Here is a 1,153,433-nt window from a genome sequence, read left to right on the forward strand (position 1 = left end):
CCTGTGCCTGTTGCCCTGCTTGGCACACAGAAGATACAGGAGAAAGGGTAGCTGAAATGAAAAATTGGTGTAATCATCTGGTTTCTCCACTGATTCATCATAAAGGCGTCCAGGCTAGTGTTACAAACTGAGAGTTGTAATGATCCGCGTAACAGCAAGAGCAATTAGGCTGTGCTAAAAATCCTAATATTCTATAACTTATTGTGATTATTCAATTCATATCAAATATAGGTAATAAAATATGGGAAGGATATATCTAGTTCTGGGCAAATCTGGATGAGAAGGTTACTCACAAACTGTCAACTTTGAACATAGTTAAGCTGCTTCTTAAGGAGTCCATTCTTTTTCCCCATTAGACAAAGCAGATCCCAGGATTCACTGGACAAGTAAATGGCTTAGGCACTAGCTGGTATCTGGGCACCACACCAGGTCCCTGGGAAGATGCCTGTTGTCAGACTATACCTTGCCCCTCACTTGTCTGTAGCACTGGATGCTTCTCACCAGACTCCTTCCAACATTTTTTATGAAGTGCCAGATAGTAGATATTTTAAGCCATAATGGCCTGTTACAAGTACTCATCTCTGCCTTTGTAGGAGAAAAGGAGCCATAGACAATAATAAACAAATGGCATGTTTGTGTTCCAATAAAACTTGATTTATAGAAACAGCAGGCACAGACAGGATTTGGCTCCTATGCATGGCTTCCCAATGCCTGGTAGTGACACATGAGAAAAACACTTATCCATAAACTTCTGCAAAAATTAAGCTAAATGTTGCCCATGCTTTGATTTGATTGGCATGAGGAATATTTTCTTCTTGCATTGCCAAGTGCCAAGTATATGTGAGTCTCGAAGATGGCTCTTTGTGGTGGCTCAGTTGGTTAAGCGTCCAGTTCTTGACCTCAGCTCAGGACTTGATCTCAGGGTTGTGAATTCAAGCCCCACACTGGGTTCTACACTGGGCTTGCAGCCTACTTAAAAAAAAAAAAAAAAAAAAGTGGCTCTGAAGGCATACCTACCATCCCATAAGATCAATTTCTTCAATTTAAATGACTCAAATCTGTATTGTGGGGAAAAAATACATAGTGCCTTTGCTTTACTAACAGATGAAAGCTTCTGTGCCATTTGGCTAGTCAATTCATCTTATAAAATATTATCATATAACGTTTTCTTTGAGTCAGATATATATTACACTTTATCTCAATATATTGTATAGAGCTAAGTAGAAGTCATTGTGTGGAGAATGCTTTCTCCCACACAAAAGATATAATATTGAGCACTCATTTTCCGTTTATTAAAAATATATCCACTTGTGTCTGGACTTGTGTTTCCATTTGCTTTTAGGGACTTGAATATTAATAATTGGTAAGACCCCATTATAATTCACAGAGCATTTTGATTGTATCTTCCTGCAGTGAAATTGTGTTATATAAGGATTAGGGCTCTGAAATCTCTAATAGCAAGTATTGCTTTAATTATTGTTGTTGCTATTATAGCTAGATTTAATTTATTTTTAGTTGGGAGTTTAACCTAACTAAATCTGGAACAATTGATTGTTTTTTAGTACAACTTTGCAAAGAACTTCCTTCATCTCACAAGTGGTTTTGTTTGATTAAAGTCTACATTAATAAAAATAGCTGAACTTGTTCAACTTTTTAGGCCCATTTAACCAGTACAGGGAAGTCATCCACCTATTGTTCAATAAAACCCGGGAAACTACACCCTCTTACCATCTGTAGCTACAAGGCTAGCTCTTTAGCTGCTTAAGATTAGAATCTCATCATCTTTCATCTGGATGTCTGCCAACCCTCTCAAATGATGAAGAAAATGCTCTGCAAATTAAAAGGCAAAACTATTAAAACATTTTATATAGATCAGGTAGGGGTAGATGGAGGTGAGGGTCCATACAATCTCATTCATCTCAATATTATGTATCGTGAGGCTTCTAGGTGGCTCAGTCAGTTAAGTGTCCAGACTCTTGATTTTGGCTCAAGTTATGATCTCAGGGTCGTGAGATGGAGCCCCACGGAGCCTGCTAGAGATTCTCTCTCTCCTTCTCCCCCAGCTCTCTCTCTCTGTCTTGCTTGCTCATTCTCATAAATAAATAAATATTAAAAAAATAAAGTGGGTCATGTCATTTGCAGACCAGGAATCTGAGATTCAGAGTCAGTCCACCAAGTTCACAGAGATAAGTGAGGACTTCTGGTTTATAGGACCCTGGTCCATCTGATCTGTTGTGCCCAAGATTGCGAATCTGAGAAACCACCAAGGAGCCGACACCGATGCAAGCGCACGAGGGTTTATTAGCAAGCTCGAGCTTGGGTCCAAGTATACCCGACACAGCGGAGCAGGGACTTGGACCCCGAAGTGGGTTACAGCTCGGTTTTTTATAGGCTGGTCTAGGGGATTTTCAGAAGGGGTGGAGGAATTTCTCAAGTTCTGTTTATATTCTGATATGGGGCTTTCAAGGGCATTGAGCTCTGTTCTATATGGGACTTTCTACCACGGGTGTGGGCTCTGTTGTCTTTCTGATACGGAATTCATTCTGCAGTTTTTTCTATAAAGTTCAGCTCTTAATCACAGGGGCCTAAGATGGCTGTACTTGTGCTAATGCTAAACTTGAGGTGGAATGGCCTTGATTTTTCTCAGCCTCCACAGATCCAGAATGTTTCACTTGAGATGCTTTATCTCTTGCCCCCAAAATACATTCTTTTTAAATTCTTAAGTTCTTCTCTTGTGCCACACCTTCCCTTCACCCCTTGTAACCTCTGGCAAGCTGGCCTCTCCCTAGGCTCACAGGTAGTAACATTGTTCTGTCCTCCCTATCCCCACAAGCCAGTCTCAGTGCTAAGGTGGGCCCTTCCATGCTCATCTACTCTCACCACAGATGCCCAAACCTCTCATCTTATTTTTTTAAATACTGAAAGGAACTATGATGATTACATTTAAATCCTGCACTCCCGCTCCCAACCTTTTTTTTTTTTAAGATGTTATTTATTTATTCATGAGAAACACACACAGAGGCAGAGACATAGGCAGAGTGAGAAGTAGGCTCCCTGCAGTGAGCCCGATGTGGGACTTGATCCCAGGACCCCGAGATCATGCCCTGAGCTGAAGGCAAATGCTCAACCACTGAGCCACCCAGGTGTCCCCTACTCCCACCCTTCTCATCGCTAAATCTGCCCATCTCCCATCTCCCCTCATTCATCAACTCCATCCTGCACTACATGTTCCATGATTGTCACTACTTTCATCCTTTTCACTTCAGGCCTTTGTTACTATTTTGTCTTCTGGGACATTCTTCCCTCAAATAGCTTCTCTCTTAGTCACGACTTCTATCTCAGTCACTGCCAGATTTGCTCCTGAACAATGTCAACCCTCTTCCCCCTTTTCTCCCTTCCCCTTGCTAAAAACCTTCCACTCTTTTCCTTTCCAAAGCTTATTACCAAGGGCTAAATTCCTTAGCCTGAAGTTCAAAGCTAAGAAAGTCTTCCCCCACCCTCCTAGCCACCTACACTTCTTGTCATATTGTCACAACCTACCCATCTAGCCAAATGTTCCACTGTTCTACTTTGGTTGCCTTATGCATCCAAACTTAACTAGGGTCATTTTATCTCAATAAGCAATGTTCTCCTCCATTGGAATGCTGATTCTCCCAATCCAAAAAAATAGGTAAATTCTATGGACTCTTTAAGGGATGGCTCAAATTCCACCTTCCTTAGGAGGCTTTCCCTCATTCCTCTTGCTGGAATAGTTTCTTCTCTGAGCCTCCATAGCCCTTGGTTGATTATTTTATGGCAATTATTGGTATTTAGTTCATAATACACTTATGCACATATTAAACAGTATCAGATATGGTCGGTATCTAATAAATGTTGAATTAATTTTTAAAAATCAAGAGTGCTTGTGAAAAGGCAACTAAAAAGACACTGATACAATTTCTCTACAGATTTAGATTTTTAGTAAAGTATCATATTCTGCAATGTTATTATAATCCAGTTCATTCATTATGCAAAGTGATACAAGTTATTGCTCCATGAATTAAAGCTGGACAGAAATTGTTTCTCTCTTCTACTCCTTTGTTATTAAGCATCCATTTCCACACTGTTCTTATAAAGATCTTAAAATATTTTTCCAACTTTCAAGTTTTAAATTTTAGTTTTCCATTCTTTGTTTCTTGTTCTGTAAGAGTTTGGGACACTTTCAGTAGTAATAACTGGTCAGGAAATTCAAAATAGACTATGTATTTTTATTTGTTGATACTGTTAAAAAAACTCCTGGCTGGCTCAGTCAGTTAAGTGTCTGCCTTCAGTTCAGGTCATGATGCCAGGGTCCTGGGACTGAGCACCACATCAAGTCTCCCTGCCCAGTGGGGAGTCTGCTTGAGATCTCTGCCCCTCAGCCTGTCCCCGCACTTGTCCCTCTCCCTGCTCATGCTCACTTGCTCTCTCTCTCAAATTAAGTGAATAAAGTGTCAAAAAAAAAAAAAAAAAAAAAGACATACTCTAAAATGGAGACATTTGTACTAAGTCCAAATTACTAAACCAAAACTTAATACCAAAGTTAACTACAGTTTCAAAACTCTCCCAGATGTGGAATCTAAAACCAGTCAATCTGGAATTGAGGTTACCTGCTCAAGTCCCCTAAAGGAAGGTGACCTTGCCACAGCTAATCCACTCTGCTTGTAACTACCTTGTCGCACACCCTTCTGCCTACAGGTCATTTCATATGGATCTTCAGAGCACTTTTCTGTTAGACGGGATGCTGCCTGATTCATAAATCGTCAAATAAAGCCACTAAAGTCTTTAACATTTACTCAGTTGAATTTTGTTTAACATTTTCTATTTACTCTTGTTTATGACTTAAATACATGCCATATTTTTATTTGCCCAAGTTTAAAAAATACTATTTTTTTCTAGAGTATGTCTTTAGGCTTTCTAGAGTATGTTTTTATGCTTTCTACTAAGAAAATGCTCTCAAATAAGTGAATAGTTGTATCAACAAAGGACCTGTTTAAGTTCTCTAAGATTGAAGGTGGATTGATTTAAAGCTCTACTTCATGATGTTTTTAACAGTGAATGTGCTACTCGTAAGTGCTTCCTAAATAGATGGTGTAAAAACTGAAGTTTCCTAAGATCTGTGGTTGTGTTCCTCAAGGTGCCTTTTCAATCTCAAACTCAACTTCCTTCTAAATATTTAACTAGCAAAAATCATACTAAAGTTACTGAGGTCAAGAAAATTGTTCTAAAAAAAAAAAAAAGAAAATTGTTCTAAATTGTAGGATAATATACAGCAAAGGACATGAGAAAGAGTATTATACATTAACGTATGATATATTCATGTAACAGAATGTTGATTGGGATATCTTCTGTTGCCCCAAGGACCAAGTACCCCACTTTCTAAAGAAAACCATAAACAATTTGGGTATAAATACCCCCCTTGATGTTTATGAAGATAATGGTGCTACCCTGAAATCATTACCCCAGTCCTCTCCCTTTTACCCTACCACACAAGTTCCTATCAAGTGTATATGGATAGATTGGGGTTGGGGAGGAATGGGAGAGAGAGAATGAAGTGTCCAAATTGTGAGACAGAATGAATTTGTCCAAGTTTTGTGTTCTATCATCTGACTATCCCCCAAGGCAAGTACAGAGGATTTTAAAGAGAATCACTTGCAAAAACTGAAGATGCTTGCCAAGAAGGAAATAGCTATTTGAGCAGGGAGAAGGAGTTGGACAAAGATATTAAGGGAGACAGCAGGATAATGGTGAAGCACCCATTTTCTCATGATTTCTTAGGGCAAGGATATATGAATTTCCCATGGTCAAGTAGGCATCATTGAAAGTAGTGGGCCTTGAGCCTCTTGCTGGTGTCTTACTGAGATAAAACATCTGAAACAAGACTGTCCCACTGGGATGGGAACAGAGGGGAGTTGGAAAGAGATGGAGTTGGAGTGGACTTTCCATTTGGGATAATCTGTACAATGGGAAGACCTCTTAGCCCACTGATTGCCCCCAAGAACTTACACATGCAGCACCTAACCAGAGAGCCTAGCATTTACAGGACTGCTACAGCAAGGGCAGCCAAGAACTAGTAATAGCCAAAACCAAAAAATCCTACACTAAATGGATTTAAATAAATAAAAATTGCCTGAAACAGAAGCCCTCTTCGGTTATTATTATTATTATTATTAAAGGTAACACTAGATAAGTAACAGACATTATGTCTCTTTCCAGTTCTCTGTACCCTTCTTCAACTCATTTCCTCTTCTTATAAGGATGCTCGTCAGATTGGATTCAGGCCCACCCTAAAGGCCTAATTTTAACTTAATCCTCTTTAAAAGTCCTATCTGAAGGGGACAAAAATCAGAGAGGAAGACAAACCATGAGAGACTCTTAACTCTGGGAAACAAACTGAGGGTTGCTGGTGGTGGAATAGGGTAGGGGGGAAGGGGTAACTGGGTGTGATGTGATGAGCACTGCGTGTTATACCCAACTGATGAATTATTGAACACTACACCTGAAACGAATGCTGTACTCTATGTTGGCAAATTGAATTAAAAAAAAAAAAAAAGAAAAAGAAAAAATGTCCTATCTCCAAATACAAGATTGTAAGGTTCTGGGGGTTAGGATTTCAACAAGTGAATTTTAAGCGGAACAGAATTCAACCGGTAACACCAGGCATGGGAGAAAAAAGCTATTTTTAACACTAAAACCTAGAAGGTTGAGGTCATTTCCAAGGATAAGGAGTGCACTGGCCGACTGATAGTGGCAGGTAAAGGCCAGGGTTGTAGTCGGGGCAGCCTCACCAGGAAGAAGGGGCTCTGAGAAAGATGAGGACCTTAACATCCATGACTCAAGGCACCACCGTAGATGTCAGCTAGAGAAGACAGTCAAAAGTGAGCAATATATGGCCTAGAATGTAGGGCATGGGAGTAGAGTGCTTAATGCAGTATTCTTACAGTCACAAATAGAATCCTTACGTTTATGTAATGAATGACTAGATTGGGAAGTTCTAGCAAACTCCAAAGAGTTGCAAGACAGATTTTAAACAAGTGTATGAGAAAGTCGGTGTGAAATTATAAAAGGTAAAATTCAACTAAACCAAGTGGGGGAAGTGAGGGAACAAGAAGGGAGGTGAAGCGTGTACGGAAAAGGGTCAGGACCTTCTCTAGACTGGGAGTTGCAAGCTAAACCAGGTAGCTCACCTGCCACAGGTGGGTGTTGTTTCAGGGGAGGATAGAGATAGGATCTGAGCAACCAGACTTCCTCAATTACCTTTAAATAATGCCATAATCAAACATCAAATTGTTTCAATGTCTACAGTTATTTAAATAAAAGTAGTTCAAATGAATATCATTGCTTAGCATCATTGGAAGAAACAGGACTTACTACTCCTTTACCCTCTCCAATTCCAATTCTGCACACCTTACTAGTTTAGTCACACCTGTATTATTAGGAAGTGTTTACAGGTCTTTTGGAAAAGGTATTCCTTTATAACTTTTTAAAAATTTTATTTACTTATTTGAGAGCGAGCAAGCGAGAGAGGGAATGAGCAGGGGAGAGGGAGAAGCAGACTCCCACTGAGCAGGGAGCCCAGTGTTGGACTTGATTCCAGGACTCGATCATGACCTGAGCCGAAGGCTGATGCTTAACCCACTGAGTCAACCAGGTGCCCCGGGAAAGGTATTCCCAAGCAGGTTTGGCTTTGGTTAGAATTGCACACCACAGTAACAATCTATTTCTCTTTTGAAGTGAGCTAAACTCATAAAGAAGGTTGTTAAAGGACTTCATTAAAAAAAAAAAAAAAGAAAACCTTTAAGAGTTTAAGATCCAATATTTATTGACACAAATCAGAGATTATCAGACATGAAAAGGCACAGCTAGTTTCCTTCTTAAAAATAATTTCCTTAAGAGCCATCTACTGGAACTGAAATTTTGACGTGTCTATTATGCCACCTATCTGTTCCGTGTTTGTTGTTGGATCTTCCATCACTGAGGCAAAACACCACTATACAGCTTATTCTTTCAAAGGAGATTCCTTTGTAGAACCCCCATTTGCTCTCAGCTTTCCTTTCTCTACCTGGGGAGCACAGTAATAGACTGATCAGAAACTGCTAGGGAAGAGAGGGGACCTGGGCTCTTAGGGTGTAAGCAGCTAACATTTGAGGAGATGACAGTTGAGATACAATGGATGTTCCTGTGTAGGTTTAAACCTAACTTGAGTTTCCTGGAAAAGCCATGATAAAATATTTATAAGTTATTTCTTCATATTTTGGGAGCAGATATAACACCCCTCTGCAGCAAGCATTCCTTAGGTCAGGGTGGCTCCGCTCAGGCAGTAAGTCTCCTCTAAAGGGTAGTCCTGCACACTGAGAACAGTCTGGTGGGTTATGGGCAAGTTGTAGCCAATTTATGCAAGGTCTCCACCTGATTCATTATAACCAAATGGGAGGATTTAAAATTGGTGCTGAGACACAGAATTCAATACACTCAACTGTACACCCAATATCACCAAATAATTTATTTGGAACCAGAATTAAAAGAACATTTGACAGTTCTCTGGACATTTGACAGTTGTGAAACATGTTTATTCTGATCCAGTTGTACAACTAATCTAGGACAAATTGCCAAATAAATTTTACATTATTTCTTCAGGACTGGGGTTTGTCCAAGACTTCAAATTTGGGATCTAAGAAAAGGAAGAAAAAAGGTTCAAGCTTAGTCATAGTGAAATAAAATGCATTATCTAGAAGGCTTCAATATTTAACTCATCTAGTAATTTTTTTTCTTTAGTGAATATCTACTGTTTTTCAACACCTACATGGGAATATAACAATTGCTAAAGATTTATTCAGCACTCACTATAAACCAGGCTCTTTATTAACTGATTTCACATATGTCATTTAATTACAATAACCATTAAGAAGATATAACTCTCTCCAATGTCAGATGAAAAACAGTCACCATTACCTATTCCAAGATCACATACCTCATAGGTGATCTTGTCAAGATCCAAGATCAGAGAGTTTGATTTCAGATCCCCACCATTTAACCTCTTATGTGATCTCCCATGCCAACGGCAATCATTTATTTATATCAGAGCCTCACACGCAAACATCATTGCCCTAATAAATTTACATGTGATTGTCATTTAATCCTCTGAAGAATTCAATTGTAAAGTATAAATATGCTCAACTTAATCTCCTACAAGAATGAATCCATGATTAGACACTTACCTTCAAATTTGAAGTCAGGGAACGTATTCATGTCTGCTTTACCATACATTTGCTTAAGCTTAAAAAGCTCCTTCTCCAGGTCTTGCTGGTACTCTGGGCCAGTATCAACAGGTCCTCCAGATGTCCTGTTGTATAAATAAGCCAGGTAAAAACTCACGCACCAATTTATAAAACCAAAATTACTTTTCAGCATCAAGTTTCAATAGATCTTTCAAAAGTATTCACATGGGAAAAATATTCTTTATGAAAAAAGTATTTGAATTTCAATTCAAACTTTTATTATGATGAGGTTCCACATAAAAGGGGCAACTTCAAATGAACTTCTAACTTTCAAGATTTGTAGTATCAAGGATGTTTATTAAGTCAGAATCTCTTGAGGTCTAAGTTGCGGTAAGATAAAATGGCTAAGTCCACGGCTCTTGGAGTCAATCACTGCTTCTGTTTGAATGTGTGCTCTACAATTTATTAAAACTGCTAAACCACAGCAAGGCATGAAGCACTCTAAACTTTAGTTTTCACATCTAAAACTGAAGGTCCTACCTAACGATGGCATTATAAGAATTACAGAGAAAATGCACATGTACCACTAAACATAGTGACTGGCACATAGTGAAGTGACACAGTGATGTGTTACTTATTTCTATTACCGAATTTAAATCAGCCACCACTAAATGGCTTCTAAAAGGTCTTTTAGTAACTTTAAGTCTCTTATAATACAGGTCTACCAAAGAAGCAAATATTTCCTATCCTCAGAAATTTGCTATTTAGAAAAAAAAATGTCTAGAAACATTTATGCTATAAGTTATTGATAAGCTTGAAAGACATGGTTCACCAAACAGCTACTCAAGCTGAGGAGAGCGCACTTTTGCTGAGTTAACTGGGAAAAATTTCATTTTAAAAAGGTGGCATTTGAGACACATCATGCATTTGGGTCAGATTTTAATTTCCTACATTCTAAGACTGAGAAAGCAAAGATATGGAGGGAGGTAATAAAGAACTGGCTTATGTGGAGAAGAACAAGACATCTATCTAGATGGAAAAGCCAGCAGGACCCAGGTCATGGGAGACCTAGAGTGTTAAGTCTGGGAGTTTGTATTGTATTTGCTAAGCAATAAAGTGACAAAACTAGAATTTGGGAAGATAAATATAGCATTATGGACCAGCAGTGGGGCCAATTAGATGTAATTAATTCTTTGCATAAATTCTGTGTTTGTCATGTCACTGTCCACCTACCAATGAGCAATAAACAAACTTTATAAGTGAGAATTCCATTAAATGGGTAATAATATTTTCACATATGCCTATTAAAAGCATAGGGCTTTATATATGTTACAGAATTTCCACAAAAAAAAGAGACAGCTCTACTTTAAGAACTTATTAATGATGTTGATTGTCATGGACCCAATTTTCTTCTAGATCAGCACATGGAATAGAACCTTCTGTAATGACAGACATGCTCTACATCTATGCTGTCTCATTAGGTAGCTACTAGCAAAATCTGGCTAGTGAGCCCCAGAAATGTGACTAAGGGACTGAGGAATTGAATTTTTATTTATACTTAGCTATAATTAATTAATTTCAATAGTCACATGTGGATAATGGCCAATGAAATAAGACAGTACAGGCCAAGATAGAACCTTCCACCAGATACCTTAATGATGGTCTTCCAGCTCTGGGAGCCACAGGTCTCAGGAACTGCTTTGAGAGGATCTAGCCAGTCTCACTACTATACTGGTTACTGATAGATGATGGCTGTTATAACTGTAATGTGTACTCTTATTAAAAAGAGGCCAGGTATTACCTATAACCTCAGGTATAGGATATACCTGACTATGTCTCCCAGCCCATCCTATTACATCCCCAGGATCTAGCATGGTGACCAGGACAAAGTAGACACTCAAAGGATACTTGTTTATTGCACTTAAAAAATACTATGCATGCTAATTTATTGAATCACTTAATTTTTACAACATCTTTTGAAATACTGCTATTATCATACCCATTTTACATATGAATAAGGTACAGAGGTTAAATAACCTGCCCAAGGTCATAGTGCTGGCGTCAAAGCAGCACTCCAGGCTAGAATTCATGTGCAGAACATTTTTCCACACAGTTTGCACAAATAAATGAACTCTTTAGACTAAGAGTTTAATCTTAAAGCTTTAGATTAAACCAGCCAGGGATCACCTCAGGGGCGCCTGGCTGGCTCAGTGGGTAGAGCGTGCAATTCTGAGTTCGAGCCCCACATTGGGCATAAAGCTTACTTTGAAAAAAAAAAAAAAAAATAGAGTACACCTCTGGATTAATTTATTGGATAAAGTACGAACAGCATCAACACTAAGATACTACAAAACCTCTGGACAGGAAACACTCAAATCCCCCAACCAGTGCTGCACATGTCACTAAACTGTATGATTTTAGACAAACTGTAAACTTTTAGCCTTGCTTTTCTCATATAAAAAATGGAGATAAGATCTGTAAGATTGTTGGCAGAATTTTATAACAATGTCTTCATTTTAATCCCTTTGTTCTCTTCCTCCTTAGTTCTGACAAGGACAAAAACTTTTGTCAGTTGCTCAGACTCAAAGTCTCAGAGTTCTTTAATTGTTCCCTCTCCTCTGCCTCTCCATCAGATAACCAAGATCAGTTCTCAGTCTCTCAATGCCTTGACTATCACTTATATATTCCCACTGCTATAAAGCCAAGATCCTTATCAACCAGTGCTTGGATTATTACATTTTCCATCATGTCTGTCTTCCTTTTCTGCACATTCCAATTTTTCTAATACTCTGTGATTAAAATTATCATCCTAATAGAGTAATATTAATCTTGTTCCGCTCCACCATACTGCTTAAAAACCTTTAATTCATTATAAATGCCTATCGTATAATCAAAGCCTCATAATCCCCTCATTTCAACCCCATTCCTATTGCTACTGCTCCTTACACTCCTCGTATATATCCAACTTCCTGGGAAACGGCATTACACAATTTCCCAAAGATACTTTGTGGTTTCTAGTTTTCATGCCTTAGCTCACTTCATTCTTTCTTCCTAAAAGATATCGTCCTCCCACTCCCATTTATCTGTCCAACCTTCACACCGGTTGTTCATAACCTGGGGGAGACCCCTAGATGTAGATATCTACCAATGGCTTTCCATGGGTTTGAGGAACCTTTCAAGCTATAAGCTTGAAAATCATGTGAGTAAATTATTCACCTTTTTTAAACTGAGGATGATCCAGAGCTATCCATATTCTCAAAATGGATAAAGGACTAAACAGTGCCTTCAAAGCCACGACAAAACAATCACTCTTACAAGCTGCCTTTGCCTCTTCCAAAATGCCTCCAGCTAGAAACGAGCATTCTTTCCTGTGAACTCCCCAACATTAACTATGTCACTACCTTAGCATCTAACCCGTTTTACCTTATATACTACTTTATACGTGCCTACATGCTTTCTACCCTTATCAGATTTCAAGATTATGGAAATGCAATATGGCTTCTTTCTGTGGCCCAACACGGTTTAATAGCCCAGTGCTTTGAACATGCTAGACAGCTAAATAAAACAGAACACTGAACTGACGTATGTCACTTTTCCTAAAATTTGGGGGTTGAATTTGATGGCTAAGGTCATCACTCATCTCCAAAACGGTGTGGTTCTATAATCATCCTGGATTTGCTTTATGCCATTTCAGAGTCTTTTGTCTTCTGATATTCCTAGAAATATATAACTATGGAAATAGCAGTAAAGAAAAAAATGCTGTGTTCATACATTACTCCCAAATCATGATGTAATAGAAAGGTCACTAAATTGAGAATTAGAATATTTTGATAATATATTTTTCCTCCAATTAGTTTTATGACCTGAGGCTAATTAATGTCTAAGGGACTTAGTTTTCTCAAATATAGTTGCTAAATGATTTCAAGATCCCATGTACTTCTAAGAATTGACTCTAGTTTATAATAAATGACATTATAATAATGATATATCTAAAATGACAATAGATTTAACAGAATTCTCCCTTGGAACCCATAAAAGGAAAAAAAAAATGGAACTTAAAAGAAGAATCAAGATCTTTACATTCTTTTAGAGCATCTAATGAACCTGTATGTCAGGGATCACCTCAGTGAAGATCTTAGACACTCTCAAACACCAATTTTTTCCCCCAATCTCAAAATTTAATACTTTGGATATTTATATTTACACCATGATTGATTATCTACCACTTACTGGCGTTTAGTTCTATATTCTCTAATCTTGTCCACGAAGAGTTTCTGTACAGGATCAAGTTCCTTGTTAAATGCCACTGCTGTAACACCAATGTTTCTCCTCAAATGGACTGAGACTGCAGATCGAATGAGAGAGGAGAACCTGAAGAGCCTCTGAAGAATCATGGTGATTCTGTTACCGAAAACAAGCACCAGCATGTTAATATACTTTAAAACATATAACTGCCAAATATCTCTAAATATTTCATATAGTGGGGCTTTAACTCCACTAATTGCTACAAAACTCAACCATAAAAGAACCAGCCCAACAGAGCCCACCAACGAAAGAGAAAAATCAAGCAGTACAACCTAATCAATAAAAGAGTGGAAAAAAAAAAAAAAAAAAGGACTTAAAGACTTCCAAGTCCTTACTTTCAGAAACTAAAGTACAGTGATCTTCTAACTAACACATTTCAGTGGATAAAACAGGTGATTTCAGCTATCAGATGCAAAAAAAAAAAAAAGAAAAAATTACAAAAATACATGGAAACAAGAATTCCCAAAAGAAGTAATAGACAAGGAAGCCGGGATCCCTGGGTGGCGCAGCGGTTTGGCGCCTGCCTTTGGCCCAGGTCGCGATCCTGGAGACCCGGGATCGAATCCCACATCGGGCTCCCGGTGCATGGAGCCTGCTTCTCCCTCTGCCTGTGTCTCTGCCTCTCTCTCTCTCTCTCTCTCTGTGACTATCATAAATAAATAAAAATAAAAAAAAAAATTTAGACAAGGAAGCCATAAATAATTAGAAGAAATTTCCCTCAGATTAAGAAAGGTGGCCTCTGTCAAACAGGGTTTATTCAACCCTATGTTGGAATGGAGATAAAAGATTCACACCTCAGTATAGCTTGGTAAAATTTCTGAACATTAAAGTGAAAACCTGGCACGCTAACATGACTCCCACAGTGTCCCAAAACTACCTATTAATAACAATAACCATTGTCATCCTAACACTGGACTGCTATTAAGTGCTCAAAGTGTGGTCTGTGGACCAACAGTAGTATACAAATTCTTACTGGTCTATAGTAATACAATTGAAATAAGGACTTAGAAACTTTTATAGCAATTTGACAGAGTAATATATATTTCTTGAATAATAAGTCAGTCTGTATTTTGTGTGTCTTCCCTGTACCATCTTTCACCTAATTTTTCCAGTACCTCATTTTCATTGTATTCTTCCAAAGTCGCTGCAAAGGTTGGGGGGTAAAAATGGTCCTCTACCACTAAGAGTTTAAGAAGCACTAAGTTAGAAGACTGTAGGGTAGTAACGCAGTGGTTCCTGAGTAGGGGTGACAGTACCCCCCAAGAGATAGCTGACATTTTTGGTTGTTGTGGCTTGGGTGTGACTGGCCAGGGATGTTGCTAAACAACCCTTAACAATCACAAACAGCCTCCCCATGAAAAAGAATTCTCTGGTCCAAAACGTCAATAGTGCTAAGGTTGAGAAGCCCTGGAATGGCACATGAAGATCACCAAAAGAAGAGAACAAACCAAGGGCTGATGGAGGGAGGTGGGGCATGGGCTAGATGGGTGATGGGGATTAAGGAGGGCACTTGTTAATGATGAACATGGTGTTATATGTAAATGATGAATCGCTGAATTCTATTCCTGAAACCGGTATTGCACTATATGTTCGCTAACTAGGACTTAAATAAAAATTTGGGGGAAAAAAAGGAAACCTACCAAAAGAACTCCCATAATAAACAAAATACTCTTCACCTGCCAGGATGAAAGCACACTCTGAAAAAAATTAAAGAATTCACCGTATGTCACTTTTACACTCTATCAGAGAAAAAGACTCGAGAAGACTCGAAGCAAACAACAAATAATCTACTTATTATGATTCCCATTTTACATACACAGAAAATAAGGCTTAGAAATGAAGTATGTGGCCGAAGGGTGCACTGTAGAATCTGACCAGACACGCAGACCCATTTTAAAAATAGTGCAACTCAAGGTGTATCTTCCCTTCTGGCAACTTAAGGACGTGCTGAACACTCAGCAAGAAGGCCACCAAACATTTGTTCAGCCCGGAATACTCTGCAAAGTACTTCCATACATGTTCTCTCCGTGTACCGCTAGGGTAATACTGTTAAGAATTAGAGGACAGTGTTCGTATCCCTCCTTTATAGATAATAAAACTAAGTCTAAAGAAAGCTATTTACACTGCCTATATATTCCCAGTTAATTTGCGCCGACTGTGGCAAAAATTGTGTTGTTTCTACTACGTAAAACCCATTTTCATTTTCTATCATCTAAGTTTTTTTTTTTTTTTTTTTTAAGGATTTTTATTTATTTGTTCATGAGAGACATAGAGAGAGAGAGAGGCAGAGACACAGGCAGAGGGAGAAGCAGGCTCCATGCAGGGAGCCCGATGCGGGACTCGATCCTGGACTTCCAGGATCCCGCCCTGGGCTGAAGGCAGGCACTAAACCGCTGAGCCACCAGGGCTGCCCTGTTTTTTGTTTTTAAAGTAAGCTCTACACCCAACACGGGGGCTTGATCACCACCGGGAATAAAGAGTTGCGGGCTCCACGGACGGAGCCGCCCAGCGCCCCTCTATCACCCTCTTTTAAGTATTCAAGATTCCCAAATCACAACTCTAACTTTCATCTTCTTCCTGAACCCCAAGCCCACACATTCCACAGGCCTCTTCCCTTCAGAGGTCCTATGGGGCCCTCAAGCTCAACCTGTCTAGAAAAATAATGAGCGCGCGATCTCACTATTTTTACTGGGCGTGAAATACCGGGTCCGATAGATTCTCTATTCGGGCGCTATGGGGTGCCGCGGGAACCGGTGACAGGTGACAGGATGGGACACAGGCTGGGGGAGGCAGCGGCAGGAAGGCGGAGACGCACACAGGGAAGAGGGGCTGGGCTGGCCACGGGTTAGTCCCTCCCCCGCCTCTTCCGCGCACACCCCTAAGGTCCACCCACAACCCGCCTAACCGACCCGCTCTCTTTCTCCCTCCTGGCAACCTTGTTTGGTCCCGCCTGCGACCTCTGGCCTCACCCCTACTCAAGCACCCCCTTCGCCCCCAGTCGGCATCTCGTTTCTTGGGGTTGAGACGGACGACCGTGCTGGACAGGGGGCGTGCAAAGCAAAGCCGCCTGACCACGTTTTAGCACTATCCGTATTTTTTTTTTTAAAGATTGTATTTATTTATTCATGAGAGACACGCAGAGAGAGAGAGAGAGAGGCAGAGACACAGGCCGAGGGAGGAGCAGGCTCCCTGCAGGATCACGCCCCGGGGCAAAGGCAGGCGCTGAGCCGCCGAGCCGCCCGGGGATCCCCACTATCAGTCTTTGCAGGCGGGGTGCAAACTGTTAAAGATCACCATCACCATCAGCCGCCTCCCTCTTACGGGGCACGTTCTGCTTTCAACAGTGGGGCAGACGGTCCCGCGCGCCCCAAGGCAGGCCCGGGCTGCAGACCTGCCCTGAGGGAATGACCTTGGGCGGCCGCAGCGGGGCCGCGGGCCCAGGCCCCCCTCCCTCCCTCCCTCCCTCCCTCCCTCCCTGCCCCCCGGGCCGCCCCGCTTCGCCCTCAGAGCAGGGAACCCCGGGCCTGAACACGGAGTCAGCCGCACACTTCACGGCCCAAACGCGGCGAGGTCAACAGCGACCCCGGGCCGGGCGGTGAAGGTGCCCGGGGCACAGGGCTGCTCCCGTCTCCGGACGGACGGCGGCACCGGACAGCCCAGGCCGCGGCAAGAAACCCAGAATCCGAGTCCCGAGAGGCCAAGCCGGTCGAGCCACCCCCCCCCCCCCCCAGTCACCTTGCACTCCGCGCCGAGCCGCCGGAGTCTCCACGGCCGCCACCGTTCTACTTCCGGCCCTGGCTCCGCCCCCACCCGCCTACCCGCCATCGCTATGCATTATGGGCCGCCGTTTCAGTCGGTCGACACTCACCGGACAGGAAACGTCTCGGAGGCGGTCTGCGACCGGACGGCTCTAGGTGAGACAGAAGCCAAACAGGAGGAGGAAGTGGAGGGTAAGTGCTTCCGGGTCCCTCGGCGAAGCCTCCGCCATCTTTCCTTCGCCTAATTTGACCTGCTGTCTTTTACCTCCTGGAAGCCTTCTTTTGCACGCATGCGCACTTTGATCGGCCTGTTCCCTAGTTAAAAATCCTCCCAGACCCAACTCAGCATCCTGTTCTTTGGGGTTGTTGAGGCTTTAGGAATTAGTATGCCCCGAAAGTGAGAGTGTAAAACAAAGCGGAGTGGGGGCGTTGGGCTCTCTTGTGCCTCGCGAGCCTCCGTTGCCTCAGGCGTTCGCTTCGCGCAACCTGCTGGGAGTTGTAGTCCCGGACCCGGGGGTGCCTGGGAGGCGGGAGGGGGGTTGGAGTTTCTCAGCGCCGATTCCGCGGGAAGGGCCCAGGGGCCTCACACTTCGGGTCGCGGGAGCCGCGGGTCTCACTCAGGGAGACGCTGCGCGTGGAGCCCGCGCCCCTGCTGTTCTCAGCCGGCTCTGGAGCGCGGGTGGGGGCGACGGGGCGGATTCCGGAGCGGGTGAGTGCGGCCGCGGGGGTGGAAGGGAGCGCGGGCCCGCGCGGGCCGGCCTCGTTCCGGGGCCTCCTCACCCGCAGCGGCCCCCCCGCGGCCGCCTCTGTGTTTTGTTTCCGCTGGTCCCCGGCGCTGTGACTCCCATTTCCGTTCGTGGAGACTTGAGGGAGCCGGGTGGGGAGGGGCGGGGGAGGCCGTGCGGGGAGCGGAGGGGAGGGGCGCGCGGCGCGGGCCCCTGGGAAGCCGCGCGCCCCCGGGCCGGGCCGCCCGAGGCGCTCTCGGCTGCCGCCCGGCCTGCCCCGGCCGTCGCCGCGGTGGGGCCGGAGCCTGGCGCCGCCGGGGTGTCCGAGGGAGGTGCCGAGCCGGTGTCCTCGCCAGCTCAGCTCAGCGCTGCGCCCTCCCCTCCCCTCCCCTCCCCTCCTCCCCTCCCCGCCGGCGGCCTTTCTAGAACTGCCCCACAGTTGCACCGAGGCCGCTGGCGGACGCACAGGGTGCGGGTGCGGAGCTCCCTTAGGCACGTCTAAGAAGGGGAGGGAGGACGACGGGTTGGCGCAGCTCGCCAGCGTCTTTGGCACTCTGCGTCCTGGAAGAGAAGCCGTTTGTGCGTGTTGGCAGTGCGCTTGGGGACCCTGGTTTGTGTGGGTTCCCAGCCGGGAGAACGGTGCCTGGCACTGCCTCGCGAGGTGATGAGTAGCGATTCGGGAGGAGTGTCCGCTTCCTAAAGAGTTTCCACTGGCAAATTCCACCGGCAGCGAAGCCGGGTCTGACGCGTGGGAGGAGCTGAGCTTTAGAAAGGTCCCCCGGGAGCCGAGGGAGCCGAGGGCCGGGCAGCGATGACAGTCCTGGGAGCTGTGTTGTCTCGAGCCTAAGAAGAAATGAGGCGACTCTCCAGGAGCCACTTTAGGGAAATGACCTGGCCCTCTTGGGGTCTTGATCTGGGTTTTCCGAGCTTTATTTATTTATTTATTTATTTTCTTTTTAAAGACATACTCTGACACTAGGTGGGCTTAAGGCAGTTTCACCTGGACTGCCGATGTACGTGCCATAAAGGATAGAGGCGTGGAGTAGCAAGATAAGGAGTTAGATGTTTAATTGAGGTGAGTTATGGCACCATGGGGAGGCTGAATACTAAATTAAAGCTGTCGAGTCTAGTCTCTCTCCAACTTCCAAGTCTACTAGATTCCTGGAAAACAAATCACACAGTAAAAACCCTCCAACAGTCGGCGGTGAGGGAGGTGGTCGCCAAGTGTTTTACCCTTTCTCACCCTGGCTTTACCTGTTGGCTTTATTTAAAAAAAAATCAAAAACGCTTTTTCATTTCTTCCAGTATTTAAAAGTATTTGTTAGCTTGGGGAAAATGCGTCGTCGGTCCTCCGGGTACTCCTGTACTATGCTACTTACATTTATGTATTCTTTATTTTCCTTCAGTGGGCAAAATGGCCCTAACATCTGTAAACTAATAATGCACCGCAATGAAGAAATGCAGTCCTCACATTTATCTGTGGCTCCAAAAGAGAATGTTATCAACATAACTCTTTTAAAGAAAACTAGCCTTTCTAGGAATTTTTAGTTAATTTGTATCTATTTTGAGAAGTGTTCTGAACCCCAGGCTAGATCTCATCTAGGAGAAACCAGGGCATCCGGTGGCAGTCCTTAGGTGAAGAGGCTCCAAGTAATGTTCTCTTCTCCATTTTCTTAGGAATTGACATAGAATTCTGGAGAATTGGTTCCAGAAAAAGAGCTAAGACTCGTTCAAGCGCTGGTATCAAAGATTTGAATAATTTCCCAAACCTCTCCACTGCTTCTCTAGATTTAGAGGAAGAGAAAAGGAGATCAATGAGTAACGTGATTCCCCCCCACCCCCCAAGTATGTAAGGCTCATTTTTTTTTTTACTTTATTTGGTACTTTGTGGGCAACTAATCTGTAACTTTTTCGTAAGATCACAGGATATCTTTTCAACAACTCCCTGTTTTAATGCTTGTGTTTAAGTCGATCTACCATTATCCCTGCTAAGAAGCCTTTAGGGCTGTTTCTCAGCTTCTGGTTACTTTTTCATTTCTATTTTTCCATAATTCCCAGAAATTGCACTTGCTTTCTGTTTTTCTTTTTCTTTTCTTTTTTTTTTTTAAATTGACTATGAGGGGGCACATGGCTGGCTTAGTAGAGCATGCAACTCTTGATCTGAGGGTCATGAGTTCAAGCCCCAGGTTGAGTGTGGAGCTTATTTAATTAAAAAAATAATTAAGATAAAAGTAGATAATAATTTTAAAAAATAATAAGTAATGAAGATAAGAGTAGATGATGAGTGTAAGCCCTAAAAATAAAACTGAAGTGATTTTTTTTAAAGATTTATTAATTTACTTTAGAGAGAGACAGTGAGGATTGGGGAGGAACAGAGGGAGGAGAGAGAATCCACAGGCTGACACCCCTCTCAGCTAGATCCCGCTGTGGGACTTGATCCCAGGACCCTGAGATCATGACCTGATCCGAAACCAAGAGCCAGCTACCCAACCAATTGAGCCATCCCAGTGCCCCATAAGTGATCTTTTTAAGTGTTCTGCTATAAACCTTACTCTGTTTCTCACTTTTTCTAATACAGATCGGTTTTTATGATTGTGTGTGTATACATTATTTTATTTCTACCTTCTAATAAAGTTTTCTAGCATGTGGTGCTTTCTTAACCATGGATACCCTTATTGGCTTCAACTTCCACCTATCACCAACAAAACTGTCCTGAACATCCTATTATCAGTGTGAGAATGCCTAATGCTTATCTAAGGAGAGTATTGCTGGGTCATAAATACAAGCATACTTGAACAAATGCTGCTAGATTATTCTCCAAAATAGCTACACCTGTCCATACCTCATCACTAGCAGCAGAGGATTTTTACATTCTCACATCCCTACTAACATTCTGGTAGTCAGATTTCTAATTTTTGCCTTGTACACACCAACACACACGGTGTACAGAGTTCTTTGTTTTAAATTGCATTTTGGGGGATGATGTGAATTTGAGCATTTCTTCGTATCCTTAGCTGTTTTGCTTTGCTTTCATGTGAATTTCCTTTTCCTATGCTTTATTTTTCTAATTTGTCCTTTTTTTGAGGTTATCAACTTATAGTAGGAACTCTTTGTCTACATTCCAATTATTAGTCCCTGTTATTTTTGAATATTGGAAATATATTTTCCCCACTCTGTAGCCTGTCTATTGAACAGAAATCTTAATTTTTATGTAATGAAACCCATCAGTATTTGTCCTTATGGTTTATATGTTTGGAATTTTAAGAAATCTTTTTCTGTCCTTAGACTGCAAAAAAATCTCCACCATTTTCTTTTATTAGCTTTATAGTTTTACTTTATGTTTAAGCCTTGAAGGCATCTGGAGCCAATTTTATCTGATGTATAATAGTCCTTACAGCTTTTATCTTTTCAACACATATTAATGGAATGGCTATTAAGGATGAGGCACCATTCCAAGTACTTTGTATACATCTATAAACAAATATCCTTGCTCTTGTGGAGCTTAAGTTGTCCTGTAAGTAGGTCCCTACTGGGTCATTACTTGTTTTGCTATAGTGCTCGGAATGAAATCCACCATTTTATGTATAGCATCAATTAAAGGATAGGTTTTACTGGGGAAAGGGAAGACTTAATTAGTCCACAGTCAACAAGAAAAGTCCTTAATCCTTTCATCATCCTGAACAAAAGTCGGCTGGGGCCTAGGCAGTCTGCTGGATGTGCATGTTGTGTATCAACTCACATGGAGAACCCCATCCCCCTATTGTTCTTCCTTTTTATAGGGCAGGTGTGAGAGCAATGTTGATAAGGGGCGGGGGGGGGGGGATCAGACTAGCCTAGATTTTATTAGCCTAGATTTCAGTGCCAGATATTTAGAGACTAAATTGTCAGAAAACCCGCTTCTCAACTGCTGGAGATGGTGGGACCTAAGGAGAGTTATAGCCCTTCTAAAGTGGGAAAGAAGATAGTTTTCTAGTACTACTGTGTGACAAATTACATTTAGTGGCTTAAATAAACTATCAATTAATTATATATAGTTCTGGAAATCAAGTCTGAAATGGATCTTTCTGGGATGAAATCAGATGTTAACAGAACTGTGGTTCTTCTAAAGGTTCTAGGGGAGAATTTGTTTCATTTTTCAGCTTTTAGAGGCTTTTTGTGTTTTTGGCTTGTGACTCCTTCCCTCTGTCTTCCAAACCAGTCACAGCAGACCAGTTGTGTTTTTCTTGCTTTGAATCACTTTGGATCTCCACAGATTCCCTCTTTCATTTTTAAGGACTCTTGTGATTTTGTTAGATCCAATTAGGTAATCCTGGATAATCTGTATTTTAAGATGAACTGGTAATCCTAACTCCCCTTTGCCACGTAACTTCGCATATTCACAGGCTTTGGGTTCTTGTGTCTTCCAGAGACTTTGGTTCTTGAGAAATTGAGACCCGGCAGAGCTCCTCCTATTTTGGGAAGCTGGCAAAGTCCCTAATCTAGACTAATTTAAGTTCCTGAAGTCACTCTTGAGCAATTTTGGTCTTTGTGCTTTGATGATAATAAAATGGAGAAAGAGAATACAGAAATTATTGATAAAGTATGTTAAATGGACAGGTGCTGTGGACAAGAAGATAGAATAAAAGGGTAAAGAGGAGGCTAGTTACAGAATTAAATGGGGTGGTAAGGGTATACCTCATTGGGGAAAGGAGATTTGAGCAGACATCAAAGAGGTGAGGTATGTAGCCAGGAGGACAGCTGGCGGGAAGTAGATGCCAGGCAGACCCGCTAGGAAGAGCAAAGAAAGGCTGGGGGGCAGGAACATACAAGGACAAACAAGGACACTAGTGTAGGAGCCAGAGGCAGTAGTTAGAGGGGTGGGGATGGAGGTAGACCTTGTAGAGCCTTGCTGGCCACCACAAAGTCTTTAGGTTTTACGGTAACTGATCTTAGTCAAAGGAGCGCTATGCTGTGACTTCAGTTTTCAAAAGGATTGCGCTGGCTGTTGTATTGACTGGGAATGGACCCTAGTGGGGACAACGGCACAGCAACAGGGAAACCTGTTAGCTGGGACTGTGGCAGCATCCCAGGTTAGAGACTGTGGCGGTTCTTGCACTCGTGTTGTGTTTGCGATATAGAGCCCATCTTTGAATAAACTGTGGTTCAGCCTCACCTAGAATGTGTACTTAGGTTGTTGCACCTAAAGTGTAACACGGAGCCATGTGCAGCCAAGCCTCACTTAGCCTCTGGATAGTTTTCATATGAGAGTGGACTCAAAATAAGATAGTTCTGTTGTAAAGATTATAAAGCATTTTAATGCTTGTGCTAGGTGCTCAGTAAATATTATTATTATTATTATTAATTATTAGAATGGATATCTGAAGTCTTCATTTCATCAAATCTTGTAAGTGGGAGACTCCTTTGATTATAATAGAATACAATACCAGATTTATTTAGAGGATAATGTCCTTATAAGTCAAAGAGTCAGAAGCACGTAAAAGTGCCTTCTTAGATGTAATAGTAAACTTAGAAAATTCTGCTCTGGACTGAGACTGTACATATGGAGTCCAAAGACAATTTCATTGGCGACAGTGAGAAATAACAACCTGGAACTTAAAAGCATGAAGACCTCAGAAATGGCCACAAAGAAATGCAAATATACACAGCTATTTTTTGCATTACTTAGCACTTTAAAAATTACAATGATTTTGTATTAATGGTAGTTTAAAGCAGCAGGTAATTTTACATAGGAGAATCAAAAATCAGTGGTTTAAAATACATAAAACCACATCCAAAAAATAAAAAAATTCTAATATATAATTGGCAATATTGTGCATATCTGTAATGATTCGTTACTTTATTTTGCTGTTTTAGAATATTGTACTGGCCTTTATAAGATGTCATTTATAACACAAATACTGGCTATGATTAATTTCTGTCACTATCATTACAATGCTTAGTATATTTTGCTACTAAAGTACAGCTTTTAGCTGAACAACTATAATTTGTCTCCATGTTAATTTTTAAGGTGCAGGTTTGAATCCATTATTAAGACCGGGATGCTGTATAATAGTGACATACCTTTCACTTAATTTTGAAGTAACTTGAAATAGCATATAGACTAAGTTTGGGCCAAGAAACATCCCAGTAAATAACCGTGGAACGATGAAGTCATGTCAGGTTCATATAAATCTCATTTGTGGATTTTCTTTTATATGTGAAGATCACTTCCTCTTCTGCTTTTATTTAAATTGGATTTCTGCTTTTTATATAGCATTTCTTTTATGGAGATCATTTCAAAATGTCAAGTTTTAACTCTTTGCAGGACTGAGCTTTTGAAATACTCCAACCATGACTAAAAGAGAAGCAGAGGAGCTGATAGAAATTGAGATTGATGGGACAGAGAAACCAGAGTGCACAGAAGAAAGGTTGGTTTTTTTCTGAATTTACTACTTTTTATAATTATCAGTGTATCTACTTAAAACTAAGAATCAGGCCATAGTTTTCAGGAGACACTCCCCCCCCCCTTTTTTTTTGTAACTCACCTCAGCATTTTGGGGGATAATGTATTGCTTTTTTACCTTTGACTTAATTGCTTTGTAGCTGGGAGGGAAAGACAGTTTTAAACTAATGGTAGTAATAGTGATGAAACAAGTGATTGTACTAGTTTCTTTCCCCTAGGGCACTCTTTGATTCTTTGTTCTTTCCTCAATGTTGGTTATTTTTATTCCAGAAAGAGTTTAATTCATAACCTGAAATAATGTAATAGACATCTATAAGTTAACTGCTATAAACTAGGAACTGTCGGGAGTATATGAATGAGTACCACAGTGAGACAAATACAATGTGGCCTGCTATTGTAGAGGCCATGTTGAATTTGAGGAGACATACAGGTATATGGATCGTTATGTGCACGGTACTAAGTATATACTGCAGTGAAAGGTGTTAGTTTTTGGAATAGTAATGGAATATTACTCCATTAAGGAGGTAGAACAGGGGTAATGAGTTCAGAATCCAGGGACACAGTCTGGGTCAAAATAGAGATTTGAGAGTCAAGAAGAGTTTGAGGAAGATGATGGCTAAGGGTCCCTACATTTCTCTATAAGTCAGGAGATGAGATAATATGTTGAAAGTAAAAGGAACTAAAGAGTAGTTAGAGGACTTCTATGGAATGGTGAAGGTCTAGAACTTCTCTGTGTTGAATAGACAAAATTACTAAGATTGACAGGACTGCTAAGTGTTGAGTGGAGCTGAGATTTAAAACCTTAAATTTTTAATAGAGCTTTTCAACATATTTGAGTATGCTATTTTCTCCTCCCAACTATTGGATACATACATGTATGTGTGGATATGTGTTTATACATACATATGTGCATATATTTATTTTTATGTATACACACACAAATGGCCCACATAACCTAAGGTGTTTGCTCTTTGGCCCTCTACAAAAAAATCTTTGCAGATGTCTCATAAAAGAAATTGATAGTTACTATGTTGACCTTGGGAATAGCTGTAAAGAAGCTATGAAAAGAAGTTGTCGTTATGAAGCTGTACTACATAGATGGTCAGGAATTTAGGGCCAGTGATAGGAGATCATCTGCTTTTTCATGAGAAATTCAGATTTTTGCATGAAGTTGCCCAAGGTTTAAATAGTGGCAACAAAATAAAAGTTTTTTAACTGTTGAGCTCACATAAAGTAAGTTTTTACAGATCTATCTTCAAAAGACATTTCTTTTAAAGAATGATTGTTACAGGGGCAGCCCATGGCTCAGCGGTTTAGCACCGCCTTCAGCCCAGGGCGTGATCCTGGAGACCTGGGATCGAGTCCCGTGTCAGGCTCCCTGCATGGAGCCTGCTTCTCCCTCTGCCTCTGTCCCTCTCTCTCTCTCTCTCTCTCTCTCTTTCATGAACCAATAAATAAAATCTTTACGAAAAAAAAAATGATTGTTACAGAAAAAAAACAAATTATAACCTACTGGGCTATAGCTAAAGAATTTGGTAGAAATGCTTAACTGAAATACCCAATTATTTTACCGTAACAAAAATAATAGTAACAATTTACTATTATTTAAAAATCTTTGTTTTTATTTTATTTTTTTTAAGATTTTATTTATTTATTCATCAGAGAGAGAGAGGCAGGCAAAGACACAGGCAGAGGGAGAAGCAGGCTCCATGCAGGGAGTGTGAAGTGGGACTCAATCCCAGGTCTCCAGGATCACGCCCCGGGCCAAAGGCGGCGCTAAACCCACTGAACCACTTGGGCTGCCCTAATCTTTGTTTTTAATCATGAATGGTCTATTATAAACTTTTAAAGTATTAGAAAAAGTTTAGGCTATATACATTTATTGAATTTCACATATATCGCATTATATTTGGAATTTATGTGAAAACGGAACTTGACAAATTTTTAAAGACACAATGCTGTTTTTTGACTACAAATGAGCTTTAAATCATATTAAAAGTAAACGTGCTGTGAATCTTAATTGAATTCCAGATTCACCAATTTAGCAGATACTATTTGGTGTCTGTCTTCTCTTTGACTCCGTATAAGGATTTGAAAAAAATATGTAAAATTATTTGCCAAAGATTTTACGCTTAAGGAATTTATGATTTCATAGAATTCAAAGTATGAAATAACAATACAAAAGAGTCTCTGAGAGTTTCAAAGCAGGAATATGATTTTTTTTAATGTTGAACTGTATTGATTATAACCAGTAGTTCTCAGATTATATTAAATTGTAAGTATTTTATATAACTTACTTTCATACCTCATTATTTGTGTCGGGAAAGGAAATTGATTAGTAGAGATGGTATACAAATTTTGAGGAGATTTGTATATTCCATTCTGGGCCTAAAATTTTTAAAAATAACTTGAAAATGTATCATTTACATTTCCCTTTAAATATTGTATATGCATTATTGATAGGCATATATAAATGTGTGTGTATGTATGTATACATATTGATAGGCATATATAAACGTGTGTATGTTTATGTATGTATATATATGTGTGTGTGTGTATATATATATATATATATATATATATATATAGATCTATTTGTAAGGGTGCTTTAAATTTCAAGCTTGCATTTCTCTGCAATGTAGTGTTCGGTTTGGCAATACCAGTTGGTGTTAGGCCTACCACTATGAATGGTGTCTATGCAGAAATGAGTTTCAAAGACCAGAAATGTGTATTGAATTTTGGTTTCAGCATATTGTTACTTTAATGCCCAAGGTACAAATAATTAACTATTATGTCCTTTAACATTTAGTATTGTTGAACAAACCTACACCCCAGCTGAATGTGTAAGCCAGGCTATAGACATCAATGAGCCAATAGGCAATTTAAAGAAACTGCTAGAACCAAGACTACAGTGTTCTTTGGATGCTCATGAAATTTGCCTGCAAGATATCCAGGTAATATTTTTTTCTTTGGAGATTTATATTTCAGCATTTAAGTCTGCCTTAGAAATTTTTTTTTTTTAAGATTTTATTTTTTAGGTAATCTCTATACCCAATGTAAGGCTCAAACTTACAACCCCCGGGCAAGAGTCACATGCTCTACCAACGGAGCCAGCCAGGCACCCTGAAATATTTTTTGTTAGCCTTTTACCTTTATAGCTGTAGTCTTTATAACTAAATTAGACCTGTATTACAATATTTAAGCATTTAAAAATAAAAGTTCTTGCAGTAAAATTTCCTCTATTTAAAATTGTATTTAAAAGATTGAGTATTACCGGCACCTGGGTGACTCAGTGAGCTAAGCATCTGAATCTTGAGCTTAGCATCACAAGTTCAAGCCCCACATCCAGCTCCATATTGGGTGTGTAGCCTGCTTTAAGAAAAAAAAATCTTGAGTACTAAATCAAACATTTGCTTTCTACTTTAACAAATATGAAATAAGTTTAAATAAGTGTGAATCAGTGCCTAAACATAAAGTAATGAGAAACATACTGACCTTGGAACCTGGATGAAGTGTGTCCTCCTCATACTCTGTTTCTAACTAGGTTTTAGCTTCTTGTGTATTAATTTCCTCATCTTTAAAAGGAGAAAAGTTGACTAAATGATTTTTACATTCCCTTCCATTTTTATTTGCTCTAGTAATGAATTTTGGATAAGAAATTAAACACCAGCGTTTATATTCCTTGGGAGTTTATTGCCGTAGGATTTTACCTGTGGTAGTATTTTAATAATATATGATGTTTACAGCATATTCATAGTCCTGTTTTATTTTTGGTATTCTCTGAAGAAAAGTAATGTTTTCATGTATAAAGGGTTGTAACTTAGGATTACTCAGATAGTTTCTCTAGACCTTCCTTGAACGTATAAGTGTTAGAGTTTTATACTGTTTTATGCTAATTTATACAAATACATAGTGTATCCTCTTTTGAATTGTTTGGTTTATCTTACTCTTTACTTCTCCCTTTGCCTGTCTTGTCATATGGCTATTCCATATGTTGTAGGACTTTTTGCCTTTTTTTAAAAAAAATTCAAATCATCATATATCTATTATTTTCAAATAGGATTTTGATGTAGAATAAATTGAAATGTTTTAATGAAATTTGTGTGTTTCAGTTGCCACTCAACCATGCATTTATCTTTTCAGTAAGTCTAGTAATGTTGGGTGTGGTGCAGGCGAGGATGTTCTAGAATTAGAGAATGTATGTGGGTCTAATATTATAATTTTAGGATTTAAAGCTTTTCTCTCAGGGAGAGAATAAATTAATCTTTTTTGGAAGGTATTTAGTGTATTAATATTAAATGTGAAATACCTAGAAGTTCACCTCAATAAATTATTCTTACAGAAATCGTCACCTCGGTAAGCAAAGTTGTACATCTGAGCTGTTAATTGTATGGTTGTGCTGAAACTGAAAATAACTCAAATGTTCCAAAACCAGGGAATTAGAGAAATAACTTCTGTAGATTGGTATCTAAGGCAGCCATGACAAATTGGTTAACTGGAGCTGCCTGAGCAGTTTATCCTGAATGAATAAATAATTGCAGAACATTTTTACATTTATTTCATTTCATATTCACATTAGTCTTTGAAATCAGCATATTCTTAATTACTTTCTGCAGATGTAGAAACAGATTTAAAGGAGTTAAATAATTTGCCCAATGCATAGCTATAAAGAGGTACTTGGGAATTTGAACCTAGGCCTGTGTGACTTCAAAGTTTCACTCGTTTGAGGCAAACTTTTAAGAAACTTAACTCAGAATCCCTGGGCTTCACCTGATAGTCTCATATGTAAAGAAGGGAAATTTGGACTTGATCTCTTCTTTTTGCCTTTCAGCTCTAACTTCTGTTGCCTTTCTTAGCATACTTGCTCTACCCAAAATGAAAGTATTACTTGCAAAGTACCCAACACATCATAAGTTCTCCATAAACATTTAGTTACATAAATGGAAATTCACATAATTCATTGTATCATGGAATTCCAAGCTAGCCTAGGACCTAAGGCATTTTGCATTCCTTCCTGTCTCCCTTCCTCTCCTCATAAAGAATGTGAGATTAGCAGTTTCTCTTCTTCATGTCAACTAACCACATGCACCTGGAGTCAGAATGCTTGCTGCTTGTGGTGAAGCTTCTGTATTTTCAGATTAATGCTGACTGGAAAGCCAATGGAAAGTAGCAGGGTTGTGCTAATTTGAGGAGTATGTGCACTAGCTGGTATATTCATTACTACCTGAGAGTTCATGTTCAGAGTTCCACATGCTGTAGCTTCTAGTAGATCATACCAGTGTGTACTGTGGAGAGGAGAAACCAGGTTTGTTTTTTTTTTTAATTTATTTATTTATTTGAAAGAGAGATTGTTCGTGAGAGAGAGCACAAGCACAAGTACGAGTGGGGACAGGGACAGAGGGATAAGCAGGCGCCCCACTGAGCAGAGAGCCCAACATGGGGCTTTATCCCAGGACCCTGGGATCATTACCTGAGCCGAAGGCAGATACCCAATGATTGAGCCATCCAGACACCCCAATAAATCTTGATATTAGGAGAGTTCTTAACCAAGCATTAGGCAGAGACTTCTTTTAAGGATTAAAACTGCCATGTCTTTCTGCAGGATTACACAGTTTGTCTTATCCCTGTTTGTGTTAGACTTAAAATCATTTAGGATTTTAGGTTGTTTATGGCTTTTTTGATACTAGAAAACATATTTGTACCATGACTACAGTATTGACTGAATTCTTGGGAATGGGAGTGGGAAGAGCTTTGTACCTCCAGCTGCATGGAATGCAGACACACAGATATATACATTATTCAAGATAATTGCAGTACAGGTCTACTTTTAAAATGATGACAGTGTCTGGAAGTCTGAGTTACTTTTTATCATCGGGTTGCCATTGTGTGAAGTGCATTCACTGTAAGGAGGTAAGATGGATAAAAGCACTAATACTGAAAGGGTATAGAATTATGATTGAAGATATTAAAGCTAGATCAGATAGTAAGGTCATAAATCCTTTAACTTTATTAACTTCATTACAAGAAGTTTAGAGTTAACCTGGATCTTAAATGTGTGGCATTGGTTATAATGGGGACATGGCAAAAATTATGTTAATAGATTCATATAAATCTCCCTGTTAATTAAACATCCTTGCTTATTCATGACAGATAAATTAAATTATCTTCTGCTTAAAATATACTTACAGGATAATCAGTTGCCTTTTGGCATTACTTAAAATCCTAAACTAGACTCCAGAGCTGGAGAAGACCACCACCTCAAATTTGGTTAATTTATGTTGTCCTTAATTACTACCATAACGGTTAAAATATGTTTAATTTTGGCAAAGAATTACATGATATGGCAACTTGGATAATTAGATGTGTTCTTATAATTTTGTTAGTATGCCTCAGTAATTAAAGTCCTGTTTGGTACATCCGTTTATATTAAACCTGATGACTGAACCAAAGTAATCTTAATTATTTTCTCATGTTTAGCTGGATCCAGAACGAAGTTTATTTGACCAAGGAGTAAAGACAGATGGAACTGTACAACTTAGTGTACAGGTAATTTCTTACCAAGGTAAGCTACTTTTATAACTACTTAAAAGTCTTAAGTCACATTTTTTTTAAATATGGGAGAACTCAGTTTTACAAGTTTTGGGTATTTTGGATGGTTGTCCAAATTACTTAATGTGATTTTGTAGCCAAATATTCATGCTTTTGGTTTAATTATATCTGTCAGGGTGAAGCAGAGATAGTATAACATATTCTTTTTTTTTTTTTTTTTTTTTTGTATGACATATTCTACCTATTTTTCTCAGGGAAGGATATATTGTAAGGTAAAGAGAACTGGAAGAATGGGTTCTGGTTGACTTTCTCAGAACACCTTAGCAACACTGCAGAACTGGATTGCCAAAGAAGCTGCTGCCCTTCCATGATCTGGAAGATACCAGATCTGAAAGCCATCACTATAGCTGTGAGCTTAGAACCATGCTGCCTTCACAGTCATCCACACTAGCCAAAACATGGGTGTGAGGTGCCTGCTTGTCCCTTAACTCCTTACCAGATAGAAGGCTTATGCCAGTGATTCTAGAGCCAGAATCACGACTGGAACCCTCGCCACAAGGAAATGTAGTCCCTACAGTTTAGCACAGGAGAGTGGAATTTGCAAAAAATATTGAGTGACTCAGTCAGCCAGCCCTGTCCATCACAGTATTTTACTAATCTTGTGTAAGTACAAAAGTTAGAAAATTAAGAAACTATTTTTCATAGGCTAAATTTTAGTCTTTAAAAATGTACCTGGTTAGGAATTCTGACCAGAGTTTTAGACCAATTTTAATGTTTGGACATATCATATTGCTTATAATGGGATTTCACAAATTATATCTTAGAAAAAAGAATGGTAGTTATCCCCTCCTGATCTACAGTTTCCCCAATACTGACTATCATTGGCAATAAGAAAGAAATTCTTTGTTTTATCTTTAAAAGCCTAGTGACCTCTTAGTGCAGGTGTATTTAGGAAGAGCTGACTTGATGAAATTTGAGTGGGGAGTCAGAATAAAACTTAGAAAAAAATTTTTTCAAACGTTATAGGTGTATTTGAAAAAAGTGATTTATCTTTATACCATGTAATAAATGATAGCAATACATTTTATTATGGAGTTGGCTTTCAGAGAGGAAGTTTTATTTTTTTCTTTCAAATACACTTTGATTAAATTTGATACAGATTATATAACAGAATCAGTGACCAAACAATAGCTATTAGCTAATATGCTAGTTTCTTAGAGCTGTCATTTTAGTGGAAGTATCGAGATGATTATATACAGGGCTAGTTATTCTGTTGTGACCGTCTTAAGAATTTGGGGTTGTTGATTCATTCAATTGAAAAGGGAAATCAGAAGTTAGTAATGTGAATTTAATCTAACAAACTTAGTGCCTATTCATTTTTAAAACATGTACTTTGACCTTTGAAAAGAAAAACAGCCAGTAAATTATTTTAATTTGCTTAGAAGGACTTTTTAAAAATTCTACAGGTGGGTAACCACTCATTTATATTCTCGCTGGTCTGGCTTTTATATTCTAATCCATACTGGTACTTTTTTTCTAATAAATGTTTATATGTAATTGGGTATGGTGGTGGTGTCTTCTATATTATTTCAGATGTACAGAAAAGTTGCAAGAGTAGTAAAAAAATTCCTGAATGTCCTTTACCTAGATTCTCCAAATGTTAACTTTTATTACATTTGCTTTATTTCCATCCACCAATCCCCGCATTATTTTTAAGAATAAGTTGCAGACATGATTTCCTTCTGTCCCTAAATGCATCAGTGTATGTGTCTTCTAAAAACAAGTAATTCTTTTTTTATGACTACATTACAATTATCAAAATCAGGAAATTAATATTAACACATACTGTCATCTACTGAAATTCTAGTGAATAATTGTATTTATGTCTAAAAGAGAACATTTGCTCTACCTTTTGAGAACATATAAACTAAGCTAAATTTTATTTTTTAGTGGCTTTTTTGTTTTCATGTATATTTACTTTTTTTTATCCCACTCTTAAGGAATTGAGCCTAAGCTAAACATCCTTGAAATTGTAAAACCTGCGGAAACAGTTGAAGTTGTCATCGATCCGGATGCCCACCATGCTGAAGCTGAAGCACATCTTGTTGAGGAAGCTCAAGTAATAACTCTCGATGGCACAAAACACATTACAACTATTTCAGATGAAACCTCAGAACAAGTGACAAGATGGGCTGCCGCTCTGGAAGGTTATAGGAAAGAGCAGGAACGTCTTGGGATACCTTATGGTAATAAAATACTTAATTACATGTTAAGTAGAACAATAAGAATTAAGCTTGACATAGAAGACACTAGAGTCATTAAGTTATAATCTCTTTTCAATGTAGATTTTTTTTTTTAGAAAGAATATTGATTTTCTGTATCTCTCCTTTTATCCCCTTTGAACAAATACTATCTCAGGTGCTAAGAAGACAAATTAAAAAAAAAATACTGTCTTTAGAGTGTTCAGTGTAATTGAAGAGAGAGAAAATAAATAAAAAGAAATATTTACCATAAAAAGTAGCATGGTTTTAAGCTGTCAGTAACTTATATAAAGAGAATGTGCTATTAGGATCTCAGACGGATCAGGGGCACCTGGGTAGCTCAGTTAGTTGAGCATATGACTTTTGACTGGCTCAGGTCAATGTCTCAGGGTTCTGGGATCAAGCCCCAAGTCAGTCTGCCTGCCTCAGCACAGAGTTTGCTTCTCTCCCTCTCCCTCTGCCCCTCCTCCCTAAAATAAATAAATAAATCTTAAAAAGAAAAGAATTTTTTTAAAGATTTTTTTTTATTCATTTACTCATAAGAGACAGAGAGAGAGAGAGAGGCAGAGACACAGGCCAAGGGAGAAGTAGGCTCTCTGCAAGTAGTCCGATGTGGGACTCAATCCCAGGATCATACCCTGGGCCAATGGCAGACCCTCAACCGCTGAGCCACCCAGGCATCCCGAGAAAAGAATAATCTTAAAGGGATTGCAGTGGCCTGGTGAACACTGGGGAAAGGTTTATTATAGATAAACAGTTGAGCAGATGAGGACAGTCCAGATAGCAAATGTGCATGCAAAAGTTAGACGTAGGAGTGAGTATACAGGAGTAAGCGAGAAGATTTGGTGGAGTTACTCTCTAGCATTATAGAACTGCCTTTGATAGATGGACGTGACCATGGGAGATGATGTAGCAGTAGTACGTGACATATGTTGGAACAGATAGAAACTGAATGAAGGGAAAATAGGAGCATGTTATAGATGAGATGTGTCTAGGTGGTAAAGGTCTAGGTTCGCCTAGAGTCAATAATTTATGTGCGAAGAGATGAATGAAACCAGTGATAGGTTGCGTGAGGGTAGAGAGGAGAGATTCAAGGACTGATGGAACTTCTCAAGTTTGGGTGACTAGGGGAATGATCATATTGACGAGAATTAGTTATATCTTCATTACATATTTAGTGACCCACATACACCAAGCATCAGATTAAATGCTGGGGTTTCAGTAGTACATAAGAAAGCTAGGCTGTGCCCTCCAGCACTTAAGTGGGGAAGGTGGGGAAGTCTGATATTGGAAAGATTTTTTTCAAGGATTAAGTGTTGGTAGTACTTCCTTTAGAAGTAATAGTACATATTTTAACTGAAAGTAGCCAGAAAGTATTTTCAGGTACACAAGATGTGGAACGAGATAAAGATATTTTCTGGGACTTTGCTGTGTTGAGTTTGTTTTGAAGCTAGAAAAGCATATACAGTCTCTGATGGAGAGAGATTAAATGGAATGGAACTCTTTAAAGCCTGGATCTTGTCAGCATTTCAGGTTGAGGAAAAGGAATGGAAACATGGAATAGCTGAAAAGATAGAAGGAAGATAAGAATTTATATCATGTCTCTGAAACTGAAAAAGTTTTAGATGGTCAAGAGTGGCCATATTGCTGATAAAGAGAAGAATGTCAATTGAGTGGTATCTGTTAAATTTGGGTATCAGAGGTTCATTGGTAGATTTCCAAAAAGTAACTAGAGTTAAGAGACACCGAATTATAGGAAATAGATATTATTGAAGTGGAAAAAACTGAATATTAACCTTTGAGGGGGGGCAAATGGGAAGAGTGTTGGGGGAATAAATAATTATTGAAGGTTCATGAGTTGTTGGTAACCTGAGTATTTGTAGATAAAATGGTTTGGCACTAGCAGGAGAAAGATAGATGAAGGAAGCCAGGAGGTTTTAATTGGAGCATAGGAAGGTAAGCTCAGTTCAAAGCATCAGGTAGCGTCATTCCTCAAATATGTGGTTGACAATATTGTTCTTTATTTGTGACTTGTAGAAGCTAGCATGGATGTGCTTGACATTATTGTTAGTGAGTTTGGAGTCACCTCAGAGAGGGGAAATGCAGTGAGAAGGAAAGAAGGAAGCATACAAACATTTGAAATACTATTTTATAGTTGTACTACTTTCAACAAGAACCCTTTAGTAGCAGAATCTTTTATGGAGAGTAGTATATAAAAATGAATTATAGAGAGTAAGATTATAAATTCTGACTCATAGTTCCTACCAGGGGTATCATTTACTTAGAATAAAGCTCTTTTAAAGCATGTGAGGTTTATTTAGGTATAGGAAGACTTTTTTAAAATCACTGGTTTTTGTTTTGTTGTTGTCATGAAATTGTTAGCAACTGGAAAGTTTTAGAAATTTGATTGCTGTTTTCTTAGGAACCTGTTGTTTCTCATTTCTGTGTCTGCACCTAAGGGTAGTCATTTTGAAATTGCTTAATTCTCTGCAAAATTGAAATAGACCTAACTGATCATAGCTACTTTAAATCTCCTTGAAATATTGATTCATAATTCCCTGAATTCATTTTACACATATCAACTTACTATCTTGACAGGAGCCTAAAGTCACCCCTTCATATATGTACAGTCCTGTCACTGAGATTTTTCCTGATATTTTTTATGTGTTGTTGTTGCTTTTTTTTTTTTTTTTTTTTTTTTAACTATTTCACATTTAAAAACTGTAGGTGAAACTCAAATTAATGAATTTGTAGTAGGTAGAAGTCTGGTCAAGTGGGAATATGTTAAACTGACTTAGGTAAGATTAAAGTCATTCTTGTCCATTATTAAACAGAAATATTGAAAAGATGACTGTGCTTATTTATTTTTATTTTTACTTCTAGTTTGAATAATTAAAAATAAAGATATATACTTATGATTCTGGCTTCCAGAATTGTTAAGTATTAACATTTTAAGATATTATGTATTGACATAAAAATTAAGTATTACAGGTAGAGTTGATTTGTATCTGACTAGCTCTCCCCCAGTCCGTGGGTATGTTCTCACTAAGTATCTGTCAAATCTGGTTTAAAGAAAGAAAGTCTTATGAAAAGTTTTCCTTTCTTCAGTCCTGCTCCTCAGTTGCAACTACTTTCTACTTTACTGCTTTTTTAAATCATTATTAACTTCTTAATAGGAAGTTACTTCTTTAATCGTTGCAGTAGATGTTCTCTTACATTGCGTTGCAGTAGATTAGTTCTCTTACATGGCTTTCTCCTGCAAGCAAATTAAACTTAACCTTATCTTTCCCCATTTTGTGAATATTCTTAGGTAACTTTTATTTAAGTCATTAGTTATTTTTCTGTACTGTGAGAATTTCTCATATAACCGTGACTGCATTTTGACAACTTTTAATTTTCCTGAAGTTAACAGTTGGCTTAGTTTTTCAATTGTGTAGATTTCTACACATACCAAGATTGTCTCCCATTTCCATCAGTCTGTTTTGTGCCTATGAGTAGTTTTTCCCAGATTCTCAAGTATGTCTGGATTCAGTGTACTTACCACAGAGCTGTCATCCTAGGACATCCTTGACTTTCCTGCAATGCTGGATCTATCTTCCAGATCTTACATTTCCCTTTTTCTTGGTTCTGTTTTCCCAATTTACTCATTATTCTCTCTTTACTTCTTACAGTTTTCCTTAGAAAGGGTACCTAGAAAATAAAAGTAGTTTTTTGTTTTGGGGGTGTTTTGTTTTTTGGGATTTTTTTTTTTTTTTTTTGGTAGGGGAGACTGCATACCTGAAAATGTCTTTATTCTCTTCTCTCTGATTGATAGCTTGGGTATAGAATATTAAATTGAAATATTATTTTTCCTCAATATTTATATGGCCTTGTTCTGTTTTATTATAGTGTGAGATGTCCAGGGAGCATTCTGATTCTAGTTCCTTTTTATATCCTTTTTTTTCTTTCTGGAAGATGTTTGGATTTCCTTTTTATCTTTGGTCTTTATCTTGGTTTAGTGGCATTGTGCAACTTTTTCGTATGCTGTAGATTTATGGGTTATGGTGTAGCATTTCATAGCCCTGCGCTGCCCAGTGCAGTAGCTACTAGTCCCCATGTGAGCACTTAAAACCTGCCTGATCTGAACTGAGATGTGCTGTAAGTGTAAAATACCTGGTACAAAGAGAAAAGAATGTAAAATCTTTTAAGTTTTTTATGTTGAACATGTTGAAATAACATTTGGATACATTAAATGAAATTACATTATTATTTAAATAAACTTTACCTATTTCAGTGTAACTGTGAGAAAATTTTTAAAATTACCACATTGTATTTCTGTTGGACAGCTGCTGATCTTTAGAATTTTATCAGGCGGCCTGGGTTGGGTGGCTCAGCGGTTTAGCGCTCCCTTCAGCGCAGGTCATGATCCTGGAGTCCCAGGATCGAGTCCTACATCGGGTTCCCGGCATGGAGCCTGCTTCTCCCTCTGCCTGTGTCTCTGCCTCTGTCTCTCATGAATAAATAAATAAAATCTTAAAAAAAAAATTCTGTTTTGTTATTGCATTGTTTCTGCTTCTGGGTTCTATTTTTCTTTGTTTAATGGTTTGTTTTTAGTCTCTCAAATATCTGACTATCCCTGTTCATCTTTTCATATTTAAGAGTGAATAACTTGAAAGCTAACTAGTTTGAAGCTCTGAAAGGGGTTTTCTTGACTGGACACTGTTAAAATGGGGTAATAGTCATTTCATTAAAAGATTTTTCAAGTGTCAGTATGTATAGATCTTTTTCCTGAGTATCTAACTTTCTGAAGAATTGGCCAAACATCTGACAGGAGTAGAAGGTTGGGGTAAGGATTTAGGGTTGACATGTATGTGAATGCTGCATTCTGCAAGTGGAAAGGGAAGTACAGAGTCTCAGTCTTCAGTTTGTAGACTTTTGTTACTGGGATCTATTCTCCCAAAACTCTCTCATCTGTTATTTTCAAGTAGTATTAAAAAATAGAGCCAGTAGAGGTGCCTGGCTGGCTCAGTCAGAAGAGCACTTGACCCTTGACCCTCGGGGTCATGAGATCAAGCCCCACATTGGGTATAGAGATTACTTAAATAAACAAAACTTAAGAAAAAAAAATAGCACCACTTGCTTTCTCGGTTCCTGTCTGTTCCCTTACCCCACTTTTATCTGGACCTTCTCTGTCTTTTTACTTGGTGTTCCCGTGCTACTCAATTTAGATTCTATTCCCTCCAGTTTCTCCTCTCTGTGGTCCCCTCTCCTGGATGTGATCTGTGACTCCGTTTGAAAAACCCAGAGGTGCTGCACTGCTCCAACCCCTTTTAAGCCTTACTATGACCTTTGTACTCAGCTGTTGTTAGATTGGGGAAAACTATTTGAGCTCCTCCTATTAGCTTGGCTTATTCTGCTTTCAATGAAAACTTCTTGGCTGTGTTTGGGTTCTCCTGTGCTCAGAATGAAGAATGGTCAGATGGCTCTTGCTTCATTCGCCCTTTGCCTTCTTCTGAATAGATACTGCTGCCCTGAAAGTCTGTAACTGTTACTGCTTTGTCTTTACCTGGATGTATTTTGGCTTCCATGGGGATATCTTGTCACCTGATTTTATTGTAAATGTACATGAATTTTTGGTTTTGCTCTCTTGCTTGTAGTGGGTTTTTTTAATGTGTGCATTCAGAGGCATTAAAAAACTTTGCTGCCATCTTCTCAGAATCTTCCCTTTCACATTTTTGTGAAAAGATCAAATTAAAAATCAGTTATGTGGCTATCAATCCTATTTTATGTTTGATTCCTTTTTTATTATCGATTGGTTCTTGATAAGTACCTAAATGTTTTTTTTTCTCCCCACTTATTCCAATTAAATAGCATGCATCTTAGGGGTGTGTAACCAATATTCTTTGGATAGATCATCTTTTTCATGCAGAAATACCTATACCAAAATTAAGTCAGCCAGTATTTATTAAATTTATTTGGATAGAATAATCTATTAGGTCCCAGGGATACAATGAAATATGTATACATGTTGGCCATCTTTTTTATTTGTGAATTCAATTAGATAGTAAAAAATGATGAAGAAAATGACTTTTTGGATTTACTTTTCATAGATTTAACAAATTATGCTATGCATGAGGCATTGTTGTAAATTCTAAAGATACAGTGGTTTATAAGATACAGTCCTTGTATTTAAGACCTTAATGTGTTGCAGGGAAAGACAGCTGAGTAAACATGCAATTTGCATGTTGTATTATAAGTGCTGCTAAAGGGTAAATACAGGAGCACCAGCTTTTTACTAGAAGCAAAAGGAAAGGATTATGTTGTGCACATTTTGAGAAATAAGTTTAGCTCCTCAGAAACCCCTTACAGTTTATTTTTTTCAGTGCACCAAATTATACACTGCTAAAAAGTAATGTTTCAAACTTAGATAACATACTCCAGAATAATCACAGAGAATAATAATCACAGAGAATAACATTCTCCAGAATAATCACATATTTTATTCTTAGAGTTGACCCTTGGAGAGTAATTTTACATTGTTTTTCTTGATAAAAATCCAGACTAACGGCTGTAAAACCAGGTGAATTCATTAAAAATTTAGATTGAAAAATTGAAAAGGAGCTGAAGAGAAAATAGAGTATTAAAAATCTTTTTATTTCATTTGAGTTTATTTCACTTGGGAAAAAAACCTGTCTGGATTTTTGTCCATATATGTGTGTATGTATATTGACAAATTAACTGTGAATTTATATAATATCTAAGATAGGACTAGGCTAATGGTACTGTTTTTCTCTCTAGATCCTATACAGTGGTCTACGGACCAAGTCCTGCATTGGGTGGTTTGGGTAATGAAGGAATTCAGCATGACTGATATAGACTTGACCACGCTCAACATTTCCGGAAGAGAATTATGCAGTCTCAACCAAGAAGACTTTTTTCAGCGAGTCCCTCGGGGAGAAATTCTGTGGAGTCATCTGGAACTTCTCCGAAAATGTATAAAATTTGAATTATTATCTATTTGGCACTCTAGCTTGAATTTAACTTTATTTCTTATAACATTGTCTTCATTGTTCATTGTGATCAATGATAATAGCAATAATAGCACCTATTAATTGTTAAAGGCTGTGTGGGAGCTTTATATATATTATCTCACTTAATCTCTCTGCTAATGCCCCAAATCATTACTTTCCTTACTTTTTTAGATAGGATAATGAGGCTTAGAGAGCCAGCCCCAGAAAGGTACACAGCTAGGGAGTGGCAGTCAGGATTCAAAACCAGACTGACAAACATGAGAATCCAAATTCTTAAGATTCTGTGTCCACACTTAGCTCTCTTTGTAAATTCCAGTTTATTGACTTCTGTTTCATCAGTCAGTTCTTTAATTTACTCTTCATCTTCTGGAAATTTAAAGTTGTTCACTGATTTCTTCCCTCAATGAAATCTTCTAAAATTCCTTTTAATTGAATGGGATCTTAAGGGAGAAAGTAGTATGCAGTCCTCTGTCTTGAATTGAAGTCTGCTGGTTATAAGTGTTTCCATGTTGGCTCCACAGACATTATTATTATGATTAAGTGACTATATAAAGAAATTAGAAACTTCTTGGCTGACCAACAACAACAAAAAAGCTCAAATAAATGTAAATTATTTTGTGTGAATTTTAATCTGTCTTGTATTTCAGTGACTGTCTGTTAAAATAGCGCAGCAATATCCTGTTCCCTAACACCATTCTGCGGGCCAGAAATGCTAGCCAGACCCACATACTTTTCAGAATGTGTGAACAGGACAGACGCTGACTTTGTTTTTGTAATGGTTATGGGTAAAAAAGTAACTGGTAGGGTTTTTTCTCTTATGCGCCCAGTAAAGGAGCAGCTCTGGTTGGAGGGATTTTCCACAGGTATTTGAAGGCTTAGGGTTTTCATCTGAGGTGCATTCTCTGCTGCCGAATAAGAAATGAGCTCGAGGGAGAAGCTTTCCTTCATTGATTATATTTATAGTTTCTTTCATGGAATCTCTTAAATATTAGAGGTGAAAAGTGTCTGTTGACACTGAAAGTCTTACTGCATTCATTACATTTACAAGAATTATTTCCAGTTGTTCTTATTAGGTAAATAAATGTTCTAGTTGAAGTTTTGTCCTTTGATTTCACAGGTTTTTATTTTCTACAGAGCTTTTCCAATAAATAAGGCAAACTCTTGCATTTTTTTCAGGTTTTTAACATGTGAGTCACTTTTGCTGAAGTGTTTTCCTTGTAGGGACTTGTCAGGATTAGGACAAAGATAGTTTGCTTAGGTTCCAGTATAATTTTTCTTAAATTGGGGTGTTCTGCGCTCTCCTCCAGGGCAGTACTTTATTGTTCTTGTCTCTTTCTGGTTCTCCTAGTACTTATCAATCTTTAAAGCTCATCGAGAACCTTTTCCTAGTATAGGGAGTGAAGGAATCTTGTGTATCTGTTCATTTTCTTGAAGTGGAGAGAATGCTCAGAATGAGGAATCTGGGTGAAACAGTAGAATCTTCAGCTTACTGATAGGTTTCAGGTGTTGGGCTTTTTGAAAACATTTTCCTTGAATCCTTATAACAGCTAATTTAGGTGGTAGATGGGGATAATTCATTTAAACTTGAGGAAATTAAGTTTATTGAATAATTTACCAAAGTCCCAGAGCCAGGAATGAGTGCTAAGATCAGAACCAGCATCTGTCCCATATAATTATATAAACCCCTAAGGAAAGCCCCCATCTGACAGGGTTTAGACCTCTTCTCAGTTTCTCAGCCCTTTCCAGCTCTGTGTGCTGGAACTGGTTCCTGGCATGGCACCTTAAGTAGAACTGTGTTCAGGACCAGGCACTAGGACTCAAACTACACAGGTGGTTGCTGGTGGGTACAGCTTCAAGAGAAAAGCATCCAATCTATGATGGGCCCTAAATAAATAGACTGAAGTATTAGAGACTGGGAAATAGGAACTCTCGTTTAAGAAATAAAGAATAGCATTTGAGTAGGGAATAGTAACAGATGAGGAAGGCATGGAATGAATATAACCTCTAAAGGGTTATATTAATTAGGACCTTTTACAGTGTAACTCTGATGTTGAGAGCTAGATTGGTAGCCATTGTTAAATTATTTTGTTCCCTTGTGACATTTAGGACCATTACAATTTTATTGAAAATTTAGCTATCTTTAAGGAGCATTATAAAGTTAAAGCAGTTTGCAGGTGCCTCCATGGTTCAGTCGGTTAAGCATCAGACTCTAATTTCGTCTCAGGTCATGATCCTCAGGGATGTGAGATCGTGAGGCTTCCTGCTCAGCACGGAGTCTACTTGAAATTTTCTCTCTCCCTCTCCCTTTCTCTCTCTCTCTCTCTCAAATAAAATCTTTTTTAAAAAAAGTTAAAGTGAGGGCAGCCCAGATGGCTCAGTGGTTTAGCGCCGCCTTCAGCCCAGGGCGTGAACCTGGAGACCCGGGATCGAGTCCCACCTCAGGCTTCCTGCATGGAGCCTGCTTCTCCCTCTGCCTGTGTCTCTCTCTGCCCTCTCGCTCTCTCATGAATAATTAATTAATTAATTTTAAAAAGTTTAAGTGAATTTATTCAAAACTTTTCAGTTTGTTAGAATAGTACATTCTGAAGATCTCTCAGTCATCTTGACTGAGAATGTATATCTTTGAATGTATAAGTAATTTCAGTGTGATGTATATTCTCAACTTTGTTGATCTTGAAGATTTCCATGTTTTTAAATGGTTTCACACAGATAAATAGATAGAGATATTTATGTTTAGAAGACCATGATTCTCTGAATAACTTTTCTTAACATTAAAAGAATTGGACCTCTCCATTGGCTACTTCTCTTAAAGTATCTTTTTCCTTGCAAAGTGACTATCAAGTATTTTTGAAATTATCGTGCCAGTAAGTTTTCTTCAATGTTTTGCTTTTTTGTTTATTTGGTTGATTACTTAGATTGAGTTTTACTAACTTAAGTTTGCATTTCTGGGTTTAAGTGTAAACAAAAATTTTTGTGTGTGTTCTTCAGATGTGTTGGCAAGCCAAGAACAACAGATGAATGAGATAGTTACAATTGATCAACGTGAGTACTCATGCCCATTATGTATGCCCATTTGTCAGTAAGAGATTTTGTTTTAATTCAGCACTGCAAGGTAATAAAAAGGAAATTTAATTTTTAAACTTTTTATGAAATATTTTAAATATAACAAGAATTAAAGTATAACATCTGCGTACACCATAAGAATTAAAACTATCAAGTTTACCTGTTGTAGATCGCATTTGAAATGATTATTCTGAATTTGATGTTTATTATTCTATGTATATTTTATATTTTTACCACCTAGGCAACCACAATTTATGCATTATTTTACCCATGTTTAAACTTTTTGGGTAAAATGATTAAATAAACTACACATATTTTTATAACTTGCTTTTTTTGTGGAACAGAGACTTGTGTTGGTACTTGCAGTCTGATTTCACTCATTTTCACTGCTATTATTTTTCAAACTCTGAATATCATGGAATGAGTATTTGTAAGAACGTGAGGTCCTCTGGTTTATCGCAGGGGTTCCACCCTTGCAACCTGACTGGGGACCACCAGCACAGCTTTCCATAAAGTGGGGGGAGGCTCTGGTACTCTCACCAGTACTGCATGTGAGTTCTTATGTGTCCACATTTTCTCCCAGCATTTGATAAACTACTTTTAATAAAGAATTACTCTTAAAGCAAATGTTTTTACCATTCTTTGTCTAACGTATATACACCACTAAGTTCATCCAAAATAAGACCAACTCTTATTCCTGCAGTTCAGATTCACAACCCATGATGAAAACATCGTACCTTATCCTCAGAACTTCTTTGGTAATTTTGTTCAAAACTGCTGTGGAGTAAGGTTTTTTTGAAAGGCCTTTTGTTGAGCTAATTGGAGGGGCATTAATGAAACTAACAGCATTTTCTGTCAGTAATGTTTCTCGTGGCTTGTATTAGAAAAGAAAAAATGTTTCCCTTGTTTTTCTGTGCAGCTGTGCAGATTATCCCAGCATCAGTGCAGTCTGCTACCCCAACCACCATTAAAGTCATAAACAGCAGTGCAAAGGCAGCGAAAGTACAAAGAGCTCCAAGGATTTCAGGAGAAGATAGAAGTTCACCTGGGAACAGAACGGGTATTTTTGCATTATCTTACGGTATTTATAAAATTTGTCAAATCATGTGTATTTTGTCCTGTTTCACTGTATGAAAGTATGAATGTGGATTATTTCTCTGGCAGTATGTAAATAGCATTTATAAGAATTTTTGTTTGTAGCATGGTTGAGGGATGAACCAGAGAACCTGTTTATTGCCTTTTGCCTGCTATTAACCCATAACACTGTGGTAAACACTTGTCCTTTCTGTCAATTTAGGAAACAATGGCCAAATCCAACTGTGGCAGTTTTTGCTAGAACTTCTTACTGACAAGGATGCTCGAGACTGCATTTCTTGGGTTGGTGATGAAGGCGAGTTTAAGCTAAATCAGCCTGAACTAGTTGCGCAAAAATGGGGACAACGTAAAAATAAGCCTACAATGAACTATGAGAAACTCAGTCGTGCTTTAAGGTAAGCATTTATCATTATTATGATTATTACTTTTTATTATCAAGCCTTTCTAAAAAATGACTTTTTATAGGTTTAATATTGTTATATAACATTAAAAGATTTGTTTATGTTTATTTAATTTTTTAAAAAGCTAAAAATTTCACACTTGTGTTAAAAGTGACTTTTTTAAGATTTATTTTATTCATTTTAGAGAGCTTGTGCACGCTTGAGCATACGGGTAGGGGGAAGGGCTGAGGGAGAGAAAGAGTGAAACTTTAGCGACTCTGCACTCAGCACAGAGCTCAGGGTGGGACTCCATCCCCGGATCCTGAGATCACAACCTGAGCTGAAACCAAGAGTCAGACACTTAACTGACTGAGCCACCCAGGCGCCCCCAAAATGACTTTTACAAAGATCTTTAGTATTAACTTTGAGGCACATTGTTTTGTTTTCTTTTTAGGATGATTCCAAGATTATTTGTTTTTATCTCATTCAAAAGCATATATTATTCTGTTAAAAAGTCTTATGTTTAGGGACTCCTGGATAGCTCAGTCAGTTAAGCATCTTCTTACAGTTCAGGTCATGATCCTAGGGTCCTAGGATCATGCCCCACATTGGGCTCCCTGCTCAGTGACGAGTCTGCCTCTCCCTCTCCCTCTCTCTCTCTCTCTCAAATAAATAAAATCTTAAAAAACTTAAGTGTTTAATCTCCGAATTTTCTGTTATTTGCATAACAGATAAAGATGCTATCATTTATTTGTATAGGTGAATTGAGTGTAAATTTTAGCAAAGATGCATATATTTTGTTTTTTATAACTAGGTGCAAAATGTCAACCCATTTCTCTGTTCTTTCTCCCCTTTCAGCCTGCCTAAATCTGAATATCCAACCTTTACACAGTTTGAATTGGAATAGAATAAAATTATTTGTAACATCTCATAAGTAGTATGAATTTTTTTTGACATAAGTACTCAAATTATTCTTACTATGGAGATGGAAATTCAGTATGTGCATTTAAGTTAAAAAGCAAGATATATGGAAATATCACAGAGCTAATGTCCTTTCTTGGAAGATTGAACATAGTGTAAAATAGCTCTGTAATTTATCTCTGTTTCTAAGTAATATGCTTTTACTGCTGCTTGGGCATTGTGAATTTCACACTATGAGATTGTGATCTACCTCTCATCCCTACACACATTCTCTTTGTCCCTTCATAATGTAATTACATAATTATATGGAAATTGTGGTAATATCAGTTTTCATTGTTAGGATCATTATCATGTAAGTATTGTTACATATTTTAGCATGATTATTTTTTCCAAAATAACTGGTTTCCTTAGCATTCATAAGTAACTAAAATGCTTGCTTTTCTTTTTTTCTTTTTTTTTTTTAATGTTATTTATTTGAGAGAGCACGACTTAGGATGGGGGTGGTGGGCAAAGGGAAAGGGAGAAGCAGGCTCCCTGCTGAGTAGAAAGCCCGATGCGGGACTCAATACCAGGACTCTGATATTATAACTTGAGTTGAAGGGAGATGTTTAACCAACTGAGCTTCCAGGTGCCCCTAAAATGCTTTATTTTCAATGTATTTATCATTTATTTAGTCTCACACACTTTGCCAACTATTTTAAGATCCTTTCCGTATAATGAGAATTAAAACTGTCATTTTTGGCAGTTGATATGATTAGATATACACAAGTCCCTTCAAAATTACAGATAAATTATTAGAGTTAATCATTAAGATGCCTGTTCTCCCCAGATTGATACAAGTTTCAATGCAGAAAGGTTTTTTTTTTTTTTTTTTTTTTTTTTTTTAGAACTTAACATGTGGATTGTGAAATTTATAAATGTGGGAATGTAAAGTGCCATAGTAACAGGGATACCAGAAGAAGATGAACAGAGCAGAAAGACTTGCTCTCCAGGACATTGAAACTTTCTGTAAACCTACAACAATAGCATGTGTGTTGTTTGCTTAGAACAAATAGATCACAGATTACAATAAAGAGCCCAAGTAGAACCAAGAATATAAGAGTATTTGACTTAAAGATGGCATGGGGAAAAGACATGAGGAAAGACCCGTTTTTCAAATCAGCAGAGCTGAGACATTGACTATCCATAGGAAATAAAGTTAAATTCCACCTCTTCCTCATACTATACTAGAAATTGGTTCCATGTAGCTTATAGCTATAAATGTGGAAAGTAAAATAGGAAAGCATCCAGGAATATCTCCATGATGTCAGTAGGTGAGGAAAGACATCAAACAATCTACAGCACTAAACCTGATGGAGAAGATCAAGAAATTGGACTACATTTAAATTAGAACTTTTGGTCAATGGAAGCCATCATTAGGAGAGTGAAAGGCAAGCCACAGACCTTACACAAAAGTCAGGTTTGAAGTACAAATCAATAGGAGAAATAGAAAAAAATAGGCAAGAGACTTGAATAGGCAGTACCAGCTGGAGATTATGTGCATGGCCAGTGACTGCCACTGTGCACAGCCTCTTTTGTAATCCGGGAAACACATTTGGAAACCATGATAAAATGACACAACACAGTTCTCAGGGTGGCTAAAATTTAAATGATTCCCAGTACCAAGTGTTGATGAGGATGTGGAGGAGCGGGAATGCCTCTACACTTTGGGGTAGGGATATAACCTCTTAACTCAGGAGTTTCTCTCCTAAATATTTACCAGACAGAAGCACATGCTTATGTCCACATATGTGCTCATAGCATTATTTATAATATCCAAAGACCAGAAACCAAATACCTATGAACAAGAGAGTGACTAAATGAATGGTGGTAAACAAAAGTAGACTGTATCCATGGAAATGAACTGCCTACAGGCACTGATATAGATGAATCTCACAAACGTAATGTTCGGTGAAGGAATCAGACCCACCCAAAAGAGTATATATTTTATGAATGCATTTAATAGTGTAAAGTTCAAGAACAGAAAAAGTAAATTACAGCATTTAAGGATACATATTTGGGTGACAAGCAATGAACCACCATCATGGAACAGGATTGTGTTTACCTTTTAGAGTGAGGCGGGGTAGTGATTGGGAAGGGCCTTTGAGGGATTCTGGGGAAATCTATTTCACAATTTAAAAGGCTTAAAAATATACAAGCTTCGAAAAAGCAGGGAGAGGGGATCATGTGCATGAAAGTACAGATACTGTGTACTACCTTACTACTTTCTTCATTTTAGAGAGGGTACAAATATGAATGTTCTTATATGTGGTTGTATGATGCATCTACTAGATTGAAGGACATACTAAGTAAATTTAAAAATTAATGTTTGTATTCTTTATCATCTCTTACTAAGAGACAGAAGATTATACCAACTCCATTTTCCTCCTTGAAATATAAAACCACTTTCTTCATTTTACTTTTTTCTCAAGGGTCTGTTATAACCTTACATACTATGTAAAAATTTTCTAAGAAATTGAAATACTAATCTCATTTTTTTTTTATTATACTAATCTCATTTTAAACTGGATGACAGGAAATTGGTGGTTTGTGGGTAAGATCTAAATTCTATATAAATGTAATTGGCACAAAAGAAAACACAAGAACTCTGCCCAGTGTTTTGTATCTCTCACTGAGAAAGTGAACATAACTGACTGTTAGACTTTTGCTATTCTGAAATTTAGGAAAAGTGACTTAATATCCTGCATATGGATCAGCCTTTTTATTAATGGACTCTTGATTAAGTTGAATGAATTTTATAATAAAATCTTGCTAAATGTGGTAGTTGTTTATACCACTTTGGTACTTTGGCAAATGGTCATTCCTTTCATAACTGCTCATTGTCAAATTGGTACTGACAGGCAGTGCAGTTTTAAAATGAAGGCTTCACAGGATAGGGAAAAAATAATAAAAGGCTTAATCCTCCTATCTATAAAAGTCTCGACTCACCTTTTTTCCTTTTGTTGGACTTGGCAGCACATAACAGTAAATAAAGTCTGTTTTCCAAAGTAAATACAAATCCAGCTCTATTTCCACTCCATACATAGCAACAGTAAACTAGACTTCTAGATTTGTCTGTGTAGGTATAGAAACCTTGTTTCTTTATGATGTCCTCTTTCCTGGTGTTCTGTATTCTGTCCTTCTTCTAGCCCTTTACTTACACTTTTGAGGCTCCCTTTTGTATTTGAATTTGGATTTGAATTTCACTGAAAGGAGAGCCTTTACACATTAAAACGGTGACGGTGAAGGCGTGGCTACAACATATAGCAGATTCCCACAGTCTGTAGAATATGTGTATTAAAAATTGTCTCCTTTTATATGGGTTCTTAATTATTAACATAGCTTATATTTTATAGAGGGCTATGTGCCAGTCATTGTGTGCTTAAGTGAGCACTTTGCAAAGATAACCCTTTTAATTCCCAACAATTCTCTGAAGGTAAGTACTGTTTTTAACCTCATTGTATAGATGACGAATAAAAGCTTAGAGAAAATGTGACTTCCCTGTGGTGACAAAATCACAAAGTCGAGACACTGGATTTTGAATCTTGACATTCTGATTCCAAGCCCTTGCTTTCAAGTTCTTTGTTTTGTTTTAATAATGTTCATTTTAAATTAGTATTTTATCATAGTTGTTGAAATACATTTTGAAAATTTAATATATAGAGTTTTAGAATACTGAATCTTGAAATTTTAGTGAGTAATGTTTTGAAGTTTCCTTGGATGGTACCATTAAATATTTCTATATAACTTCAGTGTTAACTGATGTTGGTATAGATACAATACTAGGCTTCTGCCTATGCAAGAATCTGTTAAATATTTTAAGAAGTCCAAATTCTGTATTTTTTCTATGGTCCTAATGTGTTTTTCTTTTTAAAGGTATTATTATGACGGGGACATGATTTGTAAAGTTCAAGGCAAGAGATTTGTGTACAAGTTTGTCTGTGACTTGAAGACTCTTATTGGATACAGTGCAGCAGAGTTGAACCGTTTGGTCACAGAATGTGAACAGAAGAAACTTGCAAAGATGCAGCTTCATGGGATTGCCCAGCCAGTCACAGCAGTAGCCCTGGCTACTGCTTCTCTGCAGACGGAAAAGGATAATTGAGCCCAGGACCTTCTGGGAGTCCGAGGTCTTTCTTAAATAATTAGAGCAAATATTGCTCTTACCTTTATTACTGAATTTGAATCTTATTTCTAGACTGTACAATCTGATGCATGATTTTTTTATAAATATTTCATACTCTTGTGAATTTGGATCTTTTTACTTTGAGCATATATTTTAGAATATGTGTATGTTAAGGATCACCACAATGTCTTCAGCACGAAGTCAGGTTCATTGTGGGATAGTTTGTTAACAGTCAGGAAAGCTAAACTGGTCAGTATTAATGTCTAGCCCTACCAAAAATAGCCAGTAGCATCTGAGGATGAAAAATAAATGAAGTATCTCCAGGAAACAGTCTGGCATAACTATTTTTGAAAATATAACTGTTTCCCCCTCTCTGCTGCTTTAGATGTTGCTTTACATAGAACCAGAAAATGGAATTTTTCACAGCTAAAGCATGTGTGCCTGTTTCATCTAATCAAGCAGAGCTAAAATATTCATATCAAATAAAATTATAATATTAATTACTAAACTGAGAGTATCAGGTTATTAAAATAATTTATATATTTGCAAGCAGAGGACAATAAGAAGTCAACTGGCAAAAGAGCATTGCTGCAGAAGGAGATCCAGGTTGAAATTTGGCTTACCTCAAGCTAATTTTAAGGATTTTCTGTATAGATTATTCATAATGTCAGGCCAAGAATTTAAATTATTTTAAGAGAGGCATTTAATTCTAATAAACCAACTATTAGAAAAATTCTGAAATGATCTCTGTTTTTCCTGTCAGAGATTTAAAAAACTGAAAAGGTATACCTCAGCCAGAAAATAAAAGTTTGGTTTAGTTTGGTTTGGTATGGCTTGCTTTCTTTTTTTAAAATTGCCCTATACTGCTAGTGTATTATACAAAAGCAGCTTATATAGTCATTGTGTTTCTGATGAAATGAAGACTTTAAATCAGTCAGCAGTACTTTACCTTTCAGGACAAGAGCAAATTACTTGCCAATAGTTTTAAAAGGAAATTCTGACCTCCAGTATAGGCAGTCTGCTCTCAAAACAAAATTTCCCATTTCCTTAATTTCTTCCTTTTGAATATTATATATGTGTGAGCATAAATATCTATATATATGTCCAATTGACTGTTTTATTATATATACCTATACACATACATATGAAGATATAATGGTATTCAAAAGGAAAGATATTTTAAAACATAACTCATTTAAAAAATGTTTTAATTATGATTTTCATATATATGAAACTTATCACAAGCTAACACTAAACAGAAATGGCTAGAAAAGTCTTTTTTGCTTGCTTTCTTTATTTCTTTTTGCTTTTTGTTTTAAGGTATTATATGCGAATCATGAGATACTGGCAAAAAGCTTTTAATCCTCTTACAGCAGAAGATTGATTCTTAAATGTTACTTTATGCACCTTCTCCTTCATCATTTTCTTTAAACCCACCCCCCTAGGCAGCTTTCTAAGATCTCAGTTGATGCTTCTGACTAACCAGGAGGAAAGGGGTATAAGTTGAGGAGGCATCACTAGCAGTCGCTATACTGGTACCAGACGGTAGTCTGGAATGAGCCAGAAGGCAGGGATCTTAGGAACCAGCAGGAGAGGAAGGATCTCTGATCTTCTTTGGTAACCTCAAACCGTAGCTTGAAGTGCTGTGTGCTGTAGGACTATGATGTGTAGGGTCAGTTCTCATCTATATGATTAAGTCGTTGAGACTGTGGTAGCTGCCTAAAAAGAGTAAAACTTGTAACTTCTATTTTTACCTTTTTATAAACATACAGCATAGACTGACAAACTATCAGTTACTTTGGGCACTGACTACAAGAATATCTGAGTAGAATAACCATATGAAATAATATATAGAAGCTTTAGGTTCAGATAACAAATAAATGGCTGAAAAGAAGGTTTTGCACCATATTACAATCTGGGGAGTTGACAAGTCGCTTATGGTTTTAAAACATACAAGGAAGTAAATTCTTCTGGTATGTTATCAAGAGCTCAAAATTTTTGATTTTAGTATTAAAATGCTTTTGGGGAGACGTTACTTTAAAGTTTTAGCAAAGATGACAGACTTCTTTATGTTGCAATTATATATATTTGTATATATTTCAAGGCAAGGAACCCACGTTTCTTTTGGATCTCCAAACTATGCTGCCTCTCCTTTAAGCATTCCTCAGATTCCTTCTTTCAAAGACACATTCTATCCATTTTTCTTCCTTTGGCAGTTTTATTCCCCATTACAACTTGAACAAAGATCATTCTCATACAGGTGCTATTTCTTTTTTTCTTTTTCATCTCCATCTTTCACCATCATTTTATGCACCAGAACGTAGGTGAAGTCATGAGACTGATTCTCCCACATGATTGAAGAAACTTGAGTTACGTTTTCTCAACCTAAATATTAAACTGTCTCCATTGTTCTTATTAAGGTTACATTATCAGAAAGCCAGGCAGTCTTTTCTTTTATTGAAAGAGAACTTGTGTTGTAAAAGAAGATACAATTCATGCTATTCATTCTTTGCTGTTTTTATGAATAAATTTTCCATAGAGGAATTTACAGTGTATTTAAAGGAAGAAAGATAAAATGGTTGGTCATCTTTTGTACCCTCTAAGTACAAAGTAAGGAAATGTCCATTTTTGCTTTAAAACTTGTTTTCCATGTGTGGTTCTTACTGAGCCAACTTTGATGTGTATCTAGCCTGAAGTTGGAAATTTGTGTTGATACCAGAAAATCAGACACATTAAAGAATTGCTATGTGTTGTTGATCTTCACATGTATCAACTCATCACATTCATTTTTGTATCAATCCATGTCAGATAATTAGAGAAATGGTTTAGTTGTTTTCCTTTTCCCATTAATGACGAAACTCAAGTGTGACATTTTTTTAAAAGGTTGTGCCTCCAAACATTTTTGGTGAGGTCACCTGTTTTCCATGTCCATCATTTTATGCTACTGCCTTTTAAAAAGAACTAGTGTATCTTTGAAATAGCACAAAAATGTTTTAAAATTCATAATTACAAAACAACCTGTGACTAACTTAATGTCTTCACATCTAGAAGGTGTAAAAATATTGATATTTCAGTGATATTTCACTTGCTGCCAGAAAAAAATATTCTCAGTCTTTTGTAAAAGGAAGGAGGATTTTTGCATACATTTTTACTCTTTAAATAAAGACACTTATACGGTCATAATAACAATTATGTATTTCTTTGTGGTTTTTATTTTTTTTGTAATTTTACATGAAACAGTTATTTTCTATTTTTACTCAGATAAAAAATATTTGTGCATAAAATGTAAAAATAGTAAAATGAGAAAAATAAAACTATTATACAGTATATTTCTGTGTTCTTGGAAGTTTTTTTCCTACATAAAAAAGTCTGAAATTCCTGGAATTAGGTTGGATGAGAAAATATGACAGTCTACATCTGTTGTATTGTACATGAGTACCATATACTTTATTTAAAAACTATCAATTTGGGAAGAACAGATTCCACTGAACTAAAATTAGATGTTAGAGTTACTGTTTTTAAGAAAATGAGGAGTCCCTGGGTGGCTCAGTCAGTTGAGTGTCCAACTCTTGATTTCATCTTAGGTCATGATCTCAAGGTTGTGGAATCAAGCCTTGTGACAGGCTCTGTGCTCAGCAAGGAGTCTGCTTGAGATTCTCTCTCCCCTGCCCCTGCTCACACTTTCTCAAAATAAATAAATCTTAAAAAAAAGAAAAAAGAGGGGCACCTGGGTGGCTCAGTCAGTGAAGCTTCTGCCTTGGGCTCAGGTCATGATCCTTTGTTCCTGGGATCGAGCCCCGAGTCCTGCTCCCTGCTCAGTGGGTAGCCTGCTGCTTCCTCTCCCTCTACCTGCTGCTCACCCTGCATGTGCTCTGTCAAATAAGAATCTTAAAAGAAATGAAATACCATCCACAGAGCCAAACTTTTAGAATAGCAACAGAAGGAATGGTAGTAACACTGAGTACTTGTGAAAAGGCAAGTCTTTTTCAACTAAAGAAAAAAAATCACCTGTTTATGTTGCCTCAGCCAGGACCAGTCTTTTTTTTTTTTTGAAAGTGGCCTGGTCAGCAAACGAGTTGGTAAAAGCTTTTATTTTCTCCTTAAACTTTTGTTTTAATGGGTCTCAAAATTCTGTGACAGATTTTTCGTCAAGTCGTTTCCATTAAAAAGTACTGATTTTAAAAACTAACTTAAAACTGCCATACATGCACACTCACACAAAAAAAGGTCCGCAAAATATTCTTTCCTTCTGAAGGTTTTATGATGCATTGTTATCAATAACCAGTCTTTTACTATTAAACGTAAATGGCCAATTGACACAGAGACTTCTGAGACCCTTCCTCCACCACTGATTAAGACTGGGGTGGCAGGTGTTGGGGATAATATTCATTTAGCCTTCTGAGCCGCCTTCTGGATGGACTTGGAGACGTGGCCAGCTCCAGCTGCCTTCTTGTCCACTGCTTGGATGACACCCACAGCAACCGTCTGTCTCATGTCACAAACAGCAAAACGACCCAGAAGAGGACAGAGAAGCTCTCAACACACATAGGTTTGCCAGGAACCATATCAACAAAGGCAGCATCCCCAGATTTCAAGAACTTGGGACCATCTTCCAGCTTTTTTCCGGAATGATCTCTCTTCTTCAGCTCAGCAAACTTGCGAGCAATGTGAGCTGTGTGATGATCCAGCACAGGTGCACGTCCAGCACTGATTTGTCCTGGATGGTTCAGGATAATCACCTGGGCCATGAAGCCAGCTGCTTCCATTGGTGGGTCATTTTTGCTGTCACCAGCCACGTTGCCACGACGAACATCTTTGACAGATACGTTCTTGACATTGAAGCCCACATTGTCCCCAGGAAGAGCCTCACTTGAAGCTTCGTGGTGCATTTCAACAGACTTTACTTCAGTTGTAACATTGACCAGAGCAAGGTGACCACCATGCCAGGCTTAACAACACCAGTCTCCACTCGGCCCACAGGGACAGTACCAATACCACCAATTTTGTAGACGTCATCTCTTCCAGCTGTAGGGTGGCTCAGTGGAATCTATTTTGTTAACACCAACAACTAGTTGTTTGACACCCAGTGTTTTAAGCCAGAAGGGCATGCTCCCGGGTCTGCCCCATCTTGGAGATACCTGCTTCAAATTCACCAACACCAGCAGCAACAATCAGGACAGCACAGTCAGCCTGAGGTGTGCCTGTAATCATGTTTTTGATAGTGTTTGTGTCCTGTGGCATCAGTGATGGTCACATAATACTTGCTGGTCTCAAATTTCCACAGGGAGATATCAACGGTGATACCATGTTCATGTTCAGCTTTCAGTTTATCCAGGACCCAGGCGTACCTGAAGGAGCCTTTTCCCATCTCAGCAGCCTCCTCAAATTTTTCGATAGTTCTTTTGTCAATCCCACCACATTTGTAGATCAGATGACCAGTAGTGGTAGACTTGCCCGATCTATGCATCCAATGACTATGATGTTTATTTTATTTTATTTTATTTTATTTATTTTATTTTATTTTATTTATTATTTTATTTTATTTTATTTATTTTATTTTATTTTATTTTATTTTTTTATTTTATTTTATTTTATTTTTTTATTTCATGACACAGAGAAAGAGAGACACAGGCAGAGGGAGAAGCAGGCTCCGTGCAGAGATCCCAACTTGGGACTCGATCCTGGGTCTCCAGGATCACACCCCCGGCTGAAGGCGGCGCTAAATTGCTGAGCCACCTGGGGCTGCCCCAATGACTATGATGTTGATGTGAGTCATTTCCTTTCCCATTTTGGTTTAGGTTTAGTGGTGGTTTTCACGACCCCTGTGTTCTGGCAGCAAACCCGTTGCAAAAAAGAAAAGCTTTTTTTTTAAGATTGTATTTATTTATTCATGAGAGACACACAGAGAGAGAGAGACAAAGGCAGAGGGAGAAGCAGGCTCCATGCAGAGAGCCCAATGTGGGACTCCATCCCCCATCTCCAAGATTACGCTCTGAGCTGAAGGCAGACACTCAACCACTGAGCCACACAGGTGCCAAGGACCAAAGTCTCTGGAATCAAATGGGTCAGAAAAGGTGTTGTGTGTTATGTATGGTCAAGCAATGATCAAACTATGACATGCTTACAAGATTATGGTTTGAGTGAAATAAATTGCTCTAAAACCAAAACCTAATTTTATCCCATTTGAAGTGATGAAAATAATCAGAAAATCAGGTATAATTTGTAATCCCAAACTGATTTGTGTGCGTGTATGACTTTAATTTGCAAGCTAAGCACATGTTTAAAAGGCATTTTACTACTATTAAACTGATTTAAAATACTAACTTAGAATGATTTTAAAACCTGTGGTGAAGGGCCACTTTCTTATTTCCAATATGTCACAGACTGAAAGTCTTATAAAATGAATGAAGGGCAGCGGGGGAAATGAAGAGTTGCTTAATGGGTATAGAGTTCAGTTTTGCAAGATGAAAAATCTCCATATGTTGGTTACACAATAATGTGAATATCCTTAACATTACTGAACTGTACACACTTAAGAGTAAAACAGCAAATCTTATTTATATCTTAACCACAACTTAAATATTTTTAAAAATGAATCACTAGGAGAATTTAATAATGTAGTTCAAATTACATGATACGGGCAGACAAACCTGGTCATCTCAGTAGAGGAAGGAAAAAAATATAGTGAAATTTAACACCCATTCATGATAAAAAACTGCAAGCTAGAATTAAAGGGAACTTCTTTAACCTGACAGAGCATTGAAAAAACCTTCAGCTAACACCATATATAATAATTTGTCTTCCTTCTAAGATTTGGAGGAAGACAAAGAACTATCTGCTGTCACCATTTCTATTCAACACTATACTGAAGATCCTAGCCTGTGAAATAACATTAGCATACATATTGTGAGAAATAAAACTGCAGAAGACATAAAACATTGAAAATCTTAATATATTCTTTTTAAAAACTAGAATTGATGAGTTTACTAAGGTAAGGTACAAGGTCAATACACAAAACTATTCTACATGCTACCAACAAATAATTGGAAAATGAAATTTAGAAGCTACCATTTACAATAGTATTAAAAAACATGAAATAATTAGGGACAAATAACAACAAAATTTGTATGGACAATTGCTAAGAAATGAATGAAAATCTGAATGAAGAGGTATGCCATAATTGTGAATTGAAAGACTTAATTTTGTAAATGTTAAGTGTCCTTAAATTGATCTATAAATAGTGCAATTCAACTCAAAATTCTGGGAGTCTTTTTTGTAAACAAACTAATTATAAAATTTATTTGTAAATGCAAATGACCCAGAATAGCCAAAACAATTTCAAGGAAAAATTAGAGAATTTGCACTATGTAAAGATTTGCTATTTAAAGCTACAGAAATTAAGATGTGATATTAAGATGAGGATAGACATGGACCAATGAACAGAATAGAAGCCAGAAACAGACTCAAACATAGATGGCTAATTGATTTTTGACAAAGCTGCCAAAATAATTCAATAGGGAATGACTGATCTTTTCAACAAATTTTAGAACAACTGGATATATTTATGGGGAAAAATGAACCTCAATCTTTACCTTGTATCATACATAAAACTGTGATGGATAAAAAAAAACAGATCGTCAGGGCACCTGGATAGTTCAGTCAGTTAAACATCCAACTCTTGATTTTAGATCAGGTCATGACCTCAGGGTCATGGGATCAAGCCCTGTGTTGGGCTTTGCACTCAGCAAGGAGTCTGCTTGAAATTCTCTCCCTCTCACACTACCCCCTCCCCATGCTCGCTCTCTCTCTCTCTCTCTCTCAGATAAATAATCTTTAAAAAACAATAGGTTGTCAATCTAAGCATAAAAGCCAAAACTCTAAAACTTACAGATACAAAACAAAATTTTCATCATCTTTGAGTAAAGTTTTAGACAAAAAAAAACAAAAGCATTAAAAATTCTGTAAAGTCACCTTCATCAACATTTATTAAAACCTCAGTTATTTGAAAGATAATATTAAAAAATATAAGGCACAGCACAGATTGGGAAAAATAACTGCAAAACATAATCTTACAAATTTCTTATTTCAAAAAACTATATAGAACTCTTAATAAGATAATTCAAAAATATATAGCCAAAGGATGTAAACAGACACTTCACAGAAAAGGATGTACAAATATCCAACAAAGCATATGAAAAGGTCTTCAGCCTCACTAGTCATCATGAACACAAAATCACAGTTCAGTACCATTAAATACCCATTATAACTGCTTAAAGTTAAAAGAAAGTCTCACAACACCAAGTGTTAGTGGTGACATGGACCAAATGGAAATTATGCACACTGCTAGTGAAAATGTAAAAAGCACACTACTCTGGAAAAGTTAGACACATTTTTCTCACAATCCAACAATTCCAATCCTAGGTATTTACCTAACAGAAATAGAACATACCCAGGGAGCCAGGGTGACTCAGTCGGCAGGCAGCTCTTGATTTAAGCTCAGGACATGATCTCAGGGTCCTGGGATCCAGCCCCAGGTGGGGTTCAGAGCTCTGTGGAGAGTCTGCTTTAGATTCTCTTCCTCTCCCTTTGCTCCCCATCTCACCCCCTCTCATGGATAGATAAATTAAAAAAAAAAAAAAGACATAGAACATACCCACTAAAGGATTCACACAGCTTTATTCAAATGGCTCCAAACTGAAGAATCCAAATGTCTGTCAACTTGTGACTGAATAAATAAATTGTTGAATACCCATACAATGGAAATACTACTCTGCAATAAAAAAGTGAGCAACTGGTTCATCAATAACTCTAGAAAAGGTGTATCTAAGCTGTAAGGACAGAAGGCAGATCAGTGGCCACCTGGGGTTAGAGATGGGAGTAATTTTCTGTATTGGAAACAATGAAATTTTGAGGGGTGTGAGTACATCCTACATTATGCGTTGTAGACAAATTTGCCAAAACTCATTTAAATGTCCATTTAAAATGGGGCAGGGGAGGGCATGAGAACATGTAAATTACACCTCAACAAAAAACCTGAATTACTAGAAAAATAAAATGAAAAAGATTAAAGTACATATCCACTCTTTAAAAGTTATTAGGTTTCACAGACATGAGATTACTCTGCCAAATTGCTAGAATTGTCTCAGTGTCTGTCCTTATCTGCTTGTGGACAGATAACAAAGAGTTCACGTGCTGACAGCCATTGGCAGACCACATTGATTTTGAGTGTGTTGTCATTAAATGATGAGCATCAGTTTTAGCTTAATGATTATGGCAATGTCAATGGTATATGAAAAATTCTCTGCAACCTGAGAAAAGCTCTTTCTCCTATCTGCTAACAAGGTCATTGATTTTGGGGTCTTCATGACACACATTAACACCCAATTAACACATACTATTTTTATAGGTGATGTGACAGTAACTAAATGGGAATGTAATGGAACAACACTTAAAGATAATTATTGATCACATCTACAAACAACTCTTTATTTCACTTGCTTAGGAATCTATTTATGCAAAAGATTTGTTCTAATATTCCCCATTCTAAAAGGAAAAATGAAGTTTCTTATCTCTAACATTGGTGTTACTCTATAGATGTAAGGGTATGATACATATTTCATTAGCACAGTGATCAACTAAACATCATTGTGAAAATGAACTAGAAAATTCACTTGAGTTTAAGGAAAAATCTATGCATTAAGAACCCCATAGTAGGATTCTTGTCTTCAGGTCTCAGATTACAAAATGAAGAATACTCCTAACTCTGGGAAACGAACTAGGGGTGATGGAAGGGGAGGACAGCGGGGGGTGGGGGTGAATGGGTGACGGGCACTGAGGGGGGCACTTGACGGGATGAGCACTGGGTGTTATTCTGTATGTTGGTAAATTGAACACCAATAAAAAATAAATTTATTATTTAAAAAAAAACAAAATGAAGAATATACTTAATTTTAAAGAAAAGTCTTCAAGTACAAAAAGCTACCCTATTCCTGTTGGCCTGAAACATATTGATTGATTAAACAAATAGGACGTACCTAACACTGGAGGATACGGAAGATGGTGTGTCAAGGAAAGAGCAAGAGAACTATGTCACAGTCCCAGCTCTACCAGTAACTACCTACGAAGTTTAGGACAAGCTGATCTCCTCCATGGCCTCCTTTCTAGGCTAGGATAGTTGATACATTTGCCTGTAGTGCACATCAATTGAGATGATTAAATGAAATCATGTATGTGAAAATATCTTACAATTATGTAACATAAAATAAGTGAAAGGGTCTGAACAAGAAAAACTACCCTCTACAGAATCCAGTTTTCTATTGTGGAAATTGGCACTCACCTCACTGAATGATAAAATGATAAAATATTGTAAAATGATCAATTATTGTAAAGATGATAAAATATCATTGAATGGCTGAATGAGTGACTAACGAAATAATGGCTAATTCTGACCACTTACCCCATGTCAAGCCCTTTATTAGCACTTTCACTTATTTCTCTCAACTCTTTGAATTAGAGATGAATACTACCCTTTACAGATGAAGGAACTTAAGCACAGAGTAGTCAGAGAGGTTGATCAAGGTCATTTGTATAAAGCCAAGCTAGACTTGAAGTCAGTGCTGGTGCTTTTCACTGAGTAGTGTGTCTCAACGGAAGTTTGCTATCACATATGTGATAGGAGAGATGTGTTTAATACTTCTAACAAAGAATTGCAAACATTGAGTGCCTTTCTCATTCCTCATGGCTTTTAGTTGTCTTATCCAAAGTGAGAGACTTACACTAATTTTTTTAAAGGTCCATGCATCTCTAAGTTCATATAAGTCAATGAGGTTTTAGGGGCACCAGGGTGGATCAGTTGGCTAAGTGTCCAACTCTTGATTTCAGCTCAGGTCATGATCTCAGGGTTATAATATTGAGCCCTGTGTAGGTCTCTGTGCTGGGTGTGTAGTCTGCTTAAGATTCTCTCTCTAGCTCTCCCTCTGCCCCTCCCTGCTCCCACCAAAAGTCAATGATGTTTTATAAAATATGTTTATGCAGGCCCTAATAAGACAATGGATCTAGGCAATCATCATCAACAGATGTTTAAAACATTAGGTGAAAAGTTGGTGAGGCATTTGATAAAGGACAATACCTGAATGTGCCAATCAATCTTAATATCACACAAAAAGAGACAACCAGACATGTGCCTCCTGATAGGACTGTTCTTGACAAAAATTAATTTGAACCTGAATCTGAGAAATCCCCCAGAAATAAGTCCCAGTTTATAGGAAACATATGAAACAGAGAAATTGTCATTGCATGGATACAATTAGCAAAATACAAACGAAGACAACACATACAAGAAAAGAAGAAATCAATTATAAGAAAGAAAAGAGGAAGGAGAATGCATAGATTAAAGAGATTTAAGAGTTTTTAAATGGAGGTATAATTGACCTACATTAAGAGTCTTTTTTAATCAATGAAATGAAATGTGTGGTTGTGTTTGGATCCTAATTTCAACAAATAAACTAAAAGAAATTGAGGCAATCAGGGAAATTTGAACACTGGGTATTTATAAACACTATGGAATTGCTGTTAATTGTTTAAGGTGTGATAATTGGTTTGTGGTTATAGGGAGGGAAGGAAGGAAGGAAGGAAGGAAGGAAGGAAGGAAGGAAGGAAGGAAGGAAGGAAAGAAAGGAGAGAGGGAGGAAAGGAGAATGGATGGGAGGAGCGAGAGAAGAGCAAGGGATGAATGGATGTTTATCTTTTAAAAATGCATACTGAAGTAGTTAGAGATGAAATAATACATTATCCAGTATTTGCTTAAAAATATTTAAGTGGGTGAGGCCCTGGGTATCTCAGTTGGTTGGGTGACTAATGCTTAATTTTGGCTCAGGTCCTGGTCTTGGGGTCATGGGATGGAGCCTGCTTGGGATTTTCTTTCTCTCCACTCAACTTTCACATGTGTGCATGCATTCTCTCCCTCTCTCAATAAAATGTTTAAAATTAAAAAAATATATATTTCAGTGGGTGAACTGTAGATGAAAAATAAAGAAAGATCCATGTGTAGAAACAGTTGAAGCTGAATGATGGACACATGGAGTTTTATTATATACACTATTGTCTCTATTGTGTATATATGAAATTTTCCATAATATAAAGACCTTGAAAAAACACTATCACAGAGAGGCTTTCTTAAAACAAATATCTCATATGTAGTTAATATCATCTACAAAATCACATGACTTTTTAAAGAGTATGTCATTAGGTGAAGAATACTAATTTCTCTTCACCAAATGGAAAACACTTTCTTTATGTAACACATGGGTTCCTGAAAAGGATGCATAAATCAAAATGTGATAAATGTAATTATTTGCAGTACTTTATACACTGTTTGCTCAGAAAAGTTGCATGTGGTGTGTTATATAGTTTGCTCAATAATAAATAAATAATGAAAAAGGGATGCATTCCTAATTCTTAAGTCGCAGAGAAGAACAGAGGCTATTCTTAAACTCCAAATTATAGAAGAGTGGTGGTCCTGAAAAGTATTTCATAAGTGGAAACAGCAACTCCATGAAATGTATATACTAGCTGGCCACTATTTCAGAAGAAACAATAGAAATAGCAAGTTAACATATTTTTTAAAAGATTGTATTCACTTATGTGAGAAAGAGAATGCACACAAGAGCAGAGTGGAAGGGCAGAGGGAGATGCAGACTCCCCCACTGAGGGGTAAGGCCAACTTAGGGCTCAATTCCAGGACTCCAGGATCATGACTTGAGTGGAAGGCAGATGCTTAACCGACTGAGCCCCACAAGGTAACCCATTATACCAACGTGGAAATGGGATCCCATCACACCAATTTCTAAAACCTTTTCATGGCTTCCTGATGCCCTCCAAAAAGGGCATTAGGAAGAAAAAGCAGTCAAATCTCCTTCACGTGGTGGACAAGGACCTCCTGGTAGAGTTAGCTTCTATATTTACTCAGGCTTCAGTGTCTATGCTGCTTCCTCCAGGGAGCATGCTTATCAAACGTAAGCCCAGGGTTTAGGTTTGTGCGTTACAAGAATAAGTCACTTTGTTCTCCCCTCCATTGGATTGGAAGCCATGAATTTGGGACTTGACTCTCTCTCTCTCTCATTCTCTCTCTTTTTTTTTTTTTAACCACTGCTTTCTGAAACCTTATCTCTGAAGATGATTAGCAAACAGAGCAAGAGCAAAAGAGCAAGAGAAATCTACTGATTTCTGGCTGAGGAGTACCTTAGAAAACATGGCAGACTGGCAGTGGTTATTTCTTTGAATATTCTCTTGTATTTACTTGTGATATCACATCCCATGGCAATTTGTGTTAAAAAGGAGCTTTTATCTGTGATTGTAATTCCTTATGATTTGTTATGAATGGTATTGTGTTAAACCTATTGTATCAGGAACATCTAAAGCGTAAATGTGACATAAAAGATGTCAAGTTCTACAAAATCTGGCACTCTTTCACAAAGATTTTGAAATAAATTAGGCTGTATTTTATATTATTATACTTTATTAATTATGGCTGTGTTTTTTAGCAGTTTCTAAATTTGTATCAACTTTTTTCCCTAAGTACTGAGTAAGATCTGTTCAATTTTGGACAATACTGTGCTTTATCAGATATCTACGCAAGACATTTCTCTCTCTCCTCTCTGATTCCCAGGATAGCTGGATATTAGGGAAGAGATTGCCAGGTAGTTCTCAGCTCCTGGTGGTGGCTCTGATGTCCTGGACTGGGGGGAGTTGGGGTTCTGCAGATGACCACACAGGGAAGCAGTCAATAATAGATTTAATATTTTCTTGATCAATATCAAAACATATTTTGATTGTTAACCCAACTGGCAGAGGCAGATAACTGAGTGGAGTAGACACTCTGTGGTAAAGAGACTAGGGTTATTTGGGTGGGGCAAGAGTTCTGATGATATTTTATTGGGGAAGGGAGAAAAAGAGAGTGGAGGTGGTGAGAAGTATCTGTGAGGAAAGACTCACTGGTACCATTATCCTTGGCAAAGTACTTCTCCAAACTGACTGACATTTCCAGATCCACCCCCTCTTCTGTCAACCTCACATACTCATCTTCTTGCCTCCCTGTGGTTGGCCGAATTCTAACCTGACCCCAAGAGTACCCCCATGAAATCTCCCTCTGCTGGTTGGCCAAACCCGTGAATATGATGGGATGATTCCCCTTGCATGAACCTCTCACTCCTGCCTCCTTCCTCCCTCCCTGATCTCGTACTGCAAAATTGCCCACCTGATGCTTGAATTAATTTATGCTCCCATGAACAAAGGATGACAATGTTTGTACACATGTTGTCCAACACTACAAATAATCACACATTTGAATCTTTACAATGTAAAGATCACAAATTATATTTCATTATTTTGATTGCCATTTCTTTCGAATGGAGAAATAAATGGCAGAAGAGGTTGAGTGATTTGATGAAGGCTACACTGAACACAAGGGGCAGAGCGAGGGTGAGAACCCGGTCTCATGGCTCCTAATCTAGGACCATTTCATTTGATATAAAAAGTTCTGGTTTCTTTCCTTCCAGTGTTTGCATATTGGGGAAGTGGGATGGTACTGGTGGAAAGCAGGGGGACTGAAAGTCACAGGCAATAATATGTGGAAGGATATCTTTCAATGAATGGAAAATTGGGACGGGGGGCAGGCATAAAAGAACACTGTGAAAAAGACTTCAGTGTATAAGAAATGCTTTGTTTGTGGCCCTGGTCCTCAAAATACATGGTGAGTGGCATTTTATATCACTTATTTTATTTATAGATCAAGAAAAATTATCATATTAGGAAATTGCTTTTTTTCCTATGGTTATTTAAGAGATGTTCCATTGAAAGTTGGATCTGCTGAAAAAAGAAAATCAAAAGTGGTGGCATCATAATTCCAGATTTCAAGCTCTATTACAAAGCTGTAACCATCAAGATCATATAGTACTGGCACAGAAACAAACACACAGATCAATGGAACAGAATAGAGAATCCAGAAATGACCCTCAACTCTATGATCAACTAATTTTCAACAAAGCAAGAAAGAATATCCAATGGAAAAAAGACAGTCTCTTCAACAAATGGTGTTTGGAAAACTGAACAGCCACAGGCAGAATGACACTGGACCATTTCCTCACACCATACACAAAAATAGACTTAAAATGGATGAAAGACCTAAATGTGAGACAGGAAGCCATCAAAATTCTAGAGAACACAGGGAGCAACCTCTATGACCTCAGCCGCTGCAACTTTTTGCTAGACACATTCCAAAGGCAAGGGAAACAAAGGCAAAAATGAACTATTGGGACTTCATTAAGATAAAAAGCTTTTGCACAGCAAAGGAAACAGTGGACAAAATCAAAAGACAACCGACAGAATGGGAGAAAATATTTGCAAATGACACATCAGATAAAGAGCTAGTATCCAAGATCTATAAAGAATTTATCAAACTCAACACCCAAAGAACAAAATAATCCAATCAAGAAATGGGCAGAAGACATGAACAGTTGTTTCTCCAAAGAGGACATACAAATGGCCAACAGACACGTGAAAAAATATTCCACATCACTTGGCATCAGGGAAATACAAATTAAAACCACAATAAGATATCACCTCACACCCGTCAGAATGGCTAAAATTAACAAGTCAGGAAATGACAGATGTTGGCAAGAATGCAGAGAAAGGGGAACCCTCTTGCACTGTTGGTGGAAATGCAAGCTGGTACAGCCACTCTGGAAAACAGTATGGAGGGTCTTCAAAAAGTTGAAAATAGAGCTACCCTATGACCCAGCAATTGCACTACTAGGTATTTACCCAAAAGATAGAAATGTAGAGATCTAAAGGGGCACCTTCATCCCAATGTTTATAGCAGCAATGTCTACGATAGTCAAACTACAGAGTCTAGATGTCTGTCAACAGATGAATGGATAAAGATATATATATATATATATATATATATATATATATATATATATATATAATGGAATACTACTCAGCCATCAAAAATGAAATCTTGTCATTTGCAATGACATGGATAGAGCTAGAGGGTATTATGCTAAGCGAAATAAGTCAATCAGAGAAAGAAAATTATCATATCTGACTCATATGTGGAATTTAAGAAACAAAACAGAAGATCATAGAGGAAAAGAGGAAAAAAATAAGACAAAATCAGAGAGGGAGACAAATTGTATTAATCATAGGAAACAAACTGAGGATTGCTGGAGGGGAGAGGGTGGGAGATGGGGTAACTTGGTGATGGGCATTAAGGAGGGCATGTGATGTAATGATTATATAAGACTGATGAATCACTGAACTCTACCTCTGAAACCAATAAGACACTATATATTTATTAATTGAATTTATTTTTTTTTTTTAAAAAAGGGATGCCTGGGTGGCTCAGTGGTTGAGCATCTGCCTTTGGCTCAGGGTGATCCTGGAGTCCCGGGATCAAGTCCCATATCAGGGTCCCTGCATGGAGCCTGCTTCTCCCTCTGCCTATGTCTGTCTCTGTCTCTCTCTCATCTCTTGTGAATAAATAAATTTAAAAAATATTTTTTAAAAATCTGCTGAAACCCAGTATTGGCAGCATCAATATAGCATCAGGAGAGAGATAAAAAAAAATAAGGAATTGAAAATATCAGAAATAATCTTACTGATTACATGTTTACCTATTTGATGGGGGAAGTTATGTCTACTTGTTGAGTTAAGAAATCCATGTAAGGTGGGACACCTGGATGACTCAGTTCTGGCTCAGGTCTACCTTTGACCTCTATGACACCATTCTGGCTCAGGTCATGATCTAGCCTCATATCGGGCTCTGTGCTCAGTGGGGAGTCTGCTTGTTCCTTTGCTCCTCCCCCTGCCCCCACCCAAAATAAATAAAATCTTAGGGGAAAAAATCCATTTAAGGTTATCTTACCTTTCTGACATAAGATGCAAAATTTGAGGGACATTTTTTTCTTTCCTTTTTTTTTTCTTCTCTTTCTTTCTTTCTTTCTTTCTTTCTTTCTTTCTTTCTTCTCTCTCTCTCTCTCTCTCTCTCTTTCTTTCTTTCTTTCTTTCTTTCTTTCTTTCTTTCTTTCTTTCTTTCTTTCTTTCTTTTAGAAGCCTGTTGAGGTGTGGCCCATGCTCAGTGAAGTGATTCATATTTGGATGACAGCAATCACAGGAAAACAGCACTTCACACGTTGGTGCTTAGTTCTTTTTTCTTTAATACATTTATTTGACTTTTATATGTCTTTTACAATCAACCTTAGAGGTAACTTTGTAGAAACTATTCTGCATTCAAATATTTTCTCTTAAAAAGAAAGTTTAGGTTGTAGGTTGGATTCGTTGATCCCAAATCTCGTTATGAAAACATTTTGACTGATATTACCAGTTTAGGTTTGAAGGGGATTAGACAATCTGTGATATTGTATTTTTTAAGTCAAGATTTTTGGTGCAGGGGTCCGGAAATGGCAGGATTCCCCTCCTGCTAAGATATTATTTGGAGACTCAAAATTCATCCTAACCTTTCTTGTTCCACAAGCTGAAAAAAAGATGCTGTCAAACAGAATTCTAATGATAAGTTCTTGTCAAATTCTCAGTATTAAAGCAAAGCAATGCTCTGAGAGTCATAAGCTTTAGAAGAATTTAGCCAACAGGAAGTCAGAAAGCGTTCAGAGGTGAAATCTTTCAGCTGGGTGGATTTAGGGCTGAAATATTCCATGATACGTATTTGATAAACTCATACTGCTGGGGAAAATTTTTTCTCCTGTATATTTCTTGGGTAAAAATTAACTCATCTCAACCCTGGTGAGAAGTAAGTAATGCCACATATCTTTGCAAAGATAAATCAATGTAAGATCTCTACATTTTCACTTTGTGAAGATATCAGAATGTCCTTTGGCTATTTGGTTTTCAAGTCATTGGCAATGTCTTTGAAACAGAATGATTCTGAGTGTTCTCTCTCAGATGAGAAATAGTTGAACTTGTATCATCCTGTGGGACCTGTTCAGAGTAGGGTAGATACACCGAGGAGGCTCCGTGTACTCCTTCTGAAAGTCTGTGATTATCTCAGCTTATTAAATGGCATCCTAGAAATGTGAAGTAGTTAATGTTGTGCTTTGGATGGAAAATCTTTACTTCAGACATAGGATCCTGGCTTCCTGAAGTAAATCTTCCTATATTTCCATTCCCCAAAAGCTGATAACTAGATTATTTAAGGGTCTCTTTTGGGGTCCAGTATGGAGAGGGACTATACTTCTTCCTTCTTTTCCCTCTAATTAACATGCTTTTTCTTTTTATCCTTCCTTTTCTTTCTACTTCTCTGCCTATCAAAATCTTATTATTCTTCATTATCCCGAATTGACCATTCTCTCCTTTGGAACATACTTTCATGGGAATTACACCCACCTGATCTTCCCACCTGACCACTGCTTATTTTCTGGGCTCAGCTGTAAAGCCTCTTCCTTCTTCCAACTTCCCATTAGGTGACTAAACCTTGACAAGCCATCTATGTGATAGCGGATCTTAGTATCTACCCTTGACCTCTCCCAGAATCCAAGAATAATATCTTCAACTGCTTACAAGAATGTAATGTAATGTCCTTAATAGGACATTTCAATCTAAATATGTAAAAAAAAAAAAAGTTTTAATTTTCCAACTCACTTCTGCTCTCATCAGTTTTCCCTTCTCAGTACATAGCACCCCCATTGACCCAATTGCTCAAAAGAAAGGACTTAAAATTTTCCACTCAATGTGGATTTCTGGAAGAGCCTCTCCTAATACTGAGTAATTTTTGAATGTTAAACCAACCTGGCTTTCCTGGAATTAATCCCACTTGGTCCTGACATATCATCATTTTGATACATTGCTATATTAAATTTACTAGTATGAGGATTTTTTTTTTGGCCTATAATTACAAAGATATTCACCTGTAGTATTCTTTTCTTGTCAGATTTTAGTATCAGTTTTATTCTGATCCCATAAAATAAAGTGTTTTCTTCTTCCTTATATTAGGGATAATATGGGTATTATTCCTTCCTTAAATATTTGATAGAATTTACCAGTGAAATCATCTAGCCCTGGAGTGTTCTTTGTGAAAAGACACTTAAAATTTTTTTATTATGTTTTTTATTTTAATTCCAGTACAGTTAACATACAGTGTTATATTAGTTTTAGGCATATGATATAGTGATTCAACATTATGCATTACTCATTGTTCATTATAAGTGTACTCTTTGATCCCCATCACCTATTTCACCCACTCTCCTCCCCTCAGATAACCCATCACTTTGTTCTTTACAGTTAAGAGTTGGTTTCTTGGATTATCTCTCTCTCTCTCTTTTCTCTTGTTTTGTTTCTTAAATTTCATGTATAAATGAAATCATATGGTATTTGTCTTTCTCTGACTTAATTTCATTTAACATAATACTATCTAGTTCCATCTATGTCATTGCAAATGGCAAGATGGAACTTATTCTTTTTTTACGGTTGAAGCAAAGACTTTTTTTAAAATGTTATTTGCTTATTTGACAGAGGGAGAGAGAACATGCAGGGGGCGGTGGCAGAGGGAGAGACAGAAGCAGACATCCTGCTAAGCAGGAAGCCCAATTCAGGGCTGGATTCTGGGACCCCAAGATCATGACCTGAGTGGAAGGCAGATGCTCAACTGACTGAGCCACCCAGGTGCCCCCAAAAGACATTTTTGATAGCAAATTCAATTTTCTTAAATATTCACAGGAAAATTAAGATTTTTTTTTATTTCATCTTGAGTCAGGATAAGCTGTTTTTTCTTCAAGAAATTTGTCCATTTCATCTAAGTTGTCAAATTTGTTGGCATAAAGTTGCTATTTTTCTTTGAACATGTATAGAATCTATAATGACACCTTGCTTGCATTCTTGATATTGATAATCTGAGTTTGTCTCTTTTTTTCTTGATTGGTCTTGTTAGAGATTTGTAGTTTTATTAATCTTATCAAAGAATCAATTTTTGCCTTGATTAATTTTCTCTACTATTTATTTTCTACCTTATTGATATATGCTTTTTACTGCTTCCCTTCTTGTCTGGGTTTGATATGATCAAACTTTTTTGGCTTCTTCAAGTGGAACTTACACCTATTGATTTTACACACTAATTATTTTTTACCATAATGCTTAAAGCTATACATTTCTCCTAAGCATAGTTTTATCATCATCACACACATTTTAGAATGTTATATTTTCATTGTAATTCAGCTCAAATATATTCTAAGTTTTCTAATGATTTCCTCTTTGCGCCCTCAGTAGTTTTAAACTATGTAGTTTAATTTCAAATATTTATTATGGTGCTTTTTATAATTGTAAGAGTTATAAATAACCCACATTTCTCAGAAATGTATTGTTTACATTTATTGTGGAAACCCATAAAACTTCAGCGTACTAAAAATGATGAAGACAAATACCTATGATCTCACTTTTATGTGGAATCTGAAAAAAAATCAAAAACTAAAATAAAACATAACAAAAGCAAAGAAGCTAAAAATCTAAACTCCTAGATACAGATTGGTGGTTGCCAGAGGCAGAGGGTGAGGGGTAGCCAAACTGGGGAAGAGGGGTCAAAAGATTCAAATTTCCAGTTATAAAGCAAGTAAGTCATAGGAATATAATATACAGCATGGCAACTATAATTAATACTGTGTTGCATACCTGAAAGTTGTTAACAAAGTGGATCTTAAAAGTTCTTATCACAAGAAAGAAAAAAATTTGTAAGTGTGGTGGTGACAGATGCTAACTAGACTTACTGTGGTGATCATTTTGCAATATATACAAATATTGAATCATGTTGTACACCTGAAAATAACATAATGTTATATATCATTAAAACCTTTTTTAAAAAGATTTACTTATTTGATGGAGGAGGGGCAGAAAGAGAAATCTCAAGTAGACTCCCTGCTGAGCATGGAGCCTGATGAAGGGCTCAATCCCACAACCCTGAGATCGTGACCTGAGTTGAAACCAAATGTTGGACACTTACCTGACTGAGTCACCCAGGTTCCCCTAAAAAAATTTTTAAATGATGCTACATATTTAATGATAGCGCATATAAAGAACCTTTTATTAAGGGGGAAGAAACAGGTTATGATCTACCTCAAATATTTCTCTTTCAGGTATTATGTACATCTGTATCTATACAGTTGACCCCTGAAAAATGCAGGACTTAAGACTGCCAACCCCCTGCACATTTGAAAATCCCTGATCTCATGTATGTGAGACTCCCCACTGCTAACGACTGAGCCACCAGACAGGAACTCAGAGAACAATCTTCAGAGCTCACCAAAGGCCAGTAAGAATTGTGCTTCCACCAGTCATAGAGGTGGAATAACCCATGAGGCATGGAGTAGAGCTCTCAGAACACTGGCGGCTCAAGGCTGCCTTGGCCCCAGATAACAAAACTTCAAAAGCAAGCCTCATTCCAGAATGAAGTTTAAGATTACCTACAAGAATTAAACATAGTTGAGCACTGCTTAGTTGCATTATTTTAAAAAATCAGTCTTCAAATTCCAACTAAAATGATTGTCTTCTTTTAAAATCTTTTAGCATTCTCTTAGGGTACTTAACACATCCTATATTTTATGGGCTTTCTCTAGTTGTGCTGTAAATTCCCAGAAGACAGAGAATACCCACAATTCAAGCATATTTGTGGCTCTCTTGCATTATTAATACCTTATATGTAAAACGATATCAAAATATATATTTGGGGCAGCCCAGGTGGCTCAGCGGTTTAGTGCCGCTTTCAGCACAGGGCCTGATCCTGGAGACCCAGTATCGAGTCCCACGTCGGGCTCCCTGCATGGAGCCTGCTTCTCCCTCTGCCTGTGTCTCTGCCTCTCTCTCTCTCTCTCTCTGTCTACCATGAATAAATAAATAAATAAAATCTTAAAAAAAAACAAAAAACAAAATATATATTTGCCGAATAAATGACTATTTCAATAAAGTTACCCCAAAGTATTAATTGCCTGCTAATTTATGGGATTCGTTTATTTAGAATTCTACTTTTTAAAAATGTGAGGATCATTTTGAGAATCTCTCATCTCATTGTTGCTAGTATGTTTTTCAAAGTATGAACCCCCCCCCCCCCAAAAAAAAAAGAACTAGATAGTTCTCATGGTCATTTTTTTTTCATGGTCATTTTTATAATAATAAAAATATTTTTATTATTTGTTTTAGAAATTGAAAGGTCCTTTTTACAAATCCAGCTGGGATTATTTTTTGTGGTACTTACATGGGGATTATTTGAGTAGTAGCTCTAAGTAATTGGAAAAACATGAATTTGGGGGTTTCTGCGAGTTTCCAGTTCCAACTCTTTCCAGTTGATGTCACTGTGGCAAAGGTATCGCAAACATCTGGCATAAAAGCAGTAGAAAGGGGAGAAAACAAATCTAATAATGCAGCTGAATCAAGAGGAAGCATCTATTTTGGGGGGTGTTGCTAAAATGAGGATGGGGAACCGGGCCAAACATCAGAATTCAGTTCTTGGAATCAGAGCGGCTGAGTGAACGCATTTGATCTCATCGGAGTCAGCAAGCAAAAAACAAATCTGTAATGAGTCTGGAAACTGCTGAAACTGCTTCTCTTTGCGATGACATAGCAGGTAAATCTTCCCCGGCTTGGAACCACTGTGAGGCCTGGTGGCAGCAGATTACAGCCTTTACTGCTGCTTCTATGCTCTTTAGAAAGAAGGAAATGGACCCCTTAAGGCTACATTTCTGGCAAGAGGCTGGTGTAGTGTCTCCCTCCCCTGTAGGAAGTCAAGATAGATAACCCTGGAAGCCCAAAGCGAGGACAGCCTTGTTTATCAAAAGGAGAGGTAATGGATAAAAATGTCTGCCTGGGCACTTTATGGCTTCAAAGTGAATAATATGCCCCTGCGTTCCAGCAGGTGTTCAGTGACTCCTGCATCTTTTAGTGTTAGTTTAAGAGGCAAGTAAGGGAACTTACGTAACTCCACACTGTTCATCAGCGAGCATTCCCTGGGCCTTTTCCTGAAATGTGAAAAACAGATCTGTTTTCAGATATTATTCAGCTGTGCAGGGAGGCCAACAGATGTATTCATTAACACCCCCACAGAGCATATTGTGATAGTCACAAGTGGAAAGTGCTCGAGCTGAGGTTACACAAATGTTTTCTGTTACGAAGCCTGCCTTGACAAGACCATGATTTTCAAGGAGATTCTCATTTTAGACCATTTCCTGTTGTCACACTGAATGTGCAAGGTGATTTTCCCAATTAAGACGAGAATAAGTTGTATTTTACCTTGTTTTAAAGAATAGCTGTTCTTGTGTGTGGTGCTTTTTCAATTTTTTTTGGTTGTTGTTTGGTTTTCTTTCCACCTGAAGTGGGAAACCTAATCTGTTTAAGATTCAGTTTTCCAGGGATGCCTGGGTGGCTCACTGGTTAAGCATCTGCCTTCAGTTCAGGTCCTGATCCCAGAGTCCTGGGATCAAGTCCTACATCAGGTCGCTTGTGTTTCTGCCTTTCTGTATCTCTCATGAATAAATAAATAAAATCTTTTAAAAGAAAGATTCAATTTTCCATATCAAGATACTGGTTGCACTCCAGTGAGGACAAAGACTTTTGCACAGTTGAAGGAAATTCATAAGAGATTCGTTGAGATTCATTGGTGCTAAAGCCAGAACTAAACACATCAAGTAAGAATTGCTTTTCCTGTTTTAAATCTATGAATCAGGGCAGCCCCGGTGGCTCAGTGGTTTAGCATTGCCTTCAGTCCAGGGCGGGATCCTGGAGACCCAGGATTGAGTCCCACCTCGGGCTCCCTGCATGGAGCCTGCTTCTCCCTCTGCCTGTGTCTCTGCCTCTCTCTCTCTCCTCTCTGTGTATTCTCATGAATAAATAAAATCTTTAAAAAAATCTATGAATCATTAATAATGATGAGCATGGACAATAACATGTATTTGGAACTCTGCTAGAGAAAATAAGGATTGTGTGGCCTTTCTTTGTCATCATCATTGGGACTTGATTGAAGTGTTTTTCCAGGTGAACTGAGGAGATCCCAGCCCTTGACTCAACTCTTTCCAAAGATGTCGCCGAAGGTTCTTGGTCTTGTCATAAGAATTCAAGGACTGACAGAGCACAGTAAACAAGTGACACAGTGGGAAAGTTTAATAAAGTGAAAGTACCCTCTTTAGATGTGAAAGTGGGCAAGCTTGAGAGATCAAGCGAGCTATATGCCCTGGGGTTTGGGTTTCTGTCTTCTATTAACAGTTGTTAACTGGGAGGTGAAAGAAATATTCATTACTTGGGGTGGGGATTTCTTGTAAGCAGAGTTTCCTGCCTTTTCTTCCTTATTTGGCAAGGGGTTTCCTGTCATGGCATCTGCCATCTTGGCCTCATCTGGTTTGATCGGCTCCTTGGGGAGTGCTGCCAGGACAGGCCTGTGACTTCCCCTTTGCTGGCCTCTGGGTAACCTGTTAGAACCTAACTAACTGCCTCTAACAAGTGGACCTCGAATGGGATTCTTAGGAAAGCATAATTGGTTCTTAGAGTGTATTTCTGAAGTAATTTCACTGTAATGAGGAGGTGGAGAGAAAAGTCCCCTAATGAGGATCAATAATAAATCACAAGGGCGAAATGGAGAATGGGAAAAAGACAAAGAGGAAATGATGATTTCTGTTCATAGAATAAAATCTATAAAGAAAAATGGTCCTTGTAAAGCAAATCCTGTCAAAATGAATCTTGTTTTTCAAGTTTGGGTTTAGTATTAACAGTCAGACAGTTGCCACTTTGTCTGTTGGGACTGTATTGAAGCATTTTCTTAATCTAGAATTTCCCAGTGATCTTTCTGGGAATTTCTTCCATATCTCTAGATTTCAACAAATACCGATTAAATGTCTATGTTGTGCTAGGAGGTATAAAAGAAGCATTTGTGATCTTCTTGCAAGACAAACTGCACCATAATCAATTAAAACAAGATTCTTAAGATTTTGAGATTTCAAGGAAGGGTAAAATTACAAACACAATACCAACAATAATATCTTATTTTGCTGGAACTGCCTTAATAAAGTACCATAGATTGGGCAATGTAAACAGAAATTTATTTTCTTATAGTTTTGGTGGCTAGAAGTCCAAGATCAGGGTATCACTAGGGTTGGTTTCTTCTAAGGACTCTCTCTCCCTTATAGAAAATTAAAAAAAAAAAAAAGCAGACTCTCTCTCCTCGGCTTACAAATGGCTGTCTTATCTGTGTCTTCACATGATGTTTCTTTTATGTGTATGTATGTCTGCCCTAATCTTCTCTTCAAAAGGACACCAGTCATATTTGAGTTAGGGTTCACGTTAATGACCTCACTTGAACTTAATTGCCTACTTAAAGGCCTCATTTCCAAATATGGTTATTTTGAGGTACTAGGGGCTAGGACTTCAACATATGAATTTGAAGAGGAGGGCACAATTCAGCCCACAGAAAACAATGAAAGCAATCCCACAAACCAATAATCCTATGTGGATGACACATGGTTTCAGACTTTTTATTTTGCCAAATCAGGAGTTCAAAACACCAACATATGATATTGTAGGGAAGGAAACATTTCCCTCTTCATTTCTAGGTTTTTGAATGACATAATCATTAAATTGACATAAGATAGCTTAACAGGGGAAAAAAAGTAATTTTCATACATGTGAGAGCCCCATAAAAATGTGAGTCTAAAGAAGTGATCAAAGCAGGAAGCTGATGTTCTTGTAGACAAAACAAAACAAAACAAAAAACAATAACAACAAAAAACAAACCCACAATAAATTTATGGAAAATTGTCAGCACAAAGGGGTTTGGGTTTGGAGTAGTAAATTAGTGAAAAAATAACAAAATTTGCTTACACAGACTTCTTGGTCATAAAGATAAGGCTTTCTACCCTTCTAGTACAGGGACTGTACCTTTCACATGGGAAATTTATTTGTTGCTCTCAGGGGGACAAAGGAGGGTCAGAGTGTCCTTCCTAAACTGGCTATTTCTCAAGTAGCTTTAATTTGAAATAATCAATATGCCAAAGTGACATCTCTTGGGGTGGCATATTCTGCTCCCCTTCACTATTATCATAATTTATTAACAGTAAAATAGAATAAAGAATAAATCAAGGTGCCTGGATGGCTCAGTCAATTAAGCATCTGACTCTTGATTTCAGCTCAGGTTATGATCTCAAAATCATGAGATTGAGCCCCAAGTCAGGCTCCATGCTCAGTGGGGAGTCCGGTTCTCTCCTCCTCTCTCTGCTCCTCCTCACCACTCCCTCTCTAAAAAAAAATTTTTTTTTTAAAAGTCAAGAAAAATAATTGTTAAATAAGTTCCTAATTAATGAAACAATAATTATTAAATAATAATCAAGGAATAAAGAAGTATCGTTTAAGTACATTCAACTTTATAAACATCTTATAAATTTTTCCTTACTTTTAGGACCAGTGAAATTTTGACATCTTTTTTAGTGACTGGTGCTGATATACCAAAAGAAAGAACAAAGTGATTGTAACATGGTGCTCTCGCTAAAATTTGGTATTTTCAAAACCTTAATCACATTGGTGGAAACTTTGCAGGAAGTGAAAATCTGAATATATCCTGAGGCCTCTATTTTGGGGGAAATCATCAGAAGGGATTATTATTTTATAATAATATATATTATTAAAATATATATATTTTAAGATTTTTAAAATTTTATTTATTTATTCATGAGAAACAGAGAGAGAGAGAGAGGTAGAGACACAGGCAGAGGGAGAAGCAGGCTCCATGTAGGGAGCCTGATGTGGGACTCAATCCCAGGACCCCAGGATCAGGCCCTGGGCTGAAGGCAGCACTAAACCGCTGAGCCACCTGGGCTGCCCTGGCTATGTGTATATTAAGCAGATATTTTAAACTGGAAAGGAATACCTAAAGATGTAGAAAGATCTGTGTAATATAATCAAAAGAGAGAGAGGGAGAGAATTAAGGCAGGGTGGCATCTGTAGACAGTGTATCCTATTTGTCTGTTTGAATTTAGTTACACATGCCTATGATTTGCTACTCAGTTTTGTGGACATGTATGTGTCTTATTGCTTCTATCATTTGAGAAATTGTTCACAAGTGATCAGGAGCTGAGATCTGATGTTGGTGGAAACCCTGGGAAGCCCCATCTTCATCTCACACAAAGAGGGAAGTAGATACCCCAGATGGAATCCAGCCCAGACGATGCTGTTGAACCACTGCTTGTGGAGCTGTTAAAACAGAATCATCATATCTGGAGAAATGTTCTGATGTTGTACTCATGTGTTCTGATGTAATTCCCTACAGAGGCCGTATGACAAATCTAACGCCCTGTATGCAAGGAATATTCTCAACATTAATTACCCAGGAAGAAGTGCATTCTAGAGGAAGAAATTAAAACTGATCATTCAGTGTCTGATTGACTTGAAATCTGAACTAATCTAGAGGAAGACTTAGGGAAGAAGTGGATGGAGTCTGGTTCTGTCATGTGGGTCTTCTGCTGGTAAGATGGGACACTAATGTCAGGAGACAAGCTCTAGGGTGCTCTAGTGGAGGGTAAGATACTCTATCTTCATACACGTTGGGCCAACACCTAATAAGGGTGACTTTCCTTTGATAGCTAAAATAAAATTGCTTCTCTATTGCATTGAAAATGACTTTCTGTAACCTCTGAACCTTGAATAAAGTCTTATTAAAGACTATAACTTGTCTCAATTGTGTTATGAGCAAACAACGAGTTGGTTCTAGGCTTGCCCTACATGTGAAGGATTTGCAATCTTTAGACAAGACAATATACTGATCCTGATGTTATTTAAAGCTTTTTAGATTTTGTTCATCGTGGATTTTTTTTGCATCTATTAAAAAATATTGCATCAAAATGTTGTTTACTTCAATTACTGGGTGCTTTTGGTGCTTCTGTAAAATTTGTATCATAGTATCAGCTCAGATTCTTTCAAGTCTTGAAATTCCAAGGTCTGTTTTACAATGAGACAGAGAGTTTTAAGTTTCCGAGTTCACAGAAAATGAAACAAGAGATGTAATAATAAAGTTTTACATCAGGGTAGGAGAAAGTTTAACAAAACATGTAAAAGTATTTCATGACTCCAAGAGCTGTCAGCATATACATCAAAACTTCCTCAGTAAAGGATACTCAACACTGGACATAGCAGAAAGAAGAGAGAGGAAAGAAAAAAACTATAGCCTTTCGGGTGGTGATAGCAGTCTAAATGGGAAAGTCACATTAACAAATCACTAGCAGCATGAAATCCTTGGCCTAAAATCATGCATTCTGATATGATGTGTTTATGCTTATTTTTGGATACGGTACTAGAGCAAATTGAAATTTTAACCTACACTTGGGAATAAATCATTACTATGGGAATATTATGTATGTCACATTCACAGCATCTTCTTCTTGGGTTTAGCATATAAAAATTAAAATTAAACATCCAAAGACCTTCTGGCTTCAGTTCCAACATGTAAAGAGTGTGCAATAAGAAGCAGCTGAACAAACTAAAAATCTATGACTTTTTTTGGAGCCATCAGAGAGTTGAAGTCACAGGGCAAACCTGCCACACTAAATGTGGAGACAAGTGAGTTCAGAGTCACAGCCAATACCTGCTCGAGTCTAACAGCACTTGGTGGAGCTGTATACCCCGGCAGGAAGACTTAACCAACAATTTTGATAAACTTCTGGAGGCTACATGTGAACTAGCTTGATTGTTAAAAACTCCTGGGACCCAGTCTAAAGGGGACTCCCACATTTTCCTATGTTTTTACCTCCAGAGTCCCATCAGGTTCTCAAGATGAAGAGCCAGGAAAGATCCCCTCTGACTCTGGTGGAGAGAAATAATAGTCCTTGTAAAACAAGCTCAGAGCATCCTTAACAAAGGAGAACTCCCCAATGGAATAGACTTTCCCAGAATATTTTCTCAACTGGGGAAGGGCATCTCTGGTGCTCTGACCACCTCCAGACTTCTCATTTAGGGATGGCAAGATAACAAATGTTTGTGAAGGTCAAAGCCCAGAGATCTACAGAAATGCTGGGATTTAATCAAAGGGTTAAAGAATGCTTCTCCTGCCCCACACCTTATCACCACACTGACAGTGCTTCCGTATCATCAGAGTGGACAGTTGTCACAATGTCTTTGATTCCTAGCATTTCCTTTTGATTCCTTTCTTAGAAAATAAAAAACTGCAGATGCAGACTATGGAGTAGTTCTTAAGGAGTCCCAGAATCATCAGGGAAGAGAAAAACAAGTACACAAGTGGTACCTGGGTAGATTAGTCAGATAAGCTTCAACTCCTGATTCTGGCTCAGGTCATGACTTCAGAGACCTGAGAGCCAGACCCATTCCTGAGCAGTCTGCTTGAGATTCTTTCCCTCTCCCTCTGCTACCCACCCCTCCCCACTCACTCACACACTCTCTCTCAAATAAATAAAAAAATCATTAGAACAAAAACAAAAATAAGGACACTAGAGGATTCTTAAGGCATTGGCACCCATGGTTACAGTAAACTTTAAACACAGCCCAACTTCTAATCAAAATAACATAGAAACACACTGTAAAGCCTTAAAACTTAGGTCTTATTACCTGACCCATCATGTCTGGCCTTCAACAGAAAAAATTCCAGACATGCTGAAAGGCAAAAGAAAAAAGAAAGAAAGAAAGAAAGAAAGAAAGAAAGAAAGAAAGAAAGATGAAGAAGCAAAGCCCCAAAGTCCCAAAAGATACCAAAAGACAACACAAGCATCAGAACAAGACTCAGATGAGGCACAAGGTTTGGAACCATCAGACACAGGATCATTCTAAGATTGCTATGGCAAGAGCTATAATGGGAAAGATAGACAACATGCAACAGCAGATCGGAAATGTAAGCAGAAAGATGGGAACCTGATGAAAGAATTAAAATTAGTTGCTAGAATTTAAAGCCCTATAACAGAAATGTGGAATGCTTTGGGTGAGTTTATTAGCAGACTGGATTTAACACAGAAAAGAATCAGTGAGTTTGATTTGTCAATAGAAACTTTCCAAACTAAAATATAAAAAGAAGAAAGAATGAATAAAATGGAACAGAACATCCAACTTGTGTGGAATAATTTCAAAAAGCATAACTTGCACGTAACTAGAATACCAGAAAGAGATAAAGAGAATGAAGGAGGAAAAATATTTGAAGTAATTATAGGTGGGGATTTTCCAAAATTAATGAGACATAAAACCACAGATCTAGGAAGGTCAGAGAACACCAACTAGATAACAACCAAAAAGTCTATACAGGGCAGCCCAGGTGGCTCAGCGGTTTGGCGCTGCCTTCGGCCTGGGGCCTGATCCTGGAGACTCGGGATCAAGTCCCACATCAGGCTCCCTGCATGGAGCCTGCTTCTCCCTCTGCCTGTGTCTCTGCCTCCTCTCTCTCTCTCTCTCTCTCTCTCTCTCTCTCTCTCTCTGTGTAACTATCATAAATAAATAAAAAAAATTTAAAAAAAGAAGAAAACAACAATATAGACATATAGAAGATCAAGGATAAGAATTACAGTAGATATCTCATCAGAAAACATGAAGCAAGAAAAGAATAAAGTGAAATATTTAAAGCATAGAGAGGAAGGGCACTTGGGTGGCTCAGTCGGTTAAGTATCTGCCTTCGGCTCAGGACATGATCCCAGGATCCTGGCTCCTTGCTCAGTGGTGAGTTTGCTTTTCCCTCACCCTCTGCCTCTCCACCTTGGCTTGTGCTCTCTCTCTCTCTCTCTCTTTCTCTCTAATAAATAAGTAAAATATTTTAAAAAAAACATGGAGAGAAAAATACCCACCAATCTAGAATTCTAAATTCCATAAAAGTATTCTTTAAAAATGAAAGAGAAACAGACAGACAAAAAGTGGGAGACTCCATTGTCAGCAGACACGTCCTATAAGAAATTTTCAAGAAGTTCTTCAAAGAGAAGGAAGCTGATATAGATGTAGAAACTTAGATCTACATGAAAGAAAGGAAGACTGTTGGAGAAGAAATAAGTGAAAATTGAATATAATCTTTTATAAAAAGGAGGAATTGGGATACTCTGTTATAAAGTATCTGCACTATATGTGGTATAAGGCTATCTGAAGGTTGACTTTGATGAGTTAAAATATATATATTACAAACTCTAGAGGAACTAAAAATTAGAAGAATAGCTGATGTGCTAAGAGGGGATCCCTGAGTGGCTCAGCGGTTTAGCGCCTGCCTTTGGACCAGGGTGTGATCCTGGAGTCCCGTGTCCGGTTCCCTGCATGGAGCCTGCTTCTCCCTCTGCCTGTGTCTCTGCCTCTCTCTCCCTCTCTCTCTTTCTCTCTATCATGAATAAATAAATAAAATCTAAAAAAAAAAAAAAAAAGAAAGGAGCTAAAACAGAATCATATGAAATACCCAATTAAGGCAAAGGAGTCAGAAAAAGGGAGGGAGAAAGAATAAAGGCAAGGAATAGAAAATAGGTTAAAAACATAGTAAACATTTATCCAAATTTATCAATAGTTACTTTAAATGAGAATGGTCTAAATATATGAATTAAAAGACAAAGATTGTCAAAATGGATTAAAAATCAAAAGTCAATTATAAGAAACCTACTTTAAATATAAAGCCTCAGTTCAAAAGCAAAAGGATAGAGAAAGGCATATCATGCTACCATTAATGTTTATTTTTTAATTTTATTTTTTTAAGATTTTATTTACTTATTCATGAGAGATACACAGAGAGAAGCAGAGACATAGGCAGAGGGAGAAGTGGGCTCCCCACAGGGAGTCTGATGCAGAACTTGACCTAAGGACCCCAGGACCACGCCCTGAGCCAAAGGCAGACACTCAACCACTGAGCCACCCAGGCGTCCCGGTACCATTAATTTTTAAAAAGATGGAAAAACTATATAAAATTCCAGACAAAATAGATACTGCAGGGTAAGGAAAAATTTCAGGGATAAAGAAGGGCACTGCATAAAAATAATGGTCCTCTTCAAGAAGACAAAATAATCTTTAACATGTATGCACCACGCCACAGTGTCAAAATACAAAAATGAATAGAACTTTAAGGAGAAATAGATAAATCCACTATTGTAGTGGAGACTTCAACACTCCTCTCTTTGAGTAATTGATAGTTCAAGCAGGCAGAAAATCAGTAAGGATGGAGTTTATTTGAACAGCATCATCAATCAACCGGATCTAATTGACAGCTACAGAATTCTTCATCCAAAACAGCAAAATACACATTCTTCTCAGGCTACCGTGAAGCATATACCAATACAGACCATGGAACAAACCTGAATAAATTAAAAAAAAATAGAAATCAGGGGCCCCTGAATGATTCAGTTGGTTAAGCATCCAACTCTTGATTTCAGCTCAGGTTGTAATCTCAGGGTCCTGGGGTCAAGCCCTGTGTAGGGCTCCATCCTCAGTGGAGGATTCTCTCTCTCCCTCTTCCTCTCTCTCTCTTTTTCTCTTTCCAAAATAAATAAATAAATCTTTTAAAAAAAACACACACCCAGAAATCAGGCAAAGAATGTTCTCAGATCATAACGGAGTTAACCTAGAACCAGACAACAGAAAGACATATAGAAAATCCCTAGGGTTTAGGAATCAAACTGGCGCTCCTGGGCAACTCAGTCAGTTGAGCATCTGCCTTTGGCTCAGGTCATGATCCTGGGGTCCTGGGATCAAGTCCCACTGGCTCCCTTGCTCAGCGGGAAGTCTCCTTCTGCCACTCCCCCTGTTTGTGTTCTCTCTGTCTCTGTCAAATAAATAAATAAAATCTTAAAAATTATTTAAAAACACATTCCCAAATAACTCATGGATTAAAGAATTCTCAAGAGGTAGCAAAAATGTTTTGCACTAAATGAAAAAGGTAATACAACTTAGCCAAGTTCTTGGGATGTAGTGAAAAGCAGAGTTTCAAGGAAAATTTATAGCATTAAGTGTATATGTCAATGCGCTTAATGTCAATAATCTAAGCTCCCACTTTAGGAAACTAGAGAAAGAAGGGCAATTTAAGATGAAACCAAGCAGGAAAAAATAAAATAAAAATTTAGAGCAGTAATCGTTGAAATTGAATACAGGAAATCAATAGGGAAAATGGATGAAGCCATTTGAATGAAATGAATGACAAGCTGGGCTTTAGTAAGTAATACTGTATCACTTCGGTTCAAAAGCTGTGAAAAATTATACCACACTAATGTAAGATGCTAATAAGGAAAAATTCAGTATAGAGTATGTATACTTCTCTGAATTCTCTATATTGTTTTTTCAGTTTTTCTATAAATCCAAAATGATTATAAAAATAAAATGTATTTTTAAAAAATTACCTGGTTTGAGAAGGTGATCACATTACTAAGCAAGTCATAGAGCCTGCCTTAAAAAAAAAAAACAAAACTGTGAGAATAACACTAAAACCTGTATATTTGGGATAGCTCAGGTCAGACTTCGCCAGGGCTCAGGCAAGGCATATTTTGGGTTCCTTGATTATGAAATTATTTAAGATCTCTAAGCAGTAACATGCCATCTATTTCCTAATGGGGCAGGATATAAATAAACTTATAGCTTTTAAAAGATCATGTGTAAAAAGGGATACAAAAGCAAGGACAAAGAGGAAAGACAGAAAGGTTATCTCTGGAAATAGCATTTAAAAAGTGAAAGTTCAGCATGACCGGAGACTTGCAAAAACTGCTTAGGTTAACAAGAGCTGGCTTTTTTTTTTTTTTTTAAGTAGTTTTGAAAGAAAGGGAAAAAGGATCATGAATCACATAAAATCAGCTTTAGAAAAGATGAGGTATTATATTGTTGTATCTCCTCGTTTCGGCTTCTAGGAACAGGAACATCCCAATTAACAGAGTTTTTTACAAGCTAAAAAGGGCATTTTATTTTGATATCTAATTTGGAGGCAGATGGCGAGGGCTTGGTTCTCATCTATAACATTGATACCAACAGTATCTGATTCATGATGGGCTATTGTGGTGATTTTGAGTGAGGAATGTGTTGGGCATAAATGTGAGGGACAAATGCAAGTCTCATTGTGGGGGACTGTGTTAATACCTCTATATTTTGTCTTGGGACACTGGTAAGGGTTGAGAGCAAAATAGTTTGGCAGGTAATCTGGAAGGCACCACAAGTGTCCCCTGGGTTAGGGCAGAGGGCAGACCATGACTAATTCTTCCTATTTCATCTTCATCTTTGACTTACAATTTGGGGTGTATCTTTGAAATCCAGGGAGCTGGGTGTATGTCAATCCTGGTTGCAGTGTGCTATGAGTTTTTTATCATTGTCAGTGTTTGCACAGATGTTCCACACAGTTTAGCAGGGATTGCAGTAGGAGTTCCTCTCCAGGTGCCACTTTCAGTGTGAAGTTCATTTTTAAAGCTTCTCACAAGGACACCTTGCTGTAGTTACAAAAGAGCTCCTAACACCCTAAAGTTTGTTAACCTGCTATGTTTCTTAATCTGCTAACAAATGTTGATAATGATGATAAGTGTCCCACTCGTGATGCCAAGTCAGAAAACATTTGAACAGAGAACTAATAACCTATAGGAGTTCCAGTAGGTTACAGCTAGGGGGGCTTGAGAAGTGAGAAACCATTAAAGAGTTCAGGACACATAATTTCATGACCAGTATCCACCATCTAAAGCTAAGTTCCCTCAGATAGGACTTCTTTTCTGAGACAGGACCTAACAACCCATGTAATCTTTAGATCGTTTACTCTGCATGCCACTTGCTTTGAAACATATTTTCACAGTCATAATCCTCATATTTTCTTATTCTAATAGCTTCCCTGTCCTAGTTTCTGGATACATCACTAGTCAAAGAGCATTGACATCATGCAAGTGTTCAGGCCAGAGATCATCTTCTCTTTATAGGTAGGGAGATGGGCGGAAAACTCACAAGTCCCCAAGGTTACACAATGAATCAGTGGCCAAGGAGAGTCCAGTCCAGATCCACCTGGCTCCATAGTCAGTGCTTACTTTCCAACATACTTCCCAAAGCGCTGCTTTAGTTTGGCTTTCAGTACGAGAGGCTTATGAGTTTCACCATTTCTCTTAATGGTGAGCAACTTTATAGCATTCTTTGCACAATTAGCAATTCTCGAACTAAAAACAGAGATGTTAAAAGAAATCTATAAAGGCTGCCCTAAGAATGGAGTTTAGGATGTTCCTTTACCGAGCTCTCTTGGCCAGTATATGTGTTGTGTATGTAAATGTTTATGTGTATATTCAAACTCACATGCATGCACACAACATCCACAAAACTCCCTTTGAAAAAAGCACCAAAAAAAAAGAAAAGAAAAGAAAAGAAAAAAGCACCAATATTTCTTCCTAATAGGCAACACATAGAAACATAGAGTTTATTCCTTAGAAAAGAAAAAAACAAAATAAAGGAAAAAGAAAAAAACCTCTTAAACTCATTATGGGAAATTAAAAGAGAAAATACCTTTTGATAATTGGGATCAATAGCCATGCAGTATTCTCCACTTCACATCTCTTGTTATTTGTATAGTAACTTGTTCAATAGAGTTACACACCATCACCATCTCTGATATGCTAATAAGCTAGCACTCAATATGATGAACTCCGCCTAAAAATTCCTCAAATATAAGGCTTTGAGGATGCACAAGTCATTTCTATTGTATTCATGCTTTAAAATTTAGACTCTTAACATTCCATTAAATTTACGGTAAGAAATGCATACTTCAAGAGGAGCTTCCATTCTGGCATGAGTTTTGTTGAAGAAAATGTCAGGGGCATCATACCCAGAGAGAATTAAAAACAGCATGAAACTAAAACTAAAAATATATTTTTGGAAAAAAATTATTCCCTGTGGCATAGATTTTTTTTCCTCCCCATAACCAACTGCTATTTGGAAATTAGCTTCTCTTCCACTCTCTTAGCAACCCCAGAGGAATAAGATCATCTTTCCATCAAGGAACAGAACCAGGAAGGTAAAGTCACTCTTTGCATTCTGATATTCTATTTTTCTTCTGTTTTCTGTGCCTGCCATTACTAGTTTGGCAGTATTTTTTGCCCTTCGAGGTTTTAATTTTCCTCATTAATTGTTGCAATTTTCAAGAAAGAGAAAGGACTATGAGTCTGAACATAAATTTGGGAAAAGTCCCAGTTTTCAAAAAGAAAAGAAATCACAAGACACAACAAATGCTTAGTGGGCTGTTGCTTTATAGTCTTTAAAAATGCTACCTATTAGCCACTGAAGACAGGGCTGTTACAAGCTCTTATCGGTGCACATAGTTACTATGCCTTGCAACATTTTTGAGAAGCCACAGTAAAATATTCTAAGCCTTAAAATCATATTTTTCTTTTTAAACCCTTTGAGCTGGAATTAATACAGAATCTCCATTCTAATGGGACATTCCTGCTGTTCCGAGCACAACAGCGGTGGGCAAAGTATAATACGGAAAAATAAAAGCACCTAGTTATATTCAAAAACAAAAAAAAGATCAATATAGACTAGGAACCAACGAGAAGTGAGTGAGCAAGTCGAAGACCAGAACCAAGCTTCTGGAACGGGGCAGAGAGAACTGGGAGGTTGGCCCTGGAGGGTAAATTACTCCAGCAAAGACTGAGCCAGAGTTAGCTGGCTGTGAAAGCAAAGACAGGTGTGGATCTTCTGCCTCTGAAACAAAATTCGGAATTTCTGCTGTGCTCATTGCTTGCCAGGGGGGTTTCTGTGACTCTGCCGCCCTCAAGAGGAAGGGCATGAACTCGCAAGAGCTGCGCGAAGCAGGCCGCCTAGCGGCTCAGTGACTGAACTGCAGCACCTCCCGTGGTACCTCCCTGCAAGGGATGGATGGCTCTGCACCGGGTCCCAGGGAGTGGGTGTCAGCAACCGCCCAACCGGGGAGATTGAAAACAAAAACAGAAACAACCCCTAAAGAGACTACAAATCAAATACTCATAATGCATATAGAATTATAATGCCGAGAAAGACAACTGGCAAAATCACGAAGTAAACACAATTCAAAAGAATTAAAAATAATGGGAATATCTGAAAAGACTTTAAAACAAATATTTTAAGTTACTTAAAGAGAATATAAAAGGAAATATCTTCCTCAAAAAAAAGTAAATGGGAGAGAAAGTATTCTGAAACAAAATAGGCATAGATGAACCAAGAATGGATGGACATGAAATATAATGAACTATAAATATTAGAAATGAAAATTATTCTTAAGAGAAATGGAATAAACTATTGCACCTAATGGAAGGGAAAAGTTAGTTAATGGAAATATTCACCCGGAAATAGTGATTACATTGAAAAGCCTCCCTGTATTCCTGTTGGAAGGCACAGAGAAAGAAAATGAGGGGATAGTGGACAAATTATTCTTAAAGAGATTAGTAAAGGCTTTTCCATAATTGAATCCAAACATAAGTCTTTAAGTGAAAAGGGTAGTTAGTCAAAGCGCTAAGGAAGAAAATAAAAATAAATACAAACAAGATGTATTACCGCAAAACTCCCTGGGAAAATTTAAAAGTTATCAGGCAGAAAGATTTCCACATGAATGATGACTATGGAAGTATCATCAGCAAAGATAGATGCATAGAGATGTATCTCAAATGTCCTAAAGGCAAACAATTATCCACCTAGACTTTTAAACTCAGAGAATGATGGATATACTAAGACCAGAATTTACCACACACATTTTCTCAATTAAAAAAATAATAAAAATTATTAAAGAATGCATATCAGCAAGGAGAAAGCTGAACTCAGAGAAAAGGAACTGGGATACAAGAAATAACTGAAATATGGAAATAGATATAATATTCTAGTGAGAGTAGTACTGACTAAAAAATAAACTTACACCTTTAAACAACAAGAAAATCAAAGATCAGAAAAAAAAGAAATCAGAAAACCAATAACAAGGAGGATGAGCAGAAAATGAAAAAGCAAAGAAAGAAAATAAGAAAGTAGAAACAATTCCAGCTGTATCAGTAACAGCTCTCAAGGTAAACAGATTAAACGCACCTTTTAAAATGATTAAAATTATCATTGCACCAGAAATAATAAAATGCCTAGGAATAAACTTAACCAAGGAGGTGAAAGATCTGTACTCTGAAAACTATAAAACACTGGTGAAAGAAATTAAAGATAACACGAACAAATAGAAGAGAACAAATATTGTTAAAATATTCATACCACCCAAAACAATCTGCAGATTTAATGTAATCCTTATCAAAACATCAACAGCATTTTTCACAGAACTAGAATAAACAGTCCTAAAATTTATTTGAAACCACAAAGACCCCACACAGCCAAAGAAATCTTGAAAAAGGAAAAAAAAACTGGAGGCAACATACTTCCAGATTTCAGAATATGCTATAAAGCTAGTACGTATGGTACGTATGGTAATGGCACAAAGATAGACACCTTGATCAATGGAACAGAATAGAAAGCCCCAAAATGGACCTACAATTATATGGTCAATTCATCTTAGACATAGGAGGCATGAATATCCAATGGGAAAAAGTTTCTTCAACAGATCATGTTGGGAAAACTGGACAGGTATATGCAAAAAAATAAAACTAGACCACTTTCTTATACCAAACACAAAAATAAACTCAAAATGGATTAAGGACCTAAATGTGAGACCTGAAATGATAAAATTCCTAGAAGACAGCACAGGCAGTAACCCCTTTGACATCAGCTGCAACTACTTCTTGCTAGATATGTCTCCTGAGGCAAGGGAAACAAAAGCAAAAATAAACTATTGAGATTACATGAAGATAAAAAGCTTCTGCACAGTGAAGGAAACAATCAACAAAACTAAAAGACAACCTGTAGAATGGCATAATATATTTGCAAATGACATATCCAATAAAAAGTTAGTATCCAAAATACATAAAGAACAGATACAAGTCAATACCAACACCTTCGCCAAATAATCCAATTAAGAATGGCAGAAAGACATTTCTCTAAAGAAGACATACAGATGGCTACAGACTCATGAAAAGATGCTCAACATCAGTAATCATTAGGAAAATGCAAATCAAAACCACAATGAGATATCACCATATACCTGTCGGAATGGATAAAGTTAAAAAACCAGGAAATATGTTGGTGAGGATGTGGAGGAAAAGGAACCCTTGTGCACTGTCGGTGGGAATGCAAATTGGTGCAGCCACTTGGAAAATAATATGGAGGTTCCTCAAAAGATTAAAAATAGAATTACCATATGATCCAGTAATTGTCCTCCTGAGTATTTACCCAAAGAATATGAAAACCTTGCGACACCTTGGTGGCTCAGTGGTTATGCACCTGCTTCAGCTCAGGGCATGATCCTGGAGTCCCAGGATCAAGTCCCACATCAGGCTTCCTGCATGGAGCCTGCTTCTGCCTCTGCCTGTGTCTCTGCCTCTCTCTCTCTCTCTCTTTGTGTCCTCATGAATAAATAAATAAAATCTTTAAAAAATAATATGAAAACCTTAATTCAAAAGGATACATGGACCCCTACGTTTATTGCAGTATTTGCAAGAGCCAAATTATGGAATCAGCCCGTGTCCATCAATAGATGAATGGAAAAAGAAGATATGATATGTATATCAGTATATACATATATATGGGAATATTATTCAAGCATAAAAAGAATAAAATCTTGCCATTTGCAATGACATGGATGGAACTAGAGAGTATAATGCTAAGCAAAAGAAGTCAGAGAAAGACAAATACCATACGATTTCACTCATGTTGAGTTTAAGAAACAAAAAAAAACAAATAACATAAAGAAAAATGAGATAAAGAAAAAACAGACTCTTAACCATAGAGAACAAACTGATGATTATCAGGGGGGGAGATGGGTAGGGGGACGGGTGAAATAGACAAAGAGGATTCAGAGTACAATTATCATGATGGGAACTGAGTAATATATAGAAGTCTTGAATCACTATATTGTACACCTGAATTTAATTTAACATGGTATATTAATGATACTGGAATTAAAATTTTAAAAAGTAAAATGACTGAAAGTATCAAATTGGACGAAGAAACAAAATCTAGTTGTTCTTCCTTGCAAGAAGCATACTTTAGACATTTAAAATAAAGGGATGCATAGTTCTTCAAGATGTGAACATTGAAGGGAGCTGAAGTGTGCACAAAACTCCTTGTGCATTTTTTTGTGTTTTTGCAAATTTCTTGAGTATGTCATTATTACAAAATAAAGAAGTGTATTTAAAAAGAGGGCTCGGGAAAAGATATACCATTCAAGGAACCAAAAGAAAGGAGTGAAGAGTGCCTGGCTGGTTCAGTCAGTAGAGCACATGATTCTCAATCTCAGGGTTATGAGTTTGAGCCCCATGTTGGGCATAGAGATTACAGGAAAAGAAGAAGAAGAAGAAGAAGAAGAAGAAGAAGAAGAAGAAGAAGAAGAAGAAGAAGAAGAAGAAGAAGGAGAAGAAGAAAGGAGAAGAAGAGGAGGAGGAGGAGGAGGAAGAAGAGGAAGAAGAGGAGGAGGAGGAGGAAAAGAGATGGACAAAACCACAACCATAGTAGTAGACTTTAATATATCTCAATCAGAATCCAATGAATTAGAGCAAAAATTAGTAAAGGATCAGAAGATTTACAAAACAGGGCACTTGGGTGGCTCAGTTGGTTAAGCATCTGCCTTTGGCTCAGGTCAAGATCCTGGGGTCGTGAGATGGAGCCCCTGCATCAGGCTCCCTGCTCAGTGGGGAGCCTGCTTCTCCCTCTCCCTCTGCCACTCCCTCTGCTTATATGCTCATTCTGTCATAAAAATAAATAAAATCTTAAAAAATTATTTACAAAATAATCTAGCTTTATCTAATAGATATTTAGAACTCTGCCTCCAACAAATAGATATTATATGGTGTTAAAGTACATTCACAAAAAAGTATATAGGACATTCAAAAATTAACCACACTCTAGATTACTAAGAAATTTCAGCAATTGTCAAAGATTCAATATTATACAGACCATGTGCTTTCACCATAATCCAATTAAATGGGAAGTCAGGAATAAAATCACTTTTGAAAATACCATATGGCTTCAGTCCTGAAAACTTACTCTAAAAGAATTCATGGAAGAGGATTATAAAATTGACTTAAAACTCAATACTAAAGTATGGTGTATCAAAACTTGTGGAATCCAAATATCCATATTTAGAAGTAAATTTATAACCTTATATGCCTTCTTTTTTCTTTTAAAAGCAAGAAGTATTAAAAAGAAATGAATTAAGAAGTTATCTCAAGAGCTAGATAAACAAATAAGGTAAGTATAAGGACAGAAACAAAGGTAGGAATAGAAATGAATGAGATATAAAACAAGAAATAATGAAGTCAAAAAACTAGATCTGGATTAAATTACAAATAAAAATATTACAGATAAAAATTTTTATTTTTATTTTATTACAAATAAAAATATAAGGAATTCAGAAATCATAAGTGGGCATTCTGAGCAATTTTATATCATTAACTCTTGGAAAACTGCAACATTTATAATTATCTAGAAAATACGCATTAAAGTAACTCAAAAAATAGAAAAATTCAACAATTAATATGCATTTTAAATTCACTGATATTATCAAAACTTCACAAATATATATTTAAATGGTATCAAATATGAGTCTCGAAATCAAAGGTCACAATGGCAGATGCTGTGGTTGAAGGTAGTTATTTGAGACTCAGACATGTCATGCCTGGATACTTCTGTGTAGCTTGCTCCCCGGGAGAGAGGTAGAGCTAGTTCATTCAAAGATGGTTAATTATTTTCTAATTTATCTTAGGGAATCCAGCTTGTTATGAGTAATACTGAAACAGCTTTTTTTCCCCTAAATAATCTTTGCAGTATTGATTACCTTCCTTGCGAGAGACACTATGCTGCAGAATTTCTGGGTTAAAAGTCTAAAATTCTTCACCTCCAGTGGACTTACTGATGGAGAAAAGACCATCCTAGACACTGGCTGCCCACATGCAGTGGGGTAGTCACTCCAAAGTTACATGGAACCAGAACAGGTTGGCTCTCAGGACCGATCCCACCATGCTGCACCTCCTTATTCACTAAGCCACTGCCTGGAGAACAAACTTTTTCAATCAAGCTTTATGTCTAGGGAGACCACATAATTTATTGTCTGAACCTGGGCATATACTAAATTGCATGTCAGGATGACAGATAAAAACTAGGACCATCTTGGGAAAACTGGGGATGTATTGTCACCTAATCATGACCCACACTGTCCAGAACATCTCCCTCATAAATCTAACTTGATTCTCTACCCCCTCCTCATCCTCACCCATATCCATATTTTTCACTGTGCCTCCCAGGTCTGCGATCAGATGACCCTCATACATTTATTCTCTTTGATGAATGTTTCTTACACCTCCCGAATTCACCTGAAACCTGGTTCTCCCCGTGACTACTCTTCTTACTTCAAATTGCTCAAGTAGTGGCTATTTTTGCTTTTATACACCTTGTACCTGACTCAAAGTTTTCCTCTTTGCTTCCCATTGTCATTTCCAAAACATATCTCTGCCTTTCTTGGAGGTGGGGGTGAGGGGTGTTGGGATTCCTTTGAGGAATGAGACTGCCTGACTTGAAAACTTCCTCCCTCTTTATCATCTTGTGACATCTGTCACTCCCCCTCGTGCCTTGGGCATCATCTCCTGGCTGTCCACCTTTGTATTTGCATCAATTCCTGTCACAATAACTGGCAACTTCAACCATCAGCATGACTGTTATATATTTCATAATATTATGCAGTTATTGTCGATAAAAATAGTGTGAATAAAATAGTAGTGAATATTTTTTTTAAGAATCCTTGTCTTTTACAGAGGCATTCTAATACATTCACAAATATAAAGATGGGGTGTATGGATTTTCTTGCAATGATAAAAGAAGAATGATCACGAGTCCCAATCAATGGAGAAACAAGATCCAGGCTAGCACTTCTCAAAGTGAAATTTATGTGTAAATCATTGGGAGGTCTCATTAAAATGAGTGGCAAAGCAACCTCCAGGTTGGAAGAAAATATCTGCAAATCATATATCTGATAAGAAGTTAATATCCAGAATATATAAAGAACTCCTTCGACCTAGCAACAACAAAGATAGCCTAATTTAAAAATAGGCCAAGGACTTGAATAGACATTGGCCCCAAGAAGATACACAAATGGCCAAAAAAGCACATACAAAGAGGCTCAACATCACTAATCATTAGGAAAAGTGCACATCAAACTACAATCAAGTCTTTACCCAGTAGGAAAATCATTAAAAAAACAAAACAAAACAAAACAAAAAACAGAAAATGGGATGCCTGGGTGGCTCAGTGGTTGAGCATCTATCTGCCTTTGGCTCCAGTCATGATCCCAGGGTCCTGGGATCAAGTCCCACATTGGGCTCCCTGAAGGGAGCCTGCTTCTCCCACCGCCTATGTCTCTGCTTTTCTTTGTCTGTCTCTCACGAATAAATCAATAAAATCTTAAAAAAAAACACAGAAAATAACAAGTATTGATGAAGATATGGAGAAATTGAAACTTTTGTGCACTCCTGGTGGGATTGTAAAATGGTGCAGCCACTGTGGAAAACACTATGGAGCTTCCTCAAAAAAATAAAAAATATTTTTACCATATGATCAGGCAATTCCATTTCTGAATACATTGCCAAAAGAACTCAAATAAAGATCTTAAAGAGATATTCGTATATTCATGTTCTTAGCAGTAATATTTATAATAGCCAAAAAATTAGAAGCAACCCAAGTGTTCATCAACAGATGAATAGATAAAAACAAAATGTGGCATATGCATACAACAGAATATGATTCAGCCTTGAAAATGAAGAGCACATGGATGAAGCTAAGTGAAATAAGTCAGTCACAAAAAAACAAATACTGCATGATTCAATTTATATGAGTACCCAGAGTAGTCAAATTCAGAGACAGAGAGTAAAATGACTTGCCAGGGACTTGTGGAAGGGGAGAGAGGCATGGGGAGTTGTTTAATGGATAAAAAGTTTCAGTTTTGCACAGTGAAAAGAGTTCCGGAGATTAGTTGCACAACAATATGAATGTACTAACATTACTGAGCTGTATTTTGCCACAATTAAAAGTAAAGAAAAAAATGGAAAAATGGTATAACCACTTTAGAAAACAATTTGACACTTTCCTATAAAGTAAAACACATGCTTTGCATAAGACCCCAATTCCACTGCTACAGTTTTGCCCAAGAGAAATGAAAACATATCCTCAAAATGACTTGTACATGAATGTTCACAGCTGCTTTTAATTAAGCCCCAAACTGGAAAAGGTCCAGGTCATCCATCAAGGAAATGGATCGACAAATTGAGATAGTCACCCAATGGAATACTTTTTAGCAATATAAAGGAGCAAACTATTGATGCACAACAAAGGATGACTTTTTAAAACATTACATTGAGTAAAAGAAGCCAGAACAAAAGAGTACTTACTATATTCCATTTACATGAATTTCTAGACCAGGCAAAACTACTCTAATGGTGGAAGCAGATTTGGTCAGGAGAGGGGGCACAGGAAATTGTCTGCAGAAGAACACAAGGAAACTATGTAGGGTGATGGCCATATTCTGTATCTTCATTGTGTCAGTGGCCATATCCACAGCTAGTACGGAAGGAAGCAAGTGATAGTCTTTATCAAGTAAGTGAAAGCCAGTTTTCCCAGATTCTGATAAAGGAAGGCCATGAGAGACAGAAATTTTCTTCCATTTTCTTCTTCTAAATGCTTGGTTTTCTGGAAGACTATCGATTTGTTCCCTGACATTTTCAGTTGGATGATTTGAAGAACTCCCACTGACTCGATTCACAAATGCAAGAACTGCAGGGTCTGTGCGTGGTATTCCTGGGTACTGTTTCCTGACATTTACCTTGCATCACGTAATGGTCCAACATGATCCTTGTATCTTTTTTTTTTCTTCTTCTTTGCTTTTTTTTTCTTGACATTCCATCAGCGCCGATCCTTGGATCCCTGACTCTGTCTTAATTCTTTTTTTTTTTTTTAAGAATCCTTTAGACTCCTTCTGAGTCTAGACTAACATGGCTCACCACCAAGTCCCAATCTGTTGAAAATCCCCATTGCCTGGTGTAAAGGCCATCTTTCTGCATCTCAGAAAACATTTTAATTTATCCCTTCTGATTCCTCACCATGATCCATAGGGTGATTATGCCTGGTATTGTCTCTCTCCTCCTTCCTATGACTCCTCTTTCTGCCAGTGACTTTGTTAGAAAGATGAGGCACCAAATGTGACCTCCACAGTCACACGTGTTTAACCCTTTACTTCTTTGTATTTTTGTGGTTGCAGCTTTGCCAGCAACTTAGCCCTGAGGAGAGACCCCTTTTTCAGTGTTCATTCCTGGTGCCATAGTTGTCAGTGGGGGCCATTCCACATATAGACTATTCATTGTCATCAAGGTTTTCATCCCTTTTAAAAAATGTATCTTATTCCATACAGATATTTCAGAACTTTTACACAAGTTACTCTTCCACTTACCATTTATACTCATTATAACAACTGTACCAATTTGCCTGTCCCTTCAACAATATGTGAAAGGGAGTTTCACTGCACCCAACACTACTGTATATTTTTTCAGGCTACTATCATAAAATACCGTAGACATGGTGGTTTATAAACAACAGAAATTTATTTCTCCACTTCTAGAGGCTGGAAGTTCAAGATCAGAAATTAATGTCTTACAGTTCTAGAGGCAGGAAGTTCAAAAGCAGCGTAGCCCGGCTATGGTGAGAGCCCTCTCCTGGGTTTCAGACTGCTGACTTCTCATCTAATGAGAGCTTTCTCTCTGGGTCCCTTTTATATGGGTACTAATCCTCTTTGTGAGAACTCCACCGTCAGGGTCTATTTATCTCTCAAAAATCTCATTTCTAATACCATCATATTGGGGGCAAAGATTTCGACATATGAATTTTGGGTGGACACAAACATTCAGTCCGTTGCAAGCACTCAGAGAGGAAGTCACACACAGCAGTTAAAAGCCTGGGGGTGGGGCACCTGGGTGGCTCAGTCAGTTAGGAGGCCAACTCTTGATTTTGGCTCAGGTCATAATCTCAGGGTCCTGGGATTGAACCCCACCTCTAGCCCCATGATGGGCTCTGCACTCAGCGGGGAGTTTGCTTGAGGATTCTCTCTCTCCCTCTGTTCCCCCTACTCCTGTGCACAAACACGATCTATCTAAAATAAAGAAGTAAATCTTTTTTAATTTTTTTTAAAGAGCACGAGTAGGGAGCCAGACTATTGAGTTTAAAGTCACATGGACTCGGTTAAATTACTTACATTTCTGTGTTCAATCTCCTTGTCTATAAAATGGGAGTAATAATAGTCCCTACTAATGTTGAGTTCTTGCAAGAATTAAGTGACTGGCAGCTGTAAAACACACAGAATAGTGCTATATAATAGTGCTCAGCAAGTTCTACATACACATTAAATCTGAGCCAGTCAATAGGTGAAAATGGCTTCTGTTGTGAATGTCTTTGTTGATTAATAATGTTGAATATTCAGGTTTGGAGTCATTTTTTTCTTTTGTAAAGTGCTTGTTCAAGTCCCTTGCTGCATTGAAATGGTCCATTAATATTTTCTCATTGATATTAGAGCTCTTTATGAACAAAGCCTATTAAATGTTTCCATTATACTTTATTTTATTATTTGAAAACATCTTCTTAGCCTATTATTTGTCTTTAATTTATTTCTAGCATCTTATATGTTTTTTCTTTTACACCTAGAAAATTCTTTCCCATTATTATATCAGTTAATGTTTCTATTTTCTGTATTTTTTCTCCCCATCACCCCCAATCTGAAATATTTTGACAACTAATATAAAGTGTTTTGAGTTCTTTGGGGGAGAGTACCTGTCTCAAGAGTGTTCCTTATTCAGCTTGGGGGCTGTTGAATAAGTAACAATAATGTTTCTTAAAGGATAAGTTGAACTATACTTGTAAATCAAAGGATTTGACATCCAATCTCCTTAAAGAGAGGGGATACTACTCAAGAAATATCACGACTGTTTGAAAAGGAGGTACATTTGTAAAGCCACATATAGTGAATGTTAAAAGAGGCCTATTTCTTACAGCTGAATAGAGTTTTATGTAGGCTTCTTTCAGGAAATCAACCTCCAGGAATCATTGCTCTTGGTACCTTTGCTTCGCTTGCTGTTTGTACAGCTAGGTTAAGTGGAGAGCATCTTGAGAAGCCTCTAATCTCTCTTTCAAATAGAAGCTTCCTTATTATTTATCATTCCTTGTTGCAGGCCAGAGCCTGGAGACGACCATGTGGTGCACCATTTCCTCTAGGATCTTGCCATGGGTTGTCTCTAGGATGTAATGAAGATCCAGAATGTTCTCGTGGGCAGGACTCAGACCTGCAGCGCCCTGACTTGAGCCCCCAGCAGCTGTCAGTGTAGTAAAAGCCATCATCTAAGAAGTCTGGAATGAGTTCATCTCTACTCAGGATCATTTGACTTCGGGAAAATAGACTGGAGCTAACCAAGATGGTTTTATATAAAAAATCACTTCTGTCCTAGAATTCTGCTTTCTGAAAGCTCTAAAAATAGCAAAAGCTAACGAATTATGTTTTTGTTGTGCTCTACTTTCCTTTAATTGGCTAAAAGATATTTTTGGCTTGACATGAGACTAGATCTTTGCAGCTGTATTCTTTAGTGCTGCTTCTTCTTGGTGTTTTCACTGTTCTTTGGGCCTTTGATAGGGAATTTTATTCTTTAAAGGTTTTTTTTTTTTTTTTTTTTAATTTGCAAAAGAGAGCACAGGGGTTGGAACACAGAGGGAGAAGCAGATTCCCAGCTGAGTGTGAAGCTGGACACGGGGCTGGATCCCAGGACCCTGGATCATGATCTGAGCCTGAGGAAAATGCTTAACTGACTGAGCCACCCAGGTACCCTAAGGGATCCTATTCTTAAGCTACAGCTACCTGTCCTGACAGGTGTTCATTATGCCCAAGACTTCTTAGTTTAGGTGAATCTCAGGCAGAAACTCTGGCCTCTTCAAAGACAAAAGTAGAGTAAGAATAAGAAAAGCTATCTTGCCAGAGCCTTTTTGTCATAAAAGAATTTTCTGTTTTAATATGCATTGTTTGGTGACCTTGAAAGTAATTGAGTACAGAATTAGATTACTCAGAGGTTACCTTGGTTGCCAAATTAATGATCAGTTTGTTAAAGAAACACTTCCAAAGGCCTTGGTCTCAGTAATCTTAAAATTAAAAATATTTTTCTACTTATGAGTCTAGCAAATTATGATGATCACTCCTAAGTGGGTAGCACAGTGTTCTCACATTCACGTCCACCCAGAACCTCAGAATGTGACCTAACTTGGAAATAGGATCTTTGCAGATGAGATTTAGGTAAGGATAAAGATGACATTGCACTGTATTAAGTGACAGTGTCTATATAGAGACCAAAAAGAAGCAGAGAAGAAGGCCAGGTGAAGGTGGAGGTGAAGATTACACATATGCTGACACAAGTCAAGAAGAACCAAGAGCCAGAGAGGAGCCACACAAGGAAGGATTCTGTCCTAGAAACTTCAGAGGGAACGTGGCCCTGCTGACACCTTTATTTCAGGCTCTTAGCCTCCAGAACTGGGAGAAAATATATTTCAGTTGTTTTAAGCCACCTAGTTTGTGGTGATTTGTTACAGCAGCTTAGACACTTAGTATGGAGAGGTTTGATCCTTAGTTTCATTTTTACACATAAACTCCCTTAAGCAATTTAAACTGCAGTTTAAATGATTAATTACCTTTCTAAAACTTCAATGATCTGACAAATAATCTTTCCAAGGAACCTAAATCCTTTTATCTCTGATAAGTAAAATGTTTTAATGTAGTATGTCCTAAATCCTCTTAAAACTTCAATGTCATAAACTCAGTAAGAATTTTTCTCATTCCTTTCCACTAAAACAATGAGTTCAGATCAATTAAGATGTACATGTTTTAAGTTGGAATCACAAGACTGAACTGTTTCTGCAATAGACCCCATTCTTTTAAGTGTGCCAAGTTTGTAAGTACCATACACGATAGGTATTATTCTTCAGCACAGTACCAAGAAAATATTTAAACTGTGAGACTGATTCTCTTAAACATTTCTGGACTTAATTCTAAAATTTTCAAGAAAACAACTGGTTGGGGTGGCCTAACAAACAGAAATATTGGCTAGGATGCTGACTACATTGGGTTTTTTTTCAATCCCAATTACTAAGCCAAGATTTTCAGTTACTGTATCATGGTTTCCATATTTAGAGAAGGTGGTTGTCATTTTCCTTGTGTATTAGTCACAGTTCTCTCTCTCTCTCTAAATATATATTTATATATATATATATCAATCACATGATTATGGAGGCTGAGAAGTCTCCCCAATCTGCCACCTGCAAGCTGGATATCCAGGAAATTCAGTGCTATAGTTAAGTTCAAGTCTGAAGGCCTAGATACTAGGGGAACTGATGGCGTAAGTCCCAGCCCAAGGGTGGAGAAGATCCATGTCTCAGTTCAAACAGTAAGACAGAAAAAGGTGAATTCTCCTTCCTCTGCATTTTGTCCTTTCAGGTCCTCGATGGATTAGATGATGCCCACCCACACTGGGGAGTGCCATCTGCTTCACTGAGTCCACAGATTCAAACGCTAATCTCATCTGGAAAAACCTCACAGTTAACACCCAGAAATCATGTTTAACCAAATATCTGGCCACCCCTGCTTCAGTCAAGTTGACACATAACGTTAACCATCAAATCTGAGTTTGCCTGATAGCATGACCTCTTTCTTTCATCTAATAAAAAATTGCAACCTAATACCCAGGATGCTACTTCACTTGATTAGATTTTACTGTGTGTGTGTGTGTGTGTGTGTGTGTTTAATATATTCAAATATTTTCACAGATAGGCCTAAACATTTTGAATTTGAGAGCATTCTGCATCCTCTGCATTATTTCCTTATCTTGTAAGTTCACAACTCTTAGTAGATACTAAAATGACACCTAAAAAAAAAAAATTAAAAAAATTTAAAAAAAAATAAATAAATAAAATGACACCTAATTGGATGACTGATATTCCCTCATGGCCTTGTGGGCACATGCAGTCTCAACACCTAAGAATATTCTAGTGTATTTGCAATGACTGGCATTAAAAAATATTCAGAAGCAACAAACTTTAGAGGATGGTGCTACAGAACTGGTCTAAGGTGAAGAACTAGACAGTGGGTATCAGCATAATGGTGGCCTATGATAAGAAGGGATAAAAATCAAGAAAATCCAGTTTGAGAATTCCACTGTGCTGTGATGGGGATGGGCATAGAACTCAGGCTACATCTGAAGGCCAGTGATCAGATGGAATTCACACAAACCTGCATATTAGGTTTTAGGAATCTGCTGTAGCTGAGATGACAAGCCAGACCCATGATAAAATAACCAGCTTTTTCAAAATAGAGTCTCTTGGGTCATGTGATGAATTGATGACTTGAATGTATGATTGCATTGTCATATGCCCAGATACTTCCTCTCTGCCTTCACCATCATCTTTGGGTACCAAGAGAGTGACATTATATCATCACCCCCGTTTTCTGGCTTATTCATTCACCTGGCAACTCACCGCCTCACACTCCTGCCTCCACCCTTCTCACTCCTGCTCACACAATTACCCCCCACTTGGAAACAGGGCCACTCTTTTTTCAGCTCTGACATCCTCACTGAAGGTGGATGCCCAGTCCCCAGATAGCATTTACCTCACTCATGCCCTGACAAAGACATGCTTTCTTCCTAGAAATTTCCTTGTGTTTGCTTTTCAGTTACCACTCTTTCTCTGTGTCCATGCAGAAAAGAATATGCCTCTCCGCCCAGTTCAGGGCTCCATTTTATCATCTGAACTCCATTGCAGAATGGCTTACAGCACACACCTCTTAAAATCTCTGTGGGAAATCATTCCCCTTAGGAGCATTCTACAGGGGATCCAGTGTATTCCTGGAACTGGCACTAAGAACCATGATTCTGTTCTCCTGTCTCCTTTGGTCTTCTTCTTATCTAAGCAACTCTGCCCCAAATGTCATTGTCACACTGTCACAGACGAGGCCTGTGCATACCATTCAGCCTGTCACAGCCAGAACCACCTAGACTCTGGTGATGTGGATTTAGGGAAGTATTTTTAAAATATGTGATTTTCCGGGATTCCCGGGTGGCTCAGCGGTTTAGCGCCTGCCTTTGGCCCAGGATGTGATCCTGGATTCCTGGGATCGAGTCCCACATCGGGCTCCCTGCATGGAGCCTGCTTCTCCCTCTGCCTCTCTCTCTCTCTCATGAGTGAATAAATAAAATCTTTTTAAAAAAATATGTGATTTTCCAACGAATCCTAAAGTTAGTGGATGAAAGTTTCAAGAGAAACTGGATATGTGCATAGTCCTAAAGTGTCTTCCTCCAAGTATTCATTAATTATAATGAGAAAAATAGTAACTTTATAGTAGAGACACCTGGCAAATACCATCGTAACTAAGTGCTCAAGGTAACATCACCAGCAATAACATATATGGATTGCTATACCATCTAATGCGATGCAATGAGGATGGTGTGTCACCAACTGTGGTACTTCTCCAAAATGCATGACCTCAATCTCATCGTGAGAAAATATCAGACCAACTCAAATGGAGGGAGAGTCTACAGGTAACTGACTAGTACTCTTCAAAAATGTCAAGGTCATGAAAGCAAGGGAGGACCACGGAATTGTCACAGTTTGAAGGACACCATGGAGACATGGCGATTAAGTGCAAAGCAGAACCCTGAAATGGATCCCAGATCGGTAAAGGAACATTGGTGGGAAAACTGATGAGATCCAAAAGGGACCGGTAGTTTAACTAACAGTCTTGGGCCAAAGTTAATTTCCTGGTGTTGATTCATGTCCCACCGCTACTGATGGGAGAGCACATTGTGTGAATGGAGGTCTGGGTCCTTGGATTCCCCAGGAAAAGATTTAGGTGAGGATCCCTGCTCAAATAAGGACAGCCTGAAGGAAGGTAGCGAGCACCAAGTGGTTCATTAAAGTCAAAGTACACTCTCAAGATGGGACACCGGGCAGATTCCTTGAAGTGGAGCTTTGTTGCATCTTTGCAAAGTTTACAGCTTTGTTTTGGGATTGGATATTTGTTGCATCCCTCTGGGCTGAGAGGACCTGTGACTTACGACTTACATGGGGTGGTCTCTAATGGAGGCTCCTTCCAGTGTTTTGGGAAACTCCTCTCACAGGCTGAGAGCAAGAGTTTTTGACCGTATGAAGTCTGAACAGGAAAACCTCAAGGCAGCCTTTCTCCACGGTGGTGGAGAAGCTATAAGCATAATGCAAATGCATTTAGTGAGTCTAGAGGTTACCCTGGGGCAGAGATGGAATAGGAGAGCACCTGCTCTGCACCTGGGGCTCTTGATCTGTTAGGCCTAAGGTCTTGGAAAGCACAAGGTCAGAATGTTGTGCCTCCAGGCTTCTAATGTGTAACCTATTTATCATCATCCTTGCCTCCAGCTCTGGCCTCTATCATTCCCCTTCAAGGACTTGGGACTCTGCCTCAGGGCATTTCTTCCACGGCTCCAGTCTAGTTTCTACCTTACATCATCATTATGTGAGCTGTTAGCAATAGAAGAAGAAAGGTGGAGGACATATAGAAAGTCTCTACCATTTTTTTTTTTTTTTTGCAATTCTACAATGCTATAATTATTTCAAAAAAATGTTAGGAAAGTCTGTGATTATAATGGCAAATTAGAAATTAAAATGATGCATTTTTGCTGTTGTGTTTGAATCTAAGTAGAAATGTATCATGATTCATTTTATAGAACAGCACAGTGGTTCTCAATAGTGTGCCTCAGAACCACCCAGAGGTCTTGTTTAAACACAGACAACGGGGGCTTCACCCAGAGGTTCTGATTCAGTAGATCTGGGGCAGGATCTGATAAAGGTGCATTTCTAAGGAGATTCCAGGTGCTGCTGCTGCTCAGAGGACCACAATTTGGGAATCACTGGAATAGCATTATCTATCTGTATCAAGTGAATAAATATGGGTGTGACAAAGTCTCAAAATTGTCAATTACTTCAGACCCTTCTGAGGCAGATGAGATATTCACTGGATGAACAAGTGGAGTAGCAGATAACCCTCTACTACAGGGCTTGACCAGTGGAAGCTGCCTGGGAGAACAGAGACACCCCAACAAAGTCTTAATTTCTTTAAAAAGAGAGCATCACGTGAATTTAAGATCTGGAGACAAATATGCAGTATTCTAGAACCTGCTTAAAAAATGGCCATGTTTGGGCAGCCCTGGTGGCTCAGTGGTTTAGCACCACCTTCAGTCCAGGGCATGATCCCAGAGACCCAGGATTGAGTCCCGTGTCAGGCTCCCTGCATGGAGCCTGCTTCTTCCTCTGCCTGTCTGCCTCCTCTCTTTCTCTCTCTGTGTGTGTGTCTCTATGAATAAATAAATTAAAAAAATCTTTTTAAAAAATGGCCATCTTTGTCTTATTAGGCAAAATTACCATGTGATTTTCTGTGCTCTGAAGCTGTGCAGATGATTCTTTTTTTTTTTTTTTTTTTTTTTTGAGGATTTCTATTTTGGTGATGGAGAACATGCTGAGGATTTATACCTCTAGTGGAGATATGGCTTGCATTTCTGAACTTTGACAAGAACAGTTAGCAGTAAACCAAGGCCTTTGACTATTTATTTATTTATTTATTTATTTATTTATTTATTTATTTAGACTTTATTTATTTGAGAGAGAATGAGCACAAGTAGGGGCCAGAGAAAGAGGGTGAAACAGACTTCCTGCCGAGCAGGGAATCTGACCCAGGCTTGATTCCAGGACCCTGAGATCATGACCTGAGCTGAAGGCAGATGCTTTAAGTGACGGAGCCACTCAGATACTTCGGGCTTTGATATTTTAAAATATCAAATAAATATTACATTTTTCCTTTCAATTTAAAAAGACAAAACCCATTACAGAAAACTACAAAGATACAGGAAGTGTTATAATTTCTTCGCTCTGATGCAATCTTGACTTCTTTTTATTTTTTGTGACTTTCTAGTGTTTGGTACTCCCATACATCATTTAGCTATAAATATAGGCTTATGCAGTTTTGTTCCATTTTTTAAAAGATTTTATTTATTTATTCATGAAAGACACAGAGAGAGAGAGAGAGAAAGAGGCAGAGACACAGGAAGAGGGAGAAGCAGGCTCCCCTCAGGGAGCCCAATGCGAGATGGGACTCAATCCCATGACCCAGGGATCACGACCTGAACCAAAGGTAGATGCTCAATCACTAAGGCATCCCATAGTTCACACAGTTTTAAATTCTATTTTTCCTAATTAATTCAAATCACAAATTATGTTTCTATGTAGTCCTTATATTATCATTTTCACGTTAATGTTTCTATGTAGTCTCCTAGTATCCTTTTTAATGGATGCATAAATTTCTAATGATTGTGCCCTAATCAGCCATTTCCCTACTTTGAACACTTCCCTTGCTTCCATTCTTTGAAAGCACAAAAACCCAGCAAAGTGATGTTAATTGTAATCTAACACTGCACATTTCCTTGGAGAGGTAGACTCTGCCATTATGACTGACAGCACTTGAGTAGAACCAGTAAGCCTGGGTGGTGAGCACACAGAGCTGAAGATACAAAGGTGCCAGCTCTAAGAAGGAGAAAACTGTCTCCCCCGTGGCAAGATTAGAACTCATGATTCACTTCACATAGTACCAATGGATGTCATTTGGTCACCAGGTGGAGGTGTACCCATCCTTGCTATAGCAGAAAACTCAAATGTGTTGGTTGGCCTCTCTGCCAATATGAAATTCATTATCCTACAGAGAACGTTTTTTACAGTCATATCTGAAAATGGCTCAAACTTGATTCAGACATCAATCTTGTAAGAGATGTTTTCCCCCAAAACAGAAAGACCAAGACTTAAGGCATTTTATTACAGGGTGATATAGAAAGAGATACAGAGGGGCACCTGGGTGGCTCAGTCCATTGGGCATCTGCCTTTGGCTGTGGTCGTGATCCCAGGGTCCTGGGATCAGTCCCAAGTCAGGCTTTCTTCTCAATGGAGAGCTTCTTCTCCCTCTCCCTCTGCCTTCCACTCTGCCTACTTGTGCTCTCTCTCTGTGTTAAATAAGTAAATAAAACCTTTAAAAAAGAGAAAGAGAAAGAGATACAGAATGGAGTTTTGACATTCTAAGTCTGGGAGACAATTCCCCTATTGCTAAAGGACTTCTTTTTCAAGGACTAAAGCCACACGCATAATAACACATCTTTTGGATCTGTCCTTCACCGCAGAGCTATTCAGAGAATCATCCACGATCCCAGAGTTCACGGCTTGAAGTGAATCACTGGTATCACTCTCCTTCAGAGACCTTAGATTGGTTTGAAATTACATATTCACTAGTGAGATTATGTGATTGCCATTTTAAACTCGCTCTGTTTCATTTTTATTATCTTTAAAATGGAGATAATAGTACTTACTCGATAGAATTAATTGAATTAGTGAATATAAGAAAATGCTTAGAACAAGTCTGACACTGGCAAACACTATATAAATGCTAGCTATGCCTTCTTCTTTAGGGCTTTTAGCAGGGAACCTATACTTTTTTTTGTGTACCAGTATATCTCCAGTGCCAAATTACAGTGCCTGGCAAATAGTGGTGCTCAATAAATGTTTGAGAGTGACTTAATAGCAATTGAATAAATACATGGAGTGACTGACAAGGCTCTCATCTTGCCTTCTTGCCTTGCTTATTTCTTGTTTTCCCTAGACTCTGTAATTTAGGAATTAGGAGCAGCTGGCTGCTTGTGTTCATAACCCAAACACAAAAAGAGCTCAGCACGTCCTAGAGGAAGACAGCAAAGTCTTGTAACAACCAAAGCTTAGACGATGGAAGCGTATTTCCACATTAGCTGTTTTCATCTATGAAAAGTGCTTAGAACATTATTTTTGGAGTGTTAGACATTGAAAAGATTGACTGTGAATCCATAATTTTCCCAGTCATGCTCTTCAACATTTCTTTTACTCTTGCAACCAAAGAATAAAAATAAAACCAGAAATATATCTATATGTGTATAGGAAGCTCTCTCCATTTGGGAAGTCTCCAGTCAAGAATTCAATTAATTCGCAAAAATAACTTATGATTCCATTCCCAGTGTTCCCTTTCTGGTTCTCCTGAATTCCAAGCATACTTGAAAGGTAAGGGATGAGAGGCTGGTAGAGTTGAGCTTATGCCCTGATCAAGCCCAGCACATGTGATCTGGTGGTGTAACTTGAAGTGTATTTTTCCAGAGTAGGGAGATTAGGCATTAGGTTCTACAACTAGCCTCAGGAATCCTATTAATCTCATTATCGATGAAAGATAATGCAATTTGAGTAGTACTTGATAATCCAGCCACCATGTGTAATGATCTTTATATCGGATATTTTTATGCTCTCCACTTAGGGAGCCAGAAATGCATCTTTCTTAAAAGTGAAATTAGGGACCACACTTCTCTCCACCCTCCCCTTGCTGTCTTTGAAAATAATGATGCTTCCAGCCTCCATCTTAGCAGGAAGTGGCCCCTCTTGAGAATGAGGAGGCAAGGGGGAAACAAGAGCCTTGAAGGCAAAAACTATCTGCAGGGTAACCTCTGAACTTAATTGGATTTTTTTTTAAAGATTTTATTTATTTACTAATGAGAGGCACACACAGAGAGAGAGAGAGAGAGAGAGAGAGACAGACAGACAGACAGGCAGAGACACAGGCAGAGGGAGAAGCAGGCTCCATGTAGGGAGCCCCCTCATGGGACTCGATCTTGGGTTTCTGGAACCTTGCCTTGGGCTGAAGGCGTCCCTAAACCGCTGAGCCACCCAGGCTGCCCTTACCTGGCTTTTTTGGTGCTTCCAGGGCTAATCTGTGGCATGCCACAAACTCTATTGTTATTTTCCTTATTTCCAGTTAGATCATGAGCTTCTTATTATGCAATGAGTTCCTAGAAGATTGACCCTTGCTAAGGCCTTTATCATGACAGTCTAACTGAAAACAAAGGCAGAGGAAAAATTAGTATTAAATTCTCTTACTACCTACAGCCCACTGACAAATCCTTGAAACAGACAGAGTGACCTTCCTTTAGCGACTCAAGCTGCCTCCATGTTAAGACTTTGCTAAGGGCAAAAGGCAATATTAGCCCAACATCAGGATCCTGTAAGTCTATTTTAACATAGAAAAATTCCTTTGGAAGCTTCCTTTATCTCTACCCCCTAAGATGCATGTTGGCAATCATCCTCCAAGCATAGGACCCACTGACTTCATCTGAAGGGTCTCATGACTGAGGGTTTACTAAACAATAATAAATGATCTTTCCCAACAATAGCTAGCCCCCTCAGGATCCTGGAAACCTTGTTTCCAGAATACTTGGGAGGCTTATGCTATCTTTAACCCCCTCCCAACTTGAAAGTATATAATGGGCCACTCCTCATGACCCCAGTGCAGTTCTTCCTGCCCACAAGTCCTGTCCCCTTGCTTTAATAAAACCTCTTTTTTGCACCAAAGACATCTCAGGAATTCTTTCTTGGCTGTTGGCTTTGAACCCTAACGTCATTCCGTTACAACCACATTGTCTCATTCTAGGGGCTATATAACTGTTGAAATGAAATCCCTCCAATTTCTAACCATTCTTCGTCTGTTTCAAGGAGAATTGTACATAGTTTGACAGTTTCTCCCCTACCTCTCCTGTCACTCAGGTAAGAACTCCAATTTTTTTGACGCATGTTGTGGATTTCATTGCAAACAGTTAAATAAAAATAGGGCATCTATTTCAATCCAGGTCTTATAAGGAAAGACAACAAGCAATAAATCTTATAGGAAGATACACTGGCCATGTTTCACTGCGTTATCCTGTGTGAACCTTGGTGCCACATGGGGAGGCTCAGCCAAACCAATCAAGAGATTCTCCAGCCCGTCATTGATTGTACCATATAGACAGCCAGTCAGGTGATTCCTACTGGTGGAAATTTGTTGGGTTTCCAGTGTCTTAACATGAGACTGTGCACTTTCTGCCTTGTTTATCTGACATTCTTTTGTGTCTTTTCAGTTCCTATCCCAACTCTTTTCTTTCTTTCTTTCTTTCTTTCTTTCTTTCTTTCTTTCTTTCTTTCTTTCTTTCTTTCTTTTTCTTTCTTTCTTCCTTCCTTCCTTCCTTCCTTCCTTCCTTCCTTCCTTCCTTCCTTCCTTCCTTTCTTTTTTTTCTTTTTTTAGCTATCATAATGAGAACTCAGTTTCTTGAGAATAAAACACTCTGACCAAGACAATGGAGCTAGGTCTTTGAGGACCAGAAAAATCTATCTTCTGCTTTTCAAAGGAAAACTCCACAAGCCTTTACAGGAACTGAGGAGGATTGCAGGGCTCTGAGGTCTGTAGCTACATTTATGAAATTAGATGTAGTGGAGACTGCTAGGGAAAAGAAGTCCCAATTGGTATTAATACTTCAACTGTGATGACTTAAAACTACTAATAGTTTAACAACCAATTTATAAAATTCCTGTAAATTTAACAACAGTTTCTTGTAAGCAAGTCACTAAACAGCTTGCCCTAGTGAACCACAGATGGAGCAGGGAGAAACAGAACTTCAAGGATTTGTTTCCTGTTACTCTCTTCTCATTTTGATCTGAATGGTGAGTGGATCTTGGTTGGAGGAGACTGAGTTATCTAAAAAGCTGTGAGAAGGAAAGAGAACAGCAAGTAGCTACTGATGGAAAGGAGCATCATCCTGTCAGTTGAAAACATAAGTAGAGCATTCATAAGTAAAGATTAGTGGTGTAGGAGCAGATACAGAGATGGCTTTTATTTTATTCTTGGTAGAGTCACTTGAGAAATAAATATGGTACACCAGTGGCCCTCTCCTTAAATGTATCTATCCTCCTTCCCCCCCTACATTTTACCATCTAGAAGCTTCATCAGGATTGATAATTTCTGCTTGAAGTGTGTAAGGAACTAGCAGTTAGAATAATTCTAGAGATACATTGTGTTCTGAAGTACAGGACATGCCACCTCAAAATATGCCACTTTGGTATAACTGATTACTTTGAGCTGAAAGCATTTGAAAAACAGCAAATGCAAGGAGAGGCTTTCTCCGGAACACCCTTTATCTCCTTAACTGACAGGTCTTCCAAAAGGAACTCAATTGTCATGAATTGTCTTTCTGGGAGTTTCATTAACCAGGGAAGATTGGCTTTTATCACAGGAAATTAATAGAAGTTAGGCACCACCTCCCAGGTAAACTTTGTCACAAACTATCCTATCTCCCTCCCATCTAGTCTTCTAAAAGCCATTTCATCTTTCCTAAAAATCATTTTCTCTCCTTTATGTGGCCTATCCTCCTCCCAGTAAGGCACTATACATATAAGTTCTCAAATATCACTTTTCTTTGGAATAGTCACCCCCCGTAATGCCTTCATACACATAATACTGACAGTTAATAAATTTGTAAAACTGATCTCCTGTTAACCTATTTTCAGTTAATTTCATAGACCCAACTATTGGATCTAGGAGTGTAGAGGGAAAGCCTTTCCTTTCTACCAATCTATAGCAATGATTTTCCCTCACTCATACTTAGTGGGAATAAAATTCCCTGGAAGTGTATAACACGGGACCCCTGTGGGCAAACAATGTAGAAGAATTAAACCTATTCATTATATACACCTTAATGTCATTCATTTGATCAATTTTCTCATCTTGATGATATTAATATGTATAGGATGAAGGTTTTTGTTTTTTGAAAAGATTTTATTTATTTATTTATTTATTTATTTATTTATTTGAGAGAGACACACAGAGGGGAGTGGTAAAGGGAGAGAGGGAATCTCAAGCAGACTCCCTGCTGAGTGTGGAGCCTGATTGTGGCACTCCATCTCATGACCCTGAGATCATGGTCTGAACCAAAATCAAGAGTCAAATGCTCTGCTGACTGAGCCACCCAGGTGTCCCTGGAGTGAAGTTTTGATCAATGGATAGGTAGTTGGTTTTTAGAGGGAATGTGAAGAACACCAGCATACCTCAATTTTCTTTGTCTTGACTCCCATTAAAAAAATATTTTAAATGAATTTTTAATTTTAGAGCAGGTTTAGATTTATAAAGAAGTTGTGAAGGTAGTACAGAGAGTTTCCATATATCTTATACCTACCTTCTACTGTTCACTGTCACAATTGGTGAACCAATATTAATATATTGTTATTAACTAAAGTCCATATTTTCTTTAGATTTCTTTAGTTTTTCCCTAGTCTTTTCTGTTCCAAGATCCCATCCAAGAAATCACATTTAGTCATCATGCTTCCCAAAATTTCTCTTCTCAAATTTTCCTGACTTTTGATGACCTTGACGGTTTTGAGAAGTAATCAGGATTTTGTAGAATGTTCCTCAATTGAGATTTGTCTGCTGTTTTTGTCATGATTAGACAAAACATGGTAAAAACCACAGAAGTTTAAAAAAAAAAAAAAAAAGAAGGACCACAGAAGTAAAGTGCCATTTCACATCATATCCAGGTTCATATTATCAACACAATTTGTCACTGTTGATGTCAACCTTGATCACCTGATTGAGGAAGTATTTGTCGGGTTTCTCTACTGTAAAGTTATGCTTTATTTTGACCTGCCTTTTTTATTCTGGGGAGCTATGAATGCAAGGGATACCATATGTTTACTGGAATGCTCAATGGTTTAGCCTATGTATTGAAGCTATTTCACTCTAGATATGGTTTGTAAGCCTGGCCAACCATAAAAGTCACACTGTAGTTTTAAAAATGTAGTTTCCTGGGTGCCAACCCTTGTAGACTCTGATTCATTTGCATAGGGAGATCCTGGAAGGAATCCATACTTTTAACAGGTTATTCTAATCCAGTGGTCTCGACTATATACATGTTGAGAAAACAGACCTAAACTATAAAGGGGAATTAGGAGAAATTCTGGATACACCCAGAAATTGTCATTTCCATTTAAATGATGCTAGAGTGAGGGAAAATTTCTTTCTGAGTTGTCCTTTTTGGCATTATTTTGGGGCATAATATGCAATTAGTATCTAACCCAATGCTTTTCCCCTTTTCAAAGCACTTTCATACCTCTCACTGGAGAGGCAGGGCCACTTTCCAATGTGCTGTGATAGCATTTTGTTAAAACCAACATTGCATGTTAATGCAACTCTTTGTGGGCTTACATGACAAAATCAGATGAAGAAATATATCCTATATTGCAGTGGGAAGGAAAATATTATTATTTTAAAAACCCTCAATTGACTAGCCACATTTTTATTCTGTAGGGATAGCAGAATTCATGGAAAATATTATGCTTTTGTTTAGAAAAACTATTTAGTGAGCCCTTTGGTCATAAAACCAGTCTGGATTAGAAAGGAAATATCAAAGGACACTCAACTGCTCTTCATGGCCCACAAAAATGGCCATCTTCCCTGGAGATGGAAAGAATGACCTAACATGGCAACTGCTATGTGGGTTCCCTTTGACCAGGCTCCAGAAAGAGTTGATTTCAGATCCCTAGAACTTGGAGAAGACAGAGGGAAATGGGCTGAAGTAACATCATGGAGATGGTTAGAGGAGAGAGTGAGCAAGAGACTCCCTGGGGCACGGAATGGTGGATCAACTTTAAAAGCAGTGCTGTTTGATTCTGCCTGTTGCAAATTACTCTCTTTTGAACTGATAAAAAAAATACTCTGAAGCATATTAAAAATTTTAAGAGGTTTGGTTTTTTTTTTTTTTTGAGCAAAAATCGATTCAAATGGGGTAACATCCAATCTAGCAGATAGAAAAGAGCTCCAAGGAGCTGTACAAAATTCACAGTAAAATAACTTCTCATAAACTGGTTATTCTAGTACTTCTTTCTTCTGATAGCTGGCATGGAGGCTGGTGAGAATTTTACAAGGGTAAAAAGTTTTCTGGATAGCAGTATTTTAAAAAATCAATATTCTCATTTTTGTTTATGATTATTTTTCTGGATTGCCCACTAGTTTCTTATTGCTGCCAGAACAAATTACTAAGATAAATAGTGTCTTAAAATGACACAGATTTATTATTCTACAGTTCTGAAGGTTAGAAGTGTGACATGGGTCACATTGGGCTAAAATCAAGGTGCAAGCCTCCATTCTGGAGGCTCTCAGGGAGAATCTCTTCCCTTGCATTTTTCCAAATTAAAGATTTCACATACACATTTTGTCTCAATCCTTCTTCCCCCATCTCCACAGCTGTCAATATTGCATCATTTGGTCCCTTTCTCTGTAGTTACAACTCCCTCTGATTCCAGTGGGGAAAGATGTCAATTTCATGAACATCTTCGGGGGACATTATTCTGTTTACTGCAGGTTGGCTATAGATTTCATGTTCCAACTCATCCATTTTTCACCAGAGTGACTGAAGACATTTCTTAATGGGAAGTAGTGGAGAAGCTTGTAGCAAATTAGAATTTTATGATTCCTTGCATTTAATGAAAAAAAAAAGTTAAGGATTAAGTAAATGACTAAATTAAATTGCAATCCTGCTCCCAGTGGTTATTCAAATCAGCTCATTTGATAGCCTCAGGGTGTTACTGATGTTGAATTATTTGATTCTTCCCTTGAATTAATCATTTTTATAATGTATCTTATCTACTTCAGGTTGAAATATATACAATGGTCACTGTTTGTTTCTTTTTTTTTTTTTTTTTTTTCCACTGTTTGTTTCTTACGAAAAAGATTTGTTGTTGGTGGTTGTTAAGCCATCACTAGAAAATACCTTTTTGAACTATCAGACCAACAAAGACCATGGAAGATGCACTTCTGCTCACATCTTCCCAAATTTGACAACTGGCAGCCTCAGGAGAGGGAAATGTTTACCTTAGAGACTGGAAATTAGAGACTTGCCCTAGAGGAGGAAAGGGTCATTCAATAACCTAGCTATTTTGATAGCAATGCTATCAAATAGAAATATAATACAAACACATATGTAATTAAAAATGACCTGACCGCCACATTAAGCAAAGTAAAAAGAAGCACGGAAAATCAATTTTTAGAATATATCTCAAATATCACTGCAATATGTAATCAACATAACATATCACTGATGGGGTATTTTATTTATTTTATTGTAAAGATTTTATTTATTTATTTGAGAGAGAGAGAGAGAGAGCACGAGGGGAGGGAGGAGCTTGGGGAGAAGGAAAAGCAGACTCTCCGCTGAGCAGGGAGCCTGATGCGAGGTTCGATTCCAGGACCCCAGGATCATGACCTGAGCCGAAGGCAGATGCTTGACCGACTGAGCCACCCAGGTGCTCCTGATGAGATATTTTAAATACTTTTTTTTTTTTTGGTACAAATTTGGGATCTGGCATGGACTTCACACTCACAGCATACCTGAATTCACACATTTCAGTTACTCACAGCTGTGTGTGGCTGTTAAGAGTCTACTGCTTCGACAGAGCTAGATAAAAGCTTCTTTTACTTCCGGAGCATCTTTTAATAACCCTGTCCATTGAGTCATTCATAGCATTCTCTACTCTTGCTCAAATAGATTCAAAAGCTAGACCCCTTGGATCATATGGTGGTCACTACTGTCCATATCAACATGGGAGCCCATGCCCTTCTCCCTTGCACATGTCCCCTAGAGAAGTGAGAAAATGAGCATTCACTTCAAGTCTTCTTTGCAGCTAGGGATGGTCATGTGACACTGTTCTGGTCAACGAAAGATGGGAAGAATTATGATCAAGGGTCTCTGGGAGCTGATGCCACGCTTCTTCATTCTAGATGCTCTGAATGTGATACCAGAGAATTTCCAAGAGGAGTGCTCTGACACCTTAAATAGCTGAAACTGTACTCACCCCCACGTATGCTCACATTTCTTTCTATTGAAAAATATCCTTATTTATTTGAGCCACTGTCGGTGAATTTCTATTTGATTTGCATTTTCTTTCATCCCTAGTGATATAAACTGCTTTTTGGATTCTGCTTTGCTTCTCCTTTGCCTTCTGGCTTCCTGCTGGTCCTCACAATGGGGTTGGGGGGCAGTAGAGAGATAATGGAAAGTAAGAGAAAGCAGAAAAGACTCCCTTTTTCCTTTTTGGCTCCAACCAGGATCATCCTGAAATACCCAGGGTAATTTCTGTCTCCTGACTGGATCTTAATGTATAACCTTCCTGCTGTCTCTTCTCCACTGTGGCAGGCAAAATAATAGTTTTTAAAATATGTCAGGTCGTATCTACAGTGGCTTCTGGTGTCAATAAAAATACAATCCAAGTTCCTGCTCTAGCCCACAAGGTCCTGCATCATATGCTCTGTGCTACTCTCTGGCCTTTCCAGCTACCTCCTCTGGTTCACTCTGTCCCAGCCACCCACAACTCCTTAGTTCTTAGTGGAAAGAACTTCTTGGTCAACCTGATGTGCTCTGTCCTCAGGAACCCCGCGCTGGCTTCTTTCTCCATCTGGAATTGCCTTCTCCTAAGTAGTCCCCTGGTTCTATCCCTCACTTGCTTCAGCTCTCTGCTCAGACATCATCTCATCACTGAGGACTTCCCTCAGCACCCACGTGAAGCACACCTCTCTATTTGCTTGCCCTGCTCCAGTATTTTCTCCCCTGATGTTTTATATGTTCAGTAGTTTATTATTCATCTCTTCCAACTAGAATAAAACTTTACAAGAGTAGACGCCTTGGCTCCTCCATTCATTGTCTTATCCCCATTACCTGGAACAGCTCCTAAGGTTGGAATCATAGGAAGAGGCTCAGGTGGGAAGTAGAGGGAGATGATACCAGTTTTGAGTATGATGATTTCTGAGTTGCCTGTTGGATATTCCTGTGGGCATAGCCAGTGACAGCTGGGCACATGTGAGTCTGGAACTAAAGGGAGAGGTGTTGTTTGTTGAATTAGACTTGATTAAAGCCACGGGTTTAGATAAGAACATCCAGGAAGACTTGACAGGAGAAGAAAGTCAGGATGAAATTGTATCAGACACAAATATCAAAGAGAGATATAAGACAGGCTTTGCAAGAAAATTGCAAGTAACCATCAGAACAGAGGGCACTGGTTCCTCAGAAGCCAAAGGAGGACATATTGTCCCGGAAAAGCATTTAATCTTCAGTGAGGTCAGAAGAGATCCCAAAACCAAAAGAGTTTTCGTCAATGCTGGTGAGGTTCTTTTGTGAAATGATTGGATATGAGTTTTTGGAAAGCCAGCTTGCCATGGGTTGAGGAGTAGACAAGAAATGGGGAAGTATAGGTTTCTCTTTTAAGAATTTTTTGAAAGAAGGAGTGAGATTTCCTAAGTAAAAAAAAAGAGATTGAGCCTTTTTTTTTTTTTTAAGATGAGAAATATTTGGACATGCCACACAGCGCTGGAAATGAACAACTGTCTCTGAGGGTAGAGGTCAGGGTCTATTCGAGAAGACTCTGCTCTCTACACTGGGACAATTTCCAGGATCATTTATTGAAGAAATTGGGGTCCAACTGAGGTGTCTTTGCTGAGTCTTTGGCACCAGTGATAATAGGAAAGTCTTTTGAGGAAGTGTTTTTTTGAGACATTTGTTCGAAGAGCCTTCAGCCCCTCCTGCTGTTCTCCTAGGTGGAGGACCCCTGTTGCTGAGTGGAGCTCATCCCCGTCTCCAGTGTTGCAGGTCTGGTATCTAAAGAACTTGCAAAGACTCATAGATATCTCTTTTTATGTCTTTCCTACAAGCTTCAGGCCACATATTCACAGATTCTGGCATAGATAGATTGCTATAAGACCTAGGGTCCCCCAAAATAAATATGCAAACTGAGTTTGAACAATTAATAGAGTGGAGATTAATAAATTTAAAGGAGTGGACTTTGGTTGGTTTTTGTTTGTTGTTGTTATTGTTTTAAAGTTTTAATTTATTCATAAGAAAGAGACAGAGAGAAAGAGAGAGAGGGAGGCAGGCTCCCTGAAGCATAGGGAGCCTGATGTGGGACTAGAACCCAGGACCCTGGGATCATGACCTGAGCCGAAGGCAGATGCTCATCCACTGAGCCACCCAGGTGCCCTGGTTTGTTTTTGAATGCTGAATACTCTTACCCAATTTGAGCCTTGGTAACCATCTTAATCATTTTTTGTGAATATCAATGATATGCATGATACATAGTATACCATTGAGAGTATAATAATTTCACAAATCTGTGGTGGTGAGAAATGTTTCTGTAGTATATATTGTGCACTGGTGATTTTAGGCAGGAGGGCTTGTAAATGTGGTGAAAATCAGCTGGAGTGGTCGGCCCCCACTTTTTCCTTTGGGTTCTAGCAACCAACCTTACCCTGTGTGTGTTGGCAGGAGAACAGAGAGTATGATCCACGATCTTACTCGTTTGTCAGAAATTACATAAGAGGGCTCGACTTTTCCTGAAACTAATAACAATAATAATTCCTCCTGAGGACCTTGGTGGGAGTGAAAACCAAGTTGAAGCCAAAAACACACCTAAGTTTGAAATGATCCCTAGTAGACATATTTGTTTCCTAGGGCTGCTTTAACACTATGACAAACTGGGTGGCTTAAAACAACAGAAATGTATTCTCTACAGTAGTGAAGGCCACAAGTTCAAAATCAAGGTGTCAACAGGTTGGCTCCTCAGGAGGCTCGGAGGGAGAATCCACTGTGGCTTCCAGTGGTTGTCAGTGATCCTTGTGACTCTTTGGCTTGCAACTGGATCCTTCCTCTGTCTGCCTCCATCACCTCAGGCTGTTCTCTCTGTGGATCTCTGTGTCCCTCTGTCCTCACATGGGCTTCTTATAAGTCACCGGAAGTCTTATAAGTCACCCGAAATCCAGTATGCCCTCATCTTAACTTGATCACATCTGCAAAACCCCATTTTCCAAATAGATTTTCATCCACTTGTACCAAAGGTTAGGACTTCAACATATCTTTTTATTATTTTTTTAAGAACTTCAACATATCTTTTCAGGGGGGTCAATTCAACAATAGAAGGCTATTGGGAAATAGGTATTTAGATAAGCCTTAACAGAAGAGTCAATACTTAGCATGCAAGGAATGAACTTGCTCTGTTGAGGAACAAGTTACGACTTTTGTGTACTCAAGCTTTGATCACAGCTGGAATCTCTCTGGGAAAATTAAAAATTCCACAGATTTGTTTATACCATGAAACTTTGGGTAGTAGAAAACAGATTAACCACCACCCCCTGCTCCCTGGTCTAGCATCAAGGCCTCTTTTCAAAGTGGGCAAGTGTGACACAAACTGGAAAGCTCAGTGGAAACCACTCTTAGAATGCCACAAACCACTTAAAATTAGTCAAAATTGTAGTCATTTTCAATACACTATACCTTGGGAGAGTAGCATCTCCTTAATCAGAATATTCAACTCTCAGAGTGCCCTTTGATGTGGCTTGAGGCTAGAAAGGCATTCTCCTGATGATCTCCCAGAGTTCCTAGAACTTATCAAAATTTGTATAGGTTCTTTTAGGGAATTTGGCAGACCTTGGCCTTTTGTATTTGAGTGACTTACATGATGAATAGTACTCTGAGTATTAAGGTCTTTCAAAATAAATCAAATATTTCTCACCTTACAATTAGAATGATTTTTCTCTGAGTTAGGCATTACATCCAGTTTCCTTTGGCTTCATTTTGTTTTAGAATTTTTAAAGTTCTTGTGTTATTGTGCATCTGTGCTATTATTTTCCTTGGGCTCAAGGATGTCATAACAGATAGAGCTCTTTCCTGCACTGACTTTCTGTCACTGGGGACCTGCATGTTTTGGAGCTGGCTAGGCCTAATAATTTTCATTGTACCAGCTGTCACAAATAATTCAGTCTGCTAAATTCGAATACATTAGCAGAATGGGTAAGCAGTCCCTTGAAAGGAGAATTTTCAACATCAATCTTTCCCCCCTTATATCAGTGGTTAGAAATTCCAATTAAAATGTTTTGAGAAGCAGATAAAACTGGTAAGTAACAGAATTAGATAGTGCTTTCTTGTTTCATGTGGATCTGCATTTAAATAGAAGTTAGGACCCAGTCCCTATATCTTATCTTAAAGACTTGGTGTATGCAGGGCAATACATTGGAAACTGTGGACCTGATAGAGAGTCTAGGCTCAAAGCATCCCTGACCTCAATTCCCAAGAATAAACCAATTGCAGGAACAGCAGAATGTTGAGTGTGTTAGTTTCTTTTACCGCAAATTTAGTGAATGAAAATAACACAAATAACACAAATGTATCATGTTGCAATTCTGGAGGTGAGAAGTCTGAGGTGGGTCTCACCAGGTTTACACCAGGGTTGGCGAGGATGATTCTTTCCGGAGGTTCTAGAGGAGAATCTGCTTTCTTGCCTTTTCCAGCTTCTGCCTGCATTCCTGCTCATGTCCCCTTCCATCTGCAAAGCCTGCAATGGCAGGTCACGTCTCTCATGTCTCATTCTTCTGACACTGACTTCTGCCTCTTTCTTCTAATGATTCTTGTGATTACATTGGGCCCACCCAGGAAATCCAGGATAATTTTATTTTAATCCAACTGACTGGCAATTTAATTCCCCTTGCCATTTACTTGACATATCCATGGGGCCTGGGGATTAAGACAAGGATATTGTTGTCTAGGTCCTGGGGGAACCATTCTTCAGTTTACCACAGGGGGGCAAATAGATGTCAAAGGTCAGTTACATGTCCTCTTCTGCTCAAAAAGGTAGAAGGCTTTGTCTGAAACTGTTCTGCCTGGTAAATACACTTTACTGAGACATTCTGGCACTGGGTGGAGTGAGAGACAGTTCAAGTCTCAAATCTCAAACCTTCAAACTATGCCCAGATTTTGCTTTATTATCTCCACTATCCCACCACCCAAACTGGAGCATGGAGTTGTAGTATTGTTTACCTTTAGCTGGCCAATATTTTATTTGAAATAGTAAACCTCAAGATTTTTAAGAAGGGCATCAAGCAGAAATCTGATTAAGTCTTAGAAATAGTTTTGACCCATTCAGACAGAAATGGATAATGGAAGAAGAGTGCACTGAAGGAGTAACACCTTTTATTTATGTAATGTTTTTTTATATATGTAATACTTCTTTTCCTCTGTAGAAATGCCTGCCCAGCACACACCCTGCTTATCCCTGACACAGCCATGGCCACACTCGCACCTCATAGCAGACCCTGCTGTCTCACCCCCTTGGCTGTGGTAAACACCTATTCAACGAAACCCATTAGACTTTCTCATCTAGGAACTTGGATTTGAGACTCAAAAGCTCTGTCTATCCAACACAGAGTGAGCCTTCATGTAAACTTGAACTTGAGTTAATAAGAACATACTAATACTGGTTCATCAGTTGTAATAAATGCACCACAGCAATGCAAGGTGTCAATAAGACGAGAAACCGGGTGTGGCAGGAAAAGGGGTATATGGGAACTCTCTGTACTTACCATTCAATATCTCTGTAAATCTAAATCTGCTCTAAAAATATAAAATCCATTCATTAAAAAAAAAAAAACCCACTAGCCAACTTCTTCAAGACTCCAGGTATGGAGGCCATTTAAATTTGGGACTATTTGGCATAAACGATAGGTATGTGAGCATGAAATGTGTAAGCTAGGGTAGCACATGCTTCATGGGCAGGAGCAGATTCACATTTTGGAGGCATACACAACATAGCAGTCCTCTTGAGGAACACACACACATACACACACATGCATGCACACATGTACACAGACACACACACGTGCACACAGCAAAATAGAGTATGAAATAGAATATGTATTTGCAAGAGGCTCTGCAAGTGAGAGATCCTGAAGCTTAAGCTTCATTAACTTGACGATACGTCTACCTTGGCTTGTGCGTGCTGAGGCAAAGAAAGCAGGTCTTCAGTGGGAGCACCGAATAGCGTAAACACAGAGGCAGAGGTAAGCAACACCTAGACATGGAGAAAAGCCATGAGCTCCTCTCTTTCCAGTTCTGTTTTATTCTTCTGTGAAGCCCACCTTTGATATGTGTGAATGTTACCAACAACTTGCCTGTGTTAGTTCAAGTTAGTTTGCTGGAACCAAGCAGCCAGCAGACACCATATCCCCTTGTGAGGAGGAGAGAGGGCAGTGGGAGGGGAGCACATCTAAGGCAGAAAGCACAGTGGGGACTTGCTCAAGGCACTCAGCAGAGCGTGGTGACCTCAGACAGAGCCTGTTGCTCTGACTCAGGCCAGGGGTTTCTTCACCCTCTCCTGAGAAGGTTTGGCGCCTCCTGAGAGAGCCAGTGCCTTGGGATCTCATTACTAATTCCCTACCCATATTACTCATTCAGAAATCCCTTGAAATTCAAATCTGTCACCCTTGGAGACTGAGAAATAATGAACTGAGAGTGAGCAAGGGAAGATGTCATCAGAAGATGACATTTTTGACAGTATGTCCAGAGGCCGCTGTTCATTACAGTTGTTTATTGAGACCCTCTCTTGCCTTCCACTGGAGTGATTTGCAATGAGGGTATTTTTGAAACTTTCCCTCTGGGAAGTTTCCTTCACACTTTGATGTGGCAAAGGAAGTGAACAGCATTAATTTGAGCAGTGTTCAGCTGGAGGTTCTGTAAGCCCCAGAGTGAGGGTACAATTGGGCAATGTGGTAAAAGACACGTTAACATAGGTCAGAAACTTGTTAGAAAGGATGCACACGGTGAGGGTTGGCCAATTATTCTGGCGCTACCCTGGGTGGTGTGTTGTTTTCTGCCGTGAGGCTATCTCTAGTGATGGCCACTGTGTATTTGCCGGTCCAATCCATGAAGGTAATTTCATCCCTTTTCAGTATGTGTATTGTGGCAGTTGCTAACTATAGATTAAGAACAGAATCTCTAAGGGGAGAGAGAGAGAATGAAGTTATATGACCATTTTCTGTGTTCTCAATGTGCTGTACATGATAGTAAATAGTAAGGAAGAAAATACTCTCCCTCTCCCCTTTGTTAAGCAATGATAATGCTTTCAGGTCAGTGCTAAGAACCTTCCATACACTGGCACAAAAGTCCTGAAAACATGGGGCACCTGGGTGGCTCAGTCAGTTAAGCCTCTGCCTCTGGCTCAGGTCATGATCTCAGAGTCCTGGGATCCAGCTCCACATCAGGCACCCTGCTTGGCATGGAGTCTGCTTCTCCTTTCTTCTGATTCCCCCCCGCCCTGCTCATGTTCTTTTTGTCTCTTTCTCAAATAAATAAATAAAATCTTAAAAAAAAAAGAAAGTTCTGAAAACAGCCCTGCAAAGGAGATGAATGATTGCTTTCCACAAGGAGGCAAGGGAGATTAAAGCACTGTGTGTACACCTGGGAGGTTGCTAACCTAGAACTCGAACCCAGGTCTTTCTGACTACAGGGACGCAGTGACTGTACTTTGCTCAACTGTCCACCAAGATATGAACCAAATGCCTTCCCTTAGGGTCCTTGAGCACCTAGGCCATGTTAATTCATCTTTGTGTCTGTAATATCTATCTCAGTGCCTAACTGCTCAATAAATGCTTCTTAAGGGGCCCTGGGTGGCTCAGTTGGTTAAGCGGCTGACTCTTGGTTTTGGCTCAGGTCATGATCTCAGGGATGTGAGATCAAGCCCTGAGTCAGGCTCTGCGTTCAGTGGGAAGTCTGCTTGAGATTTTCTTCTTTCTCTCCCTCTGCCCCTCCCCTTCCCCCTCAAATAAACAAATCTTTAAAAAAAATAATAACTGCTTCTTAAATGAATTGAATGAGTGAATTTCAACCCCAGCTTTGACTGAGTTGCTCAGAGTGGCATAAAAAGTTAGCCATCTGGGCATTGCCGTGTCCCTTCACGTGCTGGAGGTGCTTCTGGAAGGTGAATGTGTCTTAGCCCAGTGCTGTAAGTAGCTCTGTGAGTTGGATCCTCTGGGGCAAGGGACCGTCTGTAGAGTCAGCGTTTGGCCTATCCAGGGGACAGGCTCATCTGACATCACTGCCTCTTTTTGAGGGACAGGCATTGCCTCCTTGTCCAGAGTGAGTAGCTTGCTTTTCAGCTTCCCTGCTTCGGTACAGAGAGATTAGGGTTTGTGGGTGAGTGATTCAGCGCTTGGCTAATCAACCATTCTACGTGGCATCAATGTTTTTGAATTTTTGAAATAATTTTTGTGGATTCCACTCTGCTTCTCCCCCATTTAGCACCTCCTACACCTTGGTAACTCCGTCTCCTGGCACTCATTCTTCTTCAGTTTCTCCTCCACATTCCCCTTCTGCCACCTGATAAATCTCTGGGGGAAATCTGACTCTCAAGATTTCTCTGTCAAATGTTCTCTGGTAACAAGGGTGGCGCTGCATTTCCAGGTCGTTGCTATGGAGAAAGTGTGTCTTCTCCTTGCTCTATTCTATTTGGGCATGTTCCTAGGCTCAACTCTGGGGGTGACACTAAATTTATACCCCCTCTCAGATCTGTTGTGTCTCAGTTATATAAGCAAGCTTTAGTTATGCTTTTTTTTCTTTTGGTCTTCTTTTTTTCTTCTACTCAGTTTTCATGTTCCCTTGTTGTTGTCCAGTGTAACAGGTGGCTTCATACCATAAGCAGTTGAGGTAGAAAACCGGATTTCTCTCCTGCGGCCATATTACATAGATTCTGCTGCTTCTTACGTGGGAAGATAGCACTCAAATTTTAGATTTATTCATGTAAGTAACTCAGAAATGACTAATATGGGAAGATACTAGTTCCTCCCATACTCCTAGAGGTTGTCCTCTGCTTCTAACTAGGCTTTATTTAGCAGCATTAACTGCTTGGGCATTGATGGATTGTAGAGCTTGGCTTCCCCTTCACTCCCCACTCGGAGTCCTCTCTTCAATGGAGATGGTAAAACTATTCGGGAAAGCAGATAATTGAGGTGGGGAAAAAAGGCTCAGAGCAGGGGTACCTGGATGGCTCAGTTGGTTAAAAGTCTGCCTTTGACTCAGTTCATGATCCTAGGGTCCTGGGATTGAGCCCTGCATTGGGATTCCTGCTCAGTGGGGAGCATGCTTTTCCCTCTGCCTCTCCCCCACCCCCAGCTCATGCGCTCATGCTCTCTCTATATATCTCAAATAAATAAATAAAATCTTAAAAAAAAAAAAAGGTCAGAGTATTCCATGTCTCTCAGGGATATCTAGATAGCCTCTTGGGCTTGCAGGATTTAGTTGGAAACCCACACTGCAAGTCACTACAAAGATGTACAGATGCAGCCCCTTCTGTTTGGGAACTCACAATTGAGTAGGGAACTTGTTATGTGCTTAACACACAACCAACTATCACATAACATAACAGTTGCTTTAATAGTAGTAAAAGTAGAGAGTGGGGGAGCAGCACAATATGGCGAGTGAGACAGTGGGCACTGGAGATAAGGTCACAATCCTGGTTCTTCAATTCTCTCTGTGACCTTGGGCAAATGAATGAATCTCTCTAAATCTCAATTTCTTCTTCTTCTTTTTTTTTTTTAGATTTTATTTATTTATTCATGAGACACACACACACACACACACAGAGGCAGACACACAGGCAGAGGGAGAAGCAGGTTTCGTGCAGGAAGCCCGATGTGGGACTTGATCCTGGGTCTCCAGGATCATGCCCTGGGCTGAAGGTGGCACTAAACTGCTGAGCCACTGGGGCTGCCCTAAATTTCAATTTCTGATCTGCAAAATGAAAAGAATATTACCTACTTATTTTTTCTAGGGTTGTTGAAAGGATTTGGGATAGAATAAGGTATAATGTCTATAAAGCATCTAACTTAGTCACTGCCTTGTTGGAAATGAAAGTATTGATGAGGATAGTCCCCAGGAAAATGACAACTAATGTTGAGTGATTTCTAGGTAGTAGTCACAGTGCTAGCTAGACAGAACTGGTTTTATGTGAGTCCCCTCAGTGTCTTCATTAAACTTGTTTGTGAGATATCTTACAGATAGAGACTCAAAAATTCACTTAATGTTGTATCCATTTGTATGTATACTCTGTCAACAAGTATTTATTGAGTTCCTCTTAAATGCCAGGCGCTGGTTTAATTTTGGAGGACACCACAATGGTCTCTGCCCTCATAGAACCTGCATTCTGACAGAGGAAATGGACCATAAGTAGATGTATTCATTGGCTGGTGGGCCAAACAGAAGCAAATCTCTGAGCTGATGATCAGGTTTTAATCTTGATGGCTTTACCTGATCTCAAGGTCTGGTTTGGCTCAAGGAAACACTCCTTCTCTATCGTCTGAGTGCCCGGATGACTATTTTTTTCTGAAATCTATATGCCTATGGCACATTTATCAAGAATTGTAATTTGAGGTACCCACTTCATGTCTTCACAGAAGACTTGCTTGGAGGTTTCCCAGGTTCAGTCCATTGATGTAAGCCATCATCGAGTGTTTTCTTCTCTGGGAAACTGCCCTACTTCCTTCAGGTCTTGCCTGGACCTAGTACCTCTATCATAGCAATTAACCTTTGATACTGCAATGATTTTTTATATAACTCTCTCCTTCATTGTTCTCTGTCTTCCTTGGGTGAGGTCATCTTTTATTTTTTTCATTTTATTCATCCCCAGAATCTAGTGCACATAGCACTGAGTGACAAAATCACCAATAGAAGATTTATAGATCAGGGATCCCTGGGTGGCGCAGCGGTTTAGCGCCTGCCTTTGGCCCAGGGCGCGATCCTGGAGACCCGGGATCGAGTCCCACGTCGGGCTCCCGGTGCATGGGGCCTGCTTCTCCCTCTGCCTGTGTCTCTGCCTCTCTCTCTCTCTGTGACTATCATAAATAAATAAATAAAAAAGAAGATTTATAGATCTATGTGTATATACACAAATGCCCCTCCTAGGGGAAAAATTATAACTGAATCTTCCCATGTGTTTTATTTCTCAACATTTGCTTTGGTGTATAGATGCTGTAGGTGGGCAGCTGAAACTCCTAGCTTCCTGTGGCTGGGGCTGGTGGTGGTCAAATCTGTATTATTTAATGGGCTTTTGTTTGCACTTATCTATTTATATAACCTCATCATCATATACTATTAAGAAATATGCTCCTAATATTATCATCTCAAAATTCTTGTTCTGGAATGTAAGCATCTTTATTTCAATATAGAGGATGACAGGCAATGAGACCTGCTTTAAACTAATTGGTTAACCACTCTCAGTTCTTCAAGAGAATTTTTCAGTGCTGCACCTGTTTTTTAATTTTTTTTTTAGAGAGGAAGAGAGAGAGGGGGCAGTGAAGCACAGAAAGGGAGAGAGAATCTCAAGCAGACTTCTGCTAAGCTCGGAGCCCAACATGAGGCTCCATCTCACAATCCTGAGATCATGACCTGAGCTGAAATCAAGAGTTGGACACAACCAACTGAGCCACCCAGGCACCCCTCAGCACTGTGCTTGTATCTCCTTTCTGTATCCTCAGGTTAGCTGAGGATCCCTCTGATGAGATTAGTCATGACAATACTGATTTAGATCCACCAGCTAATCTATTTAAGTAGATCAGGGATTATTTCCTTGCTCTTCAGCTTGGGGGAACACTGTCAGAATCTGTTCTTGGGCGAGATAGACATAATGTAAAAAGTTATCTGTGGCCTATGCCTCTGTGATGTTATACATGTTTCCTCCTAGAGTCATTTTACATTTTCTAAATGCAGTGCATACATGATCTCTGTTTCAGACCATAAAGGGCCTAGAAAGAGATAAACTCTAGAGAGTTTGGAGCTCAGCATTTGAAGTAGCCCTTAATGGACTTAAACATGCCATTTGGCTAAGAAAACAAGCTATTACAAGCCAGAGCCAGATGGAAATGTGGGTACTAAGGCAGAATAATAAATCTGGCACCTTTTCAAGCAAAAATTCTTTCAAAATCCTCCAATATTGGTAAAGAGAAGAGGCCAAGTGCTGTGCTGGAGAAAGAAAAGGAAAAGGGACATGGGGACCTCTGCTCTGTTTCTTTGCTAGTGGTTCAGACTTGTGAAACCCACATTGCTAAGCACAGTCAGGTTAACACTCCCCCAACCCTTGGGAGGCAGTGTCTGGACCTTGTTTTATCCCTCAGCACATCAACAGCATCTCCTCAAAGGGTTCTTTGCCATCACATGGAGCATCCTCTAAGATGTGAACTAATAACTCCTTTAAACTCAGTTCATGTCTGGTAGGGTGTCCAGTTCCCCAGGTATGTGTTAGTGTCTCTTGTAGATTGAGATCCTGGGGAGAGGTTTCATGGTTCACTCCTCAATCTTTCTCTGGATAAGAATCTCTTCCCACCTCCATCTTCTTTCCCTTCTTATCTCCTTCATTCTGATCTACCTCATACTCTTCATTTCCTCTCCCCAACGTAGACTTTGCTTCTGAAGATATTACTTTATCTGTACCCCTCCCAAGTACAAGATATTTAATTATTCCCACCCCATGCCTCCAGCTAAGTGCCAAGTCAGCATCCTCTTGCTTTCCAGTGCCCATCTCAGACTGTTACTCCTTTGCCTATTTATAAAACACCAGCCCCTATACAGCTGTGGCATCTGGCTTTCTCATCACCTAACCTCCCTTTGCTCTCACTTTGGTTGTTCATTATTTTTTGCACTTGACACCATCACTTCTTTTCTAATCCTACTCCTGTTATCATCCTTGGTAAGGTGGTCAACATGCCATCAATTACTCTTACTTCTAAGTTTCTTTACCCTCTCTCTTCCAAATAAGTTTTCATCTTTGTCTTCAAAAGAAATATTCCTGTGAACACTACAAGTTTGAGCATCTTATTCTCCAATGACAATACCTTATCTTTATAGTTTACTTGCTTAAAATACCCCATAAAGACAATTCTTTTCTCTCATCAGGATGTAAAAGTTAGCTTTTGCTACATAACCAACTATCCCAAAACTTCATAGATTAAAACAAGAACCCATTAGTTCAGCTCAAGAGTCTCTATATTGACAACTTGGGCTGCACTCAGCTGAGAACTTCTTCAATTTTTGGCCAGCCTCAGCGAATCTCTTGGCCATTCTTTCTCATGCATCTGTGGTCAGCAGTTAGAGTGGCTAGACCTGCCTGGTTGATGATGGTCTCAACTGGGATGGCTGGGACTAGTGGGATGATTAAAGTCTCTCTATATGTTCTTTCCTCCAGAAACAGGCCAGAGCGGGCTTCTTCATGTGCAATTTGAAGAATTCCAAAAGCAGCAAAAGCAGAAACATTTAAGGCTCTTGAGGTCTAGACTTGGGACTCATTTGCACATCACTTCCGCTGTACTCTATAGATCAAAGCAAGTCATAACACTAGCTCAGATCTAAGGAGTGAGAAAATAAATTCCACCTCTTTTAGAAGGAGATGCAAAGTATTGAGACCAATTTTGCTATATACTAGAAGGAGCTTCAATTCACTGCCTCTTTTCTCTCTCTTTAATACTTTCTGGTTTCACTTTCCTCCTTACCCAATTTAGATGTTTGAATTCATTATTATAACCCTTCTTTTGAATCTACACCCAAATGACTTATCCCTCTCTCTATCCAGTACAGCTAATTTAGTAAATCAACACTCCTAGAAAACTATCCCCTTTTTCCTTGACCGTATATATGTTGGTGAATATTACTGGAAAAAAATCATGTAGCTGGGCTAATTTGTGGATGGAGTTTTGAGTTGTTTTAATATTCACTCTTCTTATTTTCTTAAATAATGCATAGAGAGACTTGACCTTTTGTTTTTTCTCTCTCCCGTTCTTCTCTCTGGTAATAAAAAAAAAAAAAAAAAAAACTTAGGCAGCATAAAAGGGAGCTGAACTCTTTTGTCTTATACTACTTTGACACTGCCACACGAGTTTCTCCAGAGGCTGTGTGTAATTATATTTGACTGGTTGATAATTTCTGAAAGGCAAAATAAATTTTACAGCTGTCTAGATAAGCTTTAAGAAAAATCTCCAAAATTTGATTTGTGTGAGGCCTGCCTTGGATCCATGACTTTCCTTGGAGTTAACCCAATGATCAATGACCCTCATGGTATAGGCAAGTTCACCACGACCAACAAGTAAATCATTCTTCTATGTCCTGTGCCTTCAATCTGATATTTTTTTCTACTAGAGAGCAAGAACATCTAGTCCCAAAGCCTATAGAATTTGAGGTTGCCTAGCAACGTCATTCCCAGTACAAGTTTGCAGCTCTCTAAGCAGGGTGGGGGAGGGACTTCTTTTCACTCTCAGCTTCCTGTAAGCCTCTTGTATTCTCTTATTATGTCAATCTCTGGCTGATTGAAAGCATATAAAATGACATCCGTAAAAACTCTTTCAGACAGTCAAGTATGAACACAAGATGAGATTATTACCTCTCATTAAAACCCATTCTAATCCCTGACTCTTTACTGTAGTAAAGCCAGGAGATGAATCATTGGTCTCCAATTTCTGGTATATTCTTCTGCTGCAGACAGAACTGCAAATGTCAGCCCCAGCAAGCAAGTGAACCGAACTACCCCCCAAATTCTTTTGTTCTTTCTTCTAGAGATGAGTGGCATCTGTTTTGTAGCCTGTTCTTGGCTCCCTGTGCCTCACTTCCCAAAGCACTACAAAGCTGATTTACTGGAATCTGTATTTGTGGCTGCCCCTCCATTTCCCAGTAAGTTTTATCTAGCTAGCTAGTTTATGTTAGCTATTACTACACATTCTACTTGTTGAGGCACCTTAACCTTTTCTCTTTATGTTTTATGCTTTTGAAATTTTTGTGGCATACACTTGCCAAGCCAATGTCAAGAGTTCTATATAGTTACCTGAAAACTGTATAAACATTTAACTGTTGAAAGATTAATCTTCATAGATCTCACATTTATACATGTCTTATGATCAGAGCCACCTTTTCTCCAGGCTATCTTTTTAAGAATATTTATCTTGGAAGCTAGAGATAGTGTCTCCCTCCAGAACAAAGGGAATGTCTGCTTAGCCTGGGAAGATAAAACTAATATCTCCCTCTGGAGCAAAGGAGTAAGGTTGTTTAATGCTCATTGCAAAGTATAAGGGTTTTTTTGTTTGTTTGTTTGTTTGGGGTTCTCCTTTAACACATTCCATTGCTTAAGTAGGCATTTTCTGTCTCTCTTCACCTTGTCCTATAGGAATTTGGGCTCAGGAAACTGTATGAATGTTGACTTTCTGGCTATTGCTGTTGCTATAAGTAATAGAATACTTAGTCTCTGACTCGGAGTCTCGTGGCTTCTGCCTGCATTTATGAATTTGTGGTAGGATAATGTGTTGGCTGGAAAGTCAGGTAAAATATCAGATATTTTACAGTACTAATCAGATTCTTAGTAGCTTGATACTCACTAGCTCAGTATATATGTGTTGAAACACATTTGGAAATGGATATATTTCTTTTAAGGGAAGTGTTTTAGAGACCGGAGTTAACCACATGAGCTTCTACCAAGGGAGGAGCAAATCTGGAGTTCCTTCAGTGCAGTTATGTTTATAGCATTTTATTAAGAAAAAAAAAATTGAACTCTTCATTTCCAATAAAATTGAGTTAAAATTCCTTAGTTGGCATTTAGTAGCCAAGAAAATATGGACTTGGCTTACCTTCTACTTTAACATAGGCTCAAAGCTCCAGAAAACTCAAATGTTGAAAGTAACTAATCTACTCCACTAGACGGTCCTTTTTTAGTATTTCTATCAGTGGATGGCATGCTCATGTATTGGGCATCCAAAGAAAAGCCTCCTAATTCATTATTTTCCCCTGTTCTTCATCATTCATACTGAATCATTAATGTCATAAATATCTGCAGCCTCTTACCTATGTTCCCTATTCTCAACTTTTACAATCAAAACTCTGAGTTGCTCAAAGAATCATTGCAATAGCTTCCTAATTGGTTTATCCAATTTCTGTGTCTGTATTTTAAATGCATCCTCCAAACTGGGCTCAGACCAGTGTGATCCATCCCAAATATAAAACTGATGCTATTTGGGGTGCCTGGGTGGCTCAGTCACTTGAGTGTCTGACTCTTTAAGATCTCTTCCAGCTGAAATTGCTCAAGTCTTGATCTTGGGATCATGAGTTCAAGTCCTGCATTAGGCTCCACACTGGGTGTGAAGCCTACTGAAACAAACAAAAAACCCCACATATACTGATGCTATTTAAAATCTTTTAGCAATCTCTCTTCCTTCAGAGAATAAACTCCATGAATCTTAGGATGGCTTCCATGAGCTGGCTCTTACATATCTCTGGACTCATGTTTATGTTCTGTTCTGTGAGAGGCAGTATGGCTAGTGACTAGAGCAAGGGCTCTGGAATCTTAGTGTCTGTATTTGTATTCTGTTTGTTTCATCTATGAGCTAAATAATCCTGGCACATTTAATTAATAGCCTATAACTTTCCCCATCTCTAAAGTGGAAATTTAAAAAAGCACCTAAAATAAAAAATAAAACAATAGTTATAAAACACTTAGTAAAGTGTTTAGCACATAATAGATACTCTATAACATTAGTTATAGTGACATCAGACTACTTGTTTCCATCATATGCCATGTCAGTTTTCAACTCTTTGTCTTGCTCTATTCTGTTTTCCTTTGCCTGGAATGTCTTTTCCTTCTTCAGTTATGGCATAGTAGTTGAGAGCATGGGCTTTGCGGTGAGACTGAACTGGGTTTGGATTCAGGACATCTATTGACTGTATAGCATTGTAAAGAGCTTAGTGCGGTGTTTGAAAAATGATTATCTCATGTATCCTTCAATATCTAACTCAGGAGGAATCACCTATTTGCCAGTTATTAATCTATTACCTTTTAGCTCCAAACTTATTCCTCTTTTTTTAAAATAAGATTTTATTTGTTTATTATTTTAGAGGGAGAGGGAAGGTCAGAGGGAGAGGGAGAGATTCTCCAGTGGACTTCCCACTAAGCGTGGAGTCTGATGCAGGGCTCAATCCCATGACCCTAAAATCATGATCTGAGTCAAAATGAAGAGTCAGACACTTAATTGACTGAGCCACCCAAGTGCCCCCCAAACTTACCCTTGAATAGTTGGCTTTGTGATGCTGGGGGTCAAGATTCAACAACCTGTATTTTACTTTGATGCCAGGCTCCTTGTTAGACTTTACCTATAGGGGGTGATAGAGATTGCAGTGCTAGAGAAAGAAAGAAGGGACTGCTCCTTCTATGTTTTCTAGGTGCTTCCCTCTGGCTGTCTGCTCCAGTAAGCCAGCAACACTCTTTACTTTGGCTGTGTTTTCTTAGGATTCTTATTGTACCTTTTCACAGGACAGGGACTAAGGTGAGGTCAATGAGGCATTTGCCTTAGGTACAAAATTCAAGGGATCACCAAAATACGCAGGGATCCAGATAAATTAGACCTCAATGCAATGTTTTGGAAAATAAAAATTAAATACAAAAAAACATGATGAAGAAAATTCAAAATTCTATAGACCAGTGCTATGATGAGGTACATTATACCCCGAGGCAAAAAGAAAAATGTGCTCCACTGGCTTCAATAGAGATGAACTCTTCAATAGTGTTTTCAAAGATTACTTCTTTGCTTATTTCATTTTCAGTTGTAATAATTACCATATTTGGCCATTTCTCTTGTCCAAGGGATGATCTTTTTTTTTTAAGATTTATTTATTTATTTATTCATGAGAGACACAGAGCGAGAGAGAGTCAGAGACACAGGCAAAGGGGAAGCAGGATCCCCACAGAGAGCCTGATGTAGGACTCGATTCTGGGATCTGGGATCATGCCCTGAGCCAAAGGCAGACACTGAACAACTGAGTCGCCCAGACGTCCCTCCAAGGGATGATCTTGAATAATTTTGAATTAGCCGAAGCTAATGTAAAATTATAGAAATTACCTTTTGGTATAATTAAATATTTAAATTAAAATTCACATTATGAATTTTAATACATCTAACTTTTGAGTTTTCAATAGATTTTCAACTACTTTAATGTTCTGGAAGAATTTGGTATTTAAAGAATACATAATATAAAATAAGAGGTGTACAGTTTTTCCTTTTGCCAGAGGTGTCAGTCTGGCTCAGCACAGCACAGCCTTTCCACTTACATAATCCAGAGTTTTGGGGCACTATGCATAGAGACAATTGGACACATAGCAGGTCATAAAGCCCTGGGCTTTCTGCACAGAGGTGATAGGCACCACTGTTAGATGTTTAAGAACACCTGGGTGGCTCAGTGGTTGAATGTCTGCCTTCAGCCCAGGGCCTGATCTTGGAGTCCTGGGATTGAGTCCCACGTCAGGCTCCCTGCGTGGAGCCTGCTTCTCCCTCTGCCTGTGTCTCTGCCTCTCTCTCTCTCTCTCTCTCTCTCTCATGAATAAATAAAATCTTTAAAAAACAAAAAATAATTAAAAAGTTAACAAAACACTACTAGATGTTCAAATTCTTTTTCTTTACATTCTCATTGCTTTCTTCTTCTTCTTCTTCTTTTTTTTTTTTAACATCTCCGTCTTAGTGCTCAATTTTGATCCTTAAAAGGGGTGATTAACTCCTGGTTTGGCCTGCTGAGCACAGGGTGCCATTTAAAACAGTCAAGAGCAATCTCTGTCCTGAGTTAGAAAGAGTGATTTCCAAGAAGCAGAAGATCCCTGTGGTACATCTATCCATGGGAGCCAAATAGTCTTGCTGTGAATGTCTTTGTGAACAAGTCATTTTCTCCACTAAAGAGACGGGATACTGGCAGGATCCATTAATGAAGGGGCCATGGTAATTGGGACCAGCGGGGATATTCTGCTTCCTTCTGTAGCAGTAAAAACTCCTTCCACAAAATTGAAACATTCGGTACTGTCCACCTCCAGCCTCCCACAGGCCCCAACTTTGTTCTTTTAGAAAAGTCAGAGCCCACTGAGACTGGGGTTATTTTGTTAAAAGTTTGTATATTTATATAATACAAAGGCAGTATCTTCAAGCTGGAAACCAACTGATTTTAGACTACAAAAAGAATTTTCCAAAAACAAATGTACAAGGTCAAGTTTCAGCATCACAGAAGGGATAATTTAGGCAAACTTGGCCAGCCACAACAAAGAATGGCATATTGAATTACTGCTGTGGAAAAGGAATTTGCATTCATAGACCTCAGGCAGCCCTGGAACCTCAAGAGTAGCTTGAACTGAGAGCTCTCCCTGAGAAGCTTGCGTCTTTATTCGACCAACTGCTGACCCACTTTACGCTCTTTGTCCCCAAAAGGGTAGAAGGAAGGAACAGAGTAACGCAGGTCATGGAGGAGGGTTTCGGGCATTGGTGTATTTACGTGCCTACTGGTGTGCCTTGCTTCCCCAGGTCAGGGCCATGACTCATTTAATTCTCAACCTACCAGCATTATTTATTGCAGAATGGATAAGAGACCCAAAGTGTTACAGTGGGTCTCTGGTCCTTTCCTTTGAAAGCTCAGTGGGATTTCTTTGAGAATCAGACACATTTACTGTCTACTCTTCATGACTAAGCTGTTCTTTGCAGTACCCTAGTGTAGTTTAAGGAGATCTGATATACACCCAGAGACAACCAAAGAAAATAAATCCTTGTCTCCCTAGCTCAATTTCTTTCTTATTTTACTTTTCCATCCATCCATCCATCCATCCATCCATCCATCCATCCTGTATCCTCTTTGTATACTGAGTGCATACAAAGGGCTAGCACTAAACCAGAAGCTGGTATGTAGCATAAGTAGGAAATATATACTCTCTGCCCCCAAGGAACAGCCTTGCTTCAGCAAACATTCCAGCCTCAGGTCATTACCACACTCTCAGATGTTTGGAAGGCTCTCTTAAAGTGATAGCTCCCAAATGAGAAGCTTTAGATACCCTTCATGAACTCACCCCAAGTTTCAAAAATTTGGACCAGAGAGTTTCACACAAAAACTAAAGGTGCTTTTAAAATATCATACACCTTATCTTCATCTGGGCAGCCCGGGGGGCTCAGCAGTTTAGCGCCACCTTTGGCCCAGGGCATGATCCTGGAGAACTGGAATCGAGTCCCACGTTGGGCTCCCTGAGTGGAGCCTGCTTCTCCCTCTGCCTGTGTCTCTGCCTGTGTGTGTGCGTGTGTGTGTGCGTGTGTGTGTGTGTGTGTGTCATGAATAAATAAATAAAATCTTTAAACAACAACAAAACCCTAATCTTCATCTTTAAGTCAAAATCAAAATCAGTGGTTTCAACCAGGAGACATATTCCAAGGTATGGAGACATTTTTTTATTGTTATGACTGGGGAGGAGGTGTTATTAGCACCTGGTGGGTAGAGACCAAGGATGCTGCTAAACATGCTACACAGAACAGTGCCTCCAACAAAGACTTATCTGGCCCCAAATATCAGTAGTGCTGTTTGAGAAATTCTGTTTTTAGTTTTTCCTAAAGGTTTATTTATTTATTTGAGAGAGAGAGAGAGAAAGAGAGAGAGAGAGAATGAACATGAGTTGGGGGAGGAGCAGAGGAAGAAAGATTTCCAAGCAGACCCCAGGCTGAGTGCAGAACCCAACACTGGGCTCAGTCTCATGAGATCATGACCTGAGTCCAAACCAAGAATGGATACTTGACCGACTATGCCACCCAGACACCCGAAACCCTGTTTTTAACCAATGCAGCCATAACAGCTCTTTTTTTTTCCTATTTTAAATCAAGATGGATAACTCTGTTTTGAAAAACAATACTATACTCACTGAGTTCATAATTTACATTTCCCATGAACAATAAGTCATCATTAGAATTTACATTTACCTTGACTATAGAACTTTATTTTCTTGACAGCCTTTCACTTATCATGTCTGATGCTGGAAAAAAAAAAGTGTTCTGGAGTCTAAGCATTGGGCCTGACTCTAGCTTGGGAGCAGGCCACCCCTTTTGATCTAAATGGCCTCAGAGGACATTCTGTGCATTCACCTCTCTGCCTCTTTCTCTGGAAAGTTCTGGGAGTTTACTTTCCCTACTTCAGAGGCTTTGGCTTAATCGAGGTCACTCAGAAGGGCTTGTGCGTGGGCTTTCGGCCCCTCCTGAACTGGCTCATCATTCACTAGCCAATATGTACAATATAAATCAGAAAAGCCCATCACCTAGAGTCCACCTAAGTGTGTGAAGGTTAAATTCAGCCAAGTGGGTGATTTATACTTGCGTATCCCTTTTAAAATCGTTGTGAAGGATTAAGAGAGCTAGGACAACGAGGAAGGAAAATGAATGTTTTAAAAACATGTATTTTTCTCCAAGTATGCAAATATTATTCATTTAAAAAGTCTGTGTGCTCCGGGAAGCTTGGGTCAAGAATAGATTTTAGTGAAGTCATTAACTCCTCACAGTTTGATCAAACAAAAGAGTTTGGCATTGCATTTGTGAGGAATCTCCTCCAAGTCGAATGATCGATCCAAGTCAAAAAAACTGGGTTACCAAAACGCCAAGATGAGGAATGTAATAGAGCAACTGTCGGGAAGGTTCTAAAAGAGGATATGAAAGGACTTGGTTTTGGGGCACTTGGGTGGCTCAGTGGTTGAGCATCTGCCTTTGGCTGAGGGCGTGATCCTGGGGTCCTGGGATTGAGTCCCACACTGGGTTTGCTACGGGGAGCCTCCTTCTCCCTCTGCCTATGTCTCTGCCTTTCTGTGTCTCTCATGAATAAATAAATAAAATCTGAAAAAGAAAGAAGAAAGAAAGAAGAAAGAAAAAAAAGAAAGAAAGAAAGAAAGAAAGAAAGAAAGAAGAAAGGAAGGAAGGAAGGAAGGAAGGAACGAACGAACGAACGAACGAACTTCGTTTGGGTTATAGGGATCATAAAGTGACAATTTTCATAAAAGTAATGGAATTCCCAACTTAGTTGGGCCAGTCACTTGCTTTCCTTATTCAGGAGGGAATGAGTTATAATCTACAGTATATACAGATCAGGAAGCCTTCTATAGCCTTCCTTTCCTCCTTCTTTCCTTCCTTTCTTCTGAGTTTTCTTCTTTACATTCTTTTCGTGACACCACAGTTCAGACAGTCCGTGGTGTCAGAGACGTACCAAGAGGAGTCAACATTGCCTGATCTACCCTGTTCAAAACCTGATCCACGTAACAGGAGCTTGTCTGTTTGTGATCCCACAGAGAAATGGAGGCTGAGGTGGTTAACTATTTTGCAGCACCATTTTGTGTTGAGCACAACAAAATACTTGCTTGCAATTGCTGAGGTAAGAGGTGATTTGGAGATTAGTTTAAAATTCCTTAAGTTAGATCTTTTACCCCCTCCATTCCTCTCGCCACCTTCCCTTGGCCTCTAGGACTGACTTATATTCTTGTCAGGGTGGAGCCTGGTTGAGGATTAAGTTACATAGTCTATGGAAAAATCACCAGGTTTTATTTTTTATTTTTTTGTTTTTATATCACTTTAAAATGCAAATAAATTTTAGTAGTGAATAAATTTGATTTAGTGGTAAATAAATTTCTCTTTCCTGGGTTATGATAATCTGAATGACTAATTTCATGACAAAACAACTCAGCAACCAAGGGTGTTTCTTAATTATCCTTTCATCTGAATGTTGCCTATCCTAATTTTTTATGCAAAAAAAGGATATATTTAGTAACCTAAAGATATGCCTTCTAACCATGGCTCCTCTAAAACTAAATAACTTAAAGATGCATTTTATTCTTTTGGCAGAAGCCAGTATTCTCTTGGTGCAATTCATAATCTCTTTTTGTTTAAAAGTATGACTTTGTCTATCAGAATTGAATTTAACCTAATTTAATAATCTAACAATTTAACCCAAGGCATGAACAGTAACAGGATATACCCAATGTTCCAACTCTACAACTCAAAGGGAAAAAGGCCAGGGTATTTCTGTCATACGTCATATATAAATATTATCATTCCAGAAGGCAGCTTAGTGGTTCTTTAAAATAATATGGAATTATGGGGCACCTGAGTGGCTCAGTTGGTAAGGCATCCAACTCTTGGTTTCAGCTCAGGTCATGATCTCAGGGTCCTGGAATTGAGCCTGCCATCAGGTTCTGCACTCAGCTGGGCATCTGCTTAAGATTCTCTCTCTGCCCCTGCCCCTTTGGCATACTTTCGTGTGCGTGCATGTGTGTGTGTATGTGCACACACACTGTCTCTCTAAAATAAGTAGATAAATCTTTAAAACATTTTTAAAATAAAATAATCTGTAATTAGCTAATATAGACCAAGTTTTATCTGTTTTTTGTTCAAATAGATCTATGAATTATAGTTTCAGGGCTCAAAAGCTAGAGCAGAAACTCTGAAGTCATGTGGCAACAATTGTCACAGTTGATATTGAGTTATACCAAGTTATATATATATTCATAAATTTTTCTACTAGTTAATGAATTACAGGGAGAAGACCCACAGTTCCAACACATTCTCAGTGGTCCATGAACTAAAAGAAATTAAGAGCCACCTCTCTGACATTTGCCGTACTGACACTGAATGTAAAGTCCACGAGGGCAGGAGTTTTGTCCATTTTGTTGACTTCTCTCTTCCCAGTACGTGGAACTTTTTAAGTACTCAATAAATACTTGTTACATGAAGAAATGAGTCATAAAAAAGCATTGCAAGATCTCAGTGTTTTATTAATTAGCTAAACAAAGATCAAATATTACTCATTAAATGTTGATTTTTTTAAACTAGTAACTCAAATCTGATTCAGGTTAATTAAGCAGAGTATTCATGAGGCAGAAAATGCTAATTTTGCAAACATTTGGCTGACAGGTGGTTTCTCCACTTTTAATTTCGTCCATTGGCTCATGTTGTCCCAGAAGATCTGTGGTTTTTGCTTTATCTATCTAGTAATTACATGCTTATTTGTCAATTGTTTGCAAGTCTGGACAACACCAAGTGGTTTAGTGAGCCCATCCTCTTCCCATTGCCTTCTGAGTGCCTCCTGGTGGCAAACCTTTTGAAATTTCATTCATTTATCCACTTAACTTGTTAATTGCCTACATATATTTCAACAGGCATGTAATGATCCCTTTGCTGTTCAAGGGTTTAAGCACAGTTTTGTTTTTCCTTTAACTTCACTCACCTCTTTTCCTATTTGGTGCCACAATTTCAGGCAACAGAACATGTACTGGTTTTTTTTTTTTTTTTAAGATTTATTTATTTGTTTTAGAGAGAGAGAGAGCACAAGCAAGAGCGGGAGTAGGGATAGAAGGAAAGGGAGAAAGGGAGAGTTTTAAGTAGACTCTGTGCTCAGTGTGGAGCCCAACGTGGGGCTTGACCTTATGACCCTGAGATCATGACCTGAGCCAAAACCAAGAGTCAGATGCTTAACTGACTACCCCACCCAGATGCCCCAATATATGCTTTTAATAATTAGAAGATTGAGACTGCCAAGGAACATGATATGTCTGTATAAGAATATTTTAAAATAAAATGTATTCATTTTATTAACAAATACAATTCTTGATTTTTTTATTTTAAAAATCTAATTATAGGGGAGCCTGGGTGGCTCAGTCAGTTAAGTGTCTGCTTTCGGTTAAGGTCATGATCCCCGGGTCCTGGGATCAAGCCCCATGTTGGGCTCCCTGCTCAATTGGAGAGCCTGCTTCTCCCTCTACCCCTCCCCACTGCTTGTGCTGTCTCTCTCATGTGTTATCTCTCACATATAAATAAAATCTTAAAAATAACTCCAAAAATAAAAATCAAATGGTAAAGGATATAATAGTATAGATGATAAAAGAGTAATAGTATAGAAAATTTAAAAGTAAACGTTAAAGTACTCCATGCAAATTGTTTGCCGTTATTGCCATTCCATAGAGATGGTGAACACTAATGAAAGTCCAAAATCAGTGTATTGAGGAAACAGAGGGTGGTTAGAAGTAAGCAAACTGGTCAGAAGCAAATTACAAAGACGATGTGAAAAGTTCAGGGACCCAAACGTATCCATTGCTTCCATCTGGGGCCAAATTTATTTCCCCTTATAAGACTGCTAATAAAATATTTGTCTTTCACAGCCTCTGGGTTATCTGGTGAATTTCCTGGTTCTTGATGAACTAGTTCTACCTTGGTTTATGTTTTGTGTCATTTCAATCTAAATTGATCCGAATTGGTGCATATTGTCAAGAGCTATTGTGTCCCCATGAAAGTATTTAACTTCTTTTTTTTTTTTTTTAAATTTTTATTTATTTATGATAGTCACAGAGAGAGAGAGAGAGAGAGAGAGGCGGAGACACAGGCAGAGGGAGAAGCAGGCTCCACGCACCGGGAGCCCGACGTGGGATTTGATCCCGGGTCTCCAGGATCATGCCCTGGGCCAAAGGCAGGCGCTAAACCGCTGCGCCACCCAGGGATCCCGAAAGTATTTAACTTCTTATAAATAATGGCAGTGCTCACAAGAATTGACTTGATAATGATCCAAAAAAGAGACAAAGTCACATAGACTCTGGACTTTTATACATCTCTGCTAACTTGTTTTAATAACCTTGTACCATATAGTACTGTCTTAATCTTTTGCTTTGAAATAATTTTAGTCTTACAAAAAAGTCTCAAAAATGGTACAGAGCACTCCATATACCCTTCACCCAGCCTCCCCTAATGTTAACATCTTACATATAATCATTGCAGCATTATCAAAATCATGAATACTGTGTTGTTGCAAATTTAAAATAATATGTCCTAGCTGATGCTGCCATTGCTATACTTTTCTTTCTCATCTCATTAGATCTCTACTTCTCCACTCCAGAAAAGATAAAACTAAATTCCGGAAAGGGATCCACTCATAACAGGTAGCCCTAAGGAATAGATTCATTCCCCAGTCCTGTGCTTTTTTTTTTTTTTTTTAGCTGGATTCTTCTTTCTTAATAGTACTGGGCTCTGCAATGCCAAATGTCAATATTTGAAGCTCAGGCTTCAAAATAGTGACTTGCTGCTTCTGTATTAAGAACTCTCAGAATATTCTTATCAGGCGCTTGTGTTAGTAACCCAAATCTCCACCTCATACGCATGCATACTATCTAGTTAATAAGAGGTTCATCTCCTTTTCAGTGAATACCATTTCTTTGTAACAATAAACTAAATATATATCTTGGAGATAATATGCTCAGCCTAGTCATTTGTTTCAAGGTGATTCCAAATTCTAGCCTCTGGATTTAGTGATTTTCATAATGCTTCAATATGGTGACTATTTCAAACTGAAGGCCCAGAGGAAATGCAAATATTTCTTTTTTAAAAAGATTTTTATTTATTCATTTATTCATGAGGGACAGAGAGAGAGAGAGAAAGAGAGAAAGGCAGAGACACAGGCAGAGGGAGAAGCAGGCTCCATGCAGGGAGCCCGATGCAGGACTCCATCCCGGGACTCCAGGATCACGCCCTGGGCCAAAGGCAGACGCTAAACTGCTGAGCCACCCAGGGATCCCCAAATATTTCTTTATAACAATTATTAAAGCCAAAAAGGTTTATTTGTAGGGTCACATTTCTAGCTCATGGATTTGTGGTGTGCTTCTCTGGCCTAGTTTTGTTGTGTGTGTGTGCACATGTGCATCCTGGGAATGTGAGGAACATGGGGAGCTGTGGGTTTGGGGTCAGTGTCATCCATCCCTGCTGTCTCCCAAATCAATGGCAAACCCAATAGTGGCTTTGTGGTCTCCACAACAATAGACAAACCCCTCCTGGGATATTCTTCATTGGAAAGTTCAAGAAAAATCCATTAAAAGTTTCACATTGACCTGTTTTGCTTATAGAAGTTTGTTGGCAGGAAGTAAGTGCCTTGGTTTCCTTTTCCTTTCTTTTTTTCTTTTGAAATATACTTGACACATGTTATATCCTTTTCAGATGATTCATTACAACACAGTGATCCAACGATTTTTTTATGTGCTTGATTGATGAGATGAAGGAAAAGGCCAAACGTGAAAAGTTCAAGGATCAATTTGCTATTCAGATTCGAAAAGATTTAGTTGCAAGAGTCATTTGTGACATCTCTAAGAGCTCTCTACTTACCTTACTGTACTTCTCACTCCTCACTCCAGAAAAGAAGGGAAAGAAACCCTTTGCGGTCTGTTGTCTGGGTTCTTTAAATACCCATTGGAGCCTCACTGCCAATGAAATGATTAGAAATCACTGGGTTGTGTCTGGAAGGGGCACCATGTGCCTCTGGCCCATCTGAATTTAATCTAAAAGGGCTCCACACTGGTAGTTGAGAAGAGATAATTACTGCATTAAGTTTTGGAATGTTCACAGCACTTGTGTTGCTTTCTGAAAGAAAATGAGGCCATTTGTGCCTGCCAAGCTTCAAAACAGGAAACATTATACTGGTTGTGGGTAAGATCCAGTATTTTATCATGCTAAGATAGGGAGACTCACCCGCTGGGCAGCCAGAATAAATATTCTCCAAGCCTTGGCTGGTCTACAAGCCCAGAACCTTTGCTCCATCCCCCTCAAAACTTTGCCACTTTTAACCAACAGTTTTTTTTTTTTTTTAATTAGAGTCATGTTATTTTCTTTCCCTTAGGTTGCTCCACTTTTACATATGAAAATTAAATAGATCTGTGTGTAGTGAGCCATATACACTTGCCAGACTTACCTATAATTTTAGGAAATTTTATTTATTTTTATTTTTTTAAAGATTTTGTTTATTTATTCATGAGAGACAGAGAGAGAGAGAGAGGCAGAGAGAGAAGCAGACTCCATGCAGGGAGCCTGACGTGGGACTCGATCCCGGGTCTCCAGGATCATGCCCTGGGCTGAAGGTGGCACTAAACTGCTGAGCCACCTGGGCTGCCCCAATTTTAGGAAATTTTAAGGAATGATTTAGAGCATGGTAGAGAGAAAAATAATATGCAGGAAACATTGGATTGTTTGGGACATGCCTCTGTGGATGTTGTCAAAAGGGTTGAATCAGCACAAGCAACATACATTAAAATAAAAACTCACGTAGTTCTGGGTCTGGAACTGCAAGCAGCAGGGTGCTTTTCCAGCCATTACTATCATCAGAATATTTTCATCTTTTTGCCTCGGGGCATGAAAATGAAACTAATCCACTCTCCACAAAACCCATTAGCAGAAACAATGAAAAACGAGTGGTCAGACGACACAGGGCTGGCTTTGCAATCAGTTTAGTAGAGTGTAGATACAATGAGAATGTCGTTTGTCAAAGCAGTTCACATCATAACAAGCTAAACCATCTTTGGACATTCATTCTAGGTTCCTTTCTAGCTGGCTAGTGCGCTTTTCCTTTTTTAAAATAAAACATCTGTGTTCTATTACTTTTTTGTCTTTGTTTGTTTTTCCTTTTTCTCTTTTCCTCAAAGTTTTCTGATGTTAGGATCCTGCCTACTGTCTGGGACAGGAAAAAGAAAAAATTCCCTCCAGCTGTCCTTTGAGTGAGAAGGTTCTGATTGTTTCTCCTCTACAGAAGCACCTGCTGCCGTGAAAATGACCAGCCCGCCGAGGTGATGGGCAGCCTGGCGCTGGGTGCTCCTGCATCCGTCTAGGTAGCTGCTGAGAAGCTTTCTCTGCCCGTCTTGCCTTCCAAAAGGCAAAACCCAGACTGTCCTCACCTCTCAGCAGGGGGAGGACAGCCTCCGGGTCCTGCCCACAGCCCTGCAGGGGCACCTGCAGATTTATTTTAACCAAGACATCCGAATTCTTCCTTTAACCCTCTTCTGGAAAGAAGAGAAGGAGAACACCACCACGATACGTATTTTCCTTCTCATCTATTTGCTCCTGAGATTTTGTCTGCTGGAGATAAAATCATTAGAAGCAGAGGACTTTTGACATTTTTTCCTGGTGAATTTTCTGTCCTCCCCTGGCCTCCTTGGCTCCTTCACCAATCTCGTGCCCTACTCTTCACCATAGTGACAACTGGAGACGTAACTCATCCTCTTGACCCAACAAAATCATAGTCACACAGTCAATGCTGTTGGTGATGGGGTGGGGAGCCTTTCAGAGCATGAAGATATTGTAGGAAAATCCTCAACTCTACCCACAGAGATACAGATCCCTGTGGTCTCCTAGAGCTGTGACTTTCTCCTTTACCATATTAGCACCTTAAAGTTACTCTTTTTTTCTGACATAATTTGAAGACAATACACAATGTGTTTATACAACTTGGCTGTGGTATTTAAGATGAATTTGATTTTGGCAGTCCAACATTTACCATTGTGAAAAGTGGCACATTCCTTATCTGCTATGAAATACCTGGGAGAAAGACCAAATGATACTATTTGTCACCCTCTCCCACATGGGTCATCTCCTCTGGTGAGATTAACTTAAATGAGGTTGGGAAAAATCCCTGAATTCACTGGGGGGGGCTCTCTTCACCCTATCACTGAGTGGGGGTGGGGAAGCAGCTGCTGGAGAGGATGTTGGGGAGACAAGGGAGAGATTTGGGGGAGCCAAGACTTTGTTTTACAAAGGGCATTACAAGCTCTGATATGGAGTGTTAAGGAAAACAAACAAAACAAAACAAAAGGTCTCAGTGAGAGCTGGAGGTAAGAGGAATAGACCAGAGTCCTGGTTATATCCACCAGAGCTGTGGGTGAGTCCTTTCACAACACTGGGCTTAGTTTCCTCCTCAATAAAATAAGGGACCTATCTGAGTAATCTTTAGCGTCCCTTCACCTTTAATATTTCTTTGATCTTAAACATTTTGGGCAAAATTTTGGTAACTAGAATGAGAGGTAGCTTAGAGACCTGAGGACTATTTCATTTATTTTTTTTAAAGTCATAAAATCAAGTATAATATGCTTTTATTCTCTTGGAGATAAAGATACAAGGTCTTGGGACACCTGGATGGCTCAGTTGGTTAAGTGTCTGCCTTTGGCTGAGGTCATGATCTCAGGGGAGTCTGCTTTTCCCTCTCCCTCTGCCCTTCCACTCACTTGTGCTTTCTCTCTCTCAAAATCTTAAAAAAGAAAAAAAAAAAAAAAGATACACAATCTTTAGCCAGAAACATCTTTAGAGTCTCAGGAGATTCTGTGGGCCAGGCCCTGCATACCCATGGGTCTCAGTCAGGGAACGCTCAGAGAGGACAAAGCTGAGGTGTGTGCTGGGAGTCCAGTGCTTAGGGGATCATCTTTTGGTTTGAAGACGAATCTTCTTCCAAATATGCAGAGCTTTTATGAGTAGCCAAAGTTTAAAATGAGCCAGGAGAGACTAGACATGGGATTATAAATATACACTGAAATTGGCAAGGTGTAGCTTCCAGAAACTCATCTCTCTTAGACCTATTTCCTAGCAGACAACTTTGCTTCCTCAATTCCTGAAGCTTATTGGAGATTCTATTCTGTACATGCCTTTGGTTGAGTGCCCCTGAAGTGTTTATTTCTCTGAGTTTGTCATTTTTCTCTGCCCTATTAAGTATCTGTATTTCATGGTGCAATTCGCCAAAGCTTTTATCATAATTTCTAAGCTGAAGTACAATTCTTCAGTAATAGGTGTAATTTTCATTAAATGATCGTTTTCCTTTTCTTATTGTTAGAGCTCTGTCCCTTGATGTGAAAGGGTTGCTGGCCGTAGATAAACCCCTCTGGTTTGGAAGGATGAATAAAAATGATGCAGGCTATTTAGATTTTTTTTTTTTTTTTTTTTTTTTGCCACGGAAGCTTATCAGAAGCCTACTACCTCTGCTGGGCCATTCGTCCACACCCACGTGGAGGAAACTACAATAGGAAACTGACATAAGCAAAGACATTTTATTCAGGCCCAAACTACGTATGATGAAGAACGTTTAAGACTTTTTAGGCTGTGACTGGATCTTGAGAAAGCAAAAGAAGATATTCAGCTCTTTTGGTTCGCTCCAGTTTTTATATTTGGGTAAATCAGTCCCCTTCCTCCCATTTTGCCTCTCCTCATCCTTTTCCTGTGCTAATTATCAAAGTGTGACAACCCAAATGTATGCACTTATTCGAACAAATGCTCACTGAGCACTCATCATGTGTGAGGCACTGCTCTAGGCACTAAGGATTCATTAGTGAACAAGATAGAAACAAAGACTTGCCTTTATGGAGTTTATATATTGTCACGAAAGGAGGGTAGTAGGAAATAAAAGTAAGATGGTGGAAAGGAGAAAATGATGGGGGGCAGGGGTGTAGAAGGCTGGGGGAGGAAGAGAATTTAGTTTAAACCAGAATGGTCAGAAACAACATCATCAAAATGATGACATTTGATCAAAGACCTAATGGAGATAAGGAAATAAGGTGAATGGACAACCAGTGGGTTGTGATTTTTGGACTAAGAGTGGAGTTGTCATTTCATGAGACTGGAAGGACAACAAGAGGAGCAAGACATCTGGAGTTTGATGTTGAACATGTTAAGTATGAGATGTCTGTTAAACATTCAAATGGGCAAATCAGCAGGCGAAGGGAATCTGAAGTTCAGGGGACAGGTCCAGAATGGAAAACAAAAAAGAAATTGTCCTACCCAAGGGAACTGAGCTACGTCCTTCTGTGCCCCAAACAGTCTTTCATTACCAGTTAATTATGCTAGGCCAATCAAGAAAGAGGACTGGCTGTCACCTCTACTTATTCTAATGGAATATATATATATATTTTTTTTCCTTAATGTGGTTTTAAAACATGTTCACAATTTTCTGATATGGTTTCATCAAGAGATAAAGTCTATGTGCCCTTTCCTTGATCTGAGGCAGGTCCTTGTGACTCCCTGCATGAACTGGGTATGACAGAGGTGATGTCATGGAAATTCTGAGACTGAGGGCAGAAAAGGCAATACAGTTTTTGCCTTCCTTTCTGGGACATTCACCCTTGGAACTCTGCCACTGTGCTATCAGAAGGGCCAAGCACACGTGGAAAGGAACTGAGGCTTGTGGCCAAACTCCCAAGCTGACAGCCCGCATCAACTTGCCAGCCCTGTGAGTGCGCCATCTTGGAAACAGATCCTGCAGCCTTTAGATGAGCTGCCCCCATTGATACTATGTGGACACATGCCTTCTCCATTGAGCCCTGTTCAAATTGCTGACTTGTGGCAAAATAAAAATTGTTAGTGTAAAGTCACTGTGTGCATAGTTGTGGTAACTTGGAGACTTGTAAGGTCTTGCGAGTGGAACCACATGTTTGTTTTTTAGCCACTGTATCCCCCATCCCTGGCACTGTCTGCGTGTATACAGTAGGCATTCAGTAACAGTGTGATGTGAATGAATGAGCCAAGGTGAAGCAACTGTGGCCACCTCACAAACTGAAGGAGGAAAGTTTGAGGTTCTTAAGAAAGATTCCTAGTTTGGAGAAACAGTTCAGCTTGAGAAAAACTAAATTTAGAGCAGTTAAAAATTGCAGTATGCTCTGAGGTGTGTCAAACAGGTTTTCCAAGAACACTTAGTTATCCAAGACGACTTAATGACAATTAAAATGATTTACGCTGGAAATTACTCTAAAATCTTTTCAAACAGAGCAACGTTAGAAATGAGACATTGCCTGCTGGTTGGCCTCAGGGCCTCTAAGTTGCCAGAAGAGGTGGTGCTTTAATAACCATAATGGATCTTCATATTCTGATTTGATCTGCAAGTGTATTCCACAAGTAAATATATATAGTCAGGGGTGCCCGGTGGCTAAGTTGGTTAAGCATCTGCCTTTGGCTCAGGTCGTGATCTCAGGGTCCTGGGATAAAGCCCCAAGTCGAGTCAGACTCCGCTCAGTGGGGAGTCTGCTTCTCCAACTCTCCCTCTGCCATTCCCCCTGCTTGTGCGCGTGCTTTCTCTCTGTCAAATAAATGAATAAGATAGTTAAAAATATCTATAAAATCAAAGCAAGGGAATTACATAGTGGTTTGTGCTCTGGTTTTTCCTATGCACACAAAATCACACCACTGCAGTGTCCTTATATCTATACATAGGGAAGAAGAAAGAGAAGAAGATGGCTGCAGGGACCTTTCAAGAATCTTCTACAAGAGAATTATCCCTGAATAACCAGCCTAATAGGAAAATGCTATGTACAATGAAGGCAAAATTAGCCTCTTTTCATTTCAACTTGGCAATATGTGACATTACCTAAGTCCTCCTCAGTCCTGTTGGTGCTTTGAGAGGACACTCACATATACTACTGATGAGGGTAGAACTTCCTTTTTTGAACATCAGTTAGGTATTACGAATAAAGAGATAAGAATTAAAAATACCCTTCTAGTTCTCGGACACGCTCCCGAGTAGCTAACACTTACATACCACTTACTCCATGTCAGAAAATGTTCTGAACACTTCATATATATTAACAGATTTAACCCTCATGACCACTGTATGAAGAACTATTATTATCTTATTTTACAAATCAGGAGACCGAGGCCGAGCCTGACTCATGTGCATTCTTGCAGCAGATGTTAAACTATCTTTTATTAAAAAGCAAAAACTAAAGAACACGTTGGTTTGTGGTCAAAGATATTGGCTTAAACAGAGTAATAGCAAAAAAATTTCCCAAGAGGGTAGATTGAATATCTTTATGTGGTCTTTAAAAATAGTTGAGAAATTTTTCGGTGACACAAGAATATGCACATATTAAAGTGAGTGGAAAAGCAGGAAATAGGTTACTAGATATGAAAAAAAAGCAAGCGAGGTAAATCCACGTGACTTAAAACTACTGAAAGTATATATGCAAAAGTATTGGCAATACTTCTGTCAGGATGGGGGTGGATTATGGGTGAATCCTTTTTCTTCCTACATTCTGGATTATCTACAATAGCATTTATAATCACCATGTATATTATTAAAACAAAAATAAGAATCTGGGCTTGAAACTCAGGGAGAAGATCTAGGTTTAAGCTTTGCACATGAGTTATTATGAATATTTCCCATGTGGCTGAGGTTACTTAGAACAGTGTATAGTAGAGAAACCCTGAGGGCAGAGCCTTGAGGCCACTAGCATCTGAAGCTGCAATTCTTATGACCTCTCATGGTTTATATAATTACAGGAGGACGTACTGATTCAAAATGAAGAGTTGTGGGTCTCCAGGGATTATCTAAGTAGATCCAAGATGGGATCCAGGAAATTGCATTTTTTTTGGGCCAGGCTTCCAGGTAATTCTGGTACAGGAGAATGAGAGAGGCATTGAGGAACACGGATCTGAAGACCAGAACTCCATGGAGGACTCAGGTAGAAAGACGATTAGACAGTCATGGCCAGGAAGCCAAAGGATTTTTGAGGCGATATCTGTGAAACAAGTTGAAAGCACATAGTGATACAACAAGAGGCTCTCCACGGGGTTGCATATAGGAATCACCTGGGGGAGCTTTGAAAACATACTAGCGTAGGGATTTCCCCATAATGGTGGTTAAATCTCCCTCTTCAGCATTACTAAGAAGAAAAGGAACTGCAACTTTCAAATTATCTGTAGGTAGAGGAAAAAAAAAAAAAAAGAAAGCAAGTTCCAACAGCATGGCCATAGCTGGCCTGTGGCAGCCAGGACACACCAATGGGTGGGTGCAGAAATGAGGGGGAAGGAGGTCTACAAAGCCTGAGGGGAGCCAGGGACTTTGAGGGAGAAAAAAGATAAAATCACCCTCAAAAGAGAAAAATGAAATAATATATACAAAAATAATGAAGGCAGAGGGGGAGTTGGTAGTGGAGATCCCTGGTTGCAAAGGGGGGGGGGGCTCTGCGAGTGGGTGGGACCAGAGAGGGGGACTTGGAGAAGCCCACGGTTCTGTGGGAGGAGAGGGGGTGTTCTTGGGAGGCCGGCGGGGAAGGGAAAGAAGAAAGTGAGCAGCATGAAGAATCCTACAGAGAACAGGAGCAAGGCACACCTGGTGCTGCCTCCCAACGCTGCCCACGGGGAAACTGTGCAGAACAGAGCAGAACCCACGGAAGAACGTGCTCTTACCTAGGCACCTGCCCACCCCGTTACTGTAAATGGAAAAGCGCAGATGTTTCTAGAGAGAACGACTGTGAAACATCCGAAGTTAGGAAGAAAAGCTCCTCGGCTGGGCAAGACTCCCCCTCAAAAGCACCATAAAGTTGACAACGACTGCAACCAACACTGGATTGAACAGCCTCCAACGTGCATCTGGAAAATACCCAGAATCAGAAATAACAAAAGCTAAGGAGAGAAATCAAGACAAAAATCAGGAAGAAAGGCAACGAGAGCTGATTGAATTTAGGGAAGGATGGAGGAGAAAATCACAGGACTGCATCTGTAATAAAGAGCAGGCTGTGAGGGGCCCACAGGAGAATGGGTTCACCTAAAAACTTAATAAAGGGAACTGAGTAGAAGAAGGAAAACCAAGAGAATGAAAATGAGAAAATAAGTTTTATTTTTAAAGATTTTTAAAATTTATTCTTGAGAAACAGAAAGAGAGAGAGAGAGAGAGAGAGAGAGAAGCAGGCTCCATGCAGGGAGCCCAACGTGGGACTCGATCCGGGGTCTCCAGGATCACGCCCTGGGCTGAAGGTGGCGCTAAACTACTGGGCCACCAGGGCTGCCCAAGAAAATAAGGTTTGTTTTTTTTAAAGATTTTATTTATTTATTCATGAAAGATACACACACACACACACACAGAGGCAGAGGGAAGCAGGCTCCATGCAGAGAGCCTGACGTGGGACTCGATACCAGGTCTCCAGGATCACGCCCTGGGCTGAAGGTGGCGCTAAACCGCTGAGCCACCAGGGCTGCCCAAGAAAATACGTTTTAAAAAGGATCAGAATGGGGCACTTGGGTGGCTCAGTGGTTGAGCCTCTCTGCCTTTGGCTCAGGTGGTCATCCTGGGGTCCTGGGCATCAGGCTCCCCACAGGGAGCCTGCTTCTCCTCCTGCCTATGTCTCTGCTTCTCTCTGTGTCTTTCATGAATAAATAAATAAAATATTAAAAGAAAAGAAAATGAGAAAATAATTTTACAAAAAGGATCAGAATGAGGTGGAAATGGAAATGAGCAAAAAGAGGCCGAATGTGTGTACTCCTGGGTGTCGCTGACAAAGAAAATAATGGAACAGAGTACTTAAGACTGCAATCCAAGAAAAAGTTCCAGAAATAAAGAACTGAATCGACACACTGAAAGGGCCCCCAGGGGTTACCTAGGAAAACTGCATGAATAATCAACTCAGAAATATTCGACTTTAAAGATAAAGAAAAAAAATTCTCAGAGCCTCTAGGTAAAAAATGAAAACACTTAACAAAAGCAAAGAGAAGTAGATTGGCTTCAGATTTCTCAACAATAATATATGAAGCAAGGCAATAGTGGAGCAGCATTTTCTAGACACTTAAGGAAAGAGAAGCTGCCCTTCAAGTTTCAAGGTCATAGAAAAATCAGTTTTGAATGTGTCAGAAACTTTTAGATACTATCCACATATTCTCTTTCTTCTTCTTTTTTTTGAAATTTATTATTTTTTAGTAATCTCTATACCCAACATGGGGCTGGAACTCACAACCCTGAGATTAAGAGTCTCATGCTCCTCTGACCCTAACAGGCGCCACACATGCTCTTGCTGAGGAATTCTAGTTTCTAACTGGAGGGTGGGCTTCATCCACCAAAAGATGTCTAGGGACAAAAAACCGATTGAGCATTTCACATATTCCACTATAGAGCTGAAACTAAAATAGGGTGGGGTCGGGGGTTGAAGAAAAATATATAAACACTTAGGTCTGAATAAATAGAACAAATGGGAGAAGGCAGAGAAAAGGGGGAAAGCAGGGAGAGACCATTCACTATTGTGTAGGTGGTAGGAAGGGGTCAAAGAATACCATTTGGAAAAGACAAACGATATGCTTGTAAAAGTTAAGGAAAAAAGGAGAACACTATGAAAATCATTAGTAAAAAAGTAACCACTAGAATGAAAATACAAAGCTTCCTATAAACTGCGAACACGCATGCACATATGTATGCATGCACACATGCACGTATGCGTTCGCCAAGAGCCCTCCTTCCCGGAGACACAGGACATATAATACACTCAGTAATTACAGCAGACGATAGAACTGAGAGCAAACAGAGCAGTCATATCATAAAACTAAATGGGCTTAACTTGCCTATTAAGCCAAAAAGACTTCCAAATTGGCTCCTCTAGCAAAAACCAACTCTGCGCTGTGTACAAGTCATGCACTTTAAAACGCAGCAGCTGAAAAAGCTAAAAATAAAGGGGATGAACAAAGATTTATCAGGCAAATGGACACAGTAAGACAGCAGGGTTTGCAATCCCGAGGGCAAAATAGATTTCAAGCCCAAAACAAAAGACAGGAACAGAAAATTCGGAAGCACAAAATAGCCCTTGGGAAGATCAAAGAATATTGAACTTTCTTCATAGGAAGATAAATGCAAATGAAAACTATGTTGAGGTGCCATTTGTCACCTATCAGGTTGGCCATGCCGAACTCCTCTCAAATCTCACTGATTTCTGGGCTGGACAAATTGCCTATCGATTAATCCCAATTAATCTCCAAACTATCTGGAGAATTATTTCCAACTTGAAAACCAAGATTAGAAAGCATGATCATTTCTTTTCATAAATTCTATCTACAGATCTATAAAATCTATTATATGCTTTAAAAATGTCCTCATTAGCTCTGAAATGATCACAGTTAAAATTTGCTGTTACTGGGGTTGAAGCTAGTCTGGGAGGAACATCCTAAACCTTTGAGCAAGTTCAGTCTCAATTTACCAGCGTCATGAGACAATGTACTGTCCTACTAGGACTAACTATCCCCCACTGGCTGCCTTCTATCCCAGCAAAAAGGAACTCAGCTTATACCCAAACTGTCACACCTAACGCACCTTCCCACAGCTGTCAGGTCTAAGCACCCTTAACAGAAGGAAGGAGAGAGCGATTTTGTTCTCATGAGAACAGGACACACAGACGAGTTTAATGCAGTCTGTTCATCGAGCATAGTGCATGATGAAACAACTGATTTTCTGTGTTTTAGGTTAAGAGGTCGAATCTAAAGCTGAAACGAGAAGGCTGGTGCGCATGTTCACGGATCTCAAGCATAATACAGCAGAGACACCAGGTCAATGTGTTCTTAGAACTCTGAGGTAGCAACTGGATAGACTGCTCTGATTGAAAATCATACACATAGGACACTGTGTTAAAATAGCTACAGGAGTCCCTAAGTGGGGGCAATTCAGCCCCCCAGAAACGTCTGGAGACATTTTTGATGGTCACAACTGGGGAGTGCTCCCGGCATCTCACGAGTAGAGACCAGAAATGCTGCTAAACATCCTTCACTGCTCAGGACAGCGCCCCAGAACCAGGAAGGAATCCCTACAAAATGCCAGTTGTGCCACAGTTCAGGAAACCTGCTCTAGAGATAGCCATGAGCTCGTCTTGGTTTTTTAGCTTCCCCAGAAGTTGTCTCTTCATCTCTTATTTGAGATGGTGATGGTCTGCCTGGATGTCTGTGCCTCCTCACAATTCTTGTGTTGAAAGTGTAATGCCCAACGTGATGGTCATGAGGAGGCGGGGCCTTTAGGAGGTGACTAAGGTCAGGAGGAGCCTTAAAACGGGATTAGTGCCCTTGTACAATGTGAAAGCTGCGACCTGGAAGGTCCTCGAGAGACCATGCTGGCACCTTGACCGTGGACTTCCAATCTCCAGGACCATGAAAAGTAAATTTCTGTTATTTCCTGGCTTATCGGGTCTGTGTATCTTGATACAGCAGTCTGAACAGGTTAGGACAGGGGCAAGCTTGAGGACCAGGATGTGGTGGCAAAATACTTTGGACCAAGTTTAAAGCTGAATTAGGTCAACGAAGTACTTTACTAGCACTGGAAGATGCACGTTGGCCCCAATTTCCTACCCGGCCTTGCAGTTAAGATACAAAGGTGTGGATGTCCAGTGTTCGATTATGTTAGAAGACCTCTCACCAGCCTTTAGAAGACTACATGCTCAGCAGGTAGTTACCATGGAATCATTCACACCAGCACAACGGCGCTCCTCCAAGAATGTATTTATTTACATGAAAACACCGTTTTATACAAATTGAAGAAAATCTTAAAGGGTTTGCCTAGATAGGCTTTCCCCATTCCCTGATTTTGCCCCTTTTACTTTCTTTCGCTGTCATAAATAAAACGTTTTAGGCTGGTTAAAAGAAGCTGAATCTGCCTCTTTTCTCCCCACTCCCAGATTACTTTGAATATTTAACGTTCCTACTTATCCCTTAAAGAAAACTCTTGCCCAGGGTGATTTTATTTAATTTATTTATGTAATACAGTGTAGAAAGCTATCATGGTCATAAGCAATGATTCTGTACAATCATCCTGCGGAAAATTTCTTGGGCGAATTCTTGGTAATTTGAGACCAGCAGAGCACTCCCTCCCCCCCCACCCCTACCCCACCCGTAAAAGTGCTTACAATGAACAGGGATTCTTTATCAAAGATCCAAAGATACATGGACAAAAAAGTTTCAATTCTCAATGCCTAATGTGTGCACATAAAACAGGCACAAAGAAATAAATGTGTATCCTCGTAATTCCTCTATCACAAATATAGCAGAAGCAGCATTCTGTACAGTAAAATGCAATCATGGAAAAAAATTCTCTAGATCATTTGGAATACTTAAAAATGCTCTTTAACTTTAAAATGCATAGTGATCAGGAAAAGAATACTTAGGCAAGAGAAGCAGCTACACTCCCATGTTCACACGAAGCATCCCCCATCGATTCTTAAAGCATATTTCAAGTAGGAGTTTAATTGGGTCACAAGCCACAAGAATAATATACAACTGGCTAGGGGCTACGTGATAAATAATCAGGAGAGAATCTATTCATGCACTAGTTTGATACAGCTAAATTCTTTACAGTACACAAAACCCATTAATAATGTAGAGACCAAAATGTAAAGAGAGAGAATACATTACTGATTTGTATATTAATTCAAGTTCAGGCATCTACTTGTGTTACAGCACAGCTGTCGAAAGGCGATAATGAGTAAATAATAAAACAGAAGGGTTTGTTTCTTTCCACATTATTCTATAAATGAACACCGATGGGTAGTGAAGCAATGGTTTTGCTGTCCAACTCCGGAGGCTGCTGTGGCGGTGGTCTAGTTCTGCATCTGCTCGAAGAACTTGTAAGTTGGGTTTTCATAGCCATTCTGCTGCATCTTGGAGAGGTGGCGCTCCTCTGGGGTCACAGCAGCGTCAACCTGAGATGCAAGGGCGAGGACAAGTGAGTAAAAAAAAAATATCCATCTTTTAAAAGTGCAAACATTGAACAGGTAAGGGATAAGGAGCGCAGGACTCTTCTTTCCCTCCCACTGCGCCGCCTCCCAGCAGGACGCCTGTGACCCTCCAGTTACAGGGATGCTCCATCTGGCCACCAGGGGGAGCCTGAAACCTTGTCGAGCTGGCTCTGCCTGCAAAGTGCTCGCTGGTCGCTTCCCTAAGCCTTAACAGCAACTGGATACTTGCAGAGCAATATGGTTTTTTTTTTTTTTTTTCCTCCCTCTTGGCTCAAGAAATGACAAAAAGGCCACAATGGAAAACTGTTTTACTTGAAAGGGTGGTGGTGAGCTGGAAAAAAAAAATCCAAGAGCATCATGGAGAGACAGTCAGCAAAGTATACAGGCAAATAAATCTCGACAGCTGATCATCTTTTCCACACTCATTTTAATTTTCTCCCTGCTTTCACTAAACTTAATATGAGTCTTTTAACGTAAATGATAATCTACATATATCAAAGAGGCCATGTGGCAAGGAAAAAAAGGAAATATATTCAAATATACTGTTCTAGATTATGTGTGTATATATATACACACACGTATTTTTAAGAAATATTTTATTTATTTATTCATGAGAGACACAGAGGCAGAGAGAAGCAGAGACACAGGCAGAGAGAAAGCAGGCTCCATGCAGGGAGCTCAACGCAGGACTCGATCCCAGGTCTCTAGGATCATGCCCTGAGCCGAAGGCAGGCACTCAACCGCTGAGCCACCCAGGCGTCCCATGTATTTTTTTTTTTTTTAACTGGTACTAAGACTGTAGAGTGTATGTCCAGCTGAAGATTTAAAAACAGATCCTCTGTGCTGATGTGTTCTATCTCTAGGATCAGGCTGACGGCTGTAAACGTGCCAGGTGCCTAGACAGGCCCTGTGATGTGGGGAGTGTCACATCTAGTATCTAGGGTATTTACTGTACCACTCACACTGCACAGAAGAAACTACTGACCTCTATGCTGAATGAATGAAAGCTGAGCTTTGTTATTTTTAACATAAGGCATTGGAAGATGAAGAGAATCGACACAAATGTCATCAGAATGAAGCCTGTTTTCCACAGAGAAGTTAGGACGTACGGTACAGAGGATGGTTTTTCCCTCTCAAGGATACTGTATGTCTATGCTGCACATAATGAAACCGGGGTCCTCCCACCATTTCCAGAACACTGCTGGGTCATTCCCCCCGGATGAGTGCTGCAAGGTCACATTCAGCTCTTCATACAGCTTTCCCCTGAGAGCCAGCCTGGCATGGTTCTGGACCCACACAGCTGTCTCTTTGATGCATCACCCCTGAACCCCATGAAGTAAAAACACCAGAGAACAGGTGTGTTGGAGCTAAGACACCAGGTCTGGGGATGGAGCCCGACAGGACTAGACCCCAGCTGGCTAATGAATAATTCAGACTGAAAGATTGGTACAATCACTGTGGAAAACAGTGTGGCGGTTCCTGAATAAACGACACCTAAAACTACCAGAGCATCCAGCAATTCCACTGCTGGGTATTTATCGGAAGGAAATGAAATCACGATCTCGAAAGGCTACCTGCAACCTCATGTTCACTGCAGCAGTATTTCCAACAGCCGCAGCACGGAAACCACCTACGCGTCCACCCACAGGTGAGCAGAGTATCATTCACTGGGATATTATTCAGCCATGAAAAAAAGTTAATTTCTGCCATTTGTGAATGGATGGGCCTGAGGGCATAATGCTCATTATGCTAAATGAAACAGGCCGGACAGAGAAAGACAAGTATTATATGGTCTCACTTATATGTGGAATCTGAAAAAAATCAAACTCTGATAGAGAACAGACTGGTGGTTGCCAGAGGAGGCAGGGGGCAGTGGTGGAGCGGTGGGGTGGGAGGGGGGCAGAAAGGGTGAAGGTGGTCAGAAGACACAAACTTCCAATTATAAGGTAAATAAGTTCTGGGGGTGTATGGACGGCATGGCGACTATAAGTTAACGGTAATACTGTACTGCGTATTTGAAAGTTACTAAAAGAGTAGATCTTGGGGCGCCTGGTTGGCTCAGTCAGTGGAACATGTGACTCTTGATTCCCGGGTGGTGAGTTCAAGCCCCATGTTGGGTGGGTGCCTACTTAAAAAAAAAAAAAAAGAGTATATCTTAGAAGTTCTCATCACAAGGAAAATAGCTCTATGCGAGGTGGAAGGTGTCAACTACACTTACTGCGGTGATCGTTTCACAATACATACAGGTATCAAATCACCAGGTTGTGTACCTAAAATTACCGCAGTGCTCCATGTCAGCTGCATTTCAGTAAAACTGGAATGATCTGGCTCCCCCGTGGTCACTCCGCCTCATGCGCAGGAGCTGGAATCACCACTTTCCAAAGCTAAGCCCAGGCCAGCCAGGAGAGGAGGATGTACAGCCCCCCACTAAGTGCAGGATTCTTAGGTTCCCATCCCCAGACCGATCCCACTCCGCGGCCTTGCCCAAGCCGCCTGCACCAAGCTGCTCCCAGTACCAGGCAGGGGCACTTCCCCTTACATTCTTTTTTTTTTTTTTTTTTAAGATTTTTATTTATTCATGAAAGACAGAGAGAGAGAGAGAGAGAGAGAGAGAGAGAGAGGCAAAGACACAGGCAGAGGGAGAAGCAGGCTCCATGCAGGGAGCCTGACGTGGGACTTGATCCCAGGACCCCAGGATCACTCCCTGGACCAAAGGCAGGTGCTAAACCGCTGAGCCACCCAGGGATCCCCCTGGCACTTCCCCTTAGAACAAAGCCACCGACGAGCTGCTGCCAAGCGGTCCCCAGAGGACACTGCGCCAGCGGACACTTGGCACCATCGTCCTTATGGGGCTAATCACAGATGTTTTCCTATCCCCGCTCTTCCTCTGACCCACTGTGTTGTCAACAAATGAGGTCACCGTCCTTTAATTGGCAGTTGTGTCATTAGCCACGGACCTGTAAGTTCAAACGCCATCACTAAAGATCAGCACCAATAATGCAAGATTTCATTCAACTCTCCCAAGCTGCTCGCCAGGAAGCGGCCCGTCTGGGGCACGACGCCACGCCACCCTGGGCATCTTTTTGTTTCTGTGCCACCTTTTAACTGATATTTCAAATAGTGTCAAGATGGGGAGAAAAAAAAAAAAAAAAGTCTTGCTGAGGAGATCCAGCGCAAAGCTGCTCCGTTTGTGAGCACAAAGTGCTGCGTGACCGTCAGGGCGTTGTGCCTGCATGTCCCCCTGGAACCCCATCAACCCTCGCACTGGCTGTCAACTGTCATCTGCGTTCATCAAGGTCAGGGGAACACCCGGCAACTTAATGGTTTATCTCCTCTTCAAAGGCCAAAGCCAAATGCTTCACACAACCCTGCAGAAATGTGAGGCAGAGGCGGAAACCAGGCATCTAACTTTTCCTGTCTTCCTGGCCCTTTTCCACCTGCTAATCCTCATTATCTTTTGCTGCTGGGAGGGCAGCTCAAGCCTCACCGTTCCTGCAGTGGGGAGGCTTAGCCCTCAGACCGGAGGGCTCAGGAGCTGCAGGAGGAGGGATTATTTTTACAAAATGGTGCCCAAGGAGCTTGGGTTGTATCCCTTTATCCTGAGCCCCTTGAAAGCTCAAGGTGAAGCACTGAGTATTCACAACCATGGATAAACCTACCACTAAACAAGAGCATCAGGTAAGAGGGAGGCTTCCTCCCCAGTGGGGCGCAGGGATAGGTCCTTCTTGGATAAGCTACTGCACTGGTGTGGGCCACCGTGCGAGGGCCGGGCCACTATGGTGCATGCAGGGCTCTGGCATGAACACCTCAATATCATTTCCTTTCGAGCAGAGCCAGGAGAAGTTGGAGCCAGTGATGCCTGTTCTGGAAGGAATGAGGGAAGAATGAATCCTCATCTGCCCACAGGAACAGTTCCAGGCAGGAACACCGATCACTGGCTGAGGTGAAAACACACATGCACACACGCCCTCTGCACACACCCTGTGTCCCGAATTTCTGGATGAGATCTCATCCATAAGTGGTCCTGAGTCTTCATCAGGCTCTAGGTACTGTGCGCTGTGTCTTCACAGGAGACCCCAGGGCCCTCCGCACGGCACTCCGGCTTGGCTGCAGCCTTTGTTCCCCTCACTATATCCAGAGGAATTTACAGCTTAACTGTCAAGACTGCAGAGATGAAATTGTGAGTCTCCTTAGTTTCTAGTTCCTCTGAATCACATCGTCTCCTGGTGTGGGGGCGGAAGCCCACGTTTTAATATTCTTATGTAGAATAACTGGCAGGATGTGTGCTACTGGGTGTCTCTTTAGTGCACGACGCTGAGATAGGCTGAACCATAGAGTCCTGGCCCCTAAAATATTCCACTTCAGGGCATCTAGGTGGTCAGGGAAAGGAGAAGAAGATAAACCACACTGACTTAATACGTGCTCACAAATGGATGATAGTACGACCAACAAGGGAGCTCGTACAACGGGAAGGAAAACAAAGCGAACACTAACCAGGTGTTTGGGCTAGTTATTCACCCCACCTCTAACCCCCCAGGGTTGGGTTTTGTGTTCAGTCCTGTATATATTCATTTTGTTTTTTTTTTTTTTAGATTTTACTTACTTATTCATGAGACACAGAGAGAGCGAGAGGCAGAGACACAGGCAGAGGGAGAAGCAGGCTCCCTGTGGGAAGCCCGATGCGGGACTCGATCCCAGGACTCCAGGATCACGCCCTGAGCCGAAGTCAGACGCTCAACCACTGCGACACCCAGGTACTCCTACATTCCTTTTTTTAAACTGTGATTCCCCCTCCTTATAAGTGGTTCACTTGTGTTTGCTGCCCACGGTCAGTGACCTTTCAGGCAGCCAATGGACTCCTCTGCTGTGCCTTCATCATCAGCGATCCCTGACACTGGCCTCTGACCTTGCAACATTTGCTGTTTGCTTCCAGCCACGAGAGATTCCAGGTCCAGCCACACTCTTCTGTACCCCCTGCTTCCCATTTAACCTGACCCTCCTGTCCGACTGTCCCACAACACCTGTTAGTGGTTGCTAGGTGCCTCCATCCCTGCGGGTCAACTTCCCAGCAGGAAGAAAGGACCCCTAAGGACGCATTTGTATAATGCTACCAGTATGACGGCCCATTCATCAGGGAAAGTCACATGCTACAACGCGCGCGTGAAAAGCTAACTAGCAAGTCTCTTCTCATTTAGATCATTAACCTGATGGATGGGGAGTGAAGGATGGAAGATTCCTGATGTTCCAGTTATCAGACCTGTGAATGGAAACGTTTTTTATACTCTATAGTAAAGAGAATTTGTGCCACCCCCCCCAATTTTTTATTACTGAGATATATTTGACATATAACAATATGTAAATTAGGGTGTACAACACGTTAACTTGATACATTTATACTTTGTAATACGCTCGTCAGGGTAGTGATAATTAGTACCTCTATCAGGTCAGAGAATTATCCGTTCTTAGTCTTTCTTTCTTTCTTTCTTTCTTTCTTTCTTTCTTTCTTTCTTTCTTTCTTCTTTCTTTCTTTTTCTTTCTTTCCTTTTCTTTTTTTAAAGATTTTATTTATTCATGAGAGACACACAGAGAGAGGCAGAGACATAGACAGAGGGAAAAGCTCCCCTGTGGGGAGCCTGAGGCGGGACTCGTTCCCAGGACCCCTGGATTACGCTGAGCCAAAGGCAGATGCTCAACCACTGAGACCCACAGGTGCCCCTGTTCTTAGGCTTTCTTATTAGTATTTGGAATAATAAAGTTCTAGCCTCTTGGCAAGGTGATGATTATAATACAGTATTGGGGTCTATCTTTTGTGCACTAGCTCTCTGGGCCTCACTGACTGCTTGTTGCCAGCTTGTACCCTTAAACATCTGTCCTGTCCCCTCTTGGCCCCTTTTCAAAGGTGAGGTCTCCATTTAGGAGAAGTGGTGGAAAGAGCTATAGCACGTGTTGTTGAATATTCAGTGTCAATTGACATCAGTGTAGAAGAGTCCCATCTGCTACATAACAGAATCTGCTAGACTGCAGCCTTCCCAAGGGCAGGGACGGTGAACAGCACCTTGGAGGAAGTTCTGGTCCTGTGCCACCCTATGTGCTCAACACACAACTGCACAAAGCGATGCTTCCAGAAAGGAGAGAAAGGAAGGCCTGGAGAGGGAGAAGGGGGTGGTTTCCAGGCTCCCAACAACATCTGCACTTTCAAGAAGGAGGTGATATTTCCCACACATTTCTTTCCCCTTCCCTTATGTGTGGGAAATATCAGAAAGGGAGACAGAACGTAAAGACTGCTAACTCTGGGAAACGAACTAGGGGTGGTAGAAGGGGAGGAGGGCGGGGGGTGGGAGTGAATGGGTGACGGGCACTGGGTGTTATTCTGTATGTTAGTAAATTGAACACCAATAAAAAAAATAAATAAATAAATAAATAAAAAAAAAAAGAAGGAGGTGAGAAGAAATGAGGAAAAGAAACATAATACAAGGAGGGCATTCACTCTGGAGAAGTTTCTAGATGTTCTCAAATAGTGAGTGGAGTGAGTATCAAGAGAAGAGCTGATAACCGTCCTCCCAACAATTCTGCTCCTTTCAGGATGCCTTCTGGCTTCAAAATGAAATTTTTTCTTTCTTTCTTTCTTTTTTTTTTTTTCTAGGAGCTGCATTAAAGTGTCAACTTATTCTCTGACAAGGCTTTAAAAGGTAACTAGTTCTCTTGCAGACAAGGGGTACCATTTTCTACACTTTACAGCTGGCTCAGACCGGTGACTGAGAAGAAGGAGAGTGATCTGTGACTCTCAAAAGTGACTGTATGCCGGATTCAGTTGGGAACGTTTTCAACACTCAGGTTCTAAGCCTATTTGGGAACTGTCTCCTTAGGTCTGAGGTGGGACGTGGGGATGTGTCCTTTTAAATAAGTAGCTGGTAAGTCTCACGCACAACCATGGCAGCGAGTCTACTAGAGAAACCTTGCTTTTCTGCCCAGCATCTCTGAGCTCTGTTACAGGCTCAAGTGTGTCCTCCCCAAATTCATGGTGAAGTCCTAACCCCCCTGTGCCTCACAACAGGACTGTATTTGAAGACAGGGTCTTTAAAGTAGTAATTAAGGTTAAATGAGATCATTAATTACAGTAATTAAGGTTAAATCCAATAACACTGGTGTCTCTACAGGAAGAGATCAGGACACAGACATGCACAGAGAAAGGACGACGTGAAGGCCCAAGTAGGCCACCTACAAGCCAAGGAAGGAGGCCTCAGAAGAAAAATCAAACCTACAGACTAATCAATCGCAGACCTGTAGCTTCTAGAATTGTAAGGAAATAAATTTCTGTTGTTTCAGCCACCCCATTTGTGACGTTGCTGTGGCAGCTCTAGCAAACCAATATAGGCTCTTTGGACTTTGGCATCCCAAACAGGCACTTGAATTGATAAAAAGGAAGATGCCTCTTGGGAGGATTTGCCAGTCCAAGGCCATTAAAACCTACAATTACTGGTGACAGATGGTGACTACACTCATTGTGCTGAGTGCCGTGGAATGTACAGAACTGTCAAATCACTTGGTTGCACACCTGAAACTAACGAACATTGTAGGTCAACTAAGCTTCAACTAAAAACAAACAACTCCCATAAAATATATTAAAGAAATGAAAGGGGCTTTTTAACTATTCAAGTATGAAAACATTTTTTTTTTTTTGCCCAAATATGCAATGGGAAAAAAATGTTTTGAGTGATTGAGAAGTAAACTGATGCTAACAATGATACATCTTTTTTAAAGGACACGAGCTCAGAAATAACGATTATAAGAGCAACACCCCAGAGTCGGTGATGCTGTCATTGCCTACTTGATGTGCTGACAGTCAAGGCTGTCAATCGTTCTGTTCTTTTACATCTTGCTGCCCCCAGCACGTCCACACCAGTACGGACAGGGAAAAGAAGACTCAAAACCAATTCCATCAGCAGATCCCATCAACAAGCAGCCTGGAGAATGTTAAGAGCTGAACGCAATGAGGTTTCTGGCTTTGCCATACATTTATTTAAACGTTTCCTGCCTTTCTCTGATCGAGAATGGTTTGGAGGACATTTCTTCCAGGGGACGGCGGGTAGTGAGAAGTTTGACTCGCTGGAAATATCTGGACTTTTCTCTGGCGGAAGACACATGGTTAGATATGGGACAATCTGTATTTGGACCTTGGCCCTACCTAGTTCAACAACAGGTGAGCAGCTGCCAGCTATTTTCTCATCTACCAAATGAAAAGATCAATTTGACTGATCACAGAGATCTCTTTCGGTTCTAGAAAATTCTAATACTTCTTAAGACATATTAACTCACTTTCTCTAAGAGTTTCCTAAAAAATCATAGGGGCGCCTGCTTCTCCCTTTGTTGTCCCCACCCCCAACGCCGCCCCACTGGTACTCTCTCAAATAAATCAGTAAGATCTTAAAAAAAAAATTACACATACTATGAGGATTACCCACCCACTCCCCAACACCAGAACTGCATTTTAAAATACATGAGGGGCGCCTGGCTGGCTCAGTCGGTGGGACATGCAACCCTTGATCACGGGATTGTGAGTTCAAGCCCCATGCTGGGTGGTGTTGCGATTACTTAAAAATAAAATCTTAAAAAACATAAATGCCTAAGAAGAACTTATTTGTAAATTTTATATTTCAATATTTTGTGTCATGGGTTTAAGAAGTCACATTTGAACCTTGTAGCTATTCTATTTTGTTGGTGTAACTCATGACTTCCATGCTGTACACACTCATTAGTCATATGCTGGCCTGTGTGGACAAAGTCTTGAACGTAATCATGTGGTAATGGTGACTGTCACTTGGTGAATCTTCTCTCCAGCTCCAGGGCAACTATACTAACCCCTGGAAACGAAGATATTTCAGGCAGAAATGCAGGTAACAGGCTGAACAGCTTGAACAACCCTGCAGGTTCTGCTCAACTACTATCATGTGATTTTCCAAGAAACTTTAAAAGGTAAGACTCTTCACTGAAAATGAGTATTAATTACTACTCCCTGGTTTTACTAAGAAGTCAGAAGTCAGACTCTTTAAGACAAAAAAAAAATTAGGGAATGAATGCGCTTATGGTTTTTTTCTTTCTTTCTTTTTTTTTTTTTTGAAGCAGACTTCCAGCTTCTATTGTTGTTTTTTCCTTTTCTTTTAAATGGTTGAGGGTAATCACAACATCTTTAAGCCAGGCATCTTCATTAGTTATTATTTTGACATTTTGATACAATTTCTAAGATAAGCTGAGGGAGCAGCACACAATCCAATGCCTTGATTATAGCATTTTTAAGTCAGGATGAATGAAGACCAACACAAGAAAACAGCTGCCAAACTTGAGCACCATGCAGGAATCTTGATTTTTTTTTTCAAAGAATAGCTACTTAGGGATGATTCTTAGTTTAATGCCAAGCAAAATCTCTCATGTAGTCTTTCTTGCCCTCTCGCTTGCAAACACACAGCCATAGTCACTTACCTCCACCACACCGTGATGAATGGACGTGTACTGCTTCTTCTTCAGCATCACCAAGGTGATGACAATCACTGTTGCTATGACAACACCGCCCACCATGAGTCCAATGATGGCACCTTTGTTTGAGCCCACATCTTCTGCAAAGAACACCTTGAAAACAAAACAACAAAACAAAACAAAACAAAACAAAAAAAAAAGGTTTGCAATTGCACGAGAACAACTGGATGAGGAATGTGAAAAGTTTCAGTGTGGATCTTATGCAGTAAGTTTCAGCTGGTGGTCACTCCATTCTTCGGTGCATTACTTGGGGAAAAAAAAAAACCCACACATTCCACCTACTAACAATGACACCTGCAGTCTACAGAATGCTTCCCCAGTTCTGGGAAGTCTGCTTTCCACCCCACTCCCTCATGTTCCTAGAAAGGCTAAACAGTAGCCAAGAGGAACCTGAAACCCTCTGACAGGTGGAACATTTGGTGAGAGGTGGAGTGGGGATCTACCAAAGGCTGTAAAGGCACGGACTGTGCTTTTGAAAAGAGGCCCACTGAGGTACCTGATGCATGACCACTCCACCTTAGGTGCAAACCCAGAGATGTCCTAATTTCCTGAGATGGACATTAATACATAGAATAAAGCATCTGAGACAAAGGAGTTCATCTGAAGAATACAGACATCTTGTTACCTACTTTTAGCCACGATCCTTCAAGAGGACAGTACTGAATGAGCCTCCAGAAGTGTAATGCTTAAAAAAGAGTTTTTTCAAAGGGAAGAAGTAGTAGGCGACAAGATAAGAATTTTAATAGCCATACAGAACTCCGGCTTGCTTACACCTTTCTCCAGAAACCCAACTAAACCTTTTGTTTTACTCTTGCTCTTTGTTTGAATTGCACATAAACAATTTTGGAAACAATGTCAGAGATATTTGTTCAATCTGATAACTTGGCTGCGCAGCATTCCTTCATGTTGTTTATAAAAGCAAGTCACTATTTTTCAACTTTACATACCTAACTGGAATTATAAAAGCATGCTGTACTTTTTATAATCCTGTTATCTAAGGAGATGATCTTATGCCAGACCACCTGGCTTAACTACTACTAAACATATACCACATTTATTGTATAAATTAATAAAAACAGCTCCCTAAAGAAATTCTTTCGGTCTAATCTCAACACAGTAAAATGACTGGATTTTCCACAGTGACAAAGAACATCCTAGTGATCTGAAAAGGCAATATAAAATACAGCAAATAGGGCCAATTTCTAAGAGTCTTACTCAGGGTGTATCTGCAGCAAAACGAGAAACTTTTCATAATTATTCCCCTTTCTCAACAAATATGCTAGCTCAACATATTTATAAAAAGCAAATCATTAATTAGCTAATGATAAAAATGTGAGGTAATCAGGAATAAATGCAAGTCTGGACATCTTCCTGTGTCTTTAAGAAAATACTGTAATTTTGTAATATTCATTGCACTAATTATAGTACATTATCTTATCAACTAGCTCAGTAGAGGGAGCTGATTCTCCTAATTGCTGCCCTGCCATTAGTCACTGTCGCATTATAGGAGTTAGCATAATTGTGGAGATGAGCTTTTATGACACAGGCTCCAGAAAACGCAAATCCGCATGTTAATCTTCAGCTCCGTGCCCCACCAGCCCCTAACTCTGGAACAGCTACCCCAGAGTTTTTTTTTAACCTCTTCAGCATCGGTCAGATCAAGGGTGCCCCTGATTTTATATTAACTGAGACCGGATTAACCTGCCAGTGAAAATCATGCTTCAAAAACCCGAAATGTTCTTGTACAAAAAAGATTATGGGAGTTGAAATGCAAATCTGAATCACAGGCCAGTTTTGGATTTGCTCCAATTATTGAGAGTGAAAAGACACATGCACAATTGCACAATATTTCACAGACATTTCTTCTGTAATTTGCTACTTGGATTTAGAAATTATATTTATGAATATTGGAAAGATATTCTCTCCCTTGAAAAAGAGCATGAATGTTCCCCTCACCCCACCCCCAGTGCATGATAAACATCTGACAGCAGGTACTTCTCAAATATTATTATTGCTAAGAGAATTTATTACCATTTTTTGGTTGACTACTGAATATGCAGTAAAATTGTCTTCTTTATTAATTTAACCCACTTATTATGCTTACTGATAAGACGAAAGAAACCCTAGCATGATGCAGGATTTGATTTATCTGAAGCATCTGGTAAAAGATTTCATAGAACTACCGGAGCTGCCTGCAAAGGGGATGGGTGCTCTTTGATTTGTTCTGATTCTAACATTTGGGGGAACACACAGGGGGCAGGAGGAGATTCTGTCCAATAAGGAGGCTGCTGTCTTCCTTGCCCAAATCTTTCAAAGAGCAACCCTGCTCGGAACATGGAGTCCTGTGCACCTCCTGCCTCCACCTACCTTGGTAGAAACCCAGAGATCCTACCCTCACGGGAGAAACTTAAAACATGGGTGCTGGGGAAAGAACTCAGGAAGGAAGGGAAGAGGGAGAGATGAAGGGGCACAGAGAGACAGTTATAAATGCCAACTCCAAATCCACCTCTTAGAAGCCTGACTTCCTAGAAAATAGCGTGGAAGTTAATTAGAGCGGATATTATAATATAAATTAATTCCACTCTGAGCCCTGGGTGGGCTTTGCTGCCTTCCAGACATAAAGAACTATTCTATAAGGACCCCCCTTTTTCTTTTCTGTGTTTCCATGATGAACCCTATAATAGGCAAAAGTGTTTTATTCTTGTTTTTATCTTTTCCTTCACTGGATTTCTGGCACAGCGTGAACAAGCGTTAACAGGTCATCTGGCAAGGCAAGCAGAGTGGCAGGAAGAGGTGAACTACTTTACATACCAATTTTTGATGATGAACTTCATATCCTGAGTCATGTCGGAACTCGGCATCCATCTTCACCTCGGAGATCTCTTCCGTCTTGATATTTGTCAAGCCTGAACCTGCATTAATCCATAAGCATCACACCATGAGTAAATGATGCAGGACAGTCAATTCATTTTATCTGTAAACACTAACGCTGTAACACAAACGCTACCAAAACTTACTTTCTAAGTCTGGAGTGAGAGGAAACAGATTAGTGACTTTCTTTGAGAAAACTGACACCAGGGACACCTGGGTGGCTCAGCGGTTGAGCTTCTGCCTTTGGCCCAGAGCGTGATCCCAGAATCCAGGGATCGAGTCCCATGTCAGGCTCCCTGCATGGAGCCTGCTTCTCCCTCTGCCTGTGTCTCTGCTTTGCTCTCTGTGTCTCTCATGATTAAATAAATAAAATCTTTAAAAAAAAAGAAAACTGACACCCTGTATTTAAACCCTTAACCACTATCTATTTTAAAGAAAAAGAAATTAAAGATTAAAGAAATCCGAAGTTAAAGCTTCTACTGCCTTTAGACACATGTTGTAATTTTTTTTTTTTTTTTTTTTTTTTTAATGGGGAGAACCAGAAGTTAAATGCTAGTTGGGAAGTTGGCAAGGATGTGTTCCCAGAGTATACTGGCTTGTTTTAGGGGCTTATTGTCTAGCCTATTCTAGGTCTTTTCCCATATGTTCTCATTCTTTCAGAAAAAAATAAATAAAAAAAAAGTCTTTAAAAAAGAGCATTAATTACCTGGTAGAATCAAACTGCTACTTTAGGGCTTTGTTCCAATTACAAATAAATTATGTTTGTGTATCTATGCAGTGAAGCATTATAAAAATCATATTTATTTAGTTAAGTGATTTAGTTAGAGATACAGAATTAATTGGTTCATCCACTGAATAAAGACTTGCAGTCCATAATTCTAGAAAATGTTTCTGTGGGACTAAGAGAACTTATAATTTACTAACTCTTCCTTCTCTATAAATTGCTACAGGAGTCTTACACTAATTGTTACAATAAATTTCATTTTTCAAATAACAATTGGAAGCTGAAACACAAAGCGGCAAGGCCATTTTTGAAACAAAACCTGAAAGCACAATATATAAATTATCAGGTTCCACGTGTTGGAGCATTTATATATCAAAAGTCGTTGTTTTAGGATGAGAAAGGCTAAGATCCCATCTCTATGGTATTCCCACCCAGGGCCAGACCCTCACTCAGCTCCTAACTGGAGAAGAATCTCTCCGCTTGCCTCTGTTTTGGACAGCTCTGCCTCTGCCTACAAGAATGATGGTCTTCCTGCAAGCCCACCTGAGACCCCCTACAGCATCCGCTCTTTGAGCCTGTTCCACGCAGGGCGAGCCAACACCTCCCTTCTGCATGATAGCCTTGAGCAGACCAGACAGTCAAGGAGAGGCATTGTGTTCCTGATGGTTCTTGCTCAGGCTACATGTAACACCAGGTCCTTAGCTCCCATTGGACCTAATTTCTTGCATCTTGTCTAGTCACTCTTACAGCCTGGTCCACAAGGTGCTGTGAAACTGGTCACACATCTGGCTGAAACTGAAAAGCACAATGTCCACAGCGTAACCATGTGCCAGTCTAACAGCACAGCTCACACAAAAAGAAAAGGAGAAGTTGACAAGACCGCGGGCGCCTGTGCTGGTTTTGACACATCCCTGATTCCTTGTCCAATTGTTCACAAAGCTTCCATTTGATAACTCATCCGAAAACAGAGCCGAGACCAATGTCAATCCACACCTAGTCTGTGGACTGTCACCCTGTCTTCTCTCCTGTCCATCTGGCAGAATGAGTTTCTTCTCCCTATCTTCCCAGCTCTCCCGCTCTCCAAGGTCCACAAAGATCACGGAGGGCAGTTCAACAATTTCACCCTCAAGTTCTCCTAGCCTCCAATTTGCCTGGGTCACAAGGACTTGGATGTGGTAGAGAAGGGTTGTAGATTTAAAATATATCCACAAATTTATTAATGCTCCTCCTTTCCAGAGGTGGGACTGAATTCCTTTCCCTCGAGTGTGGACTGGATGGAGTGTCTTGCTTCTAATGAACAGACAACAGAGAAAGTGATCCTGGGGGACTTCTGAGTCTAGATCAAAAAAGGCACTGCAGCTTCCTTCTTGTTCTCTCTCTCGGGTCACTTGCCCTGGGAAAGCCAGCTGCCTTACCATGAGGACACTCAAGCAGCCCTACAAAAAGGTTCCCACGATGAGGTGTGGTGTCCTGCCTACAGCCATGTCAGTGAGCCAGCTTGGAAATGGACCCACCACAGTCAAGCTTCAAGTCTTCAGATGGTTGCAGCTCTAGAGGGTGTCTTGACTGCAACCTCCTGAGGGACCTGGGGCCAGAAGCACCCAGATAATCCATGCCTGAAATACTGATCGTTCCAGTAGTTATAAGCAACTAAATGCTTGTTGTTTTAAGTCACTTAGTTACGGAATTATTTGTTGCATTAGCAGTAGAAAACCAGTACAAGGAGCTAGCTAGTGCTTTCTTTTTTCATCTTGATCTACTTTGGGCTTTCATTTTTTCTTTCAAAAGATCACTCTCTTTAATATATAGACACAAAGGCAGAAGCACAAATGGGACAGTCTCCCCTTGTCTCTCATCTTTTGCTGGGTCCTCTCACTGGCTGTCCCTCACCCCCTGACCCTGTCCCAAGAGCTCTTCTTTTTTATGTTCTTGCTTTGAAATTATTTGCATTTTCTCATCATTTTCAACTCACTCTGACCTCTAATTTCCTAACACTATGTCACTGTGTTTATTGAGCTGTGATACTAATGCTATTTGTCATTGGTTTTATTTATACATATAAATAATATTTATTTATAAAAATATAGTTTATTTATTTAATATGTATATATTAATCTTTCTATAGGCCCTTTTCAATCTGAGAAGGGGTTGTATAACCACAGTAATTTCTTTATAGCTCACCCTTTTGCTGTCATCAGGATCTAGCAATGCAACAGTTAAAATTATATTTCGAGATTTTAATCAAAGTCTCTTTGAATAGTCTTTTCTTTTAGATTTGTGGGACCAATGATTACTTCAAAAAATAGGAGCTCTCCATTCAAAATTATAAAAGCCCATAATTTCAGAAAGGAGAGTGAAATACTTTTGGTACTCAAAATTCAAATTCAAAAAAACAAAACAAAACAAAAACCATATTCAAATTCATGTAACAATCAGAACAACAGATGATTAATCATAGTGCAATAGTTTGCAAGACTTTCAGAAGAAAGATCTTCCTAGTTCATTTGTGTGTAGCATGTATAAGCACTTAGTGAAAGGACTTTCTATACATGAAGCAAATCTCACTAAAAGGGAAGAAAAATAAGCTTGCACATAGCAAAACATCATCAGTAATAGGCTCATATTGCATGTGATGAAATGTGACATGTAGATTGAAATATATCGCAGGGACCTTTGCGTACAGGCTCGTCAGACATGTTTTCTCAATTGTACTGATTCCATTCCAAGCCCTGGTGTAACTCTAGTTCTCTATGTCATGGTAAGCGAGCAGAATCTGCTTTCTTTTGAGGGGGGAGGGAGGTGTGTCCCTCATGAAACCTTTTACATGGCTTGGAGTCAAGGATTTGGTCTCCTTTATGAGGACTGCAGAAGGGTGATAATAACTTAGAGTGGGAAGGGTAGCTTTCCTCCCCCTGTGAAGAGCTTGCTAATGTATTTTTCTTCTTTATTCTGGTCAAATGTGTAACTTGACCTCCAGAACCCCTTCTTCCCTGGAAGCAAGCAGGGGGAGTAGCTGTAATGACCGCCATGCCCAGAAATCCCCACTGCTACCACTGTTTTTCCTACTTGACATTACATTCTAAGTTACAGTGCCCTGGTTTTTCAGAAGTCTAAAGATATAGTTTGGCACACTGAACTCAAGCGTGCAGTCTCCTAAAGAGTGATGTTGGAAGAACCACAACTAGTTCTATGAACGTAGCAGGGAATTGGTCCAAATGCTTGGGATACGGCTGGTAAGCACAGAAAAAGAGCACATGTCCTACTACTATATATCTGGCAAGTAAGAGCTATTCGTAAAGTAGAGTCTTCCTCACTTTGGATCTGATCATTCTTGCTTACGTATGGCCTTCTTTTATTGGAGAAAAAGTACAAGAAAGCAAGCTAAGCCCAGGCCACGCTCCCGTCTTTGAATCCTTCCCCTCTTCTTTGCCAATGGATGAGTCTCAAAATTTTTGAAATGCTTCCCTGAAGTTCACCTCCTATATGTGCCTGGATTAGCACACCCTCAGTGAGTGGCCCATCTGCTTACCTCACAGACACCCTGGTTTGTACTTTACGTTGGTTTGTATTCCCCTGCCTTTCTAATTCCATCTCCTCTTAAATATGCTAAGTGTGTTCCTTCTATTATATATACTTCAAGCTCCTGAGAATGGGGAACTTATCATTTTATTTCTTTCCACCCACCACAGCATTTAATGCATTGTTCTCTGTGAAATACCAAAATGAAATATTGCTGTTATAGAAACATTATTATTGTTATAATAAAGACCTTGGATGGCTTCTTCCCCCCACATAACAACTCTAACTACTTTCTAGCTCTTCTCTTAAAATAGATTGTTTTGGGGGGAAATGAACGGAAAAGTTATTTTCATGTTAGAGTTTTTTAAAAAAAGGGGAAAAAAATCAACTTTGGTGGTTGTCAAACCCTCCCCCCCTCATATTCCAAATAGAACATATTAGCCTAGAGGGCCCAAAGAAGGGACTTTATAAAATTGGTTGTAAGAGTGCTAAGAGTGCTTCTAATTCACTTTTTATTCTTGTAGGTGAAGAGCATCTCTTCCTTAAAAGTAAAATAGAAAGTGGCATAAAAAAAGGCCCAAGGCAAATGATCATCCTGAGCTGGTCTCAGTAACTGTTAGAACAGAACTGACCCCTTAGCCTTGAGCTCCACCATGGGCTGAGCAGGATGGGGATGTCATTTGCTGGTTCCTTAAAATTCACTTGCATGACAATGGCAATAAGGAAGACATTAGGAGAGCCCACACTGTGTCTGACTTACTATAATTCAAGTTCCTCTGAAAAGCCCTAAAGGCAGAACCAACCAGAGCAGCTGTCAAGATGTGTCACACAGAGTCATGAAGATGCCATAGGGCAGATTCAGAGTTCTCATCAATGACTGTGGTTGGAGATAGAAGGGGTCTGAGCCAACACTGGCAGTGTGAGGCGCAGGGTCTGTTCTTGGCAGGCTACCAACTGTTACCTGAGCCAGGGACCTACCTCCATGTGTTAATATCTTCAAACATGGTGAAGTCCCTATCCCTTGATTATTGCACAAGGCCATTATGAGGATAAGGAAGGAAATAAATTCCGGAAGGTTTACTTGTTTGTGGAGCTAAGTTTCTCTAGAATACACAGCTGGGTCAACTCTGTAACTGCTGTCTTTGTTTCATGGAAACCAATGGCTACCATTAGTTGGTCAAAATTGTGCATAAAGTCAAAACCAGGTTCATGTGTGCTTCTGTTGTGGTGTGACATTATTTTAAAAACAGTTTGAGATATAGACTAGATACAGAAAAAAGGATCAAAGTGTACTTCTTAATGCTGGGGAAACTGTAAAAAAAAAAAAGAAGTGTCTATTATAGTGTTAATGAGAATTTTAGGTGATTACAAAAAATAGAAGACTGGTATACAAAACTATGCACATATATCCTTTCTGTCACTGTAGTCACTCATGGAGAATACGTCCATACAACCCATGAAAGAGAAAATGCAAATATTTCTGGGTTCTAGAGGTAGGCCCATTCTGATATTTTTAGGAATTCACATCTATGTGAGGAACTGATTGAAGTTTGAGCCCAATTCAGTCAGAAGAGGACCCGTCTGCATACCAAACAAGAAAGGAAGGAAGAGGTATTCAAAGCAGAGACCAAGTTGTCACCGGATAGAATCTGCATCTGTGTGGCTTTCCATTTTTGAGGACACAGAGGTCTAAATACTCTTCTCCACTTAAAAAAGGAAAAAAAAAAAAAAAAAAAAAAAAAAAAAAAAAAAAAAAAACCACCCCATAAGCTGGAAGGGCTCTCTTATTATTTGAAAAGGAAAGCTCAGAAAGAAAATAGATAACCTAAATAGGAACTTGGAAAATCAAGTGTAAGGAAAAAGCAAGGGGAATCTTTGAGAAGTCTGGTTTCCAGGTCCTTTCAAATCCTCTCTCCCTAACTGCAGTGTAGACAGGCTAATCACGAAGAGCAGGGGGGTGGCGTTGGCTCAGGCTCAAGCGCAAGATGCTGAGAGGTAGAAAGTAACCGGGTTATTATACCTGGTCGGGTGGTGAGTCCTCGGTCGGCGGCAGGGCGGGCATCAACAGGCTCAACTGGGCACAGGGAAAGCAAACAAGACAAATCAAGATGGTGAGTTGTGGCTCCTGAACACAGAGCAGGGAAAAGCATGTGAAATACATAGGTTATTGGAAAAAAAAAAAAAAAAGGCAGCTGGAAGAGAACCACCAGTGAGTTAATCCTGAGTATCAAGGAATAGGAGCGGTACCACTTCAAAAGGCTTACCACTATTGATGGGCCAACCTTACTAATAAAAGTTTTCTAATAAAAGCACTCACCAGGACATGCAGCAACATCAAAGATGGGAGAGGGGAGTGTGGATTTGCTGCTCCTTGAGTTTAGAGATGGTTTCTTGGCTTTGATTAGAAATAAAATACATTATACCCAGCCTGGTGGAAAGTCTTGACGATACCTCCCTTTACAACTGTCCAATCTTATCTTATTTTACAGTTAATTAACTACAAAAGGACTCCATTAAATCCCCTGGGAGAATGTAAACATGAGTTCATTGGGAGAGAAAAGTTTCACCACACAATCTGCCATTTAGTGCATAAAATTTTGCTCCCATTTTGAGGGTGAAAGAAGTCAGCTAGAAAGTCAGTCTTTCTCTCTCTAGTTTTAAAGGCTGGTAGTTACTATTTTAGTAGATGACTTAGAGTTGAAAACATGTGAAATGTGAGTATTTCTTTTCATATGTCTCACCTTCCACAATTTTTCCTTTGTGAATATTCTGGGCTAGACCCAAAGGAACCCGTGCAGGTGGCATAGGGTGCCCGCCTTTGCTTATCATTAGCTGGTATTTCCAAAGTGCTTCTGAGTCTCAGAAACTAGAACTTGAACTTAGACTGGTATTTGAAGAAACAGGCAAGGGAGAGAACCAAAGCTTTCAGGATTAAAAAATGGGCAAGAGGCAAATGAAGCCGAGGAAGGGGAGAAGCCCCTTGCGTAAGGCCTGGGAAATAAAAGATAAGAAGGTAAGCAAAGGTGAGCAAAGATGTTGGTGGGAAGAAAGGTGTGCTCGATGGGATGGTTTCTGGAACACCAGTTTCAATAAAACCAGACAGCTTACTGATGTACACAGCTCAGGCACTGCAAGGTGGGATTACAAACCCACGTCGATCCTGAATGTCACACGTTGGCAGAAAAGTGGAGAAGAGAGTGGCAGGAAGTCAAGCCTTCAAAGTATGGAAAAATCAGGCTTCTGAGAATACTAAGACATTTGGATGCATCGAAAGAGCAAGGTTTAGTCCTTTACCATGCAGACTGGCAGCATGGCGGAGAGAAGAGGGTGGAGGCCTCTGTACCCAACATTGGCAATGTAAGCAACCTTGGCTGAATGACCACTTCTGAGGCTGTTTCTGCATATGTAAAATAGTATCTCCTAATTGCAGTGAGAAACAAAAAAAAAAAAATTAAGAACTGTTTTGGAAATGCTCAAATACTATGAAACTGCACTTACTAAGTATTCCCTAACTATCGCTGAGAAGAGGACTGATTGCTAGTACTTTACTGGCATGACAGATTAAGACATACTTCCTTCTGTAACTCATGAATACATTTGAATGATATAGTTTCTCTGTGTTCTACCTTTCTTCCCACCTGCAACAGTACTTAGTGAGAGACCTTCCTTATTCCATGTAAAATAGAGTTAACAGAGGGATTATTTTATTTTTCAAGAATTTCTTCACCAGAGCTCCAATGGTGCTTCCGCTGAAGATGAGCATGGAGAAGCACTCTCATGGAGCAAAAAAGTAACTCTAAGTGGGGATCCTATCTATCAATGGCTAACCTATCAGAAACCAAATTTGACTCATGAAGGAATCAGTAGGTAATCTGTGGTTTAAATGCAGGCTGAAGAGCTGGCCGTTGGTCCCAGGGTCCACTTTAATGCCATTACTGATTTACTCTGTGATCTTGGGCAAGCCATCACATTCTTTCCAATCCTCAACTTTGTCATAAGTAAACAGGGTTTTTCCAGGGCTCAAACGTGCACACATATGCACAAGAACCTTACAAATGATAAAGTACTATTCCACAGTTACTTAAAATACAGAAAAAGCATCAAATGTACAGACAAAAAAAAAGTCCGAAAGATATTACCACAAAAAGCTATCAGTAGTTATCTCTAGGTGAGGAGATCGTTTCTAGAAGCTTCTCTGCCTTTTCTTCCCAGTGTGCATGTTCATTTGAAATTCGAAAATAGTAATAACAGCTTTTCCTTTTAGGAAGATGAAACAATTAATAGTTTTATTGACTTAAACCCTAGCCTGCTTTAACAGTTGGAGGCTGATTCAGTATGAATTAATATTCAAAATATAAGTAAGTCTTGTGTTCAGTGAGGAGACACCAATCAATTTTTTTAAAAAAAATTATGACATCATTGCCAAAAATGAATATACATTGACAAGACAGAGAGGTGCATTATTTCCCAGTCCAACACAAATACTTCCCAATTTTCCAAATGAACTATTACTCGTTGAACCAGAAAGTAACTTAAGTATAGTGTTCGAAACATTTTACTCTAGCTGTTTAGCAAATTAAAAATAGGAGGTCATCTTAAAGAGTTAAAACTTAAGTAGAAATGTGTTATTCCCATGCCTTCAATAGCTTTGACTCAAATGTCTCCTTAGGAGAGGAGACAAACTGATCCAAATTCTGGGGCTTCTGAGTTTGTTCTGTTGTTCCTTATAACACACCAATTCTAAGCTAAATGCTGCTTAGCACAGCCTGCTACCAGGCTCAAGGCAATGGAGGAATCAGCAGGAAAACAGTTTTACACATGCAGAAAACAGGCCTGAAGAGGACATTATTTAATTTCAATTTCAGCATTTATTTCAGCATTCATTTATTTTTAAAAAGGCCTTAAAAATTTATTTATTTTTTTAAAGGATTTTATTTATTTATTCATGAGACACAGAGAGGCAGAGACACAGACAGAGGGAGAAGCAGACTCCCTGTGGGGAGCCCGATGTGGGACTAGATCCCAGGACCCCAGGATCCCAGGATCAAGACCTGAGTTGAAGGCAGACGTTCAAGCACTGAGCCACCTAGGAGTCCCAAATTCATTTGTTTTAGAGAGAGATAGAGAGAGCATGCAAGCGGGGGGAGGGGCAGAGGGAGAGGAAGAGAGAATCTCAAGCAGCCTCCCCACTGAGCATGGAGCCTGACATGGGGCTCGATCTCATGACCTTGAGATCATTACCTGAGCGAAAACCAAGAGTTGGATGCTTAGCCAACTCTGCCACCCAAGCATCCTTCATTTTCAGCATTTAAAGTGATTTGGTCATTGCTTCTTTAGTAGGCTAATTAGAAATATACCAGAGGACATCTTCCCCTCACAATTATATACATATTATAAGACCTGTTATGCCTCTTTGAGAATATTATAGTATTTCCATGCATGTATTCTATACAAAGAAGCTGACTGTTGGCCACCTTTTGGCTGGCCTGCTTAGCAATCATGACAAAGCAGAACAAACACAAATGCCTTTAGCAAGATGACTTCACAATCCAAGAGAACAGCAGTTTGATAAATAACAGCTTCACTTCAGTTTAGCCAGTTAAGCTTTGTGGATCTGAAAAAAACCACAGAAAATCCCCCAAGGCAAACTGTAGCTGGCCAAATAGCCTAAAATATGGGAAAACTGCGATACGCTTAGTTTTTCAATAAAAATTAAAAGAATCCTTGGTATCTGACTCTCTCTCTGGACTCGGTGGGCTCTTCTTAAGAAAAACCAATAAATTGTTGGTGAGTGTGTTTGAAGCTATGATGATGAGGATTGCATGAAATGAAAGGGAATCCTTTCAGAATTTTAGGTATTTTCAATATTCTGTGTGTGAGATATTCACAGGTGGTAAGGTCCCGGGGAGAGGGAACAAGGGGAGGAGATGGGGAGGGCAGACAGGAGACACAGTTACACACAGTTTTAAGACTGTGTCATTATATGGTTTATTATAGTAATTAATTTTTTAAAAGATCTTATTTACTTATTAATGAGAGATAGAGAGAGAAAGAGAGAGAGAGTGTGGCAGAGACACAGGTAGAGGGAGAAGCAGGCTCCATCCAGGGAGCCTGACATGGGACTTGATCCCAGGTCTCCAGGATCAGGCCCTGGGCTGAAGGCGGCAGTAAACTGCTGAGCCACCTGGGCTGCCCTCGTAATTAATTTTTAAGGATACACTGTTTGGGTCATAGGGTGATTCTCCCTGGGATCAGCTGGTAAAACCTCTCTAATAAGATCTTGGTCCTATAGAAAGAATGAACAAATGAACAAACAGACAAAAGAAAGAAAAGAAAGACAGAAAAGACAGGAGGGAAGGAAGATAGGAAGGAAGATAAAGGAAAGGAATGAAAGAAGGAAGGAAGGAAGGAAGGAAGGAAGGAAGGAAGGAAGGAAGGAAGGAGAAAGAGTGAGCTACGCTAAACATTTACTGTGTTGTAGATACTTTAAGACCTTTTCCTGCCATCTCCATCAATGCTCATAGCTTATCTCTGAATTAGGAATTATTATCACCTTTGTTTTGTAGACCAGGAAAGAGCCACAGAGGCTCTCTCACTTGCCCACAACACACAGCACTGCTGGAATTTAAACTCTGATGACCCACACCATTCAGGAACGTGAGGCAGCTACCATTCTGTGGGATGGTGGGAATGTGGAGGTGTTTTTGGTTGTCACCACGACTACTGGGGAAAGGACACTACTGGCTTCTAGAGGATGGGGTCCAAAGATGCTAGATGCTAGGCACAGGGCAATCCCATGCAAATAAAACTAGCTCTGCATTTCTATGATTTCCTAAATTCCATCTGGACGTTCATTTATCTATGATCATGTGGGACTAGAATGTAACTTGGTTGGATATATAAGCACAAAGTGGTTTTTTGCATAGTTCTTACTGTAACCTGGACTGCTAAGAGCTCACCACCGGGTAAAATGAGGGAAGGTTGTTTTATTTAGAGCCTTCCCAGGAGTTCTTCACTATTTTAGGGAATCATCCACCGTTGCTCACAGAACATGAATCATGGAATCAGCCCTCGTATCCATCTGCATCTGTATCTGTCACATCCATACAGGACAAACACCTGATTATGCGCCACTGTTTCCGCTAGTAGGCTAGCCTGCATACTTATGTGTTCATTGAGTTTTCCCCGTGAAACACTGTCAGTCCGTTTTATTTCAAGATTCACCGTTAAGGAGGCTTTTCAAAATGTTGTAAAAAGAGTGTTGGGTCTGATAATAGCAAGAACCAGAACTCAAGCTCTGAGATCCTCAATATTATTGCTTTGTAATACTTTTATTTAAGATTTTTCTATTTATCATCGACAGATCTTTATATAACAAGAGTATCAGCTCTTTCGATGAGGCCTGGGCAATGTTAACAGCTGTGTCCTGGTCAAAGACCTAGAGGGACTCAATCAAGGACTTCGCCCAAGTGGGCATCTTGGCAACACCCAAGAGTGTGTCTATGTGCAGGAGTGTAGACTGTCTCCCTGGACCAATGGCCATAGGCCACTCTCAGAGCCCACTTTTCTCAGTGGAGGTATTGCTACCAGAGTAGTCCATTGGTAGTCCATTGCTACTCTGGGGTATCTCCAAAATCTATTGTTCTTAGCCTTCCAAAAACTGATCACTTTGGAGAAACCCAGTGGTTAGCCCAATCTTCTTTCTTTGGGTTACCTGGCAGTGTATCACTGGCAGTGAGGATCACTGCTTACCTCCTAACCTGGACATAGACTTCTTTCTTATTTGATTTGGGAGGATTGTCAAGGGGCAGAAGACCAGGAAAATAATGGATATGTTGGCAGGGGCACCACGGTTTGGAATTTAGGAAGCTGCTTTAAGTAAAATAGTTCCTTCCTCTATTTCTACTTAAAAAGAACAACCGATATCCTTGCATTTATTTTCCCTGAACAGAGTGGGTCAGTTTGGCTACTATTTAAGAATTTTAATATAAACAGAATGCTTACTAGAATGCATACAATTTTTAATGGAGATCACATATGCATGAATATATACAAAATCAAGATGAAATACTTGTTAGGACATAAAGAAAGATTTATTTAACTGCTGAAATTATTTATACTCCTAATATGATAATCGCAAAGTTAAATTTACCTCATTAAAGTTACCAAGGAAATGCGGTATGCATACTAGGCAGTTAAGCTCTCAATATCTAATAGAGTGAGAAAGTAAAGAGAAAAGCTGAAATTCAGGAAATGCAACACTTTCTAGAATAGTTCTATGTGGCACCAAGATCACTGCATTTCGCTATATTCATTAACTTTGAAGAGCGAACATAAATAGGGCTCGAGTGTCTTTGCTGTTGTTCTTAAAAAACTGTATATTCTACATTTGTAAAGGATTTACCACATTTAAGAGAAATACCAAGTATTACATCAAACATACACAGTAATTTCTGTAAATTAATTTTTACCCTGCTAATGCAGCTTGCTTTGGCCTTCTGAAACTTTCCATAAACTTTACCATAAGTAAGTTATAATTTCTAGTTTCTATTATTTTTGTGTGTGTGTGATCATAACAAGTCGGGTAGGCTCTGAAATAAGTTGTATCTTATTTTTCCAAAATCAACAAGTAATGGAAAACATTAAATGGGAACATTTTATTTCTAGAAACTACGTATTTGAAAGATGTGAAAAGATCACAGGAAAAGGACAGGAAGCTCTTTGTAAATTATAGTTTTAGAATCATTGCAGTTGAATAAATTTTCAAAGGCAAGGGTAATTTTTAACAAAGAACACAGTCTAATCTATGTAATTTAAATTTTTTTTTCATAAAAAGTTAAGAGTTGGAATCAAGGGCATTAAGGGTATTAATTTTCTATCAAAGGAAGTTTGTCAGACTTCAGATGTCGGACCTGTTTCTCCCTGAATTAAACAGCTTAATGTGTGAAAGGAAAAGAGTGTGCATTCAATTTACAAATGAGACTGGACATTTTCCACAAAGAATTCTCATTAGTGACTGAATGATGAGGATTTTAAAAGACCAAAATGTATCCGCTTATTAAAAAAAATGATATAGTCAGCACTCTTATAATTTAATAAGGAAGTTACCCTTGTAACTGAAGTTTTTAAAGTTTTACAAGTCTTTACATTTTTTTCCTCTATGTCAGAATTATTTTTACAAATGGTAAAGTCTTAATTACTTTTACGTTATAAATGACACTGCTGTTTGTAGCTGGTATTACTACTATACGGTGCCCCTTTTCAAATTAATGAAACATATCTGGGGTGATTATTCACCTGCAAACTGTCTATAGAAAGATTTTCTGTAATGGTTCTTTAAAAAAAAAAAAAAAAAGCTTCTATAATACACTTAAGGTCTGATACCAAGTTTAAATTTAGTTCGAGGGCAGCCCCGGTGGCGCAGCGGTTTAGGGCCGCCTGCAGCCCAGGGCGTGATCCTGGAGACCCTGGATCGAGTCCCACGTCAGGCTCTCTGCATGGAGCCTGCTTCTACCTCTGCTTGTGTCTCTCATTCTCTCTCTGTGTCTCTATGAATAAATAAATAAAAAATCTTTAAAAAAAAATTTAGTCCGAGGTGTATACTGACTGCACTTCGAGGAATCCATACTATAAAATAATCATGTTAAAATTATTACCACTATCCAAACTTGCCACCTTCACAAAGAAACTCTTCTAAAATTTTGTGTTCTTAAAAAAAATGCTATTAGAATTCAGAAATCAAGGTGTTCCTGTGTTTGAAATTTTATACCTCTGAACATGTAAAAATGTTTATGGGTTAAAAGGAATTAAAAGATGTTCTCTCATTGAGAGATATCATTTGGAACTTTCTGCTAAGAAATCCCTGTGAAAGAAAGTACATCATCCAATGTGCAAATCTATGATAACTCAGAATTTTCTCTGAGTTATCATAGGAAAAAAATATGTTGACTGATACACTTAATTTTGAAAGTTGCCTTAAATTTAACTTTCTAAACACAAAGTTGTTTAAATATTTAGCAAAATTACAATTTATTTGTAGCTGGTTCTTTATCTTTCTTTTTTTTTTTAAACATTCAATGCAGTCTGAAATTTAATGCACTGGAATAAATAACCAGGAGAGATTATTTTGATGCTTTTCAAATCTCCATTTCTGTAGGCCCCATGAAAACTTCTCCCCACGAGGGGGAGAAAAATTTATATAATTTCATCCTCTGTTTGCTTTGAAGGTGAGCCTAGAATGGCCACCGCTACCTAAACATACATTGAATATTGTTCTTTTTTTTCCAGAAGCAACAAAATACCTCTAGGTAAGAAAGTATTTTTTCAAATGTGTAGAAAGTCACCACTCAAGAATATCTGAAAGATGTATATATACATATATATACTGGAATATTCTTGCTCTCTCTGGGGCCTCTTACCTTCATTTTCTGTGTTGGCCGGCACTGAGTCGACCCCAAAAGGATGCCAGGGCTGGAGATCATCCAGGCTGAACTCTCCATTCACGGGAAGAAGCTCCACGGTGGTTTTCGTTTCTGTCAAAGATGGCATGAGGGCATCGTTTCCATAACTGATTCTTGGTTCACTGATCATGTTGGCCAAGACGTCATCCGAGTAGTTTTGCTCTTTCTGAAGCAGCTCATCTAAACAAAACAAAGCCATGTGTTTGGTGAGTCACAGCAACAAGTGGAACTGCAGCAGTGGCTACCATCTGCTGCCTGCCAGACATGATTTGAAAAGCTCTACAAGCAGGATCTTATGTCTCCATCTGACAGATGTGACAACTGAGGCCCATGGCAGTTGAGCCACTTATGAAAAATTATAGCCAAGTGCCCAGGGCTGAATGGCTATAACCCTCCTTTTGATGATGAAAGATCTCGAGAGCTAAATCTCCATTCCCTCCTCTGACACAGATTCTGGTATCCTGTGATCACAGAGCAGTCAACAGTGTGCTCCGCTGAGGTGTTTGCCGGGACATGTGGCAGCACGTGAGGTACAATTACTTTCAAACTGAAGGATATAATCCAGCGAATCCCTAGTCTTTCCTTGAAAATGTGTTAGGACAAAAGAAGTAAAACTGGTGGTGGTCTGCTCCATTCTTTTTTAAAAAAATTAATTTATATTCAATTAATTAACATATAGTCAATTATTATTTTCAGAGGCAGAGGGCAAGGATTCAGTCTTATGGAACACCCAATGTTCATTACATTGTGTGCCCTCCTTAATGCCCACCACCTAGTTAACCCGTCCCTCCCTCCCTCTCCCCTCCAGCAACCCTCAGTTTGGTTCCTATTTCATTCTTAGACATTTTTTATTTTTTTATTTTTATTTTTTAAAGATTTTATTTACTTATTCATAGAGACACACAGAGAGAAAGAGAGGCAGAGACACAGGCAGAGGGAGAAGCAGGCTCCATGCAGAGCCTGACGTGGGACTCGATCCAGGGTCTCCAGGATCACGCCCTGGACTGCAGGCGGCGCTAAACCTCTGCGCCACCGGGGCTGCCTTCCTGTTTCATTCTTGAACAGTTCTCATTGTTTGTCCTTGAACAAATCTGTCTTCCCCAATGGCCCCCTAGGTGCTGCATGATTTATGTTCTGAGGCAACAGAGAAGCAGTCCCCTTGCCTTCCCAGTCGTGGCCTTGCAGACATGAAGCTCTGCTCCAGGCTGTTGCTCTGCTGTGGGCGAAACCTCCCTGCCTCCCAGCAGGTGCTATGCCATCTCAAACCAAATTTCCTGCCTCTTCCCGCTGCTGCTTCTCTTTTCAAAAAATGCTATCAATTATTCCCCTCTTACAAAGAATGGACTAAACAAAATCAACTTTATGGAACAGAACAGACTTACCTGAAGTTCTTATAGACTAGTGAAAATCCCTAAGTTCTACATTCCATTATTGCAATGCATTTTTACTGGAAAAGAGAGTTGGGAATATAACCCTGTGCTGATTGCAATCATTGCTTTAAATACAGGGTTATCACAAGATTTGTGAATCTCCTATCATGCTGCCACAGTTCACCAGGTTTTACCATGTGATCTAGTTTTTAAAATTAGACACTCATGAATAGCATGTGTTATTACAAATGGCTATGAACCAGGATATCTCATCCTCCAATCACACCTCCATCGAGAGTTTATTGTATTACATATCTCAAACAAATTACTGGTTAGTATTGTTGCTGCAGAAAGTGGAAGAAAATAAAATCGGGATTTAAATTTGATTTGTAACATTTTACTATCATCCTTCACATTCTCTCTTTCTCTCTTTTTTTTGATTTCATTTATTTATTCATGATAAACAGAGAGAGAGAGAGTGAGAGAGAGAGAGAGGCAGAAGCAGGCTCCTTGCAGGGAGCCCAATGTGGACCTCGATCCTGGGACTCCAGGATCATGCCCTGGGCCGAAGGCAGGTGCTGAACCACTGAGCCACCCAGGGATCCCTCTCTCTCTCTTTTAAAAAGATTTTATTTATGACAGACACAGAGAAAAAGGCAGAGACACAGGCAGAGGGAGAAGCAGGCTCCCTGTGGGAATCCTGATGCAGGACTCGATCCCAGGACTCCAGGATCATACCCTGAGCCAAAGGTAGATGCTCAACCACTGAGCCACCCAGGTGTCCCCCACACGTTCTCTTTTAAATTGAAAACACATTTTACCTGAAAAAATTCTGCTCAAGTATTATTGTCAATTAAAACAATTTGGTAGAATAGCATTAAAGTATGAGATTAATATCCTTCTTTGGAGTCAGTTTTGTTGCGAGATATCATTTTAAATGATGAAATCCCAAGACAATCGGTCCTTCTGAAGTCTAATTTGACTTATAATATATGGCTATTTGCTACAGCGCCATTCTAAAATTCAGTATTTGATGCTTGTGATGACCTTTTCCATGTAGATGAAAGGGCCCCATTAGATCTACTCTAACTTTTTCATGTCTTACAGAGTCATGGGTAACGGCTAATAACTTAGCCAATGTCTGCTTTAATAAATTAAACGGGCATTTCTTTTATATAAATCTTACGCTTCTGACTGTTGAGCACTTATGATACTAAAGAGATGATCTTCTAGAATAATTATTGGTGTTCACACATTCATTTGGAGAGGGAATAACCTTCGCCAGCATGATCCACTCTTGGCCCCATCTGACGCCATATTTGTACCTTTGTGGCATTTACTGTCACATAACCTCTCCATCTGGAAACTGTTTCTCTTTGTCTTGCATACTCAGTATCAAGCTGGTTTCCTCTGAGTTCTCTGTGTAACTCCTCTTGTTCTTTTTTTCTGATCTCTTCATCCCTCCATTTTCCTTTTGTATCTCCATCCATCTCTTTCCGCAATTTTTCATCTGGAAATCCCATCCACTCTTGAAACCCAAAGGATGCATCAGAAATATATTTCCTCAGCTTTCACCTATCCCTTCCACTCCTCCCACTCTAGTTATATACATATATATACAGTTTGCTGGGTCTATTAGTTTACATTAGCTTAATATATACAACACTGAGCTCAAGGCCTTTTGCTTTCCCTCTTGTAATCATGGCAGAGCTATGATCCCAGCCACAGGTCTGAAACCTTCATAACCATCTGTGGCTCTCTGCATTTGTGCTGCCTATTTATATTACTGACAACTCCTTTTAAAATTCAATTTCTGCATTCTCTTATTCATTTGTCACTCCTCCTTTCTATTGTCCTCCTCTCTCCCTTGAGCCATCATTACTTTCTGCCTTGATAACTGTGAAGTCTCCTATTGTTGTCCCTGCCCTACCTTTTTATCCCTCTGTTCCCCGTATCTTTTCATGATACCGAGGAATGGCTCTGCCTCATTTCAGTAACTCCTCATTCCTTACTCAATGAATCCCAAACACTGCTTTTCGCAGATGGTAAAGGTCCTCTGTGATCTGGGCCCACAACTCATCGTTCTAGCTATGAGGCTCAAGCTTTTTGCTGTGTGTGTATAACAGGTGTTATACAGTGATTTTTAATAAGAAATATATATTTGGTCTTCATAGGCACAGGGTTCCTAAAACCCTTGGAATATTTTGTAGGAGATGAGAGGAATAAGGTATCTTTCGTTATGTTATGAAGTGACTTTTGAAAAGCCTGTAGATCACTTAAGGATGGGAGCTGGTCACCAGAGGAACTAACCATGTAATCAGAGGTTAGAACTTTCAGTTGAATAATGAATTGAGCTCAATTGCCAATGGCCATTGATTTCATCAATGAAGTCCATGTAATGAAGCCTCCATAAAAACCTAAAAGGACAGGGTACTGGGAGCTTTGAGGTAGGTGAATATGTGGAGATGTGGGGAAAGGAACATGCTGGAAGTTCTGAGTCCTTTCCCACATACTTTGTGCTATGTGTCTCTAACCCTGGGTTATTGCTGGGTTATATCTGTTTATAATAAACCAGTAATCTAGTAAGTAAAATGTTTCCCTCTGTTCTAGCAAGTTAACAGAGTCTGTGGCAGAGGTGGTTGGAAATTCTGATGTATAGTTGGTCATCAGAAGCACAGGTGATAACCTGGACTTTCAATAGGCTGGTGGGAGCCAGGGAGAGGAGTCTTGTAGGACCAACCTGTAACTCTTGTGGGACCTGCACTATCTCTAGGTGGATAGCATTGGATTGGGTTGAAGTGACTGAATCTTCAAGTGATGCTGGGGAATTGCATGGTTGTAAGGGGAGAACCCACATATTGGAATTGGGCCCACAGCTCTGTCAGGCTGAGTGGCTTGGATTATCCCCAGATGGGACCAGGCATTCCCATCAGGACACCTTTGCTCTCTGTTCCTGCTACACAGGAAGACCACCTCTGCTTATCTAAATTATATGAACTTTCGAAAACCCAGCTCAAATGCCCTCTCCTCTATAAGTCTCCTCTTAACAACTTTATGAGGGGTATGGGCATTAGTATTTTTCTGGGACAGGAAACTGAGGCTGGGAGGGATGACCAAATCCTTTTAAGATCCCATGGCCAGTAAGCATCAGTGCTGAAGTGCCAGTTCTGGGCTGCAGAACACCTACCTCCCTGCCTGTAACCCCCAACTACCCAGCCTCCACGGTACCAAAGGAAGGCTCATTTATGGTCTCAGTACTGCATTGCTCGTTTGCAGAGTGATTGTAAGTTTAACTGTTCCAGAAGATTTTCCACACTTAAAGGGCTGCCTGCAGACTCAAACACTACCAGCCCTATGCAATGGTTATTGCTTTTGTGCCTTTGAATAGGCATTTCCCAGGCACAGGCTGAAGGGAATCTTGTACCCATCTCAGCACATGGCAGTAAAAAGGGTACAGCAGGAAACAGTCACAGTGGAAAATCTTACATCTATACTTCATAAAATATCCAGGACATTTTGAGTTGCAGCAAATCATGCTGCCTCCTCCTTTTCTCTTTTATCTCTTACACTGCTGGCAGAAAACGTCCTCCAAATGGCCACTAAAATGTTGGGCCCCATGGTAGTTAATTTTCCTGGTTTATTATACTCATGTTCAGAAAACGAGAGAATGAAACATTCAAGAAATGTTACATTTTTGGCAGAGTGAAAAGCACTTAGGCTTTTTTTGGCGGCGGGGGACGGGGGGACAAAATAGCAGAAACCCAAGTTTTTACTTCAGTTTAAAGCAGGAGATTTAGAAACAACCACCTCTGGGTGTCTCATTTGGAACAAAGAAGTCTGTGTGGTTTTTAAGGGATAAAAAGAAGGTGGAAATGACATTATCATTCGTGGGGGTAGCTAGCATTCTATTTTGTGATCATAAAATGTTGAAGGCAGCTAGCTACTTCTTGGCATTATTAAGGGTTCAGAATTTTACCAAGGGCTAACACAACTGGCACCGAGCAATTCTGTCTGTGATTAAAAAAAAAAAAAAAATAAAGCAACAACGAGCCACATATAATTATTTCAGTGCTCATTCTGAGTGGGGCTTTATCTTTGAATTCTGTGGTTAAGACTCAACACACAGAAACCACACGTCTAGTATGGTGGTGGCCCTGATGGATTACCTGTTTATCTAAATTAATTTAATATTTTATTGTAATGCTTTGATGACATATATTGGTGATTTCCAAAGCTTTTAAGCATCTAAGTTGGCCAGCTGCTGTATTAAAACCAAGACACAGGGTTTATTTCTCCCCTAAGACTCTCCTTTTTTTCCTCTCTAAAAGCTACTTATTGCTCATAATTATAGCAGCTATCTCTGGAGTTAAATTTATTTTTTTTCCTGTAACACCCAGCATACATGGGCTTTGTAGTCAGAAGTGGAAATATGTGGGTGCTTGGGTGGCTCAGTCGGTTAAGCCAAAGTGCCTTTGGCTCTGGTGGTGATCTTGGGGCCCCAAGTCGGGGTCCCTGCTTAGCAAGGAGTCTGCTTCTCTTCTCCCTCTCCCTCTGTACCTTCTCCTGTTTGTGCTCTCCCTCGGTCTCTCAAATAAATAAAATCTCAAAAAAAAAAAAAAAAGGGGAACTATTTAACTGAGTTCATTGATGGTAATGCTTAACCTACAGCTTAAACAAAACAGATATTCAATTCCAAATATGAAATGTACAGCAAACCTTGTCACCTTGCCCTTTTAAAGTGTGTTGAGGATCTGTACTTAGGATACTCACTAATTAAGAGAAAAACCAAACCAAACTAAACACTTCACCATTTAGTTATCACAGAAAATACATAAAATTTTTTGAGGTGCTGGGGATGAAGGAGGGCACTTGTGATGAGCACTGGGTGCTGTATGCAAGTGTGGAATCACTGTATCATATACCTGAAGCTAATATAAAGCCATGTGCTAACTAACCGGAATTTAAATAAAAACTCAAAAAATATTTTGAAGAAAGAAAGCAGCATCAAGAGTCCTCCAATAGTAATATCGTCCTCAAATGACCAAAAATTATATATATATTTTTGTGGAAGCAACAGACTTCTATGATAGTTTGAGAGAAGTGGCCCCATGAAAGGACTGTTGAACGGGGAACAGATGAATTCTAGATAAATCTAACGTGCTTCTTTAAATTATTTACCCATTAGCCAGACTCCTTCTGAAGTTTTAACTCCTGTGTTTTAGGTTTCGAGAAGATATGGTTTGTAAACGTTAAACCAGTTCTGTTTTACAAGCTTTCGTTGCAATCACTGAGCTCTCTCTTCCACCTTTCAAATATTTGGGGTGGGGAGTTAAATCTTCATGGTCAGTCTCTTCCCCTGTAACAAACAGCTAATAAAGGTCTGATGTGGAGAATGGCATAAACTGAGGTGTCCTAGGCTGGCTGCATGTTCTCTTTATAGGATTGAAACTGCACTGCTTTAATGATTTTTTCCCCTATTTTCTGATTCTTCTGCTTCCTGCTAGAAGAATATGTATTTATCTGTAGCCTCTCCCCAAAATGGAAATTTCCTTTCAACTCTAACAGGAGATTCTCATATGACCCATCCTGCCCTCTTTTTTTAAATAATGAAAGGAAATAATAATTTATATGTTTTTCTATGGTGATCTGTCCATTTCTGTTGCCATACCGTTCTTATCTTTAATAAATATTTGCTTCTGATTCTGAAAGGACTCAGTGTTACACCTCTGGGCAATGCAACCCTCCCTGTTCCCTGCAACCACCACAGCTGCATTGGGAGTATCTATAAAAGGGATGTAATTTCCCCCTCTCCAGAAGCTATACTATGAATCCGCTGTCATCCATTCTAGGCATTTTGCCCACACCAGGCCTATGAGATCAGATTTAATTTTCCAATCACAGCTCTGTGCATGTCTGATTCATGGCTCAGCATATAACTGCCATGCTTGTTCATTATACTGAATGCTGCCATGGCCTCTGCAACTCCCTAAGGCTTGCATTCCTCATCCATAAAATTAGAGGAGGCTGGATGGATGGTCTTAACAGTGCCTCCACGATGAATCCTGTTATCTGTACTCTTGTATGGAGATGTCCCATCCAGAGCTAGGGAATCAGGATCTGCTTGCTATTGTGGTCCCCAGGTGATTCTTAAGCACATTACAGATGAGCCACTGCCACAGCTGGACCCAGGTATCACTACACAGGCATCGCGGTTATCACCTTCGTAACAGACAAAACAAGCCTCAAAACAAGGTATCTGGAAAGGTGAGCACGGCCAACATATAGCACTGCCAGAAGGAACCTGACTCAAAAACACCTTTAAGTCACATTCTCAGAACCCAACTCTCTCTGCGGCCTTGAAGCTAGCATGCACAGCAACGCTTTTGCATCAGAAAGCCACAGGAAAGAAAAGACTAGTTATGAATTTCCTTTTTTTGCCAGAACATTTGTCAGGCAGGAAATTACACAGGAGCCAGAGCAGGGAAGTGTTCAGGAAACAGGTCAGTGTTGTTTAGACTCTGGGAAAAAGACTAAGCACTTAAAAGTGTAGAGGGCACTAGAACATTTCATTGCTGTGTTCCCCACTCCTAAAGATCAGCCCTAGCTGGAGACTGTTTAACTTCTAAGCATGGACTTAACTATAGTTCAATTGAGTAGAAGCTGTTTATTTTTGGGGGGAGGGGGTAGAGAAAGGAAAAGGAGGGAGGGGCAGAGAGAAAACATTTTTTAAGACTTATTTATTCTAGAGGGAGAGAGAGAGAAATAGCACAAGCGGGGGGGGGGGGGGTTTAGGGGGCAGAGGGAGAGAGAATCCTCAAGTATGAGGATTGAAGTGTGAATCCTGACCTAATGTGGGGCTCCATCCCAGGACCCTGAGATTATGACCTGAGCTGAAATCAAAAGTCGGATCCTCAAGCTAGATTACAAAGCTGTAATCGTCAAGACAGCATGGTACGGGCACAGAAACAAACACACACATCAGTGGAACAGAATACAGAACCCAGAAACGGACCTTCAACTTTATGGTCAACTAGTCTTCAACAAAGCAGAAAAGAATATCCAATGGAAAAAAGCCAATCTCTTTAACAAATGGTGTTGAGAAAACTGGACAGCCACATGTAGAAGAATGAAACTGGACCATTTCTTCACACAATGCACAAAAATAGACTCAAAATGGATGAAAAACTTAAGTGTGAGACAGGAGCCATCATAATCCTAGAGGAGAACATAGGCAGCAACCTTTACGACCTCAGCCGCAGCAACTTCTTGCTAGACATGTTTCCAAAGGCAAAGGAAATAAAGGCAAAAATGAACCACTGGGACTTCATCAGGATAAAAACTTTTGCACAGCAAAGGAAACTGTTGACAAAACTGAAAGACAACCGACAGAGAGGGAGAAGATATTTGCAAATGACACACCGGACAAGGAGCTAGTATCCAAGATCTATAAAGAACTTACCAAACTCAACACCCAAAACCCAAAAAGTACAGTTAAGAAATGGGCAGAAGACATGCATGAACAGACATTTCTCCAAAGAAGACATATCAATGGCCAAGAGACACATGAAAAAACACTCCGTATCTTTCAGCATCAGGGAAATACAAATCAAAGCCATGATGAGATCCCACCTCACACTGATCAGAATGGCTAAAATGAGTAACTCGGCAAACAACACGTGTTGGTGAGGATTTAAAAAAAAGGGGAACTCTTGTAAACTGTTGGTGGGAATACAAACTGGTTCAGTCACTCTGGAAAACAGTATGGAGGTTCCTCAAAAAGTTAAAATTAGTGCTACCCTCCAACCCAGCAACTGCACTACTAGGTATTTATCCAAGGATACAAACATAGTGATTAAAGGGGCACACGCACCCCAATGTTTATAGCAGCAATGTCCACAACAGCCAAAAAATGAAAAAAGCCCAGATGTCCACTGACTAATGGATAAAGATGTGCGCGTGCAACACACACACACACACACACACACACTCACAGACACACAGGAACATTACTCAACCATCAAAAAGAATGCAATCATGCCATCTGCAATGATATGGATGGGAATAGAGGGTATTATGCTAAGTGAAATAAGTCAGTTAAAGAAAGACAAATACCATATGACCTCAGTCATGTGGAATTTAAGAAATAAAACAGATGAACATGGGGGAGGGAAGGAAAAGTAAAAGAAGATGAAAATACAGAGGCAGGCAAACCATAAGAGATGCTGAACTCTGGAAACAAACACGGTTGGTGGAGGGAAGTGGGATGGGGTAACTGGGCAATGAGCATTGAGGAGGGCACTTGATGTGATGAGCACTGGGTACTATATGCAAGTGATGAATCACTAAATTCTATCTCTGGAACTAATAATATACTACATGTTAACTAAATTGATTTTAAATACAGAATTGAAAAAAAAAAAGAGAGAGAAGGGTGGGATGCTTAACCGACTGAGCCACCCAGGTGCCCCTCTATCAATGGAGCAGAAGCTGTTTAAAATGCTGACTGGGGGAGAACCTATGCGGTCCTCAAGTGATTACTTGCACATGGCTGGGATGTCTTGATTACTGCACATGGCTGGGATGTCTAGATCTGTGTGCGACTCATCGGACAGCCATCGTGTGGCAGACCCGTGTCACGCTATGACATCTTGAGAGCATGAGACCAACTGTACAAAGACACCTTCCACTTCTATGGCCTTTCAGATCCATTAGCTCATTAGATACCCACAACCATCTTTATCGTGGGATTACTACTCCACTGACAGTTGAGCGGACTGTGTGACATCCCTTTTGAGAATTATAGTTATCAAGTGGCAGAACTGGGAGGTGAACCCAACTATGTGGATTCTGAGTCCAAAAGTTTCTAGTATTCCATGAAAAATTCTATTTTGTGTCTGACATGGCTATTTGATTGGCGACTAATATTATAAAAATATATACACATCGATCATCACAAGCATCATGTTTCTCATAATTTTTGACAGATGTGAAGTGATGAACTCAGTGGTTCTCTTTTAAAATTCTTTTTTCCATATGAAGGAACCAAGGTAAGAGACTTTCACCATGGGCCAAGGTCACAGAGCTTTTTGATAGCAGAGAAGCAGGCCTGAAAAGCCAGGTGGTTCCCAGCTGCACAACCATGCACTGCTCCATACTCTAAGGGGGGCCTTAGGTGTCACTTCCATTTTGACAGCCCATCCTCAAAGCAGTTTATCCTCTGAACACTCATTTCCCACTTCTTTAGGTTTTCAGTTCTCCAGAATACTGGCATAAATATGATAGCTATGTGAACTGTCATTCGGTTTCACCAATTGAGTCAAACTGACTCAGCCTTTGGGTTCTGAGCTACGTAAATGGTTGAACAGCAGACTGACTGCGTACTCCGTCATCCCAAATACTCCTTTCTCATCAACGGTGTGGGGCCTAAAATACTTCAGGGGTCAAGAGAGAAAAAGCCGTGGACACAATGCTGCCATGTTTCCAACTTGGAAAAGAAGTTACAGACATTATTGCAAAGAAATGCTGTCCCACAAATCTAATTTTTATTTTGGATTCCAGAAAACTGGGTCAGTCTCCTCATTTCTAGCCACACTATCAATCTTGAGACTCTCTCACAGTCTCTAAATTCAGACTTCACCTCTGAATCTGGTTTCTTGGGTAGTTTCTTGGACACAGGTTTTAAATGAAGCACACTGTCCATTCATGGCAGCAAACAGTCCCTGGAGGGGACGCAAACACGGCTACACATCACTTGTGAGAACGTTCCCTATCACAAGTGACATATCCTGGAGTATCACTTGTCCAGCTGAAGACTGAAAGAATGATGGAAGTCCCTTTTCATTGAAGACAAATTTCCTTTCGACTTTCAAACAACAGAGATCAAACAGCTTAGATCTACCAATGGCATCAGTTAGAAATTGGGGAATCCAGTCAGTCTGTCTCCCTGGCATCTAAAAACAGATTAAATACATTTAAAAAAAAAGATTTTAGATATTTATTCATGGGCGGGAGGCAGGCTCCCTGCAGAGCAGGAGCTCGAGGTGGGACTTGATCCCATGACCCTGGGATCATGACTTAAGCTGAAAGCAGACACTTCGCTGCTTAGCCACCCAGGCACCCCAAATTAAAGAATTTCTACTTCATGCTCACGTGGAGATCTGTGTCAGTGTTGTGATCCTATTTCCAACGACCTTAGGAATTTTGGCCCAGGCCGGGTGGTTGACAGTCTAAGCAATTTTGAGGGGAAAAAAAATCTTCTACTAGAGTTTAGGTCACAAACCAAGTTTACATATTACAGAGAGAAGCTCTGTAAGTATGCTGTGCTGAGGTTATAATCTCTACCTGCAAGTGAGTGTCTTTAAGGAAACAGTGAAGAATTTAGGTGTAAAGGGCCAATATGTCTGCAAGTTGCTCTAAAAAAAAAAAAGCAGTTTTATGTAATATTTTCAAAGCTTTCCTTTAAGTCTGGAATTATATTAAGATTAAAAGTTCAGCCCTATGGCACTAACACTGTAATGCCAGCTTTAACCTGTATCTGTCTGTCTGGAAGTATTCTTCTGGTTGATATAATACAGGGAAAATGCACACCTGACCATTAACGTAAGCACACTTAGGTTACATAGATACGACTACACATCCTCCGCAAAGTAAAATAGAAATGAATAAAAATTTTGACCACTCCTCTCCCTTAAACATAAGTCAATTATCGCGTGTGATTTTCAAGGCAGGAAACACTTGCCTCTTCACACACTAGAGGAAGCACTGGCTGTCCCGGCTAGTTGAGAGATGGGTACTTTTACCATTAAGGAGTTTCAAAGTAATTATGATTATGAGGAATGTTCTCTTCAAACTTGTCTTAAAAAAACAAACAAACAAAAACTTGTCTTTAAAAAGAGCCTAACCCCTGCAGCATAAGTGAGGACTTCACTGTGTTCCCTCTTTTATATAAAAATGTGACATTCGGTAGTAATTAGAATAACAAATTCGGTGCAAAAAACACCACAGAAAACAAAAGTAACAATGATAACCTCACTTGCAATCCCACCACCGAGATAGCCAAGAGTAATGTTTTCTTTTTTCTTTTCTTTTTATTTTTTTTAAAGATTTTATTTATTCATGAGAGACACACACACACACACAGAGAGAGAGAGAGAGAGAGAGAGAGAGAGAGAGGCAAAGAGGCAGAGGGAGAAGCAGGCTCCATGCAGGGAGCCCAATATGGGACTCGATCCCTGGACTCCAGGATCAGGCCCTGGGCTGAACGCGGCGCTAAACTGCTGAGCCACCCAGGTTGCCCAGTTTTCTTTTTTTAAACAGCATTGTTTTTACAGTATTATTTCAAATCTTTAACCATCACTCTATTATCTAAATTCTATGACTGGGGTCAATGAGAATGCATTTTGTGAGGGTAAAGTGGGCTGGGAGGCCCTTGCAATCGAATCATCAGGTCTGAGGACACAGACATGGAGTCATGGGGATGGATTTCCCTCCACTTTCATTCTCCAGTATGTAGTTAATTTTTCTGGTACACTCTTCTGCATATTGGGGCAGGCTTTTGTTTTCGCTTCTAAGTTCTTAGATGTAGAGCAAATTGGAAAAATGAAATGAAACCTGAGGCTCACTCTATCGGGGTTAGTATCACATTTCATTTTTTAAAAACTGCTAATGCTTACGGTGAGTACAAGTAAGTAAACTGAGAAAGGTTATTATTATTATTTTTTATAATACTGAAATAGCAGTTTTACTGCTCTTGAATTTTTATAAAGGCCAAGTCATCCTGGCAACTGCATACAATTCTGAGCTCACTCCTGCCTGGAGTCTTCACTGCTAGTGTTGGGGTGTTCTGGGTATCCACCCATAACAACTCCCTTCTTTCCACCTGAGCTTGGAACCAATTAAGAGAGAACAAGTAGAGAGGAAAACATCACCTTTACTTCCAATAAAAGCCAGGCCCTTATTAACCTACATGGTGCTTTCTTTGGGGAGTGAGCACACACAGGGCACACGGCTTGTCGACCTGTACCCTCAGCCGCATACGACAAGAGGGAGACTCAGTGTTGCCCCTACACCGTGTCCTGTCTAGCCTGTATGGTCTAAGTGGTGATCCTGTCTGATAGCACCCTTTCTCAGACTTGGGAGAGAAGCCTTTCTTACCTGGGTGATAGATATCCTGGGGGCAGACCAAGGGAATGGGACACAGTGCCCCTCTGAAGAGCTATTGATTCCTCTGCTACACACTGAAGAAAGTGCATTCTAATGGACCATACCTGATAAATGCTTCATTGATGGAATTCTGTATTTACAGGATGTAAAGGTACTGGTTAGCAAAGCAGGTTAGCTCATGGTAGGAAGTAAGGTTTTCAACATTTATAAATAGTTAATTTCACTCAAAGAGCTTAAAGATTTATGTTGACAATTTTAAGGGTAACAGGCAAGAGTGGATAAGATCAGTGCAAATATATATATATTCATCTCATCACAAGGGAGGTAGAGATCCTGTTCCTGCAGACAGCACACCATGTCTGTATGCACGACAGCTCATGTGAAATGTATGTTTTTGCAGATCAAAAAAAGCCCACAACACTCCTATATGTTCTTCGGCACACTGACCTATTTTCCTTAACACAAAACGCTTTCTGTACTAAACATTTCTAGAACGGCAGTGGTCCTTCCTCCTCTGATTACCTGACTCCTATATGATCCCTCAACAGTGTAAGGGGAAACCAAGCCTAGAGATGGAAAATGCTTGACATGTGGGACTTGGAGACAGATGGAAAGTAAGTGTCTTAGGGAAGCATGAACAGTGCAGAGGAGTGGAGAAGCTGAGAGAATTCACTTTAAGGAAAATAATCTGAAGTCAAAGAAAAATAAAAAATTTTATCATTAATACGTGAGCTCCTTCATTTATCTATCTGTTTAGCAATCCTATCATCTTCTAGGCCAGTGTAGGAAATAACTAAGGCAATTTCTTTTTACTCAGAGCTCATGATTCGAGGAAAGATGGGCACAAGGGTAATTCACTACAAATGATATGGGAAGGGGTTCGGATTGAGCGAGAAAGAAACAAGCGTGGAGTTTCTGGCTGGATACAGTGAGTGATGGTGCTCTGGAAGAGAGACTGTTATCCTGGGAGATACAAGTGCACACACCAAGATATAGAGAATGGGGTACCCAAAGGCTGGGGCTTTTCTGGCACAAGGGAGGTATAAAGGAAGCAGCTTAGATAGAAGCCAGAAGCTTTGGTTTGTGGAATGAAAAGGGGAAAGGAACACGCTGACTAGGTGTTTACAATTTATAAAATCCAGAATATAGCTCTGCTGATACCTGCAGTTCCATTACAGGTAAACTGTAAAGAAAAGAAAGGCATGGAAGGGACACCTGGGGGTTATAAGATATTTGAGATAGAACATTAGAATGATAAAACCAGAAAGACATTTAAGGAAGCGACAGGGGGAAGACTGGCGCTATGCTGATGGTGGTGCAGATGGGGGAGGTTGTGGCTGGGACAGGGCAGAGGAGTTAGTGGGGAGATAATACTTTTGTTCTTGACTGGAGTTGTGTCTACCAGAAGAGCAATTATGGGCACGAAAGACACGTTGTCCTCAGACATGTTGCGATATTCCAACATATCATGGTGGAGATGTCCCGTAGCCACTGGAAATACAGGCCTCAAGAGCTCATGTGAAACAGTCCAAGGGGAAGCACTGATGAAAATGAGAGTTTTCCAGATTCTAGCAGAATTTTTGCAGGTGTTCTGGGGAAAAGTTGATACTAGATTCCCCAGAAGGGATTTATCATATGCTGAATTCTGTTGGATAATAAACAGTGCCACCTACAATGAAGTGCCACGTCCCAGCTAAACATTCTTTACAGTGTCTAAACATGGTGCTTGACAATAACTTATTGTTAAGAACTGCAAGGAGCAAGCTATTTCTTATCCAAATAAAGGGTTATGGATCTTTTTCCCCCCTTATGTCACTTCAATATCAATATCCATGAGATGTTTAAAAAAAAAAAATCAACCTTATTTTTTTTTACTCTGCAAAGAACAAGGAGAAAATGGTGTAGAAGATGAAAAATAAAGTAGGCCCAACCAATTAATCTTTGGATAAGCTCTCCTTTTAGACAATGAAGTGAAATGGAAGTGGTATCACTGAGGCCAGCTCTGCTTTCAAGTTACCTAGTGAACCATGAATCCTGGTGCCAGAAGGTGTGCTCTATTGAGCATGTTACAAAATTACCCCAGATGGCCGCTTTCTCACCAAGAATGGATAACCTTTTTCACTACCTGAGACAACCGCCTTCCATGACGTATAGCTTGCAGCCTCACATGGGAAACCTTGCCCGCTATTTCCTTCTGCAACAATTTCTCATCTCCACACTTCCTAGCCTCAGCACTAGACTGCAGGCAAGTCCCTGATGCGTTTCCTGTTGAAAATTTACATGGAATTCTTAATTTCCTTTCTTCAAAAAATTGCTTAAAAATGTTATTTTCAGGGGACGCCTGGGTGGCTCAGCGGTTAAGCAACTGCCTTTGGCTCAGGGTGTGATCCTGGAATCCTGGGATCGAGTCCTGCATTGGGCTCCCTGCATGGGGCCTGCTTCTCCCTCCACCTATGTTTCTGCCTCTCTCTCTCGCTGTGTCTCTCATGAATAAATAAATAAAATCTTTAAAAAGATGTTACTTTCAGGGCACTGGGGTGGCTCAGTTGGGTAAACGTCCAACTCTTGATTTTGGCTCAGGTCATGATCTCAGGGTTGTGAGACTAAGCCCCACACTGGGCTTCGCACTGGGTTGGGAGCCTGCTTAAGATTCTCTCTCTCCCTTTCCCTCTGCTCCTCTCTTCCCTAACTTCTCCCTCTCTTAAAAAAAAAATTATTTTCATCTGAGCATAGTTAAAACTTTCCTGTCCTCCACTGTGCTCTGGAAGTCTCAACTCAGAAGCAAAACAAAAACAAAAACAAAAAACTGGACTTCACCTCAAATTATGACACATTTTATGAAGTTATCAGCTTGGTGTGAGATCGCTACTCTTTTTATGTAATCACATTTAAAAATGTAACCACTTTTCTCTGAATATGTAATATTATACATGGACATCTTCAATAATATGTATGTAATTCATTCACTTTTAAAATTTAGGACTCTCTAGATTAACTCCCACAGTGCTCCAAGAGCTTTTTCTTTTTTTTCAGTGTGATATAAGCAATCTTTATTTGAATATATTTTAAGCTTCAACAACAAATTAAAAAATGATTCACATTATGGTGAATTTATACATGTCTTTTCATCTTCCAAGTAGAGTAAACATTAATTAACCCTGGCTAATTAAAACAACCATGGTTTACAAATTTATCCATTAATCAGCCTCAAGCAAATGCAAAGCATTTTCATAATTTGAACCAATTATAAATGGAAATTATCTTTTTAATGAAGAGGTCATAGAATTCAAGACACGTGGCCCTTTGACTTAAATTTGATAGTGTTTTAGAAAGAAATTTTCTTTGGATTCATAATATTTAAGGAAAGAAAAAATAAAATTGCTTGGTATGGGTTGAAATATGTTCCCCTAAAAGTCAGATTGACGTCCTCATCCTCAGTACCTATGAAAATGACCTGATGTGGATAGAGGGTCTTTGCAGGTACATTCAGATAAAGAGGAGATCGTACTGGAATAAGACAGGCCCTTAATCCAATATGGAATTCAGGTGACTCTTGATCGTTTCGAAGACACACCAAGACAGAGACAAAGGGGAGAATACTAGGTGAAGGCAGAAGCAGACACGGGAGTATCCGTGAGCCAAAGAATGTCCAGGATTGTCAGCAGCACCAGAAGCAAGCTAAAGGAATGGAAGAGGTTCTACCCTAGAGCCTTCAGAGGGAGCATGACCTTGTAGACAGTTTGATTTTGGATTTCTGGCCTCTAGAATCACGAGAGAGTAAGTTTCTGTTGTTTTAGGCCACCCAGTTGTAGTAGTTACTCATGGCAACCCTAGGAGACACAAACACCACCCACATACGTGAGTATTAACCGTCTGTAAATAAGATAAGCATTTCTGGCTGTAGTAATCACATTGGACTAGAATGTGGTTTCTTCCTGAGCCCTTGACTCCAGGCAGGGATGGGTAGACCGAGGAGAAGAATCAGGAGCTCTATCATCTACTATTCTAAACTCATTAGTGCAGAGATGTTTCCCCCTGAATACCATAAGTGTTTCAGGGGAGACTAGATGCCTCCCTCATTTCAGCGACTCTTCCCAACTACAGAGCGTATCACCCACATCCCTTTCTTGGCCATCGATGGCTGCATGCCTGACCCAGATAAGGCCAAAGGAACTTTGGACACTGGTGTCAACTCTTAAGCTCAACAAGGAAGTAGAAGGGCTTCAGTTTCAAATACTTTATAAACACAAAGGTCATGCCACATCCTCTCTAAGCAGCCAGAAGCTGAGCTGTCCCTGGCCACATAATGTGTGGCAAATGCCTGGCAGGTTTCAGGTTTTACTAAGTCCAGGGTGATGAAAACACCACCATCTCAAACGCCACAACAGAATCTGTCACCATACCTCCATTCGGCAACTGAACTGAAAGGAGTTGGGGCAGGTGGAGTCCATCTACAGCACTGAGCTGATCAGTTTGCATTTAAAATTCACATTTGAGGGGCAGCCTGGTGGCTCAGCGGTTTAGCACGGCCTTCAGCCCAGGGCATGATCCTGGAGACCCGGGATCAAGTCCCACATCGGGCTTCCTGCTTGGAGCCTGCTTCTCCCTCTGCCCCTGTCTCTGCCTCTCTCTCTCTCTGTCTCTCATGAATAAATAAAAATCTTTAAGAAAATAAAAATAAAATTCACATTCGACCAGCTGGATCTTGGGAAAAAAAAAGGTTCTGTAGCCTAAAAGTTTTTCTTCATTCTTGTATGACATATAGATGATTAGAATAGAATATTTTATAAAGTAGCGTGTTTAACAGCAACTTCTAGGTTATCTGTGACTCTTTGGCCCAAGAGAGCACTAGACTACAGGCCAGTCCCCAGTGCCTTTCCTGTTGAAAAAGATAGGAGGAAAATAGGGCTTCCAATACCCAGGTATGGACTATATCATGCTACATACTTACATTACCTGGCCTGTCCTTTCTTTTGCTTTCACACTGGCAATGCTTGGCTTTAGGTCACTCAGAGACCAACTTAAGAGTATGTAGATAAATTAGTGAAAAACAAATGTTAAAAACTCACTGAATCTTTCCATGTCAAGTGTTTGCTTCTTACACATCAAAAAGATCTTATATTTGAAGTTCATAACGGCAGCCTGTAGGCTGTCAAAGGGAACCTAGTTCCAATGATTTAAGGTACAGAAGCAGGAAAAATACCTTGCATGATCTCCCCTGACTTTCTTAAGATAAAGAACCCATGTGAACTAAGATGATGATGGTTGAGGAATGCTGAAGAGGCAAGGGTACACTGGATATATCCAAAAGTACAATTTAGTCAAGTGTACAGGACGGACCATGTTTTCCCCCAAATCCTATGTTGAAGCCATAACCTCTAATGTGACTATATTTGGAGACAGGGCCATTGAGAAAGTAATTAAAGTTAAAAGAGGTCCTGAGGGTGGGGCCCTGCTCTAATAGGATTGGTGAACTTTGTAAGAGGAAGAGACATGAAAGCTCTCTCCTGCTCTGTGGGTGAAAAGGCCACGTGGGGACACAGCAAAAAAACAGTTATCCACAAGCCAAGGAGAGAGATTTCAGGAGACACTAAACTAGTTAAGACCTGATCTTGGATTGCCAGTTTCCAGAACTATGAAAAAAAAAAAATCCAAACCCATTTCTGCTTTAAGCTACCTGGTCTGTGGAGTTTTGTTACGGCATCCTGAACTCACTAAGACACTCATCTCATCATAGCCAGATAAGCGAAAAAGCAAAGGTCAAAACAACTTTCTCTAAGGCATTTTTGCTTCTTTCTTTTTCTTTTTTGTGGTTTTTAAGAAAGAAAGCTAAAGATGAGAGCAGGAAGTATAAATTATCAAGGGCTCACCAGGTGAATTTCTTGCACTACACACCTTTCACAGAGATGACATGGAAGTGATTTATTTCAGATATGACTCAGTTCAGGGTTTGAAAGTACATTTGACCTTTGGGGCTTTTCAATTTTAAAAAAATTTTTACGGCCATTTTGCCAAGAAAGTTCTCAAATGCTCCCCCTCTGTTACCTTTCTTCACTGCAGGTGGGGGAAAAAGGCCAAATGACAAATGACAATTTCCCTATGTGTCTGGGACATTTGTAGTCATGTGATCCCTTCGCTTTGGGGGAAATGAGGAGATGCTTTGTGATTTCTAGGCCAAGGCACCACACAAGATACTTTAAGAAACAAAGGAATACAGGGGCACCTGGGGAGCTCAGTGGTTGAGTGTTTGCCTTTGGCTCAGGGCGTGATCTCAGGGTCCTGGGATCGAGTCCTGCATCAGGCTCCCCAAGGAGCATGCTTCTCCCCCTGCCTATGTTTCTGCCTCTCTGTCTCTGATGAATAAATAAATAAAATCTCAAACAAACAAAAAAAAGAAACAAAGGAATACAATTTGCTTTCCTGTGTAACCTGCAGAATATGTATACCACTGCTTAACAGAGTGAGTCACCTCTCAGGTTTGGCACCTGGAGGTGGTTCTCAGCACGCCTTTTCTTGCTGATTTTTTTGTCAATTCCCAGAGAGAGACACATTAAGCTCTCTGACAATCTGAGCTAACATTAAGCTCTCTGATGATCCTTCACGATTAAGCTTTTACCATTTGTCATTTCCAATGCTGACAACTCCGAGCGTATTTTGTCAATTTTCCCTTTCACTCCTTATTAAAAAAATATCACTTTGAATTTGAAGGGAGCCTAAACGGATAATTTCTTTAAGTAGAATGTCAGTATCAGTGATAGCAAATGAAGAATCTACAGTGGGAAGGAAAGGTTTTGGTAGAGCAGCGGATTCACAATTTCTGAAGGAGCACAAAAAGAAGTAAGTGGTGGAACATGTTATAAAAGATGACATTTTCTCACCGAAGCCTGCTCTATTGCTTTTATTATTTACTCCTTTTAGATATGGTTAATCAACATTAATAAGCAGTTTATGCCGGTCCTTTTTCATAGCTAATAAGAAGTCTTGGATAAATAAGACCATCAGCCCTGTCACACCTAAACAAATCCTCAGTGAATCCGAACTTCAAGGTTACTAATGCTTCACGTTCACATTTTATAGAGTCACAGCATTAGAAATCCACATGGCCTATTTACTGGGATATATTCATTTTCAATGACAACAATGGCAATTCCTCCATGTTCAAGACTAATATAAATTGTAATCCGAGGCTGTAAGAATCCTTAGATTTCTGCTATTTCATATAAGCAAGACTTCTGAATATTTAAGAATCCCCTGGGGAGGGCAGCCCGGGTGGCTCAGTGGTCTAGCGCCGCCTTCAGCCCAGGGTGTGATCCTGGAGACCTGGGATCGAGTCCCATGTCAGGCTCCCTGCATGGAGCCTGCTTCTCCCTCTGCCTGTGTCTCTGCCTCTCTCTCTCTATCTCTCTGTCTCTCATGAATAAATAAATAAAATCTTAAAAAAAAAAAAAAAAGAATCCTCTGGGGAGGTAAGGAAAATGCAGCTTTCTATAGGTCAGAGGTAGGGGCCCAGGAATGTGAATTTTTAACAAGACTTCCTCCATATAATTGAGCTTTGATTGGCCCCAGGAACACATTAAAAACCTATAATTTTCAGAGTAACAGCTTCCATGGGGAGTGTGTATGCCCTTTAGAGGCTTACAGCAACCGGACTGAGGACATCAGCAAATGCCAGATACTCTTTTCTGTTTACTAGCTGATGGCACAAAGCTGCAGCAATCATGCAAAACAATGAGGAAAGGCTCAAGTTATGAGCCATGGGTCATTCAGCTCATCACGTTAGCCTGCTCTATTAGTGGGTCATTCCAAGGACGTAAAGCCCAGATGATCAAGGCCTTATATAAAACCAGAACACTCAGACCCAATCTCCCAGAGGGCTCCCAATTCTGTTCTAATGTGCCTATTTATTTTTTTTTAAAGCATCATATTTGTTTACACCCAAGTATGTGAAGACATTCTTTGATTTCCGAAGGGATCTGGCCAGACATACTGAACCTCCTGGGCCTTGGCTGTTTTTACAGCACATTCACAGACTCTAATTTTGATCAAGCCACTAAATCACCCAGAATCCGTAGTCTGAAAATGGAAAGATTTGGCTCCACTTTTCTGTTCCTTTGAAGAGGTCTAGACAGCAGGGTGGATGCAGGTCCATACCATCAAAGAGATCTAGAAAGCAAAGTCTCTCTTACATTGTCATAGAACATCTGACTTACACACAGACTCCATGATAATCAACAGAGAGGCTGGTTAGGAAACCCTCCCCTTTTTTGATAACTGTGTTTTAGTAAATTCACAGTCTTGCCTTAATTTCTCTCATATCTAAACAAAATTTAGATATTTCTTGAAACAGCTTTTTTTTCTCTTTCCCTCATGGTAACTGGCATTGCCAAAAAGAGTTTGGAAACTGTTCAGTTTGATTCTTAGAAAATTGAGGGGCTGTTCCTTTCATTGTTATATCTTCAAAACATTCAAATTTGGTTGGTTTGTTCCAAGTGTCTGTTCCCAGTATTTATTTATTTTTTTTTTAAGATTTTATTTATCCATGAGAGACAGAGAGAGAGAGAGAGAGAGAGGCAGAGACACAGGCAGAGGGAGAAGCAGGCTACACAAGCAGGGAGCCCGATGCAGGACTCAATCTCAGGTCTCCAGGATCACGCCCTGGGCTAAAGGGGGTGCTAAACCACTGAGCCACCCAGGGTTCCCCATGTTCCCAGTATTAAAAAAAAATTGCTAAGTACTTCTAGAATTCATTTTGACTGACATCAATTACCTCAATAAATTGAAAGAGAGGAAAGCAAAACTGTATTAGAAGTATTTCCTTTCTTTTACTTGAATTACAGGGAAACTAAGAGCTCTATAGTGATCACTGATTTTATATAAAATCCAGAAGAAAACAGAGATGACCTAACAGCACAGTCACTAATTATTTAGATTGGTGGCTTAGACCCTTTCCTCCTAAGTTTCTTGGAATGTTTGCACTTCCCGCCAACATCACATATTGCAATCTCCTCGTAACTTTAGGGGCATTGAACTCCCAAAAGAGAAAAGTATAAATTAGAGGTGTCCGACAAGGCGAAATTGAGTCGTCTATCATTGCTCCTTTCTATATAGTTATTTTAAAGGTAGTAACACTTAGCAAAAAAATATAAACAGGGGCGCTTGGGTGGCTCAGTTTGGTTGGGTGTCTGACTCTTGGTTTCGGCTCAAGTCATGATCCCCGAGTTGTGAGACAAAGCGCATGCCAGGCTCTGTACTCAGTGTGGAGTCTGCTTGAGATTCTCTCTCTCCCTCTCCCTCTCTCCACCATTCACACTCACTCTCTAAATAAATAAATAAAATCCATTTTTAAAAAATGTATAAACAGCTGTAAGGGGTGTCAAAGTTTTAAGCAGTGATACCTCTCTCCACCAGGGTGCCAGTCGGTATATCTGCAGGGATATATATATCATGTGACTGCTTAGCAATTATGTTTCTGTTCCTGTGAATTGGAGCTGTTGTATTCCACGAATTAATCAAATAGAATAATTCATTTATGTTTTCATCTTAAATATTTTTTTGTGGCACCTAGTTTTTATCATGTGGATTTAGGATGTAACTATATAGGTAATATGACTGGCTCAGTGGGGTGCGAGAATAGATCCTTACTGTTTATTCACTGCTCGTTAAGTTAAAGATACTCTAAACCAGTAGTTCTCAAATTTAGTGTGTGTCAGAGTCACTTGGATAGCTTGCTAAAAAAGAGATCACTGATCCCCATCCTGGTGTTGCTGGTTCAAAAGATCAGGGGTGGGACCAGAAAATGTGCATTTCTACCAAGACTGCGGGGATGCAGATACTGCTGGTCCAAGGACTGCTTTTAATCAAACAATTCCTTGAAGACAGGCATTTGTAATTACTTATACTTAAAAATCTCCTTGAGGAGACACAGATGCATAAAATTTGATTCATACCTTCAAAAAGCTTATACTCAGGATGTGGCTGTTAGTTGATATGTACACATCAAAGCAATAATAGACACATGTAATATGTAAAATAGATGACCAGAGGGTGGATGCTTTGTGATTTCAAAGGGAGATGACATGAGAGTTGGGGTTTTGAAAGCGCAATAGGATCTCAATAGGCCATGATTGGGTGTGGGTGCTGCAGACAGATGGAACAGGATAAATAAATGTGTCTAGGACTGTAGGCATAATATCAGCTTTACTGGAAAGTCAGGCTCATGCAGAACAGGAGTTAGTATCCGCTTTGGCTGTCCATGGTTATTTTGAGGACCAAGTGAGTCTTAAGAAAAGAAAGCAAAAAGTAAATCAGTCATCAAAAAGAAGACAACCAAGTACAGAAGATAAACGTACAAAAATACCCATAAAATCTTTTTCTTTCCTCTTCTATTCCTTTTTCTAAAGACATCTGAGTGGCAACCAATGAACTGTGCTCACAATGTCGTGAGAATGATCCATGCCCTGGTTTAGGAGACAGCCTAATGATGTGTATGATTTGAAGGGCTTTAGCAGCTAACACTCACAGAGCTAAAACCTTTATGTCGGATCCCTCACAAACGATTAGGCTCTGGCTAAGGATTATTACCTTATGCTTTCAGAGAAATCTGTGCTTGTCCTGCACAGAAAACAATCTAATGGCAATCATATACGAGAAGGCATGGCAGTTGCCATTTTTCATGTGTTGGTGTATGATTTCTAAGCAAATAGAGAATACAAATGTGATAAAAAATCCTGCAAAATGAACAACGCAGCTGTTTATGTCTTTTATAAACACCTCAATATTGACTCAGGTCTTCAACGGTGTTGAGTCTTTGAGCTTCGGAAGCACATCTACTGAGTTGTATCTGCTAAAGGGGGTACATTTTCAAAGAAAAGTTGTGGAAGGGGTGCTTGGGTGTGGCTCAGTCAGTTATGCATTTGCCTTCAGCTCAGGTTATGATCCCAGGGTCCTGGGATCGAGCCCTGAGGTAGGCTCCCTGCTCAGGGGTTAGGGGGGGCTGCTTTTCCCTCTTCCTCTGCCCGCTGTTCCCCCCAGCTTGTGCTCTCTCTCTCTCTGTCAAATAAGTAAATAAAATCATTAAAAACACAGTTGTGGAACCTGAATAAATAGCTCCCTGAGCCCAGTTTCATTTAGCTTGGCATCAGCAGGGACACAGAACAAATACCAGTGGATATGGGACATTAGAGTGGAGCCAGTCTTCAGTTTTACTGACAAGACATGTGATGAGGCATATCCCAGTTGTTCTGAGCCTAGGAAATGATGTAGCTGAGCCAGCTGAAAACGCCAAGCTCCCTTCTCGATAATCTTCAGTGAGTGATGGTGCAAGAAAAGGAATGGCTGTCAGATGTCACTACCTAATACCAAGAGACATGGCAATCAACATCCCTCAGCTTAATGAGGGCAGCCTCCTTCCCAACTCGATTTACTTAAAGTCTCCCCAGGCAGATTCTAAGTAGGAAAGATTGTGCCCCACACCTTCAATACATCTAAGAACAGAATCTGGAATATGGTAGGTGTTTAATAAATACTCATTAAGTTCCAACATCCCTGGTTAATTCTTAGATCCCCTTGCTATTCACGATAGCAAATGATGTGCATATGGACCTATCTTCTATCGTGATAAAGTATACATAAACATAAAGCTTACTATTTTAACCATTTTTAAGTGTATGGCTCATTGACATTAAATGAATTCACAGTGTTGTGAAATCATCACTACTGTCTTTTTCCAGAGCTTTTTTTTATCTTCCTGAACTGAAACTCTGCACCATTAAACCCGAACTCCTCATTCCTTCCTTCCCCCAGGACCTGACAATTACTATTCTACTTTCAGTCTCTGTGAATTTATTACTCTAGATGCCTCTAAGTCATCCTCTAGATATAAGTGAAATAAGGAAAAATAGGGGATGCTTCATAAATTTGCATCTCATACTTGAGTAGGAACCATGTTAATCTTTTCTGTATTGTTTCAATTTAAGGAGATGTGCTGAAGTGAGCACCATAGATATACCTCTGAAACCTTCTAAGACCACTTTGTGAGGTCACTGAGAATGAAGATGTTTATTAGTGAGCTCTCAGTGGCAATGATAATGTTAGCTTCCCTTTGACATGATAAAATCTGTTTATAAAATCTGTTTGATAATAGAAAACAGTAACAATTTAAAAATTGTAACTATTAACTAGAATAACAAAGTTTCATATATGAAAAGTTTAGAAAACTGCTTTCTGGTATCATTGGAAACATAAACAGAGAGAAACAGAAGCATATGTTACTTGGTCACAGTCCTTCCTTAGGTAAAGAAAACAGTTTTAATATAATACAGGAAGGTCACATTATGAATGATCAATGCTTTCACATCCAGTTACATACACAATACTTTTTTTATGCTGTATGTTATATCAAAAAGAGGATGTCTGGAACTTTCCCTTCTACCACATATGTTGACTATCATTTGAGAGTAAATCCATTTTAATTCCTCCAAGTCTTAATAATCAATAAAGTGAAGGTAGGGTTTTGGTAGAAGAGTGACTAATTTAGAATTTTGAACAGTAATCTTTCGACCAACCCCTACCCCAAACCCAGAACGTGAAATCTGGTTGCTTCTAGAGCTTACTAAATAAAAACAGTATGAAATGCTAATAAGTGTAATCATATTAATAGGATATGTTCCCTCTTGTGTTTCCAGCCCTCCACTGCTCACATCCCAGGAAGTTCCTTCATAACTTGGCAAAGCTTCAGAACAAATCTCTATAGCCTCAGAGCTACCACTTCACTGTTACAGCCTCTGAAAAAGAAGATGAATAGTTTGCCAAGGCCAAGCTGGCTCGGGCTATTGCTTCTCCAAGGCATGAGACTTGCAACTGCCCCTCTTCCTTCTCTAAGACGACAGTATCTATGGTCTCTATGGCCTTAGGACCAGGTTTACCAAGTTCAGTGTTAAAGAGGAAGCCAAACATCTGCTCTCAAGAGATGGGAGGCTCCCCTTAGTGCCACCAAAACCAAAAGCAAAGACAGAGCAATGCACAGGTCAATACAAGGAGTCATCATTTACTTTTTCAAAGAAATAGTCAGCTTTAACTCATGTTTTAATAAGTGAACAATATTTATAAAAAACCCAACACATTAAATAGGCTACTTTAAACCCACTATCTTAGGTTAATAAATCTGTCAACACTAGTTGAAATTAAGTAACAGCCTGGCCTTGGCCCTTTGACCATGTGTTTCTGACTTGAAGGCCAAAGAGTTTTTTCTGAACAGTGTTTTAATTCATACCCAGTCAACATTCCTCTGTACAACTGCCTCATAATCTGAAATAAGTTAATGGATTGATCTCTTGTTATTTATCAGGTACGCTACCCTACTGTCTACGACCTACTTTCTCAAGCAGCCCATATTATATATGACAGGAGAACAGTTAACAAAAAGTAATGGGGCTTACTCGGGGAATACATTGCAAAATTTGTTTCTGAGTTAAACAGCAAGAGGCAAATTAACATTCCTTCCATACTCTATCGCACATGCAAACACATTCATCTCATTCCCAGTTAGTCTTTGTGGAAATATATTTCAAAATTAATCTCAATTTCAATGCATCTCTATATTTAGAGTGGCAGGTATACTGCAATTTTTTCCCTCCTTTTAAAATATGAACCTTGGAGGCAGCTGCTTGTGAAAAACAAAATAACCAGCTCCTCTTCCAGTCTAAAATCACTAGTTTTTCCCAAGATTCTACAAAAAAAAAAAAAAAAAAAAAAAATCAGGACACATCTGCTGTAGGATTCTATGCCAAGAAGTAGTCTAGCAGCCACCACTGTGGTCAGACTTCACTCCTCAATCGTTCTGAGTTACTAAAGATTTAGCTACTAAAGATTTCCTTTTGGGTTTTAATTCAAATTACAGGGCCAAACATAAAGAGCTGGTGAGTTAAGAAAAAACTTGAGACCTGTACTGGATCATCACAGGAATCAGCAGAACTTGGTGTGGGAGGCACTGCTTTAAGCTTCACCCTCGACCAAGTGGGTGGCAAAAGAGAAATGGCATGAGAACAGACAAAAACCACAGATGTGTCACAGTCATCATGATTTAAGGAAAAGCAACATTTGGAGTAAAAGGTGCCAGTTTGCTAAATTAATTTTCCTTCTACTTCTAAACAGTAACCCTCCCAAACGGGGTCAGAGTGGAATCATTTCATAGTGGATATCTTTTCAAGTAGCTACAGTGTTTTTTAAACTTCATTAAAGAATTACAATAGCAATACTACTCACATTGATCTACAGATCTAATGCAATCCCTTTTGAAGCCACCCAGGTACGTGTTACATGTCAACTTCTAAAAGGACTTTAGCAAAGATGTCCACAGATCATCTGGATGATACATACATTGTAATTTTAGATTCAATAACTAAACTTCTAAGGAAGAAAAAGACAGCTTACATATCTCATCCAAAAAAAAGTATAGAGAGCTAAATACAAAGCACGAAACTAGCCACTATGGACAAGTTAAATAAACACTTAAGGGTTGTAACCTCCTAAGACTGTTTACAGACCATTTGAGTGGGGGCTATGACTTCACTGGTGTGGCAGGGCTCTATTTTGCTGGCTAGAGATACATCAACACGGCAAAGCATCAAGAAACTGGGGTGCTACTGTCATATACTTTCCCATTTTGGAGATTAAAATGTTTGTTTGTATGCAAGTTCACTTGACAATGTATTATCATTTTCTCATTTAAAAAATAAGTGGTTCTATGCAAAAAACTCTAAATAGCCAAAGCCATCTTGAGAAAGAAGAACAAGTGGGAGGCATCATGCTCCCTGATTTCAAACTAGATTATAAAGCTATAGTAATCAAAAGAGCATGGTACTGGCATACAAATAGACATATAGATCAATGGAGCAGAACAGAGCCCAGAAAAAAAACCCCACATACATATGGTCGATTAATTTCTAACCAAAGAATCAAAAATATACAAGTGGGAAAGTATGCAACAAATGGTGCTGGGAAAACTGAACAGCTACATGCGAAGGAATGAAACTAGACCCCTATCTTATACCACATATGAAAATGAATTAAAAAATGGATTAAAGACCTGAATGTAAGATCTGAAACCATAAAACCCCTGGAAGAAAACACAGGTAGTAGGCTCCTTGACATCAGTGTTGGTCTGATTCTAAAAGCAAAAGTAACAAAAGCAAAGATAAGAAACTAAAAAGCTTCTACACAACAAAGTAAATCATCAACAAAATAAGGCAACCTACTGAGAGAAGAATATTTGCAAATCATATATCTAATAAGAGGTTAATAACCAGAGCATCTGGATGGCTCAGTGGTTGAGCATCTGCCTTTGGCTCAGGTCGTGATCTCAGGGTCCGGGATCAAGTTCCACAACAGGCTCTCCGCAGGGAACCTGCTTCTCCCTCTGCCTATGTCTCTTCCTCTCTCTCTGTCTCTCATGAATAAATAAAATCTTAAAAAAAGAGGTTAATATGCAAAAGATATAAAGAATTCATACAACTCAAAAGCAAAAACAAAAAAAAAAATACAAAAACAATCTAATTTAAAAATGGGCAGAGGATTTGAACAGATAACTCTTCCAATGAAGACATACAAATGGCCAAAAGACAAATGAAAAGATGCTCAACATCACTATCAGGGAAATGTACATCAAAAAACCACACCACAGTGTTTCGAACCACAACTCTTCGAAGCTATTATCAAAAAGACAAGAAATAACAAGTGTTGGTGAAGATGTGGAGAAAAGGGAACCTGTGTGCACTGTTGGCAGAAATGTTAACTGGTGCAACTTCCATGTTAAACAATATGGAGGTTCCTCAAAGATTAAAAATGAAATACCATATAATCCAACAATTTCCCTTCTGGGTATGTATCCAAGGAAAATGGGAACACAAATTTGAAAAGATGTATGCACCCCGTGTTCATTGCAGCACTACTTATAATGACCAAAACATGTAAATAACCTAATGTCCACCAATGGGTGAATGGATATAGAAGATGCAATGTACATACATGCGCACACACACATATTCATATACATACAATGGCATATTATTTAGCCATAAAAAAGAAAGGATTCTTGCCATTTGTGATAACATGGATGGGCCATGAGGGCATTACGCTAAGTGAAGTAAGTCAATCAGAGAAGGACAAATATAAGTGTAGAATCTAAAAAAACCCATACTCATAGATATGGAGAACAAATTGGTGGTTGCCAGGAGCAAGGGCTGGGAGGTGGGCAAAATGGATAATGGGGGGGCAAAAGGTACACACTTTCAGCTGGAAAATAAGTCATGGTGATGTAATGTACAGCATGCTGCTGTAATTAATGTGACTCTACCGCATATTTAAAAGCTGCTAAGTGAGCAGATCTTAAAAGTTCTCATGACAAGAAAAAAATTTAACTCTGTATGGGGACAGTTGTTAAGTAGACTTATTATGGCGATCATTTTGCAACGTATTCAGATACTGTATATGAAATCATATACAGTACACCTGAAACCATAAACTATAATGTTTTATGTCAGTTATACTTCAATTTAAAAATAAATAAATCAATGAAATAAGTGGGTCTATTCTGGAAAAGGAACTGTCTTGTCAAGAAGGGGATGAAGAGGGACACCTGGGTGGCTCAGTGGTTGAGCATCTGCCTTTGGCACAGGGGGTGATCCTGGAGTCCCGGGATTGAATCCCACATCCGAGCTTCCTGCAAGGAGCCTGCTTCTCCCTCTGCCTGTGTCTCTCATGAATAAATAAATAAAATCTTAAAAAAAAAAAGAGGGGGACAAAGATAATACCTTGAGAAGTAGGCAAACAAATGTTGGCCGTACCTGTAATTCAGGTGCCTATGCTGGGGAAAATGTGAAAAGGAGCTCGGAGACTGTTGGTAAAACTAAAGAAGGAGTATATCTTTGGTAACTTATGAACCAAATGTTCTCATTTCCAAATACCTGAATCATCTATAAAATAATAAATGTATATACATTTAAAAGGCATTCCTTATGAAAAACGAAGAGCATGAGTCCAATTAGTTGATAGCTGTCTCACCTCCTCTTATAATTTATTTTCTCCTTGCTGCTCTTCCTTGACTAACAATTACATACAAGGATACTTAAAATTCTCGGTAGAAATCAATGTTCCATTTTGTTGGTTTGGCAACTGCTATAAATATTCTATTTTCAACTTAAAGTACTTTGGATCCATCAAATCCCCAAATCAGTAGGTTTGTGAGGGGCAGAGAATGGAAACACTGTCTTTGAAATAAGCATGCTGAATTTTTCCCAAAGAGTTCTATCAAGAGGCCATAGTAAAATTGTAATAATAAATTATAAGCATTCTGTCATGAGCACGAGTTCCTTGATCTCCTGCCACATTTTTCACTCCTACCCCATTCATTGTGGATTTATTCAGCCAGAGATCCCTCCAACATCTGGTTTATAATAATGCGTGTTTTTATTAATTTTGAATACTAAAAGAAAAAAAGCCCAGGGTACGAAACAATGATTCCTTCCTTCCCCTTTCCTTCCTACTGCTTTTCTCATAAATTGGTCATTATAGCCTTCTGTGAGACAGCCATCTCCGAATTGGGAGCGCCAATATTTTTAGCCTTGAGGTAGCTGCAAAATGAAGCACTTTGATAAATAACTCAGTGCTGATAGAAAGGATAGAAAAGAATCCTTTTAGCAAAGATGTAAGAAAGATTACAAAGGACATAAAACCCTAATCATTTTGAAATAGCAATCTCACAAAGGAAAGGCTGAGCTGAAGAGCAGAGACGAAGGAATACTGCCTTTTGCAAGGGTTAAAAGACAATTAAAACAGCATATGGACATTGAAGATGTATATTTTCATGAATATATTGATTCTATCATTTGCTGAATAAAAAGCAAAGTCCTAAACAGCTATTTTAAATGAATAAGGGAACTTTTTCCCCCTCTACAAACAATGCCTTAAGCCTTTTCTTGCAAGGAAACTTCATAATTTGCATGCAAATTACTCTTTTTCTTAAACGGAAAACATGAAGTAATATATGGGCTGTGCCTGGGAACTTGCACATAATAATTCAAACCAAACTAAAAAATTATTATAAAATAATAAAAAACACAAGCTTTCACAAAACTAATAGAGCAGTTTTGGTTATTCACACTTACTGGTGAAGCAAATCAAATAAATAGTCTCAGACTCTGATAGGAAAGAAAGTGAAAGTAGGCAACATTATTTAATAAAATGAGTGTCAAAGTATGTGAATTGGACAGATAACCAAATAGCAGAGGGTCATGGAAATTATATAGGACAATACTGTAAAATGTTATTAGGTATAGTACTTGGGAGCTCGAATGGTAGGTAAATAGGTCTACTTAATGGAAGTTCATTAAGGCAAACTTCTCTTTCTACAGGAAATGGCCATTTAAAAATGGAGGCAAGAAAGATTTTTCAAAAGATTGATTATCTTTCAGGATTTTGTATCAGTACATTTAGAATGACAAAAATTAAAAAAAAAAAAGTACCATGTTCTCAATTCAACTTCATAGTTGAGGTTTTCTTTTTTTTGTAAGAAAAAATTTCCATGACTCTAATTTATCTGAATATCCTCCCTGTCACTGAGATCTGAAGTTCATTGTATTGTCCTATTCTTGGGCATTTTGCAACACACAAGATATCTGATTCACCATCTGTTCTGTGGAAGTGTGACTCATTGGTGGCCACTGTTTTCAGTAGTATTTTGCTGAATAAAAAGCTCTGATAATTTAGTGATAAAGAGCCAACCATAATTACTGGGTGAGAGTGGTATATTGGTCATTAACTTTCTAGTCCTTCACAATGGCTTATTTCTCTATAGTTCGGTATTACTAACAGTATCTCAATTGAAGACATACGTGAAAATAAGCTTGTTAAGACAGGTATCAGGCAAAAATACATTCATGTAGGAGACTTGTGCTCCAGTTCATTAAGAGTGATGATTTCTTTGATTTTTGTCCTTTCTATACCTGAATGGGGAATTTTCTTATACTTACTTGAGATAGTGTTTTAAAAGTTCTTTGCAAATTTCTGCCCCCAAATATATGTAACAAGAATATTCATTTCTTACAGAAATGTAATAGAGTGGAAGATTAACAGGAAAGCTTCTCTTTAATCCATGGTATAGACTAAAAACTCTCCTGACTATCCTCTTAAGATATTGCTCAAGGGGGATGCCTGGGTAGCTCAGCAGTTGAGAGCATCTGCCTTTGGCTCAGGTCGTGATCCCATGGTCCTGGGATCGAGTCCCACATCAGGCTCCCCACAGGGAGTCTGCTTCTCCCTCTGCCTGTGTCTCTTTCTCTCCCTGTGTCTCTCATGAATAAATAAATAAAATCTTAAAAAAAAAAAAAGAGAGATCTCATTCAACACTGAATTCCTTCTGAACAGAAGTTTAGATAGCATTATTATGAAGTTTTTTTTTCAAGCATGTGGCTTGAAGTGTACTTGATTCCGTGTGTTAATACACATCATGAGCAGATCCTCATTGTCTGATGCATGCCAAATATTTGATAGCAATACAAGCAACATTTATAGAGCAGTGCTGGGTTAGAAAAGAGCGAGTACAATAGCACTGGCATGAAACGTAAAAAGCAAGCCAAGGAGTGTTTCAGGCACTTCAAAGGAGGAATTCCTGTGAAGGGTGTACCCATCTACAACATCCTGGGTGTTCTCAATTCAGATAACATGCACCCATTTCCAACTCAATTAACAAAGGGCAAGCCTGCTTACGGAGAAAGACAGGTTGTTTATTTCTTGACAGCTTCTGTACCAAATCTCGAGGATACATTCAGTTCTTTTATGTTGAAAGATTCACTAGCATAACTGCCACCCATGTACTTTTAAGAGGTCAAATTAAACAAATATGGGCATTGGAGGGTGGGGTTTGTAGAGACTTATTTTATGCGATACTCTACTCCCTTTCCAAGAAAAACAAAAATGAGAGAACTTACTCATCTGAACTATTAAACATGGCATTAGGAAATGTCGGGACATAAAAGAGTGGGTACACAATGTCCATTTCCTGGTTTTGAGAACTATCATAGTTATGGAAGATGTTACTCTTGAGGAAGGGGGGTGATGTGCATACTGGACCTCTCTGTACTATTTTTCCATGAATCTATGATTATTTCAAAATAGAAGCTTAATGAAAGATGGGGGGCAAATATATCATGACTTTAAACAACCACATGGCTCAGAGAACACTCATGGCTATTAGGGGAGGGGCACCAGAGAAAGATGCATTACTGAATACAACAATAACTTCGAAGTTGGAACACAGATGGTTTTGAGCTTTTGCTCTGCTCCTTAGGATATGTGTGCCACAGGCAAGTGCATTTCTTAAATTCTAAGCCTGAGCTCCTTCACCTATGAAATGAGGATACCATGCCACTCATGAGGTGATGATGATTTCCACACCACCCCCCCGCCCAAGAAGGAAATCTGTTTCTCCTCCCACAGATCAGAAAACTGGTGGTTCTTGCTGCAGACACACTTAGGTGGCTGATTTTTCTCTCCGACAGGAGAAGAATACATTTAAATGCTTGGCGTCAAGAGAAGACCTTACTTACCGACTTCATCCTGAATCTCCTCAGCCACTGCCGGCACATTGTAGAGCAGAGAGAGGGACTGGTTCATGCGCTCGTAAATCACACGGAGATGTGTCATAACCTGCAATAAAGGGCAACAGCTCCAGGTGAGGCATCTTTGGAGCAGGGAGAAGTTGTTTTCCTTACCAAGCACCACAGACAGATACAAACTTCCAAAATAAAACTGACAATACGCTGCTGGAACTTGTGACCTGAAAGGTCATCATGATTTTTTTTGTTCTTCCATCCTTTATTCTGTAACGTTAGAGCTACTTTAAACTTCCCACTGTATCACATGCTTGTAGCCATAATTACAAAGCCAAGTGAAAAGAGCATTTCTGTCCAACTCTGATTCCTAATATTTAGGGTCCCTAAATAACCCCTAATGCCCTAAATCTATTTCTGTGCAAATTTTTCAAAAGATAGGAACATATTTCAATTTGACCGGTTATTTCTTTCATTCTATTCATCCATCCATCTAGTTATTTAAAATTCTTCTATTTACAGAAATGTAAAATTTCAGATGGCCAGGGGTAGATCTCATTTGTCAACCTTTGGGAATGGAAATAAAACATATTATTACAGGGCTTCATTTAGGCTCACATTATATCCTAGCACTGTGGTAGCAGTGGAGTTTATGATTGCCTGTCACAAGTTAATAGAACCAATTTTAGAGGTTTTGGCTAATATAACTTCTGTTGTCTTCATTTTAGTCATTAGTTTGAAATGGTTCCTTAAGAACTGGCAGTCAACACTTGAGATTTTTATATTTCTTGTTATTTTCATAGATCAGAAAATGTCAAGCCACAGAAAATGTCAAGTCACATGATGGTCTAAGAAGAGCCTTTAGAATTTACCAGATATTAAACAACTCTTGCTATAAAGGTAAAGTACCCACAGGTACTCTGGAAATACCTAAAGATCTAACTCAAAGAGCAAGCCTATTGGATTGTCAAGGCTGCATACGAAGACCACATTCTGTGTTTACCTGGGACCGGATCTGAGCAGCTTTCTTTGGATCCACCATGCGTACATGTTCAAAATGTTTTAGGGTGTGCTGCCTGTCTTTCTGTTCAGCACGGACATACTTCTTTAGCATGTTGAACACATGACGAGGCTGTTATGGAAAAAAATGAAAAACAAAAAAAGAAAAACAACAACTTTCAGGTTTGTGCAAAATATTGCTTATTCCCGGGGCGGTGGGTCAGAGGTCCCCCTAACTCATTCTCTAATGTGAAAGGACTGTGAGTCATCTTTTTGCAATTTTCTCACCTCTGTCTTAATGGGTAATTACTTAGTTGATTGGCCACTCTTCATTTCAACAAGAGCATTTAGCATTTGACATATATGATGACCGTCCTTAATCAACATTTTCTTTTTAAATGGCGGTATTCTGTTACAGAGAGATGGTTTTGGGATGTCATATTTAAGTTAGATCCTTCCTCTTTTCCCACCAAAATATATAGGGGCTTATACAAGACTACATTTCTATATGCACAATCTTAATGGTTATATCAATGGTGATACTGTATAAATAATCCCATCGTCAGTAAGCATATAAAATATAATAATCAAAATGAGAAAAATAATAGATAACCACTAATGATTTGTAGGCCAAGGAATAACTGATAAGCTTTAAGACACAGTATACTTTCCCAGGAGTAAGGCCAATGTGGAACTGTAGTTATTTTACTTTGAAATTTAATTAAATTCTTTCTACGCCATCAGATTCTAATTCTTTCACCAACAATTAAGTTTAAGTGCTTCTACTTTTTTCTAATTGGTTCTACTTCATTTTTATTCCAGTCTTACTTGAAAACATTCATCCCAATAAGAAAGAACAAAAGCTCCTCTGTCTTAAATGATTCTATTGCTATATGTATCCTACTATGTGATTTTATAAAATGATTTCCAAAGATATATATTTCTTGGTTATTAAAACAGACAAACAAACAAACAAACAAACAAACAAACAAAATCCTATGAAAGTTCATGTCAGGAAAAGAATTTTGGTCATTTGGGCAAACCCGATTATCATCAACTAGGTCATGGACACCGTGAAAGCCAGCTGGAAGTTATGGAATTTATTTCTAGAGGTGGTATGTTGGAGGTATAGGATCAAAGTTGTAATATTTTGTGGGATGTCCCTCCCTTTTTCTTTTGGTTAACTTAGAGGTCACCTCCCTGACATCCCAGGTACAAGTGGTATCCTTTCTTTGTGCTCCCATGAAATACTACGTACATCCCCACTATTGCACTTCACACAATCTATTGAATTATTTGTTTTTGTTGCTTTGTTCAACTGTGAGACCCTTTAGGGCCAGATCTGGTCTTTCTTTATCAGGAATCACAGTACCCAGTGCCTGACTCAGAGAGGGTGACTTGCTTGCTTTATGCTTTCCACAGGTCACATTCCTATACTTAAGAAAGGAAATAAACACAATAAAGAGAAAATAAACCTGTGCTCATCTGCCCTATTTCTTTCACCCTACAAGAAATGTGCTTCCCCATAACTCCAAAAAAGGTATACATCACAGCTGGAACACAGCTTTTGGTAGCACATCATTATACTTCTCATTTGTACTCTGAAATCTAGTTGAATCTACAAATCAGAGAATGAGCTTTTAAATCCTAAGAGAAGAAAAGTAGTAAAAGAGAACAATTGATGAGCTACATTGATTATAACTGGATGACTGGTTTAAAGGCACAGGCTATTATTGAACGGGACAGATATTTTGTATGTAGGATTATGCAGTCAGAAAATCACATACCCTTGATCCTTGGCTTATTATTCGACATGGAGCCCTACAGGATTCTCCCTCTAGTTTACTATTACAATGATGCCTCCAAGACTGGAGACAGAAAAGGGTGACCATTAATTGTATCTATTCATGATGTCCCTGCCTTTGTTTTTTTTTTTTTAATTTTTATTTATTTATGATAGTCACAGAGAGAGAGAGAGAGAGAGAGAGAGGCAGAGACACAGGCAGAGGGAGAAACAGGCTCCATGCACCGGGAGCCCGACGTGGGACTCGATCCCGGGTCTCCAGGATCGCGCCCTGGGCCAAAGGCAGGCGCCAAACCGCTGCGCCACCCAGGGATCCCCCTGTCCCTGCCTTTGATTGGCTTCATATACTTTCTTAGTTGCTCTATTTCATTTTTTCCCTTGAAAAGGCTTCATTGTTTTGAGGAAAATTGAATTTTTTTCTTTAAAGAGCTCAAGTAAGCAAAAATACTTCAATTAAACATAAGGATTGCTTTCATCATATCTACTAATCGATCAATCTATCTACCTATTTATCTGCAGCCCAGACACCTAGGAATGTTCCTCGAAGGCATTCTGTCCCAAAATGATGGTCAGGGATGAATGTGTACACTGGAATGTAAAGGCTCCCAGTGGTCTTGGCATTCCTGCATTAAATCTCAATCTCGAACTAGAGAATGGGGAAGTAACTTCTGATAACTAACATCTGGGTCTCCCCTTTTTTCTTCTACTATCACCAAAAACAGCATTCCCACTTGCCAATTATTACTGTTAACATCAATTTTAAAACAAATAGGAGAGTCCCCAAATTATCTAGGCTCCAATTTTCTCTTCTGTGCCATTTAGAGAATGTATTTTTCATATTGAGCATAGTGAGTATTAAAAATATTCCGTGTTGGGGTGTCTGGGTGGCTCAATAGGTTGAAGTGTCCAGACTTCAGCTCAGGTCATGATCTCGAGGTCCTGGGATGGAGCCCTGTGTGGGAGTCAGCGCTCAGTGGGGAGTCTGCTTCTTTGTTTCCCTCCCATCCCCCCCACCATGCTCAAGTGTGCACTCACACACACTCTCTCTCATAAATGAATAAAATTAAAAAGAAAAAAAGTTCTGTGTTAGCTACCCAGGGTCATGCTTATTAGTTCACAGCAGGAACATGATACACATTTCTCCCACGCAGACCTCGCCTCCAACGCCTACCCGTCTTCTTTCCTCTAAGCAATAGCAGTCCCACACTTAGTCCTTATAGAATGAGAGAGACCATGTGCTTTATGCATAGTAACTCACCAAATCTTCCCATCAATCCTACAACTGGGGTTTTATCTTAGATAAAACAAAGCACAAAGCTTGAGGACTATGTGGCTAGTTACACAGCTAGTTAAGAAAGCTAGTCCCTGGGTACACTGAGAACAGCTAATCTAACCCTGGCTCCCAAACCCGTTGTTTCCATTGCTATGTGATCCTGCATTTCAGAGAGACTCTAACATGGATCAACTGAAGACAACTCCAAAAAGTAACTTACACAGTTGAAAACAGAAAGAAATAACTGAGTGGCTAGAAACGGGTCTGTTCTAGGAGTCCTTGCCTGAGTATCTAGTGCTTATAAGTTCAGATAATATTCTTCAGGGACATGATAATATCCGCTCTTTTCATTATGTAGAAGACCATCCAGATTTAGCTTATTCAATCTCTCAGCTGCCGTCCCTGGTTTTTGGCACTCCACTTTGCTTTAGCTACTGTGTCAGAAGTGGGAGGTGAAAGAGCAAGACAGGGGGACTGTCTTTGTCAATCTGTTGAGGATTACTAGAAAATAATTAAAGGTATTATAGTTAAAAGTTAGGCTTTTGTGACACGCATGGATTTTAGTTCTAAATCCTTCTCATGTGCTAAGATGAATAATTAAATGGTGAATGTGTTCGCGTGTTTAAATTTGCTTATCTTATTTAATACCAGTATTTCTTCATTTCAGAAATATCTTCCTAACTTCCCGCACCAAATCCCTAGAGCTTGACAATGAAACGATAACACACCAGGATCTCATGACTCCCTAGGCTTCCACATCTCTCTACCAGGGAACAAAGCTCCTGCAAGGATAATGAGCCCTAAGAGCCCATTGTAAGCTATGACCTCATCATTGTTTATATGAGCTCAAATACACACTGTGTGTGTGTCTAATACAAACATAAGCTTTTTTCTTCCTAATGCCTATGCCTCAGGGCATGAGATAATTCAGGAACACATTACCATGCCTCTCAATAAATGAATTACATGGTTCTGCTTGGTTGATTTATTCATGCAAACACATTTCTAAGAATCATGCTTAGAAATGGAAAAAAAAAATCAGATTAGCTCTTATGCTGAAGTAGGTAGATAAATCATACCAAATAAAATAGCAGTTATGTCTACACCTCAGAAACAAATACTACTTTTAGGTAACAAAGAAAAACAGATAACATCTCCCTATACTTTTATATTTTTCATTTGCTTTATGTTAAAAAGAAAAAAAAAACAGGAAAAAGGGTCCTGCCTTTGGTATATGATACATGCATATTTCAATCAAATAAAGAAGTAATTGCTTTTACTACTTTTAGTCAGGATACAGAATTACCAAGGCTTAAAACTAGTTATTTCTAGATGTATATCATATTTACCATATTGTAGAATAACAGGGAATCTCTTAGGGTGTTTTATTTCATTATGCTAGGATAAAGATAAGTTTCTTAAAATTTAAATTAAAAACAGTAATATTCACACAAGAATAAGAGAAAAATTAGGAATGTATTCTCTTAAAGTAAATGGTGTTACTATTGTCACAACAGTTACAGTTAAGACTGTTCATGTGATTAGAAAAATGAGCATAAAAATTTGGTAGCTCAGGCATATTGGTAGTAAGCAGAGTTTAAGAAACATGTTTCAATCTCTATGCATATGCTTTCAATCATTCTTAAGTCTTTAAATCTTCTGTAACTAGTAACATTTTTTTTTTTTTTTGACCAGGCAAATTTCCCCTACTTCATAATTTAGATAGCATATGTATTTATACTACAATCTGATTATACTACTGGCATTGGATGGCTAATCTTATTATTAAAATTTATAGCAAAGAACAGAGAAAATAAAAGGAAAAACCCTGCCCCAGAGGGACTAATTACATCCAATCCTTTTTTATTGTCACTATTGTTTCTAATAACAAAGTATCTATTTGCATCTGATCTGACACTTTTCATTTGGCACTAAAATCGATTCACTATCCGATTCACTATCCATACGGCAGTTTAAAAAATCATTTCAAAAGGAATTTTTCAAAGGATTAAGACTGGGCATTACTAAAATGATTAGACTTCTTACTAAAATGGATTAGACTTAACCTAAAATAGAAGATTTACCTTGTGGAACATTAACCATTTTCCTTTCTTGGAAGGAAAGTGTTAAGATATCTCTAGCTGCTGGCACAGTTCCTGGCACAATTTGCTTGCTAAAAATGTTTGTTAATTAAATTAATGAATAATCTAGAGCCGAATGTGATTTCACAAGTAGCTGCAGTAGCAAAATCTATCCTTTGTGGTATCTGAGTTGAAAATAAGCATCTCTCCGCTAAGATTCAATCCCAATTTTCATGAAACATTGATTTTACAGCCCCACTTGATCTATCCATCCAGAGTGCTGGATTCCTCTAGGAAGCATATTCAAACTATTATCAACAAGAATTCATTTCATTAATTTCAAAAGAGGACATCGCTTGTTTTCTTATGGCTTGGGTTTTGATGTCATGTTGATGTGAATTTTGAAGGACATTTCATGGCCTTTCCCTAAAAAAGATGATATTTTTTTTTTTTTAATTTTTATTTATGATAGTCACAGAGAGAGAGAGAGAGAGAGGCAGAGACACAGGCAGAGGGAGAAGCAGGCTCCATGCACAGGGAGCCCGACGTGGGACTTGATCCCGGGTCTCCAGGATCGCGCCCTGGGCCAAAGGCAGGCGCCAAACCGCTACGCCACTCAGGGATCCCTAAAAGATGATATTTAAAAAAATTAATTTACCCTGTTCTCAAATGTATTGCTTTTCACTTTTTTTTTTTTTTAAGATTTTTGGTTGACAGAAAGTGAGCACAAGCAGGGGAGTGACAGGCAGAGAGAGAGGGAGAAGCAGATTCCCTGTTGAGCAGGGAGCCCAATGTGGGCTTCGATCCCAGGACTCTGGGACCCTGGGATCATAACCTGAGCAGAAAGCACACGTGTAAATGCTTAACCAACTGAGCCACCCAGGTACCCTGTTTGTTTGTTTTTTAAATACAATTTCACATTTTGTGTTCCTGGACTTGGGGTCAATCACATACTTTTAACAGATATCAATGCCATTCATGTCTGAATGTGTAGCTTTTTATTCCACAGTGGAAGGTATATAAAAACAACTAATTGGCCCTACTGTTCCATTCTGTGGCTTTATGCTTGATTTGGAAATCCTGCATCTTATCATAATAGACACTTGGGTCTTAAACCATTTCCTGATGAGAGGGAATGATATGTCATGAGCCCTTAACAGCCCTGAGTGTACTCCCACCAAAGAGGAGGAAATAAATGAGTGACTTTATGAGGAGCGCCCTAACCTTTCCAAGTCACTAGGGACTTATTCAAAAAGCCTTCTTTTGGAGCATTAAATTGTATCCCAGTGGTTTCCAATCCTATAACCAGGAAAGTTAATCATCTATCAAGAAAATACAAATATCTCCTGTATTCACAAACAAACCATTATTTTTACAGTTCTACATCTTGGATTTCAAGAGATCTTGTTGTTATTTTCTTAAGCTTTAATTTATTTGAGAGACAGAGAGCATGAGAAAGAGCATGAGTGGGGGATGGGGGGCAGAGGGAAAGGGAGAAGCAGACTCCCCACTGAAAAGGGAGCTCCATGCAGGGGCTGGATGCCAGGACCCTGGGATCATGACCTGAGCCAAAAGCAACCACTTAACAGACTGAGCCACACAGGTGCCCCAGATTTCAAGAAATCTTAAGCATGTAAATGTAAAATGTATACAGTTTCCATGCAGGTTTTAAGGAAACACTCTTAAGAGTTAAACCTTTTTCTGCTTGAGATGGTGTCAGGTTTATTTTGCCACTTGGGCCCTCAGAATTTCAGCATTTCACATGTACCCCCAGTTTTAAGAAGAATCTAGAGGGGAAAAAAGACATTCACCTAAGTGTCTAAAGGAATCTTTGGATCATAGCAGTGTTTGTCTTTAAAGCTGGTAGTTGAACTAAATTTTTAAAGTTCACTGCAAAATTCATCGACATTTCTTTCTTCAGAAGAGCACATACATGGTTTCTGTAGCTTAAAGAGAGTATAAGAAGGCAAATGACAATTCTATGCCAAGTAGAACAGTAGAGTCTTGACGAAGTGACTGAGGAAAGAGCATTTATTCTTGTGTCTGCCCGCATTCAGGGTCTCTCAAGGTCTGATAACAAAGAGCCGTTAGATGACACCCCTTCTCAACCAACCAGGTAATGGCTTTGGCTCTGGCCTTGTGCTGTAATAGAACATGATGGCTCCCAGGAAAACAGAAATCATCATCCCATTCCTTCCCTCCTCCATAGGGAAACAGACAACTTCCTAATATGGACTTGGCAACAGAACCTCCATTGAATTCCATCCTAAGGGCATCTTCTAGACTGTCTTTTCTTAGGGAGGAAGGTATGTTACTACTTCACAATCTCATTTCAACCTTTGCTTAATCCTTTTTTTCTAATGTGGCTAACAAAAGCTAGAACAATCCTAATTGTGAAAGAGTCGAATAAGTAACCCCAATTTGCAAATGAAGGAGGAAGAAATCCTTTTTAATTAAGTCGCTTATTCCGTGTGTTAGGTTATGTAGATGACAAACCTGGGAATTAAAGACAGGTGCTGAAATCTACTATAAAATATAGGAACTAAGGGTGCTTTTTATTGTCACTCACAGTTTAGTGACCTGCTGTCAAATCTGGTGGGCTTCGTATAGTTTTTTTTTTTTTTTCCAGGATATTTTGTTAGCTCTCAGAAAGAACTGATTTGGGGTACCGTGACCTCATAAGGAATATATACTTGGTCTCTTTTTCCCAATCCTTTGACACAGAGCTCCTAAAACTCTTGTCATTTCCTGAGTGACACGGGTGACAGGAGCATCTTTTGTCAGAATATTCAGTCTTCATCCTTTCACCCCTGGTTCCTGTCACAAGAGCCTTTGGACACTTGAAGTGATAAAGAGTTGTCTCTGGTAGGCTAGCCCAGTGACTCTGAGAGGGTGGTGGCTGGAACTTTCAGCCTCATCCTCTGTCCTCCAGGGAGGGGAGAGGGACTAGAGATTGAATTCAGTCACTAGTGACCAGGGATTTAATCAGTCATGCCTACCTAATGAAACTCCCATAAAAAAACCCCTTACCATGGGGTTCAGGACAGCTTCCCAGCTGGTGAACACAACGAGGTCACAAAGAGGGCCGGCAAGCTCCACACCCCTTCCCTCATACCTGGCCCCATGTATTGCTCCCATCTGGCTATTCCTGGTTGTGTCCCTTACAGTAAGTTGCTAATGATAAATAAAGCACTAACCTGAGTTCTGTGAGTTGTACTAGTAAATTATCAAACCCAAGGAGAGGGTCGTGGGAACCTCTGATTCATGGCTGGTTGGTCAGAAGGAAAAATGTGAGTGAAAATATCTGACACGTGGGATTGGAGTCTGAAATAGGACACCCAAGCCCTTTACCAGTAGGGCCTATTACAACGATGGTTGTTAGTGTCAGAAGCAGTCAAAGTTTGGGAAAAGCCTCACCCCTTTGGTGTCAGAATACCGAGAGCAGAGTCACACAGACAACAGCTGAAAATCAGTGGAGAGCGCATACAGAACTGAAGTTCAGGACCTGACCCAAACCCCAGGATCAACACTTCTGGACCAACTACAGCATGCACTGGATACAGAACTTAGATCAACCAAACTGAGGGCAAAGGGCCAGAAATTCTCTGGACTTGCATGGCAGGTCTTCAACTCTTGCTCAGTCAAGCAGTGAATCACATCGAAGCTCTTAATGATGAACAGATTAAGAAAACCCAGAAGGCAAACCCCACAGAAGTACAGAAGAAACCATAAACAAGGGATGCTTAGAAGTATACCACAGACCTTTGCAAAGATTTGTCAAATGGTCTCATCACCTGACAAATGCCAACTGTGATACAGTCTTGACTTTTTAGAAGAGAGTTACAATATGTTCTAATTTTGCATATTCATACTTGCATTTTGGCATTTTTACTTCCCACATCCTCTAACTGGTTACACCATGCTCAAACATATGTATATTTATATTTAAATTTCATCCTTTCCTCATACTCTCGCCAACCACAGCACCTTGACCTAGGGGAAACATTAATGTGAAGAAACTGGAGACAAAGCTTATATAAATAATGCAACTTAGGATCTTTGAACTAATCAGTGGATGAGCTTCACAAAATGAGTGAACTCTCTGAAAACCATGTGTAATTCTGTGTGTGTGCATACGTGTTTCTAGAAGAAGATCCCTCGTTGCTATCTGTTCTACATATAATGCCTAAAATGCCCAGCAGGTTAAGGGCAGGTACAGGTAATGACCTCTGGATCCTTAAATAATGTGCTTTTATGCATTTGTCTAAAAAATAAAATATTTATGTTTTCATAGTGGGTTTTGATTTTGAAGGATAAAATGAAAACAGATATCCACATATAAATCTGTAAATGCAACCTATGTTGGAATGAGAAAGGACATCCCAGTGCTGTATGTTTTGACTATGAGTCTGATGAGGAGCTGTTCTGACTTCAAAGGCTGTGATGAAGCAGGGCTCTGCTGTGGAGGGAATCTGGTGATGAATGTGGACTCAGAGGCTCAGGACAGCTTTCAAGATAATGCCTTTCCTACATATTTCATAATTTTCTTCCTTTTATAAAAAAAGATTTTTGTTAAGAAGACTTTATTTATTCATGAGAGACATACACAAGAGAGAGGCAGAGACATAGCAGGGGGAGAAGCAGGCTCTTTGCGAGGAGCCTGATGCAGGACTTGATCCCAGCATCCTGGGATCACGACCTGAGCCAAAGGCAGGCACTCAACCACTGAGCCACCCAGGTACCCTATTTTTTATTTTTAGAGAGAGAAAGAGCATGCAAGAGAGCATGGGATGGGAGAGGCAGAGGGAAAGAGAGAATCTCAAGCAGACTCTCCACTGAGTGCAAAGCCTGATGCAGGGCTTGACTTCATGACCTGAGCCAAAATCAAGAGTTGGATGCTTAACTGACTGAGCCACCCAGGCACCCCCATACTTCATAATTTTCTATTTACTTTAATTCAATTAAAAATGAGAAGTGCTAGTATCTCTAGTTATATACTTCCCATTGGGTCTTTAGAAGATCTGTCTATTGAGCCTGGTAAAGAGTCAAAGCAAGGTAAGGAGGTCATATTGAGAGGCTTTACTGAAACAGCATACAAACCACTCAGCATAGTCTATAGAATTTTGTTCACTGAATGCTAATTCTCCTGTTTTCCTTTCCACCCATTTGTTACTGGGTCTGTCCTTAAAAGCTCTCAAGTCAATGTCTTTTTTCACTCACCAATTTTTATAGATCTCATCTAAAAATAAATAAATGAATGATGAATGCATGAGTAGTAAATATATAAGGTATAAGATGACTATTTACATTTCTTCAAGGTGATTTTCAACCTTGCAGTCTTTTAGCATTTAAGTACACTCGGGTCAGGTCTACAAAATTTTTGTTATATTAAAAGTTTGAGGGAAGAATGTATTAAACATCCTGGGACTCATCTGTCTCAGTGCTTTCAATATTAAAAACTAGGTAAGTACTTTTTAACTTATTTACCATCCACTATATTGAGGTACAGATGTACCGTATTTACCTTGGCATGTAGATACATGCTCTCTACATATGTTCTCTAAATGTTCACAATTCTTTGTTGGCCCGAAGTCATCAGTAGAAAATGAAGACTTGAAGGAGATGGGCAGTTTTCAATATCACATGAAAACTTATACAATGGCCAAGTTAACCACCTCAATTCTGCACCCATTAGTTTTTTTTTTTTTTTTTTAATTTTTTTTTTTAATTTTATTTATTTATGATAGTCACAGAGAGAGAGAGAGGCAGAGACACAGGCAGAGGGAGAAGCAGGCTCCATGCACCGGGAGCCTGACGTGGGACTCGATCCCGGGTCTCCAGGATCGCGCCCTGGGCCAAAGGCAGGCGCCAAACCGCTGCGCCACCCAGGGATCCCACCCATTAGTTTTTTTAAAAGATTTTTATTTTTTTATTTTTGTGTGAAAGAGACAAGCAGAAGGTGGGGGAGGGGCAGAGGGAGAAGCCTCTGTGTAGAGCAGGGAGCCTTTTGCAGAACTTGATCCCAGGACTCTGGGATCATGGCCTGAGCTGAAGGCAGACGCTTAACTCACTGAGCCACCCAGGTGCCCACATCCATTAATTTCCGTCCTTTATTTCTCCAATGATTTTGCTGCTGCTTATTGAACATTTCTTGCCTTGCCATTAGAATGTATGCACCAAATCTCCACCTAGGGACAAAATCATGTTCTGAGCTCTAAGAAAGTAAGAAGTCATGTGTGATAAGAAATCTCACAAATCATTACTTTAATGTTCTACCAAAGAAAGCTATGTGGCAATTTTCCAGAATCTCAGAAAAAACTTAACATTTGGCCAAACTAATCAGAAATGAGAAAGGAAAGAGTGCTGGTGTTAAAGAAAGTGCCCATTTTTTTCTTCCTCCTCAACTGAATGTTGAGAATCTGAATGTGAGGCATCAGATATTAAGCATGAAAACTAATTTCAGTGTGGAAAAGATGGCTGCAATCACGAGACGCTGGTGAAAAAAACAACACAATACCACTGGCATATGAACAAGACAGACAGACTTGAAAACATTTCCTAATTCTCATTACCACATAGAAAATGCTGGAGTTATTATGGTTGGGGGCACCCGGGTGGCTCAGTCAGTTAACCAGCCTGCTTGAGTCTCTCTCTCTCTCTCTCTCTCTCAAAAATAAATATATATATAAAAAAAAAGTCGCAGTCAGGATAATAAAGATGTTGTCTAATGGGAGATTTAGAATAAGTATCTGTTGGGGTGGCCCGGGTGGCTCAGTGGTTTAGCGCCGCCTTCAGCCAAGGGCCTGATCCTGGAGACCCGGGATCGAGTCCCACGTCAGGCTCCCTGCATGGAGCCTGCTTCTCCCTCTGCCTGTGTCTCTGCCCCTCTCTCTCTCTCTGTGTGTGTGTGTGTCTGTGTCTGTCATGAATAAATAAATAAAATCTTAAAAAGAAATAGAATAAGTATCTGTAAAGACACCAAAAATCTCAGAATTACAAAGAAAGCTTTTGTTACTCATCTCTCATCTTTTAACACATTTCAGTTCTAATTAGGAGCTCCTGAGTTTTTTCAGACCTACGCCTACCATGGGAAGCTTTATTTTAAACAGAAATTCCTATCTAGCCTTTAGTTCAACTGTACAAGAGCTTGCTTAAGGCTAACTGCTCTTCAGATTGCAGATAATTTTGCAGAGTCAGGCAATATCATTGTCTTCTCTCCATCTAAGAAGTAGAATCCTGACAGTTACAAAAAGGAAGGCTCAGATCAGATTTACCTCATCTTTCATGAGGCCACAAGTTACCTGATAGGAGCTCCGAGAAAGTAAGAAGTCAAAAGCATAGGTAGATGCCTGATTGTTAAATAATGACAATTTTGTTTTAGGTTGTACTTGGTTTGGTAGTGAGCCAAGTGTGATGGAAGAGTAATCATGTGTGATGCAACTCTGGAGAGGAATTTCACATTTCTGGGTGGGGGAAGGATAACTTTCCTTAAAGGAAACTTTAAGGAAAGTGAAAAAGTTAAAAGGGCTGGTCCTTAGAAGAGTCATTAGCCCTCCACAGATTAAGAGTTTATCCTGAGTGCAAAGACCAAACTATTCCTGAGGAAGAAACAACTGTTTTATTTGTCATAATACTGGAAGTTTTTGGATATTGTAAAATTCTAAGTATAATTCAAACAATGCATTTTAGATAGGCTATTTACTGGATCAGCCAGCCAGCAGGCACATAATTCTTGAAAGAGGAATTTTAGAACATAAAGGACAGACACAGGGACTCACAAATGAAATTCATAGTACAGCAAAGAATTCTAGCTGCACAAAAACACCATCACATAATACATCCATGCTCAGGTTGAAAAATGCAGATAAAATTATGGATTAAATCTGAGCCCAGAAAGACTGGAAATAATCCATGTTGTTTCAGACTCCTATGTGGCAAAGGCTGGGGTTAGTAGAATATGGTCAGGGTTAATGGGATAGCTATTTTAAAGGTGCTATCAGCTGTAGAAACCACAGGAAAAAACTTGACTACATCATTTCCTCATATTTGACTAACATTTACTGAATATTTCACATTTTACACGCGCTGTGTTAAGTATGATGGAGATCTCCGAAAAATTTGTTTGTGGCTCCAATATTCCTCAGACAGTAACTGGCACAAATGATTTTTGTTTTTGATTTTTCAGCAATACAGAAAAGTTCTTAAAAAGGGACTTAGAATTTTCTTGTGTTTTTCCAAAGTTCAGAGCTAAGGCCATGTCAAGCTATGCGTTAAAATAAACACTCAAAATAAAATTTAAATAAAACACTTATTATTAACTTCACAAAAATGGCAGGTAATGCCAGGAGTGTAGGCTCATGATTATCCAGCCCCAGTTTTTATTACATGGGAGAGGTTTATGCATTTCTAGGTAAAAATGTGATAGACTTCTTGGATCAATCAACAACAATCTGACTTTTTTTAAGATTTTATTTTTTTATTTGAGAGAGACAGAGAGAGAGAGACAGAGAACAAGTGGGGAGAGAGGCAGAGAGAGAAGCAGACTCCCTGCTGAGCAGGGAGCCCAATGTGGGGCTTGCTTGCTTGCTTGATCCCAGGACCCTGGGATCATGACCTGAGCTGAAGGCAGACACTTAACTTACCAAGCTACCCTGATGTCCCTGATTTTTTTTTTTTAAGATTTTATTTATTTATTCATGAGAGACACACGCACAGAGGCAGAGACACAGGCAGAGGGAGAAGCTGCAGGGAGCCTGATGTGGGACTCGATCAGAATCACGACCTGAGCCAAAGGCAGACGCTCAACCTCTAAGCCACCCAGGTGCCCTGATTTTCTTTTTTATGGCAAAATAGTTCTCCCTAATCCAGTCTTTAATTTTTATTTCAAATAGGCATGATGTTTAATTCTACATGAAGACACTGACAGGCCCAGAACAAGCACAATTATGACCAGTCTGAATCGATCTCCTTTGGGAACACAGGAAGCTCTGGGAAACATTCTTTTCATCACTCTTTCCTATGACGGCAGATGGGGTGGAATTGAAGGTTCTGAATGTGTATTTGTTTGTGAAGGAATTCTTTCAGTTCTCATCTTCTATTTAGCTCTATCGATGTCCACATAGCAAAGACCCTACTTTGGAGATTGAACTTTCACATGTGATAATCCACTAAATGTCACCAATTAAGATTCTGGGCTCAACACCTACACCCCTCTGCCCTGCCCTGGCAAACGATCCCAATGGTCCTGACCCCAAAATCGAGTCCTCTAGAAAAAGAGAGTAACCAAGGAACTTTTTCTCCAAATGCATGTAAACAGAATTTTTACTGTGCAGTGCTAAAACAGAGATTTTTTTTTTTCTGAATAGAAAATGAAAATGTTAATGTGATATTCTTTTTCAAAAGCTTTTTGTTCAGAGAGGAAGCGTGGTCTAGTAAGAGGGCACTGTGGTGGTCAACTGTGATTCGCAGCTCCACTGTGTCCATTAACCAGCATAGCAGTGTCACCCTGGACCAGACACTCGATCTCAGTGATGTCATTGGTGGAACAGGGTCAATCCTGTTTCACCATCTATGAGAGTACCGGAAGCTCTTAGGGTTCCTCGGAGCTTCCTGTGCTGTAATGTCAGCATAAAAAGAAAAATCAAAATGTGAGGAATCAATGTAATTGGGTGGCTTTTTGGTTTAGTTACGTAATATATGCAAACTGCTCCTTTTTAGCAAGATGGGAGTAATGAGAATCAGATTTACTCGACTGCTTGTCATAACCTGTCTGTAAGAACTATGTTTTGGATGATGGGTGGTGAACACTGTGAAAGAGGAAACGAATGAGACGAACCCTACAACTCTTCAAGCTTGTCATTTTGAGTTTCTAGGCTGTTGCTCCAGGTGCAGGAGCCCAGCTGGAGCCTGGTGGACTGTCACAGTTAAGACGGTCAAGTCAGAATCTAGGGGGATGAGAGCTGCCAGCAGTCACAGGAGAGTGTTGGGAAGGACAGAGTTGCCCAGATTTGCATGTAATGCCCCTGTTGAGATAGTAGCTGAGTAATTATCAGGGTATGCAAGTAAAATAATCCAAATGAGGCCATGGGGAGAAAAAATACATTCAAAAGGATTAGAGGCAACCGTGCCTGGTATTTATACAGGTCAGAAAGAGGACTTGTTTCCACTATCCAGATGGGAAAACAGTATTCTGGATTATTCAAGAGGATCCTAACCTCCTACTGGAGAACCAGGAGCCATCAACTGATAACTGCTCTGATCCCACCTAACAAGTCTTTTTTTTTTTTTTTTTTTTTTTCCCACCTAACAAGTCTTAAAAGCAAAACCCAAAAAGGATCAAACTATTTCTGAGTAATTCAAAAACACTGCAGAACAAAGGTAAGAACAGAGGTATACAAAAGTATCTAGCACTCAACAAGGTAAAGTTCATGATGTCTGACAGCCAATAAAAAAGTACTAGGTATGAAATGATGAAGGAGCATATATAATGAAAAAAAATCAAAATTGATCCAAAGCTGATGCAGATCTTAGAGGTGGCAACCCAAGATAGTAAAAGTTACTATACATAATGCATTCCATAGGTTCAAAAACTTAAGAAACAGAGTAAATGAAAACAACAAACAAAAACCAGACTAAACTTCTAGATATGAAATGTATGAGATGAAAAATAAGCATGATGTGATTAATGGCTGATTGATATACATCATAATCAAATTACTTGAAACTGGTGATAAAGAGAAAATCTTCAGAGCAGTTAGATTAAACAAAAAAGGGGAGGGCTGCCTGGGTGGTTCAGCTGGTTAAGCAACTGACTCTTGATTTCTACTCAGGTCATGATCTCAGGGTCATGAGATCAAGCCCTGTATTGGGCTCTGTGCTGGGTGTGGAGGTTGCTTAAGATTCTCTCTCTCCCTCTGTTCACTCGCCCCTGTCAATAATAATAATAATAATAATAACAATAATAATAATAATAGGATATATTATTTACAGAGATAAAGGATATAAGCATTCATGTGGGAAACAACAAAAATAAGGCAATGGAACATCATTAAAGTAGCTGAAGAAGAAAATTTCATCTGAAAATTCTATACCCAGCAAAAATGTCTTTCAAAAACAAAGGTGAAATAAAGATCTTTTCAGGTAACACCACCCAAGCAAAAGAATTCTTCACCAATCTACATGCATTAAAAAAAAAACTTTTTAAAGAAGTCCTCTGGGTAGAAGGAAAAGGATTCCATATGGATCTACACGAAGAATAAAGAACACCAGGGGAAATGGTAAATATTTTTCTTACTATGTAAAACTCTGTAAAAAACTATTTAAAAGAAAATTAACAATATTGTAGAATGCAAAAAGTATGACAACAACAGCCCAGACTGGGAAAGAAGAAATGGAAGAGTTTGAGTATGAGGTTCTTGTAATATATGTGAAGTGGCATAGTATCACTTGTACTGGTATAATATTGTGAAGTGTTAGAAAAATTTTCTAAAATCCTAAGGAAAACACTAAAATAGCAAAAAAAGAGTTAACACTAAAAACCTTACAAAGGGCACAGAAGAAAATCCTAAAAAACATTCTGTTGGTGCAAAAGTTGTAAAAAAAAAAAAAAAAAAAAAAAGCAGCAGCAAAAGGGGACAAAGAACAGATGGAACAAATAGGAAACACAGCCAGATGACAGACTTAGGTATAACTATATCAATAACTTCATGCAATGGTCTTCTCGATTAAAAGGCAAGATTCAACCATATGACGCCTATAAGAAATGCACCTCAAATATAAAGACAGATAGGTTAAGCATAAGTATAAGGATGAAAAATGATATGCTATGGTAATATTAATCAAAACAAAGCTGAAATAGCTTTAATATTAGACACAGTAACTTCAGAGCAAAAAATATTACCAGGAAGAAGGAGGCATTTCATAATGATATGAGGAGGTATGAGGGTAAAGGAGGACACAACCGCTCCCAATGTTTGTGTGCTTAAAAACAAAGCCTCAAAATACAAAAAGCAAAACCTGATAGCACCACATTAGAAAATGTCAGAGATTTTAATATCTTTTGCTCAATAACGGATAGAACGAATGGACGTAACACACACACACACTCGTGCTCAGCAGGTTTCTTATGTCCAAAGTAAAATCTCCCATGAAACCTCATTGAGGAGATCTGCTTGCATTGCTTGGTAAGCCTTTCTGGGCATTCACTGCTGAAAGTCTCAAATAAAGCCTCTTGATCCCTCCTGACATAAGCTGACACCATGACTGACGAGGGCTTCCCTCCAGAGGATATGGCTGCTGCTCTGAGCAGGAAACTTGAGTTCTAGTTCCTATTATTACATTAAAAATCCTTAGAACTTGGTCACATCTCAACTTTTCATGACTCTCAGTTATAGTTCATTAGATAGGGAAATGGGGCTTTGGTTCTAAGTGAGTCCTGCCAGCTTTCATAGTTTCCTGACTTCAGCTGTCCCATGAAATGTCACCATCCCAGGTGTGTCAACTTGGGTCAGGTCTCGCATTCTGAGTCACTGGGGAGCCTGTCTGACTGCTCTGTGGAAGGGTGTGAGTGTCATTGATGCTCAGATGACCTCATGCAGGCAGCCACCCCATGACCCCCTAACCTTCAAGACAAGATGAGCTGAGGGGCTCATAATACTTAGATTTCTTTCTCATGGCCTCCTGTCTGTGCTGTGTCTAAAAGGGAGTTGTGGAAGGAAGCCTGGGGGTGACCTACCCGGGGTGGGACCGCTTGCAGAGCAGTGATGTAATTCTCCAGAGCCAGGCGGCGGCGGTCATTGAGCATGGCTTCCACTCGGGCCATGTGCGTCTCCACCAGCTGCTGCCTCTCATTGGCTGCTTCTTGTTCCAGAGACTCCACCTTCTCCTGGAAATGCTGCCATGGCAAATACAAACACGTGTCAATCGGGAGCCCAACGAATAGGATGGGCTAATTCAAGGATTTCCAAAGGGCATCATATTTCATTTTACTAAAAGATTTATAGTCTTTCCAACATTTTGAGTAATTCAGCATGTTTTATGGGTTTCCTCCCTTTCTTGTACTCCATCCTAAACCTGATTGCTCACTGTAAATCATGATTTTATATGGCCCCCGAAGACCGATTTGACTAGCCATAACATAGGATAAATTTCTGTGCTCTTAAAACTCTAAATTCCATTACAAATTGAAAAAAAAAATTCTCTTTTACTCAAAGTCCTTGAATTTCAGAAAATGACCATGAGAATCTCACTGTTTACTTTTAGGTAGTTTTGAGAAAAGAGTTCCCAGCACAAATTCTAATCATGATGTAATTTTTGCCTGGGGAAGAAGTAGCAGCAGATTTTGACAACCAAAAAGACATATTTTTGATAAAGAACAGAGTGCATGGAACAATGTACGTTTTATGGAAATGAATTATAACTTGAGCTAATTAAAAGCAAATACAAGGAAAGGTTTAAGAAATGGAATTACTGGACAATGATAAGCCATAGTCCAGATTGACTGGAATATGAACAATCACCCAGAAGGTTCCAGAGATGCTGGAAAATTTGTAGGCCTATGCTGCCTGGCAGAGAACCGGCCTGGGTTTTACCTGAATAACTGCTTTCTTGTCGGCCTTAGGCAAGTTCTTGGCTTGTCGTTCTGCCTCTTCCCATTCTCGCATGACCTATAAAATGAGAAAACACTGGAATTTAATACAGTCAGTTCTTTTTTTCCAATTTATATTTAATGAGAGATTATTTTCTTTCTGTATTTGACATTTTAAACATTTCAAAAGCTGATCACATTCCAGTCCTATCTCCAAACTATTTTTATTTGACCTCCCTTAGATGGAAATCATCTATCATAACAGCATATTAAACATAAATGCTCACACTTATTGGAAGAATGTGGCGCTTTGAAACAAAGTTGGTCCTTTTTTCTATTCCTCAGAAATGGCTGAAAGCCATTTTGTTTGATGTGCACAAATGTCAACGATTCAGAGCCACACACACACGTATATGTACATATATATATATAGAACAAGGATTTCCACCATTAAATTGAACACATTAGTTTTAATCTTTTGTGAAAGTAAGTTATAAAATTTCAAACTGTGTATTTTTTTTTTTAAGATTTTATTTATTCATGAGAAACAGAGAGTGGCAGAAACACAAGCAGAGGGGGAAGCAGGCTCCTCATAGGGAGCCTGATATGGGACTCAATCCCAGGACCTTGGGATCACAACCTGAGCCAAAGGCAGATGCTCAACCACTAAGCCAACCAGGTGCCCCTCAAACTGCGTATTTTTCAAACAGTAAAGCGAGGGAAGGCAAGAACATTTTATACATGTGTACACATGCCATGAACATACTATCAAAAAAGTAGTATATAATGGAGGAAGGAAAAAAGATTTCCTTCGTCAGAAATCCTCAGATCCACCCCACTGATGGGTAATGAGGGACTTTTGCTCACCAGTCCCCATCATGAACAGCAAAGAATACCCTAAGTACCTCTAGAAATTCCAAGACAATACACATGATAATGTTCTGAGTGTAGCAAAACATATTTTTGGCAAGTTATGCTAATTTAGTAACCAGGCTAATCTGTGTGGTAGGAGAAGAAAGTTTCCTCTTCTCATCCTTGCAGTTTACCCAGGATTACCCTGAGACAGGTTCATTCACTGACCTGAATGCAAAGTCTGCAGCTGTGCATGTTGTTGAAATGAAATGATACTAGATTCTTAACCACCTATGGCTGCTTTCCCTTTCCTGTGTACTCCTTGCTATCAAGCTGAGCTTTTTAAGTGCAACTCATAACTGAGCCAGATAAAATAAAGAAATGACAGATGAAGTGAGCAGTGTAATGGTCTACTGGCAGATGTGTACTTGCACACTTTGAGACATCCAAGGCATAAGAGAACCTGATTTCTGTACTACAAGAGTATATTATTTATAGATATTTATTTGTAAGGAATCGATTTTTCTGACATTCTTCAAAATAAAAAAAAAAGAGACTTGGAATAAAAAACTATTGATAGATAATTTCAATGGGATAATAATCACAGAAAATCACCATGTGGGTTTTTATTTAGGTATTTTATTATCTACTAGCATTAATTTGCTGTACAGGATACATAGAATACAAGACTAGCTTCCTCGTGCTGGTTTTTTTTTTTTTTTTTTTTTTTTTAATTATGGAGAGTAAAGAATGGAGTGTATTTTCTACCATACTTGAAGAGCACATAAAAACCAAAAAAGGTCACAACAAAATTGTAACAAAGCCCCACTGCTGTGAATAAGAACAGAATACAAAAGAAACGAAACATAGTATCCTGGACGCTTTAGTGTCTGCAGGAGTTCATGAAGGGCACCTGTATGGAGGGGGTCACTGAAGACTACCGCTGCCTTATGGATGAGATAAGGCTTGCAATAAAAATATTTCAATTTCCTGCTCTGAGAATGTTCACAGTGGCAGTACTTTACCATGAACTCTTCAGGCAAGGAATCTCAAAATTAGTTTGAGAAAGAAGCCAAATGTCTTACTGGAATGTGAAAACTGATTTCCTTATTATCTTTGCATTTTACCATCCCACCTTGCACATTCAGAACCTGGCCTATAAACTTTGAGCTGGGGAGACACATGGAACACTTAGAGAGATTTTTTTGTCTAATGACTTGAAAATAAACATGATTATAATAGGAAATCAAATGTGATTTTCAGAGCAATTCAACAATATCCTCTAGCCTCACAAATAAAACAATTCACTGATACCATCACACTAGGCCTATTTAATGCAAGATAAACACATACCACACTATAGGCTCAACATCTCTCTGAACAATGGCTACCAATTAGCCACAATGGCCCCATAATAGATAACATTACAGCAGATCTCCTAGGTAGCAGACCCTGTATTAAGTGCTTTACAAAATCTGTGAGATTAGTCATAGGGATCTTCATTTTATGGACCAGGTTAAGTTATCTGCTCAAGGTCATGGAGGAAAAAAAAAATGGAGAAGGAAGGATATAAACCAAGATCTTTGTGGCTTTAAAGACCATGCTTTTATGTCCTATGGCCCAATTTGCTATTATAAAATATAAAAATCACATATACATTATATATAATTTATATGCTTATATATCCATGTAAATAATTATATGAATATGTACTCATATTTATCTATAAATATATAATTCTGTATATAATTTTATATAAGCCATATATAATCATATACAATTATTCAATGGAAAATCAATAGGTGAGCTAAGTTTCTTTATATTTGGTAACAGGATAAGGACAGTTCCTAAGATGTTGATGCTTATCTTGAAAATAACAAATTTAATAATTTTTTTTCATTTGACTTTTCAACTGTAAAATGAAAATTATGGATATATTACAACTGTTAAATTCATAACTAATATATATATAATTATTATAGGACATAGAAATATATTATTAAAGACTATTCAGAATTGTATATTTGCTAGACACTATTCAAAACATGGCAACAGAAATCTACAAGATTAGTTATCATGACACCCAACAACCAAATACCAAAACCCCCAAATGCCAGAACTAACAAACCCCAAAACCCAAATCTCTGCATTTATAAGAAAACAAATAGTAACAAAAATTACAATAAAAGTCAATTAAAATGCTCAGGTTGCTCCAGATATTCTTGTAAAGCAATCTCCTATTGCATGAACAAAACTATCAGTATCATTGAATTTATAGATCTTCAAAGACTTGGCTATTTCATGTAGAGAAAATGACAACTAATACATAGAGATTTAAGAGGCAGGCAGGCAAGTTCAAAGGCAAATAGTCTTCAGAATCCAGTACCACAGATTATGAAGATAAATGTTAATCTCAGGCATCTCTTTCCTGTGACCACTAGAATTAGCAGACCACATTCTCTGCTCTAGGATAACATCTCTTAAGTTATCTCAGATACAGTGAATAAAAAGATGAAGAAACCTCGTAAAGATATGTATGAACTAAGTCATGGGTTAAGTAGATGTGCTAAACTAACACTAAATTGCTATTCTGGAGAGATCTAGACTATCTGAAACTGACACGTATATCAAAAAAATCACTAATAAGTCACTTGGCACTGGAGATGCCAGGTGGACCTTTCAGTGTTTTTTTATTATTATTATTATTATTATTATTATTATTATTATTATTTTAATGGACTTAATTGCCTCTGAAATGGAATTTGCAGCCAGTGAGAAGGCTCAAAAAGCTTCAGAAGCAAACAGTGAGATAGGATTTAAGTTTAAAAGATGCTGTTTCAGTGGCAATAAATATGACTCAAAGTCATCCTATGCTTCCCTAACAGTGATTATATACAGCATGTGTTTTTCCTAATGAAAGATCCTGTTTTTCAGAAGAATTGCCTTCAGGTGAAACCTCACTATTCCACTTTCCCAAGCTTTCTAGTTCAACTTGCTTTTTTAGGTTTTCCTCATGGCCAACAACTATAACTGCACATTTTATTCCAGAGCCAAAGTATTTTAACTTCTCTGTACCCCCACTTGTTATTACTCCAAAATAGATTCAAGCATTATGGTCACTCATCTTAAAAAATAAAAAGTAATTGTGTTGTATCTTTCTAGATACATTAGCAGTTCTGAGTTCTGTTTTAAAATACAGGTTTTATTAAAAAATAAAAAAATAAAAATAAATAAACCGGTTTTAGTATATTTAGCTATGGGGAGGTCAATAGGATATAGACGTATCAATAGGAGATAGATGGCATTGAAAAGATTATTATTCACACATAGTTCTCAAGAAGAGAGACAGCTAAATTTGGCTAGTTTGAACAATTCTGGTAGGCTCTGGGGTATAGGGGCTGTCCCTAGATATCTGGTACCTAGCCCTGAAGTGAGCAGAGCAGGTGGATAGTGGGTCAGAGTGTAAGAGACAGATAAAGACCATATTTGGGGGTTTGGGGCTTTGGAGAGGTTGGTTTGACTATGAAAGGTGTGCCTGAAGGCCAGTCATTTGAAACCTCTAGGAACTGGCTAATTTTGGGAGGGGCTGTCTTTCTAGAGTTGGTTAAGGCCTCAGTTGTCAAAACAACAGAAAATATAAAAAATTAAAACCCATAATTAATGTGATCTTTTAAAGACTTTCTGTGAGCTTAGAGAATATATGGCAGACTAATCCATGAATCCTATTTAAGGTCTATTACAAAAACTTGCATTTGTGCTAAAAATTACGAAATCAGCAATGCTTTGATATTTACCACAGAATATTAACACTAAAAAAAGGAATGGTTGACTTTGACCCGAGAGTTTTCCTCATTCACTCATTTATGTTTCCTTAAACTTTTCCTTTTGTTTTTTTCACTCTGAATTGTAGTCTACAAGTTAGGCAGTGACTGGTAAGAAGTGTTGATATATATTTGTGGAAGGAAGGAAGGAAGGAAGGATCTGAAAAAAGGGCTAAAATCAGTATTATTTATTTTTAATAAATATGATACCCAGCACCTGGTATAGACATATCAGAAATTGTAGTTGATATTATTAGATATAAATTAGCCAGGTTTTGAACAAATTTTTCAAATTGTTTCATAAAGAAATCTGCTAAAAAAGAAAACAACCCCAAAAACAAAACAAAACAACCCGAACCCAAAACAAAAGCCAGGGTTTTTTCATGCATTGTACCAAGAGCGAGAAAGCTTCTAGTTACAAATGCCATCTTTTGCGTTTCTTATATTGCTTTGTTCTAGAGTGGGAAGCCACAGTCTCGAACCACTGTTGTATTATTGATCGTTTATGAAAAAGATAATGTGATCATTATGATTCAATACTGCTTTTAAGTTCCTATGGCCCCATGAATTAGCTTTGGAAGAAATGTGAGGTTCAAAGTCATAATACTTTGGCACCTAATAAAAAATATTCATCTTTACTGCAGATCATTTTATGGAATTTTAATTTACAACATCATGGTTACAGGGCTACCTGTAATAAAAATATTATACACAGAATAATAAAACCAGAGAGAATGTTGCAGATATAATTTGTGCTTATAAAATCCTGCTATACTTAGTGTAATTGCATCTCTCCTAGGTGGTATGCTCAAGGATTCTAAAAACCCCAAGCTGATAAACATGGAGCAAATGTTTTAAACTAAGACCTTACGTCTTTAAGGATCTGGATAAAATTAAAGAGCCCTCCCATCCCTAGGCATTCATCAATCATAGGGCCCCTAGGCAGACTCAGAGGCAGAGGCCAAGTTCAGATTTCCCCTTTATTGTTAATAATCTAAGGGATGAAGAAGTCCCATTACCTGGGACATTCGCTCGCGGTGCTTGGCTTCCAGCCTCTCTTTGGCTTTCTGGAAATGGGCATGTTCATTCTCATCTCCAGGTGTCTCAAGATACTTGTCAACGGCATCGGGGGTGCTGGCTGCTGTTGTAGGAACTATAAAGTAAAAAGAAGGAGGTTTGAGAAGAGAAACAACATCTAATCATTTCAAAGAAAGCCATATTTTCCATTTACTACAGAACAAAGAATTTAGTAGAGCAGCACATACAGGTTAATGCTGTTTAAGAGAACACCATGAGACATTTCACAGCACGGTACAAATGTTTCACCCCTTCCAAGTTGAGGATGAAAGAAAATCTATAGAACAGTCCATTTTGTGATTATATTTAAAATTCTTTACAAAACAAGCATGCACAGAGCAGTGCTTAATAGAGACATTTTATCCCAAATCCCTATGCCTTGCTAAACTAACTTTTATAATCTTGAAAGTAAGATATGTTATCAATATCGCATCCTGTGATTCTTAAACCAAAGAAATCTCAAAATCAGTATACTGCTGAATAACCACACAACAAAGTAAAGGTAAATTCTACGCTATGTATTTCTGATAGCTTGATTTCAGAGCCACCTTTTGTGAGAAAGTGTTTGAAATACTACCCAAAACCGTGTAAATATCAATAAATACATTTCTGAAATCACACCTTTCTGCCATCACAAAATTTGACAATAGTCGGCCCATTTCATTACACTAGTTGTCAAAAAGAAAGTGATTTCTATTTTGAATTCAACTAAAACTGCTAAGCAATATGACTGAGTTGCAACATATACTGCTAAATTATGTGGAAACATAAATATCCATAAAATTGAAGTGTACTATAAAACAAAAATATTTTTACTCCTGAGCCAAGTGAATTGTAATGGCCTATATAAGCAGTTTTCCAAAAGATTAATAATGATTAGTGAGAATTCAGAGCATTTCTGAGCTTACAAGAAAAAAAGAAAGACAGGAAAAGAAAAAAGATTTTGATGTAGAGTAGATTACATTCAGCCCAAACTGTGAAATTAGGTGTTTTCACTATGTTTTCAGGGCAAATCAAATTAAGCGTTTTACTCAAAAGCTTATTCAAATATCACCAACGTTCTAAGTATTTTTCCTACTGATTTTATCTAACTATGGACTACTATATTTATCTAATTATGGACTACTATATTTGAGATAGAATATCCCAAAGAGGACTTAAATGAGACGTATTTATGGATAAATCATTTTGAAATTAAATTCTAAGATGTCTTTTGTACATGCTTTGAGGAAAAAAATCGCCTGGAATCTTCACACTCCAAAGGCTTCAAGATCAGAACCAAAGCCAGAGCCTTTTGTGTTATGTAATTAAATAATATCTTTAATTTTATCTTTAATTTTAAAGAGAAATATTTGTTCAGATTTCTTCCCTTCTTTAATCTGTTTAATGGTTATTTAAAAAATATATGAGCAGTTTAGGTATCTACACAGATGTTGCTTCAAGTGGAAGGAAGGAGGTAGAGCATATTCCTGGGATTATTTTTCAGAATACTTGTGTGTTCACCCCTCTGCCTCCACCAAGTCAACAGGTCTGGGACTGGCACAGGGCAGACATTAAAAAGCATCTGCCCCCATCTTCTGTGTGGCAGATGAGTGACAATGTATTTGAGCAGCAAAAAGGTTGGAAAAGTGGCATAACATGAGCCATCTGTGTCCCTGTTTCTTTATGTATCAGGCCAGCATACCAGGCACCCTGGGAAAAAGAGAGGCTACTCCATGCGTTAGGGTGGTACACATGGTCCTCCACGTTACTGCTCTTCTCTTTTCCTTTGCTTGTCACATGTCATTCCAATCTTGGAGCTTATGCAGCCACTGAAAAAATTAGCTACTTTTATTTAGAACTGGACTATGAAATACCACCTACAGGAGAAGTAATAGATGTTTTTCTATAAGATCTTCGGTATATAACACACATAAAGGCCCACAAATGATTGGAAATGAGTCCTTAATTTTTAAGACCAGGAAATAATTTTCAATTTAAAATCCTTTTTTGTAAAAAAAAGGGAATCAAAGCCTAGTATTTTTCTGCATAAATTCAAGCAAATCAATATGCAAGTATATTTAACTTCATCAATGTTCCCCACTTGAAATGGAAGTGATGTTTAGCATTTTAAATTTGTTTCCTGTGGTTTTCATCATTTTTTCATCTTTGCTGGTACAGCTTAAAGGAGAACAAGTTAAAAGTTCTCTTGGTTAAAAGTTCTTTTGGTGTAGTGAAATCTGGTAGGATGACAAAATTAGGCAGACCATATTTTATATTTTGAACAAATGAAAATGTAGAGATGTTTGGGGTTCTTTTCATTGATGGAGATGGCCATCCAGCTGTTAAGTGTCATAGCCATGACACAGCATCCTCTTTGAAAACTGGAATTACAAAAGCTACCAAATAAGTAGGAAAGTTCTCCACCCAACTTTTATGGTTGGCAAATTGTATGGTTTTCTCCAACTCTTATGATATGCAGACACTGCGTACTGTTTTATGGAAAGGAGATAAACACTGAAATCTGAGTCATAAAATCTCATTAGTCTTTGTTAAAATGTAGCTTTGTAATATTAAGAATAAAAGAATATCAGAGAAATGAGCATGCAAGGTATATTTAATAGGATTAAGAATATTCCAAGTATTAAAACTTTTTAGGTACGTGGAAATAAATACAAATACTGTATTACTGATTTATTCCATTTAATCCAATATTTCTCTTCGAGTAAATCCTTGTAAGCGGCCTTGTTATTGCCTTTCGTCGAAGACTTTAAAGGAAGCCGTCTCTCTTTTAATCTTTAATTCAAGCATTTTAGCTGTTCATACTAACGCTCCATCTCAATTAGCATGAAATTTTCCTGCATTCGTACCGACCAAGCAAATCAGATCACTGTCCAGTCAAAGATAGAAGAATGATGGTACATCTTGATATCTGAAAAGGAATTTAATATTTCATTATCACTCCCCTGCAGCTGGTAGGGAGGAAGGGAAGAACCTTTTAAGGAGGAATTATGTACAGAAAGCTCGGCTTCTGTTTCTCTAATATTTCTGCCTCTTAAAGATATGACCACACCAGGAACAGCTGCTATGCTGTGATGAAGTCCATGGTCGGCAGGACGCATGATAACGAGGATAGTGGCAGTGGTAGGACACCTGTGGCCCTCTGTCTGTACCCTTTCAAGGTGCTTCCTGTGGGAAGGGAGTGGGTATGTTCCAGAGCACAAGGGAATGGGAAGCTGTTTATCGTGGGTCATTTAAAACACAGGTCATTTTAACAACAAAGTCTAGAAACAAGCTGGCCTCAGGAGGGTTTACTTTGTTGTGCTTTTTTTAAGCTAGCATATGACAGTTCATCCTGTCCAGAGACGTCTGAGGCTCCTTAGAAGCTGTGATCTCGGCTCACATTTCTAAGTTGGCCAAATTTATCAGCCTCCACTGTACTAGGTGCTTCCCTTGCATCCTCGTGTAAGATGAAGGGAGAGGGAAAAATTGCCCCATTACATTTATTGTGCATTTGACATAATTCCTCATATCCCTAACCCACAAACAAATCTGAATTTGGGATTAGGTAAACCATGAAAAGGCTTATGAAGTTTAATATTTAGAGCAGAAAAGGGCTAATCCCTCGCAAAGTATTTGCTTTTGTTAATGAACAACATGAACTGGCAAAAAAACATGCTTTGCTATGATACCTGTCAACCTATTTTCTATCAAACAGCTAGCTGTCCCTGCCCTGAATGCTATCTGGCAAGTGACCTCTACCCAGTGTTCAGAAGGAGGAGGGTTATGAGACAGGGGTCAGGCAAAAGATCGCACGGAGCATGGACCTAGATGATCGTTTGGCCTTTGGCCCCCGCTCAGATGCCCTCATTTACGCCTTCTGCAAGGAAGCTTACCGGATACATGCCCCTTTCAGAAAACCAGACTCAAAATTCAAGATTAAACACCTCTAGCTCTGGGTTTTAACCTCTCGTCATTAGCAGCACGGCAGCATCACATGCGTGGGCTTTTAACTTTCCAAATGACCTTCATATTGGTTGTCTTTGTTTAGTTAACATAACAGCTGTAAAATATGGTAGGACATACCTTTCAATACTGAGAATGGGTATCAAAGTGTAATACCGAACAAAAACAAATGCTACAGAAGAGCAGCTCCAACTCCTAGCACATTACTGCCTCAAGGTGAACATTCCAGTTCCAAAAATTCAGTGCTATTCTGGACAACTAATATTTTTCACAGAAGCTTCATCCTTGCTTTTCTGCAACCCAGGGAGGTCAGAGGTATCTGAAAAGCTGAGATGGCTTCTTGGATGTACCATGTGCCCGTATATTCCTTTATTCCTCTGTTTAACAGGTATTACAACCCATACCAAAAGTAAGACACATGGGAGAAACCAATGAGTAGAACAAAGACCCCTGTGGCATTATATTCTAGTGAGAGAAGCAATCACCTCAAAAAAAAAAAAAAAAAGTCACATTGTTAGAATGTGATCTGTATTATGGAGAAAAAGAAAACTAGAGCAGGGCTGGGAAGAGTTAGGAGCGCGGGCGAGAGGCCAGGCTGGTCTAACTGAGAAGGTGTGTAACACAAAGAGATGAAGCCCCACTTCCCTGTCACCTGCTGGAGGAATGTAGCAGGTAGCCTCAGAAACAAGCACAAAGGCACTGAGAGGGGAGTGTGCGTGGAAAATTCTAGGACAAGCAAGGTCAGGGTGGCCAGAGCCGAAGGAGCAAGGGAGAGAGGAAGGAAATAAAGGACAGATCAGGTAAAGGCTGTAAGAAGCAATGCAAGTTGTTTTGAGGAAAGGAAAGATCTGATAGGATGCTTTAAAAGGGTCACTGTCGGGCAGCCTGGGTGGCTCAGTGGTTTAGTGCCGCCTTCAGGCCAGGGCCTGATCCTGGAGACCCGGGATTGAGTCCCACATTGGGCTCCCTGCATGGGGCCTGCTTCTCCCTCTGCCTGTGTCTCTGTCTCTCTCTCTCTCTCATGAATAAATAAAATCTTAAAAAAAAAAATCTTAAAGTCCGTTTTTTTTTTTTTTTTTAAATGGGATGCCTGGGTGGCTTAGCAGTTGAGCGTCTGCCTTCAACTCGGGGCTTGATCCCAGAGTACAGAGATCAGGGATTGAGTCCCACATCGGGCGCCCTGCAGGGAGCCTGCTTCTCCTTCTGCCTATGTCTCTGCCTCTCTCTGTGTGTGTCTCTCATAGATAAATAAATAAAATATTAAAAAAAATAAATAAAATAAAAGGGTCACTGTCTGCTAAGGGACAATGGGGAAGAAGAGGGTGAGGGGTGATGGTGGAAGGCTCCCTTCCCTTCTCCCCAGACTTCAGACAAATCACAGATTCGCTTCTCTCTCATCCACAAAATGCTTATTACCTAAACCAGATACCAAGGGAGAAATTCTTTTCAAGTGTGTGAGGGCCCATTTCAGTTTTAACAATTTGGCACTAATGTATGTTGCAACATTTCCACCTCATGTTGCAATCTTAGTACCTGTCATAGCCTGCCCCCTGCCCCTTTTTTTGGTGGGTGGATGGGGCACACATCTTTGTTTCGGTGTATTTTAATTTTTATTTATTTTATTTTGGGGGGTAGACAGATGGCACTGTGGGGGGGGGGTGGTGAGGGGGAGAGAGGGAGAATCCCAAGCAGGCTCCACACCCAGCTCGGAGCCCCATGTGGGGGCTTGATCTCATAACCCTGAGATCTCGACCCGAGCCAAAAATCAAGAGTCAGACACACAACGGACTGAGCCACCCAGGCACCCCACTGCTTTCAGTTTATTAATGACCCCTGGTGCTGCACCCAATGTTCCTGTACACAAAGTACACCACCATTACTGGGGACATGATGCCAACACAACATTTCCATTCAGCATTTCCCTGAGAAAACTTTCTAAATTTTAGGAAAAGTTACTTCAAAACAAGGTGAGAACTGGTATCATCAGAATGCAGTAGAAACTGCTCCCCTTGCCCTTTTGGAGGACCTCTCTATCTGAGACATGATCAAATTCAGCTAATAAATCAAAGCTTATGCCACATTTTTAGACCATTTCAGTTCTGACTGTAGAATCACTACAGAGTGATACTTTCATACCAGATGCAATAATGTGGAGTCGAAACACTACAGACATCATGAAAAACTGCCCCTGTCATCCTGATATTGGCTTATTTCCTTAATTTCTAGGAGACACATAATTTTATAGACAAGAAGGGCTCAGGATACAAAAGGAGCAAGAACCCCACCTTCAAACAGTAACAACCCCGACTATCTACATCAGACCACAAGGCTGAATGTTTCCCCAAACAGAAGCCCATGAATGGCATTTAGTCCATATACTAATGCTAACAAGAAAATCTGCTTAGTCTCCTTTCATCCGGAGTCAGGCAATTTATCAATGAAGATGAAAGTAAATTAAGACCTATACCAGTAATTGCTTTATCATTGAAAATGCTATTTTATACACAGCTGGCAACAGTGTGACTTCAAATGGTTATGATTTATATGAGAGGTGGTAATGAGGATAAGTCACAAACAGGTAAAATATAAACCTATAAAGAAGGATTTTAAGTGCAAATTTAATTTCAAAACAAGGCAGAGCTTGCAGACGGAGATCCTGATTTTAATGAAAAGGTAAAAAAAAAAAAGTCTTTTCATTTCTCTAATTCCAAAATTACTAAAATCCCTAACACGTTCTAAACTCATATATTAAAAAAATAAATAAATAAACTCAAATATTCATCACACCCAAGTCCAAGTTAGAGGAGCCACCTGTAATGTGAAAATAGCATGTGACCCTTAAATATTGTTCCAGACTCTCTAAAAACAGAAAAGAAAAAAGAACAAAGGCCCTTTCCATTCCAACCATGCCCTTGCTTCACGCTTGTTTTACAGTTGGTGCGATCATAGTTGGCAGACTATCAAATGCGCCGTACAGACATAAGGTAATAAAAATGTAATCTATGCTGTGTTTACTCTTCTCAAGCTGCATTTCTTTTTTATGTCTTATGGACACGAACTGGATGTGGGAATTTTGTCAAATATGTGAAAGGAGTGTGAAAGAATGAGTGCTGGCGTTATTTTTATTTATATCTATATCCGATTCAGCACAATGCACCAAAATTTAAGAGCAACCTCAAGTCTGAATCTAAAAACCACATGTGAAGCAACAGCAATAATATTTGGCATCCAGAATGTCTTACCCTTGTTACTGTTTCCTGTCCATGTGTCAAGAGCTATTCTCAACTTCATTAATGGTGGCTCAGAAACAGATGATCTGTCAGAGTTGTTCAAAAAGTCAAAATCTGCAATATTATCTACTTTCAAAGAAATTGTAACAGGAAAAGCCAGATAGAGCTGTTAACCTCTATGGAGGTCTTAAGGATAAAACCAATTTCATTAAACACACACACACACACACACACAATTTCATTTTCCTCTGGCCTTCCATACCAGTCTTTCCCTACACTTGTATATTTTACTTTATATTGTTACTTAATCCTATCCCATGCCTGGGTCTCATCTCATCAATAGAACTGTCAAGTTATTGGAAGCAGGGAACTTGGTTTACTTGGCTGGTGTCCCTCAAAATACACAGCTTAGCACCAGCATATCTTGAGCTCAGAAGTTACAGCTTTATTAAATCAGAGGTTGACGTGCCAGTCTCTTCTTGTACATAGTAGTTTTTTGTTGTTGTTGTTGTTTCTTTTTTTTTTTTTTTTAAAGATTTTATTTATTTATTCATGAGAGACACACAGAGAGAGGCAGAGACACAGGCAGAGGGAGAAGCAGGTTCCCTGTGGGGATCCTGATGCAGTACTTGATCCCGGGACTCAGGGATCACGACCTGAGCTGAAGGCAGATGCTCAACCACTGAGCCACCCAGCTGCCCATAAATAGTGTCTTTTTTATGGAGCACAGCTGTATGTTTGTTGATCTATTGTCTGTGGCTGCCTTCATGCTATGATTGCCAAGTTGAGTATGCATAACAGAGACCATATGGCCCGCAAAACCTAAAATATTGACCCTCTCATCTCTTATGGAATCACTTCATCCTCCTAGAATAGAAAGGTGTCATGATCCCAAATACACTACAAGTAGTTGGAGGATATTACTGGGAAAGAGAAAATTAGGAGAGATTTTCAAGGTCTGTTTGGAAAAGTGAGGACACAAGAACTTCATGAATATGAAAAAAAATTATCTATTTCTTGAAGATTTTATTTACTTATTTATCTGAGAGAGAAAGGGCACACGTAGGGGCAGGGGCAAGGGCAGGGGTAGAGGCAGAGGCAGAGGCAGAGGCAGAGGGAGAGGCAGAGGGGGCACAAAGCCTGATGTGGGGCTCGATCTCACAACACTGAAATCACAACCTGAGTGGAAATCAAGAGTAGGACACTTAACTGACTGAGCAACCCAGGCAACCCTCATGAAAATAAACTGATCAAATAATGTTCATAATTAATAAAAATATAATGAGTTTTTTTATTATTCTGAGTAAATGAGTATTTATTTATTTATTTAAATGTTGGTTTCCTGAGTGAATCAATTCCTGTCCATCTTAGGATTTGTCCCTATGAGAGCTTCAAGGAAAAAGCCATTTTTCATTCTGATCATTTCTCAATAACGGAGATGTGGCTTCTCATACATGTCAATCTAATAGATTTTACTGTCACTGATGTGACATGTAATTTAATGCACTCCCACATCTTTTTAATGATTTTAATTACTATTAATAATACTTGGCAGTTTTATAAAAATATCATAGTTCCGTTAGTATTCGAGAATGTGCTAATGGGAACTAATATTTGCTACTTTGTAATCAAAAAGAAGAAGTACGGTGTGATTGAGAACAATGGGTCAAGTCTGGCCAAAGACTGCCTCGGACCAGATAAGACAACTCTGGGGTGAAGGTGGCACATTCCATTCAAAGGCTGCACAGTGAGTTTGCAAATTGTGAGCCTCTCAGGTAGCAGCCTCAGGACTTGGGGATGGTGATTTGGCCTGATTTGATATGTCCTCATTATTTTTAGATTCTCTGGAAGTGTATTAGTCTATTCTCCTGGTATTTCGACCACTTTGATGTGAGTAGAAGTCTTTTCCCCTTCTGGATCCTGCATGAGGCCAGATCTAGCCTTTGCAGAAACCCTAAGGCCATAAACACGATTCCAAGGTACAGCTTAGATGCCAAGCGATCTGTGTGGCAAGGCCAGGTGGCATCACTACAGATGGCTGTTCTCTAGCATATGCTGGGATTCCGTGAAACTAAGAGGAAACAGAGAAGGAGGTGGTAGTACACGGGGGAACATGCAACTTCCAACCCGGGGGTTTGCTGGTTTAGTCTGTGTGCCCAGTAGCACTCACATTAGAGTAGAACAGCTAGGCGACCTCTAACTACCGTACAGTTGGCCCAGCAGTTTCTACCCTATCTTGTACACATTGAGAACTAGGAGGGTAGCCTAACAAATTCAATTTCATTAACATCTGTCAAGAACTGGAGGCTTCTGAACTTCAACATGTCGACAGGCCCTCAAGTTCCTGGAAAGTGTGCCTGTTTATACCAGTCCGGTTCTATCTTTGAATCCGATGTGGGCTTACCAGAAGTCTAGATCAGAGGCTCTCAACGGGGGGTGATTTTGCCCTTCCTTGCCTCAGGACACAATTTGGCAAAGTCTGGAGACAGCTGAAGTTAGCACAGTTGAGGTGGTATCACTGGCATCTAGTGGGTAGAGGCTAAACACGCTGCTGAACATCCTCCATATACAGGACAGCATCCCAAGAACGAATTACCTAGTCCCAAGCATCAATAGTGTCAAGGTTGAGCGACCTGGGTTTTAATACTGTCTGTGCCACTGCAAGAAGAGAGCCAAAGAGGGGTCATTTGTCGTTCCCTAGGGCCACATCTTTGGTACAGTCAGCTGACTAACTCCTGGCACGATGGCTCTTTGTGACATTAAATGCCATGAAGACTCAGTCTGTTTGCCTTTTGAGATGCAATCTGACAGGAAGACGCTAGATAAAAACACAGTCATTCTCTCATATTTGAAATATAAACTAAGCAATAAATATTTATGTACTAATCTTACTATTCACAAATCCAAATGGACAATACAAAATTAATGTCAGAAACAATTCGGGTCCCATCAGATACTTTATCTCAAACAGCAAAGAGATTTTATAAAGGATTCAAATCCACAAGTTTATGAGTAAAATGAAAGCTCTAGAGCCTCTTATCTCTATCCTCTTTATCCACGGTTTAGATGCTTATCTACAACTAAATATAAACAAAAAATCAGTGTTCCTTAACACTGCAATACTCAAAATTGGTTTTTATGACAAAGATTTAAAATCTAGAAATACATGATTATAATACATTTTGATGGGAAAATTACTGTATTTATAATGTAGACCATCAGAGATTTTCTCCACATGTGCAATGTTACATAGTTTAACTGAGGAGCCTTTTCATTTCATATTTATTATTTGACTAGATGTAACTCAAACTGAGAAACCCATAAAACCGATCACTCTGGTGAAGAGGGACCCTCCAATGAAGCCCTAGGTTGGTGAAGGAGCCAAGTGCAAGCCCAGCTTACCAAATCATATGGTCTTGTTCACCTTCTCCTTGGGTTCATTTCTGACTACATCCTGCTATCTGCATTTGACCTCCAGATGACCGTGACTTCTTTTAATTCATATGTGTTACTCTGCTATAAATAAGAGAGCATCACTGCACAGGCTATAAATAACTAGAAATTATATGCTTTCTCTAGTCTGTTTGTACCAGTACTGCAGAACCCTACACTTGCTGTGATGAATAGTCTCTGTAGGTAGACAAGAAAATAGAGCTGCCAAAATCATTTCACCCTCTTAGAATGGAAAGGTGTCATGATCCCAAATACACTACAAGTAGTTGGATGATATTACTGGGAAAGAGAAAATTATGAGAGGTTTTCAAGGTCTGTTTGAAAAAGCTGAGGACTTAAGAACTTCATGAAAATAAAAACAGCTTTAAAAAATATATTTCTTAAAGATTTTATTTATTTGAGAGAGAGAGCCCACGTAGGAGTGGGGGCAAGCACAGAGGGAGAGGGAGCACAGAACCCGATGTGGGGCTCGATCTCACAACACTGAGATCATCACCTGAGTCGAAATTGAGTCGGACACTTAACCAACTGAGCCACCCAGGCACCCCACATGAAAATAAGTTCATCAAATAACATTCATTTCTGCTAATTAATAAAATGAATTTTTTTACAAATAGGGGAAAGATATTTCATTTATTGAGGCATTTAGAAAAAAGTTTTTCATATTCTTCCTCTGTTATTTTCTGTATTCCTAAAACGTGCTGTGAACCCTCTGTTATTTTCTGTATTCCTAAAACGTGCTGTGAACTTCAAATGTAATTTTTTTTTGAAATGTAATTTTTCTAACCTAAGAAACAGAACCAAATCCTTGGCCATATGGAGTACAGTGTAAAGCCACAAGATTTTTTATGTTTTAAAGCTGGTCCTGCCACGTTTGATGGCTCTCATGGCCTCATTTTATCCTATGTATAAAGGACATGAAGAAAATGCCCACAAAGTGCTTCTGAGAAAAATAAGTGATCCGAGAAAATGCCTGGTAAATTGCAACCTGCCACAAAGATCAATATATTATTAATCCTACAGTGTAATACCCAGTTTTCTCTAATCCTCTGTGTCTACTCACTTGTCATGCTTTCGATGTTGGAAAAAAAATGCTGTCACAATCAGAGAAAATATGTTGACTGTAGTAGTGAAACCCCCACATCCTTCAAAAGTTGGATATAAAGTGAATGAATTAGAATCTTATGGTGACTATAAAAAAGAAAAAACTTTATGGTTGATGGAGAAATTGTTTGTAAATTACATAATTCTCTATTACTTATCCTATTTATTTTTTTAAGATTTATTTATTTTAGAGAGAGAATGGATGCACGTAGACGGGCAGAGATAGAGGGAGAAGGAGAGAAGCAGACTCTTTGCTGAGCGTGGAGCCCCACGAGAGGCTTGATCCCATGACCCATGAGATAGATCATGACCTGAGCCAAAATCTAGAATCAAATGCTTAACTGACTAAGCCACCCAGGTGCCACATATTTCTTATTTTTATTTTTTAAAGAAACCAATTTGGAGACCAGGTTTTTTTCAGGATAATGTACATATATGCTAATTTCATTATAACTGAGCTACAACTGAAATTGTTATCTCTTTTTCCAACAACCATCAGCCTCAATAGTGTGTGTATATCATCCCTAACTTAACGATGCAGAAATCTATTTTTGGATATAATCCGCATTTTAAAATAGTACTGTGTGTTTAACATTACATCTGAAAACCAAGCGAGACTGATATGCCAAGTGGAATCATCTCAAAACCCAGACACTCTAAGATTGGTTGATGCAAGATTTCTTTAGATGAATCTTTTTTCTACAACCTTATGATAAAGCCTGAAGTCAGACATTTCTGTCCCAGCAGAACATTCAGGGAGAGGAAGAAGAGGTGGTTAGGAAATCTAGAGGTGGTCTTTCACTTCCTAAGGCTTAACATGTGCCTTACAACACATAGCTGAAGCCTGTGCAAACACATTAATCCATGGAGTTAGTACAATGCATGCATATTATCTATTTTTCTGGGACACGAGTCATTTTTATGTATGTGGCTTCTTGTTAAACTGTTAAATCTTGACAGCTTTAGGAAATAAAACGGTGATGCCAAATAAAACACAATCATATATACTATACATAATAGAACCATACTGAATTTCAGGAAAAAACTGATCAGAAACAGAAGTTGAGTCAATGCTCTTTGCCTAGTGTCTGAAGTTGTGTGGCAGGATTGGACATAATTACAAAGCAAAGCAACAGAAATAAACATTTTATGGAAAGACAGGTGTTCGAGAAACACAAAACCATGCAAAGATGATGCTGGAGTTATAATCCAGCCATGCACTGGACTACTTCCTCCACCCCCCAACCCCCTCCCGTGAATGACAACATACGTTTGACAGCATCTTGGGGAAGAGGTTCCTGGGTTGTCTTGAGTAAACTTTGGGACACTATGGAGAAAATAAGAGAACATAACTAAAAATAAAAATAGAAACATGGGAATGATGGTTGCAACTTACATGATTCCATTGACCAAAGGGAAAAACAAAAACAAAAACAGAAACATTGGATTAAAAACATAACTAAACAAATACAGTGAGGCTGGGCCCTAGCAGGGGACCAAAGTAAACATCAACACAGGAGATCTATTTCTGCAGGGATACCTTAGCGTGTTGGGTGTATTTTGTTTCCAATAGCACTTCCAAGTAACCTGTTGAGCATTTCCAGCTGCCATTCTCTCTCCTTAGCGCCAAGCATCACCAACTCCCAGGGATCCACTCCATTCACCCATTCACAGGGCACCTCCAGCTTGCAGCTCCGGCCATTTGTTGCTTTACTGTCCACCCTCCTGACCGACATTTAGCTTGTCATGTTTGCTTTCTTGGTAATTATCCTATAACCTGCCTCCCCTGAAACGAATATGGACTGCCTGGCTGACCCATGACACCTTTGTTGGGAGTCTCTACCTTTTGCAAAGCTCTTGGCAAAAGGTGTGCCGTCCAGGGCACCTCCAGAGGCTCCGACTCACCTGTGGTGGTGGTGCCCACAGCTCACTCCCAGTCTGAGTCAAATCAGACTGATGAAATGGAGAGGGTGTGCGTATGGGCTGTGGTAGTGTTTTGGGGGGCGGGGGGGGGGATAATTTCTAACTCAAGGCAAATTCCTCAGTGCTGGTAATTAAAAAAAAAAAAAAAACCCTCTCTCTTATTACATGTGCATGCATACACACACACCATTTATATTCCAAAGAGTAAATCCACCTTAGGGAAATGGAGAAAAAAGTTGGAAATCTGCCAAGAAACCTCCTCAGCAGCTAAGCCAGTTAGAATCTCGGTAACAAAAGTCCTTTGTTCAAGAGGCTCCAGGCAACAGAATCCCCTATTGTGTTCCACATTACCTGACCTAATTAACTTCTTTGTTTGAAACCGAAGAAAGGAGTCTTTTGAGCTAGAAGCTACAATCTTCCAATGGCAGCCAGAGAAGAAGCCCTTGGGGTTACCAGTTCCTACACCTGTTCTCACACATGATAGAAATGGAGTCATCCCTTACACAGGAGACCAATAGGAACTGTTCCATTTGATTCCACTTAGATACTGGCCTTCACAATAGAAGGTCTTCATGGGGCAGGTCCTTTTGTTGTTTAGCGTAAGCCTATGATCACAGCGGAAAATTTTATATAATCCCTAGGAATCCCAGGCAGGAAATGGTAGTTGTCACCCTCATGAAAACAAGGGAGAAAAGGCAGGAGTCTCTCAAAGAAGAAATGCACAGCTCCTGAGCTTAATCTTTAATTTCTCGAGCTGAGTCATTAATTTCTTCAGTAGGTTCAAATCTCCTACTGATGAACAAGAGTCAATAAATAAAATTGGGACTTCCAGGAACATGGAAGGCTGCTAAGAAGAACAGAAAGAAGTCCCATATGTCCGGTCCGTTACCTCCTAAGTACTACCTCTGTGGGAAGAAGTTTCATCTCACATTTAAGTCACTGTCACTTCATGCATTTATGCCCCGGACTTAGGAAAAGCTGAAAGTTTGGGGAGAGAAGGCTTTGAAAAATTCCAGTCCCCGGGTCTCTGGCCATTCAAGGTTTCTAGTGCTAAGTGAAGAGTTTTCTTCGGTTTCCAAGGGAAGACACTGACAAATGGATACTGCAAGTGGGGGGCCCTGGGGCCTTTCTGTCCTCAGGCATCTGAAGGGCACACGCTCAATTCAATCCCATTCTCTGCTGCCACCATAAAAGTCGCGTGTCACAAAAATCACTCAAAGACCCCCACGATGACAAAGCGAGGCGGCACCAGGCAGGCTTCCAGCGGGGGGTAAGCCTCGCTTGCACACGCACCGCTCATGCACAGACCCGGACACACAGGTGCACGGACACACACGGAGGTACACATGTGCAGAAACACGTGAGAAGGACAAGACGGTGACTCCAGCCTGGATGACAGGGAGGCACTCGGAAGAAGTCCCTCCGGGACAGCGAGGGAAAGGACACATCCAGGGCCATGCTCTAGTGGAGGGAGACGGAGACGGGCGCTCGGGGGCCGAACAGACGGGAGGAGACGCCGGGCAGTTAGAGGAGCGCACAGAGACGCGGTTAGTGTAGCAACAGACCCGTTCCCGGGGACCGGGGAGGCCAGTCTGCGACAGAGGGCAGATCAGTGGCGAGAGATGAAAGGCGGCCAGGCCCGAGGAAGGTCCACTTACTGACGCTGCCACACACGGCCATGCAGTACTCCTCTGTGTCAAAGTTGTTTCGGTTGCCGCCACATCCGCCGTAAAAGAACGGGGCGCACTTGCCTTCGGTCACATCAAAGTACCAGCGGGAGATCATTGCTCGGCATGGCCCCGTCTCGGCTTGTTCAGAGCACACCTCTAATCAGAGGAGACGTGGGGAACCACATTTAGCATGAAAAGGTCACCGGCTCGCTGTTCACGCACGCACCTGTCTGTCTTAGGCGCTAGGCCTCCCCGGGGTGGGGACCTGGGCTGGGCCCCCCCCGCCCCTCCGGAGGCAGAGTCGGCCAAACATTTTAATCGCCTCCCAGGACTCTGGAGTTCCCTCTGAAACAGAGCAGTGCATTCTCGTCTGGTTCAAGGAGCGTAGCTCCGTAGTTGGAAGGGGACTCGGGCTCGAGGGGAACAGATCTCTTAGCTGCTTTTAGGTGAATCCTAAGTGCCCCGAAGTGTCTGCACACCGAAACACTCCTTCGCTACGAGGAATAAACTTCTCTTCTAGGAGAGGCTCAGGTGGGCTTGCAGAGGTAAAAGGGTTATGCCTGCTTATGGTGCAAAAATCGTCTCCTCTCACAAACATCTGATTGTTGTCCTTCACGAAGGACAGCCTTGCCTCGGAGTGTAAAATAATTACACCTATTTTGAAGGGGATCTGGTTTTCAGAGGGCCAGCCTGTCCACTGACCCTATTCGAAAAGCATATGGAACACCTGCAAATGGGACTTACAGCAGATTATGTTAACTCTGGTTAAATACGATTTTTGATTTTTCATTAATCTGTCCTGCGGGGAATAAGGCACAAACAATAAAACAGAGTCAACCAAACTCGAATTTGTTCATATCATGTACCTACCATTTTACAGCAAAGCACATCTTACCTGTCAACATGCTTTGTCACCCTCCCCAAGATCAGTGCCATAATCCCTGATTGATCCAAGTGTAATGACCAAACTGTTTCCATTTGTAAAGTCACGGTGATTAGAACAGGAACTCTTCCTCCCATGTATATTCCCTTTTTGTTATATGTAAGACAATTCTCCCTCTGAGTTTGTGTCTTGCCCTAGCTAGGCTTAGAAAGAGCTCGCTGATGCCTTAGCACACACAGATAGACGTCTTGCTTATTATTATTAGTTTTACTATCACACCAAGGGAAAGCATCCTTCTAAAAGAGAAATGTCACGCAAAACTCAGAGTTTCCAAATTAGGAATATTCAACAATATTCCTCTATTCAGTCCTTTAGTCATTCACTCAAAGACAAAGATCCACACACTGTCTACGTAAATGAGAACTGCTGCTTAACTTCCCCAAACACACCACTTATTGCCCTTTCCAACTGAGACAAAGAGGTGGTGGCAAAACCAGAAGCAACCACCATCATGCTGATGTCAACAGAATAGGGAAGGACAGTCAGCAAGGAGCTCAAAAGGTAGATGTCAAATACTGTGCAGGAGAAAAGCCTGTGTAATGGATATCCAAGGTGATTCTGGCTCTTTAGATGGTTTTCAGATGAAAATACCTGGCGCCAGGAGCATCAGGCTCAATGTCACCCATCTCTCAAGTCTTCTCCTTTGGTACTGCTGCTTTCAAAGTCCATCCTTGCCAAGCCATGACGTGTTTTTAGTTTGCCTTCTGCATAGAGCTCTCCTATACGATGAGAATCTGCCAACCCGGTCACGCAGGCTTCCCATCCACTTGACGGTTTGATTTATCCCCGCAAACTAAAGGACCGGTATTTATACTTATAAAGGGTCAAACAGTTTTGGGAGTGGGGGAGAGTCTGATCACCTCTGAGTTACTGACAACGCAGCTCGTGGGCTCTCGAGCTAAAAGTCACATGCTCCAGATGTGGGCTCCCTGCAAACCACAGCCATCAGCTGTCTCCACTCCGGGACCTTAATTAGTCTCTCTTTCTGTTGTAAGAAACACCTACAGGTTCTCTCCTTTGTACTTCTCTCACCAATCTGTACATGTTTATGTGACATGCTCTTTCTTGTTTCTGAGATGTGAGAATATCCATCAATAATTCCTTCCTCAGGCTGCACTAATTCCAACAAGACTGCCAAGCAACGGTGTCTTCTGTACCTACACTGTGGTTGAAGCTGGCCCTGGGGTTGAAAGAAAGGCACAGGATGCCTTCACCCCATGGCATGACCCGAAGTCACGGGACCATAGGCAACAAAACCCATTGTGCCTCAATAACTCACAACAATCCTCACATTTTGTACCTTGTAGAGTAACAAATACATGTCTTCTTGTACTTGTCTGCCGCAGACCGAACGGTATACAACACAGCTGTGCAGGGGAAGGAAACTTGTCTTTATATCTCCTGTGCACTAAATAAAAGTGCTAGAATTCTGGGTGGGTGAAAGTGCAGTAATGGGAGAAAAGAATGATGATCAAAGGACATGATCCATGAAAGACATCTGCCTTTGTGTGTCACCTAGTCATTTCTTCTGATAAAGGCAAAACCTCCCAGTCTAGAACTCATATGGCATTTTAATATATTATTGTTTTTCTATACCATAAGTGAAACATTTTTTATTTTATAGCATTCATTTAATTTTTCTTCTGGCCTCGTTCAAAATGGCTATGAAACCCCTTTGTTACACCTGATTTGTAGAGTCCCAATCAACTAAAAAAAGCATTCAGGACTAAAAATCCATTTATATGTCAACTAAATGAATGGAATGAACTACCCGATGGGCTCACAATCCTTGCTAGGGTCTCTAGTTTTAAGAGTCTTTCAGATTGACCCATGAATCTGAAAAAAAAAGGCAAAGAAGAGAGTGACACAACCTTTGGGGAGTGTTTTGGTGGCTCTCCTGACATCATCAGGGCTGCTGCATTCCTGACGTCCATTAAATGGCCCCAAATAGTTGCATGACATTGGCGTACATGGACATGGTGAGGCGTAGCCACCATCAATCCCACAGTACTCACATATAACATGTGATAATGTGGTCAGAGTTGGTATAAGAGTGTGTGATAATCTAATGTCCAGTAAATTATGTATGGGGGGGTACCCATACGTGAGCCTAGAAGAATAGGGGTATGAATGGGTCTCTGTCACTTTGAGACCTCTCAAAGACAAGCTTTGTCTGGCTGGTTCTGATCTGCTGACATGGAGAATTCATTCCAGCTCCCTGAACCAGAACAAGCATGGCAGGAGAGAGAAGGTAGCTCGTTAATCCCTCCAATTTTCAGCACCACCATTCTACCATCGAGGTACCATTTCCCATCACTTGCCTGCTGGCTAGGACTAGATCATTAACTTCCTAGAGTAGTAAAGCTCATTTCAGAGGGGACACAGTGGAAAATTATTTACAGTATCATTTACCATATGCAGAGCATTTAGGCCTTCTAGGACTGTGACCTCTAGAACAGAATTCACCAGAAAATTAGAAGTGCAGTTTTCGTTTCTGCACCTTCATTTTCTTCTCAACATGTAAAATGCTAAGTAAAAAGACTCACATTCTAAAGTCATTCAAATTCCAATCCACCTTGGTTTCTATTCAGGCTTACATATCATAATGAAGGAAAGTTGCCCAGAATAAATAGAAACAGGGATCTGAGGATGTTTAAAGTCAGACAGAAATACTGGCACAGATTTGCATGGGCATCTAAAGGAATGGTGATCTTTGTTTATTCCTATTTAATTCTTAAACTTTGAAGATCACAAATAGGTATTTTACTATACATCCAGCTGAATTCTGCGGGCAGGGAAGGCTTACTCTCTTCTTTTACAAGAACTTTATCCACCCTTCAAGCCGAGAGACCACTCAAACCAAAATGCTAGTGTACACAAAGCATATGAGTTTATGTGCTTTAAGCATCTCTATGCGTTTTAGATCTTTGTAAGGTAGGCCTTGCCAAGATCTGAGTTGGTTTCAGCACTAAATTCCATTTTCTAAAAATCAATATTATATAAATACACTCTATAGGAGCAAAGCTGGAGCTCCCTACAATGTATGAAATGATTAGGCAGTTCACTGTCCAAAAAACACAACGCTTAACCACAAAACATTAATTCTAAAAATAGATGTCAAATTAAAGTAAACTTTATTGTGGACAACCAAAATTAGAAAATTTTATACTTTAAAAAATTATCAGCATGAAGAAGAGTTGTTACGTGACAGCTAGGATGAGGGGGAAATCACCATTTTCAAATGTACAGTAATTATAATGCCTTCTTAAAAAGTAAGATTAATAGGGTGCCTGGCTAGCTCGGTTGGTAGAGCATGCAACTCTTGATCTCGGAGTTGGGGGTTTGAGTGCCACATTGGGCATGGAGTCTATTTTAAAAAAATTAATAAATAATGTAAAAAGTTTAAAAAAAATACAAAGCAAAATTAATAGATAACAAATAATAAGTTTTAAATAAAGCACTAACTAAAGAATAATTTTAGAATAATGTAAAGCCAATTTTCATTATTTATTTTTAATAACTAAATTTCAATTATTCTGACTACAAGAATATGTGTAAAATAAAACCAGCATTTTATGGAATGTATAAGGTTTAAATTTATAAATTTTGAGAAAGCAATCACTTGAATAATCCTAGAAGGGTTTTTTTAATAGAAAGCTAGGAATTTTTTTATAGAAAGCTGTATCAATATTCTGATATTGCAAAAGAAATAAAAAATATGGAGAATTTCTCCATATGCTATAAGAATATATGCAGAATTAAAGTTCATACGTAGTACAAATATATCTATTTTCTTTGAGTTAAAAATTACATATCTTGAAATTTTTTTTTAAGTAGTCTCTACACCCAGCACAGAGCCCAACACAGGGCTTCAACTCACAACCCTGATATCAAGACCTGAGCCGAGATCAAGAGCTGGGCACTTAAGCAACTGAACTACTTACTCAGCCTCCTCCATATCTTGAAATTTCAAAGTAGGGTACAAAGGGCAAATATAAGAAGATAAATAGTCTGTGTAATAAATCACTTAACATTAACAGTAAAATAAAAACAATGACAGAAATATTAAAAGCTACTAAATATGCTTATCTTTAAATATTTCCAATAGGAGTTGACTGATTTGCCTAATCAATCTGTTAATAATGAATATGGCCAGCTTCAATACAGTTTATAATAACTTCTTTCACTCTAATTATTTCTGCAATTCTAAATACTACTATAGGGTAAACTTTCTCAGCCTAAGTTATTAGAACACATCTCATATTCTGTTGAAGAATAAAGTAGACTTTGTGTTTAATTCAGAAGAAAAATTTTTTAAAGGCAACATACTAGAAAAACGATTTTTTAAGAGTGTATTTTTTGCAACAATAGATATGTACTTTTAATTAAAAGGTTTGTATAATATGCTTGCAAATATTAGTAAGTAGTCATCAGAAAAACTGTGCAACAGAAAAATAATTCTGATCAGGGCAATAAATGACTACATATTACCTAGCATTTATATTTTATTAAATAAAGGCATGTAAAAACTGGATAACAAATCTCACTTAAGCCCTAAATGTGGGTTGGACTGTATAAACAAGTTATGGGAACAGCTGTGTGTAGTCATGAAATCACTGACGCAGCAAGAAAAGAAGGGTGTTGCGGAAGTCTCTACAAGATATCTGTAGCTGGTGAACCTGTTACTGAATTGTGTTGATTCTCTGAGGCTATCCGATACATCTGTCACTCCAATTATACCTGACCCAATTCTCACATCTCCCCATGATGAAAGAGTATTTATAAAATGCCACCTGAAGGAGATTCACTTGTAAGTATTTAGACACATCGGTCCTTTCTAGGTGGCGGTGCTGGCCAGCATTCACTTTAAAAGGGCACTACTACGCCTTTTCCTTTGTTTCCTGTTATGGGAATAAACTTGTTTTTCACGAAGCTGTGTGGTTAGTCTGAAGAGCAGCACCGGATCATAAGAAGCTCCAAACTGAATAAGATAAGAGGTCAAGTCCTCTGCTGGAAATAATGTGAAGTGATTTTTCTTAGTGACTGAGAGGCAGGGTATGCTGGGAAATGGATTATCTCCAGGGGGGGAAAAAGTGTGATTTATTATGTTCAGTGACTTCCATGGTGTAAATACTCCCACCATTGGTATGTCAAGCTATCAGTGGTTGTGGCTCACAAAATTCCTGTGTACTTTAATAATCTTTACAGGCTAGCTGGACTTGTCTACACTGCACCAATGAGAGGAATTTCAAGGGCACAAATGAAGCTAGTAATACTTATATATGTAGGAAGATTAGTAAGTTTTCTAATTTGCTTGGTATTGAGAGCTGGATTTTTACAAAATTGCTCAGTGGGAAGACAGGGTTCTTTCACATTTGGTGACATTTGATAATATATTAGGAATACCACCACCATAGGTAAGGATGGTTTTCCCTGTCAGTTTCTTACTCCCTATCTTAATCTCCTACATCTGTAAGATATGAGGGGTATGCTGGGCAGCCCGGGTGGCTCAGTGGTTTAGCGCTGCCTTCAGCCCAGGGCCTGATCCTGGAGACCTGGGATCGAATCCCATGTTGGGCTCCCTGCATGGAGCCTGCTTCTCCCTCTGCCTGTGTCTCTGCCTCTCTCTCTCTCTGTGTCTCTCATGAATAAATAAATAAAATCTTAAAAAAAAAAAGATATGAGGAGTATGCAATGCTACCAGAAACTACTCCCAAAGTAGAGTCCATGAATTAGCAGAGCCAGCATACCTGGGACTCAAGACCCACTCCAGATCTCTACCTCTGAATCTATGCTTAGCAAGTGCTCCAGTGGCTTAAATGGACATTAGTGTTTGAGAAAGCAGTGTGATCAACCCTATCTTTTATGTGCAGTTGAAATGTCAAAACCAGATATGTAAGATCCAATCACTTTCCAAAATGACTAGAGGGGATTAGTAAAAAGAAGCATAGATTTTTGGCTTATAAAAAGAAGCCCACATATATTTAGGAAAAGAGGAATACAACATATTTTAGTAGAGCTGTTAAGACTCAAATATGCTGTATCTCAAAAACTTAAGTTAGCTATACACATTTCTTTGACAGTGTTTCAATGCTGGTGCCTTAAATCCAATAACAAGATAATAATTTTTTTACTTACATATATGTCTAGGAAAACTCAGATTTCTCAGAAATCTGAATTCAAGTGATAATGTTCTTATAATATGCCAGAATACCAGAAATCAAGTTATTTTTACTTAGAAAAACAAAGAAACAATGAAGGAGGCTTGAAATTTAGTTTCTTTGTATCATCTCTCCACAAAGAAAAGAATTACATGGAGTTCCTTTTCTTGCATCAAAAGGATGCTTCCTGGATGGGAATCCAGGTGGGAGGGCAGTACTGCTGTTTCATGATTTTTTTTCTGGGGGAGACTGAGCATGTTCACCTTGCCATTTTAGCTGGTCTCTTGTCACAGTACCCAGCAGGAAAGGATGGGCAGCCTCCAGCTGAGAACATGTGTCCTTGATTGCTATATGGACGCTAACCACCATTTGCTATTTTAAAACAGTGTACCAGGAGAGAGTGAATTGCTTTTGGAATACAAAACAAAGCTAGGAAGGCAGTTTTTCTCCATCTCTATCTATATGGCAAATATGCATTTGCAATATTTAAAAAAAAAATTGTGCTGATTGCTTCTAAGGTACTACATTTCATACCTTACCAGATACCTGTTTTCACCTGATAAATGAGTACTTATTATCTTTGTTTTAGCATATGTTTTGTTTATTTATCTCAGGCAAAAAAGAAAAAAAAAAAGTTCACTGGCTACCTACATTGTACAAAGTGCTGGATAAAGTGTTACAGCTGACATTATGATAAGGCACAGTCTTGCAGGGGTGTTTCCCTGTTCACATATTTAAAACTGGACATCACTGGAGATCCCAGTATCACAGTCCAGTAGTTAGCAACCAGAGAGGTGTTGCTGCCCCCATTCCCACCCAGGAGACATCCAGCAATGAGAAGAGACACTTTTTTGTTATCATAACTGGGGGGTGTTCCTGGGACCTGGTGGGAGGGATGGTACTACTAAATATTCTGAAAGGAATGGAAGAGTTCCAACAAAGAACCGTCCAGTCCAAAATACCGTTCATGGCGGGACTGAGAAACCCTGCCGTCGTCCAAGGAAACACCAGAAGGATTCATGCTGCATTTTAGTGGTTTTGCCCAATCCTGAGACTGGGGACTAATAAGCAACAGTTGCTGACATCTCAGAAATCTTGAGTAACCACCATTATTAAATTCTAGAACAGATTTAGTGATGAGATTGTCTAAGGAGGGCTTTCTATTTTTCTATCATGAAACATTAGGAATTCAGACAGACATGCAGGGAACACAAAATTTCTGTCCATATTCTGTGATACGTTCATATTCTGTCTCAGAAATTATATCCAAGAAGAATATAGGTAAATTTAAGAAAAAAGAGAGACAACCCTATTCTCAGTTAAATACTCAAACCATCTTACCATTATAAACTAAACACAGTGCACCTTTAACAAATCTTTGGTTCTAAACCCCTTTAACCATCTCCAGGGTCTCTTAAATTTTATTTACTTATTTATTTTTAAAAGTTTACTTTATATTACTTATATTTTCTTTTTTAATAATCTCTACACCCAACACGAGGCTCAAAATCATGACCCTGAGATCAAGAGTCACATGTTCTTCTGATTGAGCCAGTAGGTGCCCTCAGAGTCTCTTAATTTCTAAAGTTTGGGCTTTTGCTGTCTCAAAGACTGAAGGGTTTTATTAAGCATCTCTTTGATGTGAGATTCAGTCAGCCTCACCTCACCTGGATCTCTTGCACTTCTAACAAAACCCTAACAGGTCAGACATTGAAGTGGCTGGAAACCGGTGATGACTTTTGAGAAGGGCAAAGTGGTTGACAGCCAAGTGAAAAGAGGTGTTTAAGGCTGTATTTCACCCTGCTTAAAATCTCCAGAAAGCATTTTTTTCTAAAAGGGAACTACAGATTTCCATTAAAACCCATGAATCTATAACCTGCTTGTGGAAATCTGAGCCTCTACTCAGTGAAGCATATAGATTGGCTAAAAAGCCATGTTTCTGAAAATGACATGATGTTTAAATGAATTGTTCTCTCACTTGTGGGATTCTTTTATTAGGTTTGATTTTTTTATTGCAAACTCCATGTTGTGTAGATACATGCAATTGTTGTGTCTGGGGCATTTGTATAGTTTTTGAACAGCAACTGATTCGGGGAAAAACATGAGAAAGACTAGCATTTTTTTTTTTTAATCTGGTTTCTGGACTTGAATTGGAATGAAATTCTTTTTATTTTTAATAGATTGCATTAAAACACCTTTGGCTGATTAGGTCCATTCTAACATTGAGCCTTGATATAAACAGTGTAGGAATGGAACATGAAAAGTACAAGCCATGAGCATGACTAGTCACGTAAAATATCAAACAAAATGAGGATCAAAAGCATAATTTCCTATCTGGGTACAAAGATCTTTAGGAATATCCTAAACCATATTTTATGGTATGCAAATTATATCTCAATAAATTTGTTACTGAAAAAATAGGAAATTATATATGTATACACACACAGTTTTTTATATGGCTCTCTTCCTCATTCTGACATGCTAAGCAAACTACCTGACAAGGAGTTTGGTAAGCAAACTTTCTGAACTGGGACCATCCAGCTATACAAAAAGAAGCTGTCAGTGTCCCGCTAGGTCTCTATCAAAGTGTATACCAAACACCTCAAAATTAATGGCTGTCATGCCAGGGACACAAAGTAACAGGCTACCACCTGTCACATCTATGCCCAGTGCCAAGATGAGTTTGCTCAACATCATTAGGAAGGATGCTACATTCTGATCCTGAACAGGGGTGTATCTTACTTGGCCTTAGTCATAACACTGAGGTAAAGGCTTCTTCTTCTTCCCTTTGCCTTGTTCCCAAATACAAACAGATTTATTTTCATTTTTGGACAGCATGCTGCTCTGAGGCCTCCAACAAAGAGTTTGTGAGCACATTTTCACATTCCTAAGTCAAGCTCAGTTTTCCCCCAAACTTTGTAAAAAGTTAAAGATGAATGAAAAGCAAGACTCCTATTTGTAAATTACGGGACAGCTTGTTTAAGTGTCACATCCAGTACAGGCAGGTAACAATGGAGTTAGGAGCATCAGGCGAAGGTCTGGATCCTCTACCTTGGAGATCAGTGCAAGCCACTCTGATTTACTGATGACAGTTCTTGAGTTCTTTCTGTTTGGTATTCCACACACTGGCAAATCTCAGTGCTTCTTGTAAAATCAATCCCATGTCAACTTCTCATCAAGGTCTTTGTTAAAACTTCTGTCTCCAGGCTGAGCGGTCTCCTTCCTCTGTGGGGCCAGAAGTTCCTTACCAGCCAGGTCCAAGAGACTTGTGTCTCTCCCCAGCAGGGAGTGTGCAGGAATGGCCAGAAGCAACATGAGTGGGCTACCGTATTCCTACTCCTGTGTCCCCACTCACCGGGACAGTGCCCAGCATCTCAGAGTGTCTGGTTGATGCTGGTGGATCATACAGCGGTAAATCACGTGGTGCTTGTTCCCAGATTAATGACTCCCAGAGGGAGAAGAGAAATAATTTAATTCTGCAGAGTTCAGTTATCTAGCTCAAGGCAAGCAACATTAGACCAAACTTTTTAACTTCATCATCATATGCGATGCTTAAAGAGCTACCTGCATCACGGTGTCTCTGTCCATTTAATAGATGAACTTCCAGCAGGTTCAAAATACCCGCAAGAAATGAAACACTATCTTGAAATGCAGTAGCATTTAACCGTATCTGGGTTTAATTTTCAGCTAGACATAAAATTTAACTGTAGGCATTTTATTTTTTATTTTTTTTAACTGTAGGCATTTTAATATACAATATATATTCATAAAAAATATTTTAACCAAGAAACCGAGTTTAAGTTGTTATTCTTAATATACGTCTATAAATATCCCCTCTTTTATACCAACATAGATGGATACATATTTATGCTTTTTATAGTTACAAAACCCCAATCTATTGGATTACCTTTGGCATTTCTAATTAGTAATAAATGTTAGTTCTCTGAAAAATCAGAATTATGCTTATAATTGTGAAAACTATAGAAGTTTAGGTTAATTGAACACTTACGGTCTACCAGGAAATGTGTTACCTGTTTCTCACAGATTACACTTCATGAATCTTTACAAAATGATTAAAATAAGGTAGGTATTGTTAAACCCCACTTTACAGAGGGAAAGCAGTGGGACTTGAAGGTTATTTGACTGATACAAATTTAGATGGTTAGGTGACAAGAGCTGGGATTTGATTCTGGGCAACCTGTGCTTTTAAAACAAACCAAACACAATGTGCCAGGCATTATTGTAAATGCTTAACAAGGATCAGATAACATAATTTGTTCAACAAACATGAATCATTCTATCAGCATCTATATTGTACACATGAAATAAGACTTACCATGGTTACTTAACTAGCACAAGGCCATAAAATCACTAAAAATTCTCCCTTGAACCCTATATTAGTCTGCCTCTTAACCAAAATAAAACTACCTTAATGAAATTACCTTGGTATGGTAGTATCTGAAACATAAAAACTTTCTAATATATTTTTTAAAAGATTATTTGAGAGAGAGAGAGAGAGAGAGAACAAACGTGGGCAGGGGGAGAGGGAGAGAGAGAGAATCTCAAACAGGCTCCCTGCTGAGTGTGTGGAGCCCAACACCGGGCTCGATCTCGTGACCCTGAGATCATGATCTAAACCACAACCACGAGTTGGATGCTTAACTGAGACACTCAGGTGCCCCTTCTAATAGTTCTCGCATGACCCATATATCAGGGGTTTTGTATAAGGATCAAGTTAGTAAATACTTCCAGCTTTGCAGGCCATATAGTATCTCTTACAACTATTCCACTCTGCCTCTGTAGCATGAGAGCAGCTACAGATGGTATGTAAACAAATGGGATTGGCTGTGTCCTAATAAAACTTTTATATTAGAAAACAGGCGATTGGCCATATACAGCCCATGATCATAGTTTGCTGACCCCTGATCATCATCATTATTATTTAAATAACAATTCTGAAATTTAGGAAATGCTCAGTGTGAAATAATATAATGAATATATGACTATAGCAAAGGGATACACATCTAACAGGGGGCACAAGTTAACTGAGCTAGTAGGTATTATAAATAAAAGGAAAAGGAAAAAAAATTGACATTAATGAAGTAGAAATACACTGGCCCATGTGGATCTAAATGCTAGCTTTACCACCTCCCACCTTCGTGACCATGGATAATTAAAAAAAAAAAAAAATCTCTAGGCCTTAGCTGTAAATGGAGAAATAAAATTTCTCTCACATGGCACAATTACAAGGATTAAAAGATAGAAGTGACTGCTCTAGAGTGGTTAGCAACTCCATCTTACAACATAACCAACTCCCCACTACACCTTCCAGGGTAGCAGGGTGCCTGGCGACCAGAATGAGGACAAAGAATATTTGCTGAATAAATGTGCACATGCAAAAAAACAAATTAATTCTAGATGGACAAAACAGGCTAGAATAAATCAAAGATTGTCACTTATTATAATACCAATGTTTAATCAGAGTTTAGAATCCATGATTGAATCAGAAATTGCCCTGACATCTTGGATTATGAAGTGTTACCCCTTTTTGAATCACAGAGAATTAGGAGCAAGAATCTAATATACTGTTGTTTTACTCAAATTGGTATTGGCTTATTCCACTGGATCAATATCCAAGTTTTTCTGAAGTACCAAAACCAATAAATCCTAAAGCCAGATGGATATAGCACTGTGTTGTTCACTTTTTCCTCTGGAATTGATAACAAAGTTAGAACTGACATCTTCTACTTCAGCATCATTGATTCTAATATAATACAGCTGAAAATTTTATGACCACGCCAAAATGACCTATACTTTCCTTCTCTCCACCTATTTCTTTCAAATTTAAACAGGTTATAGAATGATCGAGCTTTTGTTATGAAGCACATTAGGAATTGTATTAGTAGCAATATGTTGGTAATGAAGAAACAATTTTCTTATTAAGTATGGTTGTAAATCACATTTTCTCTCAGATACTGAAACATTAACATTGAAAACTAGATTGTAAGCCTCTTTTCAGTATCTCATCTTTGCAAGTCGCTTCTGATTATTATTTGCAGCACGAGAGCAGGCTACTTATAAGTAGAGTTTTATGAAGTCAGCAATTGGGTATGGCACTGCTGTTGTCTTCATCAGGGAAGAGTTAGCTGGGAATAGAGAAAACTCTCTGACATGGAACCGATATACTGTAACATGTTGCTTTCCCAGAAAGACTTGCCTCAATTATACTTCTGTCCATTCAGGAGTCTTACATGGGACGAATGGATTCCTATGGATTCCTATTAAATCCTCTTCTCTTTCTAGCCTTAACAGCTGTTACTGAAAATGACCACATTGTGTGTTTTAGAAGGTCACTGTTACTGCTCTTTTTGCCATAAACATTATTAAAACTTGTTATCTTTTAGGGCTAGCTTCTTAAAAAAAAAAAAAAAAAAGCAAACAAACTCCCTAGCTTAGAGATCTTTATAAAAAATTATCTTTTAAATGCCTTCATCTTCCTATAGAAAATACTGTAACCTGTGCCCCTCTGTGTCTTATCTTAGCTAATAACGCCACAAGCCAAAGAACTGGACTTATTTAGAACATAACAAGACCATATTATCTCAAGAGAACTGTGTCTGGGTTTGGAATATTGGCATAAGTTTATGTGGCATTTTCTCATTATACTGCATAAATTATGTTATTCCCTGTTCACCTATGCCCTCACAGCAGTAACATCATAACAAAATCTCTTCATTGTTTCTCCCAAAAATCCTCAGCACATGGCAGGTCCTAAAGTGATCATCACCCTCAGCTGATGCTCATACTTGCCAGCCTGGCATTAAAAGCCTCCACATTTTAGCCCCAACCTGATTTTCCTGTAACTCTCTTATGTAAGACATCTGCTTTTATTTAAATTGGACTGACCTTGTCTCCCAAATATGCCATGTACCTTCCCATGGCAAACCTGTCTTGCTGTCTTGACTGACTCTAAGGTACACTAGAATAAAATCCATCGGTAGGCCTGCTACAAGCCCTTCTACTTCTGGTTCAAATGCCACCTCCTCTATAGACCCTTCTCTGATCAATCTCTTACTCTTTGAAGTAGGCTCTGGGCACGTACTTTTAAACACAGACTGTGTTTTTTAAACATGACTGTGTGTTTCTTTGATTTAAATTTCCTACCAGACTTTAACAACCATGAGGGTCGGCTGTGTTCTCATCAGAGGATCCACCAAGCCCATCAAAATGGCTTATACCCAAAAAGTGATCTGAAAACTAATGCTGAGTAAGTGGGCATTTATTATGTAAACAGCTCTCCTGATGGAGATCACAAGAACTTCAGAGCCACTACAGAACACTAGCTGCTGTAATTCGTAGTCACACATCATTTAGGTTTCAAGAAGAGAGGTTCTGAAAAATCTGTCCTTTCCCTCCTAGGAAAATAGAAGCTAACAAGTTCATTTTAGCCAGCTCTGCCACAGATGGTCCTAAGAGTCACATGAAACTCACTTTGGGAAGGGATGCTTCAGGGATTGAAAAAAACCATGGCTCAAACAAAAGGGGCATGTACTTAAACGTATACCTGCTTATACGAGCCCTTGTGTGCTAAATGCAAGAAGTGATCATTAAGTAGGGAATGATAAAATTAAACTATCTTTTACTATATTCTTTTAAGAATATGCGACTCTTTCAATGAGTTTTAAGTTAACTCTGAGTGTTCAACTCAGAATGATCTCTGTTTTAAAAACTATGGGTTAAAGAAACACAGAACCTCAAAAACATTATTTTAAGTGAAAGAAGCCAGACATGTAAGACCATGTACGACCACGCTTATATTAAATGTCTAGAAATGGCAAATCGGTAGAGACATAAAATTGATTGATTGTTGCTTAGGGCTGGCAGTGAGAACAAGAATTAACTGAATGGTTGTGAGGAATCTTATCAGGATGATGAGAATGTTCTAAGACTGGATTATGATGATGGTTGCATAATTTGGTAAATTTATTAAAGCCTCTGATTTATACACTTATATGCTGAAAATGAGTGAATTTTATATGCAAATTATACCTGAATGAAGGTATAAAGAATGCAGTGAATGGAAGAAGATATTACAGTGATCATTAGATATCTACTTAAGGCAGAGAGAAAGTAACCCATTTTAAGCTCCAATTTAACAACAGAGCTGAACTCATTTTAACCTTAATAAAAAGTGAGGAAGACTTACGAGTTCTAACATTTGTGGACAGGCTTTGAAAGTACTTAAACACATTAAAACTCCATCCATCTGTGTTCACCCAGCCTTACTCTATGATCAACTTTCATCTTTTGCAAAACAAATGCATAAATCGTTAAGAAATGTAACCCGCCAACTCATTAGTTGCTATAATAACATTTGGTTGTTTGATGTAAACTCAATGCTCGCTTTTGTTTCATGGAGACAAAAAAGGGAAGTCTGTTAGTTCATTCATGCCACAACATTCTTAATAGGAGTATTAATTAAACAGAAGAGAAAAAGTGCTAAGATGTTAACACTGTACCTACCTTTCAAAGAAAGCACTGTCACTACCCCCGCAATAGAACAGTGTAAAGACAATACAAAAATCATCCAAGGTAAATTTCACAGCAAAAAAATAATGTGATAATTTACCAAATGTTCTTCTTCTTTAATGAACTTTAATTCCAACTACTCACTCCACTAAAATTTAGGGATGCTTCTGCATGATACTACATAAAAGCTAGTCCTTGCCCTGGAGGAGCTCAGAGGCCAGGTGGTGAAAGAGGGAACAGGTAGTAAGAGTGGAATGAATACCCACTGCCAGGGGAATACCCAGGAGGTCACCTAACTCAGCCTCTTCCAGAAGAGATGGCACCTGGTTAGGGGTAGTTTTGCAGAACAGACTGGGGGGTGCCAAGCAGCATATACAAGGCATGGAACAGGCTGCCAATCAGGATTTCACATTATTGGAAATGAACTGTTGGACTGCTTGTTAGGCTGAAGAGAGTCTAACAAGCATACGGCTTGTTACTTTGACTCTTACTTCTGGTTGGGGAAGCCTGTGGTGGTGGGCTGGATGGAGATTTCAAACCACGTCCCCAACAGAGGAGATCCAAGCACACAGCGAATTACCTCGGACCACCTCTTCCACTGACTCAGTGGTGGTGGTGGTAGTCGTGGCGATGCTGGTGGTTCTCTCCGTGGCCTCTTCGTAGGGTTCTTCTGCCTCTTCCTCTACCTCATCGCCATCTTCGTCATCCTCATCATCCTCGGCTTCCTCTTCCTCAACATCAGCTACTTCTTCTTCCTCCGCTACTTCCACTACTTTGTCTTCACTGGAGCAGGAAATAAAAATAACAGGAACAGTCAATCAAACAAATTTCCGAAAGGGGGAGGAAATCAACATTAGAGGATTTTGGTAATTTGAGAGGAAATGTGGTATCGAAGAAACACACAAGGCCTGAAGCCAGCAGATCCAAGTACGAATCCCAGGCTCAGAAGATTACGGGCTCTGTCTTTGTTTCTGTTTGTTTGTTTGTTTGTTTGGTTAAAGATTTTATTCCTTGGGGCACCTGGGTGGGTCAGTGGTTGAGCCTTTGCCTTTGGCTCAGGATGTGATCCCGGGGTTCCAGGATCAAGTCCCGCACTGGGTTCCCTGCAAGGAGCCTGCTTCTCCCTCTGCCTCTCTCTGTGTCTCTCATGAATAAATACATAAAAATCTTAAAAAAATATTTTATTCCTCTATTGCAGAGAGAAAGAGAGAATTAGAGCACGAGCGAGGGGGAGGAGAGAGGGAGAGGGCGAAGCAGAATCCCCAGTGAGCAAGGAGCCCAACATGGGGCTTGATCCCAGGACCCTGGGGTCATGACCTGAGTCGAAGTCAGACACTTGACCCTCTGAGCCCAGGTGCCCCAAGTCTACAATGTTTTACCCCTGGGCACAGCTCTTCTTAGTTTATATAGTTGCAAATTGGAATACCATGATTCCAATTATATGATATTCTGGAAGAGGCAAAAATTATGGAGACTGTAAAAGGATCTCAGTGGTTCTTGGGGGAGGTGGGGTCAGGGTGAAAAAGGGAAGGAAGAACAGTGGATTTGTAGAGCAGTGAAATTACTCTGTATGATACTATAACAGTGAACACAGGACACATACATTGGTCGAAACCAACAGGACTGTACAACACAAAAAGTGAACTCTAATAATTTATGTATCAATATTGGGTCAGATGTACCACACTCACGAAAATGTTCACAACAGGGGAAATGTGGGGGTGGGCAGAGATGGGGGAGAAGGGAATTCTCTGTACTTCCTGCTCAGATTTTCTGTAAACCTAAAACTGCTCTAAAACAAAATAAGAAAGCCTATCAAATAGGATCGAGGAAGGAGGATACCCAAACTGAATTTGCTGTATGGGGATGACTTCTCATAATGTAATATGAAAATACCACATAGCATCTGCATGGTAGATACTCAATTACTTAAGTAAGTAAATACTTAAGGTGGAAACAGGTTCAAATATTGCTGCTCAAGAGTTTTAGCTGGATATGGACGAGGAAGAAGAAACTGGTGTAGATGAATCTGTAATGTCCAGTGGTCAGAGACACCTACTGAAACTATACAGTAGTGCTTCCTACCTTTGCTTATTATGTAAATGCTGTAGGATATCAAGTATTTCAGTGGTTCTCAAATGTCAGCGATGACCAGGATCACTTGGAAGGCTTACTGAAACACAGAGCATCAATCCCCAGGGTTTCTCAATCAGTGGGTCTAAGATGAGGCCTGAGAATATGCATTTCTAACAACTCCCTGGGTGACACTGATGCTCAAAGTCAGAGGATGATATTCTGAGAACCAATGGAATATGCAATCCTGCGAAGAATGGTAGGGAAGGGGATCAGCAATAATATGTAGGACATTAAATATGTATATACTGATGCACAGTGGTGAGTAATAAATCAGCACACTTTGATGGAAGGAAGAAAGAAGGGTATGTCTGGAACAAATCAGAAAGCCCTAGTAAGATATCCTTGTGGAGATTGTGTACCTGCAGTGCAGACATGGTGGAGAGCATTTGAAAGATGATAAATGAAGACAGGAACTAAGTGTTCAACAGTAAAAGTATGTATCATATGCCATCTGGCCCGATAGAAGAAATACAGGTTTCATCCTTGCTCAGATCACAGAAACAAGAGAGACAAAAGATCGAGATGTGGTGGAAGGCTTCAACCTACCAGAGCATCTGCCATAGGTCTCATTAGACAAGAAGCACCACAGGAACAGCACTGAGGGCTGCCATGCTGACAAGTTTTCCCAGAAAAAAAGAAGTGGAGGAGGTGCTGATTATTACCCCACGGCTGACTCTCGCCCAGAAGCTCGAGAACCTGGAGAGTTTGTGTGAGTCCCACTTGGAGCCTTGGTACGCTCCAAGCGAGCTGGGCAGTGGACAGGAAGTCAAATTTCAAACATGTTAAGGATCAAGAACAGTAGGATTCCATGGTGTGGGAAGACAGAAAGGAAGATGGCAAAAGGCTTCCATAAATTGAACCAGAAGGACAGCCACAAGTAATTGTGCTGAGGATAAAAAAAGAAAAAGATAGGTAAGGAGATGAATATAGCACTAGAAGGAATTCCTTTAATCAACTGACCCATAATTTAAGGAACTTTTATAGACATTCTATAAAAATGTATCCAGTGTGCCAAGGGGAACACCTTTCTAATTTTGATTAAATATGATGCAGGGATAATAAATCAACACATCCAACGTTGATGCATGTGGCTAGAGAAAAAAGAGAAACTTACTAAGCAGAATAAATAATTTATTAGTGTGTTAATAAATGAAGTGTAATACAGAGAAGACCCTAACCAGTTATTTTAACATTTAAGACCAAGAAGAAAAAGGTAAAAAAGGGAAAATGTTGGCACTGATAATCAGATAGGTAGGTATAGGCCTTCATCTGCTTAAAGACAAATGGGGTACAATCTAATTTCCTGATTGCCTGGATTCCTGCATAAAAGTCTAATCGAGGCAACATTTCCAAAGAATTCTGAACTTAACTGTTGCTCACATGCTCCAAATTTTACCCAACATACTGCCTCCTCATTTTTCTACAGAATCTCAATGTTTTACTACTGTGCACAGAATAATGATCTGCTGTGTGCCACCAGCCTGCTTCTTCTCTTCCATATTCAATCAAATTACAGGCCCCAATATTATTACTTAGTTCTCTAAATTAAGTAGAAAATTGAGGTAAAGCCAGGCAGAAAAACCGAACCAAACCAGTATTCTCCTTAAACCATGAAGTGTGCATGCTGTCTTGCAGCACGACTGGAATGACAGGGCCCCAGTATGTGATCTGGGGAGTAGACAGCAGTGTGCTTCCAGGTGGGCCAGTACAATTAGGACTGTGGGTACCCCTGGGAACCTCCCTCAACCTCCCCTGTTATGACCCAAGGCTCCAGACAGAAAACGTGCTTATGCAGAGAGCTAGGTTTCAAGTGATCTGCGTTCTAGCAGGTGTCTAGCCACACACACACACACACACACACACACACAAGGTGAAATACACACCCATCATCCATCACTGCATCTGCCTGAGCAATTTAGTGGCATAGTAACAAGGAACAGAGATACATAATAGTTCAACTGGCTGAGGAATTAAATTACTCGGCCTAAGAGAACTCAGGTCCAGTTCTTATTACCATGGCTTTGATTTCTGGAATTAAATTTAGATGTCCATGAATTCAATTATCTATTTGGACGCTATTAAAACAGCAGCATGCAGTTATGTTGGAACGATGCTGGATCTTCCCAAAGAATGTCAAATGCACCAGCATGACGCTGCCAACCCCAGATTCCACAGATAGCAGGGAACACAGAAAGGGGAGAAAGATTTACTTTTCCACCAACCCTGCGACCACCCGACGGCTTTGTTCTGTGGTGTGATTGAGGCGAGCTGGTTTTGGGAAAGCTGCTCGCAGTGCAAGGAAACGCCAAGGAGGGACCAGTGGATGGAAGTGTGAGGCTGGGCGTTGTAATTTCCTTGTAAATAAATCAAAGAACTCACAAGAAAATAATTCATTGGTAACGCAGTGGAATATTCATATCACATTCACACATCTTAGCGTCTGTCAATTTACAGTAGACAGCTTTTAAGGCTTTTAAAGTCCAATCATGAGAAACACTTCTAAAGAATGAGGGAGAAATGCTGATCATCTCAGGAGCATCTGACTTTAATAAGAAGGTTAAAGGATCGGAGGGACAGGTCTATGAGGAAATAAATCTCTGATAATGAAATTTTATGTGTCCGCATGCAAGAGTTTACCCTGATGAAGGATATGCTCCATCACAAAGGTGACTCTCCTTATTCTTCTAAATAAAAGCTGACCTTGACAGATTCTACTTTAAAGTGGTCGCCTCCCGAAGTTCCCTTCAGATAGGGAAAAGATTTCAATTTGCATACCAGTTTTAATTCCTTTTGAATCATGCAAAACAATTCACTATCTGCCTTCTCTAAAAGAGCTATACTTACTCTTCCATAACGTCTACTAAGACTGACTTTCTGCTGCCATTTCTAGGGCAAAGGAGAGGAAGCAACACGAAGAAAGTGGTGATTGCTGGGGGTTATGTGACTTGGAGGAACCTGGGACTTGAACCCCAAGGTGGGGAGGGGGATTTGAATTCAATTCCAATTCCCAAAATGGAGCACCAAACCAGGACCACAGGGCCTGGCCTCCCCAGGAAGATGCTCACATACAGGCATCTTTATTGAACTAGAAAGGGGAAGAAAGCATCTATCTCCCAGAGTCAGGAATAGAGACAGAAGACAAAGTGAATTTTTCAAAAGGTGAACAAGCTGTTTTCTTCTCTCTGTTCCAGTCCTTGGTCCTCCCAGAATTTACCCTGGAGGGTTCCATGGCCAGAAGAGTCAACGTGTTCCAGGAGAATGCACTCTCTGAAACACTGCTTTGAAAGTCAGGAAAATTACGGGTCACCTGGGTGGCTCCATGGTTGAACATCTGTCTGCCTTTGGCTCATGGGGTCGTGATCCCAGGGCCCTAGGATCGAGTCCCACGTCAGGCTCCCCCCAGGCAGCCTGCTTCTCCTCTCTGCTGCCTATGTCTCTGCCTCTCTGTGTGTCTTTCATGAATAAATAAAATCTTATAAAAAAAGAAAATTAGGAAAATTAGAAGTTGCCAAGAAAACATGAGAAAAGATGAAAGAATGGAAGCTTATTCTTCATGGTTCTGAGTAAATGATTCAAGAGGGGCAGCTCTGGGTAAGAAAAAGCCAGTATCTCTCCCATCTAAAGGCGCTGTTAGAAGGCAAACCCAACTGGACACCCAGCCTGATTACATCCATGTAAACTGTGAAAACAGGCACCCCTCCATGCTGCTGCCAGGGTTCAGAGGACGTGCTGCATTTTGGCAGGAATGGGACAGAAGGGGGTGATCGGCCAGGCTGTGCAGGGACCTGAGGGTCAGGTCTCCGATGCGTGTTCAGTTTTGAAAAGCCATGGAGCTGGGTACCTGTGTTATGTGCACTTCTCTTTCTGTAAGTTATAGCTCAGCAAAAAGGGGTACAAGGGAAAGGATACTTCTACTGTATTGCCCCACTCTTCTTGAATATTCTCATGAATGAGCTAGAATAAAAGCTCTGTAAGTTGATAAAATTGTATTTTCAGGGCCTGCAAATCTGAAAAAAATACACTCCACTACAAACCCTTAATCCCCTTAGGGCACAAATTATGAAGGTAGGAGGCAAATCATAATAGTAAGTATGACGATGATGGTGATAATGTTAATGGTATGTGGATATAAAGTATATACTTAAGAATTACATTTAATAACACATATATCAATCGTATCACTACTGAAAATCTTTCACTATATGAAGGGAATATAAATAATTATGTATATATACATATAGATGTACATATGCATAAATATATACCTATACATGTATATACTTATGTATGCTACTTCAACCACGGCCTCCCTAAATAGGTTGAATTGGTTAAGTAATTAATTCTACAAATTAATTAATTCATTGATACAGATATTTTGTAAATGAATTTGAGGCTCACATAGGATTCAATCCACCATATGTTGATGATTACCAACTTTAATGTACTACTCAAATCTTTCCTGCCTATAGGTGATATCATGTAAAAATATCCCCTACAGATTTCTCTTTAGTAGTCCACTGAGTTTCAGTATAGTTGTTTTGATGACATTCCTCAGTATGTATTGTTAATTTTCCATTTAAAAGATCTGAGAATTTGATTAGCCTTTTCTCCTGAAGAAATGCATTGTGGCAGAAATTGCTGGTCAGCTACCCTGAAGCCATATCTAACTCCTCTCTCCCATCCTTTCTTCGACCAGAGGAAATAAGAAAGTGAACATTCCATGCCCTATCCTCCTTGCAGATAGCGAAGGCCATGTGACTGCCATGTCTCTGGATAATCAGATGCCAGAGGACATCTGCTTGGGCCTCTAGTTGGGGTTTCTATGAAGGTTTCACTTTCCAGATGAGAAAGCTCAGCATACTGAGTAGTCGGGGTGCTTTTGTTCCTTTGACCTCCTTTCTACTTTCACCCTGGAAGAGCAACAGCCGTCCATCAACGGTTAGTTGATAAGCATTCAGATGGAGAAGCTGATAAGGACAGTGGCCTGGAGAGATACAAAAAGGTCACATCTGGGCATCCCTGCACCGGCCCATGGTTCCCTACCACTAATGACTGGGTTTTCAGTTATTTGCAGTTAAAAGCATTCCTTGCAGATGGTTCAAATGCTTCCCCCAGACTCCAGGTTATAGACTGTTGTTTAAGGGAGAGAAGGACAAAACTGAGACACCAAAGGTTCATGACTCAGGTATTAAGGGTGAGATACAGACAACCTTACTCTGAAATGAGAATGTGTTATTATTTTACACATTTAACCGCAATGTCTCTTCTGGGCAAGAGAATCTACACTTAGTACTATATGAGTAAGACATACTGCCTACTAAATCCTTTAGAAATTCAAAGGGGAAAGTGACTCTGGTGAGCTAGAATCGTGTGAGCTGGTAGGATGTGAAGAGTGGGTGTGAGGATGTGGGAAGGATATCCATATAATGCACAATCAGAAATAATGAACACGTAAGCTTCACTGTAACAGAATACAACGTGGTACTGAATCTTAATAGTGAGGTATACTAAATTGCAGAAATCAAGCATTCAGGTACTTGTTCTTTAGTCAATGGAGAGTTAAGTATTTGAGTTGAAACAAATGCGCACCCATTGTTAACGAGCAAAAAAAGGGTCATGCATTAATTCATCCATCACTGAGCCAATCTATTAGATGCTTCTCTATGCCACATACTAGCCATTCAATTAACAATGTTTATGGGGCTTTTGCCAAGTGCCAAATGCTATTCCAGACACTGATGGTGGACTTGTGAGCAGGACAAAGACTCTACTTTCCTGGAATACATTTTAGTGGGTGAGGCACATCCACAATAAATAGGAAAAAAAAATAGAAGTATACAGGGAAAGTTAAGGGAGCTATAACCAGGGACTATAGTACATGTGTGGGGCAGGGAATGGGGGCAGCATTTCAGATAGGATGGTCAGGGGAAGGCCATCAAGACACAGAAGGCCATCAAGACACAGACACAGTCTTACTCATATAGCCACAGAAGGCTGAAAGGGTCAGGATGGGACAGGAGAAAGAGCAAGTGCCAAAGGCCCTGGCATGTGGGCAGGCTTAGTATTATGTAGAGAAAGCTGGTGAGCTTAGGGGGCAGTGGATGAGGGGGGAAGTGTGAGTTAAGGTGATGGAGACAGACAGGAAGGGTGTGACACAGTAAGGACATGCTGGTTATGTTAAGAAACAGCAAGTTTATTCATGTGCAACAGAAATGACTCAATCAAATTTAAGTTTTAAAGATGGCTCTGGTTGCTGAGTGGACAGGAGACTCTAAGGAGACAAGAGGAGAAGCGGGGACATTGCTTTGGGAGAAACGCTGGGGAGCAAGGGTTACTCATGGGGCTAACAGCCAAAAGCACAGACAATGACATCATCATTCATATAAATGTGACATAACTATGGTGATAACAATTATGAATAGCTAGGAGACCCAAAAGAGTTAGGATCTGATCAGACCTGGGGTGTACAGCAAGGTACCATGAGGAAGAGATGACTGAAGTGTGATCTATAGGAGGCCAAGGTTAATGAGGTCTGGGGGGTAAAGACCACTCTCCACAAGACAGGGTAGGCAAAACATATGCAAAGACACCATGGTAGGAGGGAGGAAAACCTGATTCTGAAAGAGTCGGCTTACAAGAGCAATGAGAAACCAAAGAAGGACAAATGGTCAATGGCATGGAGAATATGGCTCATGCCTTCTTTTTACACATTACCTGGCCCTTTTCAGAAAGTGTGCTGACCCCTTGCATAGGAGGTGGTCTATGGGGTGAGGTGGGTATGGAAAGAATGTACAACTATGTTTTGTCCTGATTTGAAATGAGATAGAATAAAACCAAGTGAACAGCATCTAGGATGTCCTCAGTTCTAAAATTCTGGAGCAGAAACAACAGTGGTCCCGGCTTCTTGCCATCTTAGGAGCCAACAGAACACAGCATCCGAGGAGACAGGAAACCTTGCAGCACTTATGAACTCTGGGGCCAGCCTGCCTGGACTGGAATCCTGGCTTTGTGACCTTGAGCAAGTTAACCTTCCTGTGCCTTCTGGTCTTCAGCTATGAAATGGCAAACTTTATAGGAGCTACTTCCACTCACAGGGGTATGCTGAGAAATTAACTGGGTTAGTATTTGAAATGCACTAAGAATAGCACCTGACCCAGCATGAGTAGCAGGTAATATATAACAAAGCAAAGGTCACACACAGTAACACACACAGTATGTGACACACAGAATATCTCACATTACAGCAACTGAAAAATAGTCCAAAATAATACGTGTTAGGGATGCCTGGGTGGCTCAGTGGTTGAGTGCCTGCTTTAGGCTCAGGGAGTGATCCTGGAGTCCCAGGATCAAGTCCCACATTGGGTTCCCTACATATAGCCTGCTTCTCCCTCGACCTGTGTTTCTACCTCTCTCTGTGTGTCTCTCATAAACAAACAAACAAACGAACAAATAAATAAATAAATAAATAAATAAATAAATTTTAAAATAACAACAACAAAACAAAATAATACGTGTTAAATGAATGAATGATAGGACTAAATACCACTGAGACAGTCTTCCAGAACCCTCTGAGTTGGTGTATTCTATGACAGTTGCATAGTTTGATTTCTTCTTTATTAGAAAGCATAAAAGGGGGCAGCCCGGTGGCTCAGCAGTTTAGCGCTGCCTTCAGCCCAGGGCCTGATCCTGGAGACCCAGGATCAAGTCTCAGGCTCTCTGTATGGAGCCTGCTTCTCCCTCTGCCTGTGTCTCTGTCTCTTTCTCTCTGTGTCTCTCATGAATAAATAAATAAAATCTTAAAAAAAAAAAAACATAAAAAGGTCAGATGTTAGGTAATCCTAGAAAAGATTTTAAGAGAATACTTGATCTTTAACGTAAAAAAAAAATCCTGTTATAGACTGTATTTTTGGAATTCTAGTACCACCTGGCACAATGATATTAATAGAATACCACTACTGAAATCCAGTATTAAATTCACGTATATATTGGCTCCTAAGGTCTTTGCCAATACTAAGAATAAAACCAACCGCATTCACTAAAAGGTGCCAGGCAGGAAAGAAAATTGAAGCAAGATTACAAAAAGGGTGGTTTAGTGTAAAATCAACTTCTCTTCAGCCTAGCCTGATTTAGTGAACTTTTAAAGTATGAGGCTGAAATCAGCAGAGATAAGAGACGCAATCCAAGCACTGGTGTAAACTAGTAGCACCTGGGTAGAATGTGTGACAAACAATTTGTCTTTTCTCCGCTATCCTACTACATACTCCTAAGAATATTCCAGCAACAGAGCAAAGCAATCTAAGTAATACCCCTAAGTCATGAGGCAAATCAAAGGCTGGAGAAGAGCTCATAGAAAATTGCCATAGCTTCTTCGGCATGCTGGTGTCAGGATATAAAAAAGGCTGTTCCAAATCCTAAGTGTTAAGGATGTAAGATGCTGGGGCTGGTACTGAATAGAATCTGGTAGAAAAATGAGGCATGCAGGCCATTTCTGGGGCTCAGGGAAAATCTGATGATGGACTCAATATCTGATAACATTAAAAAATCATTGCTAATTTTGTGGGTGAGATGGTATCACTTGAGCTCTGCAGAAAAATGTTCTTAGATTTGAGAGATGTAGAAGTAGTATATTTGCTGCTCGAACTTTAAGTCATAAAAAAGTCTGCTGAAAGGGGAAAAATGATATTCTGGCAAGACTTAAGAAATATTAAGTTTAGCATATAATTATACTAAAAAGCTAAATTGCTTTTTTAAAGACTATCTTGGAGGCATGAAAAGCCATATATAATCAAAAGCACACTTTTTTCCTGACAGCTTTATGAACCAACGAGGATGAGGGAGAAGCACCTCAGGTGATAAAAAGTTTCAGGGTCATTTAAAACTCTTGATAGTGAAACCTAGCCTTGGTTAATCAGACGCTATGCCAGTAAACTTGAAGCACACTCCTCATACCTAAAGACTTGACTGTTGCTAAGTACGGTTGATCTGCATACGTTTGGGGTGAAGAGCTGGAGTTATATGCTCTTTAGCCATTTTAACATATTTGAGTGTGAACCAGGTTCCAAAAGGGTCTGTTCCACACTTGGAGATTATCTCTGGTAATGAAACAGACACAATTTCCTGCCTTCTTGGCACTTTTAGTCTGTTAGGGGAGAGAGGTGACAATGTAAGGACCACGGCAGAGATGTTATAGCATGTCACAGGTGACAAGTACTATGGGGAAATATGAAAGCAGGAAGGCTGGATAAGGTATGTGGAACTGATATTTAGGAGGCCTGATATATTATTTTTTTTTTAAGTATTTGTAGTTGCTATCTTGAAATCTGTAGAGTCAAAATAACAAATGCTAACACTGTGTGCCCAATGTAACAAATGGAGAAGGTACAGGGCAGTAAAAGGAATGTGGAAGCATTACTTTTTAGGTTAAGTCACTGATAACAGCTGTTTTGAAAATGCCCTTTTTCCTAAGGAAAAAATACCCTGCAGTACACTGCAGTTCACTCCTCGTTCTGGTTCTCTGGGACTGACAGAGGAGGGGAACAGTGAGAATTAAAGGCATGTTTTTGGAAGCCACCTACCAGCTATGGTGTGACCATGACCAGTGACTTATCCTGCTGTGACTTAAGCTTCTGTATCTTTATTTATTTATTTAAAAAGTATTTTATTTATTTATTCATGAGACAGACACAGAGAGAGGCAGAGACATAGGTAGAGGGAGAAGCAGGTTCCCTGCAGGGAGCCTGATTCAGAACTCGATCCCAGGACCCCGGGATCACGACCTGAGCCAAAAGCAGATGCTCCACCACTGAGCCACCCAGGTGCTCCAGTTTCTGTATCTTTAAAATGGGATGATAACATTACCGACCCCAGGAGATGCCATGAGCAGTTAATGTATGCCAAGCACTGAGAAGCACATTACAAATGCTAAAGGTCATACCTAACTGCTGTGATTAGACTATGGCTTAAATTTATGCATGACAAATATAGGTTTTTTTTTTCCCCCTTTTAATATTATAAAGTTTTGAAAATGGTGTAAATAAAAGTTATCATTTGTTCTTCTTATGTAGTATTTTCCTTGGGGTTTATTGTTTCAGGGGGGAAAAAAACCTACAGGGAGTGTCTGCAGGAAGCACAAGCAGCTCAGTGTGGTCAGGGGAAAGGAGCGGGTGGTGGGAAGGGAGGAGAATGCAGACCCACTACAAAGGACCACATCTGAAAAGGCTACGGAGCTTGGCCTCATTCTACTAGTGATGCAGAGCCTGGCAGAGGAACTCGAATAAAGGAGCTGCAAAATGAGTTGTATTTCAGTAAGCAGGAGCTGGCGGGCAGAGAGGTGGGGGGAGTCCCAGGCGGGTGTGGGGGAAGGCTTTCCAGAAGCCTGACCAAGGAGGACGAGGGGGGTTGACAGCTTACTGAGGGTGATGGGGGATACGGGAGAAAGAACGGGACAGCGCAGAAAGGAGATGCACAGGGCCAGCCTGGACCATGATGCAAGATGGTGTTGTAGAGGCCTTCAGCCTCCAGCTAGAAATAAATGACTAGAAATTTGGGCCAAAAATATATAGACCTGGTAGGCGTGGTTTTTCTATCTCCATTAGGTAAACAGCAATGCCCACTTTTGTTGTTGTTTCCTTAACACTCAAGAGCTATCGTTTCTCTTCGACGTGGATGGAACTGGAGGGTATTATGCTGAGTGAAATAAGTCAATAAGAGAAGGACAAACATTATATGGTCTCATTCATTTGGGGAATATAAAAAATAGTGAAAGGGAATAAAGGGGAAAGGAGAAAAAATGAGTGGGAAATATCAGAAAGGGAGACAGAACATGAGAAACTCCTAACTCTGGGAAACGAACTAGGGGTGGTGGAAGGGGAGGTGGGCGGGGGGTGGGAGTGACTGGGTGATGGGCACTGAGGGGGGCACTTGATGGGATGAGCACTGGGTGTTATTCTATATGTTGGCAAATTGAACACAAATAAAAAATAAATTTATATTAAAAAAAAAAGAGCTATCGTTTCTGAGACCACAGGTAATGCACCAGAACAGCCACTCATTTTCTGTGCTGCTCACATGTCCTGCTCTGATATCCTACGTAACTAGAAACAGCAGCTCGCCTTCTGAGGTCTAATTACGCTGTTCTTTCCTGCTTCTCCTCTTTCCCCACAAGGATAACTCAAGCTGCTTTCCAATTCAGTGATCTACGTGAAACGTTCCCCAAGGAGATGTTTTCTGTATCGTTTAAAGAGCCTAATCGGGAACAGCCTACTACATTGAAAACAAGAGCATACGAAGAGTCATTCATTCATTCAACAAATGCTAGTGGATATCAACTATGCACCAGGCATTCTATCAGAGCTGAGGCTCTAGAAGAGAAAAGGATATGATCTCTGCCTTCAGGGAGCCTACATTCTATTAGGGGAGAGAAAGACAGTCAACAGATACAATACTAACAGGTATAGTTCACGTCAGGATGAAGTACACAGGCTGCCAAGATCGGGAGGAGGGTGTTTGCAAAGCGGTTAGGGGAATTCATCTTGAGAACATGATGAAGATGAGGCTATAAAGATTTAAAAAGACACCCAGAAAACTGGGGAAACCACTGTGGGGAGATTCATTGATTGTCGGGTGGGGCAAGCCTGCCATGTTTTGGATGATACAGGGCAGTGGGAAAAGAAAGAGGTACAAAGTGACCTTGGAGAGATGCAGAGAAGCTGGGTCAGATACATATATATATGGTGGAAAGACAATGGGAGCAGAAATCAGCGGAATACTGCAGTAACTGCAGCAAGAAATAACGGTACTAGGATTATACTAGAAAAAACGGAGACAAGTGCATGAATCCAGAATGGGCAGGATTTGTGGCAAAGGTGACACGAGTCCAGGTTCTTTAGCTGTAATTTCTAAGAGAGTGCATATTGAGAGAACCAAGGTGGAGATGGGGGTGGAAATTAAGAACTCTCTCTTGGACACAGTAGGAGATTAATGCATCTATCTAGCCTTAGTTCTTTAATCTTGCCATATAGATCCTTAGCTTCCCACCTGCAGGACTAAGCCTAGCTAGCCAGGGCTAACTAAATATAACTAGTATTATAAAGTCAAGGGTATAGATTACAGCAACCAAGAAAGGGCCAGTAAAGGAAATACTATAATAATCCAAGAGAGAGAAGCAGAGTTGGGAATTTAAAAGCAAAGCAAAACAAAACAACAGTGATGTCAGGATAGCTACAATGAAGCAAACAAACAAACAAAAAATCTAAAGCCTGGTGCAAAGAATATATAGGAAAGACAGACTGGAAACGAAGACAAACCAGTTATAAAAGAAAAAGGGCTTCTGAGAAAAAGTGAAGATAATTGGTTCTAAGGGCTTATTAACATTAAGGTGCTTTATATAGAAATTTCTATCCTATGGCTATTTAGGTTCCTGAGCCCAGAAGCATCTGGGTCTGCCTGCACTGATACTTTGATTAGGCAGATAAAGAGGTTTTGAGGAAACAAACTATGTTATTCGTCTGTCAACTAATACCAATGACAGAGCAAGAGCATATTCAGCCCTACTAACAGGTCACAGCCAAAGGCTACGGATGTACTAAATACCATTCCAAACAAAGATGCGACATATAGAGTCAATTTACCAGTGTGCATGCTGCGAAAGAACATTCTCCAAATGGGAAGAGATGAGAAAGGCCACCTCGTTATGAAAGGTCTGTGCATGTAAGTGCTGCTGTGCTAATAGTGAGTTGGACATGATGCTAGACAACACAGAGACATGCAATGAAGTGTGGTCTCAGCATCCTGCTCTCTGTGACTGGTGCTATCATCAAATCACTTTTTTAAAAAAAAGATTTTATTTACTCATTTATTTGACAGAGAGAGCACAAACAGAGGGAATAGCAGGGAGAGGGAGGGAGAGAAGCAGGTTCCCTCCAAGCAGGGAGGGATCATGACCTGAGCTGAAGGCAGATGCTTAACTAGCAACCCAGGCACCCCTCATTAAATTACTTTAAATGCAATGTTGCCGTTCTGTGACTTCCTTGTAAACATTTGTATAAAACCTAAGTGCTTCATTACCATGTCGACATGTGTAGGACTTTTCGGCTCCAATTTTCCAATATCAGACACTATAAAATTCTCTCCTGAGAACCACTTGAGGCTAACCTATTACTACTCAAGGGATGTATAAACATTAAAGGGGAACAACAAATGAATGGCATGTTCCAAGAGGTAAAAGATTAAAACGCTGATATAGCTTCCCTTCCTTATTTGTAAAGTTTAAGATGTCATCATTCTTTTAGAACTACTTCTGAATACAATTTACGTATAACATTAAAGGTCTTCAGATACACAGAAGTTGAGAATAGAATGACTTTACTGCTATTTGAGTGCTTACTGAATTTCTATTTAAAATGTCCAAAAGAACCTAAACCAATTCCACATGATTTTTTTTTTGAATAGTTTACTTATTTATTCATGAGAGGCATAAGAGAGAGAGGCAGAGAGACAGGCAGAGGGAGAAGCAGGGTCCCTCAGGGAGTCCAATGCAGGACTCAATGATCCCAGGACTTCGGGATCATGACCTGCGCCGAAGGCAGATGCTCAACCACTGAGCCACCCAGGTGCCCCTCCACATGAAGTTCTACAGCCATTTTCTAATCGTAGGGGAAAAAAATATCACATTTCCTAAAGTTTTGCTTCCCTAAAATAAAAAGGACTCCTACATATGTATTTAATTTAATAAAATCGTAATATGATTGTTTGCTACCAAAACCTATTTTAATAATTTTCAACTCCATCAAGTATGGAAAGTGCTGAAGTCATTATCTATTAGTATTGGTTATAATTATTACAAGACCCACAATACTTTTTAAAGACCCAATTAAGAAGGAACATGTTACAACAGCCATGATTACCAAAACCAGAGGTGGGAGATGAGTCATTATACCCTAAGGAGAGCTTTTCTAGTTGACTATGGCAGAGTAGGCTGACTTAGGAACCAGCAGCCCCACCCTGGCCTGCCCTCCCTCCCTATGACTCCACTCAATGCACCACAAACAAGCCCACTGAACATTTTAGTTTTTAACACACTTCCGTATCTAAGCTTTAACTCTGTTCTAAAAGCAAGTACCAGGATAACAGGTGATAGCAATTTCCCCCATGTTAGATGTAAAGAAACCAGCTCAAGAAAATTTTACTAGGTTCAAAGCATACTTTAAAACCTTTGAAGACACTTCTGAAGCAAAAATCATCTTAAGGAGCAAGTCTGTTCTTTCCCAGAACTCTTTGGGTGTGTCTATTACACTGGAGTTCTGTTTCCTCACTATGTCTTTTTATGCAGATTAGCCCTACCATCATTTAATGACTATAAATGTAATAGCGTCCTCTCCATCATGACGCCAATCTCTTTTCCAGTCTGATAGCTAGCATTATGTTAACATTTTTAGTACCCAACAACATTAAGCTCCTAACTCCTGGTATTGGAGCAGCTGACGAAAGAGGTAGCAAATTACTGCATGTTTCAATGACACAGCTATGGCTTTCCATACCAGGCTGGCAAAAGGTTGCTGAGCAGAAAACTTAGGAAGACCAAGTTTAAACAACAGTACAATGGTTTCATATGAAAAGTAAAATTTCAATTATAGGACAAAAGGACAATAGAAGAGCAAATCATTTATATAGTCTAACTACCATTGTTCTCAATAAGATGTTCTCCTATAACTATATTTTCAAGTAACTTCAAACACTATACTGTACTTTTTAAATATCTTTGGACAGATTTTCCAAGAATTAGACATTATACCTTACTAAAATAATTTAGTCAATACACAAGCACTGTAGCCTATTATATGCTCAATATTCAGTTCTCTTTGGAGTGATTCATAGGACAAAATGTGTTTAGAAGACAGGACATAAATTATAACAATGAACATCCATCTGCTGTGTCTTCAAATGTGTAAAGATAACATGATCAGATAGACGGTCTGAGTGTCCTTTACTTTTTTTATGAAATTGATGATAAATGAATAGAGATGAATAAAACAGAGCTGAAAGAACCACTATTTCTAGGATTATTTAAAAACATAGAAATATCCATAGTTTGTATTTCAGATATCTTCAAAAAGTTTACGAAGATGCATGCTTTTAAACAAATACTGGTTTACATATGCAATTAAGAATTTAGGTAAGATGTCAGGGTCAATAAAATATTACATATGTTATGATAGGAAATAAATTTCCTACAGGAATCTTATTAAAGATAAGCATAACATCTGATGCAAGTAAAATCATACCCATTTAAAGCTGCTTATATATGATCAGTGACACAGTTTTACAAAAGGCAAAAATATGCTTATATTTACATATGGGTGGGGGACAGGTAGAGGGGGTTAAGTAAATAATGTCATCAACACCAAAGGTCTGTTTGATGTGCTCATACTGTTTTGCTCAATAGCAAATAAATAACAATTTATTCATATAAATAAATGTGCATATAAAATCTATATATGCAAAATAATATACAAATGGTAGATAAAATATTACCAATAACTTGAATACAAAATCCTTAGTTTGAGCTACTGTATTTATCTGATAGTGATAAACCAGTTTCTTTAAAAATGTTGTACATTCTAGAATTTTAACTAATTAATAAGATTACTGTTCTCATGTCTCACTCCTTACAGGAAAATTTGCTACAGATTAAGTGAGGAAACAATTTCGTTGGAAACGATATTATTCCTTTAGGACTATTTAAAAGCAAATGAAGCATCAATAGATCATGTAGACAGGAGGGAGACAGACAGACACACACTTCAGGTGACCACCAGCTTCAGCCAAGTGGAATAATCCACCCCCCAACTTTACATGTAAGCACAGAAAGTGCTACTTCCTAAATATGGAGGGTGAATAAGGAAGCTATAGTTCTTTCTTCCTTGGGAAAGATTTTGTTTACTCTTTACTCTTGATCTCTCCTGAAAGGAAACAGTTTTGAGTAACTCAATTATTTTCTGTAAGAATGGCTTCCTTCTAAAACAAATTAAAAAAAAAATAAAATAAAATAAAAAATAAAACAAATCCAGGCTTCTTAAAATTTTGCTGAGTCTTTTTGTGGTTAAGTTCTTGGTACCAATTTAGATTTAGATGGAGAGACAATGACATCATATATTACAGCTTGATTTCCCATTTTAGGGCTCTTGGAGGCCAATTTATTATTACTAACTTCCAAATAATGTTCCGGTATGCAAGAGGATTTAATGAAAAGAAACCTCTTTGGGCATAATATGCTAATGTAGATCCTCAGGCCACGGAAAAACAACAACAAAAGTGAGTACCATACATTTAAGGGCCACCTTTACATGGAAAAATAGTGAATCCCACCTAAACTTGGGGTTTTACAATGAGAATAACAATATCCAGAAGAAATCTTGGGGATACCACTGCCGGAAACCTGTTAACATCATGAGGCTCTCTACTTTCTTCCTCTTTCGCTATTTTGTAATTCAGGAAATTTTTGAACAGTTCAATGAAAAGACATTAGGAGGATTAAAAAATATCTGCCCTTCCTCAATGGTGTAAAATCCTTGGCAGTGAAAATTCCAACCCTCTAAGTAACTACTACAAAATAAATGGTTCCCTGGTACTTTTCGCTCAGCCATATCCAGTTACTGGGGCAGCTTTGCACCATTAGGTCCCAGCGAGCACAGTGATCACTGCCAGATGTGACTCTGATGGCAGCAACCCAACACTTACTTCAAAGGAATCTCACATCTCCTTTTCCAGCCATCACCTGTTTGGAAATCAGAACAAACCCCACTGGTTTGGCCACACAACTGAACTCTGGTTAAAACTATTAAAGTGTTTTTGTTTTTCTTCTTGATATACATGAGATCCAAGCTTATTAAGTACAGAAATACAGCATTTTTAATAAGACCTCCAAGCAGGTGGCCAGTTGCCTCAAGAGAAAATGCAAGCTCCTGCCACTCTCCTATTCATCATTTTCAAATTAGTTCCCTTATTTTAGTGCAAGACACAGTGATACAGTTAGAGCCTCAAACAGCACTGGAAGCTGCCAACCAGCACGGTGACAGTTATGTCTTAAAGCCACAAACTGTTTCATCAAATCCATTCTCCTTGACTCAACCACTGGCAACGATTTAAGGCTGTAATTTATCATTTCTATGATTCACTTTGTGACTCTCCTCCAAAGTTTCCCCTCTTTGAGCATTTAATACCACTTTCTCAAAATGCAAAGCAGAAAAGCAGCTGAAAGATTACATATTCAAAGACTTTTAACTCCAAAGATCCAAGTAAGATTTAGTCAAATAAAGCCTCTCTCATTCTTTCTCAAAACCAACCTTAAAGATAGAGAAAAGTACTGACCTGCTAATAGATGTGCATTTTCAGGTGGCGTCACTAAAGCTTCCACATCCCAAGCTAACAATGTGTGCATAACATACTACAAGATTCAATGAGAAGTTCTTATAAGTCACCAATAATCTATGGGTGACGGGAACTCCCTCCATACTACCATCTGCTGATTATTTTCTGAGAAAAGTTCTTGGAGCACAGAGACCAGCTAAATTAGCCTTCAACTATACCTAGTACTGTGCCACCACAAATAAAGTCTGAACAGATGCTTTTTTATGCATTTATGCAATAATGACCAAGATCAAGATTTCCCTCCTTATGTTGGGTATCTGCTGCCATCTTTGTTCAAGTTTCTGGGAAATGACCAGAAATGGGCAGCACCCAGCATTATTAGCATCTTCCATCTTTCTGGAAGAGGAAAGTCATAAATCCATTACGGATTTAAAATATATAACTGTGCTCATGTTAGGGTATAAAAAAATGCTCTCAACAGTGTGGGATATATTGGTACATTTTATTGTGCCATGAGTTCTTAAAGGGAAGACAGATGAAGACACAGTACAATCATATTCCTTGGCTTTATGCTGGAGCTCCATCAACAGTTTCAAATGAAGCCATGGACATGGCTATCCTCAAATTAGAGTAAGCTTAGCATTCCCATCTTTTATATTTTGACATGTTACCTTGGGTTGGAGTTTACTGGATTATCATTTCCCCTCCATGAATAGTGTTACCATGATGGACTTACTGCAATATTAGCTCCATCTCTAGCCTACTTGATTCTAATGACAACCAACTCACCTAAAAATAACAGTCACATGAAGATGGCTTAGCTATTGATCAAGTGGAGATATAATTTTTATGTATATTTGTCTACATTCATGAACCCATTCTCTACAAAAAAGATGTTATCTTTGTGAAACATTCTACATAGAATATTGAGTAAGAGGTCTTTCTTTCCTTTTTTTTTTTTTTTTTTAAGATTTTTAAAATTTATTCATGAGAGAAAGAGAGAGAGAGAGAGAGAGAGAGAGAGCCAGAGACATAGGCAGAGGGAGAAGCAGGCTCCATGCAGGGAGCCTGATGTGGGACTCGATCCCGGGACTCCAGAATCATGCCCTGGGCCAAAGGCAGGCGCTAAACTGCTGAGCCACCCAGGGATCTCCCTCTTTCTTTCCTTTTTAAGAGGATTAAATTGATCAGACCTCTACTAATGCAGAAGTAGGATCTATATATAATTCCTCAGTCCCTCTATTAAAGGCAAGAACTTGAAATAGCTCACTCAGTTTCGGTCAAAGTGATGTTTTTAAGTGGAAAAAGTGAGACTTCTGCAGTTTCTGGTCTTTTTCTAGGCATGTGTCACAAATACATTTTCCTTCCTACTTCCCATCTGCATTAAACTAATCTAAAGCTTTAGATTCTAACTAAGGCTTCTAACTAGGCCAGATTAAGCTGTTGTTTATGGAATCAACATATATGATATTATCAGTCAAAATCAAGGATTTTTTTACTTCCCTCAAATATATATGAATTGTTCTGTCAAAATTATTTATTGGTTTGAAACTTTTTATGATCTGAAACATGATTGAAGCTGGATGAATTAATCACTTTCTAAATTAGGATTTAAATGTGCTCCTTAGGTGGAATGGAAGAAATGTAGCTGAATGAGAAACATACAGATTATTAATTTTATTTCATTAATGTAGAATTAATGGAGTAAGAATCTGCTACAGGGTTCTGGTGAAGTTTATATTTGAAATACCTATATTATTTGCCTGGCATAGACAAAAAATATCAAAATCTCCAACTATAGATAAATCAGCACATATCTATTCTGAACTTTGGAAAAGCCCTACTCTCTAACTCATTAAATCATTCAACAAATAACTATAGACACTAAAGGGCTGTGAACATTAAAAGGGTGAACATTTGCAAGGTATTCAGAATGATGGTTTGCACATAGCAAGACTACATAACATCTACTATGGTTATTTCTCATCATACACAGATGAAGGTATAAGAAGTCACTAAAACCTAGTCCATACCCTCATGAACTCAGTTTAGAAGACCCTGAAAGCCTGCCAGTATGAGGCAGGGGCCATGTTATTAATAACAACAATAAAAATCCAGTGCTGGGGAATATGCAACGATAAAATAAATTCATTCGCTGTTGATACCTTACTGTAAATAGTATTAAACGTTATTGAGATACCTTTTAAGTACTGTCAAAACATTCTTATCTTTTAATCCAATAATCCAAATTTTGGAAATACACCTTCAAGCCATTATTATATAATATGGGAAGAAATCTAGGCCTTCTAGGAAAGTGTGGCCTTTGTAACATAAAAAAAAAAAAAAGAAATGTCTGATCGGGCGTCTGAGTGGCTCAGTCAGTTAAGTGTCTGACTCTTGATTTCAGTTCAGGTCATGATCTCAGGGTCGTGAGACTGAGTCCTAAGGACAGCTCCACGCTCAGTGGGGGAGTCTGCTTAGAATTCTCTCTCTTCCTCTCCCTTTGCTCTGCCTCACTCATGTTCTTTCCTTCAAATAAAAAAAAAAAAAAGTCTGACAATGGTCACATGGATGCACAAACTCTGAAGGAATAGATATAAAGATTATAAATATTTTCTGAATATTAAAATATTTACAAATAAAAATTTGGTATTTTAGCCACAACTAAATAAAAACATATCCATATGAACAAAACCAAACAGGAACACAAAATTTACAATGAGGGCAAATTACAGGCGATTTTCCATAACTCAAAACCTTTAGAAAAAGTATGATACATGTAATGGAAAAATATTTTCAGTGAAGATAGTCTCCCATGCCTCTAAATATATTGAAAATTTCCAAACATGATCATTTTGCCCTAGAAAATATGCTGATTATTTATTGTAGTCAAAATGGAAAGTATTAATCCTAAGAAAGGGAAAAATATTTGACATAGTGATTAGAATTAAGGAAGTAACTGGGTACAAATAAGAAGCCTCAATCATCTATCATATTTGAGTGCATTTTGATGATGGTCTTTTAAGCTATGGATGCAGACGTTTGGAAGGTTTGTTTTCATCTCAAACATTTCCATCTGTACAAAAGCTGCACTCGAGGCATTCTCCTGGGGTGTTTGCTTTTCTGTCCACAAGAGATCAGGGGTTTTAAAGTATGATTTTCCAAGCTTTCCAGTACTGAAGAAACCTCTAAACCAGTTACTCAACCTTGTTGTCTATTGACATTTCTCTGAGGTGGGGCTGTGTGTTGTGGGAGGCTTGCAGTATCCCTAATCACCAAATGCCAGGGGCACCTCACCCCACCCCCAGTTGTAGCAACTAAAAATGTCTGTGGATAATTCCAAACGTCCCTTGGGCAGCAAAATCACCCCCAGTTGAGAACCACTGTTCTAAAATGATGTTTATTCATTTTTAAAATCACACAATGCTTGCCAACAGCTAATGGACTGAGCAGATCTCACGACTATAACTTGTACTTCCCGAAATTTTTGCCTACTGTTCTTTCTTTTTTTTTTTTAGTAACAAGCTCCAATTTGACATCAAAGAACAAAAAAATGCTTGCTTGGTTCAAATAGGAAAGCTAGTCTAAGAATGGACTTTTATTCAAAAGCTCAAGTAGAGATGGATCTTAACTTCATTTAGAATCCCAATTTCATTTCATTTTATTCTATTTTATTTCATTTTTTTGAAGCAATGAGAAGATAGTCAAGAAGTAACTACACTAATGGTGCTAAGCAGTTGTTGCAAATATTGAGGTCCCAGCACTTTTTTTCCTCAGTATTTCAAGCTTAAAAATATTTAGAGACTTCTGATGCAATTTCAGTTAATTATTGCATGTCTGGAATGTTATTTCTTCTTAAGTTTTTGCTTTAAAGCCCCATTAGTTTAACCCTGAGTTTAGCAACTATTTCTGGATATGTATTTTGACATGAATGCCGATTCAATTTACTCAAATACTTGGTGAGCCCCTAGTTTGCAAAAACTAGGCCAAATGTTTAATGTGTAAAGTCACACAGGTCTCCTAACAAATGTAAACCCCTGGTTAAGTACAATAGGCTATTAACACTCAGGTTGCCAGCAGGGTCCACTAGACATAATCTTACCTTCTGAATTTCATTTTGAGCAATGGTTGCTTGTAAGGGTCAATATTTCTGACTTTTTTTTTCCTTTTTTAGAGAGATTTTATTTTTAAAAATAAATGAAAAATTTAATAATTTTCTTATTAATTTACTTATTCATTCGAATAAATCACTCTTTATCTTGTAATTATATTTATCAGTCCACTGCAACCTTTCATACACCTAAAATTTTTTGCAGCATTTTCCTATTTTTAATATACCAACAATTATTTCACCACTATGCATGAACTATTTCCAACCATGCTGAATCAGACCAAATAATACGAAAATGAAAGGATGAGGGACTGCTCACAAGAATGAGGCGACAGAGAAATCACAAGTTTATTCCTGTGTTACCCAAATATTACATCACCTTTCCAGAAGGTATAAAGAAGTCAGGAGACTTCCATCAAACACAACCAAAATTCACAAATGTTCATTTTCCACATAAGCAAATCGGACGAAAGTGACAGGAGGTACTTCACAAATATTAAATATATCAGACTATGAGTGACATTGATCACAGAAGCAAGATCTCAGACCATGAGTCTTCAGATGACAATATCCAAGATGGATTTTCTCAGGCTCAACAACTGAAAGCGAGCACTGTCAGAGTTCTAAGAACAAAAAGGAAAGCGTTCTCATCTATGTAGTCATTAACAGAAAGATGGCACCATTCACTGTATTTGCTAAGGAGATGTGTGACAGTATTTTCTCCTCTTTTGTATGCTTGCACAGAAGATTCTATCATGTTTAGGCCAAAAAAACTTTTGGGTACAGTTTGGAAGTAGACAAATATCAAAGATGGGAGTGCCAACAAAGGTGATCAGAAGTAAAGAACTAATGTAGAAATGAAAAGGAAATAAAAAGGATTAATGATTCTAATAGGTGTTCATAAATCCAAACTTAGAAATATTTTGTAATTATGTATAGAAAGTAGCTGTTCACTCTTCAACAAAATTATGAATTCTCCAAATCTTAAAAGTATTGATTTTTTTACAGTTATCAAGTGAAAATGCAAGAAAAAACCCAAGAAGTACAATAGGCTGTAACCTAATAGAGATGTTATTTCAAATCTGCAGTCAGTATTTATAAGATGAATATATTTCAAGTTAATACACAGCAGGTGATGGATTAGCAGCTAGTTGCATTCAAAGAATACTGCCCACTTCAGAAATCTCTACCTTCAAAATCAGGAAAATATGGAATAAAAATCTGGGTTTATTATATTTAAATTTTAATTCAAATTAAGATTTACTATATTAACTCTTATTAAAATTTCTAAATGAAGTTATTTTTCACTCTCCCTTTTGTCTTACTTTTGTAAAATAATTTAAAATATAGGAAATTATACTAATATAAAGGGTTCTCAGTACCCAGATAAGTCAGTGCTGCTGGGCTGGCTGTTTGCATTTTTTTGAGAGAGAGGAGAGGGATGGCAGAGGGAGAGAGAATCTTAAGCAGGCTCCATGCTCAGCAGGACAGAGCCTGATAGGAGGCTCGATTTCATGACCCTAAGATCATGACCTGAGCCAAAAACAAGAGTTAGATGCGTAACCAACTGTGACACTCAGGATCCCCTGGGCTGGTTTTTAAAATGGATTTTATTTTTAAGGAATCTCTACACCCAGCATGGGGCTTGAACCCAGAACCCTGAGATCAAGAGTTGCCTGGGCTGGCTCTTATGATAAAGTGCAGGGCAAGGCAGTCAGAAGCAATTCAGCTGACTGGGCTCACTGGGCATCATAAGGTATGGTGTTCCCAGGTGTGCACATGTGCACACACACATACACACACACACAGCTGTGCCAAAGAAAACTCTCCTGAGCTACAAAATACAGCTCAAAGATGGGCATGGTGAGACGCAGTCAAAAGTAGTCAGTCAACCAGATGTGTTTTAAGTGGCTTTTTTTCCTAATTAAAAAAAAAAAACATATATATATATATATATATATATATATATATATCATCTCATTATCTAAGAAGATATATTACATTACCTCTCATTACAGTCTCACCAATTTTGCAACCCTGAAAGCAAGAAACTATGTCATTTGAGATTCTTTTTTGGGGGGTAAGAATGTAAGAGCTTACTTCCGAGAGGAAATGTGCTATTATAAAAGAAAGAGAGGGTCTTCCCTTATGTTACTTGCTGTACAAATTAAACAAGCCCTGTGGATGATATGGTTTTTCGGTCAGATTCTACAGTTCCAGATGGGAGCAAACTGGCTCTCCAGATCTGCACTGCCAAGGCCAGCCTGCGTGCATACATTAGTCTCCTAATGAATTTTCCCATAGAAAAATCCTTACCCATGATGCTGGAACAGGTGCACTATTACCATAAACAAGTTACATTACTGAACCCTTAAATAGGTATTTTGAGGTGGTCTGAGAACTTAATCACTGTAACCCTGGAGAAATAAATACTGAGCTAATATTTACAAAAGACTCTGGGAACAATAACGGACTTGTCTGCATTCAATCATTTGAAACACTTACTTCTTTTCCAATACAGTCACAAAACAGCTCATCCCACAAAGAATGCTTTCCTAAACGCTGCATCACCAATTGGAACACACTCGCCTTCTACCAAAACAAATCTCATTAACTACCAACAAACAGAGTATATTAAACTGTGGATCAAATTTTGTTTCTGGGGAAGATGATAGTGATACTTCATTTTTTCCTCTTCAAGAACTGTCATAGAGTGTCCCCCAAGGATGTTTTAAGTAAGATGTGTTAAATTTCTGTTCTGATTCTGCATTTCCAGTGTCATAGGAGGCCTACCTCCTGGAACTAGGAAGTGCCAGCTGGCAGGAGCCCAGTATGTATGCAGGTCAGTGATATAACACCTCTTACTTGGCCTACTTGCTTTGCCAGATGAGAGGGTATCTCCATACCTGGAGAGTAACCAAAAAACAGACTGAAAAATAAAGTGATATAAGGGATTTGATATCTTAATTATATTAAGCTCAAAACAATTCTTTTAAATTTTAAAAACATGGGACAGTTAAAAAGTAATAAAAAATTAAGAATTCAACCTTAAAATACATCACTAGTTTATCTATATAAACCACTGTCTTAATGGAAAACAAAGAGTGATTAGAAATTTGAAGTATCTGGAGCTGCAATGTCCTGTTCAGTAACCACTAACCAGGTGTAAGCACCTGGAATGCAGCAAATCAGAATGAGACGGAGTGTAAGCATAAAATACATGCTAGATTAAAGACTCTGTGTGAAAGAAACAAAAAATATAACCTCATTAGTAACCTTTTCATTCTGTTTATGTGTTGAAGTGATAGTATTTTGAATACACTGGATTAAAGAAAATGTTATTAAAATTGATTCCCCAGCTTCTGCTTGCTATTTTAAAAATAACTCTCAGGAAGTATAAACCGGGGTATCTGGCTGGCTCAGTCAGTGGAGCATGTGACTCTTGATCTCAGGGTTGTGAGTTCGAAGGCCCACAATGAGTCACAGAGATTATAAATAAATAAACTTAAAAAAAAAAAAAAGACAGTATAAACGTGCACTATGTAGCACACGTTATATTTCTACAGGACACATCTGCACTAAAACACAAGGCAATTCTATAACATCTATTCTTGGACTATGAAGTCCTTTCCAAAAGCTATGAAATTTTTTTTAAATAAATAATTGAATTTGGCTGATATTTCTTGAAGACTAGTGTGCCAGATATTTTTGGTGTCTAAATTATAGTTTAGACTCTGTCAGATAAAAAAGAGAAATGGCTATAATTAATTAGGAGAAAAGCCAGTATCAGTAAAATAATACAAAGCAAGAATGGGAGAATGAAGCAGAGTATTTGAAGGGATAATCAGAGAAGACTTGTAAAGGAGGTGTCTTTTTAAGTGAATGTTAAAAAATATATAGGATTTTGGGCACCTGGGTGGCTCAATGGTGGAGTGTCTGCCTTTGACTCAGGTTGTGATCCCAGGGTTCTGGGATTGAGTCCTGTATCAGGATCCCTGCAGGGAGCCTGCTTCTCCCTCTGCCTGTCTCTCTCTCTGTGCCTCCCATGAATAAATAAATAAATACACACACACACACACACACACACACACGATCTTACAGGTCATGCTAAGAGGTAGCACTTCAGAATTGACAAATATTTTTATGGCATATTAACACTATCTGATGAAAAAGGAAATGCTTTTTCAGTAGGGCAGAAAGGTGGGAACAACAGCCCAAAGAAAAGGCCATGTGTTTGGGGGTGTCTGTAGATAAGGTGAGGCCCATGCATAATGCTGAAATGCAGGCTGGGGCCAAGTAATGAGTTCTGGATGACCTGTAAGGGAATTTGAACTGGGCTGTAGGCTATAGGAACCATCAAATATTTCCTATCAAGTATCAACAGGATCAGAAATGCAAAATAGGAATGTTACCAAGGTGTGGAGAATTATCTGGGAAGAGAATAAAGAGATTCATGGGTCAGGTAGTATGAACACCAAGTAATGAGAAGTCAAGGTATGATGAGCCCTGTAAGAAAGAAAGTACAAGGGTAACAGGTGCCAGAGAGACACTGATGTGGTAAGGAGTAATCAGAGGAGTTAGTTCAGCAGCAGGTAAAGGATCATCCAAACTCAGGCAGTGGCCAGCCATTCAGGAAAGATCTGTAGGTAGAGGTGAAGGAGCCAATGTCCGGCAGCCGAGCATTAACAGAATGGATCTGTGAATAGTGTATAAGCATTGGAAGAGATGCTCCACATCACATCATCAGGGAAATGCAAATTAAAACAATGAGATACCACTACGCACCTACTAGAATGGCCCAAATCCAGAACACTGATGACTCCAAATGCTGCTGAGAAAGTGGAGCAACAGCAAGTGCCACTCATTGCTGGTGGGCATGCAAAATAGGACGACTGTGGAAGAGAGTGTGCCAGTTTGCCCATAAAACTAAACATACTCTGGGGCACCTGGATGGCTCAGTCAATTGAGCATCTGACTCTTGACTTTGGCTCAGGTCGTGATCTCCGGGTCCTGAGATTGAGCCACGCATCAGACTCTGCGCTGGGCATGGAGACTGCTTAAGATGCTCTAAATCCTTAAAAACAACAACCACAACATAACAAAACAAACAAAAAAACCCCCAATATACTCTTACCATACGATCCAGCAACTGGGCTCCTTGGTATTTAACCAAAGGAGCAAAAAAATTAGATTCACTCAAAAGCCTGCACATGGATGTCTATGGCAGCTTTATTCAGTGCCCAAACTTGGAAGCAATCAAGCTGTCCTTCAGTAGGTGAGCTGATAAACAAACTGTATACATCCAGACAAGGGAATGTTATTGAGCGCTAAACAGAAACAAGCTATAAAGCCATGAAAAGACATGAAAGAACCTTAAATGCACGTTACTAAGTGAAAGAACCGCATCTGAAAAAGCCTACATACTGTCTGATTCCAACTACGTGACATTCTGGAAAAGGTAAAACTACGAAGACAATAAAAAGATCAGTGGTTGCCAGAGTTGAGAGGCTGAGAGGGATGTGGGGGTGGAGTACAAAGGATTTTTAGTGAAAATACTCTGTATGGTACCATAATGATAGCTACATGTCATTACACATTTGTCCTAACCCACAGAATCAACACACCAAGAGCGAGCCGAGCCCTATGTGTAAAGTAGGGATTTGGGATGTACCACTCTGGTGGGAGCTGTGGATGTTGGGAGAGGGTACGGATGGATGAGAGGGGAAGGGCAATGGGAGCTCTCTGTGCCTCCTGCTCAGTTTCATTGTAAACCTAAGAATACTTTAAAAAAAAAAAAATCTTGATTAAATTTTAAAAATCCAAGAAAGGGAGTAGAGGTAATCAAGTAGTATTCAGATAGAACATAATTATAAGAGGGAAAATGAAAAACAAAGAAATGGAAGAAGGTACAGAGAGATGTTGAGAGAGAGAAAATTTATTAGTTCACTTGATTAAGATGTAGGAGAGCCCACCAACTCCCAGGTACCATGATGTAGGAATTCACGATAAAGGGCTGTGAAGGGGTCCTCTGTGGAGCATGGAGAGTGATGCTGTGAACCAACAGGAATGAAGGTAGCTTGGATCAGCAGCTATGTGGAAGGTGATAAGTCATCAAATAGTGATAATTAGGCACATCTTCTAACACTAAGATCCGAGCTGATATTACAGCATGAATGAAAAATGGGATTAACTAGTAATTAATTACAAGACATGGTATATCAACCTTACAAAACTGAGAAGCAGTTAAAGGGAGAAATTTCTTTTTTCCGCAATATGAAAGACTGCCAAAAATATGGTGAGAAAATGTGAAGGGTTATCAACAAGTCTAGGATATTCAAATGAATATGTAAAAGTGATTATCCACTGGATCCATCCAAGTTATAAAGGACCTTTCCTCCCAATCAAAAAAGAAAAGGAATAAGAAGAGAAGAAATGAAAAGAAAAAAGAAAAAGAGGACAGTCGGGGCGCCTGGGGGGCTCAGTGAGTTGAGTGTCTGACTATTGGTTTCAGCTCAGGTCATGACCTCAGGGTCCAGGGATCCAGCCCCATACTGGGCTCCACACTGAGAGGGGAGTCTGCTTGAGGATTCTCTCCGTCCCCTTCTGCCCCTCCTGCCACTTGTGTGCATGACTGTGCATGTGCATGCTCTCTCAAATAAAGAAATAAATCTTTTTTTAAAAAAGTAGGTTTTATAAGACATTAAGAAATGTATTAGCTGAGAAAGAAAAGGGGGCCTGGCAAAAGCCTGTCACTCTCAGGATACAACAAAAATATATATTCTTAATTATAAAAGTTCCTTCTACACAAATGGTCACAAATGGTGGATTACCAACCTTGATACAGGGTTATAGGTGCACAGCTAATTCTAATTTTAACAGCGGTCATGGAACTCTCTTGGTTTACTCGCCATTATTTGGGTTGTTTCTTAAACACAGAGTCAATTCAGTGACGGGAAATGAGCAAGCATCAGACTATGACAAAAGAAAAACTTCAAATTCCCTTTCTAATACTGGGTGCACTGGCATAAGGTATTAAGAACCCTGATGACAAGAATTTTTCAAGGATTCATTCTGAAGCTTTCAAATCTAGAAATAACTAAGGAAAAGATATGCAAAAACTATCATAAAAGCAGTAAGAACTAGGCAATTCCAACTTTTAGGCAAAGCGGCAATTAAACCAATGGACACTTCTACACCTGCCTCATGGAACAGGTAGGGGACCAGCCATAGCCCAGAACTCAATCAAACAATCCCAGGGAAAAAAAGCTCAGATGCTTTCCCAGTTGCAAAACCTGTTCTCCCTGATGTTTCCTGACCTCGGAGAAGTTTATTCACTGAACTATCAACTTGTATGGAGAGAAATATTGTGAAGCATACAGCTGACTGTCCCCTTATTTCTTTCTCTTCTTCTATTTTTTTTTAAAGATTTTATTTATTTATTCATGAGAGACACAGAGAGAGAGGCAGAGACATAGAGAGAATAGCAGGCTCCCTGTGGGGAGCCTGATATGCGACTCAACCCCAGGACCCCGGGATGATGACCTGAGCCAAAGGCAGATACTCAACCACTGAGCCACCCAGGCCATCCTTTTTTCTCTTGTTCTTTGTAATTTACTTGTTTGTTTAGCTTTATGTCCCGCTACCCTGAACACAATTTTTCTAAATCTAGCAAAAAACAAAGGAGCTTAACTCACAAAAAAAGTTATGGTAAAATTGGATAACAGCCACCAAAAAGAAGCCTGAGTGGCTTAGTCAGTCAAACATTTGACTCTTGGTTTGGGCTCAGGTCATGATCTCAGGGTTGTGAGGTTGAGGCCTGAGGTGGTTTCCGCACTCAGTGAGGAATCTGCTGGAGATTCCCTCTCCCTCTCTGACCTTCCCCCTCATCTCTCTTTCTCTGAAATAAATCTTAAAAAAAAAAAAAAATGAGTTCCTCAGTGTATAGACACATATATTTGTAAAATGCAGTTGTATCTGTAAAATTTTTTTTAAAAATTCTACATAATACATTATAAAAATATTCCTACCTGATTCTGTAAGTCAGAAAACTTGATATTAATAACCATTAGTCTTAATTCATACTTAATGTTCTTTTGGAACATCTGTGACACCAGGGAATATCTGAGGGAATCCTGAAGGAAAGTGGGATCATTGCCACTGGGGAACAACAGAACATGAAACTGAAGATGGAACCAGATGGTCTTTCTAATCCCCAAATTCTAGTTTTATAATTTTATGAACTGAATAAGATGTTTGCTTTTAATAAAAAATAAGAATCCAGAAGTTATGGGATTAAGATCCCAAAGAAAAAGAGATGAAAATATAATTCTTAACCATCGTGAAACCAGGGACAGTGAAAGAATTTTAAGCAAACACTTCTGAATGCCTCTGACTTCATTCACTAAGGAAGAGATGATTAAAGACCAAAAAACCCACAAAGACAAACAAAAAAAGCCCAAAGCAACCCTTCTTAACAAAAATTCAGATTTCGCTAATGACTGATGAGATAATCCTAAAATCTTGTCTAAAAAACATTTCTAAGGTGTAGACCAAAAGAGAAGGCCAGTCAACTCACTTAGATTTCAATTCTCCATAGAAATACATCTTATACAATCAGTGGAATTTTGATGCCAACTTTGGAGATACAAATAAAATAGTTAAAATTAACTCAGTGATGGCTATTTAATTAGATTAAAAATTAAACCGTTGGCCATAACCATAACAGGAGTTCATGTTAGGATTTTTTTTTTCTCATAACAGCAAACATTAACAAGGGTGGGCAGATATGCCTTGAAATGAGAAATGCAAAGATACGTGTATAGAAGAAACAAAAGTGTGTGCTAGATGTTCTAGTGACTACGAGAGAACAAAGGCCACCTTACCTCCCATCTGCATAGTCTGTATCTGCTCCACCCCACCAGACATCTGAGTCATCCTCCTCTGCGTCTGCTGAGTCAATATTGTCACTTTCTTCGGCCAGCGGGCAACATACAAATTCCACCCCTCGGAACTTGTCAATTCCACAGGGCAGCAACATGCCATAGTCGTGCAAGTTGGTACTCTTCTCACTACAGGTCTACAGAAGGGAAGGAGAAAAAAAAATAGTGAGGGAGGCAGAGTAGATTTGCTTCATTGTAAGAAAATCCCAAATATAATATTCAACACAGAGACTCAGTATATCAAGAACCAGTCTAACAATGGAAAGGGCCATTTGCTGTTTTGAGTGGGTTTACAAATTTCTTTAGCACAGACTACTTCAGTATTCTTATTTTGTAACTTATTTAATAAGGATATGTTGTTATACTATAGAAATTAATAAAAACAACTGGAATGGAAACTTTGGGAAATAAGATATAGAATGCATTGTGCATGGAGAGAACCAATGCTCTGTGGTGTCATTGGTCTATCAGGAAGACATATAGCTCCATGAACATCCCCAGCATACTTCCACGTCCACTTGAGATGGAGGTTTGTCTCACACGGACATATCTTATTCTAGACATTCAAACTCTCTTGGCTCACTTCCAGGATGACAAAGAAGAAAAGAAATTATCCTCTGCCATGGATCAAAACTTATAGTCTAAGTTAGAGATTTCTCCTTCAACACTCTTGCTTTCCTGGGATTTTTGCTACATTTGTGCAAATAAAAATTAGCATAAAGCTTTGAAAGTGTTCACTGGTGACAGGGGAAAGATTAATAATTCAACACATACAGATAAACAATGAAAATATTACAGTGTATATTTTGACTTCAAAGAATTAAAGTCATTTTTGTTTCTTAGTAACAAAATATGTTTTGTTTTCTAACTCAAGAACAAATGAAAATGAAGTTATCAGATGGGTAACTGAGCTTCAAATTGTCTGGTCTGTTTTCTTAAGATCTAGAAAGCTCTTAAACCTCCAAAACATATTTTTCTATAAAAAATTTTTTGTTTTGCAGTAAATCGGAGCATATTATTTTATAAAAGGCAAAATTAATGCTAATTCTTAAGGGGTGTTTCCTGCCTAACAACTTCAAAGCTATCTGAGCTAGATCAGGATTTCTAACCATCAGTACTATTGATATTTTGGATCAGATAATGGAGGAGATGGAAGAGAGGCCATCTGTTCAGTGAAGAATGGTTAGTAGAATCTCTGCCTTCTAGCCCCCGAATGCTAGAAGCACCACCCCTGTCAATTAGGACAACCAAAATTGTCTCCAGACATTGCCACATGTATCTGGGGAAGGGTGAGGGAACAAAACTGACCTCACTTGAGAACCTCCTGACAGAGGAGCCTAATTCTAGGAGACTGATCTTCCACAAAATCTACATGTATTTATTAGAAAAATTTCATAATATATGAAAGGGACAAAGCAGTTTTGAAGATGATAATAAAATGTAACCGCTTATGCTGTTTCACGTTATTAATCCACTTTGCCAAAAGCAAGGAGTTAACAAAAGTTAGGAATGGTTCAACCACCATGGAAAAGTGGAAGTGGCAGTGTGGCATGGTCAACGAGAAATTGGATGGCATAACTTAGAAACTGGTGGCATTGGACAAGTTACTTCCTGTTCTCGCACTACATTCCCCAATAGATGACAGGAGAAAAGGTCATGTTAGAAAAACTCTGTATATGACAAAAGAAAACAAGAGGCAAATGAAAAATAATTTGGGAAAAAAGGTACCTTGTAAGGTTTATGGAAGTGTAAAGATTATAGTTTCCAATTTATAAAACACAGCATAGACACATAATAAATCTAACTAAGCCAACCTGGTTTTGACTCCTGAAAATTGCTCATGGATAGTTTTTTCTTTTCTAAATAATAAATATAACTTCTTTATCAATGTGGCTACTACTTGAAAATCTCTTCTAAAATGTCATTACATATGCTCCTAGGGAATCTTCCCCTTAGGAGAAGAAAGATTGTCTAGGTCGGTACCTCTTTGGCGACGGTGTGCCAGTGAAGGTGGGTTTCACAAACATCCATCCTCTCCTGGTGTAAGAATTTGCACTTGTCAGGAACAAGGAGGGCATCACTGACAAACTCACCAACTGCAAGAAAGGGAAAGCGCTTCATGTCATTCCGTCCACATCATGGGGGGCTTGTTACTGGGTTGGTATCAAGGAAAGATGGGCTAAAGTACTTCAGAAGTTATACAGCTTTTTCAATGACGAAGCAAACAATACAAGAAAGACTGGTGCCATTAGAATGTTCAATCCTGTGTCCTAAGCCCAGTTCCTTGCCACATTCAACCTTGATGGTTAAAGTACTTCCCACATGTTTTAAGTGAAATTTTTATTTAATTAACGTGAGGCTCTGACTGCAAAGTTAATTATGTAAAAAGCTGCCATTCAATTACAACATGGGGGGAAATACAGATTGACACTGCCTAGGCAATCATTTGAGTGCAATCAACATGTATAATTGTCCACCCCTACTTCTTGGACATTTCCTCCATCTGGAAGCTAGTAGAAAATTTAGTATTTTTCTACTCCCTAAAAAAACAAAATCTATATATGTATATGTTTAAAGGTCTCACACACACGGCTTAATTCAATTAAAATGTAAACACTGTTCCTTAGATTTTTGCTGTATTTTTAAAGAAAATGTATAACCTGCAAATTATTTCTAGCATAATCGGTACTGCAGATACAAAGATATTACATAAAGTCCTGCAAGAACGCTTACATTGTTATGAGTATAATAATTGGATAATTATAGAATGTAAGCTATGAACTTAATTTTCATTTGTTTTGTTCCTAGAGTAATCCCAGCTTGCACACAGCAGGCAACAGATATCCTGATGAATGAAGATGTTAAATGTAATGGAGATGAAGAAGGTGCTGGGCCTACAGAGTGAACACATCTGCTTGGATGCACTGGGAAAGAACTCAAAGTGGAAGTTACATCACAAATGAGTCCACATGGATGAGTAAGAGGATGCCGCGCAGAAAATGAATGAAGTCCTGAGATGTAAGTAGAGTGTCTATCTTGTTTATTAGCCTTGCACTCCTGATCCCTGCCCAGTTGTGGCAGATATGACCATCCTGGATAGATGGATGGATGGCAAAAGGCACCTGTGCCAAAGAGAGAGAAAAGAAAGGGCGAGGCATATGTGTAGAGGAGACAAAAATCCAACATGGCTGGAACATGAGGTAAGTGTATAAAAGGGGGCAGAAATAAATGAGACTGGAGGAAGATGCTAGACTCCTGATTGCAGAATCTAAAGTTCTGGATACCATTTTGGAGGCAACCTAGGCCAAAAGATACTTTAAACAGGAATGACAGGCTCAGGTGTGTTTTTCTGATAGACTCTTTAATCAAGTGATGGTAGGGTGACCACAAGAGCAGGGAGACAAGGGCACTGCCATCCTTCAGGCATGACAGGTAAGAACAGATTTAAGCCAAAGACAAGTAAGCGGGAATACCAGTTGTCCATACTCCAACGAAGAAAATGAACTGTTTCCTTACACAGTATGTTAACACAAATTTTTCTGAAATGGACCATAAAGAGTGATGAAGCCTCTGAGAGGGAAAAGAGAAAAAACTTTTTTATTCTTGTTACAGAAAAGTGTTCTTTAAAACTTTCTATCTGTAAGGTTTTTTTTCTTTTTTTTTTTTTTTTGAAGATTGTTTTTATTTATTCATGAGAGAGAGGCAGAGACATAGGCAGAGGGTGAGGCAGGCTCCCTCCGGGGATCACGACCTGAGCCAAAGGCAGACGCTCAACTACTGAGCCACCCAAGTGCCCCCGTAAAAGTGTTTAAATTTGGTCTGTTTCTAGCTCAAACAGGCAAGATGTTTCATGGTATTTAAGTACTCATTTTAAGGAACAGTATTTAGATAAAAAACCTAAGCAAATCATAGGGGATGAAGGACCTTTCATCTTGTCCTTTCTTAAATCTTTAAGACAACCTTTGATGCCTACAGTATTGTATTGTGAGTTAAGAGAATGCACAAATGAGACATGGTGCTCCCAAAGGATGTGGGTGGTACTTGTGGCCAAGGAACCCACAAGTCCTGGGACCTTTTGCCATAGCAGTGGCTGGGGCTTCATGGGAAACACTGGGCCTCAGCTCTGCAACAGCTGTGTGACACATCTCTAATAATATCAACCTCACTTCCCAGGGGAGAAATGCCTGCCAAGAAACGTGTCTAAGGCCACCCGCCCTTAGGAGATTATAACCTCGCCTCAGAGATGAACATTAAGATATATACACAGTATAGGGAAAGAAATAATAATAATGCAAGTGACACATTTTCCCCCCTTTACTCTTACACAGAATACTAAAAAACAAACCAAAACAACCAACAACCAAACTAAATCCTGGATGAGTTGGAGGATTGAAAATAAAAGTAATCTCATCCAAAGTCAATACAAGGGGATCCCTGGGTGGCGCAGCGGTTTGGCGCCTGCCTTTGGCCCAGGGCGCGATCCTGGAGACCCGGGATCAAATCCCACGTCGGGCTCCCGGCGCATGGAGCCTGCTTCTCCCTCTGCCTATGTCTCTGCCTCTTTCTCTCACTGTGTGCCTATCACAAATAAAAAAGGAAAAAAAAAAAAACAAAGTCAATACAGGAGGATTCTTCATGGTTTCTCAGGATTAGGCAATCAAGTGTAGCTGTCAGTAAGAATCCTTGACACCTCAGCATTCCGATTTTCAAGGCCACAGAGGGAGCAAGAAGTGATCGAAGGCTTGAAGATGCTGCTTCATTTACTGTTTGGTGAGTCAAACCATATCTACAAATGTCCAACACACTAAGTGACTTTAAAAGAATTTTTTTTGCAATTATTGGAAAGATTAAATGCCTGGCCCAAGGCTATTAAGTCAGATAATGAGACAATCAGGGACAGGTGTCAGATACTTTCAACCTTGAACTGAAAGAGTTTTTGCAGCATAAACTGGCTAATAGTGTGTCTGGTTTTACTTTGCTGGAGGCCAGTCTGCTGAGGACACAATTTTACTGCAAAGCCAAAGTCACTGAAAGGTATTTGCCTTGGTGAAACCTCATGTTCATCAAAAGAACATGTATTGCATTCATTTGTAAAAAGATATTAGAATTCTTTTTTAATTTGCAAAAGGACATTTCATTTAGCATTGTAAAGATGCTCTTAGGTTTCTAATAATGTATACAGCCAAGAAATATATGCCTCCCGAATGAGACTTTTTTTTTTTTTAAGGATAAATACTGGTTATTTAATAAGCCCTCAGGACTAATGGCAAAATAGGAAACTCATTATACTCTAACATTAGAATAAAATTTGGCAATGACTTTGTGGTTTTACAGCCCTGCTTAAATTACTTTCAAAATTGATGAAACAAACCAGAATGTTACACATCAGAAATTTTAAGCAATTAAATCACAAAAATCTGTTAAAAATTTTTAATAAAGAATTAAAGAGGAGTGGTAAGAATATCCTTTCTCACAATCTAGTTTAGTTTAACATGGTTTATAGTCTCTCCCCTTTTTAATTCTAAAAGAATTATTCTTAAAAATCTATGATACAAGAGGAGACATATGGCAACTCTCTGTACTATTCACTCAATGTTGCTGTGAATCTAAAACTGCTCTAAAAAAACAGTTTTTTAATTAAAAAAAACAAAAAACAAAAAACAAAAACCCTGATAGTACATACCTGGAGGTTCCATCTAAAAGTATGTATGCTTTTATTTTTAAAATAAACCTTCTGGTTTCCTTGGTCTGATCCTTCACATAAAACACACACACAAACACACACACACACAATTTTTAACATAATTCAAGTGAAAGAGATCAAAATGAATTAAGTGCCATAATGAAAAACCATGTTCCTATTTATGCTGACCTCTGGGACATCTGGCACCATTTGATCTTAGTGGATAAATTCATCAGTATATACTGTGCAAATTTATCGATAAGCATACAATCTGGTCTCTTATTTAAAAAAAATTACAATTTATGTCACGCACTCACGCACATACACACACTCCAGCTGAAAGGGGATTTTCAAAGCTAATGAACAAGATGTGTTGGCCAAAAAGTCTTGGCAAGATGAACAATAATGCCCAGTTCAACTGGGACTCTGCAGGCCTTAATCTACTGGCTCTTTTGGTGGTCTTTGAGAGGATCATCTAAGCTCAAATTACCTCATTTTGCAGATGGGAGGCAAAGAGCCCAGGTCAAGTGGCTTGCTCACAGAGCCAAATGGCGGTGGACATGGTCTAAAAATCTGTGCCTCTGCGCTCTCCAACCAAGAATGGTAACTCAACTTTTATCGTCATTTAAACTCTGGTCGAAATAAGTTACTTGCTAAATTCTGACTTTCATAAAAGTAGATTCATTTTTAGTAAAATGCTTCAATGTAATAATGTACAATGCAGTCTATTTGACAACAAAACTAGATTTAAAACACCTAGCAAACAAACCATATGAAACAGCAGGGAATGCGTTGCACAGCACAGAACAGGATGTGTAAAAAGCCATGGCTTTAAGACATGATGGGGTGCTTTTTTCTCACATGTCAAGTCTAGTGCTGAGGCTGGGGCTGGTGCAGGTTTTCAATGTCACCCTCATGGTCCATGCTATCCCCTCTTTCTGTACTGCCATCCTTAGCATGGTGGCTTTTGTCTTCATGTTCTATGGTCAAAAATGGCTACAGTTGGGGTGCCTGGGTAGCTCAGGTGGTTAAGCATCTGCCTTTGGCTCAGGTCATGATCCTGGGGTCCTGGCATGAAGCCCCACATCGGGTTCCCTGCTCAGTGGGGAGCCTGCTTGTCCCTTTCCCTCTGCCCCCACCCCACTCTCATGCTCTGTCTCTCAAATAAATAAGTAAATAAAATCTTTTCAAAAAGGGTCACAATTGCATACAGGAAGCAGGCCAAGGGATGATGGTTTTCTGTTTTGTTTTGTTTTGTTTTTTTTTGCCCTCACACAGCTTTGCCATTTCCCATGGGATGGATACCCTCCCTGTTTTCTACATCCTCAGATTACTGTTATCTGGCTGCACTCAGCTGCAAGGGAATCTGTGAGAGTATTTTCAGCAGAGCACACTGTCACCATGAATGAAAAAATGTGGGATTTTTTTTAAAAAGGAAGAGTCACAAATAAATATTAAATTGGCAAGTGGAGGATCTCTTGTGTCATGGAATTCAAATATAGGAATATATTTTTTAATTTCTTTACGCTGCCTTTTCAAAAGGCAGATAATTCCCAGAAGAAGACAGAACTGAGTATGAAGTGTTACAACTAAAACCACCAGGACTCTGAATTCACAGCACAGGGAGAAATGGGGAGAGGGGACAAATGGATGGTCAGAGGAAAGAGCAAATTTGTGCACAGCTAAATTGTTCAGAGTGGGAGTGCATAGATCGATTAAAAGATTCCAGAACCACACATAAGAACCTCAAGGTACAGAGATCTCAGATTTAAAAAACAGTGTGTTCTGTGAACTTCCAAAGACAAGATTCTGGTGTTGGCCAGAATCACAGAAATGGAAATGGTGGGAATGTCTGAGGTCTAGGGATTTCTTTCTGCCCAAGGGCTGTCCTTCCTTCCTGGTCTCTCAAGAGAGAAAGACGATTCAGGAAAGGGGGATGGGGAAGAGGGTCACAATGAACACTGGTTAGCAATTTTGCAGCTCTCCAAAAGCCTCACATAGGAATGAACTAGCAAGTTCGAAATGGCTATGCAAGTGTGCTGAAACTGAATAATTAAGTAAATGGAGGGTGAGTGGCAGCAGGCTTTCCATGGTTGGGAATTTACAGATTAGCAAGGGGAAGAGGTGGAAAGATCCATGTGGCAATAATAGGGGAGAGCTGGAGATGTTAAGATGAACTCATATTTGGCTTAATATAGACACAGATGCTTGGCTTTAAGAGTATTTACAGATATGTATTAATATAAGGATGAATGTACTCCAGCCTACTGCTCCCTCTGTCAGCTGAGGGGACCCAAGGGTGAAGGCAGTCTGGTAGAAATAAGTATACTTCGCATCAGAGATCAGATGGGATCAGGTGTGTTGGGGGGGTGGGGGTGGGGGTGGGTATGGCCGTAGACTCACATCTTGGTTTCTAATGCCATTCTCCAATAAAGGAACCAGGGCTCCTTGTGGAAATGGCTGATTCTAGGACTGGAGCAGGAAATATACACAAGATGAGTCTGGAGCATCTTGTTTAGGGGAAAAAAAAAAGTATGTGAAAGAAGCACAAGAGCCAACTAAAAAAAGCTCCCACTGGCTAGCGTGGAAATGATATGAGCCATAAAATCTATAAAGTAGCATTAGATTGTAGTTCAATGTATTTGTAAGTCCAAATAACTGAATAAACAAATAAATAGGTGGAATGAGACAAATGTGTGGCGAAGAACTGCAGATAATCCACATAGATACTCTGCCCTAAAGAGGTGAAGCATAAATCTCCACTCCTTGATTGTTGGCTATGTGAGGGGACTTCCTCCCTGAGTCCAGCACCTGGTGGGGCAACAGGCAGTAACTTCACATTGTTGGAGAAACCTGACAAACACTCCCCCAGCCATCACGGTCAATATCAACAGTGGCATATCGAGTTGATGCGAGATGTACTTAATGGATGATGAAAAGGGCACTTTACTTCTATGGTCTTCTTTCCAAAAACCCATAATACCAGTCTAACCAGGAGAAAATCTCAACAGGAGCATCCAACAAAATACCTAACTGGTGCTCCTGAAAACTGCCAAGGTCATTAAAAACAGGGAAAGTATGAGAAGCAGTCACAGCCAGAAGGAGGCTAACTCCTCATATCTGACAACTAAATACAATGGTTTTCCTGAACAGGATCTTGAAAACTAAGAAAATCTGAGCAAAGTATGGACTTTATTATTAATAATGTCTCACGACTGGTTCATTCATTCCAACAAATGAACCATATTAATGGAAGATGTTGATAATAAGGGAAGTCAGTTGAGGGGGCATATGGGGACTCTCTGGGCTATCCTCTCAATTTTTCTGTAAGTCTAAAGCTTAAGATTTATTTAAGAATTTTTTTTTGGAAGTCTTCATATAAGATTTCATACCTATTCACCTCTGCATCAACACTGCCCTTCAAAAGCGTGTCTGTGAGATTACTATGGCTGAAAAGAAACTAGGGAAATATCTCCCCGAATCATTTGTGTGATGTGCAGTACTTAAATTCTATTTCAGGAGCACCTGGGTGGCTCAGTTGCTTAAGTGTCTGCCTTTGGCTCAGGTCATCATCTCATGGTCCTAGGATCGAGCCCTGCATCTGGCTTCTTGCTCTGCAGGGAGTTTGCTTCTCCCTCTGCCCCCCACCTTCGTTCTCTCTCTTTCTCTCTCTCCCTCTCTTGCTCTGTTAAATAAATAAAATCCTTAAAAATAAATTCTATTTCAGAATAATTACACAGATCAATAAGAAAGGAGATGCTTTGCTTTCCAAATTGGTTAATCTTGTCTTAGAAATGTAAACATAATATAATAGAATTCAATTACCCTTTATAGATGAAGAATCTCAGGCTTGGAGACTAATTTCTGTGCAGCTCATAACAGAACCAAGCTGGACTCCAGGTCTAGCTCAACTGTAATGCTCACTACACCCCAGGAATATGTCATAACATTCCACAAAATGTGCATCACGGCTTCCTCATCAACCGACCCTAGAGTAGTTAAGCTACGTGTGCTTTCCTGTTGCCTCTCTTTTATTGTATTACTAATATTCTTGGTTTTATCAATCATGGGCCTTCGTTACTTACATTTATAGTAATTCCAACATCAGTTAAAAGATGGAATTATGAAAATGATGGTTGTTAAATCTTTCCAGATCAGGGGTGTGCAAACTCTAAAAAGCTTCAGAAGCACCTGGTGTGCTGGGTCAGCATAGAGACTCATCTTTCTTCCCTCTCATCCCAGCACTAGGATCCCAGCACCTGACCTAGGCGTGGGGGATGTACCCGAAAAACAGACCTCCCCAGTGACAGATTCTGAGTCAGGTAGTTCATGAACCACACTGAAAAATGGTGCATACAGCTGGGCTTCTTAAGCTTCAACACAGACACAAATCATCTGGGGATCTTATTAAAATGAAATTTCTGATTGGACGAGCCCAAGGTAGGACCTAATCTGCTTGTGTAACAAGCTCCCAAGTGAGTCAACTCAGCTGTTCCTTCAGGTAGCAAGGGTCTACTTAAGGTAATCCATTATAACTAATCTTATTAAGGTTTTTTTGTTCTGTTGTTTTTAAAGTTACAGGTTATTATGAAATACTTGTTAGGATGGCTTGTCTTTTATTTTTTTATTTTTTTATTTTTTTTGAGGGAGGGGATGCCTGGGTGGCTCAATGGTTGAGCATCTGCCTTCATTCAGTTCAGGGCGTGATCCCGGTCCGGGTATCAAGTCCTGCTTCAGGCTCCCTGCGAGAAACCTGCTTCTTCCTCTATGTCTCTACCCCTCTCTCTGTGTCTCTCACAAATAAATAAATAAAATATAAAAAAAAAAAATTTAAGTACGCTCTATGCCTAATGTGGGGCTCGAACTCACAACCTCAAGACTGAGTCGCACGTTCCACCAACTGAGTTGGCCAGGCACCCCTGGCTTGTCTTTTCCTTTTTCTTTTAATCATCTTAGAATATACATGAAGTAAAATTTACCACTTTTGCCATTCTTAAGTGTACAGTTTGAGAGTGTTAAATATATTCACATTATTGTGCAACCCATCTCTTTTCATCTTGCAGAACTGAAACTATATGAATTACACAATTCCTCTTTTCCTCTTCCCCCAACCCCCTGGTAACTAGCACTGACTGTACTGTCTTTATGAACTGAAGAATCTAGGTACTTCATGTGACTGGAATTGTTCAGTACTGGTCTTTTTTGTGACTGGCTTGATTGGTCTTTTTTTTTTTTTTTTTTTTAAGATTTTTTTCATTCATGAGAGACACAGAGAGAGAGAGAGAGACGCAGGGGGGTGGGCAGAGAGAGAAGCAGGCTCCCCATGGGAGCCTAATGCGGGACTCGATCCCAGGACCCCAGGATCATGACCTGAGCCCAAAAAGGCAGACGCTCAACCACTGAGCCACCCAGGCGTCCTTGGTTTGTCCTTTTAAAAAAATACACTCCAATTGTTCATGCCTTCTTTCCATAAGCCTGGGTCTCATCTCACAGATTTCTCATTCCGGCACACTTTTAAGAATGGGATGCCTTTTCACCAGCTCTGAGAGTCAAGTCACTCCTGTTTTGTCCTTTGTTTCTTTAATCACAGAAGATACAGATGAGGGTAGAAAGAATTCTGTATTTGAAAGTAGAAGGGGCAGAAAATGACACGGTGACTCAGGAGGATTTAGTGATTTCCATGTACGAAAAGGTGAGGCTAAGCATACCTCTTGGCCACAGAAGATCAAATAGGATGCAGGACAAGGATAGGCACTAGCGCCTAAAATGCTTTGGTTTAATTTTAAGAGATCGTCTCTGTTACCACTCAGTACTGCTGGATACCACTGTGTACCCAGTTCCATGAAGGATACAAAAGAACGGAGAGACAGTCCTACACAAAAGAGTACGGAGCAGCACTGTCCGAATGTGACACAAGCCATGTGGACAGTTTTAAATTTTTAGTAGCCATATTAGGAAGGTTTAATTTATTTTTATTTATTTTATATTTTATTTAAATTTAGTTTACCAACATAGAGTGTAATACCCACTGCTCATTTTATCACGTGTCCTTCTTAGTGCCCATCACCCGCTTACCCATCCCCCCACCCACCTCCCCTTCCTCAACCCTTTGTTTCCTAGTTAGGAGTCTCTCATGGTCTGTCTTTCTCTTTAATTTTTCCTCACTCAGTTTCCTCTCCTTCCATTATGGTCCCTTTCACTATTTCTTATATTCCATAAGTGAGTGAAATCATATGATAATTGTCTTTTTTCCAAAGAGAAAGACACTAAAAAGACTGTATTCACAGTTCCATTTGCTATCAGAATACCATACAGTCAGCATAATACCCTCCCGTTCCATCCATGTTGATGTAAATGGTAGCTATTCATCCTTTCTGATGGCTGTGTAATATTCCATTGTATATATATACCACCTCTTCTTTATCCATTCATCTGTCAAAGGGCATCTTGGCTCCTTCCATAGTTTGGCTATCACGGACATTGCTGCTATGAACATTGGAACGCAGGTGTCCCATCATTTCACTACATCTGCATATTTGGGGTAAATACCCAGTAGTGCAATTGCTGGGTCCTAGGGTAGATCCATTTTTAACTTCTTGAGGAACCTCCACGCTGTTTTCCAGAGTGGTTGTACCAGTTCACATTCCCACCAACAGTGCAAGAGGGTTCCCCTTTCTCCACATCCTCGCTAAAGGAATTATAGTTAACAGACTTTATTTAACCCAGCATCTCCTAAACTTTTTCATTTTAACATGCAATCAATGTAAAGAATTATTACTAAGGCAGTCTACATTTTCCTTGCCACTCCCCAGACCAACTCTTCAATATCTGGTGTCTGTTTTACACTTACCAGCACGCATTAGTCGGGACTAGCCACATGCCAAATACTCAACAGCCACCACTGAGCAGTACTTGCTTAGGGTCAAATCTTAGAGAGATCAGGAGTATCTTTCAAGGAGTGATGAGTTGAATGTGGACAGGTTGAGGTTATGGGTTAAAATCTGAATCCAAAGATACAGGCCTCAACAGAGAAATGAATCATATGTTTCAAAACACTAAAAAGACTGTATTCACCATTCCATATGCTATCAGAATACCATACATTTTAATCACTGAGAGGAATATCACTAGAATTCAATTTGTTACCACCATTAATGGTATTTACCAGCAAACAGCCTTTCCCCTCATGTATCTTTTTGCAGTTCTCATACATTTAGTTTTTATCTATAGAGTGTGAATTTAGAGGTGGAAATTTAAGGCAGATTTCCTGTACTCCAAAACCTACTCCTCTTTAGCCTAGCTCTCAGTGCTGGATATTGAGAAGTGAACTAAAAAGCAGGTAGTGTGGGGCACCTGGGTGGCTCAGTAAGTGTCTGCCTTCAGCTTAGGTCGCAATCCTGGCATCCTGGGCTCAAGTTCCACATCTGGCTGCCTCTTCATCACAGTCTGCTTCTCCCTCTCCCTCCACCCCACCCCCAGCTCACATGCACACTCTTTCAAGTGAATAGATAAAATCTTAAAAAAACAAAAACAAAAACAGATAGTGTATGGATAGCCTCCTATATTCTTTATTTTGTCTCTTGAAAATACAAGTATCCTCACTGGCTGCTTTCTCCTAATACTTTCTTTCTACCTTATTAAAATATTCATAGCCCGATAGATTTTAAAGATGCAATTAATTAGGGTTATATATGAGGCTTTTAAAAAGCCACATAATTGCTAACAAAATACCAATCAGGCTGATGTGTCGTGAGGCCAGAGAACCACCAGTTATTACCCAAACCTTAAATTATACAGAGAGGTAAAAATACACGTCCTGTTTTTTTCTACATACCATACTCAGAGGCCATCATGTGAGGTAGGCCATCATCAAGACAGGAAGAGGGATTTTCACAGATAAACTTCTCTGTGGAGCCAGGGACTGTCCCTTCCAAGCCCCTGACTACGCTTCTTTCCAACCCATTACCACCTGGCCTTGCTCAAACAATCTTCCTCAAGTCTTCTCTCAAGGTTTATGGCAGCAAGCACATTAGTCTGCTTTCAAGTCTGAGGTCCATTTTCTTTACCACAGCATTTTGCTCCCTAAACACAGTCTTCTCTAGCTTTCCAACTATGGAGACAACATTTGTTCATCCAAGCTCTATCTTAAGCTACTTGTTCTTTCCCTTTCCCTGATTCACCTTTTAATAACTCTGCTTTTTAAAGTTAAGACACTGCCCTCTACCCTCTACTCTACTCCTACTCTCTCACTCACATACAGTCAGCCTTTGAGCAACACGGGTTTGAAGTGAGCAGGTCCCCTTGTTCGCAGAGTTTTTCCAACAAATACAGTACAGTACTGTAAATGTCTTTTGTCTTCCTTATGATTTTAATAACATTTTCTTCTCTCTAGCTTACTTTATGGTAGGAATACAGTATGAATAATACATATCACACACGAAGGATGAAGGATGTGTTAACTGACTGTTTATGTTATCAGTAAAACTTCCTATCAAGTGTAGCCGACTAACAGTTATGTTTTTTTGGGGGGGGGTCAGAAGTTATTTGTGAATTTCTGACTACGTAGGGGCTTAACACCCTTTACCCCCGTGTCGTTCAAGAATGAACTAACTGTACGTCACACACGTCTAGGAATTCAACAATTTTCTCTACTCTTTCAATGCTGACCTTTCAGTTGACATTTCCAGTCCCTAGCTGGACATCTATTTAAGAAGGTATTGCTTTTAGCAAATGTACACTTGAGCATCAAAGTTTAGGACTGTACCCAAAGAACAATAAGCAATTCCTCATTGGGTCAAACATCTATCTTATGTGAAAGCGAGAGAAGGGAATAAAACAACAGTTAACATTCTGGGGAAGCCAAACATGGTGGGGATGCTAAACAAATTCTACTTGGTTATAAAACCCAGATCGCCTTTCTCACTTAACTGTGCTTCTGCTTTCTCAATGAATATTTGCTTGCCACTAACTCATGTCCCAATCGCTATGGGTTGTACCTCTACTCCACTCAAACTGTCCATATTCCTGAAGCTGGATCTCAGATCATGTCACACGTAGAAATGTTCTGAAATTCTCAACTCCAGTAAACCACTTTCTAGCTCTCCCCACTCCTTTTCACATGCTACAACTACTTATCATGGTTCTGCATCCCTGGACTCTTTATCATTCACTAAGGTCAGCAGAGGAGGTTCCACTGCCTTCTTTCCATTTCCCTGCCAGTTTGGCCTGGACACGTGGCATATAAATTTATCACGAGCTCTTATAACAGGCTGGCTCCCTCCCCATGTGCTCATTATGTCCAAACTAGATAGTTTCCAAACTAATTATTCTAGGTTTTCTCTCTCTCTTGTAAGCGTGAGATCCCTAAATACCCAACTGCCATATTGTGCTCCTGGAGTGTTTATTAAGTGTCCCTTCTGGATTCTCTTGTAACAGCCTAGACTTGAAATGTCTAGCTTTAGGAGACAATGGAATTGTATCTTGAAGATTGGAGGAATAAATATTGCTTTATATTTCAGGGGTTTTCCAATTTAAAACTTCTCAGAAAAAAGAAAAAATATATATCTTAAAAGCTGCAAAGCTATTTAGGGCAAAAGGAACTAGAAAAAGAGAAAATTAGAGAGAGACCGAGAGAGACAGAGAGAGACAGAGGGAGAAAGAAGACATTACAGCAGTTAACAAAAGAGCTAGTTAGGATATGGTATTTGGAATTAGCACAACCCTCTACTGGTATCAGCATATTGCTAAGTCCTCAAAGCTTTGTTAAAACATAGAAGAAAGGATTAGAGTTCTGTTGCTGTACCTGCAACACTATGTTGGAAAGAGGACACAATATCCACTAGAATAAATATAATAAGGATAATACATGATCCATCAAGGTCTTCAATAAAAATATGTTTTAGAGATTTACCCAGCTCCAAGGAGATGTGTGTCAAAATCATGATTTTTTTTTTCAATGAGGGTGGAGCCTCGCTAAATGATAGCCTCCTCGCCTGCCTGTCTTATTACTCCTCTGTGGACTTAGAAATTGCAACTCAGATTTGTAAACAAGGCTTAGTTTCATTATTGTAAATCAATCTGCCAGGGTTTACCACTCCTGAGAGAACTGAAATAATTGAATTCCTGAACTTCTAAGGAAGAGGGTTTGGGACAGGAAATTATCACAATAAGGCTTCTAAGAGGTCTATCGTACACTATTTAGCAGAAAACTCTCCCTGGAAAATTCAGATCCCACGTCTCTAATCCAGTATCTTATGGCTTCTTGGGCTGGCCCAACCAAGTTATCTGTCTTCACCCACTAATACTGACAAATAAAAGCTAAGAAATTACCATGAAGCTCTGTGATAATGAAACATAAAGCCTACCTTACAACAAATCATGGACCTGACTTAAAAGAAAAAAAAAAAGGCCATATCGTAATCTGTTTAAAGATAATTCAAAAAACCTTAAAGAAATCTAAGGTCAGTTAAAGGATATGCAAAATTTGAGACTACTGATCAGAGCCTTCCTCAATAACGTATTATTTCTGTATTGACAAAATTCCTCATGTCGTGTGAGAGAATGAGAACAAGGCTATTCTTAAACCTAGTAATTTTCTTTTATCACCACAACTTCAATCATGGATGTAAATTAAAATTTCTGCTCACTTTGCTACTTTTCTGCTTGAATGACTTTTATAATGAAAACGTCTGTTCTTTTCCAACAGAGCACGAGTGTCATTCAAATTTTACACACCAGGCAAAGAGTGAATGCATTTTTTTAGATGCAAAATCATTTAACTGTGCGTCACTACAAGCTGCAGTACCCATTGATAGATGCTGCAGTTTAACATTCTCTCAAGCAAAGCAAAAAGCATCAGAGGTAGGTGCAGTCAGGCTTCAAACATTCTCAGACTAGTTCTTCCCATCTCAACACAGCCGGCCCCGCCCTCCTTTCCTGGCCCCTGTCAACCAGAAAGCAGTGGAACTGTGCCAAAGCCCACTCCATGACCCAAATGGTCTTCCAGGTCAACAATCCAAAGTCACATGAAAACTCCGTCTTCAGTTGACCTCTCCAGGGAGCAAATATTTTGAAGAGCAAGCATTCCAGGCATGCAGAAGCTCAGCCTTTAAATCAAACTAAATCTTAACTAGTTTTTCAAAGGAAGGCCCTGTTGCACATAGAAGGCACATAAAAGTGTTTGAGGTAGGCAAATCTTGCATTTAGCTTTCACATTTTTAAATGAGGAAATCTGTGTATGATTAAGGCTTAGAGTTACAGAGGGGTAATTCTAGGGTATTTCTCATTCCGAAAGACAGTTTCTGTCTTTTGCTGAAAATTATAAAGATGACTAAAAAGTAGATTAGAGGAAAATTATACTTGGGGTCTCAGTTGTTTTAACCCGGAAACACTGTGGTTTTAGAAAAAAGCTGAGGGCAGACTTTTGATTTTTGGTAAGAATACTATTATCAGAATCTTCTAAGATTTGCCATTTTCTTCTGGGCAAACGTAGACTTTCTAGTAATGCACAAGGCTAACAGGACACAGAATCTCCATTATCTATGTTTAAAGTGACCCATTTCATGGTTTAATGCACTGTTTATTCAAGGTCACACCACAAGGAAGGCATGTCTGCCTTTCTCCCAGTCAAAAGAAACAAAAGGGCAATTCCCTCTCTTGGCCTGACACCCCTCCCACTCATGCCATTCATTATATGGTAATTCCAGATGTTTCATTTTCGGTTGATGTTCAAACTGTCCGTAAAGCTAGCTATTTACACAAATCCTTAAATATCTGTGCTTTTATGACTATATATCAGAGGCCACCTTTTTGAAAAAAACAGGGCTAATGGCATGAAAAGCTAACTATCTCACAACCAAGTAAGTATAAAAGACATCTCTGATAATAGTTCTCATGTACAAATGAACATGCATTCACTCCCAACAAAAAACAACAGGGAACTTTATGCATTAGGCAGCTGTTTAATTGACATTTCTACATTTGGACAGTTTTCCATGTTTTACTTTCAGAACAGCTAATTCTCTTTCTAGTAATAACACAAATTTAAGATACCCTCACAATGGAGGACGTTAATTCCAACACTGAGGTCACATCTATATATATAAAGCAAGAAATCCTATCTAAAATATAATTAAGGCAGGATTTTGCTTACATGTCTATCCTCATTTTTTTGAGATTTAGTCTGTCATCCATTTATTTCTATAATTACAGCCTCATTTCTTAAAAAAAAAAAAAAAAAAAAGGTGAAAAGTGAATACATAAATAGTCCCTAGAGATTTAAGCTTGATTCATTTTATTCTTGCTACTAGTTGTCGCTGACTGGCAGAAAAAGCAAAACAACCAAACAACCCAACAACCCTTGATTCTGGTGTATTGAGAATTACCGCCAAGTATGGGGTGTATTTCTGCATCAATGTTAGAGTTTCCATTTTAAGCTCATTCAAATCCAATTAATTCTTCTGCATGAAATCCAGGGTCCAGAGAACTTTTAATAGAAGCTGAAAACAATCCAATCCTTCGCCTAAAACAGATTTGTATCCCAAATGGGACAATAAACCAACAGAGAAAAATGGAATAGGCACAGACCATGCTCATATATTATTCTTCATTTAATCTGAAAATCAGCCCATATTTATCATTTATTGATTACTGACAAGGAAGCTCACATACATCGTAGATGAAATGCCCATGTCAGCTAAGAACCAATAAAAGGGACAAGGATTATCAATACTCTGGGAGTCACACTGAGTCTGATGACAAGTGAATACTTAGAGGTCTGGCCTAGATTAATCGCTCAAGAATCCTCAAGCCAGCCCTTTGGAAGCCACTGTATTGATGAGCTTCCCGAGTAAGTTATATGTATTTTAAGAGAATGAACCACCCAAGAGGACTCCTATAAAACGCCAGATGGAAGATTTTTTGAGTGGGCTACATAAAAATGAGTCAGAGAAGGAGAATGAATCAGCAGATAGAAAACCAGAAGCAGCAGCATAATAATGGTGTGGGGGGAAGGCAATGACCCACAGGGTTAGATACCACCGAGAGGCTAAACAGGACAGAGAAGTGTCTGATGGATTTGATGAGAAAGGCAGCACAGAGCTCATTCCACGGAATTGAAGGGAGGGATGCCTGATTAACAGCTGGCTGTGGAGGGAGAGGGGGGTTAGGAAGACAAAACAGGAATGGTGGACTACCATGTCAAATGAAGAAGCACAGCTGTGAGTGGGGAGAGCAACAGTGGAAGTTAAAGATGTCGGGTCAAGGGGCACCTGGCTCGCTCAGACAGTTAAGTGTCTGACCCATAGTTTTGGCTCAGGTCATGATCGCAAGGTCCTGGGATCGAGCCCCATATCTGGCTCCATGCTTAGCAGGGAATCTGCTTGAGATTCTCCTCTATTCTCTCTCTCTCTCTCTCTCCCTCTCTCACTCTCTGCCTCTGTTCCTCCCCTCCCCCACCCCCTCAAAAAAATAAATAAAATCTTAAAAAGAAAAAAGATGTGAGGTCAAGTAACTAATATGAGGGCCCAGGAGACTCCAATGAACACGAAAATACAAGGAGTCTAAAAGTCACTAATGTATGAAGTGAAATGAAGGATCTATTGACCAAAGGTACTTACAAGGTCAAAAACTGTAGACAACACAGTAAAAAAAAAAAAAAAAAATTCTTCTAAAGAACATATCTGCACTGGTTCCTATAGCTTTAGACTCAGTTGAGAATTCTAAGAACTTAAAATGAGATAAAAGGTGGAAAAAGAGAAATAAGCTCAAATTATTTAAATGGCACAACCTCTTCGCACACTCAACACAAAACCCTCGTGTATTAAATACACTCCAAGAATACAGAATATCATAGCTCCTGAATGACAATTCTAAGTTCTCAGTAAAATAAAAAGATGGAGCTACATGACCCACTCACAGGAATCTAGCAACTCTTGAGTTGATAAAGACACCACACAAGAAAGGGATCTTCAGTGACAGCCAAACCTTTAGGATATAAACACACCCAAAGCTGTACACCATATTCTTAGCTAACTAGTTAATACTGAAGGGTGTGGTTTAGGGGAATCTGAGCTAGGAGACACATTCTTGAAAATGTATGTACTAATCACTAAGCCAATAGGATGACCCCGAATTTTAATGTCATATAAAGATTTAAATCTCTCGAGGAGGGGGTGCTTACATCTACACATCGAGAGCCTACTAAGCATCAAATACATCTCATTGTTTGAAGGCATTTAAATATGATAGTATTAATGATTAGTATTCGACAATATTACCCTAACTCTTAAGGTACCACTTGAGAATCTGAAAGAAGTTTCTAAACTCCCTCACCATTATACATGATATTTAGAAGGGGGTTTCTGCTAAAACATTCCTTTATCATTAGCATTAAAAGCTAAGGATAATAGAACTATCATGAACTAACCTAAATGGTACGTTTGCTCTCTGAATGCAGATGCCTCTGGCATGCGATGGCTTTAAACTAGACATGTATAGAACATGTTAGACTCTATCTCCTAGAAATAGGCATTTTATGTTTGTTTGTTTTTTTTAAATCTGGATCCAAAAAACTTGGTTTCTTCCTAATCAGAGATTCCTATGTTTACTTTTTAATGTACTTTTTACTTTTACTAAACATGCCTTTCCCCTGTTGAGCAATACTGGGTAAAGTAACTGGCATTTACTGTAACCTCAGAGATTCTTCTAGGCAGGTGCTTTATGCCCTTTGCTCGCCTAGTGTTTGGGTTACTTCTTCTTTTACTTTTCTTTCCTTTTCTCAATATTCACACTAAATCTTCAGTTCATTCTGTATGCACCTACCAAGTACCTACTATGTGCCTTGACAACCTCAAAGCCTTGGGGATATTTCAGTGAATGAAGCAAAAGTCCCAACTGCTGTGAAGTTCACATTTCAGGCAAAAGAACAATTTTTTTCCAAATTTATAAGCACTAAGGGAAAACATTCCTAGTCTTCAGCTCCACATACTGTTTACAGTTAACCTCTACAGTTATTCTGGGCTCTTCAATTATTCTTTGCCCCATCAGGCCGTCAATTCCACTGGTTGCAATACTTTCTCCCAACCTATTACCCACCTGTGGGTTTGCCAGTAAAATCTGAAAGATAATGAGGAGCTATATTGCCAGGTTACTACAGTTTATGGAAATATTACCCCAGGGTAGCAGCAGGTTTTTTTTTTCTACACCTACTGAATCGTCTTTGAAAAGAACTGATGTAATAAAAGGATTTATCTTGATGCACGAATGTATACTGTACAAGCTAAGAGAGTGAGTATAGCGCATGGATGATTTTAGCACAATAATGACATGTGCAAGATAAATATAACCACACTGAATGATAGGTTTCTGGACACCACATAAAATAATCAAATAGATTCCATGTCCTCCCAGATAAAAAAGGTGATTTCTGTACTATTTAACATTTAAATAGTCAACATTCTTAGTTGTGTTCTAATTTTCCAACATTACACAACAACACTACCAACGTAACTACTGTTCTTGGGACACTCCCATACATCTTTTCTTATCTTTTCTTTTCTTTTCTTTTTTCTTCTCTTTTTTTCTTTTTTTTTCTTTTCTTTTTTTCTTTTCTTTCTTTTCTTTTCTTTCTGTTTTAGATTTACTTATTTATTTTGGAGAAAGAGAGAGTGCGAGCACGTGCGTGAGAGCAGAGAAGGGCAGGAGAGGGAGAGGCAGGATTTGAAGAGGACTCCGGCTGTGCACAGAGTCTGTCTTGGGGCTGGATCTCATGACCCTGAGATCATGATCTGAGCCGAAAACCAGAGACAGATGCTTAACTGACTGAGCCACCCAGAGGCCTCATCCCATACATGTTTTCTCACTCATGTCTCCTCATTTTCTCTACATATGCCTCAGGATGCATATCATGCCTCCCTCTAGAGAAGCTTCTATCATATGCTCCAGCTCACACTACCACCATCTCCCTAACACCTGCTTTTACACCAACCCTTCATCCTACTTAGGTAGAGTGTTCATACTATCTGGTCATAAAGTGGCTGGTTAATTAGGACTGGAAATTTAAACACGTTTGTGATTAGGGGGCGAACTTCCAGGGAAGAGGAGGCTAGTTTTGATCATGCAGAGTTTGGTTCCCTCAACATGATCAAAATCTGTCACTGAAGGTTCTGTGTTTGGCGTGTCTCCAGAGCAAAACTGATCACAAATACAAACCTGTACAATTTCTCATGACCCAACGTTCTGCCCAACATTCTGCCAAACAGGTGTAAAGGTAATTGTACATAGTCACGAATCATACCCAAGGAAAAGCAAACTTGTGACATGAAGTTGATCTATACCACACAACAAGCTCAGCGAAAAAATCAGAGTTCAGTTTTATCATCCACCTCAAAGTTTACAGAGCTAATAAGGACATGCCTCTAACAGTAACTTGACTTGCAACTTCTAATTTTAAAAGAAATTGTCTAGATTAGAAAAAACTGCCTGGAAGTCTTTAAACTCACTTTTTTCCTGCCATAGACCTACTTAATAAATTTCTCTGTAGCAGGAAGAAGTAATAAAAATCACTGACTGATATCTCATTGAGGGGTCACTTCTGCTACATACACTTCCCGTCTCCTTTTTAAAAAAATTTTCATTTATTTATTCATGAGAGACCCCAAGAGAGAGGCAGAGACATAGGCAGAAGGAGAAACAGGCTCCCTGTGAGGAGCCTGATGTGGGACTCAATCCCAGGACCCTGGGATCACGACCTGAGCCGAAGTCAGATGCTCAACTGCTGAGCCACCCAGCTGCACCCTCCCTTCCCGCCACTCATTTCTGAATTGTTCTAAAATAGCTGTTTTTCTTGATTTTTCCACTGTAGGTCTTCTCACGTGTCAGTGAGATTTCACACCTGAGCCCACCTCCTTCCCTGACCCCCAACTGCCTGATACAGTTTTATCCTGCAGAAGGAATCTGCATTATCACTGTGCCAACACTGTTCAGACCTGGGCAATGATGTATTCTTTCTTCTTATGTTACCAACTTTGTAACTTTTACTCTTTTCAGTTTTCTTTTTCTGAAGTTAATACCTGCCCCATTTTAAAATTTGCTTGATTTTCTGTGCATCCTTCAGGCTTACACCTCATCCAAATTCTCCAGCAGTACTCTAAGCACAGGCCAAGCCCATCAAGTGGAGACCTTCCCAGGGACCCTCCCTCCTCCTCCAGTCTGGACTGGCTGCTCTCCCACTGCCACACAGATGTTGCATGGGACTTGCCTTCACCATCAGGTTTCAAAGCGAAAGCCTGAGACTCACAGACAGGAAAGATGGGGGTAGGGATGGAGAGGAAGGAACAGAGGCAAAAAAGACTCCTGGGACATTATCACCAGTATGAACTAACATTTACCAAGGGATGTGGAAAAGAGGGAACGTTTAATGAAGCCACTAAGATTAAGAGAATTTATCCTTAGACTCTAGAGTAAAACAAATACTGCAAGCTTTCTGGGTCAAGTACTAACATTTAAATATTTCATTAGATCCTTTGTTTTTCTTTTTTAAGATTTTATTTATTTACTCATGAAAGACACACAGAGAGATCCAGAGACATAGGCAGAGGGAGAAGCAGGCTCCACAGGGAGCTCGATGTGGGACTCAATCCCAGGACCCCGGGATCATGTCCTGAGCTGAAGGCAGATGCTCAACCACTGAGCCACCCAGGCGTCCCTCATAAGATCCTTTGATACTGAAACTGAATTACTTCTTAAGTCAGGCTTTAGATGTACTGCACTGTCATCTTTATGTCACGTCTTACATTCATGATGCTTGTTTTGTGTAACAGAGTATACTTTTTCCCTCAATGCTTTTTAGTCAATCCTTTCATTGAGTACAAACATGAAATTACCTTTTAAAAAATGTTTTGAAATACTCGAGAGGAATCATTTTCCTTTATTTTATTTCAGTATTCTTGACAGAACTAACTCTTTCCCTCACAGTAACTAGTTATACTTTAGTGGAAACTATTTAGAGGTATTGCAAAAATAAGCTGTACCTTATTACACACAGTAATACACACAGTATTAAAATTAAAAAACCTTAAGTCCACAGAAAAGCAGTTTTTAGTTCTTTTCCTGGGGAAGAAATAAGTAAAAAATTTCCTATCATTGGGGCACCTGGGTGGCTCAGTCATTTAAGCAACCAAGTCTTGATTTCTGCTCAGGTCATGATCTCAAAGGTCCTGAGATCAAGCCCTGCTCTGTGCTCAGTGGGGAGTCGGCTTGCGGATTGGCTCTCTTCCTCTCCACCTACCCCACCTCTCTCTCTTGAGCACACACTCTCTCTCTAAAATAAGTAAACAAATCTTTTTTTTTTTTTAAAAAAGCATTTCCTATTTGTGATGGTATTAGGTCCATGTCTAATATGGTTTACATATTATTTATATCATTTTTTAATTGCAGTTCACTAATTAAAACATAACGGAAACTAGGGTTTCATGGTGAGGGCCTAAGTTAATTCAGTGAATTCCATTTTTTATGTTGGGTTTAAGCCACTCTCCTGCCCCAAAAACCATAATCACAGTTGTCTGTCACTCTAAACTTTTCCCTTAGGTTTTATATTTGCTTTGTTTTACAATTATTTGCACAGCATAGAACACGGAGCCGTAAGTCCCCCAAAATCTTGCACAAGTTTTGTTGTATACAAATTGTATTTTTCTACTGTAGCATTTTGGAAAGAACAGTAAACAAAATCAAGACAGGACGATCTCAAGCATGGTATCTCTCTTGGAAACTACAATGATGAAAAAAGAGTTGTAAAGGCAAAAGGGAAAGTCAGTTTCCTTTCTCTGCAGAGAGTGACCCAAGCCACACCACCTGAGAAAGGTCAATAGAGAGCTGTTAGATGAAAGTCCATTTCTTTCTCCATTCCCCACCATAATCCCTGGTAACTATTTACATCAGGAAGAGAGCAAATTCCATGACAAAAGGCACGGCTTGAGGTTAGCTAGAAACATTATGGTTCTTCATATTAAATTTATGTTAAAACAATCAGCTGATGATTTCCAAGACTGAATTGTGCAGACATAACTAGGAAGCAGCTGTTTTCTGGTTGGCACAGGAAAGTAAATGTTCAGACTGTCACATCTGGTGGGACAGTAGCAATTCCAAATATTCAGAGAGAGAAACTGAGAAACTTTAAATAACACATCCGTTGTATTCAGCTGATGTATTATTAAATCTAACAGCATTTTTGTCTTTTTTTTTTTTTTTTAAAGTAGGCGATAATAAGAGTATGTGAAATTTAAGTTACATGTAACTTTTTTACTTTTTGGATGCCAGTGTCTGTCTCCATATAGGAAAAACAATGAACAGGCAATATCTAACAGAAATCAAACACAGAATACGCTTTTCACAAAGTTAGCTGTTCATTATAAAAGGTGACAAGAGATATAGGGGCATACCTCATGTGTATGGATAAACCATAGTAATCTCAATTTTTTGATTTTCACATTCCACTACCTCTTGGAGAAAGCTACAATGTACATATTACAGCTAATAGTCCAACTCAAACAGTGCTGGTATTTCATACAAAAAATGGCAAAACAGGAATAACCAGAGGAGCAGGATATGCCTGAGGAACTATTCACCTCTTCTCGATTGACTTATTTTAGCTTTAAAAAAAAAAAAAAAAAAAGACCTATTCTCAAAAACTCCAACCTTAGTTGCCAAAAAGCAGAAATATCAGGGGTATATAAAACAGGTAGATATTCAATACCAACCTGAAAATAACTCTTTAGATATAAATTTAAATTAAAAATATCATGATAGTATCTATTTAAAAGTGAATAAAAATAGCAATGCGTTTTAAAAACCACTACCTTTAATTATGATCAATTACCATTCTTCCTGAAGAGTGAACCATCCTCTATACACCCTATACAGTCCTACCTTCAGGACTTTTACTCCCCCCTTTGTCTAAATACCTAAAATTAAGATATCCTTCATTCTTGTTCCAGTCCTTGAAATTTTGGCTCAAATGCTACTTCCTGCTAAGTCTTCCTTAAATTCCTCAGCTGGAATTCCCCATATTCACTCCTAAACTATAGCCTGTGAGAGTGGAGGGACCACATTTTAACTATCTTCTTGGCCACACACACGTGCAAAGTCGATTCTCACACAATGAATATACAAAGTATACCTTTTATTAGTCATGTTTGTAGGATTTATGTCTCTGTGAATAATCCATTGACTATTTCCCAAGGTGGAATTTAGAGAAAACATGATTTTAAATACTCCCTTTATTAATGACAAATAACAGAAATTTAGATTTTTTAACTATCAATAAAAAATTGCTTAATGTAGGAGTATCTTTAAATTCAGAATCATATTTTAGTCTTAAATTTTTCCTTCATATTTTCATGTATAATTAAATAGAAATATATTTTACTAAAGCAACTACAAAATTTGCAAGACATTCAGCCAATATAACTGATTACTAAAAGAAAACAAATGATCAGCAAAGTATTTACTATCATGTTTATCACAGCACCATTTATAACCACCACTACCACAAAATAAAGGAAACAACTAAATCACCAAAAGTAAGGAATAAACACACTACAGGGTCTGGTGTAAGGTTAGCTTAAAAGCTGTGCTTCCCAAGATTATTTAATTTAATGAATAAAGTAATATAAAAATGCTAGGTGAAAAAAAGTTCACAAAACAAAAACAAGAATTCTATAACTGTGAAAAATACTAAAAGCAAACTATACAAAAACCAGATTGAAAGCAAGCTGTTATTTCTTGTTAGCGGTTGCATTTTCTAAACTTGGTACAGTGAACATGCATTAGTTTTGTCATCAGAGAAATTTAAGTACACATGGTAGTTTTAAAACTAAATTTTAGTTGTAATTCTTAGCATGTTCTACAAAGGACAACACCCATTAACCCCATACTATTCACTTTTCAGTGTATTACTGAGAAGCCCTGGAACAGTACCATCTCAAATTGAGATTTCTCTTCTATGCCTATCACCTGGGACCTGCTTCAATGAATTTTGCATTTTAATAAAGCACTGACAGCAGAGCACACCTCGAGGGCATAGCAGGAGATTTTCAAAAATCAGTTGTTTTTTTTTAAAGATTTTATTTATTTATTCATGAGAGACACAGAGAGAGAGGCAGAGACACAGGCAGGGGGAGAAGCAGGCTCCATGCAGGGAACCTGATGCAGGACTCGATTCTGGGACTCCAGGATCACGCCCTGGGCCGAAGGCAGGCGCTCAACTGCTGAGCCATCCAGGCGTCCTGTGTTTTTCTTTATAATAACTAATGTTACTTAATGACTCTTGAATATTATCTTCAATTAAAAAAATAAATATATAAGTAAATCATTCATGCTATCCTAGTTCTCACCCTAGACAAAACACAAGTTGTTAAAAGTTCCAGAAAGGAGACAGAACAGCAGGTACGATAATTAAAACAAAAAAAGATGAAACTAAATTGGAGCTGGAGCCAACAAAGACCACTAAATTTTTCTTTTCAAAATTTGATATGTTAAAAAATAATCAATGTTTTCAGTTTTAGAGAGCAAAAATCAATCTGGAGCCAATATAATTAGGGCCAGTGGGGGCTGGCAGACTGGGGAGGGAGGTTTAATCATTGGTTTTGGTGGATAACCTACCCAGGAGGAGGTCATTTCTATGGCTTCTCCCACTTACCCAAAAGTCCTTCCCCAACCAGAAGCAATCTACAGGGAAAATGTAATTCTTCCCATTCAACAATCTGCCGTGAAAGAAATATAGCTGCCATATGAGGGGAAACAAGCAAAAAAAAAAAAAAAAAAAAAATCAAGGACCCATCTGGAGAATTAGTAATGTGTGCTTAAGCAGTAATGAATGTTGCTTATGTGTGGTTGAGGATAAGAATGGCGATGTTTTCTTTTAATTTGGCAGCATGGTAGTTTTAAAACTAAAATATATTTTCCCAAAAGAAATTACTACTACTGTATAAGGCTTATAAGGCACAACAACCAGGAGACATAACGACAATTCTGTGTGGTATTTCAAGCCTTTGACTTCTTTTTCAGTTATCACTACGGTTGGTGGATACATTTTATGTACTGATTCCACTGTCTAACTTTTTCTGATAAAAGTTACTTGTTTATTATAGAAATTAACAAACAAATAATATCAAAATTGCCTGTAATCCCACTATTTGTAGATAAACACTGGTAAGATTTCTTTTCCACGCATATTTTCCTTTGTATTTTTGAGACTCAAACCCTATACACTGGTTCTGAAGTATGACTAACTTGGAACATGCATTGGTCCCATATGGAGGGCACATAAAAAGGAGTCTGCTATCTCTCCAGGAACAGTGATTAGCCTTCCCTGATCTTCATCAGAGATTCTGTCCAGGGATTCTGGAATTCCTATGATAACGTGATAAAGACAATCCTTAAAGATACAGGACATTTAAGAATTTGCATTCCTCTGATGTGCAAAAGCTGGGCTCATCAAGCATCATTCCCATAGTACATATGTATAACCCAGCACGCAATCTCCCAGGACTTCACAAACTGTTTTATTGATAGCATAGAAAGCTCAATGAACATGGGAAGAGCCACAGGTACTGAGCAGCATCATACTGGATTACTGTGCTGGGACATCTGGGCATTTACAAGATCCTAGAATCTATAATAAAAATGTTCTCCCAAGCCCAGCCTCATTCTTAAAATTAGGTGAAGTCTCATGTAACATTCTTGGATATGGTTCTGCTGTACGATTTGTCTCGAGGGAACTGCTGTTCACCATAAATCCAAAAAACTACTCTGGTATATTATCTGCCAAGGAAATCCAAATACAAGCTTTTCACACTAAAGAAGAGTAATACGGTTGTAGATAATTCACACAACGATAGCCACCAAAAGACAAGGTACGACTGTCTTAAAACTTCACTAAAGCAATAAAATTCAAAATCAAGATGCATCAAATACCTTCAATTTTTCATCTGACCATGTCTGAATAGTTTCTTGGCCATTACTACTTATGTGTTTGGAAACTCTTGAATACGAAATTAAATAGAATGACATGTAAGGTAGCAATTCTTTAATTTCTAATTCTTTTGGATTAAGCTATTAGCCCAGTCTTGCCTATACCGGACAGAGCCACGTGCAGACCAGTGTTAGTTTCCGTGGTGGATCTATTACACCATGAAGGGTAGTCGTTCAAGTGGAAAGGGGCTGAAGGCTTTACAAAGAAAATATTCTCCTTGAGTAATGATAACAGTGTACTTATTAATTCCACGTGAGATAATTAATGAAATGTTCAGATGATTAAGAGCCATCTTACATTCTGGCTCTAGAAGCATGATCAAATGCAAAGGGCAAAAAGAGAAAGCCAGTTCACTCTCAAGGGAAATCACATACTCTGTAGAAGGAAAAGCGTCAACAGCAACCTCATATACTTTCTCCATCTAGACAAGGGATGCAAGATAGTGCCGAGCAAGTATGCCTAAGACAAATACACGATCTGAAGAAAAATAACGCAGTACAACACCTTTCTATCTGATAGAAAGGTCAGGGAGGGTGCATGCTAGGCATAACAGGCATCTTTCTCTCCTCAAGCTCTGTTTTGGGTTTTAAGATGTTTAATGTTTAAGACAATTGTACTCTGATTTCTTGGTAGTGCCTTTTTGAGAACTAGGTTCAATAAAATCATTTCTTTTGTCTAAGGCTACGTTAAGATATAGCCACAGAGTTCGGAAAGAACTTACACTAATGTTAAATATTAATGCTTTATTTAAGCAGCAAGTAATATATAAGAGTGTTGCTTATTACTGCCATAAAGTGGAAGATCATCATGTAGAGATGGATCCTGTGCGAGAGTCACAACCGCCTCCTTTATGAACATAACACGTGTTATGACTTTTATAAAAAAACTGTTATTTATTGCCTCCACTTCATAGCCTTTCCTCTGTGATCTGATTTTGTAAATCAGGTGGTTATAAGCTCCAGCACAACTTTTGTTAATACTGTAAGGAACACTGGATTATGAACTGAAAGGTCGTGGGCTTTGGTCCTCATTCTGCCACAAATACCCGTGCTGGATACAGCAAGACATTCTCCCTCACAGACTCTCAATATATGTGCCTGTGAAGTGAGGCCATGTAGAATGAACCTTCCTCCATAGTATATAAGACGCTTTATCACAATAAAAACATTGACAGTTCATCATCTCAGCATTATCATGAAACCTTTTGACCTTATATTTAGATCTGAAGACATTTCATACATCTTTTCTTCCTTTTCATGGTATTTTTTCCCTTGGAGTTTCAAATCACTTTTGTTATGGGGACAGGCATGGAGTAGGGGCAAGGGGAGTGGTGAGACAATTTAGGGTCACAGGAAATTTGGGGTCAAAGGGAATATGCCACAATGAAGGGGCATGATCGTGGTGAACCATATTCTATAAACTTACTGTGGATTCCACTGTTTAGTCAATCCACTGTTTAGTCAATCACTTTAGTCAATCACTTTTAGTCAAAGTCAATCACTGAGTAGTTAGGAATTGGAAAGATCTTAAGCAAAGTGATATGCGTTCAGTTTTGAAACAGGTACAGTTGGGAGTGACCCATCGAGTGTCAATAGTGAACAAGCTCATCCAAAGATCTACTACCTGGTGAGCTTACATCCTAAACAAAATGTATCTCAAACATTTCACAGAATGGGCAACACCCAAAAGAAACAGATCATTAACAAGACCTGGCCCACCTAATTAACTAGTTCATGATCTACTTCCTAACTTACACTGAATTAAATGGTATCTTGGCATAATAACTAAATTAGTTTGAAATACACTGTTTCTGGAGACAGCTGACTTCTACATTTAATCATTACTTATGGGGATCACTGGGTGGCTCAGCAGTTTAGCGCCTGACTTTGGTCCCGGGCGTGATCCTGGAGTCCTGGGATTGAGTCCCACGTCAGGCTCCCAGCATGGAGCCTGCTTCTCCCTCTGCCCCTACCTCTCTCTCTTTCTATGTCTATCATGAATAAATAAATGAAATCTTTAAAAAAAATAAACATTACTTATTTTCATCTGATTAAATCTTTAGTTCTCAACCAGTCAGACAGAAAAGGGTTAGAGGCTTCACAAAGTATTTAAGAATAATGAAGAAGGAGGAACAAGGGAACTCTTAAATTATCAAATGTTTAAGAATCTGGTTTTTCACCCTCTTCATAAAATTCCATTGTGAGTAGTAAATCCTTCAGAAGAAAACTTCATTCTAATGGCCAATGTTTTCCATTAATGCCTCAAATTATGCACATGCACGTAAAGTAATCAGCACATATGCTCTTATAACATTCACGTTTGAGCAAATATTATACCCGGCTCCAGAATCTTCAACAGTTTTCCTAAGTTTGCTATTGGGACTTTTTACAAGAAGTCACTGGAATGCATTGTCAACATTTGCCTACAGCTCCCCAAGATCGATCTCTATCTCCTTATTTACAACCATGCAAGCTATCACACCAAATGTTGATTTCATATTGCCTGGTTATATAAAATATCAACTAGAAAGGGACTGATGATCAAATCAGATTAAATATGGAGTAAGACAGTGTTTCCAGAGGAAAAAAGGATGACATCACATTAAACAGCTCAGTTTTTCAAATAAACAGTAGAAGTAAAATTTGAGGTTGGTGAGAGAAACACACATTTAAACCTTGGGGATCTAACTGGTTCCCTTGGTTTGATATAAGCAGAAAAAAAAAAAATTCCCCAACCCTAGTGTCCCAACTATTGCCAGGATGATGAATCGGTTGTTTCAGGCAAGAGATTTTTAAGAAATTAGCAGAATGGAGGAGCTTCACATTAGGTTCTCTCTTGTATGAAGTCTACCTGAGAAAATACACAAAGCTCTAATGCTCCAAGTCTGGACAATTAGTGTGCATGAGAATCACCTATGGGATTCAGTAAAATGAGGATTCCTGGACCCCACCACCAGGCCTTTTCATTCAGCAGTTAGAGAATCGATCTAAGAATTTCAAGTTTTAATAAACATTTTAGGTAAATTCATTCATTCATATCCCGATCTAATTAGAGCATCCTTCTTTTCCATCCCCAAAGAGCAGAGCAATTTGTGTCAGTTACGTGGCTGGCCAGCTCACCTAAGCAGCGGTAGGGAATCACAATGTGGGCGTGGGTCTTGCACTGCTTGCGGCCCTTCTTGCACCAGTTCTGGATGGTCACTGGTTGGTTGGCTTCCACCACATTGGTGATCTGCAGTTCGGGGTAGACCTGGGAAAGCACACAAAAAGGAAAATTGTTATTAGTGACAGAGGCTGTCACACACACGCAGCTGATCAACCACTGCTCTTATTCTAAGGCACTGCTATCATCCAGCACCCATGCTACTCTAATTCGGATCCAGCTTAGAAATCAGGGTAAAGAAAAGATGCAGGTGACAAAAATCTAATCACTCCATTCAAAATACTAAGTGGTGTGACTTTTATTTTATTGCACCCACTCAGGCTTAAAATATTATTCTTTCTCCAGGGGAGATAAAACAGAAATGAGAGGGGACCCTCTTATAGGTACAGGATCATTTCGCTGCAAAATAAACTGGTGTGGAGATGATATTCTTTGATGTCCTAAATACATGTTATAGTAGACACCCCTGGGAACATTATCATTACTTAAACTTAAACCACCCCTATTTTACTAATTAAGCAAACATTTTACATATAGGATATGACACATAGCTTTCTTTTTTTTAAAAAAATTTCTTTTTTTTTTTTTTTTAGATTGTATTTGTTTATTCTTAGAGACAGAGAGAGAGGCAGAGACACAGGCAGAGGGAGAAGCAGGCATCATACAGAGAGTCTGATATGGGACTAGATCCAGGATCTCCAGGATCACACCCTGGGCTGCAGGCGGTGCTAAACTGCTGTGCCACGGGGGCTGCCCCAACATATAGCTTTCTATATAAAAATCTTCTCTGTATTCAAAGTAATTTATATAAGAATATATAAGAATAACTTCACAGTTATCATGAGTGTCATTTAGATACAGAACAGCATTCATGCATCTCTTCCCTTGATAACTAACTACAGCCCTTTGCTTTGATTACTGATCTCAGTAAATCACAGTGCTTATTTGGAATAAAATGTGAAACTTGATCAACTAAAATATATTTGTCAAATACCAAATTACATCTTTTGATAATAATGAGTAGGGATTTGAAAGAAAAAAATAAACATAAAAATGTTATTTCTAAACCAGGCTTTCCTTTGCATAAATCTTGCATTTCACTAGAGTTTCTATTGCACCAGATAAAGACAATAAAGAGAGACAAGCCTAAGAGAACAGAAGCTGTAAGCGAGAGAATGGTTATGGTGAGGGACCATAAAACCTAAGGTGGGACTATGAAGATGGGCTACATGGTTATGAGGTCATAGTATCAATGAGACTTGCTGAGGGCTAGAGAATTTTGGCACAGAGGCACTGAAGACCAAGAGGGGGTAACAAGTGGTACTCGGAGCATCAGAGAGTGGAAATAAAGATTTTGGAGGAGTCACATCATTGGTAACTGCACAGAGTAGAATGCATTGCACCATGCAAGGGAATGGCTGATGAAGAATGATGATCACAGCAAGATCACTGGTGGAATGGGAAATTGGATTCTTGGAAGGATCTTCGAGGTTGACATTGTTTGGGTGACAGAAAGCCAAGAACAAGACACTTCAAAGGCTAAGGCGCAATGCTACTGAGGTGGAAAGAGGTATCTGGATTCCAGTAGCCAGAAAAGAAAGGTGCCCTAGTTCGTGAGCCTATAAGCTCACAGCTGGGGCAAGGAACATTTTAGGGAGGAGATGGGAAGAATGGCTGGGAAGTGAGAATGAGAAGGAAGGAGGCCACCCCCATCTCCTGGCACAATGCTAGCAGGACTGTGATGCTCGCAGGACTGTGAAGAAAGAACTCCCTGCGGAGGCTCCAGGGGAAGCAGTGCTGTGTGTGTGTGTGTGGGGGGGGGGGGGGGGGACCGGTTCCTGAGCAAGGAAACAGCATCCGCAGTGTAGGCTGTGGAGGGGGAATTTCACTTAGGGTTGTCAATGACAGAGAGGGCTTGCCACCATCCTGTCCTTGTTTAAACTGTCAATGTTTTATTCATTGTGGGCTTGGAGGGGCATTAATTTTGTTTTTTTAAATACTGCATTAAAATATTATTTGATTCCTGAGTGCCTCATGCACCTCACCCTAGTCCCAGCCCTGAGATAAATCAGTTAAAAAAAAAAAATAAAGCACCAAGAATAGATATAAACTGCAGTACAACCACGCAGTGGCTGATAGAGTGTCAGAAAGAAATGAACCACCAAGCCATGAAGAGACAGGGCAGGCCTGTAAATGCACTTTACTAAGCGAAAGGGGCCAAACTGAAAAGGCTCCATACTCTACAATTCCAACTACATGACATTCTAGAAAAGGCAAAACTATGGAGACAGTAAAATGATTAGTGGTTAGCAGGAGTAGGTGGGAGGGAGGGATGAACAGGAGGAGCACAGAGGATTTTTAATGCTATGAAATCATTCTATATGATATTATAATACTGTGTCACTATACATTTGTCCAAGCCTATAGCATATACAACAATAAGAGCTAACTCTGATGTAAACTACAGACTGAGTAATTATGTGTAAATCCATCAAGTAGAACAAAGGTACTGTTGTGGTGGGGGGTACTGACGATGAAGGAGGCTCGGTGAGGGGTGGAGTGATATGTAAGAAATCCCTGTGCCATTTCCTTAGTTTTGCTGTGAACTTAAAATTGCTCTAAAAAATAGTCCATTTTTTTATTTAAATATTTTTATTTATTTATTTGAGAAAGAGCACACAAGTGGGGGTATTGGGGGGAGAAGAGGGAGAAGCAGCTCCCCACTGAGCAGGGAGCCTGATGCAGGACCTGATCCCAGGACCTGGAGAGCATGACCTGAACGAAGGCAAATGCTTTAACTAAGCCACCTAGGAGCCCCATAAAGTCTGTTTTTTAAAAATTAAAAAAAAAACAAACAAACAGTAAGGCACTGATCAGTGTACTGTGGGATAAAACCAGTGGTGGAGGCATATGCTATAAGATAAGAATATACAAAAAAGAATATTTAAATCAGAATCCTAGGGTGGGTACTGAGAAAGTTACTCTTCAAAACCATGGCCAGTTACCTTAGCTCCAAATGGAAAGAGCTACCTTCCCGTTATTTTATTTTGTTCTTAAGTATCTTAACACCTTGCAACGCATGCATTTCAGTCACGGATGATGCTCAACTTGAAAATGCCACTAAAAATTTAATATCCCCATGGCTTTCTTCCATATAATGAAAGGTGAAGTGGCTCTTTGTACAGAAATACAATTCTCCCGCCACCTTTCCTTGTTTATTAGATCACAAAAGTACCACGCTCATGAGTCATAAACTTCATGACACTGGAGAGTTTGTCCTGAGGGACACGACTTTATGTACTTTAAAGTGTGAGTTACTGCATTTTTCTTAAGGGGTTCTAGCTGCCTCTTCACGGAAATACTACCCAGCTGAGAATGTTCTCAGAGGAGCTTTCAGTTTTCTAAAAGCCCTGTGGCAGGCACAGACAAGTCACATTTTTTTCTTTCTAGTTCCAAACGAAACCAAACAAAACACATCATTTGCAGGGTGCAAACTGATGAGCAGGAAAGGAAGACTCTCTTATTAGTGTTGTGTACCACCTTCGGTTTCCGATAGTAATATTTGGGCAACAGAGCAATAACTCACTCCATTGGGACTTTTTTATTAGACAGAATTGCATACTGACAAATTAAAATCAGTGAAAGCAAGGCTTCTCCCCAAGATCACCAGAGCTTCAGAGAGACATTGGCCAAGCACAGAATTTACTTCCAGTTCCAGGCATGAAATTTAGAGCATCTGTGTTCTTCCCAGCACCTCAAGTTTCTCTCTCCAGAATGCTGACAATGACAGCTGTTAGCACGCAGGTGGATGAGGAGATTATAAAATGCGAACTGCAGATATCCCACACACAGTTTGTGGCAGTAACTTGAACCTGATTCACCTATTTTTCAGAGACAAGGAGTTATGGATTTGGATCGGCCAAAGATCGTACAATTTTGCTGTCCTAAAATCAGGTTTATTTTAGTAGAGGGAGGAACATCAACAAGACAGGTAACAAAATTTCTTTGCAAGCACACAGGAAGTCCCAGGGAGTCCAAGTGACTACCTCATGTGCATGCAAGCCCCAACTCGAAAAAAAAAAAAAAAAAAGACACAATGAAAAAAACACAAGTTTCTGACTAAAAAGTCAAATGCCATACACCTAGTTCTTTATAAAGCAGTTCCAGTAGGTGACAAGAGATCACCATTTTTATGTTATGAGACAAGCACTGTATGTTGAAAAACTAGCCTACCTCATAGGTTTAGGCACGAATGAAAATTAAGATAATTAGACATGCAAAGATGTTCATGGCCACTTAAGCCCCTGACTTCTCACCATCATTGAATTATAAGCATCGGTCCGATATTTTACATTTTCTTTGTGGCATCTCAACATCAACAAATAAAGATTTCTGAGTTCCTTTGGCAACGTGCAACTTGCCAACACATGCAACACATTGTACTGCTAACGCAACAAAAGCTTTACTAATAATCTGCTAGTGGAGAATTAGCAAATGAACTTTCCCCTGGCCTCCTTTTCTAAAATGTTTCCTCTGTGAACCCCAAACATGAGCAACTATTTTCCAGATCAACAAAAAAATGTAGGGAACTATAGCTATCTTAATAAATCCTTAAAACAGAAGCAAATCTAGGTCTGCATCGGTTCCCTGAACCCTACACCCTGCCAACAACTCCTCCTGAATTACAGCCATGCAGAGCACCTGGGGTGCTCCACACACACTCCTACTTAAGACCCTTCCAGCACATTGCAGATGCCCAAGCCTATTAGGGTCCCCCTGCGGGGTCGCAGACCTCCCGACTCACTGTGTAATGCAGTGCTAATCCCGCTCTCCCACTGTGGGAATGCTTTATGGTATTTATTACAGTGTACCTCTCATTCGCATTAAGGACACATATATCCAGCCTTCCCAAGGAAAATGCACTTTCTCGAAAGGCAGGAAACACAGTTTGGCACCCAGGAGCCTCCCTATGGTTCTCCACCTTCATTACCTCTGGTTTAAGGCTATCTGCAGGCTGCCAGCACCCTTCCCCTCTCTGTGGCGCTCCAGCCCCTGGCCTTCTGAAGGAGCATTCATCAGAGGCCGCAGTTTTAATTCTGCAGCTCGGTCCCTGTGGCTAAGTAGAGTCCTAGGGAAGCAAACTGTAAATCGCATTCTCTTCCTCAAGACACAGGCTCTAGCTAGGTAGACAGCACCAGGCTGGTAGGCAGAAGTCATCATTGGAGGCAGTGCCTCTCTCAAAAACCTGTGGGTGAAGGGGAACAAATGTTGGTTCATGAACACCCCCTCTTTGAGCCCCTCAAACTCCGAATCCGAGGCATTTTATCCAATCACTTTTATCTGATCACCTACCACTTTTGGTCTTGCCATTACAGCCACGTGCCTTTCTGCCATATTAGAATACACACTTCTTGAAGGCAGGGACAAATGGATTCATTTTTGTGTTCCCTTAACCATGGCCCACACTGGGACAGCACATTTGAGTGCCTCATAAATAATTCATGGACATTTCTGTTTAAGTTCAGCATCCATGAATTGTAGGGAAACTCAGGATACATTAATCTTCCACCAGAGATTATCAATGTACCTCTTAAACAAAATAATCTAAGTAGGATAATACTATTCTTGGACTATGAGCATTTGAGAAAAATAAGCATTTCAATGCCTTCCAATATTGTTCTTCCAAGTATGATATGGCAACTTAAAGCAATTAAAGCAATAATAGCCTCATACAAGAGACAGTAGATTAATGTTAATAAGAAGATGCTCAGGAATAATGAAAAGTCAGGCTCTTAAAAAAAAAAAAAAAAAAAAGAAAAGTCAGGCTCTTGCTTAGAGTAAGGAGGCCCAACTAGTGTGGTCCAGGAACCTGAAAGGCTGTCTACTCTCCTGGCCATAGAAATATGTTTTATCTTTGAAAATAAATGTATCAGTTCATAAATTAAACTTTAAAGAAAAGACAGAGTTGAAGCAATTAAAAATATTGACAGCTAGGAGAGAAGAGTAAAACCAATCTAGAATCCACATTAGAATGTTATAGTTGGTAACCTAAGTGGTTTTCCCTCACTACAAAAAAGTACCTTAAAACCTGATCACCATCGGCAGATTTTTATTAAAAATTTCAACAGTCTAAAATCTCTCTATCCAAACTGGAAATATATTAATCTCAGACAAGGTAACTTTTAATTTGTTAAATATACAAAGCAAGAAAAGACACTGATGATATTTAAGAAAACCAAGAGCATGCAGCTGATGATATTTAAGAAAACCAAGAGCATGCAGCTTAAATATATAAAAATATTTGTTAGAGCCCTACAGAACTTTCCCCTATTCCCAATAATTAAAGCAAATAGGGGAATCTTCCATGTCTCTTTTTTGCAAACAGGCCACCTGGGACAAGTGATTAATGCCAAAAGTCCTATTTATATATAACTAAATTCCACATAACCATGGATATTTAAGACCACATAATCAAATGCAGTTAGGAAAAGGCTGAAAACAGAGTTAATGTCATGGTAAAAAGAATTGCTACAAATTCTGAAAATAAATTGCTTACTGTTCTTTCTAGTCTGTTAACTTTTGAAATAAATTTTTAACCAAATCTCAAGGATACTTCTTTTTGGGAAAAAAAAATGCTAGCAATTATGTAATGGTAATAAAATTATGTCTTAAACAAGTAAGTATGAAAATAAATAACGTGTTGCTTTGGTTTGTCTTAAATCAATTTATAGCTCTGGAAAGGAGACAAGCAACACATCTGCATAAGGTGCTTGCCAAAAATCATGCAGACCGTGAAGGAGGCAAGATAGAGCACATACATTCCAGACCCATCCAGGAACAAGAGTGACTACGTTTTATAACTACTGAAGCTGAGTGAGAGGTACCTGGGGCATTCATTATGTTATTCTTTCTACTTTTATGTGTGCTTGAAATTTTGAATTAGAAAAAATTAAAAGTAACAACAAAAGACTAGTCCAGTGGACTAGAGATTTACCCCAAAGTTAAAATGTAGTGATCTGAAAAGGTACCTGTACCCCACTGTTATAGCAGTAATGTCCACAATGACAAAACCCTGGGAAGAGCCCAGATGGCCATTGACAGATGAATGGATAAACAAGAGGTGATATATATAATAGAATACTACTTAGCCATCAAAAAAACCCCAGAAATGTTGCCATTTGCAACAATATGGGTGGAACCAGCAGGTATTATGCTAAATGAAACAAGTCAATCAGAGAAAGATAATTATCATATAATCTCACTCACATGTGGAATTTAAGAAACAAAACAGAGGATCATAGGGGAAGAGAGGAAAAAATAAAACAAGATGAAATCAGAGGAGGAGACAAACCATAAGACACTCTTAATCATAGGAAACAAACTGAGGGTTGCTGGAAGGGGGTGGATGGGATAACTGGGTGATGGGCATTAAGGAGAGCACGTGATGTAATGAGTGCTGGGTGTTATATTAAGACTGATGAGTCACTGAGCTCTACATCTGAAACTAATAATACGTTATATGTTAACTGAACTTAAATAAAAAGTAAAAAAACAAAAAAAATTGTCCAGTAGAAAAAGAGTCAAATTTCTATATTTACAAGTGAAAAGGCAAATATAAAAAACAAAGATCCAAACTGCAATGCTTGATTGCAGTTAGCACATATATAGATGAAACACAGAATCAGAAACTCTGTAGCAAAGAGGTACAGAAGTAATCATGAGATATTTTCATCTGAAACCCCAACGTACCAATTTCCTTTTCAAAGGACACATCCAAGAAGAGAATAAGGAAAATAAAATAATGAGGATTTCCTACGTGCCAGAATCACTGCAAATGTTTTATGTGTAGCACGGCACACAATCCTCAGTTAGCAATCGCTCCATTTCAAAGAAGATCAAACTGATGCAGCCAGAACATACCAGGGCCATTCCTGAGCACTCACTCAGAGGGCATGGATTTCAAGTTTTAAATAAGTTTTAGACTTCAGTGTATAAACAAAAACAAAATATGCCCCAGACAATACAATTTCTGTTTCTGGATTAAAATGCCTTACTTTCTTCTTCAAAATTCCCTATAATACAAAGAAAAATCATATCAAACTGCTTTCAGCAAAAATTCTTTTAGTAGTATTAGGGATATAGGGAACAGAATAACGAATTTCATTGTGAAAGAGCATGGCAAACCAAAAACAACGGTCTCTGCTTACGATGTCATGGGGTGCTGAGGGGCAACGCGCAGCTGATGAAACATTACTGCAATGTGGGACGTGTGAGGAGTTCTAGGTTTTCACAATGATGCCCTTATGCCAAAGCAAGGACGTGAAATGCTAGAGGGCAACAGTCTATTTCCCAATAATTTGGCCCAGATCTGTTTCCAACACTGTATATGCATAAATTGCTACATATGTGCACTCATGTTCAGATTCGGACAATATTGTCTGAGAACCCTGTTCAATGCATAAGGCACTCTTACTCCAGAAGTGCTGAATGTAGAAACAAATGGGAAGGTGGTGTGCAGGGTGGGTGTGAGATGGGGAGAATCACTAAAATAAACAGGACAGGGTATGAATGTGAAAACATAATCAGATGTGTACATGTATGATCTAAATTCTCATTCTCGGTCAGTTCACGGCTATATTTAAAAATATACAAACTGTACAGTTTTACTAGTCAGCTCTACTTCAAAAAAGAAGAGAGAAAAAATATATTAAAGGAAAAAACTGACAGTAAATTAATCAAATGAGAAATATAAAAGTCCATGGTATAACTATGTACCTAAAAGTACACAGTATTCTAATATTATACTACGTGTCATTATAGTACAAAAGTACCTAGTGTTAAAAAAAAAAAACTACCTAGTGTTCCTGTAAATATGTAATAATTGAGTATCCATTTAAGACAGTGTTAGATGAGGGGCACTTGGGTGGCTCAGTGGTTGAGCATCTGCCTTTGGTTCAGGTCATGATACCTGGGTACTGGGATTGAGTCCTGCATCAGGCTCCCCACAAGGAGCCTGCTTCTCCCTCTGCCTATGTCTCTGCCTCTCTCTCTGTGTCTCTCATGAATAAATAAATACAAATTTTTTAAAAAGACAATGCTAGATGGTAAGGACAAATGTTAAATCAAATATTAACTTGATTAAATGATAAATGTGTAAAAAAAAAAATCCAAACTTAGTTGCATCTCTTATTTAGCTCTAAATCCTATAGTTTGTGCAAGCAATCCTTTTAAGTATACAGATCATTAATACATAAAATATATCTGTTGTCATTCACAGGCATCCAGACACCTTTATTTAGCAAATTATTTCACCCAACATGAATTTTTGGATCTTTCAAATCCTGAAATCACACGCATATGTGCCTGTAATTTTTGGGTCAATTTTAAGTATACAAAAAGGTGGTCGGAACACACAGCAAAATAATAATAATGGCCAAAAATGCACCACGGCTTCTCCTGTTTTCATTGTATACAGAATGCCCTCAAAATCGGTTAAATGAATCACATGTGATGTTTGTTTTAACTTAGTTTTAATTCCACATTATTGCAGAATCAAGGTTGAGAAATATTTCTTGTTTGGAAATCCCATGTTTGGTGATATATTTTACAGTAGGAAGTTGGGCAAAGGAAATGGTTTTGTTCAACTTATCAAACAGGCAGATTTTGTTTTGTTCAGGCATTGGTATGTTTTGTTTGGTGATTCTGTTAATTTGTAGATGAAACAACTGTTCATTTAGAGAAAGAAAATTTAAAAAGCAGGGAACACATATTGTTAGCTGCTGTAAAAACTTCAGAAAAAGAGAATATGCCCATAATCTAACTGAAGATTACAAGCAAAGCCACATTCACCTGTCTGACTTTCCCAGCTGGGAATCTGTCAGTGCTGTGACTTAACCTGTTTCAAATTCCCTCCAGAGACCTGCTCCCCAGGTGAGTCAACACCTGTGCCAGGCCCTAACCTACAAAAGGTGCTCTGAATGGTAAGAATCCAGAGGGAGTTTTCATTTCTCTCCTTAAAAGAGGAAGAATAGTGTTGGGACTTTACAATTGCTTGTTTACAACTGACAGTATTTAACTTCAGCACACCTGTGTATTCCTATCATACAGAGAGGAAACAGTCTAAGACTGGTGAGGCAGCTTTCATGGGATTGCTCAGGTGTCAAGATAGCAAAGGCTGGATTTGAAAGGTCTGTCCAGTGAAGCCCCTGTTCTCCTTTATGGCACCTGACCCCAAGGGCTCCTCCTTATCATATCATCTTATATACAACAAGGCAGATGAGCAAAATGATCCTTTGCATTCCCTCTCAGGCTGACATCTGGAGATCTGAATCTCCTTCTTTTCCTGATCTAACTTCCTGTTGGATACAGGCTAATTTTTCCAAAAGTGTCTTGACCACAAAACACTCATGCTAAAAAAAAAAAAAAAAAAAAAAAAAAAAAAAAAAAAAATCCCACAGCTCTTATTTCCAGAATTAAACCTGAAATCCCCAGATTTATAATCAAAACCTTCGACTTTCCAATTCTCTGAATTCTCAATTTATCCAATTGTATATTTATAAGCTACTTATGAGCCAAGAATGATGTCTCGCCACTCAGAAACACATGACACAAATCCTACTCTGAACAGCATTCAATAAGTACTTGCTAAATTTGCCTGAATTAAATCTGGGAAAGAATAAGATTCTTTATTACACTTCCAATTTTTTATTCTCCCATCCCGAAGCCTTTGGTTTAAATAAAACAATGTTGTTATTGTTTTAAAAATCTCATTTCATTCAAAAAAAAGAGGGACCAAAAAACCCTACAAAATGTAACTTTTGATATAAGCTTCACTATATGTTTCAGGGCGAGTATTATTCTATTTCTGTTCTATCCTAGTTCTTTAGAAAAATATAACAGTTTGGGTAATGTAACAGTTCATTAAGGTAAGTGGCCACTTTAGGCTGTTAACTGATGAATAATTCAAACAGTTATTTTCAAGTTGCTTCCGTGACAGCAGCACTTTCTGAGTCTAGTGTCTAACAGAGGAAAGGAACTGTTTTCTACCACAGGGCCACAGAGGAAAATAGTAATTGAGTGAGTAGTTGTTGTGGTCATCGATTATAGCATACAACCTATCCCAAAACTTAGTAGCTTCATTCAAATAATAAGCAATAAATTGTGTTCTCTCAGTTTCTGTGGGTCTGGTATGTGGGAGTGACGCTTAACTCTTACAAGGGCCCTGTCAAGATGTTGGCTATGGTTACATGAAGGCTTCCCCTAGTTATAAGATGCACTTCTAAGCAGTTCATTCTCATGCCTGACAAGCTAGTGCTGCTGGAGGGGGTGCCGGGAAGATGATGGAGTGGAGGACCCTAAGCTCACCCCATCCCACGTATACCACAAGACAGCCCTCACATCCAAGTCACAGTGCCGTTTAAGTGTCCTTACAACATGACAGGTGGCTTTGCTATAGCCAATATATGTAAAGTTGAAGCCACATGTCTTGATGACCCAGCTTCGCACCATCATTTCTGTAATAGCCTATGGGTTACAGAGGCCAGTCATGCACAGTGTGGGAGGCTCCTCGCAGGTGTGAATGCAAGAGGAAGGCAAGTTCCACTAGAAGCCATCCTGGAGCCTAGTTAGCTACCACATAATAATTTAGAATTTCCCACTATTCTGTGGTTTGGGCAATTCTCCACATGGTGTTGCCAGCTGTGTACTGCAAGGAAGGTTGCAAGCTCCAACTGGGCATTATGCACATGGCTGTAGCTGGTACCGCTCTCTAGTGTCTCTTCTTATATGGGGCACTGGTGCCATCATGGGGCACCACTCTCATGACTTCATCTCACCCTAATTACCTCCCAAAGTCTCCACTCCAAAAACCACCATCTTGGACATGGGGCTTCAACATATGAAGTTGGGGGGAGACACAAATATTCAGCCCACAGCAGTCCTCAATACATATATGATGAAAAAATGAAAGAAAATCCTCAAATAGGACTGACTATGCTAATAAAAAACAACAGCAACAAAAAAGTAAGGAAATGCAAGTATTTGAATGATGGCTGGGCAGAAGCATAACTATTATGATTAGGGAAAACAGGGTATTTCTGGGTTCTAAGAATGGGTGCTCTGAATAAAATGCAGATTAAACAAATATTCTATTTAAACCCTAAGTCTCAAACGATCTTCCCAATCAAATCAGGAGGCAAAAATGACAATATTAGTAACAAAACAACCAAGAACAGGAACACAAATTGAGAGGAACGAGAGACTATGAAGGACATGGGCTAGATAATTTATCATCACAATAATAATATTTGATACATCATATTAAGCTAAGCATTCATAGATACAATGTGCAGCTATACGGGCACTCTTTTGGAAAAAATAAATTTAACAAGTGAGTTAAATTGGTTAGCAAAAGGTCGAAATGAGGTCACGGTCATGAGTTCAGTCAGTTTCGTTTTGTCCTAGGAGCACAGACTGCTAACAGCTGCCTCTCTGACTCAGCCAGCTGTCTCTAAAACATCTGTGTTTGGTCACAAGAGGGACTGAGAACATAAAGAAAAAAATTATCCATCACTATTGGGAGAAAAATAATCAGTAAATGAGTAGCACTGTAAATGGGAACTAACAGAACTGGTGTCTTCGTTTTTTGTTTTTTGTTGTGTTTTTTTTTTTTTTTTTTTTTTTAATTTTTGCACAATGACAGACACCAAAATACAATGGGTAAATATTTTCAAGGTGCTGAACAAAAATGCCCATCAACCTGGAACTCTCTACTTCATTAAAACATCGTTCAGGGCAGCCTGGGTGGCTCAGAGGTTTAGCGCTGCCTTTGGCCCAGGGTGTGATCCTGGAGACCTGGGATTGAGTCCTGTGTCGGGCTCCCTGCATGGAGCCTGCTTCTCTCCCTTTCCCTCTGCCTGTGTCTCTGCCTCTCTCTGTGTCTCTCATGAAAAAATTATAAATAAAATCTTTTAAAAAAGACATTGTTCAATAAGAATTGAGAAAGAAAAAAAAAAAAAGAATTGAGAAAGAAGTAAGATGAGAGCCAACCAAGCAAAAGAATCAAAATAAATAATATAGGAATAGAGATGCTTTGGTGGAAGGATTTGTTGTAAACAATGAACTCAGTTAAAGACAGAACCTGCCACTATGATTATTACGGCAATTATAATGGAACAGATTGTAATATTACCATTTTGAAAATATAAAATTACTATAACTTGCAAAACCTGTGAAAAGAGGAGATAGAAAAACTGTGAATATTATTTTCCTTGGCTTTCTTAGCAGAAAAATCATTCAATTCTGTCTAAAATGAGATCATGGAGTCAAAAAAGGAATAAAGGCAAAGAAACATTCTTCAACAACACGCAAAAAAATTCAATCCTACAAAAGAAAAACTATCTCTAATTATAAAAGATAAATATAAAAATACTTACAAAGTGGAAGTGGCAGGAGGACCTTAAAATATCAATAAGGAATATTCCAGATAGTTCAGGATTCAACAGAAAATGCCAAACACTGTTTAAAAGTTCTAAGTGACCATCGCTCCACCTTACCAGTGTCTCAAAAGCTGGTTAGTTATGACACACTATGAATTCCTTCAGCTACCCTCTCTCCAACCTATGACTTTTCTTTTTTTTTCTGTTTTTTTTATTTTTAAAAATTTTTTATTGGAGCTCAATATGCCAACATATAGCATAACACTCAGTGTTCATCCCACCAAGTGCCCCCTTCAGTGCCTATCACCCAGTCACCCCAACCCCCCGCCCACCTCCTTCCACTACCCCTTGTTCATTTCCCAGAGTTAGGTGTCTCTCATGTTTTGTCACCCTCACTGATATTTTCACTCATTTTCTCTACTTTCCCTTTATTCTCTTTCACTAGTTTTTATATTCCCCAAATGAATGAGGCCATATAATGTTTGTCCTTTTCCGATTGACTTATTTCACTCAGCATAACACCTTCCAGGTCCCTCCATGTCAAAGCAAATGGTGGGTATTTGTCATTTCTAATGGCTGAGTTTTCTAATGCCTTGTGTGCTTCTAAGCCCACTGTGTCAGGCTATGGTCATTACTCTATTTCAGCCCCATGCCACTCAGTCTTCGTCTCTTTTCTGGCAAAAGCCCCTCTCCCCATACAATGTGGCTCTGGTTGGGCTGTCCAACAGACCACACAACTTCAAGGCCAAGGTAGACCAGTCCCAGTACAGAGTCCTTATGGGTATGGTAACTGAGCCAAAGGCAGGTGTGTGACCAAAAAAGCAGGGCCAAGCAGAATCCCCACCCCCGCCCCCCTCCCTGGAATGATAATGCACAATGGCAGAACCAAGTTGGAATACCAAGCTTAGACATACACTCTCAGAGCTACTGCTGCCATCTTCTCTGGCCTCCTGGAGGAAGCCCATCTTAGCAGGAAAAAATGAGGTAAATACATAGGAGAAAGGGTAAAAGCAGGGAACAGTAGAGGCCCCAGGAGAGAAATCCCAGGCAGTCCTGAGTCTCAGGGCCAGTATCTAACGACCCAGTTTTTCAGGCCTTTTTAAAAAATTCTGTGAGCTCACCACATCCCAAGATCCTTCCCATCTGTGGCAGAAAATATTCTCCATGTGTAAAGGGTTTAGTGAGTTTGTCACCTAGCAACAGAAACTGCCTAATCAACCCACCCTTATAATTTTCCCCTCTTTTCTTCTTTCCAAGACTCAGCTTTATCCCCTGGATCTCATTCCAACTCAGCTCTCACAGATACCTAAGCCTGGTTTTCTCATGATGGACACCTACCTTCCCCACAGTTTAGCGTAAGCTTCCTTTAGCTTAAATTCATCCCCCTGAAAACACATACAACGTAACACACACAACAAAAGACAAAGCCTTTCCCTTTTCCTTGAATTGTCCTCAAGCTCTCTGCCCCTAGATCTTTCCCCAAAGAGTTCATAGATGTCTTCACCATCCATTCATGTTATTATTCCTAAAACCTACTGCAAATTGACTTGTCCCATGCTCTTCCACTGAAATTGCTATCCTAAAGAACGACAATGCCCTTTTATATGCCAAATTAGAAGAATGTTTTGTTACAAAACAATATCCATGACTGAGAAATGGGGATTACTGGTGTCCTCAGTAGGGACATGCAGGTGTTGTTTTCCAGGGCCCGGGGGGGCAACAGGAGGGAAAAGATGACCTGATTCTATAGAGTGTATTCTTCTGACTGACTTGCTACAGCCTGAGCTACTTTACACCCCTGTAAGTGTAGATAATGTAGAAATCTGATAGCAGTGCAAGTATTTCCAGTCCCACACAATGCAGATGAGAGGGATTGCATTTCTTAGTCCTGTATATAAAATTTGTTGGGAAAGGTATTTAAATCTCTTCTAGTCAATCTGAACCAGCTTTCACATCTTCTAGGTCACCTCATTCATTAATGAACTGACGAAAATCTTTGATGTGTGTTCATTTTGCAAGAGTCAAGTTTTTGCATTGTTAACAATTATACTTTCACCTTTCAGTCTACGTCACACTTAAACTCATCACTTCTTTCACTTAGAAATTAATCCGGCTTGACTTTCAGCACCTGATGCCTCCTAGCTCTGGTCCTACTCCTCCTCCACTAATAGCATTATTTCACTCGTTCCCCTTCAACGTTGCAATTTATCAAGATTCTTTCCCAGAAGCATCACGAAGGTAAAATGAAAGTAAGCACTTAGCAAGGTAGCGTAGGACTCTGTTCACGTTCAATAAAGTTAGCTCGTATTAGCATCATCAAACTGGTCAGTTTTTATACTGCTAAAAGTATTCTACAGCCTTTCTCTCTTCCTAGATTCCCCTTTAGGAACAGGTTCTGTGTTACAATCATCACTGCCTCTTTAGCACCCAGGGATATACGTTTGAAGGAGGGAGAGAACCCCTGGGCTCTTGAAAAGTATTCATGTAATACCCTTATACTAAAATTTTTTTAATGAAAGATATATTCAAAAGGACCCAAACAAGCCTTCCACCCTGATTCCCAATCACCAGTAAAGTTCTGGTTGAAGGTCTGGGGGGATTCCTTATATCTGCTTCCTTCTCTCACTTGCCAGGTAATGGGATCTGAGACCCTTATAGCCCAGAGTCACTAGTGGTATGGGACAGAGGGCAAAAGCAACACAGTCCAACAGAAATACAATGGAGATATATCACCTATGTCATTGTAAAGATAAAATTCATACTAATAACATAGTATTTACAATTTAATAACATATATAAGTTTAAATCACCATATACAAAATATTTCAATATGAAGTATGAAATTACTAATGTGATATTTTATATTCTTTTTTCATATAAATCTTTACAATATAGTATTTATCTACAGTTCCAGCACACATTCATTTGGACTAGCTGCACTACAAATGCTCAACAGCCACATGTACCTAGTGTCTTCCTCACCAAATGGCATGGAGGCTCCTACAGAGAACCCAGAAGCTAGATTTGGAGTCAGAATGACAAAGCAAAAGGATGACTTTTTGAAATGCAAAGCTAAATTTCTTCCCCTTCTTAAAATAAAATAATAAAAATAAAATAAAATAAAATAAAATAAAATAAAATAAAATAACACTTCCATGACTTCCTGCTGTTATGGAAAAAACAAACTCATGAAAAGGGCTCACAAGTCTGACGTCCTGGCCCTTTTCTACCTCTGTTGTATAATGTTTGTCTAAACCATCTCAAGACTCAAGACTCAAGACTCTTGCCTGTGCACATCATCCTAGTGGGTAGTGGGCTGCAAGAGGCATGAAATACCAGAATTGCAAGACAAAAGAAAAACAAGAAGCTTACTCTCCTGTCCCATGGCCACTGACAATCTGGGAAAGTCTGGGACTCAGAAGAACCACCCTGTGGCTTAGCCCTGGAACAAACAACAGACAAAGCCAGGAAGTGAAGCTACCCAGACATTAGTGGGATCTCTAAGTGGTGTGGGAATAAGGGTTGTTCTCAGGATCCTGAAAAGTAATTTTTATATAGTTGTCATACAAATGTAAAAGCATCTGATTATTCATAAGCAGCACTACAGGAAGAAAAATTTAGATGCAAACTAAGATACATGCATCAGATTAGCCATTCAAACAGAAAACGATGATGTGGTCAACATCATAAACTGAACTTAGTTCTAGCCTTTAAAAAAAAAATAATATTCAGAATGCATAATCTGTATGTATATTCAGAAAAGTGAAATGGTATAAAAAACCCTAAGAGCATGCATGCAGAGTTCCAATTTATCAAACTTACAACTCATTACAAAACTGTACCAAAGGAACTCTTGCACAGAATGTATTATTTCCAAAATACATATTTTAGAAATGTTGCATCTGGACAAAAGGTAATTTCTTATCAATCTCTATATTTTTTTTAAAGATTTATTTATTTTAGGGGGCAAGGGGCAGAGGGAGAGAGAGAATCCTCAAGCAGAATCCCTCCACTCTCAGGATCCCAGGACCCTGAGATCATGACCCGAGCTAAAATCAAGGGTCATATACTTGGTCATATACTTAACTGACTGAGCCACTCAGGAGCCCCACTTTCAATCCCTATTTAATAAATGCTTTTAATAAGAAATAATAATAGACTTAAATATTAGTGATTTTTACTTAAATATGAAGAATTATCTTCTTACATCATGGTTCATGATCCTTCAAGATAAAAATTACTTGATATGTAATATATTGTGATAATGGATGCTTCTTTGCTTCTCGAAACACAAGAGTTAATATGTAGAGACTGTCCTTCCTTAGAGTGTCACCAAAAATATTCTGTGTATATATGCAAAAAAAAAGAAAACATTTTAAAAAGGAAATTTTCTAGTACATTAAAGACTACAACAAAGAAAATGTTGCCAGGTTGTTTGCTGTTTATATGAAGGATAAGGAAGTTATGCCAAGACGCCTAAGATTAATTTATTTAAATGTTCTTAAAACACAAACAGTCACATATCCTAGACTGGTAATTGTCTGAAAGTGTAGCTTAAGATGTCTTGAACTCCAGTTATTTCAAACTGAAGTAATAAGGAAAGAATACCTATACAATATAGCATGGAAACCAGAAAAATTACAAAAGGATGAAGATCTTTATGAATGGTGAGGGCCATAATTTTCAGGATATAAAAGTTAAAAAAGAAAAAAGCAAAGTACAGAAAGGTGCCTCCTGTGAGCACCTTTTTTTATAAGAAAAAGAAGGAAAACCATTTATTTTCTTTTATTAGGAGGATAAATCAGAACAATGAAAATGTTGATCAATAGAAGATGGGTGCCAAGTGAGATTTCTGAGTGCAACTTTTTATAGAGTTCATAAGTTTTAACAATGTAAATGTCTTACATTTTCAAAAAAAAAAATTTAATAAGGAATGAAAGACTAAAATTGGGGCAGCCCGGGTGGCTCAGCGGTTTAGTGCCTGCCTTTGGCCCCAGGGCGTGATCCTAGAGTTCCAGGATCAAATCCCACATCAGGCTGGCTCCCTGCGTGGAGCCTGCTTCTCCCTCTGCCTGTGTCTCTGTCTCTGTCTCTCTGTCTCTCATGAATGAAATAAACTCTTAAAAAAAAAAGAGAGACTAAAATTGAACATAAACAAGGAAAATCTATCAAATTGGTAACATAAATAGGGAAAATTAATTCTAAGAAATTTTAAATACAGTATCTTGACTGTGAAACCACGTGGGATATATTCTAAAGGTAAATGATGTGCCAAGAGATCTTAAACTTTACTCAGTTGGTTTACTGATGATTCCAACATGACATCATAATTTTTTAAAAAATATATGTATATTATATATGGTGAAGCAAGTAAATATATTAATAATATAGTGAATTATTTGGAACCAAGATTCTTCTTCCTTCTCCTATGATCCTCTGTTTTGCTTCTTAAATTCCACATATGAGTGAGATGAAATCAGAGAGGGAGACAAACCATGAGAGACTCTTAACCATAGGAAACAAACTGAGGGTTTCTGGAGGGGAGGGGAGTGGGAGGATGGGGTGACTCGACGATGGGCATTAAGGAGGGCACATGATGTGATGAGCACTGGGTGTTATATGCAACTGATGGATTGCTGAACTCTCCCTCTGAAACTACTAATATACTATATGCTCATTAATTGAATTTAAATTTAAAAGTTCATAAAAACATTTTTTTAAATCTTAAAAAAAAAAAAAAAGTGAGCATGAGAGTTCCGAGGATGGATCATAGCACACTGTAGATGTATTTGCTATCACTGAACTGTACAATGGTAATGATGATCAATTTTGTCTTTGTGTATTTGTACCACAATAAGAAAATTGGGATGAAAAACAAAACAAAACAAAAGGAGCCAAGATTTTCACAGCCAGAGATAAAAGATAAATACTTCAGAAGTGAAGTTTTCAAAAAATGACAGGCACATGCTTTACGGGCATGTGTCCACACGCGAGTCCTGGCTGCTGGAAGGGACTTACTTCTTGGCAGTACTGCAGGATGTCCTCCTTGGAGCCGATGCAGGTTTTCGTCCCCAGAGGGTCTGACTCCCATTTTCCATTCTGCACGTTCATGTGCATCCGTAGTTTGCCACACAACATGGCCACCTGAGGTTCTGCAAGCAGGCCAGCATTGCCGTCAGTGGGCACCTAAGAAAATAAGCTGGGGTTAGTTATACAAATCCACGGCTCTGGGGAAGAGAGTGGGAAAGGGCTGTAAAGAGGAACTTGACAATGGAACAATACCAGAAAGAGTTCATTCTCACTTCCAGAAATTCTTACAGGTAGGAATTAGCCCTGCCTTCAACGTTCCTTGAGTGGAGCATTCCGTCTGCTATATACATCTCCAACCACCTATAATACAGTGCCTTTTTTTTTTTTATGTTGAAATACAGGCATTAACAATATTGAGAAGAATTTATTCATTGAAAAGTTTATACAATTCCCCATAGCAGATTTTGCGGTGCCTACTGAAAGGTTCTGAAAATAAAATAAGGTGTTTTTCTGAAATAAATATAATCATTCTGGAGGAAACCATATTCTCATAATAATCTCCAACTGATTCACACAAAGAACAATGCCAACCCCCTGCCTGATGACCAGGTCCAAGAGTAAGGTGAGCTCCCTGAGCTGGAGGCGTGGCGGTAGTGTGCTCTCTTAGGGAGCAAGTGACATTAGGTTTTGCTGAACATAAAATTACTGTAGAATTTACCATGCACAAATGTGACAAGTATGTTGGCCATTCCACTGGTTTTCCCTCAGAATATTCTCTGGTTATCACTCTCTCAGCTCTCTCTCTCTCTTTTTTTTTTTTAATTTTACTTATTTGAGAGAGAGGATGCAAAAGAGCATGAGGTGGGGTTGGGGGTGCTTAGGGGCACAGGAGAAGGACAGAGGGAGAGGGAGAAAGCAGAACCCTACTGAGCAAGGAGAGCAGGAGCCAGCCTCGGGACCCCAGAATCATGGGATCATGACCTGAGCCAAAGGCAGACACTTCACTGACTGAGCCTCCCAGGTACCTCATTACTCTCTCAGCTCTTAAGAATAGGTTAAGGGTGCTGAAGTCACCTCCCTGAGCACACGAAGCACGCTGCAGAGATTCAGCAAGGTCTCCTTCTCAAGAGTCCAGCAGAGCACCTGCTGTGTAAGTTAAGAGGTCTTAACTGTGATCATTGCAAGCAGTACACCATTTCACCAAAATAACTGAAAAGGTTGCCCTTCTGTACTTCCAACCCTTCTGTGAATAGATACTACCTTTCTAGAAGTATTTTTTTAAAATTTATTTTTCATATAGTTTTAAAAGAGAAAATGGAAATTCTGAAGAATCTGTACTACCTTACTTAATGGGTTCTGATGTCAAAAGAAAAAAAAAATCAGCAAGAAATAAAAAACAAATCCATGAGAGTAAAAGCGTTATTTGAAACCAGGGAATCAAAAGACATTAAGCACAGTAATTCCTCCATTGTTAAAGCCAGCTGCTGAGGAAATGTGTGATGTCCATGTCAAAAAGAGTAAACTTCCACCAGAGGCCATTCATATAGTCGAGAACTGGATGATTCTATAATAAAGTATATCGTTTCTAAAAATTGTTCACAGGAGGGAATAAAAAACAAAACACTAAAATTGCACTGAGAGATTTCAGTTAAGAAATAGCTTCTTGACATTTCTTCCCACAGAAATGTAAAAATAGATCAAACATCTGTCCATTCTAGTCATCTTCGTATATATTTTGTCCAACCACAAGCAGATTTATGTCATTTAGAAAAAAAATATCTTGCACCGAACCCAGCTGAGACCCATCACAGACACGAGTGCAAAAACTCCTGGCAAGATCTCCTAAATCATATTTCAGGTTAACATCTTCTCCCTAATTCTACTTTGTTAAGGTATACTGAACAAAATTCTGCCCCTACATAACCAAATGTAACAAAGAGCAGCTTGAGGCCAGCGTATCGGGCTGTCAGCAAGAATCAACAAGAATAGCTGGGACCCCTCGACTCCCCAGTCTGGGCCCCTTGCCACCTCCTACAATTTCCAAGCCAGAACCTGGCATCTCATTTTCCAACAGATGCGAAAAGCAGCCTAAGCAGAATGTTCCACAAACTTAAGGTTCACAGCTTTCCTGAGGGAAGAGGAGGAAATTCAATGCCTTGATCCTAAAAATCAGAATACAAATTTTATCAATTTTATTACTGAAATAAGTAGTAAGATAATGACACTGCAAGAAAGGCAAATGATAATCAGATGCCTGTAGACAAGGCTCTGTATGAGCTGCTATGGAGGATATAAAAGTATTTTTAATATACAACATTTATTTATTTATATGTAAAAATTTGAGCCTTGCCTTCAAGGAATTTACAATTTAGTCAAGAAATCACTACTGGATTCTCCAGGATGCTTCATTCTGCTCAAACGCATCCCTTGCCCCAAAGATGTCTAGTCTTAACAGGATCTTGGTAACTTATTTCTAAGTGAGCAGAGACTGATGGTCCCCTACCATAGTTGGTAATTATTTTATGGAATGAATTCCCTCCTTGGTAGCTCAAAATTTCTCTATACCTCAGATACTCCCTAATCTGTTCACTACAGTTTCTACCCCCTTGTCGGTCAAAAGACCTTTTATCCCATACCTTTCCCTCAAAGAACGGGTAGGTGCCAATCTCTCTCTCTGTGGCAGCCAGCCTCCATGAAGGCCCCCAAGGATCCCTGCCTCCTTTATTTCAGTTCTTGTCAGTGCTATCCTGTAATACATAAAGGTCTGTCTGTGCAACAAATAAAATAGGGCAAAATGATATGGGACTTCCTAGGAAAGGCCATAAAAGGCACCACAGCTTCTTCCTTGCTCTCTGGGATCCCTCGTGCTGGGGGAGGTCAGCCAACATGTTGTGCAGACATTTGGGTAGCTCTACGGGGGAGGGCCACATAATGAGATGAGGGACCAAGGCTTCCTGTCGACAGATGTGTGAGTGTGGAAATACCCTACTGCTGCCCCAGGCCTTCAGGACTGCAGCCATGGCCTGCAGGAGAGAACCACCCAGAAAGATATTCCCAAATTCCTGACCCACAGAAACTGAGACACTAAATGTTTATTGTTTCAAATCATTATGTTTGGGGTAACCTGCTACATAGCAACAGATACCAAATCCGTTCTTCCTTCTCCAGCTCCCTAAGACATCCACAAATAGCCTTTGATCACCTCTACTGAAAGCAAGCAATATTAGAAAAAAAAAAACAAAAAAACAAAAAACAAAACAAAAAACCTTCCTCCTTTCTCTTCTCTGCCAGCACAGGGGGGTCAGGAAATTTCTCCTGTAAAGGGCTAGACAGTGAATATTTTACGTTTTGTAAGTGAATAGTCTCTGCTGGGACTATTCAACTCTGCTGCTAGAGTAAAAAAGCAGCTTGAGACAGCATGCACGATGGGTGTGGCTGTTTTAGAAGAAAATTGTACTGACAAAGCAGGTGGTGGGCCACATCTGGCCAATGGGCCGTTGTCTGCCTATCCCATTTCTTTCTTTAGTTTTTTTTTTTTTTTTGTAAGATTTTATTTATTTATTTGAGAGAGAAAGAGAGAGAGAGAGAGAGAGCCCAAGTAGGGGGAGTGGCAGGCAGAGGGAGAGGGAGAAGCAGGCTCAGAGAGCCTGACGTGGGGCTGGATCCCAGGGTCCTGGGATCATGACCTGAGCTGAAGGCAGACACTTCACCGCTTAACCACCACCCAGGTGCCCCTGCCTATCCCATTTCTTACAACAAATTACATTAGCTGGGGATTTCAACACTCACAGATACTACCTTCTCATCTGCCTCTGAAGCCCCCTGCCATCTGGTTTACATTCCACCCATCAACTTGGCTCACTTCCTCAAAGGTCACATAATGGCCTCTGGAGAAGCCAAACAGGCTTTTTCTTCAGGATCTGTTGCTTTTCATATTCTCGGCCATACATGAATACTTCCTTGGGAGTCTCTGCCCTTGGACTCTGTTGCAATGAACTACCTGAAGTCTTTACTCCTTTATCCCATTCGTAACTCCCAATCCTTCAATTTCACAGCATAAGACATTCCTAAAGATTGGGGGCAAGGGGTTGCTTCCCTTTTACTTTTTTTAAAACATTTTATTGATTTACTGGATGGAGAGCAAGCACAGAGGGAGAGGGAGAAGCGACTCCCCGCTGAGCGAAAGCCTCAGCTTGTGAGGCTCCATACCAGGGCCCCAGGGTCATGACCTGTGCCAAAGGCAGCCACTTAACCCATTGAGCCACCCAGACCCTTCTCTTTTACTTTCTTTAAAGAGTGTTCCTTCGTGATCTCACTCTTTCAACTTCTAGCTGCAGACAGGCAATTCCAAATGAAATGATAATAATAAGATGGCAGCAAATCAACATTTCTTTAATCAGTAAAAACTTACTGATACAACACGTGCTAAGCACCAAACTAGTTTTGGGGACAAAGCAGTGAATCAAGCCTTGTCCTTGCCTTGACCACCGGATGACCAACCATCCCAGATTGCCTGGGCCTGAGGGGTTTCCAGGATGTGAGACTTTGAGCACTGCAAGTGGGGAAAGTCCCTGGCGACCTGAGACAACCAGCTGACAAACACAGCAAGTAAATGTTTTTCTTTTGTTCCTACCTCGACTTCTTTTTATTTCTTCCATTCTGCATTCTGTTATCCTTCCTTTTCCCTGACTTAATGGTCCTTTTGAGGTCACCTGCGTGTATGTTTGTAAAGCCCACTACCCAAATCTTGGCAATCTTTCTCACATCTCGAATGAATGGATTTTGGTCCTATTATATTACTAGAAATTTTTTTTTTTTTTAGGTAAGCTCCACATCCAGCATGGAAGCCCCAGCTTGGGGCTTGAACTATGACCCTGCGATGGAGACCTGAGACACTTAACCGACTGAGCTCCCCTGCCTGCACCCCTGGGTGCCCTTACTGGAAAAGATTTTTGCCTTGTGATCTCTTCCTTTTAACAACGGTAGTTACGACCAGAAAATACATACTTTAGTTCCTTTTGGACTTTTCACCAGACGAGATCTAATATTAACTTATTTAAAAAATAACTATAAAGAATCATGATCATTTACATGCTCCATTTTCTGACAGTGGAGATTGTTTTAACAGTTCAAACTCTGATTCCTCAATAATTAGGGCCAATTATTACACTAGAAATTATAAAAGTGTATGTATGTATACATCTATTACATTTGACATTACAAGAGCCCCTTTATAAATTAATACTTAATTCACAGAAACCTGTTTCTCGGGCAAAAATTCTTTCCCAAACCAACACCAGCTGTGAACAAGATCACAGCAATTAGCTGAGAGATGCAAAGTGAACAAGAAGCTTTTCTCTTCTTTTTTCTCCCACTTGTAAAGAATTCCATGTTTAAGTACCATATTCCCGGCCCAGTGAACTAAAAAAAAAAAAGAAAAGAAAAAAAAAGACAAGCAACCCACAAGGATCCACTCCCCACCTGCATCAAATAACTGGTTTAAGAAAAGCCTGGTTGCTTCAAGCAGCCTGCTCTTGAGGCACAGAGCCAGAAGGAAGATATCCCAGCCAAGGTGGTCACTGGGGAGAGAATTCGGAGCCATCCTTCAAGGGCCTGACAAATTTTACTCAAATTCCTTTTTCTGACTGAAGCCTTAAAAAAATGGCTTAATAAATCATACACAGGGTCTGATTCAAGATCTATTAATGAAACTGAAATCTTTGGGTCCCAGAGTAAGTTATTTGCTGCCAGTGAAAATGCATGTACTCAGTAAAGCATTCCTAAAGATAATTATTCCTAACTTTTTAAAGGACTTCTCCTTTTAACAGAAATGAAATGCAAAACTCTACTAGATGGGAAACAGAGCCACTTAAGTAACGATTATATTTTAATTTTGTTTTCATCCTAACACTATCTAAGGTGACATAAGGTTACCCTGCAGGAATGCAAGACAACACCTAAAAGATTGGAAGCCTGGCATAACTGGCCATTCATGGTGCGTGCATTTCTGAAAGACTGAAAATGAAGATAATTCTTGTAAATGGAATGACTTTCCACTGACATCATAAGACCAGAGATGCTTTCCCATGGGAAAACAGTGTTCAGTGACAATGAACAAAATAACTGCCTAAAACAATGGAGCGTCCACACATTGCCTCAAAAGCAACAGTCAATTTTTTACTGAATGCTAAAAATCCCAAGCTACAGAGACCTAAATATTACACCTACAAATGCTCTAAATCTTTTAGAAACAATCCTCTGCTGCCAGAAAAATATTTTAAGGCCAGCATATACAGAGTCCCGAAATGAAAAGTCTTTCCAAAGCAAGTGAGCTGGAAAACAGCCTTAAAAGGGCTTAAGGGGAAATTAAAATCAACAAAAATAAACATATATACCTAAATTCAGACCCATCCATGGAGCTGAACCTGGAAACCTATCCCGAGAAAGGATACACTTTACAAGGGCAAAACCAGCTTCTCCAGCAAGCTCCCCTGCGGTCTTTCACACTGGGTGTTCCCTTTCCCAAAAAAGTTTCTCTCTTTATTATCATCAAGGAGATCAAAATTCCTTATAGAGCAGGCTTGGCAGCATTCCTCCCACACGGTCCCGACTAAAAGGGAAAAGGAACAAGGAACGCTCTGTTTCCCTGGCTGAAAAGTCTTGGTTGGCAAGGAGAGAGCAGGGATCTATAGCTTAGCTGCATCTGTGAATTTATGTAATTTTAAGGTTTGTGGCTAATGAAAACCATCTGGCTTCTGCTGTAAATGGGCTTCTCACTGGTCTCAACGGCTGGCCTCTTACAGTGGAGTATTTGGTGCTACTTCATCAGTTCACAATTTCCCGAGGGCAGGGCCGGATTTCTATCTAGCATCTTCCTAAGAGCGCACAGTGATACTATTTCTATCACACCCAAGATTTTCTCACCTAAATACAGTTTTCCCTTCACCTGAGCATAACTTGATTATACCCCGAAAATGCTTTTACGTTTATTTTCAAAACATTCCGATTTTCCATTTTCGATGTAATTAGCTGTTCGCTAGAATCACTACCTAGAAGATCTGAGGGTGAACCCCTTTTGAGGGGGAAATGCAGTACATTAATGCTTAACACAAACACATTTTCTTCCTCCAAAGGAAAAGACTGCCTCGAAGGTTTCCTTTGACACGTCTATCCCCCCAAATCATAAGCAGAACCGAAACATCTGCTATTGCCCATTTTGTGTCTAAAAGAGGGCAATACATTAAAATTAGAATCCCAGAACTGAAAGAATCTGGAAAATCATCCATTCTAAGGAGAAGGCAAAGGCTCTGGTAAGGATTCGTCCAAGGCCACAGTGGTAAGAGGCAGAGGTGGGAGGCAGACCTACTACATATATCAAGGGTTTTGTTTATGTGACTAGGAAGACGATCAAATTAAAACAGAAAATTGCAATTTTCCTAGGTTTTGCTCCCTGTGTGTTGGTGCATGCATTTGTGGAGGGAAAGAATGGAGAGGCTTAGTTAAAGCACACAGAAAACGAAATGTGATTATAGAAACTGCACACAGTTTCAACTTACCTGCCTGGAGAGTTGGCCTCATTCGTTACAGCCACTGTTTGGGGCACAGTTATTTCAGATCTCGAGTTTCAGGCTAAACTATCACAAGATTTGCCACAAGAGTGAGTAAAGAGAAAAGATTCCTTTTTGAGAACTAATCCATATATTTCACTCCTTGAAATCGGACATTCTTTTTGTTGGAGCACTGTTGACCTGGCTTCAAATGACAGGTTAGGTCTCCCTGAATACATGGTCTCTGTTGATATTGATAAAGTGAACTCTTATATTGGGACCCAGAAAATGGGGGACCACCCCAGTGGCCAGGGCCCACAGCACAAATCTTAAACCTAAATCAGCCTTCACTTAAGGGAAACACCTGTCAAAAAATTTTAACATATACCATTCACAAGGTGCCAACTGAGCTTCAGCTAGTTTACCTGACCCTAGAAAATAGGACCTGCTGGCTTTAAAAGGAAAGGTCCCACTTCTTAGCCAATTATGCCCAGTTTCTGGATTGCTTCTTTTAAAGCTCTTTAAAATTCTTTCTTGCCCCAACTCCCTGGGGAACACTATACCACTGCTTATGGGGCAGGCACTGTGCTCCCCCTAATTCATGGGCTATTTTCTCTTGAGTTGAGAACATCAAATTCATAGGTTTAGTTTCATAATTTGACAATACCAACCTCTCTTCCCACTCAAAAGACAGATATTCTAAAGCAGACCCCAAGCTCCTTCCATTTCATAACAAGTCCAGTAAATATAACTCTTGCTGCCGGTGGCCAATAGGATATCAAGAGCTCTCTCAATAGAAAATTTTGTTATTCAACACTCGCAAAATTAAATTAACAACGTTTACAGCATGAATTTTAGGCAGGCCTAAGAAGGAGTGATGTCTACTGCCTAAAACAGATATAAAATATAAAACTGGAACTTAAAAAATAGAGCCTCATAGAAGGTAACCAAATTATATGTCTAAAAAAAAGACCTATCCAGAGCCACTTGGGTGGCTCAGCCAGAGAGATCCTCTCTCTTGGTGTGTCTCTCATGAATAAACAGATAAAATCTTAAAAAAAAAATCTATCCAATTAGTGCCCACTTAGTACGAGTCAATGTTTTATATTTTATATGTAGTATGTTTAAACTGCATGCATATATATACCATTTATATCATATATATTATACCATGTATAATTTTGTCTAGCGTGCTTACACTGGTAATAGTCAACAAATTCTTTTCAAGGTCATTTTGACATAGAAATAGCTTAACCCTTTTTTTTTTTTTAAAGATTTTATTTATTTATTCATTAGAATACACAGAGAGGAGAGAGAGAGAGAGGCAGAGACACAGGCAGAGGGAGAAGCAGGCTCTATGCAGGGAACTCGACGTGGGACTCGATCCGGGGTCTCCAGGATCAGGCCCTGGGCTGAAGGTGACACTAAACCGCTAAGCCACCCAGGCTGCCCCTAGCTTAACCCTTTAATTCGATCTTTAATTTTAAGTTTTATTGGTATGTTTCATATGGTTGTCCAATAAAACTTACAGGTATCATGTCTTTATACTATTTTGAGAGCCTCAGCACTGCTAGCTCACCAGCCTTGACTTTGTGGAGAGGGAGATAGGAAAAGAGGTAAGGGGCAAAAACCAAAGCATCAAGTTACTTAGGCCTTTCCTTCCATGATCTCATTTGACTCTGAGAAAAACCAAGGTAAGTCACTTCCACATCTACTTCAATAATCAGAAAGGCTCAAAACCTGCCTAGGAGTCTAATCAAGGCTGTTACTCTAAAACCTATACTTGCTTTTTTCTTACTAAGCCAGCTGGTATTCCTCCTACTAGTTCTTAAGCTTTTTTATTTTTCAATCTTGAGTATTGTTTTCAAATAAATTTTTCCTACTACCGTAGTAATATTTTGCAGTTCTTTGTTCCTAGCTTTTAAAAATATTTTTAGAGAAGTAAAAGGGGAAGCAAATCCACAGTTTAAATCTTAAATCTGCATTTCTTAAATTTAAATCACTAGGTGTGAACACCTAGTAACATGTGGTGACTTCCTCTTTAAGAAATCTCCCCTGAAATGCAAATGAAACTTTCTTCTAAATTTGTTCTTTCCTTACATCAGAAGGAGCAAGTTGAATCTGTGAAGCAGGGATCCAGAATTCCCAACATTCCAACTGCTAACGCATGTCCTTACCTCATCTATGTGCACAGCCCTGTAATATATACACACTATGCAGCTAGTTAATAATGGTCATAAACACGCATGCACACACATGTACTTTACTCGTAGAGATCAAGTAAAGGAAATTTCAAGTGACAGAGTTTTCTTAAAATCTCATTCTAGCAGATCAGAATGAATGGGTGGCTCAGTGGTTTAGCGCCTGCCTTTGGCCTAGGGCGTGATCTTGGAGTCCTGGGATCGAGTTCTACATCGGGCTCCCTGCATGGAGCCTACCTCTCCCTCTGCTTATGTCTCTGCCTCTCTCTCTCTCTCTCTCTCTGTGTGTCTCTCATGAATAAATAAATAAAATCTTAAAAAAAAAAAAAAAACTCATTCTAGAGTTAATGCATTTAAGTCATGTGCTAACAATAACAAGCTGGAGGATCCAGAAATTGGGCTTCTCAGACATGCTGGTTTGAATGCATTGTGAAGAAATTTGATGATAACAAATGAACAATTTTCCAGTATAATTTCTGCTAGTTCTGACAGCTAGGGCAGATTAGCATTCAGTACATAATGCAACACAGAAAAATTCAAATTCTATCACTCCTCTCCATTTTAGACACAAGAACAATTCGATACATGTTCAGTGTTTGAAGTTTTACAATTTTTTATCAAATTCGGCCAACTTCAGCCAAGATCAGTGAACCCATGGGCCTGGGAGCTACAGTAAATGGTTACTAGTTTAAGCCACTGAATTTTGGGGTGGGTTGTGGCTTTGCACATTACTGTAGCAAGAGAACTAATACAGGCCATGTATTTGATAGGAATACTAAAATAGTAACAGAATCAGGGCTCAAAGTTATTTCAGAAGGTGGAAACTTTTTCAAATTGACTTTGTAAAAGTATATACAATATCCTATATTTTGCTTGAAATAATTCTTTGAAGCAGTACAGGACAGGAAAGGCACAGCTGGGTAGCAGTTCTGTAAGAAAAACTTCCAAAGGTTTTAAGAGATGAAAATGAAAGGGGGGAAAAAAAACAACAAAACTAACTACTAACTAATGTACTCTTATGTTTCATGAACACAGGGCCCCAGATGAGCATAGGAAATCTTGCTGTGACAAATCACATCCACAAAACAAGGATGTATTCATATCTTTATACTTTTAAAAGAGTTTTTCATTTTCTTTTTTAAAGATTTTATTTATTTATTCATGAGAGACACACAGAGAGAGGCAGAAACGTAGGCAGAGGGAAAGGCAGGTGTCCTGGAGGGAGCCTGATGCTGGACTCGAATCACGCCCTGAGCCAAAGGCAAATGCTCAACAACTGAGACACCCAGGCACCCCAAGTTTTTCATTTTTAAGTAATCTCTATATCCAATATGAGGCTCCAACTTACAACCCAGACATTAAGAGCTACATGCTCTACTGACTAAGCCAGGCAGGAGGCCCTGTTTTTCATAGATTTAGATAAACACTTAAAAAATTTAAAGAAAAGGTCACCTTGGAGTGTGTGAAACTCAATAAATGAAAACAGAATCGTAAGGCTATAAGGGGGAGCCCTAATATCCTACCACTACTCTTCAATTGCATTCCCAACACGAAGAAGCCTTCTTTGCTACTCCAGGAGGAGGGAGTAGTTATTTCTCTTAGCCCAGCAACAAGCTCAGCCAATAGGAAAATTCTACAACGCAGCCAATGAGAAACTTCACCACTCTGAACTCTTGCTTTCCTTCAACGGACTTGTATTCAAAGAAGTCCCTCCCGACTTCTTCCTTTTCTCTATTGAGTAACATTCCAGTCCTTTGATCTCCTTTGGTTTGCCAAAGCTTGTGTGTCCCAAGTTGCAATTCCTCTCTTCCCCCAAAAACCCAGGTATTGGTAAAATAACTGGCTCTTTTACTTCTTAAGAATCAACAAAGGGAACAAAATTTTATCAGGTAACTTTAATGGAAATAAGAAAAAATAAAGGTAGAAGATGACATCTGAAGGAAAATCACACGTAAGTCTCTAAATGTGAAAATAGTGATGGAGTGGCTGAGAAGGCATATCATGGAGATAGTGAGCACCTCACCAAGGAGCAACTTACGTGGATGGATGATCATCTCTCAGTTTCAGAGGAGGCTGCTCAATTGGATGGGAAGTTGGAAGCGATGAAAAGTTTTTGAAAGTTTAGGATCTTCTGCTCTAATAAAATTTTGTGTGAACCCCTCACAGCTTGGCACTTCATCCTTGAAGCCTAGATTTCAGCCCCACAAAGCTTGTGAAGGAAACACTGGTCTCTCCCAAAATTTGCTCTTCTATTATTATTGGCCTGTGGGCTACTACTTTATACCCTCAAATACCTTTGTTCCCTTCTGTTACTGCATTCTTAATATAGTTCTCAAGAAAACGACTATGCTGATGAGTGTCCTAAACCTGTGCTGTCTATTAAGGGTGAATATTAGCTGCTTGAACTGAGGAACTGAATTTTTCATTTGATTTTACTGTAATTAACATAAATTTAAATTTTAAAAAATTAGTCCTATATTGAAAAAACATTTAAGCAAGTTTATAACACTTGAATAAGCAAATCCACTTTTGACTAAATTTTATAGACTCTTATCAAAATTTTCTGATGAAAATTTAGTGTCCCAGTTGAGATCCTGATGACAGTATGCAAAATGATAGTGTAAAACACTTCAATAATTTTTACACGCCAAATAAATAAGTTAAATTTAAAATACGTTAGTAAAATTAATTCCAATTGTTTCTTTACTTTTTAAAAATGTGGCTCCTAGAAAATTTTTAATTATATAGGTGACCTACATTATATTTCTAATTGACAGTGCTACCTTAAACACATCAGACACAAGCCAATTTAAAACACAGTAATAAATGCCCATGTCAACATATTACTCATTTGTTTCTCATCAATCTTATTGTACTCACATCACTTCCTCTCAGTCTTTTTTATGATCTCTTGGAAGTGAGGACTTCAATTAGTTCAGCTGGCACAGACCAGCACATTTGTATCCAGAAACCTGATAAATATTAGATATGAAGCAGGGATCAGAGAAAACAATGGCATAGCTGGGGCATATGAGCCATATTCTATTGGTTTTATATCCTGAACTAAAAACAAATATCTGAGTTAGAGGTAAATAACATGATGCTCTAAACACATGCCCTGAAGCTTTTAGGAAAATGGCAATCAGTTGCTGCTATCTTTAAATATGACTGATTTTGTGGGCTTCTAAATTTTTCTTTCTTTTTCTTTAGGTCTCTGTAAATGACAATTTGTGGTCAGGTTTTTTAAAAATTAAATCAAACGTATTTTGTTTTCACTCAGTAGGTTTTTAAAAGGAAATATTTTAATGAAAACAGTCTAATGCTATTAAATAGACAATGTTCCTGGCTCACATTTTACATGTGGCTGTGCAAATGCAAAATCTTATTCTAATTACATTCCTCCCATTTCACCACTAAATACTCATGCTAAGATCATATCCCACCAGGCAGCATGTCTTTGTTGAACATAAGCAGTGAGCATACTGGCCACACATAGCCTGGTTCAGCCCTCTGTAGGAGGTAGAGATATGTGCAGAAGAGGGTGGGGTGAGAAAAGGGGATGCACGGAGTTCTGGAATGTTGGGACAAGTACACCTGTCATTTGATACCTCACGTTAAGATCATGCCCTCTCCCACAAGGCACCAAACAAGTCCTGAAGTTAAAGCCTCCTATCACCTGGGTTTAGTGGGCAGACATAGACAAGTAAGTAGAATGCTTATGAGCCATAGATAACATTCATCTTATTGCTTTGGAATATACTATCCCCTCATAATTTGCAAGCTACATTGTCAGGATTGTTCCTAGGGTCATTTCTCTTTTTAATATGAGACTCTGATGTTGACATGGTATTTGAGATATCTCATTCATCACCTGGCAAATGCACTTATGTTTAACTTTTATTCAGTATCATATTCATCATGAGGTGCCTGGGTGGCTCATTTGGTTGGGTGTCTGACTCTTGATTTTGGCTCAGGGTTGTGGGATGGAGTTCCATATCGGGCTCTGAGCTCAACACGGAGTCTACTCAAGATTCTCTCTCCCTCTGTTCTTCCTTCCCCTTGTGTGCTCTATTCTCACTCTCAATCTTTAAACAAAATCTTCAAAAAATATTATCAAGACACAGCTCTAAAATGGGCTTTACCATTAGAACTTTATCTGTAGCACTGCAACAGATATTCTAGAACTTAAGGCTAATATGCTTAAGATACAAGTAAGTGCATATTTAAAAGTTTAGTTCCTCCTTTTCTCTTTATTTGTTTTTCTTTTTACCACTGTAATATTGACCCATTCATGTCAGGAATAGGAGAAACAGTCCCAAGGGATCATTAGATGGGGAGAAGACAACAAGAAGTTTTTGAACAAACTGTAGCTGGGGTGATAAAATGGAATACAAGCTTCCAGAAGAGATAGTGGGTTTATAAATGGAGCCAGTTTATCATTTAATTAGAAGATATGTACAGGAGGGCCATACCCACACATCGGCACCCTAGATTTACCCATATGACTTGGACTAGGGGGAAAAATGGGCATATTCCTCTATCCTTTGTCATCCCAGAAATTCATCCCTACTTTCTTTGACAGCCTCTACCAGGGCACTATGAACTCAACACAGGCGGACAGACAAGTAGAGCTAAAATGGGGAGAGATGGGTAATGGGATTCCCTAGTCTTAGACTGTCCGCAGTGAAGGTGCCAGTATACATATTTGGCCCTGGTATCTTATGGACTATCCACATCCTTTAATTTAATAGCTTTCAATTTCTAGTACTAAAATGGTACAAAATGCTTCCAAGGTTAGACACCCTTAGAAAAATATGCATTTTGGGGCCTAGTACCTTACAGACTATCCATATCCTTTAATAGCTTTATAATTTCTAGTACTAAAATGGCATGAAAATGCTTCCAAGATTAGACACCTTTACAAAAATACACATTTTGCTGTTAGGATATAATACTGTCCCTTCAATGTACCTTAAGATCTCAGAGCAGCTCTGAGGGGGGCAGGGATGTACACATCAACTTCAGAGCCCTGTTAACCTCTCTAGGAAGTCATTTCCATTTGATTTCCTACTAGCTTGAGGTGGAGCAGTTTAAGCTAGTAGCCAGATTTAAGGGACTTGTATGTTTTAGCATGGGTCCATGAGTTTGTGTCTTATAAAATGGTACCAACTGACCCTTGCCATTAATAGATTGTTTCCAATGAACAAGGAAGATCATAACTAGAAGAATGATAATTAACAAATTTTATGAAAAAGTTTTTGAACAAATTTTAAAGCAAGTCACGTTCAGAGGACACTAGGCAAGCAGGAAGGGAAAGAAGAGGGAATAGAAGAATTCACGAAAGTTAATCGAGACAAAGGAATTCAGATATTTACTATTTACTACCGTTTATGTCTCTTCATATATACACACATATGCATACACTTTCTATTTACCCATAGGTAAGAAACCACCTATAGTCTGTTGGACCAAAAAATACTATAAATGAGCATGTTATATGGGGTTCAAGTATCTATACGTCAAGTGGCATCAAAGAATTCACGATCTTAAAACTTTACTTTCTATTTTTAGAATAACTGTAGAACTATTTCAGAAGGGAACATGAAGTGCATTATTTTTATTTTTTTTTATTTTTATTTTTTTGAAGTGCATTATTTTTAATATGCAGACAGGATATTTACATTGTGTTCTTTGGTTTATTTCCTTTCAAAGTCACATAATATTTACCTGTCATCTACTTTTCTTGTCTGCTTGAAACTCTCATGCTATTTTGTTTTTAGTACTAGGACTTTTGGTATAGGAGAAAACTGCTTTGCAAATGTAGTAGAAATTCAGAGTGAGTATTATGTTGATGTGAAGAATCTATGATAACATTCAAACAGCATTCCTGCTCATTGTTCAAATTGTATTCTGTTAACTTATCACTTTTAGTGTAAGCCAAGATTGTTTCTTTTCCTTCAGGGTTACAACACTGAAGAGTACTCAAGGTTTAAGTTTCAGGCTATAGGCTTGATAAGCAGAAGCAGATTATCCTTCTTCAATAAGGCACCAAGCCATTTCTCAAAGAAGCTTTCCCTTTCTGAAGCTATAGACTCACAATAAGAATAGTTCAAATTGCCTTTCCTATGAGAATAAAGACTATTACAGACTATAATACTAGAAGAAAAAAAATTCTGAAGGGAGGTAGCAGTGAAGAAGCTATTTCCTTTTTCTTGGCTACATTAAAAAAAAAAAAAAAAAAAAAAAGTTCCAGAAACAATAGAAGACCAAGAATAAAAGAATATTTATATTTGTGGGTCTTACATTTTCACTTTTTTAAAAAAATATTTTATTTATTGATGAGAGACACAGAGAGAGGCAGAGACATAGGCAGAGGGAGGAGAAGCAGGTGCCAGGTGGGACTCGATCCTGGGACTCTGGGATCATGCCCTGGGCTGAAGGCAGACGCTCAACCATTGGAGCCACCCAGGTGTCCCTCATTTTCACTTAGTTCTAATGTCAATTTCAGTGACATAAAAGCTGAATCTTAGCTTCTTTATCTTTAAGTAAGAAGAGAACCAACTGGTCATTAAGGGGCACAGATATGATCTAAATGAAGGCAATCTGAAAAGTGACAACGGTAAAAGTATGTGGGGTGCTATTACTATGAGGATGCAGTTGATGGTACCACCTGTAGGTATTCATCTAAGTTTTATCTTGTTAGGCTAGAAGAAAACATAATGTCTACACACTTCAAGAGTATGAACAAGGATTCCCAGTCTTTGCAAACAAGATGAGTTAAAGATCTTCTCAGACTTACAATGGGGTTACATCCTGTTCAATCCATAATTAACTGGAAATATCTTAAGTCAGAAATGCATTCAATATACCTAACCTACTGAACATCATAGCTTAGCCTAGCCTACCTTGAATGTGCTAACACAGTAGCCCACAGTTGGGCAAAATCATCTAACAGAAGGCCAACTTTATAAAAAAAAGTGTTGAATACCTCATGTAATTGCTTAAACATGGTACTAAAAGCAAAAAAAACAGAATGGTTGTCAGGATATTGGTTGTTTACGCTGGTGATCGCATTGTTTACTCCGGGAGCTGTGGCTGGCTACAGCCACCCAGCACCATAAGACAAGACTGTACCACAGATTGCTAGCCTAGGAAAAGATCCAAATTCAAAAGTACTGTTTTTTCATTTCTTTCAATCCTGAAGTTTCAAAGACATAAGCTGAACCATCAGTACTTCACTGTCTACTTGAGACCTTGCATGGTCATTTGTACTTGCCTCTCTTTCTTCCACTGCAAGCAGTCAACAAACATTTATAGAAAGCATTAGGGAATGCCTGGCATGAGAAACAGTAACGATAATAACCAACACATACAAAATATAATCATTGACAAAGGCATGGAACAATACAAAATAAATTCCAACTTACATACCTGTGGGACTTTCTTTTACTGTGGCACCAAGAGAGTTATTTCCTAATGCAGAGAAAAGAAAATACAGCACCCACAACCCTGTCTATACCAACTTCCAAATACCAGCTATAGCCTGACTTGTTTGAAGGCCTCAGGCTCTTCTGAGGAAACAAAAACAAAAACAAAAACAAAAAAAAACAACATGGTGCAAAAAGCAAGGTGGCTTGTGATCTACATGACTGAATAACCTTCACTATTAATTTCCTGACTTTTGGTAATACATTCCTGAGAGGACCATTATTTTGCAATTCAGGCAGTGTTTAAAAAAAATCGGATTGTCTTACCAGACTCCAAGATTTGCAGAAGCAGTGTGGGCGGCCAGACTCCTTTAATAAAACATTCAACCAACTATTTAAAACATTCCTGCAGCTGAGAGCCCTCAGCAGTAAGAAACTGATTCTCAGAGATTTCAGGGTAACCAGACACCTAAAGTGAAGGCTAGTGTAAAAAAATACACCTGAAAATATTACAAGGAAGAGACAGAAACTATTTTGTTGAACAGCTAAGCTAAACAGCACATGCTGATAGCTATCAAACACTTGTCCTTCTCACGTCTAACAGAGAAGATTTCAGAGTTTGATTCCTGGGTTAAGTTTCAGCAAAGTTCTGGCTTGATCCCTTATATGAAGATAAACATTTCCCAGGTATAGAACACATTCAAGCCTGGGGGCACAGGGGTGACCCAAACATCACTCACTTCATGGACACAGAATGATGGAGACAAAAACTCAGGAGGCCCCACTAAAGTGACAAAGCAGTGACTGGTTTGATTTGGAGGAGGAAGAGATGGATGAAAGTTGGCAGGGAAGAGGCAGACCAAAGACCAGAATAGAAAATGTACATGGCATGAGTGTGGGGAGAGTACATGTGAAAGGAAGAAGACAGGGTTAAGTATAAATGACCTTGAGTTTGTAAAAATGTTCAAAGCCAAGGGGAGCTATGGCCATATTTCACAGAGAGCAATATCCCATCTGTGTATGAAGGGATCGCATGGGCACTTGACCTTCTTTTGTGGATCCTTTGCTCTCTAAAAAAATTAGAATTAATATGTTAAAGTTGTGGTGGTATAAAGGGGACTGTAATTCAGGCTAGATTCATTAGCATATATTCATTATTATAGTCTTTTTCTTCTGATTTTAAAAGAAATTAAAATGGAAACATTTTCATGGGCCCCTAAAAGCATCATAGGCCCAAAGCACTGTGCCTACCATGCATAATGGAGAAACCGAACCTGGGGTGCAGGAAAAGGGGAGAAATGGATGGCCAAGAACACAGCATGAGCTTAAGCACCAGCAGAAAAATGAGCAGCGAAGGGAGAAAATAAAAATAGAAGCGGAGAGCCCTGAGGCCTGTGAATTTTAATGATGGGACCACGTAGGGTGCTGGTGGCAGGGGAAGGAATCTGCAGGACCTGGCCAGCTGACAGCAACAAGTCTCAGAATGCATCCTGCTAGAGATTTTGAGTTCATTACAATGGAATGGAAAGAAAAGAGTCACTCTAGTCACCACTTCCCTGATTTATCAGCACACATCCCAGTCTGCCATCATCTCCAGGGGCCCCACATCATACCAGGAGTTGTTGTAACCATATAGTTGATCAATCTATCTGCATTTCATTACTTTGAGTGATGGGGAATTCTTTTCATTTTCAAAACTAGCAGATGTTTAATAGATCTGTACAGGACTGCTGTTATGTCATGGCATATTGTGTCTATGTAACCTGGGTAAAGAATGATCTAGAATCTTGCATCACTAACCCATTCCTGAGCCACAGGGAAATCTTTCTGACATTGTATAGAGGGATAAGCCCTAAAATAGAGGGAAAATGTGCAATACAGACCATACCCTGCCCTTGCGGAAGAGAAGTGTTATACTGTGTGGCAAAGATTTAAGTTCTACCAAGAAATCTAACCATGAGCTGTTTACATAGGCTGAGCTTTAAAAACAAATTTGTTCAAATAAACCAAGAGAAGTACACAGCTGTGATCACACACACACATACATGATAGCATGTAGACTCAGGCTTCCTACATTACTGCAGTTGTTCATGGTATATAACTCTAAATAATAAGAATTTTAAGTAATTAGAATGGAGGTACCTTTTCAGATTTGCTAGAACGTGTTCTTTAGGCGTGGCTTTTTTCTAAAGAGGGAATGACATGAGGAACACCTAACATGAGACTACTCTGGCCTAATAAAGGTAAACTCTCAAATATCCACATGCAGTCTCTTTCTTTTATAAGCACAGCCAATCTTTAGTAAAAAGCTGCTTTAACTTGGCACTAGTCTTGCCAGTGCTGTTCAGTTATGCAGTGATCTCCACCAGGTAAAGCTTTTTTAACCCACATGGATCATGAGTCACCTTGCATTTTGAGCTCCATGAAGTATTTCTAGGTAGAGGTTTATGGGTCTCGGGAAAGCCAACTGTCACAATTTTGGTGTTGCTTCTGTTACTAATACTAAACACACCACCATGCACCTGGTAGCCTCTCCCAGCCTCCCACAGCTGAGAATTACCTGGCTCAAAATGTCAATAGTGCACCTAGATTGAAAACACTTAACCTAGCCTCTTCCTCAGGGTGAAAGAGTCATGCCTTCCTCATCTCTACATTTCTGGGATAAAAGGTAAAATAATACTGGTGCTCAACTATTGGTTGAACCAAATAGGTTATCTCCCAGAACACTGAAATAACTAATTCAACTGAAAATGTAAAAAAGCACAACTATGTTAAGTTCTACAAAATACACCTGCCTTCCACAAATACAAAAAGAGATCTCTGTAATTTCTAAAAGATACTTAGAATACCAAAAGTTATTAACATAATGCATGATAAAACATACCACTCAAGATGGGCCCAGTATTGTTTTATTTACAATAATTTAAAAATAATGTATTAACTCCCCATGGGTCAATCTATAACAGTAACCTAACAATTAAGAGTCTTGAAAGTTTTATCCAACCTACAAACAAACACAAAAGAGGTGGTAAGTCAAACTAACAAGGCTGCAGGATCATGCACTCATTACAAGGGTTCCAAGACCAAGAAATCCAACTAGATCATCTGTTCCTGAGATGCTAGCAGTTTACATAAATCAAAAGTCCTAAGAAAATACATGACTAAAAAAAAAGTTTCCAGAAACTTCTTCATGTACTGTATCTGTACCCATAAATCTCCATCTCTATCTCTAAAGACTTCAAGGAGCTCACAGATGGTTCAGATGAGGGAGCCCACACCTGAAGGTACCAATATGAACCTTGAAATCAAAAGGGAGAGGTCAAATTCTTTTTTATTTATTTATTTATTTATTTATTTATTTATTTATTCATTCATTCATTCATTCATTCATTCAGAGAGACACACACAGAGAGAGAGGGGCAGAGACACAGGCAGAGGGAGAAGCAGGCTCCATGCAGGGAGCCCGACGTGGGACTCGATCCTGGGTCCCCAGGATCACACCCTGGGCCGAAGGTGGCGCTAAACCGCTGAGCCACCAGGGCTGCCCGAGAGGTCAAATTCTTTTATTATTAACCAGCTGCTTGGAGGGAAACTCTTTAACTCTTGATTTCCTTCATCTCTAAAATAGATATAATAACACCTCCTCACATAGGTTTATTATGAGATTAAAATTCAACAATATACATAAAATGGATAGCAGGTCATTTGTTGTAAAAAAAAAAAAAAAGAGCTAATCAAATTGACTCTGCTTGGATTTAGCAGGAAGAAAGAAGGAATTCCGGTGTGGGAGCTTCCAGAGACATCCTGAGAAACTGAACTCATGAAAATACAGCACTTGATATCCCCTGAGAGCTAACCCCACAAAGACGTCTGCTCCTTATTCAGGAATCCTCAGAGAGGATTTTCTGCTCTAAAGAAAACACTGACTGTATAACCAGATTATGACATACTTGGTTTAAAGACTGTCTTATGCCACTTGAAATAGACCATCTTTCCTCATTTATCTGCAAGATATCTGCCTGCCAAGTTGTTTCTAAGAGAGATACACTAGTAAGGACACAGTGCCATCATTCCCAGTCACAACCTGCAAGCTCAGTGAGGCAGATCTGACTCACCAAGTTGACACAGTATTTTTGAGCCATCTAAGATATTTTAAATAATGCAGGTTTAAAGTGTGTATTGTAAGGTTCATGAAGTCCACTCTGATAGTTTACCATTAGTGATTGACAAGGATTCTAAACTGAGTGAAGGAGCTAGAGCGCATTGCAAGATGTCAATAATTTTTGATTTGCTTAGTCACAATGTATTCAATACATTTCTTTAAGGAGAACTTCTCTTACATGAGACATTTTTTTTGTTGCAAGCTCATACCAGTGTTATTAATCACTAAGTAATATAGACTCCAAAGGGCTTGGTGGAGTTTAAGACATGTTTAAAACATGCCTCATTTAATTCCTAAATCAGTGTTCTCAAAACCAGTTTCCAAGAGATGTTAACAGTTATTCCCTGCGGCAAAGGGGAAGGGGTGATTCTTTTGTCAAACACATGTGGGAAATGGACCCTTTGAGATGTATCTGAAAGGCTTTGTGAAAATCCTATAATAACGAAGCCAGTTTAAATTTTTTTTCTATCAAGTTTCCCAAATGCATTTGGCCATGGAAGTCTTCTAATGTAGCACATTTAACATTTTTGGAACGGAATTTGAAAAACAGGCTAAGATATTTGAAATGAATGGCCAAGCAAAATGTAACCAGGTCATTTTGAGTAAATCAAAATAAATAAAACCAAAAAGAAGTCTCACAGGGAACAACAGTGGGGTGCCCGAGGCAGGGGGTGGTCCATTGGTTAAGGGTCCTATTCTTGATTTTCAGCTTAGGTCATGATCTCAGGGTCAGGGGATTGAGCCCCTCACTGGGCTCCATGCTCAGTGTGGAGTCAGCTTGAGATTCTTGCTCTCCCTCTGCCCTACGCCCACTCATGCTTTCTCTCCCTCTCCAAATAATAAAATCATTTATAAAAAAGGGGAGGGGAGGAATCAGGGCAGGGAGTGTCACCAAGTGCCCACAGAACTTAGGATAATAAAAGCATCAGTTCTGGCTCTAGGCACAATAATTACATGACATGCAGCATGCAGAGCAAGAAAACAGATGATAAGAATAACTGTGCCCCCCACCAGAATATTTCAAAAGCAAATCACGGGCATTTAGAAATGCACAAAAAAATAAAAATCAAGAAGTTCATAAGGTTCCAATATAGTGTGAAATTCTAGGACTTTAGTCTTTTAAACTATACAGGTAAACTTAATCAATGTGGCTTATTACAAGTAAAATTGGATTTTCATTTAATGAAATGAATGTGAGATGGCTGATGACGACTGCAAACCCTGAAATCACATCCCTGGATTCCAATATCACATTTGTAAAATTCAACAATGTGATACTAAGTAAAAATAATGAGGGGTAAAAATCTCGAAAAGGCAGAAGTTCTCCATGCCCTAACTTAAACTAAAAGCACATAACCAAGAGTTGAAAAAATTAATGCTTTTGTTTCCACAACACGGAGCATGAACTACTGACATCACAATAGAGAATACAAATAACCCTTGATTTTCTTATTTTCACACAAGTGAAAGAGAACTCAGCCTGATTCCTGAATTAGATTTTCTTTTCCATAAAGGAAAGGTCTTTAGAAGACCGTTAGAGATCTTTATACATTGTCTTATGATATTGGGGAGTTCAACTATGGTGATGAATACAAAAAGCACCAGTAAGTAAAAAATTAATTAACATAATACCCAGAACTTAACTGTTTCTTAAATACTGTTTTCCTTAATTAAATATCACATTGAATGGTTGTACTCATTTTCACTATAAAGAAGTAATAATTTAAAAAGGGAGGGTGGGGCTGCCTGGGTGGCTCAGTCTGTCTTCAGCTTGGGTCATGATCCCAGAGTCCTGGGATTGAGCCCCTCATTGGGCTCCCTGCTCATCGGGGACTCTTGTCCCTGTTTTCATGCTCTCTCTCTCAATCAAACAAATAAAAATCTTAAAAAACAAAAAATAAAATTAAAGAGGCAATAAAGTGTTCGATGTCACATGAAAGCCAGACTGATGATACTTCCCATTAGAAATGAACAGAGACTGTAATTCCTATGAAGGTTACATTCAGAAGCAAAACCAGACATTATAATAACAAATAACTAGCCTTATCTGTTATGTTTAAAACACAGAAGAATTTTTTTAATAAAATGCTCTAATTAGGTCCTCTGGTTATTCACAAATTTGATTTAAAGCTTAAAACATCTATGAAAGAAGACCTTCTCGTTTTGAGTTTCTGTTTGAAGACTGGCAGTGTTGTTTCTCTGGAGGTGGCACTGCATTGATGTTTCAAGGAATGACAAAACTTCTGCAGGAAAGAACAAAGACTCTCTTCACAAGGAGACAGGCTTGCCCATGACAATAGTGAAGCTGAAACAGACCAACTAACAATTCTCATTGAATTTTAGGTACAGGCTCTGCAAATCCTACATCTCTCCATGTTTTACAATACCCAAAATCCTCAGAAAAAAGCTGCTTCGGGTATTCAGAATATTCTACAGGGCATTCTGTAACATTAAAATATTGAGGAATGACTAAACTGTTTGGCTAAGATTATGCTACAGGCAAATTCCTGTTTCTAAATGTGTCAGGTCTGGACAGCACAAATATGTGTGCTTTAACACCCAAACAAAAAGACTTTACTTCTACTTAGCAATTCATATTTTTAGTAGTAAGTGTTCCCTTCCTTCCTCCCTCGCCACCACAGAAAAGCAGGGAAAAACAAAATCTACTTAAAACAGCCCAAACCATCTTTGAGATGCGAGTTCCCTACTAAGATAAATTCTATTCTTTTCCTTTGAGCACACCTATTCCTGGGTAATATAAATTTATGTTATCAATAAAGTAGTGAAAAGGCCCATAAAGTAAAACACTTCATTATTTACTCAAGGAACACCAAGGTTTTCTAGCAAAATGTAAACCATTTTATAGTTCACTGTGATTCTTTTTTTTTTTCTTTAAAGATTTTATTTATTTATCCATGAAAGACATACAGAGAGAGAGAGAGAGAGAGAGAGAGAAGCAGAGACACAGGCAGAGGGAGAAGCAGGCTCCACGCAGGGAGCCCAACTTGGGACTCGATCCCGGGTCTCCAGGATCACACCCTGGGCTGAAGGCAGCGCTAAACTGCTGAGCCACCAGGGCTTCCCCCACTGTGATTCTATAAACTTTTTTTTCCTCTTAAAGACAATTGGGTCTAGAACCACAGATTCAACCAGTCACTCAAAATATTTGTTGGCTCCTTTTACGAAGCCAAAACAAATTATTAAACTTTTGCAGAGACATCAATTGTGCAATGGAGGCATGCTTAAATCGTAAAGGAAAAAAGAAAATGTTTACTGTGCTATGTAAAATTCAAGCATTGAGGGATAATATTTTATAGCCAAAACAGGCTACTCAGTAATAACAGAAAAACACCCAATTATAACAAGCTGCTCTAAATTACAAAGCCTAATTTATTGACAACTGATTTGAATATCTAATTCAAACTATCTAAGAGATCCACCTAACTGATCTCATCAGTGAGATTATATAACAGTTATATATAACATGATATGGTTGAAAGCATAGTTTGGCATCTCAAATCTTCAGAATCATGAATCACAAAACTCAAATTTGACACTCAATTTATTACAGATGAGGCTCTACATTACACAGTTAGTGTGAATTAATAAGGGTTTTTTTTTTTCACCCAGATGTCGTTTTCTAAAACAAGGAAAATTACTAAAACAAACCCCTCAATATATTATACAGCTACCAATAAACAAAATATCCATCTAGTCTTTTGATGACAACTGATCAGTCAAGCTCTGCCACTAGATAAAGAATTAATCTTGTAAATAGGGACAGTTAAAACAAACTCAAGAAAAAAACTGCCTTGTCATGGTAAGAAGTCCCTGCTTCATATATGGCATTTGAGGCTCACCAGAAAGGACTCCATGTAATGGGAAAAAAATGTTTAAGTAATATTATATATGCCATATGCCTTAATTCTGATTTTAGCTCAGCCTCATAATGAAACCTGCACCTTGCACCCATTACATAATTCAGCAAACTAAAACTCATTAAACTAAAATCTACAAGGCCCCAGTGCACTGGATTAAGACTTTAAAAGTCCAAAATATAAAAGTCATCCCTCTTTAAGTAATTAATTTTAGTCTGCCCCCACATTAAAATAAAAATCTCTCTTACTCCTTATCTAACGGCAGAACTTTATATATTTTCTATTATGCAGTATAAGATACCTGCCTTATTACCTGGATATTGGTTTAGCATCCACAGCAAATATTTATCTCCGTAAGTCCTTAAATTCACTGGTATAGTGCTTGCCCAAAGAACACACAAATATTTGGTTACTTCAACTGAGTTTTAAAAAACCCAAGAAATTGTGTTACCAAATACGGTATTTTTAGTTTTAAAGTAATTTTTAAAAGTGTATTTATTTTCAAGTAATATCCACACTCAATATGGGGCTGGAACTTAAGACACCAAGATCAAAAGTCTCATGCTCTTCCGATTGAGCCAGCCAGTTGCCCATTAAAGTGATTTCTAAGGAAAATCATTTGTGTTCACTCTCAAAAGAACCCCTTGAGTGCCTATATTAAAATCTAAGTGCAAAGACCCCCAAAAGCAAAAATGCATTAAAAACTGGATTTATTTGATACAAGATAGTAAAGAAATGCGTGATTTCTGAGTTCATGTATTCTACATTAGAAGTTCACTATATACATACACTTCACTGGTAAAGCTCGACATCAAAAAGATAAATCTGACAGCTCCTGAGTAATCAGAAGGAAACTATTAATATTGCATATGCAATTTTTATTAACACACTTGTCATGACATTTTGATTTTAGGACTCACCTAATGTTTGTGTGATGCTAGATGAAGTCTGAGTGTCTTAATTATTCATTACAATTACTGGGGAAATTAATCATTAAATCATGGATTAGATGTACAATCTTGTTCCACAGCTTTTTGGCCATTAGAGCTGATTAACAATTAGAATAAAGGAAAATGCTCCCTTTTCAGTATCAAACCAATCAGAACTAATACAAGAAGATTTTCCTGCATCAAGATAGAGATGTTTTGGCTGCCTAGATAATAAATAAATCTCTCTGCCTGGCTTTGATCTGGAACTTAACTTGGTTAATGACTGATTTCAAACATCTGCAAAATGACATTCAAGCTTCCATACTAACTTCTCTGATGCTGGAATTTCTTTGCAGGAATTTCCAAGGTGTTGAAGAATATTATTTAAAGGAAAAGTGATGTTTTCCCGTCTATGATTATTTACATATATCTGTTTCAAATTCTCACCCATTATTTTACATACTCTAAGCAACATCCTAAACATAAAAAAGTACTGAGAATATAAAATCATTAGTATTATTAATATCTGCAAATACGACAGCCTTAGATGCTTTAATCATTTAAAAGTCAGCTTAACAAAGCAGAGAATTAACTCAAACAGGTAATCAAGTGACATGGGGGAGGAACAGGATGGAGGCTATTTTCTGAAGCAAAATTAAAAAAGAAAAAATCCACTCTTGAAATTGTTCCAATGGGAATTTTCAGCTCTTGTTAGTTAACACAACGTGTGAACACTTTTCTTTTAAAAACAATTTGCTTTTCACAGCAATTTTCTAAGTGTGATTCCAGGAGACAGTGCAGAGCCACCCATTTGTTGGCTTCAGTTTCCACCCCTTTGTCTCAGAATGGTAATAATAATAATTTCCCATGATTACACTGTAGAATTTACTGTGAATAAGTCAAAATTCAGAATAAGGTCTGCCTTTGGCTCAGGTTGTGATCCCAGGATCCTGGGATCGAGTCTGCATCGGCCCCCATAGAGACCTGCTTCTCCCTCTGCCTATGTCTCTGCGTCTCTCTCTCATGAATATATAAATAAAAATCTTGTAAGATTCAGAATGAGGCTATGTCTTTAACACACGATTTAGAATGATTCCCCAAAAAAGCATAACTGATTATTTTCTTGAAGTAAAGCTATCTGGTATTTCTTAGAACCTAAGCGTTGCCAAATATCTAAAGTAAGACTAATAAATTTCACCACTCCACTCTCAATAGGATTCTCAGTCAAAATCATCCCCCATCTTGACATTTTCTCAGGTCTCTCTGAATGTATGACAGTGCCCATTCTCCAGTATTTTTAAAAATATTTTTATTTATTTCTTTACAAGAGAGGGAGGGAGAGGGAGAGAGAGAGAGAATCTCGAGCAGACTCCACATTCAGCGTGGAATCAGATGCTCATAACCCTGTGATCATGACCTGAGCCGAAAGGATGCTTAAATGACTGTGCCACCCAGGCACCTCTCCCCCAGTATTTTTAAAGAACTCACACAATTGCTACTGAATAGGTGGCGAGGGATACCATCCCTTATAATTATGCTTTGTGCATAATCAGATAGCAAGCCAAAGATAAAACCAGGATTAGAATTACCTTCTTAAATTCTTAGCTCATCAAGAAGGTAAAACTCATGAATATTACTACTATCTCTGCAGGAGCAGCACCAGACTTTCTTAGCCAGGATTCAAGACTTCTCCAATCTATCAGAAAACTTACAGGGGCTGAAAGCAGTCTCCTGGGATGCAAGACTTCCTGTTAACTCAAGGACATTCAAGTACGTATCAGTGGAAATCATTTAATTTTCTACCGCTTCCTAACTAGTAACCATGGAACCATGAAAAAAATATTCAAAACCAGAAGAGTTTTCTCCTGAATTCAATGCAAATTCAATCCAACCACTCCAAACTCCAACCACCCCCTTGTTTTAAACCACCCAAAATTTTCATTTTCAATTTCCACACTAATACATGAAGAAAAATACAAACTACTTGGAGAAGCCAACATACCCGCTATCGTCTCAAATTCATTCTGAAGTATCTTCATTTGCCAAATGGAGAGTCTTCCATCAGATTTTAAGTGCAAGCCTTCCCTGGAAGACACTGGAGGTCTAAGAGCCTTTGCCTGCCTTTACCTCCTTATCCTAGGCTTCTATCTTCCCAATTTCACAAAACCAAGAGTGTTTTGTATACATACTAGGAAGAAGCAATAGAGGAAACAAGAGGTAGGAATTTCTGGAATTGTTCTGGAATTGTCTTTTAAAAGTTTCGTTGGGGTGCCTGGGTGCTGCATGAGGTTGAGCATCCAACTCTTGATTTCAGCTCAGGTCATGATCTCAGGGTTATGAGATTGAGCCCTGTCAGGCTTGACGCTCAGTATGGAGTCGGTTAGAGATTCTCTTTCCCTCCCACTTGTGCTGTCTCTCATTCTCAAAAAAAAAAAAAATAATAATAAATTAAAAATAAATAAATCTTAAAAAAAAAAACCTTTTGTCATATGCATGTCTGTGCTCCTCTCATCCTGCACTCCCCCACTATGTCTGAATGAGAAACACACATGTACACACATGCCTCCACATACCTAATGCACTTCCACGCACCAAACTCACCCACCCCACACATGCACACGTCCCATATACTACCCCCCATACCCCCCACACAACCCCCTCACCACACACACACACACGACACACACGATACGCAATCACCAATCACAATCGATCTTTAACAAATATATACTCTAATGATTCTACTCTATCCTGATGCCATCAGGCTCTAAGGAATGCTATTTTTTAATGTGTACAAAATTATTTAGGTTCTAAGTTAGGGTTTTGCAATGTCTGGCCCCCTAAGAAAAACTGACATTTGAATAAGGCAAAAGTCTGAACTCCATGATTTCTCTTCAACATCTACAACAATCTGATTCATAAATAATTTCAAAATGTGTATTTTTAATGAGCAGTGAGTTTACCTCAGTCCACCTAATCTATTTTCAGAAATGCTGTTGGAAGGCGTCTGGGTGGCTCAGTCAGTTAAGCATTTGCCTTTGTCTCAGGTCATGATCCCAGGGTCCTGGAACTGAGCCCTGCAGTGGGCTCCCTGCTCAGCGGGGAGTCTGCTTCTCCCTCTGCCCCCTCTACTAGTGCGTGCTCTCTCTCTCTTTCACTTGCTCTTTCTCTGAAGTAAATAAAATCTTTTTTTTTTTTTAAAGAAATGCTGTTGCAATAATTTGTGCTGATTACTTCCTTTTATCTAAACCTTGAACAACCTAAAGATAGATAATGAACTAGAACACAGACTGGTTAGCTTATTTCTAACCTAGAAGTTAAGTGTTGGTCCTGACTTCAAGGCACTGTCTTTCACTGTTAGATCTATGAAGAGATTACAATGATCTTCGCCCAATTAACCACAAACTGGCCCCCTTAGACAACTGGTTTTCAAACTGTCCCCTATGGAACCCTGGGGTTCCATAGAGGTGCTTTAGTATTTGAAAGGAAGCTAAAACAAAGGCACTGGTTTTTAAAGTTTCAATGAAAACAAACAAGCTTTTTAAAACCAATTTTATAGCCTAAGGTCCCACTTAATCTATATTTTTGTTTGAAAAAAATTGGTTGTTACTTTATTTTTTATTGCAAGTGAAAACCCATGCCCTGTATTATAATTGGACTAATGTTATAATTAGAAGAAGAAATTTGCAACTATGTATGGTGATAGGTGTTAACCAGACTTAGTGTGGTGATCGTTTGCAATATATAAAATATGGAATTGTTATGTTGTACACCTGAAATTTATGTTATATATCAATCATACTACCTAAAATTTTTAGTAGAGATCACACTCGAAGCAGTTTCAAGTTGCTATAAGATAATTTTCACTATCACAAAACAAGTAGGTGAGACGTGGCCTGGGGAGAGGCAGCTTGTCATCATAACAAGAAAACACTCCCAGCAGGACCCTTTCCCTGCCAGGAATCACAGAATTGCAGAGGGTGAAAAAGGAAAACAAGAGAGCAAAACCAGATAAATTTTAGGAGCTATAACCTCTTACTTAGAAGCAATAGATAGAATTACAAAAGGAAAAAAAAAGAATATAATCCTAAACTCTAAATAAGTCATAGTTCTTAAAACATTACTTAGCAGTAATATAAAAATATTCTGGTCACCCACCCCAGGGATAAATAAAAAGACAGGAGAGATCCTATTTCTGGTCTTTCATTTAGTGGATATGAGTCATGGCCTTCCCTAGGATTTTATTGATGAAACAAAATACACATTTGTTCTGTAAACAAAGGGCTTACTAGGGAACTTATTTTCCTCTTTAATGAGAGTTGGCCAAGTATTTCTTGTGGCTCTAGTGAATATTTTGGAAATTTATAAGAACTATAATATATTTTGTAAAACTTCTAATACCTAGTGGTCTTTTTCTTAGTCTACATTGCTCTAATTATAAAATCTTGCATCAAATCCATTTAGAAACCTATGGCCAGAAGTATATACAGGTAAAATGATATGATGCTTGAAATTCACGACAGAAAAAAAAAATGTTTATGTGTGTGTGCTGAAACAAGAACAAAATGTGATCAATTGTTGAATCTGGATGACACATTTCTTTGAAATTTAAAAAAAAAAAATTTAAATCCCTTTGAAAGGTTGTCAGATTATGTAAACTACCACAAATACTATTATGCTTGCTATAAGGATCAAAATATAGGATTAAACCAAAGGATTAAAAGAGTATAAAACGTTCTCCCCCCCCAAAAAAAATTCTCCCAATTTCATAAATAATTTGTCAGTAGACAGTTTCCAATGGATACATTACAGTATCTCTTGCTCAATATTTACCAACTACAAATACAAAATGGAAGACTAAATGACTCAGAAAGCAAACTGAGGTTTGGTTGCTTACTATTTGATCCAAGGAAAGGGAAAAGGAAGACTTTCTTCAACTATATCGTTTACCTTCTTGGCAAGCAATGAGTGTTTGCAACTTTATGCAGACTGTGGGGAAATATTAGGACATTCTTATACAGTTGACCACTGGACACAAGTCTGAATTTCATGGGTCCACTTATACAAAAATTCTGTTTCAATTAACACAGTACAGTACTGTAAATGTATTTTTCTTATAGTTTTCTTAATAACATTTTCTCTAGCTTACCTTATTAAAATACAGTATATATTAGAGCATACCAACTATGTGTTGGCTTTTTACGTTATTGACAAGGCTTCCAGTCAACAATAGACTATTGGTAGTTTAGTTTTTGGGGACTCAAACATTATATATAGATTTTCAACTACATGGTGGTTAGGAGGGTGGTCAGTGACCATAACCCCTTTGTTCAAAAGTCAACTGTATTTTTAGGGGCACCTGTATTTTCAGTTGGTTGAGCATTTGACTCTTGATATTGGCTTAGGCCATGATCTCAGGTCCCGGGATCAAGTTCCACACAGGCCAGCTTGGAACCTCCTTGAGATTCACTCCCTCTCCCTTTACCTCTGCCCGTCCATGCTCTCTCTCTCTCAAAAAACGAAAAAGTCAATTGTACTTCTGTAGATGTCATATTACTTTGAACCATGATTTTAGATTGAGTCTGTACATTTTAGTATGGTAGGAAAGGCTGATCAATATCCTGAACTACAAAAAAACACCATAATGCAATGTACATAAAAGATCGGAAATAAGTAGGGAAGAAGGTATGTTAATGCACAAAATCAAGTAACTGGAAAGGACAGAAGAACTAATGGTGCTACCCTCTTGCCCTGAGAAGAATGCATTTTATCATGCAGACACACCTTAAATTCAAAGGTAACTCATTATCAAATAATTGTGCATAAAACCATCCTTTACCTTATGAAGGATGCAAAAGGCTGCTTGATCTAAAAGCTCAGAATCTGGTCAACATTTTGTAAAAGAAATTTACATTAGTGGCTTTCAGATTTAGCTTCCATCAGAATCCACTGAAGTGATTATTAAGTCACTGGCCCACCCCCAGACCACACTTTTAAGAACTATGGGCTTATTCCATAATTCATTCCTGCAAAGTACCAGATTTTTTAAAAGGAGCTACAATTCTTAAAAATCCAATACACAGTCTAAGAGAAGCATCTCACTGAACAGAATTTTCAGGCAGAGCAAGAGAGTTTTACAAAGAGTTATCACAAAGAGAATTGCATTTCAAGGGCTAACAAATTAAATTGGTACTGAAAAATTTATAAATTTCATCCCTACATCGTAGTTAAAATTTTTCTAATGTTGCAACTTACAAAAAGGTACTAATGTCTGAGAACAGATCTTTACCTTACCCAAATGCAGACTTAAAACAATGCTTCCTTCAGAGAGCTCACACAGCTAAGAGGACCTGGCATCAGAGGACCAGTTTGAAGCGGGGGTGGGGGGGAGAGCTCTTGCTCCAATCATCTTCAATTACATCAGCAACTATGGAATGCTCCCTAAGATCAACAAACTGTTGCTGCAGTGACCACAACTGACCCAGTACGCATCAGAGCTTTCCATCCTTGGCAGTGTGAATCATCAGGGCATCAGAACTAACCCAATTCCCACTGGACGGAAGAAGGCCATGCTCTTCAGGCGTGGATCACAGACACTGGGACGAAGTGGAGAGGCGATGTAGAGCCAACAAGGGACAACCACAGCCTGGATAAAGTAAATCAATTTCCTTTTGTAAATTTCTTAAATGAAAGTGTCAGCATGGGGCAGGAAGAACAAAATGGAAAACGGCTGCTGGCTGAAATTCCATCTGAGGTTTACCAGTGAGTTAATTCTCACTAACTGCTTCTTCCAAATCAGACCTCTAAAAACCAGCTGCAGTCAAAATGACAGTTTGGATTTCAACAAATGCAAAGTCTTATCTGTGCCATCTGGACCAGAATGAGAATAATTTAAGTTAATCGAGATAGGAAACCTCACTGGCATTAACACCTTTAAAAAATCTGGTTTATATATATAAAAAAAAAATAGTAATCTCGTAGTGGGGGGCTGTTTGGTGCTGGTATCAATTCATACTTTTAACTCAATTCAAACAAATTATCTATTGAAAGGATGGCAACAAACATCATGGTGTGTGGTTGGGTTTAAAGTAAGGTTAAGCTCCTTTCTAGCTTTAACACCAAAAGAAAATTCATTTATGTAGACATTCTAGAGTAGAAAAGAGAACAAATTTGGAATCAGACCGCATATGCTTAAATTCTAACCCCAAACTGTGATCAGGAACAAAAGGACCATGATTTGGGCTCCTCATCTGTAAATTAGGGAATAAAATTGTACCTACCTCATAGAACGCTGTGGGAATTAAAAGAGCATGAAAATTGCTTAACAAGCAAAAATAGGAATGCTCATGATGACATGTAAATCTGAAGTTGCAAATACCAACACCAAGAGTCTAATTACAACTTTTAGAAAATTACATGTCATTTGTCCACTGTATGAGCCTCAGAAGTTTGCAAAAACCACAAATCAACTTGAATGTTACTTAATGCTTTATGAATAGGCTGACAGTGTATTTTACAATTTCCTGATTTTGCCTACATTTTAGGCATGGCCACATTAGAAGAGGAAAACAAGCAACAAAACCAAAGGAAAAATATTAGGCTGCTTTTAATTTTCTAATGAGAATCTTTATCCGCGAGGTACCTGGGTGGTTCAGTGGTTGGGCATCTGCCTTTGGCTCAGGTTGTGATCCCGGGGTTCTGGGATCAAGTCCCACATAGGGCTCCCTGCAGGGAGCCTGCTTCTCCCTCTGCCGGTGTTGCGTCTCTGCCTATCTCTGTGTCTCTCTCATGAATTAAAAAAAAAAGAAAGAAAGAAAATCTGTATCTACAGGGCAGGGTTGTGGATGACTAAGTTCTTTTACTTTTGGGGACATAGCAGGGGACTAAGGTTACGTGTTGTCACTTATAAACATGGGTGTGTACGTGAGCAGAGCCATTAAAAATGTCTTGCAAATGTTATGAGCCAATCATCAATGTTGGCTCACGGCAGCGGTGGTAATAATAAATATTTACTGTGTGTACACTATGTCCTCTGGGCTGTGTTATTTCTTTTAATCCTAACACCCCTAGAAGTTAAGGTACTTTTCTAATTAGTCCCATTTTACAGGTCAAGAAACTGAAGATTAAGGGGAGTTTTAAAAAATAAACAATATAAAGTTATTCCATGAAGAGTTTCACAAATAAAGCTTTCAAGAACTCAGAAAGGCAGGGTGCCTGAGTGGCTCAGCTGGTTAAGCATGTGCCATTCCACTCAGGTCATGATCTCTGGGTCCTGGGATCGAGCACCTGACCAGCTGGCTTCCAGCTCTGCAGGGAGTCTGCTTCTCTCTCTCCCTCTCCCTCTCTGCCTGTCCCCACCATTCTCTCAAATAAATAAAATATTTTTTAAAAATATTTCATTTATTTATTCATGAGAGACACAGAGAGAGAGAGAGAGAAGCAGAGACACAGGCAGGAGAAGCAGGCTCCCTGCTGCGAGCCTGATGTGGGACTTGATCCCAGGACCCTGGGATCAAGACATGAGCCAAAGGCAGATGCTCAAGCAGTGAGCCACCCAGGTGCCCCTAAATAAATAAAATCTTAAGGAAAATAAAAAAGAATTCGGGAAAGCAATGAACTATTGTGCCAGATCAGGGATGGTCTCTGACCTGCACGGAAGGCCACTCCCTCAAAGATAAGCAACCGTCAAGGGGCACATGTGTGATACCAGGTCACACTATGTAACCTATGGAAAACACTGCATGGGGACGGGTAAGAATAGCATACACATGTCAGGTCCGGATGACAGGGTACACAAAAGGAATTTTTGCAACCATTAAGGTGATTATGCTGGCATTTCAGTGGAACATGCTTGGTGGTTTAAGTGGCTTGATAAGTAGCAACAGGGGCTTCTTTAAAGCTAGCAGGATCCATTCTGAACAGGTGAACTTTTTTTTTTTGGCTGCCAAGTGGGGCATGTTGGATAATTTAAGAAAGCTGCACCACCAGACTTTTCCCTAGCCTGATGCTTCTTCACATGGGCTTTACTAATAAAGTTGTGGCTGGTTTGCTGCAGCAACACGTCTCTAAATGGATATATCACGTGTTCATTTTCACCAAGATTCACACCTTTCTGTAGAACCAGTTCAATCCTGTTAGATGGTCCCCTACTCAAAATTAAGACACTGGGGCACCTAGGTGGCTCAGTTGGTTGAGCATCTATCTGCCTTCGGCTCAGATCAGGATCTTGGAATCCTGGGATTGAGCCCTGCATCAGGTTCCCTGCTTGGTGGGGAGTCTGCTTCTCCTTTCTCTCTCTCCCTCTGCACCCCTCCCCACCCTGCTCATGTGTTCAAATGAATGAATGAATGAATGAATAAACAAATAAAATCTTTAAAAAATTAAGAGACCATCCCTCAGTATTACTTAAGAAAATAAATAGAAATATATCTTGCCTGTATTTCAATAATCAGCAAACCTATGGGGAAACAGTCAATACTGTATGTATATAAAAAGAAGCCACTTAAACACTTAAGTTACTCAGAAATTTAAAATCTTTATTCAAGGTCAAAGACAGCTTTAGAAAAATTCAGTATTACTTTACTGGCCACAACCTCCAACTTTTATAACCAATGTGGAATGGGAATAGATTTTGATAAGGTTTTCATCCATAAAGAAATCTTTAATGGGGGATCCCTGGGTGGCTCAGCGGTTTGGTGCCTGTCTTTGGCCCAGGGCGTGATCCTGGAGTCCCAGGACTGAGTCCCGCATCGGGCTCCCTGCATGGAACCTGCTTCTCCCTCTGTCTGTATCCCTGCCTCTCCTCTCTCTGTGTCTCTCATGAATAAATAAAATCTTAGAAAAGAAAAGGAAAGGAAAGGAAAGGAAAGGAAAGGAAAGGAAAGGAAAGGAAAGGAAAGGAAAGGAAAGGAAAGGAAAGGAAAGAAAAAAGAAAAGAAAATCTTTAATGTTTAAATCTTTCACATTTAAGCCAAAAAAACTTTAAAAGGTAAGTACAAAGATGTCTTCAAAAATAATGAAGTTTTCAAAATCAAAAGTTTTTGGGTTACTGTCCCACAGGAGTTAAAGAGGCACCATAGGTCAAGTCACTTCCACATTAAGTGCCAGGAGCCTGAGACCCAACCTCAGCTGTGCTGTTTACTATGATTTGGGAGCAGATTACCGCAGCCTCACCAAATCTAACTTTGTTCCTATTTTGAGATAGTATTTGCCCTGCCTCTGTCACCAAGGAAAGAATGTTCTCCATATTTCATATTTAGTTTACATTATACCCCGATACAATCTCAATTTACTGCTTTAATTTAGCACACTGTGCAAATATTTTGCATCTTAGGCAATGTATGTTTTATTATAATTTCCCACACCCAAATAGTTATTAAAAACAATTTGCTACTAATTTAGTAGGGTCTACCTTCAACATTTAATTAATAAAGTCAGTTATAGTTTCCATTTGTTAAGAAAATCTAAAATAAGTTTAAAAACAAGTATTTTATTGCAGTGCTTGGGTGGTTCATTGAGTTAAGTGTCCAACTCTTGGTTTCAGCTCAGATCATGATCTCAGGGTTGTGAGACTGAGCCCTGCATTGGCCTCCATGCTGAGTATGGAGAGTCTCCTTGTCCCCCTTGTCCCCCTTTCTCCCACCCTCCCCCCCCTTCCCACCCCCCTCCTTGCATGTGCTCTCTTTCTCCAAAATAAATAAATCTTAAAAATAATAATAAAACAAGTATTTTATCATGGTCCATTCTTTTCACTTTCTGTGTTAAAATGCCCAGTGTAAATTCAGTAAGAGACAGAACATTTCCATTCAATTGATGAGAACTCCATAGCTTGCATCAGTATCAACTTCCGAAATGATATTACAAGTGCCAACAATAGAAATTTTGAGTTGAAGGAGTTGCTTTGTGATGTTCAATATAGAGCAAATGAGAATGAAATATTTACTTTCAACAGCAAGTTTTGATGTAGCAGTTACCCATGAAACAGATGAAATTCACTGAAATGAGCTAGTTTTATGATACAATTAAATTTGCTATTCTCAACTTTATAAAAGTAACGTTCCTTAGTCAACTGGGAAGATAATAGATATTGTATCAAAATACATGTCTTCCTAAAATTAGACATGTTTTAAATAATGAACAGGATGGCTTGTTGTGGAAAGAAGTTCCTGAGGTCAACTGTTCCAAGCTGGCTGACTACCACCTACCAGGAATCGAAGAACAAGGGAATTACACAGCCAAGATGAGGTGGCACATCGTAGTAGGGCACCTTTCTAAAGTGTCTGCATTGTGACAAAGAATAAAAAATATAGAAGGTGATAATGTAAAAAGTAAGTATGTACTACCTTCTTCTCCATTCCACTGTCTCGTTATCAAGAGGCATTTTGTTAGATACACTTGATCTTTCAGAGATGGTCTATGCAGCCACCATCCTTATTAGTATAGATGTGAATATCCCCAACTATCAAGATATGTTCTATGCACATAAATTTTGTTCTATATATAAGATGCTCCTCAATGTAACTTACTATGCTTGCTTTCTGCAAATTCCTTTTTTCACTTAACACTATTTTAAATGTATGGTGGAATTCTATTCCAGTTTGGTACAATAGTAAAAAATACATTTGTTTAAAGGATACAATTAATGCTCTAATAGTGTCCTCTTCTTTTTAAGATTTTATTTATTTTTGAGAGAGAGAGAGAGAGAGAGAGAGCAGGAGCAGAGGAGAGGAAGGGCAGAGGGGGAGAGGAAGAAACTGAGCAGGGATCGGGACATGGGGCTTGATCCCATGACCCTGGGATCATGACCTGTGCTGAAGGCATATGCTCAACTGGCTGAGCCACCCAGGTGCCCCTAATAATGTCCTCTTTTGTGGACAGTCATACAATACATTATGCTACTAATTCCTAGAACTGCTAAATTGAGGGGTATGCTCATAAAGTTCTGAACAATTGTTCTTGACTGTACCGGGATGCCTGAATGGCTCAGTGGTTGAGCATCTGGCCTTTGTCTCAGGTCATGAACCTAGGATCAAGTCCTGTATCAGGCTCCTCGGAGCCTTTTCTCCCTCTGCCTATGTCTCTCATGAATAAATAAAATCTTTAAAAAAAAAAAAAAAGAAGAAAAAGAAAACTTCTGTACCATTGACAGTAGAAAAAAATGTGTTTCTTCACATTCTTGCCAGCTCTGGCAAGACTCCTCAGTCTCTGCCAACTCGATGGTTAAAAAATGTGTTGTTTTAATTTGAATTTCCCAGATTACTAATGAAATTGAACACAACTGCATAGGTTTAGTGGCTATGTATATTTTTTCCTGAGTACTGTCTATTAAATATATTTCCTTTGTTTATTTCAATTCTCTCAGAGGCTCATAATGAAATATGTATGGCTAAAATTATCTCACTGAATTTATTTCAAAAGAGCCCAGTGAGGAAAAGGAGTTTGGGAGTTGTTTACCTAAAATAATGATAGATAATAAGGTTACTAATAAGTTTATGATTTCTGAGGCTGGGTGACAGGCACCAAAGGATTCTCTTCTCTTTTGTATGCTTTAATTTTTTTCATAATAAAAGTTTTTAAAGTGTTTTGCTCATTTTACTCTTAAGATGTTCATATTTAGTATTTCTAATTGATTTGTAAGAGCCCTTTGTGGATTAAAGAAATTTGCCCTTTGTTATAGACTCTCTAAATATTATAATCAGCCAGCTTCTTTCTGCGGACAGATATCCCAATACCACTTAATGAATAATCTTTTCTCCTCCTGATGTGAAAAACCACCTTTATCCTGCATTAATTGCATATCCTGCATTAATTACATAGGAATGTAATATTCATACAAGTTTATTTCTACACTTCCATTTTGTCCTATGGATTTGTCTTTACATGTGCTATGCAGTTTCAATTTCTGTACTTTTTACATTTTTCTTTAGATTTTTCTGGCTCTTCTCACCCAATGATTTTCCCATATGACTTTTTAAATAATTGTGTTGATTTTCCTAAGTGTCTGTTATAAACTTCCCTCCCTATACAGATGCCTCTTTAACCCAGTATAGTTTGGTCTTTCCTTTTACATCAGTATATTTTCATAGTTCCACCCAAAGTCTCATCGGTTGCATTCAGGCTCTGAATTCACTTGACATACTGCTAGCACACAAATGTTAAATAATTCTCTTCTCAGGGTAAAAAAATATATATATATTTATTTGGCTATTGTGAAAGGTCAAACTGCCAAAACAGACTGGTATAACATTTGAACACAACCACTTATATAAGCCTTATTTTTATGAATAAGCACCTGACTAGAAATGTAATAAAGGAGCATGTCATAACCAGTCTCAGGCGAAGGGTTTTAAATATAATACACTAATTTTAGTCAGAAGCATTTTAGTTTTACTTTTTCGGTCTACAGTTTCAAGGAAGATGTGGCTTCTTAAAGGGAAAAACACCATTTATATAGCTTGATTAATTTATTAGAAATAAGCAGCCGAGAGCATCTGTTTTCACAGAGCAACTGTTAAATTAATCCATATTAAGTCAGCCTCAAAGCACTTGGATGCTGCCACAGGATGTGGGTGTAACAGGATCGCAAAGACTAACATCTGATGGGGCCTTACATATGCCGGGTCAGAAGGAAGATTGGGGGCTGGGTAGGGGGGTACAGGGAGAGAGTACATCCTTCTAGAATTAAAACATCAAAACCCCCAGCAGTCTCATGGGTTTGTGTTGAAAAAAAAAAAAAAATCCCTCCCCCATCCAAAATAAGACCGTGCCCTAAAATAAAACCGCCCCAAACTAAAAAGCATACCACTACATTCAACTCACATTTTGTGGATTAATGAAATTTACGAGTCACCTGAAACCACTAAAGGCACATGGTGATTTTTCTCCTGAATCTAATGTCCGACTGACACAAGTAGAGAAATACACAGATAAGATGTGAATAGAAATGCACATCTCTAATACAGAGTCAATGCACAAACAAGCAGGTCCAGGAGCTAAAGTCCTGCTACTACCATTTCAGGAATCTTCTGCAGGTGCTAGAAGCCAACAGATCCCCTCAGCAAGAGCTCTCAATTACCTCCTTTCCAGTCCCCTGTGACATGTGGTAAACAATCCCTTTGTTTTCAAAGGAGTTAGCAGAGATCTTTGAGAGACAGCCATCAGGAATTCTGGAGCTGTCTCCAGCTGGTCTAAGCAGCCAGGGCTATCACTTGTGCAGGGTCACTGCTGAAAATGCCAAGGAGGGGCACAAGGAGGAGTGGCAGGAAAGGGGCCAGGCAGGAGGGCCGCATCCTGGACAAGCATTCTTTACGTTCCTTTCCAAGTGGCTTTTCTTCTGGGTTCACAGACATTTCAGTCTCTAGCAATTTGACCACAAAGTCTTTGCAGAATTTTAAAGTCATTGGTGTTTTCAGACGTTAAGAATGTTGTCAATGAAATGTGGAGATGCTCCAGCCTTCCAGCTATTTGATAGCCCTGAAACGTGAAGCAAGGCGGTGCAGTGCCACCGTAACTGGACCTCTGTCCCAGCCTCTGCATTCACAGGAGTAAAGCATTGCCAACTGGAACAGGGACAGCCCCAAAGGGTCAAGGAAGAGATGTTACAAAGAGGCTTGCAGTAAAAATCTGAGCCATTATTCAGAGCCTGCTACTGGCCAGGCTCTGGACTGCCTACCTTCTTCTTCTTAATTCAGTTTTTCTCCCAACCAACCTATTTACAGATACTTTGTAGATGTGGAAATTTAGGTTTAGGTAAGTTAAGTCATTGTCCTGTGGTCGTGGTGCTCATTAATAACTGAAGGAGTTTATGGACTCCAGTGCAAGGTCTAAATGCCTCCAACAGCTATAGTCTGGATTATTCTATTTGGGGTGAGAGAAAGGGAAGGAGTAAGATTGGGACAGAAGGAGTGGTTGCAGAGGAGGGGGAAGACGCCATGTGAAGACATCAGGGCTCAGAAGTTCATATAGGTGAGGCTGGAGGGAGGGGAGCACAGACCTGAAGGCATATTTCTTATGCCTTATCAAGCGGTGGCTGTAACAGCTTGCTTCCTCAAGGAACTAATTGCCTTGTCCAAGAAGGACTGGCTGAACTCCACCCATCATTCCATTCTGCTAGAGGAAGGAGATGTGAGTGGTTAGGAGGACAGACAGTAAAGACAAAGTTCTAACCTGGTTTGTGAACTCCCTCCCAGCTGAGGATACTTGACCAGCTTGATATACAAAATGGTGATGGAAGTAGCTACTTCCAGGATGCTGTTGAGGATACACGAAAAGTACTTCTGACAGTGCTCAGTCATAGAGAGAGCTATATAAGTTTCTTCTTCATCTTCTAGCAAAAGCCAAGGAAGCATCTATTTTTACATATGCTAAAAATAAAGGTGTTTATCTCAGAACTTATGAATCCCAACAATATGACATGATTGACTGCCAAGTTTCTAATGGAAGTTCTTTTAGTTGGAACAAAGAAAAAAAAAAGCCACACAACAAACCTAAAATAACTGTAAGAGAGTATCTTTAAATACAGAGGCAAAGGTGAATTATTATATCCTGGGAGAGCTGTTTTAAATGTTTAGAATACAAAATGTCTTCCATAAATTCCTTTTTATTGAAAAAATATTCTTCCCCGAGACTGAGTAAATTCAATATGGAAGGCAATATTAGTTTTTACAAGTGATTCATCAATGCGAACTGCTACTGATAAATTATGTATACATAATTGGTGGGACATTAGTGACAGTTCACATACTTCTTCAGACAGCATGCCCCAGCACCGTCCCACCTCGCAGCTTTTGCATTAATTGTTCCTTCCAGCTTGAATACTTAAAGGAGAGGAGAAAGTTTTTCCTCTAGCCTCATCAGTTCAGTAACTGGAGCCATGCAAATTAAACTGACAAGACAGATCAACAGGAGAAAAGCCATATAAATTTTATTTGATATATATATATATATATATATATATATATTTTATGTGGGATGGGGAGGTAGTGGAAAGGGAAGGGAAGCTTTATTATTGAAAAAAAAAATGAAAGCCCAAAAGAAGCAGGTAGTTCTGAGAGGTTATATTCCATTTTAACAAAGAGCAGTAGATTGTGGAGGCATGACAAGACTAAGAAAAAGGTTTAGGCTTCTGAGGGTAGCATGTATTCACTAGATCTTACAGTATTATATTTATTCGCAGTAAGTAAAGAATAAATAAACAACATAGTCCCTGCTCCAAAAATCTAGAATAGGAAATAGAAGACTGGTCTATTGACCATGTCCATAACCTCAGAAAAGGGTCTGTGGAGGAGGCATCTCATCACACATAGTTAAAGTTCTTTCTTTGTGGCTAAATATTCTTAACCTTTGGGAACTTTTTTTTTTTTTAATTTATTTATGATAGTCACAGCAAGAGAGAAAGAGAGAGAGGGGGGCAGAGACACAGGCAGAGGGAGAAGCAGGCTCCATGCACTGGGAGCCCGATGTGGGATTCGATCCCGGGTCTCCAGGATCGCGCCCTGGGCCAAAGGCAGGCGCCAAACCGCTGCACCGCCCAGGGATCCCCCTTTGGGAACTTTATAGAGTAAATGTTTCTGATACTTTTTAGCCACATGAAGTCAGGAGAGACTTTAAAAGCAGGGAAATGGGAAAGAGGATGCTTTATTTACATCTATGTAATCCCATAACAAAATTAATGCTCTCATTGGATGGCTCCAGTAAACTGAAATCACAATTTCAGTGATGTCTACGTTGAAGCCTGGCTATGTCTGCCTGTCAAATCTCACAACTTCTTACTATCAAAACTTCTTCCTACAGAAGTGATCGTGGAATTATTAAATAAGATGATTGCTTGATGGAATCACTAGGTCAGGTTTTCCTTATTTCTCTGTTAACCTCTAATGGTTTCTGTTCATCTCACTTTAAGTACTACTTTATAGTTGAAGGATCATCACACTGAACAGTCCTTGAGGGCAGTGATTTTGATCATTCAACAACAACTTAAAATATTGGGACACCTGCATGGCTCAGTCAGTTGGGCATCTGCCTTCAGCTCAGGTTGTGATCCCAAGGTCCTGAGATCAAGCCCCGTGTTGGGCTCCCTGCTCAGTGGGGAGTCTGTTTCTCGCTCTTCCTCTCCCTTTGCCCCTCTCTCCCCACCCATGTTCTCTCTCTCTGTCTCAAATAAATTGAAAAAAAAAAACTTAAAATATTAACAGGTATTTGGTGCATAATTCTTCCCTACATCACTACTTCCAACCTAAGTTTGTGTTGGAAATGCCAAATTAAAAAGCACATGCCCCAAAACTATACAGTTCCTTTTGCCATAAACAGACTCATAGATCCACTGGATAATATATTTACAAAGAGTTTTTAATAGCCTAAGATTTAATGTTAAGAAGTAAAATGCAGGATATAAGATGGAACTTAACAGCATGATCTCAAAAATGCTTAAAAAAATTACATAAAACAGGTATTTGGGGGTGGTAGGCTTATGCATGCTTCTATACTTTCTCCAAGTTACCTACAGTGTGCCTGCAATACTCTTCTATTTAAAAAACTCTAACTTAAACTTCATAATGATAATATTTTTTTTAAAAAGACCCCCCTCCAAACATCAACAAGCTCTAAACTTCTGTTCCTCTTGGTTATATTTACTATGCAAATGTATGAAAAATTGCTAAAAAGTATCATGAATATTTTAAGTTTAAAGACAATTTTTTATTTATTTTTTTAAGGATTTTATTTATTTATTCATGAGAGACACAGAGAGAGAGAGAGAGAGGCAGAGACATAGGCAGAGGGAGAGGCAGGCTCCATGCAGGAAGCCTCATGTGGGACTCAATCCCGGGGTCTCCAGGATCATGCCCTGGGCTGAAGGTGGCGCTAAACCGCTGAGCCACCCAGGCTGCCCTAAAGACCATTTTTTAAAGCTCAATAGACAATTGCCACAGGAAACACAGTTATCTCTGTACTTTTAGGTCATTCCTACAAGACCTGAATCTTTTCTGTATTGTCCCATACATCAGCATTCGTGAAATTCAATTATTTTCTTCATAGAATGTGACAAAAATACAGTGCCTACTTAACTTAAAGATCAATAATGCCTTTGTGGGTAAAGGTTAGCCACAGATGAGAAGTCCTAAGGTTCAAATAGAAAAATGGTTAACTCTTCACCTAAAATCCCTAAACCTAAACACATAATAAACTTAACTGTTTCCAAAGCACTCTTACACAGTCTGTAAAATCCAGGCTGTACATATTTTAGAAAAATAACCTCTTAACTCTAAAAGGTTACCCATCATGCATTTTCATATTGTAAAACAAATACTTTACAGCATTTGTAAACGATCCCAGGAGCACACTGATCTCCTGCCTTCGCCAACCCATCCTGCCATGCAGAAAGCTTTCCACATTTGCTTACATTCTGAAAATAACACGTCAGGAGTGCACCGGGCTTAAGTTGTCAAAAAATATACTTTATAAATGGGTAAGAACTGTGGGCACACATATGGGTGGCCTTCCAAAAAATAAAAGAAGAAAAGAAAAAGGAAGGCTTAACCCTGTTGTTTCCAGGAATAGATCTCATCTACACAATAGAACATTTATAACAATGCCTTGTCGACCTTTCCCTTCAGTGGGCAGCTGAGAGTTCAGTGTTCAGAATCACATACCCTGCCCTGGATCCCAAAGGATCCCCCCCTCAAGTTCCTACTCCAACAGTGCACATATCAAAAAAGGTTCTAGATATACCTCGTAATTTTATTTACCCTGCCCAAAAAACCACAGTTTTGTCCAGATCAGAGCATATCTTCTTGAGTGGGCAAGATTTTAAGTGTCCTGGCTCAGTACTGAACTGATACCAACCACCTAACATTTGGGAGACATAGTAAAGTAGTCACAGCAACAGGCAACAGAGAAAGGGAGAATGAGGGTGATGAAGAAAGAGACCAGAAGTCAGAAGACAGGGACTGGGCTTTGATGCTGGGTAACCTAAGGTTTCTAGATTCCAGTTTCTTCATTTGTAGAGTGAGGGAACTTAGAAACAGCTTGTAGATACTACTTGCCCCCAAACCTGATTTTTTTTCTGAATAGCAGTAGGTTGAACTGGCCCTTCTACATATTGACTATTCAATATGGTGGGCACTAGCCATGTGTAGCTATTGTGGACTTCAAATGTGGCTAATCCAAGTTGAAATATGCTCTATGGATAAAACTCGGAAGACATATAGTGAAGAAAAGAACGTAATATATTTCATTAATAATTTTTAAACTGACCATATGTTGAAATAATATTTTGGACTTACCATGTTCAGTACAACACATTAACATTAGTATCCCATTTCTTTTAACTCTCTTACATGGCTACTAGAAAATTCTGAATTACATCTGTGATCCCATTATACTTTTATTAGACAGCTCTTCTTGAGGGTCAGCTCTGAGCATTACATGGAGGCTAGGGGAATTGTGAGATGCAATGACACCAGGAGAGCATCGGAACAGAACACTGCCATTCCGTGCTTCTTCATCATTAGGACTTGGAGCTTACTGTCTCCACTGGAACTTAGAGCCTGTCTTTGCAGTTTCCTTTGAATTAAATATATAAAATGATGATTATTCTACTTCATAAAGATGATTATGATCTTTTTTTAAAACTTTCACTTGAATTTATAGGCACTAAAATGAACATGTACATTTTATTGGTACCTAGCTAGAAACTCTTCCACCAATTTTTGTGATCATATCAATTTGTTTAATGTATTTTAAATGATCAGAAAAGTAGAGTTATTTCCAGAGAGCTAGTTTACTTAGAGATACAACAGGCTGTGAACAAACCTAATAAAATATTTATGATTCAGGTAAACTAAGAACCTCAATCAAGAAAACTCAAGTATTCTTCTCAGAACATATGCCTGAACCGTACGCTTCTTCAATGAGGTGATCTTAAAGATATACATCTAATTGCCTGAAAAATAAACTACCAACTATTTAAAGTCAATAAAACCAGCAATAGTCCCTAACTGTGCAATCCAGAGCCAACTAAATGCAAACCCATTTCAGACTGGGCTTAAATACAGAATTCAGCATAAAATGCACGGCCTTTGGTGAAATTAGTTTTTCAAATTCTACAAACTATATATGACCGTTATAATTATGCTGCAATTAAAGAACATGATTTTCTTTTATTTTCAATTTCTATCTACCATAATTTTGAAACAGTTTCAAATGTATACAATTACCACCTACCCTTTTTAGGGGGAAAGAAAAAGTATTAATTTCAAAATATGGTCAAGTTAACATGAGAGAAATATACATTCAAACACACAATGGCTACTCTTTCTGATTCTCATTATCATCAACAGCTATTCCAGACACATACAAATTATCATGTTTTTCTGAATACATTCTCTATAACTGACAAGATAGAATATTTCCTTGACAGATACTTCAAAATAAAAACAAAACAAAAATCAATGCCCAGATTTTAAATGATCAAACTTGAACTATGCTTTTGAATTCTCTTAAAGAGAACCAAGGGTTCAAAAAGTAATAATCAGAAAATAAAACCAAGACTAGTTGTAGAGGAACCTTGATATTTAGACATTTCCTTAAGATGGAACCATGTACAATACATCAAATTCTTAGAACATATATTAAATATATCTTTAGGTGCTGTTAAATATGTACTATGAAACTTCAAACACTCCCTAATGTGAATGATTATATCTAGCCTGCCCAAGATTCTAGGGTTTCTCCACATCTTTATTTCATCACACACTTTCTGGTAAGTTTCTTCATTTGACCACTTTTAGATTAATTGAATTAAAAAAAAAAAAAAAGAGGTGAGGACAGCCCCAGTGGCCCAGCGGTTTTAGCGCTGCCTTCGGCCCAGGGTGTGATCCTGGAGTCCCGGGACTGAGTCCCACGTCGGCTTCCTGCACGGAGCCTGCTTCTCCCTCTGCCTCTCTCTCTCTCTCTGTCATGAATAAATAAATAAAATCTTAAAAAAAAAAGAGGTGAGTAATTAAGATGAATATTAAAATGGCAGTCCCATTTTTACTCGACTATATTAAGGTTAATTTTTCTCTTTTCCACAGATTGTTCCATTCTGTTTGAATAACACAGGTGCACCTTAACAAATTTGAAAGGCTGTAGAGCAGGATTCCCCAGTTCCCCAGGTGGCTCAGCGGTTTAGCGCCTGCCTTCGGCCCAGGGCCTGGTCCTGGAGTCCCAGGATCAAGTCCCACATCGGGCTCCTTGCATGGAGCCTCCTTCTCCCTCTGCCTCTCTCTCTCTCTCTGTCTCTCATGAATAAATAAAATCTTGAAAAAAAAAAAAGAGAAAAAGAAAAGAAAGGCTGTAGACCAATGAAAAGAAGTTGAACATGGTAGACAAAACTAGCTCAAAAGGTTCTGAGCATCATGCTTTTCTAAAAACCTCAAAGCTTATTTTATGTGCTCTTCCTTTTAAAGAACAAGCACAAGGTTGCTTTAGGGAAGTCTCTAAACCAATGAAAGATAGTTTACCGACAGGGAGAGTAAACTGACCCTGCCAAGACTGTCTACAGAGCCACAAGAATTAGGTGTTTTTCCATCACCGTTTGGAAGGGTTTCCCAGGAACACAAGTGTAACCATCTTGGGTACCAATGGCCAGAGTGAAGGCTCAGCTCTTGGGTATTCCTGCCATAAAAATAAAAAAGCATTCCTCATCTCCTCTATTCTTAGAGATGTGCTTCCTGTGATAAATGGTCAAATTCCAAAAACCTACCCTTACAGAGAATCTACCCTTTGGTTCCATATGGATGTTTATGAATGTTTATGAATCTACCCATTTTCCTCTACCTCTTTGAACTGTATTCCCTGCAAATTCCAGAATGCCAGGTGTTTGTCACCCAATATCCTACTCTCTCCTTATTCCCTAAGAAAAGAATCTAGAATTCATTTCTGGTGACAATACTCCAGTTAATGCACTACATCTACCAGCCTCCCTTGCAGTTAGGTGCTACCATCTGGCTAATGGGATTAAGCAGACATTGACAAGAACTTCAGCAAAGGCTCCTAAATGTACCTGAACTGTAGTCATTAATGTCTATTCCCATTTTAGGAACATCTAAAAATACCCCCATTTGCTAAGAAAATGGAGTTCAAACTCATCAAAGCATCCAAAGCTGTTAATCTCTTCCCATCCCCACACCATCTCTCCCACCCACATTCCTAAGGCTTCCTCTTTTGAACCTCTACACCTTCACTATTCCTTCTGTCTGGAAATCTCTACTATGCCCCAGAGTTAACCCCTACTCATCCTTAAAACCCAGTTTAAATTCTGCCTGCCTCTACTCTGAAGACTTTTTGTACATTCCTCCCTTGGAGCCTTGGGCATACTGGGCATACTGGGTTTCTTACCCTATCAGGCTGCAAAATCCTTCAAGGTACAAAGTGAGTTATTTCTTTGTTTACTCATAACCCCACAAAGATTCTAGTGCTCATGTGACCACTGAAACACAGAAGGCATCCAGTACATGTCCATAAAATGAATGATGCTTTCAAATTTTCAAGAAAAAGGGGAGAAAAATGCAGTAAGGCAATAAATTAATAAGGATAAAAATACAAACAAACAGAACTCCAAATCAGTGTCAATATCACAGAAGTCAATCACAAACGCCTGGAGAAAATCTGGAATAGAGACAAAACACATGAACACATAATTCAAATACCCAATTAAATATCCTGCCTTAAACCTTCCCCTCATCTGCTAGAAGAATCGATCAATAGGCTTGGGTTTGTGTTCAGTGTTCCCCTTCTGAGATGAATGAGCAAGCAAGCAATGAGTTCATGTGTCAGAATTTTTAAGAAGCATAAATAATTTAACAATGGTAAGAAGCCTGCAGAATAATATTTTAACCAATTTTTTTTTCCTCCTGGGGGGAAATTATGTGAAAATTTCTTTCAAATCTCCTCATTGGCTGTGCATGAAATCAACAAATACAACTAAAAACACATACATGTAAGAAAGAAGTCCCCCAAAACTGAATACTCCCACCAGTGCCCTTACAACATGATAAAAATTTCCCATAACAAAATTCACAATGATAACAATTTAATCTTTGAGTCCAGCCCACAAAATGAGGTGAAGTATTCAAATTGTAAATACACACAAGGGGAAGGAACTGCCTGGAAACAGAGTGCTTCCTAGCTTGCTCACTGAGGTTTGACCTCCCTGCCCCTCGATCTTCATTATCTTTGTATCAGCTATCTTGAATGGCCATGCTGACAAATTACTCAGTCCCTACTTCCCAGGACTTGCACGGTCTTAAGGACATCTCTATCCAGCCACCAGTAGCCTAGCTCCTACTATTTTGGCCTTCCAGTCACATGGCTACCCTCAGAGGACTCCCTCCCTCTCATACTTCACTGAACAAGTATGCAGTAAGTTCAAAACTGCAATTTTGTCACAAATGTACTCTTGCCAAGTGGAGCCCTTCACATTCCTCAAACCAGCAGCAATATGTAAGCTGCCTTCACCTTCAAACGGCCCATCAGTTAGCTGGGAATGTTACCCCCACACAAAACAATTGTAAGATTTCAAAATTTAGTTTACTTTCATTGGATTTAAATTTTCTGGACTCCGGGGGTGTAAGAGGATTTAACACTTGACATATAACATTAAAAATAAGCCTGAGAAAAAACACTAGCAAGACACAAAGCTAATCATAATGACCTCGATTAGATTTTCAATGCCTGTCAAGTGAATAGCATATAGTGGCACTGACTTAAAGCCTGTGAACTTGAATAGTACAATTCTTTTGGAGAAATAACAGAACTCAAGTTTTTTATCTTAAAGGACCAATTCTGATCCTGGCTCACGAGTAAGAAGTAAATACTAGCTGTAAAAAAAGCAAAAAAGCAGCAAACTGAAAAAGGACAACGATAATGAAATTTTCATTTTGATGTCTACTCAATTTAGTCCCAATACACAAATCTTATTCAAACAAAATCATTTCTTGGCACCCTCAATTGAAACTGTCCCAAACAATCTGAGGATTGATGAAACCTTTCAAGAATGAGACAACTTTTGCTAAGTCAACTGAATTTCTGAAATAAAAAGTTGCAAATGACTGAACATTAAGTTATTGACAGCCATTTATGGAACCTTTCCACAATAAAATGTTACAGAAAAGGCTGAAAAAATAAATCTTATTTAAAGTTTTAATTTTTTTTAAAGACTTTATTTTTTATATATTAGAGAGAGAGAGAAGAGAGCACAAGCAAGAAACGGGGGGAGGCGGGGAGGCTGAGTGGGAGGGAGAAGCAGACGCCCCACCAAGCAGGGAGCCCGAGGATGATGTGGGGCTCCATCCCAGGACCCCGAGATCATGACCTGAGCTGAAGGCAGACGCTTAACTGACTGAGCCACCCAGGCGCCCCTAGAAGGCTTTAATTTTCTCTCTACACTTGTAGGTAAGGGTCATTCACAACTTTTTAAACACAAGTTAATTCAAGAATCAATCACATAATTCTTTACTTATCACAATATAAAATTGCTAGCTCACAGAAGATATTTATCAAGTATTTAGTAAACACGAAATGCAGTGATAGTGATGAAACGGGTACAGGAAACTGCGATTTTTCTACCCAACCATTATTGTTTTTCATTATTTAACCGCTCTCAAGTAGATCCCCTGTCCCTATTTTTTTTTACATCATGCAGAATATACAGTTCTCTCCTCCATATCCGAGTTTATATTTGCATAGTGAAGAGATCAGAGACCTTTCCTGATAATATCACATAAAAGATTACACCCACAACAGACTTCCACATAGCATTCCCCTAAGCCCCTACCCTAACTAAATTTTTTCCTAGTTCCCTACTGTGTCCTTTTTATCCTGTCAACTTCTTGCTATTCTTCAAGCTTCCTTAAGGGCAGGAGATTCAGAAATATTTGTTAAATGAAAAACTGCATTTCCCTTTGCTGGCTGTGCCCTTAAAAATCTGTTTCTCTGTGTATCTGAAAAAAAATTATTGGCTTTTCTATAAAAATTTTCTCTTAATTTGAAATTACTAATTAATCTAATATGTAAGTATCTGTGAATACTATTCTTAGAATGATCAGTCTGCATATTTTCAAGTTTCTATGGGAATCTCTGAAGAACTCATCACTTGCATTTTCAAATCAATATGCTGCGCTGACAAAACTGTATTTGTTTAAACAAACCATAATAAGCAATTAAGAGCATCAGTATGGGAAAGATTTGCTCTCAGATATCAATTTTCATGATACATTTTAATGTTAGTGTTGGGAAGAGTTTGCTAAGATTTCAAAAAATGTGCATCAGTTTTAAAGGTTCAGACATCAGGGCTCCCAGGTGGCTCAGTGGGTTGAGTGTCTGACTCTGGTCATGATTTGATTTCTGCTCAAGTCATGATCTCAACGTCATGAGATCAAGCCGTGTTGCGCTCTGTGTTGGGTGTGGAGCCTGCTTAAGATCTGTCTTCCGTTGTCTCTCCCTGCTTGTGTACTCTGTCTCTCAAAAAGTAAATATAAAAAAATAATAATAATAAAGGTTCAACCTTCAAAGTAAATGAGGATACTCCTTTTTTGAAAGACTTAAAAAAATCAATAAATAGGGGGATCCCTGGGTGGCGCAGCGGTTTGGCGCCTGCCTTTGGCCCAGGGCGCGATCCTGGAGACCCAGGATCGAATCCCACGTCGGGCTCCCGGTGCATGGAGCCTGCTTCTCCCTCTGCCTGTGTCTCTGCCTCTCTCTCTGTGTGCCTATCATAAATAAATAAAAATTTAAAAAAAATCAATAAATATAGTTAACTAGCACATTATCTACCTTTATCACATGTGCCTATAAATTCCATTTTAAAATAATTGAGTGTTATTTATAAAAACAGTAATTATGCTTATGAAAATTCATCCAATAGTAAAGGCGGATATAAAAAGTTTCTTTTTGGACTCATCAAGCCATAATAGATAATAACTATTTTATTTTTTATTAAAGCTAAAAATTATGTTGCCTCATTAATTATATAGTAATTAAGCACATGCAGACATGGAAACATTGAACAAATGAGTTTTTGGTAACTGGGGGTGAGGGGTCAGATCTAAGGTGCACAAATATACCCCAAGGGTAAGATTAAATCTCTTGTGTTCCTTCCTGCAAAATTTGTTCACATGGTCAAAATATATTACAGTCACTAAAGGTTTGAAAATTTAACAAAGACTAAGAGTTAATATACCGTATCTCTTACTCTCATTAAGTAGTTTTAATTTAAGGCTGAAAAGTAATGTATCACAGTCTCCATCATCTAGGATGACTTCTTAACATTCTTCAATGAAGACACAATGTGGCTTTTTATGGAAGCAATCTGAGAGCACCAGACAAGTTGCTAGATTTTCTAAGAAAAATATTAGGCCAAAAACAATTTATCAATAGAATAAATATCCCCCCCACCCCAGCCAAAAAAGGAACTTCCCTTGTTCAATCAAACTTCTCAGCTAAGAATCATCTGAACCCAAAAAGAAAAAAAAAGAGAAAGACCATCTGGAAATTCAAAGATATGAACACTGCTTGGGGTCCATCACTACTAAGACCTTAAGAATTCTAGAATTTGTTCATCTACAAAACATGATTATTGTTCTTTTCCCTTTTCTGAGACGTTTATCTTGCTCACTCCTTGTCCTTGCTCATCGACCCTATACATAGGGTTGTGGTGCCATCTCATTCATCCTCACTAGATCTACTCTGAGCAAGATGTTTATTCCAAACATGGCTACATAACAACATTCTCCTACTTTACCTCATTTTTTGATTGAGTAGGACAAAGGTAAATACAAAATTAGTGTTAACAAAAACCCACACAGATTCCTTCAGACTTTGCTTATGGATTCTTCATGTGTTAATCATTCCTCTGAGAATTCCTGGGTGACTCAGTGGTTTAGTGCCTGCCTTTGGCCCAGGGCATGATCCTGGAGTCCCGGGATCGAGTCCCGCATCGGGCTCCCTGCATGAAGCCTCCTTCTCCCTCTGCCTGTGTCTCTGCCTCTCTCTCTCTCTGTGTCTCATGAATAAATAAATAAAAATCTTTAAAAAAAAAATCATTCCTCAATCTCAGGAACACCAATTTTGTCTACTCTCAAATACCTTAGCCTAATTTTGAAATTGAGACTGAAAACCTCTTACTCTATAACAAACAAAATATGCTGTTTAAGAGTATGCTTTTAATTAGGCAGATTACTATAAAGTTTTGAAGATTTGATAGCCATCATCTGATACTGTAATTCATTTTATTTTAAAAACTGCTTCGTATAGAAATGCTGCGTTCTCAAGCAGTCTGCTTTTTGGTTTCCTTGTATTCTGGTGAAGATCATTTCACACTTCCATTTTAAAACCAAAAATCTTTTGCTGGCATTTGAAATCTTCCATTTTGGCTTTGATGGACAAACTGGTTTATTCATTTTTTTAAAAAAGGAGATTTTGCTAAGAACTAAAACAAGCTTGTTCAAAGGTGCTTGTGCATAGCTGATAGTCAATTAATAGCACAGTTAATAATCGAGCCGGTATACAAACCTGCTCAATTATCAGATAAATGTGGCAAGCTGCCCATATGCATATATTCAAAATAGGTCTTTCCATTGGTGAAAAAACGGTTTATACTTTTTACACATTTCTGTACTGTTTAAAATTTTCAGTAAACCAAAAAAAAAAAAAAAATTTTCAGTAAACCCAAATTATCTTAATGTTTTTTTTAAGTGACACATATTAGAATATGAGAGTTTTTTTTTAAGATTTTATTTATTTATTCATAACAGACACACAGAAAGAGACAGAGACACAAGCAGGCTCCATGCAGGGAGCCCAATGTGGGACTCGATCCCAGGTATCCAGGATCACACCCTGGGCCAAAGGTGGCACTAAACCGCTGGGCCACCGGGGCTGCCCAAATTATCTTAATGCTTTAAAAAAAAAAAGCCAATTGAAACATAAAATAGATATATTTAGTATTTCAAATATAATATTTTAAATATTTTAGTGAAATTTTAAAACATGGATGAAATTTTATCTGTAATATGTCATTTTAAAATTTAAATCAAATTCATTTTTTTTAGAGAACTGCCAATTTCCTGCAATAATCTTAGCTGCTCAGTTAAGTGCAGTAGTCAATAAGTAAAACATTATAGAGGTATTTTTTTCTTGTTTTTTTTAACCTTTCAACCATGTGTGACTTAAATATATTCATTTTACATCGTCATCATCACATACAGTAGTATCTAACACACAGTGCCTACAAGGAGTCATCATATTATATATCATATTATATATATTATATATTAATTCATACTGTTCCAAGCATTTTACATATATATGTTTATAGACGTGTGTATATCACCATTTTATGAAGGAGAAAACAGGTACAGAGCCAATCCAGTCAATAGCTCAAAAGGGACAGAGCCATAGTTTAAGCCCAGGCAATCCTGCCCTCATCCAGGATCTTAATCAGGGAGATGTGACCTTCCCTGACCTTATGAGAATCTCAAGGATCGCGTGTTGCCTGCCTACCATCACACTGGTATGGAAATTAAGATTATAAATGCGAGTACAATTCCACTACTTTCCACAGAGCAGGGCTGTTAAAAAATCTCTCTTCTTCCACATTTCAAGCACTACCTTCTTTCATAAAGTATTATAATCCTAGCAAAGTTCAAGCTAAATCTGTACTGGTTTCTTCAAAAATGTAGCCGAACTAAATCTAAGCTCCTTACTGCAGCTAAAATTTCATGCATGTGAACCTGAGTCCTCTGTCTCCACCCTACTTTCAACAGTCAGCTAACTAATCTATCAAGCATCACATTTTCATAGAAGTATATTAATTGACGAATATGTCCAAGCCTTTTTTTTTTTTTAAATGAATTACAGTTGACCTTTGAACGAGGGTTTGAACTGTGTGGGTCCACTTATATGCAGACGTTTTCCTGTTACATATAGCAAAGTACTGTAAATGTGCTTTCTCTTCCTTATGATTTGCCTAATAACACCTTCTTTTCTCTGGCTTCCTTTATTTAAGAATACAGTACATAATGTGTGTAAGTACCAACTACGCGTTGACCAACTATACTATAGGTAGGGCTTCCATGGTAGGCTATTAGTACTCTACCTTATTTCTAGAGCAGTCATTCTAACCCAATTTTTGGGGGACTTCTTCTAAAAAAAGAAGTATCAGCCATGCCTATCCATTAATCAGGATTACTCTGAAGAAGAAAATTCACAGATTTTTTTTTTTCAAAGACAAATACTAGTGCCCTCATGGAAATGGTTATTTCTTAGGTGATCCACATTATACCGAAGAATTAGTTACATAACGTGTTCCCCTTCACTATGATTTTCATTTGCAAATTCAGTTTGAGGATTTAGGTATTGTTGGCTCTGTTTTTTTTTTTTTTTTAATAACAACAAATTGAGAAATAGACATTTTGATTAAACTTGCTACTCAGTCAGAGGGCACACTGCCTCCTTCATGTTAACTTCCTCTGTCTGCCACCCCTCCAGCTCCCTCCAGCCCCTCCTAAGAGTGTCTCTATACTGGCTCTGAGACACAGGGTGACAGCATTTCCAAAGATTTGCAGGAGGTGGTATTTTGCGTCAATCCCCACTCTGTACGTATGGGAACCCACTATGAGAAGGAAACCATTTCACAATAATGTGGAACACAGAGAAGTGGAAACTACCAGCAAATACCAAAACACAAACATAACTTTTTATTCTATTCCCCCGTCCGTGGCCCAGTGAATCACTTTTTTTTTGTCATGTACTCACTCCCTTGGTCAAGCGCTTACTGAAGATGTGGTAAGAGAGCTGTGAGATCTTGCTTTCAGCCCCTTCCCCCCTTGACCCCTTACTTCGAGGTTCCCCACCCCCCCTCCTCTCTAGAGTGTACCCTGCCCCTTCCTTTGACTTGGCTTCTGTGACAGTTCATGAACATACACTGATAATGATTTGTTTATCGTCTATCTTCTCCACTAGACTGGAAGCTTTGAGAAGGAAAACATTGTGTTTTGTGATTTTTTGTGACAACACAATCTCTTCAGAGCTGTGGCCAGGGTTTGGCCCACAAGGAGAATCAACAGAACTGTCCCAAATGAATAGATGGAGGGTTTCAGGGAATCAAGCCCTGCCTTTGCTCCACCCTGCCTCCAGGCATGTGTGTATGTTGTGTGTGTGTGTGGTGTGTGTGTGCACACCCATGTGTCTGTGTCTAGGAGGGGAAAGGCTGGTGAGGTATGTAAATATTATAAATGCAAAGGTTTACACTCCCTTCTCCGAGACTTGGGGTACAACCCTGGCTGGCAATGAACTACCAGGAAATTCTCTAGGATTATCTCATCTCATTGTTCCTTTATTCCTTAAATATAGATGTTTACACTGTAAGGCTTTTGCTCAGTAAACCACTTAATCTGTACTTTCCTCTTGGTATTTAACACTTTCTATTTCCTAGTCTGCGAACTTCCTGTAAGCAGGGGAACGCAGTCAAATTAAACCTTCCGACCTGGAGCTTTACATTTAAAGTACATTCATTAAGGTTTATTTTTGCATTTGTAATTGATATAATGAAGCAGAGATTAAAGAAGGAAAACATTAAAGATAATTTGTAAGCCTCTTAAGGCATTATGTGTCCCCACCCAGATCGTTTGCAGAAACAGAATGTACGTTTCTACTGAATTTTATTGCACTTCTTCAGTGACAATTTAGTCCACGTGAAGGGCATCTAATAGCTATGCATATTTCTGGAATGATTGACAACTGTCAGCTTCATATAAACATCTGTAGAGAAGTCTCCAGTATGCCATCAACAGTAACATAAAAATAAGGAGCCTCTAGTAACAAGGAGAAAGCCTCAACCACAAGGAAACCTCTCTGTTTTCCTTCTTTTGTATTGCTTTCAATCAGTCATTCCTAACTTAACCTTGTCATCTATTCAGCTGCACGTTCCTTTTGCCTTCCCCAATCGGAACCAGGCGTCATTATTCTATCTGGAATACTTCTCTGCAGTACTAAGAGCCTCCCAAGTGCCATCAGGCGCCTCTGCTGGTTAGGGTGACAAAAGAGGAGAAGCTTCTGTGCCCTGCCGGTTATCACCCGTCTAACCCGTCGATTAGCAAGAACCAGTGACTGCCTATAGATCAGGATCGAATCTGAGCTTCACGATTCTGGGTACAGATGTCTTTTAGGGCAGTACTGGTCAGGAAGAGTCGGAATCTATCATCTGTGAATTAGCATCATCGTCAAAGTAAATCACTGTTTTCAGGTTAAACCCCTCAATACAGTAAACTAAAAATTAAAGAAGCAAGTTTAAACAAATAAATGTTAGAACCTTTAAATTTCATATTCTTATCAATATACCAGGCAAATTCATCAACTCAGAATAACCCCAGAAGTGGAGGCCCCATTATCACTGCCCTTATTCATTTCTTTTTTTAGAGCCACCTGCAGTAGACCTATTTTCTAAGCCCTACAAAAGACACTCAACTCATAATTACATCTTTCAGTGGACACAGATATAGTTGAATTAATCCCCCTCAAACCTCATTAGAGTGAATTGCCTACCCTTTCGCCAATGCTTTGCAAAATGGATTAATGTGCATTTCACCTCCACTCTTTGAAGGAAGTGTAACAAGTAAAAATGTCCAAAAGAATGGCAGAAAGAGCCAAGAGATGCACACTGGCCAAAAAAATAAATCTGAATCATATTTGCCTGCATGTTACCTGTTTATACAGAAAAAAAAAATAGCGCTCAAATAAATTAAATATTTACATTTTGGCAAAAACTTCAAATATAAAGGTTATGATATGCTCCTTCCTTACTTAATTTGTGTGTGTGTGCGTGTGTGTGAGTGTGTGTATGTTTTTGGTGTGTCGGAAGACAACCAGGAAAATAACAGAAAAACTTGTAGGAATAAATAAATTGGAGGAAAGAAAGGGATCCCCTTAATTAAATGCATCTTTTAAAAACACGGAAAACCAAATGCTTCTCCTCTTGAATCATTCTAGCCCTATGGTCGTTTCTGAGCCACTTACAGGTAAAAAGAAGGGAGAAAAAGTTCAATGACCTTGTCAATCAGGGACTCCAAAACTGTCCTGGTGTGATAATTCGCAGAGCCTCAGTGTAACGACAGAAGAACACTGATCTGGGAATTGCCTTTTTGGAAAAGGAGGGGGAAAAAAAAAAAAAAAAAAAACTGGAAAAATTGGGAGAGACTGCAAATGGTTAAGATACCTATATACGGGACCCCGAACGATGCGGGATACAAATACAAGCTCTTCTGCCCCGACTGTCACCCAAACAACTTCTTTGCATCTCTGGGTAGAAAAGAAAAATAGTCGTTTTGCACAGGCGTTAGCTGAATGTTCGAGAGTTGGATGAATGGGGAAGACTCGCTCTACACCTAGCGGTGGGTGGATTTCACCAGGCTGCAGCCTCCACACCGCTTTTCTTTGCTGCACTGCAGAGGCGCCATCTTCTCCGTCTTAATCTTCACTCAATTCAATCCTTTTACCTGCACCCTAAAAAAAGAGACCCCGAGGACCCTCCCCGGCAGCTCGCGGCCGCAGGGGGCTCCTCCAGCCGGCCCCGCGTCGCCAGCGGGGAGGCCGCGCCTTAAGCGGACAAACGCCTCCTTTGATGCCCAGGAAGGCGGATCGTGCCTCCCGGGCCCCGCTGCCCCGGCCAGACGACCCCCCGCGGTCCGCAGGGCTCCCCAAGGGCTCCGAGCCCCGCCCCGAATCAGCCAGCCTGGGGGGGGGGGCGCGGCGGGAGCGGGTCCCGGCAGAGCCCCAGCCCCCTCCGGGACAGACGCGCGGCGCGGGCAAGGGAGGCGGCGGCGGCGGCGGCGCACAGACCCCGGGCCGGGGAGGGCGCGGTGGCGCCGCTTTTGTTCCCGGGAACCTTCTCCGTCTCCCCACGCAGCTCCAGGGCCGAGCGGACGCCGGGGCCGTCCAGGCTCGCGGAGGGTGCGAGGGGGCCGCGGTCTCCCATCACCCCCCCCCCCCCCGGCTCTCGCAACTTGCACAAAAGGGAAGGCGCAAACCGTACAAAGTTTGCCCGCGGAAGGCGGTGCGCGAGCCCGCCGGGGTCGCACGGAGCCGCCGCCACCGGGAAGGAGCGGGAGGTCGGGCCGCGAAGGGGCGCGGGGATGCGCGGGGGAGGTGGGACGCGGCGGGCGGAAAGGGGGTGCCTCTCGAGCCGTCCCGACTCCTCCTCCGCGGGGCCCCAGGGAGGGAAGCGCAGCGACCGCGCGCGGAGGACAGGATCCAGGGGCGCTGCGTCTTCGGTCCCCCCCGCCCCCGCCCCCGCCCCCGCACGTGCTCTGCCCCGCCAGGCAGGGACCGAGTCCGGGTCCCAGCTCAGGATCGCCTCCAGCTCGCCGTCCGCCCGCCCGAGCGCGTCCCCGGGGCAGGGCAGGGCAGGGCAGGGCAGGGCCGGGCCGGAGGCGCGGAGGCGCAGATGCGCAGGGCGCCTGCAAAGCGGGGGCGTGGGACGTGGAGGAGAGCGGGGTCCCCGGGACTGCCCCCGCCCCGGCTTCCTCCAGATTCAAGGCTCGGAGGGGGGGAATCGGGTTCCCACCGTACCCCCCGCCCTCCCCGCCCCCAACTCCGAGGCGCGGCACCCACCTCCAACGCCCGAGCCGTCCAGGAGGCCAGCAGGACCAGCGCCAAAGCGGGCAGCATCGCGACCCTGCGCGGGGCACCGAGCGCGCTGCTGTGCGAGTGGGGTCCGCCGCGCCCTGGCTCTGCCGGTGCCGCCGCCGCCGCCGCCGCCGCCGCCGTCTCGGGGGCCCCGCGCTCGCGCCGCTCCGGCTGCTGCTCTCTCCTGCCGCTGCCGAGGAAACTGACGGCGCTGGAGCGCGGCGGCTGGGCTCGGAGCCCGGGGAGTCAGCTGATCCAGCCCACCCCGCTCGGCACCCGAGAGAGACCCCTAGCGGAGCCGCCGCGGAGCTGCGCGCGCTCGGCCGGGAGGGGCGGGAGCGGCCGGGAGGGGCCCGCGCCCCCCGCGCGCACAGGTGCGGCGTCCGCGGCTGCTCCGCGGCTGCTCCGCGCCCCGCGCGCCCCCGCCCCGGGGCTCCGCGGGCCTGCGGGAGAGGCTGGGGCGGCGCGAGGGACCGAGCGGGATCAGGGCAAGGTGAGTCGTAGGACGCCGTCTCCGCTCGTCCTCGTCCCCGTGAGCTTGACTCATCCGACCCCGCGGGCCTCTCGGGGATGCCGGATAAAGGGCTGCTGCCGCCCGGGTGCGTTGAAGCCGCATTTGGTGGTGTGTGGGTCGGGGCGCGGGGAGCGTTTCTGGAAGAGAATAGGAACAGGACAAGCTTAAAGGAAATTAGAATTTCTTTGCTTGTTGAGAGAGGGGAAAAAAAAAGGGGAAAAAAAAAACTCATCCCCACCCCCCCACCCCCCCCCTGTCAAAAGCAGCCAGGAACAACCTGGAAGGAATATCTATCTTTAGAACGAACCGAAAGAGGAAAGGCACCGGACCTGGAGAACAAGGGGGCGACCTATTTACTTCTCCTTGAAGGAAGGATTTTGTTAAAAAAAAAAAAAAAAAAAAAAAGTTTTGCTTATTTGTTGGGTGTTTTTGGTTTTGGGAAGGAGATGGTCAGGGATTTTCTTTTTCTTTTTCTTCTTTTTTTTTTTTTAATCAAGCTGGGATGTAACATCCATGTGAGAGGGAGGGTGAAATGAAAGTTTAGAGGGAAGGGATTTGGAAGGAAGATTCCTGTTCCACCCTCGTAACTAAGAACTCTTGACCTCAAACTCTGTCCTTGTACTTCTTTGTGGCTGTCCTAAATTACAGAAATGAACCTGCTGGGAAGCCTCTTTCTCCTAGATTAAACACAAACCATCCGATGTCCGGTTAGTGTTTAGCCAGGCTAGAATGCTCTAGAACTGCTCAGCTGTATCTCCTGCTCATGACCAGAAGGAACAGAAGTCACTAAGGGACGGTCCACTGTGGTGCTAGTGGGAGGGGATGAAACCACAGACTCGCGATTGGGATCAGGGCTCAGCCAGGAGGATGCCAACTTCCCTCCTGAGAACTCACCATGTATCTGCCCCTCCCCTAAATCTTGTCTTCCATCATTCTCCCCTTAAGGCATCCAATCCTGACCCCTGGATTACTTTTTTCCCCATTCTTTGAATGTCCTCAACAAATAACAACAAATATATGTTATAGTGCAATATTTGTGCACAAGCTTTGTGTCCTATACTTACAATTACAAAAGTCATTGAGGCCTTTACTATCATTCCCAAGCATAAGATGGGAAGCTGAAGCTTAGCAAATCCCAACAGCAAATAACACACATTTACCCACCTTGCCAATTGCCTGCCTGTCCTAGGCTTGTATGGACAGTGGAAAGCATCTGAATGCAAAAAGGAGTGTAACTCCAAGATGGGGAGGGAGCAAGGCCAGCTACAAGTTGTGCAGGATCCACTGCAAAATGAAAAGGTGGGACCCTTTGTTCCAAAATTAAGTATTTTAAGGTGGTGACAGCAGAGGGTCAAACCAATCACAGGGCCCCTTTTGAGCGCAGGGCCCTGTGTCATGCTGATTGCATGCCCTGGAAGCCAGTCCTGGGGCTGGGGTGGCTTAATAAGAGACCTTTATTAAGCACAAATTCAAAAATACGGTGAAGTTATAATCTCTAAAAATGAAAGTTCTTAGGTTTAGCATTTTCTCTTTCCACTGTTGAAATTTACCACATTCAACACATCCCTGGGACAAGATGTTCCCCCGGGAAAGATGATTAGCTCCTGACTCTGTCAGGATGATGGACATCCTTTACGTTTTCTCCCGTTCTGTCACCACTCCGAGATCCTGATGGCTTTTACTTTTCAACCAGTATCTCTGTTCTACATTTAATGCCATGTCCTGCCCTGAGGTGTCTTCTGGATCCCCTGGGCAGGAAGTGCAAGAACATCACCAGCCAGAACACTGGAGAACTCTGGAGGGGACTGACCACCCACTGGCAGGCAAGTCCACACCAGCATTCCAAGCATAGGCTTCAGTATGTCAGTTGTGAGGGGTTCGCTAGCTCATCAGACAATGCATTCTGTCTTTGGGCTGTAGGGTTACTAGGAAGTTCTTGCCTCATTGAAAGCCCACATTCCTTTTCCCTAACCTCCCACTTAGATGCCCTTTTGTACCCCTGTGCCCAAGCAAAAGTAGCCTTTTCCACACCACAGAGCTTCAAGTATTTGCCAGCAATTTTAGTGCTGCTTCTGCCTCCAGCGTGCTCCCCTCACAAAGTAACCGAAGCACTTCCTTTAACAGTTGTGCAAATTGCTTGGTTTCTGGACCCTTCCCTACTCTGACCATTCTCCTCAAACGTGTTCTGGTTTGTCAGTGTCTTTCCCTACTGCTCCAGGGGCGTGGTGAGCACTGCAGAGTGGGCCAGTCCATTGCTACCTCAGGCTGCAGGCTAATGTCGCATTTGATTTTATGGACTCACAGTGGTCACGTTCACTACCAAAGCTCCCAAATATATTCTATGAGGAGTGCTGCTGAGCCACAGCTCTGTCGTCTTGTGCTGAGGGTGTTATCTGTGCCCTGCAAATATCATCAAAAGCAATCTTAGTAGAAGCCAGAAGATGGTCTCTCTATGGTTCGCTAGGGCTGCCATAATAAAGTAGCACAGCCAGGGTGGCTTAAACAACAGAAATTTATTTTTTCACAGTTCTGGGGTCTAAAAGGCCATGATCAAGCTGTCGGTAGGGTTGGTTTCCTCTGTGATGGCACTGTAACATATTTGAGAATTCCACACGCCTCCTAACCTATCTTCCCTTCTAGAGCTTCATGCTGATTCCTCTTTGTAGAGCAAGAATAGATCTTGCATTGTTTCACTCTCATCTCTCTCTACCTTCTCAAAGACAAAAGGGCATTATTACTTCCTTGTCTTGACTCTAGCCTTCAATATCTATAGAACTCTAAACTGTAAATAGCATTTCAGCTTTTCATCATAAAATATTTTCTCCCAATGACGAGTGCAGGTTTTCACATGGTAAGATTTTCTTTTCTTTCTAACAAATGGGCGTAAAGAAAATTTTAAGTGAATAATTAAGGCTGAACATATGTACATTTGACTAAGCCTGTGTAACAGACCTGGATGTTGACAGAGGATGAGACTTTTCACCTGCCCTTTTTCCTCGGTTAACTGCTTCATTCACGGGTCCTTACTTCACTATGGCACCCATGAAGTGTTCATGTATCTTCAAGCAATACAGTACTTTTAAAAATTAGCTCTCCTCTGCAATCAGTTACACAAAACTACTTCAGAGACGGGCATTGGATTCAGGTAAGTAATGCTTTACAAATGGTCTTAGCGTAATTCAGTAGTAACTCTATGGAACAACAAAATCAAGTGTTTAACCAGGCACTGTTATTGGCAGCTGACTTACACAACTGGTTTGAAGAATGGTGGTAATTCCAACGTGCCCACAAGGACTAATTTAACAGAATATTCCCTTATCTTATTGAATAAAAAGGAAAAAAAAAAAAAAAACAAGAAAGAAGAAAATGGGCCATACATGCCAGCCCAAGAGGTAGGAATTGTAAAAATCAATCCAGCAGCAGGAAGACTTTAATGGAGACTGTAAGAAAATTACACCGATTTGTTTCTTCAGAGAATTTTAATAGGGCAGCTCTATGCGATGGTGGAAAAAGACTCGGGCTATGAGAAATCTTGACGACTACACATCAGTTTTGGAAATAGTTATGGAAGCCACCAGAGCTTCCTTTACTGACAATCCCACCCCCTCATCAGGTGGTGTGGTGCCAAACTCAGAAGGTGCCTAACACAGTGCCTGACTGACAAATAGAAATCAGTTCTCTTTTCTTGAGAGAACAGGAATTCACATTAGCTGTCACTCAGTGGCCAGGATAGTCCTACTTTGACCTTGCATCGACCTTGCCAGTGGCTGTCAGCACAGTAGCTGCCGACCCAGTGTTACTTAGGTGGGTCCCTAAGTAATACATTACCAGTAAAAGTCCCAAATTCGTGAGTGATTTACTTTTACAAAAACATACATGAGAGCAGATTCAAGGTGACAATTTTTTATCAGTCTACTCATTTGTATTCCAATATGCTTTCTTGAGTGGGAGAGAAATGGATGGAGCTGTAGAATTAAGTGATAGGCTAAGAATTAGGCAAAAACTTGACCACTCCCAAGGACAGGTGGCAGATATGTGAAAGATATGCATCCCATTTGCAGATGGAAAGAACTGGAAAAGATGCTTGCCAGAGGTGCTGAGAGGGTTTCACAGGGCTGGCCCCTCCTGCAGGATGGAGGACTACATCATGTGGAGAAGAGGAGTCATTCCCCAGAGCAGCTGCCAGAAGCCACAGCTTGCCATGGCTTGGGGCCACTGCCAGCATTCCACAAGGTGACAGACTTTGAGGCTGAGGGATGTTCTGCTGCAAGATATTGAAGACTTTGTCTACACACATATCATACTTAGGATTGTCCTTTCAGTTCACCTCTTTAAAGAGAGAGAAGTCTTACTCTTTGGTAAGTAGCTCAACTTTCAAAATCCTAGCAAAGACTATAGCCAGAAATGTGTGTTACCTAACCCTAAAATGATAGAGAAGATTCCAGGCAGATCTGCTTTAAGTATTCATGAACACCTTCTGTAAGTAAACAGCATCCTGAATGACAAAGCACACAAACCAACTAACAAATAAAAGCTTCATAGGCATTCAATATATAACTTTTGTCCATAAGCAAACACCTGACTTTGCTGTATCCCCCAAATGTCCCATGTGATATTTATTCCCATTAAAGTAAACATAAGTCCTGGGAATGCAAGTGTTTAGCATTGGTGGATCAATCAAATATTTGTACACCTCCACTGTGGGAAGGATAAAAACCTGATACGTTCACTCCCCTTAAAGAGCATATGCTTATGTGAGAAAAATATCTGGGGAGAAAAAAAGCATAGTGAATGGTGACTGTAGCTAACAATACCGTATTGTATACTTGAAAGTTGCTGAGAGTAGATCTTAAAAGTTCTCATCACAAAGGGGAGCCTGGGTGGTTCAGTTGGTTAAGCTTCTGACTCTTGATATCGGCTCAGGTCTTGATCTCTGGGTCATAAACTCACACTGGGCATGGAGCCTACATAAAAAAAATGTCATTATGGTGATGACAGATGTTAGCCAAACTTACTGTGGTAATGTTTCACTATATATATTTCACTATATATATATATATATACACACACACACACACACATACACACACCTATATGTATATATGCATAGTAAATATGAATATGTGAATATATATGTGCATATATGTACATATACATAGTGAAACTTATATATATATTTATAAATAAATGGTCATCTCCTACAACTAATATTGTTACATGTTAATTACTTCTCAACTTAAAATTTTTTTAAAAGATTTTATTTATATATTCATAAAAGATACAGAGAGAGAAGTAGAGACATAGGCAGAGGGAGAAGCAGGCTCCATGCAGGGAGCCCGATACGGGACTCGATCCTGGCACTCTAGGATCGTGCCCTGGGCTGAAGGTGACGCTAAACTGCTGAGCCACCCAGGCTGCCCTAAATTGTTGTTTTTTTTTTTTTTAAATACAGACATGGTGGAAAACTTACATCAGTAAGTACAACTTGATATAAAGTATTTGTGTGTATGTATATGAATGCATCAGAAAAAAATTAGAATCATAATCCTATAGCACTAAATAGGGTTAGTCAGGAACATCAGGAAGAAGGGTTTTGTTTTTTGTTTTTGTTTTTGTTTTTGTTTTTTTTTGCAGTGGATTTGATAGTAACAATAAAAGGAAAAGAATAGGGAGCAAGAAGGAGGATATTCTAAGGAAGGACCATGTAAATACATCCAGAGTGTTCATGATGGAGCTGGTAATTGGGAGTTAGCTGTGGGGGGCACAGTTAGTGTTTGAGGAGATGAGGAATTTAGGTCAGATAGAATGGGGGGCAGTGGGCTAATACTGCTCACTACAGGTTCCTAATCAGTCTGACATACTGTGACATTTCTAGAAAAAGGTCTGTCAGTGGGGAAAGTGGGGCAACTTGGAGGGTGAAAAAGTTGAATTCGATTGGGAAAAATAGGGAGAATTGCCAGAAGTTTCAGATATGACCATGGATGGGATTTGTAAAAAGTGTGAAAAGTCATGGTAGGACACTTCATTACTAATGAGACCCAAAGGACTACTGTGTGCCAGGCTGAGGAACTTACACGCAGCATCTCACTGGATGCTCGTGAGTTGTGTTGGGTTAACCTCCCATGTCACAAATGAGGAGGTGACCAAGGGTAACGAAACCAGGAAGGGGTGGAGGAGGAAGGATTTGTACCCTGTTCTGTCTCACCCGGACACCATTAATCACATTTTATTTTATTTTTTTTTTAGTGAGGGAAATGATAAATTTGATTTTTTAGTTTGTTTGGATGTAGGGATCAGAAATACAACAGGAAGGAACTTGCATATCGTATGCAAAGACCTAAGGGTCATGAATGAGAGATAAACGCCAGCCATGGAATGTGGCAGTCATCTCTGATGATTGGCAGCCTGTCCCCAGCACACGAGCCCAGAACTATTCAGATGAAGTTACCATGATATCACAAAAAAGCAGAGATGTTTCTTGTTTACTTGTAACAACCGACTCGTCATTTAGAGACGTGGTACCTGGGAGAGGAACCATAAGTACTCCTGTAAATAGTGTGAAGTACTCCTGTAAATAGTGTGACAAGGACGTGGTTATATTTCTATCCTAAGGTTATTTTCCAACACATTGATGAGCTAGAATAATGATTCTTGAAAAATGGAAAAAAGAACATCATTTAGCACAATTTCCAAACTGTGTACAGGGGAACTCTCGAACAGCAGTATGTTACTAAGTGTTAAATACGTACACAAAAATAGTTCTCTAATCAAATAAGGTTGAGAAATACATCGTTAAATAAAATTAAATATGTATCTTTATTTTAGAATGCCTACCACCCTTTAAAATGCTGTCGTGTGCTTTGAATTGTAGAACTCTTTGCATCTTGTAGCTCTTGACATAGCATCCCTCACTATCACATGTTTTTGTTTTTGTTTATGGCAGCAACTCCTAGGACTAGTGTCTCCCCAAGCAAGCTTTAGGGAACTCTGCTTTGAAGGCATCTTAATGGACTCTTGGACTTTTTTTTTTTTTAAGACCCTTGCAATAATGAAGGTTCATAGCATACGTTTTTGTCAAAGCAGATGGGTTCTTTCCACTGAAAGGTGTTTCCACACATGACCTTGAAGACAGATTAATAAAGGAAGAAAGTAGGAATATTAGGCTGACAGACATTTTAAAGTAGAGCATAACAGATGACATAAAGAGCATCCTGAAAGTTTAAATAGGAGTTATAATGTGCATTATATGGAAGAGACTGGATTAGAGTCGTTGAATATTTATAATACACATATGTGAGTATATGACCAGTGCCCTCCCAGTTTGAGGGAGAAATGGACAGAATCCAATTCACATTTGAGCCTGCTTCTCCTTAAATTTCCTCATGTAAAAAGGAAGAAGTATTGCTAAATTTACAAAGATACACCTCAGGATAAAGCTTGAGTTCACTGCACTGCCTTTCATCTTCCCGGATAGGGGCCCTTAAGAAGTGGCCAAGACCTTTCCATCAATGAGCAAAGACTTCCAGGAAAAAGAATTGAAGGAGACAGGTATTGGATTAATTTTAAGAAGCTTTTGCTGAAATTTCTCATAAAGAATACATGGAAAGGAAAGACATAAGGAGATATAGCTCTCTGGGTCAAAAAAAAAAAATCACCTCTAAATTCCTATGGTTTTTCTCTGTTAGTCTTTATTGAAAAATTCATTTACTGCTAATGGTGTCAAGGGGTCCTGTCAGCCCTTGTTATTATACCAAAAAGTAAAATAAAGAAAAGGTTTAGGGAGCCTTGTCTGAAAAGGAATGTTGCCATTTCTGTTTTCCAACTATCTAGTGAAAACAGATTCTGTTATCTAAACTTCACAGAGCTAAGAGTCCAGTAACCACCTTGTTATGGTGAGTTTGTGAAGCCTGATAAGAGATTTATACTAAATAAGAAGGGGAATCAGGCAGGCAATTGCCTTTTGGAGAGGAAGAATAAAATAAGATGGAAATCGACAGGGAAAATGGTGAAAACACAAGTCTTGGTTTTCAGATGATTCTAGAGCTCTAACTTCAACTGTGGCTTAAATCTTAGAAAATATTAAATTCAGTACTAATTTTGGCCTACATAAGAAAACAAGTCACAGACTTGCTGAAACTTCATTGTCGCATTTTAGCCTCAATTATTTGGGAGCTACTGGGAAATGTTATTTTTTTTTTACTCAGATTATATCAACATTGTTTGGTGCTTTTCCACCAAAATCTCTAGATAACCCCAACAGCCATGTGCAGGTGATACCTAGAAGCTAGCTCAAGATACTAGAAACAGTTGGAGTAACTCAAGTCTTTAATGCTGTTGCATTAGTCTCAATAATTCAACTCCTAGACAACCTACATGAGAGACGTCTTTTCAGCCAAGATGAAGGAGCTCCAGCATACACAGTGATGTGCATTCCCTCATAGGCTCACTCCTTTTTGGGATTTGTCTTCAGCGATGATCATTCAGTGTAAGCTTTAGTCTCCATGAACCAAAGCTCAGCACAACCTCAGGCTTTATCTGTCCCTTGGGATTGAGAACCAGTTCTGTGTGTAAGTAGCAATTTCATCCTGATTTTTCAAGCTTGGAGCTCTCTCACCTTCCACACACTTGAAGAGAGATGTTAGATGCCTGGCCCTGAGGAACCTTATCTTTCATTGCTTTGGTAAGGAAGAATCTGATTTAACATGGTTTTCCTTTACTCTAAACATGCTAGGCGCCCCTCCCCCACCTGGTAATATCCTGTGATTGCCTCCACCCATTCATCTCCAACTCCTTTCCAGTTCCTATGAGTTGAAAACACAGAATTATAGTGTTTAGAACTGAAGCAGATGCAATGTGCGTCTAGGCCAAGCCTTTCTGTGATGAGGACTCATTGACAACTCAAAGAAGTGGGGTGATTTGCATCCACACCTCTGACTCTTTATGGGCAAAATTTGGCCCTAGACACCCTGACTTCTCATGCTCATTTCATCATATCTGGACATCTCACCAGACTTGAGTCATGAAAACAGGCACAGAGGCCAGCCATGCTTTATGCAGTGGTGGTATTTTTCATCTAAACTTGGCTTATCTTTCTAAAAACTTGGGGTTAGGAACCCAACTTGGAAATCACCAGTTTGATCCTCCCACGAACACACGTTTCTCCCCTGCAATATTCTTGAGACAATTATTTGGTTCCTGCTTTCTTATTTTTGTTATCAGGAGCTATCTTGTGGAAACATAAAAATTTCACTAGAATGCTTTTGTTGTTATAGCAAGCTAAAAGTTACCTTTTCTGTGACAAAGAAGGCAAGAATCTACAATGGGAAAAAGACAGTCTTTAACAAATGGTGCTGGGAAAACTGGACAGCTACATACAGAAGAATGAAACTGGACCACTTTCTTACATTATACACAAAAATAAACTGAGAATGAATTAAAGACCTAAATGTGAGACTTGAAACCATATACATTCTAGAAGAGAACTTAGGCAATATTTTTTTTTGACGTTGGCAGTAGAAACATTCTAGATCTGTCTCCTCAGGCAAGAGAAACAAAAGCAAAAATAAACAATTGGGATTACACCAAAATAAAAAGATTTTGCACAGTGAAGGAAACCATCCACAAAATGTCAAGGCAACCTACAGAATGAGAGAAGATACTGCAAGTGATATATCCAATAAAGGATATATATCCCAAATATATAAAGATCTTATATAGCTCAACACCAAAAAGCACAAGTAATCCAATTAAAAATGGGAAGAGGACCCAAATAGATACTTTTTCAAAGAAGACATACAGATGGCCAATAGACACATGAAAAGATGCTCAACATCACTCATCATCCGGGAAATGCAGCTCAAAACCACAATGAGATACCACCTTACACCTTTCAGAATAGCCAAAATAAAGACAAATAAGTGTTGGCAAGGATGTAGAGAAGAAGGAACCCTTGTGTACTTTTGTGGGACTATAAATTGGTACAGCCATGTGGACAACAGTATTAGAGGTTCCTTAAAAACTTAAAAACAGAATACCATATGATCCAGTGATTCTACTACTGGGTATTTACCCAAAGGAAATGAAAACACTTAACTCAAAAAGATGTGTGCACTCTTATGTTTATGCAGCATTATTTACAATAGCCAAGATATGAAAACAACCCAAGTGTCCATCCATAGATGAATGGATAAAGAAGTAGAGAAGACTCTTAAATACAGAGAACAAACTGATGATTGCCAGAGGGGAAGTGGGTGGGGGGATGGGTAAAAAAGATAAAGGGGATTCAGAGTACCTTTATTGTGATGAGCACTGAGAAATGTATAGGAATGTTGAATGTTGAATCATTATGTTGTACCTGAAACTAATAGAATGCTGCATTTTAGTTTTACATCAATCAATCAATCAATCAATCAATCAATAAAACTTACCTTCTCTTTACCTCTAGTGTTTAGTCCCAATTCTGCCCTGTGGAGTAAAGCTAAACACCAAGAGTGACTCCACTTTCATCTCCAAGACACCCCTTCAGAAGCTTTAAAACACTTATCCAATGTTCCCCTATGCCTCTCTTTTCTCTTCAAACCTAACATCTGATATTCTGAACTGTGGCCTATGGTTATAGTTGCCAGATCCCCTTGGGTAACTAGTGATTACATTACAGGACAGTAATGGGTAGATTCCTGGACATCTCCTGGGTAGATGCAGTGGAGAGCATTTATGGAAGGCTGATACTAATTTATACTATGTTTTTGCTTAACTAGGCAGCGATGTCATGGGCTGAGAGTAAGGATGGAGGGGAAGAGTATGTCTCTAAGGAAATAAAGATAGTGCATGGACACAGGAAAGATGGTAGGATTGCTGGACAGCTTTATTATTTTTCTTAAGATTTTATTTATTCATGAGAGACACAGAGAGAAAGCCAGAGGCATAGGCAGAAGGAGAAGCAGGCTCCCTGTGGGGAAGCTAATGTGGGACTCCATCCTAGGACCCTGGGATCATGACCTAAGCCGAAGGCAGATGCCCAACCACTGGGCCGCTCAGGCATCCCTGGACAGCTTTAAATTCACTTTAGGTTAGTTTTCACGGGGACCAAGTCATCACACTCTGTGTTTTTCTCCACCCATTTTCTCTAGCATGGATGCAGGGCTGTAGTAGGTGGAAAGTTGACATTGGCTTAATGGGTGGTTCTTAATCCCAGCTGCACATTTGAATCATTTGGATGAGCTATTAAAACATTCAGAAACTTTATCCCTACAGCAGAGGTTCTGATTGAACATTCTGAAAAAGAGGCCTGGGTATTTATTTATTTAAAATTCTCAACATGATTCCAAAGCACAGACATGTTTTAGAATCACTGAATTAGAGCAAGAAGGGGAAGGAAATGAGAAGAGGTGAGGGAGAAAGGAAACTTGGCTAAAGGTAGATGGGCCATGGGTTCCATGAGGTGCAATGAAAGAGATTCAGGACTTGTGGAGGGTGTTCAAGGCTGATGGATGCTGAGGGCTGAGCTAGGAATCTAGGGCTTTTGGGGTGACTGATAAAACCAGGAAAAGGGCACAATGAAATTTGCTGTGCTGGTCTAAATTGGTGCAGTCAGCAGAAATATAATGCAAACTACATAGATAATTGTAAACTTTTGTATAGCCATATTGAAGTAAAGGAAAAAAATACAAGTGAACTTAATTTTAATAATATATTTTCTGTTAATATATGCAAAATATTATCATTTCAATATGCAATCAGTATAAAAATTATTAACGAGATATTTGACATCCTTTTTCATGCTTTGTCTTCGAAGTTTGCTGTGGATATTACACTTACAGCACATCTCAACTCAGAGCACATATTTCAAGTGCTCAGTAGCCACAGGTAGCTGGTGGGTACCATCGTGGACAGGATGGTCTAGGTCATGGGGATGAGAATGGGAATGTTGCATGATTGCTTTTTTTTTCTTTCTCCTTTTTTTAAAAAAAAATTATTTATTTTTAAATTTAATTTAATTTTATTTTATTATTTTTTAATTCATTTTTTATTGGTGTTCAATTTACTAACATACAGAATAACCCCCAGTGCCCGTCACCCATTCACTCCCACCCCCCGCCCTCCTCCCCTTCTACCACCCCTAGTTCATTTCCCAGAGTTAGCAGTCTTTACGTTCTGTCTCCCTTTCTGATATTTCCCACACATTTCTTCTCCCTTCCCTTATATTCCCTTTCACTATTATTTCTATTCCCCAAATGAATGAGAACATATAATGTTTGTCCTTCTCCGACTGACTTACTTCACTCAGCATAATGCCCTCCAGTTCCATCCACGTTGAAGCAAATGGTGGGTATTTGTCATTTCTAATGGCTGAGTAATATTCCATTGTATACATAAACCACATCTTCTTTATCCATTCATCTTTCGTTGGACACCGAGGCTCCTTCCACAGTTTGGCTATCGTGGCCATTGCTGCTATAAACATCGGGGTGCAGGTGTCCCGGCGTTTCATTGCATTTGTATCTTTGGGGTAAATCCCCAACAGTGCAATTGCTGGGTCGTAGGGCAGGTCTATTTTTAACTCTTTGAGGAACCTCCACACAGTTTTCCAGAGTGGCTGCACCAGTTCACATTCCCACCAACAGTGTAAGAGGGTTCCCTTTTCTCCGCATCCTCTCCAACATTTGTTGTTTCCTGCCTTGTTAATTTTCCCCATTCTCACTGGTGTGAGGTGGTATCTCATTGTGGTTTTGATTTGTATTTCCCTGATGGCAAGTGATGCAGAGCATTTTCTCATATGCATGTTGGCCATGTCTATGTCTTCCTCTGTGAGATTTATCTTAATGTCTTTTGCCCATTTCATGATTGGATTGTTTGTTTCTTTTGTGTTGAGTTTAATAAGGAACAAGACAGGGATGTCCACTCTCACCACTGCTATTCAACATAGTACTGGAAGTCCTAGCCTGAGCAATCAGACAACAAAAAGACATTAAAGGCATTCAAATTGGCAAAGAAGAAGTCAAACTCTCCCTCTTCGCCGATGACATGATACTCTACATAGAAAACCCAAAAGTCTCCACCCCAAGATTGCTAGAACTCATACAGCAATTCGGTAGCGTGGCAGGATACAAAATCAATGCCCAGAAATCAGTGGCATTTCTATACACTAACAATGAGACTGAAGAAAGAGAAATTAAGGAGTCAATCCCATTTACAATTGCACCCAAAAGCATAAGATACCTAGGAATAAACCTAACGAAAGAGGTAAAGGATCTATACCCTAAAAACTACAGAACACTTCTGAAAGAAATTGAGGAAGACACAAAGAGATGGAAAAATATTCCATGCTCATGGATTGGCAGAATTAATATTGTGAAAATGTCAATGTTACCCAGGGCAATATATACATGTTTAATGCAATCCCTATCAAAATACCATGGACTTTCTTCAGAGAGTTAGAACAAATGATTTTAAGATTTGTGTGGAATCAGAAAAGACCCCGAATAGCCAGGGGAATTTTAAAAAAGAAAACCATATCTGGGGGCATCACAATGCCAGATTTCAGGTTGTACTACAAAGCTGTGGTCATCAAGACAGTGTGGTACTGGCACAAAAACAGACACATAGATCAGTGGAACAGAATAGAGAACCCAGAAGTGGACCCTGAACCTTATGGTCAACTAATATTCGATAAAGGAGGAAAGACTATCCATTGGAAGAAAGACAGTCTCTTCAATAAATGGTGCTGGGAAAATTGGACATCTACATGCAGAAGAATGAAACTAGACCACTCTCTTGCACCAGACACAAAGATAAACTCAAAATGGATGAAAGATCTAAATGTGAGACGAGATTCCATCAAAATCCTAGAGAACACAGGCAAACCCGTTTTGAACTCAGCCACAGTAACTTCTTGCAAGATACATCCACGAAGGCAAAAGAAACAAAAGCAAAAATGAACTATTGGGACTTCATCAAGATAAGAAGCTTTTGCACAGCAAAGGATACAGTCAACAAAACTCAAAGACAACCTACAGAATGGGAGAAGATATTTGCAAATGACATATCAGATAAAGGGCTAGTTTCCAAGATCTATAAAAAAAATTTAGATTCAATTACCAACATATAGTACATCATTAGTTTCAGATGTAGTGTTCAGTAATTCATCATTGCGTGTGACACCCAGTACTCATCACATCACATGTGCTCCTTAATGCCCATCACCCACTTCTATGGGATATTTTTTCAGAGTAAGAACATACTGAAATATATTAAATCATATATATATTTATAACCCTTTTTTTAAAGACTTTTTTTTGAGAGAGAACACAAGCAAGAGAGGCAGAGGGAAAGGGAATCCCAAGCAGACTCCACACTAAGCATGGAGCCCAATGTGGGGCTCAATCTCATGACCCTGGGATTATGACCTATAGTGGGTTGAAATTTGACTTCTGCAAACCCATTTATACATGGGGGATGACCTATCACTCCAGTAAGAGTCACTCTTAGAGCTGAAACCAAGCATCAGATACTTAACTGACCGTACCACCCAGGAGCCTCTATTTGTAACCCTTTGTTAACTTGGCATATGGAGTATACACAATTTAAAAGTTATTTTGATGACATTGTGAGATTATCCACTCTACTGAGATTATTTTTAAGTCATACTTCATGTCCAATATTCTTTGCAGTCACTCCCAAATTTGATATGCTTGCCTTGGGCATCTTTATGTAAGTTTGTAAAGTCAAAGCTACAAAGTACCTGTCAGTTATGTTTTTATATGATCGTCCAGCCAGGTATGACTATATCTCATTAGGTTCTTATCTAACCCAATATAGCTTGTCCATAAAAGTGTCACGAGAGTCCTACATACACTCTGTTCAAGTCCAAAAGTGCCATGCCAACCAGTTATCTAATAGAGGTTAGTCTAGCATACATTTCCTGGTGAATCTGTGCCAACTTAAGCTTCTAGAGATCCCTTCTTCCTTTCCTTGTGTCCTTATGCTATTCTTTTAATATTCTAATCTACATGCTTACTCTGATTTATGTGGAGGGAATGTTATCATATTTTCTGCTAGTTGAAGTTACTGACTTTGGAGGAGGAAGAGCGAACATTCACTTGCCGTATAGGTGGTAGCAAAGCTGGATTTGATTTATTAGACCGGAACTTATTATTTTGGAGTATTACAAGCAAGAAGGAACTTGCATTTCATGAAGAATCACATGACAAGAAATTGGCCAGTGTACTTTCAAAATTGCCAAAGAGAACGGGATGGGGGACAACGTCTAGATAAAAGTGCAGCAAGAAAGACAAGAAAGGAATATGACAAAGAATCAGGGAAAAAGAGCATCCTCAGACATCCTCACATGAAAGTAGCAGGATATAGATTAAGGAATAAAACTTAAGTGGTGCCTCGGATGTCTGCATACTAGTGTTCATAGCGTAAGGTGTAAGCAATCTGATTTATTTATTTTCCATGAATAATATTTTTATTACATTGTAAACTGAATCAAATACATTGATACATTGTCAGCCAGGTTTTCACTGGGAAATCAGCTTCTTGGATATTCCAATACTGCTTTAACACCCTCTTGGTGTCTCACCTTAGAACGCCTGTCTAAGTTCAGCCTGGAAATTCACCATAGGTATTTGCTGTTGTTGAGATCACCATGGATACAGATGACACTCTTGGTGGCTCAGTAAGGCTGGCCTTCTGTGTTTGACTTGGACTTCCACCTCTGCTACGTGCTGTTCTGTAGCCCGTCCCAGCTGTGAGTGGTCACTGGCCTATTCCACAGCGCTGCTGGCCACTCCTCAGAACAGACCATCAGACATCTTCAGTGACCACTCCACTCTCACAATCTGATATTTTAATATGAAGTTAATATGGCCTTAGAGATGCACCAAGTCTTTCTGGAGTAGAACTGTCATCTAGAATTTGGAACAAGAATGTAGGTATTCTACAAAAGAAACTGCCTTGAGAGTATGCTATTGCTTGCTCAGCTAGAACAAGATGTAAAATCTCCCTCTTCAAGCAGACAGCTTGAATAGTCCCAGACCCAGGAGAACCCTTTGCCATTGTCTGGGCCATTAAGGCAGGATTTTAAAACAGAATCCTCACATCACTGTTTCACTCTGAAACAGTGACCAGGTTGTTTGTCTTTATTAGACATTCCATACTCACTCGTACTGGTTTTATTTGTGTACTGTGGTAGACTTTGAGGACACAAATTGTGAATGGAGCACAGATATTGTGAATCACACACATATCTTAACCTCAATCTATCATTTCCCACATAGTGATACCATGTAATTGGCTGCATTTGGTCTTAGGTCTTCCTCTGTGAAATGAAGTAATGCAGCCTACTTCCTGGGGTTATAGAGAGGCTTAAAAATAACATATGCTGAGTGCTTGGCACATAATGGGCATTCAATAAATGCTAGTTTGGTTGTGAAACTATGGATGTGGCTTGAACAAGGACTTTATATCTGGTTCAACTGGTTATTATACACACACACACACACACACGAAGGAAAAATTCACAATGTGGTAGTTGGCTGAGACAGACTGAGTGTTAGTGAGCTGTGGTTGGAGCCTTGGAAATGGACAAGGTAGAAATAAGGGCACACACTGGGCCGTCTTCAGCCAATACCGGGAATGAATCTTGTGAACACACTGGGAAGATTCTGATGGGGAGCCTTCAGTCTGAGATGTTTTCAATTTTTTTTTTTCTCTCTCTCTCTCCCTCTTGTCATTTTTTAACAGCTTTATTGAGGTATAATTCACACATGATACAATTCACCAGTTAAAGTGTACACTTCAGTGGTTATTAGTATAATCACAGATATGCAACCACTACCACAATCTTATACATTTTCATCACCTCTAAAAGAAAACCTCATGTCCTTTAGCTGTCACGCTCAAACCCCACCAGCCATAAGCAGATCCTAATCTACTTTCTTTCTTTATAGATTTCCCTTTTCTGGATATTTCATATGAATTAAATCATATAATGCATAGTCTTTTGTAATTGGCTTCTTTCACTTCACATAATGTTTTCAAGGTTCAACCATGTGGTAGCATGTATTAGTACTCTATTCCTTTTTATGACCAAATAATTTCATTGTATAGATGTACTATATTTTGTTTATCCATTTGTCAGTTGGTAGACATTTGGGTTGTCTTCTCCCTTTTTGTCTTTATGAATAATGATCTTTTGTGTGGACATATGTTTTTCTTTCTGTTGGGTATATACCTAGGGACAGAATTGCTGGATTGAAGCCTTCTTTTGTGCTCCTATCTTTGGGATGGTAAATAGTTGGTGATTCTAATCTTATCTCCTTAAAATACTTGATGTGATAATCATAAAATTTCTGGATATCTGTTTATCCAGTTAATGATCAATGAGCAATTACTGCATATCAAATACTATTACAGATTCTGGGCAGCTTTGGAGGGCACTTGAGGTTCTGGACTCTTAAGGATCTAGACAGAACCTGACAGTAGGGTAACTAGTTTTTTCTGCAGCAGAAATAATTGTAGACTACATTATACAGGAAAGCAAAAATAGCACTTAACCTGCATCTTTCTTGGTTATCTAAATAAGCTATCATCATTTCTTAGCTTCTCTATAAACACTGTCTATAACCTCTCATAGAAGATACTTCTGTTCACCGCTTATTTATGTGCTCATATTTATATTCATTAAAGTGCTCATCCATTTATTCAATACAAATTTATTAAACACCTACACTCTGTCAATCACTGTACTAGACTTGATGGATATAAAGATATTTAAGACATGTACTTCTTGTTGGAGAGAAATATCCATAAATAGGTTGTTATAATACAATATAGTATTGATGAGATTCGTAATCCATCTTGGGGTTACAGCAAAAGGCTTACTGAAAGGTAGGGATGTAGAACATGGGTATAAAAATAGGTTGGGTAACTTTCCAGGAAGAGAGAATGGTATAAACAGACATAGAAGAAAGAAATACTGTGGTACGAATAGTTTAGTATTTCTGGCTTATATAGTGCTTCTCACATAAAGAGTCTTCAGAGAGAAAATATAATTGCTTAATATGTAGCTTACCAGTTGGAATTAATCATTAAGAGAAGAAAGATTGTGCAGTGATTTACACCTGCCCACTAGATTGCTGTGTGACATCAGATAACTCATTAACTTCTCTGCGTCTCATTTGTTATCAAATGTTGAGTGGGAAATAGACTTCATCGATATCTCCTTTCTAAAGTGACACATAAATTGCTAAAAAAAAAAAAATTAAGATCCTGAAGGACTTTCTAATATTGTCCCAAGTATAGCCAAGTCTTGGCCAGATAAAGCTATATAAAATGGAGGAGATATGTCATAGATTCAATTCCAAATTAAACAGGTTGAAGTAAAGGACTCAGAAATAAGGAAGCAGATGAATTTCAATCCTGGCTTGTTGCCCTGGTGATGCTGACAGCCTAGAGAAGAAAATTCTCAAACCCCAGTTTCCAGTCTGCACTTTCCCTTCCTCAGCTCCACCTTTTATCATATAGGAAGAGGGCACACCTTTTATCTGACCTCAAATCCTCCCCTAGTATTTGTTTTTGGTACACTCGATTCATCTCTGTGGATTGTGGTTTGTGAGCCTATGTAGCTATCCCATAGAACTCAGCACTCATTTCTTCATAAAGTGATGGCTATGTTCTCCTGTAAAATTTTGGTATTTCCACATCTTTAAGATCATATAAGAGGTTCTGTAGGGGCTGCATCACATTTTATCCTTAGATGTATGCTAGCAGTGCTCAGTGGTTCCTCTCTCCCCTTTTGAAAGCTATACAGCTTCATTTTTAATCTTCATTTACTGCCCCTAGCTCAGAGCAGCTGTATAAGCAAAGAGACTAAGAAGATCCATAGCAGCCCTTTAAGTTGGCATGTGCCTCCTTCCAGAGCCTTTTGCTCTCATCCATCACCCCATATGGACAAAGCTATAAGGAAGACCAGGAGGTGGTCTTGATGCCCAAAGCTAACTGTCCCCAAATGAGGGGCTCAGTCATAAATGTATCCATCAAGCACAAGAGGGAAAAATTTCTGATTCTTTCGATCCACCTGAAAGGATGGATATTTAGTAGTTAACCCCTTGAAAGAGGAACAAGCAATCTATGACATTGAACTTGAACAGGGAAGAATTCATGACGGAACTTGTAAGACACTAAATATAAAGGGCACAGAAAGAACAAATGAAGGCTAACATTAGAGAACAGGTTTAAATGAAGTAATGAAGGACTGTGTTCTCCAGCTGCTGTAGGATCATTTAATAGTATACGACCAATACTGTGCTGCTTTGGAAGAGCCACTGCTGCACTGGGTCCATTGCCATTACTGAAGGGAAACCCTACCCTGGTGAAAGCAAAACTGCCGTCAGTGCTGGTGAGCTGCTGTTCACTTATGAGTCATAGAAATTTCCTGAATTAATCCCATTTGTGACCTCAAAATTTGGAAGTTGAATAACATCCTGGAATTTGCATAGTGGTAGTCATTCATGGAATGCAATTTCCAGAATTGAATTCCCAGGATAAGGCTGTATTTAGAATTTAAGGTTTTCTTACAGGCACCACTTAAGCATTTTATTTTCATCTGCTTCATAACTCTTTAGTTGTCCAATGGTGGGTTACCAAATTGCTGCAGTTTTATTGTTTCACATAAAATGTTTACATATGGAAAACATGATTCATAGGTATATTACTAAGACAATAAAACTAGACCATCAAGCTATAGGAAGTTCAATTTTTCTTTTGTAAAATTACATATCAGAAGAGAAACCCTCTGGGAGGCCTATGTGCTCTCCTCCCTGCTGCTGTGTTAGCTGCTGATGGCTACAGCTTCCCAACTAGCCCCTTCATCTCAAGGTGGGTTAATTTTTGTGCTGTTACTCTTGGAAGACTCCCTGTGGGACCAGAATGTGCCTAGATTTCAGCTGTAACCACATCCTTGCTTTGCTTCATCCCCACCGTATTCCTTCACATCTGTACATGTTTCTTCTGAAACACTCTCAGTAAATCACTTGCCTAAGGATCTTTATCTCAAGCTCACCTCAAGAAACCCTATTTGAGACCATACATGGAAACACTCATTAGTACCAACCAAGGATAAATATCAAAAAATATAAAAATAAAACAATATCTTAGAAAAATGACTTTTACAAAGTAACAAAAGAAATCCATTTACAGTCCACAATAGCCAAACGGTGGAAGGAGCCTTGGTGTCCATCAAAAGATGGATGGATAAAGAAGATGTGGTCTATATATACAATCGAATATTCCTCAGCCATTAGAAATGACAAACACCCACCATTTGCTTCAACGTGGATAGACCTAGAGGGTATTACCCCTCCCCTAAACTGGGTGACTGGGTGAGGGGCACTGAGGGGGCACTTGATGGGATGAGCACTGGGTGTTATACTATATGTTGGCAAATCAAACTCCAATAAAAAATATACAAAAAAAAAAGTCAGAGAAAGACAAATACCATACGATTTCACTCATGTGGAATTTAAGAAACAAAACAGATGAACATAGAGGGAGGGGAGAAAAAGAGGGAAGCAAATGTTAAGAGATTTTTAACTATAGAGAACAAATTGAGAGTTGAGAAGGGTGAGTGAGGGGTGGGCTAAATGGGTGACGGGTATTAAGGAGGGTACTTGTGATGAGCACTGGGTGTTATATTTAAGTGATGAATCACTAAATTCTACACCTGAAACCAATTTTACCATACCTAATAACTAGAATTTAAGTAAAAACTTGAAATTTAAAAAAAATGATCAAAATTATTTGAGAAAATACAGCCAATGATATGCTAATTTCCCCCAAAAACAAAGTTTAAATTGACATTTATGTTGTTTCTAATTTGTTTTTTGTTTTTGAAGAAATAAAAAGTCTTTATTTACAGAAAAAAAAGAAATCCATTTACATATATAAAAATATGCATAGATATTTGGAAATTTTGGCATGTAGTGACTGGGTAATATGAATATTGTATACAATTATTGACATTGAAGTAATAGAAGCACAGAAAGTCAAAAGTTGGCCATAGATGACTCCCATCAAGAACAAATGTGTACATCCATGAACTTACATTTAATGATCATGACCTTGTCAGCTACATCCTGTTTGACATTTACAGAAAGATAGGTGATAATGGATTGATGAATTCATTAACATTATGAATCATGTGAAAACAGAATCTTTAATACATTTTATTAAGTGTTGACTAAAAACTGTCGGTTTGGAGAGGACAAAGATTACAAATGTTTTAAATTGGGCTCTCAAAGGACAATGAAATTGAAAGAATCATCTTTTTCTCTAAATGATCAAGGGATGGAATGCAGATCTGTCTGTCATATTGTCATCTCTCTGGACTCCATCTGCCCAGAAGAGTTTATGTAAGTCCAGAAAAGCACAAAACTCAGGAATGAGCAGAAGGGGAAATGCCAAATGCTGAGTCAGACACTGGATGAGAAGTCCTGTTCTGATTTTTCAAAAGAAAAAGACAACAGATTTGAAATTCAGGCTCATTCATTTATTGATTCAGCTCATATTTAAAGAGCACCTCTTCTGTTCTGGGGTCCCCTGCTTGTTGCTATGGTTACAGACATGAGAAGGCAGAAATGAGCTCCCAAGCCAAATTTGCTGTTGTAATCATTCCTTGTCTGACTTTCCTGCTTTTTTTTGCAAATGATTTCTGGAGTTTATAAGCTCTGTCTACATTTGTGTGGTTTCCTAGGGCTTTGAAATATTTAACACTGTCTAAACTTTTCCCGATTGCCATAATCTCTTCAGTTAATTCATATTCCAGAATTGTCACAGGGAAAAAAATTGGATTTATTTTCTTTTTTTTAATAAATTGATTTTTTATTGGTGCTCAATTTACCAACATACAGAATAACACCCAGTGCTCATCCCGTCAAGTGCCTCCCTCAGTGCCCGTCACCCATTCACCCCCAACCCCCGCCCTCCTCCCCTTCCACCACCCCCAGTTCGTTTCCCAGAGTTAGGAGTCTTTATGTTCTGTCTCCCTTTCTGATATTTCCCACACATTTCTTCTCCCTTCCTTTATATTCCCTTTCACTATTATTTATATTCCCCACATGAATGAGAACATATAATGTTTGTCCTTCTCCGATTGACTTACTTCACTCAGCATAATACCCTCCAGTTCCATCCACGTTGAAGCAAATGGTGGGTATTTGTCGTTTCTAATAGCTGAGGAATATTCCATTGTATACATAAACCACATCTTCTTTATCCATTCATCTTTCGATGGACACTGAGGCTCCTTCCACAGTTTGGCTATTGTGGACATTGCTACTATAAACATTGGGGTGCAGGTGTCCTGGCGTTTCATTGCATCTGAATCTTTGGGGTAAATCCCCAACAGTGCAATTGCTGGGTCATAGGGTATTTTCTTTACCCCTCCCCTAAACAATCCTACAGTAATGATAACTTAATGTATGAATATTTGTCATTAAATATTCTGTATCTTATAGTTTTTCCTTGAAAAATGAAAGTGCTGGGCAGCCCTGGTGGCCCAGCGGTTTGGCACTGCCTTCAGCTCCGGGGTGTGATCCTGGAGACCCGGGATCGAGTCCCACATCGGGCTCTCTTCACAGAGCCTGCTTCTCCCTCTTCCTGTCTCTCTCTCTCTCTGCCTGTCATGAATAAATAAATAAAATCTTAAAAAAAAAAAAAAGAAAAATGAAAGTGCTTCTGTAATCTCTGGGAGTCTGATGCTAAATGTTAACATCCAAGTTGCAAAGTTCTTCAAGATTTTTTGATATAAGAAGTCCCATGTTTGAGAGATTAGTCCATCTTGGGCCATGCATTAGAGTTTAGTGTCTTGATTTATTTATTCTGTCCAGTCCCTAACCCATCTGTATTTAAGTAATTGTAGTGACTAATATTTGTGAATATCCTTCATGATAACTGATTTGTCACAACTTTGAGAATTTTATCCTAGTAAATCCAATGTATTAATAGTGTGTGTAGTTTTGCTGAGTACGGCAATTCAGATTCAGAATAAGTAGCTAGAAGTTAACCTTCTAGAGAACAGGAGTTTGTTCTAGTGTACTAATACAACTCATTACATTTTGATGAATATTTTGACTAAATTTTGCGATAAATTGATAGGAATAAATTTCTCAAGTGTTTATTTTTGTTGGTTTTTTTTTGTTTGTTTTTTAAAAAATATTTTTTAAATTTATTTGTGAGAGATAGACAGAGACATAGGCGAGGGAGAAGCAGGCTCTCTGCAGGGAGCCTGATGCAGGACTCGATCCCAGGACCCTGGGATCATGATCTGAGCCAAAGGCAGACACTCAACCACCACCCAGGTGCCCCTGAGCCACCAGGTGCTCCTCAAGAATTTTAAAGAAAATTATTTATGATGGTTCTTTCATCTGTCAGTGGAAGAGTGTTATTTTTCTCTTAATGATGTGAGGATTTTGTATCTTAATTTTTAAATAGAAGTATGTAAATGAAATTTGGACTTAGGGAACCACTTTGCATTTCTATAAGTGTCTCCCTTTTTATAAAACCACACTGTCTGAGAAGAAGTCTCACACTGTTGTGACTTAATTTAGTGTGTAAACAAATTCTTTATATAAATTATCTTCATCACTAGACTCTTAGCAGAGTGTTTGTGCCTGTGTCAGCTTAATGCTCAGAGACACTCTTGGGATTTATGGGTTGTTGGATTTTTAAAAATCTGTTTGGATCAAGTAGATACCTAATTGAAAAGAAAGGAGATATTTTATCTGAAGTTACCAAGGACTCTTCATTTGCAACATTCAATCTCTGAGAAGGTTAAATGAGGAATAAATTATATTACTTAGCAACTTCTATTCATTTTTACCACAGTGTTAAAAGCTTATATTCTGCAAATAATTCACATAATGAAACAATGGAAATAAATTGTATACCTTAAGAAACATTAAGAATTCAAATAGTTATAACCTGATTTGTTATAACTTCTAAGAAAATTATTTTGAAATAAATTACTAATTTTTAAGAAAAGCCTTAGTAAAATAATTTAGGAGTATCTTAAAGTAGCAAAAATATGTTACATTTTATGGATTACATTCACTGTTTCTGCAGTACATAATTTTTACTGTATTTACTGATTCACTGGTAGCCTCTAAATAGCTTGAACTTTTAATAGGATTAATATTACTAGGGTTGGTCCTCAGGTGTGCATATCAGAAGACAAACACAGAAATGGCTGAAAATTAGCAGGCTTTTATCACTCTGAAAAAAGAATACATTTTCTTAGCAGGAGCAAAACTGGAACTATAAATTGAAACAACAGTAAAATAAGACATTTGCTTAGTGGATAATTTCCACACTATTATTTTTTTAAGAGAGAATGAGCACACAAGCAGGCAGGGAAGGGACAGAAGAAGAGGAAGAGAGAGACTCTTAAGCAGACTTTGTGCTGAGTTGCAGAGCCTGACTCAGGGCTCAATCTCACAACCCTGAGATTGTGACCCAAGCCAAAACTAGAAGTCAGATGCTTGATCAACTGAGCCACTCAGGAACCCCAATTTCTGCACTACTTGTAAAACATTTCTGTATGTTTAAGACAAGATACTGATAATTTTATTAATTATCAGAATTTGATAGTCTGAGGCCCTATGATAAGCCAAAAAAAAAAAAAACCCAACACTGACAACAAAAAACTATATGAGGTACTATGAGAAAATGAGACAGAAATTAAAGTTGGTCATTTGCCATTTAATTAAGAAAATATCTTGAATGCAAATGAAGACAAAAGACAAATTCAGAGGAACATTAGAAATTGTCTTTCATGGTCCTTTAATTTTATAGAAATGGAAACTGAAACATACTGAGGTTAGTGATTTGCCCAAGGTTAAATTGTAGCAAAGCCCACTCCAGACTAATCCAGTCCCCTTTTCATTTCATGGCACTGCCTCCTGTGATAGAAAGACAGACGTGGACACATGCCAGTTAATTGTAATTGCTTAAGAAAAACCGATTGAAAAAATGGTGAACTGTAATCACATATGGGCTGAAATAACATTAGTGTATTCAAGACTATTGGGGAGAGGAAACACCATTCTGGAACATCCATCTTGGACTTGGCAAGCTGGCATCACAATCTGCAACTTTATTTTTAACAGTTATCAATCACTAGTTTAATAAGGCAAATGCTACCAGTGAAATTTAATTATTGAATCAAATTTTTAAAAATTATAGACATGTTTAAATCTTGTACAAAGAAGGAAAGGAGTTGTATTTTTTCAGCCACAAAATTCTCTCCTTCTTCCTTTTGATGTTGAGACTAGCTTGTTTCATAGTCAAATCTGTATGAAAATAACCCAGAGAGGGAAAAACAAGGACTAACAGATCTCATTTGGCAATAGTATGAAGCTAAATAGCACCCTGTCTTATTGAATGATTTTCTCAACTTCTCTTTAGATGTGGGTGAGGGATGGGTAATAGCTGAGTAAAATTTAATTGGTTTAATTCCTCCCCAGTCTCTTTACTATTTATATCATACAGTAAATGAATCTATTCTTAATTTGTTTTAACCAGTTTATTTTAATCTAAACTTAGGATAGGATTTAGAATAAGAACATCATTTAAGGTGTGGGGGTCTCTTGCAGGTTATACATGTTTGTTTTGTTTTGTGGGAAATAAGTTATTTTATTTTATGTATTTTATGCCCTCATTAATATATACCAGGTATTTGTAACAACTCATTAGGCTTTAAAAATTTTTTTAGAAACAATAATGACATTACAAGAAGTTGGAATAATTTGTAAGGAATTTGGAGCCCTGAATCCATTTGGAAACAAGTTGCCAACATCATGATACTCCAGGACCCCAGGAGGCCCCAAAAGACAACAAACCAAGATGCTCTACCACAGAAACATCAAAATCAGGAAACTAACACTGATACATTACTATCATCCATTCTTCCATCCTGATTCAAACTTTCCCAGTTGTTCCAGCAATGTCCTTCACAGTAGAAAGATCCAGCTTAGAATAATGCACTGCATTTAACTGGCCTGTCTCTTTAGCCCCTGTAGGTTTAGGAAAGTCTTCAGTCTTTTTCCTTGAATCTCATCAACTGGACACTATTACAGCTTATGGACCAATTATTTTGTGGATTGTCCTTCAATTTGGATATGTCTTATTTTACCTTGTGATAAAATTAATGCATCTTGGGCAGGAACATCACAAAAGAGATGCTGCTTTCTCCTCATTGCACCATGTCTCGGGTGCAGGATTTTGACCTGTCCAGCTACTGTTAATGTGCGCCTTGATACCCAGGTTAAAGTGGTGTCTGGATACCCAGGTTAATGTGCACCTTGATACCCAGGTTTCTTCACATTGCAGTTACCCTTTCTTCCTTTGTAAATGAGAAGTATTTCATGGTGAGGTACTTTATTTTTTCAATTTATGTATTTATTTTACAAAAATAGAGAGTGTGCATTCATGAGTGGGGGAGGGGAAGGAGCAGACAGAGAGGAAGAGAAAAGCAGACTCCCTGCTGAGTGTGGATTCCAACACGGGGCTTAATCTCATGACCCTGAGATCATGACCTGAGCTGAAACCAGGAGTTGGATGCTTAACAGACTGAGACCCCCAGGAACCCTTCATGGTGCTTTATGACAATGCAAACACCTCATTCCTCTTCAAATTTCAAGTTATTCACTTACCTTTTGATGTCTTTATTGTCTCATGGTCTACTATTTTATTTAATGGACTAAAATCTACCAGTGGATTTAGTTTGATGCTAAAATTGTTGTGGGAGCCACTTTGATTGTTTCTATATTCTTTTGATGTAGCTTCATTATTCTTTGAGCATTTCTCTACTTTCCAGCGAAAAATAACATTCTCATCTCATACTTTCCCTGCCCCATCTTCGTATTGGTCATTATTCTAAGGAATCTTATTCCTTAGAGAAGAGTATGTAGAAGCCAAGATTTGGTTTCTAAAGGTGCTCATTGTTGTTGGAATGTCACTGCTTCCAGACTCTCAGAGGGCAAAACTAAGGAATATATAAATAATAAATACACATGCACATATATATTTATTTCTTACTTGATCTAGACAGTTTGAAATCTATACATTCATACCAATACTGTCAATTTCATTTTTTAAAAATTTTTATTTATTTATGATAGTCACACAGAGAGAGAGAGAGAGAGAGGCAGAGACATAGGCAGAGGGAGAAGCAGGCTCCATGCACCAGGAGCCTGACGTGGGATTCGATCCCGGGTCTCCAGGATCGCAGCCTGGGCCAAAGGCAGGCGCCAAACTACTGCGCCACCCAGGGATCCCCAATACCGTCAATTTCAATCCACCACCATGGAATTCTTTCTTTTTTTTCCATTTCAATATTTATATCTTTCTTCTCTGACAGTGAGGAACCCAGCTCCAATTATACGGAATATGTTTTCTTATTTGATCACATGCCTGTATGTAACCAAGTCGCCATCACCCATGCTACTCTCTGCCCTACAGCAGGCTCTCCTCACTCTACAAGGCTGTGACACACCACCCTGGATAGCCTTCCTATACAGATGTCCTCACTTCCTTCAGTTCCTGGTAGCCAGAGCTGGGCCATTCGGCTCCCCACACCCACACCTCTGCTGGCCTGTTTACCTACTTTGCTGTGCCCTACTTAATGGGTTCATGGTTAAATTATTCAGGAAGGGAAAGGGAACCACCACTTGTTAGGTTTAAAATTAACACCAAATTTCTAAAATATTTAAATAATTTAATGTATTATTATTTTAATTTAGTGTGCTGTTACTAAACAGTATGCTCTGATCACTCATCAGAGAGTGATGGGGTGCATTTCTGGAAAGGTGAAGGGTTTTTTTGGTTTGTTTTGAAGTTTTTGTTTTTGTTTTTGATTTGTTTTTTTGCTATTAGTTTATAAAAACAATGCTGGATAAAGGATAACTTTGCTTGCAGGTTGCTTGCAACACCATGGAAGAGAAAGCCTTGATCAATGGCTTAAAGGTGGTGGAGGTGAGAAACCAACATGATTTCAAGAAGGTTTTCAGGCCAATTTTTCCTCCTTCAGTCTTTTTTTGTTATAGTCCCTTTTTCATTATTTTGGTACCAAGAACTGATCCTAGATTTTGTGACTGCAAGGGACTTACCTTTCTATAGTGTCAATATTAATGCTCTTAATATTTTTCTGGGGGCATTAAGTCATTTTAAGTCCTTTGTTACTTTACTAGGTTACAGAGTACCAAACACATTTTGTATGAGAGATAGGAATTTGCTTCCTCAAAATATAATTGCTAGCAAGTAAACAGGAGCATAGTGAAGTTATCACCACACAGAAGCCGGTCATGGTGGAACTCTGTGGAATTACAGAGGGCATTTGGCTAGGACTCTAGCATTCACACACTACCAGGTCATCTTATTGATCAATGGTCACTTCTTTTCAGAGCTTTAGCATGCCTCTAAGATTTGCTCTAACCTATTGGCTAAATGCAGAATACCGTTAATGTAATAAACCTGAACAGGTCCCACGCAATTGTTACAGTCTATCATGTCAAATTCTACCTTAGAGAGATTTTTGACTTGATGGATCATTGATTTGATATATCAAAATGAGTCCCTCAAAGCGCTTGTGTTTTAGCAGCTTGCTGCAATTGCCTTGCATGCTCAATGAAGCCATCTTTCCTGAAGTCCAGACACCTGAGAGGTGATCAATGTTTCTTCTTGATGAACTGGTATGGCTACTTGTTTCTGATGTTTGTTCCATGAAGGAGAGACCATTTTTTGACTTTTTATTGAATACTCCTGCGAAAAACTGCTTCTGTCTCACTCTGTGGAAAGCTTGTGGTGATTTTTAAGGCATTCTCCAAGGAAATGTTAATACTTAAAGGATGAATGGCTTATTACTGTGATTGGAACTGGGAAACATAGATTTGTTTTTGTCTTGTTTTGCTTAGTTTTTGTTTTTAGTTTCAGGCATAGGACTTAGTGATTCATCACTTGCATATAACACCCAGTACTCATCACAACAGGTGCCCTTCTTAATGCCCATCACTCGTTTACCGCCCCCCCCACACCCACTAACCTCCCTTCCAGCAACCCTCAATGTGTTATTTATAGTTAAGAGTCTGTTTTAGGGTTTGCTCCTTTCTTCCCCCCTCCATGTTCATTTCTTTATTTTTTAAAAATATTTATTTATCTGTGAGAGATTGCATGCAAGCAGAGGGAAGGGCAGAAGGAGAGGGAGAGAGAGAATCTTCAAGCAGACTCCACAATCTCCAACATGGGGCTTGATCCCAGGACCTTGAGATCAAGATCTGAGCCAAAATCAAGAGTTAGCTCAACCAACTGAGCCACCCAGGAACCCCTCATCTATTATGTTTCTTAAATTCCACACATGAGTGAAATCATATGGTATTTGGCTTTTTCTGACTGACTTATTCTGCTTAGCATAATACTCTCTCACTCCATCCATGTTGTTGCAAATGGCAAGATTCTTTTTGATGACTGAATAATATTCCATTACACACATATGTGTATATGTGTACATATATTCTATTATACACACATATACACACACATGTACACACTACAACTTCTTTATCCAGTCATCAGTTGATGGACATCTGGGCTCTTTCCATAATTTGGCTATTGTTGATAGTGCTGCTATAAACATTGGGTGTATATGTCCCTTAGAATCAGTATTTTTGTATCCTTTGGGTAAATCCCTAGTAGAGCAACTGCTGGGTCATAGGGGAGTTCTATTTTTAACTTTTTAACTTTTTGAGGAACCTCCATACTGTTTTCCAGAGTGGCTGCACCAGTTTGCATTCCCACTATCATGACCTGAGCCAAAATCAAGAGTTGGCTGTTTAATTTAAATGTATAAGAGGGCTCCCCTTTCTCCACATCCTCACTGAAACCTGTTGCAAACCGCTGTGCCACCCAGGGATCCCTCATTGTACTTCTGTACTTTGTATTTCCCTCATGATGAGTGATGTTGAGCATCTTTTCATGTGTCTATTGGCCATCTGTCCATCTTCTTTGGAATAATGGGGAGACTTAGATTTGAATATGGACACATTTACTTACTAACAGTGTGACTGCAGTTTGTAAAATGGGGCATTATCATTATCTCATAATGTTTTCTTCTGAGACTCAGTTAAAAAGAATAAAGTCAAAGTTATTTCAATACTTGAAGGTGCTGTGCAAAATGTAGGGCTCTATTAGTATTTTGTAAAAAAAAGTCATTTATTTAAAGGTAAAACTTCATTAAGAAAAAATCAAATGAAAGTGAAGTAATAACATAAAATTATTTTAAGAACTGTTGACAGAATTTTGGTTTCACAAATGTAAATTTGTGTTTGGATTTAATGAATGCAAATATATTTATTCCTTTCATGTTTAGGTAGTTATTGTAAATTCCAAAAAGTTTCAAAAGTATTAATTCAAAAAGTCTTTGCCTTGTTTTAAAAGGTTTAACTTCAAGAACAATATGCCTGTTCAATCCCCAAATCATCCTAAGCAATAAATCTTAACAGTTTATTAATGTAGGGCACCTGGATGGCTCAGTCCATTAAGTGTTTAACTCTTGATTTCAACTCAGATCATAATCTCAGGGTGGTGAGATTGAGCCCCACATGTGACTGCTCTGAAAGTGAAGCCTGCTTGGGATTCTCTCTCTCTGCCCCTCTCCCAGCCCTCTGCCCTCTCTAAAAAGAAAGAGTATTAATGTAAGGAGAGATGTTAAGACTTATTCAAAATGAATTGAACAGCTGATTCCAAGTCAGTTATGGGATATTACTCAACAAACATAATAAACAAGAGCTAAGGTTGTTATGCAGATTTCACTTCTATGCCTTCTTTGTTAATAACAGTTTCTAGAGATTTAGAGTCATCCTCCTTTCACGGTACAATGAAGGAGATATCCCTCCAAGTAAGATCTCCCTTATAAATATAAATGTCTCTAACAAAAGGATCACTTCTTTTCAGTTTCCAGAAATTCTCTTCAGTTTCTCAAAAATAACCGGCCTAAAATAACCCTTATGCGAAAGAGACATATTTTGGGTGGTAAATTCTGCTCCCCTACACTGGCCACTTGCATGGAATTGTCCTTCATAGGTGTGTTAAAATCCTGGGGGCCAAGGGATGTGGCTGAGGGCACTATGAGTGCCTGCTTGAAGGAAGAGAAAACAAATACTGTAACAAAAAATCATTATCTAATTATTTATAATAGAGGTGAGGTAATGTCGTAGTTGTAGGGTCACGAGGCTACATGGAGTGGAAAATGAGCATTAAAGGTATTTCTCTAGGATTCATCAGAAGAGAGAATACTGTGATTCTCATGATTGATGTTGAGTATCTAAATTGATATATTTCTGTAATGGCTGAAGTCTAACAAGCTATTTTAGTTTGAAGGAAGCAGGTTTTCAAAAACACAATATCATATGTTCTGATCCTAAATTCATTAAGTCATGTCTGATCTGTAATTTGGTGTTCCAGATGGACCTACCCTCAGAAGAGAGTGTGCAAATGGCCAGTTTTCAGATAAAGCTCCCAATATGTGATACAGCATATCAGAGCTGTGATTTGAGGCAATCTCTTAGAGGCTTATTATCATGTTTCAGATTCTTACCATCCCAAAGAAAACCAAATAGTTGTAAATTGAAGGGTCACTAGAGTAATAAATATTTCACTGAATCTGAGATTTTGAATGACCATCAACATTCATCAAATCTGTCTCTTATGTAATAGAGGCTCATGAGACTGTGATAATTTACTTAATATCAAATAGTTTCTGAGTGGACAGGCTAGGACTAGAGCCTGCCCCTCCTGGAATTCAGTTCAATATTTTGCAATAGCATAGTGGATAACATGTACTTGTCAATTTGCATAATCAATATTTCACTTTTGTATTATTGCAGGGTCATTGTTTAAGTACGCAGTGATACACTTCCTGACCTTTAGAATTTTAAATCGCTGGGCTTAGTGAAATTCCCCAGACACCTTTAAAAACTTGTGAAAGGCATGTGAAGGCAGGCATTTAGAATATTTTGAATACCAGAAGCCAAAACTGCACAAGTAAATGACAAGAGTTTTAAAAGAATGCCTTAACAATTGGCTGAGTAAATCAACTAAAGTCGAAATGTTCATTTTACTTGTCTGTAGAATTTTCTTCATCCAAATAAGGGTCTCTTTAGGGGAAAGAAGGTAACAGGTAAGGGCATTTACCTCTTGCCACCTCTGAAGACAGAATGTTCTGCATATTCATTTATTTTTAAAAAATATTTTTATATTTATTTGAGAGAGATAGAGAGAGACAGCGCAAGCATGTGTGTGAGTGGAGAGAGGGGCAGAAGAGAGAAGCCCAACGAGGCTCCCCACTGAGCACAGAGCCCTACGTGGGGCTCAATTCCAAGACCCTGAGATCATGACCAGATCTGAAACTAAGAGTCATATGCCCTACGTGGGGCTCAATTCCAAGACCCTGAGATCATGACCGGATCTGAAACTAAGAGTCATATGCTCAACTGACTGAGCCACCTAGGTGCCTGCTATGTGTTTATTAATATGCATTACATATAACACAAAACCAAATTTTTTAATCCAAGAAGGCCTGTGGTATGGAGTCCACAGTGCTATGGTCATCTTGTCTGGGCAAACCTAGGGCATTATTGTCAGAGAAATTTCTGCAACAAAATAATGTACCAGCTTCTGAAGTGGAATTCTGTGAAGGTGTTTCATGACTTTGGCTTATATTTTTGTTGCTGGGGAAATGGAATTGTCAGTGTTTGGCACCAGCCCCGACATCCCCTAACATCTTCCTGTGGCTAGTCAAGGGCTTTTCCTGCTTCATTTGGGAAGGAGATAGAACCTGATTTTTCTTTATACATCTTAGGTATAAAGAACTCTCACTCAGAGTTCTCAGATTAATCCTTGTTGGGTATGGCAAGTGAAGAACCTAAACTCAGGTGGCTGATACAGGCTCTTTTTAGATGCTCTGGATCCCCGAGGTCCAAGGATGGGTATCTGTGGCAGTGGGCCATGCCCAGGGGTGAAGGAGACCTGCTATCGTATTCAGTGCAGCCGCACGCAGCTCTGACTTCATTCTGGCCTTTACTCGAGGGAAAACATCAACAGGTAACAGCACCCCTTGGATTCTTTCCCTCTACTATGGATGCCCTTTTCTGGCCATAAGTGCTTGAAGGAAATGAGTAATAAGAGGACAGAGGGACAACAGACGCGGTGAAGATTGATGTGGGCTGTTTCTTAGAAAGGTTAACGGTTACTAGAACAATCAGAGTGAAAATGCTTGAGTAGGGTACTCTTATGTTTTAATTTCAATTATCATTTTTTAAAACGTAATACTCATATCTATATTTATTGCACAAAAACAATGCACACAGTTAGATAAGTATGAGAACTAATGGTGAGTAAGAAACTTAAAAAACCCCTCTCATAATGGAAAATTTCAGATGTATTCAAAGGGAGAGAGAATAGTGTAATGAATCCCATGTTCCCATCATTCTGCTCCAACAATTATACAATTATCAGTTCACAGCCAATTTTATTTGACCTATACCCATGCTCCATTCCTCTTCAAATTGTTTTGAAGCAAAGTCCAGACATAATGTTATTTGACCTGTACCCACTCTCATTCATCCTCAAATGGTTTTGAAGCAAATCTCTATTGGGTTTATCTTTTAATAGTTTTGATCTTTAAAAAAAGAACCCCTAATTTTAATAAAATTGCTACATCTCAAACTTAACTCCTTAGCATTATATAATGTTCAATCTGTTCAAAGTTTATTAATTTCCACAGTCAGTGTGCTTGAATGGAGATCCATATGAGACTCACCCATTGCATTAGGATAATATGGCCTGTAAAGTCTCTTTTAGTTGTGGTGGTTCTCAAACTCTCTTTTTTCTGGACTTTCTGTCATTGTTTTTATTAAAAAATAGTTCAGGTGAACCTGCGTGGCTCAGTTGGTTGAACATCGACTCTTGATTTTGGCTCAGGTCATGATCTCATGGCCATAGGATCAAGCCCTGCATCAGGCTTAGCATGGAGCCTTCTTGGGATTATCTCCTTCCCTCTGCTCCTCCCCCACCCCATGTTCTTTCTCTCTTTATAAAATAATCTTTTTAAAAAACAGTTTCGTTTTAAAGCAAAATATTGACATTTAAGTTCATACATCAATGTCCTATGATTGGTTTATTTGACACATGATTTTGTGCTGAAGCCATCCTGTGCCTTTCCACCATCCCATGCTCCTGGAAGGCAGTGTTTGCTTTACTTCATGGGTATCCCTGGCTTATCAGTAGGCGTGGCTTGATTGTGAAAATCTTTTCATCTGACTCTGCATTATACTATTCTAATTATTTTGGCTTATAGTTATTGATTAAATTTTGTAGTAACCCTCTCATTTTGTATATGGGAAAAAGCAATAAATCAAAGAGGATTGCCACAGTGGTATACATGCAGGCTTTGTGCAAGGCTGGGACCTGAGTTGGGAACCTGGGAACACTGGCTGGCTGTGTCTCTTTAGGCAAGGCCTTCACTGCACTTAGCTTTAATTTCCTTCATTCCTTCTGTGCATATGACAGTATTGATATCAGCTATCTTCGAGCAGTGTGGTCAGATTAAATGAGGTGTTTGAAAATTCTTTGCTTTCTGCTCCCCACACAGTGAACATCAGTAAATGTGAAGGTAATGTGTGCTCCATTCCCAGTTACTTTTTGTCTTTTTTTTAAGTCTATATATCTATCTATATAGATGTATATATATATTATATTTGATATATATATAGGGATATATTTTGATATTTTAGGTTTTTAAAATTTAAAAATTTTAAATTGGAAAAGTTTTAGATTTACAGAATAATTGAGCAGATAGTACATATAGTTCCCTATACCTGCTCCATGCCCACTCTCCCATTTCCTTTATTATTTCCTATGTTAACATCTTGCATTAGTGTGGTTCCTTTGTTACAATTAATGAACCAATACTGATACATTATTATTAACAGTACTCCCTAGTTTCCATTAGGGCTCGTTCTTTGTTTTGTATAGTTCTCTGGGTTTTGATAAATGCATGGTGTCATCTATCCATTGTTATGGTTTCAAACAGAACGATTTCACCACCTTAAAAATCCCCTATGCTCCATCCATTCATCCCTACCACTCCCCCTACCCCCCACTCCTGGCAGCCAAAAGTCATTTTTCTATCTCCATAGTTTTGCCTTTTACAAAATGTCATATACTTGGAATCATATAATACGTAGCATTTTCAGACTGACTTCTTCCATTGAGCAATATGCTTTAAAGTTCCATTTTTTAAAAAAAATGTATAGATAATGCAAAGCATTACACAGTGCCTGTTCTATATGAAGTCATGGGAACTGCTTTGGATTCTCAACCACTTCAAGGACAATTCATCCCTTCCTTGGAGGGATTTTCCTCTCAGCAGACAGTAGGAAGTGAAAATAACAGGCTTCTGGATGCAATCTTTATAAGCACATTGGGGTTATAGCTGATGCATATGTATGTGTAGTACAGTGGTTCATACAGCTGGTCCACAAATGGGCAGTGCTTTGAAAATACAGATTCTTTTAGCCCTGGGAGTTTCTAATTCTACAGGGTCAGTACGAGACCTGGAAATCTGTATTTCCTGGGCTCCCTAGGTAATATTTTTGTAGAGCCATTTCTTTTGTAGTAAAATGAATCCTGGCTTTGGTGTCAGAGGATTCGGTTTCAAGCTTTTACTATTCATTAAAGCACTAGATATTTATTTGGGTCCTTCTATGTGCCAGACCCTAGGCTAGGCTCTGGGTTGATATAATGGTGAGTTCAACAGTCACACTTTCAACCCTAATGAGCTTATACTCGAGAGGAGGCAGACATTAATCAAAGAATCACAGAAATCAATGTTACTATCCATCAATTATGCTACGTGTTAAGAAGAAAATAGAAAATGTTATGAGAGAGTGTAGCAGAAGGGTTTGACTTAATCTGGAATAGGGTCAGTGGTTTGCTTTTCTCTGAGTAAAAGACCTTGAACTGTGAAGTGAGGCCAGAACATCTGCCACCAGTGCACACAGGGTTCATATAATTTAGAACACTGGGAATGATTGGGGAATTCATCCCCTAGTATCTGTCCTGCTGCAGATGAACAGCTGGGGCACTGGCTCTCCAGCCATCCTTCTATTCAATTGCAGTAACATTTCTTACAAGTCTCTAAAACTTGTTTAATAATTCTGCCGATTATATATATCAGAAGCTCAATCAGGTTGTAAACAGGCCTCCCTTGAAAAGCGTTAGAATTTTAGTTGTTTGTGATTCTAAAGTCTTCTCTATATTTGGGTAGGGCCAGTTGATGTACTGAAAGAGACACGTAGAAGAAAAAAAATATCTGACTTCGGATCACAGCTACTTAAGAATGGTTGGTACTTGTGCATTGGTCACACGTTCCTACTGGCATTCTCATTTCAACTTCACCATGGCCTTATAGATTATGTATTATTATGGCTGTTGCACAGGTGTGAAAACAATGGCAGAGAAGTGCGGAGCTACACCACATGACACGGTGCAGAACCAAGTGCAGTGGTTTGCTATAAAGAAATGGTCACTGTCAGCTAGGACCATTATTACATATTGGTGTGTCTATTTTGAGCACCCAGTATGTGCTCATCCATAGAAGATATATGATCCTAACATACCAACTTCCCAGGAGCTTACTTCCGAAAGTGAGGTCCTGCAGAGGACTCCCTGTGTTTCTTTTCCCTCTCTCCAAAGCCAACTAAGGTCTCTTCAGAAATCTACAGCTCAGCCCAAAGGAGAGATTTCTGAGGCAAAGCAAAATGAATTGTCCTAAAGATATTTCTGATACTAAGAATTCTTCCCATTTGAGTTGAAATTATGTTTTATCTCCTGATGGATATCTTTTTCAATATGAACCATATTTGTGCTCTCCACCTTATTTTATGTTCTCCAGCTGAAATTGTGCCATTTGGTAGGCCCTGTAATAAAGCAAGGTTTTTGTGGGTTTTTTTCCCTATATATTGAAGGCAATAGGTGAAAATGTAGAATTATTTCAGAGGTTACAAGACCTCTTACTCCCCTCCCTGAAATCTTTCCTCCTCTTTTATTATAGTGCCTGAAGCCTCTATCTCTAAGAGTCATTCCTTGGAACTTATAAGGCCTTGTATATAAAAAGCCCCTGTTAAAATAACATGGTACTTAAAAAAAGCAACTCATTAGCTGCCACATGATGCATTGGGATGAGAGACTAAATGATTACTGAGATTATCTTGGAATAAAGAGAGGCCCAAAGGGGCCCCAGTGTCAGGCATTGTGGAGAAGTGCAGGTGCCAAGGTGAAGCCGACTCAGGGTTGGCTCTAGGTTTTATTATGTACAGTATGTGGAAACAAGGAAGAAAGAACAACTCAAGAAACCAATCGTGTGAACTGTGTCCATGACTATCTGCACAGATCTTGGAGGAGTGTTAAGTAGGAAGCTCCAGGAGATGGGATAACTGACCTCAGCAGGCCTTTTCTCTGAGTAAAATAAGAACCTTCTCTGTACCTTACAGAAAAGAACCTTACAGTACCATCACTGCTGTTTTCCGTAGGGACCAATGGCAGGAATAATTAGCTTTTGCCACACACATAAAGCTGTTGCCATTTATGTGTGTCCCTGTTTGTTTGTTTTAAGATTTTTATTTATTTATTCATGAGAGACACAGAGAGAGAAGCCGAGACCGAAGCAGGCTCCATGCAGGGAGCCTGACGTGAGACTCGATCCCAGGTCTCCAGGATCACGCCCTAGGCTGAAGGCAGATGCTTAACCACTGAGCCACCCAGGCATCCCAGGTGTCCCTGTTCTTATTGTTTCTTTTACTGACTGAGATCTTGCTCTCCCACAATTAGAATCTATTAAGGCTTAAGTGTTCATTTTAATCATGAAGTTTGAAAGTTATGGCTAAATGATTTATTACTAAGAAGCCAAAAGCTTCTAGATGTGTCTGGGTCCAAGGACAAAGCCAAAGTTTGAAGGATTCTAATGATGCAAAAAAAAAAAAAAAAAAAAGGAAAAAAAGGAAAAAGAAAAAGCAACGAGTTACAAGATCTTTTCTGCCTACCCTTTATTTCTTCCCAAACTGCTATTATTTTGTGATATATTAGCATTAATCATGCTAGATACTGTGAGGTCATCGAAGATTGTCTAAAATACAGTAAATGTGCTTCTTTTCTTTTCTTTTTTCTTTTCTTTTCTTTTCTTTTCTTTTCTTTTCTTTTCTTTTCTTTTCTTTTCTTTTCTTTTCTTTTCTCTTTCTTCTTTTTCTTCATGATAGACACAGAGAGAGTGAGAGGCAGAGACACAGGCAGGGGGAGAAGCAGGCTCCATGCAGGGAGCCTGACATGGGACTCTATCCTGGGTCTCCATGATCACACCCTGGGCCGAAGGCAGGTGCTAAACAACTGAGCCACCCAAGGATCCCCATGTGCTTCCTTTTTAGAGCTTTATGGGAGAATTGGTTTTCTTCTTTGTTCTTTCTTGAGAATTTTGCTTGGCTGTTGTGTCTGTCCTAATGCTACAGTAGGTGGTCTCAGCTTGGAACTGTGATTTTGCATGTTGCCATGGAACCTCATTTTTAACAAAGTAGTTTTTTGTTTATATTTTGTATTCTAATAAATTATTCTGAATTTCCCTTTAAGAAATTAAAGTATATTTAAAGTCTGTGTTTTGTCACATTGAATTCCAAGTCCTGCTAGCTGGCTAAGTCTTTCCATGACCTTGTTGAATTGCCAACAAAGACAGTGAATTGCTGATGAATTAAGTAGGTATTTATTGTTTCCAGCAAGAAAGTGGAGGAAGGAATATCTTTGCATTTCCACATCACCTGATGCCATCATTCAAACTTTTTTATGAACTTTATTTTGCAATGTGTTAGACCCATGATGAAATCTGCCTCTCTTCACTCTTGTTTGGCTCACAAATAAAATATTAGTCTGTTAGTTTATTTTAATGTATCGTATGAAAGTCTTGTCATTATTCTGATGCTAAGATCCTGACCAGTTGGGAAATGGGTGAAATACGTGTTAGTGGAGGAAATAGAAATCCAGGGCATGATACAGAAGACCAGACTGCTTTAGTTGGATGCCTCAGCTGATGATCCTGAGTAGCTAAGAAGCTTTAGTTTCCAGCGTGTGGTTTGGATATTGAACTTAGAAGTGGTAAAGACATAGGAAGTAAGATATAAAGACCAAATTCTTCTAGTTCACAGCTTTATTTTTAGGACAGCCTAGAGTAGGAAGGAAAGCAAGTAAGAGGAAACAACTTCCTATCTGAACAGAACTTCAACAGTCCTGCTTGTAAAGGCCAATCTCCTGCCAGCTATGTCCTTGGGATTTATCACGTATAGGCTTGATTCAGTTTAAGCAATACTCCAGCAGTTTGAGAAGCTGGGAAAACGTCAGTTGGAAAGCCTTGTGGCAGCCCTTCCTTAAGTATAAGCAAGAATTTGAGGAATTCATTCCAAACTAGAGGGAAGGATCCTCTAGTCTAGCAATCCTCAGTCAATAGGCATTAGACCACCTGGTGTCAGAAACTGATGTATGTTGAAAAGCAGATCCATGGGGCTTACCTGAGGCCTATTGGAGCAAAAGCTCTATGGGGTAAGGTCTAAGAATCTACATATTCACAAACATAGGTTCTGAGAAGGTTCTTATTTACAGCTAAGACAGATGCCTATGCCTGGAGACATGTCAAACCCATCACTTGGGAATGAAGGTAGAACTTTGAACTTGCAGCTCAGATGGCCTGGGTTATTTTCAGTAGAGCTTCCTATTATAGATAAAATAACAATCACATCAGTAGCAACAGGCTTCATAAAATATTCCAATCTACACGGGTAGCATAATTTCCTATTGTTCTTAAATCCTGATATGTTCTAGAGAAGTTGCATTTTTTTTCCATCAAGTTCTCTCAGATAAATAAACATATTGAAGTTCTGAGTGTACTTACAATACTTACATTGGAATGTAATCTAATAGAATAAAATGTCATGCAGCTCTTTAGAGAACATCTGTTTGGATAATATAGAAGGATAAATGGATTTGTGTCTGTATTTATATACCATATATTTAAGTTTCATATATTATTTCTGTGCTGTATGATTTAACAAACACAGGCTATGCACTGTCCTAGTGCTTTTATTATAATCTCATGTAATATTAATTCATACTTATTTAATTTTGATAGCAAAGTAGAACTGAAGTAGCAGTGATGTATATAGTGATCTGATATCAAAGCTCCTTTGCCTTAAAAAATGTCTCACAAAAGTTCTCTGGCAGGCGTGAGCATTATCCGTAGTCCTTCCACTGCTTTGCAGGGGTAATTGGTACACAAAGAATAAGCTTTGGATTCAGACAGACATTAGTCCCAGCTTTTCTCATTGCTGATTGTATGGCTTTAAACATTATTTAATTTCTCTGAATCTCTGCTTTCTGAACTACAAAAAGAGGACAATCGTATATTGCTTTTATAATATAGAAAATCACCTTAATCCAATGTCTAGAACATATCAAATGCTCAAGAAATATGATACCCTTTATTACGCTAGAGGAAAGAGGTGGCATTTTGTAGCTTCTGTATGCTCAGCTATAGTCTGCTATTGAGCTGGGAATATTTCATATTTCATCTCTTCTTTCTTATCCTTATAATTGTCCTTTATTCATAACGCCGCCATCTCCTTCCATGAGAACAATGAAGCATAGTACCAACCACACTCTGTTATTAATTTTGCATAAAGCCTGCTGACAGTGACCCTTCCAAGAAGTAGCATTCACTCCTTTGACTTAAAAAATGTCTCACAAAGGTTCTCCAGCAGGCATGAGCATTATTCTTAGTCCTTCCACTGCTTCAGTGTGGCATCGTCATCAGTAATATGTACATTTGCAGTTTGGCTCAGGTCTGTTTCTCTACTTTGCTCAGAAGGTACCACTGACCTTTCTAATTAGCTGGGTTGCAGATGACTGAGCTTGCACATATGAGGGCTAGTCAGAAAATAAATCTTCCCTATTTCTGTCCAGACAGTCACGAGGAGTCAGGAAAAATGCCACTGAAAGTCCATAAATCTTCTTTCTTCCCTCCTAAAGGGATGTGAGAGAACAGCTCTCCTGTCTTTATATATGACAGCATTCTTGAACGTGTGGCTTTTGATGTCAAATTTTTGTGCCAAGATCGCAGGTGGCAAGAGTTAGCATCCTGCAGTTAGGAGCGAAATTGGATTTGGACTGGTAAAGGAAGTATTGATATGTCTGGCGTATGGAAATCACCTAAGCTCTTTAAATGAGCTGTGTATAGGTTGCATTTCTCAGACTGAGCACCTACAATGAGCAGGAGGATCAAAGTGGGCCAGGGAACAGGCTCTGGAATACATCTGAGCCATAAGAGGAGAGAGAGAAATTAAGATCATGGAGCCTATCATCTTACTCTACCTAAAATGGCCATCTCATCATTTCCAAAAGCGTAGAGAAAGCAGTTGAGCTTCTCCAAGCAGTGAAACGAGCTATTAACAGAGAAAAGCAAATGTTTCGGGAAGCTGCATTAGCTGGGAGGTGAGAGCACAACCCCAGTCCTCAGGACCAGAGAAATCTCTAGATGAGTGAGACAGAGGTTGGCAGAGATTGGGAGAGGCTGTTCTCTTCTGGGAATCAGCATTCCAGGCTCCCCTGGAAGGCTGAAGCACAGTGACCTAGAGCCAAGAAATCACACTCTGGGGGCCACCTCCTGGGAAAAGACTGGCAACTTGGATCCTAAGACTCGGCCAGGTCTCACACACCAGCAGGCCCATGAGAAACGGCTGCTGGTTTCACTGGTGAGGTGAGGCAGTCACCTGGGAATTGCTTCTCAGGTCCTGGGAGAGTGATTGAGAGTGAACATCAAGAGAACTTGATAGCAAGTTGACACTGCATGACATCCAAGTGTGGACTCAGTGGACTTATATTATGTGTATCTTGGACTTCGAAGATGTTCTTTTGTTTTTATTTTTAAATACTAATTGAAGATTAGCCCTTCATCACAGATTGTTTCTATGCCCACTGATGTTTTCTTTTTTCCCCTTATATCCATCCTCACTATTCATATCACAGAAAAGCTCACAACTTTTAGGGCTCAGATTCTTATCCCCTTAAAGGCACATATGCAACTCTGTATCCAAGTCCAAGGTGTATGTATATGTGTTTTTCCAAACCACCAAACAAATCTCCCGGGTGTCCTATAGTTCAAGTTAACTCTGACACTATCTACCAGGAGATTGTGTCAGATTCCACAGGTTGGGGGCTCAATTCTACAAGACCCCCTCCTCCTTCCCCACCACAGACACCAATTGAGAGTCCAGTTGTGGTTCTGACTGAATAGCTACGGGTTGGAAGTTCCAATGACTCCCACCTTGGGTTTGATTTTGCTGCAGCAGCTCACAGAACTCAGAGAAACATTGTTTTATGGATGCTCATTACATAGGCATGATTGGTTAAATCATTGACCATTGGCAGTAAGTCAATCTTCAGCCTCCTCCCCTCCTCTGAGATCAGAGGGGTGGGATTGAAAGTTCCAATAGTATAATCATCACTGGATTGGTTCCCAGTTGACATCCAGCCCTCTTCATTAGGTGCTTTACAAAAGTCTCCTCATCAACATAACCAGAGCCATCTTTTTTGGAGCACCTGGATGACTCAGTCAGTAGAACTTGCAACTCTTGATTTTTAGGTTGTAAGTTTGAGCCACATGTTGAGTATAGAGATTACTTGACAAAAATCTTCAGGATCCTTGGGTGGCTCAGCGGTTTAGCGCCTGCCTTTCTGCCCAGGGCGTGATCCTGGAGTCCCAGGATCAAGTCTCGCTTCGGGCTCCCTGCATGGAGCCTGCTTCTCCCTCTGTCTCTGCCTCTCTCCCTCTCTCTCTGTGTGTCTCTCTCATGAATAAATAAATAAAATCTTTTTTAAAAATCTTAAAAATATAAACCTTTAGGAAATTCTGAAAGTTTTAGGAGACTGTCCCAGAAATGAGACAGTCTAAATATATATATTTCTTCCTGTAAATCACAGTATCACCTGTATGAATGCTGAGTGATGACTTGACAGCATAAAATTTCTTTTGAAATTTTTGAGAACATGACTCTTAATGAAGCAACAACTAAAAAAATTTTTTTTAAAGTTCATATGACTGAAAAAAGTGACAGAAGTAGTAGCAGTCCTGGATGAAAAACTTGGGGAGGCACTGGTTCTCCTGAGGAGGTTAGTGAGATCATCTCTGATGGAGAAAATGATTTTACAAACAGTTCTTTGATGGCTATTTAGTCATTCAGATGGCTGTTGAGTTACTTCAAGATCTGTGAGGTCAGTGAAGGCTGTAACTTCAATAGCTTATCATCGTAAGCTGTATGGTTTAAAAACAACAAAAAGAAAAGATTAGACTAATTGCCATTGCTATGTAACATTTTAGTCACTTTCTGGAAAATGACCCAAGTGTACATTTTTCAGTCAGAATTGTAAGCTGTGTGGCACCACTATAGCTATATGAAGGTGACCAGTTTTTGTACAATGACTAATTTCTTTTTTGCCATTTAACCTGACCAGCCTGAGGTTACATAGCCCTCATTGACCAAGTACCCACCCTTTTCTTGAGTCTTTAAATGTCTCAGAAAGTGCAGAAAGTACTGTTGAGAGGAATTAGGAGTTTGAGGAATGAAGAGTTTGATCCCCTTGGATATGGGGTGCCATGTTTACTGAGTTAATAACGTATTGACACATCCAAGGAAACTTTTCTCCTTACAAGAATGATTTCCCATTGCACCTCAAACTTTTCTCTATCCCACTAGTGAAGATGAATGCTACTCTCCTCTGAGGTAGTAGAGGACAGTTATGTCACTAGCAAAAGACAGCTTTTCACACTCGTGCCTTCCTCAAGAGAATGTAAAACTAATTGGTGTGCGGCAGGAGAGCATGACGTTTGGCAGGATTGGCAGGTGTGAACATACTTTCTTCACACCTCACCATCATCTAGGGGAAAGCGACAGAGATGTCCTGATCTGAGCTGTCTCCTTTTGCATGATGTTGGGTGCTGCAGAGCACTCTGTACCAACAGAGATGTGTGCTCCTGTGGAAAGAACTGATGTGTGATTTGGTTCTGGCCACTAATCCTCATGACACAATACTGGAAAGTAACTCATTACCTGGGATCTTGTAAAAATTCAGGCATTCTGAGATAAAGTGGTTTGGTCGCTATTATGTCACATGAAGAGGGACTTTGGAGTAGCTTTAAAAGAACCTGTAGATCAATATGAAAATGAAATGTTTCAGTTTATTTTTAATTTTTTAAAAAGATTTTATTCATTTAAGAGAGAGGGAGAGAGAGAGAGAAAATGAGTGGTGGGGAGGGATAGAGGGAGAGAGAGAGAGAGAGAGAGGGAGAGAGAAAAGCAGACTCCTTGCTGAACAGGAAGCCTAATGCAGGACTCAATCCCAGGACCCAGAGATCATGACCTGAGCTGAAGGCAGACACTTAACAAGCTGAGCCAAGCAGGTGTCCCAAAATGTTTCAGTTTAATGAAAAATTTCCACTCGGAGGAGAATATATTCAACTATCTAAAGCGTATGTGTGTGCATGCATGTGTGTTGTAGGAAAAGGGAAAATACACTTAGGAGAAAATGTATAGAATCTACTAAAATCTGTATAGCTGAGGCATAGCTCTTAATTTTATAAATGTAAAAAAAAAATCAAAGTAAGTGAGCATCAGTATGAGTGAGAAATGAGAGCCAGAAAATATCAATGTGAGTTATGGCATCAGTAGACCAATGAATTGTCAATGACATAGAGGTGCTTTATGAGCCTTGGCAGGCAATTAGGTAAAAGTTTCTCCTGGCATAGCAATTTCAAGTGGTTATTAACCATGTATACTGAAATTTGATGGGCTACAAAAAAAAAAGTTCTTAAAAAATAACTTTTGCATCTAATTGTTCTCTCCACTATGCTTTAAGAACAAAGACAAAAACAAAACAAATCCCTAGAAAATAAACTCACAATGAGCTGAAGTAAGAGATTTTTATACCAAAGGTGACTAAACTGCAAGTATGAAAACTTTTATTTTTAGTGAATCCTGACATTTTTTTACTGCTGGCATTCCCAGTTTCCAGTTAATACGTTCTTCAGTTGGCTGGTTATGGTGCCGTAAATCACATTTCACTAATGTCAGCAAACAATGGCATCAACTTAAAAGAGGAAAATAAAATCAACCTGGGGAAAAAAATCAACATAAAAACACTGAAGTCCAGAAGGAGTCTAATCCCTTAGAAAATGAGGGGCAATAAAAGAGGAGTTAAAATTAAAAGATGATACTGCAGGTTATTTCTTGCCCATCTAAGTGCAGAATCTTGTTTGTATTTGTATCTACGTGATTGTGGAAACAAATGACCAATTAATGAATTAATTGGAAAAAGAGAAGGTGTCAGCTTTTTTTGCTTAATGTCAGTATACGTGAATTTTATTTTGATATATATTTGTATACAAAATATATATTTAATTTAGGATATATATGTCTATCTGTATATATGCAGAAGTATATTTGGAATTTTCCAATGGTTTCCAATTGCATTACATACTCACTTATTTAATAATCATTAAATGTAAATATATATTACTTAATAATAATATAACAAATACATATTATATGCAAAATATAAATATGTTACATATTATATATTAAGTATTTTTAAGTCTGACCATTACTTTCATTAATCAAAGAGTGGAGCAAAATTCTGTATTGCTATGTGAATATGCCACACACTTCGGCATTTTGAGTACCCTCCTGATTTTTTAAGTATACTTGTCTTAAATTGTCTGCTACTGGGGCACTGGATTGGCTGATATAAAAATGCATGAGGTATTATTTTTTAAGTTAAATGAACACTTTCTTCTTTTAGAGCAATCCATTCTATTGTCCTAGAATGTATATAAGGATCAAAAAACACATTAATAGTTTTTGAACTAGGTTTTATCCTTTGTAATATCTTCTCTACTTGAAACAATTCATATACATTTTCTAAGCAGTCTCAATCATAGAAGTATTTTTTTAATTAAATTGTGTTAAAACGATTAAATTCCAAGTGAAAAATTTCCATTTATGCTTATAAATGGAAAACGATTGGGAAAAAAAAGTATGTGTTTCCTTCCCATTTTGTGGTTCTTTTTACTCTTCCTTGCTGAATCACACTTAACAATACCATTTTGTTTATGATTAATTTAAAAATAAAATTAAATGTCTGATTTTGGAATATTAGAGACCGGAGGCCAGAGGGAAGCATTGTCCTCTCAATCAATAGGAAAGGTGGAACCTTCGTCAATGTGATGTGGTAACATTTATGTCTCATCACTGGCAATTTCTCACTGTCATCATAAGATTTTGCCAATGGATATAAATCTGCTCCCTTGCTTTCGTTGTCAATCAAAAATAGCATCCTGGCATTTCATTTCATGTTTCACAGACTAGAAATTTTTAGCAACCTGGGGACATGTGACTTGAAAACATGAGCAGTGCTGAGAATTATATTCTTTCCCAGCCTTCATGGCTAAAGGGAGTTAGAGTTGAACAATTCCCAGTACAGCGTAGACAGCCGAAAAATATTAAATTCAGAGACTGAGGTTTTGCCATTGAAAACTGACTTTGGAGGTTTTTCAGAGTGAGGAGGAAGGGCAACAAATCTAGCAGGAGTTTGGAGTCAGCAGAAATTGTTCTATCTTCCCCTCACTGAGATTTTTCTAAGTACAGTAGTTAATTAAAATCTTAGGATCTCAGCTGCTGCATCTCTAAAGCGAAAGGTTTGACTAGATAAACTCTGAGGTCTTTTGAAAATTTGATCCTTGCATGACACTATCCATCATGACACAGGTGTGTAATATAAGCCTCTGGAATCTTCAAATTTGCCAAAGATGATATTCGTGAGCTCTTTCGATGGCTGTGTCATTTTTTTTTTTTTTTTTTTGTAACTTCGTCATTTACAGGTTTCTGTGACATCTGACCTTTTACTGCTGCCTTCTGAATCAGGACTTTGGCTGAGCAGAGATGTCCAAGTGCAATTCTTATGACCCAAGGAGATGCATCATTCCTCACAGGGACATTTGAGGGACCTTGAAGAATTTATGCTTCTGTTGATAAATCTCTCCGCATGGCCTCCCAGGGAGCAATGAACAAAATGTATATTCAGACAGCTCCAACTTCATAATGCCAGTGGCTGCTCAGCATTATTCCAGTCCCAGGTGTCTGGAGCTCAGAAAATACAAAGGGCATTGTCATAGCTTCCTATTATTGGTCATGTGTATGCGATCAATACTCTTCAGGGGGCACTTAAGACGGAGTAGCACTTTGTAGGCAGAGAGAACTCTGTTCAAATTCTAGTTGCAACAGCTGGCTGTGTAACCCTGAGCAAGTTGATCCCCTTTCTTTGTAAATGGGTGTGATGGATTATATGAGATAATATTTGTAAAGCACCAGTTACAGCACTGAAAAATCAAGGAGTCTTCTCTTTGTGTTACTCTTCCATGTTGTGTTTACTCTGTTACAAATGAAATTAATTCAACCTGTTAGGCTGTCAGCACCTTCAGAACTGACCGGCCTTCTCTTTTGGCTTGAGGCATGCCATCCGCAGTATTTTGCACCAACTTCAAAAACATAATGTACTTACAAAAAATACTTGTCAATGTGGACTACAACTGAATCTTTACGTTACTAAAAACAAAAACAAAACAGAGCAAAGAAGACGAGCAAGTCATTTACAACAGAATAAACACAAATGTCCAATAAATATGAAAAAAATGTCCAACTCATCATCAGAAAAATACACAAAAAATAATTTTCTTGGTTTCTAGAGGTATAATCCACATACCATACAATTTACCTATTAATAGTACACATTTTGATGTTTTTTTAACATAGTCACAGAGTTGTACAACCATTACCATGATTAATTTTAGAACATTTTCACCCCCTCATAAAAAACTCCATATCCTGTGGTAGTTACTCCTCTCTTCACCCCTTCTTACCACCACCCCTGGCCTCTAGCTCTAGGCAACTACTAATCTACTTCCTGTCTCTATAAATTTACCAGTTCTGGACATTTTACATAGAATCATACAATATATTGTCTTTTGTGACTGGCCTGTTTTATTTAGTGAAAAGTTTTCAAGGTTTACCCATATTGTAGCATGTATCCATACTGCATTCCTTTTTTTTTTTTTTAACTCAAGAACTTTTTTTTCACCTTTTTTTATTGTGGTAAAATATATATCATGATGTAAAATTTGCCATTGTGGCCATTTTTTAAGAATTTTCTTTATTTATTCATGAGAGACAGAGAGACAGAGACACAGGCAGAGGAAGAAGCAGGCTCCCTGCAGGGAGCCTAATGCAGGACTTGATCCCTGGACCCCAGGATCACGACCTGAGCCAAAGGCAGATGCTCAACTACTGAGCCACCCAGGTGTCCCCATATTGGCCATTCGTAAATGCACAATTTGGTGGCATTAATTACATTTACAGTGTTTGCAACTATCCCCACTATTTATAATGTTTTCATCACCCCAAACAGAAATTGTAATCATTGAGCGGAAAGTCCCCATTCCCCCTCTCCTGAGCCTCTCTACTTTCCTTCCTGTCTCTATGAATTTGCCCATTAGATATTTCATGTAAATGCAATCCTACAATACTTGCCCTTTTGTGTTTGGCTTATTCTTATAATGTTTTCAAGGGTCATCTGTGTTTCACCATATATCAGAACTTTGTTCCTTTTTATGAATGAAGAACATTCCATTGAGTGGATAGACCACATTTTGTTTATCCATTCACCTGTGGATGGATATGTGGGTTGTTTCTACTTTAGGACTCTTGCAAATAATGCTGCAATGAACATTAGCATGCAAGTATTTGTTTTGAGTCCTTGATTTCAGTTCTGTGGGTACATACCTAGGGATGAAATTGCTGGGTTCTATGATGACTCTGTTTGAGGAACTGCCGGATTGCTTTCCAAAGTGGCTGCACCAATTTACATTCCCACCAGTAATGTATGAGGGCGCCAAATTCTTCATGGTCTCAGCAACAATTATTATTGTCTGTTGCTTTGATTATAGCCATACTAGTGAGTGTGAGGTGATACCTCATTGTGATTTTGATTTGCATTTCCCTGATGGCTAATGATGTTGAGCATCTTTTCATGTGCTTCTTGGTCATTTGTATATTCTTTTTTTTTTTTTTTGTCAGCGATTTCTTTTTTTTTTTTTTTATTGGTGTTCAATTTACTAACATACAGAATAACACCCAGTGCCCGTCACCCATTCACTCCCACCCCCCGCCCTCCTCCCCTTCTACCACCCCTAGTTCGTTTCCCAGAGTTAGCAGTCTTTACGTTCTGTCTCCCTTTCTGATATTTCCCACACATTTCTTCTCCCTTCCCTTATTTTCCCTTTCACTATTATTTATATTCCCCAAATGAATGAGAACATATAATGTTTGTCCTTCTCCGACTGACTTACTTCACTCAGCATAATACCCTCCAGTTCCATCCACATTGAAGCAAATGGTGGGTATTTGTCATTTCTAATAGCTGAGTAATATTCCATTGTATACATAAACCACATCTTCTTTATCCATTCATCTTTCGTTGGACACCGAGGCTCCTTCCACAGTTTGGCTATAGTGGCCATTGCTGCTAGAAACATCGGGGTGCAGGTGTCCCGGCGTTTCATTGCATTTGTATCTTTGGGGTAAATCCCCAACAGTGCAATTGCTGGGTCGTAGGGCAGGTATATTTTTAACTGTTTGAGGAACCTCCACACAGTTTTCCAGAGTGGCTGCACCAGTTCACATTCCCACCAACAGTGTAGGAGGGTTCCCTTTTCTCCGCATCCTCTCCAACATTTGTTGTTTCCTGCCTTGTTAATTTTCCCTATTCTCACTGGTGTGAGGTGGTATCTCATTGTAGTTTTGATTTGTATTTCTCATTTGTATATTCTTAGGCTGTTAGTGGAAGTGTAAATTGAATTAAAAAATTCTCTGGAGAATAGTTTGGCGAGTTGTTCTTTTTGAGCCAACAAACTCACTCGTAGGCATTTATCTTAAGGAGATAATTAGAGAAGTATGAGATGATATGTGCTCAAGTGACTGCAGCTTTTTCTTATAGTAAAGCAAAATTGGAAATACACTCAGCAATCACCCCGGTGCCCCTCAGTTTTTAAAATTAATTATTGTATACATAAGATGGTATACTATATAGCTATTAAAAATGATAATATGGAAATAAATATTTTGATATGTAAAGTACCCATGATATGCAGTAGTCCCCTTTTATCCACAGGTATATCCAAGACCCCCAGCGGGTGCCCAAAACCACAGATGGTACTGAACCCTATATACTATGTTTTCCCCATACATTCATGCCTGTAAAGTTTGATTTGTAAATTAGGCACAGTAAGAAATTAACAGCAATAACTAATAATAGAACAATTAGAACAATACAATAAAAGTTATGTGAATGAGGTCTCAAAATATCTTATTGTACTGTACCCACCCTTCTTCTGCTTGTGTTGATGTGAAATGATAAAATGCCTACGTGCTGAGATGAAGTGAGGTGAATGACATAGGCATTGTGACATGATGTTAGTTTACTGTTAACCTTCTGATGATAAGTCAGGAGGATCATCTGCTTCCTGATCTTGGTTGACCATAGGTTACTGAAACCTTGAAAAGCAAAACCGTACATAATGGAGGGACTACTGTATCACTGGGTGAACAAAGCAGATCAAAGAGTAAAATGCCATTTTACCATGCGTGTGAAAATGTTCACCTTCTCTTCGTATTCATATACGTAGGGAGATGTCCAGCAGGATGACTGGTAAAAGTGACCAGTGCTTACCTCTAAGTGGTGGGATTTGGGATCATTTTTTGTTTCTCCCTTGAGATTTTCTTTACTGTTAGAACTTTCAGAAAATCAGCATGTAGTATAAGAACAGTAATCAAGCTAATTTCAAAGGAAAAATAATTGCTCGTAACTGTGCCTGCATGCCACTTTGACCCTGAATTCCTAACATCAAGCTACAGGAGATTGCCAATACACCAGAGCAACATGGAGCACTGGCATAAAATATCTGAGCTCATTTTCATTAAAGTTTCTTGCAATAATTACACAAGTTTAATTACAGCAAATAAATTAAAATCAATGCCCTGGAATCAATATATACAAAGCAAAATGTGCTTGTTTTACAGGTCCTAGTAGGATCCCCAAGAGAAACTGTTTACTAGCATATATTTCTAGCACATCTGTGTTGAATGGCAATTTATGGGGGACAATGAGAGAGAAATCTGGCACTCATCATTGGCCAAGAGGGTTCAGTTTGTCCAAGCTTAGGCTAATTCAGAATTGTTTGTACTCTGTAATGCCTTTGTCCTTATTCCGTTTTTGGCCAGAAGGTCACTCTCCATCTTGAATTCCTAGACAAGTCCTACTGTAGTACCAAGGCTGGCTTCGATTCATGATTGTATATCCCAAAGCTTATGTAACTGCTTGGAGTTCAGTTTCTTGTTTGTCTGTCTTCGTAATTTCTAGAGCACAGTGCTTTTGCTCTTGTAGCAAGCTTGTCATAAAATATTGACACTGACCAGTAACTGATTTGTCTGGAACATTGCTTTAAATGTACCCATCACTAATTCTTTTACATACTGTCCCCCCGAAGTGCAAATGTCCCCTCAGTCCATTAAAATGCATTGGGTAATCTCTATATTTCATTCTTTTCCTTGAAGATATCAAGCACACTCCACTTTCTGGCTCCAGTGTGGACTGGTGATTGTCTGGACTTGTATGGCCACTGTCCTAGGGTCTCTCTTCACCATCGTCTTGGGAATTCTCTTTCCCTCTTCTGGATTGGATCCAAGGCCAGTTTTATAAGGTCTGTGTCCTGTGCAATCACACTTAGAAAGGCTCTGCAGTTTGGTTTAGTGCTCTGCTGTCACCATCTTGAAATTCTTATTAATTTTTGAACAGGGGGCCCTGTGTTTTCACTTTGCACTGCACCCTGCAAATGATGTAGCTGATCCTAAACAGATCCCAAGGTTTCCAGCTTTTGGTATCTTGGTAAATTCTCTTGGTTTTGGGGAGCACCTACTCTGACTTCCTGAGTAAAGCTCTAATGGGAATAAACATTCTTTAGAATTTTGCCTTTCTGGAAAAATCTTCATTTTACTTTCATATTCTAGTAAGAGTGTAGCTTAATATAGAGTTTCCAGTTGGGAGTCATTTTTTCCTCAGGGTTTGGGAGGCATTACTTTATTGTCTTCTGGTGTCCGATGCTTCTGTTAAGAAGGCAGATGTCCTTCTGATTCCTGACCTGTGGTTACAACCTATTTTTCTCTCCGTTACAGCTGTGGCGTCTGCTTTTTGGCATCTGAGCTCAATTGCTGTCGTTTCCTTTCCTCCTCTTATTTTTGCAGGTGAATTTTGTTTTAATCATCATTTTAGCCATATTTTGAGAGAGAACAGAAAATGTAAACACATGTTTTCAATCTGAGTCACTTTTAAAGGGCTGTGTCACTTTTCAAGTCTGCCCTTTCTCTTTGTATGCAGGATTAGATGGTAGTGGTGGAGGAGAATTTGCATAAAAAGTCCAGTGCCTTCTGGAAGAGACACCAATTTTTTCTTTTCAAAATTCCATGTTCGGAAACCTTGGCCATGATCAAGGGCTGCCGATGGGAAAGAACACAAAAAAAACCCAGAAAGACGTTCACCTTGAGAAGAGAGTAGACTGTACCACTGACCCAGGGTTTTACTTATGCTGCTGAAATCAGGATTGGCTGCATGAGGCTGAACAAAAGAACTATCCCGTCAGCGCCCGAGGAGATGCACCGAATCAGTTCTCTATTGCTGCATATCACTGCATGTGGTTTTTAGCCTTTATGAGTAATGTCATCAATATCCTCGTACATACATTTTTGCCTATATTATTCATTTTTTCTCCATGCACATTTTACATGGCTCATTGTGCCGGAGTACTTCCAGAAAAGTTGCTGCTGCCTTGAACTTAGCATGATTTTATTTGAAGAAAAGGATTTGCTTATAAAGACCCTTTAACAAATGTTTCCAATTTTGTACATGAAAGAAATATTAAGGTCATTTGAACCTCTGTTTTTATTTAAGTATGAATGTTTGTTAAGGTTCAGTTTCTATCTTTGAGAAAATTAGAATGCATTTACAGTATGGTTATAGTATCTGATTATTAATATTCTGGGAAGAATAATGTATTTTTTAATGACCTCTGAGATTTCATCCTTGCCCAGGTCTATACTGATTTATAGGTATATGTTTTACAAGCATTTTCCTAGGAAATTCGACCATATGGAAGTAGTCTGATGATAAATTTAAAAAAGCCTTTGTTTTCACTTTGTGCTTTTAAAATTAATGGAAATTTGAAGTGTGAGTAGGCTGCTGCTGGTTTGCACCCTTGGCAGTTTCCCATGTGAAGCTGAAACTGGCCCCCATATACCCTAGAGGGTGAAGGAGAAAGAAGAGAAAGAGGCCGGCCACTCCAGGTTAGTGGGTAGCAGGTTAATATGCAAGGGAACTTACTTGTTCAGGGCATCTGCAAGATAAGTAAATCTCTGCACCTGCCTGCCAAAATCTTAAAAAGTTTATATGGAGGTCTTAACGAGGTTTATTCACCTATTCCATCCAGATGGTCTCAATAACACATTACTCTCTCAAGGCCATGTCCTTGAAATGGTCCCCACTGTGGGAACAATGTGCAGAATGAACATTCCAAGGACAGGGAAGGGGACAAGGAGCCACTGATGCCTGGGTCCAGCTGATGGGTCAACCAGTAGTCATATCCTCTTGATGACCTCCCCTAACAGCAGCATAGCCCTAGAAAAAAAGCAACAATAAACATGAGTTTTTTTTTTTCCCCCTGGTTTTATTGAGATATAATTGACATATAACTTCATACAAGTTTAAGTTGTACAACCTAAGGATTTGATGTATATGTATATTGTGAAATGATCATCACAGTAACTTTAGCCAATGTCCACCACCACACAGAGTTAAAAATTTTTTTCCTTGTCATGAGAGGGATCCTTTTAGGATCTATTATCTTAGTAACTTTCAAATATGCAATATAGTATTATTCATTATAGTCATCATGTTGGTCCCCAGACCTTATTTATGTTATAACTGGAAATTTGTACCTTTTGATCCCCTTTGTTCAATACCCACCCCCCTGCCTGCAAATCTAATCTGTTCCTATTTTTTTTTATTTTTAATTTTTTTTTAAAGATTGTATTTATTTATTTGAGAGAGAGAGAGCAGGAGTCAGAGGGAGGGTCCGAGAGAGAGGAAGAAGCCTCAGCTGGGACTTGATCCCAGGACCCTGAGATCATGACCTGAGCTGAAATCAGATGCTTAACCCACTTAGCCACCCAGTGCCCTAATAATTTTTTTTTCAAATTCCACATATGAGATCGTGTGATATTTATCTTTTTCAGTCTGACTTACTTCCCTGAAATATTATAACACTGGATTTATCACCATTCAGATGAATGCTAGACTGTGGTATGCTTTTGTCCACATTCCAGTATATTTAGACTGAGGGATAATTTCAGTATCCAGCCTGTCAAAAGATATTGACTTCACTGTACATGAAAAGAGTGGGCTCTAGAGGTATGTGATCTTCTCTGCTCTCCGACGTGGCTTTGCATGGCTCCACATCCTCCCTGAGAGGCCCCAGTGCTAGCATGCATGTGCAGTAGTGGGACGAGTGCGCCTGAGATCGACCTGTGTGCTCAGGTTGCAGTCTGCTGGGCAGGCCCTCCTGAAGGTGACTATCAGTTTCATGCCAGATGCCAGGACTGGACACAATAAACAACAGTGTTTTTGCCAAATTATCTTTAAAAATATATCACAAATTACACCACATAGTCTTAAAGATTTTTTTAAGGAACGTAAATTTTTCTGCAAGTCTGAAAGTTATCTTCACCTTGACTCCTCCCCACTTTCCCCACTGCTCAGTTAGTAGCCTGGCCTAGCCATTCGGCCTTCATAATTATCTTGCAAGTCAGTTATCTCCTCTCCACCCTGAGCTACCATCGTCTTCATGCATGTTCTAGCATGAATTCAAGATCCCAGCAGCTTTCTAATTAGGACCCCTGCTTCTAGGGTGTTCCTAAATAACTCCTCATTCTAAACTCATGTGGTCACTCACCTGCTGAAAAGACCTAATGGAGAAATTATTTACAAAAGGTGATGATAAAACAAAGCTGGTGAAGCTCTCTGGGTCCAGAATGGCAGCATACCACCCCCAGGCTTGAGGAAGCAAGTAAGGAACAGTGACTTAGGATCAGACTGCTGCCTTTGATAGAAGAATATAGTGATTGCCAAACTGTAACTGGGCAGGGGAGGATCTGGGAAAGTAAGTACTCCAGGCTGTCTCTGCATACCCTCTGCTCTCCTGCTGGGAATGTCCGCTGCCAAACCCTACCAACAACCTAGAAGGCAAGCAAGGGAGCTTGGTGGTGCGCTCCACAGCAGGTAGCTCCCTGGAGTACAGAGTAGGTGGAGAGAGGTTATGGGGTGGGGTGGGGAGGGGAATTAAGATAATTCAGGCCAGTAGCTTCTTCTGATTCCTCCAAGCAGAACTCATTTCTTTCTCATTGATGCACCATAAACATTTTATTCATAACCTCGACGGAGACACCTGCCATATTATATTTGTGAATCATTTCCACATTTAGACCATAAGCTCCTTCATGTAAGGACGACCTTAATTATCTTCATATCCTTTGCACTTCGGATTGCCATACACAGATTGGTGCCCAATGAATGTTTGCTGAATAAAACGACAAAAGATGGCAGGGGCATCTTGAGTATCTTCAGTAGAAACAGTGGCTAAAAGGAAATTTCACTCTTTTTGCAGCATTTCATGTATGGTATCTTGACAACTTCAAGTCAGCTTGATTTGAGGATGGAAGGAATGCAGATAGCAGAGACGGGCTTGCTTAACTAGAGGAGATTGTGAATGTAGAAGCTTTCTGTCAGATATGACTCTATTCAAATATTACAAGCATCACTTCCATTATTGTGGAGTACAAATAAGGAGGAACAAGAGAACCAAGACAGCAGTCAATAGGGAGACGAATAAATCTCTTAACGTGACAATGTTAAAACCCACAAACAAAGGTGCTTTATTCAGCCAGGAATGTTGACTGGATCAGTGTCATTGAGAACTATTATCTGTTCTAATTGTGACTCATTCTGGAATATTTGGTAAATCACTTAACTTTTCTGAGGTATAGTTTTTCCACTCCATTACGTGACTATTACAGGACCTTCTGCCTGCTGATGTGCAAGAATCTTTGGGTGATTCATTTGATAATTTCTGTGAAGAGCTTTCAGCTTCCAGACCAGAAACACAAAAGTTTAAGTGGTACAATTCGTTAGAAAGTCTTACTGCATTCCTTGAGTCTCTGATTCCCCCTTTACTTACTTATTTATTTATTAAATTGTTTTAGTTCAACTTTTTTGTGGCTTTCCCAATTCTACCCTAGTTCTCTTTTTTTTTAATTTTTTTATTTATTTATGATAGTCACACACACAGAGAGAGAGAGAGAGAGAGAGAGAGAGAGAGAGGCAGAGACACAGGCAGAGGGAGAAACAGCTCCATGCACCGGGAGCCTGATGTGGGATTCGATACTGGGTCTCCAGGATCGCGCCCCAGGCCAAAGGCAGATGCCAAACCGCTGCGCCACCCAGGGATCCCTACCCTAGTTCTCTTTACACAACTGCAGGTGCAATATCATGTATCCCCAATGACAGAGCTGTAATCAAATTAACTCCTTGGATGAATATTAAAAAAGAAAAAAAAAAAAGGAAAGTTAGAGGATTTTAAGCCTGTCTTAAGGCAACTAAAGAAAACACATAAAGTGGCTTGAGTAGAGAAGGATAGTGAGTGAGTGACCAAAATCAGACAGGAACCTACCAAAATGTTATGTCCCATGACCCTTGATCTATGACCTGTAAGACATGATGTTCTTAGCCTGCCAAGGAGAAAGAAAGGACAGCTGGCTCCAGGATGAAAGAAACCTCTTAGTTCATATTGTTTAATACATAACATTTGGTGTCTGTTTTGATGTCAATGATCCACATTTACAGAATTTTCCACCAAAGGATACAAAGTTTATGGAGACTGTCAGCGCCTCTTTATGGAGTAACCAAGAGATTGCAGTTAGGGCCTCTCATATGACTTTGGGGCAATGAGAAAATGTGTGATTCATTGGCATTCTAAGTCTTATTTTATTCTTTCAGGTTGAGAAATAATGTGGGATATTTGCTCCCTATGGCTTTTCAGATTTTTTAAAATCCAGAACATATAAATATTTATGTCATGGCTTAAGCTTTCATGACTCTAAAGAGAAGTTCAAGATTGGATTGTACCTCTAGCCCTGCTCTCTCTCCCCTGGGAGCAAGTAGGTTTGCATATTGAAATGCCAGCTTGACCTAGCTGCCTGCAAGTCTTGAATGTCAGGCCCACAACAGAATTAATTAATTTCTCTTACAAGTTGGTAATTTCCTGTTACTCTCCTAAGTAAAGCTAATTTCAGCTACACCCTTGCCATGAGAGGATTTTAGGTCCTCTGTTTTTTTTTTTTTTTTTTTTTTTTTGCATATCCTGGCATATGTATTGTCATCATATACTGGCCTCATATACTGTCATTGTTGTGCCATTTCCAGTATTCATAGAAATGGTGGCCACAGAAAGTAGGCCAGGGTCATACCAACTCAGTTCATGGTTGCTGAAGCAGCTTTTAAGTCAACAGAGAAATTGCAGATAACTTGATACAAACATTTGTAATTTCAATCATATAATGATGGCAAATTTTCTTCAAGACATTGGAGAGTAAATTAAAATGAGGGCAAAGGACAGGGCATGACAGCAGTACAGGCCTGTTTCAGTATTTGTAGTATATACCTTATTTGATTCCTATCTTATTTTTAAAGTTTTTCCGTGAGGCATTGTTTTATTACTTTCAGTTATCCACAGTGATTAAAACCATGGCCAAAAATCCTGTTCCCCAATAGAGGCCCTAGAAACCACCTATAATGGATAGATAAAAATTAATACCAAGGCATTAGAGGTGTTAAGTTATTGCTCTTGCATTGACTTTTTAAAACTGGGTTTTAAATAAATTAAAGAGGGGATATGTGCTTATTATAAAATAATTCAAATGGGAAAATTTTAAAATTAATGTCTTTCAATCTCATACATGTTTTCCCCCTAGCCAGGCAGTATCATTGTCTGTGAGGCTCCCTTTCCCTAGGTTAAGTCTATAAGAGGCTTTTCAGAAACCTTGCTTACACATACACACACACACATGCACACACACAAACACACACTCGTGCATATACTGTGCATACATATCAAATATATCTTCTTCATATGGGTCACATTACTCATACCGTTTGTCATATCTTATATATGATATATCTTTTTAACTTTGACAAAAAATGGATCACACTCCATGTACTATTTTGCTATTTTTGCACTTAATTATACACTATATTAGGCATATTTCCATCTCAGTATGATGAGTCTACCACATTCATCCCAATGGCTGCAAAGCATTCCCTTGAGGTGTATCCTCATTTATTTCAACAATTCCCAACTGACTGACATTTGTTTCAGCTATTATCAATATACTACAATAAACATCTTTCCTTGTATGTGTATAATCTGTGTGCATTTTGAGGAGAGCATATATGCAGGATAAATACCTAGAAATGGGATTCCTGGGCCAAAAATCTATGCATGTGAATTTTGAGAAATATTGCCAAGTGGAGAAGGGTTGCATATGTTTATTCTCTCACTGGCACTGTTGGAAAGGATTTTATTATCCATGTCTTTACCAATAGGTAAGCTAAGCCAAACCACAGAAGGCTGGTCTGGCTTTGAAGATTGGCAATAGGACTCTAATCGATTTTGCTTTTATTTCAGTTAGCTGCTGAAACAGCAAACAAGGCAAGAAGTAGGCAGAGCCTAGACCACAGGTTCCAAAGTGTGGTCCCTGGCCCAGAAGCAGCATTGCTACCTAGGAACTTGTAACAAATGCAAGGTTTTGGGTCTCACCCTAGACTTACTGAATCATGAATTCTCATGGCAGTGTCCAGCACTCTTCTGTGTTTAAACAGGCCCTCCAAGTGATTCTGATAATCACCAAAGTTTGAGGATGACCACAGCAGAGCTTGATTAAAGTGAGGATCAAAAATAAAAAAAGGGGGGGGGAGGATTGAGTTTCCCAGTGCCTCTTTTATGCCTCTTGGAGTTGAACCTGGAGTTCTCTGGTTGAAAGTGCCCAGGGCTACATACTCTCTGTATCTCATACCATTTGGGTGGGACAGGAGCCAAACTGGCACTCAGTGACTAATCATTCTCATAAAAGGCAACCTCTGCTGCCCTATAGTTATAAAGCTCTATGTCCCAGTTCTCACCACATTAGGAAGCTACAGTGGACATGGCGAATAGTAACACAATTTTGACTTTTTGTCTACCTGAAAAATAGCACCTCATTCCTATTTAATACTAATTTCTTTAATTATAAGTGAAGTTGAGCATCTTTTCACTTTATAGGCCATTAGCACTTCTTTTTACCTTTATTCTCTGTGTTCTTTGCCATATTTTATATTGGTTGGCTATCTATTTATTAATTTATAAGAGCAATTTTAATTTTAAGGAAAGCAGCCCTTTGTCATTTGTGTTGCCCATTTGTTTTTATCCAGTTTGTAATTTATCATTTGAATTTAGTTACAGTAAATTTTTGCATTGAAGATAGTTAAAAGTTTTATGTAGTCAGATTTATTAGTTTTTATCTTCCTGAATTTTGAATTTTATGTAATCTTAAGTAGATCTTCCCAACTGTAGGATAATAATAAAAAAAAACCCTCATATTTTTTTCTAGACTTTATGGTTTTATTTTTAGCATATAAATCTTTGATGTAAATAGAATTTATTGTACTTAGGGAGTAAAGTCTGCATGTAAACATATTTTCCAAAAGCTTAAAAGTTATCCCAATATCATTTATTAAATACTTTGTCTTTTCTCCAGTGATTTTAAAGTAACTTATTGATCATATTCAAAGTGAGAATGCCTATTTGGTACTATTTCTAGAGTATATTCTATTGATTGAAACTGTAATTAACTTATAGTTCAATTTAGGAGGAAAAAAAGACTTTCAGTTCAAAATTTTCCTAACGAAGAACAGAATATACCTTTATAGTTACCCATTTTCTTTTTCTTTCTTTTCCCCCTTTTTTCCTTAGGAGTGACTTGAACTTTCTCCAAAGGTGTTGCATATGTGTTTTATAAATTTGTGAATTAAAAGTAATTTTTATTGAAGATAGTTGACACACAATGTTACACTAGTTTCAGGTGAATCACATAGTGATTCAACTTCCTTATGTTGTTATACTATACTCACCACAAACATAACTACCATCTGTCAGCATACAATGTTATTGCAATATCATTGACTATATTCCCTGTGCTGTACCTTTTATCCTTGTAGCTTACTCATTCCATCACTGGAAGCCTGCATCTCCTATTCCTGTTCCCACATTATGCCCACCCTCTGATCCGCCTCCCCTCTGGCAACCATCAATTTGTATATTTCTGAATTTTTAAAGGTCAAGTTTTCCTCTGTTATGAGTTTTCTACACTATTTACGTATATAGTAAAGCTCCATATCCTTATGTATTACTTTCATAATCTGTCACCTACTGAAGTCTCATATTATTTCTGCTAGTTTTTGGATGATTCCTATGGGTTTCTCAAGTTTATAGTAATCACCTATGAAGAATAAAAAGCATCCTACCTATGAGATTAGACTTTTATTATGGAATTTTTGCTCTAGGATATATGACCTTCTTTCTAGTTTCCTGCTTTAAAAAATATCACTTTTAATGAAGTAAATGTATATACAACAGATTTGACAATTTTAAGTTGGCAATTCTGAGTTTCGACAAATGTATACAGTTATATTTTGTGTAGTTACATAAAAATGCAGTTTTGTAAGTTGTATTTTTGTATAATGACACAAAAACTTAGTTTATATTAGTATTGGGTAATTAGCCGTACAATCATGACATAGAACTTATCACTCCAGAAAGTTCCCTTCTGCCTCCTTTCTTGCTTCTTCCTATGTCTAGCCCCTGTCAACCACTAAATGGCTTTTCTGTCATTGTGGTTTTGCCCTTTCTAGAATTCTGTATAAATAGAGCCATATAATATGCAGTCTTTTTGTGTTTGAACTTTTCCATTTGGTATTCTATTATATGGAAATACAACAAATTTGTTGATATTCACCATTTGATGGACATTTAGGTTGTTTGCAAATTTTTGGTTGTTAATGAGAAAAATTAGTTGTGAACTTTCAAACGCATATCTTTGGGCATATGTTACCATTTCTCTTGGGTAAATTAGGAGTGAGATTGCTGAGTTCTATGGTAAGAATATATTTCACTTAATAAGAAACTGCTAAACTGTTTCTCATGTGGTTGTACCACTTTATATTTCTACCCACAGCATATAAGTGAAACACTTGCTCCACATTCTCACCAGGATTTGGTATTGTAAATTAGTTGTTTTTTTTTTTTATTCTTAGGCACGTTTGTGGTTTGTGGTTTTAATATGCATTTCCCTAGTGACTGATGATATTGAGCATCTTTGTATATGCTCACTTACATTTATCTATTTTATTTGATGGAGTGTCTTTTCAAAAAAATTTCCTAATTTTTTAATTGGATTGTTTGTCTTACTGAGTCATAAGAGTCCTTTATATGTTCTCCAAACACTTTATCAGCTATATGTTTTGCAAATATTTTATCCCAGTCTATGACTTGCCTTTTTATCTTTTTAACAGTATATTTTGAAGAATAAGCTTTTTAATTTTTGAAGTCCAATTTATCACTTTTTTTGTTTTAATGGCTTATGTTTTTCTAGAAATTTAGTGTAACTAGAGGTAAAATTTTTTTCTCCCATGTTTCTTCTCCAAGTTAAAAAAAAATTAACTCTTACATTTAGGTCTTTTTGAGATACATTTTGGATATGGTGTAAAGAGGAAGTTGACATTCCCTCCTTTGTTTTTGTATGTGAATATCCAAATTTCTGGCACAATTTTTCAAAAAGAATATCCGTTCCAGCCTGAAACATGTTGGTACCTTTTTTGGTAAGTAGCTACATATGTGTAGGTCCATTTCTGGACTCACTACTTTGTTCCATAGATTTGTATGTCAATACCAGACTCACTGGATTACTATAGATTTATACTGAGTCTAAGTGTATACGCCGTACTAATCAGGAGTTGAGACTTCCAATTTTAGGGTACCTGGTTGGTTAAGCATCTGACTCATGGTTTTGGATTGGATGGTGAGATTGAGCCTAATACCAGGCTCTGCCCAGCACAGAGTCTACTTGAGATTCTCTCTCCTCTCCCTCTGCCCCTTACACTTGCATTCTTTCTCTCTCTCTAAAATAAAGAAAGTTAAATCTTTAAAAACAAAGACTTCTAATTTTGTTTTTCTTTTTTGAAAGACTTCCAACCTTTTATTTTCTTTGGCTTTTTAGGTGTTTTGCATTTCTATATGAATTTTAGAATCTGCTTATAGTTTCTACAAAAAAACCCCACATTTTGGAATTATGTCAAATGTATAGATCAATTTGAGGAGAATTGGTATCTTATTTTAACAGTGTTGCATTTTGATTAACACAGCATATTTCTCTATTTCTATAGTCTTTTAAAATTCCTACTTAGTAGTTTTCTGTCTCCAGGGTTTATATAGATAGACTTTTATCAGATTGAAGAGGTTCCATCTTATTTCTTTTTTTTTTTAAAGATTTTATTTATTTATTCATGAGAGACACACACAGAGAAAGAGAGAGAGGCAGAGATACAGGCAGAGGGAGAAGCAGGTTTCATGCAGGGAGCCCGATGTGGGACTCGATCCCGGGACTCCAGGATCACACCCTGGGCCGAAGGCAGGCACTAAACCGCTGAGCCACCCAGGGATACCTCCATTTTATTTCTAGTTTGTCATATTTACATCACAATTGGATGTCAAAGTTTGTAAAATACTTTTTCCCTGCATCTGTTGAAATGATCATGTCATTCATTTTTGACTTGATCTATTTTTGGTCTTTTAATATATGATGGCTCATATATTTTTTTTCCTATTATTAAACCAACCTTACATTACTGCTAAAGAATTGCTAAAGGAATCTCTTCAGACAGAAGGGAAATATCAGAAGGAAACTTGGAATATCAGGAATAAATAATACCTTTTAACTCCTGATGTGAAAGATTAGGAAGTCAGCATATTTCTCTGGATCCCCTTTCCTCGCCCTAGCCCATTTTTTCTAGGCTATATGCTTACTTATATGTTTCAATGTTTATGCATTAGCATAATTTTCAGCCTTCTATATTTTAATCAGTTCAGTGCAAATTACAAATACTTTTATGCCATTAATTCTTTCTTTCTCAATTCTTTTGATTACAGTACTTGTTTGATGAGAATTTATCATCAAGTAGTTTTCTTCAAGAAGGGCTATTTATAAACTTCTTGCCTCAAAATTTTTTTGGTACTAAGTGTGGCTGTGAAGAAATCTGAGGCCATTGTGATTTTTCTCCTTGGTAGGTGAATTGCTTTTTCTGACTGAATGCTCATATAATTCTATTTTTATTCTTAAAGGTAAGCAGCCTCACAATGATGTGTCATGTTGATGACTGCGGTGAATTATTTTTCCCTGGAAAATGGTATGCCCCTTTGAGCCCCAGATTCCAATCTCCCTTTATTTCAGAAATGTGTTCTATTTAATATTTGAACATTATCTTTGGATCCATTTATTTGACTTCCTTCATTGGTCAAGCTTGCATTTATGTGATCTCTCTTCCATATCTGTCTTTCTAATTACCTTTATTTCTTTGTCCTTTACCATTGAAGTTTCTGGATTTTTATAAGGCTTTCTTTCATGTTCCCAATACTTTTCAAAAATTGGTTATTATATTTTATGTTTCTATATCTTTTTTATCTCTTTGATGTTTATTTTGTTAATTTTGATTTCTTTTGTGAACTCTAGCAGTTTATGTTCACCACCTTTCTTTTTTTTCTTTTTTTTCCACCACCTTTCTTATTTCCTCTTTAATTTCATATCCCTTCTCATAAAAATCTTTGCATGTAGTTTCTATCTACCTCTTTAATTTCTTTGAGAGTGTAGAGAACTTTTTGTCTAATTTTTTTTTCTGTTTCTTGTGGTAATCCTTCTGATGTATATTCTGATTGTATATATGTTTAAATGTTTCCCCCCTTTGTTCAAAAGAATTACACAAGCAATAAACTCATTCGTTTATTTATTTATTTAAGATTTTATTCATTTATTCATGACACAGAGAGAGACACAGAGAGAGGGAGGCAGAGACACAGGCAGAGGGAGAAGCGGGCTCCGTGCAGGGAGCCTGACACGGGACTTGATCCCCAGTCTCCAGGATCAGGTCCTGAGCCTAAGGCAGGTGCTAAACCCCTGAGCCACCTGGGCTGCTCTATTTATTTATTTATTGAGAGAGCAAGCACAAGCAGGGAGGGGCAGAGGGAGAGGGAGAATCTTAAGCAGGCTCCGTGACCGGCATTGAGCAAGTTGTGGGGGTTGATCTCAGGACTCTGAGATTATGAGCTCAACAGAAATCGAGTCAGATACTTAACTGAGTGAGCCACCCAGGCGCCCCCAAACGGTCAGCTTTACATGCTGCTGTTTACCATTGCCAGTTCTGTTGCATGGAAAGTCTTTATGTGATACTGAGAGTAATCCCTAGATGGGAGAACTAGAAATCTGACATGGATAAGAGGAAGATTGGATTTAGGTGGTAGGGGAGACACAGGACTGTGCACTGTTCTAGAAGGCAGGGAATGGTGCTAGCATATGACTCCCCAGAATGGCAGGAGAAAGCACCTGAGTGTGAAGAGAGGGGCAGGGCTGGTCTAAGTAGCAAGACCCCTGGTAGCTTACTTGAATGAGGTCCACCCATGCAAGTGGAACTCTAGGGAGCCATGTTCACAGAACCGTCAAGTATACTTTTGCTTTAGGTGGCCAAAGTATTTTACCTTAGTTAAGTAAACCCTTGTCACCACAGTAAAAACTTTTCTGAATGTATCATTTCCACTGTTCTCTATATATGCTCATTTAAAAAAATCAAACAATAAAAATATAAATAGTAAAAATGAAAGCTCCTTTTTACTTTCTGCCGTTTCACCCCCTTCCTGACTAAGAAGTAATTACTGTTTATTTAATGCATTGAAATATTCACTTGACCTTTTCCTGTGTATACTTACACTGAAGAATTTTCTTTTTTTACTAATGTACCTTGGTAATCTTTTTATGCCAGTACCCATTTTCTACTACAAAAATGACTTTCATGGCATAGTACACTATGGCTGTATTATTACTTATTTAACCATTTACTATTATTGTCCATATATATACCCTAAAATGCTACAATAAACAGTCTTTTATGTGGATACTGAGTGTATCTATTGCCTGCAATCCTAGTTGTGGATTTTGTAGGTATAAGAAAATGCACAAGTAGAATTTTGATAAGTACTGAAAAATTATACTTCAACAAGTCTGTTCCAGTTTTTCTCACTAATGAGAGTCTATTTCCTTACACACACACTTGTCAGAATACAATATTATCCTGCTTTTTCATTTTTGCCCATTAGATAAGTTTTTTAACTCATTATTTTAAAATTTTGCACATTCCAAATTATAGCAGAAGTTTGGCATATTTAAAAAATACTCATTAGATACATATTTCTCCTTTGAATTTATTTGTCTGTTTTTGTTAGGCTTTTTTTTCAGTCTTTATTGATTTCTAGGGGCATTTTTTTCTTTTCTTCTTTTTTTTTTTTTTTTTTTTTTTTTAGTAACAGTGAATGTGCTTGAGGTGAGGGGTGAGGGAGGGGGGAGGAGAAGGGAGGAGGGGAGAGGGTACAGGAGCAGAGGGAGAGAGAGAATCATAAATGGGCTCCATGCTCAGTGTGGAGCCCCCCTCAAGGACTTAATCTCACAACCCTGAAATCATGAGTGGAGCTGAAATCAAGAACCAGATGCTTAACCAACTGAACAACCCAGGTGCCCCTTCTAGGGGCACTTTATATTGGTTATTAATATCTATCTGTCATAGATGTCAGAAATATTTTCTCTTGATTAGTATTTCATCTTTGAATTTTATTTATAATCTTTACATTATTTAAAATATTTGGGTTTTAAAAATCTTTTTATTTTATGGCTTTCATGTCTTTGCTTATGAAAGTATTCCCTATTTTAAGATTAAGAAATAAAGTTCTGTTTTTTTTTCTAATATTTATGATTTTTAATACCTTTAATGCTTCATTGAGCTTAATTTTTATTTTATTTATTTTTTTAAGATTTCATTTACTTATTCATGACAGACACATAAAAAGAGGCAGAGACACAGGCAGAGGGGGAAGCAGGCTTCATTCAGGGAGCCCAATGTGGGACTCGATCCCTGGTCTCCAGGATCAAAGGCAGATGCACAACCGCTGAGCCACCCAGGCGTCCCAAGCCTAATTTTTAGTCTGTCTGTAAACATCTAGCTTGTTATTCCAACATCATTTATTGAATTGTTGGTCTTTTCTTTCCTGATTTGAAATATCACATGCTTTATCTTCTCATATTGGTCTATTTATCGATTCTTGGAACAATGCCACACTATTTTTCAAATTTAGATTGGTCCAGAAAGTCCCTCCTCCTTATTCCTTTTAAAATTGTACTATTTATCGCATTTCATTTTGTTGTAATTTATTTCATTTCATTTAAAACATCATCTTATAATTTCATTTTATTTTTTTTTTATTTTTAAAGATTTCATTTATTCATGAGAGACAGAGAGAGAGAGAGAGAGAGAAAGAGAGAGAGAGAGGCAGAGACCAGGCAGAGGGACAAGCAGGCTCCATACAGGGAGCCCGATACAGGACTCGATCCCGAGACCCCAGGATCATGCCCTGGGACAAAAGCAGGAACTAAACTGCTGAGCTACCAGGGATCCCTCCTCTTATGATTTTAATTGAGAATTGATTAAAATTTATATATAAATTTAGAGAGCTCTGATATCTTTCAATATTGGAATTTTTTCCATCTAGAAACAGTTTGTCCTGTTACTATGGAGCTTCTTTTACTTTCTTCAATACAATTTTACAGCATTCTTCATAAATGTGCATGTTTTGTTAAACTTAATTATGAATATATTGTTTGCTATTATGGGATATTTATATACATGCTATTTAGTTATTTCAGGTCTAGAAAAACTATTAATTCTATATGTTGATCTTGTATCCATCTAACTAAATTCTCTGTTTGTTCTAAAAGTTTATTAGTAGACTGTCTTGTGTGTCCTAGGTGGACATTCACATTGTTAGATAATACTAGTGTTGTCTTTTTCTTTCCGACATATATCCCTATTTTTTCTTCTAATATTTAAAAATCTTTTCAGTTAAAAATTTTTCCCTCTGTACTAAGTTCAGAGTGTCTCTTTTATAGTGTTAGATTCCTTAATTACTCAGTGTTTCTTATATGCTCTTACTTGTGGTTGAGATTCTAGATTGAACAGTTCCTTGCTGTTAGAATGTATTTTCTCAAGCTAAATGAGGATCCTTGTTTGTCTGGCAGTTGATGCAAGCTAATGACCTTTGGTGAGTCTACAGGAGAAGAGGACAAACGCGTGGCTAGGAAGGTATAAAGGAGGCTTGATGTTTGGGAATGAGGCTCCCAGTATCTCTTGGCAGACAGAAACTCTTTCTTTCTTTTGCGCAGTAGCCCCTCTGGTAGTCTCCTATGCCAGAGTCATTAGAAGGGGGTACTCATAACTCATCTGGGGACAAATGCAGTAGGCAGAGAAATGGGGGAGGGGAGTAGCTGTTGGATCTGTGCCACTCTTCAGTTAATTACCTAAAACACTGTCATGTGCTTCTTCCTGCCTCCACTGCCTCTGACTGTGGTATTATTCTGTAGTTCCTCTGGGAAAAACCACCTTTTGTAATGTTTTATTTGTCTACTAAGAGGGGTTCCTCAGCTCTTTTGGTATATGTTGCCCATCTGTTTGCTATTGCTCTATCACTTCTAGAAGCCCTACACTTTTCTCGTCAGCTAGCAAACCCTGTTTCCAATGTTATTATGAATTTGCTAACTTATTTCCTTTTTGAAGGGGATGTTGCACTGTATTTATGCACAGACTTCATGTTGGATCCTTTTTGATTAATTCTTATTCCTGATTAGGTAGTGTCATCCAGGCCTGCTAATTTGCTCTAGAACCAAGTGGAGAGGGGGTGGGGAGTGATTGCTAGCAGCACTTTACTATTTTTTTTTTTTAGATTGGTTTTTTCTTGCTTTAATTAGGCTTATTATATAACACATTGAAAAGACAGAAAAATAGAAGGAAGAAAAGAATCACTCATAATTCTATTATAATTACTGTTAATATTTAGATACATTAACTTTTAGTCTTATACATATTTTACCATTCTTGTGATTACATTTTCTATAGTATTTTGTATTTATTTTCAATTAACATCTTACTACAAATTTCTTATACTAATAGAAACAATCATGATTAAATTCATACTTTAATAATGTCATAAAATATGATCAAGGGATGCCTGAGTAGCTTAGTGATTGAGCATCTGCCTTTGGCTCAGGGCGAAGGTTCCGGGATGGAGTCTGAATCCTGCATCGGGCTCCCTGCAGGAAGTCTGCTTCTCCCTCTGCCTATGTCTCTGCCTCTTTCACTGTGTCTCTCATGAATAAATAAATAAAATCTTAAAAAAAAAAAGATATGATCAAATGGATCATCCAAGGGTAGTATTTTCCTGTGTAGGGCCTTTTGGGTCCATTGGTATTTTGCTATTTTATTCTTAAAAAGGAAAGAAAGGAGATTTTATTTATATACATTTATTATTTATTTTTTTGACATAAAAGTTACAGTGAAATGTACATATCCTAAGTGAATAATTTAATGAGTTTAGATAAATGCTTACATCCAAGTAACTGTGATCCCAACCAGATATAGAATACTTACTTGACTCATTTTAATAACGGAATGATAAACACCTATAAGAAGCTTCCCCATATTTGGATTATTTACTTAGGCTATGTTCCTAGAAGAGAAATAATGTTATCTCATTTTATGAAATTTTAGCAGGCTTTTTACCAAAATGTGTTTCAAGTAGTTGGACCAAGTGTCTGTTCCCATCAGGCAGTGGAAAGTGGCACAATTATTCAACTGCTTGTCTGTGATCCCCTTGCCACTCTGATCAACCCCACCAAAGGAAAGCTAACTATTTCTTCCTGAAAGCAAATTGTGACTTTGTCATGTCAATACCTACCTCCACCCTACCATGGTTCTGTGTTTAAGTGTGTCTATTTATGTGTAAGAAATTGCCATTTATGCTTTGAGTTACTCCAACTATTTTTAATTTCTTGAGGAACCTCTATGCTGTTTTCCAGGGTAGCTGTACCAATTTACATTTCCAGTAACAGTGCAAGAGGCTTTACTTTGCTCCACATCTTCACCAACACTTGTTTACTCTTGTCTTTTTGATAATAGAAATGCTGTAGGTGTGAGGTGATATTTTATTGTGGTTTTGATTTGCCTTTCCCTGATGATGCAGGCTGATTAGAAGAAGCTGGACCCTCAGGCAGCAGCTGGAACAGTATGCAGTCAATCTTCTTCCTGGGAGAAACTGAGAGTTAGGCATTTGCCTGCTTGGGCCAGGCATTATGGCTGCAGGGGATGGATAGGCTCCTACATGGTTTAAAAACTGCTTATTTGCTTGCTGTAGTCCTGTGAGATTCCATGCAAGTCAAGTTGGCTCTCCAAGCCAGGTCAGGTGGCTGCTGTAAAAGTCGGAGCCCTAGATATGTGGACAAGCTCCTTCCAGGGAAAAACTGGAGACTTAGTTTTATTGTCGGAGTGCACCAGAGTGGGGAGGAGTACAAGTGCTCCCAAGCTGACTCAGGCTCTGGGGATGATCCAATCATCACCTTGGTGCACGCTGGTTAGAAGCTGGATTCTTCCACAGCAGCTTGTGAAGTATGCAGTCAAACCCTCAAAAGGAAAGTGGGAGAGACTGGGAAATGAGCATTTTTGTCTGCTCTCTGTTGAGCCTACAGCAAGTAACCATGCTGCTTTGTTGGCCAAAGTCCCTTGGAACCCCTTATTGAAAGCCCTACTGACTCCCAGAGCCAAGTGATTTGGGGCCTTCTGTTGGGTGAAAGTCTTCAAAGTTGGGAAGTAGATATAGTAGGGTCCATCCAAACCCCTTTCTCCTCAGGGAGAAGCTGGGAGTTGGGAGTTCCTTCCCATTGTATGTCATTGTGCTGGGCTTGGGATTTAATGGCAAGGTTTCTTAGCCTTTCCCACCTATTTTGATGCGGGAATTTTTTCATTAGTCTCATATGTGGGAGTCACTCAGTTTCTGAATTTCTCTGAGGGAATTGTTTCATGGATAGTTATACATTTGGTACGTATGTAGGAGGAGGGAAATTCAGGAGGCTCCTATGTCACCATTTGTTCTGGAATAGTAAATAAATGTTTTTTGATGAAGTGAGCTATACTGGGGACAAGAATTGAGCTCTGGACTGGAAGATATAACTTCCTTCAATTTATTGGGAAGACATATCAATCTAGCATTTGTCCTTTTAGGACAAGAGTTACCATTTGAGACAAATAGCGAGATGCTGAAGAGGTGAAAAAACTGATACATTTCTGTGGGATATTCTTGTTCAACTTCCAAATCACCTGAGTCAGGACAGTACAGATGGTGTAAAGCTTCAAGTAGAAACACATAGATCAGTGGAGAGGTCTACCTTCTATTACTGCTGCAAATGTAGCATCTGCCTGTAGTTTGCCTAAGGCAAACTTCCTGTTGCTTTAACCTCTTGATTTCAGATAGCCATATTAAGTTAATATTTATTAAAATATCTCAGAGCTGTATCTCTTCATCTGCTAAAATGGTAGATTTTTTTTTAAAGATTTCATTTATTTATTCATGAAAGACACACAGAGAGAGGCAGAGACACAGGCAGAGAGAAAAGCAGACTCCATGCAGGGAGCCTGATGTGGGACTCGATCCTGGGACTCCAGGATCACGCCCTGGGCTGAAGGCAGTCACTCAACCACTGAGCCACCCAGGCGTCCCTAGATTTTTTTTTTTAAGATTTTATTTATTCATGAGAGACCCAGAGAGAGAGAGAGGCAGAGCCAGAGGGAGCCCGATGTGGGACTGAACCCGGGACTCCAGGATCACACCCTGAGTCAAAGGCAGATGCTCAACCACTGAGCCACCCAAGTGTCCCTAATATGGTAGATTTTGAAGACAGTGTTCATCACCTCCTGCCCCCACCTCGATTTTTAAAACTTTTTAGGGAGAGAGAGAGTGTGTATGTGTGCAGATGTGGGGGGAGGGGCAGAGGGAGAGAGACTAGCAGGCTCCACGCTGGGGAGGCTCCAGGCTCAATCTCAGGACCCAAAGATCATAACCCTGAGCCGAAATCAAGAGTCATCACTCAACAGACTGAGCCTCCCAGGTGCCCACAGGATCCCCCCCTTTTTATGGCAGTCTAATATTTGCTAAACTTAGTTTTGTGTGTGTGTGTGTGTGTGTGTATGTGTGCTTCACACCTTACACAATCATCTTGGCAACACATGTAGTTTTTGTTTATTTTCAAGCTTCCTTTTTATTCCCTTCCACTATCACAACTTCTATATACAAAACTCTCACTGCGTGAGATTTGGTCATTTTATGTTGCTAGCTCTTCTATGATGTTTATAAAATATGTCAACACCCTATAGTGAATTGGCATTGTTTTGCTATCCAACTTGCTATCAAAGAAATAAAACAAACGCCCCCAAGCAAATAATCTAACTCATTACCCTTCAGTAGCGTTTTGGAGATGGAAAATTTATGAATTATAAGAGCTGAGCATAAGAGGAAGATGTGCTATCTTACCAGGGACTTACCCTTGGGGGACGGTGGAGGTAGGCACTGACTCCCATCTTCTGCACACCCTTTCACCCTCCACCTGCACCGTTCACCTGAATACATTAGTCTCACGAAGAGGGAGATGAAAGCAGAGCGTGCACCTGCAATGTAGTGTGACTGCTGCAGCATGGTGAGAGGTTGCCAGGGAAGCAATTTAAAAAAAAAACAGGGGAGGAGGATTGTCAAGGTTTGGCTCCTTGTGAAATTTGCCTGTCAGAACAGATGATGCATTTGAGCATAACACTCTCCCAGTTTCTTCTTCTGGCAGTTTTCTCCCTCATTTTCAAGGCTTTCAGAATTTTGCTGCAACTTATCCTTTTAAGGGGCTTTCCCCGTCACATAGTTCTCTGTTGAATGTTAGTCCTGAGAGATGAGAGATGATGTTTAAAAATCCACTCAGGACTGATTTGCTTAGAATCAGGCTAGCCAGACAGCAAACCCCTCCAGCATCTGCCCTGGCTCCCGTCTCTTGATTTCAGGGCAGTTTGTCTATGATTGGAAGAGGGTTTGATATTATTCAACATACTTGGGTCTGACTAGCTCAGAGGACAGTTGGCTTTTTTTTTTTTTTCTGGGAATGGCCTGTGGAATGATGTGAATTTTGAGGGTACAGAGAGGGCAGGAAAATGTAATATGGAAATAATTATGACACTGTCCATAGAAATGCCTGGCCTTCTAGAATCTTGGGAACTTTTCTGTTTGGAATCGGGGGTGAGTATTTAAGACTAGCAAATGAAATATTCACCCAAGAGAGTCCATTTGCAAAGGTCAAAATACTGACTTACATTATATAGTTCTTCTGCCATTTGATCCTTACCACATTTTTGAGGAAGTAAATACTATTTCCTTATTCTATAGATGATGCCACTGAAGCTCAGAAAAGTCACACATGGGATAAGTGATGGCATCTGGATGAAATCTGAAGCTCTCACTATGTTCTATAGATTTTTCTAGTATCTAATCTCCCAGGCAGGAGAAAAAATTTCCATCTCTAAAGTACATGGCCTTGCTTTCTCTGAAATAGTGGATAGCAAGGCGGCAGGGTTGGGGTGAGCGGCAGCATTATTTATATACACAGAGGGAGAGAGTGCCTCTTTAGATTTGGAGCCTCTGGTGTAAATAGCCGCTTCTTTGATTTTACTTCATAGTTAAATGCTACTAGTGAGTGAAATAAAGGACTCATTCCAAGATCTCATCTCTAATTCCCTGCCATGTGCTCTAAAACAAAGGGGACTTATCATTTGCCTTAATAGACTGTGCTATGTATGTACCCAGAGACAGCAAAATTCCAATTAAAAGAGTATTGATTGGTCATAAATTAATGCCAACGTCTCCAAATCAATAGTCACTGAACTTCTTTCAATGATTTTTATTCTGAGTCCTCTCGGCCCTAGTATTTTGCTTATTAAATGTTTCACTGTAATCGTATGCCCAATTAACATGGATGATTCTTTCGCCATTAACATACAGTTTTCGATTTTAGTCTAGTTAGCACAACTAATCATTGCAAATGAAAGTCAGTGGAATCTTACAAACTCCAATGCCTTCCCTCACCTGCTCCCAGAGATAATTTATATGCCTTCATTCCTCTGAGCCCAAAGCAGGTAAACATCTTCAGTTAAGCTGAACAGAAAAATAGAAATTCTGTGGAATAGAAACAACAACAACAAAAACCCAGAAAAATAAAGCAGAGAACATGAGCTATGTCATAGGGAAGTTATGACTGTCAACAAGGGATATAATTTCACTACCTGTGAGGCAAAATTGTGATCAAAGTGTCCTTGGGACACAGGCCACTGTACCTCTGTGAAGGGCTCCCCTAGAGCACCATGCTAATTAAATCTGAAAGGGAGACATACCGGGAAACTACCAGGGGTCAGGCTGGAGTCTGGCGGTAGAGTGAGAGGAGTTGGGTATGTTCAAGGAACACATTTCAGAAGACAGATGTGATCAGTGTGAGGCTGAGGTGAAATTGATCTTCCAGTTCAATGGCTGACCTGGGACTGGGAAGTAACCTGTGGCCAATCAAGATATTTTTGTGACTCATGTTAACTCTTCTGACTCCAAGGATTTTACCTCATTTAGTCCAATTGGTGTCATAGCCAGGGTCCATTAAAGATAAGCAGCTGTGTAGGTTTTGCCTTCTTTGGCACTTCTGTTCTGAAGAGAATTGCTCATTTATTTAACTAATGTCTGCTTTCTGCATTAAGGGCTCTTTGATGGCCTGGCGGTGTGGGATAGAGGGGAACATTCTAGGTGTGAAGTATATCAAATGGAAATGTGCCTTAGGGGCCATGATGATCAGGTTCTAATCCTGGCTCTGTCACAAATCGGTTGCAGGTCCTTTAATTTCTTGGTGTTTGTTTGTTTCTCTATAAAAAAAAGTTGTACCAAGTAACCGTATCCCTTCCAGATCTAAAATGTGTTCTACTACAGGATCTAGAATAGTATCCTCCCAACTGTTTTGTTCATGCACTCTCAAAAAGAATTTTAAAAAGGTATGTGCCCCCACATTTTTAAGTCCACATGTCATAAGTTTAATTAGTTACAAAGGATGTAATTTTCACCATATTGTATATTGCATAAGAGTTTTTAATATATTTTTATCAAAACTGAAGCTGTGGATTTAGCTCATTCAGCGTATGGTACATGCTACAATAGCATCTCATTAACAAAGCCAGTTCTAATTGTCAAGTCATTCAGTCAGATCACTTGTTTTCCATCAGAAGAGAATCTGACTTAATTTTTTCATTCATATAAACTTGTCATCATGCATCCTAGTGACAACCTCATTTTGGAATACTGATTCTAGGATAATTAACTAACTAGATACTCGGAAAATGAGTTAGCTAGGTAGCTTCAATAGGGAGCCTTGCCATGAGTGTTTCCTAATTTGTACTTAAAGGACTGGCCCTCTAGAATAATGTGTTCTCCAGTGTGTTCTTTAGTTTGGTGCCACAGAGGCCAGAAAACTAGGGGGCAAGGTACCACAGTAGGTCTCAGCGTGAGTGAGAGGAATGCTTTTCCTTTGTAAAGGGGGAGAACAGTGATTATGAGCTGAGTGGTGATAAAGAATGAGAGGCCCACAGGCATGTCATCAGGCAAATTTATTTCCAAAAGGATACATTTTGGAAACTGAGGGTTCTGGGAATGGATTCACTGAAAACCACCATGTTGCGTATCTGCTGGAAAGTCTTCATGTGCCCCTACTAAGGAATATACAATGCAGGTGCACAGAGGAGGGGCAGGCATATGACACTTGCCATTGTTACTTTATCCTATCAATAGGTCCAGTACCACAAGGACTGTCTTTTGTAAAGGTCTGCAACCCCCAAATGTGGTGCATACTTCTCTTTTGAAGTGAATTGCCCATTACATGACTTTTATGATCAAATTCACAGGCTCTCTCATTAGGATATTGTTACCTTATCAGCTACCATTTCTGAGACTAATCTATAGGTGCTTCTCAGAATAGAAAATATAATTTATGCAATCTCTGCACATTCAACTTTTCCAGAAATCAGAATGCCTAGAGGCAGAATAAAGTGTTGATTAAAAGGAATAATTTTGGGGAATCCCTGGGTGGCTCAGTGGTTTAGTGCCTGCCTTTGGCCCAGGGCGTGATCCTGGAGTCCTGGGATCGAGTCCCACATCAGGCTCCCTGTATGGAGCCTGCTTCTCCCACTGCCTGTGTCTCTGCCTCTCTCTCCTCCGTGTCTTTCATGAATAAATAAATAAAATCTTAAAAAAATAAAAGGAATGATTTTGGAATTATTTGCCCTAGATTTGAATTCTGTTCCTGCAATTTTACTTGTGTAAGCAAGCTCAGCTTCAGTTTTCTCATCTGTTAAGTTGGGAAAAGCTACTTCTCTCTAAGTATTTATTCTGTATTCTCCATTCATCCTTTTGTCCCACTCCCATATCCATTGATTCATCTCTGCTCTGATTCATTCTCTGGTGGCAGATCCTACAGTTTACATCACCAGGGCTTCCTTCTCAGTTAGTCAGCTTCCAGGTGTTGCCAAAGAGAGACCCTGCTAGAGATTGGAGGGGTGGGGGAAGAGAGAGTTCAGGTATTTCTTCTAGACTCTCTACTCTGGGCCATATTTCATGAAATAGTTGGGTCCCTCAACTATAGCTTCTGTTAATGGTCCTGGCTTAATATTTCCAAATCTAATTCTGTGTTCTCCTCTAGGATTTTGATGGATTCTTGTCTCACATTTAGATCTTTCAACCATTTTGAGTTTATCTTTGTGTATGGTGTAAGAAAATGGTCCAGTTTCATACTTCTACATGTGACTGTCCAATTTTCCCAACACCATTTATTGAAGAGGCTGTCTTTTTTCCAGTGGATAGTCTTTCCTGCTCTGTAGAATATTAGTTGATCATAGAGTTGAGGATCCATTTCTGGGTTCTCTATTCTGTTTCATTGATCTATGCGTCTGTTTTTTTGCCAGTACCACACTGTCTTCATTATCACAGCTTTGTAATACAGCTTGAAATCCGGCATTGTGATGCCCCCAGCTCTGGTTTTCTTTGTCAATATTCCTCTGGCTATTCAGGGTCTTTCTGATTCCACACAAATCTTAAAATTATTTGTTCCAACTCTGTAAAGAAAGTCCATGGTATTTTGATAGGGATTGCATTGAACATGTAAATTGTCCTGGGTAGCATAGACATTTTCACAGTATTTATTTTTCCAATCCATGAACATGGAATATTTTTCCATCTTGTTACATCTTCCTCAATTTCTTTCAGAAGTGTTCTGTAGTTTTTAGGGTATAGATCCTTTACCTCTTTCGTTAGGTTTATTCCTAGATATCTTATGCTTTTGGGTGCAATTGTAAATGTAATGTAAACTCCTCAATTTCTCTTTCTTCAGTCTCATTGTTAGTGTATAGAAATGCCACTGGCTTCTGGGCATTGATTTTATATCCTGCCACATTGCTTGAACTGCTGTATGAGTTTTAGCAATCTTGGAGTGAAGTCTTTTGGGTTTTCTATATACAGTATCATGTCCTCTGCGAAGAGAGAAACTTTGACTTCTTCTTTGCCAATTTGAATGCCTTTTATTTCTTTTTGTTGCCTGATTGCTGAGGCTAGGACTTCTAGTACTATGTTGAATAGCAGTGGTGAGAGTGGACATCCTGTCACGTTTCTGATCTTAGGGGAAAGGGCCTCAGTTTTTCCCCATTGAGAATAATATTTGCTGTGGGCTTTTCATAAATGGCTTTTAGGATATTGAGGAATGTTCCTTCTATCCCTACACTCTGAAGAGTTTTAATCAGGAATGGATGCTGTATTTTGTCAAATGCTTTCTTTGCATCTATTGAGAGGATCATATGGTTCTTGGTTTTTCTCTTATTGATGTGATCTATCATGTTCATTGTTTTACGAGGGTTGAATCATCCTTGTATCCCAGGGATAAATCCCATTTGGTCATAGTGAATAATCTTCTTACTGTACTGTTGGATCCTATTGGCTAGTATTCTTGGTGAGAATTTTTGCATCCATGTTCATCAGGGATATTGGTCTATAATTCTCCTTCTTGGTAGGGTCTTTGACTGGTTTTAGGACCAAGGTAATGCTGGCCTGATAAAACGAGTTTGGAATATTCCCTCCTTCTCTATCCTTCAAAACTGCTTTAGTAGAATAGGTATTATTTCTTCTTTAAAAATTTGATAGAATTCCCCTGGGAAGCCATCTGACCCTGGACTTTTGTGTTTTGGGAGGTTTTTGATGACTTCTTCGATTTCCTCGCTGGTTATTGGCTTGTTCAGTTTTTCTATTTTGGAAGCTGCATTTTGAATGGTATATAGTTGTTTACTATAGACCACATGGACTTGCTTAGATTGTGATGGGGGTCTACATCGTGATTCTTCTGTTGGGACTTGCTATGAACTCCACATGGTATCTTTTCCTCCCACATATACCACTAGGACCATATGGCCTGCGAAGTATGGCCTAAGAGATAGGGCTGTGTGAACTACAGACTGGACCTGTTCCTGGCTTCTCTCAGAGCTACCAGCCTACCTTGTCATTTGCCAAGTGGGTCAAAGAAGTATTTTCAAGGGGAGAAATGTATTGCTCCTAGAACCCAAAAAGGCTTGTGAAAGCAACATAATTTTGTCTGAGGAGGTTCACTATGCATAATTTGCCCTTAATTTTCGAGATGTTCTGACAAACCTCAGGCAACTGGACTACTAGACTTCAAATATCACTGATATGGTGGCTTTCTGAAACTCCATAGCATTTATGACACATGTTCTGGTACACACATGTCTTACTAAGGGCTCAATTGTATGTACCCTTTCTGTTTGTCTGGTTTGATTAATATGTCATTAATATGGTGGGCCAATGTGATAATCTGTAAAAAGATGGTTTAGGTCCCTTCAGACCATATTATGACAAGAGTGAGAGAGTTATGCATAGCCCTGGGGTAAAAGCATAGATGTATACTATTTTCTGTTCTGTGTAAATGGAAAATGCTTCTGATTCTCTTTATGATAGGGATAGAAAACAATGCAGAATTTCCAGACTAATGTTATCATACCTTATGCTAGAAGCTGTGTAAACCTGTTCTAGCAAAGCTATCATATCTAACACAGCAACTCTAATTGGGCTAATGATTCATTAACTTGATGGCAGTTCATTGTCCTCTACCATGATCCGTTTGGCTTTTGAAGGACCTGACTGGTGATTAAATGGGGAAATCATGGAGACCACTATCTTTCCTTTCCTTTGTGAAGGTGGCACTATTTTCCACTCCCTCCAAGCATGTATATTTATTTTGGTTTACTATTTTGGTCAAGGAGGGACTTGGATTTCTTCATTATATAGGTCTTGTACTACCAAATTAAGGAACCAATATTAAGGATATTAACATTTTTTAATTTAATGTTTGTTTGTTTATTTATTTATTTATTTATTTATTTATTTATTTAATGTTTACAATGTTAACATTTTCTTTTCCGCAATTACCAGGTATGTCTAATTCAATGATGTATTTGGAGTCTGGAAGAAATGACCACTGAGTAGGTTCATGAGTCCAATGAATGGACTGTGACAAGGACCTAAACTAGGACTCCATTTATTACTGGTTTCTGTGTGACCCAACATGGGGGACCATGGTGAGGCTTTGGGTGCTGAGGTATCAGTGCCAATTTAGATTCTTTCAATTCTTGAAAGGTCTGAGCATTCCCTTGTTCTTAGTACGTGGTTACTTAAGTAAATGGCCTTTGGCCCCTTTTAGGAAAGGACTTGGGAACTTGCTACTGAATATATCCACTGTGGCATTTCAGAATCTTTCTTCAAAGGATCTGATCTCCCCTTTAGTTAGTGGTTCTGGGTCTGAAAAAAGGCTTATGTGGAAATTGGACAAAGGATACTCAATTTTTATTGAGGTGGCTGCTGTCAGCTTCTGGATCATCTTGATTATTTAAGTTAAGGACTACTCTCACTTACTACCCATCTATTTTGCCTCTAGACACACTGTCTTCTATTGACTTCTATTGATCTCTCCAAAGCTCTGTGAAAGTCAGGCCTCCCTGGCTACTATTCCAAACTTGCTTCTTATTGTAATACATGTGCTCATTTGTTTCTGGGGGCAAGTGCTGCCTCTTAGTCTACTTTTTCAGGATCCCCTCATCTCTATTTTCATGAGGGAGCTCAGTTCTGTAACAAGTTTTACCATTATCCCTACTCATGACTGGCTTCATGGACATGTGTCCTGTGCATTTGCACAGAGCCCTACACGTAGAAGGCCCCATACTTTGTTTAGTGCCCTGCTGTTACAGTCCTGAAATTCTTTTTCACAAGGGACTCCGCATTTTCATTTTGCACTAGGCCTTGAAAACTATGCTGCCAATCCTGGTCCTGCTCTTCAGAGGACAGCCACTGCTGAGCTTCTCGGTGGGGCTGGTGCTTTTCAGGGCATTCTTACTGCATCAGCAAAGGGAGTGTTCTGTGTCCCTTTTTCCAGAAAACAGTAGACTTTATGAAGATTATCCACTTAACCATGCCTACCTTTCTAAGACTTTTGATTCCTCTCTTATCCTCTATAATATTGATTTTGGCATTTCTCTTTTACTTGGTTTGGGCTACTGTTTTGTATAAGCTTCCAAAAACCATCCTAGCAGTGTATAAGCATCATTTTCCAAGGTCCTTGCCGGAGTGTTATACCTGCATTCTGAGAGTGTGCCCATGTAAATAAACTCTCCCTATTCCAACATCACATTCTTTTCTTTTCCCCCTGGATCTCACATTCTTTTAAAATCTATACTCACATGCATCCATTCCAAATTCCCAGTAGTGTATGTCAGCCAGACCCTGCAGCGCCATAGGTTCTTTTGCCTAAAAATGCCTAGTCAGTCTTTTTTTCCTGAATCAATGACCCTTAGCAGCCAATAAATTCCATTCTTATGCTTGTCTTTTTCCTCATATTTCTTATTTATTTGAGAGAGAGAGAGAGAGAGAGAGTACAGGAGCAGGGGCAGAGGGAGAAGGAGAAGCAGACTGCCCTGGTCCCTGGGATCATGACCTGAGATGAAGGCAGACATTTAATCAACTGAGCCACTCAGGTGTGCCCCCTCCTCATATTTTTTGAACTACAAGGTATATTGCATTAGCTAGTGTCCCCTTCACTGGTATCACATTCACTGTACCACTAGTGAAAGTTTGAGCAGGTGTACTGCCCTAGCATGCCAGATACTCTCCACACCCCACCTTCCATTAGTAGTGGATTTCTCACTGCCAGCCAACTGGCAGGTGATCTAGTTCCCAAATTCCAATTTAGTATCTTCTTCCTGGTACCACTCCTAACATCAACTCACTTAGATTAGGTTCCTTGGGAACAGATTCTGAGATAAGGAGTTGCAAGCAGAAAAAGAAGGTTTTGGGAGAGACGTTTTGGGAGAGAGGTTTTGGTTCAGAAGTGAATCTGGTTCGGACCAAGAAGCTGATCTCCAATACAGTTATAAGTGAGCCTTCAACTAATCCCGAGGGAGGTTCTAGAGCTGGGATGATCATCCACGATCTCCCAAATTGAGGCAAGGGGGTTGGCCTTTATATCTCTATAGCAGCTGGTTGTGGGACCACCTTCCCCAGAAGAGTAACCTGGGGCACAGTTCTCTGCAGTTCTCTGCATGGTTCTCTGTGGCAGAGGCAATTCCCATGTGAGATGCTGCTGTGAGCCCTCAGCAAATGGAAGATGGGCACATTCACCCTCAAAAAAAGGATCTAGACAGAGCACCACAGCACTATAGCCAAATTGCAGTGTAAATAATAATGTCCTATTGAGAAGGTATATGATGAACTAGAATAGACACATCTGAACATGAATTTGAACATGAATTTGAACACATTTTCTTCTCCTGAATGTCAATTTTCAGTTCACAGACTAGATATTTCCTTTTTTTATTATTTTATTTATATATCTTTAAAAGATTTTATTTATTAATTCGTGAGAGACAGACAGAGAGAGAGAGAGAGAGAGAGAGAGAGAGGCAGAGACACAGGCAGAGGGAGAAGCAGGCTCCATGCAGGGAGCCCGAAGTGGGACTCAATCCTGGGTCTCCAGGATCAGGGCCTGGCTGAAGGCGGCACTAAACCGCTGAGCCACCCGGGCTGCCTAAGACTAGATATTTCCAATGTAGCCACAAAGGCATTCCAACAGTGGTCACAGCAATGGCAAAATTGGGCATTTAAGTAAATATTGAAAATTTTGACAGTTTTAGCTATATTCAGTTTCACATTTTGTTTATGCATATTATTTGGCATAGCTCTTGTTGTGCTGGATCATATTTCAGAATATGCTTATTTAATTTTCTTTCTCTGCCATTTTTACTTCATTTGTTCCACCACATTTACTTTTCTGCAGTTAGCTGACAATGTAAATAGAAGCAGAAGAGCTCAGAAATCTACCCCAAATGCTACCCCACGCATGGGCTAGTGATCTCAAATACCATGACTTCTGCATTACATTTTCTCTCACTTATATTCCTTTTTTTGGTATATTTTTTATTGGAGTTCTATTTGCCAACATATAGTATAACATCCAGTGCTCATCCCGTCAAGTGCCCCCCTCAGTGCCCGTCACCCAGTCACCCCATCCTCCTGCCCACCTCCCCTTCCACTACCCCTTGTTTGTTTCCCAGAGTTAGGTGTCTCTTATGTTTTGTCACCCTCTCTGATTTTTCCTATTCATTTTCTTTCCTTTCCCCTATAATCTCTTTCACTATTTCATATGAGTGAACCCATATGATGATCGTCCTTCTCCGATTGACTTACTTCACTTGCATAATACCCTCCAGCTCCATCCACGTCGAAGCAAATGGTGGGTATTCATCTCTTCTGATGGCTGAGTAATATTCCATTGTATACATAGACCACATCTTCTTTATCCATTTATCTTTCGATGGACACCGAGGCTCTTTCCACAGTTTGGCTATTGTGAACATTGCTGCTATAAACATTGGGGTGCAGGTGTCCCGGTGTTTCATTGCATCTATATCTTTCAGGTAAATCCCCAGCAGTGCAATTGCTGGGCCCTAGGGTAGCTCTATTTTTAACTCTTTGAGGAACCTCCACACAGTTTTCCAGAGTGGCTGCACCAGTTCACATTCCCACCAACGGTGCAAGAGGGTTCCCCTTTCTCCACATCCTCTCCAACATTTGTTGTTTCCTGTCTTGTTAATTTTCCCCATTCTCACTGGTGTGAGGTGGGATCTCATCGTGGTTTTGATTTGTATTTCCCTGATGGCCAGTGATGCGGAACATTTTCTCATGTGCTTGTTGGCCATGTCTTTGGTGAAATTTCTGTTCGTGTCCTTTGCCCATTTCATGATTGGATTGTTTATTTCTTTGCTGTTGAGTTTGATAAATTCTTTATAGATTTTGGATACTAGCCCTTTATCTGATATGTCATTTGCAAATATCTTCTCCAATTCTCATTCTGTAGGGTGTCTTTCAGTTTTGTTGACTGTTTCTTTTACTGTGCAAAAGCTTCTTATCTTGATGAAGTCCTAATAGTTCATTTTTGCTTTTGTTTCCCTTGTCTTCATAGATATATCTTGTAAGAAGTTGCTGTGGCCAAGTTCAAAAAGGGTGTTGCCTGTCTTCTCCTCTAGGATTTTGATGGATTCTTGTCTCACATTTAGATCTTTCATCCATTTTGAGTTTATCTTTGTGTATGGTGTAAGAGAATGGTCCAGTTTCATTCTTCTGCATGTGGATGTCCAATTTTCCCAGCACCATTTATTGAAGAGACTGTCTTTTTTCCGGTGGATAGTCTTTCCTGCTTTGTCGAATACTAGTTGACCATAGAGTTGAGGGGCCATTTCTGGATTCTCTACTCTGTTCCATTGATCTATGTGTCTGTTTTTGTGCCAGTACCACACTGTCTTGATGACCACAGCTTTGTAGTACAACCTGAAATCCGGCATTGTGATGCCCCCAGCTCTGGTTTTCTTTTTTAATATTCCCCTGGCTATTTGGGATCTTTTCTGATTCCATACAAATCTTAAGATGATTTGTTCCAACTCTCTGAAGAAAGTCCTTGGTATTTTAATAGGGATTGCATTAATTGTGTAAATTGCCCTGGGTAGCATTGACATTTTCACAATATTAATTCTTCCAATCCATGAGCATGGAATATTTTTCCATCTCTTTGTGTCTTCCTCCATTTCTTTCAGAAGTGTTCTGTAATTTTTAGGGTATAGATCCTTTACCTCTTTGGTTAGGTTTATTCCTAGGTATCTTATCCTTTTGGGTGCAATTGTAAATGAGATTGACTCCTTAATTTCTCTTTCTTCAGTCTCATTGTTAGTGTATAGAAATGCCACAGCAAATATCATTCTCAATGGGGAAAAACTGAGAGCCTTTCCTCTAAGATCAGGAATACAACAGGGATGTCCACTCTCACCACTGCTATTCAACATAGTACTAGAAGTCCTAGCCTCAGCAATCAGAAGACAAAAAGAAATGAAAGACAAATTGGCAAAGAAGAAGGCAAACTCTCCCTTTTTACAGATGACATGATATTGTCTATAGGAAACCCAAAAGGGTTGTCTATAGGAAACCCCAAGATTGCTAGAGCTAGAACTCATACAGCAATTTGGCAATGTGGCAGGATACAAAATCAATGCCCAGAAATCAGTGCCATTTCTCACTTATATTCCTTTTTTAAAAAAAGATTTTATTTATTTATTCATGAGAGAGACAGAGACACAGGCAGAGGGAGAAGTAGGTTCCATGCAGGGAACCCTATCAATGGATATGGGAGTGGGACAAGAGGATGAATGGAGAACACAGAATAAATACTTAAGAGAGAAGTAGCTTTTCCCAACTTAACAGATGAGAAAACTGAAGCTGAGCTTGCTTACACAAGTAAAATTGCAGGAACAGAATTCAAATCTAGGGCAAATAATTCCAAAATCATTCCTTTTATTTTTTTAAGATTTTATTTATTTATTCATGAAAGACACGGAGGAGAGAGAGGCAGAGACACAGGCAGTGGGAGAAGCAGGCTCCATACAGGGAGCCTGATGTGGGACTAGATCCCAGGTCTCCAGGATCACGCCCTGGGCTGAAGGCAGCGCTAAACCACTGAGCCACCAGGCTGCCCTCTCATTTATATTCCTAATGAGGCTTACCTGCTTTGGTTCCCAGGAAAGAGGTTAGGTGGAGAACTGCAGCAATTCTTTCCCTAGAGTCTTGAAGCAAAAGCTAATATCTACCATCAAGCAGGTAGAAAGTCTAATGAATAAGACAGAGAAGCTGTTAAGCTTTGCCTCAAATGAAAGCTATAGTTGAGCTGGCTTGGAATCTGCTCTGCAGGTTGGTGATGCAGTTTATTATTTTATTATTTTTTCCTCCCTTCGAAATTATGCTAAGGTCATAAACTTTTTGCTAAGGTCTCTTATAAACTTTTAATTTGTTTTTAATGAATCCAGTAACACTATTGCTTGGAATCGTTTTCTCATTGGATTGCGATTTTAAATAGCTGATGGAAATCATTGCCTAAAATGGAAGAACATTCTTTTGCCACTCAAAGATGATACGCCTGGTAGTATTTATGATACAGGCAATTGTTAAAGACTATTGGCTGGTGTCCTGTGAGTCCCTATTTATTTGTCCCCTTTGGGAAGGTACAGGTTGTTCTTGCTTGGGGCTTTGCTCTGCTCAGCTGCACATACTCTGCATCCTGAATGCTTTACTGACAAGTCCCCTATTATACAGGGCAGGTAGGTGAGAGTCATTGACATCTATGTGAATGATGAGTTCTGTTTCATCATAAATCACCTGAATATTCATGTCCTAGACTATTTGAGATTCTAGAAACTTCCTGTTTACAGAGATAATAAGAATAACACACGTACCTATTTTGTTGTAGTGGAATATAATATCAGATCTCACTCTTGGTATTCCAGTCACCAAAAAACATAAATAAATAAAAAAGATTTCCAATGCTAGTTCACTCCATCATAGATAAAGAATTCTCTGGACTTATAAACAACATAAAATAATTTTCAAAAATTCCACATAACAAATGAAGCAAGAAGTGATGGGTGATTCAGTCTTGAAAGATGCTGTTCAATTCACCTATGGAGCATTGGGTAATACTGAGAAGGAAGACAAATTCCCTTCATTCTCTTTTTTTAATCCTAGGTGAGAGTATTTGTGCACATAATCTTTAAAATCACAGACAATAGCTACCATGTGTTTCCTGGGAGTGTCTATACTCTGTACAGGAATCCCTGATTTATAGAGACATGTGAGTGCTGGGCCACAGCTGCATCACTCCCATTAAGCTAGAACTCTCACAGTCAGATAATATAGACAGCCCTGAAACACAAGAGGGAGTGGGGATGAGCAATATTTCTGGGGCTCTTCTCAGAACACATCATTATCTGGCTTTTGTGTTTCAATAATTTGTAAGCAGGCCGCCTCCTCTATAAACAGACCAGCAGGAAAGCAGAAAGCCATATGAGTTATTGCATCTCTGCTGCCTGGGACTCAGGAGACAACATCACTTTTAATGTATTGAAATGTAGAACTGTGTTTGAGGGAATCTCATTTGGAATATGACCATTGGAAAAGCTTGGGCTACTTTAAGGATTGTGGAGAGATGCTCATTTCATGATGCTTGCTTGCCTGGTATCCCCATAAGTGAAATCACTGTTACAAAGCAAATGTTAGCTAATAGTTTTTAGCTAATTTTTTCTAGCCAGATTTGGGAATAGAAATATGAACAGAAGCTCATTGTAATTACTTACTGCTCTGTCCTGCTATGAGCATTACTTATTTCATATGCAATTAAGGTAAAGGTGCCAGGATGAGTCTAGGCCATGCTCATCTTTGGATTCCTATATATTAAGGAATGTCCTGAGTCCTGAAGGGGCCCCTTGAGAGGGTACTGGGGGTCCTGAGTGAAGCATGTGTGTATCACTTGCACATTGGATAGGCCATTAGATATTATTCCAGATCCTATGAAGAGAGATTACAATAAAAGATAAAATAGATGTAAAAGAGTTGTTTGTCTAAGACCTCTGGAAGATATTGAATGCATGAAAGCAGAGCTTTGTGGCTTTAATTGCAGAGTACAGCCATAGAGGAGGGTGAAGAGTCCTTGCCTGTTGAGGGCCAGTAGGCACATGCATTCTGTTTGAGACAAAATGAAATGATGTATCATCAGGCCAGACCTGCCTGGAACTGACTCTGAAGGGAAGCTGGGGAGGCCACCAGCCACACTGTGTAAGCACAGACACCCTTGATATCAACACAGATAGCACTGTGGCCCTTAGGCAGAGGCTTGATGGCTGCCTGGAAGCTTTGCTTTTTCTTTTCCCTTCCCTTTCCTTTCCTTCCTTCTTTCCCTGGTCCATTCGTCCTACACTCCCTCTCCTTTTCTTCCTTCCTTTCTTAAATTTCTTAAATTTTTTAGAGTGTAACTGATACACAATGTCTCATTAGTCTCAGGTGTACAGCACAGTGATTCAACTTCTCTATTTGTTATGCTATGCTCACTACAAGTATAACTACCATCTGTCATCTTCCAACATTATTATTGCAATACCACGGACTGTATTCCCTTGCTGTGCCTTTTATTCCCTTGACTTATTCATTCTATAACTGGAAGCCTGCATCTCCCGCTTCTCTTCGTGCATTTTTGCCCACCTCCCTCACCCTCCTTCCCTCTGGCAATCCATCAGTTTGTTTTCTGTATTCATAGCTCTGATTCTCTTTTTTGTATGTTTATTCATTTGTTTTGTTTCATTTTATGATTCCGCATATGAGTGAAATTCTATGATATTTGACTTTCTCAATCTGACTTCTTTTACTCTCTAGGTCCATCTATGGTTGTTGCAAATTACAAGTTCTCCTCCTTTTAATGGCGATGTAATATTCCATTATATATATTATTCCATATATATCACATAATCCTTACCTATTTGTTTATTGATGGACACTTAAGTTGTTTCCTTAACCTGGCTACTGTGGATAATGCTGCAATAATCATAGGTGTGCATATATATCTTTTTGAATTAGTGTTTTCATTTCTTTTGGGTAAATACCCAGTAGTGGAATTACCAGTTCATATGGTATTTCTATCTTTTATTTTTTGAGGAATCTTCATACGGTTTTCCATAGTTGATGTACCAGTTTGCATTCCCACCAGCAGGGCATGAGTGTTCCTTTTTCTCCACATTCTCACCAACACTTGTTATTTCTTGTATTTTTTATTTTAGCCATTCTGACATATAAGGTGATGTCTCACTGTAGTTTTGATCTGCATTTCCCTGATGACTGGTAATATTGATCATCTTTTCATGTGTCTGTTGACAATCTGTATGTTTTTTCTGGAAAAATGTCTACTCAGGTCCTCTGCCCATTTTTTAATCAGATTGTTCAGTTTTTGGCGTTGAGTTGTATAAGTTCTTTATATATTTTGGATATTAACGCCTTTTTGGATATAACACACGCAAATTTTTTCTCCCATTCACTAGGTTGCCTTTTTGTTTTACTGATGGTTCCCTTTACTGTGTAAAACCTTTTTATTTTGCTGTAGCCCAAATAATTTATTTTTGCTTTTGTTTCCTTTGCCTTCAAAGACATATCTAGAAGTATGTTACTATGCTGTCAGCTTTTCTGATGGACCTAGCATCCTGTCTGTGTTTTCTCTATGGCCTATGGTTCTCAACTACTGGCAGTTTTTCCTGCCAGGGGGTATATGGCAATGTCCAGAGAAGTTTTTAGTGATTACAGTTCAGTGGGATATGTGTGGTAGGGATGGGGGATGTTACTACTGCTGTATGATGAGTGTAAGCCAGGGATGTTACTACGTCACAACATGCTCAGAAGAGTTTCCCCCTCCCCTACAAAAAAAAAGGTATTATCTTGTCCAAAATGTCAGTATTGCTAATATCAATGACTGACTCACATCTATGACTGTATCACTATTGTGGTTTTGATAAAGAAAGCAGGACATAGAGGTGTCTCTGAGCAAATGAGATGATCCAGCACCTGTGACACATCCTGATGGGGATTCCAGAGCTTTCTGAGATGGCTTCAAAGGGAAGATACTCCTGCCAACAAAAAAGGGCATGGTGCCAGATAACTGTAATTTGGAGTGCAAATCAGTATCTCTTGGGTGCCCAGCTTTTGTAGATTTGAGCTTTATGAGCATTTAATGTTTAGTACAATAGCCGGGGTCTTTCTGTAGGCTTTCAGATCATCTGAAAGAGCTTTACCTCATCCTTAAGATCAAATGCCTGAAGGGAGTATTACCAATTGCTTGGCAGTTTTATTCCCCCTTGAATTCAGGTGACATTTGTTGACTGCCCATTATATGGCAGGCATTCTAGCTGTGAGGGTGACAAGAATAGGACAGTCTCTGTTGATGTTCTCCTGCAATTAAATTCTAGTGGGAGATGTCTGTGAATGAATAAAATATTCAAGCAATTAAGTAAGCACTGTTGTTTTCAGGGTTTGTAAGGCAAGTACACAGCATTGGGAATGTGTATAAGGGAGATCCTAATGGCATTTTGGCCTTCAGAGAAAGTTTTCTCTGATGAAGGGATGCCTTTGCTCAGTTGCTTGGGCTTCCTTACAGCATGGCAGCTAGGTGTCAAGAACCCAAACCCCAAGACATCAGGGCTGAAGTGCATGGCATTTGGGATCTGGTCTTGAAAGGCACATTACCTCATTTCTGCCACCGTCTTGGATAAGACCGTCACAAGGGTCCAACAATTATCAAAGAAAGGGTGACATAGGCACTACAACTTGATGGAAGGGAGGTGAGGATCACATGTTAGGAAAAACAAGTAAGATGAATGCTATTGTTGCAGCCATATTTGGAAAATACAGTCAGCTCCAAGTAAAACAAGAATAATTCAATACAATTTTTTTTAAATCACTTATTTTGAGCTGGAGATAAAACTCTGGTTTTATCTGGAAATACAGAGATAATATAATGATGTCTCTAAATAAAGAGATAATGTAAAATCAATAAAAAGTAATCAGTGAATGAATAGTTACTAGACTGGTGAATACAATAGTAACTTATGAATTTTAGTCTTATGGTCAGATTTTTGATTCTTTGGAAAATTGTTTAGGTTCATTTAAGAGTTCACAGTTGCCAACAGGTGCTATAAGTCCAGAATGGTTTTGCAAAAACAAGTGTTTGTTGTTAGTGACATGCTATTTTTTTGGGGGGGGGTGTTTTTTGTTTTAAGATTTATTTATTTTTAGGGAGAGAGAGAGAGAGAGTGGACACCTGAGAGCAGGGGTAGAGATGGGGGTGGGGGCAAAGGGGAGAGAGACAGAGAGAGAGAGAGAGAGAGACCCAAACAGACTATGTGCTCAGTGTAGAACCCTACATGGGGCTCGATTCCACAACTCTGAGATCATGACCTGAGTGAAAACCGAGTTGGACACTTAACCAACTGTGCCACCCAGATGTTCCCCCTCACCTCTGCTTTTTTTTTTTTTTTTTTGCTTGTTTTTAAGTTGTAGTCCTACAGAACATTTTCCCCCTCTGTTTATGAGATTCTATTTTTGTTGAGAAAAAAGCTGGGCAAGATTGATATATGTAAAGAAAAACACTCTGGTATTTGTTAGTAACTGTAAAAAGCTCCCTGTGATGGAGCACACCTTGTTTTGATGTTGTTTTTCTCCATTTGTTACAATGAAAACTTCTCCATCTGGAGCAAACTAAATGGAAAAATCTGAAGAGGTGAATGTTTACTCCTGAAAAATTGGGAGAAAAACTGCATTTTGCAGAAAAATATTCTTCCTGTCTTACCTGAAATGAATAGTTCATGAAATTTTATGATCACTGAAATCATAATTTTCAATTGGACTGTTGGCCACTGTTAGATTTGACTTTTACAGGTAGAGCCAATGGTCCAGTAAAGTTATTACTGCTTATTTTGTAGACTGTACTGTTTCAACATTAAATTTTAAGGATTTCTTAGATGATATTATAGGATTAACTTGTGTCTTGAGTTTACAACGAAGTCCTTCAATGACAGTCCTTGACTGAAGCAATTTTCATAATTATATTGACCTGAGAAAATGTCCTTGCCCGAAGGACTATGCCAGTATATCACAGAATACAAATGTTGTTCATCATATAAAAGCGGAGGACAAGTCCAGTGTCATCTGCAGAAGGTAGGAAATATTTGTTCCAGAAGATCTGCAGACTCCTCTTGTTAAACAGTTGTTGCAGGTCAGGTCCCCAGAAAGGACTCTAAAACAGGCTTGTGGCAGGAGGTTTATCAAGGAGTGCTCTTGATGTCAACACCTCTGGGAGAATGGAATGATTTTGTGGGATGTTGTGAAACTTATATGGTCCTAGAGTGTAGCAATTAGAGGCAAAGGGACTAGGTCCTTCTATTCTGATATTAACCATAATTGGATATGGGGTGACAGAGGAGGGGACAGAATTTTGGGTGAAATGACTCTTTTTAGACACAAACAGCACTAGTGTCTCAGTTCTGAGGGAGACGCGTCACAGAATCCACCACACAATGTTTTTTTTGAGCTATCGAGGGACATACCATGATCACCATAGAACCTAGGTTATCAAATGTAGATGATACAGGAAGTTTTCTATTGAGGAAATACATTGTGATTTAAAACCCATCAGAATCAAGCCCAAGATCTGTCATACTCATTCTCATCACCAGGTAATATTGATTAATTACAGGCTGTGAAATGTCAGGTTTGTATCATTTCCAGAAGTTTCTGTGTTAGATGCCTCAAGGTTCCACAGATTTGCAACAATTCTCATACTTAATTGTGAAAGCAAGAGGAAAATGAACACATTGTGAATGATTTTTGTTAATAACCATAAAAATAGTTTAAATCATCAAAGACATTTGTTTTCAAGGCCCGTTGTCCTGTTGCTCAAGGCCAAACTGTTAGTGGGTAGAGTTGTATGGATGAGTTGTAAATGTACTGTTTTACCACTGGATAGAAAATTGCATCTTAGGGTGCCTGGGTGCAGTTGGTTAAGTATCTGCCTTCAGCTCAGGTCATGACCCAGGGTCCTGGGATTGAGCCCCGCATCAGGCTCCCTGCTCAGCATGGAGTCGTCTTCTCCTTCTTTCTCTGCCCCTCCCCTCACTCATGTTTCCCCCTCACCACTGAATAAATAAAATCTTTAAAAAAAAAAAAAAAGAAAATTGCATCTTGCTATCTCAAGAGGGGCATCACAGATATCTCCTAGGCAAGAGCTGGTTCACATCTTGTAGGAACCAAATGCTAGGCATTAATGATATCAGAATGACCCAATTATAAAATCTCATCCATGGGGAAACAGCACACAGTAGTTTAGAAGCATAGATTCTATGTGGTTTAGAGCATAGCTATACTATTTGTTTGCTTGGTGCCCCTGGGAAAATTAAATTCTCTGTTATCTCATTTTCTCAGCTCTAAACTGAACGTAATTATACTAGGGTTTTAAAGATTAAATGACTAACCTGTGTGTATGGCAGAGAGTAAGCGATTTGTAGGTGTTTACTCTTATAATGTTCAGTTATGGTTTCTTTTTTTAAAGAAAAATATAAGAACCAGCTTTCTCTGCACTAAATTATTGCACCATTTTTGGTGCTGGAGGTATACTTTTTGCTATATGGAAAAATCAAATAATGCTTGATTGTTAATGAGTCAGTATCTTTGAATGATTAGATTAAAGTTGACATTTGAAGATTTCCCTCAACTTTCTTCATATGGGTCAGAAAAAGACTTAAAATAATAACACCCTTATTTTAAATTTTTGATGAAAAAGGGGAGATTTGGGAATTTATTTTCAAGAAAAACCTGTGTTATACATCTTTGATATATTATCTCATTTAACCTTTACAGCAACCTTATGAGATTTGGATTGTAATTTTCTCCTTCTTACTGATGGAGGAAAATGAGAGAAGAGGTTATGAATAGAAGCTGGAGCAGAGTTTAGGATCTGATAACAAGTCAGGGTGATGCCATTGTATGGCTTGGGCAGATGTGGAGGGGGGTGCTGGCCTACTCAATTGCAGTTCAGGTTGGATGATGTATGTGCAGAATACAAAGGGCTGAGGGCCTTTCTACACTGTGACCAGCTGCACAGGTGTTTCTTCTGAGGGGAGTTCATGACAGCAGAACCACTAACTGCTTTCTCTGGGACCACTGTCTTTGGGTTAGTTAGTAACTTATTCCAGTAGAATGAAAAGCATGAAAGTTCCCTTAGTCATGTAAATACTAATTGCTCCCCAAGAATATAAGACAAACCTATCATTGCAAAACAGTGGTTTTCTTTCCTTTTCTCTCTTCTCTTCTCTTTGCTTTCCTTTTCTGGTTAAGGATTAAGTTACATAAATAAGAAAAAATGTTAATGTTTGCCAGAGGCCACTGGAAATCAATATATTTTTGTTTCAAGACACCTTGTATTGTAGCTCTCTCAAGGATATTTGGAGAAAGAAGAGCAAACAGCTAAAGGAAGTCGCTGTGGTGGTGAAAATTGTCCTCTTAAAAAAAGACCTGTTTCCTAATCTTTTCTGCTGCAAAATATTATGTTGATTCAGGAAATTAGTTTTGCATTTTTAAAAATTATAATTTAGAATAGGACTATATTTAGGTCAGAGAGAAAAAGCTAAAGATGTGGTTTTCAAATTCTAAAATCTTACTTTTAGACAGTTCTTACAGTTGCTCAGTTGACATACTTTCCTTTTCTATAAGTAAAATGGCTTGCACTCTTTTCTTCTGTTCCAGGAAGTCTCAGAGCTCTTCCTGATGTCAAAATCTTAAGAGAAACAGAAGAGCAAAATTTCTTTCTGCAAATTCGTCAAGAAGGGTATCCAATTATTTAAAAATATACCGGTCTAGGAATCATGAAACAAATACAGTTTATTTGGGTTTTATTTTATTTTATTTTTTTATTTCATTCATTCATTCATTCATTCACTCATTCATTCGAGACACAGAGAGAGAAGCAGAGACATAGACATAGGGAGAAGCAGGCTCCCTGTAGGGAGCCAAATTCGAGAGTCTATCCCATGAGTCAAAGGCAGATACTCAACCACTGAGCCACCCAGGTGTCCCTATTTGGGGTTTTAAAAATAAAAGCAACCTAGTGGATATGCACAGACCTTTGTACCTAACAGGCTAAAGAAAATCAGATTGAAGATGACATAGTATAATTAAAACAGGGAATGACCATGAACTCCTCAGGATAGGAAGATAAAAGAATAAAGGAATGAAAAGATCTCTATGTATAAATCATTTTTTTAAAAGAAGAACTGTGTGGCTAGAGGAGAATAACAGTGAAACATTAAGCGGGAGTATGTAGAAAAGAACAAATCCAGAAGATCAAGAATGGTATACATGCACAGTAGGTATCTGAGCTTTATACAAATTTATACTGATATCAGTGCCTCTCTACTGGTTTCTTTGAATACAAGATTCATGGAATATATTAAAAACAAAAATTTACCCTGTCTCAAGCCAGTAAAAATGTGAGACAGTTTTTCTACCAAGTCATTTAGCATCATGACCAGATGGTTAAAGAAGATAAATTTTAGGAGCTGATTTTCAAGTTTCAGAGGAAACTGCTGTTGGTTTTCAGTTTGGTGCACTTCATAGTGCACATTTGCATATGAAAAATGCTCCCATAATATTGCAGTTAATTTACTGGGCAAACAGCTTGAATATATATTGAGGCTTTATGGTGCCAAGACACCCAGTTGATCTGATAAAATTACAAGTGAATTTGGGAGTGGAGGAGAAAGGAGTAATAAATCAGTTATATGTTAACTTGCAGAAGAAAGAAAATGCTTGCCTCTTCTCCAACTCTCCCCACCTTTTCAACTGGTTGAATTTACATTGTGCAGACAGACTGTAATTTGTGTTAGCATTTGGTTATTGATTAATCCTCTTAGAAAGAGTTAAGTTACTTGACGCTTTACTTGATTCATTTTTTAAATTGGCAGTAAAATCCTTGAAAAACACTAGACCTATGTAAACACAATCTGAATACACACTAATAACATTTATCCAATATTTGGATACCCATTCCATCAAGGCATCTTGCTAAAGTAATGAAATAATGATTCAGTTCTCTCATTATTAAAAAACAAAATGAAGTGCCTGGGTGTTTCAGTCAGTAAAGTGTCTGACTCTTGATTTCGACTCAGGTAGTGATCTCAGGGTTGTGAGATGAAGCCCTGTGTCGGGCTCCACGCTGAGCATGGGGTCTGCTTCAGATTCTCTCTCTCCCTCTTCCTCTGTCCTTCCCCCCACTTGTACTCTCTCTTTCAAATAAATAAATAATCTTAAAAAATAAATGTGAGTTTATCTACAGTAGAGACTTTTTAAAAAAGATTTATTTAGTTATTTTTAGAAAGTGTGAGAGAGCGTGATCAGGAAGTGCAGAAGTAGAAGGGAGAAAGAGAATCTCAAGCAGACTCCACGCTGAGCACAGAGCCCAGTGTGGGGCTCCATCTCACAACCCTGAGATTATGACCGGAGCTGAAACCAAGAGTTGGACACTTAACCAACTGAGCCACCCCGGTGCCCCTACACTACATTGTTGATGCTTCTCCAACATTAGTACCGTTCCTTCTTTATCTGGAGGGTGGAGGCCAGGGATATTTCCATACATCCCACAATATTTGGGGCAATCTATTTCTCTCCCATAATATAAGGAATTAGTTAGTCCAAAATGTCAGTATTGCTAACATCAATGACTAACTCACATCTATGACTGTATCACTATTGTGATTTTGATAAAGAAAGCAGGACATAGAGGTGTCTCTGAGCAAATGAGATGATCCAGCACTTGTGACACATCCTGATGGGGATTCCAGAGCTTTCTGAGATGGCTTCAAAGGGAAGATACTCCTGCCAACAAAAAAGGGCATGGTGCCAGATAACTGTAATTTGGAGTGCAAATCAGTATCTCTTGGGTGCCCAGCTTTTGTAGATTTGAGCTTTATGAGCATTTAATGTTTAGTACAATAGCCGGGGTCTTTCTGTAGGCTTTCAGATCATCTGAAAGAGCTTTACCTCATCCTTAAGATCAAATGCCTGAAGGGAGTATTACCAATTGCTTGGCAGTTTTATTCCCCCTTGAATTCAAGTGACATTTGTTGACTGCCCATTATATGGCAGGCATTCTAGCTGTGAGGGTGACAAGAATAAGACAGTCTCCGTTGATGTTCTCCTGCAATTAAATTCTAGTGGGAGATGTCTGTGAATGAATAAAATATTCAAGCAATTAAGTAAGCACTGTTGTTTTCAGGGTAAGACAAGTACACAGCATTGGGAATGTGTATAAGGGAGATCCTAATGGCATTTTGGCCTTCAGAGAAAGTTTTCTCTGATGAAGGGATGCCTTTGCTCAGTTGCTTGGGCTTCCTTACAGCATGGCAGCTAGGTGTCAAGAACCCAAACCCCAAGACATCAGGGCTGAAGTGCATGGCATTTGGGATCTGGTCTTGAAAGGCACATTGCCTCATTTCTGCCACCGTCTTGGATAAGACCGTCACAAGGGTCCAACAATTATCAAAGAAAGGGTGACATAGGCACTACAACTTGATGGAAGGGAGGTGAGGATCACATGTTAGGAAAAACAAGTAGATGAATGCTATTGTTGCAGCCATATTTGGAAAATACAGTCAGCTCCATGTAAAACAGGAGTAAGTCAATACAAAATTCTCTTTGAATCACTTCTCTTTTTGAACTCTCTAGGTAACTGATGTGATATCCAACTTCCAAAGTAGACACTAATTAGCTGAGCCTGTAGCACAATGCCATCTTCCTTGTCATAATAATTGCTTCAAGAGTGTCACGTGACATGAGTAATAACTCACTAGCCAAAGTGAAAGCCATGGCAGTTATTCAGAGCTTGGGAGAGGAAACATCATCTCTCCTGGATGGTGTGGTGTCTTGATGTGAGACCAAGAACTGCTACAAATACTTTGTTATCATGAGGAAAGCCAGCCTCAGGAAAAAGCTGATGCATCAGGGTGGGTAGAATTCAATGAAACTCAGAGAAATAGACTGAGGTCCTTATCAAACCTGTCAGAAGCTGTAATATCCCCTAGTCTGCATAAGCCAGTGCATTACTTTTTAAGTGAGTTTGTGTTGGATCCTCTATTCCTTGCAAATGAAATCATCCAAAGAGATCCAAGGACTCAACAGCACCAAGGTCAAGGACTCTTATAGATCTTCAGTCTACTATCCCCTGCCCTGCCCTTCCCTGAGACAACATTCATATGAGACTTATTTTCTCTACTAAAGCCATTTCTCAGTTTTGGTTTGAGATATAGGGAGGATTAAAGGTAAGGCAAGGCCTCCATACTTTCCTATTTTAGCTTTAGAAAGCCTTCAAATACTTGAATGCACCAAAGTTTATTTGAACTCTTTATTTATATTTACAGAATCCCTTAAGCCCATCATCCAGCTTCCCATAATGAATGATATAATATGACTGTTAGTACAATATCAAAACAAGAAAATTGACATAATTTAATAGGACAAGTAAGCATTTTCAAATTAGCCCTTGATTTTGTCATCTGTAAAGGGACACTACAATAATGCATTCCTTTCAAGTTGAAACAAGAAAATGAATGCAAAGCAGTTAGCTCAATGGTTCGTACTTACCTGGAATTATTATCAACAACACATATATACAATACTATGTATGTATATACACATTTATATATTGTGTGTAGATATGTATATGTATGGAAATACATGCACAAATATATCAATTTTTAGGGCTCAGGGTATTATTTAAATATTTAAATATATTGTTAATAGGTATAGCTTTGTTGTTCTGACATGTTGCTAAATACATCTGTAGCTTATGGTTACATCCTTGGAGAAAATACAATTTGATTATATATTTCTTGTGAAAAAAAACTTGATCCATTTTTGTGAAAGTTGTGGGAGATGCTTATATCAGATTAACACTCAATATATTGGATTCAAAAATCAAATTTCTAGCAAAGAGATCGTGCATTACTTAAACACTAGCCATGATGTCTCTACCTCATAGACAAATCAAATCTGTGAGTGCCTTCTAGATTACATTAACTGAAATTTTTCAGACTGATCCTGTGTTCTACCAATTTCTAGGCTGATCAAGTCCTTTCATGGAGAGCCTCTCAACGAACTAAGGGAGTTCTCATTTTTTAAATACAGTGTTTTTCGAATAGTGGTCAGTGGAACACCCACATTGATATCATATGGTGATTTTCAAGGACCTAATCTAGATCTCCTAAGTGACTTCTGATGGGTAGGAGTAAGAAATCTTCCATTTTGACACACATCAGATTCGCATGGGCATACAAGTTGAAGAATGCTGCTGTGGTGCCATATATAAAGTATCCTTAAAGTATAAGGATAGTGTCCTAAAGCAATTCAAGAATGAATGATGCTCCAAGTACTAATAGCAGGAAAAAGCAAAGAGGAAAAAGAGATAGTTTGTGATAAAACCAGAAAAGAAGTGTATGGGAAGATAAAAGATATACAAAAATTATTCAAAGAAGCATCCCAAGATAAAATTATCTTAAAATGAGTCTACCCAAACATATCGCTTTTTCTAGGAATTAACTTTAAAAATTTAAAATTAGCATACAGTAAATTGACTATTTTTGGTGTACAGTTCTATACATTTTAACACATGAATGAATTTGTATGATCAGGATAAGAACAATTTCACCACCCTAAAAAACTCCCTCTTGGTTTCCCTTTGTACAAAATCATACCTTCCCTCCTCCCAATCCTTAACAAATACTAATGTGTTTTCTGTCATTCTAGTTTTGTCTCTTAAAGAATGTCACATAAATAGAATCATACAGTATGTAAACTTGAAACTGACTTTTTTTCACTACGCATAATGCCGTTGAGATTCATCCAAGTTGTTTGATGTAGAAATAGTTCATTCCTTCTTATTATGAGTAGTACTGCATTCTATGGAACTATCACAGTCTCTTCTTCATTTACCTGTTGAAGAACATTTGGATTGCTTCCACCTTTTGGTGATTACCAATAGAACTGCCATAAATATCCATGTACAGATTTTTGTGTGAACATATGTTTTTATTTCTCTGAGGGTAAATCCTCAAAAATGGGGTTGCTTGATCATATGAGGATCTGATAAGTATGTGTCACTTTATTAGAAACTATCAAGCTATTTTTAAGAGTGGCTTTATCATTTGCATTCTTACCAACAATATGCAAGTGTTACAGGTGTTCTGTATCCTTGTTAGCACTTGTTACTATCAGTATTGTTTATTTTAGCCTTTCTAATAGGTATGTGATGATATCTTCTAGTGGTTTTAATTTACATTTCCCTAGTGGCTCTTCAGTATTGTTGAACATGTTTGTTGTGCTTACTAGCCATCTCTATGTCCTTTTTGATGAAAAAGTCCATTCACGTCTTTTGACTGTTTTTATTTTTTAAAAGATTTATTTATGTGTGTGTGTGTGTGTGTGTGTGTGAGAGAGAGAGAGAGAGAGAGAGAGAGAGAGAGAGAAAGAATACCCAAGCCGACTCTCATGGAGTATGGAGCCCGTACTCAGATCAGGACCTGAGCTGAAAATGAAGAGTCTGACACTTAACCAACTAAGCCACCCAGGTGCCTCTCTTTTGACTATTTTTAAAGTGAATTGTTTGTTTTCTTACTGGTGAGTTTAGAGATTAGTAAATACAAATACTTGCCAGATATGGGATTTGCAAATAACTGTTTCTGGTCTGTAGCTTATGTTTTTATTGTCTTAACAGTGTCTTTCACAGAAGAAAAAATTTTATTTATTTATTTATTTTTATTTTGAGAGAGAGAGCAGAGGAGGGACAGAGGGAGAGACAGAATCTTAAGCAGGATCTGTTCTCACTGCCAAGCCCAGTGTGAGGCTCAATCTCACAACCCTTAAATGATGTCCTGAGCAGAAATCAAGAGTCAGGTACCTGGCCAACTAAGCCACCCAGGCGTCCCGAAAATTTTTAATTTTGATGAAGTCTTATTTATGATTTCTTTTGTAAGGATCATGCTTTTGATAATCTAAGAATTCTTTGCCTAATTGAAATAATGAAATATTGTAGTCTCACACATATAAGCAGATCTGTAATTAATTTTGAGCTAATTTTTGTAAGATGTTATATAATTTCTAATTTTTTGTGGGTTTTTAAGGTTCTTTTGGGGGGGAGGTTCCCCTTATGTCTTATTTGCTTTGTCCTAACCATTTCTGGAATATACTATATTTTACATATTTAATTGTCTTTGTACTTTTGTAAAAACCAATTGGCTCAAAGGAATGAGAAAGAAAGCCATAGTCTGGGAATAAATGTTTCCAAAATATATATATGTGATAAAGGACTCTTATGCAAAATATACAAGGAACTCTTAAAACTAGCAATTAAACAATGAATAATCTGATTTTTAAAAAATAATTAAAAGACCCAAACACACAAAGAAGATATATGGACAACAAATAACAATATGAAAAATGTTTAACATCATATGTCATTAGGGAATTGTAAATTGAAAACAATGTGATACCAGTACACACCAAAATCCAAAACACTGAAAACAACCTTGGTAAGGATGTTGAGCTATCATTCATGTCTGGTGAGAATACAAAATGGTACAGACACTTTGGAAGACAGTTTGGCACTTTCTTACAAAACCAAACATATTTTTACCCTATAATCCAGCAGCTATGTTCCTTCATATTTACCTAAGTGAGTTGAAAACTTACGTCCATATAAATACATGTATACAGATGTTTATTTTTTTAATTTTTAAAAATATTTTATCTATTTATTTGAGAGAGAGAGAGAGAGAGTGAGAGAACAAGTGGGTGGAGGGGCAGAAGGAGAGGGAGAAACCAACTCCCAGCTGAGCAGGGAGGCCAACACAGAGCTCGATCCTAGGACCCCGGGATCATGACCTGAGCCCAAGGCAGGTACTTTACTGATTGAACCATATTTTATGAATATAAAAATATTCATATTTGCTGAAACATGGAGCCAGGATGTTCTTCAGTAGGTGAATGGATACATAAACTGTTGTACATCTGAAAAATGGAAAATTATTCAGTGCTAAAAGGAAATGAGCTATCAAGCCATGAAAAGATATGGATGAATTTTAAATGCATATTACTAAATGAAAGTAACTAATCTGAAAATGGTACCTACTGTATGAATCTAATTATATGACATTCTTCAACAAAAGCAAAACTGTAGGACAGTAAAAATATCAGTGATTGCCAGGCATAATGAGGAGAAAGGGACGAATGGGTAGAACACAGACAATTTTTGGGGAAAAAAGAGATAATCAATTGGCCATATATGTGGAGATCTGTTTCTAAACTCCATTCTGTTTCACTGATTTGTATGTATATTTATCTTTTCACCAACACCACCCAATAATTTTATATTTGGCCTAAAAATTGTGATTCTTCCAATTTGTTATTCTTTTTCAACATGCTTTGGCTTTGTCTAAGTGAATTTTGGAATCTAGTCTATATCTACAAAAAACAAAAAAAAAATCCTGCTGGGGATTTGATTGTGACTGTGTTTTATCTGTAGATTCACTGGGGTAGAGTTGGCATCCTTACTATGTTGGGTTTGCAATCTATGAACGTAGATTTTAATTTTTTCAGTTATTATGATGTGTATGTGTTATGCGTAAGTTTAAAAATTGTTTTTTATTGCCTATCGTCTATTGTTAGTGGGAATATATGATTGAGTTTTACATGTTAACTTTTTTTTTGTAGATTCCTTGAGACTGTCTGCATAGAAAATTACGTTGCCTGTGAGTAGAGACAGTTTTTTCTTTATAATCTGTTTGACCACCCACCCCCCACATCCCTTATTGTTTTGTTTAGGACTTCCAGTGTATCAAATAGAAGTGGTTAAGAGTGGACAGCCTTGCCTTGTTTCTGGTAGTAGGATGAAAGCATTCAGTCTTACACCATTAAATATAATACAGGTGTAGGTTTTTCACCAATGCCCTTTGTCATGTTGTGGAAATTTCATTCTCTTCCTAGTCTCTTGTTTGTTTTTTTTAATCATGAATTAATATTGAATTTTGTCAAATATTTTTTGCATCAATTGATATGATCATTTTTTTAGTATAGTTTGTTGATAATAGACTACACTGATTAATTTTCAAATATTGAACTAGCTTTGCTTTCCTGGGACAAACTCGATTTGTTTTATATGTTACTGTATTTGATTTGCTAATTTTTTTGGGGGGGGGCATATTTTTGCATCTACTTCATGAGGGATATTGGTCTGTAGTTTTCTTTGCCTACTGTCTATGGTTTTGATATCAGGATAATATTGCCTCACAGAATGAGTCAGGATATGTCCTCTCCTTTTCTGTTTTCTGGAAGAGATTATATTAAATTGGTGATTTCTTCTTGAGATGTTTGATGGAAATCAGTAGTGAAGTTGTCTATGCTTGTATATTTCATTTTCAAAAGGATTTTATCCAGAAATTAAATTTAAAGGGCCCCAGGGTGGTTTAGTCAGTTAAGTGTCCAACTCTAGATTTCAGCTCAGGTCATGATCTCAGGGTCATGGGATTGAGCCTGTGCAGTGCTCTGCACTTAGTGGGGAGTCTGCTTGAGATTCTTTCTCTCCCTCTCCCTCTGCCCCTACTCCTATCTCAGTCTCTCTCTATCTCTAAAACAAACAAATAAATATTTAAAAAAAGAAATTAAATGTAAGAGGTACAGACTACTCAGGTGTCTTTCATGTTGCATAAGTTTTTTCAGGAATTGCTTATTTCATTTAAGTTGTTTTATTTATGTGCACAGAGTTGTTTGCAGTGTAATCTTAGGATTCTTTTAATGTCTGCAAGGTCTGTAATAATATATTCTTTATTCTTTATATTGGTAATTTTTATCTCCTTTCTTTTTTGCTTTGTCACACTTGATAGAGGTTTATCAATTTTATTGATTTTTTAAAAAAGAAATCAGCTTTTGGCTTCATTGTTTTTTTTTCTTTTTCCTTTTTTTTGTTTCATTAATTTCTTCTCTGATTTTTATTATTTATTTCCTCTGATTGCTTTGTTTTTGGTTTGCTTTGATTTTTTTTTTTCAATTTAAGGTAGGAGCTTGCATTATTGAATTATGACTTCCCTTTTTTCCTTTCTTTGCCTGGTAGTTCTGGACTATAAAAATGACCCTGTAAGGTCAAACTGTTCAAAGTAATCTTAATAATCAATGGGAAAAATTTTTATTTTTCCATACCACTAATATTTTTTATGAATAGATTGACCACTTTCTTACTGTGGATTATAAGTGTTTGGCAAATGAAAACAAGGTGAAATTAATACTTATTTAATAGATTGTAATTTAAGACATTTTGAATTTTGAGAACAGAAGTGTTTTGTTTATAAAAATGCAAAAAATGTACTTTGAACTTCTCATTGCAATAAATTAAATGAGAGCAAGCATCTTGTCTGTGCCTTGGCAGTTTGTCTGATTGCTTTCTAAGTTTGAATTAGTTTCCAACAGTTTGTCTTTTGTATCTTAAATATTGTGAAATATTTCCAAATGTTCCTTTAATGTGAAGTTTTGTCATTGTCACTTCTTCTGGGACATTTAAAGCCTTTTTTCACTATACTACCACTTTTCTCATTTCTGTTAATACATACACATTTACTGAGTTCCTCTGGCTGCATATGTAGAGCCTTTTGAATGGCAGCACTGTCAACCTTTCCATGGTCAGCTATTTTTTCTATAACTCCATTTATGTTGGATTCAAATTTTACTTTTATTTTTTTCCTGCACATTCATCTTTGTAGGCCACTTTTCTTTTTTGACTGTACATTTCTGTACAATTGCACTTGAAAAACTGTCTATTCTGTTGTTCAGTGGAATGTTTTATAAATGTCACTTAATTACAGTTTTTGAAGTCATTGGGCAATTCTTTTATGAACTTGCTCACTTTCTGTCAACTATTTCTTTTGCTTACTAAGAAGAGATCCCCCCCCCCAGCTTTACTGAGATATAATTGATATATAACATTTTGCAAATTTAAAGTATACAATGTGCTGATTTGATACACTTATATATTGGGAAATGATTGCCACAAATAGGGTTAGTCAATACCACCATCTCTTTACATAACTAACATTTTTGTGTGTGTGCTGTGAGAACATTTACTATCTTTGCAACTTTCAAGTATATAATACAATGTTGTTAACTATAGCCAGTATGTTGTTTATTAAAGCCCCAGAACTTACTCAAGTCTGTATCTTTTGATCAACACCTCCCCAAACCCCTTAGCCCCCGTTACCAGCCTCTGAAAACCAACATTCTATTTAAAAGGAAAGTATAGGGGATCCCTGGGTGGCGCAGTGGTTTAGCACCTGCTTTTGGCCCAGGGCGTGATCCTGGAGACCCGGGATCGAATCCCACGTCGGGCTCCCGGTGCATGGAGCCTGCTTCTCCCTCTGCCTCTCTCTCTCTCTCTCTCTCTCTCTCTCTGTGATTATCATAAATAATAAAAAAAAGGGAAGTATAAAGTATACATTATAGCTGTGGATTTGTCTTTTTTCTTTTCTTTCAGTTCTGTCATTTTTTGCTTATATTTAGAAGCTCTGTTCTTAGGTGCATACACATTTGTAATTGTTTAGTATTCCTAGTAAATTGACCATTTTATCATTATGCAAGCTGCCTCTTTATCTCTGATTATTATTATTATTATTTTGCTCTCTTGCCTAGTTTGTCTGGTATGAGGTTCACCATTCCTGCTTCATTTTGATTATTGTTTACTTGTTATAACTTTATCCATTTTACTTTTAAACTGCATAGGGTTTTTTTTTAAGATTTTATTTATTTATTCATGAGAGAGACACACAGAGAGAGGCAGAGACATAGAGAGAGGGAGAAGCAGGCTTCCCATGCAGGACTTGATCCTGGGATTCGGAGACCACAACCTGAGCTGAAGGCAGACCCCCAACCGCTGAGCCACCCAGGCGTCCCTAAACTGCATAGTTTATTACATTTGAATGAGTTTCCTATAGATAGCATATATTTGAATCATTTAAAAAAATCCATTCTGACACTTTCTGTCTTTTAATTGGTGCATTCAGACCATTTGTATTTGATGTAAATACTGATTGATATATTTGGGTTTAGCTCTCCTATTTATTATTTTTTAAAATTTTTGTTTCTTCTATTTTGTATTCCCTTGTTTCTCTTTCCTGCTTTGTTTTGTTTGAATATTTTTAATATTTCATTTTAGCTTATCTGTTGTATTCTTTAGTATATTTCTTTTTAAAATTGAGATATAATTTATATATAACATCGCTTGAGTTGCAGGTATACAATGTGTTGATTTGGTATATTTATATATTGCAGTGTGATTACCACTGTAGCTTTAACTAACTCTTTAGCACACCAGATAATTATTTCTTTTTTTTTGTAGTAAGAATATTTAAGATCTAGTCTCTTAGCCATTATATAATACAGTATTGTTGACTATAAGCACCATGTTGTGCATTATATCTCCCAAGCGTATTTGTATTCTACTTTCAAATTTGCACCATTTCACAACATCGCCCCAATTCCCCCATCCTCCTGCCCCTGATAACCACTATACTGCTCTGTTTCTACGAGTTTGGCTTTTTTATATATCACAAATAAGTGATATAATATTTTACTTTGTCTGGTTTATCTCACTAAGCATAATGCCTCAGAGTCCATCTATGTTGTCACAAGTAACAGGATTTCCTTCTTCTTCATGGCCGAATAATATTCCACTATACATATACCACTTCTCCATTAATTTGTTGGTACTTAGGTTTTTTCATATCTTGGCTATTGTGAATTATTCTGAAGTGAACCATGGGAATGCAGATATCTTTTTGATATCCTGTTTTCATTTCCTTTGGATATAGACAGAGATGTGGGGTTTTTGAATCAAATGGTAGTTGTATTTTAACTTTCTTTTGTCAATGTCTTATAGTTTTCACTTTAATTTTCCGCTTCCTCCTAGGTATTTTGTTTCTGATGCTATTGTGAATGAGATATTTGTCTTTATTTCGTTTTCAGATTTTTTTGTTAGTATATGAAAATGCAATTGATTTCTGTATGTTAACTTTTTATCTTGCAACTTTACTGAATTCATTGATTAATTCTAACAGTTTTTTGGTTGAATTTTTAGGATTTTCTATGTGTAGGATTATATCATCTGCAAATAATGGCAATTTTACTTCTTCCTTTCTAATCTGGATGTCTTTTGTTTCTTTGTCTTGCCTAATTGCTGTAGCTAGGACTTCCAGTGCTATGTTGAATAAGAGCAGTGAGAGCAGACATACTTGTCTTGTTTTTAATCTTTAAGGCAAAGCTTTGCATCTTTCACCACTTAGTGTGATATTAGAAGTGAGTTTGTCATGTATGGTCTTTATTATTTTGAGGTGTATTTCTTCTATACCCAATTTCATTGTAAAAGGATGTTAAATACTTTCAATTTTTTTGCATCTATTTAGATGATATATGATTTTTATCTTTCATTTTATGAATATGGTGCATCATATTTATTGATTTACATATGTTGAACCTTCTTACATCCCAAGAATAAATCCCATCTGATCATGGTGTATAATCTTTTTAATGTACTGCTGAATTCAGTTTGCTAATATTTTGTTGAGAAGTTTTGCATCTATAACTTATCAAATATATTCATCTATAGTTTTCTTATAATGTACTTGTCTGGCTTTGGCATCAGGGCTATGCTCATCTCATAAAATGAGTTTGGAAATGTTTCTTCTTTAATTTTTTGGAAGAGTTTGAGAATAATTTACATTAATTCTTTCGATATTTGGTAGAATTTATTGGTGAAGCCATCTGGTCCTGAGCTTTTCTATTTTGGGAGGTGTTTGATAACTGATTCAATCTCTTTGATCATTATTGGTCTGATCAGATTTTTATTTCTTCATGATTCACTCTTGGTATGTTGTATGTTTCTAGGAATTTATCCATTTCTTGTAGGTTGTCCAATTTGACTAATTGTTCATAATAAATATTCTCTTAAGATGCTCTGTATTTTTTTAAGATTTTCTTTATTTAAAAAAAAAGATTTTCTTTATTTGAGAGAAAGGAAGAGGGAAAGAGAGCAAAGTGAGCAGGAGAGAATAAGAGTCGGGGGAGGGGCAGAGGGACAGGAAGAAGCATGCTCTCCGCTGAGCAGGGAGTCTGATGCAGAGCTCTAACCCAGGACCCTGGGATCATGACTTGAGCTGAAGGCAAATGCTTAACCAACTAAGCCACCCAGATGCCCCTATTTCTTTCTCTCTCTCTCTCTTCTTTCCTTCCTTCCTTCTTTCCTTCCTTCCTTCCTTCCTTCCTTCCTTCCTTCCTTCCTTCCTTCCTTCCTTCTTACAGAGGGAGAGACGTAGGTGGAGGGGCAGAGGAAGAATCTTCAGCAGGCTCCACACCACTCAATGTGACAGCATGACCCTGAGATCATAACCTGAGCCAAAATCAAGAGTCAGACATTTAACTGACTGAACCACCCAGGCACCCCGATACTGTGTATTTCTCTGGTGTCAGTTTTATTGTCTCCTCTTTCTTTTTTTTTGGACAGTGATTTATTTTCCTTCAAATAAATATCTACAAGTAGAACTGCTAGATCACATGGTAGTTCTATTTTTTTAATAATAAATTTATTTTTTATTGGTGTTCAATTTGCCAACATACAGAATAACACCCAGTGCTCATCCCGTCAAGTGCCCCCCTCAGTGCCCGTCACCCATTCACCCCCACCCCCCGCCTTCCTCCCCTTCCACCACCCCTAGTTCGTTTCCCAGAGTTAGGAGTCCTTATGTTCTGTCTCCCTTTCTGATATTTCCCACACATTTCTTCTCCCTTCCCTTATATTCCCTTTCACTATTATTTATATTCCCCAAATGAATGAGAACATATAATGTTTGTCCTTCTCCGACTGACTTATTTCACTCAGCATAATACCCTCCAGGTCCATCCACGTTGAAGCAAATGGTGGGTAATTGTCATTTTTATTTTTTTTTCTTTTGAGTCCTCTCTTATTCTCAGTCTAGCTGAAAGTTTGTCAATTTTGTTTATCTTTTCAAAAAACTAGCTCTTAGTTTTGTTGATTTTTTTCTATTGTTTTTCCTGATCTTTATTTCATTTATTTATGTTGTAATCTTTATTTTCCTTTCTTTTGCTAACTTTGGTCTGATTTTGTTCTTTTATCCTGAGTTCCTTGCGGTGTAAAATTATCTTGTTTTTTTGAAATCTTTCTATTTCCTAATATATGCATTTATCACTATAAACTTTCAGAACTGTTTTTGTAGTATACTATTTGGGTGTGCTTTCTATTTTCATTTATTTTGAGATATTTTTTGACTGCCATTTTAATTTCTTCTCTGACTCATTAGTTGATCAGGAGTGTGTTGGTTTAGTTTGTACATACTTACAAATTTTTCAGCCTTTTGCCTGTTGCTGATTTCTAGTTTCAATTATATTTATTTCTACAATTTATAAAGTGGTTGTCTAGGGGTTGCATTATGTATACTTAACTTTTCACTGTCTACTTAAAACCAATACTTTTTACTTCAGATGGAATTTAGATAATTTATCATCATATCCTAAAATGGTTGATTAAAAATTAAAAAACTAGAGATTGATTAACAATGTAATCCAAATCCATCCTATCACTCTTTCTATGTCTTAGGAAGACATTATGCAGTATAAAAATAACTAATAAGTTATGAAGGAAAGATAAAATATTTTATTCTAAAGTTTATTCAATTATAATGTAACTATTTTAGAAATAAATTGTTTTAAAATAATTCTATTGATGTGTGAATAGTAGAAATTTATTAATATTAAACACATTTGAATTTTATTTGCTGGAATTTTTTCCCCTTCTAAATAACTAATTAAATGAATTTGCCAACATTGAACATAAGAAATAAGTGGCAAATCAAAGCTTGTTCATAGAAAACCTGTCATTTGTGATACTACTTATAACTAGTATCTGGAAAAAGAAAATAACCCCGAGGTGCCTGTGCCTCAGTCTTTTAAGCAACTGGCTCTTGATTTTGGCTCAAGTCATGATCTGAGGATCCTGAGGCTCTGTGCTCAGTGGGGATTCTGCTTGAGGATTCTCTCTCACTCTCCTTCTGACCCAACCCCTGCTTACATACTCTGTCTTTCAAATAAATAAATAAATCTCTTTTTTTCTTTAAAGAACAGAATACAATTGTGGTCCTTTTTATATTACTAATGAAAATTTTGTCTGCTTTTAAATTTCTAACAGTATTTTAGAGCAGGAACTAAAGGGGCTACTTTACTACAACAATACTCATGTTTATGAGCTGTTTTTCTCATATTTCAAGGACCACTTCTTAACAATTATGTGGATAGAGAATATCCTCATTTTACATATGAGAAAACTGAAAAATAGAGAAGTTAAGTAAATTTCCCAAGTTCATACACACTGAATAAGTGTGCTTTAAACTTGAGTATTTTGGCTTCAGAGTCCACACTCTGAACTGTCTTATTATCTAGTCTCTAGAGGAGAGAGCAGTAGCGTTGTAGTAGTACCATCTTGAGAAACTTTAGAATATAAAACAATTTTTATTTTTTAAAAATTAAAAGAAAATTAAAGATTTTATTTTTAAGTAATCTCTAACACAAGGTGGGGCTTGAACTCATAACCCCTGAGATTAAGAGTTGCATCTCTACTGACTGAGTCAGACTGGCACCCCTAGAATATAAAAACAATTTTGAGAAAGAAAGGTGGTATGTTATTGTGTATGTGTGTAGAAGTGTCAGTATGTTTATGTATAGCCACAAATATGTATAATTTTTGCTCAAAGTAACTCCCTAATTTGGTTACGGATATTGTGTAGGTTCCATAACAGAAAAAAGATCCTGTCAGCCATCAGTGTATTCTTATGCTTTGCTATTTATTTTCAGGTTTCACTTTGATGTCTTTACACATTTATGTATATACAAATAACATGAAACAGCCATCAAATGTTGAATTCTGTTTTTGAGAAAGGCCACAAGATTATATTTTAAAACTTAATGAGTAGGATCCAATTTGGTAACATTCTGCATGTCATTATGACCTCTCTCTAAAGTAGATTTCTCTTATGCCTTTAGCATTTTTCTTGAGAGTTTAAGCACTACTATTCACTAACAGTAAAAACTGTTATTTTATTCTTTCATGACTTATTTCTTTACCACTCTTCTCAAATGTTGTTTCCTGTAAAATATGATCTAAAAAAGGTTAGGCTAATCAAATTATTGAATACTGCAATGGTTTTTTTTTTTGTTTGTTTGTTTGGTTTTAGTTTTTTTTTAACTTTATGTGGTTACTTATTTTAAACTTTTTATTTAAAATTTTTTAATTTAAATTCCAGTTAGTTAACATACAGTGTAGTATTAGTTTCAGGTGTACAATATAGTGATTCAGCACTGTCATACAATACCTGGTGCTTATCACAACAGGTGCACTCCTTAATTTCCATCACCTGTTTCACCCATCTCCCCACATTCCCTCTGGCAGCCATCAGTCTGTTGTCTAGTTAAATCTGTTTCTTGGTTTGCCTTTCTCTCTCTCTCTTTTTCCTCTTTGCACTTTTGTTTTGTTTCTTAAATTCCACATGAGTGAAATCATATGGTATTTGTCTTTCTCTGACTTACTTTGCTTAGTGTAATACACTCTAGCTCCATCCACGTCGTTGCAAATGGGAAGATTTCATTCTTTTTTTTATGGCTGAGCAATGTTCTGAAAATCAAAATAATCCCTGCTGGTATCCCATTAGAGAAAATATACTCTTATTTTGCAGTGGAAAAATTGAAATATATTGGCTGTTTCATTCATCAAGTAATTTGAAAATCTTATTCTTTCAGTGCATGATGTGGGATGTATTAATGAGGAATCAAAATTTTGAATTGATAAATCTTTTGGAGAAAACATGTCCAGAGATGTTAGTTTTCTATCTTCCATCCCTTATAGGATCTCTGTCCCTTTCTACATATTGACAGAAAAAAATAGATGATTCCTGTGCAGCATTTGCAATGCTTTGAAGTTTTATTTTTCTTCTTACATGATAGTGATTTAGTAAGATTTCTGAGACAAAATTTTTTCCATCATCCAAACTTTAGTTTTTACTTCTTACCTATTCTTCTGCTAACTCTACTTTAAATGATTTCATTCTAGTATTTGTTGGAATTTTAAAGACTGATTTTAATTTAGTGTCACAGTAGGAGAGTTGTCAAAGGTTGGTGAAATCATGCAACTTCTTTTTTTTAAGATTTTATTTATTTATTTGAGAGAGAGAGAGAGAGAGCATGAGTAGGAGGGAGGGGCAGAGAGAGAGAGAAAGAGAGAGAAGCAGGATCCATGCTGAGGGACTCCATTTCAGGAACCTGAGATCATGACCGGAGCAGAAGGCAGATGCTGGATCGACTGAGCCACCTAGGTACCCCAACTTATTCTGTTAATAGACATTTAGAAAAAGAAATCTTAGTTCACATTCATATGGATTTAAAATAGAAGTTCTAATATTTTCTGTTCAGTAAATGTGGAAAATACAGAGCAATGGTAGTCCTACTTAGAAGGACTTTTCGTTATAAATACACTCGCTGCAAAGACAGTCCACCTGGCCTCAGAGAGCCTCACTTACTACACCACTGCTAAACCCTGAACCCCAGAGTTCCCACCAGTGTCATTATAATCCAATTGAAGATGAAGGTATGTAAATAAAAGAATTACTTCTCTCTATATTAATAGATCTGGCTATAGCAAAAAGAGCTGGATTTTCTGCAATTTTCTGTTTGTACTGGAGAGACAAAAATTTCATTCTGAACCAAGGTGGAAATGTAATTTATATTAGGAGATTGACAGAGACAACTAATCTGATCTATGAGTTTGCTTTGATATAAATCACAGATTGCTAATAATAGAGGCATCATTTCATGATGTAGATTTACCCTTTTAAAAAAGATTTTATTTATTTATTAGAGAAAGAGAGAGACAGTGCATAAGCAAGGGGAAGGGGCAGAGGGAGAAGCAGACTCCCCAGTGAGCAGGGAGCCCTGCTTGGGGCTATGGGGCTCAGGGCTCTATCCAAGGACTTAGAGATCATGACCTGAGCTGAAGGCAGATGATTACCAACTGAGCTACCCAGGTTCCCCTGAATTTATCCTTTCTAATGTTTTTTTTTTTTTAAGATTTTATTTATTTATTCATGAGAGACACACAGAAATAAGCTGAGACATAGGCAGAGAGAAGCAAGCTCCTCACAGGGAGCCCGATGTGGGACTTGATCCCTAGACCCTGGGATCATGCCCTGAGCCAAAGGCAGACACTCAATCACTGACCCAGCCAGGCATCCCTCCTTTCTAATATTTTCATCATATCTTTCAGCAAACATACTCTTCTTCACTTGATTTCCTTTATTTTCTTTTTTTTTTCACTTGATTTCCTAGTATACTCCTGGTTCAGTGAATTAATCACATAATATGAATTATTTAAATTAGTAAGAATTATTAAGGAGTAAGCAATTTTGATATTTTCCCTAGTTCTAAGAAGAATACACATAATTTCTCCTCTGTTAAGGAGAAGATGAAAGATGTAGATATTCAGCTGGACAATTCACCCAGATAATAGGACATGCCAGTCAGTCAACAGGATTTTTTTTAAATTAAATACATGGCAATATAAATTCTGTAATTTTCTTTGACCATTATTTAAGTCTTCCAAGAATTAACTAATAGTATTTTTATTAGTTGTAACATATTTTTGGCAATAGTTGGCAAAATCAGACCAAATCGGAAACATATAATTCAGATTTAAACAGTTAACAAAGTTCAGACAACCTTTGAGTGCTCACATAGGTCAGAATATGCTAGCATGATGCTCTCTACAAGGAATACAAAAATGAATATGAAATGTTTGCTGGTCCAGAGGAGTTGGGAAGGTGGGAGATGGGGAGACAGACATGTGAACAATAATGATGTGATAACTAGGTATATCAAGCTGTATGGGAACACAAAGGAATTAATTGTTTATCTAGGCTGGATAGTTAGGAATTATGAAGAGCAAACATAATGCAGAAAAGCACAGAATTCTGAATGTTTGTGCCAGTGATCCAAGGTTGGAGAATAATCTTTTGGGTCTAAAAAATACAGTGTGGGAAGGAGTAAGGAGAGAGGAGCCAGGTTCTCTTCTGTGAACACCTTGGATGCCAGGCTGAGGAGACTCTGCTTTATTGGAAAGGATGAGGTTGTGGCCAGAGGGTAGTTGACAGACTTTATCACTGATGGTCTCTTTCTCATTGGTGAGTAGACCTATAAACTGGTTTTGATAGAAGTACTGAATTTGATTGGTAAAATATATTGATAAAAAACACCTACTCGATTTGGAATGTTTATTGACCAATTTTACATAAAATCTTATTTTATATTAGATTACATGGCTTTTCATCTTCCTACCGCTGCAAAATAATTTGCATTTTACTTTTAAGCAGATAATGCTTTATTTAAAAATACTCACATGGGGCTTCTGGGTGCCTCAGTCGGTTCAGCATCTGCCTTCGTCTTAGGTTTTAATCCCAGGGTCCTGGATCAAGCCCTGCATCGGACTCCCTGCTCAGTGAGGAGTCTACTTGCTTCTTCTCTCCCTCTGCCACTCTCCCCCTGCTCATGTTCTCTCTTTCTGTCTCAAATAAATAAATAACAATCTTTAAAAAATAATAAAAATACAAGTTTACTTCTGACTGAGCAACTTTGTGACATCTGTATACAAAAATTAAAATAAAATGAACTAAGTGAAATAAAATATTGTTTGACCACAACAAAATATGTTTTCCACATTAGCTTTTGACAGAAAATTGAAATGGACTATTCTACAACTATATACAAAATTGAAGCAGCAGGATATTTTCATGAGAAAAAAATGTCTCTTTATCAAGAAATGCTATGTTCTTAAGGGAAATAAGCGTATGTTCCAAAGCCATAACTTGGTCCTAAAGATAATTTGAAGAGTGTCAGTTTTCCATGATGACATTATCTAGAGTTTTTCTTGTGTCGTTAAAACAAGATCTGCCATTATTAGGAAGCATCAAAGCATTTAGAACAAGATAAATTGGGACACCTGGGTGGCTCAGCGGTTGAGCGTCTGCCTTCAGCTCAGGGTGTGATCCTGGAGTCCTGGGATTGAGTCCCACACCGGCCTCCCCGCAAGGAGCCTGCTTCTCTCTCTGCCTGTGCCTCTCATGCATAAATACATTTTAAGAAAAAAAAAAAAGAACAAGATAAATTGAAATTTCCAAAAGGAAAAAAAAGATGTGCACTTCTCTAGATTTTCAAAGGCTCCTCTGTGCACATGCAGAGCTTTACAAGCAAATTTTTTCAAATATTTCATGTGGTAAGTAATCCTAACATGTGGATATAAATTTCATTTCTAAAAATATCATTACTTTTGTGGAAGTTTAGAACAAGATTAAATCAATTTTAAGAGTTACAAACATTTTTCTTTTTGAATATTTTATTTATTTATGAGAGACACATAGAGAGACAGAGACATACACAGAGGGAGAAGCAGGCTCCCTACTGGGAGCCCAATGTGGGAGTCAATCCCAGGACTCCAGGATCATGACCTGAGCCAAAGGCAGATGCTCAACCACTGAGCTACCCATGTGCCCCAAGACTTACAAACATTTTTGATGGAACAACCAAATGTTTCCGCCAAAAAAAGTTGGATATATCAGAATAAAATAAAACAAGGGCCACAAGGAATTATATGTGTGGAAAATCTTTTAAAAGGGAAATCTTCAGCATTCTTGTGCAGCTGTGTACTGCTTGGCTGGTAAACAGTTCTAACAAGAATTTGGACCTCTGCCAATGGGTTTGCCATGGTTCACTGTGTAGATACTTGCACAGATAGGCTAATAAGATTTATGCCATTGTATCAAGTGTCACACCTCACAGGCCTAATAAGTAAGTGCAAACCTAGGATGTAAGCAAAAACATTCACCCTGAGAGACTACTGGCTGGGTATCTGGTATTTCTTAGTTTGTAACCTGGGCAGAAAGTTTTGACACAGAACTCTGCTGTCAACTCAGACCTGGTAATCATCATTTCAACAAAAATTTGATGCCTTCTATGTTCTAGATGTTAAGGAGGAAACTGTAAATAGCACTTGCAAGGCTCCTGCTTTCAGATAATTTATGAGGCAGACATTAATGAAAAAGTACAGAAAGAAAGAAGATGAATACAGATGTGACCTTTGCTATGAAGAAAATCAGTAAGATGAAGCCTAAGAAAGTGACTGGGGCAGAGGCTTTCTTTAGAGAAAAGAAATATCAATAAAAAGTTACTGTTGAGTCAAAGACCTAGGGATAAGATAGAGCTAGACATCCAAAAAGCTGTGGGAAAAGAATTCCGGGGGAAAGACAAAGCCTCTCTTGGGGGAAAGAGACCTTTCTTTTATTCAACAGGTAACACTGAACATTCTCTCAACACCAAGCTCACTGTCAAATGTAACGTCATTTCCTTGATATAACAAGGAAGGCATTTGGGAGAAGTAAAAAAACACAAACATAAATGCTGTTACTTATGTGCAAGTGAATCACTGGTGAGTTAAAGAGGGTGACATTTGGATGGTGATATTCAGGAAAATGATGAATTTTATTTGAGTTGACTGGAGAGGAGAGACAGAAGAAAGAGTTAAAATATTGGTGTGCTACCAGGTGATGTTGTTTGCTTGAGCCAGCCAGCAAGTAGGCAGGTTGAGTGATTGTGTTCTGTAGTTTCACCGTAAACAGAAAGAGGCAACATAATGACCCTTTCTATGTGCAAATTATCTAAAGTATCCCTGGCAACAAGTACTGATGAGCGTGCCCTGGGTTCACTATTTCTGGGAGACTTTTGCTTGGATACATCATGGTAGAGCCTCTGATCCTGGAAGTCTCAAGAGAAATGACAGGGAGCAAAGAAACTCATGACCTGATAGCTTTTATTCAGTAGCTTTCATAGGAAATACCTAACTCAATGGGAACCCATTATCCTGACCATGTTTTGAGATTAAGGGGTGTCAGTGATGTGTCATATTGCAGCTTGGCTTTAGTAGGTCACATGTCTTGTACCTTTGGAAATCGTATGAAGGTGACTAGAACCACTTCCCAATGGTAGTGGGAGACCAAGTAGCACAGGGCTCCCAAGGGATCTGTCATGTTTTCTTTTTCTTTTTTTTCCTTTGTCTCAGAGACTCTCAATTAGGTGATGAAGTTCAGGAAATGGCTCACTTTGAGAATTCCTTTTTTTTTTTTTAATTTTTATTTATTTATGATAGAGAGAGACGGAGAGAGGCAGAGACACAGGCAGAGGGAGAAGCAGGCTCCATGCACCGGGAACCCGACGTGGGATTCGATCCCGGGTCTCCAGGATCGCGCCCTGGGCCAAAGGCAGGCGCTAAACCACTGTGCCACCCAGGGATCCCCACTTTGAGAATTCTAATCCTTTTCTTCGGTAAGTTGCTCCCTGTGAGGACCCTCGAGCACACAAACTTTTGTGGGAGTCACGGACTCTACTGAAGACATGGTATAATGGAAAGGGACCGCAGATGATGAGTTGAGTTGTGTATCCTACCTTTTGTTTCTCTGCAGTGCTATGGATATATCCATCGTCTTAGATTCTAGGCTTTTGTCCCACTTCTTGCCTCTTCTTCCCTTTTTACTGTTCCCAGAAACTCCAACAAAATGCTGTTTAACTATTCTTATAGTTAACTAACATTTACTCCATTGATCATCAGAATGGCTAGCTGTTGGTATGGGTGACTCAATAGGCTTGCCCTTCCTGGAGGATTTCCACCACTGATCAGAGAGCAGTATCTGCAGTTCTCATGGCAATAGCCACACCTCCGACTTACTCGTGACCTCTGGAAGACCCTTGTTAATCTGAGTCTACTGCCTGAAGAAGGAAACCTTATAACCAGTTTTTGTACCCAATCAGCCATTAAAATGTTTATTTTTAAAAGATTTTATTTATTCATGAGAAACACAGAGAGAAAGAGAGGCAGAGACACAGGCAAAGGGAGAAGCATGCTCCATGCGGGAGCCTGATGTGGGACTCGATCCCAGGACTCCAGGATCACTCCCTGGTCTGAAGGCAGATGCTAAACCGCTGAGCCACCCAGGGATCCCCAAGCCATTAAAATGTTTTTAAGGGGCAAAATGATTCTCCAGAATGGCTGGAGATTGAGGATGGACCAGGGGAGGAGTAAAATAAGTCACATGGCTTTGTGGCTTGAGCTACTACTGGGAAGGCAGCATGATCTATGATAGGTCGGTCCTGATACCTGGGGAGAGAGTGACAGTGTGCCTGGATCCTGGACAAGGGGGCTTTGCAGGTACAGAATGGGAGGAAGAACTCTAAAGAAGGATCGGTCTGTGCACATGTGTGTGGCACATACAGTGCAGAAGACAAAATTTGTTGGCTTCTCAATTTTGCTTCAGGCTGGTTCCCATCCTATAACCCAGACAGATTCAGTGACCCTGCCTGACATCAGAGGAATATTGCAGACAGACTCCCTTGTGATCTTGCCGAAGTAAAGTAGCTTGGATAACTATATAATAGCTAGAGGCAAGAATCTGTACTAAATATAAAGTTTGCTGCCTTGCTCTTCATTTGCTCTTAAGAATTTTCACAATCAATATAATCTATAGTTTTTTCCTCCAAAAGAACTCAGATCACTTTACCTCCTTGATATTGATTTATTTAAAATTCTAGTTTTAGCAGAGGGAGGCTAGTCCTTAGTCTTTACAAATACAGCAAAAACAGCTTATTAAAAATGTAAGGGGTCCAAATTAAAGGAATATGAATTATTTGGTATTTTATTTATTTTCAAACATTTAACAATCCTCTTTCCTTAAACAAAGAACCCTTAATCATCAAGATTAGGGTGTAATAGTTTATGTATAAATTTCTTTTTTTTATGATAAATTTCTGATACCACTTTCTGAATTTTTAAAGTTATGGTAGTTCTACCTTGATTTTCCCTTTGCATTATACAGTTTGGGAAAGCCGATACTGATTTTTTTATATAGTAAAAGAATCATTTCTCAATTTATGTCTGAAAATTTAAAAACTGATAAGTATAAAACAAAATAAATGTACTTTGAATTATTTTGAATTATTTTGAATTATTATTTTGTACTTTGAATTAACTACTCCAAGTTTTCCACTATTAATGTTTTGTTTTACTTCCTTCTTGTCTCTTTTTTTCTATTTAGATGTATTAGCACATATATAAATATATATATGTTTATATATATATATATATAAATATCCAGAGTACCATACTTGCGTTGGTACAGGTGTATATGTATATATGTTTATAACTAAACCAAATTTATAGTATGTTAGGTAAATAGTTTTTTTAAATTTATTTATTTAAAAGATTTTATTTATTTATTCATGAGAGACAGAGAGAGAGAGGAAGAGACACAGGCAGAGGGAGAAGCAGGCTCCATGCAGGGAGCCCAATGTGGGACTCGATCTCAGGTCTCCAGAATCACGCCCTGGGATGAAGGCAGCGCTAAACCGCTGAGCCACCTGGGCTCCCCAGGTAAATAGTTTTAAGTGATGCTTTGTCACCTAACAATCAGTCTTTGAGTATTCTTCAAAAACATGAATTTTAAAGTGTCCAGAGGATAGAGCATATGGATGCACCATATTTTATTTTATTTATTTTATTTTACTATCCTTTGTTGTTGGGCATTTCAGTTGTTTCTAATTATTTATTATTAAAAATAAGACTACACTGAACATTTTTATATATGAATTTTCTGCTTAGTTTTGGTGGAATCACTGGGACAAGAGTCATAAATGGCAATTTTTAAATGATATTTGGTGCATATTTTCAAATTCTCCTCTGGAAGAGATGTGTGAGTTTTTCCCTTCTTCGTATTTAGACAAGAGTGCCATGTCATTGTATTCTCATTGACATTGGGGAATACAAGGTTAACAATAACTTTGCTAGTTTGCTGAGCAAAACTGTCCCTGATTGTTTTACTTTAAATTTTTATCTTTTTATCTCTGGTGGCTACATTGGTAACTTTGTAAGAAATATTATTTTTCCTTTCTCCTTTTTAGCCTTGAGAAATAACCATCATAGTTGTTTTGTGGAGAAATTGAGAAAAAACAAATAGGCGTGAAAGTGCTATCTGAATATTAGGAAGCATTATTGTTGTAAAGCCATTATGGCAAGAATGAGACATCTTCATTCAGTGACAGCCAGCTGCAAATATTAGCATTCCTGATGCTTGTCCTCATCTGAAACAGTGGCCCTTGGCACCGGAGTTGCATTTATTCAGTTCTCTTCTGATTTCAACCCCAGCTGTGGTAGATAGATCATGAAAACTCAGACTCTTCTCTCCCTGCCAGACCCTTGCTACAAGCACTTGCAGCTGCCTCTTTGTATTCTGTCCCTGGGCCTTCTCCAACACAGGAGTCTCCTCTCTGGCTGGCATTGGGCAGCCCAAAGGTACGTGAATCAGGGAGGGAGTAACATCACGGAGAACCCTGAACCAAAGGGAGATGGGAATCAGTAGAAAAATGTTCCAGTTGCCCATCTTTTAGGTGATCAGTTTTGGGAGGCATTCTATATATGCTTCTCAGGATTTCTAGCAGAATCCCACTCTTGCTGCCAGTAGTAGAGACCCTGATAACGTACCATGTAATGGCCTTCCTGCTTCTGTGTTCTGACCCTCTTTCCTCCCTGATCCCTCTTTGTTAGGATCAGCTTCCAAATAAACAAACTATAACCAAATCCTTAGTTTATGCTCTCCTCTAGGGGAACCCTAAACTAAGACATCATCCTTTCCCTTCTTTTCCAATAGTGCTGAGTTCTTCTCCTTCCCCTGTAGAACATTCACTTAACTCAACCATTATGTATTGAGTGCTGACCAGGTGCCAGGCAGTATTACTGTGAGGCACAGGGAGACAGACTCAAATTCTGGCTATCAGAGAGCTACATCCTAGTGCAGCAGGCAGAAAATGTGCATAATTAATAAATAAGATACTAAAGTTCATAAGTACCAAGGAGAAAAAAGTAAGGGAGATAGGAAATGTCTGCGGTTATAATTTCACACAGTATGGATAGAGGAGACCTTAACCGAGAAGGTCTTGTTTGAATAAAGATCTGAAGATGGTGAAGGAGTGAGCCATGTCACTACTACAGGAAAAATATTCCATCTGAGAAGATAGCAATTACATGGGCCCTAGAGTGGAAGCATTTCTGGAGCATGTAGAAGTATGGGGAAGGCCATTGAGGCTATGCAAGGTGGCAGAAGATAATGGTTAGGGAGCTAACAGGTAAGAATCTCATGGTAAAAAAAAAATAAGATAAAATGATTCTGGCTGCTGTACTGAGAGTAGCCATTAGGATGACAAGGGCAGAAACAGAGACCAGGTTGGAGGTTATGGCAGGAATCCAGGATAAAGATGATTGTGGCTTGGACTTGAGTTTTAGCAGTGGAGGTGATGAGAAGTGTTCGATTTTGGATATATTCCAAAGCTGGATTTGAGAGAATTTGCTGATGGATGGATGGAATTTGGGGTGTGTGAGAGAGGTGAGGAATCATGGACTGCAAGAACTGTGTCTGCCATTTACTGGGTTGGCAAAGTGAATGAAAGAAGGGAAGGTTTGAGGAGGTCTATCAGGAGCCAGACTTTCCACATATTAAATATTAACATTAAATAAACCACATAATAAATAAACCTATTTATTATTCCCCATGGGGACTGTCAAGGAAAGTGGGTGGTTGCAATTATGAGTCTGGATTTAAGAAAGGTCAGAGCTGGAGGTATAAATTAGGGAGTTACTAGTATATAGATGACATTTTGAAACTTCTTGGATGAGATTTCCAAGGGAGTATGTGTGGATAGAAAAGAGAAGAGATCCAAATATGGTATATTAGTCTGCCAGGACTGCCATAACAAAATACCACAGACTGGGTGACTTAAACAGAATTTTATTTTTCATAGCTATGGAGGCTGGAGGTCCGAGATCAAGTTGCCCACATTAGCAGTTTCTCCCGAGGTGTATAGATGGCACCTTTTCTCTGTGTCCTCACATGGCCTTTTCTTGGTGTGTTTGCATCTCTGATGTCTCTTTCCTTATGACCTCATTTGTCTTAATTACCTCTTAAAAGACCCTAGCCTCCTCAAACAGTCACATTCTAAGGTACTGGGGGTTAGGGTTAGCATGAAAATTTTAGGGGGTTGCAGTTCAGCCCTAAACATGTAGCTGTCAGGAACATTCTGAAGTTAGGATGATGGGAAGATAAGAAAGGATAGTCAAAACTGAGATGGAGAGGACAGAATGGTAAGACAAAAACTGGAAGATACTGTGTGAAGTAAAGACAGTAGGAAGAGACAGAAAGAAAGAGGAGAAAGTGGTCAGTTGTGTAAGAGGCTGTCAAAAGGTCAAGGACCATGAGGACTGAGGATGAATATTGAATTTAGATATGTGAGGATCATTGGTTACCTTTGTACAATTAGTAGTGGTAGAGTGATGAGGTTGAGAACCAGGTGGGTTCAAGAAGAATTAGAGACAGGGAAGTCAGAGGGAGGGAATAAAGATAACTCCTTGAAGGATTTTTAAAAATATCATGTTGTGGTCTTAACCTTAGGCTTTGCAAATAAATGGAGACGAGCATAATATTGAGGGATTCATTGATGTACTCGAATTTGGAGTAAACCTTATAAAATTAACTAAAATTTAGACTTCCCACTCTAAGATGATGTGGTAGGCAGAATAATGTCCTCCCTCAAATGTCCATGTCCTAATCCCCAAAACCTGTGACTTTGTTACCTTACGTGGCAAAAGGGACCTTACAGATGTGATGAAATTAAGGATCTTGAAATGAGATTATCTTGGGTTATTTGGGCATTCATATTTAAATGTAATCACAAGTGTCCTTTTAAGAGAGAGGCAGGAGTCAAAGAGAGATTTGAAGATCTTACATTGCTGGTTTGGAAGTTGGAGGAAGGAACTATGAGCCAATGAAGCTGACACCTCATAGAAACTGTAAAAGACAAGGAAATGATTCTCCCCTAGAGCTTCCAGAAGGAGTGCAGCCCTGCTGACACTTTGATTTTAGCACCGTAAGACCTAATTTTAGACTTCTGACCTTCAAAAATGTAACATAATAAATTTGTGCTGTTTTCAGCCATTAAATTTGTGGCAATTTGTTATAGTAGCTGTAAGAAACCAATGAAGGTGGCATAAGGGGGAAACCATTGAGGACCTTTAAAAAGTAGTATAGAGGATAAGTGTTGACCTTAGATCCAAGCGAGAGGATCCCTAACCTAGGTCCCATTCTTTAAAGAAGACCTCCCACTATAGGATGAAGGGTCCATGGGATGAAGGGAATGTTGCCCATCTGAGCCCATGTTCCACCTGTTTTGGACCACAGTATCTTAGACTTCCTGCTCAAACAGCACCAAACCTGTTTTCAGTGTCTCTGTGGAAGCTCAGATTAGATTCTCCAGGAAGCTGACTCTCAGGAGTTTAGCATGTAACATATGTAGAAAGGAATGGCTTTGAGATGGACATCTAGGGAAACTCATGGAAGGAAGCAAGATTGGACAGAGGGAGAAGTCAAGTTGTGTCACAGGTCCAGCAAATGCCTTGGCTAACTACACGGGAGCTCCGGAGCTAGAATGACCTTTCTCAGTTGGCCCGAGCTGGCCCAGAGTGCGTAGGCCTTATAGTTTCACATCCATCAGTCACTGAATGTGAGTTGCCCCTAGAATGAGCATGACCTTGGTGATACAGTTTTCTGCAGTTGAAGCAACCCTTAAAGGGCTAATAAATTAGAAACTGTCTGCCTACTGTACTCCCATGAAATGGACAAGTCTTTCATTGAGGAGAAATCTTGGTGTTACAACACAGGGCTCGCATTAGCAGACCCTTTCCTAAGGATTGTCATTATAAGAGAAGACAACTGCACCCATGCATAAACCCCTACTCCCAAGTGCGCCAATGGAGGGCTGATTGTAAGGTCGGGGGCATTGCGGGTGAGCTTATATTTGTGAGCTGGCATTTCTACATGTATGTTCATGAAGACCTTTGAGGTGACAGATAGAGCTGGGGTTGGAAGAAAATTGGAATAGGCCTCAGGCCAAAGGCTGGGGGCTGGCTCTCCCTACACTCTGTATTCTGGCCCAGAACCCCAAATAGCCAGAGAATTCTAAATTTGAACTTGACTTCTCAGGTTGTTATACAGGAGTATTTGTCAAGGTAGAAGAGTAGAACCTAATTTTTTTTTTTAACAGCTTACTTTAAATCTTTTTATATCTTTAGAAAGATGGAAGATAAGTCTCGTTTTATACTTTTGCCCTCAGCCCTGCAAATGTGGTAGGGGGTTTCGCTGATCACCTACCCCTGTTGGATCACTTGGGAATCAATTCTGCAGCAGAAATTTGCATGACAAAAGCAATTTAGCACACTTTGTGAAGTATAATTTTTCCAACTGAAGTCCTAAAAATTATTTTTTTCATATTGTATTTTATTCTACCTTGTTTAGTAAAAGAAAATGGGGGTATACAGAATTTCTGGTTAGGAATTATGGTCAGATTCACTTCTACCCATCCCAGTCAGTCATATGGCCCCCATTGCCTTTGTTCTCAGATCTACATGCATTGGAGTAACTATTTTTACTGGATTGTTCTCCAGTATTCTGTGGGCCAATGCGAGCCATGCTGGGAAGCAATCACAGTTTCATGGCAAGGACACTTCCCAGCTGCTAAGCTCCTTTAGGGCAATAGAGGACCAGGCCTTGCTTAGATGGCGAGACCTTTCTGGAGACATGTGTCTCTTGATGCAAACAGACCATTTCCCTTCTCAACTGGGAGCCAGTCCAAAGTAAGTAAATAATTCCTCTTTATTGTCTCATATAAACTAGAACATTTGTACTTACTCTTCTTGTTTCTAGTAGACATTTATTGCTCTTGCCTGTCCTGAAACACTTTCCCCCTGAGTTTATGAATATTCCTACTACTCATTCCAAGGATTTGGTGTAGCCATTGTTAAACAATAAAATTCAAACAAATTCAGATTGATTGTTAAAAGGTTATATTGCAGGGCAGCCTGGGTGGCTCAGCAGTTTAGCGCCGCCTTCAGCCCCAGGCCTGATCCTGGAGACCTGGGATCAAGTCCCACTTTGGGCTCCCTGCATGGAGCCTGCTTCTCCCTCTGCCTGTGTCTCTGCCTCTCTCTCTCTCTCTGTCTTTCTCTCCCTCTCTCTCCCTGTGTCTCTCATGAATAAATAAATAAAATCTTAAAAAAATAAAATAAAAGGTTATATTCCTAGGGTAGACTGAAACTCTAATTAAGTCTTAGTTTGCTGTAATGGGGGGCAAATGACTCCTTTTCTTTTTTCCTTTTAACCCTGTCAGTGTCTAGCTCCCCTTACCGTGCTCACTAAGTAGGGGCAGGGTGTATATAACCTGAGCCCATTTGGATAATCTTTGCCAGGTTTTTGACTATGAGCAGAGTGACAACTTACGCTAAAGGTGATTAAAGCTGACTTGTTTAGAGGAAGCATTTAGAAGAGACATATTAGTGTTACTAAGTTCTTGAAAGGTACCCTTTCCTATCATTATTTAAGCTTGATGCATTAGCCTTTTTCTTTTCTTTTTTATTCTGTGAGCTACCCAGAGTCTTTCCAATAAGATTTTTTGTTTACCTCAGTTGGCCATAGTTGCTTTCATGGTAAGAGACATAAGTGTCACTTCCATTTGGAATACCTTCCCCCAAGCCCACCCTACTTCCAGGTCTACTCCCTACTTCTAGCTTACTTTACTTTCCTGAAGATTTTTTTGCTAATTGCCTGAATGGCAAATCAGAAATTGCTCTGTTTTACCCTAGTAAACTTTACTGTCAGAACTATAGTTGGGTTTTTCTCTGCTAATACCTCTTCTATCTCAATATAATGGTTAAATCCGGGGAAATTAGAACTCACAGTGCTCTATGCTGATGTAGATAGCTATCTTTAACCTTTAAAAACTCCATAAACTGGACAGAAAACTAAAGCAAAATTGAAATAATGTTAAATAATTCTGTTTCAGGGTGGTGAGTATAATAGAAAATGATTGTCACAATAATTCTTTCTAATAAAGATTGTTACAGTCTCAACAGGATACAACACCAAGTGCTTATTTAGCTTCTGAGTCAGGGTTCAGCTGATCAGCCCTGGATAGGGCTTATCTCATGAGTTTACTGTCAGCTGTAGGCTGGGTAGGTGGTTCTGCTGATCTTGGCTAGGCTCTCTTACAAATGTGGGTGGCTTCTAGAATGGCCTTGACTAAGATAACTGGGGTAACTCAGCTCTGGTCTTTTGTTTCTCTTCCTTCTGGCAAAAAATGGCTAGCGTGAAAATGTCCTTCTTATGGCAGTGGCGAGAATCTGAGCAAGTAAATTCAATCATGCTTTTGGCTCAAGTCATGATCTCAGGGTCATGAATTGAGACCGATATTGGGCTCTGTGCTCAGAACAGAGTGTGCTTGAGATTCTCTCTCTCCTTCTCCCTCTGCCCATCCCCCCTGCTCGTGAGCATGTTCTCTGTTTCTTTCTCAATAAATACATTAAAATATATTAATTAATTAATTAAAATAAATAAGTAAGTAAGTAAATAAATAAAATCTTAGGGAAAAAAGGTAAATTCAATCATGCAAGTGCCTTTCATGGCTTTGCTTGTGTCATACTTGTCATAATTTCATTGGCCTAAAGTAAGTCAAATGATCTAGCACAGAATGAAAGAGCGCTATAGAGATATAAACAAAGGTTATAGACATATGGAGGAGTGAAAAGCTGGGGCCATTATTACCTTTGATCTACCACTGGGGTAATTGTTTTTCCATATTTTTTTTTAAAGATTTTTATTTATTTATTCATTCAGAGAGAGCAAGAGAGAGGTAGAGACACAGGCAGAGGGAGAAGCAGGCTCCATGCAGGAAGCCCGATGTGGGACTCGATCCCAGGTCTCCAGGATCACACCCCGGGCTGCAGGCAGCGCTAAACTGCTGTGCCACCGGGGCTGCCCCATATTTTTTTTTTTTTTTTACTTTTCTGCATTTTATGGTCATTCTATGATAAATACCTATAGCTTGTTTAAAAAATGAAAATTTCCAAACTAGAGAAGATTAAGATCATTAGAAACTTAGAAATCACTTTATGTAATAAATACATTTGTCTCTACCATTGGCTAAAGTAGGTAGTACTTTACAAAAACTTAATAAAGCAGCTAACCTGTTTGAGACTCAGATTATTCTCATACTGGGTAAGGATATCTTTCCTTTTTCTCTTCACTGTGACTGGAGCCGATAATTGAATGCTGAAATTTATTTCTCTTGTAGACTGGAATGTACAAGTAGTGCTCTGGCTGGGATTCAGTGCTGTGTCCTGCCTTGCCAAGCAGTGAACCCAATGAACTGTGTATTTCTGTAAGCTATTTACAGTGAGTTTGGAATTTCATAAAACTAGAAGACAATGCACCAGAGTCTGCTCATTTATCTTTTTTTACATGAATTTTTTTTAGTGTCCAGGTGATCTTTGTGCTCTTAGAGGAATATTAAGCATGTAACTCTGATTTGGTTGAAGAAGTTTGTCATTTTTGCACTGCACCTTATAGCTAAAATGTTCAGATTTTGGCCAAGGAACAGGATTTACCATGATTATGGTTCAGTTGTCAAGTTTGAAAGAAATGCCACCTCATCAGAGAGGTCTTTCTAGACTACCCTGTGAAATAGCTACTCTCTACTGTTATTCCCTGGCTCACTGTCTTGTTAGTTTCTTTCACACAGCTACCACTGTTCCTGGTGGTAGCTGTGTTTGACTCTTTGGGTGTTTGACTGTTTGTTTATTTTCCTTGCTACTTCACCAGAATGTAAGCTTAACAGCAGGACCATACCTGTCTTCTTCGTAGTGGCTCTCCTAATGCTCAGCACAATAATTGGAATGATGTGTATTAGATGAAGGAAGAACCATCATAATTTAAAATTTACATTTAAAAATCATATGTGCTAATTACCCAACTCCTAATTTTTTAAAAATCTTTGGGTGGTAAGATAAAAGAAACAAGCAACACCATTTTTTCTTTCCTGCTAGAAATAGACATTTGTTGCATCTCTGCCAGGTGCCCTGTGCAAAAGTGCCTTCAATATACACCTGGTTAATTAGAATGAACACCAACTTTTTGGTGGTGATGGGGGTTATAGGGTCAGCGTCCCATGTGCACATGAGTCTAAAACATTCACGGTAGAATGACTGTCTGGGACTCATGGTCATTGGTGTTCAGGCACAGAAGACTTTCCTCATTCTGAGGAAAATCTGTGACTTGAAATCTACTCAATAAAATATTGCTTCATTGTATGGGCTAACTTGTGGGGAGGTGTTTGTGTGGGTGTATTTGCATCATCAGGATGAAGTGAAGACAGATGAAAAGGTCACAATAAAAAGACAGTAGAAAAACCCAGTCATCCTTTTTACTCAAGGAGAAAAAGAAAAACCCATTAAAAAATACCTTACCATTGTTCAAAGCTAATCTATTTGGGTCCTAATGACTCTTACTTAAGAAGGCAGATAAGTGTCAAGAAGCAGCTTTTCTTAGTCTTAATTTTATGGAGATTGCTGAAATTTTCTAGTTAGCTCTACCCAAATAATGGCAGGTGCTTGGTGAGGGTTCAGAGACACCCCACAGGAGGGTTGGAAAGAGGTCTGCCCAACAGCATTGGCATACTGACACTGTTGTTCTGCCCATTTTTTTCTTGAATTTCCACTTTTTGAATGAATATTTCTCTTTTGGTCCTAATTTTTATTTCGGCCCAGAAGTCATGAACTGAATACACTGACTTCCATCCAGAAACACTTTCATTTTCTCTTCCTGTCAGAACCTCCTGGGCCCTGCTTTAGTTTGCTAGGGCTGCCGAAAAAAGCTGCCACAAGCTGGATGGCTAATACAGAGAAATGACTTTCTCACAGTTCTGGAGTCTAGATGTTTGATCATGGTGTCTGTAGGTTTGGCTTCTTTGGAGGGCTTTGAGGCAAGGTTCTATTCCAAGCCTCTCTCCTTGACTTGTAGATGGCCATCCTCTCCCTGTGTCTTTACATCATCTTCTGTCTGTGTCTGTATCCAAATTCCTCTTCTTGTAAGGACACTAGCCACTAGTGAGATGGACCTACCCCTAATGACCTCATTTTAACTTAATGACCTCTTTAAAGCCTCTATCTACAAATATAGTCTTATGAGGTGATAGGGTTAGGATTCAATTATATGAATTTGGCAGGGGGAGCAATTCAATCCATACCAACCTGTCTCCAGCAGAGTCTGTCCCTCTTGATCTTGTGTAACCAAATCCTAAACAAGCCTTGTAGTAGAATAAGGGCCATGACCCATCAGCATGAGGGATTTTCCTAAGCTAGTGGGCCTGGGCTGAGACTCACACATCCATAGAAATGAGATCTTCCCGAATCCCTATTGAGTTTCTCAAATCTGCCTATTTTGTCTTTTCCACTGACTTCTGAATGTATGTTCCAGCTTCCCTATATCTTAATCTGCATGGTGGTGACTGCATATTCTGATTAGCTCTTAACAAACTTCTCTCTTTGTGATGGAGACTCTCACCTTAGGTTAAGCACCAGAATCATTATAAAACTAATTCAGAGAAGTGGAAAAAGAAAAGGTGTATTTTTATTAAATTTTAATACACATCTTTCATTACATACCAATGTCTCTACTACTCCCAAATGTTGTCTGAGGCGTCACACCAAGAAGAATAACCAGCCCTAAAACCAATGTGGTAACAAACAGCACCGCCTTCCAAAAACTGCTGTTTGTACAACAATGTCACTGCTCAGATGCTAATTAAATACTAACAACTCATGAGGTCTTACTTCATCAACTCTCTGTGCAATAATAAAATAATAATAATAATGGTAATACCATTTGTTCAGTATTCACTAAATGTCACTCATAACTCTGTAAGGTAGACACTACTTCTATCCCTGTTTTTCAGATAAGAAAACCAAGTCTTACGACGTAACAGTGGATTATTTATCAGTTACACAACTAGTAAACAGCTGACATAGTATTTGAATTTAGGTGTGCCTGGAATTTAAGCACACTGTTAGCTGTTCTCCCCTAGCTTGTTTCTTCTACCAACTGGTCTCTCCTAACTCAGGTAGGCTAGTTTCTGGCATCTTTCCTGATCTCGTCAGACCATTTGGAATCCCAACATGTCCTGAGGAAAACACCTTCATGATAGCACACAGCTACCAGCTCTTATAAAAATGTCTAGCCTTCAGCTTTTGCTATTCTCCATTAAGTTCTTGAATCTGATTTGCTACATCTTGTGCTACTGCCTGTGCTTTCCATTTTAAAGGCCATTATCCAAAACACCTACAAAATTATCAAGGGGACTAAAATTTTCATTTGCAAAATAATCAATGGGTATTTTGTGCTATAATCTAAAATGCCTCCAATAGTCAACTGTTAGGAAAATCTGCCTCTTAATGCAGACATGGTATAAGCAGCAGACATCTGCCCAGTTTCAATATTGGTAATAGAAAAGCCTTTTAAAGTTCACACCTCATAATATGCTATTGCAGGAAAATGCTTCTTAGCAGTTTTCATAGAATCTTGTCTTTTGCACAACAATAAAAGGCAATTCTCCATTTCTGTGCAGCTATTTAGCAAATTATAATTCTCTTCTCAAGTTTGAGAGGACAAAAGAGTAGTTAAGGATATTTGCTTTGAGATAATCACTTACACTGTTGGTGAAAGCCAAAGTTGTTTCTTATAATGCAATAACCACTGCATTTTAAATAAGTAACACAGATAAGTCTCATTCTATGCATAAATAAATAGTTGTATGAAAATCAGAAATTTTTAAATGAGATTACATTTTAAATATATAATTTCCATGAATTACTTATAGGATATTTTATAGTAGAATGTTTGTTTTGAATAAATAATTGCTCAAATTTCACTAATATGAATTCAGCTACTTAATTATGGTGGTGAATTTGTTTTTAAAAGAACATATATAGTACACACATATAAAGTATACATATTTATAAAAGTTTCAGAAAGAAAAGAGGCTGTGTTTTTATAAAAGACATTTATATTTCTAAAGTTGTAAATATAATGTTTGATATTTGAAAAATAAAAGTATTAAATGATAGGAAATAATATATCATTCTGGCTTAACATAGGCAAATGTTAGCAACCATAAAAGAAGAAAGCAGAAAACAGCTTCTTAGTTTTAGTTAAGGACTAAATTTTATACTTTTAGTGCAACATTTCCATGTCCTGCTTGTTCCTTTTTTTTTTTTAAGAATTTTTTATTTGAAAGAGAATGAGAGCACATATGAGCACAAGGGGGGAGCACAGGGGAAGGAGCAGAGGGAGAGAGAGAGAATCCTTAAGCAGACTCCTGCTAAGTGTGGACCTTGATGTGGGGCTCCATGTGGAGCTTGATCCCAGGATCCTGAGGTTATGACCTGAAGTGAAGTTAGAGGCTTACCTGACTGAGCCATTCAGGCACCCCATTGTTCAACTTGTTTCTTAGGAAGTTTTACCTGAAGAATTTTGCCCTCTGTCGTATGCTGTCCTATTGCCTAGGTGTTACTGTTGAAGTAATTTCAAACCCTTGCCCTAGTGAACTAAAAGTTAAGTGTCATACTCTCCTTTCAAATGGAAAACCATTTTTCTCTTATGAATTAAAACCAAAACTTTGAATATCCTGCTAGTAGTCAGGTTCCCATTGGTTACGTAAATGAAGAATTGATGAGTAAACCTGTTCTGGTTACCATAATAAATCTCTCTTTTTAAATTTTTATGTGGAGTCTGGTTATAAAGGTCAAATCAGATAAAAAATTTAAAACTTCTACATCTGGCAAACACAAAGCAAACCTACATGTTTATTGTTTTTAACTGGCTAGAGGTTCCACATTATATTAATTTTATTATAATGGGAAGTTGCATTCATTTTAATCCAGACTCATTTTAGTGGAATGGAGGCCCCCCAAAAGACACATTCATATCCTAATATACAGAACCCATTGAATATGACCTTATTTGGAAAAAGAGTCTTTGTAGGTATAATTAAGTTCAAAAGAGGTCATCTTGAATTATCTGGGTAAGCCTAAGTCCAATGACAAGTGTCTTTGTAGCAGAAGAGAGATGCAGAGAAGGCCAAATGAAGACAGAGGCAGAGATGAGAGTGATGCAGGCCACAAGTCAGGGACCATTTGCAGCCATGGGAAGCAGGAAGAAACAAGTAAGAATTCTCTCTTGGAGACTTCTGAGAGAGTCCAGCCCTACTGACATCTTGATTTTGGACCCCTGGTCTCCAGAACTGTGAAAGAATAAATTTCTGTTGTTTTAAGTCATCAAGTTTGTGGTACTTTATGATGACAACCCCAAGAAACCAATACACATATCATACAGGCAGAGAACAATATGCTAAAGAAAACAAATGACCCCTTGTTGGTGGTTCGTCATGCTGAGTAAGAAGGAAGAAAACAAGCCATCGGAAATGTTCATCTTGTGCTCTCCACTGAAAGAAGAATTCTGATAAATCAGTCTTTCACCTACTTCTACTAACAAGATGTAAAATCTTTAGTTATGGTTTTAGAGAGTGTGTGTGCACCCCTGTGTGAAGGGGAGATGGGTACAGGGAGAGGAAGAGAGAGAATCTTAAGTAGGCCCCACACCTAGTGTGGAGTTGATGTGGGACTCGATCTCATGACCCTGAGATCATGACCTGAATTGAAATCAAGAGTCAAGTGATGCAGAGCATTTTCTCATATGCATGTTGGCCATGTCTATGTCTTCCTCTGTGAGATTTCTGTTCATGTCTTTTGCCCATTTCATGATTGGATTGTTTGTTTCTTTGGTGTTGAGTTTAATAAGTTCTTTATAGATCTTGGAAACTAGCCCTTTATCTGATATGTCATTTGCAAATATCTTCTCCCATTCTGTAGGTTGTCTTTGAGTTTTGTTGACTGTATCTTTTGCTGTGCAAAAGCTTCTTATCTTGATGAAGTCCCAATAGTTCATTTTTGCTTTTGTTTCTTTTGCCTTCGTGGATGTATCTTGCAAGAAGTTACTATGGCCGAGTTCAAAATACCCACCATTTGCTTCAACGTGGATGGAACTGGAGGGTATTATGCTGAGTGAAGTAAGTCAGTCGGAGAAGGACAAACATTATATGTTCTCATTCATTTGGGGAATATAAATAATAGTGAAAGGAAAATAAGGGAAGGGAGAAGAAATGTGTGGGAAATATCAGAAAGGGAGACAGAATGTAAAGACTGCTAACTCTGGGAAACGAACTAGGGGTGGTAGAAGGGGAGGAGGGCGGGGGGTGGGAGTGAATGGGTGACGGGCACTGGGTGTTATTCTGTATGTTAGTAAATTGAACACCAATAAAAAAAAAAAAAAAAGAAATCAAGAGTCAGATGCCTAACCAATGGAGCCACCCAGGCACTCCTTTAGTTACTCATTTTTTATTGATGGATAGCACACACTTAGCACACACTTTATAAGTACACAAAACTCAAGTGATCAATTTTTTTTTCAAGTGATCAATTTTTAAATGTATGTTTATGTGTTAATGTGTTTTGAGTTTCTACACACACACACACACACACACACACACACACACACACCACATATTGTATAACTGTAACTACTACCAGAGGAGAACACAGAACATTCCTAGAATACCAGAAGGCTCCTTTTTGCACCTATCCTATTAAAACCAACCTATCTACAATTCCCTCCTAAAACAAATATTCTGACTTTTTTCTAGACTGATTACTTTAGGAGTTATTATATTTTATAGAAGGGTTTCATTAAAAAATTTTTATAAAAAACACAGATTGTCCTTTCTTTGAGTTATTTTGCTCAGGATTATGTCCTTAAAAATAATTTATGTCAATTGTATTAAGCAATGGTTCTTTTTCTTTTTAACTCCTAGACAAGCAAATAGTCCACAAAATATTGATTTATTCTATCATTAATGGACCTTTGGGTTGTTAGTTATTGGTGATTATGAAGAAAGTTGCTAAGAATTCTTGTTTTGTTTTTTAGTGGACATATTCATTCATTTCTCTGGGGTATATATGTAAGAATGGAATTATTGGTCTTAGTAGGCAGATATTTAGTTTTAATAGTTTACTATCAAGTACTATTCCAAAGTTATCATATCAATTTATAATCCCACCAATAATGTATGAAAGTTTCACTTGTCTACATCCTTCCCAATACTTAGAATTGTTAGTCTTTTTAGTTTTAACCATTTAGGTAGGCAGTAAGTGTCATTTTATTTTGGGTTTTAATTTGCACTTCCCTATTGAGTAATGATGTTGAACATCTTTCATGTGCTTATGGGCTATTTCAATAACTTCTTTAATAAAATGCCTTTTTAAGTCTTTTGTTCATTAATTTATTTTTCCTTTTATTAAACTGAAAAAACCTTTTTATTTTTACTTAGGCAAATAAGGGGCAGAAATAGTCACTCCTTCATAGAATTTAATTTTTCTGTGCATTGATTTATTCTCAACTTCATTTAAAAATTTTTAAAAATATATCTTATTTATTTATTTATTTATGAGAGACATAGAGAGAGAGGCAGAGACATAGGCAGAGGGAGAAGCAGGCTCCATGCAGGGAGCCTGATGCGGGACTTGATCCCAGGACCCCAGGATCACAACCTGAGCCATAGGCAGACCCTAACCACTGAACCACCCAGGTGTCCCTCTCAGAGAGCTTTCAACCTCGATGCATTTTGTGTTCCTCTGTATGTACATTGTAGATTTTGACTCTGGTTCTTCAGTTTTTCTATCTTAATTGTAGTCTCCAAAATAATTTTTGAATATAAACGTATTGTTATATTGTCCGGTATAAGAATGTAAAATATTTTAAATACATATATAATTAGATATCCCTATTGACTGATTGTTTATTAAATATCAATTCACATTAATACAATTACTATATTATTAATATTCTAGCAATATCAATAGTGACATATTAATATATAACTTAATTGATTAATATGTATAGTAATGATATTCATAATAGTGACCCATGGGAGAATAAATGATATATATGAAATTGGACACCTAAGATTATTGTTGGAACTTCCCAACTACTCAGATTCGTATTTTTCATTCAATTTTATTTTGTGATCTTTTTAGAGACTGTTCCATATTTTTTCTTTCAAGTTGTTCTTGATTTATTTTATTAGCACATCATAAATGCTATTACAGAATAAAACCATTGTAAGTAGTAAGAGAATAAACTGTTCTTTGGTTGTTAGAATATCATTGTGTGTATTTATGCCCTGGGCCTAGAGACCTGTCTCCTATGTAAAATAATGTGTTCACAACATTTATATATTTTGAAAAATAAATCCCTGGTGAATAAATAATTTGCTTTTAGTATTAAAACACTTTATCTTTCTAATTAAACAGGTTGATTCTAAAAACCTAAAGCTAAGATTTGCTTAGCTCCTGGATTTTTTTGTGTTGTTTTGTTGTTTTAATAGGAAGAAAAAGAGAAATTGCCTAATGCTGGCTTCAGCATATGGCCTTATTTTAGGAACAGTCATAAGGTTTTATTATTTTTTATTTTTTTTTATTTTTTTTTAGTCATAAGATTTTAATAGAAAGTATAGAACATTAAAAATAGGATTTTAGGTGCTACTTTTTGGGCTTGGTTAGAGGATGGAACAATTCCACAGTGGTTTTATGAGCACTCCTGATGTGTAATATTTATTTTTATTTGCTCTTCATTTATATTTAGTGCATGTTGTAAAACTGCATAAGGCTATCAAGTAACTTTAGAAGTTATAATGGGAAACAGCTCTTAATGAGGATTTTTTTTTAAAGATTCACTTTGAAGCGTATTGAAGACATATTCAGCTGAATAAAGCAGCCTCAATGCATCATAGATTTAATTCATACACATAAAACCTTTCCATGTGCTTGCAGAAATAACACAAAGATCAATATCCTGAAAGGAACTGGAGGAATGAAAATACACGGTGGGTGAGGCTTCTTTTGTATGAGAAAGGAGAAGGAATATTTAAATCTTAGTAACAGATTAATATGGTCTGCTTTACATTTTGCCTGCTATATTATCAGCAAGTTGCATCTATTTCCAGAATTTTAGTCAAAGCCACTGAAGGAGAAAAGTGGGCATTCAGAAAAATGAACCTAGTGGAGGACTAAAGACCTTCAACAGAACAGTATATCCTCAATGGCCTGTTATCTCTCTTTTTTGAATAAGGACCTCATCTTCGAGTCTTGTTGGACAACTACACGTGTAGCCAGTGAAGTTACGATAAATAATGAGAACAACATGATACCAAGAAAATTGCCCTAATTTTTGCCCTTAAAAATGTTGGAATATAAAACAACAGAATAAGTGGTTCTTGATATGTTTGGCATTTTTAAGAATACATAGTGGGAATTACTCTAGGCATTCAAAAGTAACATATTGACCTCATGAATATTTGCACATGAAGCATGAAAACAGGATGATCTCAAGTGCAGTAGTGGGTCCACTGATATGAGCTGAAGAGAGTTGGTCTGGCTGGCTATGCTCTCCCTTCATTGCAGCTCCATGTGTCCTTTCCAGAACTTTGCAGAAGATGCTAGAAGTATCCAGAGCGATGAGAGGATAAAGCAGGATCTTTCTTTGGTCAAGGCTACACAGCATGGGGAATCTCACAAGTCTGCAGGGACTGGGCAGGCTGAATTTAACAACTCACTAACAACTTAGTGACAGAAAGCAAATAACAGACCTCAGAGTTAAGAAGTAGTTGTGGCTATGAAAAAACCACGGAGCTCATGCTTCATTAAAGGGGCAGCTATTACCCAACTCAGTCACATTTTGATTGTTGTATTTTAGAGCTGTAATCACCATGACTTTCCTTATAGACGAAATTAGGAATGAATTCATGAAACCCTGCGGGGGGGGGGGGATTTGTTCTTGTTAAAAATGTTATTGCTTTATTGATTGCTCATATGGGTAAAATAGCCACAGTTTTTAGTGCAGTAAACTTACTGTCAAACTTGAGATCATAAAGCTAATAATGTTTTTCATCAACATCACAGCCTTGGTTTGAATGTATTCCTTTGGCAGACACTTATCGAAGGAGTACCTATCCATCTTCACAGTGTTGCAGAAGCACTGGTGGATACGATTTAAATGTAGTCAGAAAATAAAGGTTATGTAATATAGCATGTTTTGTACAATGATACATTGTTCTATACTTTGAACAAACTGATTTCAGTATTTATCTTGGTTTCTAACAATGCAACAATTTGAAACAACTGAGTATTTTCTCTTAATTTTTTAATCTCTCTTTTCTTATTGTAGTTCAATTTGCCAACATATAGCATAACACCCAGTGCTCATCCCATCAATTGCCCCCTCAGTGCCCGTCATCCAGTCACCCCACCCCCCGCCAACCTCCCTTTCCATCACCCCTTGTTCCTTTCTCAGAGTTAGGAGTCTCTCATGTTCTGTCTCCCTCTCTGATATTTCCCACTCATTTTTTCTCCTTTCCCCTTTATTCCCCTTCACTATTTTTTATATTCCCCACATGAATGAGACCATATAATATTTGTCCTTCTCTGATTGACTTACTTCACTCAGCATAATAACCTCCAGCTCCAGCTCCATCCACGTCGAAGCAAATGGTGGGTATTTGTCGTTTCTAATGGCTGAGGAATATTCCATTGTATACATAGACCACATCTTTATCTATTCATCTTTCGATGGACACCGAAGCTCCTTCTTGATCTCAGTTCAGGTCTTGATTCCCAAGCTGTGAGTTCAAGGCCAGCATTGGGCTTCATACTGGGCATGTAGCCCATTCACTCAGCATAATACACTCCAGTTCCATCCATGTTGAAGCAAATAGTGAGTATTTGTTGTTGTTGGTTTTTTTTTTTTGAGTATTTGTTGTTTTTAATGGCTGAGTAATATTCCATTGTATACATAGACCACATCTTCTTTACCCATTCATCTTTTGATGGACACCAAGGCTCCTTCCACACTTTGGCTATTGTGGACACTGCTGCTATAAACATCGGGGTGCAGGTGTCCCGGCGTTTCATTGCATCTGTATCTTTGGGGTAAATCCCCAGCAGTGAAATTGCTGGGTCGTAGGGCAGGTCTATTTTTAACTCTGAGGAACCTCCACACAGTTTCCCAGAGTGGCTGCACCAGTTCACATTCCCACCAACAGTGCAAGAGGGTTCCCCTTTCTCCGCATCCTCTCCAACATTTGTGGTTTCCTGTCTTGTTAATTTTCCCCATTCTCACTGGTGTGAGGTGGTATCTCATTGTGGTTTTGATTTGTATTTCCCTGATGGCCAGTGATGCGGAGCATTTCCTCATGTGCTTGTCGGCCATATGTATGTCTTCCTCTGTGAAATTTCTGTTCATGTCTTTTGCCCATTTCATTCCTGGATTGTTTTTTTTGTTTTTTTTTTTTTCCTGGATTGTTTTTAAAGGTTTTATTTATTTATTCATGAGAGACACAGAGAGAGGCAGAGACTTAGGCAGAGGGAAAAGCAGGCTCCCTGCAGGGAGCCCTATGTGGGACTTGATCAGGACCTGAACTGAAGGCAGATGCTCAACCGCAGAGCCACCCAGGTGTACCCAGAACATTTTTTAAAAGTAGACTTTATGCCCAGCATGGATCACAGTGTGGGGCTGGAACTCAGAGCCATTCTCTTAATTTTAACTCTTGAATTTCTAATTTCTTATGTACTGTCAATGTGAAATTATAATACTCCATTTATGCACAGTGCTGGAATGCTTACTTACTGAAAAACATTTAGATTAGAAGGACATTGCATTAATACTTTCATGGAAAGTATTAGAAGCACTTTTTTAGGGTAAGAGAAACAAAAATATTTCAGGGGCTAAATTTGCTCATTCTTTGTATTTTTTTTTCTTCAGTCATTGCCTTTCCCTGACTCTGAAGTGAGTAGCAACAAACATCTCTTATTTCTGGTCTTGAAACCAGTTCTAACTACTGTGGGGAGTAAATTGGTAGCTTTAGTTCCACCAGAGTGATGTAGTGTGATATAATTATTACAGATGTTATCCTGGTAATCTTTGTCCTTAGATAACCTGTGCATCCCTCTTTGAGGCAGTCCAGGTCATGGGGTGGGATTTGTACCTCTGCATCTTTAGCACTTCTGTTTCCTGTGGTGCTTGGAACCCAACCCCAAATTTTAATCTATGAGGCTAAGGCCCTGATGTTTCATTCATGATGCCATATCAGCCTTCCTTTACTACTAGCTACTCAATTTTCATCCCTCTCTGAGCATTATTGGGAACCAATGTTGTCAACGATGCTCCTGTTTGTCCATTCCATCCTTTGGTTTGGACCTTCTTGACCAGTCATGCTTGTGTGAACCAGGCTGACTTCTCTACGTGATGACCATGAACAAAATACATTGATCCATTTGTTGCTTTACAACAGAATTGAGTATCTAATATTCTCAACTGTGGACTTTTCCTCTTCCCCTGTCCAGATCATAATGAGGTCCTCGTGTTTTGTGGTAGAGCCTGAGATTCAGCAATATTTGCATAACCAGTCTGGAGTTTTTAAAGTTCTTTAGTATTAGAGTTTGAACCCCAGAACTACTGGTCAAGTGTCACTCCCAGAACATCACACAGTCTCACTTCTGCAGGATTGTATTAAAGAAATGAGCAGTATCACAAGGCCAAAATTGTTTGGTCAGGCATCTTCTCCTTTGCTTATACCAAAATGGTCTCTAGCCGTGGGATATGCTCCTATAGAATTAATTTCAGATTTTTATTTTTTTTTATTTCAGATTTTTAAAAACAGCATCTGTGACTTCTGGTTTTAAGTGCCTCCTTGGCAATAAAATTTTTCCACTGGGAAAATCTGAAGTCAATGTACAGTTGCTACAGGTATCACCACTTTGGAGCTTGTTGATATTTTGCACACTGGTATCATTATAGTAGAACTCACATTTCTTTTTTCTTTTTTTCCTTTTTCAAACAACTTTAGGTCTCATAATAAGATGGGCATTAAAAACTTTGAAGCATGAATACAAAGATTGAGAATGTGAGCCCTTCTCTGGCACACAGGGGGAGTAAGGGGAGTGATTAACTAGAGACATTTTCCTTGGATTTTATTCTTGGCTCCAACACTGATTTTATTGGATCCCCTTCATAAGCCACCATCCACTGTGTTATGAACATACATCAACTTGCTGTAGATAGGCGGCTGTGAAATGCAGCATAGTATCTACTCTGCTAAAGATTAAAAAAAAAAACCCACATTTTCAAACCTCTTATTTTACATTCTTATGACTTTTGGACAAAAACATTCTACACTCCCTGGGAGTTATAGTTTCTCAGTTTCGGTTTCAGACTTGGGTGCTCCTTCCTACACACAAAATTATGTTCTATGTTCTGAAGATTATTGAGTATACTGCCAATTGGTCTTTAATATACATTCTTCAAATCCCATTTTTGCTTGAATAATGTCATTTCTATCTTCAGCATATATCAATGACTGGAATAATAAAAGATATTTGCTTTAAAAATAAGTTATATTTGAAAGGTGCTTGATTCTGTGCATGTGAGATGAATTGGCATTTAAAAAATGTAGTACATTTATATGCACGTAAGCGAAAATTTGTGAAACTAGATTTATTAGTAAGGCTAAGATGGATTATGCTGCAGTAACAAATTAGCCCCAAAATCCAGTTTAAGACATGCAACATAGGTTAAAGACGAAAAGGGATTTATGTAATAATTACACAGAGACTGTTAAGGCTCAAGCAACTCTCCAGGGTAACTCTTTTCTATGTGATGACGCAGAAAGCCAGGCAATTTGCTTCTTGTAGGACTTCCATGTCAACATATGACTTCCATGGTTGCTTCTTAAAGGGAAGATATGCTCTGGAAGGCCACAGTTTGAAAGTGACTTGCATTACTTACATTTAAATTTCACTGCTTCAAACAGAGTTTCTCAACTTTGACTATTGGCATTTGGGGCCAAATAGTTCTTTGTTGGGGGTAAACTGTCCTGTGCTTTGGTAGGATGTTTAGCAATATCCCTGGTCTCCTCACACTAGATGTCAGTAGCACTGCCTGCAGCTGTGGTAACCAAAGATATCTCTAGACATTACTAAATGTTTCCTGGTGGTTGGGGGAAGAGGGGGAGAAAATTGTCTTGGTTGAAAACTATTGAACTGGAACTAATAATTTAACTGTAATTGTAAGACAACTGGGGAGAAAAAGTCCTTTTGTGGTTAGAGGAAGGAGCAGAACCATATATGGATATGTACTAGTAGTATGTAATACATTAGCTAATGGAAATAGAGATTTCATCCTTTTACTATATACCTTTACTATATACTATATACCTAAACATATATGAAAATGTTGATGTGTTTTAATTTTAACATAAAACAAACAATATTGCATGTCCAAAGTAAATTTAACAATTTTAAGAACTAATTAAATTTCCTAAGCTGGAAAAAGAAGCATTTATAGTGGAAATGCATTGAAAAAATTATTAAAGGAAGTTGAAATTATAAGTATTGTATTGGATGATGAGGGGCTTAAAACAAACATTAGCTATAATGTAAATATGAGTGTTAGAACAAATTGATGTGGTTGTGAAAACTTATCTAGCATCTATGAACAGATGTTTAATGATGAAAATAAATTTTTATTAGACATTTAAATAATCATTTCTGGGATAGACTAGTTCAGTGTATACCTGTTCACACTTTTTGACTTTGGTAACTTGCTGTATAAATGTGTTGCTGAATTGTATGGATTAGTCATGGAATAAAGAATATTAGTCACAGGGTAATTAGAATGTTTCTAGTCACAGGGATGGAAACCTGAAGGAACCATCTTCTGGGAGAGATAGAGAGACAGAGAGATAAAGATAGAGACACAAAAGAAAGAAATTTATTAGGAGATTTTTGTTGTATGATAGCAAAGGTTTATTTTATTCATGTTGCATTCTGGTGTGGCTGTGTTATATGAACCTTCTCATTCTGGGACCTGGGTTGAAGGAACAGCCCCTATCTCAGTCTTGTGTAAGAAGAAAAAAAAATCATACAACCTGGTGGTGGCTTTTAATATTTCTATGTATATGTATCATAAATCACTTTTGCTTGTATTCTATCAGTTAAAGCAAGCCACATGGCCAGTCCTCCCACAAGGAGATATTGGGCATGACATTACCATAAGAGAGACATAAGCCTTTTTTTAGAGAGAGAGCAAGAGATCATCGTGAGCAATAGTAGAATCTACCACAGATGCTGAGATGGATCACTGAAGATGGGGACAGAGAGAATTGGAGGCACAATTATGACCATCTCTGTCTCTCTTTGTTTTAGCTGCAATAACTTTGGAAAGTAGGAGGAAGTCAACAGCAATCTTAGGCATACATTCCCCTAATTAGCAACAAAAAAGCAGAGGGACTTCTCTCCAGGGCTTAATTTTGAACATCCCTGATGGGCCAATTTGTGAGAATGAGTTCTTGCCTTATAGTAAGATGACTTGATTGGCCATGCACATGTGTCCTCTCTGTGGTTGAAGGAAGAACACTGAGATTTCAACCCATCTATAATCATATCTCGAGTGAAGAGTGTTTCCTGAGATTTCAACCCATCTATAATCATATCTTGAGTGAAGAGTGTTTCCCTAAAGGAGGACAGGGGATGCTGTTGCCAGAAGCAGGTAAAGGTACTGGAAAGACTGGAAATATATCTACTGTGTATGGGGATGACATCACTGAAATGTAGGCTAGAGCACAGAGACAATATAAAATAATGAATTTTCCCTCTTTATTTAAGTTTTTGTTCCTTTCATCTCATAGTTGCACAAAATGTTTACCCTAGTCAAGAGAAAAATGTTGCAGAAGAGCTCAAACATCAGCTGGGGGAAAAATAATTCCCCAAATCCTCCTTATAAACCTTCAAGTAGGGATCCAGAACGATAAAACCTTATTACTCCATTAAAGTAATAGTGTTAACTGACAAAGAAGACAATCTTGCTTTACTTTTGTTCCCAGTTATTATTGATTTTTTTTCAGAAGCTCTTTTGATGTCCTGAGATGCCTTAATGTAAAGAGTTGAAAAAAGATCAGTGGACCAAGTTATATATTATAGCCATTTCTAGACATGTCGGAGATAAAGAGGAGCTCAGATTACGGTCATTGACTTTGAAGAGTTTGCAGGTTAGATGTGGAGAGGGAAGCATTTACGTGATGAGATAATAGCACAAAGTTCTCTCTGACAAATGCCAAAAGGTTAGAGACAATGAGCCTTTGACAGCCAAGGCTGTTTCCGTCATTGGCCAAGGTAGAGTAGGAAAATGAGAATCCTGGGATCATAGGGGTAAGTGGGAAATTGGGGATGGTTTAGTATAGTACTCATTGTGGTACAGGCTCTGTTCCCAGGGAACATGTCTGTCTAGGCAGGCAGGTAGGCTGTGGTGTCAGAAAGCCTTGGCAACAAGTTCTGAATGTTTCACACTAGGATATTGTTTCTTAACCCAGGGAACATTTGACAATGTCCAGAGATAATTATGGTTGTTCCACCAAAATGGATAGTGGTGCCACTGGTATCTGGTGGGTAGACACTTTGGGTACACATCCTACCATGCACTGGACAGCCCTTCACAACAAAGAATGATCCAGTCCAAAATATCAGTAGTGTTAAGCTTAGAAAACTTTGCATTAGAAGTTGTGTGGAGATGAGACAGATATGGACTGGGGTAAAATATAAATAGAAGAAATCCTTGGGGACGCCTGGATGGCTCAGCAGTTAAGCGTCTGCCTTCAGTCCAGGGAAAGATCATTCCTTTAGTGATCCTGGAGTCCTGGATTGAGTCCCACATCAGGCTCCCAGCATGGAGCCCGCTTCTCTCTTTGCCTCTCTCTCTATGTCTCTCATAAATAAATAAATAAAATATAAAAAACAAAAACAAAACAAAACAAAAAAAGAACTCCTTGGCCATCCTTTCCTTGAGAGAATACTAACAAGTCTATTAGAGTTGGAAAGAACCTTAGAGGGCAGCCCAGGTAGCTCGGCGGTTAGTGCTGCCTTCAGCACAAGGCCTGATCCTGGAATCCCAGGATCAAGTCCCATGTCAGGCTCCTTGCATGGAGCCTGCTTCTCCCTCTGCCTGTGTCTCTGCCTCTCTCTCTCTGTGTGTGTCTCTCATGAATATGTAAATAAAATCTTAAAAAAAAAAAAGATCCTTAGAAACAATCTAGATCCCAGGTCAAGGAAACTCTGATGCCTTCAGTGGCCAGACTGTGTGACTCATGTCAGATGTAAAGTCCAAAAGAGACCCCATAAGCTGACAGGACCTAAAAGAAACAACACCCTAGGAGCAATGAGCATACCTACCAACTAGATCTTGGTTTCTAATTCCATTATCCAATAACGGGAATGAGGGCTGTTGGAGAAATGGATGATTCTAGGACTGGGACAGGAAATACAAAGCATGAGTCATGAGCATCTTAGAAAGTAAGAAAGTGCTAAAGAAAATTCCAAAAACCTTATTGTGAGGGCTATCTCAAAGGAAGACAGGATTCAACTGAAAAAGCTTCAAACAGCAAACACAAGAATAATTTGAGCAATAAAATAAAGTAGTATTGGATTATAATCCAAATTATAAAATAAATTTGCATGAGTCCATATTGATATAAGTAAGTGACTGAATAAATTTGAAAAGTGAGGAAGAGATGAATCTCCCACGCAGAAGAATTCCAAATAATTTATGTGGGTATCCTGCTTTGAGGACCAGGAGCATAACTACCTACTCATTAAGTGTAGGCTGCACGGTTACTTCCCTCTAGTGTATTCAAGTTAGAAAGGAGGAAAAAGTAACTTTATAGTGGAAAAGCCTAACAAACACAACTTCAGCCAGGTAATGAGGTCGATATCAAGAGTCATAAATCAGGTTGATAGTAGGTACCCTTGATATGATTCGATGAAAATGGCACTATATTCTGTGATTTTCCTTCCCAAAGCCCATAACTCAAGTTTATTTATGAGAAGAACATCAGACAGATTCCAATAGATAAACATCCTACAAGGTACCTGACCAGTACTCCTCAAAACTGTCAAAGTCATCAAAACAAAGAAAAGTCTAAGACACTGTCAATAGCCCACAGGAACCTAAGGTGACATCATGACAAAATGTGATCTAATACATGGATGGATCTTGGCACAGAAAAAGGATATTAAGCAACAAATAAGCAAATTCAAATAAACTAAGGATTTTAGTTAATAATCGTCTGTCAATATTGGTTCATTACTTGTAACAAATGTACCATGACTAATATAAAATGGTAATAACAGGGGAGGCTGAGTGCAGGAGATATATGGGAACTCTGTACTATCTGGTCAGTTTTTCTGTACATCTAAAACTATTCAAAAAATGAAGTCTATTAATTTTTAAAAGGTTAAAGGCAAGGAGTAGGACTATGATATACTAGGAAGTGCAGTGAATGCCGATACTGCATTTTGTCGGCTGGAAAAAAAACAATGGATTTGGCTTGCAGTGAAACCTGGTCCATAGACACTCAATTTGTAGCCCTTAGTCTGGTCAACCATCTTTATCTTGCAGATAATATGCTCTATCACACAACTACCAATTTCAAAGTCACTTTCAGGATAGTGTTCTTTTGTCTCTAAGCAGCCTCTGCCATGGGCACAACACTGTACTACTGGTGAAAGCCCCAGGCAGTAGTGACCAGAATAGTTCATCTTTGCTCTTCATTTTTAGGTATATATGACTGGCCAACACTGGAACGTAGTACACAGGAAAAACAAAAATAAGGAAACTAAGTTCTACACATAGCTAACTTATTGGAAGAGCAATTTTAACATTTGCCAAACCTTTTTTTTTTTTTTTTTTTTTTTTTTTTTTTTTTTTTTTAAGAAACAAAGGAATAACAGTTCTTGGTCTTGTCATGAAGTTCACAGCAACTAAAATTGGTGAATAATATGGGTCTTTTTTTTTTTTAAACATTGGTAATGGAGATAGACTAAATGAAAAATTTGGGGATTTATAAAAATCTGGAATTGTTTGAATGATGCAGAATGAAATATTTAAGTAGGACTCAAAATCAAGCTAATTCCTAACTTAGCAAAGCTGTAATTTTCATACTTTGGACATGACAGAACTTGATGATGAAATTAGAAAAATATTGCTATCGTTGAATACTTTGATGTTATTAATGCATTTTAGATGAATTGATATCCTTGTAAATGAGCACTGAGCATAGCATATGAACATAAAATAGATTCTTTAAAAGTGTTATTAATCTTTTAACATGGGAATATTCTACATTCATCATCAATTTGAAAATTGACTATTTTTATTTTGAAAAATGGGTTATAGTTTTACAGACTTTCAAAAGTCAATTATTGGTTTTAAAAAGGCATACTTAATGGAAAGGAAATGTGGTTTTTTTCTTCCATCATCAAATCAGACCCTTGGAATTTGACAAACTGGTCCAAGTTCCCATCTTATTTCTTTCTCATGTGCTAAAAATTGGTAATATTTTTGAGCACTTGCTCTGGATAATTTGATTTAATCCGTGATATAATCCTCAGAGAAGAAATTATTGTTTTACTACTTTAAGGATGTGGACACCAGAGGTGACACAACTACTAAGAGGCAAAACTGGGATTTATCATGTACTTATCCCCTATGTTCTACTGGCATACGTTAGTTTATAAAAATAAAAACTGATCAAGTCTTATCTATTTAAAAGTCTGCATTGACTTCCCATTCCTATTAAGAGCAAGACTCAGAGAAGTCTTCTTCTGTGACCTATTTGCCACCATCACCATCATTCAAAAGAGATAAAGTGGTCTTGTGATATGTTCCCATACAACAGATATCCCTATATAATAAATATATTGTTATTTTTATTTTATAGCACTTTTCACAAATTCAATTATGTATTTGTTTATCTTTTCAATAGTTTTTATCCCATGGTCTATAAGCAACCTCATAACAGAGACCATACAATTTATTGGTGCCTCCCAACACCTAGACCACTCTCTGGGATGTAATGGACTCTGAAGGATATTTATTGAAGGAATGAATGGTAAAGGGACATTTATTTTAAAAGAACAGCATAGGGGCGCCTGGGTGGCTCAGTTGGTTAAGCATCTGCCTTCTGCTCAGGTCATGGTCCCAGGGTCCTGGGATTGAGTCCCACTCCCCGCTTAGCGGGGAGTCTGCTTCTCCCCTCCCCCACTCATGCTCTGTCTCTTTCAAGTAAATAAATTAAAAAAATCTTTTTTTAAAAAAGAACAGCATAATATTTAAATAGAATGCCTTACACTCTTACTCAATGTGGCAGAGTATTTTATAGTAAGACTCTTTGTTGCTCTTCAGAATTAAATGTCCTTTGATAAGATATTAGAATTGTTCTGGACTGAAGTCTATTTTTCATTCAATGATATTATAGTGGGGCATAAAAATATCAACGTTTATTATATACATTATGTATGTACTCTCTTCTTCTGGCATTACTATACCAAGCAATATCTAATTGTTCTAATCTTTGGCTTTACTATTTTTTGGAGTTTTTTTTTTGGTTGTTCCCCTTTTACTTATGGGAATTTTATATACATATATACACATTTGAAAATGTTCATAAAAATTCCCATAATAAAAAAATTATCCTAAAGCTAACTTTTATTATGGGCATTTCAAATGAATAAATAAATAAGACACATATATTTGAAAATATACATATATGTATGTATTATACATTATATATACAGCATATACATTATATATTATACACATTGTACGGTATATTCATGTATATCATGGGGATTTTGAAATATACATATGCATTGAAATATATACATATATTACTTTAAAATTACCATAATAAAAAAGTAAAAGTATAGAGACATATACATATCTATTATCTGCATATACACATGCAGAGGAGTAAATTAAATCCCATTTGCTAATTATCTAGTTCTGTACTTACTAATATATGGTCATTCTTGTTTTATCAGTCCCCTATCCATTCCCACTTCTAGATTGTTTGGAAGCAATTCCCAGATGTATCTTCTTATTGTAAATATTTCAGTATGTATTTTTATAAGAAAAGGACTCAAATATGAGGCAACCATACCATTATCACAAAAACATATTTCATTAACATCATCAGATATCTTGTCAGTGTTCACATTTTCCCAGTTGTCTTATAGAATTTAAAAATTATTTTTCAGTTTATTTGAATTGGGTTCTAAATAAGATCGATTGGTTGGTATCTCTCTTAAACTATAGGATTCCTTTCTATCTCTTATTTTCTTGAGTATTATGTAGAGTCAAATACATCATCCTTACCTTAGAAAAAAAGTTTCGCCAATAATATTTAACCCAAAGTTGATTCTATGTATGTATTGGCCCTGAAGTGTTGTTGGTCCTATTAAATAACTATTATTCCTAGTTGTTACTTCTGGCATGTTAGTGACTAGAAGTCAGATAAAATGATACTTAACCAAAATCCATATGGCCTGGCATCAGGCTAGGATGGAGGGAACACAATTTTGTGAAGAAAAGAAAAGTCTCCCTTCCAATAAATTGAGTGAATCTTTTCAACCAGCTTATTGTTTTGGCTATTCCATGGCTGATAGGAAGGTTAAAGAAAAATGTGGATTGCCCAAAGGGAGAACACGACTGTCTCTTAGTGTCAGAATTGATAGAATTTTTAATGTTTTTTCTACAACTGGCTGAGAGTGTGAATGGGTGATGAAGTAACATACAAAATGCAGGAATAAATCCATCCAACCCAAGAAGCTCACTGAAGGGCAAGATAGAATCATTCTGAAAATTTCCTCCTCTGAGAGCTGCATGAGGAGTTTATAGATTGAGAGAAGGCAGAGTAAAACAAATATTTTCAAGAATATTTTCAAAATATTTCACTTTATGGTGATTTGGGATATTGTGTATTTGCTTTGTCTGGATATCTGACATCTCTCATTTTTCAAAATCTGTGTATGGCTGGTTTGTGTTGACTGGTTCCCTTGTCACATCCATCCATTTTCATGTATAGGACTCTTTATCTTCAAAATTTTCCAAGGATTGCCTTTACTCATTCTGGTTCCACAATGCACTGTCCTTAATAAACAGAGAATCTACTACTGACCAATAAGAGTAGCTTTTCCAGTAGCAAGCAGTAAAAGGATGCCATCGTCTCCAAGACAGCTATCTAGGGTTACAGCTGTGGCTTTAAAACTAAGGATGTTTCCTATATAAAAATTAGATACTGAGTGAGGAGCAGTGAGCTCTAGTCAATTGTTCTTATACCTCTTAATCTTCTATTATGTTCTAAGTCAGTGGTTCTCAAACGTGGCTACAAATTTACAACAAGATGAAGCAATGATGCTTGAGTGTCTTGCACCAAAGAGTCTGATTTAATTGTTCTCAGTCGGGCCTGGACATCTATCTGTGTTTCCAATATGAGCCAGATTTGAGCATGTTTGTTCTAGATGCTGTATACGATGGCACACCATGCAGATGAAGGCCTTGCTCACAGAAAACTTACGTTCTGGTGTGAAAAAGGAGGATAACCATAAACAGATGGATAAGATGAATTCATACAGTGCAAAGTTCAGCAGAGAGGCTAAAAATAGAAGAAAGGATAAAGAGGTACCGAGAGGAAGCTGCTCTAAAGAAAGTGATCTGGGAAGCCCTCTTGGAGGAGATGGGAATTGAACAGAAACTTGAATGAGCTTATTATGCCTGAGAGAAGAGGAAGAGAAGGAAGATATTTCTTTAAATATGGCTCATAATATGTAAGATTCATCCATTTTCTTAAGACCTTTATCTTTCTTGGGATCCCTGGGTGGCTCAGTGGTTGAGCGTCTGCCTTTGGCCCAGGGCGTGATCCTGGGGTTCCAGGATCGAGTCCCACATCAGGCTCCCTGCATGGTGCCTGCTTCTCCTTCTGCCTGTGTCTCTGCCTCTCTCTGTGTCTCTCATGAATAAATAAATAAAATCTTTTTTTTTTAAAAAAAGACCTTTATCTTTCTTAGAAAATTAAGTCTTAGGACTGGAAATTTCAGTAGCTTACTAATTTGGACAGTTATGGTAAGCACTGGGGATACAAAGATTGAGTAAGGCACATGAAACTGAATCCAGTGCTGTGTAAATTAACATATTTGATATAATATGGAACATGTTAACCTAGAGGCCATGATAGGAAGGAGCTCTTGACCCATCAGTGGGTTTCAGGCACCCCTTAGCATATTCCAGGGGCTACTCATTTAGTTTGTTTTTTGTTTAGCACTACTTTCCATCTTAATTTTGACTTTTGTCTTTCACATTTAGAAAGGTAGTTTTTTTTTTAAAGGTTTTATTTATTTATTCATGAGAGACAGAGAGATAGGTAGAGACATAGGCAGAGGGAGAAGCAGGCTCCATGCAGGGAGCCCGAATGTGGGACTCGATCCTGAACTCCAAGATCACGTCCTGGGCTGAAGGCAGATGCTCAACCGCTGAGCCACACAGCCATCCCCAGAAAGGTAGTTTCAAATTAAAGTTAGAGCTGACATATGTTAGGCAATTACCGATCTTTGGGTAAAAGTGATCAATTGAGTAATTTAGTATTAGAATATTTTTTCTCTTTCATTGTGAACTCTGCTAGGTACTAAGTATGATTCAAAATGACTAAGGTATAGTCCTTATACCTTATAGTTCCTTGGATGAGTTTAAGGAAAAGTAGGTAAAACAGAAAAGAACGTGATCAATTGCAATGCAAAATTATAAGTACTATAGTAAGATATGCAAACTGTGTGGGTGGATGGAGGATGAAATGAAGAACTTGAAACTTTGTTGTTGATGAACTTTGTTGAGATTCAGGGTACCTCAGGGAACTAGTGCTGGCCCCATTCATACTGATTCTATAAGATTATGCAATCAAGATGCATGACTTTTGATGAACCTCCCTATAAAGGTGACAAATTAGGTCAATGGATGATTACTTAACAACATCTTGAGCATGCTTGTCTTTAATAAGTGTATTCATTCTGATTTTCTTTCCAGATGACCTTTTCTTTTTGCTGAACTTTTCTTTCACTTCAGCAGCAATTCAGGGTGACTTTTAATGGTTTGTTAACACTTGAAGGTAACATTCTGTGGTTGACTTTTATAGAAAGTATCATTAGGACTTAGAGAAATAAACACAGATGAAAACATGAGCTGGATAATAATAGTGATTTCACAACACCTTTTCCTTCTGGGAGTTTAAAGCATCTTGTAAAATACAAACAAAGTTACTGAGAATTCCCAGGGGGAAGGTGACAAAAATCCTAGCTTCCATTCAGAGAGGGAGTTTTCCCTGAGAACCTGTCAAAAAGTGAGGTGATATGATCATTTTATAGCTACCCTAAAAATATCCTTAAGTGAAGAGTCTTCTTGTGAAAAACCAAATCTTCTACACATTGACTATTGGTTATGGACATATTCCTTACTTATTATAACAACAGTAAGCCTTATAATAAATATTTGCTATTATTGGTATCATTCAGCATTAAGTGATAAACCTCTAGATTGAATATTAACTATGCATATTGAAAGGTTTACCCATCTTACAAGGAGTAATTCTGTATTTAATATTTATTGTTTTTTTTAAAAAGATTTATTTATTTATTTATTTATTTATTTATTTATTTATTTATTTAAAAGAGAGAGAGAGCATGTGGGAAGGAGGGGCAGAGGGAAAGTGAGAGAGAGTCTTAAACAGACTCCATGCTGAGTGTAGGGCCCAATGCAGGGCTCAGTCTCACCACCCTGAGATCACAACCTGAGTCAAAACCAAGAGTCTGATGCTTAACTGATTGTGCCACCCAGATGTCCCTGTATTTCATATTTGATTCTATTATTCTATCACTCTGATTTTACCTTATCAAATTAACTATAAGATTGACATGGGCAGGTAACCCTATCCTAATACTAAGCTTGGTCTTAAGAATGTGGTACTTTTTTTCACCTTTATTGAGGCATAATGACACACAGGAATTGTATATATATTTAACGTGTACAACTTGATATTCTAGTATATGTATACATTGTGAAATATCACGAAATTCAAGCTAATTAATATATCCATCACCTCATATAGTTAGCATTTTCTTTCTTTAACTTTCTTTCTTTTTGTGCTTTTTTTTTTTTTTTTGGTGTTTCTTTTGAGGGTAAACACTTCAGATTTACCCATTTAGCAAACTTCAAGTATACAATAGTATTGTTAGTTATAGTCACCGTGTTGTACAATAGATCTCCAGAACTTATTCATCTTGTGCGATTGAAACTTTGTACCCTTTGATAAACATCTGTCATTGCTCCCTACTCCCTGCCCCTGGCAATCACCATTCTACTCTCTGCTTTTATGAGTTCAACTGTTTTAGATTTTACATAAGAGAGAGCATGTAGTTTTTGTCTTTCAGTATCTGGCTTATTTCATTTAACATAATGTTCTTCAGATTCATCCAGGTTGTAAATGGCAGAATTTTCCTTCTTTTTTATGACTGAATAATATTCTGCTGTATTATCACATTTTCTTTAAACATTTATCTCTCTCTGGACATTTAGGTGGTTTCCATGTCTTGGCTATTCTGATTAATGTTCCAATGGACATGGGAGTACAGATATCTTTTTGAAACCCAGATTTAATTCCTTTGGATATGTACCCAGAAATGGAATTGCTGGATCATATGGTAGTTCTATTTTTAATTTTCTAAGGAGCTTCCATACTATTCTTTACAGTGGCCGCCACACCACTTCAAATTCCTACGAGCAGTGCACAAGTGATCCTTTTTATCCATATCTTCACCAATACTTGTTATTTTTTTGTCTTTTTGGTAATAGCCATCTAATAGGTGAGAGGTGATATCTCATTGTGGTTTTGACTTGCATTTCTCTCATTACTGGTATTGAGCACCTTTCCAGGTACTTTTGGCCATTTGTACTATTTTGAGAAATGTCTGTTAAGATCAATTGCCCACTTTTTAATTAGAGTATTTGCATTTTTTATTGAGTTGTCCAACTTATATATTTTGCATATTAACCTCTTATTAGATATATGGTTGCAAATATTTTCTCTCATTCCATATGCCACCTTTTTATTTTGTTGATTGTTTCCTTTGTCGTGAAGAAGCTTTCTAGTTTGGTATAATCCCATTTGTTTATTTTTGTTTTTGTTGTCTGTGCTTTTGGTGTCATAACCATAATATGGTTGCCAAGATCAATATCAAGAAGATTTCCCCCTATGTTTCTTTCTACTAATTTTATTATTTAATGTCTTACATTTAATTCTTTAATTCACTATGTATTGATTTTTGTATATAATGTGCAATAAAGGTCCAGTTTAATTCTTCTGCATGTAGATATCCACTTTCCAAACACCATTTATTGAAGAGACTATCCTTTCCCTATTGTGTGTTCTTGGAACTCTTGTTGACCAGAAATGTGTGGATTTATTTCTGGGCTTTCTGTTGTGTTTTATTAATCTATATATTTTTATGCCAGTACCACACTATTTTGACTTCTGTAATATATTTTGGAATCCAGGAGTGTGACACTTCCAGCTTTGTTCTTCTTACTCAAGATTGCTTTGGCTATTTGTTTGATAAAGAATGCCATGGGATTTTGGTAAGAGTTGCATTGAATCTGTAGATAATTTTGTATAATTTTGTATGGACTTTTTAACAAATTAATTCTTCCAATACATTTTCACACTTATGTATGTCTTTTTAAATGTTCTTCATCAATTAATTTATTCATAGTCCTAATAGTTTTTTGTCGTTTAGTCTTTAGAGTTTTCTATATTCAAGATCATGTTGACTGCAACAGGTAATTTTACTTCTTTTATTAACTTGGATAACTTTTATTTCTTTTTCTTGTCTAATTGCTCTGGCTAGGACTTCCAGAATTATGTTGAATAGAAATGATGAGAGTGAGCATCCTTACCTTGTACCAAATATGAGAGGAAAAAGTTTTCGATTTTTTCCCATTGATTATGATATTAGCTGTGGACTTTTTCTATGTGACTTTTATTGTGTTGAGTGAAGTTCCACCTATATCTATTTTATTCAGAGATTTTTATCATGAATGGATGTTAAATGTAGTCAAATACTTTTTCTGCATCTAGATCATGTGGTCTTTATCTTTCATTTTGTTAATGTGGTGTATCACATTGATTGATTTGCATATGTTGAACCATGCTTGCATCCTAGGGTTATATCCCACTTAGTCTTGGTGTGTAGTCCTTTTAATGCAATATTGAATTTGGTTTGCTAGTATTTTATTGAAGATTTTTGCATTTTCATTAGGGATATTGACCTGTAGTCTTCTTGTGGTTTCTTTGGCTTTGGTATCAGGGTAATCTGGATTTATAAAATAAGTTTGGAAGTGTTCCCTCTTTTATTTTTTGGAAGCATTTAAGAAGGATTGGTATTCTTTGGTACAATTTACTGGTAAAGATATCTGATCCTGGGTTTTTTTTGTTGTTGTTGTTGAGAGGTTTCTCATTACTGATTCAGTCTCCTTATTTGTTATTGATCTGTTCGTGCTTTCTATTTTTTCTTACTTCTGTTTTGATAGGTTTATAGAAATGTATGTTTCTAGGAATGTAACCATTCCTACTAGGTTATCCATTTCATTGGCATATAATTATTCACAATAGTCTCTTATGATCCTTTTTATTTCTGAAGCTGAAGGATTCAGCCTTTCTGAATCCTTTTATTTCTTTTTACGTCTGTTGTAATGTTTCCTCTTTGATTTGTGATTTCATTTATTTAAGACCTCTTTTTCTTAGTGTAGCTAAAGGTTTGCATTATTTTTTTCAAAAATCCAATTCTTAATTTTGTTGTTGTTTTTCCTATTCTCATTTGATTTATTTATACCCTAATATTCATTATTCATTTTCTCTGGATAATTATGGGCTGAGTTTGTCCTTCTTTTTCTAATTCCCTAAGGTGTGAAGTTAGGTTTTTGAGATCTTTCATCTTTTTAAATGTAGATTGTCACTATAAACTTCCCTCAAAGGACTGTTTTTGCTGCATTCAAAAAGGTTTTTTTGGTTTCTTTTTGTTTTTGTTCGAGAAAGAGAGAGAGAGAGAGAACACAAGCAGGATGGGAGTAAGAGAATCTGGGCATGGAGCCTGATGCTGGGCTCTATCTCATGATCCTGAGAATATGACTTAAACTGAAATCAAGAGTCAGATGCTTAAGCAACTGAGCCACCCAGGCAACCCTGTCCTTGTACTCTTTTAAACTTACCCTCCTCCTTCCTTTGAATATCCTTCTCTTCTTCCTTTTGTTTATGAGATTCCTTTTCCTTCCATTGTGCCTTGGGTTTAATCTTCTGTATCTCCCTGATATATATATATATATATATATATATATATATATATATATATATATATAATCTCTTCATAGTTTATATATATATCTTCATAGTTTCCTCTCTTTTTCACAATGCTAATCGCCCTCTTTTCTTTGGATTCCTTTCTGAAACTATAACTTCCTCCATTTTAGTCCGCTGGCTCCATACTTTTACTTCAGCTTCACTGTGACTTCCAGTGGATAGGTGCTCTCATTTCTCATTAGTACCTCCTGTCTATCTCTAATGCCATTCTCTTCATCATCTATCAAGTTAATCATTACCTTGAAAAATTCTCAACTTCCATCCCTCTTTTCCTGTTCTTTGGTTCCCACTCTGTAAGATAGGGACCTACATCTGTAAGATGTAAGTGCCTATTTTATGGGATTGTGATGAGGATTAAATGAATTTATGCAAAATGCTTAAAAGAGTGCCTGGCATACAGTCAGCCCTCTATATGTGCTAATCATGTTGATGATGATGATGATGATGATGATGATTGCTACCACTTAGAAGTTTCAAAACCTCCCAGCTCCTCATCTTGGTATTCATAACCTCAACAAATGCCTCTTCTTTCCTAGCCTCATCTTCTAACCTGCCACTCCACATACCCCTACTACTGCATTTTGAGTCTCTCTTCATTTCCTAAATATATCGTGTTGTTTCACATCTCTGTGCCTTTGCAAATTCTGTTTCTTATATAGATTTTGTTTATTTTTCTGAGAGAGAGAGAGAGAGAGAGAGAGCAAGCAGGGAGAGAGCAAGCAAGAGGGAGAGGAAGAAGCAGCCTCCCTGAAGAGTAAGGATTCCCTACATGGGGCTTGATCCCAGGAGCCCAGGATCATGATCTGAGCCAAAGGCAGATGCTTAACCAGCTGAGCCACCGAGGCACCCCTCTGTTTCCTATTCTTGGAATGAATTTTACTACTCTATCTAGCTCTTTCCAGTTGATCCATTAACACCTAGTTAGTTGTGCTATTGCCACATAACAGATTAACCCCTAAATTAATGACATAGAACAATGATAAACACCTATCTTACATATAGTTCAAGAATTTGGGATCGGGTTAGCTATGTGATTCTAACTCGGGGTCTCTCATGCAACTGAAGTCAAGATGTAGTCAATTTGAAGGCTTGGCATTGGAAGTTCTGCTCTGAGGATTGCTTGACCACATGGTTAACAAATTGATGTTGGCTTTTGGTAGAAGGCCTTAGTTACTCCTTAGTTACTCCGTAAGGAGTAGTCTACAACCAACATAGAACTTCTGCAACACAGAAGTTGACTTCCTCCAAAGTACGTGACTGAAGAGAAACAATAGCAGAAATAGAAATATCTTTTATAATCTACTCTCGGACCTCATACCTTGTCACTTTTTCAGTAGTCTATTGGTTACCAAGGCCAATCATCAGTCAGTGTGGGACGGAACTATACAAAAGTACAGTGCCAGGATCCAGATTGTTGGGGCCATCAACTTTTTTGTGATCTCTTCCTTTGTCCTACAGGCATATTAATTTATATTTATCTTTTTGATGCCTCCATGAGAGTCCTTACAGCATTCTGCAGGTTTTTGTTGTTGTTGTTGTTTATATCTGCCTTTCTTTCTCATGAAGTTATAAATAATGTAAAGGCAGAGGTCATGCAGTTTCATGTCTGTTTCTCCGGAGCCTGTGACAATTTGTACCCATAAAGTGGGAATGCAATAGATGCAGACTACATGGAATTGAATCATTACATAGCCCTGTTCAGCATTCAAAAATCTATCTTCTAGGACAACAATTTCCTGAAATGGAGAATATTATGTAGTTTGTATTGTTTTCTTGAGAATTAAATCATACTATGTACTCAAAATTTCTCTTTTTTATTTTTTTAGCAAAAAATTTTCCATCTTGTTTAGATTATTACTTGAGCCCAGCCTATAATTTTCTTTTCCTGTAAAAAAGAGTGAATCTCTGTCCAGTACTTTAAATTGTCTACTTTAATTTTCTACAGCTCAAGTGAGATCAGTTGGATGAAGTCCTTCCCACAAAAAAAAAAATGTTCTGTCCAATGAATTTCAAAAGCTCAACATTACTTTTTTACTTGATATATTATAAAGTTACTGCTTCATTTATTTTAAAGGAAATTAAAAGTAAAGTGAAGAGTGATGCAGGCAATGGAGATTTTGTGACCATCTATTTTCTAGAAATGTTTCATCAAGGAATAAGACAAAGGAATAATGTGTTTCTCTCTAGACTTCAAATGCTAAAACTAATGGCTTATGTAAGAGTAGGTTTCAGATTTAATTCTAGTGATCAGTATTGAAAGTATGCTATCAAGCTTTTACCTTTCACCAGAAAGAGCTAAACTCAAGGAATTCACTTTCAAACATGAATAACATAATAAAAACTTTAACTTAAATAAGCAATTGACATTTGCAAAGGAAGAAAAAAGACTATGATCCATCCATTCAGTTGGTCAATAAATATTTATCAAGAACATAATATGCACTTATATGGGCTTGCTGGAGATTTCCTCACTTTGAATATTACTTGAATCTATTTTAATTTATAAGGTTTTACAATGTCAAAGAGAAAAAACAACAGTCACCCTGTAAAATTTTCATTGTGTGCTTCTGTATTCATTTCCCTTCTCTCACTATATTCTAGACTTATTTTTGAGGATTTGTTTCCATCTTTCCTCTTTGACAAAGGCCTTCAGTATAGCATTCTATGGGAGATTACTATTCATTCACCTACACCAGTTTTCATTGCCTTTTTGTATTATAAAGGCCTCAAAGGGGAATATTTAGATAGCCAGTTTCCCTTGCATTGAGAGTGAGGACTGATGAGATATAGAAATCTCACTAGAAGAAGCTATTTGCCTTTTCTTCCCCCTCTTTCTTCTTACTTGGAATGAACAAATGATACTAGTAGGCCAAGGAGCCAATTTGTGACTCTGAGGACAGTAGCCACACACTAAAGATAGTAGAGCTGACACATAGACAGAGTCTTGCCCCTTGTTAATATTTATACAAGTACACCAGCCCTGAATCATCTTCTGTTTTTCTTTTCTGTGAGATAAAAATAAATTATTTGCACAACTGCATGCTGTATTCTTTACCACTCACAGTCTAATACTGATTTAGCTGATAGGCTCTTCAACACATCCATTCCAGACTGTATTGAATTCAGAATTCAACTTTCTCTAAGTTTAGGGTGTTGGAAAAAGCCTAGTGGGTTCAGCAGGCTTAGGCTATCCCTCCCTTCCACCCTCCCTCACTCCCTCTCTTCCTTCCACTACAGATTTTAATATTAGTACTGTGATTAGAACTTAATATAATAAATGTATCTGAATTTCTTCTCTTGAATATGTGTTATATATTTTAAAAGATGTCTATAAGTGTGTATGATAATATTTTCATAAAGCCTTATATAATTTTCAAAAATATGTTTATTATCTGTATGGCTTGATAGTTGATTATATGTAATATTGGAAAAATGAATCTCCAAGAGCTTAGTTAAAAGTGTCTCAGAATGAAAGGAGAGAAACTGAGTGGGGAAAAATTGGAGAGGAAGACAAACCATGAGAGATTCCTAATTCTGGGAAACAAACAAAGGGTTGCAGAAGGGGAGGACAGTGGTGGGGGGATGGGGTAACTGGGTGAGGAACACTAAGGAGGGCACTTGATGGGATGAGCACTAGGTAGTATACTGTATGTTGGTAAATTGAATTTAAATAAAATATTTTTTAAAAAGTCTCACAGAAATATGAATAAATAAATGAACATGTATATTTTCAAAATACTTTGTGTGCATAGCAAATGCATTGTCTGTTGTTTTCTCTGGAGATGACAAGTTAGTATTTGTCCAAATAACAATGAATCTTGGTGATAGAGAATAAGCATTTCAGAAACCATGGCTCCAGGTTCTAGTTTTATTCTAGTGAGAACTTGAGTGAATTTGGGAGATTTAAGCTTCTGATTTATAAATAAAAACATTTGACTTAGTCTCTTCAATAGCTCGTTGTGAGAATAAATTGGAACAATAGATTGGAATAATACAATGTACTACATAAATGCAAACTATAATGTTATTAACTATTAATAAAAATTCCAAAGGATGAATGCCAGCATTGTTTCAAATCAGGGTATTTTGTATATATGAAGGTGGAATTTCGTGTTTCTCCTACACCTTCTTTTTTTAGAGGTCATATCAATGAAGACATTAAAGAGTGAAGAAAAAATCCTATTTGTTTTCATAACTCCATTTCCAACTCCAGTTTTGGAGTGATTTTCCTACTAAAATCAATCTGTATAATGTTGTGTGAGGTAGATGAAGCATGGTGAAAACATTAGCATACGTCTTTCCAGGCTGTGATTAGGCTACTAAGAAAACCTACTTCTTGTGAATTCTCCAGCTTCCAGGAAGGTTGCCAGCAGAGAAAAATGTTCTGGGGGAGGGAAGTTTTGTCACAAAATGAATGCATTGAATATATTCCCCTCTTAGGAAATAGAGAAGCAAGAATATCAGTTAAAAAGCAATGGAACCAGCCATAATCATGTGAACACCAAAAGAAAACGTTCTTGCTAATTTTCCAGTCTCAATGATTTATTCTAACAAGAGATGTGGGGGAAAAGACATGTCTGGAGGTGGCACTTCCCCCAGCTCCAGTTTCACTAAGTAGACTGTAAAAGACAAATAAGTTCAAGATGGAAATCTTACATGTTGACCCAAAATGGATTCCAGTGCTTCTTTGGGAATAGGGAAAGCCAGCGTGTGACTCAACTCACTTCTTAAGTCTGGAGAAGAGTGTTTTCTTTTTAGAATGTGTATTCCAAACTCTCTTGAGTTCTGCCTAAAAAAAATCTGCTTTTACATTATATATATAAAGTCTGACTGGCATGAAGTGACCCTTTCCTAAGATATGAATAATTTTATACTGGGTTGCTTTTGGATAAAGTAAATTTTTTTGGCATGGTAGTGCTTATTTTTGGATTAAGTATATATGGACTTCTTAGAGTGTGTCATACTAGGATATGTAGCTGGGCTTTATAGGAGAATATATTTAACTGGGTCATCTCCACCAATATTTTCCATAAACAATCTATCCCATTTAGTAATAAAATGTCAAATCACATCTTATTTCCTGGCTTACATTTTTAAAACACATCTTGTCTCTTAAAATAGTAATATTCATAAATCTTTCTTTACTCTAAATCACTGTATATGAATTGAATAAGTTATGTCATTTTTAGTTAAAGTCACCTCAATCCATTTCTTTTTTTTTTAATTTTTTTTTTAATTTTTATTTATTTATGATAGTCACACACACAGAGAGAGAGAGAGGCAGAGACACAGGCAGAGGGAGAAGCAGGCTCCATGCACCGGGAGCCCGACGTGGGATTCGATCCTGGGTCTCCAGGATCGCGCCCTGGGCCAAAGGCAGGCGCCAAACCGCTGCGCCACCCAGGGATCCCAACCTCAATCCATTTCAAGCTCTAATAAATGTAAATGTATTTATTTATTTATTTTTTAAATATAAGTAAATTTTAATTACATTTTGGAAATAATGAAAAGGACTGTCTGAACAATACATTATAAAATAGTTTAGTTTCTTTCCCCAAATTCCATTCATTGTACCTGATTTCTTCATTGGTTTTGGGCAATTTAAAGATTTGCTTTTCCATGCAGACCTTATACCAGAGTATGTATGTTCTTATTCAAAACAAAGAACCTAAACATTCTTTACCCATAATGTTACATTTGGGCAGCTTCACAATAGATTTTTCCATTTCTTACCAAGGTGTCTCAATATGTGGTGATTACTAATGAAAGCTCTTTGTGGGCTTATGTGCATGCCTAGACCATCAAAATTGGAAATAACCACCTTCACTTCAATTATTACTGTTTTTTTTTTTTTCACATAGGAGATTGTGTCTTTTCAGCAAGTCTTTTTCCTACATAGTCACTATAAGGTTTGCATTATTGTCAGTTTTCAATTCTCTCAGATAGTGGGTGGTGAATGAGCAGTAATGCACAGGAAAGAATCAGTTATGATTGGGGGGAGGGATAAATAAAACTCTTCCCAGATAAACTACAGAAAAATAAAATAATGACTGAATGATTAAACTGATCTAAACAATTCATTATAATTGGTAACTGCTTCTTAACAAATTGACTAGATAGGGTTGGCTATTAAAATAGTTACAGGGTGCCTGGGTGGCTCAGTTGGTTAAGTGTGCAACTCGATTTTGGCTCAAGTCATGATCTCAGGATCCTGAGATGGAGCCAGTGTTGGGCTCCGTGCTCAGTGTGGAGTCTGCTCCTTTCCCTCTGCCCTTACCCCTGCTTGCACACTTTCTCTCTCTAAAATAAATAAATCTTTAAAAAAATAAAATAATCCATTGCTTAACTAATGAAATCAATTATTTTTCTTCCCATAATGACTTGAGATAGTTGGATATAATTTTATAACTCAAATGAAGGATGGGCTTGAAATTAGGAGAGTACATATGCATGCACATGTGTGTATGTGTGAAGCATATATATATATGTATATATATACATATATATGGTATCTTCCTACTATATTTAGTATATTTATTTAGTATACTATATATAGTGTGTGTATATATATATATATATATATATAGAGAGAGAGAGAGAGAGAGAGAGAAAGAGAGAGCATGAAAATAAACTAGAAGAGAAATGTTTTGACCTCAAGAATAGTGATTTGAATGTGAATTACGTATTGTGTTCTTTTGGCAAGTTGATATTTCTTGTTCTATTCTTGGTGGCCTTGCAGTTTTGCCATGTGATTGCTTCTCTACTTCTGCAATGACATATTTTTGGTTATAGGTCTCTTTCAAATATTCCTGAAATAGAATTTTATCCTATTTATTTATTTATTTTCTCGAGGGTAGAACTCAACAGCCAGTTTATTTTTTGCATAAACATACACACAAAATTAAATGACTTCCTGTCATCTTTTTCCACTCAACGAATCGTTATTCAACTTATTCTAGGCACTTGTCTCTTGGCCAGATTCTGGGGATATAAATATGAATAAGACCTGGTACTTGCCCTTGAAGAACTTATTAAACAATAAGTTCTAAACTAAACAGTTGGGGGAACAGACACCTAAGTGGTTGACTATAATATACAATAATAAGTGTTATAAAGTATGAACAAACTGCTAATAACAGCCATAAATCCATGTATAGTTTTAGTGATACATACATAGAGCCCTGAGGCAAGAACATACATTAAATTCTTTAGAAAAAATCCCAGTAGGCTGAACAATGATATACAATAATGCTTTTTGATATTTTGGGAACATACTCTTCACAAGGCATATATTATCTTGACTTTAAATAATTAAAAGTAAAAGAGTTAATGGAATAGAGCAATGAGAATAATAGATAAGTTTGTAACTGTGAAGAGGTGGGAGGTAAGATGAGGGGAGCTAAAGAGACAGATTTTTAAGTGGACATGTGGGTGAAATCTTCTGGTCAACAGCAAGTAGAGGACTGAGAGTATTGGTCTTGGCAGGGAGACCGCAGTCATTGTGATGTCTGATAGGCTTGCCAAGAGTTGCAATTTCATGCCTCAGTGGAATTAGTTGAGCAGGAGAGTTTGAAGATACATATATAAATCTTTAGAAGAGAGGAAGTTATACATTTTTGAAGATAGTAGGTGAGTAACAATAGGACATCTGAGCAGATTGTAATGTTTTCTGTAGACTATTGAACTTTTCCCTATCCACATTGAGTGGGATTTTTTTTTTCAAAATATACTGTCACATCTAATCCTTGAAAAGCATATGGATGACCCTCTGCAGAATATCAGCAGTTGCTTCACACTGTCCTTGAAGACAAGTGTATGCATGTTTTCGTTGACAGCTGTGATGAACGATAACTAAAAAACAAAACAAAATAAAAAAACAGAACCCTAAAAATAAAGTTGCCATGCCTTCTTAGTAACCACGATGTGGAGAGTGAGAAGAGGTCTGTGTATGTGTGTTTGGGGGACTGGGGTAAAGGGGTGCTATCAAGGGTTTCCTAGCTCTCAGGCTGTGTCTCAGACTCTGATTTAAATTAGAAATTAGTTTCTTTGTGTTTTCTATATCAGGAAAGTCACATTTTCCTCAGTGAAATACAAATAGTCTCATCCAATCTTATAAGTTTGAGAGAAGGGAAGGTTTAAGGGGGGAGTAGGAAGATACTAAAGAAAATTCATTAATCCATTTGTTTATTCAACAAATACTTATTCTGGAAGGTTCAATGATACATAGTTTGCAATGGGATAAAAATATTCTGGATTTAGATAACTAGAGAAAGAGAGCTGCAACAATGGGAGAATGGAATGGGGAAAAAGTCACTGTTGAAGTGAGGTTGTAAATGGTGCACTGGCAATGATAATATCTAGGGCAGTGCCTCCTAGCATTTTTTCTGTGGCAGGCCATGTAGTTTACAGCATATCTCCACAGTAATCTCAGGAGATTGCCTGAGGACAGGAGTGACTGGCTGAGGACTTTGGAGGCTCTTATCCATCTTTGCCTCCCTAAAGACAGAATAGCTTACAATGCAGGAGTCTTGATCTGTGATGTGACTGTGAGAGTGGGTGGCTGGGCCAGAGTAAGGCCAAGGTGTTGGAAAGGTCACACATGTAGTTGTAGAAGTCACCAAGGATTAAGACAGAGGTTGCATAGGAGAGAAGAACAGGACTAAATCAAGTACTAAAATCATCAAAGAGGGCTGTAGATAATAGCAGCAAGGAAGATGGGTATCTGATTGTATTAGTCATCCAGGGCTGCCATAACACATACCATAGGCTGGATGGCTTAAACAACATTTTTCCAGACATCTGAAATAAAAATGTCCACAGAATTGGTTTCTTCTGAAGCTTCTCTGCTTGGCTTGTGTACGGCTGCCTTTTCCCTTTGTCTTCATACGGTCATTCCTCTGTGTGTGTCTGTGTCCAATGTGCTCTTCTTATAAGGACATCAGTCTATTGGATTAGGCCCCACTCCAGTGAACTCATTACCCTATCTCCAAATCCAGTCACATTCTGAGCTACTGGAGGTTAGAACTTCAACACATGAATATTTGGGGGAGGGGGATGGGGACATGATTCAGTCCATAACACTGATGATTATTGTTATGAGCAGAGAGGGAGGTTAATGGAAAATTGTTTGAGAATTGTCTGAAACGGGAAGCAAAGAACAGTGAGGTCACCTACTCCACCTCCAGACCTAGTGTTGTCAAAGCCGCTCCAAGAGAGGGCAGCAGGAAAAACTGTACCCTTGGGTAGACACATTTTCACAAAAACGTGAAAGGAAGATTCAGAGAAGAAAGTGAAGTTCTAGGAGGTTTATGGCTAGAAATATGGCTAGAAATATATCTCATTCTTTTCTAACTTAAATCCCTTTTTCTCTTGTAGACCCCCAGTCCTTCTAAGAGTAGGGTATCAAATACATGTTTATGAGCATTCTTCTCATGTTCTTCCATCTTAGCTCATTTGAGGAGCCTCCTCTTTCCAAAGGTTCTTGGAGACTTGCAATTCCCACCATCTCAATGGTGGTACCCTCAATGAATGTACTGCTTACCTGCACTTTCTGCAACCCTCAAAGTGTCAAAATGGTGTTCTTTTCCCTTTTATCCACAATGGGCCTGAACCACACTGAGCTTCTTAAAGAAATAGGGGATATGCCCCTCCTGTGCTCTGGAATGTGCTTTGTCCCCTCTGTTGCAGGATTTCTCTGCCTTTACTGCCCTTGGTTTTTGGTCATGCCGCTTTGAAGAGTGAAGAGGTAAACCACATGCAGCAAAGCAAATTTTATTGAGCAAAAATATAAAGCTCCCAGAAAGGGAAAGGGGCCTGAGAGGGTTTTTATGAGCTTGTTTGTGGAATTATCTTAAGCAATCAGAGTGTGCTGAGTCGTGCCAATCAGGGCTGTGGTCACATATCTGTCTACCCATTAGGTTAATGTCTCTGGGCTGATGGGCTTATGCCTTATGCCCCTTGCCTGTTATACGGACTTATGCTTTGTGGTTAGTTGCCTTGTTTTAGGACATTTTTGCAGAAGTCATTTCTGCAAAGGCTGCAAAGCAGAATGTTAGCACTGTTTTATTTTAGCTGTCCTGACTCCATATTTCTTGTTGGGGACCCTACCTAACTGCCTAACTCCTAACACCTACACCATTGTTCTTTTGTGTCTTGTGAGCCCCTTGTGAAAACAGCACAATCCTCCATCTTTGGCCTGTAGCAGATCTTTTCATTCATCTCAGATGGTGGTCTCTGGATTCAGGCTGGATAAGATACTTCACTGGCCTTCCTCAATGCTTCTGTCTTTTTTGGGGGGTCATTATTCTTTTCTCTTTGGCTATGGGCAAATTAAATCATAGAAACTAGGAACTCTTGGACCTGAAAGCCTGTTCATCAAACATGCCCAGACATGCCTGAGCCCTAGCAGCGGATGTTACTTAGCTCTCTGCTTGGAATTCTCTTCCCCTGCTAGCCCCTTCCCACCATTCAGGTAGAAGTCAGAAACTACCCCTTCTGGGAAAGGCCTTTTCTGATCACTCTGTTTAAAGAAGTCACCGCACTTCCCCTCCACAGTCAATCTCTATAATATGGCTCTGCTTTATTATCCTCCCATGACAATCAATACCTGGAATCATTTTGTATTTTTCTTACTAATTCTGTGGCCCTCACCCCATTAGAATAATTCTGCATGTCTTGTCCTTTGGTACTTAGAACAATGTCTACCGTATGTTATTTTCACAACAAATGTTTGCTCAAGAAAGAAGTTAATGAGTTAATGTGTCTGTGAGCAGTGAGCTGCAGTGGTGTTGCATCTGGTTTTATCGTTCAAGTTTTTTAATTAAAAAAATTTGTCTTCTTAAATCCGATTCCTTTTGCATCTAATTTAATTTAATGAAGGCTAATTAGCATTTGAAAACTTGGTCTTGATGGAGTGCAGATATGCTCTAGAACTGATCTGATTTACTAATGGTACCCCAAATCAGTAAGTCCTAGACCTTGTACTACTACTGTTACCATCCTTTCCTTTCTCCTTTCTAACTTATTTCTCACGCGTATCTTGCGACTGTCCCCTCAGTCAGTAGCCAGTAGCCAAGAGGATCTGGAAATACTCTTCAGGCCACTCCTAATGTTCCAGTGCCCAGAGGTAAATGGAACCTTATGTGCTAGACAAGAGCATGTCACTGCAACCCCATCAGTGACTGCCCTTCCTGTGTGATCCAGTTGTGGGTCTGGGTGGGGGTGGGGGGGCTGCAGTGCTGATGTCTCAGCTGGTGGACTAGGAAGTTTACTATTGCCATTTCCTTCTCACCCACGCCCCAGGTTTCTGGGTATTTGCTCTGTATGCTTGCGTCCAATTGCAGATCCCATTGTCTCACATGACAAGTTGACAGCTGGCATTGCAGACAACTCCCAGCACCTCATTCCATCCCTGTTCCTCAGTTCAGACCCTTTCAAGAATGGGGCTGGCCAGGGCTCAGCTTAAGTTTACTCCCATCCTTTTTACATAAATGTTTTTCTCCTTCTACATGGAGCCAGTTCGCCTTCTGTGAGTTAGTATTTCTCAACTTCACCTAATTTGGTGTTAGCTGAGCCTTTTATTCAAAGCTTCATCTCTTCATAGGAGTTCCAAGCATATTTTCCTGCTTATGCATTATTCCAGCTGCAAATTCATCCAGCCATCTCTATAGAAACACATGTTCATAAAAATCAAAAGCAAAGAGATACCAAATAGGGAATATATTAAAAGGTTTTAAACTCACAGCTTATTTTCAGAAGGTGGACCTTAATAGGATGTTAACCTTCCATTGGGTGTGTATTCAAATAACTGGAGTAAAACCTAATATTATGCAGGCATTTAATGTAAAGAACACCAACCATCAAATTAAGTCCCTGAATAATAAAAGCTATATACCATAATGCTCTGTAGTGATATGATTAAATTATGGCCATTCAATCTGTTTTCTGATACCAACATGAACATAGGTTTTTCTTGTATAGTGGAAAATTGAATAATCTATTTTTGTCATTAATAGAATCTACCAATATTTATCTTCATGATGCTGTATTAAATATTAACTAATTGTGAAAATTATTAATGACACTGTAGCAAAGAAACATTCTAAGAGAAAGAGAGGAGAAAACCCATAGCCAGATCGGCATTAAAGTAGCAGGGCTCAAATGGTGTACTGTACCAAAAATTAAGATAGTTACTCTATTTATGGAGGAACCATTTAGAGAAAGACCAAGACGGTAGTCCTTAGAGTCCTAGTCAAAGGGACACACTTGTTTCTTACACTGTATGCCTATGAGAGCACCTTTGGGTGGATATTTCATGATAACAAGCATAATCATTATTAATTCTAAAGACTGATTAATTGCATGTATCCTATTGAATCATTGTGGGAATATAAATATTTAAACCAAATCAAATATATACACATATATTTACAAATATAAATAAATTTATTTGTCCAGATTCCTTAAAATTGGGACACTTTTGGAATCAATAAACACTTTAAGACTTTCAAAATGCTAAAATATTTGCTCATTTTCCACTGTGGGCTCCCTCTAGGGAATCAAATATAGTTTTACTTTCTGCTTTATTACCTACTGATGGTGTGTGGTTTAATTTTCTTCGAGAAGGAAACATGAAAAATAATGTGAATAGTGACACACTGGATTTAGGACAGTTAAATGTTTTGAACTTAGTTTCTACTGTAATTTTAAGTAATTGGACCAAGAGTCCTCCTTTAAAATAATATACATCAAGGAACATATAGTTTGATATGGATCAGGAAATTTCATTTCTTGTGCCTATGAATAGGAAGTTATTTATGAGGAACAGGATAATGGAAAAGTCTTCATGTGCCAAAATGACCTTCCCCAATAGCCAGCCATGGGACCTGCAGTGCTATCATTGTAGATGCTTCCTCTAGGTGCCTGGTAGCACCATGAGATGAAATGGCACCAGGGTCTAACCTGGAGCCATAGGTGTCGGTAGCACCTGGAACTCAGAAATCTCAGTAATTCTTTCTTCTGTTCTTTGTAATATCTAACACTTCTGTTCTTTGAAATATCTAACACCATGGTAAGTGAACAGTATACTTAATGCTGAAAAAATGCAATTATGAAACTCTTCACAGTCTTTATAATTATAAAGACACTAAAATGGTAGTTGTGGTCTAGAAGAATAAATTAGTTTTACAGATTATGAGAAAGAATAAAAGGGCTCTCTGCATTAGATAATGTTCATTCATTTATTCATCAGGCATTTGTTGAACACGTGATATGTGTTCTCAAAAAGCACATATGCAAATATAGAATTGCAATCTAAGAATGATAGGTGCTACCCTAGATACAGGCTTGTGAAGGGCTGATACTCTGGTAGTACTGGCAGGAGAAGTGTCATGAGTTGTTAGACATTAAAATAATTCCTTGCTGATTCATGGTCACTGTTTCAGGTTCCCCAAATGACCCTTCACTGCCCTGGCTTCCCAGACTCCTTCTTGGGATTCTCAGGGCCTCACTTCATCCAGCAATTAAGATTTGACAGCCCAGTTAAAGATCTCTCCGACCTCCCACCCTCAAACCCTGCTACCACATATTGATTGCTTGGTATCAACTTGTTCTTAGTGATTTTAAATATCACCCCTGCACAGCTGGTAAAAGAGTTTCCATTATGCTTTAACTTCTTTATTCGAACTTCCATTATTTCTTAGAATCAATTAATACAGGTGAATGCACCTACCCTGGAACTCTCAGATTAAAGCCCCCAGGTGGGATCTATAGGCAGGTTAAGAAGTAGAGGAACATAGCCCAAAGGTGTGTCCCGTTATTTGGAAAGGAACTCATCAGTTAAACTATGAGATTCTTGTCAAAGCTAAGGAAGAAATTCTAAGCCAGATGGGTCTCTATTTTGTTTGTATATTGGAGTCACCTGCACATAAGGAAGAAGACAAAAGGGGCACCTAGGTGGCTCAGTTGGTTAAACTTCTGCCTTCAGTGCAGGACATTATCCCAGGGTCCTGGGATGGAGCCCTGCATCAGGCTCCCTGCTTAGGGAATCTGATTCTCCCTCTCCCTCTGCCATTCCCCTGACTTGTGCTCTTTCTCTTTCTTGCTCACTGTCTCTCAAATAAATAAATAAAATCTTAAAAAAGGAAGAAAACAAAACCCAAAAATGTTATCAGTCTTACTCCAGAGATTTTAATTCAGCTGATCTGGGGTATGTTCTGGACACTGAACTTTTTTTAATGCTCCCCTAGGAATTTTAATGTGTAGTCAAATTTGAGAACCACTGCTTTAAGCAAAGAATAAAACAAGTTGGAACATCTGCCTTGGGAAAAGTATACAAGGCCTGAAAAAAGAAAAACATAAAAAATATATTGCTAAGGGGTGTGTGTGTGTGTGTGTGTGTGTGTGTGAGAGAGAGAGAGAGAGAGAGAGAGAGAGAGAATAAACTCAAAAGGTTATGGTGTAAGTGGCCTCAAAGCTAGACTTCCTTAAGTTTTTCCTATATTCTAGCAACAATATTATTATTATTTTTAGTTTTCTTTAATAGTGTGTCTCTGGATGATTGGCAGATTTAACAATTCTGATCACAAAGATCTTTGTTTATAATATTTCAGAGCTTTAATAACAGTATTATAAAAAAGCTCAGTGCACTAATTAGTGCTTCCTTCTCTCCTTATTGCTTTTCTCTAATTCCCTACTGCAGGTGTTACATGTCACTGTAAGGAGCTCACTTTCAGTTGAAATGTGACATCAGCCCTACTTTCTGGTGTGGTTTGGAATTAGATTGTGGTAAGAACTAGTTCCAAACCCTAAGCCTTGGGACAAGCCTCAGCTGCTCAGTAGCTCCTAACTTGTAGTTTTAATAAGTGCTCATCTGCTGAATGTTGGCCCATTCCTTAGAACTGGATTCTCTGGGGATCCCTGGGTGGCTCAATGGTTTAGCACCTGCCTTTGGCCCAGGGCGTGATCCTGGAGTTCTGGGATCGAGTCCCATATTGGGCTCCTGCATGGAGCCTGCTTCTCCCTCTCTCTCTCTCTAATGAATAAATAAAATATTTTTAAAAAAAGCAGGGGCAAAAGAAAAAAAAAAAAGCAGGGTCAATGATTGGCGATCAATGTCTTATCTCTAGAGAGGGCAGTCTAGGAAAGAAGTAGCAGACACCTATTTGTTCCAAGAGATGGAGTGTTTGGTGTTTTATGGGTGATATGGCGACCTTGGTTTTATCCGTGCCTACACAACATTATGAAGTAGAGTTGTTTGTCTTACTTTATTATGGTCTCTGAGTAACCTGTCTGACGTTGGTATTCCTGAGATTGTTTATATCCAATGGGAGAATAACATGTTTTAGCCGTTCGTGCAAGGCCACCTTCTGGATATCAAGGGCTGTTTTTCCTTTTTTCTCCATCAATAGTCTGGATGGTAATAGTGCTCAGGTTCTTTCTAAAACTAGGACATTGCCACAGCCCAGGTATGTTAGGGCTAATGCTGTGTCCATTTCTAGGCAGTCCCTTTTACCGAGAATGGCGGTGATAGTGGTGCCTCTCTACCACTGGTTAGGGGACTGCTAAGGATGGGATAATGTTCTGAAACCCTAAAATCTGACTTCATATCATAGCCTGCCTTGTCAAATCTCCTTCCCAATTACTGAACTGGACCCACCAGTATTACTTCTTGCTTCTATCAGACCCATTCTGAAAATTCACTGGACAGCCCATTGATTCTGCTACCCAGACTGTGTATCTGGGGTAGATACACACAGCTGATGGTAGTGATCAGAATTCCCTTCTTTTTTTTCTTCTAGTAGTGCAATAGTCTCCTCCCATGTCTCCCGAACAAGTCTGTGTGGGGAAAAAAAAACATTTATGTTGAGTCAAAACTTATCTCTTTGATACTCTCCCAATATTGTCCTGTTTTTGTCTGACAGTCCTTTCCCTTTTTTGTTGATTATGTGCTTGCTGGATGAATAAAGCATCTGCCATGTACCAGAACTCAGTAATATGGGGCGCTTTCCTTTATTTAGGAAGTTTGGAATGTTAAGACTGTTGGACTATATAATGTTAAGACAATGAGGACTATATAAAAGAAGACTGGGGAAGGGCACGGAGCAGATATGAAAGAAATGAGGCAATTAAGAAAACACAGTTCAGGGGCACCCGGGTGGCTCAATTGCTTGAGCATCAGTTCAATTTTGACTCACATCGTGACCTCAGGATCCTGGGATCAAGCTCCATGTCAGGCTTTGAGCTCACTGGGGAGTCTGCTTAAGATTCTCCCCCCACCCCAGCCCACCACTCTCTCCTCTTCCCCCTGCTCATGCACATTCTTTCTTTTTTTTTTTTTTTCTCTCAAATAAATAAATCTTAAAAAGAAAGAAAATAGGGCAGCCCCAGTGGCCCAGTGGTTTAGCACTGCCTTCAGCCCAGGGTGCGATCCTGGAGATCTGGGATTGAGTCCCACGTCGGGCTCCCTGCATGGAGCCTGCTTCTCCCTCTGCTTGTGTCTCTGCCTCTCTCTCTCTCTGTGTCTCATAAATAGATAAAATATTTTAAAAAAGAAAGAAAATACAGCTCATGGTGGATAAATTTTCAGTGAAGAATGAGAAATGAAAGAGAATTACAGGCCTTTACAGTTAGTTCCCTTATCATTCTAAGTTATCTTCCAGTCCAAAAAAATATTTCCTCTGACTCTCTGATATAATTACACAGTTACCCAGGAATGGTGGATGGTCACATCATAAGGGGTAGTAAGTAAAAAAAAATAAAGAGAATGTATAAAAATAGGAAGAAATTAAGGTGATTAGAATGATCCCTACAAAGAGAAAAGATGCACACATTTTTCCATTGTTGTAAAAAGAAACTCCGAAATACAAAGAAAAGGCCAGGTGACTTGGTCAAGGTCGCTTGGGACCTTAGAGCAGAATGAGGGAGTGAATTATGTTCACTTTGTCCACCAGACTGTGATGTCTCTCAGTAGCAGCCTACCTGCAGGCTAAACTCATCTAGTTAGCATAGTTAGCACTGTGCTTACCACAGAGACTTGAAGAGACTAGCAGAATCACCATTTCAGGAAGAAGATTTATAGCTGTACTTAATGAATTTGAGTAGTTACTTTTGTAAGTATCCTCACAAATATGTCTAGTATGGAGAAACAGAATTTAGCCTTGATAGCCACCTCAAAAATGTTGGCTGTGAATGCTTTGTTAGTGACACATCTGGCTAGAAAGGAAATGGTATGTTTATGAACTGCCATGAAAAAAAAAATCTCTGCAAGATTCACATTTGGACTACAGTGAGATACAGGTGATCTTATGGATTATTCAAGAGAACTGTCTTGGGAACCAGCGACTGCAGTGATTCTGAGGATTACCTATAGAAAGTCAAATTGGGAGGGTAGATTATTCTGTCTTTACATAGGAGTTATTTTACTTTTTAGGAGAGTATCCAGCATGTATTAAAATAGTTTTATCACTTGCTTATTTTCTTGAAAAACTATTGTCGTAGTACAGTACAACAGAACAGTACTGGTCAATAATTGGGTTTAAAGTCAGAGGCACACACGTGCAGAAACACACACAGGTTTCACAACATATTCTTAATTATTATATTTATAGAAGTTTGAGAGAGGCTAAAGGAACTACTATTATAATGTAAAAGATTGGACCTATTAGTGGCAAGGTCATACCAATTCTAGCATTCCACAGGGTTGAGACCTAAGTACAATTGAATCACATTTTTTTCCACTCAAATTATCAGGCCTTAAGGATACATTTGATCTACTGCAGGCCATTATTATACTTTTTATCAAATTATATTCTGTCTGCCTTGAAATGATGATGACATTCTTTATAAGGCCATTAGATTAACCCAGATCATGAGCTTTTGGTGTAGATGGATATTTAGGGCCAGGAAGAAAAAAAAATGGTGACAAGAATGACTTGTTTTCTGAGTAAACACAACTTAGAGGAATGTTTTACTGGGAGAGCCCTCTCTACTCCCTCTAGCAAGTCATCTGACTCCCTACTTGTTCATGTAGGCTAATGTGCCCTCGGCCAGAATATTCTTAAGATATACCCCCATCCCACCATGTCTAGCTTCCTTGTATTGCTTTCTCTTGCTCTCCCAGGACAACTATAAGAAGAAGAGTAGAGAATCAGATATATTAATGCTCCATAACATTTCTAGTCAAGGTATGGACATGGAGTTCAAATGACTAATTTAGTGGCTCACTTCTATAAATGCCATATGTATGACTAATGCATTCTTGAGACCTGTCCAGGACAAAGCAGCCCTCATCAGTGGTATGATTTATGCTTTATTTGCAAACATGGACCTTGTGGCCTGCAGCTCCCCACTGGCTCTCTCCCCTTAATTGTCAAACCTCTTCCAAAACAAGCTTTGCCATCTTCTCTCATCTCAGGGGCTGCCATCCTGCAGAGCCTTTATTCTCAACCAGCTGGTTTCAACTGGTTTTGACTGTGGCAGAAATGTTGTTGACATAGCAGATGGTCTTGATATTTCTGAAAACCAGCAACATGTTTGCCATTTCCACCTCCACCCTCTTGGCTACTGTTTCTCCTTCAAGTGCTTTGGGTCATTTTTAGCAAACCTGTATAATCTGATTTTTTTTTATAAATATCAGATTAAGAGAAGTGTAACACATAAATACCCTTGCAGAATATAGACAGAGGAAGAATTTTAGGACTCTTCCACACACATTAAAAAAAGAACCTGTAAGCTGAGATAAATTTTTGTTTGGCATGATGGGTTTTTAGATGAATTAGACTGAGCAAATAGTGAGTAGATTTTAAATATTTTAGGTACGAAGTATCAACCAGTGAGATGTGGCTGATGGGTTGTACTAAAAGAAATAGGGTCTAATATTCATGATGTTTGAAACCTTTTTTAAGAGTAATATACCATTGAGTAATGTTTTTCCTTATTGAACACAAGAGGACTTGAGAGAAGGGCGAGTGTAATTGGGTTAGAGAATATTACCCAGCAGTGACTCCAGAGCCAAAGCAGAATGAAGGTGCCATAACAACTTGATGATCTGGGACTCAATCCAGCCATTCTGAAAAATTAAAGCAGACTGATTTATTCTTTCTTGTTTGCCCCATGCAGGCAGGCAATGTGAATAGTCTCTTAACTTGCTAAATAATGGTGTAAAAACCTCTGCTTCACTCGAGCTATATAAATACAATTTTGGAAAATGCTCATTCTCCTGGAAAGGACTGCACAGATGGGAAGGAGACATGAGTAATGGTGGCCCCACAAGATTCAGCCAGCCTCTTATGACTCATCATGCTTCTCCAAGTCTGTAGGACTCACTGACTGAGAGTGTACTTTTGTTGGCTAACTAAGGATGGGTGAGGACCCTGCTTCCAGAAAGTCACAGTTAAGACACAGTTTACTGAGTACAAGTCTCTCCTTCCCAAGGTAGTAGTAATGATCACAAAGGAGTGACATTTAGCTAATTGATTCCTCTGAATGCCAGAAGCAGCATTCTGAGGATGAGAGCATAGGACTCTATGGAGGGAGTAAGTAAAAATGCTGGAGAAACTTGTGTAGGTGAACATCAGATGTCCCAGGTAGGGCAAGTTGAATGACAAAAACCATTTTGAGCGCGAAATATATGTGTGGGGTGGGGAGGAGTGGGATGGGGAAAAAGACATACACATTGCATAACAAAGCATCAGAGCCAGCTCCATGGGTCATTATGAGAACCTAGGGGTAGAGGGCCACGGGGTATCTAATTTTCAATCCTTCTTGCCCTGCTGATAATGTTAGTAAGGTCTCCAAATTAATGCACTGCTTGAATTAAATGGTTTACTCCATAATGGAAAACAGCTCACTAAGCGAAGAATATTCTGGTAACCTTACCATTAAATCTAGCTTCCTATTGCCAAGCATAGAAAAGGAAGAATAATTAAGAGAATTTAGGTACTATGAAAAATGATTAATTTTTTTAAGATTTTTATTTATTTATTCATGAGAGACAGAGGGAGAGAGAGGCAGAGACACAGGCAGAGGGAAAAGCAGGCTCCCTGCAAGGAGCCTGATGTGGGACTCGATCCTGGGATCACGCCCTGGGCCAAAGGCAGACACTCAACCACTGAGCCACCCAGGTGTCCCATTACGAAAAATATTTAACAACTAGATGGAATGCCTAATAATCAGAATAAACACAGTTGTAGATCTGGAGTATTTGCCAGATCATGGGGAGTTCAGAGGAACCAGAGATGGTGGGGGAAGGAGTTCTAGGATAATTCTAAGGTAACCCAAGGATTTTAGTACTTTAGTAGCCATATATGCCAGACAAACATAAGCCCTGAAAACAATCAACACTCTTATAAGTCATGTAGTACAATAGATTTGTCCTAACAGGTTAAGAGTCCATTTCAGAAGCAGTACTAAAGTTTATAGAACCAAGGAAAGAGCCTACATTTGAGACCTTTCACAGGTGAGAAGGCTTCTTACTTTTTATCAAACTGTATCTTTAGCCAAATAAAATAATGATAACAATAATAATAACAACAACGACAATAATAGTAATTCTCCCTTGCCTTTTCTTTTTAACAGTAGACAGGCATTTCAAGGCAAAAGTATAAAGATTCAGCAAAATGTTTACATTCAGATTGCATTACTGGACACCTAGGTGGCTCACTTGGTTAAGTGTCTAACTCTTGGTTTCAGCTCAGGTCATGATCTCGTGGTTGTGAGATCGAGCCCCACATCAGACTCTGTGCTTAGTGTGGAGTCAGCTTCAGATTCTCTCTCTCTCAAATAAGTGAATAAATAAGAATAAATAAGCAAAATCTTTAAATACAGATCACATGAAGCATGAGGATCATTCAAATACAAGTTAAGTTGATCTGGTCCTTCTAGATTAGATTCTCAATTCTTACAGTGTTCACCAGTAACTATATATTCAGAACAGATGTTGAGCCCATTGGGGATGCAATATGGCTTCTGATCCAGGTTATTACTAGGAACTATAGAACCCTTGACATATTTGAGAGTAGTGTAATTCCCAGAGTGTGTTTGGGTTCTAAAACATTTTGGAAACAATTGGTAAACATGTGCGAACACACTATATGTGTAATTGTCCTTGAAAGCAGGTGTCTAATTGTTTAGTGACTATATAACTTGGGCCTTTTTTCTCAAGAAATTGGAGGCGGTCAACATTTTAAGAAACTATACTTCACACAAACTCATAGAACATAGCTCAAGTGATATGCCTATGGGTCTTGAATATTTATTACTCTTTCCTCATAGAAAACTCATCTATCCACTCATCATTTCTTACTACTTACTGCAGATATTCCTTTTTTCTTTCTTAGGCAAAGAGTAATTTCAGTGATATTATAAAAAAGAATAAAGAATTTTATATTAGTTTAAAAATTGCTTTATACCATATTTCAGTTAGAAAAAAAACAGAATTCATATATTTTTTCACAAATAAAGTTTTCATTGTATTTAAAATAAAATATTTGATAAAATATGCCATATATGAAAAATATGTATAGAGAGGTTGGGTCAAGCTCAAAATAACATTGTAGGTGTTAAATTGTACCAATTAGAGGTAGATTCCAATATTAGAAAAAGTTTTTTTCCAGGCTTTCTATGGTTTTATTTAACAGACATTCCACCTGAGTTCTAAATTTATTTCTTAAAGCAGCTAAGCTTCCAGGAGATAAATTATACTGCAAGGTAAGAGTTTATAAGGAAACACACACAAATATCCCCTCACAAATGACAGTGGATGCAATCCCCCCTCACATCCACCACTCGATAGTCTACTAGAATTCCAGATGAGATGAATGGAAATATGGAATTAAAGTGATTCTTTCAAAATCATAATGATTAACCAATAAACAAGTCCTAAAATAGGGTTTTAAAATTCCTCTTTCATGACCTGTATTTTTAGCCTATTTGAGCATTACAGATACCCATTTATACACTGCCCCCCCAACCTTGGAATTTCACCAAAAGCACTTGGATTTTGTCTTGCAGCAGACAGTTTAAGACATTATATTTGTTCTACCTCTGCTCCTCTGCTTTTTCCTTGCTCTATTTCAAGGCAGAATTCAAGCTTCAAAAATTCCTTGCTGCATGGATGTGAGCCTGGCAGAAAATATAAGCGATCTTAAATCCAAGGCTTCTTTTTTGTTTTATATACAAGCCTCAGCCCTTTAGAGGAGGTGGAGTCCTCCAGTTGGTGAGGAATGGAGGAGAGATTTTGCAAGCTGTTTGTGCTGTGGAGTTGAGCCATCTGGCAGCACCAGAGAGAATTAGGAGTCCTCAGAAAGAATGGCTCTGTGTTCCTAGACTTGCCCAAATCCCCAGGCCCTAAATGTGACCCAGGGGCCATGTTACAGGATGCAAGGAGAACATAAGTATTCTCAGAACTAGAGTGAAAATTGAAGGGTCTTAAAAGGACCTTTCCAAAAACTGTAACTTTATTTTATCCTAACCAATGCTTTATCCATGAGTGTGTGTGTGTGTGTGTGTGTGTGCACGCGCGCGCTTGGACACACACGGGGGTGGAGAGGTTGGAGGATGGGGCTAAGCATATGTGGGAATTCCAACAGTATGGTCACAATTGAAATAAGTTGATTTAAGGAAATGAAGATGTGATATTTCTCTTATTTAATGTATTCTAAATTCAAATCTACCCAGATGACCATTGAGGATTATACATAAAGAACCAAACCTTTAAGCTTAAATATAAATGGAACCTATTTGTTTTCTAGGAAGATAAATACATCATACTTATTATGTTTATCTCTCACAGTTACTTCATGTCAAATTGTTCACATAAAACATGTTACCTGCCAAATGGGGCCACTTATTGTTTTAACACCTTCATCCTCTAGACAGGTGTAGTAAATGTTACTTTTTGGTAAGCTCAAAATACACAGATTCACTTCACAAATATTTGCAACTAGTGTTCATCATACACCATGTCTACCAGATACCAAACACTGACCTAGGTTTGGGAATGTGAAAATAAATGACATACCATCCAGCTCCCAAGGCACTGAGTCCCTGTGTTGAAAATCTACTTTACTCTCAGATTTCTTACCCTCTGAGGGAACCCTTGTTTTTAACAGAGATCGACCAACCAACAGTATCCCACTTTTGGATGTTTTGCCAAGGACTGTTCATCAGCCCCACTCTTCTAGAAGATAATTTTGTATCTAAAGCAGATAAGGCTTCCCATTCCCCATCGTGTTGTAGGATGCATATGGCAGGAGTGATGACTATGAGCATATGCTAGAAATAAGACTGTATTTCACCAAAATATCAGAAAATCTTTATATTTCAACATGGGCTTACAGATCTTCATATAATGTGAGTTCAAGTAAATTTACATTATATGGATCGGCCAACTCCTAAACACTTTGCTACACTAGTCAATATCTTTATCAAATGTCTCTTCATTGTCTTAGATGGGATTATCACCACCTACAAATATCTTCTCTTTTTTTTTTAGTCATTCAACAATCTATATGACACAACAGAAGTGTCAGGAACTGGATCAGGGAATGGTGGTTGAGGGTTAGGGCGCCCTTGCTTCTTTGGTTAAACTCAATACTTTTATTGATTAGATTAGCATTTTCTCAGCTCTCTTAATTTGAGGAAATACATTTTTTTGGAGAAAATATTGAGTTATGATTCAGCAGTCTAGAAAGTGAGGTAAAGTTTAGAGATATTTTGTAAGTGGTACTCTAAACCAGACTCTTGTCCTGAAGAATCTTTTTCTTTTTTCCCTCTCTTTCTACAGCATTTATTTCCTCTGGTTCAGGCTGTCTATAGCAGAAAGAACAACTTGGAGATTAAACATCAGTGTTATTCTAAAAGCAATCATCTGCAAAATTCAGATTCTCTCTACAATGACTGCGTTGAAAGATGAAAAATTCAGTCACACAATTGGTTTTTTTAGTCTTGAGAATATCAAGCAGTTTGACTGATTTTTCCTAGAGTGACTGTTTAGTCTTGTGGGATGATGTGCCCCATAGGTAGGACAGCCTGCCAAGTTGTTCTCACAGTTTTTGCACCCCAATTATCAGCAGAGTGTCTAGACCAATCACTTAGCTACCGGATATCTTCTAGGGCACAGATTTAAGAGAACTGGTTCTAAAAGTCACTTTTACTCCTTTATTACATAGGTTTTCTCCTTTCAGTCCCAATCGGAGGGCAGAGTGTTTTCCTTCCACTCTAATATTTTTGTTCACCTACAATTACTATTCAAAGGTAACCTGGAAATTGTTCACAGGGAGATATTTATGATGCACTGTATGAGACTATCGTCCTATACCGTGTATGGTTGCTATAGCTCACCTATCAATCAGAGCTGTAATTAATAACTGGTTTCAGAGTAAGTGAATAAAGGAATGATTGAATGACTATAACCAAAAATCAATGGGTAAAAATGAGTATAGGAGTTGCTGAGTAATAGGATACCATAAGAATTACTTAAATATTTTTACCAGATTGCATTTTTTCCAAGTAAGAAATATCTTCAGTTCTAATATTAAACAACTTAGGATATCCTATTGTTTTACCCAGTGTCCAAGCAGGAAACAACATACTCTAATGCACTGTCGAAAAGAGTTTAATGGAGAGATTATGTATAGTGATGCGGGCAGGAGTACGTGTAGTAGCACAACAAAGGATAGTGTAGTACCTTGGAGCCAGTGAAAGCAGGAATTCTGAGGGGCTGCATGGGAAATAGTTACTAGAACATAGAGTAACCAGGTGGAAACATTCGCTCAGTAGAAATTGTGGCCTTAAGTAGAGTGTCAGAGCTGATTTGTGATGACGCAGGAGAAGGTTACTAGTGTAATAAAAGTTCTTGCCTCATTCTCCACTAATCTTGAAATTTCTTGGCACATATCTTCCATTGGCTGGACTGGAAACCAGAGGACAAGGAAACCTGTTGGTGTAGTTACTAGAGGTTAGTTTTGGGGCTTAGAGCAGAGTGGAGAGGAGTGGAGAGTGAATCTGGAGGAGCAAACAAAACTATCCAGGTGCCTCCTTTAATTAGCTGACGTGGTGGTCTACAAACTATTGACACTTTCCTCCATATCTATATGTGCAGGGTAATCAGAAGTAGGAAAAACGTGTGTCAACAATGAAGGTCAAACAAAAAAGAAAGAAAAGCATTGCATTAGGAAAGAAGAACAGAATTTGTCTATTTTAGATTCCTAATGGTGTAATCTGTTGAAAAACCAAAGTTAAACAGCATTAATATCCCTCAGATTTGTTTGATGAAAGGGCTAAAAGTTGTCCACTTTTTTTACCCTTGGTATTAAAAAGAAAAAAGTCTTCAATTCTGTCTTTAAAAAATGCATTGGGTTCTTTTTTTTCTTTAAATATTTTATATATTTATTCATGAGAGAAGAGAGAAGCAGAGACATAGGCAGAAGGAGGAGAAACAGGCTCCAAGCAGGAGCCCGATGTGGGACTTGATCCCAGAAATCCGGGATCACGTCCTGAGCCAAAGACAGCCGCTCAACCGCTGAGCCACCCAGACGTCCCAAAAATGCATTGGGTTCTTTAAAACTGGAGTCTGTACTGAGATCCTTTAAGGGAGTGCTTTCAGGACACATCTTCAAGGATATGAAGAAAGCAGAAAGTGCAGGGGAAAGAAGTTAAACAGAAGTGTGGTTACTGCTCGCTCCCATCAGTCAGAGTCCAGGGGGAGCTCTGGAGGAAGAATTGGTACCACACGACTGTCCTGCAAGGATGCTACGCATAGAATGGGTCATTAGGCGCAGACTACTCTGGTGGTGGTGGAAACATTCCTCCCAGGGGCTCTCCTTGGCTGACTGGCAAATTTCTAGATGAGGGTGCTTCTATGAGCCACTAGAAACCAACAGTAGCGCCAAGGGATGGGTGCATTGATCTAGAAAAGATCTGGGTGGGTCACATCTGCTACATACCTGTAAGCTCTTAGGCAGAACCCAGCTTACTCACAAGTGTTCCCAAATTCTAGCTTCAGGGGCTGAGTATGCCTTTTACTACATTGCAGAACACAGTAAATCAGCTCATCTCTGACTAAATATCAACCAGGGAGAATTATTTCTGACATTATTTGTTGTCATTGTGACAACACAATGGGTGTGGGTTAAACCTGAATAGCTATGAACCTATGGCAGTCCCTCAGATAACAGAAGTCAGAAACCCATCCCCATTACAATTATAATCATAGTTCTAACTTAACCCCAAGTCAAGATTATCATGAAACGTTTGCATATAGTAGAAAGCAGAAAGTTAAATAGGAACATAGAAACCTACTGTTATTTTTAGGTCATTATTTATTCCACATTTTGACAGCAGGTGGATAAGAACTTTCCAATCACAAGTTATAACCTTGAGGAAATGAATGGATATCAGGCTATCTTAGCTGGTATGTCTGCAGTCAATGATTTTTCTATTCATAACTTTTTAAACTGTGGCACTTTAATGCATGGTACTGCTAATTTATTTTTTTTTCCTGCATCATTTGTACAAAGTCTCCTAAAATCCATCACAGTTGAGAACAGAGTCTAGACAGTTATTATGATACAATCAAAAGGAAAGCTGGCAAATAAGAAAAGGGAAAGTGAATAGAAATGCTGATTAAAATAACAGTACAGTTTATATGAGGCTCCTTTTAAATTTGTATTTTCCGAATTTCATCTTTTGGAAGACTGAAATCACACTAAAGTATTGTAGTACTGGAAGTTGGCTTTATTTTATAAGCGTAAAGAGAAAAAAAAGAAAGATTTGCATTTATTTCTCCATGGAAAGAGTTCTGCAACCTAATTAAATAAATATTATGGCAGTGCATTTGAATAGTTTTCCTATCCGTGAGGAAAGAAAATGCTCTGTTTTCCTAAAGCCATACATTTTATGTCACTGTAGAAGAAAAGCAAGTCAGCCATTGCTGAGTAAATGGTTTTATCAAATCTATATCTGATTTGAAGAAGTCAACTTTTTTATGGGAACTAAAAATGTGAAATTCACATAATCCAGCCCCTGAACACAATCTTTCCCTTGAGGTTTCCAGAGGAACTCCTGCTTCAGTCTTAGAGCCATCTGCTATTGTCTTTTGCCACTGAGTACGTGGATGGATAATTTCTCAGGGTGCAGTTAAATGAACATGAAGAAACTCGTTCATCCTATAAAGGGATCTGGAAAAGCTAATGCATAAATGATAACATCTGTGCAAGGTGTGGAGACAGGGAGGAGGTAAAGCATGCACATTAGTCACACACTGTCAACACAGAAGTCCCAGTTTCAGGCAAATAAGCTGAATGAGACAATGATTTACAGAACACAAACTCATCCCTGTCAAAGGAGTAGAAAGGAAGAATAATTCGTCAGATGTATTCACGTGGTGTGGAAAGGCAAAAGCAACTCAACGAGCCAAAAACCAAACCAACCCAGCATGAACAAAAGACTAATGAAAAAACTTTCCAGTCTTAGATTTGAATGACTCGGTTTATTGACACAGAATTTCATTAAGTCCAAAGTGTCATGACGGAGGATTGTCTTTTCTTCACAGGGATCATGATTTTTGTTCTCAGTCTGTAGCATCACCTCCCTTTGTTGGGAGACATTGGCCGATGAGAGCTTCGTAGCAATCCTTTTCCGGGAGGTGGGGGTTCAGTCCTTCATACGGGAAAGTCACAGTTTGGCAGGTGTGAAGAGATTCAATTTCACTAAAAGCCTACAGCAGAGGTTGCTTTCTATATTCAACACAGAGGATGCCTGTTGGACGATTAATGCAACTTTCACATCCTCTTCAATTTGGCTCTAAAGTGTCTCTTTCAATGACCATAATTCTCTGACAACTTTTCCAGATGGACCATTTTATGCATTTTCACCACTTCCAATTAATATTGAGAAAGTATTTTTTAAATTTTATTGAGTCTTTATTCTTGGTGTTAAGCATCTTATTTTTTGGGTCATTTTGAACTTAGAGCACTGCAAGTATTTGACCTCATGTTCCAAGCAAGGGATTAAGCCAGTGGCAGAAGCTTCCATTCATGTTGTTTCCGTATCTCCGACTGCCTCTCCTCCTCCTCTCCATTCGCCTTTCCACATCTTTCAGGGCCTAACTCAACTCTCATTTCTCCCTTTAAAGTCTGACTCTGCCTTCTGCTCAGGCCATGATCCTAGGGTCCTAGGACTGAGCCCTCCATTGGGCTCCCTCTGTCCTTCCCCTCAACTCATGCTCTCTCTTTCTCTCTCAAACAAATAAATAAAATTGAAAAAAAAAAAAAGCAACCTTCCCTGGCCCTCTAATATTTATTAGCCACATTGAACAACTCATGACTACACCAGTGAGCCTTCTTGCCACTGTAGGGCTGGGGTTCCCACACCCAGCCTGCACCAGCATCACCTGGAGGGCTTGTTAAACACAGATGTCCAGGCCTCAGCCCACAGTTTCTGATTCTGTAGGGGTGAGAAGGGGCCCCGAGAATTTGCACTTCTAGCAAGTTCTCAGGGGAGGCCGACATGGTCCAGGGACCACAATTCGAGAACTTCTGCTGTGAGGATGGCCTTTTTATCCTTCTTCATCCACTGCTGCATTCGAACTCATTTTTCTTTTTTTAAAGATTATTTATTTGAAAGAGAGAGAGAGAAAGAGAAGAGAGAGAGCACGAGTGGGAGGGAGGGGAAGAGAGAGAAGCAGACTCCTCACTGAGCAGGAAGCTCGATGTGTGACTCGATCATGACCTGAGCCAAAGGCAGATGTGTACCCAACTGAGCCACCCAGGCACCCCTCGAATTCATTTTTCAAAGCTCTTCTCCATATCATCTCCTCTGTGAAATCTTCCCCTGGCAGAGTTAGGCTTCTCTCAGCCTACCTTCTCACTCACAAGTTGTCCTACATTGGTGAAAGCAGGGTAGTTGTGTTAGTTTCCTAGAGCTGCTGAAACAGAATACCGCAGGCTGGGTGGTATTTTCTGGAAATCCCAGGTGAAGGAGTCAGCATGGCTGGTTTCTTCTGAGGCCTCTCGCCTTGCTGATGGCCATCTTCTTGCTGTCCTTACATGGTCTTGCCTCTGTGATGTCTCCCTGTGTGTCCTGAATTTCCTCTTCTTGTAAGGACACAGATTGGATTGGAACCCATCCTAATGGCCTCATTTAAACTTGATCACATCTGTAAAGGCCCTGTCTCCCAATGCAGTCACATTCTGAGGAATGAAGGGTTAGAGGTTCAGCATAAGAATTTAGGGGGACACAGTTCAGCCCCAGAAAGGTAGCAAACTCAGATACCTACAGGTGCCCAGGCAATTATGAAAATATATGCATTTGGTGAGATGGAAGCCATTAGAAATGCAAAGTGGTCATGCTGGCCGCTTCGCGATGGATCATAAACATCTTCACAGAATATATACACTGTTCAGACTGGGCTGCACAGGGACCATATTGGGACACAGTTACCATTCAGACACTGTCACACTGCAAACACAAAAATGACTAACCACCACGCCCTTCTGTCTGCTGCTTTTACCCATAACTCTAAACCTCAATTTAACCCTCCTGCTTCCTACATAAAAATTAATAAACTAATCAGTCATGAAAAACCTCACCTCCTGACAGCTTCCAGTCCACACCTAGTTTCCATCTTTCTTAAATCCTCTTCAGAATCCTCCAACACAGGTCCACATCCCATAAGAAATCTCTCCGAGCTCCTCCCAACTGCCCCAAAATGGATGTGATTCTTCGGGAATGTGCTTCTCTGGTGCCATGCAAGTTCAATAACAGGAACTCTGATCCAGCTCTGTTCCCAGTGCTCCTTCATCACTGGGCTTTAGGGACAAGAGAAATGATGTGCTTGGCTCTAACATGAGAATGGGTTTGCATGGGTTTAGAATGATGTGCCACTTCTAAAGATATTCAAAATAAATAAGAGGAACATAACGCATGTCGCATCACACAAGCTGTGGGCGTACTGGGCCAGCAGAATATTGCCAGCTCACCACCCTTGTTCAAAGGTTCAAGACTCCTACTCTGAGATCTTTGACTTCTTCAGGTCTTATCTGTTTTTCTCATGCTTCGCTGACACAGGAAGAGTAAGCTATGAAAAGAATAGCAAACATCTGTAGTGTTTCTTATGACTTACAAAGCCTGTTAACTTGCCTTGCTCAATGCACATTCACACCTACTGGTGAGGTATGGTAGGCCCATTTTAAAAATGAGGTCCTCAGAGGTGTTGGTGTGCCTACCAACCTTAATATCAATAGTGTGACCAACTGCGTAGAGTAATTAAATAAAAAAGTCCAGACCTGAACCCAGGTTCCTCTTTTTGCTCTCCTGTGCTACTGCAGCCTCCCAGAAGCCTGCTCCCTGCAGTTGAGCAAAAACCATGCTCTCCTATTGTTCTTGTGTATGCGTATGTGTGTGTGTGTGTGTGTGTGTGTGTGTGTGTGTGTGTGTTCTCCTTCCCATCTAGACCATAGCATCCTCAGAGTTGGAGATCGTGCTATGTATTTCTCTGGCATCCCCCAGAGCTAGGTCTAATGTCATGCGGAGCACATAGCAGACCCTCGGTAAGAAGTCACTGACAGAATGAAACTCTTAAACATTTCTCAGAGACAGACAAAGGATAGATGTTTCAAAGCAGGGAAACTTTTCTGCCTTTGTGTCACTGTTGCAGGACCAGAGGCTATAGGATTAGAGTATTCATTCTTTAGGGTGTTTGGCTGCAAAGAATTTTTCCTGCCACAGTTTTCCCTTTTCTGTTATAGTTTCTGCACTGGAAACTGTTGGGAGGTTCAAACTTCAATTCCATGTTCACTTCCTGGGATTTGGTGCATATTAAAAATAGACTGGAGGAGCATGTGGTAAGAGACTGTGATGTGCTGTCCAAATCCTCCTTTGAGGAAGGACTTGTTGCTCCAGCTGTTGAGGTGCTCTTGTCACCGGCCTTCACCTGTCAGCCCCTTCTGGAACTTCCTGAGCTACAGTGAGCTGCCCTGCCCAAGGGTGGCACCCTTTCCTGGAATGGTTTACACCCAGTGATTGATCAGGGAAGGTTTGAAGTCCTGGCCATCTTGGTCCAACTCAGGACAATGATGAAGGGGCCACATGCATCAGAGCTGTTCATTAAGTTGTTGAGGCTGTCATGAGTCAGGATTATGACTGAACAGAGGCCAAATCCTGCCTTCTTTTCTTTCCTTCCTCAGGTGGTGAATCTTAGCACTTTCCTACATAGACATTTTGCAATTTAAACTCTGTCTTAGAGTCTGCTTCCTGCAGAAACCAGCTTGAAACAGAAGATTGGTGGGGAGTGGAGGTGTGGGGAGAAGAAAGGGCTTAGTTGGTTCATGTGAAGAAGATGGACACCGCATGAACCCTCAAGAACATAAATAAGTAGAGTGTGTTCGGCTGTGGCCTGTTACAGTGACTGCATTACATGGAGAATGCCTGGATATGTCTTGTGGCATTGCTACACACCATTTATGCCTCCCGTACCCTTAGGGTGATAAAAAGGAAGTTGCACAGGCTGGAGAGGGCTCCTTACAGCTCCTTGCAGCCCCTCAGGGTTCGTTCAGCTGTGGAATATCTTTCCAGGTCCTCTTCCTTTAAAGCTAAGTAGACAGTTTATTTGCTTTTATAATATTTGCATGATCTGGATCATTCTTGATCCAGTGAATGGAGCATGTGTGCATCATGATGGCCCTCCTGTTCTCCCCCTAACGTTGCTAGTAATCCCTGAACTTTTGATTGAGTTCGTGACATCTTCTTTCATTTCCACCCAAGTTCAAGCCTGGGAATAAAGACTTGAGGTGGTCATTGGTTTACTCTCTTAATCTTCCTTTCTTCCCTGGAGCCAAAGGCACAGGCCTTCTAAGTAGCATCATTTTGGCTGTGATGTCCGCAGTGGCGAGCTTGGGGCACCATTTGCTCCTATACGTTCCCTGTCACTTAGATGAATTTCGGGGCACTCTTGGCCCCAAACCTCCCTCTGGAGTTTCCTCAGCAGGACTAATTTGATATATTGCCTCAACAAATCCCATCAGCCCTGCCCGATTTGGAACCAAGGGTAAAGATGGTTTATAGGGGCAATAACAACCGAACTGTTCTGTCTGAGACAGGCAAATAATTTCCTTTCTGCGCCAGTCCAGTACTATTTCCCTTAATCTTCTTAATGCCTGAGAAGCTGCTGCTTCCAATGTCCTTAAAGCCATTTTTTTCCCCTGAAGGTTAATACCCTGAGGGGAGAGCAGGCCCATCATTTCTGCTCCTTTTGGGCAGGCAGCCTATTTTCTTTAGTTTCATTTGGCATTATATTAAGATGGCTCAGTGTTAAAACACATGATTCATAGTCATTGATGGCATGGGTTAAGCTAAAACCCCATGTTGCCTTGTCCAAGATCCCTTTAAGACAGAACCAAGCTGGCTACCTCAGTCCTACTGGGTCTCTTGCCCACTGGGACTGCTGATGGCCCATTAGCCTACTCATCCAACTTGTGTTATTGCCGGCTTCTAGGTCCCAGTCTCTCTTGGTGCCTGAGTGAACTTTATTCCCATTTCTTCCATATTCCCACAGGGTATGTCCCTTACTTTTCTTCCTACATTGAGTTTCCTGTCTTTCCACTCTTCCTTAACTGCCCTGGAAAAGATCTCACACTTGTTAGCTGACATCTTCCATCTCTGAGTACTTCCAGTTTAGGGCAGGGAGGGGCCAAGGCTGGACGGTGTGAGTATCCCCCTGAATCTTTAGTGATTTCACTGAAGTCTATTTTGTTTCACTGTTTAATCAATGCCTCCATTCTGAAAGTTTAAAAACCCTCTTTTCTGTTTAAAATAATTCCAGAATTTAATAGAAATATTCACAATTCTGGTGTGCCTGCCTGTCCAGCTAGCCTAGTATTTTCTCAGTTGTCCTCTTGGATGAAGACTTGCTGTGCTCTTTTACCAACATGTTTTGATGGAAAAAGACCAGGATACCTTGAACTGGAAACCTTCCACCTATAACCATCCCCTCCAGGTTTCTACTTTTTTTTTTCAGAGTAATTTTTGGTGACTTATAATTAATGTTTTTTTTGGGTAATTTTATAGTAATCATCTATGTGGTACATGAATAATTAGATCATAAAACTTTAAGTGTAGAGGATTACTTTTATTATTTATAACTCCCCCTTCCTTTTTTTTTTTTTTTTTTTTTTTTTTTACTGAACTGCTTAGTTTCATTCACGAAGAGGGTATGTGGTACCGAGATTTTTCAATTAGTAAATTGTCTTTTTAGTGATTTCCTTTATGTTAACTATTAATGTCTGGATTCAATTCATTAACTATTAATGTCAGGATTTTAGGCAAGTTCTTAAAAACAAACAAACAAACCCAAAGGTGTATTTCGGAAGTTAAGGCTGGAAGTGGCAACTTCTCATTTCCTTTCAGCTGTGTGATCCAATCAGTTGTGCCTTTGGCCCCCTCTGCCTCCTTTGGCTATGTAAGCCTTAGTTTATTTATGAACAAAATGATTATTTTGTACCAGATGACCTCTAAATTCCCTTCCAGATCTAGTATTCTATGTGCCTATTATAATGATCAGCATTTTGACGTTTTGAGTGAGACATTCCAAATTACATTTGAATATGCCATTTTGAAAAGCATTACACTTCCTTTTGTTTAGAAATATTTTTTTCCCACACTCATTGGAGATCTCTCAATGGAGACTCAAATGGGGGAAGAAAAGGGGAAGAGAGACTTGAGTTTCAAGAATTAAATGAGGACTTCATAGTTTGTAAACAGCTATCTTCCAGAGGACCCTGAATGCTGGGAAAGGAAAAAAATGTAGAACAAAGATTTAAACTAAATATTGGGTAGATTTTCTGGTTCCAAAAGTGTGGTAAGTGTTGAGTAAGGAGTGTACTATTAATCCTTTCCACTGCAGTGAACTTATTGCTAAGATTTCTCTACCCCAACAACTTTGTCATCTTGATTTTGAATCCTTCTCTTATTCTTCCTCAGTAATATATTTGGCAAAACACTTTATATATATAATATATATAATAAATATATTTATATTTATAATTTATCTACCAAATCAGAGCGAAATCCCATATATCCTAGATAGATATTTTATATGACTATATTTGCATTAGGTATCTCTCTGTTTTGGTAGCTAAATTACAATAAATACAACATCCTGTTATTTATGCTAGCTGGAAATAAAAAGCTTTTCATGGAATAGAGAATTGGCTTTCATAGACATTTATTTTTCATGTCACATTTTTTTTCTACACTGACTTCTCAGCTGAGGCCAAGCAGATCTTTCTTTTTTGAATTTCTGATAACTAAGGACATTTGTGCCTTTCTGTATAATCTCTTCAAACCTTATAATCCAGTTAAGAATGCCCATCTCACATATTGAGCAGTAATTGATTCCCTTAATGGGCATTTCCATGAACCAGTCTCTCTTTCCCAGACATTTTTTATCTGTCTGGATAAGTTTCTTTCAATAGCTGTCTACAGCTTTCAAGCATTCCCCCCCTCCCCTTACCTGATTCACTTCCATCTGTTGTACCCCTTGTGACTTTTACTTCACTCCAAGCTCTCTATCCTCTGTCCCTAATCCTATTTCCAGTGTCTCGGTTTCCAGTTCAGGTATTCATTATCTTGCTTGCTGATTTGTTTTCAGTCATTAAATTACAATTTTAACATTTCTAGATGTGATCTTTACAATTAATGTCATTTCTACCTAGTGCTGGAACAAAGATATATGCAATACTATCTTGGACATGTGTATCTATATTCTGGGAAGACATATTTCTTCCATGGGTTCTGGAAGAATAAGCTGTTTTCCAGCGCTGATGGACTAAATGAAAGAATATTTTTAAAGACACCTAGCTTGGAATTAGACTTCTAGAAGGCACTCTGTAAATAAATGGTGATAACCTTTCCTTGTCCTTGTAGACTTTGATAAACCACAGCTGGTGAATCAGGGAAGATGTTTTGCTCAGAAGGGCTCACTTACCTGGATCCCTAACATCATACCGTTAGTGCCTCTTCTGTCTATTCAAAAGACCCCCACAGACATGCTCATTATTTTCTCATGTCACGAAACAAGGATCTGTGTTTCCACAAATCAAGCCTTTCAAGAGAGTTTAATTCTCATTTCCAGGTCCAAAATTCCCATGGAAGGAATTAGTATCCACCTATCGTATGTGAGGTCCTCACTTCCTGACCTATCCACAAGATTTAGGTCTTAGGGAAGATGGGATTAAACAAATTTAGGTTTTGATAGGGGAGCTTCTGCAGTACACATTCCACAGAGAGGGCAGAGAATTAAAATATCTCCCAGGCAACTATTCCTACCTTTTCCTATCCCCTTTTTCCTCTCCTCCTCCTCCTTCTTTTTCTTCTTCAATTTTATTTATTTGAGAGAGCGAGAGCACAACTGTGAGCTGGGAGGAGGAACAAAGGGAGAGGGAGAGAGAATCTCAGGCAGACTCCTCTTTAAGTGTGAAACCTGGCGCCAGGCTGGATCTCATGACCCTGGGATCATGATCTGAGCTGAAATCAAGAGTCAGATGCTTAATCAACTGAGCCACCCAGGCACTCCCCTTTTGCTGTCTTCTGGAGCCTCCAACATCATCTTCCCATTTCTCATTCTCAGCCTTGCTTTTTATTTCAATGAAACATAAAAGCAATTTAAAAAGAGAATTTGGTATGTTCTGTTAGTAAATTGAATACTTCTTTTCTTTGCCTTAACTCCGATAACCATGGTTGATCCCCCCTCATTCTGTCTAAAGCCATTTTGTTTACTTTATCATTAGTTTCCATTTTCTCTCTGTTACCTCAGGGCTTCTCTCCTCCTGCATCATCAGTTTTCCCTCTCACTGTCTCATTTCCATCAGCTTACAAATGAACCATAAAATCTTCCGTTTAAAAAATCCTCCCTTGGGGCAGCCCGGGTGGCTCAGCGGTTTGACGCTGCCTTCAGCCCAGGGCGTGATCCTGGAGATCTGGGATCAAGACCCACATCAGGCTCCCTGCATGGAGCCTGCTCCTCCCTCTGCCTGTGTCTCTGCCTGTGTGTGTGTGTGTGTGTGTGTGTGTGTCATGAATAAATAAATAAAATCTAAAAAAAAAAAAAAAAAAGCCTCCCTTGACTCACTTTTCCTCCAGCTGTGATGCCATTTCTCTACTCCTCTTGGAAACCTCCCCTAGAAGAGTTAGCCATGTTCTGTGTTTTCAGTTAATCTCCTTTCCTTATTCTTGAACCGCCTCCTGTTAGGCTTTCTTTCCCACTATTTCTCAAAAACTATTCTTGTCCTGGTTACCAATGACTAAAAGTTGTTAAATTCAAAGGTAAATATCAGTCTTTATTTTATTTTAGCCATTAGCAGCATTTGTCACTGTTGATCCTTCCTTCATTTTTAAAACCATATAAATAGGGAATTAATTTGGTTAATTAAAATATTAGAACTCAACACATATTCTACACAAAGCACCACTAAAATCCATGGAATATTCCTTGGTCAAAATATAGATGATAAACATTTGAGATATATTCTTGTTCTGCTGATAAATGAACTGAAAGTTGTGCCTTCCACAGTTTTTAAAACTGAGGCTAAATATTTAATAAATCTGGATGTCCCTTCAGAGCAGAGTTAATTTTTCTCTGCTGAGAATGTTCATTTATTTTTACTACATAAACCATCACTCAAGATCTATAACACCTACTTCCATAAAGAAGCATCATACTCTTAAAGGACTGGATCCTTTAGCCTAATCCACAAAAAATAAAGCAGCTCTTTTCTAAAATACAGGATGTCCCCCCTCTTAAACCTAATGCAGAAAAATGTCCTGAACACCTACTTTACGATGTTGCATCACTGTTATAGGTCCGCCAACACAACACATCCTGATTTAAATTCACACCATACATCTTTTAGTGATTACATCTTATAGTGGTTGCTGTATAAATGTTTGCTGTTATTGTTTCTAGGCATCTCAAACATACCACACATCTAAAATTAAACATTTTAGTGTTCATCTTCTTCTCATCATCAAACCACAGAAAACATAGATAAATACTTTCCAACTTAGTTCTCCTTTCTTCTCAACCTCCAAATATCCTCCCCATTTTACTCTTAGATCATGACCTTGCTTCTTATTTCACTGAAAAAAAACTATTCCTCAAGCTGACTTTTCCAACTCAAATGAAGGCAATTCTTTTCTCCCAGGTACATAGATCAAAATACTTGGTGTCAGGATTGACCCATTTTTCTTATTATAACTCATGTCTAATCTATCAGCAGATCCAGCTGGTTTTACAGAATGCAGTAATTTTCACCACGGTTACCACCCTATACCAAGAAATGTCCAATTACCTGTTGACAGGGCAACCTCAAGTGGATGGCTGACCTCCCAGTGTCCACCTCTGCTCTTCTTCATTTCTTTTATCCTTTAGAGCAGCCTGAGTATTTATTGTCTGCTTTCCTTACTAGAGTGTCACTACCATGAAAACAGGAACCTTTTTCTCTTTTGTTCACTGCTATTTTCCTAGTACCCAGGGCTGTGCCTAGCATATAGTAGGCACTCAAAGCAATGTAAATTGAAAGATCTGCAAACTTGAGCTCCTTATCACATGAGGACCTTGACATATCAACTTTTGTATTTCTTGTGCATAATGCATTGAAGGCAAAGAGCAGGTGCTCAAAATATATTTGTTCAATGAATCTTTGAGTTACTGGAGAGTAATACAAGCAGGCACAAATTCCTCTCTAGCTCCTTTTACAGGTTGTCTTTTGTTCCCTTCATTGTAAAGGCACTATAAAAAGTCAAAGGGATAAATCTCTCCAGAATTAATAAAGGATCATTTGTTAGGATGAAGATCTGCAGATCACAGTGGATAAAAAAGGCTGGAGGCAGGGATTTGATTCAATAGGGAGCACCAGAACAGAGCTGCCTAGGGGATTATTTACAGGGAGATGAAGTCACAGACTCTACATGGGAAGTTAAAACACCTCTTGCAGCAGGATAATGGGGTCTCTGAGTTTTCAGAAGCTGAGAAAAAAATACCCTGAGACTTTAGCATAGTGAAAAATAGCTGTTTTCCCTTCTTTTATCCATTCATTCTTAACTTTGTTTGCTCTATTCCATTTTTCTTTCCTTCATTCATCTACTTGTATTGAGCATTTTGTGACGCGTCAGACATAAGATGAGGTGAAGAGACAGACAAGATTCTTGTATCTATAGAGTGAATGGCACTGGATTGGGTGGGGGGGCAAGAGGAGACATACTGAGAAGTACAAACAGAATAAGGTGATAAAAACTTTAATGTGGTTACAAGAAGATGTAGATACACCCAAGGTGCCATTCCCATATATGTGGAGGAGTCTCTAAATGATACTATTTAGAAAGAGTATATTTCCTAGGAAATTTTTAAGATTTGCTCTGAATTTTAAAGAATGAATAGGAAACTTCTAACTGATAGAAAGGAGAAAGGCATTCGGGATAGAGGTGATAGCAATGTTAATATGCTGAGAGTACAACAGGCTATATTTTGGAAACTACATTGGTTCCATGTGTCTAGGAAAGAGATGGCATGTGGGGGCGATTAAGGAGATGAAGCTAAAGGCAGGAAGAAACCAAATTATCAAGTTCATAGAATCTAAAATGAAGAGTCTGAACTTATTCTGGGTGCTCCAGGAAGCAATTTTAGGATTAAAATCAGGAAAGTAAAATAACTAATCGGATTTGTATTGTAGTAAGGTGAAATTTAAAAAGGGAGAGTTTCTGTTTTGAGAATTTTTGTGTCAGGCAATGCTTAAGAGCTCATTTATTTATTTACTCATTTATTTAGTTCCTCTAACAAACGCCTGGAAATGTATTATTAGGCTCATTCTAACGTTAGGGAGACAGAAATTTATAAACTTCCTATAGGGAGATGGGAATTCTCAGAATTCTCAGACCTCTAACTCAAAAGTCTAAAATTCTTAATCAACGCTATTATAGTTACACCTAGAAGAGAGGGAGAGAGTGGCATGGTCTGCATGGGGAGATGAGTTAGCACATTATTTCACTAAATCTGGAGGAAAATGATAAGAGTGAGAACTGTAACAATGGCAGTGGAGATGAGGGAAAAGATGATTTTGAGACAAAGGAAGGAGATATAAGTTATAGGATGGTGACTAACTAGTAAAAGAACGTATGTGAGATTTATGGTCATGCTAAGTGGGTGGAAGGTGGGGCCATTCACAGAAATACAAGTAGGTCAGGCCTGGTAAAGTTCAGAAGTGTTGAGTTTGTAGAGCATGGGCAGTTGGAATATACAGGATGGAAGCCCCATAGAGGGCTATGAGCCAGAGGACAATTGTCAGCACATGAATACGAATAATTGGCAAAGAGATGTTTGGTAGCATAATTAGAGAAGAGGGCTTAAGATAGAGCCATGGAAACTCAATATTTAGTAGGATACAAGGGGAAGAAAGCCTGTAAAAAGAGTCTGAGAGGGAACAGAAGAAGAATAGGAATAAAGTGAGGAGAGAGAGATCCCAGACCCAGGAGGAAGTCCAGATTCAGGAGATGGGCAACAATGGAAAACACCAAGGACAAGTAAGGTAAGAACAGAAATATGTCCATTTTATTTGATGGTATCAGGCTCATCGTTCAATTTATCCAAAGAAATCTACTTGGTAAGAAAGTTGGACCCATGTGGCAGATGGAGGAATAGTGGAAAGTAAGGGATTGTAGTAGCCCTTGCTACTTGCAAGTAGCTTGCAGCCTGCACAAATATTGCTACCTCTTTAAGTACAAAATAGACTTTTTTCTTTCTTTCCTCCTTCTTTACCCTTTTCTTCCCTATGAACTGAAGCACAGGAACTTGGAGAATAGAAGTTCTGATTTTAATTCACTACCAGTACATTTTTTTCTTTCAGTAAGTTAGTATTAGCAGTTTCTACCCCAGTGCTGTCAGGGGAAGATTTTGAGCTGGGCTAGGATACCTGTTTGACATAGTACAGTATCCAGAGTTATCAACACCATCATACTGACTATTTCCGTAGGTCTTGATCCCTCCCTTTGAAGCAGTCTGTGTTCTTGATTCCAGCTTTCATTCCAGCTTTCATTCTCTTGAGTGAATGTCCTAGTTTAGGTGTGTCCATACAAGGATCAGGAAATAGCTTCTCCTTCTCTTAACTAGAGTAGGGACATGGGAACTTGCAATCACATTCAAGGACCTTCGTGAACATTATTGTCATCTTCATGTTCAGAAGTAAAGACTTTAAATAAGTTGGAGTTCATTGAAGCATTCAAGTTTCAATGAGGATGGATGAGGAGAAAGTGGAGATAATAGGGGTACGATGGATGGGGAAACTTCCTCAGATAGAGTTGTGTTTTTATATCTGAGAGACTGGGGGTGCTGGAAGATGTAGAAAACCAGGTTGGTTCTGTCCTTTGGTACTTGTATGTAGACTTTAACTTTTCCCAAGGATAAGTGTGGTAATCTGCACTTTCTTCACATCTGAGTGCCAGTGGCTTCACTTATAGGCAGTATCAAGTGGCCTGGAACCAGTGACATTTGCTTGTTCTGCTAGGGGCTTATGCCAACCCTACCTGAAATCTATAGTTGTTCTGGCAAGGAGGATTTTGGTGCTCTAGCTGGGCTCATTGAAAGTCTAGAAACTCAACAAAATCTTCACACTGGGTGCTGTGGACACTCAGTGGTAGTTTAAAAGCTGGCACTGAAAAAAAATAAAAATAAATAAATAAAAGCTGGCACTGTCTAAGCTGAAACCTAAAAGTTAAGCAATCAATGAGGAGTGTTTGAGAGCCATAGCACAACTTGGCAAAAGTGTGACCAACTGTGGTGAGTTGTTTGTTATATTTAAGAATTGAAGTTTGGCTGCCCTCCTGTTTTCCTAAGAAGCTCACAGTGCTGAAGTCACTGGTTACTTGCACAGTAGCATTGTGCTCACTAATTATTAAGAATAATAATTAAACTTTCTATTATGCTTTCTATTTTTATTTTCCCACATGTTACCTTATTTGAAACTCATAACAATGTTGAGGAGAAGGTAATTACTATTGCTAATTTAGAGATGGGAAAAACAAAGCTCAGCATATGTAAGTGTTATAGCTAAAGTCACAGAGTCAGTAAAAGGCCAAGGGGAACTTGGTTTTCTATCTTCCATGGCTTTTCTCTGCCCAAGATTGCTCTACCCTGGTGGCGGAAATCTTTCAGAGTTAGAGCAGCCAGTAAAACCAGTAGGTTCCTGGGGTTAGGAGTTCCAGGGCAAAGAGAGCATGGAGGTTCCTGGAGAATGAGTTTCTTAGCTTTGGTCGGCCTTGAGGTCAAATTCAATATTAGTAGTGCTGAATAGCCTTGCCCTTGAGAAATTAAAACCCCATCACCTCTAACCAGACTTGGATGAAGAATGATCTTAGGTCTCATGAAGCATCACATGAAGAAGAGTCTAGAATATTCTATTTTTATGTAAGGCATGGGAGCCTCAATATGTATTTTTGCATATTTTCCACAAAAGCAAGTAAAGGAAAATAAGAATAATTGGAACACAATCAACAAGTTACCAATAAACTTTTTTAAAAATAATTCAAGCATAGTTTTTTCATAATCCAGTCTTCTAAAGGAAACAGATGTTTCTAAAATGAAGTAATTTTTAAATATATGGTTCATTAAAAATAATGTATTGGTTGAGTAATGGTGCATCCACACATTCAGTCACTACTGAGTCTTTAAACTTGATGCTGCTGGAAATACTAATGAAACAGAAACACCTACACAATGTGGTGTTATTTAAAAAAAAATATACAGCAATATGAGTGTATGTGTATGTGTATCTAGAGAGAGAGGGAGAAATAGACACAGGACTGGAAGGATACATACAAGTGCTTAGCCGGTTGCTACCTCTGGCTCAGGGATGTGCTGGTTGGGTTATCTGGGAAGCAAGCAGACATGATGACACAGTTAGGATTGCAAAAGGATTATTAGGGATTCACAAATGGTGTTGGGAAAACTGAATATCCACATCAAAAGAAAGGAGGTGGAGCTCCTCCCATAAAAAGGAAAGAAGTTGTACCCTTACTATATACAAAAACTAATTCAAAATGGATCAACCACTTGAACATAAGACTTAAAACTTATAAAACTCTTAGAAGAAACCAGAAGAAAGCTTGATAGTGTTGGATTTGATAATGGTTATTAGATATGATACCAAAAGCACAGGAACAAAAAAAATAGATAAATTGGACTTCATCAAAATTAAAAACCTGTGCATCAAAGGACACAACATTGCAAAACTGCAACCCATGGAACAGGAGGAAAAAAACCTGCAAATTATATATTTGATATGAAGTAAGCATCTAGAATATATAAATAACTACTACAACTCAACAAACAACTAATCCAATTAAAAAATGAGCAAAGGATTTGAATAGACAATTTTCAAAAAAGCATATACAAATCCCTAACAAGCATATTGAAAGATACTCAACATCACTAATCATTAGGGAAATGCAAATCAAATCCACAATGAGATACAGCCTTATACTCATTAGGATGGCTGCTATCAATCAATCAATCAATAACAAATGTCGATAAGGATGTGGAGAAAAGAAAATCCTTGTGCAGTGTTGCTGGGGAATGCAAAATAGGGCAGCTACTATGGAAAACTGTATGGAAAACTTTATATATATAAAGCCGAAACATATTTTTACTGTATGATACAGCCATTCCATATCAGGTATATTTCCAAGAGAATCAGAAACAGAGTCTCAAAGCAGTATTTGCTTTTCCATGTCTATAGCACCATTATTCAAAATAGCCAAAAGGTGGAAGCAACTCAAGTGTCCATGGACAATGGATGGGTAAACAAAATGTCTATATACATGCCTGTAATAATGTTTAGCCTAAGAAGGGAAGGAAATTTTGACATATACCATGACTTATATTAAGTGAAATAAGCTAGTAACAAAAAGACAAATACTATATGATTCCACTTGCATGAGGCATCTGCAGTAGTCAAATTCACAGAAACAGAAAAAATTGTGGTTCTCAGGGCCTGGGGGAAGGAGTGATGGGTGATTGTTGCTTAATGGGTACAGAGTTTTAATTTTGCAAGAGGGAAGCTCTGAAGGTTGGTTGCTCAACAATGAATATACTTAACACTACTGAACTGTATAACTTAAAAATGGCTTATAAGGTAAATTGTATGCTATGTGTATTTTACCCCAACTTAAAAAAGATTAGTGGGGAGTAACACCTGTTAAGGTAAAGGGGAGGGAGGAGAGTTAGACAGTGATAGACTCTAGACAGCATTAGATAGACTAGACAGTGTCTAGGAGGCCAGTAGGGATTCTGGAGTGAAGTTGCCTGTTAGACGGGGTGACATTGGATAGATACGGTCAAGCCTTTGCATCACCTCTTGACTTTGGTTATCATGAATTTGGCCACCAGGCCTTATTCCATCATTGGAATGTTGGGAACTGCCCTGAGATGAGAAGGACCTGTGCTTAAAAGCTGGCAGATGCTGAAGGAGTTAACAGTCAGAGGCTGTCAGGCACACTCCTTGAAGCTGGGCAGTGATTTCTTCTCTGAAAAGGGATCTGAGTGACAGATCTCCATGTCTGCCACATGGAAGTAAGATTTGCATTTTATCTTCCTTCAGTTTGCATTTCTTTGTATCCACATTTCTAACAAAGAATAAAAATTACTTTTTAATAAAAATAAATGAAAATTATTATAATATACGGCAACCAGTAAACTTAACTGTTGGGCGATTAGTTAGTTATTAAATATCCATTTCAGATTATTATGTGCAGACCTCTGCCATGTAAGCAAACACATTCCATCCTAATAAATCAAGGAATTATGAATTCTCCTGTGAAGCTGAAAGAAACTGTTCTACCATATTGGTTGATATTTGTCAATTTGATATTGGCATGTGAAATGAGCATCAGTTTAGCTATTGTCTACTTTACTTTTATCCTACCAGAGTATAGAAGACATTCAGATGGATTAGGGCAAAAATATTAACCACAATACACAAGCCTTGAAAAGTATCATTTTATTTCTGTTGAAAAAATAAAGTTATGACAACAGGCTTAAAGCAGTGATGGAGACTTCCAAAGCAGGTGAATGTAGATGCAGGAAGACAGCCAGGTATGGTCATCCAATAATGCTGTTAAAAAAAGTTGTCAGATCCTCACATGAAAGGAAACTTCTAAGAAGAAGATGTAAGTGAAATCATCACAGTGACAGCTCTTTTAACTTTAAATTATTTATGGGTCATGTACCTGCATCTTGGGTAGGCTAGTGTCAAGAGGGCTTCGTTCACAAAAGAATAAAAATTCCCTAATTTCAATGAAAGGAAGATGAACTAAGGGAGCAAGAAAATTGTAGAGAGAATTATAAATCCAAAGGCTGAGAGAAATTCAGGGCTGTTGGTTTTTCTACATCTGTCAGGAATAACTGCATTGAAGTATTGGGAATTCATCCATGCAAAATTACTTGAGTAAAAAATTACTTTTTCCTACAAACTCACAAAATAGAGGATCATTATACTGCCATGAGATAGAAAATACTGAGTAATCACACATATCAAACTAAAACTGTTCCTGCTGTACACTTCTGAGACCTGGTTTTATGTCTAATTAAGCAACTGAAATGATTTATGGACTTTAACATTTACTTTAAAAGTAGAATTTGAAGGGCAAATCTGTCTTTCTAAATTTTACTTGTTCAAATAGGAATCTTAAGTCACCAGTGATGAGACCCAATAAAATCTCCAGTTAAATGACTCTCCTGAGTTTGGATAAGGCTAAACTGATTACAGAGTAATTTACCAAAATTTGGCAAGATTTTCAAGTTCTCTTAACTTTACAGGGGTTTTTAGGAGGGTTTTGGTTTGTTCTGTTTCTGTTTTTATTTTGCATACATTCAAAAAATTGTTTATTTCATGATAGGCAGTGTTCCAAGTGTCCATGATATAGCAGTGAATAAAACCAAACAAATGTTTCTGACCTTGGGGAGTTTAGCTCCTAGTGGGGAGAGGGGGAAAGCCATCAATAAAATAAAGAAGTGAATAAGTTGACATAGTAAAGGATGATAAGTGCTGTGAAAAAGAACAAAGGAGGAAAAATGTACAGGGAAAAGAAGGTGAGGAGAAATGCAGTTCTAAATCCACAGAACAGGAAGAGCCTCACTGAGAAGGTGACAGTTGAGCAAAGACTTGAAAGAGCCTCGCGAGTGAGTGATGTGTCTCTCTTGGAAGAATGCTGTAGATAGAGGAAATAGTATGTGCAAAGGCCCTGCATTCGTCTAGCAGGAGACCAATGTAATCAAATGGGATACTTTGAGGAGTGTTGAAAAAGTGATTATTTGCAGAGATCTTCACAGGTTGTAGGAGAAGTGACAAAGGACAGCATGGTGTTGAGGAACTAGAGACAGTGGGGCCCTTTGATCATCACTAAGCCTTGTGGGTGGCTGGTAAGTGGTTATTGGAACTTGGAGTGGCAAAGAACTGTGCTGAAAGTCTGCTTCACAAGAGCTGTGTGACCTAAGGTTGAGGGATGTAGCATCTGCAACACTGCAGGAAGGAAGCAAGGGAAGGAGGGAAAATGAAAGACTGATCTCACTCTCATCCCCCCTTCAGATCTTCTGCTGGGCTCCACATTGGACACGTGAAAATTAATAAAGAGAAACCTCACTAACATGGACTCCAGGGGCCAGAAGGGGAGGCTGAACAGGGGAGGTGTGCCATCTGTCAATTAGAGATAGAATTGGACCCCAATGGAAGAACCTCAATGGAAAGACATATATTGCATGTCCTGGAAAAATTGTCTATCCCTGCAACTCAGCAGATGACAAAATATCACCACCCTAACTCTTGCTTTTCTCTGATGGACTTTCATTCAAAAAAATCCCTCTCAACTTCCTCCTTCTTCTCCATAAAATAACATTCCTCTCTTTTGTTTGCTCGACTTGGCTATGATTTTTGCCATAGCTTGCATGTTCCAAATTGCAATTATCTGTTATTCCCAAATAAACCTCTTTTTGCTGGTAAAATAACAGACTGATTTTTTTAGGTTAATAGCCAAATCCATCTGGAAGCAGAGGGCCAGAGAGATCACTGGGTAGGTCATAAAGTTTATCCTTCCAGGGCACAGAGCAGGGATGAGAAGGATGGAGACTAGGTATCAAGGAGTGAATGGAAAGTTTATTTTCCAAGCTTTGGTGTGAGATTATGGCTGACATGAGGAGGAATAGCAAGGATGCCATTGTAATTATAGAAGAGGGATTCATAGAGGAATACCAGGGAATGAGGTCAGAGAACTAGCAGACTAGAATTTGATGGACATTGCCAGCGATTGTAAAGCCCTTAGCTCTTACTAGGAGTTAAATAGGGAGGTATTGGAGTGTTCTTCTGAAAGGTGACAGGAGCTGGATGCTGAGTTAAAAATAGACTTTGGTGAGACAAGGGTGGACTCATGAGACCAATGAGGATACTGTTGTCTAATTCAGGCAAGAGAAATGGTAGTTTATAGGTGGTTACAGTGAACAGGGTGTGTGAGTGTGTGTGATAGAGAGAGAAACAGAGGAAGCAAGGAATCAAGGATGACTTTAAGTAGGAAAGACAGAGTTGCCATTGATTGAGTTGGGGAGACTATGGAAGAATCATTGTTTTTGAGGAAAGCTCAGCAATCAGTTGGGCATGTTGCATTTGAGGTGTCTGTTAGGACACAGTGAGTAGGCAGTTAGCTTTATATGATTCTTGAGTTTAAGAGGAAGACCTTACTGGGAGATAGATATTTTGTAGATGTTAGTATTAGAAGGTATTTAACCATTAGATGAGATGAGATCACCTAAGGAGTGAGCATGGAGAGAAAAGAAATGTGGTGCAGAACTTGGATTTGGAGAAGCCAACAGATAGGACAGGAGGAGCTTCCCATGTAGCATTGAGAAAAAAATTAAAAAGGGAAGGTGATTTCCTAAAAAGGAAGTGAAGAAAGTGTTTCCAGGAGGAGGAAATGATCAACAGTGATGATCAATGATCAATCACTGGTGATAAATCAAGTACAATGAAGATGGAGATGCTACTTAACCATTGGGTTTAGTAGCATAGAGGTCATTAGTTTCTTCCTAAATCCAGATTTCATAGAGTAGTGGGAGGAGTGGGTTTACTGAGAATGAGGATGGAAAGAAATGCACTGAAAATAATTAGTATAGATTTCTCTTAACAGAATTTTGCTGTAAAGGTGAGCAGAAAAATAGGGCAGTAACTGGAGAGGAAAATAGGGCAGCAACTGGAGAGTCAAAGGAGATTTTTTTTAAAACAAGAGCTAGAGCAGCATGTTATAGGAAACTAGGAATGAGCTAGTGGAAAAGACAAATTGAAGATGCAAAAGAAAGAATAGAGAAGAAAATTGCTGAAACAATGTCCTTGAGAAGGCAAGAAGGAATGGAAGCTACTGATGAAATTGACAGATCGTCTTAGATATGAGTATGGATATTTTATTCATAGCAGTGGTGTCCAAACTTTCATGTTAGAATCACCTGGGGAGCTTTAAAAACTCCTGAGATCTACATCTCATTCCGTAAAAATTAAAACAGTATCTGGGAGAAGACCCAGCATAATTAAAAAAAAATGTTTCCCAGATGGCTTTCAAGTTTTAGCATGTATCAGATCACTTGGGAGACTTTGATTGTTGCCCTTACTCCTAGCATTTCTGATTCAGTAGGTCTGAGTCCGTCTGAGAATTTGCATTTCTGAATCCCTGGTGACACTGATGCTGCTGGGCTGGAGACAACTTTTTAAGGATCGCTGATGTGTAGTAATAGGAGCAAAGTTATGGTGTGTGGGGACCAATGCTGGTGGGTAGGTTAATGTACTGGTGATGGGAACTTGAGGAAGTTCTCTTTTTATTTAAATATTCTTAGTGAAGTGAAGAGAAAGTTCATCATTTGGAAGTGTGGAAGGGTAGGAAGGTGTGGAAGATTCAAGGAGAGAGGAGAAGATATTTTATAATCATTTAGTAGATGGGAGTGTGAGTGGTCTAAGGAACTGTAATAGAATTTTGGAGCAATTTTGGGGGGATCAATAAGAGCCCACTTGAAGTTGGAAGTTATAAGTTTAAAATGAGACCAACCAGCATGTTTGTGCATTTCACTCTAGCCATACTTAGTTGCATAGATGGAAGTGTAGATAAGGTAGAGGGATGCATTTGACCAAGGTTTGCTAAAAGAGTGCAATAAAGTAAGAGGGGAGCTGAGATTCAAGAGTGTTCACACTCTTGAATATAGAAGGATCTATAATAATTGAGATGGAATTGAAATTTGGGTAAGGGGGAAGACAAAGACACTAGGAGAATGAGTAGAAAGGAGACAAGGAATGAAGAGTCATTGGAGCAGAAGGATTGTTGTATGTCAGGTAGTAGAGTATTTGAAATTGAGATTAAGGGGAAGTTGCATTTATGTATTATGACAAGGCCTGGCTGATGACCACGGGAGTGTGTGGTTGAGGAATTGTTGGGATTGTGATTATGGAGGAGAATTTAATGAGCTGAGAGCCCATGGTGTTAAAAAAAATCAATCATATGAATATTGAAATCAGTAGGATGAAAGGTAGAAGTAGTTTTGGAAAGAGACTAACAGTAAGCTGGATGCTGAGGGTTTTTGGGAAAAAAGAGGAATTCGATGCTGGGGTTTGTAGGAAACATACAATGGTGTGGAAGTGATAATGAGAAGCATTGAACGCCGTTCAATCTCCCCACTTAGGGAATGGGGTTGTAGGAGAGGACAACCATCTCTTGAGAGGGCTTGCAGGCCGGCATGCCCTCATGAAGATCCAGATACCTATTAAAGTAAGAAGGGCAGTAAAGCTCCAGAGAGAGGTTGAGGTGGTTGGGTGTTGGGGGGATATGTGGCTCGAGAACCCGAGGGCACATGCAAGAGTTTCAGGAGTTGAGGAAGAGTCAGAGACTGGGACAGTCAGGGATATGGAAAGATGTGGAGGATTAGAGGAGGTGAAGGGTTGCCTCTGGGGATGATGCATATAAATAGTGCAAAGAGCTATGATGTGATGAATCCTCGTGACCTCAAGGCAGAGAGGGGTGTCAAGTTTTCAACTATAGAGAGGTAGTGAGGGGTGGGGGCCTGGGATACCCTCGTTCATGGCTTCTGAGTGATGTATGGAAGCCAGAGAGGGATGGTGTTACTCTGAGTATGTGAGGCTTTCTCTTGTCTCCTGAAGATGGAGTTTTGAGTGTATGGAGAGGGGATGTTTACTCCGAGTGCCCAGCCAAAATTATTTTAATTAAAGGAAATGATCTTGTAAATGCTGCCAGATTCAGAGAAAAGGAACTCAAATGATTACATGGAAAAATGATGCAATATTTTGGAAAGGGTTCACCCCTTATTTCTGGTAAAGAAATCTATAAGCAGTGACATAAAAATGGAGGAGAATTCCCACCACCAATCCATCTCTTTGTTGGTTAATTTGGTTTCATTTTTCTAACTTTTACAGAGTTTGTTTTGGATGTTTCTTATCCAAATTGCCCAAGGCGTTGCTTTGGCTTTGTACTACACTTTCAGAGCAAGGCCATTATGATTTCTTGGCAGAACCTCAATCTGTAGGCAATCTCAGATGTTTTGTTTTGGTGTTCCTTTAATTTCTCGGGGTTTGGTGGCATAAAATTCATTCCAACTGGAATTTATTGAGTTTTGGTATGCACAGTAATTGGTTGTGTCCTCTGGGAGCTGCAGAAGAACTTTAAGATGCTGGGTGGCTTAAATGAAACTGAATGTTGCTTTGCATTTCTCAGCATTTTTTCCTGCTGAACATTTCCAGATAATATTGAAAGTGCACCCTGAGCTTCAATTTGTTTTAGTATGGCTATTATTAAAATTAAAATTTATAATTTAAGAGAAGGCCTGCATATTTAGAAACCCCCACTTATGAACATTGAATTGATTATAGGGCAGAAGCTATTTTATAGCTGTAACCAGAAAATCTAGGACACTTGAACAGGCTTTTCCTTCAGCTACTGCCACATAGCTCTGTTCTTTATAGCAAAATTCCTGGAAAATGTTTTGGGTTTTTTTAAATTTTATTTATTTATTTTTGAGAGAGAGAGAGAGAAAGAGAGAGTAAGAGGGAGAGAGAGAGAGAGAGAGAGAGAGAGAGAGGAGCAGAGGGAGAAGGACAAGCAAGGACTCCATGCTGAGTGTGGAGCCCCACGCAAGGTTTGATCCCATGACCTGAGCCAAAACCAAGAGTTGGATGCTCAACCCACTGAGCCACCCAGGCGTGCCCCTGGAAAATGTTGTTATCCTTGTTAGCTGCATTACCATAACCTTCTATGCTCTCTGGCATCTATTCTGTTTGGGCATTGGTCCTATATTATTCATGGAGATCATTAATGGTCTTTGGGTTGTCATTTTTTTAGACTCCAGCCTGGTTTATATGCAATGAATGTTTGGCCCTCATCTTATTCTCTCACCATGTTTGACTCAATTGAGAATTTTTTTCCATCTTGAAATACTGCTGTTGGATCTCACACATTCTCTAAATTTCCTGCTTCTTCCCTAGAAATTCCTTATCAGACTCCTTTGCTGGCTCTCCCTGGTCTTGCAAGTCTGTAAGAAGCTGCTAAAAACTCAGCAGTGTCTCTGGCTCTCTTTTTTTCTGAATAGACACTCATGTCGTAGGTGCTCTTATCAATCCTGTGGTTTTAAAACTTATCAATAGAATGGTGTTTCTCCAATCTTTCTTTTTAGCTATGAGCTCTCCCTGAACTCTAGATCAAGTATTCAACTGCAGAATATCTCTGCTTAGATGCCTAGATGAACATCTCAAACTTCCAAGGCCCCCAAACTGAACCCTGATTTCCTCCTCTCTCCATTCATCCCATTTTAGTAAATGACACGGCCACTTACCTGGTTGCTCAGGCCCAACTGTCACGGTTCTTTCTCTTATATCCAAAATATGTTTGTAAATCCTCTGGCTCTATCTCTGAACTATGTCTAAAATTGAACTAATTCTAAGCTCCTCATCATAATTGGCCAGATCCAAAGCCTTTAGCTGGAGCCCTAAAGAAGGCCTTATAACTTATCTTCCATTCTTATTGTTCTCCTAGAGTCTAATTTGCATACTGAAGACAAAGTGACCTTTTAGAAAAGCCAGATTATGTCCCTTCTTATCTCAGAATTTTCCAAAGACTTTGCATGACATTGACTACAAAATACAAAGACGAGGACCTACATTTCTGTCATGCTCCCCCTCTCCCATGCACCTCAGCCAAACTGGTCTCACTATCCTTTGAACACTCCGTACGTTTCTGCCTAGATCTTTGCCCTTGCCGTGTCCTTTGGCTACAATGCCTTCTGCCAAGATCTGCACAGACTTACTTTATTATTTTATTCAAGCCTCTTTGCAAATGTTGTCTACTCAGAGAAGACTTCCTAGGCCACTGTAATTGAATACTAACTCCCCACCTATTACCGTCTTTTTGAACTTTTTACTGCCTGACATTCAATTATGTATTTATTTGTTTATTTTTGTTTCTTCCGATGGAATGTAAGCTTCCTAGAGTCAGGATTTTATTTTATTTCTCTGCTGTGTCTGGGATACCTAGAACACTTTTAGCTTAGGAAAAACTGAATTACTGCTGGTAAGATGAGACAGAGTTGCATCTCCCTCCAGGGAGAGTTTTGAAAATGGTAAACATTTGACAGAGCGCCTAGAGTTATCTTCTTCTAACAGTTGGTATGGCCTAGGTGACTATTTCTGATCAGGAAATAGAACATTTTAAACATTCTATATTTTTATGTCTTAATAGTGGTATTTTATATTTTTATGGTGACGAACCAGACCCATAAGGGCTTAACAAATATTTGTTTAATAAATTAAAGAATGAATGCAAGTATATGTATATATATACATGAGATACACAGAGATCATGTTACAAATTACAAGATCTTCAGATAATTTATTTTGCAACAACTATGCCTCTAATGTTAAAAATGTTATTTAAAAAAAGTAAAAAAAAAAAACAAAAAACATTTCCCTTAGCTTTATGTGAGTATCAGAATGATTGTTACATTCATTCTCTATGGCTTAGTTGGGTTTTTCTTTTTTCTTTTTCTTAATAATAAATTTATTTTTTATTGGTGTTCAATTTGCCAACATACAGAATAACACCTAGTGCTCATCCCGTCAAGTGCCCCCCTCAGTGCCCGTCACCCAGTCACTCCCACCCCCGCCCTCTTCCCCTTCTACCACCCCTAGTTCGTTTCCCAGAGTTAGCAGTCTTTACGTTCTGTCTCCCTTTCTGATATTTCCCACACATTTCTTCTCCCTTCCCTTATATTCCCTTTCACTATTATTTATATTCCCCAAATGAATGAGAACATATAATGTTTGTCCTTCTCCGACTGACTTACTTCACTCAGCATAATACCCTCCAGTTCCATCCACGTTGAAGCAAATGGTGGGTATTTGTCATTTCTAATGGCTGAGGAATATTCCATTGTATACATAAACCACATCTTCTTTATCCATTCATCTTTCGATGGCTTAGTTGGGTTTCAAGGGAAGGAACATTGTTTAAGTGAAAGAAAAACGTGAATGTTTCTTAATTCGCTAATGAGATAAACTCTTAAAAATATACTTAAATTGTAGTTTGAGAACCATTTGAGACAAAAATTATCTGTGTTTTGAAAATTTCACTCATCAAGTAACTTTACATGACAAATTTCTTGCAAAACTACGAATCTGCAGTAAAGACATATCCAAATATTAGCAATATAATTTATTCAATTTTGGAGTATTGTTTTCTTCCATTCTTGCATTTAAAATATTTATTTATTTGAGAGAGAGAGAGAGAGAGAGATCGAGTGCAACTGGGAGGGGCAGAGGGATAGGGAGAGAGAATCTCAAGCTCTCACTGAACATGGAGCCTGATGTGGGGTTCCATCTCAGGACCCCGAGATCATGACCTGAGCTGAAACCCAGAGTCAGACGCTCAACCAACTGCACCACCTAGGTGCCCCTCTTGCATTTATATCACACAAAGAAATTAGTGTTTGACATTCTTGGACATGAAATTCTCTCCCCTTCTTTCTATGCTGATCATGTTAAATGCTTCCCTTTCTTCTTTGCATTTCACACGGAGCATAACAAGAACTGAGTGTGGACAGAGCAGAGGTTTGGAATTAGCATCAGTTAAGTTGTCGGGAAATGTGGTTTCCAGTCCCTGTTTACCTCTCATTAGCCGTGTGACCTTGGGCAAAGCACCTAACCTCTCTAAAAAGAAGTCATTCTTGTTGGACTCTAAGAGGGCTTTTCATTCTGCAAGTCTCTGAATTTATGGAGTTCCCCACAATCCATTTCAGGGTGAGGTTTCCTCCCACTGAAGTGTACCCCTCTTCAGTATTGAGCTCCATGGATGAGACCCAAGTAAAGTGGTTTAGAATCATTTGGGATTTTAAATTTTGGCCACTCTTTATATTACTTCAGCATTAACTTGATCATATTCTTGTATTTTTAAAAAGTCAGCTTTTTAATCAGGAAATCACTTGGTCTGTGCAAAATATAAGTAGCATTCAACAAGAGTTGGTTAATGATACATACCAAGATGAATGGGACAAATGGTGTCTTTTGGCTGAGTTTAATATGCTGGTTCTAATATAGTTAAAGAATGCAGGACAAAATCAGAGCTTGTCTTTTTAGCACGCTTTTGTACTCAGAGAATAGCATAAGTTCCAATATGCATTTTACATGTCAAAATTTACATAGATGTCCAATTTTTCTAAAATCAACTTTATGGAAGTATAATTTATGTGGTTCTAATGCACACATTTTAAATGTACAGTTCTGTAAGTTGTGTCAAATGTATAAACCATGGGCTATGGGTTGAATTTAGTCCCCGTCCCCCTGCCCCCCAAAAGATATATTGGAATCCTGAACCCTAGTGCCTCAGAATGTGACCATATTTGGACAAAGAGTCTTTATAGAAGTGGTCAAGTTAAAATAGGGTCAGAAGGGCAGGCCCTAATTTGATGTTACTATTATCCTTATAAAAAGAGTAAATTTGGACACAGAGACATGCACACAGGAAAAATGGCATACGAAGACTGGAGTTACACTTCCAGAAGCCAAGAGACTACCACAAGCTTGGAGAAAGGCCTTGGTCAGAACTTTTAGTGCCTTCAGAGGAAACATGGCTCTGCTGACACCTTGATCTTAGATTTCCAGCTGCCAGCATTGTGAAACAGTAGTTTCTGCTGTCTAAGCAACTCAGTTTCTAACACTTAGTGATGGTGGGCCTAGGAAACTAGTATATACAGTGTAACCATGACTCCAAATAAGATATAGAATATTCCCATAATCCCAGAAATTTCTCTGGTATCTCCAGGTAGTCGATTGTTACTTTCTACCCCAGGCAAAACACTGATCTGATTTCTATCACTATATATTAGCTTTGACTGTTCTCTACTTCACATAAATAGGATTATGCAGTATGTTCTTTTTTGTGCCTGGTTTCTTTCACTCAGCATATTATTTTTGAGATCTATCCATGTTTTTGAGCCAGTCAGTTCATTCCTTTTTTATTGTCAAGTGTTTTATACTCTTTGTGAGTGTTGCAACTCAACTGATCATAAATGTATGAGTCTGTTTCTGAATTCTCTGCTCTGTTCCTCAACTATTTTGAAACACTATTTTGTATTTTCTGCTACCCTGAGTAATATGAAAATAAACAATTGGTATGCTATCAAAATAAATTATTTCTGAAACTCAACTCCAATCCTAAAAGAAATTATTTAACCCGGTAAGTCAGTCAGTCACAAAAGATTAATGTTATCAACACATCTTATTGTAGAGATAGCAAATACCATCAAAGAGGCCATTCAGTGGTACCATTTTGCCTATTGTGTGTGGTCCAAATACTTGAAAATATTGACATATACTCTAATTTGTGGCTATTCCTTCCTTTTTCTCCCTCTTTCTCCTTACATGTGCTTCCTGAAAATCCTCTACACAATGAACCCTGTCATGTATAGATGCAGAAAGTGATCCATTAAATATTTCTGATATATCATGAAGTTTATCCTTAACTTTTAGCCACCTCCATTCAGATAATAATGACTCTTATCTCCAAAAGTTGCTATAAAAATTCCTTAACATTTATGTGGTACTAGACCTTGGCATTATATGTTGATTTTACATTTTCCAACATATTATGCACATTATAATCATGTCATTCTTCAACCTGTCCCTCATACCTGTGACATTTCATTTGGAATATTCTTTTCCTCTGCCATCTACAGAGCCTTAAATGGATTTCATTTTCTTCTACAAAGCATTCCTTAATAGTCCCATTTAGTAGTGAAAATTCACTTGGTCTACTGTACCAAGCACTGTGAAGAATACATGATGGAACTGTAAATATCTGTTGAAAGAATGAAAGAAATCAGCAAGCACATCAGTATGATACAGTTTCAACTTGGTTATGTTTTTCTCCCCAACTCTTAAGTTCTATGAGGACAATGGTAATTTCCTGAACATAAAGATCTTTTACATGAAAGGCTAATCTTTAGGGTTCAAACTATATAATCATTCTAAAATTATTTTTTTTCATTTTTAAAAATCATACTCTGGTGATAATGTACAAATAGTCCACTTTGAAGAGAAGGATGCGTGGTGGAAAAGTGTTAAGACATGGTCTACTGGATGTGTGATCTCAGAGTGAGCTCTAGATATTTGATGTCAGAGAACCATTGGGGAATATTAAGGAGAGAAGCCCAAGGATAGTTGTAGGCTAGAATGAAAGAATGAGGGATTAAGAGCAGGAAGCAATTACAAGAATATTGTAAGATTTAAGATTATGAGGATTTGAGAATCATGCAATACTATACCATCAGAGATGATAGTGTAATTATGAGGATTTGGAAGAGGCAATAACAGGAGGAGTTAGAATGGACATATATTTAAAAGACAGGCTCATTGACCAATTGGATATAGGGGTAGAATGGGGAGGGATTCCAGAATGGCTTAGTCTGTTCAGGTTCGTTCCTACAACAAAATACCATAGACTAGGTGATTTATAAACAACAGAAATTTATTTCTCACAGTTCTGGAGGGTGTAAAGTCCAAGATTAACATGCTAGTATACTTGGTGTCTGGTGAGTGCCTGATTCCTGGTTCATAGATAGCTTCTTCTTACATGTGTCCCCACATGGTGGAAGGGTAAAGGATGTCCCAATGGCCTCTTTTATAAGGGCACAAATCCTGTTCATGAGGTCTCTACCCTCATGACCTAATTACCCCCATAGGACCCAGTTCCAAATGCCCTTACATTGGGGATGAGATTTGAATATATGAATTTTGTGGGGACACAAATATTCAGTGCATACCCCAAGACAGCTTTGATTTTTAAATTAAAATATTGGTAATATTTTCAATGCTCCAATTCCTCTCGATTTTATTTACTTATAGATTTTATTTTTAAATTATCTCTATACTCAATGTGGCACTCAAACCTATACCCTAAAATCAAAAGTTGCACACTCCACTGACCAAGCCAGCCAGGCACCCCCAATTCCTCTCCACTTTGCTTTCCCCTGTTCTCTTTTTTTTTTCCTTAGAGGTAAAGAAATCCATAAGACCAAAACAGTAGCTTCAGAATTTGTCTCCATCAGATGGAGTCTCTGACAAACAATAGACATAGTCATTGTATTATGTAGGCATTTTAAAATGAAGTCTATTTTAGTAGTGTTTTTATGTATAATCAAGTGACTTTAAATTTTATACATAAGGACAGAAGACTTACTTGGCTGAAAATCAGGAAAATGACACCATTTTGAAGGGAGAACAAAGTAAAACATATGATGTGGGAAGGATAGGAAGCAAAACATAGAGGAAAGGCTGTTGGTAATGTCTTAATGCTTTTGAGCTAATGCTATCTTCTGTCAGTGATTAGTATGCAGACATTATCTAACAACAGCTCTTAATAAATAGCATTTCTGATGAGCCTGACATTCCACATTCTTTTTGGCTTCTCTGTACTTCATCATATTTTACTACTATTGGAAAGCTGTTCCATCTGAAAATAGCATGTTCCCTGTATGGCTTAGATAGAGAAGTAAAAAGAGAAATAAGGAAGAAATGCAGTAAAAGAGAAATAAAATGGAAATTAAAAATGTCTCGCATTATTCTTGTACAGTCATAATTGTAGTGTGTATTTGTAGCACTTAACATTCTTTACATTTCACTTTCTTATTTTACATTTATAAGATTGAAAAAGCAACATCACCTCCTCCTCAATTCAGAGATAAAGGAACCGAGTCCCTGAACATTTAGGCAATGTCTAATATTCTATAATTTATGAGTGGCACATCCTTATTTTGACTTTTGGTTCCTTAACTCTTTATTCAGGTTTCTTATTCCAATGTGTTTTTTGTTTGTTTGTTTTTAGGGTTTTTTGATGGGGGGGGGCAGCGAGTGTAGCAGAAATAATTAGAGGATTAGCAGAGAAAGACACTGCCCTTTTCTTCAGGTTTTTTTGTGGGTTTTTTTTTTTTTTTTTTTTGCTTATTTTTTGGGGTTTTAAAAATATTTTTATTTATTTATTCACTAGAGACACAGAGAGAAAGAGAGGCAGAGACATAGGCAGAAGGTGAAACAAGCTCCATGCAGGGATCCTGATGTGGGGCTCGATCCCATGAGGATCACGACCTGAGCCAAAGGCAGATGCTCAATGACTGAGTCACCCAGGCATCCCAAGACACTGTCCTTTTCTAAGCCATTGTCCTTCCTGTATTCCATCTCACGTGAAATTTAATATCAGTGGTGATAGCTCTCTGCAAAGTGAGTTTGGCCAAACTTAATCACCCTCAGACTCTGCATAATTTTCAGTAGGTGCTAGTCACTGTCACTATTGCTTTGATTCACCGCCTTTGACTGTATGGTCTTAGATATGTGGTAGTTTACTATTTACATATCTAGTTGGTCACTGAAGTGGTTTCACACACTTGATTCTTCTGACACAAGAAAAGTGAAGAAAACCTGCAGCAAGAACTGAACAGTGTGTGCCAGAAGTTTAAAGAATGAAGTCATAAAGGGAAAGCAGACCCACTCACTCCCCATCTCCGTGGTTCCCCACCTGTTGCATTAATGAGTCACCTCTAAGACACCTCTTTGGGTCCCAGTCTGGCTTTGTCTTGTGCAGACAGAGCGTAGAGTTGCTCTTACTCAGCTGGCTGCTGCTCTGACTTGGTTGGTTCCCATTGTCTCTCTGAGAGTTGCTGCCAACCTGCTTCTTCAGCAGTTTCTAGCTCCAGCAGCTCTTGGCTTCCTGCCTCCTGATCACTCACCTCTCCATTGCTACTTAATTTGCCTCTGTCTTCTGTTCTACTGCAGATTTCCCAAGCCATATGACATTCCTTGTCCAGCAGGGACAAAGCACAGGTGTTTTGTCTCCAAGATTTGCCACTTTTTTGAGTCATTTGAATCCTGTCTTCTGAAATCACTCTTGGGAAAAGGGCTAGAAGACAGTACTTATTATGGTGCTTTTCCTCTCCTCTAACATCTGATTGTACCTTGAATGAGGTGTCTGTCTTAGCTTAGAGTGAGGATCTACTTTCCTAAAGATAGCAGCCTGGCCACCATTTTGACCTTCTGGGTGGGGGCTTGTGCTGTTATTTCTGGGGCTTGTTCTTAAGGATTGAAGAACTCCACTCAGAAGTGTGACAGATTCAGCAATATTCTTGGTTGCATTAGTGACTAACAGACAGCAGATCTGATTCCTCCCTAGTCTCCTCTGAAGATATCATTTGAAGCTGAAGATGATGATGTCTCATCTAGAACACTTTTTCCATGTTAAAATAATATAATACATGTATATTCAAATTGCATCATATAGTTTTATTCATATGCATAATATAAGAAATAATGAATGGGACTATAAGGGAAAGGAGGGAAACTGAGTGGGGAAAAATTAGAGAGGGAGACAAACCATGAGAGACTCCTAACTCTGGGAAACAAACAAAGGGTTGGAGAAGGGGAGGAGGATGGGGGGATGGGTAACTGGGTGACAGGCACTAAGGAGGGCACTTGATGGGATGAGCACTGGGTGATATGCTATATGTTGGAAAATTGAATTTAAATAAAATATTTTTAAAAATTGCATGAAATTCTAGTTGTCCATCAAGGATCTAGAGACTCAAATGAGAGTTAGCAATCTTGTTCTCATACTGACTTAATCCTTTCTGTAGCCATGTTCCAACAACATTGAGACATTGCTGATACCAACGTGGGAGAGAAGCAAAGCCTGAAACACTAGTACCACCTACAGCAGATTTCAGCCATAAATTAAAGCTGAAGGAGTCAAATACGAGATATGTCATGTTTAAGATGACAGGGCCATATCCCAATGTAGGTGATATAAGTTGACCTAGCATCTCTGACAATGCAATCCAGTGGGAAAATGGAGAAGCCAGCACTGAGAGGAACCAGGGATGGTTGCAGAAGTGGATGTTTGCCTGCATTATGATGCCCAAAGGAATAGGTTCATCTCAGCTTGATCTGAGCTGGCCTAGATTCTCTTTTAAGGTTGAATGGGAGGTTCAGAATAGTGAGAGGAGAGCCCAGTTTGGGGGTCATTGTACAGAAGTGAAAGGAGTAGTGGAACTCACTATCAGATGGGAAGTTGAACTCGTTCAAAAGATGACTCTGGCCTTCATCAGGGAGTACAAACGGCAGGCACAACCCTTTCATGAGAATGGGGGAGGGTGTGGCAGGTGGTCAGGGTAATAGATAAGATGTGTGGGGGTTATAGCAAGATTTCAGATCCAGTACATTATCAGTGGGCAAACATCTGGCCAAGGGTCTCTTCAGACCCATTAGATAGAAGCTGAGAAATAGAACCACAAATCTAGATTGCAGTTCCTTATATAAAATCTTTCTTGGTTGAGATAAAATCAGTAGCTGGATGGAACTGAATCTTCTGATTGAGAGAGAGAGGAGCTATGGAGGCTATGGGTCGGAGTGACAGTAGTAAGTGCTGTCATGACATAGGATGACTAGCCTTCCTGGTATGCCCAGGACTGGGAGATTTCTGGGACACAGGCCTTTGAGTTGTAAGATTAAGACAGTCCTGTTTTTACTTCTGGCCACCCTAAGAAGAAATAATTGTATTTAATTGTCTTGGTCAAGTGCTTTAAGTATTGCTCAGGGTTAAATATGAAAAAAATAGCTGCTTATGATTATTCAAAATGTGAAATGTGGGCTTGGTAGTAGTTTTGGTGAGAAACTTCTATTCACCTATTTTTGCTGACATATTTAATCATAGAATCTTACAAGTTCTGAATTGAGATGGAAATTAGATGTCATTTAACTTCACTGTGAGAATGATAAAATTTAGAGCCAGGGAGATTTGATAAATAAGTCAAGTTTGGATAGTTAATTAAGGGCATACATTTTTTTGCATCCAAATTCTTTGCTTGGCCTCATTAATTTTTTCTGCAGCACCTAAAGGTTTTCTCTTTTTCCTCTTGGTAAGATACTTTAAGAGAATAGATGCTAAGAATTCTCATCATGGGGGGATAAAAACTTTATTTATTGATTGATTGTACCTGTATGAGATAATGGATGTTACCGGAACTTATTGTAATCCCTTCATAATATATGAAAGTTACTATGTTGTATACCTTAAACTTATACTGCGCTGTATGTCAATTATATCTCAGTAAAATGCGGGGTTGGGGGATGAGGCCTTAAAATACATATGCTGATTGGTCTTTTTTCAGTTAGATTCATCAGCCTTCTTCAGAAAATTATAGTAAAATCTACTGTAGAACCCTAAGAATATTAGGTTGCAATGTTTCTATAATAGTTATTGCTATTATTACTAATAGCATGACTACCATTATCACAATTACTGTAGTATGTGAGGAATATAAAACAATGTCTGTTTCAACCCCAATTTCTTAGAGGGTTGAAATGAAGAACACCATAAATTCAAGGACTCTAGGAGTACTTCTTGGCTGCTAGATATCTCTTCATGGTCTCTACTGTAAATCTCTAAGATGGATGCTTAGCTCTGGGGTCAGTCAATTTATTTTTTCCTACATGTTGTCATTTTGGTTACTGCCTGGGCTATAAGTCATATTTGGGTCTTGCATCCCTGCAGTAGGAAAAGAAATAGAATACTACACAGTGACCAAAGCTTCGACCCTGTAAACTGTTACAAGAAAATTCCATATCTGCAGAGTGAGTGAAAATGACAAATAACTCTTTATGCTTCAAAGTTTAAAGGAACAGATCGATCTCAACTGGAGGGTCAGCCTGTCATTTTTCATTCCATATATTGTCAGGTCCATCATGTCCAACATGCCCAGAGTAGCTCCTGGGGGGATTGTCTGCTACTGAGACTCACAAATAAAGGAATGTTTTGAACAAGTCTATGGATAAGATGTGTTCATACTTTAAAGGTATTCCAGATGAGTTCTGGAGAAAAATCATCCAGATTCTTCATTCCTTACAATTTATCCTAGAAGACGATCCTGAAAATTACTCAGTGTTTCACCTGCCCCCCTTCAAGGTTGGACTGAGAATAGATTTGATCTGGGTTAGGAGTTAAAAACATAGACTCATATTTTGGCTCTTGAACCTATAAAATTTCCAAATGCAGGTTAAATAATTGAATATCACCACCAATGATGTTGTTGCTGTTAACATACATCATGGATTTAATTGGTTGAATAAGCTGATTTATTTGCTTAAACAGTGCCTTGACTATCTTGGAATTTAATAGACACTATTTTTATGGAAAAAAAAAACACTACTCATTGTTTCCAGAGAAATTACGGATTTTTGGAATGGTGAAGAAAGTAAATGCAAGTTGTTACTAAAAGTCCAGAAACAACATATCTGAGATAGAAAATGTGTTCCTGCATAGTAGCATCGACTTAGGAGAAGGGAAATTGATGTTTCTGAATTAAATGTTTCATCCCTAGAATTGCAGGGAATATTTTCTAAACCACCCCAGAAACATATTTTAGTATTGCAAATCTCCAGGTAGTTCTAAAATGTCCCTTGACCAGTAGGCAATTTCTAATGAAGAGTTTATAAATTTGGCTAATGTCACCTGTATCATGCTCTTGCATAAGCACTAAGTTTAATGTTATATAAGTGGTAATAACCAAGAGTTTCAGGCTTCAGTAAATATAAGGCCTATTAAGTACAAACTAAGTGAGCTTCATTGCTTTTGATACTTAATAAGTGTTTAGCTTAAAATAGTCACTTTTTTCCCTGGTATAAAAGACCTTGCATGTACTTGTTGGACAATTAAAAATTAGCTTCATGAGAAGATCAAATTTAAATGGTTAATAAACCCACACTGAAACTGGGAGATTGCTTTCTCAGACAGAGTAAGAGTTTTTCCTTGTAATATATTGTTTTCAATAAAAGCATCAGTTCCTACATTAGCTATTCCAATATTCATTACAAAGGAAAACATAATAAAACATATCTTGTCGGATTAAGAAGCTCTTGAATCAACTTTCGGAAGACAAAGTGGAGCTTCTGAATAAATAGATTATATTATGTAGGGCAATGCCAACAGGCAATCTTAATTATGCTTTCTTCCAGCATGTGATAGTATTTCGTATGAATTATTATGGACAAACACTTGGGACAGCCACCTTTAGTGTAATTTTTAGAGGAGCTTAGATATGTGGTGGTTCCTTTGCTTTTCTATTGTGCTTAAGAATGTCTACTTTCATCATTTTCTTTAATCTGATTTAACTCGTATTTGATTTTGTAATTTTATCAAGAATAAATCCCTATCTGATTAGCAAAACACAGAAGGAAAGTAGAGAGAACACATCCTATGGTAATCATATGCAAATAAGCAGTACCTTCTTTTTGGGCTCACAATGGAAGTGAAAACCTGTACATATTTTCCTGTACTGATACACTTTGTAAGAAAGGCAAGCCAAAACCATCTTCTAGTCTATTTTCCCATGGATAAACCTGGAAAAATTGGAGTCAGTGCTACTTTAGAAGAATGCTGCAAATGAAGTAGCAAGAAAATTTCCTCAAACATTATAAAACATTATACCCATGTTTTATGCACAAAAGATTCCTGAATGTTTTCATTGTATATCTAGACTACATGAATAGAAAATTAAATTCACTAAGTTTACGGGGACTGGTTATTTGAAATGTCATTAATTAATCTTCCTGTAAAACAGATTTTCATTCTCATGCTTGCTTAAATCATGGCAGAAACTATCAGTAAAGTTAGCCCCTGTGTCTCTAACAGACTTAATAACTCGTATACCGAGTTTCAATATTTTGTGATATGGAAATCTGTTTTGTGGCCAAAGTTAACACTGGAAGCTTCTGGGGCCATTTTGAGAGGTCTACCCAAATCAAGGAATTCCTCTGAAATGATCTCACAAAATTTGTCTGGATTCACCTGAGTGTGCTTCTAGACCAAAGCTTCTTGGTTAGTTTAGTAGTCTGATGTATGATACATAACATACTTTCTACTACTCTTGATACATAATCAATTTGAGGTCACCAGATACAGCTTCTAATCAAGTTTCATTCCAACGTTTCAAACATATACTGTCTATAATGTGACCAAGATAGTGTGAGGATTGCTTTTTTGAACTTCTAATGCTATTTCCTCTATAAAAAAGCATCTTTATGGGCAGATAATCTGTGACAAGCTTGACTTTTTAAGGTAATTTCTCAAAGTGACAGCCTCTTCATATCTAATTTATTTTCCCCCCAGTCTATATGACAGGAATCAACCTGAATATTTAGGTGTTCTCACATCAAATAAGATGTCCTAACATTAATGAAGGATAATTTTATGTATTTCAATTTTAGTTTTATTTAATTTTTAAATAGGCAATATATTCACGTGGTTCAAAATTCAAAAGGTATAAAGGAATATTCATTGAAGATTCTCTTCACCCCTTTCAGCCACCCAGTTTTATTTCCTGGAGATAACAATGTCACCAATTTCTTGAGTATCCTTCCAGAGAGATTCTAGGCTGCATACATAAACATATACATCTATACATATAAATATATTATATGGTGGGGAGCTCCTAATGAGCTATGTAGAATGTGCCTCAGAGTTGCCTGATTTCCTGTGTGGTGTTAACTCCCTCATACTTTCAAACTGTGCAAGCATCAGAGTGTCCACAGGTGTACCGGCCTAGCAACAGAGCCCTGGGGCAGAAAGTGGTGGGTCAGTGTGCAGATAAGAGGTGCCATGAAGCTACACTTGCATTGCAGTGGATCCTCAGTGACAGCTTGCAGTAAAAAGTTGAGGCAAGAGGCGCCTGGGTGGCTCAGTTGGTTAAGTGTCCAACTCTTGATTTTGGCTCAGATAATGATCTCAGGGTCATGGGATAGAGCCCCACATTGGGCTCTGCACTCAGCACAGAGTCTTGAGATTCCCTCTCCCTCGGTCCTTCCCCCTACTCATGCTGTCTCCAATAAATAAATAAATAAATAAATAAATAAATAAATAAATACACAAACAAACAAACAAATAAAAAAATCTTGAAAAAAAGGTTGAGCCAAGAGGACATGAAAAGGCACAAGAATATCCAATACATAGGACATTCTGGTGTGAGTATGCACAGCCAGCTCATCAAAGTTATAGAGAGGGCAAGAAATAGTTGTTGATATTGAGATTATAGCACAAACTCAGAGTTTAATAAACTCTAATTCTAGAAAGAGACTCATCTTAAGAATTTTCAGTTCATGGATTGGTGTTTCCTACTAAACGTTCCTAGTAGGTTTTTTTTTTTTTTTTTTTTTTTGCAAAATATACATAGCATTTACAATTTTAACCGTTTTTAAGTGTACAATTTATTAGCATCAAGTACATTTACATTGCTGTGCAACCTAGTAGGCTTTTTAGAAATGGTGCATGGTAGAAATTTTCAAATTTTTGCTCATGTTGAAAGTTGCTATTTTATGCCTATTTTTTCACTTAGACCCTTGATATATTTAAAAAAATGTATGGTTTTGAAGTCTTCCATGAACTCACCTTTTTCATATCCCATACCATGAAGATCATTAAAAGAATAGTGTAATGTCTGGAATTGTAGAACTCCACAAAAGGCTGAAAAATTCCAGGGGCAAAAATAATTTAAAATAGCCAGTATTTTATTTATTGTTTTGAGAAATGCCACTTTTTGAAGTATCTGGACATTATTGATGCTGTTTATAAGTCTGGGCAAACATCAAATTGTGCAAAGATCTTTCTCCTAAGTGAGAAGAACGAAGGTTGTTGATTCATGATAGGAGTTGTTCTTGGATAAACTATGAAGTACCACATCAACTTTAGATTATGTTGATGACAATTGATAGGATGTGTCTCTTGATTATATAATTCTTAGGAAACAGTATATCTTTCTGCTTTTAGTGGGTTTGTGTACTGGTTGGCATAGACACGATTTTTCTCCTTGAAGTCTGCAATTCCTTGAAACATGCCTTGGGAGGGGTGCCAGGGTGGCTCAGACAGTTAAACACTTGACTCTTGATTTCGGTTCCTTCTGCCTCTCCCTTTGCCCCTCCCCAACTCGCACACACACACTCTCTCTAATAAATAAAATCTTTTAAAATATGTGCCTTGGGAAAATACCTAGTTTTCAGTAATCAGCTATTTCTAATGGTATGAATACTAAACACTAGAATACTAAGTTCCAAGAACATAAAGCATTTTCCTCTCAAGAAGCATTTGAGCATTCCTTTCTCTAGGATGGATGAAGCTTCTCTCTAATGGTGTCACACTGGACATTTCTAAACTCCTACTTCAGCACTGTCAAGTCTATGATAGTTGGTAGACATATATGCACACAAGCATGTACACACACATTCATGCATATAAGCCACTGGTCAAGGATCTCGACAAAATATTTGTCACTATCTTTTCTAATTATAAATAAGGCAAATCAGAGTCACCTCCATCTTACATGCACAAGAATTTATAAGAATTGGGGTTAATGTTGCTAGATGCTGTCTTCATCTATTTAGGCTGCTGTAACAAATACCATAGATTGAATGACTTTTAAACAACAGAAATTTATTTCTTACAGTTCTGGATGCTGGGGAGTCCGAGATCAAGGCACTGACAGATTTGGTGCCTGATGAGAACTTGCTTCCTGGGTCATAGATGGCTGTCTTTTTGCTGAGTCCTCACTTGTTGGAAAGAGCAAGGGAGCTCTCTGGGGTTCCTTTTATAAGAGTACTAATCCCATGCATGAGATTTCATCTCTCCTGACCTGATACCCTCCCAACGGCCCCACCCCCAAATACCATTACATTGGGGATTAAGTTTTTTGTGTGCCTTTAAAAAAAAAAAAAAAGATTTTATTTAGCTATTTGAGAGACAGCGAACAGAAGCTGGGGGAGAGGCAGAGGGATAGGGAGCAGCAGACTCCCCGCTGAGCAGGAAGCCCAATGCTCGGAACTTTATCCCCAAGACCCATGAGATCATGACCTGTGCCAAAGACAGACACTTAACCAACTGAGCCACCCAGGCACCCAAGGGATTAGGTTTATACAGGAATTTTGGGGGGACACAAACTTTCAGTTTATGGTAGTTCTTAAAGCATCTTGTCTTGAGAAATTTACATATGACAAAATTTTAATTGTCTCATGCTCATGTTAATAGTTTAATCAGAGCTCTTTGGGAAAATAACTTGCTGTCTGTTTATTTATTTATTTATTTATTTATTTATTTATTTATTATTTTTCTGAACGTACGGCCTTTCTTAAAGAATCTCTGCTTGGTATTTTTGACTTGGCAAATGGAACATAAGTAAATTGTTCAATGCTTTGGTATTCTGGACTTCTCTGAGGATGTTACTGTGTCTGAGGTTTCCTGTTTTATCAGAGACCAAGAGAAATATGCTTCACATTACGAGGAGCACAGATATTAGCAGCTTTGAAGTTTTTTCTGTGTTATGTCCTCTTGGATTATTTTGACCATTGAAATATCAATTAATTCTGTAAAAGAATATTATCAGAAGATTTTATTATAACTTTTATACAATGATGAAGGCGGTATTTCCTAGCTTTGGCACTACTGTCATTATGGACCAGATAATTCTTTCTTTTTTTTTTTTTTTCGGTTGAACAGATTACTCTTTATTGTGGAGGCTGTATGATGTTTAGCAGGATTCCTGCTCTCTAACCTCTAGATGCTGGTAGCTCCAAAAATGTGACAACCAAAAATGTCTCCAGATGTTGCCAAGTGTCCTTGTGGTTGGGGAGAGGGGAATGCTCACATTTTAGAATCGCTGGCTTAAGGGAATCCTGATGTAGGGAATGGTTTCTAGAATTAGTCTCTCTTTCTCTCTCCTTAAAGATTTGTTTATTTATTTTAGAGAAAGAGAGCGAGCAAGTGAGAGAGAATACAGAGGGAGGAGGGGATCCCTGGGTAGCTCAGCGATTTAGTGCTTGCCTTTGGCCGAAGGCATGATCCTGGACTCCCGGGATCGAGTCCCACATCAGGCTCCCTGCATGGAGCCTGCTTCTCCCTCTGTCTGTGTCTCTCTGCCTCTCTCTCTCTCCTCTCTCTCTCTCTCTCTGTGTCTCTCATGAATAATAAATAAAGTCTTAAAAAAAAAAAAGAAGGAGGGGCAAAAAGAGAAGGAGAAAGAGAATCTCAAGCAGACTCCCTGCTAAGCACAGAGCCCAATGTGGGGCTCTATCTTGGGACCCTAAGATATCTCAGACCTGAGCCGAAGTCAAGAGTCAGACATAATCAACTGAGCCCCCCAGGTGCCCTTAGAGCTACTCTTAATGCCAAGTATGTAAATCAAAGATGCATAAGGTGGTAGCATTGTTAATGTATGGAAACAATATTATACCAGTCGCTAAATGGTTCTTTTCTGAGTCCTCCAAATTCTACTTCTACTCTGCTGTCTCCTCCGCATAATCCACTTCCCACCTTTCCGCTAGGCAGAAACTCAACGGTTAAAACTGGCATAACAAGCGGACTCCAGGATCTGCCTTATCTATTGTTAAATTTTACTATCTATTATTATTTACTAATTTTATTTTTTCTATTTATTTGGTTGTCATTCCTTTACTACAACTTAGAAGCAGCTAGGCTCACTGTACCTCTCAATTTACAGTTGAGTCCAGGAATGGAAAGTCAGATTGCTGCCTTTAGTTTGTTGTCTTGATAGACAAATACTACACATTTCCCTGTTGTACACATAATTCCTCTTCAAAAATGACTGAGCTGACCTTACCTCTGATCTCATATTAAACCATATTCTGGCTGGAGTTTAGTTTTAAGATGGGCTTGTTTTGAGAATTAATGGAAAAATATCCAGAGAGAAATTGCTACACAAACTTACAATGTAGAAAATAGTTCCAGCTGAGATGATAAAAAATCTCTGTCAACTTGCACATAATGGACTCAATAGTAGACAGTGCTTGGAATCCATCTGCAGGTATGTAAGTCATTCATTGACAAACTGCTTATGCATCTCCACAGAGTTAGAAACAGTGACAAACATTTATTTAATAGTTACCATGGCTTTCAGCCTATACTCTTACCTGCAGAATTATTGAGCATTTGAATAGTTTCTTGTGGACTCCTTGGATTTCAGAGAATTCAGAGAGTTGTTTGAATCTTAAAAAAATAAAAAATCCACTTCTGCTTATGCTTTACATTAAGAATTATTGACCAGTTTTCTGAAACTTTAAAAATCTCCTTAAAATATGTGAAAACAAATATTCCATATTAGTTTATCTATAGCTAGAGTTTTAAATGATTATTTTTTTTCTCCTGAAATGGACCATATATCCTAAAAAAGTAATAGAAAAAAATAAATAATAGTACTCTTTCATCTAACATCCCAGAGATAAGAATTTGTTGTTTTTCTTCTTCTGGATTTTACATATAGGTAATATTTTTGTTAAAGCAAAATTGGGGTATGCTCTAAATCCTCCTTTTCCATCTTAAAATAGTGGACATAAAATACTTTTGCATAATTCACCTGTGGTTGCTGCAGACTATTTCATTGTATGGACGATCATTATGTGTTTAGCCTTTTGGCTAATTATACAGATTTTATTTTATGTTGCACTCAACATTGTAATTCTGGTTCTCATATAATTCTGTACATCTTTGCATATTTATCTTCTTTCTTTTATTTCCTTGAAGTGAAAACAGAGTCAAGAGATATGCACATTTTGCATTTTGGTGTGTGTTGTCAAACTGCTCTTCAGGAAGATCTACCCAATTTCCATTCTAATAGGGCATGAGTATCCCCACAATCCACATCTTTACTAGACACATATCTTTGGAAATAGATTTTTCAATACACTAAGAAAGCCACCCAAATTTTGAAACCATGAATTGATTTAGGTTGACTATGGAAGTTTGCAATTGTGTTTTCTTAGGTAACGATCATAATAGAATTGAACATCTTCCCAAGTGAAATCAGGTTAACCTACATTAGGAGGTTTCAGGGAGTCCAGAGAGAGGTGAGAATTAATTATATGTTTATTGAGAAATAAGATCATATCAATATACCTTATGAGAATAGTGTCAGCTCTGTAGCTGAGCTGACTTTTGTTTAAGTTTCTGCCTTATAAATTCTGATCAGGAGCAGTGACAGTACTTAAAAACTTGCATTATTTTTATCACATCCAGTGACAAAGAAAAGCCTCAGCCTCACTTTCTAGTGCTTCTTCTGATGGAGTTATTTTTGCGTCCCTTTTCTCCAATTTCTTTTGAGAGGCCAGAGCCTAAGTGAAACACAGTTTGGGTCTGGGTTTGATGTGAAACGGTTTCCAGAAATCAGGTCAGTAGCTCTCATTTAAAAGATAATGACTCCAACCAGGCTTAGAGCCCTCTTCTCTGGCAGAATGAGACCCAACCTAACTAAGCTGGATTGGGCTGAAAGACAGCAAAAGACACACTGGTCTTTAATTTTTTTTTTTGTTCCAGGCATCTCCTATGAGATAGTCTACCCCATGTGACTTTCTCTCCTTCTGCACTTTTCCCTAGCTATCCTGCAAATCCCAAAGGACAAAATCAATTTTCTTTCAGAACTTGCCTTATGAGTGGATTCTCTGTAACTTTTGGGGGAAAAGGTGTAGTGTCAAAAGGGACCAAAATGTATTGAATATATACAATTTTCTAACCCCATATGGGACTTTTTTCATTTCTATTATAACAACATGAGGTACTATGGTTAGTCAGGGTTCTTCAGAAAACAGAACCATGATGTGTGTATGTGGACATATGTGTGTGTGTGTGTGTGCGTGTGTGTGTGTGTGTATGTGTGCTTACAGAGAGAGAGGTTTTATTTTAAGGAATCAATTCATGTGACTGTGGGGGCTGGCAAGCCCCAAATCTGTAAGGCAGACCAGTAGGCTGCAAACTCAGGCAAGGTTTCTATGTTGCAGTCTTGAGGCACAATTGCTTCCTCCTTGGGAAATCTCAGTGTTTGTTCTTAGGACCATCCATAATTTGGAGGGTAATCTATTTTAAGTCAGTTGATTGCAATTGTTAATCAAATCCACAAATCCCTTCATAGCAACATCTAGACCAGCATTCATCCAAGCCGAGGCAAGTTACCACAAAGAATTAACCAACACAGATAATTTTTAGAAGTTTGGACAAAGCAATAGTCCCTACTAAATGGTTTACCATTTACAGGTGAAGAAACCAAGGCTTACAGAAATTATGTAACTTCAACAAGTTCCTACAGCTCATAAGCGGCGGAACTGGGACTTAAATCTCACTCTGACCAACTCCCAAGTCCAATTAGTTCACTGTAGGTGCCTCACACACACACTCACATGCATTCACATTGATGCACACACCCAAGTGTTCATACTCATGCAACACACCCAGTCATATGCATGGATCCCCTGTGCCCTCACACTTTAACCTCTCTTACCTTTTTAGCCTGATGCCTGGAAAATCCATGTCACTGAAAAAGGGAAACTAATGCAGATCATTTTTTATAATCATTGATATTAAAAGGGGGAGGAATTACCATAGGGTGGGCATAAATTGAATCAGAAAGGAAGGCAGCTGTCACAATAACAAACCAAAACTTTATGATCTTGTTCATGCTATATTTTAAGAAATATTCCACTGTTGTTAGATGAATGAAAATTGTTCAGGGATCTGTAGTTGAGGCTGAGTCTTCCATGCACAGAACTTAAGAGGAAAGTTAATAACCCTGTCAATTATTTGAAATATTCTAAAATACATATTTGGAAGCAGCAATCTACATATTTCTGGAACATTTTAGAACTTTTAGACTCCTTTCTCTCCCTTTCCCTCTTTTCAGTGCAATTAGAATATTTTATTTTTTATCAGCTATATCTGAGGGTATTGAGTGATTTGATGATTTCGATATTGGATTCGATTAATTTTCATTCCATATATATTGAAAAGTTGTGTGTTCTTTTATGCCACTCAGAAATATAAAATGTAAAATTTTAAAAAGTTAGAAATCAAATGGCATTACTTCATTAGAATATAATCACTCAACCTCTAAATCATGTTTTGGCTCTGAGTTAGGAGATGGCATTGTTATTTCAGAAAAAAAGAAGTTTGATTGCAGAAACAAGATTTTTTTGAAAATGTCCACGTTTTTCTTTTATACTTTGACTCATTTTATGAGGATAGCTTTGAGAGAAAGCTGGAGAATGCTATGAACCATTGACTCAAGGAAAATACTAATCATATAATGTAAAACCGTGTAGCTGTTTTCAAATTGGAGATTCTTCTTTGAATGGTTTAGGTAGGTGAGCAATTAAAATCTGGTAATTGACATAGGAGACATTTGGTTGGTTTATAAATTTTATTTAGTAACTTACTAATTGGGGACAAACAATGATTTATATTCATAAATATAAGATGAATTCTCTAGGTTTTGACATTACCTCCATATCCATCTGCTATAAATGCTTAAAGGAACATTAGACATATACACACCAAATTACTCATCTTTGGAAATGTAGAGACTATTGAAAATTTATAGTAATAAACTAGAAACTTCTACTTTGGAGGTGCACACACCCCTTAAATTCAATTTAAAGGGGAAGGATAGTGAGACAATATTTCCCATTTTTACTTTCTATCTGCCCAAAAGCATGAACAAAGAATATTAAATATATACCACAAATTACAATACCATAAGGAAGTGAAAGGTCCCATGCTGCATGTCAGTTCTGGCAGAAAGCTAGTAAAACATTCCATAAGAACATTCACAAGAACCAAGGACTTACCAGTTCTCCTGTACTTTTAGTTATCTGTCATTACCCTTCTTATCTCTACTCACCAGCCATAAAATGGATAAGATCATCTGTGTATTTTTGTGGCATCATAGAGATTATAAACATTCAGAAGCAAAGACAGAACCACACATAGAAGTTGATTCTCCAGCCCAGAAAACAATAAATAGGGTGATAGAACATTTCAGAAAGAAGACCTAAGGACTTTTAAAAATGAAAATAAATGTTTGAGACCTCATTTTATGCTGTGAAATTTTATTTCTCAGTGTTTCTGAGAGGCTGGCTAAGAAAGGCTGGGCCGAACTTGACCAGTATTTTCCAGGCATAAGGTGGGGGACATTTTTGAAGTAAAACACAAAACCGAAAAGCTTCAGGGAACCATAAATCCTCATGTGGAAGTCTTCTTAATTTTATTCCACTACCACTTCTCTGCAAACCACTCCTCACTGCTACTCAACAACCCAAGTATGCCCTAGTCCCTTCAAGATCCATGGCAGTGACCCAATTTCCAAAATTTTCTTTTTCATGTATGGTCTGCAAATATCCATTAGGAATGTGCTAGATGAAGCTCTGTGCTGATAAATTAATGCTTGTTATGATGGGACAGATAACCAGACCTAATTTGATGTGGTCACATGCTGCATATTTGCATATTTGCCTTAACCCATATATCTCTTTTTCGTAGTTTTCCCTCACACTCCACCATCGCCCTCCCTTGTGAGGATAAAAATGCAGTTATGTAGATGAAAGCACTCGAAATTTGAAGAGCAATATACAAGTGTTAAATATTACAGCAAAAGGATATATATTGCACAATTTTACTATTTGAATTAAACACATTGCAGTAACACCATATATATGTGTAGTGTAGTAAGATATATATACCTTTCAGCGAGTTCCTATTTCACTCCGAAGGAAATCTAGAATTCTTACCATGGCATAAAGCCTTTGCCCCAAACTATTCCATTACTTATGTGACCTGATCCCCCTTTGCTCATTGTGCTCCAGCCACACAGTGGGCTCCTTGCTCTTCCTCAAGTAGGTCCCATGTTCTCCTATCTCAGGCTCTTAGCTTTTGTTCCTCCCTTTCCCTGGTACACTCTTGCCCTAGATATTTGCAAGCTTCACTCCCTCACCGTTTTATGTTTTCTGCTAAAATGGCACTGAATCAAGAGTCCCAGATCTCCCTATCAGATGCCCCAAAGCCATCTGAGTGGCTCAGTAGTTGAATATTTGCCTTTGGCTCAGGTTCTGATCCTGGGGTCCTGGGATTGGACCATTGGGCTCCCTGTAGGGAGCCTGCTTCTCCCTCTGCTTATGTCTGTGTCTCTCATGAATAAATAAATAAAATCTTAAAAAACAAACAAACAAACAAACACAGGATTTTGTTCCCTGGCTCCTTTTACTTTATTTTTTTTTTTCAGATTGTTTCTACAATCAATGCTCTTTTTGTTATTTTTATTTTCTGTCCCCATGCGAATGAAGCTCCAGAGAGTTTCTGTTCCCTGGTAAAGCCCCAGCACCTACCATCGTGACTGACATATAGGGCGTTTGCAATGTTTGTTGAATGAATAAAGGAATATTAATTAGAAAACGTAGGCCTACTCATCCCTCCTTGTTTATTGATCTGATGATTTGTACTTAATTTTTTTGAGCAGTTTTAGGTTTATACTGAAATTAAGGGGAAGATACAAAGATTTTTCATATACTCTCTGACCTGACTTCTGTACAGTCTCTCCTACTAGCAAAATCTTGCACCACAGTGGCACACTGGTTGTGCTCGGTGAGCCTCTGTTGACACATCATCATCGCCCAGAGTTCATAGTTCACATTAGGATTCCCTCTTGGTGCTGTACAGTCTGTGCGTTTGGACAGATGTATAATGACATGGATCCACCATTGTTATGACAGACAGTAATTTTACTGCCTTGACAATCCTCTATGTTTCATCTATGCATTATTCCATCCTTCCTAGCCTCTGGTAACTACCGAATGTTTTATTATTTCCATAGTTTGCCCTTTCTCATAATGTCATATGGTTGGGCTCATACATCATGCAGCATTTTCAGATTGGCTTCTAAAAAGGGCTTTTATAACCGTAATGTTTTTGAGCCTTGCTAAAACCAACCAACAAGCAAACGAACTGTAGATGTATAACCGATAGACTTCATAAAACTGAATGAAAATAGCCAACGTTAACACATTAAAACAATACAAAAGGAAAACTCTCAGGTTTAGAAGACAGTTGTTTTTAAGGAAGAATCTTTGGGTGACACAAGCTATGAGCTTAACTTTAGCTTAAGTGCACACAGTTTATTTTGTCTTTTAGTGGTCCTTGTCAGCCTTATGTGTTGATGAAGAGCCTCTGTAACTTCCTCTGTGTTAACTGGTCTAAGCCCCAGGCCTGCAGCTTACTCTGTATACTCAACTCAGCCAAGCCACTTCACCTCCCATGATTTCAGCATTCCTACCTTTGAGATAATGCATTCAAGCTTAATGACCTGTAAGGGTTTCTCCTTGGTCTGATGTGACTTGACAGTTGCATTTGATAAATTCCTATAATTGAATTTAATAAATTAGTTTTGTATTGACTGTTTTTTTTTCCTGGTACAGAACATAGAGATTGCTGTAATCTCTAAAGTCAAGGTATCAGGTCCATTTGCTTCATTGCTATCAACCCAGCATTTAGTGTCTGACACAAAATAGGTCCTCAATAAAAATGTTGATTAAATAAATGCCTGAATGCATGAATAAGTGAATGAAAGTGATTCTAAAGTGGATGTCCACAAATGTACCAGGCTCACTTTTTGGTAACCTGACGGATGTTTCTGTTTTGTTTTCCCTAGTATTAAGTAGAAATACTGCCTACTATTTTAACTTTAATGCTATCTTATTATCTCTAAGTCAGGCCCTAAAACTTAAATCCATGCTCTGGACATGTAAAAGCGGATGTTTTTATTTCCAAAGACTTACTTTAAGCCTGGTGACATGAAAACAGTGCTGCCTGATTGGATCTCTCCCTAATGAATGGAGACCATAAAAAGGACTTATGTTCAATATGAGTTATTCATATTCACAACAACTTGTACATTCACTAGTTATTCCTTGCTTTTTCACTAACAATAAAATGAAGCTCTGCTTTGAATAGAACGCAGGTTGCTGTCAGGTAAAAATATATCCTGGCTTGAACAATGGATATTTGCATCCATCCCTTGGAGGCAGCAACATGTGGCCATTATATGGGTGAAACATAGCTGTCAAAGCAAAACTGCAGTAAGGGAAGCCAAAACACGACTTGAGATATTCTTGCTGTGTAACCACCAGTCCCTGAAGTTGGAAGAAGAGAATAGAGATAGAACATTTATTAATAATCCTTTGTTCCTCAGACCAGTCAGTCAGCTGAGCAGTTATTGCCAATGGCATGTGTTAGGGTTACTAACTATCTGAAACATTCAAAATTAATGGTATTTCATGTTATCATGGGTTTGTATCTTTTAGGTGACTCTGAGGTACCCGAGGAAGCAAAATCTTAGAGAAAATATTGACCTCTGTGGCATTTAGGGAAGGGCAATTCGTTGTTTTACATGATTGCCATTCGTGGTAATTACATTCCAGTAGCATCTCCTTAGACATAGTGTCAGTTGAAATGCTATCACATTATTCCAAAGACTCCCAGGTTCTTGGTAGTGGTGATAATATCACCCCTCACTGTGAATCATGCCCATTAGGGAGGGCTGTATAGAAAAGGAGTAGAGAAAGAAGGAGATAGTTTCTTGAGATGATCACTTCAAATTTTAAGAACTTTGGACTTAAATCTAACTTTTTCTCTTATTACAACATTTGGACGACTACATCCTCTACCCGAGTTTGTAGTTCTGTAAAACACATTCAATAATGAATTCAATATATACTTTTCCTGAGTGCCTATATTGCTCCAGACATTTTACTGGGTCTTAGGTATAGAGATGCATGAAACATATGCCCCTGGTCCCAGGGAGTTTACAGTCTAGTGGAGAAAGGGGACAGAACAGAAACAAATAAACAAAAAATATTTAATTACATCCTGGGATAAGTGCTGTGAAGGCAGCACACAGGAAATTGTGATACAGAGCAATGCTAAGGGGTTGTTGGAGACTTACTTAGATTGGGTTTTTAGGAAAACCTTATTTTTATCATTTGGTATTTCAACTGAGACCTGAAAATGAGAAAGACAGGGTATCAGTATGTGCAAAGAGCAGGAAAGAGTGTGGAAATAACAACCTGAGCCAACAAGTGTGAAGAGAAGTGAAGTAGTGCAGTGGATAAAAGCAAGGAATTCAAGGTCCTGCTGGTTGCCTTTAAGAAGTGTGCTTTTCGGGCAGCTTGAGTGGCTCAGCGGTTTAGCGCCACCTTCAGCCCAGGGCCTGATCCTGGAGACCCGGGATTGAGTCCCATGTTGGGCTCCCTGCAGGGAGCCTGCTTCTCCTTCTGCCTGTGTCTCTGTGTCTTTCATGAATAAATAAATAAAATATTTTTTAAAAAAAGAAGTGTGCTTTTCACCAGTGACTTTGAAAAAGTCTCCTTTCTCTTCTGTGTCTGTTTCCTCACCTAAGAAATAAGGATGTTACATAAAAATATTCCTATGGTATCTTACAGCTCTGTCTGTGCAGTTGTTTCTATTGGCTTGTTCATCCTTGAAAGCTGCCACAAAGCAATTTATTAGTCCCTTATAGGCTCACAGAGCTAGAAATTATCTTAGAAATCGTTTAATCTAACACCTTTAATTTGTTTTTAAGAAATCAGTGGCCCTGGAGAATTCTTCATTCTCCTGAAGCTGGTTAGTGGTAGAGCTGGGACTCCTGCCTACTTTCTTAAATAATAGGTAATGAAATCCAGAGCAGTCGAGAAGAGTCTCTGGTCTATTTAATATACTAAATGATTCATATTCAGATATATTTTTTTTAAGAATGAGTGTTTCAGGGGAACCTAGGAGGCTCAGTCAGTTGGGCATCTTACTCTTGAGTTTGGCTGGGTTCATGATTTCAGGGTCATGAGATTGAGCCCTGAGTCGGGCTCTGAGATCAGTGATGAATTTGCTTCTCCCCCTCTCCTTCTGCCCCACCCCTGTTTGTGCTTGTTCCTCTCTCTTTCTCAAATAAATAAATAAATTTTTAAAAGAAAAAAAATGAGTATTTCAATGAAGGCAAGAAACAAATGGCACACTCAAACTGGATAATTGTGAAGAGGATTTAATGAAACGTGGAAGTAGAGTTAAGAGAAATTACAAGGGGTACTGCAGTATCCCCAAGCTAGTATCAGTGGGGAATGTTACTAGCTCTGGGGCTGAATGGGGCAGAGGTGGGAGCCAGCAGAAACAGCTTTTGTTTGAGAGGCATAGCCCAAATAAATACTCCAAGTAAATACCCTTTCCTATTCTGCATTTTCCTTCTGATTTTTTGGGGAGGCTCCCAGTTGACCAAACTCAGTAGGAAACCCAGTAGGCAAGGGAACTTATTGATACAGTCCATGCAGTATAGACTCCCTGGGAAGAGATACAGGGAAGAGGGATGGAGAGTGAATCTAGAAGGACAAGATGTGAAGTATGTGGTACAGAAAGGGTTAATGGAAAGAGTACTTTTTAAATTTCTGTTCAGCATTTTGTTCATCCAACATTTTGGGTATCTTGTATCATGCCGTATATTTGCTCAAAAATTATTATATAATGAGTAAACATTTGGCCTTTATTTTTATTTCTACTGAGCTGTCTTTAAGAACTTGTCTACCAATTGCCAAAATTACAGTCAAATCACATTAAAAAATGAAAGAAATAATGAATCCATCTAAATAGTTTGATAAAATTATTTTTCTCTGTTCATTTGAATTTGACCAAGCACTAGTTTCAGTTAAGTTCTACTGTATACCTATTTATTATTCTTTTAAAAGATTTTATTTGTTTATTCATGAGAGACAGACAGAGAGAGAGAGAGAGAGAATTTGAGAGAGAGAGAGAGAAGCAGAGATATAGGCAGAGGGAGAAGCAGGATCCATGCATGGAGCCCAACATGGGACTCAAACCCAGGTCTCCAGGATCAGGCTCTGGGCTGAAGGCAGCGCTAAACCGCTGAGCCACCCGGGCTGCCCCCTTATTTATTCTTTACTGGGAGATATGGGCTAGTTATTTAAACCTTTGTATTTTGTTTATGCAGAAGGCAGTTGCCCATACTAAACTTCAATTGTTCACTCCTAGAATGTCCAAATGACTGAATGGACATCTGGAACAGATCCACTGAGATTTTATTTGTATGAGAGATGATGAAATCTGGGCAAGGTTCATCTTCGGGGAGGAAAGGGGAAGAATTGTTCCCATAAAATATCCCAGGTTTCAGAGAAGAGTGGATTTTAAAAAATAATAATAGCACAATATCTAACACTAGAATTTGTCCTAAAGTTCTTTCCTTATAGATCTATGTCTACGCTTAAGGTAGAAGAGAGGATGTTAGGTCAAAAATGAAAGAAATATTTTCACAAGGTAGGTCCTGAGATCTTGAGAACATGCAGTATTGCTGCTTTGAGCTTAGCATCTTCTGAGAAAGAGCTACTTTCCCATTGAGCTCAAAGTGCAGCATTTTCTTCATTTGTTAAGGGAGAGAACATAGGAAACTCTGGTATATTGGAGAGTCCACCCCTTCAGTGACCCAGGCCTCAAGATGTATGTGTCCTAGCTCTATTGGCATATGTGGCCAATAGGTTTCAACAACAGCCAGAGGCAGACACCGCACCCCAGTCATTCTCCAGGATAGCTCTGCTACTGCAACAGTGGGCAGTGACATTGCAATACAGAATTTCCTGCAGTAACAACAGTATTGGTGGCTGGGCCACCAAACCATCTTAACGGTGCTCTTTAGCAGCATGGCAGTACCACATGACCTACATGCAATCTAGTGATTGGCATCTGTCTCGTCAATAGCATCAGTAAAGGGGAGCTAGAGAGAAAGATATGGAAGGTACAACCTGATAAATGGGAAGCCCCAGATATACTTTCTGGGGTCTCCCAAATATAATTATAGGCTCTATGTTGCAGGAATCTGGAAGTCTTACAATAGCAAATGAGGCCCCCGATATGGAAGTATCGTTACTAGATAGCTATGACCTGGAGAAATACAGACCTCATAAATATTTTAATTTTTGACATTCATTCATATATAGCTTTATGATGGGAAAAACTACTTTATTCCTGGATTACTGTAGGACTCTGCTGTTTATGCAGAATTATCTAGAAGACTAAGAAAGACTGCCTTTTTCTTTTTTAAACATTTCCCCTAACTATCCTAAGATATTGCTATTGACTAATTTAATATTTTATTGTTTCTATGTATTTTTTCTTTTAAAATTCTGCCAACATCTTGAGATTTTTTTTTAAATGTATAACAGAAAGCCAACAACCAGTTCCATAGGAATATGGAGATATGAAGAAAGTAGATGCTGTTTTTACAGTTTTCATTCGTGCTACCAACAGTTGTGACTGTCCCTTCAAATTAGTTAAAAGTTCACATCATTTTGCAGATGTCCCCTTCCTTTATCTCTCTCTCTCTCTCTCTCTCTCTTTTTTTTTTTATAAGTATTGACTCATCCTTTTGTCCTGGTCAAAAGGAAATACAGAGCATCCACAGAAAATTCAGAGTGGTTTCTGTATTGGCAAAAGTCATGCCCTGGGAGATAATTGGGTGAGGTGTCTGCTGGGAACAGGTGCTGTATCAGATATAAAAGGGTCCTTTACTCTCCATCTCATCCACAATGTACATAAAAACTGGGACTGAAGAAGACCAAGTGATGAATTGCAACAGAAGGCCAAAGGAAAGGATATGAGTCATTAAGATTGTTCAAACACGTATAATCATCCACTTTGAACTTAAACCATGGAAAGACAGCTTCTGTAATCAGCCAGAGAATCACCATGGGTAGCTTTTACAGAGAGTAAATATGGAGATATTTCTTTGCATCATTAGAAATGTATTCTCACTGAAAGACTTTTTTTAAGGACTATAAAGTGCTACATTTACAGTTTCTAGATCTGCAAAATGGGAAGAATAACACGTATACCCTGGGATTGGAAGATTCTGTATACTCTGGGATACTTAAAAGTAAAGTGCTTATAACAGTGCCTGGCACCAGAAAAAATTACGATGATGTAAAGTAATACATTCCTAAGAACCATTGAGAATCTTTTTTACAGTGGTAAAGCAGTACTGCTTTTCAGAATTTAGATTAATCACTATTGCTAAAAAAAAAAAAAAATCACTATGGCTTTCTCTACATATCAAATAATAATAGCACAAAAGTTGGTAGCCATTTTAAATCCTATTTCCAGCAGTTTTGTTTTCTTTTTTACTTCATTTCTGAATATTTATTGTTGTTGTTGTTGTTTTAACATACACCAAGGAAATGGCAATGTGAAAACTATGATATCTTATTTTGGTAAAAATGCCTTTAGTTAATCCCTTTGGACATTGCTTCTAAAGTTTAAATTACATTGTATTCTGTTCTATGGGAAATGTGATTTATGAGGCAATTCTTTTCTGATATTTGGTTGGTATTTTTTTTATGTAAAAAATGAGCTCAATTTTAATCTGAAGAGAGCCACTCCCAAACTGACATGTTGTCTTGTTCTCACTGAATCAGTCAAGACGAGCCTGTTCATTTACTTGAATGGACATGTGTTAATACTGTGCTTAATGACAGTATATCTGGATTGACATGTATCATCAATTAAAAACTATGAAACTATAAGCTTTTATCCAGTTCTTTGACCTCTATCTTGGATAACGGACCCCATGGAGGATATGCTGCTCACTATAAAATCTCTTCCTCGAATTCTTAAAAACAGTTAAGAAATCTGGGCAAGGTATATAAGAAGGGTACAGAATAGGTACCCTAAAGACCAGAGGTGAGAATCCATGAATTCTGACACAGAAACCATCACACCTCTCAGAGTATAAGCCATCTAGCTACATCTGGAAAGATGAGCAGGGATTCCACAGAAGAAGTCAGAGACTTTTTGAAGAAGGAAGTTTGTCTCATGTGTTCAGGTGGTGGCAAGAGACCCAGGGAGTGGGTCTCTTTGTCTGTAAAATGCATTTTTATAGACAGAGCAGAAAGAACTGGTCTTTTAACTACTATAATTCTTCTGAACTGCTTTCAAGCTCTTCCAGTCAACAGAGAAAATAATACACAAGATGTGTGATAATGAAGACTCTAACTTACAATAAGATCCCGAATAGTAAAGCTGAATCACTTGGCTCTATCCATCCCTCAGGTCATGGAAACAATATGAGATCTCTTATTTACTTACTGCCTATAATCAAATGTGATTCAGAAAGCGATTCCCCTGCCTCTTCTTCACACTATGATGTGTCAGGCAACGCACACTCAAAAGCTGCCCAAAGTTGGGTCGGAAGAGGGGAAGCAGAGCTGAAATGGGAATAAAAGAAACTCACTGAATTTTTTAAAATCATATATTCCTTAAGGCATCCGGAGAAGGCAAAATTCCCAGCACATGTTTCTGCAGTTCCAGACATTTCCTTAGATTTGTTTTCCACTTTTTAGTGAAGGTATTCAAGAATAGGTTAGGTGGCAACTTGATCCACTGAACACTCATCTGGAAACTTGTCTTGGAATTCTTTTCTTGATGGAGATTAAATATCTTGGAACAAAGTTGAAACAAAGGTTAGAACTGGGGCCACGTTAAGACTTGTCCATAAGGTATGCGGTATGTGGTTTACTCCATTCCGTGCCAAAATGTGATGTGCTTTAGTGAAGCTCATAAATGAAGCTCATGAGAAACACAAATGTGCGTCTCTGTTTAGTATTTCTGAGCAGCACTCCCCCAATTAACACGGCCCCGGGACTGTCGCTGGCTCTCTTCTACCCTCGTCAATTCACTGAAAGCAATTTGATCACAGCCAAGCTTGGCCCTGAGATTCTTTGAGCTGTTGAGCTGGTATATTCCCATTAGAGGGAAGATCGCCTAAACTCCAAATAATGGACTTAACAGAGAATGAGATGAAATATCCCTGCTCTGGTTGGCTGACTACTAAGATAGCTAATGCTCTCACCTCCTGGTATTTGTGGTCTCATGTAATCTCCTCCTCTTTTGTGCAGACTTGACCTAGTGACCTGATTCTAAGGAACTGAACATGGCAAAAGTGATGGCATGTCACTTCCAAGATTGGGTTTTAAGTCTGTGACTCCCCTCTTGCTGGCAGTATATTTTGCTAGCATGCGCTCTCACTTTATGGCTCTTGTTGCTTGCTTGCACTGGGGGAGCGAGCTGACATATTTCAAGATGCGAGTGGTCTCTGGCCAATAGTCAGTGGGTAAAGGAGGCCCTCAGTCCATAAGCCTATAAGGAATAGAATCCTGTCAACAGAATCCTCTATGCATGTGAATGAGCTTGGAGGCACACTGAGATGACCGTGGCCCTATGGGAATCCCTGAGCCAGGTAACCCAGCTAAGCCACACCCAGGTTCCAGGCCTATAGAAACCGACATCATTAATGTTTTAAGCATCTAAGTTCTAAGCTCGTTCATTCCACAGCAGTGGTGTCTATCTGCTTACAGAAGTGGTAAGGCTCAGAAGTGGGAGTACAAAAGTTGGAAAGAGGATAGATATGTATATTTGTGTCTGCCTGAGTCACCAACCCAGATAGAATCTTTGTGACAGATGTTTTCAGTATACTGTTTATAATCATTGCAACAACCTGGCAAGGGTGGTGTTATTCACATATTTTGGATAAGACTTAAGTAATGGTAACTAAGTTACTTGGCACAGAACAACATAGCTAGGAGGTGACTGAGATAAGAGAGAAACAAAGTCTAACTCTGAGGCCCTGGATCTTTCCTCTGCCTTTACCATCATAGGTGGAAAGGTTTGGGTGGGGTTTAGGGTACAAATAAGAATCACCTGTAGATCTTTCTAAAGCTTGTGATGGTGCTTTCCTTTCTGGAGGTCCTGACACGGTTTGAAATGAAGCATATCACCCAGTGGGGCTGCAGCAGAAAAGCATTGGACTTCTAAATTCAGCTATCACCCTTGCAGCTTGGGCCTATAATTAGAAAATATAAATTGGACATTTAAGCCACATTCTGACTGGGGATCTGGAAGTCCTTAGCAGCTTGCGTGGTGATTAGGAAGATGATCATGTGACTGGGGCACTCTTGCTGTTAGGTTGTTTTAATTAAGTTACAAATAAAACAATAGCATCCAGAGTTCTGCTATTTGACCGGCTTCACATAGTCTGATGCATCCAGAACTCTACCTCACTTAGAGCCAAAAGTTGGCAAAATGGGTTTGGCTAAACAAGGATCGGTTGAGAGTAGAATGGATGAATGGTAAGCGCTGTTTTCATTTGGTGACAGGAACCAGATAATAAAATAATGGAAGAGCACACCTCAGTGCTGTACCTTAGGAAGATATGTTTGGCCTTGGATGCTCCTATAGTGACTTCTATTGCTGAGCAGGGCAGCTCAGCAGAACAGAGTAGACTCTGAGCTGTCTCACCAGCTCCTTGGCCAGGTCCAGGTTCCCTCTTCTACATTCAGCCCTACAGCTCTTGCAATAGCCTCCCTGCTTCTGGCCCTGAGAAGGGACTGAGTGGGCTTCTTCTTGCAGATCACAGCCTTACTTCCACAATGGCCTCATCACACCTGTTTGTGGAAGACACTGCAATTAATGACAAAGTGCACAGTCTGTCTAGACAAGATGACTGTAATGCTACTTCTTTACCTCTCTGGTACCTCATTACATTTTGCATAGATTTTTTTCTAGAGCAGCACTGCCCAGGAAGCCAGCTGCTAGTTACATGAGGCTATCTATGCAGCTTTGAAATGTGATTAGTGAGACTGAAGAGGCGGATTTTTCATGTAATTTAATTTCAATTTATTTGAATTCAAATAACCATATGTAGCTGGTGGCTAATGTGTTGGATAGCACCATTCCAGAGGCTGGCCTCCTTATGTTACTCTTTTGTTAATTTAGTTTGGGCTAATATTTATAGAACATCTTTTATGTGCCTAGCACTATACTTAGAATTTTGCATGTATTCATCCAATTTTCACAAAACCTAATGAACCTCATTATATTATTTACGTTTTCCAGAGCAGAAAGTTAAATTTTATAGAGACGAAGAAGCCTGTTTCAAATCATACAGGCAGGAGACAGGATTCAAAATAAAGTCTATCTGGCTTCAGTCCCTTGTTTCTGTACAAAAGAATGAGACTAAATCAGCGGAAATGAAGGGTGAAACAAAATGGACACAAGACGATTAAAATACAACCTTTACTATAATGAGTTATTTCATTTTATTGCTTATTGTAAACACTCTGGCCATAGCACACACATTAGTTTTTAAATAACTGTAATTCAAAGCTGTCACATTATATACTATTTTCCTTCAAGATGTATCATCTATGAAAATACCAGTAACTCCAAAAGTCTATATGGATAATGTGCACATTTATCCTATTGTGACACTAAAAACAAACAGTAAAAATAGTCATCAGTGTAGGTCTTTGGGTCTGTGCTGTGCCGTAAGGGTAGCCATAAAACAACCCAAAGGGGGGATGAGGTGGATTCGTGGATTCAGATGGCTCCTATGCGGGTAGTGTTTGCAGAACATAGGAGGTACACAATAAATGTTTATTGATGACAAAGATGATGAGAATTCAATTTGCAATCTGGTCTTTTCCTTCCATTTTTCTTAAGGAATTTATGGCTCATTTGCAACCAACATTGTAAATGTCACAGAGACCCCCACACTTTGAGTTGCAGAGCTGCTGTGTAATTGGATCTGGTCACACTTGCAGAAGAGAGAGAAAGCATATGTACTGTTAAAACTGTGCTAAAATTCCAGTCCTTAGAATAGGCTGGAACTCTTGAGTGCTTTGTGTCCTTTTAAGTCAGAAAATCATCAGTGCCTACAAATCAAGTAAGTCATTCAAAACAAATCTAGCTTTTAGATCTGATCAGCTAGACTTCATTTCAGTCAGATCAATGTATCTGAAAGAAAATATGATACTTCTATGAAGTACTAAGTTTCCTAACTACAAGGACAGGAACTATAATTTTATACCTTAAGATACTTCTTTTGATTATTTTATTCAGCAAAATTCTTAGAATCATTTTGGGACTTCACTGAATTATGATGATGATGTTAGATTAAACATTTTAGATTTAACTACAAAGTGACATAAAAATTTGAACATCTTTTCCCAGTATTCTTTTATGCATGCAGTGCAGTGTATTTAAGCAGACTTGTAAGAAAGATCTTTCTAACCAGCTACTAGCAAGTTGTGTTCATCATGGTGTACTTCTGGTGAATAAAAGTGATACAGTTTTGTTGTTGTTCAGATTTATTTATTTATTTATTTATTTATTTATTTATTTATTGTTGTTCAGTTTTATTGAGAAATAGCTGACATGCATCACTGTATAAGTTTAAGGCATACAGCATGATGGTTTGCTTTACATATGTTGTAAAATGATTATCATTGTAAGTTAGATAACATCCACCTTCTCATATAGATACAATAAAATGAAAGTAAAGAAGATATAACAAAAAAATGTTCTTATGATGAGAACTCTTAGGATTTACTCTCTTAACACCTTTCTTATATATCATACAGCAATGTTAGCTCTAGTCATTATGTTGTATGTTACCTCCCTAATGCATATTTATCTTACAACTGGAAGTTTATAACTTTTGATCACCTTCTTCTAATTCACCATTCCTCCCACCCACCATCTCTGGTAACCACAAGTTTGATCTCTTTATCTATGAGTTGTTGTTTCCTTTTAAGATAACACACATGCAAGTGAGATCATAGAGGATATGGTCTTTTTTTTTTGTCTGATTTATTTTGCTTAGCATATCACTTTTAAGGTCCATCCTTGGTGTTCCAAGGTGTTCCTCATTTTTAATAGTTGAATTACATTTCATTGTGTAAACACACACACACACATACACACACACACACACACACATCTTCCTTATCCATTCATCCATTGATGGACACTTGGTTTGTTTCCATGTCTTGTCTAATGCTGCTATGAATATGGGGGTACAAGATATCTTTTTGAGGTAGTATTTCCATGTTCTTTGGACATATTCTCAGAAGTGGAATTGCTAGATCATTTGATAGTTCTATTTTTAATTTTTTAAAGATTTCCTCCATACTATTTTCCATAGTAGCTGCACCAATTTACATACTCACCAGCAGAATCTCTTATGATCCTTTGAATTTCTGAAGTATCATCTGTAATGTCTCCTTTTCTATTTGTAATTGTGTAGATTTGGGTCTTTTTTCCCTCGGTTGGTCTGGCTAGGATTTTGTCAATTTTATCTTTCCAACGATAACCAACTCTTAGTTTGGTTTATCTTTTCTATTATTTTTATGTTTTCTATTTCTGCTCTAATCTTCATTATTTTCTTTCTTTTGCTAACTTTGGGCTCAATTAGTTCTTCTTTTCCTAGTTCCTTAAGGCATTGAGTTAGGTAGCATATTTGGGATCTTTCTTGCTTCTTAATGTAGATATTTATTACTATGAGCTTCTCTCTTACAACTGCTTTTGCTACTTCCCATGAGTTCTGATGTGTTGTATTTCCATTTTTAATTTGTCTCAATAAACTTTTTAAATTTTAATTTCTTATTTGATCCACTGGTTGTTGAGGACAGTGTTAATTGTTATATATTTGTGAATTTTCCAGTTTTCCTCATTACTGATTTCTAGTGTCACACTATTGTGATCAGAGAAGATACTTGGTAGGAGTTCAGGCTTCCTAAATTTGCTAAGACTAATTTTGTGTCCCAACGTATGGTCTATCCTGGAAAATGTTTCATGTACCCTTGGGAAGAATATGTATTCTGCTGTTGTTGAGTAGAATGTTCTGTATACAACTGTTAGGTCCATTTGGTCTATAGTGTTGTTCAAATTCACTGTTTCCTTATTGATTCTCTGTCTGGATGATCTATTTTTGAAAGTGGGGTGTTAAAGTCCTCAACTATTATTATAATACTGTTTATTTTTTCTTTTAACTCTGTTAGTTTTTGCTTTATATATTTAAGTCCTCTCTTGGGCACTTAAATATTTATAATTGTTATATCTTATTGATGTATTCACACTTTTATCATCACATAATGACCTTTGACTCTTTTTTACTATTTTTAGTTTAAATTCTATTTTGTCTGATATAAGTATAGCTATCCTTGCCTTTTTTTTTTTTCCTGGTCACCATTTGCTTGAAATGTCTTTTTCCTGTCTGTTCATGTTCACTCTCAGTCTCTCAGTGTCTTTAGGGCTAAAGTGAACCTCTTTTAGGCTGATATTGTTGGATCTTGTTTTTTTAAATCCACTCAGCCATTCTATGTCTTTTGATTGAAGAATTTAGTGCATTTACATTTAACATAATTGTCTGTAGGTAAAGGCTTACTATTGCCATTTTGTTAATTTTTTTCTCATTCTTTTGTAGAGCCATCATTCCTTGATCATATCCTGCTGTCCTTTATTGTTTTGATCTTTTTGGTGTCAGTATACTTGGATTTATTTATTGTGTTCTTTTGTGTGATTACTAGATCTTCCCTTGTGGTTACCATGAGATGTGCACAACATATCTTAAACTTATAACACTCTATTTTAAACATATTAATAACTTAAATAGAATTTTTATACTTTACACTTTTACTTCTGCCCCTCTCATTTTAGATTATTGCTGTTACAACTTATATTTTTTATATGGTGTAACTAATAACAGATTATTGTATTTATGGTTTTTCTTGCTACATTCCTCTTAAGAGAATTTTAAACTAGAGTTGTAAGTGAGTGATATATCACTATTACCATATTGCAGAATCCCATTATGACTACATATATGCTATTGCCAGTGAGATTCATGTTACCTTTCTGTGTTTTTGTAATATTATTTATAAAGGTAGTTAAAGAACTCCCTTTGGAATTTCTTGTAAGGCAGGTCTGGTTGTAATTAACCCCCTTAGCTTTTGTTTGTTCAGGACAGTCTTTAGCCTTCCTTCATTTCTGATGGACAGCTTTGCCAGCTATAGAATTTTGGTTGACAGTTTTCTTTTAATATTTTGACTATGTCATCCCATTTTCTCCTGGCCTGAAGAGTTTCTGTGGAGAAATCCAATAGTCTTATAAGGGGTTCCTTGTATGTAAGTTCTCTCTTTTCTCTTGGTGCTATTAAAAATATTTTGTCTTTGAGTCTTGACAATATAATTATAATGTGTTTCAGTGTAGCCCTCTAAGGTTCAGCCTGTTTGGGATCCTTTGGGCCTCATGGATCTAGATATCCATCTTTCTCCCCAGGTTCAAGAAGTTTTCAGCCATTATTGTTTTAAATAGATTTTCTGTCCCTTTTCTCCTTCTGGAATTCCTATGATGCAAATGTTATTTCTTTTCATTGTCATATAATTTCCATAGGCTATCTTTGCTGTTTTTAATTTTTTTCTTTTTTGACTGGATAATTTCCAATGTCCTACCCTTTAGGCTGCTGATTTTTTTTCTGCATGTTTGAATCTACTTTTGAAACTCTCTACTAAATTTTTTAGTTCATTTATTGTATTTTTCAACTCTGGGATTTGTTTTTGTTTTTGTTTTTTGTTTTTTTTTTTTGATGGTTGCTATTTCCTAGTCAGATGTCTCTTTCTGTTCATGCATTGTTTTCCTAATTTTGTTTCATTGTTTGTCTCTGTTCTCTCAAAGTTCACTAAACCTCTTTAAGGGAATTATTCTGAATTCTTTGTCTGATAGTTTATAAATTTCCATTTCTTTAAGGTCAGTTGTTGGAGCCTTTTAGTTTCTTTTGGTGGTTCATTCATATTTCCTGATTTTCCATGATCCTTGATTTCTTGCATAGGTATCTGAGCATTTGAGTAATTAATCTTCACTTCCAGACTTTACAGTTTTGCTTTGGCAGAGGTAACTTCACTGGTCAGATCATTTTGTTTTCCTGGGTGTGTCTGTTGGTAATGTCTTTGGGCAGGTTGGGCCTGCTATTATGGACTGCTTTGGGCAAGGCAACTATTCAAGTCCTGAGGACAAGGATGGAGTGTTGTGCCACTGGCTGAAAATAATTGGATATGACTGCTGGCTTGGTTCCCAATCCAAATGAGGCTGTAGGACCGGGTCTTCAGTTGACTTATTCTCTTCTAAGACTTATTAGATGATTGGGATTGGGTCTATATTCAGTAGTAGATGGAGCTATGTTTCCTGCTTCTCTGCTCTGGCAGGACAGCAGCCAATGTTCAGAGCCCATTAAAGATCATTATTCGGGGATTCCAAATCAGGTCTGAGTGTCCAATGAATTCCCTGATCAGGTGATGCTCTACAGATGGAGGAAGCCATGGGCTGTGCTCTCTGTTCAAGTGTCACTGTATGTAGGGCTGTTAGAGGGACTATGCAGTTCCTGTGTGTTCTGGTTAAGTTCCCTGGTCAGATAGCTGAATGCTATATTCAGGAATGAGCAAGGCCATACATTAGTTTCCCTGCCTGTGTGCAACAGGAAAAGCAGCTCTAAAACTGGTAAAGCTCTTTGTTGTCTTAACTCAAGCAGACCCATGCCTTTTATGATCCCTGGCCAAATGAGGCCACTGACTTTGCAAACTACTGGCTCTCCCTTCTCTCAGCTCTAGGCCATGGAGCTTTCAGGAGTTGTCTCGAGCCCTTCTGCTCAGATGGGGCTGAAGGCACTCTCCATGGTAGATGGGGCTGTTACTCAGTGCCCTGCCTGGGTACGAGCAAGCTGGGCTGTGGGGCTGGCAAAATTTTTGTTTGAGAATCTGAATCAAGCAGATATGCACCTCTTCCAAGTTCACTCTTCCCAGTTTGGTTCAGCAGATGAGTAAGGCCACTGAGTAAATAGGTCTAATTACTATTTAGACACTGCCAATATGAACCTGGTCTGCCAACAAACATGTGCTAGTTGTTGCAAGCCCCTTCCTCATTCTCTGTCACAGTTATATTTCTGTTGGCTGAGCCCTACAATTCCAGCAGTATGTGATGAGGGTATGGATGCCCACAGAGTGACCCACAATGCTGGGGGGCCAGTGCCTGATTGCTCCCTCTTGGGTTCTCTTTTCCACTGGAAGAAGTGGAAGCTTAGGAGACACCTCTCCCTATGGTGCTATACTGTCCTGGGGGGAGGAGCAATACAGTCAACATGTAGACACTTCTTTTACCCCTCTAATGCAGTCTATCTTGGTCTCTGAAGTGCGGGAAGGGGGTGCTTCAGCCTCATTCCTGTGTTCTAGGATTCTCTCTGTGGTGTCTTGTTTTTGGATAATTGTTGGTTGTTCTTGTGAGGGGGAGCAAATTAAGGCATGATGTATGTCACCATCTTAGTAACATCACTTTCCCCCAATATTTTGTCAATGTAAATTTTAAATACACAAAAGGACCCACATAAAAATATAAATGTTAAGGTCACTTGCAGCAAAATACGGCACATTAGAATTATTTAGTAAAAAGTTTTATACTTGAAGGTAGGCACTTGGTAACATTTGGGTTTTGGCAAAAGGCAACAGTTTGATGTCAATATCTTAACCTTTCTATTAACTATATAACTTTTATAAGGGAATAGATTTCCAAAATATTACAGAAGAGAAACAAATTTGCCTAGACCATATATGAATGGAATTCCACAGACCAGAATCCAAATTTCATTTTTCCTTCTTCTTTGCATAAACTATTATATATCTTCATGGACAAGTTCTACAGTTTTACTCCCTGATGTAAAATCCCTTCGAACTATTTGGCTTCTAATCTTTTGATCTGAAAAGAAGTATTTGTTGCTTGTGGAATTTAATACAATTTTTTTCCCCCGCAGTTGGAATAACCTTTGTTATAATAAAACACTAATTAAAGTCAGATGATTTTTAGGTAGCAGTAGCTAGCACTAAAGAGTTCTTGGCTTCAGGCAGCTGTTGAATCCCTCTGGTCCTGTTTTAACTGTCAAATTAAATAGAAAAGATTCAACTATTCCAGTTGTTTTCATTATTGGAGGCATAGAAATTTACTTCACACTTACCTAAACCATGAGTAGAATGTTTGGGACCTATCTACCATTTGATTTAGCTGTCCTTTCTAGAACATTTCTCTACCAGATAGATTCCGTTTGAAGTCTTAGTAATAGGGAACTTCACAAAACAATCTAATAAGGAAGCTCCAACTCCTCTTTCTTATCCTGAAACCAAAGCTCCTTGTTCTTAACCAGAAATCAAAGTTCCTGTAGCTTCCATCCAGTGCTTCAAACAGTGAAAGGCACAGAGTAGGCTCTCACATACTTGAACAGTATTTATTGATTAACAAAAGAATGGATGATTCTAGTTCTGACTTTTAAAGCTACACAGAATATAGTTGTTTCCTTATGCAGTCCAGGCTGTTCTCTTCTCTTACAACATTCTTCTCTTTTCCTGGATCAGTATTGCAATTGCAATTTCCTTAAGCGATATGAGTTTCAGATGTTTTGTCTATCTCGTTACTCTTTTCTGCATATTCTTGCATTGATCAGTACTCCAGATGGGGTCAGCTCAGAGAAGTGTCAGTATCTCAGCCTGGATATTTCATTTGACATATTGTTTGACCCCAAAAAAGTATTCCTTAGAGCAATTCTCTCTTGTTTCTGAGTAGAGGCTTTTTATTCCATGCAAGATCTCTGATTGGCACATATTCTGTTCTGGGAGAAGGACTGTTTCCTCGAATTTCCAGGGTAAGGAGGGGGTGGAGAACGCTGTGCTGAAGCCTGTGGGGTCGGGGAGTAGGGAGGTGGCAAGTCGGCACAGTATTCCATCTCATGGTCATAACTATAGGGGGGTGGTGCCACTGAAAAACACAAGGTAAAAGGCATCAGGCATTTAGCAAATATTTGAGTGTCTACTATGTTTAAACCATTGGGCTGAGTACTTCAGGATGGGTCATGATTTTTGCCTATAGGTTGAAGGCACATATATATGAAAGGTCAAGTGCTACAAAACATGGTGCCATTGGCCAAAATGTTTAGAATTGGTTGCTTAGGGAAAGTTTCTTGGGCAGATAAAGGAAAGACTAGGGACTGATTCCAGATTGAGCAAAAGCATAGAAGCAAGAGAGCACTTTTGTTGAAAGCAAAAAGTACATGGCGGGGGTGGGGGGATGGGAAAAAGTGTTGAGGAATCTGATTGTATCATCATCCTGGTGGGCTTTGAATATCACATAAAGAGTGTGTGATGTGCAGTTACCAGAGATTTTTTGAATATGCAAACAAATATGCTTTGGGAAGGTGATTTTCTCATCAGTATGGATTGAAGTAGAATAAAAGGAGAGATGATGTAATAGTATATGTGAAGGATTATGCAGGACATATGGCATTGAGGGGAAAAATCATGACACCTTGGGCAGCTGAGTTCTTAGGTGATGACCAGGTAGGTACAGACAGGTGGAGAGTGAAAGAATGTGTCCAGGTATTGGGCACCCTTTATTGGGCTTCTGTAACCCAGAGGGCCATGGAGCCATTATAGGAATAAGAAAAAAAAAGTGTTGGTAAGCATGTTTGTGAATGGGAATGAAGAACTTAGTTTTCTAAATATTATTTGATAAATTTTTAAAAATTATTTTACTGTAATATATATTAGTGTGTTTTAAATCACATTTAATACACTTTATTGTGACTTTTTATGGATTCTGTAGTGATCTCAATCCCATGTCAAGGATTGGAGAGAGGTACCCCCTGAGTATTCCATGTCTTCAAGAACCAATCATTCTGCAACAACTGAGCAACCCCTCTGATGATTTTCCAATAGTTGAATTATCATCAAGATCATGATTCTAGTTGGAAATTGACATCCTGTAATTGCTTGCTATGAATGTAGTCTAAATCACAAGACTAGTGTCATAATAATGCAAATAAATGGGAAAGCTTTTTTAACATTAGAATGGCAGAAAAGAACAAGCAACATTTCAATAAACATATTTCTAAAATGTCTTCTAGGGACGCCTGGCTGGCTCAGTTGGTGGGGCATGCAACTCTTGATCTCTGGGTTGTGGATTTGAGCCCCACATTGGGTGCAGAGATCATTTAAAAATAAAGTTCTAAAAAAATAAAATATAAACAAAATGTCTTCTAAATTTTGCTCTTACCCATAAGATTATGGTAGTGTTCTGATCAATATGTAGGTACAAACATAGGGCTTCACCCTATATGCAAACACTAACAATGTTTCTTCTGGATCCCTTTAACTTGGCTTGCTTTATCAGGAGCTTGATGATTTAAACCACTTACTGATCATCCCTGAGCCTGTACTCAGGGATGTGAGGACACAGAAGTGGGTCATCTAAGAAAAAGGAAAATGTAGAGAGAGAACCGAGTAGGATGTCCTCTGAGGACTGCTCTACTGAGCCAAGGCTTCACAAGTCTCCAGTGGGCTCTACAGGCCAAGGGCTCATGGCACAGGACACAGCTGTATACAGCTTCCAGCTTCTCTAAGGCTGCTTTCTACACTTGGAGGCTGGACTATCAAAAGCTTTGTTTTCTGTAACAAAATGGAACAACTCCTGTGGAGTCTAAACACACATTCCCTCTGCATTACACCCACTCCTCTGCTTCATTATATCCAGGAGAACTAAGATTTATAATATACTTCATCCAAGCCAACAAATACAGGCTCCATGTAAAATAGAAAGTTACAGCTGGATACCCATTGAACTGTTTCTTGTAATCGTGTGGTTCTAAGCTGTTTTTATGTTGAAGGTTTTCCCTACCTCCTACTTGTGGAGCACACACTGAATGATTCTGTAGAATTCTGTAGAATCAGATTGACTCTGCACCATTCTCTGTCATGAAGCCGTGGAGTCTCTTTATGCTTCGGTAACAAAGCGTTTATATTTTGCTTTCTGCATTAAAACTGCTAGAGGACACTTCAGTGAGATTCCCTATGGTTTATACAGCTGCATGGTGAACATGCAAATTTAAGATATGATTACATTCATATAACCTTCTTATATAGCCTTTGAAGTTTGATAAAGTGATAATATAATGCAGAAGAACAATATTTTGAGGACTATCCATCATGAAATAAACATAGCACACCCTTTATCATAGCAGCTACTGGAAGACATTTTGAAATAAGACTTGTGTAGCTGTGGACTGTGCTGTCCTTCTTTCCTGCAGATAATAAGGTTTCACTAGGAAGTAAACTTTTCAAGGTATCAATTTTAGAAAATTCCTGATTAACTCTAAGAGGTTTTGTTCTTTCTTAAAGGTCAAATCATCTTTCAAAGATGTATGGATGCAGCTGGAGATATGGTGCCTTTGAAATCTTTCATCATCAATATTCCAACTCTCTGATTTAAGTACAGCAAATATGCCATTCATCTTCAATGTCATAGTTTTCTACAATATTTCAGAATTTATGGATGGTATGAAATTCCATAGAAGAAATTTAATGTTTTTCACTCGCTCAGGTCAACATCTCCGAATCAAAGGGGGAGATGCACAGCATTATCAAAACCTACCACATTATTTTTTTTAACACTTATTTTATTTATTTTTTTATTTTTTTAAGATTTATTTATGATAGATACACACACAGAGAGAGGCAGAGACACAGGAGGAGAGAGAAGCAGGCTCCATGCTGGGAGCCCGACGTGGGACTCGATCCTGGGACTCCAGGATCGCGCCCTGGGCCAAAGGTAGGCGCCAAACCACTGAGCCACCCAGGGATCCCCCTACCACATTATTTTTAAAAATTTGGAAACAGAGAAAAATCATCCATAATTCTGTCATTATACTTTAATAAATAATATATATAGTCTCTTCTAATCATTTGTGATTTTTATATCTTGTAGTCATGTAAAATGACTATATGTTTTTATACTTTGTATTATAGTTTTTCTTTTTCTGCTACATATTCTTCATAAACTTTATTGTTAATGGCTGCATATTATTCTACTGATTGTTCACTTATTTTGAGATTAACAATTTTTTTATCATAAATAAGGGAGAGATGAATATCCTTCTACACATAGACTTTTAAAAATTATTTTGAATTATTCCTTTTGATTAAAATTCCAGGAATCAACTAAGTGGTTATCATCATTTAACATTTTGGTAATTTAATAGAAAAAATAGCTCTTTATTTTACATTTCTTTGGTAGTAGCTAGATTTGACATTGATCTACAACTTGTTTACTGTCTGTAGTTTATATTTCTTTTAAAGATTTATTTTGTTTATTTGAAAGAGAGAGTTGAATAGGGGAGAGGGTCAAGCAGATTGCACTGAGCATGGAACTGACTCGGGGCTTGATCTCACAACCCTGGGATCATGATCTGAGCCAAAACCAAGAGTCAGATGCTTAACTGGCTGAACCACCAGGTCCCCCTACTGTTTGTAGTTTATACTGGGTGATTGTTGCTTGTTTTGGACTGGTAATCTAAAAACTGAAATCTTAATTAGAATCAAGGTATAATTAAGATAAGATATAAACAAGTATACAAATCTATGTATCTTTTCTAGGTATCTTTCTAAAAATAAGTGTCAAAATGGTTAATTATATTATTTTTACCTTATTGACATACCAAAACTTAAAACTTGTATATAACAAAATATATGCTTCTTCATCTTTTTGATCTCTTCTCTGTTGTTAAACTTAAAAATTTGCCTTCTCTTTTGGATATCTGATATATAACCAAACTATTTCTGAGTTTTTCCATTTAAATTATATATTTATAGCTTCCTTATGTATATTATTTTACTTGATATATTTTTGTGTCAAAGTTTATTTTTCCTAAGTTTTAAATTTTGGTCAAGCCAAATTATCCATATGGCTTCTTAATCCTCATTTTTCACATTGTTTTGTTATCTCTCCTTAAGTTTGTAAAATTTTAATGAACTTGTTCTGTTCCAATGACCAAGCTACATCTTTTTGTACCATTAACACCTCATTTTAATTATTTTTTATTTTAAATGGTTTTAGTATATACTAGGACACGTGAATCTCATGACATTTTTAAAAACATGCTTTAAAAATATTTTTTAACTGAGAAATAATTGACCTATAACATAGTGTAAGTTCAAAGTGCACAACATGTTGTCATGGTAAGCAAACTAAAATGTAAGTCTGTAAATGCTTCAAACATGAAATCAAAACACTAAGGACAATCAATCAAAACAGCCAACTAGGTTTTAAGCTATAGCCAGTGAAATAATTTCCTTTCTTTGCTTCCACATTTTCGCTATATAAGGAGGGGTACTCCTAACCACTTCCAGTTTGGTGCTGTCTGATTCAAATCAATTTTTGCTCAAATAAACACTTAAAATTTCTAGTATACCTCAATTTATCTTTTAATACATCTTAGCATTCACTTATGACATTTTAAAAGATTTATTTATTTTAGAGAGAGAGAGAGAGAATAAGTGGGAGAAGGGGCAGAGGGAGAGAATCTTCAAGCCGACTCCATGAAAAAGGTGGAGGCCCACATGGGGCTTGATCCCATGACCCATGAGATTGTACCTTGAGCTGAAACCAAGAGTCACATGCTCAACTTTCTAAGCCATCCAGGCAAATATAGTATATGACATTTTTAAAGACAACTCCTAATGTTATTGCTATGAACAAACCTTCTCCACCCTCTCACAAACCTCACTACTCACAATTTGCCCGAACCTTACTCAGAGCAGAAGCCCACAGAGCTCCCAGCTGGACCTCCACTGCCTCCATCCCCACCAGACAGACCCAATCCTGCACATTTCTCAACAGTGGCCTAACGTGTTCTCAAAAGGATGATATTATTAGAAGCTATCATTCCCCTTCCTCTCAGAGAGCTTCAAGAGAAGTAGTGTCATATTTTACATTCCTCTGTTACCATGAGAAAGACAAGCTCCTAGAACATCTTTCATCATGACCTCTAATTCTGGAGGGCTTTACACATCAAATCTAATTAATTATCTAAACTTTCCCCACCTCCTTTCACTGTGCTCAGGAGACCACAAAGTCCACTGTTAGGAGAGCTCTTTGTAATCTCACCTTTCCATCCCTTTACATGTGAGTCTAGCTCAGAATATGAGGAAATCCTCTTCTAATTGTGTCTGTTTTCCAGAGAAATGAGATCTGCTGAAAGTGAGAAAAATAAGGGGTTTTTTGAGCTTTGAGAAGAGAGAAGAATGCATGAGATAGTTGTGTCAGGGAACAGAAGTGGACATTCACCACACTTTTCTATTTTAATTAAAGTCAGACTTTCCCAGAGAGGGCAGCTTCCCCTCTAGCAGTATTAAATCACAGGTATTCATTTTCTCCCACACTCTACATCCTATAGGGCCAGAAGGTACACTGGGTATTCTCTGGGATTCTCACTTTTTAAACCATGGTCCATGTTCTCTCCTTAAAAACCTGAGCTGTTCTGTAGCACACACCATGAGATTATCCTACTTTCTACTTCTTATTAATACCTGTGGTCCACTCTGCCCTAGACTCTCATTCATTGACGATTTAGCATGAGGCCCATTGTCTTTCTCTGCAACACGATTTCTATTAGCATTCTTGATGATTTCAGCATTCATATGTTGGAGTGTCTAGCCTCAAGATGGAGCTTGCTCCTAGCCAGGGTGCCACAGAAGCAAATCAAAACTTAGATAACTTTCATGTCCCACGGGATGCCTAGGTGGCTCAGTGGTTGAGCATCTGCCTCTGGCTCAGGACATGGTTGAGCATCTGCCTCTGGCTCAGGACATGATCCTGGGATATGAAATCGAGTCCTGCATCGGGCTCCCTGTGGGAGGCCTACTTCTCCTGCCTATATCTCCACCTCTCTCTCTCTCTCTCTCTCTCTCTCTGTGTGTGTGCTCTAATTAATAAATAAATAAATCTTTAAAAAAAAAACAAATCTTTCATTTCCCTGGGAAGTTCCACTTGATGGGAAACAATATCCAGTCATCTAATCCCCAAACGTCAAGCCAACTCTGAGCTCTATGCTTACCTGTTTCTTCTCCCCCCAAACAAGGTTATCTATGTGGCCCCAGCAAATCAGGTACTTTCTATTTTTCTCTTTTTTTTTTTATTCTTTATCCTATAAAAGCTCTTTGCCTTCCACCTATTTTGCAGTTCTCTGCACAAAGACCATCTGCTCTGTGAAGCGTTAAACAGTTTGTCTGTATCACCTAAATTGTTTTCTTTAATCATTTTTTGAACACCTGGAGCTTTTTTGCCTTCAAAAATTTTTTTCTTACCCTTGTACCTATGTAAATCTGACTACCACTCTATCTCTCTAGAATACACATTCAAATGTATCTTGAATCTCACCTAGATTTCCAATTTTACTGATGACATTTTAAAAAGTTAATTTAAACTGATGTCACCTCTTCATGTCTTTCTTTATTCAGCTTAGATTTATGGTCCATCACTAAAATAATTTCTGTGCATTTATCATCAACTTTCTTATCTCCTTTTCCCTCCATTGCCTGACAAAACTCCAATCTTGATTAAATTCAACATTTTGGCTCTCTCAGATTTGTATCTAGGAGCTTCATGTGGCTAGAGAAAAATGCACAATCATATTGATTGATCTCACTTTCAATGAATGACTATATTCTTAAGTGTGGAGAGTCCTGGCGTTGCTTGGAAATTATGCATTCCTTTAGGTATTCTACCACCCATCCATTCTCTGAGATTCCTTACTTACGAGAATCTCCTCAACCCACTTTCAGCAGAAGACTTGCTTCTAATTTCACTAAAAATATAGGCACAATCAGAAGAGCATGTCCTCATATCATCAAATCCTTTGATGAGTACATGAAGGCTTTCCATGTTCAGTACATATACTAATGAGGCAGTGAATAATAAGGTGAATTCAATGATGCAGAGTTTTTATTTCTTTTTTTAAAGATTTACTTATTCAGAAAGTAAATAATGACAGAGATTGCACATATGTGCATGAGTGGGTGGGGGGAAGGAGAAAGAGAATCTTTGAGCAGACTCCTCATTGAGGCCCCACAATCCATGAGATCATGACCAGAGCCAAAAATCAAGAGTTGGATGTTCAACTGACTGAGCCACCCAGGTGCCCCTACAGTTTTGATTTCCTGATGAAATATTTCCATGAGATTTTAAAGACTACAAGTCAGTTATTTTATAAAATGTTCCTTAACCTGGATTTGTCAGACCTTTTCTTTCTTTCTTTTCTTTCTTTCTTTCTTTCTTTCTTTCTTTCTTTCTTTCTTTCTTTCTTTCTTTCTTTCTTTCTTCTTTCTTTCGATTTATTTATTTATTTATTTATTTATTTATTTATTTATTTATTTATTTATTCATGAGAGACACAGACTGAGAGAGGCAGAGAGACACAGGCAGAGGGAAAAGCAAGCTCCCCACAGGGAGCCTGATTCAGGACTCGATCCTGGATCCTGGGATTATGACCTGAGCTGAAGGCAGGCACCCAACCTTGAGCCACCCAGGTGTCCCATGTCAGACTTTCTCATGTTTAGATTCAGGGTGTGAATTTTCAGTCAGAATCCTCCACACATGAAGTTGTGCCATCCTCAGAGTAATTAATGCCGAAAGGTGCAAAATGTCTACCTGTCCTTTTTTGGTGATATTAATCTTTACTGCCTGGTCAAGATGTCTGGTTTTTCCACTGTGTAGTTACTATTTTTCCCCTTCTAACGAGCAACAAGCCTGAGGGTAGACACTTTAAGACCATGCAAATGTCTTGCTCCACTACAGCCTCTCCCCCCAGATTTAGCATCCATTAATGACACTTGTCCCAAACTTTTCTTATGTTTTAAAAAGATAATTTTTCCAATTTCACAACTCCTTTCTACATGCATCCTTTCTCATTTTTCTGTTCCCAAGATCCTCCCCTCTTTCTCCTTGGTTTACCTAAATCAATCTATCTATCTATCTATCTATCTATCTATCTATCAATCACCAGGGGGTTCAATAATGTACTTTAGGTTACAAATGTCCTGATAGCATTGAAATCTCTTGTTTTCCTTTTGTTGTCATTTGATTTTTTTTTTTTTTTTTTTTTGGCCAAGTCTTCTGTTATACTCTTTCTGTATTGTTTTTCTTTCAAGTGTGTATCAACCAAACCTATTTTTAAAAAAAGGGTTAACATATTCAGTTTCCTTTGTTTACAGTGAAATTCTGGAAAGTAGTGGAAGTATAAGACTTGACAAATAATTTTTATTTTCACACTAACAGTTTTTAAAACAATTGTAATTAAACAAGACACTGTTCATTCTACCAGCATGGCAGGGAAAAAAACTATTTTGGAAAGTCACTGTCCAACAAATGATCATGTGTAGCAAATCACCTTTTCTCGGTAATCTCCTCCCCAGTGCACAGTAATAATATTCATTGTAGGCATCCCCACTGAGCAATTTCACCAAGGCTTTCACCAAGGAATAAGATGACCTTGGCTAAATTATTTTCTACTCACGTATGTGGCCCCAAGGCTGAAGGACTATACAATAAATTGGGTTGCTATCTCATTTATCACAAGGTTAATTAATTAATGTAGGTAAAAATATTTTATATTTCTACAGATGAAAGACTTTGGTAAAGCATTCAATACTACTCTGTGTTTTTTTCCTATCTTTTAAGTAAAAGTTTAATTAGTAACTTTGAGAAGGAAATGGAAGTAATCAAGCACATTATGCTCTTTGAAGAGCTAGCCTTTTTGTAGTAAAAATGCTTCCACCATAAGGTTTATTATGTTTCTCACATTATTCAGTTCCCAGAACAATGCATTTACTGAAAATGCAACATGCTGCTGTGATCTGCCAGTATAAATGATGCCACGTTAAAGTTTTAAAAACATGCTTCCATGCATGAAATAGAAACTCCAAGCCCAGGAAAACACAAGCTCTCACATTAAAATATTTTATATCTTCTATTCTAATTTTAGAAAAAATATTTTTTAATGTTTTAAAATGTTTAATGTTTAATTTTAACTAAACTTTTTTGATCGAGCAAAAGTATAACTGGAATATTAACTACAGAGGGCTTCTCCTTGCCTTCTCTCCAATTAATGTCTCTATCTGACTCTCTGTTCTCTTGAGTTAGGGGTTAACCAGGTTAAAATGGGGAGGATAAAAAAAGGATAAAAAATAAGGATAAAAAATAATTCCCCCTATTTTTTCCTTATGCTCTAGTTCTAACATCATTACACTAACCCCAACAATATTTTTAGTAAGTTGGAAAGATTGAAAATTGTAAATTGCTTTTGTAGTGAGTAAAAACTATATATTCCGGGTGGAATTTAAGGTAAATTCTCTAGGTTTTGATACATAACTAAATGAGATCTTGTCATGAGTTGTGTTCTTCACTTGTTCAGCTATGTCTGCTGAGTGCCCATTATGTACCAGTCCTGGTATTACACTTGGGATTGAGTGATGAACAGAATAGACAATGATCCCTGCCTTCTGGAGCTAATATTCTAGAAGATGGGCAATAAACAATAAATATCACAATTAGATAAACAATATGGTATCTTAGAAGATTAAAAGCACTCTGGAAAGAAAAACAGAACAGAATAAGGAGGCCACAATGGGGAGGGACATAAGACAATCTTAAATAGAACAGAGCAGTCCTCATTCAGGAGGTGATCTTTGATCAAAAAGTTGAATTAAGTGAGAGAGTCCATGTTCTAGGCAAAGCCCTAAGATGAGAGGGTGCCCTGTTGTGTTCACCAGCACATGGAGTATTTCTGTGTTCATGGAAGAGTGTGACTGGAGCCAGAGTGGCAAGAGAGAGTAGACAAGGGAATAAGGTCAGATAAATAAAAAGAGAGGCTAATCATGCATTGCCTTGCAGGCCCTGGTCAGGAATTTGCCTTTTACTCTGGATTAAATGAGGAACCACTAGCTTTGACTCTTCTTTGGAGAAAATGGAAAACCACTGGGAGATTTTGAACAGAAGAATGATATAATTTGACATCTACTTTAAAAGGTTCAAGTTGGCCACTGGATTTAGAATAGACCCCTGGGGGCCAAAAGTGAATGCTGGAAAAACAGCTAGGATGTTATCACAGCAATGCACGTGAGAGCTGAGGATGGCTCCTACCAGGGAAGGAGCAGTGGGGACTGTGAGCAGTCAGACACTGCATATATTTTGAAGATGGAACTGGAAGTTTTCCTAGTAGGTTGCATGTAGGTTTGATAGAGGCAGGAGTCAAGGATGACTCAAAGGTTTTTGGCCTGAGCTTCTGCAAGTCCAGAGATGCCATCAGTTGAAAGGATAAAGGCTGTGGGCTGTGAGCAGAGGAGGTTTGCGAGGGATGATCAGAAGTACAACATTGAACGTGTTCAACTTGAGATGGCTATGAGACATCCAAGCCAAAATGTCCAGTAGGTGGTGGGATCAAATGAATCCGAAATTCTGGAAGGAGGTTTGGAATGGAGATTCATAACTTTAGGAGGTAATAGCATATAAATACTATTTTTTACCAGGAGGCCAAATGATATAACCAAAGGAATAAGTGTAGATACAGGCTAGAAAAAGACATAAGACTGAGCCTCGAGGCACTCCAACATGATGATATTGGAGAAAATAGCTGACAAAAGAGGAACAGGAGAAATGACCATATTCACATTCATCTGAAATTTGCTCCCTCAAGTTGAAGATGATAGGGGAAAAGTTAAAAGGGAAAGGAAGTTATTAAGGAATTGATACACAGGGCAGATTGCATGTGGAAGTTGTGCTCTTTATAATAGGAGCTGAGAAAGGACATGACCGTGGATAAGAAATTATCTTTCTAAGAATGCGTTAGATTTAAAACTTGACCTCTTTTTAGACGTCAAATGGTACTGACTTAGAAAGCACTACTGAGTAATGACATAATACAAAATGCAGTATTTTGTTTATGAAGTCATATGTATTCAATATATTTATATGTAGAACTAGTAGATTCTCAACAATTATCTGTCAAATTATTAATGCATTACCTTTGCTTTTTGTTGAGAATTTTCAGATTATGTTAAAACTGTTTTCTTTGCATAAAGAGGACACATAAAAACCTTATTCAATCATTTTTCTTAAGACGTACATACCTACTAAATCAGATGCCAGTTTGTTAAGACATGTCACTTACACTTTCTCTATAATTATTTCTCAGAACTCTGGCAGGTAGACACAGTGGGTATGAACTATTTATTTCTCTTTGGCTGATTGGGAATTTTAGTCAGTAAGACAAGCATTAAAAATATGAATACCTTCAAATGTGAGTAGATTTTATTACTTAGATTTAAGTAATCTCCATCAAAAGCTCTAATGTAGAGCTTCAATCTACGTTAATTTAGAAATGCCCTACATTCTTGGAGATGATTGCAGTGAAAGTCTTTAATGTTTCCTCTCTCCAAGGAGTAAAGCATAACTAAGGAATCTGACTCTTTCTTCAGAAGGAGTGAGCAATTGTGCTTACTTACCAGGATAGGAAGAGATGGCATTGATGTGGGTGGTCCTTATGACACCCACCCGGGTCCCACGGTTGTTTTTCATACACATGCAGATACATATGGCAATTCCAGCAATGACTCCCATGATGAAGACAATTCCAAACACTATGCCAGCAATTGCTGTGCCTCTAAAAAAGAAAAACAAAAGTACATTTATTGAAAAAGGCTTATAAACCTTTCAAATACAACTCCATGACTATATGACAAATGCTTTTTTGCAAATCTTCTTAAGGATAATGTTTAAAAAAAAAGATAATTCCCTGAATCAGTCAAGTAAGTAGTCTTGTGTATTTCAATAGATAAGAAAAAGTTATAAACCTTCAGGGAATCCTCTTCCAGTACGATAAACCTATCATTCAGATTCTGACTTTAGAAATCCATGTATTTATACAAAACACAATTATTCAGATATGCTCTCTAAAATCATAATTAAAAAACTAAAAAAATAAAAAAATAAAGAACTATTCTGCTGTTTAAACAGCAAAGAATTTATCTATTGTCTGTGAGTACACGTTTACTGAAAACAACTTGATAAATGCCAAAATATTAAATAAAATTTAACATTTATTTTTATTAAAACTCTTCACAAAGTAGAACTGGCATATTTCTTTTTCTTAACAAAACAGAGAGAAGCAAAATAAACATTTTTAAAAAATTATTCAGAAAACATGGTGTTCTCATTAAATTCAGGAACAATGCAAGCAAAACCTCTATTCTATTAACATTATGTTTTCTCCAGGTTTCATCTCTCACAACAAAATCATAGAAAGAAAGAATACTGCACAAAAGAGTCAATATTATCATTATGTGTAGATAGAATGATTTGTAGGAGTCTACATTTGTTCACATTTTGGAAAATGGAGAAATCCTTTGTGAAAAGATGTAATTTTCAACTAGCAATATTTCTAGCAATGCTCTCGGAAGAAATACAGCACATGTGGGCACAAAAATGCAATAACGATGTTTATCAATATATTGTTGCTAATAGCAAAATATCAGAAGCACCGTAATATCCAAATGACAAAAAAATGTTACCCCAGAGAATGAATCTGATACAGTGATTGAAAGGTGTGAAGAAGTCCATATGGAGTGAGGTGAAATGTTCATGATATATGGTCAACTTAATAATAATACTACAAATGAAAAGACAAATATTAACAATACCAGTAGAATGATTGCAAGGAGAAAACTGTATTTTTATATTTTAAAATTTTGAATGTATATATAGTGATTATCTTATATATATGGGACAATGAAGAAAATTTTCACTTTCTAATTTGGCTAACTCCCAGAAGTAACCATTTCAGCTCCTTCAAACATTGTTTTATTACATTTTTTAAAAAATGATTTTATTTACTCATTCATGAGAGACACAGAGAGAGAGAGAGAGAGAGAGAGAGGTAGAGACATGGGCAGAGGGAGAAGCAGGGTCCCTGCAAGGAGCCCGATGCAGGACTTGATCCCGGACCCCAAGATCATGCCTGAGCCGAAGGCAGATGCTTAACCACTGAGCCACCCAGGTGTCCCATTTTATTACCTTTTTTATTTAAAAAAGATTTTATTTACTTATTTGAGAGAGAAAGAGAGCACAGGCAGGGGGAGGGGGAGGGGCCAGCAGACTCCCTGATGTACTTGGAGCCCAATGTAGGACTCGATCCCAGGAACCTGAGATCATGACTTGAGCTGGTCAGACCCTTAACCTACTGAATCACTCAGGCACCTCTGTTTTAGTAACTTTCTTTCTCTTTCTCTGTAATACAATTACATTCCTTTATTTTTTAAAAAAAATTACATTTACATATTATCTATGGGCTCCTCTTATAGTATTTGGGAATTTGGATCCCATAGACAAACTTTATTGGTGGTTAAATCAGTCATCAGTATTTATATTACCATGACATTGCTTACTGTGGAGTTAAGCAAGATCACCTTTTGTTTCTCTTACACTTACTTGTGTTAGGAATTTCCATGAGTTCCCATCTTTCCATATGTGTGTTGTCATTATACACCCCCCCTCAAATGCTTAGAAAATCTTCATATAATTATCAGAAGTTCTTACCACTTTCTTTTTACTACTACTATTCTAAAATTGCATAATGTGCATGGATTTTTTAAAAATTGTTTTTCCATCTCCTTAGGCTATTTCATATCTGGAGACTCATTCATCACTTCTTGAAACTGTGCCATAAATGGATCATTTCCTTTCCACCATTTTATCTGTTTCTCTTTCTGGAAGCCTATTCTGAAATAACTTCTGGGATAACATCTCCAGTTTTTCTGATCTCTGTTTTCTTGAACTACTCTCTGGGGAATTTCATTGACTACACCTTCCTCAGATTTATTGCACTTTTCACTTTCAGTTATCATATTTTTAATTTCTGGGTGCTCTATCTTACCCTCCAAAGCACATCCACCTCCCTATTTTAGTGTCCTATTTTGCTTTCCTATAGTTTTTCTCCTCTTGATCACCGAAGATACTAATGATATGTGTGTTATAACTTTCTCTATTTTTTGCATTTCTTCGGTCCTGTTTAGATTCCTTTGTATTGAATATCTGTTTCATGTTTGACATTTTCCTTAAATATCTGGTCATCCTTAATCTTCTGCTCTTTCAAAAGGCACAGAATAGCTGCTTGGAAGTTCACTGTGGCACACATGAAATCCACAGATGAGTTCCTATAGTGTTTTCATTGGGGCTGTTCATTTTCTCCCCTTAAAAGGATCCTCCAGGGGTGCCTAGGGGGCTCAGGCAGTTAAGCGTCTGCCTTTGGTTCGGGTCATGGTCTCAGGTCCTGGGATTGAGACCCGTATCAGGCTCCCTGCTCAGTGGGGGTTCTGCTTCTCCCTCTCCCTCTGCCGCTCTCCCTGCTCATTCTCTCTCTCTCAAAAAATAAAATAAAATCTTTAAAAAAAGGATCTTCCAATTTCACGTATGAGCCAGCGAGACCCTTTGCTAGAGCCTAAAGTTTTACCTGTAAGGTATGAACTTTTGCAAAATGTGGTGCTTTTAGCTCAGAGACACAGTCTCACTCTGCTGTGACAGTGGAACCATTCAGAATAGATTTTTGGTAACAAAATTTTTGTGGTTCAAAAGCATGATTTCTAAAGTCAGACTGCCTGGGTTCCAACTGTAGCTGGGTAACCTTGGGCAAGTTGTTGAATGCCTCCCATCCCCCTAATTCTCTTATTAATTAAATGAAGGTCAGCTTGGTGCTTCTCTGGTTCTCCTCTCAAATTTTGTATCATGAAATATCGTACTTTTGGACTCATTTGCCAGATAAATAATTTTTTTATTTTTGTGCCATATAACTATCTACCGTATACTTTTCTAAGACAGGTCTATAATTCTCATCCCAAGCCCTTGGGGCCACATCCATATCGTAAGTCAAAATATTAAGATTTTGGAGAGAGAATATTGTACGTATACCATATATTGTAAGATACTTCCATAGACAGCATCCTGAGCACACGTACATTTACATTTCTGCAGTAAAGGTGTGAATATTAACAGTCATGGATTATATACAGACTAGAAAAAAGCCCCAGGTTTCCTTAGTGAAGTTCAGTCTTGCCACCAAGTCAGTTATATAAAACATTTCACTTTCCAGAGTTGGTTTTTTGTTTGTTTGTTTAGGATTTCAAAATTACAAATAACAGGTACAAACCTGTATTTATACTTTTTGGAAGAGATTTTCTTTTTATGACTTTTCCCACTCTTAAAAAAACAATACTGCTAAGAAGTTCAAGAAACTCTTTTAAAATATCCCTATCTGCATTTTAACTATGTTTTAGTAAATTATGAAAGCAGAATGTGAGACATATTTGGGTGTCCTGCTATTAATAATTAAAGAATGGCAGAGTCCAGAAGCTTAATAAATAAGCCTTTCAAAAAAGAAAGATTTAGGAAAGGAGATAATTTGAAATAAGTAAACCAAAAGTAATCTGGAAACCTTTTTATTGTAATTCCGAAGTCCAAGTAAGATTAATTTGGAGGGCTTAATTTATGTTCCAGAAATAATCAATGGCCCAATTATTCAAGCATAGAGTTTCCAAAGTGTTATGGAAGCTGTTAAGATATCAAATTGGGACATATTTATATTCATTAATTCATTTTTTAAATAGGGATCCCTGGGTGGCGCAGCGGTTTGGTGCCTGCCTTTGGCCCAGGGCGCGATCCTGGAGACCCGGGATCGAATCCCACGTCAGGCTCCCGGTGCATGGAGCCTGCTTCTCCCTCTGCCTGTGTCTCTGCCTCTCTCTCTCTCTGTAACTATCATAAATAAATAAAAATTAAAAAAAAAAAAAATAAAAATATTAAAAAAAATTCATTTTTTAAATAGAAGAAAATAGAAAATTAGTCACATTTTGTTTTCCTGTTGGCAGCTCCAGCAAAAGTGCCTGCTTGTGAGGTCAGTAATGAGGTTGCAACTAATGTGTTAAATGAGGTTTCTGATTAAATCATGATTTTGGTGTCCTTGATCTTTTGATACCCATTAGCAACTGTAAATTAGTTATTAAAGACATGGCAAGTATAACATTTATAGCATTATTTACTCTATTATTAATTGAAAGAAACAATAAACAAACAGTAACCTTTTGGCATATAAATAATTTGGTTTTGTCAACTGTTGAGAAGAGAAAAGCTATTAATTTGAGAAATTTGGAGTCATAAAAGTCTTGAAAAAATGCAAGGAATGTACTTTTTTTTGAAAAAATGGACTGCACTGTATACATATTTTCCTCTTTAAACTTTTATTTTGAAATATTTAGAGATTCACAGAAAGTCATAAAACTAGTACAGAAAGGTCTTCTGTATCCTCCATCCAGACTTCCCCTGCCCCCTCATGGTTACATCTTAGGTGACTATAATACAACATCAAAATCAGGAAATTGACATTAGTATAAAATGTGTGTATAGTTCTGTGTCATTTGAACACATGCAGGGATCATGTAATCAGTATGGCAAGCAAGGTACAAGACTACTCCATCATCACAAAGATTTCCCTTGTGCTACTACTTTAGAGTCACACCCACCGCCCTCATCCCCACATTAATAGCTACTGAAATCACTAATCTGTTCTCCATTTTTGTAATTTTGTCATTTCAAGAGTGTCATATAAATGGAATCGTATAGTATGTGACCTTTCGAGATGGACTTTTTTTACTCAGCACAATGCCCTTGGAATCTATTCTGGCTTCTGTGCATACTAATACATTCCTTTTTTTATTATTAAGTAATATTTCACAGTGTGGATATACCACAGTTTGTTTACCCATGACCTATTATTGTAGGTCATTTTGTATATTTCCAGTTTGGGCTTTTGCAGATAGAGCTGCTATGAACAATTATATACAGGCTTTTGTGTGGACATTAGTATTCATGTCTCTGGGATAAATGCCCACAAGTGGGAATGCTGGGTTATTTGATAAGTATATGTTCAACTTTTAAAGATACTGCCAAAGTATTTTGCAGAATGGCTGTACTATATTACATTCCCACCAGCAGAGTAGGAGAGTTTCTCTCCCTCCTTGTCAGCATTTGGTGGTGTCCTTATTTTTTATTTTAGTTGTTTCAGTAGGTGAGTAGTGGTATCTCATTGTGATCTTAACATACATTACCTAATGGCCAGGGAAACACACCTTTTCATGGGCTTAGTTGCCATTTGTGTATCTTCCTTAGTGAAATGTCTCTTTTGTTTATTTTATTCATGTTCTAATTGGATGGTTTGTGTTTTTACTATTGAATTCTATAAAGAATTCAATAGTATTCTAGATTGAAATCCTTTATCAAATATAGGTTGCAAATATTTTCTCAGCCTGTAGTTTGTCTTTTCATCCTCTTACCAGAGTCTTTTAGCTGAGAAAAAAGTTTTTAAATTTTAACAGAGTCCAATTTTTTTATTTTTTTCTTACAGATTTTGCTTTTGCCGTCATGCCTACAAACTCTTCTCCAAGCCCTAGAGTCTGAAGACTTCTCCTATATTTCCTTCTAAAAGATTTATTAGTTTTATGTTTGATATTTAAACCTGTGATCCATTTTGGCTTAATTTTTGGATACGGTGTCAGGTTGGGGTTAAGGCTGATATCTTTGCCCATGGATATCCAACTGCTTCAGTACTACTTTATTGAAAACACTATCCTTCCTCCACTGCATTGCTTTCACACCTTTGTAAAACATTAGTTGGCCATGCTTATTGGGGAGTATTTTGGGGTTTTATATATTCTCCTGTTGTTGAATGAGATGTTCAAGAAATGTTGATTAGATTCAGTTGGTTGTTCAGTTCGGTATCCTTGTTGATCTTTCTGTTTACTTGCTCCATAATTGATATGGGAGGGATGTTGGAGCCTCCAGCTATAATTGAGGATTTGTCTATTTCTCCTTTCATTTCCATAGTTTTGATCCACATATTTTGCAGCTCTTCTGTTTTGTCCGGGCTTCCACTTGACCTTTGCTGGCAGGTGCAAGGATAGGGTCATATTTTTTTCTTTGGTATTTGGATGTAGTCAAATTGTTATTGTCTAAAAGTTTTCTGTCTTTCTAGGCTGCCTCTTTCTGGGTGCTGCTGATGGAGAGATTAGGCTTGTGGTGGGGCTTTTATTGTATGTTCCCATTGGGGTTTCTGGGCTGCCAGTTACCTCCAAGTCTGGGATACATAAGGCAAAAAGAAAACCTAGGGAACTCACTCTTAGGTTCTTCAGGCCATTAGATCCTAGCTGAACTATCATCTTCTCTTCACATTTCAGACTTTTCTTGTTTTATATATAATATCTAGGATTTTTAAAAAATATCTATGGTTTTAAAATTTTACTTAGAGGGAAGAATAAGAAAAAAGTAGGTCTACTCTGATAATGTATTTTTGAAAAATAAAATACTGCAAAAAAGGTATTTAAAATTGTGAAGTCATTTTTTTTAAAGATTTATTTGAGAGAGAGAGAGAAATAGAAAGAATGTGTGGGGAAAGAGGGAGAGAGAGAGAGAGAATCTCAAGCAGAATCTCTGTTGAGTGAAGAGCCCAATGCAGAGCTTGATCTCACGACCCTGAGATCATGACCTAAGCCAAAATCAAGAGTCAGATATTTAACTGACTGAGCTACCCAGGCACTTGTGAAGTGATTTTTTAAAATAAAATATAGAAACACCTTTTCAGAAGAGATGAAAACTGTGATCAATATCTTTATAAAGACACAGCTGTTAATATTACTTAGATTTTCAGGGCAAAAATAATATGTCATTGACATGCATAGTTACATAATTCCAAATCTTTTCCTATTCATATTGAAGAGGTTCAAAAAGTCTTTAATAAATCAATGAATTAAGCTATCTCACTCACATTTGTTGAACTATTATGGAAATATCACCCACAAAATTCTTCCTCTGTAATGAAAGTATTTCATTGTTTAATTGAAATATAGTTGATGTACAATGTGACATTAGTTTCAGGTGTACAACATAGTGATTAGATGACTCTTTAGTTATGCTATACTCACAAATGTGGCTACCACCTGTCACCATATTGTAACAGCACTGACTGTATTCCCATGCTGTACCTTTTATCCCCGTGGCTTATTCATGCCCTAACTGGAAGCCTGTACCTCCCACTCCCTTTCATCTATCTTGCCCATCTCCCCATCTCCCTCTTCTCTGGCAATCATCAGTCTGTTCTCTGTATTTATGGGTCTGTTTATGCTTTTTTTTTGGTCTGTTGATTTGTTTTGCTTTTTAGATTCCACATGTAAGTGAAGTCACATGGTATTTGTTTTTCTCTCTGAGACTTCTTCTACCTAGCATTATACTCTCTAGTTCCATCCATGTTGTTGCAAATTACAAGATCTCTCTCTCTTTTTTTTAAGATTTTATTTATTTATTCATGAAAGACAGAGAAAGAGAGAACAGAGACATAGGCAGAGGGAGAAGCAGGGTCCCGGAAGGAAGCCTCATGCAAGACTTGATCCCCAGACCCTCGAGCCACCCAGACGTCCCACAAATGACAAGATCTTAATCTTTCCTATAGCTGAGTAATATTCCATCATATATATATACATATACATATATACACAAAATATACATAAATATGCAATATACATATTATATATAAAATCTATAAAAACAAAAAAAATGTATATTTTAAGGAATCTTCATACTATTTTCCACAATAGTACTATCATACTATTTTGATACTGGCAATTCTGACAGGTATCTCACAGTGGCTTATAAGTGGCTTATTAGTGGATGTTTTCATATGACTATTGGCCATCTGTAATATAATGGAAGTATTTCTTATTAGCACCTCTTCATTATTAAATTAAAGCTGTAAGGGCATTTTTCTTAAGAAAAGAAATAAATATAACTTATTTTTGATGCTGTTAATTTTTTTTAATTTTAGCTGCTGATTTTTGGATTATAAAGCACAATTTGGGTAAATATGTATGCAAAGAGAATTTTCTGTTTTCAGGAAGCTACTGCAGAACTTTTCATAAATTCTAAAAAATTTCAGAAGTAATTATCTTCTCATGGTATTTAATAATTGTCTGTAAGCTTCATACTAAACAAAAACATTCAGTTTTCTTGTTATATACAACAATCAATAGGCAAAAATCCAAGGTTGTTAAAGCAAATTATTTTTTAAATTATTCATCGTAATAATATATTATGATGAATGCTTTTTTACGCAGTTTAGTCCAGGAGTAGGCAAACTAAGGCCATGGACCACAGGGGGCCCCGTAGTTGTTTTAGTAAATAAAATTTTATTGGAATAAAGCCCAGCCCATTTGTTTACATGTTGTCTGACTGGTTTGGTTCTGTAATGTCAAAGTTGAGTAGTTGAGACCACATGGTTTATAAAGTCTAAAGTATTTAGTCTCTCATGTGTTGTAGAAAAAGTATATTGAATTGATCTCTGATTTTATTCACTTGTGAATAAATTAATGTTGCCTTTTCCTACATGACTTTTTTCTAAAAAGTTACCCCACTAATAATATTGTAACAAAGCAAGTGGTTGCATAGGCAGGGCAATTTGTACTGAAAATCTAAAGCCTATGGTTTTTGAAAGATCTTTTAATTCTATGAATTAGAAACTCACAAGAATTGCAAGCTTTAAATATTCTTTTTAATTACCCCTACTGATATTTACTGTAGTACATTTCTGGTGCTACCTCAATACAAAAATCACTCATGCTTTGTGGTATAATAAAAAATAAATACTTGGTCTTTGTCCCAGGTTCTGCACAGCTCTTAAAACCTTTAGAATCTCTGGAGTGTCTTTTGTATGCTAATGAGATGATTGGTGGCTGGAGGGCACCTAGATAGCTTTTAGAAGGGGGCTGGTCCACAGAAAGACCTAAACACTATTAATGGGTTTCAGTTTTTCAGCCCCACTTAGAACCTCCAAGAAAGGACTGGAGCTGGAGATTAATCACCAATGGCCAGTGATTTAATCATACATACACAAGGAAACCTCCATGAAAAATCCTTACATGATGGGGTTCAGAGAGCTTCTGGGTTGATGAACACACTGTAGTACTTTGGTCGGTCGGGGGAGCACCTGAAGAGGGCTTGGAAGTTCTGGAAGCTCCATGCCCTTCCCCCAAAACCTTGCTGTATGCATCTCTTTCCCTGTTCCTGAATTATGATAAACTAGTAATAGCAACTTAAGTGTTTTCCTGAGTTCTAAGACCTCTAGCATTTATTTAAACCTGAAGGAAGGGGTTGTGGAAATCCCTGACTTTGCACCCAAGTTGGATGGAAGTGTGGATAACTCAGGGAACTGGTACTAGTGACTGGCATCTGAAGTGAAGGCAGTCTTGTGGGACTGAGCCCTTAAACCTGGGAGTTCGAGGCTAACTCCAGGGATTTAGTGTCAGAATTGAATTGAATTAGAAGACTCTCCAATGGTAAGAGAATTGCTTCCTGTCTGGAGGACATGCTTCCTTCTCTGTTTTTCTGTTCTCCCCAAATCTTTGTAAATGCCTATTAGTGTCTATAGTTTGGCTCCATGGGTAGATATTGACCACTTGCTGATAAGGAAAAAGTTTTTAACGAAATTATGGACTGAAAATTTGTACCAAAATGAGACTCTGTAATTAAGATATTAAATGTATTTGTAGTGGCCCTAATGATACTATGAATCTGTTGTTTATAACAGGCTCAGAGATAATATGTTTCATTCCATAAATAGCTTTTCATAAGCAAAAAAAGATTCTCATAATATTGTAATTGGTACAGTAATATTTACAACACATTTTTAGGCTCAGCACTGCTATACAGGAACTTATTACAGATATCTTGCCTGGTTTCACAATTAAATAATGTTTGAGGTAAATAAGAGCTATGAAAAGAATACCACTGCAATATTTCCCTACTTTACTGATGTGACCAACTTACAAATGCATTTTATAAAACAGCATAATACAAAGGATTTATGAATATTCTATGCAATAATTTAATAACACCAGTCCTAATAAAGTAGGAAAATAAAAAAAGGGCCACTGTGATATTTGATGCCTATAAAAGATTCAGGCACAATTACAGAATATTTCAACTAGCAGAAACTTTTCATGTGGACAAAAGAATTTTTAAGAAGTACATAAAATATAAGTGAGAGGTAAAATTTTTAGAAGAGAGAATTTTCTGGGGAACAAAATGACCAGAATTTCAAAAGAATAAACTTAAAATGAGTTCATCTCCTTTTATAATGAAAATTTGTTAGTGAAACTAAAGCATTTTTATGTTTTTATTAAAGAAGGGAATACTAAAAATCCCATTTATTTATGATAATCCATATGCAATGAATTAAAGCTATGAAAAATTATTCCAACTATAGTGCTGAAAGTAAAATGCACACATGAATAGAATAAAACTCAGCAAAATTTTTTCTTCAGTTCATTCCATTTGCTCAATAATTGTTCTTTTTTGCCAATGCATTAAAATATTGTAGTACAATAGTTTCATATTCAGAAGTCTTTAAAACCAATATTTTATTCTAAACCTACTGGCAATTGATAAGGTATATAATTTAGTAAAGCTCTGAATTGCTTAATTTAAAAATGCATTTTACTCTCTGTTGCTTTAATAAATTATTACAGAATGGGAAGAAGAGGAAAACAAACTCAATGGAGTATGGTTTTCAATATAAAAGTATTTACTTCTATAACTTCCATTAATAACAGCAGGACCTCAGAACTACCTGTATCTATGTGTACATCCGTCTCTCTCCAGATAGCTACATATATGTCTATGTATAAATCAAATAAGGCTACTATAATATCAAGTGGTTAAATAATGGCCAAATATTGTTAAAATCCCTAAAATGCTTATTTGGTAGAAATATCAGTCCATAAGATTATCCCAATAAGTCTATACTACTTGCATAAAGAATCCTGCAAGGAGATCCCTGGGTGGCTCAGTGGTTTGGCACCTGCCTTCGGCCCGGGGGTGATCCTAGGGTCCCGGGATCGAGTCCTGCATCGGGCTCCCTGCATGGAGACTGCTTCTCCCTCTGCCTGTGTCTCTGCCTCTCTCTCTCTCTCTCTCTCTCTCATGAATAAATAAATGAACTCTTAAAAAAAAAAGAATCCTGCAAAATTAAGATAGGCCTAAGATATTTATTTTGCCCTTTTTATACCACTCCTTTTAAATAACTTCATTCAATGTATCCTGGGGGTGGGTGCTTTACAAGTAATTTCTCTGTTATCCTCAGAATAATAAAAATAGAAACTAATATTTCTCCAGTATATGTGCTGCTGAAATAAGCACAATGTTTCTCTAAATGAATAAATTTACCTGACTTGCTGACTCAATCCCTGTGGTAGGTAGTTGTCTACCTCACTATCTGATCTCTAGATTTCCCTTATAAAAATAACTTTTTAAAATTAATTAATTTATTTTAGAGAGAAAGTGAGCATGAGTGGCAGGGGCAGAGGAAGACAGACTCGTAAGCAGACTCTGCACTGAGCAAGGGAGCCTGTCACAGGGCTTGATCTTACAACCTTGAGATCATGACCTGAGCCAAAATCAGGAGTCAGATGCTCAACCACTGCACCATCCTGGTGCCCACCCCTTGATAAAAGAACTCTTGATGATTAACTGGGCACATGTCTACCTGAAATAAATGCTATTATCTTCCAGATACTTTTAAAGCTCATCTTTCTTATGTGATAAAGTTCTGGAAGGTAAGTTTTAAGTAAAATATCTTGTGACATCTCTCAAGAAACCTCCTTAAAAGACTGCTTGAATGGGCTTTTTGTCCCTTCATCCTACCTTCCATCCATCCTGCTTTCTGAAGCAAAGGCAGCCTTCCTAGGGAGGGAGGCAGTATGAGCTTGCTGGAGATGCTGGATCAGCCTTGAGTTGCCTATCTCTGGATTTCCTTTACATGAGAGAGAAATAAACTACTTTTGAAAAATTTCATTAAAACCTTTATTATTTCAGAGAGAGAGAGAGAGAGAGAGAGGGAGAGAGAGATTATGTGTATGTGTGTGTGATACGATGCTTGACCTAAGCTTACCTAGTACAGTTGCTTTGCCAAGCTTAGCATGCAGTAGAAACAAAAAGAAATCTTTAATACTGAATACCAGTTAAGGAGCATACAGGTAATCTGAGATCTCCATGAAAAGGTTCCAAAAAGCATAGCAGAACTATGAAAGCATGAGACTGCATCCGATTTGAACTAAATTGGAATCATTCAATCTTACATCTTATGTAAAACTAAATTTTTATGATTCAGTGAGAGATCTTCAAGAAATCTCTACGTTGCCTGGTTGTCAAAGAGGATACAAAATAAGAATAACAAATGGTCTTGAATGTGTTGTGACTGGTAGGTGATCTCCACAATAACATTTTGTCACTGGAGTTCAATGGTAAATGATTTGATTGATGAAGAAAGCAAGAATAATTCAAACCAGAAGGTACCCTTTGAGAATTGGTTGGTTTCTAGTTACCTCCACAGACCAAATTTTCTGAACAAGTGTCCAATTCCTACATTAGATTTATAAAGTGAATTCAATGAAGATCAAATTAATATAATAAAATAATAGTAATAATAATTTATAAATATGAATATATTTGATTTTTATTTATGAAAACAGCAATATTTTTTATTTTTTTAATAATAAATTTATTTTTTATTGGTGTTCAATTTGCCAACATATAGAACAACACCCAGTGCTCACCCCGTCAAGTGCCCCCCTCAGTGCCCGTCACCCACTCAACAGCAATCTGATTGAAGATTTCCTGAACTATATTACTTGCTATGTTCTGTATACTGCATGGATTCTAGGTGTCATTATCCGGTTAGCTGTCAATATAGCCTTGGGATAGCACAACATAATGTACTGTCAGTCAAAGTCTTAAGTGCAGTAATTCTTGGTTACAAAAGTTTCTAAAGCCTTTTTTGCACAAATATAACATGTTTCATTTCATTGTTTATTAAATACTGATATTTAGAAAAGTAGTACTGACTCACGCTTAGATCAGTTTATTTTCCAGTCATGCTCTTGAGGTGTTTGATTTAGTTCTGTCATTATGCCTGCAATTCTGAATGGCTGTCACTAGATAGCAACATTCATTATTTCATTCATGAAATATGTACTGTGCATCTAGCATGTGCTAACCACAATTCTGGGTGCTGAGATAAAAGTTGAATGATACGTGGTACCTGCCTTCAAGAATTTTAGAGCCAATCTCTAACCATAGAAGACTAAGAAAAGAAAATAATTTCAGAATTCGATCATACTCAGCAAAAGAGAATTTTTAAAAAAAAATTATGAACGTCATACACTAAAGAGAGCAGTAATGATTTTTTAATACCTCTTAGTTGCATATAAAAGGTTTTTGATCTGCAGGGTACTGTTGTGAAATAGAAACTGACCCACTTGTTTTGTAGGTAAGAAAACCAAGTGTGTGAGAGGTTAAAATAAAGATCTTTTAGCCAGTTTCATGGTAAAGAATAGAGCTCAGTGGTCCTAATTCCCATCACAGAGCTGGTTATATTCCAGCGGACAGCCTGCTCTCATTCTCTCATCCAATCAACAAATGTTTATGAAGTCTCTTCACTCTGCTAAGCACTAGGCATATAAAGATGAACAATGTCTCCATGGAAAGCAGAGAAGGAGAGGAGAGAGGATTCCTGGAATGTAGGGGAAATTGAAGCTCTAAGATCCTATGGCTGATTGAATTAGGGAGGGAGCGGCCAGGGTGCAGAATGTCTTCCGTGTGGGCGTTGGCCCCTTGCTGGGCCATATGCAGTACATAAAAATATGCTGAAATCAAGACTATATAAGATATGCAATCATAAGCTAGATTTAAATAGATACAGCCACTGCACACAGGTTTTCCTGCCTTTTGCCTTTCAAACCTAAAAAATTTCCAATTGCTTCTAGATATAACACTCTCATTTATAATGCTTTGGCACAGCTAACCCTTTTGAAGTAACCTTTGCTGAAACTTCAAACTGAGCTAATTACCTTAACTTGCTTATGATAATTACTTTGGGCAGGACTACCTTTTTCTTTCTGTACCTTTTTTTTTTTTAAATCATATTTTAATTGGGAAAAATCATAAACCAGTTTTTTAACAGTGACAGTAAGGATTTCTGCTGAAAATCTATTTGTTGAGATTTAAGTCCTGAGAGCACATAAGATATAAAAGATTGAATCTGATTTTGAAAATTCAGAACTCTCAGAGTACTTTGCTTTCCTTTCCATTGACTCCAGCATGGAGAGTTCCAAATAAATATGGAAGCTAACACAGTTACTAACCAGGCAAAATAGTGACTACCCTACAAGCCTAGATATTTAACATTTAAAATTCCATAGGACGTGGGTGGATGTTGGAGGCTGTAAACCCTTCCAAATTAACTGCTGAAGCAGGTAACAGACCTTGATAATATAATGGGTCCTTGGCAGTGAGCCCACATACTGCCCAACCTGGTGTTTCTCCATGTGGTTCTATCAACTGCCAGACTATATTATCAGCAGGCCTTCCCACCCAAACAACTGTCATCCTCTTCCTGGACCTTAGCAAGTCCCCACCCTCAGCTGAGACAAGCCTGCAATTGGTCACTGTCTGCTGGGGCCATTTCCAGTTTAAGGCCTACCAGTGATTTGCTTGGTTCCGACATTTATTATCTGCCAACACTCCCAGGACCCCGGGATTACCCTGACCCAAGAGCTTCTGTTGGATCACACCTTTCTGAAGGCCTTACTCACAATCCTACTGGTGCCAGTCTGATGTGGCTATCAGAAGAGTTATACCTTGGCTTCCTCATTGGATCTAGCCTCATACTTATTTCAATGATTCTTAAAGTCATCCACAAACAATACATCCTTATCATTGCATCAATATCATTCCTTCTGCCTCTATATAGCTTCAAACAGTTTCTGAGGTTTTTTTAATGCCTTGCAATTACCCACGAGAGAAAAAGTGATTTCAACCATGTCTCATTTCAATACATACAATCCCAGTGAAGGAAAGTGATTGGCCCAGCTACAACTGGTGACCCATCTGTAGCTGGATTCACAGCCAGGAATACCACAATTGGCCTACCTTGTGTCAAATGCTTGTTCCCAGACCTGTGATATGTAACCAATGAGGAAAGACATGGAGGAAATAGTCTCAGGAGCAGAGGCAAGTGGTTTGGCATAAGATGACACAGATATTGATATATACCATAACTTTGTGTAGTTGACGTTGTTAGGATTCCAGGTCCAAGTTTGAATTTGTGGATATGAGCTACAATTATAAAGAAGACATAAAATGCTCCCAAATCTCAGTTCTGTCTCTCCTCTACCTAATATAAATTGGTGACACAAACTCAAAGAGGTAACTTCAGGCAAGTTTGTAGGTATAGAACTATGAGGATTTTTAGTGACCAGCTGTTCTAGCAGATCTTACTTCAAAAAATTCATGTAATCTCCAGGTTGGAAAGAATCATAAATTATGCAATATCAAACACTTTTTAGTATCTCTTCTAGCTTAGATATGATGTTGGAGATTCAAGACTAAAACTGAGGAAGACACGGACATACATGCATATAACTGTAATGCATGGATTAAGTGCAAATAGGGAAGCACAGACCAGGTGAGAGCAGGGGGCAGTGTCTAATCCAAATGTGATAGTATGTGTGCTGGCTTGTGTAAGTGGAGATTGGGTGTTTAAGTGTGTTTGGGGAGTAGATTCCTGAAGGAGGTAAACCCCTTCTGAATTTTTTTTTAATTTTTTAAAAATATTTTATTTATTTATTCATGAGAGACACAGATTGAGAGAGAGAGAGAGAGAGAGGCAGAGACACAGGCAGAGGGAGAAGCAGGCTCCATGCAGGGAGCCCGATGTGGGACGTGATCCTGAGTCTCCAAGATCATGCCCTGAGCCGAAGGCAGCACTAAACCACTGAGCCACCCAGGCTGCCCCCTTCTGAGTTTTAAAAGAAGATTAGGACTCAGGGACCCTGAATGGCACAGTCAGTTGGACATGTGACTCTTGATTTTGGCTCAGTTGTGATCTCAGGGTTGTGAGATCAAGCCCTATGTTGGGCTCCAGGCTCAGTTCGGAGTCTGCTTGGAACTCTCTCTCCCCCACTCCCACTCTCTCTCTCAAATAAATAAATAAATCTCTAAAAAATAAAGGAAGATTAGGATTTAGTTGAAAAGAATTGAGGCTTAAAAAAAAAACAGAAAAAAGAAAAGAATTGAGATTAGAGCAGAAGCACATTTAAGATCAAAAGAAGAACATATAAATGCCATAGAAATGTAACATATCATCTATGTTTAAGGGACAATGAAAAGTCAAGGGCTACTGGAATAGAAAAGAGGTGAAGCTGGACGGTAAGCTGAGGTTTAGGGGACAAATTGAGAGGACCTTCAATGATGCTCTCAAGAACTTGGCCTTTCTATTGAAATTAATGGAAAACAAATGAAAAGCTATAAACACAAGTTGGTCTAAGAGTCATGTGGAGTGGACTTGCTGAGTCACAGGTTGTGGCTGGGCAGTCCTGTTATGAGACCATTTTAATTATCTGGGCTAAAGATGATGAGAGACTGAACCTGACCATGGTAGTGGGATAAGGCAGAAGGTGGAAAGGAAAGACTTCAAGAACAGCATATAAGTTAGAGTTAGCAGTACTTTATAGTCATCAACCTCAAACTCCAAAAGGATCATTATAATTCTGTGCTACCCACTAGTCCCCAAAGCTTTTGGACATTCCCAGGACTTAAAAGTCATTGAATCTATAAGCAGCTTATTCCATTGTGGAGTAATACCCTGTAAGTGTTAGACACTTCAGTGGGATTTAGTTCACCAAAACTCTTATCTCTCCCAAAGAAGAGATCTGTCAGAGGGAAGAAAGGTAGGGTCTGGCCCAGAGGGTGTCATATAGAGCACAGGGTATAAACTTTCCTTATCCTTGTTGACTACTAGTCTGACTTTAACCAAATGTGTTTTCCACAGGTAAATATGTTTACAAAGGCTTATCTACTCTTTAATATTGTATTATGTACAGTTTTAGCATAATGAGCATGCATGAATAGGAGGTCTGCCTTATTTGTATAACTAATGAACTCTTAATTGTCCCTCTCTGAAACAACTGTCTTTAAAGCTCTGTAAAATGTATACTAAAAATAATAATCTTTGAGTTATTTTTAGATTGCCTCATGAAGTCTGATCTTCTCATTCAGGTCTTTTTGCAGTTAGAATTTAATTGGATCAGATGATGCCAGAGGTCCCTTCTAGCTCTCCACCACCACAACCAATTAGCAGAAATTCCACTTTAATAATACAACTGCTGCAGGTCAAGCAAGGAAGCAAACCAGAGGTGGAAATCTCAGCCTAATGAACATTGAGAAAAGATTAGAAGAGAGTTGAATTTCAGTGTGATAATTTATTACAGTCCAACAAGAACAGAATTTTATGAATATTGGCTAATTGTAATTTAAGCTAGATTTATTCACACAAATCTCTCCTCCAACATCACCTCCAATTCTGAGGTAAAAAGAGAATATCTCTTTTCAGTATTTCTTATCTCACTTATTGCCAATATAAGCCACAATCTCAAGTCTGTGGGGATGCAATTAATGATCAAGGAGTATTAAATATTTTACATAATTATAACTGCATGTATTCATTCACATTATCTAGTCAGCTCTTAATTTCCACTTTAGACAGATACAGTTTTGTCTTAAGGATCTTGACAAAAATGCCTATACCATGATGCAATAGTTAGTTTGGAAGATAGCTCACATGATATTTTTTTATAAAAAGAATAAAAGATCCAAAAATCAAGTAGATTCTGTGCATTTTTAGGGGTAGCTGTTATAATGTGCTTGACTGTTTCACTGCATTCTTTGAAATTCCAATAGGCCATGGGACTACTCACTCTTTCAACCATGCAACTTCCAGGGAGGGAATTATGCCTGGTTTGAACCCTCCGAGTGTTGTCATACCATAGTTTTGTCTCTTTTGCATGCCTCAGAAGACAAAGTTCATCCTGTCCCATCTATTAGGATAGACTAAAGGGAGGAGGAACAGCTGGAGAGATAATAATTCTCCTATTGGAGAGAAGAAAATTAGCCAATATAAACTGTGCAGCTTGGGAGAATAAGGAAAACTAGTTCAAGTAGCTTATATTGCCTGTGCACACAGGAGGAATAACAAATTATAGTGTCAGTCATTACTATAGATTAAAGATTCTTCTGACAAATTAATGCTGATTGGGCAGAAGGAAGCAGATTTAATAAGGAACAACACAGTCATAGGGAATTAAGGGAGCAATAATCTTTAGTTCTGCGGATCCACCTAAGGCAGGCAAGTGTGGGCAGCAGGGGTGCTGTAGAAACAGTAAAGCCATGTGCTCCTCTACATTTCCCAGCTTCTCCTGCAGCTTTGAGGGGAGGAGCTGTGGGAAAATTCTTCCCAAAAGAATATTAAAGGAAGTGATGTGTCACTTCCTGTCAAGGTTAGTTAAGATTTGGTGTTTCTTCCTCAGCTTCTACCACCCCAGGCCGTCTGTGTGACTGAAAGCAAAGGATTCTGGGATGGTAAGCCCTCAATATTGAAGGAGGCTGAGTCACTGAGTCATGGCCTTGAGGGAGCCACACAGGTGAGATGTTGAAGTGATCAAGAAATAAAATGGTGTTGGGCCAAGCCACTGAGATTTCAGGTTTTATCAGTTTCTGCATAGCCTAACTATCCTGATTAATGCATCGGTGTGATTCAAAGCACAGGATATGAATTCAGATACCAGTGTTTAAATCCAGTTTCCATTATTATTAATGGGCTCTGTGACATGACCTCTTTGAAATTGAGTTTTGGGGCAAGATTCTTGGTATTAGAATGAGACACTGTAAGGAGTTTCAACTCAGAAAACAAAATGAAGTCCATTGGTGGGCCCTGGAAATACAATATCCCAAGAGAGGTGAAACTTCCAAGGACCCAGGTGTGGTTATCAAGATCCCAGACTTATAGAGCTGAATAGGCCCACAAGGCACCTGATTTGTATAGAATATGAAAGCCAATCTCATTTTGTCTTGGAATGAAGGCTGCAGTCCTCAACTCTGGATTCACATTAAATTTAAATTAAATCACAAAAATACTGAGGCCTGAGCCCTAACCCAAATCAATTAAATCAGAATCTCTGGGGATGAGATCCAGATAGCATTATATTTTTTAAGTTACCCTAGTGGTGTTAATATGAGCCAAAGTGGAGAATCAATGACTAAGAGTAACAAAGAGAGTCTAATGCTGCTTAAGGGCTTTCTGTCTCACTTGAAATTGGTTCAGAAGGTGAAGGTCAGAGCCCAGGGGGAAAGAGTCTGGTGGACTCAGTTATGTGGAATGGGAAAAAGGTGATTTTAGCAGCAATTTCTCAACAAAAAAGAGAAAGCAGTTTAAGTCAAAACATTTCCATTTATGGAGATTACATGGAAGGAATATTGTTATGAATCCTATTATTATTTTCCTTTCAGTCTGCATTCTATTTCATATTCCCAAATCCACTAAATGCACTTCAAGTGTGAAAGAAATCACAAAATTAATACTTAACATGGAAAAATATTTCTGATTGGTAATATACAAATTAGTAAAATATTAATAAAGTATTATAGAAACACAGAAACTAAAAAATGCTTGCAACCTTTTCTCCTAAAAAGATATGTTTGATCATGAAAATAGGCAGATCGGTGCTTCCCAAATGGGAAGAAAATTTGGCCCAGCAACCTAAAAACTGCCAGATTGATTCTGACCCATTGTTTATCCAATGCCCTATTCTATTTATGCTCTAACCACATTTGGGAAGGAAGGTCAGTTTCCTACTAGACATGAATGAATCTTAATGGAAGATGTCCCTTAATTTCCTTTCGTCATTTATAACTGTTACTCAAATTTTTCCTATTTTTGGATTGCTAAGGTTCAGTGAGATGAAAAACTTGAAAATATCTGCTGGTAATGACAGGTATTGGTTGACAGTAACATTAATTACTTGGTTTTGATGCTGTAGAAAGGTGACTAAAGAATACTCAGGTTAGGTACACTAAGTTGCATTGCTACCAAAGCTTTCTGTTTTTTCTTCTTTACTTGAAATCAAAGTCAAGAATCTTAATAATTTTGAGTGGTCCTTAAAATATTCACATATCTGCTCATATTTAATTTGAAAATGATCCTTTTGCCATCAATATACCCTCATGAGGAAATCCAAATCATAAAAATTTTTAGAGAAGAACACCAATAACTGATTTCATGTAAACAGTTTGGGATTATGCCAATCAATTTACCATTTCATGATTTCAAAGCTTGTTTCATCAATCTTCTGTCACTCAAGTCATAGAACATAAAATAAACCTTTTAACAAGAATTTGGGTTTTATTCTATAAGACAGACAAGGTCATTTTTTAAAGCAAATCAGCTAGTGGGAGTGCTATGAGAAGCATGCCAACAGAGATAAATAGGCATAGGGCCTTTCGGCTCCATTCCATAAATCCTGACCTCTTTTTTCCCTTCTGCTACTAGAGGGTAGTTTGCTTCTCGTATCATTCCCTAAGGGAAGTTCTAGCACCACATGAGGCTAACAAATATAATTTGGCCTTTTACTATTTTAAGTTAAAGTTATTAAAATGCCATAGACTCAGTGAAGTGTGGCTTGTGTCATATGATCATCCTGAGAAGGAGTCACACATATTGCCCCTGACAACAACATTATGACAATGTGAAACTAATAATTGCTTTTTTGGGGGGAATCAATAAATTTAAGATCAAGTGCCTAAATGTTATGTTTCAAAACATAAGAAACACACATTCTTTTCTACACTGAAAGACAAACGAAACATGGGCCTTTCAGCAGACTCAGGTGTAAATATTGATTTTATGCTCTCCACTGAATTAGAAAGTCTGAATTGAATCTCACAGTGACTTCCCTTATTTCATTTGTGTCATATATTTTTCATTTGGTTGGAAATTTCAAGCAGCTAAATTTGTCATCAGCTTTACAAGATTTCCATCTTTTATACTTGATAAGTTCTTGAAAAAAAGTGAGAGACACATCTCTTCATGTATTGATCACGTATGGATGAAGTATCTATTTGTGTGTCTAGGAGCTGCGGACAGAACAGTGACCTGGAAGGTGTATGACTGGCCTTTGTGACATGGAAGAAAGACAGCTAAACAAGATAGTAAGAAATACTAAAGAAGTGGTAGTTAAAATGATATTTGAAAGGTGAGTTAGCCAAGGAAGAAAAAAAAAAGTACTCAGGAAGAAGAATCAACTCTTGGGAAAGCAAGATAGAGAAAGGACATATTTTATGAGAGAAAAGTTCAGTAGAGCAAGCACTGTATACAGTTTTGATGGCAGGAAGGTATCTGACTAGGGCAGATGAGTTTCGTGAATTAAACCGGGATAAGATCATAAAGGACTTTGAAAGCCATGGTAAGGGAGGGACTGTAAAGCAGAAGGGTCAGTAGCAGGAATAATGTTTCAGAAGGTATGTCAGAGAATAACAAATCAATCACAAGAGGCCATAATGAAGACAGGGACACCAACTGGGAGGTTGCAAAAGAGATGAGGGAAGTCACTGGCACATGTAGGGATGGAATGGTGGTCCCAAAGAGACAGGTTCATGTCCCAATTCCTAGAACCTATGAACATTACCTTATTTGGAAAGAGTCTTTGAAGATGTAATTAAGCTAAGGATCTTGAGATCAAAAGATTACTGTGGATTATCTGGATGGATTCCAAATACAGTGACAAATATCTTTGTAAGAGGGGAGATAGGGGAGATTTGACAGACAGAAGAGAAGGCAATGTGACCATGGAGGCAGAAGTTTGATCATGAGCCTAAGGAATGTCAACAGCCACAAGAAACTGGAAGAGGCAAGGAAAGATTCTCCTTTATAGCCTCCAGAAGAAGCATGGCCCTGCTGGCACTTTGATTTTGGACTTCAGCCCCCAGAAATATGAAAACAAACTTGTCTTGTTTTAGGCAACTGTTTTTGGTAATTCATTATAGTATCCACAAGTAACTAATACAACAAGGCAAAGAAAGACACATGAAGAGGGAAAAAGACACACTGCATTTGGGACATTGCAAAAGGCCAGCAGAGCAGGATCCAAAGGCATTCATGAGCGAGAGGCCAGAAATGAGGTTGAAAAGTCAAGCGGGAGGTTATATTAGTGAAAAGCTGCTGGGTCTGAATGCATGTGGAATGCCAAAATATCAGTGAGTGGACATGTAGACTAGTAGGAGGAGAAGAATCGTGGTCTTGAGGAATGGGAAGAGAAATTGGAAAGGGAGGAAAAAGGAAAGGAATGCAAAATGCTCTTGGCAGAGGAGGGGTCTATGGCAGTGCATGGAACGAGGGGAAAAGGGTTGGGTATAGGGAATTTGGACCTCAGCTAGGAAGGTATCTGACTAGTGCAGATGAGTTTGGTGAACTAAACTGGGATGAGATCATGAAGAACTTTGAAAGCCATGGTAAAGCAGGCTGTAAATACAGAGCAGTGGATTAGTCAGCTCAGGCTGCTGTAACAAAAACCACAGACTGGGGGACTTAAATCACAGACATCTATTTCCTTAATAGACCATTCTGGACAGTGGGAAGTCAAAGATCAAGGTGCTGGCAGATTTAGTTTTTGGTGAGGATCCTCCTTCTATCTTGGTCCTGTTTTTCCTCTCACCGTGTTCTCACATGACCGGGAAAGAAAGTGCCAGGGCCTCTTCCTCTTCTTAGGATGACACTAATCCCATCATGGGGTCTTCACCCTCATGACCTCATCTAAACCTAATCCCTCCTAAAAGCCCCACCTCCTAAAGTCCTTACATTGGAGGTTAGGACGTCAACCTATGGATTTTGTGTGTGTTGGGGGCAGGGCACAAACATTCAGTCCATGACAGTTAAGGAATTGACTCTCAGTGGACCAGATGTGGGCCATGTGGGATGGAGTCAGCTGGGACCGATTTTAGGTCCTAAGAAAACCACACGGGGGCAACAGGGCTATAATAAAGGAGGCTGGTAAGTCTGTGTGTAGAGTGGATGACAGAGGCCAGGAGGCAGTGTAGAGAGGAAGGGACAGAGGCCACCTGAATGAGATGCCAGGTGCCTGAAAGAGATCTCCACAAACCAGCAGGGGAGAAGGAGAAGCTCTAACTCCTGGAGACTGCTGTCAGAGGGGCCTGACACAGGGTAAGAAACCAGCTAAGTATCAGCAACTGACAGAACTTTCCTGCACCCTTCTCTTCACTCTTCCCTCCTGCAGCTTTCACACTGGTGGGCCAAGCATTGGAGACAGGGGAACCTGCTGGGTGGGAAATGAGTGGGAAAAGAGATCAACTGGCCACATTTCTCTGTCTGAATACAGGTGACCTACGAAATACTGTCCTCAACTAGAAGATGGGGAGAAGCCTGTCCTGAAATCTGAAATGTTTATACCTTAGATTGGACATTTAAAATTTGCAAATGAGGTGCTTTGAACCTTAGAAGACTTAAGGACTAAGAGTGAACAGGAAAGCCACAGATCTGCCAAATTTTCAGCCATTGCAAGGGAAAAGCTTCCTGTAAAAAGGCAGTGGGATAGAGTTGAATTTTGCTTATCTATGAAACATCATGCTTGTTCAATGTACCATTTAGACATCCAAAGAAAAGGACAAATATTTCCTCTCAGAAATCCTGGTAATGAATGCATTTCCTCAGAATACAATCAATAAGGTGGCAAATGACCATTCTGAATAGATGTTTCCCCTATTCCCTAGTGCTAAATTTAGTATACACAAATCATGGTGTGATTATTAAACAATGTTATTTTTTAATTTTATCGCATCTTGTAATTCTTAGAGAAACTTTTGTACAGACTGCATCACATACAGGTTCCATTTGTTTTCCCTGGCCAAGAGAAAGGTCTGTAACCAGCTAAATTCAAAAGGACTAAGAGGTGGAGTTGAAAAAGATTCTCCACTCCATTCACACAGATTCTCTTTTTCCCCTTGGTTCACCACTTAATCTTTTGGTCTCCTTTCCTTCATCTATACAGTGGCGGTAATGGGTTTCAATTTCATTTTGTTTTCTCAATGGACGGATTCTCAGTTAGACCAAATGAAAATCTAACCAGTAGTGCCCACTTATCTACCTTTCTGAAGTACTGTAAGAATTAATGATGATCTTCAAAATGTACAGAAGACGAAGAGCACACCATGAGGGAGTTGATGAGTATTATTATTTTTTAAGATTTTATTTATTTATTCATGAGAGACACATAGAGAGAGAGGCAGAGACACAGGCAGAGGGAGAAGCAGGCTCCATGCAGGGAGCCTGATGCGGGACTCGATCCTGGATCTCCAGGATCACACCCTGGGCTGAAGACAGCGCTAAACCACTGGGCCACCGGGGCTGCCCTTGATGAGTATTATTTAAACATATCAATGAATAAGTATATTTTAACAAATGTGGATAAATCATACAGCAAAGGATCTTGGCTTGCTTGCTCTAGTACCTCAATGCATCAGAGTAGAAAGAAATATGCATAACAGCTAAGTAGAAAAATAAAAGCAATAAAACCACCCAACAATCCAAGACCATAAACACATTAATAGTGAAATATTCTTTGCATCTTAAAAAAATCTAGCTGCATTTTAAAAATAAAGTACTGGTTTATACAGTCAGGATGTAAAATATGCCTTGAGATTTTAGAATAGTCTGCACAGGAAGGCAAGGGACCAAAGACAGAGATGTCCAGAAATAAAACCAAGGCAAAGCGATCAAAGATACTTTCCTCCCCAATTCAGAATGTAGCATGGGCAGAAATCATTTGCTATGTATAAATTTGATAGCTGCTTTTTTTTTGTTATTGGTCTTGCAAAAAGAGATGAAATGAAGATATGAATATTGCTTGCTTTGGAGGATAGTCAGGGAGCAGATGAAAACGCCTAGCAAGTTTGACAGGAGTAAGTTACATTTATAGAGCAACGAGAAAGGGGTATGTTACTTATGAATTTGAGTATTTTAAAAGAAAGTTAAAGTCACTGTTTCCTTCCTGTACACTAATTACTCCAGGCTGTAAACCCTCCAGCAAATAGCAAAGGGTTCAATTATTCTGGCCCTTACAATTTCTCTTGGTCTTTGTACCTAAAAGGATTAGATTTTTTAAGCTGCTCTGATTTTTTTGTATACATAAAACACTGTCCCATTCATAATATTTTAATTCCGAGTTTATTTTCTTTTCCATATTGTTTGTCTTTATGTTGTAATACACCAGTGAGCTACAGCTAATGTTAAAGCTAAGGCATTTAATTTAATTTTTTTTATTTTACTTATTTATGATAGGCACACAGTGAGAGAGAGAGAGAGGCAGAGACATAGGCAGAGGGAGAAGCAGGCTCCATGCACCGGGAGCCCGATGTGGGACTCTATCCCGGGTCTCCAGGATCGCGCCCTGGGCCAAAGGCAGGCACTAAACCGCTGCGCCACCCAGGGATCCCCAAGGCATTTAATTTAAATTCTCATCTTGAATATGATGTGGAACCCTTGTAGATTAATATTTTTTATGATAATTTTTTCTATTCTTTATTCACATGTGCTAGTTTTTTTCCTCAAATGTCTATATTTTTCCTAATAAATATAGTTTGAGTGTATTCACTGTGGTTAAAGTGTTTATTTTATACTGGATTCTGGAGGTAAGTGGACAAGGAAAATAAAATTAGGAGTTGGGAGATTTTAATTTCAGTAGGGTAATTTTATCACCATTAAAAACACTTGGAAATAGTCTAATAATGGAGAGAATATTCAGGCACCTCAATTATTTAGGATACTAGTGAGACAATTAAGTGTCTGTTCTTGTGTGGTGGGACATACATTCAAATATTTAAGTCCTGCCTTCCAAAACTGCTTATTTTAGTCTTTAAAAAAGTCACCAGAGCATTTGAGCAAATGGAATCAAAATTAAATTTTAAGAGTATTTTGCATTTCATTGATAAAAATTCAAATGTTATTAAACAAATCCCAAATAAATAACTAAACATTTCATAGTCTAATTTAAGAAATTATAGATTAAGATGTTTCCTTCTAATTTCTCTGACACTAGAACATTCTGACATACATATATCTCAAATACATCTACATTTCTTCTGCATTCTTCCTTTCTTCAAACTAACCATCTCATCTCATTTCTGTTCACTTTAGCGTCCTCCACAGTAACTGCCAGGAATCCCGTTGCCTGGAGACCGCTCTTGAAGAACATCCACTGCCGTGGCCTCTTGGAGATTTAAGGCATCTAATAAGAAGCTGTCAGAAATCATCAGCTCGCTCCTGAGAAAGTAGCATTTTTTAAAAAGTCACAATAAAGCACTTATCTGGATATTACGTATTGCAGGTAATTGGTACAACTAAAGCATAGGATAGAAAAGAAAAAAAGTACCTTTGGAAAAATCTAAATTTGATAAATTCATGCAAAAAAAAAGGTGGGACAAAAAAACCTAAATGTACTTTTATGTACTTTTTATAAAATGGAAGAACCTTTCAGTACCCCCCCCCATTGCTTATCTATTCTAATTTTTAAAACTATTCTAAAAGGCTCTGTTTCTAGCTGTATTTTTAGCTATGTTATTTGTCTATTAACATTCTCTTTAGCCCAAAGGAATTTTGAAGCAGCAAATTCAATAAAATGACATAAGGTCAACTGTGAAAAAAAAATCAATGATAAAGGAGATAAAAACGCAGCTATGAGAACTGCATATTGCAAAACCAACAAAATGAAAAGGCAGCCTACAGAATGGGAGAAAATATTTGCAAATCATATATCAGATAAGAGGTTAATATCCAAAATATGTAAAGAATTACATAATAGCTTATTAGTAAAAAGGGAAATAATCCAATTAAAAATGGGCAGAGGACCTGAATAGACATTTTTCCAAAGAGGATATTCAGATGGTCAACAGGTTATGTGAAAAGGTACTCAACATCACTGATTATCACAGAAACACGTCAAAACCATGGTGATGTATCACCTTATGCTTGTCAGAATGGTCATTATCAACATGATAACAGATAAATTCTGGCATGGATGTCGAATAAAGGGAAACCTTATGCACTGCTGGTGGAAATGTAAATTAGTACAACCACTATGGAAAACAGTATGTAAGATCCTCAAAAAATTAAAAGTAGACTATCATATGATCCAGCAATTTTACTTTTGAGTATATACACAAAAGAAATGAAACAACTATAATTAATGCTGGATGGTATTTTTGAAAGTTGTAACAGAGTAAGTCCTAAAAGTTCTCATTACAAGGAAAAATAATCTTTTGGTAACCAAATGAGGTCACAGATGTTAAAGAACAGTGGTATTATAATTTTGGAATATAATAAAATAATACAGATAAACAGTAAAAAATCCTAAAAGAACCTATATCAACTTGAAACATTCTTTTAAGATTTTATTTATTCATATTTTTAGAATGAGAGAGAGACAGTGGGAGAGGAGCAGAAGGAGAGGGAGAGAATCTCATGCAGATTCCCTGCTGAGTGCAGAGGACAATGTGGGCTCAATCTCACCACCCCTGAGATCATGACCTGAATTGAAATCAAGAGTCAGAAGCCCAATCGACTGAGCCACCCAGGAGCCCCTTGGGCATTCTTAATAAGGTCCTAGAGTCCAGCACATATTATTGATATCTGAGAATCAAGAACAGATTAATATATGGTGGAAGGTATGCCCTGTTTAAAAAGTTAGGATGTATTTGAGTCATATTTTGCATTTTTTGAAAGATAGTTAAAATGTTTTTAAGATGTTTACACTCAAAGGAAAAAAACTGTAAACTGGAAATATAACATGAATTAAAACATAGCTCAGGGACAAAGTTACAAAGGAAAAAATGGCCTTTCCTTGCTAAATGTTAATTTTTTTTTAAAGATTATTTATTTATTTGAGATAGCATGAGTGGGGGCGGGGCACAGGGGGAGAGGGAAAAGCAGGCTCCCCCTGAGCCTGGAACTGGACACAGGGCTCAATCCTAGTACTCTGAGATCATGACCTGAGCCAAAGACACATGCTTAACAGACTGAGCCACCCAGGCGCCCCAACATTTATAGTTTTGATGCTATTAATTACACTTTGTTTTTCATGGCCACCAAGGTATGGTGAATTATTTAGAATAATATTTCTTCCAAAAATCTTTATCCCCAAGCATGTACAAAGCAATACAAGTGTGAGTTGCAATTAAGATGTTCTTTTCCATGAGAATTTGGGAGCTGCTGGGAGGTGGTAGAGTCCAGAGAACTTCAGGTTGTGCTTTGATAACAGATAGAACTAGATTAACTAAATTTCTGCTACATTTCGCGATATGACCATGCATTGGCTATTCAACTTCACTGAAGTTCATTTTTTTTTCTTTTTGCAAGAAAAATGCACGTATTTATTGTGCCTAACTCCTAAGGTTGCTATGAGTATGAAATAAGTAGGTATGTAACCAGAGTCCCTGGAACATTAGAAGTGCTTAATAAACAAGAGCTGTTATCATTATCATTCCTACGAAGTTATACTAAAGCCAATGTGATCATAAGGTTCTGAGACTGAGTTTGAGGGCACAGAGTCACATAGCTAATCATGAACTGCTGTTTAAGAAAATAAAAGTTATTGTCTACTTAGCACCGTACAAAGAGTACATTCTGGGGACACCTGGGTGGCTCAGCAGTTGAGCGTCTGCCTACGGCCCAGAGCGTGATCCCAGAGTCCCAGGATTGAGTCCCACATCAGGCTTACTGCATGGAGCCTGCTTCTCCCTCTGCCTGTGTCTCTACTTCTCTCTCTCTGTGTCTCTCATTAATAAATAAATAAAATCTTTAAAAAAAAAAGAGTACATTCTGAAGAAACTAGGTTAAGATGGACAAAAACCAAACAAAAATGTTTTTTAATGCTTTTTTGTAGATGTGAGAGAAGAAATGGAGGTAATGCTACATTGGGAACTAGTTATTCTTGGGAGAAATACAGAATCGAGGTCCGCCATGGTTCTATTCGATCTCTGTTTTGCTTGGGTTTTGTGGAAGTGTAACTGACATAAGTACATAAATATTAAAAACGTTGCCTGATGAATTTGATGATTTTGTGCATGTCATATAAACCATCACCCACCAACATATAGAATTTATCTGCTGTCTCAATAAGCTCCCTTGTACCCATTCACAGTCAATACACCACCTACTCCCCACTGGCAGTCACTCTTCTGCTGATGATATGAGGCTTCAGATTCTCTTCCTAATCAAGAAAAAGAGCTTATGAAAAATTCAAGGCCCTCATTCTCTACCCTAACTAGACTGGACTCCTAATCCATTGTCTTTACTTTGCTCACAATCAATGTCACCTTGCCTCTAACCGACCATCACCCTATCATCAACATGCCCTTAATCTAATTAATCTGCACTATGTTAAGTATTCTCCAGGCATGAGCGGCTTATGAACTGTGACATTCTTCTGACATTTAGGGGGCTTTCCCTCCACTGTTGTATTAATGATGTTTCACTTCAATTTTTGATTCACAAACTCTATAAATATTATTCTCAACCATTGTTGCATTGTGTTTTCCATAGCATCCTGGGCCAACGCTAAGTAAGGAGACAAAGAAAATCAGTTTTAAAAAGACTTGAAGGTGAACTGTAGGGGCAGCTACATTTGCAAACTCAACTTCCCCAAAGCAGATTTTCTGATCCTAGTTTCAGAGTTAAATCATGATGTAACAGCTGAATGTAACAGCACCAACTTGGTGCTCTTGGTCTGAAGCAGCTCTCTACCCATTTCTATCATCAGGTGTTCTGTGCTCTGAATCTCACCTCGGATACCTGACCCAGGCACCCATGCTCAGAATCCTTCCATTTTAGGGAGGAGAAATAGGCACAAGAGGTGCATACCTTTGTAGGCTCCCTACCCCATCTAGACAGGTGCCCACTTGCTAAAATGCCTCTGGTCTCTCATTTAAACACTTGACCACTGATAACTCTACAGGCCAATGAAGCCCATAATGAACAAAGAATCAAGGTTTATGGCTAATCACAGAGAAACCAGAATCATTTCTAATATCATCCTTTTCATGACAGTGCTAGTGAGCTCTGAGCTTGGATTTTTCCACTTGCTGTATGAAAATACAAAGACTATAATAATACGACTGGAGAAAAAAATCAAATATTTGCTACAAAAACCCTCAGCCCACAGGTTGCTGTGATTTTCACTTGAGTATACTCAAGGGCTCATTTTACTTTCGACTTTAAAATTCACACTCAATTTTGACACGAGACGTATGACTCAGTTCTTTACGGTACCGATCCTGTAAAAACAGATGACTCAGCCACCAGTTATAACAGCAGATTATTGCAGTATTCATCCAAACATGCCTTATGCTGACTAGAGAGGGCTTTCAAGTTAATGAGGCAAAAACAGCAATGTCCTGATGGAACATATGCTGTCCTGTAATATGGAAAAAAAAAGAGAACCAAATATAAATACTAAACAATGTAGTATCATTGAAATGTAATCCCTTAAAAAAAAAAGGCATCTTTACTTTTCCCATTGTTTGATTATTAATTTTAGAATAGCTGTTCTCTTAAATCTATTTTTATGCAAAATCAGGATTCAGATGCCCATATGAACCAAGAGACCAGAGGCTGACTTTTCTCAACAGGTTTCCCCTTCAGAGCCAAAGCATCCATTGCAAAAGAAAATGAGGTCAGCCCTAAGAAAAATGGTAATCATTTAATAACATTGCTGTAAGCCAAAGAAGAATTACAAAAATAAGTCAATCTGGTGCAACAAAAAGCCAAAAAAAAAAAAAAAACCCAAAATCCAAGTAAAAACAGGTTCAAAATTAAAGTGTTTATTTTCAGTTCACCTAACAAACTGCTGAAAGAAATTACATTTTCCCTCAAGAAGGAAATGACACAATACCATTTTCTACCCATTGAACATCACAGGATGACATAGGATGAATGTCAACATACAAACATGACATCCTCTTAATTATGTTAATGTCAGGCAATAGAGCCAACATGGGAGAGTTATGAATTCGTTCAACATGGATTGAGCACCTACCATATATCTTCTATTCCCCCGTTGGAGGGGCTTGGCATACAAAAGGTTGTACGGTGGGGGTGACAAGTGTAAGTTCCAAGTCACCACTGGAATAAAGTAACATCTGAGGGGCCCCGGAGGCAGAGTCAGGAAAGACTTCACAGATGGCATGACATATAAGCAGAGGCAGAAAGCAGTAGGAATTTGCCAGTTAGACAAGGTGGAAAAATATTCCAGCAGAGGTCACGTGCAAAGGCATAGATGTGTGAAGTAGCTTCAGATGTTTGGAAAACAACAAGCAGTGTTGCGTGTCTGCTGCAAAAATTGCAGTCTAGAAGTGACAAGAGATGTGGCTACAAATGCAGACAGGAACTTGATGGTAAGGGATCTTTAAGTCCAAAGAGGTTAGCTCCTCCTTTGCAGGGAGGGGAATGGCACAACCAGATTCCCGTTTTAGAAAGATACTTCCTGTAGCTGTGTTCAGTGAGAGAATGGGGCTTGAGAGATTCCTGAGGGGCTGTTCCTGCAATTCGTATGACAGGGAATGAGGGCTGGACATGAGGTCCCATTGGAGGGAGAGAGGGGAAAGGGTGGATTTGTTTTGGACCAAGAACTTTTTAGAAATGGTTACCAGTCTCAGGGGGTTCTGACTTGAGCTACTGGGGTAATGAGTGTTTTCTGAGCTGAGAACAGGAATACAATGGGCATAAATTCTGGAATCGGCTGATGCAGGTTGGGGATGCTTCTATTTTTGGAGACACTGAGGCAAAAGGTGTCTTTGAGTATCCAGACGGAAATGACAAAGCAGAGTTTGTAAGATTAATGTATTCATTCTGTCATTACCTAGGACACTCCAAGTGCTGGTTTCATTTGCTGTGAAATTATATGCAAAGATTTTTGATGATTTACAGTGGTGGTTCATGAGAATAAAGACTCTTGCAAGGATTTCTTTGATAGCTTTATGGCAAGTGTTTCAAATAAGGGCAATGCAGCCGAGATATCACTGGGAACCTTGATAGAAGTCTGATTGTCATCAACATAATTTGCAGTGTGAGTTAACACCACTAGTGTTGGTTTGGTGAGAATTAGTCAGGGATCAAAACCACACATCCTGAAGTCAAGCTTATATTGTAACATCATCCATCATAAATAACTGCTTAGTGTCATAAATAGGCTTTTAGAAAACAATCCTTTAAAAATATAAATTAAACCATGTCACTACACACTTTCCATGAGGTAATGCTAAAGTGTTGATAGTAAGCTGTAGACAGAATCGAGATGGTTGTATTAGAATAGGCTGAGCTTGTGCTGCCATGACTAACAAGCCCCAGATCTCAATGGCTTAACTGAGAAAGCTTATTTTTTCCTCAAAGTCTGCTTAAGTCAAGTGACTCACGGTGCCGGCTCTCCTCCCTGCAGTGACTCAGCGATCCAGGCTCTTTCCATCTTTTGGCTCCACTCTCTTAACATATGGCCTCCATGCTTGCCCCCAAAGGGGTTGTGTTGAAAGGACCCACAGAGCCTTTTACCTAACTCAGGCCAGAAGTGACATACATCACTTCTGCTCATGGTCCGATGATCAGCTACTCCCATGGTCCCACTTAACTATGAGAGGGCTGGTTGGGAAGTATAGTCTCCTAAGAGCCCTTCAAGGACAGGAAACTTGAACACTGGCAGGCACTCCTTAGGTTTCACACAGCAGCCAGTTTTGGAATGATTTTCCTAAGATGTGGCACAAAGCAATGGAGAGAGCACAAGTAGGATCCAGCAGAGCTGAGCATAGATCTGGTTAAATAGGATTCTACCTATGTTGCCTTGAGTAAGTCAATTTTTACCTCTCTAGTCTTTGTTTTCAAATCCATAAAGTGGGGAAAATAATACATAGCCTGCTTGGAGGGATTTTTTAGTTTTAACTATAAAAGTTTGCAAGCAGAATTACCGAATTTAGGCTGGTATTCAAATGCAAGTACATAAATAATTCAGTAAGAAACCTAGAAAGCCTGCCTAGATGAGATACAATGAATTATACTATTTTACATCAATGCTGTGAGAGCCGTAGAGAATAATGGTACCATTTCCAGTCTTGCTTGCTTAACAGCTGTGACACCTAAGCAGTGAAGTAAGGAGTTGTTTATTTATTAGCACTAGTGTATTTTCTATGTATGAGTATGAAGAAAAATGCAAAGGAAATTATGATATGTGATAAACATTATATGATATATGATAAACATTAACAATCACCCAAAGCCCATGTTTGCAGTCTCTGAAAACACTTTTATGTTATCACTACCTTCAAGAGTGAATGCATCCAATATTGGCAGCCCACATGGTCTCCTATGCTCTGTTGCGGGAGGGCGTCCTCCTGGATCAGCTATTGAACAACAAAGCCAACCCTATATTCCAAGGATTGATGCATAGTTAGGACAAGGTATAATGCTGATCAACTATACACTATTTGAAAAATTTCATTAGACTATATTTAAAGATATATCAAAGTCTTTTAAAAAACATTACTTTTTATAGATTTGGGTAATTAATGAGTATATTTGTTGTCAGACTTCAAAAAGATATTGAATTTATATGTCATTATTTTTTACGTCAGATTGTTGATGTTGGTAAAATATTAATGGTAATGATGGTAATAATGGTATTCTATTTATAAGTTTTCTATTTGCAAAAAAAATCTTATAAAAAGCAAGCCTAATCTTTTAAGTATATGTAATGTGAAATACTGAAGGTGTGAATTATACTATTAAAATATGCTTTGAGTTCTCCAGAAAAAGAGATTCAGTGGAATCTATAGCATTAGAACAGAAAGAGTCCAAGTCACCTGTCCCAAATTAACAAACTGTCCTAGAGAACTTCTTTTTGACTCAGCCTGCCATTTATTTTCTGAGAAAGCTCATTCTGCTCATCTGTATCTATATCTGACAGAAAAGTATTTCCTTTAGTAAGCAGATTTGCCTCTGTAGAACCTCTATCCATTATTCTAGATGTTTCTTGCTGCTAGGAACAGTACTATACACACACTAAACATTAGAAACGTCATGTCATTTAAAGGTCACAGATTGACAGCCTACGATGTTAGAGTCCAGAAACCCATCAGTACTATGGTAACCAAGACACCAAAGTCCATATAAGAATCTTCTAATTGAACTTTGTCATGGAATTTTTCTGCCGAGTCATTGGCCCACATAACTCTACTCTGACGAACAAAAGAAATGGATCCAATAAAGCCAGCTGCAAATAGATACCCACAGCCACGTGCTGGAATGCAGACAGCATATCAACAATGAGATAAAGCTTTCTGAAGCAGAAGGTCACTGAACCAAGATTTCTGACACATGTCCAAGTGCTGGCTTTTAAAATGGAGAGTAATAGAGAGCACAGTGGATTTTATAGGATGTTTTATCCGATGTTATGATAAAATAGGACCAGGTTATTGCAAAGTGAATGCTCCTTTGTTTCCTTTTGCCAACAAGGAAACTACTACTGACTGCCTCGACCCCAGGGTTTGGGTTACTTCCCACCCCCCACAAAGATTACAACCTTGAGAATGACTGTTTTTCTTCTTTTATTCTCTTTCAACACTTCCGCCATTCTCTTTCATAAAAGACACTCGGAGAGCTGGCCACAGTGTCAAGCTGATGATCATGCATTGTGTGGATGTTTTGAAATAGAGAGTGTAGAGGAATAAATGGTCCAGGTCAAACGCCTCTGTCTACATGGCAGTTACAAACTGTGTCAAAAATAGCACACATGCACACACAGACACGGAGACACACAGCTTGAACGGAGGTCTCTTATCTCACATCTCTCTTCCCACTAATCTATTTCTTATTCAGATTTGACAGTATCATGCCTGTCTTTAATAAACCCCGTCAGTGGTTTTCCACCACGGCCTATGTACCATTCACATTGAGTCTAGATTGGGGTCTGCAAACAATAACCTGATGGCCAAATCTGATCTGCTGCCTATTTCTGTATGCCTATTAGCTAAACACACACACACACACACACGCACACACACACACACACACACACATATATATTTTATATATTTTCATGTTTTTAAATGGTTGGAAAAAATTTAAAAAGTGATATATTGTGAAATTCAACTTTCAGTGTCCATAAATGTTTTATTGGAACACATCCATACTCATTTGTTTACATACTGTCTGTGCCTTCTTTTGAGTTACAAAGGTAGAGCTGAGTAGTTGCAACAAAGAGCACATGGCCTGCAAAGCTGAAAATATTGGCTATCTGGCCAAATAAAACAGAAGTTTGCCAACTCCCAGGGTCTGAGAATGGACCTCCTGGGGTTGGATAGCGCCTTGCCTGTGCAGCTATATACTAAGTTCTGATCTCTAATATTCATCATGGTAAGTGCTTTTTCCCTAGCCAGACATTCAATATTTTCCATAAGTTAGGCCTGGACCAGATTTTCTCCAGCCTTCCCACCCACTACTTATTACTCTTTTCTCGGTACCCTTTGTCTGTTTATGTTGCTTCTGTGTTCTAGCTGTGTGCTCTCCTTTATTTGTTGGTTGATATCCAATATTGAAAGCCCAACTCAGATGTCACTTTGAACATGGCAGCTCAGAAATGTGCCTACCTAATCTGATTTCTTGCTACGATGAATTTGCGCCATGTTTGATGTTCTCTGGCACACTTACCCATATCCTGCTTTGCACTATACTTAGTCATGCACTTGTGTCATTTCCCCTACTTTGTCATACAACCCTTAAGTGTGAGGACTTGCCTTAGTTACCTTTGTATCACCTAAGAATGGTGTGGGTGTGGACAGGCTTGGTTCAAATCCCTGCAGACTGAGGGACTAGTGCCAGGAACCATGCCAGGCCTCTGCACACACACAATTACATACTTCCTTAGTTGCAGGGTGCAAGGAAATGCCAGTGGCATGGAAAAAGACCCAAGTTAGTGTTCTAATAAAGCTGCTGTGGGGAGGGTGGCTCAGTTCCATAAAAACAAACAAAATCTTTGAAGGGCATAAGCCCAGGACCCAATCCAGAATCAGGGAATGCACTGAATAAACAGACAGGCCTTATACATCGGTGACATTCAAGTTCAATAGAAGTGGCAAGATTCCATTCCCCAGACCAGGGTCCAGGGCAACAGAGCCAATAAAAAAAGGGATAAAGTAAGGTAGTGGAGTTTAGCCAAGAGAAAACAGAAGCCAGGTCTTAGAAAGACCAGGGCTCTAAAGAGGTGACTGGGCAAAAGTCCAAAGAGAGAAACACACTCAAGGTCAGAGCTAAGCTACTACCAAGGCAGTGACTGGAGTCTCAAGTATTGGGTAGGGCCTCCTTAAATTATTCCTATTTAGGTTCAGATTTAATTCACAATCTGGGCACCTGGGTGGCTTAGTTAAGTGTCTGCTTTTTGCTCAGGTCATGGTCTCAAGGTCCTGGGATCAAACCCTGCACCAGTCTCCCTGCTCAGCAAGGAGCCTACTTCTCCCTATCCCACCCCCTCTCCTTCTGCTTTCTCTCTTTTTCTCTCTCACTGTTAAATAAATAAATAAATAAATAAATAAATAAATAAATAAATAAAATCTTTTAAAAAAGATTTATTTCAGAATCTAGAGAGTAGAGAAACCGATAAAGAAGCCCTAGTAGTGGGTGAAGAAAAGAGACCCGGAAGGAGGGACAGAACAGAGCCTGGGAAAGATCAGGGTAGGAGGGAGCTAAACGAGCATTAACCACCTTCAATCCAGTGATAAGGCTTTCACTTACAATATCTCGTTTGACATGCACAGGAACTCTGCAAGGAAGCAGCATATCCCCATTTTACAGAAGAGGAAATTATGGCTTAGAGAGATTATAAATAATTAGTGGAGCTGAGGTTTAAAGGCAAATATAAAAGAACCCAAACCAAATCTCCCTGCTCCCAACCACTACACACCACACTTCTTCAAGAGATAGCTATTAAATGAATAATAGAAATATATTAGATATAGAAAGAGAAATTATAAATGGACTATCTTTTTATAATTCAACATGGTAAATGTGATAGCACAGATGGCTGTTGTCTCTCTTATCATGGGACCATTGAACTCACAACTCACTCGTGGATACTCTCTGTCCCACAAGCCAAAAAGTACATGAAAAAAATCTAAGAACATATTGGTTGCTCTAGTCAGTTGCTTTGGATTTCTAGCCTTCCAAGCCTTTCAAATATTCCAAATTTCATTTCCATACTTATTTTAGTTTGCTCAGTCCTCCTGGGTTAACAACTGTCTTCCAATTAACCCTTGTAAACCTTGTTCCCAACTCGTTAAATGTTACCTCCTCAATAAAATCCTCCTTGATCTCTTTATTCAGAAATGCTGCCTCTTTCTTTCTTCTACTCTGACACCATGTCTTTCTATACCATTTATGTGGCTCTATACTTGATCTGAAATAATACCTACATCGATACTATAAACTCCAAGAATGTTAGTTTGTGTACTTTTACTCACCTCCTACAATGCCTTAGAACGGCATTCATACAAAAAGTGTTTAAAAATTGAAATCTTAAGGAACAATGTATACATGAAATTTCACTTTCTTAGATCCTCTACATGGGCGTTTTTTCCTTCGAAGGTTTGTTCTCACACTCATTTTTTACTTGGTTTTTTTCAGTTAATACAGTTCCTTCTGGTCACTGGAATTCTTTAGAATGAAGCAGTTGTATGAAATGGAAGAAGATGGCATATTGAAGGTAGACTATGGCTCTTTGTTTTATATCACCTGCAAAGCCAATGTGAGGATCTCAGTCTAAAAGTACTTTTTACTACCATTAGGATGCGCAGGCTTATTGACACACAATCTGTTTTTCAAGTCTTTAACAAAAATACTGATTTGGTCCTATGATCATATATTCTTTCTAAAGTGCTATTTAAATAACTGTAAAATGTCTTTTGTTATATAATTTATATCATTGTGACAGTCTGATAGTTCACAGGGGGCTCCTTGAAAGCCAGTTTGGATTACAGGACAAGACATATTTAAGACATTTTAAAAGCACATTAAAAGGGATTTTTTTCTCATTTGAAAATATTAATGAATTTTTAATGGACAAAGTTTCCTAAATTATGAAAAAATAATCTTGAGTTCGCAGTGATCATAAGAAAATTAACTACCATTAAAGCTAAAAATATGAAATATATTCTTCTGGAAATTGCACCTCAAAAATATTAATGACAATATTTAACTGATGGCTTTTGCTGGATGATAAGTTCCCTAGTTTTGATATGTTTATAGAGGCTTCCCAAAATGTAATCAATTTTTAATTATCTGTGTAAATAGACAATAGTGGTATGATAATGGTCAAACTTAGAGCCGCTAAAATTGGCCTCTAGAATGTGTTAAATATTTCAAGGGATATTGCTTTAAAATTCCTTGCTTAACTTAATATTAAGATTATTCTACAAGCTACCAAGTAATGAAGGGATTCTAGGAAATAATAAAAGAAATGTTTAGCCAGGATTTAAGAATTCACTAGGATAATCTATCCAATTATAACTTTGACTATGATTGAGGCTAAAAATAATGTACCTATCAATAAGGTGAATTACAAGAATAGGAATAGAACACCCTGTATGGGATTATCTGAGCCAATTCTTTCTAGAATCCATTTTTTACTTTTCATGTTATTATATGCAGTTTTAATATGGTATTACTTCTAATCTTTCAAGTACTGCTGTCAGATAAACCTAATTATTTCCTAGAAGTGGCTTGCTACTGAAAGAAAAATGCAGCAGAAAACTTATTCACCCATTTAGATATATTTAGTTTACGTTAAAATATTTTCGTCTTTATTCTTTCTCTAAAAGGAAAGGACTCAGGTAGATGAGGAATCAGACATATTGGCAAAGGTAAGAGTAAGGATGCAGAGGGGACAGAGGAGGGAATCCTCACATTTGAGATAGCCTAGAAAATTCTTCATTAAACCTTTAAGACACTCCAGAAAATTTCCACACAGGCACATAGAGATATTTCCTGGGAACTGCTATGGACTGAATATTTATGTCCCCTCAAGATTCATATGTTGAGGGGCACCTGGGAGGCTCAGTGGTTGAGCATCTGCCTTTGGCTCAGGATGTGATCCTAGTCTGGGGCTCGAGTCCCGGATCAGGCTCCCTGTGAGGAGCCTGCTTCTCTCTCTGCCTATGTCTCTGCCTCTCTCTGTCTCTCATGAATAAATAAATAAAATATTTTAAAAATTCATATGTTGAAGGCCTAATCCCAATGCAATATATTTGAAGGTGGGGCCTTTGAAAAGCAATTAGATTTAGATAGGGTCATGAAGGTAGAGCCTCCGCAAAGGGATTAGTCCCTTTATAAAAAGAGACCAGAGAGCTTTGGTCTCTCTCCATCTTGTCTCCCATCTTGCTTAGCACGAAAGCTGCTGTCTGTAAATCAGGAAGAGGGACCTGACCAAACACCCAACCATGCTGACTGATCTTAGACTTCCCAGTTCCTACAACTATGAGAAATAAATGTTAACTGTTTAAGCTACTCAATATGGTATTCTGTTATAGCAGACTGTACAGACCATAACCTGAGGGCATGTCAGTGTTCGTCTCACATAGCTCTGAGTCTTGGCCAACAACATCAATGAATCTTTGTGTGTGGCACAGCACCTATGATGACTGCACACAGCTCTGCTAAAGACATTGGATCTTTAACTCTGTGGGTGGGGCCACTCTGTGCATTTGTGAGGGCAATGCTAAGACAGCGTCTGGTCCTATCAAATCAGGTCCTAATTATCTGCACCCATCTGAGATCCAAACTTGGACACTTGACATGGTTGTCTAGGGCATTAACTTCTTAAAGCTAATTTTTTAAAAAGATTTTATTTACTTATTCATGACACACACACACACACACACACACACACAGATGCACAGACACAGGCAGAGGGAGAAGCAGGCTCCATTCCATGCAGGGAGCCCGACGTGGCTCGATCCTGGATCTCCAGAACCACACCCTGGGCTGAAGGCGGTACTAAACCACTTAGCCACTCAGGCTGCCCATAAAGCTAATGTTTTAATCTTATTTGTGAAAAGAAGAAATTATGCTACTTTACTCTTTGTAGCTCCATACTTTATGATGTTCTTGCACTATCATCCTCCTAATGTTCAGCCTTCTGACACACCAACAAATGGTTCAATTTAGTTCCTCACCAAATGATTAGCTTAAGAAAGAGAAAGGGCTCAGGATCAGGTGCCACTCTGAGTTCAAAAATTAGGCAGTAATTTACATTCTTGAAGTATCATTAAAATCCTTACCACAGATGTCTTTTCTTCCCAAACTGAATAGATTTGGTAGAACCATCCCTGTTCCTTTACTCAGGGCTGTCTGTGATTTGTGGCAAACATTTTAATATAGATCCTAACGTCAGAGGCACCATCAGTTTTTGTACACGATCATGTCTTCTTATTCATTGCCGTACCCTCAGAATGAATTAATATGTAAATCTTAGGCTGTATAGTCAATCTATTCACTCACTTGATTTCACAAATATTTACTGAGAACCTACCATGTGCCAAGTACTAACTATTTCAAATGTTTGGAATACATTATTATGATACTTGTCCTTGAAGAGATTACATTTTGGAAGGAGTAAGGAGGACAGGCAGTAAACATAATAAAGTATAAATATTGTCAGAAGATATTAAATTCTACAAGGAATAAAAGAGTAGGTCACAGCAGGATAAGGAGGATCAAAGGAAGGGATAGGGATGCAAGTGAGTTGAGATGCAAAGACTTGAAGGTGGTGAAGGCATTGGCCAAGCAGACACCTGGAAAAGGACATTCCAGGCAGGCAGCACAGCCAGTGCAGTAGCATAAATTGTGTCTCATACATCCAAGTAAGGAAGTCATTGTGGCTGAAGGAGAGTGCCTCAGAGGGATAATGGTAGGAGATAAAGTCAGAGGTTAAGAGGTCAAGTCTAAAGGGACTTGTAGACTATTTAAGAAGTTTGGCTCTAATCCTCCATGGACATAGAGAACTACTAAAGAATTATGAGCAGAGGACTGACATGATCCAACATTGGGTATTGAAAAGAATCCCTCTGGTTGGGGAATGAGAAGAGAGACTGCCAGGAGAAAATAAAGCAGGAGACAATTGCAATAATCCAGGGAAGAGGTATTTTTAAGAGATGAAGTCAGCAACCTTGTTTCTCAATGAATTCACCTATCAATGATATCTAGCCAACCGAAATTACTTTATATGTATACTAAAGAAATCTAGTCAAATAGATCTAGTTCTGCCAATACATTTTCATACTGAGATATGCTCAAGTATTTTTTAAATTCTTATATTTTGTAAGCAGGAGTGAGTGGACACTAAATTCAAACAAATTCCAATAAAAACCATCAGGACCAACTTATCTGAAAGTAACATTCAAATTCATATCAATCAGTAATAGCTAATAATGGCCTCCTTGAATTTGTTCTAATTTTGACCAAGTAATAATATTTCCATCTATTTTTTTAAAAAAGAATTCCTGATGGACTGCTAACTCTGTTGAACTCTTGAATATATCTCATTCCAAAGAGAATGATTAACAAAATACTGTTTCACTGGGTCCTGGACACATGCTATATATTCTGATAAAACCTACTTATAGCTCATCTGTGACATAACTTCTGAATTAAAGGCAAAGAAAAAAACAGGAAGAGAAAGAAAAAAATATTTGTTCATATTTGGAAAGAAATTCAGGTCACTTCTTTAGCAGATGAGAGTAGGATTTATAATGTTTCTCTCTCTCTTTCTCTCTCTCTCTGGAGCTCCTTGTTAGCTGTTTTGTCCTTCAGGAAAGGATATGTGGTGGTATGGATTGAAAAGGTTACACTGTCATTATTTGCAAATGAATTCTATCTGGAATGAAAATTCACATAGTTTTACATTGATGTTGTCTTGTTCTATGTGGTAATTTGTCAAAACTGTATGCTGTCTACTACAAATATTTCACCTTTATTTATTAGCACATTTAGATCAACCACAGTATTGGGGACTTACACTATGAGAATAGTAACAATTGGCTATGTGAGCATTACTCCAACGACAGAGAAGATTTATATTATTTTTAAAAGCTTACAGAAGTTACTTTAAACTAGTCTTGATCTATTCTATGAAGGGATTTTAGTGGACTTGAAAGCCTCCAAAATTATTTGCAAAGTTTTGTATCCATATGAATCTGTTAAATGATCCAACAGTTTTTATCACAATTTTGAAGGCACCTGTAACAGCACCCCTCTTTGGGGGATAAAAAGAACTTAAAAACACTTAGAAAAATGCACAGATGGTATTTTTAAGGGTTATTTATATAGCAGAAGAATACTCTCCCAATTTATGAATGGTTTAACTGCTCACAAAATTTAGTTTTGTTTTTTTATCAAAATGGACCTTTTGCTTTCACAGCTTGATTTTCTAGAGAAAATATTTTATTTTACCTGCTATCATTTTTTATGATGTGATAGACTTTAATTTATTTCAGTCAGCATTGATGAGCACCTACCATACACTGGGGGATATGATGATGAAAAAAAAAATTAAAAGGCCTGGTTCTTGTCCTTGAGAATCTCATTGTGAATTAAGAAAGATGGAGATACAGCTATTGGTCATAAATTGTGAAAAACACGATCAGGAAAATGAATTCAAGGGTGGTTTTATCCTTGGGATAACTGAATTCCCAGGAAGGAGTTTGGTTATTGGTACAGGAAAGATGAATAAGTTTTTCCAGGCCCAGGAAGAAAGCTAGAATATTCTGGGCACAAAGCACAAGAAGTATGAAGACAAGAACAGGGCACCTGGGTGTCTTGGTGGTTGAGCATCTGCCTTTGGCTCAAGTCATGATCCCAGGATCCTGGGACTGAGTCCCACATCAGGCTCCCTGCAGGGAGCCTGTTTTTCCCTCTGCCTATGTCTCTGCTTCTCTCTGTGTGTCTCTCGTGAATAAATAAATAGAATCTTAAGAAAGAAAGAAAGAGAAAGAAAGAAAGAAAGAAAGAAAGAAAGAAAGAAAGAAAGAAAGAAAGAAAGAAGAGAAAGAAAGGAAGGAAGGAAGGAAGGAAGGAAGGAAGGAAGGAAGGAAGGAAGGAAGGAAGAAAAAGAAAGAAAGAAAGAAAGAAAGAAAGAAAGAAAGAAAGAAAGAAAGAAAGAAAGAAAGAAAGAAGAGAAATATTCAGTTTTGTGAGAACACAGAGGTGGGGGCAAGCTGGTGGGGGGGGCTGGCATGGGGACTTCAGCTGAAAGGAAGTCTGGTAAGGTAAGGCCAGACTGCAAAGCACCTTGGGACCATCCTAAGAATCTGGACTTGTGTTGTCAGGGGATGAAGAAGTACTGAAAGTATCAGGTAGAGAAGAGATATAATCATATTATTTTAGAAATCGAACTCTGGTGGATTAGATGAGGTTGACTGACAACACCAGAAGCTATTGAAAAAAAGATATGCTTGAATTAATAACAGAATATAGCTAGTCTTGCCTCTATTTTATGTTTGTTTATTTATTTATACACATTTCTTCTTTATTGTAGCTTATAGAGGGATCACAACCAGCTTTCAAAACAATTCCATGGTCTGGAGAGAAAGGCTGAGTAGTAGCAGAATGGGCAAGACTCACTTCACTGCCATCCTTCCATGGTTATTTCAGATTGAGGGATATTCACTTTCATTGTAGAAGTCTAGAACACTTCAAGTCTGGAAGTTTTCTTTCCCTAACTTCATCCATCTAATCTATCTACAGGTACTATTGTTTCTTCCTGCAAAACATACTCTGAATCTGACCTTTCTTCCCAGGCCATTACTCAAGGAAAAGTCCCAATCCTCTCTCAGGCTCCCCAGGATGGCTCTAAAGTGGAGTCCCTGCTTTCTCTCTTGCTCCTCACAATCTGTTCTCCACATGAAAGTGAGTGACCTTTTAAAATAAAATACAAATCAAATCATTCTTCAGAGGCCTCAGCCCTGACTAGCGTCTGTGTATTTCTATTCTGTTTTTGTCCTTGGAGATACAGGTCTTATTTTTGAGTCCTACTACAACATTTTATTGGCTAGGTGACTGTGTGAGTCCAATGGAAGGCACTTTGCTTCTTTGATTCTTGGTTTTATTTGTTTCGTTTTCATCTTTAAAGTGGTATATTAACCCTTGAGCTTGCTTCAGGATTCCAGATATCAGAGAAAGATGAAGTCATCCTAAGATTCAGGAACTCCACTTAGAGACAAATCATATGTCCTCCAAACGCTATAGCCCGGTTTATTTTTTAAATCTGCCTGAGTGAAGGCATTCCTCTCTGTCCACAAAATAAGCCAAAAGTTCAAGTCCGTCAGTCATAATGAATTAGGTAATGAAGTAAGTTGACCCCTTCAGTAAAGAAGCTCTGGACTCTTCTATTTTTCTTTCTTGCAAATATTGTGTTTATGACATGAATGAAGTAGGGGAAAGGCTGCCCTCCTGTAACTTTATTCTGCCCAGGAAACATATAAAAGGTTATTTGGACATTTGAAGCAAATTAGAGCCAGAGCAAAGGCCAAAAGCATGGCCAGTTTCCTACTTTCCTTTGTCCACAGGCCAAAACATTACCAAACTAAGTAGGCCTGTCAATAAACTGGGGCTTGGAATTTGAAATTAGCAAGCACAATTTCTAAAATATTATGGTGTTTTATTTTGTTTTTTCAGGCATGAAGTTGTGTGAGCTCAGTATATTTTAATTATGTAAAATAACCCAATTTACATAACCAATTAAAGTCAAACCACTTTTATTTTTTCTCAATGCATGTTGTATAAACCTCGAAGGTCAGAAAGTCAACCAAAAAGGAGTACCTAGTACAGAGCTCTTTATATCAGCCACGAATCTAGAAATCTTTCCTTTTATGGACAGTTACTTGATTGTTGAATAGTTCTGTTTTCATCAAGTAAAACTGGCCTACGTTGAAATTCCATTTCATCGCTGCTTCTGTACATTTCTTTTATTTTGCATGAATATGGCCAGATGAATCATACATAAAGAAAGCTCAGCTCCTCCAGAACACTGCTATTTTACAAAGAGCTCTGCTGCCAAATTCAAAGCTAAATTCAGGTTTTAGGTATCAGAATCTTTTTATAGGTCCCAGGAGAATATTTTTTTCAAATAAAACAGCTCAGCGATCAGAGGTTCTGTTCACCTGTTGTGTTCTCCAGAAATATGGTATTCTACAAAATCTGAGATAATGAAGGTTAAGACATTATTATTACCCTTTTAAAAAAAGCTCAAAGGAATGAACTGTTTCCTGAAAATATCACATGGAAACTTCAAGAAATAAATTCTAGAAATGCTACTTAAAAAGAGGTAAAGGAAAAACTTAAAAATCTGAAAATGTTCTGAAAGAAATCTAGTTAACTATCAGTCAAAAAGTAGCTATTTTGGTAGAATAGAAATATATCTATTTTATGCCAAAATATCATTCTGTTAGTAACTAACTTTCTGCTTTTAGCTCAAAAGGTTTGCATTGAAAGCCTTTGGTTTCTTTTTCGAAATTCCTGTTAAATATTTTCCAGAAATCTGTTGATGCAACTTTGGAAAGACTCTAAAATGAGGAAAAAATGAACATAAAATCTACGATTCAGTTCAATCTACTGGGAAGGTACCATTTAATAAGAGAGAAGCAATTTCCTAATTGGAAATCAATTTGACCTGTTATTGAGGAGCTTGGTTACTGATGATCTGTGGCCATCAGACAAAGAAAGTGTTCAAGAGAAGGAAGAGCATTCAAGTAAATCCTTTCTGAGCCTTTTCAACAAAGGTTTTCTGGGACAGGCAAGCTAACACCATAAAGTTTTTTTGGTTTGTATCTATTTCAGATACCCAGTCCATTACTGACAGCAAACAAAGGGACATAGTAAAATAAAATAAGTATTGAGTCCTTCCTCTCTGTACTCTACAAAGATACTTTACATATTTATTTCGCACAACAATCTGATAGTTGTATATTGTCATTGCCACTTAACATATGAAGAAAGTATGGCTCAGAGGTGTTTACCAACTTGCTTAAGATCCCCAGGTTAGTAGGTGCAGAGGAGGTGATTTGAATAGAAGTATGCTTAGTTCAAAGCCCATTCTTTGTCTATCACATCAGATTTTGTTACATATGTTTCACATATGGAATTAATGAGTGTCATGCATTACATTTGTAAAGCATAGCGTTTATGAAGAAAATAGGTAACCACAATTTTTATTTAAACCTTAAAATACAAATGATGGCTCTTGGCTTTGCCTAAAATGGATTAAACCTAACAAAACATGGTTTTGCTGATCCAGCAGCAGCCATAGCATGGGTTAGGAATAAGTGCACACTATTGCAGAGTTGGAGGCTGGCTAGACCAAGAAAGAATATGGTACACAGAGACCCAGATCCTGAAGGCTCAGGAAAACACAGTTTGCAACAGTTAGGAACAATATCACCAGTCTCTATTTTACCTAATTTAAAATTATCAGCTGCAGGTAATGTTGTTTTTTGACAGAGGTCACTGTGGTTCAATGTTTGTTGGATTTTATCTTATTAAGCCCTTAGGTTGCTTGCAAGAATGATTGAGGAACAGAAGTATATGTGGAGTCCTTATGAAGGAGTTAGCTCTTAGGCCTTCGGTAATAACGGATCTTCAAGCTATAGGAGGGGTGCCTGGCTGGCTCGGTGGGTAGGGTGTGTGATTCTTGATCTCGGAGTTGTGGGTTTGATCCCCACACTGGAGGTAGAGATTACATAAAAAAATAAAAAAATATTTAAAGATTTTCCTTTCTTGAGAGTGAGAGAGAGAGAGAGCACACAAGCAGTGGGGAGGACTAGAGGGAGGAGCAGGTTCCCCGCTGAGCAGGGAGCCCATTGCAGGACACAGTCCAAGGACCCTGAGATCATGACCTGAGCTGAAGGCAGATGCTTAACCCACTGAGCCACCCAAGCGACCCCCAAAGTAAAATCTTTATAAAAAATAGAGGAAACAAAGGATCTTTGAAAGCTCCTTTCCTTTTTTAAAATTATTTTTTATAAAAGTATAGTTGACACACAATGTTACATCAGTTTCAAGTGTACAACATAGTGATTCAATTTCTCTCTATATATGTTAGGCTGAGCTCACCAAGAGGGTAGCTACCCACTGTCACCATGCAATGATATCACAAAACCATTGACTATATTCCCTGTGTTGTACCATTCATCTTTTTGACTTATTCATTCCATAACTAGAAGTCTGTATCTCCCACTGCCCTTCAGCCATTTTGCCCATCCCCCACTGCTTCCCCTCTGGCAACCACCAGTTTGTTGTCCGTAGATATGGGCCTGTTTTTGCTTTTGGTTTCTTTGTTCATTTGTTCATTTGTTGGTTTGTTTATTCATTTTCATAGAGTCCACATATGAGTGATATCATATGGTGTTTGTCTTCTTTGTCTGACCTGTTTTACTTAGCTTAATACCCTAGGTCCATCCATGTTGTTGCAAGTGGCAAGATCTCATTCATTTTTATGGCTGAGTAATATTCCACTGCATGTATGTACCACATCTTTATCCATTCATCTATCTATGGACACTTAGGTTGCTTACATATCTTGGCTATTGTAAATAATGCTGCAATAAACATAAGGGTGAATATATCTTTTCAAATAAGTGCTTTCATTTTCTTTGGGCAAATACCCATGATGGCTCCTTTCTGGATAATTTTATGTTATTGTACCAAATCCATCTTTTCTAGCGATAACTGATAAATTGTGGAGCAACACTCATAAATATTCTCAGGAATACTGACACGTAAGTACTTATGGCAGCTCCACAATGATGGTAAATAAATGAACAGTTCTTCCATTGAAGACTAGAACAAACCCACTCTATATCATACGAGGTACACTGTGAAGCTTAGGTTTGTCAGCCTTGCTTGTTTTTGTGTGTTATGAAACTCATCAGAGCTGAGAAACACTTATGGAATTCAAGCTGTTCACAATCAGCCTGCATGACTGCTTTTTGCCATAATAAAGTTATGTTTTATTAATGGAGAAATTTTACTCGTATCTAGAAGTTGAGTGTCCTGTTATTTTGTGTGTTTTCTGTGGAATTCTTGGAATGGTTCTGAGAGCAGAACAACTGCAAAAGTGAAAGTTAGCAAACACTAGTTTATGTAACATAACCAGCCAAAGCCACTTACTCTTTCAAGGCAAAAGGTCTAGAAGATTTTGTTAAGAATTCAGGGCTCAAATGTAATTGCTTTAAGACTGATTCAAGTAATATAAAATTCTGTATCAAATTCTAAATACACGTAGCTTTAAGTACCTATGTTAGGCTAGTCACCAGTATTTGTAGCACTATGTCAGCATTTGTCTCAAATCAGTTTAAGGAATTTGTCAACCAGAATCTCAAAATAATGACCTTGCAAAATACTTTGTCAATATTCCACTAATATCACTATGATGTATTGTCATCTGCTTATTGGTTGTCTGATTTCTCCATTACAACTCTTTGAAGGCAGCAATCGTGTGTTATTTCTTTGTATGCTCAGGCACTAGCAGAATTCTTTTACATGACAGGGGCTTAATAAAGGGCTAATGTTAAATGAGTAAATCAATGAATATGAGTTACAGCTTTCTCATTCCATTACACTCAGCTTCAGAGTCTTCAGTCGGTGGCCATTCACTGCATCTCTACTATGTGTTAATGCACTGGATATTGTCTTACCCCTCTTGACCCACCTTCCACCCTCCCCCATCTGGCTCAGTAGTCAGGAATGTTGACCCATAACAACTGCATCAACAGACCAACTTGCCTTCTGACTTCGGTGACCCTGGGTTTGGGCACCAAAAGCCGAGTGCAGGAGACTGGAGGTTGGAAGGAAAGGGAGAATGAGCTCTATGATACTTTGGCTCTGCTTCCAGTCAGTTGCTACCAGGCTGCCGCATACAGCTACTCTCTCTGGATTTGGGTCACTGCTCCTGCTCCTTATCCCTCAGTGTTAGGGATGCTCTCAGCTGTTGATAGCCTGGAACACTGCACCATCTTTTGTTGGTTTCTCTAGTCCCTATCTGCACCTTTACAAAGGCTCCTTTTATTAAATGCTCTTCGATTGCTGGTTTGAGTATGCTGTTTCCAGCTGGGACTTTTGGTACCATGATAACCATTTGCATAAATCTTAAGTAATTAATTTTACTCTTTACATTTGCAAGGAAAATAGGACTGTTCCCATTCTACAGAATGGCTGTGATAGAAATACACCTTACCTGAAACTTCTGCTGTTTTCATTCACTCATTCATCCTTTGTTCATTTTGTTTCCCATAAGTCATTGGAAATTTTGTCTATTGACATTGCAATTGCTAGATGCAATTCCTGCTGAAAGCAGAGTGGCACAGAGACAACATGACTCAAAAGGAGTATCTCTTTTGGATAAAAGAATAAACCAGTGTAAAGGAGCTTTTTGCTGAGTGTGGGCAAAAAAAAGGGGGGAGGAAGGAGGAAAGTTATAAAAGGATAAACGAAGGAGGCTCAGCTCAGAATACTTTTGCCTTTATAACGAACTGTACCATGGAAGGTTTGTTCATTCTATTCATTTGGGTGGAGAGAGGCAGGCTTATGAGACTTTTACTATGGCTATAGAGGGAAGTCAATGACTTTTAAATCAGGTTTTGTTATAGCACCCTCTAAAATTTAAAAGGCTCTCTAATTTCATTTGTTTTATACACAGTGTCAGCATTCTGAGGGTTCTTCTTGCATGTACTACCATGATAGATCAGTGGGCACTCTCACATCCCACTCCCCGAGGGTTGCCTCAGTTTCTCTATTAAGCTCTAGAGTTAAGTGAATCCTGAAGTACTCCCGCTGGAAGGTATTTGTAGCTTGTCTATCTAATAGACCACCAGTGAGTTTGTAGGTCTCATTAAGAAAGGTCACTTAAGACTTAAGTTTCCAGAGAAGCATGAGAGATAAGGGAAGATATATTGTTGAAAGCTACACAGGCACTAAGGTCTACTTTTCTATGAGATGCTTCATTATACTCTTAACAAACGTGTGTGTGTATGATCTATATGAATTCAGAAATAGTGTACATTACCAAAGGAAGGCAATATCAAATTATAGCATTTCAAAGTAAGGGATGGCAGGAACCTCAGACTTTTTTTGGAAGGTGTAAGTCACCTTACTTAGTATATTTTAAACACCGTTTCCCCCACACTTCAGAGGCTTTCCTTTTAGAAAAGCATGGCAGGAGTTGCCCTAATGTGATTAGAAAAGGCCTGAAGCTTTGCTTTTAAAATTCAATACTTAGGTAGAAAGAAAATGATAACTTTTCCCCTTTGATTTTTAGTCGCTATTTTTATAACACTAGCAGCCCTGAGACATGGGAATGGAAATGTACCTGCTTCCTGATGTTACCTGAGCACCACTAAAACTACAGCCCTTTAACCGGCTCTGTTCTCATCTGTGCTTTTATCTTTATTTCTGCATTCCCCCGGTATATCATTTCTATGTTCTCCAGACTTATTCTCGGCTTTCTTGATGCTACATTTGCTTGTTTCTTTGTTCAATGACTATTTATTGAGCACCTACTGTGGCCCAGCCAAAGATCCTACACTCAAAGAGTCAAGCAAAAGAGCCAAGAATTTGTAAACACTGATCATTGTAAACACTTGTGATGGAAAAATACAAATGTAGGAGCAGAAAGCCAGGGAACCTTACCTGTGTGGATTCAGAGAAATTTTCCTAGGGAAATGATGTGATGGATGAGCACATTAATTGATTAATTGAAGAGTACAGGAAAAAGTCTAGGGGCAGTTTATCAGAAAGAATAGTATATGGAGGGACTCAGAGACTGTATGGGGCTGGAATCAGGTATGACTATATGCAGTAAGCACTTGACTTAAAACTACTGAGCTCCAGCTAACCTATTCATGAAATCAAGGCTCAGCTATTAAAAGGTGCGAGGTGGCTTCCCTATACTATTCTTCTGTGTGGCATCCCCCTTTATATATTTATTTTATTTTTTAAAGATTTTTATTTATTCATGAGAGACACACAGAGAGAGGCAGAGACATAAGCAGAGGGAGAAGCAGACTTCCTGCGGGGAGCCTGATGCGGGACTTGATCCTGGGACCCTGAGATCATGATCTGAGCTAAAGACAGACACTCAACCAGTGAGCAGCCACCCAGGTGCCCCTGGCATTCCCCTTTAGTTCACAACTCAGAACACGTAAAGAACAAATGCAGGGATGTAGACAGGAGAGATTCTAGTTTAAATTACCATACAAATGACCTTAAGCAGTCAGTGTTTGGCCCAAGCAAGGTTTATCTAAGTGCTCCAGCTTTAAATCCAACTTGGGCTGGCAGGAAGGGGTCTTTGTCTTGTATCAGCACTCAGTGATCCAGGCGAGAGGACATTTCATTGCAAGAGAGAGAAGAGCATGTACCAAGTAACTGAACCCTTTGAGAGCTTCCCAGAACCGCTGAACATTTCACTGGCCAAAGTAAGCCACAGAGCAATGCTTAACCTCAAACTACAGGAGAGGCAACAGCCTACCACCATGAGGCTGGTAGGTAGAAAACTAGAAATATCTGGTAAGCTAGAGTAGTGATCACCACAGAGATGAGCCTCTGTTTATCAGATACCACAGGCTATGGAAAAAGCAAATTACTGGTGCTCTGCCTCAAACCAACCCGTTGTCTGCCCTCTCACGTTCAACCAGCTGTCACTAAACCGGAGAATGGATGTGGGTGAGGGCATTGTAGTGGGGTGTGTGTGCCAAAGGGGAGGTCAGAAGGTGTTCACTAAACAGTGCAATGATTTGTAAATGGAGAATAGGTAGAGAGATAAAATACCATTTTCATTTCTTTGACTTGTTCTTCTACTTCCTGGAAGAAGGAAAAGAGTAATGTTGTCCTTAATATTATTTTCGACATATATTTTCAAATATATGTTGAACTTTGAGTGAAGCTATCTTTTTCTAAAGCCTTTATTTATTTGAGAGAGAAAGAGAGCAAGCGTGAGCCAGCGCGAGGTGGGGGAGGGGGGAGGCAAGAGGAAGGGGCAGAGGAAGAGGGAGAGGGACAAGCAGATTCCCTGGTGAGCCGGAGCCTGGAAGTGGCCAGATCCCAGGACCCTGAGATCATGACCTGAGCCCAAGTTGGAGGCTTCACTGACTGAACCACTCAGGTGCCCCAAAGCTATCTTAATTGAGTTGCCAAGAACTCCTTCCCATTCTTTGTTTCTTGGCATGTGTAGTGTCTGGTCTTGTTTTTGTAGATGCAAATGGTCTCTTAGTTCTTTTAAATGTTAATTATGATGTTGTTTTCATGTGTTTACTTTCTCATCACTGAGTTCCTCTCCCTTCTCTGTTTCTTATTTGACTCTATTTTGTTTTGTTCTGGCTCTATCTTTCATAGTAGAGGCTGTCCTCTAATGTCTGGTCTTCCTTAGCTATTAAATCATATTTAAAAGTGAGGCCCCAAATGAACCAGACTGAGGAGCATGAGTATAACTTCTCAATCTGTGAGTCTCACTGTCGTGTTGCTACTATGAGATCAGTCATCCAGTTGGGGGAATCTCCACAGGCCTGTATCCACAGTTTGGAGGTTCTTGACTTATTCTGTGCCACGGCAGTCTGGTGAAGTCTTGTAGACCCTATTTTAGATTTTTAAATGCATGAAAAAATTATAGCAAAGTATTAAAAATTAAATTTGTGAAACAATAAAATGTGCTTATTGTAATATGGGACACAGTAATAGTAATGCATCATATCATAAGCTTTAGTGTTGTATCTAATAACTATTGAAATAATAATGAGTGCAAATACTATTTCAAGATATAAGCAATGAGTAATGTGATAAAAGAAATTACCATGATTCTTATTGGTGACAAAGTCATAGGTACTGCTAATATTATAATGGTTTGTTACCTACATTCAAAAATGATAGAGATGCTAATTTTCAGAGGTTAGGGGAAACAAAAAATGAATTATTATTCCCATTCAAGTTCACAGACCCTCTGGTTAAAAATCCTATCATAGGTCTATACTTTTGCATGGATCAATTTTCTTTCAGAAGACAGTTCACCAATCTCCAACCTCAAGTATGTATGCCTGGCTGCAGGCCTTTCCAGAGCCATGCAGGGAATAAATCTCTCTTCAGTGGGAAGATTTTCCAATAATCCCTCTGATTTCAGCATAGTAACTCACCCTCCAACCTCAACTATTCTTGCTGTCTCCATAACCAGAGGCTATCTGATAAAACCTCTCTAAAAACAGACCCTAGGTTTTCTCTTGATGGAGCCAGGGTGGAGAGGGAAGATGGGAAGTCTAACTTCTCTTTTAAAGATGTTCAGTCCACACTCCAGTTTTCAGCCTCATCTTTTTGCACACTTACCTGGCAAACAACAGATCCTACAGTATCTGAGGATTCTCATAGTTTTATGGGAAAATGACTGGCTTTCTGGCTTGCTGCTTCAACAGACTCAGATCACTGCATTCTCCAGTCTAAAGGAGTTAATAGTGGTTAAACTATTTCCCAGATTTCAAAAAGTTACTTTGTTGTGTGCTGTCTTCTTTTTGTCCTTGCGATTTTTTTCTCTTAATTCCTTTACTGTCATTGCTTTGTGAGGCTTCAGGAGGAAGTTCAGATAGACATTTGCATTCAGCCTATGCTGTTTAAACAGAGCTTTGATGCATTCATAAATTCATAAGTAGCATTTTATTATGTCTGGGATTCACATTTTTTCTTTCTGTTCATAATAGCAAATCTCCTTCTCTCTGATTTAATATAAAAGTGAGACAACAAGGTTGATATGCAATGCCACTTTAAGAGAGACATCTACTTTGTGTTTTAAGGAAATCATTTCTTAAAAGAAAGTTTCTTAGACTCTCCCTAATTGTTTTTAGCATCTCTGCTTAGAATACTAGACTAAGTTTCTCAAAGTCAACAACCAGTGATGTGGACACTTTTTTCTTCTGTTGCAATGGTAAAAGTGGAGTAGTTCCTATGGGTACAACCCTACCGCAGGTAACAACTGAATTCGTGGTCAATGTAAAAAACAACTCCCCAAAGTCACTGGAGAGAAACCAAAAGCAGGGATAAACTGGAAGAGAGCCATGACTCGGAGGAAGAAGATGGGACTGGGTGAGTTTCCTGTTGATCAGACTTTTGTCCCAGTCTGATTAATTAGATTTACTAAATCTTGGATAGAAATCCTTTCAGTGTGCTAGTTTTAAGAATAAGAGGACAGAGTTTAGGACTGTCAAAGTAGATGGAAAATGAGGGAGAAAATCAAGGAAAGGAGAAACTCTGGGGCAAGGGGGAGGGGGAACGTCAAATTGTGCACATAAATTCTAAGAAAATCTCAGGATGGCATGTGAACTATGTGTGCATGTAACTGTGAGCAGCCCTGAGGCTAAAAGAATTGAAGAGAGATTTTAGCATCTACCTACTGCAGAAGGGATAAAGACTGGGACTTGAGAGAACAAATAAACACTTGAGGAAATAACAGAATTCAATTTCTACTATGTATTTTTCACAATGTTCAGGACACATCGCAAGTTATTAGATACATAATCAAGAGGAAAGGCAATTGAAGAAACTGATCCTGAGGTGATCAAGATGCCAGAATTAGAGAACAAGAATTTTAATTTAGCTATTATAAGCATGCTCAAGGATATAAAGGAAAATATATTTGTGATGAGTGGGTAAACAAAAAATCTCAACAGAGAAATAGTAACTATAAAATAGTAACTATAACTAGTAACTATAGTTACTATAGTAACTATAAAACAAAAAATCTCAACAGAGAAATAGTAACTATAAAAACAGAGAACAAGAATTTTAATTTAGCCATTATAAGCATGCTCAAGGATATAAAGGAAAATATATTTGTGATGAGTGGGTAAACAAAAAATCTCAACAGAGAAATAGTAACTATAAAATAGTAACTATAAAATAGTCGAATGGAAATTCTAGAAATGAAAAATACAGTATCTAAAACAAAATGTCATTGGATAAGCTTAACACCATGTTGGAAATAAAAGAAGAGTCAGTGACTTGATCATGCAATCAAAATTATACAATATGGAGAAAAGGAGGGAAAAATGATAGAAAAAAATACAGTCTCAGTTATTAGTGGGACTTATCAAAAAAGCAAATACATACGGAGCTGTAGAAGATGAGGACAGAACTGGGCAAACCCAACATTTGAAGAAAGAATGGAGAAGTGTCCAAGATTTCACAGATTTTAAAAAGTGCAGAGAACCCTATGTGATATACGTAGAAAAAAAAAAAAAAACATGGAAAAGTGACAGTTAAACTAATTAAAACAAAAGATAAAAAGAATCTTAAACATTTCCAGAGAAAAAAGAGACATTACGTATACAGGACAGAAATACAAGTTTCCAATGACTTCTCAGCAGAAACACTGAAGGCCAAAGTATAGTAGAATGGCTTCTTTAAAGTATCAAATGAACACAACAAATTGCTAACCCAGCATTCTACATGGAGCAAAAATAACTTTCAGAAATAAAGGTGAAATGGAGGCATTTTCAGATGCATAAAACCAAAGATAATTCTCCAGCAGACTTTCCCTTTAAGAAAAGATAAAGAAAGCTCTTCAAATCCACGGGAAATGATTCCAGATAAAAACTCAGATCCTAATTTTAAAAATATATGTATGGGGGTGCCTGGGTGGTTCAGCTGGTTAAGCATCTAACTCTTGATTTCAGCTCTGGTCATGATCTCAGGGTCATGAGATCAAGCCTTGTATCAGGTACTGTGCTGGGCATAGTGCCTGCTTCAGATTCATTCTCTCTCTCTCTCTCTCTCTCTCCCTCTGCCCCTTCATGCCCTGCTCTCTCTCTCTCAATCTTTCTCAAAAAAGAAAAAGGAAAATTCATGACTATTTAAAGTGAAAATCATAGCAAGTATAGCTTATGTATTAAACGTGAAAACTACAGCATAAATTACAGAGACTAAAAAGACCTAGAAGATTGCACTAAAACAAAACAAAACAAAACAAAAAAATTGCAAAGGAATTAAATTTTATAACAACATTAACTTTCAGTAGATTGAAAAATTAAATGTTTTTTGTAATCTGCAGAGCATCACTAAGTAACAATACAAAGAGGTAAGCAAAAAAGCCAAAGAGATAATTAAAATAGAATTCTTTTTTTTAAAGATTATTTATTTATTTATTCATGAGAGACAGAGAGAGAGACAGAGAGAGAGGCAGAGAGACACAGGCAGAGGGAGAAGCAGGCTCCATGCAGGGAGCCTGACGTGGGACTCGATCCCAGGTCTCCAGGATCAGGCCCTGGTCTGAAGGTGGCGCTAAACCGCTGAGCCACTGGGGCTGCCCTTAAAATAGAATTCTAAAAGCAATTTCAATGAACTCAAAAATAATAGGAAAGAAGGAATAGAGGAACACAAAACAAATGGGACAAACAGATAACAAATAGTAAGTAGAGAGACCCAAATGTAATCACGTCAACAGTTCCATTAATTAGAAATTAAGTACTCCAATGAAAAGACAGGAATTGTCAGAATAGCTTAAAAAGCATGAAGTATATGTTGTCTACCTGGAAGATACTTTAAATACAAAAATTCAGTTAGATGTACCCTAAATTCTAAGATTCACTTAAAAGCAGGGAAGAAAATATATATTTTGAAATGCTAAAAGGTCAATTCATCAGGAAGACTTAATAATCAGAAATGCATTTGCACTTACAAACAAAAAGCTTCAAATGAGGCAAAAACCAGCAGTTAAAGGGAGGAATAGACAAATTCACAATTATGGTTAGGATTTTAATAACCATTATCAGCAATTAATAGAACCACAACAGCAAAAAGTCATAAAGGATACAGAGCACCTGAACAGCACTATCAACTACCTTGAATAATTGGCATTTATGGAACGTGATACCTAACAAGCATGGAATACACCTTCTTCTCAAGCACAAATGGACCGTTCACCAAAATAGGCCATATTCTGGGCCAAACTCAAATCTTAATAAACTTCACAATTTGAAATATTCCAGAGAATGCTCTCCAACCCAAACAGAACTAAGTTATAAATCAATAATAAAAGCATATTAAGAAAACCTCCAAGTATCTGGAATTCAAGAAACACACTTCTATGTAACTGATGAGCCAAGAAGGAGGAGGAGGAGGAGGAGGAGGAGGAGGGGGAGGAGACAAGGAAGAAGAAGAAGAGATAAAGGAAAGTAGAATAGATTTTCATGCCAGTGATTATGAAAGCTCATATCATTTATGGGATGTAACTATACAATGCTTAGAGGAAAACTGACATCTTTAAAATGGTTTTATGAGAAGAAGCAAACTTTAACATCAATGATCTATGCTTCCGACGACTTAAGAAGCTAGGGAAAAAACAACAGTACAACATAAAATAAATAGGAAAAGATAACTAAGACTAGAAATCAATGAGTTAGAAAACAACATTGAATGTCAACAAAGCCCAAAGTTAAAAGCCCAAGGCATGAAGGGCTACACGAACTCTGGGCAAGGAGACTTTAAGTCCTCTCCAACCTAGAGGACATGACTGAGATTCAGGCCACTGTTCCTCATGTCCCTGGACCATGCTGCCCCAGAAGAAGGAGCTGCCTTCTGCACTTCCTGCTGGCTCAGTTCCCCAACCAAAGCCTTTCTGCGGGGTCTCTACCAGGATCTAAGCCCACGAGGGCTGGGACTGTGTGGCTCTCAGGACCTGGCAGATGTGGCTGCTCAATAAATATGTGGAAAGATCACCCCTGCAAATCTGTCTTCAAGAATTTTTTTTTCTTTGAAAATGTCAGTAACATTGAAAAACTCCTAGATGAGCTAGACTGATTTCATTTTTTTATTTTTATTTTTTAAATATTTTATTTATTTATTCATGAGACACACACACACACAGAGAGAGAGAGAGAGAGAGAGAGAGGCACAGGCCGCAGGAGAAGCAGGACCCATGGAGGGAGCCCAACGTGGGACTCGATCCTGGGTCTCCTGGATCATGCCCTGAGCTGAAGGCGGCGCTAAACCACTGAGCCATTGGGGCTGCCCTAGACTGTTTTCAAAAAAGAAAGAGAACAAGAATACAAATTAGCAATACAAATTAGCAATACTTAGAATAAAAGAAGGTTTTTCACTAAAAATCCTACAGATATTAAAGGATAAGAAGGGAATATTATGAATTTAATAAAATTAAATTTGAAGACTTGGGTGAAATGAATTTTTTAAAATATATAAGTGAAAATAGAAAATTTAAATAATCCCATAATTATTAAAAATTAAAATTAAAGTCATCATTAAAAACATTCCCCAAAATAGAACTCCAGATTCAGAGGTCTTCACTGATGAATTCCATGAGCCTTTAAAGAAGAAATAAAGCAATCTCACACAAATTCTTTCAGAAAATAAAGATGGAAAGAACATGTCCTCAGCTGTTTAAGTGACTAGGATAACCCTGAGCACAAAACTAGACATTCAAGGGAATGAAATTACAGTCCAATTTCCCTCACGAGTATAGATGCAAAAACGTGTAACGAAATCTTTACCAGATTAAAGTCGGAAATGCATACAAAGGATTAAAAAAAATTGTAACTAAGTAGAGATTCTCCCAGGAAAATAAGGGTGGTTTAAAATTTGAAAATCAGTATCATTACAAGAAAACTGAACATACAATCATTTCAATAGATGCAAGAAGTATTTGATGAAATTCAACCCACAATCTTTAGGAACAGAAGAGTTTCTTCAATCTGACAAAGAGATGAATGAAAAGAATTTCAGATGTCATATTTAATGGATGCTTCACTCTAAGTACTGGAAGAAGGCAAAGATGTAATAATTTCTATTTGATATTTCCTGGGCAATAAGGTAAGAAAAAATAGGTATATACAGATCATAAAGGAAGAAGCAGAACTTCTCTGTTTGCATATGATAATCTTTTAGATAAAAAATTCTAACTACTGGGGTGCCTGGGTGGCTCAGTCAGTTAAGCATCTGCCTTTGGCCCAGGTCATGATCCCAGGTTCCTGGAATCAAGCCCCATGTGGGGCTTTCTGCTCAACGGGGAGCCTACTTCTCTCTCTCCTTCTGTCCTGTGCTCCCCCCCACTCATGCTCTCTCTAATAAATAAATAAAATAATAAAATCTTAAAAAAAGAGAAAAAGATAAAATCTTACTGTACAAAGTAATTACTAGAGGTATTAAGTGAATTTAATGACATAGACAGGATTTATATACATACACTAATTATAGTTTTATTTTCTACCGGCAAACAGAAAACAAATTTAAAAACAATTCTATGTATTTGAGTGTTAAGAAAAAAGTTACTACTTAGGAATATATTTACAAAGGCAAGGACTGAATCATGCTTACCTGTATTTCCACAGTGATTAGCAGGGTTCTTGGCAAATAATATTTTAAAAAATTATAATATAGAAATAATATATTCAATAAAATAAAATTTAATATTTACTAAATATTTGCTGTAGCAGACATTTAAGTTAATGTCTTAAAATATTAGAGATTGTCTTCCCCCTCATCTAACTGCTATGGAATAAGAGTACCAGATCTCAAAGAACAGCATCCTCATGTCAGGGTCTACACTCTCTTCCTTCCCCACTTGGAAGGAACTGAACTGAACTTTTTTTTGCCTTCCAAAAAACTGCTGAACTGAACTGCTTTTGCCTTCCAGCCTAAGTGTGTGTACTAAAGTTGTACTTATGACCCCTGCTCATATACCATTGGCTGTAAGCTAGGCCCATGGTCACACATAGCTGCCAGGAAGGCTAGGAGATGTAGTCTTTATCCTGGACAGATATGGAGAGATTGGCTATCAGAAGACTATCAGAAGACAATTAGTGGTTTCTGGCACACCAGTCCTAACTTGGGAGATACAGTCAACAATGATTTTAATGACAATATTTTATTGTTCTTTCAGCTAAAACATTTTGAAATCATCAATGCATTTAGAATTCATTTCTAGTAACTCACTCCCTAGAACAAAGAGAAAATTCTATTCAGCTGCTATATTTATTTAACTGAGTTACGTGCAAATTATCACTTTTAATCATCAACATCCTAAAGTATGGACTTATGAGACCAACTGGTAAATGGAGAACACTTTGAAAACTAAAAGCCAACACTGACCAGGATTTATGAATTACAGGTTAAAACAGAAATCACTGAATAAGATTTATGTCTGATCAAATTATAGATTTTAGCATACTGACTCATAAATCAGTCCCTTGAATCCCAAGGGCAATAAAAGGATTTATAAATCAAAACTTATTTAGGATTTATTAGCTGAATGTCTATCATAAGAATGCAATGTTTATAAATCTCTCTTGACTTACAAAACTAAATTTATAAGCTCTTTGTAGTCAGGGTCCTTCTCTAATGACACTTCTGATGGGTATATATTGTGATGTATGCTGGCAATACTTAGGAGACATTGATTAATGACAGTATCAGAAGGAAAGATAATTTTATTAAAATTGCTTAACATTTAAATAAATTTTGACGGTTAGCTTTATAATTAAAACGCAGCATCTATTTATACATTTTTAATATTATAGATAGGAGTTTAAATATTCAAAGAATAAAATAAATTATAATTTGAATACAAAATGACATGAAAAGAATAATTTAGCTAAATGGCAAAGCCATTTCAGAACAAGTTAGATGTTTCAGAAAAACATTTATTTTTTTTTATTTTTTATTTTTTTAAATTTCTTATTTATTTATTTATTTATGATAGTCACACACACACAGAGAGAGAGAGAGGCAGAGACACAGGCAGAGAGAGAAGCAGGCTCCATGCACCGGGAGCCCGACGTGGGATTCGATCCCGGATCTCCAGGATCACGCTCTGGGCCAAAGGCAGGCGCCAAACCGCTGTGCCACCCAGGGATCCCCAGAAAAACATTTAAAACAAAAGTTCTGGGACGCCTGGGTGGCTCAGCGGTTGAGTGCCTGCCTTTGGCCCAAGGCGTGATCCTGGAGCCCTGGGATCGAGTCCCACATCGGGTTCCTTGCATGGAGCCTGCTTCTCCCTCTGCCTGTGTCTCTCTCTCTCTCTCTCTCTCTCTCTCTGTGTGTGTCTCTCATGAGCAAATAAATAAAATCTTAAAAAAAAAATAAAACAAAAGTTCTGTACTATAAATCCTAGTCTGTGTTTAATTCCTAATTCGGCAAATAATTCTATGTTAAAATTATATATTTTATTACAGATATAAGATATTTGTACTATTTCCAAATATTTTACTTTTAAAGTTCTGTTTCCTCATTTATCATATCCTGTTTGGGGTTTCCAAATTTGCCTTCTACCTGGTAAAATGATATTCAAGGTAGTCACATAGGTGGAGCACCTTAGAGAAGTGGTTAAGGCTCTAAGTCTTAATATCTCTCAGGTCATGATCTTCTGATCTTTGGGGTCTTGAGACTGAGCCCCACGGCAGTACACTCAGCTCAGAGTCTGCTTGTCCCTCTTCCTCTATGTTTCCCTGTACTTGTGCTCTCTCTTGCTCTCTCTCTCCAATAAATAAAGAAACTATTTTTTAAAATTACAATAAAAAATTCACATAGCTGCCTTCTTCACTTGGTTTTATTTCTCTGCTTGAATATCACATCCTTTGGGCCCCTTATCTGTTTATCCCCAACTATCTAGTGTAAAGTATCACCCACATCACTCTCTGTCATGCTGATTGATTGATTCATAGAAAGATATCAAGAAGCAAATGGAAGTCTAATTCCAAGATAGCAAAGTTAATGAATGATATAGCACAAGTGAACAGTTACATGGTGAAGTTTCTACCTTCTGGTTAACTCGATATTCCTAATGAAGTTAAAGATGGTTTACCTTATTCACTTTTCAATAATGGAAGTTTAAACAGATAATATCAAGTAATTTACATAAGTGCAGGCATTAGGTGTTTTCTTAGGTGTGACATGGGCCCTTGCTACTCTCAGATATTAGAGATTTCTAAAACAGAAAACAAAACAAACCAGCAAGAAATTGTAACTATTAAAACAACATGCAAGTTCAGTAAATATATTAAGAAAATTGTGATCTACTTAGTTCTTAACTTCAGGAAAAGGATATTTTTTCTATGGGCTTTAGTTCTCTTGATTTTTCTTAAAATGTAGTTTTAAAAATATAATACAACATTTTTGAAATAAAATAAAAAATAAAAAAATCACTTTAAGAAATCACTTCCTGGGGTGCCTGGGTGGCTCAGTCAGTTGAGCATCAGACTCTAGGTCTTTTGGCTCAGGTCATGACCTCAGAGTTCTGGGATCAGCCTGAGTCAGGCTCTGTGCTCAGTGGGGAGTCTGCTTGAAGTTCTCTCTCTCCTTCTGCACCCTCAGCACCCCCCTAAAATAAATAAATAAATAAATAAATACCTAAAAAATACCACTTCATATTATTGAACAGGTCTGGTTAAATATATTCCCCCCTCTATCCCAAAGTCCAATAATTGTATTGATAATAATAATAATAATAATAATAATAATAATAATACAATAGCAACTGATGTTTCTGCTATAACATGACATGAATTCCTGGGGGAAAAACCAATTTCTACAATACCATGAATTAAAAATTAAAAATAATAGGACTTATGGGAAAAACGGAGTACAGACAGACTAGTTAATCAAAACCAGTAGTAGGTCAGTGTTTTCTAGAGTCTGAAGCTTGCAAAATTTTGAAGATCCGTTTAAAGAAAAGACATTTGATTAACTGCCTGACACAACTCAGCAGAATAAATTCCTATCCTATATGTTTTACTACATTTTCTGTCTGATAATTCTTTGAGTTCCTCTTCACATGACAATAATTTTGCAATATATTTTCCTACACAAAGAGAAAGATAATTCAGTCTTTCCTCTAGCATAATGAAAGGGGCTGTTTGATCATTTGGGGGAGCCATTCTTATGTAGGAATAACTATCAATAGCTTAATTATATATGGAAGTGACTATGAACCACATAAATATATATACTAACCTTAGACAAAATATAGCCCCAATTCCACTTATCCCCAGCTGGGTCCCTAAAATGGTGCAGCCATTCCAAATCCCCTGGGGGAGAAGTAATTGAAATGGAAAGAGATTGTAGTCTTCAAAGAAACAGTCAGAATATCTTACTTTGCCGTTGTTACAAAAATGTACTCTCTTAGATGAAATGAAGGGGCCCATAGAATAAAAGGATAGCTTCATTAATGCCAAATGGATTCTACTGAGTTTAGAGTGGCAACAATAATGGATGCTCAGGAAATAAGTTGCCCAGCTCAGGGACGAAGTTCACTGTGGCCTAAGGCTGCCTCAGAGGATATTAAAAAGGCACAAAAATAATCAGGAGGAAATGCCAGCTTCCCAGCACTGAAACAATGCAGATGGAAGTGCTATCTGCCAGAAGTCAAGAGCTGAGCAAGGCTGAGGGTACATTTTTCTGGTAGGGAGCCCCATGTACAAGCACTCATTTTTATGTTCCTTAAAACTGAGCAAGAAAGGGTCCGGCCTGTGCAACAATTAAACTAAGGGCTTTTATCCTTTCCTGGTGAAGATTGTATTTATATTCCTACCTTTTTGATTCTCTTTGCCAAGGAAAAATGTTTCAACCAACACAGCTTCCCTATTATACTAATACCATTCCCTGCTTGGCCCATTATCTATGAGATAACTTAGAATAATGGAGAAGAATAGATGGTAGCTAAAAATTACTGAGCACTAGCTGTTGTTCTCAGTGATTCATAAATTAATACTAATTTATTCTTCGTAGTCACCCATGAGACAGATTCTAATGTGATCACCATTTTACAACCCTACTTTTGGTGTAGGTAAATGCTTTGCAAATATGACGGTTGTGGACTTACCAATAAGTCATGGGTCGCCCCCTTCTATTCAGTTACTTTGATCAAACATAAATAAATTTTTATAGCCCTTTATTTTCACTCCTCCTGAATACATTTACCATAGTAATTTGAAATCAGTCTTTATGTAAGTTTATAGAAAGGTAAAGAAGCTATAGTTCATTATATGATAGTTTGATTCTATTTCTAAATTTGATAATTAAACAGGATAATAGGGAGTCCAAAATGAAATGTGTTTTGGTATAGTTAATTTAGACCAGGGTAGCCCAAAGGCTATTCGTTGCTCAATAAAAATATAGATTTCTGGCTTCATTTTGGACCTACTGAACCCGAATTTCTTGATTAGGTCCTGGGGAAATGTATTTTTAGCAAGCACTCTTAGGTGATTCTCATGCATACTGAAGTCTAGGAACCTTTGATTTAAACTAATGTAAACACTGTGAAACTTCTACTTTCCTATGAACAGACATAATTAATGTCTGGTATTTACAACTGTAAGACATTTAAAAGCTTGGATGTGATATAAGAAACAAAATAAATATATTTTAGATTCCTGTATGCTAGTATATAGGCTTAAAAGTATTATTTGAAATGATGCAGTACAGCAAAAAAAAAAAAAAAAAAAAAAAAAGCCCTACAAAGTTTTGCAGATCTTTACATCATGCCATCGATTAATTGAAACACCTGGAGGTTAGTCTTCCTAATAGCATAATTTGAAAAGCAGAACAGATTTTGCTGGCTTTGGATAAATCATTTCAGGATAAGCTCTTTTCCCTCATGAACTACTTTCTGCACCAAGAAAGGAATGAATTTTGGGATATTGCAGTTCTTTGTGAAATCGCCTTTCTCACAAATATTTAGATTAGAAGAAAAAAAGATCATTCTTCTAAATAGTTTAATGGATTTTTTTAAATGTATGCACCTAGTTAGGAAAGTCTGCCAGTGATTAGATTCTTGGTTTTAATATTATATTCTTTTCTCTTCCAAAATTCTCTCCCACATTTCATGAAATAATATATTTCTCTTAATAAACTTAAGTTGAGGGACGCCTAGTTGGCTCAGCGGTCAAGTGTCTGCCTTTAACTCAGGTTGTGATCTGGGAGTCCCAGGATCGAGTCCCACGTGGAGCTCTCTGCATGGAGCCTGCTTCTCCCTCTGCCGGTTTCTCTGCCTCTCTCTGTGTCTCTCATGAAAAAATAAATGAAAATCTTTCAAAAAATAAACCTAAGTTGAAATTAACTATTTTAGTCATTTTTATGACAAAAGTTAAATATCAACACTCTTAATTTTCTGTTGCTTGTGTCTTTGTCTTCATTCTGTGTCACTTTCAGGACACACTCTCCATCCAGTACGTTAATATTTCTACCATCACTGCAACGGGTTTTTGGTGCACTACAAAAAAGCATGTGTAGGCTATCTCCTTAAATATCTCATTTCCCAGTTGAGGTATTTACATATAAAAATGCCACGATTGTCAAGTTTTAGATTGGTTTAGAAGGAAAATAAATCTAAGCTTCCATGGTATTATCTGCAATTCACTGACATGACTCATAATTAAAAATAAAGAAGAAAAAGAATGGGAAAATGCAAGTAATTTCATTTAACCCTCTATGTAAATCAACATGCACACATTCTCCTGTTGTAAGATATATTTCAACAAATAAAATTAGTTTTTTATTTGCTCTTTATAGACACCAAATGTCAAAATTTTGAATTTCTCCTTTTAATTGCTTCATCTTCTTGATTGACAGTTTTCTTCTTATTCAATATCACTTTTTATCTCTGGTAACATTTTCTGCTCTGGACTTTGTCTTATATTAACATAGCTACTCTAGCTTTCTTTTTGGTTAATGTTTGCATGGTGTATTTTTTTCCTATCCCTTTACTATTTTTTTTCTTTTCATGGCTTGATAGCTCATTTTTTTCCTCCCTCCCCAGCTTTATTAAGGTATAATTAATTTAAAATTTTGTATATATAGAGTATACGACTTGATTATTCATTGCACGCATACATTGTAAAATAATCATGACAATCAAGGTAGTTAGCATACTCATCACCTCACAGTTACCTATTTTCCCCCATTGTGTGTTAAGAAAAATTTAATATCTCTGCTCTTAGCAAATTTCAATTACACAATGTAGTACAGCTAACTATAGTCGCATTGTTTTACTTTAAATCTCCAGAACTTATTCATCTTACGTAACTAAAACTTTGTACCTCTTAACCAACATCTCCCCATTTTTCCCTCCTCCCACCCTTTTAACCTATTTATATCCTTGTAGTTGAAGTGAGTATCATGTGGATAGGAAAAATTTCTGTCGGTTAAGAACAATCCATTCTCTGTCCTTTAGTTGATGAGTCTTGACCGCTAATATAATCATTAATATGTTTGGTCTGTCATTTATTATTTACTTTCTGTTTGATTTCTTTGTGTTTCATTCCCCTCATCATTCCCCTTCCCTGCCTGCCTTTAGCTACATTGTACTGTAGGTTTTTCAGGATTTTTTTTTTTTGTGGTTGTGTATTTGTTTTTTATTTTTCTTTTTAGTGAATGCTCTAAGGATCACAGAACACATACATCTCATCATTACAGAGAATCACTTTTATACCATCTTAGAGATCTCTTTACTTTTTCTTCTTTATGGAGGTATGTATCACATCAACCTCAACTGAAAACACTAACATAATTTATATGTTTCTACACCCAACAGTCTAACATATTTTAAAGAACTCAAAGGGGGAAAGGGGGCTATTATATTTACACAAATATATGCCAATTTTGTACTCTTCTTTCCTTCCTGATATTACAGATCTCTTTTTGGCATCATTTGCCTTCTTTCTGAAAAATTTCTTTAGCAATCCTTTAGATCAATAGATCAAGCCTGCTTGCTAAATATTTTCTTAGTTTTTTTTTTTTTTTTTTTGGTTTGAGAATGTCTTTTTTTCCACTGTTATTCCTGAAGGATATTCTTGCTGGTTATAGAAGTCTGGACTACCCATTCTTTTCTTTCACCACAAAAACAATGTGCCACGCTTCTGTCCAGTTTCTGACAAATGTGGGCTCATTCAAGTCATAGCTTTTCAGTGGGTGATCTGTTGCTTATTTTTAGCTGCTTCCAAGATGTTTTTCTTTCGTTCCCAGTAGTTGATTATGATGTGTCTGGGTATGGAAATCTTTAAGTCGATCCTTTGGGGAGTTTATTGAACTTCTTGCATTTAGTTTCTCTCTGCCAAACTTGTGAAGTTTTAAGTGGTTTCTCCTCTCTTATGGGTCTTGGTGACATCAAAGCTAGACTTTTCCCAGAGGCTTACTCCTTCCTTCCTTCTTTCTTTCTTTCCTTCCTTCCTTCCTTCCTTCCTTCCTTCCTTCCTTCCTTCCTTCCTTCCTTCCTTCCTTTTTTTCTTTCTTCTTTCTTTCTTTCTTTCTTTCTTTCTTTCTTTCTTTCTTTCTTTCTTTTTCTTCTTTTCTTCTCTTCAATATTTTTTTCTCTGTTGTTCAGACTGAATAATCTCTATTGCTGTGTCCCCAAGTTCATTCATTCTTTATGTCTATTCTGCTATTGAGCCCATCCAGTGAATGTTTTTTAAACCTTAGTTACTATATTTCTCCTTCTGAAATTTCAGTTCTTCATATTTTGTTTTGGTCTTTTCACTAATTTCAAGTGGTGTCTGCCTTTACTTTTGGGGTCATTTTTCCTAATAGCTGCTTTAGAAGCACTGTCAGTTAATTCTAACATCTCTGTTGCTTGATGATTGTGTTTGCCTTTGAGTTGAGATACCTTGTTTTTTTTTGTATGCTGGGTGATTTTGAATTGTATCCTGGGCTTTGAGTATTATGTTATGAGGTTTTTGAGTTTTGTTTAAGTGGATGGGGAATTTTGAAATTTTTGTTTTAGCAGGCAATCAACCAGGTTCAATTTAGACCACAAGCTCCAGTCAGACCGGTGGTTGTGGTTTTAATGTCAGTTCCATTTTCAGAGCCTTTGCAATCAGGTTTGGATCTGAGCCATGTGTGTACCACCCAACTGCCAATCTGGGAACTAGATAGCTGCCTATCCTGTATTCACTTCTCGAGTTCTTTGTATACTCTTTAGTGTCGGGCCATGCATATGCAACTTGAGATGAGCCCAGGAAGTCACAAAGAACCTTATAGGTCACCATCTTGAGCTCTTCTATCATGAAGATCACACTAGTTATTCTTTCTTTCTCTTTCTCTCCCTCTCTCTTTCTCTCTTCCATTCTTTATATGTAATGCTTCATGAATTTGCATGTCATCCTTGTTCAGAGGCCATGCTAATCTTCTCTGTATCATTCCAATTTCTGCATTTGTGCTGCCAAAGTGAGCACCAAGATCTCACTAATACTTTCTGGTTCCTTGGAATAACACTTTTCATTCTTTGTTCAGAAAAATGGACTTTATTTACTTTGTTTTTTGCATACTTCAAAAATGGGCTCATATCCAGAGTTAAACAATAACAAGGAGGATAAAGACAGAAAAAAGCAACAGTGGGGATTCACCCCATCCTGGCATTATATCATTCTGATCAGAAAAGAAGATTCCTCACTCAGAATTTTAGGCTTCTGACATTGTCACTGCCACTGCTATAGCAACCAAAAGATCACTTGAGAGCTATCCAAGAGAACAGAGAAAAGAAAAAATATCTGGAGTATTTTCCCCACTGTCTTCCAGCATGAAGAGACCTTGTTTACTTAGCTAGAGCTAGAGAGATTCTCCTATATCTCTCTGTGTCCATATCCCGAAGCCTACTTATGTGTTCTGGGCTATGTGAAGTCCAGAGTAGAGTAAACAGAGGGCGAAAAAATGGATAAGCTCTTGGCTAGTTAGGCAGTACTTTGAATTTTGGTCTTTTCCCCAATATGCTTGCTACTGTTTATTTTCTGTATACCTGAAATAGCTGCCTCGAGCAATCCACTCGATTCTATAGCTGCATTCAGTAGGAGGTAGAGAGTGGAGCATGCTTTCTCTGTCTTATCCAGAACTGGAGCCAATCCTCGCAATGAAAGGTAATGAGACAAAAACGATTTTACCACAAACACTGAACAAAATATACAGCATGTACAATAAACTGGCTGTTTAAAGCCAACAAACTGAGTGAAAAGAAATTTATTTTAGAATTGATAGACCTCAGCTGATCCTTGCTATGATCAATGACTTTTTATTCAGCATGCCATCTGGCATTTTTTTGCTACCACTGAAAATATTTTCAATCTGGCGATTGTTGCAAAATGTAGGTTATGTATAATATCATCAGAGGCAAATCATTGCCTTTTTTATTCTTATAAGCACTGACTTACACTGAGAAAACTGCTGATTAAGACAGTTTTTAAAAGACCTAATCAGGGCATTTCTAAATTTTTACGTGCAATGGCACACTCGAGTCTATAGAATACTGTGATCACTCTGTTGAAATGGCCAGTGGTTAGAAAATGGTTTTGTGCATTAATTACTGACATATCATCAATGGAGATGAACCAGCCTTATGTACAATATGTATTTCCACAAAATTGAGAATCAAATACATTTTGAAAGGGGAACTCATTGGAGTTCTATAACGAATTGTTTAGTAAATGGAATCATTGCCTCTTTGATATTTGTTCTTACACGTGTAATTTTTTAAAAATAAATCCAGTTTATATAGTTTTACTTAGACTTGTTTATCTCATTTTTGAATTGGCTTCTCTAATCCATAGGTCAGCCTAGGGCAACATGGCAGATTTGTCTATTTAATGTCCATGACTTTCTGGGCTGTATTATGCTTTTAGCAATTGTTGGGCAGCAGAACACAGTACTTAATTAGCTGCTTCTGCAGTTATTAGACTGCAGTCACATTTGATTAAGAAGATCATTTCTTTTACTCAAGGCTGAAGGTACTCTCCTGAAGAGAGAAGCCCATGTTTTGGCCAGAGGACCAGGGAGGATCTTGCACCCAAAGTGTCACTTGCTCTTTAGGTCCATCATGGATTTCTGAATAACCTTGGAGAAGTCACTTTGCTCCCCATCTGTTTCCTCTTTTCTAGAACTCCAGACATTTCCAAAACCCAGTGTTTTCATTAGTGCCAAGGAAAATGTGCAGCGCTCTTGTAAATGCTTTTATGAACAAATATATTCTTTAGCCAAATTTTGAGAAGTGGGCAGGTTGTTACTACTATTCCCTTTTTACAACTGATGAATTGAGGGCTCAGTGGTATTAGAAGATAAAGTTGACACAGCATAAAAGAAAAACTCAAATGTACTTTTTGTGAATCCAAACACTCTCGGTCTTTCCTCTATGATTTCCTATCACTAAGACTACTATTAGTTAATAATAGAATCACAAAGAATTGGGGTTTTTTTTGTTTAATTCTACCTGGCAAAGGGCAAAGAAGTCTATTTACTTAATGTAAGGGTGGGTACTGCTTGAGATTGCAATCACCAAGTGGAGTTTTCACCATTTACTGGATAAATTTAAATTCAAGTACTTCGGTGAGTGTAACACTTTAGAGGTTGATCTTATATTATTCCTGGTGTCTGACAGAAAAAAAATGTATCAGTGCTGTGCAGGTGGTTATTTGCAACCCGAGACAGCACTTACTTTTTGCAAAATGCAGTAAAGGAGATAGGGTTCTGCTCACCTTTTTAACAGCGTGAATTCATACAGAGTATGTTTAAGGTAATTTGTCCTGATTTTCTCTATTTTTGGCAGATTTGTGCAGCAGTATGAAAAAGCACTCTTCCTGTTACCTGTAAGAGATTTCTTCTTCCTCTTTCCTTAAAAGTGAATATTGAAACTCCAAATTCCTTTTGTCTCTGAGTTACTATGGGTTAAATAGTTAAGGCTTTCAACCGTGGCACTTTCAGATGGAATCCTATTACACTTTATGAGGTTATTATTGTCCTCTGAAATTTTCATTAGTTATGGGTGTGTTCATCCTAACATTTTGTAGTTGGGAGATAGCTGAAAGACACTGTTCTGGCCGGTAGCTGTCCCCCAATCCCCCAGAATTCTCCCAATATAGTGCAATAAAAATCACTGTGTGTGCATAATTCTTCTTTCCTCAATTTTATCAACAAAATGTTTTATTTCCAAAAATTATGCAAGTGAATACAGCTGCACAGGAGGCCGTTCCCTTAATAATCATAGGCTGGCAGATCACACAGCATCACTGAAGGAGCATGTTCACTGCAGAAATGTGACAAGAGGTTAAATCATTATAATCAAATCGGTCTTTGAAGTCGAATTCCTCTGATCTGATTATAATTTATCCTAAACAGGGTGACTGGAAAGTGATGACTGGCTACATCGAGACCACGACATAAGTAATACCTGATTCATACTCCATGAAAAGAGATTTCTCTGAAATCAACATTTTCCAATTATGATTTGATTTGTGTAAGCAAATATTTATCCAGGTGATACAAATTTAGGTAGAACCCACAAAAGCTCAGGTTTTTCATGAGTAAATGGAGGATTGACCTGCCCTGAATTAATCCATTATGGATCAGACGGTTGGTTCTGCCCTATGCCTTCAATGCCAAATTGTTACACTGGCTTCTTGTCCTCTCAGGGTATGGGAGGGTGGCTGGGCAAATAATTTAGAAGCTTGAATAAAGTGATAAATAATAACAGAGTCGAGAAAGAATAATGTTATGGCAGCATAAGGGAGGGAATTTAATCCAGATATTAAAAGTAAAATAAGAGGACGCCTGGGTGGCTCAGTGGTTGGGTGTCTGCCTTTGGCTTAGGGTGTGATCTCAGAGTGCCGGGATCAAGTCCCGCATCGGGCTCCCTGCATGGAGCCTGCTTCTCCTCCCTCTGCCTACATCTCTGCCTCTCTGTCTGTGTCTCGTGAATAAACAAAATTTAAAAAGTAAATAAAAACAATAATAAAAGTAAAAAAAAGGGCTTCCCCCCAAATATGATGATTAGGTCTTCATAAGGCCTGACAGCAATGAATAGTTTCTATTCATCCCTTTTAAAATCTTCCGATCAGGAGCCAGTGGGGAGAGGCAGAAAGAGGTCAAGCACACAGTTTTAAGTGCCAGCTCATTACATGGTAGCTGTATAAAATTAGACAAATTACTTAGCTCTGAGCCCTAACTTCCTCATCTGTACAGACAGGAATAATAATACCTTGGTCATGACGGCTATTCTGAAGATTAATAAACTAATATATTTTTAAGCATGTGGAAGAGAGAACATTAAATAAACGGTAATTCCTTTCATTCTGATAATACTTGTCACCACCAAGCACAGTCTCTCTTACAATACCAAACTTGGGTTTCTATCTAATTAAGATAACCCGTGAAACCTGGGATATATGATGAGATTGAGTCGGTTTGGCTTGGGCACAATTCGAGTAAATAAAGACGGATCGGCATATAAATTGCTTTCTGATGACAACACATTCCATTCAGAATGAACTGAAATATCACGAATCCTGTCTTTTTAGATGATATAAAACACAAAAAGCACATAGAAGAAAATAAAGGCATTTACTGTCACCACCACAGGAGGTATATTCAGGCTGATTAGTGAAGAACAGATCAATTTTCACAGAGGCGCAGAAATTTTGAAGGGATAGAAAATACTTTAAGAGAGGCTGAAATACATGTAGAACGCTTTTCAAAAGGCTGATTAAATATAGAAAGGGAAGGAATCACAGTGTCTTTCCAAATTTCCCTGAGGCTCCACGGTTGGCTTGCTGTTCTCTTTCATACACCTCTCTTCTACACCTTTTTCAACAGACACCTCTAGGCTTTGTACTCTCAAATCTATATGTGAGTGCTCCAGGCTTCCCACCGAGTTCAGATTAGTACATTTCACCAGTTGAAGGCCCACTGAATCTAGCCTATAGGCTATAAAGCCTATTACCACTGCTCCACCGCTCCTCCGCCACTCAACAAAATTAAAAATGGAATTAATTCCCCTTTCTGTACCTTCTTGAATATTTCCTATTAGTTCCCAGCACATCATCCACCCCAATCATCCAAAGTGGAAGCTCCAGAATTAAATTTGGGCTTGTTCCTTTCTTTTAGCCCCAATCTTAGCCCCACATTCCATCTCTCCTACCATTTCATCCTGTAGAATAGGACACTGTCACATAGCAACCAGCCTCCTCTACCCAGGTGTGCTCTGAGGATGGGCCACATAGCCATCCACTGGGAGTTTGTTAAAATTGCAGAATTTCAGGTCCCACCCCACACTTACTGAACCAGAATGTGAATGTTAACAAGATGCTGTGATACTTATAATAAGGAATATGCATTTGGTCTTCATTTTATTTCTGGCACAGAGTTCCTAAAATCCTTAAACTTTCCTAAAGGTGTCTTTTGTTACATTGATGAGGTGACTTTCAAAAAACACTTGAGGATAGGGGCTGGTTGCCAGGGGAATCAATCATGTGATTAGAAGTTTAGAACTTTCGGTACCACCCAACAACCTCTGGGGAGAGGGGTGGAGCTGGAGATTGAGTTCAATCATCCCTATGCAATGAAGCTCCCATAAAACCCCAAAAGGACAGTTTGGAGAGCTCCCAGGTTGGAGAACATGCAGAGATTTGGGAGAGTGGAGTGCTAGGGGGGAAAAGGAAGCTCTGAGTCCTTTCCCCCTGCCTTGCCCTATGCATCTCTTCTATCTGGCTGTTCCTGAGTTATATCTTTTTATAATAAAATAAGTAAAATGTATCTCTGTTCTGTGAGCCACTCCAGCAAATTAATCAAACCAAGGAAGAGGTCTTGGAACCTCCAGTCTATACCTTGGTCAGAAGCACAGGTAACAACCTGAACTTGCCATTGATGGCTGAAGTGGAAAGGGGTCTTAGAGGACTAAGGCTTTAACCTATGGGATCTGATGGTGTTTCCACATAGGGTCAGAATTCAGATAATCGCTTAGTAGTGTTGGAAAACCCACACAATGGAGTTGATCTCAGAATCATAGGTATCCAGATAATTCCATTACAACCATCATCAGATTTCCATTGCTTCCTTCTTTTTTAATGAAATATTTTCAAATATATAAGAATGACAGATAATAATATAAAACACCCACATACTCCCCACCCAGACTCACTTCATATTAATAATGTATATTTGCTTCAGTTTTTATTTTTTTTAGTAATAACATGCTAGAGTTGAAGGCCTCCTCCCTGTTCTTCTCCCTAGGTGACCAACTTGTCCCAGCTTGCCAAGGACCGTTCCCATTGTGGTAGTGAAAATCCTGCATTCTACAAAACCCCTCAGTCCTGGGGAACCATAAAATTCATGTATACCCTTCTCTGCCTCAGATAATTACACATTTACCACATACCCATGTGGTTTAGAGTAATGCACAGAATTATCTTATATGTTTAACTTTACATGAATTGCACGTTTTGCACGTTCTGTTTCTGTTAGCTCTTTCTCACACAGCATTACTAGTTTTGAGATTTACTATAATAAGACATTAACATGCACCAATTTATTGTAATAGCTGTATCCCATTCCATTGTATGAATATATTCTATGTATCCATTTTCTTCTGATGGAAATTTAGGTTGCTTCCAATGTTTTGCTAATTTAACATATTTGCCAATAATACAAATATCACCCTTTGCAGATTTGGGGATTTTGTAGGGAAAATATGTGTCAGAGGAATTGCTCAATCCCGAAGTATGTCCATCTTCATCTTGACTGCACATGGTCAAACTGCTCCCCAAGTGTTGATAATAGTTTATGTTCTTCCACCAGCAGTATGAGTTCCCTTCACCTTGGATCACATGGCTCAGTACTATCTGACATACGAGCACTGCCAGCCTGACAGGTGGGAGATGGTATTTCAGTTCCCTGCTTTAGCTAGCCAGGTGGAGCATCTTCCATATGTTTATTGCCCTTCCACTTTTCTGCTCTATTACCTTTTTTGTATACACACATTACCCATTTCCCTATTGAGCATTCTGGATATTAATCTTTTGTGAGTCATATGAATTGCAAGTATCTTCTCTAAGTGAGCGATTTACCTTATGCTTTGTCTATGGAATCGTTGCCTTATAGTTTAAAGCAATTTTTTAATGGACGTGTAAGTCATATGCCATAAAACTCGCCATTTAAAAGCATATAGTTCATGGGGGTGAGGGTGGATGAAATTGATACAGGGGATTAAGAGGTAAAAATTTCCACTGATAAAATAAGTGAAGTCATGGAGATGAAAATCCTTCTTTAAAAAGTATATAGTTCATTGATTTTTAGTTTTAGTAGTTTTATTTGTGCTTTTATCTTTTATTTTAGAAATCTTTCCTATCCTGATACCATAATGTCATTCTCTCCCTTTATAAAAAGCTGGGAGTGTTTGCTTCTTGTTTATGTAATTAATCCAATAGGAATAGACTTTTGGGTGTGGTGTGATGGAGTGATCTCGTTTAATGTTTACCCATATGGATAGCTAATGCACCATCTATTAAATAATCCATCCACCTCCACTGGTTTGTAATGCCATCTGTTATCTATCAAATTCCCATATATACATGAGTCAATTTCTAAGTTCTGTATTCTATTGGTTTATCTGTAAACCAATATCACACAATTTATTTTCTATAACTATAATAAATCTTGATGTCTCCAAGGCATGTCTCCTCACTTTCTTCATTTTCATATCTGTGTTTTTTTTCCGTACACTCTTTACTTCCCACATAAACATTAGGCTCAGTCTGTCAAAGTCAACAAAAAAACAGTCCTGTGGGTTTGATTAGAATTCCGCGGAATTTACATAAAGTTCAGGAAGAACTGACATATCCCAGAATTGACATCCTTACCGTATTCCCATCTAGAGTTTGATTGATCTCTTAATTTCTGCAGGTGTCTCTTTCATCCCTTGAAATTTTTTATATATTTATATTACTCCATAAATGCCATACATATATTATTACAGGATTTCTTACTAGGTATCTTATAGTTTTGGATGTTGTAAATGAGATTTGTGTGCACACATACAGATTACATTGTCTGAACCTTGCTGATATAGAGGAATGCACTGATTTTCGTAGACTGAGCTTATCTTATATACTGCAATCCTGGTGAATTCTCATTCATTTTTATAGTCTGAGAAGTACAGGCAATCATATATTTAATAATAATAATAATAATAACTTAGCTCCTTCTTTTCTAATTCTTATCACTTCTTTTTAACTTACCATGTTTGTTACACTGACCAGAACAGTAGGATACTGAATAGGAGTGCTAGAGGCTAAATTGCCTCATAGTTGCCTTTATTTTGTTTTTTAAAGATTTTATTTATCTGAGAGAGAGAGAGAGACAGAGAGAGCATGAGGGAGGTGAAGGACAGAGGGAGAAGGAGACTCCCCGTTGAGCAGGAAACCTGATGTGGAGCTCAATCTCAGGACCCCGGGATCATGACCCAAGCTGAAGGCAGATGCTTAACTGACTGAGCCACTCAGGCACCCCATCATAGTTGCCTTTAAAGGGAAAGGTTATAATATTGTGCCACTAAGTCTGGTGTTTGAAGTACGAGTGGTTTGTTTTTTGTTTTTTTGTGAGGTTTTTTGAGATATTTATAAGGTTAAGAGGTTTTCCTCTATATTCCTAGATTGCTAAATGTTTTCTTTTAACTCTAAGTAAACAATGACTTTTTTATCAATTGATTTTCTTCTCAAGGTTAATCTTAAATTATTCTCCTTCAAGACGCTTCCTAGAACCCTAAAGTTGGACTAAAACCTCCTCCTCCCTAATTCCACTGCATTCTGTGCTTTTCCCAGTAGAATAAACTATCTCTTATATGTCTATGCTCCCCAGTAGCATATACACCATCCAAGGGCAAAAACCATGTTTGACTCAAGGCTATATCCCCCTGAACCTGGTGTAGAACACAGAATATCTCTACATATTTATAGATATAAATGCCTGAGAACATGTTCTAGAAGCTTCATCTGCTTCTTCCTAAAACCAAATTACGTTTCTGACATTTAAGCTTAATTTACAAAGGCAAATTATGATGAAATAGAATATAAATTTGAGAGGAGTTTTAGATTTCTAGATATTTATATTTGTTCTTAATAAAATAACCCATAAAATATAAATGGCTTCTGAGAAAAACTGACTTAATTCTTGAAAGTAATTTATAACTACATTTGAAATCAAATTCATATTTGTTTTAAAATATTATTTCTTTGTGTCATGGTTAAGGATAAGACCCCCTAAAAACTTCTATTTGCTCAGTAAGCACCTTTCAGAGTTGTTTTTTTTTAATATCTCAGTACTAAGAATATTTTAATTTAATTAATTTAAATGATGTTTTTTACCAATACCAAAGGCCTTTCAAAATGCATTATGCTGCAGTCTCCCGTGTTTTATTCAGAATGAGCAGCTACTTAATGAGCATACAACTTCAAATGCCATTTGAAAATATGAAACCTTTATCTTTTAACTTGGTTTTGCTTCCATGCATAACATCGCTCTAAAATCACAGTGGTGATATTTATTAGCTGTCCTTACAAAACCGTGAGCAATACATCTTTCACATTTCATTGAGAAGAAAAGAAACTTAATCCCACCAGGATCTCCATTATTAGTTCTTCCTCTTGAATTTTTTTCCCCCTGGGGATTTTGCATTGGCCGGATGGTGCTCTGAAATCCCTAGATGGAGCTGCATTTTGCAGAGGCAAACTGGAAGAGCAGAAATCTATTTTTGAGTAAAAAGATTAAATCTTATATCTTGTTATCTGGCTCAGTAAATCCAACCTGGGCATTACTGGGTTCATATTCAATATTGGGCAATTCTTTTTTTCCTCACATAGCAGTTTCCCTTCATTTCCAGTAAAGTCCTGTTTTTACTTTGTTCCGTTACCAACAGTAATTAACTACTCAATTACTCCCTCTATCCCCTTGAATTCTTCCAATTCTAAAGAGTACTCTACAACTACATCTTTATGCTGGGTTCTCTCTCTCTCTCTCTCTCTCTCTCTCTCTCGGGAATTGCCAATTAAGCTTCATCTGCAGCAAAAATTGAAATATCCCTTTCCATATTCCTCACAGATGTTTATTTTTCATGAGGAAGGGTGACTGAAAGAAATGTTTGAGAATCCATTTGATGAGAAATTGTTTACTTCTTCAATTGGCCCAATCCTCACTTTCAAGCGTAGTGAAGCTTTTTAATCTGCAGGTAGTTACCCTTGAGATGAAAATGTCAAAAATGGAGAAATAATTCCAAGATCATATATCCTGTCATAAGTTGTTCTAAATAGTACAACATGTAGTGTTTATTCCAAATCCTTCTCTATTGCATAAAGAAAATAATGTCCATTTGGCACCTTCTCACCTGTGTCCCTTGTCACAGTGGTGTCTAGGAACGTGTCATTTCTATATAAAACCATTTCTACATCATATTTCCAGAAAAATAATGAATTATTTTGTTTCAGTTTTGTTAGGCATGGCCAATAAAGGTATGTAATCTACCAATAAAAGCATGTGAAAGCCAGGACCAATGTTTGTCTTCTCTACTCATTCATATGCTATATTCAAAGTTTAACCTTTGCTCTCTAGCAGCATCAAATGACTTGGTTTTTCTCAAACTGATCATTTCTTATATTTTTCCTTTGCAATTGAAAGTCTCTCTCTTTGGAATGTACCTTCTTTCTTCACTGTCCATTTATGTAAATACCTACTCTTCTTCAATACTCTGATCCAATTTCATGTTTATGAGACTTTCCCTAAACATTTCTTTCTAAACATACACACACAAAGACATAGCTGTTTTCTCTCTTCCTGGCTCTCCAATTACACTTTATGGATTAATTCATTGAATTAAAATTATTTGTCTACACTTTTTCTCTTATTAGATGGTGAAATCCTAGAGGTCAAGGTATATCATTTATTCATCTTTGGATCTCAGAATCTAGCTCAGTACTGCTATGGTAATTAATAGGCACTCAATATGTATTTGTAAATAACTGATGGCATATTATATGCTGACTTTGTAAAAGCATTCTTAAATTCTGGAAAATGATACTATTTCTCTGTCTTGAGCTTATTACCTGTAACCATAATGACCAAAAGTAAACATGCCATTTTAAACCAACTTAAGAAGATTTGTTGTGGTGATCAGTTTGCAATATGTACAAATACTGAATCATTATGTTGTACACCTGAAACTAATGTTATCTGCCAACTATATTTCAATTAAAAAGTAGATATGCGATTGTTAAAGTTGAAGTTTAAAAGCTTTTCATGAGATGTAAGTAAAATTAAGAATTCCTAACTGAAAAAAAGGAAAAAAAAAGTGGGGATGTAGAATCTGAATTTATTTGTCAAAATAAATTCTTATTTAGAGTATAAAATGTCTAAAAAGGAGAGAGATGAGTAAAATAAGATTTTTCAACTAAAAGGTAAATTGAAAGTTAGTTCTTGTAATCTCTTTAAAAATGAGCCTTCGTGGTTAATTTGCAAAACAGAAAGGAGAGTTGAAGTAAACAGAGTTAAGAGCTAAACATCTCTATTCTCATTATTTTAGAGGGGTCTCAACAATGACGATGAAGTGTACCTTACCTTACCAATTTGTGAACAGTCTAGAATGACCCAAATTATATTTTGCACTCTTTTTAGTCCATTTTAAACTGAGCCAAGATACTTTCTATTTTGAAAACAAACGAAAATAGAAACCAAATTATAACCAATTTATAAAATTAGTCATTTAGGATATTTCACCGATTTATAAAATTAGTCATTTAGGATATATAACATTCCATTATGTTTATTGCTTTTTTCCTTATTACTTTTCTAATAACTACAAAGATTTAATTTTCTGTTAAGATGATTAAAATGATTTTAGTAAGAATGTGCCTGGATACTTGGAAGAGAGGAAGTGTAGTTTATGAGTTCCAAAATAGCAATATTTGAAAACATGTGCATGAAAGAACTTTTGTAAGCATTCTTGGAATGACTCTTTTTCCTAAATACTCCCCCCCTTGCCCCCCACCCCCAACTTAAAAAAAAAAGGCTTGGGTGGAGTTAAGAACTCTTTTCAAATCTTAAACAATAAGTGGAAATCCTGAAAATGTATTCTCCTTTATTCAGTGGGGAAAACACTTTAAGGTTTCTCTCTCTCTCTCTCTCTTTTTCTCCTGAGAATTATTTAGCAAAGGATTTACTTAGTGGCTTCTATTTTGAATAGAAAATTCAGTTTTAACGGCCTGAAATATAATGCCATCTGTGTTTCTCCTTCTCCCCCCACTCACAACACAATTCCTCTTTTTCAAACATAACAAGTACATGGCCTAAATAACCCAGATAAATATATTAATTCAACTAATTCTTTAACCAAGGATAAAATTTAAAAGTTAGAATATGTGCCATTAAAAATGTAAGTGTGAATGCAAATATAAAATATACAAAGGACATCTATACATTTAAATGTTTTAAGTTCTAATTAAGTAATTTTGTCTTCTCTATATATTTACCAAGGAAGAGGTAGCTATGAGGTGAGAAATAAGGGCACACAACACAAACGATGGTGGACATTAATATATAGGACCAGGAGCAGGGGACCAAAGAATCACAGAATTAATCTGAAGCCAGTTTCCTCAAATCTATACCACCACTGGGCCCACTTACACATCTACCTGAAACAGCAATAGCTCATATGTGGAATCCACTAGAAAATAAAATTGGAATTTAGTAATAACGTATTTTAAGTTTTTTGTTTAAAGTGATATACAAATGTAAAATATCATTATATATTCATAGTTAGGGTATTCTGAGCTGATTGATTCCTGTAAATATCATTCTGACTAATTTTTAATGTAAGAGGGAAACTTAATCACTTTTTCAACAAGACTCAAACATTTTATTTAGAGTTTATTTTGCATTTCAAAGAATGCTTAAATTCCATTCGTCAATCTTTATTACAGCCTGACATTTCTTATATAGCCATGATAGACTTAAAGAGTATCCCCCAAAATGATTCTTTTTGGCCTTATTCAGAGAGACATGATCTCTGACATCAGCTCCAACTTTGATTCTGTCAAGTTCATGTGGTGCCAGCTTTTCTATCTTCGGAGTGGAAGATGTTATAAGCCATATCAGTGGACATATTCCCAAAATAGCCAGGCACATTTCCCTTCATGCCTAATCTTTCCTGTTTCTACTAAAGCCTTCCCAGGGCAGGAGTTAAGCCACAACAGAACAGCTCCCAAATCATCCTGATAGTCACTTGAAAAATAAAAACTAAGAATCTAACCTAAGAGGCTAGACTCTTGCTATTATTTGAAAGCCATGGGTGATTTTCGACTCTGAAAATTCTTACATTCCTAATTTTCTAACTTCTCAACTTCAAAATCTATGTGGAACTGAGATTTGTACACCTTTCAGACATACGACCCTGAAAGCAGTTCTTGTTTTTCCATTTCCCTTTGCCGAGAAGCCTCTCCAAAACAAATTCTTTTTTTTTTTTTGAGGTGGCTTGAACTCATGACCCCGAGAGCAAGACCTGAGCTGAGATCAAGAATCAGACACTTAACCAAGTGAGCCACCCAGACACCCCTCCAAAATAAATTCTTAATTTGTTATAGGGAAATGCTCAACACATACACATGTGCATCTTTCGTTGATGTTTGTAGTTGGTTACCATTTTACATTATTGATGGCCTTTCTTGGGCCATAAACTTATTTCCTGAAGTTGCTTGATACACATGAGGTAGAACATTGACATTTCATATCTCAACTGTTTTTAATTCATAATGCCTCTTTTCCCTGATATCAACTGAATGGGTTAGACAAATACATGGCAAAATAAACTAGCCATAATTAAATGACACATTATAGCTTACAAATCCTTCAACAAAGCAGACAAAAACATACAGTTTAAAACGTTAAAAAGTGATTAATAATATGAATGCGGTTAACTAAAAACATTATTATAGAACACAAATTAGGCAGTAAAAGAATACTTAAGTTCCTTCTAATAAAAGTAGCTTATTTTGCATATCAATTTGCACATTTTGTCAAATAATATAACACTAGATAGTGATGAGTGTTTAGTATCTCCAGTGAAGATTTTATGTCAATAACGATTCTCAAAATTTCTTGCCCCATCTATAAAAAAGCACTTTGTGAAAACACAGCTGAGCAATGGAAAAAGCATCAATATTGCCAAATCTGACCAGTACTCACGAGAGGATATTCCCAATATAAGCGTAGTAGGAGCAGCAGTAGGGAGTGGTCCCATCACAGCAGTAAGATCTGCAGTCTTTGCCACACTGAGCAAGGCAATCCTCTGCAAAATAAACACCACATATGTCCTTTACAGTCCTGAAATCACAGGTTCGTGAAAAAGTATTCTATTTAATTATCTCACCCTGTCAACGACCACTCTTCTGTGCATTTAGATATTTATTTTACATACTCAGAATTCCAAGACATGTGTAAGCATCTAAACTAGTCTCCCTTCCCTCCTGGACATAAATCTAAAAGAGGCAAAGATCATTCTTTTCTTAATTTCTTGATCAAGCACCATAATTGGAGTCAGACTTGTTGAATGAGACAATGAAAGGAGAAATGAATGATCCAATGAATCAGTCATTCAATTTTTCAATAGAATTCTTTTTTTAAAAGATTTTATTTATTTACGAGAGAGAGACAGAGAGAGAGAGAGAGAGAGGTGGGGCAGGGGGAATATACACAGAGGGAGAAGCAGGCTCCATACAGGGAGCCCGATGTGGGACTCGATCCCGGGTCTCCAGGATCATGCCCTGGGCTGAAGGCAGGTGCTAAACCGCTGAGCCACCCAGCCTGCCCCAATAGAATTCTTATAAAGTTTTAAATGATAAAGTCTTGACTTGAAGGTACTACTCCCAATTAAATTCATTTTATGGAAAGTATTATTGACATGTATAAAGTCAACTGGAGATAATTTAAAAATAATGTATATTTTCATGAGAGTGCATTATATGTCATTCTTTTTTTCTACATTTTTAAAGTCTTAATAATTATAGTTTGCACACATATGGTAACACAAATGAGTCTGCATATCCTGTCAATCCATCTGGATTGGAAGATAATGAGTTAGTTGTAGAAACAGGTTCCTGTAGATAACTAACGTGTAAATGATTAAGAATTTATTTAATGTCAGATTTAAGAATCAGTAAGTTTTGAAACAGCACTGTGGGAAGGGGGAAGGTATTATCTGACTTAAAAAGACATGTTGGAGCTGATAAAACCAAATCACTGTTTTTTCCCCGTATGTTTTGATAAAGAAAATTATACCCAAAATGCTGGATAAAAGCTACCCTGGATTTTAAAAATTCTTTGTGCCACCTAAATGATTTATGTTATTATCATTTAGTTATAATCAGTGGTATAAATTATTATGGACATGTGAGTTTCAGATACATGATTAGGAAAACATTAAGTTACAGGCTGATAATTTATGTGTTTACGAATCACAAAATAAGTCCTTTCCAACTCAATCTCTAAATGTAACATCAATTATGATCTAAATTATATAACACTTTTGCTTTCCTGTCAAATCATAACGAAAAGTGCAAGATGTTACCGTATGTCTGTATGTCCATGTAACTGATTTATCTAGAGAGGAAAATTCAGATTTTGTTTTTAAATCACCTCTCTGGCAGGATGATTTCTGAAAAATGGATGTGATCAAAAGGTAGCAAGGTTCATTCACCTTTGTCAAAACTGCATGGCCTTTGTAGAGCAAGTGAAAACATGTGTATTTCTCCCCCTCAATTTTATTTCCACCTTAATGTGTCTTTTTTTATTTCTGAGATGTGGTAAGAAGAAATGAGAAAAATAATTACCCTTGTAAGATTCAGTAACACTACTTAAAACCACTGTTAAATTTTGAAGACAGAAACACAATCTAATGATTTACTGGCAGTGTACACTTTTTTTGCAGAGTATATCACACTTTTTAAGATTATTTATCATTTTCTCAGTGAATTTCTACAGCTCTCATTTTTAGTGCTGTTTAGTTAATTCAAATATTTAGACTAGTTAGCTGTCTCAAGAAGCTTCTCAGAGATGTTTTGCTTCATGTTCTTTAAAGCTATTCAGACAGTGGGAGAGCTGAGGCCCCCACTTCTGTCTGAGAGGGACAACCCATAGGTAAGTAGCAGCATGGGGTGCCTTTTGAATGGTGCCCACGATGACATCTTATTCAGCTCTCTATGAATATCAAAGATCCAATTACTATAGTTGTATTCCAATTACTACTATTAGAAGGACATGGTGTTATCAAAATATTTTGAACCAGTGTTACAGGAAACCAAGCCCATTATCTTGTAGCCAAGAAGCTGGACTCTACCTGCACCAAACATCAAGATCATGTCACACATTGTTCATTATTTTTTTATGGCCTTTTCCAGCACTCCTGTCAACTTCCCAGAATTAAACCACCAAAAAGGGCAGATTTAATAGTACGGCAAACACATTCACAATCACATTTCCAAACTGAGGTTGTGACCACACCTCACATCTTATTTTAATATGTTAGTCGCTTTCTCCAGTTTATTTAAGAATAATTCTATGAAGATCATCTTTGGTCCAAATTATTGTTAATAAAATTGTAAGACTACACATTTTCTCTTTCAAGAAAAAAATTTGAAATTTGTATTTAATTTAAAAACTCATTTTACTATAAATATTTGGCTTCTTCCTATGTTTGACTGGTTTCAATTATCTTTTATACTATGATTTGCTCATTCTTGGGTCACTGGAATAAAGCATCCAATGGTCAAAAAAAAAAAAAAAAAGAATAATTCTGTGAAGATCAGATCTGGAAAACACCGAAGCATTTTCTCACCCATAAAGAATAGAACATTCCAATTGTTTCAGCAGATAAATGATGTTCCTTCTAATATCCAAGTTAATATCCTTGAAAAATAGCCAGCTGAAACTTTCTTCAGTGACTTTAATTAAAGGCATGATCTGGAAGGAGGTTCTCCAGCCCTCACCCCACCATAAGGAATGTGTAGCACAGGAAAAGCTACATCTGGCTGCAAGCACTGGTTCAGAAATGATTCTTGTAAGCTACAGCTGAGGATAAGAGAGGAAGGAAAGGGAGGAGACACCAATCCCTGGCTAAGGCTGGGAAGGTAAAACCTGGGCCAAATCCTGTCTTTGTCGCCTGCCTGCGGCGGGAGTTGGGTGATAATATAAACTTCACCGGCTCTCTTTCCAAAGGCGGTTCCACAGCAAAACATGATGCTTTAGGTAGAGAAACTTTGCTCTTACCTCCTTAACAAGTGGAGCATGATTTTAATTTACCATTTGCTTTGGGGGAAAATAATTCGGGTTATGGGCAATGCATCTGCCAGGCTTTTGTCGCATGAAAGCTGGCAATTCATTTAACAGGGTGTCTCAACTTGCAGAGCTGCGTTGTCTCCCCATCTCACTCCAGTTCTCACCTCCAGCCACCTCTCCTAGTTCCAATTAAAATGAATTTATGTCTTTCTTGCAAATACGTATCTCATGGTTTTTGCCTTTGTTCACATTATATCCTACTTCATTCCCTTATGTCCAAGGCTTCCCCATCAAAGGTCTAGTTCCTAAAATTTCCCTCTTAATTCAATTTCTCTGAGCAAACATTGAGTTCTTCTTACGGGTCAGGTATTTTGCTAGTCTCTGGATATTACGCGGAACAAAGCACACATCACCTTCATAGAGCTTACACTTCCAGGCCAGCAATGAGGTCCCCTCCTGTGAACACCTGTGGCACACGACTGTACTTCTCCTAGGCACAGCCTTTTATACATCAAAGTAGGCATGCCTTACCTCCCAGACAAGACTTAGAGCATGGCCTCTGTCCTATATATCACTCAACATACTTCCCTCAATAAATACGGGGTAAATTGGTAAGGTAAGCATAAAAGACTTCTGAAGCAAAGAATTCAGGAATTAACACTAAAGAGCGCATTAGCTCAACGTTTCTTATCAAAGTCAGTGAGTCAATTTGGTATTATTGGCTTGTGATCACTTTGCGGCTTACTAAGGAGGGATGCAGAAGGAGAGCAGAAATGAATGGAAGGAAACTTTCTAAACTAACCAAACTTGTTGCCAGCGGCCAGCTCTGCAGATTTCCTGAGGCCCCACTGGGGACTGTGCACCTATTACTGGGGGCAGAGGAGTCAAGGAAGGAAAAGTGTGCACATTAGAAGCTTTCAGTTTACCACAGGGAATACAAGAGACAAAAGAGTGAGTTTTTGTTCAAGGGGGTAACTGGGTAAGAGGCGTGAGGTCGTGTTCTATTTTCTTCTTTTTGTTTTCTTTGGATAAACACAAGAGACGGAAAAGAATTATTGCTCCAAATGAACTGATACAATTTTAATACAAAACAAACATGAATGCGATCGTTTCTTCCAGTCTCTCAAATTGTGAACACCTTACACACCGTGAGTAAAAGAAATAAGCATCGTGAACGGGCTAGAAAGTCTTTTCTCCTCATTAAATAGGAAGTACTTTTCCTACTTTTGTAAACTTTTGTATTTGAAAGCCAGCCTTTCCCTTGCCATATGGTATTTTTAAAGTAGCTTGTGGACAGCCACTAATTTGCATTTTAGTGCACAAACTGAAAATATCTATAGAAGTTCGGGGAGTCACTTGTGGCAAGGTTGAATGAGAAGTTCAGTTCTCTTGATGTTTAACAATGCTCAAGAACATCTTCATCTCAGTTGCAATTATCTTTGTAAACATCAAAAAGCCACATCACAGCGCTGCACAGATTTACTATTGCAAGGTCACAGGTAAGCCTGTGATTTTTGTCCTGGGGAGTGAGAGACATGAAAACATTTTACAAGCAACTTTGCTGGTAGCTTGTTCAATAGGAAGCAGATGCAAAGCCACACGTGTAATTAAGTTTATATATGAATAACCAATGAAAGGCCATTCTGAGCTCCCTCGGTCACAAAACAGGAAAACCGCTTTGCTCCATCAATTATTAGCAAATTCTCAGGAAGAATAATTAGGAGGAGGGACGTGAAATCCCTTTCACCTATAAACAGTGCTTAACGAAATCAATGAAAACGGATTAGTCTCTGGGTGAATTTTCGCCCCTCCAAAACCTTATAATTGATACCAAAACATCCAGTTACCCAGGCTGCCACACTTGAGAATGACCTAAAGGGCAAAAAAAAAAATCCCAAAGGTCTACAGATTTTTAAGTTCTAAATACTCAGAGTGTGGGGATGGATGGCAGGGGCAGTGGGTAGCCCACCCTGAAATGGAAAAGTCACCACATTCGTTTATTGGAAAACTTGAGCAAATTCAGCAAATACCTCCAATCTCAGGTGTTCAGAGGCACTTTTTTTCCTCCCACCCCCCTGCCTCTGCCCTCAACCCCCAGGTTCTGAGTCCTGGATGGGAGTGGATACGTTTTACCCTATCCAGAGAGTAAAATCCCCTAAATGCGGGACTGGGGTGTTCAAGTTGCTTGCGGAGGGAGAGAAACGAAGCGAAAAGGGGAAAAGGGAAAGCTAAGGAGAAGGGACAGAAGGGAAGCGCGCGGAGGTGGAGCGCGGGCCCCGGCGGGGACCCCACAGCCCGGCTCCCCCGAGGCCCCGGCGCCCCGGGCTCGGTCCCCGTCCCCTCCCCTCTCCCGCCGCCCCCGCCACCGACCTGCGCAGACAAAGAGCAGGACCAGCTTCGGCAGCAAGATCCCTGGGCACCCGGGCAGCCTCCGCGCGTCCATCCACGCCGGTGGCCGGAGGGCGCGCGCCAGGACGCACGGACGGACGGACGGACGGACCGCAGACAGGGCGGGAGCGAGGGGAGAGCCGGGGCGGGGGGGGAGGCTCAGAGGGAGCCGGCCGAGCTCCCGGGAGGGGGGTCGCGGGGAGCCCGGGCCATCGCCCTGGGCGCCTCGGGGGAGCCTTGGAGGGGGAGCGCGGGGAGCGCGGGGAGCGCGGGGACCGAGGCCTCTTTGTCTCCGCCCGCGGCGCTCCGGCGGCAGGAGGGGCGGCAGCTCCGTCCCGGGCCACCCGGGCTCACATTTCATCTCCGCGGGTGGCACCGACGTGGGGCGGGGGCAGGGGCGGGGGGTGGGGGGGTGGGGGCCCCCCGACTCCTCCCCACCCTCCGGTTCTTGCTTCTGGACCGCGACTCCCTCAACTAAGTGGGACTTTTTCTAACCCTGCGTTTTGGCCGTCGCCAAGCAGTTTAGCAAGACGCTTTTTCATCCCGCCCGCCTCCACTCCAGTTGTTGCTTTAGAAGCAATGGGTGAAGACGAGTTTAGTTTGTTTTGTTTTGTTTTTTTAGTTTAGGTCTCTAAACAGTGTAGAGAATTTTCAGGGTTGAAGGTACTGGACCAAGAAAGCCAAGTAAAAAGCCCGGGGAGAATTGGAAAGTACAGAAACAGTATAAGGTATCTTCGCTGAAAGCTGATAAAATGTTTGTTAACCATCTGAAGCATTGCCAGTGAAGTCTTGGGAAACAAAACAAGAATGCACACTGTCATCCCTATTTTTGGACACTGTTTTGGAGTTACAGGCCTATGCAATTAGACAAGAGAAAGAAAAAAAAAGCTATAAAAATTGGAAGGAAAATTATCATTTGCAAATGATATGCTTGTATATGTGGAAAATCTTAGCTAGAGCTAAGTGACTAAAGAATCAATCATTTTCTTTCATGGAAAAAAAATCAGAAAGTTCTCAGTTTTATGCATGAAAAAAAGAGAGAAATGAAAAAGTGAATAGGATAATTCTCTTTATTAAAGGGAATCCAACCAACATCATTAGGATAACAGATTTCTCTAAATTAATAAAAAAAATCTGAGAATTAAATCAATATTAATAAAAATACCAATATGAGCTTTTTTTCAAACCAATCTGAGTCTAAAGTTTATATAGAAAATAAATCTGTAAGAATATCTATTAAGAAATGAGTGATGAATGGGAAAAGCATCAATGGAAAATAAACATATTATACCATCACAATAAATGAAACAGTTTTGATTAACACAAGAATAGATAGATTCATTAGAACAGAATGGAGAATATAAAAAAAAAGAGATACATTTGTATAGAAATTTATAGATTTTTTTAAAAGGTAGTTTTAAAGCAAGAGAGGAAATAATGGGTTATGCAGAGAATTGTATTGGGAACCTAAGTAGGCATATGTGGGTTCTTATCTCCTTTTCTCAATCCAATTTCATATGAATTAAATATTTAAGCTTAAAGATGCAATTTTAAAAATATTAGATAAAAGAATGGGAGAATGACATGTAAATAATTATGGTATAATTCTGGAAGTCTTCTCTAAGTATTATAAAAAACTCAGAAGTCATAAAAGAAACAAATTGACCAATCTGACTCAAGAATGAAAAATTTCTGTATATGAGAAGCCCCATATTTAACTGGCAAAATATTTACAATGCGTGGGATAGACAACGTCCTGATATCCTTATTATGTTAAAAAAAAGAAACTTAAAAAATCAATAAGGAAAAGAAAACCAATAGAAAACTTAGCAAAGACATTAATAGATTATCTATCTATCTATCACCTATCTGTCTCTAGTTTTCTAAACATCTTTACTCCCCCAAAAGAATAAAAGGTAAAATTCAAATTGACAGTGAGACATCATTTTTTCATATATCAGATCAACCAAAAAAAAAAAAAAAAGCCCACCTAACTTTTAAAGAGAGCAATGTAGCAACATGTATCAAGATTCAAATGTGCATGCAATTTAATGTAATCAGTCCTCCTCTAGGAATTTAGTCCTATAAATATGCTGCTGAGAGAGTTTAAGAGGATAGAAGGAAAAATTGCCTTCAAAATAAATATAACCTGAGATTTCTAGTGTGTTCTATGCCTCAATGAAGGCCTAACTATCTAGCAGTCCAATAAGAAACCTGGTCACTCCTCTTTTGCAGTCCCAACAGCTGATCTATCACCAGATTTTACTGATTGTGCACCTAAACAACACTCAAATGTATTTGTATATTAACTTCTATCTCTGCTCTAATCCAGGCTCTTAGAGACTCCATTACAACCAGTCTCCCTGCCTCCAAGGATATTCTCCAGACTGAAGCTCAAGTATTTCTTCTTAAACTATAGATTTTATCACATTCACTCACCTATTTAAAACCCAGGGCATTCCTCTTGTTCTTGGTTTAAATCCAGACATTTAATCCATGGTTTTTGAGAAACTTTATCACTAGGTCCCGTTGCTTTTAACCTGATCTCAACATTCTGCTGGGGAGCACAATTTCTAAATAACTGGGAGAATTTCTAAATAACTGGGAGAATAACTGGAGGAAGTCTCAGATATACAAGATTTTGAGTCCTAAAAGAAGAACATACAGGTGTAAGTCAGTGTTTGCAGAGCTGGAGAATAAAACTGAAGGTTTTCAGAATGGAAAGATGCTTGCCTCTGCATATGAAACTGGGTGCAGAACTCTAGACATGGGATGGAGCAGCAGGCATCTAATGATGAAGGACAAGACTACACTGGCCCAGTTCTTGCACTCAAGCTCTGCTTGTTGCCATTGAATCCAGTAGGAAGTTGAAGTATTGATCAGAGTAGCCTCTCCAGGCTTACTTTTGAGAAGTTTGATGAGCCTTCTCCTCATACACTTCAATGGAATGGCCAAAGCAAGCTTTCCTGCTAGTTCACCATTGCAAAAGAAATTTACCTTCAAGTACTCATGTGCTTAGGAGATCTAGCTCAATTGATATCCAAAGACAAAGAGAGATATCAAGCCACTTAAGGAAATGTGGTAGCTTAAAAAAAGGATTTAAGAAAAGAAAAAATATGTACGTATATATGGATGGACATGAATACACAAATATATATGAAATGAAAAGCCTTAAAACAGCACTTGAGGGCAGAAAAGAATTTCTGGAAGTTAGAATAAAACTTGATTTGAGATTTTAAAAATATCATAGAAAAAATTATAAAATTGTCACAGATTTAAAAAAAACCAAGTTAGGCTGTTAGATCAAATAAAGGGCATATTTCATAACACAGAAAAATGCAATGAAATAGACCATGAATAAAAATATGAGAAATGCTAAGGCACATAAAAGAGACCACATATGGAAATAGTGTGCAGGCTAGGAGTGGTTATAAAAGAAACAAAATATGAAGAAGCAAACATTAAAAGATTATTTTTTAAAATTCCAAGCTATAATAAAGTTTGGATTTTCAAATTTAAGATGGCAAATGAGTTCCAAGAAAACATTTGTCAAGAAGAAGCATGCAAGAGGAATGAACTAGATGGGTGAAGGATATTAAGGATATTAAGGATATTAAACTTTTTGTGATGAGTGCTGAGTATTGTATGTAAGTGATGAGTCATTGAATTCTACTCCAGAAACCTATATTGTACTGTATGTTAACTGAGTAAAATTTAAGTAAAAAATAAATAAAAAATTTAAAAAGAGACATGCGTATATACATATCCTAGAGACCCATTTAAAATAATATAAATTTAAAGTCATACACAATTTTCTATGTAATAAAAAAAGGTCTGCTTTGAAAGGGAATCAGACTTTGGACTTCTCATTTGCAACCTTAGTGAAAATATTTCAGTACCTTTATCATATTTCCAAACCAGATTCCACCAATATTTGAGTCCATTAATATGCTTATAACAGTATTAATTAAAATGTTAAGACATGATAAAAAGCTTACATATCCAGCAGAACAGTTCTGTGAATTAGGATATGTGCATATTATGGATTAATATCCAATACTTTAAAATACTGCGGTAAGTCCTTATGATGTATAGTTATGAGGATAAATGGAAAAGGAAAATATCCAAGGGAAATAATCCATGGATGATTGTGCTATATATTTATACTGTGAGACACTGCTTGGCAGTAAAAACAAGTTTGAAGAATATGCAACAACGTGAATGAATCTCTGGAAGAATATGTTGAGCAAAGAAGCCAGATGCAAACAAATCACTGTATAATATTGTTTACATGAAACTCTAGAAAAGGCAAAATTAATTTATAATGACAGAAAGCAGATCAGTGGTTGCCTGGAAATGGGGGTAGGAATATAAATTTGATTACAGAGGGTCATGAGCAAACTTTTTGGGGATGATTATAAGGTTCTGTATCCTGATAATAGTGGCCATCACCCAGGTGTATGCATGTGCTGAAGTCATGGAAATATACAATAACAGAACACTTAAAATATGTATGTTTTAGTGTATGTAAATTATACCTCAAGGAAATTTATATTTTGTCTTAAAGATTTATTTTAGAGAAATAGAGAGCTGGGGGAGGGGCAGAGGGAGAATGAATCCCAAAGCAGATTCCCTGCTGAGCATAGAGCCCAACATGGGGCTTGATCCCAGAGCCCTGAGACCATGACCTAAGCTGAAATCAAGAGTCAGCTGCTCAACTGACTGAGCCACCCAAGCAGTCCAAAGAAGTTTTTTCAAAAGCTGTGTCTAATATATACATGGGAGATAAGAATACACACAAATTTGTAAAAAAAAATTAGCTATTTTTTGACTGCTGGAATTCTAATTGTTATTTAACAGTTTCCCCAAATTTTCACTATAGCTATACATAGCTCTTAACATATAATAAATGCTAGCTTTAAAAAGATGCATGCATCTTTTGCAATATTGTTTTGTCATTAAACTCATGTCTGTGGAGAATATTGAATAACACAGAAAAATCTCATGGTCTCTCTAAGGAAGAAGCAAAACTGCATTTCCTTTGAGATCCTAACCTAGTGAATACATGGATATGTACTTCTTTATTCTCATTTATATGTTTTGCAAATATTTAGCAATAAACATGTATTCTCTGATAATGACAAAATGGGTTTTTAAATAAAATCTTTTAGTCTGATCATGTCAATTAGGTGTTTCCTAACAATTAATATGAAAGTAACTACTATTGCATTTTGAAAATTGAACCGCTTTATCTCTTGAAGATACTTTAATTCCTGTCATAGGGATGCCTGGGTGGCTCAGTGGTTGAGCGCCTGCCTTCGGCGCAGGTCATGATCCCGGGGTTCTGGAATCAAGTCCTGAATCAGGCTCCTTGCATGGAGCCTGCTTCTCCCTCTGTCTGTGTCTCTGCCTCTCTCTGTGTGTCTCTCATGAATAAATAAATAAATATAATCTTTAAAAAAAAGTCCTGCCATAGTTCTGAAACTTTAAGATATATTCATCAATGAGCATATATTAGTATTTCATGTGTAATTTGGTGTTGCATTTACATTATAGTTCTGCCTTTGGATGATGTATAAACCATCATTTTAAATGTCTATAGATGATTAAAAAGCTCTAGGGGATATATGAGATATGAGTAATTTTAACCTACAGTCTTATTTAGAGCCAGAGAGTTAGAACAGAACAGGATTTCATGGATTGTCCAGGTGAAGTTCCCTGTTTCATAGATGAAAAAACTAAGGGTAAATTATCAAGTCAGCTAGAGGCTCTGCAAGTTCTGGTGTAGAAAGATCGCATATCAGATTTTGCTGTGATATAATAGAGTGTGCCTGAGTGGTGATGATTCCCTTTAAGTTTATTTTTCTTCAAATGACTTATTTCATCACATAGTCTGATTAATATAACTCATTGCAATTAGTTACTCATTAATAAGCAAAAAAAAAAAAAAGAAAGAAAACCAAACCCTTTTGTATACATGGAAGTCTTCTACTTGTGTCTGGTCTTTATGTTCATTAGAAGATGTGTGGATGCCAAGAAAAGCAAGGCTCATACAAAAGAAAAAAAATCTGGAAGAATGCAAGCGGAACAACAACAACAACAACAAAACGAGGAAGAAAAAGGGAAATGACCTAAAGTATGGCATTCAGCACATAGAAAAAATATTGATTGCTTATTTAGTGCCAGAACCATTTCTAGGTTCTTTAAATTTTTAATTAATACTTTCAACATCCTAATGAAGTGGATACTATCATTGTCACCCTTGTTGTGTGAACAGTCATTGAGACCCAGCATGAATAAATAACTTTGCCCAAGGTCACACAGCAATGAGTGGTGTCCTGATAATGTAACTTCAGAGCAGAGCTTTTACTGTTAACCATAGAGGTTAAGTTGTCTTTCAAAACTAATAGCCTATTTGGTTTTGGTGAAGTTTAAGATTCTTGGTTTGGCCGTATCAGAAACATGAGACAAAGAACTTGAGGATGAGCTTTTGCAACAACAATTATTTAGTTTAATCAGCATCTCTCCTGTGCCAGACCTGGTACCAACTGTGAGAAGGCTTAAAGAAAGAGCCTTCTTTAAACCTTTTAGAAGAGCAGTTTTGATAAAAGTTCTTGGTTATAGGACTTTCTTTCTCCCTCGATTCTATGTCACATGATAATAATCTATGTTATGATGAAATGTTCCTTACATTTTGGAAAATCATCCCCTCATGTGTAGTATCTCATTTAATCAAACTAACAATCCTAAAATGGATTGTATTACTATTAGGAGTTTTTTTTTTTTTTTGCTTTGTATTACTATCATTGTGTTACAGTTTAGAAGTATACATTCTGAAAGTTTCTTGGGCTTCAGGAACACCTGCGAAGTCTGTTAAAACACAGTTCTCTAGGGCAGCCTGGGTGGCTTAGCGGTTTAGCCCCTGCCTTTGGCCCACGGTATGATCCTGGGGTCCCGGGATGGAGTCCCACATCGGGCTTCCTGCATGGAGCCTGCTCCTCCCTCTGCCTGTGTCTTTGCCCCCCGCCCCATCTCCCAAGAATAAATAAATAAAATCTTAAAAAAAAAAAAACAAAAAAAACAAAACACAGATCTCTAGACCTGTTCCTGATTCACAAGGTTTAGGCAAATCACCCTTTTAAAGTTCTCATTTGTATATCTCCCAAGGTTATTTGATGAGCATCTCAAAATTAAAAGTGGGCTTTGAGTTTGTGGGGGTACCCACTCAATATGGCCATATTAGTTTGTCAAAGGAAATTTGAGAGAGAGTTCATGTAATAACCATATGCTTTGAAATATTAATTTAGTTTAAAAAGTCTGTCTACAGGGAAGTAAGTTCACTGAATAATACATCTTGGAAATCACTCCATATCGGTTCATAGTGATTGTCTTCATTCATTTTTTATTGCTCCAGGATTTCTGGGAAGATGGCAAAGTAGAGGGATTGTAAGCTCATTTCATCCCATAGGTGCACCTCGACAACAGGCACATCAGTGCACCCAATTCCAAAAATGACCCAAAGGCTGGCAGAACAGATCCTCCCCAGTTAATGGCATTCAGCACATAGGAAAAATATTGATTGCTCCTCTCCTCACAGAGAGGAGGCCACATCAAAGGGATGGGAGGGGTGGAGACATGGTCAGGAACTAAATTCCTAGGGAAATTAGCCACCACTGGGAGGAACCCCACAATCACAGGGAAGGGAGAGGATACCCCAGCTACTGGGGACCCACACCGGAAGATAAGTCCAAGTAACATTTGGCTTTGAAAACCAGTGGGGCTTAACTTTACAAGTTTTTATAACCAGTGAGTCTTGTCATCATGAACTTTAGAAATCAGTGGGTGGGAAAAAGCTGGGAGAGAGGGAGGGCGGTAGAAAACAGTCCCTGCCTTTAAAGATCCTGTGTAACAGACAACCTGCCAGGAACAGCATTGAGACAGCAGTTTGAAAGGTGCCTGGGATACAGAGAAGGATATATTTACTACATTAAGAACAAGTGCTGTAGGAGTGGGGATCCTTAGGAAACTTCTCCAAGAACAAAAGAGCTGGTACCATTCCTCCCTACCCCTCAGCCTAGATATGTGGATGCCCACAGCAACCAGCATGAATACCCTCCATCATTTTTTATTGCTCTATAGTAGTCTACTGTAGATGTGTACCATAGTTTTCTAATATGCTGGGGCATGTTAGTGTCCAATATTTTACAATTACAAATAATGCTGCAATAAATAACACTTGAAAATATGTGCTTTCTTATTGCTGTGTTTGCAGGGTAAACTCACACAAGCGGAATTGTTGGGTTGAAGGGTAAATGCATACGTTGCTTTTGTTAAATATTGTTAAATTCTCTTACAGAGAGGAGGTCCCGTTTCTTCCATTTCTACCAGAAGAGCATGTGAGTGTCCGTTTCTCCCCAGCTCTGTCAATATAATCCATTGTTAAGCTTTCAAGTTTTTCTGTTTTGTCAATTTGATGGGGATAGGTGGTCTCTCTTGCATTTGTGTTGTCATGAGTGAAAATGAACATCTTTCCATGAGCCTGTTTTTAATCATTCTGCGAATGATATATTCACATCTTTGCCCATTTTTCTATAGGAGTTTGGTGGGATTTTTCCTCGATTGAAAAATTATTTATATGTTAGATCTTTTAAAGTGACATATTTGGCATTTTTTTCTGCCAGTTTTTCTTTTGTCTTTTGATTTTGCTTGTGGCCGGGGCTTATGCCATGCAAATCATTTTCATTTTTAAGAGGTCAAATTTTTTTAATTTTTATTTTTTTGGTATCTGGCTTTTGACGTCATTAGAAAGCCTTTTCCTCCTGCCAGGTTACTGAGGAAAACAATTTCAGTAACCATCCTTGTGTGCTTTCATTTCACACATTTAGGTCTCTTTGTTGTTAGATGCATAATTCAGTAGGGTAGCAGGATATAAAACCAGCATGTGACAATCATTAAGCATTTAAGCACACAAATCATAACTAGTTAGAAAATATTATGCTTGTCTTTGTTGGTGTGAGGTTATATGTGGGGATTTGAAATCAGATGGCCACCAATGTCTCGCAGTTGGAGACCTGATGCATTTATTTTTAGCAGAATTAGGAATTCTTCAAATGGATAATATCTTCTTTGTGGTGTAGTGCAGAGACTGATATAGAAAAGCTAATGCAATGTCTCTGTGGTAAAATGTAAAAGGAAACTCACTCTGGAGGGTTAAACACAAATGCAGGTGTGGCTCGTATCAACAACACATTTTATCTTCTGGGCTGATAAGATCTCACTTTACTAAGAGGATAGGCAAGAGAAATCTTTCAAGTAACTAAAGATAGTTTCCCAATTTATGTTGTTCTAAAGTAATATTCCATTAAATTATTTTTTGGAAAAGGAAAAGTATCATCCATGTTCCTACTAGTTTTTTCTTTTTGAAGTAAGTGGGCTGTATTCTCATTTAGTCTTTGTATACATACATAACATCACATAGTCAAAGCATAGTGTCTACTCAACTTTATGTTCTGCGCCTGTGCCAGTTAACCTTGAATTCTGAACATTTTTGGTATTTGGACAATCTTCATAATCATTATTGTCAGTAGCTGCTTAGAATTCCATTAGATTGTTTTAGCATATTTAAGTTAGCCCTCCCTTTATCGCTGCAATAGCCTTCTTCGTGTTCTGTCCATTCCCAATTTGCCCATATTCAACCCGTGTTCCAAGTATTGGCTTGAGGAGTCTTTTAGAAATGTTATCAGAACCTGATTGAAATTCTTTCAAGTGTTTCCTTTGCACATTGAATAAAATTCAGACTCCTCACCAAGACCTACAGAGCCATGCACAATTTGGTTCCCATGTGCCTTTCTGATTTCTTGCCATGTTGCAGTGTCTTTCTGTACTATGATCTGGACACAAGGGCCTCTAGGAGCTTGTTAGAAATATCAATCATTTTCTTGCCTCAGATCCCACTTGATGCTGTTCTGTCTCTTTGTAGCAGTCCTCTTCCCAAATCTTCACCTTCAGACCTCTCCTGAAAGGTCACTTCTTCAGATTCTCTCCTTTACCTCCTCTTGTCATAATCAATTAAAACACCACGCCTTCCAGGTAATTCTCATGCATATTAAAATTTGAGAACCATTGATCTAGGAAATTGCTGTCCAATAAAAACATAACATGAGCCACATATGTAATTGAAAATTTAAGAAAGTAAAATGAAAGAGGTGAAATTAATTTAAAGATATACATTATTAACCTTGATCAACCCAAAATATTATTATAATATGTCATCAATGCACAGTATTAATGTATAACGAATCATTAATTATAGTATGAATGGGATATTTTACATTTTTTTTGAAGCCCTTAAAATCCTGTATTTTATTAACAGCTTCATTTCAATTTGGTTGCTAAATTTCCATCAGAAAATCTGCTAGATTTTGGTTTCATAAAATTTATAGTTGAAAAATATGTACACATACCAAAGTTGTTCCAAATATACTTAAAAGTCTTCTGATAACTAAGTGAAGCAGCTATTTTAAAAGACTAATTTAAATTAATTTAATTAAATTATTATTATTATTTTAAAGATTTTACTTATTTATTCATGAGAGATACAGAGAGAGAGAGAGAGAGAGAGGCAGAGACACAGGCAGAGGGAGAAGCAGGCTCCATGCAGGGACTCCAACGTGGGACTCGATCCCGGGACTCCAGGATCACACCCCGGGCTGAAGGCGGCGCTAAACCACTGAGACACCCAGGGATCCCCTAAATTAATTTTAAAATTTAGTTCATCAGTTATATGAGCCACATTCTGAGAACCCAATAGAGACATCTGGGTATTAGCTGCCATATTGAATGGTACAAATCTAGGAAATGGCAAACTAGACCATAAGGTGGCTTAACTGAGGACTCCACATCTTGGACAATAAATGCTATTATAAGAATCTCTATGAATCATCCCTCTCTGTCCTGAATGACTTTGCAAAGCCATGCCACCCTCACAAAAAAATAGGTGCCTTCATCATCATGGTACCTTCTTTTGTATTTTGTGTCTAAACAACGTACTTGACCAGATGGGCACACTCTCATATCTTTGTGCTTAATTGCAAGAGAGGCTGGGATGTTGAGTTTTTGCCATCTTCTTTGGGGAGCCAGACCAGCTTATGTGGAAAATTTGAAAAACACTAGAAGGATACTCAAAGAGTTCTGGGCAATCACAGAGGTGTGGTAAATAGCCACTGCATGTCCCCACTACAATGTCAACTCTTAAAGGTAGAAATTGTATCTATTCTGTTTGTGAACCATAGTTTGGCTCAAATAGCTGTGCAACAATTTTTGATTTAATACATGAGTTTATGATTCACACCAGAGAATGTGAACTGAGAAATAAAAAAAAAAAATATATGTTCATTTCAGCGTCCAAGGAAAATCAGTTTCAATCTTGCACTGTTGTGAGGAAGACATATACTTATCTATTTGCTTTTAACCTCTGCTCCTGCCAGGACGATTTTCCTGATATCTTCCAAGGATTTCTCCAGATGATAAATTAAAAATGGAGCATGAATGATAGCATAGCTGAAGGGTAGAATGACCTTGGGTACACAGCAAAGGGTGGTTCAGCTGGTGATTTCAGGAGATATGTCAGTCAGGAAGCTTGCTTACCCACAGGCTCTTTAAAGAGAAACTGACTTGACTGCATTCCTGCTCTTGGGGAACTGCAGGTAGGTATTTGGATGCTAACTGATCTTTTTTGGTCATAAACTTGATGAAATTAAGGAAAGGGTATCTGATCTACAAGTAAATCCCTGGACTGGCAAGCAGTTTATGGCATTACTTGGAACAAAAAGATAAATTCAGCCCATCAGATGATTTCAAATTAGGAAATACCATAATAAGGAGGCAGGTAATAGTGGGAGCTGAAGATGGAGGAGGTGATAAGAGGAGAGAGCAGGCAACTCTGATGACCATTTGCTGGTCTATGTCAATGAGGGAGGGGCTACTATAAATGAACAGAAGGGAGGAAGTAGCTAATTTAACTGTATATATGTATGCATATGGTCTTCATCTGCTTTGGCTGCTGCAAAAAACTACCATAGACTGGGTGGTTTATTAACAATAGAAATTTATTTCTCATGTTCTGGAGGCTAGGAAGTCCAAGAGAGATGCTGACAGATTCAGTGTCTGGTGAGAACGTGCTTCCCAGCTGGCTGTCTTTTTACTGTGTCCTCACATCATGGAAGGGGCTGGGGAGCTCTGTGGGATCTCTTTTGTTAGAAAATTAATCCCATTCATGAAGGTTCCATCCTCATGACTCTATCACCTCCCCAAAGCCCCTCCTCCTAATACCATTGCCTTTTGGGGGTTAGGATTTTAACATATGAATATTGGGGGGACACAGACATTCAGGTCACAGCACATGCAATGCACACACATACACATATATACACACATTCTTTTTTTAAAGGTTTTATTTATTTATTCAAGGAGCCACAGAGAGAGAGAGGCAGAGACAGAGGCAGAGAGAGGAGCAAGCTCCATGCAGGGAACCTGATGTGGGACTTGATCCCGGGACTCCAGGATCACACCCTGGGCCAAAGGGAGGCGCTCAACTGCTGAGCCACCCAGGTGTCCCTACACACACATTCATATGGCACTGACTGTTTGCTTCTAGATTATCTTTCTAGGTCTTCATACAGGAAATCTTTAATTATCTCCTGTAATTGTCTTTTGAATTTGGAATGAGATGTCATCTCTTTTGAGAGTCTTCCCCAACTTACCATTCTAATCTTGCCATCTCTGCTTTTTCTCCCACTGCCATTCATTTCTAACACATTATGCTCTCTTATCTTCCATGTAGCATTTATCACCACTGAATTAAATTTTTTATTGATCAGTTTACTATTTACTATCAGTTGCCTGGCATGAATATAAGCACCATGAAGGTAGGGGCTCTGAGTATCACATACACTGCCATATGTGCAATGCCTCCAGTGGTCTCTGACATACTGAGGGTGGGAAATAAATATAATTAAAAGAATATGTGATAAATATAAATTTATATATGACATATATTGGAAGGTTGGTAGAAAAGAAACAGTTTGTGCTACAGAGATGCTGAATGCTCTAAATAGTGAAACATTTGTGTGAATATTGAAGGATTCTACTGCTGAGTTCCTCAGAGCCACCTAGGCACTTTCCATTCCTATTTTTCCTGGGGTTTGAGATCTTTTTCCTAAGACAATATGATAATTAAGAGTCAAAATAACATTTTTATTGAGGTATAATTGACATATAACATTGTATTAGCTTCTGGTGTATGACACAATGATTCGATATTCGCAGACATTGCAAAACGATCACCACTGTGCTTAGTGACATCCATCATCATACATAATTACAAAAAAAGGTTTTTCTTGTGATGAGAACTTTTAAGATCTACTCTCTTAACAATTTTCAATATACAACACATTATTATTAATTATAGTCACCCTGTATGTTGCACAGACTGTACAATAATATACCCCTGTGACTCATTTATTTTATAATTAGAAGTTTATCTCCTTTTGATAGGTTGAAAAATATGAGGAAATATCTTGCTGCTAGGTCTTCCAAGTCAGCTTTTTGTTGATTAAATCAAGGAGTAGAAGATTTTTCTTGTTTGTCACTCTCTCTTTCTTACCCTGCTAACAGTGCTCTAATTTTTCTCTAAATCAGTGGTTCTCAATCAGGAGAAAGCTCTCCCCCTCCACTCCTCCAGGAGAAATCTAATAATACCTGGAGATATTTTGTTTCTCATGACTAGGAGGGTGAGCAGTGACCAGAGATGCTGCTAAGCTTCCTACAGTGAGTGTCCAAGATGGCTCCCCACTACACAGTTATCCAGCCCCAAATGTCAATACTGCTGTAGTTGAGAAATATGACTCTAATCTATCACTCCATTCATTGTTCTTATATGGGTGACATCATGCTTGCTTTGCTCCAAATCCAGGGGTTCTCTGCTACCTCTAATGGAAGAGTTGGACTAGAGAAATCCAGTAAATGGTGGGGATGTTTCCCATTAATCAGGTAGATTGATCACATGCATGTATCTACACTCACTCCCAAACTTCTTTAAGGAAAAATTAAGCATTAAAAGTGTATCAACTCATAAAGTCAAACAGAATGAGAGAGAAGACATCTATGGAAGATATTGCTTTGAATTTTGGAAGCTAGAACATTAATTATAAAAGCACCTGACCTAGCAAAGAGAAAAGACACCTCAACTGGAGTATCTGCAAATAGTAACCCAAATGCCAGAGCTTGGAGGTTATCAGGTAGACTGGAAAGCAGCAGTGGGAAGGAGGAGTGAAACAAGAAGGATTGGATGAAAGAGGATATTAAAAAGTAGGTGCACTCTACATCTCCTTGCAACCATGAAATGGCAGTTGCTATGTTTTCCTTCTCTCTCTCCTCCCCCACTCCTTGCTCCCTACTCTCATGAGCATCTCATTTTGAATTCTGGACAATTTGAATGAGAGAGTTTCTGGACTTCAAGCACGGCTGAGCTAACAGAAGGAAGGGGATGGTTAGTGGTATGAGATGGTGGTGTTGGTCTCAAGCCTCATTAGTTTTGGTAGACCATGGTGAGAAGTTCAAAATTCATTCTAAATATGGCAGGGAGACCTTGAGAGTTTCAAGAAAAGGAATGTTGTGATTTGATTTATCTTTAAAAAAATGTGCCACACGGGGAATGGACTATAGAGTAATGATGATATAAGCAAGGATATAAATTTGGAGGCCATTTTTTATGTTCTATGCTGATTTGGAGCTCTATGGTGGCAGAACAGATGAGAGAAATGGATGAATCTGTTCCCATCATGGAGGTTAAAGAATAAGAAAAAGATGTTAATGGGATATATGTAGGAGATGAGGGTAAAGGAGGAACAACAGATGACTCATGGATTTTTAAATTGAATGGTGAGGCAGATGTTATCCCCATACACTGAGATGAAGAAGGCTGATAAAGGAAAGGCTTGGAGGAGTTGAACAGCTGATAAGTTTCACACATATCAAAATGCCTATTTAGATATCCAAGTGGAGATGCTAAGTAAGCAATTGGGAAATCACTGAAGATCAATATTAAAGATATAAATTTGGGAATCATGAGTATATGGATGTTATTATGGATTGAATTGTGCCTTCCAAAGAGATATGTTGAAGTCCTAACCCTTAGTACCTTAGAATGTAAACTTCTTTGGAAATGTAGCCACTGCAGAGGTAATTATTCAAGGTAAGATGAGGTCATACTGGAATAGGATGGGCCTTAAGTATAATATGACTGATGGGTGTCCTTATAGGGAGTGGAGAACAGACACAGAGATAACAGATACGTTGGGGGAATGCCACATGATGTTGATGGAAGCTGAGATGGGAATGATGCAGCGACAAACCAAAGAAAGCCGAGGATTGCCAACAAACCACCAGAAGCTAGAAGAGGCAGGAATGGGCTCTCCTGTACAGGGGAGAAGGGAACTTCACCTGTTGATTGATGCCTTAGTTTTGGATCTCTATCCTCCAGAATTGTGAGACTGTAACTTTCTGTGGGTTTAAGCCACCTAGTTTATGGTAGCCATCAGGCTATGGCAATGCCAGGAAACTAGTAAGTTGGTATTTAAAGGCAAGGACCCAGATGAAAACATTCAGTGGAAGAATGTATATGGAATATATACAGATATAATATATAAGAACTGAGCCATGAGGGACTCCATCTGGGAGAGTCTATGGTGTTGCCTCAGTTTCTGACTGGTTTCTGATCCCAGGCTGTATCTAAGCCCCCCCTTTTTTTTTAGATTTTATTTTTTTATTCATGAGAGACACAGAAAGAAAGGCAGAGACACAGGCAGAGGGAGAACAGACTCCCCATGGGGAGCCTGATGTAGGACTTGATCCCGGGACCCTGGGATCATGACCTGAACTGAAGGCAGACGCTCAACCACTGAGCCACCCAGGTGTCTTTGTATCTAAGCACTTATTCTCACATTGACAAGCTATGTTATCCTACCTAAACTCTCCAGACATTTTTATCATCCTGTTCCCTGGTGTTGTCCTTGCACTTCTCAGTGACTCAGTGACTCCAGCCAGTACGGCCTCACTAAGATGAGGGAGAGAGAAAAGCTGACAAACTTGTGAGGTACCACTTTTATTACTGTGTTGTTCAAGGAGTTTATAGACGTATCTATTCACAGGTAACAAACAATGGAGCCAAACTATTAAGATAACAGAACTTCAAAACTTATTCTTTTTCCATCATAATTTGTGCTACTTCTGAGAGCAGGTAGTCTTTCCTACATGATGAACATGGTGATATTCTGGAATCTCCTTGATCATATCTGATGCAATCCATGTTCAATATCATAGACCTAATGATTAACCCCCCTCAGTATGAAACATCCAAAGTAACAAGGAAAGAATCTTACCTTCTGTCTCCTGCAATTAGTGTCTCTGCTCTAATTATCCAGCAAGCGTACAAAGTTTCTCTTATATATTTCTTCTTGATCGTGGACAAGATATTATATACCCAAACGCAAGTTTGCCATCTTCATTTTCACCATGGCCAAGCATTTGCTATTTCTATGTCTTAATGTGACAAATAAACAGGAATGCAGTGATAATTCTCTTTTATGAAGTGAGTTCAAACTCAAGAGGGTAAAGAGGCTTATTTACTAAGAGTTAATTGTGAAATGGAAATGAATCTGCTGTTGTATCCTATCTATTCCCTGGAATATGTTAGAAGTTTCCATTTCGGGTTGGATTCTTTTCCCAGACTTCTATTCCCAAACCTCAACCAGCTTTACCTTCTTTCCAATTGTATTTCATCCACTTGTGTTCTGACTTCCATCTCGTTCAATTCCCTAATTATAGTCCTCCTAAGAGAATTTTTTTTTTCCTGTGCGTATCTCTTATTCTGCATTTTAGCATCTCTTTCCTCTTTGGCTTTTTTCCTCAGTATGTAAACATGACTGCAGATGTTATAAACTGAGAAACTATGTAGTCTCTTTGGTAATTTTAACTGTTGTGCATAAGTTTTTGGCAAAGCTATGTCTCTACAGATTTTGTTGCTTCTTTGAGAGATGTGTTTCTGCTTTATGAATATATTTATAATGTAGGCTGCTTGTATACTATAATTTATTCTTTGAGATTGCATGTATTCTTGCTTGAGCAGCTGTTTTCTGGAATGAGAATCTCAGATGAAGAGGACTTCAGGAAAGAGATACAGACATAATTTTAAACTTGAAAGAACTGGAAAGAAACCAGAAAAGGAAGGGTATTTGTTTTTGTTGTGAACATTTTTGTGGACCTTTGATTTCTTAGCAATGGGGTGGTCTAAGACTTATTGACCTAGATGCTGAGAAATGACTTCATGCAGGGCTACTGTTTTCGGATATGATTTTCCTATGGGGGCCGGAGGAAAAGGCTCTAGATCTTTGTGAGGAGTGTGTGTGTGTGTGTGTGTGTGTGTGTGTGTGTGTGTGTGGAATGTCTCTCCTTGAGTTAATCAACCAAGAAAACTAGTTTCTAGATAATCAATTAGGAAAAACGGAGAACTGTGACAAAAAGGCCAAGTCCACAGTAGGGTTAGAAGGAGAGTGTTCTTTCAGTTGGAGTTTTGGGACCTGAGGGACTATACCCAGAGGTATGATGATAGTCCAGACACTTTGTTAGATATGTGAGTTGGCACTTCCTTGTTGAGTGTGGCCAGCAGTTAGGAATGCTATTGGAGGGATCCCTATGGTGCTCAGCGGTTTAGCACCTGCCTTCGGCCCAGGGCGTGATCCTGGAGTCCTGGGATCGAGTCCCACATTGGGCTTCCTGCATGGAGCCTGCTTCTCCCTCTGCCTGTGTCTCTGCCTCTCTCTCTCTCTCTCTCTCTCTCTCTCTCTCTGTCTCTCATGAATAAATAAATAAAATCTTAAAAAAAAAAGAATGCTATTGGACTCTGGGAATGGGCATGAATACACAGCAGACACTGATGCTTATTTTCTATGTTGTAATTTCTTCATTATCAGTCCAGGATGGCTGAGCCTGGCAAAGTGGCAATCTTATGCCATGTAGCAGAGGCCAATCCCACAGGAAAGACAGCGTATTTAGAAAGAATCATGGAAGGGGCGCCTAGGTAGCTCAGTTGGTTGAGTGTTTGACTCTTGATTTCAGCTCAGGTCATGATCTCAGAGTCCTGGGAGTGAGGCCAACCTCAGGCTCCTCACTCACTGGAGAGTCTGCTTGAGGATTCTCTCTCTCTCTCTCTCTCTCTCTTCCTCAGCCCCTCCCCCACCTTGTGCATGCTCTCTCTCTCTTTAAAATAAATAAGTAAATCTTTTAAAAATCCTTAAGAAAAGTATCATGGAAAACTCATAGATATAATTAGAATATTATTAAGTCTCCAGTAGGATGAATATGGGCTCAGAGGTGTGGCACATTGGGGCATTTAGAAACACATGACCTTCAAGCCTAGTGAATACATTATTATCTTCAATAGTTCTTCATTTACTTTCCTGTCTCATAAGAAAAAATGTCTTTCCTTTAACCCTGAGAATATGCAATGAAGAAATAATGATTGCACTCTAAATCATTGACCTATTGAACATTAAGATGATGTCAAGAAAAGTGTATTAACTTTGTTTTATTTGAAAAATTTCATTCCATTTGCTTCATAAAATATTTTATTCTTCCTATAGTTACATATAACTTAAAGAATCATCTTTGAAAGGAAGATCTCTGAGAGAGGATGTATGGTGCAACACTGTGTTATGGAAGACTTATCTATTTCCATGGTAGTATGAATATCTCGCTAACTAACAAGAAATGAAAAAGGGAAAAAGAAAAGAAAATGAAAGAGAACATAAGAGAGGGAGATGTGATTTCTCTTTGGACACAGGCTGGTTTGGGATAAAAAATATTTTGTGGTATCATACATTGAAAAAATCTTTGTGTGAATATACCTTATGGAAATATGTAGATGACCAACTATATTCAGTAGTGCACAAGATCAGACGAAAAATTCACTTGGGATTAATAACCATTACTGCTAATTATGTAAAAGTTTTGTGGCCTGCCTTTTTGGTTTTGTTTTGTTTTGTTTTTTAACATGCAACTTTAACGTGTAGGGTTGGGCATCTTTCATCTATCAAGTAACAAGACTGGGGATAAAGCATCTTGTGTACATTGCTGACTATACTTGAGTTTTGCCACTATTCTGGGAGACGAAATCTGTTTAGATGATGTCATTCCTTACATTTAATTTTGTGACTATTTTGCTGTAGATTCAAGTCATCTGCCTTTTATTCATTTGGAATAAATATACCCTGAATGATCATCTTGATTCCTGGAATCATTACTGATTGCTACTGATTCTTAAAATGGCTGGAATTTTATTAGTCTTAGAGATCCGGTACAAATTTAACTTAATTGACCTATTATGCAAGAATGGGTTTACCAGGTATCCATTTTTGTGGTTACTACATTTTTAAACACCCACTCTGCTTTTGGCCTACCTCTCCTCCTCTCACTCTGCCAGTGAATGGGGAATTAAAACTAATTTTAATATTACACAAAGCAAAACATAATTAAGAAAATGTGTAAAAAATTAAAAAGCTGCAATTTTTATAATGCAATTCAAAGCTAAATAGAAATGATTTTTTAATTATATGCTCACTTGAGTTACATGCCACAGCTTCCCAAGAGAGATGTCTGTTTAAATCCAAGTACTGCCCTCAGTATTTCATTAGTATACCATGGGATGGTGTAAAAGAAACTCACACTGCCCCTCCTGGTCCTTTTTTCTTGTCCAGGTGTGGGGATAGAGTATGGTGAGAACATGACCCCCACTATTCTCAACCCAGTGTGCACCCCTCTTTGCAAGAGTGTGCTCAATTCTGGGGCATTGAGTAGGGAAGGATCATTGTCCAAACTGCTTCTTATAGGGAATCTTAACCATCCCTCCTGTTTTGATACCCATCTCAAAACCACATCCAGTTCCTCAGCCTCTTTATAGTTCTGTGGGGCCAACAGATTTGCTTTCTGGGAAGGCAGGTAACCTTCAGCTTTCTCCAGCCACCTAAATGCTCATCATTCATCTCTCTCTTTTTCTACTTCTAGATTTTTTTTTTTTTTTGACCTGTCTGCTCTTGTCACATCTACTGCTCTCTTTATCCTTGTGGGATTATGGCTTTTACCTTTTTTTATTTTAAATTTCTGTACTGTCATTTTGGTTAGATTCCTGAAGGCAGCATAAGAAAATGCATCTGTGCAATCTGCCATTCTTAAACAGATGTCTCTGAGACAGTATTTGGAATGAGGGGGAAATATGTCTTTGCTCTTCGCCTTCCTCTCTACATCTTTCTCCTATTTCCATCTCACTTATGCCTTGAAAGGTACCTATAAAGTTCTCAACCAGCTGTCAGTTCATCTCTATCAAGACATTAGTTGATAACAGCTTAAAGAATTAGCCTACCTAGCAACAATGCATATATTTTTTTCATACTCTGAAAGGAATGCATTCTCTTTGCTGCAAGAAAAAAACGATCCAGACAGGTACAAAGAGAGAGTGGGTTCTTTTAAGTGGAGCCTAAAAGCCCCAAACAACTTTTGGACTACGAAGAAATAAATCTTGATTGAAATTTCAGGCTGAGTCTTAGGGATAGAAGAGCGTCTCCAATCTAATCTGATTAATCTGGGTCAATTCAGATAACCTGCTCCTCTCTGAGTCTAGCAGCTATTATGATACTAACCAAAAAATACCTACTGAAGATAAACAACTGAGTGAATAAAAAAAATCATATGAAGGAATACATCTTTTTCCAACAAAGTCAGTATATTTTACGTTGGTGCTACCTTTTAATTGATTAACTTAGGTGGCATTTCTAAGACATTTGTTCATATTCCCAAAGATTAGGGCAAAAAATCTTTCCCCCCGAATTTCTAAGTATCAGTTTAATTTATGAAAAAAATACATTTTTAAAAGCATTGCAGTTGAGGGCATAAAGGGGTTAGGAAAATAATCTGGTAGCCAACTGTGTGAGATTTTTGAAAAGCAGCTCTCTCTCTCTTTTAAGATTATTTATTTATTTATTTATTCATGGGAGACAGAGAGAGAGAGAGAGAGAGAGAGAGAGAGGCTCCCTCCCTCCATGCAGGGAGCCCAATCTGGGACTTGATCCCGGGTCTCCAGGATCATGCCCTGAGCTTAAGGCAGCGCTAAACCCTTGAGCCACCCAGGCTGCCCAGAAGCTCTCTTTTGAATGACTATTTGCATTCCCTATTCCTTAAGGCCTTGGTAGCTGGAGAGACCCTGAAACCAACATAAGAAACAGGTTCTCGAAAGTGTTCATAAATTCTTGAAAAATAAATTGCGTGTGTTATTTCTTCAGAAAGTAGACATAAAATGAAACAATCCTCCCAAATCCCGAGGAAAAAATAAGCAGTAATTAAAAATCTATTATTAAACAGTGAGAACAGCAAAATTTATTTTTATGGCTCCCTGGAAATAATAGAAGTGTTTTTTTAAAGCTATATGTATAGCAATATTTACTATAAACCAGCTACATGTACAGATCATTCCCAAATGAAAATTTTAGAAATTTTATCTGGTGTTAAATCTTTTAACAAAGAAGCTGACATAGTAACATTAAGTCCTCCTAGGAAAATCATCTTGTTCAGGCTTTCATCTTATTTTACCTTAAAAAGGAAGCTTCCTAGGTTAGATCATCTTTCTAGTTTTGATCTAAGGCTAAAGAAAAAGTTTGCATATTGAATGCCATTGATGTCTGGGGTGCGGAGCTGAAGTTAATGAGACACAAGACAAAAATCCTTTTTCTAATTATAGTATTTCCCACATTTGAGATTTTTCATCTTACCATATATATATATATATATATATATATATATTTTTTTTTTTTTTTTTTTACTTATAAATATTTCTTAATTCGCCTTCAGGAAGCCTGGCTGGGTTTAGAAAAGAGCCTGACAAATTGCCTTTTGTCTTTTTTTTTTTTTTTTTTTTGCCTTTTGTCTTTTAAGAAACATTTAGTCGGAGGCCTGAGTGGCCTTTGGCTCAGGGCATTGTCCCGGAGTCCTGGGATTGAGTCCCACATCGGGCTTCCTGCGTGGAGCCTCTTCTCCCTCTGCCTGTGTCTGTCTGTCTGTCTGTCTCTCTATGTCTCTCATGCATAAATAAATAGAAATCTTACAAAAAAAAAAACATTTAGCTAAGTGTTTGGGGTTGCTTTACATTGGGTTCATGCACCTGCTGAGCAGCGAGAGACACATTTTGAACCTTTCCAATAATTCAGTGATGAGAAGGAGGTGCAAGAGGGCCTAAATAAAATCTCCATGTAGATGGGTGAGGAACTTCTCTCACACGGTTGCATTCTTTCTCTTCACAGAAGGAATCATGCATGGTTGTGCAGCCTTAATCTTTTATGAGAGTCCTGGAAATTGAGAAACTGTACCTGTGTGTAATCTCTCCCATATGTAACCAAGTCCATACATTTCTATATCTTTTGTTATCAGCTTCTCCCTTTTTTTTTTAGCTTCTCCCTTTTAACAGTATTTGTTGACCTCATTCTATCAAAGACATCATCATTTCATTGTATAACACCATACTCCCTCCAATTTAGAGTATTTGAAATATTAGAGCATTTTATTGGAAACAGATCTGCTTTTGAGAAGGATAAGATTTATCCTGTAAAATGCAAGATATGTTATAAACATGTACTTTTAGGTCAAAAATGGGAAATACTATTAACTTTCTCTATTAAGGTCCTGTTCTTGTCCCCTTTTATCCCGTGCATTTATTGAGGCACTCTGTATTCATTTGATCATTGGGAAAATCTGGTATCATCTCAGGCAATGGGTGACTTCTACCGTGTCAGACCTCTCTAATCTCCATAAGTTTTCTGTGAAAAATTCTCTCTTACATTAATATGCCAGAGCCTGCTCGTACTAGCCAACTGTGCACATCTCTTCCCAACTTTGCACTCATCAAAGGCAAGCTGGTAGCATAAATCAATAACGATGGGAGTGTTTACACCATTGGAATTGGCCATGGCTATAAATCCGGCTTTTATTGCCCTCCTGTTTCTAAGCAAGTTGCTAAACATTTACCAGCATATCACTGTCCCCAAATTATCTATATGTTCATATTCTGATCTAATTAAATATTTGAGCACAAATAGAAAAAGGATCAAATAGAAAATGTCTTTTCAAAGGTACTCTCCAGTTTTGAGAAAAGATCAGATATTTTTTAAAGTTACCCACTTTCTCACTCATCATACTTAACTTTGCAATGCTGAATCATAGAATCAGGAATCTGAAAGTTAAGCTGCTTTGGTGTCTCCCAAACACTCTGGTTTAAATTCTTTTTACTTTAGCATACTTTCTGAAAGATCCTCTTAGGAACTTGCTGAATTATGGGTTCACTTCTGAGTGGATTAGTACCATCAAAGAAAATTTGTTATTATTAAATATTTTAGACTTATATAATATAAAACACAAGAGATACTATGATGATCGCTCATGTATCCACAGCCCAGTTTAAAAAAAATAAGTAAAGCTTCCTTTTATCCTCTTTTCATTTCTGTGGAGTTAGCGTTATCCTATACATGATGGTTACCATTTCTATAAATTTCTTGATACATTCTCTACAGAATATGTGCTATTCTCTTATCCCTTTAAATGTCTAAATAAAAAGTATCATAACATTTTTTAAACTTGCTTTTAATATTATATTTATGGGAATTCTTCAAGTAGATATGAATAGCTCATATTTAGACATTTTTGTTATAACCCATTTAAGGATACATATATAACAATCTATCCATTCTGTTGACAACACATTTATGCTCTTTTGACTTTTTTTTGTTTTTATAAAAAAAAGACTGCTATGAGCATTTTCATAGATGTCTCCTTATGCATGTATCTGAGATGCATATATAAATAGGAGTGGAATTACTGGATAGTGGTGATTGTGCCCCTACAACTTTCTTAACTATCACCAAATTGCTCTCCACGGTGATTACAATAATTTACATCCCATCCAACAGAATATAGGGGTTCTGGTTGCTACATAATCTGCCCTAAATATGCTACTGTTAGACTCAAATTTTGGCTGTTATGATGGATAAGAAATTAACAAAGTGGTTTAAGGGGTACCTGGGTAGCTCAGACAGTTGGGCATCCAACTCTTGATTTTGACTCAGGCCATGATCTCAGGATCATGAATTTGAGCCCCATGTCAGGCTTTGCATTCAGCACAGTCTGCTTCTCTCTCTCCCTCTCCCTCTCCTTCTTCCTTTACCCTTCGCCCTAACTCATGCTCACTCTGTCTTTCTCAAATAATAAATAAATCATTTTTAAAAAAAATTAACAGTAGTTTTAACTAAAACATCGTAGATCAACATATTACTAAACACAAAGTAGCAAAAGACCCCAAAACTAAAAAAGCCCAAATGCACCTCAACAAGAGAATGGATAAACAAATAATGGTATGCTTGTACAGCAGAATACCACTTAGTGCTAAAAAGGAACAAAGTACCGCTACATGAAAAATATGGATAAATAAAAAAAATTATTATAGAAATTATCACACTGCTTGGCTCTGTTGATTGTGGAGAACTGACTGATGGGTGAAAAGGGGTTTTCTGGGCTAATGAAAATATTCTACATAGTTTGAATACTGTGAACACAAGTGTAGGTATTTGTCAAAACTCACCAAACTGTACATTTAAGATTTGTACATTTTATAGACTATAAGTCATAAATCAATTTAAAAAAGAATATTAGAAGAAAATAATCAAATATTGAAATGAATATTTGTGGCCTTTCCCCCCACTTCCCCATTAAAAGAAAGAGTCCTTTATTGCTTTGAGCAGCGTCCAGGGGTGTCTTTTCACTTTTTATTATTTTACATATATAAGTTAATCAGAAGCATGGAAGCAATTACAAGGATTTAGGGAAAAGGAATTTGGAGGAGCGAGGTGGAAAAGAGAAGGGAGATGAGAAGCAACTGCCTTGCCACGTTGTGTGAGATATCGAAAGAGAGTCTCAGATAAAGAGATTTTAAACACATCTTGCACAGAGTTAAAAATATAGTCCCTCTTTAATGCTTTCCAAAAGCAGCAGTAAAAATTTAAATTGCCTTCCAATTTCTCTTGGATGTTGCACTGGTGCTTCATCTAAATGTATCCTCTCTGCTGAGATAGACCCAGGAACAGTGTCTCCTGAGACACACTGGTATTATATGTTACATTTTAGTACATATTTTTGACTATTCTTAAGACATATCAGTTTCAGGCTTTTTTTGCAAATGATGGATGACGTCTACCGGTTAATTTATTTTAAATTAATTATATAAGAAAAGTGTGATTTAGAAATAAGCAGAAAATTAAATGCTGCATTTTATTTTGGAAATCAAGTGTATATGGAATATTAAGTATTATGGTGTTTTTTTTTTGTTTGTTTGTTTATGATAGTCACACAGAGAGAGAGAGAGAGGCAGAGACACAGGCAGAGGGAGAAGCAGGCTCCATGCACCGGGAGCCCGACGTGGGACTCTATCCCGGGTCTCCAGGATCGCGCCCTGGGCCAAAGGCAGGCGCCAAACCGCTGCGCCACCAGGGATCCCCCGTATTATGGTGTTAAATGCATATGGAAGCAACTTTCATTATCTACTATTGGTTGGGAAATCTTGAAATTTGTAATTTTTTCCCTTAATTTTGTGTTTGTTTTTAGCTGAACAAATAGGAGAGGCCATTTAAAATTACTTCAGTCATACTTTATAAAATGCTTTGGGAGTATAAGTAATCATTATTTCCAAAAAGGTGAAGGTCAAGTTAGAAGTATTCCTTTCGGCTGTTTTGTCTTTTTAACTTTGACTTTTAAGCCCAAAGAATACTTTTAAAATTCTAACTAAGGGGGCACTTGAGTGGCTCAGTCAGTTAAGTGTCTGCCTTCAGCTAAGGTCAGGATCTCAGGGTCCTGGGATTGAGCCCTGCATTGAGCTCTCTGCTCAGTGAGGAGTCTGCTTCTCTCTCTGCCCCCTCCCAGCCCCCACTAGTGCTCTCTCTCTAAAAAAAAAATAAGTGAAATCTTTTTAAAAAAATGATAAAGATTTTTTTAAAGATATATTTATTTATTTCAGTGAGACAGAACTCAGGGGTGAGGCAGAGAAGAGGGAGACAGAAACTCAAGCAGAGTCTGCACTGAGTGTGGAGCCCAATGGGGGGCTCCATCTCATGAACCCAAGATCACACCTGAACTGAAACCAAGAGCTGGACACCGAATTGACTGCACCACCCCAGGTGCCCCCACCAGCTAAGAATTTTGATCAGCTAGATCTAGTAAGGATTATCATTAAATGCAATTTTAGATTCTTGTCCTTTGTATGGCTTTCATTATATTTCATTCAAAATCATTGTTCTTTTATGCTTTCTGCTTTTAATGAGTGGTCTAATTGGTCTAATAGGGGAACACATTATACAGGGCATGGATAAAATTAAAAGTAGTAAAAACAATATTAAACCTTCTTGCCTCTCAAAACTACCTTGGTGCTCCCTCAGGTTCATTTGAGTCATACATACATCCATGAGTGATGCTCAAGGGCATAAGAACACCACTCACCTGATCTCCACCAGCTCACTTCATATTCCCTCATAAAGAAAACTTTTAAAAATTTTGTTTCATGGGGGGATCCCTGGGTGGCTCAGTGGTTTGGTGCCTGCCTTTGGCCTGGGTGTGATCCTGGGGTCCTGGGATCGAGTTCCGTGTCGGGCTCCTGGCATGGAGCCTGCTTCTCCCTCTGCCTGTGTCTCTGCCTTTCTCTATGTGTCTTTCATGAATAAATAAATAAAATCTTCAAAGAAATGCTTAAATATATACAATAAATATGATTTCATGTTCATTATTTTTAAGTAGTTGTTTACATGAGTTTCAGTAGCTGTGAGGAAGCAAAACAGCTCCATTTAACATGGGTGCCTTCATGGAGAGTTTGGGATTTCAGGGAAAGCAGGCTATGTTATGGGCAGGTTCCCCATGAGGCTAACTCTGCGGCAGACTTTGGAGTTCAGGAAGCTCCCCCTGGGGAGTGCTTTTGGCATCAGTTGTACATGAGAGTGAAGAAAGGAGAACTGGAGAAGGAGAGAAACCTCTACTGCAACCACAGTCAGGCCTAGGTTGGCAGGCAGCTGGGGCTGGATGATCCTTCAGAGTTGTCCTAAATAATATCAGGGGTTCAGGCGTCAGTACCCTCACATCCACCAGTCACCAAATGCCCACAGCCCCTGAGAAGGGGACATGACTTTGACTAAGGTGGCTTTCTTCTGTGGAGAGTAACCACATGGAGGAAGGAGAGCACTCAGTACTGGAGTAAGAGCCTATCAGTCAGGAAGGGGGATCCGTGAGCCAAGCCAGAATGTCTACCTGCTGAAGTTGAGAGGAGTGAGGTCAGGCTATTCAGATTTTAGCGGGATGTAGAGAATGAGATAAGAATGGCCCAATGGATAGGTGGGAGACTGGTAGTAACATTGTCCCTTTGAATAACAAAGATGTGGGTTGGAATCTAAGACTATTTCTGAGTCCACATGAGAAAATGCTCCGCATCACTGGCCATCAGGGAAATACAAATCAAAACCACGATGAGATACCACCTCACACCAGTGAGAATGGGGCAAATTAACAAGGCAGGAAACCACAAATGTTGGAGAGGATGCGGAGAAAAGGGAACCCTCTTACATTGTTGGTGGGAATGTGAACTGGTGCAGCCACTCTGGAAAACTGTGGAGGTTCCTCAAAGAGTTAAAAATAGACCTGCCCTACGACCCAGCAATTGCACTGCTGGAGATTTACCCCAAAGATACAGATGCAGTGAAATGCCGGGACACCTGCACCCCGATGTTTCTAGCAGCAATGTCCACAGTAGCCAAACTGTGGAAGGAGCCTCGGTGTCCATCGAAAGATGAATGGATAAAGAAGCTGTGGTTTATGTATACAATGGAATATTCCTCAGCCATTAGAAACGACAAATACCCACCATTTGCTTCAACGTGGATGGTACTGGAGGGTATTATGCGAGTGAAGTAAGTCAATCGGAGAAGGACAAACAGTGTATATTCTCATTCATTTGGGGAATATAAATAATAGTGAAAGGGAATAGAAGGGAAGGGAGAAGAAATGTGTGGGAAATATCAGAAAGGGAGACAGAACATAAAGACTCCTAACTGGGAAACGAACTAGGGGTGGTGGAAGGGGAGGAGGGCGGGGAGTGGGGGTGAGTGGGTGACGGGCACTGAGGGGGGCACTTGATGGGATGAGCACTGGGTGTTATTCTGTATGTTGGCAAATTGAGCACCAATAAAAAATAAATTTATTAAAAAAAAAGACTACTGAGTCCAAAAAAGAACTTTGCTCAAATGAGAGTTTACACATGTATCTGTATTTAAAGTTGTCAATCTAGAGCTTTGGTTTTCCTAACTGTGGCTCAGTATGTGTTATGAACACAACTTGTCATCATTTTTGAAGCAAATACCATTTTATATAAAATCTATTACTTTTCTGTAACTTTCTGCCTTCAGACCGGCAGCTAATATTTTTTTTTGCAGCTAATATTTGTTATTGTCTTGATAATTATCTATCTCCCTGATGCATGTTTTACTTGTATACCACCAGGTTCTTAATGAAAATTTCTCTTTACCCTCTAATCTCTTCCTGGAGGTTATAATGGCAATTATATATCCTTCTTGCTCATACATAATACATGAATACTGCAGAAGTAGGTTATTGAAGTATTTTACTTATCTCCTGCATCACCTTTTCAGCTGATGTGTAGTGAGTAGAAATTTAATATACAGATGTTTCTCACGCTTTTATGTCCCAATTGCAAAATCTAGGTTAGGCATATGTAAAAGAGAGTTTAAAAGCATTATTTTTTTGAATAAACAGTGTACTAGGTTGGATTTTGGTCCTGGCTTTGTTATTAAATTTGTGTGGGACATTGACCAAGCAGCTTGATGTCTCTTGGTCTCATTCATTATTTGAAAAGTGCAGTTTTGGATTGCATGCTTTATAATGACACTGCCCAGCCACCATCCCACTGACTGTTGAATGAACAGAGAAGCTTTCTATCAATTTACAATATTCATTTTTTCAAAGAAAATGAATCTCTCCTTATTCACTATAGCTCAACACACACAGACTTGGTGTACAATACCTTTCAAACATTAAACCTTCACTTGGTTTCGTAAACTTAAATCTAGTTCAAAGCTGTAGTAGGATCAGTTATGCACACTATATGACTTTATAGTCACTATATGATGAAGTTTAATAGTTTTGTTATTTTCCATAATTAATCAAGAACTCATAAAAACTTTCCATTGCCACCAAGGGCAAGAAAAAGTCAAACTCCCTTCTAAGCTCATATCTCTGTTCCCCATCCTATGTCCCAAATGAAAAGAGAGTTTACATGTTTCCAGGAGGACAATGGAAACAGTCATAGGTTTATATGTGGACTGTGTATCCCCAAGACTGTAATGGGTCTTTTGTCTAGCTGGGCACTGGCTCTGGTATCTTGTGTGGTATACCTGGCTGCTCTGGTTATCTTGCACTCTCTGTATTTTCCCCTGCTGATGTCTGGGGATTGTAAAACTTCTCTGTGGGCTCTGTTCTTCTGGTCTCTGGAGCTCTGACTTCTGGCTGCTGGTTTCTTGTGAGGCATAACTGACAATCCTCTGGTAATCGCTAGCTGGGCATCTTGTCCACCGCTTCCTGGAGCTGAGGACCCCGTGGAGTTCGGATTGCTACCTCTTCCTCCCAACCATTTGCAAAGGATCCTCAACATTGCACCTTTGGTATTCCTGGGTGATTTTTTGGAGAGTTGGCCCATGTTTGAGCAATCTGCTTCCTTCTCTTGGCACATGTGAAACTAGGAATTTCCACCATATTGGTTTCAGATCGAAGAGCAATCAGCTTGATAATCTTTATCTTTTTCCAACACATTTTGACTACCAGCTGGTTGGCATTTCCAGCTTTATTGGCACATTGTCATATGTGTCCCTCATCTAAAATGTCATAAAAATACCCCAGGATACGTTAAGGGGAAAAAAAACCTCACTGTTCTGAGCTTCCCTCAACTTATCTGGCTGATTTTAGCAAAGTCACCCATTTCATAAGCCTCAACACAGTGGGATTCCTCTTCCACCTTCCCTATCGGTAAGAAAGATATTTAGGGTAGTATTTGAAACATATCATTTCCACTACTAAAGAATGTAGTTAAATCCCTTCCAAGTGAAAGATAAGTTGCTGCATCTTGTGTTAGGAGAAGAAAAAAAAATGCTTCATTGGTCCCTTTAATTTTGATGGCTATGTTTATCACACTGGGGGGGGGGGTGCTGCCCTAAACCATTTACTGGGAGACCCTGAGGGCTGCTAAGTTTAAGTGTGGCCCAGAGAAGCTTCTTCTGCAGGTCATGCAGGGCAAGTAGCTCTGCCACTGGGACCTTTTGAACCAGCAGAATCAATTTTGCTTGAACTTTCTGTAGCTGATTGGATTGTTCTGTGGTTCTTCTAGCAAATCCCAGTAGAATTACTATGAGACCTCTAGGGCAGCATGTTTCAAACTGTGTGTTGTGACCCATTAGCGAGTTGTGAAATTCATTTAACAGGTCTTGAGCAGCATTTTTTAAAAATATGAAATATGATAGAATAGGAAGGAAAATACCATAGCACATTGCCTGTAGTAAGGGCAATATTTATTAAAACGTGTTTATTTTGCTCAAGATCTTCTGAGCGTGTTGTACTGGATTACAAATTAAAATGCATTTCTTACGGAGTCCTGAGGCCACAATTTTTGAAAGCCACTTCTTTAGGATATTTGAAAAGTCATGCCTGCTTGGTCAAATAACTTGTTTTCTTTCAAGAAATAGCTCTTGGCGTGGTACTGGGAACTGGAGAGACTAAGTCCCTGATGGTAACCCTTGAGGGCCACAGTGCTCTTGCTAAACTGGATATTTTCTGATGCACCAGCTCATAGAGGAAGGCCTGCCCACTCCACTGTGTTATCAAATGAGAATGGCATATATGGGATCAGGGACTGCCTGATCCAGAGCACACCACTAAACCATCAGAATAGATTGTTCCCACTCCTAGCATACAACTTGCTGCACAGCTACCACCTGTTCCACAATCCACAGCTAGAGTCTCATGGGGCGTTCCATATGAGCTGTTGGCTGAGGACAAAAAGAGAATAAATCCCACTTTACAGATGGCTCCTTCCCAAATTCTAGAACTGGCTCTAAGTAGATGTGCAGCATTACAACCCTATGAGGTATGACTCTGATGGACAGTGTAGAATGAAATTCTTTCCAGGGAAAGGAAAGTAGGCAGAGCTTTCCACTGGATTGTTCATGTTGCCTGGAAGAAGAGTCTAAAGTAAAAGTCAACATTATTTCCTTAGCTTTTTGTTTGGTCTGGATTATGGAAATTGGGGGAGAAAGAAGGTTGGGGAACAGCTATATGGATGAGACTCAAGGATGAGGTTATTTGTGTTCCATGTGAAAGTTCACTGTTTATGGACTGAATGTTTATGTCCACCCCTCCCCTCCAGCCCAGTTCATTGTTGAAACCCTCGTGTGATGGTATTTGGCGGCGAGGACTTTGGAAAATAATTATGTCATGAAGATGGAGCCCTCATGATGGAATTAGTGTCCTTCGAAGAAGGAGAGTACTGTCTGCTCTTCGCTATGTAAGAACACAGCAAGAAGACAGCCATCTGTAAGTCAGGAAGAGTTACCTCACTAGACATACAATCTGCTGACACCTCGATCTTGGACTTCGTATCCTCCAGAACCATGAGAAATTGCTGTTGTTTACACCCCCTACTCTGTGGTAATTTGTGGTGGCAGCCCAAACTATAGATGACACTCACAAGGGCCCTTTGTAAAGAGACAGCTCTTAATAATCAGGTAAACGATGGTGCATGCTCTGTAGATGTCAGCCACTCTCATTCTCCAACAATCCCAATCCTTGCTCAGTGAGGTTAAAGGGGCCAAGACAAAAATGCATGGGCTTAATAACATGAACTCTCCTTACCAAGTCTTATCTGACCATTGGAGGCTCAATTTGCCATCGCCAAAAATAAAACCTGAGCCCATGTGGCAGATGTTATTGATGGCTTACTCCATAGTTATATCCTGAGGAAAAAAAATATATGAAATAAATATATATATGCCCTTTCTTTCTGCTTTTGGATACCATCACAGCAAAGCATGAAGCTCAGAACTGTTGTAGCAATTTTACCACATGGAGAGGTAGGCCAAGAGATTCATAGAAAAATTTGACCCAGGCACCCGGACGTCCTTGAGCTGCTGAATTAACTCTGGATGACTGTGTCATGAGAAGATAAATCTTTCTTATTTAAGCTTTATTATTTTTATTGGGTGTATTAGTGTCCTGGGGCTGCTGTAACAAATAACCACAAACTTGGTGTCTTAAAACAAAAAACAAAACAAAACAAAACAAAACACTTATTCACTTACAGTTCTAGAGGTCAGAAGTCTAAAAACAATGTTACTTGGCTGAAATCAAGGTCTAGGCAAGGTCGTACTTCCTCCAGATGCTGATGGGGAGAATTAGTTTCTTTTTCTAGATTTTAGTGCTACCTTTTTTTTCCCCCTTCATTCCTTGGCTTGTGCCCCTCCCTCCATCTTCAAAGCCAACAGTGTAGCATTTTCAAATTTCTCTCTTTTTCCTCATATTGCATTCTGTCTTTGAGGCCACATTTCCCTCGTCCTCCCTCTTATAAGGATACTTGATAGAGTTCAGTTGGACAATCCAGAATACTCTTCCACATCAAGATCCTAAACTTAATCACATCTGCAAGGTCCCTTTTTGCCATGTAAAGTAACATTTATAGGTTCTAGGGATTAGGACCTGAATGTCACTGGGAGCCATTATTCAGCCTACCCTATTGGATATTCATTCTCACTTGTATCTGAAAGTTTTCTAATGGATATCCTCTTTCATATAGAACCATACATGGGGGATAATAGGAATTTTCTAGGTTCCAAGTTGATTACTTTGGGCTCCTTCTATCATGGACTTACACTCTCATCTTAGATTTGGATTTTCTATCTTTCTATCCTTGAAATTACTGAATGCTTGAAAGCATTATAGCACCAAATACAACATTGTTTCTGACAAAAGAACTCATTTTATAATGAGAAGAAGAAGGAGGAGGAGGAGGAGGAGGAGGAGGAGGAGGAGGAGGAGGAGGAGAAAAAGAAGAGATGAAGTCTGAGACTATTGGATTCACTAGTCTTCTTATGTCCTCTGTAAGTTACAAGCTTCAAGTCTTACAGAATGAAGAAAAGGATTATTGTGACCTAGTTATAATCCAGCTGAGAGATTATTTTTGCAAGATTTAGTATGAACCAGAAACTAATATGTATTGCTGATTTTACCCTTGCCAGAATATATTAATTCTGAGAGTAGGGTATAGAGTTAAAGGCAGCAATTCTCATATTTGCACATGCATGCAAAATGTTGTTTCTGTTCCCTAACTCTGGGATATATTGGTTTGGAGATTTTAGAGCCTAAGGAATAAATGCCCTCATCATGAGACCCAGTAATTTCTTCAAGTTGAGACTGGTCATGTCAGGCTTTTCAGCCACTGGATGAACATAGAAAGAAAGAAATACCTGCCCTTTCTTTCTGCTTTTCTTGCCACCAAGGGCAAGAAAAAGTCAAATTCCCTTCCAAGCTTGTATCTTGGAAAGAAGAAAGAAAGAAAGGAAGAGAGAAAGAAAGAAAGAAAGAAAGAGAGAGAGAGAGAGAGAGAGAGAGAGAAAGAAAGAAAGAAAGAAAGAAAGAAAGAAAGAAAGAAAGAAAGAAAGAAAAAGAAAGAAAGAAAAAGAAAAGAAAGAAAAGAAAAGGAAAGAAATTGTGGTATTTTGGGGGGGTGATTTATCCTATCAATGGGAAATGAGATAGGCATTTATATTTATTTACTTATTATGTAAGATATATATTATTTTATTTATACCTCCCCAACATTTGTGTTGAAATTTAATTTAGGCCATATATCAAAGAATATCAAAAGAAAACTGTCCTTAAACTCCACAAAGATTGCAGTGTCCCATGTATCCATCAAATGTTTAGCCTTAGGAAAAATGATAGCTCTGACCCATAGATTTTCATGGAAGTTACAGTTTTGGCCAATAAATTAGGAACAAATTTGCTGCAAAGCATCAGAATGGTTATTAGGCTGAAGAATGCTCAGTGATCATGGCCTCTTGAGCCTACCTGGGGTCTTCACTGGACAAGATGTGGTGAAGGAACAGGTGGTAGTTAAACATAAATATAAACTTTTACCAGAGGTAATTTCTGCATAATCACATTCTTTAGTGGATATACCCTCAAGCTAAAATTGATTTATACCATTACATCATATATAAATCACAGTATTTAACCATTTGGGTGAAAATTGAAAACACTTTAGAAATTAGAAGTTCCACCATGACTCAAATACATCAGATACATCAGAAGTCATGTCTTGTTCAAGATATATACTTATTTTTTATTAATTTACATATTTATTGTATGTTAAACATTAGATAAGATTATATGTTATATACTCTCCCTATCCTTTGGAACTGACAACACGGAGGGAAAGAGGAAGTATGCATGAAACCTAAAGAAATATAGAACTGCAATAATTACAGAAACTCCATAGATGGATATTGTGCTGGAAGGTTTAAGAAAGTGAGGTGAGTTGGGAAAAGTTTTTCAGAAGACAGAATATTCGCACCACTTTTAAAAGGAATCGAGGGATGCAAATAGGATGGAAAAAGCTGTTTCAAGTAGTCCAGGATTAGAGGAAGGCTCTGGTGGATAGGTAGAAGAGTGAGAAATATGTGCAGAGGACCCACAACAGGTTGGGCTGGCAAGGAAGGTGTTTTGGGGTTAGAAATATGGTAGATATCAGAACAGATGGGTAAAGTGAGAAATATTGGCAGAGATGAGTACATGTGATAATAACTTTCTGTTTGATACAAAAGAAGTTTCTATTTGACTCAATGATATAAATAATAAGAAAGTGCCTTGAGGGTTTTAAACAGCAAACATATTAAAGTAAAAGAAAAATTAGAATTACTATGCTAACAGAATATTCTAGAACCATATATTGGTAAATTTATACTGCAATGATATAAGCAATAGACAGACTATATTTATTCAATGTGTAAATTAAGATAAATAACATTTGATTCTTTTGATCCCTTCATATAATAAAAAGTGTTGCCACGTGTAAATATTCCATATTCAAATAAGGATAACATCAAAGTTAGATCTTGATGTTTAACATAGTTTTACAATCTTTAAAACTGGTTTGTCTTCAGAAACCCAATTTACTTTACTGGCTTTGTATCTGTTTAGAATTTTTAGTTGTTTGTCAATTTTTCTGTATTTCATTAGAGTTGACAATTTTGGGGCACCTGGGTGGCACAGCCGGTTAAATGTCTGACTCTTGATTTTAGCTCAGGTCACGATCTCAAGGTCGTGAGATTGAACCCCGCCTTGGATTCTGCCCTGGGTGTGGAGCCCACTTAGGATTCTCTCTCCCTCTGTCCCTCCCCCGACTCTCTTTCTCTCTTAAAAAGAAAAAAGTAGTTTCTTCATAATAAGCTTTTCCTATTATTTCATTTTTTCATCATCCCAATATTCTTTATGGACAAGTAAATTTTACTTTTCTCAGAAAATGCAAATCCTAACCTAAAATGCTACTTTTTACTTCTAGAAGGTCTAGAAATGCAGCTTCTATAATTGACATTGTACATTTTAGTAAAATGGACAAAGGTGAATCTTTTGCTCTTGCATACTATGCATACTATTGCATAGTTCCATTATTTTCAAGCAAATAACAAAAGTGAAAGGTATTGTACTGGAGGGCCTGTTAAGATGCATATTATCTATATACTTGGATTTCATACTTTCCTCTGCATTTTTGTAATTGTGATTGATACAAATTAATTTTAGAAATCTTTTATATACAAAACAATTACTTGTTTAACTAATCACATAAAATATTCTCATCAGCATCACTCTGGTTTGCCTGATGCATGGACTGATGGATATAAAAACATTAGCAAACTTCTCACCTAATTATGTATTTAGTCAATGGACCATGAGAGCTCCAACTCATTCTAGTTTATTGAGTAAATAGGCATTAATTCATGATGGAATTATTTCAGTCTCCTGCATGAAAGTCTATTTTTGAATTTTTCCAAAAAAAAAACAATTAAATACACTTACATAATTGAAATAAAGTTATGATCTTAAGAGGCAGTTTAGCATTAAAACCAAAAAGATGTTAGAGATTCAGTATTTGAATACTGAAAAGAGATAATTTTAAATTAATAAGGAATTTTACTTTTTCTAGAGATAATCCCTTAAATAAATTAGTGAGTAAAGAATTATTACTAATTGTTCCTTACATTTCTTCTTCCACCATTATCTTTCATGAAGGAATGAGAACACATTTTAAAAGCAACAATACTTCAGGACCCTTGGGTAGTTCAGTTGGTTGGGAATCAGACTCTTGATTTTGGCTCAGGTCATTATCTCAGAGTTGTGAGATCTAGGGGAGCCCTATGTGAGGCTCTGAGCTGGTGCATGGAGCCAGCTTAAGATTCTCTTTCTCTCTCTCCCCACTCACACACACTCTCTCTCTCTCTCTCTCTAAAAAAGCAACACTACTTCAAGGGATAATACACATTTTTATTAATGAGGAATTATTAAAACTATAACTATCCTCTTTCTAAACTTAATCCTCAAAGCAAGTGGAAAAACGGAAAGAGGCCAAATGTTACCCTAAGCTCTTTGGTCACACAAATTGGATTTTATTTGACGCTTAAAGGAGCCCTTTTGTTGGATTTACACAGTCATGTTTAAATATCTAGCTCCCAAGTTCTCAGAATGAGGGTCAAGCAATACATTTCTAATTTCAGGATTAGTTCCCCTCAGATTTATCCCAAATCTACTAACACTATATATTTCTATAAGAAACTTGGCACCAAAAAAAAAAAAAAAAAGAAAAAAGAAAAAGAAAAGAAAAGAAACTTGGCTAAGAGTATTATTCCACTTAAATATGGAGCCATCTTTGATGTCCATAAAGCTCCTTTTGAATGCTATTCGACCTGTGTGAATGCAATATTGGAAAAAAAAATAATCTGACCCTCGGCTTTTCCATTAAAAAATAAAATAAAATGCAGCATTTCAGTGCTTTGTGAAAATGATGTTGCTATGGAGACTCACTTTACGAATCCTAATGAAATTGATGTGAGCAACATTCATCTGATTTTGACTGCCCATGAGTTAAGGCTGCTTCTCGTTCTCTAAACCATTTTATTCTTTGTTAAATATGCATCTCTAGGGCAGGAGAGCAAGGCATGTAAATCTGTAGGACAGTCATCTTTTTCCATAACAAAGTAGGAAATGCAGAGATAAGATATTGGCATTTTCAAGGAAAAGGGTGCACTTATACCTGGTATTGAAAACGTACGTAAAAATAGCTTTTTGTACTTGCTTGGTACACAGGGTAAAAGGAAAAAAAAATACTAAGAAGTTAAAAAACTATTTTTCTGTGTTTTTTTTTTACAGCATTTTATGTGGAAATTCGGTATAAATAATATCTAAACATGCTAATTTTATCTGTTGATTTACAAAAGACATAAAATACACTGAAGTAAGCTTTCTTAATAACATTTTTTCTTTAAATTTTACAATAATAACAGATGTCCTGTCATTTGCTTCCATAAACAAACACCAACTTCTCTTTCTAAATGTGATTATAACCCGGGTTGTATTATTTAGGAAGATGAGAGCAAAACTCAAAACGGAACCTACCCAAAACCAAACCAGAATGAAAACCTGGAAGACACTAATGACCAGGCTGAGAAAGAACAAAATATTTTTCCACAATTAGGACTTTAATCTAGGGTTCTACTTTAATTTATGAAGTGTTAATTTTTAAATACATGGTCCGTTTTACAGGTGGCAATTTGATTAATATAAAAAATAGCACTTTGAGCATTTTCTCCTCTAAGTTCTGGAAGCATTTTATGTGGAAATTCTGTATCCTTCTTGTAATGCTGGCACATGAGGGTAAATGTTTGCTCTTTTACCTCTGTCTTCTGCAGCCTGTAAGATGACCGATGCTGAATCTGTGAGCTCAGTTGTCCTGTCTCCAGCTCGCTGCACTGTCCCTGGATACTGGGAGGCACTCTTTATTGAACAAACACAAATCAAATCCCTGCCAAATACTTGGGGGATTCTTCTCGAGTTTTTTTTTTTTTTTTTTTGAAAGGTCTCTTTAAAATGTTTGTTTCTGGTGTTCAGTGGAATATAAATTCTAAACTCTTCAGATTCTTTCCCTATTCAGAGAATGGATTTACATTCTGGGGGAGACTGCACATCATTTCCTACAAGATTTCAGGGATTGAGTAGATATTAGGAGAACATTTCACTTAAGTATTACTTCAACAAGGGATGTAAAAGTAGGAAAAAATCAAAACAAACAAGCAAAGACCTATGTTGGAGGTACAGAAAATTTAAATGACTTTTATATGACTGCACATGCTCTGGGAAAGATGCATTAAAGTATAAGTACTGTTTACCTTCAGATATATTAAAATTACCAGAAAAATTTTTATAAAAAAGTTGGGGAGGCTGTACATTTTTTTTTCCAGTGAAGCTTCATTCAATATAGGGCTGCGGATGTCTTTGTTCCTCTTCCTCAGAATTTGTAAGAGGGCTTTTCTTCTCTTTCAGCTTTTTCTTCATGCATTTCCACGTTCTGTTTCTTCCCAGCACAGATTTTCCCCAAAGTTCTGCTCAAATACATTTCCCTGTAACCCTGAATTCTCTGCCTCCATGTTTCTGTTCTTTTTTTTTCTTTTTGCCTTGTTTTTGTTTTTACTGCACACACACTGATATCCTCAGAATCTGTCATCCTGATTCTCCCAAGGCTCCTCAAACTTAACTCATCATCTTCTTTGCCCCAAATGTCTTCCTCTCTCTCTCTTTTATCTGCACTGCAGATGTGCAGCTCTCAACCCACCCAAGCATGAAATCCAAGAATCATCTTAGCCTTAGCCTTTTCCCTCATCCAAGTCCTCCCAACATAACATCCTAAATAGTCCTACAATCTTGCCCTGACTCTCCATTTCATTGAGACTCTCATTGTCTCTCTCACCTGAACTTTTATAATAATTCCTTAATTGGTCTCCCATTTTTCAGGCTTGACCTTTTCGAAATCCATCCACCAACCAGAAAACGGTATACCAAATAAATCTGCCCTTTTAAAAACTCTATCTAAAGATGCTCTTTCTCTGCCCCAGTTATATGAAGTCTCCATGACCTGGCTCTCACCCATCTCAGGAGCTTCATTGCCTTAATTTGTGCCTGACATTTTGCTCCCTGCACCTGTTACCCAAATAAAGAGTTTATATTTCTCGAACGTACATGCTCAGCCTGTTCCCTCTGCCTGAAATGTCTTTTTCTATTTTAAAAAAAATCTGGTTTATTATTTATCCTTCAACACTTAACTAAGGTGTGGCTTTCTTTATGAGATTTCCCACTTACCACTCTGTTGGATTAAGTTTCCATTCTCTCCGGAATTCTTGTATCTTATATTTGACTTATTCATTCTTATATCTTATTTATTATATAATATTACAATTCTATTTTACTTGTGTTTTCCTACTAGACATTGGATTTCTTGCCCCACACTATTTCTTATTTAATTACCACAGTGCCTAACACATGGTAGGAGTTAAACAAATGTTGTTAAACTGGACTGGATTTAAAGAAGGAAAAAATGTTTTGTTAATATTTATCATTATCTGTTAGAGTTTTGTGCAATATTCTAACAAAAAAAGGCTACCATCTTGGGATGCGTATTACTGCTTGCCACTCCCCTAGGTGCCCCATATAAAATGTTAATTAAGCTTTTATTTCCACCACAAACCTGGGAGAGATAGTCATTGCTACCATTTTGAAGCTGAGGAGGAAAAAGTGTAATATCACACACCTAATAAGGGGCAACTTTGAAATTTATACAGAGATAAATTCTCATGAATATGCTCTTAGGTAGGGAAAGAGACTCCTGTGTTCAAGCTTTAAGCTAAGGTAGGGATGCATTTTCCAGAAGTTGTGTGTGTGTGTGTGTGTGGCTTGTGCTCATCATTCTGACTCTCCTATTTCTTTACCTAACAGAGTTTGAAAGTTAAAATGTTTCTCTCCTCCTCCAAAGGTGTACTTTCTGAAGAATTGCCATAATGTGTAGAAAAGTGGTCATCAGGGATTATGCAAAACACCAAGCTAAATTGGCATGTGCTTCTGTGGTCATTTAAATAATTTCTACATGACTGATTATTCTCCCATGGAAGTTTACTATAATGACCTTGGATTAATGACCTTTCATGCTTGTTAAAGCCCTCTCAAAAACCTGGCAGGTTTAGAAACCTCTAGAAAGAAGAAGATAATGTGCCAATTATCCTGCTCTTTCTATCTTAGAGTAAATATTTTAATTTTTCATTGTCTCTCTATAGCATAATGCATAATAGAAAAGAATAATCATTATTTTATATGCTACTCTTGCAAAATGTGTATTTTCATTCTGAAAAATAATCATAGTCCTGTCTATTGGAAATAACAGACATTTCCTATAGTACATTTTTCTTATCAATTTTGTATTTATATTCTATGCAACTGTACGACTACATAGAAAATGATGCAGAAATAATTATAGAAGCAAACGAAAAGCTAATGACATGGAAGTAATTCAGATCATATCCTATTAAAATTTTATCAGTAAGCATTCAACTGAATATCAAATTTTGGTAATGCTCTATGTTTGGGGACTTTGATTTTTTAAGACTTCAAAATAAAATTGAAAAGTAAAATGTATGCATGTGAAAATTTCCTTTCTACCTCAGTCCTAGAGATGAGTCGCCAGTCCAATAAACTTGGTTAATGGCTGCCCATGGGGTCATGCTGTCCTCGAGTGGTAAGATAAAATCAAAAGGTTTTATCTCACAAAATACTAACTTTGCAATGATAATTATGAACTTTAGGAGAATCTGATTAAGTATGACAATTGTCCATATTGATATGTATACGTCTAGTTCACGTTTTTAGCTGTTGTTTTACATTACTTCGATGTGTGAACATAGCGTTACTTCTTAATTCCTTTACCTGCTGGTGAAATGTTTAGGGTTGTTGTTTTGTTTTGTTTTCTTTGCTAGAAACAATATTGCAATGAACAATCTCATCATAATCTTTGCACATAAATGTCACAGCTCCTCTAGGTCACATACATTAAAGAATTGGTAGGTCAAAGGGTAGGGTATATGTATGTTCAAATATTACAAGATATTGCCAAATTGTTTTTCCAAGTTGCTTGAGGCTATTTATACTACCATCAGTGGTGTTTGAGGGTTCCGGTTGCTCCTCAGTCTCATCTAGTCGTGATGGTTAGCTTTATATCTTTTTAATTTTTGTTACCTGACTAGGTTTAATGTTACTTCAGTGTTGCTCAGTTTTGTTTTTCTCAATTTTATAAAACTGGGTATATTCTCACATACACACTTTAGAATTTTTTTTCATACTCATTAGCTATGCTTCTGTTGGGTCCTTTGTACTTTTCTTATTGATTTATCTAACTTTTTGACACATCCTATTTTTGAATTTTTTTGTCTTCAAATGTTTTTATGAATCATATGCACTGCAAAGATCATCTTTAGGCCAGGGGCCTGCAGTTTTTCTTTTTTCTTTTTTTTTTAAGAGAAAGAAAGAAATGGGGGAAGGGGCAGAGAGAGAGGGACACAGAGAGAATTCCAAGTAGGCTCCCTGCTGAGCATGGAGCTGGACGCAGGGCTCAATCCCACAATCCTGAGATCATAACCTGAGCCCAAATCAAGAGTAGGATGCTTAACTGGGTCACCGAGGCTCTCCTGCAGTTTTGCTTTTTAAATGGTATCTTCTGACATATTTTAATGTACTCTGATTAATTCTTTTCTGGTTTATACTTTCCTTTTTTTTTTTTTTTTGTTTTTTTTGGTAGAAAAATTTACCATACCTCGATTTCAAGTATATATATTCTTTCATATTTTCTTTTAAGCTTTTGATACATTTCTGCTTTTTCATGGTAAGTGTACATGCACATGTGCACAGGCATACATTTGTGTAAAGTGTTACAGGGATTTATTTTGTTCAATTTGAATAATCAGTTGTCCTATTGTCATTTATTGGGTGGTCCTATTACTTCTTTCTCATTTGTAATTTTAATACCATCTCTGGTTTGCATCAAATTATAATATTTATGCCAGTCTCTTTTTTCCCCTGGGATCTCTACTTGGTGAAGTTGGTCCATTTGTTTATCCTACATCAAGACTGTATTGTCTTTATTAGTATAGTTTCAGAATGATCCTTGGTATTCCTAGAGAAACATGCTCTCCACCAATCTAAATTAAAGTATTTCTTCAAAATTGTCTTGGATTTTTTGATCCTTTATTCTTTTGAATATGTTTTTAAATCAGTAAAATTCATCTAAAATTCTGTTCAAATTTTTATTGCAATTACATTCAGCTTATCCATAATTTAATATCTTTATGCTATTATATCTTCTTATCTATGATTTTATATTTCCATTGAATTTTCTAGGCTTTAAAAATGTTTTTAATAAAGTTTTATATTATTTCCCATATAGTTTTACTACAGATTTTCGTATGTAGTTATAGAAGACTTTATTTGTTGCAATTGTAAAAGATACCTTTACATTTTTTATTGATTATTAACTAATATGTGACTTTTTTCATCATTTTCAGTGTTGTGTTTTATAATTGCTGCAATAATTATTCACCTCTAAAGTTACATACATATGGGGGCACCTGGGTGGCTCAGTGTGTTAAGCCTCTGACTTTTGATTTTGGCTCAGGCCATGAACTCAGGATCATGGTATCAAGGCCCACGTCAGGCTTCCTGCTCAGTGGGGAATCTGCTTGAGATTCTCTCCCTGTCCTTTGTCTGCTGCCCCCTCCCTCTAGCTCTTTCTCTCTTTCAAATATATAAATAAATCTTTAAAAAAATAAAGTTACATATGTAGGTATTTAGTAATTTCAAATTTGCATTTTCTCACATTATCTTTGGATGTTATTAATTTTAATTTAATTTCATCTTCTATGCGATGGCAATATTTTTCCTTTTTTAAAATAAGTTTTGAGTTCTAAAATGGGTCCAGTTTCAGAATTTCACATATATTCTGTAATTATAAGATGCAACCATCTATATATGACCAATAGATAAAGATTGTTAGTTGTGTTGTTCAAATCTTCTGTGTCTTTACTAGTACCTTGTTTGCTTGATTTATTGATTTCTGGGAGATTGTGTAAAACTGTCATTATGTGAATTGTCATTTTCTTGCCCATTCTGTAAAAATTTGTTTGCTACATTTTAAAGGCTTCTTTAGTATGTGTATATAACTTTATAGCTCCTATTTGTTCTTGGATATGTTATTTTTATTGTTGTGAAGTAACTTTTTCTACTCTATTGATTTATTTTTGTTGCATACTCTAGCGTCTGATGTTATAGGTGAATCATGATTCGTTCTAACTTTTCTGTGTTATTAAATTTTAAATGTGGACTTCATAAATAGTATACAGTTGAGTGTTTATATTTATAAACATCTATCTTTAAAAACCTATTTAGCCCATTTATATTATTGTAATGATTCATATATTTGGATTTATTTCTACCATTTTACTTTGTTCTTTATATTTACCTTGGTTCTTCATATTTTTTAAATTTTTTCTACCCTTCCATTGGATTGGTCAAATTTCTTTATTCCTTTTCTTATTTTTATGGGTTGGAACTTATACACATTTCTAAATTTTTGGAGTAAGTTTTAAATTTTTAAATTGTATATCTGGCTTAAAATAATAAGTTTTGTTATCTGTACCTTTTTTAATGAATAATGCAAATACCTTCTGCTGTTTTAATTCTGAAAACTCCCTTTGTGAGGCCATTTTCATCTCTATAATATGGGTCTAATTTCATATCTAACTTCGGGACTTTATCCTCTAAGTGTGGAGATATGAATCTTGAATATATAAATACTGTCATGTTCTTGTTATGTTCAGATTAGACATGAAAACAAATAAAATACATACATACATAGATGCAAATATAAAAGCTAACATAAAACAAATTAATTAAAACAAATCTTTAAAAATAAATGTAAAACTCATATGAAATATATGCTTTTAAAGAGAAATGCAAGTTACCAATATTGAGAACAGAAGGGGAAAAATAACTAAGGAAATGAAAAAAAAAATGAGGTACTTGTCAAGGAGCTAATACACATCACAAGAAAAGAATAAGACCAGATAGTTTCACAGGACTATATTGTTTCTTAGCATTAAGGAAAAGATCTTTCTAAATCTAGTTAAACTATCCAGAGCATACAAAAAGAAGAGAATCTTCTCAATTCTTTCATTTAATCAGTTTCCTCTTTTCCTGGAATCTACATTTATTATTGTCACTTTATGTGCTTCTTGTGCACATTAGATTGAGAACCACGTCTATGAACTGTAGATTGATATGTTGGATTACATAAAAAATCATTATTTATGGCAAAAACAGGCAAAAATCATTTAAGGGTGTAAATGCGAGCAATGAAATAAGGAAGTTATTTGCATCTAACATGATAGAGAAATGATGAAATTGATTATCTCACAAGGAGCTCATAGAAATCAATATGAAAAAGACCAGCAACTCCATAAATTCTGGCACAGAATAAACTGTTCAAAACAAAGACCTATGTGAACCTATAGACATTAGCAAAGATGTTCAAATGATTTTTTAAATAAAAAGTTAAAAAGGACATACCATTCCTTACCTATTAAAGCAGAGAGCTTAAAGTGGTTTATATTACCTACTCTTGTCAAGAAGGAAAGTGGGAAATGAGCATACATTAGTGCAGGCTTTTTCGAAAAAAATTAGGTAATATTTTTCAAAATAAATATGAACATGGCACTTGTTTCATTTCATTTTGAGAAAAATCACAGCATTTGCACAGGTGCATCTAAGATATAGATACAAAAATACTCAATTAAGTTTTGTATAAAAGTGTTAAAAATGGAAGTAGCCTTAGTATCCATTAATAGGGATCAATTAAATAAATTATGGGATATCTTATGAATAAAGACCTAATAAAAATAATAAATCATTCATGACTTTGGAAAATACTCATATCTAAAAATTACATGGAAAAAGGGTAAGTCTTCAAACACGATTCTACTTTCACTTTTCTGTCCCTATACAATATGCAAGTATATTTTGTTAATGAGAGAAAGAATACAGTGAAATATTAAAAGCAGTTACTAGTTTAGAAATGGGTTGAGAGAGGGGAAAACAGTCCTTTACCTTCTTTTTTTTTTAAGGTTTATTTATTTATTAAGACTTTATATTTCAGTAATCTCCATGTGGGGTTCAAAATCACAACCCTGAGATCAGGAGTTGCACACTCTACCAACTAAGCGAGCCAGGCTCCCCTAGCATCTTTTATTTTATACAGCTCTACAGTTTGATTTTTTTTTTTTTTTTTTTTTTTGTGGCCAGATTAGATTACTTTCCTAATGACAAGTTTTAAAAGTGTGGATGTAAGGAGGATTAAGGCAAAGCAAACCTGTTGGGTGGGTTTTGGCCAAATATGCAGCTGCTCTATCTAGGAGACCAGGTGGAGATTGTTGAGCAGTAGAACAGCTGAAGGCTTTTGAGCAGAAAATTAGTGTGGAAATGCAGGAAGAGTGGGAATATTGTGTTGGTGTGCTATAGATTGAATGTTCGCATCCCTCCAAAATTCATAGGTTGAAATCTAGTCCCGCTGTGATGGTATTGTGGAGATGGGGCCTTTGGTAAGGAGCAGAACCCTAATGAATGGGGCTGGTGCCCTTGTAAAAAAGATCCTAGAGAGACCTCTCACCCCTTTGCTACCTAAGATCACAGCAAAAAGATGGCGTTCTGTGAACCAAGAAGTGGGCCCTCACCCAAAAAGGAATTTGCTAGAGCCTTGAATTTGGACTTGCAGCCTCCAGAACTGTAAGAAATAGATTTCTGTTGTTTTGAAGCCACCGCATCTGTTATTTTGTTATCTCTGTCCCACTTGACTAAGACATAGCATTCAGCAAGATTAATGCTGTAGCTCAGGAGCACTAGAACTGTGGAGACCAGAGAGAAGGTTTTAAAAGTAATCCAAAGGAAATAAAAAATGTACCTGAAGTAGGGGAATGGACAGAAGAGAATGAATCCTGGAAGGTGTCAAAAATATGGTTATAGGATACAAAGCGTACTGAAGTTGGGGGTGACAGAGAGGGGCACCATATAGATACTTTAGAAATGGACCTACCAAGGCTGAACGAGGGTCAAAATAGCTCCCATGCAATTTATTTTACTGTCATAAGTTGTTAGGTCTCTTATCACTTTCCATTGACATATTTTCTTTAAACATAAAAAACTCAATAAGCATGACTCATGTTTCTTCTTTTCATAATTTTTTCTTTTGATATCGACTTTTGGAAGCTGTATATATTGCAGAACTTGTTAACAGAGCAATATCAGGGTGGGTAAAACTTTTAATATAAAACAAGAACAAGGAATAAGGAATATTTCCCCCTCATTTATCTTGAGGTTGATAGAGCTGAAATGATTACCTTACTATTTTTCTTTTTTTTTTTTTACATACAGTCACCATATAAATGGATCTCTTAGAATACCAAGGAAAAGATAATAACAAGATAAAATAGAAGTTCTTTTTCCTCCTAAGTTTATTAAGAATTCAGTTCAAAGAAAGTCACTGGAGCAGTTAAATTAACAATTCTTATCTTGTAATTTTAGTCTAGCCCAAAGGAAGAAGCTTCATTTTCGATGGGTGCAGTCATCAGAAAAGCTAGTTTTGTTCATGTTTGGTAATTTCCCTGTAGTGTGTTTTAGCTGAGATCAAGGGATAAAAGAGTTACTTTTGGAAAAACAAAAGGAACAAGAAAGTCTCTCATCATGCAGTGGATCCAGAATCATCCCTTTTCTTCTACATACTTATACACACACACACCCCAGAATAAAATAGGAGACATTTTGACTTGCATTAATGCTTTATGTCCCTGCACCTATGTTAAAGACTCATACACAAATGAAAATGGAAAAACTGTCAATATCTGATTTCTGTCCCCTATTTTTCCACTTGCAATCATATACTTAGGGACCTTTCGACTCTGTGGGGGAAAACATCTAACGTTCAGAATGACCAATAAGAAGAAGAAAAAAAAAATTTAAGGAATGAAATGTTTACCCTCATAGTGGACTCTTAAACATGTTCTCCATGTATGCGAGATTCTAGCTGGATGTCCTTTTGGATAATTGTTACACGTTTGACGTGGAGAGGACACAGGTTGGCGCCTTCAAAAAGGCTCCCCAGATAGGCCTCGCTTGCCTCTTGCAAAGCATCAATAGCTGCACTCCAGAAGCGCAGATCTGTTTTGAAGTCCTGAGCAATTTCTCCACCAAGCGCTGGAAAGGAAGTTTGCAAATCAGAAGTTTAGCGGGCTTTTTTCTTATTAAACTTTTGTTTTAATAGGTCTCAAAATTCTGTGACAGATTTTTGGTTGTTTCCATTAAAAAGTACTGATTTTAAAAACCAATAAAACTGCCACACACACACACACACACACACACACACACACACACAAATGGTCCACAAAACATTCTCCTTTCCTTCTGAAGGTTTTAGATGCTTTGTTATCATTAACCAGCAAAATGACCCACCAATGGAAGCAACTGGCTTCACGGCTTAGGTGATTATCCTGAACCATCTGATTATCCTGAACCATCCAGGTCAAATCAGTGCTGGACGTGTACCTGTGCTGGATGGTCACACAGCTCACGTTGCTTGCAAGTTTGCTGAGCTGAAGGAGAAGATAGATTATCATTCTGGAAAAAAGCTGGAAGATGGTCCCAAGTTCTTGAAATCTGGGGATGCTGCCTTTGTTGATATAGTTCCTGGCAAACCTATGTGTGTTGAGAGCTTCTCTGACTGTCCTCCTCTGGGCCATTTTGCTGTTTGTGACATGAGACAGATGGTTGCTGTGGGTGTCATCCAAGCAGTGGACAAGAAGGCAGCTGGAGCTGGCCACGTCTCCAAGTCTGCCCAGAAGTCTCAGAAGGCTAAATGAATATTGTCCCCAACACCTGCCACCCCAGTCTTAATCAGTGGTGGAGGAACGGTCTCAGAATTCTGTTAATTGGCCATTTAAGGTTAATCTGCGGTCTAAATGTCACCGAGTGTCCAGGGCTCCAGGCCTGTAAGGAGGAAGTTTCTTCACCTTCCAGCAGAAGGCGCACTCTTGCCAGCGGCTCCTGCAGCCGGTTCCTTCCTTGGTGGGTTGGTGGGCAGTCAGCTCCATCCCAGCAGCAGTGCAGAGACCTCCTTACTCGCCCCCTTCTCCTTCAGCTGGACCTCTGGGGAGCTAGAGGAGGTGCTGGCGTTGTGAGCAAAGGGCAGAGGCTGCAAACACAATTTGAACATCATTTGTTTATCCATTTTCTTTTCATGAGCATTTTAGGTGGCTCCCTGTTTGGGACTACTTTGAATACACTGCTCTATTTGGTGGGAGTCTTTGGTGGACATGCATTAATGTAAATTTATCTGACCAGTTGTGTGAGTCTATAACCCAAAGGAAGTAGGGAGGAAGCTGGAAGTGCAGGCAGCTGGACATCTGGTAGGACGCCAGGGACCATTGTAACCTTCCACTCATGCTCCACCTTCTTCCCTCCTGGGACAACCAGAGGGGACCCCTGCTCTGGCAGGTGAGGCCCTGCTGCCCGGGGAGGCAGCTCCAGTGCCGGTGACTCCACTCCTCCCATGGCATCCACGTTCAATTGCATTGACCCACTCACATCACGGCAGAGCTCCTGGCGGCCTTCTCTTGCATGAACAAGAGAAGTTGTTGGCCACCCTCGTCTCCAGCCCTTTCTCCATGTTTTAGGACACTGCTGCAGTTCTGCCAGAATTTTCTCCCTCCCTTGCTTTCTTGAGAAAGAGAGTTAGGAGTAGGCTCCTAAGCACATCTTCTATTCTAGCCCCAACTTGCTTAGTTAAGTTAGAAATAACATTATTTTCACAGCATGTTATTGAGACACTTCTGATATCTCAGATGCTATGGTAGCTTTTCTCTTATTTTTACATTCTTTTACATTTTTTTCATCCAGGTTCAGGGAGCAAAGCATTGGATGCCAATATTGTAGATGTGGACTTTACCCAGATGAACTCTTTATTCAGAATTTTATTTTTCCCTTAGTATTTCCTTAGAAGTTTAGAATTTAGGCATCAGTATTTCCAAGTGAACAAAGAACGAAGGCAAAAGAGTCAAGACAGTAATTAGAGTTTATGTGTTTCAAATTCTGGAATAATAGCCGTGTTCCAAAATGCCACTACGTTAGATTTCCGCCAATGTGGTTTCTGACTCTGGTTGAATTTGAGCAATACGCTTGAGAAGGGATTACACAGTCCCTTCCTTTGCTATGTCATGCTTTGCATATGGCATTTGATATTATTTTGTGGTGTTAGGCTTTAAAAAGTTGACTAGAATTTTAATGAGGAAAGATCTAAAAAACTTCAGCTTAGGAATTCTACTTTAGTGTGTGTAATATGTAAGAGAATGATGAGTCACTTTGTAATAGTCATTCACTATTACCTGTGAGTAATAGGTAATACGGTCATTACCTTTATTTAGGTAATTAAAAAATAGGCAAAATTTAGATATTGGGAAGAAATCTTTAAAATCAAGTTGAGAATTTTATTTTTCTTTGTTTTTTTAAGATTTTATTTATTTGACAGAGAAAGGGAGAGAGAGAGCCAGAGGCCACAAGCAGGGGGAGCAGCAGATGGAGAGGGTGAAGCAACTTTCTGCTGAGCAGAAAGCCCAATGTGGGGCTCAATCCCAGAACTCCAGGATCATGACCTGAGCCAAAAACAGATGCCTAACTGACAGAGCCACTCAGGTGCCCCAAGTTGAGCATTTTCAATAGTAATATGATCTATGCTTTTTAGTATCGGCCTTAGGATTCAATAAGGTTACATTTGTGTTAATAATCTGGACTTCTTTCCAATTCTCCACAATGAAGAAATCCCCGAAACCCTCTCTGAACTCCAGCCTCCCCCACCTACTTCTGAGAGACTCTAGAGTTACCTTCATAAGATACTTTCTTTCAATTTTTCTTTTCCCAATTGACCCATGCGGGCTTTGTATACTCAAGTCTTCTCCGTCCCTATAAAATTGCATGAGCCTCTCAGTCTGCCATACAACACAAGAGCTTCACCCAGGACCCAAAGGTCAATGGTTCAGTTACTTTTGGTGCCTTCTACTGTCTGCAGTGGTGGCTGAAGCTGTGACCTCCCTCCAGGGTCACCAGAGATGTGAAAGCAGAGCAGTGTCCAGCCTGGGCTGGTGCTATCACCTGCAGCACCAGTGAAGGGCCACCAGGAATGCCGTCATGGGCTGTCTTTTCTGTCTTCATTTGACAGTGTAGGAGTGTGCCTGTGCCTTTGTCCCAAAGCCAGAGAAATTTCTTCCCACAGACATTAGGGAATGTCCAGGAAAAGGGCAGTCTTGAGCCTCTGTTGCATTTTCATGCACCTGCATGAAAGCTTTTTTGTTTTTGCTTCTGTCCCCTTTCTCCTAGGACTCAACTAGTCATCTGAAAGATGGGAGACACTAGACTGGAAGAAAGTTTGAATTTGAATTATCTGTGGTATTTTTGTTAATGATCTCTTCAGTTAGATGGTTTTTCCCTGAGTGGAGGGGAGGGCCCTCTGATGGCCTCACATCCAGGATGCTAGGCCAACCAAGAGATAATTAAATTTCAGAAGCAACCATGATTTCAACTTAGGCTGTGAATTACCCCTAGCCTATTACATACATATTGTTTTAAAAATTAAAATTCTGTCCCTTCCTCCAGAGATGCAGAGTGCAAAACTTATTTTCAAGCCATTGAAATTTAAATAGTTCAGTTGCTTGTGCCAATTTCAACTTTTATTTCAGATGCCAGAGATTGCTAGATCAGATCACATCTGCAATGCTATTTGCATAAAGGCACATAGATTTTATCACGGAGAACCTCATTGTACTGCTATATGTATTTAGAGCTAGCCTAACAGAAATGGTTTTTAATATTGATTATATAGCTGACATGCCTATCAGTAAAAAAAATGGATGAAGGAGATATTGTTTTCACACACTTGATTTTATTTTTTTAAATATTTTATTTATTTATTTGACAGAGAGAAAGTGACAGAGAGAGAGCACAAGCAGGAGCAACAGCAGGCAGAGGGAGAGGGAGAAGCAAGCTCCCTACCCAGCAAGGAGTCTGATGCGGGACTCAACCCAGAACCCTGGAATCATGACCCAAACCAAAGGCAGATGCTTAACCAACTGAGCCACTCAGGTGCCCTGTTTTGAAACACTTTAAAAATAATGAAAAATTCCAGAAATGTATATCTTGAACAATTATTAATAGTGTTTTTACTGAAATAGATATGGAAAAATTTCACAAATCATGGTAAAAACACTAATGTAAGCATGATTCAAGTTCTGAAACAGTGTTAACCTTTCCAACATCCTCGATGCCACTTTTAGACCTGCCCCCGAGCACTGCCCAGATCCCTGCCCGAAGGTAATTGCTATTTTGATTTTTAATACCATGGATTAATTTTGCATATTTAAAAATGTTTTAAATAAACTTCCATTGGCTGAATACATGTGTTCAGAAAAGTTCACAAATCAAAAACTTTCATAAAGTGACTAACTCCATGGGAAAACACCCTAGATGCCACCTCATGCCTCCTTCCAGAAATTCTTCTCCCAACCAGAGGATGCCTACCATCCTTACTTCTTACACCACAATTTACTATTGCTACTATTGCTTGTTTTATAATTGTGTAAAAGTGGAATCCTACTCTATGTCGTTTTTTGCTTGGCTTTTTTTTTTTTTATACCACATTGTGAGATTCATCCTTGTTGATGAATATTGCAGTCATTTGTCTATATTTCATTACTGAATCTCATTCTGTTCCATGAATATACCAAAATTCATAGACATTTGGATTGATGAACATTTGCCTTGTTTTGAGTTTGGGCTGTTGCAAATGGTGCTGCAAAATTCTGTAGGAATGAGAATAGGCATTTTGATGGTGCTATGATGAACATGCCTACACAGGTCTTGTGGTATGCATAAATGCAGAATTCTGTTGGTTATATACTGAGCTGTGTAATTGCTAGGTCACGAGGCTCATTTGTTAAGCTTTTAGTAGCCACTACCAACTTTCCAAAGTGGTTACATAAATTTTCATTTTCATCAGCAGGATATGATGATTGTTGTTGCTTCATATCCTAGCCAACACCCTATTGCTAGTCTTTTTAATTGTGGTGGTCACAGCATGTACTTAATATCCATTCCCTTATTATTTGTGAGGCTAAGAAACTTTTTATAGGTCTATGGTCATTTGAGAAGTCTCTGCTCGAATCTTTTGCTCATTTATTTTCTATTGTCACAATCTTTCTCTTACTGATTTTTAAGGTTTTTAAGAAATTAACCCAGATACAAGCCCTCTGTTGGTTGTAGATATTAGAAATGCCTTTTTGCCTTTCTGCCATTTGTATTTTCACTGTTAATGATGCTTTTTGGTTAGCATATGTCCCTCATTTAGTCCATTTTTATTAAACTTTAATGGTTTATGCTAACTCAATAAGAAATCTTTGCTAGCCCAAGGTAAAAAAAAAAACAAAAAACCCTCCTATATTTTAATCAGACACTTCATTGTTTTACCATTTATACTTAGGTGGATCTATAATCCACCTGGTATTGGTTTTTGCATGCAATGTGGTAAGAAAGATTATTTCTTTCCCTGCTGATATGCTATTGATCTAACACAATTTACTGAAAAGGCAGTATGTTCCCCCAGGGCTCTTCAATGCTGTCTTTGTCATATCCAAATGTCCATGTACATGCGGGTTTGTTTCTAGATCTTTTATTCTGATTTACTTGTTTATTTATATCTCATTGTGCCAATATCTCATGTGTGATTATTAGAGATTTAAAAATTTTTGTAACTGGGAGTACAAATCTCTTTAGCTTTGTTCTTTCAAGATTTTCTTGGATAATTTTTAGTTGTTTTCAATTCCATACACATTTTTAAATTAGCTTGTCATTTTCCAAAATTTATCTGTTGTTATTTTGATTGGAATTGTACTGAATGATAAGACATTTGGTTATAACTGCATTTTTATTATAGAATGCATTTTTATTATAAAATGCACTTAATATAAACTGCATTTATTTGGTTATAAGTGCATTTAGTCTTTCTTTCCATGAACACAGTATGTCCCTCTATTTGCTTAGATCCCCCTTTAATTTTGTTAATAGTGCTTCATAGATTTTTGTAGCGTTCTTAGTTTATTATTTTTTTAAAGATTTTATTTACTCATGAGAGACACACAGAGAGAGGCAGAGACATAGGCAGAGGAAGAAGCAGGCTCCTCTCAAGGAGCCCAATGCAGGACTCAATCCCAGAACCCCGGGATCAGGACCTGAGCCAAAGATAGATGCTCAACCACTGAGCCACCCAGATGCCCCAGAGTTCTTACTTTAAAAAGATTTATTCCTACATATTAGCAGTTTTGATGCTATCATTAATAATACATTTTAAGAGTTCCTTTTTCTAATTATTTGTTGTTGATAGATAAGAACATAAATACTTTTTGTATATTAACATTATATACAGTGGTCTTACTATTCCCATATTAATTCTGTTTATCTGTATGTCATATTGGATTTTTTGGCATATACAATATTATTCAGTCATGGCCAGCAGTGAAAGTCTCTTGCCTTCATTTTTGAAGTATATTTCTCTTAGAATTTTAATTCTATTTTTCCTTATTTTCTTTTCTGAAATATTTTGTCTCTCTGTAGGCCTAGTTATTTTTGATTGATTCCAGATATAGTATATAAACAATGTAAACATAATTTGTGTCTCTGAATTATTGTTTTCCTCTACAGTGAATTTAGTTTTGCTATTGGCAAGCTCTTGAGCTATTGGCTGGTTACTATATCAATTTAATGAGGGGTTGAACAGGTTAGAATCTGGGTGTCAGTCTTCATAAGTGTTACTCTATTTCTGGTATACCTACTGCTGGTCCTTTGGTGTTCTAGCTTAGAGGTCTACCAGGGTCTCTTTTCATTGGCAAATCTATTTTGATGAGGCTGCTCAACCCATTCCTTTCTACTATTTTCAAAAAGTAAATGCTCAAGGGGCAAAGGTACACTAAATATTAGGCTCACCCCTTTTGACATCCTCTCAGCCTCACAAATCCTTAGTGATTTAGTAGACTTCTAATGTCTTCAGGTATATATGCTTCTATCTAAGTGTCCTTAATTTTTCTACTTGTTCTCAATGGAAATATTGACCAGAAATAAGCTAGTCTTCTATTGTTTGAAGAGAACATGAAGTTTTCATATTGTTACTTAAAGGCCCTTGCTACCAGCTAAAGATCTGTTAAAAGCTAAACATAAAAGAAATTGGGAAAAATATGTAACAATATGCTATGTTTTAGTTGAAAAAATTATGAGCCATTCACTAAATAATTCAAAAGTACTAATAATTAAGTGCCCTTCATGCATCCTATCCAAAAATGCAGTACAATAAGAAAACAGATGAGATCAAAATAAAGAAGAGGCTATAGTACATTGTTTCAATGATAAATATTTTGTAAATCATATATGAAGACTGGAGTACTGCAAAGATTATTATTGGCAATAGCCAAGAAGATAATTTTCTAAATTTATGTATATGAAGATAACTATCTGTGCTATGGATATTTTTTAGATTTATTTTTGCACATTTAAAAGAAAAGTTACAAATAAGAAATAGGATCAATGAAATCATAACTTTTTTCCCAATAAAGCAGATATCTAGGTGAATATATATTCTATCCAATGGCCTAAATTTCTACATCTATAGGTTTTCACAAAGGTTGGGGCTATATACTAATAATGTTTACATTATACATATACTGTATAATGTTACATTACATTTCATATAATGGCTTTAAAAACTAGACAAAGACATAATCATTTTTATTTTTTATTTCAAATCTTTATTTAACTAGTTTAACATATGTAGGAAAATTGGTTTCAGGTGTAAAATTCAGTGATTCATCACTTACATACAGCACCTAGTGCTCATCACAACAAGTGCCCTCCTTAATCACCATCACCTATTTAGCCCATTCCCCACACACCTCCCTCCAGCAACCCTCAGTTTGTTCTCTATAGTTAGAGTCTCTTCTGGTTTGCTTCCCCCTTTTTTCCCCTCTCTCCCTATGTTCCCCCATTTTGTTTCTGAAATGAAATCATATGGTGTTTATATTTCTCTGACTGCTTTATTTCATTTAGCATTATACACTCTAGCTCCATCCATGTGGTTGCAAATGGCAAGATTTCATTCTCTTTGATGGCTGACTTATATCCGTGTGTGTGTGTGTGTGTGTGTGTGTGTATACACCGCGTTTTCTTTATCCATTCATCAGTTGATGGATATTTGGACTCTTTCCATAATTTGGCTATTGCTGATAATGCTGTTATAAACATCAGAGTGCATGTGCCCTTTTGAATCAGTATGTTTGTATCCATTGGGTGAATACCTGGTAGTGCGATTGCTGGGTCATAGGGTAGTTCTGTTTTTAACTTTTTGAGGAACTTCCATACTGTTTTCCAGAGTGGCTGCACCAGTTTGCATTCCCATCAATAGTGTAGGAGGGTTCTCCTTTCTCTACATCCTCACCAACATCTGTGGTTTTCTATATGTTTTCTATATTAATTGTAGCCATTCTGAAGGTATGAAGTGGTATCTCATCACGGTTTTGATTTGTATTTCCCTGATGATGAGTGATGTTGCATATCTTTTCATGTGTCTGTTGGGTCATCTGTACGTCTTCTTTGGAAAAAATGTAGGTTGATGTTTTCTGCCCATTTCTTAGCTGGATAATTTATTTTTGGGGTGCTGAGTTTCAGAAATGCATAATCACTTTTTTAAATCTACCAAAGAAAAATCCAGTACAAAAAGGGTGGTATCTTGGGGAGCCCGGGTGGCTTAGCGGTTTAGCACCTCCTTTGGCCCAGGGCATGATCTTGGAGACCCGGGGATCAAGTGCCATGTCGGGCTCCCTGCATGGAACCTGCTTCTCCTTCTGCCTGTGTCTCTGTCGCTCTCTCTCTCTCTCTCTGTGTGTGTGTGTGTGTGTCTCATGAATAAATAAATAAAGTCTTAAAAAAAGGGTGATATCCCAATCATTTGGATAATTAACTTGTCTAGAATATTGAATTCTTTTAGAGAACTGGGTATTTGTGGTTTTATCAATGCATTCAATAAATATTTTGTGAGAAATATTTGTGTATGGTATTGAAGTATGGAATATCTGGAAAAAAATTTATGTGAATTAATTTCATTGCAAATAATAATGGCTAACAATCAGGAGATGTATTACCACCAAATTTAATAAGTCACTTATGAAAAAAAGACATACTGGCAATTGGAAACTGATCTCCACTATGCATATGGTAACATTATTTACTCTTTTTCTGGTCTGTTATCTCTGGGACATTATATACAGTGATAATAAGAACCCATAAGATACATACTGGACTTGAAAAAATTCGGCAGTAATTTTTCCAATCAGAATCCTTCCCAAATGAAAGAAGCTGATGATATCCAGCACCCTGTACTCATTGCTGGCTTCTGTAGAAGCTGTGGCCTGCAGATGGGCAGCTGGCTACTGTGATTTGGCGCCACATTCTTCAAACATATAATGGGATCTGATTGATGCACTCAAGCACTTGCCTACTCATTATTAACCTGCTTTCAGTACTGTTGCCATCATTGACTAGATGACACTTGGGTTCACTGCATCTTATGCCTGTCCTTTTTGTACAGGCAAATTCTAATGCTTAATGGGGTAACAAAGTATTGTGCGGAAAATGGCCATAATTCCAGGATCCATGGAAGGGGAAGTGGATAAATTGTATTTGTTGGGTTACTTGACAACTGATAAGCACAAATGATGCCATAGGCTACGGTAAAGTAATGTGTTCTACTTGTGGAAGACAGAATAAAAACACACGAATGCTGTATTCTCAAGAAGACAATGTAGGAAAAAAAGAGAAGAGTAAATGGAGTACCTCTCTTGGCCTTTTATTATACATTCAGTAAAGCATGTTAAAGAATTGTTTCACAGGTAAGGAAAGGTTCTTTTCAAAGTGGTTTTAGAGACTTTTTTTGAGGCTTTTATAAGATAATATGTGGGGAGGTTGAATTGTTTCTAACTACAACAAAATACATTATTCTAAAATTTATTTTTTCTTATTATAAAAGAAAAACCTACATAAGAAAGATATTAAACATCAAAAAGAAAAAGGAATATATCATCCCAGAAATAATTTAACATAGCTCTTCCACATCACTATGTGATTTCTGTGTATATTATTTGTATGTACATTATTTTTAATGAGAATATACTGTATTGGGATCTGCTCTTTTGTTTTTCATTTAACAATGCATGGTTAATATCAGTGTTAAAGAAAATATTTTATCATAGTCATCTGAGTGGTTTCTGAGAATTATTTAGTTCTACTGATGGATCCTAATTCTGTGATCATTTCTTTGGTGACAAGCATTGAAGGTTTTTTTTTTTGTTCCTTAATGCATCTTCCCTTGTTTTCTTAGTTATTTTTTGTGCAAGCCATCTTACAATGAAAATCTTAGCCATGTATATGATTCATACATGATTATCCCTTATGTCAAGTAAAATATAAATAATGAATCAGAGGTACGTGCCATGATATAGAGATCAGCTGGACTCAATAGGACAGCAGCAAACAGCATCTTTATTCTTCCCACCACTATCCTTTAAACTTCCGTTGTGAACTGATTCTTTTGTTCTACAACTGAATGGAATAGTAAGCGGGTGTCACAGCTTTTCACAACCCTCTTAGTTAATGAACAGATCCTTTGTTGGCATTAAAAAGAACTGTCCAAAACCTAGATGATTTTTATTGTCTAATGTGAGTTGACGTTCCTTCTGGAAGTGCTTTTATCTTTCTGATAAAATTCTCTAGCAGTTCTGTGATAGACATTGATAAACTTAAGAACCGCTCCTAAATTTCTAACAGTGTTCAACCTTAGGAAAACCTAGTGTCATTAAACCAACCTCACAGAGTCTACAATGTTTAACCAGCTGTTAAGCTGTTAACCCCTATCTAAGACTATTTTACACTATCTAAGACTATTATACAGTCATTTTCCTCCATAAAATATTCCTCCTAGAGGAATTGTCTGAACTGTCATGTTCATAGCTCCCTCCTTTGTAACAAATTTCAAGAAAAACTCCAACATGTATTCACAGCCAGTTTGCCTGAGAAGATGCTTTAAGAGACATTTTAGACAATTCTATTGACCAGATTGAGTGGGCTTATTCCAGGTAGATAAATACAGATCTAAAAAATTAACATAATTTGCTACATTATTGAATAAAAAATAAAGGTTATATGATTATATTAATAGATACAGAAGAAAACATTTGGCTAAATTCAGTACTCAGGATTAAAGGAACAAACAAAAACTTTTTTACAAATTAGAAATATGAATTTTCTTAATGGACAAAGGATATCAGTAAATAGCCTAGAGGAAAAGTCATATACTAAAGTGAAAATATCCTCTGACGATTAAAAGCAAGATGATGACACCTCTTTTAGTCAACATTTTAATTAGATCCCTAGCCAATAAAGTAAAATAAGGAAAAAAGAAAAGTGTAAGGATAATTAAGAGGGAAATAAAGATGTCATTAGTTGTAAAATAGGGTGATCGTGTACACGGACATTCTAAAATAATTAAAAAGCTATTAAATTGAAAATGAACTGAGCAATGTCATCATATTGATGATTAAAACAAAAAATGATTGTATGTTTATGGTACCAGCAACAAATTAATAAAAACAGTTGCAAGAAGGATATTACTTATAATAGCATCAAAACCATCAGATATACGGGAATAAATCTAAATAGTGATGGGAAGAACTTCTTTACTAAAATCTAAGGACTAACTGACAGAAATTAAATGAAGCTTATATAAATGGAAAGGTATTTCATGAGGCTTCAGAAGACTCACCATGATAAAGTTTTAAATTATTCTCATACTAACCTTGGATTCAATAAGAGCAAATAAAAAAATCAGGATTTGCGTATCTATGTATTTGTTAATTTCCTTCTGGAATTACCAAGCTGAATATCTATCTATCTATCATCTATCTATCTATCTATCTATCTATCTATCTATCTATCTATGCATTTAGAAAGAGAGCATGCATGCATGCATGCACAGTGTGAGGGGTAGAGGGAGAGGGAAAGAGAATCAAAAACAGCCTCCATGCTCAGCTTGGACTCTGATCTCATGCCTCTGAGATCATGACCTGAGCAGAAATCAAGTCAGATACATTTAACCGAGTTACCCAGGCACCCCTCACTAAGCTGAATTTAAAATGCATTAGGAAATGTAAACAGCCAAGGATGTCCAAGGCAATCTTGTAAAAACAAAGCTTAACAACTTACACTATCTGTCTAGATTATTACAGAGCTATAGTAATCAAGAGTGTGGTAGTGATGCAAAAATAGACAAATAGATCTGTGGACCAGAATCAAGTACCAGAATAAGCCAACATATATACAGTTACATTATTTGTAAACATAAACATAACAGTTCATTAACAAAAGGTGAATGTTTTTAATAAATAGACTAGGCTAGGAAATATTCCATTGTATATATATATACTCAGCCATTAGAAACAATGAATACCCACCATTTGTTTCGATGTGGATGGAACTAGAGGTTATTATGCTGAGTGAAGTAAGTCAATCAGAGGACAATTATTATATGGGTTCACTCATATGGGGAATATAAAAAATAATGAAAGGGATTATAGGGGAAAGGAGAGAAAATGAGTGGGAAAAATCAGAGAGGGAGACAAAACATGAGAGACTCCTAACTGGGAAATGAACAAGGGGTAGTGGAAGGGGAGGTGGGTGGGGGGTTGGGGTGACTGGGTGACGGGCACTGAGGGGAGGCACTTGGCGGGATGAGCACTGGGTGTTATACTATATGTTGGCAAATCGAACTCCAATTTAAAAAAAAAGAAAGAAAGAAAGAAAGAAAGAACGAACGAACAAAAGAAAGAAAGAAAGAAGAAAGAAAAAAGAAAGAAAGAAAGAAAAAAGAAAAAGAAAGAAAGAAAGAAAGAAAGAAAGAAAGAAAGAAAGAAAGAAAGAAAGAAAGAAAGAAAAAATAGACTAGGCTATTTGGACATTTAATGTGGAAAAAATAATTTTGACCCTAACTCACCGTACAGGAAAAACATTTTTCCAGATGAATCGTGGATCTAATTGCTAAAAGTAAAACAATAAGATATTAGAGAAAAACTTAAGTGGTTGTCTTTACAATATTAATTAAGTAGGACAAAAACACCCCGCTAATGATTAATGATTAGGAAATTCCGTTAAAGGAATTATTTATCAAAATGCATATTAAGTCTTTTGCTATGGTCATGGAAGACTAACTGGATTCTGCCATAAACAATTAGAATACTGGATGAAATTTGTAGTGATTTTTAGGTATTAGAAAACAGAACACAGAACTGTGGTCCATGAGACAAGGGGAACAGGAAAGGAGTGAAAGAACACTTTCATAATTCTTGTGGAAGTACTTTCTGGATCGTGATGCAGGGGGTAAAATTGTAAGAAGAGCATGGTGGTCCCTTGGATTTGAAAGGATGGAATCCAGCTTTGGAAGAATGAGGTAGCTGCAATTTGCAAGGAAGGGTACCAGGCAGGAGAGAACGGTGTCAAGAAAGCTCTAGAAATCTGTAGAGGGATGCCCTTGATTGAATTGATAATTACCAAGCCTCCGATGTATAGGGTGAAATGTCATGAGATTGGGAAAAGAACAGCCAGGAAGATGTACTCTGAACATCTAAGGCCTCACCTAAGGCTAGAAGACACTGTGTTTCAATTAGACAGAGTGCACGTCATCATTCAATACCTGCGGCACCCAGTGAGACCAACAGAATGGCCATGCCTTTGTAGTATGGCTAAGCCCTAGATAATGGCTAGTCTTGACCCACCATAACAAAGTTGAAAACCAAACTCTGAACCAATCAAGCTGCTTTGCAATTAACTTAAATACTTGGCCGAACAAACTTTAATACTCTTGGAAGGAAATTTACAAAATTTAGTTCTCATGAACATAAACTCACCATGTTCTAAATTATTAGACATGCAAAGATAGGTGAAGAAGAAGAAGAAAAATGTAAGTTTTTCTTACATTTTTAGGCTATAGAAAAAGTTAGGCAATAGAAAAAGTTATAAAGGGCAAAAATTATGGAATCAGTAGACAAGGACATTAAAAGAACTTATATAATTATGCTCAATGTGTTCAAGTATTTAAAGGGAAAGGAACAGAATGAGAATAGAAACAAGATAACAGCCTGTGCCTCTGCCTTTCTCTCTCTCTCTCTGTGTGACTATCATAAATAAATAAAAAAAATTAAAAAAAGAAAAGAAACAAGATAACACAAAGAACATATAGAACAAAGAACAGGAAATAACTCATTGGACTTAAAAGCAGAATAGACATTGAAGTCTAGAAGTTTGTTAGTAGACTTAAAAAGGAAGTAATTGAAACTCTAGGAACTTAGGCACATACACAAAAAGACGGAAATTAATGACTTGATATGCTGTCATAAAATGAACTGTGCACTGCCCACCCCTCTCCCATTCATATGTTGAAGTACTAACCTCCAGTATCTAAGAATGTGACGTTCTTTGGAAATAGGGTCTTTGCAGGTGTAATCAGTTAAGATTAGGTCATACTGGAGTTAGGGAGGCCCCTCTACCAATGTCCTTATAAAAAATGAGAAGTTTGGATACAGGCACTCAAAGAGGACACCACATGTGGACAAAGGCCAAGATCATGATGATGGATCTACAATCCAAGGAACGCCAGATTGGGAGCAGACCACCAAAAGTCCAGAGAGAGGAATGAAAAAGGTTCTTCCTCATAGTTTTCAGAAGGAACCAACTTTGATCTAGGACTGCCAGCTTCCAGAATTTATTGTGAGGCAATAAATTTCTATTGTTTAAGCTGCCCAGTTTAGGGTACTTTGTTATGTCAGCCCCAGGAGGTTAATATACTTGCAAAAAAACAATGAAAATGAAAAACCAAAAAAATTTTTGATTTGAAAAAGTGGTCAGAAACAAGTAGATTCATTCACAGAGCATGCTAACATCATGTATGTAGCACAGATAGAATGAACATGTATGCTACAGGAGGTATTGACAAAAAAGACTGAAGTTGATGCATGGGAAGAATGCTCTATTTTTAAAAATTGCTGTCATAATTATATCATAAGGCCCATTCAGATCACCTTTGCTTGGTATGTTTCTTTAAATGAAGAAGGTCTGTAAAATACAATGCTGAGATAAAAATGACACTCACTGGGAGCAGAGTGTGAAGTACAGAAATATGGTTTATCATTAATTGGGTTTTACTATTAGGATCTTGCATTTTGCTAGCTCAAAACCAGCAAGATACCACATCCAAAAGGTTTAAATTTAGCTTGAAATATCTTTAAATTATAGCAAGTGGAGCTATGTAATTCAAATTTTCTCTTTGTGCTTCTCTAGTCTTTAAGACTAATGGAATTGGCTGGCGAATTATTATTAAAATGTCTTTCAAGTCTGAGGCATTTCCTAGCGAGTTGTTCAGAATGCATGTTGTTATCCTTTTACTAACTTTCATTTGTATTTTATGGGTCAGTGACTAAAATGTAGGATGCTCTGCAAGTCAGAGTGACTTCGATATAAAAGAATGTTAAGGAAGCAAAATTGCATGCCAAGCAAATCTTTATCTTAATTAGCTGAGAGAACATAAAAAGTTTGCTTCTGTGCCTAAAACGTAATACATCTACATACTCATGTGTAGCCTTTATTGTGCTACCTAATACAGTTATCTCCCTGGTTGGTCACACAAGATACTGAAATTTCAGGGGAGAAAAAAATTCTTTTCTTGGGTGCAATGTATTCTGCAGTAGAGTGAACCATGCACATTTCCATCAGAATAGGACTTACCTGCTTTTTAAAATATACCACATTGATGCTTAAAATTTGACACAACAGTCTTCAAATGGCTGTCATTATAGGCAATCCATCTTTGTGGGCAGAAAAAGATACTCTTGCATCTATTTCACCCTGAAACTGGCTGGTGCTCCTTTTTTTTTCATAGTGAGATTGAGAAGAGGAGGAGTTTCAGAATTTCTTCTGAACATATCCATCCATATCATTTTAACTCTGTGAGACATCATCACAGTAAGACTGAAAACTGTTTCATGAGGCTTTTCTAAATGAATTCATTTGACAGAGGCACTTTGCTGCTGACCTCACTTCCTTCAGGTAGTGCAGCAATCACTCTGCCTTGATCACAACTTTTTTTTTTTTTATCACAACTTTTAAAATACAGTATTCTGTATTATTTGTCCAAATCTGGCATGTCATTGCATGTGGAGACAGTGACTATTCTTGGAACTTTGAAACATTGCTTATGGAAACTGATGCAAGATAAAAGGCTAACAGCAGTGGTAGGGGACATGAGAGGAGGGTTAGTCAATGACCCTACAAGAGTTTACTGAGAATTTACTATTCATGAAACTTTATATGGACATAGAGGGAGATACTAAGACAAATTATTTCAGAAATTGATGGAAGGGTATGATGATAGATTGTGCCAGGTGAATCCTAAAGAGAATACTTGTAGAATCCCACTTCTGGAATGCCCTTCTCGAGCTCAGATTTTCTGCTTTGGATTGGGAGATGTGTCTTCTTGTGCCTGCTGTGTGACCTCACAGGGTTATCATTTTCAGTCTCCTATCTGCTGTTTTCCATTTGCACCCCCTAGTTCCACTTTCCACCCTACTCATGCCCCAGGATGCTGATCTGGACCATAGGTCTCCTGTTCTCTGGATTCAGGTTGGGTACAACCAATGGGAAGCATAATTAGGAGAGTGAGATTAGGCTGTATATTCTTCAGGATCCCTCTTGAGGACCCCTCCTTTATATTAATTAAATTAAATATAATTTAAACTCTCTAAAATTTTCAGTTTGAGTGTGGATTCTTTTCTTACCAAGACACTTGCTGATAAAACAACTAAATTTACAGTTTGGGTAAATGTCTACAAAGCCCATACTTTCAAGTTAGTAGACTTGTATTATTATAAAGCCAAAGATTTCACAATAAAGAAGATGCAGAAAGGAAGTAGGTTGACATTGCTCACAGTTTTCATAATTAGTAGAGATCCACTGGAAAAGAGATTGGGAATGACAGGCTAACTTCATGGCTAGATTTCTGGAAATACTTTCTGATTTATGCAATCACAGTAAAATAAGTGTTAAAAACAGATGGTTTGCTATATAAACTTATAATAATTTTCTGGGCTTTAAAAATAGATAAGTGTGTGTTTGTGTGTGTGTGTGTGTGTGTGTGTGTACTTGCACAGGGTAAGCAGAGACGGCTATCGTTTACCTGAGTCCCAGTGTTGGTATGGAAACATAAAGAACTATTTTAGTAACATGTAGATATATGTTGTGTTATTTGACATCTCGACCCAAAATATTTCCCAATTACTGGTACTCCAAGAACAGATTGGACCATTTGAGCATAAGGTGAAGGGTATAAGTATCACCTCCTTTCTTTGTAACTCATTAGTAAAGATGACAAGTTGCTATAGATAGAAAAAAATAATCCAAGAAAATGTCAAAAAGGCATTTTTTAAAAGTAAAGCTATATCAAAAGTGTTATCAAGAAGTCAATAAGAAAAATATGATGCTTAGGGCAATTACTACATGTTCTATACCACTGCAAGTAAGGCAAAAGGTAAAACTTTTCAAGAAGGATGATTCCAGAGCAGCTTAAGCAGTAGTACCCAATGCCACAGGGACCAAAGGGGTAATTTGATAGTTTAAGGAAGGATGATTTTGGTCTCTCAAGAAAGAGAAGACGATGCTTACTGATGATTTTCTGAGAAATGGTGAAGAAATAGCAAAGCATATTTAACAGATGACCCATACTCTCACTTAAAGTATTGGATAAGCACCAAAGAAACTTCTGAGAACAAATAAACCCATTGAAACTCCCATGTCTACTGATTTATGCAGAAACAAATTCTATTACAAGAATAAACTAGAAATATTAAGGCAATTGAAATCTTGGAAGACAATTGATGACTGAGGCCTCATGGAAATCTTTTACCTTTATCTGTTGTGCAAAATGAAAAATTTTCCTCAAAGTTGATATGAAAATGTATTTTGGCTTTCTGGCATATGATTTATGATTCCAACATGTCTTTTGAATGGAGTAGTCCATCTCATGAGTTCTGGAAAGAATGTGTTTGACAGAAAATTTGCTTACCTGACCAAAGGGGCTATTGAAATGAAGTATGGGACAAAATAAACAACATTAGAAAAACCCAAACATGAATCTGGATCGTATGGAACACCACAGGTAATACACACACACAAAATAATAATATGGCTGATTTGGATCAATCTCTTGGTAGAACGATAGTGTTGGGCTTCTGAGAGATCAAAGATAAAGGTTTTTTGCTTTCATCAACCAGGGATGTTTTCACAAAAATAATTAGGCAACCTTCTTTCCACCTACATAACATTAGTGAGCTTGGCCTAGAAATGGTATGGATGTAAGGAGCAGGAGTTCCCTTTGTACAAATTTCTTAATCATTCTAGAAGGCGTAATAAACTATATTCAAAGAATGCTTAAAGAAACTAAATAGAGTTTAAATGAGTGAATTGAACTTATTCCTAAAGTGTATAATCTTTAGATGGCTGCTATCTGTGACCACCGACCTAATCACTCATCTTGAGGACTTTGATGTCCTTTGAGGACATCCCACATACTGCAGACTTCTTCCTTAAAATGACAGGCTTTCAAGCATCAGTAGTAAAATTATATTGTGGGCCAGCAATTTGTCTACCTACTGTGACTTTACATAAAAGTATTCTTTTTTTAAAAAATTATTCTTAAATAGATTGGTATAATTACAGTAAGGCAGGAGTTTAATTACATCTATGTTTTAAGTTATAATATTATAAGAGATCTAATTACGATTTTTGCAAAGCCATCATGAAAAATGTTGCATTTTGTTCTTTTTATGTGTTAACAGAACACATGGTAGTAAAGGAGCAATGGCATCAAGCTGATTTTATTTGCAATTTATTTCTTTGGAGAGGTGCCATTTTCTTCAAGAATACAGTTTGTCAATTTTGTCAGAAAGCATTGACTGCTCTCTTAAACTGGCTGATTTGTATTCTGTGGCCCGTGATCCATTGTAACCAATGATCCACTTATCTGATCTACATTGACATGGTCATGGGATCCCTATTGGTTTGTTTGAGGAGTAGAAATCTCAGATCCTAATTAATGTCTCATCTTTAGCCAGGGGAAAATCCCCACAATAGCCATTTGTCTATTATCCTCACTCAGGGTTTCAGCTATATTTCCCAAATTTATGTTCCTTTCACATCAGACATTAAATATTTAAAATCTCATTGTGTTGTATCTGTGTTTATTTTTGTAGGCCAGCTCAATATTGTTTCTGAATCAAGCTGATATAAAAATAGATAGATGATCGATGGTAACCAGATAGGTAATAGATAACTTAGAATTCAGTCTGCAGGGATCCCTGGGTGGCGCAGCGGTTTAGCGCCTGCCTTTGGCCCAGGGCACGATCCTGGAAACCCGGGATCGAATCCCACGTCGGGCTCCCTGCATGGAGCCTGCTTCTCCCTTTGCCCATGTCTCTGCCCTCTCTCTATCTCTCTGTGTGTGACTATCATGAATAAATAAATAAAATCTTTAAAAAAAAAAAGAATTCAGTCTGCATTAAAAACCACGACTGCAAATACGTGTGGTGCAGGGAAAGAGTACTACACTCTATCACTGGACTACTGATGTATGGTTCCTGTGTAGCCCTGAACTAGCCCTGATATTTGGAGAAGTCATTACATCTCAATAATCACTAATGTTCTTATATGTCACTAAGGAAAGTGCATGTGTAAAATCCATTCCAACTTTCATAATACAGTATATGGGATTGAAATAATAGCACCAGCAAAAGCTTGTAGAAAGTTCGAATGCAAAAGCATGCCATTGATAATCACTATCATGTAAAATGTAGTGTATTTTCTTATACAATGAAATTTTCTTAGGGAGAGGGGAGAGTTATCAGAAGAGCTTCAGGAGTGCCTTGTAGAAGTTGAGAACACTAGTCTTGAATGGTCTTATCAAAGACATGAGACTAATGGTGAAGTTGAGACTGACTTTAAGCTTCTCTGGGTATGAAAGGATTGTGGCCAATCAATGGTAAAATCTAACAGAAATGATAGGAAGAAGCTTAGAAACAACTAATTATCTGTATAGACTTTTTTTTTTAATGAAAGTTTTGACTGGTTTTCCACAAGCCACCCATTTTTAATATGCAAATGTTTATTTTAATGTAAGTATTTCCATATTTAAAGTTTTCCTGAAATTTGGTGGGGTTCTCCACCCACACACTCTTTTATTAGAGATGTTGAAACTTCAAGACTGAGGGATTCATAGATGCCAGCAGGTACCCTTACCTCATACATGTTCTCCTCTGTAAATTCTTAGGCCAAGGCTTCCAAGGCCACTTTAGCACAGGACACTCCCTAAAGATGGGTTTTATTTTAAGGAACTGGTGCACCCAGATCTGTTGGCTACTATCAGCCCACAGCTGTACCTGTCTGAGAATTGTCTTAATTTGATAGAATGCATTCTTCACTACTGATGTGATAAAGTGAAATAATATTGAAAATCTTAAGGAGATATATGTAAAATTATTTCATTTGGTGTCAGTTTCTTTAGAAACTGATGTTCTGTACAAACGAAGGAATAAATGTTAAATTATAGCAATGCTGGTAGTTTGTGCAATGCTGATAGTTTGTGTAATTTGTCTGTCAAGTTTATTAGTCAATTTTTGGATCCATTTCTCCTCAGCCATATTTTTCTTTCTGACGTGCAATAAATTTTTAGGTCACCAAGGACTTTATACTCTTTTAAACAGAATGAGGAGAGAAGGGGTTAAGTTTATCAAATTTCTAATATCCCATTTAAATTTTTTTTTATTTATTATTTATGATAGTCACAGAGAGAGAGAGAGAGAGGCAGAGACATAGGCAGAGGGAGAAGCAGGCTCCATGCACCGGGAGCCCGACGTGGGATTCGATCCTGGGTCTCCAGGATCGCGCCCTGGGCCAAAGGCAGGCGCCAAACCGCTGCGCCACCCAGGGATCCCTAATATCCCATTTAGTAATTATTTAGTAAACCATATTCACCTGTGTCAGTGACAAACAAGGTTAGCATTACACATTTTTTTTGACCAAGTACAGAGGTTCTATTACTAGCTCTACTTACTAACTAGAAAACGTATTTAAACTTTCTGTTCCTCATTTTCCCACCTGAAAAATGAAGATAATAGGGCATCTCATAGGGTTGATGCAATGATTAATTAAGATAGAATATATAAAACCCTTGCCTGGCAGAAGAAGGCGATATATGTGTTAGTTATTATTCCTTCCCCTTCCTTCTTTCCTTCTTTTCTTTCTTTCTTTCTTTCTTTCTTTCTTTCTTTCTTTCTTTCTTTCTTTCTTTCTTTCTTTCTCCTTTCTTTCTTTCTCCTTTCTTTCTTTCTTTCTTTCTTTCTTTCTTTCTTTCTTTCTTTCTTTCTTTCTTCTTTCTTTCTTCTTTCTTCCTTCCTTCCCCTCCCTCCCTCCCTCCCTCCCTCCCTCCCTCCCTCCCTCCCTTCCTTCCTTCCTTCCTTCCTTCCTTCCTTCCTTCCTTCCTTCCTTCCTTCCTTCATCATAATCCTCACTAGATCCCACAAACTTCTATTTAAGACCATTTTCAACCTAACATGCCTCCAGCAGACTCCATCTACAATACACTTTAAGTAATTACTGACCTTACAACCACTGCACATTTGTTCTGGACTTCAACTTGTTAGACCCCAATGCCCAGGAAGCGTGGCTACTATACACTACTGCTGGTTTTATTGTTTACTGTTTCGGTGCTCCTGTTATGCCAGTAAATGTCACAAAAACATTCACACTGTCACAGCTGGGTGTTCAGAAGGTGATGGAGCATTATTCTTCCCAGTCACAGGGTGGCCAAGGTAAGAACCATTCCAAGCACACAAGCACTCAACAGCATTTTGTTGAAGAATTACCTGGGCGAGTGTACAGCTATCCAGATACTCAAGTCTATTTTTGCTGCAATCTGTGTAAGGAGTATAGTTTTTCTCCTCCTGCTTAAAGAAGGCACTGACAACTCTGTTATCTCTACATATTAAAAATGGCACAAATAAAAGCAGTTTCAAGCAGTTCAAAACCCACCAAAATGAGAGCATGAAAGTATAGAGGACTCATTCAACCCTAAACTGCAAGACCTTCATGTTTTACAACATTGATGATAAAGCTGAGTACATCCTCCCTTAGGGGAGAAAAGCCCAGTGAAGCTCATGTCAGGATGAAAATTATATTTCTTTACTTAGTTCTCATAAACATATTTGACTGATAATTTAAATTAATGAGGCAGTGAGAAAACTTCACTTTGCATTGCAAATGGAGCAGAGAAACACATGATTCAGTAGGAAATGAGATTTAATAGCTGTGAACATAAACCATATCACTATAAAGGTCAGAATATGTTTTCTCTTCCCATAGTAAATAGAACCAAAATATCAGTAAAGGTATCCTTTTGATATTCCTAGATCATGCCATAAAAGGGAAGAAACCTTGGCCACAAATAGTATGTTTTTATTTTTTTTTAATTAAAGAAATTTTTTTTTATTGGAGTTCAATTTGCCAACATTTAGCATAACACCCAGTGCTCATCCCGCCAAGTGCGCCCCTCAGTGCCCATCACCCAGTCACCCCAACCCCTCGCCTACCTCCCTTTCCACTGCCCCTTGTTCATTTCCCAGAGTTAGGTGTCTCTCATGTTTTGTCACCCTCACTGGTATTTTCACTCATTTTCTCTCCTTTCCCTTTATTCCCTTTCACTAATTTTTATATTCCCCAAATGAATGAGACCATATGATGATTGTCCTTCTCCGATTGACTTACTTCACTCAGCATAATACCCTCCAGCTCCATCCACGTCGAAGCAAATGGTGGGTATTTGTCGTTTCTAATTGCTGAGTAATATTCCATTGAAATACTATGTTTTTAAAAACCATCCTCTTTCTGACCCTGGAACTCAAAAGGATTAAGGTAGATATTATTTACACAAATACCTAATTTATGTAGAAGGAGAACTTTAGGTCTGTGGAAATTTTTCTTTAAAATTGTCAGCATATATTTTACTAAAAGAATGTAAATCTCTCAAAGAAAACTCTCAAATTTGTTTTGTTTCATTTGTATTAACCATTTTTGTGAAGTATTTTCAAAATTTCTCTGCTGCAGATGCTGAGAGAAGTGTTCAGAACCTAGAAGGTTGGTTTGACACAAAATAAAACTACAATCTATGTAACTACAATAATTAATCTATTTTGTGTTTAAGAAGAATCTGAAATAATTGGAAACATTGTTTAAAGATTGCCTTGATAACCTGAAAGGTGAAATAGAAAGGTTTTCTCAAATTAAACCCAAAAGTAACCTGTTTTAAAACCCTTTTCCTTGTGTAATATAAAATTACACATCCAATTAAATTAAATAAAAAGAAATAAAAATGAGCCAGGGTGCTGCTTCACTAATCTTAAAAGTCAGCCACTTGAGCATAACCAGGCTTAGAAGTTCAATCAGCACAGGAGCTTGATTAGTCACTTCTGGCCTGAAGACCAACATAATTAAGAGAATATGAATTTCAATATTTTTCCCCTGTATCATAAGCTTGAATGAAAAAGCAAAATCTGAGAAAAGGTGAAACAAGCATTCTATATAATTTTGAAAAATCAGCCATCTGCCCATCAGAATGTAGACATTCTTTGTGTTTTAAGCACCTGAAGATATTTCAGTAAATCATTATCCAAACATCAATGAAATTTAACCATTAATGTAAGGCAGCTAATGGTGTCCTGTTTGGTATTGACTAGTCAAGAGAGGCAGAAGTTCATCAACGTATAGGCTGAACGAATTACCCTTGACCATGTCTTAATTTAACTAATGAGGATTAACTACCCTCTGTGTTTTTATCTTCAGCAATTTCCAACCCTAATCTTCAGAATTGTAGAATTTCAGGGAACACTAAACTTCTTGCTTTCTTTTCCCCCACTTTCCTAACTCATGGGATAAATTTATATATATATGTAATTATATATAATATAATAATATAATTATAATATAATTATATAATTATATATAAATATAATTATATATTTATATATGTAAATATATATATACATATATTTTTATTGGAGTTCGATTTGCCAACATATAGTATAACACCCAGTGCTCATCCCGTCAAATGCCCCCTTCAGTGCCAGTCACCAGTCACCCATCTCCCCGCCCACTACCCCTTCCACTACCCCTTGTTCGTTTCCCAGAGTTAGGAGTCTCTCATGTTTCGTCACCCTCTCTGATTTTTCCCACTCATTTTCTCTTCTTTCCCCTATAATCCCTTCCAGTATTTCTTATATTCCCCATATGAGTGAAACCATATGACGATTGTCCTTCTCTGATTGACTTATTTCACTCAGCATAATACCCTCCAGTTCCGTCCACGTTGAAGCAAATTGTGGGTATTCTTCGTTTCTAATGGCTGAGGAATATTCCATTGTATACATAAACCACAGCTTCTTTATCCATTCACCTGTTGATGGATACCAAGACTCCCTCCACAGTTTGGCTATTGTGGACATTGCTGCTAGAAACATCGGGGTGCAGGTGTCCCGGCGTTTCACTGCATCTGTATCTTTGGGGTAAATCCCCAGCAGTGCAATTGCTGGGTCATAGGGCAGGTCTATTTTTAACTCTTTGAGGAACCTCCACACAGTTTTCCAGAGTGGCTGCACCAGTTCACATTCCCACCCTTTTCTCTGCATCTTCTCCAACATTTGTGGTTTCCTGCCTTGTTAATTTTCCCCATTCTCACTGGTGTGAGGTGGTGTCTCATTGTGGTTTTGATTTGTTATTTCCCTGATGGCCAGTGATGCGGAGCATTTTCTCATGTGCCTATTGGCCATGTCTATGTCTTCTCTGGTGAAATTTCTGTTCATGTCTTTTGCCCATTTCATGATTGGATTGTTTGCTTCTTCAGCGTTGACTTTAATAAGTTCTTTTTTTAAAAAAATATTTTATTTGTTTATTCATGAGAGCGAGAGAGAGAGAGAGAGAGAGAGAGGCAGAGACACAGGTAAAGGGGGATAAATTGTGCTGTGTACCCCAGTGCTCAGACTTTAAGAGGTAAAATATTTGATCCTTTGTTGTTTGATGTCTTAGCTCCTTAGCTCACCTCTCCATGTTCTCACTGTGGTTCTGGTTTTAGCACTTTTTTCTTTCCTAGTAAAAAATTACTTCCTAGTAATTTTTTAAAAATATTTTATTTATTTATTCATAAGAGACATGGAGAGAGAGAGGCGGAGACACAGGCAGAGGGAGAAGCAGGCTCCACGCAGGAAGCCCAATGTGGGACTCAGTCCCAGGACTCTAGTATCACACCCTGAGCTGAAGGCAGATGCTTAACCGCTGAGCCACCCAGGCATCCCTCCTTCCTAGTAATTAACTTGTATTTCTCAATTGCCTTCCCAGATCATTTTATTTTATAAGATTTTATTTATTTATTTGAAATAGAGCAAGAGAGAGAGAGCATGAAGGGTATGGGAGTGGATGGGGAGGTGTAGAGGGAGAGGGAGGGAAGGGGAGAAGCAGGCTCCCTGCTGAGCCCATGCAGGACTCCAACTCAGGACCCCAGGATTAGCACCTGAGCCAAAGGCAGATGCTTAACCAATTGAGTGACCTAGGCACCCTCTACTCCCAGATCATTTTAGATTTGGTTTAGATACAAAGAGGATTTGGTCAATTTTAACTTTGAGCCATGGATTTTCTTTTTCCTTTAACTTCTCAGCCATAGCTGGGAGGAGAACTCCGAAGTACCTGGCCTTACAATTTAGAAATGGCAAACATCATCCTATCTAAACCATTTGGTGTGACTTTATTTCATGGAGAATCACCTTCAGATTCTGTCTTCCCTACAGTATTTTGTATTCTTCCAAGGGAATATAGTCTCTGCTTGTTCTTTCTTTCCAATCCTCTATTTTCCTTAGTTTCTGTTCATTATAGGTCTTTATGTTTCTCTCCGTCCCTTTCCCCACAGAAGGCTCAACTCAACTCCATTAACAGCAGTCAGAAAACCATGCAAATAGTATAAGAAAGGCTTTTACTGTTCTTCTCAATGGGACTGCAATCCAATCTTTCCACCTATAGAATAACTATCAAAAAGAACATTGGTGTAGGAGTTGGCAGGCATAAACATAGCTCCAACTGTTATACTCCTGACCTGTGACCCTAAGTGACTTAAAGCTTCTATAAATTTCAGCTAGTCTATACATAGTGTTGGAATAATAATGTCAAAATTCTCATCCTGTAAGGTAGTTTGGAGCATTGAAATAAGACGTAGAAAGCCATTTGTTAATCATAAAAGCTATACAAATGCAAGTTAGTATGCTTATTTTATTATTTGCTTTATTTCTTTAAATTGTAAGCACAGACACAGCAGGGACTTTTTTGTGTTAGTTCCTTAATAGCCCCTAGCAAATTCATAGAATTCAACCAATTTCCAGTCATGGAAGCTAGCAGATGTTAAAGGAAATCATTTAAATCATTCATCTCATTATGAAAATACACATTCCAGTATGCTTAGCTTTCTGTAAAATTACAGTCACAGCGGTTATGAAATAACAAAGAGTGGCTTTCTCTATCTGTGTTTAGAAAGTAAGGCTGAGAAGGCTTTTCTAGGGATAGCAGAGTGGTATTAAATGTAAGTACAAAGCAAGAGGGAGAAGCGATGATGTTGTCATACACTTCTGGCCTCATTACTCTGGAGGAACTTTCTTTTCCTTAATGCACGTATGCAACTCTCTGAATGTTAATGGAAGTGGTGTATGCCCAATGAGGGGAGAAGAGAGCTAAGATTGAAAACCAACATCAGTGATGCACATTTAATGAACTGGTCTTACAGCTTTATGCACTACTTCTTTAAAATTCCGACTTCTTTTTTTTTTAAATGTACATTAGCAGTGTCTATTTAGGGCCTAGAAGAAGTTCAAGTGGAAGAAATCACTTGTTTGATAATTAAAGGGTGAGTAGTTTCCACTGCAAAAAAAAAAAGCTTCTGGTCTTGGAGCCATTTTTTTTTTTTTTTTTTTTTGAAAAAGTCACAACTCTGCTGATAGAGCAACATAGGCATGCAACCAGCAGTGGTTCTGAAATACTTTCACATGCACTGAGCATTTCTTGTCCAAGTCCAGTCCATGTTTTTGTGCTTTTTGTTGCATTCTTGTGTTTGGACAGTGGATTGAGCATCATAGCTGGCTGAGGCTTTAGTCAATTATAAAATCACTTGTATTTCCCTCCACTGTCATTTTGAATCTCTCTACTGTTTGGAAAATTCTGGTCAATATGGCACCATCCAACACTGGCATAATGGGGCCCAGAGTCCTATCCCAAGATTTTATGATATTACAGTACTCTACCATATTTCAAAAGCTTGTAATGGAGGATCATCAATCTGATCTCTTCTCAATGATTCAGCTTATCACTGGGCCATCTTTTCACAACCTTCCTGGAATGTGGCTAGGGACATGGCTTCACTTTAAAATTATATAGGCAGAGTCAGGAAAGTCAATAATCCCTTGGAAAGTCAATGATCAATGCTTATGTTTTCTACTCTTTTAGATAAGCTATGTCATGTCTCTTCCTTCAAGTACCATGGATTGTTGAGAGATGAATGCCATCATGATTACACCAAAAGATACATTTAGAAAAAGAATCAACATGAGGTGGTGATTCTTTAAAGCACTTTTTCTTAAAGGAAGATCTTGGACCACCAACATCAGAATGATCTTGGGTGCTTTTAAGATACCTCCTGGTCACCAATCCTGCAATTCTATTAAGTAGACACGAGAGGTATTTAAAGACTTCAGATTAATTTTAGTCAAGCATGTAACTGCTAAGTAGCCATATAAAGAACTAAACATTCGTGGAACATATGAACCTCAATGGGCACCAAACTTGTTAATTTGTATTTTATTTATGCATTAGAAGGGACATTGACTGGGCATCTGTGTGGCTCAGTAGTTGAGGTCAGGTCATGATCCCAGGGTCCTAGGATCGAGTCCTGCATCGGGCTCCCCACATGTAGGCTGTTTCTCCCTCTGCCTGTCTCTCTGCTTTCCTCTTTGTGCCTCTCATGAGTAAATAAATAAAATCTTAAAAAAAAGAAGGTACATTGACTGTGATCGCATATAGAGCTACACTTTTGCCTTAGGGATTGCAACATATATAGTGAATATTAAATATTAGTAGTTACAACAGCTATTTTTTCCCATTGAAATGGTGCTGGGAAACAAATGGTTTAATAACAACTCTAAAGTGATCGCTCCTCCTTATGTGGAGTAAATTCCATAAAAATAGCTCCCTTATGGTCTTCTGAATATACTTTGTTCATAGATTCTATTAAAAGCATATTTATTTAATAAATAAATAAAAGCATATTTATTATTTTTCTAGTTTGACATGTTCTTCCAAGCTCTTGCTGTTATTTTCAGTCAGATTTCTGCTGTTCCAATCTTTACAGAAAATAGGTAGCCTTTTAATTCTTCTTCTTGGTGATAAATCTTCTAATGCTTTGGTTACCTGGGTCAGCCAGTCATAAAATCTTTAGTTTCGGGAATTGTTTTCAGCAGCTGTAATTTTACTTTACTTTCAGGAATTTACTCCAATGTATTGGTCTTTCATTTGCATAGGAGGTGTTAAAGCACTACTAGCCTGGATTTTAAAAACTGCAGAAAATGAAACAACTTCAATTCCCATCACTTCAAATTGTATTGTTTGATGACTGAATTTGTTTCCAATTCTCACAGTGAGGACAAGGAGAGACATAAGAAGAGAGCTCAGGAAGAAAGCAAGATAATTTTTAAAAATTCATTTTGCATATATGTTCTATTTTAGACTATTTGGCCTTCATGATTCAGCCTTTATGGTGTTCAGTCAACTAGATTAGGTGACTAAGGACAGATGGAAATGAAGCTCTTCCTTACTCTAATGTAGTCATTAGGTGATTATCTCATACCTTCAAGTCCTAAGTGCAAATTCATTGTCATTTTATTCCCAATAATCTACCTTTAACTGATGAGGAAAGCAATTTGACTCTACCTAAACTTAGTATTACGCTTCTACTGGAAAGTAATGGGATGCATATGCCTTCTATGAAACTTTCAGGTTAGAGCACCAGATTTTAAATTAAAAAATAGTTTTCTTGCCGAAGCTTGCACCATGTTCATTTTCAAGAGTTATTAACAAGATGATACAACTATCAACATATACGGGCAATGGTAGATGCTCATTTGATTTTGCATTCAGGTCATAGCTTTTATTTCCATTGAAAATATTTGAACCATTTAGGATCTGGTTTATGAGACTGTGACTGTTCGAAATAGAGACCCATAATAATATACCAAGGACTTGAAATTGCTTTATGCTAATATTTTAACCCTGTGGAACTATATTTTCTCTTACTTTCATTTTGAAATGCACAGCCTCATAGAGATGTGTAACTTTTACCTACTTATTCTTAACAAAAGAGAATAAGATTGCCACTGTGAGGGGAAGCTCTTAATAAATTAAGGGATTAGGGGAATAGCTGTCTCTCTATCAAACACTTGGATTGTCACCAGCTCTACCTCTCACTTCAGAAAATTTCCTTCATTGATGTTTTATAAGTGGTTGGCTTCCCAGTACAGATGTTTTTTATAGATCAGCACCTGCATATTTATGCTCATTTTAATCTATATTTACATGACAGCTATCACTCTGAAATCAAAGTTTCTTGAATCACAAATTGGTATTAAACTCAATTAGCTACATCAAAAAGGTTTGATAGCAAAAGTGCTCCAAAAACTCTTAGACAGAGAGACTGGAAAAATCATTGAGTCCTTACATATCATCCTTACATCTTAAGGAACAGCTATCAGTTTTAAACTAAAAAAGCAGTAGATGTTATAGACGTCCTTCAAAATAAAAGGCTAAAGCAGGGTCCCTGTCCTAAATGTTTTTGTAGACCGATCAGGAATTCAAAACTCCCATGACACATTCCAACTGTGCCAGAGTTAGTTATTGTGTGGCTTAGTGTTGGCCAGTGCAGTTGGAGAAGGGAGTAGAGGAATTCTGCATACTGAGGATTAAGAGTAGTTAAGTTCATAGAGAAAAGAGAAAAGAATTTTAGACTGTAAATCCCCATGACGGTAGAAAATACATCCACTCACTATTGTGTGCTGAGGACCTACCACACAGGTAGACTGAATTACTTTAAAGAAAGTTTGAGTTAGTGGAGGCAGAAATTTATGGAGTGTCTAGGACATGGCAAAAATTGACCTGGATTGAGGGGGGATGTATTCTGGGATAATTAGTTTGGATGCAGGGGGAGAGGAATGACATAGACTGTATTTTAAAAGCTGAAACAGAAATAAATAGTAATTATAAACAACTTACTATAGAAGTGATCACTGCGTGTTTTTTCAGTGAAATGGTGGGCTTCTCTGTTTGCATAGGAATATGCACCTTTGATTGTGCATGTTAACTTTCGGCTAAGCTATATTGTAACTCTGTAAGGAAAGAACTTAGGTTGTAGAAATCTGATGGTGATGCAAATAAATTTTGATAAAATTGATTTCAGCTCTCTAGCAAAAAATGAACCCAAACACAACATTTTGTCACCTTGTAGGATGTTAATCAGTTTTGCATCTACTAGCAACTCCAGTTTAGCATTCCTGACTTTTTATACACACATATGCATGTATACATGTGCCTACTTATACATATATATGTGTATTTCTATTCTGTTCTTTGAACTACTTTTACCATTGATTCCCTCAGTCATTAATTCCCTCACTTTGATGCTTGTTCATCTTATATTTGAATGGGTCATAATTTTGCCTTTTTGATTCTTTTAAAGATTTTTTTTATTTATTTGATGGTTGCGGGGGAGAGAGAGCAAGCACAAGCAGGGGGAGTGACAGGCAGAGGGAGAGGGAGAAGGAGGCTCCCCATAGAGCAGAGAGCTCAATGTGTGGCTCTATCCCAGGACTCTGAGGTCATGACCTTAGCTGAAGGCAGAAGCTTAATGGACTGATCTACCCAGGTGCTCCAATTTTGCCTTTTTGAAAATTTTACATTAGTAGCAGGATGAATTAGTTTGGGGTAGAAATTCAAAGTCTAGAGATTAGTCAAGATTGATATAAAGAATTATTCTCCTCAGTACTCCAGGTCTGAGGTTGAGGTTCTAGATTTGGGTAACCACAGTATTTTGCAAAAGAGCAGAATAATTTGAGATATTTTGAAAAGTAGAACAGGATTTGACGGTATGTTTATGGAAGAGCTAAATGATACCCTATAAAATGGAAATAGAAGTAACTCATTTTGCTCATCTCTTTACTCTGGTAACATTCTTCCCATCGCATTGTGGGGGAGAAATATGGCCCAGGTCTTGACAGTTGCTTGGATAGTTTACAAATAAGGTGATAGATTTTAATAAACCTAGAAAAAAACCTCAGGCAAAGCAAAGCAGGGGAAAAACTCGAGCAAAAAGATACTTTATTTTTTTTAATTAAAAAAAAACATTTTATTTATTTATTTGAGAGAGACAGGGATAGCAAGCGTGAGCAAGGGGAGAGACAGAAGGAGAAGCAGACTCCCCACTGAGCAGGGAGCAGGATGCAGGGCTCAGTCCCAGGACCTGAGATCATAACCTGAGCTGAAGGCAAACACTTAACTGACTGAGCCACCTAGGTGCCTTACAAAAATATACTTTAAAATACTTTGTCAACACATACACCTTCTTTAGATGTACCAACTAATTTTTTTCCAATTAACTTCTAAATATATTATTGTGATAGAAAGAATGTGAGCCACCTAAGTGTTCAGTGTAAATAAAAAGTAATGTAAATTATGGTATATTCATTCAATGAAGTATTATTCTTTTATGAAAAAGTATGATTGTGCAATTGATAGTTTAACAATTGCTTTTGACTTAATTTATACAGAAGATTATTAAGTTGCAGATAAAATTTGACTTCAACTAAGGAATATAAACAAAAATATAGATCTACTGACTGAGTTTCTCCTGTGTCGTACCCAGGAGTCTGTATTTATAAACTTCCAGACAATTCTGTTCAGCGGCCAGGTTTTAGTACCATTAGTCAAACATAACAGTTTCTGACTCACAATAATTTATTTAGGAATATGCTGTCGTCTTACCTACTTGTATATTTGTTATTCCAAAGGCAGAGAGCACCTTGGATGCTTTTACTAGGGAAACTTTCTGGAAATTTTTGATTTCTTAGAGATTTATTCAGTAAATATTGTTGAGCATCCACTGTATGCCAGACATGTTGGTGAGCACTGGGGATGCATCACCAAACTAGATAAATATAAGTAACACTGATCCCTTTACTTAGAGTGAGTCACTAGGGTATAAATTACTATAACATAAGCAGATTATAGTAGTTTAAATCCTAACAATTTGGTGTAAATAAATAAAGGGCTAACTCTACGTTTTAGTGACCTTTATTGAAAGGAACAACTTGTATGTATGGCAGGGTAGCGTTTCTACATCCTTACCCGAGTATAGCAGTTTCAACAAACATTTGAATTATGCTGACTCTATGCCCAGCCCTATTCTAAGCATTTTATATGCATCAGTAATTACATCACATTAGAGCAGAATCCAAGATCACAAAAGGGGATAATCTGTCTTCACCAGCCCCATCATGCACAGCTCAGTTTCTTACTTTCTCACAGACAAGGATGCCAGCCAAAGCCCTGGTTATCTGCTCAACATTTGTTCTGCTTTGGCTGGACTGGGAAGACCTGACCCCTTACTTCCTTTTTCTTCCAGTTCTCTTCTTTTCCAGTCAATGGACAACACACCCACTATGTGTGAAGCTTTGAGTGGTGGACTTTCACCTTCTTTATCACATATAAAATTTGAAGTAGATCTATGAGGGAGGAATTCATACAGTGTTTTACAGAACAAGGCTTAGAATGTTTGAAGGTTTAGAACTAGCCCCAAAATCTGAATCGTGGTTAATTTCTATGTGTGATTTACAAGTGATGCTAACATACTTCTGATTTATTTTCTTAAATAGTAGGATTCTGAGTACCTCTGGGCTGGTGATAGAAGGTATTAGAAGATCAGGAACACTTAAGTATGTGGAAGTTATTAATTAGGTTCTAGTTATTAGCTTTGATTAAATTCTCATGTGTGTTCATGTTCTTGTTGTCCTTTATAATCAACACTTATATTACTCATTATATATATAAATTACTTTATATATTTGTGTATATATATATCAATGAAAATAGATAAAACAAAACAATATAAAATTCCTGTTTAAAGGCCTGGGTAAACAGTAAATGTGGTTGATAACTTAGAATGTATTTGAAAATTATACAAATTCTGAAATACAATTGAGTTCCTTTCTCCCATTCCTTAAATCACCATGTTGTTGGAATGCTAGTTTTTCACTGGAACTTTTAGCTCAATCATCATAAATTTTGGTTGCACTAAGTTATTAATAGTTAAACAGTTTTCTTTACAGCTTGATATATTATTTAAAGTGCAGGCTAACCTGCAGAACTACAGTGGTTTAAATAAGATATGAATGTATTTCTCTCTCATATTTGGTTCGGAGTTGGCCAGAGGAGCCAGAGCAGATAGAGGTTATGAATTTTATCACTGAATCTAGATTTAGCTGCTTGTTACCTTCACCCTGACTTCAGGAAAGAACTAAGTGAGGGGAAAGGAAGTAGCCTCTTTCTAAAGAAGTGATCCATTTGTTGAAGAGACTGTCTTTCTTCCAGTGGATAGTCTTTCCTCCTTTATCGAATATTAGTTGACCATAAAGTTGAGGGTCCACTTCTGGGTTCTCTATTCTGTTCCATTGATCTGTGTGTCTGTTTTTGTGCCAGTACCACACTGTCTTGATGACCACAGTTTTGTAGTACAACCTGAAGTCTGGCATTGTGATGCCCCCATCTATGGTTTTCTTTTTTAAAATTCCCCTGGCTATTCGGGGTCTTTTCTGATTCCACACAAATCTTAAAATAATTTGTTCTAACTCTCTGAAGAAAGTCCATGGTATTTTGATAGGGATTGCATTAAACGTGTAAATTGCCCTGGGTAACATTGACATTTTCACAATATTAATTCTGCCAATCCATGAGCATGGAATATTTTTCCATCTCTTTGTGTCTTCCTCAATTTCTTTCAGAAGTGTTCTATAGTTTTGAGGGTATAGATCCTTTACCTCAGATAAAGGACTAGTTTCCAAGATCTATAAAGAACTTATTAAACTCAACAGCAAAGACACAAACAACCCAATCATGAAATGGGCAAAAGACATGAACAGAAATCTCAGAGAGGAAGACATAGACATGGCCAACAAGCACATGAGAAAATGTTCCCCATCACTTGCCATCAGGGAAATACAAATCAAAACCACAATGAGATACCACCTCACACCAGTGAGAATGGGGAAAATTAACAAGGCAGGAAACCACAAATGTTGGAGAGGATGCGGAGAAAAGGGAACCCTCTTGCGCTGTTGGTGGGAATGTGAACTGGTGCAGCCACTCTGGAAAACTGTGTGGAGGTTCCTCAAAGAATTAAAAATAGACCTGCCCTACGACCCAGCAATTGCACTGCTGGGGATTTACCCCAAAGATACAGATGCAATGAAACGCCGGGACACCTGCACCCCGATGTTTCTAGCAGCAATGTCCACAATAGCCAAACTGTGGAAGGAGCCTCGGTGTCCATCGAAAGATGAATGGATAAAGAAGATGTGGTCTATGTATACAATGGAATATTCCTCAGCCATTAGAAACGACAAATACCCACCATTTGCTTCAACGTGGATGGTACTGGAGGGTATTATGCTGAGTGAAATAAGTCAATCAGAGAAGGACAAGGTCTCATTCATTTGGGGAATATAAATAATAGTGAAATGGAATAAAGGGGAAAGGAGAAAAAATAAGTGGGAAATATCAGAAAGGGAGACAGAACGTGGAAGACTCCTAACTCTGGGAAACGAAGTAGGGGTGGTGGAAGGGGAGGAAGGCGGGGGGAGGGGGTTACTGGGTGGCGGGCACTGAGGTGGGCACTTGATGGGATGAGCACTGGGTGTTATTCTGTATGTTGGCAAATTGAACACCAATAAAAAATAAATTTATTATTAAAAAAATAAATTAGGTATATAATGTAAAGTTGTGATCCAGAAATTGCACACATTACTTCCACTCATGTTGCTTGAGTCATATGAACACAACCAGGTGGAAGGGAGGCTAGGAAGGGTAGTTGATGGACAGAGCTGTGGGGGTAAGAGGCCTCACAAAACCCAGGTTTTGTGGAATAAGGGATTCTATATTTACAGCAAGCGAGGGGAACATGGGTACTGGAAGACAATTAGCCATCTTGGCCCAAACGCCTAAAAGCCTTTAATACACTAATGTATATGGCGAATATCCTGGCATGATGGATGGGATTGAGGTGGTTATGAAGTGGGACTTGACATGCAGAATTTCTCAAACTGATACAAATTGCTTCTTTGTAGTAGTTAGATGTGAAGAACCTGTGGCATAGCTCAGGGCTCAGATGGCACCTTGGGAGTGAATGCAGCGTGACTGGGATGTTGGGCAAGTACACATACAGATAAAATGGCCCCCTTAAGAGTGTAAAATGTCACAAAATTATTTCCTGTAGTGACAAGGGATCATGTGGCTTCAGTCTTCTAGGCCAGATCTGAACCTGCTGTGAGGTGGCTTTTATGTAAAAGTGGAGTAATAAGGACAAGGCTGGGGGTGGGGGTAGGGGTGGAGGTGGGGAGGGTTTATCTCCATCTTTACAAATTTATACATGGGGGCAAACAAAACTGAGTCCTCAGACACAAACTCTTAAAAAAAGAAATAGGCCTGACTTACCATGTGCAGTGAATAAAATAAAAGTCAATGGTGCCAAATGCTCATTCTCCCCAAAATCATATTACCCAATTCTTGGTTCTAGGACATTCTCAAGGTTTATAGGTTCTCCATCAAAGAAAACATGACTGGCAAAAAAATGATGATAATAGCTCATCTAAAATTGTGTCAGGGTTGAACTGGGTTTCTGCCAAATACCACATCTAAAAGAATAGAACTGGGTCTCAGGGTGTCACCTTGATAGAACAAAGTGGTTTGCAAACTGATGGAACCTCATGCTGTGGCTGTATCCCGGCCTCCTTTTGAAGTAAACTTCAAGCTACTTAATGAGAAGTGGGATGTGTTCTTAGCTAATCTTAATAAAGCAAAGTCTCTTCTTCCCCGCCCCCTTATTTCCTTTTTATTCATAAGGGATAATCTGTGTGTTTGTATGTGTGTGTGCATGCACGCATGTGTGTCCATGTGTATATTTGTGTGTTCTCAAAGGCTTTATCCTGCTTGAATATATAAGTAAAATAACACTAGAAATTGGAATACATTGAGATGAACTATGACCAGTATGAATTCACCACTTTGGCTATCTTATCAAATTCATAGAGTTCCTTTTATTCCCAGTAAATTGCCTTAGACTATTATATCTGCAATTTTCTTATCTACATTGTTTCATTGTTCAATGATAGAAATCTAATTTTCCTAGCTCATGAACAAAATTGAGCCAATACAAAATCTTTGAAGCATTATTTGCATTTAAAATCAGGGTGGGAAATGTCTGCATCTAAAATTAATTAGTTAATGGTGTTGTACAGGGTAGAGTATCAGAAAAAAAGTGTGTTTTTCTAGTTTATGATAGCATATAAGTAGTTTTGCTAATCAGTGAGGAGGATGTGGAAAAAGGAGAGGAGAATGAAGAAATTTGAGAGGAGAATGAAGAAATTTTGACCAGGACTGATGTATAACACGGTCTCCAATGTTTGTTTGTTTCAAGTCAGATTTGAACAGAATAAATCATGGTACTAGACGATCTTCTAGACATCCTGAATTCAAGAATACCTACTAAGGTCCTTTGATTCATATTGAACTTTTTCTTCTCCATATAGGCTCTGATAATTACAGGAGCTAGGACTACAATGAGCAGCAATGAGGTAAGAAGGCTGTTCAGGAACACTGAGGGCTTTTAAAACATTCTGGATGATTCTAAGGTAGCTCTAGGATATGGCTGCTTTTGTTTAGTTTTTTTGTTTGTCCAAAGCTGAAGATATTTATGAAGGTTTCAGTACCTTCAAGGCGTAATGTAGCCCGTTCTAAAAGAAACAAATAAAAAAAACCCCAATAAAATGTAGTTGCTTAGGACATTTTCATTTCAGCATAGTTCTCTGTAAAAACTTCTTCCCAACCTTAAAAGATTTTTCTCAACTGTTACTGTCTTTACTACTTTTTTTCTTTTTTAATCAAGTAGATTTTTAAAGATTTTTATTTATTTATTTTTTAAAGATTTTATTTATTTGACAGAGAGAGAGAGAGAGAGAGAGCACACAAACAGGGGGAGCTGTAGGCAGAGGGAGTGGGAGAAGCAGCCTCCCTGTTGAGCAGAGCATCCAATGTGGGGACTGGATCCCAGGACCCTGAAATCATGACAGGATCAAAGGCAGCCAGGAAACTGACTAAGCCACCCAGGCACCCCTTATTTATTTATTTTAGAGGGAGAGCAAGAGCGAGAGAGCGAGAAAGAGAGAGAGAGAGAGAGAGAGAGAGCGCATGAGTGGGGGGAGGAGCGGACAAGGAGGGACAAGCAGACTCTGTACTGAGAGCAGAGCCCTCTGCTGGATCTGCTCAGGATCCAGGACCCTGAGCTCACGACCTGAGCTGAAACCAAGAGTCAGACACTTAACTGACTGAGCCACCCAGGCACCCCACATTTTTTCTTTTAGAAAGAACCAATTCTCAATTTGTTCCCAAATCAATCCTGTGTTAAATAACAACCAATTTCTTTCTTACTACCTTCCTAATAATAAGCCACTTTCATAAACTGCATTTGATATAAACGACTTAATGAACCAGTCGCATATTTTACCAATAAGAATTTCATTCTAAATATTAAAGTAACAAAGTTTTTAGAAAAATTTAAGGTAGTAGTATAACTGTTCATGTCACATGTCTTCTCAATAGTTGTAGTCTTATTTTTGAGAAGAATTAATAACATTTCTCAACAGAAACAGTGTCAAAGCAGAATAATTTTGTGATAAAGCATGGTGAGATATTTTTCAGATTCAGAAGCCTTCACTCTACTATTGGGACTAAAAATCTCATTTATTTAAGAGCACCATGACTTGTTCCATTATACAGTTGGGATAATTTGCAAACGAAGCTATAGAGTGTTATGCTCCTTGGCATGCTTTGCTAAAATGGTTTTGCTAATGAGCTAATTTTTTAATATTGCATGAATTTGTTGATATAAAAATGAGAAAGCTTACCAAAGACATTGCATTTCTGGCATATTTAATATTATAATCTTATTTCTTAAACATGATAAGCTCCCATAACGTACACAGTAAATTAATATGTTTGGGGGGAAACAACTTATAATCTTAGTTACACTTCTATGCAAACTAATCTTCCTTTCCTCAAAGCTGATCAGAGTTTTATAAATTCTATCTAATACCATCTTATCTTGTATAGCATATCCAAATTTTGAAGCCCAGTTCAGAATCCAAATTATGGGTTAATCCAAATTATATTTTAGAAACTAGAGAGGTACAATAATTTTTTAAAGTACTTTTATATAACCTTAACTTTGTGATTAAAATTCTTTTATATTTCCTCCCTTTTATTTATGATCCTTGGAAGTCATCTGAGTTCTTGCTAAAAGCTTTCATGTTCATTTCTATAGTTTCATCGACTATAATTTAATGATTCATAATATTTCACCATATTCACTTACATGGTTTGGCATATATGCTTATTGTAGACATGCTTATAAAATTAAGGGCAAATTGAAAGCCTTAGAAGATCTGATACAGGCAAGTTTGTTCTTTCTCATGCACCCACTACCTATGATATTTAGAGTTATAATAGATTAACTCTAAATTGCCATTCTAAGCAGAAATTGCATGTGTTCTCCCCATTATCTCATGCTCCTAACCTGTGAAATAGGGACTTATGAATTATTCTTTTTAAGGCAAATGTATTCATCTAAAATCTTTTCCTTTGCTAAGCAAATCAGGAATGAAAATACAGTTGCATACGAATGAATCATCTTATTGTTGATTCCAAATTTCCTTTAAATCTACTTGTGTGTGTTGTTGAGACAAGTCATTGAATGGCGTCACTCAATGATTTTTTTTTCAGTGCGGCTCACCACATTTTAGACCACACTCATAAAATACACTTAACGGAAGGGTCTCAGAGACTTCTCAAGTGTTTTGCTGAGCCAGGAGAGCAATTGAATTATAGATTAAAAGAACCAACATGCTTCACTTGGCAAAAGGCTGTCTTAGTGTTCCTGGCCTTGCCAATCTCTCTTCTTCCAATGAGGTATTTTACCCAGATTGCTATAAGAAAGCATTCATTTGTTGTTACGAACAAATTGCTTTAAAACGAGATCTGACATTGCTCTAGAAAATAATTTTTTTTCTACACGCACACACACACGTCCACGAAGTAAGCTATGTCCCAATTGATTTGTTCAGTAGAGAGAAAAGAAATATTTTATCTTGGTCTTGCAATTCTTTTTCTTTTTCAGATATGGGGCTGCAGGAAGAAAAGCAACAGATGGATTTGATGTAGGAATAACTAAACTTGGCTTAATGGACTGGGAGCCTGAAACTTGCCAGTAAGACTTCAGTTGCAGAAGGCTACATATTGCATAAACTTTATGGTTGACATTTGCTACCACAAACTTCAGGGATTTACAGAGGCAAACCCTGCAACTAGGAGAAGGAATCTGAAATGTTTCCAGTCAGTGTGTTGCTCCTCAGAGAACAAGGTGGCACAATAATTGGGAATCGGGCAGTTGGCATGACACAGCCTGTGTTTAGTTCCTGGGTCTGTTATTTCTCTTGCTCGCTATTCTTTTCATCTGTATGATGGGAATAAGACTAGTATCTAAGTTGAATTCTGTGGTGAGATTTAAATGAGATAAATCCATAGAAAATGCCTAGCACAGTGCCAGGCACATATGAATTCTCCGTGAATATTATTAGCTCTGACTATTCTCATAAGAATTTTACCTTCAACTCTGAAATTTTGAATTATAAGATGAAAAAGTATTCATTCATTATTTATTCAATAAAGATGTATGCTGTACCTTCAAAAACTAGATGATGAGATGGTGAATTAAAAATGAAATTCAGGAAAGGAATGCTTTTTTCCCCTAATGTTATGTGCCAGATTGGGCTGTACCAAAAAATCGACTCAACCTCTCTAAGTCAGTTGGCTGTTTTATAAGAATATGTCATTTTTTTTACAAGAGAATCTGGATTATGGCAATTCATCACCTCCATTTATTTGTTTATCCACAAAACAGTCCTTTATTTCATACCTACCACATCTCAGACCAGCCTGAAGAGCTGAGAACACAAGACTCAATCACATTCAATTTCTGACTTCAAGAAACTGGAGATCTCATGATGTGAAAAGATATATAAGATAAATTACAATTAATTGACATAATGTGCTGTATTGGAGGAGTAAACCAAATGCTAGGTTTTATTTTATTTTCAAAATTTTATTTTACACATTTTTGTTATTGTTGTCAAAAATTTTAATTACAAGGAAGAAAAATACAATGCGAAGTATAACTGCCCTCTCTCCTTCCCCTCTGAATCCACTCCTTAGAGGTAACTCCTCTTTAACAGTTCGGCGATGAGAAGCTCTTTTTCATTTATTTATTTACTTTTTGTTGTGGTTGTTGTTGGGTGGGTGCTGGCCCTTCTGCACCAGCCCAAGCTGAAAAACAGTGGAGTGGGAACATATGTCTGGAAAACAATTATTCACTATTCAGGACTCCCGAAAACTGGATTTTGATTCAAGAGTTTGATTTACAGAAGCAGATAAACAAAGAAAGGAATCCTTAAATTGTGAATACATGACCAGAGGGAAGGAAAAGCCACACTTGGAAATGGAGGGATGCTTAGGACAGCCAAACTGGAACCATATCAGGAAGGGACTTTAATATCCCTTAAGCTATTAATAAGAAATGTGTACTTCTGAAGATTGGTGGTAACCAATGGGGGATTTTAAGCAGGGATTGACTTGGTAGTGGTGAAAGGATGAACTAGAAGGAAGGAAATTGGAGACATTTATGATATACTTCTGATAAAGAGATTGGTCAGAGAAGCTGGTTGCAGGTCTCCAGATGAGAGATAATGGAGCTGGCAATGCCAAAGGGACACAAAACTATAAAACAAACAAAAACTTTGAAAGTGATCCATGAGTAGAATCTTTAGGAGTAAAAGCTCATATGTATCTCCTTGAAAGAGGGAGTACCTTGTGATTTAGTGATGGATATACTCTAAAATTGAGGTTACTGTGTTCTGACATAATATCATAAGTGCAGAAGTTTGATAAAGGTATTTAGAAATTGACTTGTTTGTAAACTAGCCTGTGACTTGATGGATTTGTCTTAGAAACAAGATTGGCTTTTTCCTTTTAGTCAGGGTTTTTTGAACCCATATATGAAAGATGCTTTGATATAAAATTCGATATGCTTTGCTATAAAAAATTTTCACATTATGTTCAGCTTTGCAGGAATGTATCTAAGATGGAAAACCAGGTGGTCATATTGCAATGCATCTTCATCTACATTTTATAGAAAATGACCCATGATCTATTTGGGCTTATACGATCCTCACTCATAAATATATATGAGGATAATGCCTTGAAGCTTCTATTTAATGCATTTATGAAAAATGTTCACATTCTGGGAAGCCTTTCATTCAAGGCTGCTGCCTGGAAACACTTATGATCTCTGCGGAGAAGCTTTGAACATGCGTAGGCACTTTGTGTAATGGTGCATTGTTAGGCAGCTAAAAATCAGAATCAACAGAGCGGCATCGTCTTGTCAGAGGTGTGAACCAGCTCTGCCATATATAGGCTTTTTAGAACTTGGGAAAATTCTCTTATCTTTATGAACACCTATTTTTTTTTTTTTTGGAAAATCTTCATCAAATTTGGCCTCATTAAGATTCAGTCTCAAGTTTTTTCTCTGTGGGGCCTTTTTGGAACACTATTGCATTCAGAAAGTTACCTGTTATATACCAAATGTGTGCCATTATTGAATTTTTTGGTGATGTTCTTCAATTTTTCCTTAGTGTTGGATTTTTTCCCTAAGGATATTATAAGTGCCTTGGAGGTAGCATCATGCTTTATATTTCTGGTGCCTCATGCCATTTAGATATACAACCAGGCTGGTACTAAAGAGATACTTAGGGATTCATTTATTTGAAATCTGAAACTGCTTATTCCAAAATTGTTACTGTGAATTTGTCTATTCTCAGGCTTTTTGTATAAAAATACTGTGGGTAGTATTCCTTTATGTTCTATCATCTGCTTCTATGGACTTTCAGAGTTTATGTCTCAAACATTTTGCTCTGCCTGATATTGAGTTTACCACTTATTTTATGAAGAAAGATTTTACAGAAAGAAAATTGGCTTCTTTACTCCATTTTCCTGTTTTACATATTGGAATTTGTTTGTGAGGTATTGCTAAAGCAGGTAGAAGGAAGAAAAAGGCCTAACATTTTCATTATTTTCTAGAATTGGGCAAGTGTGAGGCATAGACTAGTCCACCAGATGGAGGTAGGTCCACATGACAAAACTAATCTCCATTGTTATAGCTCTGATCAATGTTTTATTAGACCAGTGTTTAATACAAGGTTAAGGAGAAGATCTCCCAACAGATAGGGTTGGAGAGGCAGTATTCAAATGTCTACATAGATGGTTAGTTATATCTAGAAGGTTTTTCTGAGGGTTGAAGGACCTCATCTTTCCAGAAGCAGGACCATGGATTTAGGGAAAGATTGGAAAGAAAAACAATGGGCTCCATCTTCTTGAGGAAATGCTGGGACTGAATATTATTTGAAAAGGGATTTGGAATGAAGATTAAACCAGAAGCTTAGTTCTCTAAAATCGAACACATGTGGAGCCCAGTGAGGCCAAGTATATGTATCCTGTGATTGGGGGATATGGTGCATTTCTGCATGGTGTCTTGCCATCAGAATGATATTGGGGAGGGAGCTTGTGCTCAGGGCCCAGTTCTTTTAGAGCACAGCCTAACAAAGATAATGATATATGACTTAAACATATTTCACGTTAAATATGATGACCTAAGATGGTGACTTAAAATATTTCAGACCTTTATTCTGTTTTGATTTATAAGAGTGGTGTGGACCAGTGTAGTGGTGAGATTACAGACAGGATTTTCAGCAAACATTTGGGAAGATAAGGCAAGCAGGGACAGGGACTATTTAACCTGAAATGAGAAACAACCCAATCTTAGTTGGTTTTCTGCCTAACTAAATGAAATATGTGGGTGATCATGGCCAGTACCTTGAGCAATGGCATTATGATACAAGGTATATTTGTTGGGGTCTTCTTAGAAGCAGATACCAAGAAGGGATTAAAGGTGCAAGGAATGTGCTAAAGTAAATGCCAGTGGGGGAAGATGGGGAGGCAACAGGGAGAGGCTGAGAGAGCTGTTCAATCAAAATGCAGGTCTGACCTCCAGCAAAAGAGAGAGGGAAGAAAACAAAAAGTTGTATGAAAGCCTCTTAGACCACACAGAATTCTACAGAGTCCTTGAGCCAAAGTCACCATCAGAAGAGTCCTCTGTTTACTGGAAATGGTCCTACCTCAGCAGAGCTGTTGTGCTCAGTCATTGGCTGGGAGCAGCTGGTGGTAAGTGTTAAGTGCAAACATGTGATGGATTCACAATAGCTGGAGACCTTGGTCAGCTAGACTCCCGGCAGCATAAAGCTGGGAGAACAATCTTGGGATAGCTACATAAACAATACAAGTGCATTATCATAAAAGAGGTGCTGTGTGGACATCACAACATAGTCTCAAGAAATGCCGTGGGTATCAGTGTCTGTGGATGAAAGGCAGCATCAGGGCTGCTGCATATGTAGCCAATATGAGGAGAGGGTTTATTTGAGTAAAAGTAGTAGGCCCCAGAGGAAGCTTGAAAGTTGAATACAGATCCTGGGAGTTGTTGTGTGGTTCTTCATTAAGTGGACTATCTGAAGATTCTGGAGAAAGGGCTTACAGTGAATTAGACAGCTTGATGAAGACACATCATATTCATCATTCAAGACTAAAAACATATATAAGTGTAACATTGCTATGGACTGAATTGTGTCCACCCTCACAACTCATGTGTTGAAGCTTCATCTCTAATGTGATGCTACTTGGGGATGGAGACTTTGGGAAGTGATCAGGATTAGATGAGGTTATGAGTGTGGGACTCCCATGAAAGGATTAGTGGCTTTATAAGAGCAGAAAGAGAGATATATTTCCTTGCCATGTGATGATACAATGAGAAGGCAGCCTGTCTACAAGCCATGAAGCAGTCTTTCACCAGGAATCGAATCTGCTAGCACTTTGATCTTGGAGATCAAAGCCTCCAGAACTGTGAGAAATAAATGCCTGCTGTGTAAGTCACCCAGTCTATGGCATTTTGTTATTGCAGCCTGAGCAGACTGATACAAATATTTAATAGAGAGAGCTCGAAGCCAAAATGAATGAACTTTCTTAGTTTTTTAGTTTTATAGTGAAATGCTTTTGAGAAATCACATGCTGAAAGCTGCCAAGTTCCTTAGGTCTTGCTATGTTCTCTGTTCTAATTGTTACTCTTCCTGATGGCTGGTTGGCTCTGAAGTTGGTCTGTCATTTGTGGTTCTTTGGTGGAACCAACAGAAGCTAGGTGTGTCAGAAAAAGCAAAGCAAAAGCAAAAACAAAACACATTTATTACAAAGATTTGGAGTCACTCACCAAACTCAATCAATGAGTTGGAAAGTCAGGCTCAAGGTCCCTTAAACTTTGCTACTCTGCTGAGAAACTACTCCATTTGCCATGGGGCACTGGATGTTACTGTTACCACTGCAGCCACTGAGCATGGAGTGTTTTCTTCTTCATGGAGTCCAATTCTATAGCCACTGCTACTACTTTTATTTCCAGGGAGAAAGGGGACCTTTCTCTCTTTCTCTTCTCTTCTTCTTCTTTTTTTTTTTTTTTTTAATATTATTAGTGCTAATTGGCAGAGCCTAACTCAGAGGCCTTTAACAAGATGCAAGGGAGGCTGGGACATACTGAAAATTCTCAGCACGTCTAAGGTGAGAGCCTGTGCACTATCAAGACTCATAAAATTGGAGAATTCAGCACCTGCAGGTCTTACCCCATCAGGTCCTCTGGAAGCCTTTGTGGCCAGAATAAAGTTTCCAGGATTTCAAACTTGAAAAAAAAAAAAAAAAAAAAAAAGGAGAATTCTTCAAAGAAACAAATATATTCAATTGTTGGGTAGTCAAAATACCTGACAAAAGTCTACTAGAGTTGGGTGTCATCTCTATCCCCCTCAGGATTTTATCCATGACTAAAAGTGTAGCTTCAATAAATATTTCTTGAACTACTCATGTTTCTAGAGAAAGTACATCCTTCTTAGCAATAGCAAATCATAATTCAAATAACAGAATGTTTTATATGTCTCTCTTTTATGATATAAGATTTCTGGCTAGAGGGCACTCCGGGTGGCGCAGCGGTTTAGCACCGCCTGCAGCCCGGGGTCTGATCCTGGAGACCCAGGATCGAGTCCCGCGTCAGGCTCCCTGCATGGAGCCTGCTTCTCCCTCTGCCTGTGTCTCTGCCTCTCCGTCTCTCTCTCTCTGAATAAATAAATTTAAGAAAAATGCTTATTAAAAAAAAGATTTCAGGCTAGAAATTGAACTGATAATTTTATGGGAATATTATTAGCCCAAACTCCCACTGGCTGAAATCTTTCTTGGTAGCACTTCTTCTAAAGGGATATGGATTTGCCAAAGGTCTTTGTCATTAGCTACAATTGACTTGCTTAGCTAGTTTCTGTTCATTTCTTAAGCCTGTAGTTCTCTTGCTTTCTTCCAGTGGGGGCTCCATGCCTAGTTGATATTATGCCCTTGACTGTGTTTATGTCCCACTGGACCATAGTCTCTTTGAGGTCAGGAATTGTGTGTCCAGCTGACTGTTGTATATAGTACCCGGCACAATTCCTGGTGCATACTGTGCATTCAGTACATGTTTGATCAAACAAATGCACAATACCATTGTCTATAGGCACCACCCTACTTACAGCAGATTGAAGAAACGATGAAATACATAGTTAAGACAGGCATTCATATGGTATAGAGCAGATCTAATTTTCCATTATGTGTTTTTGTTTCTGAAAATGTATTCAATACCCTTCTGGAGTCAGATTCACATGCCCACCTATTATATGAATATATTCATACCATCTCGGAGAGCCATAGGATGGCAAAGAACACATACTGATTGATAATTTTCCTTAAAAAAAGGCACGATGATAAGCAACTGTTTTTCACATTGTTCATTTTATACGCAACACAGGAACTTTGCATTTAAATAGGAAAATTGAGTGAATTCTCAAGTCAGAACCTAGCATATTTTGGATCATAACTCACTCAAAAAAGAGTTTTAAGGACACTTCCATATTCCTGTATGTTACTTGCAGCCTCCAGATCAAGGATGCCAGCACATTAGTAATGGGCTGTATAAACTTTGCTTGAATTTGTTTGGATGATTTAGAGGAAGTGAGTGAAAAAGGTAGAACAAGAGCCATTCAGATTAACCACGTCATTAAATCTTTTTTTCCAACATAGTCATCGCCTCGTATCTGTGACATAATGACTTTTTCCTCTTTACTCATTTCTTAGCCTGTGGCACTAAGCTTTCCTGTGTCTGACACCAGCACGAGGACCAACTGTGAAGTATGTGATGTGTGCTGATGGGGTGCCTTCATGCTGACCTCTGCCCCCAACACTTTCTTTCATCATCTTCCTCATCTTCTTACTATGTCAAGTATTTATCCATATGCTGTTGACTTATGGCTACGGATACCCACATCCTTTGGCTATGCAGAGCCCTCAACGTTGACATTCCTCTAATAGTTGGCATCCATGGCTGGAGCTCTTGTACTGCGTGCTGCTTGCTGCTCTCCAGAGGCCCTCATCTGCAGGAAGCTGCTCTCGGGTAGCTGTCAAGTTAGAAAAGCAAATCATGAATCATTAGCTGAAGAGTAAATATCTGATAAGGCCTTATCTGCCAATTTTCACAGCAGTGCTTGCCTTTTCCTCTGGGAACGATTATTTGACAAATAAAAATTTTAAGAAGAATGATAATATTTATGGTCTAAGGTAGAGGATAGTAATGATTTGGGGAACAAATGGAGCTTCCTGATGTCAACAAAGCCACATCTAAATTGCTTTACTGTTTAGGACCATCCATGAATTTTTATGATGCTCCAGTCAAAAAGAAAAAAAAAAAACTAAAAATGAGGAAACATTAAAAAATATTATTTGACTCAATTTCTTTTTGAGTGACTGAACAACCATAGGCACATGAGTTGTACATGTAGATACAGTTTTAATTACTTCTTGGGAATTCTGAATTTAATTAAACATGAATGCAAAAAGCCAAAAAGACCTTTATCTTATAAGGGTCTCTTTCCCTCTTCTTTTTTTTTTTTTTTTCTCTTTCCCTCTTCTATCATTAAAATAAGGATAATCTTCTAGCAAAAAATAAGCATAAAAACTTATAAAGGACACATATCCAATTTCCAAACTTCTAAATTAACATTAAAATATTTCTGTTTCTTTTCCCCTTCATTCCCTGCTGTAAGGAGTTATTTAAAACTCAACACAAAATACCACCTCCACAGCTCCTATACCCTGCATATAAATAAGAATGTATATCAACTTTCAACTTACAGATTCACCAAGTAAAAAATGATAAACTTTTAATGATTTCAACACTAGAGAGGAAATGTCTTAGCCACCATAAAACTGATGTCATTGGAAAAACAATCTATTTTATATCTCCATATTAATAACATTATTTGCACTGTTCTACCTTTTTCATAAATGGCAGAGAGTGGCTTGCTTAAGCTTATTACTGCATGCAAGTAAACAGTTTTTTAAACATAGAATACATCTGTGTAACATGCCTCTAGGATGAAGCCTCCAGAAGAAAATCACTCATTAAAAGTGTCACTTGTTACTGCAGCCATAATCAATAGAGCATTAAACGTCACAGTTTATTGCAATGAATGGGGAATAAACACGAAGACCACAGTACAAACTTGTAAATGGTATGACTTGTAAATGTCAGTGAGGACTTATTTAACACTAACAGGCTATAAGAATTTGCAAAGGGAGTTTTAAAATTCATCCAAGACAGCTGAAGGTTACATGAAGAAAGGGCAGCTATATATAGCATGCACACACACAGGTAATGTAAAATATGGATGGATAAAAAAGAACCAAACTCAATTCTAATTGGAGTCTTCATTATATTTGCTATTCTAGAAAGTGCGCATATTGAAGCCTGCAAGTTTGGCGTTATGAATCTTTTATTACATGCCTTGTTTTATATTCACAGAAAGCAGGTTTTCTTTTCTCAATATAAGCAGCATGCATGTATAGGTAGAGAGCAAAAAGCAGCCTGTTAGATAAATACAGCTGAGAATGTAGGTTTTTTTTTTTTGTTTTTTTTTTGAGAATGTAGCTTTCAGATGAGTTTCAGGCTCTTCCTGGGAAATTGTCTAAAAAGTTCATAATATAAAATGTTTAGCTGTACAAAGTTTTTATCTCTTCACCACTGGAGTTAAATTTGGTTTGATTGTTCAACATGTTGCTCTACAAACATGATCATCCATAGAGAAGGCTCTTTGGGATTTTACAAGCCCCAGAGTTTTATATCCAGACTTTCATGTAGGACAGTCAGGACATTCTGACGTGGGTGGAGAATCTGCATTACATGAGAGCAGGAGCCCCTGTGGCTTAAGTTGACCCGGAAACGGTCAGTGTGGGTTATAAAAACCATATCTGAGAGTTGGCTTGGCCATTTTCAAAGCTAAATTCTCTTTGAAGGGACTAGTTTCAGTTTTTTTTTTTTTTTTTCCATGGATTTACTTCTGGTTGAAAACGTTAGGGAGTCTCCACGGAAAAGATAGGTCTGTGTTCTGAATAGGCTGTTGCAATTAAAAAGGCAATATTACAGTCTTTACAATGCCAGTTTCAGTTAGCATTCTTCAGAAAAACATGATGAAAGAAAGCCTGGGATAGGTTTAAACAAAAATTCATTTAAGCCAAAATTCATTATAGTATCCAGGTATTTTTAGGGGTCAAAAGGAAAGGAAGGAGGATTTCAAATATATATTACCAGCTCAGCCCCTGAGAAGTACGATATCCTCTATGCTTCCAAATACAGCACAAAATTAGCAATCCAACTTTCTATATGAATGGATATAATAACAGCATTTTTTAGTAGGTTAGTAAAAAACCTTCTCTTCCAACACGAGGGCAATTATCAAAACAGTGCAGTTGCTTTCTGTTTCTAATAATTTCTAAAATAGGGTTGAGTTTCCTGAGATTTGTTATTGTTTTTGTTTTGTTTTGTTTCAGATTCCCTAACTGAAAGTGATACCAATAGAATAGAAAGTTTATTTCCGCACAATATCTATAACTTAACAATAGCAAGCTAACAAAATATATAAAGCAAGCCCAAGGTAGAATAAGAAAAATATTGAATGGTAATAATAATGCAAATGATGCTATGTGGCAGGCATTGTGTTAAGAACTTTGTATATGTTCTATTAATTTCCCATTGCTGCCATAATAAATCACTCAAATGTGGTGGTTCGAACAATACAAGTGTATTATCTTACAGTTCTTGAAGTCAGAAGTCTGAAATGGGTCATAGGGCTGTGTTCCTTTTGGAGGCTCAAGGGGGGAATCTCTTTCCTTGCCTTGTCTAACTTCAAGAGGCTGACCCGATTCCTTAGCGCATGGCCCTCCATATCATTCTGACCTCTGCTCTTGGTGTTATAATGCCTCTGAATTTGACCCCCTTGTCTCACTATTGTCCTGATTGACCCTTACAATTACACTGGGCCGACCCAGACAATCCCGGCTACTTTCACATCTCAAAATTCTTAATCACATCTGCACATCTGCAAAGTTCCTTTTTCTATGCAAGGCAACATACCCCCTGGGCTGGGCAATGTGATGTGGATCTCTTTAGGTACCATTGTTTTGCCTATCACATGGTAGGCAAATTGTAGATATTGTAGAAATGTATAATTGCTGGCCCTACTCTCTATCTCTAGTGGATCTTTATCATCTGTTGCTTTGAAATGCCCCCTTTCAATATTGGGAGAGAGGGGAGTGAGCTCTCTCCATTACTGGATATGCAAGAAGAAATGAAGTCATTTTACCAAGATCTTCAAACTCCATCCACACAAACCTTTTCTCAACATATTTAACCTATAGCAAAATTGATTCCAATATAAAAGGATTCGATTTTAATTACCTTTTCTGCTCAATTTCAACATGGTTGTTTCTTGCAAAGGTGCAAATGAGCTGTGAAATGAGGAGATTTTAGGCAGCGAGAGAGGAAAGGTAGTTGGAGAATTGGTTGCAAGATAATAAAACTATGATTACTGAGGGAGAATATACCCTTATTTAATAAACAATGGGATGACCATTATGGAACTATCTTCAGGGGGAAAGGTCATCCAGTGGGTTTTATAGAGAATCATGGCGGGGTGGTATCTTTCCCATCTTGCCAACCACCTTACAGGATACTGTGCTTTAATTTTGAGAGAGACATGGTGGGTTTACTCCTCTTTTGAGGGAAAGAACAAAGCAGAAAATTACTTAGGATCTTTTCCTGAGTCTCATTTTCTATTATTATCTCTATGCTGACATTTCACAGTAATGAAATTCTAAGTACTCATGTCTGTGCCTTCAGGGTAACCAAACCAACAATATAATGAAGTTATCTACTTAAGACTGGTTTTATGAAAGAGAGAAATCAGTACATAAACCTATACATAGTCCCCCAATTCCGTGTTCTAGTGAAAACCATTTAAAATAAGATCTAGTTTTAGAATAAGAAAATAGTTCTCATGTTTCCATTTTGTATTAAAACAGCTGATTTGAAATCTTTTATTCTTGACCTGAGTTGCAAAGATATCTTTATAGATTTAAGTAATTATTATTGGAGCCGACTTGGGTTAATTAACTTAGTTTCTCTCCTTCTATAAAGGCCACTCTTTCACCTGTACTCTGGGCTCCAGCCCCTCCTTACATCCTCAAGACCACACCCCTTGTTTTATCATATCTTGACCTGGCATCCTTAACTCTCCTGCTCTGCAAAATAATTTCCTTCAGCAGAGAATACCCTGTGGTGTCACTGATATTAAAATAAATAAGTAAATAAATAAAATAAAATAAAAGCAAACAAACCTCTCTTTGATGCCTATCTTCATGACGCAAATTCTCTTCACTCCTTTATAGCCGAATACTATCTATGGGTTGTCTGCACGCACTGTCTCTACCCCTTTGTCCCATTCAGTCTTTCTTTTTTGCTAGTCGTACATATGTTAGGCAATAAGAAAAATATAGGGAATAATACAATGGACATTCATGTACTTCCCATCTAATGTAAAGTCTCAACATTTTGAAAAATTTACTCCCTAACTTCATTTTGATTACTTTTTTATTGACATAGGGTTGACACACAATGTTACATTAGTTTTAGGTGTACAACATGGGTATCTGACAGCCATATACCATAAGCTATGTTCTCCACAAGTGTAGCTACCAGCTTGCTTCACAACTTTTTAACGTGAAATAATTCAGTAGAGATGAACCTTCCTTATACTTTCCAAATCCCAATCCACTCCCCTTACAAAGGTATTGATGCTGTTCTGAATTCATGTCTATCACTACCTTCTTCCCAGCTAGTTTTCTCTTTTCAATCCTATTTGACGTCTCCATTTAGATGTTCCACCAGCTTGTCACATTTGACACATCAAAAATTGGGTCCCTTAGCCATTATAACTTGCTTCTCTTTCTCTGTCATTTGGAAGTCACTTTCATCACCATCTACCTTGTTGTTTAAGCCAGAGACATGAAGGTCTTTCTAATTCTGTTTCTGCTTCTCTCTACACTTAATCTTACAGTTGTTCTAGATTCTATCTTCAAAGTGCACATGCTGGTTCCTGGTCTGTTTGTTCTTCCGTTGCTCTGTTCTTCATCGAAAGTGGCTGTTTCCTGTGGTCTGAATTTCCCAGCCACCAACGTAAGCTGGCTTCCAGCTGGACTTTGTCAATGGGAAGCACTGCGGGGTGAATGACAGTGGGAGGCAGTGCCTCTTGTCTTGGGGGCCATCCCCTGAATTACCTCATCCCCTTCCTGGCGTCAGCTTCTTCTGAGCTGGTCCACTATGGTTCCTGTTTCTACCCAATGATGCAACCTTGGATTCTATTAATACCACCTCCTCCCACTGATCCTCCAGCCTTGGGGTGGTAGTGGCTTCTTGACACTGCTCATCCATGGAGTGTCTGTCTCACTGTCATCACTTGTTTTGCTTCTCATCAATTCTATTATAGGGACAACCAATTCCTTGCATTAAATTCCTTTAAGATATTTTGAGTGGATTCTGCTTTTCTGATTAGACTTTGAATGTCACAGAATATTTTTCCCTGGATTATTTGCCATGGAATCTTCCAACTTGTATCTTTGCTTTCATTCTTAACTCCCCAGTCCATTCTTTTCACAGTGAAGTAGACTAGATCACTGGCTTATATAAACCGTACGTTGGCTTTTCACCACGCTTGGGATGAAATATGAACTGCTTAGCAAGAGTTGCATTCTCAGCCAACGAGCATTTCAATCTCAGCCTGTACCACACACACTCCCCACCTCACCTGGCCCCTCAATCAATGTTCTGTAGCCCTGGTGGTCCTTTTTCTTCTAATGGAAAATGACAAGACTTTTTTTTTTTTTTTTTTGGCTTCAGAGCCTTGATATGTGCTGTTCCCTCTACATGAAATGCTGTTCCCCTCTGTGACCCTTGGCTGAAGGTGTTTCATCTTTCAGGATTCAGTTTAAGCCCTCTTCTCACAGAACTTCTCTGACCACACAGACCAAAGCACACTCTCTTGTTACTGGTTTTTAGAGAAATAGCATTTTTTTTCTTGTTCGGGTGTGATCACAATTTGTATTTAGTTAGTCACTTATAAATTCATTGGTTCAGTATCTTTCTCCACTTTCTTCCACAGGCTAGATTTTCCATGAACGTGGACTTATGATGTATCTGGTCTGTCCACCACCAGTTCCTCAGAGCCCTAAGTAACATCTGACACAGGCAAGATGCTTAATAAGTGCTTGTGAATGTGTTTAAATGTGTAAAGAGAGGGATTCTTAAAGGTTTTTTTTCAGTATTTTTTCAAAATCCTTCAATTTTATTTTTCAAGTTGATAAATAATTAGTTTGGATTTGACATTGAACATGTTTAGGAATAGTTCATGATTTTGCCCATATTCGTTGGCATTTCTCTCACAGACCTGAGACAGGCTCTTATTTGTCTCCACGTTTGCCTAAACTGTGTGCTCCACTTTTGCTTGGGTGTTTCTCCTGAACAGTTGGATTCGATACCGATAGAAAGCAAACCAAAACCAGACAAAATCTGGAGCTGTCTTTGAATATAAAGGGATTTTTTGGATTGGAAAAAAAAAAGGCTCATTTCAATAAATTGCCAGGAAATCCTATTTTCCTTACCCATTTCCACGAATCCTCTTCTCAGCAGTGTCTCCTAAAAATAGTTGCCGACTGCGGCTAAAGCAGAGCACTGCAGAACAGAGGCCACTGATGCAAAGCAGAGGGGGATGCATGAGGGAGGGCTGGGATGCAGGTCTGGCTCAGGGGAAGAAACCATCAGTAGATCGTACCTTACGTGAAAGGTCTTGTGATTCAATCAAGAAATTCCATTTAAAATTAGACACATGAAACGACCCTTTAGGATTCATGTATCCTTTTATTTCTTGCAGATACCCTTCCTTAAGCATGGAAGACCAAATATACTGTGGTCTATAATTATCTACCTTTCTTTCTGTTTGAACAAGACCTCGTTGCCTAGGAACTGGAGTGATAGGTATGCCATAAATACATCTTCAAATCATCTTTTTCTTGCTGGATCAATTTTTTTTTCCCCACACTGCTTCTATTGTTATGAAGGTTCATTAGAATATGTGCTCTATTTTGCATTTGTTTGTTTGCAATAGGTACAAACTACGTATGGCCGATTAAGTATGAATAAAATATTCTAGTTTCCATTTGTCTTTCAATTTATTATTTGACATCACTTGGCTTCTGTGGTAAGCAACTATTTATGTATTAAGAAAAAAATTACGCAGTTAAAAGGAGATTTATCTAGCATGCAATCAGCTGGAGCTCTTCTAACTGATTGTTTCTCCCACACGCATAGCACATGAAAACTAATGTTTATAATGATGATATTGAACAAATAATGACCATGAGTCATTGCAAAATTAGCCAATTAATCTATTCCCATGTTTTTATGCACCAGAGAATGGAGCCTCTGAGAGATTATCTGCCCCCAAGTCCATGGCGAGTGGCGGGTCTGGGACTGGAGTTCTGGTACTCTTGCCAGCGTATTCAATATTGCATGCCTTGCCTGCAATTCCTTTCCTCCAAAAATGTTTTTCTATTCTCAGTTATTCTCAGTTGTCATTTCCTCAGTTACAGCCAAAAGCTATCTCTGTGGTTTTTGAATGTCAGACACACTTTCATATCTAGATCTTTCATCTAGGTGCTTAGTCGCCATGATGGTTCATTTAATAAACTCTGACACATCCCTTTCAAACCTTCTGTAAAATCAGAATCATCTATATTGAATATTATTTTTGTTTTATTAAGCCATTTATTATATTTATCCGAAAACAGAATATAAGGAAGCATATATGTAAGTTATATAGGTAAGAATTGTTCAAATACTCATGCATTCACCATGTCATGTAAGAACTAGCACATGATCCATTTAATTAAATGGATTGAACACTTTTGTGTTCCTTCTTCTTCTTAGTGTTAAACACCTTTGTCATTCTTGAGTCTTCAAAAATCTCTATTGGGTACATAGTATCTGCCCAGGACAACTAAGCAGGAGAAATTTCCTTGATTATACTGAATTCATAAATTAATTTATTCACTGAAGCCATCATTCATTCAGCCCTTACTGAATACTAATGCTCTACCACGTACTATGCCAAGAGATAAGGAATGATATTACATTACATTAAATAATATAATTTTGTGCCTTATAGACTATATATATAACCAATATCTATATTTTTCTCAAGATATTTTAACTATTATCAAGGCCATAATGTTCAACCAGGCATATACATTTCTTTGGCCTTTAAATAGTAAATAGTAAATAGTAATAGTAATCCCTCAATTATTAAAAATATACTAGATGCTAGGCATTATGATCACCATGTTGTCATTCAATCTTTCAATCTTATGACAACCTTCTGAGGTGGTGTATTATTGGAGTATGTGAATTGCCTTAACCAAGCACTTCAAAATCTCAGTGATTGAACAAAAAGAGTTTTACTTATTGCTAATTTTACAATCCCTGTTCTTCAAATGGTGATTCTAGAATCTAGTGATTCTGGGTGTCTTCAAACTAGTATCTCCACCATCCCTACCCTGAACCTCCACTTTCTCTACTGAGTCATCTACATACAGCTAGCCAGCCGGTAAATAAATCATGTGGAAAGGCTCCTGGCACATTTTCAGGTGCCAGGACTGGAAATGATGGTATATACCTGTTCTGCTCACATGCCACTAGCTGGAATTAGTTAACCGCATCATTTTGTTTGAAGGGGCTGTGAGAAGTCTACCTGTGTGGCCACAGAAAGTGAAATTGTTTGGAAAACCCATAGAATTTTCTCTGCCACAATTAGGTGCCATTATTCTTATCATTCCCACTTTATAGTTGAGAAAGGCAAGGATTAGAGGGATAAAATGACTTGCTCAGAGTAGTAAATTGTTGAGCTGAGCGGCTAACTCAGGCCACGCCCTTACTCGCTGCAACAATACTGCCCCCTACCTAGACTTCGGACAAGTCCATGTTACTTGTGCACTTTGCTTGTATCACAGTCTAGCCAATAGGGAAAACATGGATGGATTTCTTTCAGAAATTGAGTGATCACTTGTGTATTTTTCTAAAAATAAAGCAACATACCTATCTCTTGCCTTTTTAATTTTCTCTGTCATTGACTTCCAAGCAAATGATTTTGACTGTTCATAAATCAGATGGAAACTAATTATTTGTTTCAACTACATGGGTTATAATTAATTATTGGGCAATTTGAGCTTTTTCTGATTTTGTTTTGTGGAATTTAGAGTCAGAGTTAAATATAACCTCCCTTACTGATTATTAAATTAAAAAGGAATTACGGCTGTCTTGTCTCCATGGATAATTGGACCATCTACATGAGGTGCTTCCAATTTTGAATTAATTAATTTAATGTGTTTTAGTGAACTATGTTGATGCTTTGCAACAACTTAGTACTAACTAAAAGAGTAGATCAAAAAAAAATCTATTCCCTTTTTGATGATAGCACCATGCATTTCATTTCAATTTTTGTGCAAATCTTGATTTCTAGCACTAAGCTGATTATATTTTAAAAATAATCTGTTATCTATAAGTGTTATGTGAGATAATCCTTCTTCACCTAGACCTATATAAAATGTCATAAGTATATAAACATCATACTTTAGCATTAAGGAAGGATAGTCTGAAACTGAATCAAGTGTTAAGGTAGAGTTCAAGTGAGTGGTACATATCTGTTCCTTCTTTTACCAAAACTGCTCAAGGTATCACTTTGATAAATCCAAATTCATAATGTGACTTTTGAAATAATTGTTTAGAAACATTACTTAGTCATAATTTGAGTCATAGAGCTGTCCCGAAGTTTTTTGTTTGGCTTGTTTGTTTTTTGGAGGGGAGTGTGGTAAGAGAGCTAATTTTGTTCTTAATTTGATACAGTCTGAAAAATTCCTAAATGTCTTATAGGCTCCTTGGCTGGCAGGTGTGGGATAACTGTATTGACTTATGTCTCTCAGAGGACTCTAGAGAGAACAAAATTAGTTAACTGGAGTGAAAATACTTTGAAAAACAATATAAGTGCTACAGAGCATTGTGAAAAAATAAATCTGATTTTGCCCTGGACATCACTCAGCCGAAATACTTGAATGGTTTTATAGGTTGAATTGTAATCTCTAAGATTATATGTTGAAGTCTTTAACCTGTATCTGTGACTGTGACCTTACACGGAAATAGGGTCTTTGCAGATATAAACAAATTAAGACAGAGTGAGCCCACCCCGGCATGACTGATACCTTTTAAGAAGAGGGAAGATTGAATCAGAGACAGAAATAGAAACAGACCGCCTGGAGACAATGGAGGCAGAGATTAGATGATGTAGCTACAAGGCATGATGGCCGCACAGGAAATTAGGAAGAGGCTAGGAAGGAGTCTGCCCTGTGCCTCAGGAAAAATGGTCTGAACACCTTGAGTTTAGGACTTCTGGTCTCTAGAACTGTGAAAGAGCCAATGTCTATTGTTTTAATCCTTCTATTTGTGGTACTTTGTTACAGTAACCCTAGGAAACTAATACAGATGGCTGTATGTCAAATATAGAAAAGGGGAAGATGTCCCTTAGTTGTTTCTTGTTTGTTTCTCATAGGGTTGAGAGGAGACTCCCTCCCATGGAGCCAATGACCAAAGCCAGAAGCATAACCTGAGGCCTGCCCAGTGTGGGTTTAGGCCCTTGGAATGTTTCTGGGGATGTGGTGCAACCAATAACTGATTTAAACGTCTCAAATACAGTGGATTAAAAACCTAAGTGTCTCCTCCCCCCACGTTATTTGATGGTGGTGGTGGAGGGGTGTAGAATTGGTCATAAGGCTGGCTGTTGTACAAAGCCTTTGTAGGGAACTAAGCTTGAAAAACTAAACAATGCATCTGCTCCCTTCCACCACAAACCCTGTCTCACTTTCCTGCTAGATACTTGTGATCCTCTCTACTGCCCACGAGTTTGGGTCATTGCTCTGTCTCAGACTCAAGACTGGGGAACATGGGAGAGCAGTTGGAAGCCTCAGGTCTAGCACCCCCCTGCGCTCATCATTGGAAACAGTACCACCAAGAAACTGCAATAACGTTTGCCAGCACTAGATGGCACCATGGCAGAGCCTGCAACACCTCTCAAGAGTTTCCTCTCAAGAGTGCCAACTGTCCCTGTGCTGAAGAGTTAGATGAGCACTCCTTCACTGGGGGTGTAACTTGACTTGCTACAGTGTGTCCTGCACCTCTCTCAACTACCAAAAGTTGGCAGTGTTCAGCCTTAGATAGGGCTCCTAACTCTGAGAAATCATAATCCGGCTGAAGCAGAAGGCAACACCTGGATGGTATGTTGATACAGTAGAAAAGAAAGCCCCCAACACTTGTGTTTTGAGTCACTTCATGATGTCCCAACACTCTCTCCCAGATAAGACAGTGGTGTTACTCCTTCATCCTCTCCTTTCCATTTATTCAATAGAATGCTTCTCCACAAAGTCTATTTAGGGTGCTGGTTGTCCTTCTGAGGATGGTTTTGACATTTGAGTTAGTTAGAATTCATCAAGAGGCACCTAGAGTGATTTGCCCCAGCTCATGCACAAAATGCAGTGTTTACAACACTCATCCTGCCCTGGTTGCTGAGAACATGTGGATTATACGTTGGCTTTGATATGACCGGTCTTGTGACTTAATGTTGCTCCCTATTATCAAAGCCTCATACTAGAATTCATGGAAGAAGCCAGCAGCTCTTACTTAAATCAATCATTTCCTTTTATAGGCGAGGGAATATCAGCTACTACCTGTGCTTGAGGCACACTCAAAATGCCTTATCATTTGTTTTCATGTCATCAACATAATAACTCAAGTGAAATCAGTCCTCTTTAAAGACCTTTGGTTTAGAAGTGGTTTTGTCTTTTGTGCTAAAGGCAATATCTTGCCTTTTAGTGGCAGTCTTCAAGCAAATTAAATAATGAAAATCAGTTGGGATTAATATAACTGTGAAAGCATAAGTTTAAGACACATGAATTAAATTCCTTATGAGTCGAGTGCAAAGAAAATCCAGGTTTGCTATTTTATTTACAACTGCTACATTTTACAAATCTATTCATTTCAAAATGTAGGTTTACATAAATCTGTCATTCGGTGCATTAAGTAGCTTACGATTATAATTTGGCCATTAAAACTTTTTTTTTTAATGCAGCTCGTGTTTTAAGAAATTATTACTCTAGTTTATGGGATTTTATTAAAATTAAGATTTTTAAGCCCAGTCTTCTCTTTTATTTCAGCTATAGACTCCTTCCCCAAACAGTAAAAATGCCTGCATAAAAGTAAAATATTACTAAGATTTAGTGGTAGTTGATTCTAAGTCAAAGGTGCCACCTCGTGGTTACATCAGGAAGTTCATTTTTAAAACATAATTTAACAATAACAGGAAATTTATCTTTTTCCTTGTGTCCTTCTATATCAGAAGAGATGGTTGCTGGTGGCAAAATCATTCTTAATGTGTATATATATTCACAAGGATGCCATGATACGATATTACAGAAGCCATATTTTGGGGGATGCAGGAGACTCAGCAGATGACAAGTGGCTGCCAGCTGGTCAAATGTGACCAAATGAACAAGAGCTTAATCTGTTCAGAGAACTTTTCCTAAGTAATTCTACATAGCAAATTATGCTATACAACTAATGCCAGTGCATACTGTTCAGATATAAATAAAATGGAGGTATGGGGCACCTAGGTGGCTCAGTTGAGCATTTGACTCTTAATTTTGACTCAGGTCATGATCTCAGAGTGGTGAGATTGAGCCCCAACATCAGGCTTAGCGCTGAACATGGAGCCTGTTCAAGATTGTCTCTCTCCCTCTTCCCCTCCCCCTGTTCGCATGTGCTCTAAAATAAATAAAGCTTTAAAAATAATAAAATGGAAGTGTGTTTGTGTATGTGTGTGCACAGGTGAGGTAGGGGACGGGGATGGGGGGGATAAGAAATTACAGCCTTGAAGGTAAAACTTGTTTAGCTGAAGAAATGGCCCAGGGCCTTACTCCCAGAATGGCTCAACACATGCCAATGGATGCCCTTCTCTTGGAGAAGTCAGGAAGGAGGGGGTGGGTCCCATCAATACCCAGGGAAAGCTCACTAGTATTTGCCATCAAACCTCACCAGCTTCCTCAGGCACGCAGGGCATCTCAATGTGGCAAAGGTCTTTCACCATAGTCATCCCTGCAGATGCCACCTTTCTGGAGAAAGTTAGGCACCCCAAGCCTTGTCCAACTTCCAGGAGCTTTGGTCTCAGCTTGGCCCCCAAAATTTCAGACGTCTATTTTCTTGGGCATGCTAAATGTCAACTGATATTTATTGCCTTGAAAGGTATCTGTTTTCATTGCCTCCTTTGTTATTTTTCTACCTTTAATAAGATGGCTTCTGACAACAAAGTGAGTCACAATAGGCTCCCTTAAGGAGGGAGTTGTTTCGATTTGTATATCTTGTTGTCTTTTCCTTTATAATGTAAGACTGAGAAGAAAGACACAGACCTCCCAGGCTCTCCCACACCCTTCCTTGCAAGAAGGACTGGGACTGTGGATGCCCGATGTTCTTGCATGGGGAAGGACATTCCAGCAACTCAGCTTAATTTTCCTCAACACCAGGAAAGGAAGAGATATTTTTACTCAATTTCTTTACCTGTAATATTTTATAAGTGATGTTTAACATACTAGTATGTATATCAGGTGAAGAAATTTAGGACAGCTGGTAGTCGGGCTGGGAGATTGCAGATGAAAAATGGTGATAAAAATATAGCTTTGTTGGAGCTTTAACTATGTGCCAGGTGATTTGTTAAGAGCTTTCTGAGTGTGAGCTCTTCTGATAATTACGACCTAAGTTGGGACTGCTGTTGTGCCCATTTAACAGATGAGGAAAATGAGGTATAGGATTGTGGTAAAACTTGTCTAATGTTATACAGTTGGAAAATGGTGGAGTCAGTATTTGAACCCAGTGTCCTTCTGCCTCTAGCATACAGGCTCTTCATCCCAACGCTATCCTCAATTTAGTAATAGCAGAAAATCAGTATTGCTTCCAACTGCTTTAAATCAGCAAATATTTGTGAATTCTGACTAAGTGTCTGGCTTTGTGATGAGCACTGATGGTGTAGAGATTGGTGACCTAGTCCTAGCTGTCAAGCCTCTAATGAGATTTTTTTTCGACCTTTGAACGCAGCTGTGAGAAACTTCTAGCAACATAGCTTTCACCCACCGAGCAATCCCAACAAATGGTGTCTAGACACCACATACCACCGAGCTGCTGCCTTGCCAGCAGTGAGGTCACACAGCGCAGCCAGTCACCAGCACAGGGGCTGAGTCGGCGGCGTCTTGGGCTTGCTAATTGGGACAGGTGCAGAGGGTGATGACAGCAGGCCACCCATGGAGCTCTGGCACAGTGAGCAGAAGAAAGTATGATGAAGCCTGCAGCACAGCATAGGCGGGGATGGCTGGCAAACAAACACAGGTAGGCAAGAGACCATCCTGGGATGTACCAAGAAGTTGGCCACTTTTAGAAAGGGAGTTCCCTAATCTCTAAAGCAAACGGGAGAGCCTCCAAAATGAGAGTCTGAAAATATATGCAAATATACACCCATGAACCTGCTAAAGAAAAAGGTAATTCACGCACACACATGCACGCATACACACTCAATAATCATGGTAGAAGCTGTGGCTTTCTCTAGGGATTAAGAGATGCTTTTGGGCGAGACTTCTGATAGTGGCATTTCACTTGGATAGACACGAATTAGGAATAAAAATATAAGAAACTTCATCTCATTTACCATTTAAGGGTTGGTTAGCTGAGACTAAGAAAATATTAAAGGGAAAATAGAGCATCAGCAGAGTTCATCCAACATTGTATGTAGGCAGGAATATTCTAGAACACCAAGAGGAATGAGAGGAAGTCACCTGATTCTAAAACTTTACAGTATATTGGAACAGGGAAATAATTGAAAAGCTGGGAAATGTTCAAAGTTTTAGTGGAAAAATATCCATTTTCACATGAACTGATGTTAATTTTCTCTGAAATGTATAACAACTGATATCGAATTTTAATCCTATAATTGCATGAAACATGCATTTCTGGTGTGATCTGTGATGATTTGAGTAGGACTTTAAAAAATAATACACACAAAAACAATAATACACATACAAATGTGAAACTAATGAGATGTAAATACAAAAATAATATGTATATTTTATGCTCTGCATTTTTTGTAGTTAGGAGCCAATAACAATTGCTGATTTAATATATTTATTTGCAATTAAAATGTAAGTTGAGCACCAGTAGCTATTCATTTTCTTCCATATCAAAAGTTATCAGTAAATCAGAGATATTGAGAACATTTTTATAAATCACTTTTCTTTATTTCAATAGCTTGTCCTTTGCAATGTATTTGTTATCACAAAATACCTGATAACTATTCTGTCTCATTTGGTTATTGCAAGAATAAAATTAAAATAATATTAAGTCTCTTAAGAGCCTTGTTACAAAGAGTTTAGAGAAACGTTTCACTGTAATTAGAAGAAGCTACAGCAATCTACTAAAACCCCACAAAATTTATTTTTTAATTGTGGAAATCTGAAAGCTATTTTGTTTCTATTATAGTTGAGATACTTAGATTAAACACACAAAAGTCAGAGACAAATTAAACTTATTTGCTAATGTTTGGGTGTGCGTTAAGACAAACGATGTTACCTTATTTGACAAAAGGGATTTCGCAAACGTGATTAAGTCAGAGATCTTGAGATGAGGAAATTGGGCTGGATTATTTGGGTAATCACAAGGGTCCTTGTATTAGTATATATATTATATAATTATATATTTTATATATTATTACAATATAATTATAATATATCATATATTATAACACAATATGTAGTTACATAGTTTATTATTTATAATATAATGTATGAAGTATAATATAAATAATGTATAACATACAATAAATAATTATAAATATTTTAAAATATTATAAATATTATATTGTTTATATATTATATATTTTAATATATCAGATATTTACTATATAGTATATATTTATATATTATTTAAAATATATATATATATATATATATATATACATAAAAAATAAAGAATTGGCTTATTTGATAATGGCAACTGACCCATGTAGACCCAGGAGAGCCAATGGTATAATTCTAGGCTGAATTCAAAAGCCCAAGAACCAGGAGAGCTGGTGGTGTAAGGTCCAGTTCAAGTATAAGTCAAAAATCAGGAGAAAACTGCCATCCTAATTTGAAGAGAGGCAAAGAGAATCCTTTTTCAGATGTTATTCTATTCAGACCTTCAACTGATTGGATGAGGCCCACTCAGTTTGGGGAGAGCAGTCTGTTTTAGTTAGTCTATTGATTCAAATACTAATCTTATCCCCAAACACCCTCATAGACACACTCAGAAATCATGTTTAACCAAACATCTGGCTACCCTGTGACTGGGTCAAGCTGACACATGAAAGTAGCTATCACAGTCCTGACAAAAGGGAGGCAGGAGGGTTAGTCAATAATAGACATGACTGTGGAAGCAAGAGACTGAGTATTGGAAGGAAGGACGCATGAGCCAGCACTAGAAGCTGAAAAAGGGAAACTGATTCCTCCTGAGAGCGTCCGGGAGGAACTAGACCAACAGGCACCTTGGGGGATCAATTTTGGATTTCTGACCTCCAGACGTGAGGTATCAGATTTGTGTTATGTGAAGCCAGTAAAGACTGGTATTTTGTTACAGAAGCCACAGAAAACCAATATTGTGTGTATATATATGTATGTGTGTATGTGCGTGTATGTAATATAACTACATATAATAATTATCTATATTAACTATATATAATTCTTGTGTGTATGGCATATATATTATATGATGGCAACATATTAATATATAATATGATTTTATAATTTTATGTAATTAATAATATAATATAATATATTAATATAATTGTATATAATTACATATCGATTATATATACAAAATTCTATATATGTGTGTATATGTATATGTATATATAAGTGTGTGTAGACATATATATATATATACACACACACACACACACACACATACACACTTCTTGTTTTTAAGACACTTTACCCACTATGGTGTGTTCTCTATAAAAAAAAATAAAACAGGGGCAGCTTTCCTCCTCAGGAGCATTATTATTTATTGAAACTTCTATCATTAATATTCTTTACAGACCATCCGGAAATGCTGTTCACTGGGAGAAAGGAAGCTTGTTTATTTGAAATAGTGTATTAATGTGAAAGAGCACAGACACCAATGTTACTCCAAGAAGACTAATACTATTCAATGTAAAGTGACTTGGGCCTTGGTTTCTCTTGGCCAGTGCAGAAAAGAAGGATAGGCAGCTCTTGTGGCAAATTACAGGTTGAGAAAGTTCAACTTCCAGGCCTTCCCAGACATTTTTCTACTGTGTGTTTTCAGAGAACAAGGCCATCGTATTTCTGGGTTCTAATACCCAACTCTTATTAAGAGGAAAAGGATATGATGTTCAAATTAATTTTTTTGGCAGGAAAGAACTGATACTAACTACAGAATCAGTTAAGCTTTCATTTGCATTTGTAGATGTCCTTGGTTTTGGAGTAATTTTTAGGTGATGATTAGCAATGGGTGGGGGGAAAGCTGGAGGCTTTCTTGTGATCAAGGCATGCATGAGTCTGGTTTTGAAGCCTGCTTACCTCATCTTCAGGTGCCTTGGTGGGTTCACTTAGAAAGCTAAAATGTTCTAAACCCTGGTAAGAGCCCATATAGCTCATATAGGCTAGCAAGAGCTGATAGATAAATATCGAGGAATTCTTAAAACTGATCGTTAAATCACCAGGAGCTTAACATTAGCCATAGGAGAGTACTTACACCACAAAAATTAGCAAAAGCTACAAATCAGGGTTTGTGTTAGCCCTGTCCTTAGAGAACTGGTTTACCTATTCATCACTGTTTATTTCCCTCATTTCTTAAAAATCAGCTTTCTTCTGGGACACCTGAGTGGTTCAGTTGGTTGAGTGTCTGGATCTTGATTTCGGCTCAGGTCATGATCTCAGGGTCATGGGATTGAGCCCTGTGTCTGGCTCTGGGTTCTGTGCTGGATGTGGAACCTGCTTAGGATTTTTTCTCTCCCTCCCCAAGCCCTCATCACAGAGTCTCTCAAAAATAAAAAACAAAAATCTTATGTTTTCCCTGAGCAGTGACACTATTCAGTCAGGGACTTTGGATCTACTCTCTGTGGTTTCTTGTCCTGACACTGCTATTTCCTCCACTCAAGGCCGACTCATCCAAAAGGCAGAAGACAACGTGGTGCCTAGGGCCCGTGATACTCTTAGAGGCCCAGGAAAAGTTTAGTTTCTTTTCAGTCAGGTAAGCAATATGAACATAGTAATAATACATGGATTATATTATATTATATTATATTATATTATATTATATTATATTATATTATATATATATATAAAAGAAGCCTGGATTATATTCATCTACCTACCAACATTTTTAAATATTTTTATGGAGAAAGAAGACCATGAGGGCAGAAGTTTTCAGGGTTCACAGAAGTCATAATGCAGTCCTGTCCACAGGCCACCTTCAGCCCAGCGCTGATGTGGAAAGAAGTGTGTTCTCTCAGCCACCATCTCTTATTAATGATCATCAATATGGCATAATGCATATTGGCAGAACCACTTCAGGTGTCTTTGGCATGGGCTACAATGTTACCTCTAGAAGCCTGACTTAACCCCACATTTCATGTTGTCTTTCCCTGAGTAAATCTGCTTTTGACAAATACAAATATAATCTCACCATCTTGGATTGTGATTCTTTCAAAAAGATGGTAAAGAATACCAAACCAATATTTGGGTTCCAATGAATAAAACATCTGCTGCCTCTGTCTTATATTTCAATTCATGCTCAGTTTTTTTGCTAAACTTGTAATCATTCAAGCCAATAGTAAGAATTTCAATGAAATCTCCCACTTCCTTTGATATTTTCTGGTTTATTCATATAGAAGTTTCCACAAGATTTAGGGTTTTTTGTTTTGTTTTCCTTTGTGGTTTTTTTTTTTTTTTTTTTCAGTGGAATCCTATCTACTTAAGTCTTGGCTGCTGGAGTTTATTTTAGGGGTCATTTATTAGGGATGTCAACTAGAGATGGCAACTCTGTGGTGGGCTTTGAGGGATGTTGAGGAATTCCCTCTTAATATCTAGCCTACAGGCCTACTAATAAAGCACTTGAAATAGTCCCATTAAAAATTAGTCTTTCTGGTCACAGTCTTTTTATCTGCATTGAAATCCTTCCTTCAGTTTCTCTTGACCTGTTACTCCTGCATTTCCCCATCCCTTCATCCCATACAGAGATTGTATCTCATATTTAATGGGCAAAGAATCACCAGAGAAACTTATTAAAATGGAATCATCTGGGCCCTACTTTCTAGGATTCCCACTGGTAGGCTTACAGTAGAGATTTGGGATGTATATAGGTCTTACATGATGCTGAGGCAGGCTGAGGGGAGCTGCCTTAAATTCTTTTTGGCTTACACAAAAATGAAGCTTTTTTCTGGTCCTTCACAAATTATGACAAGCCCAGAAACAACTGTTAAAAAGATTAAAGAAGACAATTTTATATTATTTTATTTTTTATTTAAATTCGATTAATTGACATACAATGTATTATTGGTTTCAGAGGTAGAGGTCAGTGATTTATCACTCTTATATAACACCCAGTGCTCATTCCATCACGGCCCTCCTTAATGTCTCCCTCTCTGATTTTGTTTTGTTTTATTTTTTCTTCTCTTCCCCTGTGGTCCCGTTTTGTTTCTTGAATTCCACATATGAGTGAAATCATATAATAATTGTCTTTCTCTGACTGACTTATTTTGCTTAGCCTAATACCCTCTAGTTCTTTTTTTTTTTTTAATTTTTATTCATTTATTATAGTTACACAGAGAGAGAGAGAGGCGCAGAGACATAGGCAGAGGGAGAAGCAGGCTCCATGCACCGGGAGCCCGACGTGGGATTCGATCCTGGGTCTCCAGGATCGCGCCCTGAGCCAAAGGCAGGCGCCAAACCGCTGCGCCACCCAGGGATCCCTACCCTCTAGTTCTATCCACGTTGTTGTAAATGGCAAGATTTCATTTTTTTGGATGGCTGAGTAGTGTTCCATTGTGTGTGTGTGTGTATACACCACATCTCCTTTATCCATTCATCTGTCAATGGATATCTCCACTCTTGGCATAGTTTAGATATTGTGGACATGGCTGCTATAAACATTGGGGTGCAGATGCCCCTTCAGATCACTTCATTTGTATCTTTCGGGTAAATCCCTAGTAATGCAATTGCTGGATCATAAGGTAGCTCTATTTTCAACTTTTTGAGGAAACTCTACACCGTTTTTCAGAATGGCTGTACAAGCTTGCATTCCCACCAACAGTGTATGAGGGTTGCTGAATCCTCACCAACATTTGTTGTTTCCTGACTGTTAATTTTAGCCAACCCTTATGTGATCACCAAGTCTTGCTTAAAGCTATTGCCCTGCCTCCTACACTAAATTGCTACAATCCCCTCTCTGCCCTTCTTAATGCACCCAGCATGAGGTTTTCAAAGTATAAATGTGGTCAAGTCACTATTGCTTTTCCTGACTCTCTCCTCTTCTCCAGTATGATTTGTTTTAAATTACACTTACATAAAAAATGTAGTTCACAGGCATGGCCCGTCCATAAACCCGCCTGTTCCTCTGTGCCCATTTTACCTCCTCGTGCTGCATGGCTTCACGCCTGCCTTACTTTCGCTTCAGGCCATACTGCTGCTTCCACTCAAATTTCTTTTCCAATCTCCGTACCTCTTTGTCAGTGCTGCAGCAGGCTTTTTGCATTTGCTTTTTCTCCACACCTGGGGTCTGCTTCTCTCCCTTCACTGGTTGGTGACACCCACTTCCTCTTATAGATCTTCAAGATCCTAACCCATGCATCACTTCTCGATTTTAAAATTTTAAAAATATATCAAAATGTATTCAACTAAATGAAATGATCATAGCAGATGTCCTTTGAAAATATTTAATTTTATGAAATTATTGAAATGCTCCCAATCCTAACCACTTAATGTATTAGCTACATATAGTTTCTAGATCCTTACTAACTTTAAGGCTTACACTGTGCAGTATGGTAGCCTCAAGCTACCTAAGTGAACACTTGCAGTGTGGCTAGATCATATATAATCTGTAAGTGTAAGACATACATCAGATTTTGAAGACTTAGCACAGAAGAATGAAGAGAATGTAAACTATTTCATTAATAATTTTTATATTGATTACATGTTCAAATGATAATATTTTGGACATATTTGGTTGAAATATGTTTCTATTGGAGATGTCTTCAAAGAATGCTTAAGTTAATTAATAAATAATCTTTGGATGACTGCAGAATTTCTAAGTAAGAAACAGATACAAAACACTGGTTGGAATTGTAATTCATCCTTATTTTTCCAAGGTCTATAAATTAACAATGTATGAAAATTCCTCTGAAACATATATTTTTAAAATATTTTATTTATTTATTCATGAGAGACTCAGAGAGAGGCAGAGACATAGGCAGAGGGAGAAGTAGGCTCCCTGGGGGAACCCAATCCCAGGACCCCGGGATCATGCCTTGAGCTAAAGGCAGATGCCCAACCACTGAGCCTCCCTGGTGCCCCTGAAACATATTTTACTCATGTGTATACTTATATGTTGTACTTCAAATTATTCAAATGACATGATTTGTCTGTTTACGGAGAAAAAGGACAAAATAATTCTTGTTCTTTTTTCTCCAATCCTCCAGTTTTCTGTTGTTTCTGGAGAAAAAAAAAAAAACATTGATACTTTAGTCAAAAAATATAATATAAATGGCACTCTGGAAAAGTAGAATTATGTGTACATAATAGTGAATGTGATTTTCTCTTTTTTATTAAAAAAGTTATAATTTATCAGGAAGGTAAATTGAATATGATATATATTTTGTATTGCTCAACATAACGATGGGTTAATTATATATATTTTTAAAGATTTTATTTATTTATTCGTGAGAGACACAGAGAAGGAGAGAGGCAGAGACACAGGCAGAGGGAGAAGCAGGCTACCTGCAGGGAGCCCGATGTGGGACTCGAACCCAGGATCACGCCCTGAGCTGAAGGCAGATGCTCAACCCCTGAGCCACCCAGGCACCCTGGCTAATTATATTTTAAAGATAAAGTTGAGGGATCCCTGGGTGGCGCAGCGGTTTGGCGCCTGCCTTTGTCCCAGGGCGCGATCCCGGAGACCGAGGATCAAATCCCACGTCGGGCTCCCGGTGCATGGAGCCTGCTTCTCCCTCTGCCTGTGTCTCTGCCTCTTTCCCTCTCTCACTGTGTGCCTATCATAAATAAAATAAAATAAAATTAAAAAAATAAAGATAAAGTTGAATGTTTTAAATTGATCACTTTCATGCATATTTATATTTGTGCATACTTTATACATACAGAGTATATAAACAGATCTTTAACCACAAGTTGTTAAATAAATAATGTAGAAAAGCAACAAATTAAATTAAAATTAAAATTGGGGTCTTTTTTTTCTGTGAAATGACTAAGTTACTTTATGCCCAGATTGGCAAAGGTAACTTATGTTCCTCAAATACTCTTAACATGTTTAAGTGCAAGAGTGGTACAATAAATGATTATGGAAATGCTTTGTTGTTAGGATTATTTACTTACAAATCCTTTTCATTTTTAGTCATGAGAAACCTAGGCAGGTTGGTGGCTACTGTGTTAGTCAGCTTCGGCTGCTATAACAAATACTACAGACTGGATGGTTGAAAATATAGAAATTTATTTCCTCACAGTTCTGGAGGATGGAAGTTTGAGATCAAGAAATTATCATGGTCTGTTTGTGGTGAGAGCCCCCATCCTAGTCTGTATTTTCATGGACTTCTGTTGGTTCCTGTGCACAGAAAGAGAGTGGAACTCTCTAGTGTCTCTTTTTATAAGGACATTAATCCTATTGGATTAGGGTCCCCCCACCATGAGCTCATTTAATCATGACTACTTCCCTATTCTGAATACAGCCACACTGGCAGTTAGGACTTTAACATACAAACTTTGGGAGGGGCATAGACATTCAGTCCGTAACAGGGTATTGAGTCAACACGCAGAAGTCATCAAAAGCCACTTGCCCATTTCAGTCTTCATTAGATGCAATAGCCAAGTCATGTGCACTTCATCTTAGAACAGTTACAAATCTTGTGAAAGCTTCAGCTGATTTAGTTCTAGGTTTTCCGTTAAAATGAAGGACTTCCTACACAGACAAAGCACACTCAGAATTTCTCTGCTGGCCACCTTCTTTCCCGTTGCTACAAAACTCTAAGCCCAGCCACTCCCTTTCTCTTACCAGAAGAAGGAGAATGCCATGATTGCTCACCTGTTAGGAAAGTCTCCAAGCCCTGCAGAGACCCGGTAGAGACTCCCCTGAATATCCTTCATTTAGTTTTGTTTTGTGATGGCTTAACTTCAAAAGAAAACCTGAAAATTGCCATGCAAGTTATGTTATAACAGATCTGAATTTACTCTTGAAATATAAGTCACTCCCCCAAAATAACTCAGTTCAAATGGTGAAATTAATTTTCCATGCCCAGATCTGCCAGCTAGCAAAAGATAAAAGAGCAATTATTTACACTAAAAGTAAGTATGATTTGGGGCTAGTCCATGACTTCAAATGCTATAGTTTTTCTTAACTTCTGCAGAAAATCTTATGAAAACAAGTTTAAAAAAACAATATGCTTTTCTATTACCTAAGGAGTTAGACGTAATAATAGTGGAGTGTAGCAAAAATGCTTTGGGGTATTATCCATAATAGCACAGCTCAACTAGCAGTGATATTGACTCAATATTGGTGAGGTAATTTTAAGAGCATTTCTGAGGATGTTTGCAAGGCAGGTCCTACCCAGCCACATCATAATTCTGATAAGACTATTAAAATAAGAAATGGATAGGAACCAAATGGACTGTGAGATATTCTGGTAATTGTTTATTCTCAGAATGGATTGAGTCTTCTTGGAGTCTCTGATATAATAGATATACTCTGTCCTAAAGAATGGCATTCCATTATTCAGTGTGATTTCTGAGAACTGGAGAGCTTTAGTTGTACCTTTAGGAGCTATTCCAGTATTCTATGAGGCCAGCTGTCTCTGGATGGCACAGGGGGTTGTCATGAGGCACTCCCATACTCTGGTTTATTGGCTATGCCATGTGCAATTCCCTGGCTGTGAAAAAAGGCATCCTATAAGCACCCCCTGATAAGAATGCTAGCTAAGGTTCTGCTCAGGAAAGGAAAATCCATATTTGAATAGTGTAGTGCCTGTCCTAATAAGGACAAACCACTGGCCTCCAAGGTGGAAGGGATCCAATCTATATTGGGGTGTTATGGGTTAAATTGTATCCCCGAAAGTTTAATGTGTTTAATTCCTATTACCTAGTATATCAGGATGTGTGTGATCTTTGGAAATAGGATCATTATAGATGTAATTAGTTGAATAGGGTCATACTTGAATAGGGTGAGCTCTTAATCCAATATGCCCAGTGTCCTTATAAAAAGGAGAAATTGGACATAGATACACGAAATGCAGAGAAAATTATGTGAAGATGAAGGCGGAAAGCAGTGAGTGCTTCTATAAGCTAAGAAACACCAAAGATTGCCCATAAAAGCACCAGGAGTTGGGAGAGAGTCTTGGAATAGATTTTTCCTCACAGCCCTCAGAAGGAACCAACCCTGCTGACATCTTGATCCCAGTCTTTTAGCCTCCAGAACTGTGAGACAATAAATTTCTGTTGGTTGAACTACTCAGTTTGAGGTACTTTGCTATAGTACCTTTAGCAAGCTAATATATCAGGGTCTTAGTGTTGGTTTCCTTTGCTGACGAGTAGGGCATTCAGAGGCAGGAGTAGCTTGACCTACTTTAGTGAGACTCCATGCTGTTGGGCTCTATCTTTGCCACTGTGACCGCTCTGGCCATCATGCAGTACTGCGGTGGTCAACGACAAGGACTGACAACGTGGCCAAGTCATTTTGTCTTTTAGGTTGTTTTAGTGCTTTTCCAGTGGTGGGCATTAGCATTTAATTCCCATTTAGTACTCACCCTCATAGGTCATCCACAGGCCTCTACCATAGACTTGCTTGTCTCTACTTTCCCAGTCCTTTGCTTCCCAGGTCCTTGACCTGACATCTGCACTATTGGCCACTGCAGGGAACTCTATGCCTGGTCTCACTTTGGGCTACTTTTCCTTGCACACAAAGTGAATCACTAAATATGCTGCTCATAGCTCTATTGGGAAGAATTTCTTTTTCTACTATTTTTCAAGGCTACCACTACATGTATCTGTAAGGCAGCTACCATCCATTTTTGGCTTGTACCCATGAACTGAGAAAGTCCATCTATAAACCAACTTAGACTTTTTCCTCGTCTTTCAGCTGGTTGTATGGGTCCCTTCATATGGCCATGCATGCAGGTCAAGGGAAGGACATTGGGTAACATGGCGGTTCTGAGCTACCTGCAGCCTATTCTACCCTGTTGGGACTCAATCCACATGTACTATTTTCATCTCATGATGGATTGCTGCTGGAATCCTCTGAATTTATGATGTGAGTCCAGCAGATTCAGCTCATCATGAGCATTTTTGAATACACAGATACTGGTATCCTACAGTTGAGTGTCCCATCTCTACTAGGACTCAGAGATATGCCAAAGGCCGTTTCTCAAACACTATAATTCCTACTATAGGTGGAATGGCCTTGTTTCAGGATCCCAGGAACCTATGTTGTGACTCTCCCCCTGGAGCTTATCACACGTTCCATATTGCATCTTCTCCTACCACCCATCCATACCTCCAACACCATAGGACTGCTTTAGTGTCCTTTTCTGCTCTGGGCCTAACTCAATGCTGGCAGCCTTCTTTGTTATGCAGGACATAACCTACAGAACCCAAAGAGGCCTGCCACACTTTATGCTTCCTTCTTTTGATAGAGGATGTAAGAGGCAGCAATTTGTTGTTTAATTTTAGTCTTGCACGTCCCTGATCATGGGACCTCCTAAGTGGCTCTGCTGAGCAATGAGTGAGCCATTCTCAAGTCCTGTTCTTACTGACTATTTTATCAGATTATATCTGGTACCATTTGTGTTAGTCCAAGAAGAAGCAGGTTCAAATGATTAAAAAAAAAAAAAAAAAACACCTGTGAGAAAAAATGGTGAGAAAGCAGGGACAGCCTGGGAGAGCCATCAGCACTCAGGTAATTCTGAACCTGAGTGAAGGAGAAGATAAGAATGTTGGATGAAAGCATCCTGGACCACTGTGCAATCTAGGAAGTCAGCAAAGCCACTGGGGTGTCCACAATGCACAGTTGCTCACTATAGAAGTTTTCTGCACCCCAGGTTTGGCACTGTCTTAGTATCATTGAAGAGCTTACTCACTTGCTGGCAACAACCTATGGGAAGCATGGTGTCCATTCAAACATGGTGGTAGATTTTGGAAAGCAGAAGCTGGAGCCTGGGTCACTTCTACCCCCTCTAGTTGGAGTTCTGCAACATGCACTCTCATGGCCACCAAAATACCCTCCCGCTTTTTTAAGGTGTGGAGCCTGACACAGGACTTGAACTCATGACCCTGACATCAAGACCTGTGATCAAGAGTCAGACACTTGACCAACTGAGCCACCCAGGCACCCCACAAAATACACTTATATAGGTTCCTCCTGGTGAATATCTTATGAAATTAACCTATATTTCAGTCTTGTAAAAATTGAACCTTAACCCAACATCAATAAAACATTTCTACTGAAGTTATTACAAAAGTTCATGGGCATGTGACTTTTGTAGTCTCACGTAGCACTGCCTTGAGAATTTCAGGATGGTTTAATGTTTTGCTGTTGCCATCTTGAAATTCTTAATACTTTTTGAACAAATGGGTTGCTATTTCAATTTTCATTAGATCCGGCAAATTATATAGCCAGACCTGTCAACCCTACGAGAGAAACGTAGTCCATCAGGAGTGAAAAACACTGGGGCTTTTTGGCTGAAATATTGTTTGTTCTCTTCAGAGATATTCCAGAAAGCTTTTTAGCAGCTGTTTCACTCCACTCTGAAAAGTTTCCCATTTTAAGAGACCAATCATCAGCTCACTTCTGTTGAGATATTTAATACTTAAATTTCCACTGGATTCTATACCCCTGTAAATGACTGTTGTTTATGAGAACGCAACTTCTGCTCTGTAGGTCCAACAAAACAGCTTGAATTCAGTAACCCGCATTATCATGCTCAATTATATAGCATTTTATTTCCTTTTATTAAGCCAAAGGGCAGTTTATGCTTAGGATAAACACATCTGGTTATGCCTACATAAATATTATATATCATGTAAAAAAATCTATAACTAGGGGAAAAAAGCCAACCAGATCTGTAGAAAAGACCCAGATGAATGTGGGGACATATTTTCATTTCCTGGGTTTGGTAATTTAGACTCTTGTTTCAGGTTGTCTTACAAAGACTAATCAGCACTTTTCCCACTGGTGATTAAGGGAGTTACAGTTAGCCAGTGGATCCTTTCCAGAATCTTAAGAGTTATTGTACAGTCATTGTCACATCAGATGGTTCGCCTCCACCTCCTCTAGCAAAGGGAGCAAAAAGGACTAACCCAAGTCCAGCTATAGACAATCTGCTCCAGAAAATCCCCTAATAGGGAAAATTCAGGCAATCATAACAATAATATTGTATATCCATGTCCTGCAGGCTAATTTTGTCTCCCCTTGGCCAAAAGAGGGTACTAAGAAGACAAAAGTAGCCTTGATGGCTTCAGCAGAGCTGGCCTGGCTCTAACAGTTGGGCCATGATGTTCTGATGAATATAAAGAATGTCACAGAACATATCAGACAAGGCCACTCTGTGACTGTGATGGGGCAAAGGGAAAACAAGGCTACTTGTTTTTATGGAATTTTATGGAATCATGTCTGACTGAGCACAGCCAAAACTCAAGACCATTGTCCAAATCACAAAATGACCAGACACCCTCCTCCTTTAGCTACTTGAGAGACTGGCATTTCTTTACCAATTGTAACTTTACCTTCATTCTCCTACCTTTACATAAAAAAATGTTGAGGTAACTTACTTTCTGACAGCACTTAATTCAGAGCAAAACTATGTTTTCTTGAAACTTCTCCAAAATCATGAAACATAAGCCCCCAATTCTACAACCCGCGTGACACGCTTTCATTGAGAGGTTCCATGACTCACCAGGCGTGTATTTCTCCCTCATAACCAATGCACCAGTAAACCCAGCTTTGACTACAGGTTGTTCCTGGTGGACTACAGCTAGAGGGCGCTGATAGTTCTGATCAGTTTTTAAATTTTGATGATATCTTTACTTGTAGGATAAACACAGAAATGTAAAGGCAAGAATTGTATCGATTTTATTTACATCGTATTCACAAGGGCTGTACAAAGCCTGATATTTTGTATTCTGTTAATAAATACTTGTTGAATGAATGGAGAAGAAAGTAAATCTGAGAATATAAAAAAATCAATATATTTGACTTGAAAAAGTTGAAAAAAAAAAAGATTCTTTTTACTTTGTAAAACTCCATAAGCAAATTTCACCAAGCATGACAAGCATAGAATGAACGTCCTTATCTTATAAAGACCTACCTTAAAAACAGAGTCACAACAATGGGATATTATTTAGTCATAAAAAGGGAGGAAGTACTGATAATACACTATAGCATGAATGAAGCTTGAGATATAATTTATATACTTACTTATATTTGTATGATACACTCAATTATCTAAATGGGCAAATTATATGAATATAATTATATAAATTATATCTCCATAAAGCTCTTACCAAAAAAAAAAAAAAAAAAGACCATCAATAGAGCATTTTCTACCTATTAGAGATGATACTCTTGAGATTTTTAATGACATGGAAACACACTATTAATACAATGCTATGCAGAATGGCAAGACACGGAAATAAATACACATTATTTTGTAAAATATATTTATACACACAAAATAAAAGGAAATGCCCTAAAAGGTTAATGCTATTTATATCTATGCTTCAAGTGATTTTTAGTTTTCATTGCATAGTTTTCATATTTTCCAAATATTCCATAATGAGAAGATATTACTTATAATCAGAACAATATTACAGAAATATTTGGCTAAAATACTATGATTTTTGTCTTGACATAGCTCTATTGCAAAATAGAGAAAAAAAAAAGCTTTGGTTTCTTTCAAGGTAACCAGGCCTCAGAGAGGACACAGGAAATATATACACATGAAAACGGTGTTTTTTGTTTTTTGTTGTTGTTGTTGTTGTTTTTGACACATAACGATCACTTTCTCAAGAGAATGGCCTGCCAGGAATTAACACTTTCTCATGACATTTAGTGATGATAATTAAGGCAAAATTACCCACAAAGTCAAAGGCAAAATTTTAATTTTTCATAACACATCATAAGAATAGTATGTCCTAAAGAAGGCAGCATTAAAATGCTTGTCATTCCATTTATGACTTCCCAGAAATGAAAGAAAAAGTCCTGATCTTAAAAAATCCAAACTCTTCTTTAAAACACTGTATAAGAAAATCTCAAGTGGTATATACAGATGCTAAATGTAAACTACATATGAGTTTTGTAGAGAGAATTTTGAAAGCTATAATGACGTGTAGAAGAAAGGGAAGATGAATTTATTAAAGAAGGTGAAGCTGGGGAAAAATGAGGTCTAGTATGAGAAAGAATATGAAAGGGGAGCAAGAATTTTGGTAAATAATTTAAAAAGTAATATTATGTTACAGGATGCAACTGGCTACTAATGTCCTCATCAGAAATATACATAGGAAATGAGCAGCACAGTCTGCCCTAAAGAAGCTTCATATTAGTTGGGGATACCAAACAAAGATTAAAAAATACATAAGGATGTTTCTGGAATAATACATGTCAATAGTAAATTCACATGACTATGCATAGACATTAAGAATACATAGCGAAAGAGTGGGAAGTAGCTCTGGCATTCAGCTCCTGCAAATCAGGTAGTTAGATTAGGAGTGTATCCTGGACATAAAGGACTTAAAGTCTCCTCCAAACCCAGAAATAGATTTTACTCTCAGAAGAGAATCTTAACTGACCAAGCTGTCTTAATTCATCAGTTCTCTTTTCAGAAGTCTTCTTAAGTACTTCTCCCTGTCTAGTCACCTCTGTTTCTGGTTCCCTGCTTCCCATCACTTGGTTTTGATTCTAATTCTGCCTAGAATCTCAGTTCGGTAGGTGTTATGGACTGAATGATTGTGTCCCCCTAAAATTCCTATGTTAAAGCCCTTGGACATGGGGCTTTCAGGAGGTAATCAGAGCAAGAATAGGTCAGGAGGGTGGGGGCTTCATGATGGGATTAGTGCCCTCATAAGAAGAGTCTGGAGAGCTTGCTTTATCTCTCTCTCTCTCTCTGTCTTTCTCTTTCTCTCTGCCATGTGAGGACACAGCCAGAAGGTGGCAACGTGGCAAGGCAGGATAAGAGTCTTCCCCAAACCCAATCATGCTGGTACCTTGGTCTCTGACTTTCTGCTTTCAGAACTGTGAGAAATCAATTTCTTTTGTGTAAGACACCTAGTATATGGTATTTTGTTATGGCAGCCCAAACTGACTTATACAATTGACTGTCTCCATTGCCCCTTAAAGAACTTATGTTTTAAGACATTTTAGGGACATCTGGGTGGCTCAGCAGTTGAGCATCTGCCTTTGGCTCAAGGAGTGATCCTGAGGTCCAGGATTGAGTCTCACATCGAGTCCCACATCTGGCTCCTTGTGGGGAGCTGGATTCTCCCTCTGCCTCTCTCTCTCTCTCTCTCTCTCTCTCTCTCTCTCTCTGTATCTTTTATGAATAAATAAATAAAATCTTTTAAAAAGACGTTTTAAGTAGTGGAACTTTGGTAGGAAAATAAAACAGTAAAAACTGTTACTCCTATGAAATAACCAATGTAATTAGTGTGTCTGTAGATTTTGTAAAATTCCACAACCAAAAGCAAGTGTGTGCCTTGGTCTCTCCTTATTAAGATATTTTATATAAATTTTCTATCCTAATCGCTTGAAACCAGTTTTAATCAATCATTTGATTCTCTTAAAAATAGGGATGAGGAATAGTATTTTCCTGTATGCTGTCCGCTTGTTTTCATTACGATAAAATAGGAACGACCTGAAGAAACAATGACTTTGCTATTTTTTCGTATCCAAAACATTAATTAGCATTACTTTTGAAAATCTGTCTTGGAAAAATATTTTTGTGTGTGTTATCACACTGCATTCATTTAAGCAGTCAGTATAAATCACTCTTTCTATATGATTTATTTGATCAGGCTTCATAAAACTGCCTTTTGTAGTAAATTAGTCTGGCAGGCACACGGGTAGATCACGTTCTTAGAACTTGATTCTTGCTCTGTTGTATTACTGACGTTTTTCAGCTGTGCTGATGTGCTTCTGGCAACGGATTCTGTGAACCTTTTCAGAGTGAAACCATGTTTGTCATGCTCCATGGTGAGGAACTTTAAGTCCTTACCCAAGCATGCATGCAGGAGCTGGAGGAGATATAATTTACTTCCTGAGAAGCTGGCTGTACCTATCAGAATGCTGGCAGTCCACCTGTCCTGGCATTTCACACAGGGCTCATTTTCCAAGCCCAAGAAATATAAACTGTTGTCTCTAATTAACAGTAGAGCATACCTATTATCCAAGTCCTGGATGAAATTATCCTGCTGCTTGGTCTGGCATAAAGCTTCTATCAAAGTCCTGGTGGAAAGAAAAGACATTTCCAGAAGGTAATTTAGGAGACAAGCTGTATGGCCATTTTTCTAAGTAATTTAAGTGAATCCTTTGGATCAAAATATCATGTTATGGCTGCATATTTCATTACAGTGCCTGAGTGTATAACATATCTACCTTCACTGGACTATATTCTAATGGCAGCTTTGGACTTCCTGGTAAAGCCACAGAGATCCAGGAACTGAATTCACCATAAGAGCTGAGAGAGTAAAAAAAAAAAGAAAAAAAAAAAGCTGAGAGAGTTATGATATGTCACATTTTCCTGTTCACTTTGGATTCTAGGCTGTGTAGTTAGAACTTGTCTTGATACTAAGCTAAGGTGTGGTATATTTGTTTTTCTCATTTTTTAAAAAGATTTTATTTATTCACGAGAGACACAGAGAGAGAGAGAATGAGAGAGAGAGAGAGAGAGAGGGGCAGAGACACAGGCAGAGAGAAGCAGGCTCCATGCCGGGGGCCCAATGTGGGACTCAATCCTGGGACTCCAGGACCACGCCCTGGGCCAAAGGCAGGCGCTAAACCCCTGAGCCACCCAGGGATCCCCCTGTTTTTCTCATTTTAATTCTCTTTTGTTCCTTTTCTGTGTTGCTATTTTTATTGTGTTCCTTTCCCTCAATAACTCTCTTCAAATTTTTATTTTTCTCTATAATGGAAAAGTAGAAATATGTGATAATTTGGTTTTAAAAATTAATGTTCAAAATAAGAACTGTATAAAGTTAAATTGATTCATTATATCCTAAAGGTTTAATCCCACAGATTCCTCTCAAGAAAAAGAGAATTCAGTACCCATCCATGCTGACGGTATAAGGTGGGCCACCCCAATCCTCCTCACACTGACAATAGAGCAGGCATTACCTGAGAATCTGCTGATAAGAGACAAAAAATGATTATGGCCTCCTTCTTTCTCTCAAAAGTATGTAACACTTCATGAAATCTAAAGGGAGTTATAACTGTCCAAAAACTGCCAACACAAGGGATTACTAGGTTGTACTCAAGTGTGCTCGAAGCTTTATCATACACCTTGATCCTATTTCTGTGGACTTATGAGTAGGGCATGGAAAATTCTGGCTTGCTATTTCATCTAAACTTTACATACTAAGATAGATTAAAGATTGCCAGGCTCACACATACTCTTTACAATATTATGAAATTTTAATATATTTGATATATTTAATTTTGGATAAAAAAGAAATAAAATGTCAGCTTCATGCAAAAAAAAAGGAATTGAGCTAGGACTATTTTGTAAATTTGTAAATATAGACTTCCCCCTCCCCTTTTTCTTTTTTACCGATTTACAATGATTTGCCTCATTCAGTAGAGTTGGTCTAATAAAGATGTATTTTTACAGCTTGTCATCTTTATCTACTCATTTGACATTTTCCCCATATGTCCAAAATGCTGAAGGAGAAAGTATATGAATGATAGGTCAGAATTGTTTTTCTTGAACTCGGGGCAACACAACATGGGGCATCCCCATATTGACATTTTCATTAGCGTTGAGATTTGTAGAATATTCGATATAAAGCAAAGGGTGTGAGATTACTCAGAAGACCACAGGCTCATATGACCAAGAGCCACACTATGCACTTTTTCTCAACTGGACATCTCTATTCGGCCTTTTGCTTATGTTATCTTTGAACACTTACTCTCTGTGATGAATCCTATGGATGAATGTTGAGCCCTCTCAACAGAGGAGCTAGTTGCCAGGTGGTGAGATTTTTTTTAAATAGAAAGGCAGAGATTTTCTTTATAAAATTTTCTTTGTGATTGCCACAGGCCTTGATACTAGGTGTTTGGATTTCTTTTAAAATGTTGTTATTCGAGTGTAAAGCTATATTTAATTTCAGTTAGAAAAATGAACATGCCATTTCTAGTTCCCAACTGTTGTATGTGAATTTGAGATACATGGCACACCTGATTTTGAACCACACCTGAGTTTAATTTGTTTAAATTTTTGGGGGCGCCAAGTAGGGCATATTCCCAAAATACCATAGACATGAAAAGAACAAGTGGACCAAAATAAATGGTTGGAACTGAGGGTTCCCCTTGCTCTTGAGCTTGTCACTGAACAAGCCTGACAGCTTGCAGAAAGTTCTTGCTTAGAAGTGTAACATCTTGTGACCTCCCTGATAAAATTATCCTGTCTTATCCAGAAAGTTCACCTTCTTCCACTGAGCAGTCAATTTCAGGAGCTTGTAGAATATTAAAAGAGGAAAAGTGGACACCCTCTAGCCATTCCCACTCAGATTTGTAAACTGTAATGAGAAGACATGAAACAATCAGACAACATGTAGCGAGAGTTTTTACACAGAATGGTTCTGTTTCTGGAATTTATATAAAAACTAGATACAAAAGATACCATTGTAGAATTCTTAATAATTCATGAAATTTGCAAACAACGCCAAAATGCAATGATAAAAAAACAAGTACATGCATCATCTGGGGGAACTCCCTTCCCTACTTTTTCAATGAGATTACTTAGTTCCTGAATCCTATGTTCTGTTTTTTGGTTTTACTCTTGTTTTGCTGAAGCAAATAGCTTCTTGAAAAAAGATGCAGAGAAAGGAAGCAAACAAAGTTATTTCAAAAAGTATTTTGTGCTACTGAAAAATAGCTTCAATCTATACTTTCACTTAGTGATCTGATTGGATATTGAATCAGTTTGATAGACATTTTCAGTTCAAGTTTTGAATGCATCATGCTGTTGACTTCCAGTGCCCAATGTTACCTTTGGAAAGTCCTTTGCCATTATAGTTTCTCATCCTTTGTATATAACCTTATGTTAGGGTTCTGAAATTTTAGTCAATGCCTTCATGGGATTACTCTTTAACTTAACACACTTAGTTTTTTGATGACCTCTTTAAAATCTAGAGTTCTAAGTCCTTTGGTTCTGAAGAATTTTGTCATATTATTTTCTAATATTTCCTCTCCCCCCCCTTCTCCTTGTCTTGAATGGGACATTTGACTTCCTGGACTGATCATCTAATTTTCTGAGAAATTCCCTCAATTTTATTGTTCAATTATTATTTTTATTTTTACCATCACATTCTTTGAATTTCCAGGAACCCTTTCTTTCTTTAACTTGTGCTTTTATACTGTTCCATATATTCAGTAGTAAGGTACTTCTATTCTATCTCTAAGTGTCTTTCTATTTTCATTTGTCTTTTATAGCTGTATTTTGTGCAAATTTCTTAGTATACATGGGATAATAGAAAAGAACAACACTTGGAACTAATATAATATTGTATGTTAATTACACTACAATAAAAAGAAATGAAAGAACCAACTTTTGCCTTGGTTGCTATTGTTGATCTTTGCTATTATTATGTTTGGGGGACAATTAATTTTTGCTAACTTCTTTATCTTTCTTTAGTTTGTTTTTTCTGTTCTTTTTTCTAACATTTAGTAGAGATGTTTAGCTTATTAATTTTCAGACATTCAATTAAAAGTTATGCTTCTGGTGGTATGCAAAAAATAAAGAAACCTCAAATTGACTTCAAGTATATTGTCACTTTAATAAATAAATGCAAAGGAAGTGTTTAATAAAATTTAATATCAATTCATGGATATAAAATAAAACAAGACAAAATGAAATTATAAACATTCTTAACTTCAAAAATCATATCTATAAGATATCATTCTGCAGATACTATAGTTAATGGTGAAATGTTCAAAGTATTTTCTTCAGAGCACTTGGATGGCTCATTCAGTTTACATTTGCTTTTGGCTCAGGTCATGATCTCAGGGTTGTGGGATCAGGTCTCTTTTCTGGCTCTGCACTTAGCTTGGAGTCTGGGATTCTCTCTCTCCCTCTCCCTCTGCTCCTCTCCCTGGTGTGTGCATTCTCTCTGTCTCTCTCATAAATAAATAAATAAATAAATAAATAAATAAATAAATAAATAAAATCTTTTTAAAAAAAGTATTCTTTTCAGATCAGCAAGAAAACTAGACTGACAACTAGCATTCCTATTCATACTATTCTAGACAAGCTGGTACAACAATAGCAACAAATGCCAATCATAACAAGTTAAAAATATATAAAGTTATTCATAGTTTATTCCCTATATTTAAATAAACTAAATGAATCAAATACTTAAATATCTAATCAAAAATATAAAAATCTGGAAAATCATGAGATAATTTCTTTATTTTTTTTTTGAGATAATTTCTTTTTGATACCAGGGTGAAGGAGGTTTTCTTAAAACTATGTCAATGGCAACAAATAAATTAATAACTTCAACTGCACCACAATGAAAATCTTCTGAATGGTACATGCACACATACACACACAAGTTCATTAAAAATTGACCTAGCATTTTTGCCTCTGGGAATCTATCTTGTGGATATGCCTATACTCAACAAATGACATTATGATATTGTTTGTAATAGTCACATCTTGAAAATGTGCATTGAAATATAATTATTATTATTGAAAAGAATGAGAATACTCTCTGATAACATTATATCCAGGGTATATATACTGGATATATACTGCTAAGTTAATAAGCCAAGATGCGGAACAGCATATATGTATATTATAAAATATATAAATCATATAAAATATGTATATATATAAAACAAACCAATTTTGTGCAAGGAAAGGAAAAATTAAGAACCATGTATGTTGTTCTTCTTTATAATTGCGTAAAGAAACACTGAAAGAACACCGAAGAAAAAAATAAAAGTAGTTATCTATAGAAGGTGGAAATGAACAAGATGGGTGAAAGACTTCTTAAATTTGAACAATTAACAAATTGGAAAGAAATATTTTGCCAAACATGAAGATTTATTTTAAAGCTATGGTAATAAATACAGTATAGTCATAGAATGGAGATAGACACATAGACTAATAGAACAAGTAAGGAATTCAGAAACCCAGCTATGTACAGATAAATATTTGATGGTGGTAGTAGGGTAGGAAATGTTCAGATTCACTATGTTTCTATGTGCTTCCCCACATTTCTCTCACTCTGTCGCTTAGACTGAAGCTATGTGACTAGTTCTGATAAATAGGCTATAAGTAAAAGTGATATGTGTCACTTTCAAGCCCAGGAAGTTCTTGAAAGAGACAAATGAGAAGCCACTAAGGTAATGGTAACATTCAGTTTCTTGTTCTGGGTAGAAAGTATGAAGATTTTGAATGACTATGTTTCCTTAGAAGGTACATATACTATTTCATATATACTTTTGTATTAGAGTTCTCTAGAGAAACAGACCAGTAGGAGACATACATATATGATATACATTTATTATAAGGAATGGTTTACAGGATTATGGGGTCTGAGAAATCCAAGATCTGCAGTGAGCAAGCCAGAGACCTGGAAGAGCGGATGGCGTAAGTTCCAGTCTGTGTCTGGGTCAGAAAGCAGAACAGGACCCATGTCCCTGCTTGAAGACAGCCAGACAGAGACAATGAATTCTTCCTCACTCAAGTCTGTTTTGTTCTAGTCAGGCCTTCAAAGGATTGGATGAGACCCATTCACCTTGGGGAAGGCGATTAGTTTTACTTAGTCTACTGACTTAAATGTTAATCTTATCCAGAAATGCCCTCACAGATACACCCAGAATGATGTGTGATCAAATATTTGGGCATCCTATGGCCAAGACAAGTTGACACCTAAAATTCATCACCACAAGCCCACTCCTTACCCATAGGCACTCAAACATGTCTCCTTAAACAATACTCAGTCTCCAAATGAAGGTAATCACAAAGTCATAATTCTGTCTATGGTGATACAAATCTCCTGTACAACCAAAAACACAGGGTCTTTCCCAGAAGAGAAGGTAATGTCCTTGACTAATGTTACTCTGCTCCTTGATATCCTACAACTTAAATGCTATAATGTAAAACCAACAATACTTAGATACCATGATTAAAATAAAACATTTTATGTTACATGATAAAAGAATAAGAGAGAGAGAAAAATTAAAATATTGGTGAGTCTACATGTTAGTCAGCTCAGGCTGCTATAACAAAGTACCACAGACTGAGTGAAACAAAAGACATTTATTTCTCATAGTTCTGGAGGCTGGAAATCTGAGATCAGGGGACCTGCATGATGAGGTTTGGTGAGAGATCACTTCTGGGCTGCAGATTGCTGATTTCTTATATTTTTCAAGTGATAGAAACAGGTAGGGGCAGCCCTGGTGGCGCAGCGGTTTAGCACTGCCTGCAGCCAGGGCTTGATCCTAGAGGCCCTGGATCGAGTCCCACGTCAGGCTCTCTAGGTGGAGCCTGTATCTCCCTTTGCCTGTGTCTCTGCCTCTCATTCTCTCTCTGTGTCTCTATGAATAAATAAATAAAATTAAAAAAAATAAAGAAACAGGTAGCTGGGTCTCTGGCTTCTTCTAAAGACACAAATTCCTTTTGTGAGGGCTTTATCCTCATGACCTAATTACCTCTCACAGGCCACATCTCCAAATACACTGGGGATTCTTTTTTTTTTTTTTTTAAGATTTTATTTATTTATTTGAGAGAGGGAAGGAGGGAGGGAGAGAGAGAGAGAGAGAGAGAGAGAGAATGAGTGGCGGAGAGGGATAAGCAAACTCCCCACTGAGCAGAGAGCCAGACACAGGGCTCAATTCCAGGACTCTGAGATCATGACCTGAGAGAAAGGCAGACACTTAACCAACTGAGCCACCCAGGCGCCCTTATATTAGAAATTCAAGTTTCAACATATGAATTTTGGGGGGGTGGAGGAGAAACAAACATTTAGTCCATTGTGCTGCACACACACACACACACACACACAGGCAAACAAAACATACATAAACATAGAAAAGAATGAGGAAATACTCATGATAATTGCAGTCCTCATTTCTATGTGGTAGTAGCGGGTATTTATAACTATCTTCTTCCACCATCCATTTTGTATTCCCTTTACTTTCAGCAAGCAACTCAGCTGGTCCTGGTTCTTTACCTGGTGGGGTGTTTTAAACCTTCATCCCTGAAGGGTCCAGGTCATTAGTGGTTCTGCCTGTATTGGTTGTTGTGGTTTTCCATTGACTTTAATCACAAGTCATGATAACAGTAAAATAAGTCCTAAAGGGTCTCCTGAAAAAAAAATGAAAGAAGAAAGAAAGAAAAAAGAAAGAAAGAAAGAAAGAAAGAAAAAGAAAGAAAGAAAGAAAGAAAGAAAGAAAGAAAGAAAAGAAAGGGTCTCTTGTATTCCTGACCTTACCTCAATTATGAAGTAGCAGTTCAATTTTCTCTGAGCAGTCTGGGTCAATCACCCTAGCCAGCACCATAACTCTCTTCTTTGCCCGTTGATTCAGAGAAATGAGGAGTCCAAAGTGGCCAGATGTCACTTAACTTCCAGTTCAATGGAGTCACTGCTGTCTTCTGGTGGAAGCATTCCTTACTCTGGAGCTAACCAGTAGGCCTAACCACTAGGTCAGCAGAACATAGAGTCATGAGAACAAGAAGCAGAAGTTTTGCTAGGACTAGATGTCCTAGGCAAAGAAAATATTATCAAGTATTATTTGCATATCATATTATGTTTTATTAGTTGGTACATAAAAGATTTTTTACAATAATACTTTTATTACAGATTTATCCTTTTTGACAATATGAAATGATTTACTTTATTTCTTTAATGATTCTTAACTTAAAATATTTTGTCTGATATTATAATTTCCACTTGTGCTTTCCTTTGTTAGTGTTTTCTTGATAGAGGTTTTGTTTCTTATTTTATTTCTAAATTATGTGTGTAATTTATAATAAACATTACTTTTAAAGCATTTAATTTAATTATCAAATTTTACTCCTTTTAATGGGCAATATAGTTCATAGTCAAAATTTACTATCAAAACAGTATGGCTGACTTTACTTCTGCCATTTTGTCTTATAATTCCTTGTTTTATACTTTGTTTTATTTATTCTTGTTGCTTTGGTCCATTTGCTTTTACTATGTAAACTCTTTTGTTTATTGTTGTTTTATTTAGCAATTTAGAAGATAAAGATCCTGCCTTGAATTCTATGAGTTGTTCATTATAGTTTTTCAAAGCTGTTAGTGGCAATAGAGGGGATGTGGGGGAGGTAGAGGTAAATGGTGGTGGACGTGATGGAGATGGTGGAGGTGGAGAGAGGATGGAGATGGTGGTGGTAATAGAGGTGGTGGTGGTGGTAGTGATAGTGGAGGTGCTGGGGTGATAGCAGTGGTGGGGGTGATGGTGGAGATGGTGCTGGTTGTGGGGCATGTGTATGTATGCATGCATGTAAAGAAAATAATGAAGTGACTATTTCTTTTTTTTTTTTTTTAAAGATTTTATTTATTCATTCATGACAGACAGAGAGAGAGAGGCAGAGACACAGGCAGAGGGAGAAGCAGGCTCTGCGCAGGGAGCCCGACATGGGACTCGATCCCGGGCCTCCAGGATCAGGCCCCGGGCTGAAGGCGGTGTTAAACCGCTGAGCCACTGGGGCTGCCCCTGAAGTGACTATTTCTATAAAGGCTGAAACTTCTACATAGTTTAGGCCTCAGCAAGGAAACAAATGCTCTGATGAGCAAATGTAGGCCTGAGAAAGGCTTCAGTGCTCTCCCCTACTCAGGGTCTGGAAAAAGTAAGGTGAGCCTTTAGCAAGTATGATTTGCTTCAAAGTACAGCTGCTGGTTGCTGGATTCATTTCACAGGACAGCTACAGCACAAATTTAATTGTAAGTAGAAAAGACTCTATAAGCTTTTTAGATGTTATTGAATGGAATAATAGTTGGATCTTTAAAATTGAAAGGTACATAATTTCACTGGGTTATAGTGTTCAGGCAATATGCTAGTTTTATATTGTTAAGCCAGGCCTGGGTAGGCAGTAGTACATTTGCTGCCTCAAAGTCTGGATTTGTATCAGTGATCGAGAGGATTCTCCTTTGATTCATGTGGTTCGTCCACAGCTCTAGTTACGTGGTCTAGGATGGACTTGGAATTAACCAATGCACCTGCAGGAGAAAACTTCCTTAGGAGTTGGATTTCTCAGGCCTAAACAATTTCTTGTAAAGAGGCAGTGGAATCAGACATAGGGTCCAGGGCTGAACATGCATGCTGGAGAGAATATGTGGAGCTGATGACAAAAGTGGCCACCGTGGCATATATCTATTCTTGGCCCAAGAGAGCAATGGATCAAATGTGATTCTGAGAGGTGCAAGATGCAGCAAGAGCTTTCCCCCCAAGACATGGCAAATGTGCACAAAATTACACAAAACTGGTAAATGTTCCATGAATTAATTTCAAGCTAGGAGAATTTTTTCCCTCTTGAATGTAAGTTCTCAGGTTTTATATTCTTGACCAGCTGGCATCCCATTGTGGCTGAAGTCAATATAATTTTCTCCTTCCATTTGACATGTTGTGTGCTGCTATGGTTTTTGACAATGCTAAGCGTTGAATCCTATGAAGATAATTTGGCTAGAATGATAACTGAGAGGTGAGGGGTGGCTTGTTCTCTAAACATTGTTGATGTGGGATTAGTGATGAGATAATATTGCATTTCTTATTAGATCATTAAATGCTTTATAAATAAGGCCTATGTGGTACATGGCATCAAATTAAGCCAAGCTGTGAGGCTCTGGAAATGATTGCACACATTCCAGTGAGAAAGAGTTCAGGCTACTGAGAGTACTTCACCACCACTCAGGCTAATAGAACTGTCCTCCCTGACTCTGAAGAAAATAATAAATTTGAGGGAATAATGATTGGTCTTTAAATTGAAATTTTTGAACTCCGAAATTTCACTTGTGAAATTAAAGACATTTGACTTCGGATTTTACTATTCTCATGTTTTAATAGGGAAGAATGATATTTAAACTTAAATATTTGTTTTGAAGTTTGATGATGGGGAGGAGATTCTCTTGGCACCTGTATAGGGATGGGATTTCTATTAATAGAGTTACTTTATATGTGTTTTATATTGAGCTTTGCAATGTCATTCAATTTCATTCCAGTCAGTTGCTTCTCAGTGGTGGGTACATAAATCCCACATGTATAAGTCCATTGACTTGGTCCTTTGCTGTAAAAACAATGTCAATCAGGTGCATTGTTAGTTGAGCTGAGCCAATATGTTGATAAATGAAGCATTGACTAAGTCAACGGATGGTGGCAATGAAAGAAGGGAGAGGTAAATCCCTGTCCAGAGGGAGTCTCTGTCTCTCCAGAGAACAAACTGAAGCTCTTTCCATAATGGAAAAGATCCAGTGTAATCAAGCTTCCATTACTTATCTGGCTGCCCTCAATCTGTTACGGTGCCAATTTAAAAAATCAACATTGGTCTTTGTTATCAGCCATTTGGGCAGTCAGAACTGGTGGTAGTTAGATCTGCTTTGTGAAGGAGAAATTCACGTTATTGTATGCATAGCCTCTAGTTCTGGCATCACTGCCATTTTGTTCATAAGCCCATTGAGCAGGTACTGGTGGGCTTCAAAGGGACTAATGTACATCCTCAGAACAGATCATCTTGTACCACACTTCACTGAGAAGATCCTATGCAGTCAGCACTATGGGGAGTGTCTACGTGAGATACAATATTCTTCCTGAGGTGTGTTCTTAAAAGTCTATATCCATCTATGTGTCAGAAGTCTTGTCACAAATAGTCATTCTTTCCTTCCAAATCCCTAACAATCCAGTCAAACTGTTACTCACGTCCATGGATCAGTATACATGTTAAACTGTTATGCACGTCCATATCAGGTACATAATTGTGGCCATCTTTCCTTCATTTAAAATATTCAGACAGATAAAAGTTTTGTTCTATTCACCCTCCCTCCTCAAGAATATCTATGACCCTATAGGACTCCACGTCGTCCTTAGTTTTGAACTCTATATAAACCAGATTCAGTTTTTTTCTTCCTCTCAGTTGGTCATGGAGAACTCATCATTAAGCCATATATGTGGAATAAGGGAGACATGGTATAGCAGTAGATGTAGGCGCCCCGGAAGTACAAGCCTGATGCTCATAAAAATTACTAGTGCTTTGGGGTGCCTGGGTGGCTCAGTCAGTTAAGGGTCCAACTCTTGATTTAGGCTCAGGTCATGATCTCAGGGACCTGATATCGAGGCCCAAGCATGGAACCTGCTTAAGATGCTCTCTCTTCCTCTAACTCAACCTCTGCCACCACTTAGCCACATGCATGCTTTCTCTTTCTAAAAGAAAAAAATAATTACTCGTGCCTTTAGAACTGCTTTATCCTGATCTTGTTTATAACTGTTCTTGATGATGTAGTACTGCTATATTCACACTCAAATTTATGTCTCGGAGGATGGGATGAGAGCTAGTTCATGATAGTCACATGATCATGTACTATCCCATGGTCAGGAATTCAGATTGTTCCAGGGTTCAGTAGTCAGGAATTGTTTCTGATCTGTGTGTGCGTGTGTGTGTGTGTGTGTGTGTGTGTGAGAGAGAGAGAGAGAGAGAGAGAGAGAGAGAGAGAGAGAAATCAAGGGTGGGGGAAGAATTTGTTTGCAGAAAACAGCATCAATTCCCCCAAATCCCTGGGGTTCTGCACAGTGAGTCTCCTATCCAGGATCCATAAAGACTTCTCAGATGCTACGGATACTTTGAATAGAATTTATTTGCTTGGTTATGAAGCCCAAATGGCAGAACAGCTTGCCTGTAGCCTGGACCAGCTGGAAAGTTTTTTTTCTTGATCTGAACTCCCATTCAAAGCTGTCATTCTCACAGGATGTTTGGTAAATGGGTCAAAACAGCTCACACAAAATTACTTTCTCTCCAAAATCTAAAGAAGCATAAAAAGCTTTATGTTTCTTTCTTAGAGGAAAGAGGCACAAGATGGAATAAATTTTATTTCACATTGTATTGTTTGTCATCTCTAGCCCTCAGGACCTTCTAAAACTTCCCTGACATGACAGATATCTGACTTTGTTGTTGTTGTTGTTAAATTCTATGCTGACTCACATTTGTGATGCCTACTATTCTTGCTCACCTGGTACTATTGGCTCACCTTCACTGGTAGCTTGAGCCAGCCTGTATCCCATGGGATGATGAAACAATAGGTCCTTGAGAAGGAAACAGCAACAGAGAGTCAGAGAATGAATGTGGTTCTAACCAGAATAGTGAAGATGCATTGCTGTCACCGACAAATGACAAGAAATTCTTTTGGTCTTCACTTAGGATACAAGAAACAATGATTACATTGGCAGCAATTTGTAACTGTGTTGACTTACTGCAGTAAATGGATCAAATATGGGCTTCCATTGCCACTAATGTCACTATCTAATTTCATTTGGGGTAAATCTACTTTCAATCTCCAAGTCACATCTTCCAGCTTTGCATGCCATCAAGGAAAGTTAAATAAGTATATATAGGAATTACCACAATTTCATCTCTCAAGTCTGTAAAGAATGTAGTAATGTTTTGCTTTATTCACCTTGTGGGGAGGAACAGCATTCTGTGAGCTCTCCCACTGTAATGGCTCTTGATTCATGTTTCTGGGAGACAATGAGATCTAGGGATTTTATTTTCAGCTATGCATTTAGAATCTTGGTTTATAATATATATATAATATATATATATTATAAACTATATATATAATATAGAACCCCGATTCTATATATATATAGAACTGTAACAAATCTGGGTTCTTCATCCTGGGGGATGCAATGAACAAATTAATGGAGTTCCTCACCCCACTGTAATATAGACTTGGGTATACCTATAAACTGCAAGTTTATTTATAGTTTATATATATATTTATAGTTTATTATATATATGTATATAAACTATATAACTATATATACATATATATAAACTATATATACATATATATAAACTATATATACATATATATGTATATAAACTACAATATAGACGAGTATATGTATAAACTCCAACTCTAATGTGTGGACTTATGATGGTGTCTGGGTCTATAGAGATTGGCATTAACTCAGGTCTAACAATGACCAAAAGGTATGGGTATTTCCCTTCACTGCTGTATGTTCACCCTGATACATAATTGCTGGACTCTTTGGAAAGGCCAAAAGGAAGATCAACAGTACATACTCATGGCAGTGTCACAGGATCTTTGAAGGTATCCAGATTCCTTTTAATTCAAGGGTTCTAGGTTTGTTTCTAGGTTTGGAAAGGGGTAATGAGCTGGGCTTCTCTATCATTACAATTCACATCTTATCTCCATTCAGGAGATCTAGAGGTTTTATATTTTCAATTACTTAGATAAAATGGGACCTTAGGATATCTCCTGTCCAATTTGGTCTTAAAAATCTATAGTTATATATCCACTGCCACAGATCCCTATGGTTAAAGCATTGTGGCTACCACTGTGGCTTGCTGCTAACCACAGTAACAAACAGCAGCCACCCTGTCTATGGTAGTTGCATATTGTTGCATGACCTCTCTCACTTCTAGACTGATTTCCACTGGAAACCTTGACCCCAATTCAATGACAAGATCCCTCTTCGAGGTAGACATTTACAGTTCCAGCCATATACTTGCTAACCTATGATTTTGAGAGACAGAGATATACACAGTTAAGATAAAGTGAACAGTCCCTCACTGATGATTTTGAAAGTATTGGAGTGCTCGTAGCTCATTTTTGTTTGCTTCTTGGTGAGTGAATGAGTCAGCATAGTTAAAGGCACAGACTGGAGGACATCAGGCCTCTTCTATAACCTGAATTTTGGCAAAACTTAAGGAGGAAAGGCAGACTCACAGACAAGTTCTATTTCAAAAGCAATAGAACCGGTCCATGGGTTGAATGCATAAACAAGCTGCTAGATTGGACTTATCTAAGATAATGAAAGCCTATAAGTTACCATGCAGGTAGGTGCCCAGAGTTTTAGGATCATAGCAACCAAATAAGATCTACATGTCTTATCAGCAGGGTAATCTGATGCTCTTAGTTGGCAAATTTGGCACAGAGCACAAAGACATAAGGCTTCAAAATACCTCAAACAACTCTGTTGAGCCAAGGATCAGAGAATAGTATTTCCCAAGGGTGGTGGTGTACTTCTGCATGGTAGCGTCACAAGTTTCTATAGCATCACTTGGTCTACCCCCACCCTTTTAACACGGAGAGGATATATAATATCGCATATTGCACTTGCTTGGCATAACTTTCAGAATGAGTTGACTTTCTTTGGTGCAGGATGATATTAAATAGAATGTTTGTTCAAGGAGTATTCTAGAGATAGGTATGCAGGGGTTATTATCTGGTTCAGCCCTCTGTTTCCTGGTACAGAGATGAGAAAGCTTTCCCAATCACTGGATTGATTACTATACTACCGTATATGAGTTTTCCTCATTTTTTGCTCCATATTGCCATTGGGAAAAGTAGAAAATGCACAATCAAACACTGATGTGTGGGTTTTATTAATGTACCGTTGAGAACCATACATAAAGGTCATATTTTCAGATCTACAAAACTGACAAAAGAAATGTCCTGGTTGTACTAATAGCAATATTGTACTATAGGACATATGAGACCAATGGACATACAATTTTGACAAACAGAATATTAAGATCATTTCTGGAGGAGACAGTGGATCCTTTGACTACTAAATTGTATTCTGTATATATTTTCTGTGCTGTGGAGCAATTTACCACAAATTTAGTTTCTTAGAACAACACATATCTATTATCTATTTCTGTAGGCCAGAAGGGCAGGCATGGCTTAACCAGGTCCCCTCCAAGGCCAGAGTGAAGGTGTTCACCAGGTTTAGGTTCTTATCTGGAGGCTCAACTAGGAAAGGATCCACTTGAAAGTCACTGAGATTGTTGGCAGAACTAATTTTCTTGTGGCTGTGGGACTCATAGCATCTTCTTCAAAGTGAGCATAGAAGAGGGTGATGGTTAACTTCATGTTTCAATTTGGATAGTGTTTTTGGATGACTTTAACATTTAAATCTGTGATCTTTGGGTAAGGCAGATGGTCCTCCATAATGTGAGTGGGCCTCACCCAATCAGAGAAAGGCCTGAAAAGAACAAGAAGACTGGCCTCCTGGAGAAAGATGAAATTTTCCAACAGATTGCCTTCTAACTTTACATGTATCAAAGGGTCTCCTGGGCCTCCAGCCTGCTGGCCCACACTGCAGATTCAGACTCACTAGCTTCCATAATTATATGAGCCAATTTCTTTTTTTTTAATGAGCCAATTTCTTAAGCCAATTATAAGCCAATTCCTTATAATAAGGAGATTTTAATAATTTTATATATAATTGTATATAATTTTGTAATTTTTAAAATTTTTAATTTAATAAAATATAAATATATTTGTATATATTTTTATATATCCTATTTATCCCCATAAGAGTCCTGATTAATAGAAACCTCAGAGCCAGTCAGCTACCAAGATGAATTCTTATAAAATGTACAATGTTTGGTAATCAAGAGGGTGATTTCCCATCACCTTTACCATATTTTGTGGACTAATAGCAATAAACACTAGTTTCAAGTCTGTCTGCCACATCCTGTATACCCTTAACTGAAAAACAGTGTGGAGTAACTGAACATTGGGCAAAGCCACAGACATATTCTAGGTTCTCAGCTTAAGATCTACATCACCTTGAGCATTTGTCAGCATGGCAAAGGAATCTCCAAAAGAGAGGAACCAAATATGCTGCCCCAACGAGGGTGATCTGGCTATTAGCTATGGAAATGCAGGAATTTATAGTTGGAGTTGTGGACAACATAGTGTGGGGATGGAGTGAATCTCTCCCCTGGAAAAGAAAGGAGGAAAGAAGTAGGAAGAGTGACCTACCTTTCCAGCTAGAAGGGATGGTGCCATTAGTACCTTCATGTTTCAGAATACAGAGATTTTAAGAGGCCAAAGGAGATTCAGTCATAGGATAGGGAGGAGAGTGAATCCTACAGATGTTGCCAGCTTTTAAGGATTATGGAATTTGATCCTACACAGCCTCAGAAGTAAGAGAGTCTACCCCTGGCAGTGTGATTCCAGGGCAGACTCAGACTATACTATGAAGTGGCCCATCTCAAGGTGCCTCACCTGGGGCACGGAGGTCAAGATAGCAAGAACAGAAGGTGCTAACATGACAAAAGGGGCAGCAAACCTAGTGTCACTGAGAGTGGTGGCAAAATTTCCATCACTAAGGAGAGAATGGGGTTTAGAAGAGTGTAACCATTCACCTAGCACTTTCCAATAGGGCCTTCCCCAGAAATTCGGTTTTGTTGCCAACAGTGGAATGATCCATAAATTCTGTATTATACTGCTCCGAACCGATGGAAAATATGAAAATTTCCCTCACAGGATTGTTATGAGGATTCAACAAGATAGAATATAAAAGTTTCCAGCGTATATTAAATACTCAGTATATACCATTTTCATTTCCAATCAATAAAAAGAAACATCCAAACTGATAACCCTTTATGAGACTGAGATCATTGAATTGACTAAAATATTTTTACTTAAGGTAAGATTTCCATAAATACAGACAGCTAAAGAAATCTATTCAGTTTTATGGGTTTTTTTGGACTCTAAGCTCTTCTACTTCCTTCATAATTTGCATGTAGCTAGAATTTGATTGACAGATATGTCAAAACATACATAAACAAAGGCGTATGTTTTGCCTTTTCCTGTTGAAGTGGATAAGGGAGAGAGTGCTGGTGGGCTGGCCTGAATTAGGATAAGATTTTGGGAGACCAAATAGACTTACTGTGGACAGTGACCTAAAGCCACCCACAAAAGGTGAATCAGAGTACTGTTCAAGGGATACTAACAAGTACGAGGTATGGATTGTCACCAACGACCGAGAAAGGAATCAAGAAGTTAACTAGAACACAATCCATTGGAAAAAGAGTAAAACCTTCCAGGCAAGGCCAGCTTCATGGGCATGTGATCCACATAGTCATACATGGCCTCACACTAATAAAGATTCTGTGCTTGGTGTAATGATCTGCCACTGTCATCTTGAACTTCATAATTTTTCAATAAGGGGCCTCTCATTTTCACTTTGCACTGGACTCTTCAAATTTAGTAGCCAATCCTATATCCAGGGTCCAGACCTTTGATAAAGATGATGGACAAAAGATCAAGTCTCCTGGCAGGATGGCCATGTGGACATTGAAAATAGGTAAACGCTACAATTCATCTTGAGCAAACTACTATTCAATGTTCAAGGTCCAGAGTTTATCAATTGGAAAATTCTCAAAGATTTGTACCTGTACTTTATTCATTTTTTTAAAGTATTGCTACTACTTAGATAGTTCTTCAAAAGATTCTTAATGGTTCCCCTTCTCTGACCTTCCAGAAGTTATTTGTGACTCTATTTATTAGTCTCCTTATCAGCCTGCCAGAGTGATTAAATTAATGGGAAGAGCTATGAGCATTTTACGGGGAAATCAGTGTTATACAAATACACACACACACACACACACACACCCTGTGTTAATATCCAAAAATAGAATTCTGTTACTTTCCATATAATATACAAATGAAGGCTTAATAATATGTAAACCATCACTCTGTATATATTTGTGCAATGTTTTGTGAAACCCAAACTTGCTATTTAGGTATATTTTTAGACATGGTTTCCAAAGGCATTGACATGGCCGATTAAAAACAGTGTAAAACAGTATCTAGGCAGCAAGAATAAATACAAATGAAATAAACAGGCTTATTTATTTATTCTTTTATTATTAGATGGTTTCTTCACAGCTATATACAATCTATTCTGAAAAGTCGTAAGTAATGTCAGCATTAGTCTTCTGACAGGAGTTTTTTTCTAGGTTGTTCTCTTTTTCTGTCCTACACACACAACACACAGGCATACACACACTCTCATAGCTTCACACACACATATTTATAGTTCATCTTTCTTCTCTCATCACCCCTGTTTAATAGCCTGAGCCATCAATGGAAAAAATAATAGAAAAAAGTGGCCCTGTAGCAAGAGTCCATAAAGATAAATTTACGTTTTTCATTTGGGGTTGAGAAGTAGCATGAGACTTGCTATATTATAGCACATCCCCTAGGCGATGCTCTCCTATCATTCCAGTGGGTGGAGGTGGGTTGCTTGGAATGCAGCATGTCACGATGCGTACTTTCTTACCTCTAATGATCCCACCCAGTGAGGTGACCTGAATTAGCCTTGTGGGACAGAACAAGGGTGGATTATCTATGTGGGCATATTTCATGCCTTGATAAGCACAAGCTTAATGAATCTCATGACCTCACCTAATTATTTTTTAAAAAAATCAACAAGTAAATATTTTACCTATTACGCTGTCTAGCAGAAAAGAGACAAAGGGTTCATTGAGAGGAGATTAAAAGTCTATCCCAACCACCAACACAAAACGAAGGCCACAGGCAACGTGTTCCAACCAGATATACAACAGAAAACACAGTAGCTATTACAGCCAGAAAGCTACAAAGGTAGCGCCCTGACTTTTCTGGAGAGTATGTGGATGCTGTCCACCATCCTCCGCCCCCTCTGGGGGATGAGCCCTCCGCAGCCAGAAGGAGCAGCAGCCCTCACAGTGCAGGTGTTTCTGAGTCATCATAGAAGCAGGCAGACAACCCACAAAGCTATAGTTGGTGAAAAATGAGATTTTTAATCTGTTTCTTGACGTAAAGAGTCTATTAAAACTGTTTCCTATGAAGTGAAATCTGTGCTAAGTCATCAACTAAAAGATCTTGAATACTCTCCAAATGGCCGCGAAGTAGCTTTTCAAATGTCATCTCACCATAGCTGTCAACATTTTTGTTCTCCCTTCTCTGTTTGCAGGTTATTTTATATTTTCTTCTCTTACCTGTAACCAGTTTGGTCTTAGACTCAGAGACTGACGAGTTGGCCAGCCCTATTATTCCAAAATCACAAAAGTCATCATATTTAAAAACATGGAAAGGACATCCATTTCATAGGATAAAAAAATGCCATTTCACAAAAGAAAAAAGGGCATTCATTCCTTTCAGACATAAGATAGCACTTGGAAACATTCTGTTGAATTACAAACATCCTTTGATGTAGAATCAAATCAAATGAAGATTTTCATAATATAGCAATGAGCAATGTCTTCATAGCAATATTCCTTTTTCTGTAAGTCTTGCTAGTATTCGCTAGGATATGAAGATGCCAAAAGTTGTTGATATTTGGATTTTAGATGTTTCTTAATTCAGGAAAGCTGAAATAGCTAAGTATTTTTATCTTTATTACTTATTTATTTTGTGAAGATTTTATTTATTTATTCATGAGAGATACACAGAGAGAGGCAGAGACATAGGCAGAGGGAGAAGCAGACTCCCTGTGGTGAGTCTGATGCAGGACTCAATCCCAGGACCCTGGGATCATGACCTGGGCCAAAGACCAATGCTCAACCAGGTGTCCTGCTAAGTATTGTTAGCATTTAGTTGTATTTAAGTAAATATTTTGAGATTTTTCTCAAAAAATTTACTGAGCCACCCAGGTGTCCTGCTAAGTATTGTTAGTATTTAGTTGTATTTAAGTAAATATTTTGAGATTTTTCTCCTTATCAGAACTTGTCTTAGGAAAACGATAGTTTAAATAAATGGCAACTTACGGTGATAAGGTAATATACATTCAGGCTTGTGTTCACATATATATATGCACACGTATATTGCAATACATACATGAAGTATATATATATGCGATATGTATGTTCCATATAACGTTTAGAGTTTTCTAGGTTGGTTACTAGTTCAAGTATTCTGTTCTATAGATGAAGATCATGTGTCAGGTCATAGGTCACAAAAATAGATTAAGAAAATATTCATCATCAAGACTGGTCAAACTCAGTCTTTAGTGTGTAAAGGTCTGGGGCAAGGTGCAGGTCCAACTTCTCTATCTGACTTGCTGGAAGGCTCCTAGTAGTTGCTGAAGATCACGGCTTTGGTTTTCTCATCTCAAAGACAGAAGTGTACACTTCTTTATTTACACACTTCACAGGATTATTTTTGAGAAACAAGGGAAAAGTTTTATGTGAAAGCACTTTTGAATCTATAAAATATTTCACAATTTTTTAACCCATGGCAATATCTATTATTTTGAGAAAAAGAAAGTGGTTGAATTCTAACATAAACTGTTAATGTGAAATCAAAGAAGGCAAAAAGTAAAAGAGTCATTCTAATTATAGGAAAATGATTTCTTAGAAGACAGAAATTGTATTTTAAACATAATAATATTTAGAGGCACCTAATAAATGTTAGGTATTTTTCAACTTTCACAAAATAAGACCATAGCTAAAATTAGGTTAAGAAATGAAGACAGTTTTCTTAAATGTTTTTTACCATGGAAAATCAAACACAAGAGGGCATCCCTACATTTGTCTAAAAAGATTCCCCCAAATGGATTTCATATACCTCATATGTGTTTTTCATTTGATCTAATAGCTCCTTATATGCCTGAAACAGAGCATGCTTCCTAAAATTTATTAGTCCCAAATATCATAGTCTTTTCACATAATGATCTTCACATACTATCCATAAAATACTCTCCCTCATGAGGCTGTAACTCCTTTTTTGGCTTAAAAATAATTTCAACATACTTAGTGACTTAAAGTTAGAAAAATCTAATGGAGACTAATGTGTATTGCACAGGACATAAAGACTCTGAATTTTAAAGCTTTAAAAGATAAACCAACCCAAAGCTCTCAAATCTCTCTTTTGTGCTGATCCCTTCTTCCCATTCTGCTCAGCTATTACGCAAACCCCAATTCTGTCAACAGGTCTAGAGGCAATGCAGTTTGATCTAAGGTCCCTAAGGAGGGGATCTGTAGTCAAAATCTTCCCAGGTCTGAGGTATGTGAGGAGCAAGTTAATAGAAATTATACATAAGTCGAGTTAGAATAAAAAAACACAGAAAGCTTACTCTCCACCCTCTATCTGGAACAGAACTTTGGAATGTACAGGAGTATTCAGTATTCAGGCATACCTTATTTTATTGTGTTTGCTTTATTGCACTTCACACATACTGTGTTTTTTATGAATCTAAGGTTTGAGGCAGCCTGTGTTGAGCAAGTCTGTCAGCATCATTTTTCCAACAGCATTTGCTCACTTCATGTCTCCGTGTCAGTTTGGTAATTCTCATATTATTTCAAATGTTTTCATTATTACTATATTTGGTATGGTGATCTGTGATCAGTGATCTCTGGCGGTACTATTATAACTGCTTTGGAGAGCCACACCCACACCCACATAAGACCGCAAACTTAATCAATAAATGTGTGTATATTCTTCCAATCTCCATCTCTTTCCCTTTCCTAGGGCCTCCCTACTCCTTAAGACAAAGTGATATTGAAATATAGCCAATTAATAACCCTACCGTGGTCTCTAAATATTCAAGTGAAGAGTCGCACATTTCTCACTTTAAATCATAAGCTAGAAACGATCAAATTTAGTGAGGAAAGCATATCAAAAGTCAGGATAGCACAAAATGTAGGCCTTTTGCATTAAATAGACAGCCTAGTTGTGTATGTGAAGGAAAAGTTCTGGAGATTAAAAGTGTTACTCCAGTGGACATACCAATGATAGAAAAGTGAAACAGCCTTATTGCTGGTATGGGGAAAGTTTTAGTGGTTTGGAAAGAAGATCAAACTAGCCACAACATTCCCTGAAATCAAAGCCTAATCCAGACAAGAGCAAGGGCCTGACTCTCTTCAAATCTAAGAAGGCTGAAAGAGGAGAGGAGCTGGGCAGCCCGGTGGCTCAGTGGTTTAGCACTGCCTTCGGCCCAGGGCGTGATCCTGGAGACCTGGGATCGAGTCCCACATTGGGCTCCCTGCATGGAGCCTGCTTCTCCCTCTGCTTGTGTCTCTGTCTCTGTCTCTCTCTCTCTGTCTGTCATGAATAAATAAATGAAATCTAAAAAAAAAAAAAAAAAGAGGAGAGGAGTTGCAGAAGAAAAGTTTGAAGCTAGCAGAGGTTGTTTCATGAGATTTAAGGAAAGAAAGCATCTCAACAACATAAAAGTATAAGGTTAAGCAGTAACTGCTGTTGTAGAAGCTATAGCAAATTATCCAGAAGATCTTGCTAAGATAATTAATTAATATGGTTATACCAACAATAACAGACTTTCAATGTAGATGAAACCATCTTCTATTAGAAGAAGATGCCATCTAGGACTTTCATAGCTAGAAAGGAGAAATGAACACCTGGTTCCAAAGATTCAAAGGACAGGATGACTCTTAACTAGGAGCTCATGCAGCTGGTGACTCTAAGTTGAATCCAGTGCTCATTGACCATTCCAAAAATGCTAGGATCCTTAAGAATTATGCAAAATCTACTCTGCCTATGGCCTCTAAATGGAACAACAAAACCTGGTTGATAGCATATTTGTTTATAACTGAGTTTACTGAGTATTTTAAGCCCACTATTGAGATCTATTACTTTGAAAAAAAGATTACTTTTGGGGTACCTGAGTGGCTCAGTTGGTTAAGTGTCTGACTCCTGATTTCAGCTCAGGTCTTGATCTCAGGTCTTTGGATCAAGCCCTGTGTCAGTCTCTGTACTCAGCACAGAGTTTGCTGGAGATTCTCTCTCTCCCTCTCCTTTTGCCCCTCCTCCTGCTCATGCTCTATAAATAGATAGATAGATAGATAGATAGATAGATAGATAGATAAAATATTTTAAAAAGCAAAAAAGATTACTTTTAATACTGCTCATTGACAATGCACCTGTTTATCCAAGAGCTCAGATGAAGATGTACAATGAGATCAATGCTATTTTTATACCTGTTAATATGACATACATTCTGCAGCCCGTGAATCAGGGAGTAATTATGATCTTCAAGTCTCATTATTTAAGAAATACTTTTCATAAGGCTATTGCTGCCATAGATGGTGATTCCTTTGATGGAGCTGGGCAAAGTAAATTGAAAACCTTCTTGAAAGAATCCACCAGGAAAGAACATTTGTGATTCATGAGAAGAGATCAAAGTACCAACATTAACAAGATTTTGAAAGAAGTTGATTCCAACCCTCATGGGTGACTTTGAGGGGTTCAAGATTAGTGGAGGAAGTAACTCCAGACATAGTGGAAATAGCAAGAGAACTAGATTTAGAAATGGATCCTAAAGATGGGACTGAATTGCTCCCATATCATGATAAAACTTGAATAGATGAGCAGTTGCTTCTTAAGGATGAGCAAAGAAAGTGTTCTCTTGAGATGGAATCTACTCCTATATCCTGAAGCTACTCTGAGGATTGTTGAAATGACAACTAAGGATTTAGAATACTACATGAACAGAGGTGATAAAACAGCAGCAAGTTTTGAGAGAATTTGCTCCAATTTTTAAAGAAGTTTTGTGGATAAAATGCTATCAAATGCCATCGCATGCTACAGAGAAATTGTTCATGAAAAAAGAGTCAATCCATGTGGCAAACTCTATTGTTGTACTTTTTTTAGATTTATTTATTTATTGGAAAGAGAGAGAAAGAGAATGAGTGGGAGGGGCAGAGGGAAAGGGAGAGAGAACCCCAAGCAGACTCCATGGTAAGCTCAGAGACTCACAGGGCTTGATCCCAGGACCTTGATCATGACCTGAGCTGAAACCACGAGTTGGATGCTTAAGTGACTGCACTACCCAGGTGCCCCTATTGTTGTCTTATCTTAAGAAGTTGCCACAGCCTCTCCAACCTTTGCAACCACCACTCTCATCAATCAGCAGCCATCAATATGGCAGCAAGATCATCCACTAGTAAAAAGATTATGGCTCACTGGATGCTCACATGATGGTTAGCATTTTTTAGTAATAAAGTATTCTTAAATTAAGGAATGTACATTTTTGGCATATTACTGTTGCATACCTAATAGACTACAGTGTAATGTAAACATAACTTTTATATGCACTGGGAAACCAAAACAATTTTTGACTTGCTTTATTGAAGTGAGTTGGAACAAAACTCACAATATCTTCAAATTATGCCTGCGTATTTTAATAGGGAAATATAGACTGTGCGTGTTGTGTGTGTGTGTGTATGTGTTTGCCATGTGTAATGTCAGTGGTGGCAAGTGCTAAGATATGAGACAGTGTGATAAGGAGTTGCTATTTTGGGCAGATTGTTGAAGAAGACCTTTCTGATAAAATGTATTGCAAAGAACTCTGTGATAGTATTTAAGAGAGCAGAAATATAAGGTACAGAAGTTACAGCATATTTGATATCCCTGAAGATACATAAAGATGCCAATGTAGCTAAAGCAAAATGAACGAGCAGAACCCTGGTAGGATATGAAATTAGAGAAGTATCAGGGAACAAATTAGGCAGAGCCTTGTTGTTCCTTACGAGGAGTTGGCTTTTATTCTGTATTTTTTTTTTAAGGGAGGAACCAATGGAAGATTTTGAGGAGATAAGTGAGCTGATCTGACATTTTCTTTTTAAAGATTACTTTAGATCATGTGCAGCAGATTGATGACAGGAAGATGAAAAATATCTCTTAGGGGACCGTCCTAGTGTTGCAGGTGAGAATTGATGGTGGGTTAGACCAGGTTAGTAGCAGAGGAGATAATGAGAAATGGTTAGATTCTGGATACTGTCCAAGGATCTGTTGAGGGATTAGATGTAGAAAGTGAAAGAAATGAAGGAGTCAAAAGTGACTGTAATGCACTTGGCCCAGGAAATTGGACAAATCGGACTGCCCTAGACAGACATATGGAAGACTGGAAGAAACAGCTTTCAATCAGAAGATAAGGCATTTGGGTTTTCTGAACTGCTTATTAGGTACACAAGTGGATGTATTAAGTAGGCAAATGAATATATTAGTTAGGACTTGGAGCATGAATCAATTGTAGAAAAATTAAACTGAAAAGTGTTTGGATTAGATAAATCCTTCTGGGATTTCAAGATAAATTAGGGGCCCTAGTCTTGGAAAATTCAGAGACTCTTACAAAGGAAGCTAAGAATGAATGATCACTGAATTAGGTGGAGAAGAAAAAAAGAAAGAAAAATTCTAGATTTCAAGTGATAAAAGGTTCTAGGAAGACAAAGTGATCAGTGGTATAAATGTGTCATATTGGTCAAATTTATTAACATAAAATTATTCACAAAATATTTTTTTGATTATATTAGTCTCTGCCGAGTATATACTTATGTATATTTCTTTGATTTCACATACTGGGTTTTTTTTTTTTTTTTGGCATATTTTCTATATTTTCTTGACCAAACTGGCCATACTAGTTTTATTAGTATTTTCAAAAACTTTTGTTTTTCAAAAGTTTTTGAAAATCTTCTGAATTTTATCATTTTTATGCATTACATTTTACTCTAATCTTGCTCCTATTTTTGTTGTTATATCATATTTCTACTTTCTTTTGGTTTAATCTTCTGTTCTTTATCTAACTCAATGGTTCTCAAATGGGGGTAATATCTCAAAGGTTAATATCTCAAAGGAACTATCAGGAAATCTCTTCAATTTATTTTTTGGACCTGGCATCACCTCAGTAGTAAAATCAGAAAAGAATCATGTAAGAAAATTAAATTATAGGCCAGTTTACTCATGATGATCAAAGCAAAAATCCTAAACAGAAAGTTAGTCAACCAAACTAGTAAAATAAACAAGGAAAACATAACAATGTTGGGTGTAACCTAGAAATTCAGGATTGGTTTACCATCAGAAAATTAAATTGTGTATTTTACCTTATTAGCAGATTAACGAAGGAAAAGTATGTGATGCTTCCATAGATACAGAAAAAAGTTTTTAATAATTTAACATTCATTTATGATAAAAGTACAATAATAATAAACATGGGTAGAAGAGAATTTATTTAACTTTTTAAAGAGCATCTAAAATATTACAAACATTAACCATGAAATATTAAAAGCATTTTTTTTAATTTGAAAAAAACCCACTACAGCCTTATCCATTTAAAACTGTAATGTATTAATACCAGTTATAAACCCAGAAAAATGTATGTGTAATAAAAGTCATAAGTATTAGCAATGAAAACATAAAGTTGTCCGTATTAGCACTTCTCAAGGCTGTTGATTTAGAATGCCCAAGTGGACTGTCAAAAAATTATCAAATTGATGATAAAATTTAGCAAATACATTGGTGATAAAATTAAATTAATGATGTTAATAGTTAAGGAATGAAAACATCAAAGTAAAAACTATTTTCATCATATCTATGTTTATAACTATGTGTACAAACATAGTTTGGTTCTTCTTCCGAAACTAAGGTTATCCATATTACAATCTTTGTCTAGGTTCAATGTTTGTCACTTTCTTTCAAATTCTTTTTACCTATTTCTTTATTTTTGATTTTAAATTTTTTGCACTCTCTTAAGTCATTAACTGTTAAGTTTGTTCTTATATTCCTTCAAAGTTCTTCAAACTTTGCCTTGAATGCTGAAATATTTTTTCTTTTATTTCTAATATTTTCCTGAGTTCTGATTTACATCATCCTTCAAACTTGTATCATTTTCTTTAAGTTTTCTGGCTTATTTTGAATGAATAAGTTATGGTTTTGATCAGCTTGGGGGATGTATGTCTCACATATATTTCATAGTGTTTGCTCAAGGATGTCAGCGTCCTTAGTGCCCGCCCCCTCATTTTCTCAAAATATCTTTGTATGGGATTTGACTTCAAAATCACTTTCTGTTACTCATTTTTATGTGAAATTAATTTTTCTGAACTTTTTACAGGAGGCAGGGTTTCAGGGAGCTTTCTAACCTCCCAAGCTTCTTCATTTAATTATACAGCCACTTGCTTTATGCAGATTCTTGTTTTTGTCTCCTTCCTGCTTTGATCTGGGCCTTGTAACTCCCGCATTCTCAATGTGCCACTCAATTTTGATTCCGCTTCCATCAGTTTGTCTTCAATGCAGGACCCTGGCCTGGAAGGGGGCCCTCGGTTGGTGTGTTTCAAAAGGTGCCTTGGAGTTTGTGACACTAATTTGAAATGGATGGTGTTCTCTTCAGAGCAAGTGAGATTGTAGAGTTAAAACCCAGCTATACATTTTTCTAACATAGCTCTAAGGTCCTTGTTGCTGTTTGTGATAACTGATAGATAACTCATTGGAAACATGTGCATACATTTATATTCAGATGAAATTATGGTTTTCACTATTAAATATCTCAATTAATTTTCATAAAAAAAAAAAAAACAACCGACGGTGGCTCATTCGGTTAAGTGGCTACCTTGGACTCAGGTCGCGATCCTGGGGTCCTGGGATCTAGCGCCCTGTTGGGCTCCCAGTTCAGTGGGAAGTCTCCTTCTCCCTCTGCCCCTCCCCCTCCTCCCTACTCCTGTGCTCCTGCTCTCTTGCTCTCTCTCAAAAATAAATAAATAAAATCTTAAAAAATGAAACCAAAACAGTTCTCAGGGGCCACATGGGGGCAGATCCTTCATCTTTGTATGGTGGACTCCTAGTACTCAAAGCTATTCCAACTAACAAAAATCCTTTCTGATTTCAGCTTTTGTTTGCAAATGGACCCTCCCTGCCTTTCTGTAAATGCTTACTGGCTATTTTCACATTTTTCTCTTCTCAGGTAAAGTAGACACTATCTCTTACCTCTTCTTTCTACACAAATGCTGAAACCCTGAAGTCACGTTCACGTGAAAGATTTGTTTTCACTTGCTTAAATTTTAGGGTTATCTTAATATTTTTTGAAAGGGTTGTACATGGGATTTTAGATGCAATCTAGTCTCTCTGTTTAGTTTTACATGGAGATTCCTGGAGAGTCACAAACTATGCCCCTACCAATGCTACCAGCTGCCTAGTGTCATGGGTCTTTAACTTTTTCAAGGGAAGGGGAGAATTTGTTAATGGGATTTTAATTTTTTGCAGGAATGTAATCATAGAAAGTGGTTCAAATTTACATTGTGAGCATTTTAATTTTGCTAAACTTAATTATTTGGATTATATGGGTTTTCCTGGTGAGCAAAAATGGACAGAACAACAGGAGTAATTCAATTTTCATTATTTATGTAGAGTCTGTACACTTAAGCAAGAGTGAAGGGGCAGAAGGAGAGAGGAAGAATCCCAGCTAGGTTCCACACTCAGCATGGAGCCCACTGTGGAGCCCTTTGGCGTGTTCCATCTCACTACCCTGAGATCATAACCTGAGCTGAAATCAAGAGTTGGATGCTTAACTGACTGAGCCACCCAGGTGGCAGGACTGGGGTAATTTAAGATGAGAGATTAAGTAGGGATAATATGTAGACTTCCAAGCTCATTTAAAAAGGTTTTGGTGAAAATGGCTGAAGATCCATGCTGCACTTGACTCATTTCTTTAGTTTTAGAAAGATATATTGGAGATAAAGGGTAGATTGGCCTTATGCTTCCCTATGGGGACAGCCAGTGGCCCTTGTTAACAAGGACTCATAATAATAGACTCAACACGCCAGGCCTTCTGACATTAAACGTCCCATTATGTGGAGCAGTGTCAGCTTAATTGTTCCTATTTATGTCTTCAGCGTAAGCCTGGGACCTACTTTGTGACATCCATGAAGTCTGTTGCAGACCTTCCAAATTTTCAAGGCCATCTTTTAGTTAATTGCATCTTTTAGTTAATTGGCTCAAGCTTTCAAAATTCCATTTATATTTACTACTGTATTGGTCAGGTTTCTCCATTCTTGATGTTTAAGTCTTTCTAGAACCCCTCAGTACCAAAGTTTATATTAGTTAGGGTTCTCCATAGAAACAGAGCCAATCAGATGTATGTAAGTAAAAGGAAATTTATTACAAGAAACTGTCTTCCACAATTATGAAGGCTAGCAAACCCCAATCTGTAGTGTGGGTCAGCAGGCTAAAGACCCCAGAAAGCCAATGGTGAAGATAAAGCCCAAAAGCAGTCTGCTAGAGAATATGCCTCTGGCTCATAGAGGCTGGTCTTTTTGTTCTATTCAGGCCTTCAATTAATTAGATAAGCCCACTCACCTTGTGGAAAGCAATCTGCTTTTTCAAAGTTTATCAATTAAAATGTTAAGCTCATCCAAAACACCATCTAGATTGACACATAAAATTAACCATCACATTTACCTTGAGCAAGATTAAATTTTTAGACTGGGCCTTCTCCCCAGTACCTAACTAGGGAATTAACAACCAAAACAAACAAAAAAAAAAAATCACGATTCTATGTTCAAGAGTAATTTGTCTTTCATTTACAATTGAGTCACTTACATAGAGAGATAGAAAATCAAAAGACAGTGAGCCAAGAGTGCTCCTCAAACCCCTCTACCCTCCTTGTAATTCCTGTTGTTTTTTTTTTTTTTTTTAAGATTTTATTTTTTATTCCAGGGAGAGGAAAGCAGAGTGAGAGGGACAAGCAGACTCCACTCCCAAGTGCAGAGCCTGCACTGGGGCTTGATGCCAGGATCCTGAGATCATGACAAGAGCCAAAATCAAGAGTTGGAAGCTTTACCCATTGGGCCACCCAGGGACCCTATAATTCCTCTTCAATTTGTTCAAATTATGTATTTAACCTGGGCTAATGAATAAAAACTTGTGATATAACATTTTATGGTTACAAATTCATATGATAGTAATTACGATTTTTTTCTTGAAGAATAAGCTCAAATTAATATGTAATAATGTTATTATATCTTAAACACCCTCCAGATTTTTCATATTTTATAAAAGAGCTATGTAATCATGTACTTCTTTCACTAAATTTGAATCATTTTAAGACATTTTTGTATATGTATTGATTTATGTGAAAAATTCAAATGTCTTCTTTTTAAGATCCTCCAAAAAGACATATAATTATATATCAGTTCTTCTTACCTAATTCTTATACATTATTGTCCTATAATGAAGAATAGCAGCACTCTGAGATCAAGAAGGAAGTATTGATTCAAATGACAGGAGCAGTTTACCAATGTGCACATTTATTTAATTGTAACCATCCTCATCTTCATCATTTTGATTCATTTTCTGCAATTTCCATTCCCTTCCCACATGTATGGGTGCCTAAGTTGCATGAGGTGATGGAACAGGGGTCCTGGGGGAATAGTAGCTTAAGGCTCATTCTGAACTTTATCTTAATTAAGTGCTGCCTATCTACCTAATATTGCCTGTTCTCACCTACGTTATGGCACTGGACTGATTCAGCCGAAGGAGGACTATTTTCTTACCCCTAGTTTTGCTGTGATGATTCCTCAAGATGCTCTGTGAAGCAATTCTTCCTGGCTATTTTATTTTGAAGAAAGAAATTCTGGTAATCAGCACTGATGTTAGCACACATTACTAAATAGCTAAGCCAATCAGCCACATATTTAATGCCCAACTAAGCACCCGTTGTGTGCCAGGGGAAAGGAGAATAAGATAATCAACCTAAAAAAAAAAAAAAAAAAAAACTAAAATGAACAACAAAAACAAAACAAAAAAAAACTTAGTTGAGTTTTATCCAGTTTATGTGATACAGATCTGGGAAAATATCATCTATTAAAATATAGAATATCCTATCTATTTGACGGCCATCGTAATTTATTTCTGCTCCATTAATTTGAAAAGTACTCCCTAACAGAACAGACTCACCAATGTGTTTTTCAATGTTGCTGATTCATTTCTTATATATTTGTTGGGAAAAAATGTGTTTAATGGCCTAGGTCAAATTGAACTGTTGAAATTAATGAAGTTAAGTATAATTAATCCACAAGCAATAATTAAATTATGAGAAAGCACATTTGGGTGAATCCAGGAAGTTTACTATTTATTTTTCTTAATTAATTTAATGTCAAGAGTGCTTTTTATAAAATTTATGATACACTGTGAATTTAATAGCTTTTCCCAGATTTCAATATACAGCAAATGTATCTTCTGTGGAAAATTGATATTGTTTTCCTCATTTTGATTTGCAGTAGCGATACTGTTTTGCAGTTCATAGTATATTTCATAAGTGCTCTTTATTGACAGTGATTAGCCACTTTGTTTCCATTTTAGAGTAATTTAAAAATGATGTATTTATATCATACACATTTTTGGTCAGGTTCAAAATAACAAATGAGAGAATGTTACTATTCTTTTTATTTATTCTAAATTTTGGCAGAATAATTTCATAAGAATGCACACATTCTATCTTCAGGGTAATGTTAGAAATCACTGAAGTGTTAGGATCAAGTATTTCCCACTACACAAATCCATTGGTACAAAATGAAGAGACTATAGTTTAGATATGTTTTAATCTGATAATGTCTCAACAAAACAGAGCCAAAGATAGTGCCTATTAGAGCCACCCAAGAAACACCCAGCCTATCCTTAGAGTTAGGTTTCAGTCAAAACTGATGACCATTAAAATTTAAAAATTGGCCAAAGGAAGGTCTTATTTACACCTATGCCCTGACTGGAAGTAATTCCACATATGCCATGTCAAGTTGCAGAGCACATTTTTCTGATATTGAAAAGCAATTCTATTTCTTTGGCTTGAAATATCTCAGTCACTCAACATACTGACTAATGTGCAAAGGATTTGAATTTTTCAGCCTGAGAACCCCTTCTACTCTCTCCCTTGCCAGTCAAATTTTAATCTCTGTTCTAAAGGTAACTTTCAGTTATCTTTTACTTAATTCATAGGCTTCATATAACAGTTTTTGCTGAAAAGCAAATTACTACAAAATCTAGTGTCCTAAAAACAATTTATTATTTCTCACAGATTTGCAGGTTGGCTGGTAAGGTCTATTGACCTTGCCTAGGGTTTTCTGGTCAACACTAAACTCTTTTTTTAAAAAAAAATTACTTAAATTCAATTAATTGATATATAATGTATTACTGGTTTCAGAAGTAGAGTTCAGTGATTCATTAGTCTTATATAACACCCAATGCTCATTACATCACATGCTCTCCTTAACATTCATCATCCAGTTATCCCGTCCCCCCACTCCCTCCCCTCCAGCGACCCTCAGTTTGTTTCCTATGATTAAGAGTCTCTTATGGTTTGTCTCCCTCTCTGATTTTGTCTCAACAGTAAACTCTTACCTTAACCCTGAAAATAATCCAAACTTGCTCCCATCTCTGGATGCTCATCTGGGGCTCACTCACATCTGGCAGTTAGCTGACTGTTAGCTGATTTAAGATAACCTCAAGTGGGAAAATTTTCTCTGATTCATGTTGTCTTTCATTCCTCAGCAGTCTATCCATGCCAGGGATTCCCAAGACGACTCCAGAGATTCAGTGATTCACTAGGAGAACTCACAAAAGCCTCAGCAAATAGTCAAACTCGTGGCTGTGGTTTATTATGCAAAAGGATACAAAGTAAAATCAGCAAAAGCAAAGGCCTGTGGGGCAAAGTCCTCAGGAGACAAGGTACAAGTTTCAGAGTCCTCTCTTAGTCGAATCACATAGGACTGTGCTTAATTCCTCCAGCAATGAACTGTGACAACACATCTGAAATGTTGTCTACCAGGGAATTTCACTGGAGACTCAATGCCCAGGATTTGTGGTAGGGGCTGGTCATGTAATTACGTACCCTCTACCTGGCACATACCAAAATTCCACACTCTCAGAACAAAAGCAGGAGTTCAACATAAACCATATTGCTTAAACAAATATTTTAAGCACAGTGAGCCACTCTTAATAGTTTCAGTGGGAGGAATATTTGAGAAATCCAAGTTTTCAGATGCCAGTTTAGGGCCCATCTTGCAAGCAAGTCTTTCCAAGGATAGTAACTTCAGACCCGCTATGCTAACTTTTTTCTGGAAACTGTCCCAGGCTTGTTCCCCAGTTAATGCTAAAGTTCCAAGAAGGCAAGTGGAAATTTGAAAGGCCTCTTGAACACTAGGCTAGGAATTGGCATACATTCAACTTTTGACAGTGTACTCACCAAAATGAGTTCAAAGCATCAAGACAAGAGAATATAGACTCCATCTCTTTATGGAGTGACTGCAAGATCTCACTGACATGGGCTTAGATAGTCATTAATTATGACCATGAAAGGAATCAATCTGCTACACTTCCCAAACGTCTATCTTTTGTCTTAGAAAGTTGTGCAAAGCTTATGACTTGCCCTCCTCCCATCCAAGCAGATGCATGATGCATTCCATAATGAGCTTCTATCCCAGTTCCTTTCCAGTCACCACCGGATAAGATTCTTGCCATTTTCCAAAAGCGAATTCTCAACTTCAGATCTGGTGTCTCTCACAGAGCTGTATGTACTGGACCAACCATTGGGGTTTTCTGATTTCCTCCTTCACCCTTGGTGTGTGAGTTTGCAATGAAACAGCTGTAACTTCTCAGGGATTTGAGAGATGACTCCTTAGGCAATCCAAGAATGGACCTCCATCAACTTCAGCTCCAGAGACTCAAAGTGTCTATATCCACTGACAAACTGCAGTCACTGTCACACCCAAGAGGTTGAAACTCTCTGGACTCAGTCCACTAAAGAGCAGCCAAATCCCAGACCAATCCCATATCTGGGAGTCCAACTCCATTACTTTCCAAGCGCTTATCCAGGGCTTCTTGGGCAGCTGGTGAAGAATACTTTAGGGAAAATTCTAGGACAGACCAATTCAGATCCCAAATTCTAAGTTTAGGGAGACTAATTACATGGAAATTAGAAATAATTGATGCCTAACACTCATTCCCCTTGACATTTTCAGGCTAGCTATGATCAAACCAGGGCATGTCACTCATAGGAGAATGTTATGGCTTTTATTGGTAAAATGTCACAGCTGTAACAGTTTCTTTTTAGTGGAGTACAGTCTTAATACCCAAAATAGCAGATTTTAGCATGGACTTTAAAGGAACATTCCTCTTAGGACTCTTTCCCGGACAATATAATTCCTCCCCACGACATTTCCTTGGCAGGACAATCTGACCAACTCTGTCTCGGCCCAGACATGACAACACTAACTGCTCTTTCTCATGAGCTAATGAACTGCTCAATCTGATCACCTTCTTCCCGCATTCATCTGGCCTGCCTTTTACAGCTAATTCAACAATTTCATGCCTGATAGAATTATTTTGAATATAGCCCCATTCCTTTAAGTGAAAAAAACGCTTATAATATTTTTAAAGATCAACATTTTGCAATGAATTTTTGATAGAAAGGCTTTCATGCTATCCACAAACACCACAGATAATATAATGTATAATTTAACATCCAAAGTAAAGACACACCATTGAAAAGCTATTTGTATTTAATCAAAACTGGTCTGTCAGTTAAGACCTCAATAAATTTAAAGGATGAAATAAAACTTTTCTCATCTAAATGACATTTGTTTTACACAACATTCTTTGCTAAAATCTTTCAAAAGAGCATTCTGGTTCTGTTTGAGGTAAATTATTTAGTAAGAAATAAATGGCTAGCTCACATTTGTACTTCTTATGGGAAAGGCATGACATAGAGGACTTCGTATATTTTACTATAACCGTAACCATAAATCAAACAACTTTGCTCAGAGGTACCACTTTGCAGATGAAAAAGCAAAGAGTTACAGAGTTTTAGTGGCTTAATCAAGAACATACTGAAAAGTAGCAAGATCAGATTGGAATTCAGTTCTGTCTGACTCAAGAAACCAAACATGATTTAAAATAGTCACTATACTCATATATATACCAGATAATAACACATGAACACATATACACACAGAGATTATATTTGGAAATTTTTAAACTTAGAAAAAACATTACCCCCTTAATGACTTTATAACCTTCCAAATAGTATTATTTAATACTTTAATCATGTGCCATAACTACAATGAAGCCACTTAAATATGTTATACTGACTATATTCTGGAATGTTCCTTTAGATTCTAAGACTTAGAAGAAGATTGTTGCTAAGATTTTATTTTATTTTTCCAAAATGATGATTCTTGGCAGTCAGAGTATGATTTTATTCATAGGAACATTGTCTTAGGGAATTTTCTCAGTAGGAAAATTTTGAGGAGAATTTATAGAAAACACCACTCAGAAAACTTCCTTTTCAAGGCAGTTTGTAAGAAGACTGGACCTGTCAGAAAATGCCTAAGAAAAGATTCCAAAATGAATCATGGAGACTTTCTCAAAAATATTCTAATAAATATTAAGAACATACACACTAACTTGGAGATGAATTTAACTTTATTCGATGGAATTTTATCTAAAGTATTATAGAGATATGCTGCTATGGTTTATTTCTTTGTTTCCTAACTATGTCTGTCATGTCTTATCCTAGAAGTTGGTTAGTGGGAACTTGAGCAGGGGGAAATACATTTTGATTTAGCCAGAAAAAATTATGAGTGAATTGGCCATAATCTGAAACACTGCCCATCAAATTTTACAAAGGTGTTTTCAAAAACTAAACTGTCCCTTTGGAAAGAGAGCAAAATAAAGTGCATCTGGAACCTGTATTTGTTTTGTTTGTTGTTTGACAAATCTTCCTCCTATCTCAGATTCCTAGAACAGAAGCAGTAACCCTCAAGAAAGCACTTTGATTTTGGAGTCCATCAATTTCTTACCCTATCAAACATATGAGACCCAGAGCTTCAGACTCTGGGTTTAGAAAAGACTCTACAGGGCACATAATGGAACACCAGCAGGGCTCGTGGAGCCAGGAATGTATGTGATTTCAGAGAGAGATAAGTCTTTGTTCTACCTTAGGATAGTAAGATCATTAACTAACACTTCCGTGAAACATGTTATAATCCAAACACCATATTATGCCCATGCATGTACAAATTTAATACATCCTTGAAAAAAAATAATACATCCTTGGAGTACTCTTATCATCTCCCTTGCACAGATTAGGAAACTGAGAACGGAGGTCGGGTAATACTGCCCATGTTAAGACAGAGTCAATGTAATGCAGCCATTTCACTTGAACATGAGCATTATTTCTCCAAATATTTTCCTCCCATCCACTGCACTATCCTGCCTCTGAGATAATATCGCAAGTGATGGAATTGAGAACACATCTTTGGAAACACCTGTTCCCAGCAGAGGACTGATGGACTCCGCATCACGCCACAGAGCCACTTACAATTCTGGACAGATCCTGCAGTGATGAAGACAGGAAGAAACCAGGAAGAACTGGACGTTCCCACCAAGCCAAAACTGGTGTCACTGCAGTGGAAATCCAGACAATCCATGTCATATGAACTTCATTAGCTCAGAATGAATAGCCCTTTGAGACGTGACCTACCGCATACAAAACCTCTTCCGAATCTTGCCCAAGCTTCCCTACGTCACCAACAAGAATCCAGAAAGGAAACTCCAGATTAAAATTAGAGCTTTCTGAACCCATCCATCATTTTGTTATACATTTTATCATTCTCTTCTATTTTTCTCCTTTCTCTTCTCTTCAAGATGGTTTGTGTCTTTCCAATTCTTTTTCTTTCCAAAGTCCTTCTCTCCTTGGACCTATTGCTAAAAAATATTATTAGATGTGCTTTTCCACATTGGAACTGTGGGAGGGAGACAAGTCAGAAGAAAGTGTCCCGAGCTTGTCTCTTTTCCTCATAGCATTTCCCTTTGCAATTATGATGATGATTTTTAACCCTATTCTTTCCGTGACTGCTTCCTCTGCTGGTCCCCCACTTCTGTCTATATCCCACCTTCAGAACTTAGAACTTGGAGTTTTGCTTGAGAGAGGGATTCTGAAAAACAGTTTATCCACCAACATTCAGGTAACAAATTCAGTAATCAAAAAGCAAACATAAATAAATTAAGCTTTCTAGACATAACTATATTAGGAAAGTTCAATGCAAAGCACATACATCTCAGCCACGTGACAAGCTTGGTAATTTCTCATCAATCACAGCCATTTGGATACACACTTAGGGTATAATTTCAAAGAATAATTCTGTCAGAAAACAACTGTTAGTGGGAGAGGTGTTTGGAAAGCTCCCTGGGAGAACTATGCATTGCTCTCTTTGTTAGCATGCTGCTCTAAGCCTTAAGGTATCTATTCAGATTTCTTTCCTAGGAATTTTGTCTTTTGTCTACACAGAGATTTTTTTTCTTCAGCTTCTACAACATTTGATACGTAATTCTAAAGAACCACATGTTTTATAACTGTATTTGGAGAATTTCTTCAGCCTTTGAGATTTCCACCACCTAATTGCAAAATTAGCAGCCATTCCAACTGGAATCAGATCATTCTAGTTTACCAGGACTTATTAGATGTCAGAGTGATAACGATGAGCTTACATTTGAAGAAAATATACATATGAAAAGAGAAAAATTTATTCGCTTGGATGATTTGTGATTTATGTGTGCAACTATAGGCACTCAGGCAACTCAGACACCTGAGTAACTCAATTTTTTATGGCTCAATGAACATTTTCTTAGGAAAACATAGCTACAAAATTCCATTTTATGTGCAAAACAATAAGTACTGACATTTAGAATTTCTTTCTCAATCCATAGGAAGCTTAAAATTGGATGGAGTTCAACTTCTGTGTTTTGTAGGAACACAAAAAAAAATTTCTAAAGGAATTAGACTTCACCCACTTAACACCTCAATTTCTTTTCTTTCTTTCTTTCTTTCTTTCTTTCTTTCTTTCTTTCTTTCTTTCTTTCTTTCTTCTTCTTCTTCTTCTTCTTCTTCTTCTTCTTCTTCTTCTTCTTTTTTTAAAGATTTTATTTGTTTGATAGAGAGAGGAAGAGAGAAAGAGAGCACAAGCAGGGAGAGCAGCAGGCAGAAGGAGAGGGAGAAGCAGGCTTCCTGCTGAGCAGGAAGCCCAATGCTGCCCTATGTGGCAGCTCAATCCCAGGACCCTGGGATCATGACCTGAGCTGAAGGCAGATGCTAAACTGATTGAGCCACACCTCAATTTCTTTTATTTATTTACATACTATGTGATCTTGACTTAAAATTTGAAATTTTCAATAGTTCTATTTGAAATTGCTGCAGATTTTTATTTTCAAATATAATTTCACCTAATTTCCCCTTTAGAAGCATGATTCATAGAATTTTGGTTTTATAGACATCAAATTCAGAATCAAATAATTATAATCAAGGCTTGAGTAGTAACATACCTCTCTGAACACACCAGTTTCTAAATGTATATCAATATTCTCAATATAATAGAATATTTTAATATTGTGAATGCAGAGGCTATAAAAGAAAGAATTCTAGTGTTTGAAGAAACATTTAAAAGTTAAATTACAAAATAAAATAAAATAAAAGTTAAATTACTGTAGAAATTGCCTCTTGCACATTTTGACCAAAGATCACATGGCTTCTTCTGGAATATTTCCAGAACCTCACTACTTCACAAAACAGTTCTAGTCGGCAAGCCTTTTCACAGGACTGGCCGCTAAATTTCTCTATTTAGTCTATATTCTGCTCTCTTAGCCAACCCAGAATAATCCTAGTAATTTTTTACAAGATAATTCCTCATATATATTCTATTCTCTATAAAATTCCCCTTTACTGAAGTCCTAATAAATGCAAACTATGGATAGAGTAATGCAGTGTCCCTGGTGGCTGAGGAGGGTGGAGAGTTCTGTGGTGAAGCAAGGGGAGGGACCCATGTGGGCGTCAGGCGGAGCCTTGGTCAGAACTATAAAGTGGGAAGCTGATGCTGGGTACTACTACTCCCGGACCGACAACGTGAAAAGTTGTGATATCACCGTTGAACCATCAGCTTTGAAATTTAAAACCAATGGAGATGACTCAAGAAACAGTCCAAAGAGTTCTTCTAGAACCCTATAAATATTTACTTCAGTTATCAGGTAAACAAGTGAGGACCAAACTTTCACAGGCATTTAATCATTGGCTAAAAGTTCCAGAAGATAAGCCACAGATTATCATTGAAGGGACAGAAATGTTGCATAATGCCAGTTTGCTCATCGATGATAGTGAAGACAACTCAAAACTTCGACGTGGCTTTCCAGTGGCACACAGCATCTATGGAATTCCATCTGTCATCAATTCTGCCAATTATGTATATCTTCTTGGCCTACAGAAAGTCTTAACCCTTGACCACCCAGATGCAGTGAAGCTTTTTACCCTCCAGCTTTTGGAACTCCATCAGGGACAAGGTCTAGACATTTATTGGAGGGATAATTACACTTGTCCCTCTGAAGAAGAATATAAAGCTATGGTGCTGCAAAAGACAGGTGGACTATTTGGATTAGCAGTAGGTCTCATGCAGTTGTTCTCTGATTACAAAGAAGATCTGAAGCCACTACTTAATACACTTGGGCTCTTTTTCCAAATTAGGGATGATTATGCTAATCTACACTCCAAAGAATACAGTGAAAACAAAAGCTTTTGTGAAGATCTAACAGAGGGAAAGTTCTCATTCCCTACTATTCAGGCTATTTGGTCGAGGCCTGAAAGCACCCAGGTGCAGAATATCTTGCGCCAGAGAACCGAAAATATAGATATTAAAAAAAAATGCAAACTATGAAAACTAAAGACTTATGCTTTCTTCAGACACATTGTATCTCTAAATTATATTTCACATATTGAGAAGAAAAATTAAACTAAAGGTCAGGGATAGGAAAACATTAGAAGAAAATAAAATGCATATTTGTTTTTAAGGGTGAATTTCCTAATTGATATTCGAAGTACCTCACACACCTAAGTCCAATATTTTATAACTTAAGAGCTTCACTATAATATTAATATAATCTACATGGTTTTTAATACTTCCCCTTTTAAAAACATCCAGCGATAGGCTTTATTCAAAGTAAAACATCTTCCATTATTATTTTTATCTTTATTGATGTTACATGAGACACGAATGGCTCATCCATTGTTCTGTGAAAATGATTTCTTTTTGAGATGCGAGGATTTGTTTGAGTTTAAAAATAACAAAGCTAATCTTAAAGAATATAATAGATTATTCTATTGGCTTTGCTAAAACAAATGGAACAATAAATTACTAAGGATGTACATTGTTATTACTGAACAAAACATAAAGTTAATGAGATGTGTCCTTAACAGATAAGGATGGCTCTCATGACATTAATGAATTTAGAGTTTAGTCTTCTGTGTGGCAGGTTCTCATAGCTTTGTTTTGATTTTGTCACTACTTTCTTATGAATTATCCTACTTGACAGGTAATTATACATAAAAGTATCCCCTGACAGGCAGTAATCTAGAAATGTAATTTTTGTATCTTTTATTTTTAAAGGGTGGGCCCCTTAGATCATTTCCTTCCAATGAGGTAATATTATGAGAAAAATTAATGTTTTTCCCTGGCTTTGAAATGTACTGGTCTCATATTAACACTGATTTAAGTCATTAACACTAATTTAAGTGATTAACACTAATTTGAGTAATGTATTATTTACATTGTTAGCAAACTTGATAGCAGATGGGCTGTTTGAATTGATCTAGAGCGTTGAACCCACGTCTTTTTCTTCTTTTATTTTGATTTTCCTTGAAAATCCTTTTCTATCTTACACAAACTTATCTTTATATTTCCTTCACTTGTTTTTTACGAGTTCCCTAACGTCGATTGATAACGGTCATAGGGTCATAGCCTGAACATTACGCTTGTTTATATTTTGTTTCACGTTTGTAATTAGCCCATGATTTACATAATAGTTCCCAACCTGAGTCGCCTTGGCCTTAGCAGTCAAGTTGGCAAAGGATATTATCAACAAATTACTCTGCTAGAAGTAGACGTGCTCAGTTTGGGCCAAATTCTGGCCGTCAGTTTCTGCTGCACACAACTCTAGTGTCAGCTCCTGCCTTGTTTTCTTACGCACAATTGCCGTGGAAATCAGCATTGATGCAACTGCAACTGAGCCTGAGTGCCCAGGGGAGGGTTTGGCCTGGCAATCACCGAAAACAGAACTGGGCTCAGGATTTGTTTAAATGGAGTGCCTCATTTAAAGGAAAGGAAGGAGGAGGGAGAAAATAAAGAAAGGAAACGTCTGCCTAGTTTTGGGTTGCCTGACAGAACAAAAAGCTTGGATCCTTGTGTATAAAACAAATGAATGTATTAAAGGAGATACTGTGATATTCTATTAAAACACAGAAAGTCTACATGACAAATGAAGTTGCTTAAGACGAAACACTACCAGAGACGAAGGCCAGCAAATCAACAATTTTATACATTTCTTATGTGTTTCCAGCATTGCCTTAAACCTATTCGAGGTCTTCCTAGATTCCCTTCCAACTCCACCATCAGCAAATGATGGATTTCATCCAATGGAAATTCTCTCATTCGCTTCTCTCTTGCTCACAAACTGTCCTGAGCTTTTATTTTCCTTTCTACTGCAGAATGTGAAAGTGTCTCTCTTCTTCAGCAGGGCTCACCACTTGTTGGCTCTCTGCTTGTGTTCTGTCCCCAATCTTCTAGGCTGTAGCTGTCCTCTTTATCCTTGTCCTTTTCTTTTTAAAATCTTCTTCCCTTTTGCTTTGTCTTTGGATTTTAATTAGGATTTTGACTGCTAGAAACAAAGATTAATGAGGATAGCTCAAGAAAAAGTAACATAGCCCATAATAATATCAAAGTAGAGGAAGCAGAGGCTTTATGTGTTTATGTTTATGTGAGAGCAGAACTGCTGTGAGCCCGCACCATTGACTTGAGAGGCAAGAGGCCATGAATCTGCCTCTTTGTCTAGTGTTCCACCATCATCTTCCTTCACTTACTCTTTCTGTGCTTCTTTTTTTTTTTTTTTTAAGATTTTATTTGTTGGGATCCCTGGGTGGCGCAGCAGGTTAGCGCCTGCCTTTGGCCCAGGGTGCGATCCTGGAGACCCAGGATCGAATCCCACATCGGGCTCTAGTTGCATGGAGCCTGTTTCTCCCTCTGCCTGTGTCTCTGCCTCTCTCTCTCTCTCTCTGTGACTATCATTAATAAATAAAAATTAAAAAAATATTTTATTTGTTTATTCATGAGAGACATAGAGAGAGAGGCAGAGATATAGGCAGAGGGAGAAGCAGGCTCCATGCAGGGAGCCTGATGTGGGACTCGATCCTGGGTCTCTAGGATCACGCCCTGAGCCGAAGGCAGACGCTCAACTGCTGAGCCACTCAGGTGCCCCAAATGTACACATTTCTAACCAGTGCCACATTCAGCTTGAGATCAAAATTTAAGGGGGCATCAAAAAATTCAGTATCCAAGAGAAATCATGTTTTAATGCAATAATATTAAATCAAAATTAATGCTAAAAATCTGTGGTGAACAAAATATCAGAATGTTTTATTGGTTTTACCTTTTGTTTCAGGCTCCAATATGGCCTGTCAAGACACTGGTCACAACTATTCCAGCTAAAAGAAAATAACATTTAAATAAATAAATAAATAAATAAATAAATAAATAAAAAGAAAATAACATTTTGCCCTCTTTCGTTCCAGTTTTATTTCTCTTGTCTTTCTTACAAGTTAAGTCTACTTCTTTGAAGTAAGTTTATTTTTCTTGAATCTGTTTTGGAATAGCAATATTTGGAAATTTAATTCTGTGTGGTTACCAGTGACTTCCTAATTTAGAGCAAATTGGGCGATTATATACGCCAAGATAGATTGTATCTGTCACAATAGATACACTGATGGTTCTTGCTAAAACTGGGAGTACAGATAAAAAGGCGGGATGATTCACTTCACAGGAAAAGCATAACGGTTTCAGAATAATCATATAAAAAAGTTTTAGGTCATCAGAATTAAATTCAGTGCAGCTAAGAAAAAAACATTTTTCTCCTGTTTTGTCCTTTTCCCCCACTGATCACCCTCGAGCAACATCCATGATGTTGACTGGCTCCTTCTTGTTGAAATCACTTCTAGGACACCAAGTTCACAAGGTTGTCTCCTACCTCTCGGCCACAGCGCTTTGTCTCTTCTTTCCACTGCTTGTTTTTCTTCTTGCTTCCTCAAGTAAGATGAAATGCAACTCTCAGTCCTCAGAAATACTGTTTGTCTTTTCCATTATCATGACAGTTTCATTGACCCTCACAATTCCATTTTTATTCCACCAGAAAACACTCTGGAAGGGGGAGGTCCCTCCAGAAAATACATCTCCAATCCTGGATTTCTCTAAAGCTCTTACATTTGTCCCTTCATCTCTAATCCACTTCCCCCCTTCATATGTAGCCATATAACCACACACCTAGGCCTAGTATTTAGGATATAAAGAATGACTGTGTGGTTAGTTTCCAAACCACTCTTCTTTGTTTTGTTGAAAGATATCAGTATTTTCTTTTCTTCAGAGAAGCTAATTATAAAGTTTCATTTGGACATTTCTTAAAGGGAAAGAGTATGTTAAATGTATTGTTTGCTAAAAGTCCTGAAAATATTATGAATAAGAAGACCATGATAGGAACCTTCACTTTCTAACAGACCCATTATCTGGTACAGGAATATGAATTACAAGCTTATTACCTTGAAGAAACTAATGGTCATTTGAAAGGATTTGCCTTGCAAACCTCACTCTTTTGCTAATTTTTAAACTGTTTAATTTGAAGAATTTCAAACCATGTAATGTATAAAAAATAATTTAAAGAATTCAGTGTGCCCATTACTCAGCTTTAACAATTATGGACTCATTACTAATCTTGTTACAATTCTACTCCTTCCTACTTCTCTTCCATCCCAAACCAATCTTTTGATCTATTTGAACTTCTCTTGCTTTGTGGGTCCACTTTGCGCAGCCCCCTCAATGTGATGCAAGTATTGCTCATTTTATCACTCCTTGGCTTCAAACTCCCAATTTTAATAATGGTTTCTTCCAACTGTCCTGATGTTACATCTAATAATAGACCCCACTTAGGCACGATCCTTGCATCAGCAAGCTCTCCTTTGTAACAAACCATCCCAAACTTAGGAGACTTAGATCACAGCCATTTTATTTAGTTCTTGATCTCATCCTTTCTCAAATCTAGGATATGCCTCACTGTCACTATTCTGCTCATTGCACAAAATCAAAATGTAATTTCACTTTCCAGCCATGGGCTGGTAAGAACAAGGACATCAGAGTTACATTTCTTTTTTTTTTTTTAATTTTTATTTATTTATGATAGTCACAGAGAGAGAGAGAGAGAGGCAGAGACACAGGCAGAGGGAGAAGCAGGCTCCATGCACCGGGAGCCTGATGTGGGATTCGATCCCGGGTCCCCAGGATCGCGCCCCGGGCCAAAGACAGGCGCTAAACCGCTGCGCCACCCAGGGATCCCAGTTACATTTCTTTTTGTTAGAAATTTTGCCAGAGAATAAAAAGAATTACTTGATCATTTGGGATGATTTTGTCTAAAGTTAATTTTTAGGATTGCAGAAAAATGAAAGTTACAACACTCTCAAATTATCTCTTGACTTTGAAATTGATTGCTTGAGTTTTGAAGCAAAAGCACTACATTTTCAAGCCATTTATACTGGCAGGCCCATTTCTTTTTCTTTCTCTTAACTTTCAGGTCTCTCATCCATCCACTGCTTCCTTTGCTCTACCCAAGATCACTAGTGTTGAGTTTCCTATTGACATAACCTTACACATGTTCCAGTATATAATGAGGAAGAAGATCTCTCATAAGAATCAGAAATTAAAAAGAGATATAAAGGAAATAATGTACATAGTTAGGTTCAAAGCTTCGAGTGTTTTATTAGAAGGACAGGCAAGATAAAGATGTGTTCTTCCTCTCTGTTCTATTGCAGATATGGTAAGGTAGAGCTATGTTTGCTTTGGGCACAAGAGGATTCTTGTCTTAACAGAAGTCTTTAGGGCATGGTGGGATCTGGGGTAAGGGTACAATAACTGGTTGTCCATGTTTGAATATCATTTAGCCTTTAACAAGGATATTTTTATACTTAGGCATTGTCTTTTCTAGCTTGTTCACCAGGTTGAGAAGGAAAAATGTCAGGAGTGCTAATCTTGTTTCCACATACATCTGTTTTTCTCAATGTTCAATAAATATTTTTGAGTTCCTACCATGGACCAGGCAATGGAACTAGGACAAAATTGGGAGTATGGCAATGAATCAAGAGTAAGAAATGTATTCTTTAATGAGGCTCACATTTTAAAGGAGCTTGAGCATATAATATATTAATGGCAATAATTGCTAAAAAAATACAAAACATGAAGGGGAGCATCAAGGGGGGCTTTCATAATGGAAATTAAAATAACTGAGAAGATGATGTATGAAAACAGAACTAAAGAAGATGAGAAGTTAGTGATGCAGACATCTGGAGGAGACAGAGGAAGAAGCAGGGGCAAAAGACCTGAGGGAGGAACATGCTTGGCTTTTTAAATGCTTCCTATAGCAACTGTAGCTGTAGCTGAGTGATTAAGGAGAGAAAATATAGAAGGTGAGGTCAGAAGAGTAATGAGAAGTGTGGTCAAATCACATGAATCCTCATTAGATATGGTAAGAACTTTGGCTTTTACTTGGAATGAATTAGAAAGGAGGATTTTGAGCAAAGGAGTGACAGGATTCTACTTACACTTTAACAGGATCATTCTGATTTCAAGACTGAAAATTGAGTGGAGTCAACAGTGGGGAGAACAGAGATAGAGGCTGAGAAATCCATTTGGAGGCTATTGCCATAATCCATGCTGGCTTGGACCAGAATGGTGTCTGTATAAGTTGTAACCGTGGTTGGGAATGGAAAACTCTGAAGGCAGAGAACATAAAATTTGCTGATGATCAATCATGTGTGGAGTGTGTGAAAGAAGTGAGAAGTGAAAGTTGGCTCCATTGATTTTAGACTAAAGACGTGGAAGGTGGGACTGCTATTTTTCTGAGGTGGGGGAGACTATAGAGCTAGCAGTCTTTGTCTTTTTGTTTTTTAAAAGATTTTATTTATTTATTTATTTATTTATTTATTTATTTATTTATTTAAGAGAGTGAGAGTGAGTGAAAGAGCACAAGCAGGGGTAGGGAGAGGGATAGACAGACTTGGTACTGACTGAGCACAGAGCCTGACAGGGCTCCATCCCAGGACCCTGAGATCATGACCTGAGCTGAAATCAGGAGTCAGATGCTCAACTGATGGAGCCACCCATGTGCCCCATATTTGTCTTTTTTTTTTTTTTAATGTAAGGATAGTGGTGACAAGGGAAAGGAGATAAGGAGCTCAGTTTTGGACATATTAAATTTGGAATATTTATAGACATTCAAATGGAAGTATCCAAATGGTAATTGGATATAGGAATCTGGAGTTCAGAGGACAGCTCTAACTTGCAGATATAAATTTGAGAGTCCTCAGCATAATGATGGCATTTAAAGACAGAATAAAACCAGAAAGAGAGTTAGTCAAGACACAAAAGAGGAAAGGTGCAACTTTTATAGGTTAGAGATAGGAGATTGAGAAATGGCAGCCATTAGGTAGGAGAAACATCAGGAGTGTGGTTTCCTGGAAGCCAAGTGAAGACATTCTTTCAAGGACAGAGGACTGGATTAAATGTCTCAAATGTTCCTGATGGGTAAGAAAATAGGGACTGTGAGGTGATTTTTGGCTTGTCTTTTGAGTCACATCTCTAGGAATGCTTTATTAAGGGCCAGAGACTTGAGAGATGAGGATAATTTGGCTATGCATCTGTCTCTTCTTCTGGGGTGTAAATTCGCCTCATAAGACTATGTGAAGCTGCATGGGGATCTCCTCTCTCCATCACAATTCCATGAGGGGCCTTCCAAATGTCAGTTCAGGTGGATGGCTTTCTCCTAGAAAGAACTGTCCTCTGGGGATATATGATTCTCCATTAGTGTTTCATGACTGTGAGGGATAGGATCTCTTCCAGGGCTTCTATACAACTTCTCAACCACCACAGCGGACCTCAGGACTTTGGGGAGATAAAAACTTTTTCATCAGACAACGGGTATTTTTATAGCTGTTAACATTTTTAAAGCATTTAAAAAGTGGCTAAAAAGTAGTTCCAGACTGAAAGCCACCTCTTTATGAAGGGATAGCCACAACAACAATGGAGACTGACTGGGTAATGACCAAGCTGCTGTCACAGTATTTGAAGGGAACAAGGCTAGGCAGGGATATAAAGAAGCAGCTGGGTTTTTTTTTATTGCTGTTTGTTTGTCTTTTAAAATTTATTTGACATATGACATTGTGTAAGTTTAAGGGGTAGGGCACGTTGATTTGATATATTTATATATTGCAATATGATTGCCATTGTAGCCTTAGTTAATGCCTCTATCATGTCCCATATTTATTATTTCTTTTTTGGTGGGAGGAATAATTAAGAGCTAGTGTCTTAGCACATTTGATGTTTATAACACAGTATTATTGTCCATAATCACTCTGCTGTGCATTAGAGCTCCATGACTAATTTATTACTAGTTGCAAGTTTGGATCCTTGAACAACATCTTTCCTGTTCCCCCATCCCCTGGTAATCGTCATTCTGCTCTCTGTTTTTACAAGTTCAGTTTCCTTAGATTCAACATGTAAGTGATATTATACAGTATTTGTCTTTGTCTGACATCGCACTTAGCATAATGTCCTTGCGTGTGAGTGTGCGTAGTTGGAGGAGGCTGATGGAGAGGGGTTATGAAGAAGTAGTGGGAAAGCTGCCAAAAGAATTCTTTCTCTAGAGATAGCTAGAAAGAGAACATAAATAAATACAACAGTGATTCATTCTTTGTGATGCTGTAAACCTTGTCCAGCAGGCCTTATTTACGTAGGAGAGGGGCCTATGATGACTCTGGTTGTTTTGAAAACGTAGAAAAGCTATTGGATCGAACCCTTAATTTGGCTCAGATTATCAGTCCCTAAAGGTTGTCAGTTTTATTTTCTTTGGGAAACTTTAAAAAGAAAACAACATACTCTTAGGACAGACAGAAACTAATATGAAATGATGGGCAATATCCAGAAACTGGCATTTAACTTTTCAAGGAAATGTTTATCAAACCAATTCCTAAATCTGCAAAACACATGGTGTTCCTAATTGAAGATCTCTGAATGAGGACATATGTCTCTTATTCGCCCAAATAAATCATATGCAAACTATATCCTAATGGACATTGTGTTTTTAATAAAATCATCTTTGGCATATTCTATCTCTTTCACTCTCTCACTCTCTCTCTCTCCGAGCATATATGTCAAAGATTAGAGAATATTTTGAAAATTTTCTGTATAAATAAATACAGCATATATTTCCGTTTGTTGGAGAGTATCTCTATGAAACTATGCCAGAAGTAGATCTTGGAATTTGCACAAATAAGGAATCAAATCAAGAATTGCGAATGCTTTCTTCTATTGACATTTATCCAGTGCTTTCATGGCATAACATTTAAAAATGACAGCTTTCCTTCTAGCAAGCTAATCAAAAGATGTCCTTTCTTTTCTCTAAATCCCTCCTTAGAACAATACCAGATTTTGAGAAGAAAAAAGTCACAAATGTGTGTGGCTGAGCACTCATTGATGTACTGATTTAGGGCTGCTAGGGCAGTACTTGCCTTCCTTTGGCCGAGTCTGGAAATCGGACCTTACACAGCAGTTCAAGAAAGGGCTCCAGTGGCTGGAGGCAGAGCTCCTCTTCCAGGAAAGAAGCACAGCAAATACTGGCGATGCATTCCGCTCTGACTTCGTCCAGAGTTGCAAGATGAGTCTATAAACACGGAGTGCCTGCTATGGCCTCTTCCTACTCCAACTATAAACTGAAGTTTGAAATTCCACCTTACAGATCGTGTTAAAAATGTAAAGAGCAGGGGGTAATTTTAAACTTCGAAAAGCTTGAAAACTTTCTTTCTTTCTTTCTTTCTTTCTTTCTTTCTTTCTTTCTTTCTTTCTTTCTTTCTTTCTTTTTTACTCCTTTTTTATTCTTGTAGGTCAGCTGCTACCAAGATGTGCTATCTCCATTGCCTAAAAGAGATATACACGCTTCCAATAAAGAGGGACCTGGGAATCAACAGTCATTTTCTTAAGTTTTATAAGTTGTCACTTATTTGTGTGCGTGTGTGCTTAGTTAGCATCAACCTAATTAGCTGACATAGACTTGCCCACAGATGCTAAGACAGCTACACAAGTAAACACACAGTTCACCCCAACACAGATTCATGCACTCATCACATGTGCTCACACACACACACACATCCTCCACAGTAAGGTTTCAAAAACTCCCATCTAGCTCTCTGGCCTAAGTGATCATTGTTTTTCCCCTAAAGTATCCCTGGGGAAGTATGTCATCTCCAGGGTCAGACTGGGTCACTCAAGGCTGCTTCCTTTTGCTTTTCTGCTATTTATTAATACTAGTATGTACCCAAAAGAATCTACAAGAATTGGTTCAGTCCATGTAGAATGTCCAGAACAGTGCCAGTGCTCGAGAAATATCACTCACCGTCACTGGGGAGTGTAGTGGCTTCATATTGTCGCTGTAACAGGTCACTATAAACTTATGTGCTTAAGACAACACAAAGATTGTTATCTTCCATTTTCGCAGGTCAGGACTCTGACGTGGATCTCAATGGACTAATGTAAAGGTGTTAGCAGCGCTGCTTTCCCTCCCGAAAGCTCTAGGGAAAATCCAGTTCCTTGCCTTTTTCAGCTCAAGAGACCACCCACATTCTGTGGCTCACAGCTCCCTTCCTCCATCCTCTAAGCCAGCAACGCTGCATCTCTCTGGCCTCTTCTCCATCCTTATCTGACCAGAGCCAGGGGAGGTTCTTGGTTTTATGAGGACTCACGTGATTTCATTGAATCTGCTTGAATAATCCAGAATAACCTCAAGGCCCATAACCCTAATCACATCTACAAAGTCGCCTTTTCCTTGTAAGGTGACAGATTCATAGTTTAGGACACGGGCAGCTTTGGAAGGCAGGGCATTATTCTGCTTACCACCGTGGGAGGTAGAACTGATTATAAATCTAAATGGAAAATGTATCTTTAGCACACTGTCTCATATCTTTCTATCCATTCATTGCTCCATTAAACATTGTGCTATAATAGGCCAGGCCCTATGGTGACTGTGTCTGGGTCCTCATGGGGTTGGCAGCCCCATAGAGCTGTGCCACCGTCACAGCCAAAAAGGTGCAGCAAATTATTGTAAACTAGCCTTTGCTATAGAGTAGATAGATATATACAATTATAAGATCCAGATACTGCACATTCACTTACTTGTTTTTTCAATCACTCAGCAAATATTTATCAAGTGCTTAGCATGAAAAGGCCACTCCACAAAAGGAAATCTTGATTTCTGACAAGCTTTCAAAGCTATGAGCTATGACATCATCCTCTCTCAAACAAACCAGCCATTATAAACATCCCAGAAGAGGCTTTATAAAGGCTTTTCTAGACAAGAGTTCTTAACCTAGGGCATATGCAGTGGCTCCAGGAGTCTGGGACTTCCTGGCAAGTGCATGCCAACTCGGACATGTCTGTGTGTCTGTGTGTTTGGAAGCAGGGCAGGGGAGAGGGGTCACTGTTTGGATCCAGTTCAAGGAGGAGTCCACATTCCATCGAAGGTTAAGCATGACGCCTCCAGTGTATGAGTTCAGGGTGTCAGAGATCTTCCTGCTTTGTTTCCGCATCTGGCACAGATAGCTTCTCCACGGGACCGGGTGAATGGTGCTTGTTAACACCTCTTGGTGTTACTGTGACAGCATCACACTCCCTCCTTGTCTGATGAATTCCCTTCTGTCTCCTTCACTATTACAGTGTGAACAAGCACCACCACCTCAGCCTAACCACCTACCACGTGACGAAGGAAGAGTCAGAGGTAGACAGGGAGAACTTGAAGAGGAGCTCTGGAGGCTCCTTTGCTTTTCTGACCCCGGAAAAGGGCCTGCATGAAAGTCCTACACTGTCATTATCGAAATCCCATTATGTATTATAAAGCATGCATGAAAAGAAGTGATCAGAAAAGAGACTACATCCAAAGTAAGCACCTATGTGTCCCACGTTAAAAACAACAACAACAACAACAACAACAACAACAGCAACTGAAAAGAGACGTAAGTGAAATTCTATTCTTCTGCATAGATTGGGTAAAAATCACTCCTTTCAACTGCCCCCTTTCAAAGCTGCAGATAGAGACAAGCATTGCTTCTTTCAGAGAATACCCTTGATTCCTGTAGGTCGAGGCCAGATGTGGGTGGTTTGTTCTGGGCTCACATTTAGGAATGCCTCTAATCCAGACTCTCCAGACATACTGCCCGAGTTACGTATGCCCCGCTCCTTCCCTCTGTTTCTGAGAAAAGCGTGAGAATAGAACATGCAGTCCCCTTTCTGGATATTTCAGTTGTCCTATATGGAAAGTGCTGTTGCCCATTCTGGGCAGCCCTTCCTTCCCCCATCAGAGAGCAGGAGTGGCAGCAGACCTGACTGCCTTTTTTCTTTTCTTTTCTTTTCTTTTCTTTTCTTTTCTTTTCTTTTCTTTTCTTTTCTTTTTTTTCTTTTCTTTTCTTTTCTTTTCTTTCTTTTTTCTTTTCTTTTCTTTTTTCTTTTCTTTTCTTTTCTTTTTTTTTAAGATTTATTTATTTGAGAGAAAGGGAGAGAGAAAGAGAGACAGAAAGAGACAGAGAGATAGAGAGAGGAGAGAGAGAGAGAGAGAGAGAATGCAAGTGGGGGAAGGAGCAGAGGAAGAGATTCTCATTCAGACTCCCAGCTGAACAGAGCCTGATGAGGGGCTTGATCCCATGACCAACTCATGAGATCATGGGATCATGAGCTGAAACCAAGACTCCAGAGCTTACTGCTTTGTAAGAGCCTGTCTGGCTCTTGGGGCGCTTACCCCACGGAAGTCCAGAAGGAGGTGCGGCATGTGATGTATTGTATGGAGACGTGCAGGTGCGTGTGCTCATACACGTTATACAGAAGTTATGAGCTGAGCCCATTTATAGCGTTGGTATGTATTTTTTGCTGCTTCACTTGAGTTCCCTTGTCTCCGCTTCCCCGTCTCAGGCTTTACTCTATTGTTCATCACACCTCTCCCCTTAAACCCAACCCCGTCTACTTGCATTTCCTGAACATGTCCTGAGCAGATGCCATGTTCTTTGTTTATTTTATGGCTTAAGCTTCACTGGGCTGGTATCAGACACAGACAGAATGTGAGAGATAGGAAAGTTAGATGACTATATTGTCAGGCTAGAGCTTAGTCTCTAAGTGAGCTAGTTGAAGAGGATGAACACGATCAATTTGTAGAATAACCATGACTTTACAGTGTGACAAAAGGAAAAGGATGGGTTATATCCTGCATTTTTTTTGGGGGGGGGGGGAGGATGGGGAGGGGCAGAGGGAGAGGAAGAGAAATAATCTTAAACAGGCTCCATGCCAGGCACAGAGCCTGATGCAGGACTCTATCTCATGATCCTGAGATCAAGACCTGAGCTGAAATTAAGAGTCAGATCGTTAACTGTCTAAGTCCCCCAGGCGTCCATAACCTGCATTTTTAAATTAGGAATTGAGAGTCCTTATTGGATGAATTCACTTTTATAAAGGACTTGGGACCCACTCTGTGATCTCTCCTTCCTATCTTCCTCTGCCACCAAGATCACATGGCCACATATGATGTTACTTTCATTTTAGCTGATCTGGAGAGTTTTCAGAAGACTGAGAAAGAAAAAAATGCTAATTTGGGAGTTTGCTCAACATCATCTAGTTTTATAATTCATAGAAAATGGATCTGCGCAAATGGTCAGATAAATACACAAGCAGGTCAGGGTCCCACGCTCTGTTCAAATTCTGTTTTCTCATTAGTGGCCTTCTCATGACAGAGCCCTGGAGAAGAAATGCATTTGAGCAAGTTTCAAACATCACAACATCTGCTATGAGCCAGAGAGAGACTTCAGGAGAAAACTACTGGGAAGCAAGGTTGCAATTATCTCAAATTAAAAGCAGTTACAATGATTAATTTAGTGTCCTGTGCATCACAGCCTCAGGACATCATGGAAAGCTCCAGTGATTCATTACCATTCACATGTTCCATTGGAGAGACAAAACTTCTCAAAAAAAATGCTATGGTCTTAAATTTTAAAATCCTTTTTCCTACATGTTCAATTCTTGATTTGAAATACTAAAAGTAAAAAGAAAAAAATCTCAAGTGAAACTAAATGCCTTGGCAAACCAGCGATTATCAAAAGAGAGAGAGAAAACGATGAGAATTTTTACAGGCGCTGTTGGGGAGAATTATGCAACTTCCCACCATGCAAACTTTTATAATTGTAACTTTTGATACCTTTTAAGGAGAAAATACCATCAGCCTGCAACTTGAGAGGTTTTATGAGAACCATGAAGGGGCTTTCCCTTCACTCACATCTGTCTTCATTTGCTGGGTGTATGCTGTAGATTTCATGCTGGTTAGCTAAATCTAAGAAGTCGAAGACTAGCTTAAATCAAACAAATGAATAATAAATTCCTAGGCTAGAAATACTAAAAAAAAAAAAAAAAAAAAAAGTTACACGAGAAGAGAGTTACACTCAACTCTATGGTTTTTCTTATTTGTGTCCATTGTCCCAGTAGTAAATGAGGAAAAAGATCAATATATGCAAATTTATAGGTATTAAGTGGGGGATCTGGGCTTACTTAAGTGGGTGAGAAAAAGGATTCTATTTCAAATGACATTGTTAAGTATCTTCACCACATTTATGTTTCTAAGTAGCTGGATGAATACCTTAAAGACTGTTTTTGTTTTGGTTTCCTTATATTTTTGTTTCTGTTCTTCAGTCCTTTCCATATCCAAGCAGTTAGTATTACGGAATCATAGAAACTTTGGTTTTATGATGATTTCATCAGGATCTTTAGTAATCACTTCTTGCAGATAATCATCATTACAAACAACATTTTATTTGTTCATTGATATTTATCCAACAACTGAATTTCTTAAAATGCCAATATCTCCAATAAGAATTCATCTGCTACCACTGGATGCATGCCAGATTGAGAGTCAGAACCATGTGGTGGACACACAGAGTTATCTTTGGTGAATATGCCAAAGATTTTAATCTTTCATGTATGTTTGACTTTTTTCCCCCAAATTAGACTATACTTAACATGCTAACTATTAGAATGAACACTGAAAAATTGAATCAATTACCAATCAGTCAGGTTTCGGGTATCATGAAGATCCAATCCCACATTCCTATAGATTGAAGGCATGTTTTTGTGGGAAACAGACTAGAGATTTGTGGCTCTGAAGCCATTAAGTTTGAAGATTTTTCTTGAGAGGTTATCATTTCCTTGTAGAAACAAAGTATCATTTAACATATAATTGGCAATGGGATTTGAGTTTTAGTTTTATGATTGTGTGTGTTACTATTATTTTTCCTATTTTATTTAGTTTAATATTTTAATTATTGAATTAACATACATTGTTGTATTAGTTTCACATGTACAACATACTGATTCAACAGTTCTCCGTATTACTCAATGCTCACCATGATAAGTCGAGTCAGGTGATTTTTATATTTAGTATTAATATTGTTATTCATGTTAAATCAAACTAATATGTGCTCAATTGTAAAATATACAGTTCTCTATTTGGCATAGCACAGCTTTAATTCTGGAATTCAAGTAATTTCTTAGAATATTTGTAAGATTCAACAATTACATTAGCAATAATACAAAAATACAAATAATATAAAAATACAAATAAAACAAAAAAATATATAAAAAACTGTCCCTAGCTCTGCCCCACCTCTACTACTCCTTCTTCCTTTATTCTTCTCTTCTCTCCTTATCCCTCTTTTCTTCCATCCAGTTTTAGCAAACCTGCTCCTTCATGGCTTTGTGAATTGGGAAAAATTTTAGTTTTCTTCTGGAGCCAATTAACACTTCTTAATTTAACAGGGCCTAGTAGCAGTTGAAAGTATTGTGCACCTGCCCTTACTTATCTGTGAATGTATTTGAAAAGTTGCTTTTGTAATAGTGCATGACCTCTTTTTCATTTCTTTTCCCACCTTGCCTTATCTTACTATTTCATGTTTTCCCACAAAAAGTCTTTCCCTAACTTAGCAAAGAATATTTCATGAGGAAAAAAACATAAAGGCAGAGGAGAATAATGAGTTTTGGAGGGGTATACTCTGTCAAATACTCTTTTTATCTGTAAACATTAGTTCTGAGATCTTCCAAATTTTAGAATCCATTCTTTTATTTCAAATATGGCATCTTTGCACTTTTTTTTTTTCCAGAATGACCAAATCAGGAGTAACCCTGTGGACATCTGATGCTGCTCAAGAGTCTCTTCACAGACCCTAAGGTGGGAAATTGTGCCTCCAACTCTTTGGCTTCCTTCCTTGTGGTAGGAAGCTGAGCTCCTAGGTCACACAGTTAGGATGCCTATTTAGTTAAGCAAATTACTGCTAAGTAATCTGAAATATAATGGTTTAAAACAATTAACATATCCAGTCATGACCCACCTAATTCATCCAACTTTAGTCCCTGGTTTAATATCAAACCAGTAGGGAGGACTTAACACATAAATAACAGATGAATGAACTGATTCAGAATCACTCAGAGAAATAATTTTGGGGTACATCTAAGTGGTTCTGGCCCTAGGGAGCCTAAGCTGTTGGGTGACACAAAATGAAATATTAACTGAATATCTAGCATCTTCTACAAAGCTGTGTGTACGGTGAATGCTCCATGAGCATTTGATGGATGAATCTCATTTCCACTCCCACCGCATCTTAAATGTTTTTGGTCTTTTGACTTGACCCACCTTTGGTTTGCTCCGGAAATTGAATCTAGTAACTCCTGCCAAAAAGGAGGGGCAATATTCAAAATATTTATCGGTTGGTACAAGGAGTGCCCCAACCAGTCAGCATTGCTGCTGGCTATGAACAACATGCAGAACCATAGGGGGCTTGCCCACTAAACTCAGCCATGCCCACAAGTCCCGCCATCTCAAATCCTGGAGGCTCAGCAGTCTCCAGTCTAGGAGCCTGCCTTTGCTTGCCACAAGAAGACCTAGCCTCTAAACACATGTTCTTTTCTTCTTTTCTTTCTCCTTCTTCTTCTCCTTCTTCTCCTTCTCCTTCTCCTTCTCTTTCTCCTTCTCCTTCTTTTTTATCCAAACATCTTAGAAAAATTCTGGGGGAATTTGTCAGAATCTATGTAATCATCATTAATTTAGCAATTCTCAAAGGTAACTCAGAGTTCATCCAGCTGCAGTTTATTCCATTGATCACAATAATCCACCCCACCCAGAACTTTCCTCATGAAAGGAATCTTCTTGGAGTGGCCATCTGGATCCTATTATCCTAATCAGAGTGTGTGGAGCATACAAGGTGCAGACACTATTTCCACTGGAGAGTCAGACTCACTGATTCTTGGATGTGCCTTTTCCTTTTCTCTTACCTCTCTCTTTCTTTTATCTCTTCTGAATGGGCATTTGATGGTTTTACTGAAATTAAAAAAAGAAAAATGCAATAAATTTTATTTTCTCTGCATAACACATCCTGCTGAAAACTGCTGCCCCTATTGACGCACATTAGGCCTGAGGAGGAGGTGAGACTAAAGCTTACTACTCAAACCTTCCCTTTCGGAGATAATTCTATAATTTGGAAAAGCTTCAGCTCAAGCCTATTTGCCAAAATGCAGAGCAGGCTCCCAAATTTACCCTACAACCTTTCTCTAGGCTTGATTTCCAATAATTGTTACCCAGATACCTACAGATTTTTGTGTTTGTATGGGATGAACAACTTTGATTAACAATACAGTATAATAAATGTGAAAGTACAAAGTTACTGGCAAACAGGAACTAGGAACTAGGGTATTAAAATACTTCCTTTTTGGTGTTTTTAATTTAATATCACTAAAGCCCTGGAATTTTGACTCTCTTATTTATAACTTAGATAAAAGATGAAAGCTAACATTTTCAATTGTCAATCGGTAATATATTAGGATATTTTTATCTCCATTTCTATTGCCCTGCTATAGAAATGAAAAGACACAAAAGACAATAAATGCAGACATGGTGATCTGTCCCTCAAATGAACACTTTCAAAGGATCCCAAGTAATTAATGAGTATTTGATCTTTGTTCTGTACCAACAAATGTTGGGGGTACAGAACAATGATCAAACAATGATGATCAGACAAATGTGGGGGGCTCTTTTATATGTCATTCTAACTGGAAAACAGTAAATTTAAATTTGTTATCAGCTAAGGAACAACTTACTTAGAATAATAGAATATGTAGCAAACAAAACGATTTAGAAGTCATGAGGCTACATGTGAACAGGCAACCAAATAGTGGCTTAAATAAATGGTTTATTTTCTCACATGCCAGAAAGTCCGGGAACAGACAGTCCAGTTTGCAGATGTCAACAATGCCACTGAGGAATCAGGCTCCCTCATTTGTCTTGTACTGCATTTGACCTCATGGTGGCAAAGTGATTCTCACAGCTCCAGTCATCACAATCCTCGTTCCAGACAGAAAGAAGAGGGCAATTGTAAATAGCCAAAGCTTTCTTCTCACAAGGTCTTGGCAATATCATTTGAGAGGAATTCTTTGAGTCTCATTGGCCCAAACCATTTTGCACTGTCACTCCATAACAGCAAGCAAGAAAGAGAATTTTATTTTAAATTTTGGTAGGCAGGAATGAACGGAAGGTGAATAAACCAGCTCATAATATCTGCTGCATATTCTTCTGACCAAGATGGGCAGCTCTTTATGGGTATAACATGTTTCTTCAGACTGCACAGGTTTTTGGGCAAAAGTATGTGTCATTCTAAGTCTCGCTGAGTGTTCTGTGACTTTTCTCCCACATGCTATTCCAGACCTACAGGAGTCTGCATTGTTGTTCCTCCTAAATATTTCTGGACATCTCCGGGGAACATCTTGTCTTGCACTGGCTTCACAGAGTAATCAGTTGTTGAGGGGTTGATGTTTCTAAAAGTGCCACAAGCCAGTGTCAATGCCACTGGATCCTACTGTTTCTTATCGCTGATGTCATTGACAAGATTGCCCTGTGCAGCTTCTCCACAGAGACTATCCCCTAGCATTCAAACCCATAATCCAGTTAACCGTGGCTGTTTTTCTTGAGAAGCCATGGTGGGGAGGACAGACCTACCTAAGAAGTGACGAGTATATCTCTCATCACCTGTGGGTTTCCTGCATCATGTCATCCTCCTTTAGGCACCTTTTTTTTTTTTTTAAAGATAAGCATTTTATTTTTGTTTTTTAATTTTTATTTATTTATGATAGTCACAGAGAGAGAGAGAGAGAGAGAGAGGCAGAGACATAGGCAGAGGGAGAAGCAGACTCCATGCACCGAGAGCCCGATGTGGGATTCGATCCTGGGTCTCCAGGATTGCGCCCTGGGCCAAAGGCAGGCACCAAACCGCTGCGCCACCCAGGGATCCCCTCCTTTAGGCTCCTAATTCCCCATGGAGTTTTAGTTGGAAAAGTCCTTTCTGTTTCTAATTTGGTTCCTTCCATAGAGCTTAAGTAAAATTGCATAAGATTGGCCCTGGAACCAAACAAGTAGCAGAGACCCTGCCAAATTCATATTTATTCTCCTTTCCAGTCTCAGGATGATTTCCTTGGTCCAACATCATACACCTTAACTTTTTCTCCACATGTGAGTTTTCATCTTAGGGAGATTTCACACGCTTCATGCAAACTGCCTGCAGATAGTGAGTACCCTCGGATTTACCCAAATCGAGGGGGTGAATTCAGCTTAGGTTGTCAAGCTGGGATTTATTACCTTTAACAAATAATTTTTAATTATGAAAAAAATTATTGCCATTTAGTAAGTGCTAAGTGCACATCTTTCCTTATCTTGACTTCATTGTCTGTAGCCATCCACATCTGTGCCTATTTCGGGTTGTCGGGATGATTTTACTCTTTTCAGGTTTCATATGCACTCAAATCACTTTACTTACATTCCTGAAATTATGAGCCTGACAAGTCACAGAATGTTGACCTACACAGGAAATCACAATTTATTGTTTTCGATCTGTGTATGCCTCTCTGTGTGAAGAAGAAATTTGATGAGCTCCATAGATAGATCATCTTCATTTTTGAAAATCTACCTCAAGCCAGCCTAAGGAACTCTCACTAGGGAATATTTGTGACAAAGAGAAACTACATCTTTGTTTCTCCTCCTATCCCTCAATCTGGAATCTGAAGTTCCAGATGAGATTCTGTGTGGGGTGGGGATAAAGCTGCCAGTGCTTGTAGAACCGAAGTGTGGCCTTCAGAGATGAGAAAGAAAGTCAAGGAGAAACTAGAGCACCACCATATCGAAGGCCACCTAGAGCTTAACTATAAAACAGGTGGTGAAGATTAATGCTGAACAACGAATGCCTTAGAGCTCATTAAATCCAGGTATGAAAATGTAACATGAAGTTAAAATACACATATGGAACAAACTGAATACAAGAGATAAGGGCAGTTATGAACACAGTATTCAGAAGGTACCCACATCCATGCATAAATCAGATTTTCAGGTTTCCTGGCATAAAGGGAGCTGCTTGGGAAGAATGTATACCTAGAATGGGAATTAATGGGATAATATTTTTACACTCACCATACCAATAAATACCCCTGACCAAGCTGAGTGTCTTATCTCTGTGAGCAATTGCCTCCAGAAAGATTGGAAAATGTATGTAATCTGGTAAAATGTGCCAGTATTGAGTTTTGTGAGGGCGTGGGTTTTGTGGTAACACTTTTTTAAGTAGACTTTTTAAAATTGGAAAAACCTTCAAAGAAAACATTATAATAGAAAACAATGGCTTTAGGCCTTATAATGTGATTTCAGTATTGGACTGTTGAGATCCATTCAATAATTGAGATCCCAAGTGTTGATTGGAGATCTTGCTAAGTCGAGAGCTATACCTTTGCTCCTTTCCACCTGAGATAAATTATTTCTTCCAAGAAATGACTTTTATTTTTCTGGCAAGTAACCTTCTGAGATGCTAAAAGGAACTGGAACTTTGAAATAGATAATTTACCTCAGATGGGCTATGCTATTTATTTCCAGAAACCAGTTTAAAGTTTTTCTTTACTCTGACTATTGGGTCAAATCCTTATTAATAAAATGTGTGCTACTGGAAAGGAAAGACACCTTTGTTACTTAATACATGTGTGGTCATTTATATTTGGCGTGCATAAATGTCATGGAGAACGGGAAAAAATATAATTCATGAACAAAATGCATTTTTATGCGACTGTCCCCTCGCCAAATTAAGTATTATGGTTGGAAATTTAGGGTGGAGGCTCACTTTGGAAAAAAGGACTCAAATTGTCCTGGGAGTTTGCTTTCATCATCAAAGGGCTTTTATGCATTTGGAGGGATTGTCAATTCCTGATTTGGTAGTAGAGAATATTCTTACTTTGCAAAACTACTGCAGAATTCTAAACAGCTGGGTTACAATCCCTGCTTTTGACTAGAAACTTCTTTCACTTTTTTTTTCAATATTCAATTTTGAAACAATCAAAATAGGATGGAAAAATACATCATCTACCTCAGAAATAAAACTTTCTTGAGATTACCTAGATGATGCTGTCCCGACAGGCTTTTCCTGTCCAAATCTATTTATGAAAGACTCATTAATCTCTAGATTTTAAAACTAAGAGGAAAATTACAATAGTATTTTTTTTTTAAGTGATGAAAACAGTGCCCGAAATTCATTTGTCATTAGGTTGGTTACAAGGACGGTGTTGTTCTGGCCATAACCATTCAGGATCTGAGCCTAGGTACCTATGAGCCTATTGGAAAGTCCCACTTCATTCAAAAGTCAAACAAACTAGCAAAAAACCACCAACTTTGTGTTGATATTTTGTGCCTGTATGTATTCGATGTTAAATTGGATTTTAATTTGGAAAACAAATTTACTTTTAGACACTTTGACTTTCTAAACCGAAGTTAAAAGTACACATAGAGGGAGCAGTATTTCTTTGAGCTGTTCAATCCTCCAAAGTACTGAGAATCACTTGCTCACTCCATGATGTAAGATGAGTGAGTGACAAAGACACCTGATTTTATATTTACTCAGGCATGCTATGGTGACATAATTTGAGATAGGTCCACAAGAAATATTTATTAGATGGAGCAGTTGCGGGATCCCTGGGTGGCGCAGCGGTTTGGCGCCTGCCTTTGGCCCAGGGCGCGATCCTGGAGACCCGGAATCGAATCCCACGTCGGGCTCCCGGTGCATGGAGCCTGCTTCTCCCTCTGCCTGTGTCTCTGCCTCTCTCTCTCTCTCTCTGTGTGACTACCATAAATAAATAAAAAATTAAAAAAAAAAACATGGAGCAGTTGCTTTTACATCTATCATGAGCATGCTATGAAGACACACACATGAGTTGTGTGTTTCCACAATGTCAGCTTTATTCAATCATAAAGCAAAGTTAAATCACAATAATAAAACAGGTTCAGGATTCCAAACTCAGTGATGTGTCCCCATGTGATTAAACTTGGCTTCCTGCACAGCACACAGAGTGGACATAAGACAAACTACACAACAAACAAGACAGCAGAGGGGTGTAGGAAGTTAAGGAACCAAACGCAAAGTTGAGATCAGGCCTGGGTCTGGTCCGGGGACAGCAATTGGCACTTACTGCTTATTGTTCAAGTAGTGAAGGATCTTGGTTCTGTTCAGAGATCAATCGGGCAGAGCTTTTGGTGGCAGCTGCCTTTTTTTTTAAGTCATCAGACATAGAGGGGTCATGTCTGAAGAGTCTGATAGTTTGTTGCCAAAATCCTCACCTTTTTAAAGGGATTTATCTGGTTTCGGGTCCCCGCAGACCTCCTCCGGTTCTGCTCCTTATCAGTTGTGGGGTATCAGCTGACCTTGGTCCAGGGGACATCTCCTAGCTGCAATACCTTAACTGCTTGCATCTTTGCTTGACACAGGCCCCTGCTTGACATGAGAGACTCCATTTTGCTCTCTACAAACGTCTAGGTTGATAAGCTCTAATAATTGTGCTTTGCTTTGGAAGTCATAAGGAACTTTCTATGACAAACATTCAGCATACAAGTATTTCCTTCACTCCTCAAATGCATTCCTCAAATACTCACAGACTACTCTTCCATTTCTAAATTCTTTAAAAGGCAAAATATGGTGAGAAGTCAGCAAACTCATCAGAGTTATTTTATGCTCTAGAAATTGCCTTTCATCTCCACTTACCTTTATGTCCAAGGTCAGAGCCCCTTTGAAACTCCAAAACTAATGACCCAAAATGCCAAACCGACCTAAATAAACCATTTCAAGAGCCTGAAATTTGTGTCAAAATACATCTGGCTGACACGATCTCTTCTCCCTGGCTGTGCTCTAAACTTGTCATTTGTTATTCAGATAAATGGAGAGCAGAGTTTGGTGTCTTGTGCATGTGATATTTGCCCAAGAATTCATCACCATAATCTTGTAGGATATGAAAAATAAATTCAAAGTTGCTGTATCTCAGCCTCTTTTTCTATTATATATGATGACAGCACTTGCTTTAATTATCTTAGTACTTATTATGAGAGTAATTGGAAATTTTTTTAAAAAAGGAAACGTGTGGAGAAAACTTGAAACACGAAGAGCAAAGCATTAAGCAAATGTGTATGCATGGCATGCAGCATTACATCCGATGAGGTTGGCCCCTAATTGTGGCGATGTTTTTACCACTCTCATTGTCATGGGTAATGTAATCCAAATATTTTAGTTCCCAGTGAAAGAGTCAGGAGTAAATAAGACAAACACTGCATGTGAATTCCGGCATGGAGCCTGAGCATTACAGAGAATTGAATGAGGAAATCTGGTTTGGTGTTAAGCCCAATAAAATGAAGAGATGTTTGTTGATGGGCTATGTTCCCTGCTGAGAGAGTAGTTTGAATTTGGACAAAATAATATTCAGCTTCAATTTCTCTTTGGATTCATTATTGCTCCTGGATTCTCTCGAATTTGAACCTTGTATGGGTCATCTGTGCCTCTATCATCTCTAAAACTCCCTACTTCAATGAATCATACTTCATGCTGCCAGGATGACCACCCAGAAATCCTGTTTATGTAGGACTTGGCTTCTGCAGAGAAGTTCAGCCTAAGTCCTGAACAGCCGAGTTGGGAATTCCACAATGGTCTCCTGTTTGTCTCTGGGCACGGGTGGAAATATGGTCATCTATAAGGCCTAATAAGCATCTGGAAGTTCATCTGTTGGGAATTCTCTTCTTCCCACTGCATCCATTGGACTGTACTGTGCTGGGCATGCACTTTCTAGAATACTGCCTTGGTGGAAAAGAATGTGTATGTCAGGAAAGTAAATGTGCATATGAATCAGGAAGTTGAGATGAAAGGATCTGGAAATGAACAATCTACCAATTTACACCTTGTAGCCTGCTTCTTCTATTCCTTCTGTCTGATTTTATGGTCTTATTACTTTTACCACTAGAATATTAGAAAACTAATGGGGCCTAATCAGTGAAGTCATTAATGATGATACTTTAAGATTTAGGTAAGCTCATGTTACATTTTGAACTGAGTAGAAGAGATTATTGAATATCCTTTTAGGGAAAGGCAGGCAGGAAGCTTTGGAGATTGAGTTATCCTACAAGAGGGTGTCTCTTTATCTTCTGTTAGGTTCTTTTACATCTGCATAGAGACACAAGCTAATTGGTAAAAACCAATAGAAATGGAAATAGTTCCTGTCTGTGCAAGTATAAATTGTGTCTCTTGGAAATCATAACTGATGATCATCACCCTGTGGGTATTGATCAGTTTTGCCAGTTTCTTATGCATTTGTAAATTCATCTTGACATTTCTAACATAAATGTGCAGTCCTTTGAGTTCTTTGAACCTGTCATAACATCTCAATAGTTCACTCACTAATTAATGAGTTAAAGAAAACCTTTGACACATATCCATTTTATATTTGTATAAAACATACATGGGAATCATGATCTTATCTAAAAACTTGCCTATCGAAAGATATATATATATATATAGGATATATATGTATATCATATATATCATACAGCATATACATATATAAATCATAACCTATCAGTTTTTTGTATGGGATATTAATTTACTATAACAATTATTTGATAGGTTCAAAATAAGCAAGGAGCTAAAGATAAGGGAAGAATAACATAATACTTCAGTCATGATTATCAGATGACCACCTTCAGGGGCAGAGGTAATGAAGCTTCTAGAATTGACCTGTAGAAGATTCAATGCTCCAAGGGGAATAGGTGGAGTAGAAGGAGAGACTGGTAAATTGACAAGGTACCAGAAGTAAACTCGACTTCATCATATCACTTTTAAGAGATCTCATGTATTTAAGTATGATATTCATCTTAAATTTAACTAAACTAAAATTTTAAAATTAGTATTTGGCTGTTTTTCTCCTTTGTCATTTCCAGGGTGGTAGTTGGTATTTTCCCAAAGGGACTGCAATGATATCTATTCCACATGCTGTGCTTACACTGTGATGTTGACTCTCACCCTATTGAGAGGTGAGGAGGGAGTCATGTCCCCTCCTCCTTCTTTGAATCTGATTTAGGTAAACCTAAGACTAGAGCCAGTTTACACTACAGCCAACATGACTTTCAAGGTCATTGTCTAAAAAGTCATTCTCTTGGGACTATTGCTTTTGGAATCCAATTATCACATTGTGAAGAAGCGCAAGCAGTTTGGGATTAGGGGCACACGGGAGGCACACATGTGGAGAGGAATTGGATAAACTCCTAGCTATCAGCAAGCATCAACCTTCCTGTCATGGATGAACCTTTTGCAAGTGGCTCCTCAAGTTCTGTGCTGAGCTGTTCTAGCTGATGCTTCACAGAGCAGAGATGAGTCTATTCTTCAAAGTCATGTTCGAACTATAGATTTTGTGAGCTGAGTCAATGATTGTTATTTTAAGTCACTACATTTTTTAGGTGTTTTATTTGTAGCAATAGACCACCAACATGACTTGCTATATCAGCTGTCTGGAAAATTTGCATTTTGAATATTTCTAATGAATTCAAACTCCGCTAGTAGAGAAGTAAGAAATTATTATATTAAATTAAATGCGTCCATATGAAATGAGAAGTGTACACAAATGAGAAACCCATTTAGCCCGTGTTCTTTCTGTGTCCAGTTGGAGCTTAGTATTTTTTTTTTTTTTTACTTTAATTACATGGCTGTTTCAAGAACAAGTTCAGGATTGTTTGCAATCACCACTATTATTCATGAATAAATATTTAGATGGAAAGTTCTTGTGTGTGTTTTTGTGTGGGGGTGTATCCTCTGAGGGGCTTATGCTACTCACTACTATGTGTACTTTGGCTCATTCAATTCTTACTGGCTCAGGATACAGACACTATCATTGTCTTGAGACCCCCAAGTTCACATACAGCAGATTTCTTTATCTCTTTCCAGTGTTAGTCTCAGTCTAATTATCTTTCTCTTCCTAAGCTCAGGATGCATCTGCCAAACTCCAATAGCTACTAATTTTTTTCAGTCCCTTTTGCAGGCTCACTTGCCTGCCCAGAAAAGAGGTACCTTTTTTATTGTGGTGAAATATATGACATGAAATTTATGACTTTAGCCATTTTTAAGTATACAGTTCACAGGCATTAACATTGTTCAGCAACCATCGCCATCATCCATCTCCAGAACTTTTTCATCATCTCAAACTGAAACTCTTTACTCATGAAACAGGAACTCCCCATTCGCTCCTTCCTTCAACCCTTAGTAATGACCATTCTACTTTCTCTCTCTACGAACTTGACCATTCTAAGTAACTCATGTAAGTGGAATCCTTCAACACTTGATCTTTTGTCTCTGGTTTATTTCTCTTAGTATAATGTTTGTTTGGTTTGTGGGGGGTAGGAGCAGAAGAAGGGCAAGGGAGGGGCCCAGGCAGGTGGAGAGGGAGAGAGAGATAGAGAATCTTAAGCAGGCTCCATGCCCAGCACAGAGACTGATTCGGGGCTCCTTCTCACAACCTTGAGATCATGACTTGAGCCAAAATCAAGAGTCAGACACTTAACCAACTGAGCTACCTGGGTGCCCCTCTTAGTATAATGTTTCTAAAGTTCCCCCGTGTTGCAGCTTACATCAGTATTTCATTTCTTCTTGTGATTGAGTAATATTCTATCATACATATGTACCCCTTTTTTTCATTCGTTCATTCACTGATGGACATTTGGGTCATTTCCTCTTTTTGGCTATTGTGAGTAATGCTGCTGTGAATATTAGTATACATATATCTTTTTGAGTCCCGCTTTCAATTCTTTAGTGTCTATACTCAGAATTATTGGACCATATGACAATTCTATGTTTAGTGTTTTGAGGAGCTGCTATACTGGAAAAGTGGTACTTTGAGAGAGAAGCATCCTCCTAGTAAAAATATTATTTGGTTATTTAAAAAATTATCCAGTTTTTCATTTTTCCTAATGGTTGCATTTCATTCATGTTATGTTAAGCTTAACATTAATTATATGAGTCTAGACTAATTCACTACTACCTGTGTTAGGGTAGACCATTTTTCTCACTGGTTTCCACCTCTAATTAACCTTATTTTTTATCATGCTTATTTTGAAATGTATCTTTCATTCCAGGGAAGACAAAACAGAAAACAGTCCAACAAAACACGTTTGAATGTCTGATGAAGTTCTCTACACGTGGGAATTTGTTTGATGCTCTCATCTTTGTGTGTGTGTGTAAAGAGAGACAAAGACAAAAATTTATTATTATTATTTTTTTAATAATAAATTTATTTTTTATTGGTGTTCAATTTGCCAACATGCAGAATAACACCGGTGCTCATCCCATCAAGTGCCCCCCTCAGTGCCCGTCACCCAGTCACCCCCACCCCCCGCCCTCCTCCTTTCCCAGAGTTAGGAGTCTTTATGTTCTGTCTCCCTTTCTGATATTTCCTACCCATTTCTTCTCCCTTCCCTTCTATTCCCTTTCACTATTATTTATATTCCCCAAATGAATGAGAACATATAATGGTTGTCCTTCTCCGATTGACTTATTTCACTCAGCATAATACCCTCCAGTTCCATCCACGTTGAAGCAAATGGTGGTATTTGTCATTTCTAATGGCTGAGTAATATTCCATTGTATACATAAACCACATCTTCTTTATCCATTTATCTTTCGATGGACACCAAGGCTCCTTCCACAGTTTGGCTATTGTGGACATTGCTGCTAGAAACATCGGGGTGCAGGTGTCCCGGCGTTTCATTGCATCTGTATCTTTGGGGTAAATCCCCAACAGTGCAATTGCTGGTTCATAGGGCAGATCTATTTTTAACTCTTTGAGGAACCTCCACACAGTTTTCCCGAGTGGCTGCACCAGTTCACATTCCCACCAACAGTGTAAGAGGGTTCCCTTTTCTCCACATCCTCTCCAACATTTGTGGTTTCCTGCCTTGTTAATTTTCCCCATTCTCACTGGTGTGAGGTGGTATCTCATTGTGGTTTTGATTTGTATTTCCCTGATGGCCAGTGATGCGGAGCATTTTCTCATGTGCGTGTTGGCCATGTCTATGTCTTCCTCTGTGAGATTTCTGTTCATCAAGATAAGAAGCTTATGCACAGCAAAGGATACAGTCAACAAAACTCAAAGACAACCTACAGAATGGGAGAAGATATTTGCAAATGACATATCAGATAAAGGGCTAGTTTCCAAGATCTATAAAGAACTTATTAAACTCAACACCAAAGAAACAAACAATCCAATCATGAAATGGGCAAAAGACATGAACAGAAATCTCACAGAGGAAGACAAAAATTTATTTTAAGGAATTGGTTCATGTGATTGTGAAGGCTGGAAAGTCCAAAATCTGCAGGGTAGGCCAGCAGGCTAGAGACCCAAGGAAGAGCTGATTTTGTAGTTCAAGTCTAAAGGCAGTCTGTAGGCAAACTACCTTCCTCCTTGGGGGAGGTCAGTCTTTTTCTTAAGGCCTTCAACTGATTGGATGAGGCTCACCATATATTAGAGAGTAATCTGCTTTACTCAGAGTTCATTGATTCAAATGCTATTCTCTTATAAAAAGTAGCTTCACAGCAACATCTGAGCATGTTTGATCCACTATCTGAGTATGGCGGCCTAACCCAAGTTGACACATAAAATCATAATAATGTAATCCCTTTAAAAACAGAATGAGTTTATAAAGAAGTTTAAAGTCTGAAACTTCATTGGTTCATCATTGCTTAGCTTCTGACTTATCTCAGCCAGTCATCAGGTTCCATATTAATCATAAGTTATTTGTAAGTGTTTCCAAATATTTTTGAGCACAAATTTTATCTTGACAATTGACTTATATTCTCCTTAAAGCTTGGGTCAAGATTTATATTTTTTAATATCCTGCCAATACTGCCTATTAAAGCACTCAGAGGAAAGTCTCTGTTAGTAAACACTGTTATGGAGCCTCTGAAGCCTTCAGGATATTGTTAACTTCTTTCCTGGCAGCACCAGCATCCCTCCCATAGCACCCATCAGGTTTTCGTGGAATCCTTGTGGCTTATAGTTATTATCTCCATTCTATACCAAGTCCAGAATGGCTCATGGGCCTTTTTTTATAGATCTTTTCTCTTCATGATTTCCCTAAAAGAAACTCCTGTCCTAAGCTCATTTCTACCTCTAAGATTTTGCTTCAGTTCCAATCATAATGCCTTTCTTCACCCATCCCAATCCCATCCATTGTTTAAGGAATAGTTCATATTGCTTTTCTTCCACAAAATCTTTTCCAAGCACCCAAATCTATAGTACTCTCTGCTCACTCTATTGCCCATTTTATCTGTAACTTAACCGTTGATAGCAAAGCATATATCCTACACGTGGTTGTTGTTTAGTAGCTTTATCTGATGTTGACTTCCCAAAGGAGAGTGCAAGCATGGAGAAATCCATTCTTTTATCTGCCTTATCCTTGTCTCTACAGAGAGATAATTAGTAAGTATTTTAAAAAAATAATTAAATAAAACATGCCATGATCCTACTCTGTATAAGATCAATCCTGTGCATTTTTAAACTTTACCTTGGTTTTGTAGTAAGTGTATGTGCGTTGGGCAAGTGTTTTTGACATTATGTTTATGTATGAGTTTGGGAATAATATTTTTCACTTTGAATTACTGACATTTTAATGGTCATGTCAAAACCTTATCTTTTGAGCATTTTTCCCCTACCAAATTCAGAGCTGTTTCATTTGAGCAGTGTTTACTAAGCTGAATAGTCTCATTCCTCTTGGACAATCTCCAACCAGAGTTATCTATAAATGATACCTCAGGGATATTCTTTTCAGACTCAATCTGGTTTTTGTTTTATAATTACAAATAAATAAAACCATAAATTAAAGTACATGGAAAACATATGATTTAAACTGCTTTTTCAGCAAACTTGTGTACAGCTGTTTAAATCTGTGCAGACATTTAGGTTCTGTTCACAGTCCCATTATTAATATTTTGTATAACCTCCCTTTTGCCATTTCTCCTTCTCAAGTTGGTCTTATAGTTCAGGAGGTACACTGCAGTTTTTATCGTTTGGTTTGGGCTTAGGGTAGTGGCACAGCACTGCAACACTGCTTTCATGTAACACTATGTCAAACAGTGTAGAAATGTCAAGTATTTTTAGTCTCTGCATCATCATTGCGACAGGATTCCAGACTCCCAGTGTGCATTTCATTCCCAAAGCACAAAATCGCAGTGAGTCATTTCACTAGGGAATAAAAGAGCTTTCCATCCAAATGATGTTTCAGTTTTCAGCCTGTATGTTAAATTCCCAGAAGCATTTACAATCGTAACTGGTTTGATTTTTTAAAAAGTATTTTATTTATTTGTTAGTTATTGAGTGTGCATGGGGGGAGAGGGAGAGACAGCATCTCCAGCAGAGTCCGTGCTGAGCACAGAGCCTGATGCAAAGCTCAATTTCATGACCTCGAGATCATTACCTGAGTGGAAACCAAGAGTCAGACACTTAATTGACTGAGCCACCCAGGTGCCCCACAACTGGTTTTTTGAACTTTATATATATATATAAAGTTATATATATATATTAATTTTCACTCTTAACTATTTAAAGATATAGTAAAATGTTACTAGCCATTCAAGAGGTAAAAAGATAGGTTATAAAAGCTATTGAAACCCCTTCATATTTCAGGGGAGCATCTGTTGCTTTGTGAGGTTAAAACAAGGGACAATGGAACATTCCCACTTTGTCCCACTAGAGGTCTCAGTTTCTATTACTTTTTTTTCCAGGAAAGTTAAGATACTGCTATTGTGGATTCTCTGATAACAAATATTGCTAAAAAAGAGCAATCACCATGAGAATAACATTACTTATTAGAACCCGCTGTAAATAAAAACAAGTATTAGTACCTTTTCTCAATGTTTAAACTTTTGTTGTACAATTCCTCTCACAGTAATGTTTGTCATTTAAGAAAATCTTTTTTTTAAGAAGTCACGATACCCTTTATATCTGAATAGAGATGACAAGTGTTTCTTTATGTGACAAAAAGATCACAATAAATGATAAATATAGTTTGGGTCATTTCTCATGAACTTAAAAAAAACACTCACAGGCTTGACCTTTCTTATAATTATGATTTGATATTTCTAGGAGCTTTGACTTTCCATCAGTAAACTGATCAGAAGTGTATGCCATTCATTTTTTAATTTATTCTGAAATGTGAACCAAGGAAAGAGGAAACATGGAATTTTGATTTCCATCTCTTAAACAGTAAAAGTAGTCCAGGACTTTGGTCATCTAGGGTAGCCATTTCCAACATCAACTGGTCTCAATTACAATGAAAATAAAATTTCTCAAAAGGACATCCATAAAGTTGGGAATTGACTTGGTTTCATTGTTAAAAAAATATTTTTACTCTTAACACAATATTTGGAAAAATAGATTTATCTTGTGGAGTAGAATTTACCACTCAGATGGCTTGTTCTATTGCAGCACCAACCAGGGCATGATAACTCTAGTTTGTCCATATTTTTGTTGGAGCTGTTAAACCTGTCAGCTTCTAGAAGTTTCTGAAGGCTAATTTAATTCAGATCGGTTCTTGTTACTGAGAAACCTTCTAAAGTAACTGAGTTGGGGAGTCCATATATCACGCTGGGATTGAGGGCCATGTGTGCCGGGTATTAATCTCTGTAACAGTAGTAACATTACTCTGGTGTGTCATAAGCTTTACCTGAGATGCCATTTAGTTTAGAACAATCTTTTAGGTAGATCTTTATTTATGAAAGAGGATCCTGAAACTCAAAAAAGATTAAGTCTTTTTGTGAGCTTCCAAAGAAATTTGCAAGCAGAAATTTGTCTGCTTCAAGAGTTGCAAGAGTGCAGATTCCCCTGCAAAGACACTTCATCCGTAGTAACTGGTGAATGTTTGAAGTCATGGTTGCTCTTTGTGGGAAGTCCATGTTTGTTGATAAGTAAAACTTTTACCGAGTTTCTACTAGGTGTGAAGTACAATTCTAGAAACTCAACCGGAGGGGGAGCTCCAGTTAAACAAAATGTGATTTTATTATCAAGAAACATAAAATCCACTCACAGAGAGATAGCAAAAGAGTATAAAATCCGGATGAACACTTTTATGGGAAATGCATGCCTGCTGGAGGACTTAGCACATGAAAAACGATACAGTTAAAAGTGAAAACCTTCAAGGATTCTGGGCTAAAAAAAAAAAATAATAATAAGGTCATTTAAACCAAATCTGGTATTTCTTTTTTAACCAACAATTAAAATGACAGTATAACAGGGAGTGGAGGGTTTGAAGGAAATTGCCTGCGTGATGTCTGCCTCTGTGTGCAACTTTGTGAGTTGAATTCTAATATCAAGATAGAATTAATTACAATGGGCACACCAAAACCCACATTCAAAAACACTCTGGCCCTTTTAAGGATGTTATTTGGGAAGTACATACACCTTTCCTGGTAATGCTGCCATGGCTTCAATATTTTTGGAATGGATCCATTGGAATTGCCTTTGGAGCCTACAGCTCATTCTTTGAATATCCCCTGTGGTGGCAAATTGCACTTTGGAGGAGGATTTTATTTTGGATGCAACTAGGGTCTTTGCAGCCAAGTATGATGACTAAGGTGGGTATCTAAGCTGGGTGATGCCATTTTTGGTCAAAAATGAAACAGGACTGGGAGGCAATGAAACAGGTTGCTTCCCTGACTGGCTGCTCTTGGCTTCATGACTTACAGCCCAAATGGATGAATCTGGGGGGAGGGAGTCGTTAATTCAGATATGTGAATTTTGGCATATTTATCTTCAAAGGGCACATTACTTGCTTCTGTAACTTCTGTTTATTTTTTTTAATTACAATATCCAAGTATTTAATATTTCCTCTAGGTAACTTTTCAGCAAATTAAGTTGGCCTATCTAGGGGAGCGAATTGGAATGATGCCAACAAGGGGGAAAACATCTTTCTGGCTCTCTTATGCATAGCTTTTATTCTTGGGTCCATGCTGGAGAGATTCACAGTCCTCTCCAAATATCTAGATCATGTCTGCAATGGACTGAATGTATCTTCACAGAATTCCTAAGTTGAAATCCAGACCTCAAGGTGATATTAAGAGGTGGAGGCCTCATTAGGTCATAAAGCTGGTATCCTCAGGAATGGGGTTAGTGCCTGTATGAAAGAGATCCTAGACAGGACACTTGTCTTCTTTGTGCCATTTGAGGATACACAAGAGGTTAGCAGTCTGCAACCTGGAAGAGAGCTTTCACCAGCATTGAACCATTCTGGCACCCCGATCTCAGATTTCTAGCCTCCAGAACTGTGGAAAATGAATTCCTGGTGGTTATAAGCCGCCTAGTCTGTGTGCTTTATAATCAGCCTGAACTAAGACATCGCCGCCTGCTTATTTTTCAATTCCATTCAGTGTGAAGTGTCACATTTACATCTCCACTGCTTCCCTGAAATTCTTCTTGACCCTTTGACCTGCAGTGATTTCTCCCTTCTGTACCTCTGAGCTCACATTACGCATACAACTCATCAGACTACTTCCTTGTATTGTTGATTAGCTTTTCATTTGTATACTTTTATTTATCCAGCTATATTGTAAGACTGAAAGCAAGATTGTCTTTCCCCTTTCCTCTCTCTCTTCTATCATCTTATCTTTCTCACTCACTTTTTTTTTTCTTGTGGGCTCCTCAGTTCCTAGGAAAGTGCTTTGTACACAATAAAGGCTCTGTGATACTTACTGATTCTTACCCATATTTGTTATGTCAGTGAGATGACGATCTAATGGCCCACCCTACAGATTTATCCTCTTTTTTATAATTTTCTTAAGAAAATGTTAAATTTCTTTCTTTCTTTCTTTCTTTCTTTCTTTCTTTCTTTCTTTCTTTCTTTCTTTCTTCCTTTTTTGTTTTTTTCTTCTTCCTTTTCTTCTTCTTCTTCTTCTTCTTCTTCTTCTTCTTCTTCTTCTTCTTCTTCTTCTTGTGTGTCTTGAGCATATACTTCTTGAAACATGTGTAATTATATTTTAGGAAAAGACAGCCCTTCTTAACAAGTGATGTTTTTCTTTAACACAGATCATTAAATGGAATGACTCTTCTTGCTCCATTAAACCTTTGGGGTCGACAATTTGATTTTTCAGCACTCTCTGCCAAAATATTACTTAAAAGTAAGCATTTATTTTGGCAGTGTTAGTTTCCTATCTCCTTTGGGTTCTAAATAAAATAAGTACGACATCTAGCAATCTGCAGACAAGCAACTTTATTGTTACTGATGCTCTGTATTGTAATTAACAAAACTTCACATTTTAGATTGTATCTTTTTTGGTGGTTATTGATAACTTAGGTCAGATATGTTAGAAAGACTTAATGGTATGGTACTTTTCACCTCTAAAGTTCCACAATTGTGGATGGCAAAATCCCTTAGAAAAATAAATGCTCAGTTCTCTGATTTTGGACTCTCAGTAGTGCCTTTTTTTTTTTTTTTTTGTAAAATTATACGTTCTGCCTTGTTCCAGTCATGCTAATAACTGACTATTCATGTGTTTCAACTGTGCCTGCAATTTTTAGCATAATCCGAAGTGAGGTTTTTAAACATGCTTACTAACGTATGGGATCAAAGCTTTTCCAGGTGTTCAACTTTGTTTACATTTTGATCTTTTAAATGTCTCATACAGGCACATAGCTGTGAAAGAAAATAAAATGCAATGCTATTATGACTTTTGGTAGAAAAACCAACGGCCTTTGCTTTAAGAAAAGAAAAGAGAGAGCCTAGACTGAAACCAAATTTCTTTAGCAATCTTGCACAATTGTTTCTTAATTGTGGAGCTCCAATCTTAGGTCATGCTCAAGGTCTATATAAGAACATTCTAGTATTACTACTACCTACATAGGGGATACTAACAAGGTATGGTATTAGAATGTCAGTATTAGTGTAAGAGCATTTTAAATAGAGAGATGCCTGGGTGGCTCAGTGGTTGAGCATCTGCCGTCAGCTCAGGGCATGATCCCAGGATCGAGTCCCGCATTGGGCTCCCTGCAAAGAGCCTGCTTGTCCCTCTGCCTATATCTCTGCCTCTCTCTGTGTGTGTCTCTCATGAATAAATAAATCAATCTTTAAAAAAGAGTATTTTAAATAGAAAAACACAGGGTTAACTGTTGTTCAACTTCCAAAAGAAATTATCCCAGTATTTTGGGGAACATTCCAGAATATCTTGTAGTTTAATAACTAGGTGTCATCTCTTTGGATCTTTAAGAGGAGAGGACCCTGCCCATAGACTTGAAGATCTAGCATTTGAGATTCTGTGACCTTACTGCTTGAGATGAAGGCCTTCAGCCAACTTCCATTTATTCAGAATTGATCTGCCGATGGATGGTATATGCTCCTGCTCTTCTTCCCTTTCCTCTCCAGTATCCTTTGGAGTGAGTCCCATTTTATTCATTACCTCTGGCATGCTCTGAGAAGAGAGAGGACGGAAGCCAAGCCTGTTGCTTCTACTCTAGTTAACAACTTTGGTGAAAATTTTGAAGGTGAAAGGTTCTGGAACATTCAGAACTGTGTAAACCAACTTGAAATAAGTGAAAAGCCAGGACAGTATAATAATGCCCCTCATTGCAGGCGGCTGCTCGGCTCTTGTGTTCTTTATTTGGTGCCCTTCCCTGCTTTATGCAAGATGCAGCACGGACCTGGTACAGCCACTTTAAAGAAGAAAACAAGAAAGAAATTCAGCAGACAACTAATTTAATACATCTGGTGAAGAGCTTCAGCTAGAAATCAGAGATCTTTGATCCTTGCCCATTTCTTAAATCTTTCAGCTGAGATCCCTCATCTGCAACTGGTTGTCTGTGCCCAGCATGATGCTCAGGCCTGGCCTCCCTCAGCTTCCCAAAGGAGAATCCCTCTGAGTCTCTTCACATTAACTCCCTTCCCTGGACTCAGCTTGCCTTTCCTATATGTTTAGAAACAAAAGGGACTTTCCATTTTCATCCTCTTTACTTGCTGTTCTTTCTCTTGATGCAAACCTATAATATATAAAAGGGAACTGTTTTTTACAGACTCTGATAATATGTAAATCAGGTCTCAGGAGGAAAGTGATAAGTTCTCAGCTTATTAAATCTTTAAAAATAAAAAGGGGGGGTGGATCCCTGGGTGGCGCAGCGGTTTAGCGCCTGCCTTTGGCCCGGGAGACCCGGGATCGAATCCCACGGAATCCCACGTCGGGCTCTCTGCATGGAGCCTGCTTCTCCCTCTGCCTGTGTCTCTGCCTCTCTCTCTCTCTCTCTCTCTCTCTCTGACTATCATGAATAAATAAATAAAATCTTAAAAAAAAAAGTTCTCAGCTTATTAGAACAGAGAACTCACTGAATAGCTCTACATTTTGCAGTGCTGTAAGTCAGAAGGATGTCTTTCTCCCTCCTTTCTTTCCCTTCTTTCTCTCAGCTACCACGGGATTTCCTCTTGCCCTCTACACCAAGCTGTTTGGGAGAGTTTCTGTGTTTGTAAGGGTGTGTACTTTAAATACATTTATTCTCCCCCCAAAGTATGTGGAAGAGTAGAAAATGAACCAATATATGTTTTATCCTAAATTACTTCAAGCCTGATTTGATTTGTATATTGAACTAAAAAGTATGACTTCTCCTTAGTTTTTAGATTTTTCCTTTCTTCTTCTTCTTATTTTTTTTTTTTACTTTTTCTCCTAGAAGAAAAATGAATTACACAAAAGTAGAGAACAAAGTATAATGAGTCTCTATCCATCACTCGGTATTAACAATTATCACTTCGCTGATGTTGTTTCATCTATCCCTGTCCTTTCTGTTTCTGCTTGAGAATTTTAAAGAAAATTCCAGACATTTCATTTTACTTCAGGATCTAGCTTTAGTTTTTGAAACGAGAGACAATTTGAAAATATCTCACCAGTTATGAGATGATAGGACCTTTCCACTGATGTGTTGGTCAAGGCAATAAACACCACTGAATTAAAAGGCCATTATTCCCTTCTTAATATGTTACTGTCAGCACTTCTTGGAGATCCTTTTTGTTTATGGCTAAAAGGAAAAAAAATTCTCTGCCCCTCTGACAGTTTCCATAAGGAAAATGAGGACAACTGAAAAGGACAATTTAAGCAATGTGAAAGTTATTTTCATAAATTTTTGTAAATACAGAGGGATATCGTCACGTCTTGGCTTTATTTTTTATGCATATGTCTATATGGAAAATTGTAGTTTATTCCTTTGCTCTTAGCTTTTGGTGAATTCTGTTTCATAGATAATCTAGGATAATTGAGAATGTCAGTGTGGATCTTGAGCCCAGCTTTTCCCTTAATGCTAACATTTGGCTACTTTTGCACCCTGCATAGCTTTGGAAGTAAAGCACTTCTTCCTAACACAATGAAGTGCACACACATAAATACACGAGCCATGTGGATTTTATGCCTGATAGGAATTTATGAGTTTGATTCTCCTTGATCTCTTCTGGATGTGAGGTACACATTTTTCTTTAAATTCAAGTTTCAGTAATTCTAAATTCTTGGAGATTTACTGCTCATTCATCCTCTTCACTGACAAATAGGGACAAAGAGGTAGAAAAATATATAAATGGTGGAAAACCCAATCACGTTTGAATCTGAAATCTAATTTTAAATAATTTTCAGTGATATATAGTATACATCTCTTTGGAAAGTAATGTATATACTGAAATTATAATATGAAATCAGGAATAAGTTGACCAATTTATCTACCTTGATTTTTGCCTCCATACTGAGGCCATCACCATACATATCACAAAACTGACTTTTCTTTATGTTATGGTATTGCAAAAATGCTTCAACTTTTAAAGGATTCTTATTGGGGGCCAAAAAACCAAAAACATATAACATTTACAGTGTCTCTAAATTACTGGCTAGAATGAACTCACACAATGAAAACCACTTTACTTAGGGTTTTCCCACCCTTCAAAAATAGCTTTTTTTTCTGATTATAAAAAGATACAGTTGTGTTATGTTAGAAAATTTGGAAAATACCGAAAAGCACAAAGAAGAAAATAAAGAGAGCCAGATATGTTATTTTTGTGTATATGCATTCTTAAGTGTGAGTGAGTGTGTGTGTGTGTTTGTATATACAGCTTGGTAGCAATAATATTTTTTTAAAGATTTATTTATTCATTTTAGAGAGAGAGAGAGGGAGAGAGAGAGAAGGCATGAATTGGGGGGAGGGGCAGAGGAAAAGTGAGAGAGAGAATCCTCAAACCGACTCCACACTGAGCACAAGCCTGATGTGGGGCTTTATTCTAGGACCCTGAGATCATGACCTGAGCCAAAATCAAAAGTTGGCCACCTAACTGACTGAGCCACCCGGGCACCCCTAATATGGTTTAATGCTTAAAAGAGGAGAGGTTACAGGATCTTAAGGTTGGCTGCCTCCATTGGAATCCTGCTAACTGTTCTATCTTAATCAAGTAGTTCAATCTCTCTTTGCTTGTTTCCCTATCTATAAGATAGAAGTAGTAATAATATCTACATCAGAGTTTTTAGGGGGTTATTAACACAATTAACTTATGTAAAACACATAGTTAACTTTCTGGGATGTTGACTATCATTATTACTATCTGTTATTTATGTTTTGTATGTCATAAATAGTCTTCAGCAGACTTCTTTGATCTCAGATTTATATAACATTCCTATATAAATCTTTGTGATTTTTTAAATATTTAGCATAGTTTCCTAGGAGTAGAAATTTGGTGTCCAGTAGTTTGACTATTTTTAAGCTTTACTCACTGAATAAAAATATCACACAGGCAAAATTCTAAGAACGGGGAAAAAAGAGTGAGCAAAGCAGACCCAGAGCTAGAAAAGTAGAGGATTTTTGTGAAAAGTGACAAGAAAGGAAAGTGCAGGGTGATTTTATATAGTGTCATCCAGCCTAAGGGTTCTAGGAGGGTTTCCCTGGAAAAGTCACATTTACTTTGATATCTAAAGCATGATTAGCTCTTAATTGGGTGGCCATTTGGAATCATGGGGAGAAACTAATGGCCTGTGGGAAAGCTTCTATGCAAGCTTGGTTGTCTTTTGGGTTTAATGAAAATACACTTACATTTTTTTCAAGGATTCTTCTGAAACACAATTTAAAGTTTTTAAGCCAATCACATCAACCAGTGTGTGTGTGTGTGTGTGTGTGTGTGTGTGTGTGTCTCGGCTGTGTAATGTCTCTCATTATTTCTATGTTGAGATAACAGATAAATATTTCTCTATATTGGTTGCATCTAAATGTTTTAACTTTTTTATATATATGGAATTTCAGTTGATGAATGCTCTGAAAGAAGAGTGTAAACTTTTTTTTTCTCAAGTGAATTTCTACTTATTTTCCCCCTCACCTATTTCACCCATCCTCCCATCCCTCTCCCCTCTGGTAATCACCAGTGTATTCTCTCTATGAGTGTGGTTGGGTTTTTTGTTTTCCTTTTTTCTTTCTTTCTTTGTTTTCTATTTTTTTTTTAAGGCTACATTTGGAATGATTCTTTTTTGCTCTCAGATTTATGTTGCTGACTTCATCAGATACTAATGCTGTCTTGTGGTTATGGTTACTGAGGTTTATTTCTGAGCTATCTTTCTTGCCCATGGATATGCTTGTCAATAATTCCACAAGTACCACGTTTTTCTAACTATAGTTTTATGCTGTAATAATTTTTTGAAGGACGGTTGACATACAATGTTAAATTAGTTTCAGGTGTATAAAATAGTGATTCTACAAATCTGTAAGTTATGCCATGCTCACAAGGTTATCTATCACCTATCCCTATACAATTCTATTAAAATATATGGAGCGTGTTCAAGTCAAGTCTAATAAGTATCTTATATTACACTTTGTTTTCTCAGTTGTGTTTCTCTTTGTTTTCATCAAGTTTATTTCTTCAGATGAACTTTAGAATCATGTTAGTCAATTTCCAAAAATTGATGAATGGCTAGTGATTGGAATATTATTAAATCTACTCATTATTTTGGGAAAAAATAAAAGGTTTATGATTTAGAATAAAAGAAATGTTTATGTCTTGCTGTATTCAAGTATTCTTCTATGTCTTTCTAAAGTTTTGTAGTTTTTTCTTACCTAGAAAAAATGTTTGCTTTTTCCTACAGAGGTTTTAAAGACAGAATAGTTCTTACACGTTCATTATCTTTTGCACTTTCAGCAGTTTTTAATTGACATATAGATGTTCTATATAATTAGGACATATAATTATTTGGGACACATATTTTATTGTAGGTCTACTTTTAATCCATAAGAAATATTCTTCTTTATTTTGCTTACTGTTTTTCTCCATCTTAAATGTAATTTTGGCAGACATTATATTTTATTCTGTTTTTTTCCCCTTCTGTTTGCCTGATAATCTTTGGACTTCTTTGAAGAAATGCCATTTTGACTTAATTCCCTTATCGTTATCATGTCATTGGATATTATTTTTAGACACATTCTTAAGATGTCTGTCTTTTAATAGGACAATCTAAACAATGTATTGTCATAGTAATGTTGTTGGTATTCTGATACTTTATTTTTTGTTTTCCATTCTTTTCTTTATGTGTTATGTTTTATATACATCCTCTTTCCACAGAGACATTTTTGGAAATTTCTTTTCAGGAAATATTATTCATCTGTATTTGTCTAATTATAAAATTCAAACATAAAATGACTTCCTTTTATAACTCTCATATATGAAATTCTATCCAGCTGTTATGATTTGGTCAATATAACATATGGTTTTAGATGTGAGTTATTATTATTATTATTATTATTATTATTTTAAAGGTTTTACTTATTTATTCATGAGAGACACAGAGAGAGAGAGGCAGAGGGAGAAGCAGGCTCTATGCAGGGACCCCGATGTGGGACTTGATCCCCGGACTCCAGGATCACGCCCTGGGCTGAAGGCAGGCGCTAAACCACTGAGCCACCCAGGGATCTCCGTGAGTTATTATTATTAACATATTCTACATTATATACCATCTGTTTTAACTATTGTTTTTATATTTTCAGTTAATTTTGAAACCATATTTCAACAATTATTTAGACTTAGCTATATATTTAAAACTAGCCTCAACACTTAACTAAAAGTTTTTTTGTTTATCTTTAGAATATAATACAGATCTGTGTTGCACAGAACACCCATTACCTCCGCCCCCCCCCCCCCAAAAAAAAACAGAAAAAAAAAAACCTTGGACTCATCCGCAGTGAGATTTTTTGCTATCTATATCCATCTGTAAATATCAAAGTCTTGTACAGAATTTGACCTCTTTTTATCACATATCTGCCTTCCACTGACCCCTTCACCCTCCCCTTTGTTCATTGTTCTAGTCACAATGGCCTCTTGCTATTCCCTCCAAGAAGCTGAGCTCATTCTCACCTGTGGTGACCACCTCTCCATGGTGTAATCTTATCTCTTAGAGAATTGTCCTTTCACATCCCTCTGGTTTCCTCCCACATATCTTCTTACTGAGAAAGGTTTCCTAGATTAGTTGACATAAAATTGCACTCTATCTCCTTCCCACCTCAGCAAGTAAATGTTTTATGCCTTCTCTTAAGAGCAGAATATAAAATGATAGTAATCCTAGAGACTAAGAAATAACCTTAGCTAACAAAATATGCTAAATTAGAAACAATTGTGTACAAACTCTAGAAACTTACCCTTAAATAAGGGCAATATGATTAATAGGAGGCAGCCGTAAGGAAGGGTTCAGCCTTCTCAGTTATGGAGCCAAGAGCAAACTAAACAAAGACTGCATTAGGAAATTCCAAGACAGATCAAATGGAGACAAGTAGGGTGACTGTGCATTGTATGTAGTTCTGGATTCCTCTGTGACTTGCCATGTTTATGACTTAGTATATTTTCTGTTCTGTTCCTCTTACGAGAAGGTACAAAACATTTATTAGCTGGGAAGACTTGTTGAGGAACCAAAGTATCATCCATGTTTTCCTGTTTCGATTTCTGCCAATGTCATACAAGCTCATTCATGTCACAGAAGTATATATATGGCCACACGTCTATAATGAGGTAGCTTTGGTCAGTTTCCTTGGTAAGTCTAGTACCACCCACCCTTACATTAACAATTTTTGTTTTCCTTCCTTTTGGAAAACCAATGAGATTAGCAAATGGTGCTGTTGTCTATTGCTTCTTAGTCACATCGTGAGCTTTAGTGGCCTCTTCCAGAAGACAAATTAAAGAGCAAAAGTTGGAAACAATTTTTGCCAGTTTTTAAGGGAAAGCTCTGGTCCAGAAGTTGTGCTTACATGGTGGTTATTGAAATGCTGGAGAAAGAATGCCCATGAAATGCTTTGAAAATTAAGTGTCTGGTTTAGTACTCAACATTATGCCCACTCATCACTGATATCTGCAACATGAGTGAACACAGCTTTTCCTCCTTTGAAGCAGATGCCCAGGCAAAGCTCACAGAACTAGATGTGTTTTGACCTAAACTCTGTTTGCTGCCCAAATGGAGTATTTTAACCGCTCAGTTTATTGATAAAAAGAAAATCTTACCAACAGAGGGCTGAAAAAAATAATACGACAACTTAGAAAATTGTTTGGTATTACCTTGGATTGAGAATAAAGAGGATGGTGGAAAGTCTTTTGGCTGCTTTTATCTTTGTGCTCTGAATTTCAGCCTCCTGCTTAACACATCCAATCAGTGTAAACCTTATTTTATCTTTTTAGTGTAAGCCTCTTAAAAAGGAAAAAAAAAAAAAACCCTCATTGGTGAATTAGACAAGATGTGCAAATGGATTATTATTTTAGGCATATTTATCTTATTTTATCAAATAGCTTATATAGTAACTGAGAGTAAGGGCATTTCTTGTGTGCATTCTCAATGTCATTTGCTATGGGGATTTGTACACAGTAATCTAGAAAAGTAAATACTGATGGTAGTTGGTACAAAAAGCATGTTAGTCTAGTCCGCTGAATTGCATGGCCAAATTCTATGTGTAACTGAGTTCTATAGGACCATGACTAGCTCCCAGGGTAAGGAGGCTTACTTGACTTTAACCTTTCAGTTCAGTGGCCAGTAGGTGGGGGAAAAAAAAAAAAAAGAAGAAACATGGCTTTTCCCCACACCCACTCCACTTTCTGACCCATGCACCTGGCTCCTGAGAATGTTGATATTCCACTGTTCAGGGGAAGAACGCTTTGGGCAATTCTGAAGGCAAATTGGAAATGATCATCTGAATCTCAAATTAACATGTTATATAGAACTACTTGAGAAAACTAAGGAGGGTGAAAAAAAAGGATGAAAATGTAACATTGGGGTTGTCTGTGGTTAACCACATAATCCAAGTCTTCTAGTAAATAAGCTATTTCCTGAGACAAATGTAGTTACTTTGGAAGCGGTCTCAACTTTTAAAATCATTGATGTACCATTTAGTATTTAAATTACAGTGATTTACGCAAGGCCACCCAGAGCGGCCTGGAACCAGGGTTTCTCCAAAACACCTCATGTGTTCCTGAAGAGCAAGTGGAATGTCTGGACGGCTTGGCTCACCATGCCAAGGTCTATCCCAAATGTAATTTATAAGGAATCATTTTCTACTCAGTAGCTTAACCGCTTTCACAAATCTCACTCACATGACATAATTGAAGAGACACAAATTCAAAGTATGTCCAGAATCGCACCTTTTCTCACTTATGTTATATATCCGAGGTTGGCAAACTGCCCACAGAACAGATTTGGCCCAGTTTTAGTAAATAAAGTTTTATTAGAACACCACCATGCCCATTCATTTATGTATTGTCTGTGGCTATTTTCATGCTACCACAGCACAGGTAAGTCATTGTGACAGAGATGATCTGGCCCATAAAACTGAAAATATTTAGTATCTGGCTCTTCACAGAACACATTTGCCAACCACTGGCATACGTTATTGCATTAATAACAAAATCTACCTATCACCGAAGATATAATAGACTTCTTTTTTTAGGGTAGCAATCACATACACTAAGGATACATAAAATACATTTCATTAGAATGAAATCTTATTCCTACAAAATTTAAGAAAATTACTCGGCCTTCAAATTCAATATTTGTGTCTATATCCTTCCCAGGAATTAACTCCCATTAAAAAAAAGAGACACACATATTCAAAAAGTGTTCTTTTATTATTTCTAGTAACATATATTGTATAAATACTCTATCTTTATATGCCCTTTTACAAAAGCGATATAACTTAAAAGTTTTATCATTAGAAAGAAATGTATAAAAATAAATATGTTATTATAGGGATTTATTACAAACTATAGTCCTTCTTGGAAGGAATACACAAACAAATACTTATAAAGTACGTAGAATTTATAGTAACATATTTTACTATATACATACGGAAAAAAAAAGTCATATTCTCTTTCATAGTAGAAGAGCTGAACAGACATTCACCAGGATATGACTGTTGGACCAGCTGCTGGGGATGGACCTGCTACCCCTCAGTAGCCTCCCCACTGTGAGACGAGTGATCTTCGTGTCCCCAAACACTGGGGATCCCATCCTATACACCCCATTCTTAGATTGGCATTACATCCTTTTTGTGTGATCACCCGGTCTTTCTTGAGACATGAACTGCTGTTTCACATCCATATTCCTAAAGGAGGCTTACATCAGGAGGAGAGAAAGTAGGGGGTACTGAGCCCCATCCTGCCTCCTCTGGCTTTCACGAGCATATGATTTATTGCTGCTTTTTTACCCTTTGTAGACTTACTGCATTTTTTACAAACATGTGCAATCGTCTCTTTGTCAAAATGAAATCATGAATAAAGACACAACAATGGCGCAAGAAAGCTAAGAGGAGTTCACTGGAGTCATGTGATGTCGTTACGCATTTCTCTCGAGGTGGAAAGTCCTGAATTCTTACCTCTGTGTGGACAAGATGATGGAAACTTCTCTGAAATTGTAGCAGCCGTAATCTGTGCTGGGTCAAGATGCTATTTGTACCCCTTTCTCCCTCCTTTGTTACTGAGGTAAAGTAAGCCCTGTCTGAAACTAAAAAAAAAAAAACAAAAAAAACAAAAAAAACCTCTTTCTTCTGCTTTTCATTCCCCAACACGCCTGATACAAAGTAATGAATTGGTACCACAAAACAGGGATTGCGTGCTCCTTAAACTCATTGTGACAATGGTTTCTATTTTCTTTTTAAACTCATCATAGATGTAACGCAAAGAATAATAATAATAATAATGCCCTGGGGCTTTATCATGCTATATCATTGCTCAGAGATTAATAACCCTCATTAACTACCCTATCCGATTCGTAACTGGCAGGATATTCTGACGACCTAACTTCTTTTCTACCTACCTCTACGCTCCCAGCTTCCTGACACACTCCCTGTTGATCACCGGCAAGGTGCACTGGACCCCTCCAGCCTTCATGATTGCAATGCATCAGCCCTTCCACACTCGTCCTTCCCTCCACACTGACGCTGCTTAACTGCATCCTGCCATCGTACAAAAATCTATGTAATGCTTAGGTTTCTTCAAAGGATCACAGCTCTCGTGAGACAACACCCCCCCGTCGTGGGACAGACACTGCAAGGTTCTCTTTTTGTAACCCTTCCCGCAGGTCTTGGAACATGGTGACCAGTCCCCCAGCTGCCAGCGGGGGCAAGGCAGGTCGGCGCAGGGCCTGGTGCTGGCCGGCTTCACCTCCTTCGCGCACTCGGAGGCCGGCTGCCCGTTGAGGTCTCGGCACTCCACCAGCCTCCTCTGCAAGCCCAGGCCGCAGGACTTGGAGCACTCGCCCCACTCTTCGATGACCCACTCGGAGAACGTGGGGATGGCGTTGAAAGATTCCTTCTTCTTCTTCACGAAATAGGTGTATTTAATTTTAGGGCGCAGGGCGTTGCCCACCGTGAGGACCTGGATGGTTATGGGCTCCTTGAGAGGGCTGAAGCTGCGGATTCTCTCCAACGCCGCGGAGGAGCCGCTGTACCTCAGGACAGTACCTTTGTAGGTAATGTCTTGCTCCAAAGTGGACAGAGTGAAGTCTCCGTTCAGGATGTATGTGCCATCAGCAGCTTTGATGGCAAGGTAGCTTCCGTTATTTCTGGATCCCCTGTGATTCCGTTGTTTCACCTCGATGTTTGTGGCTCCAGCTGGAATTGTGACGATATCGTGATATCCAGGTCTGCAGGCGAGGAAAACAGATGTAAGAATCTCTCAGTTGGGGATCCCTGGGTGGCTCAGTGGTTTAGTGCCTGCCTTTGGCCCAGGACGTGATCCTGGAGACCCGGGATCAAGTCCCACATCGGGGTCCCTGCATAGAGCCTGCTTCTCCCTCTGCCTCTCTCTCTCTCTCTCACTGTGTCTCATGAATAAATAAATAAAATCTTAAGAAAAAAAAAAAAAAAAAGAATCTCTCAGTCCCTGGCTCATTCTCTTACATAGCTTGAAACCGTGCTCCTCATTCAGCAGGTCATTTTTACCAGATCCATACAGTTACACGTGTGGTCAGTAAGATCTTTGGCAGTCTGACATTTTTTTAAGACTCACTTTGCACTAGTAACCGATCCTGATGTTTTCTTGCACGTCGATCCGTTTCCTCCACAGATACCACACTTATCAAACTTCTTTTTGGAGTCTATGATTCGATCGCAACCAGCTTTTACACACTGTCCTTGCACACAGACAGAGGTGGAATCCGGGCTACACGGGGTACCATCAACCACCTGAGGAAGGAAGAACATGTGTCTGGTGTCACACGCCAACATGGGAAAGAAGTGATGCTCTGACAGTTAGGAAAGTTTTCCTCGTTAACGTAACATCTCTGCTTTCTGCGCATGCCACGTGCTACCCTTCTGAGTGGCGTGTGCCCTACAGTAGGGACATCTGAAAAAATTATAAATTTTTTTGATTATTTATTGACCTATCTCACTTCTAGGTGAAGTCAATGGGAGCAAAGCTTGTCAACTTGTTTACTGTGGTATGCTCAGTGCCGAGAATAATACCCAGCAATCACAGACACCGAGTAAGTAAGTAAATAAGCTATATGTTGAATCTGCACCTGGGAAGTATCTTCATAGCCAACAGTGATAATAAGGGTACAGGATAATCTCAACCAAAATTCAGTCTCTCTTTCTCTTTTTTTTAAACTCAGAACCAGATCTATCCCCTCAGCAAAACACCAAAATGATGCTTCTACTAGTTCAACACATGTTCTCAAACACAAGAGTGATCAACGCTCAGACTTCATTTTAATAAGTCTATTTGCACATGCCACTGGTCATCACCAGTAAGTACTGCCGATCATGCCTAAGCTATTTTCCAAAACCACTGGCTGGCTGCCACACAAATTTATCTAGCCGTAAAGAGCTTTTCTTTGTATATCAGATACAGAGCGATTCTTTTTAAGAACAAGCAATGATAAGAATCCTGAGTGCTGGATTCAAGCTTTATTCCCACTGAAAACACCACCACACTCAAAGGGGGCAGTTGCCAATGTATCTAGAAGACAAGGAGATCTGACTTGAAATGGAACATGTTAATATATTAATTAGCGAAGCTGTATCACAGGTTGTGTGCGAAAGTCACAATTCAAGCCCTCTGTTTCTTAGGCAAAAGTATGAATGAAAGTACCTTGGGCTGCAAAACGAAGAAAAAGCCAATGCCTTTGGCTTGACAGATAAGCTTGCACCTGTCCTTGGGGGACACTCCAGCATACTTGGGAGTCCACTCCACCGCGGGCCCGCTCCCAAAGGAAACTTTAGAAAACTCATTGTGCGCCTCACACTGCTCCTCTCTAAAGGTTTTCCCTGGAAAGAAAAAGATATAATGACATCATCAGTTTTCAACCCTTACCTGCTGGCTTGTGGCCACAAGGTTTCCGCCCTATTTCTACTCACCATTGTTATCTGGACAGTCCTCAATGTTACATGACCTGTAGCGCACGCGCTTGCCTTCACAGTATTTCCCTCCGTTTTTGGGGACTGGGTTGTCACATTCTCTCATTGTGTACTGAACTCCACCACCACAGGTTCTTGAGCAGTCTCCCCAGGGTCCCCATGGCCCCCAGCTTCCATGCACAGGAGTCTAAAGGGGGAGACAAGAGATCAGCATTAGAACTCCCTGCAGAGGTCTTTTTGGGGAACAAATGAGAAAAATAAGAGATCGAGAATCATTTGTAAAAATAATCTCTCTTGTGTCCCCCATCACAGCCCCAGACGGGGTGTTTACTGTGGCATCAGATGCCTTAGCATCACTTTGTTCCTCCCAATTCTGAATTTTAAAGGAGTATGCACATGTGGCGATAGCAAGACTCACATGAAAGTGCATCTTGTCTGTCTTGTTCACACACTTGCCGTTGATACACCATCTTCCTTCTCCACAGCTGGTGCCGTCTGCCCAAGGGAAGTGTTTGGTTTGGCACACCAGCAATCCGCCAGAGGTGCCTGTGCACCAGAGGGTCATGCAGGTGCTGGCTGCATCCAGACAGTGTTTGGACTCCTCCCCAAATGTAAATTGGCACTGCCGGTTGGCATCATACAGGGTCCCGGGGAGATCTGTGGGGAGCTGGATAGGGCTCTGGGGCTTGTCCATCAAACATTCCCCTGCGAAGGAAATGGCAACTAGTATTAAAAAACAGTGAATGAAAACACTCAAAACGTAGATCAGCTTCAGAAGATATTTATCATAAGACATAATAGAATAGCAGAGGGATTTGAAAACTAGAGTTTCTGGGGCAAATGCCAGAGAGATTTACAGGACTTGTAAGATACTGTCCTCAAGGGGGTATTTCTGCATTAACAATGATGGGAAATTATTGTTTCGCTAAAAAACCCCAATTAATGTACATTATAGGAGCTACTCAGCCAGAAAAATGATCTGTTCTTGGGAATTAAGATCTAAAAATGTATGCTCTTAACAATGAAAGTAATTTGGAAGGAGGAGAAATAAAAGGAACAAAAAAGAGAAAGTTGGTTTAACTAGAACTTTACGTGTGGAAGGCCGGATAACATCTAGGAAGAGTAGCTCAAGCATCTCACCGTGACCATTATCCAGAAATGAAGTAATCATGTAGGCGCTGCAGGGAGACCAAGGCTGGCTGTGGTTCAAGTTGGAAAGCATTGATGCCATCATGTGGGAATTCTGGTCGACACCATTAATGCTGGTACACTGCTTTGCATCATCGTGTGGCATGTTAAACACGTGGCCTGAGAAGCAATCCAAAACCCACATCAAAACATAGGTCATTTGCAGCACTTTCCCTCTGTTTCCCAACTGGGATTTATTTGTTTCAAAGTGATAGTTCTAGAAGAAGAAATGTATTTGAGGAACAGATCTAGTTTGGACACAATGTGCCTATTTTTTTTTTATAAGATGCAAACCAAAATGTAAATTTCCAAATGTCCAAATGTAAGAGCTCCTATGATGATGTTACTTTGAATTCTTAGAAGGCTGGCACATTTAGAATAGTGGAAAAAATCTTTCCTGCAGTTTCTAGAAAGTTCTGGAACCTAAAATAGCAATGTAACCCTCAACTCTGCCCCCTGAAATTAACATACAGTTTATCGGTTTGAAATCATGAAGCGGACTTAAGGTCTCCTCTGAAATGGACTCACCTAGTTCGTGAGCTGTAGTGAAGGCAGCTTGCAAGCCATCGTCCTCTATGACTGAGCAGCTTCGGCTGGGGTCACATATAGTTCCAACATCAGCCATCCCAAGAGTGTCACATGTCTGGGACCCACACAGGTCCTAAAAGGAACAAAGGTGGGTCCTTTACTCATAGGGGCCGGGAGCACAGCACGGAACCTTGGGACCTAACTTTTCGGCCACAATGTATCGCCACATTTGTTCTGGGGCATTTGCATTCACTGTTGCTTGGCTGTCCCTTTGGGACTACTTTGGGTGACTTGAAGATGTCTCTAGTGCTATTCAAATAGGGCTGTGAGACTGGACATATTAAAATCAAGGAAGACATAAGCCAAAGGAACCACGCTTGTCCAATTAAAAAAGAAAAAAAATGTAAGTGCAAGAGCACTGGTGAAATGCCTTATACCCCTTTGCTTGTGCCAAAGGTGACTCCCCCAAGAGGAGAGACAGTCCTATTGGCAAGGGCTCCCTCTCACCTGTCTGGTGAAGAGAATCGCGGTGTCATAGTGCTCTCCGTCCCGGTCACTGGGCGGGTTGTGTTGTTTCTGCCAGTTGCAGAAGTTCCGCAGAGTGAGGGCAGCGTTGGAAGTGACTTCTGGCCCCTTCTGTTCCTCATAGATGACCAGGATCTTCACTACCACCAGGCTCACCGAATTCCGAATGCTGGGGTGTTTGTAGAGCCTGGCCGCCACCGAGAACAAGGTGAGAAGGTAATGCTTCAGACCACTACCGTGAAACTCTGCCATCGACTGGTCGGCCACAAGCATAGTTTCCACATAGCGGTGGCTGGACACAAATCGCTTCTTTCTTACACTTGCAGTTCCTGTAAAGAGACAGAAGAGATCATTTGCTCAGGGGCCTTCTGGCCAGGAATAGTTACCTTCCCAGAGTATATAAGGAAAGCCTAACCAGTCAAAGCAAATAAGACAAAAATACACGTGGAACAATAGTCACAAAAATATTTGCATCTCTTCTCACTGAAAATGTCATTCTTAAAGACTTCTCCTTTATTATTTCTCTCTCCTTTATTGTAAATAAAAAAGGACACGTGGGCCACTGAGGGTTCAGGGATTTTTGTGGTTGTTGTTGTATATGTGGGTTTTTTTTTTTTTTTTTTTTTTGAACAGGATTTCTTTTGTCCTCTTAGAAATCCTAGAGCCTGAACAAGGCAGCACGCACATCAGCCTACCCGGCCGTAGTAAAAATCTGGAGCCAGGGCAGCAGGCAGAGCAGAGCCCCTGAGTCACTCTTTCACAGGCCAGGACTAAAATCCTTGAATGAGATCATCCGACTCCACGTGGAAGGCCCAGGGCAGGGCTGGGACCTCTGCCAAGGGGCCGGGCTTGAAGGAATCTCAGCCTGCTCTGCTCTCATTCCAGGGGTCCCTCGGGGTGCTCTGCTCTTGCCAAATCCGGGCACAAGGACCACACACTCTGCCCGGCAGGCTATTGCCCTGCTCCCACCGCCCCAGGGAAGTAAGTTCCCGCCTCCAGCCGCGGGGACCACGTTAGCTTATTCAGAAAAGGGCCCTTTGACTCTGGACTGAAAAACCACCCCCCTGGGGAAGTCCTACACTGGGACGCTGATCATGTAACTGCTTCAAGGAGCAGATGTAAGGGGGGGTGGGGGGTAGAGGAAAACTTGAAAACGAGACACGCGAGAGAGTCAAGGGAGGAAAAAAAAAAAAAAGCACCAAAGTGATAAGAGTGAGGGGATGAGGACAGCGGGCCCCGCGCACCCCTGCAAGAGCCGGGCAGGCGCAGCAGGACCCCGGCAGGACTAACGCGCCAGGCAGGGCCGAGGAGCCCAACTTGGCCGCGAGAGGGAGCGCAAGCTGGGAGGCGCGGAGGCGGGGCCAGCCGGGCAGGGACCTCCCAAGCAGGTTCGGCGCTGCGGCCCCGGGGTCGGCATCCTCGGCGGCCGGGGGGGCGGGGAGGGGGGTCCCCTTCAGGGGTCCCCGTCGCTCCCCCGCCCTCCCCGGGGCGCAGGGTGCGCGCACGGGCAGCAGTTGCAAAACGAAGCGCGGCAAAGTTGCAACCCCGACCTAAGAACACTTGCACGGTCGTTGGAAAGAAAGCAAGGGGACGGAAAGACGTCGCGCGCGCTCAGGCCCGGGGCCGGGTCCCCACCGTGCCCCTTCCCTGTCCCGACGCTGCGCCTGGTCAGCACGGAGGCTCGTTGGCCTGCCCGTCCCCTCTCCATCACTCGTCATTCGGCTTCCAGCGGGATGGGGTTCGTTCGGCGACCCCGGGCCTCCGTGCAGTCCGCAGACGCGCGTTCGAGCCCGCGAACCCGGGGTCCCCCGTCCACACGCGCCGCACGGAGAAAGCGGGGAGCGGGGGTGGGGGGTGAGTGGCGAGGCCAGGGGAGCGACGCCTGCGGGGTCCGTACCTGTGGGCTGGCGCGCCCGCTGCGGCGCGGGGTCCCGCGGCGGCCACGGCTCCCCGGCGTCCTCGGCCCCCGCCCCCGCGGCCCCGGCGAGCTGGGCGTCCTCGTCCGTGACCCCGCACTTGGCGCCGCCGCCGCCGCGCCGCCTGCGCCGCAGGAGATGGAAGTGGGGCGGCTCCTCCCCGGCGGCGGCGGGCGCGGGCGCGGGCGCGGGCTGGATGAAGTACTCCTCGCCCTGCAGGTAGAAGGCGCCGCGCACGCCCTCGCACAGGCTGAGAGCGGCGGCGGAGGCCGAGTCGCCGTTCACGGTGCCGGAGAAGAAGCAGTGCCCCAGGTCGCCGGCTGGCTCGGGGCGCAGCGCGTCGGGCCCGGGCCTGCGCCCCACCGTCTGCAGCGTGAAGCCCGGCGCCAGGAAGCCGCGGTCGGGCTGCAGCTCCAGGTGCAGCTGGCGGCCGAAGGCGTCCAGGCGGAGGTGCGCGGTCGGCTGCCCCGGCGCGCGCTCCAAGGCGGGCAGCACCAGCTCCTCGTCCTCCTCGGCGGGGCGCCCGCGCGCCCCCGGCAGGAGCAGCAGCGCCGCAGCCGCCGCGAGCAGGAGCGGCGCGGGCGCAGCCGGGGAGCCCCGAGGCCGCCGCGCCCCCGCCCCCGCCGCCGCCGCCGCCGCCGCCGCCGCGCGCCCCATGTCGCCGCCTCCCGTGCGCCTTCCAAGCCCCGCGGGGACCGGTCCCGGGAGGCACCGCGCGCCGCCGTGCACGGAGCGAGGGGGCTATTGTTCGGGCCGGGAGCGTGGAGGAGCCTCGCCGGCCTCGCCCGGGGTCGCTACGGTTACTATGATTCTTTGAAAGCGCGCGCAGAGCCGGCCGCGGCCGGGCCTCCCGGAGTCACTGGACGGAGGCGCCGCGCTCCTGCGGGCGCGCGGGGAAGTTTTTCTTCGAGCGCAGAGCTGGAGGCAGCGCGCGGCGCGGGGCCGGCGGGGAGGCAGCCGCGGGGGCAGGAGGGCCCTGGGACGCCCCCGGGGCAGGGGGCAACGGGCAACGCGAGGATCGGCGCCTGGAGCCCCTCGTCGGTCTCCGCTTTGGCCACGGGGCTGCTGGCTTTGCGCAAGACCCGGTCCTCCCGGCCCTAGCGTGCGCCCTGGCTTTGCAGTGGCCCCTGGCGTGGAGCCGCTCTCCAGCGAGTGCAAGAAGCGGGCAGCCCGGGCCGCCCTTTTATAGTCTCCAGCGAGTCCCCACCCCCCCCCGCCCTCCCCCCCGCCCCCCTTCTTCCTCCCTCCGGGCCGCCTTTCCACCCAGACACCGCCCCCTAAACTCCTCGGTGCTAAACCGCGCTCAGCGCCGCGGGCCCGGGCGGGGGAGGGGAGGGGACGGCCTACGCGCTGGCGGGGCGCCCCGGGCTTGTCCATCTGGGGGCGGCGGGCGCGGGAGGGGCGCTGCGGCCGCACTTTGAGTGTCTGGGGCTGGTGCGGGGACAAGCGACTCCCTTGCGCTGCGCCCTCCCCTCCGCGGGCTTCCCGGACCACCCTCCCTTCTCGCCGCCCCCGTGGGGAGCGCAGTTCGCGCGCTGGGCTGCAGTTCCCAGGGGGACGTGGAGGGGGGTGGGGGGCGGGGGAGGGTGATGGAGAGCCGAGTCCCCTCTCCAAGATTCCCCTGCCCGGGGGCTGTCACCGTGCCTCCTCCCCTTGTCACCCCTGTCCTGCAGCCCCTGACTCCCCAGTTTGTGAGATAAGCCAGGACTGCCCTTTCTAGAAAAATACCCCACCCCACCTCTCCATCTCCCCAGCCTGCCACGGCCGGTTAGTGCCTCTTGCCCTCTCGTCGTCCCTATATCTCTCAGGGAGAGTCTGGGTCAGTGCCTCCCTAGAAAGCATGTCTGGGTCTGGGGTGGGGGTGGGGGTGGGGGTGGGGGACACTGCCCAGGCTCTAGGTTTTAAAATGCGTTCACATTGACCTTTCCCTCGACCCCTCCCATCCCCCTGACTCAGAGACTTGTCTTTGGGGACCAGGCTCATACTTCCGGAATAGGTGATCTGGAACGCGTTCAATTCCTTAGAGCCTACGCGGGGGGGTGGGGGGTGGGGGGGGCACTTGCACTTTCTCTTCTTCATTCCAGAAATAATCAACGCCCGCCCGGTCCGCCTACTTCTCCCTAATAGCTGCCGCAGAACGTAGGCCAGGCTGGCAGAAACGTCAAGGAACCCCACTTTTCCACCCAGGAACTAGCGGGATCGCAGAGGCTAGAAAGTGTGCAGTGGGGGAAATTGGGAAGTTGGCTTCCTTCCTTGACCCCTCCCTCCTCTTCCCACCAGGAAGGGAAAAATCTGCATCTGTGTTATGAAATCCTGCAGAGCTGAGCCTCTCCACCTCCGTAGGTCCCTAAGTTAAAGCTGAACAGCTCTTCCATCGAAGAAGAGGGAGGGAGGGGCTCAATGACACAGAGGAAGGAAATGTTGCATAATGCTTCCACAGGCGGAAAAGCAGGGGACAATGGTGAGAACACGCCGCCTCGATCTCGGGGCAGACCTGTGCCCCCCTCGCACGGGCTCCCACATCCTTGCCTGGGGTCCTGTCTCGCCGCCCCAGCACCGCAGTTTTCACCAAGTTTTGTGTCCGCCTTTTGGTCACTCTCCACCCAGACCTTCCCAACTTCATTCTGCCCCAGCCAGAAGCAGCCCCTCCAGTCCTCCCGCCCGCCCCCCTTCCAGCTTTTGCTTTCAGAATACTTTGCAGCTTCCTCTCCTCTCGGAGTTCTAGATTGCCTGCTGGAAACAAACAAATAAACAAACAAACAAACAAAAAAACACAACACAACAAAACAAAAAGCAAACGCAAAAGCCTGGCTTGCCACCCTTTAGGGAAGATCCAAGGAGAAAGAATTGCACAGAGCAGCACAGGCGCTTTACCCTTGCTAGGGCAGCGACTCCTGGCCCCACCGGCGGAGGAATGCGTGCATACTTGAATGCGAGTTTCCTTGCTAAGGTCAGCGTCAGAGTTAAGCGCTGAATGGTCACCCCGAGAATTAAGTCCGTCTTAATAGCAGCTTAAAGTATGTCAATGACCAGTTTGTCTCATCACTCCACCTTCACACCATCTAACATTTGGACACTGCTTCTGCCTGCCTCCTTGCCCCAGCCTCCCTTCCCAGCCCACTAACTCCATTTCATTTCTCCTTCAAATTTCGTTTTGACCTACGCTCAGGAGCGGCCTCATTCATTTCTACGGTGGTGTCTAGCCTAAGTTTCTGTTCATCTTGAAACTGAGTGATTCAGATTCACTTCACTCTGCTGCAAAGTGTCATTTCCCATTCAAACATCCCTGTTCCCCCCCCTTTTGGTTTCTAGACTTTCTTCTTCCTCCTCTTCTCCTTCTCCTTCTTTTTCCTCCTCCTCCTTCCACCCCTCCTCCTCCTCCTCTTCTTCATTTCTACATTTCTGTCCTCTGTTACAGTAGTTTTTAAATGTGCTACCTTTTAGTGATTTCAATTTATTTGTTCTTTCATTCTACCGAGAAGAAAGGTGAGATACTTGGGAGAGCATTTGAAGGAAAAGTCATTTTACACTTAAAAGATATTGACTGTGGGATCACGAAAACATGATTCCATCAGCAAAACCATCAGTAAGTTTTCAAACCCCTTGCTTAGAGGAGGGTTCCAGAAACAATAGATGGTGACCAGAAGGCGGTGATCAGGCTGGTTTGGAGATGAAGATTTCAGATACTTGAGGTGGCCCAGGGGCAGAAAGCCTTACCAGATCAATAAGGTTCAATGTGATTCCCTTGAACTGGGACAGGATGGAAAATGCAGAAAACCAGCAGAAAATGTGTAGTTTTAAAGAAAAAAAAAATCATGTAATGCATTCCCAACTTTGAACTCCCCGACATAATATTTAGCTTTTAAAATATATTGGAACAAGTTGGGCCTTTGGTCTCTTTCTGCCTTCGGTGGGATTCTTATTGGAAGTTTGTTTAATTCAAGGCATACATTTCTAATCTTGAATGGTTTACTTCAAATCCATTATAATTTTTGCAGATTTCATGTTGTATATACAAATAGAGCTGAAAAAACAGAGAGCTAACGGCAAAAGAATGGCCAGGAACATGGCTTTTTTATTCACTGGGTTTCTCTCCAGATTTCTGTTCTTTTGCATAATGACTCCAATCTGTTGTGCACCTGTAGTTCTGGGAAATGATTCTTTTTTAATCGCTTCAACAGAGGCATGGATGTAGAAGTTGCCAATTACTAAGCTTGAAAAACTCCATCCATGCTCAGAAGAACATTTAATCTACTTATTTTTGTTTTGTTTTTAAAGACCGGCACTCTGTTCAGGCGTTTGTGGGTGTGTAAATATGTATGTATAAGTGTATTTATAAACAAAATTGTGAATTGACAGAAATACTTTAGCATAGAAACAAGAGCAAAGGAATCAAGTTTGTACATGGCCCTAGTAAAAGCGACATGTGACATGCGATCCTTGTAAGTTTTGTACTCTCACTCATAAAATATTTGCTTCTTGATTTGGACATGCACCTGAAGCTCGCATGCTGAATTCGCCCCTACCATATTTCTGGTTTTCTTTTTATGGAATACATACGTGCTTTTAGAAACATAAACCTTGTTGTGTTCTAATTTAGAGACGTTGACCAGTTTTTATTACTTGTAGAGATGACCTAATAAAAGTTAAAATACTTGACATAAAAATATTTTTACAATTAACAGTTTGACCTTTTAAAAGCATTCGTGTCCTCTATTAACGGAGAAAAAAAATAGTTTCATGTATTCTAAAGTACAAGAAATAAACAAGTATTCATTTGTATTTATGCTTTACAGGTTTGTATGTGTTTCATTTATTCATAGACTACAGACGGAAGACTCTATTTCATGATTCTCAAGAAGTCTATACCAAATTAAGTATGCAAGTAGCCATGGAATGAAGGAATCTGGTAAAATACATGATCTGTGAGCATTGTTTTAGTGTAAACAGTGTCTACAGAAACAATTACTGTACAGATTTCATAAACATGCAATGTTATTCATATTTTCAAACCAGAGGATTTACCAACTAGAAGAGGAAAGCTGTTTAGCATTAGTGCTTTTGGGAGAAACATATGGTCTAATGTAATACTGGACAAATGGATATTTTATTTGATCATAAATGAGAAAATAGATAGAAAACATCTATTTTAGGCCAGTTACATACCCAGAAATACAAATAATGAAAACAGAAAAAGTGCTGTAAATTGCATTTGGATTTAAAATAGCCATGGTCTCAAAGTCGTGCATTTGCAAGAACTGAGAAGAGTAGGATCTGTGTAATCCACTCCCCTTGTTTGGCAGATGTGGAATTGAGCCTCAGAAAGGTTAAATGACTTGCCATACGATGTAGCCAAATTGGGGACTTAGAAATAACTCTGGCTCATAATTTTTCATCAAATGCCTTTTGGAATTTTAACCAACTAATTTGCTTTGGTAGGTAATTGTGTTGTCAGATCCGTTACTGCTCTTGTTTCCAATGATTAAATTTTATTTAAATTCTAAGTAGGCATTTTCTGGGAATAAAAAAATTTCCACCTTAAAACCTTCACTTCTTTTTTGGTCCACGGGGTGGCGACGTCCTACAACAAATGATGTTCAGCTGGTTTTTTGTTTTGTTTTGTTTTGTTTTGTTTTTTTGGTTTTTTTCTCCAATAGTTCAAGGCTGGAACTTGGGAGTTTTTATTATCTTTGCAATCTTATTTGATACATTTTCACACCATTTTCTCTTACCTTTCAGTGCTGTGGAAAATATATATTTAAGTATTGTAACTCTAAATGTATTTACATCTTTAAAACAATAATAAAATGCTTTAGCCACTACTTCTTAATCATTTAGCTCCATTAGCTTAAATCAAAAATCAATTAAGCTTAAAAAAAAGGAAACTACCTCTGATAAGGTAATACTGTGGATCATGTTCATTCATCACAGTTGAGGGCTTTTTGCAATTCAAATGAAAAGATCATAGACATTGCAATTTGCTAAGACAAAAAATTCATTCATTCATTAAACAAATGATACTATTAAGTGCCTAAGTATGATTAATATACATTAATACTTGACTATCAAGGCTAAAGTTTCATACTTGCTAAACTTAACTCATTTTCTTGGTGTAGAGATTTTCCTTGGCAACAAAAAAGAACTTCAAGTGCAAAAGTCTAAGAAAATGAGAAAACATTCTACCACCAGGTGGCGACAAATGATAAAATTTAAGATCACTCTTAAGCCTCAGTACTTCATGCAACTGTTGGACTACCCCAAATACAAGTGACTTCCAAATGTCACATGAATTTAAAATTGTATTGTGAGGACGTTTTTTTGCTTAAAAGTAGTATTAACATAATCTCCAGTTTAACAAATCCTGGAATTAGAAGTAGACAATTTAAGTCAGCGGGAGGCACATGACACTGTGAAAATAGTGATAGATAGAAAACATCTATTTTAGGCCAGTTTAAGAAGTTTATTCCTACCCAGCTTATCATTTATTGATTAGCTGATTGAGACAGAAGCTTTTATTGGTCCTCCCCCTTCATTTTCCCTCCTCTCCCTCCGCCCCCCAGTTATTTAAGCAGAGGCTGGAAATCAATTGCCCAAATATTTTGGAAGTGATTTTTGAGATTCCAAAGAGCAAATTTGATGATTTCTAAGCTTCCTTCCTATAAAAAGATTTGTGACTTTATTTTATTTATTTTTTATTTTTTAATTTATTTATGATAGTCATACAGAGAGAGAGAGAGAGGGGGGCAGAGACAGAGGGAGAAGCAGGCTCCATGCACAGAGAGCCCAACGTGGGATTCGATCCCGGGTCTCCGGGATCGCGCCCTGGGCCAAAGGCAGGCGCCAAACCGCTGCGTCACCCAGGGATCCCCGATTTGTGACTTTACAACGCTCCTTTGTGTTTTATTGATAACCAATGACTGAATTATGAAGTCCTGTGATTTATTGGCAGTTCACTAGGGCAAATAGAATGAGTAATTCATTTGAATTACTGATATTTGAGTATCTGCAAAGTCCAAGGATTGCTGTCTACCTCACATTCTCCTGGCTCTCATTCTGAGCCCTCAACTCTAGCCATTGCTGTACTAAACAATTTTGGGCGGGTGTAACCTGGCAGTATTTCTCAGCTGCACCCTATGTCTTGAATGTTTCTCACCTGAAGCCCATCAAAGCTACAGACTCATGGTCCTGCAATGCAACTGGGGAACTCATCCGAATTAATAGCCAGGCAGTAGCCCTTGACCAGAATAGGAGCCAATGGCAAATGGGTCCTTGTGAGCACACTATGAAGGCACACACATGAGTTGTGTCTTTCCACAATGTCAGCTTTGTGCAGCCATAAAGCAAGGTTAACATAATTATAAAGCAGTTTCAGGATCCCAAACTCAAGAACATTTTACCATGTGTTTAAATCCTGACACATCGCACAAATCAAAGCACAAAACAAGTCATGCAACAAGAAAGAACGGGATAGGAAGTTAATGAACCAAATGCAAAGTCAGTCTGTGGGTGCACAGCTGAGGTGAAGCCTCCGTCTGTCCTGGGGCAGCTCGTGGCACTTACGGCTTGTTATGTTCAAGCAGTGGAGGATCTCTGTTCTGTTTGGAGGTCAGTCTGGGGGAGCCTTTGGCAGCAGATGCCTTTTTGAAGTGGTCAGACGTAGAGGAGTCAGTGTCTGGAGAGTCTGATGTTTGCTGAAAAAAAAAATCCTCCCTTTTTAAAGGGATTTAATCAGTCTGGGTCCTTTGCAGACCTCCCTCCTCTGTTTCTGCTGGTTATCAGTTCTGAACTGTGTTATCCCCCCAGTGCTGGCCTCAGCAATATCTGATCTTGGTTATACGGGCCTTTGCTGCGTGAGTCACTGCTTGACCTAGACCACTGCTTGACAGGAGTGACTCCATCTTGCTCTCTGTAGTCCTCTTCTCCTTGCGGATGGTATAGAGAACCACTGTATACATGTCTCTTCAAAGAATCCTGATAGAACCAAGTTCCGGTTGTCCCTAATGCACCCTCGAATCGGCTTCATCCCTTCTCCATCTTATTTATGCTTGTCTCCCTCTCCTGCTTCCTAAGACAGCTTCTCCGCTCCTTGCCCTCTGACCTCCTCAAGAACTACAGATGCCCAAGCCCTTCTCTGAGGCTGCTTTCTGCACTCAACTGAGTGTCAAACGATGAGTATCAGCAGATGCTTTAGATGGGACTGCCCACTGTTCAGACAGTGATAAACCTCCTTTGCTGCTGGTAAGTGGCGTGGCACGGCCTGCAGCAGGCAGTGACATTGTAATGGCAGAGATTCTCACCGTGGGATGAGGGGGCAGCAGTGTACTACTGAAACGGGATGAGGAAAAGAGTAACTAAAAAGAGTGTGTGGTCAGATGGCTTTTGATAGTTGCTTCAGAGCCCGGGTTGGCAAAGTACAGCCTGTGGGCTGGCCAACTATTTTTGTAAATAAAGTTTTACTGGAACAAAGTCACAATCGTGGATTGCTTTTGTCCAAGAAGATGGCATTGAACAAGTGCAAAAGGGGCCACGTGGCCCACAGGTCCAAAATAGTCATTATCTGGCCCCTTATGAGAAAGTCTGTTCATCCCTGCTTTATAAGCCTTGAAAAACATTTTTAAGAAGATAGGGTTTTTTTTTTTTTTTGATTCTTAATTTCAAGGCATGTTGTGAAAGTCATCTTTATCTCCTGTAGCCAGAGAGCAGATGGTGCTGAAAATTTAAAAATGCATCATCTTAAGGCAACTGCCTTATGCCAAAGTCAGGGTCCTAATAGGAAAACATCAGACCCTAAGACACAAGTTGGAGGCATTTGGGTGGATTAGCCTGAGAATCTTGAACCTCCACATTCTCCTGGGCCCTCTAGATTGTCAGAGGCGGATATCACCTCTTTGGGATGGCAGCAGCCTCCCATTGCCAAGAGACCCTAAAGTTCTCAGCAGGGGCAAGGACAGTGCTTCTCTGAAAGAGAATGTCTGCCCCAACTCCTGTACTTCCAGCCTCTTATTTCCTGGAGAAATTTTTTGAAGAAATATTGGCCAAACAAATTATGGTCTCCAAATCTTTTCTGAAGTCTAAGGGTGGAAGAAAACGTTAGTCAAAAGCACTGCATTAGTAATAGCAATACTATCAAATTATATTTGGTTAAGACAATTATAAGACAATCTGGCTACACATATGACATTATAGAAGAGTCTATTGTACTGTTGTGAAAATTTTTCCACCGTGCACAAAAATTCCACCATGGAAATGCAGAATTGTATTATTTTAAGGTTAATGATATGCCTGTTGGAGTATACGCAGTTAGCAAGAAATTCTGGGCGTCTAAAAGTGATGGCCAAAGACAGAGTAGCCCCACCTGCTCTATGGGAATTAGTGGTGGTTGTTCACTATGGATTAATATCAGTGGGGATGGTTCTTGTCTGGTGACTGTCTGAGATTTCTAGGCTAGGCTAGTAGCAATGATTCTAAGGATCCTTCTGTTTGCCCCTCTGATCTAGGGAGAGTGGGCTAGGAGAACACTGAGGATGTGTGTGTGTAGACAGGGAATTCCTACTCTTTTTTCTTTTTTAGAGGGGAGAAGGGGCCAGGGCGAGGGAGAGAGAATCTTAAGCAGGCTCTACATCCAGCATAGAGCCCCACATCGGGGCTTCATCACACCACCCCGAGATCATAACCTGAGCTGAAGTCAAGAGTCAGACCCATAGCCCACTGAGCCACCCAGGCACCCCTGGCTAACTCCTGTTCCATTTCCAATTTCCTGTTTTCTGAGCAGTGGCTGCCTGCTAAACTGTGCCTTCTTTTTCATGCCGCTCCTCAATGAAGAATTCTGGTACACTCAAGAAAACTAGGCAGGGGAAAAGAGCCAGTTGTGAGCGAAAGTATATCTGAATTCATGTTCTCGTGACAATAGCGTGTGGTATTTCTTTAATGTTCACTGTGTGTCATGAATACTTTACATATTTAAGCTAATTAATCCTTACATGCAGTTTCATTGTTAGTATTACCTGTTTCACAGATGAGGTAATTGAGGTACAGAGAAGTTAAGAAATTTGGCCAAGCTCACACAGCTAATACTTGATAGAGTCCGGTAGTCTGTGCTTTTAACCTTTAATGCAATCAAGCACAATATGTATACAACTCTAGTTAAAACTTTTAAGGGTGGTGGGAGTATACAGGAAAGGGTAAGGAGTCAGGGCAACTCATTTCAGATGTGCAACCACCTGTTCCAATTACCTTAATCACAGACTCTCTGGAACTTAGTTTCTAAATCTATGAAATGTTCAGGTTGGACAGCGTCAGCTCAAATATCCTATAACCTTTAAGACAATTTTAGCACTTTGTATGACAATGGATATGCAAATTGATATATATTTGTTTTAATGGTATAGGTCTGCTGTGTAAGCAATTTATTATAGGCTATGTCCTTGATGAAGTACTTATTCCTCAATAAAATCTTTGCGTAATTAGAATGTTGTTTATATCAGAAAATCAGACACACGTTTTTCTTTTTCTATGAAGCCACTGTGACTAATGGCATTATTGTCACCAGTGTCAGGAAACAATGAATTAAAACATTGAATAAGACTATTTTGTCGTACATAATTAAACCTATATAAAGAAATGGAGAATATGGTGGCATAAAGGTATTTAGTTTCCAAAGGATTCAATGTTACATTTTGTATATTCTATGACTTAATTGAAAAGTCATATATATGTATATGTGCATTACATAAGTAGAAATATAAGTATGTATGTATATATATTAATATATCAAGAAGAAGAAATAGATTCCAGATTACCATATTGTATTCTTGAGGCAAGAAATATAAAATAAAGAGTTTAGTTTTATGACTTTATAGCTCTTAAGTAAGTACACTGGACTCTGAGTAGGTAAATGCAATGTTTTCTAGGCTTCATCAGTGCCATCCTCATCTCTAATATATACTGAATACTTAGGCACAGAGACTCATCTATGTATCTCACATGTATTACAACTTTGCCAAAAAGCCGTTCCTAAATTTACATGAGAAGGTTTCAACTAAGAAAGGAGATATATCTACATCTATATCTATATCTCTCTATCTCTATCTCTATCTATCTCTATCTCTATCTCTATCTCTATCTGTATCTATCTATATCTATATATCTATCTATATCTATATCTATATCTATATCTATATCTATATCTATCTATATCATCTATCTATATCTATCTATCTACACATTTTACATTAGGATAAATCAACTTTTCTACCTAAAAGAAGAATGTGACACTTGCTCAGACTTGCTCAGCAACTGACGTTCATCCAAACTCAAGGCAACTGCACAAGCTATATATACTTCTGATTCGAAATTAGAGATCAAATGAAAGGAAGCAGATGAAACCCAAAAGAACGTTGCAAGAGAGCTGCAGAAACACACCTGTTAGGCACAGCGCCCTGGTTAGAGCACCTGTGCAGCAACTGTAGGTCAAGAATACATGCTGGGTGATGCTGAGAAATGCTACAGCTAGGGAGAAGGCGAGAGTTGAGCATTTGTTCCTATTTTGGCAAAGTTAGAAATTAAAACAAAAGGAGATTAGTGACATTACATGGAATAAGCCGAAAGTATAAAACAAAACCATATAGTCTTAAAGAAGTTAATGAATTAGACTTCTAATCCAGATGTCATTTCCGAGTAGTGGGATCTTTGGATATGGCTTTTGACAGAACTCTGAGACTGTCTGTCACCCATTTCTTGTCTTGAGCCCAGGTGCTGTGAGGTAAAGCAATTCTTACTTAAAGTTTAAGGATAGACTTGATGATTTTAGGGGCAGTAAAAAAGTCATATCATGAAATCAGAAAAGTAGAAAAAAAGTTAGTTTTTTTCCCCATCAGCAGTATGTCAAATTAGAGATGTCTGTTTACTTTGCTCATCAAAAATGAGTGCACAAAAAAAAAAAAAATGAGTGCACAATGTGAAAACCTCCCTTAAGTAGATCATGTGACACTTTAGTCATTTCTTTCCTAAGATTTAGGATTTTTATATTGCTGTTTTTTTCTTTCCCTCTTTACATTTGATATTTGATTCTGTTACAACATATATAGCCATCTTACTATTTCCAGGAATATTAGTTGCTTCAGTTGGCTGTTGAAAGCTTCAAGTCATTCACTGTAGGCATAAAATCCATTCTTTAAAAAAAAAAAAAAGGAGGAGAAGAAGGCTTATTTTCAATTCAGATGACTTTTTAACAATTGTATCAAGTTTTCCTCTGTGGGTTTGTCAAACCTCTCTCTCTCCCTCTTTCCCATCTTTCCTTTTTCATTTCTGATGTTTATTACATATCTACTTGTGTGTCAGTTGCAGTACTGGGCTTTAATGATATTTACCCTGCACCCTGAAATTTCACAGTCTTATACAGAATTATTTAAATAATTGCACTTGAGAATCTTATACAAATATATTTAGATAGTTGCTCTCCAGTATACTGAGGGCTACACAGGGGATACAAATAAGGTGGAAGAGATGGCATAAAGTTGGAGACATCAAGCTCATCCAAGGGCAGGCAGGGGGCAGCAGTGAAGGTTTCACAAAAGAGGAGTTCTTCAATCTGATTTTCTTCTTTTTATCTTTTTGAAACTTTGTAAAAATACATCGTATGTGAATAGTACCACCATTTCTGTTCCTTTTCTAAAAAGGTAAGAATATGGAAAAATCCTCTTCTTATGAAGAGGATCATATACTTTAGAAATAATTTTTCAATTTAATTTTTTGTCATTTGTCTTAGCATATTTTGTTCTGTATGGCTTAGTTTCTATGTTCTACTAAATTATCCTTATTTTTTATTTTTTAAATTTTTTCTTCTAAATTATCCTTATTAATTAATTATTCTTTATGGAAACAGTGTAGAGCTGGTATGATAGCTTGCAGATATTCACAGATGAAAGGGATTAGTTACTGAGAAATTAAGTTTAAATCCATTTAACAGCATTGGGAAATGAGACAGAAAATTATGCTAAAATCTAATTTTGAAAGTCTAATAAATGGCCTGTACTGTTAAACTCTTTCTGCATTTCTACAAACTTTTCTTTAGTATCATTTAGGAATATTATCAATTTTTCTTTGTTTTTTGTTTTTTGTTTTTAAAGATTATGGATGCCTATAAAACTAAAATAGTAAAATGTTATTTATTATTTGGTGTAAAGAAAGACTGGACATTATAAAACAAAACAAAACAAACCCTTAACTCGAATTGAAAGTGCCATTTAAGTGAAACACTCAACATGACTCCTTTTTTCTCATTCATTCTCTGGTAGGTGCTGAAGTAGACATTCATGTATAGGCCCCAAATGGTCACCAAGTACTCAAAAAGAATTAAGAAAATAATCATAGTCAAAGATAGGTTTTTCTGACTGATGGAGTCAGACATAAATTTTCAAAATATGGGATAATCCAAGATAAACCCATGTAAAATATTTTTAAATGCTTGAATAAAATTGACTTGGATATGTGATGATGATGATAGTGATGATGGTGGTGGTGATAGAAGATAACTCAAATGGTATTGACAACTTTTTGATTGCCAGGCACTACATTAAATACTTTCTATATATTAGCTTTTTTGCCTTCAAAATACCCCTATGAGGTATATTCTATTATTATCAGAAGCTTAGAGAGAGATTAACTGACCTGCTCAATGTCCTGTAGCTATGACAGAGCTTATGTAGTCATTGGTATTGTCCATCAAATATTTCTGGTCCTTTCTAAGCACATGTTAATATTGTATTTCCCTACCCACTCAAAGTTAGGTGTGTCTGTGTGACTTCCTTTAATATATTGTGAGCAGAGTGACTTGCTTTGGCCAATGATACGAGAGCAGAGTGTTACTTGCAGTTGAAAACTCTCAGAGCCACTGAATGATTTGCCATGTTCTCTTTCTTTCTCTTCCGTAATGATAGTGGTTATATTGAATAAATGGCTGCTCTGTCAACCTGGGTCCTGGAAAAGTGATATGACGGTGAGGCAGTCAACTGTAATCGACATTTGGTATAAATAAGAAATAACTCCTTGATTTCAGTTTCTAAGATTTGGAGATATATAGCCTTATAATCTAAACCATCTAGACAGATAAAATGGTAGAACCAAGGTGACCTTGAAATGAATGACCAAAAATAAAGCAGCAAATTATTACTCTGGGAAGCCCTATTAGAATTATTAACCACTGCCCTTCATGATCTTTTTTAATACAAGGTACTAAGCTAAGCTGATTCATTAGTTTATATCTTAGAAGTTGAGAAAAATATTTAAAATAATAACTATTTTTATTCTGGGAAGTAAAAGAATGGTTTATTATAGGTATCTACTAATATAACTAACTGTATTAATAAATCAAAATCATAAAATAATCTTCATAAGTACTTAAAATTAATTTGAAATTTCAATCAACCATTCTTGAATTGAAATAAAATTAAATCCTCTTACTCTCTAGAAGCAAAATAAAGCTCTCCTAGTGTGATAAAGAATAACTGCACAGTGTATATCAAATTTATTTGAAAAGTTCAAGAGTTATTCCCATCAAAATAAAGACAAACAAAGATACTTCTTAGCATTATTGTTCAACATTGTTATGGAAATTTTAGCAAATGCCTTAAAAAAGAAAATATTAGAAGAAGAATGTGGAAGAGAGGAGAAAATATGTTTTATCTATTTATATAAACTTTTTTTTAATTTGAGTACAGCAGACACACAATATAACATTAGTTTTAGATGTACAACAGTACTGAATGGGAGAAGATATTTGTAAATGATATATCTGATAAGAGGAGGATATCCAAAATGCATTTTAAAAGAGTATAAAATCAACACCAAAAAAGCAAATAATCAGATTTAAAAATGGGCAGATGGAATGGACATTTTTCCAAAAAAGCCATAAATGGCCAATAGACATGTGAAAAGGTGCTCAACATCACTCGTCATCAGGGAAATGCCAATCAAAACCACAGTGGGGTTCATCTTTTATCTGTCAGAGTGCTAAAATAAAAAAGACAAGAAATAACAAATTTGATAAAGATGTGGGGAAAAAGGAACCCTCATGCAGTGTTGGTGGGAATGTAAATTGCTGCAGCCACTGTGAAGACCAGTATGGAGGTTCCTCAAAAAAATTAAATAGAAATACCATATGATGTATATTTTATTTAAATGTTCTGGAAAAGACTTCATATAATCTTAAGTCTAGGTTTTCCACTTCTGTAGTATGCCTGGATAATTTACTCTGAAAAATTAATCTTAAATTCCTCTAATATCTTGGTAGGAATGTTCTGGGGCTTTTAACAGAAGTTGCATCTGATAAGCAGGCATACAAATAACACAGTCTCTAACAGTTGAGAGGAGGCAGGAGAGTTCATTTGGTACCCTGGCACCCACTGATTGTTAATGAGAATAGCCAAAGGAACTTCTCAAAGGACTTGTAGGATAATCTTACCAAATTATATTGTATCATCTGCTGCTGGCCACATTACAGAAACTTGCCTGTGTATAATAAGTCATGACATTTTCTTATATTAAAATAAATTGTATCCTATGCTGGGAGTGTGAATAATTTTCTGTAAATTATATCTCTGCTCCACTGTGACAGTCACAATATGATATAGTACTTAGAAAACTCAAGAGAACAAAGTGAAAAATACTATGATTATCAAGATAGTTCCATGAAAAGATTTAGAATAATACAATGATTACAAAATCATCAAGAATTTTTATGTAACTCCCAAGCATAAAATATAATGGAAAAATTATTCTCAATAGTAACAAAAAATAAGCAGCTTAAAATATAATAATCATAATAAAAATATAAATCATTTTATACAAATATAAAATCACAAATAAATAAATACCTATAAGCTTTTATTTAGGGATATAAACTAAAACATTAATACCAAGTTAAAAAGCAGCAGTCTAGGATAGAATAATTCAATATTATAATCACAAAAATACTTTCCAAATACGTTAGTTATAATTCCAGTCAAATTTCTGAAGTGGCACATAATGTAAATCCTCAAACATATACCTATGAAAATGGAAAGAAATATAAACAATGTTGGGGTCAGAGAGGATACACAAAGTGCAATTATAGGATATCTAGAACATATTGATGATGAAAAGACTATGTTAGCAGAATTTCTATGAGTGATTGAAAATCTGTGAGTAATTTTTTTAAAGATTTTATTCATTTATTCATGAGAATACACAGAGAGGAGAGAGAGGCAGAGGGAGAGGCAGGCTCCATGCAGGGAGCCCAACGTGGGACTAGATCCCGGGTCTCCAGGATCAGGCCCTGGGCTGAAGGCAGCACTGAACAACTGAGCCACCTGGGCTGCTTGATAATTTTTTTTTGAAAAGAACAAAATAACCCAAAAGACAGCAGATGCAAGAGTACATTTTAGAAGAGATTAATAGGAAAAAAGGAAAACATTTAAAACTAATAAATAAAAATAAAGATAAATAAATTTAAAAAATAATAAAATAAAATAAAACTAATAAACACAAAAGCTGGTTCACTGAAAAGAAAATGATAAAATAGATGTATCATTAACTAACCTAAGGAGAAAGGAGTGCACATAAAATAACAAATAATAAGAGTGGGAATAATCATAAGTACAAAAATTAAAAGCTAATCAAGTTTTCTAAAATTTATGGAAAATACATGGAAATCTGACAAAATCATAGAAAATATAAGTTACCAAAGGTGACTAGAGAAGAAATAGAAAAATCGAATGTTGGTTACCACAAAAGAAATGAACAACTGTGATTAAAAAGGACCCACAAAACAACAAACCCTTAAAACCAGATCATCCTAATGTTGCTTAAGCTATCCCATAGCCATTGAAACAGAAGCAAATACACTAAATTCTTTTTATAAAAAACTCATAAAATTAGCCAACCAACATCTGACATCTGACAACAGAGTTAAGATGCTCAAAGAAGAGATGACCTCCTCAATAGGTGCTGGGAAAATTGGATAGTCATGTGTAAAAGAATGAAACTGGATGCCTGTCAGACACTACTCACAAAAATTAACTTAAGTGTATTAAAGACTTAAATGCAAAACCTGAAGTCATAAAATTCCTAGAAGAAAACACAGGGTAAGCTCCTTGACATGGATATTGGCAATGACTGTTTGAATATGACATTTAAAGCACAAGCAAAAAAAATTAAAAAAAAAAAGCAATTGGGAATAGATCAAACTAAAAATCTATGCAATCTAAGGAATGGGAAAAGATATTTGCAAGCTATATCTGATAGGAGTTAATATCCAAAATATCTTAAAAATCCTTATCCCACTCAATAACAAAACCTTAAATAGCCTAATTAAAAAATGGGCTGAGAACCTGAAGAGACATTTTTCTAAATGGCCAACAAGTACACAGTTAGGTGCCCAACACCACTTATTTGGGAAATGTAATTCATATTCATAGTGAGGCATCACCTCATGACTATTGGAATGGCTAGCATTAGAAAGACAAGAGATAACAAATGCCAGGAAGAATGTGGAGAAAAGGGAATGCTTATGCACTGTGGGGAAGAATGTAAATTGGTACATCCACTATGGAAAACAGCATGGAACTTCCTCAAAAAATTAAAAATAGAACTTCATTATGATCCAGCGATTCCACTCTCGGCTATATATCTGAAACACACACACACACACACACACACACACACACAAAATCACTGTGTTGAAGAAATAGCTGCATTGTAACACTATTTACAAAAGCCAAGACATGGAAACAGCCTAAGAGTCCATCAATGCATGAATCCACAAAGAAAATGAACACACACACACACACACACACACACACACACACACACAGTGGGATACTATTAACCTATAAAAAAGAAATTCTGTCATTTTCAATATAAATGGTACTTGAGGGCGTTATGCTAAGTGAATAAGTCAGACAGTGAAAGACAAAGACTGTGTGATCTCACTTATATGTGGAATCTAAACAAAACAAAACTCCTATGAAAAAAGGATAAAACCAAATCAGAGAGGGAGACAAACCATGAGATGCTCTTAACTCTAGGAAACAAACTGAGGGTTACTGGAGGGGAAGTGGGTGGAGGGATGGGGTAACTGGCTGATGGGGATTAAGGAGAGCACTTGATATGATGAGCGCTGGGCGTTATATGCAACTGATGAATTATTGAACTCTATATCCGAAAGTAATGATGTGTAGTTGGTGTGTTTTTATTCTCTATAAAATTATAAACACATCATCAGATATAAAAAATCCCTTTGGGATCCCTGGGTGACTCAGTGGTTTAGCGCCTGCCTTCGGCCCAGGGCATGATCCTGGAGACCTGGAATCGAGTCCCATGTCAGGGTCCCTGCATGGAGCCTGCTTCTCCCTCTGCGTGTGTCTCTGCCTCTCTCTCTCTAATGAATAAATACATAAAATCTTTGAAAAAAATCCCTTTGTTGAGCTTATCAGCAAACTGAACATAGCTGAGGCAAGAGTCTAATATATGTTGGTTAATTGAATTGTAAATTAAAAAAAGAAGAAAAAATAAAAATAAAACCGAATTCATTTTTATTCACCTAAAATGTATAACCGGGAAAAAGAAAACCCATATAATTAATATTTAAGCATCACAAAGTTTTCACACACAAATAATATTTAGATCACTTTTACTTAGATTATGAACAAGATCATAAACAAGTGTGTTTGAGTCCAGAAAAGCAAAGATAATTCATTATTGTGAATTATTGACAGTTTATTATTAATACATCTAAGGGAAAATTTTATGTTCTGAACTCCTTAGATACAGGGCAAAAGCATTTAATAAATATAATATCCATCAATCATAAAGGCTCTTAATAAAATAAAAAATTTGGATACTTTAAAAATATTTATTCTGTCATTCCTATCCAAATGTTAACATCTTTTCAAGTGAGCAAACAATAGAAGTAGCAACGTAAGAATTCCACTATTACCAATATCATCTAACACTTCTCTGTAAGAACCAGCCAATGATAGTAGGCATGAGGAATAAATCACAAGAAAATTTGGGAATGCAGAGTAGCATATTTCACATTCAACAATTTGATGTTTTACTTAAAACTGAGAAAATGGGGCACCAAGAAGGAAAGTTTCGGCTCTGGCAACCACCGTGCAATGTGGTTAGACATTCTGCCCCAATTGGCAGGCATCATGGCGGTGTGCTTGGTCATCCAGCCATCACCACCAAGCACATTTACAGGTTCAGTAACTGAGGCAGGGAACAAACGGTTGCCTATTATACGTATCAGTGGAATTTGATGCCAAGAGATAGGCATGTCTCTGGAGTTTATCATTATTATGTGTCAAAGGGTTTGGAGAATATCGATGAAGGAAGCATTTTCCTGGTTGATGAAAAATAAGTTGGTTTTGCTCATCTACCCCTTATAGCAGGTTATTGCAGTGTATTAATGTAATAAAAGCAGAAAAGTAAATATAAAGGAAAATCAACTAAAAACTATTATATAACATAATTTAGCATGGTCATTATATTCATACATATAGAAGCAAGTATTAAAGATATAAAGTAAGAAAATCCTCCTTTACAACCATAAACCAACAGCCTAGACAGGAACATGACAAAAAAAAAAAAAAAAAAAAACAACAAACAAAACCAGGAACATAACAAATTTAAAATAACCTTTGAGAGACGCAAAATGATTTGGTCAAATAATGTCATATCTGTGTCTATGGAAGACACAGCCTCATAAAAACTCTTTGGTACCCTACACACTACCCTGAGCACAAGGTAGAAGTCTATGGTATCCTGAAGGTAACAGAAGCTAATTCAGTTCAACTACTAGGTAGCTTGACTCTCACCATCCCCAATATAATGACTGAACCAAGAGAGGGTGTACCTATTTCTGGGAATAAATTCTAATTATCTTGGTTTCTACTCTTCTATGCACAATGACCATCATTCAACAAAAAATGAAAATACACCCCAAAAAAGCAAGGGGAAAAAGATCAAGAGGTAAAGTAGTCAACAGACCCAGACCCAGAATGACACAATCATTTAAAGTATCTAGGACTTTAAAATAGCTATAACTAAATGTAGGCAGAATGCATGAGTGTATGTGTCATATCAAAAGAGAGATGGAAACTTTTTAAAAAAAGTAATAGTAAAATGTGAGAATAAAAACACACCATCAGATATAAAGAATCCCTTTAATGGACTTATCAGAAACTGGACATAGCTGAGGAAAGAGTCTATAAAATTGAAAATAGGCCAATAAAAATTATTCATACTTAAGTAGGAAGAAAATATTTTAAAACAACAAAAAACCCCACTACATCTAAGATCTGTGGGACAATATTCGAATTGTTAACATACAAGTACGGGGACTTGCAGCTAGAGAAAAGAGGGAGAATAAAGCAGAAGACATCTTTGAAGAAAAAACAGTGAAGAATTTCCCAAAATTAATGAAAGACAAAAAATAATGGATGTAGGAAACACAGAAAACCCCCAGAGTGATAAATAATAAGAATACGAATAATTCCTAGATACGTGGTTATTAAACTGCCAAAAAAAACAGAGAAAATCTTGCAGGCACACAGTGAAAAAGAAATGTTACATACAGAGCAATGAGTATAAAAGTTACAGCAGAATTCTTATCAGCAACTATGCAACCCAGAAGACAATGTTTATTGTACTAAAAAAGGAAATAAAATTTTCAACCTAAAAATCCAAAAATCCATACTTTTTTTAAGAAGCAGGAAAATAACCTGGATGCTAATGATGTAGGAAAAATGTTGGGATTAAAAGCCAACAGCCAAGAAAGAATTCTTGAGACGTCTTTGGTGCAAAAATGTGGTTTTATTAAAGCACTGGGGACAGAACCTGTGGGCAGAAAGAAGAGTCATAAGGAGGGGCCCATTATACATTTACAAGTTGGGAGGGGGTTAGGGAGAGCATAAGTCTCTAAGGAATTTTGGAAGCAAGGTTTCCAGGGCCTTGAAGGGGCTAGATATGGTTGGGGAAAGGTCATTTATACTGTTTAATAAACTTTAGTCATGAGACCCTTCAGATACTTCAAGGATGACTGCCAACAAGTATCTTGGGGGGTATAGATAAATAAAGTTTCCAAAGGAAACTTAGCCTAACCCCCAGGATCCTATAATTAGGATCCTGCCTTTTACCCTTAGTAAAGTATTAACATTGAGGCACCTGAGCAACTAGAGGAATGTCACTCTTCCTGTTTCAAGGACTTGTCAGTGGGCTGTAAGTGGTAAGGAAATTTAATTTTTCTTTAAGATTTTATTTATTTGAGAGAGAAAGAGAGAGAGAGAGAGCATGGCCAGGGAGCTGGGGGGAGAGCAGAGGGAGAGGGAGAAGCAGATTAGACACCCTATTGAGCAGAGAGCCTATGAGGGACTCCATCCCAGTACCCCAAGATCATGACCTGAGCTGAAGGCAGATGCTTAACTGCCTGAGCCACCCAGGTGCCCCAGAAATCTAATTTTTCTTTTGTCTTTGTTTCCCACATCACTAGAAAAGTAAATAAATTAGAATTTTCATGTATATGCATGAAATATATCTTAAAGATATACAGTAATTAATACTGATTGTCTCTGCAGATGAGAATTCAGCATTTGAGAGTGTATGGGAGACACATTTCACTCTATAGCCTTTTGTTCCCTTTCATTTTTCATTTTATTTATTTATTTTAAATATTTTATTTATTTATTTGAGAGAGAGAGAGGGCACAAGAGAAAGCATGAGTTGGGGGCTGGGAGAGATAGAGGAAGAGGGAGAAGCAGAGTCATTGCTGAGCTGAGATCCTGACCTGAGCTGAAGCAGATGCTTCACAGACTAAGCCACCCAGATGCCCCTCTCTTTTACTGTTTAACCATGTGGACAAAAAATGTAATAAAATTTTGACACTTGGAAGAAGTTAAATGATCTTTCTTTTGTAATATGACAAAATCATTTTGAATTTTTCTTTTTTTTTTTTTTTTAGATTTTTATTATCTATTTATTTATGTGAGTCACACAGAGACAGAGACAGAGACACAGGCAGAGGGAGAAGTAGGCTTCATGCAGGGAGCCTGATGTGGGACTTGATCCTGTGTCTCTAGGATCAGGCCCTGGGCCAAAGGCGGTGCTAAACAGCTGAGCCACCCGGGCCCCCATTTTGAATTTCTTATACAAGAATCAATAGATAAGAAGAGCAAGTAATCTTTGATAAAAACAATAAAGGAGAATGTACAGACTTTCAAAGACTTTTCACTTGAAAGTTTGTACAAGGTCATAAAGCTACTCTTGTTCAAACAACTAGTTCATGAATACCACAAAATGGAAGTCTATGAACAACTTATGATTTGCAAAATCAGTTTATTACAAAAATGATGTTTTGATCTAGTAGAGACTATATTACTATTGCACTTCAGTAAGTTTGCTAAATTTTTGAGAAATAAGTTGGTTTTCTCACACCAAATACCAAATACATCCTAGTTGAATTTTAACAACTAATGTTAAAAATTGAAGTAATAAGAGAACAAGAACATAGAATAAAGTATATATCTGATTTATTGTTGGGAAAGGAAAAAGCATAAGAGCATATAAACTATTAAAAGGAAACCATTGATAGATTAACCTTAAGAGTCATCATGTCTTGGGGTACCTGGTGGGGGGTCAGTCGGTTAAGCATCTGCCTTCACTGAAGCCATGATCTCAGGGTCCTGGAATCGAGCCTCATGTCAGGCTCTCTGCCCATGGGAAATCTGCCTCTTCCCCTCCGTAGGTCTCTCCTCCTGCTTATGCTCTCATGGGCGTGCATGCTCTCTTTCTCAAATAAATAAATAAAATCTTTTAAAAAATTGTCATGTGTCAAAAAGTGTGAGAAAAAAGTTATATTGATCATAGTTGAGATAATATATAAAACATGTGACAAAGGTTCTCTCTTTGACCAAACTCTACTCTTTAAATCCTTGATTCTAATTCTCTTTAATCCTTGACTTTGGGGCTTCCATGTCTGTCTCTGCAAAATCCAATTTTAGCAGGAATCCTGCTAAGTCAGTTTAGCTAGAATCCCCCATCCTCTGTATCTGATTGCCCTCCATATCTGATCAGATCCTTCATTCCTCACCATCTCCCAGGTGGAGTCTGATCACCCTGGCCTGCCTTCAGCAAAGAATCCTGTTAGGCCAGTTAGACCAAATCTCCTCTTACCCCTGGTAATTTCCCATCCAAGGACCCCTACAAGGCTCTGTAGAGTCTGGCAAACTTTTATGGTACCTTTTGTTTTTTAAAAACTTTACTTATTTATTCATTTATTTATTTATTTACTTATTTATTATTTAATTTAGAAGGAAAGAGAGTAAGGGGAAAGGCAGTGAGAAAGGGAGAGAGCTAATCTCAAGCAGACTCCACACTGAGTGCAGAGCCCAATGTGGGGCTCAACCTCATGACTCCAAGATCATGACCTGAGCAGAAATCAAGATTTGACACTTAACTCACTGAACCACCCAGGTACCCCTTTCATGGTATCTTTCTCAAGTTAATTCAGAGTTTACAAGATATTGTGTATTGTATCTGTAACATATTGTATGCTTTAAAAATTATGTAAATATGCATAAAAGACTTTTTCACATCAAAATACATATTTATCTATCTGTAGATATGTATGGGTAGACAAGATATGTATAGCTTCCGATGGGATGTGTTTGTATATCAAATCAATTTTTTCTTGGTGATAAAATGAGATATTTCCATTATAACAACAAATAAATGTTACAGATCTACAAAGAAGAATCATTTGTAGAAAATGCTAGACCAAAAATAAAGAAATACGATAAAGAATGAAGAAAAAAATCCCATATTCCAACCTCCACAAATTTCCTAAATAACATATCTATTTTACAAATTTGTTTTGCTCCCTTGCTGCTTAAAACAATGCTTCCTAGTCATGTGGCAGATAAAATTCACATTCCTTCCCATGACCCATGGTGATGTGTACAACCTCACCTCTCACAGGCCTTCTTGCCATCTGAATCCTCAGCGTAAACACTATTTGTTGTTTTCTGCATGCACAATGCTGCCTTCTATCTCTGTACCCTTCTCTATTCTATTTTCCCCTCCTGAATTCCAGAACACCCTTTAGCCTCTTCTGTGCTGGAGCAATTTTGTTTACTTTCAGTATGCTCCTCTGACGACTCCATGGTGAAAAAATGCTGGAGGGTGCCAGTTCCTCCCCCACACACAAAGAGACAGGCTGAGGTAATAACAAGCACCTTTCTTCTATTTTTGTTGCTGTATCCGTAGTTCTTTTATTACTTTTTATATCTACCAAATTTTGGTAACTGCTTGCTTATGTAATTCTCCCACTGGAGGGGCAAGTCCTTTAGGGCAGGGATTGGCTTATCTCCACCTGCAACTTTTTTTTTTTTTTTTAATTATAGACACTCAGCCAACAAATGTTTCTTTCAGATCAACTGAACCGAAAATTATTAAGACTAATATATAAATGATGCTTGCCCATGATAGGATGCAAAGAAGGGCATATTTTAAATGAATTCTTTTATGATGAGGGAATTACTGGGAGACAGATTTTTAAATGTTTTCCTTTATGTTTCATAATTTTTTTTTATGTTTCATAATTTTAAACAACAGTTGTTTAGTTACTGTTTGTTATAGACAAGAAATCTTTATTTTTTGAATGGTTGATCTGCTCTTTTTTTAAAAGTTTTTATTTAAATTCCAGTTAGTTAACAAACAGGGTAATACTAGTTTCAGGTGTACAATATAGTCATTCAACACTTCCATACAACACCCAGTGCTCATCACAAGTGTATTCCTTAACCCCCATCACCTATTTAAAACCATCCTCCCACTCACCTCCCCTCTGGTGACCCTCAGTTTAGACAAGAACTTTTTAATACAAGAGTATTAACTGAAAATTGGCATTTCAATGTGTAATATAGTATTTGAAAGTGAGCAGGATTTTATTTTTGTTTCAGGTATTGCTATGAATTAGGTTGCCTTTAAGAGCCCTTCTCCTGAAAACAACTAAAGAGAAAGAGAGGAAATATTAAAAATAAAATCTTTATAAATGCGTCTGTAAATAGTTAAGAAAGTAAGTGATTCTTAGAAGCCAAATCAAGAGAGGAAAACAAAACTCAGAAGTCAGTTTCTCTTGAAGGAATTTTCTGTATGGATGAAGTTTTGTTTTCAGGGACTGTTTGGAAGTGGGGAACAAGATAAACCCTAGGTACACACAAGATGGGATGCTCACAGGGAATTGCCTCTCCGTACAACCTACATCCACCTGTTGAAAGAGGACAAGAAAATTAATCTGTCTTGAAGTTTGATACTGAATGGAGGTGAATAAAAAGCTTTCTTCTATACTTAGTAGCCACAGCCAACTGACTTTAGTATTACTGACTGGATTCATACTTCCTGGGTGGTCTCAATACTCAACACACAGGTATTCAATGTAAAGTGGTCCCTGGTTTGCTGTGCCCTTGTGACCTGGCAGGACAAAAGCCCTTTCATAAAAACAAAAAACAACAAACAAACAAACAAAAAAAAACGAGAAAAACCCACCTCAACACAGGGCTCCGGTAATTTCTACAGTATTATGAGCTCACAGTGAAAACAGAAAACAATGCAAAGCAAAACAAAATAAAACAAACTAAGCAAGCCATATTGAGTGAGAACCAGCAGGGGAAAAAAAAAAAAAAACAAACAAACAGATGAACAAATCACAGAACCAAACTTGCAAAAACATTAGATATTGGAATTATCAGGTACAAAATATAAGTAAGGATTCATAAGAATGACTGCACATAAAATTTGAATAAAATGGGTTTATTAGTATATTAGATGAAGATGAAGAACAAAACTGTGAACTGCAGAGAAATAATGGAGAAATTTCCATCAATGTAAGAGGGTCCATAGGATGGAAAACAGAAGAATATAGCTTAAGAAAAATAGAAGATATAGTTTTAAAACCCCAGCCAGCAGGATAGACAGTAACATTGAGAGTAATGACAAATAATCTGAGAAGATTTCTTTTTATAAAAAAAAATATTTAATTAATTAATTAATTAATTTATTTGAGAAAGTGAGAGAGAGAGAGAGAGAGAGAGAAAGAGCACAAGTGGAGGGAAGGAGAGCCAGAAGCAGACTCTCTGCTGAGCAGGGAGCCTGAGCTGGGATCATGACCCCAAATGGAGGCAGAGGGCAGATGCTTAACCAACTGGGCCTCCGAGGCACCCCTATTCTGACGTGATTTCTTAACAGCAACAGTAAAGCTTGAAGGAAATGCAATCACATACTTAATATATTGAGAAAAAATAACTATCAGTGCAGAATAATATTCTAGAAAAGTGACAAGAATGAGAGCAAAATAGTGACATTTTAAGATAAAGAAAACCTAGAAGAGTTTGCCTGTGATACACTCTTACTAAAGAAAACTTAAAATATGTACTTGAAAAAAGGCACATATCTCAGATGGAAGTTCTATCTAGGGGATCAATCAGCAACTTAAATGTTGACATTAGTGATTCCAGAGTATATAACAAGAGAATACATTCTGGCTAGTTATATAAGAATAGCATTAGTTTTAGATAAATGCCTCCAAAAAGAGTGAACAAGGAAGATTTTTGTGACATTGATGCCTAAATCTTTAGCAAATGTTAGTGAACCTGAGCAATGTATAAGAGATAAGGTAAATACTGTTCAGCCAGGTGACCAAGTACAATAGAAGTTTAATACAAGAAAACCAGTGAATGCAATTTACTACAACTAACAATTTGAAGGTGAAAATTTGACAAATGTATAAAAAGGTACAGAAAAAGAGTAAGTAAAACTTAGCATCCATTCACTATAAATAAATTCTTAGGAAATCAAGGATAGAAGGAACTTTTATGACTTGACCAAAGGTTTCTACAAAAATTCTACAGCAAAAATGAGACTTAATGGAGAAGTGTTGGAAATATTACATATGTGAACTAATCAGGGATACCTGCTATAGCCATTTTTAATAAACATTCTTTTTGGAGAGTAACAAAAGATAGGATTATATGAAAATTATGTGATTGTCATTATAGAAAATCTAATAAAATAATTTATAGATAATTGGAATTAATAAGAAAGTATATCAAGTTTTTGTACATAAAATTAATATGCACCAATTTGCATTTATTTACTAATAAACAGAAAACAAAATAAAAATAAGCCATTTTTAAATTATATTAGAAACAAAATGTAGGAATAAATGTAGGATTATGTAGGAATAAATTTCATAAGAGATACACAAGTCTCTGGGAGCCTGAGTGGCTCAATCAGTTAAAGTTACGGACTCTTGGTTCCACTTGGTTCATAATCTCAGGGTCCTAGGATCGAGCCTCACATCGAACTCTGTGCTCCACGCTCAGTGCAGTCTGCCTGTCACTCTCTCTCTCTGTTTCTGCCCCTGCCCCCACCAAATAAATAGAGATACACAAGACTTCTATGAATATAAAAACCTTAGTGAAAGCCATTAAAGAAGACAAATAAATGGAGAGATATAATAAATTTATGGATTGAAAAACATATCTAAAGAAAACAATTAAAAAAAAAAAGAAAACAATTAGCACTTGAATTGACCAACAAATAAAGTACAGTTAAAGAAAAACCTCAAAAGTTTCTTAGGGGATTTGACAAACTGGTTCTAAAATTTCAATGAAAGAAGAGAGGGACACATCACATTCCTGCAAAGGGAAATCTTATCTGATAAAAATTAATATGGAGGACTTCTGATAGGATACGGAAGGTAAAAGCCGACCATTGTTTCCATTATACTAACTATAGAATCTGGATAAAAATTAAAATAATACGTTTTTTGAAATACATTAGAGAGCTATGAATATATAGCTCATATATTAAAAAGCAAATAGCAACATGGGAGAAATAGAAAACAAAGGAACTATATGAGTAGATACGTTAAATTCAAGTATACTAAATATTTCAGTTAAAGACAAAGACTGTCAGGTTAAAACAATAATAAAGAGAACCACCATAATTTTTATGTCTTAACTAAGAAGCATAAAATATATAGAGATTGAAAATGAAGATTGGAAAAAAAAAATAAAAAATAAAAATAAAAAAAAAAAAATGAAGATTGGAAAAAGATATTCAATGAAAACTTTGAAGAAATGTATGTGTTCTAAGTATCTTGTGCCAACCTGTGGACAAACTTTTTGAAATTCTAAATGGTACAGAAATACCACACCAAAATAAAAACAGAAGCTTTAATTTTTAAAAAAAAGATTTTATTTATTTATTTGAGAGAGAGAGAGCGAGTGAGAACTTGGTGCACACAAGTGATGGGGGAGGAGCAAAGAGAATGGGAGAAGCAGGCTCCCTGCTGAACAGAAAGCCAGATGTGGGGCTTGATCCTGGGACTGCGAGATCATGACCTGAGCTGAAGGTGGATGCTTATCTGATTGAGCCACCCAGGCACCCCTAATTTTAATGATGTATCATTTATCAATTTTTGCTTTTATGCTTAATTTAAATCTTAAAATCTTGTTTAAGAAATTTTGCCTAATCCTAGGTCAGAAAGATTTTCTCCAATGTCTTACCTAGATATTTTATAATTTTGCCTTTTACACTTAGTCATGATTCATTTCAAATCAATGTTTGAGTATGTGAAATGAACTTTTATATTTTTCTCCTATAATAACTTTTTGGATCAGGAATTCTGGAAGGACTTGGTAGGATGGTTTATTTCTGATCTATGCTATCAGCTGGGGCACCTGGAGCTGATGAATCTACTTCCATAATGGCTTCTTTGCTCAAATGTGTGGTGATCAGTCTCCTTGACCATTCTCTCTTGCTCTCTATCTCACATGATGGCTCATCCTCAATGAGGGCTTCTCAATGTGCCTCGGGATTCTCATTGTCTGGTGATCTCAGAGTTTTGGACTACTTACGTAGCAAGTCATGGTGTCAAGAGAACAAGATGGAAGCTGCTAGCCCACTTATGTCTAAAATTGGTATTGTGTTTATTTCTTTATACACTTTTGGGAAGAGAAGTCACAAAAAAGCTCTGATTCAAAGGAAGGGAGACTGACCATGTCTCAGTGGAAGGGGTATCTACAAATTTGTGGCCATCCTTACTCTACCACAACATCATACTGATAAGATCATTCTTTCCCCCATTGAATTACATTAGCATCATGTTAATAATTTAAATGAATATCGCTGAACTCTTTATTCTATTCTTCTAAAATTAAACATATACTTACCATGACTCAACAATCTTTTTTCCTCAGTATTTTCATACAATAAATAAAACCTATATTAACACAAAAACTTTTCCATAAATGTTTACAGCAATTTTATTCCTAATTGCTCAAACCTAGAAGCAACTCAGGTATCCTTTAACCAGTGAATGAATAAAGACACTGTTGTACAATCATAAAATAGCATATTTATTTAGCAATGTAAGGGAAAGAGCTACCGGTTTATACCATATAGATAAATCTTAAATACATATTTTGTTAAGTAGAAGAAGCCAACTGCACAAAGACTATATATTGCTTGATTCCGCTTACATGCTATTATGGAAAAAGCAAAATTATAGGGATGGAAAACAGATCCATAGTTGCTAGGGTAAGAAGTGAGGGGAGATGTTGCCAACAAAGGTTCAGCATGAGAAGATTTGGGGTGAGATGAAACTGTTTGGTATCACAACAATAACAGTGAATACATGACTTTTTGCATTTTTTTTAAACCAGGAAAACTGTACACCACAAAGAATAAGTGGATAATCTAAAGCCAAATACAAAAAACGTATTGCACAAATAATGCATTATAGTGAGTAAATTTGTTTCTCGTAGAGGTATGGGTTAGTAATCACGAAACCACTTTATGTAGTATGATTTACATTATGATTGAATAAATAAAAAATAAATAAATAAATTGTAGAAAATGGGAGCCATTTTTTTTTTCTTATTGTCTGAGGAAAACCTTACAAACAGGCAAAGGGGGAAAGGCAAGAGGGAATCCCATGATATTGGATGGGAGTTAGGAATATCTGTGTAGGGATCCCTGGGTGGTGCAGTGGTTTAGCGCCTGCCTTTGGCCCAGGGCGCGATCCTGGAGACCCAGGATCGAATCCCACGTCGGGCTCCCGGTGCATGGAGCCTGCTTCTCCCTCTGCCTGTGTCTCTGCCTCTCTCTCTCTCTCTCTGTGACTATCATAAATAAATAAAAATTAAAAAAAAAAAAGGAATATCTGTGTAAACTTGTGATATATAATTGAATATTTAGTGCTTAATATTTTCTATATATATATACTTGCATCTCACTTTCTACAAAATATTTACTTATGTTTTCAACACACAAATAAATAGATACAGGAATAAATATAATGAGTACATATGCATTGGTTAGTATATATATACATATCTTTGCATTCTACGTGCTGAGGAGATCTAAAAGCAATGGCAACCCAGTGGAAATAGGCACACTTGGAGCCCAGATCTTTTTTAAGAAATATTTTATTTATTTATTCATGAGACATACAGAGAGAGGCAGAGACACAGGCAGAGGGAGAAGCAGGTTCCTTGAGTGGAGAAAGATGGGGGACTCAATCCTGGAACACGGGATCACGCCCTGAGCTAGAGGCAGAAGCTCAACGGCTGAGCCACCCAGGTGTGCTTGGAGTCCAGATGTGGATTCCTAAATATCCTTCTTCATTGGAAAGAACCAGGGCTCCTTATGAAGTGGTTGGCGGGGAAAAGGAAATAGATGATTCGCTTGGAATACCTTATGGGGTCAGAAAATAAGATAGTTCTCAAAAAATCAAAACCCAAACCCATTCCACACTTTGGCTATTGTGGACATTGCTGCTATAAACATCAGGGTGCAGGTGTTCCGGCGTTTCACTGCATCTGTATCTTTGGGGTAAATCCCCAGCAGTGCAATTGCTGGGTCATAGGGCAGGTCTATTTTTAACTCTTTGAGGAACCTCCACACAGTTTTCCAGAGTGGCTGCACCAGTTCACATTCCCACCAACAGTGCAAGAGGGTTCCCCTTTCTCCGCTTCCTCTCCAACATTTGTGGTTTCCTGCCTTGTTAATTTCCCCCATTTTCACTGGTGTGAGGTGGGATCTCATTGTGGTTTTGATTTGTATATCCCTGATGGCAATGATGTGGAGCATTTCCTCATGTGCTTGTTGGCCATGTGTATGTCTTCCTCTGTGAGATTTCTGTTCATGTCTTTTGCCCATTTCATGATTGGATTGTTTGTTTCTTTGGTGTTGAGTTTAAGAAGTTCTTTATAGATCTTGGAAACTAGCCCTTTATCTGATACGTCATTTGCAAATATCTTCTCCCATTCTGTAGGTTGTCTTTGAGTTTTGTTGACTGTATCCTTTGCTGTGCAAAAGCTTCTTATCTTGATGAAGTCCCAATAGTTCATTTTTGCTTTTGTTTCTCTTGCCTTCATGGATGTATCTTGCAAGAAGTTACCATGGCCAAGTTCAAAAAGGGTGTTGCCTGTGTTCTCCTCCAGGATTTTGATGGAATCTTGTCTCACATTTAGATCTTTCATCCATTTTGAGTTTATCTTTGTGTATGATGCAAGAGAGTGGTCTAGTTTCATTCTTCTGCATGTGGATGTCCAATTTTCCCAGCACCATTTATTGAAGAGACTCTCGGTGTCCATCAAAAGATGGATGAAGAAGATGTGGTTTATGTATACAATGGAATATTACTCAGCCATTAGAAACGACAAATAACCACCATTTGCTTCGACGTGGATGGAACTGGGGGGTATTATGCTGAGTGAAATAAGTCAATCGGAGAAGGACAAACATTATATGGTCTCATTCATTTGGGGAATATAAAAAATAGTGAAAGGGAATAAAGGGAAAAGGAGAAAAAATTAGTGGGAAATATCAGTAAGGGAGACAGAACATGAAAAACTCCTAAATCTGGGAAACGAACTAGGGGTGGTGGAAGGGAAGGTGGGCGGGGGGTGGGGGTGACTGGGTGACGGGCACTGAGGTGGGCACTTGATGGGATGAGCACTGGGTGTTATTATATATGTTGGCAAATGGAACAACAATAAAAAATAAATTTATAAAAAAAACAAACCCAAACCCCCAAACCCACAACCCTAACGTGGGTTAATTATATAAATATAATTTTGAACAAGCAAAGGTATATTGCAGAATATATACAGTATCACTCTATTTATATGAAGTTTAGAACCACCCAGACATGGGGATATTGTTGACGGATAGAAACGTATGTGGTGAGAATCTAAAGAAAATCAGGGACATGATAAACATGCAGTTCTGTTCAAATTGCTATTTCATTTTATTTGCTAAGAACAAAAACACTGTTGAACTTTCAACAGTTTAATAACTTCCGCAATCAGGCAGAGTTTTTCTTTCTTTATCTCACATACATCTTTCCATTGTTACAATTAATTCCATCTGTTCTGGGTTCAGTGGATGTACTTGAGTCCTCTGGGTAGTAGCCAAGCTTCAAATTGAAGATTGATTTTAGCTTTCTTTCTCTAGAGTAAATAATTCCATGTCTTAACAATAGTGTTCTCTAATCATTTAACCATATTTGCATGATTCTTCTGGTCTTCTCTGAGTTTTCCTTATTTTTCTGGCTTGAAAACCTCTTTCAGTATAACTGACAACTCCTGAGTACAATGGATTGATGACCTCTTGATTCCCCCCATGCCCCTTATGACATCAGTCACAAATCCATATGTAGTGGTTCCAGATTCAATTTCCAAAAAGTCTTTAATAAGGTCTGTCTCTATTCACAATTCTTCAGCTACACCCAAGACTGATATGACTGAAGTCTCTCTCTCTACTTTCTCAGATATGTCATCTATCATCTCTACGTAAATTATCCTTTTTTTTTATCCAGATAGTTTGTGGTCACGGAAACCTATCTCTTTTTATTTTATTTTATTTTATTTTATTTTATTTTATTTTATTTTATTTTATTTTATTTTAATTAATGGACATTTAGTGTATTATTAGTTTCAGAGGTAGAGTTCAGTGATTCATTAGTTGCATATAACACCCACAGCTCGTTCCATCAAGTGCCCTTCTTAATGCCCGTCACCCAGTTACCCCATCCCCCTACCGCTTTGTATGTGCTGTGCAAATAATACTATAATAAACACGTGAACATATAAATTCCACTTTTTCAGAGCATATGTGAATTTATCATTTCAATATTTTCATATAATTTTATGCTTCTACAATAGGTTCATGTAAATTAATAATAATCGAGAACAAATTAGAATAATCACACTAGAGATATTAAAGGAATTAAAATCAGAGATACAGTTTAAATTTTTTTCCTAAGTTTAAAAAAAACCTGGCCAATAACTGTATTAGATTTTTATTTATACTACAATACTACAGTGTTTCTATTTATACTAAATACTACAATATTTTATTTTATTTTAAAGATTTTATTCATATATATATATATGTGAGAGAGAGAACGGTCAAACAGGAGGAGCTGCAGAGGGAGAGGGAGAAGGAGGCTCCTCGCTGAGCAGGGAGCCCAACATGGGCTTGATCCCAGGACCCTGGAATCACGACCTGAGCCAAAGGCAGACACTTAATCAACTGAGCCACCCAGCCACCCATACTACAGTATTTTAAAAATTCAAATAAGATTTATTGTCTTTATCCAAAATAAATATAAACATGTTTTTATTAGAAATAATGTAGTGAAACACAGTGTAGTATCCCGGGTTGGATCCTGAAATGGAAAAGGATTATTGCAAAAACTGGTAAAATCTGAATGAAGTTTGTAACTTAATTAATCAATGTCTCAATGTTAATTAATTAATTTTAACAAGTAAACCATGGTTATGTAAGAGGTGACATTAGGAAAATCTGAATGTAGAGCATATAGGACTTCCCTGTATTTTTTCTTTGCAACTTTTCTTTAAATCTGGAATTATTAAAAATAAAGTTTTCTGAAAATAATGTATGTAATTTTTAAGAAAAATATTTATTCCTTTTAATTAATATACCAAATTTTCAGAAGTGTTTTTTTTAAAGGAGAAATTACATAAGAACCTAGAAATTTAGGGGAACCTGGGTAGCTCAGTCCATTAAGTGTCTATCTCTTGTTGTTGGCTCAGGACATGTGAGATGGAGCCCCAGGTTAGGCTTCACACTGGGAGGGGAGCCTGCTTAAGATTTTTTCTCTCTCTCTCTCTTTCCACCCTTCCTCCACCCTCTCCCTCTCTCCCTCTAAGAAAAAGAACTTATAAATTTAGTTTCTACGTGTATTAGTTAATATTATGGATTTTATATATTAATGGTAGTCTTTATCTAGAGTTGTTTTCTAGCATGTAAACTTATCCTATATAGTATACAATAATGAATATTATTTTTAGATTTGAACTAATGCTTTAAAACTGTGTTTCTGGGCAGCCCGGGTGGCTCAGCGGTTTAGCTCCACCTTCAGCCCAGGGTGTGATCCTGGAGATCAGGGATCGAGTCCCATGTCGGGCTCCCTCCATGGAGCCTGCTTCTCCCTCTACCTGTGTCTCTGCCTCTCTCTCTCTTTCTGTGTCTTTCATGAATAAATAAATAAAATCTTTAAAAAAATAAAAAATAAAACTGTGTTTCCTGATAATTGGGTTACATTTAATACAATTTTGTAATTAGAAGTCATATAACATAAATATTTCTTATTTGAGCAATATAAAACATATAAACTCACCTTAGAAAACATTTCTTTTAGATGAATACAGGTATAAATTTCAGATAAAGATCTCTAAGTATCGACTAGATCTTCTACTGGGAGCCAAATAGGCAGAACAGATAACTGTGGACCTTCTTTAACATATAAATATGTAAAATACAAAAGCAGCATTAAATTAGCAATTTCCTAGAGTTCAATGAGCAAGTCAAGTCTGAATGAGCTTGGTAAAAATCAAGTAATTTCTGAGGCTTGAAATTTGTGAAAGAGGAACAATCAATATATTGAAATTCTCAAATATCACAAAGAGAAGTCAATTGAGTGCTTAAGTACTATGTGAGAATTCTATGTAAGTAAACAATAATTAACTGATTTGTAGAATTTGTAAACAGAAAAAATACTTTGTCACAGATGCTGTATTTATTCTCTACTATTAAAAATAATAAAAAAATAAAAATAATAGTTTCTTGCTATACTAACAAAATAAAGAGATGACAATGAGATTTGCATGGTTTAATGTGTTAATTTTTTAAATACTACCTCGAATTTAAAGCAAATAAGAATTTAAAAAGGTGAGTTTTTCCTATGTTTGTGGACATTTATGTTGATTCCTAAATGAAGCTTTTCTCCATTAGTGAAATGTATAGTACAGCATTGATTGGCTTTGATTTTGGTCAATGTACAAACCCGAAGTGGACAACCTCCACCTCCACAGGACAAAGACTTAGACACAAATTTGTGTTTCATCACACCATGTGACATATGGAAAATAGTCCCGAAGATTAGTAAAACCAATGAACAGGATGCACTTCTGTACTCTTTCCTGTATGGAATGCATTCATTTATACAATTGATTGATTTGTACTGTACCTTTCCTCGTATTCCTCATTTCTCACATGAAGGCAGTGTTTTTCTGAATGGATAGGTCCAGGAGGGAGCACTGAACTCTTTCTCAAATGCTACTTCTGCTTCTGTAGATCACTGTCCTGAACTCTGAAGTACCTGACCACAGCGGTGTTGCTTCCAGTAAAACACCCTGACTTCTTATTGGTAAATTAACTCTTGCCAACCCAGCTTTTCCTTCAGACCCAGGGGGGCTTCATAAGCTTTCTCTTAAAAATCTTTAGCTCTGTTTAAACTGATTGCAAGACTTCTTGCCTATTCTTGCCTATACCCAAACATGGTATACAGCATGTTTCATCCCTACCTCTCCTGTACTTGCTTGCATTTGCTGTCATTTTCTTTTGCTTTACCCCTCCCCTGGCATTGATTATCGATGACCTCAGCTAAGACCCATGAAATCTTGGAAAGCTCATGAGCAGCTGGTTCTTCCATATTGCTCCTATACGATACTAAGTCTGGTAACCACACATCCTTGTTGGAATTCCTGAATTAACACCTTACATTTTGGCACTTGAGCTACATCCAACAAACTTTAAGAAAATTTGTAAAAGTCAACACAGCATAAGGTAGAACAATTTGGAATGAAAACAAAGGAGAACAGAGGTCAACAGCAAAGAGTGGAAAAGTAAATGTGATCAAGTACTTGAGATGATCTAATTACCATAATTGAGCAGAAAGTTTGATTTGCCTGGAAGCAAAGAGATTTAGGCTAATTTTGTTTTTCTAGTCATAATAATTTAAATGATACAAATTCACTTGCAACAGTTTTTGTTTTTTTCAGGAGTCAAATGTAAAAGAAGTACTTATGTAAGGAACATTAAATTTCAGTGGCAAATGACTATGATTTTATAACACACTTAAAATCATGTCTAAAAAGATGATGTTTTTACTGACCTGAAAGCTGAAAATCATACTATAAATCTATGAAATATTTTCTATGTCAACTAAGTTAATATCTTTTAGGTTTCTTATTTTTCAGTGATCTAATTCATTATAGGAATAGTACTCTGAGAGTCTAGATGAATGGGTGAGCAATATGCCAAATAGACTCTTTAGTGAAAGGATTCTCTGAGTCAGTGGCAGGTGCTGCTGGGTCAGTCAGTGATGTTTCCCGTCTTCAACTTGGAGCATAGCAATCTTTGTTATTGGTCAAATTCAGAACCATGGTTTTAAAAATACCAGATATGAGAGAAAAATTCTGTCCTTTTGTTGTGAAATTTTGAGAGCAGGTTTCTCATCTTCCTTGGAATACAACCCACTCCACCAGGACAGGAATACCAGAAGATGTTTGGTAGAGCCAAAATTTTCTTTGAAGTGAGTAAATGTAATTCACAGAACTATAGTGATGGACTTGGGTTTGATTTTAGCTCCACCGACTGCAAATTGTGAGGTGTTAGAAAAGCCATAGAGTTTTCTCAGGCTGTGTCAATGACACAGTCCTTCTCAGTGGCCATGCTTGTCCACTGAATTTTAAGTTTCCTACAGAGGGAAGAGTAGACATAGTTCAGAAAGGAGTGTATAAGGATGAGAATGCTGGGGTTTGTTTTCAGGAATAGATAGGGGTTGAATATCATGAGTCAGAAAATTTTAAGGGAACTTTTCAGTTCCTATCTTGTTACAGAATGTAAGTGTGTAGACATTCATTAGGCTGTATAGCTGCTTATATTGATAAACTTTACAGTTAACGAGAAAAATTAAAAGTATAAACATTATACGCTAGAGTTTAACACACACAAATGTTTAGGTTTTCAGTTTTGATGTTATGTAATAACAAGACCCCCCAAAAGGTGGCACTAAAAAGCAGATAGTCATTATGTGACCTTTCAGTAAATGTAATTTAATGAGGGGAAAAGAGAAAAGAGAGACATGGCTGACAAACTTCAATTTTATTTTATGTTTCAGTGTATACATTGTCTTCTTAGCAGCTTGTAGACTATACATATCAAATAAATGATTTCTAACCTCAGTCCAACATGAGGCATTTGAAATTGACTTGAATTGTAGCTGTGTTTAATATCTTTTAGCTTTTAAGACCAGTGGCCTTTTTTTTTTTTTTTTGTCACCAGAAAACATTGGCATTTGTAAGCATATTTGATTTTTCTCTGAAGTTATACCTCTACCGTAAACTTTGAATGAATAGATGCTCTTATCTGAGTGTAAATGAATATATTTTTACATCTATGGGTTACGGAAAATGCCAGTAAAAATGTTTTGTTAAAGCTGATTTTTATTATTTACTTCTTTTTTTTTGCTTCTATGTAACTAACTCACAATACAATTAAACATTTCTATGAAAAATTAGTGATAGCTGCACATTCTAATAACTGACAAAAATGCATTATTATCACTGAATACCAAAGTAGTAATTGTAGAATGTTAACAGTGGAAAAAAGCCTATGATAAATATAGATGATAAATGTATTTAAATAAATAAATAACATAAAACAATATGCTACCTTTAGAGGTTATTTGGGGGATATAATAAATTGTACCTTACTTCCCACTCAAATATTTTATCGATTAAGAAATACAATAAATGAGCCAACATATGGAGAACCAAAATACCACCATTATTAGAGTTGAAACTGAAATTGGAGAATGTGTTTTGCATCTGGGAGGATGTAGGCTTCCATATATGGAACTATATAGAGTTTTATATATTCTACCTTGTCACGGGAGTGCTTGACTGGGCACTACCTACAAAAATACAGCTGGCCCATGGAGAAGTAACGTAGAACATATGGGCAGCTGTTTCTCAAAAGAAAAAGAGAAGATGCTGGTTTTACTAGCCTGGGTTCTCTTTCCAAACTGCCCAGTTAGATAAGCTATATGGGGAGGAGTGGGAGGGTAAGGGGAACTGAAGGTATGTCAGCCATGGAACACTCTCCACACAGAAGGAGAGACTAGGAGTGAAGAAACTTTCCTGCCCCTCCTCAGATGGTCTTTCTAATGAAGCAGTTCCTGTCCACTATGAAACGGTCCTGAGTATTTCTTGATAATAGAGTGCTGAAGCACAAGGGAAAATTTATCTGAAGCAATTGCTGTTTCAGAATTGTCTCTAGTTATGGAGACCACATAGACACTTGAAGCAGTGAAACAGTGAAACAAAACAATTGCTAGCTCCCATCTTTCATATTTTTCTGTAAGCTCAAGGTAATTTGGCTGTATCACATGAGATATGTTCAAGATCGTCTTTGTTGGTCAGCTTAGCTCAACATCAGTAAACAGCAGTCCTCTGCGGGAGCTGCTTTGAGTAGGAAGCTGCTAATGTGCCTGGGCTGTTGGTCTTAAGATTTTAAGATTATACTCTTATCTGTGCTGCTTTCTGTTTAGTCTCCGACAGCAGGAGACAGAAGGGGTCTGCCAGAAAAGATAGTCATAGTCTTCAATTATTTTCCTGCAGATAGTAATGTTCCAATGTGAAATGTGGCAATGCTTGAGTTGAGACCTTCTCTTTCTACATGAGCTCAGCTGAGATTATGAATACAAATTTATTGTGATGGAAATAGCAAAGCTCACTGAGTATTCTGTTCTTCCTCTACATTCATGGCCCACTTGCGGTTTGGTGAGACCATGTGAGCTGAAATGAATTATGTCACTTCTGATCAGAGGCAAAGAAAATCCTCTGCATCATTCTCTAGTTTCTTTCTTTCCCTGCCATGGCAACTGAGGATAACACAATCCCAAATATTAGACTCTCTATTTGCTGGGATACCTGAATGATCACTCAGTAGAGCTCTCCAATGACTCTCATGGGACATACAGTATAAGCGAGAAACTTCTGTTAAGTCACTGAATTCAGGGGTTGTTTGTTAGTACAGTATAAACGAGTCTATCTTGACTAATACAGTTATCCAGAGCTTTTGTGTATAAAAAGAATCCAAGTTTCTTTTGCATGCGTCACTAGAGGTACTATTATATTATCAGAAGGGATTTAGTGGTGGAATTGTGCAAATTTTCATGATATTAGAGCAAGCTTTTAGAAGACAGATAGAATTTGAGATAAGGGGCACCCGGGTGGCTCAGTCAGTTAAGCATCTGACTTCAGCTTGGGCCATGATACCATAGTCCTGGGATCAAGCCCCACATTGGGCTCTCTCTCAGTGGGGAGCCTGCTTCTCCCTCTCCTTCCCCCCTCCCCCCTGCTCATTATCTCACTCTCTCTCTCTCTCTCTCTCTCTCTCTCTCGCTTGCTCTCTATCTCAAATAAATAAATAAAATCTTTAAAAGGAAAAGAAAAGAATTTGGGATAAGTTGAGAGAGACATGAGGGCATATTGAGTAGGGGATCTGACCAAAGGTGGGAAAAGAAATGTTTATGATACAGGATAATTGGCTTAGATAGAAAAAAGAGCTTACATTCTAACATGACACAAAATGAATTTCCACAGGTATGATGAATCTAGAGTGAAAAGACAGTCTGGGAATCCATAGAATGTCTTTGAGGAAGACGAGGAGCAGAAGTGGCAAGATAAAGCAGTAGGCAGGGGTTCAGGGACATGATATAGGCAATGAGGCTCACAGTATGTAGATAAGATGATGTTCCACTGAATTAGCTAGTGTCAGAAAAATTTGGCATGTGAAGGATATTTTACAACTACATTAACTGATTTCCTAGAGCACTCGATGGCAGACAGAGACAGACAGACACACACACATACACACACATGCATGCACACACGGAGAGAGAGTTCTGATACAAAGGATGAAAAAGGAGTTGCAAATGATATGATATTGGAAGATTGGCAGTATCTGCAGAAGTAGATGATGGAAAGAGGCTCTGACATCAGGTACAAAATGATTAAATACATTTTATTTGTGATAAGGGCAAGCCCATGGGACAGTGGTGAATAAAGGACAGTTGTACGTAAGAACTGAATTAGAAGCCAGAACAGGAGTACAAATTTGGGATTAATGCTTAGTGGTGATGATTAATGGCCTGAGCTAGTAATTATAGGAAGAGAGGATCATCTTCCTGAAGGATGGGCGAAAGGCTGATGACTGGACCTGTTCGTGGTAGAAGGAGGAGGACAGCTCTTAAAGGACCACATCCAGTATCTTTTGTGACCAGCATAGCCATGTGCTACCATATGCATGTTGCCTTTTTTGTTGTTGCTACAAATGCTTCTGAAACCATGTTTAGGTTTTGCAACTTCTTTGACTTCATCCTACCAGAGTACCTATCATGATAGCAGCCTTCTTGTTTCTTGTCTCTTGTTCACTTTCCATTCTTTTTGTCTTAACTCATTTAATCAGAGAGTATTGCCAAAAAAAAGTTGCATATTTCCTCTTTGACTGTAAAAGGTTGGCTTAATTCATCCGTTTTCTTCTATAAAACCAATTCTACTGGACTGGCCTATGCTTCCAAGTATTCTCGATGCATCACTATATAAAGTGTTCTCCCACAAAAAACAGAGCTTTATGAAAATCCATAGTTTTTAAGATGTGTTTGTGAGAGTTTATGGAGCACTGAAGTCAATGCGAACTTCACATAAATCTTGAAAGCTTGTTTGTTGAGGTAATACATTTGTTATAATTCAGGGTTGGCATTTTCAGAGAATCTTGAAACTACAACATCTAGGTATTAGGATATTTCCTAGTGTTTATAAATATAATGCTGAAAATGTATACTATCTAGGTCTTTTATTTGGGTTCATAAAAAAAGGTTCTGCAGGCATTTCTGAAAATAGTTGATGTGTATCTAGTCAGTCAAGAAACATTTATTAAATGCTTTCATGTGTTAGGTGTTTAAGCACATAGAATACAAAGATGAATCAGACAGTGTTTCCAAACTCAAAGAATAGAATCTGCCTTCTAGAAAGAAAGACACATGCTGGAATAGAACATTATAATATAGAGCGCTAGTGTGTATACTATCTTATAGAGACATACAGTATGTGGGAGGTGTATACAGAATGACAAATGTGGTAATGAAGGAGGCATAGCTCTCCTAGGCCCGGAGGGGGGAGAGTGGGAGTCAGTTAGGTGACATGAGGGCAGGAAGGGCAGGAAGGGCATTCCAGGTAGAGAGAGGAGTAGCTGGTGCCCAAGCCAGGAGATGAGTTGATTGTTCTGGAAGGACTTGTAAGTAGCTCAATATGCTTGCAGCAGGGAGTGATGAAGGATGAAACTGGAAAGAGAAGTAGAGCCACGTCATGATAACCTTCCTTTTCAATTGTGTGTTTAGTTACAATTCCCTTTGTTCCAGGAGAGTTTTCAAGTGCCTGGAAGGGCTGTGAATACCAGGAGCTTTTCCTAAGATGGCAAGCCTCAGGAGAGCAACATAAGATTTGCACTTTAGGAAGAAAACACTGTCTTTTTAGAAAAGAAGGGACTGTAAGGAACAAAGACAGAGGCAGAGGAGCCACTAAGTTGAAGTTAGTCACGTGGGAAATGAGGTGTTGAATTAAAGCAGAGGCTTTGCCCACGGAAAGAAGTAGGAGACATAAAAAATCAGCACAATCAACATAGTTTGCTAATAAATATTTTCTCACTGAATGAATGGTGACTAATTAGATGTGTAGAGTGAGGAGGAGGGAGAAGTCAAGGATGAATTACAGGTTTAGGCTTGTGAAACTAAGTGGGTGACAAGAAAAGTCATTGCTGGGATAATGAACACACTCCTCCGGAGGTCTGTGTGTGCCTGCGAATGGTAACTTGTGCCTGGAGAATAATCTTAACTATACAGCAAACCATCTGAGAGTAAGTCAGTGTCTTCCTTTTCTCTTGTGATTTTTCCAGCACTAAGAACAGTCCTGAGTACACCAAGTGTGGCCATAATTCAACGAATCCAGTATATGTGTTATCCATGTAAGAATGAGTGACAGGACTTAACTGAATACCACTTGGGATTCATTGGTCACAGGCAGTAGAAAGGCTCTAATGTGCAATAGGCAGGAAGAAAAGGAGATGCAGAGAACCCAGCAAGAACCCCAGGAAGTGTTTTCTAACATGAAGGATCTAGTCAGGAAACCCCCGTAAAAACAATTGAACCACAATGACATTCAGGCCCTTTGTCCCTGTGCTCAAGATTCCAATTCCAGAGGGCTCTGAATTTTTGCCCACCTCGAGGAACATCTCCATTGCTTACCTACAAGAGGTTTGGGTTCCTAATTATAGTCCCACAAGGAGAAGAGGGTAATTCCTCTAACATTTGGAAACTATGGTGTTCTTCAGAAGAGAGGATGGTTAGCCAGGCAAATAATGACAACGCTGATCCTCACCTTTATTGTTTTCAGTTTTGAAACAAATTTTAAAAACAAAAATGAAGCTGGTGACATATGGGCATGAGTAATTCTTCTTCTGGCTAAAAGGAGCTTGGAGCTTTTTCAATGTGGCCACGCTCTTTGACAACAAATCTAAACTGCTCTTTAGCCTGTGAAAATTAAAAAGAACATTTAGAAAAATAAAATAGAAGCACTAAAATCATGAGACACAATAGAAAATTCTAGACTTCGAAGGAAATACATGGATCATTCAGGAGAAAATTGAATAGGTAGGGGGTGGGGTGGGAAAGAAAACACGGGAGGGAAGGGAGGGACTCCCGCAGAAGAAAAATCCAGCCTGATTTGGATAAACTTAAGAACAACATTCAAACCAAATCTCTAACTCTTGAGTGTCTGGAGGAAACACCCGCCACTAATTACAGGACTCAGATATGGAAGAAGCCACTTCAGGGGTGTGGGGCCCGAACCATCATCCTGATGGTGGCTTTTAAGACGCGGCTGTGGTTGTTTGGTGGTAAGAGAGTTTAAATTTGCTTCCACTGGCCTTGGGGGATGTTGATATTTCTTCCATCTCTAATCTCACTCCAGAGCTAGGGAGCTACCTGTGCCAACTATGGCTTTGTTGGGTATACCAGACAGTCCTGGTGCTGCCGTCGAACCACCATGAAGGTTGTTTATGTAAAAGTGGGAAGCATGGCCATAGTCCCACTGGAAGTTTTGCTTGAAGGTCACTATGAAATGCCTAACCCCGTCTCTTTTGTTGCTAGATCTGCTTTTATGGTTGGTCCTGAAAACTATGGAAGGATTTCAAGTTGGTCTGTATTTGAAACCACAATTTTGATGATGTTTGTATTTTCTTTCATTTCTAATATATTCTTTTAGATAACAACCATTGTTCTCTTTCTGCAGATTCCTTTATAGGGTAAAATGGAGATGACACATGAGTCATAATGTGTGAAAAGTACTTTTGAAAACCTAATTAGCATATTCTGAGAGCAATGTGGCCATATTAGACATGTTATATAGACGGGCTTAATAAGTCTGCATAGTTAATGTTATAACTCATTCTAGTACTTTTTGTTTTGTTTTGTTTTGTTTTCCCTCAAGCTACAGAGATGTCTTAGAAAATATATAATGAATGGTAGTTTATTTATTTACATTTTTAAAAAATATTTTATTTATTTATTCATAAGAGACACAGAGAGAGAGAGAGAGGCAGAGACATAGGCAGAGAGAGAAGTAGGCTCCATGCAGAGACCCCGATGTGGGACTTGACCCTAGGACCCCAGGTTCACACTCTGGACTGAAGGCGGCACTAAACTGCTGAGCCACCTGGGCTGCCCTACATTTTTTATTTTACTTCTCATGGATGTGATTTCTTTTCTTTTTTTTAAATCATAATAAAAAAATATGATTATTAAGCAGCAGAGGGGAAGGTGTAATTCTTCAAAATTTGGAAATCAGAGAGCAGAACTGCCTAAGGAATAATTAAATTATTTTAATTTGTCACACAGGGAAAAACAAAAAAACAAACAAACTGACATACCCCTTCTGCCTCAGAAATGTTTTCCTATCTTTACTGCTAAAATTAGTGAATTATTAATACACTACCAGGGATGATAGTGAACACATTAAACATTGATTTGTGAGTTGGACAAGGTAGCCCCTTAAATTCCAAAAATGAGTATTTTTGTTGTTCTTATGGTCAAGGATGTGATCCAGATTGCTTGGATCTGAATGTCAGCTCTCGACTATGGAATCAGCTACCATCCATAAGTTACAAACAAGTGGCCTTTTGTAGAACTACACCTATACATGATAGTTGATGCAGAAAATCCTGGAAATTTCACCTTATCAGTTGCTTTTACATTTGATTACTCTGGAGAGAGTTAAATGAGAGTGTGTGCCACAGTGTTTCTGTGTGCATACATATATGTATGATGATATATGATGTATACATATATGCATGTTATATGTTCATGTAAATATGTATTCAATGAATTTTATATATGTTTCACTAATAAAAAACTGACAGCTCTGATGAAGATCAGTTAATGATCTTGATACCACCAAACTATCCTAAGAGGAACACTTGATTGATTATTGTAATACTGCTTTTCCAACCCAATTCATGTGGAATATGGTTAAAGGAGGGTTAAACTACTTTGCACCAGCTCCTTTGTCTAGCACAGTCTACTTTTTTATAATACAGGTGAGTTATGAAGGTAGGTAGAGGTCAAATGGAATCCAAGATAGATCCTTATTTGTCTTGTGAGCTCCTTTTCAATCTGGGAGGGAGAGTATGATTGATGAGAATGTTGAGATATTGTCCCATAAGTGGCAATAAAGATGGCTTCTGATATGGAATATGGAGGCGCAGGTTAGTGATGAAAACCCAGTAAATCTTGGTCAAATTCTTCCCAGAGTTTCCTTAGTGATCTCTACCCTCCTTTCAGGTCATCATTTATTGAGAGCGATGAAACATGTGTGATTATTTGGAGAAATTCCTCATACTAAATTAATTTAGACTACTATTGGCAACAAAATTGTGAGACTGTCCATTCATTTGGGAGATTATCTCAAGAGAGGTTTGAAATGGAAGTTACTCAACCTGAAGCCATTTTGAGCTGTCTATTGAGATAAAAAATTGTATTCTCTGAGAAATGTCTACAAAACTGCATTGCATTCATGATTATATTTCCTGATCATTTTTTCATGGATAGGAGGTGTCCTTGATTTTACAATATAAAATAAATTCCCATCTACAAAGTTTTCCGATCCAGCTGTGTTCCGGTATGCAGTAAGTTGGCTTTGCATGATTCTTTCCCCCATATCCCTGGGGTGAAAGGAGGAGTGAGAGGGGAAGTGGGGGAAGGAATCATAATAAGTAATTATAATAGATTTTTTAGGGGCACTTGGGCGGCTCAGTCAGTTGAGAGTCCAAATCTTGGTTTCAGCTCAGGTCATGCTCTCTTGAGTCCTAAGAGAGCCTTTCATTGGGCTCGCCACTCAATGGGGAGTCTGATTCTTTCCCTCTGCCCTTTCCTCACCTCATATAAATAAATAAATATTTGAAAAAAATAAGATAAATTTAAAAATTTGTCCGTATTTTTGAATTTACGTTTCCCATGTTGCTGTGTCTTGATTTGGGTAGGATAATACCAATAATATTTATTTGGAGTTTAAGTTTACACTAAAATTTTCAATGATACATCAGAACTACTTAGAACTCTCTACATTCTTCTCATGGGTTGATCACGGTGAGCACATGATCAATATACAACACATCTGGAAACTGAGTGGCAAGGTCAAGTTAAAGTCATGGATCATTTCAGAGAGCCCCACATTCTAAATAAAAGCAGCTTAACTCACAATGCTCTTCAGTAAGTGATGATTGTTTTGGCTTTTGCAGTAGCCTCAGTGATAATCTGCCCCTAAGAAGCTTTCAATAGGTGCATTTTCTAAAAATCTGCCCTCCTGAGAGAGGAACAAGAGTTTCATTGATGTAAGCAATAGATAAAGATAATTATGAAATGTAGTGTTTTTCAGACAGTCTCACATTGTCATTATATTTGGTTCTAGGACCACTTTCTCTAATATAGTAGCCTTTAGCTGCATGTGATCATTGAACACTTGAAACATAACTAGTGAGAAGAACTGAATTCTCAATTTAATTGGATTTTAATATCTTTAAATTTAAAAATTGAATATAAAATATCTCACTAATATTTTTATATCGCCTGTATGTGAGGATGATCACTTTATGATATATTGAATTAAATACAGTATATTAATATCAACAATGTTACTCATTATTTTATACTTTTCTGTTAATGCAACTACCAAAAAATTAAAATTACTTTGTGGTTTGGATTATTTCTATGGGAAGCCCAGTTTTGCCTCGTATTCAGTAGTGGCTCAAAGATGTCTAAATTACTTAAATGCATAATCTCTCCCTGTTTTTCTCCCATAAAATGATAGCTCTGTATCTGTTTTTTATTAGTTGATCTAATAGCTATTTTAAAGAGGAATGACTCTGATTCTTCTATGCAATTTCCCAGGTCTGTGGAGAGTATCTTGTCTTTTCTGAGCACTGTTATCAGATAAACAAAGTCACTTGGTATTCCACAGTGTCTTTCTTCCTTGGCCCCCTTAATTCTCCAGGCTAGCATGCCAACAGCCATGAGCATGGCATTAAAAACGCTTTTTTTTGTTTGTTTATATATATATATATTTTTGCTTATATGTCGGGTCTGGTAATGCCTACAGGATCTCTTAATTCTGTCTGCTTCAGTCCTGCTGATATGTTGGTTCCTGCAGATTTCTGAACTTGGCCTTAAACCTGTGCTCTCTCTCCTTGTCACATTCCAGATGCACTTGTTAATCCTGATCTAAATGGCTTTCCATGGCTTTCCTCAGAATACTGCTTCTTAAGTAGTATTTTCCCAATTTCACACCCCAACTCCAGTCAGTGCCAGGCTGGAGGCAAAGATATGGTTGCTGTTTTACACCATGCTAGGTACTGATACCGCACTGTACAGGATGACTTGGTTTGTGACCTTCTGTGACCCACAGACTCATGGGAGAGGCACAATCACTTTCAGGTTTTGTGCTGGGCTGCTGGAACCCACCTTGCCTGCAAGCACAGAGAGGGGAAGTGCCTGAGGCTTTTGTTTTCCTTAGAAACAGGTCTTAGCCAAAGGCTGATGTATAAGGGAATATACATACTCTGTCTCTCAAAGAGGACAATCTGAGGTAAGACCTCCATGGAGTGAAGGATGTTTTTGAATTATTGAACTTAAGTTACACTCTGTGGGGATTTGCTGCTACCCCATTGTTTTTTGTCCTGCTTCCTCTTTCGGCCCCACGTTCTAACTCTTTTACTTATAAGCTAGACATATTTGAAATGCATCACTTCCTCAAATACCCTTATACTAAGGTATTTGGCTTTAGGGAATCCAACCTTATGCTGGTAATCCTAGGTACTGGAAGTGGTTCTGGGAAGCTGACTCAGAATGAGAGTCAAGAATTGGATCACGCAATGGCAGATGTTTCTGTTTGTGATATCATCACTCTTTCGAGTGATGATAATCTGTGGCCTGCTGGTTGGATTCTGTTGATATTTTTACCCAGGGCGAACTGGAGTGGGAAACAAGTGGAAAAGGATGCATTAGATTGTATGACATCTCTATAATTCGATAGCTATGAATAATCAAAAGAAAGATGGAGCTGTTTGGTTGCTGCTAATTGATGCACCATAGAAAGAAAATACTATACTTTGGCCAGTCACTGCTTCATGGGGAGGAGGAAATCGAGAATTCTGTTTCTGTTTTATAGATGTTCATTTTGTATCCAAGGGAGATTTCAAGGGGGTGTTTATGTGTCTACAGATGGAATCAAAGCTAAGGAAATAAATTTCAAATCATCACTTTACTCATGGTATTTTACACATTTGTATAAATTAGAGTTCATGGTAGCAAACAACAAAAACTAACAGGGATCACTTCAAGAAAAAAAGAATATTGAATGGTTGTTGAGTAACTCACAGAATTGCCAGAAAGGCTAAGAATGAGACTCAGGAAATTGTCATGAGCAAAGGAAGCTGGGAGACAGCCATAACTGCATAGACAAGCTTAGTGGTGTCTCAGTTTATACAACCTCCCCTTCCAGGTCTGATCTCTGGATACCACCATAGGCACCACGGCTACTGGTTCTTTGGAAAATAGATGTGATTGCAACCGGCATTAGAAAGGGCTCCTTAGGGATCCCTGGGTGGTGCAGCGGTTTGGCGCCTGCCTTTGGCCCAGGGCGTGATCCTGGAGACCCGGGATCGAATCCCACGTCGGGCTCCCGGTGCATGGAGCCTGCTTCTCCCTCTGCCTGTGTCTCTGCCTCTCTCTCTCTCTCTCTCTCTCTGTGTGTGTGTGTGTGACTATCATAAATAAATAAACATTTATTAAAAAAAAGAAGAAGGGGGATCTCTGGATGGCTCAGCGTTTTAGTGCCTGGCTTCGGCCCAGGGCGTGGTCCTGGAGTCCCGGGATCGGGTCCTGCTCGGGCTCCCTGCATGGAGCCTGCCTCTCTCTCTGCCTATGTCTCTGTGTCTCTCATGAATAAATAAATAAAATCTTTTTTTTTTTTTTTTTTAAAGAAAAGATTCCCTACCATCTCTGTTTCCCTTTATGATAAGCTCCTAATTTGAAGACTAGTGGATTTTCCTGAATGGACAAATGTAGGTTGTGCATCCATGTGTCATGCACCAGCCCCCAATATATAGTATGTACCTTCTGAAACTTAGGGGAATATTTTTTGACATTCAACTATGTTGTGTGCTTCACGTAAGTTCACTGCTTTCTGTCGCTGAGTCCATTGCATAGACACACAACAATTTGTTTCTATCTTAAAACATCTTCAAAAAAACAAAACAAAACAAAAACAAACAAACAAACAAAAATAAAACATCTTCAACTTCTTAAAGGCTTTTCCTTATGTTTCCTTTTGAAAGGTTTGTAGCTTTAGATTTTACCTTTACGTTGATGATCCATTTTGAGGAAACAGTCTCTATGGTATTAAGTGTTGACATTCCTTTTCACTACATAGATATCCAGTTGTTCCAACACCATTTGTTGAACAAACTCCTTTACCCATTATATTTAGCACATACGTTTAAAATCAAATGATCATGTATGTGTGGAACTATTTCTAAGATTTTTATTGTATTCCCTTGAGGGATACATTTGTCCATTTGGAAATAAAACCCTGCCTTGGTTACTGCAGCTTTATGGAGAAAAGTTGACCATTTTTTCTTATTCTTTTAATTTGCCTTTTAACATCCTTTTTTTTTCCTGGCAGTTAAACTGTTCCACCGATAACTGAGGTTCTGTTTATTCATTTGCAATTTTTTTCTCCTTAGCACTTAGTTTGCATTCCCACTTCAAGTTCATTAATCTTTTACTATCCAGTCTCTAATCTGCTACTAAGTCCATCCAGTTAATTTTTCCTCTCACATACTATGCTTGCCAACTCTATAAATTACATTTTAAAAAATCTTCCATTTCTTTTGTCATGTATTTTTCATTTAAATCTTTGAGAATATTTATGATAACTGTTTTCATACACTTTTCTGCTAATTCCATCATCCGTCATTTCTCAGTTTATTTCTATTAACCAGGTTTTCTTTTGATTATGAGCTACATTTTCCTGCTTCTGTTCCTATTCAGGATTTTTAATATGATTATAGATACTGTACATGTTATCATGATAAGTGTATGGATTTTCCTGCCTTCATTTCAAGAATATTGAAGAATACTTTGGCAGGAAATGTAGATACTTATGGATTATTTTGAGCCTATCTTTCAGTTTGGGGTGGCATGGCATAGCCCTACCATAAAGACCTTTTCTGTTTGTTGAATGCCTCAGGCATGCAACAAGATGTCTCCAGACTGAGTAGTCAGACAAAAAATATCCCATCACTGTGAGTTTGGAATTTATTCCGTTTATAGCTTCCTTGTGGCTTTCTATCTTTGCCCAGTCTTATTGGGTTTTACTCTATGCCATGTTTAGTTTTACCTTGTGAGCGTATTACTTACTGTTCAGTTAAGGTCTCAAGGGTCCCATGCAGATTTCTAAAGCTCTTTCTCTGAGCTTCCTCATCGTCAGTAGTCAGTACCCTGCCTCGCGGATCCATGTGCCTTCATTTGCCTCATGAACTCAGTGGGACTGCCATTCTTTGCTTGGGCTCCCCTTCTCTGTTTGGAAATTTAGCAAGTGCTTCCAGGAGGAAAGTGTCAGTGATGACATAGCTCATCTCCTGTTTCCCGTCTCTTCATTAGCACAGTCCTAAACTGCCAGCTGTCCAATACCTGAAAATAGTTGTTTGAATATCTTTTTTTTTTTTTTTTCAGTTTTCTTGTTCATAAAGGGAAGGCAAGTCCAGTTCTTATGACTGGGCTGCAGGCGGAAGTGACAACCCTTCACTGAAATTGTAATCTCTTCTTGGAAATATACATCTGTGTCAAAACAATAATTTGTGATTGTATATTTTCAAAAGCCGCATTTGTCATACATACTGGTCTTCAGTGGAAGTAGTATTCAAAGATTTCATTATGGAATTTCTTAGGTATCTCTGTCTGAATCATCTGACTTCAATTTTGATGACGGCACCCAAGACTAAAACCTTTTAGCAAACCAGTCCCCAAAAGCAGTGTCAAAGCAGCCAAATGTGCTTGTTTCTTTCAGGCTTTCATTTATAATTTTCAGAGGAAAAAGCCATGTTCTTTAGAATGAATTAGTACTACTGTAAGATTTTCATTCCTTTATCTTATTTTGCATAGTAGAGTCATATTTTTGCATTAAGTTCCAAAGCCAAGAAGCAAAAAGACAAGGAAAAAATGAGAATATCAGCATATGCACACATAAAATCAGGTATTGAATGCAAACTACTTTGCTCTCTTCTTGGATTATTTTGCCGTGCAAATGAACACTCACAAAAGGGACAAGTAAACTTTAGCGCCCCCTGGCATATAATATATAAAGATGAGCTTCAGTGTTTCTCTTTGGAAGTTTTACATAGTTTACTGTTCCCAAACAGGACTTTAAAGAGATTCTTTTCCGTTCACAGTCATGTCTACCCAATGTTTCCAAGTCTGGTTATGATCTCACTTTGATCTCTTTATCTATTCTCCTTTATTAAGTCCTGTCTGCTCTTGCTCTACACCAGACTGACACATCAGGGCTTTTTAAGTGGGACAATTCCAGGTTTCCTAGTGAGGACCAGAAATCCTGTGTACTTCTTGAATCCCTGAAGCTCAAAGAAGTGTTGGTTTGGGTCAGTGTTTGTGGGGGAACAATGAGAGAAGTTGGACATGGTACCATGGTTGCCACAGAAGAGCATCCTGAAGTGACATGGAAATGTGAAGTGTTTGAGGACATGGATGCAGACTTAATCCTTTTGGGTCAATAGATAAAAGGATGTTGTTAACAGTGCTGGCCAGTAATTTGATTTCTGGTCATGAATTATTGATTTCTTCCATACAAATGCAAAAGGGTAGGTGATCACACATTTCCTAATTAGTTTTGGCATCATCAGCTTCTGGTCATTTCTCTGTGTACGTGTTTTCTTTCACAGGTAAATAAACTAACTCCAGCTGCACTGGTGTGTTAACTCTTCCAACAAGCTTGGCCTCTAGCTCTGATTTGGCTACCTACAAGCTTAGTTCTGTCTCCAGACTAACATTTACTTTGACTTCTCATTTCCCAGGTCCATAATACTCATAAGAGTTTCTCACATGATTTCTATATATTTTAATCCAGTGAAGCAGGTATTGAGTCAGTCCCCATCTGGAATCAGTAAAAATATTTGAATGCAGTGTTTGAAAGCAATTATAAAACAATACACAGTACTGTTTTATGTATAAGGAATTATTATCATTTATCTAGTAACTTGAGGTTTTAGAAGGATTTTGAGGTATTTAGAAAGTGTTAGGTGTTAGCATGATTTAGGATCAGGATGTACGTGCTGATCATCTCCTCAAGTCTTCTTAGATCTTTGAGACAAGATTCAGTGAAATAAACAATACATGGTTGTGGGTTGAACCAAGATGTAAAACTGTGATTTAGAGGATGGAAATGTGACCATTTTCAAGGTGTTTCTACTTACAAGATGTTATTTCTTTGGTGGCTTTTTCTCTTCTTCTCATTTTTCCTATAGGTACTACCTTATTCATCTTAGTTTGAAGCTAACATTTCAGTGCATTTTGAAGGGTAATAAGAAAAATGCAGAGGAATCAAACGAAAAAAAATTAAATGAAGTGGTTTAACTTGTGACCCCAAACTAAGGGAGTGAATGTAATTGAGAGGTAGAAACTTTTCAGAAGTAAGGAAGTTTAGATACCCCCCCCATTTTGTTTGATGTTCTGGATACGGCTTTGTTATCACATGGCTCTCCACTTACCTGGATATGTCTAGTTAGTATTTAAATTCAGTTAATTGTGATTTCATGTTCATTTTGTGTGATTTTTAATATTTACTTTATCAGTAGATTTATCAATATTTTGATGTCATAGTTATGGAATAGATCTACATGATCTGTTTAAATTTCACTACTTAAATTAGTTCTCTTGGGCATTCACATATTCACATTAAATGTAGGGAACACTATATTTTTAAAGTTTTTGTTCCAGGAGTCCAGAGTGAACATTCATTCTCTCTCCCAATGTTTCCTTCTCACATTCTTTCTGTTTTACTCAGTGTCTCTCTGACTTTCTCTATTTTTACTCGTGGCTTGATTTTGTTGGTATATTCAGTCTGTCATTCATTCATTAAATGTGACTGGAAGCGAAGTTCCAATAGAAGTCTAGCACAAACATGACTGGTTTATTTCGGTGTAAGCCCATCAACCAAAGGTGGAAAAAATTCAAAAAAATTCTATTTGCTGGAAAATTTGCTAATAAGCTTTTGGTTACTCAAAGGCTTGCTCACAATGTGGGATTTGAGGGTGGGGGGCCTGGGTGGAGAGAAGACAAAATATAATAAACACAACAGAAATTCACTGGCATCAAACTGATTGGAGTGTGTTAGGAAAACAAGTTAGGAGAGAACTATGAAAACCGGCTTTGTACTTTGGAAAAGTGGAACGTTTCAGAGATGCCGATTATAAAGATTGGAACTAATAGCAGTGCTCTAAAGCAAGGTTTCTGTTTCAGGCCTGCATATGCACATTTTATTCTTCATTCATGAAGACATCTTAGTTTGCAAACAGGATGTATACCAGACTCCTCAATGATCTAAGAGTTTCATCTACACAGTGAATTAATGTAAACAGTCTCTTCTTTTGGAGTGACAAAAGGTTAAGCTGAAATGAAACAAATGGTGTCTCTTTTTTTCAGGCAAATTTGTTTTCTATTCCACTTGTTGACTCTATCGAGAATTTAAGTAAGGTCTTGGTGTGTTCTTGGTTTATTTGACTTTCGATTTTCAAAGGCAAAGGATGGATTTCAGTCTCTAAATTTGGGAGAATGCATTTGGAGTTAGGTTCTCCTAGCTTCCTGGAGGAGGCGGCAGTTAAACTGGCCCTTAGAAAAAGAACGCCATTTCAGCAACAAAATTATGGAGTAGAGTCCTCCCATATCAAAGGGATGGGATCCTTAAATGCAAGGACACAGGTGGAGGGCTAACTCATATTAGATGAGTGAGAGTGACATTATGATGCAGGACAAAGGCAAAGGGGGAGAAAAAAATGGGAAAATTAGGCTTTTATGCCCTGGAATGCCAACACTAGGAGGTTTTTTTTTTTTTTTAACACTAGGAGTTTTGTTTGAATAATTGGCACTTGGTAGACATGGACAATTTTAAAGAGAAAGGGAAAGTGAGTATACTAGGAAGGAGAAATGAAGAATGACCAATGCTAATGGAGTTATTCTTCTGTGCTTCACATTACGTAAGTATGCCAACCTCCCCACTACATAGATAGGGCAAGTAGGACCGAGAGGTTGAAAATGTGCCAAGAGCTATAGATTGAGCATTCAGAATCAGGTTTGTTGAGTGAACAAAACCTAAGCTTCAGTAGGGACAAGGTGGAAGAATGTCAGAGATCTGGCATAAAGCATAGACACCAGGGTCAGAGGTCCTAGAAGGGACCCAGGTTGAGCTTCTGAACTCGTATCCAATGTTACCGTGTGTAGGCCAAACACCAGAATTCTAGCTTTATTATTTTTTTTCTAATTATTGAAGTTAGTAAGATTTCTGGATCAGCACAGTAGACATGCTTAATATTATACCTCTTTTTAGCTTCCCTTCAAATACACATAATGATACACAGACAGTAGCATGATCGGATATGATAGTAGGACGTGTGGGTGGAAAAGTTGGTTGGAATTTAAATGCTATGAATACCCACCATCCATTAGATTCCGGAGCCAGACCCTCTAGGGTGAGGAGTGGACCTGTAAATACTCTCCAAAGTGTGGAATCCCCACAAATGAGAACCCACTGTGTTTCTAAATGCAACAGCGCTTTGGAAGTTTATAGCTCTGGCCTAGTAAACTTTGCCAAGAAGATTTAGTTAAACATCCAGGAAAACATGCTACTTCCAGCATTTAGCTTTGAACTGACAAAAGGAATTAGTTCCTCCCCGTCTATATCGCATGCAGAGTGACTCAGAACCAAGGTAACATGTTTTTAGAGATGGTTCTCGGTTTTGATGACTTAGGCGAACATGCCAGTCACTGTGTATCAGGTTTTGAATGCAGCCAAGATTGACCTTTATGATTGAAAATCATTTCTGTTAGAGAAAAACAAAGCACATCAAAGCGCAATCATTTTTCAAATTGTACACTCACTTCTAGAGATGTAGCGTCTTTGGCCTTGACTTGAAAGCTGTGGTGTTGAGTCTTTTAGGAGGTGGAAGGTAATGGCTGTAGACAGCAGAAATAAACGAGAACCTCAGGAATCCTTCTGGTTTGGCTGATGGAATCCAGTGGCAAGTACACTGTATATATCTGAAAATGAATAATAGCCTCATGAAAATGTAAGCAGAATTTCATAGTGTGTCCTCTCCTGATCCCCTGATTTTACCTGCTCTTAACCACAATGCCTGTGACCTTCTCTCTACCCCACCTTCACTCTGTCTTATATTGTCCTTAATCCTTAAGATACTGTGTACTGTGGTTTCTCTTTGGTTTTGACCAGATTTCCAGCTTTTGTATTGCTGGTGATTTCCTTTCTAAATTAGGAAATTGTGGGTTTTTTTTTTTTTTTTTAAGAAAGAAAAAGAAAACAAAACCCCATTTCTCTCTCTCTCTTTAGTCAATTATAATAGCATTAGAAGGGCTATTCTAAACAGTCAAGTTTGAGAGTATATATTTCGGCATAAATCTGCACATATAAGCCTTTATGCAACTTTTATTCTTAAAAAAAGCTCTTAAAGGATCTCAATATCCATAGTTAGTGGCTCACATGGAAAACTGTATTGGGATTGTCTGTTGTATTATCATGTTTTTGTATTTCCTAAAGTTTTCATCCTTCTAACATTCTCTAGAAACTAAACCATGCTCATTTACAGCTCTTACTATTTAAAAATAAATACCATTTACACCTAAAATAAAAGATTGTGTATAAATACACTTGAAGGAACAAAACTTTCATTCTTCTCAATTCTTTTCATTTAGCTATATGGAAAATATTCCACTTAGCTCATTCAGAAAATGTGCAAACTTGGCTTTGGGCACAAGACTGATTTTCTAAAATGAACGGGCCAGAGCTGCTTTCCATAGATTTCTTGCAATCAGTTGCATGTGGCTGGAAGTAAAACTAACAGGGATTTATAGCAATTGTCTGTCATCAGTCTATGCCATTTTCACCTGCATAATCCATCGCTTGTCCTGACAATGCCCAGGCTCCTAACCTACCTGAGATTATTTGATTCTCATGTGAGGAAATGCATACCAAGTGCTAATGTTCCAAGAATGAAGCACTGGCCCCAGCCCCTGATGCTCCAACTTCTATAGCACCGAGGTAGAAAGTCACAGACATGTTGACTCATATCTCATTGGAAGGTGAGAAGTACTCCCCTGAGAATGCGTATCACGCAGGCAGCATGAGACAGGAGGGATCCGCTAAAGCGGTGTTTTTCAACCTCAACACTACTGACATTTTGGATGGGGTAACTCTGTCATTAGGGGGGCAGCTATCCTGTGCATTGCAGCATCCCTTGATTCTATCCACTAGAAGCCAGTAGCATCTCCCCTCCCTAGATTGACAATCAGAGATATCTCCCACCATTGCCAAATATCCTATAGGGAGCAAAATTTCCCCCAGATGAGAATCACTATACTCAGGAAAAAGTAAAATTAAGCTTTCACAATTGGCAGCATTGCATACTGAGTGCAAGAAGTGTATTCTTGCAATCTATAGGATGAAAGAGATTAAGATGGAATTAACGTTACCAACCCACAAACCTTAAAATAGGACTATTAATCTGGATTCATGGCGTAATCTATAGGATGAAAGAGATTAAGACAAATACTTATTAAACATACTTAAAAATAATGCACACACACAGCATACCTTGACCCTTTTAGAAAACTTTTCATTGGGGGTGGGGAGAGGCAAAAATAAACCTTCACAGTTATGGTACTTCTGAAGCAACTGTGTTTGGAAGAAAAGTTAGAGTGTAGAGATTTTTTTCTACACCGGTGCTTATTTTGCCCACGTCATTGGTTTTAAATCTAACCTCCTGGTTATATAAAGTTATCGTAATTTTTCCTCCCCATGGCTAGCCTGTCAACTATTTGAAAATATGTGCTATGTTGTACTAAAGTCCCTTTCCAACTTTTTTCATCATACAAAATAGAACATAGTTTTAAGTTCCTCCATCTTTCCCATTTTTTTTTACCCTCATGGAGTTTCAGGCTGCTGTTATAACTCCTAAATTAGGATTCCCAGGATCAAAATGAGAACCTGAATCAAGTAGAAATGTTTTTGTCTTCAAGAAAGAGAAAATAAAGTAATGACTTAAAAGAAAGTTCCCACTGAACAAGAATTTCAGAGGTGGTTGACTGTTGGCATTTGTTGAGCTGCTCAAGGACCCAGGCTCTAGCTGACCATCTGCCTCACCCCTTTAATATGGCCCCAGCAAGAAGGGTGGAATGAGTGTTAGCATTAGCGATGTCTGCAACATGCAGAAGAAGAAGCGGATCACTGATAGAATTCTGGCAATGTGCTTCAAGAGTTTGGCTCCTTCCTTCGTGACTATATTACATGAACGACACCATTTTTAACTATAATATAGAAATGATTCTACGGCAATATGATTCCTTTGTCACCTACATATGCATCTCCCTGGCTTTAGGACCTTGAATCCTGGAACTGTGTGTTGCTATCATATTCCAATATTATTACAGACCATACTACATAAGTGATCAGTACATATGTTTTTAAAAATTATCAATGTGTACAAAATATGCTCTAAACCTAAGAGCAAACTTTTCTCTTGCAAATTGTTTATTAGAAAATTGTCATTTAGGGACACTTGGGTGGCTCAGTTGGTTAAGTGTCTGCCTTCAACTCAGGTAATGATCCCAGGGTCCAAGGATCAAACCCTCCCTGCTTAGTGGGGAGCCTGCTTCTCTGTCTCCCTCTGCTGTTCCCCCTGCTTCTGCTCTCTCTCTGTCAAATAAATAAATAAATAAAGAAATAAAGAAATACAATTTTTTAAAAAGAAAATCGTCATTTAGAACATATTTACTTTTCTTTCTGTTACATTGGAATTGCTTGTTTAGCTCTTGAAAGTCCACGAATTTTCTAGAAATTATACATAATATTTTGCGTGCATGTGCATTTATTAAGTGAACCACAGATTTAATCAGGTTCTTAAAGTGCTATTTGGTTCAAGAAATTTAAACTTCTTATACAATGTAGATTTGTCCAAAAAGAGGATAAATGGAAGATCAAAGGAAAAGTACTTTGAGAGGAGGATTATTTTCAGGAAAATAGGACAACCAGAATGGAGCCTTTATTGGAGATTTCGTTTCTTTCTATAATTCTAAAGTTAAAAAACAAACAAATAAACAAAGACACTTTCAGTAACAGGCCTGGATTTCTTTTTTTTTTTTCTGTTTTTTTTTTTAATTTATTTTTTATTGGTGTTCAATTTACCAACATACAGAATAACCCCCAGTGCCCGTCACCCATTCACCCCCACCCCCCGCCCTCCTCCCCTTCTACCACCCCTAGTTCGTTTCCCAGAGTTAGCAGTCTTTACGTTCTGTCTCCCTTTCTGATATTTCCCACACATTTCTTCTCCCTTCCCTTATATTCCCTTTCACTATTATTTATATAAATAACAGGCCTGGATTTCATGTCAGATTATGTCACTGGGTTCACATATTGGAGACTAATCAATGCTAAAATTTAAAAAAAAAAGTTTTGGATATCTATCTTTATTGGATTATAGGAGCAAAATAATGGGTTCCAGAAACACTCTACTCTAATATTAAAATGGTTTTGTTCTTTCGGTGGGAGAAAGATGCAATATACAAGAGTCCTTTCTAAAAGCTCCTGGCCCATTTTCAGCAGTACACACCTTTTCAAATCTGTGTTGATGGATTTATATATTGATTCATGCATAATCAGACTGGCCGCCAGTAGGACCAATGGCAGAACTGGTAGGATTAGTAGCAAGGCCCATCACTTTAAAGGAATTGGAACTTGATCATTACATTAAATAGAGTTTTATTAGGTTTTGTATCTCTTAAATGATACATTATCTGAGCCCTCATCCTTTTAATGTAGAGTGGTTTTACTTGTTCGTGAAATGACTTGCAGGTGATTGAATAACTTATTATGCTATTGTATACATCTGGCTTAATATGTTTTGGAAAATAAGGATTTATTATGTATTCAACTCCACGTGGATGATAGATACCCAAACCTGTCTTTACAACATTAAGTTTGGGGCCTTCTTAAGTCAAGCACTTGTGGTCCACAAAATGGCAACAACTTTTTAGACATGTTGAAATGTTATTTTAGGGAGAGGCATGCAGAGTGGGAAAACAAAATCAAACAAAACAAAAAACAATAAATATCAACTCATCTTTCCCATCCAACCAGGGAAATTCCCCAGAGTCAGGGCTGGTACACCAAGTTAATTACAAGACTGTGTAACTGGGACGCCTGGGTGGCTCAATGGTTGAGTGCCTGCCTTTGGCTCAGGTCATGATTCTAGGGTCCTGGGATTGAATTCCACATGGGGCTCCCTGCAGGGAGCCTGCTTCTCCCTCTGCCTATATTTTTGCCTCTCTCTGTGTCTCTCATAAATAAATAAACAAACAAACAAATAAATAAAATCTTTAAAAAAAAGACTACGTAACTTATTGCCTGTAGTTTGCTTGTTTTATGCAAAAATAAATATAAAGCGTAATGATTTCCACTTAATTGTTAACTATTAGGCCTTTACAATTCTAAGCAGTGTTGTTTCTGAAATGAAAACGTCCATTTTTATGTGTGCAGAAATGACATGTTAGCAAGAAAAATTAACTTCAAAAGGTTGATTAACCAAACTACAAAAAACGGCATATTGCATAATACCAACTTTTGGAAGAATCAAGAAAAGATCTTTGAAGGTCACCAGTTCACACATGGTGAAATTTTCAATTAGTTGTGTTAAAACGGAATGTTCTGCGACTTCCAAGCCTCAGCCATGAAAGGCCCTGTAGATTCCATTTGGTTCTCCGGAAATACCTACTCTTGGAAAAGGCCTGAGATCACATAAAAAAGGAAGGGTGGGCTGACACGGACCTGACTATCCCTGCCAAGACCCAAGGCATGTGAGTGAGCCTACCTTGGTCACTCCAATCCAGCCACCACATGCATCTCACCAAATGACCCTAGTTGATCTGTGGGGCAGACACCTTGTTCAACTGGGCCCTGACTCAGAACTATGAAGTTCAATAAACCGTTGTCTAAGCCACTAAGTTTTGGATGGCTTGTGAATAGCAATATATAATCAAAACATCCTTGTTAAATTTTTAACTTACTTGATGAAGACCTCTCTTCATTTATGTATTGCAACAAAGGATTTGGTAGCCGCATTTTGGAAAACATTGTTGCAGGCAATGGATTTCCCCATCCATTGACTCCTACTCCTTTTCAGACTGTTTTTGCTTGTTCTTATCACTGTGATTCTCATTTCACACCAAGCTTTTAACTAATCCTGTCCTCAAGTCAAGGTGTATATATATGGATCTGTTGTCTAGCAGCCAAGTGACTCCATATCAAAATTAGCTTAAATGTGGAGTCTCATCCCATGCCTTGTGCCAGTTCTAGTAACTCAGGTTCGGTGTTTGTCTTGTGTTGCCTTCTTGTGCTGTAGCCCCAATAACTGGGTCTTACCCTTGCTCATTCTGCTTAAGGGTCTAACCTAATAGCCTTTATGATATTCCATTCTAGATTGGGATCCTTCCTTGTTTTGACCTACATTTTCATTTTCTGTAGGTATCATAAAAATTGCCACACATTTAGCAGCTTAAAATAACACCAGTTTCTCATCTCCCAGTTTTATAGATGTCAAGCCTCAGCATGGCTCTGGTGATTACCAGGTTGTAATCAAGGCATCACAAGGATGTACCCCTTTCTGGGGGCTCTGAAGATGAATCTGATTGCAAGCTTCTTCATGTTGTTGCTCAAATCCTGTGTCTTGCCATTGTAGAACTGAGGTCCCTGTGTCCTTGATGGCTGTCAGGTAGGGTTCGTTCTCAGCTTCTAGACTCTGCAATTCCTTGACTGGTTGATACCTTTCCCTATATTCAAAGCTAGCATTGACACATGGAATCTTTCGCATCCTTGAAACTTCTCTGACTTCCCCTTTTCCCTTTCTCTTCTGCTTTTAAGAATTCAAGTGATTATATCAGGCCCCCCAGTGAATCCAGATTAATAGTCCTATTTTAAGGTTTGTGGGTTGGTAACGTTATTCCATCTATAAAATACTTTCACATTAGTACCTGGGTTAGTGTTTGATTGAATAAACAAGGGATGGGAATTATGGAGGAATATCTTTAGTATTCTTCCTTCTACAACCTATCATATTAGGAATTAAAGATCTGTCTTGAAATCAAGGAGCTTAGTTTTTGCTACCACCCATCTACCCTGGCTTCCCTTCATCCCCGGCCTAACCTTGGCTTGCCTTTTGTCTATCAGGTCAGTGTAACTTGAATAAAATATTTCCATTACCATATTTTGCCCACTGACTTAGATTCCACTGAAAGTTTCCTGCATCCCCCAATGATGATAATTTGCCTGGATTGCCATCTATTCATTCATCCATTCTTCATTCATCCATTCAACAAATACTTATTGAATACTTATTATATGCCAGGCATCTGGTGATCTGGCAGTGAAAAGATCACAGACTTCTCTCAAAGCACGTACACATATACTCATATGTTTGTGTGTATAATAATACTGGGCATATGCAATGATTACATATTGCAATTTCAAGTGTTGATAAATGCCATGAGAAGAAATGAAGGAGGAATGGTCCTATTTGATTTACGGTGGTCAGAGATGGCCTCTCTAAGTGATAACATTTAAGCAGAGACTTGAAGGGAGAGAAGAAACAAGTATCTATCTGGGGTAGAATGTTCTAGGCAAAGGGTTCTGGTTGGGGGTCATGCTTGCTACAGTGAGGAATGGTTGAGGGAACTGGGAGAGAAAGTCAGGTGGAAGGTAGGAACTGGATCCCTGGAGACTTTGAAGGCCATGCAAAGGATACTGCTTTTTTTTTTTTTCTAAAGAGTTTATTTATTCATAATAGACAGAGAGAGAGAGAGAGAGAGAGAGAGAGAGAGAGAGAGAGAGAGGCAGAGACACAGGCAGAGAGAGAAGCAGACTCCATCCAGGGAGCCTGACGCGGTACTCGATCCCCGGACTCCAGGATCACGCCCTGGGTCAAAGGCAGGCGCTGAACCGCTGAGCCACCCGGGGATCCCCAGGATACTGCTTTTTACTTTGGATAAGATAAGAAGGTGTTGGAGAATTTTTAGCAAAGAAGCTAACTGATCTGACTTAATGTTTTCTGTGATCAGTTTGGCTGAAGCAGGAAGCATCGGTAGGAGGCATTTGCTGTTGTTCAGGGTAGAAAAGTTTGGTGGCTTGGACTAGGGTGATAGCAGTGGATCAGCTGAGAAGGAGCTGTTGTTAGCATAACCTGGAGGGAAGGTACCTTCATTTCTTGCTCCCGCACACTAATATCCTGTCTGGCATGTCCACAGTGGTCACTGCTCCAGGAACCTCCTCAGAATCCCACCTGCACAGACGCTTGTGTTGAATCATCTGCCCAGTTTTACCCAGCTCTGAAGTCGGAGCTCCCATCTTGAAACTGCCTAAAACAATACAACTAAGATCCAAGGAGCAAAAGAAAACAAACACCTCTGAAGAGGCAAAGAGATAGTAAAGGGGCTTAAAAGTAAAGAAACCATCTAGCAACATTCTTTGCAATGCCTGGTGGGTATCAGACTTATCTGGAAGATGAGTAGGTTAGCAGCTCCCAACGCTTTTGTAGATGAAGAATTTGTTTAACCTAAAACTAGCTCAGCCACTGTTTTTGGAATGAGCCTACTTACAAGTGATTAAGAAATCTATTTTCTGCTCCCCAAGACTGAGAAGCTTTCACTAATAAGTAACCACAGCAAAAAGTTTGTAACTCCCGTTCAAGGCAAACCCTGATGAATGTTGAAAGAGGGAGACAAAATGCTGTGGGCATCTAGAAGTGAAAAGAGAAATCAGTATTACAGCAAAATTTATGAATTCATGTTAGATGAGGTCCTGGGGCTGCTTCGTATCTCTCTTCATGTCTAGGAAGAGCCCCGATGGTTGATCATTCAGAGATTTGATTCTCTTCACCTATATGAGGGACATGGTGGGGGGCAGAGAAAGAGAAGCTACACCTCTTTGCTTGTGTCTGCATTTGGACATGTAATCATTCATTCTGTGGGAAAACACGAGTTTAATTGAACAGCTAAACCAATGATACACCAAGAAAGACACCCACAGAATCTAGGAATTACAGATGATTTGAACTTTTCCAGTGTCTGTAGTGTCATTTCTAACCACTTTGGTCACTCCACTTCTAATCTCCAAGCTCCCCTCAGGACCATTTTTATGCCTTGACCTTGTCTGAACCAGCTCATTATTAGCCGTGAAGGAGTTTGCAAAGTTAAACACTGTTTTTTTTTTTTTTTAATTCTTCACAGCAATTTACTAGTTTTCTAAATCAAATTCTCTCTCCTCTCTCCTTAAACAACAGTTCTTTGTATACTCTGATCACTTGCTTCTGTTCTCACTGCTTGTCTGATTCTCATAGTTTCCTTGCTGTTTTCATTGGAATTTCAGGACTGCTCTTGCACTTACCCAGGGGGCACAACACACATTGGTACATCTAAACACTTCCTGCGTTTCTCCAATCTCACAAAATCCTCTAAATCCCCGCACAGTCTCTCTCTCAGACTCACAGTTGATGCAGGTTTAAGACTTTCAGTGCTTCAAGATGAGATGAGCACTGGGTGTTATATATACTATATGTTGGCAAACTGAATTTAAATAAAATTTAAAAAATTAAAAAAAAAAAGATTCTCAGTGCTTAAAGAAGCTGAAAATTGATAATAAATACCTAAAGTGCTTATCACAGTCCCTGACACTGGGTAACACCATTACCCATTAACAGTTACATTACAGGTTACAGGTGACCATTAACAGTTACAACAACATGATCATCATCTGTAATATTGGAATCTTAAGACCAATCTCACATGGGTCATGGGGAAAGCATGTAGGGGAAAGTTTGTGAGATGTTTAGCATAGGGCCTGACCCAAAGACATGTTCAACCGATCTTAGCAATATTATGATTGAGTTTCTACACCATCTTTTAAAAGTTTAGGTGTTTATAATTACTTGTTTAAAATCTCCATTATCTTACGAAGAAGGGAATTTCAAGCACAAGAATTCTGAAATATTATTTGATATGAGGAAGAAATTCAATGTTTGCAATGTACACTAAATAGTAATGATTTCAGGTTTATTTTTTTAAAGATTTATTTATTTATTTATTTATTTATTTATTTATTTATTTATTCATGATAGACAAGAGAGAGAGAGAGAGAGAGTCAGAGACACAGGCAGAGGGAGAAGCAGGCTCCATGCTGGGAGCCCGACGCAGGACTCGATCCTGGGACTCCAGGATCGTACCCTGGGCCAAAGGCAGGCGCCAAACCACTGAGCCACCCAGGGATCCCTGATTTCAGGTTTAGAAGGAATCAATGTGAAAAAAATAAATAAATAAAAACTAAAAAAAATAAAAATAAAAAAAGAAGGAATCAATGTCCTTAGAAGCCTTAATTCATTTGTTAGCAAATGAATAAGATTTTGCTAGTGAATGAATGTCATTTTTTTTGAATTTCCATGTGTGCATTAGTATTAACTCTTTGATTTTTCTATATAGCAGAAGTTTATCTTTAAAAAAGTACAAATGAAGCAGGTAGATTATGCTGCTTGCTGTTACCAGTTTAACACCAGAATTTCAACACTACATAGACTTTAGAGGATGACAGTCTGTTAAGATGAACTTAAAGCAATATTCCAAAGTCCCATAACTAACATAGAAGATGTATGAATGATCTATGGTGAGGAAGAAGAATGGCAGAAATTAGAGAGCCTGGGCTTTCTTAAGACCTGGCTTGGTCCTACTGTTGTTATGAGAAAACTAAAAATAAATGGACAATAGTTTCCAACTCTAAAACATATTATATGCAGTACATACTTTACCCTAGTTTACAATTAACATTTATTAAGCCCACTGAAACCACAAAGCCAATGTTTAATTTTACAGTTTAAAGTCACACACAGGGAAATGCTTTACAAAATAGGATATTGTTCCTCAATGAAAAATATTACAGTATAGGTCCCAAACGAGTCAGTTCACGTGGTTTACCTGAATAACAGAGCTGTCGTGGAATGCAGGCTACAAGACACAGTAATGCTTTCAATAGTTGATTCAGGTTCAAAATTTGCCAAAGCTGAAGAGACATTTTAAACAAGACCCGTCTTAGTTCTCCAAGATTTTTGGTTTTTTAACTGCATCACATTTACTGAAAAATGCTATCACTTCTGGAAAACTGAAGATAGTAAGCAGCTTACGTTTGACTGCTTATATACAACACCCTCAATATTTCACTCTACTCTGAAAGCATCTCTCAAGATTTAAAAATCTCAGTTATACCCACTTAACACTTATCATGTCTTTGCTCACAGACTCTAATACAGGACTCAAATATTTGTGCCACTGGTTTCATAAAATTCAATACATTTCTGCAATCTGTTCAGTTACCTGCAGTCTATCTATAAAGCATGTGCATGATTTCTTTTCCTACAACATAACTAAAATGTAAGCAGTATTTGTCAACTCCTACGTTTACGTCATGCCTGAGCGTGTAATGCAAACACCATCCAGAGACAATGTATGTTTCTTAATGAAAAGTCTAGTCTCACAAAGTCATACACAACATGATCTCCTATTCTAATTATGTTCGCAGTCTGGGCTGAAGTGCTTCTAATATGCTGTGACTGTCAAAGAAAAGACCAAGAAGTAGTAGCCAAGTATTCGCCATGGACATAAAATATTGTAATGCTAAAAACAGGCTAAATACACATACAAGTTTGTGTAAGGAAACAAACAAGTTCATTTGAAAGGCATGTTTGAAAGGAACATTGATGATTTAGTAAGTGATGAAACATGAGTCCTCTGAAAGTCCGTTCTAGCCTGATACCCTTCGAGTTCTGATGCCACCTTAAACATCCTTGATGTACCTATGGCTTATGTCACTGAGCCCTGATCAGACTGACCACTAGGAGCAATTTCCCAAACACTGAGTATCAAGTTGTGTCCTGCCTTCACCAAAACTTAAGAGTTCTCTTTTGCAAATTGAAAACTCATGTAGAATAAGATAGCAACTCAGAAATACCACATTTGACAGTTCTCACTGAAGATGTTAGCACCTTGATTAAAAATGACAATTGTTCATTGGATGTGCTAAAAGAAAACAAACAAACAAAAAGAATGCTGCTTTATTTACAAATCACAGTTTTCCTCACAGTGTTAGACTTTGGATCACTCTGATGTGGCCATGCCTTAAGATGGGATGGGCTGTTTGGTTTTTCATTGATCTCTGGCAGTCCACATGGGCCAGCTGGTGGAGCTCCAGGATAAGAACCACAGGTAGCCAACTTACTGCTAAAGTGCTACTATATTAGGAAGGTGCAATTAACTGGGTTAACTAATATGTACATTTCAATCTTAGTCTCTTTTAAAACCAACAACTTCTAACAACATATTCTTTTATTTTTTTCCCACAAAATCTGGATTGAGAATTATGGTATCATCACACTGGCATTTGGCAGATTGAATACTTTTGTGATCTGAACATCATGTATATTTCCATTTTTGTCTCACTAATGGAATGGGTTCTTATTTCAACATGTTCCCATATGTTGATGGACTAGAAGATAATTATGCAGTATAGATTGATGTGTTTCGTGATCATATAACTTGAGAAGTATTTCTCTAGTTGTTAGCGGGGAGACTATTGGGAAGATTGTTTTTTTTTTTTTTTTTTTTTTCCAGTGGATTAATTAGCTAAATTGTTCTAATTTTTTGGCAGTTTAAAACTACAGGTTGTTGGCAAGTGAGAAAAATGATAGAGAAAATATACGAGTTCATTTTTTTGTGTGTCTGATAGATCACCTTGACCTTGATTCTATGATAGCTTTGGATGACCATTTCTGTACTCATAGTTATTCATTTATCAAGCTTGAAATCTTAAAAAATATAAGGTATTTTATTGCCTTAAGCTTAATTATAAATAGATTAATAATATTCACCAATCCTCAGTCATAAACTATTAGCAAAATTTAGCCATTATTAAAATTCAATCTTATTTCACAAAAAAGTGAACTCTAAGCCATACACAAGTCCTAGACTTCATTGAATCTGCTTGCTGTGTTCACCTAAACCATTGAAATGACCTTTACTAAGGAAGGGGTCAATGGGGGAAACATCAGAACCAGAGATTGGTCTGGTCAATTGTATATCCAAGGGTGCTTTGCCTTATTGCTGTGACCAGACTGAAATCCTAGTCAGAGGCAAGCTGATGTGATCAAAGGTGTCCCTGCTTGTCCCAAGTCCTATTTTCACTCCATAAGATTCATTAGTAGTAGTACAAAGTCACACTCAATCAATGGAGACCCCATATTTGTGGAAACACCCATGACTACTAATATTTGAATCACTTAAATGCAATTTGTTTATTCTCACTATAGAATCCTACCAATACTAGAGACTAACTGATATTAATTTTTAAGGAGTGTTCTTAAAGCAGCAAATGACAATATTTGGTTTTATTAACATCAATGTCTATCATATATTGTGTGTACACAAACTTCATATAAAACATCAACAGCTCCTTGTCCGAGTTTATCAGTGAAGTGAATAGACCTGATTCTCAACTATTTCTTAGCTTCTATGGGAAGATTCCAGACTATTTATATATCAAGTTTAGAACTTAGACCTTAGTTGCTTTATTGTTTTTCTTATCTGTGACTTGAAAAAATTAGTATTAATGAAACCCAAAGACCTATTAATGTAACTACAAGTAGTGAACACTACTGGTCAAGACAGATTAAATTGAAAACTTTCTTAGAAAGGAAAACTATAATATCAGAATAAGGATATGTGAGGAATATATACATATATGCCTGTATCACGCAGAAAGCCTTCTGTAAAAAAATACAAAAGCAACCAGTGCTGTAATTATGTAAACTCACAAAGTGTACTTTATACACAAACATGAAGCATAAATTAAAAGTAGGACAACAGCAAAACATTTTAAATATAGAATTTGCACATATTTTTGTTAAATAAGAATAAATACTTTTATCACACAAATTCACATACCAGTCGCAAAAACAATAAATTACTTTTTTTTCAGTGCTGCAACTTTATTTTTGTTTGTGATTAATCCCTTAATTTTTAGTTTAATGGGATAAAACTGTTTCCACAGGAAGGCAAAGGAAGTTGAATTTACTGAATAGATTAAAACAACGCCCTTAAACCTTCAAACAACAAGGCAGGGCTTAATTTGGACTTTCCTATTCCAGAAGAAAGAAATGCTATTTTCTTCTGGGCTCCCTTTATTCAGTGAAACTTAATCTGGAGTGTTTAGTTCTGTGGGATTAGATTCTTACTAACCTGAGCATTTACAGACAAACCTTTTTTTTCCCCCCCCAAGGAAGGAGCCTCAGCATCGTGAATTCCAGACTCTATTCACGATGCAAGTCTGAAAAGGTGACGTGCATTGTCCAACATCCAACTGGACTAAATTAGATTTTGTTATGGAGGATTTTCCCTTTATTCCCTACATCTACTGAACACTCCATTTCTCTGAATTTCAGTTTCCAGTCTATTATTTTTCTCAAGAGTTGAGATAGATATACATTCCTCAGTCAATCTACTGATATTTGTATGAAAACACTAAAGAAAACTCCTTAAAAGCATGGAATAGTGGTTTATTCCTTTTAAGCTCTCTAGGATTGTTTCAATGAGAAGTATAAAACTTCATTATTTTGGGGAAAAATAAATGATAAATCATACTAAAAAAAATCTATGAATACAGTATAGAGAAGCAGAATAGGAGACAAGCATTTGTGCCCTTCAGTTATTTCTTAATATTGCTGTGACTGTAACTATAAAAGATAAAAATAAACTTTGTCAGAATTATGTTAATTGATTAAAATTATTTCAAAAATTGGGAAAATGTAATGTCAGCCTCGCTATTAGTTCTCTTGGAATAGTCAAATAGTGTGATTTGACTTTTTTCTGACTGATTTGAAAAGCGTTGTTCCCTCTCCCTGGTATCTGGTGACCTCCATCAAATGTATGGAGGCCAAATGTTCTATATGGCCAAATGTTGGGCTTCACTTCTCTAATCAATAATTTATTAAGAGTAAATGACCATGTCTAAAGCAATGATAGTCTATGAAAAGCCAAAGGATGATCATTAGTTTTGTAAAACAATTATTTTGCTTTACCAAATAATTTCTTAAGGAAATATTTAAAACAGTGAGACATCTTCACCCCCTGAAATGAATGTGATATAGCTAGATCAATTACATAATTCTTTTATATTAAAAATATCTTCTAATAAAAATAAACTCTTGTGAGCTTAAGGGAACTCAAACAATGGTCCCTTAACATCTTTATATGCAAATCTTTAACAGTAGGCACATTTGGTATGGTTATTATAAAATTTTATAACAAACAATTGTCTTTGTAATATTTCATAAAGAAAAAGAAATCCCAATGAAACTGAACATCTTGGATTTTCTGAGCTATGGGGTGGAGAGGTGCAGTTTACTGTTTAAAAAAAAAAAAAGACTTTTATGCATATGATTGTAAAACTTTTCCATCTCTAACATCCAAACTTATAACCTACCAAGACAGACTACAGAAATAGAAGCAACAAACTTCTCAAAAATCATCACATTTCATCACCCAAACACTTACTGGTACAACCAAATGCTTTCCAATTGGGAAAAATCTTAAGTACAGTATCAGTATACTTGGATTTAAAAAGAAAATGCAAGAAATTATTGCCTGTACGGTGTGGAAACAGTCTTATTAGTATTAACCACTATTTTCTTTTTTTTGCATGAGCCACATTAATGATAACCACTTCTAGATGTGGCTAACTACAGAGTGATCTTTAATACTCCTATTATACTAAGTCAACAAGAAGTACAAAACATTGCAGGTCTTACAGAACCCTTGAACAAACATACAAGCGAAAACAAACACATTTTAAAGGCTTGCTGGTAAGAGGTATACCAGTGTTGAAGGTGTTGGATGTGAACAGAAAACTCTCTGCTGTGTGTTTTGAATGAATATTACACTATGTAAGATATCGGATGAAAGCTTCTGAACGGGAAAGTGGTGTGAAAGTATAAATCAAGACTATGGTGAAGTATGCCTTTTTTTTTTTCCTTTTAAATTCTAACACAAGGAAACTAGTTTTTAGGGTAGAAACTAGTTTTTAGACTCTTGAATACTCATAACATACACACACGCGAACACTACTTCTGCATCCTAATTATGCGTCAATTTGGCTGGGTGCCTGAAACTTCCAGGCAGTCAAAAGTTTAAGGAAATGGACCCGTGCATGTATTTAAATGACTAGATACACTGAGATCCTTTTTCTTTTTAGAATTTCTCAGAAGATGCTTGCTGTCAAAATGGTTTTTGACTAAAATTTGATCTCCTGTAGTCTGAAAGTATGCAAAATCTTATTAAAACAGCAGCAAGTTCTTAATTTCCAGTAAAACATCCACAGCTCTTTCTGGAAACTAGAAGGAGTTGAAATAGCTGCAGACCTACTTTGGTCAAACATTTTTTTATAGAAATATATATATGTATATATATGTGCATATATATATATACATATTTTTAATAGAACCAAGTGATATAAAGTGACATACCAAGGGAGAACGTATTTACAAACAGTAAAAATAAGCTACTGTGTATTGTGGATGATAATGATTATGATGCCTTCGAAGACATTCTATAAGAGGTAGGTGACAAGGGGGAGACCGTTGTTCTTCCATCTTCAAAAGTCCCCTGATTCTACATTTATCAGTGTTTTTTCATTCTTGTAGCCCAGGGTATGTTCAGAACTCCCAAATTTTTCTATATTCCAAGGTCACCACTGTCACATGAAATGGTGCACATCTTCGTTTGGTCACCGAGAGCAGATTCTGCCCATAATTAGACTCCTGTTGACAATGCCATTGAAGTGTGACTTTCTGTGCTTTAGGGAGACCTCTTGTTCACCACGATTGATCACCACCATTGGCCATGACTGCTCCGTGATGAAACATCTAGTTATCTCTGCATAAGATCACAACCACAGGCTAACATTTCTTCAGCAAACATTGCTTAAATGCGGAAGGCCTCTGAGAGAGAAGACATCCCTTTGCTAACTTGCGGTTTGCGTCCTGGCACTGCACCGTCCTGGTGTGCCAGCCCGTGTCACAGGTCCTAGAACATGCAAGCCATGGGCCTGTCACCCACTGCAGCTGTGGAGTGTGCGACCCCACTTTATTGCTGGCATGGCTGGTGACTGAGTTGACTTTTTGGGTGGACTTCTTGGGAACAAAAAAACTGTAACGGACATCTAATGCTTTCGTTGGATCTGTTGCAAGAATCTGCACTATTAGAATTTCCTTTGTGGCTGAGTAGCCCATGCCATGCAAGAAGTCATCCCTGTGGCTCCAGCCGCTGTAGTTCATGACTGTTCCGTTGATGTCGATGATGGTTTCTGAGGTGGAGATCATGTACTTCCCATTGATGAGGTACTCACCGTTTTTCTTCTTCAGAGCTAAGTAGGCAGTGAATCGAGTCTGGTCTTTGGCTTTGAACTGCCGGACTTTGATGTGGGTTGCCCCTTCGGGGATCCTCACCACGTCAGTGTAACCCTTACTGGAAGCAAGAAGGTCCACAGAGGAGAGAGGGGGAGAGAAAGAAAGAAAAAACACACACACACACACACACACAGAGAGAAAGAATAAATAAACTCTTAATACATGAAGAACCAAATAAAAGTTCTCTAAAAGTCCCCCCTTATCTTCATACAGTTTTAATGTAATTAAGAGATTAGTTTAAAATTGGCTTCAGATTTTGGGGCAAGATGGTGGAGGAGTAGGGTCCCCAAGTCACCTGTCCCCACCAACTTTCAAATCATCCTAAAGATAACTTTCAAATAGATAACTAGATAACTTTCAAATCATCCTAAAATTGGCTTCAAGAATTAGTTTTCTTGTAACAAAATAAAATTGTAATCAGACTATGATGTACGCATTTTTATTATGATGTTCAAAATTAGGATGATGTTAGCAATCCGCCTTTGTTTTAAAATCCGCCTTTGTTTCTGCCAACTTTGTTCAAAGATTTATAAAAACATTACACATCCTTATCAAATCCTATCATTCTGGCACAAAATAAGATATATGTAAAGACAAACTAAAATCTGCCCTCAATCTCATTAGAAAGCTTTAAATTCATGTGTCTCCAAACTGTTTGCATATTAAAATCACATGGAGGTCTTTCAAAAATCTAAATCCCCAGACCCAAGATCAATTAAATCCCATCTGTCAGGATGGGGCAGTGGCAGCAGGACTTTGGGAATTGTTCCAAATGTGCAGAGTAGTTGGGAAACCACGGATTTAACTGTTGAACTAGAGACGGATTGGAAGCTCTGCTTCTATTTCCTCTAGAACTCTGGATTTCTTGAGCAGAACACAAATGAAATATAAAATTCTGTAAGTGGGTAACCATAGTCTACCAGTATCATCAAAAGAAAAAAAATAAGAATCTTTAATGCCATAGTAAATTTCCTTGGGTACTTCATGTCCATAAACATGATAGATTGAGTGAGGCTATATGATGGGCCAAATCATCATATGACAAATAAAGTCAGTCTCTAATAACTCATTATCTGCTCAGAAAAATGGGCAAAGGCATCAATATTTCCCATATGCAGAGCTTTTGAAAATGCTAGGACAGAAATATTAATTAAGCACCAGGGGGCTTACCAAGAAGGAGTCATTTGAGAAAATCTTTGTCTCCATAAGTAATTTTATAATAAGGCCTCTATATGTTTTGTTTTAAATATATTGTCTGTGAAGTTTGATGTGTGTGAAATTTAGTCATCTGCTGCTAAACTCTTATCCAGGTTTAGAGGTGATGGGGCAACTGATTCATACTCTGAAAATCCAAGTATATTTTCCCTGCCCAGCCATTCCCTCCTTCCCAGGGAAGCCCGCTGTCCATTGGGCATCTGACGGACAGGGACTGCCACACAGGTTTCATAGCTTCCTACTGTGTTGGGAGACAGAAGACACACTACTGATAATGGCTTATCCATCCAACGTGACTCATTATTTTCGTTTTGTAATACATTTTAGATTAGAATTTGTTACAGAACTTTTTTTTAAGTATTTAATGCCAAGAGATCATATGCAAACAAAACCAGTAGGGATGTTGGAGAGAATATCTCATCTTATATAGAAAGCATATAAAGTGGAGGTGTTTTAAAGTATTTGAACAAGTGCACTCCAGAGCTGGTGGCAGTGCTAGGCTCAAAAGCCATGGCTTCTTACTCCTAGTTTCCTCTTTTCACAATATCATCATGCATGAAAGTCCTTACGTCTGCCAGCCATACTTTCTACCAGTTACATGAAAATACATTCTGGTTATATTCAGAGTTTAAATGATACCTGTCAGGGTGTAAAGAAAATAAAGAATGAAGGGTAAGGGAATCAGGCAGGAGAGTTTTTTCTTCTTCTTTTTTTTAAATCCTTATTCCTTAGAGTCTGTCTCAGATTTATGAGGATTGGTTGGTATTTTCAGCTTCACAAGGCAATGGTTAGTAGGAGGACTGGTGTCTTGATTTCTTATTGCCTCAGTAAAAGATGATTCTCTTATTCTCCTGGTACTGAGCAATAGAAAGACTGAGTTGCTATTTACTGAGACGAAAGACATTGAGAAGGGTGAATTAAGGTTAGAGTCATATTTGTGAAGAGGTTTGAGCTTGATGAAATATTTTAATATGCATGTATGCATGATCTCAATGGATCCTCACAGCAATATTAACTAACAAGATAATTGCTATTAATTCCATTCTGCTCTCAAGAATTAATAGAAAAAAAAATAAAGAAAAAGAGAAAAATGAAGTGACTCTTGGGACAGCACACAGTCTTTGTAAATTACTGAGCCAGAGCTTGACTACAAAGATTTCGGTCCCAAGTTCAATGTCCTTTTTTATACATCACACTAGGCCAAGGTAATTTATTTGGAATAAACAGATCATTTGTACCACATAATGTAATCTTGGCCAAATCGATTTGCAAGCTGTCAGGCTGCCCACTACTTGTCGCTATCATGAATTTCTTTATCTTTCCATGTGACAACAAATGTGTGGATGTTGGTTGCCAATCCAAAAAACAAAATGCTAAGTTTAGTATTTTAAAAAGTGGCTAATTTCATGTAAGAAGAATAAAGACTACATAGCATGTGGTACATAAGGTATAAGGTATTTCCTTTTGATTCCTGAATTTCTTCCTCTTCCTTCCTTTTTTTTTTTTTTTTATCTTATGACCTAAGATATAGCCTTCGCTTTGGAATTCATCAACCATGCAAAATTAGATAAGCTTTAAACTTTCAGAGTCCCAGTTCCTCATTTGTAAAACAAAAAGGTAAACTTCATCATGTGTAAGGTGTATTGTGCCTTTGCAATATAAAAATGCAGTATATGATTGACACGCAGGGTATTTTACAAAGATGGCTCAATACAATTGGATGAATAATTACTAAGTCACTAGCGAATAGGATTAGTAATGCGTATTTAAACTCAGAATAAAAAAAAGAATAAAAAAAATAAACTCAGAATAAACTCTTCAGCCATGCCATTTTTAAAATTTTATCAAAGATAATTTCCAGTTTTCCACAATAACATGGCATGAGATTGTTTTAATGAATCCTTATTGTTAATTTGGTTTGCATATTACCCTCCAGATACAGATGATACACCACACACACCAGGAATACAAGTGCACTGGACCAATACCACTTAGCATCAAGAGTGGTTTGGTGAAGAAGAAAAACAATCCTGCATTCCAGCAGACTTTTTAGCCAGCTCCCTCATCCTAGCTGATAACATAATATTTAATGCCTGGAGCGCCTGGGCGGCTCAGTCAGTTAAGCGACCCAGTCTTGGTTTTGGCTCAGGTCATGATCTCATGGGTCATGGGGTTGACCCCCATGTAGAGTCCTGGACCAGTGGGGGGAGTCTGCTTGAAGCTTCTTTCCTTCTGCCCTTCCTGCTCTTACACGTGTGCCTGCTTTTGCTTTACCTAAAATAAATAAATAAATCTTAAAAATTTTTAATTCCAGAAATTGGTACTTTCTAAACTTACATATTTAAAATGAAAGCATAATCAAGGATCATAGAGGAAGCAGACATTACTGTATATGTTTCTTTACAGAGTAGATCTAAACCAGGAGAGTTCACTACAAAATGATATTGTTGTCTCCATCACTGCAATTAACTTCCATTTTGCAATGAGAGAGGTCTTCTCAAGAAAACACACAGCCTAATGAAAATTTGTTTGTAAAACAAAATAATTATGATGGAAACTGGCCATCCTTCCCTAAAACTATGTTCAGAAATAAGAGGTCTGCAAGAGACTGCTAGCGGGGATGTCCCAGAGTTTTTCTTTGCAGGTTCGCACTCTGCAAGATCTTGACCTCAGAGCCACTGTCATTTATCTGCTTCCAGAGGCCCCAGGAGTTGGCACTCTGCAACCAGAACTTTTTCATCTCCTCTTCCATCTCCTTGGTTCTCACATGTATAATGTGTTACAAGAGCCATGCTAGACCTCCCCCCACAAATAGCTTGTGAGGTAACACAGGTCCCCCTTTTTCAGGTTTTCAAGTCTAAAGCACATAAGGGCAACTATTCAATCCCCTTACCTTTTTTTATTGAAAGTGCCAACCACCTTCGTGCAGCTGGAGTTGTCTCCCCCACACACTGCACACTTGTCATACTGCAGCTTCGAACCAATGATGCCATCACAGCCAGTTCGTACACACTTCCCCCGGACACAGACAGAGTTACTGTACGGCCTGCACTCTGTCCCATCCGTCACCTGAATAACAAGGATCATGTCAGCGTCAGGAAATACTTGTGCACAGGTCCCTGGTTCCCATGGCAAAATAGCAAGTTCTGATTTGAGTTTTGCGTTTCACTGGGATAGCGCATCAAAAAATAACCAACCAACCAAACGCCACAGGGCCCCAGAGTACCTCACTGACAAATCCTTGATGTATCGGCAGAAAGAAGATCTGGAATAAATCTGGGTTATGCCCTTTCTCTCTGGAGCTTAATTCTAAAATATGCTTGGAGACCCAAGGTACTCATCTCCCTTTCTGCATGTAGAGCACGATCCCACGGTACATGGTCTTGCCTTTCTACGTCGACAACGATAATCATTTGGCTTAGCCTGTGCAACTTGTCACTTGTGTGGACAGCAGAAAATGAGCAAGCTCAAGATCGCTGAGATCCTTCCTTGTGGCATACTTGATATTATAGTAATATGCTGGAAAATCTAAACTGGTGTGCAAAGCCTTGTTACGGTTGAAAAACATTCCCTATCTCGTGCTGAATTCTCAAATGCTGAAATAGAGACACAGTAGTGTAGGAAGAGTCTGGGAAAGTCGGGAAAGTACTGGGAGACACTGAATATATTTTGAGCAAAGGAATCAGTATATATCTAAAAAGCTAGTTATAAAATAGTACATAATATGGACTTTGCGGTTTTATATATGCATGTGAGCATATATAAAGAACATATGTAGTCTCATGTAAATAAACAGAAGTACTTCATATTTGTGTATATATAACTCTTTCCACATGTGTGTGAGTATGCAACTGTGTAAATTGAAGTAGGGAATACTGCAAAAGGCTCACAGCTCCCCAGATGGTGGCATTTCCAGGTGATATTTTTCCTCTTATTCTTTGTCATGTTTTTTAAAGGAAAATGTATTATCTTGCAATAAAAAGATAAAACACTTTTTAAATTACTTGAGTTGGGCATTAATTTATTTTCAGTAATTTTTCATACAAACCTGAAGGCCAATTTCAGAGGTGATTTTTTAAATGCAGCACCTGTTTACAAATTAGATAAACAGTATTTTAAGTTGCTGCAGAACACTGATTGTGAGAAATAACTGTTAGTAACTTAGAAAATGTTCACCTGTGACAAATAAGGGATAATTTTACTTGCGTATATTATAACGTGTATAACTACAGGGACATTGATTCATATTAAGAGTGCAAGACGTTGAAAGGTCTGGGTCAGAGATGATGATCTTGAAACCTCTCAAATCACCAGGAATTCTTAATTAAATGATAGAAAAGTAGAAAGCTTTCTTGCTTTCAGTTCCCTGTACAAACTTACCTAGGAAATTCTAGTTGTTTTCAAGACTATTTGGAAGTTAAGATCACATCTCACTTTCCTTTTTTTTTTTTTTTTTAAGATTTTATTTATTCATTCATGAGAGACACAGAGAGAGAGAGAGGCAGAGACACAGGCAGACAGGCAGAGGGAGAAGCAGGCTCCATGCAGGGAGCCCGACGTGGGACTTGATCCCGGGACTCCAGGATCACACCCTGGCTAGCTAAACTGCTAGCCACCGGGTTGCCCAACACATCTCACTTTCCTTGATGGAGTTAGAGTTTTCTTTCTTTTTTTTTTTTTTAAATTTTATTTATTTATGATAGTCACAGAGAGAGAGAGAGAGAGGCAGAGACACAGGCAGAGGGAGAAGCAGGCTCCATGCACCGGGAGCCCGATGTGGGATTCGATCCCAGGTCTCCAGGATCGTGCCCTGGGCCAAAGGCAGGCGCCAAACCGCTGCGCCACCCAGGGATCCCGAGTTAGAGTTTTCAAAAATACCTTTTCACACGTCTTACTTATTCTGTTTACAGAATAATTTTTGTTCTTTATATAGGGTTTGGAAATATAGAGATGAAAATAAAGGGGCGTCTGGGTGCCTCAGTGAGTTAAGCATCTGCCTTCGGCTCGGGTTATGATCTCAGGGTCCTGAGATCAAGCCCCCATCGGGCTCCCTGCTCAGCGGGGAGTCTGCTTCTCTCTCTCCCTCTGCTTCTCCCCTAACTGGTGCTCTTTCTTTCTCTCTCTCAAATGAATAAATAAAATCTTAAAAATACAATAAAATAAAATAAATCCCTCCAAAATCTAGTTACCTCCCAAATAACAACTGTTTGTTTGTATTTGGTATCTCTAGGCTTTATTTTACCAAATAATTTCCAGCAGGGACGTCTACTGTTTTTGGATAGTTAGTGTGCAGTTACCTTTGGAGAAAACACCACGTAGTAACCAGTGCCCTTAGCTCTGCAGGTCAGTTTGCACACATCTCCCAGCAGGACGCCTGCATATTTGGGAACCCATTCCACAAATGTCTTGACTCCTTTTGCGTCAGACTGATACCCATTTTTGGCCTCACACTGCTCGTGACGAAAAGATTTACCTAAAAAACAAACATGTCACGTTATCCCTTTGTCTATTCTGAAACTTAGATATAGTCTTTGTGCATTTAAGTAATTTTAATGAAAAGATGCAAACTCGTTGGATTTTATCCATACACGGGAGTTGAAAGCAACGATTATTTTCTTCCTAACTCTCTAAACACTTAGTTGTTTGTAATAATAGCTTTAAAAAAAATCACTCATGTATTTGTTATTGATTTGCACACTGGTGGAACCGTGAAGTGCAAGATGAATAGGTTATTTCCTCCAGCCTCCTTCATTTATTACTGCTAGAATACAAATTACATGTGGCACACGGTGGTTGCTGACACTTGGGAGCAGCGTACCGTTAGGTGGGCAGGGCGTGACGTTGCAGGAGCGGTAGATGGCCCTCTTCCCTGTGCAGTAGCGACCATTGTTTCTGGGTGCGGGGTTATTGCAGTGGCGATAGGCAAACTGTACTCCTCCCCCACATGAGCGGGAACACTGGCCCCAGGACCCCCAGGATCCCCAGTTGCCATGACTTGATGTCTAAAATGGAAAATGGAAGATATTTTAACTCAGAAAGGAGAAAAATATTCAAAATGTACATTTGGAAATGACTTGCATTCAATGCCATGGTGGAAACCCCATCATAGGTATAAACTTTCGCTGCATTGAACATGGCCACAGATCTTGGACATTCTGGAATTACAGTGCAATTCCAATCCTAAGCGAGTCACCTGTTCTGCTCCCTGCCACTCCCTGGCACTAGGATCTGAATGTCTCACTGGCAGTACTGAGCACAGCAAGAATCACTCCTGGTTTCTCTGGGCCTTCTGATCCCGTACGTTTCTGTTAATAACCACCTGAACCATAGCTAAGTTCTTGGCAGCTCTGATCCTGCATCTTTAACAAAATATATGATGATAAAGATTTTGCATGATGCCTGGCATAGTTGGTTGTATTTACACTTGTCTCCCTCTTTAGCACTGAAGTTCTGCATCCCTTTGTTGACATCACACATCCCACCTGAGCCAGACCCTCCGTCACATGCATAAATGTATCTGACCTGAATTTGGCTTAATGTCTCATTAGACTGGAGTCCTCTGTAGAGAGGGAATGTGACAGATACTGAAGTGCACCCACACCCTATGCACCACATCATGGGCATTCACACCACGTGTGCCCACACCACGGGCATTCACACCACGGGCATTCACACCACGTGCACCCACATTGCACACATTCACACTACATGTGCCCACACCATGGGCATGCACACCACGTGTGCCCACACCACGGGTATTCACACCATGTACACCTACACCACGTGCACCCACACCATGGACATCCATACCACATGTGCCCACACCACGGGCATTCACATGGCAGGGACTAAGGAGCCCTGTTACGACACTCTAGGCCTATCACTCTGGAAACCTTATAGCAGGAAGCTGAGCAGCCCCAAAAGGAAGAATATCATAAACTCCTTGGCTGAAGGACCAGGTGAAGAACTTCTCCTGGCTGCTGTCAGGGTAATCTGAGAACGCATGGTCGTGTGAGCGTCTTGGAAGACGGAGGCATCGTGCATATGTCAGTGCTCTCCTTGGACCTTGGAAAATCAGAGGAGAGCAAGCAAATGCTTTGCTTGGGCCTCTCAAGGAAAACTATTTTAACTAGGAAATCAAGGCTTCTGGTGATAGTAGCCACACATGTCACAGGAATGTACTTCAGATCCTGCCTCTCCAGGCATTGCGTGACAAGAAAATCACTTACTGAATAATATTTTTTCTTGGTTTTGTCCACACACTTGCCCTGCAGGCAGATCCTCCCCTTCCCACATGGTGTCCCTTCCACGGCTGGCAGCTTCTTGGTCAGACACACCATCTGGCCCTGGCGCACCACGGCACACCATAGGCGAGCGCAGACGTCCATCCCGGGGCACACGGAGTACTCGGGCCCAAATGTCAGGTTGCACTGCTGGGTGGCGTCGTACGTCTGTCCCGGGAGCTCTTCGGGTCCCAGAATCTGCTTGCGTGGCAGGTCCAGCAGACAGTTACCTGAAAGAATAACCGAGATGGGCCACGGCTCTGTGTAGAGGTGTCAAAAAACTAAAATCATGGATCTGAAGATGCAGCCCGCCAGCTGGCGTGGGAGCATCGTGCACCCACAGATCTGCAGGCCGACGCCCTGGAGAGGGGAGCCCAAGGGGACAGACACGGGTGCCTCTGCATTCACCAACCCCCTCTCCAGGCTCGTCAATGGGCTGTGTGCTCTGGGGCATCTGTCAGGATGGCAGTGCATGATCAAATACAATTATTTTGTAATAACTACTTGTGAAAATAGCCATTATGCTGAGGGTCTAGGAGAAATCGGGGTGGACCTAGAGGAAATAATAGAATAGACATAACAACAACAACAACAACAAGAGCTGTAGTAGTACCTAAGCATTTACAACTCTAGGAAACAGTTTATATATGTACTCTATTTATACTCTTTTCTCCTTTCACCTTTTCTCTTCCTTATGTGCCCACCCAAGTCCCTGCTCCATTAATTTCATAAATAATAACAAGGCGAGACCTCATTCATTCTTGCACTCAACAAGCATGTGGTCAGCACTTATAATGTTCTAGCAAACATACTAGATATTGGGAAAACACAAAAATGACTCAGATTCATCCTCCCCCGGGGTCTCCCAATACAGTGGAGAAAATAGAAGAAGTATTTCTTCTAGACTTACATGGATTTTAATAAAGACTTCAAGACTTCTTTAATAAAGACTTTAATAAAGTCCTTAAAAGACTTTCTTTTATTCTTCAAACAGAATAAAAGCGCAGAGGGCAAAGAAAAGACATAATCTTTGATAATTTGGGATGAAGCCCATCTTTTAATTCTTCTTTGTTATTTGTTTAGGTCTATTCTTTAATGCAACTAGTAGTTGTTGGGTGCTCAAAGTGTTTTGCACAAATACGTTGGTGTTCTCCTTATCTAGTAATATGGGGGATGTAAAGGTTGGGGGTCAATAGAAGTGGGTACACTCGTGGACAATGCAAATTCAAAAGCTGATACATGCCTTCCCTCCCCTCAAAAGCTTCCCTAATCCCCACCCAGTTTAACACCATGAATTTTCTCTGGGCCCATGGGAGCATGCACATCACCTACCAGCTTCTGCATATTTTGGTTTACTTGGGATTTTGGGATTTGCTAGACAATTATTAATAGTACTAAAAATAACAAATATTTGTTACATATTTACACCGTTCTACTTCATTAAATATATTCACTTATTTAATCATCATAAGAACCCTACGAAACAGCTTCTAATATTTTCCTTATTTTACACATAAGGAAACTGAGAAATGAAAAAATAAGTCACTGAGCCAAAGTCACATAGCTAATAGAGGTTTATGCTCAGAGCCTGCCTTCCTCGTCATAGACATCATACACCATCTCGCCTCTGCTCAGCACGTGGATAGATTCCTTGTTTTATTGCTGACTCGGCAAGCATGTGGGGAGATATTTTAAATAGTGGATATCATGCCTTATGGTAGAAACACCTGGTCCAAAGTCTAATTCTGGCAAAACACTAAGTGGCTGAGTGTTTTTGACCAAATTAGTTAACCTCTCCCTAACTGATTTTCAAGCTCTGTGAAATGTTTCTCTTCTCATTGTCATACTCTAAGGGTAAAAATCACTGAGAGATAAAGGGTGACTAGAAAAATACAAAACAATGACAGTTGATACTATGCTCAACATATTTAAGGATTTTAGATATTTTCGAGTTGTTCTTTTTTACTTAACAAAAGAAAATCACATTTCAATCTGCCTTTCCGCCCAGATATGGAAGAGTCAGCATGTTCTAAGTATACTACAAATGTTTTTACAACTACATTCAAGTTTCTTCAAAGTGAATACCTTAGAATTTGTCAATCTGTGATGGGCGCATTATATGAAAATGAATACAGAGCAGAGTTCCTATTTAATTTCTGAGCCAGAACGTTTGAAGAGGTAAAGCTTCTGAAGGCAAGCCAGAGAAAGCATTAAAAATAAGTATCCAGCCAAAGAGAACTTTGGGAGAAAAACATCGAGTTAAAAGAAAAACATCAGCGTCAAGTCAATAGGAAAGAATGACAGTAAACCCTCACTAAGCTTTGTTTAGAAAATGGTAAGGTTAGGCAATGATAACTCCAAGAGAAGCGTTATCTTCACTGCTACATAAAAAAAGAAGATTGTATAAGCCAGGGAATGCCTGACACATTGCTGATGTTACAAGACTGTCAACAAATCTCTGAGACAGCAAGAATGCTTTCCAATTCTTCAAAAGTGCTGTTTTAAGAAACTTTTATTTTACTAAAAAGCACAGAACCATCAGACTGCGTAACGCAGGATTAGCTGGGAAGTCTTTAACACGTGTGGGCACATGTGGCATGAGTCCACCTCCTTCCTCCTGAGCCAAAATAACTCACCACCTCTTCGTGGACTTGGAGTCACTGACATCTTTCTACCTCACTGGGACATGATGAGCAGAAAGAAGCGTATAATTCAATTTGAAATCAACCTAGAACAAGGAGACTCCAAGATGTGACATCTCTTTTAAAAAGCTTAATACCAAAGTGTAGGTTTTGTTCTGTTTTTCGTTGATTTGAGTATAGCTGACACATGATGTTACATTAGTTTCAGGTCCAAAATGTAAGTTTTAAAAATGAGTAACACATTTGCTTTGCTATTAAAAATGCCAGATCTCAGCTCTATGTTTTTCCCTCAGAGATCACCTGGGGATGACTTCATACTTATAATCAAATGATTTATTTCAGAATTGCCATTAATTTATTTTTCCAATGTTCTTACCAGATTTGTTGCTGCATTAGTTCCTGTTTACCCTGAGATATACCCTCTATCAATTGTATCTATATGTTAAGTTATGTCCTTTTGCAATAAAATAGGTACAGACACCTCTACCAAATGGAATGCTTTCCAACATTGTGCTGCGGAACAATAAAAAAAAAAAATCAATCTAGAATCTTGATTCTGAATCTCACGACATAAAACATTCAAAATCTAAGTAATAGAGAACTGGATTTACACTGTCCTTTTTTTTTAATGTTACAGTTTGGGGGAAGATTGAAAGAGGAAATCTGTCAATCTTTCAGTATCGTTTGTATTGAGCCCTAAAGGCAGCCAATCTACCGCTGACTTTTCCTAACCTGCTTGGCTTTTATTCTCAACCACTTCTTTCTATCTACTCCAAATATTTTTCACTTTATCCTAGTCTGAGATCCTATCTGGGCTTTGCTGCCAATATTTTGCCTGTTTGTCCTTTTCCGCACACTGCCAACCTGTTTTTTCTTTCCCCCACTGCTTCCTTCTTTTCTTTTGTTTTAACATTTCCTAGTATAATAATGGGTAGTTTCCAAAAGAAAGACAACAGAAATGTGTCCGTATTGCATATTTGTTTTTACCATCCATGTTCAGTTAAATGCTTGAAGGTAAAAAAATTAAAAAGCAAAAGGCAGTGACTTGTGACAAACAAAAGAAAGAAAGTGGTAATCTCTGCTGGCCACAGAGTATGCTAATGGTGATGGAAGTTATGCCATGCCCCCCCGGGAAACGGAGCAGAAAAATTGTTGGCTTTTTTTGTATCTGATGCCAGCACTGTTTGTCCTTTATTTTAATGATTAATGAAAATTATCAGACCCAAGTTAGTCCTTCTCTATTCTTTTTCATATTGTCTTATCTGTTTCTAACACTATGATTACTTCAGTCCTTTCCAATACATAAGCATGAAACTAGGCATTGGCCTAAATATCCATGGTGTATCAGAGATCAATTGATATTCTTTTTTTTTTTTTTTTATCAATTGATATTCTTAATGAAACTCGTCCATTGCAAACTCTCCCCTCTTACTTCCAGGCATATCTCCCTGGCCTGGCAACTCAAAGTTCTTTAACGTCTTCATTTGAATGCCTAACATAAAAGAGAAACCGATGCATTATGGACCAGCTGACAGAGAAAACTTAAGGACATGGAAATGTACAGATCATGGTTGCTGACCAAAAGCAATCCCAAGGGTCTCTTTGTGAAACTGTCACAAGCTCTAAGTGCCCTGCTGAGCAAAGGTAATGCCAAGGAAATTAGATGAAAAAGTCTCCTTTTTAAAAACACAGGTCACCATGTTCTTAAAATATGTCTTATTGGCAGATTCTTTCAAAGAACATGTTTATTGTGTAAATCAAGATATGATCATGATGGACTTTGAATTTTAGGAGTACTACTTTACATACTGAATGTTAAGGTCTTATTTATTACCAGCCTATAGTCTACACCGACAAAGGATTCAGAGAACTGGTTTTCTAACACCATTTCATCTCCAAAGTCCTATGTTTAGTAGACGGCTATAAACTTAGCTCTTTAAACATACCGCATGTTAATATTTCAAAATTGTCTCTAGATTTGCCTTAGCAGTCGGTGCCAAAGGGGTTCTTGAGCTGTGCCTGTTTGGGAGGTGGCCTTTCTCATCACCTGGCACCGGGGACTTAGGGATACAGTGGACACGGCTATCTTTCTTGGCTTCAAGGTTATTAGCATTTGAGAAAGGAAATTCAATAACCTGCTTTCACTGCACAATTTCCCCTGCCAGGGCTTATCTTCAATTCTGGGGCTCACAGACCTTGCCAGCTTGCCTAAAGCTAACTTGTACAAACACTGCAGAATGTCTACAAGTATCTTGGCAAGGCTGGTGGTGGGGTGTTCCCCTGAGACATGGCTTCTCCTTTTCTGAATCACAAATCTGCAGGCATAGTTATTTTAGAGTGTGCACGTTGACTTTTCAACCATAACTGAATTGCTACATAGTGCTTGGAACCAAATCATCAGGAAGCACTCAGTATTAACGAATTTAAATTTGGCAGTGGGAGAGCACTACGAATGTCCAGCTACTTATGGTTAATAGTTTTAAAAACAAATCAAATGATTTGAATTTAGTTGTGCTTTAAGACCTCATTTTTTCTAGCACTGCTGGAGGCGAGAGGGAGACAGATGAGCTATTATCCATAAATGGATTTTCCAGATAAGGAACTCTTTAGGTCCCATCTAAGAATTGCATACATTTTGTGAGAGCATATCCCTAAAAATATCAATGGCTTTTCTCCCTTATATTAGTATCACAATTTCTTGATAATTGCAAATCACTTCTTTCTGAGTATTGATACGGAAATACAGAGGTACCTTAAGGGATTATGGTGGTGTGATACCGGTTTTTGACCTTTGGGAAAAAGGTGCCAGGCCTCTGAGCTTTTAATGATTTAGGGCTACATTTTACAGCATTTCTGGTTTCTCTATTACTGTAAAATGATATCCCTTCTTGTTCTCAGTCTACCTGTCTAAAGTACCCCTGCCCCAGCCCTCTGCCATGACTATTTCATTGCTTAAAATTGCTATGGCCTCGAAAATTAATACTGAAAAACTGTAGAACCATTTCTATTAACTCTGAATGAATGGGCTCTGGATGGAAATCCAAGTGATATCCTATGAGCAAAGTAAAAGGGCTTTACCATATGGTTTCTTGGTATCAGTCAAGTCTTCTAAGAAAGATGTGTTTGTTTGTTTGTTTGTTTTCCTTTCCTCTAGGACTTTGATGTTCTCTCTGGTTCTCTCCTAAACTCTGAAATTGAAACGTCAGAGCCTCGACCATCTCAAAATCATCTTACTAATTCCCATCACACTTTTACTTAAACTGAGTTATGTCAGTTTTTTGGTGGCAGTGTAAAAGTTACTAAATTGTTTGAATTCACATTTAAATGACAGTGCTTAGAGCATCCCCCTGCTTCAGTATCTGTGTGTGCTGTTTTGAAATGAGCATAACTGAGCTTTGCCACTGTACTATTGCCTTCTTTGGCTCTCTATATTCTAAAATGACTTTATTCATTATAGGCTACTGATAAAATTGGTGTGTGTATGTGTGTGTGTGTGTGTTTTGGTTATAATACAAGACTGTCTAACCAACATATTCAAAAGTGAGAGAGTCGAAGCTTGATGAAATGAGTTAATTAATGAGTAGACTATGAGACTGTGCTGTTCCAAGAATTTCGCTAATTTCCTCAATTTATTTAACATATCCATGGGAAATTCAGATAAGATTTTACTAGCGCCAGTGAATAAAAGTGAATAAAATCTACATCTACTAACTGTATGTTCTTGGTTGTTATCTGCCATCAGGATCACTGGGATGGACACAGCGAGACGTATAAAATATGTAGATTTGTTGCAAAAGCGTTAAAAATCTAAATGTGGACTCTTTTAAATACTGAAGTCATGTTAAGAAATGAAGACAATACTGAAAGCATATTTACTGCACAAAAAGTAAGATCATGAATTCCACAAACATGAAATAAATGAATCACTCCAAAATTATGGCAATAGGAACAAACTTCTGCACAGCATTGTAATTAGCTGACCTAATACTTGCACAGGAAAAAAAAAATTGGTCCCATTTTAGCCATAAGTATTTGCTGCCTTAGCAACTAAATCCATTCATTTAGGGATTCAACGTTTAGCTCAAACTTTTGGAATGTGTAATGTGTGATTCTGAAACAAAATATTAATGTTATTTCATTTTCAGAAAACCTGACAAAAACGCAACAAAAGCAATATTAAGAGTGGATACTAGGGTTCCACCCAAGAGGGACTTTGTTAGATATTGACTTGATCAATGCGGATAGGCAGATAATTAGGTAAACATTCATTGCAGGACTTTATCAGCATTAAATCAGCACTGTAAACTTAGCTATGCAGAAAATCACCACTTATTATTAGTCTAAAGGGAAAGCCTAATACACTGATTCTTAGTATTTTTTTTCTAAATCTTTGAGCTACTGGGATGTCCTTTCAATGAGCAGAGAACAGTTTGTATTGAGGGAAATTTTAAACCAGGCTAAGCTTGGATTGTTCTCAGGAATAAGATGTTTTATTTTAAAAAGTTTAAAGTAGCTAAAACACCACCACTAACGTGGCAAAACTGTTAGTGAACAGATTTTGCTTGTGAGAGACCAAAATCTGTGAGGCAGAATTTGTTTTTTTTTGTCTGAAAAGAGTTGAATACATCAATTATTTTGACATTACATAGCCAAAGTTCACGATGGCTAGCGCACTAAGATATTATGAAATATCAGGCCATAAACTTTGTGGAACTAGGAAAAACTACTACCACAGGCTCTTTTTGGCTAACTCTAAACTATACGTCATGAGATAACTTTATGGACGATTATTATGATAAAAAATTTCTGTCATATTCAGTTCAACCACCAGTTTTGGAAGAGAGACACATTTTAAGAGGAAAAAAAAAAGGAACGAGAATATGTCCATTTCTATAGTATGAGAAACTTGAACTACATGGTTTCTGTATTTGAACTACTTCAACTCTAACGCATCTATCCTCCTATGCTTCTAGTCGTTTCAAGTCATAGGGATGATAGGAAATTAGCAACATCTTGTTTTGAAGATTACTTAAGGGCCAGAATTTATTATTTCTAGAAACTGTGACTTCTTTGGTATCTTTACATAATTTACAAAACTAATCCTAGATTTATAGAATTTAATAAAGTAGGTTATGCTCTTGGACTCTATCTAGTGGATAAAGCCAAAGATTTTTTCTTGAAGTGCTTAAAGTGTTTCCCCACTATTCAGATTGATTTTCTCTTTCTGTTCTGCTGTTTTCACTCTACTTCCTGGAGAATCTGCTGTCAGGATGAAGCCAGATCCTTCCAGTGAACGCAAATCTAAAGAGCTTCCTTTCCTTGTTTTCCATTGCCGTAAAGAGGATCCAACAGAATTGTCACCTACGTTTTAACCACACCCCTATAATAGGCATGTAACAAATAATTCTGAGAGTCATATATTAATAGCAGGGAAACAAGATGTCTGCCAACATTCTCACAGGAAGCTAGTGGTGAAAGACGGAATAAAAGCCAGGCTTTCAGGGCACTGGCTAGGCATTCTGTGTGGTCTCCCACACTGCTTCTCTTTTGAACTTTTCAATTCCAAAGCAAAAAATACCATAGCTATAATGCCACCAAGGACGTTGGCATCATACACCAACAGACACTCCCTCTGCTCCTTTTCTGACCCTATCTAAACAACCATCGTCTCAGAGGGCATGGTGGGTTTCATGAGGATGTCATAAAGTAACACTGGTAAGAATCCCCTCTAAGTTTTGTTCTTGAGCCCATGTTGTCTTAAATGACACATACCATGGCCATCATCCAGGAATTCTGTGATGGTGGCTGAAGTACACTTGGACCAGGGCTTGGACGCATCGATGCTGGTCAGGATAGAAGACATTAAGCGCTTATCTTCTGTGGAACCAAAGTTCTCTTCACAGAATTTGGAATCATCATGGGAGAGGCCAAGTAGATGTCCTAAGGCAGAGAAGAGAAGGTGTGCAATAATGAATGATTTTGCATTTCTACATTTCTGTGACAATTACACTAGCACTGGGTTTCCCACCTCCCTCCCAAATGTACATGAGTTCATTTTAACTGCCTTCTCATGCACAGACTGGGCCCCCCAGGGAAATTAAAGCTGTATGTAGTCAGAACAGTCACTTTCGGTGAACATTTAGGGGAAAACTGAAAAAATTACACTGAGGAGTGGACGTTCCCATAATCCATCTGGATCACACATGCTCAATGACATGGAGAAACAGGCCTTATTTAGAATCCAGAATTTGCAAGGCAACTGTGGAATTATGTCATAGCCCTCACTGCATATTATTTTGATTACTTGTCTAATTTTCCGCCTTTTCTGATCAACCATGAGCCCCATGAGATCAGAGTGCATCTCCTCCATCCACTGTGGAAATGTCTGCATTTAACTCAATGTTCTGCAAGTTGCAAACACTTAATAGATGGTTTTTGAATATCAGTGACTTCTATTTCCTTGGCCGAATTAATAGGTAGCTATCCAAAACATGACCAGGGGAGAAAAGAAAGAGAAGTGAAATTATGAACTTGCAGACCTCAGGCAAAGGTACACTTGCTTTCACCCTTTCAATTATTTATTTAGAAAGTTCTGCATGTTTACTCTTCCCATAAGTAAATGGCATATTGAAGACATGTCTAAAATACCAAGATGCCCATCATGGAATGTTAGAGCTTGAAGAGAAAACAAATGCTAGAAAGATAAGTATTGTTCAAGCTGCTCAGTGAGATGGGTATCTGCAATCCCACATTGCATTGCATGGCTAGTCTACCAAGCTAGGTATCCCAACCATATTCTTATAATCAAAAGTTTTTTATTATATAAGATTAATTTTCACATAGTCTAAGGATAAAATGACATTTTCCAGTAAGTAATGGAAATAATTAAATAATTAAATAATTTATTTAATGCTGCTTAAAAAAAAAATAGGACGTTAGTTGGTAGAGATTCGAAGCAGCAGACAAGTAGACCCTTGTCGCTTGCTTGGGGTCTTTCTTTCTTTCTTTCTTTCTTTCTTTCTTTCTTTCTTTCTTTCTTTCTGTAAAGCTTTATAGAGTCATACACAAAGTATTAAAAAGGGTGTATAAAATACTACAGAAAAGTGATTAATGCATTTTCTTTGGGTTCCTGTATGCCAGAGGCAGGGACTTTGGCCATTCTGCCAAAAAATAAAAAATAAAAAAGTCCAGTATGCAACAGTAAAACCCAACAGAGATGAAATCTTTCATGCCACATTCCAACTACTTTTGGCCAACTTGTTAAATCACCAACACCTCATAACAAAATTGTCCACCGAGCAGCTGCTTGCTGTTGTGGCTGAAATTAAGTGGCTAGGGCTCAGTGACCTTCCAAAGCTCCACATTTTTATGGTATTTATGCAGTTATTTACTTCCATAGCATTTGCCAGCCTAGCAAGTTTTCTGTGGGAAACCCTCCTGCCCTCACGTTTTATTTGCTCAGTAGCGTGAATGTGCATCAGAGTCTGTGAAGTATGTCCCAAATAACATACAAAAAACCGGCAGGAGTTCATCCAATTTTGGGGTGGTATGTTGATTTTTTTCATGCCACCTGCAACTCAGAGAAAACAGAGCCTTTCATCATGCCCCGGTCAAAATGGCTTAAAGTTACCAAGCACCTCTAACACTCGTTGAGAGGGCACTCTGCGCTTCTTGAACTTTTCCATCATAGAATCTTTATCAGCTAACGTTGTGGGATTTGTGTGGAAATTTCACACTTAAGTTTTTTTCCCTTGGCATGGAAGAGAGAGAGGGGAAGTGGCCTGAGGTGACCTCTGCCACATAACATTTATTTGAATCCAGGTTTTTATGTCTTAGAAAAACATGTGATTTTGCATTCTATGCCACATAACATTTATTTGAATCCAGGTTTTTATGTTTTAGAAAAGCATGTGATTTTGCATTCTATTTCATAAGATATCCACACTTATTTAATGAAGCAACAGTCTTTTCCTCCAAATGTATCTAAACAAATGGCACTTTCCAGATGAATTTTTTTTAAAGCATCCAAGTGATTCTCACTTCATTTGGAGAGTAAATTTCAGATTTCTGATTTAAAATACAGGCTGTGTAGCAAACACCAAATTGGCTTTGAGAAACCCGTCAGAGTACCTCATTTTTTTTCTTTCATACAGAATGGTGAGGCATCTAATTTTTTAAAAAAGATTTCAATTATATAAGCAAAGCCGTTTATTTAAAAATATTTTGGTATCGTTTTATGAATCTTTTGGCATGTGGCTTGGCATAATATTGTGAATTTCATGCTTCCTAAATTTACTAATTTATCAACGTGACTTAATTGCTGCCAAAGATACGTATAAGGAATTTTCGTATGGCAACCAGAAAAGATTGCCATTCTGGGCATGAACAAATCTTAGTTCTACTTCAGTAGGAGCTAAATGAAGATGTGAGTTTTGTGAGATCTGCAAAAGTGAGTCAGGAATGGACTGCTTGAGGGTCAACTGAGAGACAGATTCTTTGGAGGAATGTTTTGTCCTCCATGAAGAAAGTCTGTCAGCTGGCTGGGAGAGGCATGCTCTCTCAAGGACAACAGGAGTCATGGTCAATGTGAAGAACATTTAAGCACCCACAGAAACAGCAGCTGGTTCCAGTAGCTGGAACCAGGGCACAGTGAGAAAAACCCATGTGACTTCCCTTCAGGAGCTGGACAGGAATTAAAATGGAAGATCAATGTGAGAGATGTTTGGATGCTCTTCAGGAGAGACGTGACAGTCATACTAAGGCCTGTGAACAGCAAAAGATGTGGTTATTTTCAAATGTGATCCTCCAACCACTATGCTAAGACACCTAATGTCAGTCTGACATTAGCCCATATCTTTGAGCCCTGAAATGGCAAGATACATATAAAAACACATGCTCTTTTTTTTTTTTTAACACATGCTCTTTTAAAAGGATGCTCACATCAGAGAAAACACACCATGATACTAAAAGCTCATTACCAGAAGAATCCAGAATCTAGGAAATTTAAAATATGCTGTAGCTGACAATATAATTCATTTCGAGTTGGTGTTTTGGAAGGTTTAATCAGAATTTATCGTGATGTCACTGATCTCCTAGAACATCTGCCTTTTCCAGGGAGAGTTTGTTCATCAATCACCCACAGAGAAGTTTAAAATTACAGATGTGGATTGGAGGCTAAGCATTTCTCCAATAAGCAGCCTCTGGCAGGATTAGCACAGCTGGGATTTACACAAATGTGTCCCAGAGAAGAAGACAGCACATGAACAATAAAGAATCATTGGAAGAAATGCTTGCAAGCCCTAAACTAATTTGTTGTTTTATTGAGATATATCTCACGATGAGTTTTTAGTGCAGTACAGAGCAGAATTGATTGAGGGGTGAAGTCCTTGGAGGGGGGCAGGGTGAAAGAATCAAGAAACCCACAGAGAAAGGCAATTCAGATATTTCTTTCTCAAGTCAATGTAGAAAAGCAGAGTGAAGAGGAGTCATGGCAGTTTTGAAGGTGAGAATTTTTTAAGATTTTATTTATTTATTTATTTATGAGAGACACAGAAAGAGCTAGAGGCAGAGACACAGGCAGAGGGAGAAGGAGGCTCCATGCAGGGAGCCTGATGCGGGACTCGATCCCAGGACTCCAGGATCACGCCCTGGGCCGAAGGCAGGTGCCAAACCGCCAAGCCACCCAGGGATCCCCGAAGGTAAGAGTTTTGAAGAAGCTAAACCAAGTTCTGGCAGGGAAACCCCTACTGAGAAGAGACAATGCAGATACTAGATTTAAGGCGACAATTCACTGTCAAGAGTTTTAAGTAGAGGCCACAAAGTCTCACTTTAAGGAAGAATTAGTATTTGTATTTGGAGGTATTAGTATTTGTATTTTGTAGACAAGCAAACAATTGAAGAACAGTTTGTTTGCTTTCGCCAAGTAATCTTGTTGACGATGCTATCTTTCTTAGTCAATCTTTAATTCTTGATTGATGGAATTGGAAACCTCTCCCCTCAAATCCTGAGGCAATTAAGGAACAAACACACTTGAGTAGTGGGTGCACTTGTTAATGGCATTGGTATTTATATATGAAATAGGAAAATAAGGGGATCCCTGGGTGGCGCAGCGGTTTGGCACCTGCCTTTGGCCCAGGGCGCGATCCTGGAGACCCGGGATCGAATCCCACATCAGGCTCCCGGTGCATGGAGCCTGCTTCTCCCTCTGCCTATGTCTCTGCCTCTCTCTCTCTCTCTCTGTGACTATCATAAATAAATAAAAATTAAAAAAAAAATTAAAAAAAAAAAGAAATAGGAAAATAAAAGGTATTATAGGAGTGAGAGGGAAGCCCAAAGAATAATGCAACTGTGTAATCCAATGTTTTCGCATGTGATGCAGACCTCAGAACTGTATCTTTGCGTTTTGGAATCATTATTAAAATTCAACATGTAAACTGCAAATGCTTTTGGAGAAAATACTAATCTATTCTTAATAGACACTAAACCCTATCACAAATACAACAGTCTTGCTAATGGGTGCCCACGACACAGTGTGACATCAGGAAGGGGTTTATTTGGATTACCTTAAGGAAGTGAATTTCACAGTAAATTATGTCAAAGCAAAGTCTATAGGGTAAGAGCCTGAATTACACTGTTATCTCAGAATTAGCAAATAATCAGTCACTCAGTAATTTCTCAAGTTCGGATAGGATGAAGTTTGTCTTTTTAAAGGCAAATGGGTGACATTTAATTAGGTAAATTTTATCTCTGATATTCACAATATAGACTTAAAAAGTATCTTGCCTCCTGAAATTCACAGATGAATCTGATGTTAGAAAATCTGAGATCCTGTACATCGGGTGAAGACAGGTTACTATAAAGGAAAATGTTGGTCCAACTTCTTATTCAGCTCACGTATCACTGTACAACTAAGGCTGACTTATCACATTAACCTCAGGAAGAAAATTTCCTTGTTTTTCTAAACTTTGGTCTGAAAATTAAACAGAATTTCAAACTCTTGTCTCTTGACCCCAGATTGACCAATGGACAAGGGGACACAGCACCACATCCTAAAAGAAATGTCACAAGAAGCTCCGTAATGTGTTTATTTAAGAAAACCCTGCTCAGATGAAGCATCTGTTTCTTAATGAGGTCATGTTTTTATTTTACCTAATTTTCCAGCTGGGATTATTGAGGTGTAAGAAGGTCTTGCCAGGGGTTGAAGAGTGAGCCAATAGCTCACATGGGATCAGAATCCAGAATCCTTGGAGAGAACCAGGAGCTCCAACAATTGGATCATAATGTCTATTCAAATGCACATCCTTATGCAGAAGGCATAAAGTTCTTAAACTCCCACTTCGAAACATTAAACATAAATGGTAAATGTTGTATCCATTCTATAATTTGGGAGGAAGAAAACTGAATGTTTTTACCTATAACTAGCTACACATCCATATCCTTTTGAATCAAATTTTCAGGATTATCTCCTGGAAAATGAACACGAACAAACCATTACAGGATAGCAACAGGGACGCCAGGGTTGATGCATGCTCAGTGGTTGAGTGTCTGCCTTAGTTAGGCTCAGGTTGTGATCCCAGGGTCCTGGAATCGAGTCCTGTCTCAGGCTTCCTGCAGGAAGCCTGTTTCTCCCTCTGCTATGTCTCTGCCTCTCTCTGTAAGTCTCTCATGAATAAATCCATAAAATCTTAAAAAAAAAAAAAAAAGGATAGCAATACAATCTTGGGCTTTAGAGCCAGGGGAACTGGGTTCAAATCTTACTCTAGCAGTTTACTAGTTGTTGACCTCAGACAGGTTTAGAAATTTCTTAAAAGATTTATACCTCTGCGTGACAGTTTCTTCCTCTCTTGGGTGACTCACTCAGAGTACTGACCCCTGGGATTTTGTGAGGATTAAATGATATAAGAGATGCGAAGTGCTTAGAAAATCTGTTTGACAAATATCAAAGGCCCAGGGACTGTAAGCTAACTTCACTCTTCTCACCATTATCCTGGCTTTGTTATGCTTTTACTTACAGGTACTCTAATCTCAAGTAGCTTTATTAAATTTTGATACTACTAGACCCCCTCGATTTGGGAGAGAAGGGGGGAAATTTGCTAATCGTTAGAAGGAAAGAAACCATGCATGACATTCATGATAGATTTCTTTTTTATACGACCTTCAACTTGAATTTCCACACATGTGGCAGGCAATCTCTAGGCCTTCTGGAGAGAAATGGAAATTCGGATAGGATGAAAAAAAATACAGAAGTGATACTAAACACTAAATCTCTCAGCGCTGCTGGACGTATAGTAAAGGCCCATTCCCACCTTTCATCTGGGGGCCAAGAAAGACATAGTGTGGCATTGCTCCAGGCTAGATAGAGGAAAAAAAAAAAAAAAAAGCCCAGTTCATGTTGATTAAAGCTATAGGTTTGGGGGTAAATACCAAGTTTAATCCTCGTTTCCTTTCACTTCACATCTCAAAGTCAGTCCTGACATCTGACTCTGGGCATCGGCTTCGGTCCATGGTGTTTCTCGGGCCTCCGCAGCTTTTCAAAACACAGCCGTGTTTAATCTAATCATCCATGGGAGCCCAGTCCCACACAGATCAGCACAACCAGAGACCTCCTCTAACCACAGCAAAACACAGGCTGCCATGCTGTTGCCTCTCAGCCACTTCCTTAGCCTCTAGCTGAATACTTGGCTTTGATTTTTTTTTTTTTTTGAAGATGTTATTTATTTATTTGAGAGAGAGCACTCTCATGCACAAGCGAGAGGGTGGGGTTGGGGGCAGAGGGAGAGGGACACGCAGACTCCCCACTGAGAGGGGAGCCCCACGCAGGGCTCGATCCCAGGACCCTGAGATTCTGACCCCAGCCGAAGGCAGACGCTTAACCGACTGAGCCACCCAGGCACTCCTGGCTTTGGCTTTTTAAATCGCCTGACTTTAGCTTAGGAAGCCGTTCGGAGTCTTTCATGGTGGAGAGATTCACTTAGCACATTTTACGATTAACTACTATAAAGCCGAGCTTCAGCAAGTTTGCAAATTATGGCTTTCATTAGTCTAAATAAAATCAGATTGTTCCCCCTAGCATATTAGAAGCTGGCCCAACATCAATAAAATTATTATTTTGAAGAGCCATGTGTGCAGCAGGTGAAATCTTTTATTATTACAAGCAAATCATAAAAGTTTGACAAGTTAAAAAATATAAACTCAAAATGCAAACTTACATTCATTTGAAAGCTTTCTACAGTTCACACTTGGATTGTAAAATGGCCATAACCAGATTTTTGCCTCCACTCAAGGCATAGGGATGGGGACTGTGTTCTCGATAGTGTAAAGCAACTTTTTAGAATGTCCTAATGATTTGGTTAATGTTTACACATACAGAACAGCAAGGGGGAAGACAAATTATTACTGCCTGTGTACAGTCAATACTTACCAAATCCATTGTCCAAAAGCCAATATTGGCATCAGTTGACTAGAGACCTCCCAAGTCTAGCTCTTTTTATTTTTATAATTTTTAAAGAAACAATTAGCAGGAAAAGAGAAGTGTTCATAGACATGTGGTCCAGGAAAAGAGTCACCATTCAGAAATGTTCACTGACATTCCGGTTTTTTTTCATGATGGACAGAGAAGGTGTAACATAGGTACTTCAGACTTGCCTCTATCTTACATGTTAATTTTCAAGTTAGGAAAATTTTTTTAGATGGGGGAATAAAGATCAAAGGAAATTTTGATTCAAATACAACTTTGAGGGATGCCTGGGTGGCTCAGCAGTTGAGCATCTGCCTTTGGCTCAGGGCCTGATCCCAGATTCCTGGGATCGAGTCCCACATCGGGCTCCTTGCATGAAGCCTGCTTCTCCTCCCTTTGCCTGGGTCTCTGCCTCTCTTTCTGTGTCTCTCATGAATAAATAAATAAAATCTAAAAAAAAAAAAAAAAAAAAAAAAAAACAAATACAACTTTGAATTTTAAACCACTATGTGCTGAGAGAAGCAGTGGCAGGGCCCTGCATGAGAGACTTTAAGTCATTAGTGAAAGCATTACTCTTCATCAAATATATCCTCTTATTCTGGATAGAAGAAATAAAGTAGAAAAATAATGGAACAGCCTGGGAATTTTCTCCATGCTTTCCATTTTGAGCACAGTCACATATTTACACCATGTACATGAAGCAGACTGCCTGTTTGGGAATGGGCTCAAGCAGACTCAAAGCACTCTAGCAAAACTGAGGTCACTTCCCAACCTGGAAAGTGGTAAGTGCCTAATAAAAGGGACAGGAGGAAATTACGTGAGAAGAAAGGAGTGGAATTAGAATCCAGAGCATGGTTAGCTTAGACCCATGGTTTCATGCAACAATCTAAAAATAAAACACTGGAAGCAGATCAGTGAGCAGTATTATTACCAAAAATCACACTGGCTACAGAGGCACAGTGTCTGTAATCACAGACAGATGATTAGGAAATATTTTGGGAGGTTATTGTCTCTAATTTCTTTAAGGCTCATAGTTTGTAACACATGCTCACAATATTTAGGCAAAAAGTGAAATTAGAGAATTATAAAGCAATTAGAAAATAAAGCGAATGAAAGCCAGATCCGCTTACGAAAGGGAAATTAACCCCAAATCTTAAATATCTCTGATTTGGCTATAGGTAATGCAGAAAGACAAATTAAGTAGGCAGTGTTTGACTGAAGAATGGATCCTAGAGAATTCTAAAGAAGGAAATAAGAGCTGGCCCAACCAAGAAATTAAAGGGAACCCAGGGCATAGTCATGGATCAAAGATTCAGGCTGGATTTTTCACAGAGAAGCCTACATTTTCTCCTGCACTGTTCCCTTGTAAAATTGTCCAATACTGTTAAGAAAAGTTCTTACTGTACATATATGGCTTTAATAAGACATTAGTTCTCACCAGCACCTGTCTTCCTACCTTTCAGACTGTAAGGTCTGCCTATGTCAATCCTTGGTTTAGGAATTCCGGAGGGCTGGGAAAGGTGATAGTGGAAGGTACTTCATGGCAGCCCAGTTGCCTTGAGAGTGAGTGCAAAGAAGGTGCATTTACTGCCACGATGGTATTCTTACAGAGAAACTTCCCAAATGCTATCAATGTGTGAGCACAGATCACTGCAGGTTAAAGGAAGAAGTAGCCCTTCCCTCAAGAAATCTATAATCCCTTCTGCAGAAGATCAGGATTTAGGGTTTGTAATCTTACGGATGCTTGATGCCACAATTCAACTATGTTGTTTACCCAGTCTGAAACAGACTCGCCTCTGCCTACCCAGGGATTTAGAACCTTTCTTTTGGAACTTTCATGACTCTGAACAATTGCTGGTGTACTTTTGAAACCATCTCTGCTTAATTACAATCCTCCTGATATTTGGGCTAATTCTTCTTAGCCTCCACTGCACATTCTGAATGTTGCCTTGGGCAGCTCTTGTGTTTCTCCCACTTACTCACTCATGTACCTACATAGATATGTAATAAATAGTGACTAAGGACCTATACTGAGCTGTATTATTTTATCAGCTAATAGGTACGAATGAGAGATAGCTGAAAACATATTCGCAGGCCAGGAGTTCAGATGGCATATGTGTTTTAAGATTTTTTTTTTATTTACTTATTCATAGAGACACACACACAGAAAGAGAGAGAGAGAGGCAGAGACACAGGCAGAGGGAGAAGCAGGCTCCATGCGGGGAGCCCGACGCGGGACTCGATCCCGGGTCTCCAGGATCACAGCCTGGGCTGCAGGCGGCGCTAAACTGCTGTGCCACAGGGGCTGCCCTGGCATATGTGTTTTAAAAAGCTTTTCAGGTATGCTAAGTCTTTTAGAGCAGCAGAAGAGAGAGTCATGTGTCATCATCAGTCCCCTTCTAGTCAAGAGACAGAGATTCGATGTCTGAATCTCTTGCATGAGACAAAGAGGAGACCGTGGAAGCAGGAATGGGACTCCATCTTCAAGCTAAAGAAGTCCAACTAATAACGTGTTAAGTTAAATTATATCAGTTGGATGGTTATTCATGCTAAGGCTTTATGTTTGTGTGTTTTTTTTTTTTTTTCCTTAGATGGTAAGAAGAGTGTCAGTTAAGAAAATTAAGGTTGTGATTAATACTTAAGAATTGAAATTTAACTACCGATTGCTATTTCACTGCTGCAATATACTGCCTTACACAATTACATCTTTGAAGTTATTTTAACTTTCCAAAGAAAATATAGCAGCTAGAAATCTACCCCTTGTGAAACGGTCTCTGCCTACTACTAGGAATGTGAAAAAAGCAGCTTTCGTTTCTATTTAAAAGTTATGATTTTAGGTTAAAAACTGAATCCACTTAATAAAAATGCAGCAAAAAAGCATCAGACCATATTTTGCTCCAAAAAGGATGATGCTAAAAGGTGATACATACATTTAAAATGAAATAAGCTAGTTAACTAAAAAGCAAAAACAGAAGTGTGAGTGTAAATAACAGCTGGTATCTATGACCTACCTAATTTGTCCCTGAAATAACTCCATGAAATCAGCACCATTACTCCTAAATTTCAGATATGAAAACAAGCTTTGAGAGTTTAAATAATAAGACCCACGTGACACAGTAGAAAGTACTCTAGCAAGCAGTGAGCCCAGATGTGTCTGATTCTAATGTCTAATTCTAAGTACTAAAGTGTGCATATGCCTAGGAGCCTGGCTCATCGCTTGAGAAGTACATTTATTAACTGGTGGGATATATTTCAACAAGGAATTCAGTGCTAAATCTCTAATTTTAAGATTTAGGTGTGTTTCCTTCGGCTCGCAAATCGGGTGACATTTGACATTTGAACCCTGTTGCCTGCAGGTCTTGGTTTCGCTATCTTTGCTATTAAAAAAGGAGAAAGGATTATTTGCCATAAGCTATTGTTTACCTGTGACAGGAGCTCGTATCACTCACAATGGAATAAACATGACAAATTTCTGTGCAAACTGATTCGCCTTGGATGAGTCAGTAGAGAGCCCTGAGTAACTTTTAAGAGGGACATCCCTGCATTCCATAATCAACTGTGACAAATTCCATCTAAGAGTCATTGCTGGATGCTTAAAAAGACAGGAGCAGTAGCAATTTTCTTTTAAACTTCTAAATGACACTGTCAGAAAGGAAACATCTACCGTGTGCCTGACTTTGCCTTCCTCCCCCCCAACTAGTTAACCCTAAAAGTGCAAATATAAACAAATTTAATCCCCAACAGTCCATCTGAACCTGGAGAAATCTGGAATTAATTGCCAAGTATTTGGGTTCCCGTTGCAGCTGTTACGAGTGTTTGATTTGGCGAGGGAAGGGAAAAGGCGCTGCATACCAATTTCGTGAGCCACGGTGAAAGCTGCATGGAGGCCATCATCTTCAATCACAGCACAGCTGCGCTCCGGAGAACATATGGTCCCGACGTCTGCCATTCCCAGGGTGTCACATGAATGATGCCCACATAAATCCTGCCCAGGAGAAAGAAAGAAATCGTTAAAATCAATTCACATCCAGAAGGAGCCACCTTGTAGAGCCACTTGCTCACTCCAAACAGCAAGGGTGGGATATGTCTATGGTAGCACCTGTTCAGCTCTTGAAATGCACCAAAGACAAACTAATGGCATCGGTTCTTCTACACTTCTCTGGGCCCCGGAGGCACAGAAGATGTCCTATGATTTTGGCTTGTCCCTTAAAACAGCAGCCACAGCTTTCCGAAAGTGGTACCGCATATGTGCAGGCACATATGTCAGGGATCACTTTCACATCTAGTCAGGCTTACTGAAGCCCTAATATCCTGGCCTAAATTCATGCTAAATTTATCAGAAGCCTGGCCTAATAATTTATTTTCCATCACAGGAGCAAACTGCAACCACTTATTAGTGACAAAATATTAGTGTATCAGTAATTGGAATGGGAAACTCCGTTGTAATCCAAAAGCGTAATTCCTTGAAAGATCATCTCTTAATTTCCAAATAGAGCTGTAATTTCATAGGTTGTGTCTTCAAAAATGTATGCACTTTAACTCCTAGCATTTTATGCAGATTGAAGATGTAGACCTCATGCAGATTTCTTCATCTGATCAACGCGCAGAAAATATATGTAATATGTTGTGTTTATGTAAGTGAGTGTATGCATTTTTTTTCTGGTGAGAAGTTGTATGGCTCTTAAGAGATTCTCAACGAAAAACATGATCACACATTCTTAAAACGATCATTAAAAAATGATTGATTTGGATGAAGGAGAGATCACAAGACGATTTTAAGTTATGAATTATAAAGAGAAGATATAACCCAGATTTTCTGACATGATAGATTTGTGATGATAAGCTTTCCCCTATACGCTACTTGAGTATTAAAAGGCACTAAAACTTCTTGCACTTGACTACTGTTTTCAATGACAATTAATTATCATTGTGTTCGTTTGCATCCAAAAAAGCAAGACAGTATCTTAGTAAGCCATAAGTAAATAATTATAGAAGGAAAGGATTTTTTAAAAAAACATCAATTATTGGATACCTGGGTGGCTCATTCAGTTAAGCATCTGCCCTCAGCTCAGGTCGTGATCCCAAGGTCCTGAGATTGAACCCCATGTCAGGCTCCCTGCTCAGAGGGGTGTTGGCCCCTCCCTCCCTCTCTCTGTCTCTCTCCTCACTTGTTCTCGCTCTCTCAAATAAATAAATAAATTCTTTAAAAAAATCAGTTATTATGAAAGATGACAATTTACCGGTTGTGATGATAGCTACCATCTTTGTGTCCCCAATGACCACAATGTCTGGCTTAGGCTACAAACTCAAAGAATTGAGGTAAATTGTACTTAATTGATTTACTTAATCGAGGTAAATTGTAACACAGTTAGATGCAATACAGACCTCGCGCATCTTCAATATGCCAAATGCTAGCAAGATCTCAACAGATTCCTGGAAGTCAGCACAAGATGTTATGACTACATAACCAATGTCACCTAGTCAATGTCAACTCTTCTAATTCTTCCCTGTGTTGCTGCAAAAAAATCCACCCAACGCAAAAAATATTAAAAGAGATAACCCTATGATCTTCTCTCTAGTACATTTTCAGGTCCTTATTGTATTCCATATATTATGAGATCCCAGCTGTGATGAATTACATTGCTGCCACCATGTTATTACAGCTTCAGACAGTGGAAATCTCGGCCAAGTAGCCTTGGTGAATCAAGTCACCAAACCAGCAATAGCCTCCCCAAGTTTCCTGTGTATCCTCATATGTCATCCCGTGGGATCTCAAATTACAGCTGTTGAGAACAAATTAGTAGTTTTTAAAATTGAAATTGGAACACACTTTTGCATAATAATCAGTCTTTGAGATAATAATATAGTACAATACATTTTTAATCCAGCTTTTCTCCAATCATTTCAGTAACGTTAAGACGAAAGACTCAGTTGTCATTGCTAGACACCATAGGTTATTTCTGTACACATTTTTTAAAAAGAAGATTTATGTTTATTTTCACAATTTGGGGTTCGTTATCCTCAAATAATAAAATGCAAGAATTGTTTCCCTTCTTACTCCATATGTCATTAATAAGCTCAGATGAAGAGCCACAGTGAATGGAAATGACCCTCCTGTTCTGAATAGCGTTTAAACTGGATTCTTACTTAATATCTCTCTGTTTGCTGGTAGCAATTGCTCATTAGAGGCTATCAATTCTCCTTGTTATCCTTGAATTGCATTAAATGCATTTGGCCCTTTGCCATAGAAATGTGTGCATGTGACAAAATTATGAACAGAAGCAGTTGTTATTTTTTTAACCACACTGATTAAACCCCTTGACGACATGGCCATACTCTATATATTTTTGTAACTGTAATTATGTAAACTGGCAACCTCTCAATTCCATTCACACAATTTCAAACCTTAGCAACACCGTTATTGTTGAATCCTCAAGATTTACAGTGCATGTCTGTATTTCTTTGTGATCCAATGTTCATTTCAATGTATTAAGTCTTGTGCATCAAATTATTAAGAATACAGGCTATCACACTCATATCTATTTGCTGGTGGAGATTTATAACAACATTTACAGGTGCAAGCCTTATTTGAAGTTTGTAGGTTTTTTTTTGTTTTGTTTTGTTTTGTTTTGTTTTTTAATTCAGAACAGGAGTAAGGATACTATAGGGGCAATGGCATCTGTCTATCTAATCTATCTATTATCCATCCATCCATCCATCCAACCATCCAACCATCTTATGGGTTTGGAGGTAGGGAGACTAAAAAAGTGTGCATTACATATGCTACCTACATAAAAGGTAATTAAATTACAAGTGCTAAATAAAATAAAATAAAATAAAATAAATTACAAGTGCTGACAAAACTTCTTCTGCTTGGTCAATTTAAAATCTGAAAGTAAGTTATATCTTCTTATGTCAAAGATGGTTCTTTTCATGCAAGATCAAAATCTTATCACTATGGTGTAGATAGCAATGCAAAGGAAGATTTAGTAATGGGAGGATTGCAAAAGTATGCAGAGACTTAACAGGTGGGCTTGTGGTGTTGGCCAGGAGATATGGCTGGGACATTGTATCTAACTCAAAAATAGAGCTGAGACGGTCAACAAGACTTGACAAGGAGGTCATTGACATGAGACCATTCATCAAGTGTGGCCATTTAGAGGATTACGAATATGTCAATATCTGATTTGTCATGGAATTTAGAAGGAGTAGTAGCACCCACATCTATTCGTGTGGATGGAGTAGGAGGCAGGGAACAACAACATCTACTTGAGAAGTAGATGCCCAGAAGATAGTACAATTTAGCAAATCCCGGTGGTGAGCACTGGGTGGGGAAAATGAACCAAGCAGACATAAGAATATGCAAAGTGAAATGAGTAATGGGAGCTATAGGATTTCTCGCTTTGACTGGGAGGTTGGTCTTTCAAGCAGCATAAATATGCTGAGGGAAGGAGCCAAAAGAAACACAAGGTGAGAAGAGCAAAAATCATCACAGTTGCAGCAATGGCAGTTCAAATTAACCAAGAATACCTTGTATGGTGGAATGTGAAATTAAATAACAGCAACTTCTGTTTCTATTGACATCACCACCTCATAAGGGCAAGCATGGAGCTCAAGAGAAGGGCACAGAAGGAGGTTAAACTAGCCTTCGATGTCTGTCTCTCTTCCCAATTTTTATGAAGAGGGATTAGCGATAGAAGAATTATTTTGTTGTGGTACATATTTTAATCATATGTATTATACAAACATGCACTTACATACCATACTTCATATTTATCCTATGCATTCAATTCTTGAGGTGTCATCTGCCTTTCTGGCTACCTTTATAGCAATCCCCAATAATAGAGCTCTTGATTTAGATCCCAAGAGAAACTGTATTAATCATGCCTGTTAGTCTGACCATTATAATTGCCCATGTTATACAATCCCTATCTGTGCTTCTGGATAAAACTAGGTAATATCAAACATACAGAGTCCAGCTGATTTAGGGACCAAGGGATCCAGGTTCGTTTATTCCTAAAACAATGACTGTGCGCCCACAATCTGCTGATGCTATACTAAGTGCTGACACTGTGAAAAATAAATAAGATCTGACCTTGACCTTAAGAAACATCATGATCTAGTGAGCAAAACAGATATGCCAAGAGGGAAGCAGATTACGACATGCTATTTTGCACAGATTTTTGAGGGAATGCAGAAGAGGAACGGACAAAGTCTCCTTGAGTGAATCAATAAAAGGGTCTCCAAGGAGGTAACTAGATATTGAGGGATGATTAGAAGTCTGATGGTCTTACAGGAATGGTGTCCTAACTAGGAAAGCCTGGCCAATACATCACGGAATGGTAAAAGGCAAGTTCTATTTTGGGGAAAGACAGGAAATTTGCCATGACTGGAGAATATAGGATTTGTTGTGTGGAAGGCAATCAGGGGAAGCTGGAAAGACCATCTGGGTCCCGAGTTCCAAGATGGGACATTTTGTCTGTAAACATAAAAAAGGGGAAGAGGAAGGCAGCAAGTTAAGGATTGAGTGGGGAGGAGATGCTTGAAAGAGTCATTTTGGTGATCAGGAATGGAAGCTAATCAGACACAGTAAATACAAAGCAGATCACTTTTTAATTCTAATGCTATTAGTGAGAGTCATTACATAAGTTGTTTATATGCTTTGAGACAAAGTTGCCTCATCATTAACATAAGGAATTTGGACCAGGTGATCTCTACATCTTTCCAACTATACCTGTGATGGTATTAAATGAAAACACTCCAATTTATAGGTGGAAAAAACTAAAGCTCGGGGTGGTAAGTATCCAAAGTTGCAAACTTGAGACTGGTGAAGTCAAAATTCAAACCTATATCTAAACACCCCAATTCTTGAATCACCTTCACCATGGTACTGGTAAATCATCACATGTGTTTTTCTGGACACCACTGTTGTCTTTTATATTTATAATCTGTGCCTGGTCAAGTAAATTCCTTTCCTGAGACAAACACTATGGCATGATCTTTATCTTTACAGTGTGTTTGGTAAAACTCGGTAATTTAGAAGCATACTGAATTTACAAAATGCCCTGAGAAATATATTCCAGAAAAGAAGGAAATGGAAGTACTGGATAAGAAACCTGGACATCTTTTTCTTGCACCTCTCTCTCTCTCTCTCTCTCCTGATGCATCTGACTGGCCACTGTAAGTCATGGATTCCATCAGCCAGATGTCTCAGGTAACGGGCTACTCCTCATTTCCTTCCATTATTCCTTCCTGCCTGCATCATCATCCAAGGCTCTAACCAGTCCCTTTGTCTCCCATAACTCTCCTGCCTGTATGCTGTAGTCAATTACCTTCTAGAGCCCAGATCTGATTAGCCTGCACAATGCATTCAATCTTGCCCAATGCAAACCAGGCTTCCTGTCAGCCTCCTCTGCACTGCTATGTCCCCTCTTGTCCACTATTTGTGTATCTTATCAATACTTTGTTACCAAACCTTAGCCCATTCCTTCTGCTGGAAAGGCTTAATTAATTCACCTCCACTTCATTTTAAAATTTCTTGATTTGAACTCTACTTCTCAATTTCTAGTTCAGTGTTTAAATTTTGAACATCTCAAGTCTCCTCCAGGTTACTGAAATAGCCTGCAAAGGCTATCCCCCAGGGTTGAGTTCAATTACTCATGTTGGAAGGCTCATTCCAGAATACGCTTCTGGTCACTACTGTTTTCTTTCCACAGATTCCCGCTGGATTTATATTTTAAACTCTTAAGTGAGGTGCTTTGGCCTAACCTGTGTCTTCCTACCAAAACTCAAATTCATATGCTGAAGCCTTAATTCCCAATGTGACTATATTTAGAGGCAGGGCCCTTAAGAAGGTAATTAAGGTTAAATGAGATCATAAGGGTGGGGTCCTGATCCAATAGGATTAGCCTCCTTAGAAGAAAAGAACTTGAGATCTCTCTCTCTCTCTCTCTCACACATGACATACAGTTTCTTCTATGAGCTAGTTGTTAACATCTTCTCTAGACTATATTCTGTTACCCTTCTGCCCTCATATTGTCGATAATATCACTTCTAACCACCTACATTTCACATGGTGCCCCTGGGCCACTGCACAGGATAGCTGGGCAAGTCTGCAATGCCTATCTCCTCCTCATGGATGTGGCTAACTTCTAGACCTTCTTCCAAATTGAGCTCAGATGGTTTAGGCAACCTTCTAATGTACTTGCGTGATATCTAATGATCACACGTATCATAAAAATCATGCTATACAAGAATTATCCATTTCCTTACCTGTTTCCTGGAACAGATTCTTAGGAAAGGGGTCACATCTCAAATTTCTGAATCCCTCTCTGCTTATTAGAAACATATTGATTGAATAAATTAGTTACAGTATTTTGTTAAGAGAGTACTAGACAGGACTATTATGTCTCTGCCATTTGTCAGTTATTACTCTTAGGAAACTACCTCTTTTCATGAATGTCTTTGTCCAATTACAATGATAGTATGGTTGCATATTATCGAAAGGATTAATTGTAAAATGGTTTATGATTATGGGTTGTACATAAGAAATGCTCAGTAAGACCTGCCTGAATCCAAATAAATCTATCCATGCTTTGAGTGCTGATTCAATTGTACATCTGTAGTGAAACCTATATAAAGTTCCATAGGCAGAATTGATTACTCTTCCCGTCTCTTTTCAGAGACTTTGTTTCTAACTCGGCCACAACATTTACTCAAGTTTTCCTAACGGTAGAGGTATTTATGTCTGCATCTGCTTTCTTTCTCCTGGTGATAAGCCCAGGTGGGCAGGGAGAAGGTATATTCCATCTTGCTGCCTTCAGCTGCACAAATGAGTGCCTCCCACATAGAAGGTGTTCAGAATGAGAGAGAGAATGACATAGTCCTGAGTGTTGTGCTGTGTTGTCTCTAATCGACATTAGATTTTTTTCAGAATATCCTTCACTTTATTTATTTATTTATCCATTGAGATATAATCGACTTGTTATATTAGTTTTAGGTGTACAACACGATTTGATATATGTCTATGTTGTGAAATGATCACCACAATAAGTCTAGTTAATATCCATCACTATGCATAGTTAGAATTTCTTTTCTTGTGATGAGAACCTTTAAGATCTATTCTCTTAGCAATTTGCAATTTACATTGTTTTTAAAATGTCAACTAGAGCTGTTTAATCTGTTCCCAGTCTTCCCATTTCTGAGTTATTTAGATTTTTATTGATTGGGATTAATCTATAGGCTAGGAATCCTGGCTAAGAGTTCACTTCAGACTTTAAAAGGGATTTGAACTCAAATATGCAATGGGATTAGTCAATCCAGTCAGCAAGCAAATAAGAGACAGTACTTGCTGCTGCTTCCTCCTAGCTTCTGGTTTCCCCTCAGGGCTCCCTATTGTCACAACCTAACAAGGGACTGGCTGGTAGAGGAGGAATGCTCTCTGTGGGGTCCTTCCCCAGCACTGCAAGGCAAAACATAAAAGAGAGGTGTTAGCCGAGAGACGATTGCCAATTAACTGGCACAATCATAGTTAATGTAGGTGAATGGGCCTTGTATGTTACAGAGTCTGTAGCTGGTTCATTTTTAATCCAGTACTTTTGATCCATGTGAAGTTTGGGATGAGGGGGGGTTAAACAACCTCCAATTTTGTCATCCGGCAGGTAAGGATATGGTTTCTAAAAAAAGGCTCCATGGTCTCCAAAGTGGGTTTAAGAGTTTGTCTTTAAAGAACCTATTTTAAAATAAAAGAGGAAGCCAGGGACAAGGAAAGGATTCTGGAAAGCAAAATTAAATCCTGGGGAGATCAGATTTCTACTGTTTGATGGCAGAAGTGGTGTGAATTCCAGCATGAGTGCTATTCCAGAATGAAAACGGCTCCTATGCCAGAAAATTGACTGGTGCTAAGTTTCTCTAATTAGAGTACCGGGGTACTGTAAAGTGTGTCAGTTTGATAAAAGAATTACTAGCACTCCCAGACGCAACGTTCAAGGTGGCCTAGGCTAGTAAACAGGGGTGGAAAACATATCCTCACACATTTGCTTCATGCCCGAAAAACAAGCAATTTAAGAGAAGACATCTGGACACAAAATTTGAACAGTGCTCAGAGCCCATCAAAACATGGATTTGATGGCTTGGCGTCTGGCTGCTAAGCAACGTTACTTCTTACATTCAAAACAGAGTTGTAAAAGTAGGACCCTGGTGCCAACTCAGGGTATTTCTCATTGAAAAAAAAAAAAAAATGTAGCCATGAACGTTTTTCTTAGGTCTTAAGATATCTGATTTCTCTGGTAGAAGAGCTCAGATGATTTCTGCTCTAGTCCTCTTATTTTCCACATTCTGAAGTATTAGATGGAGCTTAACTTGACATTTTGAAGCACTCTTAATGGATGCCACTAAGGGTTTTGTAATAATTTTCTCAGCCCCCTAATCAACAACATTCTTTTACATTGAGTATATATATTCACAATACACATGCTTTTTCAAATATTTGGTTCCCCTCAAGTTAGATGTATATACCAGAGGACCAACCGCAAGCTAAATGAGATTTGCTTTACCAAAAGTATGCTTCTGCTTGGCAGGGAGGCCAGGGAGGGCCCGTGTAAAATATTTTCCATGTGCAGACTAGTTTGGAAAATGTATGTTATTATAATACTTATTAACATTAAGATAGGCTAATTTCTTTCTTCCTTGCTTTTATCTACTTAAAATGTACTGATATGTTTCAGAGCTTGGAAAATAGGAATTGTTAGCTACCCAGATAAAACAAACACCCAGAAAAAGCGGTAGATCATTCAGAACCACTGACTAGCTTTTCCTTTTTTTCTGGGAAGCAGTTAGGAAAATGATGGGGCAGGAGGTAGGGAGGAATGGGGTCTTCTATTAATTTGTGTTGGTCTTAAAAGTTATGGAATGTGCATTTGTATTCAAAAATGTGCATCTGTATTCAAAAATGAAAGTGAACTATTAAAATGACCTACTCTTTGGAGTAGTGTGCCTACAAAAGTATTTTTTTCCTCTGTCTTTAGAGAACTTCCTTCCACAAACTCTCTGAAGCCTTCTTCTTGGCAGCTTCTTGTGATGCAGCAAAGCAAGAAATCCAGACGTGGAAAACTGCTTACCAAAAAAAAAAAAAAAAAAAGACTTGGAAACCAAATAAGACAGGGCTAGTTTTACAGGAGAACTTCACTTCATATGGAAGGCTACAAAATGAATGCCCTTCCGTTTCAAAGATTAATGTAGCGCGGAGAAATTAAAGGATGGTTTTTAGATCACTTAATGAGAAGAAAGATTTTCCATTGTGCATAGCATCATGTGCTGCCAGGTTCTTCCTAAACGGTTGCCCTCTGGCACCTTTGTTTACATGTGGTTTTCATTTATGTCTACCCCACGGACCACAAGTGTTTCTCCATTCCAAATTTATCAACACTCTTCCTTTATACCAGGGGTGTCTTAGTAAAAACAGGGAATTAGGTAGTAGAGCTGCAGGATTCTGAAGCTTTCTGCAAGCCATCAGTGCATTTGCTATCCTAGCTCTGGTTGCTCCGATTCGTACCATGCTTTTGCATGATATTTCAAAATTTCAAATCCTTCAGCTACCCTGGATGGATCCCAAACATTTAAAGAATGAGGTTTAGAAGGGAGTTCTTACCAGGCATCTGAGAGGCATGACTTCAAGCTGCCAATCAGAGGCGAGTCACGAGGTGGGTTTCAGAGCTCTGAACAAGCCAGACTGACAAACCAGCCCAGACTCTGGGTCTGAGTACGCTCAACGTGGTGAGGGAATGACTGGGCAGACAGATACCGTGTTCTTCCCAGAACCTCTGGGCCTGTGAAGATCAGTTTCTTTCCCTTCCTGTAACCATCTTTCTTAAAAGAGGGAAATCCTGGGCAAACATTCCTTCCTCATGTCTTGACTCTTTGCCCAGATCTTTCCACACTGGGGCTTCAGAAACATATTCCTCTGAAACCCAAACACGCAATCTGGTTGTGACCCTTCGCTGGTAGTTCCGGAGGGACAGGCACTGCTTGGGTGACTGGAAGACTAGGCAAAGGAGTTGCAAAGGCACCTGACGAGGTTAGGTTTCTGTATCCTCCCTGCCCTCCTGAACTCCGTCCTTCTCTGGAAACCGAGATTGATTCCACAAGGTGAACATGTAAGAACTCCATTAAGGAGCCAGATCGGAAAAAATCTTTGGATTTTTTTCCTTTGGAAAGTCCTTCCTCAACTTCTGTCACAGAATTGGCTCAAGTAAGAAGGTATGGATCCTTGACAAAGGAAGGGCGTGGATAAAAAGTGACATTCGTCTCAAATGTCAAGAAGAAAGATTCCCCATTCCGAAGACACACTTGCTTTCCCCCTCTTCCCATTTAGCTACGCACATTTCCCCCAAGCATTCTAGCCCCCTTCTAATCCTATTTATGCATCCAGGACACCAGGTCTCAGTATCCTGCCTGATGGATAGAAACTCAAGGAAGGTCTAGTCATTTGGGGCCAGGAACTGACTACAGGAGCTGCGCTGAGGACTGGCTGGGTTTCCCCGCAACGAGCAGTTAAATCCCTGGTGACAGCAGGTGTGTGGGAGCAGCAAGGCCTTCAGGGGGCCCGAACCTCGACCTACCTGCCTCCCTCCACCAGCGCTGCTCGCTCGCTCGCCCGGGCCGCCCCGCAGGCTGCACTTACCTCTCTCGTAAACAGGATGGCCGCGTCGTAGTGCTCCTCGTGGTCATCCCCCAGCTGGTTGTGCTGATGCTGCCACTTGCAAAAGTTCTTGAGAGTGGTGGCCGCGTTCTTGCTCACCTCCAGGCTCTTGTCCTTGTCACCCAGCACCACCACCTTCACCACGGCCAGGCGGATGTGGTTCTCGATGCTGGCGTGGCTGTACAGCCTGTTGGCGATGGAGGCCAGGGTCAGCAGGTAATGCTGCAGGCCCCGGCCATACATCCGCGCCATGGACGCGTCTGCCACCAGGAGAAGCTCCACCTGGCGGGCCCGGGAGATGGAGCGGCGCCGCCGCCGCCACCACGTCTGGGGTCCCCGGCCCCCATCCGGGGAGGCCGCCGGCGGGGCCGGGAACGGCGGGGCCGGCGACCAGCGTGGGTCCGGGCTGCTGTGCGCGGGGGGGCGCTCGCGAGGCCCCGGCGGGGACGCGGGAGTCTCGCAGCTGGTGCGCGGCGGCAGGGCCTCGAAGCTGAAGCCCTCGCGGGTGTAGACGTGCAGGATGCGCGGGGACCCGTCCCCGTACACTCGCTCGGCCTCGGCCCCGGCCCCGGCCCCGGCCCACGGCCCGCGCAGCAGCGGCTTTAGGGTGTAGCGCGCGTGCCTCACGGCGAAGAAGCCGTCGAGCCCACCGCAGAGGTCCAAGACGGCCAGCGAGCGGGGGCTGCCGTCCACCGTGCCGCGGTAGAAGCAGTGGTCCCGGTGGCGCCGGGGCGCACCCGGGCCGCGTCCTGCAGGCGCAGAGCCAGCGGCGCCCACCGAGCCATCTCGCTCCAGGTCCAGGAGGAACCTCCGGCCGCCCGCGTAGACGAGGTAGCCCACCTTGCCGCCGCCCGCGTAGATCTGGTCGACGTTCTGCACCAGCCCGCTGCTCCTGCGCTGCGGCGCCAGGGGGTGCGGGTGGCCCGGAGGCTCGGCCGGCTCCCGCGCCTCCTCCCCCTGCCGCCGGCGGGGCTGGGCGGCCGCTGCTGCAGCCCAAGGCTGCCCGGCTTTATCCTGGGCAGGTGCCGCGGCGGGGCCGGCCGCGACCGGGGGCAGGCGGAGCGCGCCCAGCAGCAGGGACGCCCACCCGAGCAGCATAGTGCGCTGCCCGCGGGGAGGGGCCGCGCCACGGGGACTTGATGGGTATCTGTTACTCGCTCTGGAAGTCACCGGGGCGGGAGGTGGGGGCGCGCACACACACACACGCACACACACACACACACACGCACTGGCTTGCAAGGTCGAGTCAAGTGTCGGAAGGACGGGGACCCGGCGGCAGCGCCAGCCTGTCCCGGGCCTCAGTGCCAGCGTGCGAACTTTTCTTTGTTGCTTTGCAAAATGTTGGGATTGGTGCTCCGAGAAGAGGGGGGGAAAAATTTAAGACAAGAAAAGCCGGGCTCTGGGGCTTCCGCAAGTATGAGGAAGGTGGTGGTGGTGGTGGTGGTGGTGGTGGGGGTCAGGGGGTGGGGGACAAGAACAACAACCAATCCAACCCCAAATGCAGCCACTAGCGCCGCACGAAGAAAAAAGTAAGGCTGGTGCCGCGCACCCGGCGGGCAACTGGTGCGCGCTGCCTCCCGCCCCCTGCTGCTCTGCACCCGCCGGCAGCGGGGGTCCAAGCTCCGGAGCCCGCTCCCTTTCTTATTTTGTGGGTTTCCTTGACTCTACGAGCACCAGGAGGAGGAAAGGAAAGAGAGGGGGGAAAGCCATAAAAATTAAAGGAAAAAACGCAAGAGGCGGCCTGCGGGGAGCCAGTGGAGCGGCGCGTCCGGGTCCCTTCGGATGCAGCGTCTTCCTGCCGCCGTCATCCCCAGTCGGCCGCTGCGAGCGCCGAGAGCAGCGCGAGCGCTGTGAAGATGCGAGGAGGTGGAACAATGAATTTATAGCGGCATGCCATCCTGCAATGGCAATTTCAACAATTCGTCACTGCAAGCTGCCTCTTAAAGGGAGAGCTTCCCCCACCCCTCCCACCCTTCCCGGTCCGCGCCTAATCAGACGGGGGAGGGCGGGCGAGGGGGGTGATCGAGGAAAGGGAGACCGGGAAGGACCCGGCGAGGTGGAAGGAGGGACGAGGGGAGGGAGCAAGGGCGACTGGGGGGGGGGGGGGGAGGGAGTATTGGGGTAAGAAAAACAGATTTCCTTGGCCTCATTTAAAGCCACAGTGGCTCCGGGGTTGTCTGATTATTTCACAACCAATCGGGGTTGGCTAACCCCGGCTTACCTCATCTCCCGAAAGGGGGTGTTTTGGTGTTTTTTTTTTTTTTTTTTTTTTTTTTAAGTTACTGAGACATTTCTAGCCTCTCCTTGCCTCCTTCTCGCCCGCTTTCCTTTCCCTCGGTAGGAAGTTCCTGCCCCAAGTTCTCCGGTCCCCGCGCGCCCGTGCGCTCCCGGGGCGCGCGGACCTGGCGACTCCGCGCACCGGCCCAGGGCTTCGGGCTTCCCGTGCGCCCCCCTCGGCCCGCGCTCTTCTCGCCTCCTCCCGCCTCCTCCCGCCGCCCGGGGGCCGGGTGTCCGCGGTGCTCACGCCCTGGCCTTCGCGTCGGGACGCTCTTTGGGTTCGGGCTCCGGGGACTGACTTCCCGCAGCCACCAGCAGGGGGGCCGGGCCGGGCCGGGAGAGCGCGCGGTGCCCCCGCAGGGCGCCCCTGCCCCGGGCCCTCCGCGCCTCTGTGCGCGAGCCCCCGGCTGCCCCGGCCCCGCGCGCCGTTCACCGGTGCCCGCAAGGCGCCCTTTGCTCCTGGGTCATTGGAACTTCCTCCGCTTTGCTTTAAGAAGGCAGGGCGAGAAAGAGTTAATAACTGTGGCAGAAAACTGAGCTTTTTCTTTTTTTCTTTGTCATAAAATTAAAAAAAAAAATTGTGCCCACACTTTCTCTTCTTCCTCCTGCTTAAATGGGAATTAGATACCCAGATGTGTATTGATCTGTCCTAAAACCGCTCATCGCTCCAGGCCCTGACCTACCATCAATATTCTCAGAAATCCTTATTAGGAGAAAAAAAAAAAAAAAAAAGGAAAGAAAAGACTGGGGCAGAGCGGGGTGCAGGTGGGTGCTTATTAGTAGGTGAGTGGCATGGTCACTGAGACTAGATTTTTCCTTTGTTTCCTCTAATTATCAACTCTAACAGGAAGGAAGGAAGGACAATCCCAGGACGTCCTAGCCAGCGATCTGGGAATGGTTAGAAGGTCTACGACTGAAGAGCAGCAGCACCTGCCACCCTCCTTCATTCTTCCCGCTAATTAGTGAATATTCAGTATGATTAGCACAGTCTTGTCTTCCTTACCTTTAATTTACAGAGATGAGGAGGAGAGCAGGGGTGCTTCTGTGGAACCCAGGCTGCAGGTGGTTCCCCCAGATCTGATCACTTTTTCAGGGAGAAGACCAGAGGGTCCTGGGGTGACTGGAGGTTCTGGGAGTGGGAGTGGTGGTGAAGGGCAGGTGGGAATCTCAGACCTGCCGCAGTGATGCGCCTTGGCCAGTGCCTAGAGCACCCTCTGGAGTCAGGCATCTGGGAGGCAGAGTGAAGGCATATCCTGAGGATTAGTCCCCCCCCCCCCCCCCCCCCCCCCCCCCCCCCCGTCTGTGTGTATAAATGATTGTTGGGGACCGCTGGCCAACCAACAGCCCCTAGTGGATTCCGACCTACCTCCAGACTTGGTAGGAAATTGCTATTGCTTAAGGCCATTTTTCGCCCCCCCCCCCCCCCCCCCCCCCCGCCTTTTTTCCCCACAACCCTTCAGTCTCTCTGTGGTCAATAGCCCAAAGCCAATCCTACCAGCTGGATGTTGTGAGGAACCAGAGATATTCAGGATCAGGATGTAAAGGGGAACCCAGATTCCAGCAGTCTTCTCTGTCCCTCCAACAGCCTTCAAGCCTCGAGGTCCTGATGTCTATGGAGAGCAAACAACTTCCTCTTCTTCTTCTTCTTCCTTCTTCTTCTTCTTCTTCTTCTTCTTCTTCTTCTTCTTCTTCTTCTTCTTCTTCTTCTTCTTCTTCTTCTTCTTCTTCCTCCTCCTCCTCCTCCTCCTCCTCCTCCTCCTCTTCTTCTTCTTCTTCTTCACACCAACTTCACTGAAAAGTAGTCCAATTTTTGGCACTAAACACCATCTCTAAAACAACTTTGATTTAGTAATTTTAACCATGTCATCATCGTTAATCTCAATGGATCATTTTGAGAGATAAGCATTTTGGATGACAGTCGCTTACACTCATTAACTATCCTTACTTGCATTCACAGACAGGAGCGGTCTTATTTAGCATTTATGGGAATTCCAGCTGAATTTTCTTCTTTGTGAAAGTTTTTCTCTTTCAAAAAAAACTGTATTTCTCAGTAAATCACACACCCATAAATTACATTTATGCCTTTAAATGTAATTACATAGTGACATTTGTACTCAGATTATTCAAATGTTTAGAAATATGTTGGAGACCAGGACAGAAGCAGATAAAGCTCCAAACATGAGTATCAAGTACTAAATATTTATTAGAACACATATTCGCAAAGAAAAGTGCTAATACAGCATATAAATATAACGAGTAAATTCTTACATATTGAGAAAATTTCTTCTTGGGTATAATTTTTGTTTTTCTGTGAAAGTAACTTGGCTACTTTAGGGAAGTTCATTTGGTAATACTTTTCAAATATTACCCTAGTGGATTAAGATGAAGTGCTATGTTCCAGAACAATGAATGTCTTGTCAGTCCAAGGAAGTAATTTGCACTGGATGAGAGTAGTCCAAAGTTTTATTTTCTTTTTACAGTAGAAAGCTAAAATATATTAGCAATCCTGTTAGGTGGACTCATTGCTACTTCAGTCTTTCATTATTCTAAAAAAAAAAAAATCACCTTTATTTGTGCATTTTTCATGAGAACATTTTACTGCATTTATGGAGGATGTGATCACACCTGATATATAATTTTACATTTTCCAAAAGGAAGTGAGACTTCCTATGCCAGACCGTTACAGTGGGAAGTTACCTTGGAGATCATGTAAGGCAACTTCCTCCATCTACTAATGAGAAGATGGGAATAGAGACCACAGTGATTACCAGTGGATAAAAAGTCCACTAGTGGCCAGCTCTCCTAAATCCTAAAGACTTTACTCCCTCAATGATTGGTGTTCAATCTATAATACCTCTTAAAATCTATCCAGTTTAACAAATATCCGTTGAGGGCTGGCTGCCAAGTGCTGCGTGAAGTTCTCTGGAGGTGTATAAACCTGGATAACTCATGATTAATGTTCAGAGAAGCTCACAGTTCAGAGATGGAATCAATCATACCAGAAGATACTTGGAGTCCAAGCTGGAAAATTCAAATAGGAAGGAGAAAAAAGCAAGAGAGGAACTCCTGCAGGTGCTCTGAGCTATGTATTTCCAGGACGGCTTCAGTCTATAGGATTTGTGTATCCCCTTAAGTAGTATTTTCTCAAATTTCCATTCGCTAAAGTGTCATTTCCTCCCCCTCCCCCATCCATGATTTTACTGGTAAGGGTGAGGAAATAACTGATAATAAAATATTCCCCTCTAGCCAAACACCTGCTCCTTACCTCCCATGGAGGGGAATCACAGCCTCTCTACTCTGTGCACTAATTTTCCTTTCCTGCATCAAGATCCCTACCCCTGGCATTGCTGGATTTTGAGCTTCCTTAGTATCATTTCCCCTGTGACCTGATGGCAGATGCGGGGAACAGAAACCTCCTCCCTCCCCCCCCCTCCTGCCCCCCAGGCTGCATAAGGCCCTTTCTGAATGCTTTAAAGACTCTGGGCCAGCCCTTTCCTCAGGTGCCACTCAGCTTTGCAAGTTCTAGTTCTCAAAGATTTGCTTCAAAATGAGGATAGGGGCACCTGGGTCGTTCAGGCGGTTAAGTGTCTGCCTTTGGCTCGAGTCATGACCCCAGGGTCCTGGGATTGAGCCCCTCTCTGGAACTCCCTGATCAGTAGGGGGTCTGCTTCTTCCCCTCACTCTACCTTTTACCTTTCCCCACCTGTGCTCACTAGAGCCCTCTCTCCAATAAAGAAGTAAAATCTCAAACAAACAACTAGAGGTTATTTTAGTCACCTCATACAGTACAATTATGCAGCTCTTGTCCTTTGGTGATGGGTTTATTTCTCCTAGTCGAATGTTCTCCAGGTTCATCCATGTTGTCGTCTATAAAACAGTCAAACTCCTAGAAGTGGAGAGTAGAGTGATGGTTGCCAGGGCCCGGGGAGAGGGGGAAATGGGGAGTTGCTATTCAAAGAGTACAGAGTTTTAGTTCTCCCAGACAAATAAGTTCTAGAGAGCTTCTATATGCAGTTAACAATACTCGATTGTACACTTAAAAATGTATTGAGGGTACCCTCCATGTTAAATGTTCTTACCACAAAACCAAACCAAAGAGTGCGCTTTGGGAATATGGAAAGGAGTGTATTTACCATGCTAGCTTTGATATGAATCCTCAATTTTTAGAGGAGAAACTACCTGATTAGACCTCCTCTACTTTTCCAGCCCTTTACTTCCTTCTCCAAATCCCCTTCTATCCCACAGTGGTTTATCAGGCATCTGGACACGCTAATACACATGTGCAATCTCACACACATTGGTCATACAACACACATCAGCATGTGTGTGCATGCACGCACACTCACCCCTAACTCAGTTTCCCCTCTAGGCTGCACTAACCTGTGCATAGGAAGCCCTGAGCAGAGCAGGAATAAGAGAGGAGATTATACCAACTTCTCTTTGCCCTTTGCAAAGAAAACTTTCCGGAGACAGGCATAATAGAGTTTTTTGTTTTGTTTTCTGTTTCTTTTGCGAAATTTACTGCAATTCCTGATAAAACTATTGTGTCTGCTATCTGCCAAGGATATTGTATTATAGAACACTCTCTCTTGTGATGGATAGCATACACTGCAGAGGCAGTTTTATGAAAAAGAAATTTTTGGAAAGATAGATTTTTATTTTTCTTATACACAGAAATTTTATACTGTATAAAAGTCTTCAAATGAATAATGTATATGTGTATTATTTAAGACATACAGGTGCTATCTGTAAAGTAAAACCGACAAGTCAGTTTTTATGCTGACCAGCTGTGAAATGTTGTTTTAGCTTTTCTCACACAATTATGCGCATATTACTTGGCTTTTATGAGTTACCCAAGTTCTTTTTTTTTTGCTCTTTATTTTCCGGAAATCATCTCAAAATCAAACCTTACTGGAAACACATGGAAAATCAGGAATTTCCAGCCTAAAGTAATTTGAAACACTTGAGGTTTTTATTTTTTCTTCATGATGGCAAAGTTAAGCAAAGATTTCAAATTCCTTAATGAGTAGTAATTGCAGTAGGTAGGACCTGTTGTTTCATAGCAACAGTTAATTGTTTGCTTTTTTAAGTTAAGGTTTCATGGTAACAACACCTTCCTCAAGCTCTGGAATATCAGTCTTCCTGGACACTATTCAGTCTCTCCATGTTAAATGCATTTGCCTTATTCTGGTCAGTAAAGTAAGACACTGACCTTAGGCTAAACAAAGTTGATAAATAAATACCAATTGGTTACTGCCTAACTTCCCCCACCCCCTTCCTTGGGGCAGGCAGGAAATAGAAACAGGAACTGAGTAATCATAAGCTCACCTCCCACCCATGATGCTGGGGTCACTGCAAGTTGCCTTGGTGGTTTAAGAAAGATACCCAGTATCATTTTGTAATGACTGTCTCTGGACTAATATTTATATCTCTAACACATACCTTTCCTAGTAAGGCACTAACAGATGGAAGAGCAGATGATCCTCTATCAAGATAGGGGTTCAGATAAAGGCATTGAAGTTTTTACTTACCTTCTTTTACTTTGGAGGTGCTTCTCCTCCTATACCCCTCTCTTGTCCCCAGAATCATTTTGGAAGCACTAAGCAAGAGTGCCACCATTACTTACTGCCTGAATGGAGATGTGATCCTAAGTTCCAGGGAGGACTCTTCTTCCATGTCCATCACCATCAATCCTCCTCCTTTAAAAAAAAAAAAAAAAAAAAAAAAAAATCCTCCTCCTTTTCTCTTTGCAGCCAGCCAGACTTGAGACTGTGGGAAACTTCCTTTTATTAGTAGCTGGAACACCCCAGAGTCCCAACATGATTGCTACATCTGATCTTTGAAAGAATCAGGAAGCCAGCAGGAAGAGACAGAGAAGTAGAGTTTGATTGATTTATAGTTCAGGGAACTAATCTTTGACCACATTTTCCTACATTCTTCCCAAAAGCCAGACTCTTGCTTTTGCTGCTTTTTTTTTTTTTTTTTTTTCATTTTTTTCATTTCTGGATCCTCTCTCGATCCATTAACACCCTTTACAGTCCAGGTATATGGTAAAACCAAAATTCCCCTTTTCCTTCAGGCAAGTGGGACATCAAATTTTTGGAGAACAGATCTGGGTAGGAAAGGATAAAGTTGTCACTCATAAGACTCATATCTATGGGCAGCCCAGGTGGCTCAGTGGTTTAGCGCCGTCTTTGGTCCGGGGCCTGATCCTGGAGACCTGGGATCAGGTTCCGCGATGGGCTCCCTGTATGAAGCCTGCTTCTCTCTCTGCCTGTGTCTCTGCCTCTCTCTCTCTCTCTCATAAATAAAATCTTAAAAGAAAAAAAAGACTTCTATCTGTGTTCAAAGTCATCCCATAGAAGGAGTCATCACTGATGTAGGAAAGATACTTGGGTTCAAAGCCGACAGCCAAGAAAGAATTCTTGAGATGTTTTTGGTGCCAAAAGGTGGTTTTATTAAAGCACGGGGACAGGACCCGTGGGCAGCAAGAGTTTCACTGGGCTCATGGCCCATTATATACTTTCAAGTTAGGAGGGGGTTAAGGATAGGGTAAGTCTCTGAGAAATTTTGGAAGCAATGTTTCTAGGACTTGAAGGGGGCTAGCTATTGTTGGGGGAAAGGTCATTATTACTGTCTAATAAAACCTAAGTTATGAAGCCCTCCAGATGTATATTGGTGGGTCATATGCTTGGGAGATGATTGCCAATATATATCGAGGGGTGGGTAAAGATAAAGGAGGTTTCCAAAGGAATTTTTATATATTAAAATAGACTTACAGGATCCTAGGGGTTGGGCTAAGATTGCCTTTTGCCCTTAGCAAAGTATTAACATGGAGGCAGTTGAGTCCCTAGAGGAAGGTCACTCTGCCTGTTTCAAGGATTTGTCAATGGGCTGTGAATGGTAAGGAAATTTAATTTTTCTTTCTCCTTTGTTTCCCACATCACTCAACAGATTTGCCCACAAAAGTTATCAGCTCTTCCATGGTCCATGACAGTTAAGGCCAGGTGTTTTAGGTGACTCTGTTGAAGGGTACCTGAAAGCGTTCTTTTGCCTCACAACTTTATTTTTTTTTTTAATTTTTATTTATTTATGATAGTCACACAGAGAGAGAGAGAGGCAGAGACATAGGCAGAGGGAGAAGCAGGCTCCATGCACCGGGATCCCGACGTGGGATTCGATCCCGGGTCTCCAGGATCGCGCCCTGGGCCAAAGGCAGGCGCTAAACCACCGCGCCACCCAGGGATCCCGCCTCACAACTTTAGAATTAATTACCAGTAGTTGGATGTGGAGCACTAAACACATATTTACAAGTAATTAAATAATTTCTAGCATGGTTTTCTGCATTTTAGATTGTCACTTATTTCTGCCAAAGTATTAATCGCATTGTCATTATTTCATTTTAGCATGTAAAGTGGCTTTCTTTGAGAAAAGTTGGAGGAAAATAGTGCAGATTAAAACTAAATAAGGTGGAGGTATTCACAGAAGGAAACTGTCAGATATGGCACAGAGGAAGCCTCTCACATATATTCCACAGGTAAATCCTATAGAACTTTCAGAAAATTTACAAAGAACTTTAAAAAATTGCTAGCGGATTAAATAGCAGAGGATCTCTCTAGCCGCTCTGTTAGCTTCTAGCCAGTTTACCCTCCAAGAAATGCACAACAATGTCTTGAGACTACAGGGTGTTTTTGGTTCTGTCTTTCCCTCTCCCCATTCGATTGTAAAGTTTGTTTTGCCTTTGATCACTGACAAGTCTCATGGTTGGGTCCCTCCTGCACAAGTAAACTTTTGGCATGCTGAAGGTAGCTCAGTATCTCAGAATTATTCTTGGCTTCCTCCCTTCCTTCTTTCTTTCTTTTTTTTTTTTTTAAATTATTTATTTATTTATTTATTTATTTATTTATTTATTTATTTATTTATTTGAGACACACAGAGAGAGAGAAAGGTAGAGACACAGGCAGAGAGAGAAGCAAGCTCCATGCAGGAAGCCTGATGCGGGACTCGATCCGGGGACTCCAGGATCACACCCTGGGCCAAAGGCAGGTGCCAAACTGCTGAGCCACCCAGGGATCCTCCCTTCCGTCTTTTCATACTCTTTCCCTTTCCCTCACCCTTCCTCTTTTCTTCTTCTTCTGATTCTTCTTCTTCCTCTAATAATTCTTTTCCTTCTTCTTCTTCTTCTTCTTCTTCTTCTTATTATTATTATTATTTATTTATTTAAGAGAGAGACAGTGTGTGTGTAGTGGGTATTGAGGGAGGGAAGGGCAGAGAGGGGGAGAGAATCTCAAGCAGTCCCTGTGCTGAGCCAGAAGCCCAATGTGGAGTATAATCCCATGACCCTAAGATCATGACCTGAGCTGAAACCAAGAGTCCAGTGCTTAACCAGCTGAACCACCCAGGTGCCCCCCTCCGTCTATTTCTTTGTGTCTGTCTTCTCCACTGGAATGCATGCTCCGTGAACACAGGAACCTTGCTTGTCTCTATCAATGTTATAACTCCAGTTTCTAGCTCAGTAACTGGCAGTTGGAGGCTTGAATAGATATGTGTTAACTATACAAAACATGTATGTTAATTATTTTTGAAGTATGTGTGCATGTGTTTATTGAAATTTGTCTGCCACCCTTCTTAATCATCCTTCCTGTGATAATAAAGGCACACCTTTTCAGAGAAACCCAATCCACATGTTTGAATAATGATGATCTTCTTGTCCCCTTCCCACAGCTCTGGGCACTTGATAACAAACCTGGCAATTCAGAGTACCTCACACACATGGCCATCATGGTTGGTTCCAGAAAGAGCTCTGCCCTTTGGAGTCGCACTGGTGACATCTGCCCTGGTGATTAACTAAATGTACTTTTTTTCCATGATTAGAAGATATAGGGGCCCTGTATTAAAAAGAGAAATCTAATTGGTATAATAAACACCCATAAATTCTCAATGGTTTCTCACAATTGAAGTTTATTCAGTTTATTCTAATTGCTGCAATAAACACTCTCAGGTCCTCAGTGGTTTTACCCAATTGAATTTTAATTTTTAATCATTATATTTCATTGTGGGTTGATGGAGTGCTGCTCCATGCAAACATTCAGGAATTCAAGCTTCTCTCATCCTAAGACCCTATCCAGGCCTCCACCCATTGCCTCTGAAGCCGACTTAGAAATGGCAGGAAGAGAGAGTAAGAAGGCAGCCCCTTTTATCTGCTTCTGCCTATAAGTTGATACTTCAATTCTGCTTACAGTCCATTGGCAGAACTAGCCATATAATCCAACCCAGATGTCAGGTGATGGTTGGAGCTGGGAAATAGAAACAGGCATGACCCCAAGAAGAAGAAAGGGGGAAAACCCATCTAGGCAGAGATGCCACCACATGGGAAAAGACTAAGAAGGAAGCCAAGCAGTGGAAAGAGGGAAAAGAGAGAGAAAAGAGAGAGAAGATAATACCTTTAGAGGCCTTGAATCCAGCAATGTCATTAAAATCTTTGTTTTTGTGTAAGCTACTTTATTTAGGATTTCTGTCACCTAAAGCGGAATCTGACTTTACACACTGCTCTTTTGTCCTCTTCTATCCAGTCATTAACTCGATGCTTTGTATACAGTACACAGTCTAAATACTTTTGCATTGAAAATGATAAGAATGTATATTCAGTATTATGACTCTGATGTTAGCTCTCAGGCTTATCCCATTATTCTGAAAATCATAGTCTCGGGTAACTAAGAAGTGTGTGACATTTGTTCTATCAGTGCTTTTTCTGTTATTCGGTTCTGTGTTACTCACCTGTGCATGTCTCATGCTGGTCTGCATCAAAATTGCCAACACCTTTTCTCTCGTGGATACACTAACACAGAATTTTCACATTTATGATTAAAATGGAGACTTTAATTATGTTTCTGTTATTTTAGGTCTCTTTAATCCTGTTCGTTACCGCAAATGTTTGTAAAATCTTGCAGCATAATGTTAACCTAACACCTCTCTGAATGTGTGCTCTGAAGAGATGTTTGGCTCACCTGCCTTTTCTCCATGCCTGACCCTGCAGTGTAGATAGACGCTAATTGTGTGGCTCTTAGAAGTCAGAGCAAACCACCAGCTTTCTACATTATGACAAAGTTCTTCTGTCAAAAGGTGAGGAAAATTTACTTTTGCTAACTTTCTGTACACTTCTCAAAATAAGATAAGAAAAGAAGAGAAACACGGCAACAAGCCAAATGCCCACTCTCCTATCCCAGCCCAGGCACTGTTCTGTGATCCTGGGGAAGTTATTTAGACTTCTGTACACCTATTTCCTCATTGCAAAAATATGACTATTGTAACACATACCTCAACAAGTTTTTATGAAGAGTGAGAGTTTAAATAGGTGTGAAGTGCCTGGTGCATAGCAAATAAACAATATTATTACAATTAGTATTGTTACTATTAGTAGTTGTGGGTCTTAACTCTTTTGTATCCATTTAAATTTTGGCTCAAAGAGTGTATCTCTGATTTTGCCCTGATGGGAGGTTTTGGAAGAGAATCATGAAAGCCATGAAGAATAAAGATATTTAAGACATTCCAGCTGCCAAATTTGAAGAAAAGCCTGATGCGGAAAAGTGGAAACTCCAAAAGGGTTTAGAGAGATGCATCTTCTCTTGCTTATTAACTCCCCTGTTTGTGTGAACGGTAAAGAGGAGTCTAAAACAACCAATGCATCTTTCTTATTCATGTCCTTTGGTGTTTATACTCCTTACAACATTAAAGTTGTTTATGTGATTGTCTTTTTATCCCTCCTGACACATGCCATACTGCCATCACAGGGTATAAGGACAGCTACCCTTATCCATATGTGCCTCCAACACCTCAGCAACATCAGATCTGTACTTAACTAATTTCAACTAAATCAATCCCACAGGATTTAAATGAGGAGAGACAAAGCAAATAAAAAAAAAAATATATATATATATATATATATATATATATATATATATATTGGATCTTGGCCCCAGTTGAAGGAAAAGAAAAAGAATTATAGTTTATGAAAATAAGCATGACTCTAACTCAATTTAATAGAAACTTCTGCATTCTAGATCCCTATATCCAGAAGAGAATTCAGGTAGGAACAATATGGCAGGACTTGAGGGAAGACTCATTGACGCTTGTCTTTCCCACCACATAATGTAACTTATCAGATCCTTAGGATTAGTGGATATGCTATTCACGCTTCCAATCACTGGGTGGCTCTCTGAAAAATTGATGTATATGGTACACAGCAATTCATAATTTGAAATGTGGTCAGCCTATGCAGTTGTCTGGCATTTCTGGTTCTGGGTTTTGTTTATTTTGTGTTGAATACTCATTCTCACGTATGAGTAACAAGCAGCTAACGTAAAGAGATTGAGCAAAAACTAAAACCACAACTCTTTGTTTCTTCCAAAGAAACCATCCAAAACCCCACAAAGTGACCTTATCTGGAAATAGGGTTGTTGCAGATATAATTAATTAAGATGTGGTCATACTGGAGTTAGGCGAGGCCTTCAATCCAATGATTGGTGTCCTAAAAACTCAGATACAGATGGACAGACACACACACACACACACACACACACACAGGGAAGATGGCCATGTGGACGTGATACAGAGGCTAGAGGGACACAGCAGCTTCAAGCCAAGGAAGGCCAATGATTGCTGGCAACCCCTAGAAGCCAGGAAGAGGCAAGGAAGGATTCTCCTCTAGTGCCTCCAGAGAGAGTGTGGCCTTGCTGACACTTTTATTTTGGACTTCTAGCTTCCAGGGTGTGAGAAAATAAGTTTCTGTTGCTTTAAATGAAAACCAACCAAACAAACCTACAAGGTTTTGTTCAAAGGAGGCTGTTATTGGTGGTGGTAGGAGTGACAAGGACATAAATAAGCATCTGCTTTCAGACAGAAGAAAATGGAAACACTTGAAAGGAGAATCCAGTGGTGGCTCAGATCTACCATGTGAACAGTTCCACTTATGCTGCCTGGAGGTATAAGAAAAGGAGGCAGATGGAACAGAACCTCCAGGTGGTTAGCGCAATGCAGAGTTTACTCACCAACGACAAAGATATTTGAAAAAAGTCGCAAGACGGTGAAGTGTGTTGTTACACACAAAAAGTGCAGCACAGTGAATCGCTGATAAAGTGATGTTGAAGGGAAAGGAGAGAGTGCAAACTTTTCTACAAAGCTACAGGTGTGGGGAAGGCAAGACACAGGCAATTAGATTAAGCATGCCTGGAGTAAATATGTTGGTTTGAAGTTTCCAAAATCCTTGTATTTTTTGCCATATGTGAAGTCAACCAATGCATTATTTGACTCATTGCCCCGCAAATGTTTTGAAGAGAAGCTTGTAAGAAGAAATAATATGTTCAATAAGGAAAATACCTCCCCAAATACTCATCCACGAGATGGGTAAGAAAACATGGGAATTTAAAGAGGCCAAGGATAAACTGACTCATCTACTTTTGTGGCAATGTAGCGTATTTTGGGATTAAGACTCACTTGTTTTCCTGTTCCGTCATTTCCCAACCTTAAGGGACTTGAATAAGAACTCCTTGAATGTTTATTGACATTCCATTAAAAAGAGTGTAAGGCATGGCCAAATTCTTTTATTTTTTTCCTTCAAAAATGCCCACAAGGACTTTGTGCTAAGGTAGTATTTTAAAATGTGTGGGTTCTCAATGTCTTTTTGATAGGATAGAGTCGGAGGCTTTCTCTTTCTTGATTTTTCTGCTGAAACAGGGAAAATAAACTTCCACCCTCTATATAGCAGTGAATCTCAGATATTTTCAAGCCTGCTATCCCTTTAAAAATTACTGAGAACCTCCAAAAATTTGGTTTATGAGCAGTCCTCAATATTTGGTTATATCTGCTAATAGTTATGATGATAGAAATGAGACCTTAAAAATAAATATCTGTTGATTCACTTACTAATAACAGCAGCAAGCCTATTCAGTGCTAGTTTAGGTAATATATTGTTTTTGAAAAATAACTGTATTCTCCAAAATGAAAAATGTTTAGTAAAGTGAGTGTGAGTGGTATTGTTTTGTATTTTTGCAAATCTCTCTGTAGAAGATATTTGGATTCTCATATCTGCTTCTATATTCAATCACTATAGCATCACATGTTATGTACCTTCGGGAAAACTCCAGTGTAATTTCTTCATGTAATTATAAAAATAATTTTCATCTTGGGGATCTTCCAAAAGGGCTTGAAAAAGACTGCTCTAGGCACTTGATACTTGAAACCAGGGTCTTCCTGACTTGGGAGCTTTTAGAAATGCAGAATCTCAGGCCTTGCCTCAGACCCATTGGATCTGCATTTTCAGAAGCTCTGCACATATGTCACCCATTCATTAAATTAAGAAATGTGCTGCTCTAAGATATAAATGGAAGGACCCTCTTGTTTCATGTACATCTCTTGCTAACTTCTCCCCAGAGAAAAAGAGAGAATCAGCTAATAGGTAAATGAAAAAGTAAACTGGTTTGACCAATCTGGATTGGTCAGATTTCCCAGTTGGGAATAATTAACATGGTGAAGACCGTTAAACACAGATGAACTTTTTAATTTTTTTAATTTTTATTTTTTGAGGGGCAGAGTTCTCTGTGCTCAAAGTTGAGTAGAGTAAGATTGGTAAATATCTTGTTTGTAATTTTTCCTAAAATAGGTCCAAAAGACTAAACAAGGAAGTCAGAAGGAAGGAGAATCTAGTTCAAGCCATGTTCCAATTATGCTGTGCCAATTATATGATTGATTGATTGATTTGAGAGAGAGAGAGAGAGAGAGAGAATGAAAGATCATGAGCAGGAGGGGTAGAGGGAGAGAGAATCGAAAGCACATCTCGTGCTGAGCGTGAAGCCCGATGCAGGACTTGATCTCATGACATTGAGATCATGACCTGAGCCAAAGTCAAGAGTCGGATGCTTAACCAACTGAGCCACCCAAGGGCCCTGTGTGCCAATTATATTTTAATCCTTAACAGGCTCTATGGCCTATTTCTCAGCTTGCTCAGAAAGAGATGGTTGTGGTAATTCATAACCTTCTTATGTCTCTAAACCCAGCAGATGCTGAGTCTTCTGTACAAAGCTTAGTCCAGTATGTGTGTCCAGTATTTACACTGCTGCTATTGGAGATGAAGTGATAGTCCAGAACTTAATATTTACCGAATTATGCTTTTTCTTTGAAAAAATAAGCTGTATACTTATTGATTTAGAGAGTGTTACCTTTAACAAGGCATTCAGACTTATGATCAAGAAGGCACACAAAGCTTATGTGAGTTACTGGTATGGGTACATAAACTTATACTAGGTTTATACTTATACATGTTTATATCCTGCTAAAAAATGTAACAAAAATGGATAAGGTAAAATAGGAAAAGAGAAATAGGTATTTTGTAAAGAATGTCTCCTTGGATCAGAAATAATTTCAGAGTCATAAAGCCATAGGCTTTCTGGACTCTGGGACAGGTGGGCAGTAGCATCTAGGGCATTGGCTTCTGCAGGGTAATAAGAGTAAAACCGAAGTGCCTACAATGCAAGAAAGTCTGGAGTCAGCCTCGCTATTTGTAGCCTCAACTTAAATCCTCTTTCTAGCATGCCTAGATCATTACATTGGGTTTAAGAAAATGGCAAGTACCTGCTATTTGCAGCAATGGTTTGTAGTAGCTGTATTGTAAGGTTAGTTATAGATCTATGCTCAGACATCAGAAATGGAACCTAGTGAATATATTTGTAATGCCCCCAGTGCCTCCACTAGCAAGAATGCTGAAATCTGCAATATCAGGGCGTCACAACTAATGATCATGAACAGGGATGCATAAGCACGGAAGAAGTAAAGGGAAGAGCAAACAAACAACACCTCCTTATCTAAATATGTGGGAGACACAGACACAAAAATCAAATGTTGGGCACTTGGGTGGCTCAGATTGTGATCCTGGGGTCCTGGGATCAAGTCCCACATGGGGCTCCCCATGGGGAGCCTGCTTCTCCCTCTGCCTATATCTCTGCCTCTCTCTCTATGTGTATTTCATGAATAAATAAATAAAATCTTTTTTAAATATCAAATGTTAAAATGTACAGCCAACACAATCAACAGTCAAAATAAGAATATAATTTCAGAGGTGAAATGCATTTCACAGAACCAGTTGATTAAAACTATAGAGTTTCTACAAAAAAAAAAAAAAAAAAAAAAAAAAAAAACCTATAGAGTTTCTGAGGATACGTGGAGAGATAAATGAATAATTTCTACTTGAAAGAACAGGATATTATGAGACAGCATTAAGGTACAATTTAAAAAAAAAGAGGAGGTGAGTATAAAAAGGAACAATTTAGAAATGTTTAAAATAAAAAAATACTTTGTTAAAATATAAAGCTCATATTCTGTGCCTGGTTCTGACTGAGGATACTGAAGGGTCTACGTCATTAAAAAACAGTTTAATGATAGAGTTCCCCCAGAAATGACAGGCACAGCTTGCCTCGCAGGGGTGGCAGAGGGAATAGCAGGTGTTGGTTAGGATGCAGAAGCAGGAGATGGCAAGCACTGAGGCCTTTATTGGAGTTTCCACAGGAAGGCAAGGCAGGACAGGATAAAGAGTGTAAGATTATCTAATTTGTATTTCATCAGGCTTTGGGCCATAGGTGAGGTCCCTGGTTGCCTGACATATGGCCATGGGGGGATTAAGGCAGAGGAATACTGTTTCCTGTAGACCATGAGCTACATAGAGGAGGTATGGCTCTGGCTTAGTTAGCGTGCATATCAAAGGCTGGTCCTCGGATGGGCAGTGCCTCCATAGTCAGAAGGTTTTATCTTTATCTTTTCTTCTCCTTCTCCTTTTCTCCTTCTCCTTCTCCTTCTCCTTCTCCTTCTCCTTCTTCTTCTTCTTCTTCTTCCTTCTTCTTCTTCAAGATTCCAGAGCTCACAATATACAGAAAATAAAACTATATGCAATACATCATACACTCTCCATACAGCTGCAGATAATGACTTGGAAGAAGGTACCGAAGATTTAATTCATCCAATGTGCCTCTGTCTGAGTCCATTTGGACTGCTATGACAAAAATATTACGGACCAGATGTCTTGTAAACAACAAACTGGATGTCTAAGATCAGGGTGTTTGCATGGTCTAAGAGTCCTTCACCCAGTCACTGAAGGAAAGGGGAGTTCGTAGGAAGTCCAGAAGGCTTTTTAGTGAAACAGAAATGTAAGTATAAATTTAAGAGAGAGAGAGAGAGAGAGAGAGAGAGAGAGAGTTTCCCCTTAGCTAAGCTGAAGGGAAAGAGAATATAAAAGGTTTTGTGAATGGTGACGGTGTTTGGTTTAGGAAACTGAATTAAAGTTAAAATACGTGGGACAGCACTCAGGCTAAGTAGGTAGCATTGGGCTTCTAGTATAGTTTATATACCAAGCTAAAGAGAAATACCACCCCATTTTATTTTGATATCCACAAAGTTGTAAAGAAGGCAGAGCCTAGGTAAAGTGTTGCCATAGGAAGTCCCAGCTCCCAGCTCCTGGTCTTCTCTAAAGAGGAAGCTTAGAAGAGATACTTTGAACAGATACAGGAGTAGCAAAGGGAATTCTTAGAAAGTAGAGAGAGGATTATGCATTTTGCATTAGAGATATCACTTTTTCCCTGAGTTTTCTCACGCTTTAACAAGTTCAATGAGGCACTTGTTTTAAACAACAGGTGGTTCCTCTCTTATGTTGATTTGACTTATGATAAGTCACATGCTCCATGTTCTGCCAACTACTGGGAACTCTGGCAGGAGGCCACTCACAGTTATGTCATTGATGTCTGTTTTCTGACATGAACCAATACTTAAGACTTCAGATGGTCTCCTGAGAGCCTATACAACTCCCTCTGCTGGGTTCTTTGACTCCTGGTCTCAAATATTCCTTACCAATAATCAATAATAATCATGTAGGACACATGATGTAAAGATCTGCTACTTACTTTTGTGCACATATACTTTAATTTTTTACCAAGTGGTCCCAACATCCAAATATTTACTGTCACATTTACTTGTGACAGTCACTATAGCAGTCATTTTGGGTACGTCCTTATGACAAGGACACTATAAATTTTATTTTGCTTACAGGTATGTTAAAACGTGAAAATCATGTGTTACTTGGAAAAAGCCAAAGAGTGGTATGCGGCAGAGCAGAGACTAATCCGTTTCCTGACTCCAAATCTTGTTCCTTAATATACAATATTGTTCCTCCTCAGGAGGTCCTTACTTGCTTATTTTTATCCACAAAGTATTTCTATCAGTTATATCTTCAGTAAACTAAGTAGTCTTGTGTGTCTAGTTACTGCATTATTCAAATATATCAACTTCTCTATACTGTTCAACTTTTAAACTGTGCAGTACAGAAATTTATAATTTAATGTGAAACAGTTTTAAGAGAGAATCTGTTATGATTTTTTTCATTTTATGAAAAAAGAAATTGAGCGCCAGGATGTTGATTAGGAAATATTCCCTTATTACAACGTTACATCCATGGGAAAACCACAGTCAACTGGGATCATTTCATTTATGGCCCAGGTGATTAGCTGTACATTTAAGGACTGTTCTTATAGTGGTCTAGAAAAAAAATAGAGTAGAAGGCAAAGTCTTTGAAAGACAAATTTCGTCTTCATTAAAAAAAATTATCTTCATTTTTGATTCTTGGCTATAGATGATGTGATATTGACCTAAAATCAGAGATTCAGAAATCTAGCCAATTCCTTGTGCCTTGAGGTTCTCCTTGTCAAGGACAATTCTCGATGATTCTGATGGCTTATCTGTCATTGTGAAGTGTGAATGACAGTCTTCTGAAATCAGCTTACTGTCTACCAAGAAAACTTGGGAGATCCTTACCACCTTGGAGAATTTTCCTGGTCTAAGTTTATTTTTTATTTTTATTTTTTTTCTGGGCCAGGTTTAGATCATTAGCTTTGCAGGTAAGAAACTGGGCCTTTCGTTCTCCTAGTGCACTCCCTTTGCAATGCTGAAAACCCTACTTGATATGTAATTTCTTTGGCATATTGCATTTACTGATAAAGCCAGCAGCTCCATTAATTCTGGAAAGTGTTTCTATCCCCTCTCATCATGTGTCCTGTCCAGTAGTGGGCCCAACAGAGGATAAGCTCTTGTCCTGGCTACAGGAGTACGATTTAATATATACAAACAGAAACTTATGTATTCTCTCCCCTTCCACTACTGTGTTAGTTCTTTTACAAACCCTTAAAATGTTTTCTAAAGTAGAATAAAATACAAAAGAATTTGTTATGTATATGGATTTGTTGGCAACTTATATGAATTATATAATAGTTAAAAATGTTGAGAGAAACCTGGTAAAATTATTACCCAGACTAACATCTTAATAGTAAGGCAATTATAATTTTTGTGTATCTTATTCCAGCCTTTAATTTTGTAATTTTATCAATTTTATTTTTTATCATATAGATTTTTAAGTAAATACTAAAGAGCTTAGAGTCAAAAACAGTATTCCCTGACCTTCACACCTACTAGGTCTGCTTTTCAGAAGGAACTATTTAAAAAGTTTAGCTATTTATTTTGATATTGACTTCCATATTGATTGGCGGTATGCTAATAATGATTTACCAATTTTGATAATCACACAAGGACTCCTTACAGTAGCTAAAGATTGATCTCTTAAATAGCCTTCCTACTCATACCCAAGAGTTAATAAAAGTTTGGATACAATCATTAGTTGTCAAAGTCCTATTTTCTTAATTTGTAGGAAGCAAGGTTTTTAGCTGAGTGAAGAAAGGGGAGGAGGTGTCAGAGGTTTGAGGAGAGAGAAATATAGGGGACAGGATGGTCTAGGAAGGTAAGACAATAAATTGGTTAATCTTTTCATTTCAGTGTGTTCTTGAGAAAGTAAGAGAGAGGCTATAAATACATGTGGTCAGTCCTGCATGGTTAAAGAACAACAAAAATAATTTTTAAATGAAAAGAATTGTTTAAGTTTTTATTTAGGTGAAACATTATGGTAATTTTTATACTTTTGGTTAAGAATAAATCAATACATTTTGAAGTCCAAAGATATGACACCTATAGTTGAATTGAGTGTACTCTATTTATGTCCTTTAAACCAACTAAAGGCAACATCCATAAATATGCTGAAGTTTGTAATAGAAAAATTATATTTTTTTCTCAAAGGACTAAATCTGAGTCAGGCACACCAAATATATGTATTTTAATTATTTGGCTATTTTAAATAGTGTGTCTATGAAGTAGCTTGCTGTGCTAGGAATAACTTGGTGTGGGGTTGACGAATCATGTGTTTGTTTGAATCTCCGTTCTGCCAGGTAAATTTCCTCATCTATTAAAATGTCCAAATAATATTTTTTTCATCCATTAAAATGAGAAAATTACCAGTTTCCTTATCTATTACAATAACATTTCTCTTTAGCAATGTTATTGGGTGGAATAGAAGTTATTTTTATAGAGTGCCAGGTACTTTGGAGGCCTTTAATAATTAGAAATTACTCCAGGCAGTTGGGTGGCTCAGTTGGTTAAGTGTCAGACTCCTGATTTCAGCTTAGGTCATGATTTCAGGGTCCTGGGATCATGTCCCATGTTAGGCTGGTGCTGGACATGGAGACTGCTTGCAATTCTCTCCCTTTCCCTCTTTCTGCCCCCTTCCAGCTTGTGTACTCTCTCTCCCTCTGAAAAAATAAAATAAAGAAAAGGAGAAAGAAAAGAAAAAGAAAGAAAAAATTAAAGAAATTTCTCTGCTGCAGAATTACGAATAGCAATGCAATGGAGTACCTCCCAAGAGAATATGATGAAGTTTAAACTCCACTCAGGAAATGGATGGCCCTTTTTACATCCCTGAAAGTGAGCCATTTACAAAGCAAAAAGGATGCCAAGTACCATGTACATAATTATTGCTATGGACAATTTCTCTATTATTTCGGTTTATCTTCTTTTGAACCAAGACATCAGACTTGTGAGACATTTGTATGTGGTCATTGGCCTGTGAAGCATTAGATACTCATTCATTATCAATATAAAAGAATCACCATGCCCATAGACTAAGAATGGTCCTGGCTTTCAAGCCAAAAAAGAAAATAATCATTGTTTATTGCATACTAATACTGCCTTTATAATCCTATACAGTTGCATCATCATGAGTGGGCATCAAAAGTAGAATATTCTGGTTTATTTCCTAGACTGCTATTTTTTTAAATGTGTTTGGACAGTATATAAAAGTAATAAGTATCTCACTGTATATAAATGCATATCATTTTATATAGACCATTTTACTGTGTAAGGATTACTAAATTACAAATGCAGTTTCATTTGAACTTCTTTATCTTTGCTCCTAGAATTTTAATGAAGTGCAACACTGAGAGTGCCTCATTATCTAGCTGCTGCAAACATACTAGAATGTTCATATCCATAGATAATTACATATTTTTATTAATGATGCAGTCTAAAAAATTCATATAAGAGGAGGAGGAGATTTATATGGGATGTCATTTATTTATTTATTTTAAAGATTTTATTTATTTATTCATGAGAGACACAGAGAGGCAGAGACACAGGCAGAGGGAGAAGCAGGCTCCATGCAGGGAGCCCAATGTGGGACTTGATCCCGGGACTCCAGGATCACGCCCCAGGCCAAAGGCAGGCGCTGAACCGCCGAGCCACCAAGGGATCCCCTGGGATGTCATTTATATTTGGCTTTAGCCAAAACATTTCAAAGTCAATCAGTCATTAAAAAGTTACCAAGTTGCATTTGTGCTCAAGGAGATAAGATAAGAGAACATTCTTATTGACAGCTGATTCACCTCTTTCACATCCTTACTGGCACATTCACCACCTTCCCATCTATAACCTCTTTACTTACTATCTGCTACTTTCCACACTGCCCACCCACTCAAAAACCAAAGTGAAATAAAACAAACACAAAAAATTAAACACTGCCTGAGTGACTTGTTTCTCTCCTTACCCTTTTTGTACTGTTTGACCTTCTTAAGGTCCTGGAATCACCCCAAGTTGAACATCAGCAGCCCAGAGCCTGGACAAAGTAGGTGGACAGTAAATATTTATTAAATGAATGAATGAATTGAGTAAACAGCCCGCAAGCTCCCCCATCGTTCCTTTTTCAGTTCATAACATTGGCATCCGTTCAATCTGTGGCAGAAAACAAAACAAAACAAAGCAAAACCTTGGATTCCTCCTCATTCCTGACATTTAATTTGGTTAGCAAGTCCAGGCAATCTGACCTCAAAAAATAATGAAATTCATCTCTTCCTCTCTGTCACTTTTGTCATATTATCTCAGCTGGAGTATTGCAATTGTTTTTTAACTCATCAGTTCTATCAGCCTTCACTCTAGTATCTTCTCTGCCTAGCTTCTAGGGCAAACACATTTAAAAATATACAAATATATATATATATATACACACATATATATATTTCATAAGCTCCTATTGACTGTGTCAGAATTTCTTACATGAATAAGTCTAAAATCTTCAGTACCAAATCAAAGCCCATCAACAATAAGGACCCAGACTGCCTCTTATACTTCATTGCTAACATTCCTTTCATCCAGTCCATATTTTAGTTGAAAAGGATTCTTTTCCACTTTTCAAACATCTCTTACTCTTTCATTGCCCCCACACCCTTTTCCTTCTTGTCCCTGCTAGGTTAATGATCTCCTTTCTCTTATTTAGTTGGAGAGGATGCATTTAACCTGGAATTACAGCTAAAAACATTGCTGTGATATGCTCCTTGACTCAAGGAGAAAGCCATCTTTACACCCCTGATGGGATGTACACCTTTTGTACACTTGCTTTTGTACACCTGCTCTTCTTGCAAGGGGTCAACATGTGTGTCTGGCCTCCCTGAGACTGTGATAATATCTGTGAAGGAATCCTCTCCTTTTGTTGGTACCTGTAGTCATTTCCTGTGGCTTCTTCAACAAATGGTCACCAGTTGTCTTAAGGCAACAGAAGTTTGTTTTCTCACAGTTCTGAAGGCCAGAAGTCCAAAATCAGTATCACAAGACCAAAATCAAAGTGTCGGTAGGAATGTGCTTTCTCTGGGGGCTTTAGGGGAGAATCTCTTTCATGTCTCTGATTCTGGTGGTTTTCAGCTTTTTTTGCCTTGTGACTTCACCACACCAATCTCTTGCCTTTTTGGGCACTTTTCCTTCTCTTCTTTGTGTCAAATCTCTTTGACTCCCTCTTATAAGGATATATATGATGGGATTTAGGGACCCGTTTGGATAAACCAGGATAATTTCCTCACCTCAAGATTCTTAATGTGGTCACATCTGCAAGTACCTTTTTTTTTTTTAGATAAGGTAACAGGGGTTCTAAGAATTAAGGGACCACTATTCAATTCACTATTCTGTTCTGGTCCCCCAGTGTCATATCCATCTCAACACAAAATGCAGTCACATTATCCCCTCATTTCCAAAAGTCTCAACTCATTACAGCATCAACTCAAGTCCAAAATCTCATTTAAATACCATCAGATTAGAAGTCCCAAATGTCATCACCTCAATCATCTAAATCAGGAATAGATGAGACCCTGGATATGATCCACCCTGAGGCAAAATCCCTCTCTACTTGCTAACCTGTGAAGGCAGAAAAGAAGTGATCTCTTCCCAAAATATAATGGTGGGCCAGACATAGTCTAACAGATATAAAAATTCTCATCCCTAAATAGATAAAATGAAAGGAAGACAAAGGTCACTGGTCTTATGCAATTTTGAAGGAGGACATATTCCCTTGGGTTTCAAGGCCTGGGAATAACCTCCTGTGGATTTGGAGTCTCTGGCCTCCGCGTCTATGGCTCTATTCTAGGCCTATGGTTCTTGCATCTGTGTCTACTGTTCCAGGCTTTACAACCATGGCTATAGCCTCTGAGACAGATCTGCTTTTGGAGTTATAGTTTATTTTTCTAGAATGGTAACACATGTCTGCAACTGAGTCATGTTACCAGCCTATCTCCTGCTTTTAGAATTTTTGAAGTCTGTCAACCCTCTTTCATTTTGTCCTGACAGTTTTTTTTTGCTGATATAACATTCTTAAAAAATGTTGTAAAAAAAAAAAAAAAATGTTGTGACTCTCTGGTATATGTCATGGGGATTCACTCCTTTAGACAAGTGTCCTCCAAAGATCTTACCTGGCAATCCCATCTTTTCCCTATGTTCTCCTGAGAAGGCTAAGGAGACCCATGAGTCATATGCCTCATCTTTTTGCATGAGCAGAAAGTTGTCTGGCCACGCTTCTGCCTTCTCCTCATAGCATACTTTCCTACCAATGAACCTGCTACTTTTAGCATCTTTTGCAATCTGGATAGGCTGAGAATATCCCTAGTTATTAAGTACTTGCTTCCTTTTGTTTAATGGTTCTTTCCTCAATTTACCTCTTTTCACTCATATTTTACTAGAAGTAGAAAGAAGAAACCAGGTTGCATCTTCAACACTTTGCTTGAAATCTCCTCAGGTAAATATCCAAGTTCATCACTTATAAGTTCTGCTTTCCACACAACTGTAGGGCACAGTTTAGCTAAATTTACTGACATTACATAACAAGAATGACATTTCCTCTAGTTTCCAATAACGTGCTCCCTATTTCCTTCTGAATTTTACCAGAAGTGCTTTAACATTTTTATTTCTACCAGCAGTTTGGTTAAGGCAGTCTAGGTTTTTTTCTATTATGTGTCTCAAAATTCTTCCACCTTCTATTCGATTATCTAATTTCAAAGCCACTTAAATGGCTTTACTTATTTGTTACAGCAGCATCTTACTTGCTGGAACTAAAATCTGTATCAGTTAAGCTTCCACCAGAGAAACATAATGAATAGGACATATATATTAAGATTTTTTTTGCCAGGGAACCAGCTAATGCAATTGTAGGGGTTGGCTATGTCACTCCAAAAATCCCTAAAGTGAGATTTTAGGAAGGCAGGCTGGAAATCCAAGCACTGTGTGAAGCTGAAATCCACAGGTTCCTCCTCTTCAGAAATGGCTCAGTTCTACTCTTCAGGCCCTTCAATTGATTGAATCAGGCCCACCTAGATTACCAAAGATGATCTCCTTTCCTTAGAGCCAGTGGTTATAGATGTTAATCACATCTATAAAATATCTTCACAGAAATACCTAGATCACTGTTTGAATAACTGGGGACTATAGCTTAGTTGACCATAGCCTTAATTTTATAAAATTAAAGCATCAGAGTACTCTAGAGTTTAGACAGGTTCTAACAAACAGTAGGCTTTCATTTTCCTAATGCTGAATAAACAATGCATGATGTCTCACTCAATGAGCTATATTTCTGGTATACTTGACTTTCTGTAGAGCTTGAATTTTATGATTAATTTAATAAATAATATCATCACATTGTTTTTACTTTTTGCTCATTAAAAATTTATTTGAATTATACCATCTCATTTTATTTGAAATTAGTTTTATCAATTATTATTCCACATCTCTTTCCATGTCTGTTCCTTTTCTTCCAACTCCCTCCCAGAACCATGAATATGAGATATTATCTAGTGATTGTCACTTCCTACACATGTTTTCCCAGGTTCTCTTAGAAAACTTCCAATAAGTCAAACTGAATTAAATTTTTAAATTTCTCATGATAGGAACTATTTTTGAACTAATTTTCTAAAATATTGCAAGTACTTCCCATAAGTTTACCACCCAATCAACATTGAAATCCTCACTCTGCACTCTCAAGCACTTGGAAAATGAAAATAAATATATTATTCTCTGTAAGTTTTCCTATTTTCCACAAATTACCAAAGGTTATATATAGGGGCTTGGCTTGTCATGCAGTTTTGTTCAAGCCCTTACAACACAATTTACCAGGCCTAGACACTGTAACATGTCGAAAAGTCAATATCCATTGCTTTTTTTTTTTTTTTTGCTAATTTGAGGCTGAAATTTTAATGAAATGAAATCACTCAAGGGATTGAGTTTGATAATTATCTCCTTTGATAGGGAACATGAAAACAAAATATAAGATGGTAGTTTATTCTAGACTGGGAATCTCACTTCTTCAACTTCCACAAATCGATTACATATCTCATCTGTTTGGTTCTTACTCAGAGTATAAATAGTTGTTGAGGGGATGATAAGTTTTTATGATTCTTAGCATTTCTCAAAAGCCTCAGTTTTGTGCTCTGTTTCTTCATTCGCTTTTTTTTTCCATTGTAATTTTTTTTCCTAGTAACCAGCACTTCTCTCTTCTATGTTTCTCCTTGGCAAGTATTCAGGTAACTATGGGTTCTCTGTCCAGATTTGTGAATTGCCTTTAGGACATCAGTACTTTCCTCTCCATGGGCAGAATTTTTAATTACTAAATTAGAATTCACTTCTGATATATTACCTGCCCTCTTAGTGCTTCCTTCTCTGCAGAGCGCCTATTCATGTGGTCATTCATATACTTTTTGCTGAGCTTTTTGAAATCCTGGTCACTAAGTCTCAGAGTGTATACTTGAAAGGGTAGGATGCCAGGCAATGTGAATATACTAAGTTGTTAACACTTACAATTTTGAATTGGGTCAACTACCCAGGAAATTCTTGATGCTGTTTGGTGTGAAAGTTTGAGTCAGGTACATTCTGTGGAATCTTTTAATCTGGATTTCCATTAAATTGGCTGGAAAAATGCCAAACTATGTGTTGTTCATGATTTATTTTTCCATCCTACCTCCTCCACTGTTACCCACATTCATCTGACCGTAAAAGGCCTTCTAACTAGGGCAAACTCATCCATGTTTGGGTTCCTCAAATGTTTCAAGCTATTTTTCCAACTGTTGGGGTTTGGCAAACTCTTGTCAGCTTTTTGCCAAAGTGGTTATTTTTTCTTTTTAATTTTCAATTCCAAGTGTATTTCCAGGGAAATGCAGTTCATATGTTTCTTATTTACTTATTTATTTATTTACTTACTTACTTATTTATTAATTTATACATAACTCATAAAATAGATTTGAATAATTATTTTATATTCACAATATCTGTGTGCTATTCTACATCTATGCCTTAGCCAATCCAGAAATATTTCCCCTTTTGTACTTTGACTTAGGTGAAAAATTTTGAACCAAATTTGAAACTTAGATGGGCCAAGAAATTGAAACGTTAGCAAAATGTAGTTTTCATTTGTCTTATTAACCTTAATAGAAATGAATATTGCTTCTTTTGCCTAATTCAACAAAAAGCTAGATCCGTTCAAATAACTAACAAGTAACACATGAGTAGAGTATGCTAGAAATCAAGGGGGAACAAATTCTTTATATTATGTCCTTAATTGCTAGACTCCTTTGTTTTGGAATTCACTGCCCTTTCCACTCCCTAAGAGAAACTTTTTTCCAGAAAAGAACACAATACTAGTCCTCAAGTAGAATTCATTCAGATTCTTTTCATTTTTTTCCACATAAACTAAAAATTTTCATTTGAAGTTCAATCTTGAGGTCTACAGACACTAGTTCTTGTACTAAGTATTGACTTTTTTCCTCTTTCATCTTAGTTTGTCCTATCAACATTCAAATTAATTTTTGTCCAGTATGTCTTCTCTGAGTGCACCTCTACCACCATCGCCACACTGTGGCCATATTCATCATCATCTCAACAGGTCTCTTTTAACATGACTCCTGTGACCATCTGCCTCTATCTTCTCCCCCAGCTAGCCTCCACACTGCCACCTGCAAGGGTGAAGAATTGTGTTGGGTGCTTTGTATGAACCTCATTTAAATTACCTTAATTCCAAAGATAGTTATGTAGATGTAAATCCCCATAAGATTAGGAAAATATTTGGTATCCAGTAATCATTATTCAATTTTAGCATGCATACATGTTCAAGTTTCTAATAAACAAAATCAAATCCACTTAACTATGACAATATACAAATATAATCCTAGACACTGAGCTCAGGGATAAACTTCAGCTATCTTTAAAATCCCATAGAAAGTGAGCATGGTATTGTTGATAAACAGTCAAGCTAGCCAGCCTGAAAGAAGTAACATTTTAATGATAATCACTCCAGGAAGCTTTAATAAGGGACTGTTTGCAAATGAACGGGCAAGATGTTGCCAATCAAAAGAAAGAACATAGTAATGGGGTAATAACAGTGGTAACAGTTGAGCATGTATGTCAGGAAAAGAAGTGGGATTAATTTCTAGAACCTGCAGATGAAAAAGCCTATAAAGAGGGTTACCTGCAAGAATCTGCCTTTTGGTTGAGGAAGGCAGCTAGTCTGAGGCACCGCACAAGAAAATAGCTGTGGAGGTTACATGTCTTAAGTTTACTTTCCTCCTCTCATTGGCCAAATCCAACAGAAACCAGAGGGCGATGATGTCCACCAATATCATCCATGCAGGCTGGCCTCCAAAGAAAGAAGCCTGAGGGGAAAAGCTTGAGAAATGGATTTGGAAGGATAAGCAGAAAATAATTTGACATATTGAAAGGGCCATCAAAGACTCCTGTTTAGCGAAGAAACAAAGAGGACACAGTATTGACCATAATTACGAGGCTGGATGGTTCTAGGTGGTTCAACACCCATGCAACGTTTATTTTTGCTGTTTCTCAGATATTGTTGGTTGACATGTACTGTATGTGTTCAATGGGCATGTGTAATACCAGGGTAATGTCAGGTTTCTAATCAAGAATGGGAAACATAATGCTCAGTATAAGTCTGAGAAGGACTATCCTGTTGGAGGTCATGGCCATCGAAGAATACACTCACATTTTACACTGGGTTGCATCAAATTTTTTTTGGATCATGATCCTCAGATCTGATTCTTACAGGCATAATTCACCACCTGATCCTGCATATCCCTTAAAAGAACCTCTTCTTGTGGAAGGAGTGTTGGCATTTTTTTCTGTAGTATCTTTATGAAAATTTAAATGTCTAATAAATGTAATATTTATTAAGAAGTTTTAGTATTGCACTGTTTTGAATAAAACAGTCTAATGCATAAGTGGTAAGGTAACATATTAGAAGAAACACTCCTTCCATATTTATAACCAGAGAAAAAATATCAGGGCACTTATTCCATGGACAATTGAATCACAGCTTAATTTCACCTGTGAAATAAGGGGTATTCTCATAACCTCTCATCATGACAATTTGATAATGATCATCAACATTTGTTATAGGTAAAGCATGCCATTTTAGGCTTCAAGTCATTCAACTTTGAAACAGGAATTTTTCACTAGGAATTTTTTCAAGATTTCGAATTGGTTAAGAATGTCCTGGGATTACAAAGTGAAGCACTAAAAACTAGCGTCATTACAACTGCTTACTTGTTGTGTGTCCATATTTTCTCAAAAATACTACAACGAGGGACGCCTGGGTGGCTAAGCGGCTAAGCGTCAGACTTCGGTTCAGGGTGTGATCTCAGGATCCGGAATCGAGTCCCACATCCGGCTTCTTGCACAAAGCCTGCTTCTCCCGCTGCCTCTCTATGTGTGTCTCTCATGAGTAAATAAATAAAATCTTTTAAAAAAATGCTACAAAGAAATAAATAAAATACTTACTTTGGTTCATATGAAATAGAAACAGATGTGCATTATCCACACTTAATTTTTTTTTAGTTAACACAGTTCCATTTTCTTATTGATCAATTCTGCCATAAATTTTAACTTACCCAATCAATTCATACCAATAAATATTCCTTTTTACTGATTGTGAATTCCAGTAAGTGTATGAGTGAGATTTTATTTAATAAGCAATTCCCCTTGCTAAAAAAACAGAATTTTTTGCTAACTATAGATCTTACAGATTTGTGTCCATGGAGAAGTTATTGTTTAATAGGCCAAAAAAGGATAAATGTATGTATGATGAGTTGGCGGTTGAGCCTTGGTGGTTACAATTACATCTTTCTCTTTTTAAAATAAATTCTCTCAAAAAAATAAATAAATAAAAATAAAATAAATAAAATAAATTTTCTCTTTTTTCATTTCTATCTCAGGTTGTCTGCTTCTAACCTGTTTTATTTCATGTGTTTATTTTATTTTTTAAAAAAATTAAAATATTGTATTTATTTTAGAGAGAGACAGAGAGAGAGCCCGCATGCATGCACTCATGTTGAGGGGAGGGGCAGAGCAGAGGGGAAGGGTAAGGAAGAGGGAAAAAATCCCAAGCAGACACCCTGCTAAGAGTGGAGAGAGCGCCTCACAGGCTGATCTCAAAGCCCTGAGATCATGACCTGAGCCAAAAGCAAGAGTCTGGTGCTTAATCCACTCAGCCATCAAGATACCCCTATTTCATGTGTTTAGAAAGAGAACTAAGACTGAAATTCCTGTGCAAGTGATTTACTGATAGAGTGAGGAAAACAGGATGGACCAGGGGAGAAGCTAGGTAAGCACATTATTCAGCAAAAGTCTGAACTGACCCACGGAACATTCTGGAGCATGAATCACATTGCCAAGGTTGCCCTGCCCAGAGGCAAGGGGGACTGGATTATATTAGATCCCTGTTCTATTAGTCATTGGCTATGAACTATGGAGCAATCCTTTGCATCTTCAGATGAGTCTGCTCCCATTCTCCAATAGTGTTTTTCTGGAGAAGGTTGCTGGTGTGAATTGTTAACAGCAAACTTCTCCAGCTTTGAGGGGTAAATACACTGACTCAGTAAAAGGAATCGGACAGGACACCAAAAACTTATGTTATGTATATTCTGGGAAGTAGATAAATTTCACTCTGTAATAGGAATAAGATATTTATCTATTTATTTATTATTTATTTATTTATTTGAGACACAGGGGGAGAGAGAGAGAGAGAGAGAGAGAGAGAGAGAGAGAGACAGACAGACAGAGGGAGAAGCAGGCTCAATGCAGGGAGCCCGATGTGGGACTCGATTCTGGGTCTCCAGGATCACACCCAGGGCTGAAGGCAGCGCTAAACTGCTGAGTCACCAGGGCTGCCCGGAATATGATATTTTAGAAGAGTAGGTAAAGAGTAGAAGCCAAAATATGCATGTCATTTAATAGAGCAATTGAAATTTGGACTCCCAGATAAGTCTTAACATAGGAAAAACATCAGTTTCTCATGTTTAGTCACCTTCTAAAAAAAAAGTTATAATCTATATAAAATGTAGCCAATACTACATCTTCACCCTAAAATTGTACAACTATACCACCCAGATGATTCAGGTATGGCTATATTTGACTACTTAACCTACAAGCTATACCATTATTATTTTTTTTTTAGCTTTTTTTTTTTTTAGCTATACCATTATTACTCCATTCCACACAGTAATATGGGTGTATAATCACTGGGTATCATGACCAGGTCCTAAATGTGGCACCCACATGACCTTATTAATGGCCACCAGTAATGATTAGAGAGTAATGGCGTCACTGTGGCAAACTACACATTGTCACACTCTCTGAAAGAACACAAGTTCTAAAAGTGGCAAAGGTTTTTAGTATCTCTTCTTGCATTCTAAATGCAAGTATCCAGGTGCATACAGTAGTAGATGCTGAGAATTCTTTAGGAATTGATGGCTTTTCTTTTTGATGACTCCACAGGCTTTATCAATATACTTGAAGGCCTTCTAAGTTCACCATTGCACTATTATCCTATTACCAAGCAGAGACCTCATAAGGTAAGGGCTATAGAACTGAGGCTGCATTAGACTTTGGCTATTGGATCCACGATCTCCCTAGGTAGGCATGACCTGCAGGGCAAGAGGAGCTCCTAAATTGAGCATTGGTTACAAATTATAGTAAAACTGACCAGAAGGGTAATGTTGCTCCCACCCTCAAATAAATCACATAATTGAGTTATTTCTAAATCCTACTTATTGCCCCAAATCAACAGTCCAAAAGCTATCATAATTGGAATAGTAGAACACATTTCAGTTAGATCTTTACAAGCTTTTACCATGACCTGTCTAGCTAAAACTTTATCCAGACTAAAGTACAAGGAAAAAATGTTACCAGGTTCCAAGCACTGCTAAGACACCACAAACTCTTACCTCTGGAACAGACGTACTAAGGGAATTAACCAAATTGTCTGAGATGCATCATATTGGGCCAAGATACACTATTGGACCAAGATGTCACTGAGACCAAACCACAGCTTTTAGCATTGACCATGCCATTCCTATGCCAAACAGGCCACAGACAGAACTCAGAGGCCTCACTGCTTGTTAAATAGCACTAGACTCCATGAACTGTCAGTAAGTGCACAAAGGATTAAGAACATTCTGACCACCACATGCAACCCTCCAGTCTTTATTATTGCAATAGCTGAAAGAGATTTATCTTCATCTTTACTGGACAATTGACCTTTAGACTAAGTGGATGCACTTAGCCTTGCAAAGATCTGTACACTGCCCTCCCCTCAAACCAAGCTCAGGTTAAGGTTTGGCAGGTAAGCCAAGACCTTTAACCAATTTCTTCTTGCCAAGTCCATGTCCAAGGAAACTCTGCTTCCCTTCCCCTGAAGAGAGTTAAAATCCTAGAATCCTAGTTTCCCTAATGATAATATTTTCTTTCTAAGTACTTAAAGTTAGATTCACTGTTTTCACAAGTTGTGATATCTTAAGTCTCAGATCAGAGGAAAAACATATCTGGTAGATGAGATTTTCACTCATTTCTTTCTTTGGCAGGGATAAGTTCTGGAATATCACCTGCTTGGCAAGATCCTCAATTTATCTTTTCATGGCTGTTAATAGCAGTTCTGCAAAAGTTACTTACTCTCTAGCAAATGAAACCTTCACTAGCTTAAATCTTCAGAACACAATAGCAGGGAAGTTCCAGTTATGTGCTGCACACACTTGGGGTATAAACAGTGAATCCACAACGGATCTTGCCCATAGCATGCCCACAGTCATAAGCAGGGATGGGAAAGACATGCAAATTAATATGCCTCACAGAGCAATCATGGAGTCAATTGGAGGTGAGAATCCAGTGCAATGGGAAATGAGGGTAAGAAATGATTGCTTTCAGGTGGTAGGATCAGGAAAGTCTTTATAAGAAAAGATGTCAAACGTTTTCAAAAAGGTTTTTGATTTAATTCTCCTCTATGTGTTTTTTATGACCACCAACAATTATTCCCTTAGGACAATTTTCATTGAGTCAGCCATCCCCAAGAGAGAAGAAAGGGGGAGAAAACCAGACAATGGATTTGGCCCTAGGTATATTCACTACCTGATAGTGACTGAGAAGGTAGGCTGGTCTGTCTGGGATACTTAGCTATGTGATCAGTAAGTCCGTTTTTCTCTGTGAACAGAGCTTCCCTGTGATGTCCCCGGGACCTGGTATCTGAGACGCCTTTCTTTGCCCACTGTCCTGGGTAGCTATTTCCTTGGCAGATGGCTTGATTTAAACCATTATAAACACTTTGTTAAATCCTGTAAGTAATATTTCCACTGGGAAGTCTGACATTCTAGGAAACTCCAGGCCATAATTCTTCCTTAAAAACTGTCCTTAATCAGCTTAACATTTGTATACCAAGAAGCTCATCGACAAGCTCTGTTTCTCAAACACAGATGGGGTCATTTGCCACAAAAACAGTTGAGGTAGTGTTCAAAGTGTAGATACTAGTCTCACCCAGGAATCTGAATCTCTAGGGTTGCACCTAGGAATCTGAATTTTAACAGATCTCCTATTAAATTTTATTCACGCCAAAAGTTTGAGAACCTCTACACTATCTTATCAACATTATCAAATGGTGATGTAATCTTAGGTAAGTCAATTGGTCAATCTAAGTTTGATATTTATTTTGTCACAAGGGATCATTCTGGCCCTATCTGCATTATAGGATGACTGTGAGAAACACCTGGAAAGCATAATGGGATTCCAATGGAAGCTATAATGATTGAAAAAATCATCATCTATCTATTATGTTCATCTAGTTTCCCCTCAGCACATACACACCAGTCTCGCTGTTGTAAACCAAACACACATAATTGTTCACACAGACTCTCAGCTCATCCCAGATGTTACGTATGACTTTTTTCTTTTTCTTTTTCCTTTTTAGGTAAAGCTCTTACTTTGTTTCTTAATTTTCTGGTGATTTGCACACACTAAGCTGTGACAGACTTTTATGAGAGCTGTTTTGTAGGTCAAGAAATCTTTGGCACTTTGACCATGACCGCAGCTGGCAGCTCTACCATCAGCTTCCCAGAGAAGGTGAAAACCCTCTAAAAGCTATCCTATATGGAAGATGAATGAGGTCATCTCATGGGCATCTAAGGAGAATAAAAGCTTTGGAATCAGATTCACTAGCTTTGGGTGCTGGCCCTATATTTGTGATAATGGAAAAACATGGCTCTTTCATCTCTAAAAATAAAGTTTTCTCTTTTAAAAAATGAAGATAGAAATGCTTATCCTACAGATTGTTCTAAGGATTCAATGAAGTGCATAGAACAGTATCTGGAGCATAGAAAAAGCTTGAAATGGTAGGAATTTTTATTCTTGCCGAATCCCATAAAAAATTTATTCACAGAAATTATATCAACCAGACTTCCACAAATTCAGAAACTTTATAACAGACTAGGAAAACAAAACAAAACAAAACAAAGTTTTGATATCAAAATTTTAGTTTCTTCATTGTTTTGAAGTATAACAATATATACCTAAATTTGGTTCATATCCTGATATCATAGTCAGATATCCGTAATTCATGGATAAATGGTTTCTGAAACAATTCCTGTCAGGTTATCCCTTCATGAAATAGAAAATTGTTTATTTATTTATTTTTTTGGCAACAATGCTTCTTCCAAGCAGAATTTTAAATAGCAAACAAAAATCATTTCTTTTCGATCTTTCCCTGCTTTTGACTTTCTAGTTATACAAATAAAGCATTAAGGTGCTTTAAATAGAGGCGTACTTTTATGATATTGAATTTATTGACAACATAAAATCCTCTATGTGTGTATTTCCTCTGTCACTTTCTTCTCAGATTATACAAAAAAAATCTGATTTCAAAAGCATGTAGAATTCCTATACCATTATACTCAAATACAAGAAGCAAATGATATTGTTCCATTTCTATCCAAAATGCCACTACAGAGTAGAAATTAAAAGTGCTTAGCAATGAACATGTTTTTTGAAAATTTTTTTTTATTTTTTTCATCATGATAAGTGTACTCTCTGATCCCTAATACCTATTTAACCCGCCCCCACCCGCCTCTCCAGTGGTAACCATCAGTTTGTTTTCTACAGTTAAGAGTCTGTTCCTTGGTTTGTCTCTCTTTTTTCCTTTGCTCATTTGTTTGGTTTCTTAAATTCCACATATGAGGGGGATCATATGGTATTTTCCTTTCTCTGACTGACTTATTTTGCTTAGCATTATGCTTTCTAGCTCTATCCGTGTTGTTGCAAATGGCATGATTCCATTTCATATATACACCACATCTTCTTTATCCTTTCAACTATCAGTGGACACTTGGGCTGCTCCATAGTTTAGCCATTGTAAATAATGCTGCAATAAACATCGGAAAGCACGCATCCCTTTGAATTAGCGTTTTTGTATTTTTTTGGTAAATAGTAGTGGGATTACTGGATCATAGGGTAATTCTGGGAAGCCTTCATACCGTTTTCCACAGTGGCTGTGCCAGTTTGCAATCCCACCAACAGGGCAGGAGGGTTCCTTTTTCTCCATATCCATGCCAACACTTGTTGTTTCTTGTGTTTTTGATTTTAGCCATTCTGACAGGTGTGAGGGCAATGAACATGTTTTTAATCACTGAGAAAAAGTTCCACATTAACAAAGCAACAACGGGGGGCATCTGGGTGGCTCAGTGGCTAAGTGTCTGCCTTCAGCTCAGTTCATGATCTCAGGGTCTGGATGGAGACAAGTGTTCAGCAACTACTCAGCAGGGAGCCTGCCTGTCTCTCTTCCTCTGCCATCCCCCCCCAAATAAATAGGTGAAATCTTAAAAAAACAAAAAACAAAAACAGACAATGGCAGCCAGTTTCTTTAAGTTCACTTCAAGTTTATAAATATTAAAGACTGGAATGCTAAACTGTAGTGATAAAAAAAAGCCAAAATTATGACAATAAAGATCACATTTTGGTATTTATTTGAAGATGCTAATGGATGAATGCTATGGCTATTAATTGTCATTTATTAAGCACCTACTGTCCACCAGACACTTCATATGCATTTAAACATTCAATTGTAACAATAACCTTAAGTCATAAATATTCTTATTCTCCTTATGCATTTAACTAAGCTGATTATCAGAAATGTTTTATCATTTGTCCATAGTCATGTTTGTAATCAATACCTGAATCGCTACTGGAATCTAGTTCTTTCTGAAGCTAAAACAAGGCTCTTTCTCCATCACCCTGCTGCCCCCAGCTCAGTGAAATGGAGTCAAGCAGGCAAATGTTTTCAGAATGTGGTTTCTGGGAAGGTTCCTGCTCCAAATATTCTTTCACCAACGATTATGATGCTTGAAATTTCTCCAAAGGATATTTATTTCTGTGAGTCTTAAGGGATTTTAATTCATTTAGAATCATACACTGAAATCCAACTGCACTTAAGGTTAAAATAAAGTTTATTAGCTGACATCTTGACAATTATTGGTGAATGGCCGGCCAGAGCTTTTGTGAAGTTGAAGAAAGAATTACACTGAATGGCCAAATGAGAGCAATAATGAGAACTTGTTACTTTTGCTATTTAGAAATTATGCCTTTTTGGTTGTTGTTTCTGCCCTTGCTATGTGGCTTTTCAAACATGAGTTTGAAGAGCAAAATATTTTGCTAATGTGGAATGATTTGTAACATTCACATTTTAGAATGGCAGTTGGCTATTGCCTTTGATGGTGTGTCTTAAAAGTGGTGGGAAGTGGCCTTAGGAAACGTTCAGTGGTAAACAGATGGCATGGGCTTATAAACACCACACATGGGTTTGAGAAGCTGCTTTATCTCTAACTCATGCACAAGCACATTAATGTTCTGTTGGTTCACTGTAAAGGCTGGTATTTGGAAAGGAATAGTCTTGTTTTAATTGTAGGGGTTATGGATGTATGTGAATGTGTGTATTTGTGAGTGCATGTTAGTGTGTGTTTGGAATCTGAATAAAATGTTTTTTTTTTTAATAAAATGGTTTTATTTACAAATTTTCTGCATACACTGACAAAATAGAAGGGGAGTGGAAACAAATTATTTGAATGATTCTAGTTAAAGTGATACTTTTACTTCAAACACACAGCTCTTTCAAGGTAAAGAGGCAGTTGCTTTAATCCCAAATTCTTTCATATGTAGATATTCAAAATACATATTTTCAGTTGTTTTTCAAGTGAATGATTAGCCCCCGTGAGGATGGTGATATAAACTCTCACCAGTAGCAAAATATTTTTTTTTTAGTAGCAAAAGATTTTGAAAGAGAATCAGACTTTAAAACTAAACTTCTTTAATAATAATTATTATTATTGTAATAGTGCTCCTTGGTTTTAGATTGAGAGAATTCCCACTTGACAGGCCTTACTATGACTATTTGGAAAATACCTTGATTTGGTTAAAAAATCACACCAATCATTTTTATTTTTACCTATTTTTTATTACAATATAATTGGCATACAATGTTATTATTAGTTTTAGGTGCACAACATATTCAACAATTCTATACATTTGACAGTTCTGCACATCACTCGATGCTTATTACAATCAGCATGGTCACCATCTGTCACCAAACAACATTATTACAATCCTATTGACTATATTCTCTATGCTGTACTTTTCAGCTCTGTGACTTATTTATTTTATAATTGGAAGTTTGTATCTCTAAATCCACTTCACCTATTTTGTCTATATTCCTTCCCACTCCCCCTCTGATAACCACCAGTTTGTTCTTTGTATTTAAGGGTCTGTTTTTTTCATTTGTTTCTTTGATTGTTTGTTCATTTGTTTTGGTTTTCAGATTCCACATATAAGTGAAATGATATTGTGTTTGTGTTTTCCTGTCTGACTTACTTTATTTAACATAATATCTTCTAGGTCCATCCCATGTTGTCACAAATGGCAAGAACTCATTCTTTTTATGGCTGAGTAATATTCCATTGTGTATATATACCACATCTTCTGTATTCATTCATTTATCAATGGACATTTGGGGTGCTTTCATAGTTTGGCTATTGTAAATAATGCTGCAACAAACATAGGGGTGCATACATTTTTTTGAATTAGTGTTTTTGTTTTCCTTGGGTAAGTATCTGGTAGCAAAATTACTGGGGCATATGGTATTTCTAATTTTATTTACTGATTGATTGATTGATTTAAAAATTATTTATTTATTCATTAGAGACACAGAGAGACAGAGGCAGAGACCCAGGCAGAAGGAGAAGCAAGCTCCTCCCAGGGAGCCCAATGTGGGACTCCATCCTGGATCCCGGAATCACGACCCGAGCAGAAAGGCAGGCACCTAACCACTGAGCCACCCAAGTGTCCTGGTATTTGTAACTTTAATTATTTGCGAAAACCCCATACTGTTTTCTATAGTGGTTGCGTCAATTTACATTTCTATCAATAGTGCACAAGGGTTCTCTTTTCTCCACATCCTTGCCAGCACTTGTTGTTTCTTATCTTTTTTTATAATAGACATTCTGACAGATATGAGGTGATATTTCATTTTTCAAAGAAGACATAACAGATGGCCAAACGATACTTGAAGAGAAAAAGCCAAATGAAATTTAGAGGAGTTCTAATTGCTAATAAAGGAATGCCATCTGACAATTACAGGTAAACTTTATATGGGTTAGAATATTTTCGTTGCCTACCCCATCCCCATAAAATGATCATCTTGTCCCTTTAACATGTCTGTGGCATAACAACAGTCTCTGCAATATAATTAGATGATGCTAAACCTCTTCATTAATGGCCCTGCCAGCATTCTGTCCTTGGATTTCAGGGAGTATCCAGCATGAAATAAAGACTTGTTATTAAACAATATTTACTGGCAAGTTGTGTTTATTAAACAGTGTTTATTGGCATCTTATCTTACTGAGAATCCTGTGGCTCTCTGAACCATGAATAGATTTTTTTTGGAGAGAAATTTATCAAGAACCTCTATTTTATTTCTGCTGCTTTCTTAAGAAATCACATTTTAGGAATCTGTTAAATTACCACTACTGTTTATCAGGCCACAGAATTATCTCTTCTGAATTTCTAAAACATGTCTGCACTAATTATTCACTAATCATCAGTGATTATATGTCTGCACATGTGTGTGTATGTGTGCATGTTTCTTGAAACCAGAGATGATGTCTTTTAGCTTTTTGTATGTGTGCCATTCCCTAGCAGAATATGGCTTAAAGCAATATGTAAGTAACAGCAGTGTACAAAAAATACTAGTCCCTGCAATCACCCGCATTACCACTTACTTTCTGAGAACAAACTATTTTCCAACGTATTCTCTAGCTGGCACATTTATGGCATATTTTTCCTTTTCTACTTCATTGGTAAGAATTCCTGAGAGAGATTCTTTGTAGCAATTATCACACAAACATCTCATCTTTGTTAAATGCTGTCTTATGCCCCACTTGGTAGACATATTTGAGAAGCAAATACCCAAAAATGAATGATCACTTACAGGCATCGGAAAGAACTCGCATAAGATTATATATGCAGGCTGGATTTTAAATTGAGAGTGTCCCATACTTCACTTGGAAATATGGTCCTAAAACATGGCTTATTGGGAAGAACCTGATGTAACATTAACATTAGCATCAGTAATCCTGAATTCAACTTCTACATCTGGCAATTGCTAGGTGTTTTTTTGTTTTATTCTGGGAGCATTACCTCAATTCTCTTTTTTTAGCAATCTACAACAGCATGGAATACATTTTTCAGTGATGAAATAAGGTTCTTTTTGTAAAAATATCTTTCTTACACATACACAAAGACACACAAATAAAGATATATTGCATCACCAATGATGTCATTTATAGTATTCCAGGTTGGAGTTCATGTCATGTGAATGTGGATAGAAATATGTGAAATATTGGTAATTAAACATCACTTTCCCTAGGGGAAATTTTTTTTAAAACTATAAAATTTGGGATCCCTGGGTGGCGCAGTGGTTTGGCGCCTGCCTTTGGCCCAGGGCGCGATCCCGGAGGCCCGGGATCGAATCCCACATCAGGTTCCCAGTGCATGGAGCCTGCTTCTCCCTCTGCCTGTGTCTCTGCCTCTCTCTCTCTCTCTGTGACTATCATAAATAAATAAAAATTAAAAAAAAACTATAAAATTTTAGTGTGTTACATTTTAAAAGCTTCTTATGACAAAGAACATTATGTGTATATTTTTTAATGATTTTATTTATTTATTTTAGAGATCATGAGAGTAAGAAGAGAGCCAGCAAGAGGAGGGAGAGGGACAAGTTAACTCCCCACTGAGCACAGAAGCCAATGTGGGGCTCAATCCCACAACCTTAGGATCATGACCTGAGCCGAAATCAAGAGTCAGATGCTTAACTGACTAGGCCACCCTGGAGCCCCTGTCTTCTTTTATTAGCTTTCAGATAGTAGATCCAAGAGAAGAATTTCAGAGCCTACTATCAACCCAAGGGAAAAGGTACAGGTGGAGAACATCCATAACTGTCTAACATAGACTATTTTGCAAACAGGCTGGCCATGGATCTAAAGTCCTATAAACAGGAGGATAATCTGCCACACTGTATTATTCTTTTTAAGAAAGAGCAGCTAATGACTGTAACTAAACACTAGCATGGGGAAAATAGTTTTCAAAAGCTGTCATTGTGTATACATTTTAAAAAGTCAAAACCCAAGATTTGATTTGAGAGATTTTAAGGACAAAGTATGGTAAATAGCTTCTTAGGTCAGAGCTTTGCAATACTATTTTCATTGTGGGTAATGTGAGGAAATAAGAAGAGAGAACATTAAATATGAGGTCCGCTCTCTGCTTGGATAATATTTCCTGTTTGTGTTATTACATTTCAACCATAAAGTAATTTGGCATTTGGATTTCACATCTTACCTATTTGTTTCTTTCGTTTTGTAGAAATAAAACATTTTCACTATTGATGTGATTTTATACATATAAATAAATAAATAAATAAATAAATATATATATGTATATACATATATATACACATATAAAATTTTTCCACACAGAGTATTTTGCAAATGTAGTGAGAGATCAATACAAGCAATTAAATACTTATACCAAAAGTCTCAATATCCCAGTGATCTGAATTCCTGAAAGAAATGGTAAAAAACAAACCTGGCTCTGAAATCTTAGGATATATCCCCAACACCTCTATCTATACTTTAGTGTTTTCATGCATAAAATAGGAATATTAACAGTATTCACTTTGTAGGGTTTTTGTCAGTATTTCCAAAGGGTACATTTATTAATTAAACTTGAGAAGTCCTGCTGTAAGGTCCTGTATTTCCCTTCCTATTAAATAGAGCTAAATGGTCATGATCTATGTTCACCCTTGCTTCCTCAGTGCACACACACCATGTACCTATATACTATCAGCTGTGAGTTTCTGTGCCAAAGAGATTTCTCCTGGTGCTGGAACTCCTTTGCTGCCCACTGAAGACCAGGAATACAGCTCTGAAACAATGTTTTTTGTTGTTTGAAAATAACCAGCTCCCTCATCCCTCATGTATAACTGCAAAGCTTGTATTCTGCAATGAATCCCAGAGTTTTTCCCAGTGAAGTTAAGCTCCAGTCCCAACAGTGGTAGCTACCATTTATTATCTGTCTTCTCTGTCTTCCCAATTTTGCTACCAGGGCTTTTTTACCTCCAAAAATAAGTTCCTTCTATATAAATTCTTATCTCTGGCTTTGCTTCTAGGAGCTCAAACCAAACACTCTATATGTCACTTCTTCCTAACATGGTGTAGAATATTCATGCAATTTTCATGTTCAGCTAATGTATTTAATCCAGTATAAGAGATTATCAACTAATGTTTTTTATACAATGATGGAAGTGTTTGTGTTCATCTGCATTGCTCCAATTGCTATGGGTGGGCACTGCCAGCCATGAAATACAAAAGCAAGATGTTCTTGCTTTTGCCAAATAAGATCCCCAAGGGGAACTATTTAACAAATTTGAGTCAATGATCACATTGCAAATATATGAGAACTTAGAACACAAGAAACCTGGCTTTATAAATCAATGGTAAAAGGTCAGATTGTTTAAATACATGGTGTTGAGAAAAGTACTCTTTCTATGGAAGAAAATAAAACTTTAGATTGATTAAAGAAGTATATACGGAAAGCAGAAAACTATAAAGTTATTAAAAGAAAAAGTAGCAATTCATTATTTGTCTTTCTTTCTTTCTTTCTTTCTTTCTTTCTTTCTTTCTTTCTTTCTTTCTTTCTTTTTTTAGGAATCTATTTTTTTGGCCTAGAGATCAGAAAGGATTTCTTAAACAAAACACCAATGGCAAAATTATTAACAATTTGATGCTATAGACATTAAGGATTTCTTTTCCAAAAAGGACAGCACAAAGTTAAGGATAAGTTACTAGGCTGAAAGAAAATATTTGCAATGCCTAAAAGTTAAGAAAGATTAATAAAAAACAAAAAACATGAGTAAAACTCATGAAAATCAATGCATATAATGATAGCAATATAAAATGGGAAGTATCAATGAATAACAAAATTGAAGAGGAAACACAAAAATCTCACAATCATATCGTAAGATACACAGAATATTTTGCATCTGAGAAATGCACATTAAAACAATAATGAGAATGTAAACTTATACAACTAAGACTGGAAAGAATTACAAATCCAACTAATGTCAAATATTGATATGGTTATGGAGTCTGTCTGGATGGACTAATAAAAGCTATGAAGATGAATAACACCAAAATCTTCGTGGCTAAAATCACTGAAGGTTTATTTATTGCTCATGCTACATGTATATTGTAGTGTCAACAGCAGTCTTCTGCTCACTGTGCTCAGAGACCCAGGCTGATAGAGCACAACCAAAATTAAACATTGTTGGTTATGCTAGTGGGAAAAGGAGATCCCTCTGGGCAAAGAGTGTGGGTAGGATTGGAGGTGGGATGGGGTGGGGCGGGCCTTTGGATTGGCAAATAAATTAAATATGGCACTTCTACCTCTAATTTATTAGCCAGAAGTAGCCGTATGTCTCCAACCACAGGAAATCAAAGGAGGCTTCATGCATTTCTGGTGGACGTGAAGACAGCTGTATTCATTTTGCAGAAAAACATGACAATACCTAGTCAAGGTAAGCTATGGCTCCATTCCCTTCCCAAGATCAATGACTTTTTAATGTTTCTCCCTTTCAGACCAAGGGACAAACATCTCTTAACTGCTTTCAGCTTGGGATGCTGTAGGGTCTCAGTTTTGTGTCCTAGATGATTCATTATTGCATTAGACCCTCCTAGAAAATGAAAAAAATATTCTTGCATTGGAATTTCCAATACCAATGAAATAGATACTTAAAACTTTTAGGTCTTTCTTGAATGAAACTAGTTTCTTTTGACATTATTTTTTTTAATGTCAAATTTTTTTATTGTAAACAATAAAAAATTCAAAATGAAGGATATCTTTCATACAGATATTTCCTAATAACCCATGACAAATAGTGATTTTAAGCTATCTACTCTTGTTTTAAGAATTGGATCTTTCTGCTCACCTTGGGACCATCGTCACCATGAAGACAGAGATTCCAGTCTTGTCCAGCTTCTCTGTATCCTTGTTGCCATTTTGGTACTTAATGCATTTTTCTTCTTCCTCCTTATTTGCATGATTTCCATTCACTCTGTGGTCCATTTGAATCTTATCCCAGTGTGCCTCTTGAAGAATGGTTTGCTTAAACTGCTTGTGGCAAAGAACAAAGCATAAAAGGGAAAATCATTTCTAGAGTGAAACTTCTCCATTCACATTTTTGAGCAACATTTGCTCAAGGTCTTAAGGATATAATCCAAGCAAAAAAAAAAATCTGTCTGTGGCTGCTGGACCACAGATGCTCAGTGAGCCCTCAAAAATACACTCTTGCAGTCTGTTTCCTCTTGCTAGGAACTATTCCCTTTGGAATGTCAGATTGTCCCCTAAACTGATGATTAAGAATGAAAAATTAAACTTTAGGGAAGGCACGGAATTTCAAGTAAACAAGTTCTTGACTTCTTCCTTAGTGTTCTGTATGTAGAAGACAAATGTGATTTTCTTTAATATCTAAAACTTCTCAATTACAAAATTCTCTAAGCTCTCTTGACTTTCAAATTTGAATGTCTATCAGAGCTGGAAGCATTCAGTGTTTGTTTTACACATTGTCTCTTGTGCCTAGAAGATAATATATGCTTAATAAATGTAATTTTTGTTGAATAAATAAGTAAATGCTCTGGTTCAAAGAGAAGATAAGAATGCATTGGAGTGCAGTATTCCAAATATAAATAAGTAATTGGAATGGAGAAACTTGAACTTGGGAGACTAGAAACAGCATCAGATGATGAATCAGAGTTGCCACCTCCAAGGATCTATTGGTCAGTTTTAGAGTTTGAATTTTGTCTCCCCTAAATTTATACAGTTAAGTCTTAAATTTTGGCATTTTATGGTGTGACCTTACTTGAAAATAGAGCCATTGCAGATGTAATTATTGTAGATGAGGATATATTAGAATAGGGGGTGCTCCTAGTACAATAGGACTGGTGGTGACTTTGTAACAAGGGGAGATTTTTGTCTCAGTCAGGCACACAGGGAGACACCATATGAAGATTGGAGATAATCTGCCACCAGCCAAGGAAGGCCAAAGATTTCTGGTAAACCCCTAGGAACTAAGAGAACGGCATGGATTGTATTCTTCCTCATAGCCCTCAGAAGAAACTAATGTTGCTGACATCTTGATTTTGTTTCTAGTTTCTAGAACTGTGAGGCATGACTTTCTGTTGCATAAGTCACTTAGCTTATGATGCTTGCTATGGCAGCCCTTGGAAACCGATAGAGTTAGTAATACTAATCTTTTAAAAACTTGTTAGAAGTGCTTAAGCAAAAGTCAGTAGCTCACACAATATCTCCTCTTTATACTCAGATTCCACTTACTGTGGGAAGAGACTCTCTTTTGAGATATGCAATTAGAAAAATCTGAGTGATGGCTGTATCATTTATTACTGAAATACCAAGTGTGTGTGTGTGTGCACGTGTGCGCGCATGTGTGTGTGTGTGTGTGTGTGTGTGTGTGTAGGGGAAGATTCTGGAAGAGAATATGTTCCTAAGAAAGCTGGGTGAGTTTACAAAATGTTTCCATTTTGAAGGCACCAATTGCCTGAGCCTAATAGCTCCTGCTCAAAGTTTTCACATGATTAACTTATGGGTAACAAGACACCTTTTCCTAGTCCCTTATCTACTTCCCTAACTTTAAAACAAGAATCTTAGTAAATTTAATGGAGACCCAGAGACATTCATACCCTCTTAAGACTAGAGGTCCAAAAACTGTAAAAAAAAAAAAATGGGGAACAGTTTAGCTGTTGAATCTTGTCTAAAAGACACAGGCTATATCAACTGCTGAGAATACATTTTGTCTTATCTTTATGCTTTGCTATAAGCAGGCAATCCTAAGATTGTTTAGGAAACTCACAACTGAGGAAGTGTTCAGGAGACTCATCGTCCAGCAGAAACGCCATCCCAACACCCAAGCTAAGAATAAAGGGTAAAATATTTTTACACTGGCTTCCACAGTGAATTTCTGGAACCATATTTATTACCTATGATATAGATGGGTCTTTGACATCATATCTATAGGATATATATAAAAAAATAAAGCACATGCCAAATCTGAAGTGGTTGATGAGGGAATTTTTCCATAATTCCTTGAAAGAACCCAATTGATAGTTTTTCTTCTCTTCATCAAAGATTGGAAAGAAGTAGTGAACCAAAGTTAGGCATTTGAAATTAGGTGAAGAATGGAAGCTATTTACATATTTTTTTGTACTGTTGCTTTCCCACATCCTACTCTGACTCTTTTTAAATTTCACACTGGCCATTCAGAGCAAGGGGACATTTTAAGGGAGATGTTAACCTGTTATGAAGACATCTGCCCTAGCATTTGGGGCTTGTGTGGGAAGGAATGTCTTAGCCACAAGCAATTCCTGTTGGCATTCGTACTAAGACAGCATCTAAAGAGATCCTCTACTCTTCAAAGTATAATAAAACACATATTTTAAAAACAGCAAACAGCATAGTCATTTGTGAGTACTTTGGGATAACCCTCTACTTAACTAGTTAAAGCATATATTTGCAACCAATCTATTTTCATATTCATTTTTTTTGAAACAGATATTAGACTATCACCCACTAATTTTGTGACAATGTATTGGCAGAACAATTCTTAAGTTATTAGCAAGGTCTATGAAGATAACAAACGTAGAAAAAACATGTACACGATGTTTTGTAGAATCAAGAGTAAATAACAATGTCAAAGTGGAAACCATAGGAATGCAGAATCACTGGTCTTAGCCATCGACTAAATGTACGGATCCAGTTATTCTTTTTTTACAAAATTATGTGAACTTTGTTTTGCTTTGTTAAGTTATATAACCTGGAATTCATTCTTGTTTTTCTCCCTCAAAGGCTAAATAACACAGAGATAAAATATCAGTTGTCCTGAGGAGTAACTGAAAATGAGTTAATAACCATACATTTACACAGACAACTTTATTTTTGTCATTCTGTTTGTCTGAATGAAAAAGCAGAGGTATCCAAACTGAATTTTTCCTTTGCTGTTATTAGTCATCCAAATATTTGCGTTCCCCTTGACTTAGGGTTTTAGTCTAAATAGCTTTCAATATGTTAAAATAAGTAACACACTATTAAGTATTGGCAGAGTTTTTTAATTAGAAAATTGAATGTATTATGCAGTGTCTGTTAATTAATAATTTATTCAAATATACGCTAATTAAATGACTTTTTTCCAATGGCATTACATTTACTAAAATATTTAAATAGGTAATAATGTTGCCCCAAATTAAAATTGTATTACTATTTTCTTAGATTAAAAAACCGAGAGTCTTAAAGACTCCTTAAAATACAATACAAAACAAAATAGATTTAGTTACTACAAAGCATTATGTGTCTGCGTATGCAGCAACGTACGATGCTTTTCTGTATGATTTTTACACAACGTCACGATTTTAAATTCAGAGATATGTCCTTCCAGAAAATGTTTGGGTTTAAACAAAATAGAAGGCTTTAAATGAAATAAAATTGAATTTTAAATAAAAATATTACCTGCAAGGGCATCATTTATCAATCTATTAACAGTAATAAACTTTACCCTAATATATTAATTGATAAAAAATATGGAAAATGTACAAGGTTGAAAGTGTTTTTTGAAATCAATTAATATATTAGGGTGGTGGTAGGACCATACCTCTGTTCTGAAGAGGACTGGCTGCCAGCAGCCCATCCTTCACATCTCTACCCCTGTGCTTCTTTTTGCTGAAAATAGATTGAGCATAATTATCTGCTTTGGGACTGAAAGGCCCAATATCATCACCCCTTTTATCTCTGAGATGTCGGTCGTCTCATTTTCCTCTATGTCTAATCTCCCTCCAGAGCATACATTGTTATTCTGAGCCCACTTCCCACTCCCTACTTCCATCCCTCCCACTCAGCATTATTTTCGTCCTTCCCATCATTCTGATGACACAGCCAAATTCCTTTTAACCTTAATAGATTTATGACAGTTTTCTCTACCGTTTTGCTCTGAAGCTTGGCTCATTGGCACACAGCTTCTCTTGTGGGGTCAAGTGGCAGCTCAGTCGTTCCAACAAACTTGGTCTTATGGGCCTAGAGATGAGTAGGCATGCTCTTTGCTTTCTTTGCTTCTTTAAAGCTTTGGGACATATCTTACTTCCTCCTCTCTAAATTCCCCCAGTTTTAAATATCAAGTCTTCATATTATAACATTATCTACTGTATATTGGGCAAGTATCTACTGATCCTAAAACTAAGCCCTTAATTCTCTGAAAATATTAGCCTCTAGTAAATACCACTCGCTCCAAAGTACTCCTTTCCTAATTTTTGTGCTTGAAAACAACTGTGTGGACCTTTCCATAGATAAGTCTCTCTGTTTTTGACTTCCTTTACAATTATTTTGCCCTCCATCTGCTCAGCCACTCATCCACGTAGGCATGATTTTTTTTTTTTTAAACGTAGGCATGATTTTGTTGTTAACAACTGCAAACCTTCTATACTATCAATTTCAAGTATCACTGTCTGCCTTCACTTCCCACTTTGCCCGCCCCTTCCAGCGCTCTGAGTCCAACAATCCTAAGGTCTTTTCCTTGTCCAATTTCCCTTCATGTTATAATGACCATATGCTCTGGTTTGCATAAGAGAGTGTTGGGTTAAACCTGTTAGTTATCTCAGTATAAGAATGAATAGTGCCCTAGTTTAGAAAATAAATTATATGATTGCTTTACCTAATGTTCTCACTTTTTTTCTTACTGAGCCTAAGTTCTATAATCAACTAAAAACTTTTCTTTGAATATACTTTTTGACTGCTTTGTCACTCTTTCCCATAATCAATTCTTTGGCAAAACCCCAACCCGGTTAAATCTGACTCTCCAAATACTTTATACCTGCACCTGTGTCTCAATGGGGCTGGAATCAAACACAAAACTCTGCTATATGATCTCATATTAAATTTACAATCCTCAACTTTAAGCTGTTGGGGAATCCTACTATCTGCTGGTCCATTTACTTTTTCCACTTTCCCAGATGATCATTTTATATCTTGTATCTCCTTCAGCTTCTAGAACTTCTTAACATTTTCACACTGAACTGATGAACTTCTATTTGAAATTTAACAAACTTTCACCCCCAAGAAAGGACTTGCCTAACACCAAACTCTCCACTTGTGCTCCAGACCCCACCCCATCTCACCTCCTCTTTTTGTCATATCCCAGGCACAATCTACTTACAAATACCACTAGCACATCTTCAAAATAACTTTCTTCCACTTTCACTGATGCTATTCTGATCTGAGACATTGACATCTCTCAACTGAACAACTGTAGCTGAATCACTTTTTTTTTTTTTTTTGTACCAACCCACATCTCCTAGCCTATTTGCAGCACAGGTGTTAAGTGATATTATCAAGATACAAGTTACATCATATAATTTCTCCTTTCAAATCCTCCCAATGGCTTCACATTTAATTCCAAACAAAAGCCAAAATTCAACAATGACTTATGAAGGCCTATGAATGTCTGCCTACCGCCACCCCTTACCTTTCTAGTTTTATCTTCCACTACCCAATTTTTATTTATTACCACTCAGCCACATTGGCTTTTTTTTGCTTCTCCTCAAACACTCCAGGAATCTTGCTTCCCTAGGGATTTTTCATTGAAAGTTTCCTGTCCCTCAGATATCTTCTCTCTCCCACCCCCAAAGCCACAGGACTTAAGTCACAAGGACACCTTTTCCATAATGCTGCTGTAGTCCTTTCTCCTTAAAATGGAAGTCCCATCCCAAGCCAGACCCTCCTTATCCTTATCCTCTACCTTGTTTTTCTCCTTAGAACCTACCTTCTTGGGACACCTGGGTGTCTCAGGGGTCGAGCATCTGCCTTCAGCTCAGGACATGATCCCAGGTCTGGGGATCAAGTCCCACATCCGGCTCCCTGCAGGGAGCCTACTTCTCCCTCTGCTTATGTCTCTCCCTCTCCCTCTGTGTCCCTCACGAATAAATAAATAAAATCCACCCCCCCAAAAAAATTAAAAAGCCTACCTTCTATCTACTTGTATAAGTACTTCTTTTATTCAGGGGATTAATATACAGATATTTCCTTGAACAATGCAGGCTTAGATTGTGCAGGTCCACTTAAATGTTTTATTTTGTTTTGTTTTGTTTTTTCAGTAAATAAACCTATAGTACTGTAAATACATTTTCCTTTAAAAAAAACATTTATTTATTTGAGAGAGAGAGTGAGAGAGAGAGAGAGAAAGGCTTGATCCGAGGACCCTGAGATCATAACCTGAGCTAAAACCAAGAGTTGGTCACTTAACTGAATGCACCATCCAGGCACCCCTATGTGTCTTTTCCTTATGGTTTTCTTAATAACATTTTTCATCTAGCTTACTTTATTGTACAATACAGTATGTAACACACACAACATACAAAGTACAAGTTAATGGACTTTCTATATTATTGCTAAGGCTTTCAGCCAACAGTAGGCTATTAGTAGCAGAGGTTTTGAGGGAGTTGAAATTCATACATGATTTTTGACTGTAGGCAGTGTCCTTAACCCTTGTGGTGTTCAAGGATCAACTGTATTATTTCTTCTGGGATTCACTGATGATATTCACAAAATCCAATGGTGTGGTGGTGAGGAATACAGACAGAATATTACCTTTCTTCTTATTCACTGTAAAACCTCAGACATATTGTCTGACTTCTCTGATGCTCCACATCTCTATCAGTCTAGAGGAAGACTAAAATTGTCCTTTATTTTTCCTTTGTTATTTGGAGATAAATTACACATTATTAAATGTATATATAATGTTTATCATAAGACCTAGTAGAAATTTGTTTAATAAATATTTTTCCTTATTTTTAAATTACTATTATTGGAATCATTTTGACTATTGCTAAGATGGATGAAAAATTCAGCCTGCATTTTAAACTTCATCACATCCCTGTGTAATTTCTGTGAAATTATTCGATTATAACTATAGGGACACCTGAGTGGGTCAGCAGTTGAGCTTCTGCCTTCAGCTCAGGGTGTGATTGATCCCGGGGCCAGAGATGGAGTCCCACATTGGGCTCCCTGAGAGGAGACTGCTTCTCTCTCTGCCTATGTCTCTGCCTCTCTCTCTGTGTCTCTCATGGATAAATAAATAAAATCTTTAAAAAAAAGATTGTAACTATAATGGATAACTATAAAATTGGCAGCTTGGCACCCAAGCTTACAAAATTTAAAATTTTGCTCTTATGGTAGGCTATGTTGAAAAGCAAAATTTCAGTTGGTTTGGTGTCTGGAGAAAGTACTGAGAAAATATATACATTCCTTACATGACTAATTAAAACACCTATGTTTCAAGTATAAATAATTCAGTAACAAGAATTTCAAGTGGACAATTTAGATCTCCAATCCTGATAGTTCAGTTTATCTGAAATGTCTGTGAAAGGGAGGCCAAGATTAAAATGACAAAATCTTCAACTCACAGAGGGTATTTATTAGACCATCTTAGGGATTTCGTAAACCCAGATTCCAAAAGAATAGTATAAACCTGGTTCTCTTTGACAGTTCTACGTAAGTGGCTTAATTTCCAGAAAATGATACTATCACAACACCAAGCCTTAAAAAAATGTCTAGTTAACAGTTTTATTTCTAGTAATTGGTAATTGGATAAGATCTGAACTTTTTTGAAATAAGACTTCTGTAATGGTGCAAGAATGTTAGTAGGCCACTAATTTATCTTGCAGAGAAAGATGAATAACAAAGAGTTTTAAAACAATAAAGAGAATAATAAAGTTCTAAATTCTTCATTGTACAAATACAGAGACAAAAATAAGATTTTCCCCTAAATTGCAGAATAAATTTTTTTGTACATTGGTGTGTCAGATTACAAATGTTATCTATGTACTTTTACACATGTAAATAAACATCTATTTTAAGTGTAACCTTCAAAGTGTTGTTTGTTAGAGTTTGGAAAATGAAAAACACACACGCACACAAAAGAGATGGGTGATGGACTACATTTAAAAGAAAACAATCTTGCTGATGAAAAGCATTTTAAAGAGGAAGCCATCGGCCTTATCTCTAAAACGATCTATTCCACTGCAACTAATTACTCCCCAATATAGTTTGGAATTGGAAACAGCCCCCTACTCCCACCATCTAAATACCAGTGCACTGTAAATCCACCCTTCCGCCAGAACTGATTGTTGCAAGGAATAATTCAAACCAGAAATAGTCAAGTAGGGAGAATGCATACCAATCCGGCCTTCTTCATGAATTGCTTAAAACAACAGATTCTTGGCAGAATAACCCACAAAAGTTGTTCTTTACAGCAAGGATCAGTATCAGCCAATATTTCTTAATTTCTCCAGGGAACCCAAAGGGTGGAAACACTGTGAAGATAGGTCAACACCCTTCTTATAGGTTTCAAATTGCTAGCTGCTAATATTTTTTGAATTGCCTGCTTTTAATTATCCACATCCACATTGGCCAGTTAGCAGGTGAAATTGCTTAACTCCTCAAGGACTACATGTGGACTCAAATCAGCAATCTTTTCATTAATAACCTCTCCTTAGAGGAAACTTCTATCATATCAAGTGAACCCTCTCACCTGCCCCCATCTTACAAACGGAATTAATTGTTATCATTCCTTGTAAGCAGTTGAAAGGCTGCAGAAGTGAAACCAGGCACAGCACCCTGATAACTTTCTACAGACAAGTTGCAGGCAAAGCCAGACTACTGCGTGAAGAGAGCTGGCTCAGAACTTTCTTCCCCAGAAGGCACGAGAAGCAATCGTGTCATAAAAAACCTCTACAGGGCAATGAAGCAGGCAACTCTGAATCACGAGCGCTGAGGCCATACAGGAGCATTATCATATAGGGAGCCACAAAGACCTCAGACAGAAAAAATTCTGGTGTCACCTGGGTGGCTCAGTGGTTGAGCCTCTACCTTTGGCTCAGGTTGAGATCCTAGTGTCCTAGGATCAAGTCCTGCAGGGAGCCTGCTTCTCCCTCTGCCTATGTCTCTGCCTCTCTCTGTGTCTCTCATAAATAAATGTGGTCTTAATGAAAGAAAGGAAGAGTTCTGAAATTGAGGCAGCCCTGCTATTTGGCTTTCCCCCTCCCCTGGTATGAAAACTGGCTCAGAAGAAGCCAGCCTCAAAAGCCACAGGTGATGACAACTCAGAACAGCTGAGTAGTTGACAGCATGAAGACCACCATATAACCTTCCCAGCCCCTTCCCGTTACTTTTATGTTTGAAATTCCAGATTCTCGGCTAATTGCAAATTCATTTGAGCTAAGGTTCGGTTCTCCTTTCAAATTACACCTAATCCTGGGGAAGTTTAACCAGACTGTATATAACTGTATAAACTTATTTACCTATATTTATATAGGTAAATATAAAATATGTTTATATTTAATATTTAGCTATGCATGCTTTATTTGAATTTATTTGATCAGGTTGCTTTCTTCCTAACATCTACTTGAAATTTTCAGACTTAAGAAAGGAATTTTAATGAAGGAATAAAGAGAGACAATTCATTTCTATCCATGCAAACTTAGATATGGACAATTCTGATGCCTCTTAGCAGCTTTGGGCCTCAGCTGACTGGGGAGAAGAAGAATAGAATGATGGGTTTTGAACCCTGAAGAATTGGGTACAGAAATACAAAATAGTAGGGATAGGCATTAAGGGTCTTGCATGGGGCTAGTGGGCTAGCCTTGGGCTGACATTTCCATTCTTCCCTAACTTATATCTTGGTGCTTATGTTATGAGAAAAATATGCCAAGTCAGTCAGTTTATTCATGAAATAGTAGAATTTAATAAAAAATATATGGCATTTTAGATTTGCCAATGTCTATTTTTTTTTTGACCTCTGAACCATTTATTGACCTCCTGCTCCTCAAAGGGTATCCTGTTTTGCTGCCTCAATGCCTCAGAATTTTGGTGTCGTTGGTGTCAGACACCACCTTGCTGTCTACGATCTTGCGGGTGATGGTCTTCTGGATGGTCTGCAAGGAGTTGCTGTTGTCCAGGGCATCAGTAAGACTGAAGTCCTCCCTGTCTTCCAACAGGCGACAGTAGGTGGCAATCTCAGCCTCCAGCTTGACCTTGACATTCAGCAGGGTCTCATACTCCTGGGCCTGGCACCTGCCCCTCTGCCCGGGTCTGGGACAACTCAGACTCCAGGTGCAGCAGGATCCCGTTGAGCTGCTCCATTTCCATCACGTAGCAGGTGTCGACCTCCCTCAGGCTGTTCTCCAAGCTGGCCTTCAGGTTTCTCATTGAGTCCAGGTTGATCTCCAAGGACTGGGCCGTCTGTCCATCTCAGCTCCATGAGGGTCATCTCAGCTTCTCCTATCTCAGCGGTCTGTGTGGTGACCACTGTGGTGCTCTCCTTGATCTGCTGGGACCAGTACTTGTCCAGCTCCTTCCAGTTCTTCTAAGCCAGCTTGTCATACTGGGCCTGGATATTTGCCATGATCTTGCTGAGGTCCTGAGATTTGGGGGCATCCAACTCCACTGTCAACCAGAGTTGGCGGTTTGGTTTTGTAGACCCTTTACTTCCTCCTCATGGTTCTTCTTCATGAAGAGCAGCTCCTCCTTGAGAGCCTCGATCTCTGTCTCTAACTTCAGCTGAGTGACATTGGTGTCATCAATGACCTTGTAGAGCCCATGAATGTCACTCTCCACAGACTGGCGCATGGCCAGCTCCGTCTCATACTTGATTCGGAAGTCATCAGCAGCAAGCCGGGCGTTGTCAATCTGCAGAACGACGCGGGCATTGTGTCAATGTCTATTTTGATGTCTTATGTTATTTCTGTTGTTTCCTAGACTTCTTAAAAATTACCCCCACCCTACAAATATACTTCTACTTGATCAAATTAATGACGTAGGACACATATTTGTCATTCTTTGCTTCTGAAACTCAAATAAATGTCTCCTCTACAGGGAGTGTTAATCTGCCAAGGGTGAAAACAAAACCAAAAACAAAACCAACAACCAGAAAGCCAAAATAACTGGACTCTGTGTCTACCATACTGTATTAGTTTTCTTTATTCGGCCTGAATTTTGTTATTTTTTTTTATTGGTAAGATATACAAAACATTATTTTTACATTAAAAGAAACATAGTTGTATTCTACATAGACTGAAAAATTCGGATGGCTTCAGACATGTTCTGCTTCTTGTGAATCACTACTATCTACCTGTCTAGACTTTCAGGGTATAAACTTGTTTTAAATGTATGTCTGTGTGGAAGTTTTTAAAGCTAATGAATAGCATTATTTTGGGATTAGTTCTGCCACTAACTAGTTGTATAAACCTAACATCTTTCCACTTTCTCTAAATCTACTTCTTCGTCCGGAATTTTAAAGGGATTGAAGTAATACTCTCCTAGTTCCCTTGTGGGACACAATTGTAATATATGACAACTTTACATCACCAGTTTTGACTGAAAGAGTTGCAGCCCTCAGCCACATTTCATGACCCATATTTGACAAGAACTTTGCTAACAGATGTGGGGAGGGACAGCTTGTGGAATTCTTTGAGGTAATGTTATGTTATACCAAAAATATCTACTAAGGTTTTACAGAAATGCCAGACATTTTAGTAGAGCCTTTGGAATTCTTGCAGAAATGTTTTACATAGGAGTTGTCATATCTAATGTGCAGATTTTATTATGATTTCATCATGGAACATTTTGTTCTTTCAAATATATTTTTAAGAAATAACCTTGAGAGATAAATTCTTTCATATGATGAAGAACCCTCATTATCTAGCATAGGAATTTCCTTAATTTTCTTTTTCTTTTTCTTTCTTCTTTCTTTCTTTCTCTTTCTTTCTTTCTTTCTTTCTTTCTTTCTTTCTTTCTTTCTTTCTTTCTTTCTTTCTTTCTTTCTTTCTTTCTTTCTTTCTTTCTTCTTTCTTTCTTTTTCTTCTTTCTTTCTTCTTTCTTTCTTTCTTTCTCTCTTTCTTTCTCTCTTTCTTTCTTTCTTTCTTTCTTTCTTTCTTTCTTTCTTTCTTTCTTTCTTTCTTTCTTTCTTTCTCTCTTTCTTTTTCTTTCTTTCTTGGAAAGTGGTGAGCAGATGGAAAAGAGAATCTTATGGAGGCTCCAGGCCCAGCACAAAACCCAATGCAGGCCTTGATCTCACAACCCTGAGATCATGACCTGAGCCGAAATCAGGAGTTGGATGCTTAATTAACTGAGCCACCCAGGCATCAGGCATCTCTCTTTAGAATAATCTTCTAAAGTTTAAATATATATGAAATACTATATATATATGAAATTAAATATATATACTATATATATGAAACTATATATATTTCATATATTTGTATATATACTATATATACTATATATGAAGTGTATACATAGTATATATATACTATACTATAATATAGTATATGTACAAATATATGGTATATATATAAAATATATATATGAAACTTTCATATATATACTATATATATGAAATACTTTTAATTTTGAGATGGATAATTTATAAAAAGTAATTTGTTCAACTACAGTTGGCTCTTTAAATAGCACAGGGTTTAGGGGCACCAACTCAGTCCCACTACCTCTAGTTGAAAATCTGCATATAACTTGTAAGTCCTAAAAAGCTTAACTACTACTATTAGCCTACTTAACTGGAAGCCTTCTAGATAACATAAACAGTTGATTGACATATTTTGTATGTTAGATGTATTAGGTATTATATTATTACAATAAGGTAAGATAGAGATAAAGAAAATGTTATTAAGAAAATCCTAAGGAAAACACATTTACAATACTATACTATATTTACTGAATAAACCTATATAAGTGGACCCATGCAGTTCAAAACTGCGTTGTTCCAGAGTCAATTATATTTCACCTAATTTAAATTAAATTCACCTAATTTATTTAACTGTTTAATTAAGGGAAGGTAATCATAGCCTGATGTTTCATTACTGTAACATTGCTTTTGTTTTAGTAAATCTTTTGATTAACTAGATCTTTGAAAACAGATCTTTAGAGTTTGTGTTGCTGAGACCCAGGTATCACCTTGAGGTGTTATGAAGATTTGGTGGCAAAATAGATATAGTAGCTATCAATATAGTGGTTAATCTGGGCACTCCATGACCTCTAACCTAATAAGCTAGAATGTTAGTGATGTCACAGTCTAAGTTTCCCATCTACTATAAGTGGGCCAATTAGCAGTGAACAGAAGCACCCTGTTCCAGGGCTAGATATGAGCTTACAAATGGTATATGGATGCAAAACTGACACTTAGCTTTCCTTTCATGTTGAATTACCGATCAGTGTGCTCATCATGTTCTAGTCAGAGAAAACAAATAACTTTATATCCTGAGATAAAAACAAAACAAAGTGCGATAAAGCAAATGAGTATGAAAGGGTTTGCTTTCCAGATCTGGTTCCTCCCAAAATAAGTAAAATCTTAGCTATTATACCTCAATTAAAAAAAAAAAAGTAAAAAAAGAAAAAGATTGTAAAAAAAATTCTAATATACTGGTTAATTTTACGTGTCAATTTGATTGGGCCACCAGTGAGTGCCCAGATATTTGGTTAAAGATTATTTCTGGGTTTGTCTGTGAAGGTGTTTGTCCACTGAAGGCCTGAGTAGAAGAAAGGATTGAATAAGAAAGGATTCTCTCTCTATGCCTGTCTTTGAGATGAGACATTGTTCTCCTGCCTTTGGACTTGGCCTCAGTCTAGAACTTACAGTATTGGCTCTTCTGGCTCTCAGGCCTTCAGACTGGGGACTAGAACTGTACTATCCACTATCCTGGGACTTTTCAGCCTCCATAATTACATAAGCCAATTTCCTATGGTAAATTTCTTTAGGTAGGTCTATCTATCATCTCTATCTATCTATCTATCTATCTATCTATCTATCTATCTATCTATCATCTATTATCTATCTATCTATATATCATCTATCTATCTATCATCTATCTCCCTACCTACCTATTGATCTATCAATCCATTTACCTATCTTTATGTCTATCTCTATATAAAATCTCCTATTGGTTTTCTAGAAAAAACCCAGAATGTTATACTTGGGATTTCAGCTATAATTTCTGGCTTCCTAACAGAAACAACTTTCTCTGTCTTTTGCAATGGTGAGGTCTGATGATAGATCTCTTGTGTGTAAGATAATCCTGTGAGAACATTGTTTCTTTCTCACCATGAAAAGACTCATTGTAGACTTAGTGATTTTATTAATTTTCTATCGTAGTTCTCCTGACACCCGGTCCCTTTAAATATCCATTGTGGATTTTTGTTTGTTTGTTTGTTTTTTAGATTTTATTTATTTATTGATGAGAGACACAGAGAGAGAGAGGCAGAGACACAGGCAGAGGGTGAAGCAGGCTCCATGCAGGGAGCCCAAAGTGGGACTCGATTCCGTGTCTCTAGGATCAGGCCCTGGGCTAAAGGTGGCACTAAACCCCTGAGCCACCCAGGCTGCCCTTGTTCGTTGTTTAATGGAGACAATCTTTTGGAAATTCAGGTTCATTTGCAAAAATTTTTTACAACCACATGCCCTTTCTAAAATATTTTATATCTGATTAATTCTTTTCCAGATATATTACTAAATTTGAAGGGGAAGAAGGTGAGAAAAAATGGAAATCAAAGCAGACAATAAAAACAGACCATATAACTTCAGCTATGAAAGTTATCAGACATGTAATTTTTAAAAAATCACCAATACATAAAAAAAATCAATGAAAAAAGAGGATATCATAGAGAATCAAATTTATTAAACATATGGAGATGTGAAAGAACTGGAACCCTTGTGTACTGCTGAGTGGGAATGAAATGGTGCAGTTGCCAGAGAAAGTAATATCATGATTCCTCAAAAAATTAAACACTAAAATTTGATATGATCCAGCAACTCCGTTTCTCAATATATAACCCAAAAACTTGAAAGTAGGGCCTCTGAGACATTTGTACACTTGAGTTTATAACAACAGTATTCACAGTTATCGAAAGGTGGAAACAATCCAAGTGTTCATTGATGGATGAATGACTAAACACAACGTGATATATACATATTATAAAATATGATTCACCCTTAAACAGCAAGAGAATTCTAACATGTGCTACAACATAAATCAATCTTGAAGACATTATGCTAAATGACTTGATAAGTCAGTCACAAAATGTCAGATACTGTATGATGCCTCTTTTCCTGGGTACCAAGAGTAATCCGATTCATACAGACAGAAGTAGAATGGTGGGTGCCAAAAACTACATGGGGTGGGAGGGAAATGAGGAGTTACTGTTCAGTGAGTGTAGAGTTTCAGTTTGAGAAAATGAGAAAAAGTTCTGGAAATGGATGGTGGTGATGTTTGGACAGCGATGTGAACGTAGTAACGCCACTGAACTCTATGCTGGAAAAAAGGATCAATTTTGTGTTGTATATATTTTACCACAATAGCAAAAGCACCTTAACAACAACCACAAAACAAGAATAATAATAATAGAATTTATTACTACGAAGCTAATAGAGGATGAGGAGTGTAGAAATAAAGATACTTGATTTATCCAGAAAAGGGAAGAAATGAGAAGAGAAGAAAACAAAACACTGATGAGACTAATTAGAATGCAAGTAGTACCCATGGTAGAAATTAATCTAAATTCATAGACAATGTTAATTATAAAGACTGAATTAAAAAATAAAACATCTGTAGATTGCTTACATGGGATGCATCTTATAGGAGCATAGAATAATTGAAAGAAAAATGAAGGAAAAGATGAATACTGTAAATAGTAACCAACATAAAGCTGTAAAACTAGTAATATGAGTCAAGTATTTATAGAAATGATTATTCATAGAGATACTCAACAGAAAAATTTATAAGGTCTAAATTTGTATACATAGTTGTATATGTATTATGTTATAAAAATTTTGTGGGGCTCCTGGGTGGCTCAGTTGGTTAAGAATCTGATCCCAGGATTCTGAGATTGAGTTCCCATATCGCTCCCTGCTCTGCGGAGAACTTGCTTCTCTCTCTCCTGTTGCTCCCCATACTTATGCTCTCTCTCTGTCAAACAAATAAAATCTTTAAAAAAAATCCTCTGAGACTTATGGGACAGCAAGATGAATTCAGTCATAATTTGAGATTTATATACACCATATTTAGTAACTAATAGATGAGGCAGACAAAAATTCAGTGTTGGAAACGTAAATAATTAAACAACTTGACATAATTAAACAATTTGTTATAGTTTATAAATACATAATATAAATACTATATAATATATGTAATTCTCTCTCTCTCTGCACACACACACACCACACTACACTCAACAACTGCAAAATTCAGTTCTTTTCAAGTGTCCTTGGAACATTTTCCAAAATAGGTCACCACATGCTGGGCCACAAAGCAAGTCCCAATAAATTTCAAAGGGTTTGAAAATGAAATCATAGAGAATATGTTCTGACAAAAATATAATTAAGCTGGGAGGGAAATTAACAAAACTAAAACAAAAATAACAACCCCCCCCCAACTTTGAAGATTAAGCAATGCATTTTAAAATTATGCATGTGCCAAAGAAGAAATCACATGGAAATGAGAAAATAGTTTGAACTAAGATGTAATGACAATATCACATGAAAACTTTTTAGGATGTTACATAAAAACAGTAGATATATATTAACAAGAAAAGAAAAAGTCTGAAAAATTAACAGCAATGTAAACTTCTGTGTGAAGAAACTGAGAAAAAGTACTAAATGAAGTAGAAGAAATGACTTCATAAAAAATAAAGACAGAAATCAATGAAATAGAAAACAAATACATAGCAGAGAAAATAAAGATAAATTTTGGTTGTTTGAAAGTTGAAAACTGTTAAAATTGTAACCTAACAAACTATTCTTGATTAAAAGAGGGGATCCCTGGGTGGCACAGCGGTTTAGCGCCTGCCTTTGGCCCAGGGCGCAATCCTGGAGACCCGGGATCGAATCCCACGTCAGGCTCCCTGCATGGAGCCTGCTTCTCCCTCTGCCTGTGTCTCTGCTTCTCTCTCTCTCTCTGTCTATCATAAATAAATAAATAAATAAATCTTTAAAATAAAAAAAAAATACAAGAAAAGAGAGATGGTGCAACTTAAAAAAAATAAAAAGAATATATCTCTATCAAATAGATATGGACAAGATCTAACAATTAAGATTATAAATAAAATGATTAAATATAAATGAACCAATGTCTTAAAAACCACAACTTCCTGAAACTGACACAGGACAGAATGTAAATTATTTTGTGTCTTTCAAAAATTGAATTCACAATTTAAGCTTTCCACCAGGAAGACTCTCAGACAAAAAGATTTCAATTTGAATCCTTCCAAAAATTTAGGGAGATAATATCGTTATTATTATAAAAAGACCTTTGGGGGGTATCCCTGGGTGGCTCAGCAGTTGAGCGCCTGCCTTCGGCTCAGGGCATGAACCTGGAGTCCCGGGATCGAGTCCCGCATCGGGCTCCCTGCATGGAACCTGCTTCTCTCTCTCTCTCTCTCTCTGTGTGTGTGTGTGTCTCTCATGAATAAATAAATAAAATCATAAATAAAATCTTTAAAAAAAAAAAAAAGACCTTTGGGATCAGAGGCAGAGGGAATCCTTCCCAGAACTTTTTTAAAAAGATTTTATTTATTTATTCATGAGAAACACACACACACACAGAGGCAGAGACACAGGCAGAGGGAGAAGCAGGCTCCATGCAGGGAGCCCAAAGTGGGACTCGATCCTGGGACCTCCAGGATCAGGCCTTGGGCCAAAGGCAGGTGCTCAACCGCTGAGCCACCCAGCCTGTCCTTCCCAGAACTTTTTAATGGCAAGCATGTTGATGCCAAAACAAGGCATGGGCACTTTAAGGAAGGAAATTTGCAAACAAATTTATTCTGAGAACATAGACAAAAAATTTGAAACCCAAACATTAGCAAACTTCTTGCCTTAGTGCATAGAGCAGTATTTTTTTTTTTTTTTGAGTCATGGAAGAGCAGTGTAACATTTGTAATAAATCACTGTAACTTACTGCATTGATAAA

The 1,153,433-nt window shown here is 38.4% G+C and overlaps 6 protein-coding genes, 6 long non-coding RNA genes, 2 other non-coding genes and 3 pseudogenes across 45 annotated transcripts; 6 read left to right on the forward strand and 11 right to left on the reverse strand.

Moving 5' to 3' along the window:
• Positions 1–8,506: 8,506 nt before the first annotated feature.
• Positions 8,507–18,102, reverse strand: ATP5PF (ATP synthase peripheral stalk subunit F6). Of its 3 annotated transcripts, none has more exons than XM_072806635.1 (4): positions 17,410–18,102; positions 13,467–13,637; positions 9,237–9,361; positions 8,507–8,689 (listed from the first exon to the last, which is right to left on the reverse strand). In XM_072806635.1, the coding sequence occupies exons 2-4, from the start codon at positions 13,628–13,630 to the stop codon at positions 8,652–8,654; spliced, it is 327 nt and encodes a 108-aa protein (XP_072662736.1). In that variant the 5' UTR covers positions 13,631–13,637; positions 17,410–18,102; the 3' UTR covers positions 8,507–8,651. The 3 variants fall into 3 exon arrangements, with proteins under 3 accessions (XP_072662736.1, XP_072662735.1, XP_072662737.1); XM_072806634.1 differs by having other exon boundaries at positions 17,277–17,458; XM_072806636.1 differs by lacking the exon at positions 17,410–18,102 and adding an exon at positions 15,182–15,233.
• GABPA (GA binding protein transcription factor subunit alpha) lies at positions 17,031–53,239 on the forward strand. Of its 12 annotated transcripts, none has more exons than XM_072806624.1 (12): positions 17,820–18,008; positions 18,987–19,099; positions 19,702–19,869; positions 24,329–24,431; positions 27,276–27,420; positions 30,944–31,028; positions 33,016–33,261; positions 40,054–40,248; positions 43,275–43,328; positions 44,269–44,409; positions 44,647–44,839; positions 49,661–53,239. In XM_072806624.1, exons 4-12 carry the CDS (start codon positions 24,355–24,357, stop codon positions 49,887–49,889), a joined length of 1,365 nt encoding a protein of 454 aa, XP_072662725.1. In that variant the 5' UTR covers positions 17,820–18,008; positions 18,987–19,099; positions 19,702–19,869; positions 24,329–24,354; the 3' UTR covers positions 49,890–53,239. The 12 variants fall into 12 exon arrangements, with proteins under 12 accessions (XP_072662726.1, XP_072662722.1, XP_072662725.1 ...); XM_072806620.1 differs by lacking the exon at positions 17,820–18,008 and adding an exon at positions 18,435–18,685; XM_072806622.1 differs by lacking the exon at positions 17,820–18,008 and adding an exon at positions 18,435–18,634.
• LOC140621520 (uncharacterized) lies at positions 32,926–48,890 on the reverse strand. Its single transcript, XR_012021258.1, has 3 exons — positions 48,734–48,890; positions 36,818–36,966; positions 32,926–33,255 (listed from the first exon to the last, which is right to left on the reverse strand). It is a non-coding gene; the product is annotated as an uncharacterized lncRNA (long non-coding RNA).
• Positions 53,240–72,306: 19,067 nt separating the features above from the next.
• On the forward strand, positions 72,307–99,692 carry LOC140621305 (uncharacterized). The gene is made up of 2 exons (XR_012021030.1): positions 72,307–72,528; positions 99,451–99,692. It is a non-coding gene; the product is annotated as an uncharacterized lncRNA (long non-coding RNA).
• Positions 99,693–152,537: 52,845 nt separating this feature from the next.
• On the reverse strand, positions 152,538–415,313 carry APP (amyloid beta precursor protein). 9 transcript variants are annotated; one of them, XM_072806637.1, is made up of 18 exons: positions 415,158–415,313; positions 355,357–355,524; positions 335,860–335,989; positions 306,012–306,124; positions 303,972–304,165; positions 272,056–272,258; positions 255,831–255,998; positions 253,520–253,576; positions 240,460–240,593; positions 234,772–234,846; positions 233,916–234,074; positions 216,029–216,157; positions 215,023–215,122; positions 180,849–181,070; positions 172,451–172,504; positions 166,128–166,228; positions 163,263–163,409; positions 152,538–153,749 (listed from the first exon to the last, which is right to left on the reverse strand). In XM_072806637.1, the coding sequence occupies exons 1-18, from the start codon at positions 415,212–415,214 to the stop codon at positions 153,648–153,650; spliced, it is 2,313 nt and encodes a 770-aa protein (XP_072662738.1). In that variant the 5' UTR covers positions 415,215–415,313; the 3' UTR covers positions 152,538–153,647. The 9 variants fall into 9 exon arrangements, with proteins under 9 accessions (XP_072662738.1, XP_072662741.1, XP_072662743.1 ...); XM_072806640.1 differs by lacking the exon at positions 415,158–415,313 and adding an exon at positions 387,807–387,878; XM_072806642.1 differs by lacking the exon at positions 255,831–255,998.
• On the reverse strand, positions 206,315–206,418 carry LOC140621863 (U6 spliceosomal RNA). The gene has a single exon (XR_012021586.1). It is a non-coding gene; the product is annotated as a U6 spliceosomal RNA (small nuclear RNA).
• LOC140621525 (uncharacterized) lies at positions 387,986–849,510 on the forward strand. 9 transcript variants are annotated; one of them, XR_012021267.1, is made up of 11 exons: positions 387,986–388,167; positions 392,653–392,839; positions 419,748–420,044; positions 517,151–517,188; positions 664,816–664,942; positions 695,273–695,394; positions 700,347–700,536; positions 711,864–711,942; positions 770,068–770,107; positions 846,296–846,340; positions 848,938–849,510. It is a non-coding gene; the product is annotated as an uncharacterized lncRNA (long non-coding RNA). The 9 variants fall into 9 exon arrangements; XR_012021262.1 differs by lacking the exon at positions 695,273–695,394; XR_012021260.1 differs by lacking the exons at positions 664,816–664,942; positions 695,273–695,394.
• On the reverse strand, positions 581,684–596,000 carry LOC140621521 (uncharacterized). The gene is made up of 3 exons (XR_012021259.1): positions 595,891–596,000; positions 594,633–594,881; positions 581,684–585,781 (listed from the first exon to the last, which is right to left on the reverse strand). It is a non-coding gene; the product is annotated as an uncharacterized lncRNA (long non-coding RNA).
• On the reverse strand, positions 655,597–762,070 carry CYYR1 (cysteine and tyrosine rich 1). Its single transcript, XM_072806646.1, has 4 exons — positions 761,694–762,070; positions 756,237–756,339; positions 673,669–673,826; positions 655,597–662,098 (listed from the first exon to the last, which is right to left on the reverse strand). The coding sequence occupies exons 1-4, from the start codon at positions 761,764–761,766 to the stop codon at positions 661,914–661,916; spliced, it is 519 nt and encodes a 172-aa protein (XP_072662747.1). The 5' UTR covers positions 761,767–762,070; the 3' UTR covers positions 655,597–661,913.
• Positions 742,323–742,429, reverse strand: LOC140621859 (U6 spliceosomal RNA). Its single transcript, XR_012021581.1, has one exon. It is a non-coding gene; the product is annotated as a U6 spliceosomal RNA (small nuclear RNA).
• Positions 849,511–879,057: 29,547 nt separating the features above from the next.
• Positions 879,058–922,401, reverse strand: LOC140621526 (uncharacterized). Of its 3 annotated transcripts, XR_012021269.1 has the most exons (7): positions 920,145–922,401; positions 918,305–918,503; positions 900,249–900,303; positions 895,482–895,689; positions 888,202–888,267; positions 879,868–879,968; positions 879,058–879,744 (listed from the first exon to the last, which is right to left on the reverse strand). It is a non-coding gene; the product is annotated as an uncharacterized lncRNA (long non-coding RNA). The 3 variants fall into 3 exon arrangements; XR_012021270.1 differs by lacking the exon at positions 900,249–900,303 and having other exon boundaries at positions 920,145–922,400; XR_012021271.1 differs by lacking the exon at positions 888,202–888,267 and having other exon boundaries at positions 920,145–922,400.
• A 4,156-nt stretch (positions 922,402–926,557) lies between these two features.
• LOC140621383 (geranylgeranyl pyrophosphate synthase pseudogene) lies at positions 926,558–927,502 on the forward strand (annotated as a pseudogene).
• A 43,926-nt stretch (positions 927,503–971,428) lies between these two features.
• Positions 971,429–979,989, reverse strand: ADAMTS1 (ADAM metallopeptidase with thrombospondin type 1 motif 1). Its single transcript, XM_072806446.1, has 9 exons — positions 979,314–979,989; positions 977,399–977,745; positions 976,892–977,024; positions 976,316–976,483; positions 975,594–975,880; positions 975,176–975,362; positions 974,910–975,085; positions 973,827–974,002; positions 971,429–973,461 (listed from the first exon to the last, which is right to left on the reverse strand). Exons 1-9 carry the CDS (start codon positions 979,987–979,989, stop codon positions 972,762–972,764), a joined length of 2,850 nt encoding a protein of 949 aa, XP_072662547.1. The 3' UTR covers positions 971,429–972,761.
• Positions 979,990–998,486: 18,497 nt separating this feature from the next.
• On the forward strand, positions 998,487–998,731 carry LOC140621412 (NADH dehydrogenase [ubiquinone] 1 alpha subcomplex subunit 1-like; annotated as a pseudogene).
• Positions 998,732–1,046,554: 47,823 nt separating this feature from the next.
• ADAMTS5 (ADAM metallopeptidase with thrombospondin type 1 motif 5) lies at positions 1,046,555–1,091,735 on the reverse strand. Its single transcript, XM_072806647.1, has 8 exons — positions 1,090,483–1,091,735; positions 1,079,655–1,079,787; positions 1,068,119–1,068,286; positions 1,059,651–1,059,934; positions 1,058,240–1,058,423; positions 1,057,719–1,057,894; positions 1,055,315–1,055,490; positions 1,046,555–1,051,264 (listed from the first exon to the last, which is right to left on the reverse strand). The coding sequence occupies exons 1-8, from the start codon at positions 1,091,596–1,091,598 to the stop codon at positions 1,050,697–1,050,699; spliced, it is 2,805 nt and encodes a 934-aa protein (XP_072662748.1). The 5' UTR covers positions 1,091,599–1,091,735; the 3' UTR covers positions 1,046,555–1,050,696.
• Positions 1,091,736–1,129,999: 38,264 nt separating this feature from the next.
• Positions 1,130,000–1,141,377, forward strand: LOC140621529 (uncharacterized). The gene is made up of 4 exons (XR_012021272.1): positions 1,130,000–1,130,147; positions 1,130,296–1,130,436; positions 1,134,812–1,134,928; positions 1,135,320–1,141,377. It is a non-coding gene; the product is annotated as an uncharacterized lncRNA (long non-coding RNA).
• A 3,935-nt stretch (positions 1,141,378–1,145,312) lies between these two features.
• On the reverse strand, positions 1,145,313–1,146,174 carry LOC140621413 (keratin, type I cytoskeletal 18 pseudogene; annotated as a pseudogene).
• Positions 1,146,175–1,153,433: the final 7,259 nt, after the last annotated feature.

This window comes from Canis lupus, chromosome 30 (assembly GCF_048164855.1).
Source record: "Canis lupus baileyi chromosome 30, mCanLup2.hap1, whole genome shotgun sequence".
Lineage (NCBI taxonomy): Eukaryota > Metazoa > Chordata > Mammalia > Carnivora > Canidae > Canis > Canis lupus.

Bases quoted from the DNA above. Each gene is read 5' to 3' on its own strand.
- ADAMTS5 (XM_072806647.1), bottom strand. From the start codon at position 1,091,598: ATGCTGCTCGGGTGGGCGTCCCTGCTGCTGGGCGCGCTCCGCCTGCCC. The intron at 1,068,287-1,079,654 runs GTATGCAGCGCC...TCTCTGCCTTAG, and splicing joins CACCGTGGCTCACGAAATTG to GACATCTACTTGGCCTCTCC. The intron at 1,058,424-1,059,650 runs GTAAGTGATTTT...TTTCCATTTTAG, and splicing joins CCAAGAAAAAATATTATTCA to ACATCAAGTCATGGCAACTG.
- ATP5PF (XM_072806635.1), bottom strand. From the start codon at position 13,630: ATGATTCTTCAGAGGCTCTTCAGGTTCTCCTCTCTCATTCGATCTGCA. The intron at 9,362-13,466 runs GTAAGTGGTAGA...TTTATACAACAG, and splicing joins GAATATAGAACTAAACGCCA to GACATCTGGAGGACCTGTTG. The intron at 8,690-9,236 runs GTAAGTGTCTAA...TCCTTTTCTTAG, and splicing joins CCCTGACTTCAAATTTGAAG to ATCCCAAATTTGAAGTCTTG.
- CYYR1 (XM_072806646.1), bottom strand. From the start codon at position 761,766: ATGGACGCGCGGAGGCTGCCCGGGTGCCCAGGGATCTTGCTGCCGAAG. The intron at 756,340-761,693 runs GTCGGTGGCGGG...TTTATTTTGCAG, and splicing joins CCTGCTCTTTGTCTGCGCAG to AGGATTGCCTTGCTCAGTGT. The intron at 662,099-673,668 runs GTAAGTAAGCAC...TGTGTTTTTCAG, and splicing joins TGCCATCTCTTCCTATCCTG to TGGCACCACCCCCCTATAGT.
- APP (XM_072806637.1), bottom strand. From the start codon at position 415,214: ATGCTGCCCGCTTTGGCGCTGGTCCTGCTGGCCTCCTGGACGGCTCGG. The intron at 335,990-355,356 runs GTAAGTCCCTTC...GTGCTTTCCCAG, and splicing joins TCCTGCAGTACTGCCAAGAA to GTCTACCCCGAACTGCAGAT. The intron at 163,410-166,127 runs GTATGTAAAGTA...TTTGTTTTCAAG, and splicing joins AAGTTCATCATCAAAAATTG to GTGTTCTTTGCAGAAGATGT.
- ADAMTS1 (XM_072806446.1), bottom strand. From the start codon at position 979,989: ATGGGGCGCGCGGCGGCGGCGGCGGCGGCGGCGGCGGGGGCGGGGGCG. The intron at 977,746-979,313 runs GTACGGACCCCG...GTCTCTTTACAG, and splicing joins GCGGGCGCGCCAGCCCACAG to GAACTGCAAGTGTAAGAAAG. The intron at 975,086-975,175 runs GTGAGTAGAAAT...TTTTCTTTCCAG, and splicing joins GGACTGTCCAGATAACAATG to GGAAAACCTTTAGAGAGGAG.
- GABPA (XM_072806625.1), top strand. From the start codon at position 24,355: ATGACTAAAAGAGAAGCAGAGGAGCTGATAGAAATTGAGATTGATGGG. The intron at 40,249-43,274 runs GTATAAAATTTG...TGTGTTCTTCAG, and splicing joins TCTGGAACTTCTCCGAAAAT to ATGTGTTGGCAAGCCAAGAA. The intron at 44,840-49,660 runs GTAAGCATTTAT...TTCTTTTTAAAG, and splicing joins AAACTCAGTCGTGCTTTAAG to GTATTATTATGACGGGGACA.